Source organism: Meriones unguiculatus, chromosome 1 (assembly GCF_030254825.1).
Source record: "Meriones unguiculatus strain TT.TT164.6M chromosome 1, Bangor_MerUng_6.1, whole genome shotgun sequence".
Classification (NCBI taxonomy): Eukaryota; Metazoa; Chordata; class Mammalia; order Rodentia; family Muridae; genus Meriones; species Meriones unguiculatus.
The window spans coordinates 79,454,062-80,544,959 of NC_083349.1; the positions used below are offsets into that span (position 1 = coordinate 79,454,062).

General features: G+C 42.8%; 17 protein-coding genes across 85 annotated transcripts; 6 read left to right on the forward strand and 11 right to left on the reverse strand.

Annotated features, from left to right (window-relative positions):
- Positions 1-83,222: 83,222 nt before the first annotated feature.
- Nrcam (neuronal cell adhesion molecule) lies at positions 83,223-592,711 on the reverse strand. 39 transcript variants are annotated; one of them, XM_060392024.1, is made up of 34 exons: positions 499,934-500,083; positions 417,703-417,841; positions 310,465-310,517; positions 223,804-224,002; positions 221,776-221,805; positions 219,244-219,349; positions 216,817-217,013; positions 215,651-215,773; positions 208,006-208,176; positions 207,466-207,522; positions 205,618-205,729; positions 201,183-201,367; positions 198,894-199,025; positions 175,185-175,328; positions 172,738-172,849; positions 170,750-170,916; positions 170,507-170,654; positions 168,894-169,018; positions 167,798-167,827; positions 166,047-166,148; positions 163,627-163,824; positions 163,459-163,529; positions 161,677-161,902; positions 161,088-161,203; positions 159,385-159,589; positions 157,458-157,580; positions 156,699-156,884; positions 155,276-155,311; positions 148,682-148,807; positions 147,368-147,520; positions 142,154-142,285; positions 141,498-141,576; positions 134,064-134,218; positions 83,223-85,463 (listed from the first exon to the last, which is right to left on the reverse strand). In XM_060392024.1, the coding sequence occupies exons 4-34, from the start codon at positions 223,910-223,912 to the stop codon at positions 85,459-85,461; spliced, it is 3,861 nt and encodes a 1,286-aa protein (XP_060248007.1). In that variant the 5' UTR covers positions 223,913-224,002; positions 310,465-310,517; positions 417,703-417,841; positions 499,934-500,083; the 3' UTR covers positions 83,223-85,458. The 39 variants fall into 39 exon arrangements, 38 of the variants coding, with proteins under 38 accessions (XP_060248007.1, XP_060247945.1, XP_060247980.1 ...); XR_009594569.1 differs by lacking the exon at positions 83,223-85,463 and adding an exon at positions 138,365-138,425 and having other exon boundaries at positions 134,038-134,218; XM_060391962.1 differs by lacking the exons at positions 83,223-85,463; positions 499,934-500,083 and adding an exon at positions 592,580-592,711 and having other exon boundaries at positions 128,322-134,218.
- Pnpla8 (patatin like phospholipase domain containing 8) lies at positions 517,188-608,660 on the reverse strand. 4 transcript variants are annotated; one of them, XM_060392138.1, is made up of 10 exons: positions 608,515-608,660; positions 545,346-546,468; positions 545,106-545,255; positions 540,799-540,950; positions 535,072-535,166; positions 531,952-532,123; positions 529,006-529,063; positions 524,250-524,444; positions 521,183-521,378; positions 517,188-518,189 (listed from the first exon to the last, which is right to left on the reverse strand). In XM_060392138.1, the coding sequence occupies exons 2-10, from the start codon at positions 546,378-546,380 to the stop codon at positions 517,915-517,917; spliced, it is 2,328 nt and encodes a 775-aa protein (XP_060248121.1). In that variant the 5' UTR covers positions 546,381-546,468; positions 608,515-608,660; the 3' UTR covers positions 517,188-517,914. The 4 variants fall into 4 exon arrangements, with proteins under 4 accessions (XP_060248121.1, XP_060248126.1, XP_060248116.1 ...); XM_060392143.1 differs by lacking the exon at positions 608,515-608,660 and adding an exon at positions 592,580-592,716 and having other exon boundaries at positions 545,346-546,336; XM_060392133.1 differs by lacking the exon at positions 608,515-608,660 and adding an exon at positions 592,580-592,716.
- On the reverse strand, positions 603,239-605,693 carry Thap5 (THAP domain containing 5). Its single transcript, XM_060392155.1, is given in 6 exon segments — positions 603,239-604,099; positions 604,102-604,195; positions 604,197-604,369; positions 604,372-604,406; positions 604,408-604,445; positions 604,447-605,693. Coding segments are annotated over 6 exon segments (495 nt in total). The 5' UTR covers positions 604,492-605,693; the 3' UTR covers positions 603,239-603,989.
- A 170-nt stretch (positions 608,661-608,830) lies between the features above and the next one.
- On the forward strand, positions 608,831-612,860 carry Dnajb9 (DnaJ heat shock protein family (Hsp40) member B9). Its single transcript, XM_021627458.2, has 3 exons — positions 608,831-608,987; positions 610,639-610,864; positions 611,362-612,860. Exons 2-3 carry the CDS (start codon positions 610,648-610,650, stop codon positions 611,811-611,813), a joined length of 669 nt encoding a protein of 222 aa, XP_021483133.1. The 5' UTR covers positions 608,831-608,987; positions 610,639-610,647; the 3' UTR covers positions 611,814-612,860.
- A 16,026-nt stretch (positions 612,861-628,886) lies between these two features.
- On the reverse strand, positions 628,887-654,370 carry She (Src homology 2 domain containing E). 3 transcript variants are annotated; one of them, XM_021627457.2, is made up of 6 exons: positions 653,495-654,360; positions 651,472-651,598; positions 638,746-639,030; positions 635,874-636,015; positions 635,128-635,247; positions 628,887-633,031 (listed from the first exon to the last, which is right to left on the reverse strand). In XM_021627457.2, the coding sequence occupies exons 1-6, from the start codon at positions 654,104-654,106 to the stop codon at positions 632,848-632,850; spliced, it is 1,470 nt and encodes a 489-aa protein (XP_021483132.1). In that variant the 5' UTR covers positions 654,107-654,360; the 3' UTR covers positions 628,887-632,847. The 3 variants fall into 3 exon arrangements, with proteins under 3 accessions (XP_021483132.1, XP_060248144.1, XP_060248151.1); XM_060392161.1 differs by lacking the exon at positions 638,746-639,030 and having other exon boundaries at positions 653,495-654,364; XM_060392168.1 differs by lacking the exons at positions 628,887-633,031; positions 635,874-636,015 and having other exon boundaries at positions 635,129-635,247; positions 653,495-654,370.
- Positions 654,371-707,215: 52,845 nt separating this feature from the next.
- Ube2q1 (ubiquitin conjugating enzyme E2 Q1) lies at positions 707,216-716,318 on the reverse strand. 2 transcript variants are annotated; one of them, XM_060392174.1, is made up of 14 exons: positions 715,840-715,977; positions 714,535-714,645; positions 713,719-713,823; positions 713,273-713,377; positions 712,578-712,628; positions 710,274-710,414; positions 710,001-710,085; positions 709,414-709,474; positions 709,129-709,219; positions 708,953-709,011; positions 708,810-708,858; positions 708,461-708,556; positions 708,092-708,158; positions 707,216-707,705 (listed from the first exon to the last, which is right to left on the reverse strand). In XM_060392174.1, the coding sequence occupies exons 4-14, from the start codon at positions 713,300-713,302 to the stop codon at positions 707,674-707,676; spliced, it is 762 nt and encodes a 253-aa protein (XP_060248157.1). In that variant the 5' UTR covers positions 713,303-713,377; positions 713,719-713,823; positions 714,535-714,645; positions 715,840-715,977; the 3' UTR covers positions 707,216-707,673. The 2 variants fall into 2 exon arrangements, with proteins under 2 accessions (XP_060248157.1, XP_021514373.2); XM_021658698.2 differs by lacking the exon at positions 714,535-714,645 and having other exon boundaries at positions 715,840-716,318.
- A 7,740-nt stretch (positions 716,319-724,058) lies between these two features.
- On the forward strand, positions 724,059-733,478 carry Chrnb2 (cholinergic receptor nicotinic beta 2 subunit). Of its 2 annotated transcripts, XM_021658704.2 has the most exons (6): positions 724,062-724,510; positions 725,613-725,758; positions 725,930-725,974; positions 726,481-726,590; positions 727,324-728,296; positions 731,630-733,478. In XM_021658704.2, the coding sequence occupies exons 1-6, from the start codon at positions 724,447-724,449 to the stop codon at positions 731,798-731,800; spliced, it is 1,509 nt and encodes a 502-aa protein (XP_021514379.1). In that variant the 5' UTR covers positions 724,062-724,446; the 3' UTR covers positions 731,801-733,478. The 2 variants fall into 2 exon arrangements, with proteins under 2 accessions (XP_060248195.1, XP_021514379.1); XM_060392212.1 differs by lacking the exon at positions 725,930-725,974 and having other exon boundaries at positions 724,059-724,510.
- A 1,745-nt stretch (positions 733,479-735,223) lies between these two features.
- Adar (adenosine deaminase RNA specific) lies at positions 735,224-758,113 on the reverse strand. 6 transcript variants are annotated; one of them, XM_060392186.1, is made up of 16 exons: positions 757,963-758,038; positions 756,127-756,196; positions 753,322-754,744; positions 750,434-750,617; positions 749,285-749,433; positions 748,600-748,738; positions 748,294-748,478; positions 742,951-743,098; positions 742,518-742,689; positions 741,912-742,005; positions 741,272-741,394; positions 740,914-741,047; positions 738,896-739,078; positions 738,343-738,455; positions 737,930-738,057; positions 735,224-737,752 (listed from the first exon to the last, which is right to left on the reverse strand). In XM_060392186.1, the coding sequence occupies exons 2-16, from the start codon at positions 756,176-756,178 to the stop codon at positions 737,506-737,508; spliced, it is 3,474 nt and encodes a 1,157-aa protein (XP_060248169.1). In that variant the 5' UTR covers positions 756,179-756,196; positions 757,963-758,038; the 3' UTR covers positions 735,224-737,505. The 6 variants fall into 6 exon arrangements, with proteins under 6 accessions (XP_060248169.1, XP_060248173.1, XP_021514378.2 ...); XM_060392190.1 differs by lacking the exon at positions 756,127-756,196 and adding an exon at positions 755,406-755,499 and having other exon boundaries at positions 742,873-743,098; positions 757,963-758,010; XM_021658703.2 differs by lacking the exon at positions 756,127-756,196 and having other exon boundaries at positions 757,963-758,113.
- Positions 758,114-800,649: 42,536 nt separating this feature from the next.
- Positions 800,650-947,718, reverse strand: Kcnn3 (potassium calcium-activated channel subfamily N member 3). 4 transcript variants are annotated; one of them, XM_060392214.1, is made up of 9 exons: positions 946,436-947,718; positions 906,436-906,531; positions 883,916-883,975; positions 860,051-860,469; positions 830,433-830,574; positions 823,889-823,999; positions 814,516-814,643; positions 813,446-813,515; positions 800,650-810,207 (listed from the first exon to the last, which is right to left on the reverse strand). In XM_060392214.1, exons 1-9 carry the CDS (start codon positions 947,381-947,383, stop codon positions 809,911-809,913), a joined length of 2,271 nt encoding a protein of 756 aa, XP_060248197.1. In that variant the 5' UTR covers positions 947,384-947,718; the 3' UTR covers positions 800,650-809,910. The 4 variants fall into 4 exon arrangements, with proteins under 4 accessions (XP_060248197.1, XP_060248208.1, XP_021514380.2 ...); XM_060392225.1 differs by lacking the exon at positions 946,436-947,718 and adding an exon at positions 909,185-909,461; XM_021658705.2 differs by lacking the exon at positions 883,916-883,975 and having other exon boundaries at positions 946,436-947,717.
- Positions 947,719-993,239: 45,521 nt separating this feature from the next.
- On the reverse strand, positions 993,240-1,004,016 carry Pmvk (phosphomevalonate kinase). 3 transcript variants are annotated; one of them, XM_021648947.2, is made up of 5 exons: positions 1,003,727-1,004,016; positions 1,001,384-1,001,447; positions 997,523-997,675; positions 994,610-994,739; positions 993,240-993,718 (listed from the first exon to the last, which is right to left on the reverse strand). In XM_021648947.2, exons 1-5 carry the CDS (start codon positions 1,003,819-1,003,821, stop codon positions 993,582-993,584), a joined length of 579 nt encoding a protein of 192 aa, XP_021504622.1. In that variant the 5' UTR covers positions 1,003,822-1,004,016; the 3' UTR covers positions 993,240-993,581. The 3 variants fall into 3 exon arrangements, with proteins under 3 accessions (XP_021504622.1, XP_060248227.1, XP_021504623.1); XM_060392244.1 differs by lacking the exon at positions 1,003,727-1,004,016 and adding an exon at positions 1,003,497-1,003,661; XM_021648948.2 differs by lacking the exon at positions 1,001,384-1,001,447 and having other exon boundaries at positions 1,003,727-1,004,007.
- A 10,615-nt stretch (positions 1,004,017-1,014,631) lies between these two features.
- Positions 1,014,632-1,028,485, reverse strand: Pbxip1 (PBX homeobox interacting protein 1). 2 transcript variants are annotated; one of them, XM_021648949.2, is made up of 11 exons: positions 1,028,379-1,028,485; positions 1,024,712-1,024,796; positions 1,021,438-1,021,564; positions 1,021,153-1,021,220; positions 1,020,926-1,021,085; positions 1,018,567-1,018,794; positions 1,018,435-1,018,458; positions 1,018,118-1,018,200; positions 1,017,888-1,018,016; positions 1,015,909-1,017,122; positions 1,014,632-1,015,547 (listed from the first exon to the last, which is right to left on the reverse strand). In XM_021648949.2, the coding sequence occupies exons 2-11, from the start codon at positions 1,024,760-1,024,762 to the stop codon at positions 1,015,454-1,015,456; spliced, it is 2,178 nt and encodes a 725-aa protein (XP_021504624.2). In that variant the 5' UTR covers positions 1,024,763-1,024,796; positions 1,028,379-1,028,485; the 3' UTR covers positions 1,014,632-1,015,453. The 2 variants fall into 2 exon arrangements, with proteins under 2 accessions (XP_021504624.2, XP_021504627.2); XM_021648952.2 differs by lacking the exon at positions 1,017,888-1,018,016.
- Positions 1,028,486-1,030,049: 1,564 nt separating this feature from the next.
- Pygo2 (pygopus family PHD finger 2) lies at positions 1,030,050-1,035,190 on the reverse strand. Of its 3 annotated transcripts, none has more exons than XM_060392292.1 (3): positions 1,034,841-1,035,190; positions 1,034,124-1,034,173; positions 1,030,050-1,032,635 (listed from the first exon to the last, which is right to left on the reverse strand). In XM_060392292.1, the coding sequence occupies exons 1-3, from the start codon at positions 1,035,016-1,035,018 to the stop codon at positions 1,031,571-1,031,573; spliced, it is 1,293 nt and encodes a 430-aa protein (XP_060248275.1). In that variant the 5' UTR covers positions 1,035,019-1,035,190; the 3' UTR covers positions 1,030,050-1,031,570. The 3 variants fall into 3 exon arrangements, with proteins under 3 accessions (XP_060248275.1, XP_021481826.1, XP_060248286.1); XM_021626151.2 differs by having other exon boundaries at positions 1,034,565-1,034,983; XM_060392303.1 differs by lacking the exon at positions 1,034,841-1,035,190 and adding an exon at positions 1,034,565-1,034,676 and having other exon boundaries at positions 1,034,124-1,034,275.
- Positions 1,035,191-1,035,259: 69 nt separating this feature from the next.
- Positions 1,035,260-1,047,576, reverse strand: Shc1 (SHC adaptor protein 1). 3 transcript variants are annotated; one of them, XM_021653983.2, is made up of 13 exons: positions 1,047,421-1,047,576; positions 1,043,409-1,043,576; positions 1,042,789-1,042,859; positions 1,042,235-1,042,298; positions 1,041,978-1,042,097; positions 1,041,531-1,041,584; positions 1,040,906-1,040,957; positions 1,040,605-1,040,731; positions 1,038,781-1,038,967; positions 1,038,628-1,038,697; positions 1,038,415-1,038,546; positions 1,038,042-1,038,280; positions 1,035,260-1,036,901 (listed from the first exon to the last, which is right to left on the reverse strand). In XM_021653983.2, the coding sequence occupies exons 2-13, from the start codon at positions 1,043,571-1,043,573 to the stop codon at positions 1,036,773-1,036,775; spliced, it is 1,410 nt and encodes a 469-aa protein (XP_021509658.1). In that variant the 5' UTR covers positions 1,043,574-1,043,576; positions 1,047,421-1,047,576; the 3' UTR covers positions 1,035,260-1,036,772. The 3 variants fall into 3 exon arrangements, with proteins under 3 accessions (XP_021509658.1, XP_021501896.1, XP_060248260.1); XM_021646221.2 differs by lacking the exon at positions 1,047,421-1,047,576 and having other exon boundaries at positions 1,043,409-1,044,337; XM_060392277.1 differs by lacking the exons at positions 1,041,531-1,041,584; positions 1,047,421-1,047,576 and having other exon boundaries at positions 1,043,409-1,044,350.
- Positions 1,047,577-1,047,815: 239 nt separating this feature from the next.
- Positions 1,047,816-1,051,564, forward strand: Cks1b (CDC28 protein kinase regulatory subunit 1B). Its single transcript, XM_021631262.2, has 3 exons — positions 1,047,816-1,047,973; positions 1,050,504-1,050,631; positions 1,051,068-1,051,564. The coding sequence occupies exons 1-3, from the start codon at positions 1,047,915-1,047,917 to the stop codon at positions 1,051,118-1,051,120; spliced, it is 240 nt and encodes a 79-aa protein (XP_021486937.1). The 5' UTR covers positions 1,047,816-1,047,914; the 3' UTR covers positions 1,051,121-1,051,564.
- A 4,619-nt stretch (positions 1,051,565-1,056,183) lies between these two features.
- On the forward strand, positions 1,056,184-1,064,019 carry Flad1 (flavin adenine dinucleotide synthetase 1). 5 transcript variants are annotated; one of them, XM_021632492.2, is made up of 8 exons: positions 1,056,184-1,056,293; positions 1,056,729-1,056,951; positions 1,058,774-1,059,518; positions 1,060,423-1,060,570; positions 1,061,540-1,061,638; positions 1,061,721-1,061,910; positions 1,063,638-1,063,711; positions 1,063,798-1,064,019. In XM_021632492.2, exons 2-8 carry the CDS (start codon positions 1,056,871-1,056,873, stop codon positions 1,063,931-1,063,933), a joined length of 1,473 nt encoding a protein of 490 aa, XP_021488167.1. In that variant the 5' UTR covers positions 1,056,184-1,056,293; positions 1,056,729-1,056,870; the 3' UTR covers positions 1,063,934-1,064,019. The 5 variants fall into 5 exon arrangements, with proteins under 5 accessions (XP_021488167.1, XP_060248374.1, XP_060248388.1 ...); XM_021633296.2 differs by lacking the exon at positions 1,056,184-1,056,293 and adding an exon at positions 1,056,297-1,056,423; XM_060392391.1 differs by lacking the exon at positions 1,063,638-1,063,711.
- A 141-nt stretch (positions 1,064,020-1,064,160) lies between these two features.
- Positions 1,064,161-1,065,134, forward strand: Lenep (lens epithelial protein). The gene is made up of 2 exons (XM_060392546.1): positions 1,064,161-1,064,692; positions 1,064,783-1,065,134. Exon 1 carries the CDS (start codon positions 1,064,458-1,064,460, stop codon positions 1,064,641-1,064,643), a length of 186 nt encoding a protein of 61 aa, XP_060248529.1. The 5' UTR covers positions 1,064,161-1,064,457; the 3' UTR covers positions 1,064,644-1,064,692; positions 1,064,783-1,065,134.
- An 8,790-nt stretch (positions 1,065,135-1,073,924) lies between these two features.
- On the forward strand, positions 1,073,925-1,089,373 carry Zbtb7b (zinc finger and BTB domain containing 7B). 5 transcript variants are annotated; one of them, XM_060392376.1, is made up of 4 exons: positions 1,073,925-1,074,005; positions 1,074,159-1,074,254; positions 1,085,562-1,086,736; positions 1,087,092-1,089,373. In XM_060392376.1, the coding sequence occupies exons 3-4, from the start codon at positions 1,085,571-1,085,573 to the stop codon at positions 1,087,555-1,087,557; spliced, it is 1,632 nt and encodes a 543-aa protein (XP_060248359.1). In that variant the 5' UTR covers positions 1,073,925-1,074,005; positions 1,074,159-1,074,254; positions 1,085,562-1,085,570; the 3' UTR covers positions 1,087,558-1,089,373. The 5 variants fall into 5 exon arrangements, with proteins under 5 accessions (XP_060248359.1, XP_060248346.1, XP_060248349.1 ...); XM_060392363.1 differs by having other exon boundaries at positions 1,085,565-1,086,736; XM_060392366.1 differs by having other exon boundaries at positions 1,073,960-1,073,988; positions 1,085,565-1,086,736.
- Positions 1,089,374-1,090,898: the final 1,525 nt, after the last annotated feature.

Genomic DNA, 1,090,898 nt, shown 5'->3' on the forward strand with positions numbered 1-1,090,898 from the left:
AACCCTAACCCTAACCCTAACCCCTAACCCTAACCCTAACCTTAACCCTAACCCCTAACCCTAACACTAACCCTAACCCTAACCCTAAAACTAACTTGTTCCTAACAGGAACAAGTTTCCAAGGAAAGAACATAAATGAAAAGCACGACTTTGTAAACTGAATCACATGTGTGTCACTCGCTCAATTAGGAATACAGGAAAACCGAAAAGTGTTATCTCGCACTGTACGGCACAGAAACAAGTTTCCATCGAAAGAACAGAAAGGCAAAGCACAACTTTGTAAACTAAATCACATACGTGTCGCCCGTTCAATTATTACAACAGGAAAACTGAAAAGTGATATATCACACTGTACAGCACAGAAACATATTTCAACCGAAGAACAGAAATAAAAAGCACTACTTTGTAAACTAAATCACATGAATGTCGCTCGCTCAATTAGGAATACAGGGAAACCGAAAAGTGTTATTTCGAACTGTATGGCACAGAAACAAATTTCCAAAGAAAGAACAGAAACGCTAAGCACAACTTTGTAAATTAAATGACATACGTGTCGCCTGTTCAATTATTATAACAGGAAAACTTAAAAGTGATATAACGCACTGTACAGCACAGGAACAAGTTTCCATCGAAAGAACAGAAACGCAAAGCACAACTTTGTAAACTAATTCACATACGTGTCGCCTGTTCAATTATTATAACAGGAACACTGAAAAGTGATATAACGCACTGTACAGCACAGGAACAAGTTTCCATCGAAAGAACAGAAACGCAAAGCGCAACTTTGTAAACTAATTCACATAAGTGTCGTCTGTTCAATTATTATAACAGGAAAACTGAAAAGTGATATAACGCACTGTACAGCACAGAAACAAGTTTCCATCGAAAGAACAGAAAGGAAAAGCACAACTTTGTAAACTAAATCACATACGTGTCGCCCGTTCAATTATTACAACAGGAAAACTGAAAAGTGATATATCACACTGTACAGCACAGAAACAAGTTTCCAACCGAAGAACAGAAATCCAAAGCACTACTTTGTAAACTAAATCACATGTATGTCGCTCGCTCAATTAGGAATACAGGGAAACCGAAAAGTGTTATCTCGCACTGTATGGCACAGAAACAAATTTCCAAAGAAAGAACAGAAACGCAAAGGACAACTTTGTAAATTAAAAGAAATACGTGTCGCCTGTTTAATTATTATAACAGGAAAACTGAAAAGTGATATAACGCACTGTACAGCACATGCACAAGTTTCCATCGAAAGAACAGGAACGCAAAGTACAACTTTGTAAACTAATTCACATACGTGTCGCCTGTTCAATTATTATAACAGGAACACTGAAAAGTGATATAACGCACTGTACAGCACAGGAACAAGTTTCTTTCGAAAGAACAGAAACGCAAAGCACAACTTTTTAAACTAATTCACATACGTGTCGCCTGTTCAATTATTATAACAGGAAAACTGAAAAGTGATATACCGCACTGTACAGCACAGAAACAAGTTTCCATCGAAAGAACAGAAACGCAAAGCACAACTTTGTAAACTAATTCACATACGTGTCGCCTGTTCAATTATTATAACAGGAAAACTGAAAAGTGATATAACACACTGTACAGCACAGAAACAAGTTTCCATCGAAAGAACAGAAACGCAAAGCACAACTTTGTAAATTAAATGACATACGTTTCGCCTGTTCAATTATTATAACAGGAAAACTGAAAAGTGATATATGACATTGTACAGCACAGGAACAAGTTTCGAATGAAAGAACAAAAAAGAAAATCATTAATTTGTAAACTAAATCACATGTGCGTCGCTCGCTCCATTAGGAATACAGGAAAACTGAAAAGTGATATATCTCACTGTACAGCAAAAGAACAAGTTTCCAACGAAAGAACAGAAAAGCAAAGCACTACATTTAAACGGAATCACCTGTGTGTCGCTCGCTCAATTAGGAATACAGGAAAACTGAAAAGTGTTATCTCGCACTGTACGGCACAGAAACAAGATTCCATTGAAAGAATAGATACACAAAGCAAAACTTTGTAAACTAATTCACATATGTTTCGCCTGTTCAATTATTATAACAGGAAAACTGAAAAGTGATATAACCCTGACCCTAACCCTAACCCTAACCCTAACCGTAAGCCCCTAACCCTAACCCTAACCCTAACCCTAACCCCTAACCCTAACCCTAACCCTAACCCTAACCCCTAACCCTAACCCTAACGCTAACCGTAACCCTAACCATATCCCTTACCCAGCCCTAACCTAACCCTAACCCTAACCCTAACCCTAAAACTAACTTGTTCCTAACAGGAACAAGTTTCCAAGGAAAGAACGTAAATGAAAAGCACGACTTTGTAAACTGAATCACATGTGTGTCACTCGCTCAATTAGGAATACAGGAAAACCGAAAAGTGTTATCTCGCACTGTACGGCACAGAAACAAGTTTCCATCGAAAGAACAGAAAGGAAAAGCACAACTTTGTAAACTAAATCACATACGTGTCGCCCGTTCAATTATTACAACAGGAAAACTGAAAAGTGATATATCACACTGTACAGCACAGAAACAAGTTTCCAACCGAAGAACAGAAATCCAAAGCACTACTTTGTAAACTAAATCACATGTATGTCGCTCGCTCAATTAGGAATACAGGGAAAATGAAAAGTGTTATCTCGCACTGTATGGCACAGAAACAAATTTCCAAAGAAAGAACAGAAACGCAAAGGACAACTTTGTAAATTAAAAGAAATACGTGTCGCCTGTTTAATTATTATAACAGGAAAACTGAAAAGTGATATAACGCACTGTACAGCACAGGCACAAGTTTCCATCGAAAGAACAGAAACGCAAAGCACAACTTTATAAACTAATTCACATACGTGTCGCCTGTGCAATTATTATAACAGGAAAACTGAAAATTGATATATCACATTGTACAGCACAGGAACAAGTTTCAAATGAAAGAACAAATAATAAAATCGCTAATTTGTAAACTAAATCACATGTGCGTCGCTCGCTCCATTAGGAATACAGGAAAACTGAAAAGGGATATATCTCACTGTACAGCACAAGAACAAGTTTCCAACGAAAGAACAGAAAAGCAAAGCACAACTTTTTAAACTAATACACATACGTGTCGCATGTTAAATTATTATAACAGGAAAACTGAAAAGTGATATATGACATTGCACAGCACAGGAACAAGTTTCAAATTAAAGAACAAAAAAGAAAATCATTAATTTGTAAACTAAATCACATGTGCGTCGCTCGCTCCATTAGGAATACAGGAAAACTGAAAAGTGATATATCTCACTGTACAGCACAAGAACAAGTTTCCAATGAAAGAACAGAAAAGCAAAGCACTACATTTAAACGGAATCACCTGTGTGTCGCTCGCTCAATTAGGAATACAGGAAAACTGAAAAGTGTTATCTCGCACTGTACGGCACAGAAACAAGATTCCATTGAAAGAATAGATACACAAAGCAAAACTTTGTAAACTAATTCACATATGTGTCGCCTGTTCAATTATTAAAACAGGAAAACTGAAAAGTGATATAACACTAACCCTGACCCTAACCCTAACCCTAAGCCCCTAACCCTAACCCTAACCCTAACACCTAACCCTAACCCTAACACCTAACCCTAACCCTAACCCTAACCCTAACCCTAACCCTAACCCCTAACCCTAACCCTAACCCTAACCCCTAACCCTAACCCTAACCCTAACCCTAACCCGTAACCCTAACCCTAACGCTAACCGTAACCCTAACCATATCCCTTACCCAGCCCTAACCTAACCCTAACCCTAACCCTAACCCTAAAACTAACTTGTTCCTAACAGGAACAAGTTTCCAAGGAAAGAACGTAAATGAAAAGCACGACTTTGTAAACTGAATCACATGTGTGTCACTCGCTCAATTAGGAATACAGGAAAACCGAAAAGTGTTATCTCGCACTGTACGGCACAGAAACAAGTTTCCATCGAAAGAACAGAAAGGCAAAGCACAACTTTGTAAACTAAATCACATACGTGTCGCCCGTTCAATTATTACAACAGGAAAACTGAAAAGTGATATAACGCACTGTACAGCACAGGAACAAGTTTCAACCGAAGAACAGAAATCCAAAGCACTACTTTGTAAACTAAATCACATGTATGTCGCTCGCTCAATTAGGAATACAGGGAAACCGAAAAGTGTTATCTCGCACTGTATGGCACAGAAACAAATTTCCAAAGAAAGAACAGAAACGCAAAGGACAACTTTGTAAATTAAAAGAAATACGTGTCGCCTGTTTAATTATTATAACAGGAAAACTGAAAAGTGATATAACGCACTGTACAGCACATGCACAAGTTTCCATCGAAAGAACAGGAACGCAAAGTACAACTTTGTAAACTAATTCACATACGTGTCGCCTGTGCAATTATTATAACAGGAAAACTGAAAAGTGATATATCACATTGTACAGCACAGGAACAAGTTTCAAATGAAAGAACAAATAATAAAATCACTAATTTGTAAACTAAATCACATGTGCGTCGCTTGCTCCATTAGGAATACAGAAAAACTGAAAAGTGATATATCTCACTGTACAGCACAAGAACAAGTTTCCAACGAAAGAACAGAAAAGCAAAGCACGACTTTGTAAACTAATTCACATATGTGTGGCCTGTTCAATTATTATAACAGGAAAACTGAAAAGTGATATAACCCTAACCCTAACCCTAACCCCTAACCCTAACCCTAACCCTAACCCTAACCCCTTACCCTAACCCTAACCCTAACCGTAACCCTAACCATATCCCTTACCCAGCCCTAACCTAACCGTACCCCTAACCCTAACCCTAACCCTAACCCTAACCCTAACCTTAACCCTAACTTGTTCCTAACAGGAACAAGTTTCCAAGGAAAGAACATAAATGAAAAGCACTGCTTTGTAAACTGAATCACATGTGTGTCACTCGCTCAATTAGGAATACAGGAAAACCGAAAAGTGTTATCTCGCACTGTACGGCACAGAAACAAGTTTCCATCGAAAGAACAAAAACGCAAAGCACAACTTTGTAAACTAAATCACATACGTGTCGCCCGTTCAATTATTACAACAGGAAAACTGAAAAGTGATATATCACACTGTACAGCACAGAAACAAGTTTCCAACCGAAGAACAGAAATCCAAAGCACTACTTTGTAAACTAAATCACTTGTATGTCGCTCGCTCAATTAGGAATACAGGGAAACCGAAAAGTGTTATCTCACACTGTATGGCACAGAAACAATTTTCCAAAGAAAGAACAGAAACGGAAAGAACAACTTTGTAAATTAAATGACATACGTGTCGCCTGTTCAATTATTATAACAGGAAAACTTAAAAGTGATATAACACACTGTACAGCACAGGAACAAGTTTCCATCGAAAGAACAGAATCGCAAAGCACAACTTTGTAAACTAATTCACATACGTGTCGCCTGTTCAATTATTATAACAGGAAAACTGAAAAGTGATATAACGCACTGTACAGCACAGGAACAAGTTTCCATCGAAAGAACAGAAACACAAAGCACAACTTTGTAAACTAATTCACATACGTGTCGCCTGTTCAATTATTATAACAGGAAAACTGAAAATTGATATAACGCATTGTACAGCACAGGAACAAGTTTCTATCGAAAGAACAGAAACACAAAACAAAACTTTTTAAACTAATTCACATACGTGTCGCCTGTTCAATTATTATAACAGGAAAACTGAAAAGTGATATAACGCACTGTACAGCACAGAAACAAGTTTCCATCGAAAGAACAGAAACGCAAAGCACAACTTTGTAAATTAAATGACATACGTTTCGCCTGTTCAATTATTATAACAGGAAAACTGAAAAGTGATATATGACATTGTACAGCACAGGAACAAGTTTCAAATGAAAGAACAAAACAGAAAATCATTAATTTGTAAACTAAATCACATGTGCGTCGCTCGCTCCATTAGGAATACAGGAAAACTGAAAAGTGATATATCTCACTGTACAGCACAAGAACAAGTTTCCAACGAAAGAACAGAAAAGCAAAGCACTACATTTAAACGGAATCACCTGTGTGTCGCTCGCTCAATTAGGAATACAGGAAACCTGAAAAGTGTTATCTCGCACTGTACGGCACAGAAACAAGATTCCATTGAAAGAATAGATACACAAAGCAAAACTTTGTAAACTAATTCACATATGTGTCGCCTGTTCAATTATTATAACAGGAAAACTGAAAAGTGATATAACACTAACCCTGACCCTAACCCTAACCCTAAGCCCCTAACCCTAACCCTAACCCCTAACCCTAACCCTAACACCTAACCCTAACCCTAACCCTAACCCTAACCCTAACCCCTAACCCTAACACTAACCCTAACCCTAACCCCTAACCCTAACACTAACCCTAACCCTAACCCTAAAACTAACTTGTTCCTAACAGGAACAAGTTTCCAAGGAAAGAACGTAAATGAAAAGCACGACTTTGTAAACTGAATCACATGTGTGTCACTCGCTCAATTAGGAATACAGGAAAACCAAAAAGTGTTATCTCGCACTGTACGGCACAGAAACAAGTTTCCATCGAAAGAACAGAAAGGCAAAGCACAACTTTGTAAACTAAATCACATTCGTGTCGCCCGTTCAATTATTACAACAGGAAAACTGAAAAGTGATATATCACACTGTACAGCACAGAAACAAGTTTCAACCGAAGAACAGAAATAAAAAGCACTACTTTGTAAACTAAATCACATGTATGTCGCTCGCTCAATTAGGAATACAGGGAAACCGAAAAGTGTTATCTCGAACTGTATGGCACAGAAACAAATTTCCAAAGAAAGAACAGAAACGCAAAGCACAACTTTGTAAATTAAATGACATACGTGTCGCCTGTTCAATTATTATAACAGGAAAACTTAAAAGTGATATAACGCACTGTACAGCACAGGAACAAGTTTCCATCGAAAGAACAGAAACGCAAAACACAACTTTGTAAACTAATTCACATACGTGTCGCCTGTTCAATTATTATAACAGGAACACTGAAAAGTGATATAACGCACTGTACAGCACAGGAACAAGTTTCCATCGAAAGAACAGAAACGCAAAGCACAACTTTGTAAACTAATTCACATAAGTGTCGTCTGTTCAATTATTATAACAGGAAAACTGAAAAGTGATATAACGCACTGTACAGCACAGGAACAAGTTTCTTTCGAAAGAACAGAAACGCAAAGCACAACTTTTTAATCTAATTCACATACGTGTCGCCTGTTAAATTATTATAACAGGAAAACTGAAAAGTGATATAACGCACTGTACAGCACATGCACAAGTTTCCATCGAAAGAACAGAAACGCAAAGTACAACTTTGTAAACTAATTCACATACGTGTCGCCTGTGCAATTATTATAACAGGAAAACTGAAAAGTGATATATCACATTGTACAGCACAGGAACAAGTTTCAAATGAAAGAACAAATAATAAAATCACTAATTTGTAAACTAAATCACATGTGCGTCGCTTGCTCCATTAGGAATACAGAAAAACTGAAAAGTGATATATCTCACTGTACAGCACAAGAACAAGTTTCCAACGAAAGAACAGGAAAGCAAAGCACGACTTTGTAAACTAATTCACATATGTGTGGCCTGTTCAATTATTATAACAGGAAAACTGAAAAGTGATATAACACTAACCCTAACCCTAACCCCTAACCCTAACCCTAACCCTAACCCTAACCCCTTACCCTGACCCTAACCCTAACCGTAACCCTAACCATATCCCTTACCCAGTCCTAACCTAACCGTACCCCTAACCCTAACCCTAACCCTAACCCTAACCTTAACCCTAACTTGTTCCTAATAGGAACAATTTTCCAAGGAAAGAACATAAATGAAAAGCACTGCTTTGTAAACTGAATCACATGTGTGTCACTCGCTCAATTAGGAATACAGGAAAACCGAAAAGTGTTATCTCGCACTGTACGGCACAGAAACAAGTTTCCATCGAAAGAACAGAAACGCAAAGCACAACTTTGTAAACTAAATCACATACGTGTCGCCCGTTCAATTATTACAACAGGAAAACTGAAAAGTGATATATCACACTGTACAGCACAGAAACAAGTTTCCAACCCAAGAACAGAAATCCAAAGCACTACTTTGTAAACTAAATCACTTGTATGTCGCTCGCTCAATTAGGAATACAGGGAAACCGAAAAGTGTTATCTCGCACTGTATGGCACAGAAACAATTTTCCAAAGAAAGAACAGAAACGGAAAGCACAACTTTGTAAATTAAATGACATACGTGTCGCCTGTTCAATTATTATAACAGGAAAACTTAAAAGTGATATAACGCACTGTACAGCACAGGAACAAGTTTCCATCGAAAGAACAGAATCGCAAAGCACAACTTTGTAAACTAATTCAAATGCGTTTCGCCTGTTCAATTATTATAACAGGAAAACTGAAAAGTGATATATCGCACTGTACAGCACAGGAACAAGTTTCCATCGAAACAACAGAAACGCAAAGCACAACTTTGTAAACTAATTCACATACGTGTCGCCTGTTCAATTATTATAACAGGAAAACTGAAAAGTGATATATGACATTGTACAGCACAGGAACAAGTTTTAAATGAAAGAACAAAAAAGAAAATCACTAATTTGTAAACTAAATCACATGTGCGTCGCTCGCTCCATTAGGAATACAGGAAAACTGAAAAGTGATATATCACACTGTACAGCACAAGAACAACTTTCCAACGAAAGAACAGAAAAGCAAAGCACTACTTTTAAACAGAATCACCTGTATGTCGCTCGCTCAATTAGGAATACAGGAAAACTGAAACGTGTTATCTTGCACTGTACGGCACAGAAACAAGTTTCCATTGAAAGAACAGATACACAAAGCAAAACTTTGTAAACTAATTCACATATGTGTCGCCTGTTCAATTTTTATAACAGGAAAACTGAAAAGTGTTATCTCGCACTGTAAGGCACAGAAACAAGTTTCCATTGAAAGAACAGATACACAAAGCAAAACTTTGTAAACTAATTCACATATGTGTTGTCTTTTCAATTATTATAACAGGAAAACTGAAAAGTGAAATAACCCTAACCGTAACCCTAAGCCTGTAACCCTAACCCTAAACCTAACCCTAACCCTAACCCCTAAACCCAACCCTAACCCTAACCCTAACCCTAACCCTAAACCCTAACCCTTACCCTAACCCTAAACGTAACCCTAACCATATCCCTTACCCAGCCCTAACCTAACCCTAACCCTAACCCTAACTTGTTCCTAGCAGGAACAAGTTACCAAGGAAAGAACGTAAATGAAAAGCACTACTATGTAAACTGAATCACTTGTGTGTCACTCGCTCAATTAGGAATACAGGAAAACCGAAAAGTGTTATCTCGCACTGTACGGCACAGAAACAAGTTTCCATCGAAAGAACAGAAAGGCAAAGCACAACTTTGTAAACTAAATCACATACGTGTCGCCCGTTCAATTATTACAACAGGAAAACTGAAAAGTGATATAACGCACTGTACAGCACAGGAACAAGTTTCAACCGAAGAACAGAAATCCAAAGCACTACTTTGTAAACTAAATCACATGTATGTCGCTCGCTCAATTAGGAATACAGGGAAACCGAAAAGTGTTATCTCGCACTGTATGGCACAGAAACAAATTTCCAAAGAAAGAACAGAAACGCAAAGGACAACTTTGTAAATTAAAAGAAATACGTGTCGCCTGTTTAATTATTATAACAGGAAAACTGAAAAGTGATATAACGCACTGTACAGCACATGCACAAGTTTCCATCGAAAGAACAGGAACGCAAAGTACAACTTTGTAAACTAATTCACATACGTGTCGCCTGTGCAATTATTATAACAGGAAAACTGAAAAGTGATATATCACATTGTACAGCACAGGAACAAGTTTCAAATGAAAGAACAAATAATAAAATCACTAATTTGTAAACTAAATCACATGTGCGTCGCTTGCTCCATTAGGAATACAGAAAAACTGAAAAGTGATATATCTCACTGTACAGCACAAGAACAAGTTTCCAACGAAAGAACAGAAAAGCAAAGCACGACTTTGTAAACTAATTCACATATGTGTGGCCTGTTCAATTATTATAACAGGAAAACTGAAAAGTGATATAACCCTAACCCTAACCCTAACCCCTAACCCTAACCCTAACCCTAACCCTAACCCCTTACCCTAACCCTAACCCTAACCGTAACCCTAACCATATCCCTTACCCAGCCCTAACCTAACCGTACCCCTAACCCTAACCCTAACCCTAACCCTAACCTTAACCCTAACTTGTTCCTAACAGGAACAAGTTTCCAAGGAAAGAACATAAATGAAAAGCACTGCTTTGTAAACTGAATCACATGTGTGTCACTCGCTCAATTAGGAATACAGGAAAACCGAAAAGTGTTATCTCGCACTGTACGGCACAGAAACAAGTTTCCATCGAAAGAACAGAAACGCAAAGCACAACTTTGTAAACTAAATCACATACGTGTCGCCCGTTCAATTATTACAACAGGAAAACTGAAAAGTGATATATCACACTGTACAGCACAGAAACAAGTTTCCAACCGAAGAACAGAAATCCAAAGCACTACTTTGTAAACTAAATCACTTGTATGTCCCTCGCTCAATTAGGAATACAGGGAAACCGAAAAGTGTTATCTCGCACTGTATGGCACAGAAACAATTTTCCAAAGAAAGAACAGAAACGGAAAGCACAACTTTGTAAATTAAATGACATACGTGTCGCCTGTTCAATTATTATAACAGGAAAACTTAAAAGTGATATAACGCACTGTACAGCACAGGAACAAGTTTCCATCGAAAGAACAGAATCGCAAAGCACAACTTTGTAAACTAATTCACATACGTGTCGCCTGTTCAATTATTATAACAGGAAAACTGAAAAGTGATATAACGCACTGTACAGCACAGGAACAAGTTTCCATCGAAAGAACAGAAACACAAAACAAAACTTTTTAAACTAATTCACATACGTGTCGCCTGTTCAATTATTATAACAGGAAAACTGAAAAGTGATATAACGCACTGTACAGCACAGAAACAAGTTTCCATCGAAAGAACAGAAACGCAAAGCACAACTTTGTAAATTAAATGACATACGTTTCGCCTGTTCAATTATTATAACAGGAAAACTGAAAAGTGATATATGACATTGTACAGCACAGGAACAAGTTTCAAATGAAAGAACAAAACAGAAAATCATTAATTTGTAAACTAAATCACATGTGCGTCGCTTGCTCCATTAGGAATACAGGAAAACTGAAAAGTGATATATCTCACTGTACAGCACAAGAACAAGTTTCCAACGAAAGAACAGAAAAGCAAAGCACTACATTTAAACGGAATCACCTGTGTGTCGCTCGCTCAATTAGGAATACAGGAAAACTGAAAAGTGTTATATCGCACTGTACGGCACAGAAACAAGATTCCATTGAAAGAATAGATACACAAAGCAAAACTTTGTAAACTAATTCACATATGTGTCGCCTGTTCAATTATTATAACAGGAAAACTGAAAAGTGATATAACACTAACCCTGACCCTAACCCTAACCCTAAGCCCCTAACCCTAACCCTAACCCCTAACCCTAACCCTAACACCTAACCCTAACCCTAACCCTAACCCTAACCCCTAACCCTAACCCTAACCCTAACCCTAACCCCTAACCCTAACACTAACCCTAACCCTAACCCTAAAACTAACTTGTTCCTAACAGGAACAAGTTTCCAAGGAAAGAACGTAAATGAAAAGCACGACTTTGTAAACTGAATCACATGTGTGTCACTCGCTCAATTAGGAATACAGGAAAACCGAAAAGTGTTATCTCGCACTGTACGGCACAGAAACAAGTTTCCATCAAAAGAACAGAAAGGCAAAGCACAACTTTGTAAACTAAATCACATACGTGTCGCCCGTTCAATTATTACAACAGGAAAACTGAAAAGTGATATATCACACTGTACAGCACAGAAACAAGTTTCAACCGAAGAACAGAAATAAAAAGCACTACTTTGTAAACTAAATCACATGTATGTCGCTCGCTCAATTAGGAATACAGGGAAACCGAAAAGTGTTATCTCGAACTGTATGGCACAGAAACAAATTTCCAAAGAAAGAACAGAAACGCAAAGCACAACTTTGTAAATTAAATGACATACGTGTCGCCTGTTCAATTATTATAACAGGAAAACTTAAAAGTGATATAACGCACTGTACAGCACAGGAACAAGTTTCCATCGAAAGAACAGAAACGCAAAACACAACTTTGTAAACTAATTCACATACGTGTCGCCTGTTCAATTATTATAACAGGAACACTGAAAAGTGATATAACGCACTGTACAGCACAGGAACAAGTTTCCATCGAAAGAACAGAAACGCAAAGCACAACTTTGTAAACTAATTCACATAAGTGTCGTCTGTTCAATTATTATAACAGGAAAACTGAAAAGTGATATAACGCACTGTACAGCACAGGAACAAGTTTCTTTCGAAAGAACAGAAACGCAAAGCACAACTTTTTAATCTAATTCACATACGTGTCGCCTGTTAAATTATTATAACAGGAAAACTGAAAAGTGATATAACGCACTGTACAGCACATGCACAAGTTTCCATCGAAAGAACAGAAACGCAAAGTACAACTTTGTAAACTAATTCACATACGTGTCGCCTGTGCAATTATTATAACAGGAAAACTGAAAAGTGATATATCACATTGTACAGCACAGGAACAAGTTTCAAATGAAAGAACAAATAATAAAATCACTAATTTGTAAACTAAATCACATGTGCGTCGCTTGCTCCATTAGGAATACAGAAAAACTGAAAAGTGATATATCTCACTGTACAGCACAAGAACAAGTTTCCAACGAAAGAACAGGAAAGCAAAGCACGACTTTGTAAACTAATTCACATATGTGTGGCCTGTTCAATTATTATAACAGGAAAACTGAAAAGTGATATAACACTAACCCTAACCCTAACCCCTAACCCTAACCCTAACCCTAACCCTAACCCCTTACCCTGACCCTAACCCTAACCGTAACCCTAACCATATCCCTTACCCAGTCCTAACCTAACCGTACCCCTAACCCTAACCCTAACCCTAACCCTAACCTTAACCCTAACTTGTTCCTAATAGGAACAATTTTCCAAGGAAAGAACATAAATGAAAAGCACTGCTTTGTAAACTGAATCACATGTGTGTCACTCGCTCAATTAGGAATACAGGAAAACCGAAAAGTGTTATCTCGCACTGTACGGCACAGAAACAAGTTTCCATCGAAAGAACAGAAACGCAAAGCACAACTTTGTAAACTAAATCACATACGTGTCGCCCGTTCAATTATTACAACAGGAAAACTGAAAAGTGATATATCACACTGTACAGCACAGAAACAAGTTTCCAACCCAAGAACAGAAATCCAAAGCACTACTTTGTAAACTAAATCACTTGTATGTCGCTCGCTCAATTAGGAATACAGGGAAACCGAAAAGTGTTATCTCGCACTGTATGGCACAGAAACAATTTTCCAAAGAAAGAACAGAAACGGAAAGCACAACTTTGTAAATTAAATGACATACATGTCGCCTGTTCAATTATTATAACAGGAAAACTTAAAAGTGATATAACGCACTGTACAGCACAGGAACAAGTTTCCATCGAAAGAACAGAATCGCAAAGCACAACTTTGTAAACTAATTCAAATGCGTTTCGCCTGTTCAATTATTATAACAGGAAAACTGAAAAGTGATATATCGCACTGTACAGCACAGGAACAAGTTTCCATCGAAACAACAGAAACGCAAAGCACAACTTTGTAAACTAATTCACATACGTGTCGCCTGTTCAATTATTATAACAGGAAAACTGAAAAGTGATATATGACATTGTACAGCACAGGAACAAGTTTTAAATGAAAGAACAAAAAAGAAAATCACTAATTTGTAAACTAAATCACATGTGCGTCGCTCGCTCCATTAGGAATACAGGAAAACTGAAAAGTGATATATCACACTGTACAGCACAAGAACAACTTTCCAACGAAAGAACAGAAAAGCAAAGCACTACTTTTAAACAGAATCACCTGTATGTCGCTCGCTCAATTAGGAATACAGGAAAACTGAAACGTGTTATCTTGCACTGTACGGCACAGAAACAAGTTTCCATTGAAAGAACAGATACACAAAGCAAAACTTTGTAAACTAATTCACATATGTGTCGCCTGTTCAATTTTTATAACAGGAAAACTGAAAAGTGTTATCTCGCACTGTAAGGCACAGAAACAAGTTTCCATTGAAAGAACAGATACACAAAGCAAAACTTTGTAAACTAATTCACATATGTGTTGTCTTTTCAATTATTATAACAGGAAAACTGAAAAGTGAAATAACCCTAACCGTAACCCTAAGCCTGTAACCCTAACCCTAAACCTAACCCTAACCCTAACCCCTAAACCCAACCCTAACCCTAACCCTAACCCTAACCCTAAACCCTAACCCTTACCCTAACCCTAAACGTAACCCTAACCATATCCCTTACCCAGCCCTAACCTAACCCTAACCCTAACCCTAACTTGTTCCTAGCAGGAACAAGTTACCAAGGAAAGAACGTAAATGAAAAGCACTACTATGTAAACTGAATCACTTGTGTGTCACTCGCTCAATTAGGAATACAGGAAAACCGAAAAGTGTTATCTCGCACTGTACGGCACAGAAACAAGTTTCCATCAAAAGAACAGAAACGCAACGCCCAACTTTGTAAACTAAATCACATACGTGTCGCCCGTTCTATTATTACAACAGGAAAACTGAAAAGTGATATATCACACTGTAAAGCACATAAACAAGTTTCCAACCGAAGAACAGAAATCCAAAGAACTACTTTGTAAACTAAATCACATGTGTGTCGCTCGCTCAATTAGGAATACAGGGATACCGAAAAGGGTTATCTCGCACTGTTTGGCACAGAAACAAATTTCCATTGAAAGAACAGAAACGCAAAGCACAACTTTGTAAATTAAATGACATACGTGTCGCCTGTTCAATTATTATAACAGGAAAACTGAAAAGTGATATAACCCTAACCCTAACCCTAACCCTAAGCCCCTAACCCTAACACTAACCTTAATCCTAACCCTAACCCTAACCCTAACCCCTAACCCTAACCCTAACCCTAACCCCTAACCCTATCCCTAACCCTAACACTAACCCTAACCCCTAACCTAACCCTAACACTAACACTAACCCTAACCCCTAACCCTAACCCTAACCCTAACCATATCCTTTACCCAGCCCTAACCTAACCCTAACCCTAACCCTAACCCTAACCCTAACCCCTAACTTGTTCCTAACAGGAACAAGTTTCCAAGGAAAGAACGTAAATGAAAAGCACTACTTTTTAAACTGAATCACATGTGTGTCACTCGCTCAATTAGGAATACAGGAAAACCGAAAAGTGTTATCTCGCAGTGTATGGCAGAGAAACAAGTTTCCATCGAAAGAACAGAAACGCAAAGCACAACTTTGTAAACTAAATCACATACGTGTCGCACGTTCAATTATTACAACAGGAAAACTGAAAAGTGATATATCACACTGTACAGCACAGAAACAAGTTTCCAACCGAAGAACAGAAATCCAAAGCACTACTTTGTAAACTAAATCACATGTGTGTCGCTCGCTCAATTAGGAATACAGGGAAACCGAAAAGTGTTATCTCGCACTGTATGGCACAGAAACAAGTTTCCATCGAAAGAACAAAAACGCAAAGCACAACTTTGTAAACTAAATCACATACGTGTTGCACGTTCAATTATTACAACAGGAAAACTGAAAAGTGATATAACGCACTGTATGGCACAGAAACATGTTTCCATCGAAAGAACGGAAACGCAAAGCACAACTTTGTAAACTAATTCACATACGTGTCGCCTGTTCAATTATTATAACAGGAAAAATGAAAAGTGATATAACGCACTGTACAGCACAGGAACAAGTTTCCATCGAAAGAACAGAAAAGCAAAGCACAACTTTTTAAACGAATTCACATACGTGTCGCCTGTTCAATTATTATAACAGGAAAACTGAAAAGTGATATATGACATTGTACAGCACAGGAACAAGTTTCAAATGAAAGAACAAAAAAGAAAATCACTAATTTGTAAATTAAATCACATGTGCGTCGCTCGCTCCATTAGGAATACAGGAAAACTGAAAAGTGATATATATCACTGTACAGCACAAGAACAAGTTTCCAACGAAAGAACAGAAAAGCAAAGCACTACTTTTAAACAGAATCACCTGTGTGTCGCTCGCTCAATTAGGAATACAGGAAAACTGAAAAGTATTATCTCGCACTGTACGGCACAGAAACAAGTTTCCATTGAAAGAACAGAAACACAAAGCACAACTTTGTAAATTAAATGACATACGTGTCGCCTGTTCAATTATTATAATAGGAAAACTGAAAAGTGATATAACCCTAACCCTAACCCTAACCCTAAGCCCCTAACCCTAACACTAACCTTAATCCTAACCCTAACCCTAACCCTAACCCCTAACCCTAACCCTAACCCTAACCCCTAACCCTATCCCTAACCCTAACACTAACCCTAACCCCTAACCTAACCCTAACACTAACACTAACCCTAACCCCTAACCCTAACCCTAACCCTAACCATATCCTTTACCCAGCCCTAACCTAACCCTAACCCTAACCCTAACCCTAACCCTAACCCCTAACTTGTTCCTAACAGGAACAAGTTTCCAAGGAAAGAACGTAAATGAAAAGCACTACTTTTTAAACTGAATCACATGTGTGTCACTCGCTCAATTAGGAATACAGGAAAACCGAAAAGTGTTATCTCGCAGTGTATGGCAGAGAAACAAGTTTCCATCGAAAGAACAGAAACGCAAAGCACAACTTTGTAAACTAAATCACATACGTGTCGCACGTTCAATTATTACAACAGGAAAACTGAAAAGTGATATATCACACTGTACAGCACAGAAACAAGTTTCCAACCGAAGAACAGAAATCCAAAGCACTACTTTGTAAACTAAATCACATGTGTCGCTCGCTCAATTAGGAATACAGGGAAACCGAAAAGTGTTATCTCGCACTGTATGGCACAGAAACAAGTTTCCATCGAAAGAACAAAAACGCAAAGCACAACTTTGTAAACTAAATCACATATGTGTCGCCCGTTCAATTATTACAACAGGAAAACTGAAAAGTGATATATCATACTGTACAGCACAGAAACAAGTTTCCAACCGAAGAACAGAAATCCAAAGCACTACTTTGTAAATTAAATCACATGTGTGTCGCTCGCTCAATTAGGAATAGGGAAACCGAAAAGTGTTATCTTGCACTGTATGGCACAGAAACAAATTTCCAAAGAAAGAACAGAAATGCAAAGCACAACTTTGTAAATTAAATGACATACGTGTCGCCTGTTCAATTATTATAACAGGAAAACTGAAAAGTGATATAACGCACTGTACAGCACAGGAACAAATTTCCATCGAAAGAATAGAAACGCAAAGCACAACTTTGTAAACTAATTCACATACGTGTCGCCTGTTCAATTATTATAACAGGAAAACTGAAAAGTGATATAACGCACTGTACAGCACAGGAACAAGATTCCATCGAAAGAACAGAAAAGCAAAGCACTACTTTTAAACGGAATCACCTGTGTGTCGCTCGCTCAATTAGGAATACAGGAAAACTGAAAAGTGTTATCTCGCACTGTACGGCACAGAAACAAGTTTCCATTGAAAGAACAGATACACAAAGCAAAACTTTGTAAACTAAATCACATATGTGTCACCTGTACAATTATTATAACAGGAAAACTGAAAAGTGATATAACCCTAACCCTAACCCTAACCCAAAGCCCCTAACCCTAACCGTAACCCTAACCCCTAACCCTAACCCTAACCCTAACCCCTAACCCTAACCCTAACCCTAACCCTAACCATATCCCTTACCCAGCCCTAACCTAACCCTAACCCTAACCCTAACCCTAACCCTAACCCTAACTTGTTCCTAACAAGAACAAGTTTCCAAGGAAAGAACGTAAATGAAAAGCACTACTTTGTAAACTGAATCACATGTGTGTCACTCGCTCAATTAGGAATACAGGAAAACCGAAAAGTGTTATCTCGCACTGTATGGCAGAGAAACAAGTTTCCATCGAACGAACAGAAAGGCAAAGGACAACTTTGTAAACTAAATCACATACGTGTTGCACGTTCAATTATTACAACAGGAAAACTGAAAAGTGATATATCACACTGTACAACACAGAAACAAGTTTCCAACCGAAGAACAAAAATCCAAAGCACTACTTTGTAAACTAAATCACATGTGTGTCGCTCGCTCAATTAGGAATACAGGGAAACCGAGAAGTGTTATCTCGCACTGTATGGCACAGAAACAAATTTCCAAAGAAAGAACAGAAACGCAATGCACAACTTTGTAAACTAAATCACATACGTGTCGCCCGTTCAATTATTACAACAGGAAAACTGAAAAGTGATATATCACACTGTACAGCACAGAAACATATTTCAACCGAAGAACAGAAATAAAAAGCACTACTTTGTAAACTAAATCACATGAATGTCGCTCGCTCAATTAGGAATACAGGGAAACCGAAAAGTGTTATTTCGAACTGTATGGCACAGAAACAAATTTCCAAAGAAAGAACAGAAACGCTAAGCACAACTTTGTAAATTAAATGACATACGTGTCGCCTGTTCAATTATTATAACAGGAAAACTTAAAAGTGATATAACGCACTGTACAGCACAGGAACAAGTTTCCATCGAAAGAACAGAAACGCAAAGCACAACTTTGTAAACTAATTCACATACGTGTCGCCTGTTCAATTATTATAACAGGAACACTGAAAAGTGATATAACGCACTGTACAGCACAGGAACAAGTTTCCATCGAAAGAACAGAAACGCAAAGCGCAACTTTGTAAACTAATTCACATAAGTGTCGTCTGTTCAATTATTATAACAGGAAAACTGAAAAGTGATATAACGCACTGTACAGCACAGAAACAAGTTTCCATCGAAAGAACAGAAAGGAAAAGCACAACTTTGTAAACTAAATCACATACGTGTCGCCCGTTCAATTATTACAACAGGAAAACTGAAAAGTGATATATCACACTGTACAGCACAGAAACAAGTTTCCAACCGAAGAACAGAAATCCAAAGCACTACTTTGTAAACTAAATCACATGTATGTCGCTCGCTCAATTAGGAATACAGGGAAACCGAAAAGTGTTATCTCGCACTGTATGGCACAGAAACAAATTTCCAAAGAAAGAACAGAAACGCAAAGGACAACTTTGTAAATTAAAAGAAATACGTGTCGCCTGTTTAATTATTATAACAGGAAAACTGAAAAGTGATATAACGCACTGTACAGCACATGCACAAGTTTCCATCGAAAGAACAGGAACGCAAAGTACAACTTTGTAAACTAATTCACATACGTGTCGCCTGTTCAATTATTATAACAGGAACACTGAAAAGTGATATAACGCACTGTACAGCACAGGAACAAGTTTCTTTCGAAAGAACAGAAACGCAAAGCACAACTTTTTAAACTAATTCACATACGTGTCGCCTGTTCAATTATTATAACAGGAAAACTGAAAAGTGATATACCGCACTGTACAGCACAGAAACAAGTTTCCATCGAAAGAACAGAAACGCAAAGCACAACTTTGTAAACTAATTCACATACGTGTCGCCTGTTCAATTATTATAACAGGAAAACTGAAAAGTGATATAACACACTGTACAGCACAGAAACAAGTTTCCATCGAAAGAACAGAAACGCAAAGCACAACTTTGTAAATTAAATGACATACGTTTCGCCTGTTCAATTATTATAACAGGAAAACTGAAAAGTGATATATGACATTGTACAGCACAGGAACAAGTTTCGAATGAAAGAACAAAAAAGAAAATCATTAATTTGTAAACTAAATCACATGTGCGTCGCTCGCTCCATTAGGAATACAGGAAAACTGAAAAGTGATATATCTCACTGTACAGCAAAAGAACAAGTTTCCAACGAAAGAACAGAAAAGCAAAGCACTACATTTAAACGGAATCACCTGTGTGTCGCTCGCTCAATTAGGAATACAGGAAAACTGAAAAGTGTTATCTCGCACTGTACGGCACAGAAACAAGATTCCATTGAAAGAATAGATACACAAAGCAAAACTTTGTAAACTAATTCACATATGTTTCGCCTGTTCAATTATTATAACAGGAAAACTGAAAAGTGATATAACCCTGACCCTAACCCTAACCCTAACCCTAACCGTAAGCCCCTAACCCTAACCCTAACCCTAACCCTAACCCCTAACCCTAACCCTAACCCTAACCCTAACCCCTAACCCTAACGCTAACCGTAACCCTAACCATATCCCTTACCCAGCCCTAACCTAACCCTAACCCTAACCCTAACCCTAAAACTAACTTGTTCCTAACAGGAACAAGTTTCCAAGGAAAGAACGTAAATGAAAAGCACGACTTTGTAAACTGAATCACATGTGTGTCACTCGCTCAATTAGGAATACAGGAAAACCGAAAAGTGTTATCTCGCACTGTACGGCACAGAAACAAGTTTCCATCGAAAGAACAGAAAGGAAAAGCACAACTTTGTAAACTAAATCACATACGTGTCGCCCGTTCAATTATTACAACAGGAAAACTGAAAAGTGATATATCACACTGTACAGCACAGAAACAAGTTTCCAACCGAAGAACAGAAATCCAAAGCACTACTTTGTAAACTAAATCACATGTATGTCGCTCGCTCAATTAGGAATACAGGGAAAATGAAAAGTGTTATCTCGCACTGTATGGCACAGAAACAAATTTCCAAAGAAAGAACAGAAACGCAAAGGACAACTTTGTAAATTAAAAGAAATACGTGTCGCCTGTTTAATTATTATAACAGGAAAACTGAAAAGTGATATAACGCACTGTACAGCACAGGCACAAGTTTCCATCGAAAGAACAGAAACGCAAAGCACAACTTTATAAACTAATTCACATACGTGTCGCCTGTGCAATTATTATAACAGGAAAACTGAAAATTGATATATCACATTGTACAGCACAGGAACAAGTTTCAAATGAAAGAACAAATAATAAAATCGCTAATTTGTAAACTAAATCACATGTGCGTCGCTCGCTCCATTAGGAATACAGGAAAACTGAAAAGGGATATATCTCACTGTACAGCACAAGAACAAGTTTCCAACGAAAGAACAGAAAAGCAAAGCACAACTTTTTAAACTAATACACATACGTGTCGCATGTTAAATTATTATAACAGGAAAACTGAAAAGTGATATATGACATTGCACAGCACAGGAACAAGTTTCAAATTAAAGAACAAAAAAGAAAATCATTAATTTGTAAACTAAATCACATGTGCGTCGCTCGCTCCATTAGGAATACAGGAAAACTGAAAAGTGATATATCTCACTGTACAGCACAAGAACAAGTTTCCAATGAAAGAACAGAAAAGCAAAGCACTACATTTAAACGGAATCACCTGTGTGTCGCTCGCTCAATTAGGAATACAGGAAAACTGAAAAGTGTTATCTCGCACTGTACGGCACAGAAACAAGATTCCATTGAAAGAATAGATACACAAAGCAAAACTTTGTAAACTAATTCACATATGTGTCGCCTGTTCAATTATTATAACAGGAAAACTGAAAAGTGATATAACACTAACCCTGACCCTAACCCTAACCCTAAGCCCCTAACCCTAACCCTAACCCTAACACCTAACCCTAACCCTAACACCTAACCCTAACCCTAACCCTAACCCTAACCCTAACCCTAACCCCTAACCCTAACCCTAACCCTAACCCCTAACCCTAACCCTAACCCTAACCCTAACCCGTAACCCTAACCCTAACGCTAACCGTAACCCTAACCATATCCCTTACCCAGCCCTAACCTAACCCTAACCCTAACCCTAACCCTAAAACTAACTTGTTCCTAACAGGAACAAGTTTCCAAGGAAAGAACGTAAATGAAAAGCACGACTTTGTAAACTGAATCACATGTGTGTCACTCGCTCAATTAGGAATACAGGAAAACCGAAAAGTGTTATCTCGCACTGTACGGCACAGAAACAAGTTTCCATCGAAAGAACAGAAAGGCAAAGCACAACTTTGTAAACTAAATCACATACGTGTCGCCCGTTCAATTATTACAACAGGAAAACTGAAAAGTGATATAACGCACTGTACAGCACAGGAACAAGTTTCAACCGAAGAACAGAAATCCAAAGCACTACTTTGTAAACTAAATCACATGTATGTCGCTCGCTCAATTAGGAATACAGGGAAACCGAAAAGTGTTATCTCGCACTGTATGGCACAGAAACAAATTTCCAAAGAAAGAACAGAAACGCAAAGGACAACTTTGTAAATTAAAAGAAATACGTGTCGCCTGTTTAATTATTATAACAGGAAAACTGAAAAGTGATATAACGCACTGTACAGCACATGCACAAGTTTCCATCGAAAGAACAGGAACGCAAAGTACAACTTTGTAAACTAATTCACATACGTGTCGCCTGTGCAATTATTATAACAGGAAAACTGAAAAGTGATATATCACATTGTACAGCACAGGAACAAGTTTCAAATGAAAGAACAAATAATAAAATCACTAATTTGTAAACTAAATCACATGTGCGTCGCTTGCTCCATTAGGAATACAGAAAAACTGAAAAGTGATATATCTCACTGTACAGCACAAGAACAAGTTTCCAACGAAAGAACAGAAAAGCAAAGCACGACTTTGTAAACTAATTCACATATGTGTGGCCTGTTCAATTATTATAACAGGAAAACTGAAAAGTGATATAACCCTAACCCTAACCCTAACCCCTAACCCTAACCCTAACCCTAACCCTAACCCCTTACCCTAACCCTAACCCTAACCGTAACCCTAACCATATCCCTTACCCAGCCCTAACCTAACCGTACCCCTAACCCTAACCCTAACCCTAACCCTAACCCTAACCTTAACCCTAACTTGTTCCTAACAGGAACAAGTTTCCAAGGAAAGAACATAAATGAAAAGCACTGCTTTGTAAACTGAATCACATGTGTGTCACTCGCTCAATTAGGAATACAGGAAAACCGAAAAGTGTTATCTCGCACTGTACGGCACAGAAACAAGTTTCCATCGAAAGAACAAAAACGCAAAGCACAACTTTGTAAACTAAATCACATACGTGTCGCCCGTTCAATTATTACAACAGGAAAACTGAAAAGTGATATATCACACTGTACAGCACAGAAACAAGTTTCCAACCGAAGAACAGAAATCCAAAGCACTACTTTGTAAACTAAATCACTTGTATGTCGCTCGCTCAATTAGGAATACAGGGAAACCGAAAAGTGTTATCTCACACTGTATGGCACAGAAACAATTTTCCAAAGAAAGAACAGAAACGGAAAGCACAACTTTGTAAATTAAATGACATACGTGTCGCCTGTTCAATTATTATAACAGGAAAACTTAAAAGTGATATAACACACTGTACAGCACAGGAACAAGTTTCCATCGAAAGAACAGAATCGCAAAGCACAACTTTGTAAACTAATTCACATACGTGTCGCCTGTTCAATTATTATAACAGGAAAACTGAAAAGTGATATAACGCACTGTACAGCACAGGAACAAGTTTCCATCGAAAGAACAGAAACACAAAGCACAACTTTGTAAACTAATTCACATACGTGTCGCCTGTTCAATTATTATAACAGGAAAACTGAAAATTGATATAACGCATTGTACAGCACAGGAACAAGTTTCTATCGAAAGAACAGAAACACAAAACAAAACTTTTTAAACTAATTCACATACGTGTCGCCTGTTCAATTATTATAACAGGAAAACTGAAAAGTGATATAACGCACTGTACAGCACAGAAACAAGTTTCCATCGAAAGAACAGAAACGCAAAGCACAACTTTGTAAATTAAATGACATACGTTTCGCCTGTTCAATTATTATAACAGGAAAACTGAAAAGTGATATATGACATTGTACAGCACAGGAACAAGTTTCAAATGAAAGAACAAAACAGAAAATCATTAATTTGTAAACTAAATCACATGTGCGTCGCTCGCTCCATTAGGAATACAGGAAAACTGAAAAGTGATATATCTCACTGTACAGCACAAGAACAAGTTTCCAACGAAAGAACAGAAAAGCAAAGCACTACATTTAAACGGAATCACCTGTGTGTCGCTCGCTCAATTAGGAATACAGGAAAACTGAAAAGTGTTATATCGCACTGTACGGCACAGAAACAAGATTCCATTGAAAGAATAGATACACAAAGCAAAACTTTGTAAACTAATTCACATATGTGTCGCCTGTTCAATTATTATAACAGGAAAACTGAAAAGTGATATAACACTAACCCTGACCCTAACCCTAACCCTAAGCCCCTAACCCTAACCCTAACCCCTAACCCTAACCCTAACACCTAACCCTAACCCTAACCCTAACCCTAACCCTAACCCCTAACCCTAACCCTAACCCTAACACTAACCCCTAACCCTAACCCTAACACCTAACCCTAACCCTAACCCTAACCCTAACCCTAACCCCTAACCCTAACCCTAACCCTAACACTAACCCTAACCCTAACCCTAAAACTAACTTGTTCCTAACAGGAAAAAGTTTCCAAGGAAAGAACGTAAATGAAAAGCACGACTTTGTAAACTGAATCACATGTGTGTCACTCGCTCAATTAGGAATACAGGAAAACCGAAAAGTGTTATCTCGCACTGTACGGCACAGAAACAAGTTTCCATCGAAAGAACAGAAAGGCAAAGCACAACTTTGTAAACTAAATCACATTCGTGTCGCCCGTTCAATTATTACAACAGGAAAACTGAAAAGTGATATATCACACTGTACAGCACAGAAACAAGTTTCAACCGAAGAACAGAAATAAAAAGCACTACTTTGTAAACTAAATCACATGTATGTCGCTCGCTCAATTAGGAATACAGGGAAACCGAAAAGTGTTATCTCGAACTGTATGGCACAGAAACAAATTTCCAAAGAAAGAACAGAAACGCAAAGCACAACTTTGTAAATTAAATGACATACGTGTCGCCTGTTCAATTATTATAACAGGAAAACTTAAAAGTGATATAACGCACTGTACAGCACAGGAACAAGTTTCCATCGAAAGAACAGAAACGCAAAACACAACTTTGTAAACTAATTCACATACGTGTCGCCTGTTCAATTATTATAACAGGAACACTGAAAAGTGATATAACGCACTGTACAGCACAGGAACAAGTTTCCATCGAAAGAACAGAAACGCAAAGCACAACTTTGTAAACTAATTCACATAAGTGTCGTCTGTTCAATTATTATAACAGGAAAACTGAAAAGTGATATAACGCACTGTACAGCACAGGAACAAGTTTCTTTCGAAAGAACAGAAACGCAAAGCACAACTTTTTAATCTAATTCACATACGTGTCGCCTGTTAAATTATTATAACAGGAAAACTGAAAAGTGATATAACGCACTGTACAGCACATGCACAAGTTTCCATCGAAAGAACAGAAACGCAAAGTACAACTTTGTAAACTAATTCACATACGTGTCGCCTGTGCAATTATTATAACAGGAAAACTGAAAAGTGATATATCACATTGTACAGCACAGGAACAAGTTTCAAATGAAAGAACAAATAATAAAATCACTAATTTGTAAACTAAATCACATGTGCGTCGCTTGCTCCATTAGGAATACAGAAAAACTGAAAAGTGATATATCTCACTGTACAGCACAAGAACAAGTTTCCAACGAAAGAACAGGAAAGCAAAGCACGACTTTGTAAACTAATTCACATATGTGTGGCCTGTTCAATTATTATAACAGGAAAACTGAAAAGTGATATAACACTAACCCTAACCCTAACCCCTAACCCTAACCCTAACCCTAACCCTAACCCCTTACCCTGACCCTAACCCTAACCGTAACCCTAACCATATCCCTTACCCAGTCCTAACCTAACCGTACCCCTAACCCTAACCCTAACCCTAACCCTAACCTTAACCCTAACTTGTTCCTAATAGGAACAATTTTCCAAGGAAAGAACATAAATGAAAAGCACTGCTTTGTAAACTGAATCACATGTGTGTCACTCGCTCAATTAGGAATACAGGAAAACCGAAAAGTGTTATCTCGCACTGTACGGCACAGAAACAAGTTTCCATCGAAAGAACAGAAACGCAAAGCACAACTTTGTAAACTAAATCACATACGTGTCGCCCGTTCAATTATTACAACAGGAAAACTGAAAAGTGATATATCACACTGTACAGCACAGAAACAAGTTTCCAACCCAAGAACAGAAATCCAAAGCACTACTTTGTAAACTAAATCACTTGTATGTCGCTCGCTCAATTAGGAATACAGGGAAACCGAAAAATGTTATCTCGCACTGTATGGCACAGAAACAATTTTCCAAAGATAGAACAGAAACGGAAAGCACAACTTTGTAAATTAAATGACATACGTGTCGCCTGTTCAATTATTATAACAGGAAAACTTAAAAGTGATATAACGCACTGTACAGCACAGGAACAAGTTTCCATCGAAAGAACAGAATCGCAAAGCACAACTTTGTAAACTAATTCAAATGCGTTTCGCCTGTTCAATTATTATAACAGGAAAACTGAAAAGTGATATATCGCACTGTACAGCACAGGAACAAGTTTCCATCGAAACAACAGAAACGCAAAGCACAACTTTGTAAACTAATTCACATACGTGTCGCCTGTTCAATTATTATAACAGGAAAACTGAAAAGTGATATATGACATTGTACAGCACAGGAACAAGTTTTAAATGAAAGAACAAAAAAGAAAATCACTAATTTGTAAACTAAATCACATGTGCGTCGCTCGCTCCATTAGGAATACAGGAAAACTGAAAAGTGATATATCACACTGTACAGCACAAGAACAACTTTCCAACGAAAGAACAGAAAAGCAAAGCACTACTTTTAAACAGAATCACCTGTATGTCGCTCGCTCAATTAGGAATACAGGAAAACTGAAACGTGTTATCTTGCACTGTACGGCACAGAAACAAGTTTCCATTGAAAGAACAGATACACAAAGCAAAACTTTGTAAACTAATTCACATATGTGTCGCCTGTTCAATTTTTATAACAGGAAAACTGAAAAGTGTTATCTCGCACTGTAAGGCACAGAAACAAGTTTCCATTGAAAGAACAGATACACAAAGCAAAACTTTGTAAACTAATTCACATATGTGTTGTCTTTTCAATTATTATAACAGGAAAACTGAAAAGTGAAATAACCCTAACCGTAACCCTAAGCCTGTAACCCTAACCCTAAACCTAACCCTAACCCTAACCCCTAAACCCAACCCTAACCCTAACCCTAACCCTAACCCTAAACCCTAACCCTTACCCTAACCCTAAACGTAACCCTAACCATATCCCTTACCCAGCCCTAACCTAACCCTAACCCTAACCCTAACTTGTTCCTAGCAGGAACAAGTTACCAAGGAAAGAACGTAAATGAAAAGCACTACTATGTAAACTGAATCACTTGTGTGTCACTCGCTCAATTAGGAATACAGGAAAACCGAAAAGTGTTATCTCGCACTGTACGGCACAGAAACAAGTTTCCATCGAAAGAACAGAAAGGCAAAGCACAACTTTGTAAACTAAATCACATACGTGTCGCCCGTTCAATTATTACAACAGGAAAACTGAAAAGTGATATAACGCACTGTACAGCACAGGAACAAGTTTCAACCGAAGAACAGAAATCCAAAGCACTACTTTGTAAACTAAATCACATGTATGTCGCTCGCTCAATTAGGAATACAGGGAAACCGAAAAGTGTTATCTCGCACTGTATGGCACAGAAACAAATTTCCAAAGAAAGAACAGAAACGCAAAGGACAACTTTGTAAATTAAAAGAAATACGTGTCGCCTGTTTAATTATTATAACAGGAAAACTGAAAAGTGATATAACGCACTGTACAGCACATGCACAAGTTTCCATCGAAAGAACAGGAACGCAAAGTACAACTTTGTAAACTAATTCACATACGTGTCGCCTGTGCAATTATTATAACAGGAAAACTGAAAAGTGATATATCACATTGTACAGCACAGGAACAAGTTTCAAATGAAAGAACAAATAATAAAATCACTAATTTGTAAACTAAATCACATGTGCGTCGCTTGCTCCATTAGGAATACAGAAAAACTGAAAAGTGATATATCTCACTGTACAGCACAAGAACAAGTTTCCAACGAAAGAACAGAAAAGCAAAGCACGACTTTGTAAACTAATTCACATATGTGTGGCCTGTTCAATTATTATAACAGGAAAACTGAAAAGTGATATAACCCTAACCCTAACCCTAACCCCTAACCCTAACCCTAACCCTAACCCTAACCCCTTACCCTAACCCTAACCCTAACCGTAACCCTAACCATATCCCTTACCCAGCCCTAACCTAACCGTACCCCTAACCCTAACCCTAACCCTAACCCTAACCTTAACCCTAACTTGTTCCTAACAGGAACAAGTTTCCAAGGAAAGAACATAAATGAAAAGCACTGCTTTGTAAACTGAATCACATGTGTGTCACTCGCTCAATTAGGAATACAGGAAAACCGAAAAGTGTTATCTCGCACTGTACGGCACAGAAACAAGTTTCCATCGAAAGAACAGAAACGCAAAGCACAACTTTGTAAACTAAATCACATACGTGTCGCCCGTTCAATTATTACAACAGGAAAACTGAAAAGTGATATATCACACTGTACAGCACAGAAACAAGTTTCCAACCGAAGAACAGAAATCCAAAGCACTACTTTGTAAACTAAATCACTTGTATGTCCCTCGCTCAATTAGGAATACAGGGAAACCGAAAAGTGTTATCTCGCACTGTATGGCACAGAAACAATTTTCCAAAGAAAGAACAGAAACGGAAAGCACAACTTTGTAAATTAAATGACATACGTGTCGCCTGTTCAATTATTATAACAGGAAAACTTAAAAGTGATATAACGCACTGTACAGCACAGGAACAAGTTTCCATCGAAAGAACAGAATCGCAAAGCACAACTTTGTAAACTAATTCACATACGTGTCGCCTGTTCAATTATTATAACAGGAAAACTGAAAAGTGATATAACGCACTGTACAGCACAGGAACAAGTTTCCATCGAAAGAACAGAAACACAAAACAAAACTTTTTAAACTAATTCACATACGTGTCGCCTGTTCAATTATTATAACAGGAAAACTGAAAAGTGATATAACGCACTGTACAGCACAGAAACAAGTTTCCATCGAAAGAACAGAAACGCAAAGCACAACTTTGTAAATTAAATGACATACGTTTCGCCTGTTCAATTATTATAACAGGAAAACTGAAAAGTGATATATGACATTGTACAGCACAGGAACAAGTTTCAAATGAAAGAACAAAACAGAAAATCATTAATTTGTAAACTAAATCACATGTGCGTCGCTCGCTCCATTAGGAATACAGGAAAACTGAAAAGTGATATATCTCACTGTACAGCACAAGAACAAGTTTCCAACGAAAGAACAGAAAAGCAAAGCACTACATTTAAACGGAATCACCTGTGTGTCGCTCGCTCAATTAGGAATACAGGAAAACTGAAAAGTGTTATATCGCACTGTACGGCACAGAAACAAGATTCCATTGAAAGAATAGATACACAAAGCAAAACTTTGTAAACTAATTCACATATGTGTCGCCTGTTCAATTATTATAACAGGAAAACTGAAAAGTGATATAACACTAACCCTGACCCTAACCCTAACCCTAAGCCCCTAACCCTAACCCTAACCCCTAACCCTAACCCTAACACCTAACCCTAACCCTAACCCTAACCCTAACCCCTAACCCTAACCCTAACCCTAACCCTAACCCCTAACCCTAACACTAACCCTAACCCTAACCCTAAAACTAACTTGTTCCTAACAGGAACAAGTTTCCAAGGAAAGAACGTAAATGAAAAGCACGACTTTGTAAACTGAATCACATGTGTGTCACTCGCTCAATTAGGAATACAGGAAAACCGAAAAGTGTTATCTCGCACTGTACGGCACAGAAACAAGTTTCCATCGAAAGAACAGAAAGGCAAAGCACAACTTTGTAAACTAAATCACATACGTGTCGCCCGTTCAATTATTACAACAGGAAAACTGAAAAGTGATATATCACACTGTACAGCACAGAAACAAGTTTCAACCGAAGAACAGAAATAAAAAGCACTACTTTGTAAACTAAATCACATGTATGTCGCTCGCTCAATTAGGAATACAGGGAAACCGAAAAGTGTTATCTCGAACTGTATGGCACAGAAACAAATTTCCAAAGAAAGAACAGAAACGCAAAGCACAACTTTGTAAATTAAATGACATACGTGTCGCCTGTTCAATTATTATAACAGGAAAACTTAAAAGTGATATAACGCACTGTACAGCACAGGAACAAGTTTCCATCGAAAGAACAGAAACGCAAAACACAACTTTGTAAACTAATTCACATACGTGTCGCCTGTTCAATTATTATAACAGGAACACTGAAAAGTGATATAACGCACTGTACAGCACAGGAACAAGTTTCCATCGAAAGAACAGAAACGCAAAGCACAACTTTGTAAACTAATTCACATAAGTGTCGTCTGTTCAATTATTATAACAGGAAAACTGAAAAGTGATATAACGCACTGTACAGCACAGGAACAAGTTTCTTTCGAAAGAACAGAAACGCAATGCACAACTTTTTAATCTAATTCACATACGTGTCGCCTGTTAAATTATTATAACAGGAAAACTGAAAAGTGATATAACGCACTGTACAGCACATGCACAAGTTTCCATCGAAAGAACAGAAACGCAAAGTACAACTTTGTAAACTAATTCACATACGTGTCGCCTGTGCAATTATTATAACAGGAAAACTGAAAAGTGATATATCACATTGTACAGCACAGGAACAAGTTTCAAATGAAAGAACAAATAATAAAATCACTAATTTGTAAACTAAATCACATGTGCGTCGCTTGCTCCATTAGGAATACAGAAAAACTGAAAAGTGATATATCTCACTGTACAGCACAAGAACAAGTTTCCAACGAAAGAACAGGAAAGCAAAGCACGACTTTGTAAACTAATTCACATATGTGTGGCCTGTTCAATTATTATAACAGGAAAACTGAAAAGTGATATAACACTAACCCTAACCCTAACCCCTAACCCTAACCCTAACCCTAACCCTAACCCCTTACCCTGACCCTAACCCTAACCGTAACCCTAACCATATCCCTTACCCAGTCCTAACCTAACCGTACCCCTAACCCTAACCCTAACCCTAACCCTAACCTTAACCCTAACTTGTTCCTAATAGGAACAATTTTCCAAGGAAAGAACATAAATGAAAAGCACTGCTTTGTAAACTGAATCACATGTGTGTCACTCGCTCAATTAGGAATACAGGAAAACCGAAAAGTGTTATCTCGCACTGTACGGCACAGAAACAAGTTTCCATCAAAAGAACAGAAACGCAACGCCCAACTTTGTAAACTAAATCACATACGTGTCGCCCGTTCTATTATTACAACAGGAAAACTGAAAAGTGATATATCACACTGTACAGCACAGAAACAAGTTTCCAACCCAAGAACAGAAATCCAAAGCACTACTTTGTAAACTAAATCACTTGTATGTCGCTCGCTCAATTAGGAATACAGGGAAAACGAAAAGTGTTATCTCGCACTGTATGGCACAGAAACAATTTTCCAAAGAAAGAACAGAAACGGAAAGCACAACTTTGTAAATTAAATGACATACGTGTCGCCTGTTCAATTATTATAACAGGAAAACTTAAAAGTGATATAACGCACTGTACAGCACAGGAACAAGTTTCCATCGAAAGAACAGAATCGCAAAGCACAACTTTGTAAACTAATTCAAATGCGTTTCGCCTGTTCAATTATTATAACAGGAAAACTGAAAAGTGATATATCGCACTGTACAGCACAGGAACAAGTTTCCATCGAAACAACAGAAACGCAAAGCACAACTTTGTAAACTAATTCACATACGTGTCGCCTGTTCAATTATTATAACAGGAAAACTGAAAAGTGATATATGACATTGTACAGCACAGGAACAAGTTTTAAATGAAAGAACAAAAAAGAAAATCACTAATTTGTAAACTAAATCACATGTGCGTCGCTCGCTCCATTAGGAATACAGGAAAACTGAAAAGTGATATATCACACTGTACAGCACAAGAACAACTTTCCAACGAAAGAACAGAAAAGCAAAGCACTACTTTTAAACAGAATCACCTGTATGTCGCTCGCTCAATTAGGAATACAGGAAAACTGAAACGTGTTATCTTGCACTGTACGGCACAGAAACAAGTTTCCATTGAAAGAACAGATACACAAAGCAAAACTTTGTAAACTAATTCACATATGTGTCGCCTGTTCAATTTTTATAACAGGAAAACTGAAAAGTGTTATCTCGCACTGTAAGGCACAGAAACAAGTTTCCATTGAAAGAACAGATACACAAAGCAAAACTTTGTAAACTAATTCACATATGTGTTGTCTTTTCAATTATTATAACAGGAAAACTGAAAAGTGAAATAACCCTAACCGTAACCCTAAGCCTGTAACCCTAACCCTAAACCTAACCCTAACCCTAACCCCTAAACCCAACCCTAACCCTAACCCTAACCCTAACCCTAAACCCTAACCCTTACCCTAACCCTAAACGTAACCCTAACCATATCCCTTACCCAGCCCTAACCTAACCCTAACCCTAACCCTAACTTGTTCCTAGCAGGAACAAGTTACCAAGGAAAGAACGTAAATGAAAAGCACTACTATGTAAACTGAATCACTTGTGTGTCACTCGCTCAATTAGGAATACAGGAAAACCGAAAAGTGTTATCTCGCACTGTACGGCACAGAAACAAGTTTCCATCAAAAGAACAGAAACGCAACGCCCAACTTTGTAAACTAAATCACATACGTGTCGCCCGTTCTATTATTACAACAGGAAAACTGAAAAGTGATATATCACACTGTAAAGCACATAAACAAGTTTCCAACCGAAGAACAGAAATCCAAAGAACTACTTTGTAAACTAAATCACATGTGTGTCGCTCGCTCAATTAGGAATACAGGGATACCGAAAAGGGTTATCTCGCACTGTTTGGCACAGAAACAAATTTCCATTGAAAGAACAGAAACGCAAAGCACAACTTTGTAAATTAAATGACATACGTGTCGCCTGTTCAATTATTATAACAGGAAAACTGAAAAGTGATATAACCCTAACCCTAACCCTAACCCTAAGCCCCTAACCCTAACACTAACCTTAATCCTAACCCTAACCCTAACCCTAACCCCTAACCCTAACCCTAACCCTAACCCCTAACCCTATCCCTAACCCTAACACTAACCCTAACCCCTAACCTAACCCTAACACTAACACTAACCCTAACCCCTAACCCTAACCCTAACCCTAACCATATCCTTTACCCAGCCCTAACCTAACCCTAACCCTAACCCTAACCCTAACCCTAACCCCTAACTTGTTCCTAACAGGAACAAGTTTCCAAGGAAAGAACGTAAATGAAAAGCACTACTTTTTAAACTGAATCACATGTGTGTCACTCGCTCAATTAGGAATACAGGAAAACCGAAAAGTGTTATCTCGCAGTGTATGGCAGAGAAACAAGTTTCCATCGAAAGAACAGAAACGCAAAGCACAACTTTGTAAACTAAATCACATACGTGTCGCACGTTCAATTATTACAACAGGAAAACTGAAAAGTGATATATCACACTGTACAGCACAGAAACAAGTTTCCAACCGAAGAACAGAAATCCAAAGCACTACTTTGTAAACTAAATCACATGTGTGTCGCTCGCTCAATTAGGAATACAGGGAAACCGAAAAGTGTTATCTCGCACTGTATGGCACAGAAACAAGTTTCCATCGAAAGAACAAAAACGCAAAGCACAACTTTGTAAACTAAATCACATACGTGTTGCACGTTCAATTATTACAACAGGAAAACTGAAAAGTGATATAACGCACTGTATGGCACAGAAACATGTTTCCATCGAAAGAACGGAAACGCAAAGCACAACTTTGTAAACTAATTCACATACGTGTCGCCTGTTCAATTATTATAACAGGAAAAATGAAAAGTGATATAACGCACTGTACAGCACAGGAACAAGTTTCCATCGAAAGAACAGAAAAGCAAAGCACAACTTTTTAAACGAATTCACATACGTGTCGCCTGTTCAATTATTATAACAGGAAAACTGAAAAGTGATATATGACATTGTACAGCACAGGAACAAGTTTCAAATGAAAGAACAAAAAAGAAAATCACTAATTTGTAAATTAAATCACATGTGCGTCGCTCGCTCCATTAGGAATACAGGAAAACTGAAAAGTGATATATATCACTGTACAGCACAAGAACAAGTTTCCAACGAAAGAACAGAAAAGCAAAGCACTACTTTTAAACAGAATCACCTGTGTGTCGCTCGCTCAATTAGGAATACAGGAAAACTGAAAAGTATTATCTCGCACTGTACGGCACAGAAACAAGTTTCCATTGAAAGAACAGAAACGCAAAGCACAACTTTGTAAATTAAATGACATACGTGTCGCCTGTTCAATTATTATAATAGGAAAACTGAAAAGTGATATAACCCTAACCCTAACCCTAACCCTAAGCCCCTAACCCTAACACTAACCTTAATCCTAACCCTAACCCTAACCCTAACCCCTAACCCTAACCCTAACCCTAACCCCTAACCCTATCCCTAACCCTAACACTAACCCTAACCCCTAACCTAACCCTAACACTAACACTAACCCTAACCCCTAACCCTAACCCTAACCCTAACCATATCCTTTACCCAGCCCTAACCTAACCCTAACCCTAACCCTAACCCTAACCCTAACCCCTAACTTGTTCCTAACAGGAACAAGTTTCCAAGGAAAGAACGTAAATGAAAAGCACTACTTTTTAAACTGAATCACATGTGTGTCACTCGCTCAATTAGGAATACAGGAAAACCGAAAAGTGTTATCTCGCAGTGTATGGCAGAGAAACAAGTTTCCATCGAAAGAACAGAAACGCAAAGCACAACTTTGTAAACTAAATCACATACGTGTCGCACTTTCAATTATTACAACAGGAAAACTGAAAAGTGATATATCACACTGTACAGCACAGAAACAAGTTTCCAACCGAAGAACAGAAATCCAAAGCACTACTTTGTAAACTAAATCACATGTGTGTCGCTCGCTCAATTAGGAATACAGGGAAACCGAAAAGTGTTATCTCGCACTGTATGGCACAGAAACAAGTTTCCATCGAAAGAACAAAAACGCAAAGCACAACTTTGTAAACTAAATCACATATGTGTCGCCCGTTCAATTATTACAACAGGAAAACTGAAAAGTGATATATCATACTGTACAGCACAGAAACAAGTTTCCAACCGAAGAACAGAAATCCAAAGCACTACTTTGTAAATTAAATCACATGTGTGTCGCTCGCTCAATTAGGAATAGGGAAACCGAAAAGTGTTATCTTGCACTGTATGGCACAGAAACAAATTTCCAAAGAAAGAACAGAAATGCAAAGCACAACTTTGTAAATTAAATGACATACGTGTCGCCTGTTCAATTATTATAACAGGAAAACTGAAAAGTGATATAACGCACTGTACAGCACAGGAACAAATTTCCATCGAAAGAACAGAAACGCAAAGCACAACTTTGTAAACTAATTCACATACGTGTCGCCTGTTCAATTATTATAACAGGAAAACTGAAAAGTGATATAACGCACTGTACAGCACAGGAACAAGATTCCATCGAAAGAACAGAAAAGCAAAGCACTACTTTTAAACGGAATCACCTGTGTGTCACTCGCTCAATTAGGAATACAGGAAAACTGAAAAGTGTTATCTCGCACTGTACGGCACAGAAACAAGTTTCCATTGAAAGAACAGATACACAAAGCAAAACTTTGTAAACTAAATCACATATGTGTCACCTGTACAATTATTATAACAGGAAAACTGAAAAGTGATATAACCCTAACCCTAACCCTAACCCAAAGCCCCTAACCCTAACCGTAACCCTAACCCCTAACCCTAACCCTAACCCTAACCCCTAACCCTAACCCTAACCCTAACCCTAACCATATCCCTTACCCAGCCCTAACCTAACCCTAACCCTAACCCTAACCCTAACCCTAACCCTAACTTGTTCCTAACAAGAACAAGTTTCCAAGGAAAGAACGTAAATGAAAAGCACTACTTTGTAAACTGAATCACATGTGTGTCACTCGCTCAATTAGGAATACAGGAAAACCGAAAAGTGTTATCTCGCACTGTATGGCAGAGAAACAAGTTTCCATCGAACGAACAGAAAGGCAAAGGACAACTTTGTAAACTAAATCACATACGTGTTGCACGTTCAATTATTACAACAGGAAAACTGAAAAGTGATATATCACACTGTACAACACAGAAACAAGTTTCCAACCGAAGAACAAAAATCCAAAGCACTACTTTGTAAACTAAATCACATGTGTGTCGCTCGCTCAATTAGGAATACAGGGAAACCGAGAAGTGTTATCTCGCACTGTATGGCACAGAAACAAATTTCCAAAGAAAGAACAGAAACGCAATGCACAACTTTGTAAATTAAATGACATACGTGTCGCCTGTTCAATTATTATAACAGGAAAACTGAAAAGTGACATAACGCACTGTACAGCACAGGAACAAGTTTCCATCGAAAGAACAGAAAAGCAAAGCACAACTTTTTAAACGAATTCACAATCGTGTCGCCTGTTCAATTATTATAACAGGAAAACTGAAAAGTGATATATGACATTGTACAGCACAGGAACAAGTTTCAAATGAAAGAACAAAAAAGAAAATCACTAATTTGTAAACTAAATCACATGTGCGTCGCTCGTTCCATTAGGAATACAGGAAAACTGAAAAGTGATATATCTCACTGTACAGCACAAGAACAAGTTTCCAACGAAAGAACAGAAAAGCAAAGCACTACTTTTAAACAGAATCACCTGTGTGTCGCTCGCTCAATTAGGAATACAGGAAAACTGAAAAGTGTTATCTCGCACTGTACGGCACAGAAAAAAGATTCCATTGAAAGAATAGATACACAAAGCAAAACTTTGTAAACTAATTCACATATGTGTCGCCTGTTCAATTATTATAACAGGAAAACTGAAAAGTGATATAACACTAACCCTAACCCTAACACTAACCCTAAGCCCCTAACCCTAACCCTAACCCTAACCCTAACCCTAACCCTAACCCTAACCCCTAACCCTAACCCTAACCCTAACCCTAACACCTAACCCTAACCCTAACCCTAACCCTAACCCCTAACCCTAACCCTAACGCTAACCGTAACCCTAAACATATCCCTTACCCAGCCCTAACCTAACCCTAACCCTAACCCTAACCCTAACCCTAATCCTAACTTGTTCCTAACAGGAACAAGTTTCCAAGGAAAGAACGTAAATGAAAAGCACTACTTTGTAAACTGAATCACATGTGTGTCACTCGCACAATTAGGAATACAGGAAAACCGAAAAGTGATATATCACACTGTACAGCACAGAAACAAGTTTTCATCGAAAGAACAGAAACGCAAAGCACAACTTTGTAAACTAATTCACATACGTGTCGCCTGTTCAATTATTATAACAGGAAAACTGAAAAGTGATATAACGCACTGTACAGCACAGAAACAGGTTTCCATCGAAAGAACAGAAACGCAAAGCACAACTTTGTAAATTAAATGACATACGTTTCGCCTTTTCAATTATTATAACGGGAAAACTGAAAAGTGATATATGACATTTTAAAGCACAGGAAAAAGTTTCAAATGAAAGAACAAAAAAGAAAATCATTAATTTGTAAACTAAATCACATGTGCGTCGCTCGCTCCATTAGGAATACAGGAAAACTGAAAAGTGATATATCTCACTGTACAGCACTAGAACAAGTTTCCAACGGAAGAACAGAAAAGCAAAGCACTACTTTTAAACGGAATCACCTGTGTGTCGCTCGCTCTATTAGGAATACAGGAAAAGTGAAAAGTGTTATCTCGCACTTTTCGGCACAGAAACAAGTTTCCATTGAAAGAACAGATACACAAAGCAAAACTTTGTAAACTAATTCACATATGTGTCGCCTGTTCAATTATTATAACAGGAAAACTGAAAAGTGATATAACCCTAACCCTAACCCTAACCCTAAGCCCCTAACCCTAACCTTAACCCTAACACTAACCCTAACCCCTAACCCTAACCCTAACCCTAATCCTATCCCCTAACCCTAACCCTAACCCTAACCCTAAACCTAACCCCTAACCCTAACCCTAACCTTAACCCTAACCCTAACCCTAAACCCTAACCCTTACCCTAACACTAACCGTAACCCTAACCATATCCCTTACCCAGCCCTAAACTAACCCTAACCCTAACCCTAACTTGTTCCTAGCAGGAACAAGTTTCCAAGGAAAGAACGTAAATGAAAAGCACTACTATGTAAACTGAATCACTTGTGTGTCACTCGCTCAATTAGGAATACAGGAAAACCGAAAAGTGTTATCTCGCACTGTACGGCACAGAAACAAGTTTCCATCAAAAGAACAGAAACGCAAAGCCCAACTTTGTAAACTAAATCACATACGTGTCGCCCGTTCTATTATTACAACAGGAAAACTGAAAAGTGATATATCACACTGTAAAGCACATAAACAAGTTTCCAACCGAAGAACAGAAATCCAAAGCACTACTTTGTAAACTAAATCACATGTGTGTCGCTTGCTCAATTAGGAATACAGGGAAACCGAAAAGTGTTATCTCGCACTGTTTGGCACAGAAACAAATTTCCATTGAAAGAACAGAAACGCAAAGCACAACTTTGTAAATTAAATGACATACGTGTCGCCTGTTCAATTATTATAAGAGGAAAACTGAAAAGTGATATATGACATTGTACAGCACAGGAACAAGTTTCAAATGAAAGAACAAAAAAGAAAATCACTAACTTGTAAACTAAATCACATGTGCGTCGCTCGCTCCATTAGGAATACAGGAAAACTGAAAAGTGATATATCTCACTGTACAGCACAAGAACAAGTTTCCCACGAAAGAACAGAAAAGCAAAGCACTACTTTTAAACGGAATCACCTGTGTGTCGCTCGCTCATTTAGGAATACAGAAAAACTGAAAAGTGTTATCTCGCACTGTATGGCACAGAAACAAGTTTCCATTGAAAGAACAGATATACAAAGCAAAACTTTGTAAACTAATTCACATGCGTTTCGCCTGTTCAATTATTATAACAGGAAAACTGAAAAGTGATATATCGCACTGTACATCACAGAAACAAGTTTCCATCGAAACAACAGAAACGCAAAGCACAACTTTGTAAACTAATTCAAATGCGTTTCGCCTGTTCAATTATTATAACAGGAAAACTGAAAAGTGATATATCGCACTGTACAGCACAGGAACAAGTTTCCATCGAAACAACAGAAACGCAAAGCACAACTTTGTAAACTAATTCACATACGTGTCGCCTGTTCAATTATTATAACAGGAAAACTGAAAAGTGATATATGACATTGTACAGCACAGGAACAAGTTTTAAATGAAAGAACAAAAAAGAAAATCACTAATTTGTAAACTAAATCACATGTGCGTCGCTCGCTCCATTAGGAATACAGGAAAACTGAAAAGTGATATATCACACTGTACAGCACAAGAACAACTTTCCAACGAAAGAACAGAAAAGCAAAGCACTACTTTTAAACAGAATCACCTGTATGTCGCTCGCTCAATTAGGAATACAGGAAAACTGAAACGTGTTATCTTGCACTGTACGGCACAGAAACAAGTTTCCATTGAAAGAACAGATACACAAAGCAAAACTTTGTAAACTAATTCACATATGTGTCGCCTGTTCAATTTTTATAACAGGAAAACTGAAAAGTGTTATCTCGCACTGTACGGCACAGAAACAAGTTTCCATTGAAAGAACAGATACACAAAGCAAAACTTTGTAAACTAATTCACATATGTGTTGTCTTTTCAATTATTATAACAGGAAAACTGAAAAGTGAAATAACCCTAACCGTAACCCTAAGCCTTTAACCCTAACCCTAAACCTAACCCTAAGCCTAACCCCTAAACCCAACCCTAACCCTAACCCTAACCCTAACCCTAACCCTAAACCCTAACCCTTACCCTAACCCTAAACGTAACCCTAACCATATCCCTTACCCAGCCCTAACCTAACCCTAACCCTAACCCTAACTTGTTCCTAGCAGGAACAAGTTACCAAGGAAAGAACGTAAATGAAAAGCACTACTATGTAAACTGAATCACTTGTGTGTCACTCGCTCAATTAGGAATACAGGAAAACCGAAAAGTGTTATCTCGCACTGTACGGCACAGAAACAAGTTTCCATCAAAAGAACAGAAACGCAACGCCCAACTTTGTAAACTAAATCACATACGTGTCGCCCGTTCTATTATTACAACAGGAAAACTGAAAAGTGATATATCACACTGTAAAGCACATAAACAAGTTTCCAACCGAAGAACAGAAATCCAAAGAACTACTTTGTAAACTAAATCACATGTGTGTCGCTCGCTCAATTAGGAATACAGGGAAACCGAAAAGGGTTATCTCGCACTGTTTGGCACAGAAACAAATTTCCATTGAAAGAACAGAAACGCAAAGCACAACTTTGTAAATTAAATGACATACGTGTCGCCTGTTCAATTATTATAACAGGAAAACTGAAAAGTGATATAACCCTAACCCTAACCCTAACCCTAAGCCCCTAACCCTAACACTAACCTTAATCCTAACCCTAACCCTAACCCCTAACCCTAACCCTAACCCTAACCCCTAACCCTATCCCTAACCCTAACACTAACCCTAACCCCTAACCTAACCCTAACACTAACACTAACCCTAACCCCTAACCCTAACCCTAACCCTAACCATATCCTTTACCCAGCCCTAACCTAACCCTAACCCTAACCCTAACCCTAACCCTAACCCTAACCCTAACCCCTAACTTGTTCCTAACAGGAACAAGTTTCCAAGGAAAGAACGTAAATGAAAAGCACTACTTTTTAAACTGAATCACATGTGTGTCACTCGCTCAATTAGGAATACAGGAAAACCGAAAAGTGTTATCTCGCAGTGTATGGCAGAGAAACAAGTTTCCATCGAAAGAACAGAAACGCAAAGCACAACTTTGTAAACTAAATCACATACGTGTCGCACGTTCAATTATTACAACAGGAAAACTGAAAAGTGATATATCACACTGTACAGCACAGAAACAAGTTTCCAACCGAAGAACAGAAATCCAAAGCACTACTTTGTAAACTAAATCACATGTATGTCGCTCGCTCAATTAGGAATACAGGGAAACCGAAAAGTGTTATCTCGCACTGTATGGCACAGAAACAAATTTCCAAAGAAAGAAAGGAAACGCAAAGCACAACTTTGTAAATTAAATGACATACGTGTCGCCTGTTCAATTATTATAACAGGAAAACTGAAAAGTGATATAACACACTGTATGGCACAGGAACAAGTTTCCATCGAAAGAACAGAAACGCAAAGCACAACTTTGTAAACTAATTCACATATGTGTCGCCTGTTCAATTATTATAACAGGAAAACTGAAAAGTGATATATGACATTGTACAGCACAGGAACAAGTTTCAAATGAAAGAACAAAAAAGTAAATCACTAATTTGTAAACTAAATCACATGTGCGTCGATCGCTCCATTAGGAATACAGGAAAACTGAAAAGTGATATATCTCACTGTACAGCACAAGAACAAGTTTCCCACGAAAGAACAGAAAAGCAAAGCACTACTTTTAAAAGGAATCACCTGTGTGTCGCTCGCTCAATTAGGAATACAGGAAAACTGAAAAGTGTTATCTCGCACTGTACGGCACAGAAACAAGTTTCCATTGAAAGAACAGATACACAAAGCAAAACTTTGTAAACTAATTCACATATGTGTCGCCTGTTCAATTATTATAACAGGAAAACTGAAAAGTGATATAACCCTAACCATAACCCTAACCCTAAGCCCCTAACCCTAACCCTAACCCTAACCCTAACCCTAACCTCTAACCCTAACCCTAACCCCTAACCCTAACCCTAACCCTAACCCCTAACCCTATCGCTAACCCTAACCCTAACCCCTAACCCTAACCCTAAACCTAACCCTAACCGTAACCCTAACCATATCCCTTACCCTGCCCTAACCTAACCCTAACCCTAACCCTAACCCTAACCCTGACTTGTTCCTAACAGGAACAAGTTTCCAAGGAAAGAACGTAAATGAAAAGCACTACTTTTTAAACTGAATAACATGTGTGTCACTCGCTCAATTAGGAATACAGGAAAACCGAAAAGTGTAATCTCGCACTGTACAGTACAGAAACAAGTTTCCATCGAAAGTACAGAAACGCAAAGCACAACTTTGTAAACTAAATCACATATGTGTCACCCGTTCAATTATTACAACAGGAAAACTGAAAAATGATATATCACACTGTACAGCACAGAAACAAGTTTCCAACCGAAGAACAGAAATCAAAAGCACTACTTTGTAAACTAAATCACATGTGTGTCGCTCGCTCAATTAGGAATACAGGGAAACCGAAAAATGTTATCTCGTACTGTATGGCACAGAAACAAATTTCCAAAGGAAGAACAGAAACGCAAAGCACAACTTTGTAAATTAAATGACATACGTGTCGCCTGTTCAATTATTATAACAGGAAAACTGAAAAGTGATATAACGCAATGTACAGCACAGGAACAAGTTTCCATTGAAAGAACAGAAACGCAAAGCATAACTTTGTAAACTAATTCACATACGTGTCACCTGTTCAATTATTATAACAGGAAATCTGAAAAGTTATATAACGCACTTTACAGCACAGGAACAAGTTTCCATCGAAAGAACAGAAAAGCAAAGCACAACTTTTTAAACGAATTCACATACGTGTCGCCTGTCAATTATTACAACAGGAAAACTGAAAAGTGATATATGACATTGTACAGCACAGGAACAAGTTTCAAATGAAAGAACAAAAAAGAAAATCACTAATTTGTAAACTAAATCACATGTGCGACGCTCGCTCCATTAGGAATACAGAAAAACTGAAAAGTGATATATCTCACTGTACAGCACAAGAACAAGTTTCCAACGAAAGAACAGAAAAGCAAAGCACTACTTTTAAACGGAATCACCTGTGTGTCGCTCGTTCATTTAGGAATACAGGAAAAGTGAAAAGTGTTATCTCGCACTTTTCGGCACAGAAACAAGTTTCCATTGAAAGAACAGATACACAAAGCAAAACTTTGTAAACTAATTCACATATGTGTCGCCTGTTCAATTATTATAACAGGAAAACTGAAAAGTGATATAACCCTAACCCTAACCCTAACCCTAAGCCCCTAACCCTAACCTTAACCCTAACACTAACCCTAACCCCTAACCCTAACCCTAACCCTAATCCTATCCCCTAACCCTAACCCTAACCCTAACCCTAAACCTAACCCCTAACCCTAACCCTAACCCTAACCCTAACCCTAACCCTAACCCCTAACCCTTACCCTAACACTAACCGTAACCCTAACCATATCCCTTACCCAGCCCTAACCTAACCCTAACCCTAACCCTAACTTGTTCCTAGCAGGAACAAGTTTCCAAGGAAAGAACGTAAATGAAAAGCACTACTATGTAAACTGAATCACTTGTGTGTCACTCGCTCAATTAGGAATACAGGAAAACCGAAAAGTGTTATCTCGCACTGTACGGCACAGAAACAAGTTTCCATCAAAAGAACAGAAACGCAAAGCCCAACTTTGTAAACTAAATCACATACGTGTCGCCCGTTCTATTATTACAACAGGAAAACTGAAAAGTGATATATCACACTGTAAAGCACATAAACAAGTTTCCAACCGAAGAACAGAAATCCAAAGCACTACTTTGTAAACTAAATCACATGTGTGTCGCTCGCTCAATTAGGAATACAGGGAAACCGAAAAGTGTTATCTCGCACTGTTTGCCACAGAAACAAATTTCCATTGAAAGAACAGAAACGCAAAGCACAACTTGGTAAATTAAATGACATACGTGTCGCCTGTTCAATTATTATAAGAGGAAAACTGAAAAGTGATATATGACATTGTACAGCACAGGAACAAGTTTCAAATGAAAGAACAAAAAAGAAAATCACTAACTTGTAAACTAAATCACATGTGCGTCGCTCGCTCCATTAGGAATACAGGAAAACTGAAAAGTGATATATCTCACTGTACAGCACAAGAACAAGTTTCCAAAGAAAGAACAGAAAAGCAAAGCACTACTTTTAAACGGAATCACCTGTGTGTCGCTCGCTCATTTAGGAATACAGAAAAACTGAAAAGTGTTATCTCGCACTGTACGGCACAGAAACAAGTTTCCATTGAAAGAACAGATACACAAAGCAAAACTTTGTAAACTAATTCACATGCGTTTCGCCTGTTCAATTATTATAACAGGAAAACTGAAAAGTGATATATCGCACTGTACATCACAGAAACAAGTTTCCATCGAAACAACAGAAACGCAAAGCACAACTTTGTAAACTAATTCAAATGCGTTTCGCCTGTTCAATTATTATAACAGGAAAACTGAAAAGTGATATATCGCACTGTACAGCACAGGAACAAGTTTCCATCGAAACAACAGAAACGCAAAGCACAACTTTGTAAACTAATTCACATACGTGTCGCCTGTTCAATTATTATAACAGGAAAACTGAAAAGTGATATATCACATTGTACATCACAGGAACAAGTTTCAAATGAAAGAACAAATAATAAAATCACTAATTTGTAAACTAAATCACATGTGCATCGCTCTCTCCATTAGGAATACAGGAAAACTGAAAAGTGATATATCTCACTGTACAGCACAAGAACAAGTTTCCCACGAAAGAACAGAAAAGCAAAGCACTACTTTTAAAAGGAATCACCTGTGTGTCGCTCTCTCAATTAGGAATACGGGAAAACTGAAAAGTGTTATCTCGCACTGTACGGCCCAGAAAGAAGTTTCCATTGAAAGAACAGAAACTCAAAGCACAACTTTGTAAACTAATTCACATTTGTGTCGCCTGTTCAATTATTATAACAGGAAAACTGAAAAGTGATATAACCCTAACCCTAACCCTAACCCTAAGCCCCTAACCCTAACCATAACCCTAACCCTAACCCCTAACCCTAACCCTAACCCAAACCTCTAACCCTAACCCTAACCCTAACCGTAACCCTAACCATATCCCTTACGGAGCCCTAACCTAACCCTAACCCTAATCCTAACCCCTACCCTAACCCTAACCCTAACCCTAACTTGTTCCTAACAGGAACAAGTTTCCAAGGAAAGAACGTAAATGAAAAGCACTACTTTGTAAACTGAATCACATGTGTGTCACTCGCTCAATTAGGAATACAGGAAAACCGAAAAGTGTTATCTCGCACTGTACGGCAGAGAAAGAAGTTTCCATCGAAAGAACAGAAACGCAAAGCACAACTTTGTAAACTAAATCACATACGTGTCGCACGTTCAATTATAACAACAGGAAAAATGAAAAGTGATATAACGCACTGTACAGCACAGAAACATGTTTCCATCGAAAGAACAGAAGCGCAAAGCACAACTTTGTCAACTAATTCACATACGTGTCGCCTGTTCAATTATTATAACAGGAAAACTGAAAAGTGACATAACACACTGTACAGCACAGGAACAAGTTTCCATCGAAAGAACAGAAATCCAAAGCACTACTTTGTAAACTAAATCACATGTGTGTCGCTCGCTCAATTAGGAATACAGGGAAACCGAAAAGTGTTATCTCGCACTGTATGGCTCAGAAACAAATTTCCAAAGTAAGAACAGAAACGCAGAGCACAACTTTGTAAATTAAATGACATACGTTTCGCCTGTTCAATTATTATAACAGGAAAACTGAAAAGTGATATAACGCACTGTACAGCACAGAAACATGTTTCCATCGAAAGAACAGAAGCGCAAAGCACAACTTTGTCAACTAATTCACATACGTGTCGCCTGTTCAATTATTATAACAGGAAAACCGAAAAGTGTTATCTCGCACTGTACGGCAGAGAAAGAAGTTTCCATCGAAAGAACAGAAACGCAAAGCACAACTTTGTAAACTAAATCACATACGTGTCGCACGTTCAATTATAACAACAGGAAAACTGAAAAGTGATATAACGCACTGTACAGCACAGAAACATGTTTCCATCGAAAGAACAGAAGCGCAAAGCACAACTTTGTCAACTAATTCACATACGTGTCGCCTGTTCAATTATTATAACAGGAAAACTGAAAAGTGATATAACGCACTGTACAGCACAGGAACAAGTTTCCATCGAAAGAACAGAAAAGCAAAGCACAACTTTTAAATGAATTCACATACGTGTCGCCTGTTCAATTATTATAACAGGAAAACTGAAAAGTGATATATGACATTGTACAGCACAGGAACAAGTTTCAAATGAAAGAACAAAAAAGAAAATCACTAATTTGTAAACTAAATCACATGTGCGTCGCTCGCTCCATTAGGAATACAGGAAAACTGAAAAGTGATATATCTCACTGTACAGCACAAGAACAAGTTTCCAAAGAAAGAACAGAAAAGCAAAGCACTACTTTTAAACGGAATCACCTGTGTGTCGCTCGCTCATTTAGGAATACAGAAAAACTGAAAAGTGTTATCTCGCACTGTACGGCACAGAAACAAGTTTCCATTGAAAGAACAGATACACAAAGCAAAACTTTGTAAACTAATTCACATGTGTTTCGCCTGTTCAATTATTATAACAGGAAAACTGAAAAGTGATATATCGCACTGTACAGCACAGAAACAAGTTTCCAACAGAAGAACAGAAACGCAAAGCACTACTTTGTAAACTAAATCACAAGTGTGTCTCAAGCTCAATTCGGAATACAGGAAAACTGAAAACTGATATATCGAACTGTACGGCAAAGAAACAAGTTTTCATAGAAAGAACGAAACGCAAAGCACAACTTTGTAAAATAATTCACATATGTGACGCCTGTTCAATTATTATAACAGGAAAACTGAAAAGTGATAGAACCCTAACCCTAATCCTAACCCTAACCCTAACCCCCTAACCCTAAGCCTAACCCCTAACTCTAAACCTAACCCTAACCCTAACCCTACCCTAACCCTAACCCTATCCCTAACCCTAACCCTAAACCTAACTTGATCGTAAAAGGAACAAGTTTCCAACGAAAGAACATAAACCCAAAGCACTACTTTGTAAACTAAATCACATGTGTGTCACTCGCCCCATTAGGAATATAGGAAAACTGAAAACTGATATATCGCACTGTACGGCAAAGAAACAACTTTTCATCGAATGAACAGAAAAGCAAAGCACAACTTTGTAAAATAATTCACATACGTGTTGCCTGTTCAATTATTATAACAGGAAAACTGAAAAGTGATAGAACCATAACCCTAACCCTAACCCTTACTTGTTCGTAACAGGAACAACTTTCTAAACTAATTCACATACCTGTCGCCCATTCAATTATTATAACAGGAATACTCAAAAGTGATAGAAACCTAACCGTAACCCTATCGCTAACCCTAACCCTAACCCTAACCTAAACCTAACCCTAATCCTAACCCCTAACCCTTACCCTAACTTGTTCCTAACAGGAACTAGTTTCCAACGAAAGACCATAAACCCAAAACACTACTTTGTAAACTAAATCAAATGTGTGTCACTCGCTCAATTAGGAATACAGGAAAACTGAAAAGTGATATAATGCACTGTACCGCACAGGAGGAAGTTTTGAACAAAGGAAAAGAAAAGCAAAGCATTACTTTGTACACTAATTCACATATATGTCGCCTGTTCAATTATTATAACAGGAAAACTGAAAAGTGATATAACGCACTGTACAGTACATGAACAAGTTTCCAACAAAAGAACAGAAAAGCAAAGCACAACTTTGTAAACTAATTCACATACGTGTCGCCTGTTCAATTATTATAACAGAAAAACTGAAAGGTGATATAATGCACTGTAAATCACAGGAACAAGTTTCGAATAAAAGGACAGAAAAGCAAAGCACTACTTTGTTTGCAAAATCACAGGTGTGTCGCTCACTCAATTAGGAATACAGGAAAGCTGAAAAGTGATATATCGAACTATAAGGCAAAGAAAGAAGTTTTCATCGAAAGAACAGAAACGCAAAGAACAACTCTGTAAATTAATTCACATACTTGTCGCCTGTTCAATTATTATAACAGGAAACCTGAAAACTGATATATCACATTGTACAGCACAGAAACAAGTTTCCAACAGAAGAACAGAAACGCAAAGCACTACATTATAAACTAAATCACATGTGTGTCACTCGCTCAATTAGGAATACAGGAAAACTGAAAAGTGATAAAACCATAACCCAAACCCTACCCCTACCCCTAACCCCCTAACCGTAACCCTAACCTATCCCTAACACTAACCCTAACACCTAACCCTAACCCTAACCCTAACCCTACCCTAACCCTAACCCTAACACTAACCCTAACCCTAACGCTAAACCTAACCCTAACCCTAACCCTAACTTGTTACTAACAGGAACAAATTTCAAATGAAAAAACATAAACGCAAAACACTACTTTGTAAACTAAATCACGTGTGTCGCTGGCTCATTTAGGAATAAAGGAAATTGGAAATGTGGTATATCACACTGTACAGCACAGGAACAAGTTTCCAACGAAAGAACAGAAAAGCAAAGCACTACTTTGTAAACTAATTCACATATGTGTCACCTCTTCAATTATTATAACAGGAAAACTGAAAAGTGATATAACGCACTGTACAGCACAGGAACAAGTTTCCAATGAAAGAACAGAAAGGCAAAGCACTACTTTGTAAACTATTTCACATACGTGTTGCCTGTTCAATTATTATAACAGGAAAAGTGATATAACGCACTGTACAGCACAGGAACAAGTTTCGAACGAAAGAACAGAAAAGCAAAGCACTACTTTGCAAACTAGATCACATGTGTGTCGCTCGCTCAATTAGGAATACAGGAAAACTGAAAAGTGATATATCGAATTGTACTGCAAAGAAACGTGTTTTCATCAAAAGAACTGAAACACAACGTACAACTCTGTAAACTAATTCACATACGGGTCACCTGTTCAATTACTATAACAGGAAAATTGAAAAGTGATATAACCCTAACCCTAAATCTAACCCCCTAAACCTAACCCTAACTTGTTCCTAACAGGAACAAGTTTCCAACGAAAGAATATAAACGCAAAGCACTACTTTGTAAACTAAATCACATGTGTGTCACTCGCTCAATTAGGAATACAGGAAAACAGAAAAGTGATATATCACACTGTACAGCACAGGAACAAGTTTCCAACGAAAGAAAAGAAAAGCAATGCACTACTTTGTAAAGTAATTCACATGTGTGTTGCTCGCTCAATTAGGAATACAGGAAAACTGAAAAGTGATATATCGAACTGTACGGCAAAGAAACAACTTTTCATCGAAAGAACAGAAACTCAAAGCACAACTCTGTAAACTAGTTCATATTCGTGTCGCCGTTTCAATTATTATAACAGGAAAACTGAAAAGTGATATAACCCTCACCCTAACCTTAACCCTAACCCTAACCACCTAACCCTAATCCTAACCCTAACCTTACCCCTAACCCTAACCCCTAACCCCTAACCCTAACTCTAATCCTAACCCTTACCCTAACCCTACCCTAACCCTAACCCTAACTTGTTCCTAACAGGAACAACTTTCCAAGGAAAGAACATAAAAGCAAATCACTACTTTGTAAACTAAATCACATGTGTGTCCCTCGCTCAATTGGGAATACAGGAAAACTGAAAAGTGATATATCGCACTGTACAGCACAGGAACAAGTGTCAAAGGAAAGAATAGAAAAGCAAAGCACTACTTTGTAAACTAAATCCCATTTGTGTTGCTCGCTCAAGTAGGAATACAGGAAAACTGAAAAGTGTTATTTCACACTGTACGGCACAGAAAAAGTTTTCATCGAAACAAGAGAAACGCAAAACACAGCTTTGTAAAGTAATTCACATACGTGTTGCCCGTTCAATCATTATAACAGGAAAACTGAAAAGTAATATATCGCCCTGTACAGCACAGAAACAAGTTTCCAACAGAAGAACAGAAACACAAAGCACTACTTTGTAAACTAAATCACATGTGTGTCGCTCGCTCAATTAGAAATACAGGATAACTGAAAAGTGATATATCGCACTGTTCAGCACAGGAACAAGTTTCCAAAAAAGAACAGAAAAGGGAAGCACTACTTTGTAAACTTAATCACATGTGTGTCGCTTGCTCAATTAGGAATACAGGAAAACTGAAAAGTGTTATCATGCACTGTATGGCACAGGAATAAGTTTCCAAGGAAAGAACAGAAATGCAAAGCATTACTTTGTAAACTGAATCACATGTGTGTCGCTCGCTCAATTAGGAATACAGGAAAAATGAAAAGTGTTATCTCGCACTGTACGGCACAGAAATGAGTTTTCATCGAAACAAGAGAAACGCAAAGCACAACTTTGTAAAGTAATTCACATACGTGTCGCCCGTTCAATTATTATAACAGGAAAACTGAAAACTGATATATCGCACTGTACAGCACAGAAACAAGTTTCCAATCAAAGAACAGAAAAGCAAAGCACTACTCTGTAAACTATATCCCATGTGTGTCCCTCGCTCAATTAAGAATACAAGAAAACTGAAAAGTGATATATCGCACTGTACAGCACAGGAACAAGTTTCGAATGAAAGAACAGAAAAGCAAAGCACTACTTTGTAAACTAAATCACATGTGTGTCCCTCGCTCAATTAGGAATACAGGAAAACTGAGAAGTGTTATCTCCTACTGTAAGGCACAGAAAAAAGTTTCCATTGAAAGAAAAGTAACGCATAGCAAAACTTTGTAAACTAATTCACATACGTGTCGCCTGTTCAATTATTATAACAGGAAAACTGAAAAGTGATATAACCCTAACCCTAATCCTGACCCTGACCATGACCCTGACCCTGATCCTGACCCTGACCCTGACCCTAACCCTAACCCTAACCCTAACCCCCTAACCCTAACCCTAACCCTAAACCCCTAACCCTAACCCTAACCCTAAACCCCTAACCCTAACCCTAACTCTAACCCTAACCCTAACCCTAACCATACCCTAACCCTTACACTATCCCTAACCCTAACCCTAACCCTAACTTGTTCCCAGGAACAAGTTTCCAATGAAAGAACATAAACGCAAAGCACTACTTTGTAAACTAAATCACATGTGTGTTGCTCGCTCAATTAAGAATACAGCAAAACTGAAAAGTGATATATCACACTGTACAGCACAGGAACAAGTTTCCATCGAAAGAAAAGAAAAGCAAAGCACTAGTTTTAAACGGAATTACATGTGTGTCGCTCACTCAATTAGGAATACAGGAAAACTGAAAAGTGTTATCTCACAGTGTACAGCACAGAAACAAGTTTCCATCGAAAGAACAATCAGTTCCCATCATGTAGAAATATAAATTATCACCAATGCACAATTTTTATCTTTATTCTTTCAGAAAACACTCAAAGGTTCTTTTGTGTGGTCCGTAGCTTAATGTTGTAGACTAGCAACAAAATAGTTATAAATTTAAAACTCTCTGAGTCATAGAGACCAGTGGGAAGTTTTATGTCCAGCCAAGTTTAGGTGTGTTCTTGTAACCCATGGTATATAAAAGGCTCATATGTTTGTACACAAGATGTAAACTATCACTGATGTTCAAGTTTGCAGTAAAGATATGTGTGTATGTGTGTGTGTGTGTGTGTGTGTGTGTGTACTCGTGTGTGCATGCATGCATGTATGATCCAAAATCAGTCTTTCTGCTTTATATACTGTGCCCACTCTCTGGCCCCAGGACTAGAGCTTCAAATGATATTAAAAAAAAGAAAGCATGGAAGATAATAATAGTCTATAATATAAAATGTTTTTTCTTTTAATATTGTTATTGTCTGAAATCTGTAACTTTGTCCTATATAGTTCCTGCCCTAAAAAATGAGACCAAACACAAGATAAACATTAGGTTTAGTGCAAAGAGAATCCTAGAAAGGATGTCATTTTCAATCATACCAGGAAGGCTATTATAATAAGTTATGGAGAGTAGATAGCAATGACAATTGATTGCTACAGTTTAAGAACACTGGGGGGTGGGCAGAAGGGGCTGGTGTGATGGCTCAGCTGTTAAAAGCATGTCTGCTCTTCCAGAGGTCCTAAGTTCAATTCCCAGCAACCACATGGTGGCTCACAACCATCTATATACTGGAATCTGATGCCTTCTTCTGGCATGCCCATATACATGCAAATAGAGCACTCATATACAATAAATAAATAAAATCTTTAAAATTTAAACTTCAGAGAGTCACTCAGTGTTGGTCACATTATATATTCATAATTTTACCCATAAACAATTTGGAGTGTGTATTGAAAAGGTGCACACTTGAAAGATTTCATGTCACAAAAAGCCAAAGGGGTTTGGATTGGTGTGTAGACAGACCTTTGTAGGTGCTGGTCACAGCTTGGCTTTTTGTCACCTAGTAAGGTGGTAGTGTTTTGGGTTGTAGGCTCATGCTTTAGAAACCCAGCCTCTGACCTCTGTGCTATTGTGTTTGAGGTAGGGATAGTTAGATGAGGTCATGAGTGCTTCTCTGATGCTGTAAGACAATAAAGCCTCTGAGCTGCCTTCTTCCCTCTGTTACCATGTGTCATCCACCCTATGATGATGTAGTAAGGAGGCTCTTACAGGCTCTTCTTTTGGGCTTCTTAGCCTTGAAAGCCACAAGTTTTTAAGCAATGTACTAAAGCATGTGGTATTTAGTTACACTAACAGAAAACAGACTAAGACGCACACCAAGTGGTAGAATTGGAGAGGTATGTAATGTGCTTATGTGTTTCTTACTCTGAGAGGCACGGCTTACAGACAAAGGTTTAGGGGTTTCTGCAGTATTGTGTGTATTCAACCCTGGGCCTACCTCACACATGGCTTTTAAGGGACCATGAGCAAGTGATGAAATGATTCGGTGATTGTCAAGAGCCAGCTCAAGTGTCAACATACTCAAGGACACCCAAGTTACTCATGACTTGTTAGAGTGCTCTGAAGAAGATAATGAGCTTGTTGGAAAGTTCTTACATGAGTCACACAGGCTTTCAAATGCTGCTTTTTGATTTAGAAGAACAGGGAGAAAAATCTCAACACGTTTAGAAAGGTTTGTGTTTCTTCCATCTTTTTCAAATCAGAGTTGAGTGTTGCTCAGACAAGCCCCTCTCCTTTGTGAGTTGACCTGCCCAGGCTTGCAGATGTGGCACACAGAGGTTTCAGGACAGGTGGGTCAGTATGACTGTTGTCCACAATGGAGAAGCAGCTGTACATTCTTTAGATACTGTCTCTGATGTCAGAGGTAACTCACTGAGGGTCATGGAGAAGAGGTCATATGCCCAGCTAAAAGCTTCCTTCCTGTATCTATCACCCTGAGCATGGGCCTGTTGAATCATAGCTCCCAAACATATCAACCATGCCACATTCTCACAGCGTCTGATGAAGCTGATGTGGCTGTGCACAGAATTGGCACAGTTCCCAGATTCATCTCTAGCATTCCACCTTCATTATTTCACTAGTCCAGACAGAATCTACAGCTTCTAGAAGAGTGCCATCTTCTGTATTAATTATACCACACTGTTTAATCTTCAACAATATACATATAATAATTAAAAGCGGTAGTTATAATTCTCCAAGCACATGAGGCTTAATTAAGGTGCAGGAGCCTCAGCCTTCAAAAGTCTGAATTAAAACAAGACACCCAATTAACAGACCACTGATTATCTGCAAAAGATAAAAGCAAAAGATAGCAAAAGGATTCACTCACCATCACACCTCCTTCAAAATTAAAAATAGTTGCATCCCATAATTTCTATGTGAAATATAACTTGCAAGAAATGAGTAAAGAAAGCAAATATGTGGGCATACTCATCATTTTTCCACAGCACCAGTGCCTTTGGTTTTCTTAGATGGGCTAGCTTGACCTTCTCACTCAGCCTTCTCATGCTAGCAAGTTCTAAAAATATTTTCTTGTTGAAGAAAACATTTCAGCATTCCCTGCCAAAGTACCCTATTCCTGCCTTCCTTTGTAAGTAACTTCCCACAGTCCCCAAATGCCCAGTTTCCTTTCCTCCTTCACCATACATTCCCTCAGCACCTCATAAAGCAGTTGCCATTGAAGTATGTGCTTCAATATCTGCTGATGATTTATGGTTGAAATTGCAGTTAAAAATGCGGCTGTTGGTATCAGACAGAACTGAATTCAAATCATAGTTAATTAGTTACCAGATTTTTTGACTTCCATAAACAGTTTGGCTTCTCCCTATGAGAAAACATACTGATTGCTACCTCAGGAATTATTCCAAAAACAGACCTCATCATTGGCACAAGGCCTGTCCAGCATGAACATGTATGTTCTTAACTAGACCACAGTTATCATTCCAGGAGTCTTTGGGTCTGACTGCCAAGAGATGACAGTGGTTTTATCAGAAGGAAACAATATCTTTGAGTCCACTCTAGGTACAAGGATAGACCTCTTGGAGTGAGTCTAAGTGTTCCTGGTTAGATAAGTCCTCTGCCATTGTATAGCCTTGTGTCTGTTCATCAAGAAAAAAAGTTGTTTTTGTTTTTTGTTTTTTTTTTTTTGGTGGGGAAGAATAGACCATTACATGGACCTCATGAATAAAGACTAATGTATATATTTTTTTTCTTTTTACTTTTTCCCAAACAGGGTTTTTCTGTGTATCGTTGGCTGTCCTGGACTCTTTGTAGACCAGGCTGGGCTTGATCGCCTAGAGATCCACCTGCTTCTGTCTCCCTGAGTGCTGGGATTATAGGCGTGCACCACCAACTAATGTGCTTTCTAAGAGCATGGTGGTGAAAACCAGAAGTACCCAAAAGATCCATTCCATTTTACAACAGAGTCAAGACTTCTCAAGTGTAGGAACCCCACCAGCCCCACATGAGAGTTGGCAGAAATGTAGTCTTGGCCTCACTCCATGCTCATGACTGATAATATCTGGCAGTGGCCTATGTCTCACCAAAGCCCTATGCTGGCCTCCAACATTTGAAAATGTGCTTCTCAGATAGTCTTTAAACCCCGAGAATCCATGAATTACCATACTGCTCTGGGGCATCCTGACACACCCTGGATGATGTCTGTGGCTGTGTATTTCCATACTACTTGGCCTGACTTGGATGTTCAGGACATGATAACCTCAGACTGGAGATGTGGCTTTATGGCTGGCACCATGGCATCAATGGGATTAGTTTCATTAGAATTACTCCTCCCCGTGATTCCACTTATTTCGACATGACTTACTAGCTGAGCATTTAGTGATTGTCCTTTTGAGTGTAAATTATCATAATTAATAAGAACTGCCTTCATCCTATTTTTCTGTTTTTGTTGGGTAAGAAATAGAGAAAAGAACATTCAAGACTTCTTTGAAAAATCAGGCAGATTTAGAATAATTATCTTGTTTGTTTATGTTTATGTATTTAGTTGTGTTCTATTTTCTATATTGCAAGAGCTATAAGACTAGGGGCCTAGTGAGGACATTTCCTGGCACAGAATGAGCATTTTGGTTGCCATATTTATTGGTTGAGTGCCATAGTAGAAGACTCTGGTGTGTTTCTATATGACAAGTGGTATGAAATTTTTTTTCTTTTTTTCAGCCCTTTTTGGGGGAAATTAAAACTGGAAAAATGAAGCCTTGTGATGTAGGACTCCACAGTGTCAATCTAAGCACCTTTCTTGTCTTAACTTCTAGATGTGACATTTCTTCTTTACAGCTGATCTTACCTGCTCTTTTCTCAAACAACTATAAGATTATCTTGCAAGATTATCTTGAAGAAATCATGGAATTCAAATTTAAATTTGGCTTTCTTCTCTCTCTCATAGAGGAAGCCTGCAGAAAGCACAGGTGTGCATTCGTGATAGTCCCAAACATAAAGCCTTTTTAGAAACTGTAAGGGGTAATGTTCTTTTCTTTTGATTTTCCCCCTCATTTGCCTTTGAGTATTTATTTTAAAATCATGACTACCCTAAGAGAAAAGTGTATCAAGAATAAAATTAGAAAAGCCAAAATAAATGAATGAACTTACAAAAATAAAAATAATAAGAAGAAATGCAAATAGCCAGAGAACAAGAATGACTATTCAATGCCTTTAGCAATCAAGGAATTTCAGATTAAAATAATGTTTTGAATATTAGTTTGGAAAAAAGACAATCTGAGAAGAAAAGACATAATTGCCCTAAGTGTAAATTGTTCCTCCCTGGACCAGTGTGGCAAAATTAATCAGCCTTAAAATTATAGCTGGGTCTAGTGGCTCAGATCCCTAACCTCAGCACTTGAGAGGTAGCAGCAGGCAATCTCTGTGAGTTCCAGGCTAGCCAGGAATACACAGTGAGACCTTGTTTCAACAGAACAAAACAAAGTAAGAAACAAAAAAACTTATTTCCGGAAATATGCTTTTTTAAAATGTCTTTTGTTTTAATGCTAGCTGTTGAACCCAAGTTCTCCTAGCCCTTGCTCTACCAGCAAGCTATACTTCTGCCCCTGAGAATTTACTTTAATAAAATATAATTAAATTTAAATGAAATTTAGCTGTAAAAAGAAGTGAAACACTGGGGTAGGGCAGCAGACTGTCAGCTGTCAGCTGAGTGACCAATAAGAATAAAGCCATGACACATGGTCTGATACAATCGTATAATTTTACAGAAGGTTTTACATATGGAAGACACCAGAGATGAGCCAAGCAAAACAATATAGCAATGAAAAAGATGTTTATTAATCATTGTATAAAAATATCTACATGTTTGGAGAAAAGGAGCTAGATGAGAGATAAGAGCACATAGATAAAGTTTAAAGGCAGTTAATTGTGGGTTAGTAGACTGTGGTTGTCCTTAATTTTTTTTATTTATTCATGGTCTCTGACTTTCCTATGTTGAATATACATACTTTTATGCTAAAAGTTTATGTGCTTTGTTTAAAATATAAAGGTTTGGAGTTGGATATGACAGCTCAAACCTGTAATCTCAGCATTCAGGACAAGTTTAACCAGCTTGGGTTATACTTGTGGAACTGTGTCTCAAGGCACAGAGAAACAAAACAATGCCAAAAAAGAAAAGAAACATCTTGCTTTGAGGTTTCTCTAGGCAAGACCACTGGAGTGAGTGAAAAGGAAATAAGTTAGCACTCTCCACAAGAAGATTCTAGGCTGGCTAGGTGCATGTGGGCAGATATTTGCATGTAGGGTAGATGAAATGAAGACACAGCATTCAGCAAACTGCTTTGAACCCCTCAGGGATCATAGAAAGCAGAGGTGATCCGAGAAAGAGGGGGAAATAGAATTCAGACTGAGGCTAGACCAGCCAGCCTATCCCAGGGAGTCTGGAGAGCATGAGGTGGGTTTTCCTGCACCATTCCGCTCCCAGCAATAAGGAATCTTCCTGCAGTGCTGAGGTACCAGTTTCATCATTGGAGATAAGCAAATTGGGCTTTTCTGTGTAGCCCAACATGCCCATAACAGTACACAGCACCCATGCTGATCTCTATTGACTCCATGGGGAGTCTAATGGGATGACAGGGAATAGCTACATACCATAAGGGAATAGATACCTACTCTATAAGGGAATCACTACATACTGTATGAGGGAATAGACACATACTATAAGGGAATAGATAACATATTGTGTAAGGAGTGACCATAGGACAGAGCCCAAAGTGGTCAGGTGATGACAGCCAAGTGAGATTAACGCAACGCTCTGGAGTACTAAGATAAGTTTTAGAAATGTCCTTCTTTGGCATGGGGGTGCCTCAGTGTAGTGTGTGCTTAGTGTGTGTTTGTTCTCTATCACCATCACTGCTCATGGAAAGCCTTCACTCTACTGCAGTTCCTTTAGTGACATCACCTGACTGGCAGAATATTTTGCTTCTAAAAATTGTCCCTGTGTGTGTATGGGGGGAGCGGGGGATGGCTGTCAAAAAAGTGGGAAGTAGGAAGGTGAACAGAAAAAAAAGACCTAATAATCAAATCAGATAAAGACATGGTTCACATAGATTTACTCTTAATAAAAAGACGTGAGTAAATTTTTTTTCAGCCGTAGAATTCTGTAAGCAGAAATATGTAGCTTGTCACACTGCAAAATAGGCAAATCCAAAACTTTACCATTGACAAATAATGTGTCATCGAGGGACTCTTACTTTAGTGTACAAGCATGTGTGCGTGCATGGGTGCATATGTATGTGTGTGGCGTGTGAGTGTTTTGAGCCAGGGTCTCATGTACTGGCCAAGGCTGGTCTCTGTTACAAGGATGACCCGGAACTCTAGATCCTCTTGTCTTTACCTCCCGAGTGCAGGGATTAGAGGCCTGTGCCTCTCCTCCTGGCTACCACCCTGCTAAGCCCTTTTTCTCTTTCACTGTCATAGCTGACTACAAGGAGAGCTTCAACACCATTGGAAACACTGAAGAGATCGCGTACAATGCTGTTTCCTTCATCTGGGATGTGAATGAAGAGGCAAAGGTTAGTGAAACCTACCATGGCTCTTGTTCAAAACCCTGTGTAGTGTTTTCCTAGAAACTTGAGTCAAAAAGAAGAAAACGAGCATGGTCCCTTTCTTATTTTATTTATTTATTTAGTTATTTGTTTATCTATCATCTGTGTATCTATCTATGTATCTGTATGTATGTATGTATCTGTCTGTCTATTTTGGTTTTTAAAGACTGAGTTTCTCTGTGTAACAGTCTTGGTTCTCCTGGAACTCTCTTTGTAGACCAGGCCAGCCTTGAATTCACAAAGATTCAACTGCCTCTTCCTCCCAAGCACTGGGGCCCTGCTATATTCCCTTTTAGAGGATTCATGCCTTTGTCCTTTTGTTGTGGGGTGTGAGCTTCTGCTCTGAAAAAATGTGATGAGCTGCCATGTTGCCCCTCCTCAGTTCTTCAGGCCACATGTTCCAGTCTAGAACTTGCATCTAACACTTGGAGTCTCGTAAGCCCCCGGCTTCTCTATGCCACCATCAGGAAGCTTGTATCTTCACAGTAGCGACATACAGCTTCAGTAGGTGAAGGAGCAGAGCTCCAGAAGTAGGGCTTCCAATCACCTTCACCACGATGACTTTGAAACACTTCTTTGTTGACTGACCCTCTTCTGTTTCTTTGGGTGTAAGTGTAGCTGAGACATGCAGGGGTAAGTAATGTCTCTGACAAACAGGCATCAAGGACAGATGCCTGCCCTACCTTGGTTTGGATAAGGAAGTGTTTCCACAGATAGCCCTGTTTGCTCTCTAGCCACAGGTCTGTTTTGAAGGCCCCAAAGCTCATTCTGGGTCTCAGTGTCTTATTCTTCAGCCTCATTTTGCACTTAAAGGATGTTTCAGATAAAACCTAAGCTTGTTTTCTGCTTCAGTTGTGTACCTGTGTGCCGGCTGGAGAGTGTTAGAAGACTTTGTCTTTCATCTCAGGAGGAGGTCAATGTAAACAAGGCTGTCAATGCTTCATTGTCCTCAGCGGGAAGGCTGGGTGAGAGAGGAAACTGGCTGGGAGTTTGCAAGCAGGCTTTCCAGAAGAAAATGAATTGCTCAGTGTCTCATTCCGCTCATGTATAAAACAATGTAGGTGAAACTGGCTTTAGGCCCAAGAAAGCTGACCCAAATGGGCATTCAGTGACAAGTCAGCCGTGCAGCCTGGAGAATGTTCCAGAGAAGGGAACAGGCCCTACTACAAGATGCTTCACACAGAACTTCAGGCAAAATGTGTCTCTGGCATGCCTGCACACACCATGTGCTCTTGGCTGCCTGAGACCTCTCTAACTCTCTCCCTACTCCTGAGACTGTCACAGCTTACTGAGGTTGTCTGCGCCATTCCACGGCTCCTGCCACCTATCTTTCTTTAGCCTGTGCTGGCCCCTGCTCTTTATGTTTCTCTTTGAGGCTAGACTATTGCACAAAAGGGGTTTGTGTTAGGGCACAGTACTGGGATGTGCTGGAATCTCTGGCAGTCAAAACAAATGTCTCTACAGGCATCTTACTAGGCTTTGGGGGATATCGATCCAGCAAGGGATCCAGTAACCAATCAGCAGTGTGACCAGGGGGAGGCCATATCCACTTCATGGTTACTGAGAAGAAAAATGGGATTTTGCCACAGAAGATGTCCTAGAGTGTTAAAGCTAGCTCTAAACATGCACCACAGTCCTCTCCGTATTTTCAGTATTACAGTCTGCTGTAATGGATGGTAGAGACAAGTGAGTTAAGGGCTGTTTCAGTAGGGACCTTTGAAAGAGAAGTGGACATCCCAAGAGACAAGCTCCATGGAAGCTGATGGAATAGTTGATTTGGGGCTACACTAGCTGATCTTGCAGCCAGTTCATTCTACACCACTCACTTGCCATATACAAGTGCTCACTTTATGTATGCATGGATGGATACATGTATGTCTGTGTGCATGAGTGTGCACATGTGTGCCTGTCTGTATGTGAGTTTGCACATATGTGCACAGGTATACTTCTAGGCACACATACTGGTTTTCTGTAGACATTGGCAAATGGTCTTGGACAATATTTTATGATACTTCCTGCAGTAGTGTTTGTTTTATTTCCTTAATACCTATTTTTAGTGAATGTCTTTTGTTTTAAGTGATAAGTAAGCTTTTTAATGTTACAAATGGTTATTACTGATTTTATAGTAAGTAGACTGCAAAAGAAACACTAGGATAGCAGTTGTGGGAAAGACTGTCAGCTAAACAGGGAGGATTGGTGATATCATACAGAAAATGTTTTCTTTTCGGGGGTTGCTGTTACGTTTATACCCAACAGATATCTGCAGGCTTCAGGAGGGGGTCTCAGCAGCTCAGTCTATATCACAGGATGTTTGGGATTTTTTTTTTTTTTTGGTGGCCAGAAAACACAGACCTATGGTCCACAAAGCACATGTGTTAATATTGTGCATTTATGAATTATTCTAAATTTTAACATTTTCACTCATGTTTAAAAATAAAGAGTTTTTAGTTTGTAACATTTTTTTTGGAGATAGGGTCTCCCTGTGCTACCTTCTGGGGTGTGGGATTATAGGCCTAAACTATAATACCAGGCTTCATCATTATCATCATCATCACTATTGTTGTTGTTATCATTATTATTATTGTTATTATTATTATTATTATTATTATTAGATGCAGGTTTTTTAATTATTTTGATAATTAAGAATTCTAGAGGCACTGGGCCTAAGTTTGCAAGGTTGTAAGTGGCTTTCACGATGAGTGACATTATCCTAGTGCTATTCTGTTCTGGAACTTTCTCTGCCCAGCCCTGGGTATACGTTTGAATTTTTACGCACTATGGCATCCACCCGAGGTTCAGGTCTTTGCTAGCTACCACTGTTGGGAGGTAGCAACACAATGAGATTTAAAATGTTTCTCATGTGTATGTGCCAAGTACTTTACCCACTGGGCCTTCTCCTTAGCCCCTCTTCTAATGTTGTGTTTATTGTTTGTGTGTGCGCACACTCCTGTGTGGTCCTTAAAATTGACCCCAGGACTTCCCATGTGCTAGGCAAGTGCTCTGCTTCTGAGGACCTTACGCAGCCCTGCCTCTTAGCCCTGCATCTATCTTTCCTCTGGAGCAAGCAGGAGAAAGGAGAGGACACCAACACTGAGTTATTTAGCTTCCTTTAGTAATGAACAACATTTGGCCAGGAATGTGCTCAAGTTCTGTGGTGGTCCCAGGCTCTGGCCATGGTCCCAAGCTGGCTGCCTGCTTCAGGCCTAGTGGCTGCAAGGTTCCACCTCTCAGAGCCGGTTTTTCCAGTTGTGCCACAGTGGCTTTCTGTTAGGTGACTCAAGCAGGCTAAACAGTCTTGGACAGGACCTGTTCCCCTCGGGGTCTGTGCAGTCTGGAGGACCATGCACTGTGCATTGTCTCAGGTTCTTGGTGTGTAGATGGTGGAGTTCTGAGTGTCCCCACTGTCCCCACAGGTGGGCATGGGTGCAGGTGCAGGTGCAGCAGAAGGCACCTGCAGTGAGGTACAGCTGTGGCCTAGACCTGGCACCAGAGTTTCCAGCATTTGTGTTTATTTTTTCTGGGGACAGGGGTGGTTTTTAAGCCAAGCTGTGTGGCCCAGACTGGCTCAGAACTCACAGCAATCCTCCTGTCTCAGCCTTCCAAATGCTGGTATTACAGGCATTGCCGGCTTCCAGCATCTCATGTCCCCTTCCTCAGTTTTATTTGCTGAGCTGTGGAATGGTGGGGAGTCAGGGTAAACACTCCACAGATGCCTGAGGTCCCACCCAGAGGGTTATGATGGGACAGCTTCTGAGCCTTACTTTCTCACATGACTCTCACCTGCAGGGCATTCCGATTTTAAGTTTCTCTTTAAAGTCAAACACTGGTACTAGAAAGCAGGTTTGCCAAGCACAAATCTCCAAGATGGTGATTTTTCACACAAGACTGTTGAGTCATTCAAGAGTAGTGAGCTTGGAGTACTGGTTCAGAGCATCTCTGTGACGGTGACATCACCCACACGGTGCAGCCCTAACTGCAGTTCTTTCTCAGGTTTCCAGGGAGAGTTCAAATGCCCCATGCCTCTTCAGTGTTGCTCTCTCTTCCATAGTGATTCCAAGGTTAACCTAGTCCCTGAGTGCTAGGATGTCTGTCATGGAGACCATACAGGAGACCAGCGTGAGCATTAGAGTGCTGCAGAATTCCTTGCACTCTTTGCCTTGTTACCATATTAGGAGACCAGCACACTACACCCTTTGTTTTGTGTTTGCGCCTTCCTACTCTAGCAAATGCTAGGATGAGGGAGGTCACCCCCTCCCCCGTCTTTAAAAAAAATCCCTCTTCAGCCAATATTTTAATTCAGTAAAAAATATTTCTCAATAGGGATTGAGCATAGCAAAAGTCCTCCCTCTTGATTAGTTTCTTTAGGTGTACAGATTTTAGTAGGTTTATCCTATATTATATGTCTATATGAGTGCAATCCCTATCCAGAAAGGCAAAGAGGATGAACATCAGAAGAAGGAGAAAAGAGACCTCTGAAAGGCTCTGCCCTGTACACTATCAAAGCAGATACTGAGACTTATTGCCAACCTTTGGGCAGAGTGCAGGGAATCTTATGAAGGAAGTGGGAGACAGTAAGATCTGGAGAGGACAGGAGCTCCACAAGGAGAGCAACAGAACCAAAAAATCTGAGCACAGAGGTCTTTCCTGAGACATACTCCAACCAAGGACCATGCATGGAGATTACCTAAGACCCCTACACAGATAATAGCCCATGGCAGTTCAGTGTCCAAGTGGAGTTCCATAGTAATAGGAACAGGGACTGTCTCTGACATGAACTGATTGGCCTGCTCTTTGATCATCTCCTCCTGAGTGGGGAGCAGCCTTACCAGGCCACAGAAGAAGACAATGCAGTCACTCCTGATGAGACCTAATAGAATAGGATCAGAAGGAAGGAAAAGAAGACCTCCCCTAAGAGTGGACTTGGGGAGGGGCATGCATGCAGAGGGGGGAGGAAGGGAGGGATTGGGACAGAAGGAGGGAGGGAACCACAGGGGGGATACAAAATAAATAAAGTGTAATTAATAAAGAATTAAAAAATATTTCTCCTTCACCACCACTAAAGACGAGTCTATTACATCTTTCTTTAGAAAAATTTTTGTTTACTGTCTATTATTATTATTAATGTGTCTCTCTGTGTGAGCCTGGGTGCACAGGAGTGAGGACATGCATATAGAGCTCAGAGGACACTTTCCCAGAGTTGTATCTCTCTTTGTACCTTGCTCTGAGTCAGGGTCTCTTGTCTCTGTCACCCTCCACAGTCCAGGCAGGAGGACATAAACTTCCTGTCTCTGCGTCCCATCTCTCAGGAGGACTGTGGGATTACAGACACTCCAGCATCCCTAACTCCCTATCTAGGTTGTTGGAACAGGTCTCAGATTGCCAAGCTTGTGTGGCAAGTACTTTTGCCCACTAAGACATCTTGTTGGCCTTTCTTTTGACAAGTCTTAAAGAAAAACCTGCCAGGCTGTGGTGGTACATGCCTTTAATCCCAGTACTGGGGAGGTAGAGGCAGACCGATATATTTATGAGTTTGAGGACAGAGCTAGTTCCAGGAGAGCCAGGGCTAAATGGTGAAACCCCATCTTGAAACAAACAAACAAAAGCAACCTAAAATAATTCAGTAATATTAAGCTGGCATAGTAGGGTATTCTTTGCTGCCTTTGGATTTAGCGTCTCTGCCTGTCAGGGTAGAACAAGGCTTCCTGTTTGATGCTGTCTGTCCTGTTTGCCTGAATACCTTCCACTAGCTGCAATTAAGGACTTGATGTGTCCCATTCATCCCTTTATTATTAGATTACCAGTGAATGTTCTTCCAGTCTCAGGAAGAGAGTTTCAGAAACATGTCTGTATCAACAGATGTTTAGGATGCAACTGGATGTACAGGGCTAAGAGATGTCATGGAGGACATTTCTCTGCATCTCAACTTCCAATTTGCATCCCAGTCCTGCAAGATTAGGTAGATGGAAGGGCGGATGCTACCCTCAGGCTCCTGTCCTACCCATCCTCATGGAAGCAAATCATCCATTACAATGAGACCAAAAAAAAAGTGCTATAATTTTCCTTTTCCAATAATTGCAGAGTGCAACTTACATGGGCCCAGGAGGGAAGATGGGCATCAGCTTCGCCTCCTCAGCAAAGCGGAATGACTCTTCCTGCTTGGCCACAGGCCCCATGTTTAACATCCTCAGCTCCACAGCAGCTGGCCCCCAGAAAAGCTGGTGTGCTGTTTTAACACTTCAGAGCCCAGAGCTTTCCTTATCCTTATGCCCTGGAGCATTACTTGTTTGTATCAGAAAAACCATTGTTAATCCCATCACTCAGGAGGCAGAGGCCAGGTGGATCTCTGTGGTTTGAGTCCAGCCTGGTCCACATAGTGAGTTTCAGGATAGCCAGGACTACACAGAGAAACCCTGTCTTGAAAAACCAAAAAGAACTACCACCACCAACAATAACAAAACCCCAAACCATTGACCAGAATGGACGTAGCTACTACTTCAGATATTTTGCTCTCTTCAGCTGAGTGCTTGTATGTGTGTAGACTAACTTGACATCAACAATCTCTGCTGAATGTGTGTGTACGTGCCCACTCACACATGCGTGCTCTGAATAGCCTAACATTAGCGGGTCTTTCTACTCTGTACACACTAAAGAGCAGCATTTCCCAAGACTGCAGTTCTGAGGTATTTAACTGGGTTCTTTCTACCTTTACACATTTATTCTCTATCTACTCACCTCTCTAGCTCTTTCTCTGGTATCCTAAAATTTATTTTCACATTTATGGGCTTGTGTTTTTCTTTTATACTTTTTTCCTGTCATGAATAGTAGAGACTTTTTGTTCTTTTCCTTTTGTTCAAAACCATGCAAGAGGCCCAGCATGTAACACACAAACAAAACTAAGATGGAGATTATTTTCAGAGAAGATGAAGGTATGTGCAACTTAAGCAATCAAATAAGCAAACACACTGCAAGTTGTTCTGACCTTCACACACACCCCACAGAAGAGAGAGGAGGAGGAGGAATGGAGAGAGAGAGAGGATTTAGAATAAAAAGTTGTCTGTAAGCTTGTACCTGTAGAAACCCATCAGGTGATTATGGCCATGGCGTGCTGACATTTCCCCTGAGCCCTGCTTCCTTACTAGTCTACTTCTAATTAATGTTAAGTATCTGAGTTTGCTCTAATATTTAAAAGATGTCATCTAAAGCTGAGGCTGTTTTTTGAGGAGTGGTTGTTGAGATGGCTGGCTGATGACAACTGAAGATAAGAGGTCTTCATCCATCTGTAAATCTGTCTCTGAGGAAGACGAAAGCCAATGGGAAGCAGTGCCTAGCAGCACCTGTACTATAGGGCAAGTAGGCAGAGTCAGTGTGTAGAGATCTGAGGACCTGTGTCCTGTAGAGCAACTTCCCTTGTCTCTCCTCCTGTGTGTTGGTTTCTTCCTTCAGGTGCTCCTCTCTCAAGGTGCAGCTAGTGGTGAGCAAGCCCCGCCCAGTCCCTGCATGTGAGCCAGGAATGGACAGTACAGTCCCTCTGAGTTTAAGAGACAGCTTGTTAACAGAGCAGGTCTGTGATGGCAGTGACATTTCACTACAAGAAAGCAGTGAATTGGGGAGAATAGAATTTTTTAATCTTGTACAACTTTATAGTTACTTTAGGTGAGTGAGATTATGCTAATTAAAAGCTATCCTTAAACTCAGTACCTATCATGTCTCAGGTTTTCTATTTCTTTTCTTCCTCCTCCTCTTTCACTTTTTCATTTTAATTTTTATTTGGGTGTGTGTGTTTGTATGCATTTCCCATAGAGGCCAAAAGAGGCTGTCAGATTCCCCTTGAACTGGAGTTATAGGCAGTTGTAAACTTCCAAACATGGGTGCTAGGAACCAAGTTTGGATCCTCTGGAAGAGCACTGAATGCACTTACTTGCTGAATCATTTTTCCAGCCTCATCTAGCTGTCTCTTTTCCAGTATTTCTTTTTTCATCTGAGATGTCTAACAGGTGCTGTTGTTGAGTCAAGCTTTCATATAGCAGAGGCTGGCTGTGATCTCTTGATAATCCTGCCACCATTGCCCAGTGCTGGAATTACAGGCTTGTGCAATCACACCCTGCTTTATTGGTGCTCTGTGTCAAGTACAGCGCTCTTAGAAAGCTAAACTTCTGGGTCTGGAGATGACTTAGTGGTTAAGAGCACTAGTCTTGTAGAGGACCCAAGTTCTATTTCCAGCACTCACATGGTGGCTCACAACCATCTGTGACTCCAGCTTTGAAGGGTCTGATGCTTCTAAACTCATAGAGCCTGGGCCATGCAAATGGTATACATACATACATACATACATACACACACACACCACATACACACACCACGCACACACACGCAAAACACTTCTGTTCATAGAATAAAATGCATAAATCTGAAAAGTAATTTACAAAAATCTAAATTTGGTAGTCATGGTGTACCTTCCTAGGGCATGCTTCTAAATGGACTCTCCCTTGAACTCTTCCTTGAACTCCTGGACACCAGAGGAGGGGACAAGATGTGCAAACATTGGTTTTTAGAATGCACAGAGAGAGCGAATGGACTGCCTAAAGGATGCCATAGTTCCGGGTGAGCAAGGTTCATAACTTTGCTGGTTCCCTACCCCACAGCATCAACAGGAAGTTGATGCCTTTTCTTAGGGAGCTTCTATGGCAGTTAAAAGATAAAGCCGTTTGTGCAGAAGTTACCATTCACTTAGACTAAGTTAGTATTTTGCTTAACTTAGGCCGATTTTAAGCAGGTTATCTGATAGAGAATATTATAGGGCATCCCATGGTCTCAAAAGTAAAGAGAGCACTGGGAGAGGCTCCTGGGAGAGGTCTCAGAAGGATTGAGTTACACACAGCAGAGCAGGGCAAATGGCGTTTTTCTGTGTTTGCTGGGGCGTGGTGTGGGCAGAGGGAGCTTTAAAAGGGAAGGACAAACATTTGCTGGAGTCTGTGGTATTGAACTTAAACAAAGCCTTGCCTTTGTTCCTCTTTTATAAGGTAAGGGCTGACAGGAAAACTGGAGCTAATGCTTGTGAACAAGGAGTAATCTTTGGATGGCATCTCACCGAAGATATCAGTTGATCTTTTGTTAGTGTGGAGCAGCCATGGTCTCTGCCTTGCATTCTACTTACGGCTCTGAACTTCACAGCTATAAGCTATTGTGTTGTGCAGAGAATTGGATTACACACTTGGATTTCATGACATAATGGTGTGTGCCTGTGTGCACAATGACTAATATTTGTTCAGCAATTACTATATATCAGGCACCCTGCTAGGCCTTTATACGTATTATCCAATTATTCTTGTTTCTAAGCAGGTGACAGCTTTCATCTGAGGAGTGAGTTGAAGTTAGTAGTTTACCTCAGTAACACAGCAAATGCACAACAGAGCCAAGCAAGTCTAGGCTGAGCACAGTCCTTCCATAGTGCTGGTCTATGTTGGGAGGACTGTGAAGGGACATCTCCACTCTCACGGCCAGGGAGACAAGGGTGTATTTGAGGCAGCAGATGAGATACCAGTTTTGAGAGATGGGATTCCTGGCCAGGCACAGGTCCTGCTCTCAGAGAAGTTAAGACAGGCCTGGAACTAAGGTGAACTTTCAAGACTCTTGCCTCCACCTCCCAGCACTGGTATCACAGGCAGGAACCACTGAGGCATGGCTTTTTCTTCTCCACTTTCAGCTGGAGAAAACAACTTAAGCAGCAAATTTATGTTCCTGTGTACAGTTGTATACAAAAACCACACAGACATTCGCAGTGGCATTGGTTATAAACTAAAAGCTGGAAACAGCCTAATTGGGGGGGGGGGATTTCTCATTCTATATGTAAGCATTTTTAAAGAGACACAGCTATCAGATTTCATCATTATGTGGGAAAAGTGAGAATTGGGAATATGTGTTCTCTTCTGCCCTTTGCAGAATAGGACAGAACTCACATTTGCATAGTACACTGAGGTACTTGACTGGGGAGCAAGGGCGGGAGAGTGTTTGCAGTTTTGCTTTTGGTGCCTTTTGAGTTTTGTATTGGATTAGAGAATTACAAAGTTTTTAGATCTGGGGATGTGGCTAAATTGCTAGGCTGCTCACCTAGTATGTGCAAAGCCCAGGTTTTGATCACCAGCCACACACATACCAGGGATATATGAGGCCCTATCCAGAGAGGGTGTGATAGAGAGAAAGAGAGGACAAGAAAGCAAAACCACCAAAAAGTTGACTGAATTTACACTTAAATTCCCACAACAGGGAGCTTGTCAATGTGTGAAGCAGTCACTGTTAGGCAGAGTCCAAGGCCCTCCTCATCCTAGTATGCTGCTGTGTAAGATCCAATGGGGTGGCAGAGCTGAACAGTGAAAATTGGAGATGAATGGAGTCTCTGGCCTAGACATCCCTCCTGCTAAGTTCTGTGGAGAAGTAGACTTAATGATTTTTTTTTTTTTGGTGAGACAGGGTTTCTCTGTGTTGTTCTGGCTGTCTTGGAACTCACTATTTAGACTGGGATGTCCTTGAACTAAAAATCCCACCTTCCTGTTCGTCCCAGTGCTGGGATTAAAGGCATGCACCACCAGTCAGCCGATTTGATATTTTAAAAATAAATTTACCTTGATTTAATGTTTGTTTAATCATTGAGGCTTATAAACTGGAGTCATCTGAGGTTGGCTTTACAAACTCCCTGAGGAAAAATCTGGCCAGGATAGGGTAGTGTCCCCCTGAAAGAGCAGGGTTGGGGGCCCCTGTGGTGCAGTAGAGCTACCTGAGCAGTGCACAGGGGTGGCCTGCTTGACTCCTCTGGCTCTGAGGAAGAACAGTTACAAAGATGAGCATCATGGAGGTTGGCTGTGGGCTGTGTGGTGGGTGGCGAGGTTGGGGAAGCTCCTTATTTTTGCTTGCATGGCTCCTTTCCGGTTGAAAAGTATGGCCTCATTTAAATACCATAGCACCAAAGTGGGGATTATTAGAGCTTCTCAAAAGACAGGGTCTGCAAGAGTGAGGGCTGGCTGAAGGAGCTTCCTTCTGCTCCTTCCTTCCTTCCTTCCTTCCTTCCTTCCTTCCTTCCTTCCTTCCTACCCTCCCTCTCCCCTTCTCTTTCTTTCTTTTTTTCATTCTTTCATTCTCTCTCTCTGTTTTTGTTCAAGACTTTCACCCTGCTCTCAGCTGTAGAGAAAGCTGGCATCTTCTAACCCCCTCACTGCAAGTGACCCCACTTACCACTTGCTTTGGAGGCTGTAGCCGAAGCCTCCGGCTCCCTGGGGAGCCCTGTGCCCTTTCACTACCAGCCTGCCTGGCCCAGGTTCGTCTTACATTTTTAATGTTTCTCTCACCTACTCTGGAAGGGTGTGAACCCTGCCACTCCGGAGCCCCACTGCTTTTCTCAGGTCTCACTGGGCCTCTTACTGGGTACTGTGGCCCACACCTACTTGTCCCACTTGACCCATGACACAAGGGCTCCAGGTCAGCTTCGACGCTGATTCCAGGGATCTCCGCATCCCGCAGCCTTTGTTCTCACCCCTGATTCCTCCAGGGAGCCTTCCCAGTTAAGCTCTTTACTTCTTTGCAAGTTCTCATAGCAAGTATGGTTTGTATTGTTCAACTAATTATGCTTGTTCCACAACACTGACTAGAACTGGGCATGAGCAGTGCTCTTGTCCCGGGAGCAGGGCCTGCTGTTAGAGAGCCTCTGTGCTTCTCATCTGTAGCCCTTCCAAGGGTGTGAGCATGTGTGGATAGGGAGGTGGTTAGCTGGACGGACAGACAGACAATCATGCTGAGTATGTTGTTGGTCTTATCGTAGCTATACTGCTACCTCAGTCACTAGGTAGGTAAATGGGCAAGCAGACACGCTGTCAGGTAGCTTCAGAGGGTATATCCGGTCAGCAGTGACCCACTGTGTTGTCTTGACAACTTCAGCTACTCTGTCAGTCTCAGCTTCTAGGTACTATTATGAAAGCATGATTGTGCATAAAGGAAAAATGCATATTTGGAAAAAAATTATGTTTCTTAACTCATTGAGTAAATACTTGATGAGGAACCTGATGAGGAACTTGATGAGGAACTTGATGAGGAATACTTGATGAGGAGCCTGGCAGAATGAAGCTGACCTGAGACAGAGAAATGGCCTTTTGGGCTTTTGCCCTCATGGAACAGGTAACTAAACACATTAAATTCAAATACTATTCAGTGTATGAAGAAAACAGAAAAGAGAAATGCAGTCAAGTATGCCTCTGGATGGGAAGGAGAGAAAAGTAACTCTGGCTTGTGTGTCTGAAGAGTTAGTATTGAACTGAAGTCTCAAAGGGGGCGGGGTAGTCGTCCAGTCGTCCAGTGTGGATCTGCAGAGACAGCAGACCGAAGTGCCCTGAAATGGACCAGATTTGACGTGCTCTGAAAACAACAGAAAACACACTGGTGGTGGAAAAACAGAAAAACCATGGCAGGGTAGAATGTGAGAGCAACTCAAATGTTCATCTGTGTGTATTCAGACGCACTTGTAGCATGTGTAAAAAATAAATACATTGTAAGAATGAAAGATAAAACAAAAAAAAAGAAATACAGTAATCATATCTACAAGTGCTGTATAATCGGAGGCTTCAGGAAATCCTGAACAAAACAGCAAAGGGGCCTGAGAGCAGGTGTGGGGGCTGGTCTTGCCTTGCACACTGCCAGCACAGGAGGATGCTTGTCACTGCTGGGTGAGTCACAGCGTGAAGTGAGCGATAGCTCACATTTTATTATGTTCTTGCTTGGCTAGAGTTTACTCTTACTTTTTTGCCTGTTTCATTTGTCATCCCATCTGCACTCATGTGGAAGAAAAATGACAAAATGTAAGGAAGCTATTTAAAGGTCTTTAATAAGAACCAAGAACTAATCCCAGCACCTGGGAGGCAGAGGCAGAGGCAGGAGGAACTCTGAGTTCAGGACAGAGAACTATCTATCTAGTGTGTTCCAGGACAGCTAGAGCCACATAGTGAGATCCTGTCTAAGGAAGGAGAAGGGGAGAGAAGAAGGAGGAGGGGTGGGAGGAGGAGAGAGGGAGAAAGGGAAAGAAGGAGGGGGAAGAGAGAGAGGAAGAAGAAAAAAGAGGAGAGAAATTGGCACCAACACACTTACTTATTTATATAATATTTATGAAGGGAGAATGGGTTCTAGTGTTAAACTTATTTCTTGGTGCACACCCTACCTGTGGTTATTGCAATAAACCTGTGTGATTCTTTAGATGAGTTCTTTAGGATCCTGAGTATTAGGAAATACATTAATATATAAATAGCCTTTAGCCAGAAAGATAGTACAAGTACAAAATTCAATTTGTATGAAGTCAAATAAATTCATGACACTGAATCATGGTTGTGAGGATTTAGTTTTAAATCTTAAATTGCTTTCTAAATTAAATCAATTAAAGATAAGGTTGACTGTTTCTATTGGAAAGCCCAAGAAACAGTGGAAATTAACAATGAGATCATGGGTTGGCTCTGAAGCTCCCTGCTGTGTTTATTTTAATAAACTGTCTTATTTGCCTGGTGTGCAGCTGGGGTTGAGACCTCAGCAAAGTCACTTTTATGTTCGAAGCCACAAAAGGGGAATTGTCACTCACATGTAACAAGTGATTTTATTTTTAAAAAGTCACATGCTTTAGACTGCTTTTTCTGGGGAAGGTGTCTAAAAAATTATCTGCTTCACTCTGAACATGTGAGGAAATTGAAATGGTGTCTATTATTTGCCTGACTGCACAAGATTTAATTAGTCTTCCTGAAGAAGGAAAAGTGTGCTTCTAGAATTAGGGGAATCCACCTGAGGTTTGGGAAGGATGTAAGCAGAGGCCGCACAATTGTGTGTAACTCAGGGACAGGTCAGCTATGTACCGGGTCCATCTGCTCTTTGCATAGCCTGAGCTCCTGTTGAAGCTAGAAATAACTTTCTGTGCTTGACATTTAGATGAACATTCAGGGGGTGAAATCATGCTTTGTCCTCAGATCTGCAACACATTTACGTTGGGTTCTTTGTAGGTCAACTTAGGGGAAAGTTGCTCTTGTGTTTGCCTACTGCTGGTGGAGCTGTGGGACATGGTTGGGTTTGCAAAAAGAAGCAAATGCTTATCAGCTCCTCGGCCAAGGTTTCAGTTAACAGCCTTCTGTGCCGCCCCACCCCCACTTCCATTAAAGTTCAACCATTTGGATTTTGAGTGTGGCACAGCCAGGCTGTGATTGATGCCATCAGACCCTGAAACTGCTTTCCAGGAGGTGGCCAGGAGAAGGAAGCGCTGCTGAGCCCAGCACAGCACCCTGCATGTTGGGCTGACCTGAGAGATGCCAGCACAGAAGGCAGGCTCCTGAGGTTTACCTTTTATGGGATCAGGCTGCCTTGAGTCTGAGCCACTCTGGGCCTTCTGTGGAGACCTTTCTTTTTTAAGAGCATTAAATCTAAATATCTCCCTGTTGAACTCTATTGGCTTTTAAGGACCTTGTGTACAGGGTGATTGACTTTTATGGCTCCTCCAAGGATGACTGAGTCTATTTATTGCCAGTGAGCATCCGTTATCTCATTGGCTCTAGATGACTAGGCTACTTAAGTGGTCCTTGTAAATAGTCATGATCTGTTGCTCTAGCTCTCTTAGGTCAGACTTGGAGATGACAGACCATAATTAGCTTTTCTTCCTAGCTATCATTGACCCTCAGTGAATGATATGCAAATTAGTAAGCCAGTCATGTAGGAAATATCCACCAGAACATTGTCTTCTCTTCTACTAGGCAGACCTATAGATGGAGTCTGGAGTGATGGTGGATTACATCAGGGAGATCTTTGTGAAATGCAGGGCCAGAATTAGGGACAACCACTAGTTCAGCAGAGTGAGCATTTTGTTTGCTGATACAAAACTGCATTCTGGCCTAGATCATCCCATTGGCAGCAATAGAACAAGTCAAGTGTGCCTAGAAAAGGACGCCTCCTTCCTGACCATCACATCAGTGGTCACGTTGCTACTGTAATCTTTAAGACACCAGCACGTATCTCTCACCCCATCTCACCCCTGCCTTCTGTGGTTGCAGGGCACAGAGCTTGCATATTTGTGTTGCTGCAGCCTCAGGAAACTTAAGATGTTTGAAAATATTTGCTGCTTAAGTGAATGTTAAATAAAATTTCTTTGTCATTTAGGGACTCTCCAAGGTAGCATTTTCTGTTACTGTGACTGTTATGGACAGAATATTTCTACGCTGGAAGTTTGGAAGATGCATCCTGCCTGCCATAGTCTTCATTACTCAGGCATTTGCATCTTCAGTTGATCTCACCCCCCTGCCCCCAGGCTTCTTTGGATTCTGTGAGGCCCCTGCTCAAATCTAGAGTATCTGTGGCTTATGTTTCACTAGTTTCCTCCAGGCTGAGGACTTTGTTCTGCGGGACCTCTGCTCACACCTCTCTTGTACTCGACCACTGTATGATGGTCATTGCTGAACACTGGTTGCATTCTCCTTGAATTGTTAGCTTCTGTCTCTTTCTAAGATCCTACACCATTTAATGCATTGTGTGCTTCACTGTGTGCTTCCATGGATACTTATAGACTGAATAAATGAATGAAAAGAATGAATGAGTGAAATGAATGTATATATTTAAAAGTATCTTTTCTTTATTTTTATAATATATAACATGATATTACAGGGTATATAAAGAGCAAAGTAGGGAAATTAAACTATGTATTATACAGTTATTCTTTCCCTTCCTGTGCGCACGCACCTATGCCTGTGTCTGTGTACAAAGCCGCTAAAATTTATTGTACACCATGCCTGTAATTCCAGCTCTAGAGAGCCTTAATCAGGAGGATCACCACAAGTTTAATACTAGCCTGGGCTAAAGAGGGAGCTTCAAGTTTCAGGTGACCTTGAGCTGCCAAGGGGACCCTGTCTCAAAGACAAACAGATGGGAAAACATTTCTTTAACACAAATCCAATGTCTCTCAGAGTACCCACACATTAGATCTCTAGACGTACAGTGAGACAGACTACCTTTAGTATTTGTTTTCGGGTTTTGGCTAGAAAGGTGGGAGCTAGTGGCACAGCTGGCAAAGCTGTTGTAATTAGCACATCATTGAAACTTGTCAAATGTCCTTAGACACCCCTGATGGGCAGAAGGAGGAGCTCACAGGTAAAAGGATGTGTGAAGAGGTGAAGCACTGACAATTAGATGCCTGGTGGTGTAAATTACTAAAAGTCTACAGGGTATCAAACAGATCAGCCCGGTACCTAGGAAGAACTCTGTGGCCTTCATTTTCCTTCAGGGCAACTCTAGGCACTTTCACAGAGGCACAAAGGTTTTGACATCCATCAAAAGCCCACTTTTGATGGGATAACACTTTTGAAACTTTGTGTTACACATAATAATATATGTCCCAGTCCACCCCTGTCCCTGCTACCCTTCCTCCTAGTTCTTGTCAGTGTTCTTTGCTCATTCCAATAAAAATCACTATTACATAGTGTCTATATTAGTTTGTGTCACAATGACCAGAGCACCTGTTAGAAACAGCTTAGTGGAAGAAAGGTGTTTTGTTTTTCTTTCTTTTCCCAGAGTTTCAGAAGGTCCCAGTGCATTGTGGGTGGGAGGCATCATGGTAGGAGTGTGTGGCAGAGGCTGTTCAGATCAAGGTGGACCTGAAGGCAGAGAGCATGCCAAGAGCCAGGGGCTGGCTATATAACATAGGACCCAGAGACAGAGTTCCCAGCCAGGCCACTTCCTAAAGCTTTCATAGCCTCTAACAGCACTCATCTCTGGGGGAATTGTAGATGCAAACTATGAAAATGCCATCTTTTGGCTGTGACCCACCATTATGTAGAACAGGGTCATTTTTAGCTCATTTACACTCATCCTCTGTCTTTACCAATCCTTTACAGTGAAACTTGTTTTTTATTCTGTTAATCAAATAGAACTCTCAAAAACTGATTAGAGTTTCTGTCCTGTTGGCATCATGTCATTTCTACTGTATATTTTTTGTTTGTTTGTTTTTTAGCTTGAAGGTTTTAAAAGTTTTTCTATTGCATTTCCTGATGCCACATGTTATAAGATGAGGATTTAGTTTGTTCAGAATCTTGCTATAATTCCCAGGTTGCACTGGTCCTCATGATCCTCCTGACTCAGCTCCCTGACTGCTGGATTACAGGTGTGTGCCACCACTTCCTGTTAACAGGAGGAGGTTTATGCTGTTATTTAATCCCTCCTGTTTCGTTTCTTGCCTTTGCCAGCTCCTCTTCTTCACTAATGTGGAGTAGGTTAGCATTTAGATTTTCTTTTTCAGGGAGAGGGCTTGCAGGCACTTTAACGGGACCATTGAACATGGCAAGTATTGAGTGACATGTATGAGGACCCTTAGCTGGTTAATGCTACTAGAGGCTGAAGTCGGGGCTTTTGACTTGCAATCTAGTGGGATTCCTGTAAGTTCAGTTATCTAATGCTTAGTGAGTTCTTTGCTAGGCCTTGTATTAGGTGCCAGGTCATATTAAATAATAAGAAATTATTCCAGACAGACCTCACGCTCCACAGTCAAGGAAGGAAGTTTTACAAAACATAACTGGGTTTCAATGATATTCTATTAAAAAAGAATAGTTATCTCATTACTATTATTTTTTATCCTGCAGGTCAGAGGTTAGGGAAAGTTATAACTAGAAGTGTCAACTTCTTAGATTAATTGACTAATTTAGTATGTGGGTGTGCCTGAGTGTATGTATGTGTGCCACGTGCATCCAGGAGCATATAGAAGCCAGAAGACGGTGTCAGATCCCCTGGAACGGGAGTTACAACAGTTGTGCACCACCGTGTGGGTCCTGGAAATCAAACCCTAGTCCTCTGCAAGAGTAGCAAGTGCTCTTAACTGCTGACACATTTCTGTAGCCCCAGAAGTGGCGATTTTAATATACCAAGAAAATAACCTAGTTAACTCATTTATAGTGATGTGCTTTCTAGACAGTCATTTAAATTGTCTATTTCAAGTTCAAATATCAAAGCAAATTGTTTAGAAGTTTACAGCCATATAATGTTTTGTGCATCTGGCAGGATTCTATGGGAGAGTATTGAACAGTTATCAGTTGTCCTTATAGGTTTGTGTAGGATTTTCACTTCACATGCCTGCCTGCCTCCCTCTTTGAAGGTCCTCTGCATGGCAGTTTGTGAACTTTCTTCTTTTTCTGCCTCCTTCAGATTTTCATCACAGTGAATTGCTTGAGTACAGATTTCTCCTCCCAGAAGGGCGTGAAAGGACTTCCTTTGATGATTCAGATTGACACATACAGTTACAATAACCGCAGCAATAAACCCGTCCACAGAGCGTACTGCCAGATCAAGGTCTTCTGCGACAAGGTGAGTAAAGACAAATTTGTCAGAAAGGTTCTGTTATGGCTAGATGTTCTTTTTAATGACATTTCTCCCTTGTCACTGTTCTCGGCCAACCACAGAGACATGGCAGTCTTTTATTCTCAAGTCCTGTTAGATATTTAGGGAGTCACCAATCCACTGTCCTTTGTCTTGGCTCTTGCTGTTTTCAGTATTTTTACCATTAATTTAATGACTGGCATTGCCCTGGGGCTTAGTTCTCTCAGGCTGATAAAACGAAATACCTGAGGCTAGGTGGTGTGAGCAATAGAAATGTACTTTCTACGGAAACCTCAGCGCTATGAGTTCAGTCCCTGTGAGGGACTTCCTGGCTGCCGGTAGGCATGTTCTTTCCTTGTGCTCACATGGAAAAAAAAGAGAAGAGCTCTCCTGTGTCTTTTCACGGGACACTGTCACATCAGGGATCAGCCTCATCACCTCACCAGCGTTAAGGGCTTCGCTTCAGCACATGTCGGGTGAAGTGAGGGAACCTTCAGTTTGTAGCATACTGTGCTTTGGTCCGAGCGTGCAGCTGAGATGACAGATCTGGAATATCCACTGGGTGTAGACACTACTGTAGAACACACATTGCAATCTTGGCCATTTGTTGAGTTGCATGGGGCCTCACCTAGAACTTTCAGGACTAGAAACCTTGCCTACAAAATAAGTTCATCATTTCTTACACAGCACACAGTGCTTTCATCTCCATGATTGCTACTATAAACTTTAACAGAATAGTTAGAATAAGAAAGCTTCAACCCTGAAGGTCAGGTACAAGAGATAGTCACAGGTGTGAGCATGTGTACTGATCATTTGACAGCCTGTGTGAGGTCAGCCTCTGTGAGGGCAAGTAACGGAGCCTAAGGTACTCGTTGGAAAGCACCAAGGGGCCTTCTGAGGACAGGGTGTGAGGTGGGCTGGGGGAAAAAATTCTAAAGACCCTAGCTGGCTGGTGTGTGCAAAGGGACTGACATTGTTATGTTGTTTTGCATGAGAAGTTACAATGTAAAGCCCTGATCTAAAGGGAAAACCCTGTTCTGGGCAAAACTGGTAAGAGTAAAATCAGCTGCTGGAGTGGGCAAACAGGTGGCCGGGAAAGAAAAGCACAAAAGAAAATTAAGATAGGAAGGGACACTCTCTTGGTTAGTTTTTGCCACACAGCTGGAGAGTTTTCTCGTAAGAGAAGGGCCAACCGAGAAAATTCCTCTAGCAGATTAGCATGTGTGTAAGTCTAAGGAGCATTTTCTTGATTGATGGGTGATGTGGAAGGGCTTAGCTTACTAAGGGCTTAGCTTGCTAGCCCTGGGCAGGAGATCCTGGGTATATAAGAAAGCAAACTGAGCAAATCTTGAAGAGCAAGCCAGTACGAGACATTTCTTCATGGTCTCTGATTCTGTTCCTGCCTCCAGGTTCCTGCCTTGAGTTTTTCTCCCTCAGTGATGGCCTGCACCTGTAAGAGGAAGTAAGCCCTTTGCTCTCCAGGTTGCTTTTGCCGTGGTCTTTATTGTAACAATAGAAAGCACACAGAAATGTCTATCTATACTCTGTATTTATATACAGAGTAGGCCATCTTATAAAACAGAAGACTAGGGGCTGGCTCAGTCCTAAAGAACACTTGCTGCTCTTGAAAAGGACTCAGATTCAGTTTCCAGTAACTGATAGCTTTACAGCCATTGGCAACTCCAGTTTCAAGGGATCTGGTACCCTCTTCTGGCCTCTGTGGGCACCAGGTACTCATGTGGTGCATGTACACATGTGCAAACAAAACACTCCCCAAAATAAAATGAATAAACCTTAAAGCAACAATAACAGTGCGCTTCTTTGTATTACTGTGTGAACATTTAAGAAGAGGGATTGTAGGTTACAAGCCTGAGGGGAGAACTGTCCTGGCTTCTCATGTTGCCCAAAGTGACTCCGAAAATAGCCCCCCCCCAAAAAAAAAACGCATTTCATTAAAAACAAGATTAAGGTCAGACCAACTTCCTTATGAACAGTGAATGAACATCATGAAGCTACTACCACCCAGCAGATGAAAAACAGCCCAATATCTCAAAGTGAGCCAATGAATCTCGCTAACAGGAAGCTTGAAAACCATGTATATGAAGAATAGACCTATGCTTGAGCTCAGGCAAGAACTTGCAATAGAAGCAGAAGTATTCCATAATGTACGAGAAGCAGCTAGTGGCTAGGCCAGTGACAGGTCATAAGGAGGTGCAGGTGGGAAAACAGCGCAGAATAGAAGGAAATTATGAAAGAGAGGAGTGAACATACCACAGACAAGAGCTAGAGATGACTGAATATTTGTAGAACAGTGGTCATTGAGAAGAACAAACCAAGAAAAAAAAACAATAAACTCCCAAGCAACAGAATATAACAAATGTAAAAATGGTACATCAGAACCATGGGAGAGTGTTTATACCGTGCTGGGGGAACTGGCTCAGGAAAACAATATGAAACAACAGCTGATGGGCAGAGTGGCACACACCTTTTAACCCAGCACTAGGGAGGCAGAGGCAGGTGTGTGTCTGTAAGTTTGACCAGCCGTGTCTATGTAGTGTGTTCCAAGACAGCCAGTGAGACTCTGTCTCAGGGGGTTAAAAAAAGAAAGCATAGCTATCAGACTTTGAAAAGATGAAAACTATTCTTTGGGCATTTAATTAAAGGAAAATAAATAATTAGAAGTGAATAGGGATATTTTTATCATCAAAAATTTCAACAGTAATACTATATCAGGAGAAAATAGTTATCTGAATAGAATAAAGTAAACCAAGGACTTTTTTTCTACCCAATTAACTCCAATGTAAAGAATATAGAAAAACACAAACTTCAAATAAAACATAAACGACAATATAACATCCCAATTCTGGTGAATATTCCTTCTCCGTAAATCTAGTAGAGAATGAACTCTAGACATGGAATGTGAAAGCACAGGTGATATGCTGATGGAGGGCACACAGTTATCTGTAAATCGGAGAGTGCAGACATGTAGCCATCATGTAGCCATCAGTGTGGCCATAGGATGACTACTGAAAAGCTCAATAAACTGCAGGGAAATGGCTCAGTGGATAAGAGTACTTTTTATGTAAGCACAAGGCCCTAAATTTGAATCCTTACCACTAGTATAAAAATCTGGGCGTATTGCATGTGCCTGTAACATTGGGATTGTTTCTGAAGCATGTGGGTGTCCAGCCACTCACTGTAGCTTAAATGTCAAACTTTAGGTTCAATGAGAGACCTGTCTCAAGGCAATAAGTCAGGGCATAATAGAGGAGGACATTCCAAATGCTTCTCTGGCCTCAGAACACACTGAAGGACACTTGCACACAACACACATACATACAAGTGAGGTAACAAAGACAGTGTAATCTCACTGGCTGCTTATAGGTATGCACTGGTGACTATTTCAGATTAGATGATGGAGAAGAGAAATGAAAAGAGGCCCGTAGCTAATTCCATGCTACCCTTCATTCTTAAAGCTACACCAGTCTGTTTTAAATTGCCTGTTATAGCAATGAAATAGCACAGGGAGGAATGCGTCCCTGTGAGCCAAGAGAAGTGACAGCAGAGAGGAAATGGTTAAGAGAAGATAATAAAAGCCACTGGAATTGCACTGTAGGCACAGCTGTATAGCCCTTATAGAACTGAGGGACAGTTAGGTAGCCTCCAGAGCCCAGAGGCCATTTGACGCAACACTCAGTGAGTACATACACATGGGTCAAAGGCACTTGGCTGGACTCACGCAGCAGAGGAGCTGGGTCCAGACATAGATCTGTCTCAGTTCAGACTCCTTGAATCAATAGCTAACTTTATACACTGAATGTGAGAGTGACTACTGATCATTCAAAAAACCCAAAACTAAACAAACACACACACAAAACCCCAAACTTGTAGGGAGGAGAGTATTGCACTGTGGTTGTGAGCCTATGTCCTAGAGGAAAAGAGGCTTTAAGGGATAAAATGGGCTCATTATACCAGTTGTTTGCCAATTAAAAAAAAAAAAAAAAACTATTTTCATTCAGTTATTTTTCCTTTCAGTGAGAAAGGAAGAGAAGGGGAATGTGTACGTTCCCTACCTGCCCCAAAGCTTTGTTTTTGAAGTCACATGGCGGGGCCTTAGGCTAGGAAAAGGTGGTTGGAAAAACCATTTACTTGTATGGCTATGATTTTAAACATTGAAAACCCAGAATGGATCACTCTCGTGTACGCTTTGCCAATAAGAAAGGTCACATTCCTAATAGTTCCTGTTTTAAATGCCCTAATGAAGCATGATGGATTGGCATTTTTTTCAAGCAGTGAGTGATGACATAGGTTTCTGTATATTGCAGTGTTAAGGAGTGGGGAATGTCAAGAAACTCACATGAAGAAGAGTCTTAGGACCTTGTGGATGGGTTAACTGTAATTGCATCAGCTGCATCAAATTTGCCCTCTTAAATGAAATGGACTTCTTCCCCAAGTGTAGAAGTAATGTTTTCTGGAAGTTTCGGCGACAAGTACTCCTAGGAAATAAAGTGATGCAAGATCTTGGTGGAGACAGATCTGTCTGTACTGAATGTGTAGTGCTTTTTTGGGTCTTACTGAAATCACAGATTTATTTAGAAATGAGAATGACAGTTCCCCAAGAGTGTATAATGTGTTTCTAGTTCCTGAAAACTATACTGCACATATATAATTTTTTCCAAAAATACGCTTAATTCATTTTATGATCTTGTATAAAACCCCATATGTGGTAGCCACAGCTGGAGCCTAGGTCCTCTGAACTCTGGTGAGGGTTTTCTCAAGGTGGTCCATGAATTCCTGATGAGGTTATTTGATGAACACAGTCTTTCCCAGAGGTTCCAGGATCAAGAAGCTGTAGGACTTGGAGATGGCATGAAAGGTGGCCTTGATGGAGTTGCCCAGGGTGGCAGTGCAGCCCTATCTTATGTTGGCGGTCATTAATACTGGCCATACTTAGCAGCTTTCTGGACACAGGAGCAGAGATGATGCCAGTGCCTCTCGGTTGGGGGGGACTCAGCAGTGTGGAACCACAGCTTCCTGTCACTCTGCATGGAACAATGTGGGGCTTGCCAATCTTGTTCCCCAACTAGCCTTTCCATACAGAAAGAGTGGAAAGCTTGGCCAAGATGATAGCCCCTCGGGTTTTGATTGGCTATATCCTTGGACCACTTAATACCAGGGCCAACATAACTATTCTAGTCCCCAATAGCAACTAAAGCCTTGAACTGGGTCCTCATTGCAGCATCTACCCTGGCACGATCTTCAGAATCTCATCTTTTGGGGATGCTCTCAGGAAAAAGCTGATGGTCTAGGATTCCTTAATGGGTGGGGAGAAGAGGTAAATTGTCTCCAGGAATTCTATTTTCAAGTCCTTGACCAGGTGGCCCAGCTTGGTGACAGGGATCCACTCCTTGTCTTTGGCTTTACCTCCAGAAGCCTCACAGCTTCTATTATAACCTCAGTCCCCAAGGCTACTGCCAAGTCCTCTGCAGAAGCTGTTGTGGCCTTCCAAGCCTGGACCAGAGGTATTCTGCATCATCCACTGTTTGCTGTTTTCCTGAAGAGGAGGATGATATAGATAATTCTTAAACAATTCTTTCTTGGCTATTCTCAGAAATAGCACAAATAAAACCATTCTTTAAAAGTAAAATTTCTTGGGCTGTACCCATTTTTATTGGTTACTTTTCTCGTGCTAAGATAAAATGCCATATGGGTCCAGAGGGTTGAGTTTATCATGGCAGGTGAGGCATAGCAGTGTGAAAGTGAGCATGAAAGTAGGAGCAGGAAGATGAGATGCAGGCATAGTGCAGAGAGAGAAAGTGGAGTGAGGTTTTAAACTCTCTTAAGCCCACCCCCAGTGATGCACTTTCTCCAATGAGCCCGCCAGCTTCCCAGGCATCACCACCAACTGGGGACCAAGTGTTTGCATACCAGGCTCTGGAGAATGTTCTCATTCAGGTCATTGCACTATCTGTCTGAGTTAGCCGTCTAGCACTGGGATAAAGCCCATGACCAAAAGCAGCAGGTGGGAGAGTGGGCTTGTTTCGTCTTATTCTTCCAGGGCACATCACAGAGTGAAGGCAGGGAAGGAGCTCACAGCAGGAACCTGGAGGCAGGAACTGAGGCAGTGGTTATGGAGGAGAGCTGCTTACTGACTTGCCCTGCTCCTGCACACCCCCTCTCCCCGGCTTGCTCAGCTTGCTTTCTTAGATCCAGGAGCCTGTGCCATGGCCGACACCACTGCCAGCAGGCTGGGCCTTTTCTCATCCATCAAGAAAATGCTCCACAGGCATTTTCTCAGTTGAGATTCTCTCCGATGACTTTAGCTTGTGTCAAGTTGATCAACAAACAAATAAAACAAAACAAAAACACAACAAACTAACCAGGGCAATATTCAGCATGATGAGTGTTTTTCACATGACACTAATACTTAAAAATAACACAAAATTTGACAATGAAAAAATAATTTGTATAATTTTGGGATGTGTCTTGAGTGAACTATAATTTATAGGGGTAGATAATACATATTTGTATGGAATACTGAATTACACATAGCTTCCAACACATGGCAAAGTGCTCTGTATGTATCTAAGAAAAAATGTTGCCATTTCCCACTCCAAACTTGAAGTTGGTTTGAGCAAGGTGTTATTGGGGGCATTTAGAATTGATTTCTCTTTGTTTAAACACAAAGGCTCTACAAAAATCTGTGTTATTTTGATGAGTTTTTTTTGTAGCCGGTGTATCTATATTTCTCTATGTTGTCCCTCTTGCTGTGGATTTCCATGACCTGTAAGTATCAATGACACCTCAAAATTTAATGTAAAATAGCATAAGAACCACTAGTTCTTTGGTAGTTTTTGGTATGAAAGATGCATTGTGATTATCTGAGTCCCATCTATGGAAAACAGCAGTGGCCCATCCTTCAAGAACTCCCTCCAAAGCCATGGTGCTCTTGCTGAACCCAAGTCCCCACTGTATCCTAGTCTTGTCTGGCTTTCTGCTCTAAGTCAGTAAGACCAGTAAGAGTCAGTGTGACCAAAAGTGTATTTGGTTTGTCTGAAGGGTGCAGATTACTGGGTGCTTTATGTGGTGTGTGTCACTGTTTCCTAAACAGACTGCAAGGAAAGAGACTGTTAACATGGACCTAGGAAGCAGGTTTGGCTTGGTGTCCTGTGAATGTCACCTGTGTAGGGCATTGTGAATTCATGGTGTACTTGAATTCTGCTGAAGCCAGAATGGAGGAAGCTGTGCTGGATGCCTTTCTGGGATCAGGAGAGGAAAATAGGTTAAGAAATGGCCCAAAAGAAATATGAACAGCAAATGATGCTGACACCAGGGGCAGCTGATCAGGTAGTTGAGCAGGAGAAGGCCTTGAATTTGGCTAATAAGAAGTCAAATTACAAAGAACAGGAGCACAGAAGTGAGTGAATGCATGTTTCTCCTACATGGTAGAGTGAGCACCATCTCCAAGCATACAGGGAAATATGATAATTTCATGTGCAGAGTGATCCCGCATCTTTGTGTGGCTACAAAAATGCCCCCTTTATTTCTTCCTGTGATGATTTTTGAAAAAATTCATAACCATAGGCAGAGGAAAACTTGCCCTGGGAAGTGGCACTTGCCTGAAAGCTGTCTGTGCCTAGGAGCGGACGCCATGGGCCAGTGCCTAGGCTGTTCTATTAATAGCACTGAGCTACCCAGCAGGTGACACTGGGCCAGAGAACTCAGCCTGTTCTTTCCCCATGGATTCAAAAGCCAAGTTCATGGAGTAGGCATGAGACAGGAAGAGGCAGCAATCCGATGAGCTGGCCTTACAGGTCAGAATGTAGCATGAAGATCTGTGAGTGTTCTCATTTTGCTGAGGCAGGAGGCTTCCTGGCTTCCTCTTCCCATCTTCATGCTGTGTGTGAGAGAGAGAAAGAAAATGAGAATATTCTTTTATGCTCTGAAAACATACCTTGCTTGGTCTCTGTTTTCCCCATCAGGAAGCAGAAAGAAAAATCTGAGATGAAGAGAGAAAGCAGAATAGGAAGAAAGGGAAGGGCCAGGCCTCCCAAACCCAGTGCAACAACTGTAAGTCAACCCCTCCCCAATGCTGATTGTAGCCAGCAGGGTCCTTTGAAGAGACAGAAGAAGCTGGCTACAGGGGAAGGTACGAAGGCTCCAGGTGTGGCCTGCTTTGCCCCTACAGTGCAGACAGGGGCAGCGTTGATATGGAAAGCAAACAGAAGTCCTCCGCGGTACACACAGGACAGCTGGAAGTGGAGGAGCCTTTTACCCTCATTGTACTTCCCAGAATCCCATGCTCTTTTTGTTTATTTGGGCCTGGGGAAGGGCATTTGAAGCATAATCTAGGCTGCTGGGAAAGCTTTGGGGGAGGATCATGAACTTGGCTGACAGTGTTCATGTGTGCATAGCCCTGTTCTGTGGTTGTTGTGGTTTCGTGCAGCCTCTGACGGGAAGCTGGCCGCCATACCTTTACAGAAGAAAAGTGACATCACGTACTTCAAAACCATGCCTGACCTGCACTCGCAGCCCGTGCTCTTCATACCAGATGTTCACTTTGCCAACCTGCAGAGGACTGGACAGGTACTACTTTTGCTCACAGCCTCCTACTGCCCTCCTCAGGGTGTGCTGGTGTGTACGCAGAACAGGCCACAAAAATAAACTCAAGCAGCAGGGGAATGGCAACACAAAAAGTAGGTTTTTACAGAAAACATTGTCTTGGGAGGAAATACTGGCATGCTAAGGCAAAGAAAGGTGTGAGCTGTTATTAGAGCATTGTTGACAACAGGACAGGAGAAAGCTCCTCATCTGCCTGTTCAAGTTGTGGTGTCTGTGAAGCAGACTCGGTCAGTGCACATATCGCCACCTAGTGGTGAGAGGTAAAACTGTTTCATACACTTCATACATACATTTGCCCAGAGGAGAGAAATTAAGATCTTGTCAACAATTTTTTCCTTAGCAAATTAGTAGTTCTCATTGAGTGGATAAATCATTAGTCATCTGAGGGAAAAAGAGTGTTAGATCTTCCTTCAAAAACACAATAGCCAAGTCCTATGGTTATATCTACAAATGAAATGAAGGATTGGAAATCAAATAAATATTCAATAATTAAATCATTATGACAGCTTAGTTTTGTGGAAGATTATGCAGACACTGAAATTTAATGATGAAAACTATGCATCCACAGGAGAATTAATTATGATTTTGTTCAATAAAAACTAAAAGTAGGGTACTGGTGTGCAGGGTCTAGCACTCCAGTGCTGACGGAGCTGAACTGGAGCTTGCTCAGGGTTTTTCCTGTGCTAACTGAAGACTGGTCCTCTATAAGGGAAGGTTTACAGAATTCTCGGGTGATGCTGATGTTATTTCCTTTACTCTTTAAGGTTACTTCTCCCAAGGGAGAAAGGAAAACTGGAGAAGAAAGAAAAGATGTTTCTTAGCATCAGCCCGAGTTTGTTTTGGCCATACTAATTGGGACTTTAATTTTGCCTCGTTTTGTTTTCTTTTGAATCCAGAATCCGTAGCTGAAAGGATTGTTTTGAGAAATAGGAGCATTATGACAAACTCAAGTCCCCTCGCATTCTAAGTGCTGGGACTTGACATCAGCCTGATTTCTCAATCTTGCAGCTTCTCCTTTTTCTGGAGAATGTTTTATATAGTGACAAGGCAGCTGTACAAGCAGAGGATCATGGTGTTTGGGGGGGTTGCATGTGTGCATATGCATGAGTGTGTGTGTTTATTTGTTTCTCGGTTCATGATATAATATGATAATAAATATATTCATACTTTTTGCATGGAGTACATTTCTACTAAAATTCATTTTAACATTTCTATCTTGTCTTATTACATAGGAACCAATATATAAGAGGAAAGAATATGAATATTGTATCTTGTCCAGAAAAGACAGCCAGCAAGGCTGTGTGTGAGAGAGAGAGATGGTTGCCTGCATGTGCCACCACTGTCTGGCACTGTCTGCAGGATACTTCAGTTTCTCTAATTCTGATTGTGCTTGCCACTGCTCGTTCCTAATGACACTTGTCCTTGGAGATCTTCCTTTTGCCACATGACCTTTAGAGCATGAAGAGAGTTAATGAATGAAAAACTGAAATAAAAAGAGGAAGATGTGGCTCCCCTTAAAGTGTGGAGATTTTTATTGTATATGTAAAGGACAAAGCAGGCAGAGGGAGGATTCCAGGCTGAACATGGCCAGCTGACTAAACGGGCAAGGAGAGAGAAGTAAGAGAGAAGCCAAGAGCTGCCACCAGGTTCAAGAGGCAAAGAAAGCCAAAATGGCTGAGTTACATGCTGTTGGAACAGGAAGTCCAGCCAAGAGAGGAGTGTAGGGGAGGGGTTGGGGTGAGGTATGTTGAGAGGAGCCAAAGGTCCTGAGGGATGCTGGCCCAATTTGATATGTGAAATAGGCATCCCAGTTAAATATTTGTCCACCAGTTTCTTTGCTGACAGTTTACCCTTACATTTCTGTGGTGATGGGAAACAAGGGTAAGCCCCCTTTGACGAACAAACACGCGGGAGCCAGCACAGCCTTTCTAAAGAATGTGTTTAGATCTTACCAACAGATTTTCTTATTGTCAGGAGCAACATTTGGCAGAGAGCCAGAGTAACCTGATCAGATCAGACCAGCTTAAGCTAGAAATAGTCACATTTCTGAATTTACTTTATAAAATCTAACACACACACCATTGCTAATCAAATGTATCTTTTTTCCTCTTCACAGATAGTTTGTACAGTCAGACAACTCATTCAGATTTCTGTTTTATCCTGTCTGACATGAGCCTCTTGTTTTCCCCACAGGTGTATTACAACACAGATGACAAACTAGAAGGGTAAGAGCAGTCCTTCATTCTAAGCACATAATGTTTGTTTGTGGGGTGGCAATGCACCTTCCCAGCCTGGGCCGCCCTGGGCAGGAGATGGGACCTTCCCGTGTGCTGTGACCTAGAACGGAGAGAGGGGCAACAGGTGGTCACCTTTTCCTGCAAGCCCATCTTCTGTGCCTTCCCTTTCTCCCTGTGATCTGCCTTTGACTAAATGGTAATTTTGCAAATATGGCCCATCCCTTCTAGTGCACTGTTTGTTGAAATCTTTCTGATAGCTCTTGCTTCCCATCGTTTCATCTCAGCACAAGATCTGGTTGAGAGTGTAAAAGCCTTTCCTGCTTTCAAAACTGCCCGAGACACAAACAGCTCCTGAAGCCTTACTCAAGGTGTTGAATGGGGCCTGAGTAGGTTGAGAACCTGTTCACTGCCCTGTGGGTTTGGGGTAGGAAGTTGTCTTCTGTATCTTCCAGATGTGTCCCTCTGGCCCCATCTTTGCAGAGAATATATGCCCACCTATAAATGTTTAGGGGCAGCTAACTCTTCAGTGTAGTTTCTTTCCTTAACGCATTTTATATACTCAGAAGCTTGCAGGTATGAAAGGGCTGTTTTAAGGTCACGAGATGACTCTTCTAGGACACAGTAATGTTGGTAGCACATTCTCACGGGGTAGGTGTTGAGCTGCCTTCTATTTGAATATTGCCAGTGACGAATGCTCTCTGCATATGAGGAAGCTCATTATATTATTTCTAAGAGCTGGGTGGTTTCAGCTTTTAGAGTTTAAAGGAGGAAAACTGTACTTTGGCTTATTCTTTTGGAACAATATAGGGCAGAGGCAGGGGCAGATGCCAGAGCTGTTCCTCTGTGGCCTCTGCCAGTTAGAGAATGTCATTTAGGCTTCCAGTTTCTTGAATGACACTGCCTATGTTTAGTATGATCTTCTCTGGTTAATTAATTCTTTTTGGAAACATCCTGACAAACATACCCAAGAGTGTGTTTTACAAATCTTCTTAGGGTCTCTCATTTCATATTGGTTAACAGTTGAGATTATCATAGCACGTTCTCTCTGATAACAGTGTTCAACTTCTGTCCATTCACTCCTGCTCTGCTCTCTGGATAAGCCTTTTCCACCCTCAACATTCAAACTTCTATTCTTCCCTGAAACTGTTCTTAGTTAAAATATAATTTTATCTTTTAATATCTTAGTTTCTCTCATGGGAGACTACTAAATTTATACAACAACAGCAAAAAAAGGAGCATTTTGCCTCTGTGTAGGTTTGTGTACCAGTTGCATGCCTATTGCCCATGAAGGCCAGAAAATGGCATTGAATCCCTGGAACTGGAGTTACAGATGATTATGAACTGTGCTATGGATGCTGGGAATTAAACCCAGGTCCTCTGGAAGAGCAGCCAGTGCTTTTAACCTCATAGTTCTCCAGCCTGACCACTAAGTTGGTTTTGTTTTCTTTTTATTTGCTTTTGTTTTCTGAATACATGTGTTTAGAACCTCCTGAATTACAGATTATGTTGGGAACTCTCTTATAAGCCGAAGGCTATATTTTTCTCTTAAAGCAGGCTAAAACCACATTCATTCCTTAATACGTATTTTATGCTTATTGTTTGCATGAGTTGTGTATACCTAACATCCCAAGATAAATTTCCTACAAACCATAGTCAAACTTTCCCATTCCTATGTAAGACACTACATAATTGGTGAAGGAAGTATAGCTGATATTGCTGGCTTTATTCCTGAAGCAGAAGTTTTCAAGTGACAGACCAAGGGCCAGATCTTCTTTTGGTGGGGGTGGGGGTGGGCAGGGTCTCAGTCTGTAGCCCTAGCTGCCTGGAACACACCATGTAGGCCAGGCTGGCCTTGAGCTCACAGAGATCTTCCTCCTGAGTGCTGGGATTAAAGGTGTGTACACCACACAGCCTCAATCACCCATTTTGAATGGTCTACAGACTAAGATGGTTTCAATAGTTTAAAAACCTCCAGTGAAGACTGGCATTACATGATCAGTGATATGAAGTACACCCGAGCCTCTGCAAGGAATGTTTTTCTGGAACACAGCTGTATTAGTTCCTTCATGTGTTCTCTATGGTTTCTTTGGTGATACAGCAGCAGAATTGAGTGTTACAGTAAGAATCTGAAAAACCTTTGCTGCTGGGCCCTTTTCAGACAAAGTTTGCCACCTTCCGTCTCAGAGGAAGACACTCTCAAAGGAATTAAATTAAATAACCCCCAGGCTGCTTAAGACTGGAACTTGTCCAGCACCAAATCTCTAAAATCAGTTGTAAATCCTTTAAGTATTGATTAGAAAGACAAGCATAGTGGCTCATGCCTCTAGTCCCAGAAATCAGGGATCTGAGGCAGGAGGATCAAACATTTTGGCTAGCCCAGTCTGTCTAGAAAATAAAAACTCCCATTTCAAAAACAGAAATGGGTAGTTTGTTCTTTTTATCTTGGGACAGAAATAATCAAATTTCAGTTGGTTGGAACAAACAAGTGATTAGACCTATGAATTCTAATCTTTAAATCACATATTTTATAAAGAGACAGCATGGCGTCATGAAAAGAATGTTGGCTTGAGCTCAGGAAGCCAAGTCCATCCTCTGGACTGTTGTTTATCCACATGAAGCCTCATCCAGCCTTCCTGTCCCTAACCTCCATGTCCTCAAGTCTATACTGAGGGTGCTGTAGAAGGCTCTCTCTCTTACATCCCCAGCATTTGGCATTTTGCTTAGTGGTATTCCTGAGATAAAGTTCACAGGGAGTGTTATAAAGGGGAACTTTAGGAGAGTGTGAAGTGATTGTGCAGACCCATCAGCCTGTCTTTTGCAAGCTAAGTGGCCAGTGACCTACCTGTAACTCCACTGGTCTCTCCATAAGAATTGCCTGTGTTGTTGCGTAGTCATCCATTCCAAGGACAGCCATGTCCTGTACTTCCATACATCTCTGAGCAATGTGGGCAGGTTAGTGCCTCTGTGTTAATGCATGCTGGGTCCTTGGCTATTGCTATATGTTAAAGTAATAGCACTCCCTGGATGCATTGGCTAGGTTCTGAATGCTTTTGTGTGTATTCTTTTCATAATAGGAAATCTGGGAGATTTCCTATTATCTCCCAGATTTCCTATTGTCTGCCATTAACAGTGAGGAAAAAGGCCTTGAGAAATTTGGAAACTTCTTCAAAGTTGTCTAGCTGGTACATGATAGAAGCACAGGTTGAGCCAGTGCTTCTATCCATAATTCCCAGTACTCACCAATGTGCCTCCATTGCCCCATTTCCTCAATTCTAGACCCATGCATGCCTGAGGGGAAGGCACAGGGGTGGGGGCTGGGCATATCCTATTGTGTAAGCTTTCTGGTCTTTACCAAGGCCTAACCTTGTTTCATCTCATGAGCTCTCCTGGCAGGGCAGACAGATCTCAGAGCTCTGAGGACACTGTGTGTGCTCATCTAGCCCTGAGGAGGTACTGACTTCAGTGGCATTGTCACAGCAGCCATCAGGACGATGGATCAGGCCAAGCTTGTGATTTTGAGTTAGCTTCACTGTTTGCGGTAGTTAAAGAGGCTGGAGAATACCCCGCAGAGCATGTCTGTGCCTTGTGCTCTCCAGAAGTTTCACCATAAGTCCTGGTAGCTTTGTAGCCCTCTCCATCCTTGCTCTTGCATCAGACCTAACATTTCTCAGGATTTTTTGGATGAATCTTAATATTGTTTGTTGCTTCCAAGGGTCTTGTTTTCCTTGTGATTAACCCCACAAGCCTATGGCTGAGTGTGCTGCTGGCCCTGGGGTTTTCTAACTGATGGCCTCGTGATGGAGATGATGTCAGGGAAAGCTCTGCTCTGTTGCTCTCTGATCCTTTGAAAATGATTATATAGTGTCACTGAGCTGGGCACAAGAAGGCCTTCAGCCTGCATTCTTCTCATTAGAATGCGGGTAAGTCATAGCTGCCTTGTTTGGTTTTGCTTTGAAAAATAAATGAAACTACTGGATTCATAACATATAAAACTTACTGACTCCTACTGGGTTTATAGATTTGAAAGTGTTTGGCCTCCAAGAGAAATGTGGTTTATCTGAGATACTATTTTAATGACAAAGCCTGCTGTGGCTTGGATTAAGTTGTTCTCAAAAGTCAACTGAACTGGAAAAAATATAAATGAATCTTACTTTGTGAAGCAGCTTGACTCACACAGCATGAGAAGGTATCTGATAACATTTCAGGCAATTTACCAGTTATTAACCTAATAGTGCCTGGCTGCTATGTGTATGGATTTTTTTTTTTAATCTTCTAGTTCTAAGTTCACTAGTTCATGGTCACTACTATTACAGTTCTAAGTTCTTGGTCAGTTCCAAGAGGAGACAGTATCATGCCTGCTTTTATGACAAAGCAGCAAGGGCAAGGCAGAGGCAGCAGTGTTCTAAAAGTTCTTTACTGCCTTCAGGTGAGACCTGAGTCGTAGTTTTTTCCTTAGCTGTTTCTACTGTTTGACATAGAGGAAATAAAATAAGATGGCTCTTGATAGGCTATCTTCAAAAGCATCTCAGATTTCTTGGGTAGCTCTTTCATGAGATGGTTCCCTTGAAGGTGGCACATGCGAATAGCCTTTTTTCCTATTAGCTGAATCACAGTGTGGAAGGCTGATAACACATTTGAGCCTTCTGTCATTGTGGACACAAGGGCTAAGATTGTTCTTATTCAGCTGCCTCAGAGTGCTCGGGACGTAAGTGAGCAAGGCGGAGATGTGTGTTAAGAAACTCAGTTGGCTGATGCTCCCTTTGGAGGTAAATTAAGTACCGTTGGTTTTAGTGATATAAGCTTCCAACATGGATAGGAATGTTTTCAGACTGTCCCAGGTAGTGTGCATGTGCTTTTATAAGCTGGGTCCCGACCAAACCGACTTGGGAAGTGTTGAATGGCTCTCTGGTGGCAGGAAGCTCACTCAGGCAGAAGTCACAGTTTTGTGTTACCCGCAGGACTGGGGTTAATTACTGTGTCCATCTCCTATGTGAGACCAGGAGGTAGTGAGCTGTTTGCTCTGGGTGGAAAATCTAGTCTTCTCTGTTCTTGCCCTCAGCCTGTGATCATCAGCATCTTCATTGTCTTCATCTAGCACTTTGGTGGTGCTTCCCCTCAGTCCCCGACACTCATGGAATTCTCCCGGGAGCCTCCTGTAGAGAGCCTCCTGTAAATTTAGCATTTTTATTATTTTTTAAACCATGTGTGCATTGCATGTGGGTATGTACACGCATGTGCAGGTGTTAGTGGAGGTCAGATGCATTGGATCCCTCGGAGCTGGAGGACAGAAAGCTTAGCCCCCTGCCATGGTGCTAGGAACCTAACTCTGGTCCTCTACAAGAGCAGTGTACAGCCTTTATTGCTGAACCACCTCCCCAGCCTCCTTTTAAATTGTATTAAAGTAATTAATTTTTATTTGCACATAATATTTGTACTTATTTATCTGGTGAGGTACGATCACTTGACAGTGTAAATAGTGTATACTGATCAATTTGGTGTAATTAATACTTCTAGTTCCTCAAATATTATCATTTCTAAGTCAACAGCCTCCTTTTAGGAGACCGAGGAGCAGGGAAGTTGAGCAACATGCCAAATTTGTACAGTAATAAACTACAAAGCAGGGATTTTAAATCCATCGAGGTGAAGTCCTGTCCTAACCATTCTGCTAAGTGATTGCTAGACACTGCCTCATGGGCTAGTCTTCAGAGAAATGATCATTTTCTACAAGTCTGCATCTATGCCTGAGACTAAAGAATTGTAAATCTCCACTTTTCTGAGTTCTCTTCTAATTCCCTTAGTCTGTCTGGAAAGCATAAGAACTTTGAAAGCAAATGCAGAACTGACTCCAGAGAGAATGTTCTGGTCTCAGTGGAGTGGGTTGAACCTTCACTGTGGCAACCAGGAAAGGGAGAACTGTAGGAAGCCAGGACAGTCTTCAAGAGAGGTCTGTTGAAGTGGCCTGTGTTGTCTCCTGTCGGGAGCTCACCATGAATGTGAGAGGCTGCTGCAACTTGGGTGCCATCAGCTTTTCCGTGGTCCTGACCTTCTGAACAGAAAAGGAGAGGCAGGCTCAGCAACCTCCCTTTTGTGGCTCCATCTTTCTCCCTTAGTGGGGATGGTGGTGTAGAGCCTGCAGGGGAGGACAGGTCAGTACCCTGTGGTGTGACACTCTCTGATGTATTTAACCATTTCTGCCTGTCTTCTCCAGCAGCAGCGTCCTTGTTAAATGGATGTTCAGGCCCATGGAAGAGGAGTTTGGTCCGACACCGTCTAAGCAGATTAAAGAAGAAAACGTAAAGCGAGGTATCTCTCCTTCCTGTGTGCCACTGGTGTGAAGGTTAGGGAGTGTCTTGTCAAGAACTCACTCCCTGAGACTGAACCATTCCCAATCCTGGTGGGCTTTCCCTCATATGGGAGGTTACAGGCTTTTCCATTACAGGCCTTGGAGGAACGGTTATGTGGCTCCCAACTCCTCCAGCAGGGAAATACATAGTTCAGAGGACATTGGCTCTGTGAGTGCGTCTCATGAACCAGTGATTCAGAGATATTCAATAGATAAAACAATTAACAACAGGTTGGGCACGCCCATATGAGATGGTGGCTCCCAGTTCACCATCACTTGTTTTCACCTCCATTCCTTGGTGTCTTTTCCTCCCTGACTTTACTTAGGAATAGGGCAGAGTCATAGGGAAACCAGGAGTCACACTGGTGTGTGGAATTATATTTACAGCCTGGTAGCTGGTCCAATAACTATTTTTCAAAGCTTGTGAAACTGCCACCAAAATTGCCACTACAAATTGTATTGGCCTATAAGTAAAAGTTAAGGTATGGCTTCTGAAACTTTGAATTCAGACACAGAGGGCGCTGTAACCTACCAGCAGTAAGAACCACCTCCACGCTACCTCCAAGAGCTTCTCTTTGGAGAAGGATGGAGACATCACTGGGCCCCTTGCTCTGAGCAGGTGCTTGGCTTGGGTATTGAGGGTTAGTGGCAGCTCCTACTTGTCAGAAGTCGCTCAAGAAGAATGGTGACAGTTAACAGCAAAGCCATCGTTACAGGTTGTTTTTCCTTTGCAGCCACTTGTCAGGGTAACTGGGTCAGAGTCATTTTGGGGCTCCACAAGAGGCTGCCTGCCTTTGACTGTGTGATGTCTGGGATGTTCAGTGCTGGTTCCTGTTGTGGTTGGCAGGATTGTTGCCATTGGTACACCCCAGAATAAATCTAATGAAAACTGGCTCTGTGGGCAAGCCCTCTAACAGTCTGGAGCCCAGTATGGCCTCTAGGCTAGCTGTCAGCAAGCCTGACAGGGGAAGGCTGAGACTGCCCCACCTGCTCAACAAAACAGAACAAAATGAAGCACCTGAGCTCTTACCAGCCACCCCTGAGCAACAGGAAAAGCAATGGTTCAAGCTGAGGCTATTTATTAGTAGTGCTAATTTTAATAGAATGTAATCTCTCTAGGGTCATCCTGATGGAAGTTGCTCTTTCCCTCTCTTTCTGTTGTTGAGAGCTTCAAGAAGTTACAGAATTTCCATCAAGTAATAGCTGCCAGTATGTCTTCCTCTTGAGTTTACTCTTCCTTATCTGGATGTAGCCAGGGTCCGCATTCTAAGTATTTTTCTCACACTGTTCACATTGCCTCCTTTTTTGATAGCCTTTGGGTTCTAGGCAGCTTAACTGACATGGAAGTGATGCAGGATTGCTTCAAGGGACTAAAGTTGTAAACTTGTAGGAAATGCAGTCAGTCTGCATATTTACTCGGCACTTCTGTTTTGGTGTTTGATAAAAAAGGCACCAGTGCCCAAGTCTGCCTCTCTCCTTCCTCTGCCTCTCCTCCCGTTACCACAGTCACCGCAATCTACTTGAACATTCACAGGCCACAGAAGGGAGTTTGGGCAGAACCCCTGTCAATGTGGCCTTTATATGCACAGCTTTAAGAAAGCCTTTGGGACGGAGGGGGAGGGGAGACATGGAGTTTGGATTTGGCTGATTTCATTTCCCAGTCCTGCCTTTGTTTTTCTGCTGATGGTGATGGTAGCTAGCTAGATGATAGTTGAGATGTAGGCTCACCAGTGTTTTGCTGTTATTGTTTTTGCCTGGGGCAGTTTTCCCCAGTGTGGACAGATGAGGGGTTTCAGCTTTTTCTTCCCTTGGGTGGGAAGTTACACTGCTGCCAGAGGATAAAAAGAGTAGCCCTCTGGAATGCCAGACTGCACGTGAATGACAGTGGCCAGTTTTTTGTTTCTTTGTTTGTTTGTTTTGTTTTTGTTTTCTGGGAGCTGCCCTTTCAGCATGATTGCTGGAGTGGTGGGCACAGGAGGAGGACTCAGTGGTCAGGGGAAGCAGAAGCAAGGGTGACCATGTTTGTGGGACCCCACAGGTGCATCTTAGCCTCCCGAGGTCCATTTACATTGCTGAGATCGGCAGTGCCTGCCCATCTTAGCCTGCACACTCCCCAGTTCAGAGCTCTTACAGAGAAGTGAAAGGAAAGCTATGCCCTCGCTGGAGGGCACAGGGGCCACACCTACTTCCTGGTTGCTTCTGTAGGTTGAAGACTGAGCCTCTCTGTGTGCTGGGCCTAGATGAAGCCTACCACATGGACCTTATTTCCCAGAACTGGCAGCAGGCACCTATGTGCTGGATGCTAGTGTCCTACTTCACAGATTATCCAGACAGGGAAAGATTAAGTCATTAGGGTCACAGCAGGGGCTGAGCTGGACTTGCACCCAAATCTGTGATTCTCTGCATCCTAAGTTCTTCCTGGACTGTCCTAGGTGCTACCCTGGTACCCTTCCAAGCCTGTGCAGGAGAATGTCTGCCTGACCTTCTCTTCTCCTGGTGTCATTCCTTTCTAGATTTGGTGCTTCTATGCTCTTCACAACTCAGAGATACTTGAATATCTTAGCCTTCTCCCTTACCTCACCATGGTAGGAGCTGTCTGGAAAGCATCCTCTTTTTGGCTCTTTCTTTATGACTCTCACAATGGTGTCTAGGTCAACTGGTACCTGCCTGTCTCTCCTAATGGACCATAAACTCCCTAAAGGCAGAGAATGGGGTCTATTAGCTCTCTGCCTCAACCTCAGCTCTTGGTATATACAGCCTATGGCACCCAGGAGCCTTCAGTGGTATTCACTGAATGAGCACAGGGAACAGTAGTCATGAGGAGACTGTGTGCCTTTCTTGAGAAACTAAAGTGTGGATCTAGGTGGCAGAGCTGGTACATCCCAGTAGTCATTGGCCTGTTGGCAGAGCAGGTGGTGTCAGCTTGAGACTCCCATGTGACAGGAGTCACGCTGGCTCTCCCCTTCTCTTGCAGTGCTTTTGTACGTGTGGAAGGAGAGTGATGACGTGTTCGACGCCCTGATGCTGAGATCGCCCACAGTGAAGGGCCTGATGGAAGCGGTAAGCCACAGCCCCCTCAGCCTCCAGAGTCCATGCCCTGCCACCTGGGCAGAACTTAGGTGGCTCCAGAATCAGAAAGAAAGTGAAGAGTCGAGTTCTTTGTAAATATCCATGTCTGTGTCAGCCTATCAGTGTGTTAAGACAGACTTTTGGAATAACAGCCAAATTCCTATTGGTTCCAGACTAATCATCCCAGTCAGATGCTTTGGAGGAAGGATAACATGGGGCTTTCGTTTATCTGTTTTAATAAAACCAAATTAGGTGCATATAGTGTCCAAATAAACACAAACCAAAAAATGTATGGTGCCTTGTTGGCTTGGGTAGCGTATTCCAAAGTGGAGAGAGGACATGCTGGTTATGGGGAAAGATCTGCTGCAGAACTGCAGTGGTTTGAGATGATTCTCCCCTTCTCTCCACTGCCCTAGGCCAGGGTTAGCAGCACGACCTAGGGAAAGCTGTGTTTTATTCACACGCTGTTCACCTAGCTTTGACTGTGCCTCAGTATGAGCAGTTTCAGAGACAGCTGTGCAGTAGGGGATAGGCTGTGACAGTGATGGGGACCAGCGCTGCCTCTCACCTCTCCTGGGGGCTGCTGGTCTGAGAAATGCATTGTATGGGATATTTGGGCTTATGGCTGAACACTGCAGTACGTGAGGAAGTTCCTATGTGTAGACCACACAACACAGTGGCCTGAGATCACTTTCATTTGTACTTTTCCCTGGTGTGTGTCCATGCTAGAACATGCTACCAGCGCTTCCTTCTCTTTACTGGCAGAGTAATCATTCACTGTATGAACACAACATACTTCATTTTTTTTTCATCCATTCAGCTGACAGGTCCATGTGCTTTTCCTTCTTGGGGTGCTCCTGAGAATGCCCTGCTGTGAATGCTCATGGGCTACTTTCTGTTTGGACATCTGTTTCCAATTCTTTAGGAGTATATACAGAGTAAAACTGGCAGGAAGACACAAAATGCCCTCTATTACACGATTCAATTTATCAGTCCAGAATCAATGACTTCTGGGAGAGAGAAAGCAGGCAAGTTTGCCATGGGTTGGGGAGCAGAAGGAAGATCTACACTAGTGCATTTCCTGTGGAAGTGATGAGAATGTTTTGGAACTTGAGAGAACAGCTGTGTGATATTGTGAATGTATTGTGAGTGTCTATCTACAGTTCTGAGTAGTAATCAGAAAAAAATTAGAAGAATGTGGCCATGGTGGGTTTCATACTGCTCCCACTCTGGCATTTCATGACCCTGGTCATTCTGAGCAGAGCAGCACTATCACTCTCCAGAAAGCGCAGGAGGAGGCTTGGCAGCTTTTTATTTGTCATGACTTGTGGGGACTATTGATTTCTATTCTACTCAGAGCAGAAACAAATCCAGAAGCAAATGCAAGAAAGACTATGGAACTTCTAATGAACTATGATTTTTGTTGTTGTTTGTTTTGTTTTGAGACAGGGTCTTACTGTGTAGCCCCAGCACTGACTGTATAAGCAAGGCTGGCCTATATAATTCAGAGATCCACCTGCTTCTGTCCCGGTAGTGCCAGGACTAAAGGCTGTGTCACCACCATCATGGGCTCTGAATTTTAAACTGATTAGAAAGAACAGATACTACAAAAGGCCTAGAAGGGATGAACCAAGATTTTTTTTAATGACCTTGAAATTGCTGAAGGATGGATAAATGGTCTACAAAATAATGTAAAATAGTCAGATTTCTCTGAACATCATTGCCCACTTCCATACCTTAGTCTGGTTTTTAAGAGCAGATAAAATAATTGTTTATAGGAGTATCTAGAGGTTATTTCAATGCACATTCTTAGTCCTTCCTGCTGAAGAGGCAATGTTGCTGAAGATTCAGGCTGACCTGGATTCTTGCCTCACCTTTCTGAGCACAGGGATTATGGGACTGTAAGCATATACCACGAGGCCTTGTAGGAATCCATATTTAACCAACTCCTAGAACAGCCTGAGGGATGGATACCACAGATCTAGAACAGGTTTGAACTGCTGTGCTATGCTGGGATCCTGCTTTGGTCCTTGGTGTCTTTTTTTCCTTCTGTAACCTCTGTCTACTTTCATAAGTACCCTGAAGATGTGTTCACACTGGACCACTGTGGAACAAAAGGTCACTTCACCTACTCAACAGCAACTTTTCTAACTTTTCAGCCTCCCTTCAACTCCTGTGTTGTTTTGGTAGATGGTAAATGGGGGTGAGGCAGGGGAATAGGTAGAGAGAGCTGCAAGCCTTGGAAACTTCGGGTTCCCTCCATGGCTTTAGTCATAGTCTTCAGGCAATTCTGGCTTCATCTTCCTTTCAACTTGGAACAAAAAGTTTCTTTAACGTTTAACACAAACTACCTGCTTGCTTCTGGAGTGTTACAAGTGGGAAAGGTGGTCAAGAAGAGCCTTTTCAGGGTCCACAAGTGGGCTGGTAGTGATCTACAAACCAAGTTCATTGACCTTAGGGGTGTCAAGACCACAGGCTCTGTCGAAGGGGACCATCAGCGTGGGATGGAGGTGGTGTCTTTTGAAGAACACTAGAGCTTACTAATGTAGTTCTCTTCTTAAAAATGATTTATTTGTTTTATGTGCATTGGTGTTTTGCCTGCATATATGTCTGTGTAAGTGTGTCAAGTCACTTGGAGCTGGATTACAGTCAGTTGTAAACTGCCATGTGGGTATTGGGAATTGAACTCAGGTCCTCCGGAAGAACAGGCAGTGCTCTTAACCACTGAGCCATTTCTCCAGCTAATGTAATTATATCCTGAGTTGATTTGTGTCTCTGTGTGAGGTAGGAAAACTGACTGGAATGTGGATCCGCCGAGAACCAGGATATTTTATTATACTCACATTTACCAGTACATGTTTGTATGTTATAATAAATATGTACATGGGTATATAATATGCATGTGTAATGTATGTGTATTCCTATATATTGTAATATGTATGCATAAAATGAATACATAAATTTATACATCATCTCTCCATATCTAGAATTTGTTTCACAACTTTCCATAATACTAAACTTCATGAGTACTCAAGTCCATGTATTTTATATAAAATAGCATATTCCTACGCAACTTCGGCAATCCTCCATCTGCTTTAAACCATCCCTAGTTACACTACCTGATGAATGTAAAAGCTATGTAGATAGCATTGTTTAAGAAGTAATGGCGGGGGAGGGGCAAGATGGCGGCACTGGGAGGACTCTCATTCTGAGCAGCAGCACAGCAGGATCAGCACAGTGACCAGCAATCAGAACTCTCAGCCATAAAACACAGTCATTGTGTTTCCCAGGTGAGAGGATACCCCATGGTGGGGGATTCAATCAGCTTTTAACTCAACCTGCTAAACCGGGGAAGAGCTCCCGGTTCCGCCAGATGCTTGGCTGCCGGCCGCCAGCCCCAGCCCCAGCCCAGAGCCACAAGCCAGTGTCTCTGGTCACGGTCCCAGACTGAACCGTGTGCACCACACTATCAGAGACTGGAATTTTCAGTCGAGAGATAACCCCAGGGTACAGGAAACGATTGGGACCGGCCTTAGGTCACCCAGACATCCCCTGGAAAAGACTCGGGCGGGTTCCACGGGCACCCCAGGAGCCAGCCCGGAGCCAGAGCCGGGGACCCAGGTTCCGGCACAGAGCCCTGCCTGCCTGCGCGCCTGATTTGCCGCCGGACATAGAAACGGCGGGTCTGATCTCAGAGCACTCAGCTCACCCCCAACCTGAAAAGGTGCCCGGAAAATTACCCATCTGAGGGAGGCACTCAGGCTCCCAAAAGCCGCAAAGGCAGACACAGGCAGTTTCTGCGCACCAGACAGCTGGCAGAGACTGAGCCGCCATCACACAGCTGTGCTCCAGGCACAGGCAGTTACTGCGGCCAGCCAGCTGGCGGACACTGAGCAGTGTGCACCAGGGCAAAAAAAGACACTGGGAAGTCCTGTCTCCAGAGAATCCACGGGGAAGGAAGGAAACTACTGACCTAAATCACCCAATCCTTCCCTAGAAAAAGTCTAGCAGTCTAGTGGGGCCAAGGCGCCAGCACTCAGCTGTGCTCCAGACATAGGCACAAACATTTGCTGCGCGCCTGATGTCCAACTGGGTCACAGCAGCTGATCATTAAATTTACAACAAGAAACCCAGAGACAGGGCAGCTACCCTCAGGACTTCCCTGGGTGAGAGGAGAACCTTCTCGACTAACAAAGACCACAGTTACCACTCAGGTCTATATCCTTGAGGTGAGCAACTCCTGAAAAAACACCAGCCATCCAGGGACTATACCCAAAAAGCTGAGAAGACATCCTTCAGGAAAAACCAGCTTTCTGCAAAGGGGATTCTCTCCACCACAGGATCCCCAGGAACCACCAGAAAATAACCCCAAACACCTAAGATAACACAATGGGTAGAGGCCAGCGTAAAAGCTCAAGCAACAAAAGACAGAGCAATATGACATCTCCAGAACCCAGTTACCCAGGGGCAAGTAGCCCTGGACACCCCACCATAACTGAAATCCAAGAAGATGACCTAACAAGTATGCTCATGAAGATGATAACAGAGGAAACAAATAAGATTCATAAAGACATAGAGGAACATAAACTCAAACAGAATATTGCCATCTGTAAAGAAATAGAGGAAGCTGCAACCAGTTTATGGCCTTTAGAAAGGAAATGCTTAAAAGACTGAATGAAATGATAGAAACAGAGTTGAAGGAACTAAAAGAAAAACAGGAAAGTACAATCAGACAGGTGAAGGAAGTAAACAAAACAACTCAAGACCTGAAGATAGAATTGGAAAAATTAAAGAAAACACAAATGGAAGAAATAATGGAAAGGAAGAATCTAGGGAAGAAAACAGGAACTACAGAGATAAGCATAACCAACAGACTACAAGAGATGGAAGAAAGAATCTCAGGTGTAGAAGATACAATGGAAGAAATCGATGTATCTGTCAAAGAAAATGTTAAATCCGAAAAATTCCTGACACAGACCGTCCAAGAAATGCAAGACAATATGAAAAGACAAAACCTAAGAATAATAGGTATAGAGGAAAAAGAAGACTCCCTTCTCCAAGGCCCAGAAAATATTTTCAACAAAATCATTGAAGAAAATTTCCCCAACCTAAAGGAGAGGCCAATCAGAATACATGAGGCCTACAGAACACCCAACAAATTTGACCAGAAAAGAAAATCCTCCCGCCACATAATAATCAAAACAGTAAGTATACAGAACAAAGAAAAAATACTAAAAGCTGCAAGGGAAAAAGGCCAAGTAACATATAATGGCAAACCCATTAGAATCACACCTGACTTTTCAACAGAGACTATGAAAGCCAGAAGGGCCTGGACGGATATCATGCAGACCCTAAGAGAACACAGATGTCAGCCAAGGCTACTATACCCCACAAAACTCTCAGTCCTCATAGATGGAGAAAACAAGATATTCAATGACAAAAACAAATTTCAACAATACCTACAAACAAATCCAGCATTACAGAAGACACTGGAAGGGAAAATACAACCCAAGAAAGCTAGCTACATTCAAGAAAACACAGGAAATAAATAACCTCACTGCAGTAAAACAAAAAGCAACCAAGCACACAACAGTATGACCACAGCCAACATCAAAATCAAGAGATCTAACAGCCGCTGATCATTAATCTCTCTCAACATCAATGGACTCAACTCTCCAATAAAAAGACACAGATTAACAGAATGGATACGTAAACTAAACCCAGCAATCTGTTGCATACAAGAAACACACCTAAGACACAAAGATAGACATTACCTGAGGGTAAAGGGTTGGAAGACGACTTTCCAAGCAAACGGACCCAAGAAGCAAGCAGGAGTAGCCATTCTAATATCTGATAAAATAGACTTTCAACCAAAATTAATCAAAAGAGATGGGGAAGGACACTTCATACTCATCAAGGGAAAATTCCACCAGGAAGACATCACAATCCTGAACATCTATGCCCCAAATACAAGGGCACCCACATTTGTGAAAGAAACATTGATAAAATTTAAAGCACATATAGATCCCCACACATTAATAGTGGGAGACTTCAACACCCCACTCTCAACAAAGGACAGGTCAACAAAACAGAAATTAAACAAAGAAACAATGTCTCTGACAGAGGTCATGAATCAAATGGACCTAACAGACATTTACAGAACTTTACACCCAAACACAAAAGAATTTACCTTCTTCTCAGCACCTCATGGAACCTTCTCCAAAATAGACCATATAGTGGGTCACAAAGCAAGCCTCAACAGATACAAGAAGATTGAAATAATCCCATGTATCTTGTCTGATCACCATGGAATAAAGCTGGACCTCAACAATAACAGAAATAACAAAAAGCCTACACACACATGGAAACTGAACAACTTGTTACTAAATGACAGCTGGGTCAGGGAAGAAATAAAGAAAGAAATTAAAGTCTTTCTAGAAATCAATGAAAATGAAGACACAACATACCCGAACTTGTGGGACACAATGAAAGCAGTGCTAAGAGGAAAGTTCATAGCACTAAGTGCCTTCAAGAAGAAATTCGAGACAGCTCATTCAAGCACCCTAATGGCTCACTTAAAAACCCTAGAAAAAGAAGAAGCAGACACACCAAGAAGGAGTAGACGGCTGGAAATAATCAAACTCAGGGCTGAAATCAATCAATTGGAAACAAATAAAACAATTCAAAGAATCAATGAAACCAAGAGCTGGTTCTTTGAGAAAATCAACAAGATCGACAAACCCTTAGCCAGGCTAACTAAAAGGCAGAGAGACACCACCCAAATCAACAAAATCAGAAATGAAAAGGGGGATATAACTACAGACACTGAGGAAATCCAAACAATCATTAGGACTTACTTCAAAAGTCTATATGCCACAAAATTTGAAAATCTAAATGAAATGGACAATTTTCTTGATCGACTTGACTTAACAAAGCTGAATCAGGACCAGGTAAATCAACTAAATAGTCCTATATCCCCCAAAGAAATAGAAGCGGTCATCAAAAGTCTCCCATCCAAAAAAAGCCCAGGACCAGATGGCTTCAGCGCAGAATTCTACCAGACCTTCAAGGAAGAGCTAACACCAATTCTCTTCAAACTATTCCACAAAATAGAAACAGAAGGAATATTACCAAATTCATTCTATGAAGCCACAGTCACCTTGGTACCTAAACCTCACAAAGACTCAACAAAGAAAGAGAATTTCCGGCCAATCTCCCTTATGAACATTGATGCAAAAATACTTAATAAAATACTTGCAAACCGAATCCAAGAACACATCAAAGATATTATCCACTATGACCAAGTAGGCTTCATCCCAGGTATGCAGGGGTGGTTCAATATACGGAAATCCATCAATGTGATCCACCATATTAACAAACTGAAAGAAAAAAACCACATGATAATCTCCCTAGATGCTGAAAAAGCCTTTGAAAAAATCCAACATCCATTCATGTTCAAAATATTGGAGAGATCAGGGATACAAGGCACATATCTAAACATAGTAAAGGCGATATACAGCAACCCTATAGCCAACATCAAACTGAACGGAGAGAAACTTAAAGCAATCCCACTGAAATCAGGGACAAGACAGGGCTGCCCACTCTCTCCATATCTCTTCAACATAGTACTGGAAGTCCTTGCTAGAGCAATAAGACAGTTGAAGGAGATCAAGTGGATACAAATTGGAAAGGAAGAAGTCAAATTATCAGTATTTGCAGATGATATGATAGTATACGTGAGTGACCCCAAAAACTCTACCAGGGAACTCCTACAGCTGATAAACACCTTCAGCAAAGTGGCCGGATACAAAATTAACTCAAAAAAATCAGTAGCCCTCCTGTATACAAAAGACAAAAGGGCTGAGAAAGAAATTAGGGAAACAACACCCTTCACAATAGCCACAAATGACATAAGGTACCTCGGAGTAACCCTAACCAAGGAAGTCAAAGACTTGTATGAAAAAAATTTCAAATCTCTGAAGAAAGAATTAGAAGAAGATATGAGAAGATGGAAAGATCTCCCATGCTCATGGCTTGGCAAGATTAACATAGTAAAAATGGCCATCTTACCAAAAGCAATCTACAGATTCAATGCAATGCCCATCAAATTACCAACACAATTCTTTACAGACCTGGAAAGAAAAATTCTCAACTTCATCTGGAATAACAAGAAACCCAGAATTGCTAAAACAATCCTCTACAATAAAAGATCTTCCGGAGGTATCTCCATCCCTGATCTTAAGCTGTACTATAGAGCAACAGTTTTAAAAACTGCATGGTACTGGCATAGAAACAGAATGGTGGATCAATGGAACCGAACAGAGGACCCAGAAATAAACCCACACACTTATGGACACCTGATCTTTGACAAAGACGCCAAAACCATACAATGGAAAAAAGATAGCATCTTCAACAAATGGTGCTGGTCTAACTGGATGTCTACATGTAGAAAAATGCAAATAGATCCATACTTATCACCCTGCACAAAACTGAAGTCCAAGTGGATCAAAGACCTCAACATAAAACCAGACACATTAAATCGGCTTGCAAAAAAAGTGGGAAATACCCTAGAACTCATTGGTACAAGGGAAAACTTCCTGAACAGAACACCAACAGCACAGGCTCTAAGAGCAACAGTCAATAAATGGGACCTCATGAAACTGAAAAGCTTCTGCAAAGCAAAGGACACCATCATCAAAACAAAGCGACCACCTACAGATTGGGAAAGAATCTTCACCAACACTTTATCTGACAGAGGACTCATATCCAGTATATATAAAGAACTAAAGAAGCTGAAAAGCAGCAAACCAAGTAATCCACTTAAAAAATGGGGAACAGAGCTAAACAGAGAATTCTCTGTAGAGGAATACCGAATGGCAGAGAAGCACTTAAAGAAATGTTCAACCTCACTAGCCATTAGGGAAATGCAAATCAAAACAACCCTGAGATTTCACCTTACACCCATGAGAATGGCCAAGATCAAAAACTCAAGTGACAACACATGCTGGAGAGGTTGTGGAGAAAGGGGAACCATTCTCCACTGCTGGTGGGAATGTAAACTTGTACAACCACTCTGGAAATCAATCTGGCGCTTTCTCAGACAACTAGGAATAGCGCTTCCTCAAGATCCAGCCATACCACTACTGGGCATATATCCAAAAGAGGCTCAAGTACACAAAAAGGACATTTGCTCAACCATGTTTGTAGCAGCTTTATTTGTAATAGCCAGAAGCTGGAAACAACCCAGATGCCCCTCAACTGAAGAATGGATACAGAAATTGTGGTACATCTACACAATGGAATATTACTCAGCAATGAAAAATAAGGAAATCATGAAATTCTCAGGTAAATGGTGGGATCTGGAAAGGATCATCCTGAGTGAGTTGTCCCAGAAGCAAAAAGACACACATGGTATATACTCACTCATATAGACATACAACATAGGACAAACCCACTAAAACCTGTGCATCTAAAGAAACTAAGCAAGAGAGAGGACCCTAACTAAAATGTTCAATCCCCATCCGGAAAGGCAAAGAGGATGGACATCAGAAGAAGAAGAATACAGGAAACAACCTAGGAACCTACCGCAGAGGGCCTCTGAAAACCTCTGCCCTTCAGACTATCAAAGCAGATGCTGAGCCTGATGGCCAACTGTTGGGCAGAGTGAATGGAATTTTAGGTAAGAACTGGGAAATAGTAAGAGCTGGAGAGGACAGGGTCTCCACAAGGAGAGCAACAGAACAGGAAAATTTGAACACAGGGAACTTCCCAGAGACTCATACTCCAACCAAGGACTATTCATGGAGATAACCCAGAACCCCTGCACAGATATAGCCCATGGCAGTTCAGTGTCCAAGTGGGTTACATAGTAATGTGAAGAGGGACTGCCTCTGACATAATCTGATTGGCCTGCTCTTTGATCACCTCCCTCTGGGGGGGAGCAGCCTTACCAGGCCATAGTAGAGGACAATGCAGCCACTTTTGATGTGAACTGACAGACTAAGATCAGAAAGGAGAGGAGAACCTCCCCTATCAGTGGACTTGGGGAGTGGCATGCAAGCAGAGGGAGGAGGGAAGGTGGGATTGGGAGGGGAGGAGAGAGGGGCTTATGGGGGGATGCAGAATGAATAAAGTGTAATTGATGAAAAATTAAAAAAAATAAAAAATAAAAAATAAAATAAAATATAACCCAAATTAAAAAAAAAAGAAACTTCTTTCTTTGCTCTAAAGTGGGAGATATCACTTTTCAGTTTTCCGGTATTCCTAATTGAGCGGTCGACATAAATGTGATTTATTTTACAAAATTGTGCTTTGTCTTTTTGTTCTTTTGTTGGAAACTTGTTTCTGTGCACTACAGTGGGAGATATCACTTTTCGTTTTCCTGTATTCCTAATTGAACAGGCAACACACATGTTACTTAGTTTACAAAGTTGGGCTTTACATTTCTGTTCTTTTTTTGGAAACTTCTTCTGTGCACTACAGTGGGAGATATCACTTTTCAGCTTTCCTGTATTCCTAATTGATCGGGCGACACACATGTGATTTCGTTTCCAAAGTTGTGCTTTGTGTTTCTGTTCTTTCATTGGAAACTTCTTTCTGTGTTCTAAAGTGGAAGATATCACTTTTCAGTTTTCCAGTATTCCTAATTGAGCGGGTGACCCAAATGTGATTGATTTTTCAAAATTGTGCTTTGCCTTTTTGTTCTTTTGTTGGAAACTTGTTTCTGTGCACTACAGTGGGAGATATCGCTTTTCAGTTTTCCTGTATTCCTAATTGTGCAGGCGACACACGTGTTACTTATTTTACAAAGTTGTGCTTTACATTTCTGTTCTTTTTTGGAAACTTCTTTCTGTGCACTGCAGTGGGAGACATCACTTTTCAGTTTTCCTGTATTCCGAATTGAACGGGTGACACACATGTGATTTAGTTTCCAAAGTTGTGCTTTGTGTTTCTGTTCTTTCATTGGAAACTTCTTTCTGTGCTCTCAAGTGGAAGATATCACTTTTCAGTTTTCCTGTATTCCTAATTTTGAAGGCTACACACATGTTACTTAGTTTACAAAGTTGTGCTTTACATTTCTGTTCTTTCGTAGGAAACTTGTTTCTGTGAGGTACATTGCAAGATATCACTTTTCAGTTTTCCTGTATTCCTAATTGAACTGGCGACACACATGTAATTTGGTTTCCAAAGTTGTACTTTGTGTTTCTGTTCTTTCAGTGGAAACTTCTTTCTTTGCTCTAAAGTGGGAGATATCACTTTTCAGTTTTCCTGTATTCCTAACTGAACAGGCGACACACATGTTACTGAGTTTACAAAGTTGTGCTTTACATTTCTGTTCTTTTGTTGGAAACTTCTTTCTCTGCACTACAGTGGGAGATATCACTTTTCAGTTTTCCTGTATGCCTAATTGAACAGGCAACATACATGTTACTTAGTTTACAAAGTTGTGCTTTACATTTCTGTTCTTTCATAGGAACCTTGTTTCTGTGAGGTAAAGTGCGAGATATCACTTTTCAGTTTTCCTGTATTCCTAATTGAACAGGTGACATACATGTGATTTAGTTTCCAAAGTTGTGCTTTGTGTTTCTGTTCTTTAATTGGAAACTTCTTTCTGTGCTCTAAAGTGGGAGCTATCACTTCTCAGTTTTCCTGTATTCGTAACTGAACAGGCGACACACATGTTACTTAGTTTACAAAGTTGTGCTTTACATTTCTGCACTTTTGTTGGAAACTTCTTTCTGTGCACTACAGGGGGAGATATCACTTTTCAGTTTTCCTGTATTCTTACTTGAACGGGCGACACACATGTGATTTAGTTTCCAAAGTTGTGCTTTGCGTTTTTGTTCTTTCGTTGGAAACGTCTTTCTGTGCTCTAAAGTGGGAGATATCACTTTTCAGTTTTCCTGTATTCCAAATTTTGCAGGCGACACACATGTGACTTAGTTTACAAAGTTGTGCTTTAAAATTCTATTCTTTTGATGGAAACTTCTTTCTGCGGTACAGTGGGAGATATCACTTTTCAGTTTTCCTGTATTCCTAATTATGCAGGCTACACACGTTACTTAGTTTACAAAATTGTGCTTTAAATTTCTGTTCTTTCCTTGGAACCTTGTTTCTGTGAGGTACAGTGTGAGTTATCACTTTTAAGTTTTCCTGTATTCCTAACTGTACAGGTGACACACATGTTACTTCGTTTACAAAGTTGTGCTTGACATTTCTGTTCTTTTTAGGAATTTCTTTCTGTGCACTACAGTGGGAGATATCACTTTTCAGTTTTCCTGTATTCCTAACTGAACAGGCGACACACATGTTACTTAGTTTACAAAGTTGTGCTTGACATTTCTGTTCTTTTGTTGGAAACTTCTTTCTGTGCACTACAGTGGGAGATATCACTTTTCAGTTTTCCTGTATTCCTAATTGAACCGGTGACACACATGTATTTTATTTTCCAACGTTGTGCTTTACATTTCTGTTCTTTTGTTGGAAACTTCTTTCTTTGCTCTGAAGTGGGAGATATCACTTTTCAGTTTTCCAGTATTCCTAATTGAGCGGGTGACACAAATGTGATTGATTTTTCAAAATTGTGCTTTGCCTTTTTGTTCTCTTGTTGGAAACTTGTTTCTGTGCACTACAGTGGGAGATATCGCTTTTCAGTTTTCCTGTATTCCTAATTGTGCAGGCTACACACATGTTACTTAGTTTACAATGTTGTGATTTACATTTCTGTTCCTTCGTAGGAAACTTGTTTCTGTGAGGTACAGTGTAAGATGTCACTTTTCAGTTTTCCTGTATTCCTAATTGAACTGGCGACACACATGTAATTTAGTTTCCAAATTGTGCTTTGTGTTTCTGTTCTTTCATTGGAAACTTCTTTCTTTGCTCTAATGTGGGAGATATCACTTTCCAGTTTTCCTGTATTCCTAACTGAACAGGCGACACAAATGTTACTGAGTTTACAAAGTTGTGCTTTACATTTCTGTTCTTTTTTTGGAAACTTCTTTCTCTGCACTACAGTGGGAGATATCACTTTTCAGTTTTCCTGTATGCCTAATTGAACGGGCAACATACATGTTACTTAGTTTACAAAGTTGTGCTTTACATTTCTGTTCTTTCATAGGAAACTTGTTTCTGTGAGGTACAGTGCGAGATATCACTTTTCAGTTTTCCTCTATTCCTAATTGAACGGGCGACACACATGTGATTTAGTTTCCAAAGTTGTGCTTTGCGTTTCTGTTCTTTTGTTTGAAACTTCTTTCTGTGCACTACAGTGGGAGATATCACTTTTCCGTTTTCCTGTATTCCTAACTGAACAGGCGACATACATGTTACTTAGATTACAAAGTGGTGCTTTACTTTCCTGTTCTTTTGTTAGAAACTTATTTATGTGCACTACAGTGGGAGATATCACTTTTCAGTTTTCCTGTATTCCTAATTGAACCAGTGACACACATGTGATTTATTTTCCAAAGTTGTGCTTTACATTTCTGTTTTTTTATTTGAAACTTCTTGCTGTGCTCTAAAGTGGGATATATCACTTTTCAGTTTTCCTGTATTCCTAATTGAACAGGCAACACACATGTGACTTAGTTTACAAAGTTGTGCTTTACATTTCTGTTCTTTTGTTAGAAACTTCTTTCAATGCACTACAGTGGGAGATATCACTTTTCAGTTTTAATGTATTCCTAATTGAACGGGCAACACACATGTTACTTAGTTTACAAAGTTGTGCTTTGCGTTTCTGTTCTTTCATTGGAAACTTCTTTCTGTGCTCAAAAGTGGGAGATATCACTTTTCCGTTTTCCTGTATTCCTAATTGAACAGGTGACATACATGTTACTTAGTTTACAAAGTGGTGCTTTACATTCCTGTTCTTATGTTAGAAACTTCTTTCTGTGCACTACAGTGGGAGATATCACTTTTCAGTTTTCCAGTATTCCTAATTGAACGGGCAAAACACATATGATTTAGTTTCCAAAGTTGTGCTTTTAGTTTCTGTTCTTTCCTTGGAAACTTCTTTCTGTGCTCTAAACTGGAAGATATCACATTTCAGTTTTCCTGTATTCCTAATTGAGCAGGCTACACACATGTTTCTTAGTTTAAAAAGTTGTGCATTACATTTCTGTTCCTTCGTAGGTAACTTGTTTCTGTGAGGTACAGTGCGAGATATCACTTTTCAGTTTTCCTGTATTTCTAATTAAATGGGGGACACACATGTGATTTAGTTTCCAAAGTTTTGCTTTGCATTTCTGGTCTTTCATTGGAAACTTCTTTCTGTGCTCTAAAATGAGAGATATCACTTTTCAGTTTTCCTGTCTTCCTAATTGAACCGGTGACACACATGTGATTTATTTTCCAAAGTTGTGCTTTGCATTTCTGTTCTTTCATTGGAAACTTCTTTCTGTGCTTTAAAGTGTGATATATCACTTTTCAGTGTTCCTATATTCCTAATTGAACAGGCAACACACATGTTACTTAGTTTACAAAGATGTGCTTTACATTTCTGTTCTTTTGTTTGAAACTTCTTTCAGTGCACTACAGTGGGCGATATCACTTTTCAGTTATAATGTATTCGTAATTGAACGGGCAACATACATGTTACTTAGTTTACAAAGTTGTGCTTTACATTCCTGTTCTTTTGTTGGAAACTTCTTTCTGTGCACTACAGTGGGAGATATCACTTTTCAGTTTTCCTGTATTCCTAATTGAACAGGCGACACACATCTGATTTAGTTTCCAAAGTTGTGCTTTGCGTTTCTGTTCTTTCATTGGATACTTCTTTCTTTGCTCTAAAGTGGGAGATATCACTTTTCAGTTTTCCTGTAATCCTAATTGAACGGGCAAAACACATATGATTTAGTTTCCAAAGTTGTGCTTTTAGTTTCTGTTCTTTCCTTGGAAACTTCTTTCTGTGCTCTAAACTGGAAGATATCACTTTTCAGTTTTCCTGTATTCCTAATTGATCGGGCGACACACATGTTACTTAGTTTACAAAGTTGTGCTTTACATTTCTGTTCATTTGTTTGAAACTTCTTTCTGTGCACTACAGTGGGAGATATCACTTTTCAGTTTTCCTGTATTCCTAATTGAACAGGCGACACACATCTGATTTAGTTTCCAAAGTTGTACTTTGCGTCTCTGTTCTTTCATTGGAAACTTGTTTTTGTGAGGTAAGGTGCGAGATATCACTTTTCAGTTTTCTTGTATTCCTAATTGAGCAGGCAACACAAATTTGATTTAGTTTACAAACTTGTGCTTTGCGTTTCTGGTCTTTCATTGGAAACTTGTTTCTTTGAGGTACATTGCGACATAACACTTTTCAGTTTTCCTGTATTCCTAATTGAGTGGGCAATACAAATGTGATGTAGTTTAAAAAGTTGTGCTTTTCCTTTCTGTTCTTTCCTTGGAAGCTTCTTTCTGTGCTCTAAAGTTTGAGATATCACTTTTTATTTTTCCTTATTCATAATTGATCGGGCCACACAAATCTGATTTAGTTTACAAACTTGTGCTTTGCGTTTCTGTTCTTTCATTGGAAACTTGTTTCTGTGGGGTACATTGCAATATATCACTTTTAAGTTTTCCTGTATTCCTAATTGAGCGGGCTACACACATGTGATTTAGTTTACAAGTTTTGCTTTTTGTTTCTGTTCTTTTGTTGGAAAATTTTTTCTGTGCTCTAATGTGATGTAGTTTACAATGTTGTGCCATGCCTTAAAAATGGAGCTGGTTTCTGCCTTCCACCTTCCTGATGGTGAGTGCTCTGTGTCACAAACAACTCCATTCCTGTTCCTTTGTTGGAAAATTGTTTCTTTGCTCTACAGTGGGACATATCACTTTTCAGTTTTCATGTACTTCTAATTGTTCAGGTGACATGTATGTGTTTTTGTTTATAACGCTGTGCTTTGCTTTTCTCTTCTTTCGTTGAAATCTTGTTTCTGCGCTATACTGTGTGAGATATCACTTTTCAGTTTTCATGTATACCTAATTGAGAGGGCGACACGTATGTGACTGTGTATACTACAGTATGCGTTGGGTTTGTGTTCTTAGGTTGAAAACTTGTTTCTGCGCTCTACAGTGCAAGATATCACTTGTCAGTTTTCCTATAAATCTAATTGTTTGGGAGACACATATGTGATTCTGTTTACATCATAGTGCTTTGTGAATCTGTTTTTTTTTTTTTTTTTTTTTTGGAAACTTGTTTCTGTGCTGTACAGTGCGAGATAACACTTTTCAGTTTTCTTGTATTCCTAATTGAGCTGGCGACACACATGTGATTTAGTTTACAACCTTGTGCTTTGCGTTCTGTCCTTTTGTTGGAAACTTGTTTCTGTGCTCTACAGTGCGAGATATCACTTTTCAGTTTTCCTGTAAACATAATTGAGCAAGCGATTCATATGTGATTTAGTTTACAACGTAATGCTTTGCGATTCTGTTCTTTTCTTGGAAACTTGTTTCTGTGCTCTATAATGTGACATATCACTTTTCAGTTTTCCTGTTACCCTAATTGAGTGGGCAACACATATGTGAATTAGTTTACAATGCTTTGCTTTGCATTTCTGTTCTTTCTTTGGAAAATTGTTTCTGTGCTGTACAGTGTGAGATATCTCTTTTTAGTTTTCCTGTATTTCTAATTGAGCTGGCGACACACATGTGATTTATTTTACGAAGCTGTGCTTTGGCTTTCTATTCTTTCGTTGAAATGTTGTTTCTGTGCTGTACATTGCGAGATATCACTTTTCAGTTTTCCTGTAAACCTAATTATTTGGGTGACACATATGTGAATCTTTTTACAACATAGTGCTTTCTGTTTCTGTTCTTTTGATGGAAACTTACTTCTGTGCTGTAGAGTGTGAGGTATCACTTCTCAGTTTTCCTGTAAATCTAATTGTGCAGGCGACACTTATGTGTTTTAGTTTACAACACTTTCATTTTCCTTTAGGTTCTTTCGTTGAATTGTTCTTTCTGTGCTGTACAGTGCAAGATATCACTTTTCAGTTTTCCTGTATTCCTAATTTAGCGGGCGACACACATGTATTTTAGTTTACAACTCTGTGGTTTGCCTTTAGGTTCTTTCGTTGAAATGTTGTTTCTGTGCTGTACACTACAAGATATTACTTTTCAGTTTTCCTTTATATCTAATAGAGAGGGCAACACGTATGTGACTGGGTATACTACGCTATGCATTGGGTTTGTGTTCTTAGGTTGAAACCTTGTTTCTGTGTTCGACAGTGCGAGATATCACTTTTCAGTTTTCCTGTAAACCTAATTGCTTGGGCAACACATATGTGATTGTATTTACAACGTTTTGCTTTGCGTTTCTGTTCTCTTGTTGGATTCTTGTTTCTGTGCCGTATAGTGCGATTTATCAGTTTTCATTTTTTCTGTTATCCTAATTGAGCGGGCAACACTTATGTGTTTAGTTTACAATGGTATGCTTTGCATTTCTGTTCTTTCGTTGGAAACTTGTTTCTGTGCTGTACTGTGTGATATATCACTTTTCAGTTTTCTTGTAAACCTAGTTGAACAGGTGATAGGAATGTGATTTTGTTTACAATACTGTGCTTTTCGCTTCTGTTCTATCATTGGGAAAGTGTTTCTGTGCTCCACAGTGCAAGATATCACTTTTCAGTTTTCCTGTAAACCTAGTTAAACTAGCGACACAAATTTGATTTAGTTTACAACACTGTCCTTTCCTTTTCTGTTCTTTCGTTGCAAAAGGGTTTCTGTGCTCTACTGCATGAGATATAAGTTTTTTGTTTTCATTCAACTTGTTTAATCAGGCAACACAGATGTGTTTTTGTTTACATTACTGTGCTTAGCATTTCTGTTCTTTCATTGGAAAAGGGATTATATGCTCCACAGTAGGAGATATCACTTTTAGTTTTCCTGTAAACGTAGTTAAACAGGAGACACAAATGTGATTTAGTTTACCACATTGTGCTTTGAGGTTCTGTTCTTTCGTTGGAAACGTGTTTCTATTCTCTACTGCACAAGATTCAGTTTTCTGTTTTACACTCAACATATTTAAGCATGGGACACTTATTTGTTTTAGTTTACAATGTGCTGATTAGTGTTTCTGTTCTTTCCTTGGAAACGGGTTTCTGTCCTCTACAGTACAAGATATCACTTTCAGTTTTCTTGTAAACCTAGTTGAACAGGTGATATGAATGTGATTTAGTTTACAACACTGTGTGCTCTACAGTACAAGATATCACTTTTCAGTTTTTCTGTAAACCTAGTTGAAGAGGTGATAAGAATGTGATTCAGTTTACAACATTACATTATGTGTTGTGTTTCTCTTCTTGCATTGGAAACGGGTTTCTCTGCTCTATTGCATGTGATATAAGTTTTCAGTTTTCCATTCAACTTTTTAATTAGGTGTCACGTATGTGTTTTAATTTACAATACTGTGCTTAGCATTTCTGTTCTTTCATTGGAAACATGTTTCTTTGCTCTACAGTGTGAGATATCACTTTTCAGTTTTCTTATAAATGTAGTTAACCAGGCGACATGAATTTGATTTAGTTTACAACACTGTGCTTTGAGTTTCTGTTCTTTCATTGGAAACGGGTTTCTATGCTTTATTGCACAAGATTCAGTTTTCTGTTTTACACTCAACATATTTAAGCATGCAATAGGTATGTGTTTTAGTTTACAATGCTGTTCTTAGCGTTTCTGTTCTTTCCTTGGAAATGGGTTTCTGTCCTCTACAGTACAAGATATCACTTGTCAGTTTTCTTGTAAACCTAGTTGAACAGGTGATATGAATGTGATTTAGTTTACAACACTGTGCTTTGCATTTCTCTTCTTTCGTTGATAACAGGTTCCTATGCTCTATTGTACAAGATTCAGTTTTCTGTTTTGTACTCAACATATTTAAGCATGTGACATGTATGTGATTTAGTTTACAGCACTGTGCTTTGCGTTTCTCTTCTTTCATTGGAAAAGGGTTTCTGTGCTCTACTGCATGAGATATAAGTTTTCTGTTTTCCATTTAACTTGTTTAATCAGGCGAAACTTATGTGTTTTAGTTTACAACAGTGTGCTTAGCGTTTCTGTTCTTTCTTTGGAAACGGGTTTCTGTGCTCTACACTGATGAGATATCAGTTTTCAGTTTTCCTGCAAACAGTGTAACAGGCAACACAAATGTGATTAAGTTTACAACACTGTGCTTTGCGTTTCTGTTCTTTCATCGGAAACGGGTTTCTGTGCTCTACTGCATGAGCTATACGTTTTCTGTTTTCCATTCAACTTGTTTAATCAGGCAACACGTATTTGTTTTAGTTTACAATACTGTGCTTAGTATTTCTGTCCTTTCTTTGGAAATGCCGTGCTTAGCATTTCTGTTCTTTCCTTGGAAAGGGGTTTCTGTGCTCTACAGTACAAGATATCACTTTTTAGTTTTCCTGTAAACCTAGTTGAACAGGTGATACAAATGTGATTTAGTTTACAACACTGTGCTTTGTGTTTCTCTTCTTGCATTGGAAATGGGTTTCTGTGCTCTACTGCATGAGATATAAGTTTTCTGTTTTCCACTCAACTTCTTTAATTAGGCAACACGTATGTGTTATAGTTTTACAATTCTGTGCTTTGCTTTTCTGTTCTTTTGATGGAAACATGTTTCTGTGCTCTACTGCATGAGATATAAGTTTTCAGTTTTCCATTCAACTTGTTTAATCAGGCAACATGTATGTGTTATAGTTTACAATACTGTGCTTTGCATTTCTGTTCTTTCGTTGGAAACAGATTTCTGTGCTCTACAGTACAAGATATCACTTTTCAGTTTTCCTTTAAACCTAGTTGAACAGGTGATAGGAATGTACTTTAGTTTACTACACTGTGCTTTTCGTTTCTGTTCCTTTGTTGGTAACGGGTTTCTGTGATAAATAGTGTGAAATATCACTTTTCAGTTTTCCTGAAAACGGATTTAAACAGGCTACACGAATGTGATTTATTTACAACACTGTGCTTTTCCTTTCTGCTCTTTCCTTGGAAATGGGTTTCTATGCTCTACTCCATGAGATATACGTTTTCTGTTTTCCATTCAACTTGTTTAATCAGGAGACACGTATGTGTTTTAGTTTACAATACTGTGCTTAGCTTTTCTGTTTTTTCATTGGAAAAGGGTTTCTGTGCTCTACAGTGTGAGATATCACTTTTCAGTTTTCCTGTAAAGGTAGTTAAACAGGCGACACTAATGTGATTTAATTTACAACACTGTGCTTTACATTTCTGTTCTTTCATTGGAAATGGGTTTCTCTGATCTACTGCATGAGATATAATTTTTCAGTTTTCCATTTAACTTGTTTAATCAGGTGACACTTATGTGTTTTAGTTTACAATACTGTGCTTTGCATTTCTGTTCTTTCGTTGGAAACGGATTTCTGTGCTCTACAGTACAAGATATCACTTTTCAGTATTCCTGTAAACCTAGTTGAACAGGTGATACGAATGTACTTTAGTTTACAACACTGTTCTTTGCGTTTCTGTTCTTTTGATGGAAACTGGTTTCTGTGCTCTACTGCATGAGATATAACTTTTCAGTTTTCCATTCAACTTGTTTAACTAGGCGACACATATGTGCTTTAGTTTACAATACTGTGCTTAGCATTTCTGTTCTTTCCTTGGAAAGGGGTTTCTGTGCTCTACAGTACAAGATATCACTTTTCAGTTTTCCTTTAAACGTAGGTGAACAGGCGACATGAATGTGATTTAGTTTACAAAACTGTGCTTTGCGTTTCTGTTTTTTCATTGGAAAAGGGTTTCTGTGCTCTACAGTGCGAGATATCACTTTTCAGTTTTCCTGTAAACGTATTTAAACAGGCGACACGAATGTGATTTAGTTTACAACACTGTGTTTTGCTTTTCTGTTCTTTTGTTGGATAAGGGTTTCTGTGCTCTAGTGCATGAGATATAAGTTTTATGTTTTCCATTCAACTTGTTTAATCAGGGGACACGTATGTGTTTTAGTTTACAATCCTGTGCTTAGCATTTCTGTTCTTTCATTGGAAAAAGATTTCTGTGCTAAATAGTGCGAGATATCACTTTTCAGTTTTCCTGTAAACATAGTTAAACAGACTACACGAATGTGATTTAGTTTACAACACTGTGTTTGAGTTTCTCTTCTTTTGTTGGAAATGTGTTTCTATACTCTATTGCACAAGATTGAGTTTTCTGTTTTACACTCAACATTTAAGCAGGTGACACGTATGTGTTTTAGTTTACAACGTTTTAGTTAGCGTTTCTGTTCTCTGGTTGGAAACAGGTTTCTGTGCTAAATAGTATGAGATATCACTTTTCAGTTTTTCTGTTATCCTATTTGAGCGGGCGACACATATGTGAATTAGTTTACAATGCTGTGCTTTGCGTTTCTGTTCCTTCTTTGGAAACAGGTGTCTGTGCTCTACTGTGTCAGATATCAATTTTCAGTTTTCCTGTAAACGTAGTTAAACAGGCGACACAAATGTGATTTAGTTTACAACACTGTGCTTTGTGTTTCTATTCTTTCATTGGAAACGGGTTTCTATGCTCTATTGCACAAGATTCAGTTTTCTGTTTTACACTCAACATATTTAATCAGGCGACACATATGTTATTTATTTTACAATGCTGTGCTTAGCGTTTCTGTTCTTTCATTGGAAACAGGTTTCTGGACTCTACTGTACAAGATATCAGGTTTCTGTTTTCCACTCATCTTATTTAAGCAGGAGACACGTATTTGTATTAGTTTACAAGGCTTTGCTTTGCATTTCTGTTCTTTTGTTGGAAACGGGTTCCTGTGTTCCTCTCTAATTTGCTCGATAACAGTTTTCTGTTTTCCACTCAACATATTTAAGCAGGCAACATGTATGTTACTTAGTTTACAATGCTGTGCTTAGCGTTTCTGTTCTTTCGTTGCAAATGGGATTCTGTACTCTACAGTGCGGGATATCACTTTTCAGGTTTCCTGTAAATGTAGTTAAACAGGCAACACAAATGTGATTTAGTTTACAACACTGTGCTTTGAGTTTCTGTTCTTTCGTTGGAAACATGTTTCTATGCTCTATTGCACAAGATTCAGTTTTCTGTTTTACACTCAACATATTTAAGCAGGTGACAAATATGTGTTTTAGTTTAGAAAGCTTTGCTTAGTTTTTCTCTTCTTTCGTTGGAAACAGGTTTCTGTGCTCTATTGCATGAATATCAGTCTAAAGTTTTTCACTTGACATAGTTAATCAGGTGACACATATTATTTTTAGTTTAGAATGGTGTGCTTTACGTTTCTGTTCTTTTGTTGAAAACGGGTCTTGGCTCTACAGTATGAGATATCACTTTTCGATTTTCTTCTAAACCTAGTTATTCAGGCGACACATATGTGTTTCAGTTTAAAACTTTCTGTTCTTTCGTTGGAAATGGATTTCTGTGCTCTACTCCATCAGATAGTAGTTTACAGTTTTCCACTTAAAATAGTTAATCAGGTGACACGTATGTGTTTCAGTTTACAATGTTGTGCTTTGTGTTTCGGTTCTTTTTTTTGAAATGGGTTTCTGTACTCTACTCCATCAGATATTAGTTTACAGTTTTCCACTTGACGTAGTTAATCAGGTGACACACATGTGTTTCAGTTTACAACGCTGTGTATTGCCTTTCTGTTCTTTCGTTGGAAACGGGTTTCTGTGCTCTATTCCATCAGATATCATTTTATAATTTTCCCCTTGATGTAGTTAATCAGGTGACACGTATGTGTTTTAGTTTATAACGCTGTGCTTTGCTTTTCTGTTCTTTCATTGAATACGAGTTTCTGTGCTCTACAGTGTGAGATATCACTTTTCGTTTTCTTCTAAACTTAGTTAATCAGGTGACACGTATGCGTTTTAGTTTACAATGCTATACTTTGTTTGTCTGTTCTTTCGTTGAACACGGGTTTCTGTGCTCTACACAAGATGTCATTTTTTCTGCTTTCTTCTAAACCTAGGTGATGCGTATGTGTTTCAGTTTACAACATTGTACTTAGGTTTTTTGTTTTTACTTTGGAGACACATTTATGTTCTCTTCTCTACTTTGCGAGATATCAATTTTCTCTTTTCCACTCAGCCGTGTAAAGCAGGCGACACGTATGTGATTCAATTTACAACCCTGTTTTTTGCATTTCTTTTCTTTTGTTGGAAAAATGTTTGTGTGCTCTACTGCACTCGATATCATTTTTCTGTTTTCCGCTCAATCTAGTTAAGCAGGCGACACATATGTGATTTAGTATACAACACTGTGCTTTGCATTTCTATGCTTATGTTGGAAACCAATTTGTGTGCTCTACTGCATGAGATATCAGTTTTCTGTTTTCCACTCAATCTAGTTAAACAAGCGACACATATGTGATTTCGTTTATAACCGTGTGCTTTGTGTTTCTGTTCTTTTGTTGGAAACGGGTTTGTGTGCTCTACTGCACTAGATATCATTTTTCTGTTTTCCACTCAACCTAGGTAATCAGGTGACACATATGAGATTTAGTTTACAACACTGTGCTTTGAGTTTCTGTGCTTATCTTGGAAACGGGTTTGTGTGCTCTACTGCATGTGATATCAGTTTTCTTTTTTCTACTCAACCTAGTTTAGCAGGCGACAATTATGTGGTTTAGTTTAAAATGTTGTGCTTTGTGTTTCTGTTCTTTTGTTGGAAATGGGTTTGTGTGCTCTACTGCAGTAGATAGCATTTTTCTGTTTTCCACTCAACATAATTAAGCAAGCGACACGTATGTGTTTTATTTTACAACACCGTACTTAGTTTTTCTGTTGGAGACACATTTATGTGCTCATCTCTACTTTGTGAGATATCAGTTTTTTGTTTTCCACTCAACCTAGTTAAGGAGGTGACAAATATGTGATTTAGTTTACAACCCTGTGCTTTGTGTTTCTGATCTTTTGTTGGAAAAGTGTTTGTGTGCTCTACTGCATGAGATATCTGTTTTCTGTTTTCCACTCAACCTAGTTAAATAAGTGACAGCAATGTGATTTAGTTCACAACCCTGTTTTTTGCGTTTCTGTTCTTTTGTTGGAAAAACGTTTGGGTGCTCTACTGCACTCGATGTCATTTTTCTGCTTTTCACTCAACCTAGTTAAGCAGGAGACACATATGTGACTTAGTTTACAACCCTTTGCTTTGCATTTCTGTGCTTATGTTGGAAACGGGTTTGTGTGCTCTCCTGCATGAGATATTAGTTTTCTGTTTTCCACTCAACGTAGTTAAACAAGTGATAGGTATGTGATTTAGTTTACAACCCTGTTCTTTGCGTTTCTGTTCTTTTGTTGGAAACAGGTTGATATGCTCTACTACACTAGGTATCAGTTTTCTGTTTTCCACTCAATTAGTTAAGCAAGAGACACGTATTTGTTTTAGTTTACAGTACTATAATTAGCTTTTCTGTTTTTCTGTTGAAGTCGTGTTTATGTGCTCTTCTCTACTTTGTGAGATATCAGTTTTCTGTTTGACTCAACCTAGTTTAGCGGGCGACCCTTATGTGATTTAGTTTAAAATGTTGTGCTTTGGGTTTCTGTTTTTTCATTGGAAATGGGTTTGTGTGCTCTACTACACTAGATATCATTTTTCTGTTTTCCACTCAATCTAGTTTAGCAAGCGTCACTTATGTGTTTTAGTTTACAACACTGTACTTAGGTTTTCTGTTTTTCCATTGGAGACACATTTATGTGCTCTTCTCTACTTTGCAAGATATCAGTTTTCTGTTTTCCACTCAACCTAGTAAAGCAGGCGACATGTACGTGACTCAGTTTACAACCCTGTGGTTTGTGTTTCTTTTCTTTTGTTGGAAAAGAGTTTGTGTGCTCTACTGCACTAGATATCACTTCTCTGTTTTCCACCCAACATAGTTAAACAAGCGACAGGTATGTGATTTAGTTTACAACCCTGTTCTTCACATTTCTGTTCCTTTGTTGGAAAAGCGTTTGTGTGCTCTACTGCACTAGATATCATTTTACTGTTTTCCACTCAACCTAGTTAAGCAGGCGACACATATGTGATTTAGTTTACAAGACTGTGCTTTGCGTTTCTGTGCTTATGTTGGAAACCAATTTGTGTGCTCTACTGCATGAGATATCAGTTTTCTGTTTTCCACTCAATCTAGTTAAGCAAACAAAACGTATGTGATTTAGTTTATAACCCTGTGCTTTGTGTTTCTGTCCTTTTGTTGGAAACGGGTTGATATGCTTTACTACACTAGGTATCGGTTTTCTGTTTTCCACTCAATGTAGTTTAGCAGGCAACACTTTCGTGATTTAGTGTAAAATGTTGTGTTTTGTGTTTCTGTTCTTTCATTGGAAATGGGTTTGTGTGCTCTACTTCACTAGATATCATTTTTCTGTTTTGTCACTCAACCTAGTTGAGCAAGCAACACGTATTTGTTTTAGTTTACAGTACTGTAATTATCTTTTCTGTTCTTCCATTGGAGACACGTTTATGTGCTCTCTCTACTTTGTGAGATATCCGTTTTCTGTTTCCACTTAACCTAGTTTATCAGGCAACAAGTACGTGATTCAGTTTACAACCCTGTGCTTTGCGTTTCTGTCCTTTTGTTGGAAACGGGTTGATGTGCTCTACTACACTAGGTATCACTTTTCTGTTTTCCACTCAACCTAGTTAAGCAAGCGACATGTATGTGTTTTATTTTACAACACTGTACTTAGGTTTTCTGTTTTTCCGTTGGAGACGCGTTTATGTGCTCTTCTCTACTTTGCGAGTTATCAGTTTTCTGTTTCCCATTCAACCTAGTTTAGCAGGCATCACTTATGTGATTTAGTGTAAAGTTTTGTGCTTTTGTGCTTCTGTCCTTTCGTTGGAAACGGGTTTGTGTGCTCTACTGCACTTGATATCATTTTTCTGTTTTCCACTCAACCTAGTTAAGCAGGTGACAAATATGGGGTTTAGTTTACAACACTGTGCTTTTCATTTCTGTGCTTAATCAGGTTTGTGTGCTCTACTGCATGAGATATCAGTTTTCTATTTTCCACTCAATTTAGTTAAACAAGCGACGTGTATGTGATTTACTTTACAACCCTGTTCTTTGCGTTTCTGTTCTTTTGTTGGAAAAGTGTTTGTGTGCTCTACTGCACTAGATATCATTTTTCTGTTTTCCACTCAACCTAGTTAAGCAGGCGACACATATGTGATTTAGTTTACAACACTGTGCTTTGCATTTCTGTGCTTAGGTTGGAAACAGGTTTGTGTGCTCTATGGCATGAGATATCAGTTTTCTGTTTTCCACTCAATGTAGTTAAACAAGCGACAGGTATGTGATTTAGTTTACAACCCTGTTCTTTGTGTTTCTGTTCTTTTGTTGGAAAAGCATTTGTGTGCTCTACTGCACTAGATAACATTTTTCTGTTTGAGCCTCAGTGGAAAGACATGTTTTCACCTTGGCCTTCACCTGGAGTCAGTGATAAGCGCGATGTTTTGCCAAGTCTAGCTCCTTTTGTTTGAGACAGCAAGTGAGATGTCTTGCAAGTTCTCACCTTTTTGTGTGTGTGTGAGGATCACACAGACAGGTGGTAAAGAAGTTTGACTTCTCCATGAACCCATTCATTGTACTGAGGTGCTATTGCTCTGATTTAAAAAGGGATTATTGGAATAAACCCAGGTGACTAGTTTTCTATGGGAAACCCTTCCAGACAGATCCCATATATAGTGTGTTGGTTTATTAATTTTCTTTCAGTCCTCACTCCCAACTCAAGAACTGTTTGACTCTGCTAGTGAGCTCTAGCAGTCTTCCAAACCCATTTATGCATATATGGTCCTGTCTTGTCTTAGATAGAGTTAGGACTGAGAGACTATTGGCCTTTAGACACAGAGGACTTTCAGTTTGAAACAATATTATTTCACAATCAGACAGACATGTAGGCCTAACCTCTTCGTTTTTAACATCATACTTTTACTTTGTGTAGCTTAGATTTCATAATGAACAACTTAAAGCAAGAAAGAACTTGTACTGTGGGGTCAGAAACAACTGAATTCATGAGATAGACCTCTTCTACAGCTGTGTGATCTTTAGGAAGAAAAGTGGTATTGTCACAGGCTGGTAAAAGAATGAAATAGAAATAGAAATGGTGTACACGTTGGCTAGCATGGTGCTTTAGATTGAACAGGCACTGAAGGCAAGTTTGCTATTTTCTTCTTCCTCTCCATCCTACCAGAGCAATTTCATGTTAAATAAAAGGGACAGAATGCTGAAAATATGAAGCAGGCAAACACACTCCAAGGCTGTTTGCATTTGTGAACAAATGTGGAAGATTGTAATTTAGTAAAGATTGTGCTCTTTGTCTGCCATAATGAAACACCAGAAACAAGTCTTGATGTTTGTTAGAAATCATGTGGGATGAGAGTTACACGGCGGGTTCACAAATCACGCTACACATCTCCACCCCCTATCTCAAGCTGTACTACAGAGCAATAGTAATAAAAACTGCATGGTATTGGCATAGAAACAGACTGGTGGAACAATGGAACTGAATAGAAGACCCAAAAATAAACCCACCCACCTATGAATACTCGATTTTTGACAAAGAAGCCAAAACCATTCAATGAAAAAAGACAGCATCTTCAACAAATGGTGATGGTCCAATTGAATGTCTACATGCAGAAAAATGAAAATAGATCCATACTTATCACTCTGTACAAAACTAAAGTCCAACTGGATCAAAAATCTCAACATAAAACCAGATACTAAATCGCTTAGAAGAAAAAGTGGGTAAGACATTGGAATTCATTGGCACAGGAGACAACTTCCTGAACAGAACACCAACAGCACAGGCTCTAAGAGAAACAATCAATAAATGGGACCTCATGAAACTGAAAAGCTTCTGTAAAGCAAAGGACATAGTCATCAAAACAAAATGACAGCCTACAGACTGGGAAAGGATCTTCACCAACCCTATATCTGACAGAGGACTGATACCCAGAATATAAAAAGAACTAAAGAAGTTAAAAAAGCAGCAAATTGAGCAATCTAATTAAAAAATGGGGTACAGAGCTAAACAAAGAATTCTCAGTAGAGGAATACAAAATGGCAGAGAAACACTTAAAGAAATGTTCAACATCCTTAGCCATCAGAGAGATGCAAATCAAAAAGACCCTGAGATTTCACCTGACACCCACCAAAATGACTTAGATAAAAAAACTCAAGTGACAACACATCATGGAGAGGTTGTAGAGAAAGGGGAACCCTCCTCCATTGTTGGTGGGAATGCAAACTTGTACAACCACTTTGGAAATCAATCTGGAGCTTTCTCAGATAATTAGGAATAGTGCTTTCTCAAGATCCAGCTATATCCTCCTAGGCATATATCCAAAAGATACACAAGTACACAAAAAGGACATTTGCTCAACCATGTTTGTAGCACCTTTATTTGTAATAGCTAGAACCTGGAAACAACCCAGACATCCCTCAGTTGAGGAATGGATACAGAAATTGTGGTACTTTTATACAATGGAATACTACTCAGCAATTAAAAATGAGGAAATCATGAAATTTGCAGGCAAATGGTGGGACCTAGAAATTATCATCCTGAGTGAGGTATCTCAAAAACAGAAAGACACACATGGTATATACTCACTTATATAGACCTATAAGATAAGGTAAACATACTGAAAACTGTACACCTAAAGAAGATAAACAAGAAAGAGGACCCAGAGTATGATGATCAATCCTCACTTAAAAAGACAAATGGGATGGACATTGATTGTAGGAGCAAACAAGTAACAGGACAGGAGCTTACCACAGAGGGCCTTTGAAAGACTCTATCTAACACTTAAAACAGATATTAAGATTCATAACCAAACCTTCGGCAGAGTGCAGAGAATCAAAAACAAAGGGGGGGGTTAGTTAATATGACCTGGAGAGGACAAGAGTTCCACAAGGACCAAATATATCTGGGCACAGGGGTCTTTTATGAGACTGTTTCTCCAAACAAGGACCATGTATGGATGCAACCTAGAACCTCTGCTCAGATGTAGCCCTTGGTAGCTCAGTATCCAATGGGTACCCTAATAAGGGGAACAGGGACTGTTTCTGACATGAACTCAATGGTGGGCTCTTTGACCCCCCCCCCACTTCCCATGGAGGAGCAACCCACAGAGGAGGACTTTGCAGCCAGTCCTGAAGACACATGATAAACAAGTATCAGATGAAAGAGGAGGAGGACCTCCCCTATCAGTGGACTTGGAAAGGGGCAGGGAGGAGATGAGGGAAGGAGGGTGGGATTGGGAGGGAAAGAAGGAGCGGGATACAGCAGGGATACAAAGTTAACAAACTGTGACTAATATTTAAAACATAAAAAAAAAAATGGAGAAAAAAAAACAGGCCAAGCAACTGGTTCCACGTGGGAGGTTTTAAACCACAAACACCTGTTTTCTCAGGGTGCAATTCTTTTTTGAAGGCTGGAAGTGCCAGATTAAGGGGCTAGCCAGTTGTTCCCAGCAAGGGCTCTTTTCTTAGTTTGCAGATGATGTCATTCTCTCTATGCCTTTGCATGGCAAACAAACAAACCGGGACAGAGCGAGAAAGAGGGGAGGGAGGAGAGACAGATAAAGCAGAGAGACAGAGTGAGGCAGAGAGACAGACAGAGAGATGAGGAGGGAGGGAGATGGAGGATGGTAGGGTAGGGTAGGGGGGTAGAGGCTGGGGTAAGGATGGTGATAAAAAGTCCGACTTCAGAAAGGCTCCAAAGGTGTCTTGTTGCAGAGCCAGAACTGAGGAGGCTCTTCTATGTCAGGATAAGTTGCTCACACCCCAGTGTAAAGAGTGGACTGAGAGTGACTCTGGTCAGACAGGGATCTTGGAGAGTGAGTTGGAAGTTGACTTGGGAACACAAATGTAACAATTGCATGAATGGAAATCAAATATTACTTCATTTCTAAGATGGGCTTGTAGATCTTAGATTTAGTTGTTGTCCATATATGGGTTCTCAAATTCTACCTCATTTGAGTCCTTGAGACTTGGCCTGACCTACAATACCACACACAACTAAGTAGATATGGGGAAGAAGGCCACTACAGACTTCTCAAAAGGCAGGCAGGGTCCCTCACATGAAGCCAAGGCAAAATCAGGAACCTACCCCCACCCAGCCCCATTTTGGGGTAAGCAGACCAAAGAAAGAAAGAGAAGGGGAGTAGTCACTTGTGTCCAGTTTATTTTCATTTTAAAACCAAGTTTATTGGTATACAACATATATAACAAAGCACATTGACTTTAAGTTTTGTGTCCTGATGAATGAATACTCCTATAGCTATTCTCACAATCGCAATATGGACGTCTTCCATAATCTCTGTATGTTCTCTCTGCCTCTCAGAGCTAAATCCCTCTGCAAACTCTAGTCCTCAAAGTCACACATTTGCTTTCTTTCCTTGTAGGGTAGTTCTACCTGCTCCAGTTTTTCATATGAATAAAACCCCTGTGTTTGGCTCCTCTCAGTGGCATAAGACACTTGTACCAAGAGTTCGTACTTACTGTTGATTGATTCATGGTCTAAAAGTGGCACACATTTTTAAAATTTGTCTAGCCACTCATCTATTATAAGCATTTGAAGTATTTGAAATTTTTTTTTCCGTTATGAAGTTCCTTTAATGTCGAAGCTAATTCATTTCTATTCCTCCAAATGAGGCAGGCCAACAATGTGATTCTAACAAGTGATGGTGCTATTCTAGGGGACACCTGGAGTTGATGGCTTTGCAGCATCCTTGAGGAAACAGGAGATGATGTGTCCATGGTGTGGGGCTGTACTCATCCCAAACATCATTTGTACATAACTCTATTCACCCTTCAGACAAATATAAGCTTTACTAAGATGGCACCTGATACCATAATTCACTTCTTTTGACTATAAAACTTAAAAATTTATAGTACTTTAGGAAGCACTCTCACACTAATTTGAAGTCAATCCTTGCCTCCATATCCTTCAGCCCCAGACATCAATCTACCTCAGGTTTTCACTGGTGTGCCTTTTTTTTTTTTTTTTACATTTCAAGTAAATTAGAACAGTAGACTTTGTGCCTGATTTTTAAAATTTGATGTTTTGGGGGAGCCTTCACATTTTTGTATACATCAATCCTTTATATAACTTGCCAAGAAGTATTTCCTCTGACTGTGTAGCTAGCTATACCATGTATTCATATGATATACTCATTTTGTTAAGCTGTTCATCTGCTCATGGCCACTGGGGTCATTTTCTAGCTGTTGTGATTGATGTTTTCTGAACACATATGTGCAAGTCTGTGGCTAGCTGGAGGTTTTCATTTTTTTTTTGAGTTTAGACTTATGGGTCTCAGTAAATTTATGTTCAATATTTACAGAAATTTCTAAATTATTTTTCAATGTGGCTGTACCATTTTATATTTCTACCAGAAATATATGAGGGCCTGTTCTCTCTAGACTCATTTTATGTGGGGAATATAAGAGAATTTGAGATCCACCCTTGGGCTGTCTTGAAGAATCTATTTAAAATACGGTTCCTTGACTAGAGGATAAGCTTGTCAACATCAGTTACTGCTTTTGCTACACATTAATCATCTGGGACTGTTTCTAGTGATGGTCAAGCCACAGTTCAAATAATGAAAATAAGAGAGTTTGTGGGCCTGGGTGAGTAGGCATTGGACTTTTAATAGGTGATTTCAATGATCCAGCTGATAATGTCTGATGAAAAAAAAGCTCTCTTTGTTGCTAAGTCATTCACTGAGATAATAAGCCACACACTTAGAGCTGAGGAAAGACACTGTCTACAGGACCCACTTAGAGCCACAGAAGGAACAAAAGCGGTGGCTTTTAAATTATCCTCATATAATTTTGTTGCTATTATTTCAACCATTTGACTATGAAGTGGAGGACAGCTGATAACTGAAGGTGTATGGAGACTAATGCAAAACTCTGTTTGTTTCTGAGACACTTGAACTATTTGAATGTCAGTAGATAGCCAGAAAATCAGGGGCATGGATGACTGAGGGGTGGCATCTGTCAGGGAGGAGGCATCCAGACCCAGGTAAAAACACCCTGCTTTCATTCTTGCAATGATCTTTCACCTCAACACAGCTCTCCTGCTTTGCAGTGACAACCAGCTCCTGTTAACTGGTCTTCCAAAGAGGGCCTTGCTGTTGCCAGCTTTATCCCCTTGCTTTTCTATTGTTTTTCCTTTCACCTTTCAGCTCACATTTCTTTCCTTGGGGCCACTTTCCTGACCACCATGTCCAAGCAGGATAGAACTATCATTTGTTCATGATTTCCCTTTCAACCTCTCACATTAAATAAGGATTTGTGCCCATCCTGGCAGTCATCTGATTATACCTGTCTGCATACACTAGGCTCCAGGCCCCATGGGAGCAGGATTCACACCTGGTTTTGTTTATGTTTCTTCCTGGCTTTAAGCAAGTGCTCAGATTATTTTGTTCCATTGTTAGGACCCACAGGATTAAAGTAGAAAGGCATATTAGATGCTATCGGCCCCATCATTGTCTCACTGAGCAAACAGGTGTGGAATGGTGAGAGGAGGTATTCCTTCAGGGTCACACAGCTATATGATGGTGGAGCTGGAATATGATCCTTACTTCTCTCTGGGCCACTGATCTTTGCACCCCATTGAGTATTTGTTCAGTACAAATACTGCAATCATGGTCTCTGCTTTTCCTTCTCCTTCTCGTAAGTAAATCATATGAGCTGTGAGTGGTATTTAAACTACTTTTGTGTATGTTCTGTTCAATAACAAAATATCAAGCGATTGGTGGCAGACAAAAATAGTATCCTGAAAGAAAGGAGATGAAGCCATTTTAAGGACTCCCTTCCCTTATCATCATACAAACACATATCCCTGACAAATATGGCCAGTGGGCTGCAGGCAACTCTTTCTCTGACCCACCTAGACCCAATCAAGAAAGAAACTATGCAAAAGGCTCACATACCTCACGCTTACATTCCAGAAATTGTGAACTAACTAGGAAGCGATGCAATCCCATTTCCCTAGGGGGAGAAGGTGATCATTTTCTACATCACCAGGTTACCGTTTAATTATGCAAAGAGAGAAGGCATGTTTTTTTCTGTGCAGAATAAAACACATGTGCCCTCTGTTGGTCAACTGCAGAAATGTCTCAAGTGGGAGAGATTCATTCTGTGGGTGAGAATCTGAGTTCCTAGACTCCCCTCACCTCAAAAGCCATTAAACCCAACTAAACAAGACAGTTTATAGATAACAAATCTTTTTGAGGTCACGATTATGTTGTCACAGAGCCATGCCATGATGTAGAGTGAGGCTGAGGTTTGTTACTCTGGCCCATTGTGAGGAGGAAGAAAAGAGGGTCCCAGCGAGCAGCCAACACACCATCTATGGGAGGAATACTGAGCTCTGCTGGCATCTTCAGTTCACTTTTATAACATGTTAGTTAAATCTGAGAAGGCAAGGCAGGTAGGTCTCGTGGGTGTAGTGCTGGGACCAGGGGCAGCTGACAGGATGTGGATACTTGTGTGCCTTGGGCTGTTATACATAGTTATACAGCTTGGGGACAGAAGAAAGAAAGTGAAGAGAAGGAAGTGAATGATGTATTTGTAACATGTATAAGTATTCAAACTCCCTCATCAAGCAGCCATGTTAAGAAATACAAACTGACGGTGGCTGAGGAGGGAGAAGGTCTGTGATGGTGGAATGGACTAGTCATCACAGATGGGGCAATTGAGCTTTTTTTGTAGAAAAAAACCACAGAACTTGATTTCTTCTGTTTTCAAAAGACTGGTGTTATCCCTTCCTGCTTAGCTAGTCCCTAACCTTTCATTAAAATGTTCTTGATTGTGTTATCTTAGTAATATCTGTTTAGTTTTGTGATGTCCCAAGACTTTTAAAAATGAATCAAAAAGTCAAAATTTCTTCAAAATCTTTGGAAGTACAGGTTTGAAGAAGCTAAAACTCAATAGATCATGACTGTTTAATAGTAACTTTTGGATGGAAATCAAGTGGCATGTTCCTGCCCTGCCACACAGATCATTACACCTGGACATTCATGCTTCACTTAGAACATGATCAAGTACAAAAGAGGGAGGGACTTTAAGAGCATTTAATTTTTAATTTTTAGTGCAAAATGTGTAGTAATCTACAGAAATGACTTCTTCATGCACAGAGAAATTTAGCATCCGTGACTGTGGACAAGCAGAAACTGCACATTAATTTATTTTTCTCTGAAAACTTTGACAAATTGAAAAAAAATAAAACTTTTGTCTTTGTGCTTTCTGATGGCAAAGCAAGCCTGTCTTATTATTTCATATTTCCAATAGATAGACTGGTTTGTGGAGAGTAAATATGAAGGCATGAGAATATTTAGAGTCACCTCATTTGGTGATCACTTTAAAACAAGCTTTACCTGTATACATCAAAGATGCCAGGTGACAAATCCTGCAAAACACTAAGGATTCCAGCCAGAAACAGGTTGAAACAATGGGTAAAAAAGTTTACTATTTCAGTTTCACAGCAAAAAGAAGGGTGAAAAAAAATCACAGAAGGAATTTGGATGTTTTCTGCTCCCACACACTGCATTAGTTAATGAGCTTACTTCTCACAGCAGAACATAAACATTGCTTGCATATTTATTTGCACGTAACACCTATAAGCATATAGCTTCTACACTTTAAGTATATTTACAAATTCAACAGAATATCTACATATAAAAAGCTTTACTTAAAATTAAACTTGATGCAAGTTATGAGAAACCAATTTATTGGCAAATGAAATTGAGCATTCCTTCAACCATAGGTTGTCATAGATTTTTAAACAGAAGGTAAGCCATTTCATACACATTGTCTACGGCTATGATAGGACATATGTATTTATTCCTTAGACTGTAGGTGTAATCCCTTTAACTGCTGGCTTAAGTAAGCGCTTGTCAGACTTCTCAGATGAGTTGTAATTTGGATACACATAGTGAATAATTTAGTGCTATTGGCATGCTGTTGTATGCTTTTACTTCTGCAATCATTTCTTTTTCTATCCAGTTCCAACCATAGCATTTTTCTTTTTCAGTATGACTTGTTTGACTAGAAACCACAAAAGACCACAAAATTACCCAATGGCATTGACTCCAGCCAATGACAAAGGTTTGTGCTTGATGCTTAAAAGGGAAAGCCCCTTCAGATAAACATGCTTTTATTTTCACAATTTTCAGCATTTTGGTGATAATTATCTCTGTCTTTGAAGAGTTGTCTCCAACAACAACAGTGGCACACGATGGAGCTGCCCAAACCACCCAATACATAGTGCAGGAGTCAGGGAATACTTATTATCTGAAGGCACTGCGTGTGTCTTGCCCTGCATTTTCTGGACTAAAATTTGAAATTTCACTTGAGAGCTTTGTCTTCAACTTTTTCAGTATGGCACAAATGCCAGAAGGTGTCACAATACACAATGTTTATGCCCCCAAAGGACTGACCACAGAGACAGTGTAAGAAGCAGAAACCTGCTGCTGCAACACCGGAAGTCAAGAAGCCTAGGAAGTAACAGGAGCAAAGAACAGGTGCCAGAGTCTCAGTGAGCATTAGCAGAGGCAGCTGTCATGACTAACTCATGTAGCAAGTATATACTGTACATACTGTTCCTAAACAGTCTCCCCAAAAGACTAACAACAGCTAGACATAGTCACGAGTTCCACAACAACGTCCACAGAGACACTGAAGCTCTAGAGAACACTACAGTAACACTCTCCACAATGACAACGGAATTCATATTTAGGGTTCAGCTGAAGAGTGTCAACAAAGTACCCACCACGTCGCAATCATATACACAGGGGTGTCCTCTATGTAGCATGTTTCATGCATCTTATTGAACTGTATCCCGCACAGGGAATAATGTGATCTATTGATGATGTTGTATTTTTCTTTTAATCAGTTCTTTTAATCAGTTTCTTTTAATCAGTTTTTCTTTTAATTAGAAAATTGAGAAAACCGACTTTGAACAAAAAGTGTGCACTTTGCACCCCAGGTCATAATAATGTATCATTTGATTGAGTTATGTTCTTGATCTGTTCTCATAATACTCACATACAGCAGAAAACATTCTTTCTACCCATATGTGCATAGTATGAGAGGGATGACAAATACTGAGGAAACACATTCCAGAGAAATGGGACACTCTGTGCTTCAAGACTTAAACAAAGGAGTTCATGGCATTGACAGGAGAAGGAGCCTCTGAGCTTTCATTTCCTTCTGCTGGTTCTTTCTCTTTCTTACCACTGTATTGTCCAATAAAGGAGCCATCCTCATTGAATTGACCATTCACCCCTTCTCCATAGTCAACAAGGCTGTCATCACTATCTTCTTTTTTCACAGTCCTGTCTGAAGGTGTTCGACTTCCTTTTTTTAAAGGCTTGTGATCTTCTGCATCACTGGAAAAAAAAAGTGTGTGTTGGGGGGGACATTTTGGTAAGACTGGCATCTAGGTAAAGTGCCTTTTTACAGACCATGCATGCAAATTATGAAAAAGCATATGGAGTCCCCGAGCTGCTGCGGCCAAATCTAACCACCAGGTGGATTCCTGTGACTAGGTTGGTGTTGGAATGGAAATTGGAAATAGTTGGTTCATGATCTGCAGCAGAGTGGATGGCTTTCTGAGTGTGCATGCTAAGTTAAATGAGAGATTTTGACACCAATCCAAGAACAATTACAAGCACGGTGGGGGAGGCTGAAGATAGCTGAAAACTATCACTGATTCAATTCAAAGGAGCAAGGTGGAGCTCAGGGCAGCAGGGAGTTAGTATATTAACAGTGGAATATCTCTGATTCCTTGGATGTGAATGGAGCATGGTTTTGGTTACATATGAAATACGAATTGTTTTTCCTGAGCCAGAAGGAGGAGCAAAATCCTACAGTTCAAATAATTTTGTTATTGAGTGCAGGCCAGATTTGTAAACTTCTGCCTTACCTTTCAAAAGACCTAGAAATCCATTAAAAGGAGGCAGAGGAAACAAATGAGAATAGCCTAAGAGGAAAAGCACAGTCCTGATACTGATAGGTCAGAGGATTACTTTTCTCCTAAAAAATTTTTGGTCAATGAGTAAAGATTTATTAATTTGGAAAGAGAAACACTTTACCTTAAAAGCAATATATTTGAACTATAAATGGCATGCCCCCAAGCCGTAAAGGGGGTGCTTCCAAACTCACAAAAGCAAATATTTCCTGTCTTCTGCTTAACCTGTTTCTCACCTCTCCTCTGTGCTGTGCACACATGGAGGGGATCCAAGGCATGCACTTTCCCAGAGCATTATAGGAGTCTTATTATTACTTTGCTTATCTTTTTGTTGAACCCTTAAGCACACCTTCTGAAAGCAAAAGAATATTTATTGTGTTTAATAATGTCCTCTAACATGGTCACATAGGTCATTGAATTTAAGATCATTCACTAACATGGTCACATCCTTAGGTATACTGACTGACTCCTTAACAGGTAGTTGGGGAAAGAACAGCAAAAAATTATTTAGTAGTAACAACCTTCGGTAAAAATAAGAATGACATATAATACTTGAACAAAATGCCTTGATGTACTTGATGTGACAAAGGGGTCATCATAAGTGCAGTGTTTTAACAGTGATTGGTGCTAAGATCACTATGGACAATACTGTTGGTTTTTTTTTTTCTAGTCAAGCTACAAATACTTAAAGATAAATACATCTGTCTCTTTCAGTGATACTTTCTACTAGATATCTCTTATTTTTCTCTCCAAGAAGAACTTGTCAAAACTTCATGTGCTATCAAAAATGACCTGTTCAGATAATATACAAGTACACATTGCAATTTGAGCAATCTATAGAACTTGGTGAAATCATAGATTATTGGGGGGAACATACAAAGGTCATAACACCAAAAGAACCCAACCTATTATAAAAACATCTTATACAACATCTTTGAGATTTAGGTGTGAACTTCCACACTTTGCTTGAATACATATAATATTTATTTCCCTGAAAAGTCCAATAATAAGCAGAATTTTGCCACCTGAGTTCCACTTATTATTACATCATAGATCATGTTCATTATGGCATTTGTTTGATCCATTCATTAATCCAGTCTTCCCTTCATCTAATGTTTAGTGAGTGCCTACTCTAAAGCAGATGGCATTCTAGGCACTGGGGACATAGTAACATGCAACACAGACTAAAATGCCAATTTTATATCCAGTGAACTAAAATGCAGTTAACAACTAACATGGTACAGAAAATTATTTCCTTCAGGCATTCAGGGCTGCAGAGAATCTGAGTAAAGAGGATAGAAGGTGCTATAGAAGAAGGTTGTGTTGACATATGATGTCCAGGGAAGGACTTGTTTAAAAATATCATCTGATCAAAGATCTAAGGGTAAAGCAGTCATGAAGATGACTAGAGAAAGAGCAATCATAGCAAAAGCAACAAGCAGGACAAATGTTCCAAGGCAGGGGCAGTCCTGCCTTGGAATATTTTAGAAACAGCAAGGTGCTTTCTGTGGCTGGAATTGAAGGAGTGAGTAAGAAAGAGTAATAGGAAGTGGCAATTGTAGGTCATGGCTATATGGACACTGAAGAACCTCTGTTTAAGAGACAGAAGGCCTGGGGGTTATTTCCATGAGGGAGCACTGTGGCCTGACCTATATTACCCTAAAATCACAACTCTGCTATCAAATGTTGACAGTAGCCTGCCCCTGGGAGGAGGGGTTGGTAAACCTGGGAAAACTTGAGCCATACCTATTTGTGATTTATTTATTGCCTATGTCTCATTTTTTTCAGAATCACAGAGTTCCAGCTAAGAATATGAGGGCTGCAAAGTCTAAAATATTTACAAGGGGCTCTTGATAAGTGTGAGTCTGCAAAGCTCTGCACTAGAGTCAGAAGATCACTTCCATCATTGAGGAGAGAGATGGCTGTAGTTTGGACTGGAATAGAATTTTGAAGAGGTTTATACAAAATGCTCAGATTATAGTCATATTCTTGAAAGTAGAACAAAAAGGACTTTCTAATGGATTGGTTAGGGTGTAACAGGGAAGATTATAGCACCAGGATTCCTGAATTTTCCCTTTTCACCAAGCAGCAGAGCATGCTCAGGTGAAGATCTGAAGTTAGGTTTGGGCACATTAAAGTTTGTACCTGTCATAAGCACCACTTCTATAATAATGTTATGAGACTTTTATGACAATTACATGCAAAATCAACAAAAATGACACTAAAAGGTAAAGCTATAGGCTAGTACAACTCATAAACATAGACAAAGAAACCTGAACCCATAGCAAGCCTAATGTAGCCAATTACTGAAGAGATAATATATCCAAGTTGGATCAAGTTTAAGAATGCAACTATGATTTAGTATGAAAATACAATAAATAAAATTTACAATTTGTACTTTTGTAGAAAGAAAAAAACTATGATCATCACAGTAGAGTTAAAAAAATTGATAGAGTTCAACACTGGTTCATGAGAAAAACTAATATGCTAGAAAAAGGAAGTGTTTTCATTAATCTGGTTAAGGATCCCTACATGAAAACTATAGTGAAAAGAATCTTTGATGGGCAATGTTGAAGTGTTCTGCTTATAACAAGCAGTAATGGTAAGGACAGCTATTGTCTCTTCTTCCTTTCCCTCTTCCCTTTTCTCATCCTCTCTGTCCTCTTCCTCTTCTGTTCGTAAAGAGAGTTCTATGTAGCCCAAGCTTGCCTAACACTCCCAAATTTTCTATGTAGCTGAAGATGACCTTGAAGTTCTCATCTTTCTGCCAGATGCTAGGAGTACAGATATGAGCTACCACAGCTACTACTGAAAACTCCCAGGGAGTACCAAGAAAGATGATGAGAAAATGACACTTTTCACACACCCACCAAGTCATTGTCATGTCTCTGTATGCCACACTAGATTATAAACTCCCAATGAGGGACTAACGTCTATCGTGTTTAGTATTCCTAAGGTCTGATATAGAGTAGGCACTCAATAAACATCTGTTGGATAAATTCATATTAAAATTACAATAGAAGAGATATTAAAAATATGCATTCCTTCTTAATTTTATAATGGCAGGGAAAGCATCTTTTTTTGGTTTTGTTATTTTTTTTTCCCCCACACTGAGAGGGAGTTCATCTCTTTCCTGGCAGTGCTCAGTTCACACCCATGAAATAAAATAAAAATGAGCAACAGCAAGTAAATCTAGTAATTACATTTTATTTTCCTGCATCCTACCAGGACCTAACCACACAACAGTGTTATTAACAACCATGCACCCATACTTTATGCTGGCACAGTTCATCATTATTTATTTTGCTTATGACCAGTTCATATTTGTAAGCACAATAAGCCTGAAGTATGTAACAAATGCAACACTGCTTTGCATCAGCTAAGCTTTGAACAAAGGATAGCAAGCTGTCAACAGAGCTACGGCCACATGAATGACAAGATTCCCATGGCAAAATCCTCTATTTGAGCGGCAGATCACAGTTCACATAGCACAGGCATATGGTTCATAACCTAGGCTCACTCTTGTTTTCGAGAGAACACAGCTAAATAATAAGGAAATACTTACATAGTTGCTGCACTGTTTCTTTGATTTTTCTATATGCTAGTAAGGAGGCAGATCCTACTGTCTGTATAATTAAAGAGAAATAAAGAAAGCTGCAGGCTTCTGGGATAGCGTAGCTACTTAGGGGTGGGTGCTGGAGTAAGGGTATAGGGATATATAAGAAATCAAATTTGGCCATTATATAAGTTCTATCCCTCTTTGCACTATGACATTTTTGTCTGGCTTAGAGCCAACAAGGTAGAATTATTCCATCCTCAGGCTGGAGATTGTGCAAATCACAAATGCAATTAATTTAGAGTTCCACAATAGTCCTAATTGTGTGTCAGTATGAGACCAACATTATAGTTCATTTTCAGAATGCAGGAGACTATGAATCAGTAAGTTAGACAGAGCTAAAAGCTTCTACAAGGTGCAAAGTAGAGAAAGGACCCCGGTGATTTAGTGAAGAGACTAATACTCAAATGTGCCAATATAACAAAAAACTCCATAAATAAAGTTGGAACTGTTTTCATTAATTATGACTCTCAGATTAAAAAAAATCCTAAATGGAAAGAACCAAAGGGAATAATCCAGAAGTGTCTGAAAAATCTGAGGACAAGATCACATCAGCAAAATAAATGTCCAGGAATTTGGGAGATGTGATCGCCCATGAAGAACCTTCCTCAAAAACTTTAAACTTCACTCAAAATCACACCACTGAATTGTACTTTGAGTTGAAGACACCCATCAGAACTTTATTTCCTTTGGCCCAGGATCAATGCCATTACATGTGTGACAAGTTTTTTATCTTTGTGCCAATTGGGCCTATATTCAATAGGGCCAAATGGAAAATTTCTATCTTGAGAAACTTTGGCAAAAGCCAAAGACAGCCAACTGAAAACGCTCCACAGACACAGCACACACATGAATTAATTAATGCTAAGACAAAGAAATGTGAGCCGGTAGATCTAAACCAAATAGTGACTATGACGATAAGAGCCAGACATTTGCTATGTACTGCTCTGAAGAGAGAATCATTCTCGAAGTTGTTGAGTCACTCACACAGAGCACAGAACTAGAAAAGAAACCTCCAAAGATATTCTGATGCCTGAAACTCTGTCCTGATGATAAAAATTGAGACCTATAAATATGAAGCATCATAAAGGAATCAAAGGTAATGGCTGAGTTGAAAAAAAAAAACATTAATAGCCTTTTGATTCCAAGCTAGGTTATAAAACACAATCAAGGTTTAGTGGTAGTGTTAGCATAGCTACCCAAAGTTACATTGTTCTGGATTCTGGCTTCAAATAGATATAATAGCAAACTGATATTCTGAGGACCTTGAGGTGAGCAGTACATTGCCATATTCGTTTAAGCATGATAAGAATATGAATCCATCACAATATGGAGAATGTATGAAGTGCAATGGCTTATTTCTAATTCATGCAAATAAATATCTTTCCAGGCTATACTGAAGATGTAGCTTCATATCAAAAACAAGGGAATGGTGTGCATATTCTGTATGAGGTCACAGCCATGAGAGCTTTACAAGGGTGTCCTTTAGTTAGTATCAGCTCACCTGTGTATGGGAGAAACAGGTAGAAAAGTGAGTTATACCAGTGAAGACTGCTACTCCTCCATGCTGTAATGCAGCTGCTTGGGGAGGCTCTTGTGCACTATGTAAAACTGGCCATAGTGGGTGGGTGCTGCCTAGGGTTTCTAAACACTTATAGCCCCAGAACCAATGTCTGACATCAAGATAACCATTGCAAGATGTTGTTCTGATATCATGACCTGTAGAAGTTCCAAGAGCTTTTACAAAGTATGGCTTTTTCTGTTGAAGAGGGGAGGAGCTTAGGTGCTGAGATACTGGAGGCCAGGCATGCTCACACTGCATAGACACTGCTATGAAAATTTCTACTGAAATATACAGTTTTTCTAAACCCATTTTACATTTCCTACATTGGCATTACATACTAACATGGAAATACCAAAAAAAGAGCTATCGAGGAAGGCAGGACCTGATGTAAATACCTATCTATAAAGGGACCTGAAAATCACAATAGTGAATCTTTATCTCATCCAAAAGTATTTTTTTCTATCAAAAATAAAGCCACAGCTTGAGCTTCATGCATATTTAGAAGATTATATTTTATGTCATCAAGAAGCTAAATTATAAAAGGAAATTTTAAATAGAGTTTATCTTAGGGTATTAAATACATGATAAACTTACTCTGTTTTCAATGATGTTTAAAATATTCATTTCTCTCTGTGGAAGACGTGTGGTATTCAGGTAATAATAGTTTCATTTAAAGAGACTTTAAAAAGTATATAGATTATGCTAAATTATTAAGTTAAATGAATAATGTATTATTGACATTCTGTGAGTGGCTACATGAGTGGCTGTGATAGTTTTCAATAATGAACAGTTTCTAAAACAACCTACTCCTATTTTTGACTAAAAGTCAGAGGGACAGGTATTTAAGAAAAAGCATTTTATAAATCTTGGAGCTGAGTGTGCAGTTCAGTAGTACAGTGCTTGCTTAGTTTGTGTAAAGCTCTGGGTTTGGTCCCCAGTACATACATATACATCACCCCATGCCCCCCACAATGGCCATGGTGGCTCATAACTATGACTTCAGCATTTGCAACACTGAGATAGGATTATTATGATTTTGGAGTCAGCCTGGTCTATGTAGTGAATCCCAGGCCAGCCTGAAGTACATAATGAGATTCAATCTCAAAAATAAAACAAAAGAAAAACAGAGCATAGTCTTGCTAACACTGGTTTTATAAACACACATTTACCTCACACTGCAAACAGTGCAGAGTCCTTCTCATTCTCACTGCAACACAATGAAATTGCTGAACAACACAGCTTGCGTCTCCGGAAAAAGAATAGCTTCTATTCTGACTCTAAACCTATGACTACAATGGAGTTTTTTTTAATGACAATTTTTATTTTTGAATGGAATATTTTACCAAGAATGTTTTAATCAAGAAAGATGGATACATTTTGACATGGATGTGTTTTTAAAGTAATAACTGCCAGGCAGGGCCCACTGCTCATTGGTTTCTGTTGTCAGAACCCATGGAGTGTCTAAGGGTAGTGTTCAGTGGGGCAGGGAAGGCTGGGCTGGAAGGAACAAGGGCTCACCTGTATTCTCCAAATGTTCCATCATCTTCCTTCATGGGCTGGATTTCGGGGTCTGCATGAGCATCCTCTTTTTCTTTAACTGAAAAGTTTGAAGTGACATTATTATCCATGGATCCTGAACTTCCTTGTTCAAAGTTTGCATTGCTGAGCAGAGACAGCAGAGCAAAGATAATCTCTATATGAGTAGATGCTGTGTAACTACGTATTTAATGTGGCTATGAAAGTGCTTTGATATTTACTAAATTAATGCTTATTAACACATCAGGCTATATCAGTCTTTTCCTGTTGAAGAAATGATTTTTAAGTTTCTTGTTATTGTTTTCTATTATCCAATTAGTGTATTGACGATAACAAATCATTTTGTAAATATATTATTTTGCAGTGTTTTAAAATGATTTTTAATGTTTTTAATCACATGATAAATTGTCAGGTAAGTAAGATATAAATACATCAACTATATAGGGACCATAATGTAATGTCACACAGGTTATTGTATTCCCTCTGGAAAAGTGTACATGCTGGCTTCTTCTTTTCCTGTATACTGGCTTTCGGTGCTACTTCAATGCTCATAACCCTTTTGGAACCTAAGGAAGCAGGCTTTCTTTAGTTTAGCATATAATTCTGTAGCACTAGAAAGCATTTTTAATCCCTCTTACCTGGATATTTTCCACCCTTGTTTCTTCTGATGAAACAAACGATGAGCAAAATTAAGATGAGGAGGGCAACAGCACACATTAGACCTATGAACCAGCCCTGGGTTGCAATATCCACTTGCCGGCTTGCCATTGCTACAAAACAAATCAATGGCATCAGTGGGAATAGGTTAATATCAAAATGAGATCTGTTTTGGTCTTTTCATTAAAAACAAAACAAACAAACAAAAAAAAAAAACAAACAATGCCACAGTATATGAGCCTTTAGGTACCTTTCACAGGACTTTAAATTGGAATCTGCCAATCATCAATGAGAAATTACATACTCAACTTTGAAAAACTTTTATTATGTAAAAATTTTAAATAGAGAAATCTTGATGTTAGTAAGAATAAGTGCTACTGCATCCTGATAATCCCTGGGTTCACAGTTACTTCAAGTACATATTTCTCAATAGAAGTACAGTTCCAAACCAAGTAAAATCTATTATTTTGGAGATAAAATAAAGTATGCTAATATAAAACTGAATTTTAAGCAGACCAGAATATATACGTCTAATGGAGTATTTTCCCTTCAAAAGAAATGACTTTGGGAGGTGAAAATGTCACTGGAATGCTGAAGCTATTTTTTCAGTGTTTTAGAAATCTGTTAAGAAAAGAAAATGGACCATGCAAGAAACCTAGCCACAGAACGCCAGCATTATTATTTTACAAAACACCAAGATTCTGAATGAAAATCCTGAGAATGTCAAATCTGCTGTCAAAGGGCCAGTATTTGTTATTGTTTGGGCTCTATTATTCAAAGAACCTTAAAATATATTTTGATCAATAGAACCATTATTTGGAGTAAGTGAACAGTTTGAAGAGAAAATACTCATTTACAAGTATACAAAATGATGTGGAATTACTTATTCAGCTACTCATAGTACACAAAGCTCCTAAGTTTAGGTATTATGAAAAAGTGTCAATTGCATGGGACAAAGTGCAGCATCAGTGGCTATTCAGATATGCCCACAAGGACTTGTAAGTTTGCATGAATTCTTTATTAAATTCCTTTGTTTTTTCTTCTTTAACCATAAGCAACAAAAATGTTTTCTTCTTTTGCTTTTATACACATGCCTATATTGTGCTTTTAACCTGAGTTTCCTCTGAAAGTGCTTCACTATAGGGTTAGATATGTGTGACCTCTGCATGCAGAAATAAGCATGTGTATCCCAGATTTCCCATATGAAGTAACATTTCATTGTGTCCTTTCGCTACAGAAAATCTAGGGAAAAGATGAAATAGTCAAAATCAAGTGTGAAGTGGGATGTAAAAAAAAATGTCTGGAGAAATGTTTAAGAAATAAATTGGAGGTGAAAATATATTATTTGGAACATAAAACAGAGGCCAAAAGCCTTTTATAAACAGCCCCCTATGCCTCATTAATCAGAGGGGTTCTGAGTTGTATTGTAACCAGGAACATGTAGAACTTGTGTAAAAACAGCTCTGGCTTTCATACACATGCCACAGTGGTGATCATGGGGATGATAATGATGCCAGCTAACAATTTATTTCTCTATGCTAGGAACATACTGGAGGCAAGATCTCATTTAACCCTTACAACAGTCCTATGAGGTAGGAATTGTAATAATCCCAAGGCCAGAGAGGGTGAGAACAAGAGCTTTTCTAAGAGCGAGAAGGGAACTGTGTCTGTTTGTCTGTCTTTAGTTAGTGAACATGCCACTAGGCTATTTAACTGTCCTGATATAATGCATTCCTGAAAATATGGCCAGACACCAAATTCACAAATGTCTGAATATGATAAACTTCCTTGGGGATTTTCCATTCCAGGACAGGTAAAGTTTGTAAAATGTTTGAAAAATTCATTACATTCTCTTCAGCAATATAATCTTAATAATTTACACATGGTCTTTGCATGCCTTTCTTCAAACAGAGCCCAAAACTACATGGCAAAAGTTATTTTAATCATGAGAATCCTTGATAATATTGCATTGTTATAAGTAGTTTCAGCATTTGTGTCTTTCATTAAATCAAATGAGACTGATGAGATAAAATACAAGATGCTCAAGTGTTAGTGCTGACACAAATGGATACTTTCAGAACTGAATTCCTTCCCAGCAGTTACCCATGAGTAGCTGTGCAAAACTAATTGTTCCCTGGAATCTGACCAAAGATGTTCACGTTAGCTTTGAATTTTTGCTTCTATATCAAAGAAAAACAGTATTTGGCTTTTCTACAATCCAATATTTAAGAATAGCTACTCACAACAAGTGAGCAGGTATATGCATACATACATACAGACACACATACATACATAGACAGAGACAGACAGACAAAGATGAAATCTTTGGGCTTTTTTGTTCTTGGATCTGAGCTTCAAAGAGTTTGACTGTGAAGTGAATCCCGAAAAGCTCATGTCCTGGTCCCCAGTTAGGGTTCTCTTGAGAGGTTGTCATACTTGAGAGGTGAAGCCTTGCTGAAGGAATTTGTTCAATTTGTGTCTTATTTCCTGGTCCTCCCAATACTGTATGCCTGATTCTTGGTCTATCAAGACATGAACAACTAGCTTCAGGCTCCTGCTGCAATAGCCACTTGCTACTTCCACCATCATCCTTTCCCATCATGATGAATTAGACTCTCAAACCACTGGCTGAAATAAATCCTTCTTCACTAAGTTATGTCTCATCAGGTCACAGAAAAGAAAAAAGTAGCTCATATATGTGGATATTAGTTGAAAAATGAAAGTGGATTTCCTTCTCATCTAGAATTTCTATAGTTAAATCATATGCATGTATTGCTTGAATTATCTACTAGCTGATAAATTAAACTAACATAAAAGGAGCATGCAAATACAAAATAAGGCAAAGGAGTGAGGTCTGTCTTGATTCCTAGACATTTCGGAACAGTCTGTTGTTCTCATTTTGCTTGTTGTAACATGAAGAGTCTGTGCTGCATGGTGGGAGATCTCTGAGTACAGTGTTCTTTGGTACTCCGAATCTTAGAGTGAGACATATGATTGATATTTATGAAGAATTCACAAACATAAAAATGTCCTGTCTAGAACCTGGAAACAGCCCAGATGTCCATCAACGGAGGAGTGGATACAGAAATGGTGGTATGTTTACACAATGGAATACTACTCAGCAATCATAAAGGAGGAAATCATGAAATTTGCAGGCAAATACTGGGATCTAGAAAAGATCATTCTGGGTGAAATATCCCAGAAGGAGAAAGACAAACAGGGTATATACTCGCTTATATACACCTATAAGATATGATAAACATAATGAAATCTATACACCTAAAAATGATAATCAAGAGAGTAGACACGGGGTAAGATAATCAGTCCTCATTTAGAAAGACAGATGAGATGTGCATTGAACATATGACAGGAGTCTACCGCAGAAGGCATCTGAAAGACACTACTTAGCAGTGTTTCAAAGCAGACACTAAGACTCATAACCAAACCTTCAGCAGAGTACAGAAAATCATATGAAAGAAGGGGAGTTAGTATGATGGGGAAAGAATAGGAGCTCCACAAGGACCAAATATATCTGGGCACAGGGTCTTTTCTGAGACTGACATTCAACCAAGGCCATGTATAGATATAACCTAGAACCTCTGCTCGGATGTAGCCTGTGGTAGCCCAGTAACCCCTCAAAACCTAGTGTTGAGAGGAAGCCAGAACAGCAGATTAAAGGTTTGCATGGAGTGCTTCCTTTAGTCCTAAGAACAGAGCACTGCCCCCTGGGAGGAGGTGGGGACATTACTAGAACTATATCAACACTTGGTTGTTGTTGTTATGTAGATTATGTAGAAGGTGACAATAACTCGCATCACTGGCACACAACAATGTCCCACTCATTTACTCATCTTGAATAAGACTAACACTTGTCACTGGGGTAGCAAGCATCTACCCCTGAAGAAAAGATGTTTTTGTTTAAAGGAGACATCTTTGATGGACAAACATGCTAGCTATACCATACTATAGCCCTACCAGACTGCAGTTGTGACTGGGGCGAGTTCTTCAAATTGACACATGGTGGAAGTGGACAGCAGTGATGCCCACTTTAGAGAGATTTTGTGAGTATGGAATGAAAAAACTTCTTGCCTATTGTACAGTAGACTGATTAAATGCTGTATTATTGCTCATATTCTAGCTGTATGTCTACACAAACTTTTAGTATTTTGAAATTAACCGTTATCATTAACAAGCAAATGTCTTACAGAGCTGAGTTGTTTAGAATTCCCCTTTTATATTTAATACATTTCCTAGATTATATATGCAATGAATATGAAATAGAAGGAACAGAATGATGGGATTTTTTTAAAGCATATTTAGAAAGCCTTGTTTTGTAAGTTATTCATTATTAACTTTGGTTTCTCTTTTTAAAACTCTTCCTGGGTGAATATTTTTAAGTGATATAAAATGGTTTTAAAATCATGTTTTTTTAATAAAACTACAACACTCCATCTTTGCCTTTGGTTTCTACAAGGGTATGTAATAATTCCTTAAGAATAAATGACATGACTGAGCAGAAGATGAATGTATGAGTCCTAGAATTAACACAGATCGAAAGGCCCCTGTTTCAATCTGAGTAAGCAGAGATTACTTTCTTGGCACCAAATATCTATTATTACTAATTATTATTATTTTATATGAACATTTCTCTTCCCTTTAAAACTTTACTTTTTTACTAGTAAACTCTGAATAACAGTCACAAAATTAAAACAGGCAATTTTTTTGCAATACAGTGCAATACAGGACTAACAGAATTTCCTTTGTACAAACTTAGTAACACTATATCAATCATCTAACCAAATTACAGGCTACTTCTGGGTTGTATTCCATTTTAGTGTAAAGAACTCTGACTATCTTAGATGTGATTCTAACCTAAAAAGAATTTCAGACATTATCTTTAATTTAATTCAGAAGAATCCTAAATATGGGAATTATTATAAATTGAAATACAAATCTAAATAATGTAAGTTAAAGTTATATTTAGGTCTTTAGTTATATTTAGCAATAATGTAGTTGAAAGAGGATTTGTCCAACCTTGTAACTCTTATAATACGAGCAGACAAACGTAATTAAAATGCAAACTCCCAATCCATCAGATAGACATTCATAACCCTGTAAGCTCCAGCCTCTAACTGGAGTGTCTGGTGGCTTATACTTCTGAGCACGAACGAGAACTGGTGTGGTGTGTGCCTCACCTGGTCCTGTCTCAAACACATCCTCTGAACTCACAAAACCAGAGTCCCCCTCAGCACCAACTCGAACTTTGTATGCTGTTCCTGGCATTAGACCCTTTAACCCAAAGAAGCTTCGAGAACCATTTACAATTTCTTTCCTCCATTCTTCTTTGCCTATGGAAATTTTGCAAAACAACAAACAAACAAAAACAAATTTGAATATTTCAAGGGATCAGAAGTTACTTAATACTTCAAGAAAGTATAATTCTCTTTGAGGTAAAAATAGAAAAAATCTAGGCTGGCTGAACATAACATTTTAGATATTGCAGATCTAATTATTTCAAATAAGTCAGTTAAAATGAGGAGCTAAGTGAAAACATACTCAAAGAGGAACCTATTGGACACTCAGTGTGCACACAAGAACACATATCGCATTATGGTCATTATTCCTTTTAATACAAAGAATACAGCCTTATGTCCTCCTTGGCTGAGTTTCTCCCAAGATGTTTAAGAAATATTTTACATTAAGTGGCTTCAATGCACTATGAGAATTGTTTATAAAGAGTCATAAGATGAATCTTTTGATAAATTTAAATGCCTTTAATTGTATCTGACTTATAAAATTTAATATTTTTCAAGAATTGATGAAATCAAGTTATTTCTAAAGGGACTGCTATTTATAAAAATATGTATTTGATTGGTAAGAGCCTGAATAAAAAATTGGATGGTGTGCAACATTTTGTCAGACATTGTGCAAACACTCGCTGGTCATTTGGGCTGTGATATGTAGGGCACACTGAATTGAGCAAGTGATGGGTTTCCACGAGTCACTGAAAGCTCAAGCTGCCTGCACCTTCCACGACACATGGGTGTGATGTAAACTTGGAATATATAAAACTTGGTAATACAAAACACCAAGACAAAAAAGGATGTTCCCACAGCTTTAATTCTCTTCAATTGCTTGTAAAATTTTGCAGGGTTAATTTGATTTCTACTTCTAGGAATTCCAAATTGAAAAAAAAAAGTTGTCTTATTTGTACTTAAAGGTTAGTATTTTATTTACTTGTTGCATATACAGAACCAATTTAAAGTGCTCTGACATGAAAAATAACATGCAGTGAGCTTATGCACCCCTGGCTATTGATAACAGAATATCTCTATTTATATATTAAATATGTGGGCTTGTGGTTCATTGTGGTTTTATTAAAATGACTCTGATTATCTTGATGGAATCAAGTTATCTTTCAATTCAGCCATAGTAAATTGTAAACATTATTCTTGGTCTCTTAAAATGTGTCCCCCAAATCAAAAGCAGGGTAATAAATCATATCTTACTGCCTGCTACACCATATTCAACATAAAACTTCACATGCTCTGGTCCCTCATATTCCCAACTGATATTGGCATACGTCTCAGCAGCTGCAGCAGTGAGATTGCTGATCCTGGGATTTACTGCTCGGACTAAATGCACAACAGAAAAACAAAACAAAACAAAAAATCATATTACAGCGCCATACACACTGATTGAAAGATAAAATGATTGAAATTGTGCAAATAAAATGTTAGAATTTATTGTAAAAAAATTTAGTCTCTGCACTTTTACTCTTGTTATAGAAAGATGTACCCAGTTACTAAAATATTATAATAATCAGAGTAGTGATGTATTATTAAAGTTATGAGTTCTAGTCCATGAGTTCTGAGTAATGTAAGCTGCTTTCCATTAGATCCAGTCCCAGTAAATGTCACTGTCTTCATTTATTGATGGACAATGGTGACTGATGAACTGTCCTGAGAGCAGAAGCCGTTAGAGGATATCAGGCTTCCAGGTATCATGGGGTTACTTTTCTATTTTATTTAGCTTTTCAGTGTAGGTCTTCAGAGAATTTATGTTGGGAGGAAAAGAATATTCTCTAGAATAATGACTTCTAATCTATTGTGAGTCACAACCTGAGAATCTGAGGATCTGATAAATTCCTCTTTAGGAATTTAGAGGATTTCACATCTGTGCATTAGAGGATGTTGGCTAGGATCCTGCTGAAGGATATGATGAAGAAACAGGTATAAACATGGTGGTCAAAAATGCTCTACCAAAGGTCAAGAAGAAATAAAAGGAGCAGGAACTAGCTGACATGACACATCCCAGACAGTGCCTGGCTTTGGTTACACAGCATTTCCTGACGAGAGCCTAACCAGCATCTAAAGATCCAAATTATGGAGGCTCCTTGATGTTCTCCATACAACTGACTAAAAACACATCTAAAGTAATTAGAAGTGTTATTTGAACACCCTGGTGCTAATTCTATCAGCCCCACCCCAACAGCTTCAACTAAAAGAACTATGTGAGCTAAAATTATAAGATCCTTTTGCTACTCTCAGAGAAATTATATGGGATATGAAATCAGAAAGCACTGAGAAGTTTTCCCGGACTCTGAAATTAATTCTAAAATGTTATATAATTTAGAAGTTCTGTGTTGAATGCTGTCTGATGAAGTAGCATATCTTAGGATGAGGTGTATAGAGAGATCTGTGGGGAGGAGGGTTGGAAAGGGATGGTAGAGAGGTGTGAAGTGCACACATGTATGATATTGTCTACAGACAAATTTCATTAATAAGGATATACAAAATTTAAAACGCACATTATAGTTTAAAACGCACTTGACCTGTGAGATATAACTGGGTGACATGCATACTTTGTGCTGTATTGTGCTGATGCAAAAGGAATAGCAGAGGGCAGAGTGATTACTGAATTACCAAAAACAATTTTAATTTTCCCAGATTATCTTCTTAAGTGGATAATGGCAAGCGTAAAATAAACAAAAAAGAGCTATATGGTCATGTGTGTGAACTATCACCAGCTGAAACCTAGGGCACACCAATATCTATCTATCTATCTATCATCTATCTATCTATCTATCTGTCATCTATCTATCTATCTATCCATCTATCTGTCATCTATCTATCTATCTATCTATCCATCTATCTCCAAGACAGGGTTTCTGTGTAGCTTTGGCTGTCCTGAACTCACTTTGTAGACCAGGCTGGCCTCGAACTCACAGAGATCCACCTTCCTCTGCCTCTCTGAATGTTGGGATTACAGGTGTGTGCCACTGCATCTGGCATAATAAGGTTCTTTTAAAAATTCTGGACTATGAGCTTGGAATTTAGTTGGTAGAGTGTTCATCTAATGTCTATGAAGCCCTAGGAGTGACCCTAGCACTGCATAAATCCAGGTGTGGAGGCACACTCTTGCAGTCCCAGAACTTGGAGGTAGAAGCAGGAGTGTGAGAAGTCAGGGTTCTTCCTCAGTTACATATCAAGTTCTAGGCCACTCTAGGAGACAAGGCTAGCTTAGGATACATGTGATCATGTCTTAAAAAATTATTGTGACATCATAAAACTGATGAATTTAATCTTGGAATAACTGTAGTTTCTTGAAAGCAGAACCATAGCTAAATAATTTTAACCAGATAACATCCAGCTTTTTAAAAAAAGATTATTTATTTACTATGTACACAATGTTCTGTCTGTATGTACACCTACCTGTCAGAAGCAAAGACTAGATCTCATTATAAATGGTTGTGAGTCACTATGTGGTTGCTGGGAATTGAACTCACCTCTGGAAGAGCAGCCAGTGCTCTTAACCTCTGAGCCATCTCTCCAGCCCAACATCTGGCTTTTTTAAGCTTAAAGTTTTAAAAATTTATTTACATGTATTTGTGTGCGTGTGTGTCTATGTATGTGTGCACATGTGCATATGTGTGCTTATATGTGTACATACAACATGGCGCTTGGGTGGAGGTCAGAGAACAAGTTGTGAAAATCGGTTCTCTCTTTCCACCAGACCGGCTCTGGGAATTAAACTCAGGTCATCAGCTTGGTGGCAAGTATCTTTACCAGTTGAGTTATCTAGTCAGTCCTGAAACAGTAGTATCTATGAATATCCTTTTCTGCTTTCTTTCTACTGCTTCTTCTCTGGATTGTTCTGACACTTACATTTTTATTTCCATCTTTACTAAAATTAAATTGGTGTTCTGAAGATATGTCAGTCCCACTGTGTTCACTGAAGCACTCTTTTTTTTGTATTTTTTTTTTTATTTTTGAAACGGTTTGTCAAATTTTTTTTTCCAATGCAGTTTATTTAGGAACCTTGAACAATCATCTGACCCTGGGGAAAGCCAGCCCACAGCTTAAATAGCCTCTGAGTAGCCAATCCCAGCGTGCCACATGGGCAATGCAGATAGGTCCATATACATGGAAGCAAGCCAGATCCTCGGCCTTAGCCAAATGTGGAGTTGTTTGTGACAGAGAGCACTCACCATGGGGAAGGTGGAAGGTGGAAACCAGCTCCATCTTTAAGGCGCGGCATTACGCAGCTCTCTACAGTTCCCCCTTTTTGTTTTAGACTCATCAGGCAAGAGTAGAGGTCTGATCTCTGATATTAGAAATAAATTGGGACTTTGTACCGATGTTCATTTAGGTGTCATCCACCCAAAGAGCATCAGACCCGTCTGATACGTTTTTCTCAGAGGCGGGACCTGGGGCATCAACCCGCATGCAATCAGACATGCTCTTCTCTGGGTCCAAAGCGGCTGACCCTGAGTGCAGTGCTTAGCCTCGCATCCTGAGCGTAACATTTTAGCTTTTTATGGTAGCCAACCATGCTTGGGGAGACTGTCCTGCACTGAAGCACTCTTTGTGAATAAGGACAGGGAAACTAAGGAAAGGTTGTCGGACATCAGCAGATAACCATAACTGGTGTGCACATGAAGGAATACCACTCAGCCTTACAGAAGAAGAAAACACTATTTGTGAAATAAGCCATACTCAGAAAGAGGAGTCTAATTACATATGGAATCTAAGGCAGCCAAACAGAAAGGGCAGAAAGGTGACTGCCAGAAGCTAGAGTCAGGTGGGGAAACTTCCAATTTTAAGACAGACGTATTTTAGATCTCTAATGTGTTATTAGCTGTACCTAAAGTGTCTTTACTAAAACCTTGTATTTATTTTTCTCTTCAATGTCAGATTACAGTTTCTTCAGGTTGTATTGCTTGGCCACTTTTACAACAGGGAGTTCTAACCTTCTTACTGTTAGCTGTTCTTGCTCCACTTTCTTGCTCACTGAGTGCTTGGCATCCCAGGCAATGAACAAGGGGCTCCCAGTGCTATCTCTGAGCTTGGCTTCTCCAAGGGTTTCCTTGCCTACCTCTTACCACAGTGAACCTTTCTCCGCAGCCACATTCCTAAACTACAAAACTTCCCTGTTAAAACTCAAAGACTTACCTCTGTGGCTTCTGTGGCTGCTACAGCTATTCACCTTTGGCCTCCAATACAGTCACAACTCAAGGGCATCTCTTTTCCACTAGTACATTGCTAGCTATAACACACCATCTTGTGGGTTTTCTAATCCTGGCCTTTGTTTGTGTTTCTGACCAAGAATTCAACCTTGACTCACCTGCTAGAGAAAATTGGCCTTCAAGACCCAGCGCTAAGGTAAGTTCTTTGTGAAGCCTTTCCTGACCCTGCTGGGCCAAATAAATGCTCTCCTTCTTGGTGCTCATGTAGCATTTCATTCATACTACAGGTTTGGCATTTTGCTGCCACATTTCAAGCATGTGAAGGGAAAAGTCTTGTTTTACTTTCTTGATTCACAGTGTCAATTAAAAAGTAGTTGTGTTATTTGTGCCAAGGAGACACCATTACCTGCTACACTGAGTGTTCAAACACATTAGTGTGGGATTTTGTTGCTGTTGTTCAGGTCAAATAAAGACATGAACTTTAAACTTGAGTTTCTAACTTATTGGGTCTTTACTCTAGTAAAAATCATCTAGTGAGAGTCATATTCCAGGGAGGACTCAGCACTGGCTGTTGCCTAGTGGAGCTTTTCCATTCAGTCCTGGGGTGACCATGGTGGCTGCAAATTAAGCAGAGCACAGGCTTACTAATTTCTCCACATTCCTATATCAACTAATTACTCTACAAATCTGTTCTGGTGTCTGGTGTCAAGCGCATCAGTGTCAAAGTGATGGGACACAGAGATACAGATCTTCTAGCAGTGGGGTGGGGGCAAAGCCCACATCCACTTTGCTAAGGTCTTGTTTCATTTCATTGATAAACCTTCTCAGAGCTAGCTCCCAGAGCCCTGGCCCCTGAGATCATCTAAAGAACCATAGAAATTGAACAAGAACTGCCAAACAAGGTAATTTTTATGTAATTGATGCTTTGAATCAGACAAGGAATGGATCAAAATGGACTCCTAATGATTTATTCACAACTTAATTATTTTCCTTTTTTTTTTTTCTGAGACAGGGCTTCTATGTACAGTCCTGGGCTATCCTGGACTGCCTTTGTAGACTGTGCTGGCCTTAAACTGACAGTGATCTGCCTCTGCCTCCCTGAGTGCTGGGATTAAAGTACCATGCTCAGCTTTTTCTCAACGTAATTATACTGAGGAGAGTGTACTAAGCATGTACAGCTTTGTTTTTCTCTCATAAATTGTCCACAGTTGAATTTGGTAACATCTAATAAAAACCAAAAGTCTTTTAATATAGATTTATTTTCATTTGAGTTTAAAATAGAGTTTATTGTATTGAAATATGACCAGCAAGAGGGAAGCGCAGACTTGTGTCACTGGCAGCCCCAGGGAAGCACAAGTTCTTGGCTGCCACTGGCCATGGACACAGACATAAGGCAGCCAGGCTTTCAGTGGAATTTTTGAGTCAAAGTTACATAGCATAGCTTGTTGTACAACTACCCATCCTTTTAGCATATCCCAGAAAAGAGATACGCATATAGAACAGTTATTCTACATACAATAGAAGCTTAGAACTGTTACAATGTTGTCCTTTTAAGTCTAAAACCACAAATATAATTTAAAATGACTGAAATGAATATAATTTTGGTTCATTTGCTCTAAAATTAACCTTGCAATTCACCAAGGCTCTGGCTATGAGCAGAATTTCTAAGAAAATAGAAAATATATATCAAGTTGAAGCTTACAATAGTGGACACACTTAAGACAAGACTCCCAGCTCTCTTGTTCTTTTCCTTCCCTTCTATTTATACTCATCTGGTCTCTTACAGCCCAGGACAAGGCCTCACTGTGGGTACTTCACTACTTCACTGGGAGACAGTTCTCAGAGGCAAGCACATAGCTGCTTTCTATGTGCCTAGTGGACCAATAGCCAGAAGTCAAATGTGGGGTATTTGCTACAGGTGAAAGAATTATTACAAGTTATCAAACAACATTCTGCAGCAAGTGTTTAGGACACAGAGGGCAGTCAAAACTAAAGGAGAGTAGATACCATCCACTGAGGATCATTGACTATAGCCCAGGAAGGGGAGACTTGAGCAGTTAGTGGCAAAGACATGATAGAGTGAGATAGCTAAGCAGAGCATGGAGGCTGACTGGAACACTTATGTGCAGAGACTGTCACAGATCAGTTGTGGGGTATCACTAAGCCAAAGCTCAAAAAGATAGTATGTTGTAATGCTATCAAATGTAAATACCCTATGTCACTCAGGAGTGAGGCCAGGTCAGATGGCAATCAGAAGCTCAGTTGAGCTATTTGTGGAAGGCTGTTTTCATCTAGGATTCAAATTCCTGATATGTGACATGGCCATATGGAAGATCTGTGACAAATCTTCAGTCTTGGTTCCATCTGATCTAACTCAAATTATACTCTTATAATCTAAAATTAGGATTTTCACGAGGGATAAATCTTGAGAAAAAAAATTGTGAGTTTAAACATGCAATTTTCTACTCATAAAACTATGTAGAAACTAATTTCAAAGCCACTATTGGCCCAGATATTCTCCTTTTGGTGGTTCTGAAAATATTTTGTTTTCTCATTTTTACCCATGCTGCACTTCTCCATATTTAACATTACAAAGTTCATACAAGTATAAAGTCATGCAGATGAATTATTTTACCTTTGCCTGCACCTACATCAGGCGGAAGAATACCAGCTTGATGAAGGGAAACAGAAACAGGACACTAGATAGTTAGATGTAACACACCCGTGAGCATGTACAGCCATATTTTAAAAAACACTTATTGAAATGCTAAAGCATGCAAGAAGAATGAAGCCTATTACATCAGGCACAGGGACAAAAATGTATTATTCTTCCCAAACTTACTCCATAGTCAAATATAAACATTATTTAAGGTGCATTATTCTAAGAAGGCTTAGGATGTTTTGACCCATTTTTGGACAGAATTTTTATGCCATAGAAGCTACTGAAGATAACCAATAACCAGATGAATAGTCCTTAAGAAATTCTACAATTTAGAGACATTCAAAACAAAACAAAAAATCTTTCACAATAGTTAAAATACTTGTAGGTTTATCTGTTTTATACATGTGAAGTGTGAATGTTTTGCCTGCATTTGTGAATGTGCACTGCATGCATGCTTGGTTCCCACTGAGGTCAGAAAAGGGCATCAGATATCTGGGAACTGTATTTATTGATGGTTGTGAGCCATCCTGTGGATGCTGGGAACTGAACCTGGGTCCTCTGTAAGACAAAAGTGCTCAGAACCACTGATCTATCTCTTTAGCATCATTTCCCACTGTTCTTGATCCTTTAATCAAAAAAATTTCTGAATGATTTTTGAAAATACTCAATTTAATGGGACATTTTTTGCTTCCTCTAAAGATGACATACCAAAATACAATGTTTCTTTGTTATGCATGAAATAAGTGCATTATTTAATAATTATTTTTAGTTTTTTTTTTCTAAAAAGTCTAAATCAATATGTAGACAAGCAAGACTTAGGACCTAGAGCTAGAATTATATATAGTCATATATATGTACATGTGTATAGGCAAAAAGTTACATTGAACCTTGAACTCAAATGTGACCAATATTGTTCTTTCTTCTTCCTGATCCAATATTTTTAAAAGATTTATTTATTTGTATGTGTGTCTGTTTGTATGAGTTTATGTGCACCATATGCATATCAGGTGCCTGTGGAGGCCAGAAGAAAGCATCAGATCCAGTGGAACTGTTGTTATAAGCAGTTGTGAGCTACCAAATGGGTACTAGGAACTGAACCTAGGTCCTCTGCAAGAGTAGTAAGTGCTCTTAAGCACCAAGCCATCTTAGCCACCTATTCCAATATTTTAATGTAAGTTTAGAAGCTTCATATAGGCTTGAAAAATAAACACCCAAATAAATGAACAATTTTTCATTTTTACCATACATTGATTTTTACCATACATTGGGATGAGAAATTACAAATAAATATATTATTTGATAAGATGGATATCCCATAGCAAGAGAAAAAGAGGAGTACATTTTAATGCTTCTAAAAATTCCCTGATACTTGTAATTATACAGATTTTATACATACCCATCTTACCTTCATCCACAGTTGTAACTGCTTCCTCTGTAATCTGACTGCCTGATCCCACAGATGTTTGTGCATAGAAATAAAACTTATACCGAGTGCTGAAATTTAAATTTTTTAAAGTCCAGCGTGTCTTGTTGGCAGGAATTTTTAAATCTACCAGAGGGCCTAGTTCATGTGTGCTGTTAACTGTCAATGAGAAGTGACAAACAGTGGATTCCCCATTAGCTGTCACAGAAATACTATTGCAAATAGTATTATTAATAATATTCAAAAAACAATGTTCCCAGTATACAAGCCTTTCACAATCCTTCTTATTCATTGGCTAACATACTAACGACCAGTAAAATTGTAAAATGTAACATATAGTAAACAAATGGCTTACACACTAGGAAAATTTGACAGTTGGATTACAATAGCAGTTTTCATTCTTTGCTGATGAAGTTCAACATTGTTAATAACTCCAACACTCTCTTAGGATTCTGTGGCCAAGGAAATTCCTCTTCATTTTTTTTTTTTTTTTGTCACATAATAGTCTCCTAATCTAATGATAGGACCCTCCCTTCAGGCCCACACTTAATAACCTGTATTATTCAAAAAAATAACTTAATTTTTAATAGCACATACAATATTTTTTTATAACAAGTATGCTCTGAAGCTCTTTCTGGACTAATACTTGAAGGTATATATAGAAATAACCAGCTTGCATTTTATAACAGAAGTTCATTTAAAATCCAACTTCTCTTTATCACGGTGACTTACTTGGCTGATATTTTAAGACATACTCAGTCAGGATGCCATTTGGCTGGCTTGGTGGGTCCCATTCCAAAGTGAGAGAGTCCAGTGTAGGATTGACAATTTTCAAATTTGAGGGAGCACTAGGGACTTTTAATGAGAACAAACAGTCAACACAATTTGTAAAGAACATTCCAAAGCAAACACACTTATCAATTTACACAATTGATCCAGGTTTTGGTTTCCAGTTTGGTTTATGATTCAGCTGAAAATACATTAACACAAATCTGTGGCAGAAACTTATTTCTTTTCTTCTCTTATCTTTTTTAAAAATCACTTCCATTTAAATTCATTTAAATCATCTTTTCAAAATATATTGTGACTGTCTTTATAGGGACTCAAATAATCTATTTTAAAGTAGGCAGCTCTTAAACTCAATTTGTAAAAGCAAAGTGGTTGCTAAGGGAGACCATCCTCAGCAGGCCTTTCAGAGGAAGCAGCTGTGTTCTGGTCCATTAAATACTGTTTCCCCAACAAACCATGTGTCTCCTCATAGTCCCAGTGCCCTGCCTGATGGGCTTTGGGCATAGGCCAGTTTGCCCAAGTGCTGAGATGTGCTTATCCCAAGTGTTCACAGCATCCCATGATCTGAAAGTAAAAGCAAGGTTGTCTCACTCCCTACCCCAGGATGGAGAAGGCATAAGGGCTTCAGATTTCCTGCACAGAAGCTGGCAAATTATCAGATGGAATAGCCCCAGTCTTCAACTCCCACCTTTAAGAGGATCAGAGCTGACCTCCATCAGGATGCTGCCTTTTTTCCATATTTCCTAGAAACCAATTAATGACACTGCCATCCCTGTTTCACTCTAGTCAGAAACCAGAGAGCCAATTTGGTGTTCTTGTTTTTACCATCTCCTGGGATGCTAAATCTTGGCAATAAACTCTTTTCTCAACCATATCCTCTGCTTCTCTAGTCCTCCTGTCCTTTGCCGGGGCCTGCAATCATGCTTGCCACAGGCTTCTAAGATTCAATCTAATTGGTTCTTAATTTTTGGAGGTCATAGGTCTCTTCTCTATAGAAAAAAAAATGTGTTGACACGCTGCATTGTGTTGTTGCAGGAAGTTCATGGTAGTCCTTAAATGTCTCAGCAGATCCCACAAGGACTACACAGTCTGCAAGCTAAGGGCTTCTCGCCCCCAAATTAGTATTCATGACACCAAAGATCATGCATGATGTCCTTTCCTTTTCTCACACTTGCATTTTGTAGGAGCTGTGTTTTTTTAAAAAGGGTTGTGACAAACCATTTTTCCTACTTTCTTTCGTTCTTTAATCCTGTTTATCTTTTCTAAGACCCCTTGACACATCCAAAGGATCAGCATGTGGCCTCAGTGGTGAGAGATTACAGTGGAAAGAGCCCTTCTACCTTAGCACTGTGAGGGCTGCAGTTTCCAGCACCTTGAAGCTTGATGTAAGACTTTCTACTCTTCTAAGTCAGTACAACGTTATAAGATACAAGAAATCATGAAAGCGTGTGAGTCAGCTCCAACTTACAGAAACATCTTTCTTTTTGAGTATTGTCTTACATCTTCCTTCCAGCACTCACTTTCCAGAGGAGAGACACTTCTACTGAAGCTTAGGGAAGTTACAGAATGTGACTCAGCTCAGAAAGCTAATGACTCAAATGCTACATTAACATTGTTTCAGATAGCATGAGTGAGGAGAAAAAATTTAAGGGGAAGAAGGCATCTGCTAACAGCATTCTGGATTCTGAAGCATTGTGTGTTGCCACTGGTCATATGTGAGTGACATTTTGCCAGTTTTGTGTGTGCTGTGATTATTTATAATCATGCATTTAACTTCAAGAGTATCCTCTCAATGGAGGGTCTTCCGTAATACAAAACCTTTCAGGATATGCTGTGTGCTCTTTGATCCAGGGACACACTCATTCCTTACCTCCCTCTGGAGTATGGAAGCTTTTGTCAGTGCTGGCTGGGCCTTCCCCTTTCCCATTGATCACTCGGACATTGAGTGCATAGTGACTGTATGGTTGCAGCCCTGGAAGCATGCCGTGAGTCTTGCTGCCCTGGAAGGTGAGGATCTTCTTCTCAATGTGGCGTCTATTTCTTTTAGATGAGCTCTGTGCCTTCCAGTAGTAAATCTGAAGAAGCAAGAACCCCAGTTCAGAAGTCAATATAATTCATGGTTACGAAACCAAAGCACTGGGGCTGGCAAGGGGGCCCAGCAGGGGAAGGTCCTCACTGTGAAAGCCTGTCAATCTGAATTTGATCCCTGGATCCCACATTTGGATAAAGTTGTCCTCTGACCTCCATACACTCACTGTTAGATGTTATCGCCCTCATCTTACCTACTTTAGGAGTGAACAGCATGTGTATACACACATAATTTTTAAAGCTGAACTGCTGTTTTTCATAAAAATAGTTTGGGGAATTTTACATAATTAGTAAAACTAATGGATACTAGTTCTTAGACAAGAGGGACAGAAGCCTACAGATAACAAGGAAGCAAGTCTACATGATGAAGCTGTGATTTATTACTTTGTTAAAGTAATATAAATGAATGAATGAAAATAGAAATGAAATGAATAGGGCTCACTTAGTTCTTTCAGAAATGAAAAAAAATGGCCATAATGATTTAACTTATATAATTTTTACTGCCCATTGTTTATATACTCTTATAGATGTATAAATGAGGTTACACTTTAAGAGTATATATACTCTTATATATAGCACATCACTTAATTTAATCCTCACCCTAACAAGGCTTTTATCCTGTTTCTGTGGCACCTTGAGCTTATGGGTTACTGAGGATTTCTTCCAAGGCCATATGAACCTATACTGCAAGCCATCTAATTAAAGGTACTTTTAAAGTACAGGCACAGGTTTTGGAAAGATAAGTCAAGTGTTGCCTAACTTTTGGGTCAAAAGGTGAGAGAACTTTTGTATATTACATTTTCTTGAAGGCTTCCTAGGAATTTAAAGGCATTTTTTCAAGATAAATTAACATATGCAGAATCTAGTCAATATGGGGGGGCGGGGGGGGTGGTGAAGGAAGAATACAGTACAGTACAAAAAATATCCTCTAGGGGTCAGTGTCAAATCAAAGTAGTGATGTTAGTGTGGGGTTCTTTGTAAATGAATAAAACTTCTCTAGGAATCAGTGTTCCTGTGGTTTTTTTTTTGAAAAAAAAAAATACTCATAAGAATGACTCAGTTATGGGCTACAGATTCTTAAAGTGTAACCTCATTTATTAGTGCTTTCCATATTATTGTAAAGCTAAGTGCAATTTGTGACATTCTAATTCTTAAAAAACAGTGTACCTTATTTCACATGTACTGTTTAGTTAGCAGAATAATTCCAAAAAGATGAGAAACCCATGAAACATAGAGAAAACATCATTTTATCACCCTAGATAAGTGATATTTCAAGTCATCTCTATCTGGGCCTTTAGGTGTGGCTGGGGACAGTGAGCAAAGGAACTCATAAGTCCTTGAACAGATAATTCATAAGTCCGTGAACAGATAATTCAACTTAATGATTCAACCACATAATTTCAACTTAAAATGGTATGCGTAACAAGCAGCCTTCACCATAGCCTTAATACTAATCAAAGAACACAAAGTGTTCCCTTCACCTACCCGGTAGCCTTGTAAGTGTCCTCGGACGCTCTTCAGAGGTACTGGGTCCCAGTGTACTTCTGCCAAGGTACTGTTCACCACAATGACACGCACATTTCCAGGAGCCACCATTGGAACTAGAAACAAGACAAGAAAGCGTGGTGGTGGTGAAAATAGCTGCTATGTTGTATTTCATGCAAAAATGTCACAATATTCAATAACTTTGGCTTGAAGCACACTCCACACTATACTATAGAATCCTATTATAGGGACTGTTGACAGTTAAAGTAGACATTTTATTATTCATTCAACTATGAAACTATGAAAGCAACTTTAATACTGTGAACTTTCATTTGCCCCACCTGTAAGCTCTGCATTTGGAATCTAGAGTTTTACACAAGTCAGGAAGGCATTCTACCACCAAACAATTTCTTTGGCACTGAATCACTGCTTATCACATAGTAGGCTGTACAAATGAAGAGAAATATGCAAAATGATTGCTACCTCTTCCCTTGCTAACCTAGGTACCTTTGAAAAGAGCCTCAGTCTGCAGCTTGGTAGGTCTGCCCGTATGGGCAAGAGTAGAACGGAACGAACAAGGGACACTTACGGTCTTCTCCGGAATGCCCCAGGACTGCAGCCGGCTCTGGAGCAAACCCCACATCATTCAGGGCTTGAACTTTTATCAGGTATGGGACAAAGGTTGGTGTGCCAGAGACAATGTATTTGGAAACATTGGCCACAACCACAGACGTCCATTCATCATCACCATCTTTCTGGCGCCAGCTCACTTTGTACTGGAGGCCAGGCCCATTCGATTCAAAACCATTCAAGGGCTATGAAAAAAGCCAAACAGAGTAACTGGACAGCTTTTCCCAGGAATAGCAAATCCAATTCCTAGACTAAATAAAGCAAATGCTGAAACACTAAAATGCAAGCTATTGAAAACTCACTTCTACAGAGACTATTCTCTTTTTTCACTTGTGATGAGATCAAAAGTTTGTTTGGAACCAAACTTTAAAGGTTTTATATTGTAATTCTACAGTAGTAAATAACACATGATGAACCTTCCAAACATTGGCTCCATAATATGTGTCATTGAGTCTTAAAACATTCTAGTTATCTAGATTCACTTTATATATTTCTATTTGTGTCATAGCTCATCATTGTTCACCTGGAGATGGAAACTTATGAACTGTTTCTCTATTAAAAATTATATTTGTCTATTCTATGTACATATAAATATGCACATGAGTATATATGTGTGTGTGTGCATATATAGATCTAAAATTTTGACATTATAAAAATAAATGTTTATTTTAATATTGATTTTTCAAATTCAGAATACACAGATAAAGTAAGTAAGAATGATCATAATAATAATTTAACTACTGGGAATAGCTTGATGCATGTCTTCCAAATGGTCTTTCTGATGATGATAACAGCTAGCATTTTTTGAGTACATATTTGAGTGAGGTATTTTTATTATTCCCATCTTATAGATGACTGACAGATACTTGACAACTATCTACAAGTACCAAAGTTCAGATTCTCACCTGTCCATTTTGGCCCCCAGAGATAGGATATTATTTTTTTTCTCTGCTCTTCTGCTTCATTTGGATGCTGTGAATTGGGCCAGGGTTCTCTGGAAGAGCAGTCAGTACTCTTAACCTCTGAGCTATCTCTCCAGCTCAAAGGGTTTTTTTTTTTTTTCCTAGACAGGGTTTTTCTGTGTAAGAGCCCTGATTATCTTGGAACTCACTAAGTAGACCAGGCTGACTTTGAACTCAAGCACATGAACTATTTGGCATTTTCCCCCTATCATGCTAAGTTCAGCTTAGTTAAAACTGACCTAATCCATATGTGAAAAGGTGATCAATTATTGTCATAAAAAGGAGTAACAGTAAAAGAGCAGTTTTTTAGCAGGAAGATTGATAGCAATCAAATGTTTAATATATTTTGTTGAGTGTGGCACATTTTCAGACCTCCTACAAAATTGATGCATTTCTGTACAGGACAACTGCAAATATATAATAATTTTTTAACATACATAGTTTTTAAGGAATTGTACTTCTAGCAATTGAATTTGAGCAAATGTGCTTACCCATGTAGTGTAAAGACACATGCAAAAGAATCCACCTTGCTGCATGATTTTCAGTTGAAGCAACCTATTTACAAACAAGCTAAATGCTGGGATTAAAGGAGTGTGCCACCATGCCCAACTTTTAGATAGAAAATTTTAATTTACTATATAACATTGACTCCTAAATAAAGTATTTTTCCCACAATGAGTAAAAAGTAGTATTAACACAAATATTATTCTAAAATGAACTTTTTTTGTTCAGTCTAAAAATGCTGAGGCAAAAAAAAAAAAAAAAGGCTCTGTGCTCACCTTCCATGTAATCACCAAGTTGTCAGGCTCTGTTCCTAGTCCTTCCACAGCTGTGGGATTCTGATCTGGTTCTGGAAATGAAGTAGTCCCGCACGAGTAAGCTTCGGTTCTCTGAGAGGCATAGAAACCTCTTCTGTTTTAGGTCAGGCCCCTGTGTTCTAGCCTTACCTGCAGCTTTTGTAAGATACTGCTCAGATGCCTCGCTGGGCACACTCCTCCCAATGTTGTTCTCCGCCATGACTCGGAAGGAGTAGTTCACATATGGAGACAGCTTCAGTTGGGCTGTAGTCTGAGTTCCAGAAACTTCAGCCTGGTGGTGCCATAATCCTGCCTCATGCATTGCATCTTCATATTCAATGATGAATTCTAGTCACAACACCACACATACCATAAGCCAAAGATAGTTTAGTCAGTATAAGGACAGATTGCCAGAGATAACTCATGGCAAGCAAGAGTAGCAAGACACAAGTGATTTAAAAAAAAAAAAATCCTGTTAGGATATTCTGAGTTTGATATTTAAGCACATGAACTATTTGGCATTTTCCCCCTATCATGCTAAGTTCAGCTTAGTTAAAACTGACCTAATCCATATGTGAAAAGGTGATCAATTATTGTCATAAAAAGGAGTAACAGTAAAAGAGCAGTTTTTTAGCAGGAAGATTGATAGCAATCAAATGTTTAATATATTTTGTTGAGTGTGGCACATTTTCAGACCTCCTACAAAATTGATGCATTTCTGTACAGGACAACTGCAAATATATAATAATTTTTTAACATACATAGTTTTTAAGGAATTGTACTTCTAGCAATTGAATTTGAGCAAATGTGCTTACCCATGTAGTGTAAAGACACATGCAAAAGAATCCACCTTGCTGCATGATTTTCAGTTGAAGCAACCTATTTACAAACAAGCGAAATGCTTGCCAGTGGGGCATACGTAGCAAAATATGGTACACAAACACTGTGGAACATTCTGTATCTGTTATCACGGAGGATTTCTCTAAGTGTGTCATCACATGAAACTGAGCAGGATACAGCAGAGTACACTCTTGGTGCTGCATCTCTTTAACAATACAAAGACTGGCTAGATCATACACACTGGATTTCCTGTTAGAAGGTACACACTGGTTAATAGTGGTGTGGCCAGGGGAGCTTGCAGTCCTGAGAGGGAGGAAGACATACCTTTCAGGTACTTTCTGTATTGCTAGAATGTTGTGGTCTGCCATGTTTTACCTTTGCAAAAAATTAGGTATCACCCCTGAATGAAATTGGCTTGAGGTACTTTATATTTTCTACATTAGGTTACTATATATGTGATAATGCCATGCCTCTGCAAAGCATTTCTGTATATATCTTAGTGCAGTGGTTCCTTCTAAACGCCTGTGGGAGACACCCCCTGCCCTGCTAAAACATAAATAAGTCAATAAATCAACACAGCTGTGATTTTGGAATAATCTGGAAGGTACTTGGCCTTCCTGAAGCCCCCACTTAAAGGTAACAATATATTTCAGACTCATGACTGTGTCTACTCTTTTGGGTATCTCTTTAGCTTTAACATCAAGCCTTGAAGGCTATCATTCTGATTTAACAAATGTTTTTGTATCCAAATGCCTTGATTTCTCATCTGATTTTATTCCTTCCACTGATGCCTTAAAGTGAGGAGCTAACACTGTTGAATATGTCATTTTGTAGCAAAGGAAAACAGGAAGAAAAGTACTTATGCTGGAACTTAAGGACCTATTGTGTGTAAGCAGTTTTATTACAAACAATGGTCCTGTAATAGAGCACCAAAGTCATTTTCCCCAAGTTTAGACTGGCCTTTCAGCATCTCCCAAAAGCAGTGGCTTAAATGAATGACTTGCAAGATACACCTATCTACTGTGTTTGTCCTGGGTAGTTTTATGTCAACTTGACATAATCTAGGGTCATCAGAGAGGAGGGAGCCTCAACTGAGAAAAAGGCCCCCATGAGATTGGGCTATAGGCAAACCTGTAGTGCATTTTCTTAATTAGTGACTGATTGTGGATGGTAACAATCCCATTGTGGATAGGCTGGTGGTCCTGGTTTCTATAAGAGAGTGGGCTGAGAAAGCCATGAGGAGCAAGCTAGCAAGCAGCACCCCTCCATGCTCTCTGCATCAGCTCATGCCTCCAGGCCCCTGCCCTGCTTGAGTTCTGACCTGTCTTCCTCCACTGATAAACAGTGATGTGGAAGTGTAAGCCAAAAATCTCTTCCCTCCCCAAGTTGCTTTTAGTTACAGTGCTTTAATGCAGCAATCATAACCCTAGCTAGGACAGTGGCAGATATGTAAGGTGATTTTTATAGATCTTAAACATAAATGATAGTGTGTTTGCTTAAGAACATTTTCAGGAATTAATTAGACATACCAGAAGCTATAACCAGGAATGGCTCCATCTCTGAAGTTCATCATACTTTAGTTCTAACCAAAGTATCTTTGGTTAGTGATGATGAGAACAACAGTAAATGCATTTGTAAGGAATTACAGCAGTGCATCATAAAATTGTTAAAGGTATTGCTTCAGGAATGGCCATTAGGTTTACCAGCCATAAAACAAAAACACCACATACTTGTAATGGGGCTATTGTTGTCATCGCCTGGGGTCCATGTCAGCTGAATACTTTTGTCAAGTTGATTAGTCAATTCTAAATCAAAGGGAGGATTTGGGACATCTGTGGAGCAAACACACACAAATGGTTACCTGTCTTTTTGAAAGGCAGTTTTATTGTGTTTGTGATGCTATATACAGAGGGACACCTTAGAGACACATCACTCTTAGTGGTCAGTGAGCATGCAATGGAAATGAAACAGACACAACTGAGGTTGCTGAGAACACTGCACAGACCAATACATCAAGGAGCTCTGCTTATTTGCTTTTCAAGATCATGGTTTGCCAAATCCACTTAAGCAGAGTATAAGGGTCTTCAGCATGCTCAGTACATGTCCTCTCATGAGCAGAAATGAGCACAGGCAGAAATAACATTAAAGCTTCATTTCCAACAACACAAGGGAAACAGAATAGTCAAGGCTGAGAGACAAATGCAGGCAAGTGACATGTGCTGTTCAGAGGATTCTCAGGGTTCTGAGACAAGTGATCACTGCATCTGGAATCTCCTGAGGATTGTGTTGATGGGCAGGGAGCTCTCCGCATACATAGGCATGCTCTCTCTCAGACAGCGGTTAGAACAAAGGTCACAGAGAAGCAAGGCTGCCTCCTGAAAATGGTGCTTGTGAAGCTAACTCCCTTTAAAAAAAAATTAACTTCTTTATAGAAGTGGCTCTGACTTCTGGGGGACCACAATCCTCTGGTCCCTTTTTTCATCAGTAAGGCAGTATTAAGTGTCCACAGAGGGCAGGTTTTAAAAAGAATGATAAGTGATTCTATGTAAAATCTAGCTGAGATTATGCCACAAAATTATGTTTTATATTTGTGTGCTGAATAAAGATGAGTTTTCTAAACAAAAATGTTTCTGGAGATAATTTCTGATTATTTTACAGACTCAGAAAAATAACATTGTCAGATCCTTTCTTTTGTTAATTCACTGGTGACTTTTCTTTTAACACAAAATGGGAAGTTGCTCAGACATAAAAGTCAAATTTTCTGAACACCATGTTTTACCCTAGGTGTACAGTTGCTTGAAAATGAAATCTCAAAACAATATAATATTTCTTTGTGTTTATCACTATTAATAGTGTGCTATATTCATTTATGAGTGTACATGCATGTAGGAATGCACACATTCATGTGTGAGAACATAGAGGATAGAGGTTGACTTCTGCTAAGTGGCAGGCTAGTGAGCTTCTGCGATCTGCCCGTTTCTGTCCCCCAACACTGAAGTTACAGGCATGGACTGCCATGTTTAGCTTATGTATGGATACTGGAGATTTGAACACCTTTCATTTTGCTTTCACTCTTATCTACTGAGCCATCTCTCTAGTTCCTAAACAAATCTTAGTAGACAACTAAAATCGAACTTTCAGAATGATTCTAAGAAATACATTTTTTTCTTTAAAATACGGGTGAGAAATTGTTATATATGATTTATGCTATCATGCAAGAAGAGATTTTTATAAGATGGAATAATTTTATAATAGCAAATAAAATATTTAGAGACAACTGGAAATACAATGATCAAAATAGTCTAACCTTACAGTATACTATAAAGTTATAAGAAATATTTGACTATGGTAAATGAAGCCCATAATAACTGGAAGCCATTTTCTTTAAAGAAATGCAATGTTGTGACAGAGATAAGAAAGCAATGTCTGCAAATGTGAAATTATTTGACAGAAAATGGAAAGAGAAGACTCATTAGTTTACCGTAAATGGGGGCTGGAGTTGGAGTAGGAGCTAGAAAGAACATTAATATAAAGGATTTTAATCAGAATTAGTCATAGAAACATAGAAGAAGACAAAAGCAATGCAATATTATGGGTTTTTTTTTTTAATGGAGTTCTCTATTCAGCTGTAAGGTGTGGCATTGACAAATGGGACAGTGACAATTTAGGAATTCTAGATCAGAGGTTATTTTTCTCAATTTTTGTTTGTTTTAAATTTTTATTTTTTAAATATTAGTTACATTTTATTAACTTTGTATCCCAGCTATATCCTGCTCCCTCCTTCCCTCCCAAGCCACCCTCCCTCCCTCATCTCCTCCCTGCCCCTTTCCAAGTCCATTGATAGGAGAGGTTCTCCTCCCCTTTCATCTGACCCTAGCTTATCAGGTCTCCTCAGGCCTGGCTGCAAAGTCCTCCTCTGTGGCCTAGCAGGGCTGCTCCTCCCTCAGGTGTGTGTGGGGGGGATGGAGGTCAAAGAGCCATTGAGTTCATGTCAGAAACAGTGTTCCTTACTAGGGAACACACTTGGATATTGAGCTACCATGGGCTACATCTGAGCAGGGGTTCTAGGTTATATCCATACATAGCCCTTGGTTGGAGTTACAGTCTCATAAAAGACCCCTGTGCCCTGATATATTTGGTCTTGGTGGCACTCCTGTCCTATCCAGGTCATACTAACTCCCCCTTCTTTCATATGATTTGTCTTCGAAAGACAAATAGGATGGACACTGGAAGTAGGAGAAAACAAGTAACAGGACAGGAACCTAACACTGAGGGCCTCTGAAAGACTCTACCTAGCAGCATATCAAAGCAGATACTGAGACTCATAACCAAACCTTCGGCAGAATGCAGGGAATCATATGTTTGTTTGTTTTTATATATGCACATATACCATTTTGTCACAGTATATATTATCTATACAGAGCATAATTATATACAAATTGTCTTCTGGAAGGCATCTCTGGAAGAAAAGAAACAGCCTTGTAGTTAGGAAACTTGAACAAATATTCAATATCTATACTTTTCTTTCCCACCTAATACAGAGAACCTGACTGTGCTGTATTTGTTCTTGCTCTTACCAACAACCCTGAGCACAGCACTGGCAGAAACACTGTCCAGTGTGGTGTTGGCTGCACATGTGTAGATCCCACCATCACCATCGCTTACATCAGTTACCACCAGGTGATCCTTGTCAATAGAGAACCTGTAAACAGAGCACATGTAGAACAGCTGAATGACAACTACTAGAGACTGCTGAGGACTGGCTTCCCAGCAGGCAAGAGTCTCTGTAATTTACTAAAGGAGAAAGATAGTAAACACTTTATTTAGCAATTAGAGTGAACCCCTCTATATCAATTTAGTAATTAATAAACCTGGGTAGGAGGGATATTAACTCTAATAATTTTGGTAAGGCGTATGCAGAATCTCAGGAGATTCTGCAGCAACTCTTCTGAGATGGGGCCAAAAATCACCTGGTATCCCATAACTGTGTATTGTTACTGCATGCCAATTAAACATTTTTAATTGATAAAGTTACTGCTGTCATCCTGAGGTGAGAGAGGTGGCTCCATATACACCCCCACTAGAGTGCTTCACTCAAGCTTCTGTGCTTATTTTGTTCAGCTCAATTTCCATCAGAGTACAGATTTTTAAAAGAAGTTAATATTTGCTGTAAAATTTTTGTCCTCCCCCCCATGTATAAAGCCCCATAGCAGAAACTTTATTAAAAGTATTGGTATATTTCTCATCACTGTATCATCAGTCTCCAGTAAGACTTTTCTAGAAGTTTTTTGCATAAGGCATGCAGGATTCATGTATGATTCCAATGAGGCTGTACACATTGTAAATTGTCTTCCAAGTAATTTCAAGCCAAACCTCAGTTGATCTAACCCAATGGTCATTTCTTCATGTTCTCTGCTCTTTACCATCTCAGATATCACATATTAACCAGATGACCTTACCTGGAAGGCTCCCTTTGGGCTCATGGAGCGAAAGGCTAGAAAGTTATTGTGGGTCTTTAGCAAGCAATAGGGTACCATTTAGTCATCCCAGGCTTAGGTAAGCAGCAAAGTACAGAAACCATCTTTATCAGAATACAACACTCCCAGCAGTTGGTATCACTTGCTGTTGCTGTCATGGCTAAAATGACAAATGTAGCTGTCTTTACTAGGTCAACTTGAGGGCCTCAGGTAGAAAGTGCCACACTCTTTCTTCTATTCTAAGCTACAGGACTAAATGTGCCCCTTTAAATACTTTACTTAAATTTGATTTTCTTTTCCTTCTGTAGGTGTTAAGTTAACATTTTAAAAAGAAATTCAGTAAAATTCAAAGCTAGTACTCTCTAAAATACTGGCAGAGTTGGGTGAATTCCTGATTATGGAGATTGGATTTCTGCTGCTTATGTGTAAAGAAGAAAACATCTGTTGAGACTTCGCCATTCAAATTATACAACCATAGATGTTGCCCAAATCTGGAGGGCTTTTTACACCCCAAATTACATAAAAGCACAGCACACAAAGGCCAACATTCTCAAGCTTGTATTTCAAACCCTTTTAGTTCTAAATCTTTTTCAGTAAGAAAAAAAATGCTTATCTTGTAATTTTGCAGATAGCTGACTTTATACACTGAAAACACGGTGTCACAAGAACAGTGTAAAGAGAGAAGGAAGAGGGAAGAAAGCATCTTGAAATACCTTTCATCATTGGGCAGCTCTCCGTTGTCCTTTAGCCACAGGATGGTGGGGATTAAGGTCTGGTCGTGTTTCACTTTGCATTCGAAGGACACTTTGCTCCCCCTCTGCACGACCGCATATTCGGGCTGTTTAATGATTCTTGTTGGATCTAAATTTTAAAGTCATTGTTACCCATTTGGCAAAGCTGGAGAACTTTCTCTGTGTCATATAATACTTAAAAAAGGCTCATCAACTCTGTCTTACCTTTTATTTCCAAGTGAACTTCATTCTTTGCCATCCCTAATTTGTTCCTTGCGACACATGTATAGGTCCCTGTACTATCCTTTTGGGCCACAGGAATTTCTAGTGTTCCATTATCATGTAAAACATAAATGTCTTCGTGAAGAGCGCTTCCCCTCGTTCCTTTAAACCTTCATTACAAAAGTTACCAGAATAAGAATAAAACTCCATGACAGAATGTGGGCTGCAACAAAGGTCAAGGTCAAAGACAATTTGAACGACTACAGAGATTAGATTTCTGCTTATTTGTAAAGTGGGGAAACATTACATCAGTAAAATATTGCCTTCTTTTCAGATTGTAAACATACTGTCATCTAAGGATGGAAGAAAATAAAATTATTTGAAAAATAAATGCTATTTGCAAATAAAAAAATTAGTTGGTATTTTACTTTTCAAGTTATAAAAGCACAAACATTGTTGAAAACCTGAAGGGTTTTCCATAAGCACTTCTTCTGACACCTCAGAGGAAAATGCAAAGAAAGCACATAAGACAGGAGAGTGCAAAAATAAGTGGAGTCTATAGAATTAGAGTAACAAAATAGAATGGGTTGTAATTTTCTTGAGACACATAATTGAATATTTTATCCTTAAGTAGATGACAAAATCGGCAAAAACAAGATTATCTTTTTATTACGATTTTCTCCCATTTGTAGGATGAAAATTTAAAGACATTTTGATTTCAGGGTTGAGGATTATATTCCAAAGCACAACTAGCAAAAGTTCAGGCAATGGAAAGAAAACATGAATGTGAGGTGAGGTGAGGGAAGTGGAGGCAGATGAAAAAGGCCAGGACAAAGTCAATTTGAGTTAAGTGTTGATCTCAACCACTTTCACTAGAATGTATGTATGTGTTCATGTTTCTCTTCTTTGCGGTTAATGTTGGGCCTGGAGAGACAATCCTTTAATCCTAAACCTGCAATCTTTCTCATCTCAGTAGCTGGTTATCAATACATATCTGTTCTAACTGTTCCTAACACATTCTCAGCAGCTGCCCATCCCCCCTTGTTCTATCTCTTTTATTTATTTAATTTTAATTTTATTTTTTATTAATTACACTTTATTCACTTTGTATCCCCCCATAAGCCCCTCTCTCCTCCCCTCCCGATCCTCCTCCCCCCTTCCCCCCTTCTTCACGCATGCCCCTCTCCAAGTCCACTGATAGGGGAGGTCCTCTTCTCCTTCCTTCTGATCTTAGTCTATCAGAACTCATCAGGAGTGGCTGCATTGTCATAATCTCTTTTAAAGCAAGCAAACTAGCAGCAACTGATGGACTCCTACCAGGAATGGTATGTGAAACTGGATAGGCAGAAAGGAGGTAAGGGACACACAACCTCTCCTCCAACTCTATGCACTTTTATTTTAGATTTATTTTGTTATTTCATGTAAATGACCATTTTGCCTGGTTATGTGTATGTGTACTGCATGCATGCCTGATGCCCAAGGAAGTAAGAAATGGCATAGAAGCCCCTGGGACTGGAGTTACAGGAAGTGGGGAGACACTATGTGGATGCTGGATGTCAAACCTAGGTCCTCTGCAAGAGCAACAAGTGTTCTTAACCACTGAGCCAACTCTCGGTCCCTGACCCCGTGATTTTTTTTATTGTCAATAACATGTTTCCTAACCTGTCCTTTAGTCACTATTCATAAAGTTCTATGCAGTTGTCCATGGCATTGTAAAATACAGCAGTCCCAAATCTTAAAAATAATTCATAGTCAGTTTTGTAGTTAATAGAGCATTCAATTCTAGTAGTATACATATGTGAAAGTATTTATTATAATACTTTAATAAATGTTTGAGGAAGAGTAAATGAATTCAGTAACTAATAATACAATAGATTGGGTATTGCACTTTTCCTATTAAAAACAAACAGGAAAAGTGCAATACAAAAACAGGACTAAAACCAGACATAGATAGAATCAAGTATCAAAAACCAAAAAGAGCCATTACTTACCACTCAATCGTAGGCAGAGGAGACCCAAAGAAGGCACAGTCTAGCAAAGCAGGCCTGTTTGCAATGATCTGGTACAACGTGTTTGGAGATGTGAGAATCCGAGGCGGTTCAGCTAACATATTTTTAAAAGGTAAGTAAATAACTAGGCATATTTTAGGCTTACAGTGTATTTATCATATTTTGTTTTGAGGTCATTAGAATTTGTGATAAAGTACAACTAACATGATTTTCCCGCATATGTTCTGTATCTGTGTCATTAGTATGGTCACTCAACGTAGAATAAATACCTCCTACTTCATGCTCAACATGATACTAGGGCATTATTCAATTACTGATTTACTTCTCTGTACTTTTCTATGCTGTTTAATTATTGATTTGGTTTGTGTCTTATGACACTGAGTATCCTGTAGTGAAAGCAACTGTTGAATCGTTTTAGCAACAGCACAGTATCTGGCGGGAAAACATGCCATCGCTGCATGACTGACCCACCATCCCTCAAGTGAGTAGGAACATTGGACATAAAGAAGGAAGAAAAAAGCAGAGAGGATAGTGTGGTTTTGAGAAGTGGGAGGACACTAAAAATATCCTCTTATTGCCAAGGAAGCAACAGCATGAAGAAATAAACCATAGACTAGGAGAAGATATTTGCTCATTATATGCCTGATATAGTGTACTTATGATTCCAGTACACAGAATCATAAGAAACTCAATAGTCCCAGAACTTAATAGTCCCAGAAAACAAACTGATTTTTAAAATGGACAAACGACCCAAATACACATTTCTCACAAAAAGACACATCAATTTCCAACAGAGATGTGAAAAAATGATCACTATCAGTAATTACAAAGAGAAACACAAACTTCAACCACAGTGATGTATCACTTGATGCCTATTAGAATGCCTGTTTTCAAATAGACATATAAATGCTGTCTTTCAGCCTTATAAAGGAAGAGGAACTGGGACTTGAGAGATAACTCAGCAGTTAAGAGCACTTGCTCTTCCAGAGGACCCAAGTTCAGTTCCCAGCGCCCATGTCAGGGGTTCACAACTCCAGATCCAAGAGATTAGATGCCTTCTTATGGCCTCTGCAGATTAACCTGCACATACGGCAGATACTCACATAGACATACAGACAAAAACAAATAAAAATTTTAAAAAAGGGAAGAGGATTCTGTATTTGTGTTACTGATGAAATCCGAAAAACATTGTGTGAAATGAAATAAGCCAGACTCAGAGTAATATATATTGTATTGATCTTACAGAAATATAAAACCTGAAGATGTTGAATTAATAGAAGTAAACTATAAAAGGAAATCCAGAAGTCAAAACTGTTTCCTCAACATCTACCAACAACTCAGCTGCTGGGCTTCATGGGGATGAAGGGCAATGCCAAATCTTGGTTGGCTTTCTTAAGTCAGTTTTTTGGAAAAGAAACTTACTATTTAAAAGAATTCAAGTATAATTCTTGTTTACCACAAGAATAATTCTTACATAAAAATTTTAAATGTAGCTTTGGGTAATTTTACTCAAAATGAGAGATATAGTGTTCACAGAGCCAACCATTTCATAATATGCTTGAGTACTTCATAGTTTCCTACAGTTCTTTGCATATATCGTTACACATGAAACAATCTATATCTATGACTTGGATAAGAGCCAAGCATTATGATTAATCATTATCTTAGAATTGTAAATTTGTGTTTGAACTTGTCAGTGCTAAATGAAAAAGGCTCCAAAGGCTCATATATTTGAATGCTTGGTCTGCAAATGGTAAAACTGTTTGGGAAGGATTAGGAGGTGTGGTCTTGTTGGAGAAGGTGTGTCACTAGGAGGGATTTGAGTTTTCAAATGCCAATACAATGCCAGTTGACTCTCTGCTGCTCTCTCTGTGTCTCTCTACCTCTCTGCCTGCCCGGCAGTTCTTATCTCAGCATGCAAGCTCTCGGCTAGTACTTTAGCATCACACCTACCTGCCTGCTGCCATGCTGCCCATCATGATGGTCTTAGGTTTCACTAGTCTTTGGAACTGTGGGTCTCAAATTGAAAGCATTCTTTTATATGTTGACTAGGTTATGGTGATTTGTCACAGCAATAGAATAGTGACTAAAAAGTGTCTAAGGATGGAAGAGCGGGCATACATATTGCTAATGAGAACAAACACTATTTTCCTTTTGAAGTCTAACCTTTTAACAGTTCCTTTTAACAGTCTAACCACCAGGGAACAGTATAGCCCATTTGATTATTTCTGCAGCAAAGAATCTGCCATATAAAAACTATGAAGAAACTGAAAGAACAGACAAAAATCTCCCTTAAGGCAAGACTAATATCCTATCTACCTTTGTATATTCATTGTAGCTTGAAACATAACGCATTTTTGATGAATGAGTAGAAAACAACAGCAGTCATTAATTTAACTTTCCATGTTTTCAATAAAGGGCAAGCTTACCGAGCACATTTACAAATGCATTTGCTAGTAAATATCCATATTCATTAGAGGCATTGCACTGATAAACCGCACTTGATCTTTCTTGAACATTTGAAAAAATAATGGTATCGCCATCTATTTTTCTGCTGGGATCATCAGGAGCAACTGTTTGGATGTAAAAACAGAAAATATATGTTCTTGCTGCTTAAGAGATATAAAATAAATGTGCAAATCTTGAGCTCTATATTACAGAATGAGAAGAAAATCCAGGCGGATCTAGGTATAGTCATCAGTAAAAGAAAAAAAAAATCTAGGCAGAGTTTAGTTTGCATGCAAACATAAGCATGCAAACATGCACAATGTTCATTTAGCTTTGAATGAATGGGTTCTTCTTTAACAGTGAGAACTGCTTTGAGAGATGCAGAAAAGCAAGCCCAAGTTAGGCAAGAATAGTAAATTCAGGGAAACACAATCATGTTTATATTTTAAAAAACAAACAAAGAAACAAAAAAAAAAAAACCCTGTTATTTAAAAGTGGAAAGGTTGATTATCCCAAGGAAAGAGGAACAGCTCATCAGCAAAGGCAGAAATAGGCTGGCTTGCTTGAACCTGCCCCCTTGAGGATGTAGTCTTAAAATAAATAGATGAATAAGTAAAGCTATGCACAGGGAACAAGCTGCCAGGAACATGAAGATATCTGCTTTCTTGTTGTGCACACACACATCTGAAGCTGATGGAGAAGTCATTTGTATAAAATTTCTCTTAAGGACCTTAAAGACTCTTTTCAGTTAAATCCCTTAAATACTTTAAACATGTTAAAACTAGGACTGATCCATGCTGAACTTGGATGAAACTGGCTGGATATGACAGGATTTAGTCCAAAGCAAGGCAAATGCTGTGGAAGTGCTGTGCTGTGCTATGATGCACAAATTTCTTTTGCTGAATGCTGAACTCTAGACCATGACCCCACATCATTTTAAGAGTACATTGCCCCAGCATGCTGATCAGAGTCAAGGTAAATAACAGTACCTCTCCCTCTGAAACTGTACATGGCAACAATAAGAGGACTTAACTTCTATTCTAAACACATTTCTTTTTTATGGTGACTAGAAAAGGTTGTGTATCAAACACATATCCATCACTGTATTGAGAATCCATTATCACTTTGAAATAAAAGTATCAGGATCACCTCTGGCTTATTAATTCACTTTAATAATAATAATATTTTAAAAAAGTCCAGCTACAGTTAGTTACTTTTGTTTTACATACCTAAGTATCGTGCTCATTCATTTTGTAATAGTTTCTTACTGCTACAATTTAGCACAAATCTAGTATTGTCAAACATTAAATTCACTATCTTTTGTTTCTCCATGTTGGAAGCATGACTGAGCTAAAGTCAATGTCTCTAAAGTCAATGTCTCAGAAAAGGCAATTTCTTCATGTTACATAAGAATACACTTCTTTGTTCCTTCTGCTCTGTAGAGGATTCCTAATTTCTTAGCCCATATTTTCTTTTTTCCCATTGCCATCAAAGCTATCAGTGTCATTTTTTTTTCTATTCATTCTTCCATAGTCACATTTCTCCCTGACCACAGCTAGGAGAGGGTTCATGTGATGAAACTGGGCTCCAAGTACATACTTCAGAATCAGAAAGTTCCTAACCACATGTACAAAGCCCTGCTTTGCTAAGTAAGGTGACAGGTTCACAGGCTCCAGGGATTAGGATGCAGACATTTTTGCAAGCCATTATTTTGACAATTGCACATTCCAACCATTACACTTTTTATCCCAGCAGTGTTTTAGATGTTTCAGATGAAAATATTCTAAAAATGTATCATAAATTGAACTAAAGGACAAATTCTTACCCTCCAAGAATTATTAAAATTTCAACTTGTAAGCTAGCTCTCAGGGAATAATTGATGCCAATATTCCTGAGAAAGCATAATAGATAGTCTTAAAAATAAGTGTGTGTGGGGGGGACAAGATGGCGGCGCCAGGAGAACACTGCATCTGAGGAGCAAGACAACATATTCCATACAGCAACCAAGAGACTGAACTCTGGGCCCTAAAACAACAGCGATCGTGTTTCCGAGGTGAGAGGAAACTCCACGGTGTGGGAATCAGTCGGGTCCACTGTCAGGTCACCCAGCCAGCACCCGGAAGAGATCCCAGGTCGCACAGGCACTAGGTCGCCAGAACAAAGTAACATGCCTCTGTGTCCTGATCACCTTCCCAGGCTGAAAGGTGGTCACAAAAACACCAGAGACTGGGAATCCCAGTCGCTAGAAAAACCCACAGGGAATGAAGGAAACAGAACTGACCTCGGATCACCCAGTCTTTCCGTGGGTGGAAAAGGTCCCACAGAATGGTGGGTTCACACCACCAGCACTGAACTGGGATCCATCTGCGAGCACAGAGACTTGCTGCACACCCAGCTCTCTGGCACAGACAGAACTGTGCGCCCCAGGGCACCAGAGATTAGGAATCCCTGTCAGGAGAAAACCCCACAGGGAAGGAAGCAAACAGGGACGGACTTAGGTCATCCAGTATATCCCTGGAAAAGGTCCCACAGACCAGCGTACCTAGCAAACCAGGGACCTGCTGTGCACCAGCTAGCCTGCTGTGCCCATGAGAGCGGTACTCACTCACCTGCCACAGATTACTGCTTGGGTATTGGGGCACAGAGCTCCAACCTCAGACATACAGAAGCCTGGGATCCCTGAGATCAACCCCCAGATACTGCTCCAAGGGGGACCCAGTTATCCCTAAGAAACTGACCAAACCACGGGACACCCAGGTTACTGCAGCAGTTCACTAAATTTACAGCAAGAAACCCAGAAGCAGGGCAGCTGTCTCCAGGACTTCTCCAGGTGAGAGGAGAGCCCTCTCGACTAACAAGGACCACAGTTACTACTCAGGTCCTTGTAGTCCAGATGAGCTGTGGCAACTCCTGAAAAACACCAGCCATTATGTGACCATACCCAAAAAGCTGAGGAGGCTTCCATCAGGAAAAACCATCTTCCTGCCAAGGGAATTTTCTCCACCACAGGATTCCAGGAACCACCAGAAACTAACACCCAACACCTACGATAGCCCAATGGGTAGAGGCCAGCGTAAAAGCTCGACCAACAAAAGACAGAGCAATGTGGCATCTCCAGAACACAGTTATCCAGGGGCAAGCAGCCATGGACACGCCACCATAATTAAAATTCAAGAAGATGACCTAACATCTATGCTTATGAAAGAGGTTAATAGAGGAAAGAAATAAAATGCGTAAAGAACTAGAGGAAGATAAAGTTAAACAGATTATGGCCATCTGTAAAGAAATACAGGAAGTGGCAGCCAAACAGTTTGTGGCCTTTAGAGAGGAAATACTTAAATCACTGAGAGAATTGTTCAGCTGAAGGAATTGAAGGAAAATACAGTCAGACAGGTAAAGGAAATCAACAAAACGGCTCAAGATTTGAAGATAGAATTGGAAAAATTAAAGAAAACAAATGGAGGAAACTGTGGAGAGAAAGAACTTGGGAAGAAAACAGCAACTACAGAGGTAAGCATAACCAATAGATGAAAGAAAGAATCTCATGTATGGAAGATGTAAGGGAAGAAATCAATGTATCAATCAAAGAAAATGTTAAATCTAAAAAAAATCCCTGACACAGACCATCCAAGAAATTCAAGACAACATAAAAAAACAAAACCTAAGAATAATAGGAACAGACAAAAAAGAATTTTCCCTCCTCCAAGGCCCAGATAATATTTTCAACAAAATAATTGAAGACAATTTCCTTACCTTAAAGGAGAGGCCAATGAGAATACAAGAGGCCTACAGAACACCCAACAAATTTGACCAAAAAAGAAAATCCTCCCACAACATAATAATCAAAACAGTAAGTATATAGAACAAAGAAAAAATACTAAAAGCTGCAAGGGAAAAAGGCCAAGTAACATATAATGGCAAACCCATTAGAATCACACCTGACTTCTCAACAGAGACAATGATGCCAGAAGGGCCTGCATGATATCCATGAGAACACAGATCTAAGAGAACACGGATGTCAGCCTAGGCTACTATACCCAGCAAAACTCTCAGTCCGCATAGATGGAGAAAACAAGATATTCAATGACAAAAACAAATTTCAACAATACCTACAGACAAATCCAGGGTTACAGAAGACACTATAAAGGAAAAATACAACCCAAGAAAACTACCTACTTTCAAGAAAACACAGGAAATAAACTTATTACCCCAGCCAACATCAAAATCAAAGGATCTAACAGCCACTGGTCATTAATCTCTCTCAACATCAATGGACTCAACTCTCCAATAAAAAGAAACAGACTAACAAAATGGATGTGTAAACAAGACCCAGCAGTCTGCTGCACACAATAAACATACCTAAGTCATAAAGATAGACATTACCTGAGGGTAAAGGGTTAGAAGATGGCTTTTCAAGCAAATGGACCCAAGAAGCAAGCAGGATTACCCATTCTAATATCTCATAAAATAGACTTTCAACGAAAATTAATAAAAAGAGAAAGGGAACGACACTTCATACTCATCAAGGGAAAATTCCACTAGGAAGACATCACAATCCTGAACATCTATGCCCCAAATACAAGGGCACCCACATTTGTAAAAGAAACATTGATAAAACTTAAACCACACATAGATCCCCACACATTAATAGTAGGAGACTTCAACACCCCACTTTCAGCAAAACAAATTAAAAAATGAAAGAAATGTCTCTAACAGAGTTCATGAATCAAATGGACCTAACAGACATTTACAGAACTTTACACCCAAACACAAAAGAATTTACGTTCTTCTTAGGACCTCATGGAACCTTCTCCAAAATAGACCATATGGATGGTCACAAAGAGAGCCTCAACAGATACAAGAAGATTGAAATAATCCCTTGTATCCTATGTGATCACCATGGAATAAAGCTGGACCTCAACAACAACAGAAATAAAAAAAAAAAAGCCTACACACACATGGAAACTGAACAACTTGCTACTAAATGACAGCTGGGTCAGAGAAGAAATAAAGAAAGAAATTAAAGTCTTCCTAGAATTCAATGAAAATGAAGGAACAATTGTGGAACACAATGAAAGCAGTGCTGAGAGAAAAGTTCATAGCACAAAGTGCCTTCAAGAAGAAATTCCAGACAGCTCATTCAAACAACTTAATGGCTCACCTAAAAACCCTAGAAAAATTCCCATCAAAATACCAACTCAATTCTTTACAGACCTTGAAAAAAAGATTCTCAGCTTCATATGTAGAAACAAAAAACCCAGAATCTCCAAAACAATCCAGTACAACAACAGATCATGTGGAGGTATCTCCCTCCCCAATCTCAAGCTGTACTACAGAGCAATAGTAATAAAAACTGCATGGTATTGGCATAGAAACAGAAAGGAGGATCAATGGAACCAAATAGAAGACCCAAAAATAAACCCACCCACCTATGAATACTCGATTTTTGACAAAGCAGCCAAAACCATTCAATGGAAAAAAGACAGCATCTTCAACAAATGGTGCTGGTCCAACTGGATGTCTACATGTAGAAAAATGAAAATAGATCCATATTTATCACCCTGCAAAAAATTAAAGTCCAAATGGATCAAAGACCTCAACATAAAACCAGCTACTCTAAATCTGTTAGAAGAAAAAGTGGGGAAAAGCCTAGAACTCATTGGCACAGGAGACAACTTCCTGAACAGAACACCAACAGCACAGGCTCTAAGAGCAACAATCAATAAATGGGACCTCATGAAACTGAAAAGCTTCTGTAAAGCAAAGGACGCCATCATCAAAACAAAACGACTGCCTACAGATTGGGAAAGAATCTTCACTAACCCTTTATCTGACAGAGGACTAATATCCAGTATGTACAAAGAACTAAAGAAGCTGAAAAGCAGCAAACCAAGTAATCCAATTAAAAAATGGGGAACAGAGCTAAACAGAGAAGTCTCTGTAGAGGAATATCAAATGGCAGAGAAACACTTAAAGAAATGCTCAACCTCATTAGCCATCAGGGAAATGCAAATCAAAAAGGACCCTGAGATTTCATCTCACACCCATCAGAATGGCCAAGATGAAAAACTCAAGTGACAACACATGCTGGAGAGGTTGTGGAGAAAGGGGAACCCTCCTCCACTGCTGGTGGGAATGTAAACTGGTACAACCACTCTGGAAAGCAATCTGGCGCTTTCTCAGACAATTAGGACTAGTGCTTCTTCAAGACCCAGCTATACCACTGCTAGGTATATACCCAAAGTTTACTCAAGTACACAAAAGGGATACTTGCTCAACCATGTTTATAGCAGCTTTATTTGTAATAGCCAGAATCTGGAAACAACCCAGATATCCATCAACGGAGGAATGGATACAAAAATTGTAGCAATTTTACACAATGGAATACTACTCAGCAATCAAAAAGGAGGAAATCATGAAATTTGCAGGCAAATGCTGGGATCTAGAAAAGATCATTCTGAGTGAAATATCCCAGAAGGAGAAAGACAAACAAGTTATATACTCACTTATATAGACCTATAAAATATGATAAACATAATGGAATCTATACACCTAAAAATGATAATCAAAAGAGAGGACATGGGGTAAGATGATCAATCCTCATTTATAAAGACAGATGGGATGTGCATTGAACGTATGACAGGAGTCTACTGAGGGAATCTGAAAGATTCTAAGAAGCAGTGTTGTCAAAGCAGATACAAAGACTCATGACCAATCCTTCTGCAGAGTACAGAGAATCATATGAAAAAAGGGGAGTTAGAATGATGGGGAAAGGATAGGAGCTCCACAAAGACCAAATATATCTGAACACAGGGTCTTTTCTGAGACTGATATTCAACCAAGGACCATGTATGGATATCACCTAGAACCTCTGCTCGGATGTAGCCTGTGGTAGCTCAGTAACCAATTGGTTTCCCATAGTGAGGGGAACAAGGACTATTTCTAACAGGAACTAAGTGGCTGGCTCTTTGACCAACCCCCCACAAGGGAGGAGCAGTCCTATTAGGCCACAGAGGAGGGCTTTGCAGCCAGTCCTGAAGATACCTGATAAAACAGGATCAGATGAATGGGGAGGAGGTCCCCCCCATCAGTGGACTTGGAAAGAGGCATTGTGGAGATGAGGGAGGGAGTGTGGGATTGGGAGGGAATGAGGGAGCAGGATACAGCTGGGATACAGAGTTAATAAAATGTAACTGATAAAAAAAAATAAAACTTAAAAAAAAAAACCTAGAAAAAGAAGAAGAAGACACATCAAAAAGGAGTAGACAGCTGAAAATAATCAAACTCAGGGCTGAAATCAATCAATTAGAAACAAATAAAACAATTCAAAGAATCAATGAAAGCAAGAGCTGGTTCTTTAAGAAAATCAACAAGATCCACAAACCCTTAGCCAAGCTAACTAAAAGGCAGAGAGACACCGTCCAAATCAACAAAACCAGAAATGAAAAGGGAGACATAACTACAGACACTGAGGAAATCCAAACAATCATTAGGACTTACTTCAAAAATTTATGTGCCACAAAATTTGAAAATGTAAATGAAATGGACAATTTTCTTGATCAATTCCACTTACCAAAGCTGAATCAAGACCAGTTAAATCAACTAAATAGTCCTATATCCCCTAAGGAAATAGAAGTGATCATCGAAAGTCTCCCATCCAAAAAAAGCCCAGGACCAGATGGTTTCAGCACAGAATTCTACCAGACCTTCAAAAAAGAGCTAACTCCAATTCTCTTCAAACTATTCCACAAAATAGAAACAGAAGGAACACTACCAAACTCATTCTATGAAGCGACAGTCACCTTGGTACCTAAACCTCACAAAGACCCAAGAAAGAAAGAGAATTTCAGGCCAATCTCCCTTATGAACATTGATGCAAAAATACTCAACAAAATACTTGCAAACCGAATAAAAAAACACATCAAAGATATCATCCACTATGACCAAGTAGGCTTCATCCCAGGTATGCAGGGATGGTTCAATATATGGAAATCCATCAATGTGATCCACCATATTAACAAATTGAAAGAAAAAAAACACATGATAATCTCCTTAGATGCTGCTAAAGAATTTGACATCAAACTAAATGGAAAGAAACTTAAATCAATGCCACTGAAATAAGGGACAAGGCAAGGCTGCCCACTCTCTCCATGTCTCTTCAACATAGTTCTGTAAGTCCTTGCTAGAGCAAGAAGACAATTGAAGGAGATCAAGGGGATACAAATTGGAAAGGAAGAGGTCAAATTATCACTATTTGCAGATGATATGATAGTTTACCTGAGTGACCCCAAAAATTCTACCAGGGACCTCCTACAGCTGATCAACACCTTCAGCAATGTGGCTTGATACAAAATTAACTAAAAAAAAAATCAGTAGCCTTCCTGTATACAGAACACAAAAGGGCTGAGAAAGAAATTAGGGAACAACACCCTTCACAATAGCCACAAAGGACATAAAGTACCTTGGTGTAAAAACCAAGCAAGTCAAAGACTAGTATGAAAAAAAATTTCAAGTCTCTGAAGAAAGAATTAGAAGAAGATTTCAGAAGATGGAAAGATTCCCTTGCTCATGGCTTGGCAGGATTAACATAGTAAAAACGGCCATCTTACCAAAAGCAATCTACAGATTCAATGCAATTCCCATCAAGTTACCAACACAATTTTTTACAAACCTTGAAAGAAAAATTCTCAACTTTCTTGCTATATGGAATAGCAAGAAACCCAGAATTGCTAAAACAATCCTCTACAATAAAAGGTCTTCCAGGGGTATCTCCATCTCTGATCTTAAGCTGTACTATACAGCAACAGTAATAAAAACTGCATGGTACTGGCATAGAAACAGAATTGTGGATCAATGGAACCGAATAGAATACCCAGAAATAAACCCACACACTTATGGACACCTGATCTTTGACAAAGATGCCAAAACCATACTATGGAAAAAAGATAGCATCTTCAACAAATGGTGCTGGTCCAACTGGATATCTACATGTAGAAAAATGCAAATAGATCCATATTTATTACCCTACACAAAACTAAAGTCAAAGTGGATCAAAGACCTCAACATAAAACTAGACAGATTAAATCGGTTAAAAGAAAAAGTGGGGAACAGCCTAGAACTCATTGGTCAGGAGACAAGTTCCCGAACAGAACACCAACAGCACAGGCTCTAAGAGCAACAATCAATAAATGGGACCTCATGAAACTGAAAAGCTTCTGTAAAGTAAAGGACACCGTCATGAAAATAAAATGACTGCCTACAGATTGGGAAAGAATCTTCACCAACCCTCTATATCTGACAGAGGGCTAATATCCAGTATATATAAAGAACTAAAGAAGCTGAAAAGGAACAATCTAAGTAATCCAATTAAAAAATGGGGAAGAGAGCTAAACAGAGAATTCTCAATAGAGGAATATTGAATGTCAGAGACACACTTAAAGAAATGCTCACACTCAATTAGCCATCAGGGAAATGAAAATCAAAACAACCCTGAGATTTCACCTTATACCCATCAGAATGGCCAAGATGAAAAACTCAAGTGACAACACATGCTGGAGAGGTTGTGGAGAAAGGGGAACCCTCCTCCACTGCTGGTGGGAATGTAAACTTGTACAACCACCCTGGAAATCAATCTGGTGCTTTCTCAGACAACTAGAAATAGCACTTCCTCAAGATCCAGCTATACCACTCCTAGGCATTTATCAAAAGATGCTCAACTATGTTTTTAGCAGCTTTATTTGTAATAGCCAGAAGCTGGAAACAACCCAGATGACCCTCAACTGAAGAATGGATACAGAAATTGTGGTACATCTACACAATGAAATATTACTCAGCTATGAAAAATAAGGAAATCATGAAATTTGCAGGTAAATGGTGGGAACTGGAAAGGATCATCCTGAGTGAGCTATCCCAGAAGCAGAAAGCCACACACAGTGTATACTCACTCATAAAGACATACAATATAGGATAAACCTACTAAAATCTGTACATCTAAAGAAACTAATCAAGAGGGAGGACTATGGCTAAAATGCTCAATCCCTATCCTGAAAGGCAAAGAGGATGGACATCAGAAGAAGAAGAAAACAGGAAACAAGTTAGGAGCCTGCCAATGAGGGCCTCTCAAAGGCTCTCCCCTGCTGACTATCAAAGCAAATGCTGAGACTTATGGCCAACTGTTGGGCAGAGTGCATGGAATCTTATGAAAGAAGTGGGAATTAGTATGATCTGGTGAGAACAGGAGCTCTACAAGGAGTGCAACAGAACCAAAAAAATTTAACACAGTGATCTTTCCAGAGACTGATACTCCAACCAAGTACCATGTATGGAGATAACCTATAACCCTTGCACAGATGTAGTCCATGGCAGTTCAGTGTCCAAGTGTGTTCCATAGTAATGGGAGGAGGGATTGCCTCTGACATGCACTGATTGGCCTGCTCTTTGATCACCTCCCCCTGAGAGGGGAGCAGCCTTACCAGACCACAGAAGATGACAATGTAGCCACTCCTGATGAGATCATATAGACTAAGATCAGAATAAAGGAGAGGAAGACCTCCCCCTATCAGTGGACTTGGGGAGGGGCATGCGTGAAGAAGGGGGAGGAAAGGAGGGATTGGGACGGGAGGAGGGAGGGAACCACAGGGGGAATACAAAGTGAATAAAGTGTAATTAATAAAAATAAAAATAAAAATGATTAGTGTCCAAGGAAGGAGATGAGGGAGGGAAGGTAGGATTGGGAGGAATGAGGAAGAGGGAGGGGGCTACACCTGGGATACAAAGCAAATTAAATGTAATTAATGTAAAAAAATAAAAATAATTAAAAAAAAATAGTGTCCAAAAGTTTGGCCACAGTCAGTGGCTAAGGTGTAGAATCATCTTAGATATATTTTTGTTCTGCTAGTGATAGGGTATGTCAAGATACTTTGAGCTGAGTCCTTAGCTCATATCTGCAACTTTTAATTAAAATTTCTAAGTGCCTTAATGAAAACATTCTTTTAAACAGAAAGCAAGTAGAAGTCATAATTCCTTCAACATGGAGTAGATTGCATCAGTAAATAATAGCAGAGGATAGATGTTACATTGTCCCAGGAAGTGACCTACAGACATCATAAATCTGAGAGTATGGTACACATCGAGGAAGACCATGCTCCTTATCCTAGATACCAAGCCTTATATCATTGAGGCTTTCTGATGAATACACTTGCAGCGATATGTTTACTGCCTTGACATGGCATGCTGGAACATAGAGCAGGACCCCTGGCTTCTCTTACTCTGTGGATTATTCTCAGCACATGGGCCTAGTACTTGGGCATTCAATGTTAGGACTTCCCAGGAGGCTTTTGGTGTCCACTATGTACCTACCCTGACTACACCTCTGAGGGTATTCCAGGCACTGCAGAATAGTAATGAGAATGACACACTGGCAGAGTATGGCTAACAGACTGTAGCATAAGAGCTCCTCACATCACTGAACATAATGAACTCTTAAAATCATACAGACATGTTCTGGTTAATAGTATGTAGTTCAATTTTTATGAGATGAAAATCTTCTGGAGGATCTTTGCACAGCAATGTGAATGTACTCAATATCATCTTATTACTTTGTATTCAAAGATGATGTAAGCAATAGTGAGCCGAGGGCCTTTAATACACGAGGCCAGCACTCAGCCCCTGAACCGTATTCCTAACCCTACGACAGTAAATTTTATGCTGTGTATGTATTGTACATAATAATAACAATGAAATTTATACTGCCTTGAGCTCAGTTGGCCAAGCTAGAAGGATGATTTCACCACGTGGAGATGCATCAACCACAAATGTTAAACTACTATCTGGTTAAACTATTTCATGGAATTTTTGGGGGGTAAAATTGTATAACTGATATGAAAACATTTTAGAGATTAAAAGTACTAAGTATTTATAAGATAGCATTTGTATTTATTATGATTTGCAGCTGGAGGTTCTATTTTTGTTCAAAGGCTGCAGACTATATCTACCAGGGCTGGAGAGATGGTCAGCAGTTAAGAGCACTGGCTGCTCTTCCAGAGTTCCTGAGTTCAATTCCCAACAACCACATGGTGGCTCACAACCATCTACAGTGAGATCTGGTGCCATTTTCTGGCATGCAGGCACACATGGAGACAGAATACTAGATAGATAGATAGATAGATAGATAGATAGATAGATAGACAAACAGAAATCAGAGTATATCTACCTCATTTGTATTAAATGGACCAGTGTTCAGATGCTTTTTTTTGGCATAAATTTAGGAATAAAACACACTAGGACTAAAGGTAGAGGTAGAATAAGCAGCTCTCTTTCCGTGAAGAGCTGCCTTATGTTTTCCTCATGTAGTTATTCAAGAGAAGCAAATACACCTAGGAACTGTAGTGGCATATGGTGGTTTAGTTGGTGGCTGGGCACAGAATGGAGTCATTGCTGCAGAACCACTGGAAACCTTTGGTTGTTTTATGCTGGCTACTGGGTGAAAATAACTCACCAACTTGCAAACTCAAAGAATAAAATTTCATTAGCTGTAAATGAAGTTGGTTGGTCACTGAAAAAAAGATATATAAAGAGTATAGAATCCCCAAGAGTGAGGACCAAAAGCGGGTGACAGCCTTCAAAAAACTTGAAAATATGTATATAAAACTCTCCTAGACGACGAAGATGGCGGCCACGGGAGGACACTGTGTCTGAGGAACGGAACAGCAGTGTTGGCACAGTGACCAGGAGACTGAACCCGGGGACCTAAAACACCAGCATTCGTGATTGCCAGGTGAGAGGAAAGCCTATGGTGTGGAAATTAATTGGGACTGACCTCAGGTCACCCAGTCAATAACTGATAAAGGTCCTGGGGACCGTGGGCACATCCGCCGCCTGAGATCTGCTCACACAGCCTCCTGTGGAGTCCCCAGCCACCATCCAGGACTGGGACACACAGCCTCTGGCCTAGAGTGAGGCACCAAACTCCGACCCAGAGCAGAGCCCTTAGTTGCCAGCCCAAAGAGGCATGCTTAGCTTCTGGCCCAGAAGGGACACACACTGCCAGCCCAGACCAGAGTGTAGAGCCTCGGGCCACAGCAGTGCCCGCAGCCACCATTCCAGACCCAGGTGCACAGCGTCTGGCCCAGAGTGAGGTGCCCAGCCTCCAGACCAGAGAGGAGCCCTCAGTTGCCAGCCTAGAGAGGAGTGCACAGCCTCCAGACCAGAGCAGCGCCCCTAGGCGCCAACTCAACCTAGGCTCACATTCACCAGGCCCAGAGCAGAACACTCAGCCTCTGACCCAGAGATTTGCTGGGCGCTCCTCTCACCTTCCCGGACAGAACTGTGTGCCTCAGGATACCAGACTGAGTTTCCCTGTTGGGAGAAAACCCTACAGCTACAGAATCAGCAGATTCTTCAAGAGGGCTGTACCTGGAAAACTGTAACAACAGCAGCAGCTCACTAAATTCAGCAGGGCAGCTATCTTGAGAACTTCTGCGGGTGAGAGGAGACCCCCCTGACTAACAAAGACCACAGCTACTACTCAGGTCTATACACCTGAGGTGAGCAGTGGCAATTCCTGAGAAACACTGGCCATACAGTAGTGACCATACCCAAAAAGCAGAGGAGGCCTCCTTCAGGAAAAATCATCTTCCAGCCAAGGGGATTCTCCCTACTCCAGGACTCCAGGAAGCACAGAAACTAATAGCCAACATCTAAAACAGCCCAATGGGTAGAGGGCAGCATAAAAGCTCAACCAACAAAAGACAGAGCAATATGGCATCTCCAGAACCCAGCATAATAAAAAATCAAGAAGATGACCTTACATCTATGCTGATGAAGAGGATAATAGAGGAAACAAATAAAATATGTAAAGAATTAGAAGAAGATAAAATCAAACAGATCATGGCTATCCATAAAGAAATGGAGGAAATTAAAGACAAGCAGATTATGGCCATCCGTGAAGAAATACAGGAAGATGCAGCCAAACAGTTTGTGGCCTTCAAAGAAGAAATAGCAAATCACTGAAAGAAATAAAAGAAACAGAGTTGAAGGAACGAAAAGAAAAACAGGAAAATACAATCAAACAGATGAAGGAAGTAAACAAAACAACTCAAGACTTGAAGATAGAACTGGAAAAATTAAAGAAAACACAAATGGAAGAAATTGTGAGAGAAAGAACTTAGGGAAGAAAGCAGGAACTACAGAGGTTAGCATAACCAATAGGATACAAGAAATGGAAGAAAGAATCTCAGGTGTGGAAGATACAATGGAAGAAATAGATGTATCTGTCAAAGAAAATGTTAAATCTAAAAAATTCCTGACACAGACCATCCAAGAAATTCAAGACAACATAAAAAGACAAAACCTAAGAATAATAGGAATAGAGGAAAAAGATTCCCTGCACCAAGGCCCAGAAAATATTTTCAACAAAATCATTGAAGAAAATTTCCCAACTTAAAGGATAGACCAATAAGAATACAAGAGGCCTATAGAACACCCAATAAATTAGACCAGAAAAGAAAATACTCCCGCTACATAATAATCAAAACCGTAAGTATACAGAACAAAGAAAAAATACTAAAAGCTGCAAGAGAAAAAGGCCAAGTAACATATAATGGCAAACCCATTAGAATCACACCTGACTTTTCAACAAAGACTATGAAAGCCAGAAGGGCCTGGACTGATATAATGCAGACCCTAAGAGAACACAGATGTCAGCCCAGGCTACTATACCCTGCAAAACTCTCAGTCCTCATAGACGGAGAAAACAAGATATTCAATGACAAAAACAAATTTCAACAATACCTACAAACAAATCCAGCATTACAGAAGACACTGGAAGGGAAAATACAACCCAAGAAAGCTAGCTACATTCAAGAAAACACAGAAAATAAATAACCCCACTACAGTAAAACAAAAAGCAACCAAGCACACAACCGGATGACCACAGCCAAAATCAAACTCAAAAGATCTAACAGCCACTGGTCATTAATCTCTCTCAATATCAATAGACTTAATTCTCCAATAAAAAGACACAGACTAACAGAATGGATACGTAAACAAAACCCAGCAATCTGTTGTATACAAGAAACACACCTAAGTCACAAAGATAGACATTACCTGAGGGTAAAGGGATGGAAGACGGCTTTTCAAGCAAATGGACGCAAGAAGCAAGCAGGAGTAGCCATTCTAATATCTGATAAAATAGTCTTTCAACCAAAATTAATAAAAAGAGATGGGGAAGGACACTTCATACTCATCAAGGGAAAATTCCACCAAGAAGACATCACAATCCTGAACATCTATGCCCCAAATACAAGGGCACGCACATTTGTGAAAGAAACATTGATAAAACTTAAACCACACATAGATCCCCACACACTAATAGTGGGAGACTTCACCACCCCACTCTCAACAAAGGACAGGTCAACTAAACAGAAATTAAACAAAGAAACAATATCTCTAACAGAGGTCATGAATCAAATGGACCTAACAGACATTTACAGAACCTTACACCCAAACACGAAAGAATTTACCTTCTTCTCAGCACCTCATGGAACCTTCTCCAAAATAGACCATATAGTGGGTCACAAAGCAAGCCTCAACAGATACAAGAGGATTGAAATAATCCCTTGTATCCTGTCTGATCACCATGGAATAAAGCTGGACCATAATAACAACAGAAATAGCAAAATGCTTACACACATATGGAAACTGAATAACTTGTTACTAAATGACAGCTGGGTCAGGGAAGAAATAAAGAAAGAAGTCTTCCTAGAACTCACTGAAAATGAAGACACAACATACCCAAACTTGTAGGACACAATGAAAGCAGTGCTGAGAGAAAAGTTCATAGCACAAAGTGCCTTCAAGAAGAAATTTCAGACAGCTCATTCAAGCAACTTAATGGCTCACTTAAAAACCCTAGAAAAAGAAGAAGCAGACACACCAAAAAGGAGTAGACGGCTGGAAATAATCAAACTCAGGGCTGAAATCAATCAATTAGAAACAAATAAAACAATTCAAAGAATCAATGAAACCAAGAGCTGGTTCTTTAAGAAAATCAACAAGATCCACAAACCCTTAGCCAAGCTAACTAAAAGGCAGAGAGACACCACCCAAATCAACAAAATCAGAAAGGAAAAGGGGGACATAACTACAGACACTGAGGAAATCCAAACAATCATTAGGACTTACTTCAAAAGTCTATATGCCACAAAATTTGAAAATGTAAATGAAATGGACAATTTTCTTGATCGATTCCACTTACCAAAGCTGAATCAGTACCAGGTAAATCAATTAAATAGTCCTATATCTCCCAAGGAAATAGAAGCGGTCATTAAAAGTCTCCCATCCAAAAAAAGCCCAGGACCAGATGGTTTCAGCACAGAATTCTACCAGACCTTCAAAGAAGAGCTAACTCCAATTCTCTTCAAACTATTCCACAAAATAGAAACAGAAGGAACATTACCAAACTCATTCTATGGAGCCACAGTCACATTTGTACCTAAACCTCACAAAGACTCAACAAAGAAAGAAAATTTCAGGCCAATCTCCCTTATGAACATTGATGCAAAAATACTCAACAAAAAACTTGCAAACCAAATCCAAGAACACATCAAAGATATTATCCACTGTGACCAAGTAGGCTTCATCCCAGGTGTGCAGGGGTAGTTCAATATATGGAAATCCATCAATGTGATCCACCATATTAACAAACTGAAAGAAAAAAAACCACATGATAATCTCCCTAGATGCTGAAAAAGCATTTGACAAAATCCAACATCCATTCATGTTTAAAGTATTGGAGAGATCAGAGATACAAGGCACCTATCTTAACATAGTAAAGGCGATATACAACAAGCCTATAGCCAACATCAAACTAAATGGAGAGAAACTTAAAGCAATCCCACTGAAATCAGGGACAAGACAAGGCTGCCCACTCTCTCCATATCTCTTCAACATAGTGCTGGAAGTCCTTGCTAGAGCAATAAGACAGTTGAAGAAGATCAGGGGATACAAATTGGAAAGAAAGAAGTCAAATTATCACTATTTGCAGATGATATGATAATATACGTGAGTGACCCCAATAACTCTACTAGGGAACTCCTATAGCTGATAAATACCTTCAGCAAAATGGTCGGATACAAAATTAACTCAAAAAAATCAGTAGCACTGCTGTATACAAAATACAAAAGGTCTGAGGAAGAAATTAGGGAAACAACACCCTTCACAAAAGTACGTTGGTGTAACCCTAACCAAGCAAGTCAAAGACTTATATGAAAAAAATTTCAAGTCTCTGAAGAAAGAATTAGAAGAAGATATGAGAAGATGGAAAGATCTCCCATACACATGGCTTGGCAGGATTAACATAGTAAAAATGGCCATCTTACCAAAAGCAATCTACAGATTTAATGCAGTTCCCATCTAAATGCCAACACAATTCTTTATAGACCTGGAAAGAAAAATTCTCAACTTCGTATGGAACAACAAGAAACCCAGAATTGCTAAAACAATCCTGTATAATAAAAGATCTTCTGGAGGTATCTCCATCCCTGATCTTAAGCTGTACTATACAACAACAGTTATAAAAACTGCATGGTACTGGCATAGAAACAGAATTGTGGATCAATGGAACCGAACAGAAGTCCCAGAAATAAACCCACACACTTATGGACACCTGATTTTTGACAAAGATGCCAAAACCATACAGTGGAAAAAAAGATAGCATCTTCAACAAATGGTGCTGGTCCAACTGGATGTCTACATGTAGAAAAATGAAAATAGATCCATACCTATCACCCTGCACAAAACTAAAGTCCAAGTGGATCAAAGACCTCAACATAAAACTAGACAGATTAAATCGGCTAGAAAAAAAAGTGGGGAATATCCTGGAACTCATTTGCACAGGAGACAACTTCCTGAACAGAACACCAACAGCACAGGCTCTAAGAGCAACAGTCAATAAATGGGACCTCATGAAACTGAAAAGCTTCTGTAAAGCAAAGGACACTGTCATCAAAACAAAACGACTGTCTACAGATTGGGAAAGAATCTTCATTAATCCTTTATTTGACAGAGGGCTAATATCCAGCATATATAAAGAACTAAAGAGGCTGAAAAGCAACAAAACAAGTAATCCACTTAAAAAGTGGGGAACAGAGCTAAACAGAGAATTCTCTGTAGAGAAATATCGAATGGCAGAGAAACACTTAAAGAAATGCTCAACCTCATTAGCCATCAGGGAAATGCAAATCAAAACAACCCTGAGATTTCACCTTACACCCATGAGAATGGCCAAGATCAAAAACTCAAGTGACAACACATGCTGGAGAGGTTGTGGAGACAGGGGAACCCTCCTACACTGCTGGTGGAAATGTAAACTTGTACAACCACTCTGGAAATCAATCTGGCCCTTTCTCAGACAACTAGGAATAACACTTCCTCAAGATCCAGCCATACCACTCCTAGGCACATATCCAAAAGAGGCTCAAGTACACAATAAGGACATTTGCTCAACCATTTTTGTAGCAGCTTTATTTGTAACAGCCAGAACCTGGAAACAACCCAGATGCCCTCAACTGAAGAATGGGTACAGAAATTGTGGTACATCTACACAATGGAATATTACTCAGGTATGAAAAATAAGGAAATCATTAAATTTGCAGGTAAATGGTGGGACCTGGAAAGAATCATCCTGAGTGAGCTGTCCCAGAAGCAGAAAGACACACACAGTATATACTCACTCATATAGACTTATAGGATAAACCTACTAAAATCTGTGTATCTAAAGAAACTAATCAAGAGAGAGGACCCTGACTAAAATGCTCAATCCCCATCCTGAAAGGCAAAGAGGATGGACATCAGAAGAAGAAGAAAGCAGGAAACAACCTAGGAACCTGCCACAGAGGGCCTCTGAAAGACTCTGCCCTGCAGATTTCAGCATCAAAGCAGATTCTGAGACTTTATGGCCAACTGTTGGGCAGAGTGCATGGAATCTTATGTAAGAAGTGGGAAATAGTAGGTTATGGAGAGGACAGGAACCCCAGAAGGAGAGCAACATAATCAGAATATTTGAACACAGGGAACTTCCCAGAGACTCATACTCCAACCAAGGACTATTCATGGAGATAACCTAGAACCCCTGCGCAGATGTAATCCATGGCAGTTTAGTGTCTAAGTGGGTTACATAGTAATGGGAAGAGGGACTGCCTCGGACACAGTCTGATTGGCCTGCTCTTTGATCACCTCCCCCTGAAGGGAGAGCAGCCTTACTAGGCCACAGAAGATGACAATGCAGCCATTCCTGATGAGACATGATAGACTAGGATCAGAAGGGAGGAGAGGAGAACCTCCCCTATCAGTGGACTTGGGGAGGGGCATGGGTGAAGAAAGGGGTGGGAGGGTGGGATCGGGAGAGGAGGAGGGAAGGGCTTATGGGGGGAAAATCTTATTTGGGAATTAAGTGTAACTAATAAAAAAAATTAAAAAATTAAAGAAAAAAACCTCTCCTGACAGGGATGGATAAAACTGTAAATGTTTCCAATATTTTGAATAAAACTGCTCTCAAATTAGTACTTAGTACTGTCAATCTCTAAAATGTTTTTTTTATCAATTACACAATTTTCATGAAGCTCTTCATGAAACAGTTTAATCAGATAATAAATATATTTTTAGATATGAAAATTATAGACAGGAGCACTTAATATTTTGTTTAAATAAAATTAATGTTCCAGATTTCTGTTTTAATTTATAAAAACATTTCCTGTAATATAAGCAACAATTGAACATGACAGAAAACCAAGCTTTGGGGAATAGCTGACGTTCCCATCTCCTGTCTGTTCTGTGCTAACCAGGTAGAGCCATTTACTTCTGAGAGAAGAGAAAAGAAGGAGGCTTTGATTGGATATTGAAAAAAAAATTCTGAATTAAGTCTCCATTCCCTTGGCTGTATCCATGTGTTACTGGAACAAAATTTGTAATTGTGTCAGGAGATCTGTTCTTCCTTACCAAGTTGGTCCTTTTCCCTCCTGTGTTGTGAGGGTCTTTTAACAAAGGGTGAGATTTTTTTAATGTGTTCCACAGGAGAAGCAAGTAATTGACTCTCACTGTCTCCCTGGACAGAAACAGGTACTGCAGTGTTCAGGGCCTTGGCCTTGGAAACCACTAACCAGGGTGACACAGGCTCTAATGGAGAAGGCAAAGACATGAGAGGACACGAGGAGAGCAGAGAAATGCTCTTGTAGTTTCTCCCTCTTGTCCCAGGCTCAACATCACACCCTCTCAAGCACTCCAGATCACATCTGAGTTCTCTTTCAGGTCTCTTACAACTATATAATTTTTTAAAGCACTGTAAACTGTTTAAAATAACTCTGTTGTTTCAGGGACAAATTCTGTATTTAATATACTTGTTTGTGTCAAGGAAATTTTAAGTACCTGGCTGACCTAGATGAGAAATAGCTTCAGCAGCTATTTCTCAGCAGCAGTGAGATATGCACAGAGTGCTTTGGAGTTAATGCTAGGTTCCAGGTCTGAAGGCAAGCTCAAAATCAACACCACATTTTGCAAGCAGAACCTGGTCTTACCACCACCTCACCCTGATATTCTTAATATTGTAGTAAGAAGCTGAGGAAGCAGTCAGAGTCCTTGGATGATTGCCCACACAACAGGAGAGGAAGGCTGGATTGTATGGGTCCATGACTGCTGATTGGCACAGGAGACAGATCTGGGGCACCTGGCAGGGATGCTGCATGATTCCCTGAATGGTTCTACTGCAGAAGAACAGCTGTTCCCTAGCCCTTCAACCCAGCAGCTGGTTCATCTACAGTTTCTGCGGTCCAATGGGTGGAAGGTGGTGCTAACGAGCCAGCTTCAGGCCAGCGTCTGGAGCCTATGTTGGACTCAGTGTCACTACACTGCAGTTTTCTCTTTTTCTACCTTTGTTATCTGCCATGGCTTGGTACTCCTGGATGCACAACTCAACATAATACAGATGAGAGGCAAGCACCCAGCCTGTCTCTAGAACAGTTCTCAAGTCTAAAAGGCGGTAATGCTCAAGTTCATGGTCATATGAAAAAGAGAAAAGCACATACCTTTCCAAGCCTCTAATAATTTTTCTCTTTGTTTTGGTATCTATTTCCTTACCTATTTTGTATTAGTGGAAGCCAGTGTACATCGGGGCATATCTCTTTTCACTTAGCTGTTTTTGACTTAGTTTCCATTCAAAGAAGACACTAATCAGAAGCTTTCCAGAGACCAGCTACTGTGGAGCAGGGGTGGGGTACAGCTAAAGAGCCATGCAAGATTCCTCATAGCTCATCACCCTCAGTTAGGGGATATCCATATAACAAACCTTGCAATTCCAGCTTGGCCACTCTTAAGAAAGCATCACATCTCTCTGACAGAGACAGCAGTTGCTGCAAGCTCCCCAGAACAGCATGGTAGGCACTTGCTGTGCTGCCCAGCTGTACTGACTTTCCCTTACTGAATGTCCATGAGAGAGGCTGCTTTGAGCTGCACACACCTGAGGTGGGGCACCCTGGATCTAAAAGAGCTGTGGAATTCCTATCATATCTGCTTGGCTTCCTTGCTTCTTTTCCATCTTTTGGAGATGGAAAAAATGAACTAATTTGGAATCTTATTTGAGAGACTTTGCTCTTTCTGTTTGGGATCTAATTGGATTGTTCAGGATTATAGTGGAAGAGTTTAACCTGCCTCCCAGAAACAATTGCTGTCTCCCAACACCCCACCCTCTAAATTTCACCATAAAGAGGAATATGTGTAAAGGCTTATTCAAAGCTCACAATACAACTATCAATAGAGTTCAGGGTTCTCCCAGATGCTGCTATGCTGATGCTGTCCTCCAAAGGTCTGTAGCCCCTGACAAGTTCATATGTTGAATCCCAAGCCCCAAGGTGGTCATAGGCCAAAGGCTCAGGAGGCTCAGGCTTTTGACTAGGTCATAAGGGCTCTTTTACTATAAATAGGGCAAGTGCACTTTAAACCAGGAGACTGTCCCTGTCATCCCTTCACATACACAGAGGAAAAGCAAGACCCAGAGGCCAATTCTGTGAGTACCTTCAACTTGTATTTCCCAGCTTCCAGTACAGGGAACAATATTTTTTTGTTTTTATAAATCACCCAGCCCCACGTACTTTGTTATGGCAGCAGAAGCCAAGTAAGACAGCCAATTCACAAGGATAATAAACAGATCAGGAGGAACAATCAACCTCATCACTTAATCTATCACACAAGGCTCAATTTTCCTTGCTTAGTACTTAGCCCAAGAGTTTATCTCTTCCACGGCCCCTGGCTCTCCCAGTTTCCCTGCTAAGTGGCTAGATGGATGTTCCATCCCACTTGTCTGTTTTTGCTGAGTCTAAATCTCAGGAGCACAGTTGACCTTTCATAAATCACAAAGAACATCCTAAGCTGGAAAACAAAAACAAAAACAAACAAACAAAAGAACAAACAAACAAGCCCTTTGGTTCAAATTGCTGAGTATTCAATATGACTATTACTATTATATATGAATTCCTAATAAAATCATACTTGTGCTATAAAATGTCTTTTAGTTCTGGGTTTTCACCACTGTTTCTCTCAGTTGTTAGTCACAATGCTCTGAGAGTGACAGTAGCTCCTTGATATATGACCATGAGGAAAGATTTGTGGTGTTCCCTTCTTGGATCATAATTAAAATTGGAGTATAAATATCAGTACCAATTAGACTTTTCTTCCAAGAACATATTTCCTTTTGCAGTAAACACAAGCTGTTTCTGTCCAAGTATCTGATAACTACTGTGCTTTGTGACACAAACAAACTCCCAGTAAATAATCCAGAAAACACTCAGGGCACAGGGTGTATTTATTCAGACTAAGCTGCTCTGCCTGGTGCTTAGAAACAGCCTGGTGCTTTGTTTCAACAGTAAATCTCCTAGCCATAATCATCTCTGGGATGAATCTTCCACCCTAGAGGAAGACTCAGTTAAAGGACTTTTTGTTATGTAGAAATAGAAGTTATATTTGATTTTTAGCTAGAGACTATCAGGAGCCAGGTTTTTGTCTAAGTATGAAATTATCTTTATTAAGCAAAGAATATTTTTGTGTCTGATCAGAATAATGACTGGGAAGTGAGCCCAAATCAACTTTGTTAGTCTGTTAACACTGACCCCCACCTGCTTCTCTCCACCTAAGAGGAAGTCTGAATTCCAAGAAGTGGAAAGTGTTAAAGGCCTCCCACTGTGAGGAGGTGAAGAACTAGAGGGATACTTGGGCTTTCCCTGAGACTGAAAACTAAGGTCTTGTCATCTACTGACTTAGCCCTAGTCACCCTGTCAGGCTCTACAGATTCTGTGATGTTTCCAAAGAAAGTTAATCTGAATTGTTGGTGATGTTTATTTCTGAGCCTGTCCCCACAATCTGGGTTAAAAAGAAAGAGAGAGAGAGATTGTTAAGTTCCAATTAATACACAGAATTATCTTTTTATCATAAGTTCTTTTTAAAATTTATTTTAATAAACTCTCTAAAGTCTAAGTAAGTATCCAAAGACAATAAAAAAAAAACTTTAAAGGTGATTCAGTACCCATGTCAACTCTATATTCAGCTTTCATCCTATATAGGAATTATTTCATCATTTTGAGTTTATTGCTGAGATACAGCTGTATTTTGAAAATAGCCCTCAATCAGAGACAATGAAGGACACTTACTTTCTATTGGGACACCATTTGTTAACCAGCCAATTCTGGGTTTGGGGTTGCCATTTGCTCTGCAGACCAGGGTCCCATTCTCTCCTGGGGATAGCACGAGGTTTTGAGGTGCCACAATCCAGTATGGAGCCGCTTTAATTGAGAGAAGAAAAACAGATTTTAAAAAATCTGACTCAAAAAAGTATTATAGCAAAAGAATACATTGAACTGCCATAATAAATTATAAGGTTTTTGTAAAAAAAAAAAAAAAAAAAAAAAAAACCTGTTAGTATCACTTTTAGAATAAAAAATAAACAAAAATTATTTCAAATAATTCTTTAGACTTTATAAAAAGTAAAGAAGATCACCATGACTTTGAACTCTGAGCTAGGTAATTATAAAATAGAGAAACAATTTGAAAACTTCTTAGTTTTGAAAAGTTGCAAAGATATAATACAGTGTCCTATACCTCTCTTCTCAGATCTACCACCAAGATTTTATACAGCTAGATTGTGAATATACAAGATATACAAGAAATCTTGTAGTTATTCAACACAGCAAATGTTTGTTGCCCTGTTCTGGGCACCACACGATATTCATTGGTTGAGCTTGAAAGAGTTAGCCAAAGAGTTTCTTGGCCTCTCCTTTTCTTTCATGATTTTGACACATTTTAAAAGTATCAAGGACCATTCATGGAGATGACCTAGAACCCCTGCACAGATGTAGCCCATGGCAGTTCAGGGTCCAAGTGGGTTCCATAGTAATGGGAACAGGGACTGTCTCTGACATGAACTGATTGGCCTGCTCTTTGATTACCTTCCCCTGAGAGAGGAGCAGCCTTACCAGGACACAGAGGAAGACAATGCAGCCATTCCTGATGAGACCTGATAGACTAGGATCAGAAGGAGGGGAAGACCTTCCCCATCAGTAGACTTGGGGAGGAACATGGGTGGAGAAGAGGGAGGGAGGGTGGGATAAGGAGTGGAGAAGGGAGGGAGCTACAGGGGGGTACAAAGTAAATAAACTGTAATTAATAAAAATAAAAAACAAAACAAAAGTATTGGTCAGCTCTGACAGAATGCCTTCATTGAGTCTGATGTTTTCTCACGATTAACTCAAGATTTGGGGTTGCATATGACTATCTCAGTAGTGACAAGTCTTTTCTTATTACACACTCCAACAAAGACATGAGACCACAATGACTTATTATAGTTATGTTCAGCTTAAATGTTAAGGCGGTATCTTCCAGGTATTCCCACTGCAAAATTACTACTATATTGTGTCCTGTGCTCTGTTCATTGGCAGCCAGTTACTAGTACAGCCCACTCTTAATGAGAACATAACCTCTATCTCTTCCAGGAAGAATTATTATTAGTGGACATACATTAAAAGTGTCCCAGCCACTAGACTTTTATGGGGAGAAGAACATTGAGAAGCTATGTAAATATCCTGCTTCTCCCTAAGTTGTTTTTACCTATCAATTTTAGAATTCCTCCCTGGATCACTGTGGGACTATCATGATGATTTTCTATTTTTACCATTCCTTCTGTGTTGGTATAATATTCTTATGGAATGTACCCTTGTTCATTCAAATGCTGATTTCTCTACCCCACTATCTGGTTTCAATCCCGACAATGCATTGGATGCTTATTCTAAGCATCATCTGTCTCAAGTTTGTGTAAACATGCCACCATTTGTTCTCTGTATTGTCAATAAAAGAACCAGCCCCAATGGAGCTGAAGCAATAGAGAGAATAGGGTGGGACATTCTGGTCCAGAGGGAAGGAGAAGGAAATGAGTAGGAGGAAGAGGAAGAAGAAAGAGGTAGGAGAGGTCTTGGAACCAGGAGGAAAGATGAGCCAGATCTAAGATGTGACTAAAAGCAAGTATAATGGGTAAAATCCGAATGGTAGGAAACTATGCGGGCTTGGAGGTTTAGGATGGAGTAGCTATTGCCCAGCGCTGTGCTCTAGGTTAATTAAATAACTCCTAATCTCTGTGTGCTGATTTGGATATACAGCTGGATTAGAATTAACCGATGCTTAACTAAAAGATAAACCAATATTAAATATTAATAATGACAACACTTCTGCATTTACTAATTGCAATTCTGTGAGGAAGGTTTGAATGAGTGGCTTTTTAATCTGGCCTGAATGCAACTACAATAGAAAGGAGGAAAGATTCATGACACCATGAATATAGATAAAAATGAAAACTTCTCATTACTGAAGAGCATGATCAAAGGCACATTAAACTGAAGTTTCACAGCCTTCACAAAAGCAAGGGGAATGCATTTGAGATCGAGGTATACCTTTAACTGTGACAGAAATAGTATGATGGATGGCTCCTAGTGTATTTTTTGCTATGCACTGATAATTTCCGGAGTCTGCTTCAGAAACATGAGTGATCTGCAAGGTTTTCTTAAAGTTCCGGTAAAATGTCCGGTTGACAGGAAGCGTTCCGTCTTCTTTGATCCAATAAATGATTGGAGTAGGTCTGGGAGGATAAATAAGTAATGGTGTCACAAAGGAAGAGGAGTTCTCCTGTGACTGATTTGCAGAGTGAATTTTCATGGACATTTATAATCAATTCTTTACATAAGGATAATGATAAACATACAGACCTTTTAATTAACATTACATTTTTATAAGTAATGCTTAAAACCTGTGATGGGTCTGATGCTCTTTGGGTGGATGACACCTAAATGAACATAGGTACAAAGTCCCAATTTATTTCTAATATCAGAGATCAGACCTCTACTCTTGCCTGATGCGTCTAAAACAAAAAGGGGGAACTGTAGAGAGCTGCGGAATGCTATGCCTTAAAGATGGAGCTGGTTTCCGCCTTCCACCTTCCCGATGGTGAGTGCCCTCTGTCATGAACAATTCCACATTTGGCAAAGGCTGAGGATCTGGCTTGCTTCCATGTATGTGGACCTATCTGCATTGCCCCCGTGGCACGCCTGGGTTGGCTACCCAGAGGCTATTTAAGCTGTGGGCTGGCTTTCCCCGGGGTCCGAGGATTGTTCAATGTTCCTGAATAAACTGCATTGAAAAAAAAAAAAACCCTGTACTTGAGGAAATTCCAATTTTCAAATAATTAGAACTATACTAATTGTTGTCATACTTAAAGTTTGACTTCAGTGATGCTACACTGCAAACATGCATTCTTTACTAAAGGGACCTAATCTTTTCTTCAAAGTTCTGATCAGTGAGGATGCTCTAAAGACTTTTACTATGTCAACCAAGAGAATTGTTGTTAAATTAATCATATTGGATTGTAATTTCCCATCAGCTAGAGTTAAAGATATGTAGTGAATGAACTCACATGCTCATCAGTGCCTCTGGACTTTTATATACATTTACAAATTAAACTGATGAAACACTGTTTTATGACACACTTATTGTGTGAATTAAATGATTAATGATTAGAATTATTTCCTCCACTTCACTATTAGTGAAACTTTAAAATACCATTATGCTGATATATTCATTTTATTTCAGTTCTCACTCAATTTCATTCTTTTAAATCAGTAAAACCCAAACAAAGGGCTTAATGATGAAAAGCCAGAATATTGTTTGGAGTTAAATCTTTCTCAAAAGCTCAGACCTTCCCTTAAATTCTCCTCTGACCTTGGTTTCCTAACTTTCTTGTACCTTAGCATCTCCAGTTTTCTTTTAAAAAAAAATAGGTTAATAACAAAATATATTTTAAGCAAATGAACAAATTATAAAGAATTGAAGTTTAGTTTATCTTATTAAATCATGTTAAAGGTGAAAGGATATAGAAAACTTTAGGTTATGAAGATAAATTCAGTAGTATATTATTTATTTATAAACTTGAACAAGAGTTTAACATTAAAGTCACAAAATTAATGATAAATTTTATTCCATTCCTGCTCATTTGATAGTACACGTTTAAGTGACATTATTAAGAATCAGAATGATTTTTAAAATCAATATTGAAGCTGTGTGCTCAGTCGAAGAGGAAAGTCTTCCCGGAATAGAGGAGGGCCAGTCTTCAGTCAAAGGCATACGAGTAGCTGTGATCCCCTGCTAGAACCTCCAACAGGCTCAACGTCCAGTTTTCTTAATGAGAAGAATGATTGGCTTGTATAATGTCTTTAGGAGGTTTACACAGGGTAAAATTTAAAAACTGTTCAACACAAACATTATATATCCATACATTATATGTATACATATGTACACATATACATATATATTACATATGTACACACACACACAAACACACACACACATATATATACACTAAGCCACATAACACACACATATACTAAGCCATGTGTGAGTGGAAGATAGCAAAGAAGGGCTGAGCCAGACCCTCAGGGCATCATTATATTTGTTGTCAGAGATGCAAAAGAGATTTAATGACAGTTTATAACATTGGCTTTGGTTTGTTTGGATGGACAAAATGATAGCCTGTAAACTTGATGAAGTGATTTCTAAAATTATAACATGTATGAACATGCAAAGCTGCAAAAGATATGAGATCAGTTTTGAAATACTAGTCACATGTGGAATCTGACAACATGTGATTTTTTACAGTTAGACTGACTCCTTTTTCAGATGAGATGAGAGGAATGGGGACAGACAGTGTCATGGTTTATACTGAGCAAAGCCATCAGTTGTTATGGAAAACTCCTACTCTTAGAGATTTCTGAATGTTTTAATGCTGAGCCTAACAGTCCCTGCTTTGCAAAAAGTACAGTCCCAACCATTGTTTCTTGAGATTTCAACATTTTAAAAGTTTTTTTCTTTTTTTTTTTTAGGATTCATAATTGTCTTTATGATATTCATGTTTATTGTATGTCTCTAAGGGGTAAGAAGGAAATTGTGATAAATTATTGGAGGTCTCCTAAAGTTATATGCATACATATATTTTTGAGTAATGTTCAGAGACTTATATTTCCCAAAATAAATATGTATATATTAAAAAAAACACAAAAATTTTTTTTAATTTCTAACTTACAACCATATTCACACACACATACACATACAAACATTGAATGTTCCTAATCTGAAAACATGAAATATGCTAAAATATGAATTTGTTAAATGTCATATTGGTATTTGACTATAAACAAAATGATAAAAATTAGAAGTTGGAAAAATTCTGTTAGGAAAGATTAATTTTTTAATTATTTTTTTATTTTTTATATTAATTACAGTTTATTCATTTTGTATCCCAGCTGTAGCCCCCCTCCTTCATTTCCTCCCAATCCCCCTCTCCCTCCCTTATCTCCTCTCATGCCCCTCTCCAAGTCCACTGATAGGGGAGGTCCTCCTCTCCTTCCATCTGACCCTACCTTATCAGGTCTCATCAGGACTGGCTGCATTGTCATCCTCTGTGGCCTGGCAAGGCTGCTCCCCCATAAGGGGGAGGTAGTCAAAGAACTAGCCACTGATTTCATGTCAGAGATAGTCCCTGTTCCCCTTACTAGGGATTCCACTTGGATACTGAGCTGCCATGGGCAATTTTTTATTTTATTATTTTTTATTTTTTTGTCATATCTTTAAGAGTTTTGTTAGTTTTTAAGCTGAAGAACCATCATGTTGAGTGTGATTTCCTGAGTTGGCCAGCAGAGGCCATGTGCTTCCTGAAGTAGTTATTCCTGAAGTAGTTATTCCTAGATTAAAAAAAGATTATTATATATGATCATTGGATTATTTTATATGATCATTGGATCACAAATCACAAACCATGACGGAAATATGTTCCTGGTATCCCATTCATGGTTGCAGTATCTGTGCTCTTGTAAAGAAACTCATGCCAGGCACTACCAGAGGATGATTTAGAAACCTGCCTGTTGTGTGGGCTTAACTTCACAGTTGCCTTCCTGAAAAGTCTGCCAAAGGCACATGGGCTCTGAGATATACACAGATGAGCACCTTGGCTTTAGAGTTTGTCCACAGGAAAGAACAGAAGGGACAATGCCATAATTCTGAGGCCCTGAGATGTACTGTGCGCTTTTGATGACAGACAGTGAGAGAGGGCGACATGTCAGGTGCTCGTGTGGCAGATCTGGAGGGTAATGAATCCCCTGTTATTACACCTTCAGATGCCCCTCCCAGGAGCACTAGACACATGATCAAGGGTAAATAGCCATTTTTTTAAGCCACCAAATTCTGAGGTTGTTCCTTAAAAAGCAGCAAATTTCTACCCCCTTATTATATATATACTGCATTGATCAATGTTCATAAGGTGATTACAGATAATGTGCTGCAATATGAACATTGTTACATCAAAATAGTTTAGCAATAACATGGAATTCGAAGCTTACTCAGGCAGTGTTTTTTAATTTTGGTCAAATTTGAAGCATAAAACAATGGCTCTTCCTGGGATATTAATGCCAATCAATCTTTTATATATTGATAAGAAGTAATGGGAAAAGGGATTGTCTCTGACATGAACTCAGTGGCTGGCTCTTTGATCACCTTTCCCTGATGGGGAAGCAGCTTTATCAGGCAGGTCACAGAGGAAGACAAATGCAGCCAGTCCTGATAAGACCTGATAATTTAGGGTCAGAGGAAAGGAGAGGAGTGGACTTGGAGAGGGGCATGGGAGGAGATGGGGGAGGGAGGGTAGGATTAGGAGGGGATGAGGAAGGGGGCTACAGCTGGGATACAAAGTGAATCAACTGTAATTAATAAAAAATTAATTAAAAAATAAAGTACACTAAATGTTAAAAAAGACCGTAAACATCAGGACAGAACGTGTTAACTCACAGTCCTTCTGCAATGCACTCTAGTGAAAGTGTGTTTCCTCTTAATTCCTCTTTGACGCTTTCATTGCCCTCTGGAGTTAGAAATGTTGGTGACCTCTCTTTACTAGATTTAGCTGCAAACAAGAAAATCAATATACATTAAAATTATGAACATATGTTTCTAGGAACACAGTCACTATAAAAAACTGCCTAACATTCTACTCTCAAATCTATTAAATGTTTATTTTGAAATTTGTTAAATTATGCATACACACTCTCTTTTTACAATTATTCAGTGTGCCAGGAAAAGAAACAATTTTGATTGCATGAACAAACCAGTGACAAGGACTCCTTTTGTACATGTCTTTAATTGGGTTAGGTTTTTATCAATTTTCTGTGGAATGGTAAATTTCAAAATGTCAACACAGAAAGCCAGCTCATCAAACTGCTAAGACTGGTGCTCAGGTCAAAGAAAAAAGTGTGACTTTTGAAAGATGTTAGATTTCTTTTACAGCAGCAAATCATTATGGACAATGTATTTGATCTATTCTGAAGCTAATATTATAGCCAATTCCACTGACTTATATCTCAAGATTCCTACACTGCAAGATTTGTGAAAAATAAAATGAAACTAGAGAATTACTAACAGAGATCCATCAAATTATATTGCTATGAATGGAGATTAATAGTAGAGAGGCTGAATGTGACTTCACAGCACAGTGTTTGCTGCTAGCAAAGCTAAACACGTGGAAATCATTTTATTCAATGACAAAATAAAGAGGGTCTAAATCAGAGAGCTTAGAAATATTTACAAAAACACCTGTTTGATGGCCTTTTGAAAAACGTGATCTTATCTACTGAAGGCCTTGCGAAATTTTCAAGTGGAAATGTCATAAGATGCTGTAGCTTTTCATTGTTTCAACCACAAATGATCTACTTGATGCTTCTAAAACCATATAAAAAGATAATATGTAAATTTCCCATTTCTCAGGCAAAAAATCTGAGTACCAAAAAGGCATTGGTGGTGAAAAATTAGTTTTCTTATGGATTTTGGAGCTTGTTGGGGTACCTTACTCCTCTAAAATCACCCTGAGAAGGGCCTTGAGGCCCATATTTGGGGGAACTATGTTAACTAAATAAAGGTGAGAGTTCTATCCTGTCATATTCTGTAATGTTCATATGTCAAAAGTAAAATTTAATGTAGAAGATACCATTTATGTGGAATTAAGAAGCCCTCATATCCACAGCCCCCCCCCCTATTTTAGTGATAGATTATGCTTGGCACCCACATTTTTCTTAAGGAAATCAAATTCATTTTGATTGAAAACAAAAGCTGAATGATCTGTTTTTAAAAGTTTATTCCCACAGAAGACAGTGACTGGGTTTCTAACAAAGCTAAGAGCAATACAGTTGCCAGTTAGACTGAATAACGTCATGTAAAACTTAAGGAAGGTTAGACGATTACTATGGAATGTACTCTATGTTAGTTACTATGGGTTCTCAGTGAGTCAGTATTCTAGGGATTAATATGACCAGTCAGTTCATACATAGGTCATGCAAAAGTTTATAGACAGCACAACATATGGAAACTACAATTCTGAACAAATATGACAGATTTTTCTAAAGCACATGAAATGGTTTACATGAAATTTTATAACAAGTTTAATTATACATAAATCATAGAAAATGTTTTAGTGACATGCTTGGAAGTTTATAGCTGTTTCTTAAGAAACATACAATGATACAGTGATATTAAACAGGTAACTAGAAATTTCATAAAGAAACAAGGTTAAATAGCCATAGAGATGACATTACTGAACTAAAGTCTACAATGAAGGAGAGAATATCAGTTACAACCACTGGAACTCACCCCCATAAAACTCAGTGTCACTCAAATTAGCAGCTATAGTGTCATTCAATTCATCCACTGAAATAAACAGAATATCATGAAGAGGGCACAAAAGAGGGGAGAAGAGTCAAAAACAAGAGGGCAACAGAACAAATACATACAGTTATGGTAAGTGTCATTTCTTCCAGGTAAATATAGTGCTTGACATCACCCTGGCTAAGTCATTAATTCACTCAGCCACCCCCAACTACAACTTAAACTACAGGAAAAATGCCAATAAAAGGCATTGTGGGCATAATGCATATGCCAATGCTCAGAACACCATAGGGTCAGTAGGTTGCCAGGGAAACAGGAATGTCAACTAGTGAAAATATTAAATACAGTATTTAGGGTTTACATGCTTTTTCTAGCATATTAGCTAATGTTTTGGTGGTCCCTTGCAGGAATTTTCCTGATCACTGAATCGGTTTACCTCTGAGTCAGAACTGTATTTAATGGTTACTAATATGATTCACATAATGTAAAAACCAATAAAAGACACCACGGAGGCTGTACTCTTACCTGAAATCACCTTCAAAGAAATAGGTTGCTTTTGTTGTATGGTTTGAGTGTGATTAAATCTGGCATAGCAGATATAGTCTTCACGGGTGTCCTCTGGGAGGACATTGGAGAAATAAAGGTCCCCATTCAGGCCTTGGGAAACCCGCTCACTCTGTGGAAGTCTTTGAAAAGCTAGAGGAAGACAGAGAAATACTTAGATCATTCCATCATACAGTCATAATTTTCCACATCACCAGACCAACCTTCTATTACTACCTCTGTGAACTTCACCTGAAAAAAATATAGCCCTTTCAGTAAAAGAAAACATTTGGGTTTTGTTGTTTTATTTTGTTTTAAGAAAGTGAGACACACTGACACTCCACTGGACCTGTCTAATTCTAATTTCTTGGGAGCTTGGAGCAGAAATGGGACTAGAGCCATGAAGTGAAATGTTTCATTAAGAAAGTAGAAACAAACAAAAATGTTCTGTAACTGATTTGCATATTTCTTTGTATCTGAATTGATCTCTGAAATCTTAGAAAACACATGAGTTACATGTCATCAAAAATTAGGCACTAAACAAGGACACAAGTACAACAGACCCCCAGCCCTGTGTGAACCTATAATCTAATTAATGACTCCAACAGCAAATACCTGATTAATCATAACAAGCAATGGTGCCACTATTTGATGCCACTAGCTGCTACTGGGCAGCCAGGGCTAGCTTCCCTCACCTCATGTACAGCTCATCTTGTGACACAGCCCATCTTTTATTCATTATATGTATGCATAATGGCATAATGGCCATCTCATTGTGCTAAAATTTAAGCTGCAGGAGTGAGGACACACTTTTTGTTTAATACTCAAACTATGAATAAGTGCCCAACCTTTGGCCAGGGCTCCTTAAACACTCTTGGAAGGGCCAAATATCAGCCACCATAACACTGCCTTTTCAGTTTCCAACATAACTGTCCTCCTTCAGGACCAGGTAAGGAAGCATGGAGAGAGGATTTCCTACGTGGTTGAGGGATGGAGGGAGGTGAGAGCCACTGATCTGTGTATAAGGTTACACTTGACCATCAAAAAGCTCCCTGACAGTCCTGACTCGGTTCCCAGAGCCTAAACTGATTTCCTCAGCTCCCAAGTAAGAGGGACTTGGAAAAGTTGCACACCCCTGCAATGTCAGCCTGGTTTTTCTTCACCTGAGTCAAGAATATGTGTCCTTCCTAGAGCAGATACCTGACCTAATGTTTCACAAAATGCAAAATTATAGTTCAAACCCTATAGAGTTAAAAGCACACTACTGGTGAATTGTGATACTTGCGTTTCCATCAAAGAGGCTTAAAACTTTGTAGTCTTAGGACATTAATCCTCTTGGATAAGAATGGTTTTAAAATATTGAGGAAAAGAATGTACACTGAGAGCCAGGCAAGGTGTTACAGGCCTGAAATCCAAGTTATCCAGAAGGCTGAGGGGGGAAAGGACTAAAATCAAGGCAAGTCCATGCTGTCTGTCAAGTTCAACATCATCCTGGGTAACATAGGGAGACCCTGTCTCTAAAACATACATTTATTTAATAAATCCAAGGCACCAAAGAGATGTATTTATTGTCTTTTGTTTCTCCTCCTGAATTGTATGACTAATGGATGCGAGTATTTCAAATGTAAGACAACAGGATGTCAATAGTGAGGCATGAGTTTGCCCTTTGAATTTATTTTGTGTTACACTTGAAAAAAAAGATATGCAGGTAGGAATATTTTTGTGATACATTAAAGCAAAAGATTCAGGTATTTTTTCCTCATATTTCAGATGCAAGCCCACTTGAAAAGTGATGGTTTACTGCCATTTAAAAATGTATGAAATCTGCTTAGATCCCCTGTTGGGTGGAGCCTTTCAGAGGACCTTCTATAGTAGGCTCCCATCCTGTTCCCTCTCTTCCACTGCTTCTGGTGTCTATTCTGTTTGCCATTCTGAATGAGATTTAAACATCCTTCCCGGGGTCCTCCTTAGTGTTTAGCTTCTTTAGGTCTGTAGCTTTTAGTTTGCCTATCCTACATTATTTGGCTAAAGTATACCATGCATGTCTTTCTGTTTCTGGGTTGCCTCACTCAGGATGATCTTTTCTAGTTCCATCCATTTGCCCGTAGATTTCATGATAGTCTTGTTTTTAATAGCTGCGTAGTATTCATTGTGTAAATGTGCCATAATTTCTGTATCCATTCATCTGTCGAGGGACACCTAGGTTGTTTCCAGATTCTGGCTATTACAAATAAAGCTGCTATAAACATATGTCCTTTATTGAATGGTGGGACATCTTTTGGGTATGCCCAGGAGTGATATAGCTGGATCTTGAGGTAGTGCTATTCCCAATTTTCTGAGAAAGTGCCAGATTGATTTCCAAAGTGGTTGTACAGTTTACAGGAGGAGGGTTTCCCTTTCTCCACATCCTCTCCAGCATGTGTTGTCCTTGAGATTTTGATCTTAGCCATTCTGCTCAGTATAAGATGGCAGAGTGCAGGGAGTCTTATGGAAGAAGTAGGGGAGTGGGGCAGATAGAAGAACATGGAGGAGACAGGAACTCTATTTCCGAGCCTAGAAAGTCCTGCAGAGACTGATGCACCACCAAGGACTATGTATGGAGAGGATCTAGACCCCTGGCTCAGATGTAGCTGATTGGCAGCTTAGTTTCCATGTAGGTTCCTGAGTAAGGGGAGCAGGGGCTGCCTCTGTTATGAACTCCATTGCCTGTTTTTTGATCACTTGCCCCTGGCAATGTGGTCTTACCAGGACACAAAGGAAGAAGATCCAGGCAGTCCTGATGAGACTTGATAACCTATGGGCAGATGGCAGAGGAAGAGAACTCCCCTTTTTAGTGGACTAGCGGAAAGGGACTAGAGGGAGGGAGGATGGGACTGGGAGAAGTTGAGGGTGGAGGTTTCAACTGGGATATATAATGAATAAATTGTAAAATAAATAAATAAAAAATAAAAATAAAAATGTATGAAATCGTACATATTGCCAGCTGTGCTATGATGAAAGCATTAGTTATGTATTTAGATTATTTGGAGTATTTACCTGTGACATATTTTTTATTAAGAAGAAATAATTTCCTCTTGAGTTGCATGACTAATGGATGAGAATATCTCAAATACAACAGGATGTCAATAGTGTGGTATGAGTTTGCCCTTTAAATTTCTTTTTTTTTTTAATTCTTTATTAATTACACTTTATTTACTTTGTATCCCCCCTGTGGTTCCCTCCCTCCTCCCATCCCAATCCCTCCCTTCCTCCACCCTCTGCATGCAAGCCTCTCCCCAAGTCCACTGATAGGGGAGGTCTTCTTTTCCTTTCTGCCGATCCTAGTCAATTAGGTCTCATCAGGAGTGGCTGCCTTGTCTTCTTCTGTGGCCTGGTAATGCTGCTTCCCCCTCAGGGGAAGATAATGAAAAAGCAAGCCAATCAGTTCATGTCAGAGACAGTTCCTGTTCCTATTAAAATGGAACCCACTTGGATACTGAACTGCCATGGGCTACATCTGTGCAGGAGTCTTAGGTTATCTCCATGCATGGTCCTTGGTTGGAGTATCAGTCTCAGTAAAGACCCCTGTGGTCAGATTTTTTGGTTCTGTTGTTCTCCTTGTGGAGTTCATATTCTCTCCAGATCTTACTGTTTCCCACTTCTTTCCTAAGATTCCCTGCACTCTGCCCAAAGGTTGCCCATAAGTCTCAGCATCTGCATTAATAGTCTGCAGGGCAGAGCCTTTCAGAGGTCCTCTGTGTCAGGCTCCTGACTTGTTCCCTCTTTTCTCCTTCTGATGTCCATCCTCTTTCTGGATAGGGATTGAGCATTTTTGCAAGAGTCCTCCCTCTTGATTAGTTTCTTTAGGTGTACAGCTTTTAGTAGGTTTATCCTATATTATATGTCTATATGAGTGAGTATATACCGTGTGTCTTTCTGCTTCTGGGATAGCTCACTCAGGATGATCTTTTCCAGATCCCACCATTTACCTGCAAATTTCACAAAGTTTCTTTGTATTACACTTGAAGAAGAGATGTACAGAATGCTTTGGTGCATCTAATTTTGATGGTGATATATGCAGTGTTACTTCAAAGTTAAAAATCACTCCTTTATATTGTATTTGTTGCTTATCCCCTCAAAATTCATAGCAGGTACCACATAAATAAAGAAAACATATATTTGCACATTTATTTGTTTACAGATTTGTTTTTTACTTCTTGCAACACTTTCTGTGAGAGGTTTTATGAGTCAGCAATGAACATTAAGTGTTAGAGTCTAATTTTCTCTCCAGAGGGTTTTGCAGCCTGTGATTGCAGAGGAAGTCAGTTCTCTAAGAATAAGTTATTTTGTGCAAATCTTTTGCATGCATTCCATCTATAGACTTACCATCTATAGGTAAGTCTCTTTCAAGGTCACAGTAGAATTCTTGTTGCCAGATTCAACAGTCATTTCCCAGGCTTCATGTTATCTATTAGCTGTCCTCAACAATCATCACTATTTTCATAACCTGTGTTCTCCAACTGGTCTATGGAACATCATTTTCTCTCTTTATGGTCTCTTATCACAGTGACTCCTTTTCCTTCGCTTTCTTGTGTTTTTCCTAAATTCTTACAAGGCTCTTGGTCTCAGACCTTAGGCTCTGTCATTCAACTTCAGTGCCCAATCTATAAATTATCTCATCCATCTCATTCTTTTTCTTTTCTTTTTTAATGGCTTTATGCACTAAGCATTCATACCTGGTTGATAGCAGTCCTGACTAATCCTCCGTCTCACACCTCTGACTTTTGCTGGTGTCATCTGGTGTCTTGGACCTCTCACATCTTAAATTCTGGTTCCTTAGTTGCTAAGCCAAGCTGTGTGCCACCTCCAAGATAACATGCTAACATAATAGCTTTTTTTTTTGGAGGGGGGGCAGTTAGAACAATAAATGCTTCCATCAAATAAAAGGTCAAAAGTAGACAAAATTTGAAATTTCCAGTAAGTAGTTTCTTTTTTCCTTGTTCCAGTTTTGGTCCTAGGAAGATAAAGAGGATGACTGGACATGCCTCATATGCTTGTGAGAAACTAATGGGACAGTCGACATGATATTCTTAGTAAAGGGATTGATACTCAGTAAAGGCTCAATAAATATTAGCTGTTTTTGGAGATAAAAAAAAAAAGAACTGAAGCTGGGTGCAGTGGCCCATGCCTTTAATCCCAGCACTCAGGGAGTCAAAGGCAGGCAATCTCTGTGAGTTTGAGATGAGCCTGGTCCACACAGCGAGTCTAGGACAGCCAAGGCCACACAGAGAAACCCTGTCTCAAAAAAACGAAACAAAAACAAAAAAATAAACAAAACAAAACAAAAACAACAAAAACCAAATGAAACAAAATAAAACAAAAAACATGAAGATATGAAATAATCAAAGCAACTTGATTTCCTCCACTACTAACTTTGATGTTTCAGGAGAGGGTACTTCTATTTTTAAATCAATTTTTGTATTCGCCTTTGATTCCTCTTCTCGTGGTCCTCCCTTCTTCCCTCTCCACCCCCCACTCCATGGAGACTCTATCCTTAGAATATATCTAGAGTCTACTTGTTGTGGACGTTTTGGTTTATGATATGTAAACGTGTTTTTGTTATAATCCCAAGTGGGGATTTTAGTTTGTCCATACCTATTAATTGTATCATGCAGAGCCTGGTCTTTGCCAGCTGGAATTAGTTGAATTCTGAGGACTTTGAGGGGCATAAATATGACAGCCCAGAGGAAAAAGGGTGGTGGCTTGGAGGAGATGGAGGAAGTTTGCTTGCTGCTCTTGCTGGCTTACTGCTTTGCTGGTTCCCTGGACGTCTGGGTTTCCTGACAACAGATATTGGTATTGCCCTCAAAAGAATTCTACAATCCTACCAGCAAGAAGAAGTAAAGATGTCTATGTCCTCTTTCCCTTATAATCTTCTTTTTCCCTCACCTGGGGTTTGGGGCTTGGAAAGGAGGTATAAATTTTTTTTAATTAAATTTTTATTTTTTTACATTAATTACATTTTATTCACTTTGCATCCCAGCTGTAGCCCCCTCCCTCATTCCCTCACAATCCCATCTCCTCCCTCATCTCCTCCCATGCCCCTCTCCAAGTCTACTGATAGGGGAGGTCCTCTTCCCCTTTCATCCCACCCTAACTTATCAGGTCTCATCAAAACTGGCTGCATTGTCTTCCTCTGTGTCCTGGCAAGGCTGCTCCTCCCTCTGGGGAGAGGGGGGCGATCAAAGAGCCAGCCACTGAGTTCATGTCAGAGACAGTCCCTCTTCCTCTTACTAGGGAACCCACCTGGATACTGAGCTGTCATGGGCTACATCTGAGCAGGGGTTCTAGGTTATGTCCATGAATCTACCTTGGTTGGAGTATCCGTCTCAGAAAATACGCCTGAGCCCAGATATTTTGGTTCTGTTGTTCTCCTTGTGGAGCTCCTGTATGTACTCTCCAGGTCTTACTAACTACCTTCTTTCATATGATTCCCTGCACTCAAGATCATCCTGAGTGAGGTATCCCAGAAGCAGAAAGACACACATGGTATGTACTCACTTATAGGTGGGTACTAGACCTATAAGATAGGATAAACATACTAAAATCTGTACACTTAAAGAAGCTAAACAAGAAGGAGGACCCAGGGTAAGAGGAACAATCCTCACTTAGAAAGACAAAGGGGAAGAACACTTGGAAGAAGGAGAAAACAAGAAACAGGACAGGAGCCTAACACAGAGGGCCTCTGAAAGACTCTACCTAGCAGTGTATCAAAGCAGATGCAGAGGCATACATTTTAAGGAGCCCCCAAATAAAATAGCGTTTGAAAAAGTAGCACCAACAAACACTCTACTGCTGCCTCCCAAGTTCCAAGTCACCATTAACCATGTCCTGGATTATAATAAACACCTAATTGGACTGTGCTGCTCTTTCTTTTTCAAGTGCTGGGGATTGAATGTAGGACCTTACAGATTCTAGACAAGTGGTCTAGTACTAAACTACACACTGTGCCACATCCTGGCCTCCCCCGACTTTCCTTTTGTCCTTGCTTTCAAACATGAATGGAAATTTTACTAATTATTTTTACCTTTTACTAATTATTTTATTTCTGATAAATATATTCCTCTAACATTTTACTACTTCATTCAGAGGGGAAAACAAGCCTTTCCCTTGGCTCTTTCAATATGGCCACTTTTTCTATTGTTCTTAACATCTTATGGATGTTCTCCCCTGGGGCTTGCATCAGTGCCCCTTTTCACACAGATAAGCAGGCCACTGGTTTGCCTTCTCACTCCACCCCATTAGCACTACGCTCACGTTTCTGGTTTCTTTTCTTCCATAAAATTTATTGTTGACTGATATATATTTTCAAAATACATTTTCTTTTTCTTCCTTTTTCTTTTAAGCTTACCTCTGTTGTGCAGAAGGCAAGCCCTGTGACAGCAAGTATTTTCTGGTGTTGTTGATCTATAGCAGTGTATGGCATAGTTAATGAATTAAATAGCATGGTACTTATTTCAGTAAGCTGCTTTTTTTCTGAGCACATATAGATCATTTTATAAGCACTTTATGATTTGTAAGAGGAGATAAACTATTATGACAAGTAAGCATAAGTCAACTGAAGAAAATTCTTAGTGTTAAGACTTACAATTATCCATCCAAAATATTATGGCTGGTGGTAATCCAATTGGAGGTCTACAGGGAAGCACCAATGACTGACCATTTCGAAGTATTATTGGTTCAAGTCTTTCTTTGGTCCACAAGGGCGACCCTGTTAAGCAAAAACCAAAAATCTTCTTAGTTATTTCTTTATGCAAAAATAAAAGAAGACAACAAAACAAAAAAGTCACCCAAAGATTTTGGGAAATGTAACTTAGAATTTACATATATTAATTAATGAATTACTTTAAAATTTACTTTAAAGTAGGGTGTTAGAATAAAAAAACACATATACACACAATAGTAGAAGGGAAGAAAATCTCCTTTATTATCATTGGCAGTGTAACTCAAGCCACTACTCCATTGCTTAATAATTTACACTAATACATCAATAAGACATTGTCTTTTATACAAGCAAGCTCTCCAAAGAGAATGGGAAAAAAATTAAATGTCAACAAACTTGCTAAATAAGAATATATATACATTTGAATTTCATATGGTATTATATATGTATGCTTACTTATAATATTGGTAAGAGAATATATGATATATTAATGTCAAAGGTTTTAAAATAGCATTTCAGAATAAGATAGTTTTATGTACATAAGGAAAGAAAATACTGATTAGAAATTATTTCTATGAATGAAAAGACTCATGAACAATTTACATTTCTTTATGTACAATTTTAAATATGTAATTTTAAATGTTTTCAAAATAACCATAACTACAAATGGCCATTATTCTTTAAATATAATTAAGGCTGTTGAGAGGATTTTAACACTGACTACTGTAAAAAGGTCCATCAAATCCTAATGCAAATTTAAAACAATTGTTAAAAGAAATCACATAGTAATTTGTTAACCATATCATAAGAATTTATTTTCATCTTATAATAAGCTACACAAGAAATAAATATCTAGATCGATTTAGGGAATAAACACCTTTTTTAGCCTTGTTCTTTCATTCAGGACTTGGATAAAGGACACAATGGATTGGCAAACACTAGGCTGAGAAGCTTGCTAGATTGTTAGCAGAAAATAGGAGACATTAATTTTATGAAAGCCAAAGTGAGAATATTGGAAGCTATGTTCTTGCTTTCTTTGGCCATATTTGGATAACGTGATAGATGATGAGCTGGGCTGACAAACTACTTACTAGACGGGCGGACAACAATGCTGTTAGAGACAGCAGCTCCGCGCTCGTTCCTTGCTGTGCATTGGTACACTCCCTCATACGTCTCTGCTTTTCCTTCAGCCATGATGTTGATGATGAGTGTTCCTGAGCCATGCTTCATAGTGACCAGAGGGTCTTTGTCTATGTCAAAATGAGTTCCATTACGAGTCCAGGAAAAGCTGCCCAACACATCAAAGATTAAAGGTCATTAATAGTCTAGAAAAAAATAGGATTATATACCCCTTTAATAATGTTAGGTTTTATGGAGTTCCAGGAGTAATTGTTAGATTTCAATATTTAGTAAAAGGTCTCCATGCTTAAAAGATTATGCCAAATCACAATTCAGAAAAAAAGTGCTGTTTTTACATTTTGAGGCATATACTTCTTTAAAATCAGCTCAAATCTAACACAAATTGCCTGCCATTTTTTTCTAAGGAAAAAAAAAAAAAAACACTTTTCAAGGCAGTCTCTGAACTTCATTAACAGTTCACACAGTTAAACTGTTTAGAAAAATGTACTCTAAGCTGAAATGTGACAAGAAAAGCCTCCGTAAGTATTGATTATCTTTGAGTGAGAAGCTGTTTCAAGTTACCAAAGTATAAAATTAGAGCCTTGGAGAAGAGTTAAAACTCTGGGGTATTTTAAATGTTAGTTTTAAAAAATGGTAATTCTATCTAAGGTGCACTTTAGGATTGTTAATTCTAGAAATAATATATATGTATGTATGTATATTAGAATAATATATATGTATGTATATTAGAATAATATATATGTATGTATATTAGAATAATATATATGCATGTATATATATTAGAGGATATACCAAATTGTCAACCAAGATTCATTTTTTTCAGTTTAGTTACATAAAAGATGTCTTTCTATAAATGTTATGTGTTCATGTGACTAAATACTTCCAAATTAGTCACACCTTGGTGATGGTGAGATGATGGAGAGGAATACATGTCAAACTTTCCTGTGTTTTTCAACTTAGATTTCTTTTCTTACTATTTATGCTTACAGTGGTGCTTACAAAAGCTAGGGCGGGAAGTGGTAGTGATGCAGGCTACACTTACCTCATGGACAGAGGTCAAGAAGACTGAAAAACGTACTACACTACACAGGACAGGTTCATTCTCACAGCAAAAGTCATTACCACTAACTCCTGAGAAGTCTTGCCATACAAGTATGGTGGGCATTAACTAAGAATGAAGCTCAAAGGCACATTGAGGCCTGTTTGAAGCTGGTTTTCAGCAATATGATTGGGTTACAATATGTTTTGGAATAAAGCTTTGATGGAACTGTTGACATACATAGGTATCTAGAATTAGGTGTATAATATATAAATTTGCCATAAAATACCTAAAACATTCCTACTTTTATTAATTATAAATTATTATGCCTTGTTACTGTTAGGACCAAATAAATAATGATGATGTACACAGCTGATTTTATATGAAAGAGGTTTATTAGATGGAGATGATGACAGAGAGAGAAGGAAAAAGCAAGTCATGATAAGGGAACGGGGGGCACCCCAATAGAGAAAGGGGAGAGGGCAAGAGCTAAGAGAGAGACAAAGTGGTAGGTTGATCCTTTTAAGGAGCAATGTAACCACGCCTGCCAGGTGTGGCTACCTGGCCTGCTACACATAATGGCATCATAGGTTGCTAGGCAACCCAGAAGCAGGCTGCCTAAATACTAACATTCCTCCTTTTTTCTATAAATAAAAAATGAGGAGCTGGAGCTGCTTGTCCTAGTCCTGAAGCACACCAGTTACAATTTAACAGTCATGAATTTAATGGTTATAATAGTTACTATTTTTAACAATCAAACTCTATAGAATTCTCCACATTGCTGGACTAGATGTTGTGTCATTCTCTGTAGGGCCTCCATAGATAGTCCATCAGGATGTCCCTCAGTTTCCCATCTTTATAATGTTTTGTTTAGACTGGATTATGAAGTGCTTATGCTAAGATCCACATAGACAACCCCAATAAGTATAGAGAACACTGTACGTAGGACTATTCTATGGCCAGTATAGAGGTAGGAGAGTTTGTAGAATCCATCAATTCAAATTATTCTTGACTTCTCAACATATGAAGAAAACCAAGCTCAAATAAAAGGGGTTTGGCCTTATCAAAAACCATTAGTGTGAGAACCAAGATAAGAGGGTCTTTTCCCATCATTCCACAAATTATGAGCATTTTACAGAAAAGATGGATAGTAAAATGCAAAAATCTGGGTTTTATCAAATGAGCTGTAATTAATCTGAGAGATGAGACAATGAACCTATGACCGATACTTTAGAGATATGTGGAACCTAAAAAGATACATTAAACTTCTGAATGGCTGAAATGAGCCAGGGAGTTGGTTAGATAAACAAGTACTATCAAAAATAGGACACAGGCTTACCTTGGAGGAGGTTTCCCTTTGGCCTCACACTGGATTACAATATTCTCCCGAGGATCAATAATGTAGTTTTTTGGTGATTGTTGAGTGATGGTTGGAGGCTGCACCACTTAATTGTAAAACAGAGAATAACGTAAAGAAATAAATGACTTACTATCATGATAGCAACCACTTTTTCAATATTAAAATCATTTGCCTTAGATTAATATGTCACAATTATTCTTAGTTATTTGTTGTAGCAGTAAATCATTAGTTTTTCAACTAAAACTCAGCTAAAGTCAGGATATAGCTTCCCCTTGGTAACAATCATACACACTACAAAGTACATTTTCCCAGACCAAAAGTCTGGGAAAATAGTTACTAATACCAATCTAATATTCAAACATTGTTTTTCTGATGTAACAATGAGAAATTCATGGTTCTTTCATTTCAAGTGATGTCTGTCAATATAAGTATGAGGTAGATTTGAATCTTTAGTAGGATAGTCACTGACATAACATTCATTAGTATGCTAATGATTTAAATTAATATATCCTGGGGAAACTTTTGATAAACTCATATTTAAAAGATTGTTAAATTGGAGTCTTGACATGCTTTAGAGCCAGGAGGTAGATGGAATAAAGAGAAAACACTCCTATGTGGATTAGTAATAAGATTGGAACTCTTTTTCCTAGGGGGCTATGTTTCTATATGCTCTTCAAAATGTTACCTGGTCCTTTACTATGAAACTGTAAAGCTAACAGTTTTGACCCAGAGCAATTCAACCCGAGGAAAGCCAGTCTAGATAGTGACCTTGAGCATGCTTGCTCCAAGTTGCTCTAAAACTATGGTCTTTCCTCTTGTGAGATCAGGATTTTTCCTCTTTCCTCTAAGTGAGATTCTTATTAGAATGGGAAGGCACTTTAGAGGCCAGCAATTTCAACCTTGTTTGTTATTCAGAGAAGTCAAATGGCTTGACCAGGAAGGCGCCAAGCAGAGACTAATTCTCACCTATTTTCTGCTTGGCCAGTGCTAAGCAGAAGGGGCGATATTCACACAAAGTGGTGGTTGGCAACAAGGAGCAACTTGCCCTTGCCTTTGCCCTTCCAGGGATCTTTGCATTACCATAACCAGGGCTGGGATAGAATTGTTACCTGTAGTAGGTAGAGGGCAAGCATGTCTCTATACATCTCACAATGTGTAGAGCATTTTCCCATGACAAAGGCTTCCCTGGCCCCCAGTGCAAACATGTTGGGGCATCTTTGGGACTGTGCAATGAAGTAGTCCTGTTCCAGCTTGCTTTGCTGAACTTTGGACCTTCCTGCCTCTATCTTGCTGATTTTCAATGCTAGTTAGTTTTATCTGAAGGTTAATGGCTCCCTGTTTGTTGTTGTTGTTGTTTTAGTTGGGAGACTTGAACCTCAACCCCTGTAAGCCCTCAGAAGGAAAGGGAAGTTCAAAAGTTGACCTGGCCTCCAACTGTGACTAGAAGGATTATTAACACATTTTGTGTAAAAATTTTTAGTAGATGCCAACACTGGGATTGTTCAGTTGTGCTTCAAGCATTCTGATTTGGGCCAGGTTCATTTTGGAGTGATCAGTCTTCAGATTCTGGGAGTACAGTATTTGGGATAATAAAAGGAATTCTTGAGGTCCTACACTGTCAAAATAATGAAGAGAGATGTTGATAGAAGGGATTCCTAGGAGTGATTTAGTCCAGTCCTTCTTGGGGATGGTAGGAGGTAGATAAGATGGGGTAAGACAGTGCCAGACATGCAAATTTGGTGGTTTCAAATGCAGGGCTTCCCCTCCTGTGCCTGCAGCTGTACCAGGAGTTTGCCATCTGGAGGTTTCTTTTTGAATAGTGCTTAGATCATATTGCAATTAACAAATGCTTTGTAGGGTCTTACCAAGAGTTCTCTGTTTAACTCAACATCAAAGGAAAATGTATGAAACTGGACATCTTTTCAGTAGATGATAAATGCTACCCAGCTGTCAGAAGCAGCAGAAATTTTTGCTTATAGGAAGCCTCCCAGGAGCGATATGACTGAAGTGGTCTGTCTTCTGTGTATTTCAAAACAAGCTTCTAATTTGCCAGACTTTTTCACTTATAATTCTAGCAACACTGTTCTACCCAGTTCTGAAGGTTAAAGCCATAGAAGAGGGAGTTGAGTGAAGCTTCTGATATATACCCAATTTCCAAACCTCTGCAAAAGATGTGTCTGTTCCAGTTGATGGCATTTAAAACAAAATAATCATTCTCCCTACATTTTTTGTTAACTTTCTCATTGAGTTACATCAGATGTGAATACAGCTTGGATGTTAGTAGAACAGCAGGTTGGCAAAGTAGTATGAAAGTCTCCATAACTCATGCAGGTTATAAACATATTTGTACCTTAGCATTCAAATGAGGTACTTGGCTATAGTAAGCAACATGCTTAAAAAAACACTAATCACAAAACATAATCATGTTTATTTGATTCACACTATTAATTCAAGAAACAAGGACACGGTCACATTTTCACACTGCCTAGTAATTTGTAGAAAGACACTTACAGTCATCAAGAAGCTTTGCTTTTTCCCCATCAGTATCAGCAGGTGAGTGGGCAAAGAAGATTAAAGAAAATCAGATGTTAGTAGTCAGAATGTTAGCACTCTAAAGATAAAAAAGGAGCATTTTGTCTACTTGATTTGACCTAGGGAAAAAAACCCATATTGTGAAAGTTAAAATTGTGACATTACAATGTCACAATTACATTACAAGAAAAAGAAAGTGGGTACTCTTGGTTTGGTCTGCCCCTGCAGCAGCTTCTCACACCAGCATATGGGAGAATAAAGGCTACGCTGAAGGGGAAACAAAGAAACAAACAAAACAAACAAACAAATAAACAAACAAACAAACAAACAAACAAAAAACCAACTCTTCCAGGATAAGAGTGGCTAATTCTATCCTATACACATTGTGCTGTACTGATAACTGTGCTCAATTTGAAAAAGTAAATGAAATCTACAATTGAGTTGTCACATTATGTGTAGTATTCAATCTTATTATTCTGGACACTGATGCACATGATGATGATACCTCACGATTGAATCTCGCTACAATTTTCCATCTGAGTCAAATCCAACACTGATTTAAGATTCTCACATTTCTGTGGTTACTCTTCAAGATGGTTTTATGCTATTAGCATATTTCTGCTTTGGAATTCTCAACCACCCAGATTGCTGGGTCCTGTAGATAGTGTCATTTTGTGTGCTGAAAAAAAAGGATATGTGGAATGAGGATGTGTTTGCAATTTCAATCATTCTGCAGGGCTGCCTGTCATTACAGCTTGCAAAGGTTAATGCAGGAAAGCCTAGGCTACCTGTGACATTATTTTCATCATGCCTGTGTCTCTTCTCTTTTAGCTGCCGTAATTAAGTTAGCCCTAGGTGCCTGTTTCCCCTGATGGTTTGAGCAATCATATTAAGGAGGAATATTTTTAACACAAGAGAGAACAAAGCATTTCCCCTACTGCTTTTCCCTCTTTTCAGTGCATCTATTTACTTATTAAATAAGTAAGCATTTATTTACTCCTGCTTTAATAGGCTTAAGAAAATGCATATTTCAATTAATATATTTACATATTTCAAATTAAAGATGAATAACTTTAAAAATGAAAAGGCTTCTTTTTGTTGCCCCTTGGTGTAGAGAAGCATGGCCCAGGAAATGAGCTGAGTGTGCAAGAAATCTGTCTCTTCTTTCCAACGACAGCTGCAGCTTCTGCAGCAGAAAAGGACACACAAGCAATTGGATAACCCCAGGAAACAGCTATCTCCCTTGCACCTTAGAAAGCTTGCCAAACAGATGTTCTGTTCAGGAAGCTAATGGTTTTAAAGAGGTCATGTAGATTGGGGGGTAAATGAGTAAATTAATTGTGAAGTACAGTAATTGTTCAGATTTAAAATTCTGCTTTCTGCTGCAGAAACATACCCAGGAGGAAGTCAGTTTTGTCTTTATTATCTATGAACAAACCACTCAGGCTAGGGAGACTATAATGTACATTGTATATTTTGGGAAATGAGAGTGAGAAATGCAGTAGGATCAGGATAAACAAAGTATGAAGTATGGGTGATTTGGGGATATTGTTTGAGGATTAGCAAGACCATTTTCTGATTTTGTTTTTGTTTTTTTGTTTTTTTCAGAGATGCCTCAGCAATGAAGGGAGAAAGTGACACAATGAAAACAATAAGTGGGAAGGGTCTCTGCATCATCCTTGTAAAGTGGTTCACATGGTCCTTCTATAAAGCTTTGCCCACTGGGAAGATAGGGCAGTTGAACCAGTTTCTTCTCAGACCACTCCCACCACTGTACGCAAAAGACACCTGAAGCAAAGAAAGATAAAGACAGCATGTCCAGACATTTCCACTACCCTTTCTTCAGTGTCTTCATAAACACCAGGTGCTGAAGATAAAAGCCAAATTAATTTTGACTAGCTTTTCAGTGTCATGCAGACACTTTCCTCATAAACACAGCTCAGGGTGATGGTAAATGCTGGAAGGTTTGGTCTCCTGGTCTAAGAGCTTTAAACTGTTAATACTCACGATCAAGAGGTACATCCAGGGCGTTAACCATCTGGCACAGGAAGAGGATCAGGGGCGCCCTCCCTGCAGATGAATGCTTCTTTTTCAGCATTATTTTAGGCTGCACCATCTTTACTCCTGCTGAGACCCACACAGAGAATTTCCTTTTCTTCTTTCACAGATTTGTGTGCCACGTTTAAATAATTTCTCATGCAGCGAGCTGAAAAAGGATGGGATAAGAAGAATAATTATGACATATTAAAAGACAGAAATGAAAAGTGAAAATGTGCAGCTCAGAAAAATCAGACCTCTATTATACATGAATTAAAAAAAGGAGCTGAGTTTTAAATATTTAACCCAGAGACTGGAATAATGATTTATTCATAAATCTAAAATCAGTTCCGAAATATTTGTGGTATTGTCAAGCAAAATCTGCCCCCTTTCCCATTATTATGATTTTTCCATATTAAATATTTGTATTCAGCTCTCTGAAGGCAACCATATCTTTGTAATAGGTAAGGAAACCCTGGCTTTGAAGCCAGTTAAAAAGTGAGCACTGAGTCTTCAGAGGGAAGGGGCCTCTTCATTCTGAAGATGCTCTGTAGGAGAGTTCTGGGCATGGCCACATGTTTTCTTCAAACTCTAAACACTGATGGAGAAGATGAACTCTGACAATCAAGATCATCTTACTTACTCTACAGTTTCAGAGACAGCTGAGCTTTGGGTTCCAGGCTATCCTCTGTAGTCCTCAACAGCGCTGATTAATTATTCTTTCTTGTGAAATACTGGAAGTCACCATAGTAGTTCATTACATCCTTTAATATGTCTTTAACATCCTCCATGATCTGGCCTGGTTTATTCCACCAGCTTTCTTCCACTTCCTTGTAATATTTTCTAGATGATTTCTTTCCATTTTTCTTGTGTTTTTTCTAGTCCCTCAATATGCCTTGAACTCTCCCACCTTCTTGTCGTAGTTTATCCCATCCCTTTACCTGGAAAGCTTTATCCAACCTATTTGCTTACCAAAGTCCTATTTGTTTTTCATAAATCGCTTAAGACATCCTTTTCAAGAAACATCAGCTGATCACTCAAACTAGAAAGCATTCCATCATTGCCTCTGAATTTCTGAAATTTCTCATTTGCTAATACTGTTCATATATATATATATATATGTGTGTGTGTGTGTGTGTGTGTGTGCATGTGTGTGTGCATGTTTGTATGTAACATGATCTCAGCACCTAGGAGGCTGACACAAGAGGATTGTTGGGAGTTCAAGGGCATCTTAAGCTACATAATGAGTACAGTTCAATTTGGGCTACAAGCAAGGCATTGTCTCAAAACAAACAAAAATACCCATAGATAGATAGATAGATAGATAGATAGATAGATAGATAGATAGACTATGTGGGCTGTCTTTTTCTCATCTCCCCATCCTTCTGCCACCCTGCCTAAAAAAGCATCACACTGAAAGCCTTAGCTCTGTCATAGAGACAGATGTCTGCCCCACCTGAAAAGAAAAGTTTTTATTGTCTTCTCAGGAAGGAAAGACACTTGCGAGCAATGGTTCTCTTAAGAGGGTGAAAGGGGGGAAAAAAGAGGGTGAAAGGAAATGACACTATTATAACCTAAGGTAGTTTTTGTAGGTTTAATTATATATGTAATTTTTAAGAAGTCATGTATTTTCATAATAACCATCATTTCCACCAAAATGCACTTCTGCAGGCTAGAGACTGAATCTCTCTTATTCCTGACAGCACCACAGTAGCCTACTTGGAACATGAAAGGAAAGAAATAAATATAGTAACAAAATTAATGAATGTAAGAAAAAAGAACAAAAAAGAGCCTTAAGATCCTTGAAATGATTGTAGAACAGGCTAACCCGAGCTATATTTATACTATAACATTCAGTTTCCAGACCAGAATCTAGTCATCGTAAACAAATCAGTTGTAATAAAATAATAGATCAGCACATGGGATAAAGCACAAACGTGAAAAAATGAAACAATGTAGATAATGTGTGTTGCTAGCAACAGAATTCAGATTTAAGTTTGGTTTTGATGAACTTCTTACAAAACAGATACAAAGAAAAAACTAGCTAATGGTAGGCATTCTGCTTATACAAATATTATTTTGTGAATTAAGCATTCACACTATGTGGCTTAAGATCCAAAATTTTTGTCTTTTATTATGTTATTAGTCTCTAGGAAGCATTTAGGTAGAGAAGCTTGTTGAAGCATTTCTGACCCATATTTAAAGCACATGTGTGCTTTCTGTGTGCACATGGCATATCTCCGCCATAAAATCACATTTTCATAGGTCTCCTCAGATCTGTCAGATTTGCTGTTAATTCTAATTCAACAAAAGCTTCAGGGAAAATAAAATAAAGGGCACTAAAGCAAGTAGATCTTACATATAACATATGCTGAGCAAACACAGCAAAGTTAAACTCTAAGATACACACTAGATGACTGCGTGATTTATGAGCCATGTTAATTTAGTTTATTAGATTTAAGTACTCAGCCCTCTAAACAGGTACTAGACAACTCAAACACTTCCCCAAATCTGTACTATACAGTACAATGCCTATAGGATCTTAAATAGCTACACAGTTTCTAAGTTCTTCACTTGTTATATATTTTGCTGTTAGGCCCAGCAAGAGCCTAAATATAAGAAGGTATGAAGAGAACTCAGGAAACTAATCATCCATCAATGCAAAATCGCAAGAGATTCATTCTGACCATTGCGCAATGGGGTCACCCCTGCTGGTCAGCAAGGAGTGGCACAGGGAGACAAAGACCTTAGGCTTTTAAAAGGCAAGGCGCGGGGAATTCTAGGAGTTGCCTTCTTGGCAATTCATGATTGGATGAGGTATTTAACTTTTAAAATAATTTGTTGGTTCTGGTCAGCCCTGTCCAGATATCTGATCTTCAAGTCAGTTTGGAATTTCCTGCCATATGAGATATAGCCACAGTTAAAGTTGGGAGAATGATTAACTCATCCCATGTCTATTCTGAGGAGTGGGGGTTACAGGCTTTGGATCTAAGGTCAGGAGAAGGATTGGGGTCATTTGGCCCAGTTTCCAAACAAAATTCATCTCACAGGCGCCAGCCGGTGATTTTCTCTCCATTTCGTAGAGATCTCTGCTTGTTCTCTTCCTTATCTCTGCCCTCACAGATGGCTAATGTCAGGAACTTTTACATTCCTCGGCTCTCTGGAGAAGCACTTAGAGGCTTTAATTAACATGGGCCTAAAACTTGAAAATATAAAAAACATAGGTTACAAAGTTAGTCTGATTCTTTCATTGCCTCATGTTTTAAAGTATTCATTCTCCCAAAACAGAAAAAACAATGAGACAAGCTTCATATATAACTATCTTTATTCTTTTAAAGTATACATGGAATTAGTAAATTGCGTATAAAATCAGTGTGCACTATAAAGAAAAAAATCAAGTTTTAGAGAAACATAGAAAGTACTTACTTAAAGAGGCATGAGCAAATAAATCTTCACACTATTGGGAGATTAGGAACTATAACACTGGAAAACATGGTCTCTCCTCAAAGGTTGAAAGTTAATTGCACAATTATCTACAGATTATCTCCAGTGCATATTCTTTTAGGGCAGGACAAAGCAATGTCCTGCCTATCACTGACTCCTACTGGAGAAAAATCACCCACACTTACATGACCTCAAATGTGACATGCCAAGCACTCAAGGACAGTACTCAATCAAACTGCAAGTCAAAAACATTGCCAGAAAACTGAGCTTTCCCTCAGTGAAAGGAATGTGTTCTGAATTTGCACAAAGAAAACTCCTGCTTTGCATCCATAGTATTCAATGCCCTTCCCACCAGGAGCCACTTGCCTTGTATTTCACCTTGGGAGATGACAGTTATTCAACAGTAAGTTAGAATCACAGACCAAACTAAATTCTTTGTGTAACTAGAGTAAAAGGAATAAAATCCCAATGTGAAATACCACACCAGTTACACATGTCAGCTTGAAATTTTCAAAAGATATTTACTATTAGACATTGTAAAGCATGCTTGAAAAAGATCATTGTATGCCCTGATAAGTCACTTTGATATTTAAAATTACCCATGCTATTAAAATGATCAACTATATATTTTTATAGTTGATAAAAATATAGTTATCAACTATATATATAAAAATATAAATATATAGATATTTTTATAGTTGATAAAAATATATTACTATATATTTTTAAGAAAAAAAAAACCCTAAAGTTTTGACAAAAGATTCATGCAAAACCTCCCAAAAAGTAGCTGTAATATGGTTTCCTTAAGAAGTCTTTGTTTTTAGAAAGAAAATAAAACATCTCAAACGAGAATTGAAGTTATTTAAATCGTTAAAAGTTAGCTCTCCTGCAAGACAGGAAGGCCATCTTCTTCTTTGCTGTTTGAGCTTTTCTGTATCCAACATGGAGAAAGGTTAATGCTGAGTACAGACAGCTGATCTACATTCTTCAAGCCAGTGAACAAAATAGTGATATACCTGGACAACCATGATACACTAATTGCTGCCCGTTATGGCCCAGCAACAGCTGGCCTTTCTGGCTGCATACCCACTGGATGTGGCATTGTCCTGACTGTTTTCCAGTGTCTGTATCCAGCTAAGGGATGGTCACTTGTTAGGCTGTAAATATATTTAATGGAAGGAATAAGCACATGAATGCCACCCCTAGCTACTCCTGTGCTCTTCAGTCAAAGGTTTGTATCTGAGTTCATGGAGGGATTAGAGACAAAATCCTCCACGACGTCACAGTTATACTAGTACGACTGCAGGTCGCACCAAGCTCAATAAAGCCTATCTGAGGTATGGACCACAGAGACTTCAAGGATCTCTGCAAACAGCATAGCTGTGTGAGGCTTTAAAGGGGATGTTTCTAATTTCCTTCATGTCAAAGGAATCTCCCAGTAGATGTCTACAAAGAATCAATAACTATAATGAAACAATATCTAAGGAAAGATAAAAAGTAACAGGTGTCTTAGGACTTCAATTGCTGTGAAGAAACAACATAACCAAAAAGCAAGCTAGGGAGGAAAGGGTTTATTTAGCTTACACTTCGATATACACATCAAAGAAAGTCAGGACAGGAACTCAAACAGGACAAAAACTTGGAGACAGGAGGGCATGAAGGGGTGCTGCTTACTGGCTGGCTCTTGCTCACCCTGGTTTCTTTTCTTTTTTTTTTTTTCAATGCAGTTTATTCAGAAACCTTGAACAATCCTCGGACCCTGGGGAAAGCCAGCCCACAGCTTAAATAGCCTCTGGGTAGCCAACCCAGGCGTGCCACATGGGCAATGCAGATAGGTCCACATACATGGAAGCAAGCCAGATCCTCAGCCTTAGCCAAATGTGGAGTTGTTCATGACAGAGAGCACTCACCATCGGGAAGGTGGAAGGCAGAAACCAGCTCCAACTTTAAGGCATAGCATTCCGCAGCTCTCTACAGTTCCCCCTTTTTGTTTTAGATGCATCAGGCAAGAGTAGAGGTCTGATCTCTGATATTAGAAATAAATTGGGACTTTGTACCGATGTTCGTTTAGGTGTCATCCACCCAAAGAGCATCAGACCCGTCCGATACCTTTTTCTCAGAGGCGGGACCTGGGGCATCAACCTGCATGCAACCAGACATGCTCTTCTCTGGGTCCAAAGCAGCTGACCCTGAGTGCAGTGCTTAGCCTCGCATCCTGAGCATAACATTTTAGCTTTTTATGGTATCCAACCATGCTTGGGGAGAATGTCCTGCTTCAATGGCTGTAAAGGCCTGAATGATCAAGGCTGCATCACACTGTTGTGAGACTCTAATCTTGCATATATACCACAGGCAAACCAAGGAGACCAACACCAGAAGGCCTGCTAACGCTCCCCGCCCATTCCTTCAGATGATTCATGGCTGCAGCAATCCATGATGATAATCCTGTGGCTAGTCCTGCGTCCACTCTGGTAGAATTTACTGTGACAATGGCCACTCTCAGCTGCTCCATCGTAGTATCGAATTCTCCAGTCCAATTACCTATAATATAGCTCGACAATTGTTTAGACAGATTTGCAGCATAGGAAAAATTCTCATGTTATATGCTAGTGACTCAACGTCCAGCATATTTTCATTGACAGACAAGTTGAGCGATTTGCCATAGGGTATCAATTTGCTCCTGCACGACGTCAATCCTCTGATTGAACACCATCAAGCTTCCTTTTAGTTGAGCATTAATTCCTTTATGTACAACTAAGGCATGAGCTACATTGGCTAAATGATTGTTCAGGGTCTGAGCAGTCTGCCCAGTATGACTCATGGCTAATGCCCCGGTGGTAGCTCCAACAGCCGCCAATGAGATGGTAGTAACAATGGTGGCTGTAGTTCCAAGATCCCTTTTCTGTCTGAAGAGAGTCATAGCGTGAGGGGCATCAACGGGCACAGGCACGCAGTGAGGCATGTGAGTAACCAGGGCATACCTAAATTTACTAGCATTCCAGCATTGGGCAAAAAAGCAAGTATCATCACCACAATTACTTGGCTCTATCTGGCTAATAATGAATAAAAAATGGGGGATATAGACAAACAGGTGTGGGCTTATAGGAAATATTATGAGAAGCCTTAACCCCCTCGTTGGAACATCCTGCGTCAGTTCTAGAACTAGCAGTGGTGGTGTCCGAGGTCTGAGTATGTTCAGGAGACCATTGCCCCCAGGGGCGAGACGTGCTCCATGCCAATTGACTAACTCCATGTTTTCCTCCACTTTTGAAAGTCATTTAAGGTTCTTAAATTATTTTTTCCCTTTTTTTAAAATTTTTCATCAATTACACTTTATTCATTCTGCATCCCCCCATAAGCCCCTCCCTCCTCCCCTCCCAATCCCACCTTCCCTCCTCCCTCTGCTTGCATGCCACTCCCCAAGTCCGCTAATAGGGGAGGTTCTCCTCTCCTTTCTGATCTTAGTCCATCAGTTCACATCAAAAGTGGCTGCATTGTCCTCTACTATGGCCTGGTAAGGCTGCTCCCCCTCAGGAGGAGGTGACTAAAGAGCAGGCCAATCAGATTATGTCAGAGGCAGTCCCTCTTCACATTACTATGTAACCCAATTGGACTCTGAACTGCCCTGGGCTACATCTGTGCAGGGGTTCTGGGTTATCTCCATGAATAGTCCTTGGTTGGAGTATGAGTCTCTGGGAAGTTCCCTGTGTTCAAATTTTCCTGTTCTGTTGCTCTCCTTGTGGAGACCCTGTCCTCTCCAGCTCTTACTATTTCCCAGTTCGTACCTAAAATTCCATTCACTCTGCCCAGCAGTTGGCCATCAGGCTCAGCATCTGCTTTGATAGTCTGAAGGACAGAGGCTTTCAGAGGCCCTCTGTGGTAGGTTCCTAGGTTGTTTCCTGTTTTCTTCTTCTTCTGATGTCCATCCTCTTTGCCTTTCCGGATGGGGATTGAACATTTTAGTTAGGGTCCTCTCTCTTGCTTAGTTTCTTTAGATGCACAGGTTTTAGTGGGTTTGTCCTATGTTGTATGTCTATATGAGTGAGTATATACCATGTGTGTCTTTTTGCTTCTGGGACAACTCACTCAGGATGATCCTTTCCAGATCCCACCATTTACCTGGGAATTTCATGATTTCCTTATTTTTCATTGCTGAGTAATATTCCATTGTGTAGATGTACTACAATTTCTGCATCCATTCTTCAGTTGAGGGGCATCTGGGTTGTTTCCAGCTTCTGGCTATTACAAATAAAGCTGCTACAAACATGGTTGAGCAAATGTCCTTTTTGTGTACTTGAGCCTCTTTTGGATATATGCCCAGTAGTGGTATGGCTGGATCTTGAGGAAGCGCTATTCCTAGTTGTCTGAGAAAGCGCCAGATTGATTTCCAGAGTGGTTGTACAAGTTTACATTCCCACCAGCAGTGGAGAAGGGTTCCCCTTTCTCTACAACCTCTCCAGCACGTGTTGTCACTTGAGTTTTTGATCTTGGCCATTCTCATGGGTGTAAGGTGAAATCTCAGGGTTGTTTTGATTTGCATTTCCCTAATGGCTAGTGAGGTTGAGCATTTCTTTAAGTGCTTCTCTGCCATTCGGTATTCCTCTACAGAGAATTCTCTGTTTAGCTCTGTTCCCCATTTTTTAAGTGGATTACTTGGTTTGCTGCTTTTCAGCTTCTTTAGTTCTTTATATATACTGGATATGAGTCCTCTGTCAGATAAAGGGTTGGTGAAGATTCTTTCCCAATCTGTAGGTGGTCGCTTTGTTTTGATGACGGTGTCCTTTGCTTTGCAGAAGCTTTTCAGTTTCATGAGGTCCCATTATTGACTGTTGCTCTTAGAGCCTGTGCTGTTGGTGTTCTGTTCAGGAAGTTTTCCCCTGTACCAATGAGTTCTAGGGTATTCCCCACTTTTTTTTCAAGCCGATTTAATGTGTCTGGTTTTATGTTGAGGTTTTTGATCCACTTGGACTTCAGTTTTGTGCAGGGTGATAAGTATGGATCTATTTGCATTTTTCTACATGTAGACATCCAGTTAGACCAGCACCATTTGTTGAAGATGCTATCTTTTTTCCATTGTATGGTTTTGGCGTCTTTGTCAAAGATCAGGTGTCCATAAGTGTGTGGGTTTATTTCTGGGTCCTCTTTCGGTTCCATTGATCCACCATTCTGTTTCTATGCCAGTACCATGCAGTTTTTAAAACTGTTGCTCTATAGTACAACTTAAGATCAGGGATGGAGATACCTCCGGAAGATCTTTTATTGTAGAGGATTGTTTTAGCAATTCTGGGTTTCTTGTTATTCCAGATGAAGTTGAGAATTTTTCTTTCCAGGTCTGTAAAGAATTGTGTTGGTAATTTGATGGGCATTGCATTGAATCTGTAGATTGCTTTTGGTAAGATGGCCATTTTTACTATGTTAATCTTGCCAAGCCATGAGCATGGGAGATCTTTCCATCTTCTCATATCTTCTTCTAATTCTTTCTTCAGAGATTTGAAATTTTTTTCATACAAGTCTTTGACTTCCTTGGTTAGGGTTACTCCGAGGTACCTTATGTCATTTGTGGCTATTATGAAGGGTGTTGTTTCCCTAATTTCTTTCTCAGCCCTTTGTCTTTTGTATACAGGAGGGCTACTGATTTTTTGAGTTAATTTTGTATCCGGCCACTTTGCTGAAGGTGTTTATCAGCTGTAGGAGTTCCCTGGTAGAGTTTTTGGGGTCACTCACGTATACTATCATATCATCTGCAAATACTGATAATTTGACTTCTTCCTTTCCAATTTGTATCCACTTGATCTCCTTCAACTGTCTTATTGCTCTAGCAAGGACTTCCAGTACTATGTTGAAGAGATATGGAGAGAGTGGGCAGCCCTGTCTTGTCCCTGATTTCAGTGGGATTGCTTTAAGTTTCTCTCCGTTCAGTTTGATGTTGGCTATAGGGTTGCTGTATATCGCCTTTACTATGTTTAGATATGTGCCTTGTATCCCTGATCTCTCCAATACTTAGAACATGAATGGATGTTGGATTTTGTCAAATGCTTTTTCAGCATCTAGGGAGATTATCATGTGGTTTTTTTCTTTCAGTTTGTTAATATGGTGGATCACATTGATGGATTTCCGTATATTGAACCACCCCTGCATACCTGGGATGAAGCCTACTTGGTCATCGTGGATAATATCTTTGATGTGTTCTTGGATTCAGTTTGCAAGTATTTTATTAAGTATTTTTGCATCAATGTTCATAAGGGAGATTGGCCGGAAATTCTCTTTCTTTGTTGAGTCTTTGTGAGGTTTAGGTACCAAGGTGACTGTGGCTTCATAGAATGAATTTGGTAATATTCCTTCTGTTTCTATTTTGTGGAATAGTTTGAAGAGAATTGGTGTTAGCTCTTCCTTGAAGGTCTGGTAGAATTCTGCGCTGAAGCCATCTGGTCCTGGGCTTTTTTTGGATGGGAGACTTTTGATGACCGCTTCTATTTCTTTGGGGGATATAGGACTATTTAGTTGATTTACCTGGTCCTGATTCAGCTTTGGTAAGTCAAATCGATCAAGAAAATTGTCCATTTCATTTAGATTTTCAAATTTTGTGGCATATAGACTTTTGAAGTAAGTCCTAATGATTGTTTGGATTTCCTCAGTGTCTGTAGTTATATCCCCCTTTTCATTTCTGATTTTGTTGATTTGGGTGGTGTCTCTCTGCCTTTTAGTTAGCCTGGCTAAGGGTTTGTCGATCTTGTTGATTTTCTCAAAGAACCAGCTCTTGGTTTCATTGATTCTTTGAATTGTTTTATTTGTTTCCAATTGATTGATTTCAGCCCTGAGTTTGATTATTTCCAGCCGTCTACTCCTTCTTGGTGTGTCTGCTTCTTCTTTTTCTAGGGTTTTTAAGTGAGCCATTAGGGTGCTTGAATGAGCTGTCTCGAATTTCTTCTTGAAGGCACTTAGTGCTATGGACTTTCCTCTTAGCACTGCTTTCATTGTGTCCCACAAGTTCGGGTATGTTGTGTCTTCATTTTCATTGATTTCTAGAAAGACTTTAATTTCTTTCTTTATTTCTTCCCTGACCCAGCTGTCATTTAGTAACAAGTTGTTCAGTTTCCATGTGTGTGTAGGCTTTTTGTTATTTCTGTTATTGTTGAGGTCCAGCTTTATTCCATGGTGATCAGACAAGATACAAGGGATTATTTCAATCTTCTTGTATCTGTTGAGGCTTGCTTTGTGACCCACTGTATGGTCTATTTTGGAGAAGGTTCCATGAGGTGCTGAGAAGAAGGTAAATTCTTTTGTGTTTGGGTGTAAAGTTCTGTAAATGTCTGTTAGGTCCATTTGATTCATGACCTCTGTCAGAGACATTGTTTCTTTGTTTAATTTCTGTTTTGTTGACCTGTCCTTTGTTGAGAGTGGGGTGTTGAAGTCTCCCACTATTAATGTGTGGGGATCTATATGTGCTTTAAATTTTATCAATGTTTCTTTCACAAATGTAGGTGCCCTTGTATTTGGGGCATAGATGTTCAGGATTGTGATGTCTTCCTGGTGGAATTTTCCCTTGATGAGTATGAAGTGTCCTTCCCCATTTCTTTTGATTAATTTTGGTTGAAAGTCTATTTTATCAGATATTAGAATGGCTACTCCTGCTTGCTTCTTGGGTCCGTTTGCTTGGAAAGTCGTCTTCCAACCCTTTACCCTCTAGGTAATAGATAGATAGGTAATGTCTATCTTTGTGTCTTAGGTGTGTTTCTTGTATGCAACAGATTGCTGGGTTTAGTTTACGTATCCATTCTGTTAATCTGTGTCTTTTTATTGGAGAGTTGAGTCCATTGATGTTGAGAGAGATTAATGACCAGTGGCTGTTAGATCTCTTGATTTTGATGTTGGCTGTGGTCATACTGTTGTGTGCTTGGTTGCTTTTTGTTTTACTGAAGTGAGGTTATTTATTTCCTGTGTTTTCTTGAATGTAGGTAGCTTTCTTGGGTTGTATTTTCCCTTCCAGTGTCTTCTGTAATGCTGGATTTGTTTGTAGGTATTGTTGAAATTTGCTTTTGTCATTGAATATCTTGTTTTCTCCATCTATGAGGACTGAGAGTTTTGTGGGGTATAGTAGCCTTGGCTGACATCTGTGTTCTCTTAGGTTCTGCATGATATCCGTCCAGGCCCTTCTGGCTTTCATAGTCTCTGTTGAAAAGTCAGGTGTGATTCTAATGGGTTTGCCATTATATGTTACTTGGCCTTTTTCCCTTGCAGCTTTTAGTATTTTTTCTTTGTTCTGTATACTTACTGTTTTGATTATTATGTGGCGGGAGGATTTTCTTTTCTGGTCAAATTTGTTGGGTGTTCTGTAGGCCTCATGTATTCTGATTGGCCTCTCCTTTAGGTTGGGGAAATTTTCTTCAATGATTTTGTTGAAAATATTTTCTGGGCCTTGGAGAAGGGAGTCTTCTTTTTCCTCTATACCTATTATTCTTAGGTTTTGTCTTTTCATATTGTCTTGCATTTCTTGGACGGTCTGTGTCAGGAATTTTTCGGATTTAACATTTTCTTTGACAGATACATCGATTTCTTCCATTGTATCTTCTACACCTGAGATTCTTTCTTCCATCTCTTGTAGTCTGTTGGTTATGCTTATCTCTGTAGTTCCTGTTTTCTTCCCTAGATTTTTCCTTTCCATTATTTCTTCCATTTGTGTTTTCTTTAATTTTTCCAATTCTATCTTCAGGTCTTGAGTTGTTTTGTTTACTTCCTTCACCTGTCTGATTGTACTTTCCTGTTTTTCTTTTAGTTCCTTCAACTCTGTTTCTATCATTTCATTCAGTCTTTTAAGCATTTCCTTTCTAAAGGCCATAAACTATTTGGTTGCAGCTTCCTCTATTTCTTTACGGATGGCAATATTCTGTTTGAGTTTATGTTCCTCTATGTCTTTACGAATCTTATTTGTTTCCTCTGTTATCATCTTCATGAGCATACTTGTTAGGTCATCTTCTTGGATTTCAGTTATGCTGGGGTATCCAGGGCTACTTGCCCCTGGGTAACTGGGTTCTGGAGATGCCATATTGCTCTGTCTTTTGTTGCTTGAGCTTTTACGCTGGCCTCTACCCATTGTGTTATCTTAGGTGTTTGGGGTTATTTTCTGGTGGTTCCTGGGGATCCTGTGGTGAAGAGAATCCCCTTTGCAGAAAGCTGGTTTTTCCTGAAGGATGTCTTCTCAGCTTTTTGGGTATAGTCCCTGGATGGCTGGTGTTTTTTCAGGAGTTGCTCACCTCAGGGATATAGACCTGAGTGGAAACTGTGGTCTTTGTTAGTCGAGAGGGTTCTCCTCTCACCCAGGGAAGTCCTGAGGGCAGCTGCCCTGTTTCTGGGTTTCTTGTTGTAAATTTAATGATCAGCTGCTGTGACCCAGTTGGACATCAGGCGTGCCTCAACTGTTTGTTCCTGTGTCTGGAGCACAGCTGAGTGCTGGCGCCTTGGCCCCACTAGACTGCTAGACTTTTTCTAGGGAAGGATTGGGTGATTTAGGTCAGTAGTTTCCTTCCTTCCCCGTGGATTCTCTGGAGACACGGATTCCCAGTGTCTTTTTTTGCCCTGGTGCACACTGCTCAGTGTCCGCCAGCTGGCTGGCCGCAGTAACTGCCTGTGCCTGGAGCACAGCTGTGTGATGGCGGCTCAGTCTCTGCCAGCTGTCTGGTGCGCAGAAACTGCCTGTGTCTGCCTTTGCGGCTTTTGGGAGCCTGAGTGCCTCCCTCAGATGGGTAATTTTCCGGGCACCTTTTCAGGTTGGGGGTGAGCTGAGTGCTCTGAGATCAGACCCGCCGTTTCTATGTCCGGCGGCGAATCAGGCGCGCAGGCAGGCAGGGCTCTGTGCCGGAACCTGGGTCCCCGGCTCTGGCTCCGGGCTGGCTCCTGGGGTGCCCGTGGAACCCGCCCGAGTCTTTTCCAGGGGATGTCTGGGTGACCTAAGGCCGGTCCCAATCGTTTCCTGTACCCTGGGGTTATCTCTCCACTGAAAATTCCAGTCTCTGATAGTGTGGTGTACAGGGTTCAGTCTGGGACCGTGACCAGAGACACTGGCTTGTGGCTCTGGGCTGGGGCTGGGGCTGGCGGCCGGCAGCCAAGCGTCTGGTGGAACCGGGATCTCTTCCGCGGTTTAGCCGGGTGAGTTAAAAGCTGATTGAATCCCCCACCGTGGGGTATCCTCTCACCTGGGAAACACAATGACTGTGTTTTATGGCCGAGAGTTCTGATTGCTGGTCACTGTGCTGATCCTGCTGTGCTGCTGCTCAGAATGAGAGTCCTCCCGGCGCCGCCATCTTGCCCCTCCCACCCTGGTTTCTTATAGAACTCAGGACTACCAGCCCAGGGGTGACACCACCCACAAGGAGCCCTTTCCCATCAATAACCAAAAAAATGCCTTACAACTGGATTTCATGGAGGCATTTTCTCCATGAAAATTAAGGTTCTGTTCATTCAGATAACCTAGTTTGTGTGTCAAGTTCATAAGACTAGCCATCACAACCAGTCATAGTGTAAAAGCTCAAACCCTTCATTCCTCAAAGTACTGTAACTGACCATCCTATCTGAAGCTTTTTAAAACAACAGAAAATAGAAAATCATTTAACAAATGAGGGGAGAAAAATCCTAATCACAATAGCTACTGTTCTAGTTTGCTGTCTATTGTTATGATAAAACACTCTGGACAAATCACCTTGGGGGATGAAAGGATTTATTTAGCTAATACTTCCAAATAACAATCAGTCATCAAGGGAAGTCATGGCAGCAACTCCATGTAGAAATCAGCAACTCCACGGAGGCAGGAACCATGGATGAAAGCTGACTGTTGACTTGTTCTCTCCTTCACTCTCTGGCTCATGCTCAGTTAGCTTTCTTGTATAGTCCAGAGTCATCTGCCTAGGGATGGTACCACCTACAGTAGGTTAGGCCATCCTGTACTAATCAGCAATCAAGATAATCCCTTAAAAACATGGCAATAGGCCTATTAGATATAAACTATTTCAAAACTGAGACTGCCTGAGATGACTCTAGACTGTGTCAAATTGACAGCTGAAGCTGTCTAGAATAACTATATTAAGTGCTTCTGTATGTGTAGGAATCCCACTTAGGCTCCTCCCCATAGGAAGTTATCCTGTCTTCCCAACAATCCCCAAAAGTAAGTTTTAGGGCTGATGACAAGATGGCTCCATGGGTAAAAAGTACTTGTTGCCAGTCTGATGACCAGAGTTTAATTCCCAAGGTCCACATGATAGAAGGAAATAATGGGCTCCCACAAACTGCCCTCTTAACTTTTACACATGTGCCACCACATACACAATGTCTCTCCCCAACACAATAAATGCAATAAAAATTAAAAACAAATTCTAGCATGCTATTCACTGATAAGGACTGCATAGTGCAGGCTGGTAGTCACCTGCTGAGGACATACAAACACACAATATATGAAGCAGCAGGTCTAGATAGCTGGTTCTTATGAAAAGTTCTGCTGCTTCTATTCATTTTATTGTCATATCTTTTAAGAATCCAGCATCTTTCCTCCTTCCACATCCAATTACTCTGAAACTAGTCCAACCAAGCACAACTATCAAATCTCATCCTTGATAACTTTTTAAAGGGCTAATGGAGTCTGACTATGTACAAAGGATTTTTACATGGATGCTCATAGCACTCTGTCAGGGGTCTTTCCACACTGTGTTCCATGTGAATAGGAAATAGGATTCCTCACATTACAGCCCTGGCCTATTAAAAGAATAACAAGCTAAGATAATAGAAAGGAGACATTTTTTAAATGGCTGATTTTACACATGGGTAGGTAAAGGCAAGGGGATTGAGAGTTCAAAATCAGCATGGACTACAAAGCAAGAACCAGACAATAAAACAGCAACAATAACAGAGTTCATTCTGAACAGCAGTCATAAGGTAAAAAATCAACTAAGGTAAAATAAAGAGCCAGCAGCCTAGCTTTGCACTCAGGGAATAGTTACTATTAACAAGTTTCATTAATAGTTTAAAAGATATTTCATAGCTCAATAGAAAAAAATCTTATTACCTTACAATGTTTTAGGTTTAGAAAATTAGATAGTGCTTTTAAGACATGACATTAGGTCATCAAAAATACCAACATCTATGATAAAATCTACTTATTTCTAATACATGGTATCATATGGATATCAACTATTTTTCTGAGTATAGTAATGACAGGAAAAGAAATAACAAAATATGAGACCATGATATGAATGAGAGATTTAGGACAAAGCGTAAGACAGGATTAATAGAAAGCCCACATGTGTGAGGCAACAGGAACAAGGAGTGCGCCTGTCCCGCACTTGTCTAGCCAGGAATCCAACAAGCACTGTTCAAATTTCTTGTGGGTGATGGAGCTGACTATGAATGTAAAGGTGGTTGGAGTGGAAAAGAAGATTGTTCCTGGACAAAGGAAAGATACACCTTCTCATCCCATCTCTAATCTAGTCACAGCCAGCTAAGCAGAAGGGAGGAGACCACCCATCCTCAGTGTCTGCCATATGCCCAAGCCTGACAAAAGCTAAAAGGATCAGAGACAGTGTCTGCACAAAGGTAGGTGGGACGTATAAAGGCCGTGAGATGACTTGATGACTTGAAAGGAAATTAAGAGTGACTAAATGCTTACAAATGCCTTTCTGGGGGAAGGGTAAATATGAGAAAGGAAGAGAGAGTGAGGCAGCAGTTTGGAGCAAAATCAAAAGTCAAACATAGACAGCAATATGACCACCCATGAATAAGCAAAGGATATTAAGAGTGGGATGAAGGTGGAGTCAGCCAAGATCTGTAGGAGCAGAAACAGATTGTTGTGACTATGGCATTGATAGGACATTTGACAGATGATAAGCACCTGTCACCCTTGCCTGGCTGTGATAACCAGGCTAAATAGCCCAGTAGCACACCAATGCTCTAGTTCTCTACAAAGTTTGGCAGAAATCAACTGTGGGTAAGATGTCTTCTTCTCTCTTTTCCACCCTGAATTCTACCACAAACATGGAATGAAGGTAGAATATTATATGGTAGCCTATAGAGCAGCATCCCGCCTGCCAGCCCTATCCTTATGTAGTTCCAGCAGTAACTCTGGGTTTGACTGTGTGATCTGTTTTGGCATTGAAATTCTGGCAGATATGCTACAAGCAGAGGTGTGATAAACTTCTGGGAGGTATGAACTAAACTAATAATGATTGAAGGTCCATGGAAAGAGGCCTTGGAAGGAGAAAATCATCTGAGGCTTTCTGGCCCTAGCTGAAAGCAGGAGAGTCAGTCAGTGATCTGTTAAACTAAATACATCAGCCTGGCTGCCAATCCTTAGAATCATAGGGAGAAGTAAACAGTTGTTTTAAGCCCTAGGATTGATTGTGATGTGGTTTTGTTATCAGCAATGGATGGAGACAGGTTGAGGTTTGGTTTTTTTTTTTTTTTCAACCAGAAATGCACCAGCACAAACACAGTAGGAGGACTGACTAGCCAAATAAACTGGTTTAAGAGAAGAATGTGCCACAAAGGATAGCATCTCAACATGTGCATCTTTCCTAACAGTGCAGAGCAGGGCGGAGAATGGGCAGGAGACCAAAGTACTCTATCTGCCATGAGAAGTCAACCTAGCATCTTAGTGCTTAACACAATATAACATGCTTATCTTGTACTAATGACCAGTAAGTGTGTGAGGTCATTTTCTCCAGCCTCACTGAGGCTCCCACTTTGTGATGCTGCCATCTTTACAAATGGCCTCCAGAGCCTCTATGTCTTAACTTCCTCTAACTAGAAGCAACACATATGTTTTTGGTTGCCATTGATTGACTCCAATCTTAGAGATTCGGGAAAACATCAGGATACAAGAGGAGTATTTAGTGGGCACTAATATTCCTGTCACAAAAAGCAGAGTCTATTTCTTGTCATCCAGAATTGCTTTAAGAAAAAATCTTAGCAGGAATATTTGGCAGGATTGACATCTTGTTCTATTTCCATGATGAGTCAGGGAGAAGAAAGCTTGGGTGAGCCAGGATGACTAATTGTGTGGGTGCTAGTTGGCTCAAGACATCTCCTCTGTCTCCTTCCAAGTTACATTTCTAAATTCTTTTTCTTTATAATTTGGCCTTTTCTCAAACAAGGGGCTAGACATAGAGACAAAGGCCCAGATTTATCGAAACCCAACAAATATCATTCTTACCACACCACAAGCTTTTGAAATTCTTAGAGCAACCTCTAAAAATAAATTTTACTAAGGTATCCAAGCCATGTATAATCACAACAGAACCATGAATATGAGGAATAGAGAGTGCCAAGACATAAAGAATTGTATTTTCCACTTGTTATCAGTGTCAGGAAAGTTGTAGTAACATAAATCCCAGATGCTCTTTCATATTAAGCACAGATCTCAGTTTCTACCTGATATGAACTGAGTATCATAAGGATTTATCACTAGGACAGCGAAGCAATACATGATGTATTTTCCTCTTGGTACATTTCATTTTCTTTAAACAGACTATATGAAAATCAGAATATATTAAAAAAAAAAAAAACAATGATCAGCCATTAGCTCATAAGGAAATTTATCAAAGAGAATCTGTACCCAGAACATTTAAATGCAGTTCAGTTTCCAGGAAGTTCAAAATTAGGAGGCCATGTTCTCTGTAGAGCATAAGCACATGAAAGCATACATGGGAGGAGCTATCTTTTCTGTAATATGAGAGTTAATCAATCCCACATTTTGACTAAGCTTTGGAATAGTGTGCTGTCTGTGCAGAAAGGTTAATGTTTCAGAAATCCTCCTAAAACCATCTACACAGACTCCATAGAAAGTATATTCTACTGCAAAAGTGTGAGACAGCATTCAGAGAGAAGTGTTTGATCAGCATCAGGAAGAACATGTTCCTTGTCCCACTGTCCAGTGAAAGAATCAGAACAGAAGAGATTTTTGGGTTACACTGAGGTTGATTAAGCATAGAATTACTGTCTCCATGGGTGTCCCCAGTTTTAATTTTTATATAATATTTTTTGTGGGTAAAATGAGCACTTGTATCCTAAAAATAAATATATTTATGCTTCTGGAAGTGGAGAGAAGGTAGAATGAGAAGAAAGGAGCAGATAGGAAGACAAAACTATCATTTTAGATATAATGCATTTCAAGTTATATTATGATTTTTCTCTCTTTCACTTAGAAATTGTGGTGATGTATACACACAAAGTAAGTTGAAAATCCAAAATTACAAAATATTTTCTTTAAGAATATTCAAGGTGGTGCTGCAAAGATTTCAATGAAAAGATTTACTTAGAAAACCTTTTTGAACCACTTCAGTCTGGGGTAGTGCTAAGGCTTTCCCTTGTTCTCACGATCCTATAGTCAGTACAGGCAGATGTTAGCCATTTAATACAGCAAAATCATACTAAAATCTACAGACCTAAAGAAGCTAAATAACAAGGAGAACCCTAGGGAGGAGGCTTAATTCTCATTCAGAAGGGCAAATAGAATAGGCATTGGAAGCCGTTGAAGATAGGCAGCAGGGCGGGAACCTACCACAGATGTCCTCTGAAAGACTCCATCCAGCATGGGATGGAAGCAGATGCTGAGACTCACATCCAAACTTTGGTCAGAGTTCAGGAAGTCTTATGAAAGAACTGGGGTCAGAAGAACCCAGAAAGGACAGGCGCTCCACAAGGAGACCAACAAAGGCAACAAATCTGGGCCCAGCACAGGGGTCTTTTATGAGACTGTTTCTCCAAACAAGGACCATGTATGGATGCAACCTAGAACCTCTGCTCAGATGTAGCCCTTGGTAGCTCAGTAACCACATGGGTATCCTAGTAAGGGGAACAGGGACTGTTTCTGACATGAACTCAATGGCGGGCTCTTTGATCTTCCCTCCTCCCCCGAGGGAGGAGCAGCCCTGCTAGGCCACAGAGGAGGACTTTGCAGCCTGTCCTGAAGAAACCTGATAAACCAGTATCAGATGAAAGGGGAGGAGGTTCTCCCCTATCAGTGGACTTGGAAAGGGGCAGGAAGGAGATGAGGGAGGAAGGGTGGGGTTGGGAGGGAAAGAGGGAATGGGATACAGCAGAGATACAAAGTTAACAAACTGTACCTAATATTAAAAAAATAAAAATTAAAGAAAAAGACCTGATGGGAAATGAATAGGATGTCAAAGTGAAAGCAAAAAAGAACAAAACATATAAAGTCACCATGGTACAAAACAGCCTAACTCATGAGAAGTTGGAAGGGAGAAAGCATGAGATACAAGGAGACGTGGGAGGCTAAATGAAATGTGATTGAAGGCTTTTTTTTTTTGCCCCACCCTCCAAGATTTACTTCAAAGCAAACATTTTGACAGTATTTACATCCTTCAGTGTCGGAATTATTTTCAATAAGCTTACTTCTGTGTTTAATTGTATCATTAAACAAGGAATATTAAAAGTGGTAAAAAAAAAATCTGGGCCCAAGGAGGCCTGCTTAGATTGATGCAATAATCAAGGACCATGTATGGAGTCTCCATGTGGGCCCACTAACTAAGGGAAACAGGGGCTGCCTCTGACATGGACTCTGTTGCCTGTTCTTTGATCACTTCCCCCTGGTGAGGCAGTCTTGCCAGGCCACAGAGGAAGAGGATGCAGGTAGTCCTGATGAGACTTGATACGCTGGGGTCAGATGTAGGGGAGGAAGATGGGGAAAGAGGGATGGAGGGTGTATCCAGGAGGAGATGAAGGAGTGGCCTATAATCGGGATATTAAGTGAATTGTCGGGAGCCGTGACTCAGCGGCCTGCTTTGATATTTAAATCTCAGCAGAGAGATGGCTTTTTGGAGGCCTTTACTAATGGCAGAGGAGAACTTGCAAGTCCATCTCCTTTTGTTTGTGACTACAGGTGGGATAGCTTGTGAGGGTTACACCTCTTCCTCAGGCTCCTTGTGCAAATTGACCTATTGTTCTGAGATGTTTTACTGGCTAAAGTAACTCCTCAAAATAAATAAAGTGGTCAGAAGGCTGGAGGCAGAGGAGGAGGCAGACTTGAGACTTGCTGCTGGCACTGCTTGCTGCAGCAGTCTGCCTTTTGCTGTGGCTGTCGAGTCTGGACCTTTAAAAAGTTTCCTGTGTGCTGTGTGTTTATTTTATTAATTTTAATCCTCACACCCAACTCAAGAACCGTTCGACTCTGCCCGGCTGGCCCCGGCAGATTGGCGCCCAACGTGGGGCTTGAGATACAGGGAACCCGTGAAGGACACCGCTGTTTGGCTGGCGAGCTCGCATTAAATAGAAAGGTTGCGGTGAGTAAATCCCAGAATAAAAATGGGACAAGGCATTAGCCTAGTGTTTTCTTTATGGAACTTAATTAAAGGTAGTCTATATAAGCAGCAGGAAACTGAGAAAGCTAAACTTTCAGACTCAGAGAGAAGGAGGTTAGAAAGATGGCAGGCTTCAAGAGAAAATGTTATTATACCATCAGCTTCTCCAGAGGAGTTATATTTCCCTTCTGATGACAATAATTTCTTGCCAGAAGGAGATTTTGAGGAAGACTTGCAACCTAATGAGGTTGCAGAGTTGGAGGAAGAACCAGATCAGCACTATTCTGAGAGATACCCTCCAATTCAGGCTATGCATGTTAAAAAGCGTAAGTCTTGGCAAAAAGAAATTAAAAGACTGGAGTATGGTTTGGAGGAAATAAACAGAAAAATTGGAGCATTAACTACTAGGGAAAATGAGGCTCAATCTCCCACTCCAACTCCATCATTGGTGGAAGGCTTAGGCCCTCCTCCTGGGAATGCTACAGTTTCAATGGTCCAGAAGGCAAGGGGACCTTTACGAACATCTGTATCTGCTTTACAAGCTTCTTTACAAGAAGCCAGGCAGAATGGAGAAGACGTATCTGAGTTTTATAGTTTTCCAGTTCTAGAGCAACCCGATGGACATGGTAATATGGTGAGAGTCCATGCTCCTATACCTTTTAAACAGATAAGAGAATTAAAATCTGCATGCTCCCAATATGGACCTACAGCGCCTTTCACTCTGGCTCTGCTGGAATCCATGTCTACTGAGGCTCTCTGCCCAGGGGACTGGAAACAGTTAGCAAGAGCATGCTTATCAGGAGGAGATAATTTATTATGGAAGTCAGATTTTGCAAAGCATTGTCAAGCTACAGCTAAACTTAATCAAGCTCAGCAAATTCCTATAACTTATGACATGCTTGCTGGAGAAGGAATCTACAGGAAAATAGGACAGCAATTGGATTTTGATGTGGCCGTTTATGCTCAGGTCAATACTGCTGCCCGGAGGGCCTGAAATAAGCTTCCACAAGCAGGTAGACAGATGGAGGATTTGTCTAAAATCTGTCAGGGACCTGATAAGTTATTTCAAGATTTTGTGGCAAGATTAATGCAAGCAGCAAACAGACTTATAAGTGATGAAAAGTCTGGATTGTTATTAGTAAAACAATTGGCTTATGAGAATGCTAACAGTGCTTGCCAAGCAGCCTTGAGACCAAAGGCCAAGGATTGGGGTACTAAGTTACAGACAATAATACTCATCCAAATAATTAGGTTAATAACAGCTAAAATTCAAAGCTCTCTGGCTGCAAGGTATTTGTCAGCTCTTTCTGGTAAGGGTCCGCCAATTTATTGAAACATCAACTAAAATAATCAACTGGGCTTTGTTTGTTACGGCGTAAATTGGCTAAGACCCCATTTAAAATTAACAACAGGAGAACTAAAACCACTTTTTGACATTTTAAAAGGAGAGGCTAATCATTTGTCAAAAAGGGAACTTACCAAAGAAGCTTGTGATGCTTTGCAAAAGATAAAATTAGCTATTAAAAAACAGCATGTTCAATATATTGATTATTCAAAAGAATGGGGCGCATATATTTTGGCTACTGTTCATACTCCAACTGCTGTATTGTGGCAAGAAGGACCATTATTATGGTTGTACCTGCCTGTGTCTCCTATTCGAGTTCTGACACCATATTATGAAGCAGTGGCTGGTTTAGTTCAAATGGCTCGCACAGAATCTCATAAATATTTTGGTAGAGAGCCCTCCTTAATTGGAGTCCCTTTTACCAAACAGCAAGTAGATTGGTTATTTCAAAATGTAGATTGTTGGGCGATAGCTTTTGCTCATTATTTAGGACATATTGATAATCATTATCCAAAAGATAAATTACTTCAATTTGCCAATGAGCACACTTTTGTATTTCCTAAAATAATTAAACAAAAGCCATTACCTCAAGTTCCAACAGTATTCACTGATGGATCTTTAAATGGAAAAGCTGCTTATGTACTTAGAGGGACAAACTTTTGTTTTACAAACATTGCCAGCCTCAGCTCAAGTTGTAGAATTACGAGCTGTTGCTGCAGTCTTTAAAAATTTGGCTTCTACCTCTTTCAACTTGTATACTGATAGCCACTATATAGCTAAAGCTTTATAAGTCCTAAAGACTGTAACATTATTTTTAATTCATGTATTAACATATGTTAATACAGCTAATAAACAAATACAAGATCTATTTAGAGAGATTCAACAAAGTATTTGGAGCCGTGTGCAGCCTTGTTACATAGGGCATATTAGAGCTCATTCAGGGCTTCCTGGACCTTTAACTTTAGGAAATGATTTAGCAAATCTAGCCACACTTTTGGTTGGATTAACTCAACAAGAATTGGCTCAAAATTCTCATGCATTACATCATCAAAATAGCAAGAGCTTAAAAAAACAATTTAATATTACCAGAGAAGCCGTTAGACAAATTGTAAGATCATATTCCTCTTGCCCTGAACATTTTAATGTACCTCATTATGGAGAGGTTTGACTCCCAATCATTTGTGGCAAATGGATGTAACTCATGTCCCAAAATTTGGGAAACTAAAATATGTTCATGTAACAATTGACAGTTTTTCAGGATTTATCATGGCAACTCCCTTAACAGGGGAAGCCACCAAACAAGTTATAAGTCATTGCTTAAAGTGTCTTGCTGCAATTGGTATACCTTCCATTAATATAAGTCATAAAACGGGGATTCCATATAATCTCCAGGGCCAAAATATTATAAAACAAGCCCATGGATCTCTTAAGAACCAATTGTAAAAAATAAAAATGGGGGAGTCATGTCCCCAAATATTAATCATGCTCTCTTTATTTTAAATTTTTTGAATGTGGATATATAAGGCCGTTCTGCGGCTGATCGATTGTAGCATCCTAATACCAAAGATAATTTTGCCCAAATAAAATGGAAAGATCCAATTACTGGAATATGGCAGGGCCCCGACCCTGTATTAATATGGGGAAGAGGGCATGTTTGTGTTTTTCCACAGGACGCAGAGGGAGCCAGGTGGATCCCAGAGAGGCTGGGACGGTTTGCAGTTGTTCCCCAGAAAGAAGATGTTCCCGCTGCTGACAACCGTAAACTCTGCCCTGACCTAGACTGAAAAGCTGCGTTATACCTGAGCTCCCGACCCCACTCTTGCTTCATTCTGCTCCTGGGAGAAGACATCATGAAGAAGAACCTCTTATATAATAAACTGGACTTGACTGTTTTGCTACAAACTTCAACAAAATCAAAAGAGAACTAACTGTGAAACTTTAATCTGGCTCTGGTTTTCAGCAGAGCAAAACAGACTTGCTTCAGGAACTATTGGAAGGCCCTGTAACTGCCTACGTAAATGCTCCTTTTGTTTTGCTGTTTGGAAATGTTAAGCTTTCAAATGGTTTTGGTTTGCTCAACAGCCTTTTACTGTGGTTCCTCTAAATTTTTCTCAGACTTGGTAATTTGCACAGGGAGTCACCTGCGAGTCACTTTTGGACTGTTACTTTGGACTTGGCTTGTGATAGGAGACGTGCTCCTATCAGTGACAACTAAAATCTGCCTGAAGGCCTTTTGATGTGTCAAAGCTGAGCTGATCTGCACAAGATCATATCACAGTGTCCACCCTAGCAGAGGTTGGTAGAGTCAAAGACGAGTAAGTTTTCTCTGGGGTGTATGAAAATTCATGTACAAATATTGACCCCAAAATGGGGACATGAATAAAAAATATATACCTTTCGAGAGAAACAACCTAAGACAGGCACAATCTTCTGCTCCATAACTATTAAGTTATGGCCAATTAGCCGTGACTCAGTGGCCTGCTTTGATATTTAAATCTCAGCAGAGAGATGGCTTTTTGGAGACCTTTTACTAATGGCAGAGGAGAACTTACAAGTCCATCTCCTTTTGTTTGTGACAACAGGTGGGATAGCTTGTGAAGGTTACACCTCTTCCTCAGGCTCCTTGTGCAAATTAACCTATTGTTCTAAAATGTTTTACTGGCTAAAGTAACTCCTCAAAGAATATAGTGGTCAAAAGGCTGGAGGCAGAGGAGAAGGCAGAGTCTTGAGACTTGCTGCTGGCACTGCTTGCTGCAGCAGTCTGCCTTTTGCTGTGGCTGTCGAGTCTGGACCTTTAAAAAGTTTCCTGTGTGCTGTGTGTTTATTTTATTAATTTTAATCCTCACACCCAACTCAAGAACCGTTCGACTCTGCCCGGCTGGCCCCGGCAGTGAATAAATGGCAGAGGAAGTGAACTACAATTCTGTGCTCGCCTGTGAACAGGCTGAGGATGAAGAGTAAGTATCCCTGGCCACACCGTTCTAGGAGAAAGCAGATTTTTTAATTCATCTAATTAGTCTGGCTAAGGAAGGCTTTAAAAGTTAGGTTTCTGTCTCTACTGAGAACTTTAAAAAAGACCATTCTCAGCCAATGCCAGACCTAGGCATTAATTACTAGTCTCCAACTATCCTCATGATCCTTAAGAGAAGCTATTTATTTATTTATTGGCCTATTAGAAAGCCTACTACCTTCCAGGAAAAGTCCCAGAGTATCTATTAATACTATAAAGTATGTCAGTGCTAATTTCTGATTTTTATCAAAGTTGGTTGTAAGAACAGGCTAATTTCCAGACTATGTGCATATTAAACCAGTTCAAGACACCATAGTTCTTATATAGAGAATTTCCAAATTGGACTTAAGATATCAGACAGACAAGCAAGAAGTAAAGCAAATAATCATGTTTGAAAGATGAAATTTTGTATTGTTAAAAGCCTAGCTTTGGATAGAAACAAGCTACTTTCTACACATTTTTTTGTGACATGTGTTCAATAGGGCATCATAAATGGTATTAACGTCTATGTTGGCTGCTGAAAATTTTAACTAGAGGACGAGTTTCTAAAACTGGGGGAAAGTGCATGGTCCATACAGAGGCAGAGAAGCAGAGAAGATGTGGAGCTGGGACATTTCTAAGATGAATGTGCATGGAGTGGAGTTCTTAGAAGCTTTAGCACTGTACCATAAGAACCACACCCAAGTGTAGTCAGAGATCTTTGTGAGACATTCTGTTCAAAATATGCATTACATACCCACCAGGTTTCAGATGGCAGGATTCCCATGTTCATTTGCTTTAATCTGTGCCTCCAAAACATTCTGTTTTAGGCTTGGCAGGGAAGTCAAGCTGTTTGAGAAGGTGGCAGTGTGAAATGGTGTGCTGAGTGTCCACCACCATCCCACAGAAGGAGCTCAGCACTACAGGAACGTGAAGTAGGTATCTAGTTCTGTTCAAGAGAAAAGGACTTGGAGAGTGTGGAACAGGAACAAGAATATCCAGGCAGGGAAGTGAGTCACTATGAACAGACAAGGTTTGCACAGAAGCCAAAGGTCTGTCTCTGACAAATATCCAGACACAAATGACACAAGAAGATGAAGAAATTGGACAGAGATGTTGAATGGTGCCTGGCTATGGGGGAATTGAAATGCTGTGCTAATGAGTTTTGATTTAATTATGGTGTTAGATGAATTTCAAAATACAAAGGTGGGCATAGTGAGGTAAAGACTTTGCTTTCAAAAGGGACATGCTGGGTGGGATGGGCAGGGATTCTTAGGGGACCCAATGAAACTCAGCTCACTCATCTAGGAGTCAGTTCCACACAGATTAATGGCTGCCCTAGGCTAGGGGTGGATGAGTGGGGGACTTACAGCAAATAGGGAGGAGGGCATAACTTTTAGGTGCTCAGCAGCAGTGCTGATATAAAGCTGCTGGAGCTCAGTCACAATAATTTAAAATGACAGAACAACACCCAGGCTCACACCACCTATTGTTACCATAGCCATGTTTGCACAAGCTAACAGAGGTTGCCAGTTCCCTTGTTGTGGCATTATGTTAGAGAATGAAACACAGCTGATTATATTCAAGGTTGGTGAAAGTATTGAGAAAATGGAATTTTCACATATTCTTACAGGTATATAAAAAGATAGCTACTTTGGAAAAAGCCTAGAAATTTCTGAAAAGTTAAAGATTTATTTTCCACATAAACTAGTAATTCCACCCTCAGGAATATACCCAAAAGTTGTGAAAATAGGAGCTGAAGAGATGGCTCAGTAGTTAAAGAGCCCTGGCTGCTTTTGCAGACAACCTGAGTTCAGTTCCCTGCATCTTCATTGTGACTCACAATCCTTTGTAATTTTTGTTCCAGGGAATCTGACACCCTCTTCTGGCCTCCACTGGTACCTGGTGTGTATATGGTGCACATACATATATGTAGGCAAAACACTCACTCATACGTAAAATACAAATAAGTAAATTTTTTAAGTCATGAAAACATTTAAACATAAAAACTTCTAGGCACATGTACATTAAATTATTTTTAATGATCAAAGTTAGAAAAGAATTCAAATATCAAAGGGTAAACAAAATTTAGCATATTTCTATAATAGAATGCCACTAAACTTAAGGAAGAATGAGCTACTGATAAATCATGGCACGTGCCCATGGGCAAAAACTGCAAAGCCATCCTAAAAGAAGTCCAATAGTCCAGTGATGTTCTTACATGAGGCTTTGAGAATAATGAATACATAAAATTAAACAGTTTACTCCTGGCTGCCTGGACCAGGAGTAAAAAGACTGACCATGATCATGCAGGAGGGAACTTCTCAGCTAACAGCACGTCCTGTATCTAAATGGTGCTGATGTCTGTGTGACTCTATGAAACCCACCTAACTAGAGTTGACATGAACAAAATCTCTGGTATGTAAGCAATACCTCAATAAAACTGTAACAGTTCAAAAGGACAACTTCAACATCCTGGATGTTTCAATCAAGACATTCTTCAGAGGACACTTATCTATGCCTATGTCCCTCAGCAAATGTTTTCATGCCAAACACTCAGCTTTGTACCAGTGTAAGTAACGTATGTCTAGACAAAGAAAACCAGGTCCCACTGAAGGAAACTACAAGTAATCTGTGAGCTTACATCATTCACTGGCAGAGATTTCAGAAGAGAAATGTAGATAAGAACTTATTCTGAGGAAAATAAATAATTCCACCCAAAGAAGTTACATTTGTCTCTGTTGACATTTGTAAATACTCTTCTATTTATACCTCAAATAAGCTGATATATAGCTTACATACATGGACTTTTTATTTATAATTTTTATTTTTTATATTAATTACAAGTTATTTACTTTGTATCCCAGCTGTAACCCCCTCTCTCATTCTCTCCCAATCCTACTCTCCCTCCCTCATCGCCTCCCTGCCCCTCTCTAAGTCCACTGCTAAGGGGAGGTCCTCCTTCCCTTCCATCTGACTCTAGTTTATCAGGTCTCATCAGGACTGGCTTCAATGTTCTCTGTGGCCTAGCAAGGCTGCATCTCCCTCTGGAGTGGGGGAGGTCAAAGAGCCTGCCACTGAGTTCATGTCAGAGACAGTCCCTGTTCCCCTTATTAGGGTACCCACTTGGATGCTGAGCTGCCATGGGCTACGTCATGAGCAGGGGTTCTAGGTTATATCCATGCAAGGTCCTTGGTTGGAGAATCAGTCTCAGAAAACACCCCTGTGCCCTGACATATGTGGTCCTTGTGGCACTCCTGTCCTCTCCAGGTCTTGCTAACTCCCCCTTCTTTCATATGATTCCCTGCACTCTGCAGAAGGTTTGGCTATGAGTCTCAGCATCTGCTTTGGTACACTTCTAGGTAGAGTCTTTCAGAGGCCCTTTGTGGTAGGCTCCTGTCCTGTTTCTTGTTTTCTCCTACTTCCAATGTCCATCCCATTTGTCTTTCTAAGTAAGGATTGATCATTTTACCCCAGAACCTCTTCTTGTTTAGCTTCTTTAGGTGTACAGATTTTAGAATGTTTGTCCTATCTTATAGGTCCAGTATCCACTTATAAGTGAGTATATACCGTGTGTGTCTTTCTGCTTCTGGGATACCTCACTCAGGAAGATCTTTTCTAGATTCCACCATTTGCCTGCAAATTTCATCAAGGACATTTGTTCAACCATGTTTGTAGCACCTTTATTCATAATATCCAGAACTTGGAAACAATCCAGATGTCCCTCAACAGAGAAATGGATACAGAAACTGTGGTACATTTACTCAATGGAACACTACTCAGCAATTACATGAACTTCCTAATAAAAGTTCATGACCATTTTCAACTTTTCTAAAAGTGATTTTTATGTTATACTGGGCTTCATCTCTACATAATGTTATTTGGTTTGGTTTCCCATTCACTTGCAGTTCATCAGAGGCTCATATATATTAAATGGAAGTCAGGCAAAGAGGATTTTTCATTTCACTATTTCATCAGTGTCTCAGATAAGAGCATTTATTCCTTTCTTTTTCACATGTCATGTCTTTTCCTTATCTTCAGATCTTCTCATGGGCTGAGGGTTATAAATACTTTCAAAGGCAGACTCTACTTATTTTTGTCTTTTTAAAGAAAAAGAAAGACATTAGAAGTAGAGATTAGAAAAAATACAGTATAAAATTGGCATGCAGTTTCTGAGAAATCCATTTTCTACTGACAGTAGGGGGAAGATGGTAGGTAGATTATCTCTACTCTGAGTTGAGAAGTTTGCCAGGTTACTTCCTCAGTGAGCACCATTAACTCTAGACTGCAATTGTTTAGAGTAAAAATGAGATGGCAATAGTCAATACCCTTGTCTTCTGTATTTTCTTTCAATTAGCCCCTTTACTCCTGCTCCAGGTTCCATTCCCTCTCTACTCTGTGACTCTTCCCTGCTCTGCAACCTCCTGGTACTCTCTCATCTTCCCATCTTTTTCTTTCTAGCTTAGGTCCTGTTAAATACCCCCTTTTTTATTAGTCCTTTTAACTAATTCTTTTTGTTTTAACATTACATTATTCTTTAGAAAAATTCTCAGTAAAAGTAGTTTTGCCTATATTGGCATAAAGTCCGAATTTTACCCATGGCTCCTCCTGGTCACAGGTTCACTCCATTGCCACTCTGGGTTGCACACTTCAGAGCACCAATGGATTCTTCGGAAGTGTCAATACAGAGACTTTCTTGGGTAGGAAATGAAAGCTGTATAAAGTTTTATTGAGCTCACACAGCATTGACAAAGATGCAAGAAGGCCAAAATAGTGCAGTGGTACATAAAAGAAGCTTGGCTCAAGACTGTCAGAACACAGTTGAGGAACATGAGGAATTCTCATGTAATGAGCACTCTGAGAACCCTCCAAGAAAATAAGAAGGGAGTCTTACAACCTCAGTTTCTCGAAAAACATAGCATTGTTCTTAGAATGTGTTTTTATGCTCCTCCCAGGTTTAGGGGACATGATTGAGTTTACTTCAGATTACGCATTGCTTGCTGATGTTATTTAATTAAATGTTTAAACTATCCTTCATATGCCTCTGTGGAAAAAACATGATTTTGTCACTGTGGCTTATCCTTGTATAAAAGAAGAACTCTTAAGAACTTTCTCATGTGATTTCTCTTAATCCTTAGAGTATAAATTGTCTGATGTTCTGAATAAAGTTGCAATTACATGAGGCTTTAGTTTGCCTCCTTTATCACCTCCATTCTCCCAGGTTCCACTGCCTCTAGAGCACAAGATATATAACTTTGTAAGCTGTCTAGACAACATAGATAGGACTTGGATAACTGAGAACAGGATATTTGTAATGCTCTCATGATTAAATCCTGGCAAGATTCTAGGTACAGAATAAGTATTAACGAAAACAAACTGGTTGACCTTCCCAATAAAGTGCTAGGTTCCCAAAGGGTAGCTGTGATAAAGAAGTGAGTGTGAAGATGTTATGGAGAACTACCATGTAAAGAAGAGCTGAAAATAATTTGATCAACTATATAATTTTGTCTGGAGCCAATCCAAGTCTCAATGATTCCCCACATGTCTTTTTGTTTTTTTCTAATTTATCTTAGTCCATAGATACAGCTAGCACTGTCTTTTAACATAAAAACACAAAATTTGTAGTGAGAATTATTATCAAATTAAGATAGCTGAAAATACCCAGGGATAGAATGATGAGGAGAGGGAAGGTTAAGGCTGAGTAGAGTGAGGGAAGGTGCACCAATCTGTCTAAGTTATTTCAGCTCTTAGGGCCTTATATTTCCTGTTATTAGCACCTGAGAGAGTGAACTAACTCAGGGATGGAGAGCAATTAATACTCCATGTACCAGTTCTGATCCATTAGCAGTGGGAAGGGTGTGTTTGGGGGGAAAGGCATAGATAGCACCAAGGCAGATAATACCTTAAGCCATCATCTGCCATTCCTGCTTTAGTGGGAAATGGTTTGCCAAGAGTTTTCCATGGGCATATAAGAAATCTTTTCTCCTGGGGATGTATGAGGAAACTGGTCTAGCTCTCCTTCTCTCTAACCAACCCAAGTCACTCAGATTCAACTGGTGACATCCCTGGAGTAATGTTATTTGTTTATTATATATTCCTATCCTAGTTTTTCATTTCATATAGCTGTTTTGTGGCAATTATTTACTTGAGAATATACTAATGCCTACATGTTTCTACTCTGAAGATCACCCAAATGTCTTTTGAGTCTTAATAACTTTCATGCACCACTTCAAAATTCTTATTACTTCTCTTATTTTACCCTTAGCAGCACACTGCATCACCCCACAAGTTTGATTATCTTTGTATAAATGTACCTCACTTTGTGTCGCTCATAATAGACTCCTCGCATTTAGTGTTACAGTACTAGAATCCATTCTGGCTGGTATATTTTGGCTCTGATGCTGAGGATTGAATCTAAGGCCTTGCATGTGCTAGGTCTAGTGACTGAACTATGTCCTCAGCCCTTAGAATACAGTCAGTACCTAAACATGGATAACCCAGTAATGCATATGAGTTAGTGCTTTGAATGTCACCTGGAGCTAGTGGGCGACTAGCTCCCTATTTCCTACGATGGCAGACAGTTCTGAGAACATTGTGAACCTCTCATGGATCTCTATAGACTCAAAGATCCAAGGTCATAATGCATCCTTCTGTTGGCCCTCCTCTGTTTCACTTCTCTGCTCCCCATTTCTGTCCCTGAATTCATATATCCAAACTAAAGGTGAATGAAGCTTGGTCTCTGGCACTTCCCTTAGCGGACTCTATGCTTAAACAAATGGGTGGTAGTATTGTATTAAATTAGCAAAAGCTCATCCTGTAACTATGTTCTTAGGGAACAGCAGCCAGCACTGGACTTGTCACCCCTCCTCAAAGACTCCTCAACTACAGGATTCATCTCTTCTTTCCCAGACTAAAAGGGATGGGAAAGATCAAGAGACCCCCTGAGCACATCATATATCCCTAGGTTTACTTTAATTTTCTAAAACAAGACTATAAAGGGGGTGAGCAAGAGAAGTAGTTTCAGAGAGGCCAGAGAGATAGAGATACAGAGAGGTCAAAGACAAGGTGGCTAAGTTTGAGGATGTTAATTCAGTGGTCAGATAACTTATCCAAAATCACAAGGCAAGAATTAAACCGGATATCAACCCAGTACTGTGGGCCCAAAGCCCATTTGTGAAGCGTACAAGTTTACATATCCTTTCTCCCCAGCATGAGGATAAGAATAACACTAACTCCAAAGGTTAGAATGAAATAAATCCTCTGCCTACCAACAACACAAATTGGCCTCTTCATTAATAGATGCAAAGTGACAGAAGAGCCCATTATAGTGGACTACCCCACTCTGAGCTTCTTGATCAGGCAGTGCTGAAATGGGGCCCATCTACTTCCTGCCAACACCATCTAGCAGGTGCTGACTTTTCCCAGCCATGAACTAGGCTATGTAATTGCATTAAATCATGAGGTGCTTCTCTGCAGCTCTTACTCCTGTCATGAGCACAACTGTCACACAGAAACCACTTAGGAAACTAGAAGTTTCTGATCCACTACACAGAAATATCTGATCCACCCCACAGAGCTAGGCTCACAAGCTTACCTAAAGACTAAATCAGAAAAGCTCATTTTCATACTTGGTGGATGCAACTAGAAAGGGACAAACAGCTGAAGGTGACCTGGGACAAGCCCCATGCTATCCCAGCAGTCTGAAGAGCTCCTGAACTTTATTTACCATTTGGATAGGCCAGGGCTTCCCATATTTACATTTTGTACTGTTTACTATTTTTAAAGTATACCGTCATATTGCCACTACATTAGTTGTAGTGCATATGCAAATGCATTACTTATAACCTTATTTTCTATTTCTTAGATAGTTTACATTATTTTATGGCTAACTGTGGTCAGATTCTTTGTGTGTGTTTATTTTTTAAATTTATTTTTAATTTATATATTTACTTTACAACCCTATCAAGTCCCCTCCCCTCCTCTCCTCCTGGTCCCTCCCTCTCACCCTTTTTCCTCTATCTCTCTCCTTTGTCCTCAAAAAAGGGGACCCCATCACCAACCCACCCTAGCACATCAAGTCACATCAGGACTGAGCTCCTCCTTTACAAGCTAGTTATACGTTTTCTAGTTTTAGTAAAAAGTACAGTTGGGACTCATAGGAAACTCATGAAGACATTCATGGCAGTGCATCTAATCAACAATAAGGTTCATTCTACATTTACTTGAGATTATTGACCTAATAAAAGCACAGCCATTGTAACTACATGTATTTAAGTACATTAGTGATTGACCAATATGCATTGGTATCACATAAAGGAAAAAAATCAAAGCATTTACCTTGGAATGGTTTAACCGAAAGGAAGCCCAAGTTTGAATTATCTATTTCTCTCCACAATCTTCCATCTCTGTATCTTTTGGTTACTGGCCTGTTACCTGTGTATTGTATGAGTCTGAGTCTATGTCCCTATGTCTGTCTGGCTGTCTTGTTTTGTCTTTCCCTGTCTCTATGTTGCACCAAAAGCACCACATGGGGTAAAGAAACATTATAAAACCTTTAAAAGAGTTTTTATAGGGGATTGAGTCACTGACTCTAACAGATAACGAACACTATTGTGAACCTCACAGCAAATACACTTACAAACCTATGTTGACATTGCTTGTAACATTTATGGTGAAGATTTATTTATTTATTTATAAGGTCACATATGACCTTTTCACTATTTTCAGCAAACGATTATCACACCACACATACAAACATCCATGCATTGCCCTCTGGGTCAGAGGTATGGAAGAGTATATAATGTAAACTTATGTGTTAGCTTAAGTTGTAAAACTGATTATATGGGATATGCAAGGCAAATAAAGTTGGTTGTATATTGTTCTCTAAAGGGCAGGTTAAACAAACAGGCTGAAAACAAAGGATAGCAGTCCTAAGTCAACTCCGGGTGATTAGTAACTTTGGCTGTTAAGTCCAGCAGAAGTCTCCTAGAATGTGGGATATATTTTCATAATATTACATCTAACAAATTAGATTTCAGGAACATGGTCATTTTTATATCGACTGATATGGTTTTTAACTAAAGCTAGCATTGAGTATTTATGCTAGTGGCAAGTTATTGCTTCTCACAGTTTTCTTTGTGGTTAAAGTTAAAATCAAAGTCCATTTCTTAGTTCTTATAAGGAAAATGTTACAACTCTCTTTACTTTAGTTGTGATGTACCCAGAAATCATCCAACTGGCTTCTGTTATTACTAGTTGAGTCAACCTGTCACTGGATTTCTAGGTTTCTAATTCTGTGAGGGGTGAGGAAAATAAAAACCTTACCTTTTTCAGGACAACATATAATGAATACATAATAATCTTAACAGCACTTCTTCCTTCAATAGTAGGTGAATAATGAATGTCTCCTACCTGAAAGGTTATTGAACACTGACATATAGCCTCTGAAAATGAACTGAGATGTCTGGGTCAGAAGCTCTATTGTATGCTCCCCATGACAAAGGTGATATCCATTTACCTTCTAGTAGCTTGTGGTTAAATTTCAACCCACCTTGTGTTCAGAGCTGAGTGTATAGATCATACCAGAGTGAAGACAGAACCTTTAGGAAGTAAGTATGTGTGACCATACCAAAGCATGTTTCCAATGGTCTCTTTCTTTATCATTTGCAGGCTCTGGGTGTTTTGCACAATTATCCACATTCTTTAATAAAAGCTAGAGCTTTAGGGACAAGCTAATGCATTTATTGCCTCTAGCAGGAGTTCTTGCCCTTGATTTAATAGTGATTGGTAGACCCTGATGTTCTTCTATTAGACAGGTGATTAAGAGCACAGTTTTATAGAAGCCCATCTGAATCAGATCCCATTCATCAGGTATGTAGAGTTCTCTGATTCTTTCCCTATCATTTCCCAGTAAACAGTTTCATACCTAATCTTCATGTTATACTTCCAGGATCCCTCAAAGGAATTTGGCATCCTTCTGAAAATCACAGTGTCCAAAACACAAAGATTTTGAAAATTGTTCCATCTCTATAGTAGTCAGAACTTCTGACCACTTTCCTACTAAATCAGGCTTCATCTATGCTAAGAAACGTGTAAATATTATGTACTTTTTTCTTTTCAGTGTTTCTTTGAGTTAGGGGCCGTAAGTGATTGACTTATTAATGTAAAGTTTATCAGGCATTTAGCAGAGTCCTAAAACAAATTACTATGTAGAGCATACTCAAGGGTTAACTGTCATATTTATACTTCGATGAGTATTTTTTTTAACCATGTCATTCTTGTTTGCAGCATTTCTAGTGGTAAATTAGCCAGTGAAGGCAGTAAGAGGGAACCTAGGGGTGGAGGTTATGAAACAAAATAAAGTACCAGTGGTAATAAAAATGCTAAGGATATTCAGCATTTAGGCCAGCTGTCAATTATTTAAATCATTTGCAATACTCTGCCCGTATCTACCTAACCTGGATTTTATTGTTTTTCATAATAACCTACCAGTCTTGTTACATTGCAAACATACTTTCAGAATTCTCTGACACAGGAAAATGCCATCTCACAGTGCTCTTTGTAAAGTTTTCCACGTTATTTTCAGGGAAAATTTTATAATTTTTACTCTGATGAGACAGTAGGCTTCAGAAGTTCTGTGCTGGCTCTCCTTATCCAGGGTGGTTTAAGTCCTCCATTCAACAGTTTACACATGGAATTGTTTCCTAGGGATGCATGATCGTAGCAGGCAGCTGAAATGTATACAACCCTATATGATGTGAGCTCTGGAGCCCCGGCCTGGTGAGGTCTGGGCATGGTCAGCACATGGAATTCTTACGACTTGGAAAAGGCTGATGAGCATCTGTCATTTCCAATAGGAAGCAGTAATTTCCCATAAGTTTTCTACAGGTCATGTAGGTTCTAAATTTAGATGGTATTTTTAGAGGGATTGTTTAACAAAGGTAAAGTGACACCCAATGTCTTCTTTGCCTTGATGCACAAATTCTTCACAAAGAGATAAATTATTGCCTTTCATGAGAAATATTTATTCTTCTCTGTTACACTACTTAGGATATTAAGAATAAGGTTTCCTGCTATTAGAAACAACATCTTACCCATAGACTATACCTCAATTCATGTAATCTCTGAGCCCACCACTGTCCTTCTGGTATCAACTACAGAGAACAAGGAAGAGCCCCCATCCTTCTCCTACTTTTAAATAGCATTACTATCAATAGGTCTTGAGGTTTTTATATGGTTTTATCCCTCTTATAAGCTAGCAAGTTAGCCTGGTGCCAGAAAACATAGGAATCTTGGATCAAAGATTTTATTATATACGGCAACTGCAGTGTTCAAGTATCACCCTTTCTTCACTGGTTTCTATACTTCAGTCTCTGCATTTCCTGTTTAGTTTTGTTGTCAACACAACTAGGAAGAATAAATCTTTAATTAAATAATTGCCTGGATCAGATAGGCCTGTGAGCGTGCCTGTATAGGCATTTTCTTGATTAATGATCCATGACATGGAAAAGCCAAGTCCACTGTGAGTAGAACCACCCCTAGGCAGGTGGGACCAGCATGAGCAGAGGAGCAGTAATCAGCATTCCTCTATAGTCTCTGCTTCAGTTCTTGCCCTGCTTTCTCACGATGATGCACAATTACATGGAAGCTAAAATAAACCTTTCCTCCTCAAGTTTTTTGCTCATGGTGGGCTATAAGAGCTATAAGCCAATTCATGTTGATATAAAGAGGGCATAATGTCTCTTGCACATACATTACAGGAGAAAATTTGAAGCTTGGGAAACCAGAATCTTTAAAAAAAAATTTTTTTTATTCTTCGAGAATTTCAGACAAAGAATTTTAGTACTCTTCACCCTGCCCTCCTCTTAATTCCTCCAAAGTATACCCCTGCCTCCCTATTCTTGCAACTCCATGTCCTTCATTTATTTTTCTTTTTAAAATTAACCCACTGACTCCAGTTTGTGCTGTTAATATACTCCTGGGTGTGGAGTCATCCACTGTTGAATGGTTTGGTCAACCTACCAGGAGCCACAGTTATAGAAACTGACTTTCCCTTTTCCAAAAGCCACCAACTGTCAATTGTTTATCAATTAGGAGTGAGTGCTCATGAAACTTTATTTTCTATGTTTTGTGACCAATGTGTGTGGTGTCTTCAGCAATAGGAACCAGAATCTTTTAGAGTAGGTAGTAATTGTGCCTGCACTTTCCTACAGAAGCAAACACTTTTCTCTGCCTCTCAAGGCTATTAGATAATCATCAAAGAGACCAATAAATTCTCAAAAGCAAAAGTATCTAGAACAAAGGGTCATTAATGGCTCTGCTGGCAAGATGTACAAGAAACCCATGAGGAATCTTCTCCCACAGTTTCTTAGTTTTGCTGCTGTGGAAAGGCTGGCTGTGGAAAGGCTGGCTGCATTTCCAAAAAGAATGTCAATGTAAAAAAACTGATTGACTACATTTGTTCTCATATAAGAATTCTACTTTTTAAAGTAGATTATAGCTTCATAACACATGGTCTAATTTTAACCAAATTTTACCTAGATGACCAGAAAAATACATTTTAAAGGAAAAAATGTTTTCATTTCTTATGTTTTCCTTGAACTGGAATGCTACATTTAATCTGGTATATTTGATCTTTGTGCAAGAGACAGAAATATAGCTATATTTACATATGATCTCAGATGGAATATTTTTAAAATAGTTCATCAAAGGAAAATGCTAATTCCATTCAAGTGGCCTTCTTTCTACAGATTGTTAATTCAAAGCTTAAGGCTAAAGTAGAAAAAAATAGTTATTCATTCTGAGATAAAGCTCATTTCTTCCATGGTATAGCACTCTATTCCCTGGGGCAGTTATTATAGTCATACACAGAATGTATTTCATTGAAAATATTAGCTGATTATCCAGAAATCTATGCAGACAATTAAACTCTTGCTAGCTCACACAGCTGCTCCCAGTCTTATAGAATAAATTAGTGTACATAAGGGCATTTAAAACTTGAAACTTGCTTTTAGCTATTTTCAGATTAATATCTTGAATAAGTAAAATTTATTTACACTGTATTTTTCAGTGCAGTTTAGTGGGAGAGAGAGAAAGAGAGAGAGAAAGAGTGTGTAGCATACTCAAGGTCTTATGCTTAGTGCTCAGCATGTGCACATGTATGTATATATATACACACACACACACACACACACACAACTTCATCAGATTTTGTAAAACAACCATGAATAGACGTTAATGTCACACGAGAACTAATGGCTAACAAGAAATAGAGGTGTCTCCTTAGAAAATACAGGGCCAGTTGCTTTTAGAAGTAAAGAACCCCACTATGGATGGGACTTCCTAACTGTCCACTGAAAGCTGCTTAGGAACTCATGAGCAAGTGAAGGTAAGAACCTGAAGGTTGCATATGTCTCAGTACCATATAAACATGCAGAGATGACACAGGTGCCATCTAACAGGAACACAAAGTTTCTGAACATGTGCAAAAATGCAGTTGTCTGTGGGTGACTATGGCCCACAATATCTGCCACACAAAAGGTAGGGGGGGGATAAGGATAATGAAGCCAAACAATTCACAAATATTTCCTATATCACTGTATAACTAGACCACTTATAGAATTGTCCTTAAGTGTAATACAGTAAAAGTGTTATGATGGAAGACACATTGATGGCAATCCATTGAATTCATATGCATGGGGTCCAGAATTGGAATTGTCTGCAAAATCCTCCTTTACCATTTTTCTCAAATACAAATACAAATATGACACTTGGTGCTGGGAACTACCCCAATGCTTTACATTTGTAGGCTTATTTCATTTGAAACAACCTTACTTTTCCCATTATATAGGAGAGAAAACCCAAGCCCAGTTGGAAAGCTGCTCACTCAAGGATCACAGAGAGAAGCCAACCCAGAACTTGAACTACAGAAGTTGTGCTCTAGGCTAGGCCTAGGACAAGCACCAAGAAAATGATAAATTTACAGCAGGTACAAAAGTTAAGGAGGGGCACTTTCTCTCCTCTGCTCTCTTCTCTCTTTCTGTATCTCTCCTCTCTTCTCCTCTCTCTGTGTATGCCTCTCCCTCCCCTCAGTCCCTTCCTTTCTCTCCTTTCCCCTCTCCCTCCCTCCCTCTTTTCTTCTCTCCCTCCCACTCCCTGTATGGTGGCTGAGAGCTGCTTCTAATAAACCTGAATTTATATACTATAAGAAAAAGTTGAGAAGGGACACCTAAAAGTTAGAAAGCAAGATATCTAATATCTTAACAAAGAACTAAAAATTAATACAAATCATTCATTCAAACACAATAATCAAGTTTAAATAAAATACAATTAATTCTTTTTCTTTTCTTCATCCAGAATCAATATAACCTAAAATAGCAAGGATTTATAACCCATGTTTTTAACTCCCATGGCACATAATCTCCTTTTCAAAAATTTTCTTTTCCATATCTGGTGCTAGTTTGCAACTGAAACAACATAGTAAATTTCTGAGTGTTTCCTTTCTCTCTAAAATACTGTAATCTTTACAAGAGAAGGGGTCTGCCTATTTTGAGTTGTCTTTAACCTGAGATAGACAGTGAAGAATACAGTTGGGAAAAAAAGATGTGTAATGGGGAGGAGGGCCACATATCATAAAAGATAAAGGACAAAGCTCACTGAAAGTCACACTCAAATATGACAAGATATGTACTTCAAAAGAAAAATGTTAAAGATAACAAATACAAATATGAACAAAGTCATAGTGAGTTGTGTGTTTGAATGACATACCCCATTGCTCAGTTATACCTACATCCCAAACTTGGAAAAAATGGACTTAAAGAAAAGTTACAATTAATACTTATAATTGTGACCTAGATACTGCTCATTCCATAGCTATGAGAATGGGGTGGGGAGAGAGCTAAGAAAAAAAAGTTTTAAATAGAAAATATTTCCTAAAATAGTAGCAATACTCTCAGAAGGATCTGGTTTTGTTTCTCAGAGGGTCACAAATTCATTATGAGCAATCTCAGCATTCTTGAGTTCCCAAGTCTATTTGCTCAAATGGGAAGAGGCAAAAAGAAAGCAACATTTTGAGATTGAAAATGAACTGAATAGGAAAACTCATTATTTCTCTTTCAGGTCCATCTTAGATTCTGAGTTTGAACTGACCTTCAGGACCTGCTATAAGAAACTCTCTCGTGATGTCCCTGGTAGTCCTATAACCAGAAAAAGAGACCCAGAACCCTCACCCCCTTTCCAGGCTCCCTACAAGTGGAAGAGCTGGCCACCTAATTCAAAGATAAGTAACAGGTTAAGTGTCTAAGTTCATAGTTAGATTCTAAGTTGCTTTCTGTAATGGATTTCTACTAAAGATTATAAGCGTGACAGGTAATAATAATATAAGCTGTGGACCCAATGTTCATGACAGCATCGTTCACCACAGCCAAAAGGTAGAAATACCCCATGCACACTGAAAGATAAGTGCATCAGCAGTGTGGTCTCAGGGTGTACACACAGAGGAAAATTGCAGACCTTAAAAACAAGGAAATTCTTCCCTTACCAGGGAACCCGCATGAAGCTCAGGCTGCCCCTCAGCTACATCTGTGTAGGGGGCCTAGGTCCAGTCCATGAATGGTCCTTGGTTGGGTGCTTTGGTGTTGCTCTTCTTGTGAAGCTCCTGTCACCTTTCAGGTCCTTCTGTCTTTCCCTCCACTTTTCTATAAGACTCCCTACACTTTGCCCAATGTTTGGCTGTAAGTCTCAGCATCTGTTCAAGCCATAACTCTATTGCTTGCTTTTTGATCACTTCCCCGGGCCACAGGGGAAGAGGATGTGCTTAGTACTGATGCAACTTGATGAGCTGGGGTTGGTTGGTAGGAAGGGATATAGGGGAAGAGAGAGGGGAGGGTAGGAACTAGAGGGAAGGAAGGAGGGGGTATGATTGGGATGTAAAGTGAATAAATAAATTAATTAATTTTAAAAATATATGTGTTGACCCATAGAAATTAAGTTAATTTCAGAAACTTCTGTTGTCTATACAATGAGATTGGAATTTATATCTCTGACTTGTGTTCTTGTAAATGAGTAAGACGGTAAATTTGTGTTTTGTAATTTCACAGTTATAAGAAGTCAAGAGATTTTCCAGAATTGAATATTTAGAATCTCTGTTTCTAAATGTAATATAAAACATATTTCTTAAAGAAAAAGACTGAACTCTATATACATTAATTAAATATGAAAAACAATGCTGGAAAATAGGGTTTTAAAAGAAAAGATTTTCCTGCCAGGAAACAGTGAAGAAATTTATGTAAAGTATACTCCTGCACCATTGCTCCTTTCTCTTTTCACTTAAGAAAGTGGAAGGACTTTTTATTTTATTTTTCTTTATTAATTACACTTTACTCACTTTGTATCCCCCCCCCCGTGGTTCCCTCCTCCCATCCCAATCCCTCCCTTCCTCCACCCTCTGCATGCATGCCCCTCCCCAAGTTCACTGATAAGGAAGGACTTCTTTTCCTTCCTTCTGATCCTATTCAATTAGGTCTCATCATGAGTGGCTGCCTTGTCTTCTTCTGTGGCCTGGTAATGCTGCTTCCCCCTCAGGGGGAGGTAATTAAAGAGCAGGCCAATCAGTTCATGTCAGAGACAGTCCCTGTTCCTATCACAATGGAACCCACTTGGATACTGAACTGCCATGGGCTACATCTGTGCAGGGGTCTTAGGTTATCTCCATGCATAGTCCTTGGTTGGAATAGCACTCTCAGTAAAGACCCCTGTGCTCAGATTTTTCGGTTCTGTTGCTCTCCTTATGGAGTTCCTGTCCTCTCCAGATCTTACTGTTTCCCACTTCTTTCCTAAGATTCCCTGCACTCTGCCCAAAGGTTGTCCATAAGTCTCAGTATCTACATTGATAGTCTGCAGGGCAGAACTGTCACAAAAAAAAAGGGGGGGGGGATATAGAGCTAAACAGAGAATTCTCTTTTTTAAAAAAAAATATTTTATTAATTACACTTTATTCATTTTGTATCCCCCCATAAGCCCCTCCCTCCTCCCCTCCCAACCCCAAACTCCCTCCCCTTTCTGCATGCATGCCACTCCCCAAGTCCACTGATAGGGGAGGTTCTTCCCTCTTTTCTGATCTTAGTCTATCAGTTCTCACCAAAAGTGGCTGCATTGTCCTCTACTGTGGCCTGGTAAGGCTGCTCCCCCCTCAGGGGGAGGTGGTCAAAGAGCAGGCCAATCAGATTATGTCAGAGGCAGTCCCTCTTCCCATTACTATGTAACTCACTTGGACACTGAACTGCCATGGGCTACATCTGTGCAGGGGTTCTAGGTTATCTCCATGAATAGTCCTTGGTTGGAGTATGAGTCTCTGGGAAGTTCCCTGTGTTCAAATTTTCTTGTTCTGTTGCTCTCCTTGTGGAGACCCTGTCCTCTACATAAAATTCCATTCACTCTGCCTGAGAGTTGGCCATCAGGCTCAGCATCTGCTTTGATAGTCTGTAGGGCAGAGGCTTTCAGAGGACCTCTGTGTCAGGTTCCTAGTTTGTTTCCTGTTTTCTTCTTCTGGCTTTTAGAAGCCCTCTGTAGAAGGTTCCTAGATTGAGGAATACTGAATGGCAGAGAAACACTTAAAGAAATGCTCAACATCCTTAGCTATCAGGGAAATGCAAATCAAAATGACCCTGAAATTTCACTTTCCACCCAGGAGAATGGCTAAGATCAAAAACTTAAGTGACAACACATGCTGGAGAGGATGTGGAGAAAAAGGAACCCTCTTCATTGCTGGTGGGAATGTAAACTTGTACAACCACTTTGGAAATCAATCTGGCTCTTTCTCAAACAATTAGGAATAGTGCTACCTCAAGATCCAGCTATACCACTCTTAGGCATATATACAAAAGATGCTCAAGTATACAATCAGGACATTTGCACAGCCATGTTCATAACAGCTTTACTTGTAATAGCCAGAATCTGGAAACAACCCAGATGCCCCTCAGTTGAGGAATGGATACAGAAATTGTGGTACATCTACACAATGGAATACTGCTCAACAATTAAAAACAAGGAAATCATGAAATTTGCATGCAAATAGTGGTAACTAGAAAAGATCATCCTGAGTGAGCTGTCCCAGAAGCAGAAAGACATACATGGTATATACTCACTTATAAGTGGATATTAGACATATAATACAATACAATCATACTAAAATCAGTATACCTAAATAAGTTAATCAACAAGGACCCTTGGTAAGATGATCAATCCTCATTCAGAAAGGCAAATGATATGGACATCAGAAGAGGCAAAAAACAGGGAACAGGACAGGAGCTTACCACAGAGGACTCTGAAAGACTCTACCCTGCAGGGTATCATAGCAGATGCTGAGACTCATAGCCAAACTTTGGGCAGAGTGCAGGGAATCTTGTGAAAGGAGGAGGAGATAGATAGACCTGGAGGAAACAGGAGCTCCACATGGAGAGAAAAAAAAAATCTGAGCACAAGGATCTTTTGTGAAACTGATACTCTAACCAAAGACCATTCATGGAGATAACCTAGAACCACTGCACAGATGTAACCCATGACAGTTCAATGTCCCATAGTAATGGGAACAGGGACTGTCTCTCACATGAACTGATTGGCCTGCTCTTTGATCACCTCCCCCTGATGGAGGAGCAACCTTACCAGGACACAGAGGAAAACAATGCAGCCAGTCCTCATGAGACCTGATAGACTCGGATCAGAAGGAAGGGGAGGAATACCTCCCCTATCAGTGGCCTGGGGGATGGACATGGGTGGAGAAGGGGGAGGGAGGGTGGGATTCGGAGGGGAGGAGAGAGGGAGCTACAGGGGGATACAAAGTGAATAAACTGTAATTAATAAAAATAAAAATTTGGGGCTGGAGAGATGGCTCAGGGATTAAGAACAGTCACTGTTCTTCCAAGGGTCCTGAGTTCAATTCCCAGCAACCACATGGTGGCTCATAACCATCTCTAGCAAGATCTGGTATGCAGGCAGAATGTTGTATAAATAATAAATAAATGTTAAAAAAAAGAAAATTAGGTATTTAAAAAAATATAAATTTAAAAAAAACCTAAAAAAAAAAAAAGAAAGTGGAAGGAGAGGAAGACCTCCTCTATCAGTGGACTTGGGAAGGGGCATGTGTGGAGAAGGATGAGGGAGGGTGGGATTAGGAGGAGGGAGGGAGCTACAGGGGGGATACAAAGTGAATAAAGTGTAATTAATAAATATTAAAATAAAAAACAAGACAAAAAAGAAAGTAGATTACAACCCATCAAAATGAGAGACACTACATAGAGTAACTGAACTTTTTGTGCATTTATTTTTCAATTAATTATTTGGTACCTTGGAATCCTGATAGAACTAGGGCAAAGTGCACAGTCTTTGCAGCAAAATTTAGCCTGGACATAAATCTTTGAGGACCATTCTGACACTAGCTGAACTTGTGAAGTGATTGATTTTTGTCCCCTTAGGGAAGAATTATGGTGAAAAAGAGAAAAGCCTAAAAATATCTTGGTACTAAGTTTAACTGTATGTAATGGAAATTCATTTCTAGTTCTAAATCTATAATTCTGATCTTATCAATATTCTCTGAGGAGAGCAACATCTCCGGTCTAAAATTACACAAGAAGGCATTTATATCCTCCTAGGAACATTTCTTGAAAAGTGAACTTTACTGTCTCTTTTTTTTTTTCTTTCTCCAGAGGCATTTATAAGATTCAATGGGAATCAGAGGCATCTATTGGTAATTTCTTTTCTCACAATCCAAGTTGTATAGATAAAATCTACATTATCTTTCACTTATGTAAGTGAAAGCAATAACTACCATTGGTTGAATAATTATTTGCCAGACATATTTTCTCCAAATAGGGTTCAGTAGAGTTACATGAATACCTCTGAAAAATACAACTTTTGCCAACAAACCTGGATAGCCTTTAATGAACCCTGGCACTAAACAAAAGTGAATATATATTTTATTTGAAAACGCTAAATTTAATAATAAGATATTAATAAGATGATGACAGACCCTGCAAGAGCTGTTGTGTAACATTTGTATACATACCCTGTGATCTTTAAAAAAATAAAAATTCTAAAACAATCCAGAACTAGAAACCTTATCAAGATTCCAGCCAAGGAATCCTAACCCTTCACTGCCACCTTGAGAGGCTCAGAGAAGCAGGGTGTCTTGTCCAAGACATACAGCAAGTGAGACGCTGGACACTAAGGGCTGTCTGCTCAGAACACCTGCACTCTTCCCACTATACCAGGCTATGGAGAGACACATATCTGCACAAGAGGCTAGATACCTGGTGCTAATCTGAAAAGACTTCCTGGTAGAGTGACTAAAATCATTAGGAAGATAGTGCTTATTTACTGTAACGTTGGCAAGATTTTCCTTGCAATTATTCTATTTTATCAATTTTGTTTTGTTTTTATTTCTTAGCCTAAAATAGAAACGTTTGCATATAAATAAAGTTATAGGTTATGTTTCACAGCTTCTATAGATTGTTTCTTAGGTCTTTGAACGTTTTTATTTTTAAAATATAAAATGTGCACATATGTAAACACAGATATATAAAAAACATCATATATAGTTTTTTATGTTCAGAATTTAGAGGAGGAAACTTTCACTCATGGGGAGAACTACCCACCATTGTGCCTTCATTTTCTTTTTTTTTTTTTTTTTTTTTTTCTTTTTTTTTCTTTTTATTTTATTTTTTTTATCAGTTACATTTTATTAACTCTGTATCCCAGCCGTGTCCCGATCCCTCATTCCCTCCCAGTCCCTCCCTCCCTCCCTCCCTCATCTCCACCGTGCCCCTTTCCAAGTCCACTGATGGGGGGGACCTCCTCCCCATTCATCTGATCCTGTTTTATCAGGTATCTTCAGGACTGGCTGCAAAGCCCTCCTCTGTGGCCTAACAGGACTGCTCCTCCCTTCAGGGGTGGGGAGACCAAAGAGCCAGTCATCGAGTTCCTGTTAGAAATAGTCCCTGTTCCCCTCACTTTGGGAAACCAATTGGTTACTGAGCTACCACAGGCTACATCTGAGTGGCACAGGGTCTTTTCTGAGACCGACATTCAACCAAGGACCATGTATGGACATAACCTAGTGCCTTCATTTTCTAAAGGACACAAGTATTTATTTGCAACTGACCAGTGTGGTAATTGTTGCCAAAGAAGGTTTTCACAGTGTAGCAGTCAAAGCTTGGTGTCAGCATGGAACATTGGTTTCTTTCGTTTTCAGCTGCATATTTAGCTATAGCCACAACAGTGACAACATTTACTACCAGGGACAATAGTCTTATGTCTCTTAGGGTAATTTTTCTACCAAACAACTTAATGATGAGAGTAATAAAAGGAAGAATGGTGTAACTCTCTGGGCTAACACCCGGTTTACTCTCAAAGTAGCACAAACATAATTTCTTTCTCATCTAGCTAATGACCCTCAAGATTCCAAAAATTTTGACTTTTTTCACTGAGATGGAAGTCACTCTGGTGACTGGAGATATATCTCAGTGGTTAAGAGCATGATGTTCTCTTCCAGAAGACCCGTTTCCAATTCCTAGCATCCATAGTAGCTCACAACCATTGGTATTTCCAATTTTAGATGATTTGGTGAACTTTTCTGGCCTTCACCAGCAGCAGGTATGCACATGATAGTAATACATACATGTAAGCAAGACCCTCATACACATAAAGTTTAAAAATTTTAAAAAGACAAGCAATGCATAACAGCAGGGTTTGGTCATAGTTTCAGATGTGAGGAAGAAATACAGCATTTCTATGTGGCTCAAAAATATCCCCTTCCTGCTTTCCTGTCTTTCTTTGTCTCTTTGTTTTTACCAAGGAGAATTAATGGACTGTCTAAGAGCTGCCACTCTGAGCATAGCCAAGAAGCCATCAGTCTATCCTATTGCTTCTTCTACTTTTTACAGGAAAACCTGAATCCAAGTATGGTGAGGCAGCCCATGAACACAGCACTCAGGAGGCACAGGTGGAAGGACCACATAAGTTTGAGACCAGCAAGGGTAAGAAAAAAGCCAACCACCACCACCACCAACAACAACAACAACAACAAAAAACCCAAACAGTGGAGTTGTGTGTGTGTGAGAGGGAGAGAGAGAGAATAGTCTATAATGTGCTTGTTTTGAAAGCAAGAAGAACTTAGCCTCAGTTCAATTTCTAGAATTCAAAATAAAGAAAAGTTCTGGCCTACTCAGCAAGTTCCAAAGCAGTTAAAGATCCTATCTAAAAAAAAAATAAGACGTATGTTGCCTCAAGATCAATGCTGAGGTTGTATTCAGCCCTCAATAGGCACATGTGTACATGTGAACCTACACACACACACACACACACAGTGGTTTGTAAGAAACTGGCTACCATAGACTCATATATTTGCATGCTTGGAATGCAGTTGGTGGAACTGTTTGGGAAGGGTTACAAAGTGCAGCCTTCTGAAGGAGTGGCCTTGTAAGAGAATGTGCATCGCTCAGGGTGGACTTTGAGGTTTTAAAAGTCCATGTCATTCCCAGTTAGCTTTTTCTCTGCCTCATGTTTGTTGTCTTAACATGTAAGCTGTCAGCTACTGCTTCAGCACTATGCCTGGCTGCCTGCTGCCATGTTCGCCCACCCCCCAACCCCATGATGATCATAGATTCACCTCCAAAATGGAAAGCAAGCCCCCAATTATATACTTTTTAAAATTATGTTGCCTTTGTTGTGGTGTTTTGTCATGGCAATAGAAAAGTAACTAAGATATATGTGTACATTTGCACATATGCACGTATATACATTCATACAGACATACAAACATACAGACAGATACACAGAGAGAGAGAGTGAGAGAGATTGCAGGGTATGATGCTACAGCTGTGCTCCACTGTTATAGGGAGAATGGTCAAGAGTTTGAGGCTTTAGCTGCATAGCCAGTTTAAGACCAGCCTGGATTACATGAGACACCCCTCTTTCTCTCTCTCTCTTAAACACACACACACACACACACACACACATCAAAAAGAACTGCTGAAATCACAGAATGTTATAAATTGAAAGTGAAGTCTTCCAGGCATAATAGCAAATGAACACAACCTTAACTCTATCTCAACTTCATTAATTTTCACTTCATTGTGTTTCCAAAGTCATGCTGAAGCTAACATGGCACTCCTACATTCAGTTTCTTTGGAGTTGTTGGAAATTGCTTGAACCTCTTGTTAGAGAAGATAAACAGAAATACATCATTATGGTTTTTCCTGGATGCTAGCCAGAGAACTCTTATAACGCAGGACTAGCCACAGGATTATCATCATGGATTGCTGCAGCCATGAATCATCTGAAGGAATGGGCGGGCATGGGAGCGTTAGCAGGCCTTCTGGTGTTGGTCTCCTTGGTTTGCCTGTGGTGTATATGCAAGATTAGAGTCTCACAACAGCGTAATGCAGCCATGATCATTCAGGCCTTTACAGCCATTGAAGAAGGACAGTCTCCCCAAGCATGGTTGGATACCATAAAAAGCTAAAATGTTATGCTCAGGATGCGAGGCTAAGCACTGCACTCAGGGTCAGCCGCTTTGGACCCAGAGAAGAGCATGTCTGATTGCATGCGGGTTGATGCCCCAGTCCCGCCTCTGAGAAAAAGGTATCGGATGGGTCTGATGCTCTTTGGGTGGATGACACCTAAATGAACATAGGTACAAAGTCCCAATTTATTTCTAATATCAGAGATCAGACCTCTACTCTTGCCTGATGAGTCTAAAACAAAAAGGGGGAACTGTAGAGAGCTGCGTAATGCCGCGCCTTAAAGATGGAGCTGGTTTCTGCCTTCCACCTTCCCTATGGTGAGTGCTCTCTGTCACGAACAACTCCATATTTGGCTAAGGCTGAGGATCTGGCTTGCTTCTGTGTATGTGGACCTATCTGCATTGCCCACGAGGCATGCTGGGGTTGGCTACCCAGAGGCTATTTAAGCTGTGGGCTGGCTTTCCCCAGGGTCAGAAGATTGTTCAAGGTTCCTGAATAAACTGCATTGAGAAGAACAAAAATAAATAAATAAATAAATAAATAAATAAATAAATAAATAAACAAACCTGGGCTGAACTAAAGGCTCTCTCAATACTATTTCTCCCTTTTTATGTCTTCTTAAGGAAAGAAAGTTTTATACACTTTTGAAGACATGATTACTAGAAATGCATAACACTTGGGCAGAGAGATTCCTCCACCTCTGAAAGAAAGTTTCGCTCAGCTGGAACTTACAAAGAACAAAGTTCACATAGAGCCTTAGGACTCTGAACAATGTGAATGCTCCTCAAATTTTCAGCATATAATAAAATTCATTTTCTATCAAGTTAGACAGGGACATTTGTATATATTAAGGATTTTGTCATTTTCTGGGAGCTAGCCAAAGCAACATATTTATAAAGGAAATTGAAATATTCTTCCTGGCTGAGATGGGAACTCTGTCGTCATCTTTTGAGAACCTTTCTCTCAAAAGGTTTGAGAGAATTTGGAGCATAGAGGGGAGAAAAAGAGAATACATTCAGTTTAGAAGAGCCTTCTGCTTTATAGCTAGACCTACATTTCCATACAGAAACACTAAGTCATCACTAGATGAGATGCCATATTCAATTGCAAATGAATTTGGAAAACAGTTTCTCAATCTCTTCTCACATTAGAGCCACCTGAGAAGGGGGCCAACTCCTACAACGCAGGTCCTGTGCCGTCAGTGAAACCCAAAGCTCTGGGGCTGGGACGAGGGGACCAGCAACCCCACACTTCCCCAGAGTGATTCAATATACAGTCACCTTTGAACTCCTGTGCTTTTCATAAAGGAATTTTCCAATTTCCTTTATAAATGTGTTGCTTTGGCTAGCTTTCAGTGAATGACAAAACCTTTAATATATACACATTTTCATGTCTAACCTGATAGAAAATGAAGTTGATGTTATGTTGAAATGCTGAGGCACACTCCCACTGTTCAGTGTCCTGTGTGACTTTGTCCTATGAGCCTATGTTCAAAGGCTCTAAATGAACTTCTCAGTCTATCCTATGCATACTGGCTCTTTTAAAAATCCAAACTTAAAATTGTGCATAAAAGTACACACTATAAGAACATTGTGAGAACACTGACTTTATTCATTTACTGGTGGAGTTGGCTCTAGGATCTTCAGTCATCAGTGAAAGACAAATATGTTTTAAGTATGATTACAAATATTTTGCAAATGTACATGTGCTTTGCCATTGAACAGCTAAAGTACAACTGTGTAAGTTACCATTAGTACAAAACTACTAGAGATAAGAGATGTATAGAAAAAGTGGTATGATATCTGTTGAGAGAAAAGGTTAATGTCAGGTTAATCTAAATGAAAGGAGATGGCACCTGAAACAGCAGAAGAAAGAGGACAGGAGAGACATATTAGGAGACACACACACAAAGAGAATATTGTAATTCAGCAACAGCAAAGAGAGAGGGCATGAAGGTTAGGAAAGAAAGATAGGACCACTTTTAGAAATCTGCATCCATAAGTTTGGGTTTCAGAATGGGGTGGTTTTTTTAAAACCAGGTCTGCAATTGACCCTTATGCAGTATGCACTACCACTGATACTGACCAATGTTTCACATCCTCTTTCATCAGTTCTCACATCCTCTTCACTTTCAAGCTCTCTGCTAATCTTTTCTAGAATCCCTTCCCTCCATCCAATCCACATATTTCACCTTTGCAATATTTTTGCACATTTATTACAAGTCTAGCTTCAGAGTTCTACCATATTATGTTTGCATTCTTCAAATGCTAACATCTGTGTCTTGATCCACCCTCAGGCTGGGATCCTAAGCTGGAACTCAAGCCATCTATAAGCCTCTTTCCCTTTCTCCCTAACTCATGTCTAGCCAGCTACACCCTATTGGAGAGTGCCAACCCTGGAAACTATGAATGATACTCTGCTAAGCTTGTAGACAGTAGCCTGTCAGAGTTGTCCTCTGAGAGGCTCTACCCAGCAGTGCCTCAAAATTGTTGCTGAGACTCACAGCCAAACATTGGTCAAAGTATAGGGAGTCTTGGGGAATAGTGGGAGGAAAGAGAAAAGGACCCAGAAGTGACATTGCTGACTTTTAATTGTACTCCCTCCCACCTATCCCTCGCCTTCCCTAGCCAACCCCAGGTCTTCATGCCTTCATAAATATTACTTCTGTCTGGTTTATGTTCCTCATTTTTTCACTCATCAAGCCTCAATGGCTCTTCTAGAAGTCTCATGATAATGTGGTCCCATTCACATATTCTTTCTCTGTCCCAGCTCATGGCTTACACAGAATGGTGCTGTTAGTTTCTGTGCCTGTATCCAGGATGCAATTTTCATTCACAAAGACAGACATATTCCAGAAGCCTCCTGTCCCTCAGTGTACTTGTTTATAAGTCTGTCTCCACTGGGAGCCTGTATGTACCTCATTGGGGAGTGCAGGACAACTTCTTGTTCTGCTTTGTGCTTCACACACTTAGCATGATGCCTGACACATAATTAGTACTCCACAGAATGAATGAATGGCTAATTAGAGTTGTGTGGGAGAAAGGTTCATTCATCTACTAGCTGAATAATGGAAGTGGCAATGGCTACAGTGGACTGGGTGGAACTTTAAGAGAAAGGAAAGGAATTAGATACAGCATGAAAAGTCAGGAGTGCCAGTGGAACTGGCAGACCGCGTTCTTCAATACTAAATTCACCAGCTTGTCTAGCTGGGCCATTTTGAGCATTAAGTCCACATAATGGCTTCATTCCTCTGGCTTTCTCTCAGTATCAGTCACTGGATACCAATCTGCATCTGCATTGTATCTTACACATGACTGCAGAAAAATAAAAACAAAACCCTCGACCTTCTACCCTTATGTATCCAGTACCATTAATTCTCATAAGGATATCTGCGTCTATTTAACTGAAGAACAACATGCACTTACTCACATAAGCTGTTTGGCATTAGGAGGTACTATCAAAGAATACTGATGAGTTTCAATGCTTCTTTTAAAAGCTTTACAGTGGGTTTTTAAATGGATATTTGATCTGGTTAGTTCTTATGTTCAAAAGGAACAATACAATTCTCAGTTTGCTCAAAGAAGACAATGGATTTTCCCAGGATGAAAAACTAACAAGGAGGGGAAGAGGGCAACAGAGTTAGATGCCTTCTGTAATGTAGATGCAAACTTCTCATAGTGATAGTTTCACTGGAGTCTCACTCTGTCAATCTTCCCAGACCAGTGTCTTGATTGCTTCAGAGATAGAACTGTCCACAGCACTGGGATGCTACTTAACAAAGCTCCTTTGGATACAGTTATCACTCATTAAATCCTGTCCAGAGTTAATGGTATGATGGGAAAAGGAGATGGAGTTTTATCTCTCTGTGTGGAATAAATGTATCAGAATCTTCATAATTTTTCCTTGAAAGCTCCTTTCTACATACTTAGTTTTGGAAGCTCAGTGCTTATTCTCACATAGCTACCAAAACTCTCCTTTATTTAAAATCAGACTCTCCACTTAGAATCAAAATGGAATGTGCCTCTTGTTCGGTGTAGGCAGGGTCAGTGAATGATATCTGCAAAAGATTATTGAATGGCAAACACTTTAGGACTTGGCAGCCATATGGGCTCTATGGAAATTCTTTAGCTGTCTTAATTGTGTGAGATCAACAGCAGACAACACTAACATGGTTACGTTTCAGGAAAGCTTTACTTATCCATGAACTCTGAATTTCACATAATTTCCACATTATTAAATATTCTTTTGATCTTTCTAACCATTTAAAATATAAAAGCCATCTTAGAGCATAGCTTATTAAAGCAGAAAGGAGGGTAGCAGACTTGGCCAGCAGCAGTGGCTTGCAGTCCATTACATTAGAGCCATGATGATCAGCTTTATCCATTAATTTAGTGTTGGCTCTGAATGGCCATTTCAGGAATCAAATTCATCTATAGAGTTAAATATAATAGAGGTTTAATGTGATGAACTTTAAAAATTGTCTTTTTTTAGATTAATAGAAAAAAATGTCATATTTATTAAATAGGACATGATTGTATTTGTGGTGTGTGTGTGTGTGTGTGTGTGTGTATGTGTGCATGTATGCTTCAGTGCATGTATGTGTAAAGTCAGAAGATAACCTTGGGTGTTGGCCCTTGACTTCTGCTTCATTTGAAACATGGCCTCTTATTGTTCATCCCTTTACAAGCAAGGCTAGCTAGCCTGCAAGCTTCCTGTCTCCACTTCTCATCTCACCAGAGAAGGACTGGGATTCCAGGTGCATGATTACAGGTGCCATGCCAAGTTCTGAAATTTCTTAAGACTTGTTATAACCAGAAAATCCAAATATAAGCCTTTGTGAGGGAAAATATTTTACCTTCACTTACCTTCTACCACCATATCTAAAAAGCCACAAAAAACCATGAAGGATTTGGGAAGGCAAGTTGAAGAAATTCTTGGCAAAGAAAGCAGTAATCTTATGACAAATAGAAAGGAAGCAAATTTTGTGGAAGCACTGGCTCAAATTAACTCTGTATCAAGTTGAGAATCTGCATATATTGCAAAAACCACTGCTGCTGGGAGCTGCCTGTGCCCTCCCCTAAGTTACTTCATATTGTACAGAGCAGTGGGCTTTTCAAACTATGCCCTGCTCTGAGAATCTCCACTTTATAAGTAGTGTTCACTCTATTTACAGATTGAATTAATTATGCCTGTGATTAGAAAGTTTCTATAAATGAATCAAGGCAGACTGGAATTATAAGAGCTCATGGATGAATTAAAACCATATCAAGGAAATCAGACCTGAAAACTTACTGGACACATCAAACCAAGGAAAGAATGTAACTCCATCTCTTGGATCCAATAAAGAGGTGAACAGAACACCAACAGCACAGGCTCTAAGAGCAACAATCAATAAATGGGACCTCATGAAACTGAAAAGCTTCTGTAAAGCAAAGGACACCGTCATCAAAACAAAACAACTGCCTACAGATTGGGAAAGAATCTTCACCAACCTTTTATCTGATAGAGGACTCATATCCAGTATATATAAAGAACTAAAGAAGCTGAAAAGCAGCAAACCAAGTAATCCACTTAAAAATGGGGAACAGAGCTAAACAGAGAATTCTCTGGAGAAGAATATCGAATGGCAGAGAAGCATTTAAAGAAATGCTCAACCTCATTAGCCATTAGGGAAATGCAAATCAAAACAACCCTGAGATTTCACCTTACACCCATGAGAATGGCCAAGATCAAAAACTCAAGTGACAACACGTGCTGGAGAGGTTGTAGAGAAAGGGGAACCCTTCTCCACTGCTGGTGGGAATGTAAACTTGTACAACCACTCTGGAAATCAATCTGGCGCTTTCTCAGACAACTAGGAATAGCACTTCCCCAAGATCCAGCCATACCACTCCTAGGCATATATCCAAAAGAGGCTCAAGTACACAAAAAGGACATTTGCTCAACCATGTTTGTAGCAGCTTTATTTGTAAAAGCCAGAAGCTGGAAACAACCCAGATGCCCCTTAACTGAAGAATGGATGCAGAAACTGTGGTACATCTATACAATAAAATATTACTCAGCAATGAAAAATAAGGAAATCATGAAATTTGCAGGTAAGTGGTGGGACCTGGAAAGGATCATCCTGAGTGAGGTGTCCCAGAAGCAAAAAGACATACATGGTATATACTCACTCATATAGACATACAACATAGGACAAACCCACTAAAACCTGTGCATCTAAAGAAACTAAGCAAGAGAGAGGACCCTAACTAAAATGTACAATCCCCATCCTGAAAGGCAAAGAGGATGGACATCAGAAGAAGAAGAAAACAGGAAACAACCTAGGAACCTGCTGCAGAGGGCTTCTGAAAGCCAGAAGAAGAAAACAGGAAACAAACTAGGAACCTACCATAGAGGGCCTCTGAAAGCCTCTGCCCTACAGACTATCAAAGCAGATGCTGAGCCTGATGGCCAACTCTCAGGCAGAGTGAATGGAATTTTATGTAAGAAGTGGGAAATAGTAAGAGCTGGAGAGGACAGGGTCTCCACAAGGAGAGCAACAGAACAAGAAAATTTGAACACAGGGAACTTCCCAGAGACTCATACTCCAACCAAGGACTATTCATGGAGATAACCTAGAACCCCTGCACAGATGTAGCCCATGGCAGTTCAGTGTCCAAGTGAGTTACATAGTAATGGGAAGAGGGACTGCCTCTGACATAATCTGATTGGCCTGCTCTTTGACCACCTCCCCCTGAGGGGGGAGCAGCCTTACCAGGCCACAGTAGAGGACAATGCAGCCACTTTTGGTGAGAACTGATAGACTAAGATCAGAAAAGAGGGAAGAACCTCCCCTATCAGTGGACTTGGGGAGTGGCATGCATGCAGAAAGGGGAGGGAGGGTGGGGTTGGGAGGGGAGGAAGGAGGGGCTTATGGGGGGATACAAAATGAATAAAGTGTAATTAATAAAATAAAATAAAATAAAAAGTTAACGCTGTATCTATATTAGCTTTTTATTTTTGTGCAAAATGACTGAGACACTCCTAGAAGAAAAGAATAAACATAGAATTGAAGCCCTTCTTCTCAGATAGACCAATGTCCTTAAAGAGACAGAACCAAAAGAATGCTAGAATTGTGACTTATTACCTAGAAAAACAACAAAGAAATAATGGGCAGGAAGGAGATCAAGCAGAATTTCCTGTATGAAAAAACCCAGGAGGCTGAACAAAAGCTTGTGCTTACTCATTACTTTTCAGTTAATCAGCAAAAAACAATGAGAGTTCTATCATAAACTCAGGTAAAATGAGATAAAATAAATTTTCACAGTGTACTGGCTAGTTTTGTATATCAACTTGACACAAGCTAGAATTGTCAGAGAGAAGAGGAAACTCAGTTGAGGAAATGCCTCCTTGAGATCCAGCTGTGAGGCATTTTCTTAATTAATTCTTAATCACTAATTAGTGATTAATGTAGGAAGATCCAGCCCATGGTGTGTGGTGCCATCCCTGGCATCTCCAAAACAACACAGTAGATAGCCAGTGCTCTGTTGCTTACCATGATTATACATGAAGACCCTATTCCTTGGCTGCAGAACATGGAGAAATCAAGCTCTTACTGACTTGGAAATTTCCTCCTGGAAACCTTCCTGATGGGTAGCTTTTATAGTGTCAAAAGGTGCAGTTAAGGCTGCTGGAGGAAAAAAAAAAAAAACACTAATGGCTTCACTTAGCATTGGACCCTGCATGTTACAGTAATGACCTACCCACTGGTGTAGTAGTAACCTGAATGATATGGGATAATGGGAAATCTATATCAATCTCCCAGACACCTACCCCATCTTTTCCCACATTGAGAAAAAGAAGGTGGAAAGAATGTGAGAGCCAGAATACGGGGAGTTGTACTGTCTTCTTACATTCATGAATTCACAGCAGTTATGGTTACTTGTATAAGACCTGTACAAAATTAAGATGGCCAAAATTAGATGGAGGAGGAACTTAAGAGGCCCTACCCTAACCAAGGGGCTATTGACAGCTGATAGCTTCTGGGTAAACATGGCATGGAGATCTTGATAAAGGGAGAAAAAATGTGGGACATATATGATCATATTTTATTTTATACAATAAAAGTCTCAATGAATAAAAAATATAAAAAGAAACACTGGCGGATGGAGGGAAAGCTCAGTGGGGAAAGTACTTGCTGCACAAGCATGAAGGCCAGAGTTATGATATCCAGCACCCACATAGAGAATCAGGCATCAGAAGAAAGCATTTGTGATCTTGGAATTGGGGGGGGAGGGCCTGATGACCAGCCATTTAGTAAACCCTGAATGCCAAGTTCAGTGAACCACTCTTCCTTGAGAAATAAGATGGGAAATGGTAAAGACATGATGTTGACCTTTGTCTTCACAGGTGCATGTACAGGTACACATGCATACTTTCAATCTAGAATCAAATGCTGAATTAAGTAAGAAAATAAATGAAGATTTTTTTATTGTACAAGAAGTTAATACACGTAGTTGAGAAGTATAAGCCCTCTGGACTTATTTCATACAAATGGAGAAAAATTAGAAATTTTGGGTTTTACAAATTACACTGAAAACAATAGTATATATAATATTATTGATATCTAAGAAAATGAAAATTCAAATGATCTCTTGCTAATATTTTTCTCTTTTCTTACAAATTCTATATTTGCTAGCTTTTACTCTTCTTAATAACATACTTTTTAAAATAACGTACTTTTATAATAACATGTAAGGTATTTTTATAAATATGATTCTTAGAATTTTTGCCAAACTTTGCTTAGAAACAATATGCAAGTAGCAACAAAAGGTGATCTTTTCAAATTTTTATGGACCTTACTATCTGTATTAGAAAAATCATAGACTGAAATTATGACTCAACTAATAAAAAAATATAAAGCTTCATTTAGAGCAGCGGTTCTCAACCTTCCTAATGCTGTGACCCTTCAATACAGTTCTTCATGTTGTGCTGACTCTAAGCATAAAATTATTTTTGTTACTGCTTCACAACTCTAATTTTGTTATTGTTATGAATTGTAATGTAAATATCTATGTTTCCCAATGGTCTTATGAAACCCCTGTGAAAGGGTCATTTGAGCCCCAAAGGGGCCACGACCCACAGGTTGAGAATCAGTGATTTAGTGCCTTATCTAACAATCCCTAACAAACAAGATTCTTGACAGTTAACAGATAAAATTCTTCCAATGCCTTGAGCTCATACCACTGGCATCAACACTGGCCTAGAGTTTATTAGAAAGATAAACTATCACAATTTACTCAAATTTTGGCCATAAATACCAAGATCTGTACTACATCAAATCTTCCAGGTGATTTTGGTGAGAAACCAAACATTGTGGATCTCCTCACCTTTTTTTTTTTTTTAAAGAAAGCTCACAATAAAGAAGAGATTTTTTTTTCTCTCAACATTTGGAGTAAGCTTGTGGTATTGCAAAACATAACCTTGATAGACTAGACGACAGAAAGTCGTTTATTAATCTCATGAGATTTCAAAGGCCACATTTACTGTGAAAGCATCGAACATCAACATGTCAACTGAAGCCAGTATACTTGTTGGAAACCATATAGGTGGGGGAGGACGAAAACCAATATTGGTGTGGGAGGACGAAAACCAATATTGGTGTGGGAGGACGAAAACCAATATTGGTGTGGGAGGATGAAAACCAATATTGGTGTGGGAGGACGAAAACCAATATTGGTGTGGGAGGACACCATATTTATATCTTCCTATTTTACTGTATAAAGCAAGTGAAAAACCATGCCTTAAACTGAAGAATGGCTAGAGACACAACCTAAGGAAGGAAGGAATGGAAGGAAGGAAGATCTGTGCTCTGCATATGAGCTATGTTGCTGATTGCCAGACTTCTGTGCCCTAAGCAAAAGTTCACGTATAATGAATTCCTTTCTTCTTCATGTTTCTGTCCACTGAACTCTATCTCTAAATCTACAAATATTCAAAACCATTATCACCAAACACTTAAGCAAAAATTGTTAGGCTTTTTTTTCTCCCATTAGGACAGAGAAGGTTCAATAGTACAGAACAAGTCAGCGTTTCTACTCATTGTGAATACAACTGCCCAAATGTTTGTGACAGATTTCATGTGGTAATGCTTTTCTGAATGCCATCTCACAGAACTTAAACAATAAAGAACTAAAGTCAAAACTTGGAAAAGCAAATAAAAAAAATGAAGTGTAATCGCTTTATTGGAAGCTAAATTGCATCAACATTTGAATATCTGTTATTTCTTTTCCGAGTTTCAGCATTGTGTACCATCATTATCTATTCTTTGGGGGTTGTGAAAAGGCTTTATAACCTGTTGATTGTCATCAACTAGCCACAAAGCTCTGCAGTGCTGCTGGACCACTGCAAATGTAAAAAGGGTGGTTAACTACTGCAAATGGGCTTTCTGTTGTCAGATAAATGAATGGTACAACAAAGTTGGAGTTACAGTGCTCACATTTGGACTCTCAGACACAAGCTGTGTGTGAGCCATATGAAAGAAACTGCCTGGGACTGGACACATTTCCAATGATAACACAGTGAAACCTGGCATATCCAGAGTATAGTTGCTTTGCTGTTAGCAGATAAAATATAAGGTCAAAAGAAGTACTCTGTGTTTCTGCCAATCTTTTCTATCTTTCAGTAGTGTAGTACCTAATTATTTTGTCCAAAGGAAGTGTTTTCAACATGCCATGAAAATATTTTAATGTTGCCTAATATTTTTATGGTCTTAGGATAATGGTGGTTATTATTTTTTAATTTTTTTATTAATTACACTTTATTTACTTTGTATCCTCCCTGTAGTTCCCTCCCTCCTTCCCTCCCAATCCCTTCCTTCCTCCCCCTTCTCAATGCATGCCCCTCCCTAAATCCACTGGTAGGGGAGGGCTTCATTTCCTTCCTTCTGATCCTAGTCTGTTAGGTCTCATCAGGAGTGCTGCATTGTCTTTCTCTGTGGCCTGGTAAGGCTGCTCCCCTCAGGGGGAGGTATCAAAGAGCAGGCCAATCAGTTCGTGCCAGAAACAATGTTGTTCCCATTACTATGGAACCTACTTGGAGACTGAACTGTTGTGGGCTATATCTGTGCAGGGGTTCTAGGTTATCTCCATGCATGCTACTTGGTAGGCTCTGCCCTGCAGACTGTCAAAGCAGATGCTGAGACTTATGGCCAACCTTTGGGCAGTGTGCAGGGAATCTTATGAAAGAAGTGGAAAACAGTAAGATCTGAAGAGGACAGAAGCCCCACAAGGAGAGCAACAGAACAAAAAAATCTGAGCACAGGGGTCTTCCCTGAGACTGATACTCCAACCATGTTGCCTAATTTTACTTTGGGTAAATCCTCCTTAATTTTCCTCCCTTAGGAATAATTAAAATGTATTAGCTCAATATGGAACAGAATTAGTTTCATTATGTAATTAATTTTTTAAATTAAAAGTGCCCAGAAAGCAAACAGAATGTTCAGAAGTCATTATCTTGATAATACACAATTAAAACCAGAAGCTATAATTAGTTATAATAACATAACAAGTCATTCCAAATAGTAAATTTTCCTACATGTCTTGATAATGAAGCATGAGCCATGGTCAATGACAATATCATCATGTGGCTTTCAGATATACTTATTTCATGTAAGTAAAGAAAATGATTAATGTTCCTTTTGACCTTGCCTAAAACTGGTATCTTGATAAATTCTCTGGTGGTTGGGGTATTGAAGAAAAAGCACAAATTTATTACCCCATTACAAGCTGTTACAATCTGACTGGAATACTTTTTTAAATCTGCATCTAATGATGATAATATCTTAAGGAGCCATGTGGCATCACAAAGAGAAGATGTAATAGGAATCAAGGTGTCTGTCCTGAGCTGGTGGGCTCACATTTAAATTCTTTCAAAGCCTAGGCAGTCAGTACTAAAGACTGAATGTGCAGGTAGAAAAACAGAGGCTGAGGCCATGTGTAACGGGAGAAAGGAGCTGTTGTCATTCTTCGGCAAACTGTGGTCAGGGGCATGCTTATTACCTAGTACAGATGGACCATTTCTTTAAAACCAGAAGTTCAAATATTTCCATGAAATAAGTTATTTTTAGCATGACACCAACCAAGTTAGGAGTGCCACATTATCCCAGGACTCTGGGAATGGAAGACATGCATCAAGGCCAGATGCTGTCTAGACTTTGCACTGATGCTCTGTAGTCATGGATCCCTCTGGAAATGTTTCTATAAAGTACATGTCCAACTCTCTGTCAACACCAGATATCTTTCCTTGTCATCTGATGTGCTAATTCTATTTGTAAAGAAACTGCTTAGAGATTTTAATTCTCAGTAAGTTAAGGTATTATAATAACATTAATATCAGAAAAGACAATCTCAAAACCCTGATGTAGGCTATCTAAAGGACTGACCATGAACACAAGGGGTGACTTATTCATAGAGGTTTGTTGATAATATGTTTGCTAGATAGGGCAGAAATACAGCCCCATGGCAGGACAGTTTCTTCGTGTATGTAATGCCCCTTGGATAAATCTCAGTATGTGGAAAATAAGCAAATGAATAAATAAACTTTATTAAGGGATGGAGAGTTAATTAATATGTTAAGTACAGAGAGAAAAAAGTTTTGATTTGAGAAAGAGCACTTTCTAATGGTCTGGCATACTGGCTGGGGTCAGCCTAACCTTAACTCAAAGCCAAGCTCTCCACTTAGCAAACTCCTATGTAATGCAAATTAATTACTCCAACGTAATGCAAATTACTTAAGGTTAAGAACCTTAAGTTCCTTATCCTTACAAGTAGTGATCTCAGCATCTACTCACTGGATGACTATGAAGGTTAACTGAATTAACATAAAGTGCTTAGCACAGTGTCTGAGGCATAAAGTGTCTACAAAGAATTAGCCATTATTGCTGACTATAAAATAGCCCAAATGTTAAATCCACCAAGTGTCTTATGCCAGATAAACTAGCATTTTTTCTCTTAAATATACAGAAAAGATTAAATGCAATCTTCATTCAAAGAAAACCCAAATCAATGGTCTTCTAAAAACAGCTACACTGATAACCTACAAAGGAAGACTCAACATACCACAATTCCTAGAAGTCTAACAAAAGGTCATCCAGAAAATGCAGGTCAATGCAGTGGAACAGAGGCCATGCAAAACCAAACAGAGAAGGAATGCCTCATCCTCAGTTTACACCCCCTTGTGATTAATTAACAGCCTTACAGCATCCGCCCACCAGCTGTATCCTTGCTCCAAAGCCTGACCCTAACTGAGGACTACCACAGTCTAATGCAAACTGTGCTTCCAATTGTCCAGTGGGTGACTGTGGCCTGGCTAAGAAATGCTCTTTCACTCCCCTCTTCTCTGATTAACTGGATGGCTTTATAAATTCTCCTTAATAAGTTCATTTGTGTAACCCATGGCTAGCTGTCCTTCCTTCTTGCTGCTCAGAGAGCTCAGCTGCAAATCTTTGGATGTGACCCATCAAAAGAAAATTGTTTAAAAAAACACATAAATCTGCTAAATTGTAGATAGTGCTGAACTCGTGTCTCTAATTTATGGCTGTTGTCCTGTGTCATAGGAGACTAAGCAAGCAAGTAAGTGATGTAAATGGTTTATTAAAAAGTAAAATCTTCATGATTGTCACAAAAGTAGTGAATTGGATAATTTCCCATAAGTCAGTACAGAATAACTAATAATTCACATAATCTTTATCTCTGTGAAATGATTTATGTATGCTTTATTTGATTTACTCAATTGTGTGTGAGCCAGTACTATATAGTTTTTATATTTGTAAAATCATAGGCTCATGAGTCTCAGGTCTGGGAACTTGATCTTGGGTTTTCTGATTTTAAATCTAATGCTCTTTCTATGGCAACTAGTGTGCCCACTTTTCATGTTGTCCTTTGGCCCCACACCTGCCTCTCTGCACTTTGGACTAACACCAGGGCAGGAAATCTGCAACCAAATGTCTCATGTTTCTTTTCCAGCTAATCACCTCTTCATTGGGTTCTGCTCATCGAAGGTTGTTTTAATCATCCTTTCAAGGCTATGAAAAATATCCAGAATCAACTAGAGTTTTATTCTGGCTTATGGCTTCAGAGGTTTTAGTCCATGGTCACCTGGATTCATAGTTTGGGGCCTGAGATAAGGCAGAACATCTTGTCAGGGAGCACACAGGGATGAGGGGAGCTTCTCACCCATAACAGCCAGGAAGCAAAGAGAAAGACGACAAGGGGCTTGGACTCTAATATCTCCTTCAAAGGCATGCTTAAATGACTAGTTCATCAACTAGGCCTTACTTCTCAGTGGTTCCACCATCTCCTAATAACTCCACAGGCTGGAGACCAAACCCTTACTATACCTCTAGGGCACATTTAAAACCTAAGCAGAAGCACTGATGAGAAATGGTAAAGCATGATAATATGCTCGACTTTTTTGACTTGGCACTTAAAATGATTTGCTGGTATTTGCTATAGGTACTGTGACTCTGGATTTTAGCAGCCATGGAAGGGCCAGTGCTTTTTCTCTTGATGGATCTGAAATCAAATATGTAACCCATTTGTAATAGCTGCTGCAAGCCTGTGGGCTCCAGGTCACCTTGGTGATGATTGCTGCTTCCCATCCTGGGATCACCTCTTCTGTTTAGTCCTGCTAACTCCCCCTTTTACTCTCTTTTGTAGTACCAGCCTTGCTAATGTATACCCTTATTTTAAATGTATAACGTGGCCTCTGGTTTTCTGCTGCATTTTGCCTTACATACATATACATGTTGGCAATCCACTGGGAAAAGGGATGAAGAAATTTGCAATACATTTGGATGGTAGAGTCAATACAGCTGAACCAAGAACACATAGATATAACGAAGGGCTGAATTAAATGGCACCCAGGACGTTCTTGCAGTTTATCCCAAACCCTATTGGCCTGGTTTGAGGAGAGAGACTTGTACTTGAGGTTTTCTCAGTATGCTTGTAGTCAAATCTGTTCTCAGCTAGTCCAGAGGCAGCACTGGTCTCCTGAAGCACTTTCCTTTTCTTGGGCATGCTTAGCTCATTATTCCTGCCACACAGTCATCTTGGGTGCCAGCTTGTCTGCCTTATTTTTGTGCAGTTTCCTGTTCATTAACTTCTGGCTCATTATACTATATGCCTAATGTCCACATTTGCATACCCATGCATAAAAAGCACTTTGTCTATAGTAAAGGGGACACAATTACAACATATATAATTTGGAACAGAAGTTGCTAATTATAACAGGGGTTAACAGTGGGAGGAAAAGTGATTAAATAATTGCTATACTGTCAAATTTTTTCAGCTGTAATTAAATTTACAGATTTTACCTTTTTTCTTCATTAAAACTGAAGGGTTCTATATCATTTGGGATTAGTTTTCGTTAGTTACTTCTTTTTCCTTTCTATGTAACCCAAGCTAGGCGCAAACTCACAATTCCCCATCCCCACACCCCTCCAAACTGGGATTACAGGTTTGTGCCACTATTCCCAGCTATTTATTCAAACAACTACAGTTTCTTGAGAGTTTCATATGTAATCAGTAAATCACACTTTGCATATAATAGCTCTTATACAACTCTCCAATACCAAATGAGAAGTATGGCCCCCAGTAGCTCTTTCTCCACACTCCCTCCCTACAGTTTGCTTGCAATACTGTACAGTACTATGAAATAGTTTGCTCATAACCATCAGAAACTTCCTTCTTACAGTTCTGAATGCTGAGTTCCATGATCAAAGTACCTACAGTTTGGTCATTGGTAAGGATCAGGTTTTTGGTTCACAAAGTGCACACACCTTCTTAGCATGTCCTCACAAGATGGAGAGGCCAAAGCAGCTGCCTGAGATCTCTCTCTTTTTTTTTTTTTTACAATTTTCTTTATTGAACGGGAGGAAGCTTTGTAGGAATTTGCAAGATGCAAGGATTTTTTTTTAAAGTGGAATTGAATTCACTGTGTAGATGGCTCTTCAGCATATGGCCTATGGCCCGTGGGGTCTTTTTCAGTCCTCATGTAAGCTCAAGAAGGACAGGAACAGCAGTCAAATAACTGTGTGTTAACTGTGTGTCTCAGTCAAATAACTGACTTGAAAACATATTCCCATTCTTTAGCAGGACTATCCTACACACAGTGAAAGAGATAAAAATTACCTGGCTTTAACACAATGTTTGTTTTAATATGGAAGGTAGATATCTCTCTATATATTTTGTGACATATCTCTTGTAAATATGAAATTTTTATTTTTATTTTTCAGTTTTTTTGTGTCTGTATTTTTTTGTAATTTATTCATTTTTATTAGTTACAGTTTGTTCACTTTGTATCCCCCCATAAGGCCCTCCATCCTCTCCTCCCGGTCCCATCCTCCCTCCCCCTTCTTCACTAATGCCCCTCCCCAAGTCCACTGATAGGGGAGGTCCTCCTCTCCTTCCTTCTGATCTTAGTCTATCAGATCACATCAGGAATGGCTGCATTGTCATCTTCTGTGGCCTGGTAAGGCTGCTCTCCCCTCAGGGGGAGGTGATCAAAGAGCAGGCCAATCAGATTATGTCAGAGGCAGTCCCTCTTCCCATTACTATGTAACCCACTTGGACACTAAGCTGCCATGGACTACATCTGTGCAGTGGTTCTAGGTTATCTCCCTACCTGGTACTTGGTTGGAGTATGAATCTCTGGGAAGACCCCTGTGTTCAAATTTTCTGGTTCTGTTGCTCTCTTTGTGGGGTTCCTGTGCTCTCCAGATCTTACTATTTCCCACTTCTTACATAAGATTCCAATCAAAAACTCAAGTGACAACACATGCTGGAGAGGTTGTGGAGAAAGGGGAACCCTTCTCCACTGCTGGTGGGAATGTAAACTTGTACAACCACTCTGGAAATCAATCTGGCGCTTTCTCAGACAACTAGGAATAGCGCTTCCCCAAGATCCAGCCATACCACTCCTAGGCATATATCCAAAAGAGGCTCAAGTACACAATAAGGACATTTGCTCAACCATGTTTGTAGCAGCCTGATTTGTAATAGCCAGAAGCTGGAAACAACCCAGATGCCCCTCAACTGAAGAATGGATGCAGAAACTGTGGTACATCTATACAATAAAATATTACTCAGCAATGAAAAATAAGGAAATCATGAAATTTGCAGGTAAATGGTGGGACCTGGAAAGGATCATCCTGAGTGAGGTGTCCAAGAAGCAAAAAGACACACATGGTATATACTCACTCATATAGACATACAACATAGGACAAACCCACTAAAACCTGTGCATGTAAAGAAACTAAGCAAGAGAGAGGACCCTAACTAAAATGTACAATCCCCATCCTGAAAGGCAAAGAGGATGGATATCAGAAGAAGAAGAAAACAGGAAACAACCTAGGAACCTGCTGCAGAGGGCTTCTGAAAGCCAGAAGAAGAAAACAGGAAACAAACTAGGAACCTGCCACAGAGGGCCTTTGAAAGCCTCTGCCCTACAGACTATCAAAGCAGATGCTGAGCCTGATGGCCAACTCTCGGGCAGAGTGAATGGAATTTTATGTAAGAAGTGGGAAATAGTAAGAGCTGGAGAGGACAGGGTCTCCACAAGGAGAGCAACAGAACAAGAAAATTTGAACACAGGGAACTTCCCAGAGACTCATACTCCAACCAAGGACTATTCATGGAGATAACCTAGAACCCCTGCACAGATGTAGCCCATGGCAGTTCAGTGTCCAAGTGGGTTACATAGTAATGGGAAGAGGGACTGCCTCTGACATAATCTGATTGGCCTGCTCTTTGACCACTTCCCCCTGAGGTGGGAGCAGCCTTACCAGGCCACAGTAGAGGACAATTCAGCCACTTTTGATGAGAACTGATAGACTAAGATCAGAAAGGAAAGTCCTATCAGTGGACTTGGGGAGTGGCATTCATGCAGAAAGGGGAGGGAGGGTGGGATTGGGAGGGGAGGAGGGAGGGGCTTATGGGGGGATACAAAATGAATAAAGTGTAATTAATATATATAAAAAAAGTTTACACGGCTGGGATACAGCGTTAATAAAATGTAACTGATAAAAAATAATAATAAAATAAAATTTAAAAAAAAGTTTACAGGTTCTTTCAAGTGTCAAAATTTTGTATCCCTTGTTCCAGGTGCCTTGATCATTTTTTCTTAAGTATTTGAACAGCAGATTCTTTCTCATACACTTACAGTAAATAGTAATTGCCAATGCTATTGGTGACCTTCCAACAACCTTACAATGAGACCCTATTGATGAAGACACCATGTACTTATGTCATGAAACATGAGGCTTCCATTCAACTAGAAATATAGCATCCCACAAATCATCTCTCTGACATTCCATATTTATACCTTAACTACATTTTAAGTATTACATAATATTTAGATATTGTTCATAGATAAGTGTTTCCTCTTTGCAACAGATGGAGACCATTACAAAAACACAACCAATCAAAATGCAGAGTTGTGAACCCCAGTCCTATTGGAGATATCTTAAATACAAATCCTGCACCTAAGGCTCAGGGGTTATTATAAAAATGGGAGAGAAGGATTGTAAGAGCCAAAGGAACATGAAAGTTTTCTGTGAGAGTTTATCTCCTAGTAATGTCAGAAACTACATCCATAAAATCTCACCAACATGACTGCCTACACATGAGCTGAACAAGAACAATAGACACCTAAAAGTGCATAGGGAAAGCTCACAAGACCTATACCCTACACAAAGAACTATAGGCAACGAAGGAATGCTAAGAGTAGGAGAAATAGTCTTCCTCTGAGAAGAATATACTAACTGGTTATTAAATACCAAGTGGTCATTCTTGAAAGCAAACATAGGAATAACACTATACAAACTAAGCAGGTTGTATTTATGTATTTAGAAATACATATATGTAATGTAACAACATATATATATGCATGTAGCAACAACTAATGAAAAAGAGACCATGAATTTTAAACTGAGATCTCTTTTTTAAGGATAGTAGTTCCACCTAAGAGGTCCCTGTCCTTTTGCTGACTCCTATAATGTATAACCGCTATACATTAGTGGTTAAGTTTCAACAAAGCCATCAGAGGGACACAAATATCTGACTGCAATTTTTATGCCCCTTACTTGTTGAAATAGTCAGACTCTGTCATCTGATCAGACTCTCTACCTTAAATGTGTAAACTTAAACCATTTCAGACTTATCAACTTACCTCTCTGTCTCTCTTTCTTTCTTTCCCTCTCTCATGCACCATCAGTGACTCCTCCTGCAGTGCTTCTATAAGTTAGTGTCTATTGGAAAGGAGCAGGAAGGAGATGAGGGAGGGAGGGAGGCTTTAGGAGGGAATGAGGGAGCAGATACAGCTGGGATACGGAGTTAATAGAATGTAACTAAAAAAAAAAAATCAGTATCTAGCTTGCAGCAAGCACCATAGGGCAGATCCTTTTCTGGGTAAAGATGGAGGCAAAAGATGGGGCTCTGGAAGCAGCTGAATTTCTCTTACAGGATTCAAAGTGAATACTTTTCACCACCCCAAAGCACATAGGTAGTCTGGAGGGAGTAAGCTTACACTACCTCCCACTTGTGAACATCAGTACTTCTGTTCCAAGGTCATTCTCAACACTTTAGTATAGAAGGTATAGTTGCTTCTTCAGAGCCACACATGTAGCATCTTTTATCCTCACAGCAGGCAAAACTAGCCCTCTGGACCACTGTGCAGCTGGGGCCATTTCTATTTCTTTCCAGGTGATCTTTCCTTTTGGGCACTGGCCTTTCTTCCTCTCTTTACTCACAAAGCATCTTTGGTTGAAAATGACTGAAATTTGAGTCACTGTAGCAATGCATGGGGAAAAGTTCTCTGATATTTCATTTTGACACAGTTCTAAGCATATGGAGAAATAAAGACCAAAGGTGCCAGCACAGTATGACAAATATGTGACTGAAGCTCTACCAGATATGGAATCTGAACAGATATAAAATCGAATCGAATCTAGGAAATCAAGCTGCAGTGGCATTAAAGCATTAGCCAGTAGGTAGATTTAATTGATTGATTGACTGATTGATTTGGAGGAAGGAGCTACTAACAGCTCAGTATCTCATACATGAAGGCAACAGGGCAGAACTTGAGGGTCGAGAAAGATTTTTGCCATGGTCATAGGAAGCAAACAGTATTTAATAATGTTAATACACAAAACATAGAACTCACAATTTGTAGAACACTGTTCTGATTTATATTGATTCTTACTTTTTGTTGTTGTTCATATATATATATATATATATATATATATAATATATGTATATATTCATTCCAAGGCAGTCCTGAAAGTCAACATGTAGATCTTCAACTCCTTTTAAAAATAATTTATTTTTAATTGTGTGTGTGTGTGTGTGTGAGAGAGAGAGAGAGAGAGAGAGTTGGGATTGGGGTGCACATATCTGATCCCCTGGAGCTAGAACTACAGTGGTTGCAAGCCATCCATTGTGGGTGTATGGAATCCAAATGAGTCCTCTGGAAGAGCATCAAGTGCTCAATGAGTCATTTCTCTAGCCTTTGCTTCAACTCTATCTTTCTGTCTCTGCTTTTTGTATGCTAGAATTACATGCAAGTACCATCATGGACATGGTTGACTCTTGTACTTTAAAAATAGTATTTTAAATTTATGTATTATTACTGTGTGCATGTGTGATATGTATGTGTCATACATGCAGAGATGCATTCATGGGGGCCAGAGGACAACCTCATGGAGTCAATTTTCTCCTTTCACCTTTACATGGGTTTTCAAAATTGAAAACCCATGGTTTTCAGGCTTACACAGAAAACATCTTTACCTGCTGAGCCAGCCCAATAACTCCTGACTCTTGTGCTATTAAGAGTATTAAAGTTAAATAACTCACTGGGGAAACTCTTTTTTTGTTTGTTTGTTTGTTTTTTATTTTTAATATTTTATTTTAATCTTAATTACATTTTATTCACTTTGTATCCTCCCTGTAGCTCCCTCCCTCCTCCCCTCCCAACCCCACTCTTCTTCCTCCTTCTCCAAGCATGCCCCTTCCCAAGTCCACTAGTAGGGGAGGTCTTTCTCTCCTTTCTTCTGATCCTAGTCTATCAGGTCTCATCAGGTCTGGCTGCATTGTCTTCCTCTGTGGCCTGGTAAGGCTGCTCCCCCATCAGGGGGAAGTGATCAAAGAGCAGGCCATTCAGTTCATGTCAGAGACAGTCCCTGTTCCCATTACTATGGAACCCACTTAGACACTGAACTGCCATGGGCTATATCTGTGCAGGGGTTTTAGGTTATCTTCATGAATGGTCCTTGGTTGGAGTATCAGTCTCAGAAAAGACCCCTGTGCCCAGATTTTTTGGTTCTGTTGCTCTCCCTGTGAAGTTTCTGTCCTCTCCATGTCTTACTATTTCCTACTTCTTTCATAAGATTCCCTTCACTTTGCCCAAAGGTTAACCATAAGTTTCAGCATCTGCTCTGATACCCTGCAGGGTAGAGCCTTTCAGAGGCTCTCTGCGGCAGGCTCCTCTCCTGTTCCCTGTTTTCTCCTTCTTCCAATGTCCATCCTCTTTGCCTTTCTGAAAGGGAAACTCTTAAGGGAAAAAAATAAAAGCTGCTAATTTCCTTCTCCAAAAAAATATATTTCCCTTGTCCATCATAGAAACTATCATGACTTTGGCTAACCTCTTAATACTATTTACATACCAAGCAACATAGTATTTTATCCAGAACAGCACTAGGCAAAATATTACATTTCTTTGAGAACAACGCTTTTAACTTAAAAATATGTGGCTGCACCCATTAAGCTCCTCAATGGTATCATAGGCCAAATGCCCAAGCAGCCCTCATAAACTCATGATGACAAAGCCCATGTTTGTCACTAGGATACTTGCTTCCTCAGTTATTTGTTAAAGAATCAATGACATACTTCAAAGATTTGGGAACAGTTTCTGCTCTTTTCGAAGAACATTTGTTCTCTGAAAAACAAATGCTATATTTGTTCATTTACTTCAAAAATGAAAGGAACATTTCTTTTGATGGTTTTCCAACTCCACCTCTGCATTTCAACAACAGAAAGGCATAAAACCTTCCTCCTGCTGAAAGAGCTTGGGAGCAAGCTGAATTCCAAACTATGTTGTTTTCTGACCTGGGAAGTCAGGGTGTTAACGTAAAACTAAGACAAATTTTTTGGCTAGCAACATTATCTAACAAAGAGCTGAAACTTTCAAGTCTTCTAAGTAATCATTCATTCATTCATTCTTCATTGAGTAAACTAAGCTTGTACTATAGACCAGGAAGTATTCTTGGTGCCGAGACACATTAATGAAGAAAGAGACTGAAGTTCTTACCCTCACAAGCTTCATAGTCTAGTTAGGACAAATCAGGTATCAAAATAAACACTGGATTATATAATTTGCTAGATGGCACTATGAAGAGAAGATTAAAGCCAAGGAGGGATAGAATGCCTTAAGGTCTATGATATGTGAATAATTCACCTGATTGCCCAGGATCAGGAAATAGCCCACCAGGAAAAAGGGACTGTGTAAAGGCTGTGAGCTAATAGGACATATGCAGGAAGCATTCTAAAAAAAAAAAAAAAAAAACAAAAAACAAAAACAAAACAAAAAACCACAGCAAAGTAATCCCTATATGTTTGGCTGTGTGTATGGTGTATGGGAGGACATCAGGGCTGACAATGAATCTACAGCAAAGTCAGAGAAAGGGAGTTGAGGAGGGGAGTAAGAGCTACAGTCAAGGCAAAGGAAAGGAAAAGGAAAAATAAACAGTATCAAAAATGAAATACTGAAAGGATTACAATTTAAGAAGGTGGGAGATTTGTGAGTGAGTGTCTTTGCTGTGTAATGATGTAAAGTGCTCATGGAACAGAACTCCCTTCCCCACCCCCCAAATACAAAACATTTTCATGAAACTCTACTAATTGAATATGGCAGTAGGATTTTATTTCCTTCCCATCATATCTCAAGGCCAGACTCATATGTTAAAACACAAACATTGACTCAATGTAGGCAGAGGGTAGGAAGTCACAGTTACAGCACACAGCAGTTGATTTCATGAGTATTTAGGGAAACTATATTTAAAATTGTTGGAAGATGAGCCACGCCAATGGATTGACAACCACCCCAAATGCAACAAGGTAAGAGGTGGGCCAGTGGATGTGAAGGTGCTAAGAAGAGTCACTAGGGGCAGGGCAATGTTTGCTGAAGGCAGTCAGGACTAGATACTAAAAGGAGAAAGTAAGAAGCATTACCAGCTATGAAAGTGGTAGATATTAAAAGTTTGTTTGTTTGCTGTTGTTGATAAACAGAATTGAAAGAAGTACATTGTTACAAATAGGGCAGGCAGGGTTGAAGCCTAGTTGAGAGGTGGGTTCAGAGGAGTCTAACAGAAGTTTGGAAAGGTCAGAATCTTCGCCAAATATTTATAATATTTAGTTTAATTTGCTTTTTTTACATACTCATTTTTAATATGTGATGAATTTCTATATTTTGCAGCTTTCCTGAAATTTGTTGTATTAGGGTATTCTTTGTGACTGTAAGTTTCTAGAGTTCTTTCTTAAGTTACTGAATGTTTGTTTCACAGACCAACAGGTTTTTTTTTATTATTTTATATTTTAATAATTTGAGCAGTTTACTTCTCAAGAAACAGTGAATAGCTAGGGTCAAATAGAAGGGAAGGAAGACTTCACCTATCAGTGGACTAGGGGAGGGGCATAAGGGGAAAAGAGGGAGAGAGCGTGGTATAGGGAGGAGACGAGGGAGAGGAGCACAGCTGGGATAGAAATTGTGAGAAATTATAATAAAAAAATGTAAAAATCTGAAGGAGCTGAAAATATGGTTCAGCAGTTAAGAGCAATTGCTACTTAATCATGATGACTGGAGTTCAGATCCCAGCACACAAGAAAACAATTAGATATTGTACAGATGTGTGTTTGCTCAATCTCACACATACACAGAAGCAAATAATACATCCCCTAAATAAAACAAAATCCTGAGTAATAGAACATGACACAGGTTTTAGGAAAGATAGGGAGGCAGCATGATGAAGAAGCAAGGCCAAAGGCTTTCCCAGATGCAGAGTAGTCCCCATTAACTGGGGAGGCTGAGGTAAGAGGATGACCTGGCCTTGTCTCAACACAAGACAAGATTAGTAAGCTTTCTCTTACTGTAGTCAAACAAACAAACAAACAAACATAACATAACATATGAGTAAACCACACTAACGCTAAATTCCAATAATACTATTTTTTTTAAGAATTAGCTGCAAAAGATATAAGAATGCCTAGTACCACTGCCCATACCACATAAGCAGGTGAACATTCCTGCTTATTTGTTTGGCTTAGAATTTATTTCTTCTTTCTTTAGAACCCATTTATTCTCAATGATGCCTGTGAGTATGAGAGAGATATTTAGAACCACGGGTGTGGTGGAACCACTTTGACAGCCTTTGCATTTATTATTCAGCATGAATGGGCAGGAGGGTAGTAGCTTTGACTTTTATATGAGACATTATTTGTCTCCAAATGTCAAGTGCTGCTCTTATGAACAAATTAAGCATTTTGGTGGACTCATTTCTTGCCCACACATATATGTGGTGAGGCAGATGTACTCTTGAACATGGATTCTGGTGGTTGAATCTCTGTTTTCTGTTTACAAACTCCATGTACAAGACAATGTACATAAATTTTTTATTTATAAAATTAAGTTAATAAATATTAGGCCACTTTGAAGCTAATGTGAGATACAATACATAGTATACTTAGAATGTGTAGTACATGATAAGCCTTAATAAACAGTGACTATTATTATTGCAACATCAAAGTCAATTTAAAAAAGCCATCCCTGGTAATATCTAATTCCACTATAAACACATTATTGCCTAAACACAAATTTAAATCTGCCCCAAACTTCTGTTAATATAGTTTTGGGAATAGACTAAAAGTAAAAAGAAAGAAGAGGTATATTAAAAACTAGCATTTAGGGAATATTTTTATTATTCCAACTGCTATTGTAACACTATGTAAAATTTCCCCTGTTAAATATTAAAGAAGGGCAGTCACCACTGGGAAGAAATTAAAATACATTGTATGAAATTAAACTAATTTGTCTTTATGGAATGTAGCGCTAGAAGATCCCAGATGGTAGTTTTATAAAAGACATCTATTTTCTTTTCTTTTTTTTTTTTTTAAATGCTCTTTAAGGAAGCCTTTTTTTTTTTTAAGATTTATTTATTATTTATACAGCATTCTGCCTGCATGTACGTCTGCACACCAGAAGAGGGCACCAGAGCTCAATATAGATGACTGTGAGCCACCATGTGGTTGCTGGGAATTGAACTCAGGACCTCTGGAAGAACAGCCAGTGTTCTTAACCTCTGAGCCATCTCTCCAACCCCGACATCTATTTTCTTAAAAGGATCATTACATCATGCATATGTTAACAAAACAGGGAATAAGACAAATGCATTCTGGATGGATTGAGAACCTTAAAGAAAACACTCTCCTTCATGTAGTGTTAAAGACACTGAAAAGTCTAAGTCTACTGAAGACACCTGAAAAGAATGATAAATATTGACTCTTTTGGGGCACAGCAGTCAGGAAAAAAAGTAGGAATAACAAAGAAATTGAGGAAAGTTTGTATCACATCTAGCTTTATAATCTAAAATATCTCCATTTTCCCTAATTTTCTTGTATTTAAATTAGAGTGCTGAAATATTCAACTATAATGAAGTATATAAAAACACAACAAAAGAAAAAGCGTGATTTGGATAAAAAGTGAAATAAACTGCAGTGAGATCTCTATGTAATCTTAGGAACTGAAAAATGAATCACTGGTTCTGATGAGATGGCTTAGCAGGTAAAAGCTAAAAGCCTAGAAACTTGAATTGGATTCCTGGAACCCACTCCACAAAGTTGTCCTCTGACTTCCACACTTGTGCTTACTGGCACCTACCCTCCAAAATCATATCCCACACAGAGAGAAGAGCAATAAATAAAAAATTAAAAATAAACTACTATATATACTAACAAACAATTCCCATTCTTTTTATCAAGAAGCTGTCTGTTGACAAATTATAAAAGCAATTAATTTCAGAAGTCAAAGTGTTTTCTGTGTTGGCCACATGCAGAACAATGCTGAATAACATGTGGAAAACAAATGACAAGGTTGTTCCCTCCAACATATAGCATCCACAGAAATTACATAAAGTATTAAAGAAAGTCACCAGAAAATAGGTTCTATACCTAGCAGATCACTGCAGTCACTTTTAGGACAGAATAAACCAAAGAAAACTTGGCATGAAAAACAGACAGCGTGTCTCCATGGAATGGGCTGTGTACAGGATAAATAAAAGGCACATCAAGTCAGATTTGTGTGTTTATTTCCCTTTATTTCTTATTTTTTTTATTCAACGTATGTAAAAAATAGAAGGGGAATCAGAAACTTTTATGTTTGCAAGAAAATATGACTTTTCACTTCGGTGGTTAAATAGAAAATGAGTGGACAATAGCATACGTTTTATCAAGAAATACCCAGGAGCTCAAAAATTGATAAATATAATACATTATTTGGGCACTTAAATTTATGATAGAGTACATTAATTATGCCATAATTTTCTAGGAGTGCATACAAATCCCCTCTGCACTCAGTGCCTCGCTTTAGGGTAGTATTTTTGAGACTTGTGATTCATCTTCATGCATGCCCTGAGGTTAAATTGACTTTCATCTTAATAAATCTGAAAGAATTATTAAGATACAAATGTTTCACAGAAATACCACAACAATAATTTGACATGTGTCTGACTGATCACCCTGTCTAAAGAGTGATCAAAAAACAGAGCAAGTGCAGCTCCTTCCCTGTGTATTAAACTCCAACTTGTCTGGCTGAATTATAATGAGAAATTGTCACATTCTTGCTTCAAGAAATGCTCCCTGTAATAGTGGGATGCTATGCTCTATTACCCACTGTCCTTGTCCTTGTTAAATACAAGTTTTTTTATTCATATGACTCTTCATAAAAAAATCATCTTGGCCCAAGTTACTTCCATTCTAGGTCCTTTCATTAATATGTTTTTAAAGATTTATTTATTATTTATACAACATTCTGCCTGCACACCAGGTCTTACTATGAATGGTTGTGAGCCACCATGTGGTTGCTGGGAATTGAACTCAGGACCTTTGGAAGAACAGCCAGTGCTCTTAAACTCTGAGCCATCTCTCCAGCTCACAATAATTTTTTTTTTTAAATTGACCTTTTCTCATTTCTACAACCAGCTCTTCTCTTAGAGATGATTGATGACATCCATTTTCTTCACATGGGGTCCCTGAAAAACCATTTAATTTTCTTAAACGCATAGTTTTTTTTTTTTTAATTTGCTCTGTTTTTTGAGACAGAGTTTTTCTGTATAGCCTTGGTTGTCTGTCCTGGACTCACTTTGTAGACCAGGCTGGCCTTGAACTCATAGAGACCCATCTGCCTTTGCCTCCCGGAGTGCTGGGATTACAGGCATGCACCCCTTAGCTTAGCTAACACATAGTTTTTGAAAAAACACATTAAAAACAAAACATTGCAACACAATTCCATAAATCCCAGAAGGCAGAGATGTCTCAACTAGCATCCCCTTATTCCAACATTTACTCTTAGATTTATATAAATATTTATTTCTGAGTGGGGTTGGTGGTTGTATGTGCTTTCTAATCTATTTTTTTTTTCTGAGCTACATTTGAAACCATTTTTTCTTCCTAAGTTCAAATCCACAACCATAAAGCCTGAACAGTTTCCTGCAACCTAGACATTATCATTCTTTGAACTCTCAGAGTTTTAGCTTCTATCACACACTACTTCGGTGCAACTCTAGGATTTCATTTCATGTAATTGTCCAGTACACACTTGGGTGTGTAAGCAGTGGAACCGTGCACACGTAACTAAGCTATGCAAGCAGCTGAAAGGCAAGTGGCACGTATGGCTGTTTGCACTCTCAAAACCTCTCCTTGTACCTCTGCAGCACATAAGAAGCAAACGACAATGTCTATTAATGAAGATGGCCATGTGGTAGGCATTACACATAGGGTCCATGTGTAAGGATTTTATTTTTATTGGTGAAATGCATACACCTTTACAATAAATTTTGATTTTCTCTTAATAAAATTATTAGAGGGTTGATCTAACTATGTATAATGGTTGTTCCACATTCATTGGTTATTGAACAAGCTATTTGTGAGCAAAACCATTTGATTCCCAGCCGAAGGAAACCAACTTTGTAAAAAGTCTGGGTTTGGTTATTTAGTCTTCCTAGTGAGGGTTATCCTAAGTATTGAATTCCTTTATTGGTAAAAAGCAACGGCACTGTAGTAACTAAAACAGTTGAATAGAATTAACAAGTACATCATAATGTAGTGATTTGAAATATACTCACTCACTGAGCCTGGGGATTGATCCAAGGAAGGAAAATTCTTGCATCCCAAGGTTTGTGCTCAGGAAAATAAAAATGTTTATCAATTTGTCATGAAGTTGTCCTTTGTAGCCAACCATCCAGAGCAAATGAGAAAATTCAGAAAGGAAATTGGGGGAAAGTTTTGCATAGGAGGAACTTCTGGTTGAGGTAGATAGCAACTATGCATTTAAGTTTAACAGCTATTTACAAATCATGAACTAGGTGCTCAGAGTGGGTCAAAGGGCTGGGATATATTTACATTTCCCACAATATAGCAAAATTCTCACATCCTCCAGGATGTGTAACAACTGAATAGTTTATTATTTTGCCAAATGAACTGAAAGCTGCTTTGTATTAATTCATAGTACTAACTGTATTCTTTTGAAAAGAGGAAATGAAATATTACATAATGAAGAAATGTTTTACAGGATACTTGGACTTAGTTTTATTTTTCAGGTCATTGCAATCATTTAAATGTGGTAGTTTTGTCTGGTTATATTTGTCAATTTTATTCTCCATTTTTGCCCCAGTGAACAAAGCTGTTTAGGAAAATACATTTGCTTTTATCTTCTCTGTGCTTTTTGACTAAATAAATAAAAAAAATTAGAAATTTCTTGAAACTCTTTTTCTGTGCTTTTTAAGGCTGGACAGTCTGGTGCTTTTTGTTCTCTCCTTTCATAATATGACCCTGTGGCTGTCCCTTCCCTAAATCAACAGTTCTGTCAGCAGGCCTTTTGTTCTGTACAGTAGCAAAAGCTTGGCAGAAAAACGGATTAATGCTGTTCACTGCCTCTCTTTGTCTAAGCCCATCAGCTCCTGTGGAATTTGAACAAACCAAGAAGATGCATGTCTGATCACAGTGTGAGCACCCTGGGACTCCTATACTGATGTACTCTCTTTTAAACACTTCGCCTAGTGAAGGCTTTCTGAAACTCATGGTTACTTTTATCAGATGTCCTCCAGGTTAACTGTATTGCTATGACTGAAGCATATATTTTTTACACCTTGAGTTTCAGAGATAGGCTAATGTGTCATAGATAGGGCTTTTTTTGCTGTCTTGAAACAACACAGCCAAAGTAAGTTGGGGAAGAAAAAAATTATTTGGCTTATACTTCCATATCTTAATCCATCACTGAAGGAAGTTTGGACAGGAATGCAAACATGTCAGGGACCTGGAGCTACAAGCTAATGCAGAAGCCAGGGCAAGCACTAGTTACTGGTTTGTTCAGCCTGCTTTCTTATAGATGACAGGACCATCATCCCAGGGGTGGCACCACGCACAGTGGGCTGAGCCCTCTCACATTAATCACAAATTAAAAAAATAAAGACATTCCTCCAGGCTTGACCACAGCCCAAACTTATGAAGGCATTTTCTCAATTGGGGTTTCTCAGTTGACTCTAGCTTGTGTCAAGTGGACATAAAATTAAGCAGCACGGCAAGAAAATACCATAGGAACAAGTCAACACTTATTTTCCCTCCCATGTCCTTAAGTATTCTTGTGAGACAGCAAATGAACATGATGCAATATTTTAAAATAGTGAATTTTAAATGAATGTTATCAAATAACACAAGTTGTGTTCTCTATGAACTTCCAAAATAGACATTTATATGGGTTTGCACTGATGTTTCTAAATGGAATAATGTCTCCTCTTAACCTCCAAAGTACCAAATGCCATTCTTCACCATTAATGCCAAGACCTAATGAAGGACACACTGGTGCCTGTTGCTTCTTGATAACGGTTTCAGACAGTAATACTGCACACAAATTCACTCATATACAGGGTACATTTGTATTGCTTTACACAGTGCTACAACAGTCTTTCTGAGTAGCATGGGTGAGTTCCTCTGTTAAAATAACCAGAAAACTGAGCCATTTCTTTGATGCCCTTTTCCTCTTTCATCCATTTTCAGACATGGTGCTTTGATTCTTTTAGCACCTTTGTTAAATGATCGGTAAGTATTTAAAGCAGCAATAACATTCTTATCTCTTAAGGAATGAGACAGAAATGACCAAGTAAAACCATATCCACATTGCCTCACAATGTTTCCAAAATACTCATGTGGATATGGTTTTTCCCAACTAATAGCTTGTAAAAAGATAAATCAGAGTTTGTTTAGTTTACTTGGTCATTTCTTGATTTTTTGCCTATGACTATTTCCAACATTTTTCTCTGCATAAAAAGCTTGAAAAAAATTCAGGGCAGGAATATCCAAAAGGCAGGTAAATGCCACCAGGAGTTTGATGACTGGGAGAGCTCCCTATGATCTTAAAAGTTTACAGATTACATACCAGACCAGAATGAAGAACACACTCATAAGAGGAAAATATTGCAAAAGACAAACATACTAACAAAAATCCCTGCTGGATTTGAGGTTTATGAAAGCGCTGGTGAGATAAAAGCACACAGAAGCCTCATGTGCAAATGAGCCCACATGCGTGAGGCAGCAGCTGGTGAGGAGGCACATTGGATACACCTCAGCTGCAGTGGTGGCTTAAGAAGGCATCCTAGGAACACATTAATCAACACATTCAGGGCATGCATTAATCAACATGGCTATGAAGGCTGGCATGCCCCTTTGTTTAACTGTAGCATGCTAAATAACACAGAGCGCCAATCTGAATGTGAATTTCCACCCTGCTGCAGAAAACAAAACCCTTCTCAACATCGACTCTATGCACCATATCCTACTCTTCTCTCTCAATAGAACACATTCTCTCCTGTGTTTCCAGGAGTTTATGGACTTGCTTGCCACAACAGTCAACCAGAAACAAAGAATCTTTACAGAATGGCTAAGTTTGACAAAAACTGTAGGACCATCTTCTGCAGATATGAAAACTTAAATCCATCCAAGAAATATTTTTTCTTTGCCTTACAAAATTAATGCTGTCACAAAAGATGAAATAAAACAAAATCAAGCAAAGATAAACATAATGAATGGGAGGGGGAAAGCATCTATTTGTGTATGCAGTCAGTTGTGACAGCAGCATACTGTATTACCAGCAGGGACCTAGGCCTGGTCTCATGCTCCACACTGGGCTTCATTTTCCTCCTGGGTAGTTTCTGAGATAACCCTCCTGTCAGGATTCAAAATCCTCCAAAAGCAGCCAGGGATGAAATGTCCAAATGCTGAAAGGGAGGGGCATGATAACACCCTCACAGCATGTAGGCATAAGTGTTTCTGTGCTTCTAGTACACATGGATTTGAACACAGGAGGCTTGAAGCATCCCTGCCAGGTATCTCATATATCACAATTATTAAAGTTCACTGAAAGATGGTTTGTGGTGCAGGAATAAAGGGTACCATTTATTTTTACAACTTGGAACAAAATTTTTTGTATAGGCTAAATTATTTTAATAAATCTTTCATTTGCTGAGAATAAGAGCCACAGGAAGGTGGTTTCCATCAGTATGGTATACTTTTGTGGTCATTATAATCTCTTGCAGGTCACTAAAGTATCCTGCAAAGAATGACAGACTAAGGTAGCCTTAGTTTATCATCTGCTCCAATTTGGGTAACCCCAGAAAACACTTAAAAGCTGTAAGCCAGAAGCTTAGCAGGACAAACAAATCTGATCCATTTGTTGTCCACCATGCGTTCTTGGCAAAGGTCGCTCCATCAGCCGTGTGATGTTCAAAAGCTAAGCTGCTGGACATTTCTGCTACTGGAGACAGTCACGCAATTGTCTCTTCTCAATTTCAAAGCACATTATTTTCCCTACTAAACTACAGTGGGAAGAGAGGCAGGATGGCAGAAGAGAGGCAGAATCATGCAAGTTGCAGGATTCCTCACTGAATACTAACAGTAACTGCTACTGCTACAAAACCATGATTTCATCTTTTTCCTCCTTCTGTTACATTGCATGAGCACGCCCAGCTAGCTCCCAAGACAAATGTTAGTGTCTTGTTTTTTGTTTTGTTTTTGAGACAGGGCTTCTCTGTGTAGTCTTGGCTGTCCCGTACTCGCTTTGTAGACCATGTTGGCCTTGAACTCACAGAGATCACCTGCCTCTGCCTCCCTGAATGCTGGGATTATAGGCGTGTGCCACCATGACCAGCTGTTAATGTCTTTCTTGAGACACTTTCTTTCTTTAGATTTTTTTAATTTTTATTTTTTAATTAAATTTTTATTTTTATATTAATTACAGTTTGTTAACTTTGTATCCCTGCTGTATCCCACTCCCTCTTTCCCTGCCAATCCCAACCTCATCTCCTTCCTGCCCCTTTCCAAGTCCACTGATAGGGGAGGACGTCCTCTCCTTTCATTTGACCCTAGCTTATCAGGTATCTTCAGGCCTGGCTGCAAAGTCCTCCTCTGTGGCCTAGCAGGGCTGCTCCTCCCTCAGGTTGGGGGAGGGGGCAAAGAGCCAGCCATTGAGTTCATGTCAGAAATAGTCCCTGTTCCCCTTACTAGGGTACACACTTGGATACTGAGCTACCATGGGCTACATCAGAACAGGGGTTCTAGTTTATATCCATACATGGTCCTTGGTTGGAGATACAGTCTCATAAAAGACCCCTGTGCCTAGATATATTTGGTCCTTATGGAGCTCCTGTCCTCTCCAGGTCATATTAACTCCCCCTTCTTTCATATGATTCCCTGTACTCTGTCGAAGGTTTGATTATGTCTCAGTATTTGCTTTAATACTCTGCTAAGTAGAGACTTTCAGAGGCCCTCTGCGGTAGGCTCCTGTCCTGTTATTTGTTTTCTCCTACATCCAATGTCCATCCCATTTGTCTTTCTAAGTGAGGGTTGATCATCTTACCCAGGGTCCTCTTTCTTGTTTATTATCTTTAGGTGTACAGATTTCAGTATGTTTATCCTATCTTATAGGTCTAGTACCCTCTTATAAATGAGTATATATAAATGAGTGTCTTTCTCCTTCTAGGATACCTCACTCAGAATATTTTTCTAACCCACCATTTGCCTGCAAATTTCATGATTTCCTTGTTTTAGAGACACTTTCTAAATGTACTTTCTGAGCTTTCAGAAATGGTTACAGGACATATCAGGTAGAAGTAATGGAAGAGCAGTAGAGCAGGTTGTGTAGAGAAAAAAAATGGTTAGTCCCATAATAATCATGAAGACAGGAGGCAGGGGCAGAAGAGATGCAAATAATAAAGGCATCTTAATCACTGATGCCATTCCAGAGGTAAGTCTCAGAAAATATGTTAGAATTCAACCTCCCTATAAAAGTAATGTGCATGAAATTTAATAGAATTCTGTATAACTTCAAGACATGTGGCACTGCTTAGATTTCACAGAGAAATGAACAAAAGAAATATGGGGAGGCAGGTGTGAGGAGAGGAATGATAGAATAGGGCAAGGAGGGGTTTGGGAAATGAATAACTAATGATATTTTAAAAGGCCACATGGAAATTACTATTTATAAGATTCCTAAAAATATTCTTACAAAAAAACTTCGTTGGATGGGGTTAGGAAGATGGCTCAGTGGCCAAGTGCACTTGTCCTTGCAGAGGACTTGGGTCCACATCCCAGAATTCACAAGCAGAAGCAACTGCAATTCCAGTCCCAGGGGACCTGACAGACTCTTCTTACCTCCGGGTCACCAAGCATGCATGTGGCACAGACATGTGTGTGCAAGAAAAACATTAATACACATAAAATAAATGGTAAAACTTTTAAAAAGTTTAACTGGAATTCCCTACATAAGAGATAATCCTCCTCCTAGAAGCCTTAAGTTATCAACTAGAGAGCCCAATGCCAGGTGTGAGATACCTCCCCTCTACTTTTTGCTCAGGATTTTCCCAAGATACTCTAAAACAGCACAAACTGTTGGCATTGCTCTTGGCCACTACAACTTACTATTGACCCTATTGCTGAAGACAGCACACACTTTGGTCACAAGACATGAAAAATTAGTTGGACTGTTCAAGGACCTTCCTTCCCTATGGGTAGCTTTCATTATACTAAAATGTGCTATGTAGCTGCTAGGGAGAAAAATCAGTATTCTTCCCTAGTGTTTCTCTGTGATTTAAAGTAACAATCTGTGTGGCAACAAACACATGGTCACTGGTACAATAGTAGCATAATTGCCATGGGAGTAACCAATAGCCTTCTAATGGTATGTAAGGGCTACTTCACATGAGGAAATACATGCCTGGTACTGTAAATCTGGTGTCAAAATAATAAGAATAAAAATAATAGGAATAAGATTATTTTGCTAAATAAACACTCTCTAAATTCGTATCACTGTATCTATAGAGTAGTGCTCTTAGACCATATGCAGAGAACTGTCTCAGTGCAATGAACATGATTAACTCAGCAACTCACAATTTTTCAAAGGATAGACAGTAAGAGAATATATATATATATATCTTCCTCTTTTTCCCCTAAGACTTAGAGACCACAAGAGGAGAGAAATTATAAGAGCCAGAGGTCAGAGAAAACCAGAGCAAAACTGTGTCTTCTGGACATGAAATGACTGTTATATTCATGAACTCAATAGCAGTTATGGTTGCCTGCTACAGCATCAAGTCAGCCAACATTCCAGCATGGAAGGGAAAGGAGCTCATGAATACCACCCCTATCCAAGAAGGTATTGATAGGTAAAGTATTCTGGAGGCAGCAGACTCAGTTTTGTTTAAAGGTATGGCCTCTGCTAGGTCAACTATGCTCTAGTGGATGGCCTAATGCCCTGGAGCATATGGGAAGCACAAATAAGACTGTGGGTTATTCTTTTAAAAAAGGACACAGTCAGGAGGAGAGGAGGAAGTGAGAGTTGATCTGAGATAAGGGGAGGAGTGATTATGATCAAAATACATTATAAAAATTCTCAAAGAAATAATAAAAAATAATCTATGTATATATGTGTATATAATATGTATTCATTTATTGTAGAAAGTGTCAAGAAAAGATGGGCAATACACAGGATGAAAGAACAGATATTATTCATTGCAGTCATTGGGCTTCCAAGAAATGCTGAGTATGTGGTGAGGCGCTCATCTGAGAGAAGCTCACTGTGACCACCATAGAGGGAGAACGCATATGTCAATGCCTAAAAGATGTTGTCACTTCGCATCTGGATTTTGCCCTCTTTATACATCTGGGTAAAGAGAGAACTTAGCAACCACAAGGAAAGGGTATAATGGTTTTCTACATGACTAAATATCAAGTAAACTTAACTGGTAAAATATAATAAAGAGATTTAGACCCGTCTTGGTTTTTTGTAAATTCTAGGATTCTAAGAGTAACTTATTTACTTATGAGCTTTTCATCTCCAGTCTTTGGAAGCACATTTTCTTCCTGTTTATACTTTATGACTCCTGGCTTTTGACTGGTATCTAATAACATGAGATAAACTTCTCAGCTTTATAAAGATAGTATTAAACTTATGCTTCTGTTTAGGCTTTCCATTAAAATATTTGTTTCTATTTACAAGTCAGCTGAGTTATAAAATCAGATCATCTTGTCAGTTTTAATACCTATTGAGAATATGATCACCATTCTCCTATAATCAATAAATAACTGAGCCTCACAAGTCCAAGTGAAGAAACACTTTTTAAATCATCAACAAACAATTCTAATAGCATGTTTCTTTTTCTTTTTTCAAAGCCTTCTAAGTGTGAATATTCTCTAAGATTCATGGATTCTTCTTCTGATGCAGTAATATAGCGATGGTGGGAACCAATTTAAGAGTGGGATTGCGGGGATGTCCCTGCTCCTCACCCTGGAAGAGTAAAGAAATTCCACCATTTGAGCTTTGCTTTCAAATAAAAGAAAGTGTATCTTCGTGGAACACATTAGGGTAAATGATAAATGTGTTTTATATTCAACATGGGACATGAAGAGACACAAAGAGAAGGACCTGCGAGGTATGTCAGCTTCCCAAACAGTGCACAATTCTGGCATCTTACATCTTTCAGACACCACAACACATTAATAGTTCTGGGAATTTCAACTGAAAACTAAGCTGCTATAATGCCTGCCCTCACAACTTTCTTAGTGTAATGTCAGAGGCAAGGGCTGAATAGCCTGGGGACACTCTGAACACAAGCATGCTTTAGAATTTGGGGACATTTCAGCGTGTCTTTGTGAGGCAAGGGACAAAATTGGGAAGATTCTCAGTGTTCTGTTTTGGCCAGATGAGTCTATTCACAAAGACAAAAATGAGATATTTCATCAGCTCTAACACCCTGCCAAGTGAAAGTTCTCATTTTTCACTTAAAAGGATAGCCAAACAGATCAGCAAGTATGCATTGAAAAAGGTGCAATTCAGCCTTTCACTTCCTTCTCTAGATGACAAGAGATTTTAAAAAGCCAACTATCTTTTTGAATAGCAAGAAAGAGAAAGTACTATATCCTGACAGGAAAACTCCCTTAGAGCCATCTTACAACATCCTGCTAAATAGGAAAGCACTCGGGTTATACCCAATCACTGTGTTCTTCAAGTACAACCTTAAGTGACCCTCAATCTCTTGGCTCACCCTTCCTTCTGGTATATCCCCTGTCACTAGCAACTACAACCTAAAGGTAAGCACGTGTCTTTGCTGTCTTTCTGCCCTTCAGAGCAAACATGCCACAAACTATCTATAAAAGGCAATACTCATTTCTAGGCCACTGATTTGAGGGATTTCTGATGGTATTTTAGAATAGCATAAGAATCTATCATATGAAATCAGTTTCCAGACAACACAATGACAGCAAAATCAGCTGGACACATGAATCATTTCCTCTCAGTTACAAAATGACATCTCACTAGATCAACTCTTCTCAAGAACAATGGACAAAACATGCTGTAAGAATTTTAGTACCTCAAAATCTTGCATGCAATCTTCTTTTCTTAATTAAAATCTATGAGAATTCAGTTGTTTAATAAAACCTATGAAATACAAAACCGGTTATTTGAACAATGGGGCCTTATAATTCCTTAAGAGAGCTCTTGTTAAGATCTAGTTCTCTGAACTAAGTTCCAGATTTCCATTTAAGATATCTTTCTCCAGTGCAGTACTACAATAGATGGCCTGTCAGAAGGCAACACAGGCCCAGCAGGGTCTGTTCTGGTGTTGATAATCCTACATGACACAAATGGAGTAGGATAGGCAGTGGGAAGAGTGGGAAACAAAGAGAAAGGATTTGCCAGACAGAAAATACATTTTGAAGTAATATTTAAACATCCAGGGCTAATCTTTTCATTATTCGGAGATACAAGAAAAACAGGATGCAGTATTTTCAAGGTTTTGATATACGGTCACATCCAGTAGGAATAATTTTCTTATTAATAGCATATTATAATTTTAAACTTTTAGTCCCTTTATGGAATTTTTCTACCAACAGTGCTTTTTTTGTGCTTAATGAAAAATGATTGAGTAAAAGCACAAACACTACTTCCACACAATGAATAGATAGCAAGGCTGGCTTTCTTCTCTGTATATTTAATTTACCCTCTTTGACAAGTAAAATGATAAATGTCTCTGCATTTGTATTTTTCCTTCCTGCCTTTTATCACACCCTCCGATGAAGAGTATCAAACATGATGCTAATGCTGAACAATCACATATTTTATGGTATAATTCCCTTTATAAACTTAAATATTGTAAAACCCAGATCCTACCTTTGAAGTAGGTCTTCTTACCTGAAGAGGTACTTTTTTAAATTCTTCAAGAAGAAGGTTGTCTTAGCATTGCTCTGTGAATTGAACAGTGGGAGAAATGTTAACAAGACATCAGTAACCATCAATCAAAGTAGATGTCAATAGGTTAACAGAGTCTTTAATGGGACACACAATTGCAAAGAGAGCTCTGCAAGGAAGACAAATTATAAATGCATTGGCCAAAACATCTCTCTGTTGGTTTCTATCAAAAGTGACATCAGAGAGGTGACTAGGATGTCTGACTATACATCACATTAATGAATTTTAACTTGAAGAGTCAGCCTGAATCGTGGTTTTAGTTTGGAGACAGAGGATTGTTTGGATAGACAGACAGAAATACAGACAGCCAAGTAGACATATAAATATACATACATACAGACAGGCATACATACATGCAAGATAGACAAAAACATCTTTGGTCATGAGCTTATGACTGGTACTTATCTTTTCTATTTAGGAACATAGGAATTCTTTTGCCAATATTTGTAGGCTCTATTTCTCAGTGAAGATCATCAATAACTGATGAGAACAGCTAAAATTTGAGGAGAAAAAAATGACACCTGCACCAACGCAAAAGCTCAGTCAGAAACAGCCCCTGACTCTGATCTACAACTCTTTTCCTTTGCAAACCTCACCATCTCCTAAGCAAATATTCCATAGAAGAGTAAGCTAGGAAAAGACATCCTAAAAGAGAAGCAGAGAAATACTGAGCACATCACATCTTACCCTTTAGACAAGCAATTCAGTGCCACCCAGGGTTTCCTAAGAGACCATTTGTATCTTTTTGGACTTGGTAGTTTTGAAAACAGAGCGCATACTATCAACCACTGAAAACATCTTTCACAGAAGACAAACAAGTATCAATTCAGCAATGTTGGGACACCATGAAGCTCAAAATTACTCCAGAAATAAAGTAAAAAGGCATGTAGTGAGTTCAATCTCTTCAGTTTATGCATAGGTTTTGAAATTTCATGTCTTAAAAATTAAAGGTGCTTTACCTCCATTACATGTAATGCTATCTTGATTTTCCTAATGCACTATTATCTTATCAGGACAAAACCTTAGTGTTCTGAAAGTCAGTGATTCTTGGAATTTAAAATCAGTTTTAATGTAATAAAGGTTTTCTTTGCTTAACATGTAATTGCTACTTAAAAAAGAAAAACCTGCGCCAATGACTTCAACACTATTCCCCACTTTTTCTTCTAACAGGTTTAGTGGGTTTGGTTTTTTTTAGCATTTATTTTATTTTATTTTTCTTTATTAATTACACTTTACTCACTTTGTATCCCCCCGTGGTTCCCTCCCTCCTCCCGTCCCAATCCCTCCCTTCCTCCACCCTCTGCATGCATGCCCCTCCCCAAGTCCACTGATAGGGGAGGTCTTCTTTTTCTTCCTTCTGATCCTATTCAATTAGGTCTCATCATGAGTGGCTGCCTTGTCTTCTTCTGTGGCCTGGTAATGCTGCTTCCCCCTCAGGGGGAGGTAATTAAAGAGCAGGCCAATCAGTTCATGTCAGAGACAGTCCCTGCTCCTATCACAATGGAACCCACTTGGATACTGAACTGCCATGGGCTACATCTGTGCAGGGGTCTTAGGTTATCTCCATGCATAGTCCTTGGTTGGAATAGCACTCTCAGTAAAGACCCCTGTGCTCAGATTTTTCGGTTCTGTTGCTCTCCTTATGGAGTTCCTGTCCTCTCCAGATCTTACTGTTTCCCACTTCTTTCCTAAGATTCCCTGCACTCTGCCCAAAGGTTGCCCATAAGTCTCAGTATCTACATTGATAGTCTGCAGGGCAGAGCTTTTCAGAGGTCCTCTGTGTCAGGCTCCTGACTTGTAACCTCTTTTCTCCTTCTTCTGATCCCCAGCCTCTTTGCCTTTCTGGATAGGAATTGAGCATTTTAGCGAGAGTCCTCCTTCTTGATTAGTTTCTTTAGGTGTACATATTTTAGTAGGTTTGTCCTATATTATATGTTTCTATGAGTGAGTATATGCCATGTGCATCTTTCTGCTTCTGGGATAGCTCACTCAGGATGATATTTTCCAGATCCCACCATTTACCTGCAAATTTCATGATTTCCTTGTTTTTTTATTGCTTAGTAATATTCCATTGTGTAGATATACCACAATTTGTGCATCCATTCCTCCACTGAGGAGCATCTGGGCTGTTTCCAGCTTCTAGCTATTACAAATCAGGCTGCTACAAACATGGTTGAGCAAATGTCCTTATTGTGTACTTGAGCCTCTTTTGGATATATGCCTAGGAGTGCTATAGCTGGAACTTGATTAAGCGCTATTCCTAGTTGTCGGACAAAGCACCAGATTGCTTTCCAGAGTGGTTGTACAAGTTTACATTCCTCCCAGCAGGGGAGGAGGGTTCCCCTGTCTCCACAACCTCTCCAGCATGTGTTGTCTCTTGAGTTTTTGATCTTAGCCATTCTGATGGGTGTAAGGTGAAATCTTAGGGTCGTTTTGATTTGCATTTCCCTGATGGCTAATGAGGTCGAGCATTTCTTTAAGTGTTTCTCTGCCATTGATATTCCTCTGCAGAGAATTCTCTGTTTAGCTCTGTGCCCCATTTTTTAATTGGATTACTTGATTTTTTGCTGTTTAACTTCTTTAGTTCTTTATATGTACTGGATATTAGCCCTCTGTCAGATATAGGGTTGGTGAAGATTCTTTCCCAATCTATAGGCAGCTGTTTTGTTCTGAGGACAGTATCCTTTGCTTTACAGAAGCTTTTCAGTTTCATGAGGTCCCATTTATTGATTGTTACTCTTAGAGCCTGTGCTGTTGGTGTTCTGTTCAGGAAGTTGTCTCCTATGCCAATGAGTTCAAGGGTATTCCCCACTTTTTCTTCTAAGTGGTTTAGTGTGTCTAGTTTTATGTTGAGGTCTTTGATCCACTTGGACTTTAGTTTTGTGTAGGGTGATAAGTATGGATCTATTTTCATTTTTCTACATGTAGACTTCCAGTTAGACCAGCACCATTTGTTGAATATGCTGTCTTTTTTCCATTGAATGGCTTTTGCATCTTTGTCAAAAATCAGGTGTCCATAAGTGTATGGATTTATGTCAGGGTCTTCTATTCGATTCCACTGATCCACCAGTCTGTTTCTATGCCAGTACCATGCAGTTTTTAGTATTGCTGCTCTATAGTACACCTTGAGATCAGGGATGGAGATACCTGCTGAAGATCTTTTACTGTAGAGAATTGTTTTAGCAATTCTGGGTTTCTTGTTGTTCCATATGAAGGTGAGAATTTTTCTCTCAAGGTCTGTAAAGAATTGTGTTGGTAATTGGATGGGAATTGCATTGAATCTGTAGATTGCTTTTGGTAAGATGGCCATTTTTACTATGTTAATCCTGCCAAGCCATGAGCATGAGAGATCTTTCCATCTTCTCATATCTTCTTCTAATTCTTTCTTCAGAGACTGGAAATTTTTTTCATACAAGTCTTTGACTTGCTTGGTTAGGTTCACACCAAGATACTTTATGTCCTTTGTGGCTATTGTGAAGGGTGTTGTTTCCCTAATTTCTTTCTTGGCCCTTTTGTCCTTTGTATACAGGAAGGAAACTGATTTTTTTTAGTTAATTTTCTATCCAGCCACATTGCTGAAGGTGTTAATCAGCTGTAGGAGTTCCCTGGTAGAGTTTTTGGGGTCACTCAGGTAAACTATCATATCATCTGCAAATAGTGATAATTTAACTTCTTCCTTTCCAATTTGTATCCCCTTGATCTCCTTCAATTGTCTTCTTGCTCTAGCTAGGACTTCAAGAACAATGTTGAAAAGATATGGAGAGAGTGGACAGCCTTGCCTTGTCCCTGATTTCAGTGGGAATGATTTAACTTTCTCTCCATTGAGTTTGATGTTGGCAATAGGCTTGCTGTATATCGCCTTTACTATGTTCAGGTATGTGCCTTGTATCCCTGATCTCTCCAATACTTTAAACATGAATGGATGTTGGATTTTGTGAAATGCCTTTTCAGCATCTAAGGAGATGATCATGTGGTTTTTCTCTTTCAGTTTGTTTATGTGGTGGATCACATTGATGGATTTCCGTATGTTGAACCACCCCTGCATGCCTGGGATGAAGCCTACTTGGTCATAGTGGATGATGTCTTTGATGTGTTCTTGGATTCCATTTGCAAATATTTTGTTATTTTTGCATCAATGTTCATGAGGGAGATTGGTCTAAAATTCTCTTTCTTTGTTGGGTCTTTGTGAGGTTTAGGTACCAAGGTGATTGTGGCTTCATAGAATGAGTTTGTTAGTGTTCCTTCTGTTTCTATCTTGTGGAATAGTTTGAAGAGTATTGGTGTTAGTTCTTCTTTGAAGATCTGGTAGAATTCAGCACTGAAACCATCTGGCTTTTTTTGCATGGTAGACTTTTGATGACAGCTTCTATTTCCTTAGGGGATATAGGACTATTTAATTGGTTTACCTGGTCTTGATTCAGCTTTGGCATGTACAATCAGTCAAGAAAATTGTCCTTTTCATTTAGATTTTCAAATTTTGTGGCATATAGACTTTGAAAGTAAGACCTAATTATTGTTTGGATTTCTTCAGTGTCTGTGGTTATGTCCCCCTTTTTGTTTCTGATTTTGTTGATTTGGATAGTTTCTTTCTGCCTTTTAGTTAATTTGGCTAAGGGTTTGTCTATCTTGTTGATTTTCTCAAAGAACCAGCTCTTGGTTTCATTGATTCTTTGAATTGTTTTATTTGTTTCTAATTTATTGATTTCAGCCCTGAGTTTGATTATTTCCAGCCATCTACTCCTTTTTGGTGTGTCTGCTTCTTTTTTTCTAGGGCTTCTAAGTGAGCCATTATGTTGCTTGCATGAGAAGTTTCGAATTTCTTTTTGAAGGCACTTAGTGCTATGAACTTTCCTCTTAGCACTGCTTTCATTGTGTCCCATAAGTTTGGGTATGTTGTGCCTTCATTTTCATTGAATTCTAGGAAGGCTTTAATTTCTTTCTTTATTTCTTCTCTGACCCAGCTGTCATTTAGAAGCAAGTTGTTCAGTTTCCATGTGTGTGTAGGCCTTTTGCTATTTTTGTCATTAAGGTCCAGTTTTAGTCCATTTTGGAGAAGGTTCCATGAGGTGCTGAGAAGAAGGTAAATTCTTTTGAGTTTGGGTGAAAGGTTCTGTAGATGTTTGTGAGGTCCATTTGATTCATGACCTCTGTCAGAGTTATTGTTTCTTTGTTTAATTTCTGTTTTGTTGACCTGGTCTTTGTTGAGAATGGGGTGTTGAAGTCTCCCACTATTAATGTGGGGGGGGTCTATGTGTAGTTTAAGTTTTATTAAAGTTTCTTTTACCAATGTGGGTGCCCTTGCATTTGGGGCATAGATGTTCAGGATTGTGATATCTTCCTGGTGGAATTTTCCCTTGATGAGTATGAAGTGTCCTTCTCTCTCTTTTGATTGATTTTGTTGAAAATCTACTTTATTAGATATTAGGATGGCTACTCCTGCTTGCTTCTTGGGTCCATTTGCTTGGAAAACTGTCTTCCAGCCCTTTACTCTCAGGCAATGTCTATCTTTGTGATTTAAGTGTGTTTCTTGTGTGCAACAGATTGTTGGGTCTTGTTTATGCATCCATTCTGTTAGTCTGTGTCTTTTTATTGGAGAATTGAGTCCATTGATGTTGAGGGAAATTAATGACCAGTGGCTGTTAGATCGTTTGATATTGATGTTGGCCATGGTAGTGTGTTTGCATGTTTGGCTACTTTTGTTTTGCTGTAGTGAGGTTATTTATTTCCTATGATTTCTCAAAAGTAGTTAGTTTTCTTGGCTTGTATTTTTCCTTCTAGTATCTTCTGTAATGCTAGATTTGTGTGTAGGTATTGTTGAAATTTGTTTTTGTCATTGAATATCTTGTTTTCTCCTTCTATGAGGACTGAGAGTTTTGCTGGGTACCCTAGGCTGACATTTGTGTTCTCTTAGGGTCTGAATGGTATCTGTCCAGGCTCTTCTGGCTTTCATAGTTTCTGTTAAGAAGTCAGGTGTGATTCTGATGGGTTTGCCATTATACGTTACTTGGCCTTTTTCCCTTGCAGCTTTTAGTATTTTTTCTTTGTTCTGTATACTTACTGTTTTGATTATTATGTGATGGGAGGATTTTCTTTTCTGGTGTAATTTATTAGTTGTTCTGTAGGCCTCTTGTATTCTTATAGGCTTCTCCTTGAAGTTGGGGAAATTTTCTTCAATGATTTTGTTGAAAATATTTTCTGGGCCTTGGAGAAGGGAATCTTTTTCCTCTATTCCCATTATTCTTAGGTTTTGTGTTTTTATGTTGTCTTGGATTTCTTGGATGGTTTGTGTCATGAAATTTTTAGATTTATTATTTTCTTTGACGGATACATCAATTTCTTCCATTGTATCTTCCACACCTGAGATCCTTTCTTCCATCTCTTGTGGTCTGTTGGTTATGCTTACCTCTGTAGTTCCTGTTTTCTTTCCTAGGTTCTCCCTCTCCGTGATTTCCTCCGTTTGTGTTTTCTTTAATTCTTCCAATTCTATCTTCAAATCTTGAACCGTTTTCTTGACTTCCTTCACCTGTCTGACTGTATTTTTCTGTTTTTCCTTCAATTCCTTCAGCTGTTTGTTTGAACGTTCCTCTGTTTCTTTTATTTCTTTCAGTGACACAGACTGTTTGGCTGCATCTTCCTGTATTTCTTTACGGATGACCATAATCTGTTTTATTATATCTTCCCCTAATTCTTTATGCATTTTATTTACTTCCTCCATTAACCTCTTCATTAGCATAGATGTAAGGTCATCTTCTTGAATTTCACTTATGTTAGGGTGTCCAGGGCTACTTGCCCCTCAATAACTGGGTTTTGGGGATGCCATGTTGTTTTGCCTTTTGTTGGTTGTGCTTTTTCGCTGGCCTCTACCCATCTCTCTGTCTCAGGTGTTGTCTGTTAATTTCTGGTGCCTGCTGAGTCCTGGCGCGGGGAGAATCCACTTGGCGGGGTTCTAAAGTTCTCCTCTGCTTTTGGGGTATGGTCAATTGAATAGTGGTGCTTCTCAGGAATTGTCACAGTTCACTTCAAGTGTATGGACCTGTATGGTAACTGTGGTATTCAGGAAGGCTCTCCTCTCATCAGGAGAGGTCCTGGTGATGGCTGTCTTGCTGCTGGGTTTCTTGCTCTGAATTTAGTGAGCAGCAGCTGTTCCTCTTAAGATGTAATTTTTGGGTGCAGCCCTCTTGAAGGAGCAGGGATTCCCACAATTTTGTCAGTCTAGCTAGGGATAATTGGTTGATCCTTGGCACAGTATCTGAGGGCTGCTGTAATGGCTCTCTGGCTTTTGTAGGTCTGAGGATGCAGCTGTGTGTCCCAGTGCCCAATCGGTACTCAATAATGGTGGGTGAGCACAGCGCTCCTGCCTGCAGTAGAAGGCTAGAGCCTAGAGTCTGCGTGAATCCAGAAAGTCTTTTGGTGCTAGGTGTCCTGAGCGTTAGACCTGATGATCCCCCCACTGTGGGGTTTCCTCCTGCCAGGGACACCCAGTCTTTGCTTTGGAGACCACCGTTCTGTCTGGGATGGCAAGTAGAACCCGCAGGCACAGACGCGTATGCCTTTCTGGCCTTTGGGAGCCTGGGCATGCCTAAACAGGGTAATTTTTCCCAAGACCTTTTTGGGGTGGTGGTATCAGCTGAGTGCTCTGAGATCAGACCAGCCGTTTCCCTCCCTGTGGGTTTGCACCCGATAGTGAAACTCAGTCTCTGGTGCCCTGGGGCCCACAGTTCTATCTGAGGCAGCGACTCTGTGCCAGTGCCTGGGTCCCCAGCTCTGGCTCTGGGCTGGCTCCTGGGGTGCCCGTGGAACCCGAGTCTTTTCCAGGAGATGTCTGGCTGACCTAAGGTCGGTTCCAATCGTTTCCTGCACTGTGGTGTTATCTCTTGACTGGAAATTGCAGTCTCTGATGTTGTGGTGCGCACAGTTCAGTCTGGGACAGTGACCAGAGCACGCTGGCATGTGGCTCTGGGCTGGCGACCAAGCGCCTGGCAGAACCGGGATCTTTTCTGCGGGTTAGCCGGGTGAGTTAAAAGCTGATTGAATCCCCCACCGTGGGGTATCCTCTCACCTGGGAAACACAATCACTTGTGTTTTATGGCTGGGAGTTCTGATTGCTGGTCACTGTGTGGATCCTGCTGTGCTGCTGATCAGAATGAGAGTCCTCTCGGCGCTGCCATCTTGCCCCCTCCTGTGGGTTTGGTTTTATGTTGAGGTCTTTGATCCACTTGGACTTTAGTTTTGTGCAGGGTGGTAAATATGGATCTACTTGCATTTTTCTGCATGTAGACATGTAGAGGCCAGCACTATTTGCTGAACATGCTATCTTTTTTCCATTGTATGATTTTGGCTTCTTTGTCAAAAATCAAGTATCCATCGGGCTGTTTCTATGCCAATATCAGGTACTTTTAACTACTATTGCTCTGTAGTACAGGTTGAGATCAGCGATGGAGATACCTCCAGACGATCTTTTGTTGTACAGGATCATTTTGGCAATTCTGGGATTTCTGTTTTTCCATTTGAAGTTGAGAATTGTTCTTTCAAGGTGTATAAAGAATTGTGTTGGTATTTTGATGGGAATTGCATTGAATCTGTAGATTGCTTTTGGCAGGGTGGCCATTTTCACTATGTTAATTCTACTAATCCATGAGCACTGGAGATCTTTTCATCTTCTGATATGTTCTTCAATTTCTTTCTTCAAAGACTTGAAATTTTTTTCATACAAGTTTTAAAGTTGCTTGGTTAGAGTCACACCAAGATACTTTATATTATTTCTAGCTTTTGGGAAGGATGTAGTTTCCCATTAGTCTTTTGTATACAGGAGGGCTACTGATTTTTTTGAGTTAATTTTTTATCCAGCCAATTTGCTAAACGTGTTTATCAGCTGAAGGAGTTTTGTGGTAGAATTTTGAGGGTCACTAATGCTTTTATTATCCATCTTTAAGGTTCTAGTCAGTGGTTCCTCTGTGGCAAGCCATCTTACAGCTTTCTTGTAGAATATGCCTTTATCTGAAAGTTCATGATATCTTATAATACTATATGCAATGAAAGACATATCAATAAAATTAATGTTTTTTTGTTTTTCTTTTTGAGATGTCCTATTGAACATCTAATAAGATGTTACTGTGGCCTAGGCTCCATCTATATAATAAGTTATGCATCAACTCAGTGCAGGCCTATAATTCTAGTATTTGGGATGTTGAAGTAGGAGTTGTCAAAGAGTAGCAAAACAAAACAGAATTAGAGGCAGTCAATTGAAAAAGGTAAACTAAGTCAAAAGCTCTAGGAATGCTTCATATGAGTCTACTCTGTGGCTTCCAGGGGGAAGGACACAGCCCTGAGCGGGAGTGTGCCATGGCACTCGCACATCCATGAACTAGGATTCAAAGCCTCTGCCTTTCCCCATGCCTGGGTTGAGTCTCTATAGCTCCCATCACAGTCTTTCTTAGCTTTCCAGCAAGTGTTCTTTGCAAAAATCATTTCATAAAAGTATGAAAATGGTACAGTAGAGGGTAGGAAAAATGCCTTTGCATACAATTTTAGGTGAATTGAGAAAAGAATAAGATACTTTTGATAACATGGCATGTGTTATTTAAATATAATCCAGTCAAGGCAAGATGCTCTGACAAAAGCACATATTCAGTGTGGTTTCAAGGTAGTGTTTGAAAATTATTTCATCCTCCTGCTGTGTATTACTAACAAAGGACTATCACATCTTAAGCCTTCTTTGGCAATTTCAAGCCCCAAGCAGATGACCACCAAAGTAGTACATGTTAATTTTATGACATTGCCAATAATTATGCCAAACATTCCTAGGAAGTGAATTTTTTGTTACAGTCATTTTTCTTGCAGTTTCAAGTGCACACATGGCCTTCACCACTTGGAAACATATTTAGGTCAAAAGGACAGGGTAACTGATCATTGCTATGGACTGTTTTACCAATAAGCAAGTAATAATTTTATTTTTCAAAAATGTGATTGACTTACTGTATTAAAAAAAAAAAAACCTAATCTTAAATCAAGTGGTCAAGAAGAAATTTGGTGCATTTCAGAGAAGATGAATGACATCTAGGTAAAAATCAAATGCAAAGGCCACCATACACATAATAAACCAATTATACAGTAAAAGAGAGTCAATGATATTTAGAAAAAATTGCAATAATTCCGAAAAAGCAAATATCTAGAGTAGCCATTTTGCCTTAAAGAGGACTGTTTTTTATGAACACATTTTTTTTTATTTTTTACTTTATTTCTTTTTTAAAATGAGAATTCATGGTATTCAATGTAAGTAGCATTTATTATCGTATACACTCAGGTAAGAATGTATATATGCAAGTGTGGACACTCATGATCTCATCTGTCTCATAGTTTATGGTGTAATTATGAAGACATTTATAGATCATTTAGAGATGAGTTCTAAAAGCTGGTCTCCTACTGACAGGGCATCGAAAGATTGAACATTTGGCTCCTCACACCAATTATATTTTTCAGTTGAGACACTAAATTTATATTTATAACCTTCTAGAAAAATAAGTGCTTCTCAGAACATCAACTCTGAAATTTTTTACATGTAACATTTTATATGTGTGTGTATGTATGGACCCATATGATGTATATATGTGAAATAAACTTGCTCTTCTTAAAGATTTTTTTAGCTTTACTTATTTTATTTTATGTGTGAGTGTTTTACCTGAATGAATACATACCAAGTATGTGGCTGGTGGCTATGGAGGTCAGAAGAGGGAATTGCATCCCCAGGAACTGGAGTTATGGATGGTTGTGAACCACCATGTTGGTATTAGGAATCAAATCCATGTACTCTGCAAGGGCAACAAGTGTTCCTAACACTGAGACATCTCTCCAACCCCCATTTTGCTTTTTTATGCCTACAAAATGATAGTAACTTACAATTTTTAAAATGTCTTTGGCTTTGCCAAAGGTTTAGTACATAATATTAGAGTAATCCCTAAAGTTTCTTTTAAAATTTCCTGCTTTGACATTTCAGATTGAACTTGGGGCTGATTCACACATATTAACTGGGGAGAAAAAGATAAACATTTCCATTAAAATAGACATTTATTTGATGCTTCTCCAGCATATGTCCGCCATGCAATACCCAAGACAGAAAGTCAAACTGATTTTGAAGTCTAGTTCTCTCCTTTTTCACCACCAATGAAAACACATTTCAAGCAGCAGATAGTATGGACTAAATCACAAGTTTTCTCAAATAATACCACAACTATATGTCTCTAAGAGGTTCCTTCTTTAACAATAACCCAGCTTAACTGGGGCTCTGGAGTTACTGGGCCCTGACTTCTGCGTCAAGTTTACCATCAAGTTCATTTTACTCTTGCAAGATTAGTAAATAAATTTATTGGGATTTAGGGGTATGTACATGACTTTTGACACATAAGAATGGGCCAGAGGTGGTAGTGCACACTTATAACCCCAGCTACTCAGCAGCCTAACGAAATAGGACTATGATATCAAGCCAACCCTGGAAAAGTTAGTGAGACTTGATCTCAAAATAGAAATAGAGAGTCTAGGGAGGCTGGGGAGAGAGAACAGCAGTAGAACTGTGTACTATACAAGCAAGAGGAACTGGAATGAATATGCAGAACCAATGCAAAGGCTGGGGATCTACCATGCAAAAGATAAGACAGTTCCCCTTTAATTCTAGTCTCAGAAGGCAGAGAGGAAACCCCAGAACAAGCTAGAAGTGACATTATCCACATTAGAAAAGCTTTAAGTTTGATTCAAAGACCCAGCCTCAAAAAAGAATATGGTGCAGAGTCATTGAAGAAGAGTCTTAACTATATGGCATTTCCCCAATCAGGGATTTGTCATAATGTGCAGTTCTGCTTTACCTATAAAGCCAGCACATGATGAATTACAATAAAACTTTAAGTTAAATTCACTCCTCATTGATCCTGTGTCTAAGTCTATAATTCAAAGAATCTGACTTTTAAAAAAATTGGTGTATTCAGAACAGCAATACAACAAAGATTTAAGCACTCATAAAAGTGCTAATAGAAACAAAGTAACTTTATTTTGCCCAGGAAAGAAAAAGCCTAAAGGAAACTAGTTAAATATCCTTGAACATATGAAGGCTCTAAAGATTTTATATGGCATAATAGTGAGGAATGATTTTTAGAGTTCACTAAATACTCAGCAATAAAGAGAGAGAGGTTTATGTGTCCATGTCTGAGGAAATGGGGACGACTGAATGTAGCCTTGGAGAGACATAAAGGGACCTGGAATATCACTTGTCAATAAGCATCCACAGATGGGTCTAGTACCAGGGACCATGTGTACACTGGAAAAATGTCTTTAGGACTCAATAGTATACATGGTACTTCATGAGTTTTCAATTTTTCTTCCTAGAAGTAAGTGAAATTAGGGAAGCTTCTCATCCAAAGGAGAAAAAGCGCACTCTGACAAACAACTTGTGTCTGGAAACTAGAAGCAGGCTGTTGCTAAAATTCCTTCCTATGGAGAGATGTAAGCAACATCTATCCCTCCTCCTAAGGTTCCAAGACAAATTTAGGTACAATTCACCAAAGTTGACCCTGGAGAACCAACTCTACTGTAATAGGGCTTAATTAAAGAGCATAAGTGAGAGGTTACTTACTGGAGTGTGTGTGATACCCCTCTACACAAACAATCAAAGCCACACCAGAAAGGCATTGTCCAGCAGGATGATGTTTTTTCATGATGCCACAGATGAAAAAGGTCTCTATCCTACCTCGGTCTATACCACTCTAGTCCTTCCCTGAGGCCGTGTGTAATTAAGATGGTATACCACACCGGTGGAACACAACTGGTAGTAGAAAGTGGCTGGATATGCAAGTGAAAATCCTGTGACCCTTTGCATCCTTCATGAGTGGATGTAAAATTTCAACAAGCCCAGACACACCTGAATTGCCAGAGATAACAGCTCAGAGAACACTTCTGTATAACATAGGCCATTGGTATGGTGGGATGCATTTGATGGGAGGATAGAAGAATACATGTGAAATGAAAAATAGAGAGGGGAGGAGTACTTGAAGCAGATGGGTTCATGAAGATAGTGGAATGATGGACTAGAAAAATAAGAACCCAGGGGAAGGCCTCACCAAAGTGAAATAGGCCTAAGGAAGCTGTTTGGGAAATGATCTTGCAAACCAAGTAAAAAATGTAAAATACAAGGGGATAGTAGAACATAATGTGATATGAAATAACAGTGAGAGAATACTAAGAGCTAGAAGTTTAAGTGGAAATGGGAACAGGGAGGAAAGACAGAGACTTTGGAGGGGATTAACCAAAACTAATGAGGTTTAAAAACCATTTTGAAATTCCTCTTCTCCCCTTATGCCCCTCTGCTAGTCCACTGATAGGGGAGGTCCTCCTCCCCTTCTATTTGACCCTAGCCTATCAGATCTCATCAGGCCTGATTGCATTGTCTTCCTTGGTTTGTAAGTTAAATTAACAATGAATTTTTTTCTATTTTCTCTATTAAAAATAGATTCTTTTCTCCTACAATATATCCTGATTACAGTTTCTCCTTCCTCTATTCCTCTCAGTTCCTCCCTATCTCCCTTCTCATCAAATCCATTCCCTTTCTGTCTCTCAGTAGGAAATAACAGGCTTTTAAGAGACAACAACCAAACATAACATAATAAGAAATATTTTGAAAGAGTTTGAACAGAAGTACCCACATCAGTGAATAATGATGCTGCCAGAAGATATGTTATTAAAATTAAAGTCTCAGTTCTGGGAGCAGGTGAATGAAGCCCTGGAGGCACCCAAAACAATACAGGGTATTGCCATTGTTTTAGGATCCCCACCACAGCAAGATGGTAAGACTCTATTTCTGAAGGTAACCTACGCTTCATTTGCAGGACAGTAAAATCAATTTGAACTGACCAGGAAACTCTCTCTCCCTGCTGGCTAGCTTTCATAGTGCTTGAAGTCACTATGTAGACTGTTGGGGGAAAAAAACAAATCATTGGTCTTATCCAGCACTAGACCCTGTTTCAATACTGACATGTCAGGCAAGATGTACCTTCTGGGGTAAGAATGGTTAAGGGCATAACCAACTGTTCTCTTGATTGGGTTTGAGGTCGACTCTATAGAGGGGTAATAAATGCCTAATACTATGAAATTGAAACCCATGGCTAGGGAAGACATAAACCCTAGCCTCTTATTGCAGTGGGTAATGGTTAGTGGTGAGAATATGTGACTAAGTACTCAGGTGTAGTTAGAAGATGTGTAACAATCAAGGCTCAGGGAACATCATAGAAGAGTGGCAGAGGGAATGAAAGAGCCAAGACATTAGAAAGAGTGCTATGACTTGACATGGCTATTGCATACATGAATTTACAGCGGCTGTGGCTATATAACAAGGCCTTCACAAGATCAAGCCAGATAAAAATTCCAGTATGGGAGCTCATAGGCCCCATCTCTGATTGAAGAACTACTGGTTAATGGTTGCTGGTGGCAGGAAGTCAATTTTCTTCAAACGTGTGGCCACTAATATGTTGCTCCTGGCTCAGTCAATGACCCCATGTCCATGAATAGAAGGGCAATACAAATTGGACTCAGGTTAAAGGAAAGTATTCACTTTACCCCCCAAACTCCTCCATCAATATTTTATATGTCCTTTAAAAGTCAAGAAAACATGAGTTTATCCAAAATATCTCTTGAACAACTTCTGTGGCTTAGGCACTGGAGGCACTGTAAGAGCTGAGGATAGGTGAATGAAGAGAACAGAAAATTTTCCCTTCACAGATCATTTGCTAATTTACCCTTTCACACATCTTCCACTATTAGATATCTATCATTTGTTTAGCTCTATAGCAGGCTTCAGTACAGTGGTGAAAAATCAATAAAGACCTCTTTAACCCTTCCTGTATCACAAAGCTGCTGGCATAATGCAGGAGACAGTCTGCTCAAGCCATCACAGTACTGGCACTGAAGAATCAGTACCTAAAGGCAGACATGTCCTAGGTGCCCTAGGACTCCTTTAGTGTCCTAGGACAAGGACTGGCTTAGTGTGGAGCAGCTTTCTTGGGAAAAGAAAAGGCTAGCTGTGCTGAGACCCCTGGGACTAGAGAAAGGACAGTGTGGAAAGAGCTAGAGATCTGGGGGACTGGTCAAATAAGGGTTGGGGAGGCATGCAGAAGCCCAACCTTCCAGATCCCTGGAACTATTTTGGGCAATGAGAGCCATTGATATGTACTAAGGAAGCAGGAACTGGGAAGAGATGATCTGGTCAGAAAAAAAATACTTATTTTGAAGTGAGGAACTCTGAGTAGGCTCCTGTGCATTTATAAACACAGGTGAAGTACTGGAAGCTTCCAGATAGATGGCAGAACTCAGGATAGCAAAGAATTATGATCAAGTAAGAAATTTAAGCAGTCTTTTAACTGATAATTTTTTGTTATTCATCAAAATCTTTAAGATCCCATTATATAATATACTAAAAGCTGGATTTTATTAAAAGTTATCTGAATTGTGAGCCTAATAAATTAAGTTGCAGATATTTGGGGTGTAAAAAACACAGTGGAAATGTTTGGGCCAATAAAGTATATTAAACTTCACAAAACATGAATATTTAGTCATCTTTTGCTGACACAGAAGGTGTCAGAAATTTAATTAATGAACTAATTTGATTAGTATTTAAGAACTTGAGTCAACAAGTACTCATTAGTAAAATTTCCTGAAGATATGGTTATCAGCTAAATACTATTAAAAGGGAAAAATACTGACTCATAATATCACATGCTAAGAGAAGATAGATATGTTAAAAAATTAAAATTCTCCATTTTAAGTTTTTTCTTTTTTCTTTTTATTAATTACAGTTTATTCACTTTGTATCCCCCTGAACCTCCCTCCCTCCTCCCCTCCCAATCCCACCTTCCTCTTCCCCACCCCTGTCCCTCTCCCAGTCCACTGAAAAGGGAGATCCTCCTCCCCTTCCTCTGATCCTAGTCTATCAGGTCTCATCAGGAGTGGCTGCATTGTCTTCTTCTGTGGCCTGGTAAGGCTGCTCCCCCTTCGGGGAGAGGTGATCAAAGAGCAGGCCAATCAGTTCATGTCAGAGATAGTCCCTGTCCCTATTACTATGGAGGCCACTTGGCTACTGAACTGCCATAGGCTACCTCTATGCAGGGGTTCCAGGCCATCTCCATGAGTGATCTTTGGCTGGAGTATCAGTTTCAGAAAAGACCCCTGTGCCCAGACTTTTAGGATCTGTCGCTGTCCTTGTGGAGCTCCTGGAGAGGATCTGTCACTGTCCTTGTGGAGCTCCTGTCCTCTCCAGGTCTTACGATCTCCCACTTCTTTCATAAGTTCCCTGTACTCTGCCCAAAGCATTTTAAGTTTTTTAAAATAAATAAATCAATTCCGAGACTCCCCTAGTAGATGCCTATATCACAAGCTAGTAGTGACCCCACATATACAGTGGTTCCTTCACTATTTGAAGAAACCAGCTCTCTGCGCAAATGTCAAAATTCAAGGATACATATTATTTTATATTAAATGCCATAGCAAATGGACATAGCCCACCACATCCTCCTAAATGCTTTAAATAACTTCTAGATTACTTAGAATACCAAAAAAATGTAAGGTATGAAAACAATGGATGAAGTGGGAAATAGTAAGAACTGGAGAGGACAGGGTTCTCCACAAGGAGAGCAACTGAACAAGAAAATTTGAACACAGGGAACTTCCCAGAGACTCATACTCCAACCAAGGACTATTCATGGAGATAACCTAGAACCCCTGCACAGATGTAGCCCATGGCAGTTCAGTGTCCAAGTGGGTTACATAGTAATGGGAAGAGGGACTGCCTCTGACATAATCTGATTGGCCTGCTCTTTGATCACCTCCCCCTGAGGAGGGAGCAGCCTTACCAGGCCACAGTAGAGGACAATGCAGCCACTTTTGATGTGAACTAATAGACTAAGATCAGAAAGGAGAGGAGGACCTCCCCTATCAGTGGACTTGGGGAGTGGCATGCATGCAGAAAGGGGAGGGAAGGTGGGATCGGGAGGGGAGGAGAGAGGGGCTTATGGGGGGATACAAAATGAATAAAGTGTAATTAAGAAAAAAAAAGAAAACAGTGGATTACTGCACTGGCTAGGGAAGACTGACATGAAGGACATGCTCAATAACATGCTCAATAGAGATAACTTTTAAAAAATATTTCCTTCCATTGCTGGTTGAAAGGTGTTTAGCAGAAATGAAGAAAGATGAGTTTGAATTTGATTCTGATCCTGTCATGTTCCCATCATATTGATTGGAACCAAGGTCTTTTCATCAAGAATTTTGTTTCTATTTCTTCATCTATCTATGCAATTATCTATGTATGGATTTTTTCTTTTTTATTATTAATTGTTGATTACAATTTATTCACTTTGTATCCTGGCTGGGCTCCCCTCCCTCTTCTCCTCCTATTCCCCTCCTTATGTATGGATTTTTAAATTTAGTTGTATTGATTTTTTTAAGCAAATGGACTTTCTAAAAATTACACAAGTTCCAACAAGATTTAAATTATAGCTTGGGGTAGACAGTTATAACCAAGCACAAGTCAGCACTCATATAGGTGCTTCCAATAGTACTATCACAGCAGAGCATTCTATCCTAGTCAATATGAAAAATTGCCTTGGCAGTCATAAGTCAGTTCTCTTATTTAGTGTCCAAATCTAAGGTAATAAAATTGGTCTTAGGGAAATCTGGAATATAATTAGTTTTAGGCCACTGACTCTAGTTAAGTCCATATATGAAGCCATCCATTTAAAGGAGGTCATGTAATATAATACAGTCTCTATTAAATGCACCATCATTTACAAATAAAGCAATCAAATTATGAATTTATGAATTCATAAATTATGAAATTATGAAACAGACTGAGTGACATTAGGGAAATTGCTTCCTCTTTGTGTACAAAATGTGTAAAAATTTCTGACCTATCTCTTAAGTTGTCCTTTTAGACAATTCATGTAGGAGTTGTCTAAGTGCTATATAAATGTTATTAATGTTATGAGAGTTTGGTTTTATTGTCATTGGAAAAGGACACCATCATAATAAAGAATTCAGAGGTTTAGTCAAGAGATGAATTACAAAGCAATGTCTACACTAACACAAGTACCCTCTGACCTTGGACTACTGAGCTTGAAAAGTTGCACAGTTTGGGATGTGAATGAAATTTACATTTTTAGACACACAGAGTTTTAGTTCATGCATTTCCAATTCAATTCCTTTATTTTGAAAATTATTTCTTTGAAACACAATAGATTCCATCTCCACCTACATCTCCTCTTGGCATTCTCTCCTGGCTATCCCCTGAAACACTTACATTTAAACACTACATGGGAGGTACTTTTTGAAAACCTGTGGGTCACTACCGTTTTGGGAGGCAAATGATACTTTCACTGGGATCACCCAAGACTATCAGAAAACACAGATATTTGCATTATGATTCACAACAGTAGCAAAATTACAGTTATGAAGTAGCAACTAAAATAATTTTTGGTTGAGGTCAGCCCTACATCAGAAACTGTATTAGAGGTCTGCGGCATTAGCAAGGTTGAGAACCACTGCTTTACAGCTTACCTAGAAGAAAACCTTCTGGCATCATCAGAGGTGTCGGAGAAGGAAGAATGCGTAACTAGAGATTTGAGTAATGTGATACTCTTTCTTTTGTAGAATGATTATCTCCCTACTCTGAAAATAACCTTTATTAATGAATCATTCTTTCAATTAATTATCTGTATTTCATTTATCATAGATGACTCACTATCATATGAAATCCCATCCCTTCACATTTATTTATTTTTTTTTTCCTGGAGTTTGGGCTTCCTCAAAGTCTGCATTCCTTTAGCTCCCCCTTTTCCTCCTCCTCTCTCCACCCTATCTTTTTCAAGGGTGGTTCAGGTGTTTGACCCTAGAGGCTTGCCCTGACTTGCTCCTCTCTTAACACCTGTTAAATGGGCCATTTTCTTTAGGAATCTTTGGCTCTCTCTGAAAGGAGTCAAGATCTCATTCTCTCCTTTTTCTGCTTATTTTTTTCTTTAGCACTTGTCATGTTGCAAACTCTATTGACTTACCTTGTTTCTTGGCACATACTATAGGACATAACCTCTAAAAGAGCTGGGGTGTTGTCCATTTTATTCATGCTTTATTCCTAGTGTTCAGAACAACATTTAATGCAGAACAACAGCAAATATTTGTTGAACCAGTGAATTACCCCACAAAATGGTAACCTTATGTATGAGCATGAAGTCTAATAGGTAAGAGGTCAGGTTTACCTAGTACTTCTGGAATGAGACATAAAAAAATAATTATAGCATTTACCTTGGAGGAAATACTTGATGAGATATTTATACATAATTTTACAGGTATTTTTGGTTTTTTGAAAAAGAATCTCCCGGCATTGAGCTCCCTACTGGAAGGGCAGTAGAAGGGATATTAGCAGGGCAGACTGTCTAGCTGGGTGGAGGATGATGGTATCCCTGTATTTGTATTACTCGGGAAGGCAAAACCTTGTGTGATTCTGTAAAAAAAAAATATGTGAACATTGGGGGAAGCTGTGGATTAATACAAGCATGGTTCAAGTCAGAAGCCACAGAGTATAATCGACCAGATGCAATGATGCCCTTAACTAAAACAGTAGCTGCCCACAGAACACCCAAACACAAGGCAAGAACAGCCACCAGCATAGAGCCACATGCTTGATCAGTGATCAGAAAGGATAAAATAGCACAGAAGACAGCATCTCTCCCAATGCCTGGAACTCAGGGTTTCTGTAAGAAGATTACAAGCTTCCACAAAAGTGAGGAGGCATACCAGTAAGAGGTATTTCTATTTCATTTTCTGTTTCTTTATTTCTTATTTTCTCTCATTTTTTTTTCTTTCCCCTTCTCCCAAGTTTGTTTTGTCCCCATATCATTTTTGTTCCCTTTCATCTTGACAAAGCTTCTTCTATATCTCACTTTCTTCACTCTGAAGGTCCTTTCTTGGCTGCAGAAATGGTGAAAGGGCTGTAGAGAAGAAATTTGACTGACTGTGAATTGGATAACCATAGGGAATTGCTTAGTGACCTGGGACTCACTTGTCTTGGCCTATACATCAACCATCTTCTAACAATCTACTTAGCAATCTGGGAAGTCTCTCTTTCCCTTAATAACCATAAAACTTACACAGACCCTACTCAACTATATTGTAGTTATGTCTGACTTTGGAGTAGGAGAATGGGGCAATCTATTCCAAATGACTTTTGGGTGCATGTGCAATTGGGAAAAATTGTGTCTCTACGTAAAACTTTAAAGATAATACCTTATTTACATCTTATGCTTAAGTGATCATGCTTATAAATAAAATCAGATATGTTATGGGGAAAAAAAAAAAAAAGAAAAAAGAATCTCCCTACGTAAATTAGGCTGGCCTAGAACTCAGTATGTTATGTAATATAGATTGGCTTCCTCAAAGCCAATCTATATTTTTTTTGTTTTTTTTTGTTTGTTTGTTTGTTTGTTTGTTTGTTTGTTTTTTTGAGACAGGGTTTCTCTGTGTAGCCCTGGATGTCCTGAAACTCACTATGTAAACAAGGCTGCCTTCAAACTCACACTCACAAAGATATGTTTACTTCTGCCTTCCTGGGTGCTGGGATTACAGGTATGCACCACCACACCTGGCCTGTAGGTTGGTCTTAAACTCAAAGTAATTTTCCTGCCTCAAAAAAGTAAGGGGAACAAGGACTTTTTCTAACAGGATCTCAAGGGCAGGCTCTTTGACCTCCCCACCTCCTCAGGGGAGGAGCAGTCCTGTTAGGCCACAGAGGAGGACTTTGCAGCCAGTCCTGAAGATACCTGACAAAACAGGGTGAAATGAAAGGGGAGGAGGTCCTCCCCTATCAGTGGACTTGGAAAGGGGCAGGGGGAGACCAGGGAGGGAGTGTGGGGTTGGGGAGGGAATGAGGGAGAGGGATACAGCTGGGACACAGAGTTAACAAAATGTAACTAATAAGAAAAATAAAATTAAAAAAAAAGAAAAAAAGAAAAAAAATTGCCCAAGTGCAGGGATTATAGGCCTACATGCCTCAGTCTTCCATGTGTGGAGGTTACAGGCCTATATGCCTCAGTCTTCCATGTGTGGAGGTTACAGGCATATACTACTACTTATCCATCTAGAAATCAATAAAGTTTTAAAAATCATCACTCGAATGTCTGAGTTCCTTGGGTTATAGGCATTAAAACTGATTTTTAACAGAACTAAGAACTTGCTTGATTAGGTGATGCTGGTGCTAGAGACAGCAGTGACTGGTGACCTCTCACTAAGCAGGGCATGTTAAACAATAAATTACAGACCAAGCCAGAATATTCGTACCACCAAATCTTACAAAGCATTTCAGTATTTCAGTTTCATAGCAGTTTGGAGTTAAGTATAACACAATATGCTATCTATACAGAGATTTCCTAAGGACCATACATAATATTAAGGGAGAATATGAATATGTGATCATCAATTTTCTGGAAATGGAAAAAGAAATATAAAGTTAGTGATGAGTACTCTAGATTTTGACTGATAACTATTAGGCACAGAGATTGCATAGAAGACCTCAGAGATGAACGAGCTGCACTGAAGGTACAGGGACTTAGGAAAGAAGGGAAACAACAACCCATGCACTTACCTTTTTTAAAGACACTCTGCTATTTGGTTAACTTCCCCCTGATTCTTTTTCACTCATAAATTTCCACTTTCCAACTAAAGGGGCTTTGATTTTTATCTCTAATCTACCTAACACCAGCTGTTGCCAGAGCCTTCCTATTAAAAGCTTAGTCCAAACAGTCTGATCATTAAAGCAAACAGAGTACGTGAAACCAACACAGGACTGGGGACAGGCTCTGGCTAGAATGTCTGGGGAAATTCAGCTCTGCATGGTCCTAGCAGGATGACTTAGGGCATGCTGCTAAGGCTCTTTAAGTCTTAGAGCAAAGGAGTCCTCTCCTGCAGAGCTTAGTAAGAGGATCTAACTGAATCCCACAAACTTGAAAGCTCCACAGAAAGTAGAAGGAAAATGCATAGTGACTTTCCTGCAATTTTATTAGTGCCCATAGAAATTCCGACAATAGAAAAATTAGGCTTGGAAAATAGCAGTATGTAGTTTCATGTCCAGTTGAAATAAATGAATACCTTCATTGATATTTTTAGAATTTAAAACATTTTTAATAGCTTGACTGTATGTGTATAAGTATACCTAATTCATTTCATAATTTAAAAATTATTTGGGGCTCTATAGGGAATTAAACCCTGCATCTCAAATATTGTAGACAAGTGTTCTATCATTAAGCTATATTTTCCCAACTCCAATGTTCTTTTTCAAAATGTTCAAAATCTGAAACATTTAATAGAAACCAATACATAGTCTTCTAGGGTATTTCCACACTTAAGTGAATAAATCAGTGATGAAATTCTGTAAAACATGCACCTGATCCAGCCCTTTCAGCTTCTTGTTCAATGAATAACCTGGAACACTGCACAGCAGACAGAAACCTTCAGAGGAGCTCAGGTTAGTTCAGGGCTGGTGAAAGCAGAGTCCCTTCCTCATAGCCCAGAAGCATACAGTTATGTATATAGCATCTATACCTCATACACAGAAAGTACTATGTGAAAATATTATTTAAAATATCAGGAACACAGAAAAGAGAGGGTGGGAAACAAAACCTAATTAGCAAATGGCTATGTGGTGATATAAAAATAGTTTATGAGACTATTAAAAGCAAATATCTGAGCAATGATACTTTATATTGAAAAATACTGGTAGTGCACCCTGCCCATGGGCTCTGGTAGCCAGCATGAATCTACTCACTTTTTTTCCCAAATGTGTCCCTTTTTGCTGCCTCAAATACTCAAATCAAGTCCACCTGTCATTGCTCTATCAAAGACCCCCTTCCAAGTGTTGAACACACTAAGAGAACAAGCTTATTCTTTAAAACAAACTCCAATAACCAGATCAACACATTCAATAAAACCAAATCAATGAACAGACAACATAAGCCTAAATCAGGCAAGTCCTTTTGGTTCGAACACAATTCTAATTTTGGCTTCAGCTTTAAACAAATCATTTCAGTGACATCTGAGAGGAGAACCAAAAATCAATCAGTCCCACTCAACAAGGCTGTCAAATAATGTTTTCCTCTGCATATACACAAACATAGACAGTACCTTAAAATGAAGTTCTCCTATTGCTTTCCATTCCTCCTGGTGGCAAAAAAGAAAACTTTAAGCCAAGTGCCCATCCCAGCACATTTCTGCAGATAAAAGCCCTGGCAATTGAGCCCTGTGATGGACCAGCTCTGTGCGGCAAAATGTTAAAAGTCCTTCTCTGTCAGCCAATCCAAAGCTGCTCAGGCCTCCCAGGGTGATCAGTCTGGCTTTGTGGCAATACAATGGGGTTAACCATTTCCTCCTATCCATTTAGAAGCTAAAGAAATCTGCTTAGTTGCTAAAAATCATCCAGCAAAAGAAACAATGGATATTTTCAGTAGTATTGTTTCAAAAAACTATCATGTTTTCCCCCACAGAGGAGAAAACAGAGAATTTTTCCTTTTCTCAAACTTAAAATAAATTCAAAGTAACATTTTAGAAGCCCTGTTTAGCTATTTAGATGTTATTACTTTACAGGATCGAGCAGCACATTGCCTGTCTAGATGACTCATTTTTTACTGCATTCACTTGAAGCTAGAACCTCTCCTTAATTTAATGTGAATTAAAAATTAGAAATATCTGTTTGTTTCTTTCTCCTACGTATTTATTTCTCAACTTCACTTCTCTTCTGGGTTCCTTCTGTATCTACTCAATGTCATTTATTCACACCTATCCAAAATGTAGGAATTTTTTAATGGTATATATTATTTTTTTGCAAGTCAGACATTATTGGTATACAAATACACAACTAAAAGTAGTAAGTAATGAGCAGTTCATTAAAATGAACTGCTGTTTTACATTAGGATTATATTTCATGTTAAAATGAACTATTAATGGAAAAATTCTAAAATACATTGTGTGAGAGGGTAGGAAAGGCTATTGGTTGGAACTGCTACAAATCCCAAAATGGTCTCCTTCTGTTTTCATTTTCACTGTTACTTTTTAAGCTTTGTGGCTCTCTGGAAAAACGGTAGCTTTAGAAGTCACTCTGCAGTTCTGATTCCAGCTTAAAGGATCCATTTGCTGTACTTTCAACTAGTTATTCCCTTCCTAAGAACAAATCTAGAAACCTGTTCTACATTAGGAGACTGCCGTGAATATGTTCTACATTAGAAGATTGCCATGAATAATGGGTATTCAGCAAAATGCTGGCAAAAGCATTTAGCATTTAGCATTTAATGGGCTGGATGTAAATTAACAGGCTCTTCAAAATCCATCATCTAATATGCTATTTTATCACACAGAAGGGACCCTTTGAATAAATTCATCTTATTACTAGAAAAAAATTGAATCACAGTAGCTAATGTTTTATATATATATATATATATATATATATATATATATATATATACCCATTATTCACGGCAATCTCCTAATGTAGAACATATATGTATATATTGCAACTCTTTTCAGTGTTTCTTGTTCTGCTTAGAATAATGGCTTCGTTCACAAAAGCACAATCAACCTGTAACCCAACCTTCAAAGCATATCATCAGAGACAAACAAAGCTAGGGCCACAGGACCTTCAAAGCCAACAAGTAGAGACATTAGCCTCCAGACCATTCCCCCTCTGCACATCTGTTTTTTTTCTATCCTTTATATGTCCTAATTAGCTTGCAACTGTGCTAACATAAATTTGCAAATAGAAAATAACTTCTCATTTTTAATTCTTCTAAGAGATGAATTCTTCTAAGAAATGAATAGAAGAGAAAAGCTTTAACGTTAATTAAGCATCTTGATTAAGCATCTGTTTTTCTGTGCATGTGTTATTAGTGGCATCAACTGAGAAAACAAAAACATAATCAGCTGCCTGGCTGTTGGTGTAGCTCACACCACGGACAACAAAAACATGCTAGAGAGTATCGTTTATAGTCATTAAGCATGTTAATATTTTCCAATCATCTATAAAATCTATAAATTAACATTTCAATAAGGAAATAGAATTTGCTCATGTTTTCCTATGAACGTGTGAACGTAACCTTTTCCTTTGCTAGTTAGCTATTCAAACAGGTAAAAATAGGCTCACATGCCAACTTGAAAGGTTGTAAAGAATGTTGCTTTAAGCTGTGGCTGTCCTCTGAACAGTAAGGGCTGAATGAAGGAGAGAGGAGCTCCTTTATGCAGCTTGACTGACCAAGCCTAATCAGAATTATTTCAGCATACTGCTTCATTACAGCTTCTGGCCCATTAAATGCTAAATGCTTTTGCCGGCCCAGTTCCCGCTCTGGATCCCATTGTGCCCAAGCCTTTGCAACTGTGTTACACAGTAAGCTTTTCAAAACAATTTTATTTTTGTTGTTGTTGTTTTGAAAGGGGTGTAAATTAAAGGAGTGGATTTAACAGGCTCTTCAAAATCCATCATCTAATATGCTTATTTTATGACAATAAAGGCTAACACCCCACTAATACAGGCCTGTTATCCTATCATACAGAAGGGACCCTTTGAATAAATTCATCTTATTACTAGAAAAAATTGAATCACAGTAGCTATTATCACCCCAACCCCCCAATAAAAAGATGTCCTTTCTTTAAGATTGTGATTTGGAGTATCTCATTTTGAACCATTAGGTTATTAACTCAAATTTAGGAACAGGAGAGTGGCACCTTGGGACCCCAAATGAACTGTGCTTTTTGCTTCCCAGCTTCATCTCCCATGCCTTCATCTATCCAGGTTTAGTGTGTAACTGACTTTCTACATGAGATGACCACACCCATAAAGTATAACATTGGATATGTTTTCTTACACATACACACCCATTTAAATATAAAATACATAACAAAACATTTATCAAAAGAGAGGTGATCAGTAAATTTAAAGGTAGCTGCTACCCAAATGTTATAGCTCTGAGATGCATAAGCCTATATAGAACACTCATGCTCAGTGTTTCCAGGACCTCTTCTGTAAAATAAGGCTAATCCTCTATATTTTTCAGAAAGTTGTTCTAGAATAAATAAGTGAATATTTACAAACCAATTGAACCTGGATTTTTAAGAGTAGCTATGCTATGCTAGTGTTTATAGGGAAAAGTAAGCCTGACTCTCTGAGTGGAAGGGTGAGCAAATGTGCCTTCGGGCACTCCACCAGAACAGAAGTGATCCTCTGTGAGTTCATACACCTTCACAAGCTTTATTTTGTTATCATTGGTTTGGTTTGGTTTTGCTTTTGAGAGAGAGTGTCATTAGTCCAGGATATCCTCAGTCACTGTGTACCCAGGGATGATCTTGAGAGGCCTTTTTGACCCTCATGCCTCCACCTGGAGACCTAGCCTTGTGCTTCCACACTGGGTCTACACATTGGTGGACTGAGAGCCCTATGCATGACAGGCAGGCATTCTAGAACTTAGACGTATCCCAGTCCTTATTTACCAGGTTTTTAAATTTGTTCCAGGTTATATCTACTATCTTTCTCAGCAGTGCTTTGTAGCTTGTCCTACTGCAAAATGATGAATGCTTTTCTTCTAAACTTGAGAAAGATGGTAATAGTCAATTAGGAGAGACAAAATTTTGGCTTAAATATCCATAAGCTAGGTCATGAGAATGAGTGAGTCAAAGCTTATCTCCTGTACCTCTACATGCTCTGCTGCACTCAGATGCCTGTGAAATTAAAAGGTTTGCTTTTCAGAGCTGTAGATATACATTCAATGTTGCATCACTTGGTATAAATGCCACAGAAAACATCGGCTTCTGTAAATAGAGGGTAGAGACCTAGGAACCAACAGATAGTCTAATGGTACAGTGGTCTCTCATCCCTTTGCCTTTTCATGAGCTACCAATAGGCAAAATGCCAAAATTCTAGAGAAGTATTGTGAAGGCAAGCTAAGGAGAGACTGTGAAAGAAAAAAAATGTTTTTGAGGAGAATTGGTACATCTGTAGGTATTTTAAGGGAACAGAGGTTGGATCTGTCTGAACACCTGCACCATCAACTCATCAGACCTATGATCACCTGCCTGATGCGGAGAAGCAAATCCTCACATTTACTGACTTCACTTCCTTTTGCTTTGTCTCCACTCCCAGCTCCCTGTCACACCTGTCCCTGCCTTGTTTACAGTACTTATAAATCACCAATTTAGAAAAGGAATTCTGAAAGACTCTACCTAGCAGTGTATCAAAGCTGATACTGAGACTCATAACCAAATCTTCGGCAGAGTGCAGGGAATCATATGAAAGAAGGCGGAGTTAATATGACCTGGAGAGGACAGGAGCTCCACAAGGACCAAATATATCTGAGCACAGGGGTCTTATATGAGACTGTTTCTCCAACCAAGGATCATGTATGGATATAACCTAGAACCTCTGCTTGGACGTAGCTCATGGTAGCTCAGTATCCAAGTGTGTACCCTAGTAAGGGGAACAGGGACTATTTCTGACATTAACTCAATAGCAGGCTCTTTGACCTCCCCACCCCCCAAAGGAGGAGCAACCCTACTAGGCCACAGAGGAGGACTTTGCAGCCAGTCCTGAAGATTACCTGATAAAACAGGGTCAGATGAAAGGGGAGGAGGTCCTCCCCTATCAGTGGACTTGGAAAGGGGCAGGGAGGGATAAGGGAGGGAGGGTGGCTTGGGAGGGAATGAGGGAGCAGGATATAGCTGGGATACAAAGTTAATAAAATGTAACTAATAATAAAAAAAAAAAAGGAAAAGGAATTCTGAAGCCACACAGGTGGTGGTGGAGCAGGCCTTTAATCCCAGTACTCAGGAGGCAGAGACAGGTGGATCTTTGTGAGCTCAAGGCCAGCCTAGTCTACAGTGCTAGTTCCAGGGCGGCCAGAGTTAGACAGAGAAACCTTGTCTCAAACAAAGACAAGAGGCAGGCAGATCTCATTGAGTTTGAGGCCAGCCTGGTGGTCTATATCATTCCAGGACTGCCAGATGAGTGAGACCCTGGCTGAAAAACAAACAAACAAAAGGAGCTCTGGCATTCTTATAATAAAGATGATTTTGTAAGAAAAGAGCTCCTTAAAAAAAATCCAGACATACAATGCCTTTAACAGCACTGATTTACAGTATACCCTGACACTCTTCATATAGAATTCCTTTACAGTTATTCATACTTGTATCAAGGTATTATGTAACATACCAAACAAACAAACAAACCAAAACAACAACAACAAAAAACCCACATATAATGTGAGAGATGGCACAGCAGCCAAAAGCATTGGTTGCTCTTCTGGAGGACCTTAGTTTGAGCTAACTCATGGCAGCAAACAATCATCTGTAATTCCAGTTCAAAGGAATCTACTGTCCTCTTCTATTCTTTGTAAATCCTACACACATGGTGCACAGACATATACATAATAGAAATACCCATACACATAATATAAAATAAATTAGAATGTTTAAAAATCATATGTAATCTATATCTTGAGACAGGAAGACACATGTCTGGAAGTGGATCTACCCACTTAAATCTGTTTAATGCCAGTATTTCTTTAATCTTATTGAGATTATCATTATATATGTGAAAATTAAGGAGGTATTTCAAAGAATGGAATGGCTATAATGTAATTTCTAAGCAAAACTTGGAAGATTATGTATGATAAGAGAGAATAATGAGACGAAAAGAGCTCCCGAGCTCTTAGTGTAACTTAGTTGGTAGTGCTGTTGGCTTTATATGAAGAAGGTTCAGGGTTTGACCTGCAGCACCACAAAAAGCAAAAAGAAAATCAAAAGAGGGTGGGGATAGAAACAGAGACACAGATGGGGAGGTGAAGAATACACATAAAACATCAAGTCATATAGAATTTCTATTCTATTGATTAAAGGGAAGCTGAACTTTAGCAATTTTATATGGTTCAATCTGTTTCTCAGGACTTTCTAAGTCCAGTAACCATCAGATCATTTACCAGAATATACAGTTCCAGTTCCCAGATCAACATGAGCTGTGAAGACATGTTTTCTAGAATCACATCCCCTAAATACATCCCTCTACAATAAAATGATATGCTATATGTAGCTATTTTTTCTTTTCTTTTTTTTTTTTTTACTTTTGGAGAAAGGGTTATGCTGGGGCCAAGGCAGCCTCAAAGGCAGTGCACTTCTGCCTCTACCTGCCAAGTGCTAGGATTTTGCACATTTGTTGTGTTAGTTCATTTCTTCCGGTGACTTTACTTCTGGAATCTAAAACTTCACTCAAATGATATTAAAGCAATTTATTAATAAAAATAAAATGGGTTATTTGACAATTCTTCTGTAACAAACCCATCCAAATCTCCCTGATCAGAAGAAATCTTTTCAATCAGATATTTTCAAACATTTTCTAAACTATAAACCTCTTAGAAAACTTCTTATTTATCTTAAATTATCTTGTTGTGGTTGTTAAAATAATTGCAGGAGACATACAAAATCAGGCAATTTTAGGTTTCTCTGAATACCCAAGCTTTAGAAGTTCAAAACAATTTTAACAAACTGTGGAAAGGTACACAACTTTACCCCAGAGAAGATTTAGGAGCCTTTACATACCTATTGTCATATAACAGGAGGTTCCAGAAACCCTCTCTAAATTAGATTGATTTTATGTTGTTATCACACTCTTTGCCCATATTTCCTCCCTTTAGACAACACTATAGGATATCAAGTTAGCTTACAACTGTTGTCTGAATGTGGGTATGTGTGTACACAAAAGTGTATGTCCCAAGGCTAATATCCTTTTGTTGTCCATGGAGTCAGTTCCCTGATCTGCTATTTCTAACCCTCACACTAATAACCCTCACACTATATTTCAGTCTTAGTTGACCTGCCATGAATCTTAAGCTACTCCAGCTAAATAGGTCTATCATGTTGGCCCCAAACACAGCTTCCCTATTCCACCTGCACTTTCAGTTTCCAGACATGTGCCTATTCCTTCTCGTTTGCTTAAATCTCTGTCTTCTATCAAAAGCTAAATCAGTCCATTTGCCCACAAGAACACTTAACTGAAGGGTCCAGTTATCAAGAACTGTCCCTCTAACCTGAAAACTCATTTCTGCACTTACAACGTTTTACATATATTGCCTTGTTTTGTCATTTTATTTTTGTCTGTCTGTCTGTTTGTTGTGCCATTCTCAGCTAAGTTTGGTGACACACCTATAATAGAGATATTTGGGAAGACGAGGCAAGAATTGCAAGTTCCAGGTAGTCTTGCCTACAGAGTAAAGTAGAGGACAACAGGCAACTTAGCAAAGGCTTGTCTAAAAACGAAAAGTGCAAGTGGACTGGGATATGACTCAGTGATACGGTACTTGCCTAGCATGTATGTCGTCTTCGATTCAACCCCCAAAACTGAAGGGAGAAAAGTAACTCATCCTAACTTAGAAACAATCTTTAATTCTTATATCAGTTCTTGCACTTTACATGTAGAAAGTGTCTAATAACTGTACAGTGCACCAGCGAATATCTGGCGTGGCTCTGCTTTTCTGCATGATTCCATACATGAACTTACATAATTACAGAATACTTATTCATTAAATTCAAATACAACTGTCTTTACCTTTTTACCTACTTACAGGCATGACTATTGTGGAGCTAGAATCTGTTAGCTTATAATCTTACTATTAGTGGTAGTGGGCAAACTTTCAAACCACAGATATTACCATATCAGTAATACACTATATTCAACTTCATCTTGACCACATCATGCAAGCCATGATCATGAGTTTTGCAGAACAAGAGCCCCTCCTGCCACCCGTGTATTTTTCTTCACCGCACAAAGAGGAGATTTTCTATTTCTCCTCTTCATAACAATTGAAAATTGAGTTCATCTCCAATTCATCACCTGGCTCACTCATGTCCTATGCATCTGTTTTGCCAGCTTCTTTGCTTTGCAATTTCCCTGCAGAGGCAAGAGGCTGGCTGCCCAGGAGGAAGAGAATCTTTGAAAATGCTTAGGAGGTGCAGCTTTGGCTATTTTGCTCCCTCTTCCATTCTTTGGCTGAGGACAGTTTCTAACTGCTTTTCTCACAGGAAGTCTTCAAAGCTACAACAATTTTTTTTTTTTTTTTTTTTTTTTTTTTTTTTTTGTCTCTCATGAGCCGGGTCCAGAGGAGTGAAGCAGAAAATGCTTGTCAGTGTTTTCACAGGCCCTGACTGTTGCTATAAACTGACTGCACAGTATCTTTCATTTATCTCAAATTACATTCCTGGGGGAGACCACAACTCACACATAGGAAGATACATTACCTATATCTCTCCAATAAATGCCACAACTGCCCTTTGTTGTCTGAATTCTTTGTTTCTCCTTTTTATTTTGCACAAGGAGAATAAGGCCCCTATCTTTCATAAGGATTAATAAACAGAACAAGAGCACATTGTCAATGACCTATCTCAATTCCAGACACTATTTCTGAGAAGACTTCTCCATCCATCTCTTATTTGAAGTGACCTTACATAAAAATGCAACCTCAGGCTTGTTACATATGTGTATTGGTCTGTGTGAGTTGCTAGTGGGCTACAACCTCTGCTCCAGTCAAACCTCCTCTCTCTAGTTCAAGATTTTGCTGACCTTATTTTCTGTAGTTAATTACTCATATTTAAAAGGCTGTCTAATATCCATAAACTCATTTGCATAACTGAGGCAGGCAAATCCATGGCAGGACCTTAAGCTTCTTCCACCCGCCAAGTGCTCGCTCGGCTGTCTAATCCAATTTGATGCTTTTTGTGACAGACAGCGTCTATTATTCGGCATGTTTGCAGCCGTTTGTACATACTAGGAAGAATGGATGCATTGTTTACAAAAATATGACAATAGAAAATGCAGAAGCATTTTAAAAGTATGCAAGTAAGAAAGATTTAAAAGTAACTTTAGGAACTAACAGCTAAAACAATTAGCCTTTCAAACAGTTCTTATCTATGAGAGCTCTATAGAAGCTGGGTATTAATTGCAAGGTTACAAGATGCTAGAAGTCTCTTCTGGTTTGCCATCCTCACTCTTGGTACTGTACTCACCATCACACTTTTCTATCCTGCCAGATTTTACTGGAAAGTTAGCTGATTCTAAACAATATTCTATAAAGAAAACCAATCTAATTTCAGGCAGATCTATAGAACCCAGTGTGTCTCAGTTTCCTGATCCAGTTTTAAAATTTTCTAGACACAAAGTAAAACCCAGAGTGCAGGACTAGCTCTCTGACCGCCTCCCCAATGACGGAGGAGCAGCCTTGCCAGGCCACAACAGAGGACAATGCAGCCAGTTCTGATAAGCTAGGGTCAGATAGAAGAGGAGGAAGACCTCCTCTTTCCGTGGACTTGGAGAGGGGCATAGGAGGAGATGAGGGAGGGAGAGTGGGATTAGGAGTGGGTGAGGGAGAGGGCTACAGCTGGGATAGAAAGTGAATAAACTGTAATAATATAAAAAATAAAAATTTAATTTAAAAAACTTTCATATTTTCTTTTAAAATCCAAATAGGTTAGTTACAAATAAATAACTAACCTATTATTTTGAAATACATTTTGAGTTAAGCAATGATTTTAGGGGTGGAGAGGTGGCTCAGCCATCAATAGCCCTTGTTGCTTTTCCACAGGTCCCAAGTTCAGATCCCAGTACTCACACTGAGTGGCTCACAACCTCCTGTAACTCTGGCTCCAGGGAATTCAATGCCCTCTTCTGGCCTCCAGGGACATTCAAACATGATGATGATGATGATGATGATGATGATGATGTGTGTGTGTGTAGTATGGGCATGTGTATATGTAGGTGCATTTGCCTGCTTGCCTTGCTTACTCATGTGGGGCCTTTGATCACTCCTATCTTTATTTTTGAGATAAGTTCTCTCAGCAACTTGCAGTCTTCTGTTTCAGCTAAACTAGATAGCCATCAAGCCCAAGTATCCTCATTTCTGACTTGCCAGTATCAGGATTACAGGTACACACCCACACACCCTGCTTTTTACTTGGGCCCTGGGTTATCAATGCCCAAACAGACCAAGGTAATCTTAAAAGCCAAGCTATGCCTGGGAAGTATAACAGTCATAAAGCCAGAGAAAGGAGTGTAAGTGGTGGAGCCCAGGATTTGAAAATAAAAATAAACTATGCCAACTACTCTATGCTGTTAGAGCCCCTGTGGACATTTAACATGGATGATCTAAGTTCTATTTAGAAATGTTTCTTGGAAGCATATGAACAGGATACATTTGAGAAGTTGCTAAGGATACTAGCTGTGGTAGTCAAGGGAAGAACTTAAAAAGTCTAGAAGAAGGGGTTGGAAGATGGGTAAGAGATAATGGTTGTGAGATTTATTTAAGAGGTGGGGTCAACACAATTTAGAAAAAAAATTAGAACTCTCAGGTTCAATCCCTTCATTTTGCAGATAAGGAAACTAAAGGCTTGACAAATTATGTAAAAACCTAAGTTTATGCCCAGTACGGTGTCTTACACCTATACTCTCAGCATTCAGTAGACCAAAAAAGATCACTATGAGTTTGAAGCCAATCTGGGCTACATAGTAAGTTCTACAACAGCCTAGACTATAGGGCAAAACTCTGTCTCAAAGAAAGAATAAATGAGAGGGAGAGAGCTAGCAAACAAGCAAGCAAGAAAACTAAATTTAACAAATGGTAGGAATAAGACAAATTATTTGAATTCTTTAGCCTCCAGTGCTTGTGTATGCATGTGTGTGTGTGTGAGTAGGGGGGATGTTCACATGTGTTTGGTGTACACATGCATGTGGAAGTCAGAGGTCAATGTGCTGTTTCTGCTATCACTCTCCCCTTACTTTTTGAGACAGGGTCTCTAATCAATTCTGGAGCTTGTGGATTCAGATTAACAGCTCTGGAAGCTCTAAGAACCCTCCTTCCTCTGCTTCCCCAGTGCTGAGATTACAGACATGCACGGAGGCACCTGGCTTTTACAGGGGATGCTGGGAATTAAACTCAGATCCTTATGCTTATGTGGCAGTACTTTATAGACTGAGCCATGTCTCTTGTCCTCAATGTATTCTTTTACCACAGTACACTGTATGAATATGCATACAGGAAAATTCCAGAGGAGAAGAGCCAGGAAAGATAGGCATGCTCACAAACTTTATAATGTTTTTCCTGTAAAGGAGTAATATTATGTAATATAAGTTTTTCTCAATATTAAACAACACTGTATAGATGATTTTGTCATAACATTGTAGCCCACAAATGTACTCATAATGTGGTTAATTACCTGGTTAGTTCAACTAGGCTTTAAATTATTTTTAAATTTTTTTTAGAAAGTAATATACAAAGTTATTTTAAAACAAATATTCTTTCCTCACTCCTTCTGCCTTCTAGGTCATAAATAGAAGACCTAATGAAGTGGGCTTGTCATCTTCACGTACAGTGATGGTGTTGGTCCAGGCAATTCACTGCATTAGGTTTGTAAAAAAAGACAGGATGACTAAAGGGAGAGGCCAGACAGGCCTTTTAATGTCAAGAGCTGTCCAACCCAGCAGCTTCTAACTGTAGCAACCAAGCATGTAACAACATGGCCAGTCCACAGGACAATGTAATGTTTGAGCATATATTGGTTAGACTTTTAAAAAGTTAGTGAGAGAAAAGAAGTCCTGTATTTTATTATTTAAGATTCACCATTACATGGTAAAATAATAACATTTTAAGTTTACTAGGAAAAAATTATATCACTCTTTTCTTTAAAAAGTGACAATTAGAAAATTTATCAATGTTTCTTTTACAAATGTGGGTGCTCTTGTAACTTCGTATGGAATAACAAGAAACCCAGAATTGCTAAAACAATCCTCTACAATAAAAGATCTTCTGGAGGTATCTCCATCCCTGATCTCAAGCTGTACTATAGAGCAACAGTTATAAAAACTGCATGGTACTGGCATAGAAACAGACTGGTGGATCAATGGAGCCGAACAGAAGACCCAGAAATAAACCCACACACTTATGGACACCTGAGTTTTGACAAAGATGCCAAAACCACACAGTGGAAAAAAGATAGCATCTTCAACAAATGGTGCTGGTCCAACTGGATGTCTACATGTAGAAAAATGAAAATAGATCCATACTTATCACCCTGCACAAAACTGAAGTCCAAGTGGATCAAAGACCTCAACATAAAACCAGACACATTAAATTGGCTAGAAAAAAAAAGTGGGGAATACTCTAGAACTCATTAGTACAGGAGACAACTTCCTAAACAAAACACCAACAACACAGGCTTTAAGAGCAACAATCAATAAACGGGACCTCATGAAACTGAAAAGCTTCAGTAAAGCAAAGGACACCGTCATCAAAACAAAACGATTGCCTACAGATTGGGAAAGAATCTTCACTAACCCTTTATCTGACAGAGGGCTAATATCCAGTATATATAAAGAACTAAAGAAGCTGAAAAGCAGCAAAACAAGTAATCCACTTAAAAAATGGGGAACAGAGCTAAACAGGGAATTCTCTGTAGAGGAATACTGAATGGCAGAGAAACACTTGAAGAAATGCTCAACCTCATTAGCCATTAGGGAAATGTAAATCAAAACAACCCTCAGATTTCACCTTACACCCATCAGAATGGCTAAGATGAAAAACTCAAGTGGCAATACATGTTGGAGAGGTTGCAGAGAAAGGGGACCCCTCCTCCACTGCTGGTGGAAATGTAAACTTGTACAACCACTTTGGAAATCAATCTGGCGCTTTCTCAGACAACTAGGACTAGCACTTCCTCAGGATCCAGCCATACCACTCCTAGGCATATATCCAAAAGAGGCTCAAGTACACAATAAGGACATTTGCTCAACCGTGTTTGTAGCAGCCTTACTTATAATAGCCAGAAGCTGGAAACAGCCCAGATGCCCCTCAACTGAAGAATGGATACAGAAATTGTGGTACATCTACACAATGGAGTATTACTCTGCAATGAAAAATAAGGAAATCATGAAATTTGCAGGTAAATGGTGGGACCTGGAAAGGATCATCCTGAGTGAGCTGTCCCAGAAGCAGAAAGACACACACGGTATATACTCACTCATATAGACTTATAGGATAAACCTATTAAAATCTGTGCATCTAAAGAAACTAATCAAGAGAGAGGACCCTGACTAAAATGCTCAATCCCCATCCTGAAAGACAAAGAGGATGGACATCAGAAGAAGAAGAAAGCAGGAAACAACCTAGGAACTTGCCACAGAGGGCCTCTGAAAGACTCTGCCCTGCAGACTATCAAAGCAGATGCTGAGACTTTATGGCCAACTGTTGGGCAGAGTGCATGGAATCTTATGTAAAAAATGGGAAATAGTAGGTTATGGAGAGGACAGGAACCCCACAAGGAGAGCAACAGAACTAGAAGATCTGAACACAGGGGTCTTCCCAGACACCCATACTCCAACCAAGTACCAGGCATGGGGATAACCTAGAACCCTTGCGCAGATGTAATCCATGGCAGTTTAGTGTCTAAGTGGGTTACATAGTAATGGGAAGAGGGACTGCCTCCGACACAATCTGATAGGCCTGCTCTTTGATCACCTCCCCCTGAGGGGAGAGAAGTCTTACCAGGCCACAGAAGATTTGCAGCCACTCCGGATGTGATCTGATAGACCAAGATCAGATGGAAGGAGGGGAGGACCTCCCCTATCAGTGGACTTGGGGAGGGGCATGCATGAAGAAGGGGGAAGGAGGGTGGGATCGAGAGGGGAGGAGGGAGGGGCTTATGGGGGGATACAAAGTGAATAAAGTGTAAAAAAATAATAATAATAAAAAAGAAAAGAAAAAAAGTAAGAAAATTTAAAACTACATACATGGCTCAAATTATATTTCTATTGGATTGTGCCACTCTAGAAAATTTATGACACATAAATTTGAAGACAGGACAAGACACATCACAAACGCCTGGTGAGTAGTTCAAAACTCAGTCTCCAGTTCTTAAAGCCAGAGAAAGAAAATCCTGAGAAAATGAAACACTAGTTTCTATCTCAAAGTATAGAAAGAGAAACATCTCCCAGGAATTTGAGAGCCCAGAATAATATATCCATCCATTCCTATCTTCTTCCTTTCTCCAGCCACTCTATCTCCTTTCCATTCATACATATATGGAGAGAGAGGAGGAGGGCAGTTACTCTGTGTTACTTTGCCTGACCTGGTCTCAAACTCACAGAGATCCACCTTCCTATGCCTCCATGAGTGCTGGAATTAAAGGTGTGTGCCATCACACCTGGCTGATGATCCAAACATGTGCTCCATAAGGGCTTTCTTTAAGCCAGAATAATTTTTTTTTTTTTTAGTGTGGGACCTGGCAGAGAGTTACAATACTTTCAACAAGGTCTCAGCCAGCTCAAAGCTTTCCAAATTCTGTGATGAATACTTAGATTGATATTAGATAGTATGATAAACTGTAAGAAGTGACAGGAAGTCTAGAAATATTTGGTGTACAATGAATAAGAGAGTATAGTAGGTCAGAAAGACATTCCTAGAGTAAGAAACATTTTCCAAGAATAATTGTGATGAGATTGATGTTGTCAAAACTGAAGAAGAGTTTAAAAGAAGGGAAAATTTTGAATAGAAACAGTATGCAAACTACGTTTGAGAAGTTGGATGTTATAGGAATAAACAAAATCACTAATAAGTTTATTCACTAGACTTACCAGAGAAGTATCAATAAGGCATGAGAGAGTGCAAGATGAGGGATGGATGAAATCTAGGGACACTGGATGAGCAATAGCATACATGGAAGGGATAATTCTTGGTTGAATGTGATTTGGCCCAAATTGTGTTTAGAACCCAAACATTTTTCTCCTTTAATGAACAATATAATGACACTTATTTATTTTTCTTTTAATTTGGTGAGCCAGTTTGTTTGCAGTCATGATTGTAGATAATTCCTTTATTTCATAATATAGAGTGCCATAAAGTGATAGATATATATATGAATATGGAAACGTAAAGTTTTGAAAAATTAAAAAAAAAACTGAGCAAAGCATGGAGGACACTGTCCTTGATCCTGAGAGCTCTCAGTTTGGTTGCACTGATCCAGTCCTCTAGACCCCTAGTCTGGCACCCTGCTTTTTTACTCCCACCCCCAAACTATACGCTTACCAGAATCACATCTCACCAGGAGTGTGCACCATAAGATTTGGAGAAGCACTTTATATTCATTTTTGTAATTCTTGAGCACAAACCATTATGGAGTAGGCACCAGTGAAGGAATAAGAAATCTGAGATAATGCCTGCAAGCAGTGCTCCTGGTATGCATCCTTGCTGGGAGGGGCCAAAAATAAAAGATGTAAGAACAAGACAGACTTGAGATACAATGCTTCATAGGCAGAGAGAAAGTGTGTTCATGAGTGTGTGTGTGTGTGTGTGTGTGTGTGCGCGCGCACGCGCGCGCGTGAATACATGTGTAGGAAAATTCCAGAGGGGAAGAAATAGGAGTAAGACATAAAGATGAGTTCTCTTAGAGTAGGGTTAGAATCCCGGGGAAGCAAAAGGAAATTAGCCTTATCTGTCCATCAACGATACTGTGTAATGCTCACGCTGGGCACACAAACTTCATAAAGATTTAATTTAAGGGGCTAATAGGATAAGAGAAGTACCTTAGGGAGAGCATCCTCTGGCTTAAGAGAATCAAAAGCAAAAATAGCACTTTAAAGGGCTTTGGGAAGATGAAGGAGGGAGAAAGTCTCCTTGGCCTTGATTTTTAGGGCTTTTGCTGTGTAATAGGGTGTGTCCTCTCTCGCTCTATTCCTTTCTTCTTCCTTTCTCCAGCCACCCTATCTCCTTTTCCATTCCCTATCTTCCTCTATTTTTCCTTCTCTTCCTCTACAGTTGAACAACTTTGAAATCAGATCAGCCTCCACTAAACAGCTGTCATACTTTAGGTTGCAGCATTTCTCTTTTCAGTGTTACACAAAATGGGTTACTTACTGATTAAGGAATACCCCATCTCTGCCAAGTGGGACATGTGCTGAATTCAGGAGCCCATCCATCTTTCTCATTCTCCAATATTTCCCTAGCACTCTGAACAGACCCTGACACAGAGCAGATGCTTTAAATACTTGCTTTAAATAAAAACAGTTTATAATGTGTGGAATTATGGGGAATAAGTCAAATCCTCCATAATTTTAGGGCCCACAATCTATTCTCCAGGGACATGGGATAGTAAGGTCTCCATAGAAGAGAATAACTCCATCACCGAAGTGGAGGAATAAAAGGCAACACTAGTGAACCCAAAAAACAACAGCCATGTTGGATTGCCTGGACTGGGGCTTTCTCTACTGAGCTTAGTATTTTTTTGTTGACTACAGGATTAGAATAAATCACAACCTCTTATATGTTTCATTTCCATTTCTGACAACTCAGAAAAAAAGAGCTGAACCTAAGGAGGGTGTGTTAGTTATTGTTTGTTGTTGTTGAGACTTGAAGAGAACAACTTAGGGCAGGGAAGATTTATTTTGTCTCATGATTTCAGAGTGTTTCACCTATGAGTTTGGGGTCCAGGTGCTTTCACAGAACACATAATACCTGGAGTGTGTGGTGAAGGAAAGCAGTTTGATTCATGGCAGACCAGACAACAGAAAAAGGAAAATCTAGAACTCCATTGGCTTTCTTCTCTACACCCATGATTCTGTTGGCACTTAGCCCCAGGATGGTGCTGTCCACATGGTGCTGTCAGCCTGGCTGTTTCCCAACCCTGTTAAGGTCCTTTTTTAATACATCCTCACAGACATGCCCTGAGGTGTGCTTTGCCAATATCCTAGATAATTATAAACCCAGTCAAGGTGACAATGAAGACTAACCATCATAGTGGGACACATTGAACTTACTGACACTATGACAGGCTTAAGTAATTAACTAAAGATTTATTGAGGTAAAGCAATAATTATGGTTGTAGGTTATAGAGTAGGTCATAAGTCATATTGAATCCTTTTGGTTCTTAATAAGGCAGTGAAAGCTTTTTTTATTTAGACCAAAATGAAATATATATTTAATAAGAGAAAATATTTGTCTTTTTGTATTTTCAGTACAAATACTGTGATGTAATTATGTGGAGTGCACAGTCCCATTAATCATTCAGAGTGAGGTTCCCAAACCACACTTAGAGAAAGCACAAACAGCTGTGTCCTCATCCTGACATTGCCCGAGGGATCCCTCAAAGCAGAGATTAAAAGACCACTCACTCCTGGCTGTGGCGTCCTTAGTGCTTGAGTGGTGCTAATAGCCCCCCACACACCAGTATGGATTGGTGCCATTATTTTGAAGACTGTTCTGTTTTCTAGGAATTGTCTTGAAACTATTTCTGCACAAGTAATCAAAGGTCTACAAATCTAGTTTGCCAAAAAGTCAAAATTATAAATTTTGGTAACTTGCAAGCAAAGATGACATTCTATTGTTAAATCTCTAGAGACCACTTGCCTGTTAAGATAATGAGAACTGCAGTGTTTCTTCTGTCATATTAAGGGCATCTTAATTACCTTATCTCCAATGAGTGGCATACATATAAATTTTATGAACAATCCAACCAAACAGCTGCTGAGCGGGATTCTGTTTTAGAGGCAAGAAAATTTTCCTTCATATGTGGCTGTTGGTGGTCCAACACAGAACTATTAAGGTAAGTAAATATATGAAATACCAGGTTTTCAGACAGGTTGCTCTCTATCTATGATATAATTTTTTTTAATATTTACAGTGCTCTGAAGAAAATGATTTGGCATACGGTATTTCCAGAGGTTGCCATTAAAAACTACATATGGACACATTTTTATATTTTTATAAAATCTTATGCTTTACAATAGTGACATGACAATTAATTTTTCCTGAAAATTAACTTACTCCCCTGTTGAAGAAAAGCCTTTTGCTTCCCTAACATTCTAACTTTAGTAAAGAGCTTGACCCAATTGTTCAAATTATAAAATGGGGAATCACCCTGGATTGTTCTTGTTTTCCTCACATCCATTTCTTTATAATAGATGCAAACACCTATACTAGAAAATTTTTAAACACTTTACCATTCACTCTAATAGCAGCAAACCCATGGTCAGGCTTCTAGACTTTTCCCAATCCCACCTATTTTTCTCCTGGACTTCTACAGAAGCCACTACTGTCTCTTGCCTTGGACACTGAAACAACATCTTCTGCTTCCAGGATGATGTGCTTCCCTTCTAGCCTCCCACAGTGTGTTCCACATGGAGTACCAAAGGGATTCTCTTATTTTATTCTGGAAACCTGCCACTGGTTTTCCATTTTTTTTTCATCAATTACACTTTATTCATTCTGCATCCCCCCATAACCCACCCAATCCCACTCTCCCTCCTCCCTCTGCTTGCATGCCACTCCCCAAGTCCACTAATAGGGGAGGTTCTCCTCTCCTTTCTGATCTTAGTCTGTCAGTTCACATCAAAAGTGGCTGCATTGTCCTCTACTATGGCCTGGTAAGGCTGCTCCCCCCCCAGAGGGAGGTGATCAAAGAGCAGGCCAATCAGATTATGTCAGAGGCAGTCCCTCTTCACATTACTATGTAACCCAATTGGACTCTGAACTGCCATGGGCTACATCTGTGCAGGGGTTCTAGGTTATCTCCATGAATAGTCCTTGGTTGGAGTATGAGTCTCTGGGAAGTTTCCTGTGTTCAAATTTTCTTGTTCTGTTGCTCTCCTTGTGGAGACCCTGTCCTCTCCAGCTCTTACTATTTCCCACTTCTTACATAAAATTCCATTCACTCTGCCCAACAGTTGGCCATCAGGCTCAGCATCTGCCTTGATAGTCTGAAGGGCAGAGGCTTTCAGAGGCCCTCTGTGGTAGGTTCCTAGGTTGTTTCCTGTTTTCTTCTTCTTCTGATGTCCATCCTCTTTGCCCTTCCAGATGGGGATTGGACATTTTAGTTAGGGTCCTCTCTCTTGCTTAGTTTGTTTAGATGCACAGGTTTTAGTGGGTTTGTCCTATGTTGTATGTCTATATGAGTGAGTATATACCATGTGTGTTTTTTTGCTTCTGGGACAACTCACTCAGGATGATCCTTTTAAAAAATGGGGAACAGAGCTAAACCGAGAATTCTCTGTAGAGGAATACCGAATGGCAGAGAAGCACTTAAAGAAGTGCTCAACCTCACTAGCCATTAGGGAAATGCAAATCAAAACAACCCTGAGATTTCACCTTACACCCATGAGAATGGCCAAGATCAAAAACTCAAGTGACAACACATGCTGGAGAGGTTGTGGAGAAAGGGGAACCCTTCTCCACTGCTGGTGGGAATGTAAACTTGTACAACCACTCTGGAAATCAATCTGGCGCTTTCTCAGACAACTAGGAATAGCGCTTCCTCAAGATCCAGCCATACCACTACTGGGCATATATCCAAAAGAGGCTCAAGTACACAAAAAGGACATTTGCTCAACCATGTTTGTAGCAGCTTTATTTGTAATAGCCAGAAGCTGGAAACAACCCAGATGCCCCTCAACTGAAGAATGGATGCAGAAATTGTGGTACATCTACACAATGGAATATTACTCAGCAATGAAAAATAAGGAAATCATGAAATTTGCAGGTAAATGGTGGTTTTCCATTTTTTAATGCATGATTTACTATCTGATCCTTGATAGTAGTCTAGGAACTTTGGGTAAAAACAGGAGGCTCTACTCTCTTCTCCCCAGTCCTAGAACAAACACATAGCAGGTGTGCAACAATTATTTATTAAAAGAATGAAGGAACAAATGAATGAGCAAATGAATGAATGAATGAATGAATGAGACCCTCACTTTGTCTAGGTACGATTATACATAAAATATGTATGAGACCCTCACTTTGTCTAGGTACAATTATACATAAAATATATAAATATTAAACGAGGCTCCCAAGCAAAATATAAATGTTTCAATATTAGAAAATATATTTAAGCAATTTACCACACCAAATGATTAAGTGGGAGAAAACTATATGTTCATCTCATTAGGCACAGAAAATATTCAATACAATTCAATATTTAATCTTTAATTCAAAAGATTTTATCAAATATCTACAGAAAACGCTGAAGTTTATAATTACAATTTAGAATTGTTGCATTTTACAAATCAAGAGCATGTCAGGTGTTGTGGTCAATACCTGTAACAGCAGCACAATAGGGTGAGACAGGAGCATCCCATGTTCAAGGCCAACTTCAACAATGTGTCGAACTCAAGGTCAGGGCTATAAGGGGACCCTATCTCTTAGTAATTAAGAACAAAGGTGTCCTTAATTGCCATTCCTACTCAATAGAATACTAGAAATTCTTGTCAGGAAAATCAAGTTTAAGAAAAGGAGTTAAAAAGCAGAATTAATAAAATTAAGATCTCAAAGCAACAATATTGATACACAATAACATTTGCTACAAAGAAAGCAAAGCATCTATAGACAATGCCGAAAGTCATCGGGATGTCAGAAATTTTGTTGGCTCTAAGTACGTTTTTCAAAGTGATTTGATTTCTGCATGACAATAATTAATTTTAAAACTAACATTCAAATGAAATAGAAATATACAAAATACTTGGCAGATTCTAAAATGCATATTAAAGAAAGAGGTAATACACTTTTAATGTTGCAAATGTGATACAAAGATTAAAAGATTGTGAAGAAAAAATGCAAAACTAGAGCTTGCAGCCTTTAGGAAGAAAGAGGACCACAGACGCAATGAAGGCAATGCTACTTAAATTATGATAATTTTTGAGAATATACTTATTACTGTATAAAGAAAAAAGTAGTGAGAAATGCTTGTGTGGTTTATATATAATCAGTTAGAGGCCCAACTGTGAGAATAAAAATGATACATGTTCCCTTTGCTCAAATGGCCCCAAACAAAATATATTTGGCTATGGTAAAAAAAAAAAAAAAAAAAAAAGTTTAACTGGGAGCTGCAAAAAGATAGTTTAAAATAAGGCTATTTAGGCCAAAGAGAAATCCAATGGCCTAACTTAGATTATAATATGATTTGCCTGCACAACACTGAATTTCCAGTCAGGAAATGATCTAAATGCACCCTGAAACTTCTGCCACTTACATGATCTGAATTCTGTGGAATGGAAACCTTGCATCCTTCCAAATCCATATGTTGAAATCTAATCATCCATGGGCCTTAGAGATTGGCCTTCTGGGTAATAATCATTTCAGGAGGCATACATAATGGGATTAGGACCTATATAGAAATACAACAAAGCTGATTTCTGTTCTCCATCCACTCTCTCTGCCAAGTGAGGATACATCTAGACAGTATCTATCTGCAAACCAAGAAGAGCACTTTCCCAGACACTGAAGCTGATAGCACTTGAATCCTGGAAACAAAATACTTGGAGTATAAGCTACCCAGCATCTCATATTCTGTTGTAGAGAAAAAAGAAAAAAGGCTAAGGACTAAGGTGTTATGGCAGGAAAATGGGAAGCAAAGGGTAATCATTGAAAGTTTTACCTTGTGAATATTTTAAGCATAGTTTGGGTTTTTTTTTTCAAGGTTTTTCCTTGGACTCTCATGTTCTATAACTCACTTCACAGAAACAGTAGCATTGAAAGGCATTCTTTCTGCTAAGTAAACACTACAGGAAGCCATTGTTTTAGATTGAACTCACATACCCTGTTAACAAGACCCTGTTAACAGACTGAGTGGATACACAAAATGAAGACTTCTAGGCTAAAGTTCCAAACCAGAGACAATAGAAAAATTTCATGAATGGGCCAGTTTCAACTGACTTTACACTCAAGTTCCTTCTGCTTCAATCCTTGCAAAAAAATGACTTGATGTTGTGGTGGCTAACATTATGCTTTAAGTACTAGTGCAAGATATATAGAGTAATAGTACTAGTACTGCCTCTGTGTACATCAATGTCCTAGATGTCTGAGTAGGAAGTTCTTCCTGAGGACAAAGTCAGAGACATTGCTAGATGAGAACATCACACCACCCTCTTACAGCAGTTGGAGGGCTATGATGAAAAAAAAAAAGATTTAAAAGACAAAACAAACTCTCCAAAACAAACAAACAATCAATACTTTGAAATTATTTCAGTCTTTCATGTTTTTCAGATTTGCATAGGTATATTTATAAGCTTGGGATTCTAAAAGTCACAAAGTTATCCTCATCTGCTGCCGTACTTGATCTAACTCATTACACCTTTATTCTAGCATTCTAAGTTGGATACAGATTGCAAATTATATATATCAGAGGAACTGAAAAATGTTGCTTTGATAAAGAACTGAAGGAAGGATCCTGATGCCTAGAGACAGTAGATATCCGATGGGAAGACCTTGACTTTCCTAAGAGATGTATGGTGAGAGGTGGGAAGGGAAGTTCATTTTGCTGAAGCACAGGGCAAGAAGAAAGTAAGAGAACTTTGAAAAGCTGTCAGGTTGTCAAAGTCTGTGCTGACAACAATAAAAACAAAAAAAAATTGTTTTATCTTTCACTTTAAAAAATTATAATTCTGTGGGACTGGAGAGTTGGTTCAGTGGCTAAGAGAACTTGTTCTTGAAAAGGACTAGGTTTGATTTCTAGCATCCACATGGAGGTTCCCATCTCTTCGGGTACCAGGCATGTATGTGGTAAACAGACATACAAGCAAGCAAAACATTCATACATACAAAATAATAAAATCGTTTTAAAAATTATAATTCTTGACAAAGAAATAAAGAGGTAACCAATGTTTAGTGGGTGGGACTGGGTTGTGACAAATGCCTACACCCAGATAACCCTGATTGAGATAAGAAATATTTCCCTCCCTTTAGAATGTTCCCTGTGTTCATTCAACTCTCCATTTCCATCCTCCAGCAGGGACAAGTTCTGAATTTTACTCTCATAGATTGGTTTTCTACTCTTAAACTTTATAAAATGCAATAGTGCAATATGTCTTCTGTCTGGCTTCCTTCACAACATATTTTTGAGTGTCTTCCATGTTATAAAGTATTTTAAAAAGAGAAAAATGTATGATTAACCTATAATATATAGAACTTTCTGAAAATGTAAAAATAATGTCAGAAGCATATTTCACAGATTCAAGATATATAGAAATGTGTAAAAGGATTGGATTAAAATAATTTTTTAATAAGGGGGAATTGCAAATTGTAACAACTAAACAGAGAATGAAATGCATGAGAGAAACTAAAATCTCTGAAATTGTTTTAGTGCAATCAGACGATACGATGAATTTCCAGCTGGTCGGCACGAAGATTAGTTCTCAGGTAAATGCAAATATAGAGAGACTCTATTTGTGGTAAGACTATGTGGTAAGACTAAATGTAAATACTACTTGGGGGAAAAAAAACAAAGACAGAATGCAAAAGGTATATTTCAAAATTTAAAATATTTCTGAGGCTGAAATTCACACAAAATGCAAAGGTCTCAGAACAGTCAAACAATTTTGCAAAGAAGGAACAAAGTTCCTTTCTACAAACTTGTTATAAAGCTGTCAAAATCAAGACAGTTTAATATTCATGTGAATATAAATGAATACCTCAATGAAACAAACAAAAATTGAGAAATAATCATAATGTGGTTTCCAATTTTTAACAACAAACTCGATGAGTAAAGACTATAATAATCTCTTAATGGTGTCAAGATAAATGCTGATGCTCATTGAAAAAGAAAAAACAAATCACATACAAAAAATTAACTTAATGCAGATAATAGATGTACATGTAAAAACTATGCATGTATCAGGAAAATACGTGCACTAGAGAAATATAAGAAAATATACCATTGTCTTAAATCTATGTTCTTTTTTTTAATTTTATTTTTCTCATTAGTTACATTTTGTTAATTCTGTATCCCAGCTGTATCCCTCATCCCCTCCCCAATCCCACCCTCCCTCTTTCATATCCTCCCTGCCCCTTTCCAAGTCAACTGATAGCGGAGGACCTCCTCACCTTTCATATGACTCCCTGTTGTCAGGTATTTTCAGGACTGGCTGCAAAGTCCTCCTCTGTTGCCTAACAGTACTGCTCCTCCCTTGGGGGTGGGGAGGTCAAAGAGCCAGTCATTGAGTTCCTGTTAGAAATAGTCTTTGTTCCCCTTACTATGGGAAATCAATTGATTACTGAGCTATCACGGTCACATCCGAGCAGAGGTTCTAGGTTTTATCCTCTCATGGTCTTTGGTTGAGTGTCCATCTCAGAAAAGACCCTGTGCCCAGATATGTTTAGTCCTTGTGGAGCTCCTATTCTTTCCACATCAAACTCCCCTTCTTTCATATGATTCCCTGCACTCTGCCGAAGGTTTGGTTATGAGTCTTAGTATCTACTTTGGAGCACTGCTAGGTAGAGTCTTTCAGATGCTTTCTGCTGTAGACTCCTGTCATACGTTCAATGCATATCCCATTTGTCTTTCTAAATGAGGATTGATCATCATACCCCATGTCTGCTTTCTTGATTATCTTCTTTAGGTGTATAGATTTCATTATGTTTATCATATCTTTTAGGTCTATATAAGCGAGTATATTCCATGTTTGTCTTTCTCCTTCTGGGATACTTCACTCAGAATGATCTTTTCTAGATCCCAGCATTTGCCTGCAAATTTCATGATTTCCTCATTTTTGATTGCTGAGTAGTATTCCATTGTGTAAAAATACCACCATTTCTGTATCCATTCCTCTGTTGATGGACATCTGGGTTGTTTCTATTTTCTGGCTATTACAAATAAAGCTGCTACAAACATGGTTGAGCCAGAGGAGGGCTTTGCAGCCAGTCCTGAAGATACCTGATAAAACAGGATCAGATGAATAAGGAGGAGGTACCCCCTATCAGTGGACTTGGAAAGGGGCACGGTGGAGATGAGGGAGGGAGGGACTGGGAGGGAATGAGGGATTGGGACATGGCTGGGATACAGAGTTAATAAAATGTAACTGATAAAAAAAATTAAAAAAAAAAACATGGTTGAGCAAATGTCCTTGTTGTGTACTTGAGCAAATTTTGGTTATATACCTAGCAGTGGTATAGCTGGGTCTTGAGAAAGCGTTATTCCTAATTGTCTGAGTAAGCGCCAGATTGATTTCCAAAGTGGTTGTACCAGTTTACATTCCCAAAAGCAATAGAAGAGGGATCCCCTTTCTTCACAACCTCTCCAGCATGTGCTGTCACTTGAGTTTTTCATCTTGGCCATTCTGATGGGTGTAAGGTGAAATCTCAGGGTCGTTTTCATTTGCATTTCCCTAATGGCTAATGAGGTTGAGCATTTCTTTAAGTGTTTCTCTGCCATTCAATATTCCTCTACAGAGAATTCTCTGTTTAGCTCCGTTCCCCACTTTTTAATTGGATTACTTGGTTTGTTGCTTTTCAGCTTCTTTAGTTCTTTATATATACTGGATATTAGCCCTCTGTCAGATAAAGGGTTAGTGAAGATTCTTTCCCAATCTGTAGGCATTTGTTTTGTTTTGATGATGGTGTCCTTTGCTTTACAGAAGCTTTTCAGTTTCATGAGGTCCCATTTACTGATTGTTGCTCTTAGAGCCTGTGCTGTTGGTGTTTTGTTCAGGAAGTTGTCTCCTGTGCCAATGAGTTCTAGGCTCTTCCCCACTTTTTCTTCTAACAGATTTAGCGTATCTGGTTTTATGTTGAGGTCTTTGATCCACTTAGACTTTAATTTTGTGCAGGGTGATAAATATGGATCTATTTTCATTTTTCTGCATGTAGACATCCAATTAGACCATCACCATGTGTTGAAGATGCTATCTTTTTTCCATTGAATGGTTTTGGCTACTTTGTCAAAAATTGAGTATTCATAGGTACATGGGTTTATTTCTGGGTCTTCTATTCGGTTCCATTGATCCTCCTTTCTGTTTCTATGCCAATACCATGCAGTTTTTATTACTATTGCTCTGTAGTACAGCTTGAGATCGGGGATGGAGATACCTCCAGATGATCTGTTGTTGTACAGGGTTGTTTTGGAGATTCTAGGTTTTTTGTTTCTCCATATGAAGCTGAGAATCTTTTTTTCAAGGTCTGTAAAGAATTGAGTTGGTATTTTGATGGGAATTGCATTGAATCTGTAGATTGCTTTTGGCAGGATGGCCATTTTCACAATGTTAATCCTACCAATCCATGATCAAGGGAGATCTTTCCATCTTCTGATATCTTCTTCAATTTCTTTCTTCAGAGACTTGAAGTTTTTCTTAAACAGGTCTCTCACTTGTTTGGTTAGTGTCACCCCAAGGTACTTTATGTGATTAGTGGCTATTGTGAAGGGTGTTGTTTCCCTAATTTCTTTCTCGGCCCTTTTGTCTTTGGTATACAGGAGGGCTTCTGATTTTTTTGAGTTGATTTTGTATCCAGCCACTTTGCTGAAGGTGTTTATCAGCTGAAGGAGTTCTCTGGTTGAATTTTTGGGGTCACTCATGTATACTATCATATGATCCGCGAATAGTGACACTTTGACCTCTTCCTTTCCGATTTGTATCCCCTTGATCTCCTTTAGTTGTTTATTGCTCTGGCTAGGACTTCAAGTACTATGTTGAAGAGATATGGAGAGAGTGGCCAGCCTTGTCTTGTCCCTGATTTCAGTGGGATTAATAAAATCTAATCTCAAATGCTAGAATTGAACACAATAACTTTGGTAATTTATTTTTTTTAAACTTTGGTAATTTGTAAGCAATGAGATTTTCTAAGCTTGTGGTTCTGGAGAACAAAGAGTCCAATAAGTAGTGCAAAGCCAGTATTACTGCATCATAATTGGTGGACAGTGCTGGATTGGTAAGGCACAAGTGTGACAGAAGAACAGCCATTCCCAAATATGTTAATTATTTTCCTCATTAATTTCCTTGTGTGAAATTTTCAAGAGCACTTAAGGAGGGGTTATTCCAGACCACAGTACACCATGGAAGGGAAGGCATGAAGCAGCTGGCTCCATTACATCCACAGAACAGGAAGCAGAGAGTGATAAATGTTGATGCTTAGTTTTCTTTCTTCTTTTTCATCCAGTCTGAAACCCCAGCTGACATAATGGTAGTGCAGACATTCAGGGGGGTTCATCCTTCTTCATCCAACCCAACATAGACACCTCCTTACAGACATGGCTGAGATTTGTCTCCTAAGTGATTATTCTATATCCTGTCAAGTTGACAATCAATATTAAATATCACAACTTCATCTCCATCAAGAAATGTGAACATCAAGAAAGTGAAAACAAGCCAACAAGGTGTCTCAGTGGGTGAAGCCACTTGATACCAAGACACCTGAGTTAGATTCTGAGACCTCCAGGGTGAAAGGAGAACCAACTCTTGAAAGTTGTCCTCTGACCTCCTTACATGTGCTGCGGCATTTAAGCGTCACCTGTCTCAAGTCTGTGCAAACATGCCACCATTTGTTCTCTGTAATTTCAATAAAACTACCAGCCAATGCTGTGCATTGGAGAGAATAGGGTGGGACATCCTGGTATGGAGGGGTGGAGAAGGAAGTGAGTGAGAGGAGGAGAGTTTGGCAATAGAGGACTTGGAACCACGAGGAGAGATGAACCAGACCTAAGATATGACATAAAGCAAGTATAATGTTGGCAATCTGAATGGCAGGAAACCATGCGGGCGTGGAGGTTTAGGATGAAGTAACTACTGCCCAGCATTATGCTCTAGGTTAATTAAATAAATGTGATTTGGGTATACAGATGGTTTAGGAATAACCACTGCTTAACTAAAAGATAAATCAATAGTAAATATTAATAATCAACAACACCAAAACAAACAAATAAAAAAAGAATGACTAACTCCAAAAATTTGACAATACTAAATGCTAATGCTGGTGAAAATGTCATAGTCTGGCAGTCTCTTACAAACTTAAACATATTCTTGCTGCATGTGATAGTTGAATTCATGTGTTTACTTGAGTGAACTATGGGATATTCAGGTATTTTGTCAAATTTGATTTAAGATTAACTCCCTCTTTAGTATCCTCAGATAAGAGATCATTCTTCCTGACAGCCTTTCAATTTGGACATAGTTTTGTTTTGTTTTTGCATGTGCCTTTGGACAGTAGCTCTTTCTGAGTTTTTAAGACTGTTGGTTTTTAGAATGAAGTTACATCATCAGTTCTTCTGGTTCTCAGGCACCCACTTTAATACTGAAAACAAATCAGTTCTCCTGGGTTCAGTTCAAAAACTTGTTTTACAGGTCGTTGGAGTTGCTAGTCTTCACTAGCCAATTCCTTTCTTCTTCTTTTTCTTTTTTCCTGTGATGAAAACATCCTGAGATAACAGATTGTTTATTGACCATTTCCATAAGTATATTATCTTCCATCAAAAAAATTAAAAGTATTAATTTAGCTTATATAGTACAAACATTCAGTGAATCCAAAGAACTAGATCGTGTCGGCTATTTTATGTATCAGCAATGATCGATGTTCCACATTCCCACTGCAGACAAAAGTGAGTAAACATATCTATTTACAAATTATCTTTACACTGCCTTTACTAAAGTAGAGTGTTTAGGATTCCTATGATCTTTAGTCTAAGCAAACAGTAAGCACCTACTATACCCACATTTTTCTGCTTCACATTCTTCTTTCAATACCAAGCCTGTTCCCTCCATCTCTACATATCCCATGTTTCCATTTTTTTAATAATTATTCCTTTTTTAATTTTTTATTAATTACACTTTATTTACTTTATATATAAAGTAGCTCCCTCCCTCCTCCCCTCCCAATCCCTCCCTCTGTCCCCCTTTCCCACACATGCCTCTCCCCAAGTCCACTGATAGGGGAGGACTTCTGATCCTAGTCTATTAGGTCTCATCAGGACTGGCTGCATTGTCTTCCTCTGTGGCCTGGTAAGGCTTCTCCTCCCTCAGAGGAAGGTGATCAAAGAGCAGGCCAATCAGTTCATGTCAGAGACAGTCCCTGTTCCCATTACTATGGAATCCACTTGGAGACTGAACTGTCATGGGCTACATCTGTGCAGGGGTTCCAGGTTATCTCTATGCATGCATAAACAGGGAACAAGTTAGGAGCCTGCCACAGAAGGCCTCTGAAAGGCTCTGCCCTGCAGACTATCAAAGCAGATGCTGAGACTTATGGCAACCTTTGGGCAGAGTGCAGGGAATCTTATGAAAGAAGTGGGAAATAGTAAGATCTGGAGAGGACAGAAGCTCCATAAGGAGAGCAACAGAACCAAAAAATCTGAGCACAGGGGTCTTCCCTGTTACTGATACTCCATGTTTCAGTTTTTATAGGAATTCTGGGTGATTCCCCACATTGACTGCCCACTCTTCCTGGCTAGTACCTCATGGCTCAGAACTCCATTCTAAGCTATACCTCTATATGTTTTACCCAAGCCTATCAACTCTATTAAGTGGTAGCATTCCTGTGATCAGTTGCCTCTGCAAGGATTTCTATAGTGACACAATGACCAAATGAAAATTGAGAAATCCAGTTCTTCAGTCCTTCTGGCACTTACATTTGAAACAGAGTGGTCCCTTGGAACAGCCAACAAGTAATCAAAGTGGGTCCATGTAGAGACTTAGAACTTCAAACAAAATCACATAAGAAAATTTTATAGAAATTTGGGGGAAAGTGGACATTTGTCAGCAGCTATAAAATTTCACCCAAAATGGGGATGGCCTTTTTTCCCCTTCCTTAAAGGAGATCCACTGCAAATAAAAGGAGGGATGATAGTGTTATTGGTAGCATTAGGTTTCCCAGTTAATATCTTTTAGAGTTGTAGCCCATGGGACTACAGCTGGGATTCAAAGTTAATAAATTATAATAAATTAAAAAATTATATTAAAAAAAGAAAGATATCTTTTACAGTATGCCTAAACTGCACTTGTTTGCTATATACTCAGATCATGAGCCTGGTGAGTGCTAGAAGAGAGGAAACATGGGCATTTGTTAGGTAACCCCATTCAAGCACCACTGAGCATGCACAACCTACTGATTAGAACTCTCAGAGCCAGTCCTCTTGTTATAGAAAAACCAGATGTGGAATACTGTATGCCCAAGCCATTTCATATAGAAAAAGATCTTTATGGTTTTGTTAAAGTTTTAGAATATGGCAAATGAATAAAAAGAGCCACTATTCCTAATTGGTTATTTGAGATAACAACCATTAACAACAGCTGTCTTCTCTTTGTTCACCAGGTGTTGTTGTGTCACTTTTTCTAGGGAGCCACGGAAGAATGTCTATGAATCCCAGATAGGACATCTACCACAGAAGTCTAGTTTGGTAACCAATGAGTGTATATAACATATTTTCAGGAGTATTGAGGGAGTGCTACTTATAGACACATTAAAGGCTCAAAGGTAGCCCCACCACTAAAATGTCCACTCCTGCTTATGTTACAATTCACAAAAGCTGCATCTCTGAGGTTTCTGCAGGATTTTCAGGGAACTCACTTAGTCAGACTATCCTCTACTGAGCAATTATTAACCTTAAGATAACATTGGAAAGTAGCCAATTCCTTTCAATAAATTTCCTAATACATGTCCTGTTTTTTTTGTTTGTTTGTTTTGTTTTTTGTTTTTCTGAGAGCCTTAATATTCCATACAAATAAACAGTTAGACTCCCAGGTATCTATCCAATTGAGTTGAAAACATGTCATCATTAAAATCTTTACACAAATGTTTGTAGAAGCTTCACTCATTATTATCTCAAACTAGAAGGAACCCAGATATCATTAAATAAAAATGTCTGTCTTAGTCAGGTTCGCTAGTACTGTGATAAAACATCATGACCAAAGCAACTTGTAAAGAAAAATGTTTATTTGGCTTACATATCTCAAATCACAGTTCCATGGAAGGAAGCCAAGGTGGGAACCTTTAGGCTGGGATCTGACGCAGAGGCTGAGAAGTGCTGCGTACTGAAATGCCGCTTTGTACAGCCTGTTTTCCTAGAGCATTGGGTCTCACCCACCAACCATTAATTAAGCAAATGTCCTACGGGCTTATCTACAGCCTGATTTTATTAGAGAACTTTCTTAATCTAAGTTCCTTCTTCTCAGTTGACTTTGCTGTTCAAGATGATGTAAAACTATCCAGCACAATGTCTTAACACGTTATAGATGTTATAACAAAATAATGTAAACTGGGTGTTTGGCTAAAACATACAAAAATTTACTTCTCACAATCTTAGAGGCTCAGAAATCCCTTATCAAACTAATGTTATACATAGTATCTGATGAGAGGCAGCCTTCTTGTTCATATCCAGTAGCCTTTGTAGTAACTTAATTTGAACAAAGAGGTGAAGAGAATCTGGAGATCTCTTTTATATGAGTACTGATCTCATTTATGACATTTCTGTCTTTATGAGTTCTCAAAGGTACTAACTCCCAATATCACTACCCTGGGGGTTAGGATTTGAGCATATGAGATTTTTGGGGGACACAAACACTCAGAGACTAGCAATGGAAGAATTGAACAAATCATGGCACATTCATAATGGGATATTATTTGACTAATTAAAAAATAGACCTATCAAGCCATGAGAAAACATTAATATTTTTTCTTTTTGTTATTGTTGTTTTTTGTTTTTATTTTTCTAGATAGGGTCTCACTCAGTGTCCCAGGCTAGCCTTGAGGTTTCAATCCTAAAATGTAACTACATTTTGCATGCATATTGCTAAATTAGAGCAACCAGATGGAGGAGGATCTCTATATCTATCTAATGTGACACTCAAAATGCAACATTATAGAGAAAAAATAGACTACTTGTATTTAAGATTTTGAAGCAATCTCACTGAAGTGGGAAAAGAAACAGGTGCTGCCCTAATGCAACATCAGAAATGAATGTAATTAGTAAAAGCAAGTCAAAAGAAACAGTATGTAACAGTGCTATGCCACTTAATTGTAACTTTCAACCTGATACAACCTAGAATTGCCAGGGAAGAGGGTATTAATGATGAATTACCCAAGTTGTCCTGTGGATATCTCTATAGGGGATTCAGAAAATTGTCAAATAATGTAGAAGACCCAGGCTATTATAAGTGGTACCACTCCCTTTGCTAGGAGTCCTTAACAGGACAAGAGAGGAGAAAGCTAGTTGAGAACAATTGAGTATCAATGTGTACATACTTTGTTTCCTTTGAAGTGTAATGTGATGTGACTAGCTGCTTGAATTCCTGCCTTGCTTCTCCAAATGATGGACTCAGCCAAATAATTTAATACTGCGAAGCTAATAAACTCTATTGACTTCCAGATGTTTTTGTTGTTGTTTATCTTTTGTTTTGTTTTGTTGGTCAGGGTAATTTTTCACAGTATAAGAAGCAAAAGTAGGACAAGTACTGATTCTTCTTAATTGGCCAATTAAGAAAATGGATGATGGGCAGTGAGAGCTAAGTTTCTCACCAGTGATATAAATATTTACAGAAAAGGATTGGGAAGAAGCTAGAGTAACCCATATATTAATGGATTAGAATTGAAGATTTTAATGTAAATCTACATTAAACTAATACTGATACAGTTACGGTGTTACTCCAATGAAGATTTTTTAAAAAATCAACTTAAAGGAAGGTGGCTTACTTTGGCTCATGATCAGTCAAAGATCCCAAGGCCTGATTACCTTTAGCCCCATAGTGGGACAGTATATCACAGAGGAAGTACATACCAGAGGAATGATGCTCATCCCATGGTGGCCAGGAAGCAAAGGCAGAAACAGACTAGGACAGGGTCCCAATATGCTCTTCAGGGGCATGTCTCCAATGACCTACTTTCTCTACGTTGACTCCATTTTCTAAATTTTCCATCAACTTCCAATAGCACTTTCAGTTCAGGAGCAAGCTCTCAATATGTGAACTTTCAAGGAGGAAAATTAAGGTTCAAATCATAACTATTACAGATAGGAATACTTATAGGTTGTATCAATCTACCATTACTGTACACTAATCATATATATATATAGACATATATATATATATATATATATATATATATATAAAGTTCTGTTAGATGAAAAAAAAAAAAAAACCCTAAGAATTGTAACCTGATCTCCAACAAAATAAATCAATGTTCCCTGAAAACACAATTGATTTCAAGCTTAGGACAGGAAATGTACAAGATGGGCCTGGACCATCTCATAGTTCCAGAAAGTAAGAAAGTGCTGAGCAAACAACCCCAAAACATCATGATGAGAATATGTCAAAGGTATGGAAAGGCCAAGTGAAATAACTCCTAATGATTGAAATTGGAACAATTTATGAAATAAGAATGAGGTATAATTAAAGTTCCAAGTTTAATTCCATGCAGAATTTAAAATAATTTGTGTAGACACCATATCTTTTAGAAGGTGAAACACAATTCCCTCCTTCTCAAATGTAAGCCTGTGTCATGATTTCCTTCCAGAGGGTATATTAGGAAAGGGCAGGAGAGTCTTGTTACAATGGAGGAACCTGATAAAGATGTCTTAGCCAGGTGATTAAGATCTAGGACACCTTCTAACTAGACTAATATCCTAGTAGAGGGAGAAAAACACCAACACACCCACAAAAACTTTGACCCAAAATTTACCCTGCCTACAATATGTGCAGGGATAAAGAGAGCAGATAGAGCAGAGATTGGGAGAATGCCCAACCAATGCTTAGTGCCAGCCCCTGGACACTATGAACAATACTCTTCTAAGTTTGCAGACAATAGCGTGTCAGAGTTAGAATCTCTGAGAGATTCTAGCCAGCAGCGCCTCAAAACAGATGCTGAGACTCATAGCCAAACATTGGGAGATGCATAGGGAGTCTTGTGGAAAAGTGGAAGGAAAGAGAAAAGGATCTGGAGGTGACAGGAGCTCCACAAGACCAACAGGGCCAACTAACCAGGACCCAGAGGACTTGCTGAGACTGAAGCATCAACCAAGGACCTTGCACAAACTGGACCTAGGGCACCTACAAGGATGTAGCAGATAAGCAGCTTAGGCTTCATGTGGGTCCTCTAGTAAGGGAAGAGGGGACTACATCAGACAGGGACTCACTTGCCTGTTTTTTTATCACTTCCCCCTGGTGGGACTGCCTTGATAGGCCACAAGGGACGAGGACATGTTCAGTCCTGATGCAACTTGATGAGCTGGGGTGGATGAGAAAGGGAGCTCCCCTTTTCCTTAGAAAAGGGGAAGGGTGGGAAAGGGAGAGACTGAAAGGGAAGGAGGGATGGTGCTACAACAAGGATGTAAAAAAAATAAAGAGATCTATATTAACAGTACTGTATTGGTTAGTTTTCTTTGTTAATTTGGCAAAAGCTAGAGTTATCTGAAAAAAAGCATTTTAGTTATATGGAACAAGGAAATATTGTTGAAAAACTGTCTCCATCTGATTGCTGATAGTCAAATCAATAGGGAATTTTTCTTGTCTGATGATATTGTAGAAAGTCCAAGACCACTCAGCAGGTGGTCCCAGGGGTGCATAAGAAAGCAAACTAAGGAAGCCAGGAGGAGCAACCCAGTAAGCAGTATTTTTATATTAATTAATTAATTAATTAATTTGATTATTACAATTTATTCACTTTGTATTCCAGCTGTAGCCCCCTCCCTCCCTCTCTCTTCTCCTCCCATGCTCCTCCCCTAGTCCACTGATAGGGAAAGTCCTCTTCTCCTTCCATTTGACTCTACCTTATCAGGACTGGCTGCAAAGAGTGCAGGGAACCTTATAAAAGAAGGGGAAAAGAAAGACCTGAAAGGGATAGGACCTGAAAGGGAAAGGAGAGCAACAGAACCAAAATATCTGAGCCCAGGGGCCTTTGCAAAAGACCGACACTCCAGCCAAGTACTATGCATGGAGATAACCTAGACCCCTTGCTCAGATGTAGCCCATGGCAGCTCAGTCTCCAAGTGGGTTCCTGTAAGGGGAGCAGGGACAGTCTCTGGCATGAACTCAGTGGCTGGCTCTTTGATCACCTCCCCCTGGGGGAGGGGAAGTGCAGCTATACCAGGCCACAGAATAAGCAGTATTCTTACATTGCCTCTGCTTCAGTTTCTACTTCCAGGATCCTGTCTGGAGTTCAGCCCCCACCCCTGCCCCTTCCTTTAACTAAGGATGATGATGTGGAAGTGTAAGATCAAATAGACCAAAAGTTTGGCTGTGAGTCTCATCATCTGCTTTGATCCCCTGTTGGGTGGAGCCTTTCAGGAGGGGACAGGAGCCCCACAAGGAGACCAGCAAAGCTAAAAAACCTGAACCCACCGGGTCCTGCAGAGACTGATGCACCAGCCAAGGACCAGGAAGGGAGAGGACCTAGACCCCCTGCTTAGATGTAGCCCATAGGCAGCTCAGTCTCCATGTGGGTCTTCGAGTAAGGGGAGCAGGGGCTGCCTCTGTCATGAACTCGATTGCCTATTATTTGGTCACTTTTCACTGGCTGGGGTGGCCTTGCCAGACCACAGAGGAAGAGGATCCTGGCAGTTCTGATGAGACTTAATAAGCTATGGGCAGATGGATTGAGGAAGACTGGAATTGGGAGTAGTTGAGGGAAAGGACTTCAATTGGGATATATAATGAATAAATTGTTTAGAAAAAAAGAAATAAGATAAATAAAAAATAAAAAATTATCAAACAAACCCCTTCTTTCCCAAGTTGTTTGGCTCATGGTGCTTATCATATTAATAGAAGGCAAATTAAAAATGTGGCCATCATAGTCTGGTGGGCCTGCTCTTTGATCACCTCTCCCTGAGCCACGGAGGATGACAATGCAGCCACTCCTGATGTGATCTGGTGGACTGGGATCAGAGGGAAGGGGAGGAGGGCCTTCCCTATTGGTGGACTTGGGGAGGGGCATGCGTGAGGGGGGGAAGGAGGGAGGGCGGGACTGGGAGGGGAAGAGGGAGGGGCTTATGGGGGGATGCAGGGTGGATAAAGTGTAATTAATAAAAAGAAGAAAAAAAAAGAAAATGTGGCCATCATGCCATTTGTATATATTCTTTATATTTAAAATAATTTTAATGTGTTTGTGTGTGTGTGAGTGTGTGTGTGTTTAAGTGAAAGTATCCATTGAGGACAGAAGCAGGCATGATCCTCTGGAGCTGGAGTTCCAGCCTCCTGATCAAAGTGCTGGGAATCCTCAGCCATCTCTCTAGTTTCTGTATGCATTCTTGATACAGAACGAAAATAGCGTTGTATCTCCACGATCTTCCTCCTCCGAAACCCCATCCCTAAAGTAGCCAAGAGAAAAACAACTGGAAAAGTACAATTGAAAGATCCTCTACAGGATAATTCCTCAGAAATGTCAGGGTCATTATCACAAGCCAAAAAAAAAAAAAAAAAAAAAAAAAAAGAAAGAAAAAGAAAAAAAAATGGAGAAAAGATCAAAGAAAAGAGGAGCCTAAGGAAACATGACAAATATATGATAGAATCCTGGAATAGAGAGGCAGAGGGCAAAAGTACAATAAGATCTGAATAAGGATGAAGTTTAGCTAATAACTGTGTCTCTATTGGTTCAGTCTTTGTAATAAATATATCTGACAAATGTAGTATGTTAATAAAAGGATACTGGGAATAAGCAGTGATGGTTAGATATTTCACCTAAAGTAATCACTTCTACAACAACTTCCCAGGCTGTTTTTAATGAATTCATTGACTGCTAGTAAAAACATTATTGAGCTACTGCCTCATACAGGTACTCTATTTCACAAGCAGAGTGAAGTTGGATTTGGGGGATTTGTTGCAATTTTTCATGTTTAACATTCTTACTGAACAGTCTTATTTCTAAGTTCCAGGTTCTTTCTTCTTTAACTAAAGGAAATTTGTATCCATTACCCACCACAGAACCACTTGAAGGAGTGACTGTGTGTTGTAAGATGAACTTTGTAGAAGAATCAAAGCACTGATTATTCATATACAAAGTGTCACATACTCACTTGTCCAGAATGGATTGAAAAAAGAAATGTGGTGAAGCCACATATTTTCACTGCTGAATCTCAGTATGGACAGGAGAGGTAGGCATGAAGTCCCACCTCTAGCTGAAGAGCCATTGGCAATTTGTAGCTGCTGGGAGAGGAAGCATCAGTTTTCTTTAAGGGTGTGAACCCTGGTATGTTACCTAAGCTCCAGGGGATGACACCACACCCAAGAATATTTGGATGATACAAACTAGACTTGATAGGAGAGAAAGACAGAGAGACAGACAGGAACAAAGAGGCAGACAGACAGAGACAGCAAGAATTTGAGTGGGTAGGGAGAAGTTGGTTGGAGGAAGTAGTGAATATGATGAAAAATATAATGTAGGGAATTTTCAAAGAATTAATAATATATTACTTTAAAAAAGGAAATTACCGCATAAACCATATAGCTCCAATCTGTCAATGTCAAGCAGTTGTACAAAATGATGCAAATACTGCACATTTAGGTCAGCAGCTGAGGACCTGCTTATGGCTTGGTATCATGAGTGTTTTCAAATTCCTGATTAAGTTGAGTGTACCTCCTATGAAATGTAGAGGTAATTCAAATTATCTTGAACAATTGAATTCATTTCAAAATACAAAACTCTGTTGCTTCATGCACACCTGTTTTCATGACCTTTTCAGAGAAGCCATGAACACACTTTGAACACACATTTATGCATTTCAAATAGTGCACCACCAACAGGTCCAATGATTGCGCCCAAGTCTGGATTGGTGAATCAGTGATTTTACTGGCTAACTCCATAGAGAAGCATGGGTGAGGGGTTCCTTTCAGGCTCATGCAGACTCAAAGGCATCTGAATCACTGTGAAGCTCACCTCAACCTCAGTGACAGCTAATGAAAGATTCATTCCTTGGGGCTCCCTGAACAACTTTCTGACAGCTCTACTACAGAGCCTCTTCTTCCTGAAGAATTGCTCACCACACATCTTTGAACTTGGAGAGCAGGGAGCTCTTGTAAGTTTTGAGTTTTGAAGCTTTCTGAGCTTCTAAGCCTTGTAAGTTTCATCAGCTTCCTGGATTTTACAAGCCTCTCTCTAGGAGGGTGTGCTTCAGTTTGGAGGAAACAACTATGCAATGCCAATCTACATGTTTAACCTGAAGGTAAATTCTCAGATTTTTTCTTTTTAATAATTTTGTGCAAGAAATTAAGTTTGCATTATGGCATTTTCTACTTCTATCTATGCTCATAAAATTTTGGATTTTTGGATCATTTCTGATTTCCGATATTCAGATACAACTTGACAAAAATACACTCTTTTCCAGAGAGCTGATGGGGCTGAGGGGATGATTATTTTTATCTTGATCCTCATCAGGTTTTTGATGCTCTGCCTAGATCCCACAGAGGTATATTTAGCACTGGTGCTTCCTGCCAGATGGGGAAATTTAATTTTCAGAGAGCAAAGAATTCCATAGCAACATTGGAGTGAAATATATATATGGTCACATTAACTGGGCCCCTGCTGTTACAAACCAAACATACATCTACGTGGCTTCTCTGAAAAGGTCATGAAAACAGGTGTGCATGAAGCAACAGAGTTTTGTATTTTGAAATGAATTCAATTGCTCAAGATAATTTGAATTACCTCTACATTTCATAGGAGGTACACTCAACTTAATCAGGAATTTGAAAACACTCATGATACCAAGCCATAATCAGGTCCTCAGCTGCTGACCTAAATGTGCAGTATTTGCATCATTTTGTACAACTGCTTGACATTGACAGATTGGAGCTACACTATCACACAGTCCTCACAACCACTTAACATATAGTCTATGCCTGAAAATATAGTTTCTAATCATAGAAGTATAGGAAAACATTTTTTCTTTTTATTTATTTATTTTTTATATTAATCACAGGTTATTTGCTTTGTATCCCAGCTGTAGCCCCCTCCCTTATTCCCTCCCAATCCCACACTCCTTCCCTCATCGTCTCCCTGCCCCTTTCCAAGTCCACTAATAGGGGAGGACCCTTCCATCTGTCTCTTAAGGACTGGTGGCAAAGTCTTCTTCTGTGGCCTAGCAAGGCTGCTCCTCCCTCGGGGGCAGGGGGTTTGAAGAGCTTGCCATTGAGTTCATGTCAGAAATAGTTCCTGTTCCCCTTATTAGAGAAACCATTTGGATACTGAGCTACCATGGGCTATATCCAAGCAGGGATTCTAGGTTATATCCATACATGGTCCTTGGTTGGAGAAACAGTCTCATGAAAGACCCCTGTGCCCTGATATATTTGGTCCTTGTGGAGTTTCTGTCTTCTCCAGGTCTTACTAACTCCCCCTTCTTTCATATGATTCCCTGCACTCTGCCGATGGTTTGGTTATGAGTCTTAGTATCTGCTTTGATACAATGCTAGGTAGAGTCTTTCAGAGGCCCTCTGTGGTAGGTTCCTGTCCTGTTCTTGTTTTGTCCTACATCCAGTGTCCATCCCATTTGTCTCTCTAAGTGAGGATTGGTCATTTTACCCCGAGTCCTCTTTCTTGTTTATCTTCTTTAGGTGTATCGATTTCAGTATATTTATTCTCTTATAGGTCTATATATGTGTGTATATACCATGTGTGTCTTCCTGCTTTTAAGATACCTCACTCGGGATGATCATTTTTAGGTCCTACCATTTGCCTGCAAATTTCATGATTTCCTTGTTTTTCATTGCTGAGTAATATTCCATTGTGTAAAAGTACCACAATTTCTGTATTCATTCCTCAACTGAGGGACATCTGGGTTGTTTCCAGCTTCTGGCTATTACAAATAAAGCTGCTACAAACATGGTTGAGCAAATGTGGTATAGCTGGATCTTGAGGAAGCGCTGTTCCTAATTGTCTGAGAAAGCACCAGATTGATTTCCAAAGTGGTTGTACAAGTTTGCATTCCCACCAGCAATGGAGGAGGCTTCCCCTTTCTCCACATCCTCTCCAGCATGTGTTTAAAGTGAAGACTTTCTAACTTATAAAATGAAGACTTTTAAACCTTGTCAAAAACTATCTGACTTGCTAAGTACACACATGCATGCTTTCTCTCTTTTTCTCTGTCTGAAATAAAGTTAAAAATATTCTCCAATAAGAAAAAGAAAAGAATTTGAGGGAACAGATTAGCCCCAAGTACATTCAATTTTCTTCTCCAGATTACACGTATATGTATGTTTGGTTTGTAACAGCAGGGGCCCAGTTAATGTGACCATATATATATTTCACTCCAATGTTGCTATGGAATCCTTTGCTCTCTGAAAATTAAATTTCCCCCATCTGTTTTAGTGACTTTGTATTCATTGCAGTGCCAAGGGCCAGCTAATCTAACAGACATGCTACTGAACAGATTCAAATCAGAAAAAGACAAAAGCCAAACAAGTGAGAAACAGACAAAAAGCAAGAGAAACCACAGGTTTCATGTACTCTCAAAAAGGTACATAGTTGTGTCTAAAATGGAAGGAACTTGATTCCAGGTTCCTTTCACAGAGGCAACTTAACACATGAATGTTTCAACAGTACAGTGCCCATGAGCTGTTTAAGAATGCTGTAAAGGCAATATACAGCAAGCTTATGGCCAACATTAAACTAAACAGAGAGAAACTTAAATCAATTTCACTGAAATCAAGGACAAGGCAAAGCTGTCCACTCTCTCCATATCTTTTCAATATAGTATTTGAAGTCCTAGCTAGAACAGTAAGACAACTAAAGGAGATCGAGAGAATACAAATTGGAAAGGAAGAAGTCAAAGTACCACTATTTGTGGATGATGTAATAGTGTATATAAGTGACCCCAAAAATTCTACCAGGGAACTCCTACAGCTGATAAATACCTTCAGCAAAGTGGATGGATACAAAATGAACTAAAAAAAAATCAGTAGCCCTCCTGTATAAAAACAAAAAAACAAACAAAAAAACAAAAAAAACAGGGATGTGCATTGTATCCCTGATATCTCCAAGACTTTTAACATGAATGGGTGTTGGATTTTTTCAAATGCTTTTTCAGTATCTAAGCAGATGATCATATGTGTGTTTTGTTTGTTTGTTTATTTGTTTGGGTTTTTTTTGTTTTGCTTTCAGTTTTTTTATATGGTGGATTACCCTGATGGATTTCCATATATTGAACCACTCCTGCATGCCTGGAATGAAACCTACTTGGTCATGGTATATGATATTTTTGATGTTTTCCTCTATTCAGTTTGCCAGTGTTTTATTGAGTAATTTTGTATCAATGCTCACAACATAAATTGGTCTGAAATTCTCAAAAAAAAAAAAAAAAAAAAAAGAATGCTGTAAAACCAGATACTAATTTGCAATATCATCAACTAAACCCCTCAAGAGTAGACTAAGAAAATCAGGCAATAGAAAATGGTTTTATGTATGGTTTCAAGACTCCCACTATATAAAACCACTATTTCTAAAAATAATTAGCATGAATGTGAAGGACAAATTGTTTTCTTGAGAATGTCTAAATAAATATAAGAATACCAGCAAATTTTAGGAGAAAAAATTAGTAATACTGTACTATTTTTTTACAAGAAACAAGCATTTTTTCCAGTAGCCAAATATGTCACTCATTCATGCATGTTTTCTTCATAGTATAACAGATAAGCATTTTCATGTGCTCCAAAGTAACAGCAAAAGCAGAGTGGGTAAAAATCCAGCACTTGCTCTATTTCTGCAATACATCTTCCCACACTGAATATACAAGTTAGGGCTTTGAAAGTGTGGTTAATTTTAAGCTCAGCCAAGATGGCAGCACACCCACATTCCCAGGCTTAAAATATCACAACTTTCATAGCTACTCCTGCACACCTTACAAAATTCATATGTACATGTAATGATGCTAATGATATTTCTCCATCCAGGTTCTGCATATATCGTTCATCTGCCAGCAAAGATTTGTTTGATGTTACTGATGTTACTCCATGGAATTGAAATTCCTTAGAGACACTGGAGGAAGTGTCTGATGCACTGGGGGAGGTCTGATGCAGATGACAGACTTAAGTGAGAAAGAACAAAAAATGACTTTCTCTGTCCCTTACAAACTTTGTGTTTTCAAATGAAAACCAAAAGGAAAATCCAGAGTAATTCATATTTACTTCTTTTGGCAGTGAATCTCAGTTGAGCTGTATGCATAAGAACTATTCAACCTAGCAGATGCTGAAGTCTAAGCTTATCGGCCATAAAAGTGCTGAGTGTGATGGCAAGAAAACAATGCGGCAAGAAAAACTTAAACTAGAACTTCATTCTCTTGGATATTTCTTGGGAAAATCAATAGTTCGTGGGTTTCATCTGCAATCTGCTTCTTTGTTTGTTCAGCAGGGAAGAAGAATATGAAAAGATTTTGGCTTCCCCCTCACTTCTTTTTGATGGAGTATTAGTCAAAACTCTTAAAATTTCAGAATATAGATGGAACCATATTATTAGTGAATAAAGTAATTTGAAATCTTAAAAAATACCAAGACTCTGGTGTGTTGTTCTCCCTCCCTTCTTCCTTCCTTCCACTTCCCCCCTATCTATCTCCATATACATCTCTTATAACCTGCCCTTCTCTGGCAGAAGGGTAGTTAAACCACTGAGCTATATCCCTCAATCCAGAGCCAAATATATTTTAAAATGACTTTCTTATCAACGAAAAGTGTGAAAGAATAGTGAAAAGCAGAAACATAGATGCCTAACAGTTGAGAAGCAAAACATCCAAACCAGAAAAACAGAAAATTGCCACACAGCCATTTTCAGCTAAAGTGGGATTCTCATATTTTGCCAAGAATTGAAAGGGCCTGACTAATTCCTTTTGGAGGCTGGGCCCAAAGCTGGGCCAAAGTTCTTGCCATCCTTTCCCCTCTCTTGTTTGCTTAGTTCCTGGAGACCACAGGAGACAGGCAACCAATCAGCCACTGGCCAACATCTAGCCCAAAACTAAGTCAGTCAAACAAAGAGAAGTCCCTATAAGGAAAACCTCTCTCTCCCCAAAGTGAAGACCAGTCAAAACTTTACAAATACATCCCTCATGAGTACTGGCCAATCCCAGTAGAAGTCACATAGCTACAGCTGAAATTCCCCTAAAAACATTTAAGAGGCCTGTGAGTTCACTTCATGGTTATAGTTTTCTATGAATGGTCGATTCCTGTATGCTGGTTGTTTCTGCAGAATAAACGCTCTTTGCTTTTACATATTATTTCAGTTTGGGGTCTTCCTTCAGCAATTATTGGACCTATATAAAATCTCCCATCAACATAAAGTGATACTTACTGTTTAAAGCTATTCCTAAAAAACAAAAACAAAAGTTGAAAACTCCAGTGATTAGACAATGGGGGGATCAAAAAATGGAAAAAAAGCTTACTATAAAGGACAGTGGTCATTTCTTCAAAGGAGACATACAAGTGGTAAAGCAATGTACGAAAAAAAAAAAAGCCCAAATGTCACTTTTTTTTAGTCTCGCACTATTATATTTTAATAAAATATCATATATGATATTTAAATTTACAGAAACTGGGGAGCAGAACCAAGATGGCGACTAGCACACACAGCTTCTGAGCTGTGGAAGAGCTGAATGTCTGAGTTGGTGAGTGGAAGGACCTCTGAACCCAGGAAAACAACGATGAGGCTTTCTAAACAACAGGGAACATCGCATGAGACCTCCCTCCTCCGCACAGCGGACTCATCGAGATTCTCAACACAGACCTAACTGCCTGGGGTCTGCAGCCACTGAGGCAGAGTTCCTAGCCCTTTAGTGGCAACTGCCAGAGGTACCGATCTTGGAGTCCCAGACCCAGACGGCAGCACCATCCTTCCAGGGCCTGAGTCTGCTAGTCGCCATACTGGCTCAGCAGGATCATGATCACTGACTATATGGAATGCCCAATCGCACAGTGACAGAGAATATGATATATACTCACCAAAACCAGGCAGAAATGCCATATAAGCTAGGCACGCCAGGCGCTGGGCCTCCCAAGCTTGGAGAGCAACAGTGGAGAGCCCCCAGGACTTCCCAGAAAGCACCTGGACTGGCAACCCAGTCTCCAGATACAGAGGGACTTCCTAACCTGGCGACAGAGCAACACTGAGCTGGTGGGGCACATCAGTCCTCCAGCTAAGACTAACCAGGGCCAAACCAGAGAACAGAGAGCCTGGTTACCCCAATCCCTGCTGATGTGACCACCTTGAGAGTGAGTACACCGTTGCATGTATGCAGAGCCCCAGATCCATGCCCCTTCTAAAATAGAAGTCAGACATCGGTCCCCTCCAACCCACATACCCACTGTGGGAAACATTGGGACATTGAGGCCCCTGCACTGCGGGTCCAGACCCACGGCACCATCATCCCATGGTTCTGGTTCTGCTAGCCAACATACTAGCCACGAAGGGTCACTCAGACACTGACTGCATGGCCTGCCCAATCTCTCAGTGACAGATATTATGCTATATACCCACCAAAGCCAAGCAGACCCGCCATAGAAGCTAAGCACACCAGGCGCTGGGCCTCTCAGGCCTGGAGACTACAGTAGAGGGCCCCCAGGTCTTACTAGAAAACATCTGGACTGGCATAGTCTCCAGCTACAGCGGGAACTTCTAATCTGGCAGTGGCAGCAGCACTGAGCTGGTGGAGCACATCAAACAAGCAGGGCCAAACCAGAGAGCAGAGAGCCTGAATACCCCGATCCCTGTCAAGTGACCTGCCTAAGAGTGAGTGTACCCTTGAGAATCTGCAGAGCCCCAGATCCAGGGTCCTTCTAAAACAGAAGTCAGGCATCAAACCCCTCCCACCCACATACCCACTTTGGGAAACAGAGGGTCACTTGGGACATTGAAGCCCCTGCTCTGTGGATCCAATTGAGGAGTTAAGGCAGTTAATGCCAGAAATTGCTCCACGACCATCACTAGCACCTGCTACATATACAGTGCAGAGCCCCTCCCACACACTCAAGGGTTTAACATTATCTATCACTCTGTCCCCTGAGACACACTTCCACACACACTTACACACACACACACACACACACACACACACACGCGCGCGCGCCTGTATTTGCCCTATTTGTGCCTGCGTACTTTTCTCCCACAGGTACAGCTAGTCCTCAGCAGACGCTGAGGACACAGGACCTCTCTCAGTTTCCTGAAGAACTCTCCAGACGCCAGAGAGAGACAGTACCAGTCTGAACTGCAGAACCCAAAAACAAACAGGAAAGGATTCAGATAAGCCAATGGCCAGGGGTAGGTGAAAGAACACTTCCAACATAAATCAGGACATCATGACTTCACCAGCAACCGCCAAAATTGATGGATACTCCAATTCATCAGAAGCATAGGAAAATGACTTTAAAGCTATGCTTACCCAACTATTTGAGGCTCATAAAGAGGAAACAAACAACTCTCTCAGAACAATAACCATGCAAATTCAGTCAGTTAAAGAGGAAATGAACAAATCTTTCAAAGATTTGGCCAGTCAATTGGAGGTAAAGAAAGAAGAAATAGACAAAATTCTTAAAGAAACACAGGCAAACATAGCCAAACAAATAGAGGCACAAGCAGAGATAAAATTAGTGGCATATAGAAAGGAAATGAACAAAAAAATAGAGACCATCATAGAGAGACAGAAATCCACATTCAAACAAATGAAGGAAATGGTGCAAGGCATGAAAACAGAATTAGATTCAATAAAGAAAACACAAACTGAGAAAACCCTTGAGCTGGAGAACTTGGAGAAAAGATCAGGAACCACAAAGGTAAGCATCACCAAGAGAATATAAGAGATGGAAGAGAGAATCTCTGGACCTGAAGATACACTCGCGGAAATTGATACTTCTCTCAAAGAAAAAGTAAAATCAGAAAATCCCAAACACAAAATATCCAAGAAATCCCAAACACAAAATATCCATGAAAAGACGAAATCTAAGAATAATAGGAATTGATGAAAAAGAAGACTCCCTTCTCCAAGGTCTAGAAAATATTTTCAAGAAAATTATAGAAGAAAATTTTCCCAACTTAAAGAAAGAGATGTCCATAAATATACAAGAGGCCTACAGAACACCAAATAGACTAGACCAGAAAAGAAACACATCACGTCACATCATAGTCAAAACACTAAATCTACAGAACAAATAAAAAATATTAAAAGCAGCAAGGGAAAAAGGCCAAGTAACATATGAAGGTCGACCTATCAGAATCATACCGGAATTCTCATCAGAAACTATGAAAGCCAGAAGGGCCTGGGCAAGTGTCACAGAGACTCTAAGAGATCACAAATGTCAACCCAGACTACTATACCCTACAAAGGTTTCAATCAACATAGATGGAGAAAACAAAATATTCCATAACAAAACTGAATCTATGCAATATCTACACAGCAAACCAGCCCTACAGAAGATAATATAAGGAAAACTCCAATCCAATGAAAACAACTTCACCCAAGAAAACATGGCATACAGATAATATCCCAACAAAAATGAAAAGAAAACAAGCAATGAAACAAAATAAGACCGCCAACTCCAATACAAAAGAAACTAACATTTATTGGTCACTATTATCTATCAACATCAGTGGACTCAACTCACCAATAAAAAGACACAGACTAACAGAATGGGTGCAGAAACAGGATCCAACATTCTGCTGCATCCAAGAAACGCACCTCTGCAACAAAGATAAACGCTACCTCAGAGTAAAGGGCTGGAAAAATGTCTTTCAAGCAAACGGACCCAGAAAACAAGCTGGGGTAGCTATCCTAATATCTAATAAAATAGACTTTCAACCAAAATTAATCAAAAAATATGAGGAGGGACACTACATTCTCATCAAAGGAAAAATCCATCAAGAGGACATCACAATTCTGAACATCTATGCCCCAAATACAAGAGCGCCTACATTCATAAACGAAACATTACTAAAACTTAAATCACACATTGATCCCAACACCTTGACAGTAGGAGACTTCAACACCCCTCTTCACCAAGGGACAGATCATCTAGACAGAAACCTAATAAGGAAATAAAGGCACTTACAGAAGTCCTAAATCAAATGGGCCTAATAGATGTCAACAGAACTTTCCACCCAAATGCAAGAGTATACCTTCTTTTCAGCAACTCATGGAACCTTCTCCAAAATAGACCATATACTTGGTCACAAAGCAAGCCTCAACAGATACAAGAAGATTGAAATAATCCCCTGTATTCTATCTGACCACCATGGAATAAATTTGAACATCAACAACAATGGAAAAAGAAAAAAGCCTACAAGCACATGGAAACTGAACAACTTGCTGCTCAATGATAGCTGGGTTAAGGAAGAAAGAAAGAAATTAAAGACTTCCTAGAATTCAATGAAAATGAAGATACAACATACCCTAATTTATGGAACACAATGAAAGCAGTGCTCAGAGGAAAATTCATAGCACTAAGTGCCTTCAAGAAGAAATTTGTGACATCTCATACAAGCAACTTAATGGTCCAACTGAAAGCCCTAGAGAAAAAAGAAGCAAATGCACCCAAGAGGAGCAGACAGCTGGAAATAATCAAACTCAGGGCAGAAATCAATCAACTAGAAACAAATAAATTTATTCAAAGAATCAATGAAACCAAGAGCTGGTTCTTTGAAAAAAAATCAACAAGATAGACAAACCGTTAGCCAAACTAACTAAAAGGCAGTGAGAAACTATCCAAATCAGCAAAATCAGAAATGAAAAGGGGGACATAACTACAGACACTGAGGAAATCCAAATAATCGTACTACAAAAGCCTATATGCCACAAAATTCAAAAATCTAAAAGAAATGGACAATTTTCTTGGTAGATTCTATTTACCAAAATTAAGTCAAGATCAGGTAGAAAGACTTAATAGTCCTATTTCCCCCAAGAAAATGGAAGCAGTCATGAACAATCTCCTTTCCAAAAAAAGTCCTGGGCCAGATGGATTCAGTGCAGAATTCTACCAGACCTTCAAAGAAGTGCTAACTCCAATTCTCTCCAAACTGTTCCACAAAATAAAAAGAAAAGGAACATTACTGAAGCCACAGTCACCTTGATACCTAAACCACAAAAAGACCCAACAAAAAAACAGAACTTCAGACCTATCTCTCTAAAGCACATTGATGCAAAAATACTCAATAAAATACTTGCAAACTGAAGCCAAGAACACATCAAAGATATCATCCACCATGACCAAGTAGGCTTCATCCCAGACATGCAAGGGTGGTTCAACATATGGAAATCCATCAATGTAATCCACCACATAAACAAACTGAAGGAGAAAAACCACATGATCATCTCCTTAGATGCTGAAAAACCATTTGACAAAGTCCAACACCCATTCATGTTTAAAGTCTTGGAGAGATCAAGGATACAAGGCACATACCTAAACATAGTAAAGGTGATATATAGTAAGCCTATAGCCAACATAAAACTGAACAGAGAGAAACTTAAAACAATCCCACTGAAATCAGGGACAAGACAAGGCTGTCCACTCTCTCCATACCTCTTCAACATAGTACTTAAAGTCCTAGCCAGAGCAATAAGACAACTAAAGGAGATCAAGGGGATACAAATTGGAAAGAAAGAGGTCAAAGTGTCACTATTCACAGATGATACGATAGTAAACATGAGTGACCACAAAAATTCAACCAGAGAACTCCTCCAGCTGATAAACACCTTCAGCAAAGTGGCAGGATACAAAATCAACTAAAAAAAAAAATCAGAAGCCCTCCTATATACCAAAGACAAAAGGGCCAAGAAAGAAATAAGGGAAACAACACCTATCACAATAGCCACTAATCACATAAAGTACCTTGGGCTGACACTAACCAAGCAAGTGAAAGACCTGTTTGAGAAAAACTTCAAGTCTCTGAAGAAAGAAATTGAAGAAGATATCAGAAGATGGAAAGATCTCCCTTGATCATGGATTGGTAGGATTAACATTGTGAAAATGGCCATCCTGCCAAAAGCAATCTACAGATTCAATGCAATTCTCATCAAAATACCAACTCAATTCTTTACAGACCTTGAAAAAAAGATTCTCAGCTTCATATGGAGAAACAAAAAACCCAGAATCTCCAAAATGATCCTGTACAACAACAGATCATCTGGAGGTATCTCCATCCCCGATCTCAAGCTGTACTACAGAGCAATAGTAATAAAAACTGCATGGTATTGGCATAGAAATAGAAAGGAGGATCAATGGAACAGAATAGAAGACCCAGAAATAAATCCACACACCCTTGAATACTTGATTTTTGACAAAGCAGCCAAAACCATTCAATGGAAAAAAGACAGCATTTTCAACAAATGGTGCTGGTCTAACTGCATGTCTACGTGCAGAAAAATGAAAATAGATCCATATTTATCACCCTGCACAAAACTAAAGTCCAAGTGGATCAATGACCTCAACATAAAACCAGATACTCTAAAGCAGTTAGAAAAAAAAGTGGGGAACAGCCGAGAACTCATTGGCACAGGAGACAACTTCCTGAACAGAACTCCAACAGCACAGGCTCTAAGAGCAACAATCAGTAAATGGGACCTCATGAAACTGAAAAGCTTCTGTAAAGCAAAGGACACTGTCATCAAAACAAAACAACTGCCTATAGATTGGGAAAGAATCTTCACCAATCCTTTATCGGACAGAGGGCTAATATCCAGTATATATAAAGAACTAAAGAAGCTGAAAAGCAACAAACCAAGTAATCCAATTAAAAAGTGGGGAACAGTGCTAAACAGAGAATTCTCGATAGAGGAATATTGAATGGCAGAGAAACACTTAAAGAAATGCTCAACGTCATTAGCCATTAGGGAAATGCAAATGAAAATGACCCTGAGATTTCACCTGACACCCATCAGAATGGCCAAGATGAAAAACTCAAGTGACAACACATGATGGAGAGGTTGTGGAGAAAGGGGATCCCTCTTCTATTGCTGGTGGGAATGTAAACTGGTACAACCACTTTGGAAATCAATCTGGCACTTACTCAGACAATTAGGAATAACGCTTTCTCAAGACCCAGCTATACCACTGCTAGGTATATAACCAAAATTTGCTCAAGTACACAACAAGGACATTTGCTCAACCATGTTTGTAGCAGCTTTATTTGTAATAGCCAGAAAATAGAAACAACCCAGATGTCCATCAACAGAGGAATGGATACAGAAATTGTGGTATTTTTACACAATGAAATAAATACTACTCAGCAATCAAAAATGAGGAAATCATGAAATTTGCAGGCAAGTGCTGGGATCTAGAGAAGATCATTCTGAGTGAAGTATCCCAGAAGGAGAAAGACAAACATGGTATATACTTGCTTATATAGACCTACAAGATATGATAAACATAATGAAATCTACACACCTAAAGAAGATAATCAAGAAAGTGGACACGGGCGAAGATGATCAATCCTCATTTAGAAAGACAAATGGGATGTGCATTGAACTTATGACAGGAGTTTACTGTAAAAGCCATCTGAAAGACTCTACCTAGCAGTGTTTCAAAGCAGACACTAAGACTTATAACCAAACCCTTGGCAGAGTGCAGGGAATAATATGAAAGAAGGGGAGTTAGTATGATATGGAAAGGATAGGAGTTCTACAAGGACCAAATATATCTGGGCACAGGGTCTTTTCTGAGACTGACACTCAACCAAGGACCATCTATGGATATAACCTAGAACTTCTGCTCGGATGTGGCCCATGGTAGCTCAGTAACCAAGTAGTTTTCCAAAGTAAGGGGAACAAGGACTATTTCTAACAGGATGTCAAGGGCAGGCTCTTTGACCTCCCCATCCCTCCAGGGGATGAGCAGTCCCGTTAGGCCACAGAGGAGGACTTTGCAGCCAGCCCTGAAGATACCTGATAAAACAGGGTCAAATGAAAGGGGAGGAGGTCCTCCCCAATCTGTGGACTTGGAAAGGGGAAGGGAGAAGCTGAGGGAGGGAGTGTGGGATTGGGAGGGAATAAGGGAGTGGGATACAGCTGGGATACAGAGTTAATAAAATGTAACTAATACTAATAAACAATAATAAAAAAATAAATTTACAGAAACTTCATTTATTCATTCATACAGTCATGATTTCATCAATACACTTGACAGAGTATTTATTGCAAACCTATTATTTTTCTAAGATCACACTGGGCACTGCAGACAGAAAATGTCTCATCTTTAGTGTCTTCAGATGCTAATAAAAAAATCAACAAAAAACACAAGCAAAACCATGTAAATGAGCTTTGTAGCCTGCATACATATATATGAACATAATAATGTATTGTAAAGAAAACTAGTCCAGAAGTATGCAGAAGATTGGTGCAATGGCACAGCAGAAAGGAGCATTATAGGTTATAAGCCATTATTACAACACACATACTACAAGTAGTGCTCCTAAACCAAGAAGGGAATGAAGGGGCAACATGACTGCAAACAGTTCAGTTTGTTTATCTCCATTTTCTGGTGTAACAGTTTAAAGATATAAAACAATAGGATAACTATAGGCATGAACGAGAGCAATGAGAGTTTTCAAAACAACCCTTTAATATTATGATAAATCATGCAAAATGATTAGCATTTGGTTATGTTATCTCTAAATAATTACTAATTTACCCATGATACAAATGATATTTTTTATGTCCAGGTGTATACGTGTGTACCCCTTCAGTTTCTGATTCTGGAAGTCAACCTGGAGATATAATCAAATGACCAAGAAGATCCACTTATACTTATGTAATTAGAAAAATATTGTATTCAGGAAATATTGTCTGTTATGAGAAATTGTGTTGTTTGCAGTGGGGAGATGATCAGTGGTTTGAATACCTGCAATACAAGTTAGAGGGCCAGTTTTTCAATTTCTAGAAGCTGTACAGGTGCCAAGCAGGCCTGGTGGATTGACTATGGATCCAGACTCAGATGTAAACATAAGAGAAGCCATAATACAAGCTGTAGAGTCAAACTAGCCATAAAGAAAAGCTCTAGATTCAAATGAGAAACTCTGCCTCAAAGAACTAGATAGAAAAGCACTCAAGGGATATTCCTGACAACAACCTCAGACCTCCACAAGCATGCACACACACATTCTGGTGTACACACACAGTTCAAACATGCATAGATATATGTATTCATACTGCACAAAAATACATATGTGGGAAAACAACAAAAAAAGAGACTATATGATTAAAGTTCTGCTTTGATTGGAGTAAAGGCACAGACATTTTGAAGGAAAAGTAGTTAAATCCAGATGTCACTTTTTACAGGCAATTTATCTCAGTTACACCTTAATCACATTCACTAAAAGCTGTCATCAGACCTTTGTGGGAAGTAACTAAGAGTTAATCAAACCCCAGCAATGCATACTCTGTTGTAAATAGTTTGGTACAAGGTATCACTCCAATGACCCAATTATTGCGTACAAAGATCTAAAACAAGCTTAATTAAGTGCTTAATGCAGTGATACCTGTAGCAAGTGGCTGATATTACCTGCATTTGTGATCACTCTGCCAGAGAGAACAATGAGGCATATGAATTTATTATTGAGTTCTCTTTTGATAAAGCTTTGTGTTAAAGGCGGGAGAGATGGCTCAGTGGTTAAGAGTACTTGCTGTGCTGGCAGATGGCCCAGGTTTGGTTCTCAGCACCTACTTGTAACTCAAGTTCTAGAGTATCTAATGCCCTCTTCCTGCCTCCATGGGCTATGGGCATCAAACACACACACACACATACATATGCACACACACACCCATGTGCACACACACACCCGTGTGCACACACATATATACATATATATAGTACACATACATACATGCATGCAAGTAAAATACACACTTAAAAGCAAATAATACATATAAAAATAAAATTTGCTTCTAATTTGCTCAGATTAGAGGAGATATTAAAGATATGTAGGAAGACAATGAATATAAATGTCAAGCCATAAGAGAAAAAGCAAGTGAGTGAAGAGATACTTTTCCCCTCATATTTCCCAAGTCAACCTTGAATTGCTGGGCTCCAATAATCCTTATGTCTCAGACCTCCAAGTGTCTGGGACTATAAGCATGTACGAGCAAGTTCAAGTAAAAATTCAGTTCAATGAATATTTGTTAGAATTTATTCTGGGTTGCTTTGCCAAATGCAGAGGTTAAATGGATGAAACAAGTTCCTGCTCCAAATGCATATGGGTTTAAATGCAAAGTAATCCCATGTGCAAAAAGAGGACACATGCCATGACAGAAGCATAAGTCAGAGTGGCATAATCTCATAGTCATCAATTAGAGAGAAATTAAGAAGGTATCTGTGGACTTCAAAGACAGTGCAAACAGGTTTCTGCTCAGTTGTCCTCTTAGGCAGACAAAACTATCTTCTTTATTCCTAACCATCAAGAGTAAAAACTCTTTAGCTATGGATATAGAATATTTATTAAAAATCTGAGCTTAGAGTGTTATAGATGTTAGGAATTAATTACATTATTTTTATTTTATTTAAAAAATTTTTATTACAATTTATTTACTTTGTATCCCAGATGTAGCCCCCTCCCTCATGCCCTCCCAATCCCACCCTCCCTCTGTCTTTTCCTCCCATGTCCCTTTCCCAGTCCACTGATAGGGGAGGTCCTCCTCCTCTTCCATCTGACCCTAGCCTATCAGGTCTCATCAGGCCTGTGTGCATTGTCTTCCTCTGTGGCCTGGTAAGGCTGCTCCCCACCTCAGGGGGAGGTGATCAAAGAGCCATCCACTGAATTCATGCCAGAGACAGCCTCTGTTCCCATTACTAGGGAAGCCACTTGGACACTGAGCTACCATGGTCTATATCTGTGCAGGGGTTCTATTAGCACCATGAATGGTCCTTGGTTGGAGTATCAGTCTCAGAAAAGACCCCTGGGCCCAGTTTTCTTGGTTCTGTTGCTCTCCTTGTGGAGCTCCATTCCCCTCCAGTTCTATCTCTCCCTTCTTTCATAAGATTCCCTGCACTCTGCCCAAAGTTTGGCTATGAGTCTCAGCATCTGCTTTAATACCTTGCTGGGTAGAGTCTTTCAGAGGCCCTCTGTGGTAGGCTCCTGTCTTGTTCCTTGTTTTTTCCCTCTTCCAATATCTATCCCATTTGCCTTTCTGAGTGAGGATTGATCATCTTACCCAGGGTCCTCCTTCTTGCTTAGCTTCTTTAGGTGTACATATTTTAGTATGTTTATCCTATATTATATGTCTAATATCCACTTATAAGTGAGTATATACTATGTGTGTCTTTCTGCTTCTGGTATACCTTACTTACTCAGGAAGATCCTTTCTATATCCCACCATTTGCCTGCAAATTTCATGATTCTTTGTTTTTAATTGCTGAGTAGTATTCCATTGTGTAGATGTACCACAATTTCTATATCCATTCCTCAATTTAGGGACGTCTGGGTTGTTTCCAGATTCTGGCTATTACGAATAAAGCTGCTATGAACATGGTTGAACAAACGTCCTTGTTGAATACTTGAGCATATTTTGTATATATGCTTAGGAGTAGTATAGCTGGATCTTGAGGTAACACTATTCCTAACTGTCTGAGAAAGTGCCAGATTGATTTCCAACGTGGTTGTACAAGTTTACATTCCCACCAGCAATGGAGGAGAGTTCCCCTTTCTCCACATCCTCTCCATCATATGTTGTTACTTGCATTTTTGATATTAGACATTCTGATGGGTGTAAGGTGAAATCTCAGGGTCGTTTGGATTTGCATTTCCCTGATGACTAAGAATGTTGAGCATTTCTTTAAGTGTTTCTCTGCCATTCGACATTCCTCTATTGAGAATTCTCATTCTTTATAACACAAAAATATTAAAAAGCTAAAAAAGGCAGGGAGCCTGGGAAAATAGCCCAGACTTTATGTCTTGGTAAATGTAGCTCATTTTCAGGATGGATCAAACCAGCTCTTGGTGTTGTGACTAAGGAGCAACTTGTTGTCAATATCTTCATGGCCACCTCCTAAAGCACCATGGGCTAAGTGAGGGTGGTGACTACAGTCTCCAACACAGTGCATGGCACACTGAAGAGGCTCAGTATGTGAGGATTAAATGAAAGAATGAACAATTGTATGTGTGAAACACACTTCTTCCCCCAACTCAAATAATTAACATCTAATTTTAATGGTTTTTAAAGAAGGACTTTAAAAATGTCTTTTAAAGGACTTTACAATGTCTTTGAATAATCTAGGAAGGCATCTTTCTATGAGATGGATACAAGTAAAGATTTACTGCTAAATGTTAGAACATTTACTCATTGCATGGCTTTAAATCCTACTTTTGAATATACTCATTAAGTCACCACTTTTCTTTGTTACATCCTAAGCACCTCCTTTAATGGAAAAGATGAGAGAGATAAACAAAGGGGCTGCTGTCCCAGCTCTCTCTGCAGACATTTCATACCTGCTGATCAAACTATAACCTATCTTGAGGTCTTTGTGGATCTGATGTCTGTTATACAAAAAACACAAACCAGCTAACCACAGAAATCATGGTTAACAGGGTCTACATTCCACTGTCCTTTAGACAAGTTTTTCTATTGCTTCTGGTAGGCAAGCATATGTCACAAACTGATTATTGAAGGGAAAGAGATAAAAGGAGAAGCAAGCAAACAAACAAACAGAAAACACTTGAAATCATAAGGAAAGCCAGGGAATATTTAGATTGCTGATATTAAGCAAATGCATAGCAGATGGCTATTTCTATTTTAATGACAAACTCCCTCCCCCTGATCCTCCTGAAGTCACAGTCTAAAGGGGACATTTATCAGTGCTCAGTTGTCTCAGGTCCATGCCTCACTCCTAGGCACACAGCACCATTCCCCGAGAAAGTTATTTCAACCTTGAATATAATATGGAAGAACTTTTAATTTAGTTCTCTGCATGTGACAATGACTTGATCAAGTAAATATCTGACTGGAATTAAAAATCTGAGCAGCTTATCAACCATGTTTGTAGCAGCTTTATTTGTAATAGCCAGAAGCTGGAAACAACCCAGATGCCACTCAACTGAAGAATGGATGCAGAAATTGTGGTACATCTATACAATGGAATACTACTCAGCAATGAAAAACAAGGAAATCATGAAATTTGCAGGTAAATGGTGGGACCTGGAAAGGATCATCCTGAGTGAGTTGTCCCAGAAGCAAAAAGACACACACGGTATATGCTCACTCATATAGACATGCAATGTAGAATGGACCCACTGGAATCTGTGCATCTAGAGAGGCAGAGCAGGAGAGAGGACCCTGGCTAGAGTGTTCGATCCCCATCCTGAGAGGCGGGGAGGATGGACATCAGAAGAAGAAGAAAATAGGAAACAACCTAGAAACCTGCTACAGAGGGCCTCTGAAAGCCAGAAGAAGAAAACAGGAAACAAACTAGGAACATACCACAGAGGGCCTCTGAAAGCCTCTGCCCTGCAGACTATCAAAGCAGATGTTGAGCCTGATGGCCAACTCTCGGGCAGAGTGAATGGAATTTTGTGTAGGAAGTGGGAAATAATGGGAGCTGGAGAGAACGGGGTCTCCACAAAGAGAGCAACAGAACAAGAAAATTTGAACACAGGGAACTTCCCAGAGACTCATACTCCAACCAAGGACTATTCATGGAGATGACCTGGAACCCCTGCGCAGATGTAGCCCATGGCAGGTCGGTGTCCAGGTGGGTTACCTAGTAATGGGAAGAGGGACTGCCTCTGACATAATCTGATTGGCCTGCTCTTTGATCACCTCCCCCTGAGGGGGGAGCAGCCCTACCAGGCCACAGAAGAGGACAATGCAGCCACTTTTGACGAGAACTGATAGACTAAGATCAGAAAGGAGAGAAGAACCTCCCCTATCAGTGGACTTGGGAAGGGGCATGCATGCAGAAATGGGAGGGAGGGTGGGATCAGGAGGGGAGGAGGGAGAGGCTGATGGGGGGATACAAAATTAATAAAGTGTAATTAATAAAATAAATTAAAAAAATACAAAATAAAAATTTAAAAAAAAGAAAAAAATCTGAGCAGCTTACCTAAAACACTGAAAAGGTTGCACTCACGCCTTTGACCACTGTCACCCTAACCAGGTTTTTCCCAATGCATGACAACACTGTCTTCTCCTCCTTCTTTTTTCCTGGAGTGACATGTCTCACCTATGTTCAAGTCTGTCCCCCAATTATCCTGTGAGTGTTGTGATCTCTGAGTGCCTTTGTAGTGTGTTGTCTTTGTCTAAATCTGGTTGAGACTGATTTCACTATGTGCAGAATAAGTATGGACTGATATCCTAGCTAGGGGAGAGCAGCAGTTCCAGCTGGAGAGGGGAGATAAGTGTGCTATCACATTAAAACCTACCAAGAAGCACTTGTAAATTGGGTCAGGGATTACCTGCCCTAGTATTTTTACTTTTGTTTCAGGTAAACCCTAACTGAAGATAAATATTAGGAAAAGCCAGTACTGAGAAGCTATCAAAACTTCCTTCTGTCCTTCCTTTCTTTCTTCCTTCCTTCCTTTCTTTTTGGAGATAAGCTCACTCTGTGTAGCCCAGGCTAGCCAAGATCTCACAATCACCCTGGGGGGATTACAGGTATGCACCCCTTTGACCCACTTACGTTATGTCTTAAACGCTATAAAAGTCCATAGTTATACAGAAGGTACTTTCGAACAACTTCTAAAAATAACACAGCTGTGGAGTCCCACAAATAAATGCTTGTGTATTTTCTCTCCAGCACTCTCAGTGGTGCTGAAAACAGACCTTCAACACAATGGATGGAATATATCTGTGTATTGTATTCTCAAATCATAATTTAAGCTTCAGGATATTCACAGCCAGGAGATGGAAAGGGAAAGCCTCTTAGCAAACAGAAAGAGCCCTGTACAGCTGTAACACTTTCACACTTGGGAACCTGGTTTTCAGTCTTGTGAATAAAAAGACATATGAAAAGAATAATTAAAAGAGGTCAGCACAAGTGTCAGCAAACCTCACTATAAATATCTTCAATGAGAACATTGCATTTCCTTTGGGAAATTATTAAATGGAGGCTAACAGTGCCAGTTTAAAATGGGAAAGGTCAAATTAAGAAAATGGAGTCAACATTTCAGAGAGTAAAGCAATCCCAAGAGTCCTGCAGTATGATTATGGCCTTGCCACTATTCCTAGAGACTCAGTAAGTCAGAAAGGCCCTGGTAAATGAGAATGCTAAAATAGCCTTCAGTTCACACAGAGCAAGTATGCCTTGCTCTCTCATTACATGCTAAACATGATGCAATACGATCTCCGACACTGCTGAGAATCCATAGAATCTTACATGCTCACAACTTCCCTCCCTAGCAACAAAACAAATTCCATACTCTGAAGACCGACTAAACACCTAAACATTCTGGACACAAGCATAAGACACTTGCTGCTCAGAGCTGTAAGCAATTAAAAAAGAAATACCACAGAGTAAAAATAAAAGGAAAATAACAATTCAAAAGTCAAAATATAAGATTTTTTTAAAATTGCTAATAGAGTTTGGGGCTGTTTAATGGTCTCTGGGAAGGTAGAAGTGTGAAAAGAGGTATGGATCAATTGAGCTAGAAATGATGATGTCAAACCTAGATGCCCAAAGGCTGTGTCCTTGATGAAGTAGAAAAAGTTCACTCTATAAATCGAGAACAACAAAACTTCCTCCTGACTTTGATGTTGAGAGAAGAATGAACTGTCTCTCTTAAAATCTATAAACAGAAGTCATGCTCACACTTAGGTTTTAGGTTTAGATTTACACTCTCTCCAAGATCCCATAACACACACCAAAAGCAAAAACAAACAAACAAAAAATATCTGAAGATAATAAATTAAAGCAACTCTATCTGCTTAGAAATAAACATAAACCAGAAATGGTTCCTCAAACTAAACATTCTTCACAGAGAAAGTCCTAGAAATATTACTTCATAATTGAAAATTAAATTATATGAAAAAGTAAGACACCATAAATAAGAATCAACAGAGCCCACCACACAGATATATCAAGATTTCATATGCTGAAATTAGTGGGATTAAAATATAAGTTCCCAGCACCCATGTAAAAAGCTTGCAATCACAGCAAGGAGGAGGACATAGAAAGATTGGTTGAGCATTGCCAGTCAGTTAGCATAGTGAATCAGAGAGCTCTGGGTTCATGAGAGAAAACCTCTGGACAGTGCACACACACACACACACACACACACACACACACACACACACTACTGAGTGGGAAATATAGCTCAGTTGATAGAATGCTGGCCTAGCATGCACACAGACCTTGGACTGATTCCCAGGACCACCTAAAACTGGAAATGAGGGTACAGGGCTATAACCCCAGAATTTGGGAGGAGTGGGGCAAAAGGTTCAAGAATTCAAGTATATCCTTGGCTCCATAGCAAGTTTAAGTTCAACCTGGGTTACATGTCTTTTAAAAAAAATTTTGCAACAACAACAACAAAAAAAACCACTCAAACAAAATGTTGTCAAGGGAATAGAGTGTGCAGGTCAAGAACAGGATGTAATGAAGAATGAAACAGATGAGAAAAAGAACAAACTAATCTCATGGCTGCATGCAAAAATTTGCAGAGGTCAGTCAATAACAAGACGAGAAAAGAAGTGACCTGGGGAAAAGAATCCAAAGTTGTAGAAATTACCAAATTGCAACAGAGATAGAGAGAGAGAGAGAGAGAGAGAGAGAGAGAGAGAGAGATAAAAGTTATGAAGCATAAAAATAAAACACCGATGAAGATAACATAAATTATGTAAAAAGCAAATAGTGACATTTGTAAAACTTGAGGGAGAAATAATATGTGAAGAAATAATGCCTAGAAGTTTCTCAGACAAGGCATTGTTCTGAATCACTCTGCACAGGCTTGTGCTGTGAATGCTGTTTTCCAGCTACAATTAGCAGACTGTGGAACTGTCAGGGGCCTTGGTGGTAGAACGATGTCACTCTGAAAGCATGAGCCAAAACAAGTTTTTGTTGTTGTGGTTGTTTGTTTTTCCTTAAATACTGTCAGATATCATGATCACAGTAACATGAAAGTAACTAATACAGATGACACGCAAGTTTCAGACAATAAAAAAAAAAAACAGGTTTACGTACATACATACACACACACATGGAAGAAAGAGAGATAGAGACACAGAGAGATCACTAGACATATAATACACCACAATTTGAGAAATTGAAAAACAAAATAAAAATTTCTAGTAGCCAGGCAAAGCAGTGTGACGAATAAAAAGGAAAGAATGTGAGTGAGGAAGGATGAAAGAGGAGGAAGGGATTGGAAATGAGAGGAGTGTTAAAGAAGAGAGAAGAAGGAAGGGTCAGAGGAACAGCTGAGCCCAGCTAAGTTGATTTTGGTGAGGAATAATGCAGATAAGAATGCTTCTGAGATGTAGCAGACCCTCAAACTGACATCAAAGCTGAAAGGTCCAGGCCTGAAATGTCAGGCCTCTGATTTCTGACCAAGCAAATTAAAATCCTCCTTGATATAGGTTTCAGGACTCCCAAGTATAAATTCAATCTATTCAAACTTCATAAATAATATTTGCAAACATCTCAGGGAACAAACTAGCATGAAGAAAAACTCAGTAGAACCCACCAGATTTGAATGCCCAGGGACTTCAGATGTTAATTGATATCAGATACTTAAGTTAAAATTATCACTTTTAAACTGATTAAAATAGATATGGTAGTTAAAAATCACACTGGAACTTGCAATGGAATATTGTATGGCTTAACAAAAAGAAGAAAATTCTAAACATCAGGAGTAAGTCTTGATTATGCTAATTATAGCAAGTTGGGCTCAAAAAGGCCACATAATTCTACTTATGTAAAGGACCCAGAACAAGCAGATTCACAGAGATAGAGAGTAGAAGACGTGGTGTACAAGGAGGGGAGTGGACAATGTCCCCACATTAATTTTTGCCAAATAAAAGTTCTAGAAATTGGCTGCAAAATGATGGAAATGCAACTAACACAGCAGGGCTCAGAACTTGAAATGACTTTAAGATGGTCAGTATTAGCTTTTATTACAACATAGAAGTTTAAATCACTAATAAATGTGATTAAGCAGCTCCAAAGGATATTAAGGGAAGCTATGAAAACAAACAAACAAAAAATACTGCTTAACTTTACCAAAAATGTTGTCAATAAATGAGATAAGCTTTCTATCAGATATAGCCTATTTTTAAAATCAGAGCTGAAGAAATATCAGCTGTTATAATATCAAACGAATTATATATATATATATATATATATAGAGAGAGAGAGAGAGAGAGACATCAAAGAAAATAAAAGAAGGAATTTCAATACGTCTAGTTAGAGCTGTGAGAATTGAGTAAAGAACAGAATGAAATGATGTCCAAGGACTGTTGGCTGAGATTTTACTAGAACTGACAAAAGATACAAATACGTTAACACTAGAATCACAGTGCACATCAATAGGGGTGTAGAATAAGAAACACATAGATATATTTTAAAAAGAAAGGAAAAAAGAAAAACTCTACAGACTTCTAAAATGGTCTTATGGAAAAAGACCTCCAAAGGAAAATGCCTTAAGGCAGCCAGAAAGTAAACATGCAACTATAACAAAGTAACAGTTAAATTCCCAAAGACATCATCTCCCCTCAAGACATCATCTCTGACACACTCCTGGTTCCAGCACATGTGCACCAGTTTTTAAAATAGCCATTTAGTAGAGTGTGCTCATAACCAGCAATTAAGTTCCATTAAAAGTAAAACAACACAGATAATGATGTGTGCACAAGAGACACAAGACACTCCCCAAAGCACCTTCATAATCACAGTAGGATAAGTAGGAGAGGCAAAATGTCTAGTATATACTTCAAATAGAATACTGTTTTTATGGAAAAAATTACTTTAAATAAGTCTCTTAAACATAAGGTTAAGTAACTATCCATATAATATTAATCATGTTAGATTCAAACTTTTGTAAGGTTAAAGGAGGTTACAAAAATGGAAGTGGGTAAGGTCATGAAATAAAATGCAAGCAAAATAATAATGTTACCTTGCTGATGTTGCCTATGTTTTTAAAAGTCCTTTTTAGGAGGCAGGGCAAGATGGCGGCGCCGGGAGGACTCTCATTCTGATCAGCAGCACAGCAGGATCTACACAGTGACCAGCAATCAGAACTCACGGCCATAAAACACAAGTGATTGTGTTTCCCAGGTGAGAGGATACCCCACGGTGGGGGATTCAATCAGCTTTAACTCACCTGGCTAAACCGCAGAAGAGATCCCGGTTCCACCAGGCACTTGGTCGCCAGCCCAGAGCCACACGCCACCTTGATCTGGTCACTGTCCCAGACTGAACTGTGCGCACCACAACATCAGAGACTGGATTTTCCAGTCGAGAGATAACCCCATGGAGCAGGAAATGATTGGGACCGACCTTAGGTCACCCAGATATCCCCTGGAAAAGACTCAGGTTCCACGGGCACCCCAGGAGCCAGCCCAGATCCAGAGTCAGGGAACTCAGGCTCCAGCACAGAGCCCTGCCTGCGTGCCTGATTCACTGCCACAGATAGAACTGTGGGTCCCAGGGCACCAGAGACTGAGTTACACTGTCGGGTGCAAACACACAGGGAGGGAAATGGCTGGTCTGATCTCAGAGCACTCAGCTGATACCACCACCCCGAAAAGGTCTCGGGAAAATTACCCAGTTTAGGCAGATGCCCAGGCTCCCAAAGGCCAGAAAGGCGGAGCCATGGATGGGCGTCTGTGCCTGTGGGTTCTACTCACCACCTCAGATAGAACGGTGGTCCCCGAAGCAAAGACTGGGTGTTCCTGGCAGGAGGAAACCCCACAGCGGGGGAGGGATCATCAGGTCTAACACTCAGGACACCCAGCACCAAAAGACTTTCTGGATTCACGCAGACTCTAGGCTCTAGCCTTCTACTACAGGCAGAAGCGCTGTGCTCACCCACCATTATTGAGTACCGATTGGGCACTGGGGCACACAGCTGCATCCTCAGACCTACAAAAGCCAGAGAGCCATTACAGCAGCCCTCAGATACTGTGTCAAGGATCAACTACTTATCCCTAGCTAGACTGACAAAACTGTGGGAATCCCTGGTCCTTCAAGAGGGCTGCACCCACAGCGTCCAGACCAGAGCAGTGCCCGCAGCCGCCATCCCAGACAGGGACAAACAGCTTCCGGACCAGAGTGAGGCACCCGGCTTTCAGACCAGAGTGGAGCCCTCATTACCAGCCTCCAGACCAGAGCGGTGCCCCCAGGCGCCAATTCAACCTAGGTGCACATTCTCCAGGCCCTGAGCGGAGCACTCAGCCTCTGGCCCAGAGACTTGCTGGGCGCTCCTCTCACTTTCACGGACAGAACTGTGTGCCCCAGGATAACAGACTGAGTTTCCCTGTTGGGAGAAAACCCCACAGCTAGGGGATCAGCAGGTTCTTCAAGAGGACTGTACCTAGAAAACTGTAACAACAGCAGCAGCTCACTAAATTTATAACAAGAAACCCAGCAGTGGGGAAGCTGCCTTGAGAACTTCTATGGGTAAGAGGAAAGCCCCCCCTGCCTAACAAAGACCACAGCTACTACTCAGGGCTAAACACTTGAGGGGAGCAGTGGCAATTCCTGAGAAACACTGGCCATACAGTGACCATACCCAAAAAGCAGAGGAGGCCTCCTTCAGGAAAAATCATCTTCCAGCCAAGGGGATTCTCCCTACCTCAGAACTCTAGGACGCACAGAAACTAACAGCCAACACCTAAAACAGCCCAATGGGTAGAGGTCAGCGTAAAAGCCCAACCAACAAAAGACAGAGCAATATGGAATCTCCAGAACCCAGCCATCCAGGGGCGAACAGCCCTGGACAATGCAGCATAATAAAAAATCAAGAAGATGACCTTACATCTATGCTGATGAAGAGGATAATAGAGGAAACAAATAATATACGTGAAGAATTAGAGGAAGATAAAACCAAACAGATCATGGCTATCCATAAAGAAATGGAGGAAGTTAAAGACAAGCAGATTATGACCATCCGTGAAGAAATACAGGAAGATGCAGCCAAACAGTTTGTGGCCTTCAAAGAAGAAATAAAAAATCACTGAAAGAAATAAAAGAAACAGAGTTGAAGGAACTAAAAGAAAAACAGGAAAGTACAATCAGACAGGTGACGGAAGTAAACAAAACAACTCAAGACCTGAAGATAGAACTGGAAAAATTAAAGAAAACACAAATGGAGGAAATAATGGAGAGGAAGAATCTAGGGAAGAAAAAAGGAACTACAGAGGTAAGCATAACCAACAGACTACAAGAGATGGAATCTACAAGAAAGAATCTCAGGTGTAGAAGATACAATGGAAGAAATCAATGTATCTGTCAAAGAAAATGTTAAATGCAAAAAATTCCTGGCACAGAAATGGGGAAGGACACTTCATACTCATCAAAGGAAAATTCCACCAGGAAGACATCACAATCCTGAACATCTATGCCCCAAATACAAGAGCACCCATATTTGTTAAAGAAACATTGATAAAATTTAAACCACACATAGATCACCACACATTAATAGTGGGAGACTTCAACACCCCACTCTCAACAAAGGACAGGTCAACAAAACAGAAATTAAACAAAGAAACAATGTCTCTGACAGAGGTCATGAATAAAATGGACCTAAGAGACAGTTACAGAACCTTACACCCAAACACAAAAGAATTTACCTTCTTCTCAGCACCTCATGGAACCTTCTCCAAAATAGACCATATAGTGGGTCACAAAGCAAGCCTCAACAGATACAAGAAGACTGAAATAGTCCCTTGTATCTTGTCTGATCACCATGGAAAAAAGCTGGACCTCAACAATAACAGAAATAGCAAAAAACCTTCACACACATGGAAACAGAACAACTTGTTACTAAATGACAGCTGGGTCAGGGAAGAAATAAAGAAAGAAATTAAAGTCTTTCTATAAATCAACGAAACTGAAGACACAACATACCCAAACTTGTGGGACACAATGAAAGCAGTGCTAAGAGGAAAGTCCATAGCACTAAGTGCCTTCAAGAAGAATTTCGAGACAGCTCATTCAAGCAACTTAATGGCTCACTTAAAAACCCTAGAAAAGGAAGAAGCAGACACACCAAAAAGGAGTAGACAGCTGGAAATAATCAAACTCAGGGCTGAAATCAATCAATTGGAAACAAATAAAACAATTCAAAGAATCAATGAAAGCAAGAGCTGGTTCTTTGAGAAAATCAACAAGATCCACAAACCCTTAGCCAAGCTAACTAAAAGGCAGAGACACCACCCAAATCAACAAAATCAAAAAGGAAAAGGAGGACATAACTACAGACACTGAGGAAATCCAAACAATCATTAGGACTTACTTCAAAAGTCTATATGCCACAAAATTTGAAAATCTAAATGAAATGGACAATTTTCTTGATTGATATGACTTACCAAAGCTGAATCAGGACCAGGTAAATCAACTAAATAGTTCTATATCCCCCAAAGAAAGAGAAGCGGTCATCAAAAGTCTCCCATCCAAAAATAGGCTAGGACCAGATGGCTTCAGCACAGAATTCTACCAGACCTTCAAAGAAGAGCTAACACCTTCTCTCTTCAAACTATTCCACAAAATAGAAACAGAAGGAACATTACCAAACTCATTCTAAGAAGCCACAGTCACCTTGGTACCTAAACCTCACAAAGATTCAACAAAGAACGAGAATTTCAGGCCAATCTCTCTTATGAACATTGATGCAAAAATACTTAATAAAATACTTGCAAACCAAATCCAAGAACACATCAAAGATATCATCCACTATGACCAAGTAGGCTTCACCCCAGGTATGCAGGAGTGGTTCAATATACAGAAATGCATCAATGTGATCCACCATATTAACAAACTGAAAGAAAAAAAAACACATGATAATCTCCCTAGATGCTGAAAAAGCCTTTGACAAAATCCAACATCCATTCATTCTAAAGTATTGGAGAGAGCAGGGATACAAGGCACCTATCTCAACATAGTAAAGGCGATATACAACAAGCATATAGCCAACATCAAACTAAACGGAGAGAAACTTAAAGCAATCCCTCTAAAATCAGGAACAAGACAAGGCTGCCCACTCTCTCCATATCTCTTCAACACAGTGCTGGAAGTCCTTGCTAGAGCAATAAGACAGTTGAAGGAGATCAAGGGGATACAGATTGGAAAGGAAGAAGTCAAATTATCACTATTTGCAGATGATATGATAGTATACATGAGTGACCCCAAAAACTCTACCAGGGAACTCCTACAACTGATGAACACCTTCAGCAAAGTGGCAGGATACAAAATTAACTCAAAAAAATGAGTAGCCCTCCTGTATACAAAAGACAAAAGGGCTGAGAAAGAAATTATGGAAACAATACCCTTCACAATAGCGACAAATGACAGAAAGTACCTTAGTGTAACCCTAACCAAGCAAGTCAAAGACTTGTATGAAAAAAATTTCAAGTCTCTGAAGAAAGAATTAGAAGAAGATATGAGACAATGGAAAGATCTCCCATGCTCATGGCTTGGCAGGATTAACATAGTAAAAATGGCCATCTTACCAAAAGCAATCTACAGATTTAATGCAATTCCCATCAAATTGCCAACACAATTCTTTACAGACCTCAAAAAAAAATTCTCTACTTCGTATGGAATAACAAGAAACCCAGAATTGCTAAAACAATCCTCTACAATAAAAGATCTTCTGGAGGTATCTCCATACCTGATCTCAAGCTGTACTATAGAGCAACAGTTATAAAAACTGCATGGTACTGGCATAGAAACAGAATGGTGGATCAACGGAACTGAACAGAAGACCCAGAAATAAACCCACACACTTATGGACACCTGATTTTTGACAAAGATGCCAAAACCACACAATGGAAAAAGGATAGCATCTTCAACAAATGGTGCTGGTCTAACTGGATGTCTACATGTAGAAAAATGAAAATAGATCCATATTTATCACCCTGCACAAAACTGAAGTCCAAGTGGATCAAAAACCTCAACATAAAACCAGACACATTAAATCAGCTAGAAAAAACAGTGGGGAATACCCTAGAACTCATTGGTACAGGAGAGAACTTCCTGAACAGAACACCAACAGCACAGGCTCTAAGAGCAACAATCAATAAATGGGACCTCATAAAACTGAAAAGCTTCTGCAAAGCAAAGGACACCCTCATCAAAACAAAGCGACTGCCTACTGATTGGGAAAGAATCTTCACTAACCCTTTATCTGACAGAGGACTCGTATCCAGTATATATAAAGAACTAAAGAAGCTGAAAAGCAACAAACCAAGTAATCCACTTAAAAAAAGGGGAACAGAGCTAAACAGAGAACTCTCTGTAGAGGAATATCGAATGGCAGAGAAGCATTTAAAGAAATGCTCAACATCATTAGCCATTAGGGAAATGCAAATCAAAACAACCCTTAGATTTCACCTTACACCCATCAGAATGGCCAAGATGAAAAACTCAACTGACAACACATGCTGGAGAGGTTGTAGAGAAAGGGGAACCCTTCTCTACTGCTGGTGGGAATGTAAACTTGTACAACCACTCTGGGAATCAATATGGCACTTTCTCAGACAACTAGGAATAGCGCTTCCTCAAGATCCAGCCATACTGCTCCTAGGCATATATCCAAAAGAGGCTCAAGTACACAAAAAGGACATTTGTTCAACCATGTTTGTAGCACCTTTATTTGTAATAGCCAGAGGCTGGAAACAGCCCAGATGCCCCTCAACTGAAGAATGGATGCAGAAATTGTGGTACATCTATACAATGGAGTATTACTCAGCAATGAAAAATAAGGAAATCATGAAAATTGCAGGTAAATGGTGGGACCTGGAAAGGATCATCCTGAGTGAGTTGTCCCAGAAGCAAAAAGACACACATGGTATATACTCACTCATATAGACATATAACATAGGATAAACCCACTGAAATCTGTACATCTAAACAAACTAAACAAAAGAGAGGACCCTAATTAAAATGCTCAATCCCCATCCTGAAAGACAAAGAGGATGGACATCAGAAGAAGAAGAAAACAGTAAACAACCTAGGAACCTGCTACAGAGGGTCTCTGAAAGCCAGAAGAAGAAAACAGGAAACAACCTAGGAACCTGCCACAGAGGGCATCTGAAAGCCTCTGCCCTGCAGACTATCCAAGCAGATGCTGAGCCTGATGGGCAACTGTCAGGCAGAGTGAATGGAATTTTATGTAAGAAGTGGGAAATAGTAAGAGCTGGAGAGGACGGGAACTCCACAAGGAGAGCAACAGAACAAGAAAATTTGAACACAGGGAACTTTCCAGAAACTCATTCTCCAACCAAGGACTATTCATGGAGATAACCTAGAACCCTGACAATGCAGCCACTTCTGATGAGAACTGATAGACTAAGATCAGAAAGAAAGAGAGGAGGACCTCCCCTATCAGTGGACTTGGGGAGGGGCATGCATGCAGATGGGCGGGAGGGTGGGACCGGGAGGGGAGGAGGGAAGGGCTTATGGGGGGATACAAAATGAATAAAGTGTAATTAATAAAAGTTAAGTAAAAAATTTTAAAAAGTCCTTTTTACTTTATGTATGTATATTATGCTTCTTTTCAAAAATAGTAGTTAACCCTTTGCCATTTAATTCTAATAATACTCTACAAATAATTGACTGCCTTATGTTGTTTTGCTATGGAGAACTTCAGCAAATATATTAAATGACTCCCCCAAAGTTCCATGGTAGCAAATGGCAAATCCAAGGAAAGAGTCTAGGCTCCTGAATACAAACACACTCTCATTCTCTTTGCACATCTACAATATTTCATTGTAAAAACAAAGAAAGACTTAAAAAGAAAAGTACTCATAGTCATATCCCAAGGACCCATATCATCAAACTATCTGCAAAAAATAAATATACACCTATATATAATTCACTTTGGTATAATGAGAAATAGCCCAAATAAAGTTAATACTTCTCATTCATTTGTTTATTTTTGTCATATCTGTTTATTTTATACAACTAGTTTATAATGAACAGATACTACTTTAACACACAAGGAGGAAAATTAACACTATTTAAAAATACCCTGCTCTTGAACTTTTGTATAGCATATCCTACATCACTTGATAAATTGCAGAGGAAGTCTAATTACATCTTGCATGAAAGATAAAAGACAATTATAAGTGTTACCAAGTACAAAAGAGCACTTTGTACCCAGAGGCAAGCTGGGGGGAAGGACCCCTAGGCTCCTTTGTCACTACAACCAAGATGGGTCAGGAGTGTCACACAGGGAACTATGACCAGCAGTCAGAAAATCGTCTCAGAAAGAAGAGATCAGCTGCCTAACTAGCAAGTTTAGAAAGTGGGCCTTAGAAGGGAGTGAAATGCTCCTTTTAAAGGGCAGGACCCCAAAAGGAGAACAGAGAAACGGTAATTCTGTATCTCCATCTCTTGATTTCCAGAGCAAGTGGAAAGGAACACATGTCTAGAGGACAGAGGGAAAACACGCTGATGAAGCTGATACAGCAGACTTAGGTAGTACCATCCAGTTCAGGAACACCAGCTAAAGGGGGTATCCACAGAGACACTGGTCAGTGCTCAGGCTTACGCAAGTCAGGGTGGCAGGCTTAAGGCTTAGCGACATTTTTCTTAAGACCTTGCTATATCAAAAGAAAAAGCACATTGGTTCTTTAGAGGAAATTACTTACAAACCACCCACTATCAGTTTCTATGGAACAACTGGAGTAACAGTGTAAAACACAGACTCCAACATCCGGAATCACCTCAGTCTCCTCCACTCACCACTTTGTAAATTAGCACAAATCACTAATCACTACCTGGCTCCAAACTTCGGCTCACAGCCTATAAGGCAGACACAGTTATAATAGTTGCTTCTCCTCCTCGCCTCCCCAACTACTTGTGCCTTCTCAGAGTGATGCAACCTAGGAATATCACCTTTTCTGACTTGGGACCAGTAAAAATGAACAGGCCAAACACATAAAAGTAAAAGCTGGTGGTTATTTTTTACTTTAGATTTCACTTAAAAATAACTAATTACAAAACAAACAAACAAACAAACAAAAAAACAGAAAAGCCAGGTGGTGGTGGCACATGACTTTAGTCCTACCACTTGGGAGGCAGAGGCAGGTGAATCTCTGATTTTGAGGCCAGCCTGATCTATAGAGTGAGTTCCAGAATAGCCAGGGCTACACTGAGAAACTGTCTTAAAAAAAATTTTTAAAAAAAGACAAAGGTGGAAGGGAAGTGGTTAATGAATATCCATGAAAACTGCTAACCATAAATAAAGACAAAAGCTGTCTTCTCTTGCTTCATTGAAGTGAAAACAAACAAGATATAGATGAAGCAGCAGGAGAGATAGAATTAAACATTCAGGACAAAAATAAGAAGTCAGAGGTTGGATAAATTGTACAGGAGTGACCACTGGAGACAAGCCCTAGAATACTTAAGACATAGCTAGCTTCTATCTTTAATGTTCCAGTGCAATTGTTTGATTCCTAGGGCAGAGATATAATTCTTGGTTTCCTACCCAAAGACAGATGGGGAGTTTAAACAAAAATCCAGAACAAGAGCTTTATAATATATGTCTTTTTAATTTCAGAGCTGGAGAAGTAGCTCAGAGGAGAGCGACTGATCAGCATGTACAAGATTCCCCCACTGAATAGAAAAACAAATAAGAAAATAGCTACCACCACCACCACCACCACCACCACCACGAAAGGGATTTTCTGTGAAGACTCAGCTGTCCTGGAACTCACTGTGTAGACCAGGCTGTCCTGGAACTCAGAGATCCACCTGCCTCTGCCTCCTGAGTGCTGGGATTAAAGGTGTGTGCCACCACCACCTAGCAATGAAGTACAGTCTTGTGTTTCAACTTTGGTTTATGCCAAAGATGAGCATGCATCACCTGTGGGTCAATAATTTGGTGAGATGAGAGAAATGAACATGGGAGTTTTCCCTCACTGTTTAATGCACTTGGATTTTATTTTGGGTTTCACTGAAGATTTAATGTAGCAACTGAATGTCTTCTGAAAAATGAGTATCATCATGATGCATTTACTGAGTCAAGGATTGGAGGTGATAGGTTTAGCTTATGATAAAGTTGATAACAGGCAAGGTAAATGGACTGATGGCCTTGATTGTGTAAAAGCACTCATCATGCAAACCTGGCAGTCTGGATTTGAACACATGTTAAAAGCCGAAAGCAATAATACAGCACCTCTTCTATGGGAGGTAGAAACAAAAGAATTGTCTGGAAGCTCTTGGGCTAACTTATCGTATAGACTTGCAAAACAAGAGAGACCTTACCTCAAAAACAAGGAAGAAAAGTAGGACTGAATCCTGAAAGTTGTCATCTGACATCCATAGTTGTGTCGTGATATGCATGTACCCACAACACATACAAATACAAATATATATATATGTATATACTACACATACAAACATACACATATGCAAAGGAGGTACCGAGGTGGCTCAGTGGGTAAAGTTACCAAGCCCGATGACTTGAATTTGATCCCCAGAACACGCAAGGCAGAAGGACATAACCGACTCCAGCAAGTTGCCCTCTGACCTCTACACACATGCTGAGCATATGCTCACTACCCCCAATACAATGAATCCACACATATGTACATTTTAAAAACCTGGTTAATTGTTAATAAAAAGAGATACAGGGCACAAAAGCTGGATGAGTAAAGGAAATATATCCTTGTGAGTTGGAAGCTTTAAAAAATGACTTGGACCACACTTGAACTATTAAAAGTTTGAAAGTAACTATCTCATCTGTGTGAAACCTCTTCAAAGGTAAAGGGATTTGAAAGGTGAGATTTGAAGGCAGTGGCAGAAGCAAAAACTGTTCCTTCATCTTTGTACCTCAGAGGCTTCAGCTGTCCTAAGACTACAACACTTTCTCAACTTTAAAGTACACATGAATCCCAGGATTCTTGTTAACATGCATATTCTGATTCAGGAGTTCAAGGGTAGATCTGGAAACCTTAACTTTTTTACAAGCTCCAGGTGACATCTGTGCAGCTAGTATGTAGATCACACTTCTAGGAATATGATCGTTGAAACTAAAATGTGAGCTAGAAGCTATGAGTTTTGTGTCTGTTGTAGAGGAACATCTTCCAAGCTTAGCTTTCCAATTTAGCACATACCAGTAACCCTGGTTAGTGTTTGTTGAACTGACACAAGCTAGAATTATCTGGGAAGAGAAAACACAATTTAGAAAATGCCTCCATCAGATGGCTTGCTGGCAAATCTGAGGCATCTTCTTAATAAGTGATTGATATGGGAGGGCCCAGCCCACTGTGGGTAGTGTTATCCCTGGGCAGGTGGTCCTGGAATTATACAGAAATGAACTAAATGAGCCATCAGGAGAAAGCCAGCAAGCTCGGTTCTTCCTTGATCCATGCTTCAGTTCCTTCCTCCAGGTTCCTTCTTGAGTTAATTCTCTCAGTTAGACTGATACAGAAGTGTAAGCCAAATAAACCCTTTCCTCCCCAAGTTGCTCTTGGTCATGGAGCTTCATCACAACAATAGAAGCAAACTATGACATTACTTTGTCAGAGTTACTTCATAGGGCATCATGAGATTGAACAGAAACAATATGCCACTGAGTTTTGTACGGGGCAAAGAACCCTAGATACTACTTGGTGGAAAGAGGGAAGTAACCCTACAAAGTTGTCCTCTAATTTCCACATGTGTGTCTCCTACATCATACATGTGCATATATATGTATATATATATAGTGTGTGTATATACATACATGTATGTGTGTATATATATACATATATATATACACCTACATATTAGACATTAACAAATACAAAATTGAAAGAACATAGACATTATTTTTAAAAGATTATAAGGAACAGATGACTCTCTGATGAATGGCCCTGAGTGAGAGGTAAAACTAGGGTTAAAACTGAATCTTGTCATTTGGTAGTAAGCAGATGCTTTGACCAATATCAAAGGATAAAAAAGGGCAGGTCAATTTTATTTTCAGCCCCGTGGCTAAATTTTGTTTCCAAGTTACATTTACCTTCTTGTCTCGATGCATATATCACACTGAAAATGTACATCTGGGAAAGATTTAAGCACTTATATTACCTGAGGAGGCAAATGTCACTGTGAGTTCAATACTGCTTTCTGATGTTCCTTGGGAGGTAATCCTAACACTCCCTGGCTATAAAAGCAGAAGATAGATTAGTACAGATGTTCAACTTTATAGGGAAGATGCAGAGTTAGGCCACACAATGTGGTTAGGATAACCAAGGAAAGCTTTGCAGAGGTACAGCATGTGCTTCAGGACGTCCTCTGAAGAAAGAGGGTAGTTTAGAAAAGGGCAAAGACACTACTGAACAAAATCCCAGCAAGGACATATGGATGAAATTGTTACTTGTGAGGACATGTACATTTTCAGACATACACTACGTGCCCAGACCCAGGTAATGTTAACATTCTGAGGCCAACCCAGACCCAGGCAATGTTAACATTCTGAGGCCAACCCAGACCCAGGTAATGTTAACATTCTGAGGCCAACCCAGACCCAGGTAATGTTAACATACTGAGGCCAACCCAGACCCAGGTAATGTTAACATTCTGAGGCCAACCCAGACCCAGGTAATGTTAACATTCTGAGGCCAACCCAGACCCAGGTAATGTTAACATTCTGAGGCCAACCCAGACCCAGGTAATGTTAACATTCTGAGGCCAACCCAGACCCAGGTAATGTTAACATTCTGAGGCCAACCCAGACCCAGGTAATGTTAACATACTGAGGCCAACCCAGACCCAGGTAATGTTAACATACTGAGGCCAACCCAGACCCAGGTAATGTTAACATTCTGAGGCCAACCCAGACCCAGGTAATGTTAACATACTGAGGCCAACCCAGACCCAGGTAATGTTAACATTCTGAGGCCAACCCAGACCCAGGTAATGTTAACATTCTGAGGCCAACCCAGACCCAGGTAATGTTAACATACTGAGGCCAACCCAGACCCAGGTAATGTTAACATTCTGAGGCCAACCCAGACCCAGGTAATGTTAACATACTGAGGCCAACCCAGACCCAGGTAATGTTAACATTCTGAGGCCAACCCAGACCCAGGTAATGTTAACATACTGAGGCCAACCCAGACCCAGGTAATGTTAACATTCTGAGGCCAACCCAGACCCAGGTAATGTTAACATTCTGAGGCCAACCCAGACCCAGGTAATGTTAACATTCTGAGGCCAACCCAGACCCAGGTAATGTTAACATTCTGAGGCCAAGTCCATTAATGTATTCTTATTGCTTCATAATTAGGAGAGGATCCTGGAAGTCTAATTTTTGCACACCTTGTTCCTCTTGGAAAGTTGTTTAAGAATCTTAGCTTGTTAGCAATAGAAAGAAAAGCGGTATTGGTGTGGAATGTCCTGAGTAGAATAGAGTAAGGATATCTTTGAGACTCATTTTTCTAGCACTAGACCCATTTAACCAAATTAAATAATAAATAAAACAAGCCAGTATTTATATCTGTGTCAAAAAAGAAAGAAAGGAAAACAAGGCTGCATTGAGAAGAGGACTGATAAGGTCCTTGGGCTACTCTGTTGCAAATAAGCGCTTGGGTCTGGTATGTGTCTTTGAAAGAGGGTTACAGAATTGATTCACATGCAAGTTAGGATTCAGGAACCAGAAATGCAGAGGAAACCTGTGTAGAGGTGGTTTGGTTTTATGAAGAAGGAGAAATCATCTGTGGCTGTGGAACTAGAGCCAGGAACTGGCTTCCTGACTTGTGTCCTTTCATCCAGTACTGTCTTCTGAAACTTTCTGAGCAGGCATTACAAAGACAGCATGCAAAATCCAAAATCCAACAGACAGCTACTTGGAAACTTCCCAGTGGCTTCTACTACCTTCTGAAATTAAGGTTTTTGTATGTGAAAGAGATGCACATGTGCATCTGTTTGTCTATGTGTGCATGTACGCATGTGAATGTATGTGAACATGTGTGCGTGTGCCTATGGAAGTCAGGGAATGAATGATATTAGGTACCTTCCTCAATCATTTCCACCTGCTTTTATGAGACAGGATTTCTCAATGATCCTGGAGCTCACTGATTGGGCTATGAATGGCCAGCCTATGAGCTTCAGGGATCTTCCTGTCTCTGGCTTCTTTACATTGGAATTAGAGAGGGGCATTACCACACTTGGTTTTTTTTTTTAATTAATTTATTTTTTTATAATTTATTCACTTTAATCCCAATTCTAGCCATCTCCCTCACTTCCTCCCAGTTCCACCCTCCATCTATTCCCCGCCCCATCCTTCTCCCCTAGACCACAGAAAAGGGGAGACCTTCTCCCCTACCATCAGACCCCAGCCTATCAAGTCTCATCAGGATTGCCTGCATCCTCTTCCTCTGTGGCCTGGCAAAGCTGTACCACCAGGGAGAAGTGATCAAAGAGCGGGCAACAGAGTCTATGTCAGAAACAGCCCCTGCTCCCCTTACTATGAACCCACATGGAGACTAAGCTACCTATCGGCTACATCTGAACAGGGGTCTAGGTCCCCTCTATGGATGGTCCATGGTTGTTCATCAGTCTTTGCAGGACCCCCTGAGCTGAGATTTGTTGGTTTTGTTAGTCTCCGTGTAGAGCTCCTGTCCCCTTCCAGTACTTCTATCCCCCAATCTTCCATAAAACTCCCTCTTCTCTGCCCAAAGTTTGCCTGCAATTCTCAGTATCTGCTTTGATGCCATGCTGAATGGAGTTTTTCAGAGGACATCTATGGTAGGCTCCCATCTATTCTATTTGCCTTTCTGAATGTAAATTATATATCCTTCTTAGGATCCTCCTTGTTATTTAGCTTCTTTAGGTCCGTGAATTTTGGTATGGTTATCAAAGGGATACAAATTAGAAAGGAAAAAGTCAAAGTATCACTGTTCGCAGATGATATGATAGTATGACCTGAGTGACCCCAAAAATTCTACCAAGAAACTCCTACAGCTGATAAACACCTTCAGCAAAGTGGCTGGATAAAAAACTAACTTGAAAAAAAAATCAGTAGCCCTCCTGTATACAAAAGATAAATGGGCTGAGAAAGAAATTAGGGAAACAATACCCTTCACAATAGCTACAAATGACATAAAGAATCTTGGTGTAACTTTAACTAAGCAAGTGAAAGACTTATATGAAAAACACTTCAAATCTATGGAGAAAGAATCTGAAGAAGCTATCAGAAGATGGAAAGATCTCCCATGGATCGTAAGATTAAAATAGTAAAAATGGCCATCCTACCAAAAGCAATCTACAGATTCAATGCATTTTGCACCAAAATGCCAACACATTCTTTACAGACCTTAAAAGAATAATTCTCAACTTCATATGGAAAAACAAAAAACCGGAATAGCTAAAACAATCCTCTACAATAAAAGATCTTCTGGAGGTATCTCTAGCCCTGATCTCAAGCTGTACTATACAGCAACAGTTAAAAAAAAATGCATGGCACTGGCATAGAAATAGACTGGTGGATAAATTGAATCAAATTGAAGACCCAGAAATATGCCCACACACCTACAGACACTTGATTTTTGACAAAGAAGCCAAAACCACACAATGGAAAAAAGATAGCATCTTCAACAAATGGTGCTGGTCTAACTGTATGTCTACATGTAGAAAAATGCAAATAGATCCATATTTATCACCCTGTACAAAACACAAGTCCAAGTGGATCAAAGACCTCAATGTAAAACTGGACACACTAAATCTACTAGAAGAAAATGTGGGGAAGAGCCGTGAACTCATTGGCACAGGAGACAACTTCCTGAACAGAACACAACAGCTCAGGCTCTAAGAGCAACAATTAATAAATAAATGGAACCTCATGAAACTGAAAGGTTTCTGTAAAGCAAAGGACACTGTTAATAGAACAAAACAACAGCCTACAGACTGGGTGCTTAGTTTAATTTTTCCATATACTTTATTAAAAGGGACTGGTATTATGAAAGAATTGTTTAAAATTTCAGGTGATTCTTCTGTTAACCTCCACACTCACTGATCATGGTGTGTGACCTTAATCCCAGTACTCAAAAAGATGAGGCAGGAAGACTGACAGTCTGTATTAGACAATAAAGCTTGGGGACAGCCTGAGCTATATAGTGAGATCCAGTCTCAAAAACCAAAACCAAACAAACAACATGTTCCATGCTCCATTAATTTAAATTTAATAAGACGATCAAATTAAAATGTGCTTGTATGGTAACTGATTAATCAAAACTAGTGAATAATTTATGTATGGGATATCTATTTTGATAGCTACTAGAAAGCTATACTATCATGTAATGAATACTGTCTATATACCAGGCACTGGATACCCTGCTATAAACTCTACAAGTTAGGATTACTATTTCCATTTATTTTTTTTACATGAAGGGCCTGGGCTATTCTCACAGGTCTTAGGAGTCCAAAACTGGAAGGATAAATAATCATACTCTCATATAAGCTTACTGAATGGTCCAGTTATGGTGACTGCTGCATGCCAGCCTTCCCTGGAGCCAGATTTCAGATGATGTCTTGCATATGGGAATTTTAATAGTGAGTGTTATAGGGCTCAACCTTGTGGGAAAGTGTAGTGAAGAGGTTGGCTTAAGGAAGTCACAGCAAAGGCACCAACAAGCCTTTCAGGTCTCATACACTATATTGAACCCAGACAACGGCTTTTTCTCCAAGTTGCCCAGAGCTTGAATACATCCTAACGACAGACAGTCTCTAAAAAGAAAGAGCCAGATGTGAACCATCGGATGTTCAACACCCCCAAGAGCTGGAGAAAAATGCCTGAGTCTAGGGAAGGAGAGAGATGTGGGCAGTACCATGGCCCTGCTACAGTGACTCAGCTTGAGACATGGTTCTGGACACCTGTTCCTGGGCTTAAAAGTTACAGATAATATCACCGAATGTCAAAAGAATCAGGCATAACATTGAGGAAAGAAATTCAGATACTGCTTTGATTTATGGATAGGACAAGAATAGTCTAACTGTCCTTTTTTCAATTTCCCTCTCTTTGATTGCACCCTTTCTCTTATATTTTTACATAACATGTTCAAATCATCCTGTCTGTAATAATGTCCCTGTCCTCGAGACATCAGGTACTATTACTCAGTGAATAAAATCCAGTTTGTGGCTTTGCAGCTTCAACCATTGTTTAATCCTCAATCTTTCCATGTGGATTTCACTTTCCAAACCATAATAAAAGATATAATTGCTTCAAGATGACTCTTGACTCAAACAAGCAGTGATAGTAATGACAGTGTTGATTATAAAGGAGAGTTTTACTGTATTTTTTTATTTTAATAAGAACAATCAAAAAGTTTAAGATGAAAATGTATATTATTCATTGTTATCTGTTTATCCATTTGGGTAGCAGCTCTTAAAAAGGAAAATAACAGCTATCAGGAATGGTTTATTAGGGCATGAATCCAAAATAGATGCCTAGGGGATAATGAATCCAAATTATATGATGAAAAAATTGAAGTCATTAATTCATATTATGTTGCTTTGCTATTTTATCAAGTACTGAAAAAACAAATTCTCTAACCACCACTCTCATCTCAGTATGGCCATCAAGATACTAGCATGGTAGCTGGGGTTCAAAAGTTAATAATAATAAACCTGAATCAGGAATAATTTTGAAAGTACCCGAACAACAAAAGGCAGTGGAGAGTGAAAATTTAAATGCTGCAGGATGTTATCTGATTAGACATCCGTTGCCATTGTCTTCTATCAAAATGGTGTACAAATTGCTGATGTGAGGTCTATGACCTTTGTGGTATGATTGAGTTTGCACCAAAAGTCAATGGCTCAGCAGTTCCTTTCTTCTTTATAAAACTGCATACAACAGAGGGCTCAGGATAACAAATTTTCCTGCTAAAAAAATGACTTAAGCCTGTTGAAATACTGCCCACTCAGAAATGTCACCCTGGCAACTCACCCATGAGTTGTATTTTCCAACAGTTTCCCTCTCAAAATCCTCTTCTTTCAGAATCCTATTTTGAGAGGACAATCTTGAATTCTACTTCAAACTCTAAATAAATTTAAGTGCCAACTCCAAAATAAACTCTACACATTGCTTTTGTTGTTGCTGCTTTTGGTTATTTTTGTTTCTTTATTTCTTTTTAATACATTGGTACTTGCAGCACTCACCTGGAACCTAGTCATAGTCACCCCATTCTGTTGCACTCTATGCTTCCCCCACACTAAGACACTACAGTTATCAAGCCAGATAACAGATGGTAGATCTAGCTTCCCTGTTCATAGTGCCAGGCCATCTTGTGCTCAGTCTACAATAGTTTCTACATCTGTTCACCCCAGTTCATACTGCTCTGTACAGTGTAGACAATTCAACTTTCAGCTAAAGCCACTGCCTCCCCCTAGTTTGCTTTCACTTTCCTGTTTCAATTCAGTTCTATAGACAAAATCTCATGAAGAATCTGGTGTTTGAGAGGGATCCAGTTAGTGTGTCTATGACACAGAAAATATGAGTGAGAAAGAAAGAGAGGAGACAGAGCATAAAGAGAGACAGGAAAAGCAAAGAGGGTGAAGTTGGGAGGACTAGCCCCCTGCCTTGCACATATGAGTAGAAATTCCTTTTCCTACTGGCAACTTTGTGGATGAGTGAATTATGTGTTTCACACACGTGCTGATGGGTTGCAGCCCACTGCTTTCACAGTCAAGAATAGTCATCCATGAGCCACACAGAATCATTCATTGTCTTCATGACCACCTACTACTTGCATGCTTATGCTGTCATTCTGAGTCACAGCAACCCCACTTTTCCACAGATTCATTTTAAAATCATTTAAAATTCATTTAAAATCCACAGCAGACTTCATACTCTTCTTGTGATTGAACAAATCAGAAATATTTTCTGCTTATAAGTATTAGTTCTGAAAACACTAGTATCTTTTTCAAACTAGAAATTAAATGCAGGTAGTTTGATTGTGTTCCAGTGTTCTATTGTAGTGGTAGAAGCAGTATAGAAAAACAGAGAGAGAGAGAGAGAGAGAGAGAGAGAGAGAGAGAGAGAGAAGAAAACCAGAGGATAATAAAAGAAAAGTTCATGGTAAAATTAAAAATAACCATAAAATTAAAATTATAAAGCATTAACCACAGGCTCGAGTTTTAAAGTAAAATGTGTGTGGTGAATCTAGAGTAGCTAACTAAATAATTGCCATCAGTGAAAACCAGTTCTTGATTCAATTCCCTGTTTTAAGATATCTGGATAATTCACTCCATATAATTCAAAGAGATTGAGAGAGAGAGAAGATAGTATAGAAAGGCCAGAGTGTTTCAAGAGACCAAGGCTCTGGTTCTAGCTGCTAGCATTAAGGCAGTTACCAAATTCTGCTTCAATTTTCTGTGTTTTAAAATGACAATGATAGATGAGCCAATCCTGGAAAGATGATAATGAAATGGGCTATAAAGACTACAATGGTAAGGTTTTGTAATTTTCTAGTACATCTTAAGAAAATTAGTCATTAAGCTAATTAAGGCCCCAGTAATTCAATAAAATTCACTCAAAATAGCACAATTGTAAGTATTATTTGAATTTAAAATTTTTACCCATGACATTCCCTCAAAAAAGGCTCTGAGTAATGAATGACTAAAGTTTAACTAGGGTGGACTTACTCTCAAACACTGAGGCCTCTGTTATCACAGATCTTCTACCATGCTTAGAATGGATGCTAGGAATGCCAAGAGGTAGAATCAGTACCACCCTACTGATGAATTCAAGAAAGGCCCTCGGTCTCCTGTAAACAATGCTCAAGTACTACACCAGGCAATGGGAATGAGGAATTGAAAAGAGACCATTATGATTAATGCTGAAAAAGAGTTATACTTGGGCACTAATTGAAATGGAGAATGATCCTGAGCAAGAGCACCCCTAAAGTTTAGGGTTCATGTTTGTAAACAGTGTTTTAAGTTCTTTTTCTCAGACTAAAAAAGCTACCAAATTGTTCCCTAAGAAACATCCTAATCTATTGTGCAAAAACACAAGATCAACAGCTATATATATATAAATGAAACAACAAATGTTAAAATGGAAATTGATAAGATTTGGGGCTATGTCTTAAGTACATGAACAAATAATAAGGAACACTTAAGTACTAATGTAAATTACATTTTTAAAAAGATTTGTAGTTAGCCAAGCACGGCGGGACACATCTTCAATCCCAGCACCCAGGAGGCAGAGGCAGGCAGTTTCAGGCCAGCCTGGTCTACAGAGCAAGTCCAGAACAGCCAAGACTACAAACAGAAACCCAGTCTCAAAATAAAATTTTTTTTTTTAGTTACTGCCTTGGATCTTGCTTCTTCTAAGTTTTCATATTTTGTGGTATTGGATATTGAACCCAGATCCCACTGAGCTGCATCCCTGCACAGTGGTATGGATTGAAGTCTCTCAAGAGCTTATAGCTAAAGATGTGGTGGGCCTGTAGAGAGCTGGTGAAGTCTTCAGGAAGTGAGGTATAATAGGAGGAAGTCAGGCCATAAGGGGCATGTTCTTGAAGATAATATTGGGATCCTAGCCCCTCTCCCTTGCTTTCCAGTCTCCCTAAGACAAGCAGCTTTACTCCACTGTATACTTCCTATCATGTTCTTCTGCCTCACCACAGAGCTGAAAGCAACAGAACACGGTGACCATGGCCTGAAACCTCTGAAACTGAGCCGACCAACCCTTTCCTCTATGTAAGTTGGTTTCCTCGGGATTTTTAATCACATAAACAGAAAACTGACTAAGATGGCCTACAATTTCAATGTTTCTAGGCCAAATTTCCCATTTTATCTCCATCTTATACTTCCAACTACCTGGTAAACAACTCTACTTAGAAGTTTTGGCTTCACCAAAATTATCATACTTTCCCTTTGTATCCCCTGTATGTTTCCATCAGATTCTTAGTCATCCCAGTCAGAAACCCAAAAGTCTTAAGTCTTGATTTTTTCCTCTTTCCAAGCATAACCAATTTCCAAATCTAGCATAGTCTCACTTCTTCACATAATTCTCTTTTTCTGTTCCTTGCTGCTTCTATTTAAATTCTATTTCTCCAAAATATTCCCTAGATTATTCCAAAATTAGTCTTCCCTTCTTACAGTCTTGTTAAAGCCCCCCTCCTCCAGCCTTGGATTCCAGAGTCACAGACCTAAAATGTCTATGACTTCCAGCCTAAAGCCACTCAGAGTCTTGGTGCTTCCCTCTCATCATACACATATGCACTACACTTAAGGTTCCACATTGCTATACAGTTTGCTATTTTCCCTTTTGGGTTTCACAGCCCTACCTACTGCTCCTGCCAGTGGTACCCTTCCTACTTCCAGTATTTATAGGACTAATTCTGATCATCTTGCAAAGCTGTTTCATCACCAGGAGCCTGTTTTAACATACACTATTCTCCAGATTTGAATGTGTATTAGATACGTGTTGCAGTCTTTAATGTACCGTCAATGTGTTTGTATTCTACTGGAGTTGGTCATACTTTTCTTTTGTACCACTACCACTAACATTTGTATTGGGGGTTGGTTTGGTGCTATGCATTCAAATGTTAAATCTTGGCCCCTAAGATCTGGTTGTAGTTGAGACAAGTACATCCTCAGGAGTACATCCTCACATACACCATTCTTTGTTTGTAAACTTTGCTCTACCTAATTTAAAGTTAATTAGTTAACAAAGTTGCTAAAGCCTGTAACTGGGTAGAAGAGAAGTAGGCAGAGCTGAGGTTCTCTAGCTTGGAGTCATAGAGGGACCACAAATCAAAAAAAAAAAGAAAAAAAAAGAAGCAGGAAAAGATGAAAGACATGACATGGAGGGGACAGGAGTTCCACAAGGAGAGCAATAGAACAAAAAAAAAAAAAAAAACTGGGCACAGGAGTCTTTCTGAGACTGATACTCCAACCAAGGACCATGCATGGAGATAACCTAGAACTTCTGCACAGATGTAGCCATGGCAGCTCAGTCTCTAAGTGGGTTCCCCAGTAAGGGGAACAGGGCCTGTCTCTGACATGAACTCAGGGGCTAACTCTTTGATCACCTCCCCCTGAGGGGAGAGCAGCCTTACCAGGCCACAGAGGAAGACAATGCAGCCAGTCCTGATGAGACCTGATAGACTGGGATCAAAGAAGGAGGATCTCCCCTTACCAGTGGACTTGGGGAGAGGCATGGGAAGAGAAGATGAAGGGAAGGCAGAATTGGGAAGGGACAAAGGAAGGGGCTACAGCTGGAATTACAAAGTGAATAAATTGTAATATAAAATAATAATTAAATAAATAGAAGAAGAAAAAAAGAGAAGCAGGAGAAGAAAGTTGCCATTGGGGCAGTATGGACCATGAGCATGTGGCCATGAGGGTTGGCCTGTGGAACAGAAGCAGCCCAAGCAGGAACAAATATGGCAGTAACTTAGGGTGTGTAGCTGGAAAATAGTAAAATAGCTTAAAGGGTGATTACTGCCCAGTTATGATGCTTTAAAATTTTATAAACCCAAAAGGTCTCTGTCTCAATTATTTGGAAGCTGCCTGGGATAGAGAAGCTCTCAAGAGTGTAATTTCTATCTACAAAACATTTGAGAATATTTGTTGAGTGCTCATTATCATTGTATTATACATAGCAAGAGTTATTAGTAATCTCTGGGAGAAAACAAATCAAAAGGTTTGAGAGTATATTGGAAGTTATAAATATTTAAAAATAATACTGATTATTTTTCTTATTTTTTAAAAATATTTGAACTTACAGTATGCTATTATATAAGCCGTTTGAGCCTTGGAAGGCCACGTATGGTGTGTATAAATACTGACAGAACTAGTTACATAAGAAGTCTCAGAAATAAAGCAATACTACTGTGCTTTGATTGCTTGATTTTTTTTATTTTTTATTTATTTATTTTTTTTTTTTAGGGTGGGAATGGAGTTGTTTGATTTTTAGACAGAGTCTCACTGTGTAGCTCTAGCTGGCCTGAAACTATGTGGACAAGACTGACATTTAACTTACAGAACTGTGATTGCCTCTGCCTTGAGTGCTATGATTAAAGGTATACCACCACACCCCACTATATTGTGGTCTTTTGTTGTCTTGTGTTGTTGTTGCTTTAGGGATGTACATAAGAGTGTGTATACATGCTCAAATATGTCTTCATAGATCAAAATTTCACTTCAATTAACTTCCAATTTGGTTACAATAACCACTAAAAATTTACCACTAAAACTTCTCCCCCAAAGAAAATCTCATGATCTCATACAGAGAATTCTCAGAAACAGTTTCCTATTCACTCTTTGAAGAAGTGAATTGTGGTAGACAGACCATCTAATCTAACCACTAAGGACAAAAATAAGTCACCCACTCTTACCTCCAGAAGGTCCACTGGGTCCCAATGATTTCTGATGTCCTCCTTGTCGTGGGATGATGTCAACAGCTGAGAGCAGCCTTGATCAGAGCCTTCAGCAAACAAAGGTAATGGGTTTCACTGGAGAGTATCACAGAAATTCCTGAGAAGAGAAAAAAATAAACCACAAAGGAATTTAAACTATTGGGGGTCAGTTCATTCTATTAAGCTGAGATTTCCTTTTATTATCTACCTAAAATAAACAAGGGAACTTAATACATATGATATTTTATGATTAGTTTCAACCAAACATTATTACATTTACAGGCATTAGTAATTCTAGGAACATTAAGCAATTTAAAGGACAAGGATAATGAAAAAGGGTAACTTAATTCCAACTACATTTCAGTGTAGCAGATAAATCTGAAATACTTCTAAATAGAAGCAAACAACTGTGCCTGCTAATCAGAAAAGAAGAAGAAGAAGAAGAAGAAGAAGAAGAAGAAGAAGAAGAAGAAGAAGAAGAAGAAGAAGAAAGCACTAGTGCTTATTCTTTAATACTTCATGGGAATACATTATATTTTACAAATACATCAACAAACACTTCTGAGAACAATCTAATTCAAGCTTAAAAGAACAAACAATGAAAAATTCATCAAGGTTGACAACGTCAGAGAGCTCAGCCACGAAATTACATTACATTTTAAAGGGGGCTTTGGAGATGATGAGAAAAGATGGCAACCAGGAATAAAGGGGTTGCTGAGCACACTGTAGTAAGAAAAAAAAATGCATTAGGTAATAATGTAACTAAATAGAATACAGATTTAATTAGATGAAATCCACCAAGCAGGAGTGCTTGGAAAATGTGTTATTTAATACCCCTTTCCTATGAGAAAAAATAAAAATCACAGACATGGCTGTATAGAAAGCTGCTGTTACTGCAGCCCACAGGGAGAACAGCTGAAGCTGGGCTTTCTAGCCCCTCTACCACCAACAGTATGAACTTGGGCTTGCTACATATTCCTCTATCTGCACTCCTCAACCCTATCTGCATTCTAGGTGAACTTAAAGAAGTAGTGATGGGGTGGGCAGATGGCTCAGGAGGAAAGCATGCAAGGTGAGGAACTGAGTTTAAATGTCCAGAACCACATTAAACTGCACAAAGAAGTCTGTGTCTGTAATCCCAAAACTCATATAGTGAGATGGGAGATGGACACAGGAAAATACCCACAATCTCTTCTCCATACCTGGCATATGTAGCCACAGTCAGAAGCCCCTGTCTCAAATAGGGTGTAAGGCAAAGGTTCCTACTTTAGACTGTCCTCTGACCTTGTCATCGATTTGTCTTTTCTGTGTCAACTTATTCTTACATTAAAAAGTAGAAACAGAAGCATCCTAGCACTTTTGGATTTTGTTTATATGAAGAACCAATTTCTGTTGTTTGTCAGAGGGTTAATCTTTTATGGAATGATTAGTGAATATCGAACACCGAATACCAAATACTGAATACTGTTTCAGCTCAGACAATCTTCAGAAGAGACATCCCCAAAATCTGTCCTACATGGCTCAGTCCATCTGATGTCTGAACTTAAATGTGGCACTGGAGATCTCTGCAATGTCCTCTGCAATAGTTTCAGACAATAAACATTCCTACACTTATTGCCCATCATCTGAAAGAGGGGTCTCTGCTGCACTTTGCTATTATACCTCATTTATAATATGTAAATTATTCCTTGAGTGGCATTTCTACTGACTATAATAAAATCTAACTTATAAATATTTCACACATGAAATTGAATTTAGTTAAGAAGCTAATGCAAAAACATTATTATCTCTAACATCATGGGCATATTTTCATTCCATTGCATCACAATTATTTCCAGGGCTCTTCGTAATATTAACATAAAAGGATGATCTTCATTAGACGTGCTGAAAGAAACAAAAGAATGGTAAGGAAAAAAATAAGAACACTGGTGATGGGAGACTGAAAGGTCACCTAGCCTAACCATCTCTCTGCCTATGGTTCATTCCATGTTTAGGGAGCTCAACATAGACCTGAATCTCTCATCCTATACCTGTACTCAGTGGAGCCAGACTCAGACTCACGTTCTAAGGTGAGCGTCTCCAATCATAGACCACTGACCAGAAAAGGAGGAATGAGCTGTTCATTAGCAGAGACAACCAATGGTAAGGCTCACAAGTTTTGGGGGAGAGGTAACCTCTGAGTTAAGTTGATGGACCATTAAAGAGCCTCACACAAAGTCTCTGTCCTAGAAAGGTGACAGTAGGCCAAGTCATTCAAGCTGGATTATTCTGGAGTTTGGGTAGGATACTGAGGATATAGGGGACCTATTCAGAGGCAAGCAGAAAAGTCCAGAAGAGAAATAGAAAACAGACTGTGCCTGAGGTTATCTCAACCTGTCAACTTCCTTCCAACCTTCTGGATCTAAGCAGGAACTATGGAGTGAACCTTTCTTGCTTAGGGTGCCGTGGTGATTAATGTTTCTCTTATATCTTCAGAGGTCTTTCTGCTAGAATCAAATTCTTAGATTTTTTTTTAATCCATTATGAACAAAGCATTTGAAATCCTAATTCTGGTCTTACAAAATAGGTGTTTTGTCCTTCACCTTGACATCATCCACAGATGATGGGAGCATACTATATATGACGGCATTCACACTACAGCGGTATAAAATGAATAAACATTAACTGATAATAAACAAAGAAATTCACTCTCCTTTCTTGGTTGCTACTAACAGTGAGTAATTACCAATACTGCAAACCATTCTAACAATATAAAATGCTACATAAAGTGATAGAGGTTTTAACATTTAACTGTTTAAAGACTGGAAAATCCAGAAGAATTACATCCATGAAACAGGAGAGAATATAAGGCTATAGCTGAAAAAGTTATCAGGGTGAACTTCATGATTATAGTAATCACCTGTGCAGTGGACCAAGCAGTCATGTTTGAGAAACATATTGCAGAAACAGAACCGGGTTAGTTTCAGCCTTCCCTGAGGCAATCATAGAAATTAGAAGAATCTGTCATTTTAAGTCATCTGGTCTACCTCTGCCAAAGGACAATTATTTTCCTAAGATATCAACTGTGTTGTCTAATTTAGCTTTCAGTAAGTCTTGTGGAATCTCTCATTATAATAAAATGCCCTGTGGTCATTTTAAGATTCATGCCTGGTTTTCTCAGTCTTCTGTCTCCAGCATCATTGTTAAGATGTAGAGTTCCAGGGTTAGGGTTAGGGTTAGGGTTAGAAAAAAAGAAAAAGAAAAAGAAAAAAAAAAGATGTTGAGTTCCCAGAGAAACATAGCACATTTTTCTTGGTCTAATTGGAAACGTCTGGTCCTCCCCATCCTGGTTCTTTGAAGGATCTGTTAGGCCAACCTATAACAAAAGCACACTCAGTTGGTAAAGCGCTTACCTTAGAAGGACTAGGACATGTGTTCAACCCCAAAAGCTTACTTTAAAAGAAGCTGGATGTGATGACACATACACATAGTATCTGTACTGGGAAGACAGAGGCAGGCAGATCATTGAGTTTTTCTGACCAGTCAAACTGGCCTATTTGGAGAGTTCCTAGTCTCAATGAAAACAAATAGAACAAAAACAGAAGAAATGGATGGCAAGCATCTGAGGTTGTCCTCTGACCTCCACATGCACCTGCATACACAAGTATACCCCCACCCACATAAACATCCAAACACAGAAAAGCACATAAGTGTGTTCATGGATTTCACATCATCGGTGTTGATAAGGTAAAGGACTTCTTGGCATGCCTCCTTTGTCTCAGGATTGTTGAATTATTCAACCATTTATATTACACCTCTTCATATAGATTCAAGGATGAGGTCCTGCTACAAGCCAGTTATGCTTCAGATTCTAAAAGACCACAAATGCCAGCTCAGACTACTATTTCCATCAAAACTTTCAGTTACCTTGATCACCTTTCCCTGAGGTAGGTTAGGGAACAGCCTTTCCAGGATACAGAGGAAGACAATGCAGCCAGTCCTGGTAACTGATAGGCTAGGGTCAGATGGAAGGGGAGGAGGACCACCTCTATCAGTGGACTGGGGGAGGAGCAAGGAAGGAGAAGAGGAAGGGAGAGTGAAATTGGGTGGGGCTGAGGGAGGGGGTTACAGCTGGGATACAAAGTGAATAAATTGTAATTACTTAAAAAATTTTAAAGAATAAAATTTTAAAAAATCTTTCAGTTACCATATATGGAGAAATTATGATATCCTATTATGAAGCCAAATTTAAACAATATCTACACATGTAGTCCTACAGAAGGTGTTAGGAAAAAAAAAAAAAACTCCAGCCTAAGAAGGTTAGCTATACCCATGAAAACAGAAGGAATAAAATCAAAACAAGAGAAGCACACACATTCTACCACTAAAAGAATAGGAATCAACAAACACTGCTCATTGATATCTCCCAATATCAAAGATTTCAATTCTCCAATAAAAAAAAAAACAGACTAACAGAATGGATGTGAAAGTAGGATCCATCCTTCTGCATCCAAAAAACATACCTCAACATCACAAATAGATATTACCTTAGGATAAAAGGTTAGAAAAAGGTATTTCAAGCAAATGAACCTAAGAAGCAAGCTGGCTGCAGCCATTTTAATATCCAGCAAAGCAGAATTTAAACTAAAAAGAGACTTAATGGGACATGATTATCAAAGAAAAAAAATCAACCAGGATGACAATTCAAACCTCAACATCTATGCCCCAAACACAAGAGCAGCCAAATTTGTAAAAGAAGCAGTACTATAGCTTAAATCACATATTTACTTTCGCACACAGATAACAGGAGACTTCAGTACCCCACTCTCAGCAATGGACAGGACATCCAGACAAAAACTATATGGATAAATACTGGAATTGACAGATGGAATAAACCAAATAGACCTAACAGATATTTACAAAACATTTCACCCAAACACAAATATACATTCTTCCCAGCACTTCATAGAACTTTCTCCAAAATTGACCACTTACTCAGTCACAGAGGAAGTCTCAACAGAATCAAGAAAATTGAAATAGCCCACTGCAACCTATCAGACCACCACAGATTAAAGCGGAATTTCAACAAAGCGGAAACAACAAAAAGCTTACAAACCCATGGAAACTGAATGACTCTTCACGAAATGAAAAGTGGGTCAAGCTAGAAATAAAATAGAAATTAAAGACTTTCTGGAATTCAATGAAAATAGTTCTAAAAGACAAGTTCATAGCACTAAATGCCTACATTAAAACAAACAAAACTAAAAAAAAAAAGATTGCATACTAGCAACTTCTGAAAGCTCTAGAACAAAAAGAAGTAATGATACTCAAGAGTAGACATAAAAAATAAAACAAAAAACTGAAGACAGAAATCAATGACAGAAACAAAAAGAAGAAAACAAAGAATCAATGAAACAAAGGGTTGGTTCTTTGAGAAAAAAATCAGTAAGATGGACAAACTCTTATCCAAAGTAAAAAGTGGAGAGAGAATAGCCAAATTAACAAAAAGCAGAAATGAAAAGGGGGACATAACAATAAACACTGAGGATATCTAGAGAATCATGAGGGAATACTTTAAAAAGCTTACTCCACCAAGCTGGAAAATAAAAAATCTAAAAGAAATAGTTTTTGTTTGTTTTGTTTTGTTTTGTTTTGTTTTGTTTAAGACATTGTGTCTCTGTGTAGCACTGGCTGTCCCGGAACTCACTCTGTAGACCAGGCTGGCCTCAAACTCAGAGATCCACTTTCCTCTGCCTCCTGAGTGTGAGGATTAAAGGCATGAGCCACCAGAACTGGCAAAAAGGATAATTTTTTGACAGGTACCACTTACAAAAGTTAAATCAATATCAGATAAGCTATTTAAACCTATAACCTCTAGTGAAATAGATGCAGTCATTAAAAGTCCCCCAACAAAGCTCAGGGCCAGATGAGTTTAGCTCAGGTTTCAATCAGACTTTCAAAGAAAAAGTTAACAGCAATACTCCTTAAATTATTCCACAAAATAAAAACAGAAGAAACCTTGCCCAATTAATTTTATGAGGCCCTAATTACCCTGATACCCAAACCACATAAAGACCCAACAAAGAAAGAGAATTACAGACCAATTTCCCTATGGACACAAATGCAAAAATACTCAACAAAACACTTGCAAACCAAATCCAAAACACATAGAAAGAACATCCATCATGATCAAATAGGCTTCATCACAGAGAGGCAGGGCTGGATCAATATACCAAATTCAATAAACTTAATCCACCATATATACCAAATGAAAGAAAAAAATTGAAATGATATCATCCCATTAGAGGCAGAAGAGGCCTTTTACAAAATCCAACATTTCTTCATGATAAAAGTCCTAGAGAGTTAAAGATAACAACAGACATACTTAAACATAATAAAGGCAGTATACAGCAAGCCTATAGCCAACATCAAACTAAATGGAGAGAAACTCAAAGCAATTTCACTAAAATCAGGAACAGGACATAGTTGTCTTCTTCTCTCTATGTATCTGTTCAAAAATAGTACTTGAAGTCTGACCTAGAGCAATAAGACAACTGAGGGAGATCAAAGAGATACAAATTAGAAAGGAAGAAGTCAAAGTATTGCTATTTGCAGATAATAAGGAAATGACCTCATAATTTTATCAGGCAACTCCTATAGCTGGTAAATACTTTCCTCAAAGTAGCTGGATAGAAAATTAACTTTTAAAATAGTAGCCTTTCTATATACAAGTGACAAACAGACTGAGAAGGAAATCAGGGAAACAACACCTTTCACATTAGCCTGTAATAATATAAAATAGTTAACCAAGAAGGGAAAAACCTGTACGATTAAAAAGAAATTCACTCTTTTGGATATATGCCTAGGAGTGGTATGGCTGGATCTTGAGGAAGCGCTATTCCTAGTTGTCAGAGAAAGCACCAGATAGATTTCCAGAGTGGTTGTACAAGTTTACATTCCCACCAGCAGTGGAGAAGGGTTCCCCTTTCTCCACAACCTCTCCAGCATGTGTTGTCACTTGAGTTTTTGATCTTGGCCATTCTGATGGGTGTAAGGTGAAATCTCAGGGTTGTTTTGATTTGCATTTCCCTAATGGCTAATGAGGTTGAGCATTTCTTTAAGAGTTTCTCTGCCATTCCATATTCCTCTATTGAGAATTCTCTGTTTAGCTCTGTTCCCCTTTTTTTAAGTGGATTACTTGGTTTGCTGCTTTTCAGCTTCTTTCGTTCTTTAAATATACTAGATATGAGTCCTCTGTCAGATAAAGGGTTAGTGAAGATTATTTCCCAATCTGTAGGCAGTTTCTTTTTTTGATGACGGTGTCCTTTGCTTTACAGAAGCTTTTCAGTTTAATGAGGTCCCATTTATTGATTGTTGCTCTTAGAGCCTGTGCTGTTGGTGTTCTGTTCAGGAAGTTGTCTCCTGTGCCAATGAGTTCTAGGGTATTCCCCACTTTTTTTTCTAGCTGATTTAATGTGTCTGGTTCCATACCACTCCTAGGCATATATCCAAAAGAGGCTCAAGTACACAAAAAGGACATTTGCTCAACCATGTTTGTAGCAGCTTTATTTGTAATAGCCAGAAACTGGAAACAACCCAGATGCCCCTCAACTGAAGAATGGATGCAGAAATTGTGGTACATCTATACAATGGAATATTACTCAGCAATGAAAATAAAGAAATCATGAAATTTGCAGGTAAATGGTGGGACCTGGAAAGGATCATCCTGAGTGAGTTGTCCCAGAAGCAAAAAGACACACATGGTATATACTCACTCATATAGACATACAACATAGAACAAACCCACTAAAACCTGTGCATCTAAAGAGACTAAGCAAGAGAGAGGACCCTAACTAAAACACTCAATCCCCATCCTGAAAGGCAAAGAGGATGGACATCAGAAGAAGAAGAAAACAGGAAACAAACTAGGAACCTGCCACAGAGGGCATCTGAAAGCCTCTGCCCTGCAGACTATCAAAACAGATGCTGAGCCTGATGGCCAACTGTTGGGCAGAGTGAATGGAATTTTATGTAAGAAGTGGGAAATAGCAAGAGCTGGAGAGGACAGGAACTCCACAAGGAGAGCAACAGAACAAGAAAATTTGAACACAGGGAACTTCCCAGAGACTCATATTCCAACCAAGGACTATTCATGGAGGTAACCTAGAACCCCTGCACAGATGTAGCCCATGGCAGTTCAGTGTCCAAGTGGCCTACATAGTGCTGGGAAGAGGGACTGCCTCTGACATAATCTGATTGCCCTGCTCTTTGATCACCTCCCTCTGGGGGGGAGCAGCCTTACCAGGCCACAGAAGAGGACAATGCAGCCACTTTTGATGAGAACTGATAGACTAAGATCAGAAAGAAAGAGAGGAGGACCTCCCCTATCAGTGGACTTGGGGAGGGGCATGCATGCAGAAAGGGGAGGGAGGGTGGGGTCGGGAGGGGAGGAGGGAGGGGTTTATGGGGGGGATACAAAATGAATAAAGTGTAATTAATAAAAAAAGAAAAAAAATAAATATAATCTAAAAAAATTCACATTTTTTTTCTTTTTTAAATATTTCTATTGTTTTCTTCACAATTTATTCATTATATATTCTGATTGAAGCCCCCTCCCTCAACCTCCCCAGTCCCACCCTCCCTTCCTCCTCCTCCTCTCATCCCCTTACCCTAGTCCACTGAAAGGAGGAATTCTCCACTATTGCCATCTGTCCATAGCTTGTTATGTCTAATCAGGACCACCTGGATCCTCTTCCTCTGGGGCCTGGCAAGGCTGCATCATCAGGGGCGAGTGATCAGAGAGCAGGCAGCTGAGTTCATGATAGAGGCAGCCCCTGCTCCTCTCACTCAGACATCCACATGGAGACTGAGCTGCCAATTGGCCACATCTAAGCAGGGGGTCGAGGAGTGACCCCAAAAATTCTACCAGGGAACTCCTACGGCTGATAAACATCTTCAGCAAAGTGGCAGAATACAAAATTAACTTAAAAAAAAAAACAGTAGCCCTCCTGTATACAAAAGAAAACTTCTCATCTTTGAAGAAAGAAATTTAAGATAATATCAGGAGATGTAAAGATCTCCCATGCTCATGGATCAGTAGGATTAACACAGGAAAAATGGCCATCCTACCAAAAAAAATTCACAGATTCAATACAGTCCCCATCAAAATCCTAACACAATTTTTCACAGACCTTGAAAGGCCAATATTCAACGTCATATGGAAAAAAAAAAAAAAAACAGAATATCTAAAACAATCTGGAACTATAAAAGAACTGTTGGAGGTCTCACTATTCCCAATTTCAAGATGTACCACAGAGCTATAGTAATAAAAAAATAAAAAACCCTACATGGTATTGACATAAAAACAAAGATGGTGATCAGTGAAATCAAACTGAAGACTCAGACATAAATCTACATACGTATAGACAATCTGATTGTTTTTTTTAAGAAGCCAGAAATACACACTGGGAAAGAGACAACATCTTTAACAAATGGTGCTGGTCAAACTGGATGTCTGCGGAGAGGGGCCAAGATGGCGGCGCCGGGAGAACACTGTGTCTGAGAAGCAGGACAACACACTCCGTGCAGCGACCAGGAGACTGAACTCTGGGCCCTAAAACAACAGCTATCGTGTTTCCCAGGTGAGGGGAGGCTCCCACGGCGTGGGGATCGGTCGAGTCCACTCTCAGGCCGCACAGCCAGAACCTGGAAGAGAACCCGGGTAACACGGGCTTTGGGTCTCTGGGTTGGTGCCGCAAGTCTGCATGTCCCGATCACTTTCCCAGGCTGATCCGTGGGCACAAGGGTGTCAGAGACTGGGAGTCCCAGTCCCAAGAAAACCCCACGGGGAAAGAAAGTTGCAAAACTGATCACAGATCACCCAGTCTTGCCCTGGAAGGTCTCGCTGACCACGGGTACCCGCAGCCATCACAACTGAGCTCCCGCCGTGTGGAGAGCAGCTGCGCGCCCAGCTCAAAATCCCTACTCCCTCTTGGGAGGAGGCAGGAGGCGTCCAGCAGAATCTGCCACAAACCACATTGTCTGTACCCCAACCCGAGATCGGGGCTGAGGAAACCCAATCCTTTCGGGCACTCCCCCAAACGCTACCATAACCCTGCCACGGTGGAGCGGAAGGATAAAGAGGCACACAGCGGCTTCACAATGCCGGAACTCCAGTGCTGCTGGATGCTCCTAGCAAACAAACTACAGCTCCGGATCTGGGACTGTGGACATTCTACACGTCCTGAGATTCTCCTGGGTCCAGCACAATAAGGTATAGCAGCAAGTTCTATCACCGGCGCCCCACCCCCCACCCCTGGCCTAGAAACCCTGGCTTAGGATCGGACTGAGAAGCCCCAACCCCTTCTGCCACTCCCCTGAGAGCACCGCCATAAGCTTGCCCTAGGGGAGGGGAAGGTCAGAGGGGAAGGACAGAGAGGCAGCCTGCCAAGGACACAGCACCCTCTCTCCAGCTCATCCAGAGGCCCCTAGCAGAGAAACCCAAGCTCTGGATCTGAGGACACTCAATCCTACCTGGTACTCTCTCAGGATCAGCAAACATAGGCTCTACCGCCAGGCTGCTTCTGGCAGAGAGATCTGGGCCCGGGATCTGGGATTGAGAACACTCAACCTAACTCTTTCCCGCGCCACCCCAGGGCCAGTCAACATAACCCCTCCTGGCAGAGGGAAAGGACACAGGAAAGGTGGACACCGAGTCCTGTGGCCACAGTGTCACAGAGCTGACTGTTAGCCTACCTGCGCACTCTCTGCAGCAGGACCAAATCAGAGAGTAGAGAGCAAGGGGAACCCCTGTGCATTCCAACTGGTCCTGCAAGAGAATAAGTGTGCCTTCTAGGGAGAGTTTGCCCCAGACCCAGGGCCTCTCCACAGAAGCAACCAGACAAGCTCCCTGCCACCCGCACCCCTAGTGTGGGGATCATAGGGATTCTTGGGATAGTGACCCCAACGCTGAAGCCTCTGCCTTGCGGGTCCACCAGTGTAATCCAGACAAACAATCCCTGGATCTCAGATAGAACTACGTAATAGTGGCCTGCAGGACACTGCAATAGTCAGAGAATCCGAGCATGAACACTGTGCCCGCTAAAAGTGCACGCGAATAGCACCAGCATCACATTCCTTACTTAGGCAAAACTGAAACCACAGTGCACATTCCCAAACCAGTGAACCTCTCTCATCTTCCTGAAAAAACAGTCCAGAAAACAGAAAGAGACGATCATAGCCCGAACTACAATTTCGAGGAACAGTGAGGATTATAAATAACCAGATGGCTAGAGGCAGACATAAAAACACTCCCAACAAAAATCAGACATAATGACCTCACCAGCAACCCCACAAAACAATGGACACTTCAATTCACTAGATATACAAGAAAACTACCTCAAAACTATGTTTCTCCAGCTATTAGAGGCCCATAAAGATGAAATGAACAAAGCCCTCAGAGAAATAGCCAAAGCAATCGAGACTAACCAAGAAGAAACAAATCGTGCTCTCAGAGAAATGACCACGAAAATTGAGGCAAACAAAGAAGAAATGCACAAAGCTCTTAAAGAAATGTCCACACAAATGAAGGCAAATAAAGAAGAAACAAACAAAGCTCTCATAGAAATACAGGCAATTATACCCAAATAAGTAGAGACACAATTAGTGATACATAGAGAGGAAATGGACAAAAAAATAGAAGCCGTGATTGAAAAGCAGGACTCCACATTCAAACAGATGAAGGAAATGGTGCAAGACATGAAAACAGAATTATAATCAATAAAGAAAACACAAATAGAGAAAAACCAGGAGCTGGAGAACATAGAGAAAAGATCATTAACTACAAATGTAAGCATCACCAACAGAATACAAGAGATGGAAGAACGAATCTCAGGAGCCGAAGATACTCTTGCGGAAATTGACACGTCTCTCAAAGAAAAAATAAAATCAGAAAAGTTCCAAACACAAAACATCCAAGAAATCAAGGACACCATGAAAAGACAAAACCTAAGAATAATAGGAGTAGAAGAAAAAGAAGACATCAGGTTCAAAGGTCTGGAAAATATTTTCAAGAAAATTATAGAAGAAAACTTTCCCAACTTAAAGAAGGAGATGGCCATAAACATACAAGAAGCCTACAGAACTCCAAGTAGACTAGACCAGAAAAGAAATTCTTCACATCATAGTCAAAACACTAAACCTACAGAACAAAGAAAAAATTCTAAAAGCAGCAAGGGAAAAAGGCCAAGTAACATATGAAGGTAGACCTATCAGAATCACACCAGATTTCTCAACAGAAACTATGAAAGCCAGAAGAGCCTGGACAGAAATCATACAGTCCTTAAGGGACCACAGATTCCAACCCAGACTACTATACCCAGCAAAACTTTCAATCAACATAGACGGAGAATTCAAAATATTCCAAGACAAAACCAAATTTAAACAATATCTACATAGTAACCCAGCTCTACAGAAGTTACTAGAAGGGAAACTCCAAACCAAAGAAAACAACTACATCTAAGGAAACAGAGGAAATAGATAACTACACAACAAAAAAAAAAAACAAAAGAATACAAGCAATGAAACTCAGTGACACCACCAACCCCACATCTAAAGTAAGTAACAATTGTTGGTCACTAGTTTCTATCAACATCAACAAACTCAACTCCCCAATAATAATACAGACTAACAGAATGGTTGCGGAAACAGGATCCAACATTCTGTTGCATCCAAGAAACACACCTATGCAACAAAGATAAACACTACCTCAGAGTAAAGGGCTGGAAAAATGTTTTTCAAGCAAATGGTTCCAGAAAACAAGCTGGAGTAGCCATCCTAATATCTAATAAAATAGACTTTCAACCCAAGTTAATCAAAAAAGATAAGGACCGCCACTATATTCTCATCAAAAGAAAAATCCACCAAGAGGACATCACAATTTTGAATATCTATGCCCCAAATACAAGAGCACCTACATTCGTAAATGAAACAATATTAAAGCTTAAATCACACATTGATCCTAATACCCTAATAGTGGGAGACTTCAACACTCCACTCTCACCATGGGACAGATCAACTAGACAGAAAACAAATAGGGAAATAAAAGCACTTACAGAGACCCTAAATGAAATGGACCTAATAGACGTCTACAGATCTTTTCATCCAAACTCAAAAGAGTATACCTTCTTTTCAGCACCGCATGGAACCTTCTCCAAAATAGACCATATAGTTGGTCATAAAGCAAGCCCCAAAAGATACAAAAATATTGAAATAATCCCTTGTATTCTATCTGACCACCATGGACTAAAGCTGGACCTCAACAACAACAGAAATAACAAAAAGCCGACACGTACATGAAAACTGAACAACTTGTTACTCAATGACAGCTGGGTTAAGGAAGAAATAAAAGAAAGAAATTAAAGACTTCCTAGAATTCAATGAAAATGAAGGCACAACATACCCAAATTTATGGGACACATTGAAAGCAGTGCTCAGGGGAAATTTTATAGCACTAAGTGCATGCAAGAAGAAATTCGTAACATCACATACAAACAACTTAATGGCCCAACTGAAAACCCTAGAAAAAAAAGAAGCAGATACACCCAAGAGGAGCAGATGGCTGGAAATAATCAAACTCAGGGCTGAAATCAATCAATTACAAACAAATAAAACTATTCAAAGAATCAATGAAACAAAAAGCTGGTTCTTTGAGAAAATCAACAAGATAGACAAACCCTTAGCCAAACTAACTAAAAATCAGAGAGAATCTATCCAAATCAACAAAATCAGAGATGAAAAGGGAGACATAACTACAGACACTGAGGAAATTCAAACAATCATTAGGTCATACTACAAAAGCCTATATGCCACAAAATTTGAAAACCTAAATGAAATGGACAATTTTCTTGATAGATTCCATCTTCCAACATTAAGTCAAGATCAGGTAGAAAGACTGAATATTCCTATATCCCCCAAGGAAATTGAAGCAGTCATTCACAGTCACCCCTCCAAAAAAAGCCCTGGGCCAGATGGTTTCAGCGCGGAATTCTACCAGACCTTCAAAGAAGTGCTAACACCAATTCTCCTCAAACAATTCCACAAAATAGAAACAGAAGGTACATTACCAAACTCATTCTATGAAGCGACAGTCATCCTGATACCTAAACCACACAAAGACCCAACAAAAAAGAGAACTTCAGACCTATCTCTCTTATGAACATTGATGCAAAAATACTCAATAAAAAACTTGCAAACTGAATATAAGAACACATCAAAGATATCATCCACCATGACCAAGTAGGCTTCATCCCAGGCATGCAAGTGTGGTTCAACATAGGGAAATCCATCAGTGTAATCCACCACATAAACAAACTGAAGGAGAAAAAACCACATGATCATCTCCTTAGATGCTGAAAAAGCATTTGACAAAGTCCAACACCCATTCATATTTAAAGTCTTGAAGAGATCAGGGATACAAGGCACATAAAGCAATCCCACTGAAATCAGGGACAAGACAAGGCTGCCCACTCTCTCCATACCTCTTCAACATAGTACTTAAAGTCCTAGCCAGAGCAATAAGACAACTAAAGGAGATCAAGGGGATACAAATCGGAAAAGAAGAGGTCAAAGTGTCACTATTCGCAGATGATATGATAGTATATATGAGCGACCCCAAAAATTCAACCAGAGAACTTGTCCAGCTGATAAACACCTTCAGCAAAGTGGCAGGATACAAAATCAACTAAAAAAAAATCAGAAGCCCTCCTGTATACCAAAGACAAAAGGGCCAAGAAAGAAATAAGGGAAACAACACCTATCACAATAGCCACTAATCACATAAAGTACCTTGGGCTGACACTAACCAAGCAAGTGAAAGACCTGTTTGAGAAAAACTTCAAGTCTCTGAAGAAAGAAATTGAAGAAGATATCAGAAGATGGAAAGATCTCCCTTGATCATGGATTGGTAGGATTAACATTGTGAAAATGGCCATCCTGCCAAAAGCAATCTACAGATTCAATGCAATTCCCATCAAAATACCAACTCAATTCTTTACAGACCTTGAAAAAAAGATTCTCAGCTTCATATGGAGAAACAAAACCCCAGAATCTCCAAAACAATCCTGTACAACAACAGATCATCTGAAGGTATCTCCATCCCCAATCTCAAGTTGTACTACAAAGCAATAGTAATAAAAACTGCATGGTATTGGCATAAAAACAGAAAGGAGGATTAATAGAACCGAACAGAAGACACAGAAATAAACACACACACCTATGAATACTCGATTTTTGACAAAGCAGCCAAAACCATTCAATGGAAAAAAGACAGCATTTTCAACAAATGGTGCTGGTCCAACTGGATGTCCACATGCAGAAAAATGAAAATAGATCTATATCTATCACCCTGCACAAAACTAAAGTCCAAGTAGATCAAAGACCTCAGCATAAAACCAGATACTCTAAATCTGTTAGAAGAAAAAGTGGGGAAGAGCCTAGAACTCATTGGCACAGGAGACAACTTCCTGAACAGAACACCAACAGCACAGGCTCTAAGAGCAACAATCAATAAATGGGACCTCATGAAACTGAAAAGCTTCTATAAAGCAAAGGACACTGTCATCAAAACAAAACGACTGCCTACGATTGGGAAAGAATCTTCACTAACCCTTTATCTGACAGAGGACTAATATCCAGTATATACAAAGAACTAAAGAAGCTGAAAAGCAGCAAACCAAGTAATCCAAATAAAAAATGGGGAACAGAGCTAAACAGAGAATTCTCTGTAGAGGAATATCGAATGGCAGAGAAACACTTAAAGAAATGCTCAACCTCATTAGCCATTAGGGAAATGCAAATCAAAACGAACCTGAGATATCATCTTACACCCATCAGAATGGCCAAAATGAAAAACTCAAATGACAACACATGCTGGAGAGGTTGTGGAGAAAGGGGAACCCTTCTCCACTGCTGGTGGGAATGTAAACTTGTACAACCACTCTGGAAATCTATCTGGTGCTTTCTAAGACAATTAGGAATAGTGCTTCCTCAAGTCCCAGCTATACCACTGCTAGATATATACCCAAAGTTTGCTCAAGTACACAAAAGGGATACTTGCTCAACCATGTTTATAGCAGCTTTATTTGTAATAGCCAGAACCTGGAAACAACCCAGATGTCCATCAACGAAGGAATGGGTACAAAAATTGTGGTATTTTTACACAATGGAATACTACTCAGCAATCAAAAAGGAGAAAATCATGAAATTTGCAGGCAAGTGGTGGGATCTAGAAAAGATCATTCTGAGTGAAATATCCCAGGAGGAGAAAGACAAACACGGTATATACTCACTTATATAGACCTATAAGATATGATAAACATAATGAAATCTATACACCTAAAAAAGATAATCAAGAGGGAGGACATGGTGTAAGATGATCAATCCTCGTTTAGAAAGACAGATGGGATGTGCATTGAACATATGACAGGAGTCTACTGAGCACATCTGAAAGACTCTAACTAGCAATGTTTTCAAAGCAAAGACTCATGACCAAAGCTTTGGCAGAGTACAGGGAATCATAAGATAGAAGGGGAGTTAGTATGATGGGGAAAGGATAGGAGCTCCACAAGGACCAAATATATCTAGGCACAGGGTGTTTTCTGAGACTGACATTCAACCAAGGACCATGTACGGATATAACCTAGAACCTCTGCTCAGATGTAGCCTGTGGTAGCTCAGTAACTAATTGGTTTCCCAAAGTGAGAGGAACAAGGACTATTGCTAACAGGAACTCAATGACTGGCTCTTTGGCCTCCCCACCCCTGAAGGAAGGAGCAGTCCTGTTAGGCCACAGAGGAGGGCTTTGCAGCTAGTCCTGAAGATACCTGATAAAACAGGATCAGATGAATGGGGAGAAGGTTCCCCCCCATCAGTGGACTTGGAAAGAGGCACGGTGGAGATGAGGGAGGGAGGGAGGGACTGGGAGGGAACGAGGGAGCGGGACATGGCTGGGATACAGAGTTAATAAAATGTAACTGATAAGAAAAAAATAAAATTAATAAAAAAAAACTGGATGTCTGCATGTAGAAGAATGCAAATGTGGTCCATATTAATGACCATGCCCAAAACTCAAATCCACATGAATCAAAGACCTGAAAATGAAACCAGATACAATGAACCTGATGGAAGAGAAAGCGGAATAGCCTTGAACTCACTATCATAGGAAAAGACTTCCTAAACCAAACACTGATAGTCCATGCATTAAGATCAATAATTAATAAATGGACCTCATGAAACAGAAAAGCTTTTGTTTGGCAAAAGAGACTGTCATTTGGAAAAATCAGCAGCCTACAGAATAGATTTTTTTGCCAACTCCACAGCCAATAAAGGACTAATATCCAAAATATATAAAGAACTTAAAAAAACAGATATCAAGAAACCAAATAATCCAATTAAAAATGGGGTACAAATCTAAATAGAGAATTCACAGTAGAGGAAACTCAAATTGCTGAGAAACACAGAAGTCTTCAACATCTTTAGCCATTAGGAAAATGCAAATCAAAACTTTTGGAGATTTCATATTACGCCTTTCAGAATGGTTAATATCATAACATAAGCTCGTGTTGGCAGGGATGTAGAATAAGGGGAACACTCATTCATTGCTGGTGGAAATGCAAACTTATTCAGCCACTATGAAATCAATAAGGCAGTTCCAAAGAGAGTTGGAAACTGATCTACCTCAAGATCCAGCTACACCATTCTTTGAGATAGCCCAAAAGACACTGCTTCCAACCAGAATGACACTTGCTCAACCATGTTCATTGCTACTCTATTTATAATAGCCAGAAATTGAAAACAACCTAGATAACCCTCAACAGAGGAATGTATAAACAAAATGTGGTACATTTACACAATGGAGTAAGGAGTATTACTTAGCTATTTAAAAAAAAATGGCATTTGTAGATAAATGGATGGAACTAAAAGAAATCATCCTGAGATAGACCCTAAAAGATAAACGTGGTATATGTTCATTTGCATGTCGATATTAGCCATTAAATAAATTGATAACCAATCTATAATCCATAGATCCAGAGAGGTTAGGTATAGAGGAAGGGACTAAGGGACTAGGGACTAAGGGGGACACATGTTTCTCCCTGGGAAGGAGAAATAGAATAGATTTTACAGGTTGGCTTGAGGCAGGAGCAGACAGTAACAGAAGGATCAAGTAATGAGGAAAAGGAGAAATAGGGTTGAGAAAGAGAATGCAGGGAAAGACAGACAGAATTAAGGGACATTTGAAGGATGACATGGAAACCTAGTACAGTGGAAACTTTGTGAAATATATGAAGGTGATCCTAATGAAGTCTCCTTATAATGGAGGACAGTTTCCACTGGCCATCTCTTGACACCAAATGAAGCTTCCAGTACAAGGAATGGATTGCATTTAATTGATTTGTTGGCAAAGGCAGTCCTATGAAAATCCCCAAACAACCCAGGCTGTTACTAACACAAACAGTTTGTGGGTTGCTCTCCACAAACTGACAGTGGGTACCCCATTACAGAGGACAATACCCATATAACTCGAACATGGAACAGCCAAGCTGGTGCCTAAATAGAGCCTTCACCCCTACATTCTACCATCTTTGGTGCAGTCTCTGAAAGGAGAAATGTAAACACCAACCCAGCCACAAAATCTTTGACCTACAATTTGTCCTCCTTGCAAGACGTGTTAGAACAATGGTGGCACAGAACTTATAGCAGTAGCCAACCAATCTCTAATTTGACTTAAGACCCACTCTACAAGACAGATCCATATCTTTTTTATTTTTTTATTTTTATTGTTTATTACAATTTATTCAATTTGTATCCTGGCTGTGGCCCCCTCCTTCATCTCCTTCCAATCCCACGTTCTTTCCCTCTTCTCCCTCTATCGCCTTCCCCTAGTCCACTGATGGTGAGGTCCTCCTCCCCTTCCATTTGACTAGCCTATCAGGTCTCATCAGGACTGGTTACATTATCTTCCTCTATGGCCTGGCAAGGCTACAACCCCTTCCCAGGGAAGGTGATCAAAGAGCCTGCCACTGAGTTCATGGCAGAAAAAGTCCCTGCTCCCCCACTTGGAGCCCACTTGGAGACTGAGTCTATGGGCTATATCTGAGCCAGGGTTTTAGGAACTTTCTGTGCATTGTCCTTGCTTGGGGTACCATTCTCTTCAGGGCCCCCAAAGCTCAGTTTATATGGCTCTGTTGGTCTCCTTTTGGAGCTCCTGTCCCCTCCAGGTCTTTCTATCTCCACCTTCTCTTAACAGTGCTAAAATAATCAAGTGCCAGAGATTAGATAGCCTAAAGACCTAAAGTAAAACTAAACACTAATATTATAAAAAACAAAAAATAGTATCAATAAAATGACTGCTAATATATTCTTTTATATAGCTATCTTCATAGATTCATTCATAATCAGAGAAGCTTTCCCCTGCAGCTGGCAGAAACAGACACAGAGACTCACAGACAAACATTACAGGAAGAGAGTCCTTGGAAAACACAGCTCTAAATGGTATGTCTCCATCAAATCTCTCCCTTCAGAGCTCAGGGAACCCTGAAGAAGAATAGGAGGCAGAAAGAGTGTAAGAGAAAAGAGGATGGAGAACGCCAGCAGAACAAGGCCTCTAAAACAACTGAGAAAAGCTCATATAAACTCACAGAGATGAAGCCACAAGCACAGGGTCTACACAGGTCTGGCCCAGGTCTTCTGCATATATATCAGAATTTTCAGTTTAGTATTTTTATGGAATTCCTGAGTGCATAAAGGAATGGGTCTCTGATTCTTGTGCCTGCTTTTGGGGCCCTCTTACTTTTGTTGGGTTGCCTTGTCCAGACTCAATGTGATGGTTTTTACTTTATCTTTTATTTTGTTATGTCTGGTTGTTACCTTTTAGGAGCCTGCTCTTTTCTAATGAGATACAAAAAGAAAGTGGATCCAAAGGGGAGGGGAGAGAGGAGTAACTGGGAGGAGAAGAAGGAGGGGAAACTGTAATCAGGATATATCATATGAGAAAATAATCTATTTTTAAAAAAGGAATAAAAAATGATAACTAAAAACAAAGAAGCAACAATATAAAAACCTGCTTCAGAACTGGAGAGAAGACCCATTGTTTAAAAGTGCTTACAGCACTTCTGGAGGACTTGTATTGAGCAGCTCACAATCTCTCATGACTCCAGTTTCACGGTATCCAATGACCTCTTCTGGCTTCCATATGTGTCTGCATGCACATGGTGTACATAAACTCATACTGGCGGGCACACACATATATACAAAGAGATAAATCATAGTTTTTAATATTTCAATAGCTTCTCGGTGATACAGTGACAGAGTTAAGAACCCAAGGCACCTTGTTCTTACTCTTAGTCCACATCCCTTCCCCTGAACCAAACTTTCTTCCATTGTTTGTGCAAATAAAATAAGCACACAGAAGCCTATGGGTGCTTACTCCACTCCAGGTGCTGCTGGATTCAGAGGCATGTATTTGATCCTCCTAATGACATTATCATATGGGCATCTTCATCATCACATCTGTCAGACGAGAACACTAAGACAGAGAACCTGAAGACAGGTTCTCTGTTGCATAGCTACTAAAGTAGCAGAGAGTGGGAGACCTATAGAGCTCTGCCACCCAAAATAATGTAGAGAAAGCTGTTGGATCTGTTGCTAGGGAAAAGTCTAAGCAAGTTTTGGAATGTTCTCTGGCATTTCCAGAACAGTGAAGCTGTTCTTCTCTTGTAAATCCTGAGAGTAGACATTGGCATTGGAGATGAGAAATGATGGCAATTCCAAGAAAAGAAGGAAGTGTAGTTCTTCCCTTCCCCTCTTTGCTGTGGTGAGGGACATGTGGGTGACTTGGCAGCACAAAATGCTTGCAGCATGAGTACCATCTGCTGCTTTAAAGATGGCTATGTATAGTTTTGGTTATTAAAAAAAATAATTGGACAGATCACATGGTTGGGTAAAGCAGAAAGTATAGGCCCTTGGCCGGCATGGGGTTAGATTCATGGTTTGTGATTTGGGAGGAGATTGCCTGAGAGGCTCATGGAGACCAGTCTGCATTGCACACATCCACTAGCTGCATTTGCACTTACTCTTCAGTGAAGTATTCCATGTTCTGAGTATGTCTGCAGTTTAAAAAAAAAAAAAAAGGAGGGAGTCAGGGGGAAGTGGCCCCAGTGTTCAGTGAATAACCTCCTAACAGTTTCCAAACATTACCCTTTTTAGTTCTCATTATAACCCCAAAGCTTTATTATTATAAGAACGATACATATACATATATTAGGCATGGACTCATATATTTCTGCTAAAGCAGTTCAACCAGCAAATGCACAAAGACTATGTAAGAAGCAAAAGACTAAACAAAAAAGAAAACTCTAGGTTTGAAAAGTTGTTAGCTTTATATATATTCTTATGTGCACATGTATGAGTGATCAGATGAAAGTGTGTGTGTAGGCTGGAGGAGAATATCAACTGTTGCTCTTCAGGTGCTATTCACCTTGTTTTTAAGGTAGGTTCCTTCACTGAGCAAGAACTTGACAAGTTGGCTAGGTTAGCTGACTGGACAGCAAGCTGAAGGGCCTTTCTGCCTGTGTTTCCCTCATATAGAAATGACAAGCACACCTTATCATTCTGGGCTATTTTACCTCTTCAATATTTAAAGTTTGTAGTTTTTAAGAATTTCATACATGGATTACATATTTACATCATTTCTGTCTTCCCTTCTCCTCATCCAACTCCTTCCATGTCCTCTCTTACTCTTTTCTAAAATTGTTACACACATATAAATACACCACACACACTTATTTCCCTTCCCACATGTGTGTAGGAGGGTGTGGCCTAAAGTTCATTTAGTGTTGCTGTCATGTGCATGTGTTTAGGACTGGCCACTTTGGATTGGATAACCTAAAAAAAAGTCTTCAGAGGAGGAATTCTCTCTTTCAGGAGCTATCCACTTTCTGTAGCTCTTTATCTATGAGTTGACCCTTGTAAAATTTCCCCTATCCTAGTTAGAAAATCAACTAGTGTTATTATTTTGTTTAGGGTGCTACATGACAGGAATACCTGTTTTTATAAATGTGGTTCCTGGGTTCAAATTTAGGTCCTCATGTTTGCAAAGAAAGCACTTTACCAATTGAGCTATCTTCCCATCCACAAAATATTAACTTTAGATGTGAGTTATATAACTCAAACACAGGATATTAGATAGAAATGTGTTCCAGGAAAAAGCCAAGAGCCTCTATAAATCTCTCTGTGTCTGTCTCTGTCTCTCTGTCTCTCTGTTGCACTCTCTCCGTGTGTGTCATGTCTGTGTTTGTGTGTGTGCACGTGCACTGAACTTAGGGCTTCATAGATGTCGACAAACATTCTACCCTGAGTTATACCTGCAACCCTCTCTTTACTTTTTGTTGTTGAAACAGGTCTTATGAACTCGCCAAAGCTTGCCTTGAAACTCACTTTCTAGTCCTGGTGGGTCTTAAATTTTTAATCTTACTGTTTCACACTCCCTCCCCCCACAGAACCTGGGATTGCAGGCCCTCACCACCGGGCAGGAGTTAAACCATTCTACATTCTTGAATTAAGGGATGTCCTTGGATATCACAAATCAGTCCTCATAAGGCTACATGTGTTCCTAGGAATTCAAAGATAAAGGGAAGGATATGTCATTGACAGGAAAGTCCTGCCTCAAAACAGGAAAGTGAGGCAAGAGTTTGACTGCCAGAAAGACCATTAAAAACAGAAACAGTGCTTGGGTAGTGGAGTATGGGGAAAGAGTACTCCAAGCCAGAATCAGGCAGCAAACACTGACAACTTCATGGAGATGTTGGCAGTGGAAAAAAAGAGGTGAAATAGAATAGAAACTCCAGGGAGCAACAGGGATGAAAAGTGATTTTCGGCCACAGGAGATGTGAGCACATTTGTAGGCTAAGGAGATAGAGGCAGCAAAGAAAAGCAAAGAGAACTGAAAATATGAGTTGGCAAACAGGATTTAAGGCCCAGTGTTGAGGGCTAGGAAAACAGAACACACACGGAATGAGGGACTCCCTGCTATACTCCCAACACATACCATAAATACATGAACCATTTCAACATACTGTGAGTTATGTGGGCTCTTGGAGTGTCTTCTACCATGTCGGAAGGAATGCTTTTCTGAGTAACACTTCTAGAATGGGCCTCTGTATAGACAACAGCTGATTTGCATACTGCCCAGTCTTCTTTCTGAGAAACAGTTGGAGTCTGTCAAAGTGAGATGAAATGCCAACACATTTCAACAGGAATAGTAAACGCCTTGCAACCTTGAACTTGAGTCTATTAGAGTAAACAAAACAATTTTGCTTTGATGACTCTTAAAAAAAAAAAAAAAGCAAGTGAACTAGCTCCAACTTAAGCAGGATTTGTTTGTTTTGCTGAGCTCCAGGCATTTATGCAAATGCCCAAGGAGCAGTGGGTACTGGAAAGTGCACAGTGGTTCTGAACTGGAATGCTAATGATTTGCAGGCACCTCTGTGTTTTGACTTCATTGAGTTAGGGTTTTTTATTTTTACTTGGGGAGACATTTGCAACTGAAAAACTTTTATCTCCAATTTAAAAAACATCATGTCATGAAATATGAAAAGTCCAGGTATCTTAAAATAAAACATTTCTTCTGCCACTGCAAATAATAATTGTTAATGTTTCAGTGTGTTTACAATGTCTTTTATTTTTGCTTGTGTGAATATGCATTTACATATACTTGAATTTTTTAATTTTTTAAACTAGATTTTGAATGTTCTTTAGGTATCTCTTTTGCTACCACAATTGAATGAGTATTCTCCTAGATGTAGCAGTATACACCAGTAATCCCTGCACTTTGGATTCAAAGGTATGAGAATATTGAGTTTCATGCTTAGCCTAAGCTACACAGTAAAACCCTGTCTCAACAACCAAAAATTAAAAAAAAAAGAAATCCTTTAACACACTGATTAAGCAACCTTTTCACTTAACAATACTCAATTAACTCCCTATAAAATCAATTTCAGTGTCTTTTTAACAGTGTGGAATAAAGAAATCATATTCACTTAATCAATACCCTAATACTGAACATTACTATGATTTCAGTTGGCTGATTTTTAAAAGCATTTTCTAAAGACACACTATTTTATCAGTTCTGACTAAAAAGCAGCCAGTAAAATTATTATACAATTGATACTATAGAGGATTATTCAACTATAACATTCATTTCCTTCATCTTGATTGGTGGCCAATTGGACCAAAGGATTTCAGATGTTTTCTGCACACAACATAGTGAGTGCAGCTTCCAGGAGAGCCCTGCCCTCACCATTTGTTCTGTATTGGTCATTGAACAAATCAGCTGCCCACATGGGTGGGCAAACAACTACAAGTGGCATATATCAGCAGCTCGTTATTTTGAGAGTCCTTGGTGAAATTTCTCAGTGGACTTCTGAGCAGGCTTTAAAGCCATGGGTAGGCTGCTCCTGCGACTGTGGTCACAGTACATGGGTGACTACATAGGTTGAAGACTGTTAAATTATCCATTTTAAATCTATAAAGTTTGTTGTAAAATAATTATACTTCAATAAAGATGTTGAAAAAGAACATAAATTCTGATTAATTCTGATTTCACATGTCTTGGATGGGCTCCCGGATGGTTTTAGTGGGAAGCTGAGACCCACTGATCTACAATATAGGGATTCCAAATAAGAACTAATGGATTGATGGTACTGATAGAAAATTAACAAAGAAATATTTTAAATGGGTTGTTTTTTATTGTTTTCAAGGATATCAATTACCCTTTTAAAAATGCTTTTAAACAAAGCAACTTAGAGGCTTGATTTTAATAATTTCTAAAATTTCATTTTTCCAAGCTGTAGGAGTTTATTGTATGCTAGATGCAGTGAGGCAGTATATAGATCATGCAGATGAATGTGATTGGCACTTATGATCCTGGAGCTCTTCTAAGGGGATTAAACTAGGCCAAATATACCTTAGTTTACATATTGATTTATGTAGAAAAAACTGAACACAGAAATTGTAAAACTGAACCTGCTTTGGCCACACTGGATCATCTCTGATTCTCACAGAGTACTATTTAAAACCAAAAGCTGTTGCCCTGTTTGCCAAGCTCTGAACTGTGCCCAGGCTTTTAAGCAAGAATGTGGGAAACACTGTCCCAGAAAATTGGAAGCATCCTGCCAGGGGCACCATCTCAGCCTTCTGACAAGTGAGGCTCTGTGCCAGTGTCTTCATCTGCAGATAGAAAACAGCGTCCTATCCACAATAAAACACCCAGGCTTTCTTATTAGAGAAAATTAATATTCAATATCAGCTCACATGTCTTCACTCTGTTATTAATAAGAAACCACAGTATAATTGGTATTGGCACAGAGTGCAGTTTTGGAGCTTCACCCAGCTGGAAAGAGATCATGGAGCACAGGACTTCCTTCCACACAGTCTGTGAAAAGGATTAGAAGGAAAAGAAAAGTCTACCAGCCTCAAGGAGAATAGCTTTTCCCAAATTCTAAAATGGGTGTGTGGGGGGCAGGAGCAGAATTGTGGCTGCCATTACATGGTTCTTCTTAATTTCTGGTCCCCTCACCTCCATAAGGAACTGCAAAATACGATCTCATGATGTAGCACTTTAGGGGCAGTGAACAAGAGGCATGACCTGATCAGAACGATGCTGGCATCGAGACAAGAAATCAAATATACCAAGGAGGAAGACGCTGTCATGGAGCCACAGACCACCCACAAAACAAGGCCTTCTCATTGAAGCTGGGGACCAGGAAAGCTATGGTTGGAGTGTGCAAAGAATTAAGAGAAATACCAACTGCAAAAAGAATGTCTTCCTGACTGACCACCACCACCACTGCATCAGCTAAAATGAGATAGAGCTGTCTGTGTGCCTGAGATGATGAACAGAACTGAAATTGAGATGAACTACTTCATATCCCTTTGCTTCTTTGCAAAGCCACCTGCTTATGAGTACTGCTCTGTACAGTTGTCTGTGACCAAAGCTTGTGATAGCCACTATAACCAGGGCTCTTTTTAACACGTCTTTCCCAACCCACACTACCTTCTCTGTAGTCTCTTTAGAGTCATGCCCAAGTCACTGTTGATGCCATTTCTTAGGTTATCCCTATCACCAAGCACCAGGTCTATCGGTGCACTGGTCCCATCCTTATCCCAGTGCCCAGATTAGGAGTCTAGGAGCCCTATGGTATGTGTATGGTGGGGAGGTATTGTTTAGAGAGAGGGGGAAACACACAGCTTACATGTCCTCATTCATGCACTTTGCTTTAGTAGTGTGAAAAATACTTTGCAAGTGACCTGTGATAGACTCGCATTTTGATAGTGAGAAAATCAACTTTAACAAAATTTCTCAGGCAAAATAAAACCCTCAACCTTAGAGGACTTGTGAACACCAGGTTATGTTTGCCTTACATTGTCAGTTAAAATAATATGCATAAATCTTAAAAGAAATACTATTCATGTCATAAATTCTACTTCTCTCTACTAAACGTTAAGCAAAAATTATATTCATCATTTTATAACATTTTTGAAAGGCTGTATTTGATTTCCCTTTAGGTCGAGCCAGGCACGTGTTTCATCTTTGATGTATTCCTATCCATTGTCTTTAGTTTAAGATCATTACAAAAATCATAAAAAACAAACAGCCTCTGACATAATCTGATTGGCCTGCTCTTTGATCACCTCCCCCTCAGGGGGGGAGCAGCCCTACCAGGCCACAGAAGAGGACAATGCAGCCACTTTTGACGAGAACTGATAGACTAAGATCAGAAAGGAGAGGAGAACTTCCCCTATCAGTGGACTTGGGAAGGGGCATGCATGCAGAAATGGGAGGGAGGGTAGGATCGGGAGGGGAGGAGGGAGAGGCTTATGGGGGGATACAAAATTAATAAAGTGTAATTAATAAAAAAAAACAACGAACCAACACAATGGACCCCAAAGAGCCTCTGAGCTTCACGTCCTAATGTAGGGTATGCTCTCAAATCTATATGCTCATACTCTATTTGCATAAATCTGAAACTCCTAATTAATAAGCTTCATTCAAATAGAGACAGAATGTTACAGCAAAATAAATAACCTTTGAAGATGTTTTGTTCCTTGTAATACAATTCTAGTCACCCTGACTGTATTTGAGTAAATTTCTTAGTAGCTACATCATGTTATAGTAATGTCAGTGCAAACTGATACTCATCTCTCAGAACTGTCATTCATTTGAGCCTCTTCCAATGAAGACCAGGGGATAATTTTCTTGAGGAAGAAAATGTGAAACATGAGTGTGCTCTTTTAAGATTTAATAGGCTTCTGGGAGAACGTGGAGGGTTTGGCAGTCCTAGTTATCCATGAAACCCCCTGGGACTTGGGCCTGATTCCCAGTGACTTAATTGGTTTAGGTGAGGACTAGGCCTTAATGAGTTTTAAAAGTTTATTCTACTGTATTCTAGCTAACCTCTCCCTTAGGGAAACTTTCCTTCAACATTGTTCTGAGAACTTGCAACAAGCAGAACAATCCAAGAACAAAACAGAGTATGTCTGAGGAGTGGAGTCCTCTTACAGCAAGTGGGCAGGGACGGTAACCTACCTGAACTCCCTTCCAGGATGCTGGAAAGTGAAGTCCCGCAGCAGCTGGTGTAGATCTTTGAAACTAATTTTTTTTATACCAGTTAGTTGTACTGGGAATCAGCATTTGACATAAAGGAAAATGCCTTGTTCATCTGTACATAAAATTATTTTTTCCATTTTTAGCATTATTTTATTTTAATAACAGCTTTTCTTCTACAATAAAGTGAATTAATATATCTAATTATTTCTGTTCACAATTATCCACTACTTCATCTAAAAAAGGCTGTTTGAACTTAGTTGGTGCTTTCTTCAACTCATAACAAAACAAAACAAAACACTGTGAAAGCCACCAGCACACCACTATCTGTGACTTCCTTGACAATTATTAGTTTTTCTTTCTTTCTTTTTTTTTATTTAAGCCCTAACGTGAAAATAGCCTATAACTTTCTGGAAGATGAATTTTGATCTATCCAAAGCATATCCTTTAGGGTAGTGTATAGAAGATCTTGAAAAGGGCAGGGTCTCACTAATACCCCGCTTGTCTCCAACTTGAGATCACCTGCCCCAGCTTCCTGACTGTTAGGGTTATATGCGTGCACTACCATACCTAGATCGCCCAACCCCTTAAATTTAGACAAGTGAATAAATGAAGAATGTACTACAGAATAAAAAGGGGAAATTCCGATTAGATTCTTGTATCTACAAGATTCTTGTATCTTGTTTCAAGATACTTGAAACATTCTTGTTTCTAAACTTATACTGAAAGCTTTTTACAACTTGTTCTTTTAGTGTGACTAGATGTCCTGAGATTCTTTTACGCTTTTTGTCCCATAGTATGAATGAGCCTTAGTTGTGACCAATTCCACTGTGAACTTTCACTCTTAACTGACATTTAAGTTGACCCTGCTTTCATTACGAAAAACAAAACTGCAATGGATTTAAAATTTTTATATATACCTTGATTCACCCAAATTCCTGAATGCTTTTTTTTTTTCTTTGAGACAAAGTCTTTTTACAGTGTTCTGACTGTCCTGGAACTTATTTTGTAGACCAAACTGGCCTTGAACTCAGAGATCTGCTTGCCTCTGCTTCCTGTGTGCTGGGATTAAAGGTGTACACTACCACACCTGGCTTTTACTTGCATTTTAAATTCCAATTGGAAATCAGGCTGCCATGTAAGGGACTGTGACCTTAGACAATCATATGAATGTCTAAGAAAATTGTTTATCTACCTCCTGACAGCACTACAAATCATCAGGTTTCAATTTCCAGTGTCAAAGACAAAAGATACTATTGGATTTTTACCAAATATAATAATTTTCAATATTGTTCTATTTTATGAAAGATGACCAGGCTGAATTGTCATAGAAAATGCAGAAATCCTGCCTAACACTCAATATCTGGCTCAGACACAAAATTCTGTGATAGCATTATAGACAACTGCTTGGTCCTTGCAAATCCTTAACATTACAGGCTTCAAACCACAGCTTAAACCTCTGCTCCTTCAGAATGCCTTCCTTGACTAGTTACCTTGAACTCGATCACTTTTATTCTTTTTTTTACTCTCATCCCTCAATGCTATGGATTCAGCCTGAACTAAATTTTAAAACACCTTTTTGTACCTCTCATTAATACAAGTAAGATAGAAACACAAAGGATAAGTAACCAACCAGAAGTCAATAAGGACTTATTAAACACTAAGGCTACCTTTTGTTTCTTACCTTTTTTTTTTTTTTTTTTTTTTTTTTTTTTGTCGTGCTGAAAATTGAACCTATGGCCAGGCACTAAGCTAGGTCACTGAGCCTCAAGCCTCAGCCCAAACATTTATGACACGCAGTTATCCAGCTAATATAAATTTCCCCTGGTGTTGTATTGGCCTGTCTTTTGCATTCTTCAGCTTGTCTGTGCTTCCAGACACTGTTTCCATAGTTCTTTACATAATGTAAATCACACAGTGGCTCCCAAAAGTACCAGCTGCTTCTACCACATAACTCCAGCTGCCATGCCCACCACAGTAAGAGCTATTGAAGTTCTGCACATAGTCCAACATGGCTGTTACCATGGAGACTGGCTCCTTGAGATATTTCCACATCCTAGAGAAATACACTCTGTTGAAGGTAGGATCTGTGACTATAGGCTTGGGAACAACAACTTAGAAACACAACTTAGGACACCAATAAAAGGCACTGGAAGATGTCGCTGGGTAAAGTGCTTATCACTCAAGCTTAAGAATTTGAAGTCTCCATTGACCTCATTTTTCTATGCTATTTCTTACTGTTGCAAATTGGAGAGGTAGATATTATTAAACAACTCTACAAAACATCAAACACAGAACCATCAGGTCTGTGCCTGCTGTGCTGGACAATGGGCAAGGCAGGAAAGAAGCATGATAAAAAGAAATAATAAATGCCTCTCTGTTAAAGCGGTTGCTGTACATCCTAATTTATTCCCATTAAAAGGAGATTATAGGGCTCTGTGGCTTGGCTGCAGTTCCTTCTGTGTGTGTGTGTGCGTGTGTGTGTGCATGTGTGTGTGTGTGTGTGTGTTTTATTTACCTATTTTTTTACAGTGACTCTTTCCACCTATGTCTCTGCACCAAGTTTTATTTTCTTCTGAGAGCTGCCACAAATATTTCAGAAACATTCTTGCTTTCTCCATTCCAGAAAAATGACTCTTCTGCAACACAAGGGAGCCAGCTAGCCATTCATCTGCCCATATTCAGCAAGAATATCACTACAGGAGATTTGAACATCACCCTTGCTTCATAAGATTATAAATGTGATTCCATTCCAGAACAGGGTGGAGGCAGCAGAAAGCCAACACATTTCTTTCATGGTGCCAGTGCCTGTTTTAATCAGTATGTCACAGATGTTTTGGGACCTTCTCATAATGTTGGCCCAGTTGGCAATGCTCCATGGAATTGCCTTATGGGAAGCAAAGACTAAATCCTAGGCTTGTGGCAAAGAACCTGCTTTCCTGGAACTCTGCTTTATCATCATTTTTGAGATGAGAGAGGTGTTTCTATGGCTGTAGGTCACATGTGTTGGCAGAAGGCAGTCATTGAGGGGCTTTCTTCTTTCATTTTATGTCTTAATTGCTTAGCACTTTAAGGAAAAAAATAAGAATAACAAAATTCTTCCTTAAGTAGGCACATTAACATCGACACAAACATGTTGAGGTTTTATACTGTTTTCAAGATGTGAATATGTCTTTGAAGGTGTAGGATTCCCTCCAACAAAGCAGACTAAAGCCAATAAACAGGAAAGAAAATGAATGAAATCTCCCCTGCCCTTCAGAAAAGGGGAGACACCACCACCCCACAACCTTGCACGTCCAGTCTCATCAGGACTGTGTATTTCCTCTTTCACAATGCCCTGGCAAGGCAGCCACACCAGAATGAAGTGGAGATCCCCTAACATCTTAAGAGTTGTGACTGCCATTCTATATTCCTCTACAGACAATTCCCTATTTAGCTCCGTACCACATTTTTTCTTTTTATTTTAATTTTTATTACACTCTATTCACTTTGTATCCCCCCTGTAGCTCCCTCCCACCTCCCCTCCCAATCCCACCCTCCCTCTCTCTTCTCCACAAGTGCACCACCCCAAGTACACTGATAGGGGAGATCCTCCTCTCCTTCCTTTTGATCTTAGCCTATCAAGTCTCATCAGGAGTGGCTGCATTGTCTTCCTCTGTGGCCTGGTAAGGTCGCTCCCCACTCAGGGGGAGGTGCTCCAAGAGCAGGCCAATCAGTTCATGTCAGAGACAATCCCTCTTCCCATTACTATGGAACCCACTTGGACACTGGGCTGCCATGGGCTACATCTGTGCAGGGGTTCTAGGTAATCTCCATGAATGGTCCTTGACTGGAATGTCAGCCTTGGACAGAGTGAAGGGAATCTTATGAAAGAAGTGAGAAATAGTAAGACCTGGAGAGGACAGGAGCTCCACAAGGAGAACAACAGAACCAAAAAAATGGGCACAGGAGTCTTTTCTGAGACTGATACCATACCCATTTTTTTAATTGGATTGCTTGATTTGCTGCTTTTTAACTTCTTTAGTTCTTTATATATTTTGGATATCAGCCCTCTGTCAGATATAGGGGTGGTGAAGATTCTTTCCCAATCTATAGGCAGTTGTTTTGTTTTGATGACAGTGTCTTTTGCTTTATAGAAGCTTTTCAGTTTCATGAGGTCCCATTTATTGATTGTTGCTCTTAGAGCCTGTGCTGTTGGTATTCTGTTCAGGAAGTTGTCTCCTGTGCCAATGAGTTCTAGGCTCTTCCCCACTTTTTCATCTAACCGATTTAGTGTGTCTGGTTTTATGTTGAGGTCTTTGACCCACTTGGAATTTAATTTTGTGCAGGGTGATAAATATGTATCTATTTTCATTTTTCTACATGTAGACATCCAGCTGGACCAGCACCGTTAGTTGAAGATGCTGTCTTTTTTCCATTGCATGGTATTGGCTTCTTGTTCAAAAATACAAATGTTCAACGTCCTTAGCCATCAGGGAGATGCAAATCAAAACAACCCTGAGACTTAACGTTACGCCCATCAGAATGGCTAAGATCAAAAACTCAAGTGACAAAACATGCTGGAGAGGTTGTGGAGAAAGGGGAAGCCTCCTCCTTTGCTGGTGGGAATGTAAACTTATACAACCACTTTGGAAATCAATCTGGTACTTTCTCAGAAAATTAGGAATAGTGCTTCCTCAAGATCCAGCTATACCACTCCTAGGCATATATCCAAAAGATGCTCAAGTACACAAGTACATTTGCTCAACCATGTTTGTAGAAGCTTTATTCGTAATAGCCAGAACCTGGAAACAACCCTGATGTCCCTCAACAGAGGAATAGATACAGAAATTGTAGTACATTTACACAATGGAATACTACTCAGCAATTAAAAACAAGGAAATCATGAAATTTGCAGGCAAATGGTGGGATCTAGAAACAATCATCCTGAGTGAGGTATCCTAGAAGCAGAAAGACACACACGGTATGGTATATACTCACTTATAAGTGGGTACTAGACCTATAAGATAGGATAAATGTCCCCCTGTGGTTTCTGCCCTCCTCTCGTCCCAACCCCTCCCTTCCTCCCCCCTCTGCATGCATGCCCCTCCCCAAGTCTACTGATAGGGGAGGTCTTCTTTTCCTTCCTTCTGATCCTAGTCAATTAGGTCTCATCAAGAGTGGCTGCATTGTCTTCTTCTGTGGCCTGGTAATGCTGCTCCCCCCTCAGGGAGAGGTGATTAAAGAGCAGGCCAATCAGTTCATGTCAGAGACAGTCCCTGTTCCCCTTACTAGTGAACCCAAGAAGTTTTCTTGATAAAGAATGAAGACTGCACTTATCTGTGGGTATAAGGGCAGACATTGATATTTTTGTCAGGGATTGTGTTGGTTTAGTAAAGTTGTGGTTACAGGTTCTTCTCCAAGAACTATGACTTCACTAGCCCTGGGTAGTTGGATAGTTTACAGTTCCTCTTGTTGAACATATCTTAAGTCCAACTAGAGAGTTGTTAGTTATTGCCAAGGTTTGTGTACCACCACCACACCCTTAAAATTATCATGCCATGCTGATCATTGTTGTGGTGTATAGAAGTTTATAGATAGTTGATTGCTTCCCTTATTTGGAAGCTTGCATGATACGTTCTGGTACCGTGAAAGCTAGTCCACAGGGAGAAGGTGCTCAGGTCAGGTCCAGCTCAGGGACCACTGGGCCCTGTATCCTAAGTACATGCTGTGAGACAGGGTTCAGTTATATAGCCTAGGCTGACCACAGATTTGAGATTCCCATGTTTCAGCTTCCCTGGTGCTGAAAATGCAGGCATAGGCATATGCCACAATACACAGTTTTAATCCTTTTGGTGTGAGTGTGACAGAATATTTTGAGATATAAATTAAGTAGGATACTGACTTAATAATTCACTCATTAAGATGCAGAAGAGAGGAAAGCCCTCTACAGGTACTCTCATACCAAGTGTACCCCTTATTTTCCTCAAGATGTACCAACACATAATATTGCCCTGGCTAAGGTTTTAAAAAACAAAATGTGCCCTGACTAAAACGCTCAATCCCCATCCTGAAAGGCAAAGAGGATAGACATCAGAAGAAGAAAACAGGAAACAACGTAGGAACCTGCCACAGAGGGCCTCTGAAAGGCTCTGCCCTTCAAACTATCAAAGCAGACACTGAGACTTAAGGCCAACTGATGGGCAAAGTGCATGGAATCTTAAGTAAGAAGTGGAAAATAGTAAGATCTGGAGAGGACAGGAACCCCACAAGGAGAGCAACAGAACCAGAAAATTTGAACACAGGGTTCTCCCCAGGGACTAATATTCCAACCAAGGAACATGCATGGAGATAACCTAGAACCCCTGCACAGATGTAGTCCATGACAGCGTAGTATCCAAGTGGGTTCCCTAGTAATGGGAAGAGGGACTGCTTCTGACATAATCTGATAGGCCTGTTCTTTGATCACCTCCCCCTGAGGGGAGAGCAGCCCTACCAGGCCACAGAAGATGACAATGCAGCCATTCCTGATGGATCTGATAGACTAAGATCAGAAGGAAGGAATGGAGGACCTCCCCTATCAGTGGACTTGGGAGGGGCAAGCGAGAAGAAGGGGGAGGGAGGGGAGGGCTGAGAGGGGAGGAGGGAGGAGCTTATGGGGGGATACAAAGTGAATAAACTGTAATTAATAAAAAATAAAAAAATATTAAAAAAATGTGTTCATGTCAAAACTACAGCTACAGCTCAAAACAGGGCATGTAACTCATGACAAAAGTTTGAGATCATGGATTAAAAGTGAGTCTTTCTTGAGAATGGGTTTTTTTTTCAATGCAGTTTATTCAGGAACCTTGAACAATCATCTGACCCTGGGGAAAAGCCAGCCCACAGCTTAAATAGCCTCTGGGTAGCCAACCCCAGCATGCCACGTGGGCAATGCAGATAGGTCCACATACATGGAAGCAAGCCAGATCCTCAGCCTTAGCCAAATGTGGAATTGTTCGTGACAGAGAGCACTCACCATCGGGAAGGTGGAAGGCAGAAACCAGCTCCATCTTTAGGGCGTGGCATTACGCAGCTCTCTACAGTTCCCCCTTTTTGTTTTAGACACATCAGGCAAGAGTAGAGGTCTGATCTCTGATATTAGAAATAAATAGGGACTTTGTACCGATGTTCATTTAGGTGTCATCCACCCAAAGAGCATCAGACCCGTCCGATACCTTTTTCTCAGAAGCGGGACCTGGGGCATCAACCCGCATGCAATCAGACATGCTCTTCTCTGGGTCCAAAGCGGCTGACCCTGAGTGCAGTGCTTAGCCTCGCATCCTGAGCGTAACATTTGATGTAAGAACTGGGAAATAATAAGAGCTGGAGAGGATAGGGTCTCCACAAGGAGAGCAACAGAACAAGAAAATTTGAACACAGGGAACTTCCCAGAGAATGGGTTTTGTAGAATATATGGGAGAAGTGTCTAGTAGCACCTCAGAAAACAGGAGGGGGTATGTTACAAATGGGAACACACACCACTGAACACATGGTACTATTTTCTGTTTTTAAGTCAAAGTGAGAACACCATGAAAGAGAGCCAAGTCCTGACACTATTATGACCCTCTGCTATGCTTGAGTGTCCAACCTAGTTGTGCACTGAGAGGCTCACCCAATGGATCAAAACAGATGCTGAGACAGCCAAACAGTGGGAGGAACATAGGGAACCTTGTAGAAGAGCAGGGAGAAGGACAGAGGGGACAGGAGCTCCACAAGAAGACCAACGGGGTCAAATAACCTGGGCCGAGGGAGTCTTGCAGATACTGAAGCACTGACCAAGGATCATGTGTGGACTGGACCTAGGACTCCTACTTATATGTAACTGATGGGTACTTGGTCTTCATGTGGGTTTCCTTCATGTGGGAACTGAGGCTGTCTCTGACAAGGACTTTGTTGCATAGTTTTCAACCATTTCCTCCTGGCGGGGCCGCTTTGCCAGGCCACTGAGGAAAAGGATGCTCTCAGTCCTAATGAGACTTGATGTGCTGGGATGGGTTGGTGGGGGGTTCCTCTTTTCTGAGTGATAGGTGAGGGGGGAGAAGAAGGAAGGACGGGACTGGGAGGAGAGGAGGAAAAGAGGTACAATTGGGATGTAAGTGAATAGATATATTAATTAAAAGAAGACAAAGCAAGATTTTAGCTGACCATTCACAAACCAGGAGACTCCTACTTACGGACTCATGTACTGCTCGGTCTCTTGGATGCATTATTCGTGTGCCCAACTTACAAGCAAGGAAGTCTACAGAAACACATCGTTTTAATACTCATGTACTGCTCAGTCTCTTGGATGCATTATTCGTGTGCCCAACTTACAAGCAGGGAAGTCTACAGAAACACATCGTTTTAAAATACGCGTGCCACATAGAAGGATCTGGGAAAAAGTGGCTTAAATCAACCATCCTTAGCTTTGTTTGTCCTTTGTTGATATTTACTTTCTCCTTTGATGGGGAAATATATCCCCCTTGGGAATCAAAAAAAACAGATGGGTGGTTCCTAAGGAGGAAAAACACCTGGAGTTGAGCTCTGATCAACACACATATGTGCACCTGTGTGCCCATAAGAATTTCCTTTATACCAATATTTATTTCATATATATTTCCAAGTGCTTTGCCAATGATTTTTCACCATAAACATAGAGTTAAATTCTAATGTAATTCTAAACTTCCAAATTTTCTTCTCCATCACTCAGAGAGAGAGAGAGAGAGAGAGAGAGATATTATGAATTAATTTGAGCCTAGGAGAAGTGACCATGTGCAGTATGTTAAGAAGTTGGTGGACTTTATATGTGGGCTTGAGAAAGCCTTGCAGCTCCCACTTAACAGTATGCCTTTCCCTGCACTCTAGAATGTTAAGGTTAGACAAGGTTCAGACTCGTACCTCTTCAAGGTGGTTGTCTAAGTAACTGCCTTTGATTTTAGGATTTTGAAACGTAATTAAGATATCAACTTTCCATCTAATGAACAAATACTCAAGGTTATAAGATAACATACAAACTTGGAACCATTCAGATAACAGCTTTGTCCTATAGGTGTGTGGCTTAACTAACTATAATGACAAGCCATGTGTGATTCTCATTACACAGGGGTTTAAAGAAACTGTTAACTAGGTACACTGGTGTACAGAAAATGTAAGTGAGTGGGGAGCAGTCTAGGGAGCCCTGGTTCAAGACAGCACAGGCATTTTCTCCACAGTGCTGGGAAAGCAGAGTTCTGGCTTCTATCACTGCCATTTGCTTTAGGCTCCACAGCAGCTGATATTTTGAAATTATGAACCACAGAAGAATGACATTAATGAATCAGTTACTTTAAAGGCTGAATTGGAATGCTTAAGGGGATATAGCATCTCTGAAGCAGGGCTGATTATGCCCATGTGGCTAAGAAGGTTTGTCTCTGTGATCGAGACTCCATGTTAATCATAATGTGACTACACTTCTAATTATTCACTCACTTAAGAGCAGCAGCTACAACACTGCCTTCCATCTGATAGGCTTTCATAACTGCACAATTTTGTTTCCAAACTCTGGTGTTATCATGGACACAGGGGGGTACCTGTTAACATTTGATATGCCTTAGGAACAAGGCTTTTGATGCTTTCATCTATTCTCTGGTATAGAGTAGTTATTTAGCCATATGACCTTATAGTTCAGAGAATGCATGTTGTCTGTCAGGAAAATCAACTTTATTCTATACAGATGAAGTCTGTAACAGCTTTTCTTGTTCTGAGCAGAAGCTGTATTCAGGGTGGAGCTGAAGCTCACCATCTCAATTAGAGGGCCTAAGATGGGGAAGGTATCTAGCCAGCTATGTTGAACAGAGAAAGTCCTGACATCTTTTACCCTTTAGCAGATTTATACCACCTGCCATATGATCTGAATGAAGAGCACAATAGTTTATTTTGTTGAACAAGCAAGGCATTTAATAATTGCCATGCCCCCAAATAAGTGCTTTTGTATTATTTATTGTATTCTAAATATCTCAGACCTTACTGCAAAGCCCATAAATATTTGGGAAGGGTCAACAAATATTAAAACATGTCAGATGTTCAAATCACACACAGATCCTACCTACACATGGAAGTTCCACACCCTCGCCACAGGGCTTTCATTTTCCACTGTATAATCAAAACCTTCTACCACTACCATTGCTTGATTCTGCATCATTCTCTGACTAAGTGAGTTCATATTCATTTGTTTTGTTTTTCACTCTTTTTTTCCTCTGTGTTCCTAGCACAAAAGCCCTGCTACACTCACACCAGTAGCCTCTAGTGTTTCACAAATATGTCATTATTCTGAAATTCCCACTCATATTACTTCAAATCTCAAGGTACCTCAAAACCATCTCCATTTTCTATTCTTTCAGAAAGCCCCTCCCCAGCTATTGTCAGCTCCAGAGGACACTCACTTTCCTGAAGACCCAACTGTGTAGCCTCTCTCTTCTCCATGACCCTGCATCTAATGAGTGAATTAGACACGCAGATATTACTATTTCTGGTCCACTAGTCCTCTGCCCGCTACTAAAAAAGCTCCTAGGAGGCAAACAGTCCCTGTGACTCCCACAGCAACTCTAGTTAACTCACTGAGAAATAAATTGTCTTCCTTAAGTTTTTACTAACAAAGAAACACTTTAAGTTCTTCAGTTCTCAAACTTGAGTTTCCATCTGAATCAACTGTAAGACTTATATCAAATAGACAGACAGCTGAGCACTTCCCCCAATGTCTCCTAGGTAAGTCTGTGGTGGGGGTGAGAATTAGCAGACTAGCACAGCTAATAAATCCCCAGGTGATATTGATGGTCACAGCTTGAGGGAACTCTTTGTGAGAACTGCAGTCATGGTGCACTCGAGCAGAAAACTGACTATCAGAATGACTGCAGCAAAAATTCTGGGGAAGACAGAGGATGGGAAGGAGAAAAACCAACCTTTTGGCAGTGTCTCTTAGCAGCCATGACCCAGCTTTGGCAAGACATGATTCTAGTTTAGTCACTCCTCTGTCAAGCTGGGACAAGATTGTCTACCCCATTTATAAATATTATTGCAAGAATTAAATGTAATCAAAGGAGAATCAGGAGTTAATACATACATAGGCAATTCACAAATGAAGTAACCAGTTCTATAACAGACTGTTGGATAAATATTTAATAAGTATAATTATGTATTATTAAGCCTGAGACTTCTAAGATTCTAAGACAATTTTTTAAACATGGGCTCTTTCTTTTCAGTTAAACATTACAGTTTAACTGTTGGAAAAAATACTTTCAAGATAATTGCTAATCACAAATACTACTTTTGGGAAAAAGAAATTTATTATTACTATGCTTACTTCATTCAAAATATTTGAACTCACGTGTGTGTATGTGTGTGTGTGTGTATCTATCTTTTATACACACACATTAACAGAAAAAGGGAAGAAATCAAGACGTCAAGATCTTTTTATTTAAAAAAAAAAAACACCAATTTAAAAAAAGAAAAATTTCAGTTCTGTGTGTAGAAAGAAAATGCTACCTGGAAGTTAAAAGGACTATGATCATTTTTAAAATAAACCTCTGAAAAATGCCACCAAAGTTAATTAAGTCTTGCTTCTAATTTATTGTTAACTATTTTCCTGCCATATGCTTCTTTATTTGAGTGATTAATCATCAATCAAAATTTTTAAATTCCCCTGTGGTCTCACAACCTACAAATTGGAGAAATTAAATGTCTCCTTTATCATGGATTCAAGATCCATGACCTTCTTGAGTACGTAAAATAAAAAAGGGTCATGGGTCATTGATGACAAATGGGCTTTGTGATGAATGACTAAAACCAGAGGAAAAAAATCATGGTGCACAAAGAGAAACATTTAACCCTTCATAGAAACAAAAGGGTCTAAACCTCTAGGTGTCTTCACTGACTTAGAGCATGACAAGAAAAGTCACCAACAGTTTTGCTAGGTATATTTGAGAATAGAGAAAACAGCTTCAAAATAGATCTTTGGCTAATACAGCCAAATAATAAACTTGATAAAATACACTCCTCATTTGTGCCTAACATGTTTACATTTTATAAATAAAATTATATATATGCTTGCCCTTTTGTGCTTTGTTCTCTATAAGGCATGTTTTAAGGAAATGTGTGAAACAACCCAAAAGGGCAGGGACCAGGCCTTTGCATATGTGACCCTTCAGTTTGTAAAAAGGCTATATATGCTCTTGTGAATAAATTCACAAAGGCTGCAAAGCAAAAGATCCTGAGGTCCTTGCACAAAAGAAAAGGAGAGAAGGAACAGGAGAAAGGGCAAATGAAGTTGAAAATCAACTAGAACTGAACAGCATGGTTGCTAAGCACCAGGGCATTCTGACAGAGAAGCTTCCCCTCTGGTGTGGGTCTACAATACATAGGAACAACAGCTACCACAAACATTCTTCTTGACACCAGTAATTTCATGTAGCTCAGTAAACGTGTTTCAGATAGGATGGGGCTCCTTTTCTTTCCCCTCTGGGTATTGCTCATACCCTTTTACCCAGTTTCATTATATTCTGTCTTCACTTTCTGTGTGGATGCTGGGAGAAAGTACAGAAGCAAAAGAAAAGAAGAAGAAAATTTTTAATTTGACATGTGTTTTTTACTTTTTTTTTCTTTCTTCCTTATTGAAAAAGTTTCCAAGGATTGCCCAGCAATGAATCTCTGAAGTATATAAAGAAGAAACTCTGTGGCCTCATGAAAGCTATTTATTTTTTACATCAGAGGAGTTAGTAAAATATACATTAAACACAATGTGTTCAATTAATGACATTTAATATTTTTAATTGGATTGCAAAATAAAGCTACAAGTGACAGCACATGCTGGCAACGATGTGGAGAAAGGAGAATACTCTTCCATTGCTGGTGGGAGAACAAACTTATACAACCATATTGGAGATCAATCTGCCACTTTCTCAGAAAATTAGAAATAGCTCTACCTCAAGACTATTCCTAAAAGATGCTCCACCAAACAGCAAGGACATTTGCTCAACTATGTTCATAGCAGCTTTATTCATAATAACCAGAAACTGGAAACAACCAAGATGTCCTTCAACTAAAGAATGGATAAAGAAAATGTGGTACATTTACACAATGGAATACTACTCAGCAATTAAAACAAGGACATCATGAAATTTGCAGGCAAATGGATGGAACTAGAAAATATCCTGAGTGAGATAACCGAGACCCAGAAAGACATATATGGTATGTACTCACTTGTAAGTGGATTTTAGTCATATAATACCAGATAACCATACTATAGTTCACAGATTCAAAGAAGGTAAGTAACAAGGGGACCCAAGGGAGGATGCTTAAATCTCACTCAGAAGGGGAAACAGAATAGACAGCAGAAGCAGTTGGGATAGGAGAGAGATCAAGGAGAGAAATGAGGGTGGAGACAAGACCTGGGGAGAGTGGAGGTGGGAAGACAGAAGGCTTGCAGAAAGAAGAGAAACTGTGGGAGGAGACATTTATGATACACGCCTACAACAGAGTGGGCTCCTGGAGGGATATGAGGGTGAGTCTAGCTAAGACTCCTAGTAGCAGGGGTCATAGGAACTGAAGAGGCCACCCTCTAACTAGACAGGACTGCTAGTTGGAAAAAGGGGAACACCAAACCACCTACAAAAACTTCAACCCAAAATTTACCCTGCCTACAAGATGAGCAGGGAGAATATTAGAGCAGAGATTGAGGGAATGTTCATCCAATGCCTGGCCCAACCTGAGACCTACCTCATGGGAGAGAGCCAATCCCTGACAGTATTAATGATGCTCTACTGTGTTTGTTGATGGGAGCCTAGCATGGCTGTACTCTGAGAGGCTCCACCCAGCACTGAATAGAAACAGATGCTGAGACTCACAGACAAACATTAGACTGATTGCAGGGAGTCTTGTGGAAGAGTGGGGAGTAGGGAAGATAGAAGGACACAGAGAGGGAAGGAGTTACACAAAAAGACCAACAGAGCCAACTAACCAGGGCATGGGGGAGGGGTGAGGGCTTGTGGATACTGAAGCACCAACCTAGGACCATGCATGGACTCAACATGTCCCCTACACAGATGTAACCAATGAGCAGCTTGGTCTTCATGTGGGTTCCTTAGTAAGGAGAATGGGAATGACTCTGACATGGACTTTGCTGCTTGCTTTTCGATCACTTCCCCCTGGTGGGGCTACATCAACAGGCCACAGGGGAAGAGGATGTGCTCAGTCCTGATGCTGCTTGTTCTGCTGGGGTAGGATGTGGGGACTCGATTTTTCTGAGGAGTAGAGGACAGGGAAGAGGGAAGAAGGGTAGGACCAGGAGGAGAGGAGAGGGGGTTATAATCAGGATGTTAAATAAATAAATAAATAAATAAATAAATAGTTGATGTAAATGACACTCCTCTTTAACACAATTGATTATTTTTAAATGTATTATCTCCACATCAAAGAAAAATTGGGTCTCTTCCCTTTATTGGACTCTTCTTCCCTTTCATTATTCTTCCAGCTTAATTATTTCTTTTTTTTTAGAGTAAAATAATTTTATTGTTTAAATACAAATGTATTCACAAACATGCAAATGTGGATATAATTTGAGGTTACTATATAGTTTTTTTGTTGTTGTCTTTTGGTTTGTTTTTATTTTTTTTTCAATTATTTCAGAGATGCACGTTTCCTCAAATAAGTAACTTCATTAATGTCATGCCAGCATCAGTTTCATTTACTCATTAATGTGTAATGAGCCCTGCTTTACATACTATGAACATAAACATCTCTGTCTGATGAAGCTTACATTTCTACCAGGGAGGGGCCAGAGTAAATAAAAAAATTATACAGCATTCAAAAAGTAGTAAGCAGAGCAGGGTATGCTGACACACACATTTAATCCCAGGACTCAGAGAGACAAAGGGAGGCAGATCATTGTGAGTTCAAGGCCAGCCTGATCTACAAAGAAGTAGGGAAAGAAGAAGGAGGTAGAGGAGGAGGAGGAGAAGGAGGAGAAGGAGAAAAGGAGAAAAGAAGGAGAAGGAGGAGAAAAAGGAGAAGGAGAAGGAGGAGGAGGAGAAAAAGAAGAAGGAGGAGGAGGAGGAGGAGGAGAAGAAGAAGAAAAAGAAGAAGAAAAAGAAGAAGAAGAAGAAGAAGAAGAAGAAACCAAGAAAAAGGAAAGAGATTTAAATAAAGTAACTGGGTTAAGCCACACTGAAAAAATTGTCACCTGAAGAAAGGGAAAAAAAAAAAAAGACATTGAAATTTTTTATCTAAAGAAAGGAAGGGGGAAATGACAGACAGGTAAGAACTGAAAAGAGGGTTCCAGTCCGCACATAGACAACACAAAGAGCAAGGCCTGGTGTGGTCAAGGCTGAGCAACATGGAAAAGACAAGGCCAGACAGAAAAACAAGGTAACATACTTGGGATTTTGCTCTTCCTTGTTAGCAAAACTTTTACAATATTTTGAAAGGAACTGGCTGCTGTGCTATGTAATTAAGAGTTACAAGATGAGAGTTTTACATTTGAAGGATCCAGTTTGCATGGTTGAGAATAACTCCTGATATGATAATGGCTTCATTCAGGACAGAATGAGTTGATGGCATTGAGAAGCAGTTGGATTCCATATATTTTTGAAGCGGACAAATTAGATGTGAATTATGGAAGAAAGAAAAGAGCTGAGCATTCCTTAAAGGATTCTGACCTAAGGTTAGATGGGTTATCATGGGCTGAACTGAAGCAAACTTGGGCTGTGGAGAGGAATAGGTCAGTTATGCACATTTGAGATACAAAACAGTGAGATTTTAACCTGTGCAATGCCTGTAGGAAATGGGACACAGGCAATTGTTCTACAGGAAAATGCCAAACACATCCACACATCTATGCCTTTGAGTATACTTCAGTCTGGTCAACTACTCTTTTCAAAGCACTGGGTCAAAGATTATGTTGTGATGGTTTTAATGACTTCCCTTGACATAGGCAGCCATGGTCATTTCTGATTTCAAAGTATTTTCTGGCTATTAAAATATGAATTCAGGGGCGGGGCAAGAGGGCGGGGCCAGGAGGACTCTCATTCTGAGCAGCAGCACAGCAGGATCGGCACAGTGACCAGCAATCAGAACTCACAGCGATAAAACACAGGAGATTCTGTTTCCCAGGTGAGAGGATACCCCACATACCCCACGGTGGGGGATTCAATCAGCTTTTAACTCAAACAGCTAAACCTCGGAAGAGATCCTGGTTCCACAAGACACTTGGCCGCCAGCCCCAGCCCCAGCCCCAGCCCCAGCCCCAGCCCCAGCCCCAGCCCCAGCCCCAGCCCCAGCCCCAGCCAAGAGCCACAAGCCAGCATCTCTGGTCATGGTCCCAGACTGAACCATGCGCACCACACTATCAGAGACTGGAATTTTCAGTCAAGAGATAACCCAATGGTGCAGGAAACGATTGGGACCGACCTTAGGTCACCCAGACATCCCCTGGAAAAGACTCGGGTTCTGAAGGCGCCCCAGGAGCCAGCCAGAAGCCAGGGCTGGGGATCCAGGCTCCAGCACAGAGCCCTGCCTGCGTGCCTGATAAGCTGCCCCAGATAGAACTGTGAGCTCCACAGCACCAGAGATTGCATTTCACTGTCTGGTGCAAACACACAGGGAGGGCAACGGCTGGTCTGCTCTCAGAGCACTCAGTCAACACCCCATCCCGAAAAGGTCTTGGGAAAATTACCCAATTTAGGCAGACACAGGCAGTTTCTGCATGCCAGCTAGCTGGCAGAGTAGGAGCAATGCGCCCCAGGGCAAAAAAGAGACGAGGAGTCCTGGACTCCAGAGAATCCACAGAGAAGGAAGGAAAACTGTACTGACTTAAATCACCCAATCCTTCCCTGGAAAAAGTCTCCAAGACCTGCGGGGCGAGCCGCCATCACTCAGCTGTGCTCCAGACACAGGAACAAACAGTTGCTGCGCTACAGATGTCCAACTGGGTCACAGCAGCTGATCATTAAATTTACAGCAAGAAACCCAGAAACAGGGCAGCTGTCTTCAGGACTTCCCTGGGTGAGAGGAGAACCCTCTCGACTAACAAGGACCACAGTTACCACTCAGGTCTCTATCCCTGAGGTGAGCAGCAGCAACTTCTGAAAAAATGCCAGCCATCCAGGGACTATACCCAAAAAGCTGAGAAGACTTCCTTCAGGAAAAACCAGCTTTCTGCCAGGGGATTCTCTCCACCACAGGATCCCCAGGAACCACCAGAAAATAAACCCAAACACCTAAGATAGCACAATGGGTAGAGGCCAGCGTAAAAGCTCAAGCAACAAAAGACAGAGCAATATGGCATCTCCAGAACCCATTAACCAGGGGCAAGTAGCCCTGGACATCAAGCATAACTGAAATCCAAGAAGAGGACCTAACAACTATGCTCATGAAGATGATAACAGAGGAAACAAATAAGATATGTAAAGACATGGAGGAAGATAAACTCAAACAGAATATTGCCATCCGTAAAGAAATAGAGGAAGTTGCAGCCAAACAGTTTGTGGCCTTTAGAAAGGAAATGCTTAAAACACTGAATGAAATAAAAGAAACAGAGTTGAAGGAACTAAAAGAAAAACAGGAAAGTACAATCAGACAGGTGAAGGAAGTAAACAGAACAACTCGAGACCTGAAGATAGAACTGGAAAAATTAAAGAAAACACAAATGGAGGAAATAATGGAGAGGAAGAATCTAGGGAAGAAAACAGGAACTACAGAGGTAAGCATAACAAACAGACTACAAGAGATGGAAGAAAGAATCTCAGGTGTGGAAGATACAATGGAAGAAATCGATGTATCTGTCAAAGAAAAATGTCAAATCCAAAAAATTCCTGACACAGACCATCCAAGAAATCCAAGACAATATGAAAAGACAAAACCTAAGAATACAAGGTATAGAGGAAAAAGAAGACTCCCTTCTCCAAGGCCCAGAAAATATTTTCAACAAAATCATTGAAGAAAATTTCGCCAAGTTAAAGGAGAGGCCAATAAGAATACATGAAGCCTACAGAACACCCAACAAATTTGACCAGAAAAGAAAATCCTCCCACCATAATAATCAAAACAGTAAGTATACAGAACAAAGAAAAATTACTAAAAGCTGCAAGGGAAAAAGGCCAAGTAACATATAATGGCAAACCCATTAGACTCACAGCTGACTTTTCAACAGAGACTATGAAAGCTAGAAGGGCCTGGACGGATATCATGCAGACCCTAAGAGAACAGATGTCAGCCCATGCAAAGCTCTCAGTTCTCATAGAAGGAAAAAACAAGATATTCAATGACAAAAACAAATTTCAACAACACCTACACACAAATCCAGCATTACAGAAGACACTGGAAGGGAAAATACAACCCCAAAAAATTAGCTTCTTTCAAGAAAACACAGGAAAAAATTAACCTTACTACATTAAAACAAAAAGCAACCAAGCACCCAACCTGATGACCACAGCCAACATCAAAATCAAGGGATCTAACAGCCACTGGTCATTAATCTCTCTCAACATCAGTGGACTCAACTTTCCAATAAAAAGACACAGATTAACAGAATGGATATGTAAATAAAACCCAGCAATCTGTTGCATACAAGAAACACACCTAAGGCACAAAGATAGACATTACCTGAGGGTAAAGGGTTGGAAGACGACTTTCCAAACAAACAGACCCAAGAAGCAAGCAGGAGTAGCCATTCTAATATCTGATAAAATAAACTTTCAACCAAAATTAATAAAAAGAGAAAGGGAAGGACACTTCATACTCATCAAAGGAAAATTCCACCAGGAAGATATCACAATCCTGAACATCTATGCCCCAAATACAAGAGCACCCACATTTGTAAAAGAAACATTGATAAAATTTAAACCACATATAGATCACCACACATTACTAGTAGGAGACTTCAACACCTCACTCTCAACAAAGGACAGGTCAACAAAACAGAAATTAAACGAAGAAACAATGTCTCTAACAGATTCTAATGTCTTCATCGATTTGACTTACCAAAGCTGAATCAGGACCAGGTAAATCAACTAAATAGTCCTATATCCCTCAAAGAAATAGAAGCGGTCATCAAAAGTCTCCCAACCAAAAAAAGCCCAGGACCAGATGGCTTTAGCACAGAATTCTACCAGACCTTCAAAGCTAACACCTTCTCTCTTCAAACTATTCCACAAAATAGAAACAGAAGGAACACTACCAAACTCATTCTATGAGCCACAGTCACCTTGGTACCTAAACCTCACAAAGACTCAACAAAGAAAGAGAATTTCCGGCCAATCTCCCTTATGAACATTGATGCAAAAATACTTAACAAAATACTTGCAAACCAAATCCAAGAACACATTAAAGATATTATCCACTGTGACCAAGTAGGCTTCATCCCAGGTATGCAGGGGTGGTTCAATATACAGAAATCCATCAATGTGATCCACCATATTAACAAACTGAAAGAAAAAAAAACACATGATGATCTCCCTACATGCTGAAAAAGCATTTGACAAAATCCAACATCCATTCATGTTTAAAGTATTGGAGAGATCAGGGATACAAGGCACATATCTAAACATAGTAAAGGCGATATACAACAAGCCTATAGCCAACATCGAACTGAACGGAGAGAAACTTAGAGCAATCCCACCGAAATCAGAGATAAGACAAGGCTGCCCACTCTCTCCATATCTCTTCAACATAGTGCTGGAAGTCCTTGCTAGAGCAATAAGACAGTTGAAGGAGATCAAGGGGATACAGATTGGAAAGGAAGAAGTCAAATTATCACTATTTGCAGATGATATGATAGTATACATGAGTGACCCCAAAAACTCTACCAGGGAACTCCTACAGCTGATAAACACCTTCAGCAAAGTGGCCGGATACAAAATTAACTCAAAAAAATCAGTAGCCCTCCAGTATACAGAAGACAAAATGGCTGAGAAAGAAATTAGGGAAACGACACCCATCACAATAGCCACAAATGACATAAAGTACCTTGGTGTAACCCTAACCAAGCAAGTCAAAGACTTGTATGAAAAAAATTTCAAGTCTCTGAAGAAAGAATTAAAAGAAGATATGAGAGGATGGAAAGATCTCCCATGCTCATGGCTTGGCAGGATTAACATAGTAAAAATATCCATCTTACCAAAAGCAATCTACAGATTTAATACAATTCCCATCAAATTGCCAACACAATTCTTTACAGACCTCAAAAGAAAAATTCTCTACTTCACATGGAATAACAAGAAACCAAGAATTGATAAAACAATCCTCTACAATAAAAAATCTTCTGGAGGTATCTCCATATCTGATCTCAAGCTGTACTATAGAGCAACAGTTATAAAAACTGCATGGTACTGGCATAGAAACAGAACAGTGGATCAATGGAACTGAACAGACCCAGAAATAAACCCACACACTTATGGACACCTAATTTTTGACAAAGATGCCAAAACCATACAATGGAAAAAAGACAGTATCTTCAACAAATGGTGCTGGTCCAACTGGATGCCTACATGTAGAAAAATGAAAATAGATCCATACTTATCACCCTGCACAAAATTGAAGTCCAAGTGGATCAAAGAACTCAACATAAAACCAGACACATTAAATTGGCTAGGACAAAAAGTGGGAAATACCCTAGAACTCATTGGCACAGGAGACAACTTCCTGAACAGAACACCAACAGCACAGGCTCTAAGAGCAACAATCAATAAATGGGACCTCATGAAACTGAAAAGCTTCTGTAAAGCAAAGGACACCGTCATCAAAACAAAGCGACTGACTACAGGGAAAGAATCTTCACCAACCCTTTATGTGACAGAGGTCTCATATCCAGTATATATAAAGAACTAAAGAAGCTGAAAAGCAGCAAACCAAGTAATCCACTTAAAAAGTGGGGAACAGAGCTAAACCGAGAACTCTCTGTAGAGGAATATCGAATGGCAGAGAAGCATCTAAAGAAATGCTCAACCTCATTTCCATTAGGGAAATGCAAATCAAAACAACTCTGAGATTTCACTTTACACCCATGAGAATGGCCAAGATCAAAAACTCAAGTGACAACACATGCTGGAGAGCTTGTGGAGAAAGGGGAACCCTTCTCCACTGCTGGTGGTAGTGTAAACTTGTACAACCACTCTGGAAAGCAATCTGGCTCTTTCTCAGACAACTAGGAATAGCGCTTCCTAAGACCCAGCCATACCACTCCTAGGCATATATCCAAAAGAGGCTGAAGTACACAAAAAGGACATTTGCTCAACCATGTTTGTAGCAGCTTTATTTGTAATAGCCAGAAGCTGGAAACAGCCCACATGCCCCTCAACTGAAGAATGGATGCAGAAACTGTGGTACATCTATACAATGGAGTATTACTCAGCAATGAAAAATAAGGAAATCATGAAATTTGCAGGTAAATGGTGGGACCTGGAAAGGATCATCCTGAGTGAGTTGTCCCAGAAGCAAAAAGACACACATGGTATATACTCACTCATATAGACATACAACATAGGACAAACCCACTAAAACCTGTGCATCTAAAGAAACTAAGCAAGAGAGAGGACCCTAACTAAAATGTTCAATCCCCATCCAGAAAGGCAAAGAGGATGGACATCAGAAGAAGAAGAAAACAGGAAACAACCTAGGAACCTGCCACAGAGGGCCTCTGAAACCCTCTGCCCTACAGACTATCAAAGCAGTTGCTGAGCCTGATGGGCAACTGTTGAGCAGAGTGAACGGAATTTTAGGTAAGAAGTGGGAAATAGTAAGAGCTGGAGAGGACAGGGTCTCCACAAGGAGAGCAACAGAACCAGAAAAATTGAACACAGGGAACTTCCCAGAGACTCATACTCCAACCAAGGACTATTCATGGAGATAACCCAGAACCCCTGCACAGATGTAGCCCATGGCAGTTCAGTGTCCAAGTGGGTCCCATAGTAATGGGAAGAGGGACTGCCTCTGACATAATCTGATTGGCCTGCTCTTTGATCACCTCCCCCTGAGGGGAGAGCAGCCTTACCAGGCCACAGAAGAGGACAATGCAGCCACTTTTGATGAGAACTGATAGACTCAGATCAGAAAGAAGGAGAGGAGGACCTCCCCTATCAGTGGTCTTGGGGAGGGGCATGCGTGAAGAAAGGGGAGGTAGGGTGGGATCGGGAGGGGAGGAGGGAGGAGCTTATGGGGGGATACAAAATGAATAAAGTGTAATTAATAATAATAATAAAAACAAAAAACAAAAAATATGAATTCACTGTCACTGCACTGTAAAGATTAACTAATAGGCTCAACTCTCCTCTGTAGTATAAGAACCCATGAGTTTAGGCTCGTGGGTCACCTCAGTGTCTCCTAGTGTGCTAAAAATCACTCATGTCTGGAATGTGCACATTTGAGAGTGAATAAAGAAACTATTAATATTTTCTCCACTCTTTTATATTTCAAGGGGCCCTGGCTTATTATCTCATTTTCTCTCAAACAATCTTATTAAGGTGGCTCAGCATGGTTTATGTTAGGAAGAACAAAGCTCAACAAGCTTGACTTGCTGAGGTCCTGTTGTTTCATGGCAGACTCAGTTCCAGGCAATGCCTGCTGACTCTTCACCCATTGTTCTCTCCACACACTTATGCTACACTGGGCCCGAGGAGGGTGTCAACATCAGCACCCTTTTGCTGCATACATGTTCTGTTTGGGCAATTCAGGCCCTATGTGACACTGTGGTCAAAGGCTGCAGCAACTTTTCAACAACTGACAATTGTCTTTAGTTTTGATCATGACTCACGATTCCTGTCAAAAGTGCAGAAAACAAGACCAGCATTCAACTCTCAGAATTAAAGAAAGAAACAGCAGAAGACAAAGCTGAGCAAGGCGAAGTTGCCAAAAGTTAGTTTAAAAGATTCATTCAAGTTCACATTAGCCAAACCAGAAGGTGGAGGCCAAGGTAAATTGGCTTTTATGAGTTGTACTGAGTTAAGTGCCTGGCATTTCTTTATCTAAAATAACAAGGCTGAAGATAAGCTGGAAGGTTAGTTTTACAGGGTAGTTTTGCAACTAGGAAGGGAAGGAAAATGGCAAGAGAAAGTGATTAAAGAAAGATTTTCAGAATTGTAGTAGACAGCCACTTGGATTGTTTGATAAGTTTCTCTGGCCACTGTTTTGCATGGGTTGCCTGATGGAACAACTACCATCTCAACTACAGGTCTTTTTCTTCTATATACTCTGTCCACCTTATTACGAGAACTTAAAAACAATATAGAAAAAAGTTAATGGTGTTGATTTTTCAATTTTAATGACAGAAATACAATTAATGGCAAGCACTGGCTACTTCCACTGGATCTTCAGAGAGATTAGAATCCACATGACAAATGATACATATGAAGTTGTTTGTTTGTTTGTTTGTTTGTTTGGTGAGACAGGATTTCCCTGTGTAGTTTGTGTTGGCCTGAAACTTGTAAACTCCTCCTTCAGTCTCCCAAATGCTGGAAATACAGATGTAAACTACTATGCCTGGCCTCTTCTTGTTAAGACACATCTTTACACAGGCAGTTAGAAAAAGGATTCTCATAGTTATCAAAGCCAGCAGAACAAGTCTGTTGAAAATTTGTCCACACACTTTGCAAATATTCAGTATTCACATTTTAAAAATGAAGTAGAAGTATTGTGAAATAGAGTAAAATAAATCAATAAATAAAAGCAAAAAAATGAAGTAGAAGTATTCTCTTAGACAGCAAACATAGCATAGATAAAAAGAGCAGAAAATGGAAACTCAGCATATGATTTGTAGGTCCCAATATAAAACAACCCTCCCCAAATTTTCTCTGACATGCTCACAAGCTAAAGTAAGATTTCCAGCAGAGGCTGCCTTGTCTTCCCACTCTAGCTTGGTTCTGTATACCCAGGGCTATTATGCTTCTGAGTATAGAATTCCAGCTAAAAGTGGAAGATTTTCACTTTTCAGTCTGTATTTCTCACAGCCCCCAATCTCTGTGACACACACTGAACCCTGTCCCCTAGCTACCTTTCAGCTCTAGCATAAAGGTCTACACAACAGCAGCTATAATTCTTCAGACATCCACAGAGATCCTACATATAGGTACTGGGTCTTAGAGAAACCCAAATGTTATATATAGTTCATGCAACCAGGTCTAAAATCTTATACTCCAAGTGTGATCTGAGAACTAGCAACATTGTCATCATTTAGGAGTTTATTTACCGGAAATGTAGAATATCAGGTCACACCAAAGACATATGTACTAAAGCCAAATCTTCAGAACTTTAATAAGATGACCAAATGATTCAGGTACACAGTCAAATTTGAGAATCAGACTTCAAATTTACTTGATTTTCACTCCTTGTCCTTTACTCAAGAGCCAGACCTAAGGAGAAACACAGCAGAATCCTCTAACCACAACCCCAAGACAGCCTAGCCCAGGATCTGTAACAATCAAGAAAGACTCATCTGAAATATCCTTGCTCAAAAACAATGTTTCAGCCAGTAGATGGTAGATATAATGATGGCCCTATGGGATTACAATGGTACTGAAAAAAATCCCTATGTGGTGAGAAGGTGACCATCATAACACTTTCAGCACAATGCTTTACTCATGAGGTTGCCGGAATCCACTGCCCTAACAGGATGACACATACAGTTCTGGACAATATGTAATACCTGTTGATAAATAATTATGATACTGGCCTATGAATGTACTTCCTAAAAGTAAAGTTTGTTGTAAAACAGCACACTGCTACTCGGGCAATGGCCTCATGCATCTTATGTTCACTAGGTCTACTAACAGCATCAAGAGGCTACATGGAGTAATAGATTACACCATCAAGGCTTGTATCCATTCAACCTGTGATATTTGTACAGAACTAGCAGAAGGATACAGGATAATAGAACTGACCTCACATGAGCCCCATTCCTCATTCCTGGGGCTCATGTGAGAATTAGCAGAGGGAAGAATTATTTTGACAGCCTGAACTTGGGAATCCATTCTGGTCTCTGATGGCTCACAGCAAAAGTCACCTTCCATAGCTAATGCCAGGGCAACTGTCATTAACAAAAACAGCAAGGGCTGTTCTGAGGTGGCAAAGAGATAATAGACAGCCCCTGTCACCACCATCCCTCCATTCTAGGTGGGACTAAGAATCCACTGATTTGTTATTGGCCTCTCGTCAAAAATTTTTCCTTTCCAATCTAATGTCCACTCATGAGGATGTCTATAGCTCTCTTTGCCTTCACTTCTTCTGGTGAGTTAGTCCTGATTTATTTAACATTTCTCCTAGCAGTTTTTTTTTAATTGTTAGAACAAATACATCCTAGAGTCACTGCCTCATCATTTTAAGAAAAAAAAATAAGATCCACAGAAGTCAGTGCTGATCACTTGATATGCCTACATCTGCAGAACAGACCTTTACTGGGGACTTGACTTATACACCAGTTTTGCCCTATGTGTCTCTTATTATCTCATTTAATCCTTATAATCCCCATTTTACTACCAGAGGAACTTCTAGAAGTTAAACAACTCATCTGAGGAAATGCAAGTCATTTCAAGCAGTAGCAATTGGGTTGAATACTGCTCTAGCTATTTTCAAAATCCCCATCTCTCTACATTCTGCATCTGTCACACCTTCAAAAGTAGGTTTGAGAAACAAATATATCTTTTGAAAAAAATGTATTTCATATATATTTGGGGGATCACTCATTCTGATAAATGAGTCTTTATGAATACACATACACACACGCAGGAAGTGGGGAGGAGAGAGACTTTGAAAAGGACTTATAGGGAAAATAGTGAGAAGGTTTTAGTTTAATTCATCAAAGTCAACTATAAACAAGGACAAAACTGTAAACAAAACTATTTCAGTTATGCAAATTAACAAAATGCATTCAACAACCTGAGAAACACATATTTATAACCACCAGATTCAGGGTCAGAAATAGTCTGTGAGATGTTCTTGATTATACCTGCTTCTATTCCCTGTCCATTCCTATTCTATCACAATGCTATGCACTCAACTGAGTCAAAACACACTCTAAAACCAGTTGTTTTACTGGACTAAGGCATAATTTGGTTAGAGCACTCACAGATAACATTGATGATTTCACTAGAAAGCAAACAGGAATGACAGAGTTTTGCATAATCTGTTACTGGAGTTCAGTTCAGGAAAAAACAAAATACAGTGGATGAGTCAACAATTTAACAGATTTCTAGTGGGTAAACTAGAACTCAGGGAGCCAGAAAAAGTTCATGTTTACTGAGTTACTACACAAACATATAGCAGAGACTGAAAGATCCAAGGCATCAAACACTCAGAAATAATGAGGTAAGATAAACTGTCAAAAGAATTATTTCAATCAAAAATATATCCACATTTATCATTCAAAAACAAGGTGAAAAGATTTTAAAGATGTTTCCAGATTTTTGTGAAGAAAATCTTAGGGCAGTAAAGGTTGTATTTATATCATATAAAATATAATATTAGTGACCATAATAGTGCATATGTAAACTATGTAGTTTATATTTAATATTAGTTTATAAATATATGACATACTAATAATATAAAACATAAATTAATGACATAATATATAAACAATATTTTTATAGAATTGAGTTAACACATAAAACCAGATACGCTAAATCTGTTAGAAGAAAAAGTGGGGAACAGCCTAGAACTCATTGGCACAGGAGACAACTTCCTGAACAGAACTCCAACAGCACAGGCTTTAAGAGCAACAATCAATAAATGGGACCTCATGAAACTGAAAAGCTTCTGTAAAGCAAAGGACACCATCATCAAAACAAAACGACTGCCTACAGATGGGGAAAGAATCTTCACCAACCCTTTATCTAACAGAGGGCTAATATCCAGTATATATAAAGAACTAAAGAAGCTGAAAAGCAGCAAACCAAGTAATCCAATTAAAAAATGGGGAACGGAGCTAAACAGAGAATTCTCTGTAGAGGAATATAGAATGGCAGAGAAACACTTAAAGAAATGCTCAACGTCATTAGCCATTAGGGAAATGCAAATCAAAACAACCCTAAGATTTCACCTTACACCCATCAGAATGGCCAAGATGAAAAACACAAATGACAACACATGTTGGAGAGGTTGTGGAGAAAGGGGAACCCTCCTCCATTGCTGGTGGGAATGTAAACTGGTACAACAACTTTGGAAGTCAATCTGGCGCTTTCTCAGACAATTAGGAATAGCGCTTCCTCAAGACCCAGCTATACCACTGCTAGGCATATACCCAAAATTTGCTCAAGTACACAATAAGGACATTTGCTCAACCATGTTTGTAGCAGCTTTATTTGTAATAGCCAGAACCTGGAAACAACCCAGATGTCCATCAACGGAGGAATGGATACAGAAATTGTGGTATTTTTACACAATGGAATACTACTCAGCAATCAAAAAGGAGGAAATCATGAAATTTGCAGGCAAATGGTGGGATCTAGAAAAGATCATTCTGAGTGAAGTATCCCAGAAGGAGAAAGACAAACATGGAATATACTCACTTATATAGACCTAAAAGATAGGATAAACATAATGAAATCCATACACCTAAAGAAGATAATCAAGAAAGCAGACACGAGGTATGATGATCTATCCTCATTTAGAAAGACAAATGGGATATGCATTGAACGTATGACAGGAGTCTACAGCAGAAGGCATCTGAAAGACTCTACCTAGCAGTGCTCCAAAGAAGATACTAAGACTCATAACCAAACCTTCGGCAGAGTGCAGGGAATCATATGAAAGAAGGTGAGTTTGATGTGGAAAAGATAGGAGCTCCACAAGGACCAAACTTATCTGGGCACAGGGTCTTTTCTGAGATGGACACTCAACCAAAGTCCATGAGAGGATAAAACCTAGAACCTCTGCTCAGACGTGACCCGTGATAGCTCAGTAATCAATTGGTTTCCCATAGTAAGGGAAACAAGGACTATTTCTAACAGGAACTCAATGACTGGCTCTTTGACCTCCCCAACCCCAAGGGAGGAGCAGTACTGTTAGGCCACAGAGGAGGACTTTGCAGCCAGTCCTGAAAATACCTGACAAATGAAGTCATATGAAAGGGGAGGAGGTCCTCCCCTATCAGTGGACTTGGAAAGGGGCAGGGAGGAGATGAGGGAGGAAGGGTGGGACTGGGGAGGGAATGAGGGAGACAGCTGGGATACAGAATTAACAAAATGTAACTAATGAGAAAAATAAAATTATAGGGAAAAAAAAGAATTGAGTTAACAATATGCTGAAGTAGGGCTTTACATAATTAAGTAACAATTTAAGATATTCCCCCCCAATAATAAACAAGAACAACCCAACACCCAAGCCCAGATGGCTTTACTGCAAATACATACAGAATTAACAGCACAAATTCTTCACAAATTATTTTTGAGAGAATAGAGGCCAGAATACTTCTGAACCAAATCAACAAAGATAGTATCACTTGAGCCCTCAAACCAGATCAAGTTATAAGAACCTAAAACTACATATCAACATCAAACAGAAACATAGAAGCAAATATCCTTAAGAAAATATTAGTGATCTGAATTAATAACATAAAATTATTGTTCAAGATGACTACATTGCATGTATTGCAGAAATGCAAGTTTGCTTTAATATTTAAAAATCTCAATAGACGGGGGAGAGACAATATGGCAGTGCCAGGAGAACACTGCGTCTGAAGAACAAGACAACATTTTCCATTCAGTGACCAAGAGACTGAACTCTGGGCCCTAAAACAACAGCGATCATGTTTCCCAGGTGAGAGGAAACCCCCACGGTGTGGGAATCAGTCCAGTCCACTCAAAGGCCACACAGCCAGAACCCGGGAGAGATCCTGGGTCTCACAGGCACTAGGTCACCAGACCAGAGCCACACGCCTGCATGTCCTGATCACCTTCCCAGGCTGATCTGTGGGCACAAAAAAACCAGAGTCCCTGTCGTGAGAGAATCCACAGGGAAGGAAGGAAACTGTACTGACTTAAATCACCCAGTCCCTCCCTGGAAAGAGTCTCACAGACTGCCGGGGCGGGGCCGCCATCACTGAGCTGTGCTTCAGACACAGGCAGTTTCTGCACACCAACTAGCTGGCAGAGACTGAACAGTGCGCCCAAGGGCAAAAAAGAGACGAGGAGTCCTGGACTCCAGAGAATCCACAGAGAAGGAAGGAAAACTGTACTGACTTAAATCACCCAATCCTTCCCTGGAAAAAATCTCTCAGACCAGCGGGGCCGAGCCGCCATCACTGAGCTGTGCTCCAGACACAGGAACAAACAGTTGCTGCGCTACAGATGTCCAACTGGGTCACAGCAGCTGAATATTAAATTTACAGCAAGAAACCCAGAAACAGGGCAGCTGTCTTCAGGACTTCCCTGGGTGAGAGGAGAACCCTCTCGACTAACAAGGACCACAGTTACCACTCAGGTCTCTATCCCTGAGGTGAGCAGCAGCAACTTCTGAAAAAATGCCAGCCATCCAGGGACTATACCCAAAAAGCTGAGAAGACTTCCTTCAGGAAAAACCAGCTTTCTGCCAGGGGATTCTCTCCACCACAGGATCCCCAGGAACCACCAGAAAATAAACCCAAACACCTAAGATAGCACAATGGGTAGAGGCCAGCGTAAAAGCTCAAGCAACAAAAGACAGAGCAATATGGCATCTCCAGAACCCATTACCCAGGGGCAAGTAGCCCTGGACATCAAGCATAACTGAAATCCAAGAAGAGGACCTAACAACTATGCTCATGAAGATGATAACAGAGGAAACAAATAAGATATGTAAAGACATAGAAGAAGATAAACTCAAACAGAATATTGCCATCCGTAAAGAAATAGAGGAAGTTGCAGCCAAACAGTTTGTGGCCATTAGAAAGGAAATGCTTAAAACACTGAATGAAATAAAAGAAACAGAGGTTGGTTCAACAAACAGCTGAAAGAAGTCATGGAAAAACAGGAAAATACAATCAGACAGGTGAAGGAAATCAACAAAATGACTCAAGATCTGAAGATAGAATTGGAAAAATTAAAGAAAACACAAATGGAGGAAATTGCAGAGAGAATGAACTTAGGGAAGAAAACAGGAACTACAGAGGTTAGCATAACCAATAGACTAAAAGAAATGGAAGAATCTCAGGTGTGGAATATACAATGGAAGAAATCGATGTATCTGTCAAAGAAAATGTTAAATCCAAAAAATTCTTGATACAGACTGTCCAAGAAATCCAAGACAATATGAAAAGACAAAACCTAAGAATACAAGGTATAGAGGAAAAAGAAGACTCCCTTCTCCAAGGCCCAGAAAATATTTTTAACAAAATCATTGAAGAAAATTTCCCCAAGTTAAACACAAAAGAATTTACCTTCTCCTCAGCACCTCATGGAACCTTCTCCAAAATAGACCATAGAGTTGGTCACAAAGCAAGCCTCAACAGATACAAGAAGACTGAAATAATCCCTTGTATCTTGTCTGATCACCATGGAATAAAGCTGGACCTCAACAATAACAGAAATAGCAAAAAGCCTACACACACATGGAAAATGAACAACTTGTTACTAAATGACAGCTGGGTCAGGGAAGAAATAAAGAAAGAAATTAAAGTCTTCCTAAAACTCAATGAAAATGAAGACACAACATACCCAAACTTGTGGGACACAATGAAAGCAGTGCTAAGAGGAAAGTTCATAGCACTAAGTGCCTTCAAGAAGAAATTCGAGACAGCTCATTCAAGCAACTTAATGGCTCACTTAAAAACCCTAGAAAAAGAAGAAGCAGACACACCAAAAAGGAGTAGACGGCTGGAAATAATCAAACTCAGGGCTGAAATCAATCAATTAGAAACAAATAAAACAATTCAAAGAATCAATGAAAGCAAGAGCTGGTTCTTTGAGAAAATCAACAAAATCCACAAACCCTTAGCCAAGCTAACTAAAAGGCAGAGAGACACCACCCAAATCAACAAAATCAGAAAGGAAAAGGGGGACATGACTACACACACTGAGGAAATCCAAACAACCATCAGGACTTACTTCAAAAGTCTATATGCCACAAAATTTGAAAATCTAAATGAAATGGACAATTTTCTTGATCAATTTGACTTATCAAAGCTGAATCAGGACCAGGTAAATCAACTAAATAGTCCTATATCCCCCAAAGAAATAGAAGCAGTCATCAAAAGTCTCCCATCCAAAAAAAGCCCAGGACCAGATGGCGTCAGCGCAAATTTCTACCAGACCTTCAAAAAAGAGCTAACTCCAATTCTCTTCAAACTATTCCACAAAATAGAAACAGAAGGAACATTACCAAACTCATTCTATGAGCCACAGTCACCTTGGTACCTAAACCTCACAAAGACTCAACAAAGAAAGAAAATTTCAGGCCAATCTCTCTTATGAACATTGATGCAAAAATACTTAACAAAATACTTGCAAACCGAATCCAAGAACACATCAAAGATATCATCCACTGTGACCAAGTAGGCTTCACCCCAGGTATGCAGGAGTGGTTCAATATACAGAAATCCATCAATGTGATCCACCATATTAACAAACTGAAAGAAAAAAAAACACATGTTAATCTCCCTAGATGCTGAAAAAGCATTTGACAAAATCCAACATCCATTCATGTTTAAAGTATTGGAGAGATCAGGGATACAAGGCACATATCTAAACATAGTAAAGGCGATATATAGTTGGTCCCTATAGCCAACATCAAACTGAACGGAGAGAAACTTAGAGCAATCCCACTGAAATCAGGGACAAGACAAGGCTGCCCACTCTCTCCATATCTCTTCAATATAGTGCTGGAAGTCCTTGCTAGAGCAATAAGACAGTTGAAGGAAATCAAGAGGATATAGATTGGAAAGGAAGAAGTCAAAGTATCACTATTTGCAGATGATATGATAGTATACATGAGTGACCCCAAAAACTCTACCAGGGAACTCCTACAGCTGATAAACACCTTCAGCAAAGTGGCAGGATACAAAATTAACTCAAAAAAATGAGTAGCCCTCCTGTATACAAAAAGCAAAAGAGCTGAGAAAGAAATCAGGGAAACAACACCCTCACAATAGCCACAAATGACATAAAGTACCTTGGTGTAACCCTAACCAAGCAAGTCAAAGACTTGTATGAAAAAATTTTCAAGTCTCTGAAGAAAGAATTAGAAGAAGATCTGAGAGGATGGAAAGATCTCCCATGCTCATGGCTTGGCAGGATTAACATAGTAAAAATGGCCATCTTACCAAAAGCAATCTACAGATTTAATACAATTCCCATCAAATTGCCAACACAATTCTTTACAGAACTGGAAAGAAAAATTCTCAACTTTGTATGGAATAACAAGAAAGCCAGAATTGCTAAAACAATCCTCTACAATAAAAGATCTTCTGGAGGTATCTCCATACCTGATCTCAAGCTGTACTATAGAGCAACAGTTATAAAAACTGCATGGTACTGGCATAGAAACAGAATGGTGTATCTGTGGAACTGAATAGAAGACCCAGAAATAAACCCACACTCTTATGGACACCTGATCTTTGACAAAGATGCCAAAACCATGCAATGGAAAAAAGACAGCATCTTCAACAAATGGTGCTGGTCCAACTGGATGTCTACATGTAGAAAAATGAAAATAGATCCATACTTATCACCCTACACAAAACTAAAGTTTAAGTGGATCAAAGACCTCAACATAAAACCAGACACACTAAATTGATTAGAAGAAAAAGTGAAGAAGAGCCTAGAACTCATTGGCACAGGAGACAACTTCCTGAACAGAACACCAACAGCACAGGCTCTAAGAGCAACAATCAACAAATGGGACCTCATGAAACTGAAAAGCTTCTGTAAAGCAAAGGACACCGTCATCAAAACAAAACGAATGCCTACAGATTGGGAAAGAATCTTCACCAACCCTATATCTGACAGAGGACTAATATCCAGTATATACAAAGAACTAAAGATGCTGAAAAGCAACAAACCAAGTAATCCAATTAAAAAATGGGGAACAGAGCTAAACAGAGAATTCTCGATAGAGGAATATTGAATGGCAGAGAAACACTTAAAGAAATGCTCACCTTCAATTAGCCATCAGGGAAATGCAAATCAAAACAACCCTGAGATTTCACCTTACACCCATCAGAATGGCCAACATCAAAAACTCAAGTAACAACACATGCTGGAGAGTTTGTGGAGAAAGGGGAACCCTCCTCTACTGCTGATGGGAATGCATACTTGTACAACCACTCTGGAAATCAATCTGGCGCTTTCTCAGACAACTAGGAGATCCAGCCATATCACTCCTAGGCATATATCCAAAAGAGGCTCAAGTACACAATAAGGACATTTGCTCAACCATGTTTGTAGCAGCTTTATTTGTAATAGCCAGAAGCTTTAAACAACCCAGATGCCCCTCAACTGAAGAATGGGTACAGAAATTGTGGTACGTCTACACAATTGAATATTACTCAGCAATGAAAAATAAGGAAATCATGAAATTTGCAGGTAAATGGTGGGAACTGGAAAGGATCATCCTGAGTAAGCTGTTCCAGAAGCAAAAAGACATACATGATATATACTCACTCATATAAAGATATAATATAGAATAAACCTATAAAATCTGTACATCTAAAGAAACTAATCAAGAGGGAGGACTCCAACTAAAATGCTCAATCCCCATCCTGAAAGGCAAAGAGAATGGACATCAGAAGAAGAAGAAAACAGGAAACAAGTTAGGAGCTTGCCACAGAGGGCCTCTGAAAGGCTCTGCCCTGCAACTATCAAAGCAGATGCTGAGACTTATGGCCAACTGTTGGGCAGAGTGCATGGAATCTTATGAAAGAAATGGGAAATAGTAAGATCTGGAGAGAATAGGAACTCCACAAGGAGAGCAATAGTACCAGAAAATTTGAACACAGGGGTCTTTCCAGAGACTCATACTCCAACCAAGTACCAGGCATGGAGGTAACCTCGAATCCCTGCACAGATGTAGCCCATGCAGTTCAGTGTCCAAGTGGGTTCCATAGTAATGGGAAGAGGGACTACCTCTGACATAAACTTATTGGCATGCTCTTTGATCACCTCCCCCTGCTGGGGGAGCAGCGTTACCAGGCCACAGAAGATGACAATGCAGCCACTCCTGATGAGATCTGATAGACTAAGATCAGAAGGAAGGAGAGGGGGATCTCCCCTATCAGTGGACTTGGAGAGGGTCATGTGTGAAGAAGAGGGAGGGAAGGTGGGATTAGGAGGGGAAAAGGGAGGAGTTTATGGGGGGGATACAAAGTGAATAAAGTGTAATTAATAAAAGTTAAAAATGTCAATAGAATAATAGACTATATTAATAGAATAAATGACAAAAACATTAATAGTGTAATGCTGTAGAAAATATATTCAACAGAACACTATACATTTCATGACAAACATCCTCAATAAACTACAAATAAAAGTAATTTCATCAATTAGATAAAGGGCTTATAAAAAATCTACAGCTCATATATTACTACAAAACATGAATGCTTTCCTTTGAAGACTGATTTCAGAGTAAGACTTTCTACTCTCCACACTTCTGTTAAGCGTTGTGTTGGGGCCTCTAGCTAAAAATTAACAATAAGAATCAAAGCTACCTTCATGCATGTGATATCATAGTGTAGAAAATTCTAAGAGATCCACATAAAAAAGCACAAATTGCTGGGCAATAGTGGCACACACCTTTAATCCCAACATTCAGGAGGCAGAGGCAGGCAGATCTCTGAGTTCAAAGCCAACCTGGTCTACAGAGTGAGTTCCAGGACAGCCAAGGCTACAGAGAAAAACAATGTCTCAAGAAAAACAAAAACAAAAATAAAAAAAAACAAGTCTTAGTAACAAAGTTAAGCAAAGTTATAGATTATGAGATTAATATTTAAATATCCATTTTATTGTGGTAATAACTGACAATAAAGAACAATGTGAAAGAAAAAAATTTGACTCACAATAGCATTATAAAAAAATCAATCATATTTCAAAATATTAGGGTATAAAATCTATGTACTGTAAACTTAAAATATTTCTGAGAGACACTGAACAAAAGTTAAATATAAAAAGCATTCAATATTAACATTTGGTAGATTTGGTATCATTAAGATAAAATTTTTTCCACCCAATTGTGGTGGTATCTGCTTGTGCCCACAGCACTAAGGAAACTGAGACAGAGGGAGGCTCAAGAGTTCAAGCTAGCCTAGGCTACATACTGAGTTAAAGCCAGCCTGGTAAGCACAGCAAGACTTTTTAAACAACAACAAAAACATGTATGTTTGTTTGTTTGTTTGTTTGTTTGTTTCCTAAAAACAAATAATTTAATTAATTTATTAATTTAATGCAAAAATCTACCATTTTCTTTTCCATAAAGTTAATAAGATGTTAACATTTCATGGGAAAATTCTTAGAAATGAATACATTTCATGGGAAAATTCTTAGAAATGAATTTTGATGAGGAAATGGATCATTAGATATAAGACAGAAATAACAAAACAAAAAATAATACATTGAACTTCACCAAAATTAGTAACTTACATGCTTCAAAGAATGCTACCAAGAAAATAAGATGCAGCTACAAGCCTTTACTCCAACCTATAAAAGGCTAATGTAGGAGACCTCAAGTTCAAGGTTGGACTAGACAGCTCCGTGAGAACCTGTCTCTAAACAAAAAGTTAAAGACGCTGGAGATGCAGCTCAATGGCAAAGCACTAGCCTAGTATGTACAAGGCCCTAGTTTCAATGCCTGGTGAGAGAGGTAGGGGAGAGAGAGGTAGGAAGAGAGGGAGAGAAAAAGAAGAAAATAAAAAAAATTTTAAATGAAAAACAAACTTAAAAGATAACCTACAAAGTAGAAAATATTTGCATATATTTATAAAATTTATATCTTTAGTAAAGAACTTGTGTTTAGAATATATTTTAAACCACTCAACAATAAAAAGTAAATTGTTTAAATTGAAAAATTTAAGACATTTCAAAAATAAAATATATCAATAGCTAATAAAATATAAGACAATGCTTTACAACATTATTAGCCAATAGTGAAATGAAAGTAAAACTACAATGAAATATCTCTATGTACTCTCTGAAATGGTAACAATAAGAAGTCAGGCAATAATAAATACTGACAAGAATGTTAAGAAACTGGATCCTCACTCATTGAGAAAATCAAATGCTATAGCCAATTTAGAAAACAATTTAGCAACATCTTGAGAAGTTAATCATGCCATTACCCTATCGACTCAGCTATCAAATATCTACTCAAGAGAATTTAAACATAAGTACACACAAAAATCGGAATGCTACATTTATAACAGCCTTATTCATCAGAATCCTGAATTTCAAACCATCCAAACCTTGATTCAATGATGAACATATACGCACAGTATGGTATCTCTATACAGTGGACTACTGATTCGAGAGCCTCAAAGACATGCTAACTTGGGCCAGAAAGATGATTCAGCAAATAAAAGCACTTGTCTGCAAGCCTACGTGACCTAAGTTTGATCCTCAGAACCACATAAAGATAGAAGGAAAGAACTAACTCCAAAATTGTCCTGACCTCCACTTATACCTACAATATGTCCCCATCACACATACATTTACACACACACACAATAATAATAATAATAATAATAATAATAAATCTTAAGTCTAACTAAAGGAAAGCAAACACAAAAGATATGTTGCATTTATTATTCCACTCATATTAAATATTCAGAAAAAAGGTAAAGATGTAGAGAAAGAAAGCAGTTGCCTTGAGTAAGTGTAATTGCAAATCGCCCCAGGGAAATTTTGAGCCGGTGAAAATTCTCAGAGCTGGATTGTGATGATAGCAGCTTCCTTAATTCACACTGTACCATTTTTAAAGGTTTAAAATAAATGCATCCACTACTTCATAGTTTCTCAGGCCAGAAGCTCAGCTGCTGTCAAGATGTTGGCCAGGCAGCTTTCTCACCTACAGTTCAGGGTCTTCTTCCAGCTCTCTAGGCTGCTAGCAGCAACTAGATCCTCGCAGCTTAAGGACAAAGACTTTGCTTCTTCCAAAGGAATTCCCAATAAAAATGCTGTATTCCTCAAAGACTCCTGTAGTAGTATTTTAACTAGGCTTACACCTGATTAAGCCAGGCTTACACAGAATAATCTCCCTTTCCATTAGTTCATAATTGTCTTGGAATCTTTATTACTTCTCCTGACTCGCTACAAGTCTGCCAAATAATGCAACCTTATTATGGCTTAATTAACATCCCATCCTATTCACAGGTCCCACACTATGCAGGAAAACATGGGGTCAAAACCTTCAGGGTATCTTAAAACCCTAATTCACATACCTGGAAAAATATTAACTTATTTTTAAAACAACATTGTGCAGGGAACCTTATGAAAGAAGGGAAGATAGAAAGACCTGGAGGAGACTGGAGCTCCACAAGGAGAGCAACAGAAACAAAAAATCTGGACACAGGGGTGTTTTCTGAGACTGATGCTCCAACCATGGACCATTCATGGAGATTACCTAGAACCCCTGCACAGATGTAACCCATAGCAGCTCAGTGTCCAAGTGGGTTGCCTAGTAATGGGAACAGAGACTGTCTCTAACATAAACTGATTGGCCTGCTCTTTGATCACTTCCCCCTCAGGGTGGGGGTGCAGCCTTACCAGGCCACAGAAGACAATGTAACCACTCCTGATGAGACCTGATAGACTAGGATCAGATGGAAGGGGAGGAGGACCTCCCCTCTCAGTGGCTGGGGAAGGGGCATGGGAGGAGAAGAAGGAGGGAGGGGAGGATTGGAAGGGGAGGAAGGAGGAAGCTACTAGTGGGATACAAAAAGAATAAACTGTAATTAATAAAAATAAAATATAATAATAATAATACAAAATGAATATCTAAAAAAACACTGATTTTATATTTGTCATGGTTGAGTTTTATATCATATAACTCTATAAAATATACAATGAAAGAAATATCATGGTTATGTTATAATTCCCTTTCAGGGTACATTCAATGTACTATACCAGAACTATATTTTCTAGAAAATTGCTCAACAGGGGGAAAACAAGGTAAGCTCATCACTTATATCCTTAATAATTTTTAATATAATTTTTATTTATTAAAATTTATTCACTTTGTATCTCAGCTGTAGCCCCCACCCTCATCCCTTCCCAATCCCACCCTCCCCCCCCCTCTCCTCCCATGCCCCTTTCCCAGTCCACTGATAGAGGACGACCTCCTCCCCTTCCATCTGACCCTAGCCTATCAGGCCTCTATCCTTAATAATTAGCAATTAATTTACAGAAATCACTTCCTGTGAGCACAGCAGCTAATTTTCCCACTGGTTGGCTTTTATTCCTCTGTGAGTTTCATTGGTAATGAATAGAGGCTCAATTGCATTCAAAGACTTCAGCTCTCCGAAGAGAATAGAGTTACCTATGAACAAGGGTTTTCTCTTTCTGAGCTCTGTATCAAGGCGTGGCTCCATTTTCAGCTCCTCTCACTGTATAAAGGGCTTTGTAGCAACATGAAGTTCCCACTTTGCCAACTGTACATTTCCTCTGGCTTCCTTCACCTCACAGTGGGGAACACTGAGTTCTGCAGCTCTTTGAGGTGTTCCAGGAACATCGCTGAAGTTTATTTGCTCATGGTATTTTGTTTTCTGAACAGTTGTCTAAAACTAAGTTCTTCATAATTGTGGCACCTTCTGAGAACTTTCAATCTTTAAAGAACTTACTATATAAGAATAATTTAATTTAAAGTTAAAATGACAAGAACACCTCAGGTCACTGTAATTCTGTTCCAGGTGCTGTTTTGACACTATGAGGCACTATTCATTCCCTCCGGGAACGATCAACAAGGTCAGCTGGATGGTTATCATGTAAAGTCTGTTATTCTGAAGTTGAAATTTACCTGTTACCAGGGAAATAAACATAAAAGGACATGTCCATCCTGGGGAGAAGGGAGCACTTTGGAATTCTTTCAAGGATTTTATGTTAAATGGGATAGAAACTCTTCTGTATGATGTTTTTCAGAGAAAAAGAAAACATTTTTTTTCAGTATGTAAGATATCAACCTGTGGAGAACATAGACATATAAGCAAACTGTCAAAGGTAAAAATTCACAAGTTATTTTTAACTTTATGTCATTTGCTTCCAGCAAGCCTATTGATTATAAGAGTAACTATATCAGAATACAGAATCCTAAAATTAATAGTAAAAAATGCAGACACTCCTCTAGAATGTGCTAAAATGAGACTACCTACATTTACTTACATAGCAGCTGCAGATACTGGCTGACACTGTTTCTTACATATTTCCCTTGGAGTTTGACTCATTCTCCATAACCCACTACCTACAGAGGATCCTTTTCATAGACCTGAGTAGCTTATAAAAACTAAAGCTAAAGGCAGGGCATAAAATTTCTTGAGTTAAGTGCACAGCTTAGGCTATGCTAGCATAGCCAGTTTAAGACTGTCTAAGCCTGCTTCCTCAGCTATAAAATGGGAATAAAAGTAAGAGCAGGAGAACCATGACCCATAGGCCAAACCTGACCCCATAACAATTTTGTAAAGAAAATTTTATGGGAACATGCCCATGCTCGTTCATTTACATGCCATCTATGACTATTTCTGGAGAGATTCATGGCTTATAAAGCCTACTACATTAAGTATCTGTCCATTTACAGGAAAAAACTTTTGCCAGCTTCTGACATGTTTGTTCGGTGAAGATTAAATGAGACTTCACAGAAGATGCTCCTATGGCAAAGTAACAAATGTCTGTGATTATTACTCTGTATTCATAGTAACAAGCTGTCAAAACCACAGGAATCCCATTTTTAATATTCAGAGACATCTTATACATAATATTTCTGAATCAGATTGCCCATGAACTAATAATACCTTGGAACTGATAGGCTTGCCTATGCTTCCCACCCCGTTGATGTCTGGCCACGGAAGCGACTGAAGTACTGTGACCACAGGATATGATGTGCAGCTGTCGTGCAGGGCAGGGAGTCCTGTGGGCCACAGACAGCAGCTGCTATGAGTCATGTGTTTCAAAAGTAATTGATACTCTGCCATTCCTTGATGGGAGGTCTGTTGGTCACAGGTGTGTGATGCATGCATATTCATGACTGACCCTGCTCCTAACTGTATAGTGGAGACAAGAAAGTGGGAATGATCCAAACTAGTCTTAAAAGATGGCCAAAGTAGGCAGATGTGGCCATAGCAGAGCTTATTTCCACTCTCCTTAGCAGTAACTGTTTGCCCAAGGTGAATTATACATGTTTGAAATTGAAAATAAAAAGTGTTCTAGTTTATAGAACTTTAAAATATGAGTTTAATATAACAAATAATTCCAATAGAATTATTATAACAAATAATTCCAAAGAATATGATAGATTAAAAAGCTAGTAAGTAGTGCAGAAGTAGACCCATATTTGCAAATAAGTTGGATCAATCCCCAAATCTATAAAGCCTGGAAGCAATCCTCACAAAGTTCTTTCAATCCAAATATTTAAAGGCTGCAGAATACACCAAGACCATGGTTTTCAGACACAAACTACCACTCATGCTCTGTGCCTGTCTAGGGCCATAAGTACTCACTCAGTTTGTACCTTGCTGTTTTGTATATTAAAGGTATATACAAAACAGGTGAGAAATTAAGACAGACATGATTTGAAACTAGTTCCTTGTTCAGCTCATGTTTACGCAGTCATGTTGCTGAGACTTTATGACTGTAGCTTCTGACATTACTAAGAGACCCAACAGCAGTATCAACAGTGGGCATGCTAATGTGGCCTGTAAAAGACCAGGCGGCCTCGGCCCTACACAAGAACTACAGGCAACTAAGGAGTGCTGAGAGTGAAAACATTAGTCTTACTAAAGAAGAGCACACCAATTAGTTATCTAATGGTCAGGCCTGAAAACATACACATAAATGACATCATACAGACTGAGCAGGTAATAACTGGAAATATATGTGTGTGTGTGTATCTATGTATATATGTAACAACAATTAGTAAAAAAAGAGGACATGAATTTGAAGGAGCATAAGAAAGATTATATTGGGAGCATTTTAAGTGAGAAAAGGGAAGGGAGAAATTATATATTGAAATTTCACCAGAATCCATATGGAAATATTTTTTTCTTTTTAAAATAGTTTTAAATTATTTTTTCTTTTAAAAATTGTTTTTTAATTATTTTTTATTCTAAAAAATATTTCCTGATGGATTCCAATGAATTCTCATTAGCATCTCCCAACAGTATCATAAATAAGCTCAATCTATAGCAAGTAAAAATAGTCTTACCAGAAGAAAATCTCAGATTAATGAACAGTTGTGGTTGTGTTAAAATGAAGTCATCAACTCTCACAAACAAAGCCATACATTCCTTGGGCATTCTTTCCAGGAATCTCCCTTCCAAATATTTCATTTGTATTCTTTAAAGCCGTTTTGCTGACGGAGCTGCTTACAAAGAACCACAGCCAGGGTTATTGCACTAGAGGAGCCTAGTATCTAAGGTAAGGAAAGCTGCTTCTAGAAGAAATGACGAGTCCCTATTCACCCCATCTGAGCAGACATCACAAAAGACCAACTGAGTTGGTTTACTTTATATTCAAACTAATATTCAAGTTGATTCAAAGCACTCAGAAATCTGGCTTCTTTGAACAGTCAGCAGTGCCACTTGACTACTGTGAACTGCAAAACTCAAAGCAGCATTCAGACTAAAGCTGAGAGCTCATCCAAGGCTTGAGCTCCTCAGTGAGTAAATATCAGCAGTTTATCATTTCACATGTTAAAAGGAGCTTCTGACTAGCAAGGAGCAGTAAGACACCCACAGAGATGTCAACAAAAACATACCCAGATGATCACAATTTATACTTGAGACAGATAGCAAAATTGGATCCAACTTGATCATTACCAAGAAGAGTCCTCAGTCAGTTAAACTACCAACTGCATTCATGTGCCTGGTTAGTGAAAATAACGCTCTCCACATGAGCACTATTGTATCTGTACCTGAACTCAAAACATACTGACTTCTCTAAACAACAGGTTCATTCACACCTACATATCTAAATATCAGATCTATAGCTACATATCCATACTCTCCAAATAAAGATGTAGATTTAGACAAAGGAACATAGAGGGAAGCGACATCATCCCTCCTTTTTGTTTAGAAACAGGACTTATTATTGCTTTTTATTTGTTCAATGGGATTGCTGTATAAGCCTATTGTTTCATAGCACTACAAGGTACAAGTTCAGGATTAGGTGGATTCATTCCTCATGAGGACTTAAAGGTGTCTGCGCCATATGTGTAATGTAGCTCTGGGTGGTTTGCTTGAGATCTCTAGTCTTCCTCAACTCTTGGACCTCTTCATTTTGACATGACTTTCTCTCATTTACCTTTCTCTAAATTCCCCTTTTAAGTGGGGCCATATTGGACTACAGCCCAGCTCAATTATCCTATTTAAAATATAAAAATCATATATTCAGAAAGGTCATATTCTAAGGTACTGGGGGATAGGACTTCAAAATACAAATTAGGGGGCTGAAGATTTAACTATTTAACAAATGAAGTACAACATTTGCCTAGAGTGAATGAGGCCCCTGGATTCAATCCCCAGCTCCACACACACAAAAGAATAAACTATAAACCATCATTTTAAATGGATATATTTCAACCTAGCCTACATTTCCATTTCTAATGCTCAGTGTCTATGTCAGGTCAACAACTGCTTTTTTTATAGCACTGATCACATCTTTGAGGAACAAGCAAACAGGATAGACTCAAGGTGATCACAGTGATTTGACCTTACCTCTCCACAAGCCTCATTGAATGCTGGTATCAAATTTTTAAGCATATGCAATTTGCAAGGTAAATTAATTTAATGTGTTTTATACTTTAATGGTTTGTGAAATTACTAGATACCCATGCCTGACACACAAAAACAATTACTGACTGTCCCCTTTAAAAATATGAATGTGATTATGGTTTGAAATAAACTCAAGTAAAATTCAAAAGCTTATCACTGACATTGAATGCAACTGATGAAAGATATTTGTTGAATTTACATCTTATTGTATCAAATTCAGTCTTACACATACATACATACCATCTCCATTTGTTGGAAATTAAGAGTATAATGTGTTTTCAACAGTTCTAATTGCACAGTATCATTAAGGGTACCAGTGTCTCAGAGTGCATCATGGGACCACTTTATTTATTCAAAATCAAGTAGATACAAATATTACTAAGAATGTAGGATATGTGCATATACATGAGGCAAATTTGCCAGAATGCCATAGTGAATCAAAATACTGTCTGCCTTGTTCTACCTAAAAACACACATCTACATTATTGTTTTCACTACACGTTTCTTTTCATTGACATTTGTAATAGTTACATACCTCATGAAGTAGGAGTGGGTAGTGAGGAATTTCTAGTATTTCAATAACATTCTTTAAGGAAGAGAAACACATAGGTAAATTTTCCAAAGCCATGTAGCAAAATGAGGTTTCTTGATCATTTTAGACTGAACTAACACTTCTCAAACTTTCATTAACCAAGGATACCATATAACTATCAACTCTAGATTAAGCCTTGCCTGGAACCCAATCCCTGTAATCCACTAACTAAATGGGAAAGGACCTGCAAAAACTCAACTCACATATCAGAATATGAAGCAAACAACATGTAGGAGGGTGAAAGAGCCAAGCAAAGTGGGAACAAAGTCCTAATTTTAAAGCTTCACCAGGGTTTCTTAGTTTTCTTTTTGTCCTGTGTGCCTTGACTCCAAATTCTGCAAATTCACATGGTAGAAAGTAATCTCAGAAAGTGCTTAACTCAATGAGTGTGCACCCATAAATCCCTAGAGGGAAAGGACATGTAGTAGTTTCAGAAAGTAAGGGAAAGGAAAACCTTATGTAAATCTAGAATTATCTTGGGTGAGCAAAGATAGAAAATTAGAGTGGAGGTCCTTTGATATCACCAAGAACATTTAAGATCAACTTACAGTGGTTGAAAAAAATAGCACCATACTTCATTGAATCATCTCATCTGCCAGCTCAAGTGCCTGATTTAGAAGCACAAAGCAAATCAGAATCAGCAGAATTTTACAGACATAGAATCACAAATGTTGGATTTCCCATGGTCTAGACGTCATGCTTAAACCAGGGCTGAGCACAAAATCTCACCCCACTCTCCCTAACAAAAGCTCCTTCAACAGTCTGACAGTTTGTATATTCATGAATTCAGCTGTTCACCACCAAATATGGAATTCTCACATACACACCTCTATGTGCAAAATAAAGCAGCTCAGGCTCCTAATGGAATAGAGGGAAGACCAGGGTTTCCTCAGTCAGATACCCAGGGAATGCCAACAGGATTTTATTATGAGCAAAGCCCAATGGACCTGTATGACTACTTAGTTATCTTTTTCTCCCTGACACGTGGAATCTGGCCTCTCAATATTATTTAGAGCAAATAACTGTGATTTTCATTCAATTGAGGTATTTTTCTTCATTTCCACCTGTCTCCCTCTTTGTTGACTTAACCTTATTTGATAAGGTTTCCCTGGTATCTGTATGCTAAACCCCTTCAGCACACCGATTGAATGAATACATTCTCTCCTAACACACACCAAAAGAAAAAGAAAGAAGAAAGAAAGAAAGAAAGAAAGAAAGAAAGAAAGAAAGAAAGAAAGAAAGAAAGAAAGAAAGGAAGGAAGGAAGGAAGGAAGGAAGGAAGGAAGGAGAAAAGGAAGGAAGGAAGGAAGGAAGGAAGGAAGGAAGGAAGGAAGGAAGGAAGGAAGGAGAAAAGGAAGGAAGGAAGGAGAAAAGGAAGGAAGGAAGGAAGGAAGGAAGGAAGAAAAGGGGGGGAAAGCCCTGAATTAAACTTTAATGTATTTTAGGAACTGAATCATATAATTCTGGGCAAAGGAAAGAACCCTACTGGAAATGAATAATAATCTTGAGTGCTGGCTAACTTCACAGATCCTTTTTTCTAACTTTCTCAAGGTGAGACTATTAGTACAAAAAAAAAAAAAAAGCTGGAAAGAAGAGCAGACCTGGCCAAGACTTTAACTGTTTTATACTGGGATAACCTCAGGTGTCACTTCTTAGGAAACTCTCAATTTGTTTCTTTTCACTGAAAATATGTTGTCATATTTTGTTTTACAGATTTTTTTTGTGATTTATTTTTGTCTTATGATGTCGTTTCTCCAATGATCTGAAGTCTCACAATAAAATAAAATATATCTAATATTGGATGATGTGAAATAAAGGTTATTCTCTATTAGCTGCACAATCAACATATATTTTCTTTTTTAAATTTTATTCATTCATTCATTCATTCATTCATTCATTCATTTTACAGCCCAGTTGTAGCCCTCTCCCTCCTCTCCTCCTGGTCCCACCCTTCCTCCTTGTTTCCCTTCTCCTCCCTCACCTGTTCCTCAGAGAAAGGAAGCTTCCCATACCCACCCACCCCTGTTTATCAAGTTGCATCAGGACTGAGTGCATCCTCTTCCCCTGTGGCTGGGTGAGGTAACCCTGCAGGGGAAAGTGATCAAAAAGCAGACCCTAGCTTCTGAGTTAGGAATCTAGGCATATGTCGACTTCTCAGTTGTAGGAGCAGATCTGGTCCAGACCCAGGCAGGCCCTGTGCATGCCTGTAGTCTCTATGCATTCATATATGCATTGGTTCTGCTGTGTTTAGAAGGCCTGTTTACCTGGTGTCCTTCACCCCCTTTGGCTCTTAGACTCGCCTCTGAGCCCTTATGGGAAGGATTTGCTGGAGATATCTCATTTAAGGTGGAGTGGTCCAAGGACTCTCACTCTGTATATTAACTGAACGTGGGTCTCTGCATTTGCTGCACGAAGAAGTCTCTGATGACGGCTCAACAAGACACTGATCTGTGAGTATAGCATGAGTATAGAATGAGCCATTATATTGCTATGTTCATTTAGCAGGATTGTAGTATTTGGATTTCCCTTATGCACCTAGCCTATTTAGTATGAGGTTCTTGGCCACCCAAGCAATGTTGGGTGCAGGTTCCTTCTTATGGACCTTAAATCCAATCAGATATTAATTGGTCACTTCCATAACTTTTGTGCCACTACTGTATCAGCAAATCTTTTAGGCAGGTCATCATTGCATAGTGAAGGGTGTATGGCTGAGTTAGTGTTTACTTTTCTCTTCTCAATGTACATTTTAATTTTTTTTATTTTATTCCTTGAGATTTTGTATTATCAGACTTGCATTGCTCTGCATTCTCACTCTACTCATTACTTAACCTAAGTCTTATTCCTTTTGCCACAGGACACTTCTCTGGGACATCCTAATTCTCAATGTGCGACTGAGTTTTCCCTCTAGCCAAACCCTCTACAGTTCCTCATTTCTAATCTATCAAATTCTCATATCCAGAAAATGAATCAGACCATGAACTCTCTCACTATCTGATGTTTAATAAATCCTCTCATGGCTCCAGGAAGGCAGTCAACCTTTGATGTATCCTGCCCTCCACAATAATTTCACATCATGGTAACTGCTACTAGAAACATACTTTTAGCCATGGAGTTTAAAAACTCTATTCCAGCAATTAAAGTGTGATAGCTTAAAATGTAACATGCATTTTATCATGAGTTAAAAGAAATAAGCTGAAGCAAATTAGCTTTTGTCTATATTATATTCCCTAAATTGTTGCTTTACTGGTTATTCAAATTATTTTCATGTTATTCCTTGGAAAGCAGAAATATGTCTGTATTGGTATATATGTATAAGTACATATGCATACACATGTGAGTGTACGTTCAGACAAGGTCATAAATTCCTTTAAAGAATCAAAGTAGACAAAACAATATTTGCTAAGTTTTCAACTCTCAGTTTTTCTGTTTTCAAGAACTGTGATTTTTTTCAGTTTTCATATTTTTATGGAAAACAAAGAAAACTTAAAATTAACCCAAATTGTTTTATTATTTCATTTACACTCTAGTAACCTCCACCTCCTAGTAATTTTTTTTTGTAGCTCACTTCTATTAAAACATTTTAAAAGTGGGTGCTATTCCTCCCCCTTTCCAAGTCCACGGGGAGGATCTCCTCCCCTTTCATCTGACCCTGTTTTATCAGGTATCTTCAGGACTGGCTGCAAAGTCCTCCTCTGTGGCCTAGCAGGACTGCTCCTTCCTTGGGAGGTGGGGAGGTCAAAAAGCCTGCCATTGAGTTCCTGTCAGAAATAGGAAAGGGGCAGGGAGGAGATGAGGGAGGGAGGGTGGGGTTGGGAGGGAATAAGGGAGCGGGATACAGCTGGGATACAGAATTAATAAAATGTAACTAATAATAACAATAATAAAAGAAAAGAAAAAATCCCATTATACTTTGCTCTTCTTCTAATTTTAAGACTGAACACTAAATGCTTTTAGATAGGGTGCATTCAGATGGCTAGGATTTCTCGGTCCTTTTTCCTATCTTGAGCTTGCTTCTGACAACAAAATAAATGAAAAGATGTATGAAAAAATAAAAAAATAAAAATAAAAAGTGGGTGCTATTTATCAAACTGAATGCAGAACCATATGCCATATTCATAACTACAATAGCAAATAAAAATCATCAGCCCCCACCAGAACCAGAAACCCAAATTATTCCTCAAAAAAATATAGGGGGAAACGCACTCACTAACTAGCTAGTCAATATTTGTGACAAATTCCCTTTAACATACATAAAAATATTCTGCAAACAATACCAAAATACCATACTGTATTTTTTACCTCAGAGCTGGTTAGGCATTTCTGTTTTTAGTTAAGCAGTTAAGAGAAGGGAAAGCCACAGAATAGTCAAAAGACTATTTTCAATGCAGTTAGAGGGAGTGAGTGCATCTGAGTGTCAGCCGGACACAAGGGGCCTCCCCTTAATTCACACAGTCCAATGTCTCAATGCACTGTACAGCATCAAACTGCACTTCCTACAGTGCTCAGACTTTTGTCAGCTAACTAGATGTTTATCAAGTGCCTGGCTTGGCACTCAACATTATGGGTATGCCATGCAGGGCTACATACAGAGTTACAACACCATCTGTCACTTAAGTTTCTAGAGATTCAAAATTTCAATTCAAACTAATTTACACTGCGCTCAAACTGAAGCTATAATTCAAATTTCGACATGAAGCTTGAATTCCTTTTCAGTGTTCTTCAACTTTGACCCAGCTCCCCCCTCCTTCACTGAAAAGGGCCAAGACAACAGCCCAGCAAGTGGGGCAGGCAAAACAGGCCTTCTTTGTTCACTTTTGTCCTTTCAGCTCTCTATTGAGGTGAGGGACTGAAAAGGCGCACCAGGCTTTGGAAGGCTGCTTGCTTTCGAGCCATCCTCCCTCAAAGAACCAAAAAAAAAACCACCTCTTTCACAGTCTATTCTTACCTTGAGGCATAATCATAATTAGTGGGAAATTAGCACTCTTCCTCCCTTTTTTTCTCTTCCCTTGAGGAAATATGGGAAATATGTTCATAGTGTTTAAGCTATGTCTGTAATGTCTGTCAAAAATGCATGGTCAAATCAAACCATTCAAATGCCAAGGACATCTAAAAGTGGCATGGAATTATCTTTAAAGTTTAATTTACCATTACATGGTGAATACACATACTGAATTTTTTGAATGCTCTCAACCCACTTGAGAAAGCTAAATCAAATTCATTGCATAGTGCCCCGTGGAAGACCTCCTATAGGATTCCCTGCGATTCCCCAGGAAATAGACTTCTCTAGCGAGAGTGGGCTTTGGCACCATGCAAATCATAAAACATGAAACACATTATAAATAAACATACATATGTAAAATACTATATCTAGTATCTCCTGTTATTTAATAAGGAGAATTTTAGGATCATTTTGGTATAATAGTAACTGTCACCTTAATTCTCCTGTGAATTAAATAGTGAAAGGTAATATAGAAGATAACAAGGGAACTCAAGATATGAGACAGGACTTGCTAGCAGTGTTTTGAAACTGAGTGTGAGCAGCGCAGGAGGCTGTGTTGATCACTACTGGAAAATTCCTGTGCTCACTGGCTTTTTAGTTATTTGAGGGAAACTCTCCACCAGGATTTTTTTTTTCTAATTTGGAAGTTCAATCTTGTAGGCCAATAAAATAGGTCCATTAAGTTGACACCACATCTTTTTTATTAGCTCAGCTAAGCAATTATAATTGGGTGGTGAGGGTTTTTCTGTCATCTTTGAAGAGTCATTGGTAGGGAGAAATGCTCAATGCAAAGAAGTAATTTACAATTCCAGCATATCTCTCCAGTTCTTGTTCTGCAGCTTTAAAAGTAGGAGTGACAGCACTTTGTACCCATTATGATAGCTCTTATCAAGGAAACAGAAAGTATGGTTGGTTGAGATGTGGAAAAATTGGAATCACTGCATAATTGAAGGAAATATAAAATGATGCAACTGTTACAGTAAAAAGTGTGGTAAACCTAATATAAATTTTAAGAGTTGTCATGTGATCCAGCAACCTAATTTCAATCAAAAACAATGATTCAGATACTTATGCATCCAGTGGCATCATACAAGTAGCCAAATGATAAAGTAACCCAGGTTTCCACAGCTGAATGACAAGAATGAAATTATGTGCACAATGGAAGAAAAGTCTGAAAAATCATGCAAAGATAGGCCAGTGACAAAAGGCTGTGTGACTCTATTCACTTGAGATACTTAGTCAAACAGAGAGAGATGAAGGACAAGGGTGGTTGCCAGAGATTAGGGGAAGAGAAAATGTTATTGTTTAATAGGTATCAAGTTTCAGTTTGAGACTATGAAGAAGACGCTGGACTTGCACAACGGTGATAGTTCTCACAGTGTGAGTTTACTTAATGTCACTAATCTATTTTAAGATGCTTGCAATGACAGACTTTATACTTTATTACAGTAAAAAGTAACTTACATTTTATGTAACTGTATTTAATTGCCTCTGCTTTGAAAGATAACTATGATGAACAAACTCAACCTGCTAAAAAATGGAAGTAAAGCCAATCTAGTGCACTCCTCCTTCATGCAGCCTTCTTCTTGTTGATTTGAGGAGGAGAACCAAGAGTTATCTATTGATATAATGCATTATTTTTCATTCTTAGAAACTTCAGCAGCCTGGCGTGGTGGCCTACACTAGTAATCACACCACTTGAAAACTAGAGGTAGAATTCAAAGCCAGCCAAGGCTGTACTGCAACACCTTGTATGAAAACAGAAGGGCTCTAGAGCGATGGCTCAACAGTTAAAAGCACTAGCTGCTCTTCCAGGGGCCTGGGTTCAAGTCACAGTACCTACATGGCAGCTCACAACCAGCTTACTCTAGTTCCAATGGATCCAGCACCTTGTTCTAGCCTCTTGAGCAACTGCGTGCATGTGATGCAAACATACATGCAAACAAAATACCCATATAATATATATATTTATTATATATATTATATATATAAAATAAATCATTAAAAAGAGGGAGAGGAAGGGAGCTGGGAAGGAGGAGACAGAAAAAGAAAAGGGGGAAACATTAAGAAAAAAAAAGTCAGCCAAACTCAAAAGCATACAGTTGAATAGTGGTTCCCTGGACTGGATATGGGGATAAGAATGGAGACATACTAGCAAAGGGCACAAAGTTTGTTAGATTGGAACAATAAATTCTGGATATCTAACGAACAGGATAGTAACTATGGTTAATAATATTGCAGTATTATTAAGTTTGCTATGACAGTAGATGCTCTCACCACAAAATGAGAAAGAAAATTATAATATAGGTGGTGAATATTTGATGCTCATCTCATAATATACACCTACATCAAAACATCAAGTTGCATGCCTTTAAATATATGTAACTTTTATTTGTCAATTATACAGTAATAGATCTGGGGACAGAAGGACTTTTGATGCCAACAAAGGCTTTTTTTGATAAGGGGAGCCAAGTGATCTTTTCATTTGTGTAGACAATGACTTAAATATAATAAGCCACTGAATTCTTGCCCTTAGCACCCAGGTCTCTTCTTTGTTCTCATCTGCCAGAAGGTTTGCTTACCTGCCAAGAAAGTTAAGCACTCCTTCAGATAGAAAAAATAAAAACATAAAGTTTAAAATAGAAAAAACATCTAAGTGCATTTTAAAAGATTTCTATAATTTTTAATTACGTGTATGTATGTATCTCTGTGTGGGTATGTGCAGCATATGAACAACAGTGCCTGTAGAGGCCAAAGGCTTTGTACTTTCTAGAGTTGAGGTTCTAGAGTTGTGGGTTCCCTAATGTTAGTGCTGTGAACCATCCTCAGGTTGTAAAAGTGTAGTGTGTGCTTTTCAGGCCACATTTGACAAAAATCAGTCATTTGCAAATCATTTTCTATTCATGGGCCATCTCAACAGCTGAAGGCTGACTTAAACATTCCTTAGGTCCCAGTGCAGCCACACACAGCAGAACTGGCTTGTTCCAGTCCTGTTTGCTCTGGGTTGTTACTCTTCTCAGAAAGAAAGTGTTCTTCAGGGTGATTCTCCACTGACATCTGATGTTGGCTTTATGTTGAGACTTAATGCTGTCATGGCAAGACTGTCAGCCATGGTGATATTTAGTGGTTACCTTTCAGGAGAATGATGACAGGAAGAGGTCACAATGATCATGTAGGGCTTTTTACACATGGTGTTACAATGTGTTGCAGGATTTGAGTGCTGGTAACACCAGTGTGTTAGCTTGTGCAACTTTGCAGGCTGGACATTTGTGATATGTAAAAATAACCTGTGGTCATTGATGATAGAAATGTTAGGCTCATCATTATCACTCCTGGGCCCGGAACAAGAGGCCACTCACTCAGTAAATACTTGTGAATGATAAATAAATGAATGATAAACTAATCTCTTTAGAGAAAACCTTCTGTGGAATTTCATTAAATAGTACCTTTGTAGGAATATGACATAGCACAGATTCCATCCTATCACATGAGGAGAATATTTACATAAAAGTGTTAATTGAAGAGATCCCTAAGAAAGCTGTCTACAGCCCCAGGCTACATGTTCTTAGCACCTTCTGACACATACTTCTGAAGACCTCACACCTGGCCGTTATCACCACATGGGCCTCACAAGAAGCAGTATTTCTAAAGACAACTTGCTTTTCCTTTATTGTCACTGCTGTAACACCACTATGGCAAAAGAGTGCATTCAGTGAGTTGATCCCTAGAACTCATGTAAAAAACTTTATGCAGTGCCCAAATCCTAGTACTTTTGCAGTGAAATGAGAGACTGAGAATTGCTCAGTACAAAACAAAGTGGTAGAAATGAGAGACCTTGCCTCAAGACATTGTGAAAAGAGAGGGCCTTTGAACTGTGCATGTTGGTCACAGTGTAAACACAAACACACATACACACAAACTCACACTATTTTCCTTTTTAAAAAAGAAATATTTGTTTAAAATTATAATGAAAGCTCTGAGTGGTGATGCACACCTAGCTATTGGGAAGCAGATTCAGACAGATCTCTGGGTTCAAAACCAGCCCAGTATAAATAGAAAGTTCCAGACCAGCAAGTGTATGTGGTGAAACTCAAAACAAACAAACAGACAAAAACAACAAATGAAGTGCCAGGAATATTCCTTTGTAATGGAAGAGGCCTCTGGTCATCAAGTTAGTGATAGTAATAGACTGGATAGTGAGTTAACACACACACACTTTTAAAACTCAGGAATTAAAAAAAGAACATAAAGGAATTATAGGAGTAAAAAGTTACTCCATAATGCTGTCTTCTGAACTACAGTATTGCCTGTTACCAAAAAGTCTAACAAGTCCAAATTAAATGGCTTTGTATTTGTATTAAATGACACAGTATTTTTGGCGTTGAGTACTTGGGGTTTAAGCTTCCTCTAATTCATAAGTCTCAAGAAGACCACACTTTAAAAATCTTGGATGAGAAAACACCAAGACAAAAGCCAATCCTGCTCCACCACTCCCTTGCTATCTGATCTTTAGAAAGTTGCTTGACCTATCTAAACCACTGTCTCCTAATTTTAAAATGGAGTTTTTATAGGAATTGACATGAGTTGTGGCATGCGCATAGTTCCAGCACACCTGAACTTCCCTCAAAATATTGGATACAGTAATCTTTAACGTAGAAAGAATTCACCATTACACTCTGCTCCACAGCTTCCTGCTAGAGCTTCAGCAAGGAAGAGCCCTATTCTTCAGAACCACATTTCTGAGGATTAACCATCCAAAATCAGCGAAGGCAAAAGACAGGTCCGGCTCGAGACATATTTCCTCCCACAGTGCTGGGGCTATGGGTGAGGAAAAAAGAGGCAAGGGGTGAGGTAGGACAGGGACTCTTGTTAATTGCATCCTCTGTGCTGGCCAAAGCTCAAGGGCCGCCAGCCAGCTTCAGAGTACTGCGCAAAGGAAAAGAAATGACCTGCCCACCAGCCCTGTGAACCCTGGGAATTCTCGTGTTGCACCTGCTACAGAAAGACCACTTCTCAGAGATTGACTCCCTAGCTCTCTCTACTGCAAAACCGAACCCCGCTCTGTGCTGTGGCAGACGCCGGCCGAGAGTGTCCGGATCAGCAACGGCAGGAACCAGCGTGCAGCGACCCCCACCCACGCTGCCTGGAGGGCTCTGGGCGGTGCCGGGCACACACGGCGCTCACAGCGAGATGATGCTCCAGCGCCCGCAATCACTCCAGGCTCAGCCCCGGACCCTGGGGCGACGATGTTGTCAGATCCCATCCTTGAGAACCTAGGCAGGGAGGTGGCTCTTTCCAGCCTGTCCGAAACCCTCTAAGGCAGCTCAGACAAGCCCCTATCCAAAGGGGCTGTGTGTGTTGGAGGGACTGCCAAGGCCCTCACCTGGCGGTCAACAAAGCCTCCTGCAACTGTCCCCAGAGCGCCGTCCCGGCGTCTATCCTGTTTCCCTCTGATTTCCTCTGAGTCCTCGCCAGAGCTGAGAAAGCCGAGGAGGGCAGTCAGTATCGTCCCCTGATACTGATTCGCGCAGGTGTGAGCACATCTGAACAAAGCCCACGCCCAGATGTGTCCGCGGGGACACAAACGCGCGCACGCTTCTGCGCGCCCCGCGGGACTCAGGCGCTCCTCGCCGGTCGAACCTGTCTTGTGACACTTCGCGTCCTCTGTTTCCCAGCCCGGGAAGCTGTGTGCTGCCCATCTGTCCACTGGCAGAGCTCAAGGCAGGGCTTCCGGGAGGGCGTGGGACGTCCGTGTTCGGGCAGAAGTTGACCTAGGACCCAGGGAGCTGTTCGGCGCCCGCCCGCCCACCCGCCCGCGAAACCGGAGCTGTGGGGGTCGCGCCGCGTCCTCCGAGGGCGTGCGTCTCCAGCCAGCGCCCGCCACTGTGCCAAGGGCTTGTGAGGGAAAACCAAGTCGCCGATCTGCTTCGCAGCACGCAGACCCAGCCGGACTCCTACAAGAGCCGGGGCTAATCCGGGGTGCCCGCGTCCGAGTGACAGCGCGGCAGCCTCCCGCTCCTAGCTCCGCTCCAGCCGCGTCCACCCACAGGAACCGTGTGTCACCCATGCCACCGCCAGACACCCAAGGCTACTCACGTTTTCGCTTCGCGCCCACCGCCCCGCCGGGGCGCTACTGCCCAAGACCCCGAAGCTCAGCTGTCGCCGGTCCCGCTGCCCTAGTCCGCTGTCCCTGCACGGTCCCTCCCTCCCGCCCGCGCGTCTGAGGCTCGCACTGCGGCGCGCGTCCGCGGACGACCCAGGCGAAGCGCGCGTCCCCGCCGCTCCCGCCCTCCGCTCCCCGTTCCCAGCGTCGCGCTCAGGCCCCTCCCAACTCCGCGTCCCCGCGTCCCCCTCCCCCGCACTCTTCGGGCGTCGCCCGCCCCCTCCTCTCTGGGCCAACCTCCCTCCCACCCGCAGCTGTGGCCGCAGCGCGTGAGTTGGTGGCTTTGAGGGTACCAGGAACTTGAGTGTTTAGGAGGGCCAGTGACTACAGAAGATATTCCAGAAAATGAGTGTTTTAAACGCCCCTCTCCTTCATTTCCTTGTGTGGTGGATGGATCTGAATCACACATCCCTTCCCCCCTCCGTCTCTTACCTCCAACCCTCCCCTCCCACCTCTTCTTTTTACTTAAAGCATTCTGTGCCTTTGAAACACTAATTGGGATGGGGTGAGTACTGTTTTATAGTTTTATGACTGTAGTTTCCAAATACACTCGAGGAAGGGTCCCTTCAGCATTTAAGCAGACGCCATTTTCAGTAGGAATTGGGTTTCTGGAGTGGTAAAAAATAGATTCTCAGAGTGCAGAACATTACACAGGCTTTCCCCCAGTGTAACATAGGAACTTTTTCAGATGTGCAGAAGTTGAGTAAGCACACCGCAGGCTATGCAATTCAGGTTCCGGAGCCCCTCACCTCCGCCAGTGCGATGATGTCCAAGACACATAGCCAACGGGGCCTTCTCCCTTCTGAAGGCCCAGCTACAGTCAACCTGGTGTTACCCAGTTTGAATTTTTGGAGCCTCTCATCAGCCCCCAGAACAGGTGTTAGAATGGGATTCATGAGTAACACTGGATCCAGGTCATGCTCCAGCTCCTGACAGCTCCTCTGCCCTGATGTAACTTTAATTTGAACTTCAGCGTCAATCTACATGCACTCAAGTGCACAGTGTTCTCTATTTTCTCCTACTGGCTAAATCACAGGACCCCTTCATATCGCCAAACAGTAGTATGACCTATGGCTATGCTGTCTTTGCCCACACAATTTTCTCAGTTTTGTCATTCTTCTAAACTTTGGGTCTTAGTCCACCACAATTTGTCTGGGCACTTCACATCTCTTTATTCATTCCCTAAATTTTCTTCTAAAATATTTCCAAGAAAAGACAAAGACAGAGAAGCAAACGATGACACGGTACCAAGAAAAGATACAGGCTCACTTCTTTGTTGTTGTTTCCTAAACCACAGATCTTTTGGTTTGCCTAACAATCTACCCACAACTCTCCTTTTCATCCACTACGGTAAGAATTTTTCTAAGCCTTTATATGTGAGAATCGTTCTATCTAGAATTTTCCTTCCATATTTTTTTTTCAACCTGGCAAACTCTTGTTTAACCTTCAGAGCCCTGACTCATTTGTTATCTTTTTTTGGGGGGGTGACTTCTTTCTGGGGTTCCCCTGTGTCATACTGTAATAGCTCTTGATCATATGTTAATGGCTATTTGCATATCTGACCCCCTCAAAAGAGAATTCCAGTTCTTCAAGAACAATTTGTCTTTATTTTTATTTGACTTAGTTTTCCATCAACAGATATTAAGCTGCCAATTAATAAAAATGACTGACATCATTCCACCTCATTCCACCTATGTGATACTTCCTGCATTTCTTAGTTCCCTACGCTATAAATGGCTGCTGATCTTCATGGAGCATTCCTGTCCATCGTTCTCACGTCCAGCTCTGTACTCTGCTGCTGTCCCTTCACTTCAGCTACTGAGACTGGATGTCAGTAATTTCCTAACCACATTTGTTGAATCCTAAGGAAACCTGTGAGGTTAAAACTTGTGGCCACCTCCCTTCAGTTCATGATCTGTCTCTAGACAGCAGTTTGTCCACTGGGCATTGAAGCCAATGCACCTTGTGTCTCCCTTCTACAAAAATCTCATTAAGATGCCCCTTAAACAACTCCTTCAACCTCTGCTTAGAATTGCTCTCCTTTTAGACCTGGGTCCTGGTCTATGAAGTCAATATGTGACTGACAGAATGAGGTTCTAGTGAGGTCCAAGCCAGTCCTGATTCCTCTGAGACCAGTTAAAATAAGAGTTACTCAATCATCACAACTGAATATCAGGCAAGTGACAGACAGGTTCTTTGGGCACATTTCTCTTCATTTACTGTAGAACATTAACACACAGGGTTACTATGTGGTTCAATTTAAACACTGGAGTGTATACAAGACTGTTGTAAAAATATATTCCTCAGAGAAAATATAGCAGCTATCTTCATTATATCAGCCATGTCTGCTTGCAAGAGACCATCAGGCTTGCTTATGTTCACTGTTAACACTCCCACACAAAAGGAGGGAGCATGTTTGTGCTTCTCTGTGTGTGTGTGTGTGTGTGTGTGTGTGTTTGTGAGTGTGTATGGAGGGGTAGGGCATTAGACCCTTCCCTGAGATTCTAGTTATTTGTCCTGCCCTGCTTGCTTGTGGCCTTAGGAGGTACTGAGGGATATTGCAGGGGAAGCAGGGAGGTTAGCTGAATGGAACTGCATTGTGTGACTATGGGGAAGTCACTACCCATGCTGGGTAAAGACTTCAGGGTGTACTCTGGGGTCACTCATGCTTCTGTAAGCTACCCCTTATCTATGGTATGTAAATAAGAACAGTAAAACAATGCACAACTTTCCCAGGTGACCTTTAGGGGGATTGACCTTTTGGGTGGTCACTGGAACCTTCTGAGGAAAGGGGAGACATCTTTTATGTCACAATAAGGACTTACTAAGTGCTCAGCAAATTCTAGTTTAAACAGCAGTATTTGATATTTGTCAAATAAACGTGTTTCAATTGAAAAGTCAGCAAAGAAAACTTATTTGGAAGTAACGGTAAAACATTAAAACAGTAACAGTATCATAAAAGTAAATGATTTTTATATTATATAATAGTTACATTCACATAAAATTATGTAGTTTTAATTTCCAGTTTGTTGTTTCAATTACATGGCAACACTACATTGCTAGAAATTATTTTCCTGGAAGACAAATAAACCAGAAGGAGATCTGGAAAGACTCACCCCAAGAAGCCTGAATGAAGGGAGCAAGGGAAAAAGAGATAGAATAATGATTTGAAAAGGTATTAGGAAGACCTAATGAGGGAGCATAAGGATTCTCTGAAGCAGTCAGCATGACTCCCTGGCTGGCACACCACACACAGTGAAGTGACTGCATATTGCTAGGGATATCACTCAGTTATTCTTCCTCTCCCAAAGCCTATGCTCTGTCCATCCTGTATCACAAGGCTCCCTTCAAACAGATGAGGACTGGGAACAGGGAAAGTCGCTTGACCTCATTCCTCAGTAACAATAGAACTTCAGAGGAGCTCACTGCTGTTATGAGTACTTCCCATTTATTAAAGCACTTCATCTGATGGAGAGTCCATAAGTGTATATTATTATCATCTTCCATTCAGAAAATGAAACAAGTGAGGTTAAGTGTATTTTGAAAGGAAAGGAGGTTACACAGCTGACAGTAGAGATGGGCTTCAAATTTTATCTCCAAACCCATAGTCTTAACCACTGTGCCATGCTGCCTGTCAATGATAGCAAGCAAAAACTGTTTCCTTCCATGGGAGTAGCACCTCCCACGGGAGACGCATGGAGCCCTGGAGTGCTACCTGGAGTGAACAAACTTTAGACTTTTTCCTTCCCTTTTTTTTTTCAGTTGTTTTCCTAGAATACTTCCCCTTCCCTTACTCTTTTTGCTTCCTTTGCCTTATTTTCTCCTCCAAGTTTTCTAATCCATATCCATATTTCAGGCCACCTGAGAGACTGCCCTACAACTGGAGCTCAAGTTTTCTAAACCCAATTATGTGTCCAACAAGAGCAGTAATGACCAGTGTGCCCACCAGCAAATGAATTCCCCTCTCCACCTCCCCAAACCTCTGAAATGAGCATTTTAGACTAGATGAGCACAGAAATTTGTTTTTAGATGGTTATTCTGTTTGTTTGTTTTTGTAAAGCAGAACATTTCTTTTGCCAGCATCTACCCTCTAGAAAAATTCAAATGAAAGGTTGGTGAACTCCAGGTCAAAAAGATAAGAACACTTTTTTTTTTCAGTTCTTATATCACTAAGTAGTCTGCTACAAGAGCGGCATTTACCTGTGTCACCATTATCTTCAGATTGTGACAGAGATATGTGGATATACTAATTTTAAAATGCTATCTATTTGAAAGGACGTTAAAACCCAATAATGTCAAAATTAGTTGTTATGATGGGTAACTCAGCTTATAATGTGATTTTTATTCATTGTCAGTGTGCAGTCCCTCCCCACACTGACTGTTATGTCAATCACTGTAACAAATATTAAGAACCATACAAAACTACAACGGTGACTGCAGCAAATGCCTAAGATAATGAACTCACAGAATGTTTATATTGCTCAATTTCTAAGGCAATAGCCCATGGCCAGTTGGTCCCATTGTTTTTGGTATGGCAGCATATCATTGCATGATACTATGTTGTGGCAAACCTGTTCACCATAAGCCAGGAAGAAAAACATAGGAGAAGATGGGTACACAATTTCCTTCAAGGACACACACCTAATGAGCTCAAGCCCTCCTGCTAGGCTCCATTCTCCCAAGTCTTCCCACCTCCCAACAGCACCAAGCTGAGCACTGAAGCTTTGACACAGGGGTTTGGGAAAAGTTCAGGGCAAAGAGGCAAGTGCAGTCTAGTATCAGTGGTGTGCTTTTAATGAACAAAAATTGTCAGAGCAGTGGACTGACACTCCTGACTTTAGGTTTCAAAAGTGTCCTGATTTCTTATTTCTTTGCTCTCTTGAGCTGAGAGACACCAGTTGCCTCATAAGAAGACAGATGCCCTATGAAGACAGATGCCCTTCTTAAGGGAAGCCTCCGGCTAACTGAAGAACTGAGGTCATTGCTCTAAAAGCCAGACTGCCGTTTAATTCTGTTTTAGTCAGAACAGTGAATCCAGTTGTTTCAGTCAAACCCTGAGATGACTCTGGTCCAGGCCTACTCCCTGGTTGCAACCTCACAGGAAGTCTGGAGCCAGAGAACTCAGCAATGCTTGGTTCTGGATTCACAGACACTGGCTAAGAAAAAAAAATGTTGCTACTGTCAAGCTGCTAAAGCATCACAGAGATGTTTCAGAGCATTTCACTGTTGCTATTTTTGGGAAATGATCAACTGTGATTGTCAAAATGTACAAAATGCTGCCAGATGAATAAACAATTGTGGGACAGATTAAGTACCCATGTGACAACAGTACCTACCTCCACACCTAGTCACACTTAGCTCTCACAGACAAGACAAGCAATCTTCAGTGCCCCACCCAAATATACCTTTCTCCTTTGGGCTGCCAGCCATGGTCTCAGCTGGCCCACCTCTTAAGAGATTCATCATGGGTGTTGATTACTCACTGTGGATGATGGGATGTACAGCTGAATGTTCATATGTAACTAATAATCGGAGGCAATGTATATCACATGACCAGTGAGTGGTAGAAAGTTTCCATGAATGTACAACACCAGTTGTTCCCTCATACATCTCCTTGCCATCTGCTACCCAACCACAGACTTCTGTGGGCTAGCCTGACGCCATGTGGGTACATGTCAGATGATGCCAGAAATTTGAAACCCATTTTTTGCCTGCTGCTTAGAAACACAGTGTCCTGTCATCTATCCGAAGGAGGTGATATGCAAGCAAGTGGAAGAAAGTGTGACCCCTATGTGAATTCTTAAGGAGCTGTGCATTACCATCAGCTTCATTTTGGTTGAATACCCTCCTCCACCAGGCCCAGGGAACAGAGTTGGAAGAAGGACATTTTCAAAAGTAATAACCGTACTCCTAACAGCCAATGCTTCCATCTGTTCCCAAGGTTTCTGTCTACAGAAATGTACAGCAGTTCAACTGACTAGATTTAAGGCTAGCCAAGGTCAGTGAGCATCCAGCCATTTTCACATAGGGTCTACTAGAACAAGAAATTGCTTCTCAGGGCTAACAGACATGCTGAAAGCCACTCTTGATGTGCACCCCTCATTGCTGGCTTAAGGGGAACGGATAGCAGGTAAAGTGAAGATGAATTCACCCTGGAGGAAAGAAAATATTCCTATATACAACACTGAAGTCTAAATGAATGAGTAATTCAGTAGATTTCTAATTTCTGTTTTGCCGCATTTTAAGAAGGGGTCTTAGGTTAATATGCATTGATATGTTTCTGTTTATACTTTCTTTTAAGCCTTGATTTAAACTTTAACTCAAGCTGTTTTAATACACAACATAAAACTTTTAGCATCTTACCCATTTTCAGTGCACAGTTCAACAGTGTCATGTTGAGTGACCATTACTGCCATCTGTCTCCAGAACTCTTTCATCTTAGAAAACTACAGCTTTATAGCTATTAAACATCTCCCCATTGTCCTCTCCCTCCAGGCTCCAGTAACCACTACTGCCCTTGATGTGTCTATGAATCTGACTGCTGTAAATGTTTCAAACAATATTTTTTGTGACTAGCCTTATGTACTAAAGGTTTATCCAGTGTGTAGCATGCATCAAATTTTCCTTCTTTATGGCTGAATAATACTCTACTATATACAAAAATCACATTTTGTTTACTTGTTCATCTGTTGATGGACACTTGGTTTCATCTACCTCTTGACATTCATAACATTATGTCAAGCATTAAATATGTAAATATCTCTGAAAGCTCGTTTTAAATTCTTTTAGTTGCATACACAGAAGTGACATTTGCCAGTCATACAATATTCAAAATTTTCAGAGTATGTGTATTATTTTCCACAGCGGATGCAATGCTTTACATTTATCCTAGCTGTGCTCAAGGATTATACATTTCCATATCCTTAACAATGTCTTTATATTTTTTAAACATTTTTGTACATGTATACAACATGGAGCTTGTGGTTGTCAGTTTAACACAAATATAGGGCATATTTTGGTCAGATTCACAACCCATTACTTTCTCGTCTCTCCCATCTCTTGCTTAACCTTTTCTTTCCTACTAGCCTCCCTCTGCTTCCATGTCCTTTTGTGACCTACTGGGTTTAATTAGGGTGGCTTGTATAAGCACAGGTGGGAAACTTGTTTATTGGAGTTTGAGCAACCACTGAGGAAAATGACTCCCTTTAAAGAAGGGTGGGGTCAAGTGAGTCACTTCCCCATCTCTGATGGAATGTTGATGGGCCAAATCTTGTGCCAGTCTAGTACACTGTACAGCTCTGTGTTGACTGCAATGGCCACATCCTGCCTAGAGGTCAGCATTTTTAAGCACTCCTTCCCATTCTCCAGCTCTTCGATTGTTTTATGCCCTCTCTTCCAAGATGTTTCCTGACCTTTGAAAGTGGTGATGTAGATGTTCTTGTTAGGACTGAGCACTCAACAGTCACTTATTCTTGGTCTTTGACTAGTTATGAGTCTCTATTAACCACTGCCCACTACAAAATACAACAGTGTTCTATGGATATAAACCTAAGTATTTAGAAGGCATTTGATAGCATGTCCATTTATCAAAATAGCTGAAGAAAATTACTCACTATGGCCTGTGACTCCTTAGTCATCCATGAGGGTTTGACCAGATTTATAGTACCAAGCATGAATCCCTTCTAAGAAGCAAGACTCAACTCCATCAGAACGCAGTTTGTTGTCCCCATAACAATCATGCTATTTTTGAAAAAGTGGGTATTTATTGCCTGGTAAGTCCACTGCTGGGTATGACCACTGGTGACTTTTCTCCTACAGTGGTTTGCATAGCATCTCCTGATTCTGTGAATATTATCCAGCAAGAAAACTTCCAATTCACTTCCAGTTTAATTTGTGTACTGCTCTCAATGAGGTCCTATTACCTAGTTCTGGGGGACAACCAAGAAAAATGGAAATGTCCTAAATTGTTTTGAGGATCTCTGGGACCATATGACCATACTTCATTATGGAATTATCTTCTACATGCTGCTGGGGATTTTTTTTTTTTATTATTAACCATCGCTTTTGGGAGCAGCATTATCCAATTCTGTAGAGTGCCCCCATTCAAACACTATTATTTATTCATTTATTTATAAATTATATTTTTAGAGAATAGGCATCTTAATGAGTGTACTGTGTTCCAGTATTTTACTGTGTAGAATATCCAGGGGATCAAGCAAGCGTAGTAGTGCTTTTGAAGACCCTGTTCTGGCTCCCACCTCTTGGGCATATTCCACATCTCTTTTAGACCATACCTGAGTTCCTAGGATTGAAGAATTACACCAGGGTCCTCAAAATTTTTTTCACGTGTCCAGCAATGGCAGTTCTGCTAGTGTGCACAACTGGAACCTGGTGCAGGAGAATGGCAATGTCTGCAAAGGTGGGGACTGACATTGGGCACCTCTCTGGAAACAAGCATTCTATCACAGAATTCCAAAGTATTGAAGAATTCTAAACACAAACCTTGACCTTGACTCCAAGTCTTTAATTTTGAATGTCTAGACATATGGGTCTCCAGTTGTCATCAAGCTCCCATTTATTAGGGAAGTGAACCTTTTTTTTTTTTGTAAATATTACAGGTACACTCAGATGCACTATCAAGATTACTTTTGAATATAAGTAATTTTAGATTAGTAATGATTTGTACATAAATGTATCAAGCCCTAATTGTTTTTTTTCCATGTATAGGCAACAAGATGGGAGGCAAGATTAATTGGAACAAAAATTTTTCTTGAAAATGACGAATGCTATCTTAATTTTTAGCTAAGAATGTTGAAATTTTTAAGCCCAGTAGCTACATGTCTCAACATTTACCACTTTTGATATAGTTTAAATAGCAATATCTTAAATAGCATCACAGCATATAAAAACATTGAGTACTTGAACTAATAAAAATTAATTTTTAGTGAATATCAACTTATTGTAGACTAGGCTGGCCTCAAACTCACAGAGAACCACCTGCCTCAGCCTCCTGAGTGCTGGACTTAAAGGCATGTGCCACCATGCCTGGCTGAGAATGTATTTTTATATTATACAAAGTATAAAATACTTAACTAAAATTTTTTCTATCATCAAAATTTAAATATTGATGGATAGTTGTCTGTTATGCTAATTAAAATACTGTGTATAGAACTTATTACAGTTAGTGTCCATAATTGGAATATTACTACAGAAAAATGTTCAACAGGTGGGTATGTAGAATGTGGGTGCTGAGGAAGCTCAGAGAGGTTAATAAAATTGCTTAGGGTCATACAGAAAGAAGTTTCAGTTGAGATTTAAATCAGACATATTTGTCCCATCACTCCATTAATAGCCAATGAGTTTATTGAGTCACAATGAGTTATTGTGTCAGATTAATTTAGGAGAATAGCAGTAAAAGGTAAGAGAGGAAGAAATCCCACTCTCAAGGATCTTTTAGCTTTGTTACAGATGAGGGACAGGATTTTGTGATTCACATGAATGATATGAATACTTTCTTTCTAGTTCTGTGATTAACATCTTTGGGATCTGAATCTGCAGGTTGCTTGTGGTAGCACGGCCAGTGCCACACTGTTAATTTTGCCAAACCATGAGTAGGAGTCTCTTTTCTAGTACCTGTGATCTCATTCTTCAGTGACTTATATTGTAGCACCCATTTGGTTTATTATAGAAATGTAATTTAAAAAATCTATTGTGATTTTTTTTCCTGATTCCTTTCTTGGCAACTTCAGTAGTGGAATATTGGAAAGCGCTTGGGTTTGCTGTATAGATTTAAAAAAAAAAAAATCTTGTTCTTTTCTGAAAACGTTTATCAGACCTAAGTCTTCTGATTAAGCCTACGGGGTCTTTTAAATATGCAAGCACATCATCTGAAAATGGGAATAATTTGAATTCTCTCTCCTGTTTTTATTCATTTTCCTACTTTTGTTTTATTACTCTAAAAATTAACCAAGAGTAGAAAGAGTATGCATGTGTATTGTTCCAGATGTTGGAGAAATTGCTTTCTATTTTTCCCATTTAACGAGTTCTATAGGTTTGCTCTATATCCTTTATTGTGTTAAGTATGTCTTTCCTATGTCTTGTTTCTTCAGGGATTTTATTGTGAAGGGATGTTGAACTTTATCAAAGGCCATTTTTTCATCTATAAACATTCAAATGATGTCTGTTGCTAATTTACGCACCGTATTCCATTTATTGATCTGACAGAGCCCTTCATGTGAATATAAAAATTCATCACTTCCCAGGTGCTATGACCAGACACTTTAGATACAAAACTGGAAAATTATACATTTATAAGGCCTTATTCTATCCCTTTGTTTTGTTTTGTTTTTCAAGATGTGGCTTCTTAGTGTAGCCCTGGCTATCCTAGAACTGTGAAGACCAGGCTAGCTTCAAACTCAAGAGATCACACCTGCCTCTGCCTCCCCAGTGCTGAGATTAAAGGCTTGCACCATCACACCTGTCTCTGTGTATTTTTACAATGTAAAATAGATCGCACACTGCATTATTTTTTATCCTAGAACTTCAACAGACAAGTTAATAACAGATGACAAGAACTATCATTTAGATAATAAAAAAAATCCATTTTACAAAAAATAAAAGCAAGTTCCACAGAAATATATTTTTTCCACTGGTGAGATGACTTAGTGGATAAAGATGCCTGTTGCCAAACTGATAAATATTGAGTTCTCTGAAACCCATATGATGGAAAGAACAAACTTCAGCAAGTTGCACCCACACACACAACACAAATGTATAAATGTAAAAAATAAAACAAAAATGTGCAAGTACCACTACAATCAATACTTATTAATTGTATCCATTCCTCATCCAGCTTCTTTCTAGGCCTGAGCTGGGAGACCCATTTGGCCTTATTTAGTGCTGTATTTTGCAAAAGTTTTTGTGGAATAACTGCTGGCCTTGTGCCAAACAGTAATTAGAATGACATGAGAAAGCATGCCTGAAGATGTTTTAAAAGGGTTTTTTCTTTTTTTAAAGGAGTAGATACTGCTCACAAAGGGAACAAACCTCAGCCTTCAAACAAAGAAACCTTTTGTTCTGTGCCCAAGGGGCTCTGAGTTTCTGTTGCAATATAAGACACGCAAAGGTGTAAAGGATGTTTTCCTCAGGCACCAGGTGAAAGGACATGACAGGACTGTAATCTTTGCACTTTCTAGAAAGGGAAAGGATTCCAGGCATGTTCCAGTACAGGGAACAAGTTTCACTTTTAGAAATGCTACTTTAAAAAAATGTTTTCATTGGTCTAGCTTTCCATATGGTGCAAGGCAGATGATAGGGTTTAGTCCAACTTAAGGAAATGATGAAAGGCCAGAACACATGTAGCAGTGTTGAAAAACTGTGACATACCTGCAAACAGCCTGTGGCAAGCTGAACTGGAAACGTGTATAAAAATCACTGTTTTAAATACTGCTTACTAAGAATTTCACTTTTGGTGACCCAGGCTCAGAAAAATGTATACAACATTCTCTCTCATTAGCAGATCTTCACTTCCAACTTTTAGCTATGTGTATTTATGTCCTTGAGCCTAGGATACTAGAAGGGAGTCTATGAGAAGGGAAATATTTTTTTTATGCCTAGCACTGTGGTTTTATTAATTATACTTTATTCACTTTGTAACCCCCCCCCTCGTAGCTCCCTCCCTCCTCCCCTTCCAATCCCAACTTCTCTGCCCCTTCTCCACACATGCCCCTCCCCAAGTACACTGATAGGGGAGGTCTTTTCCTTCCTTCTGGTCCTAGTCTATCAGGTCTCATCAGGAGTGGCTGCATTGTCTACCTCTGTGGCATGATAAGGCTGCTCCCCCCTCAGGGGGAGGTGATCCAAGAGCAGGCCAATCAGTTCATGTCAAAGACAATCCCTGTTCCCATTACTATGGAACCCACTTGGACACTGAACTGCCATGGGCTACATCTGTGCAGGGGTTCCAGATGAGAAATAAGATTCTTGAGCAGTACTGTGTGTAGTAGAAAGTGACCTATTGAGCAATAAAGAAGCAAATACAAGTTTAGGTCCATGTTTTAAAATAAAAATAATCAATTTTCTATATTCTTTCATAACATTTCTAAGTTTGTCTTTTTTGAATGTCCAGATTTCTTCCCAAGCAATCTTCTGATTGTGAAAATTAGTCAAAAGTTTAGAGATGATTATTTTCATATGCAGTCAGATACAGCAATTTTCCACATGCTATCATGGAATGCTGTTCTAAAAACCAGGATATTACATTTTCTGTGCAAAAAAAAAAAAATTTAAAGGGAATGCTGTTGTCAATCTATCCTACCTAAACTTCACTAGAACACTTGAAATATGTGATCTGTCATTATAGTCTATCCATAGATAAAACCAGACTAACACAAGTCTAACATTCCACTGCTTCTGCAGTTTTGAGTGTTAAGCAGTAGGTATTTTCCACATAAGCATGGCAATGGACATGTAGGGTATGTTTAGATATGTGTGGATTAAGTGTATTCTGATATCAAATATGGTCATTCAAAACCAGCAAAATAACTGCATCTGTGATGTAGAAGAATGTGGCTTCAATGACTGAGAAGAGAACAAGCAAGTTAGTCCTAAATGACTCAATTCTACCAGCATTAGAGAAGAAGAAAAAAAGCATGTTAAGACTAATCTGAAAAATAGAGAGGAGTGTCAACTGCATTGGTTTTTAACTTGAGAGATTATTAAGAATTCCTTAGAGTAGTCATATGTTACCATCAACACAAAAACAAAATAATTGTTACCCTAGAATACTTCCCCCCCCCCCCAGGAATGACTCAATTATACAACAGAGAAAGATAAAGCCCTTGCTTAGCAAGGTATTACAGATGAAAACCAAAGCAATATATCGTGACATAGAATATTTCTTAATATTCTAGTTTGTCAAGATATGGCTTTCTTTCCCTCCCTCATTTCCCTCCTTATGTAGCTAGGACTATGTCTGAACAAATAAAGCAGTTAATGTGATATAATTGGTATGAGATGATATACCCGTGTTTTCTCAGATAACTGGATGAACTTTTGGATTGTTGTCACTTTGTCTTTCACAAAGCAGTAGTATAGGCTATTAAAAAAAAAAAAGAGTATTGTTCTATTATGTGGCCCTGGCTATCCTGAAACTATGCAGACCAGAATGGCCTAGGACTCAAAAGATCTGCCTTCCTTTGCCTCCTGAGTGCCAGGATTAGAAGCATTTGCTGTATCTGGCAAAGATTTTATTTGTGTGCGTATATGTATGCACACTTATGAATGAAGGTTCCTGAAGAGGCCAGAGGTGTGGGATCTCCCTGGAGGAGTAGTCACCAGTGGTTGTAAGCCTCCTAATGTAGGTGCTAAGAAGTGAACTTAGATTTTCTGGAAGAACAGTATGTGCTCCTAACTGTTGAAACCATCTCTCCAGCCTTTGTTAATATTTTTTCATCTATGAAAGAGATCTATTTTTACTTTGATCATTGAAAATTGCATCAATGAATCAGGAATTTAAATGCACAAATATTAATAGTAGTATCTGAAAAAATATGACAACATTTTTAATTCTAGGTACAGTATTTCATTTTGGAAAGATTATTATAGACAAGCTCATATTAGGGATTTAATGTCCCAATGACCTTGAGAAAACAGTCAAAAACTACTTTCTATTATTTTCATTTCAGTGATACTACACAGATCAAGAATAGTGATGATACTTATAAGGTTCTTGTGAAGACTTTTAAATGTCAGACCATCAACCATTTTGACCATCTAACCTGTTCATATTATAGCAGACTGTACTCTTTAAAATGTATTCTGCAATCTGCATTACTGACTTGCCTTGCTGCTACAAAATCTCTGAAAAAGATAAATTAAGGAAGAGTTTATTTTGGCTTATAATCTGAATGCATTTCCTATCACTGTCCAGAAGGGCACTGGGACAGGTGCATGAAGCAGCTCATCACTGCATCTGCAGCTAGAGAGCAGTAGTGAGCACTAGTGTTCAGTTTCTTTTCTTTCACCATCCAAGTAATGGTGCTACCACACTTGCAGGTTTTCCCATCTCAAGTAACCCAGTCTAGCTATTCTGTCACAGATATGCTCAAAGAATTACCTCCCAAGTTATTCTAGACTCTGTCAAGTTAATATCAACTGTCAGACCTCATAGCATGTAGTGTCTAAAAGCAAAGAACGAGGTAAAATGCAGCTTTTTAGGAAAGTCAACATCACAGTAAATAGTTTCTTCCCCTTCCGCCCCCACCATGGCAGAGCCTTGCATAGCCCAGATTGGCTTTAAACTATGCAGCCCAAGCTAGCCTTGAAAAGTCCCAATAATCCTGGCTCTGCTTTTCAACTGTTGTAATTACAGGTTTACACCATCACACCTGGATTATTTTATTGTTGCCTTTATCCACTGGGCCATCTCATTGGGCCAATATATTTTTAACAAACTGATTAACCAAACTCTTAACATATATGTGGGGTATGATAAATTTGAAACTACTCACACCAGTTAGATAAAGGATATAGTGAACAAAGCAATCAGTGTGACTTCTGGAAAACATTTATCAAACTGGTGAACCAACACATTCAAGCACTCTAGCCCAGGGGCATCTGTAGTTTAGGAATCCTTTTTGAATAGTGGGTAGCTCCTGCCAGGAACAGAACAAACTGTTTTTTGATGTGCTTCCTATTTCCTTGTCATGAAAGAATACCTGCCATAGATTTGCTTCAAAAAAGTCAAATTAAGTGAATAGTTCTGTTGTATTTTAACTTGGCAAGAAATAATAACAAGAAAGAACACAGAGTAATAAATGTGAGAAGAATTTGTTGGGATGGAACCAAAATGGAAATTTCCACATGGTTTATGTATCCTATACTCCATCAAGGACAGCTTCAATTTCCTATAGAAGAAATTCATTACAGCATCTGTAGATAGGCAGCTCCTTCAGAAAGGTCGCAGTGTTGGCGTAATAGGTAAGAAAGCTCAGGCATTCTCTCCTCTGGCCCCTCTCCATGGACTTGCAAGTCCTTTTAGAGGTGCAAACCATCACTAGTAGAACACCACTACATGGAACCATGGAGCCCAGGATGCTAAAGGAAGACAAAAGATACATTCACAAAACTGAACACTGACACAACTTACTTTAGCAAAAAGCTCTGAGGTCATATAGACTGAGGTGACAGGATCTGAAGTAAGTACATTTCCTCACAGACTAAACCCAACATCATAAAGATCAGTTCCATAAGCTGGATCTGATGTTATTATACCACATTCCAGGAAAGTACATTCTAGTTAAGAAGACACTGCTTTGCTGAAAGTGTGCAGTGGTCCTAGTTCTACCTTTCTGAGCCCTGGTACCCTGAACAGCTTTTTCTAAGAATACTAATCTCAGACTTCTTCACATGTAAGCCTACTTAGCCCCTTTCCTGGTACTCTCTAAGCATGCACATATTTGGTATGCTCTTAGTCAAACTACTGCCAACTGATGCTTGCAGGGTATTTCCTATAGAATACTCTCCTTCCTTCCTCATGCCTTCTCTCCCCTTTCTTTTCCTCTCCTAAATTAAAAAAACAAAACAACAACAACAAAAAAAAAAAACCCTTTTCACTTGGACTTGTGTGTGGCTTGTCTTAACACAAATGTGGAGGCCAGGAGACAACTGATGGGAGTTGGTACTCTCCTTTCAGCATGTGGGTCCCAGGGACCAAAAGGCTTGGCACCAAGCTGAATCATACTACAGGCCACCACATTTCCTTTTTGAGGTATTTTTAGTCTATATAGTCCAGGCTGATCTAGAATTCACTATGTAAACCAGCTTAACTCAGAGTAGTTGTGGATCCCAGGCTAGCATTGAGCTCTTGATCATACTGTTGCAGCTTTTCTAGTGCTTTGATTATAGGGGTGCACCACCAGGCCCTGCAAATTAGAACTATTTCTAGTGCACAGGGACTTAGCCCAAATTTGGGGCCTCAAAGTTTAGGAGTCCTAGCTACTTTAACAATTACAAGCTGTTACAAAAGGTGGATGAGTCCCGTATCCTCTCAGAATGCATTCATGCTTTTTGTGACTTCTTTTTCCACTCAAAAAATTCTTATGGATCAAAGGGTATGGGAGGAGTCAAGTACATAGTGTTAATTATAACCTAGGTGCCCCACCCCTTCAGCCTCTAGTGACAACTCTGAGTTGCAATGCTTAAGAATGCTTATTCTTATAACTAATAATAACTTATTCTTAATACAAAGAATTTACTGCTTCTTTGAAATTTTTTTAATCAATGTAGAACTCTCTCTCTTTTACAGACTGCATTAGAATTGCTTTTGGGCACAGAGAGCACTGCCTTCATTTCAAAATGAAGGTTATCCCAGGGAATTACTTTGGGTAATCAGTATCAAATACCAATGGAGACAAAGATCAAGCAAAGACTTTCATACCAACAAATGGCTATACTTTGAGAGGATGAAAGATCGTATGTGGCACCCAAGATATGTGGTTGAAGAAACTGTGGCCAAATGAACTTAGGCTGCAAACATGAGCTACTCCAGACAAGAGAATCTCATAAGGTACACACAGCTGCACTCCAGAATATACAGATCTCCATAAGCTTCTATTTTTCTTTCAATATTAAGTAAGTCTAGTTGCAAAAGAGTTTATTTGTACTTATGGTCTAAAAAGGACCTAGTTAAATTATCTTTTAAAATAACTGGAAGCTTATTTATCTTGCTCTTAAAAAATAAATGAGAAGTCACAAAATTTGACAATTAGCTTTCCTCCTTTTACAAGTCAAAGAGATGACTCTCACAAACTGTCCAGCATCCTTAGTCCTGGACAGAGGCTGACTATGCAGCAGACGCAGGCTAGCATCACTCAGTCACTGCACAGCTCGCCCCCATTTCACTTGCGTGAACCAGCACTGCCAACACCGACAACACAGGTATAAGTCAAGAGCACACCTTAGTTTCATTTTTCACAGGAAATCTCAACACAATGTAAAGATATACAAGGAAAATATACAGCAAAGATTAATATATTTGATCTACAGCACCATATTTTTGACTTCTATAAAAGGAATTACTGAAATATGTCTAATTAGACTGACATTTCTTTGTAAATGTTACTAGAAACTGGGCAATCATTATGAGCAATAAAAAACTTTAAAATGGTATTAGCCTTGCACAACTGATTACTTCAATAGTTTATTTTTGTTGATAATATTTTCTCAGTAAAATCGAACAACTGATTTTGTAACAGTAAATGATAAGATAGCACTTGATCTACAAAAATGAACATTATCTTGAAATTTCAAGAGGAAAGTTAGCTCACTGGAAATTCATCAATCATTTTGAATAGAAAACTGTGTCCAGTTCTTCTATATTTCAAACATAAATGTACTTTAATAAAGAAAATCCCATTTTCTACATCTCTTTAAATGATACTATAGCAAAAGGTTAACACATGAATTGTAGTTGCACCTAGTGAAATGCTAAATACTATAAATGTAAAGAGAAATCACCTTTTTGACATGAAAGAAAATCAACAGTCACACAAATTCCACATGATTGAAATGACTAAAAGCAAAGCATAAAGTATAACACTTTCCATTTTTTTGTTTGGCACATATATTAGTAAATTTTCAAACTTCAAACAATTTAAGCCCAATAGATACTAAAACCAACTAGCACAGTAATAAAATGCCTAAAGGTTACGAACACCTTACATGCCTAATTCTCATATAACTTCTATAACATATCTTCTGTGGGGTGCAAGCTGATCAAGGCATTACATGTTTCAGGGTATCCCCAAATTCACTAAGCATCTCACAGAAGGCTCATGTTGAATCACATAGTTCCTCATTAAATTTGGTGGACTTTTTGATGGTCTTCATTTACTAATACACATGTGTACCCTATTCACAATTTTGAAAAGAATGGAAGGCCTTCATACATGTCGCTTTTTAATTTTATCCAATCATTGATCTTCTGAAGAGTTGTTTTCTCTTGACTTAATATTTTTGCAACTTTTTTCATCTTTTGTTCATTTCTTTCTATATACTTCATCCCTTCTAGCTGCAGCTGGTCCAGCTTTTCATTTCGACTTTCATCTAGGGGTATGTTTTCACACATGACAGGATTGAATCTAAAATATGTGTCAGGAGGCAACAGACCATCAAGCATTATATGGACTTCTGTTAAAACAAAAATGAAAAAAGGGTGGATAAGAAAAGAAGTCATAAGTTATTTTAGGAATATCCATTAATTTTTTTTCTCCATTTAAAATTATCTTCATTTTAGGCACATTATGAACACATGCTTATTTTACCAGCCCCAACTCACAGGTAAGTTCAAGGAATCTACAATAAGAACAAGTTTATAAACTACAATTTACTTTCCAAATACATCATATATTTTGCTCAATTAGGAATCTTGCTTGACTATGCTATTTTCTTGTTGAAATGCCTTACTTTTCTTTTGCTTTTCATTTTTTGGGGAATCATCATTATTAAATTTACCAGTTTTAATCCTGTAATTTGACAAAGTTTGGTAATGAATAAACATCTGTTTTACAAATCATGAACATTCCCATGACCTCCAAAGGTTTCTGAGACTTCCACAGTGAGTATCCCATAACCCCTCCTTTTTAAAGAATGTCAGACAAACAGAATCATGTTAGTTGTCTTGTCCTCCTCATAATCAGCCACATACATATTCACCATTTAATCAGTAATTGTCTAGAGTGGGCCAAAAAAAAATTGCTACATATTTGTATTTCAATAACAATTTATCATAAATTATTATATATGTTTCAATGTAATTCTTTTGTCTGTTTTCAAAGTTAACTATCACAATTAAACCTCTATATTGTGTCATTAACTACAGTATAAGTACAGGAATAACATTTTACACCTTCCAAAAATTCCAAAAGAGCTCAGCACTGACTGAAGTATAGACTTAGGCAGTGTGGTTTATTAAAGACTATGAGCAGATAGCCTATCATAAGAAAATAGTATTGCATTATCACAAATGCAAATTAAAAATACACACTCACACTATAATGTTGGCTCTTATTAAAATAAGAGATAAAGAAGCGTGGCTGAGGATATAGAAAAAAGGAACAGAGCAAACTGGTAAAACCACTATGAGGCAAAAGAAGAAAAGAGGTGCTTCACAGACTTACATAACTACCATATGAGCCAGAATTCCCACTCTGGGTACATATCAGAGGAAAATGACATCAGAATCTTGAAGAGATATTTGTCATACTATGTTTACTATTCACAACAGTCAAGATACGCATCCCAATATGTATTTTATGTGTGATAGGATATTAGCCTTAAGGCGGGAAAAATTCCTGTCATTTGCAACATAATGAATGAGTTTGTAAAATAATGTACTTATTGAAACAAGCTAGATATATGAAGACAAATAATGTATGATATTTGTATGTAGAATCTAAACCAGTCAAGTTTACAGAAAAGAAGGTATAGAATGCTAGCTGTCCTGGAATCTGGGGATGGGGAAGATATTGGCCAAAGGTATAAACGTTCAGTTACTACAGCTGAATAAATACTAGTGTTTAAATACACAGTATGGTAACCATAGTTAATCACATCTGGAAATGGAATTTCTGTTTGTGTGTGTCAATCATTACACAGAATTTACTTAAATTTAAAGAACAAGTTGCACAGCTTACATATACAGTTTTTGTCAGTTTTAACTTAACAAAGTGAAAAGGATATCATTAATTTAGCAAAACTAATTTGGCAAAAACTTTTCAGATTAAAAAGTCCAGTGGGGAGGGGCATGCATGCAGTAGGGGGGGGGTGGGACCGGGAGGGGAGGAGGGAGGGGCTCATGGGGGGATACAAAATGAATAAAGTGTAATTAATAAAAGTTAAAAAAAGTCCAGTTTATCATGTTTTTGAGGGTTACCTTTTAAAATATAAAAGTCCTTAGCTGAGAGCTGAAGAAATGCACAAAATTATTAACTAAAAACATGCTGACAGAGAGAGAACGGCTTAAACATGCAGCTTTAATGCTATTTTAAGAAATCAATAACCCATTTTAGGATCTAAAAGGAAAGCAGTAAGATAAAGAGACCTAAATAAAATGAAGGTTCAAATCTCAAAATTCAACAAACACTCGCCAAAGGCTCAATATGTGTTATGATCTGGAATCAACAATAAAATGGAAACAGCACATAAACAATTTTGAATTTTAAGGCAGAAGGATGAATCTAAGGGCCACAACACATGCCAGGCAGTGACTCTAACCCTGAGCTATACCTCCACCTTTGTCTTATATTTTAATGGCACAGAGAGAGGTGCAATATATACATATATATATATACACACACACACACACATACATAGTCGAAGACAAGGGCATTGAGACGGAGAGAAGAAGAAAAGCAGTTGGGTAAGTGGCTGCAGTAAGATGGTGAGGAACTTGGGGAGGTGGTCTGGAAAGGTCTCCAGAAAACACAGTCTGGACGAAGCAAAGGCCATACATGTATCTGAGCAGAAGGACTTATCGGGAGAGTACAGCAATCGCAGAGGCCATGAGGCCCATGAATTCTTAGAAAATATGTACAACAGGCTGTATATATACACTTGGGGGAAGAGGCACATTCAGAAGTTCAATTTTATAAGGTCTATTAAGTTTTAGTGGAAGAAGGCTTTGGATTTTATTCCATAGATAGAAGGCCTAGAGGGCTTTAAGAGGAAAGACACTGATATTTTAAATAGACTTTAAATGGACCACATTGTCTTTTTAAGAAGACTGTACTAGAAAGGCACCAAAAGTAGAAACAAGAATGTATTCTAATGCCAGGAGACTTCAACATTTGTCAGAATCTAATTCTCGAAGTTCTCTAACTGTCTCATGGTTATTCTATGAACATTTAAACTCTTGCTGCTTTTCCTTTTCTTAACTGGCAAATCTCCACCTGAGCTTTTATTACAGGTCAGCTTTACAAACTTCTCTAACTCTAAACAAGCAAAAATAGCAGTAACTTTCAGGAAAGTGGTCTCTTTTAAGATCACTGAAGGGTGAGGTGCTCCCATGTGCTTCCTAAGCCCACAATACAGACCTAAACCACTCTTTCCTAGCAGGGATCACAGTTTACCAAAATGAGAGAATACTGTAAATTGTGTGCTGAAGGTAGCATACAAAGACTAACCCTCTGTATCTGTAGCACTGTTGATAACATTAGAGAGCTTGGTCTTCAGGCTTGTGTATGTTGTGTTATTCCTCACATCACTCTCATACCGTCCTGTGCCCAGGGATACTATGCACTCTAATGGGGCATCTGGCCAGATACATTTACACTCATGCATGGCCAGGGCTGAAGGGTTATTCAGAAGCAAACCACCGTCCTGTAAAACACAAGCCATAAGAGCAGTCAGTTCAGTACTTATGACAGGGAAAAATTATCAGTGTAGTGAGTAATGTATAACAAGAGACCCCATATGCTACAACTGCAAACCCACCATCTCAAAGAGTAAGTTTCTTAACTTTTTGGATTGCTTTTTGTATGCTGCTCAAAAAAACTAACATGAGCTGAAAAAACTAAAACATTTTCATATTTATTTATTTATTAATTCTGTGTACACCGACATGAAGGTCAGAAGAAAACTGTCACATGGGTCCTGGAGATTGAACCAAGGTCATTAGACTTAGTAGCAAATACATCTAACCACTGAGTCATCTTGCTGGTCCCTGAACCAAACAGTTTTCAAAGACACCAGGATAGTTAAAAAGAAAACAATTTCTCACAAATTCAATATAATCAAATTAATTGAAATCTAAAAAAGTAACTGTAAGGTATCATCTACAGTACATCTATTAAAAAAAGTAGGAGAAAGTTTGAATTTCTAAGTCAGTGGTTCTCAACTTCTGGGTCACGACCCCTCTGGGAGTGAAGTGACATTTTCACAAGGGTCACCTAAGACCACTGGAAAACGGGTATTTACATTATGATTCATAACAGTAACAAAATTACAGTTATAGAGTAACAAAATATAATTTTAAGGTTGGGGGTCACCACAACATGAGGAAATGTATTAAAGGGTCACAGCATTAGGAAGGTTGAGAATAACTGTAAGTATTTGGCAGTATCAACATAATTTTGAAGAATTCAAAAGTGGTGTAAGATGACAGAGTACTATAAAAAGCTAAAATTATGGCCAAACTATAATAGAATGAATCACACAATATTTAAATGTATCTTATACCTTATTGTATATTGAGCTTAAAATCTATGGACACACATCAGACTGAAGATATTTTAGGTAACTACTTAGGCTTTTTCTCATATGGCTTCCACATAGATTCTGCATATATCACTTTGTAGATGTATCATATTTCAATGATCTCTACTTTCTTCCTATGTGTCTTTTGAGTTTCTGAGACTACCTCTGCAAAGCAAAAGATTCTAATTTTGATGAAGCCCAGTATACCTGTGTTTTGTGTAAGGACAGTAACTCTTTTTATCTAACTGTTAGAAGTCTACGTAGATCACAACATTCTTCTCCTTCTTTTAAACCTTTTACATTTAAAACTACAATCCACTGAATAATGTTGGTATAACCTGCGAGGTTTATGTCAAAATTACAATCTACTAAATATTCTTGAAATAAGTTGTGAGGCTTATGTCAAGGTTTTGATGTGTGTCTGTGGGAGAGAAAGAGAGAGGTGGGGGCAACAACAGTCATCTATTTCAAAGCAATCTGTTGAGAAGAGTATCCTTGGGGCTGTGGAGACAATTTAGTGGGTAAAGCGCCTGCTATTCAAGTAAGAGGACCTGAGTTCAGATACCAAGCACCTAGTAAAGCAGATCCCTGGAGCCTACTGACCAGCCAGTTCAGTCAATTGGTAAGCTTTGGGTTCAGTGAGAGACTTTGTCTCAACAAACAAGGTAGAGAGCAAAGACACTTGATGTCAACCTCCGGTATGCATACAGATTGCTCATACGTACTATATATACATGCATAGCCTGTCCATAAAGAACTATCCTTTAGCTGCATGTGTAGGCATGCATGTGCACACACAACTGACCTAACTTCCTCAGATAATACTATAACATGTACTCACACTAAAAGGCAGGTATACAAAAAAAAAAGTTTGAACTATTTTGTAACTGTGACATATGTAAACTAAAATTCTCTATGAAGAAGTTTTCAAGTTTAAATAGACAACAAATAAATTATACAGAAGATCTGTGCATGGGCTTTGAATACTCTCTGTGGTTCTTGCCAGTAATATGACACCTTTTTTTCCCTCATAACTGATTATCATAAAGGGTACAGATATACATCAATGATTAGAGAAGAATTCATGATTATTTCAACGAAGACTAATTTTAAATGGGAAGTCACATAAAATTCTAGCCTTATAAAAATATGTATTTTAGATCCCCTGCTCAGATGCAGCCCATAGGCAGCTCAGTCTCAATGTAAAGGGGAGCAGGGACTGTCTCTGACATGAACTCAGTGGCTGGCTCTTTGATTACTTCCCCCCTGGGGTGCAGCCTTGCCAGACCAGAGGAAGACAACACAGCCAGCCCTGATGAGACCTGACAGGCTAGGGTCAGATAGTAGGGGAGGAGGACCTCCCCAATCAGCAGACTAGGGGAGTGGAAGAAGGAGGGAGGGTGAGACTGGGAGGAAATGAGGGAGGGGGTTGTAGCCGGGAATCAAAGTGAATAAATTATAATAAATAATAAATAAAAAGAAAGAGGGAGGGAGGGTGGGATTGGGAGGGAATGAGGTATCAGGATACAGCTGGGATACAGAGTTAATAAAATGTAACTAATAATAAAAAAAAAGAAAGAAAGAAAGAAAGAAAGAAAGACAAAAAAAAAAAAAAAAGAACTGCCAGGGGCTACATCTGTTCAGGGGTTCTAGGTTATCTCCATGAATGATCCTTGGCTGGAGTAATAAACTCCGCAAAGACCCCTGGACCCAGATTTTTTGGTTCTGTTGCTCCCCTCATAGAGCTCCTGTCCCCTCCAGGTCTTAAGTTTTCCTAAGCCATACTCTCATTAGAAAATATATAAATTAAAAAAAAAAAAAAAACAAAAAAAACTAAGTTTCTTGAATTACAGAGCTTTTGACTTAGGTGAAAACACGAAGAAATTCCCTTTGTTGATCTTTGTGAAGTTCATTTCCTCCTTCCCTTTCCTCCCTCCAAACCCTTCCACATAACCTTCCTTGCTTGAGTGTTGACAGCCACACAAGTCTACTTACTTGATGAAGATCATTTCCCAGTGCATATTCCGCAAAATAGCCTGGAGCAGCTGATGAGGCTCTAATGGCCTGCCACATTTTATACTGACAGCCTCCTAAATAGTGAGAATTGATGCCAGGAAAATGACCGTAGTTTCTGAACACAAAAGCTTTAGGTGTTAGTCCTCTGTTTACTATGGTACTTACAGCAGCTACCTACAGAGTTAAAAAGTAAACAATGTGACTATTAGCCACAAAATCCAGAATTTTTAGAAACAAAATGCTATTTATTATCATTTATTATTATTATTTTCTAAGGCAAGGACCCTCATTCTGTAGCCCTGTTTGGCTTAAAACTCACCATATAACCTACGTTGGCCTCAAACTTGTGCAATTCTCCTGCCTAAACCTCCTGAGTGCTACAGTTACAGATGTGAACTAGCTAAATACTATTTATATGTACATATATATGTGTATATATATATATGACCAACAACATCAATGTGTAACACAAAATACTAAGAGAAAACTACATGTTTGTTATGAGAGAAAAGAGGTTAAAAAGGTATAAGTTGTGAGACAACTGAGATATATTAGATGAAAACAATAATAAAAGATACTATGAATACACAATTTTTAAAAAAGACTCAGAAAGGCACATGTTTCTAAAGTAATAATTTATACAATAGTGTCAATAATTAATAAATACTTAAGAGATCAACAAATGTAGTATTTCAATGTCATTTACAGAAAATTTTTATGTGTTCTGAAAATGATTTTACAAAACTACTTTGAGATTCCATCTTATACTTGTCAGAATGATTAAGATAAATAACACAAGTGACAATTTACGCTTGCAAGGATATAGATTAAGAGGAACACTACTCCATTGCTGGTAGGAGTGCAAACTAGCATAGCCACTATAAAAAATCACTATGGCAGTTTGTGATTTGATCTGTCTCAAGATCCAGCTACACCACTGTTGGGCATATACCAAAGGATGCTTCATCCTACCACAAGGACACTTGCTCAACCATGTTCACTGATGCTCTATTCCTAACAGCCAGAAATTAGAAACAACCTAATATCCCTCCACAGAAGAATGAATAAACGAGATGTGGTACATTTACACAAAGGAATATTATTACTCAGTTGTTAAAAAAATGACATCATAAAATTTGCAGACAAATGGATGGAAAGGTAACCCAGACTCAAAAAGATAAATATAGTATGTATTCACTTATATGTGAATGTCATTAATAAATGATAACCAACCCACAATCCGTAGTCCCAAAAAGATTAGGTATAAGGGAAGGGACAAAGGGGGATGAATGGGTCTTTCTAGTAGGGGAAATAGAACCAATTTTACCGGTGCAGGTGGGAGTTGGAATGGGAGGATTAAATGGAATGGGGAGGGGAGACAGAGCTGATGGAGGAAATGGAAGGAAAAACAGATGGAATTGAGGCATAGTTAAGGAATGATATGGAAACCCAGTACAGTAGAAACTTTCCAAAATCTATGAAGGCAATCCTAAGAAGTCTCCTCATAATAAGGGAGTCCCAAATGGCTTACAGTACAAAGAATGGGTTGAATTCAATTGAGTTGCTGGCCAAGGGGGTCCCATGGAAATCACCAAACAAACCAAGGCTGTTTCTTAGACAGTGGGCTGGGCTGCTCTCCACAAACTGACAGTGGACACAGCAGAGGACAACACCTGCACAACTCACTGAACATGGAGCAGTCAAGCTGGTGCCTACATGCAGCTTTCACCCCACGTTTATCTTTGGTGCAGGAAAGTACTCTACAGGCTCCCAAAAGAAACATCCTCCCTGCAAGATACGCAAGGGCAGTGGTGGCACAGAACTTGTGGGAACAACCAAACAATATCTGATTTGACTTAAGGCCTACTCTACAAGACAATCCATATCCAACACTGCTTGCGTGACCAGGAACCAGAGACTAAATAGCCCAAAGACTTAGGGTAAAACCAAACAAGCCTTTCTGGTCTAAAAGAAAAAAATGAGTCCTAATGATATTCTGTTATACTCATAGATTATTACCTTATTCAGTCATAATCAGAGAAGTCTCCTCCTGGAATAGACATGAACAGATGCAGAGACCCATAGGCAGAAATTATATGAAGAATCCTTGGAACACACAGCTCTAAATGTAATATCTCCATCAAATCCCTCACCTTAGAGCTCAGGGAACCTCTCAGAAGAGGAAGAATGTTGGAGGAAGATCACCTGAATGAAGCTGAATGTGGGTTCTGAGACCTTGTGAGAAAACATCAAGTAAACAAAAGTCTTGTAACCTCTATTCCTCCATAACATGGATTGTTCTTGGAATGTAGCCCCTCACAGGTATCATGGCCTCCCAGGTGTCATGTCTGTGGTAGTTTACTTCAGTTTATTCATTATAACTGGCTATTACTTGTTTAATGTGTGTACAGAAAAACATGTTTTTGCCACCTTGTGATTATATACAGCTTGAGCCCATGAGAACTTTACTCAGATGATCTTTCTTTAACCCTCAGGGTATAAACTGTCTGATGCTCTGAACAAAGCTGGCTATGAAACTTAGTCTGCACCATTTATTGGCTTCATTCTCCCAGATCTCATCACCAACTAGAGCAATAAACAGAGGTGGGAAAAAAAAAATGTAAGGGCCAGAAGGGATAGAGAACAATAGAAGAACGAGACTCTTTGAGTCAACTAAGCAAGGCTCATGTAAACTCACAGCAAGCACAGGGCCTGCAAAGACCTGCACCAGGTCCTCTATATACATTATAACTTTCAGTTTAGCATTTCTATGAGACTCCTCAATGTGTGAGTGAGTGGTCCTTTGATTCTTGTGTCTTTGATTCTCTTGGGGTACTTTCTGTTGGGGTGCCTTGTGATGGAGTTTATCTTCTTATATTTTATTTTGTCATGTCTGGTTGTTATCTCTTAGAAGCCTGTTTTGTTTTTTGTTTGTTTGTTTTTGTTTTTTGTTGTTTTTTTTTTCTAATGAGAGACAGAAAGGAAGTGGTTCCGAAGGGGAGGGGAGGTAGGGAGTAAATGGGAATAGAGGGAGGAAAAATTGTAATCGGGATATATTGTATGAGAAAAGCCTCTATTTTCAATAAACGAAAAATGAAGAAAACACTATGAATTTAGTGAAGCCACAGCATAGCCCTGCACAAATTCCCAAAGCTTTCAAATCACAGGCCTAAGTTTTTCTGTCCTGTGCTAAACCCTGCCAAGGTTCTGTTTGCTTTGTCATTTAATAAACAAAAGTCCTATCCTAAATTTTTGTAAGTAATTCATGACTTGAGGAGTCTACGGATAGCACCTGGACATCCACTAAAATCCAGAGGGTCTTTCTATAACTGGGATACAAAGGAAAGAGGATAAGAATCTTATCAGCAGCTGCCTGCTCTGCAAAGAACCTTTGTGCCTGGCTCATTTTCCCATATATTCACATCTACTCCTTTACCCAAAGTGGACCATCTCCATATTTTGGAAGCAAGCAGTCACACAAAAACAGAGGCCTGGTGATCCAGAAGAGCAAACAAGAGGGGTACTTAGAGCACATCCGAGGGTCCTCTCCCAAGGAATGAAGTCATATCTTTGTCATGGCCTTCAAGGACAGTGTGTGATCTAATCTGCCTACTGTTCCACTCATCCCACATGCTGCCCTCAGATCCTTGGGCCCTAGTCTTCAGGAAAGCTTGCAGTTCCTGGAATTCTCTCAGAGCACTGCATAGACCACTCTCTTTGTCCTTTTGCCAGGAATGCTCCTACTTACTAGCCTTTACAATGAGTCCTCACAAAGTGGCCTTCCTTGCAGTCTTTGAAATGTACGCTTTCAGAGAACTGCTAGTGTGATCCACATCATCCATTTCAGGAAACTATTTTATTTGTGAGATTATTTACTTATTGTGATTACTGAAATATGTGAAATAATTCATAACCCTGTAATTCCATGAGTCTAGCTTACTTTACTACTCTAATGTACTAACTAATATGATGTAATCATTAATAAAAACCAGTAAAGATTAACAAATACAGTACGTTTACAACATGTACAACAGTACAGCCCATATGCTGTTCCCATACGCTTTGAAAGCTGTGATTTTAGTAGAGCCACAGCATTATTCTGCAAAAAATTCAGTGGTACCACAAAGGCACAAGCATTCACAAAAATGAAGGTATGACAGTGATGAAGTTAAAGAGCAGAAGACAGAGTGGCATCTTGATTTTTGCAACCTTACAGTACCATTCAAGAATAAAAACAGGCCATGTGGGATTCCCAGGCACATCAATTATAATCCTCAAACAACTAGTGTTAAAACCAAGCTAAAGCAATTTCAGATAGTGGGGTTTCAAACAAATGAATGCAGAACTACATAGAGACATACTTAAATAACTCAAGGTTTAAAAACTGGGATTCTATTTGTGCATTAATATAATCCTGTTAATTTTAGGTATTACATAAAACTGTTTAAGAATCTAAGGTAGAAAATAATTTTCCTTAAAACACTAGATTTTGTTAAAATAATTATGCTAAAATATTCCATATTTTCAGTCCCAATTCATTTTTTTAATCTTTTATTGTACTTTTACTACATTCAGAAACAATCTAATGATTACATCCTGTATTTTAATAGAATAACCTAATAGATAAGGAATCACTAACATCTATTACAAGAAATTCCCAAGAATGCTTTTTATTATAACACAATCTATGTTTTCTTCAGACTCTGCGATGCTCTACCTAAGACCTCAGACTCACCTTGGGACATGCTGGATCTCGTGCTGTTTCAATCATTAGTGTTGATCCCATTCTATCCCTTTATTAAACAAGAATACATGAGTTATATTAAAACTACTTTATCTCTTAACAATCAAGGACTATACACTTGCCTGTAGCTTTGTGATTGGGATGTGTCGGCCAAATCAACCCTTTCCTTCCTAAGATGCTTTTGTTCACTGTGCTTTATCACAGCAATAGAAAGCAAACTAGGACATATTCCCTCTTTTAAAAATTACATTAAAGAGAAAATAGGAATAAATAAAGCATGTTCTTTAAAAAAAAGTATTCTGGCCTCATTAGACAGATGGCTCAGCAGATAAGCATGCTTGCTGACAAGCCTCATGATCTGAGGAACCCAACTCAATTGCAGGAACCCAACGAGGTAGAGAGAACAGAATGGCACAAATATCCAAACAAAGATATATATACACAATAAATAAATGCAAAAAACAATTGAACACATTTTTCAATATTCGTTTAATATAGTCAAAATATAATGAGCACTGCCCTGACAGGTAAATGAGCAAAAGATCATATCCATAAAATTCACAAAAAGAATGTAATAAAAATATAAAGAAGGTTCATGATCACTTAAAAAAAAAAAAACTCTTAAATAAAAAATTTATTTGGTATTTTAAAATACTTTGTAAAGTAGAAAGAAAAAATTGATGCTGGCAGATGAGCAAACCAGAATCCTATTTTTTAAAATCAATTCAGCTGTACACATACATATATCTCAAGACTTATTTTTTTAGAATTTCATACATGCGTTAATGTGTTTGGATCAAATCTATCCCGATTCCCTGCCCTCCAATTCCTCCCCTCTCCCCAACACCATGATCCCTTTCCAAATTCACGTGCTCTTTTTTTCTCAAGACTTTTAAAGCATGTATAACATTGCTAACATAAGAGTTTTATGTCTAGGATGTTCTTTTAAAGATATCAGCAGACTTAAGTTAATATATGAGATGTCCATGACCATTTGTAAACTACAAAAAAAGACATCTTACATGTCCTTTTCTAGTAGAAAATATGTTAAAAATAATATAAAATGGGATAATGAGCAACCATTAAAAATGCTTTCAAAATATATTAATGACCTGTGACAGATGCTGAGAGGAAGTGCAGGATATGCGCATTATCATCCCAATTGTTGGGAAGAGGAATACACACATGCACACAAGCAAACACTTGTTTGGCTATATGTTCTAAAAGGGAATATTAAATGTTACTTTTCTTAGTGAGATTATAGGTTACTTTAATTGTTTTTTTAATGTTTCATTATTAAAAAAATAAAACAGCAAATGAGTATTTCCTATAAATTAACAAGACTGACACATCCTGAAACACTGGCAATAGTTTACCATAGCTGATCCTAATCACAAAAGAAAGAAAATATAAATTTTGAATGTGTTCATAAATATTCTAAGTAGAAATGATTAAGAAAATATGATACCACCACATTGGAATACAGTATAGTCTTTCAAAGGTGCTACTAGTTTTAATAAAACTGAAAACAAGCAAAAGGTTACAAATTTGCAAGTATAAAATAACTTCAGCTACACAAAATATATGGGGAAAACAATGTGCTCCTGAGAGGTCTCATTGTATGAAGTCTGAGACTTGAGTTTGGATCCTCAGAACTCACACAGAAAGCTGGACATTTGCTTGTAATTCCAGAAATGGTAATATAAAAGAGGAAGAGACAGGTAGATCCCTGGAGCTTCAGGGCCAACCAACCTAGACTACTTGGCCAAGCTCTAACCTAAGGAGAAGATTCTGTCTCAAGCAAAGGGTGGAAGGTGCCAGAGGAATGACACTGGAGACTGACCTCCGACTTCTACCTGCACTTGCACATGTGGATATAGGAACCCACATATGCACACCCCATATACAAACATTCACCAACACTCCACACACAAATCTAATCAAGAAAAAAACTAAATATATTACAAGTTCCACAGCTTTCAGTAGCAAGTTTGGGGTGATTTAAATTTCTACTTTTCACTTCTAGTTTTGATTTTATTGCATCTGGGAAGAAATTTTAATATTACTGGCTGTTTTGGAATGATAACTGTAAGACATCAAAGAGACATCAAAATCTTACATACACATCAAAGAGAAACAATACTACACAAATATAACCTATGGACAATGGCCTTATCTTTTTTAAAAAGGTAATCACCAAGGGCTAAGGAGAGGACTCCATCTGTAAAATGCCTGCCCAACAAGCATGAGTCTAAGTTCCCAGACTGTAAAAGCCAGGTATGGTTGTGTGGCCCTGTAATTCTATCATTGGGGAGATGGCGGCAGGTGCACTCCTGGGGCTTGCTAACCTGTCAGTCTAGCCAAATTGGTGACCTCCAGGTTTAGTGAAAGACCTTGTCTCCAAAGCAAATAGGGCTGGAAAGATGGCTCAGTGAGTAAAGGCACTTGCTTCACAAGTCTGGCAGCCTCAACTTCAATCCCTAGATTCCATAGAAAGGTGGAACAAGAGAACTGACTCCACCAAGTTGTCCTCTAGTCTTCACCCATTTACCATAGTATATGCATGCCTATGCATAACATACACAATAGATAAATAATAAAGTGGTGCGTGATCGAGGACAATAGCTAACATCTACCTCTGGCTTCCACTTACATGTGCACAGATGTGCATGGAGGCCACACATTTTGAACACACATAGAGATGAACATATGAACACATACACTCTTAAACATACCAAAAAAGGGCAATCATAATTTCTACATGCAAATCTTACATACACAAACTCAAGAATCTGTGACTAGAACATGACTCATCAAAACAGTAATAGTGGTTATTTCCAATTAGTGGTAATATCATTATTTGTATTTCCTGTAGTTCTCAAACTTTAATATGCATAAACAAATATATAACCAAAATATTTTAAAAATGAAACTCACTTAAGAATCTTTTCCCACGTTTGACTATCATAAAACGCATGGCTCCAACTCATTTTGACAGTCCCGACAATGACGTTCTGTGAGAATATGTCTGAGCCCAACTTTCGATAGAGTTCCTCACATTCATCCAGTGGCATGTGAAACAATCCCAGCATAAAAGCTAATATGGCCCCTGGAAAGAACATTCTTAGTGTTTATCATCAGTGATGGACTGCTTTTATAACTACACATGGCTCTGAGCCAACCTCTGATGCTTTCTAATTATACTTGGGAGAAATCTCTTCTCAGAGTCCTAAGTTTTCCATCTGTGAAATGGGTATAAATAATAACTATAGCTTATAAGTCCCTTATACTTGAATAATACATGTAAAAAGCTTTTCTATGTCCCAAAAGGTGACAATGACAGATGTCAGTGGCTTCAAGATGACAATGAAAGTAATTTTAAAATATATCAAAGTGTTAAAATGTTGTTCTATACTAAATTAGATTACATAAGATGTCATGGCAAGTAAAATCATATTTTACTAAAAGAATACAGTGTATCTGACAATTCATCAACTCATTAAGCACTTCTTCAGTTTGGTCCTAGAATCAATATGATGAAAGAAATTAAATATTCTAGGATGTCCTTTTAAACAGCTGATTTCACGTACCAGTTGTAATTGGTGGGACACACTGCCACCTAGTGGTTCTACTTTGCCTAACTCCGAACTAAAGAGGAAAATGGAGTTTTGGGGTATGAGGAGTCAGCAAGACAGGCAAAGACCTGCTTAACCACTTAACCTGTAAAGAAATAAACAACAATGTAGTTTAAATGTTTTTTTCTTTTTTTTAGTTTTTAAACTTTTTAATTTATATGTATGAGTATTCTTAATGCAGTTATGTCTGCACACATGTGTACCTGATGCCCATGAAGTTCAGAAAAGGGCACTGGATCTAGAGAGGGCTGTGAACCAAACCCTGGTCCTGTAGAAATTCAGACAGCAATTTCTTAAACCCTAAGCCATTTCTTCAGCCCCAAAATGTTTTTACTCTAACTGTTATCATTCTAGTAAAAGATCAGGTAACAGATAAAGTAAAAATGCAATGTTATGGCTCAAACTAATAAAAATGTTTGTAATTTGGAGAATATTCCTAATAAACATAACAAATAGCTTGTTTATAAAGTTAAATGCCTTTTTCTTTTTAGAGAGAGGCATCTCTCTATGTAGCCCTGTCAGTCCTGGAGTTTGCTATGTATTCTAGGCTAGCCTCCTCAGACTCACAGAGATCCTCCTGTCTCTGCCTCCCATGTGCTAGAAAAGTAACTTTTTTTTTTTTAAAGAACTCCTATAAAGATAAACAGATATAGCCAGATGTAGTGGCACACACCTTTAATCCCAGCACTCAGGAAACAGAGGCAGGCAGACCACTGTGAGTGTGAGGCCAGCCTGGTCTACAAAGCGAATCCAGTACAGCCAAGGTTACACAAAGAAACCCTGTCTCAAAAAACAAAACAAAACAAAAAAGATAAACAGATATCTTAAAATGAATTAATTTTATTAAACTAGTAAGGACATTACCCTTAAACTAAGTATGTATTTGTTAACTTCATAAAAATCATAAGTTAAACCACTACAAGAATAAACAAAATGGAAAAGTGAAAACAAAGTATAAAGCACTTACAAGTTAAAAAGTGAAGTGAGAAGAAATATTGCAGACACAGAAGCCTGCATGTTCCACAGTATTATGACTGGTTTGAGGGGCTCTACTGTAGTAGTCACCCAACAATGAGCCAAAGCAAGATGTGAGGTTGGGACCAGGCCTTTAATCCCAGCAAATATCTCTTTGAGAAAAGTTCAGAGTCAAATCACCTTTGGCTATATACTTTATTTTCCTAGTTTAAGTGTCACAATACATTCTCAAATATTAAATGAAATCTATGGAGCCTAGGCTGGCCCAGAACTCATGATCTTCCTGCCTAAGCCTCCAGAGTACTGAGGTTACAGACATGTGCCACCATGCTTGGCTGCTGCAAGTTTTTTTATAGGAACTTCACAGCTCTTCATCTATCTGGATGTAGGTCCCATTTTCCTATTTTGTGAATCTGAACTGAACTTGGAACTGCTTTTCCTCCTCATCCCCAAGACAGGGTTTCTCTGTATAGCCCTGGCTGTCCTAGACTTGCTCTGTAGAGCAGGCTGGCCTTGAACTCACAGAAATCTGACTGCCTCTGCCTTCTTAGTGCTGGAATTACAGGCATGCACCACTACACAGCTAAGAAATCTACAAGAAAAAACATTTTTAACATACTGAGAGACCTCTGCAAAGAAATGTTCTTATCTTCCTTCTAGCCATCTTTCTCCATGTTCACTAACACCTAAAACCCCGTGGTTCCTTACTCCAGTATTCACAATCACCCTTGCAGAGTTTCTCGTCATTTACTCTTTGCAACTGGATAGCAACTGGCATCCACCCTGGGAATATGCCATACTTAACACTAATCATGTAGAGAAATCTCTGGCCATGTTTGTAGTGATCTTTAGAGTTACTGTAATTGAGAGAAATAAGGCATAGATAGAGCACGAAACTGAGAAACTAAGTCAAAAAGTACAATAATTAATTTGATAAATCTTTTATATAAACATAAAATTTCAATTTCATCATATACCAACTATCAATATTTAAAAGTAGCTTTTAAAACCAAAAACATATTTGTCACTTTAAGTTCTAGTTCCAAACTACCATTAAAACATTACAGAAAACAAATTACTCAATATTCCTTACAAACAAATATAGTTTGTATAACTTTATTTCCTATAAGCTCAAGTGCCATCTGACTATCTACCACTTCTTCCTTCTACCATCAGCTCCTTACAAGTGACTACGCAAAAAAACAGTAATTAGTAATTATTCCTTGTCAATGCAACCTGTTGAAAATATAAAAAAATAAGTCATTTTTAAATGCCCAAACTTAGAGAGTTACATATTTAAACAATAGTTTTAAAAGTTCATTTCATAAAGGACTATTCATGATTAAAGTTGTGAAATACTGCCCATTATTTCAGAGATCCAGGATCAAGCCTATGCTTCATGCTCTCGATGTGACCATTGCTGAAACACACCCATGATGGTAATTACCTGTGCTTACACCGCAGATGTAATCAAAAAGCTGATGAATTGGTTTCTGAGTAAGTTCAACCAACTTCCGCAGAGTCTGAAGAGCAACCACACCTCTGTGAAAGAGAAAACAAACTGACAATTTCTGTTCCAAGAGCATTTCAAGTTATAGAATAAAACAATTCTATCAAACTGCTTTTACAGCTTATATGCTAACATGAAAAATTAACTCAAACCAGCATCAATAAAAATCATATAGCCAAATTTAAGTTTCCTTGACCAGCTTCTAGTGGTAAACTATCATTCCTATCTCAGGCATTTTGTTATGAACACAGGCGAATAAAGCACTCAGTTCTCCAGGTATATGAATTTGGCAAATAATGTACTCTAAACTAATCCTGCTCCTGCACATTGTACTGGGCCTGTTTTCAATGTACGGAAAAAGCAAAGCAGGTGGTTCTCAAGGTTACCAGAGATGTCAGGAGAGCATTAACATGGTGTGTGCAAAATCCATATTGGGGTCTGGGGATGTAAGTTGGTGGCAGACCACTTGTCTACCATGTATATGGTCCTGTCTTTGATACCCAGCACCACAATAACAATCAAATAAAGCCATTAACATTAAAAGTAAAAAAAAAAAAATTTAGATCACTTCAAAATACAAAGCCTGTGTAATGACAGCATACCTACACATCTGTTGCATTGATTTTAAGTAATAGAAAGATACACTAATATTGGGTATATTTTAAAAACCTCAATTCTGGGGGCTGGAGAGACGGCTCAGAGGTTAAGAGCACTTTGCTCTCCCAAAGGTCCTGAGTTCAATTCCCAGCAACCATATGGTGGCTCACAACCATCTATAATTTTGCCCTCTTCTAGCATGAAGGCACACATGCAAGCAGAGTACTGTATAAATAATAAATAAAGCTTTTAGTAATTAAAAAAAAAACTCAATCCTATACAACACCTTTAAAACTATCTTCAGTGGTTCTATACACTGTTTCTTCTTTTATTAATACAGTTGTTCACCTATAATTCTATGTATTTGTATTTATGTTTTACTAGTCAAGATTTTCAAAGAACCTTTCATTTATTTATTTTTTGAAACAATAAACTTAGAACCATCTTTTACATTAAGAGTCTATTAGTAAAAAAAAAGAGTCTATTAGTTAATACTACTGAAACTGTTCATTTTTGGATCTTTACTAAAGGTAGTAAACAGCTTCATGAAAGAATGAGGACTGTAAAAGCAGTCTAGGGTGTTTCAGCTTACTTAGAATGTACAATTCTAACAAAAAAAAATGACAAGTTTAATTCCTAATACATGATGAGGGGTAGATCAGTATTACAAAACAATGGAAGAGTTTCAAATTGTACCTTGATGGGGCTAACAGAGGTTATTATCTAAAGATTATAGAAGACTTCTGGTTGACTTCTGGTTTATTTGGGTTTTTGTCTCCTTCCTTTCTTTCAATCTCACTATACAGTCTTTAGTGACCTTGAACTCACAGAGATTCCCATGACTCTTCTCTAGCCTGACTTTTTTTTTTTAAGCTGAGATAAGAAATGTGGATTTCAGGAACTGTCAGACAATGGCTTATATAAGAACTGTTATAATTCCAGGTAAGACATGAAGAATTAAAGCTGATGTTATATAAAACAGATTTAACAATGTGACACCCATTGTTTTTTGCAAAGGAATTAAGCATGAATGTATATATCCACAAGAAAAACACTTGAAGAAAATAAAATATTAAAATAATATTGAAGTTTTGATTTATGGATTGTCTTTTCTCTTTCCTTACCAAATTTTTCTAAGTATGTACATATGTGGGGAAAGGAGTGACTTTATTCAAATAAAGAAATCAACAATAAAACAGTACTTATAAATGAATTCAGAATTAATAATATATAGAGAATTGTTAAGTTGCTAGTGTATGCCTAACACTATACAACTGGGGATTTTTACAGATACATAATAAAAGACATAATTCTCAGGCCAGGTGTGAGGTCACATGCTTGTAATCTCAGCCCCTGGGAGGCTGAGATGGGAGGATTGTGAGATACAGAACAGTTACACTGATAGTAGCAAGTCTACCTGGGTTGTACAGTGAGACCCTGTTTCAAGAAACAAAATAAATCAGACAGGTGGTATGTGGGCACTTTTACAATCACTTGCACCACAAGTGCTTCAAGATAAACCTCCCTTTCTGGCTAGTTTCTCCTAGTTTCCTAAACCCAAGTTCCTCAGTTGCAGAATGAGGGACTCTGGGTCAGATAGCCGTGTTGTGAGGAACTTTCCTCTGCATGTAGGATAACAGTCCTAATTATCTCCAGACACCTCCAGTGGAGGATTGCTTATATGACCCTATCTTCATCCAAGCACACTCCTAGATTTTTCAGAATGTCCTACTCTAATTTCCTCTCTGACTCAAAAAAATGCTCGTAAGTTAAAAACTTACACAAATGGCTTTTTTTTTTTACCAATTTTTATAATTCCATACAAGTATACACTGAATTTTGATCATCCTCCCTTCTCCTTCCTCCAACCTCTTCTGGAACCCCCCCCCCACATACACACCTTCCTATTACACACACACACACACACACACACACACACACACACACATCACTGTCTATCTAATTAGTGCTGTCTTTACATGCATGGATGTCATGAGCTGAAAGCTGTAATCTATGAACCATAAATATTTAGAACACAGTTTGGAGCTATATCCATTTAGGACAATAATAGTAGCAGATCTCCCCTGGGGCCTATGACTTCCTTAGTCACTGGGTTCTTAGCTAGGTTTACAGTACCAAGTATGAGTTACCTCCTGTGTAAAAAACCTTAAACCCAGTAAGAAAGCTGCTGGCTACTGACATAATATTCACGTTACCAGCGCACCAGTGTGTATATCTTGCCAGGCGGGTTCCTATTGTAGCTAACAGGGTTCATTTCTGAGTAAGAACATGGCTATTCTCCCCAGCAGCCTGTACAGCACCTTCTGGCTCTAAAAAAATCTAGCCAGCAGGGAAGAAACTTCAAGTTAGTATAGACTTGATTTGTCCATGTCTGTGACCAAAATGTGTAGTGTCTTCAACACAGGTCTAATATCAAGTTCTAGAGGGTAACTTAAGAAGATGGCACTAGCCTGTATTGTTTGAAGGCATTGTCTGGAAACCCCTGACCAACAACTTGAAAGGATTTATTCCTCATCTAGCACTGAACTTAGGTGGGAGCTGGTGCCTAGGAGTAGTCAAAGGTTTCCATTTTTGAGGACTGGACTTTTCCCGGTGGGTTGTGGTAATCAGTCCTTAGGCAACAGTGTTAGGGGTATCCTGTGTTCTCTTTGCCAATATTGTCTGATTTAGCTCTCTGCTAACCTTGTCGTTTCCCCTGCTAATAGTGTACTGGATGCTGTACTTCTTAATAAACTTGCTTGGCCTAAGCCATCAGCTTATGCAAGACCTCCTGGTCCCAGCTATTGCTTTTGTCTTTTTTATTTCTCCCATCTTCCCATTTGACCCTTCGTTTCATTGTTCAAGACCCTTATTCCATTGGGTCTGCTATTACCTCACTTCACCTGCCACCTGTGTTTTACTATCTTCCCTTAAGGTCTTCCTTCCCCTGCCCAAGCTGTACTTTTCCAGTTTCCTGATTTCTATAAGCAACACGTTAACACAAGTCTAAAATCCACAGATGAGAGAGCGTAAGACACTTGTCTTTCTGAGTCTGTATTTTTTCCAGTTTCATACATTTACAAGCAAATTTCATAAGTTCAGTTTTCTTTGCAGCTGAATAAAATTCTATTTGTATATGTCTGATATTTTCACTATCTATTCATCAGTTAGTATAGATCTAGGTTGTTCCATTTCTTAGCTATTGTGAAAACAGTAGCAATGAACATGGATGAACAAGTATCTCTTGTAGGATCCAGAGGCTTTGGGGTGACCAAAAGTGCTATAGCTAGGTCATGTGGCAGATTGGTCTCTAGCTTTTTTTTGTCATCCTCAAACTGATTTCTACAGTGACTCTACCAGTCTGTACTCCCACTATACTAATAACTAATGTCTTTTCCAAAATACTACAGTTCTCACTTTAAACAGAAATGTTGAAGACTAGTACAATTCTTTCAGACATAAAAATATTAATTCTTTTAAATGAAGCTAATCATTATAAAGTTTATGAGAGCATCATCATTTTCTACACCTGACTTCACTTTGCTTTGTTTTCCTTCACAGCACTCATAAGGACCTAGCAGCACATTTTTGGTTTTCCTACTTGTCTCTTTTCTCCTGTAGAATGCAATTATTATCGAGACAAAGGTTTTCTGTTTTGTTACTCAATGTTTGCAATATCTAAATGAGTTTCTATCACATGGAAGGCATTCAATCAGCTGACTCAATGAATGAACTACCCGCCCTACTCGCCTGAACTTAATAAGAAAGGGGACTCTTCCTGCCTTTTCACTTCTTAGCCTTGGGACTGATTCATTGAAGTTTAACAGTTCTCTCTAATTCATTACTATTGTATATTAACACATGAAGAAAGAGCACCTTAGTCGATTATCTAACTTTTCCATTAACAGCCACCATGCCAGCTGAGTGTGGTGATACACATGTAATTTTAGGTCCTGGGAGGCTGAGTGAAAAGAATCACCAGCTGGAGGCCAGCCTGAACAGCCCTAAAAACAAAATATCTACCACAACCTCTTATGACTTGTCTCTCTTTAGTTGGGTCTTTAACAATTGAGCATCTCTTTACAAATATATGTAACCTTATATTCAACATGCTCAAAACAGACCTCTTTTCCAATATCAATTTATCTCTGTCTTTGTTCCATTCAGCATTCACAGGTTTATACATAATCTGATCTTAGCCAATTTTTACTATATCTAGTCTCATTTTCTTCAAAATTATCTTATACATCTTTTCTTCCTATTTCAGAAGTGCCATGCCCATCTTCTAAGATAAGTAATTAGCTATGTTAAGCCTGGATTCTAAAAGAGCTTCCTTCTCTCACCTACTGCTTCACTTTATATTCAAGTCAAAATATGAAGACTTGGCTGACAGGTCGAATTAAGAAACATAACAAAAGGGGTACTGCTTGAACACAGAGCAGTGTATAAGTACACAGGAGAGTAAAATCAGAGGTAAGGGAAAAAGTCAAAGGAAACAAGAACCTAGAGTAGAAAATTCTAGGGAAACGATTTAAAAGACAAGGCCAGAAAATAGCTTAACTATGACAGAGTAAACTATAAAAGAATAAGCACAGGTGACTATAGGTAGCAAGATTTAAGACTGACAGTGAAATTGTCTCTTGAGCAAAGAATGTATTTATTTTTATTTTTTGTATTGTACCAAAACTGGCATCAAGGGAAAACAGGGAAAAGCAACAAGTTGATAGTCTAGACTCTTCTAATTATCACCTTACTATGTGACTAGCTGACTAACTGCCTATATGAAAAAGCTAACCACAACAAAATGAAGTTAAAAAAAAATCTATGTTAATTTTTTCAGAGAATGGTTGGTAAGCTCCTAAAGACCAAATCTGTAATATAAAAAAACGATTAAGTCAAAATAACTAGTGATCCAAATATACATCACAATATAGCTTTTATATTCATAAAGTGACTTTATGCTTTACTTTTAAAAGTTAATTTTATAACTATTTTAAACCACTTTCTTGAAAATCTCTAAAGCTGAATTACATCTGTAGTCTTAAAAACCAATTTTTCCAGCCTTACCTTGTTCCTCCCCCATCAATTGTGAGGATTCGGATTCCTCTGCCTTTCACTGGATCCACATAACCAATTAAGGCCAAAATTTCTCTTACTGCAGCCTGAAGAGTTTCATCCTTAATTTGCCTCAGTCGTAATAAATATGGAATAACTTTTTCCTACATTGAGAAAAGTTATTTTGTTACTTATGTCAAACCAAGAAGGAACATGTAGGTGGCATGGCAGCACACTTGTGGAATCCCAACACTAGAAAGATAGAGGCAGGGAAATCTAGAATTTCAGACCAGCCTGGGCTAAACAGTGATGCCCTGTAACCGAAAAAAAAAAAAAATACAAAATATGTTTAGCTGATATGAGTGGATAATAAAATCAAAGTATGTTTATTACTTTTTCTGTAATTAAAAATGATTATATTATGAAATGCTAATAACAATTTAGCATATATTTGTCTTAATTTGAAGACAACACCAGCCTCTACCCAAACATTTTTTTTTGAAATGTGCAGTGTTTGCCCAGTGGTAGAACATATCCCTGTAATCTCAGCACTCAGAAGGCTCTGGCAGAGGGACTGTGAGTGAGGCCAGTCTGGGATAAACTCCAGGACAACTCTAGATTACATAAAAAGACAGCCTTTAAAAAAAGAAAACATCCACTATTCAATACAGAAAACATAACTCTCTTAATGCAATTAGCAGTATACAATTCACAAAAGATTACATAAATTTAAAGAGAAAGATGAGCTGTGTAATATTTATTACATTGAATAATTGTATAGTGTATTACTCTGCTTCTCTTTCTGATCAACCAAATCTGAAGTACTATTGTTATTCTGCTTTTTGCCCTAGAAAGAACTGAGCATCAAAGGACCCATATAGGCATCTGAACAATGGTAGTGGTTACAAATGCACATTTCCATTTCTAGTTAGGATGAAACAATTTGTTAGAAATAAGTGCCCATGCCCGGAGCAACTAGAAAAACCTGTGTGAACTAAAAAAGACCACCTTTTAAACACAGTACAGAGCTGCTAAAGTAACATAAGAAATAGCTTTCTACCATGAGAGGGGTAACTGTTGCCTAGAAAGCTGATAAACTTGCTCTCTTCCCTGCAGGCATTTGCTGATTCCTGCAAAACACAAAGGATAGAAAACTCCAGCTTGTTTTAGAGAGCCACAAAGGAACAGAGAACCTAGCTAAACATGTGGTCTCATGGGGAGGGGTGGGGGAGGGGTACTGTGCATCGCATGGCTACTTTCAACTTAACACACCAACAGAATTCTCAAAGTAGGTTGGATGGGAGGGAAAAATGTTATGCTCAAGCCTTCTTTCAAAATGTGTGTGTGTGTGTGTGTGTGTGTGTGTGTGTGTGTGTGTTTTGCAGTCCTGAGTTTGTAGGACCCAAACAGGGGGAAGTAGCAGTCTTTCCCAAAATCTAACTAGCTTTAACTCAATTCTGTCCTAACTTACTGAAGGCTATTAGTGTTCCACTTTGTATGTCAGCAGAGGAGCAAAGTAATTCTGAAAACAAAAATAAATCTAGAACTTATGCAATTTTTAGTGCTCACAATGCTCAGCATACAGAAAAGCTACGATGTATGTCAAATCAGTATCATATAGTAAAAGACCATGGGTAATTCTCCTACTAGAATTACCAATAAAAGATGTTTAAATCACAGTAACATTAATAAAATTATACCTCAAAGCATCACATACTTATAAATTAACAAAATAAACCTTATGAAAGATGCATGGGAAACTCACATTGAAGAATTTTTGAATACTGATGAAAAACAAAGATCAAATTGATACTTCATTTGTCCTAACCTGTCTTACTTACTCAATGCAATTCTAGCATAATTTTATTTTCCTTTTTGATTAACTTTAAAATTCATAAGGTGATATGGCATGTTAAGATAGTTAAAGTGGGGGCTATAGATGGGTAAGTGATTAAGAGCACTGTCTGTTCTTCCCAAGGGCCTGGTTTTGGTACAGACTCAGACAGACACATAGGCAAAATACCCATACATACAAAAATAAGTTTTTTAAAAAAGAAGGAAAAATAATAGCAAAGCAAGGAGGGACAACTTAGTGGTTGAAAACATGTACTGCTCTTGCAGAGATCCTAGCACCCACATCTGGTAGTTCCCAATCACTTGTAACTCTAGGTCTAAGTGATACAAAGAAGAAAAAGAAATCTGCTTAAAACAGTGGGAGGAACTGGCAAAAAGAAAACTTTAGTAGGTAAACTTCACAGTCAAGCAACACATCACACAAACAATTTCTTCAGTTTGTTGTTTTTAGATTATTAGTTAGGGGAAAGGTGACAACTTTTTTCCAAATACCTAGATTTTTATTGCTGACTGATCTAAATACAATTCCTACACCACATTTCTCTTTGGTGCTTGAAGGTTTCTTAGATTTGGGATCAGCTCTCAAATAAAACCACCATGAAAACTATCCCAAAATCTATTAACAGTACAAACAATAAATTATGACCCACTATATTAAATAAATGGAGAACAAAACATTCACAACACCCCACTGCACTGTAAATAAATCCTATCAATATGCTGAGGGAAAGAAAGAAACCACACATGGATCCCAAACTAACCTTTTCTGCAGACTACGACAGAAAGGGAGAACAACTTCCAGGGTACTGCAATGTTCTGTTTGCGTCTGTGCTGAATCTGTGAACTTCACTTGACAAAAGGTTCTTATGTTATTTTTGCATAAGATGCTGTTAAATCCTTCTGTAAAGCACATACTATGTCTGAATGCTAGGCCTCTTGTAAAATTAATGTTGGAACTTATTTCCTAGTGCACTGATATTTAAAAAGTAGGGTCTTTCAGGAAGTGCTGAGGTCCTAAGAACTCTGTCTCGCATATGAGTTTAGAGACCTTGGAAGGAAGGCTGAAATGAGCCGCTCCATTGTGAATTCTGCCATGTGGATGAATCACAAGCTGCAGCAAGCAGATAGCCAACAAACCTTCATCAGATCCCAGACCTGCCAGCACTCTTCCCTGGGCCTCTCAGTGTGCACATTACGAGAAACATTTCTGTTAGGTGCATGTGTAACATACTACCCAGTTGAAGATGTTCTGTTACAGCAAACCAGTGGACTAAAACAGAAATTGTATTTTAGAGCCCTCCTTTCTGGAAATGAACACTATCTTTAAAAGCACACATATATTTCAAAAACTTATCTCTAAAAGATATATGAAAGATAAATCTCAAATTTTAGGAATATGAAATATTGAAGCGCTGAATACATGTCATACAATGTAAAACTATTGAAGGGTATATTTCAAAGAAATACTTTTAAAAAAGACAGTTATCAAAAGGTAGAAAAAGTATAAATTAACATTTTTCTGAATGGTAGGCTAAAAAAAGGACTTCAAGGTTGGGGTGTGGTGGTGCATGCCTTTAATCCCAGTACTCAGAGGCAGGCGGATCTCTGTGATTTGGTGGCCAGCCTGGTCTACAAATCAAGTCCAGGACAGCCAAAGCTACACAGAGAAACCCTGTCTCAAAAAAAAGAAAAAAGAAAGAAAGAAAGAAAAATATCACTAACAGAGTTTTAATGAAACTGTAACAATATCATTATAGTATTTCCAATTATTAAGTATACACATAAACTTAGTATACACAGAGACTCACATTCTGTAGTCACTTAGCTTCTCTTTAAATGGTCTATTTAATTAAGTCTAAACTTTGTCCACTATATATAAAATATTGAGGAAAGGAAGGCTAATTGCTTTAATAAATCAATTATTAGTTAGAATTTTTGTACTTTAAATGTAGAAAGACCATGGGATGGTGAAATAAACATCAACAATGGCTTTCCACATTATGTTTCCTGTCTTGTTTTTAGACAGAATCTTGCTACATATCCTAGGCTGGTCTCACACTTATGATCCTCTTGCCTCAGTTTCCCAAATACTGAGGTTAAAGATGTTTGACCACTCCTGGCTATTTCCTATCTTCAAAAAGTGAATACACAGTAAAAATACCTCACTGCAATTAAGAATCCGCAATTATTAGGCAATACAACTAAATATTTAAACTTATACTCTATTTTTATGTATGTCCAGCTCAAAGTATAGGTATTCACAATCATACCAGAATTTATGTCAGAGAATAAAAGGAATTCACTAGCCTAATGTGTATCATAAAATAATAAGGAACAATTGATGAATATATATTATATGATTTTTATAAAACAAAGATTTGAAAAAAAAAGCTTTGAATTCCATACTTTAAAAGGTTTATTATAATTTTTATTTCAAGATAAATATTAAATAAGTTGGACATTACCTTGACAGCCACTCCTTTTCCTTCAGGAAATTCTAGAAGATGAAAAGTCAGTTCTTCAACCCTAGTAATACAGAGCTTTGGATCAGTTGTTCTTCTTAAGGCCTGAACTAACGCTCGAGTTCTGTTATCAATACTCACTCTTGCAATAATCTACAAAGTCATATGAAACATGTAATTAGAAGATATAGTTACTCTACAAATGGTTAACATTTCTTAGGCCCACATTGAAAACCAACTTGCCTTTTCTCGCTGAAGTGACATACGCTTTTTCTCCTCTGCCTTCTTGTCTTTGCTGACAGCTTGCTCAGTTTTAGCAGTCTCTTCTTGTCCTTCTGGCTGACTCTTTGAGTCAGACTTTAATTTGGGTACAAGTCCACCAATGTAACCACCGACTAAGGCTTGTACGCCTTCCGTGGGACGAGAAAGGAAATTAGCAATACTTTGTTTTGTGGACACTGGGAGAACCTCAGGCATCTGGTCAGGGTTGGAAGGTTTGTCTTCAGCATCTAGAGGAGATCCTGAGTCTGGCGTATCTGTCAGGATGTCAGAGCCAGGTGAACTGGATTTCCCTTCTTCAAGGTCTGGTTTGTCCTGAAGATGTTTATCTTCCTTTGTTTGAGACATTTTTTCCTTGCTCTTAAAGTATGAATTAATATGATTTGCTAAAAAGTAAAATGACTCTCCAAATCTGGTGGTTATACCATATGTATAATGGAAAAGACTTTTTCTACTTAAGTCTTCTTTATCTGCAAGGTAACTTTTCTCTTCCACAAAAGAATTCTTTTCTGCTGATTTATCACTATAGTTTTTCAAAGACTCAATGGCTTGTTTAACATTTTTTTGTTTTAACCAGCCTCTATCTGATACTTTTCTTAATATTCGAGAACTTGGCTTAAATTGAGCTAACCGTAAAACCATTTCATTTTGACTGCCAAAAATAGCCTTTGAAACTAAATTCAAAGTACTTTTAATACGGGACATATGAATGCTCACTTTTGTAAGTCCCTTGGGAGCAGAAGTGCTACGTTTTAAAATTCCAATATGTAAGCCATAGTTGCTTGGAGAGTGCCAGTGTTTACTGCAATGTGCTTCACTTTTGTTCCATTTACAGCTTTTCTTACTTGTGTGAAAATCTCTGTGGACACTGATATGGTTCATGCACCAATAATGTTGAGAACATACAAAATGCAGCGGTTTGCTTCTCTGCTTCCCACAAAGACTTCTTGCATTACTAAAGAGGTAAATATATATATCTAGAGTCAAATTAACAGACATAACTTAAAATCATTTATTTTCTGTGTGACATTCTTTAATTTCATTCCTGAATGCTTCATTTAAGAAATTCCATAACTCATGGTCTTACCTGAAATGGTTTAAAAAAAATCAATTAGTAATCGAATTTTAAAAAATCAAAGTTGAGTTAATACATATGACTTAGCACCACAGCAACAAACCATCTTAAAGAAAGGTAGACTAAAGCTGGAGAGGTGGCTCAGCAGTAAAGAGAGTTCTTGCTCTTAGAGAAGACCTGGGGTTCAATACCCAGTTCATAATCCGGCTGTCTGTAACCCCCAGTTCCAGGTGAACAAATCCCTCTTCTGGACTCCAAAGGGCACTACACAAATGCGGTGCACAGACATATATTCAGGCAGGACACCCAAACACATAAAAAATAACATGAAAATTTTCAAAAATGGAATACTAAATTTCCAAGATGTCTGATAAGATCTAATTTTTAAGAAAGAGAAAATAAATGTTCATAGCAAATGTCAGTGAGAAGTTGGGGAAATTTTTTTGACAAGGGCAGAAAACAACCAATGTTTGTTTGTTTGTTTGTTTGTTTTTCAGAATACCTCAAGAATGTTCTCTAGGCCAGTTGCTAATTGATTCCTTTGAAACTTCTTGAGCAGAGCTTTCATAACCCACAAGGCTCTTGGCACTACTGTCTTGCAAACTAGGATGGCCTGTTAAGCACTGTTTTCCTAATCCAAACTCCCAAAGTATCACCCATTCATCCCCCAAAACACAGTATGCTCAAGCCTATCAGCAATATCCCACTCCCTGATACCAACTTAAGCCTTAGTTACTTTATTATTGCTGTGGTAAGATACTATGTCTAAGGCAACTAACAGATTACTTGGGGATTATAGCTTCAGACAGTTAGAGTCCATGAGCATCAAGGTTGAGACTACGGCAACAGGTGTGCAGGCATGGTGCTGGATTAGTAGCTGAGAGTTTACATCTTGATCTACAAACACAAAACAGAGCTATCAAGGAATGATATGGGTTTTTGAAACTTCAAAGTCAGCTCCCAGCTCCAACAAGGCCACACCTCCTAATCCTTTCAACTAGGTTCCATCAACTGGATTCTAAGTACAGAAATATATGACTCAATGGAGACCCTTTTTATTACACTAGTGATCTATTAAACATTTTTAATGTTTTGGCATTAAAACATATTAGGTCAGACATGAGGCTGAGCAATGAATGGCTTTCAAAGAAACTAATCCTTGTGACACAGTTTTATGTCAAGTTGACACAAGCTAAAGTCATTTGAGAGGAGGGAACCTCAATTTTGAGAGGAGGTTTCTTAACCTCAATTGAGAGGCAGTTTCTTAATCACGGCAGATCTCTGAGTTTGAGGGCAGCCTAGTCTATAAAGTAAGTTCCAGGACAATCAGGGCTACAAAGAGAAACCCTCTCTTGAAGGTAGGAATGTAGAAAGTAGGAAGGAAGGAAAGGGAAAGAGGGAGGGAGAAAGGGAGGGAGGGAGGAAAAAAGATATACAGACGGACGTACAGACAGATGTACAGGCAAGCCATGATTAATGGAAGAGGGCCCAGCCTTTTGTGGGTGGTGCTATTCCTGGGCTACTGGTTCTGGCTTCTGTAAGAAAGCAGCCTGAACAAGACATAATAAGCAAGCTAGTAAGCTGCACCCCTCCATAGCCTCTGTATCAGCTCCTGCCTCCAGGCTCCTGCCCTGTTTGAGTTCCTGTTGGGATTTCTTTTGATGATGAACAGTGATATCGTGTAAGCCAAATAAATACTTTCCTCCCCAAGTTTCTCTGGCCATGGTGTTTCATCCCAGCAAAAGAAACTCTTAAGACAGTCCTGGATCTGCATATTCTAACCATTTACTTTCCTGAAGTTCTAATCAGTCATTCAACCTTTTATAATTTTTAAGGAAGTAGTTTCCTTTTGGGAGCATCAGTTCAGAGTTATTCCTACAGACCAACTTTTAGGATGGCTCATTTCTCTAGTAGCATCTGAGTAAAGAGAAGAGCAGTCTTCATGAAACTGCTGGCAAACCCATTAAGGAATAAATCCTAAGATCCCATCAAATTCATCAGACATCATAATTTGGGTATGAGCTTTTTTTTTATTTTCTGTATACAAACTAAGTAAACAAAGTGATGTATATATTATTTATTTAGAGTTCTTTTTTATGTATATGGGTGTTTGCCATGTATTTCTGTGAATCATATGCATAGCCAGCACCCATGAAGGCCAGAAGAGGATGTCTGAGTTGCAGACACCTGTGAGCCACCATATGGATGCTAGGAACTGAATCTAGGTTCTCTGCAATAACAAGTGCTCCTAACCATTGAGGCAACTCCCCAGACCCTAGATAGACATCAGACTATGTCTGTATCTATGACTATAACTACTAGAGGCTATCCAGAGCCTTTTAATTTGTAAAGAACATTTCTGTTAATAGCATTAGCAAGATCCAATCAGTTGGCCTTGGTGGGAAGAAGTTTTATTGTTTAAGGATTTAAGAGTTTGGATTTAAAACAGAGGTGGTTCCCAAATAGAGCTTATTTTTTATTTGTATATTTATTTTATTTTATTTAAATTTTATTTTTATTTATTTGATTTATTTTTGAATGTTTTCCCTGCATGTATGCATATGCAACACTTGAGTCGTCAAGGAGTCTAGAAGAGGGCATCAGATCCCTCTAGATGCCGTAGAACTGGAGTTAATGATGGTCATGGGCCACCACTTGGGTACTAGGAACTGGTCCTAGGTCCTCTGCAAAAGCAACAAGTGCCCTTACCTGCTGAGCCATCTCTCCTGCCCTGGAGTTTCTTTCGGGGTATCTAAAATAGGACTCTGTTGATTTAAACATATACTAAAACATGACAGAAGAGATTATACTGTTGCAGGATACTTGATCACACTGTGAACCCCATGTTTACTGGAAAAGCCTGTGTCTACTTGCAGCCTTAGCACATACCTTAAATCCATGACAGATTTAAATAAAGTCAATCATAGGTCAAAAGGCAGAACAAGCAACCAGTTGACTGGGAGTAAACAGAAAAGAAAAAAAAAAAAACACAGAGAGTAGGAGGAAGTCAGGAAGACAAATAGAAAGCAGCACAGGAAGTAGAAAGGAAGAACATTGAGTTTGAGTGTTTTGTTTTTGTTTTTTGTTTTGTTTTGTTTTGTTTTGTTTGTTTTTTGTATAGGAAAGGAGACTTCCTTTTCCTCTTCTGAAAGTGAGCTAGGTGCTTTCTCTGCATCTCCGAGCTAACAGGCTTTCACCCAGCATCTGGCTCCTGAGTCTTTATTGGTAAAATCAAACATTTGCAATTTTGTTAAAAATAACAAGATTCTTTGATGAAAGTAGTGAAGAATGTAAAACTTTTAAACATGACTTGGCTTAAGGAAGTAAAAAAAATCTGGGCAAGGAAACAGTTATCAGACCACTTAATGATCACCATGATCATTAAGAACATAACAGCACCGGGGGGCAAGATGGCGGCGCTGTGAGGACTCTCATTCTGAGCAGCAGCAGCAGGATCAGCACAGTGACCAGCAATCAGAAATCGCAGCCATAAAACACAGTCATTGTGTTTCCCAGGTGAGAGGATACCCCACGGTGGGGGATTCAATCAGCTTTTAACTCACCCGGCTAAACTGTGGAAGAGATCCCGGTTCCGCCAGACACCTGGCTGCCGGCCGCCAGCCCCAGCCCCAGCCCAGAGCCACAAGCCAGTGTCTCTGGTCACGGTCCCAGACTGAACCATGCGCACCACACTATCAGAGACTGGAATTTTCAGTCGAGAGATAACCCCACGGTACAGGAAATGATTGGGACCTTAGGTCACCCAGACATCCCCTGGAAAAGACTCAGGTTCCGCGGGCACCCCAGGAGCCAGCCCGGAGCCGGAGCCAGAGCCAGGGACCCAGGCTCCAGCACAGAACCCTGCCTGCGCGCCTGATTCGCCACCTGAGATAGAACTGTGGGCACCAGGACACCAGATAATGAGTTTCACTGTCCGGTGCAAACACACAGGGAGGGAAATGGCTGGTCTGATCTCAGAGCACTCAGCCGACACCCCCACCCCGAAAAGGTCTTGGGAAAATTATCCAGTTTAGGCAAACACCCAGGTTCCCAAAGGACGGAAAGGCGAAGACTGAGCAGCCAGAGAATCCACAGGGAAGGAAGGAAACTGTACTGACTTAAATCACCCAATCCTTCCCTGGAAAAAAGTCTAGAAAAGACCGGCAGGGCAGAGCCGCCATCACTCAGCTGTGCTCCAGACACAGGAACAGTTGCTGCGCTACAGATGTCCAACTGGGTCACACAAGCTGATCATTAAATTTACAGCAAGAAACCCAGAAACAGGGCAGCTGTCGTCAGGACTTCCCTGGGTGAGAGGAGAACCCTCTCGACTAACAAGGACCACAGTTACCACTCAGGTCTCTATCCCTGAGGTGAGCAGCAGCAACTCCTGAAAAAATGCCAGCCATCCAGGGACTATACCCAAAAAGCTGAGAAGACTTCCTTCAGGAAAAACCAGCTTTCTGCAAAGGGGATTCTCTCCACCACAGGATCCCCAGGAACCACCAGAAAATAAACCCAAACACCTAAGATAGCACAATGGGTAGAGGCCAGCGTAAAAGCTCAAGCAACAAAAGACAAAGCAATATGGCATCTCCAGAACCCAGTTACCCAGGGGCAAGTAGCCCTGGATACCCCAGCATAACTGAAATCCAAGAAGAGGACCTAACAACTATGCTCATGAAGATGATAACAGAGGAAACAAATAAGATATGTAAAGACATGGAGGAAGATAAACTCAAACAGAATATTACTATCCGTAAAGAAATAGAGCAAATTGCAGCCAAACAGTTTGTGGCCTTTAGAAAGGAAATGCTTAAAGCACTGAATGAAATAAAAGAAACAGAGTTGAAGGAACAAAAAGAAAAACAGGAAAGTACAATCAGACAGGTGAAGGAAGTAAACAGAACAACTCGAGACCTGAAGATAGAACTGGAAAAAATTAAAGAAAACACAAATGGAGGAAATAATGGAGAGGAAGAATCTAGGGAAGAAAACAGGAACTACAGAGGTAAGCATAACAAACAGACTACAAGAGATGGAAGAAAGAATCTCAGGTGTGGAAGATACAATGGAAGAAATCGATGTATCTGTCAAAGAAAATGTTAAATCCAAAAAAATTCCTGACACAGACAATCCAAGAAATCCAAGAAAATATGAAAAGACAAAACCTAAGAATACAAGGTATAGAGGAAAAAGAAGACTCCCTTCTCCAAGGCCCAGAAAATATTTTCAACAAAATCATTGAAGAAAATTTCGCCAAGTTAAAGGAAAGGCCAATAAGAATACATGAAGCCTACAGAACACCCAACAAATTTGACCAGAAAAGAAAATCCTCCCACAACATAATAATCAAAACAGTAAGTATACAGAACAAAGAAAAATTACTAAAAGCTGCAAGGGAAAACGGCCAAGTAACATATAATGGCAAACCCATTAGACCCACAGCTGACTTTTCAACAGAGACTATGAAAACTAGAAGGGCCTGGACGGATATCATGCAGACCCTAAGAGAACAGATGTCAGCTCAGGCTACTATAACCTGCAAATCTCTCAGTTCTCATAGAAGGATAAAACAAGATATTCAATGACAAAAACAAATTTCAACAACACCTACACACAAATCCAGCATTACAGAAGACACTGGAAGGGAAAATACAACCCCAAAAAATTAGCTTCTTTCAAGAAAACACAGGAAAAAATTAACCTTACTACATTAAAACAAAAAGCAACCAAGCACGCAACCTGATGACCACAGCCAACATCAAAATCAAGGCATCTAACAGCCACTGGTCATTAATCTCTCTCAACATCAATGGACTCAACTTTCCAATAAAAAGACACAGATTAACAGAATGGATATGTAAACAAAACCCAGCAATCTGTTGCATACAAGAAACACACCTAAGGCACAAAGATAGACATTACCTGAGAGTAAAGGGTTGGAAGACAACTTTCCAAACAGACCCAAGAAGCAAGCAGGAGTAGCCATTCTAATATCTGATAAAATAAACTTTCAAACAAAATTAATAAAAAGAGAAAGGGAAGGACACTTCATACTCATCAAAGGAAAATTCCACCAGGAAGACATCACAATCCTGAACATCTATGCCCCAAATACGAGGGCACCCACATTTGTGAAAGAAACATTGATAAAACTTAAAACACATATAGATCCCCACACATTAATAGTGGGAGACTTCAACACCCCACTCTCAATAAAGGACAGGTCAACAAAACAGAAATTAAACAAAGAAACAATGTCTCTGACAGAGGTCATGAATCAAATGGACCTAACAGACATTTACAGAACCTTACACCCAAACACAAAAGAATTTACCTTCTTCTCAGCACCTCATAGAACCTTCTCCACAATAGACCATATAGTTGGTCACAAAGCAAGCCTCAAAAGATACAAGAAGATTGAAATAATCCCTTGTATCTTGTCTGATCACCATGGAATAAAGCTGGACCTCAACAATAACAGAAATAGCAAAAAGCCTACACACACATGAAAACTGAACAACTTGTTACTAAATGACAGCTGGGTCAGGGAAGAAATAAAGAAAGAAATTAAAGTCTTTCTGGAACTCAATGAAAATGAAGACACAACATACCCAAACTTGTGGGACACAATGAAAGCAGTGCTAAGAGGAAAGTTCATAGCACTAAGTGCCTTCACGAAGAAATTCGAGACAGCTCATTCAAGCAACTTAATGGCTCACTTAAAAACCCTAGAAAAAGAAGCAGACACACCAAAAAGGAGTAGACGGCTGGAAATAATCAAACTCAGGGCTGAAATCAATCAATTGGAAACAAATAAAACAATTCAAAGAATCAATGAAAGCAAGAGCTGGTTCTTTGAGAAAATCAATAAGATAGACAAACCCTAAGCAAGTTAACTAAAAGGCAGAGAGACACCACCCAAATCAACAAAATCAGAAATGAAAAGGGGGACATAACTACAGACACTGAGGAAATCCAAACAATCATTAGGACTTACTTCAAAAGTCTATATGCCCCAAAATTTGAAAATCTAAACGAAATGGACAATTTTCTTGATCGATTTGACTTACTGAAGCTGAACCAGGGCCAGGTAAATCAACTAAATAGTCCTATATCCCCCAAAGAAATAGAAGCGGTCATCAAAAGTCTCCCATCCAAAAAAAGTCCAGGACCAGATGGCTTCAGCACAGAATTCTACCAGACCTTCAAAGAAGAGCTAACACCAATTCCCTTCAAACTATTCCACAAAATAGAAACAGAAGGAACATTACCAAACTCATTCTATGAAGCCACAGTCACCTTGGTACCTAAACCTCACAAAGACTCAACAAAGAAAGAGAATTTCAGGCCAATCTCCCTTATGAACATTGATGCAAAAATACTTAACAAAACACTTGTAAACCGAACCCAAGAACACATTAAAGATATTATCCATTATGACCAAATAGGATTCATCCCAGGTATGCAGGGGTGGTTCAATATACGGAAATCCACCAATGTAATCCACCATATTAACAAACTGAAAGAAAAAAACCACATTATAATCTCCCTAGACGCTAAAAAAGCATTTGACAAAATCCAACATCCATTCATGTTTAAAGTATTGGAGAGAGCAGGGATACAAGGCACATATCTAAACATAGTAAAGGCAATATAAAGCAAGCCTATAGCCAACAACAAACTAAATGGAGAGAAACTTGAAACAATCCCACTAAAATCAGGGACAAGGCAAGGCTGCCCACTCTCCCCATATCTCTTCAACATAGTGCTGGAAGTCCTTCCTAGAGCAATAAGACAGTTGAAGGAGATCAAGAGGATACAAATTGGAAAGGAAGAAGTCAAATTATCACTATTTGCAGATAATATGATAGTATACCTGAGTGACCCCAAAAACTCTACCAGGGAACTCCTACAGCTGATAAATACCTTCAGCAAAGTGGATGGATACAAAATGAACTAAAAAAAAAATCAGTAGCCCTCCTGTATAAAAACAAAAAAACAAACAAACAAAAAACAAAAAAAACAGGGATGTGCATTGTATCCCTGATATCTCCAAGACTTTTAACATGAATGGGTGTTGGATTTTTTCAAATGCTTTTTCAGTATCTAAGCAGATGATCATATGTGTGTTTTGTTTGTTTGTTTATTTGTTTGGGTTTTTTTGTTTTGCTTTCAGTTTTTTTATATGGTGGATTACCCTGATGGATTTCCATATATTGAACCACTCCTGCATGCCTGGAATGAAACCTACTTGGTCATGGTATATGATATTTTTGATGTTTTCCTCTATTCAGTTTGCCAGTGTTTTATTGAGTAATTTTGTATCAATGCTCACAACATAAATTGGTCTGAAATTCTCAAAAAAAAAAAAAAAAGAATGCTGTAAAACCAGATACTAATTTGCAATATCATCAACTAAACCCCTCAAGAGTAGACTAAGAAAATCAGGCAATAGAAAATGGTTTTATGTATGGTTTCAAGACTCCCACTATATAAAACCACTATTTCTAAAAATAATTAGCATGAATGTGAAGGACAAATTGTTTTCTTGAGAATGTCTAAATAAATATAAGAATACCAGCAAATTTTTAGGAGAAAAAATTAGTAATACTGTACTATTTTTTTACAAGAAACAAGCATTTTTTCCAGTAACCAAATATGTCACTCATTCATGCATGTTTTCTTCATAGTATAACAGATAAGCATTTTCATGTGCTCCAAAGTAACAGCAAAAGCAGAGTGGGTAAAAATCCAGCACTTGCTCTATTTCTGCAATACACCTTCCCACACTGAATATACAAGTTAGGGCTTTGAAAGTGTGGTTAATTTTAAGCTCAGCCAAGATGGCAGCACACCCACATTCCCAGGCTTAAAATATCACAACTTTCATAGCTACTCCTGCACACCTTACAAAATTCATATGTACATGTAATGATGCTAATGATATTTCTCCATCCAGGTTCTGCATATATCGTTCATCTGCCAGCAAAGATTTGTTTGATGTTACTGATGTTACTCCATGGAATTGAAATTCCTTAGAGACACTGGAGGAAGTGTCTGATGCACTGGGGGAGGTCTGATGCAGATGACAGACTTAAGTGAGAAAGAACAAAAAATGACTTTCTCTGTCCCTTACAAACTTTGTGTTTTCAAATGAAAACCAAAAGGAAAATCCAGAGTAATTCATATTTACTTCTTTTGGCAGTGAATCTCAGTTGAGCTGTATGCATAAGAACTATTCAACCTAGCAGATGCTGAAGTCTAAGCTTATCGGCCATAAAAGTGCTGAGTGTGATGGCAAGAAAACAATGCGGCAAGAAAAACTTAAACTAGAACTTCATTCTCTTGGATATTTCTTGGGAAAATCAATAGTTCGTGGGTTTCATCTGCAATCTGCTTCTTTGTTTGTTCAGCAGGGAAGAAGAATATGAAAAGATTTTGGCTTCCCCCTCACTTCTTTTTGATGGAGTATTAGTCAAAACTCTTAAAATTTCAGAATATAGATGGAACCATATTATTAGTGAATAAAGTAATTTGAAATCTTAAAAAATACCAAGACTCTGGTGTGTTGTTCTCCCTCCCTTCTTCCTTCCTTCCACTTCCCCCCTATCTATCTCCATATACATCTCTTATAACCTGCCCTTCTCTGGCAGAAGGGTAGTTAAACCACTGAGCTATATCCCTCAATCCAGAGCCAAATATATTTTAAAATGACTTTCTTATCAACGAAAAGTGTGAAAGAATAGTGAAAAGCAGAAACATAGATGCCTAACAGTTGAGAAGCAAAACATCCAAACCAGAAAAACAGAAAATTGCCACACAGCCATTTTCAGCTAAAGTGGGATTCTCATATTTTGCCAAGAATTGAAAGGGCCTGACTAATTCCTTTTGGAGGCTGGGCCCAAAGCTGGGCCAAAGTTCTTGCCATCCTTTCCCCTCTCTTGTTTGCTTAGTTCCTGGAGACCACAGGAGACAGGCAACCAATCAGCCACTGGCCAACATCTAGCCCAAAACTAAGTCAGTCAAACAAAGAGAAGTCCCTATAAGGAAAACCTCTCTCTCCCCAAAGTGAAGACCAGTCAAAACTTTACAAATACATCCCTCATGAGTACTGGCCAATCCCAGTAGAAGTCACATAGCTACAGCTGAAATTCCCCTAAAAACATTTAAGAGGCCTGTGAGTTCACTTCATGGTTATAGTTTTCTATGAATGGTCGATTCCTGTATGCTGGTTGTTTCTGCAGAATAAACGCTCTTTGCTTTTACATATTATTTCAGTTTGGGGTCTTCCTTCAGCAATTATTGGACCTATATAAAATCTCCCATCAACATAAAGTGATACTTACTGTTTAAAGCTATTCCTAAAAAACAAAAACAAAAGTTGAAAACTCCAGTGATTAGACAATGGGGGGATCAAAAAATGGAAAAAAAGCTTACTATAAAGGACAGTGGTCATTTCTTCAAAGGAGACATACAAGTGGTAAAGCAATGTACGAAAAAAAAAAGCCCAAATATCACTTTTTTTTAGTCACGCACTATTATATTTTAATAAAATATCATATATGATATTTAAATTTACAGAAATTGGGGAGCAGAACCAAGATGGCGACTAGCACACACAGCTTCTGAGCTGTGGAAGAGCTGAATGTCTGAGTTGGTGAGTGGAAGGACCTCTGAACCCAGGAAAACAACGATGAGGCTTTCTAAACAACAGGGAACATCGCATGAGACCTCCCTCCTCCGCACAGCGGACTCATCGAGATTCTCAACGCAGACCTAACTGCCTGGGGTCTGCAGCCACTGAGGCAGAGTTCCTAGCCCTTTAGTGGCAACTGCCAGAGGTACCGATCTTGGAGTCCCAGACCCAGACGGCAGCACCATCCTTCCAGGGCCTGAGTCTGCTAGTCGCCATACTGGCTCAGCAGGATCATGATCACTGACTATATGGAATGCCCAATCGCACAGTGACAGAGAATATGATATATACTCACCAAAACCAGGCAGAAATGCCATATAAGCTAGGCACACCAGGCGCTGGGCCTCCCAAGCTTGGAGAGCAACAGTGGAGAGCCCCCAGGACTTCCCAGAAAGCACCTGGACTGGCAACCCAGTCTCCAGATACAGAGGGACTTCCTAACCTGGCGACAGAGCAACACTGAGCTGGTGGGGCACATCAGTCCTCCAGCTAAGACTAACCAGGGCCAAACCAGAGAACAGAGAGCCTGGTTACCCCAATCCCTGCTGATGTGACCACCTTGAGAGTGAGTACACCGTTGCATGTATGCAGAGCCCCAGATCCATGCCCCTTCTAAAATAGAAGTCAGACATCGGTCCCCTCCAACCCACATACCCACTGTGGGAAACATTGGGACATTGAGGCCCCTGCACTGCGGGTCCAGACCCACGGCACCATCATCCCATGGTTCTGGTTCTGCTAGCCAACATACTAGCCACGAAGGGTCACTCAGACACTGACTGCATGGCCTGCCCAATCTCTCAGTGACAGATATTATGCTATATACCCACCAAAGCCAAGCAGACCCGCCATAGAAGCTAAGCACACCAGGCGCTGGGCCTCTCAGGCTTGGAGACTACAGTAGAGGGCCCCCAGGTCTTACTAGAAAACATCTGGACTGGCATAGTCTCCAGCTACAGCGGGAACTTCTAATCTGGCAGTGGCAGCAGCACTGAGCTGGTGGAGCACATCAAACAAGCAGGGCCAAACCAGAGAGCAGAGAGCCTGAATACCCCGATCCCTGTCAAGTGACCTGCCTAAGAGTGAGTGTACCCTTGAGAATCTGCAGAGCCCCAGATCCAGGGTCCTTCTAAAACAGAAGTCAGGCATCAAACCCCTCCCACCCACATACCCACTTTGGGAAACAGAGGGTCACTTGGGACATTGAAGCCCCTGCTCTGTGGATCCAATTGAGGAGTTAAGGCAGTTAATGCCAGAAATTGCTCCACGACCATCACTAGCACCTGCTACATATACAGTGCAGAGCCCCTCCCACACACTCAAGGGTTTAACATTATCTATCACTCTGTCCCCTGAGACACACTTCCACACACACTTCCACACACACACACACACACACACACACGCGCGCGCGCGCCTGCATTTGCCCTATTTGTGCCTGCGTACTTTTCTCCCACAGGTACAGCTAGTCCTCAGCAGACGCTGAGGACACAGGACCTCTCTCAGTTTCCTGAAGAACTCTCCAGACGCCAGAGAGAGACAGTACCAGTCTGAACTGCAGAACCCAAAAACAAACAGGAAAGGATTCAGATAAGCCAATGGCCAGGGGTAGGCGAAAGAACACTCCCAACATAAATCAGGACATCATGACTTCACCAGCAACCGCCAAAATTGATGGATACTCCAATTCATCAGAAGCATAGGAAAATGACTTTAAAGCTATGCTTACCCAACTATTTGAGGCTCATAAAGAGGAAACAAACAACTCTCTCAGAACAATAACCATGCAAATTCAGTCAGTTAAAGAGGAAATGAACAAATCTTTCAAAGATTTGGCCAGTCAATTGGAGGTAAAGAAAGAAGAAATAGACAAAATTCTTAAAGAAACACAGGCAAACATAGCCAAACAAATAGGGGCACAAGCAGAGATAAAATTAGTGGCATATAGAAAGGAAATGAACAAAAAAATAGAGACCATCATAGAGAGACAGAAATCCACATTCAAACAAATGAAGGAAATGGTGCAAGGCATGAAAACAGAATTAGATTCAATAAAGAAAACACAAACTGAGAAAACCCTTGAGCTGGAGAACTTGGAGAAAAGATCAGGAACCACAAAGGTAAGCATCACCAAGAGAATACAAGAGATGGAAGAGAGAATCTCTGGACCTGAAGATACACTCGCGGCAATTGATACTTCTCTCAAAGAAAAAGTAAAATCAGAAAATCCCAAACACAAAATATCCAAGAAATCCCAAACACAAAATATCCATGAAAAGACGAAATCTAAGAATAATAGGAATTGATGAAAAAGAAGACTCCCTTCTCCAAGGTCTAGAAAATATTTTCAAGAAAATTATAGAAGAAAATTTTCCCAACTTAAAGAAAGAGATGTCCATAAATATACAAGAGGCCTACAGAACACCAAATAGACTAGACCAGAAAAGAAACACATCACGTCACATCATAGTCAAAACACTAAATCTACAGAACAAATAAAAAATATTAAAAGCAGCAAGGGAAAAAGGCCAAGTAACATATGAAGGTCGACCTATCAGAATCATACCGGAATTCTCATCAGAAACTATGAAAGCCAGAAGGGCCTGGGCAAGTGTCACAGAGACTCTAAGAGATCACAAATGTCAACCCAGACTACTATACCCTACAAAGGTTTCAATCAACATAGATGGAGAAAACAAAATATTCCATAACAAAACTGAATCTATGCAATATCTACACAGCAAACCAGCCCTACAGAAGATAATATAAGGAAAACTCCAATCCAATGAAAACAACTTCACCCAAGAAAACATGGCATACAGATAATATCCCAACAAAAATGAAAAGAAAACAAGCAATGAAACAAAATAAGACCGCCAACTCCAATACAAAAGAAACTAACATTTATTGGTCACTATTATCTATCAACATCAGTGGACTCAACTCACCAATAAAAAGACACAGACTAACAGAATGGGTGCAGAAACAGGATCCAACATTCTGCTGCATCCAAGAAACGCACCTCTGCAACAAAGATAAACGCTACCTCAGAGTAAAGGGCTGGAAAAATGTCTTTCAAGCAAACGGACCCAGAAAACAAGCTGGGGTAGCTATCCTAATATCTAATAAAATAGACTTTCAACCAAAATTAATCAAAAAATATGAGGAGGGACACTACATTCTCATCAAAGGAAAAATCCATCAAGAGGACATCACAATTCTGAACATCTATGCCCCAAATACAAGAGCGCCTACATTCATAAACGAAACATTACTAAAACTTAAATCACACATTGATCCCAACACCTTGACAGTAGGAGACTTCAACACCCCTCTTCACCAAGGGATAGATCATCTAGACAGAAACCTAATAAGGAAATAAAGGCACTTACAGAAGTCCTAAATCAAATGGGCCTAATAGATGTCAACAGAACTTTCCACCCAAATGCAAGAGTATACCTTCTTTTCAGCAACTCATGGAACCTTCTCCAAAATAGACCATATACTTGGTCACAAAGCAAGCCTCAACAGATACAAGAAGATTGAAATAATCCCCTGTATTCTATCTGACCACCATGGAATAAATTTGAACATCAACAACAATGGAAAAAGAAAAAAGCCTACAAGCACATGGAAACTGAACAACTTGCTGCTCAATGATAGCTGGGTTAAGGAAGAAAGAAAGAAATTAAAGACTTCCTAGAATTCAATGAAAATGAAGATACAACATACCCTAATTTATGGAACACAATGAAAGCAGTGCTCAGAGGAAAATTCATAGCACTAAGTGCCTTCAAGAAGAAATTTGTGACATCTCATACAAGCAACTTAATGGTCCAACTGAAAGCCCTAGAGAAAAAAGAAGCAAATGCACCCAAGAGGAGCAGACAGCTGGAAATAATCAAACTCAGGGCAGAAATCAATCAACTAGAAACAAATAAATTTATTCAAAGAATCAATGAAACCAAGAGCTGGTTCTTTGAAAAAAATCAACAAGATAGACAAACCGTTAGCCAAACTAACTAAAAGGCAGTGAGAAACTATCCAAATCAGCAAAATCAGAAATGAAAAGGGGGACATAACTACAGACACTGAGGAAATCCAAATAATCGTACTACAAAAGCCTATATGCCACAAAATTCAAAAATCTAAAAGAAATGGACAATTTTCTTGGTAGATTCTATTTACCAAAATTAAGTCAAGATCAGGTAGAAAGACTTAATAGTCCTATTTCCCCCAAGAAAATGGAAGCAGTCATGAACAATCTCCTTTCCAAAAAAAGTCCTGGGCCAGATGGATTCAGTGCAGAATTCTACCAGACCTTCAAAGAAGTGCTAACTCCAATTCTCTCCAAACTGTTCCACAAAATAAAAAGAAAAGGAACATTACTGAAGCCACAGTCACCTTGATACCTAAACCACAAAAAGACCCAACAAAAAAACAGAACTTCAGACCTATCTCTCTAAAGCACATTGATGCAAAAATACTCAATAAAATACTTGCAAACTGAAGCCAAGAACACATCAAAGATATCATCCACCATGACCAAGTAGGCTTCATCCCAGACATGCAAGGGTGGTTCAACATATGGAAATCCATCAATGTAATCCACCACATAAACAAACTGAAGGAGAAAAACCACATGATCATCTCCTTAGATGCTGAAAAACCATTTGACAAAGTCCAACACCCATTCATGTTTAAAGTCTTGGAGAGATCAAGGATACAAGGCACATACCTAAACATAGTAAAGGTGATATATAGTAAGCCTATAGCCAACATAAAACTGAACAGAGAGAAACTTAAAACAATCCCACTGAAATCAGGGACAAGACAAGGCTGTCCACTCTCTCCATACCTCTTCAACATAGTACTTAAAGTCCTAGCCAGAGCAATAAGACAACTAAAGGAGATCAAGGGGATACAAATTGGAAAGAAAGAGGTCAAAGTGTCACTATTCGCAGATGATACGATAGTAAACATGAGTGACCACAAAAATTCAACCAGAGAACTCCTCCAGCTGATAAACACCTTCAGCAAAGTGGCAGGATACAAAATCAACTAAAAAAAAAAATCAGAAGCCCTCCTATATACCAAAGACAAAAGGGCCAAGAAAGAAATAAGGGAAACAACACCTATCACAATAGCCACTAATCACATAAAGTACCTTGGGCTGACACTAACCAAGCAAGTGAAAGACCTGTTTGAGAAAAACTTCAAGTCTCTGAAGAAAGAAATTGAAGAAGATATCAGAAGATGGAAAGATCTCCCTTGATCATGGATTGGTAGGATTAACATTGTGAAAATGGCCATCCTGCCAAAAGCAATCTACAGATTCAATGCAATTCTCATCAAAATACCAACTCAATTCTTTACAGACCTTGAAAAAAAGATTCTCAGCTTCATATGGAGAAACAAAAAACCCAGAATCTCCAAAATGATCCTGTACAACAACAGATCATCTGGAGGTATCTCCATCCCCGATCTCAAGCTGTACTACAGAGCAATAGTAATAAAAACTGCATGGTATTGGCATAGAAATAGAAAGGAGGATCAATGGAACAGAATAGAAGACCCAGAAATAAATCCACACACCCTTGAATACTTGATTTTTGACAAAGCAGCCAAAACCATTCAATGGAAAAAAGACAGCATTTTCAACAAATGGTGCTGGTCTAACTGCATGTCTACGTGCAGAAAAATGAAAATAGATCCATATTTATCACCCTGCACAAAACTAAAGTCCAAGTGGATCAATGACCTCAACATAAAACCAGATACTCTAAAGCAGTTAAAAAAAAAAGTGGGGAACAGCCGAGAACTCATTGGCACAGGAGACAACTTCCTGAACAGAACTCCAACAGCACAGGCTCTAAGAGCAACAATCAGTAAATGGGACCTCATGAAACTGAAAAGCTTCTGTAAAGCAAAGGACACTGTCATCAAAACAAAACAACTGCCTATAGATTGGGAAAGAATCTTCACCAATCCTTTATCGGACAGAGGGCTAATATCCAGTATATATAAAGAACTAAAGAAGCTGAAAAGCAACAAACCAAGTAATCCAATTAAAAAGTGGGGAACAGTGCTAAACAGAGAATTCTCGATAAAGGAATATTGAATGGCAGAGAAACACTTAAAGAAATGCTCAACGTCATTAGCCATTAGGGAAATGCAAATGAAAATGACCCTGAGATTTCACCTGACACCCATCAGAATGGCCAAGATGAAAAACTCAAGTGACAACACATGATGGAGAGGTTGTGGAGAAAGGGGATCCCTCTTCTATTGCTGGTGGGAATGTAAACTGGTACAACCACTTTGGAAATCAATCTGGCACTTACTCAGACAATTAGGAATAACGCTTTCTCAAGACCCAGCTATACCACTGCTAGGTATATAACCAAAATTTGCTCAAGTACACAACAAGGACATTTGCTCAACCATGTTTGTAGCAGCTTTATTTGTAATAGCCAGAAAATAGAAACAACCCAGATGTCCATCAACAGAGGAATGGATACAGAAATTGTGGTATTTTTACACAATGAAATAAATACTACTCAGCAATCAAAAATGAGGAAATCATGAAATTTGCAGGCAAGTGCTGGGATCTAGAGAAGATCATTCTGAGTGAAGTATCCCAGAAGGAGAAAGACAAACATGGTATATACTTGCTTATATAGACCTACAAGATATGATAAACATAATGAAATCTACACACCTAAAGAAGATAATCAAGAAAGTGGACACGGGCGAAGATGATCAATCCTCATTTAGAAAGACAAATGGGATGTGCATTGAACTTATGACAGGAGTTTACTGTAAAAGCCATCTGAAAGACTCTACCTAGCAGTGTTTCAAAGCAGACACTAAGACTTATAACCAAACCCTTGGCAGAGTGCAGGGAATAATATGAAAGAAGGGGAGTTAGTATGATATGGAAAGGATAGGAGTTCTACAAGGACCAAATATATCTGGGCACAGGGTCTTTTCTGAGACTGACACTCAACCAAGGACCATCTATGGATATAACCTAGAACTTCTGCTCGGATGTGGCCCATGGTAGCTCAGTAACCAAGTAGTTTTCCAAAGTAAGGGGAACAAGGACTATTTCTAACAGGATGTCAAGGGCAGGCTCTTTGACCTCCCCATCCCTCCAGGGGATGAGCAGTCCCGTTAGGCCACAGAGGAGGACTTTGCAGCCAGCCCTGAAGATACCTGATAAAACAGGGTCAAATGAAAGGGGAGGAGGTCCTCCCCAATCTGTGGACTTGGAAAGGGGAAGGGAGAAGCTGAGGGAGGGAGTGTGGGATTGGGAGGGAATAAGGGAGTGGGATACAGCTGGGATACAGAGTTAATAAAATGTAACTAATACTAATAAACAATAATAAAAAAATAAATTTACAGAAACTTCATTTATTCATTCATACAGTCATGATTTCATCAATACACTTGACAGAGTATTTATTGCAAACCTATTATTTTTCTAAGATCACACTGGGCACTGCAGACAGAAAATGTCTCATCTTTAGTGTCTTCAGATGCTAATAAAAAAATCAACAAAAAACACAAGCAAAACCATGTAAATGAGCTTTGTAGCCTGCATACATATATATGAACATAATAATGTATTGTAAAGAAAACTAGTCCAGAAGTATGCAGAAGATTGGTGCAATGGCACAGCAGAAAGGAGCATTATAGGTTATAAGCCATTATTACAACACACATACTACAAGTAGTGCTCCTAAACCAAGAAGGGAATGAAGGGGCAACATGACTGCAAACAGTTCAGTTTGTTTATCTCCATTTTCTGGTGTAACAGTTTAAAGATATAAAACAATAGGATAACTATAGGCATGAACGAGAGCAATGAGAGTTTTCAAAACAACCCTTTAATATTATGATAAATCATGCAAAATGATTAGCATTTGGTTATGTTATCTCTAAATAATTACTAATTTACCCATGATACAAATGATATTTTTTATGTCCAGGTGTATACGTGTGTACCCCTTCAGTTTCTGATTCTGGAAGTCAACCTGGAGATATAATCAAATGACCAAGAAGATCCACTTATACTTATGTAATTAGAAAAATATTGTATTCAGGAAATATTGTCTGTTATGAGAAATTGTGTTGTTTGCAGTGGGGAGATGATCAGTGGTTTGAATACCTGCAATACAAGTTAGAGGGCCAGTTTTTCAATTTCTAGAAGCTGTACAGGTGCCAAGCAGGCCTGGTGGATTGACTATGGATCCAGACTCAGATGTAAACATAAGAGAAGCCATAATACAAGCTGTAGAGTCAAACTAGCCATAAAGAAAAGCTCTAGATTCAAATGAGAAACTCTGCCTCAAAGAACTAGATAGAAAAGCACTCAAGGGATATTCCTGACAACAACCTCAGACCTCCACAAGCATGCACACACACATTCTGGTGTACACACACAGTTCAAACATGCATAGATATATGTATTCATACTGCACAAAAATACATATGTGGGAAAACAACAAAAAAAGAGACTATATGATTAAAGTTCTGCTTTGATTGGAGTAAAGGCACAGACATTTTGAAGGAAAAGTAGTTAAATCCAGATGTCACTTTTTACAGGCAATTTATCTCAGTTACACCTTAATCACATTCACTAAAAGCTGTCATCAGACCTTTGTGGGAAGTAACTAAGAGTTAATCAAACCCCAGCAATGCATACTCTGTTGTAAATAGTTTGGTACAAGGTATCACTCCAATGACCCAATTATTGCGTACAAAGATCTAAAACAAGCTTAATTAAGTGCTTAATGCAGTGATACCTGTAGCAAGTGGCTGATATTACCTGCATTTGTGATCACTCTGCCAGAGAGAACAATGAGGCATATGAATTTATTATTGAGTTCTCTTTTGATAAAGCTTTGTGTTAAAGGCGGGAGAGATGGCTCAGTGGTTAAGAGTACTTGCTGTGCTGGCAGATGGCCCAGGTTTGGTTCTCAGCACCTACTTGTAACTCAAGTTCTAGAGTATCTAATGCCCTCTTCCTGCCTCCATGGGCTATGGGCATCAAACACACACACACACATACATATGCACACACACACCCATGTGCACACACACACCCGTGTGCACACACATATATACATATATATAGTACACATACATACATGCATGCAAGTAAAATACACACTTAAAAGCAAATAATACATATAAAAATAAAATTTGCTTCTAATTTGCTCAGATTAGAGGAGATATTAAAGATATGTAGGAAGACAATGAATATAAATGTCAAGCCATAAGAGAAAAAGCAAGTGAGTGAAGAGATACTTTTCCCCTCATATTTCCCAAGTCAACCTTGAATTGCTGGGCTCCAATAATCCTTATGTCTCAGACCTCCAAGTGTCTGGGACTATAAGCATGTACGAGCAAGTTCAAGTAAAAATTCAGTTCAATGAATATTTGTTAGAATTTATTCTGGGTTGCTTTGCCAAATGCAGAGGTTAAATGGATGAAACAAGTTCCTGCTCCAAATGCATATGGGTTTAAATGCAAAGTAATCCCATGTGCAAAAAGAGGACACATGCCATGACAGAAGCATAAGTCAGAGTGGCATAATCTCATAGTCATCAATTAGAGAGAAATTAAGAAGGTATCTGTGGACTTCAAAGACAGTGCAAACAGGTTTCTGCTCAGTTGTCCTCTTAGGCAGACAAAACTATCTTCTTTATTCCTAACCATCAAGAGTAAAAACTCTTTAGCTATGGATATAGAATATTTATTAAAAATCTGAGCTTAGAGTGTTATAGATGTTAGGAATTAATTACATTATTTTTATTTTATTTAAAAAATTTTTATTACAATTTATTTACTTTGTATCCCAGATGTAGCCCCCTCCCTCATGCCCTCCCAATCCCACCCTCCCTCTGTCTTTTCCTCCCATGTCCCTTTCCCAGTCCACTGATAGGGGAGGTCCTCCTCCTCTTCCATCTGACCCTAGCCTATCAGGTCTCATCAGGCCTGTGTGCATTGTCTTCCTCTGTGGCCTGGTAAGGCTGCTCCCCACCTCAGGGGGAGGTGATCAAAGAGCCATCCACTGAATTCATGCCAGAGACAGCCTCTGTTCCCATTACTAGGGAAGCCACTTGGACACTGAGCTACCATGGTCTATATCTGTGCAGGGGTTCTATTAGCACCATGAATGGTCCTTGGTTGGAGTATCAGTCTCAGAAAAGACCCCTGGGCCCAGTTTTCTTGGTTCTGTTGCTCTCCTTGTGGAGCTCCATTCCCCTCCAGTTCTATCTCTCCCTTCTTTCATAAGATTCCCTGCACTCTGCCCAAAGTTTGGCTATGAGTCTCAGCATCTGCTTTAATACCTTGCTGGGTAGAGTCTTTCAGAGGCCCTCTGTGGTAGGCTCCTGTCTTGTTCCTTGTTTTTTCCCTCTTCCAATATCTATCCCATTTGCCTTTCTGAGTGAGGATTGATCATCTTACCCAGGGTCCTCCTTCTTGCTTAGCTTCTTTAGGTGTACATATTTTAGTATGTTTATCCTATATTATATGTCTAATATCCACTTATAAGTGAGTATATACTATGTGTGTCTTTCTGCTTCTGGTATACCTTACTTACTCAGGAAGATCCTTTCTATATCCCACCATTTGCCTGCAAATTTCATGATTCTTTGTTTTTAATTGCTGAGTAGTATTCCATTGTGTAGATGTACCACAATTTCTATATCCATTCCTCAATTTAGGGACGTCTGGGTTGTTTCCAGATTCTGGCTATTACGAATAAAGCTGCTATGAACATGGTTGAACAAACGTCCTTGTTGAATACTTGAGCATATTTTGTATATATGCTTAGGAGTAGTATAGCTGGATCTTGAGGTAACACTATTCCTAACTGTCTGAGAAAGTGCCAGATTGATTTCCAACGTGGTTGTACAAGTTTACATTCCCACCAGCAATGGAGGAGAGTTCCCCTTTCTCCACATCCTCTCCATCATATGTTGTTACTTGCATTTTTGATATTAGACATTCTGATGGGTGTAAGGTGAAATCTCAGGGTCGTTTGGATTTGCATTTCCCTGATGACTAAGAATGTTGAGCATTTCTTTAAGTGTTTCTCTGCCATTCGACATTCCTCTATTGAGAATTCTCATTCTTTATAACACAAAAATATTAAAAAGCTAAAAAAGGCAGGGAGCCTGGGAAAATAGCCCAGACTTTATGTCTTGGTAAATGTAGCTCATTTTCAGGATGGATCAAACCAGCTCTTGGTGTTGTGACTAAGGAGCAACTTGTTGTCAATATCTTCATGGCCACCTCCTAAAGCACCATGGGCTAAGTGAGGGTGGTGACTACAGTCTCCAACACAGTGCATGGCACACTGAAGAGGCTCAGTATGTGAGGATTAAATGAAAGAATGAACAATTGTATGTGTGAAACACACTTCTTCCCCCAACTCAAATAATTAACATCTAATTTTAATGGTTTTTAAAGAAGGACTTTAAAAATGTCTTTTAAAGGACTTTACAATGTCTTTGAATAATCTAGGAAGGCATCTTTCTATGAGATGGATACAAGTAAAGATTTACTGCTAAATGTTAGAACATTTACTCATTGCATGGCTTTAAATCCTACTTTTGAATATACTCATTAAGTCACCACTTTTCTTTGTTACATCCTAAGCACCTCCTTTAATGGAAAAGATGAGAGAGATAAACAAAGGGGCTGCTGTCCCAGCTCTCTCTGCAGACATTTCATACCTGCTGATCAAACTATAACCTATCTTGAGGTCTTTGTGGATCTGATGTCTGTTATACAAAAAACACAAACCAGCTAACCACAGAAATCATGGTTAACAGGGTCTACATTCCACTGTCCTTTAGACAAGTTTTTCTATTGCTTCTGGTAGGCAAGCATATGTCACAAACTGATTATTGAAGGGAAAGAGATAAAAGGAGAAGCAAGCAAACAAACAAACAGAAAACACTTGAAATCATAAGGAAAGCCAGGGAATATTTAGATTGCTGATATTAAGCAAATGCATAGCAGATGGCTATTTCTATTTTAATGACAAACTCCCTCCCCCTGATCCTCCTGAAGTCACAGTCTAAAGGGGACATTTATCAGTGCTCAGTTGTCTCAGGTCCATGCCTCACTCCTAGGCACACAGCACCATTCCCCGAGAAAGTTATTTCAACCTTGAATATAATATGGAAGAACTTTTAATTTAGTTCTCTGCATGTGACAATGACTTGATCAAGTAAATATCTGACTGGAATTAAAAATCTGAGCAGCTTATCAACCATGTTTGTAGCAGCTTTATTTGTAATAGCCAGAAGCTGGAAACAACCCAGATGCCACTCAACTGAAGAATGGATGCAGAAATTGTGGTACATCTATACAATGGAATACTACTCAGCAATGAAAAACAAGGAAATCATGAAATTTGCAGGTAAATGGTGGGACCTGGAAAGGATCATCCTGAGTGAGTTGTCCCAGAAGCAAAAAGACACACACGGTATATGCTCACTCATATAGACATGCAATGTAGAATGGACCCACTGGAATCTGTGCATCTAGAGAGGCAGAGCAGGAGAGAGGACCCTGGCTAGAGTGTTCGATCCCCATCCTGAGAGGCGGGGAGGATGGACATCAGAAGAAGAAGAAAATAGGAAACAACCTAGAAACCTGCTACAGAGGGCCTCTGAAAGCCAGAAGAAGAAAACAGGAAACAAACTAGGAACATACCACAGAGGGCCTCTGAAAGCCTCTGCCCTGCAGACTATCAAAGCAGATGTTGAGCCTGATGGCCAACTCTCGGGCAGAGTGAATGGAATTTTGTGTAGGAAGTGGGAAATAATGGGAGCTGGAGAGAACGGGGTCTCCACAAAGAGAGCAACAGAACAAGAAAATTTGAACACAGGGAACTTCCCAGAGACTCATACTCCAACCAAGGACTATTCATGGAGATGACCTGGAACCCCTGCGCAGATGTAGCCCATGGCAGGTCGGTGTCCAGGTGGGTTACCTAGTAATGGGAAGAGGGACTGCCTCTGACATAATCTGATTGGCCTGCTCTTTGATCACCTCCCCCTGAGGTGGGAGCAGCCCTACCAGGCTACAGAAGAGGACAATGCAGCCACTTTTGACGAGAACTGATAGACTAAGATCAGAAAGGAGAGAAGAACCTCCCCTATCAGTAGACTTGGGGAGGGGCATGCATGCAGAAATGGGAGGGTGGGTGGGATCGGGAGGGGAGGAGGGAGAGGTTTATGGGGGGGATACAAAATTAATTAAGTGTAATTAATAATAATAAAAAGGGGAGCCAAGATGGCGGCACTGGGAGAACAGCGCGTCTGAGAAGCAGGACAGCACTCTCCGTGCAGAGACCAGGAGACTGAACTTGGGGCCCTGAAACTACATTGATCGTGTTTCCCAGATGAGGGGAGGCTCCCACGATGTGGGAATCGGTCGGGTCCACTCAAGGCTACCCAGCCAGAACCTGGAAGAAATCCCGCGTAACGCAGGCTTTGGGTCTCCAGGGTGGAGCCGCAAGTGGGCGTGACCCAGTCACTTTCACAGGCTGATCTGTGGGCACAAGGGTACCTGAGACTGGGAGTCCCAGTCGCGGGGGTCCCCATGGGGAAGCAGGGTTGCGGGTCTGATCGCAGGTCACCCAGTCTTTCCCCGGAAGGTCTCTGCTGCCATCACAGCTGAGCTCCTGCCGCGTGCAGAGAGCTTTGCGCTCAGCTCAGCGGTACAGACAAGCTGCACGCCCCAGTACAACAGGGACTGGGAACCCCTGTCCGGAGAGGACCCCACAGAGAAGAAAGAAACCGTGCTGCTGGGGTCACCTAGGGAAAGTCTAGCAGACTGCAGATCGCAAACAGGTGAGTAAGGCCAGCCATCACAGATCTGGGCCCAAACAGAAAGCACAGAGTGATTGGAAACTCAGCTCCCGCAGACTAGCAGCTGGGCGCACGCTCTGCCAGCTCAGAGGCCTGCTTCATACCAACTACTCCTTACAGACAGAACTGAGTGCCCCAAGACACCAGAGCAGTACTCACCCGCCACATATTACCTCTTGGGTTCTGGGGCACAGAGCCCCAACCTCAGACCTACAAAAGACCGGGAACCCTGAGATCAACGCCCAGATACTGCTCCAAGGGGCAACCAGTTATCCCTAACAAAACCGACCAAACCACGGGACACACAGGTTACAGCAGCTGATCAAAAAATTTACAGCAAGAAACCCAGAAGGAGGGCAGTTGTCTCCAGGACTTCTCCCGGTGAGAGGAGAGCTCTCTTGACTAATCAGGACCACAGTTACCACCCAGGTCTCTATGCCTGAGGTGAGCTGTAGCAACTCCTGAAAAACACCAGACATCCAGGGTCTATACCCAAAAAGCTGGGAAGGCTTCCTTGAGGAAAAACCATCTTCCTGCCAAAGGGATTCTCTCCACTACAACAGTCCAGGAACAACCAGAAACTAAATTCAAACAACTAAGATAGCCCATTGGGTAGACGACAGCGTAAAAGTTCAACCAACAAAAGCCAGAGCATTATGGCATCTCCAGAACCCAGTTATCCAGGGGCAAATAGCCCTAGACACCCCAGCATAAATGAAATTCAAGGAGACAACCTAACATCTATGCTCAAAAAGATGATAACAGAGGAAACACATCAAATATGAAAAGAAATAGAAGAAGCTGCAGCCAAACGATATGTGGCCCTTAAAGAGGAAATGCTTAAATCACTGAATGAAATAAAAGAAACAGTGGATTGTTCAAACAAACAGCTGAAGGAATTGACAGAAAAACATGAAAATACAGTCAGACAGGGAAGGAAACCAACAAAATAGCTCAAGACCTGAAGATAGAATTGGAAAAATTAAAAAAAAACACAAATGGAAGAAGTTGTGAAGACAAAGAACTTAGGGAAGAAAGCAGGAACTACAGAGGTTAGCATAAACAATAGGCTACAAGAAATGGAAGAAAGAATCTCAGGTGTGGAAGATACAATGGAAGAAATAGATGTATCTGTCAAAGAAAATGTTAAATCTAAAAAATTCCTGACACAGACCGTCCAAGAAATTCAAGACAACATAAAAACCTAAGAATAACAGGAATAGAGGAAAAAGAAGATTCCCTGCACCAAGGCCCAGAAAATATTTTCAACAAAATCATTGAAGAAAATTTCCCCAACTTAAAAGAGAGGCCAATAAGAATAAAAGAGGCCTATAGAACACCCAATAAATTAGACCAGAAAAGAAAATCCTCCCGCCACATAATAATCAAAACAGTAAGTATACAGAACAAAGAAAAAATACTAAAAGCTGAAAGAGAAAAAGGCCAAGTAACATATAATGGCAAACTCATTAGAATCACACCTGACTTTTCAACAGAGACTATGAAAGCCAGAAGGGCCTGGACAGATATCATGCAGACCCTAAGAGAACACAGATGTCAGCCCAGGCTACTATACCCTGCAAAACTCTCAGTCCTCATAGACGGAGAAAACAAGATATTCAACGACAAGAACAAATTTCAACAATACCTACAAACAAATCCAGCATTACAGAAGACACTGGAATGGAAAATACAACCCAAGAAAGCTAGCTACACTCAAGAAAACACAGGAAATAAATAACCCCACTACAGCAAAACAAAAAGCAACCAAGCACACAACCGTATGACCACAGCCAACATCAAATTCAAAGGATCTAACAGCCACTGGTCATTACTCTCTCTCAATATCAATGGACTTAATTCTCCAATAAAAAGACACAGACTAACAGAATGGATGCGTAAACAAAACCCAGCAATCTGTTGTATACAAAAAACACACCTAAGTCACAAAGATAGACATTACCTGAGAGTAAAGGGATGGAAGATGACTTTTCAAGCAAATGGACGCAAGAAGCAAGCAGGAGTAGCCATTCTAATATCTGATAAAATAGACTTTCAACCAAAATTAATAAAAAGAGATGGGGAAGGACACTTCATACTCATCAAGGGAAAATTCCACCAAGAAGACATCACAATCCTGAACATCTATGCCCCAAATACAAGGGCACCCACATTTGTGAAAGAAACATTGATAAAACTTAAAACACATATAGATCCCCACACACTAATAGTGGGAGACTTCAACACCCCACTCTCAATAAAGGACAGGTCAACAAAACAGAAATTAAACAAAGAAACAATATCTCTAACAGAAGTCATGAATCAAATGGACCTAACAGACATTTACAGAACCTTACACCCAAACACAAAAGAATCTACCTTCTTCTCAGCACCTCATGGAACCTTCTCCAAAATAGACCACATAGTTGGTCACAAAGCAAGCCTCAACAAATACAGGAAGATTGAAATAATCCCTTGTATCCTGTCTGATCACCATGGAATAAAGCTGGACCTCAGTAACAAAAGAAATAGCAAAAAGCCTACACATACATAAAAACTGAACAACTTGCTACTAAAAGACAGTTGGGTCAGGGAAGAAAGAAAGAAAGAAATTAAAATCTTCCTAGAACTCAATGAAAATGAAGACACAACATACCCAAACTTGTGGGACACAATGAAAGCAGTGCTAAGAGGAAAGTTCATAGCACTAAGTGCCTTCAAGAAGAAATTTGAGACAGCGCATTCAAGCAACTTAATGGCTCACTTAAAAACCCTAGAAAAAGAAGAAGCAGACACACCAAAAAGGAGTAGATGGCTGGAAATAATCAAACTCAGGGCTCAAATCAATCAATTAGAAACAAATAAAACAATTCAAAGAATCAATGAAAGCAAGAGCTGGTTTTTGAGAAAATCAACAAGATAGACAAACCCTTAGCCAAGCTAAATAAAAGGCAGAGAGACACCACCCAAATCAACAAAATCAGAAATGAAAAGGGGGACATAACTACAGACACTGAGGAAATCCAAACAATCATTAGGACTTACTTCAAAAGTCTATACGGAACAAAATTTGAAAATTTAAATGAAATAGACAATTTTCTTGATTGATTCCACTTACCAAAGCTAAATCAGGACCAGGTAAATCAATTAAATAGTCCTATATCCCCCAAGGAAATAGAAGCAGTCATCGAAAGTCTCCCATCCAAAAAAAGCCCAGGACCAGATAGTTTCAGCGCAGAATTCTACCAGACATTCAAAAAAGAGCTAACTCCAATTCTCTTCAAACTATTCCACAAAATCGAAACAGAAGCAACATTACAAAACTCATTCTACGAAGCCACAGTCACCTTGGTACCTAAACCTCACAAAGACCCAACCAAAAAAGAGAACTTCAGGCCAATCTCCCTTATGAACATTGATGCAAAAATACTCAACAAAATACTTGCAAACCGAATACAAGAACACATCAAAGATATCATCCACCATGACCAAGTAGGCTTCATCCCAGGTATGCAGGGGTGGTTCAATATACGGAAATCAATCAATGTGATCCACCATATTAACAAATTGAAAGAAAAAAAACACATGGTAATCTCCCTAGATGCTGAAAAAGCCTTTGACAAAATCCAACATCCATTCATGTTTAAAGTATTGGAGAGATCAGAGATACAAGGCACATATCTAAACATAGTAAAGGCAATATACAGCAAGCCTATAGCCAACATCAAACTGAACGGAGAGAAACTTAAAGCAATCCCACTGAAATCAGGGACAAGACAAGGCTGCCCACTCTCTCCATATCTCTTCAACACAGTGCTGGAAGTCCTTCCTAGAGCAATAAGACAGTTGAAGGAGATCAAGAGGATACAAATTGGAAAGGAAGAAGTCAAATTATCACTATTTACAGATGATATGATAGTATACCTGAGTGACCCCAAAAACTCTACCAGGGAACTCCTACAGCTGATAAACACCTTCAGCAAAGTGGCCGGATACAAAATTAACTCAAAAAAATCAGTAGCCCTCCTGTATACAAAAGACAAAAGGGCTGAGAAAGAAATTAGGGAAACAACACCCTTCACAATAGCCACAAATGACATAAGGTACCTCGGAGTAACCCTAACCAAGGAAGTCAAAGACTTGTATGAAAAAAATTTCAAATCTCTGAAGAAGGAACTAGAAGAAGATATGAGAAGATGGAAAGATCTCCCATGCTCATGGCTTGGCAGGATTAACATAGTAAAAATGGCCATCTTACCAAAAGCAATCTACAGATTCAATGCAATGCCCATCAAATTACCAACACAATTCTTTACAGACCTGGAAAGAAAAATTCTCAACTTCATATGGAATAACAAGAAACCCAGAATTGCTAAAACAATCCTCTACAATAAAAGATCTTCTGGAGGTATCTCCATCCCTGATCTTAAGTTGTACTATAGAGCAACAGTTTTAAAAACTGCATGGTACTGGCATAGAAACAGAATGGTGGATCAATGGAACCAAACAGAGGATCCAGAAATAAACCCACACACTTATGGACAACTGATATTTGACAAAGATGCCAAAACCATACAATGGAAAAAAGACAGCATCTTCAACAAATGGTGCTGGTCCAACTGGATGTCTACATGTAGAAAAATGAAAATAGATCCATACTTATCACCCTGCACAAAATTGAAGTCCAAGTGGATCAAAGACCTCAACATAAAACCAGACACATTAAATCGGCTTGAAAAAAAAGTGGGGAAAACCCTAGAACTCATTGGCACAGGAGAAAACTTCCTGAACAGAACACCAACAGCACAGGCTCTAAGAGCAACAATCAATAAATGGGACCTCATGAAACTGAAAAGCTTCTGCAAAGCAAAGGACACCGTCATCAAAACAAAGGGACCACCTACAGATTGGGAAAGAATCTTCACCAACACTTTATCTGACAGAGGACTCATATCCAGTATATATAAAGAACTAAAGAAGCTGAAAAGCAGCAAACCAAGTAATCCACTTAAAAAATGGGGAACAGAGCTAAACAGAGAATTCTCTGTAGAGGAATACTGAATGGCAGAGAAGCACTTAAAGAAATGCTCAACCTCACTAGCCATTAGGGAAATGCAAATCAAAACAACCCTGAGATTTCACCTTACACCCATAAGAATGGCCAAGATCAAAAACTCAAGTGACAACACATGCTGGAGAGGTTGTGGAGAAAGAGGAACCCTTCTCCACTGCTGGTGGGAATGTAAACTTGTACAACCACTCTGGAAATCAATCTGGCGTTTTCTCAGAAAACTAGGAATAGTGCTTCCCCAAGATCCAGCCATACCACTCCTAGGCATATATCCAAAAGAGGCTCAAGCACACAAAAAGGAAATTTGCTCAACCATGTTTGTAGCAGCTTTATTTGTAATAGCCAGAAGCTGGAAACAACCCAGATGCCCCTCAACTGAAGAATGGATGCAGAAAATGTGGTACATCTACACAATGGAATATTACTCAGCAATGAAAAATAAGGAAATCATGAAATTTGCAGGTAAATTATGGGATCTGGAAAGGATCATCCTGAGTGAGTTGTCCCAGAAGCAAAAAGACACACATGGTATATACTCACTCATATAAACATACAACATAGGACAAACCCACTAAAACCTGTGCATCTAAAGAAACTAAGCAAGAGAGAGGACCCTAACCAAAATGTCCAATTCCCATCCAGAAAGGCAAAGAGGATGGACATCAGAAGAAGAAGAAAACAGGAAACAACCTAGGAACCTACCACAGAGGGCCTCTGAAAGCCTCTGCCCTACAGACTATCAAAGCAGTTGCTGAGCCTGACGGGCAACTGTTGGGCAGAGTGAATGGAATTTTAGGTAAGAACTGGGAAATAGTAAGAGCTGGAGAGGACAGGGTCTCCACAAGAAGAACTACAGAACAAGAAAATTTGAACACAGGGAACTTCCCAGAGACTCATACTCCAACCAAGGACTATTCATAGAGATAACCCAGAACCCCTGCACAGATGTAGCCCATGGCAGTTCAGTGTCCAATTGGGTTACATAGTAATGTGAAGAGGGACTGCCTCTGACATGAACTGACTGGCCTGCTCTTTAGTCACCTCCTCCTGAGGGGGAGCAGCCTTACCAGGCCATAGTAGAGGACAATGCAGCCACTTTTGATGTGAACTGATGGATTAAGATCAGAAAGGAGAGGAGAACCTCCCCTATCCGTGGACTTGGGGAGTGGCATGCATGCAGAAGGAGGGGGGAGGGTGGGATTGGGAGGGGAGGAGGGAGGGGCTTATGGGGCGATGCAGAATGAATAAAGTGTAATTGATGAAAAAATTTTTTAAAAAAAGGGAAAAAATAATTTAAGAACCTTAAATGACTTTCAAAAGTGGAGGAAAACATGGAGTTAGTCAATTTACATGGAGCACGTCTCGCCCCTGGGGGCAATGGTCTCCTGAACCTACTTAGACCTCGGACACCACCACTGCTAGTTCTAGAACTGATGCAGGATGTTCCAACAAGGGGGTTAAGGCTTCTCATAATATTTCCTATAAGCCCACACCTGTTTGTTTATATCCCCCATTTTTATTCATTATTAGCCAGATAGAGCCAAGTAATTGTGGGAATGATACTTGCTTTTTTACCCAATGCTGGAATGCTAGTAAATTTACTAGCTGGTTACTCGCATGCCTCGCTGGGTGCCTGTGCCCGTTGATGCCTCTCATGCTATGACTCTCTTCAGACAGAAAAGGGATCTTGGAATTACAGCTGCCATTGTTACTGCCATCTCATTGGCGGCTGTTGGAGCTACCACCCTGGCATTAACCAGGAGTCATACTGTGCAGACTGCTCAGACCCTGAATAACCTTTTAGCAAATGTAGCTCATGCCTTAGATGTACAAAAAGGAATTAATGCTCAACTAAAAGGAGGCTTGATGGTGTTCAATCAGAGGATTGACCTCGTGCAGGAGCAAATTGATACCCTATAACAAATCGCTCAACTTGGCTGTCAATGAAAATATGCTGGACTTTGTGTCACTAGCATACAACATGAGAATTTTCCCTGTGCTGCAAATCTGTCTAAACAATTGTCTAGCTATATTTTAGGTAATTGGACTGGAGAATTCGATACTACAATGGAGCAGCTGAGAGTGGCCATTGTCATGGTAAATTCTACCAGAGTGGACGCAGGACTAGCCACAGGATTATCATCATGGATTGCTGCAGCCATGAATCATCTGAAGGAATGGGCGGGCATGGGAGCGTTAGCAGGCCTTCTGGTGTTGGTCTCCTTGGTTTGCCTGTGGTATATATGCAAGATTAGAGTCTCACAACAGTGTAATGCAGCCATGACCATTCAGGCCTTTACAGCCATTGAAGCAGGACAGTCTCCCCAAGCATGGTTGGCTACCATAAAAAGCTAAAATGTTACGCTCAGGATGCGAGGCTAAGCACTGCACTCAGGGTCAGCCGCTTTGGACCCAGAGAAGAGCATGTCTGATTGCATGCGGGTTGATGCCCCAGGTCCCGCCTCTGAGAAAAAGGTATCGGACGGGTCTGATGCTCTTTGGGTGGATGACACCTAAATGAACATCAGTACAAAGTCCCAATTCATTTCTAATATCAGAGATCAGACCTCTACTCTTGCCTGATGCGTCTAAAACAAAAAGGGGGAACTGTAGAGAGCTGCGGAATGCTATGCCTTAAATATGGAGCTGGTTTCCGCCTTCCACCTTCCCGATGGTGAGTGCTCTCTGTCACGAACAATTCCACATTTGGCTAAGGCTGAGGATCTGGCTTGCTTCCATGTATGTGGACCTATCTGCATTGCCCACGTGGCACGCCTGGGTTGGCTACCCAGAGGCTATTTAAGCTGTGGGCTGGCTTTCCCCAGGGTCCGAGGATTGTTCAAGGTTCCTGAATAAACTGCATTGAAAAAAAATAAAAAAAATAAAAAAACATAACAGCATCATACTCATTTGTAATTTTGCTATGTCTGAATAGCACTGTTTTGTTTTGGGGGTTTGTTGTTGCTTTTATTGTTGTTTCCATTCAGAAAAATATACCAAGAAAATTTTAGGTATCTGATAATTTTTAAAGCAGTAAATACGAAAAGCTCTTAACCATTGAGCCATCTCTACAGCCCCCAGTCGTCTCCAGCCCCCACTCTTCTGTATCCAGACCAATGGGAATCTTTCATATTGTATCTTTTTTTGACTACACACCCTACTTTCATTTAGTTCTTTGTACTTTGGCAGCTCACCATGAAAAGACTATTAACTTTTGAAATTTTAGATTTATACTAAAAAGTTCCTTGTAATGATGTATACTTCCCTTTAGCAAAGATGTCTCATAAGTCTTTTATTTTCCTAAGATGCCCAGTAATTATTTTATAAGAAGAAAAGTGATATTTTCCAAACAGTACAGATCTTAAATTGAAAACAATATCTTTCACTAAGGAAGTCAACAGTTTTAGTCAATTCTGACAATTAAAATTTTTATAGACCCATTTGTTGGTGCAACTAATCCAGAAGACTGAATAACAGACACATTAAAATGTGGTATAGTAGGCCAAATTTTGAAAACACATTTAAGTATTTGCTTACTAAAGTAAGCCTCACAGCCATTAATGTATTTTTAACAGGTATGCCTCAAGTAGGAATAATTCTTCCTAACAGAATTTTTCCTACTGCCAAGGATGTGATTTTTCAGCAAGGAAAAAAATTTTAGCCCTGGGAAAACATAGAGATTAACAGACTAACACCAACACATCATTATAACCTTGTGCCAGAGTCATTTGGATAAAATATAATTGTTCGATTTAAAATATCCTATTTAGTAGAGAGATAAAACATGAACTCATTATTTTCTATGCCAGTTTTTGTAAACTAAAGCTGTTTTTGAAACAGAAAGTTCAAAGTTTACAATTTTTAAATCAGTGTGCATGTGTTTGTAAATCAAAGGACAACTTGTAGTAGTTGGTTCTCTCCTTCCATCACACGTTCCCTGGAGCTGAAACTCAGGTTACCAAGACGGGGGTCAAGTGTTTTGACCCACTAACACATTTGCTAGTCTGAAAGTAAATTTTAATTTTATATTAGCGTATTTAACATTTACCTGAAGATCTTTAAATAATATATAAATAAATATAATGAACATAATATATCCTTTAAGTTTTAGCTATACAAATACTAGTGCCATACTTTGTTCTTTTAGATTTGTATTTAGAATAAGTATCTTATTTCACAATAGAAAACCCTCCCTTACTATTACAAATAAAAAGTGAATACTTTAGGATGAAAATCTGACTTTACAATACAAAAAATTGTCTTTTAATGTTGTAAGTCAAAGCAACATACTAAATGAATTTACGAATTTGTTAAAGGAGAGTTGATTCTAAATCACACTTATGACATAACCTAATGATACATTTCATTGAGGTATGCCTCAAGTAGAAATAAAAATTAAATCACTGTGAAGCTCTAAGTTTTCACGTAGATTACTGCTTCTTTTTAAGTTTCTTTATACATTTTCTTTCCTTATTCTTTCCTAGAACAGTCTGAGAGTTACAGAATGTTATATTCCAACAAGAGGATAACAAGAACACATAAGGGAGACAAACATATAAAGAGCCAAAAATTTTAAAATGTTAAATCATGTAATTTCAGTTCTGCATGCAAATGTATTTGTTCCTTTGAACAACTGAGGAACCTAGCAAATGGCTACTCTTTCCTGGGAGGGAAAGAATGAATAAATGAAGTGGTATAGGCTGGACAGAGACTTGCTATTGTGACCAGTGAGGGCAGGTTAGAACCAGAACATTGGTATATTCATTAGAAATCTGGAAACATTTGTTTTTATATTCATAGCTTCCCAGCCTTAATTAGAGAAACTTCTCTTCGCAATGATAACAATGCAGAGAACAATGCAATGAACAAAGGTGCTGAGAATAAGTGACAGCTGAATGCTTAGCCCTAAACAGGACACTTGTCCTATCTATTTTTAGGCTCATCACAGAAGAGCCCAAAGAGTCAAGAGCCAAAAGATAGGAAGAAAAACTGGGAAATGCTGTCTTCTGATCAGAGTGCAGCCAACAGTCATGACCTCAGCTATGGATACCTGCAATTGGTCTATACAAGATTAAATTTATCAAGTCAATCACAGATAAGGGAGAGACTCATGAGGCTCTACCCATCCCTTCTGATCTACTTGCTACTGATGGATTGGAGTTGAACAGTCTTTGTCTTCAGTTGTGTACACTGAGGAGTTCATCAGGTTCCAATGGACAGTTCTAAATCCCATGAACTCAGTGGGTTTCTCTAAATGGGGGATAGTGGTGAGAAAGTGTGTCTGAATGGTTTAATAAGAATGGGAGGAAGCCTCGAGAGTGAGTACTTAGAATAATCAGAATATAAGTATACACAAATGAAGTTGTCAAAATAAATACAATAGAAGTTACTTTTAAAACCCTGAATGCAATATAGATTGTCTTAACTCTCAATTAAAAAGAAAAAAAAAAGCACTAAGAAGCTGAAATTGATATTCAGGTAATGCTTTCTTCATATGGATAAAGTCCTGGGTTCAATACCTAGCACTACAAAAACTGGGCATGACAGTACATGCAGTCCTCAGGAGATGGAAGCGTGAGGATCAGAAGTTTTAAGTCATCCTTAGCTACACACAGAGTTCAGAAACACCAGGGCTACATGAGACCAAGTCTCTAAAGCAGAGGTTCTCAACCTGTGGGTAAGATATTGGAAAACAGATATTTACATTACAATTTCTAACAGTTGCAAAATTACAGTTACGAAGTAGCAACAAAAATAATTTTATGGTTGGGGTCACCACAACGTAAGGAACTGTATTAAAGTGTCACAGCATCATGAAGGTTGAGATCCACTGCTTGAAAACAAAGTAAAAAGGAAAAGCAAAACAAGATTTGTTAATTTAATAAAAGAACTGTTCTCTACAAGAAATTTCCTTCGTTGTCAAAGACAAAGATAGATGGAAAAAAAGATGATGAAAATGATATTTAAGCAAATGGTATTTGAGAGCAAGCAGGGATCTTCCTAAATTCATAAATGAGAAAGAAGGCTTCATGTCAAAAATTAGCCAAAAATATAATGAAGGTCACTCTATAAAAGGGGTTAATCCATTAACAGCATGTAAGGAATGTAGTATGTGCACCAATCTTGGTGCACTCAACTTCATGAAAATGAAAAGAACACAAATGATAATAAGCTGACAGATAGGTTCTGATAGAATAATGCAGATGACTTTAATATCCTACTCAGAATACTTCAAAACTGACCCCCTGTCTTAGTCAGGGTTCTGTAACTTTGACAAAATGCCATAACCAAAAGTCAAGTTGGGAAGGAAAGGGTTTATTTTGATTACATTTCCATATCACAATCTGTCACTGAAGGAAGAGGTCTGGAATCTGAAAGCAGAAGCTGATGCAAAGGCCATGGAGGGGTGCTGCTTACTGGCTTGCTTAGCCTGCCCTTTTTTTTTTTTTTTTTTTTTTTTCATGTGCATCGGTGTTTTGCCTGCATGTATGTCTGAGGGTACTAGACCCCCCCCTCCTAGAACTGGAGTTACAGACAGTTGTGAACTGCCATGTGGGTACTGGGAATTGAACACTGGTCCTCTGGAAGAGCAGCCAGTGCTCCTAACTGCTGAACCATCTCTCCAGCCCCTAGCCTACCTTCTTACAGAACCCAGGACTACCAAGCCAAAAATGGCACCACCCACCATTGGCTGGGCCCTCCCCGACTGATCACTAAATGAGAAAATGTCTTAGAGCTGGCTCTCATGAAGACATTTCCTCAACTGAGGCTATGTGATAACTCTAGCTTGTGTCAAGTTAACACACAAAACCAGCCAATACAACTGCTCTCTTGTCAACTTGACACACGAACACATCACTATTAAGCTACAACCTTTACTTTCTTATTAATTCACAAGATCTAAATAACTTTAAAAAGTCCCAAAGTCTCTACAAATTCAGACACATTAAAATTTCAGTCCCTTTAAAATATTCACTCTCTTTTAAAATCCAAAGTCTCTTAACTGTAGGTTCCAGTTCCCCTTTTTTCAAGAGGGAAAAAATTAGGACACAATCACAATCAAATCAAAGAAAAATCAAACTCCAACTGTCCAATTCTTGACCACAGATCAAATAGGTTTAACATAGCTCTGAAGAATATTTCACCCACAGCTGTGGAAAATGCATTCTTCTCAGCAACTCTAGAAACCTCCTTTAAAACAGGCTGTATTTTAGGCCACACAGCAAATCCTAAGCATTTTTTAAAAATTCTTGTATCTTATTAGATCATTATGGAAGAAACATAGATATAAACAGCAAGAAAAACTACAGAAAAAATAAAATATGGGTATTAGAAAATACACTTCTCAACTATTAGTGGGTCCTCATTGAAGTGGGGGACAGGGAGTCAATGAAAATGAAAACTCAACTTACCATAACATATAGAATAGACATAGATAGTTTACAGTGTAAAGTGTATAGCTATGAATGCCCACATTTAAAAATCAGAGCAATAACAAATTAGCAATATACATCAAGATCTTAGGGGGGAAAAAGCCAAACTCAAAATTACTAGGAAAAATAATAAAGACCAGAGTTGACATCAATGAAACAGCAACAAAAAGAACACAAAGGATCAATAAAATAAGAATTGGTTCATTGAAAAGAATACAAGGCCAGGGGCAGTGATGCACACCTGTAATCCCAGCACTCAAGGAGGCAGGGACAGCCAGGTCTACAAAGCAAGTGAGTTCAAGGACAGCCAGGTCTACAAAGCAAGTCCAGGGCAGCCAAGGCTACCCAGAAAAACTATCTCAGAAAACTAAAAACAAACAAACAAACAAAAACAAAAAAAGCTGATAAGGACTTAGTCAAAGTAACCAAAATACAAAGAATATTACAAGCTAATTAAGCCAAAGGCAAAAAAAATACTTAACATGTAATAAACCTATTACAACAGACCCCACTAAAATCCAGAAGATCATTGAGAAATATTTGAATATAATATTTGAAATATTATATTCCAACCAAGATAAAATCTAAAAGAAATGGATAAATTTCTAGACACTTATGATTTATAAAAACTGAATCAAGAAAATACGGGGAGGGGAGAAGAAAAACCTAAATAGGTTAATAAGAAGCAATGATTCTCTGACTCTGTTGCCTGTCTTTGGATCTCTTTCTCCTAGCTGGGCTCTCTTGTCTGGCCTCAGTGGGAGAGGATATGCTTAGTCCTGCTGCCAGGGTGGGCTGATACCCTTGGCAGGGAGGAGAGGCACTCATCTTCCCTGGCACTCTAGAAGCTGAGGGGAAAATGGGGGAAGGAGGTAAGGGTGGGCCTGGGAGGAGAGGAGGGAGGAGACTGTGATCGGGGTGTAAAGTTGTTAAATTGATGAAAAAAATTTTCCCTAACAAGAAAAAGACAGGACTGGACAGGTTCATGGTCAAATCTACCATTCCAACACAAGCTCCCTCAAATATAAGATAAAAAAGAAAAAAAAATTCCAAAATTATTCCACAAAACCAGTAGCACCTTGACACCACAACCAAATGTGAACAGAAGTAAAACTATAGACTAATATTCTTGGCATACATAGATACAAAAAAATCTTCGGTAAAATATCTGTGAACCAACTTCAGCAATATATTAAACAGATTATGTATCAAATCATGCTGGTTTCACTTCAGGTATGCAAGGATGGTTCAATATAGACAAATCAGTAAATGCAATACGTCATGTAAGTAAATTCAGGAACAATTTACACAGTGATCATAATATATTCACAAAACAGCTATGACAAAAATGCATATCCCTTCATGAGAAAAGTCTGGAAGAAACTAAATATGAAAGGGTCAATCCTCAATATAATAAAGTCTCAATAAAGTCTCATTCCACAATATAATAAACAACACAAATGCATAGCCAACATCACACTAAATAAAAGAAAACTAAAGCATTTCCAGTATGTTATTTGAAATCTTAGCCCAATGAGGTAAATATATGAAATAAAAGCGATACAAACGCAAAGTCAAATTACCGTTCTTTGTAAAGGATATGATCTTATATTCAGATGACCTTAAACTCATCACCAGAAACTCTTAAATCGAGTAAGATAAATTCAGCAAAGTACTGGGACACCAAATAAACTTACAAGATCAGGAGCTTGCCTGCCTCTACTCTCCTTCACTTTCCCCTCCTCTCTTCTTTACTCCTCCTACCCCAACCTTTCTCCTAGAACTGGATATTGAACCTAGCTTGCTAAGCAAGCTCTTTATCACTGAACTATATGTCCAAACCTCTTTTTATTTTATTTTGATAAGATCTCATTTAACAGTATGAAGTGACCTTGAACTACTCTGTAGCCTAGGTAGGCTTAAGTTTGTAATCTTAATTCTCTCAGCTTCCCTGGCAGATAGTTTTATAAACTTGTACCACTAGTCCTACCTAAAAAGGAGCTTTTCTATGCACCAATAATGGACTGGCTAAGAAAAAAAAAATTAATACCATTCACAATAGCTACCAATTACAAAGAAAACGCCTGGAAGTAAACCAAAGCATATAATAGACTGCTACAGTCAAAAATATAAAATGCTGAAGAAAAAAGAAGTTAAAACACTGGGAAGATTCAAAGCATCCCCACCAAAATATCAATGATATTCTTTATGGAAGTATAAAAATAATCCTGGGCCAAAGTAATCCTGGGCAAATGGAGCAATATTGGAGGTATCACAGTATTTGAATATAAGGTGTACTCTAGAGCTATAGCAAAACCATAGTTATTAGCACTAAATAGGCATGCCAATAGATGTAACAAAATAGAGGGTCAAGAAATAAACCCACGCACTGATTCTTGAGTTAAGCAGACAAGAAAATACATGTTAAAGTAAACCTCTGTAGCAAACCATGTTAGGAAAACTAAATATATGGGCCAATGAGATGGCTCAGTGGACAAAGGCAGTTGTCACCAACCATAATCACACAAATTCAATCCCCTCAACTTACATAGTGGAAGGGAAGAATTCCAGCAAATTGTCTGTTGATCAGTACATGTGCATCAGCCCTCCCACATAAATAAATAAATGTATTCTAAAAGCTGGATATTCATATATAAACTGGAAACTAGATCCCAAAATTAAACTCACATCAAAATGAAATCAAAGACCTTAACATACTGAAAATGTTGAAATCACTCAGAAAACATACATAATCTCTTCAAATCCACAGTAAGAAGCTCCCTTTCCTTCCATGTCTTTCTATCCTACCTTTTTAGTCACAGTGGCCAAGTTATGCAAATCAGCTCAGGCACAATGTAGTAAACGGACACACAATGGAATACTATTCATCCATAAAGCAACAGAGAAAGGTCATTTGATGGAAAACACACGGAACTGGTGGTTTCATGTTAAGCAAATTAATACAGTCTTAGAAAAGTATCACAAGTGTTGTTATCTCATGGCAGAATCTCGAGGGTGAGAGTGACGTGGCATAAAAGTAAAATGGAAACTATTATGGAAAAGAAAATCAGGACAAGGTAGGAGGGAAGGTAAGAGGAGTTCATGAGACAAGAGCCATGAGGGTAGATGATAAAAGGTTATACGCATTACACAATTAATACAAACTAAAAAAGAGAAGTTTGATTTTAATTGTAATAGTTCGATGCTCATGTACTTGTGAAATGAGTGATGATGATACAAGGGAAAGGAGGAATTAGGGTTACTATATTAAGATACTTTTGTTACCTATGAAGTAAACAGTGTTATTTCAAATTTCATGTAGCTACAACTGTATATTGCAAACTCTAAGAGCTACCATTATTTTTTTTTTTTCTTAAAATATGGCTGAGGGTTGGTGAGATGACTAAATAGAAAAAGGCACTCACTGCCAAGTCTGATGACCCAAGTTTGATTCCCCAGAACCTGTATTTGGAAGGAAAGAATTGACTCACAAAATTGTCCTCTTCCCTCCATGTGCAATTGCATACAGACATATAATATATAAATGTGCTCTTTTAAAGCTATGACTAACATGCTAGAAAAGAAAATGGTATACCCCATGCAAAAGGAGCTGCAGTAGGCAGCTGAGCTTCCTGGAGAAAGTCTACCATTTTGCATGGCTGCAATGGGTTGGGTGACAACTGCCTTTGTCCACTGAGCCATCTCATTGGCCCATATATCCAGTTTTCCTAACACCATTTGCTACAGAGGTTGACTTTAACATGTATTTTCTTGACTGCTTAACTCAAGAATCAGGTAGCTTAGAGAGGCATGGCCCCAAAAGCTCTGGACTGCTTACTACTGCTGATGTGCTTTCTCATGTTTGTCATTGCTACATTTCTCATATATTTGGCATGATATGACTGGGCATGGAGAGACCCTCACTGCCTGTAGTCTAGTGTGATTGTTTCCTGGGTATCAACCATTTGGTCAATTTTCCAGCAAATCAATATGAAGATGAACTTTCATAAAATAATACTGTTTAGATGAATAAATGATTTTACAGAATTCCTGATTTGATTTAAATAGTTTTAGAAAGTTAGATTAAGATCTTTTTTCAGTGGCTCTGAATACCTTGAGGAACAATTTAAAGTTCAGAAAAGTATACTCTTAATACTTAACTGGGGACTTTGAGGTTGGTGAGCAAGAACAATACCTCAAGTAGCACTAGCTGATGTGACTCACTGAAGCTGGGCTTCAAGGTGTTTAATTTCTTGTACCCATTTTTCTCTCAGCTTCCTGATATGATTTAATAAAAATTGCTAATGAGTAATGTACACCTTGAGGATTTAAAGCAGAAATAGCTGAATGTTTTTATATACAAGTTTAGATTTGTGATTCTTTTAAGATTTTTTTAATATTACTTTTAAGATAATTGATTCTTTCTTTCTAACTGCAAACTGCAGCCTGCAAGTAAAGAAAGGCTAGCTGAAAAAAATTACCTTGCTTTCTTATACTTTGTTAATCTAAACAAGTTGCTCAGTTACAAATGTGTGTGGGTTCTTGGAAATAATTTTTCGTATTTGTTTCTTACCTGTAATACGTTAAACATGTTTTTCTTACCTATACTCATTATAATCATTCACTTAAAGAAAAATACAATATAACCACATTGTGATTGTTCTGCTTGAGAGATTTTGCTGGGCTACATAAGCTGTGGGAGAAAAAAATAAAATTGTTGGAGACTGCTTATTGGAATTTGCTCTATCCATCAGATGTGTATATGTATATATGTACATACATGTATATATATATATATGTATGTATGGTTGGTGGTTGCTCATTTAAGCTTTGCTCCATCCACCCAGTGTGTAAATGTGTGTGTATGTGTGTATGTATGTCTATGTGTGAGCTGTTGAAGCTTACTGGAACTTGCTCACTGGAGTTTGTCTTGCTTCATCTATCTAGCCTGTGTGTGAGAGTATGATCCCCAACCCTCCCCCCCCCCTTTTTTTCTTCCCTTCTCACCAGCTAGCCCAGAAGAGTTCAAAGAGCTCAGTCTTCCACCAGTTACAAGTAGTACTGGCCCCCAGTTGCCAAGAGCCATCAGCTCTGGCCCTCAGTCACTGAATCTGTATACACCTCCCTCAGTCTGCTCTGACATGTCACAGCTGGTCTTTGGCAGAAAACAATGAATCATCTTAAATGCTTGATTAAAACAATAAATGTGCTGAGCATAATGGCATTTGCCTATAATCCCAACATTCAAGAGGCTGAGGCAAGATCACAATCTTGAAGCCAGCCTAGGCTACAGAGCAAGACTCTGTGTGTGTGTGATACACAACCAGATATAATTAAAACTGCAAAATAAAAGAAACTCACATGCAAAACTGAGGAGAGAATTCTAAATAATATTAAACATACAAACAATCAAAAACCATGCAGCAAAGGACAAAGAGTACCTTCCAAGAGTACAAGCAATGCAGTTTTACTGAGGATGTAGCTGATCTAAGGGAGCAGTAAAAAAATTACACTGAGAAAGGACTGAGTGCAGTCATTCATGCAGAGGAGAGAAAAGTCTGAACTAAAATCCTTTATACATTGTAGGTTCACATGTTGTTATAATACATTAACCTGTACAGAGGAAGGACAAAAAGGACAAAAGCCTGTCTGCCTTCCTGGCTCTTCTGAGCTTCTCAGGACTTACAGTGAATTTGATAAAAGTCTAGTTAGCATTAAAAAAATGGGCAACTTCACTACACAGACATACTTGATAAAGTACATGTAGATAAGAAGTCATGCTGTGGGGCTGGAGATGTAGTTCAATTGGCAGAATATTTACTTACCTAGAATGCAGAAAGCCCTGGGTTCCATCTATATAAACTATCATGAACAAAAGCCATTCTTAGGACCAGTACAACCTGGCTGGATTTGTCTTACTACCATCACAGTGCTGAGGTCCTATGCAAACAAAAACCAGTCAGAGCTGGTTAATTACATGAAATTCCAGGAAAGACAACTAAAACTCCAAGGCAAAGTCACTGCCCAATGTTGGGCAATGGACAACCACCACCGAACATTAACTTAGAAAGATTACAAAACTTGCCATGGAATGAACTATCACCTAGAGAGAGGATCAGCACATACAGCCAAGAGGAAAATGTGTGACCAAGCTTTAAAAATAGGACAAAATTAAATAAGGCCAAATGTCCAAAGATAAAAGGATGAATAAAAATACTAGAGGCAAAAAAGAAAGAAAGAAAAAGAGAATAAAGAGTAAAGAAGAATATGAAAATATTAAAAGTGAATACTCCTGGCTACATACTACCTCTGAAATATACCTATAACCTACTGATAAAGATTGAGAGTGGCTGGGAATGATGATATCCTAAATAGTAAAAAGTAAAAATAAAAGCTTCCATAGCAAATTTAAGGAAAACACCTTACATGGGATAAAAAGGGGAGCACAGAACAGTAAGAGGATGACCTTACTCAACTTTAGGCAGTCTTGCAGACCAAAACAAATTATTAACAAATAGATACATATTAATTAGTTTGTCCTCACAATAAAGTGTCATGAATTAAAGCAGAAAGGGAAGGGCACAGAGAATACTAATTAAATGCGATAGAAGAAAAACTGATACTTTGGCATTTTAGTGGCTGTCTGAATGAAGTGAGGAAATGAATTCTTGTGATAATCTTGATAAAAATTCTAAGAAGACAAAACAAGCAACATTTGGGTAACAGAATGAGCTTTTTATATTGAAGGTGGTTGAAGGCATAGAAAATTCACTATAATCAGTCCAAGAGTGAGGCAGAAGAGAAAGCAATGCAGATCTACACTATGATCATTCAGTCGGCAATGTTTCTTTCCAAAAACACACAGTCATGTGGGGCCAGCAATCTTGCTCTGTAGGTAAAAGCACTTGCCATGCAAACTGGACAATCTGGGCTCAATCCCAGCAACTCACAGTGGAAGGAAAGAACCAATCCCTGAGACAGCGTCACACATACTCACACACACACACACACACACACACACACACACACAAAGTTGCTTTTAAAAGTTTTAAAGATACAATTGTGAATATATACCTATGAATTTTGGCATCAATATACAAAATATAAGGCCAACAGAAAGCATTACAGAAAGACAATTTTGTAAACAAAATGAGAAATACTAATCATACCTATAAGAAACCACAGCTATCAAGCAACAATTAACAGAAATGAGCACTTGTGAATATGAAAGCACAGAAAAGGGAACAGTTTAATATAAAGAAAACTAGATTTTATTTTGGAATAAAGTAATGGTAGGGCACTGAAATAGAAATGCAAAGACTGAGCTGGGCTCGGCGGCACATACCTGTGATCCCAGCACTGGGGGGGTGGGGGGGAGGGGCAGTGGAGGCAGGCAGATCTCTGTGAGTTCAAGGCCAGCCTGGTCTACAAATCAAGTCCAGGACAGCCAAGGCCATACAGAGAAACCCTGTCTCATAAAAAGAAAGAAAAACAAACAAACACAGAGACTGCAGTTACATACGAAATAGCCAGCACAATGACAACTCAATCCCTAAGGCCAAATGGGTTAATCCAAGGATGGCCTGCACTATTTGGATGCACAAGACCTAACAAAACCAAGCTCTTTACTTTTGAAAAATGCTTAGCTAGAAGTACACCCTATATTTTCCTTGATATTTCAGGATATCTATGAGCCTGTTAGTATGTCTTTGGTTTCAAAAGTTAAACTCTTGGTTTGAGGAGAACAATGTGGATAGAGCTTTGAGCGGCACCCAACGTTAGGAAGAGGAAAAAAAAAACACTCATGCAAACCATAAAGCATTGAAGGAAAGATGTCTATAAAATTCAGCAATAACTTTTTAAAGCAATGGATAGTATATTAAATAAAATACAAGAGATGGGGAGTAGGTTGGAACTGAGATGAAACAAGAGTCTAGCTCTGACCTTTTAGCAGATGTACGTTCCCCAAATGAAGCAACAAATCCTGGCTGAGAAAAACAATTCCAAGTACAGGCTGTTCTTATATCGATTCTGCATGTGAATAGTTTGATGTATTAATATAAACTAGTGAAACTGTCCCTTTCATTAATCCAACGTCATTAACGAGGGGGAATCACGGCTACCAAGATTTTTAAATTAGATGTAGAAATAAAAAAACAAGATAGAAAATAGAAAGATTAGCATAAACTATGAAGTGAAGGTACAGCTAATAAGCATAACCAGTTTCACAAAATAGTTGTATGGAGTTTGATACAACGAACTGCTTCATTAAAACATACGCTTTCCAAGTCAGTCCAAAGTACTTTTATAAAAATCCTCACATTTTAACAATTTGTTTTTATATTTTGTTGAGGAAATGTACCGTCTTGATAGCCTGAAATATATTTTTGACAATCAGGAATTCAGCTCCAGAATACAACTATTCTTGAAAATAAAAGTGGTAATTTCATATGTAAGCTAGGATAGTCGCTTACACCACATCTATATCTAAGATATTCCTTGAGTGTCTCTTTTCCTTAAAGATGTTTCAGTACTGGGCGTGGAAAGTGGTTTCCCCACCATCACGACAGAAATGACAGGCACAGGAGGCACTGCAACCTGCTGACTCATAGTTTATAGTTTCTTCGTCTTTTAAAAGGCACGCACATCTGATTCTGGTTAAGCAACAGCAGTCTGAGATTGGATCATTCGGGAAGAAAAAAAAAAAAAAACGCCTAGAATACCTAGCCATCAAAACACAAGGTGCACGCTGCCCAGTCACAGACACTGCAAAGTAAAACAGAGAAACCGTCGGGTCTCCAGGGAACTGCCAGAGGCCTCTCCCAGGGACCCGGCGCGCCACCGCACCGAGGGGCAGGGAACACAACCAACACTAACACGGCTGCGGCCACGTCAGCTGCACCGGGACAGCGGGCCTAGGACCCGCGGCCTACGCGCCGGGCCTCCAAAAAGCCCGTGGCGGAACGCCCGCGCCGCGGAGGCAGGCTGCCACCCCCGCTGGCCCTCCGCCACTTACCCGGACTCAGGGAGCACTCACGGGCACCGCGGCCGCCACTCGCGTGCTGCCGGCGCCGAACTCGGCATCAAGGGACGCGGCCTTCCCGCAACTGCGCGCCGGGACCCCGAACAAATACTGTCAAGATTAGCACCACCCTCCGCCACGCCACGCCACGCCCCCAGCGGAAGTGACGTGAGCTCCCTAAGTTTGGTTTTGGGCCGCTGCCCTTCCTGGCATTCGCAATAGGGCGTGGCTGTGGGAGGAGGAAGGGTTGGAGCTTGTGCGTGGGGGAGGCTCGCTTCCCAAGGGGTAAGCTATGCTTTTATGGTGTGTTGTGGTGGGTGGACGGAGACTGCCTTTAATCTCAGTGTTGGGTCTCAGAGTCGAGTAGCTGATTGCTTGCTGGCTGGTCACCATCCCTATTCAGCAGAGCTGAGCTTGCCAGAAGGGTAGTGTGTGTGTGTGCTCTATGTTGCCCAGGTTCCCGGGAATTGCTTTTAACAGCAGCCTTAGTGGAAGCAGCCAGGCTGGACCCTGTCATCCCGCCGTGGCAACACCTCTTTGTTTCTAGCATAGCTACCAGGTCGATCAACCTACAAAGATTTTTTTGCATATATCATTCTGTAAAAGTTGGCGTATACTGCTGATGGTTACCGATGGTCCTGAAACCAACACGTTGAAATTCTGATGTTTTTGTGCACCAGGTTGGCAAACTACAGCTAGTGTTTAGTTAACTAGACCATCAGATCAGGTACTCAGTGTTCGCCTTCGAGGGTGATAAGAGTGCTGTAGCCCTATAAAATGATGACTGCAATGTCCTTCGCCCTTTAAGAAGGGCGTTACATGTGCTGCCAGATTCACTGACAGTTTCTAATTAAGAGGTTATGGATTACAGAGGTTAAGGATGTAGTGGGATTATAAACTTGAGACCAGCATGCGCTACATAAGGAGACCTTGACGCTTCCCCTGAAAACAGAAAGGCAGAGAGAAAGAATGCTAGACTTTGGGGAACACAAATGTTCAGTTGTGTCAACCATGATGTCCAGTACACCCTGCTGTCTGCTAGTTATTAATTAGCTATACCGCAGTTAAAATATGTACTTCACAAATTAAAATTTAGGAGGGCTTGGAAATAACTTTAGTTCTTGATTTTTTATAACTATTAAAATATCCTGGCACTATTGAAATGGTGGAAAGATTGTTCAGAACTATTACCATAGTGAGCTGTCAGGTCCAAGTTCTGACACAACAAAGGGTGGAATACAGAGCCAACAGGGGTAGTCATTAGATAGAAAAATATGCAAGTGACATCACATCAAAAGTAACAGACATTCTTGCTGAGGGCAGGTGAGATGATGAGATGACCAACATTACCAAGGGTGGGGATTCATTTTATACCAACTTAAAGGGTTCTTGCTAACACTGGGCTTAGATAGGCCTGAGGTAGAGCTCAAAGGATAACAACTACCTGTGAAAAGATATGAAAAGAATCTAACTAAATGTTGGTCAAGGAATAAGTTTGGCACCATAACTTCTCCCTTTCTTTGCCTTAATTTTTTAAGCTATAGTCAGATAATATAGCCAGGTTTTCTTCCTGTGTCAGAAATTTCTCTATAACTTTCAATTCTTTCTATACCTCTCTTTCCTTCCCTTGTCAGGAAATATACTTTTAATCAGTAATGAAGCTTTATGGATCTTACATTACCATCTCTTGCAATTTCTACACCTCTGTTTTATCATTTTCTTTTAGTTTAGAACTTGCTGTTTGTCAGTCTCACATAAACTGGTTCTACAAGTTTGTAACTAACTTCTAACCCAGTCTCTTCTTCAGGTAAAGTCGTCTTTCAAAACTGCAAATCCAATTATGTGTTTTCCCAGAGCAGAAAGAGTGGACCAGCAATTTATCTCCAGTAAACCAGAGATACATGATAAGCTTTGTCTGTGTGGCTTCTCACCCCTTGCCCAGCATTTTTTTAACCCTCCAGAAACACCTGTATTTCACCACAAACTGTAAGCCTTTTCATAGTTAATGTCTTTGTTCATGCTCTTGGCTCTGATTTCCTCCTGTCCCATTCTCTTTCATATTTGTACTTCAACCAAAAAAATCTTGCCTTGCTGCTCCCATAGACCAAACTGTTTATTCTATTAGTACTTGCTTCACCTATCTCCCTCACTGGCACAAATGCAATTATATTTGCATTTTCTGGTCTGGCAACAAATAATCAACTCTACAATTCTGTATTGCGGAATTGACTTTAATTTTATTCAGACCACTGCTTTACTATGTTAAGATGGAAATAAAATCAATTTGTGATACTTTGGACACTGGGGAAAGTTTGGGAAAGAAAATAATTTTTCATTTAAGTTCAACCAAAATAGGTTCAGTAGTATATAAAATAGATTATCTTGCATATTAACAGCAGAGTAATGCCTTCAGGAAACTGTTAATGCTTGGAATAAAGCTAAATGCTACATTCTTCACCTATGTAAAACAGGTATCCGCATGGCTGTCATACCATGTACTTGATACTTTCATTCTAAGTGAAAGGTTTATTGGTTATTTTATCTTGTTTTGGGTATTCCCCTCCTCTATATACAGTCTGACATTCTTTTTACTAACAGTTAAAGTCTAGTTCATAATAACTTCTTCAAAGAACTTTTCATCTCTTCTTTGTTCAAATAAAACTTAATGTGACCAAAATTAATGTAGTCACATATTTGCACAAATTATGTGAAAGATATGGCAGAAAATAATTCTAGGATAGTCACTGTGGTAGGCAGAAAAATGGTGTCCTAGAAAACGTAGATAAGCTGTTGTAAGGTAAGCCCACCAGAGACTGCCACATGGACACTCTTAAAGCGCCCCCCCCAAAAAATGTCTTTATTGCACTCTAGCAGCTGTATGGGTAACTTGTCCAAATTGTGCAGTCCTGTGTTATAGGTGCTGTTTTTTGTTGTTGTTTTTTTTAACTCTAATTTATGTGTGGTTCCTTAAGCTTCTACCTCCTTTCCAATTTCCCTGACCCCAGGTGGGAGAGAAAGAAGGTTAGAAAGGACAGGGAACATAGACCTCCTTCCTTAGACTTAGTTCCTGCTGATTAGGGTCTTTGGTTTCTTAAGGACAATACAAATCTCTCGTAATCAGGATATCAGGAGTCCAGCTAACCAGCAAACCAGCAAACTAGCAAACCTTTCTCCATCCATCTCCTCAAAGCACCTTTCTGCCTCTGGGCTCTGGTATTTATACTCTCCCAGAGTCCTCAGAATTCCACTAACTCCAGATGACAAAGACTATGCCTCTTTCGGAGCTTCACAAGGCTGTTACCAGCTATGCATAAACTAAGGCAGTCCCATATCCCACACTTGGGATTAAAACAAAAATATATTTACATAACATTACTGCTGAGTTTTTAAAGAAACCAGAACTTCCACTACACTGTGTCTTACATGTTTAGCTTTTTATGCACAAGAAAATATATGTTGGTTGTCACATTTCAGTTACATAAGGAAAAGAAGCATGGGTAGTTGTTGATTATCAATATTTAATATTGATTTATCTTTTAGTTAAATAGCACTTATTCCTAAATCAGCTGTATGCCCAAATCACCATATAGAGACTAGGATTTATTTAATTAACCAAGAGCACAATACTGGGCAATAATTACTCCATCCTAAACCTTCAAGCCTGCATAATTTCCTACCATTCAGATTTCCCACATTATACTTGCTTTATAGTCATATCTTAGGTCCAGTTCATTTCTCCTGGTGTTTCCTGGTCTTCTTCTCTCTGATCTCTCCTCCCACTCCTTCTTTCTCCTCCCCTCCAGACCAGGATGTCCCACCCTATTCTCACCATTGCTCAGCATTGGCTGATTGGTTTTTTTGTCAAAGAGAGAACAAATGGTAGCATGTTTACACAAACTTGAGACATGTGATGCTTAGAATAAGCAACACAATGCAATGTCCAGATTGAAACCAGATAGTGAGATAGAGAAATAAGCATTTGAATGAACAAGGGTAAATTGTATACATTCCACAAGAACATTATACCAACAGTTAGTACATTTAAGAACTTTTTACTCTGGGACTTTCCCATCCACATCCCAGAATGCTGACTTAACCTTCATTCCCATTTTAGTAGATGGGTTAAGTCTTTGTTGCTTTTTTGGAAGGTGTTGGGTTGCAGGGCTTCAAGGACTGAATGGTGTTTCTATCATGGCATCAGTTTTGGAGCCCATTAAGGTCTGAGGTCCTGTTACAAGCAGTCCTTTGAGCCTGTGAATATATTATCCTGCATGGCAAGGGAGTCTTGTATATGTGGTTATAAGTGACAGATTTTGAGAAAAGGAGTTACCTTGAATTATCATAGGGGACCCCGTAAGCACTCAGATGTGGGTTCAAGAGGAATACTGAGACAGATGTTGGGGGTAAAGCCATAGACAGACAACAATATGATTGAGGCTCTGAAAAGGAAATCAGGGCTCATGAGGCAGATGTTGGGGACCTCATATCTTTCTAAGGCGAGGGTTTTACAGAAGAAAGTCTGAAGCCAAGTTTTCTGATTATCAGGCAGGAGGCAGGCAAGAGAGTAGGGAGTAGGATGCATGGCCATTTATACCCCATTTGATGTAAATTTATTCCCAGGTGAGAGATCTTGGCACCTATGAGCCTCTCAACTAGAGATTCACAGAGACTGCTCTCAATAGGGTTCTTGTAGGTATCTCAAAGGAGGAAGAGCTGCTCCAAGGCACTGTGGCCTGAGCAACAGCTAGGCAATTAACATCACATTCTTACACCCCCAGTGTGTCTATAAAGGAGTAAAGAAGTGGCAGAAAAGAAGTCAAGGCAACAGAAGGATAAAGTCTTATAAGGAACTGTGTTTTATATGAAACAGTTTCAGCTCAAAAGAAATAAAAGATAATTTATCCTGGAGGCAAAACACATGGACTCATTTGCCTCAGTTACCATGTTCCAATGTAGTGATCCTTTATGAAGTTTTTGTAGTTACAGAACAAAAGAAAGACAAATCAATGCACCTTTAAAATGTATCATTAGGAACATCAGGCAGGCAGGTTCCAGCAAATCATGGAAATCGCCATCCTAAGTTTCAAATGTTATCTGGCATTATTTTTAACATTTGGGTTGGTAGAAAGTAGTGGTCTGTTTTGGCTGATAGTCAAAGATATTTGGTCAAATACAAAAGTGAGCTACAAATGGCTCTTAAAGCATTTAGAGATAGCTTAGGATAATTTGGCTCCAGACTTGTATCATTCCACCTCTTCACAGTCTACATAGTTAGCCCTATATAGTCTCATAATTTTAGTTTTCTTGTCCTTTCCACCAGGTCTGAAGTTCCTTCCTTCACTGAAGTCTTGCATCAAAGTCATCCAATGAACATTAGAGTCAAGGTCTAAATTCTTTGTATTTTTGAGACAGTGTTTCTCTGTGTAACCTTGGCTGTCCTGGACTCTCTTTGTAGAGGAGGCTGGCCTCAGACTCAGAGATCTGCCTGCCTCTGCCTCCCAGGTGCTGGATTAAAGGTGTGTGACAGGACTGCCTGCTTATAAATTCATTTTAATGTTGATAATATGAACTTCTCCCATGGGTCATGAATGTTCCTAAGGGCATTTAGAATGGAAAATCTTCCCAAAAGATTTTCAGTTTACTTTGTTAGGATTTAGCAGATAAATCACTATGGCAATTATAATGTTACAAAATATAATTATTATTTAATAAGACATGGAAGTTGACATTTCTTTTTGATTTGTGACAGTGAAATGAATGCTGTGTTGGCATGAGCACTAAATCTCTGTCTGGAAACTTCATTGACTAGCTATACTGCCAAGGAATAGTATTTGGAAAGGAATTACAGAGAGAAACTTTGAGGCTAGACTAACCATAATAAGGACATAATAAATAAATAAATAAATAAATAAATAGGAATTATACAAGCTGAGCTGTCTCATTGGTCCCCTTTTAACTAAGTTTTGAACCTCTAATAACACTAGGTTAAACAAGAAGACAAATTAGCAAAACAATTACATCAGATTAAGAATAGAGAAATCAAGCAAGAGAGCCAAATTTTAACATGGGGTAACTGTGATGAACTTTGAGTTCGTTTAATGTTTTATAATGCAAGGAATCACATGATCTCTACAGATCTCCAGGCAATTTGTAATTTGTAATTCAAAACATGGTGCTCTGGAATCATATTTTCATGTTTCCATATGGTCAGATTTAAATGACTAAGGTAATGCCACTCTGTCCCAATGTCACAAAAGTGCCTGCCTTTTGTGATGTTTCTTACTTCTCAGCCTTTCATCATCAACAGCCACATTCACATTGACATTTTGGGGACTGTCAATGACCTTGGCTGTGGTTTAACCATATCATGTATTGTCTGGAAGCTACCACTGAGCCTTGCAAAGAATGCAGATGTTAGTAAATCACTCTACATCCCTCACTAATGTTAAGCCACACACACACACACAGTTTGGGCACCAAGAGACTTTCCAGAGACACAAGCCCACTCCGGGCCTGGATACTGATAAAGGACTAAAAATTTTAATCTGCTCAGTTGTCAACTTTCTCTTGTGGATCATTTCATTTGGGTGTCTCTAGTGAGATCCTCCAAGCTTTAAAGGACTCAGCCTCAACCCTGGCCTTTCTAGCCAGGGAGAGGTTGCAGAAGAGGCACTCTCTGACATGACAGACATTTCAAGGTCCCATTCATCTCACTGAGTTGGAAGAGGTTTAGATTGACTGTCATATTCCTGACACCAGAATAGTCCTTCTAATAATCACTGTAGGTATCAAGAGCCTTTCTGCAAAAGGAATTCAGTAGGCATGTGGGCCTTGTGGAAGGGAATCCAGTATTTTGCAAGGTCTATACCATGATGCACCCACAGAATCGATTCCACTTCTGATACCATGTCAAGTCATTGATTTGAGTAAGTTCAGTAGGCATGAAGGCTCTCTAGAGATCCAGTATTTTGCAAGGTCTGTACCGTGATACACCCCAGAATTGCTTCCAACCTATGACAACCCTATCATTTATGCACTGCTGCATCTCTCTAAATTCTGGCATGGTGTGAACTGTCACTTTCTGGGTATTAACCCACTCTGTTTGAATAAACTTCCTATATAGGGTCTTTATGAAGATGTACTGCTGTTCAGATGAATTAATTCCTGATTATGGAATTCCTGATTTGATTCCAACACTTTTAAAAAGTTATTGTTTCAGAACTTTTAAAACAATTTTAGAATGTTTATGGCTGCAGTAAATACCTTTGTGCATCTCTAGATACCTTACTAGGAGACAGGCTTGAGACAGATTTGTGGCTTCAGATAAGCCTTCACTCATGAATCCTGGTATACACCATAAATATAGGTGAGTTGGTTTAAACTTCCCATGAACCCAAAATACAATGGAGCTACCTAGAAAAGTCTAAATTAAGTACAAACCTTAATGTCCAAATATACAAACTATTCCTTATACCTTGTCAGCTATGGCACAATATACTGTCACTTTAAATTTACTTTGTTTCTTACAATGAAAGACAGATAAAATCATTGTCCTGAACTCAGTATAAACTAAGAGGTAGCTGGAGAATGTGTAGCCAGGTCAGTCCTAATTGAAAAGACATAAAATCTTTTAACTTTTGGACCCTGTTAACCTTCAGGCTTTATCAACCTTTGGTACTCTGAACTCAGTATGAACTTAGGTAATGGATACATAGATAATTGTTTAGTTCTAAAACATGTAACCTGTTTTTGTGATTAATTACCTTTTTGACTCTGAGGTAATTCTTACTCTGAGAGTTTTGTCTCAGAAGGATAAAAGTTGTGGCCAGACAATAAACATTGGTTGAAGCCTGCTGGAGTTGAAGCCCACTGGAATTCACTTCATCCATGAATTGTAAATATATAAATAGATATATGTTCGCATGTAAATATGTCCATTTGTCTGTTTTTGTTGTACATGTTGCACCACTGTATATCAACTGTCTGTCTGTAAGGAGCTCCTTTTGTATCATCCATTGAATATGTGTATAAATATGTACAGATCTGTATATCTGATTGTCTATGTGAATGTATAGGCTGATACTATGGAACCAGCAGCCTGAACCTGCAGTTTCTGCAGAGGAGATGCTAGCTGAAACCAACATCATCATTGTATGTAAGCTTGTGGGAATTTGTTGAAGTCGAAGGTAGTGTTTTTAACTTTATCCATCTTTTCTTCTTGAATCCTTGTGTGTGAGGGTGGTCTATTTTTTATTTCTCTGTTATTCCTTGTTTTCATGTAGATTCACTACACGAAAAGAGTCTGTTAACTTTAACAGACTCAGGACCCTGCTATTAGTAGGCACACTTTAGCCTAATTGAGATCTCAGCAAAGAGGTCTATCTACAGATCAAAGAGCCTCCTTTGATAACCCCAAAGCCACTTTTACAGCCCTGGCTGCAGGGAAAAATAGTGGTCAGTTTAAGTTTTCCTGCTTAGCAGTAGCCAGGCCCTAGTCCTAGAGAAGGAATCCTGGGCTCCCTCCTATATTTCTTCTTCTTTTAATCATCCTTCATGATCAGTTGCCTGAGCTATCAGCTCTGTGACACAAGAGATAAAGCGAATCCTAAAAGATAAAGTGAAGGACCAAAACAAAACCTAAGAGATAAAGTGAACAGGGGATTCTGCATCCTCTCCCAGATTTTACCCTGGATCTTGACAAAAGCAAGGAGACATTGGCAAGTAGGTATATCTCTATGATGCATTCAGTTCTGGTTCTGCTTAAAGAGAGATAGACTCAAGGAACTCTTCTTGAGATTAAAGAAATCCTCCTTTTTTGTTGTTTTTCTTTGTTGTTTTGTTTTGTTTGAGACAGGGTTTCTCTGTATTGAACTCACTTTGTAGACCAGGATGGCCTTGAACTCACAGAGATCTGCCTGCCTCTGCCTCCCTGAGTGTTGGGATTACAGGCATGTACCAAACACCACAAACAGTTTTAAAAAAAGCATTTTGAAGAACTAACCCTCAAAGAATTTTTGAAACAGGACAAAGAAGAAGCCAAAGAAGAAAATTGCAAAATTGACCAACAGCAAGCAGAAATAATTTGAAGACAGGTCCAGCACACCACTGAGCAGCTGACTGTCTTGCTCTTGCTAGGGCAAACTGGTCCTGAAACTCAGCACAGGGGAGGTGAGGGTCAGTAGGGGAATGGAATAAAATCACTTACAAAGTGAAAATAAATAAATAAATAAATAAATAAACAGTATTTTTCCTTTATCACCATTAATTCTCTTTAGATAGTCTTAACTAAATAGTGTAATTTCTTCCTTATTAGATAATAAGATATACTTAAGAGGGAATGTATAATAATAAATTACACTATTATTTTGAATGTAAAAATTATAGAAATGTACTTCAAAAATATAGCTATTAAGAAATAGATACAAGCTGGTTGGTGGTGGTCTTTCATCCCAGCACTTGGGAAGCAGAGGCAGGTAGATCTCCTTGAGTTCAAGGCCAGCCTGGTCCATAGAGTTCCAGGACAGCCAGAATTACACACAGAGCAAACCTGTCTCGAAAAAACAAAAACAAAACAACAAAAACAAAACAAGAAATAGATACAAACTGATTTCTAAAATATAGTACTTAAGATTAGTATCAATGAACTTTCCGGTTTATAAACTCAGGGTGTTAAGACCTGTAAATGACTATATTATAATGGTGAGCTACATATATGTGTATGTGTATATATGTGTGTGTGTGTGTGTGTGTGTGTGTATAAAGTATTTAATATATATTCTCTTTCTACTTTAAAGTGTCTCTCTTGACAGCTGAGTTCAACTGAAGTAAAATTCTAATAGTGGTATTTTCCTTTATATTATAGGTACAAAACTATAGCCAAATGGTTACACAACACAGAAGAGATATTGAGGATAATCTTATAGTTAATAATAAATTCTAGCAATCTTTGAATATTACACAAATATATATCATTGTGTAGAAAATATGTTTTAAACAAAGTATCTCCAAAGAAACTGTATTAATTGAAAAAGTGACTTTCATTCCCCTAATTAACTTAGGCCTAAGTCCTGGTAGCTTCTAGCCTCCATACAATCTAATCTAGTCCTAAAATGGTTTCAGCCTCTGAGACTTACTGTTAAATAAACTCACCATTTCTTGTTCTTTCTGAATTCTGGCTGGCTAGTTCAACTCAGCTGTTCTGGCTCAGGCTCCAAGCTGAGTGATTCAAACTGGCTTCTCTCAGCTTCTGCCTGAATTGCTCTGGTTGGCTTCACACTAACTCTTGCAATATGTTCTAATCTTCTGGCTCCTTCTCATTTTCTGGCTTATTCTGTCTTCAACTGTATGTAGCTTGTTCTCTCTTTAACCTCTCTCTATAAAACTTGCCTGGTAAAAATGCCTCCTCTCCTCCCGATCCTCTGTGCTGCTTAAGTAGCTTTCCTATCCTGTCTCTTTTTGCAAGAGTTGGGTATATCCTATCCTGTCAAATCGTTCTTTAATTCATCATTTTTTTTCTGCCACTTAATTGGACATCACTTTCAAACATGGGTGTTTCCTTCCAGAAACTAATTTTACCTACATTTGTTGGAGATTAAATGTGTGTACTACCATGCCTGGATCTGAGGCATGGTAGTACACACATCTGAGGTTTTTAATGTTTTTTTCCTGAAACTTGCTCTCTATACCAGGCTGGCCTTGATTTTACAGATCTGCCTGCCACTGTGTCCTGGGATTAAAAGTGTGTGCCACCACCACCCAACATGTCTGCATTCCAGTGGGATCACACAGACCTAGGTCTTTGGATGTGATCTCTTGCCAGATTAGCCATGTTCTTAATTAAAATTATTCTACAATTAATGACATAGTAAATGCCCTTGTTTTACAGATTAGAGACTGAGGTCCCCTTTTCCTTCCAAGACTGGGGATTGTTCTCCCCACCCACCCTCTGCCTCAAGACCTTGTACAACCCAGGCAAGAGCTTTATTTCAGAGCTCTAGCCCCAGCCCTCTGAAGGTCAAGATACTAGCTTGGTCAAGTCTTATGCCAGTAGTATAACCAGGACTGATGTATATTATTTTATAAATAAGTCTTATAGTTTTAACTATAGTAAGAAAATTATAAAGTAATAAAACTTTATTCAGCCAAACAATTCTTGTGGTTTCCCTTTTTATGATGAACATTTTAAGAACAGGATGCTTTTTGTTACAATAGAGCATTTTCATAGTGTTCTGCCCAGTGGACTTCTCCACCCACCTAGTTCAGGCCTTAAATAATAGCTGCTAATTTTTAATCTTTTGGTCTCTCAATAGCTTCAAAGAACTTTATCTATAGGACAAAGTTCACTGTACACGATTTGATTTAGATGGAAAAAGGTTAAGCAAAAATCCTAGCTTTAAAAACTTCTTTATACCATACTGACTTCATACATTGTAAAATAGTTCTCTACTACCGTGACATTTCCTTCATATAGCCAGTTCTGTGGTAACTGGTTTATAAGAGCTTCCAAAGACTTGTCTTCCTAGAGTTTAATATTCCACTTTGAGTGTGTAGGTTAGATTTTTTTTGCCAAAGATGTTCCTTACTTGTGTCTAGCTTGCAGTATGAATATTTTAATTTTTAAAACATCAGCACTGTGGTCTACATCCTTATATAAGTCTTCAATGTCTCTGTCTTCTATCTCTATGATTTCCTTGGGAGCTGGTCTAAAAGAATTAACTACAGGTTTAGAATTTTCTGTGGGTATAAAAATGGCAATAGAAGATTTGTTATTTATGCTAATTCTTTAACTGTGCTGAAGAGGAATGAATTTTCCTTACCTGACAGTTTCCATGGAATTATTTATAAAGTTTGGGTTAACAAGAATGATTGGTAATGATGTCTTCTGAATTTGAAGTTGTCAAAGCCATAGTTGTAGAATTTAGATTCTCATAAGATGCACAAAACTGAACCACACCTAAATCTTGATTTATCTGATGTTTTTAAGGTATCTTCATTAAGAGTTAAAATGTTACTTTGTATGCTTTCTACTCTTTCTATGCTTGGGCCTTTACCAGGGCAGATTAATCAAGAAATTCTGCATGTTCAGGGAATATATCTATGATGCTTGTATTTTCCTTTGCTTCATTTGATACAAATATTTTTGTTTGATTGATTGATTTGTTTTTCAAGACAGGGTTTCTCTGTGTAGCATTGGCTGTTTTGGACGTGCTATGTAGACCAGGCTGGCCTCAAACTCACAGCGATCCACCTGCCTCTGCTTCCCAGAGTGCTGGGATTATAAGCATACTTTTTTCTCATCTCCCAATTTTCTCTTGAGATGTTTTTTAAAGTATCTTTTCCCTAGAAAATATTTTTCAATTCTGAAAAAAGATATGCTTATAGACGTTCATCAATTACAACTATGTAACTATAACTTTGATTGAGAGACCAAAAAGATTAAAAATTAGCAGCTATTATTAATTAAGGCCTGAACTATGTGGGTGGAGAAGTCTAGTAATGCCCTGAGGGGAAGGACCACCTTACTGCATTCTTTCCCCACCCACTAGAGATAACAGTTGCTAGGAAACTGGCCCGTCCCCCTAGGGAGGGACACCGGTCATTATTGTCTGGGGACCTTCCTATAGTCAATCAATTCAAAATGTAGCATTTTGACCAATAGATGCTTGCCAGGCAGGAATTGCCCCTGCCTTGAGCATGCTGGGACCAGAATCTATATATCTCCCAACTAACCTGGGCGCAGCATGATCAGCTCCCACCAATTCGGTGGTGGGGGTGTGTGGGCCCAAGCTGCAGCTTGTAATTTACAATAAAAAGAACCTCATGTATTTACAGCGGAGTCTGTTTATTCCTGGTCTTTTGGGGTTTGTGAACTGGGCAGAACATGATCAGTATACTGGCCAAACAAACTTATTCAAGGAAGAAAGTTCTACTTAAATATATCTTTAGGTTTTTTAAGCAGTATGCTCTTCAAATATGACAAATATTTTAAGTCTTTCAAATGATCAGTGAGTAAAGCATAACCCACTAGTTAATTTTAATACAATGTATGTATGCATGAACTATTTTTTTGTTTACTAAATGGCTTCAGACAGTTTAAATTTTAAAGAAATTGTCATACCTGCAGTCCTGGTACAAGCTAGTGTTGCTTTTTCCTGATGGTACTGATTTTGAAGACTTGAAGGGGTCATGGATAGCAGGTAAGGCTTGGCACTGTGAGAGGCCAGAAGACACCATTGGTGAAGGTGGAGCCTTAAGTGGCAGTTGAAGGCCCAAGACTAAAGGAATCATGCAAAGAAGTTAAGGCTTGGCACCAGAAAGAGAGCCTATGAGAGATCATTGGTGAAAATGTATCCCAGTTTCAGCAGAAGATCCCAGCATTTTGTTGAAGATGCCAGTAGCGTGGGATGACCAAAAGAACAGCAGCATCAGTGAGGTGGAACCAGCTGGAGCCTATAAGAGAAGCTGTGTGGTACAGAGGGCAGAGCTGGAGAGGTGACCCAAGCCCTTTGGAGGAATTCAGATCATGAGTGAATCCCAGATACTGCATGGCTGTAGTTTGATTTTGCTTTGATTGTGACTGTGCCCTGAATTGTCCCTCTTGAAGTAAGAAAGTATTTGATTGGAGCCCACAGTTAAAGAGACTAAATTTTAAAAGATTTTGGATTTTTGAAAGAGATTAGCTATTTTAAAGGGACTGAAATTTTAATGTGCTTGAATTTGTAAAGACTATAGGAATTTTAAAGTTATGTTTTTAATGTGAGATTTGGGGGTTGTGGCTTAAGTTATGTTTGTGTATCAAGTTGACAAGGGGTGAGCTGTACTGGCTGGTTTTGTGTGTCAACTTTACATAAGCTAGGGTCAATCAGAGAGGAAGGAACCTCAGTTGAGGAAATGCCTACATGAGATTGAACTGTAACTTATTTTCTTAATTAGTGATTAATGGTGGAAAGCCCAGCCCATTGTGGGTTGTACTATCCCTAGACTAATGATCTATAAGAAAGCAGGCTGAGCAAGCCAGGAAAAACAAGCCAGTAAACAGCAACCTCCATCAGTTCCTGCCCTGCTTGACTTCCTCCAACGATGAACAGGGATGTGGAAGTGTAAGCAAAGTAAACCCTTTTCTCCCTACTTGCTTTTTAGTCACAGTGTTTTGTTGCAGTCATAGAAACCCTAACTAAGACACCATACTCTTTAAGAAATCATCTAGATTGTTTCCTGAATAATTTCTTACATTGGCTATTTTTTTTTGTTTTCTTGTTTTTGCTATTTTTGTTTCATTATCGACTTAATTTCTCTGAGATTTTAAGATAGCCACACTATTATTTTTTTTTCTTTTTGCTGACATGGTCTCTTCTGTGTCACCCAGTATGGCCTTGAGCTCCCAATTGTCTTGCTTCAGCATCCAGAATGTTGAGTTTATAAATGTGCACCATAGGTGCAAGCCTTTAATCCCAGCACTCAGAGAGGCAGAGGCAGGTGAATTGCTTGAGTTCAAGGCTGGTCTACAAAGCTAGTCCAGACAGACAAGAGTACACAGAGAAACCCTGTCTCAGAAACATAAATAATAAATAAATGTGTGCTATGCCCTGCCCAAAGCTGAACACAAGTGCAAACAACTCAGTGCATACAAGCGAAGTACTAAATTCTTATCAGTTTAAAGTACAAAAAAATTTAATTATACCCTCTATACTGACAAAGAAATCTGGAAGATCTTTTACTCCAAATCTCAAATACAGCCATAAGGCACTGGCCTTTCAACTAACCATGAATTAAGTTTTTCTTTCTCCGGATATCACTCTGCATTTTGTGGAAGGAATTCAAGAAAACCAATCATGGAAATAATGCCATACAGTGGGAATTATTTGGGTTTATAATTTTTTCCATTTATTTGACTGAGCCATTACTGAATAACAGCACCAGGACTAAATTAGAAAGTTTGAAGTAACTGAAAAATCAGGTTAGCTCCATCTAGAATTATTTTTAAATAAAAGAGGAAAACAATGCAGCCAGTCCTGATGAAACCTGATAGGCTAGGGTCAGGACCATCCCCTATCAGTGACTTGGGGAGGGCCATGGGAGCAGATCAAGGAGGGAGGAGGGATTGGGAGGGGATGAAGGAGGGTAGGTGGGATTGGGAGGAGATGAGGGAGAGGGATACATGGGGATACAAAGTGAATAAACTGTAATTTATAAAAACATAAATTTTAAGTGAAAAAGGAAAGAAAAGGAACTGGAATGTTTTAAGCATATTGATTTTCACAGAAGTATTGCATTATCTGTTCACCCTTACAGAAAAGAGCCACTAACAGCTTAAATACTTTGCAAAAGGTCTTTCAGTTACAATGCAAGGAAGCAGGGTTTGAACTCAGCAAATCTGGCTTTGGAATCTGACACACTTGCTTTGGGCTTCTGAATAAAACTAAGTATATACTGTTTCTGAAATATTTTGTGCTGTTATTCAGGATAAACATCTATAGTGCCCTCTGCATTAACTGGAGTATAAACGTCCTTAATTAGAACTCGTTATACTTCCAGCCGGGCAATTTTCAAGTTGCTTTTATTTTTTACCTCAGTTTTCGCAGAAGAAACACAGTGTTGCATTTTTACATGTGTGACCAACCTCACAGGAACCTCACCTTTCCACTTAAAGGCTCAGATGTACTTAAAACGGAGCTAATGGCTGAAATGAGGGAAGCTGAGGCAGGCAAAGTGCTGGAACCAACCTCCCCACGCCTCTAGTACCGCGCAAACTGTTTTAAACCAACACCGGCCCGCTCTCGCCCGCAAAGCACGTCAAATACAGTGAGTTCAAGCCTTGGGGGAACTGAGGACAAAGAAACTGACAAATTACTTAGCCAGGCCTGTCTCAGAAGGCCACTCACTGACAATGCCTAAGGGTGTGGCTGAGTCCAGGTCACGTGGCTACTTACGACTAAAAGCTCAGTTTCCTGTCTTTACCGCGCAGTAGCAAGGATTTAAGCCGGGTCAACCGCCCCGTGAGGGGCACAGGTGAGCGCTCTTCTTCACGGGGGACTACATGCCCCAAGCGCGCCGGCGATTGGCTCCCCGGAAGAACAAGGGAATCGTCGATTCACTTCCGCTTCCTCAGCCCGTCTCATCGGCCCCTGAAGGTTGGTGCCGGAAATGACGCACAGGTCAACCGGCAACAACAGTTTTCCACGTGCGCGTAGGGCGCCAAAGTCAGGTGCTCCGGCGGGAGCCAATGGGGAAACGTTTCGTGTAGGTCGTCTCTTGAGGCGGTCGCGCCAGCAAAGACTCCCGCCAGTAGGGAGGAGCGAGCAGGACGGAGCAGGTTGGCTGCCGGAGGCGAGGTCGGAGCGTGAGCGGCCGGGGTGAGGGAGCCGGGCGCCGAGGTGTGGCGAAGCTGCCGCGGGGCGCACAGGTGAGCGCCGGGCCGGGCGGCGGGAAATCGCGTCGGGCATGGTGTGCGGGCTTGGCCTGCGGTCGCCCAGCCGCTTAGGGCGGCGAAGCGAATGCACCCCGAGATGGCTGCGTCACAGCTTGTGCTTGCGGCGGGGTTGGGGTCAGCTCCTCCGAGGCCGGGCCGGCGGAGCGGCGCACGGAGCCGGCGCCCCACTGCGCGGTCGGGGAAGGCGCTCCATTGTTAGAACTGAGTTGGTTTGACGGGGAAGCTAGGCCACTAAACCGACTCCAGGGTCAGCTCGGAGCGGTGGAATCTCGCTTATTCCTTACCGAGGCGCCTTGCCGTCAGTGGTAGACTTGCCCTTTGACTAGCAATCTCCGGCGTCCACCGGACAAACTCCGTTTGCGTTTATTTTTATTTATTTTTTAGTCAGGGTAGTCCTGACTGCCCCGGAGCTCACTAGACCAGACTAGCCTTGAACTCAGATTGATTCCCTTGCCCGGTCTTCCAGAGTGCTGGGAATAAAGGCGTCGGCCCCTACACCCGGCTTCTGGCTTGAGTTCTTTAGACCAGGAGGTGGTACTTTATCATTGGTACCCGTGACTATGACTAATTCTCAGGAAAAAAGTAATCTACCTGTTAATTACGCTCAGAATAGGCCACAGGAGAGTACGGTTGGCAGTTTCCACAAGCATAGTGCCTTTTTCGTCAGCCTTGTTATGTCATCAGAGGTTATTAAGGACTTACGTGGTACAGCATTCAAAAAAGCACACCAGAGAGGTAAACTTCATTTCCAGTCATTGTGTATTAGCAATAATCCTTAAGGAAAACTTGTTTTAAAGAGAAACAGTTTACTTGCTGAGAAATTTGGAAAACCCAATAACCTAACTTATCCAAAATAAGAACTCTTACCTTTCTGTAATAGCCCAGCCTTCACAGAAGTCTTCCCGCCCCTCAGTTTTTTGAGACAGGGTTTCTTTGTGTAACCTGTCCTGGACTCTCCTTGTAGACCAGGCTGGCCTCGAACTCACAGAGATTCTCCAGCCTCTGTCTCCCAGAGTGTTGGAATTACAAGCATGTGCCACCAGGCCCGGCAAGAAGTCTTAAATTTTATTAATTGTAAGCTGTAAGCAAACATTATTTACTGATATTTCTGAAGTATTTGGGAAACTACAGATATAAAAACATTATTTTAACCTCTTTAAGAGCAAATAGATTTAACCAATTTGAGAAAAAAATCTTCCCATCTCCACCTTTGCCTTTCTGCTAATGTTCTAGCCAAACACAGAAGAAAAGAGAATTTTTTTCAATTGAAAAAGAAAATGAATAATTTTCTTCCCTAGTTCATGTTCTGAAGCTAGATGGGTGATGAAGACAACACAATATTTTTAGTATCACAGTTCATTACTAACATAAATAGAAATGTTGCATTACTAAGAAACTGTCAATTTAGCTTTCTTTTCAGCACATAAGCAAAAAAGACTTGCTAATAGACTCATAATATCAGAGATTCTGACAGCACCATAGCACAAGTATATGATACTGCGTGCATAACATTTTGATGCTGCTGTTTCTTTCAGCAAAGATTTGTTAAGTTTGATTTTTTTTTTTTTAGTCTTAAGATTTGTTCCTTGGATATTAAAAAAAATGTTTTTCTTTCTTTTTTAAGATATTAGAAATGGCTACTCCTCAGTCAGTTTTCGTCTTTGCAATCTGCATTTTAATGATAACAGAATTAATCTTGGCCTCAAAAAGCTACTATGATATATTAGGTGTGCCAAAATCTGCCTCAGAACGACAAATCAAAAAGGCCTTTCACAAATTAGCCATGAAGTACCACCCTGACAAAAATAAGAGCCCTGATGCTGAAGCAAAATTCAGAGAGATTGCAGAAGGTAAGGAAATGATTCTTCCTGTGGTCTCATGGGTATTTATAGTAAGGGGAATCTTAAAGATGTTATGGGATGGGAGAGGTTGATGTCAGTTTCTTGTTGTTGTTGTTAGGATACCTGGTTCCTGAGTAAGTAAATGAATTGTAGGGCATTTTATTGGTTTACAGTTCTAAAAATGTTGGCAGTATACCATTTTGCACAAATAATATGAACACACTAGTTTGCCCACATCTGTGGTAGTGGTAGCATTTATTTTAAAAAATTCAGTATATTAATTGAAGAAATAATTACTAGAAAGATCATTTTTTTAGCTGCTGATATATGACAGTTGATAAAGTAAAGTTCCTGTTTTGTTTTTACAACATATATTATAGATTTAGTATTTTTAATATTATTGTGATATGAAATACATAAGTGATACCATGTATTTGAAGTTTGCAAATACATGATTTGGAATATTTTATATTCAGTTGCTATAAGGTTTTTTTAATCTCTTTCAGCATATGAAACGCTCTCAGATGCTAATAAGCGGAAAGAATATGATACAATTGGACACAGTGCTTTTACTGATGGCAAAGGACAAAGAGGCAGTGGAAGTCCTTTTGAACAGTCATTTAACTTCAATTTTGATGACTTATTTAAAGAGTTTAATATTTTTGGTCAGAACCAAAACACTCGGTCTAAGAGGCATTTTGAAAATCACTTCCAGACACGCCAGGATGGTTCCAGTAGACAAAGACATCATTTCCAGGAGTTTTCTTTTGGAGGTGGATTGTTTGATGATGTGTTTGAAGACATGGAAAAAATGTTTTCTTTTAGTGGCTTTGAAACCACCAATCGCCATACCGTTCAGACTGAAAATAGATTCCATGGATCTAGCAAGCACTGTAGGACTGTCACTCAACGAAGAGGAAATATGGTTACTACATACACTGATTGTTCAGGACAATAGCTAGTTCTTTTCTGTTTCCACTAAGCCCACGTAGTTTATTTCTTCCTCACTATGTCTGATGAAAAAATAGTTTCTGTGAACTGTTTTGACAAATGCATGATTTCACTTATGTTAAGCAATTTGTTAGAAGTATTCCATATATTGAATTTTTTTGTTTGTTTTGACAACAGACTGATTACTAATTTTTCTGATTAGGAAAAGTTCTTTTAAAAGAAGATCATTTGCAAGATCTTTTTAAAATTTCCTTTACCAATCATTTGGCTCATTTATTTGGCCAAAAGACAAAACAACAACAACAAAAAAATCCCCAAAACAACTCAGTTTGCCAAATATATACTTAAAAATTAAACTTTAAAAGTTACTATAGATTTAAATTGTGTGAATTTGAATAATATTTGCAGTGAAAACTCTGCCAATTTAGAACCACATGCCCGGTAGCACCTGTGACTTGGGTTACTAAATGTCTATGAAACTAATTGAGTCACTCATTGAGGGAAACTGTTCATAGTTATTTGTCTCTGCAAGCTTTAGAAAGTGATGGTTTGATATTTATCACACAAAGATGCCTCTTCTACAGTAGAATTGGTATAACAGGAACAGTTGTATTGCATGTAGTTAAGTTGAAAAAAGTTTAAAACTTAAAAGTATTGTCAAGAAATTATGTTTAGTACTGGGCTAATGATTTTGTATGGTCAAAATCATAGCTACTTAAAACATGTCTTAACAATTTGTTGACTTTCTAGGTCTTATTATGAATTTTTTTTCCTTCTGTGTGTGTGTAGCTATTCTTTTGCACTTATCTAGAAATTGACTAATACCTCATTCTTTTTGTAAAAGCAGCCAGTAATTTCTGTGCAACCTTACTATGTGCAATATTTTTAAATCTTAAAAATTGTGTGCTTTTTTTGTTAGAGTTATTGCTTTAGTTCTGCACTTTTCCATGTTGTACTCCATATGAGTATTAATCCTATGGATGCATATGAAAACTAGTAATGTTTCATGCAATATTGTGTGTGAATGGGAGAAATAGAAATATTTACAACCTGATCTTCACTGTTGTCATTTTATGTAATTCTGGGGCACAGTATGTATAAAATGAAGCATATATTGATCCATAGGCCAAACTTTTCATGAAGTTTTATGAAGTTTTCATGAAGTCTAACCCGAAATCCCCAAAACGATCTTATTTTATTGCCATTTGGTAGCTTCCATTGTGTTACCATCTCATGTTTCAGTATAATTTTTGTGTTTTTGCTTTTTGAGAGCAAGTGACAGAAATAAGGCCTATCCTAATTAGGCCTGGTTGAGAAAAAGCAGACACTGCATAAAACTGTATTGTCTTTGAGAATTACATGTCTTCCCCCCCCCCCCCCAAAAAAAAAGCATGCTTCCAATTTTCTCCAGTCTCTATACCCATCTCTCCTGTGCTGAGGTTACAGGTACAGGCCACCATTCCTGGCTTTTTATGTGAGTACTGGGTATCTGAATCTGAATTTTGGTCACCATGCTTGCGTTTTACCTGCTCTGCCATTTCCCCAGCCTTGCTTCAAAATTTTTTAAGAAAATGGATTTATTATATTCGTGGATATTATTTCCTAGAAGTTATATCTAGTACTTGGTAATAAGAAAATAGCCATATCTTGAAATTGGGCCAATGATCATACGTGGCCGTTATTAAACAATGTCTCTTTTTCAAATAAGTATCTATAGTGGAAGTTTTGGTTTCTTTAAAAACTCAGTTATGTAAGGAGGTTTTTGTTTTAATCCCAAGTTTGGGGTGTGGAGTTGCTTTTAGTTTGTCTACAGCTGTTAATTGTCTCATGTGACTTGGAGAGGTGCATGATTTGCCAACTGGAGTTAGTGGAATTCTGAGGGTTCTGGGAGAATATAATATAAATACAAGAGCCCAGAGAGAGAAGGGTTTTGAGAGGATGGAAGGGGAAGAAAGAAGGCTGCTTGTTCTTAACACTGTTGCCTTTTGCAGTTTGCCATTTGCTGCTAGACATCCTGATGACTGAGATGGGTATTTTCACAAAGAACCCGATGACACTAACCAGCCAGAACCAAGTCTAAAGAGGTCTATCTCCCCTTTCCCTTCTAACCTACTTTTTCTCCTACCTAGGGGGGCTGGAAGGGAGGTAGAGGCTTTAGGAACCCCAAATAAAGTATAGTTTAAAAATAACACCTACAAATATCAATAAAGGATTAATTATTTTCATATTGTTAGAATGTATCTTTTCCTCCAAGGCCTGATTATCCTTCATCTCCGTTGTGAATTCTGAATATTTTGATCCTCTTTAGAATTTGTAATTTCTTCTTAGGTATAAGTTGTACATGCCTGTAGTCACAACCCTCCAGAAGCTGAGGTAGTAACATCCCAAATTTAAAGCCAGCCTGTGCTATACATCAAGAACTCGTCTTAAACACTAAAATGATTTGTGCATTCCTAAGATAATTTTAGCATTTTGAAATGTTTTTGTTGAGCAGTTAAAAGGACTCAGAAGACTATAAGATTATTATAAGGCGGAATAAAGAGACTGATAACAGTCACTATTCAGTTAGTCTCTAACATTTTTAAAATATATACAGGGTTATGTAGAAGTTTTAAATTACACCTATTTGTGTATAAATGTGTCTATGCCATGGATTGTGTGTAGAGGTCAGAGAACAACTTCCTTTGCTGTGTGAATACTAAAACTACTAGGAATCAAACTTGGGTCATCAGGCTTGACAGCAAACACTCTAATGGAGCTGTCCTTATTTCAGATAAAATTCAACCAAAACTAATTAGATATAATAAAGGAGAGCACGTATTATTAGAAACAACTTACTTAAGATAGAACAATTAGAAATATGCACCAAATATTGGAAACAAAATTGAAATAATTTCCTGTGCCCTACCAGATCACAATGTAATTGATTTTAATTTCATAAACACAAAAGTCATAAGGCCATATAAGTCTGGATACAATAGGATACCTAAATACCCTATCCTCAGGTCTTATAAACTAAAAGAAACAGCTAAAATATGGCACAGATCAGTGGTTCTAAACCTTCCTAATGCTGTGACCTTTTAGTGCAGTTCATGTTGTGACTCCCAACCATAAAATTATTTTGTTACTAATGTAATTTTGCTAGTTATGAATTGTAAGTATCTGATATGCAGGATATTGTACCCTGTGAAAGGCTCAGGTGACCTTTCACACATGGAAACCACTAGTACAGATCAACTGGACGTAACAGATACATTCCATTGAATAGATCAGAAATACTTATTTTTTTCAGCTGCAATGATACTTTCTCCAAATTTATGCCATAGGATATGAGTCTCAGCAAACAAACAAAAAAAAAATGGAGAAAATTTGCTGTGTTGCATCAGATCACAATGTAATTAAAGTAGAAATTTAAAATGTTAACTTTTAGAAGGGAATTAACTGTGTTGGTAACTCCTGTTCAGTAGCTTTTTCTTCAGGTTGTGAGATAAGTGAAATAAGACACTAGAAAGGAATATTATCCCTACTGACAGTTATGCAGTAAATTTAGAGTAGTGAAGATGAGAAATGTCAGCAAGTGTGTAGAATAGCTTTGGCATGCCAAGCATACCTATGGATTACTGCTGGCTTATCCTACTCAACTCACTCAAAACTGGTTTCTGTCCACAAAGGATATCTAAACAACCAAAAGTTACTACTGAGGAAACTGCTACTTTTTCAGCTATCTGCAGCTTAATGTACATGAAAGGAGTAACAGATACCAGCAAGAATTAATAGTCGTAACAGCTAACTCTAAGAATTAGCTTGGAGTTATTTAGGATGATTTTTTTTTTAAATAGCAATTTCAGACTTCTGATAGAATTCTGCATTAGTAAACCAGATTAAATTTTTTTTAAACATTAAAAAATTACAATTACACTTTTCCTCTTTCCAACCATTTCCATCTCTCAGATTCACAGCTTCTATTATTTATATATTTGCATATGTATTTGTATATATATCATATATGATACACATACATGGGCATGCACACATACACTTAATCATATAAAAAAATCTGCTCAATCCATAATGTTACTTGTATGTATATGATTTCAAGATGCTCACTTGGTATTGGATAGTGAATTTGGAGGATCTTTTCTGAGGAAGACTATTTGTCTCTCTCAGCATTCCTTAATTCCCAGTATTTCTTTTTTAAGGGTTGAAGATTTCCCCCTTCCATGTTACTTGTCTCTTGGTGGTGTCCTTGTTCAGATCTTGCTTAGATGCCATGCTTATAAAACTTCATGGGTTTAGCTTTTCTGACATTTCTTGGAAACAAAATCTCAAAGTAAGCTTCCTGTTCTGCCTTGTACAGTGCCTCCCCCCCCTTATTTTTTTTTTTTTTTTTTTTGGCTGTGATTTCTTAACCTTTTGGTGCAGGAGTTGTGTTGTAGCTATATTAGTCAAGGCTGGGTATTACATGATCATTTTTTCTGTGTGTTTTGATCAGATGTGATTTTCTGTAATGGTCTGTTACCTGTTTCAAGGAGACATTTCTTTGATGAGGGGTGAGACCTATACTTATCTGTGGATATAAGGATAAATATTTACAATGTAGTTAGGAATTATGTTGGTTCAGTAAAGTGGCTATAGGTTTTCCAAGATCCATGACCTCGTTATCCGTGATCCACAATCTTACTGGTAGTTGCCTAGGTTTCCAGTACCAGATATAATTTCCCTCTTATTTAAATTAAGTAATTTATTTTTTATATTCATTACAGTTTATTCACTCTGTATCCCAGCTGTAGTCCCCTTCCTTCACCCTTCCAAATCCCATCCTTCCTCCCTCATCTCCTATGCCCCTCTCCAAGTCCACGGATAGGAGAAGTCCTCCTCCTCTTCCATCTGACCCTAGCTTATCAGGTCTCATCAGGACTGGCTGCATTGTCCTCCTCTGTGTCCTGGCAAGGCTGCACCCCCACCTGGGTGAGGCAGTCAAAGAGCTAGCCACTGAGTTCATGTCACAGACAGTCCCTGTTCCCCTTAATAGGGAACCCACTAATTTCCCTCTTGTTGAGAAAAAGATCTTAAGTCCATTTGGAGAGTGGCTCTTCATTACTGCCAAGATTTGTATGCCACTCTTGTATCATTAGGGATGTCATGCTACGGTGGTCATTGTTTTAGTTCATAGGCATCAGAGCTAGGTGAGAGTGTTGGCTACTTGGCAGCTTGCATGGTGCCTTCTGGTACTATGAAAGCTAGTTTTCAGTGAGGATGCTGTCAGATCAGAGCCATTTCAGATCCTCTGGGTTTTGTCATAAAACAATTTTTTTTTTTTGAGACAGCATTTCTCTGTGTAGCCTTCGCTGTCCTAGATTCACATTGTAGACCACACTGGCCTCAAATTTACTGTGATACACCTGCCTCTGCCTCCCTGAGTGCTGCAATTAAAGGCGGTGCACCGCCATGCTTGGCTTATTTGCCAGTTCTTAACCTTGTTAGTAAGGGATTCCTTCTATGTGATGATATCAGACAATGGTGAAGCAGTTCAAATCCACGTGAAGAAATAGCAGACAGGCAAGCACATGTTTTTTGCTATGCGAGTCTACTCTGTTACAAAGTTCATATTTTCCTTTAAGTTTAGTTTGAAATCAAAGATTATTACTCTTAAGATAGGGAAAACTTAATGAAGAAGGCATTTAAAAGAGAAAAGTTCAGTTTGGACATAACTGAATTTCAGATAAGATTGTGAGTAGAGATGTTTTTAGCATTTGGCAGAAAGTTGACCTGGTGATAATACATCATAGAGTTGTAAAAATACAGTAGATTAGGCTTGTAAAATACTACTAATGATCTGCTAAATGCCGACACCTACCCTCCGTCTCCCCACCCCCATTTTTATATATTCTCTCTAGTTTGGGTGTGATTGATTGGAGCAGCTTTAATACAGAAGGGCCTTAATGGAACTGATCCACAACTTTTCCTGGACATAATTTTTTAACTTTTTAGATTGTAATTCTCCTCTGGATTCTCCCATATACCCTTTCCTGCTCTTTTTTTTTTTTTTACTAATTTTTTATTTATTGCAATTTATTCAATTTGTATCCCAGCTGTAGCCCCCATCCTCGTCCCCTCCCACTCCTGCCCTCCCTCCCTCATCTCCTTTCCTGCCCCTCCCCCTGTCCACTGATAGAAGAGGTCATCCTCCCCTTCCATCTGACCCTAGCCTATCAGGTCTCATCAGGATTGTCTTTCATAGTCTTCCTCTGGCCTGGCAAGGCTGCTCCCCCCCTTCAGGGGGAGGTGATCAAAGAGCCAGCTACTGAGTTCATCTCAGAGACAGCCCCTGTTCCTCTCCCCCCCCGTTTCCTACTCTTATTTAAATTAATGATATCTTTTTTCATTAATTGTTATTGCATGCATTACACATATTCATAAACAACTTGTTCAGGACACAAATTTTAACATGGTTATTTTGTGATATTTAGATGATTCCATCAGGGTAGTGCCTCTTGCTCTTGTGAATATCACCAATGTTAATAAGCATTCTGTGGAAAATAGTAATGCTTAAAAATATCCAAATAAGTTTTCAGTATTTAAACCTTATTACATTTACGTCATGTTTCTCTATGAGTACTGTGGTTCAGAGGTTTCTGTCACTCCCAAATTTCTCTCAAGATGATTGCATTTGGAAGTATGAACTTTGATTAGGCCATACATAGGGGAGTCGTCTTTGTGCCTTTATTAAAAAAAAAAATGCCAGAGTTGGGTAGAGGGAAAGGAAGGGTGAAGAAGGGAAGGAGAGAAGGAGAGATGGAAAGTGTGGGGGTGAGGAGAATCATTGAATCATTCTCATGTGAGATTATAGGAATAAGCTTTGTATATGAAGTATCTCTAAAAAAGGCTTTAAGGTTTATGAAGCTTGGTCCTCAGTTGGCGGTGCTTCTGAGAAGTGCTTAGCTTGTGAAGGCTAATCACTTTTGAATTAATAGATTATTTGCTTGATAGATTTAAATTCTTGATGGGTACATACTGTGGCATTATTTAAAGTGTGCTGGAGTAAGGACATGCCCTGGAAGGATGTCATTTTGTGTCCAGTCCCTTCTTGTGCTTTGTCTTCTATGTGTTGAGTAGCTCGGCTCTACCACACACTGTTTGCCATGATGTTTTACCTCACAAAAATCCCCCAAAACAATGGAGCCAAAACACCATAGACCAAAACCTTGGAAATGAGTAAAAAATTCAATTATTATCTAAAATAAAAGTTTCTTAGGTGTGTGCTACAGTGACAAGTCTAACACAGAAGAACCTGTTTCTGAACCAGAAAGCGTTCTCATGGGGCACTAAGTCTTCCCATGCCTTCTTAGAATTCTCAGTTGCTAAGACTGTGTGAAATACATCTACTTTTTATAGGCCTCCCAGGCAGTGGAATTCTGTTACATCTGTCTGAACAGACTAAAACAGTGGGCTTCTTAGAGCTTCCGGGATGCTCATCTATACTGGGATTCTCCTGGAAATAGATACACAATAGATGGCTCTTTTATTATTGGTTGTCTTGACATCATCTAAAATTAACTCATTAAAAAACTCATGCAACTGGACACACCTGTGAGGGATTTTTAGTTAACTATTATTTGAGGTAGGAAGACTCACCTAAATCCAGATCACCTGAGGTCAGAAGAGCCACTTTAAGTCTGGATCATTTAAGGTCAAATGACCCATACTAAAGCTGGGCCTTCTCATGGCAGCCTCTATAAAGGACCTGGAAGAAAGAAGCTCTTGTCTTTGTCCTGTTTGCCTTCATTCTCTCTGGTAAGTTCATACATCCTGCTGCTGAGACATTTCTTCACGAATTTTAGAACCAGGGATTTAGGCATTTAATTTAGTATTTTGAAGTATACTGAAGATCAGCTGAGATCTCTAATCACATAGACTCAACTGCTATTGGATGTTTAGACTTTCCATTGTGACACAGCCATTGTTGGGCTAGCTGGATCACACAGCCTGTACGCTGCTCAAATCTCATCTATATATGTATATTCGTATTTTATTAATTTGAATATATTCCCATAGTATCAGTTTTATTTCTCTAGAGCAGTGGTTCTCATGACCTCTTTGGGAATTGAATGATCCTTTCACAGAGGTCACATCAGATATCCTGCATATTAGTTCATTTATGTTACAATTCATAACAGTAGCAAAATTATTGTTATGAATTAGCAATGAAAATAATTTTATAGGTGTGGGTTTTCATAGCATGAGGAAGTGTATTAAAGGATCACAGAATTAGGAAGGTTGAGAACCATTGCTCTGGAGGACCCTGACTAACACACAGTGATATTTGCGAAACTTCCTGAGCCATGGAACCAAATTTTCCAGGTACCATTATGTGTGGAATGTGTGTGTCTAAATATATGCAAACTAATACTTAGAATACCATCCTTGTGCTGCTAGGGGTAAGTAATGACTGAAAAAGATTGTCCCATCAGAATCCATTGTTGTTTCCTTTAAGGCTGTAGCTTATCAACAGGCTTCTCTTGATAACTGCTCAGCTATTTGCATTGTCTACATAGATATAACATTGTTTATTGAGAGCTACTTTTACACACTTCTGAAAGGGGGCTCGTGTCTGTCACATTTACATCACTCAGCATTACCAAATGGTGGGCATGTTGGAAGGGAGAAGGAAAGGCCACTACTCAGGCATCCACTGAACTGTGGAGGTGGTAATGGCATCCAGAGAGCTGTCCTGAACCCTTGGTCATCAGATAGCTGAGTCTGTCCCCCACTGAAAAGGATCTTGGGCAAGAAAAACTTGGGACCCAGCTGTGTCTATGGTCCAAACAATGGTTTGGTTTGCTATCATATGGTTGCTTTGTAGGTAAGAGCAGGCTGGGGGAGAGGTCACTTCGGGCAAAGGCCTCAACCCAGACAAAGCTGGAGTTGGGTAGCACCCTGGATGGCTCCCTCAGCACAGCTGCTCTTCCCTTGAGGCTGCTCCTTGCCGTGTAGAAAGTAACACAGACACCAGGTATCTCTAGGGGTGGCCAGACCGTGTGGGTCGTGTGGAGATGGGGCCTTGGAGCCAGGAGTGGAGACAGCCACTTCCTTGTCATGCTGTCAGTTACCAGAGCTACACTCTCCAGAAGACAAAGCAGGAGCAGATGGTGATTCTTGTCAGGGATGGAAGGTGCACTCCAGTGCCGGAAGTCTCTGCAAAGAAGCGTCCTCTTTAGTTCTGGAGGCACGAGGGAAATGAGGCTTCCACAGGTCTCCGGGGAGTGTGGCTGCTCTGGGGGTGAAAACACAGAACTGAAGAAAGTGGTTCTGGGCATGTGACCCAGTTGGTAGAATACAGTTCCAGCATGCAGCTACACACACTGGTAGTGGTGCACAGCCACAGACAAACTTCATGGAGGAGGGTGTCGAAAGGTCACGAATGCTCACAGCACAGGTCTAGGAAATATGTGATTAAGAGTGCTACAAAGTGCTCGGTAAAGCTACCCAGTGTCCTTGGGGAAGCAGCTATGCCCCAAGGGTAGCTACAGTTTGGTATTTCATTATAAATTTTTTAAGGAGTAAAGTTTAGGCCTGGAGGGGGCTTAGCAGTTGAATGCTTATCATTTTTAAAGAGGAGCCAAGTTCAGAAGAGGACCCAAGGACAGTGGCCAAAAGAGATGACTCACAACTGCCTGTAACTCCAGTTCCAGTGAGCTGATGATCTCCCTTTTCCAGCCCCCACAGACACTGCACGTGTGTGCACGAACACACACACACACACACACACACACACACAAGCGTTTTCAAAGTGTTGAAGAATAAGGTTTAGAGCCAGTCTTAGTGGCACGTGCCTTTATTTCTAGCATTCAGATCTCTGTGAATTAAAGGCCAGCCTGGTCTAGATTGTGTGTTCCAGGTCAGTCAGGGTTATGCTTTGAGATCCTGTCTTGACTGTAAGAAGAAGAAAAAAAAAAAAAAAACACTAAATTTTATTTGGTCTGGCTCAACATTCCCACTCCAACAGAGGCTGAGAGTCAGACCCATGGCTCTCATCTGAATATCTGGCTGCTCCCAGCCACCTGGCAAACTGCTGTGGCCAGGAGGAAAGCTACAGTGTGGGGGGGAAGTCCATATGTGCCAATTGGGTGGAAACCCTTATGAGTGATGGGTAAGCCTTTCCAGGTTTAGCTGGTTGGTGGAGAGGTGTCCACACCCCTCCCCTCGGCTCTGCAGGGAAGCCCAGTGAATGAATGTGTCCTCAGAGTGGACTTCAGCAGACTCCTGCACACTTGGTTTGGGTTCATGACTGGGACTTGGAGAGGAGAGGCAGACATTGCTTTAGAGTCTCCCAAGAAAGTAATTTTAGCAACAGTTGTCAGGAAACATCAGTGGACATTGAAAAGGTACAGCAGCAGCCCTTTTGGCTACCAAGAAGTCTGTGGACCTTTGGTATAGCCAACCTAGCAGAATCCACTCAGAAAGGCTGGCGGTGTAGTGCAGTGGTAGACAGCATTCCTAGCCCTGGGTTCCAGCTCTGCCTTATAAAATAATACAACACAGAAATTTGTCTAATGATAATGGCTGCCCTATACCAATTCTGCTCTGTTGTTTATAAACAAGCTCCTCTGCCTCAGCCTGAAATTACTACACACACTTGAAGGTGGGCTGCTGAAGCTCATTCAGGTAAATCCAGGATACCCAGGCTAGTTAAGGAACAGAGCTGGACTCCAAGGTTGGGTCTTCTCCACCCGAGGCAGGTGCTGTTTCCTTGCCATGAGCTCGGGTCCCATAACTGTTGGTGACCATGATGGCCTTTTCTGCAGGCTGTAGGCTCTCCTACCCTGCTGGGGTGGGACACTCCACCTGCACACTCACTTCAGCGAGGGTCCCTGTTTCCTCATTTGGTTAGAAAGCTTCTGTATGTAAGCTGAGACTGGCAGCCAGCCAAGTGGGAATCTGATCCCATGGGTGAAAGCATGGCCCAGGGACTTTCAGGGGTGACCTTGAAGAAGACATAGCACAAGAAAGAGAAGGAAGAGAGTACAAGAGAGGAAGAGCAGAAATCAGTGCTTTAACCTTTTTTTCTTTTTATTTTTCCTGAGACAGGGTTTCTCTGTGTAGCCCTGGCTGTCCTGGAACTCACTTTGTAGACCAGATTACCCTTGAACTCAGAGATTCACCTGCCTCTGCCTCCCAAGTGCTGGGACTAAAGGCTTGTGCTACCACTTCCCCACCAGTTCCTTAAACTAGCTGGTTGCCATGGGCCAGAGCCAGGGGCTTCCCTTCCACTCCTGGACTTGCCCAGAGACTTGCTCCTACTAGCTGCTTATTTTGCAGAACCTTTCAGAGTTTCTCCAGTTCTGCCTTGGATTGCAGGGTCTGTCACACAGTGGCACAAAAGGGCAAACAGCCTGGGAGGCCGCCCTGAGAGTCTGAGGCAGGACCTGACACAAGCCACAGAAGACAGAAGTTTTGATTCTGAAAATTTCCAACAATTTCTCTAAGTTCTGTTCCCAGCTTGCTGTGGCCCTCTTTAGGGACCTACACATATGTGGCACACACACAAACAATAAAATAAAATGAAACAAAGCAAAATAAAATACGATAAATGCATTAACATCTGGGACTAGAAAGATGGCTCAGTGGTTAAGAGCACTGGCTGATCTTGGAGAAGGTTAAAGTCAGCGGAAAACCCAGAAATCTTGGAAGTGTTCACGTGGAACACTCAATAAAATCACGGCCATTTCTGGGAAATGTCTCAGTTAACTTGAAACATCTTACAGAGAAGGTCTTACTTAAGGGGAAGAGTTTCGCCACTGGCTCCCTGTGGGTGTGTCTCACAGGGAACTTATAAACTTGGTTCTTTTAGATCTCACAAGATGAAAGCAGCCTGAGCGCCCTTAGGAGGCTTTCCTTTTTGTGTTTGTGTGTGTGTGTTTCTTTCTCTCTTTTCTTCTCGACAGTCTTGCTATGTAGCCCAGGCTGGCCTTTCAGATCACAGTTCTTCCATTTCAGCCTGCCCCTGTCAGGAGTTACACCCAGCTGTTTTTAAGAAAAACAAGTTCTTAACTTTAGGGGCTTGTCCCCTCACTCACTAGCCCACCTACATTCTCAGGAGTCCCCCATTCCCCTGTAAAGAAACCAGGTATTTCTGACCAAGTGTCCCTGGTGCATTCTTTTGGCCTAGGTCACAGAGCCTGGACTCAGATACCCTCTGAACTCTGATTTGAAGCCTGGAACTAAGCATGTTTTTCCTTTATTATCTTTATTTTTTATTTTTAAATTCTGGCTAAAGCCTAAACACAGCTCTCCCTGACACTCTGAGCTTCCTCATTGGCTCTCTCATGGCCAAGCCTAACTCAAAGGGCAGGACTTCCTCCTCCTCCTGACAACTGCTGGGATCTCCAGCTCCCCTGTATTTTTGTTTGTTTTGAGGCAGGACCTTTCTACAGAGTGCTGGCTGTCCTGGAACTCACTATATAGAGCAGGCTGTTTTTGAACTCACAGAGATCCATCTGTCTTTGCGCTCCAAGTACTGGGATTAAAGGTGCATGTTACCACACCCGACCTTGCTCCTTTTCTCTGTCTCTGTCTCTCTCCCTCCCTCTCTCCTTCATTTTTGTTAATACTTCTTTATGTATGTATGTTATATACGTGTGTGCTTTGTCTGCAGAAATGTCTGCACACCAGAAGCAGGCAACATATTGCATTGTATATGGTTGTGAGCTGCCAAGTAGGTGCTGGGAGAACCCAGGTCCTCTGGAAGAGTAGCTAGTTCTCTTAACTGCTGAGCCATTTCTCTAGTGCCTGCTCCACTGTGTCTCACTCAAACTATAATACAAGGCTTCTGGAAGCTTTTGATTCAACAACAAAAACCAAAGCAAGTTCCCTAAACTAAATGCTTTTCTTTTTCTTTTTTCCTTCCTTCCTTCCTTCCTTCCTTCCTTCCTTCCTTCCTTCCTTCCTTCCTTCCTTCCTCCCTCCCTCCCTCCCTCTTTCTCTCTCTTTTTTGAGATAGAGTCTTAGGTATCCCAGGCTACCCTCTAATTTTCTCTGAAGCACAGAATGGCTTTGAACCCCTGGTTTCCTGCTCTGACCGCCTCTCTTACAGGGACAACAATGTCCTGGGAGTCTGGGCTGGGGCGGGCCTCACCCCATCCTGGCTGTTTCTAGCAGCAGTGCATGGACTGCAGGCTTCTGTGTAGTTCCCCTAGAGACAGCTGCTTTGGACGTGAACTACATCCAGGAAATAGTCTAAAAATGTCTGGGATGTCAGAGAGGTTGTGCTTTCTTTCTTCCTTTATGCACATTACATACCAGCACTTTACATGCCATTTTGTTTTTACAGTGAAAGAAAACTTTTCATTAAGCAGCTATAATCTCATCTCTCTCTTTTTCCTTTGTTTTGTTTTTTGTTTTCTTGAGAAGGAGCTCCTTTTATGCAGTCCCAATTATGTAGAACAGGCTGGCCTTGAACTCATAGAGATCCACCTGCTTCTACCTTCCAACTACAAGGATTAAAGGTAAGTGTCACTGTGCCCTGCCTCTCTCTATGTTTTTTGTTCTTCTGTTCTGTTTTGTTTTAACAGGTTGCACTGTCTCAGAACAGTTGTCTATGAAAGTCAGGTTCAGTAGTACGTTCATATTCGTGATTTCAGCTCCTTGGGAGGCCGATGCAAAAAGATTACTTGAACCCAGGAGTTTAGTGCTAATTCGGGCCTCACAGCCAGACTCAGCTTTAACAGTAAAGTGCCTGTGTGGCACTGAAGCAGCACAAAAAGAACTGGCATAGCCCTGCCTGAGGATGACAAGCCATTGTAAAGCTATCTTTATTTTAAAAACTGACCAAAGAAACCCAGCAAGGAAACAAAGCTGTTACAGTCAAAGTCCCCCAAACACAGTAAGTGGTCCTGAAGGGGGATAGCAGGCATGGCGGCTCATGCTGCCTGCAGTGAAACTTGACATTCTGCTTTTAAAAGGGTGAGGATTGTAGAAGGAATGCTTTAATTGGAAGCCCAGTTTAAAATAATCCAAAGCGAACACATCTTTGTTAACTCTGTCTTTCTTTACCTTCTCTTTCTTTATACATTTTTGAGACAGTGTCTCAGCATGTAGCCCAGGCTGCCCTGGAACTTACTATGTAGAGCAGGCTGTTAATTAGCCTGGTGTGCTTTTCCTTGCTACTAGCATACCAGTTCATTCTTTGGTAAGTCAGCAGGATTTATTTGCAAATGAAGTAATGTATCTTTTAATATAATTATTTCAAGCTAGTAGTCCTGCTTACTTGTGTGCATAGAACAGAAGGCAAACCGAATCATTGAAAAGCCAGGTAAGAAGCATTTTGAGTCAATAATGATTCCACCATGACTCATGAAATGGGTATTGCTTGTGGAATTTGGAGATGTCCCTCCAGTCTCTGAGCAGAGCTCATCAGGGTTCTGTTCTGACTGTTGGAGCTTCAGCAGTCTTCAAGATCTCACAGCTGTCTGGGTCCACCGGCCCTGGGGTGGCGGCGGGGCTCCACATCGAGGGGAAAGGCTGCCTCCCTGCCTCAGCCCAGCTTTGTCCTGGAGCGGGGTCATCCCTGGCTTTGCCCGCTGCACTGCAGTCCAGAGTATGGCTGTGCTTGGACAGAGGACAGCACCTAGATTTGACCTTAGTGGAGAAAATCAAGTCAGGCATAGGGGCCGCCTCTCCTCCTCCTGAGCCATTTTCTCTGTATTGTGGCCACCTCCCGGGCATGCAGAGAGCCCACGACCCGACCCGTGTTTACTGGGGGCTCAAACTTCGAGGGCTCTGGGAGAGAATTCTGCAGCCATCACTGCAGCCTTCAAGTGCCTTTTGGCCTGTCACAGGATGGAGTGGTGCGGGCTGAAAGGAGGGCTCAGCTGTTAAAGGCGAGGCTTACAACCAAACCCACAGGGGAAGAGAGTAGTGTGTTTTGAAAAGTATGTGTTTATTCTCATTTTATGTGTATGAGTGTTTGCTAGAATGTGTGAACACAGTGTCTGTGGAGGTGTAGGCTCCCCTGAAACTGCAGTTCCAGATAGCTTTGAGCTACACATGTGTGCTGGGGAGGGGATTCAGGTCCTCTCCAAGAGCGGCCCGTGTTCCTAAGCCTGGGGGTCTCTCCAGACCCCGACTTCACTAATCCTGTCCTTCAGCTGTGAAGGTTCTGTAGGCTGGGTACATGCCCTGGGAGAGGTGTGGCAATGAAAAGCCACACATGGCTGGGCAGGGTGGCACACACCTGCAGTCCCAGGACTGGGGAGGTAGAGGCAGGGGGACCTCAAGTTTGAAGCAGTGTGGATTACATTAAAAAAAAAAAATCCTGTTTCAACCACAACAATAACAAGCAACCAAAAAACTGGATTTGAGGCAGACCTGGGCACCTGTTACTGAGTGCTGCAGGATGTGTCATGGAAATGAAGCTTCCTCCTCCTTCCAGACTGTGGGGGTAAAATAAGATCATGTAGTGTGAAAACCATTTGCTTAGCAGGACACCTGCTTTGTACCTAGACTGTCTCAGTCCTTCCACATTGCCCCTCACTGTGTCAGAGCCCAACAGTTGGGACCTAAGCCTGGGTCTTACAAACATGTTCAGTCTGAATTCTGAAAAAGCAATCCTCTAGATGGGGCAGGAGTTCTGCTGCGTGTAGACATCCTTTTCTCTTACACAAGGATGTAGAGAAGCTAACATACCACCTGGTGGCAAATCGCAGAAACAAAAATAGCTGGGAGGGATGGGCACACCTTTAATCCTAGTACTGGAGAGGCATCGGCAGGTATAACTCTGAGTTCAAGGTCAGCCTGGTCTATGAAGCAAGTTCTAGGGCAGCCAGGGCTGTTGCACAGAGAAGCCTTGTCTCAAAAACCAAAAATAGTGAATGAATGAATGAATGAATGAATGAATGAATCTTGTGAAAAATACCTGTTTCAAATGACCGTTTCCCATTTCTCTCTGTGTGTTATTTAAGACAGATTATCTGTGTAGCCCTGGCAGTCCTGGAATTCACTCTGTACACCAGGCTGGCCATGAACTCACAGAGATCCACCTGCCTCTGCCTCCCTGAGTACTGAGATAAAACTGGCTCCAGCCAGTTTCCTATTTCTAAGTGTGCAGTAGTGGTTTCCAGCCATAACTATGCATCTAAATTACCTGGTAGATTCTTGTGCGTGAGCAAAAGTAGTGACAGAACATTATCTGGAGTAAAGGGCCGAAGATAGTATAGATTATAGAGGTACAGGATCAAGGCTGACATCGAGCCATGGGAGCTAGGGTCCCCCCTCTTTTTTGAGACAAGGAAGTCCAGGCTGGTTTTGAACTCTGTGTAACAGAGGATGGATGACCTGGAACTCCTGACCCTCTTCCCTCCACTTCCCAAGTGCTGGGGATTCTAGCTATGTTCCACACACACATATATATTCTACCTTCGAAACAGCATTATAAGGATGAAATCCTACAACCGGGAGGCAGCAGCTATATCAGTAAAACACACACTCATATACACATTCACACACATACATACATGCAAACACACATGCATTCATACATTCACATACATTCTCCCATACACACACTCACACATACATATATACACACACATACATATATACACACATACTTACACACATCTACACAAACACACATACACTCCCACACACACTCCCCCCCACAAACACACACACACACACACACACACGCACGCACACACACACAGTCTAGTTCTGATGCTCAGAGGAAGAAGAGAACAAAGAGATTTGCTGGAGGGTTAAGCCACTGAGGAAAACTACTCTGCTCTTCAGGGAAAGCGGAGGGCTAGGGCTCTAAAGGCAAAGCAGGGGTAGGCTCCGGCTGTTGACTGTCCGCTGCATCAGTGCACTCCGGCATTAGCTTCACAGAATGCTCCAGCAGGTGTCTGCACAGGAAGTACTTTTCATAAAGAGAGGCAACTGACAGAATGAATGGAGCTAACTTGGGTGTAGCTCAGAGGCAGAGCCCTGGCTCACGCAATCCCCCACACCACCACAAAACCAGCCGACTGACCAACAACCAACCAACCAAAACACCAACTAACTGAACAGAGTGAAACGACTGTTTTCCTGGCAAAGCATTTATTGAAAGTAACATTTCAGAGTTAACCATCTTCCGGAAAGCACACAGCTACACTGGCCAGTGAAAGAGGACCAAAAATGTATGCTACAATAGGATTTGCCAAGGCACCTGCATTACACTCTCTGAAATATTTCAAAAAAGTTAAAACAACATATTAATTGATATTTAAAATGTCAAATCCTCCTGAGAACACATGGAACAGCTATTAACTTGACAATGATGCGTTGACAGCACAGTCTTCAAAAACAGAATTAATATTGTGAACTATATGACCCAGCCTGGGTCCAGGGCCTCATGGTGATTGTCATACTAGGAGTCAAACCACCATTTATGTGGGAAATGGCACACTTAAAAAAAGCAACTGCTGTGGCATTGTTTATTTTCATTTATGGACTATGTCAGAAATCCTTTAGACAAACTACCTGAAATGTGCACCTTACTTCTCAACTGCAGTTTTTTCTTGTCTCAGTAGATGGCAGTAGCACACCATCTTTCATTACATAGGCTCGGCCAAGAAGGGAGGCTAAATTAAGGAAAGGCTCACAGCTGGTCAAATTTCTCCAAGGCTAAGTTAGTGGGACCTGAGAAGTGGCAATGAGAAGAGCGATTTTATGGGAGTTTAAGGCTGAACTGGAGCTGGCTACAGAAGACAGAAAGACAACCAACGGTCGTGAGGTCCAAGAAGGGATCAGTGAAATCCCAGTATCAAGCATGTAGAGGAGGCATGAAGTCTAGAATGCACTGGCTTCTTGACAGAGGCAAGGAAAAATAAGACATTAACTGCTAACTTAAAAGGGCATTAGCAGAAGGGACAGACTCATTTAATAAGCGATTAGGGTCTAACATTTGTTCTTGAATTAAACATTGAGATCTGCCCAATAGCAAAGGCGAGGCACTGAGGGGGAACACTGGTAACAACCCAAACAACAAACAAGAACTGTTAAAGTAGGACCTGCTCTAGGAGAAGCCGCCTCTGCCGCCAGGCTCTCTGCCCAGCTTGCCTTCCTGTGGCAGAGGCCAGGCACTCAACTCCAGCACAGCAGAGGCAGACTCTAACTGGCCAAGGATAAAGGCCGTTCTTATAGGTGCATAGTAAACTCTCTCAGTAACCGAAAGGACACTTGGGTATTTACCACCTTTGAGCATACGCCCTAAAATCTCAGTATTCTATTCCTGTATTCAAGTTTAAGAAAAGAGTTTATGCGCATGAATGTTTGTATACAGATGTTTAAGAAAAGAGTTTATGTGCATGAATGTTTGTATACAGATGTTTAAGAAAAGAGTTTATGTGCATGAATGTTTGTATACAGATGTGTGAACCATGTACATGTCCGGGCCCTTATATGCCAGAAGAGGGCGGCAGAGGCCCTGGAACTGGGCGGCATGTGGGCGCTGGGAACTGAAGAGCAGCAAGTGTTTTCAACCTCTGAGCCATGTCTCTCTACTCCTAAGGTGGAACCTAGGAGGAAGCTCAAAGTCAGGATCCTCCCATCCCCACCCGCTCAGCATATCCTGCTGGCCTGTGCCACCAGAAGTTGTTAAAACATATCCTGATAGAAACTGCTATGCTACCACAGAAAATAGAGAAATCATTTGCCTTTCTGTTTTCTTTTTGGAGACACTCTCACTCTGTTGCCCAAGCTAGTTTTGAACTCTTGCCTCTGCCACTTACAGGTGCCCTCCGTTCTCAGGGATCCCTGTCAAAGTCAGTGACCTGGAACAGAGCAGTCTTTAAAAAGAAGTGTTTCTAAAGAACAAAAGGACAGCTCTATAAATGCTACAGATGTTCAAGGCATCTGGAGGGTTCACCAAAAGACAATTTTTCTAGAAAAAAAATTTTTTTTTCTGGGAGACAGAATCAATTCAAAGGAATGAAGATAACAGAAATATATGTTTACCAGGAGTAAATAACAAGGACCCCAAGCATCTGGAGCTAGGAGGACAAGCCTCAGAGCTCGCGCTCAGCTGGCCCAGGCTGACCAGTGATGGTTAGGACTTTCTGCTGGGACCTGCTGTTTTAGAACATAGGGCACCATATGCCACCTCCCAGCTGTGAGCTCCCTGGCTTCTGTCTCCTGTGTCACAACCTAGGAAGAAAACAGCAGCTTTAACATGCTCCTTCCACTAATGTATGACACTTTTCCTTTTATAACCCCCACCCCCCTACTGTGAAGACTAGACTGTATATAAACTGTTTCCTCCATTTTCAGTCATGTAAAGCAAATATAGAGGGAACACACTGGGCACACGGAGAAGCCTGGGTGACAATGACATGCCAGGCCTGCGTTCATCAGAGTCGCTGGGTGTGGGCCCAAATCCTGCCACACAGAAGCGTTTATAATTCTCTTAGCATTAATTCTCAAAGCATTCCTTTGAAGAGTAAGGAAGGCTAAGCCAAAAATAAGGCTCCATGGCTAGAATGATGACCTAGAAACAGGTTTAACACAGCGAACAATGCACATATAGAAGGTAATAAATGATAATAAACATTTGCTGGATGGGATTGGAACTGTGGCTACTGAAAGTTTTAACACGAAATGCCCTGTACTACACACACGGGGGCCAAAACAACCATCAGTACTGTGAGAGCAGCCTCTGTGAAGAACACTGTTCCACTGAGAAAAAGTCCTTTTCAACGTTTAAAAGCAAAATATCACACAACCCTTTGGCTAAGATCTTCACTGAAGCAGGAGAAAAGTCTACCCATGTGTCCATCAGACAGTGAGGAAGCTGAGTATGAAGCTGTGTTCTCCTAAGAAGTCTGGCCAGGTCAGTATTTCTTGTGCATCTGAAAGAAGTGACAAGTACTCACTTTCCACCCGAGCTTGGTCAGTGAATTGTCTCGGGAACAGTCTTGAGACCCAGTTTACAAACCTGAGCAAGAAATGTTCATCCAGTTCTGGTTCAGCCCGCCACCCATCATGTCTACCCATGGCACACCACTCCCATGAGACTGCCCACAACAGACAGATCACAAGCATAAACAGACAATGACATATCACGTTAGAGCAGTACAGAGCACCTCAGTGTCTTTCAAAGTGCTTCTGTAAGATACAACATTGGTTTGTTCTGTACATAAGGGGGGATATTTCCAGTTCATACAACTGGATCCCAATTTTGTTGTAAATATTAATTTGCTAAAATTACAAAGCAAATCTAATTTTAGTAAAAAAACCTAAAGATGATTCCCTGCAACTAAAATGCACAAAGAGAAAAAAAAAAGATGTCTGAAGTGCTGTGTAATTATCCAATAACAAAACAGTCGTTGAACTCTGTAAAGTTTTTTTAAAAATCGGAAACCAAATCTTTGGAGTACACTTGGTAATAATCAGAATCATGTAAGAGATGCCATTGCTTGATTATGGCAGTAACACTTTAATCTGGGATCCTCCAGTTTTTGCTCATAGTACTGACTCTGAAAAAATGAGAGAAAGCAAGAAAGCAAATACCAGTCTCAGGAAGGCCGACAACCACACAGCCCTGTAGTGTAGTTCTCAGGCTGTAGATCTGTGTGAAGGCCACAGCTGTGGCAGGACACAGAGAAAGGCAGCTTTCCTGTCCATTGTTCCCATTTCCCACTGTCCATCCACTTCCCCATGAGCAGCTCATGCTGCAGGATCTTCCAGCCCATGTGGTCCAGAGGCCAGGCACCCCGGCACAAGTTCAGAGTTCCTGAGCTCTGGACCTGCCTTTCCTAAGGGTCTCACCCCAAACAGAACTCCTACTCCAAGAGAGAAGGCAACGGGCAAGTGATGTTTCATACAGCAGAGCTGCCTGGCAGGGAGAGGGAGAACAGATCAGAACCACGTGCCCTGGAGCTAAGGCCACAGACTGTTTGACTTCTAAGTGCCTGACTCCTGGTCTACAGTAGAAGAGTCCTTTCCACGTGACGATGGTGGGTGCTGATGCCCTTTCAGGTGCCGGGGCTCTTGCTGGCTGGACCTTAATGAGGCTTGTGCACGGGGTGGAGTAGGGTCATGTGTTCTGCCCCTTTGAAAGGCAACTTCGCGCTGGAATAATAGTGTACCACTTCAGGGATGCTATCAAACACAGCACTGGTCTGATTCAGAGTGTATCTGTTGTCTTTTGTCTGAGCCACTATGATGTGGACACACCCTTGACTAGTCCTGAAAGAATAAAACAAGAAGACACGAATGAGCGAGCTAGCATCCAGCCAGCCAGATTCCCATTGGGTAAACGGGTCCTCTTCCTTCCTGCATTATGCATACATAGGCGAGAACTCAGCACACTGCTGGGTGTTCGGAAGTCTCTAAGCCTAAATGCACAGCACCCAACTTGTCTACCCTTATGACACATCAGCAGTCAGGACTGGAGGGGAAATGCCAAATAAACCTTTTCTACTGCCCAAATAGTAGGCCTGGTGCGTAAGCCTACGCCTGCTGCCACCTCTGTGCAGGTCACAGTCAGTCCCCAGCCGCTGCTGAAAAGACAGTCGAGGTTTTTTCTCCTTTACTTTTTCCAAAAGGAATGTTAATAATAATGACAACAGTAAGTGTGCACCTCACCACGAGGAAAGACCAGGCCTGGCTGCAGACAAAGACAGCTGGCACCAAGAGTCCCAAGATTTGATCCCAAGTGCTGCTTTCAGGAGCATAGTGGCTGTTCCTGGCATTGTCTGTGCGGCCTATCCCATTTTTCTGAGCCACACTGTTCTTATGCCCCTCCCCCACTTCTGTCCCTTCCAGTCTGATTGTTTCAGCTGCAGGGGCTCAGCTTCCTGAGGAAGGAAGTACTGTTAGGGCTCCTGACAATGATCCTCCAACATAGCACCGCTGAATTCACAGAGCGAAGAGAATTTCCATGAGACACACTGCCAAACCCACTGGGCAAAAATGAGTTTTCTGTGCACAATAAGGCAGAGTGAGCAACAGGTGACTCAGCATTTCCTTCTCTTCAGAAGATACTAGTATCAAACGTAGCTGGTGTTCTGACAGTCAAAGACTTGATATTCATTAAGGTCCCTCATACTTACTAGGGCATAAAGGAAAAATGACTGAGGCTGGGTGTGTTCACATGCCTGCAGTCCTCTCACTAGGGAAAAGAGGCAGGGAGCTTCACAAATTCTGTATCAACCAGGGCTACACTGTCTCAAGAAGAAAAGGAATGTGGCATACACTTTTAATCCCAGTGCTCAGGAGGCAGAGGCAGGAGGATCTCAATGTGTTCAGGCCAGCCTGGTTTACAATGTGAGTTCCAGGACAGCCAGGGCTACACAGAGAAACTCTGTCTCAAAAAAGGAAAAAAAGAAAAAAAGGGCGGTGCAGTTCTGGAGATATGGCTTAGTGGTTAAGAGTACTCACTGATCTTGCAGCACCCACATGAAGGCTCACAACTATCTCTAACTCCAGTTCCAGGGGATCTGATGCCCTCTTCTGGCCTCCATGGGCACTAATCATGCACGTGGTACATATATGTACATGAAAGCAAATACTCATAAATTTAACATAAATAAAAAAATCTTTTAAAAACGCAGAGGAGAATACATTGCACTCTTTTACACTTTTATTAGCTTTATTGACTTTTATTTCTGCACTTCTGGGGACAAGCCTTTGGCTTGTATGTGCCGGACAAGCTCTCTACCACTGAGCTGTAGCCCCAACCCTAGACACTGTTCTTTTTAAAAGAAAAAAAAAATTATTCACACCATTTCGGGTGTTTTACCTGCATAAATACTTGAGCACCATGTGTATGCTTGGTGCCCACAGAGGCCAGAAGAGGGCACTGAATCTCCTGGTGCTGGGGTGACAATTGTGAGCTGCCATATAGGTGCTTGGAATTGAACCCAGGTCCTCTGGAAGTACTCTCAACTGCAAAGTCATCTTTCCAGCCCTGATGCTTTTCTTTTTCTTTCTTTTTTTTTTTTTTTTTTTTTTTTATCAAGAATTATTTCTCTCCCAAGAGGCCTTAGATCTGGTAATGTAAGATTGAAACTGACTAGTGTACAATGATAATGAGAACAGGATCACCACGACTGAGGCAGATACAGTCTTTATCTAGTGTCAGTTTCTACATTCTGATCACAGGCTTTCGCCACTTGTGGCCAAGCAAGTGCCTTTTGTTTTCTGTCAATTCACACATCCCAGCCTACCCCAACCACCTTCATATTATACCTGTTCTGACTGCCCATCTGCCCCCACGGAGGAAAGACTGTCATAGCAGCCCTTGCCTTCAGACAAGGAAGCCATGGGATGCAGACACTTACTTCAGTGCAATGGAGTACCTACTGTTCCCTGATTCACTGTTTCGGACCAGGTAACCAGCTTCTTTGCAGGGCTGGAGTCGGCTCTCAGCCTCAGCTCGGGAAATGGTGCCATGATACCAACTGAACAGGGGTAGAGGAGAAAAAAAAAAAAAGTGCCATGAGTGTCAGAGTGCAAATCCAGATTGAGCACCACACCGCTAAGGCATAGTTTGTAAGGACTTGCTGGAAGATGCTCCAGCCTCAACAGATCCTGCTTCACATTCGGAACAGACATAGTGCAGACTCCAGCAGCCCTGGCTCACGAATCCTTTCAAGCAGATAGGGCCAAATCAAGGGGGTGATATTGTTCCTGGAGGGACGGCTCAGTGGTTAAGAGAAGGTGCCGGTCCTGCAGAGGACCTGGGTCCAATTCCTAGCACTGGTGTGGTGGCTCACACAACGCCAGCTCCAGGGATCCAACACTGTTTCCTGGCCTCTTTGGGTATCAGAGGCATGCACATGGCTCACATACATACATGCAGGCAAACACTCATTAAATAATAATAAGCCAATCGTTCACAAACAAAGCAAGCTTCCCTTCTGCATGGAAGGAAACTTTAAGAAGCTCCTGAGACACAGGCTCCTCCACCCTGAACAAACACACTGTGTCTAGAAGCTCGGCTCAGACAAGAATTCAGAAATGGGAGGGAGCGTACGGAATGCAGGGGACTCCACGCAGGCTAACACAATCAGTGAGGGAGACTCACGGCTGCTTTTCCAGGGCCAGGCCTGGGTCCACCTTCTCCCCATCACCGTGATCTGAAAGGGTTGGTTTCAAGGTCTTCTGCCAGTGGTACTGTCTCCCTGCCTCTTCTTTGCCTTGAGGTCGATCAGATCCTTCAAACTGGACTGGAAGGAAGACATCACTTAACACCAGAGACCACTGATGTCCGCCACATAGCCCTCAAAGAGAAAATCTCATACTGCCTTAAAGGAAAGTGCAGTGTGGAGCAGTGTCCCTACACAGCTGTGCTCTGCTATCACAGACATCTGACTATGTGGCCAGCATCCCTTTACCCCCACTTTCCTTGAAATAACTCATCAGAATAAACCGTCTGGGAACAGAAAAGGAGACCTGTGTTTCAGCATGGACTTTAGTCTAAAAACACTTAGAGTAAGTTTCTTAAAAGACTAAAAATAAATTTAGAATGTGGCTCTGGAGCACTCAGCCCTGAAGGAGGTGTCTGAATCACACGCTTCCCTCAAGGCTCAGGGATCTGGGCAGGAAGGCTGTAAGAGCCACGTGAAGTACATGATTTCGATGAGTCAGCATTTGCAGACACAGCAGACCAGACACTCATGAACTCACGGCGAACACAAGCTCAAACCACTCCCGGCACGGAGGAGGGACGTGAGCACAGGGAGATCAGTTTTCCTCACCCACACTTCAGCCATGTCAGCGCAGGAGCAGCTGGCCAACAAGAATAGGACTCTGCATTTCTTGGATTTTGTTTGTTTTATCAAGAAAGGGCTTCTCTGTGTAGTCCTAGTTGTCCTGGAACTCGCTCTGGAGACCAGGCTAGTCTTGAACTCACAGAGATCCATCTGCTGCTGCCTCTGGTGTGCTGGGATTAAAGTCTGGATTCTGTTTTTAAAGGCTCTTTTCTTTCCTTTCCTTTTGTCAGAAGGAAGTTGTGTGGGCAGGGAGGAGGTAAGATCTGAGAGCAGTTGGAGGACAGTAAAGAATATGATAAAAACATCCAGCATGAAATTCTCAGAGAACATTCTTTCAAAAGACTAAACATACATACATACATTTAATGAAATTTGGGAGTCTCTCTCTATAACATCAGTGGTAACAATGAAACAAATAAAGCAGAAAGAAAAAGCACCCAGAAAAAGAACAGAACCTTAAAACTGCTGAGGCCCCAGGACGGGCAGAGGAGAAACCACATAGAGGCATTTTGTATTGGCTTTTTTTTTTCTTTTTAGACTCTTTTAGCTCTTATATATCCTACAGTGGCCTGGAGCTTCCCATCCTCCTCTGCTGTGTAGGAAGTGCTGGAATTATAAGCATGCACCACCAACCAGCACACTCGCCCTACTTTCAATTAGATTTACTGTTAAGGGGAAAAGATACCTTTGAAAAGACAAAACAAATTCTGTGAGAAGGCCAAATGGAAAAACTATATCTTGGGAGCAGCTGTTACAAACGGTTGAGCCTCCACATGGTGCTGGGAACTGAACCAGGTCTCCTGCAAGACTAGTAAGCGCCCTTAACCACAGAGCCATCTCTCTGGCACACCTCACCCCATTCAATTTTTCTTTTAAAAGCCTGTTGGTCTACGTTCTCTTAAATAACTTAAAAACCCTCACACAAGCAGGATGTGGTGGTTTGTGCCTGTATCCCAGCTGCCTGTGAGGCTGAGCCCAGGAGCTGAGGCTAGCCTGCACTAATTAAATGAGAAATACCTTCCCTGGCCCCTCAAAAAAAGGTCCACATTTAAAGATGTGACTCTATCTTTAATCTAGGTTTTACTTTGGAATATCTTTCTAAAGGAATCAATTTGTAGCTGGGAATTGTAGCTTATGCTTCTAATACCCTTACTAAGGAAACTGAGGCAAGAAATTGCAAGTTTGAGGCTAGCCTGGGCTACATGATGAGATCCTGTATCAAAGCAAACAAAAACAACAAAAGAAAACCAAGCTGGGTAGTGGTTTAATCCCAGTACTTGGGAGGCAGAGGCAGGTGGATCTCTGAGTTCCAGGCCAGCCTGGTCTACAGAGTGAGTTCCAGGACAGATAGGACTACACGGAGAAACAACAAAACAAAAACAAAACCCAACAACAAAAGGAAACCAATGACAACAAAACCAATCTGGTTTCACTCTATTTGCACGCACAGTGACCCTAGGCCTATTTCACAATGAGCATCTAACAAGCTTGAAGAGTAAGTGAGGCCAAGAATGAGAAGAGCTGTTTTTAGTTCAAAAGCTTCAGTGATGGGGAATAAGCATGAAAATGGAAACAAGGGCACAATATCTGCCTGGTTGTCTTTTTGGTCACACAGAGGATTGAGTGGCTGAGAGTAGCCTTGAAGTCCTGATCTTCCTGTCTTCCAAATCCTGGGATTACAGACACAATCCATGCCTTGTCCATAGCTAGATTCTCATTTCTCTACCTCAAATGCCCTGTTAAAAAAGAGACTTGGGGATGTCAAGATCGCTCAGGGGGGAAAGATGCCTGTCACCAAGCCAGACAACCTAAAAATAAAAGACTTGTAGAATGAGGAACATAAAGAAAATGGACTTGACACAGCATCTGAAGTCATCTGTTGACTATGAAAGATGTAGCCTCTGCCATGGCTGTCAGAGGCGCTGCTCCTCCGGGCCAGACATGGAACCAGCCTCTCCTTTCCTCCTCACCTTCCTTAGCTCCCAGGAACCAGGACTCTGCTCTGGCTTTCTCATCACTTCAACAGAATGAACTCAAACTGGGTGACGGACACGTTTGCTGTGCCCACTTGACCATCATTCGCCACACACTTACACTGAAAGCCACACTGTGCCCAGTGAGCCTGTAGCACCGCTGGGTACCAGCTCTGAAAAGTAAGAAGTATTAGCATGTCAAGGCCCTCACCCGACAGGGCTCGTGCGATCTGCTCCCTCTTCCATTCCCAGGGCTGCTCATACTCGGCAGCAGGCCGGTCATCCTCCTCTGGCAGCCTGCTGTCTGCCACCCGCTGGCTGGCCTCTGAGGGCTCGTATGGGGTGTCATAGAGCTGTGGCGGCTTCCCCAGAAGGTCCTTGGAGCTGCGTCTCTTGGCTGTGGCCTCTGCCTTCATGGTGTCCCCTGGCTCACATGGGCCATCCAGTAGCTGCAGGGCTTTCACCAGGGGGTCTTTGGAGCCACGGCGTCTGATTTCTGAAAGTCAGGCATACAGGTCACACAGAGCACCTCAAATGGACATGGACAGGTGTCATGAGGCCATGGGTAAATCCAGTTACCCTTCGCTGAGGCAGCAAATGTTCCAAAACTGTTCTGGCCTGGGTTGACTACTCTCTGACCATGATGCGGAAGCAAAAAGGAAGGCTCAGAACTTTCATGGCTACTGCACAACCAGCACAGGAACTGAAGCATCACACCATTTCCAGGTAGTCTTTGCAGTTGCTGCATGTCAATTCCAAAAGACAGGTTTAAGAGAAAACACCTCTTGAACAACCAAATGAGCCAAGCCTGAGGATGACACTCAGGGCAGGAGGCCTCCGGGGTCTCTTCTAGGGTAGTGGAGAAGTGGCCTCTAGGTAGCACTCTAGTGCCTTCCCTGAGTGAAGTTTACCTTCAGTTCTTGTAATACTTCTTGTAATACCAGATTAAAGTATTTTGAGGAAAATCAGCCATGTATTGTATTGAAAACAGCGCTCAGACACACTAGGAAAGCTATTTGCGTTAGTCAGGTTTGTGTTTTTGTTTTTTTGTTTGTTTGTTTTTCTTTTTTCAGACAGGGTTTCTCTTTGTAGCCCTGGCTGTCCTAGATTCTCTTTGTAGACCAGGCTGGCCTCGAACTCACAGAGACCTGCCTGCCTCTGCCTCCTGAATGTTGGGATTACAGGCATGTACCACCACGCCTGGCGGGTTTGTGTTTAACAGGGTCTCACTATGTTAAAACAATTTCAGTCCCCAGCCCAAAATTCACCATGTAGACCAGGCCAGCCCTTTAACTCACAGATCTGCCTGTCTGAGTTTAGAGATTAAAGGCATGCGCCACCATCACAGTTCTTCAGATACAGACACATTTCAGAGCAGTGGGAGGTAGACACATTCACAAAGCATACTTGGGCTAATTACTGAAGGATGAATCCAAATAAAAGGCGTATGGGAGAAAACAAAATAATCTTTGATCTCCACCCTGGCAGCAAGCGCTATTCTAGGTGCTGTAGTGCTCACAGCCACTGTGTGAGATAAATACTTCTGTGTCCCCCATGTTAAAGAGAACTGAAGCACAAAGCACTTAAGGAAATGACCCAGACCAGTACGTGGTGAGGCCTGCAGTGGCAGGCAGGAAGCTGGAAGCCTTACTCTTTGACACCGTGCTTGGATGGACTCCAAGTGGAAGAAAAATGGAAGGTGAGCTGCCTCTGATGGACAAGGTCATTTCCAGTGGAGAAAGATGCTTGAGTGAAGATAGGGAGGCAGGAATCACAAGAGTGCCTGCCTGTTTTCTGCAAAGTTTCAGAGGCAGAAGTCCAGAGCAAAGGAAGGCGGTAGGAGATCTCAGTCGAGGAGGGAAAAGCCCAGAGAAGCAAGTGTGAGATGTTTGTTAGTGTTGTTGTTGTGCTGGTTTTAAAACAGATTTGTCTGTCTGTATGTATGTATGTAAATGCTTTTTCTGAATGCATGCCTGCACAGCAAAGAGGGCATTGAATCATGAGCTACCATGTGGATGCTGGGAATTGAAATCAGAACCTTGGAAAGAACAGCAAGGTACTCTTAGCTGCTGAGCCATCTCTCCAGCCCTGTCATATATATTTTTTTAAATAAAAGATTTCAAGATTTATTTATTTTTAATTATGTGTATGTATTTCTGCAGAAACCAGAAGAGGGCACCCAATCCCCCAGAGACAGTTCTGAGCCAACAGACCTGGTTGTGGGAACCAAACTTTGGTCCTCTGCCAAAACAGTAAGTTTCTTATCACTGAGCCAGTTCTCCAGCCCCATCTTTGTTGTTCTTTTAAAGACAGAGTGTCATGTAGCCCATGCTGGCCTGGAGATTGTTATGTAGAGAAAAATGGCCTTGAACTCCTGGACTCCTGCCTCAGCTTCCCAAGTGCTAGGATGTATGTAGGTGTATGTAACTCATCTGGAAGTGAGGTTTCTTTTAAAAGAGACATGAAGTTTGGATTGTGCTGTGTACAGTGCAAAACCATTTAAAGATCTTTGGTTTCTCTTTATAACAGCCCTGTCTGTCCTGAAACTTGCTTTGTAGACCAGGCTGGCTTCGAACTCATAGAGATCCACCTGCCTCTGTCTTCTGAGTGCTGGGATTAAGTGTGTGTGCCAGCACTGATGGCCATTTAAAAATAGTAAAGACAAGCAATAACAATTATATCTGTGAGTCACTTGATGGTAACTCTAGTATCAGTGTAGGATGGTGGAAGTGAGAACGATCTGGCCTAAGTCGATACATTGGGTGTACAGATAAACCTCCCTCTAAGCCAGCCAATTATCAGTTAAACAGCTAACCAGCGGAGGAGGAAGTCAGCAGTGTGTGCTGACTGACAAGCCTGGGCCTAGGGGCCTTACCAGGTTGTCCTAACCAAATGAAGATCCTGTCTATTAACTTTTCTGTCTATTAGCATCTGTGGAATGTCTACTCCATTGTAACCTAACTCCTCTGGAGAGAAGCTTCTCCTCCCACCTGATCCTCTGCTGGCCCCCAGAACTCACCACCTGCCTTGCACTTTTACCATAGTGGACCTTGTTTTTGACATACATGTTTCCAATGCGGCAGAGATGGCTGGGGCAGGGAGCACTATGCCTTGCTTATGTTGGCAGTACACGCGGCTGTGTAATGATGGGATGGGACGGGCGGGATGGCTGTCCAGGCAGAAGACAATGCAGCTCTGTAAGTATATGTCAAGGAGATTCTTGCCCTGGATGGCTATTAATACTGTGAGAATAAAAGCAACTTCTAGAGAAGGGGACAGCAGATTGAAAGGACAGAGAGCCCAAGGCAGAATTCTAGGCAAGGGTGGCCAGCAGAAGCAAGGAAGGCTGGGAAGGAATGGTGGAACAAGCAGAGGGTCAGAAGACTGCAATGCTATGGGAATGAGCCTGGAAGGACTTTCTACAAATTAAAACAAACAGAGAAAGTAATGTTCCCCAGAGAGCTACTGACTCAGTAAGAGTTCTGTAACCAAAAAAAGATAACAAATGGAGAAAGTTATTCAAAGACCACCACTACATTGAAGAGGGTGAACCTCAGCCAGGCATGGTGATGTATGCCTGAAGTCTCAGCACTTAGGAGGCAGAGACAGGCTGATATCTGTGTGTTCTGGGCCAACGTGGTTGACATAGTGAGTTCTAGACCAGTAAATGCTATATGGTAAGAACCTTGTCTCAAAGTGTTTGTGTGGGGGTGGGGGTGGGAGGTGACTTATTTCTATGGTGAGGTTTTCAATCTGTCAGCAACCACCTCTGCCTCCAGTTCCATACAAGTCTATGCTCACTGGAATCATGTGGGCAAACTGTAGCACGCATTCACCTAGGTGCGCCTCACCTCCACAGGACCTGACCTCGCAGAGGGATATAGTCTGTACAAACTACTGGGGTATTCTAATGAGCAGCTAAACTTGAGGATATCTCTTAGTCACTTCCTCTCACTCCCTAGAGCTAGTCTCCCATCCCCAAACAGAAGGACACATCATAGCATGATGCTGTGAATGTAGCTGGCAGAACTACCCCTGCTCCCCTTACCCCAGGTCAGGTGCCCAGGTAGTTTGAAGCCAGAGCTCTGTCTTTTGTCCTAGCCTCTTGACTTCCAACCCCACAGTTTTTTCTTCATGGCCTACTCTAGATGTACCTATGAAAAACAAGAAAGAAAAACATGCTCTGTTCATGGTTCAGCTGAGATAAGGCTGGCATTTAAAGAAATAAACGGTCCTTTTGCAAAAGTTAAGAAAAAGGAAGCAGGGCACACAAAAGAACCCAGAGGGTAAGTTCAGGGTTTTCAGGTTTCTAGTCAGCACGTATTATGCTCCGTATAGAAAGTCCTTCCTGAGATGCAGGCTTCGGACTGGAAAGACCTCGCAGGGGCTAAGAGCACTTGCTATTCAGAAGACCCAGTCTGCTTCCCGGCACCCATACGGAGGCTCACAAGCCTTTGCAACTCCAGTTCTAACACCTTCCTCTGGACGCCTCAGGCACACATGGTGCCCACACAGACACAGGCAATGCTAGCATACATACAATAACAACGAGAAAAAAGTCCTGGTTTCAATTCTGCTCCAAGTGAGCTGTATGACCCAAATGAGGAAGACACCTGAGTCTATCCTTAGGGTGGAGTCCCTGAGCCCATCTTTAGGGTAGAGGTCCTTCTCACAAGGAAATTTCAATAGACTTGCATTCGAACAAGGGCAGTGATTGGTTTCTGGAGTTATTACGTCTGTGTTCAGTATTTCTTTGCAATGTACCCTCCATTTGAAAGGGACCAGGAGCCACCTGGAAAGCTTGCAGCTGAAAATGCCCCTTCCTTGCATGGCCCAGGATTGGAGATATTGGTAAAACATCTTTTGAAACAATGTTTAGTTGGGCGGAAAAGAGGCTAGACACCTCCCCCTTCCAGGGCATTAACCTTCCAGTCATTCCAACACCTGGCTGTCCCCAACCTGAGGCGCCATAGAAACAGAAACAATCACAGGGCTGCAAGCCGACCCTTCCTGGAGGGAGAATAGCCCCTGACGTGCAGAGCTAGCTCCAAGAGGAAATGAGCCTGAGAAGGAGGAAATGGCAAGAGGAAGCTACACCCTGGCTGCCGATAGAGGCCATTTACTGTGGCAGACAACACGGGTGCTGTGGTTGGGCAGCAGATAAACACTCATGTGCATGCTCTCCAGACCCAGGGTGCCCCAAACCAGGGAAAATTGCAAGTGACTGGGACAAGCCTAACAAGGGCTGGAAATTTTCCCTTTCCACCCCTTAGTTCTCATCACACCTAATTAAGCCATTTACATCCAACACATGACAGAAGGCCAACACCTTTCTTAATGAACTATTAACAAATTTGTTTTTACAAAGTCTTGCTCTGTGGTCCAGGCTGACATCTAAGCTGTACCAATCCTCCTGCCTCAGCTTCCCAGAGACTGGGATTACAGGAGTGTACTACCATACCTGGCAACAAATTTAACTGCAATTAACTCTATATTATCCAGAGTTCTCTTTAAGAATAAGATTCTCTCTCAACAGTCAAGGTGGCGATGTTTGCTGAGCATGTACTTCAGTGCCATGCCCAGAACCTCCCAGAAGCCCTGGTGTACACAGAATCTGGTATACACTGACGGTTATTAGGCCTTTGCCCTGCAAGACACTGAGCTATGGTAGTAATCTCCTACCATATCTTACTTTGTATGTAACTTTATAAAAAAGATTTCCTGCAACTTTCTCTTTAAAAAATTAGATTTATTTATTTGTATTTTATGTGTATGAGTGTTTTGTCTGCACATACATGTCTGCTCACCACAAGTGTGCAGTGCCTGTGGTGGCCAGAAGAGAGTGGCAGCTCCTCTGGATGAATAAGTTACAGATGCCTTGAGTTCCTTCCACGTGGGTGGTAGGGACCAAACCCGAGTCCTCATGAACAGCAGCAAGTGCTCTAAATCACTGAGACATCTCCCCAATACACATGTAAGTCTTTTATTCCGAGACAGGGTTTCTCTTTGTAGCCTTGGCTGTCCTGGACTCACAGTGTCCCTGCCTCTGCCTCCCTGAGTGCTGGGATTACAGGTGTGCACCACTGTGCCCAGATGTGATATTTTAATTACGATTCTAAATAGTGTATCTTGCCCCAATCCCTTTCATGTTTCCAAAATCACTAAACATGCGGCCTCCCAAAGCTCTGTTTTCCTCCTGGATCAGGGACAGGGCCACTGCACAGCCGGCTTACCTAGGTCTCCCACCTAGTGTTCAAACTTCTAATCCGGTTAGCGCTTTCCTGTCTGCTAGCTCAAGATACTCAACAGAGGCAGATGCGGTTCAAACACCCCTACATTTACCAAGGAGAGACAGATTCAAGATTGTGCTGGGGTGCAGTTCAGTGGAAGGGCCTCTGGGCAGGTGGGAGGCCCTGGCTTCAATCTCCAGCAACAAGAAAAAGCCAAGAGTTCATGGGTTTTTTTCTACAATAGTTTTTAACATGCAGACGCACACATTTAACCAGATCTGACTAGTTAAGCAAACCAATAAAACCACTTGGAGGCAAAACAAAAATTTAAAAACAATCTTTGATGAGAGTTCAACAGTCAAAGCCACAGGCTGCCGGATGCCCTGCTACCTCTCCTTTCAGCAGAGAGATTTGGACAACTTATTTCATTCTTCTTGACCTAGGTTTCCTTGACTGTTTAACAGTCCCTGCCTTTCCACTGGTGTTGGAGCATTTGGTAGGGTTAGTTGGCAAGTTTGGCACCTCAAAGCCCTTGAAGAGTGACAGTGTAATGCCTCCTTTGGGAAGAATCCTCGTGCTAACTGGTGGCTGTCTGAGAAACTCCTGAAGACCTGCCTGGTGTGGACGTTTCAATGATGTGGCTAAAAGGCACACTGCTAAATTACAGACAATACATGTAACAGATGCTCAGAGGAGATACTCTTGTAATTTAGCAGAAAAGAGACAGGTTTATGCTAGCCATACATCCTGGGCTTGGCTGTGTATTTTTATTAACAATTCTTTAGATAAATCCCAAGGAGAATTTGTTTGTAAATTTTTAAGTTCTGAAAGTTAAAAGTTTTCAGAAGGGCTTACCACATTTCTCTCGCACCTTTTCTTCCTTTCTTTTAAAACATTTATATTTATTTTACTTTTTAAAAGATTTTTAAATTTTTTTATTTTATATGCATTAGTATAAAGTTGTCAGATCCCTTGGAATTGGAGTTACAGGCAGTTGTGAGCTGCCATGCGGAGTGCTGGGAATTGAACCTGGGTCCTCTGGAGAAGCAGCCAGTGCTCTTAACCACTGAGCTATCTCTCCAACCCCACATTTATATTTATTTATGTGTATGTTTGTGTGTGGCAGCAGAGGCCAGAAGGTGTTGGTCCCCTGTGGCTGGACTCATAAATGGCTGTGCACTGGTCGATGTAGTTGTGGGGAACTGCAAAAGCTATGAGTGCTCTTAACCACTGAGCTCTAGCTCCACATATACACTCCCCAGCACCTCTGTTTTGACAAGATCTTGCTATGTAGTTAGGTCAGGCTGACATGGAACTCACATTGTGCCCAGTGATCCTCCTGTCTCAGCCTCCCAAGAACTGAGATTATAAATGCAAGCTACCACACCTAGCTAGTTATTACATTTTTCATTGATGTATTTTTTTTTCCACTGGTGCTGCGTATGTTTTCTCCTGTTCTAACAGTGCAGGGAACTCCTAGATCCTGTTTCCTGCACTTGCACAGTCAGCACTGAGCCTAGCTCATAGTAAATGCTGAGAACTACTTGTTGGATATTACGAAAGTAACAACACGGACAACATCCTATGTGCCCAAAATACTGATTTTTTTTTTCCGAAGTTGAGGCTTGAACTCATGCATGCTTCTGCATGCTAGGGCAGTGTTCTCTCATTGAGCCAAATATGAAGCTCCAAGATACTGTTAAAGCACATGTTATTCCCACTTCACAGGTTGAAAGCTGAAGCGCAGAGGCTGGTACACAGGTACTAGCACTCCACAGTTAACTCATCTCACCAGCACCATTTCCACATTCTCTCAAAAAAAAAAAACAAACAAATAAACCCAAACCCCCAGTATTTCTTAGGATTTATGGCATATTTATGGCATATTTATGAGATTAGGGATACAGCACAGAGGTAAAGAGCATTTATCTATTGTGGTCTGAAACCCTGGCTAGATTCCTATCACCACATAAATACACAAACCAGAAAGATGGGAAATTTCTGACCCTTGGACTTGACAAGCTAGCACACACAGAGTAAGCCAAATCTTAAAAAGTGGAAAGTTAAACTGGGCCTTTCATTCCAGCACTCAGGAGGCAGAGACAAAAGGATTTCTGAGCGGGGAGGGCCAGACTGGTCTACATAATGAGTTCAGGTTAGCCAGAGTGAGACCCGGTCTCTGTGATTCGTGCACACACTTACATGCATACAGTGTGTGGTATGTATTTTAAAAGAAGAAATGTTAAGCTAAACTAACACAAAGTTTGTTTTGCTAAGAGAAAAGTACGGTATTCTTAGATTACTAATTTTAAAAATTAGTAATTTAAATTTAAAATGAGTAATTTTAAATTTGCTTATCTTTCTTTTGAGACAGGGTTTCAGTGTCTGGACCAGAACTCTAAACATAATACAGGGTGGCCTTTAACTTAACCCTAATCATCATGCTTTGCCTTCTGAGTGCTGGAATTATAGGTTTGCACCACTACACTTTGTTGAAAGTTAGTAATTTAGATTATTAAAAATTTGTTGAAACTTAGTAATTTACATTATTAAAATTTTAACTAACTTGGCATTGAATAAATTAATCTTTTATTTTTAGTTTGATTTATCCTATTTAAAACAAGGCAAAGAACTCAATAAACACTCAAATATTAAACATTATTTATTTATTTATCTATCTATCTTTTTGAGACAGCGTCTCATAATGGCTCTGGCTAACCCAGAACTTGCTTTGTAGACCAGGCTGGCCTTGAACTCACAGAGATCAGCCTGGCTCTGTGTCTTTTTTTTAAATAAATTTTATTTTTTATATTAATCACAGGTTATTTACTTTGTATCCCAGCCGTAGCCCCCTCCTTTATTCCCTCCCAATCCCATCCTCCCTCCCTCATCTCCTCCCTGGCCCTTTCCAAGTCCACTGATAGGGGAGGACTTCCTCCCCTTCCATCTGACCCTAGCTTATCAGATATCTTCACGACTGGCTCCAATATCCTCCTCTGTGGCCTAGCAGAGCTGCTCCTCCCTGGGGGGCGGGGTGTGTGTGTCAAAGAGCCACCACTGAGTTCATGTTAGAAATAGCCCCTGTTCCCCTTACTAGGGAACCAACTTGGATACTGAGCTACCATGGGCTAATCCGAGTAGGGTTCTAGGTTATATCCATACATGGTCCTTGGCTGGAGAAACAGTCTCATAAAAGACCCCTGTGCCCTGATATATTTGTTCCTTGTGGAGCTCCTGTCCTCTCCAGGTCACACTAACTCTGCTTTCTTTCATAAGATTCCCTGCACTCTTGGCTCTGTGTCTTAAGTGCTGGAATTAAAAGTATGTACCATTACACACAGCTTATTCTATTTACCTCCTATTGGACACTTTGGTAGGTGGGTGGAGGGATAAGGACTTGTGTAGCCAAGGCTGGCCCTGAATTCAATTCTCCTGTCTCAGACTCTCCAGTCTCAGAGTTACAGCTACATGCTGCTACTTCAAGCTGAGCTTTTACTTTGGCAGATGACAGGAATCTGAACAGCATAGCTTTGGGTCAAGTTTACAATGCCTTTGCAGACATCATTTTAAGTAGGTCATTCAGGGCTTTGTGGCACAGCACTTCATTTGGAGTGGCAGATATCAATTCAACTTCTTCATCTGTCTCTGAAAAACTCTTGTGAAGTCAGGTGAGACACTAATCTCACAGGCTGCAATCTCAGCACTTGGGAGGCTGAGAAAGGCAGACAACACTGAGTTCAAGGGCAGCATCGCTATATAGCAAGACCCTCTCAAAACAAATGAACAAAAACAAAGAACTCAGACAGCAGGCACAGAGGCTCATGCCTGTGACCCCAGAACTTTTTAAATTCAAGGCCACGTAGTGAACCAACCTTGCTAAGTAGAGTGGTGCACATCTTTAATGCCAGCACTCAGGAGGCAGAGGCTGGTGGAGCTCTGAATTCAAGACCAGCCTGGTCTATAGAGTGAGTTCCAGGACAGTCAGGGTTACACAAAGAAACCAAGTCTGGAAAAACAAACAAAAAAACAAACAAACAAACACACATAAATGTTTAAAAACTATAGTGAGCAGATCTCGTCTCTTAAAAAAAAAAAGTGTGTTTGTGTGTCAAGGTGGCATGGCAGGAGCATGCTTCCAATTGACCTGGTGTTCAGTTAACAGAACCCATGTGGTAGAAGGAGAGAGCTAAACCTACAGGTTGCCCTCTGATTTCCACACATGGGCTATGCCAGGCACCGGACCCACCCACCAAATAAATAAAGTATTGCAAATGGGACAACCCTGAGGTCCTACAAGCTTGTATTTCACCTAGTAACAACAGGAAAATGGTTACAATCCCTTTCCAGAGCTTTGTGGTGATTAAACAAAGAAAGTGGAGCTAGGGATGCAGTTCAGTTGCAAAATGCTGGTTCATTACTCTCAACATCCTGGGTTCAACCCTGAGCACAGAGCAAGGGGAGGTGAGGCAGCATTGGAAAGGCAGCTACACTCTTGGCCACTTCTCAGCCCCTTCAAAGAAGCTACTTTTTTTTTTCTTTTTTTGGGGGGGTACTGGATTTCAATACAGGGTTTCTCTGTGTGGTCTTGGCTGTTCTGGAACTCACTCTGTACACCAGGCTCTCCTCGAACTCAGAGATCCACCTCCTTCTGCCTTCCAAGTGCTGGGATTAAAGGCCTGAGCCACCATGCCCCATTACAGAAGGGACTCTTTGCACTGGACATAGGGTGCTACAGAGAACCACCACTGGTTAACACAAAGAACAGGTGACTGTGGAGTACTCATCCCCCAGAGAGGCATCTACACACAGCAGTCACACCCGAGCTCAGGGAGCACTGTGGAAGAAAGGGAGGAAAGACTGTAAGGGTCGCAGGACCAGGAGGACAGCCTGGCAGTGATGCTGCCTTCATGAACCCTCACCCGCACGGATGGGGAGGAGCCAGCCCCATCCCCACAAAATCCACAGCTGCTGAAAGAGGGAGTCAGTTCCACATCCCAGGGTCAGCCCTGCACCCATATGCACACAGGCAACACTAAGTGGACTGTATGTATACCCTACTTATATAGTTATACATATATGTCACTTACTATATATATAATAGAAGAAGAGGCCACATATTTGAGAGGGGTGAGGTGGAGACACAGGAGGAGTTATGGGAAGGGCTGGGTGTGACCATAATGCACTGTACTTACGTATAAAATTCTAAAAATAAATTAAAAGTAAAAGAATAAAAAGAAAGAAAACACTTTTCCTTGGCTATATGTAAAAGTCAATCCTTTTAAACCGCTGATATTCTGTAAAAGTGACTAATTTCGTTTTCACTTCCTTTCATTCACAGATTTCATAGGGGCCACAGTCCAGTGACCCGCAGGGTCACAGCCTGGCCAGGGCACACCCTCCCCGGAGTGGTACCTTATCTCTGTGAGCAGGGAAACAGGAAACAGAGCAGAGCTTTCCTGTCGCTCTGCTTAGATGATTCTGAGCCTGTCTTGGCCTTCCAGGGTATGACAGCCGGCCTCTGGAGGGTTGGACTTGCACCAGTGTGCTTCCATCATATTAAAGTCTTAACGCATGCAGAGGGTGCCCCAACAGCCAGCATTCAGCAGCCACACTTTTCATTATGGGTGTTTAAAATTATCAAATAAATCTGATAGGTTTGATGTTTTGCTTACACCAAGAGCTGAGTGAAATGAGAAGGCCTGCCGCCAAACCTGACAAGAAGGTTTGCTTAGCCTACAGATGAAAATGGCTCAGACTTGAAAAGTGACAGGATTAGTTTAGTGTTGTGTGATTTGCCTGAAATTGTTGACAGTGATTGTTAATTAATTAGTCCCTAGTAATTAATTGTTTTGTTTCAATGTTGGAGAACTTGAGATAAATCTACCACAATACAAAGAATTATATTACATCTGCAAATGTTTACTAATTGGATCCCTTAAGTATATGCTTGTACTGACTTATGACTCCCATTATGGGTGCGAATGCTTTTGAATGTGGCTAAGAAATGTCTACCATTAATCTTAAAAACTGAAGACCAGGAGGCCAGTGAGACAGCTCAGTGGGTATAAAGGCAGCTGCCACGGAGCCTGACGTGACAACTGGATTTTGCTCTCTGGGGCCTACAAGGTAGAAGGAGAGAACTGCCTCCCCATGTTGTGTCTTGACCTCCACCCTCACCCAGTTCACGTGTACACCCAAGTAAAGTAAACTGTAAGAAAATATTTTAGAAAATGTTTTAGAAGGCAGATTCTCAAATGCTATTTTGTACAAAGTTAGAAAAACAAAACCCTTCAAATTCTTAAAATTCTCAAAGACACTAAAAGACATTTAGGAAATTTCCCTTTATGATTTGGATCTAATCTCTGTTTCTTCCAGTCAGCAAGACTTGCTTAAATTGCTCTCTTCTCCAAATCAATCTCAATCTCTGTCTCTCTCTCTCCCCTCTCTCTGTTTTTCTACCTCTCTAGTTTGTTCTTTCTCTCTCTCTCTTTCTTTCTTTTTTCCTGAGGCTGGGTCTCTCTACATAGCCCTGGCTGTCTTGAAACTCACTATGTAGACCAGGCTGGCCTTGAACTCACAGAGATCCTCCTGCCTCTGCCTCCTAGTATGAAGGGAATGTGCCACCATGCCCAACCCTGGTTACAATTCTCCAACACTCAAAATGAGACTGTTATTTCTCCCTCATTAAGCAGAGCCCAGTAACAAACCTGTTATCATTTGCTGTGCATCGTAGGGCTCCATGTAGCCATCATTTTCACCCATTCTCTCTGCATCCCTTTGACCTTTTGTACGTTTGGCATCATATGGGTCAGCATAATCTTCTAAAATGATGACCTGTCCAATAAGAAAGGACAGTTGCTAAGGATTCTCAGACATGAAAACGGCAACAGCACTGAAATGGCTACTGAAATCTCATTAGTCCAGACAGTTTTTATACTTGATCATGTATCTCTGTCAGATATCTTTTTCTTTTTTTTTACTTGATTTGTGACAATTTACCTAAACTCTTGCTTGTGAGTTAGAGGATGGCAGGGTGGGCAATGGGAAGTGGCAAGTGTCTGTGGCTTCAATGCATAAGAAGAACTGATCTACGATGTACTGACAGCCCTGAATCCAGCTCCTCTCAGCTAAGCAATACAGTCTAGAGATCCAGCTACCCACAGCACTGAGCTAAGTCAAAATGAACTCATTCCTGGCTTCAAGGAATTTTTACACGCTCCAAAGAGACAGGCTTCATAGTTTAGCACTGAATAATATGAGAGAATTCTGGGTCCCATAAGCCACAGGGATAGTGAGCCAGTGGCTACAGACAGATAGAAATTTGATGTTATTTGTGTGTACGAGCATCTATCATTCCAAAACCACAGGGTGCCTGGAAAAGCACGGTGTGCTGTCTTGCTGTGTAGTGGCTGGGTGACAGTATCAGCAGGGAGCAACCCTCCTCAGACAGGAAGCCAGAGCCCTGCTCCACAGTCTGGCAGAATGTTCCCTAGAAAGCTCCCACTACGGGAGCCAGAGGAAAGAATCCAGACAGTGAAGGGGAAGTGAAGAGAGAGGAACAGACTAGATGACTCCTCCCCATGGAGAAGATAGCTGAAGAAACTTCAGCCACCCAAAGGTGATACCCACAATTGAGGGTGTGATTACCACGCACACCATCCCACTCTCCTTGATGCTGTATGTGCTATAGCTTAGATACCGCAAGGAAGTCAGGCTTAGAGTCCAGGGCTCTAAGGTGCTGTGAGGCTCTTGTCCAACAGTGGGGCATGCCACCCAGTTATATTTCCATGGCTCTGCGCAGTGCCTGGCACAGGATAGGCACACTGGACATCTCTGTAAATGCCTGAATGGAGGAATGAGCAGAGGTGCCCAATATATGCCATCACACATGTGCCACAAGTTCATGACTGTCTAGGTAGGCAGCTTGTTTAAAGAGATTGTTTAAAGCAGTCCCTCACCAGGAAGGGATTGCTCGGGCTGAAGTCTAAAATCTGGGTGGGAGCTCTTCTCTCCCCCCAGTTTCTCACAGGAGAGAAAAATACAGCTTTGCCCTGCAAGGATGGAGAGTAGGTTCACAGATCCACCCCACCCCTCCCCTTTCCCACACTGGACAGTACCCAGAAGCCAGATGCAGGAAACACCTTCTTTTCTCCTGATCTGTAACTTCCTTAAGGGCATTTCCTTGTTAGGTACTGTGCCCCTTTAGTGTCCATGGCCCTTACTCTATATGGCTACAACACAGCAAATATCCACAGAATGAATGGAAGGCTTGTCACTTGGCAGTGCTGAAATTCTGAGAGGCTGGAAGACGGGAAATCCACACTTCACAATTTATAGGCTACTGCTGCTCTGCATGCTCAAGAGGTGTAAGCCAGACAGAAGTCTAGCTTGGTAGACCCCTTGACATTAAACTTGAAAACAAGAACCAAACTACATCACACCCATAAAAGGGCCAATTTCTTTCCCTTCCCTGCCAAGGCTCTTCTGAACCACTAACCCAAACCAACCACAGCAAACCTTGCTGTCAAGATTTCCAAGTCTGGGTGAGAATTTTTCCAAGAGAAAATAAGCCTAATGATTTCCGAAGGTGAGAGGCAGAACTTACGCAGGGGAGGACCTTAGAAAACATCTCCAACTTCTCTTACGCATAAAGACTACTGGGGTTCAGCGGGTTCCTGTGAACCACCACAGCCCCGCGCTGAGAACTGGGTAAAGACGCTGTATTCTTACCATGTCATGCTGTTTCATTATCTTGCCTTTGTCCAGCTCGGGGCCCAGGGAGGATGGGGAAGAGGACGCGGAAGAAGAAGAGCTGCCGGAGCCACTGGTGCTGCCGCCGCCCGGGTAGCCACTCTTACCATTCTTCTCCTGCGTGTCCACCTTGATGAGCCTACTGATATAGGTGCTGCAGCCCGTGCTCTTGGCCACCGCAGCCCGATGGGGCTCCTCCTCGGCGGTGGTGGCCGTAGCGGCGGCGGTGACCCGGGAGTTCTTACGGCCTTTGCCTGCCGCGGCCTGGATCAGACCCTGCAGGCTGTCCCGGGACAACCGGCTGTCCTTGGGGGGGCCGCTGGCCGCCCTGCTGCCTCCCATCTCGGCCGCCGAGTTCTTGCGGCCCTTTCCCGGGGTGGGCGCCGCGCCGCCGGTCTCCGAGTTCTTGCGCGGCTTGCCACCGGCGCCCCCGGGCCTGGCGCGCTCCGACGCGGTCTTCAGAGTCAGCGGGAACTCCTTGAACCACTTCGCCGCCATCGGGGGGCCCGGGAGCGTCGAGGCCACGGAGCAGACGAGCGAGGAAGCCCAGCCAAGACACCGAGGGGCGCCAGAGGCCGGGGGCCGCCGCATTCCCCGGGGCTGGGCGCTGGAGGCCGCCGCGAGGCTCCCGCTCGACGGTCGCGTGCGCCCGGCAGGGAGGGCGCCGCCGCCCGAAGCTGGCCGGCGCGGCGACCGGACGGCGCGGCGTGCTCTGCGCTCCACCGCCTGGGCCGGCGGGCGCCGGGGCCTCCCCTGCTTTTCCTCCCGAGGTGGGCGAGGCCGAGCTCGCGGAAGCCCCTGCAGCCCTGCCCACACTCCCAGGGACCGCGGCGGACGCGGTGTCCCGGCGCCCGCCCCACGGGGCGCGCACAGGCAGGCCGGCCGGCCGCGCCCCTCCCTCGCCGGCGCCGCGCGGGGGCGCCTGCGCACCGCTCGGCCTGGCCCCGCCGACGGGACGGGTGCGAGGATGGGTGGCCAGGAGAGCGCTCGCGGACGATTGCCGCTTCCCTCGCTCCCCCATGCCGCACGCGCGTCAGAGGCCGCCGCCTTCCCTGGGCGCGGGGGGAGGGCGGCAAGGCTCGAAGCTCGGCCAGGCGGGAGCGCGAAACCCGCGCAGGGCGCGACGGGCGAGGCGGGTACCCCCGACCTGCTCTGAACGGAGACGCCTGAGCGCGCTCCCGGTGGCTGGCTCTCTCATTCTAGCTCTCTCAAAGCGATTTCAAAGCTTTTTGGTTAAAAAGGTTAAATACGAACGGGAAACTAAATCTTTTCGTTTAAAAACGGAGCGTGGCAGTTGCTTACAAGTCTTCACTGGTAGACCTGCGGACTTTTGAGGCAGAACATGTGTCGTTTGTCTTTCCGGATACAGGCCAAAGAAAAATACCAAGGCCGGATGACCTGGTACTCTTAAGGTGCTGCTGTTCTTCCTTTCCCTCCCCCCCTCCACCTCCCTCTTTCTCTTTCTCTCCTTTTCTCTGAGCTTCTCTTCTCCCTTCTACTCCTCTAATGTGCAATCCAAACTTGCCTCCAGTTCTGTGTTTTGAAGGACAACCCTGAACTTCGCAGGATCGAAGGGCGTGCCACCGCTGTGAATTTCTTGAGGTGCTGAGGATGAAACCCAGGGCTTCGTGCATGTTAGACAAGCGTTCAGTCAACCGCACTACATCTTCAGCCCCGTGCAGCTTTTGATAGATTTCAGTTACTGATCTCAACAGTGTAACTTTTCTCTATTCCTCCTACCCATCCTTTTAGCCACCAAGGGTTTACAGCTTGCCTCCTTTGCCATTTTTCTCTCAAACGCCAATAAAATCGTCCTCTAACCTCAAAGTAAGAAAGAAACACCACCACCATTGTACAGCAATGACCACCATAAGTCTGCTACAGAGCCTTGGGCAGCAGGCTTGAAAGCCCAGGTTGTAAGCTGTGGGGACTGGATGCCACCAGCTACCAACCCTCAACAGATTGTGGATGGTGGTTGGTCAGGTGGAAGAAAGGCAGGCTCACCCTGACCATTCAGTTGCTGAAAATGCATCTTAACTTAATTGAGGTATAATTTAGAATTCACAAAATTCAGCTATTTAAAGTGTATACTTATGGGATTTTCTTTTTAATGCATTGAAATCTCACTTATAGTCTGATTTTAAGTCATCCAACCAATAGGTAGGAAGATAGCTCCAGCTGATAAGTGTGAACGCTGGCACCCATACAGAAAACCTCTGGGAGCTGGGAGCTGTCATCCCAGGCCCAGGGAGGCAGAGAAAAGCAGGGCCCAGCACTGTTGTAGCTTTAGCCTAATGGGCAAACCCCGAGTTCAATTAAGAAATCTCTCAAAAAACAAAGTGGGCATTGTTGAGGAAGGACATTCAAGGTTGACTTCTGGCCTGCAGACATGTGCAGACATGTCCACACTGCACTTGGTAGCCATACACACTAAAACAAAATAAAACACCTTCCCAGAGATATATTTGTGTTTCTTAGCAGCCACTCTTCATGCCCCCACAATGGACAGTGTATGGTTCTCTAGAAGAATAGAACACACACACACACACACACACACACACACGCATGTACTCACACACATGCTGATTTGTTGGCCTACATAATAGAGTCTGGGTAGTCCAATAGTGGCTGTCTCACATCAGAGGGGCCAGTCCCAGCCTGGCACAGAAGGCCTGGTGGATTCCTGGAGAGCTTACGGTCTGTGTTGGAAGCCTAGAAAAGCTGGTTCTAATACAGCAAAGAAAAGTGGTAGCAGAGGCTAGATGAACGTGCCCACAGAGCGAAGGCAAGCAGGCAAAAGGCAAGCTTCCTTCTTCCACACCATTTGTATCTGGATGCTTCAGCCTCCTGAGTGATGGGACTAAAGGCATGTGTCACTGTGTAGGCCCAGCACGAGCCTAATTTCCAGAAGGGATGAAGAGAACTCAGGAGACCGGGTCTCATCGATGCAAAATCGCAAGGTTTATTTTAACCATTGCGCAGTGGGGTCACCCCTGCTGGTCAGCAAAGAGTGGCACTAGGAGACAAAGGCCTTGGGTTTTTAAAGGATAATGTGCAGGAATTTTTAGGAGTTGCAGTCTTGGCAATTCAGGAATGAGGATGAGGAAGCTATAAAGATAATTGGTTAGTCTTAGGTGCTCAAGCTTCGCCAGTCCTGCCAAGTGTGGATGTGACTGCAATTAAAGGTGGGGATGGGGGTGATTAGCTCATCCTTGAAGATTGAGGGTGCGAGCTTTTGGCCGGAGGTCAGGGGCTACTCAGAAGAAGGGCTAAGGCCATCTGGGTTGGTTGCTAAGAAACACTATCTCGAAGACAAGGGTCTGGTCATTCTTTTTGCTGTGTGAAGGTCATTGCTTAATTGCTTTTTTATATCTGTCCTCACAGATGGCCAGGGTCACATTCCTTTGTTCTCTGGAAAGGTACTAAGAGGCTTTAGCTTAACCTGGGCCTAAAACTCAAAAATACGGGCTTTAGAAGACATATAGGTTACAAAGTTAGTCTGATCCTTTCACTACCACCACTTGGTTTTTCTAAATATGACATATTTCCAGGACTTTCTGATATCTCCCTAAATTACACCTGCCATTTGGGTATGTGTTTATGTGAAGTGTCATTCTCAGCACTGACTATTATAAAATCAAAATATTAATCAACTTTGAAAAGCATTGGAGATGCTGTATTTATTTGGAATCAAATATTCATCCAAGATTTAATTCTTTACACAAAACTAAGCACATCCATTTTATTACTATCCAAATTTGCTTTCATCAGTTTGGGTTTTTAACAATATTCATTATTTGGGCTGGAGAGATGGCTCAGAGTTTAAAAGCACTGGCTGCTCTTCCAGAGGTCTTGAGTTCAATTCCCAGCACCCACATGGTGGCTCAAAACCGTCTTTACTGGAATCTGATGTCCTCTTCTGGCATGCAGGTGTACATGCAGATAGAGCACTCATACTTTAAATAAATAAAGTCTTAGGGGAAAAAAAGTTTAAAATCTTCATCATTTATTTTATTCGTGAGTGTAGGAGCACATGTACCATGACATGTGTACAGAGGATAGGGCCAAGCGTGGGACTGAGTTTTCTTCCACACTGTGAGATCTGGGCTTTGAACTCAGGTGGTGCTGAGACATCTCCATGGCCTGGCTTTCATTTTTCATAAATGGTAAGACTGAGCTGGTTTTATGGCTCAGTGGGTGAAAGTGTCTGACACACAAATCCAACAATGTGAGTTTGCTCCCCAGAACCCATGGGGAAAAGAGAGAACTGACTTCTAAAACCTGCCCTCTGACTTTCACGTGCATGCAGTAGAGTGCATCTGTGCTTATATATACTGTTGGTATAATGTTCTTTTAAAATGTATGCCTTACCCTTGTTAATTCAAATGCTGATTTCCCCACCCCCAACTCTCTGGTTTCAATCTGGATATTGCATTGTGATACTCACTATAAGCATCCTGTCTCAACTCTTGTGTAAACAGGACACAAATAAAGCAACTAGATACAATGTTGTGCAATGGGAGGAGCCAGAGGACAGGAAAGAGGGGAGGAGCTAGAGAACAGGAAAGGGGGAGAAGGAGGAGGGGCTTGAGGAGAAGAGAGCAGGAGGAGAGCAGAGCTGGAGGAGAGAGCTTGGAGGACTTGGAGCATGAACCAGACCTAAGATTTCACAAAAAGCAAGTATAATGTGGGAAATCTAAATGTTAGGAAACTGAGGGCTTGGAGGTTTATGAGGGAGTAAATATTGCCCAGCATTGTGTTCTAGGTTAACTAAAAACCCAGTCTCTGTGTGGTGATTTGGTTATACAGCCGCTGAGGATTAACAGCAGCGTTACTAGAAGATAAACCGGTAGTAAATATTAATAACCACCTACAACAATATACTATACATATGTAATAATAAAATAAAAGTTTAGAAAATATAAATAGTAAGACTATATGAGTACCAAGTAATTGTCTTAAAATAAATTTCTTTATGATTTCCTATTAGTAAGTCCTTGATTTAGTTTTTCTATTCATCTATCTATCTATCTATCTATCTTAGTTTTTCAAGATATGTTTCTCTGTGTGGCCATAACCGTCCTTGAACTCACTCTGTAGACCAGGCTACACTTGAATTTACAGAGATCCACTTGCCTCCTAAGTGCTGGGATCAAATGCCTGCATCACCACTGCCTGGGTAAGTATTTATATGTGTGTAAATATACACACATATATGTGTAAGTACTGGTTAGCTTTATGTCAACTTGACACAAGTTAGGAATCATTTGGGAAGAGGAAAGCTTAATTTAAAAAATGCCCTCACATGGGGAAGAAGGAGGGTGGGATTGGGAGGGGAGGAGGGAGGAAGGTACAGGGGGATACAAATGAATAAACTGTAATTAACAAAAAAAAAAAATGCCCTCACTAAATAGGTCTGTGTGCAAGCCTGTGGAGCAGTTTCTTAAGAGATAATTGCTGTGGGAGTGTCCCTCTCATTGTGTGTGGTGCCATCAAGTCTGATGGTCCTGGGTGCTATAAGAAAGCAGGCTAGCTGATTGAGAGATGGCTCAGCAGTTAAGAGCCCTGTCTGCTCTTCCAGAAGTCCTGAGTTCAATTCCCAGCAACCACATGGTGGATCACAACTGTATACTCTGTAGTACCCTCTTCTGGAGTGCACTTAGAGCATTACTGGCATACGATAAATAAAATCTTTTTTTTTAATATAAAATCTTTAAAAAAGAAAAAAAGCAGGCTGAGCAAGCCATGAGAAGCAGGTAAACAGCACTTCTCATGGCCTCACTCCTCCATGGCCTCTGCATCAGCTCCTGCCTTCAGGTTCCTGCTAGCTTGAATTCTTGTCTTGTCTTCCCTCAGTGATAGACTGTTAACCTGGAAGTATAAGTGAAATAAACCCTTTCTTCTCCAAGTTGATTACGGCCATGGTGTTTTATCATAGCAGTAGAAACCCAACAAAGACACCTATATATCTGGAAAAGGATTTTCAAATGGAAAGTTTCAGAAGCCCTATCTATGACGTGGATGCTTCAATTAGCATCTTGTAGAAAAATCATCCTCAAGGTCTCTGCTTAGAGCTGCAGGTCTAGCAGAGGTCTTCTCAGACCTCATTCTCACAGGCTAACCATTCTGTAGAAGTAGGCCTTAAAAGTCGTTCCTGGTTTCAGGGGCTGGAGAGATGCTCACTGGTTAAGAGCACTGGTTGCTCTTGCAGAGGACCCAGGTTTGATTCTCAGCACCCACACGGCAGATCACAACTTTTTGTTGTTCTTGTTTCTCGAGACAGGGTTTCTCTGTGTAGCTTTGGCTGTCTTGGACTCGCTTTGTAGACCAGGCTGGCCTCAAACTTGTGAGATCCACCTGCCTCTGCCTCCCAAGTGCTGGGACTAAAGGCGTGTACCACCACAACTTGGGTCAGTTCCATGAGATTTAATGCGGTCTTGTAACCTTTGCAGGCGCTGCATGCATGGGGTACACATGAACACCTGCAAAGCAAAACACCCATACACATAAAATGAAAATAATTTTTTTTAAACTTAAAGTTGTTCACAGAGTCTGTGTTTCTTTGTGCTTGTAACAAATCACTATACACTTCGTGGTGTAAACAGCACATGCTGTCTTGCAGTTCTGCAGGTTGGACTTCTGATGTGTGTCCCATGGGGCTAAAGCCTGGCTGTCAAAAGGGCTGACATAAAGGGGTCAGGGCTGGACAATCCCATTCCTTGCCTTTTCCAGCTTCTTCAGGCTGCCCCCACTCCTTTGCTGGTGGAACCTTTTCTCTGACCGACAACTATGGTTGTGTCCTCATTTCACAATAATTTTACTAGCCTTCTGTGTGTGTGTGTGTGTCTTAAATCTCTTCTGCCTCTCTCTTCTATTTTCAAGGACCATATGATTATGCTTAGCCTCTCTAGAGAATTTATCTTCAGGTAAATTGCTTAGCACTCCTCCTCTAGGTTTCTTTATTTCTAGGTCTTACGAATCAGGATGTAGAGGGCTAAGGGACATCACCCTGCCTACTGTCTTGCCTTCCCCTGGTCTGTCTTCAGACAGTGTTGGTATAATGTTCTTTTGGAAGGTATACATACCTTACCCTTGTTCATTTAAATGCTGATTTCTCTCCCTCACTATCTGGTTTCAATCCGGACATTGCATTGTGATATTTATTCTAAGCACCACATGTTTCAAGTTTGTGTAAACATGCCACAATTTGTTCTCCAGTTTGACAATTAAAACAACCAGCCACAATGTTGAGCAATGGAGAGGATAGGGTGGGCATCCTGGTTCAGAGTGAGAGGAGACGAAGGAAGAGGAGGACAAGAAGGAGTGGGAGGCAGAGGAGAAGAAGAAGAGGAGCAGAGCTGGGAGAGAGAGGCTGGAGGAAAAGTCTTGGAACGAGGGGGAGAGATGAACCGGACCTAAGATATCACTAAAAGCAAGTATAAATGGTAAAATCTGAATGGTAGGAAACTATGTGGGCTTGGAGGTTTAGGATGGAGTAACTATTGCCCAGCATTGTGTTCTAGGTTAATTAAATAAATCCCAGTCTGTGTGTGGTGATTTGGTTATACAGCTGTTTAGGATAAACCGCAGCTTTACTAAAAGATATATCAATAGTAGATATTAATGTCTAATACAATAAGACAGGCTGCCTTGCTTTGCAGAAGCTTGTTGCAAAACAACTATAGCATGTAGGTCTCTTACCTTTGCTAGCCCCATCTCCATCCTTCTCACAAAGCCTGGTACTTAAGAATCACTTTTAGGGGCCTAGAGAGATGGCGCCCCAGTCAAGACAACTTGCTACTCTTGCAGAGGACCAGAATTTGGTTTCTAGCACTCACATTAGGTGGCTCACAACTGCTTGTAAATCCAGCTCTAATGGATCCAATGCCCTTTTCTGGCCTCCATGAGCACCTGCTAACATCTGGCACGCACACAGAAACACACAACATATATATAACATATAACTTTTATTCTCTTGATGTAATTGTCCTCTCAGAGGCTCACTGCCTCTGTCTGCTAACCTCGGCCTAGTGCTGAAAGCTTCTAGCCTCTGTACAATCTAATCTAGGCCTAGAATGTTTTTTGAGACTTACTGCTGAATAAGCTCACCTTTTCTAGCTCTTTTTGAACTCCGACTGGCTAGTTCAACTCAGCTGTTCTGGCTCAGACTTCTGTCCTGACTGATTCAATCTGGCTTCTCTCTTGGCTTCTGACTGAATTGCTCTGCTTGGCCTCAAAGTAACTCTGGCAACCTGTTCTAATCTTCTGGATCTTTCTCATTCTCTAGCTCATTCTGCTTTCACCTGTGTCTAAGCTTGTTCTCTCTTCAGCTGGTCTCTGTAAAACTGTCCTGTCTTTGTGCTACTTTTTCTTAAGTCTCCTCTCTTTCCTCTGTGTTCTCATGAGAGTTGGGTGTATCCTAGTCTGTCAAATCTTTCTGTGATTCATCACTGTGAGTCTGGGATTGAACTCATGTCATTAGACTTTTATGGCAAGCATTTCACCCACTGAGCCCAGCTAAATACAGGACTTTGGAGTCAGAGTTGAAGGATGGTTTATGATGTCCAACTGTAATATAATTGCCCCCAGCTCTCTTTATTTCTCTGTTTAGAATGTTTTTCTTATACTAACATTCTTTTGTTTGGTTGGTTAGTTTGGTTTCCAGATAATCTCTTTACATAGCCCTGTCCTGGAACTCACTCTGTACACCAGGCTGGCCTTGAATTCATGGAGGTCCGCCTGCATCTGCTTCTCAAATGCTGGGATCAAAGGTGGTTGCCACCATACCCAGCTCCATCTACTAACTTTTTAAAGTTATGGTGTAATTTGTATTCCATAAAATGCAAATTTAGATATGTACAGTTTGAAGGCAGGGGGATGGCTCAGTGGTTAAGCACATATACTGCTTTTGTGGAGGACTCTAGTTGAATTCTCAGCACCCAGGTCAGGCAATTTCTAAGTGCCGCTAACTCCAGCTCCAAGGGACCTGATGCCCTCTTCTGACTGCTGAGAATACTGTACCCACTTCTCTAAGTAACTGTAGTTACTTCTCTATTGCTGGATAAAACACCATGACCATAACAACTTAATAAACTCAGGTTTATTTGGGACTTACAGTTCCAGAGAGAGAGACAGAGTAGTTGCCACCACTTGGGGAGCATGTGACAGCAGGAAGCATGGGGATGAAATGAAGCAGCAGCTGAGAGCTCACACCAGGATCCACAAGCTGGAGGCTTTTGAAACCTTAAAGCCCATTCCTAGTGACACACCTCCAACAAGGTCACATTTCCTCATCCTTCCCAACCAGCTCCAGCTGGGGAACCAAGTATTTAAATTCCTGAGACTTATGGGGGCCATCTCATTTAAACCACCATATGCACACATACACTCACAGATACACACATACACATAATTAGAAATAAAGTAAAATATTTTGAAATGTTCAGTTAAGTGGTTCTTAAAATGTGTTCACAAGAAGTTTATATTCATAAACATCACCAAAATATTTTATTAATTGAAAAGTCAATCCTGAACCATCAACAGCTCCTCTTCTTCCCTCTTCTTTTTCCCCCAGCAAAGCCACTGGTCCATTTAACATGCACACCCAGGAACTGACTTTTATGTGTGTTTAGGAGTTTTGGTTATTTTGTAATCTCTGTGGAAATAGACTCAGACAATGTGCAAAACAACGAGTGTATTTTCTTTCACTTTTTATGGTGGTTTGAGGGCCATCTGTGGAGTAGCGTATCTCACACATTCCTTCTCACGGCTAAGCAGTAGTTCATTGTACGGTTGTGTGATACTTTGTTAGCCTGTGGACATGCAAGCCATTTCTTCTCCGTTTTCTGAATAATTTGTGTGTGAACATTAGTGAATAAATTTAAACATTGAAAAAGATTGTGTGTGTGTGTGTGTGTGTGTGTGTGTGTATGTGTGTGTGTGTTGCATGTATTTGTAGTACATGTGTGCCTGGTGCCCTCAGAGGCCACAGGAGGAATAAGATCTGAAACTGGAGTTATATGTTGTTGTAAGCTGCCATCTGGTTTCTGGGAATTGAACCTGTGTCCTCTGTGAGAGCGGCCTGTGTTGGAGCCACCTCTCAGCCCTACCATATAATTTTTTGTTGTGTAAATTCATGTTCTCTTGGGTATATAATTAAGGACAAACTTTCTGGGTCACATGGTGATTCTATGCTTGACTATGTGAACACTCTCACTTTTCCAAAGTAGAGGCACCATTTACATACACAGCCACACTGTTGGCATTTCTTCCTCCAACCTTCACTTGCCTGTGTTATTAATATTAATAATGATACTATTGGTGTGAAATGTTTTTCCTTCTTGCCTCAGGTTTATAAAAAGTCACTTCTCAGGGAAGCTGGTAGGAATCTTTCCAAGGTACAATACTGTTAAGATCCTTTATTGTATGTTCAAAAGAAGGATGATTGATTTCATTTCTTTTCCTTACCCCTGCTCTGTTATTCTCCCTTCCCCTCCCTCATTAGACCCTTCCTGTTCCCCACTAGATCATCTCTTTTCTTCAAGAGGCCTTGCTGGGAGATCAAGTGAATTCATGTTTAGTCTTAGCAAAAGTTCTCAGATCTGGAAAGAAAATACAATATTAAATATTAATAATGTGGAGCTGGGTGCACACCTTTAATCTCAGCACTTAGGGATGCAGAGGCAGCCGGATTGCTGTGAGTTTGAGTTTAGCCTGGTTTGCAAAGAAAGTCTAGGACAGCCAGGGTTACACAGAGAAACTCTGTCTTGGAAAAAACAAGCCTAACAGTGTGTTGTCAGCAGGCACGTCCACAGAGCAAGCTTTCCTTTCCGAGCTGATTGTGCGCACTGTGCTCAGCCTTCCTCCCAGCCTGCCCTGTGGCATGTCGCTGCTGTGTTCTCACGTGTGACTGTGTGAGGACAAACCAGTGACCTGTCAGTAATCGTGCTTTATATTCTTGTTTTTCTTTCTTTCCTTTTCCTTTTTTGCCTCATGCTGGGACTAAAGGTGTGCGCCAATACTACCTGGCTTTCATTCATTTTAAGTCATGGATACAATTCCCTGGGTTGCATCTCATTTCTAACGTAACTTACCTCATTCAAAATTTTACTCCAATGATAAAGTTTAATTCTAAGTTAACAAACTTGTTTAAAATGATAGTTCAAAGTCCCTGTGGTTGAGCTCATTTGACAGATTTCTTTCAGTTCTGGCCACTAAATTCCATCTTCAAGATGAAAAGAATGAATAGTTCAGGTTTTAAATGAATCCATGTTTTTTGGTGTGTGTGTAGTGTGTGTTCATGTGCATGTGTTTCACATGTGCGTGGGTGTGTTAGTGTATATAAGTGCATGTCTGCATGTGTGTGGTCAAGTTTACAGCAGGGTTCTTTCTTGATTGCTTTCCACCTTATCTTTGATACAGCGTCTCTTGGGACGCAGAACTCTTTGAAATGAAAGCTAGTCTAGTTGCCCATATTGCTCCCAGGATCTCATGTTCACCTTCTGGGGAGCTCTGGAGTTACAAGCCCCCCCACCCCCAAGGACTCTGACCGAATCCTCTTCTGAGCCTAACATGACTACACTTAAACTGCCAAAGAGTCAATTCTAAGCAAAGCAAAAACTGCCATCCCTTACAGGAGACTACATTTGTCACTCAAGGGAAGAGCCATGTAAAGATGGCCACAGGGATTCATGCAGAATATTTCAACTATTTCCACTGAGGGAATTGAAATTACTGTTTTACCTCTGATTTGGACAAAACACATTTTTGAGACAATTATTGAAATGTGCCTGTTGGTAAGAAATTGTTGCTCATCCTCTTAGTTTGACAATGGCATGTGTCAACATAGGAAATGACCTTTCCAAGGTACACACACAAGTGTGTGAGGATTGACACAGTATCTGAGGTTCACTTTAAGATTCTCCTGTGAGTGTAGATGGAGAGAGATGAAGCAGTGAAGCAAGATGCTAACAGGTGTGGAGCTTGGGGGGGTGGAGATTGTAGAGCTGCAGGTTCGCTGTCCTCGAGTATAGAATGTTTCCTCACATGCCACTAGCCATATCTGCCCACTTCCATCACATGCTTACTGGCTCAGGCTGTGGCTCCTCTCCCCTGAGTAGACAACGGCCCTTCAGTTCCTTCTCCTTCTCCCTTCTCTCCTCCCATTGCGTTTCACTGTGGCAGCTGACAGGGTCCTGTACTGTGTAGACCTGGCACCACTCTGCTTGGAGCCTCTAGCAGCTTCCATTCTTAAAGATTGGGAGACATGAGCTGCTCCCCTCACCCACACTCTTCTGTCTTCTCTGCCTCTCTGCACCGCACTGGATAGCCACCTACCACAGGGGTTTATGTGCTCTGTGTACTCTGCCGTGTTCCTAGACTTCACTAGGAACAGGAGGCCCTGCTCTGTTCTCCCTGGCCTCTCCTACTTTGGCTCGTCACTGCACACTTCCCATGTGCTTTTCTTACTCATCCTCCCCACCCACTTTTATTTATTTTGTGTGTGTACGCATGTGTGTGTACCCTGGCATAGGAAGTGAAGAGTTCAGAGGGACAGCAGTGAAAACCTGTTCTCCTTCTATTGCATGGTCCCACAGGGCACACTGTGGTGGGCAAGCCTTATCCCTTATCCACACGGCTGTTTTGTTAGCCCTGCTTATTCTCTGATTGTTTCTCCAGCTTCTCCAAGGAAGGTGAGCTCAGGGAGGAAAGCATTGTGCTTGATGGTGGTCCCCTTTCCTTTTTGGGGGGTTTATATTAAATTTTGTTTGGCTTTATTTGTTGTTCTAGTACTGGGCTACAGTTTGGACTACACGTGGCTCTGAACACTCTGTTATCTACTCTTTTGGGCTCCACCAAAAACATTATTTTTAGCACAGAGTTGGCACAGAATATTTGTTGCACAAGGGGACTAGAGAGGTGGCTCAGCTGTTAAGAGAACTGGCTGCTCTACAGGAGACGTGGTATAAATTCCCAGCACCACAGGGCAGTGTAACTGCATGACTTTTCTATGCCTACCCTTGCTCGCAATAATAACATGGAAACTTTTATATTTATTAAAAATTTCAGGCACTAAAGCTAGGCAGATTCAGCTATACTAATCTGACATTACTGCCCTGACCTACATCCCACCATGTGGCCTGTTACCTGCTAATTTAGTTTCATCCTGACACCTGCTTCTTCATCCCTGAAGGCAACTCTTCCCTCTTTCTGATCCAATACCTGATACCCTCTCACTGAGGCTGCAAGTCCTGCCTTCCTTTCCTGCCCAGCTAGTGGCCATTAAGCTTTTTATTTAACCAATCAGAAGGTGATAGAGAACAATGTTTACAAAACACTAAGACAGGAAATGCTTCATAATAATGACAACACCAAAGTCCTGCCTGTAATCAGATTTCTGCTGGAACAGAAATCAACATTTGAATACACAGTGCAGAAAGACAGCACTGCTGTCGGCAACTCCAGTTCCAGGGAATCTGACACCTTCACACAGACATGCATAGAGGCAAAACATCAATGTACATTAAATAAATAAATAATTAAAAACTGTTGCACCAGATACAGAGAAACAGTGAGCACACATATAGCCTCACCTAAGGGCCACGGTGGCGGTGTAGGAGAGTAAGGAAGGGGATTACAGGAGGAGGGTTGAGGCTGTACTGGGAGTGAGAGTATAAAGAGCTCCTTTATTGAACTTATCCAGAGAAGCGAGTTGGTGAAGGGCAGAGGATACCTCCTAGGAACAGAGGGCTTGAGAAGGGACAGAAAGAGGGAGATGGATGTGGTTTTGTCTGGGAAAAGTGTAAGCCTAATGGTGAGTGCTGGGTCATAGGGATGCTGAGAACTGGTGTGAAAAAGGGGATGGAGTGATAGCTGGGCAGAGAACAGCAAGGACATCAGGGGGGCATAGTAGGGAGCGGAGGTGGGGGCTACAGGGGTGGGGGGTTGCAGTGGTGCATTGGTGGGGTCTGCAGAGTCCTAGCCCCAGAAGTGGGGATTGGAGAGCTAGAGGTATGAGCTGGTAGGTTACAGGGCTCAAAGAGGGCAGGGCTCCACCTAGGCATGAAGGGGTGACAGAGCAGCATGTGTTTTAGAAGCAGGGTCCTGAGAAGATGGGCAGCTTCCATTCTCTGACTTCTAGTCTGGCTCATTTTTAAAATAGTTTCACAAAAGTGGTGTTGCAGTTCAGTTAGTACTTTCTCTCTTTGCATTTTTCACAGTGTGTTTGCCCACCATATACATTCCTGGGTTTACAAATGTTGGACCCTCTTTTGGCCTGCAAAAGTATTAATTTCACTTGCTTAGAACTAATATTTCCCCAGACTTTCCTGCCTCAAAGAGTTTTGGTGAACTTATATGCGTGTATCTAGGACTTGTACCTGGGTGGGAGACCTTGGAGCTACACAGTGCATAGAGTGCACCCAGCTTAAACAGGAGAAGGTGTGGTTTGCAATCAGCTCAAGTGTTATGAGTCTTCCCCATGCTCACTGCTTGTCCAGAATGTGCATGCAGCAGCCACTATGACCTCCTACCTACCTGGTGGGATGCCAGTGCTGATGCTCCAGGCAAAGTAGCAGCTTTAGACCCCTTGATAAGTGTAGCTGGTGAGAATGGCTGAAGGGGCACATTGCTAGGTGAACAGCCGTGATGCTGAGGCACAGGAGTTCACCAGTAGATCATCACCAGTAGTTCATCAGTAGATATGCTGTGCTCAGATTTTTGAGGGAGGATGGAGGAGGTTACTTCTAATTTATCTGTATCTTTTCATATTTCTTCAATAAACATTTAATATCTGTAATAAAAAAAAAACTCGGATAGGTTGGACATGGTGGCATAGGCCTTTAATCCCAGCACATGTGAGGAAGAGGCAGGTAGATCTCTGTGAATTCGAGGCCAGCCTGGGCTACGAAATAAAAGAAAACAACAACAACAAAACCCAACTCTCTAATAGATTACTTTCATTTTCTAAAATGAGATATAACTGAGTTCCTGTGGGTACAAGGCAATTTTAGATTAATATGCCAAGCCTTCTCTCAAATCTCTAAGTCAATGAAATAAATTTAAGTACACAATTAGAAGGCTATTAAGGAGTGTTACAATCTAAGTGGTGGATGCCATAAAGTCACGCCATGCGACAGATCTCACATGGGAGGTGTATTGGGCAGGGGTGTGCAGAGACTGCTTCTGGGCGAGGGTGGAGGGAAAGCGTGTGTGTGGAGGGGTAGGCCGTTTACAGGATGCACAGGGGAGGACGTGTGACCCATGGCAACAGTGGGAATGTGTTGCATCTCCGGAGCTAGTGCTGGCGCTCCTGCTCTCACTGAGTCCCTCAGTCTGGCCATGGAGATGCCTGATTGCTAACATTCCTTCCTTCTGTTTATTAGAAAAAAGGAGGGACTAGAAGGGGGTGATGATGGGGTGGGGATAAGGATGTCATGCTCTTTAGACTTCCCGCTGTCTGGGGGGGGGGTGTCCTCATATGGGAAGCACTGTTAATCATCTCCATCAGGGCACACTCAGTAGTCATGAGCCTCAGGCTCTGTGGCCATTGTTTGGTAATCGTGTAAAAGTAATTAATTAATTGATTACAAATTTTTTTAATGTTGATAAAAAATTATAAAGCAAGGTGTGATTTATAAAAGCAGAAAAATGAGAAAAAGAGGGGTCAGGAAGGGCAGAATCCACTTCATATGGGGTGTTCAAAGGCCCAGGGGCTGGAGGCATTCAGTTGTCCCTTATGTTTTGGAGATCTGTTTGGAGCTGTTGGATTTTGTGTTTTACTAAACCCAACTGGTTGACATAGGAGCAGCATTCCTCTTGGAGGGAGTACAAAGACCACTTTTTTCAGCTGTAAGAAGATCTAGTCCCCATTGGTTTTAAAGCACTACTGCAGCCAGGAAGTAAATTTGTCCTTGAAGAGTGAGTATGGTTTGGGCCACCTGCTGGAGGTCCTGGACAAACTGGGAGAAAACTGATGATAGGAAGTTATGAAAGTGGCACCGCAGATATTCCTGCCACAACTAGGAGGTAGCAAGATTTGAACTGCCCTTTTATTACGTTGGGCACTATTGAGTCCACATCCAGAATTGGTAAGGGGTTCTTCTCCATGTATCACCCCCAACTTGAGGAAGAGAAATACTAGCGTGTAAACTCCAGACCAACTAACAGTTAAGTAATGGTAGACTTGAGTACCACAAAGAATCGAGGTGTTGTGGACTGCAGGGCACTGGGGCTGAGATGAGGTATTGAGGGTTTTGGTTTTGTTGCAATCTAGGGGATTCAATGTCTCTACAGAATGTGTCCCAGATGACTTAAAACAGTTTGTCATGCCAAAGAGGGTGATATGAAAAAGGTAGTAAGTCGTGGCAACACAAGGATGGGGCAATTGGTGAATGGTGAGGTAAGGTTATTTGACAGGGTCATGGGAGAAGCTGTTGTGAGCTAGGAGGATCAAACAGCAAGCAATCTCCAAAGTGGCCAGATTGGGTGACATAATGAAGCTGGTAGGCCAAGGTCAGAGAGGAAATGACAGGTTTGTATCATTTAGGAGAAAGGATGTTAAAGAGGCAGTGACCTCAGAGGAGTGTTTACCTTTTCTACTTCCCTATCTCCAGGGGTTGGATAATCAGGACATATTTTCTCTGAATATTTATTGATCGTGCTAACAGGTGTCTGGGGTTGAATCAACAGTAGAGTTTACCCACAGTGCCTGTTTTCCTGGGATTCCTGGGGTCCCAGATATAGAAGCAGAGATCTTATCTGGTAGGTAGAGGAAAGAATCAGGGTGAAGTTTCATGAATGGTGAATGTTATTGGCAAGACCAGTGTGGGCAGCCTCCATATCTGTCTGGCTACATTTTACAATAACCTTCTGTCTGATCAAAGGAAAAAAAAAGTCATTAAATGAAGGATGCAACGCACACGCGCGCACACACACACACACACACACACAGATGTAGATATAGATATAGGGATGATGTGAATTCTAATCAGCTCCTGACAACCTGCTATGCAGCAATTTCCTGACCCTATTTGGAGAGACTGCTTGATGTAAGTGAGGGTTTCGTATGTAAGAGTTACCTTGGACAGAAGCAAACAAGAGGAAAAGGAGAAAAACACCTATATCTGGTCTGATAAAATTCTCTGTGTCTTCTGAAACTTCAGGTAGCAAGGTCTTGTTGGGGTTGATATATAGGAAGGAAAACTATCTTGAGATGGGGGTAAAGGGCTTGAGGTGGGATAGGTGAATCCAATGAGGGATGTCCTCAAGCTTAGCAGCTGTGGGGGTCACAAGAAGTACCTTGAAGGGGCCCTGCACTTTAGGGGAAATTGGTGAGGGATGTTGGTCTGGAGGAGAGAAAAAGACTTGATCTCCAATGTTGATAGGGGATGGACAGAAGTTAGTGTGTGACAGTAAAGTTCCATAGGAGGAAGTAGAGAAGACAGAGTAGGGAAGTAAGTAGGTGGTCAGGGAGAAGCCAGGGTTTGGGTGAAAGATCAGGAGTCAGAACTGGTCATCCACACATGAGCTCAAAGGGCGAGGTGGAAAGAGGCTGCCTGTAGCCTGAAAAGGACCAATGGCAGTAGAAATGAAGTTCCTGTGACAGTTTGACAAGGCTAATTTTTAAGGAAAGGTTAGTTTGTTCTATCTATTGACTGGGGATGGTATGGGAAAAGAAAATACCAAGGAATGTTAAGGGCTTTAGATAGGGTCATTGTCTAACTGAAGGGAGTTGAGGATTCCAAATGGAAGAATGATCTCTCAGAGGAGTAGATCAGAGACTGTCTGGGCCCTTTTGTTAGTTGTGGCGAAAGCCTCCACCCATCCTGAGAAGGTGTCCACCAAGACCTGGTGGTACCTAATGTGTTTGGCTGTGGATATGTGGGTAGAGTCAAGTTGCCAGTCGGTCCTGGGAAGAGAGCCTCTGGCCTGGTGGGTAGGAAAAGGGGGACTATGTTATCTGGAGTTGGGGTCTGACTTCTGACAGATTTTACAAGAGGCAGTAACAGCCCTTAGGAAAAGCAAATCCTCAGAGGCAAGGCTTGGTGCAGATAGGATAGAGTTTGATGAGTGTCAGGAGGTCACAGTGGGGATATCCTGTGGTGAGTGAGACGGATCTGGTCCTCCAAGGGCCGCAGCTCTGGCTGCCTCATCAGCTTGGTTATTTTCCTTAGACGTGATATTGGTCTGGTGGAACTGGCAGTGGACAATTCCAATAGCCGTGAGGTGATGGGAGGGCTTTTAGCATAGCCATAATTTAGCATAGCAGTTTATCCATCCTGCTTTTGTTGTAAGTAACCCACGCTCTCTCCAGATGGCAGCACTGGACAGGAGGCTATGAAAGGCATATTTAAAGTCTATGGAGGTGTTTAGGGATTGTCCTGTGCCAATTGGAGCCCAAGTAAGAGCCATTAATTTAGCCTGCTCCTTAGTGGTGTGGGCAGGGAGAGCCTGTGCCTCAACCACGCCAATATCTGACACTGTGGCTCCCTTGTGTACAAAGGAGCTGCCATCTGTGTACGAGGTATAGATGACCCCACGCAATGTGCTCTCCTGTATGTGTGATGCAAGAATGAGATGGGAATGGTCTGTGTTTGGTCAGGGAAGAAGATTTGAGATATTGAGACATGAGCATGATCGAAATGTAAGTGTGGAGTCTTCTATTAGTGCCACCTGGAGAGAAAGAACCCTGGAGGGAGGTAGAGTTTGTAAGCCTTTATACATTAAGAGGTGGGACTGGTTGTGGAAGAGAAAATAGTAGTAGGTGACCCAAGAGTTCGTTTTTTGAATTCAAGAATGAGGATCTCAGTAGCTGCTAAAGCACATATGCAGGGTGCCCATATATGAGTGCTCAGGTCTACCTTCTTTGACAGGTATGCTACAGATGCAAATGAGGGTCCCAGTTGGTGACTTAGGACCCCAAGGGCATATCCTTATTTCTGTTACATAAAAGGAGAAGGGACAGGTTAGGTCTCAGAGGTATAAGGTTGGGGCCTGAAGGAGGGCCAGTTGGAGCCTTTGAAAGGGCTTGGTAATAGGTCTGAGAAGGGGTTCACTGGAGGGGGCCATGGGCCACCTCATATAGGAGGCAGCAAGAAGGGAAAAGGAGGAGATCCAGGAGTGTAAGAAGCCAGCTATTCCTAGGAATGATAAGATCTCTTTAGTTGAGGAGGAGATTGCTAGAGACTGGATTAGGTGTTTTCTAAGTAATGGCTTTGTAGATTGGAGTAATTGTTAGTCCCAACTGGGTGACCTGAGGGGTGGACAGTGGGCCTTAGATGGTGAGACTCTGTAGCACCTGCCAGGAAATTTGGAAGAGCAGAGGTGTTAGTTTGGTTAACTTATAGGGATGAGCTGCAGTGGAGAATGTCATCTAAATACTGCTAAGTTCAGATTTAGGGACAGATAAAGAATAGATCAGAGGCTAGGGTCTGGCCAAACAGGTGTGGGCTGTTCTGGAACCCCTGGGGTAGGACAATCCAGATGAGGTGGGTAGAGAAGTGGGTGTCAGGCTCAGTCCAGGTGAAAGAAAAAATGTTTTGTGACTGGGTGCCGAGGGGTCTCGAGAAAAAGGTGTCCTTGAGGTCCAGTACTGAGAACTGGGAGGTCCCTGAAGGGATAGTGCTACGACAGGGCAGAGGGGGACCACTGCAGAATTGGGTGACCTGAGATCTTGAACCAGGTCATAGGTCCCACTGGGCTTCTTAACTGAAAGTATAGGGATGTTAAAGGGAGAAAGAGTGCGGTAGAAGTTTTTTCTTAGGAGGTCAGAGATAATAGGCTTAAGTCCCCTGAGGCTCTGGAGAAAGAGTGGGTACACAGCTTGGGTGATGTTCCAGGTAGGGTCCTGTCATTGGATGACAATACAGGAATGGTGTTTAGCAACAGAAGTGTTTAACAAGGTTGGTAAGGCTATCCCCTACCCTCACAATAGAGAAACAAAAGGGAGAGGTGGGTCCCCAAAATTTCTCACTCAGAACTGAGTGTTTCCTGAGTCCAAGAGGAAAAAGATGGGTCACCCTTATACTGTAATGACTACCTGAAGCTCCCTGTTAGAGATGACAGTGGCCAGGCCAAGGGAGCCTGAGGCCCTTCAGCTGTCCATGGTCAGGCCTAGGAGATCAGCTGGAGGGTGATCTAGAAGTGATGTCCCTGTCCAGTAGGGACACAGGGGCAATTAACAGCCCAATGTCCCTCTTTAATGTCACTTTGGGCATGGCCCCAGTAGCCTGTGGGGACTAGGGCAGGCCGGGGCCTAGTGACCCTCCTGACCACATTTGAAGCATTGATCTGGTGGTCTTCCAGCCTTAGGAGGTAAGGGAGCCCAAGCAATTGCTGAAGCAGGTTGAAGGACCTTGGCCAGCATTTGACATTTTTTGCTTGAGGGCTTTTTCATCTCTCCCATGGTACACCTTAAAGACTAGCTCTAAGCCCATGGAGTTAGAAGTCCTGTCTCCAAGCCCTTAAGCTTGACCCTAATATCAGGGAAACTTTGGCCGGGGTGGGGGGAGGAGGTCATCAAAAAAATAGCTCTCTGGATTTCAGGGTCTATTAGTATTCTATTAGTATACTGTAAGAGGGCGCTCTAGAAATTGCAGTAGGTTTTTATGTTTGTCCTTGGTGACTTCTTGGAGTTTCTCATAGTTTACTGGTTTAAGAGCAGTTTTATGGAGACCGGCCAAGAGGCAAGTTATAAACTGATCCCTAGCTAAATGCCTTCTGGGGTACTGTAGTCCTACTGGAGATCCGTGTCAGGGACCACCTCAATGCCAAAGTTAGAGCAGCCTGCTGCTGGAGAGAGAGAAGGGGAGGCTGAGGAAGCCAGAGAAGGAGAGGTAGCTGTGGGTTGGGGATCTTGAGGACGGCCTTGTTAGCAGGATCAAGGGTAGTGGAGGTCTCTTCTGGTTGAGACCTCATAGCTAGAAGGAGCTGGGTGGAGGACAGAAAGAACAGAGGAAAGGTTTGCAGCCAAAGCTTGTACGTAGGGGACCTCCTTCCATTTGCCCAATTACTGTTAGTAGTTGTAAAGGTCCGGTATAATACTGGGATCTAAAGTGCCATCTAGGTGGGATCTAGGTGGCCACTTGGATTCATTATATAAGGGGTATTGGGACCAAGTTTGGCTGCAAAGGCGTCTAAGTTCAGAAGCCCTTAAGTAGGGAGCTAGGTGTAGAGTCTGAGGTTCTCCAAAAGACATCCCAGGGAGGAGCTTGGAAGTATGGTGGAAAACACAGTTCCCATGGGTGAGCAGAGGGGTTATAGGCCTAAGCCCAAGGCATCCCAGGGACACAGGGAGGACTGAGATGGGAAGGTACAAGCTGACCAGCAAGTCATCACAAAACTGGGCAGGGACTAGAGCTAGAAGCCTGAACAGACACGGTGCACCTATTACTAGGATTTATGAGAGGAAAGGGGGAAACCGTGCTGGTAGAAAAACGAAGCCTAACCCAAGGGGAAAGGTCAGAGGGGAGGGTCTGCGAATAGGCTCAACTGTAGCCTTAAAGACCATGGCTCAGGGTACCCCCACCTCCAAGAATACCAGAGGGTACCGGACACTCAGCAGTCACTCCCTCAGAGCCGACTAGGAGGTGGAGGAGCTTACCATCTTGTCAGCCCATTGATTGGTTAGCCAGACAGAAAATGAGCCTGCTGCAGGTGAACCAGAAATAGGGTCCCAGGGCGTGGCCTTGGTCCATGAAGGAGAGCACAAGCACCAGGAAAGCCTACCCAGTTGTGGCACCAATGTTATGATCTAAACCATGGATGCCATAAAGTCCCACCATTCGACAGATCCCATGTGGGAGGTTTATTGGGGAGGGACATTCAGAGGCTGCCTCTGGGAGAGGATGGAGGGAAGAAGAGAGCAAAAAGAGGCCTTTCCTAAGGGGATGTAGCGCAGGGTGAAGTTGTTGGCGAAGTGTTGTAGGTCTCACCTTGGCAGCTAGTGCTATCCTGCTGCTGCTCAGTCCCTGAGGCAGGCCCTGGAGATGCCTGATCAGGGTTCATCCTGAGGAGTCTTGTGTCAGCTTGACACAAGCAAGAGTTACCTGGAAAGAGGAACCTCAGTTGAAGAAATGTCTCCCTCAGAGGGGCCTTAAGCAAGCCTATGGGGTGTTGTCTTGATTAAGATTGATACGGGAGGGCCCAGCTTGTTGTGGGTGGTCCTGGGGTGCAGAGAAAACTGAGGCAGCAGCACCCTCCTTGAATTCTGCTTCAGTTTCTGCCTCCAGGTTCCTGCCCTGCCTTCCCTCGTGATGTGGAAGCCAAATGAACTTCCTCCTGAGTTGCTCTTGGTCACAGTATTTACCACACCAATAGAAAACAAAGGATGACAGGGCCATATGCTACAAAATATTTGATTATTATTCATAGAAAAACCTAAGTGTTAGCAAAATATAAAAGATGCAGTTAGGTGTGTCCTGAAGAGAGGCGGTTTGGGTGTGTCTCTGAAAGCCTCCATAGATAAGGATGCAGAAGAATGGAAAGTTCCTGCTTATTTTAAGGCTTGGTGCTTGGGAGAGGTCTTGTGGTCTTTGCTCTATGACCAAGTCAGCTGGATGGCTTGGAGCTACCCCACTGTAAAGGTGAAATGGTTCCACCCCACTGACTTGGCTTGGAGGAGCCCCACCCCCCTCCCCTTGGCTCAGCCTGCTAATTGTGTAGGGGAGCAGCTAGAGACTTATTTGATAAGCAGTTGGACCTTTGATAGAGCTCTCTGTCTTCTTTGGCTTGGAAGAGCCTCTTTGGAGGTGCTCCAGTTAAGAGACAGAGGTCCTCTCCCTGGGCTTTCAGGAACAACAGAGAAGCAGCTGGCAGGACACAGGAAGACAGAATTCTAGGAAAGGGAGCTAAGGAGCCCTCTTGGGTTTGGAGGAGCTCAAGAGAAAGGTAGACTGGCTTGGTAGAATGACACAGACAGAGATTTCTAAAGAGCTAGTAGGTTAGTTTTAGAATAGGGCTTGTAAATATGTATTTTGTATATAGTCCAAAAAATGAAGTCACCTCCCTGAGCTATCAGGTTTTCACTTCAGTTTATATCTCCCATGGTGTCTTTATTGGTATAAATATTAGATCATTTAAGTACGTCTTCCAATCTGGGGGACGCCTACTCAGAAACACCAAAAGTAGCAGCAGCATTTTGCCGATGACAAATGGGCAGCAGCATTTTGCTTTATTTTGCATTTTTTGTGTGTTTGGAGGAAAGGAGGGTTTGAATATTTTTCTTTCATTCTCAAGCGCATTTTCCAAACCCAGTGCTCCCTGGGCCTGCTGTATACCATTGTTAAAGTAATGTGTGGACTTTTCTATTACTCACACTAGCTCCCAAAAAATGACACTAAGACCAATTACATTTACCAATAAGCTTCAAAGCACTATAGCTAGGCAGAGGTTCTAACCTGTCCACGCTGGCCTGGACTGTTTCCCAGACACATGCCACTGTTCCTTGTCATCTAGCCTCACCCTGGCTGCTCCTGCTCCATTTTTGTCCTGATGGCGACTCTTGCATGGCCACCTTCTCATCTTCTTTCTCTCCACCTGAGACTACCTAACAAGAATCAGCAGTCCTACCTCAATTCTCCTGCCCAGCTACTGGCTATTCAGCTCTTTATTAACCAATCAGAGATGGTGGAGAAAAATTTTCACACAACATTGAGATAGAAGATTCTTCAATATTGATGACAATGCCCACGTCTGGACTGCACCCAGATCTCTGCACAGAGATCAGTATCTGAACACACAGTGCACAAACCATCCCCCAACACGAAGTTGCTTCTGACCTCAATTGAATATTAAAGTTGTCTAGGGAGGGTTGGGTTTGGTTTTAGGTAGGGCCTCCCTATGTAACTTAGGGTGGCCTTGAACCTCTGCCTCCTGCATGCTAAGATTACAGGTGTACTTACCATATTATGCAGAGGGAGAAGTTTTAAAAGAATTTCTGCTTTGGTTCTACTTCCAGTTCTGATGTTGTTTATCGGGGGTGGGCTAGGCATTTCTTTGACTGTTAAAAATGAGAAAATAGTGATTTTTCCATCATAGTTTTCTCAGTTGTCAGAATTAAGAACCATTGCTAGGGGCTGGAGATGGCTCGGCACTTAAAGGCACTGGTTGCCCTTGCAGAGCAGCACAGTACCACAGTTGGGCAGCTTGCAAGGTAATTCCAGTCACAGGGATCTGATGCCCTCCTCTGGTCTCCTTGGCACTACATATGTTTGGTGTGTAGACAACATGCAGATAAACACATCCATATACATTAAAAAATGAATTTTGTCTGAAAAGTTACAAGGAATCACTTATGTGCACTGGAGAGACAGGATCCCAGCTGGACCTGACCTGAAAGCCTTCTCCCTGAAGACTAGCTTTCATGATACCAGAAGGCACTACACAAGCTTCAAAGAGAGGGAAGCAACCAATAGTCCTAACCAGCTATGGCATCCATGAGCTACAACAACATGGCACAATATCTTTACATGTGAAATAGTGTCACACATGCCTTAGCAGTAACCAACTGCTCTCTAATTCAACTTAAAGCCCATTCAACAAGAGGGAAACCATGCCTGCTATGTTACAGTTATTTTTATATGATTGTGTTTGTTTCTCAGTTTCTCCTCTAACCTGGCTATCACCAAAATAATTGAGATTTTATTATATTTTTGTAGGCACTGTTTTTAAACTCTGCTTTATTTGGGGTTCTTAAAGCCTCTACCTCTCTTCCAACTCCTCAGCCCTAGGTAGGAGAGAAAGAAGGTTAGAAGGGAAAGGGGACATAGGACTCTTTAGACTTAGTTCCCGGTGGTTGGGGTCATTAGGTCCTTTGGGAAAATACCAGTCTTAGTCATCAGGATATCTGGCAGTCCAGCAACAGCAAATAACAAATGGCAGCAGCAGAACATACAAGCAGCCTTCTCTTCATCTGTCCATCTCCCTGAAGCCTTCTCTCTGTCCATCCATTTCCCCAAAGCCCTCACTCTCTCTGGGTTCTCGTATTTATACTCTCCCAGAGTCCTCAGAATTACACTAACTCCAGCTGGCAAAGATCATGTGCCTCTCCAAGCCTGCATGAGGCTGTTACCATCTGTCAAAGACCATTCCCCTCCTAAGGCAATTATCACATGTGGACAAACTAAAATCCCACACTTGGGATTAAAACAAAAACACATTTACATAACAAAACTGAGTTTTTAAGGAAACCAAAACTTCCACTACATGTCCCCGTTTTTGTTTTTAAAATGGCTTTTCTCTAACATTAAGCTATAAACAATAAGAATAATTATGAGATTTATCAGGTAAGAATTACGTTTATAATGTCCAGTCAATTTGCATTGGGCAATCTCATTGATAGTATTCCATTATCTATCCTATCCTGGTGAAATCAATTTCACTTTCTTTTCATATCTTGTATTTATCAACCTAAAACCATTTACCTAGATTTTAAAACATCTTTTTGACCTAAAACATTGTCTTAGTTCCTAAACAACTAACTTTATTATAGAAAGACTATGACTATCTAGTCTTCAACCCCATCAGAGACTTTAGAAGGAAATAATATTACCTAAGTGTGTAGGAAGCATAGAGCAAACAGCTTCCAGAACAATAAAAATGACAGAGACAGTTGACCGCCTAGACAGTCATCAGAGATTTCTCTGTGTCATTGGGGCATCCAGTCTTCAGCCCACTGGTCCAGGATATTTGACAGACTTTCTGTAAAGCAGGAATTTTGAAGGACTGGCCTATTTATTTAGTCTCTGCAAAGTTGGACAGTCAACAGTCCAGCTCATCAACAGTTTGGACAGCCTGCTATCAGTGGTGTTTTTTCCCCAGTGGCTATCTTGCCACATTTATTTCTTTAATTCCCATCATCTTATTTGAAGTAGATTAGAGGTGCTGCCAGGAGAGGATATGTGTGTGTGTGTGTCTCTCTCTCTTAGAAAAAACTTTTATTATTAAAACATCTTTAAATGCCATATTCTGTAGGTCTCTGAAGTGTTTAAAGACCACGTGTCTATTTGCCATTATAATTCTCTATGTATCTATCTATGTATCTATCTATGTATCTATCTATCTATCTATCTATCTTAGTTATCCAAATAAACAAACATTGCTTGTCTCTAGCTATGTACTATCTGCTTAAACTTAAAAACAAGAGACTAAATAAAGCTTATTTCTGTAATTAACTAAACTAGTATCTAACAAGACTACAAGTAAAGGTATTTATAAAGGTAGGGCTGTTGGTATTTTGGCAGTGACTCTTTTCATAAATTTGGCAACTCAATCCCTGTAGTGTCCTGTGCTTGGACAATGGGCACAGCTTATGATTGTCCTTGATTTACATGTATTACCTTCCCCAGGAGCATCTACCATTTCACCCCTAATTTCATCATTGGCTATCTCTGGAATTGCAGGAATATTAATTTGAGTGTCCCATTGTTGTAAAAGATCCCTTTCCCATGAATTTATGGGTATGTCAGCCACACAGGGTTCCTGTTTGTCCTTCTGGTCCACACACTTAAGTCCATTGGACACTTTGTCTTATTTGAGATAATTTACCAGTTCCCATAAACTGTGTATACACCTTCTGAAGTGCCCATTCTAGATTTTAAGACTTTTGGGAAAGTATATGGATGTCAGCTCTTATATCTACCAAACCTTCTATTACAACACCATTTATTTGCAATATTAATTTTGATTTCTGATCATTAACCACTGTTTGCCAGAACACACATTTTCCAGTACTTCCAAATGACCCTATTCTTTCTGTTGGAGTGGCTTTGCCCTTGATGCTGGGAAACAGTAACAGCTGAATAATTCTATCCCCTGCATTAATTCACAATCTCCCTTTTCACATGTGCCATTATTTTAATTTCTTCCTTGCAATCCCCATCTATAATACCGTGATGCACAATAAATCCTTGAGAAGTGAATCCATTTCTTTCCAAGATCATCCCTACTGTCCCTGAAGGTAAAAGACCATAAATACCAGTGGTTATTTTGTAACATTCAACTCTTGGGGATAGGGGAAGAGGCTTATCTGTAGCCAGATCCAAAGCTGTGCTACCTTCAGTAGCATGCATTAGATCATCATATACTTAGTTTTGGTTTCCCTGCCTGCTTTTTACCTCCTGGCTGTCCAAAGGAAAATGGCTTGTATATTTTTGCTGCGGGGCCTTGAGCTGACAGGCCCCTCAGTTTGTTTTTGGATGGCAAGAAGTTACCTTGTATGTCCCTCTTAGATTTACACGTGTTACTTCAATGCCTTCCCTTTTTAAAGTACCTATAAACTCTGGGGAGCCTGGGCATTCCATTCCAGCCAGAAGCTGCTTGTTTGTGGCTATGAGTAAATGTAGCATATTCCTCGAAGTTAACACACTCTCTATTTTGAGCTCTGAAGATTTTAACCTTAGAGTTTCTTTGTAAATGGCCAAATTCACCACAATTAAAGCACCAAGAGTTTTGATAACTGAGACCACTAGCTATGGCTTGCCCTATGATACTGGTATAATGCTCCTGAGAGTCAATATAAGTTCTCTCTCTTATCCATTCATCTTTTGGGGCTGCTGGGCCTTTAATGGTCTAATTACTCCCTTACATTCAGTATTTGCATTCTCAAATGCCAAGGTCTCTATTAACATCTGTCTGGTACCAGGGTTTGATACAGCTTTCATTATAGCTGAAGCCAATCTCTGTAAGAAGTCTGTGAAGTCTTCTTCAGAGCCTTGTATTATTTAAATGAAGTGGATCTTTTTTTTCAGGTTCATCAACTATATCTCAAGCTCTTAAAGCTGCGAAGTGACACTGTTCTAAAATGACATCATCAGATCGGATTTGTTCTTGTAGGTCAGCATAGCACCCTTCACCAAGCTATTGATCTTGAACATCATTTATCCCTTTTGCTAAATTTTGTTGTTCTACTTTTGTGGCTTTATCCATCCACCATGATAACCATTGTAACTGCTGACCAGCTTCTAGCACAGCTGACACCAGTCTTTGCCATTCTTGGTGAATAAGTCTCTTTTTGTGTAGCCCAGTTATTTAATATAATATTTGTTTAATGAATGGGGAATACATTCCATACACTACAGTTGACTTTTTAAAGTGCTTTAGATCTAGCATTTCTATTGGATGCCATCCCATCTCATCATAAGCCTCACCATCATTAGCAAGCATATGCTGCATGTTGCACATATACTGGGAAAGTTGATGGTGCCTGTGCAGCCTCAGACAATGCTTCTGGTGGTGCACTTGACTCAGCATTGACCCTTTTGCCTTGCACGGTCTCCTGCTCTTTTGGCCCCTGGTCTCATGCAGGGGCTCTGTGCACTTGGCAGTGAAAGTGCATTGAGCAGGACAGGAAGGCAATTTGCCTTCCAGCCTAGTCAGCTTCCCTCTTTCATCTTGTGGGAAATTCTTGCTCTTAGTTACTAGGTCTAAACCCTTTTGTTCTCCTTTTACCAGTGGCACTATTTGCTTCCCAAGCGTTCCAACCTTTATCTGAAAACTCTCTTGTTGTACATCCAACTCTGCAATCCTTCCCAAAATGATATAATTGAGTGACAGTTCCAATTTTCCTATTTTATCCACTTTTTGTTTCTCAAACCCCTTCATATCAACTTGTAACTTTCTAAATTGTTCAGCCATTTTTCCAATCTTAAAAAACAAACAAACAAAAAAAACAAACAAACAAAAAACAGAATACAGGAAGAAGACAATGAAGTAAAACCAGAAAACCCCCTGTGGGAGCAAAGTGGGAGAGAATGCAGTGGCAGCGGCTGCCATTTTGTTGTCTTCTTGAAACAGTATTTTCATCCCTTCACAAATTGCCACCTCCTCTTCAGCATTAGAAACCAAGGTTCCCATTATTCTTAATCATGTCTGGGGACTACTTTTTTTTAAAATCAATTTTAATAGAGTCTCTTACCAACCACATTGAGCACCATCTATTAATGCTGTTTTAAAACTCAACTTTATTATTAGAGGAGTTCCTAAAGCCTCTACCTCCCTTCTAATCCCCCAACTCTAAGTAGGAGAGAAAGAAGGTTAGAAGGGAAAGGGGACAGTGACCTCTTTAGACTTAGTTCCAGCTGGTTAGGGTTGTCAGGTTCTTTGGGAAAACACCCATCTCAGTCATCAGGATATCTAGCAGTCCAGCAACAGCAAATAGCAGCAGCAGAACAAACAAGCAGATTTCTTCTTCTTCTGTCTCTCAGAAGCCTTCTCTTCATCTGTCCGTCTCCCTGAAGCCTTCTTTCTGTCCATCTGTCTCCCTGAAGCCCCCACTCTCTCTGGGCTTTTGTTTTTATATTCTCCCAGAGTCCTCAGAATTCCACTAACTCCAGCTGGCAAAGATCGTGTGCCTCTCCGAGCCCTCATGAGGCTGTTACCATCAGCAAAGACCATTCCCTGCCCAGGGCAATTATCTGCTATGGACAAACTAAAGGACAAACTAAAATCCCACACTTGGGATTAAAACAAAACATACTTACATAACAAAACTGAGTTTTTAAAGAAAACTTCTACTACATATTATTTTAACAAGCTTCACAGCAAAAGAACTGAGCAGTTATTACTCAGTTCTTAACCCTCTAAACTAATTTGGCTTCCTCCTAGTGTACATCCCAGATATACTTTATAGCTTTCCTGATCAAGCTCCTTTCTTCTGATACCTGCCTGTGGCTGAATCCACAACTTCCTCTTTTAACTCCTTCTCCCTTGGCTGGCAGGAAGTCCAGCCCTATTCTCTCCCCTGCTCAAGACTGGCTGTAAACTGGTATTTGTTTGTTTGTTTGTTTTGTTTTGTTTTGTTTTTTGTTTATTTTTCAAGACAGGGTTTCTCTGTGTAGCTTTGGCTATCCTGGGCTTGCTTGTAGACCAGGCTGGTCTTGAACTCACATAGATCTGCCTGCCTCTGCCTCCTTGAGCGTTGGGATTGCAGGTGTGTGCCAGCACACTTGTCTCTACATGTTTATTCCTATAGCCACAGGTAAATATAGTTCTCATGCCTCATCAAAGAAATGTCTCTTTGCAACAGTCAGAGGTCATTATTAAAAAATCTCCAACTGATAAATGCAGAGAACAAGTGACTTTGTGGTGTCCAGCTTCAACTGATAAGCCTACAACACAGTTCCTGCACCTAAGGCTCAGGGTTCAGAGAAGAGGGGGCTGAAAGACTTTAAGAGCAGAAGGACAGAAAATTTTCTGTGATATTTCCTCTCCTAAATATGTTAGAAAAGCTACACCCACATCATAGCATCAAGATAGCTGCCCAGATAACACCAATAGCCATGCTGATGTGGATCCTCAGCCCTAGGTTATTAAGGAATGCTGAGAGCAGGAGAAATATTCCCCCCCCCCAAAAAAAAAACCCACACCAATTTGTTACCCTATACCAATGATCAGCCCTGAACACACACACATGCTCAGATAGATTAGATAGATAGATAGATAGATAGATAGATAGATAGATAGATAGATACAGACCATGAACTTGAGAGAGAGAGAGAGAGAGAGAGAGAGAGAGAGAGAAGGAGAGATATGGGGAGTGGATGAAGTCCTGAGTGAGAACCCTAATACCTCAGAGCCATGGGAATGGCAAATACTTCTTCAGGCTTCAGTGTTGCAGGATATTTGATCACACTGTGAACCCCAGGATTGTGAACTGGAAAAACCTGTTTCTAGTTGTGGTGTGACTCAGTCCAAACACACCTTTTATCCAAGAGCTTTCTGTAAATAGGATTAAATAAAGTTAACCCTAGATCAAGAGGCGGAGCAAGCAACTAGCAGACAGGAAGTGAACATAGGAAAAAAAAGTAAAGAGAAAGTTTGGAGGACTCACAGAAAGTAGAAAGGAGGGATATTCAGTTTGAGAGGTTTTTAAGGCAGTGTTGCAAAGGAGAAAGGGTTTTTTTCCTTCTGGGACATGGCTGGGTAGGAAGGTCAGCTGGATGCTTTCTCTGCCTCTCTGAGCTAGAAGGCTTTCATCCCAGCATCTGGCTCCTGAGTCTTTATTGATAAAATCAAATGTTTGGTATTTTATTTAAAAACAACAGATCAGGCACAGGGAAATGGCAGTGCCTTCCTCTGGTCTGTGTTTGAGAACTTGACAGTGTACATTGTACGTAGGCGTTAGCAGTTGAAGTTCCATCTTCAGGAACTGTAACCTGAGGCTGCTCACTACAGAGACTAGCTGACATCTCCTTCCTGTGCTGTTCAGCTGTATGTAACAATCGTGCTGAATTTCCAGGTTATGTAGTACCCTTCGTCAGAGTGAGCACAGCACACCCAACGCCAGCTTTTATCTAACTGTGTCTGTCATTCTTTCATTCCTGTGTTGCTCCAGTCAGGTTTCCAGGACCAGGTTGGACAGGATACAGCTGGGTTTGAAAGGGTTTGAGGGAGTAAAAGAAAGGGCTAAATTATATAGTTACGTTTTAATTTTTAAAAAATAAATAAGAAAATAGGGAAAAAAGAGAACCATTACAATAGAACAAGTGTTGCCAGCCTTTCTGTGAAGGTCAGGTAGTAAATGTTTTAATTTTATGCTTTCAATGCCATCTGCCTCTGTTGAAGGCAGTATAGAAGGCAGGTTGGAGTGAAAGAATCATGGACTACAAATAATGAATGTGCATGGTGATGCTTCAGTAAACTTGATTTGCAAAATAAAAAGGTAGTAAGCTAAATTTGACTCAAGACTGTGGTTTTCTGAGACCTGATATAGAAGATACAAAAATATTAAATCCTCTTTCATTTTATTTATTTTGAAATATGAGGCTAAGGTTTCTGTTGCCCAGGCTGGCTTAAGGTCTGTAGGTCTGCCACAGGCTCATGGGATGGCAGACACGTACATCATCTGTCATATTTCGGTTTTGGTGATAAAATGGAAAGAATGCATTCAGAAGCCCTGATGGACAAATCCTAGCTGTGGCTTGGCTGTGTAGGCTGAGGGAAGTACTTCCCTCTAAGCCTTATTTTTATCCATCACTGTGATGAACATCACAACAATGTGCCCATCACAGGGTGGTTCTGATGGAATAAAAAATATGCAAGCTCTTAAGTGGAAAATACAGACTTGTTATTGCAGATTGCCTGTTGTTCTACATCTTGTAGATTCAAGTGCAATAAACATTAAATATTTAAAAGTAAAGCAAATTGAATTTAAATGTAATATAGCAGTGTGCCAACAATGTGGTGGCATAAAGAACAGTTTTCTAGACTAGGACTTCCCAGGGAAGAATGAGTCTTCTTCATGGTTGGCTGAAACTGTTTTACAGCATAATGCGCTAGCTACACTGGCGAGGGAAGGAAGCAGGAAGCATGGCCGGTGTGTAGGTATGAGATGAGGAAGCTTGAAGCTTGAGGCAAGCCATCCATCACAGTGGCAGTTGTACCTGTAACCTTCATGATGTTGCTCACAGCCCCCACACCATCCCCACTCAGCTGCTCTCGCTCACTGAAGGCAGCTTTCATCCCTCTTGCCTGCCTGTGTTCTCAGCAACACTGCACATAGCAGGTTCTCATTAGATGTGTTCAGTTGAGTTTGGGCTAGCTGGCTGGGGTCTGAGGCCGCTGTGAGCCATGCTGCTTGCTCTTTTCCTCCTGCTGTGGTGAGAGGGAACTCTGTCCCCTCTGAAGGACAATACAGTCCTCTCTGTCTGCAGAACCCAGAGCAGCTGATGTGGCAGCAAGTGCTCCCTTGCCTGCCTTGGAAAGCTGCTCCTCCCCTGTCCACTCCATTAATGTTGGAGGCTGCAGATGAGACGCTTTGGCAAAGTGACATCTGAGAATGCCCCATCTCATCTTTAAGCCTCTGGCTCAGCAGCCAGTGTTGTCTGCTCCATCGGGACTTGTTGCTGGCTCCCTGCAGCGGTGTCACATCAGCTTCTGTCTTGTGTTATTAAACACAAAGTCGCAAATATGCTATTTATGATGAAAAAATATTCACTTCTTGTTTTGGATGCACAGTCCACTTCTGAGTCTGACTGACTGGAGGCCCTGCTCTCTCTCTTGTGGAGGGACAGGAGCCTGCTCTGTAGCTCTGCTGCTACCCAGTAGCTCTGGTCTGTTTTTTTTCTCAGCAGTAGGGATGAAGCTCAGGTCTCTGCACATTTTAGGCAAGCACCGCACTGCTGAGTCACACCCTTCCCTCTTTATACCTATTTGTTTGTTTGTTTTCATTTTTCAAAACAGGCTTTCTCTGTGTATTGCTGGCTGTCCTGGACTCACTCTGTACATCAGGCTTTGAACTGTGATCCAGGCCTCACAGTAGCAAAAATCACAGGCCTGAGCCACCAGACCTGACTCAGGTGTGTGCTGTCACTGGTGCCCTCTTGCCTTCCTTTTCAGCTTTGTGATGGCAGATCAGGGCTGCCTGAAGAAGGTGGCCCTTGTGGTCCAGCTGAATGACAAGTTCTTCCAGGAGAACTGTGAGTGCACAAGAAGGCTCTGGAGCACACCCAGGTGGGTGGGCCACCCCAGCAGCTGTGGTCAATCTGTGGCTTCTGCTCTGGTTACTCCCTGAGGTGAGAGGCTTTGCTTTAAGATTGCTCACCCAATGAATCTGGGCTAGGTGAACTCAGGAAACCTTCCTTTGACAGTCTGCAGCCTGTCCAGGCACAGAAAACATAGTGGGTTTGTGTTGTTATTGTTTGGTTGTTTTTTGTTTTGGTTTTTCAAGACAGGGTTTCTCTGTGTAGCTCTGGCTGTCCTGGAACTCAATCTGTAGGAGATCCACCTGCCTCTGCCTTCCTACTGCTGGGATTAAAGGTGTGCACCACCACTACCCTGACTAAACATTGTGGGTTTTTTTATAATAATTTTTATTTGTTTATGTTAATCACAGGTTATTTACTTTGTATCCCAGCTGTAGCCCGCTCTGTCATTCCCTCCCAATCCCACCATCCCTCCCTCATCTCCTCCCTGCCCCTTTGCAAGTCCACTGATAGGGGAGGACCTCCTCCCCTTCCATCTGACCCTAGCTTATCAGGTATCTTCAGGACTAAGCTCCAATGTCCTCTTCTGTGGCCTAGCAAGGCTCCTCCCTCGGGGGGGCGGTGTCAAAGAGCCAGCCACTGAGTTCATAAACATTGTGTTTTAACATAAAGGTAGGCCTGTCTTCTTGGAGGGGACAGAAGAGTCTGTGACAGTTCAGCCAGCTCTTTCCCACTTGGAATATTAAACTCTTTATTTATTTACTGTGGCAAACATTAATTGCTTATTATTTGTACAGTCTGGCTCTGGCTGCTGGTGTTGGATGAACAAAATCTGGTCTCTCTTGGCAGGATGGCAAACATTGCAAAACTGAGGTATGGGTAGAGGCTGAGTGGTGCCTATGTGGGCAGAGAAGGAGCCCCTAGCAGCTTCCCTTTGTTGCAGGGACATGCTTAGTGTGGAAGGGTGAATCAGGAACAAGGGCTCCTATTTCCAAGCCTGAATGTCAGGATTGGCTGCAGCAATGGCTTAAACTTGTCAGCTCCTTGTCTGACTTCCAGGGGAAGAAGCAAGAGGTAGGCTGTCCAAGGCTGCTCTTGAAGCCCCCCGCCATGTTATCTCAGAGAGCAGGAAGCGAGGGCAGAAGCCCGTGGCCTCTTCAGAGATGCATTCTGGAAACTCCAAGCACATCATGCCGGCACATCACTGAGCAGCACTGTGGCTCCTGGCATCTTTGGGCAGAGACGCTGGAGACGTAGCTTTTGGAGACCAGCACGTTGCTGCTGCAGGTCCGATTCTGTCACCAAAGGAGAAGCAGAGAATGCAGACCTGCAGGCAACTCTCCAAGTCTCCACAGGTTGGAGAGACAAGAGGTGGGAGGTGGAAATGTGCCAGGTCTGAACTGCAAAAAGTGCTCTGGCCTTCTCATCCTTTCTCCTTTGGCTCTGCTGCTGTGGCTTGCTTTCTTGCTTGCAGCCCTCTGCTGCTCCTTCTTTGGTATGCTTGTTCGTTCCTTTAGCCCCTCACTCATTATGAATTGCCTCATCTGGTTCACTCAGTGCTCAGACTGAGTCTCTGGCGATGACCCGTCCACTTCTGAGCCCACTGTCCTCCATGGTCTTTCAACTCATGGCAACTTCTCATTTCTTAGCTGTGTTTTATGTGCTCTTAAGCAGATGCGAGAATATTTGCCCTGTAACATAACATACTTTCCAAATTCTATTAGCTCTCCTCTCCCTGTTTCTAAGATTGTCCATCCTTTACCCCTTCATAAAGTATTCATTCTATTATTTTTAGTTCTATGGTATGTTTGTGTGTGTCCGAGGTATGTGTGTTGCACTTGTTTGTTTTTGTTTTTGTTTTTTGGGACAGGGTTTCTCTGTGTAGCCTTGGCTGTCCTGGACCCACTTTGTAGACCAGGCTGACCTCGAGCTCACAGAGATCTGCCTGCCTTTGCCTCCCTGAGTGCTAGAATTACAGGTGTGTGCCACTGTGCCCAGCCTTTTTTCTTTGGCTGGACAGACAGCCGTGGGTGCTGGTAACTGAACTCATATTTATGGTAGTGAGCTTAGCCTTCACTGCACTTGTTTTTAAACTCTGTTTTAAAGCCTCTCCGTCCACCTTCCCAGGTAGGAGAGAGAAGGTTAGTGGGAGGAGGGGCACAGACCCCCTTGCTTCTTCTGGCTGAGGTTGATGGGTTGTTTGGGGGCTCTACCAATCTCCATCAACAGCATACACAGCCAGCAGGCTCCTTTTTCTAGCCTCCTCAAGCCACTGCACCAGGAAGCATCTTTTCTGTGTCTCTCCAAGCTGCCACATGCTCCTCTCTCTCTGGGCTCTCCTATTTATAAGGAGTCCTAGACATGCCCCTCTCTGTGGCAGGCCATTAGCAGCTGGCAAAGACCCCGCCCCATAGGAGACAATTATCAACTCTGGACAAACTAAAATCCCACACTTGGGATGAAAACAAAAACATATTTACATAACATAAACGAGTTTACAAAAAAAACAAAACTTCTGTTACATACATGAGTGTGTGTACAGATGCCCCTGGAAGCCAGGAGAAGCTGCCTGTTTTCCTGGTACAGGTGGTTTGAGCTGCCTAACATGGGTGACAGGAACAGAATTAGGGTACTCTTAACTGCTGAGCCATATCTCTATGCACACCTTGTTTTATAATTTATTCTTATATGTACGTTGGTGTTTTGTCTGCATGTATATCCATGTGAGGGTGTCAGCAGCCCTGGAACTGGAGTTACAGATAGTTGTGAATTGCCGTGTGGATTATGGGAATTGAACCTGGGACCTCTAGAAGAGAAGCACAAGTTCTTAACCGCTGAGCCATCTCTCCAGGCCTGCACACCCCTTTTTAAATGTTACAACATGATTTGCACTCAGAATCTAGTACATGCTAGGCAGCCCAGAACACAGCTCCTCAGCGCTGCGTGCTGTCTTCCGTCCATCCTTGCACCCAGCCTCTGTTCTCGTCAAGGCTTCCTAGAATATGCCCCGTACTTGGACTGTTTAGAATTCGGCCCAGGCAGAGGGACTCTCGAGACAGTGGGACTCTCGGTGGCTCCTTCCTCGCTGAGACACTTTCCCACAAATTGTTCTTCCTGAACTTGTGTTTGCCTCGGGTGTCTCTGTTGTCTGTCATCACAGACTCTGCCAGCCTATGCTACGGGTGGGCGGGTCCCAGGGTGAGAGTGGCGCTCCAGAACCTTTTTTCTCGTGGAAGTCGCCTTGGCATCTGCGCAACAACCTTCAACGTTGTATGGGGAGGAGTTAAGCTCTGTCACGTGGGTCCAGAAGCTTGGGAGCACGGGCTGGTCTCCCCCTGATTTCTCTTGGCCAGATGTGGGTTCTTTTAAGTTAATAAGTAAGTCTTCAGAACAGGAGTGCAGAGTGCCACCCATCTGAGAATCTGATACTTCCAGAGCAACAACCCATTGGCTAAAGAGGAAATTGTAACAAAAACGGTAAAATACTTAGAACTGAACAATAAGGATGCTCTAGCTTATGAGAAGTTGAGACATAATGAGAGATGCTGAGGGGAAAGGTTCAGTTTTCACAAAGTAAGCTTGAAAAATAACGAACTGATAAAGTATATTAATAAATAAAAATAAATTCAAATAGAGAAGTGATTCTATTGAGAACATTTTTTGTTTGAAAATTTAAAAATTAATGTTGTAAACTGTGTTTGGGCTCGGGGCTGTAATCCTAGCTACTTGAAAGGCTGTGACAAGAGGATCACAAGTGCAAGGCTGGCTTTAGCTGCAGAGCGAGTTCAAGGCCAGCCTGGACCACTTAGTAAGACCTTACCTCAAAAAGTAAAAAGGCTGAGGGTGAATTATTCTTTCCAAATTAGTTAATGCAGGAAATTCTTACAACTGCAGTTTTCTTTAACCAGCTAGTTCCTCAATGACTGACACAGAGAGTCTGTTTTATGATTGAGCTGTAAACACTATGCTGGGCAGATTCTGAGCTATTCTAATCCTAGTACCAAAAAGCCGAAAAAGCCAATCACTTGCCAATCTGATAACTCCAGGACGGCTTCTGCTTCATCAGTCTGTCCTTACAGCCATGTGCTCACCACTCACCATCCATCTTGCCTCATGGATGGATGAGCCTCCCTTTTCTCCATCTTCCTCCTCTCCTGCTCCCTCTTCTGCTGCTCTCCCTCTCCTGCTGCCTCTTCTGCACCCCTTCCTTTCTCTCAACCCCAAGCCCTCTCTGCTTCCCTCTCTTCAATGCAGTCATAGGCTTCAGCATCTTTATTTAGGCAATCCGGGATAATTGGGTAACATTCCTTATCATCACATGGTTCAAGAGATAGTTCAACATTAATAACGACGCTCATGGCAGGACAGTAACCAGATCTCAAGAAACTGAAATTAAGGTCCAACATAATTGAACCTTCCTCCAACAGATTCTCTCAGTGGTTGAGTTTTGCCTGAGCATGTTCCTGGGTTCCACCCTAGTAACACACACACACACACACACACACACACACACACACACACCACACACACACACTAATGCTATAATCAAAGAGAGTGTTAGAGCCAAAGTTTTTTTTTTTTTATGTGTATGTGTGTGTGCCTGCCTGGCTATATGTGTGCACCACATGAGAGCAGGTGCTTGCTGGGGGTAGGAGGGCATCAGATCCCCTGGAGCTGGAGTCACAGGAAGTTGTGAGCCACTGATGTTAGTACTAGAGCCAAACCCACGTTCTCCGGAAGAGTAGCAAGTGTTCTTCACCACTGAGCAATTTCTCCAAAATTTTATTCTTAAAAAAATGTAATGAAACTCTAGATCTTGGTGGGGTGAATCGTAATGCCATGCTCAGCATTAAGAAGGCTGAGGCAGGGGAGTCACAATTTGGCAGCCAGCCTGGGCCACAAAGCAAGACCTTGCCTCAAAACAAAATAGCAAACTGATAAATCAAGGGAAAGGGGACAATGGTACAGATTATTATCAATGAAAAAGAGACCACACCTAGAAATCTAGCAGAGATTAAGGCATAAAATAATAAGGTGACGATTTTGGAAACTTAGGTGACATGGACATACTTCTAGAATTCTCTTCCTAGATTTCTAAAACTATGTTTTGTTTTGATAGTGCTGGTGATGGGACCCAGGGTGTGAGCACACCAGGCAAACACTCTGCCACTGAGCTACATTCCAAACTCCCAGAAGTATTCTTTGTTTGTTCAGGACAGGAACAATGTCCACTGTCACTGTTGCTGTCAATGCACATGAGGTTTTGGCTTGTCCAGTAAGGTGTGAGAAATGAAGACAAACATTATTGGAAGGGATTTGTTTGTGGGCAATGCTTCTTCTTTTTACGTTATTTATCTTGTGTACAGAGTGTGTCTTAGGGTTTCTCTTGCTGTATTGAAACACCTTTGGGGAGGAAAAGGTTTATTTGGCTTATACTCCCATATCACTGTTTATCGTCAAAAGCAGTCAGGGCAGGAATCAAGCAGGGCAAGAACCTGGAAGCGGGAGCTGATGCAGAGGCCATGAGGGGGTCAGCCTGCTTTCTTATATCACCGAGGACCACTACCCCCGGGATGGAACCACCCAAATGGGCTGGGCCCTTCCCCATCAATCATTCATTAAGAAATTCCTTATTGGCTGGGGTGGTAGTGGCCCAAGGTTTTAATTCTAGCACTCAGGAGGCAGAGGCAGGCTGATCTCTGAGTTTGAGTCCAGCCTGATAGATAGCATGAGTTCCAGGACAGCCAAGGATACATAGAGGAGTCCTGTCTCAAAAAAAACAAAAAAACAAACAAATAAAACAAACAAACAAACAAAAAAACAAATTAAAAAAATACCTTGGGGGCTGAAGAGATGGCTCAGCAGTTAAGAGCACTGGCTGCTCTTCCAAAGGTTCTGAGTTCAAATCCCAGAAATCACATGGTGGCCCACAACCATCTAAGATGGGATCTGGTGCCCTCTTCTGGTGAGTTTTCTACATGCATGCAGAAAACTATACATAATAAACAAACAAATAAAAAAAATCTTTAGGCATTAAAAAAAAAAAAAAGCCTTACAAGCTTGCTCCTATGAAGGCATTTTCTTAGTTGAGGCTCTGTCTACTTCAATGACATTAGCTTGTGTCTGGTTTACATAAAACTAGCCAGCATAGAGTTTGAGGGTGCATGTGCAGTGACTGATGCATTGTCAGAGGACAACATTCATGAGTCAATTCTATCCTTTTACTGTTTGGGTTCTGGGACTGAATCAGGCCAGGCATACAGTGTGTTCACCCACAAGACATCTCACCAGCTAATGTTTCTTTATGTAGAAAAATGATCTGTAAATTAATAGAGCTACCTGTGACAAGGAGATAGCTCACTGGATAAAGCATTCACTCGTGGCAGGGGCTGAATCCCGGGGCTTCGGAGACAAACAGGAGAGCCCTGGAGCACTGTAGTTAGACACCAGGACTTCCCAGGCTCCAGCTTCAGCCAGAAACTGTGCACCAATAAATAAAAAGTGGGGTGTGAGCAAGAAAGGCACCCAGATTTGGACTTCTACACATGCACACGTGTGCACATACCTGCACACATACATACAGGTGAACATGCACCGTGCGTTGCCTCTCTTCTGATTTCATCTCTTGTCTGTGTGTGTGTGTGTGTGTGTTAATTTGTTTTCTATTGCTGTGATAAAGATCATACCCAAAGCAACTTGTTAGAAGTCCCAAGCCACACTCTATCACTGAGGAAAGGCAGGGCAAGGGCCTGGAGCAAGCATGGAGGGATACTTATTGGCTTGTGCTCTTAGTTACTTTTCTAGTGCCCTGAAGGCAACTTATAGAAGAAAGGGTTTATTTGGAGCTTACAGTTTTAGAGGGTTGAGGCCATGACCATCACGGCAAGGAGTCTGGCAGCAGGCAGGAAGGCCTGGTGCTGGGAGAGTTCATAAGCATGAAGCAGAGAGAGGCAGGGTGGGGAGCGCTATCTAGGATTGATGTGGGCTTTTTAAGCCTCCAGTCCCACTTCCAGCACCACACTGCCTACACCTCCTAATCCTTCCCAAACGGTTCCACCAGCTGGGGACCAAGTGTATGACCCTATGGCGGTCACTCTCATTCAAACCACCACACTCTGCATGGCTTGTTCAGCTTGCTTTTTACACAACCCAGGACACCTGCCCAGGAGTGGCACTGACCACTGTGAGCTGGGCCCTCCCATAGCAATCATTAAGAAAATGCCCCAGTGGCTAGTCTGATGGAGGTATTTTCTCACTTAAGGTTCCCTTTTCTCAAATGACTCTAGTTTGAATAAAGTTGATAAAACTAACCATTGCAATGTGTGCGTAGTTAAATTTAGATTCTACTAGATTTCTCTAGAGAGAAAATGTGGTGTTTGTATTTTTCTCCTCATTACTATTTTCTGTTCCACATCCTGCCTTCTTTTAAGGCTCCCCCTTCCCCACATAATTCTCCAACTTACATACACACACACACACACACACACACACACACACACACATTATGCAGTCCTGGCTGACCTCAAACTCACAGAGATACACCTGCCTCTGCCTGCCTCCTGAATGCTGTCCCTATATTTTTAAATGTTTCCTTAATTTATTTTATGCATTTGGGTGTTTTGTCTGTATATATATGTGTGCACCATATGCATTCCTAATGCCTGTGGAGGCCAGAAAATGGAATTGGGTTCCCTGGAACTGGAGTTACAGGGGATTATGAGCCACAAAGTGGGTGCTGGGAACCAAACCCAGGTCTTCTGTGAGAGCAGCCAGTGCTCTGAACCATTGAGCCATCTCTCCAGCCCTTTTTGAACTGAAGTTTCTCGGTAAGCCTGCTCTCTCTCTCTCTCTCTCTCTCTCTCTCTCTCTCTCTCTTTCTCTCTCTCCCTGGTTGTAACTCTTATCATTCTACTTTCTACTTACCAATTCTTTTATGTCTTCTCTTCATCCTGTGGGGTTGAATTTATCTACTGAGATTTTGGTTATATCTCTCTTTTTTCTATTTTAAAATGTCTGTTTAAAGATATTCTAAATCTTTGTAAGATTTCCTTACAGTTTTGTATGCCTCTAATGAGAGTTCCTATTTCTCATTCACTTTAAGGATGTTTGCAGTTTGCACTGACATATTCTTTCATGCCTGCTGTAAAATGTTTGTCAGGTAGTGTGACATCTGTGGCATCTTGCTGTTGGCAGGGCATAACTGTCTTTTTTATTCTTTTGGGGATTTTCTGGGTTCTGAGTCTGATGCATTTCATTGGAAACCTGGGTATTTTCTTTTTTCTTATAGTTATGTGGCTGGATTTGACATTTTATTTGTTTGCTTGTTTCTATATTTTATGTATATGGATGTTTTATTTGCATGTATGTCTGTGAATTGCTTGCATGCCTAGCAGCTGCAGAGGCCAGAAGAAGGTGTCAGATCCCCTGGAAAGGAGTTACAAATAGTTGTGAGCTGCCATGTGAGGGCTGGGAACTGAACTCAGATCTTCTACAAGAGCAGCCAGTGCTCTGAACCTCTGAGCCATCTCTCTAGCACTGTGACTGGGTTTGTGGTTCCTCGATTCTTTGACACTGCTCTGGCAGGGTAGGTCCATTTTTATTTTTTGAGACAGGGTTTTTCTGTGTAGCTTTGGCTGTCCTGGACTCAATTTGTAGACCAGGCTGGCCTCCTCGAGTGCTGATCTTATAGGCATGTACTACCGTACCTAACTATAAATCCAGTTTCTTTTTTTAATTTTACTTTAACTTTATGGGCATTGTTTTGCCTGCATGTATGTTTGTGTGATGGTGTTGAATCCCCTGGAACTGGAGTTAAGGACAGTTATGAATTGCCACCTGGGTGCTGGGAATCGAACACAGGTCTTCTGGAAGAGCAGCCAGTGCTCATAACAGTTGAGCCATCTCTCTAGCCCACAAGGCCAGTTTCTTAAGGCGACAGTGGCTCCTTTTATGGCTCGTGCTTCCCACTATATGGTCCTGTGGGTGGCCATTTCCTCTGCCCCACCCTGAAAGTGCTGACTTGTCTGTTTGCTTCTTCTGCCCTACTCCAGCAGGTAGAGAGGGGGAGTCATATTCCTGCTGGCAAGCATGATATCTAAACTTCTCATGTTATCTCCACTGGTACCCAGGCTGGGATGGGGAGAGCAGCTTCTTCCTGAAGAATGAACACCTGCCTATCTGCTCAGTCTTCTGTGATTCCATCAGGGGAGGGTATTGAAGTGACGTACTTGGAAGTCTGAGCTAGCTTCTCTGCTTTGATGTGTGTGTGCAGAGTCAGAACAGAGGAGTTTTCCTGTGGAGCTTTTCTCTCTTGCCAGGCTGTATTCTGGTCCTTTGCCTGGAGGAAGTAGGCTTGGGGCGGGTTTTACTGGGTCTTCTGCTGGAATTACTGGGCTGCCAGCCTCTTTAGCTCTGAGTCTGGAATACACACAGCATAAAGACACCCCAGAGGAGCCATCACCATGTACACTGGATGCCAAGGTCTCTAGTCAGGCTGTCATCCTCTCCTCACTTCTGAATCATCTTAGATACCATTTATATGCACCAGCCTTGTTTCACTTCACTTACTTAGATCATACAATAAGAAGAACAGCACCAATCCCATTTCAGGGTGGAGTGTACCTTTTAAAATGGTTATGAAAAATCAAAAGAAGATTTCCTGGTACATTGTCAGGGCAGACATGGTGGTGCACTTTCTGCAATCTAGCACCTGGGAGATGGAAATAGGAGGATCATAAGTTCTAAGATGCCATGTGGATATGCAATAATGCTTCAGAAGAAGCCTAGTGGTGGTGGTGCACACCTTTAATCCTAGCACTCAGGAGAGAGAGGCAAGCAGAGCTCTGTGAGTTAGAGGCCAGCCTGGTCTATTCCAGTATAGCCATAGCTACACAGAGAAACCCTGTCTCAAAAAATAAAAACAAAACAAACAAACAAACAAACAAAAAGCTTCAGAAAGAGGCTCTGCATTTGAAGACATGGAATTGAGTGCTCTCAGAGAAGGTAGAATAAAGCCTTTTTCATATGTGTACATATAAAAGAAATGCATGTGTCCTGGTCCTGTTCTTGTTCATAGAAGGTAGGAATGACTGTGTTTCAGAAAAGCAAGGAAGAGCCAGCTCAGACTCATCAGGGAAGTCCTGGTGCCTTGCTGTGTGGCCAGCAGTCCAGGACGGCATGGGATATCTGAGGCTCTAGGGCAGGAGGAGAAGTGGAAAACTGAGCAAAAGAAATGGATAAACAATATGAAGAACACTGTGGTGGTCACACCTGCAATCCAGTGGATTCGGGGGTTCAGTATCGTCCTTGGCTACATGCTGAGCTGGAGGCTAGCCTGGGCCACGAGTTTCAAAAACAAAACAAACAAGCAAACAACCCAAAAAAAGCCAAGCCATTGATGTAGGAAGTTTTAGAGATTTAAGGAAATCTAAGTGAAAGGAAGCATGTGGGAAACAGGCATTATACAAGCAAAAGCAACACATAACTTGACTGCACAGTAGTGATTATTATAGCCACTTGAGAACAGTGAAGGAGTTGAGGAAGGAGAAATGTAACCAGTTTTCATTTTTGACAGAGAAAGCTTTGTCTGCTCTGGAGAGATGGCTCAGTGAAACGGCTAAGGCTGCTGGCTGCTCTTCAACAGGAGCTTGCTTTCCAGCACCAAGCTCAGGCAGTTCACAACCTCCCAGCACTCCGGGGTATTACACCTCCTCTGGCCTCTGTGTACATACCCACACACAGACACACAGACACACACAAATAAATAAATAAATAAATAAATCTAAAAAGAAGAACGTACTTAGGAATATGTTTAAATATGTTTATTGAAATATTAAATAGGCTCTAAAAATATAGTTTGCTTCAAGTCAGCACATTTAAAGTGTACAGTTAGATAATTTCTGACAAATGTATGTAGCCACGCAGCCACCTGAGAGGTTCAGGCTCTCCCCTGTCCCTTCCTAGTCAACCAATCAACTCCTTTGCCCAGGCAAGCACTAAGCTGCTTCCTATCACTGAGAAAGAGCTCAGCCTTCTCAGAGTTCTTTGCAAATACAATAGGCTACACAGGCTTCAGGGCTGGCTCCTTTAACACAGCAGGTCACATCAACACGTTTGTTTGTTGTTTGCATGTTTTTTGAGACAGGAGCCTCTATGAAGCCTCGGCTGTCCTGGAACTCACAGAGATCCACCTGCCTCTGCCTCCTCCAGTGCTGGGATTAAAGGCCCGTGCCACCACGCCCAGTTTAACATTTCTTTTTTGTTGTTTTTGTTCAGTGGTATTCTGTTGTAGATATGCCACCATTTAAGAATCTACTGCCCTAGATGGAAGTTTTGAAGAAATCCTCTAAAGCCAGAGTGAAAACAAGAAGCTATTGTGGGTAGAGCAGGTGAGAGACAACAGTGTCTTGTCCTCTCAGCCCTGGTGCTGTCCCCAACATGCCTAGAATACCCCTCTGGAAGGCCTCTGTACCTGCTGTGGTCATGTCTCTCAGATAAGAAGTTTGTTTTCTAACTTCCTTCATGTCTTTATTCAGTTATCATTTCCTCAGGACTGTGCATGACAGTGCTCACCTGGGCAGTCGTCATCCCTTTCTGTGTCTTCATTCTCCCCTAGGCTCCTATCCAGTGTCTGCTGTCCTTACCAGAGTGTGAGTCTCCAGACGACAGACAGGCATATTCACAAATTCTAATGGAGTGACAAAGGTAGGCTTCCTGGAATAGAGTTTGTTGGATGATCAGAGCAAAAAAGAAAAATGTTGGAGTTCAGGCTGTAGATGTTGAATTCCTGACACTCCCTTCAGAGCTTCTCAGGGTGGCTCAGGCTCCAGGCTGAGAACCTTCTGGATCACAGTGGGACTGAGAAGTGTGTGGGAACTTTTCTCTGATGGTACAAGAGGACCGGCTGAATCCTCCCAATACCTCTGTGTCTTCATTTTCAGGTCCTCCAGGTGACTATAAGGCAGGCTTAGCTCTTGGCACACTTGACTAGCTGGAAGAAACATCCCAGGCCAAGAAAAGGAATAACTGACAGCTGCTGACTGAGAATTTCTGTGCTTGTAGTGACAGTAGATCTGGCAGCTACTGATAGGTTTGTTGATCTCTGATCTGTGTCTTTGTGAGTTCAAGACCAGCCTGGGTAACATAGAGTTCCAGGCCACCCAGGGCTATATAGTGAGACTCTGCCTCAAAAAACAAAAACAAACAAACAAAAAAAAAACCAAAAAGCAAAAACAAACAAACAAACAAAAAAAACTCATTCTGAAATACAAACCTTACTTTTGGGCAACATGCTTGCTCCAGGGTTCAATAGTTATTAAGTTGCCTCTGAAATTTAATTTTACAAACTGTCAAAACATCTATATTTATTTCTTAAACCACTGGGGTGTAATTATTAGATCCAAGATGGTTTAAAATGTTTTCTGCATTAACACTGTGCCTGAGGAGCTGATAGGACAGCTCAGCAGGAAGAGACACTTTCTGCCGGAGTCTGCTTCTGAGAAAGCACACGGTGGAAGCAGAGAACTGACTCCTGCAAGTTGTCCTATGGCATGCATGTTGTGACTACACACGCAGCAAGCAGATAGAAGAAATTTCAAAATGAGCCTGGCAGTGGTGGCAAATGCCAGTAAGCCTAGTACTCAGGAGGCAGAGACAGCCAGATCTCTGTGGGTTCAAGGGCAGCCTGGACTACAAAGTGAGTTCCAGGACACCTGGGGCTATATAGAGAAACTCTGTCTCAAAACAAACAAACAAAAATAATAATAAAATAAAAATTACAATCTGTCTGAATACTGGTCCTGAGGGTCAGTATTCAGAACCACCTAAGGGACTTCCAAATCGAAAGGACTGCATGTTTGGCTAGAGGAGGCAATCTTTAGCCCATGGCTGCTCTGGCATGGGGCAGCAGGAGGTAGGCCACAGGAGGTCCTCTCACTGATGTTATTGCTCATGACTTCACTGTGGGATACATCTGATGCGGGACAGAACACCATGTTGTTTCTATTTTTAAAGACCCTACTAAATGCCACAGTTTAAAGATGGTAGCTCTACTAAACCCTCATATCAAGGCAGGTCCCATTCATGGCACAGAATAAAAGTACAGCTTGCTGGGTGCCACAGCATATGCCCCAAATCCTCCTCAGGAGGCAGATGCCAGGATCACCTTGAGTTCAAGGCTAGTCTCAGACACCTTGTGAGATCCTAAAACAATTTAGAGATGTCTAAAAACAATTGGGAAAAAAAAAAAAAAGAAGAAGAAAACTAAGGCTTAGAGAGTTAAGCCTATGAGATGACTCCATTGGTATACATGCCTGCCACCCAGCCTGACAACCTGAGTTTGACCCCTGGGACCCACATAGTGGAAGGAGAGAACTGAGTCCTCCAAGTTGTCTCTCCTCCGATTTCCATATATATATGCTGTGGCATGTACCTACCTCACCCCCCACGAGACATGAGTAAATGAGTGTAATGTCTGAGAAGGAGTTCAGACTGTGGCTTTTTTGTGTCTTGTCTCAACAATTCACTCAGTGCATATTTACTGATGACATACTATGCACCAGGATTTTCTAGGACACATTTGAGTAGAATTCTAGAGCAGTGGTTCTCAACCTTCCTAATGCTAGAACAGTTTAATATAGTTCCTGATGTTGTGGTGACTCTCAATCATAAAATTATTTCATGGCTATGTCATGCCTATAATTTTGCTGCTGTTATGAATTTTACTGTAAGATTCTGATATTCAGGATATCTGATATGTATCCCCCAAAGGAGTTGCTACCTCACGTTGAGAACAGCTTTGAGAGTCAGAGTTGATGCCCAGACATGGGGAGGCATTGTTAATCCCCCAAACCTTGGAACTGGAGACAGCCTTGGAAAGCAGGTGATTAGGAATGTACCAGGAGGTCTGTGTAAAAGGGGGTGGAGAGGTGTGCTGGCACATGCCTTTAGTCGCAGCACCCAGGAAGCAGGAGTAGGAGGGTCTCCATGGGTGTGAGGTCTGAAGCTAGCTGGATGGGAATTGGGGAGTTAACTTCTATCAGAGACTGGCTGTGGGACTATGAAGGTTACTGCTGCCCCAGCGCAGGGGACCAGAGAACCTCTCACTCTGGAACAGAAAAGGGCTGTAGTAGAGGCTGATGTGGGGTCAAATCAGGTCTTTCCAAACACAGCCACAGTTTGTTTCTTGGTGGGGAAAAGTGAGACCAGAGAGACAGCAATGAGCAAGAGGGCGTGGCTTTGAACTCACTTTGTAGCACAGGCTGGCTCTGAATGGATTTCGACTTTCCTGCCTTAGCCTCCCATGGAGCTGGGACTGCAGGCACGTGCTACCGTGGGTAGCTAATAACAAGTTCTTTCAGGAGCATGGATTACACTGACATCCAAGCACAACCCGAGCTGTGTGGGGCCGGAATACCATGGAAAGGGGAGGAGCTGGTCCAGAGCAGGCGTGGGATCAAATCATGTCCAACCCTGGGAATCTCATCTCAAGTGTGGTAGTAGTGATGATCACTCCCTCCCCTGCCCTGGGCCTGTGTGTCCTGTGACAGGACAGGTAACCCTGCCCCCCTCCCCCGTTCCCCTTTGCCAACACCAGAGGAAGTCATGTTGTTGAAGCCAGGTTAAACTTCCTTTCTCCTTATAACGTCATGCCCAGCAAACACGTACAATTCTTTTTCAAGAAAATGAGGTGTTCCCAGCACCCTAACACCGGCCATATACACTCACCCAAAAAACTTCTACCTGCTCCGCAACGGTTTATATCCCCGGCAATTAAATGAGCAATCTGTTTCTGATTTCAGGCCACCAATCTGACACGCTGCTAAGGGAGGGGGAGCGGAGTGGGAGCTGGAGATACGGGGACACTCTGTGTGCAAGTGTGCAGATCTCTGGGTTTAACTAGGCCTGCGGTTTCCCTGGTGAGAACAGTGGGGCGAGGGAACGTGGCTCGAGTGCAGGGACACAGGCTGTTCTCCCAGACTTATTCTCACCTCTCTACCTCGCTCTGACTAGCGCTAGCGGGGAGCCTCCGGGCCAGACAGGCCTGGCTAACATTTGCTTTGTCTGTGGAAGGTCTCACACCTGAAGCGGCCTCTCCGGCCCGCCTTCCTTTCTCTTTCTCGTCCCTTTGGGATGAACGTGAGATCGCGCGGTGAGCCCGCTGCGCCTAGATGGCGCTGTTACCTAGACTGCGGCTGAGCGCCAAGCGCGCCCACACAGCTCCGCTGCTTCTCTCGGCCCACCCTCCCCCCCCCCCCCCCAGCAGCCTCTCTTTAAGCTTTATTTCCCATTGAAGTATAGACATATATCCCTTTCCCGTTTCCTTCCGTTGGGGCACTTTCCTAATCGCATGGGGCTGTGGGGGTCAGGAAGTGGGAGGCTGTGTCTTCTCAGCCCATCCAGGGTACCTGGACGGCAGGCTGAGGCCAACCCGGGGAGGGCTGCACTCCATAGCACAGTTCTGATCTCTTTCTAGAGCGCACAGCAGTCACCTCTAAGCGTCCACTGTCCCCGACTCCCCTCAGATGAGGAAACAGGGGAGCCTTTGACGTTCCCGTGGATTGAGAGAGCACAGGTAGAAGGGCTGCCAAGTTAAATGGTGACGGTGACAAGCTTCATTGTACCCGGAGGGCAGGGCGGGGATAGCGTTGGGCAAGATCCTGCAGCCGACCTGTTTCCCATCTGTGTACTGGGAGAGGCTGTGACTGACAGATCCATTTCTGGATTCTTGATCACCAGGCCCAGTACATCTGCTTTTAACCTTTTTAATTTAATTTAATTTTTATGGTTTATTTATTTATTTATTTACCTTTGACACCTAGCTTCAGGAAAGCCAGAATAGTGTCTGGCAGACATGTTAGGACCAGTGATTTGGTTTTGTCTTTGAAGAAGCAGCTTTGCCTTACTTAACCACGTGTGACCTAGGCAGGCCCCAGGAACATGAGTGGCAGTAGACTGGCGAGCACTGGACCAGGAGCTGAGGTAGGAGTTGTACCACCTTAAGCTAAGCATCCTGTGTTGGCAGTGATTCACAGCTGAGTCATTCAGAAACTCAATTTACCTAGTGAGAACGCCTTCCTTAAAGAGGCATCATGATATGATGTACCTGTTTGCCGTGTTCTTCCCCTTCAGAGTTTCTCCCTGGCCTGGGGCCTCCTTTCTCTGGTCATGCATTATGTTTCTTGGGTCTTTGTCTTGGCCCAAGCCCTGGAGAGGTTAGTACAACCCCACTGCCTGGGGCAGCTGTCCCCACAGCCACTCACTTCCTGGACTCTACTGGCTCCCTGCGGCTCCTTCGAAGGGGCCTGAGCCAGTTAGCTCGAATCTGGGGTCTCTGTGGGGTCCAAAGAAGCAAGGAAGAAAAAGGGATGACTCATATCAGCCTTCCCGGCACCCACATTGCCCTCCTGTTTTGGGACACACCTGTTCCAGGTGACACTGTAGCTGCCCAGGTGGAGTTCTGCCAGGCAGAAGCCCAAGGTGTAGGGCTGAGCCAGCCAGAAAGGGTTGTAAGTCCCTGGCCTCAGCTGACCCATCTGTACCTCAGTGATGTGTATGGCTGAGGAATGATATGGTGGACAACGGTATCATGTTTTTAGGGTTCTGTCCCCTTGCTGAGGGCTGTTGTGCATAGGATCTAGCGGCATAACCTGCTTCTCCTGCCTTCCTGTTGGCCAAGTGCTGGCTGCTGGATAAAGCAGACTGACTGCTGGGCTGTGGTCATGTCCCTTGGGCAGCTGGCCACCATCCTTGCACAACCTAGTCAATGATGACTGACTTTTGGACCCTCCCACCTCTTGTCTCAGCCATTCATGTTGGAGGAAGGTCAGCCCTTCCACCCACTCCTGAGGAGCAGGGACAGGAGGTGCCTACATCTAGGACCTCTCCGGGACTGGCCTGGCCAGTTCCCCCCAGCCTCTGGTTCTGCCTTCTCCTCACTTTAGCAGCAGCCATGTCAGAAGAGTGCTCTCTTAAATAATGGCTTTGTACACTGGTCTCTGGAGCATCAGTGTCCCTGAAGAATATCAGCTGTTGCTGAGTTCTTGGAAGCTTGATGAAGACCCTCCCATCTCTGCTTCCACCTCTAAGACGGACAGCTATTTCAGCTTTGTTTACAGTTTCTTTGGGTGTGGATTCTGCTATAGAAGAAAATAAAAGTTTGGAAACCAAAGTCAAGGGCAGAGTAGTGTCTGGGGTTGGAGTGGGGTGTCTTCCGTCACGCTGTTTCTTTAGAGGCAGGTGCTGAGACACTTCCACAGTCTGGAAACACAGAGGCCCCTCCTTGCCCTGTCACTTCTCACGGTAGAGAGAGAGGCACAAGGTGAAACGTTTTGGAACTGGCAAGAGTCAAGGTAGACAGAGCCCTAGCTTCCCCAAGTGCTGGTCTCAGGCTACCTAGGAGGCTGGTGGCCTTGTGCCCAGTGGTCAGAGAGCTCCACCCAGAGGGCATCATGGGTCATTGCATGAAAAGAGCCCCGCTGCCATGCCTGGGGAGAAACAGCTCCGGTCTCCAGCTCCGGTCTCTTGACCTTCTGGTTCTGGATAATGGAAGGTGGCCCCGAAGGCAGCCTCTTGATCCAAAGAACAGCTAGCTGGCAGGACAGCCAATGTGCTGGCCCAGTGTGTACATACTTCTTCAGCAGGCTATGAGAAAGCTACCCTGGGGGATGACTGCTTCTTTTGTGGATGAAAGTGAAAGGGACCTTCCTGGTATTTCATAGCATGAAAATGGCATCCTTGGGAAGGGACGCCTCGTGCCCTAATCAGAACTGGTCTCTCTCTTACTAACAGCCCCAGGGTTTGGAGGTCCTGCTGGGAGGGAAGAGCTGGGTTCTGGAGAAATCTTTTGAAGAAAGATGAATTTTTGTCTGTTTCCCCCTTGTCTTTCAGCATGTAAGTGCTCGCTTACCATGGTAAAAACATCCTTTTATCCCCAGCATAATTTATTCTTAGGGAACATAGCCATGCAGTTGTTTGAACAGCAACGACAGGGCTGCCTCTTTTCACAAAGGCTCCCACCTTGCCCCCTGCTTTCCACTGCTCCAGCTTTTACCGTCTCTATCCTGGAGAGAGCAGAAGCTAGCAGAGACTTGTTGGGGAGCTGGTTTGCCGCCAGAGCTGGCTCCTGTGGCCTCCGCCTTCTGCTTCCCTCCTCTGCCACCACCTGCCCTAAGTATTGTGGTGTTTTGTTCTGCAGACATTTTGAATTCACACCAGGTGAATTTCCCCAGGGGAAATCACTGGTGTTCCTGAGGGCTGTCTGAGTCTTCCCAGCCCCTGCCAGGTCTGTGGGTCTCCCTGCAATCCTGAAACTAGCTGAACAGAGCCAGGTAATTGGCAGACTGGCTGGGGGTCTGGGGAGGGGGCACCCTTGCCATCTCACTGACTTTTCTCTTCTTCCAGCCATATATCCAGTCTGTCTGCCTGCACTGCCCTGGGTGTCATTCATTCCTGGGGCCTCTGCATTGAGTTGCTTTCCATTTTGCCTTTACTTCAGCTCATCTTTCCAAATGGTGAAGTCTTGTCAGGTGTCTTTAGTCTCCTAAACTGGCATAAACATTTGAACCCAAAATAGTAAGCTTCCATTAGGTGAGAAGCCTGAGGTATGGCAGGGCAGACTCAGGCAGAGGTTGGAAGAGCCCTTGCCTAGGTTTCTTGGTGTTACATATAGAACTGGGTAGAAGACTGAGTCATTACCCTAGCAAATAAACGTGGTCATGTTTCACATTTGGGGTGACTGACACTTCTTCCTGGCCGCTGCTTGCTGCCCTATCTTGCCCTCTAAACTGTGGCATGGAAACTGCGAAGCAGCTGTGACCTTCCACTCCCACTCAGCTCCTAGGCTGTGGGCTCTACATCAGTCAACCCAACCTGGGTCATGGATAATGCAGTCCTAGCTTTTTCCTATTGCAAAGAAATCTGCCCTTTGTGACGTGGTTTTGCTTTTTAAATTTTTTTTAAGTGCCACGTAACTTTATGAGAAGCCTAAACTTAAAATACTGTCATAAAAGGTTTGAGAAGAAAAATGGAAGGTTGATAAAAGCTGCTGTTACAGGTCACAGAACCTGGATTTTCCTTCATGTCGTTTCTTTAAATAAGTTTATTAGAGCCAAACTATTTAAATAACTTTATTTGATTCATCCTTTGGTAGATGAGAAAAATACATTACAAAATACATTATACAGAGGACTGCTCACAGTACACATTACTAAAAACACAATCTACATGCCAGCCAGCACTGGCGTTAAGTTCAGAAGGAAGCCACACAGGCTACGAGATAGATTTCAGTTCTATGGAATGACTTTTCCCCTTGTGTCCTGTGTCTCAACCTCTCCATGTATTAGCACCCCTAATCTGGTGGGTGTAGGCAGAATTAGAGCAGCATCAAGGACTGGTGAACTCTCCATCCACCTAAAGCAGCAAGACATTCAAATCCCTAAGAGAAGTGGGGAGCAGGGAGGACAGCCAAATTAAAATGCCCATCAAAAGCATTACAAAGCATCCCAGTAGCTGTCCCATAGCTGAGTTTTCTAAGCCCGGAACCTTCTTGGCTGTCCCTTGCCTCCATGTCAGTCTTCCTCCAGTCTGCAGGCAGGTGGTCCCACAGCGGGCTCAGACAGGGAGATGCCATCTTTGTGTGCTGTATGCAAAGTCTCCTAATAGCAGGTCCAACACCGGCTTTGGCTGTGCAGACTTCTCCCCTGCCGTGCAGTTCCTGGGACTGAGCTGAGGACCTACTACACACACCGAGCTACTGGGAATGGCTAGAAGGAATCCAAAGTTCAAGTCTTTCCTTAGATAGCTTAATGAAGCAGATGAGAGGTGAGCAGAGGACAGGAAGGCAGGGAACCAATGAGTTTCAGCTACTCGGCATGTTGCTGGGATTAGAGAGAACCTCATGCATCCAGGAGCCAGGGCCCACCCCACTCAATTTAAAAGGAGTTTATGAAGCAGCTATTCGAGTCTCATCTTTTTCTTGGGAATTTCAAAATGGAGGCTAGTACAAAGCAGTACTAATAATCAGGATGGTTTTGGGCCTCTGCACTGTAGCTCAGCAGGCCAGACTGTCCAGGGAGCAGGTGCAGGCCGCTCCAGAGGCCTTCAGATCGACCTAGGGTCAGATCAGGCAAGTGCTTCAGTTTGGCATTTTTCTTGTACTAGCAGCAAAGCGCAGTCTGCCTGCAGCTTCTTGCTACGAAAGCACGGTGGGCCTGGCACCCCTCCCCCACCACCCAGCAGTCAGGGGATGTGGGAATAAAAATAAAGATGAGTCAAGACCAGCATCTTCAAATTAACAAACTGTAATTGTTTTCCCAAAGATACATTTTTTTTTCATACACATCCATCATACACTGTAACCAAAAAAAGCAGTGTACATGAAATAAGAGAAAATAAATTAAAAACCCATAGCATAGGTAAGGAGGCTCTAGTCTGGAGCACAGCTGAGTTTCCAGCAATATAAGGAGGCTTGAGTTTCTTTATAAGAATGCCTGCTAGCAAGGGTTCCAGCAAGGTGGTTGGTCTGTAGTCAGTCTTGAGTACTTGAGACAGTTCAGTGTGTGTTGTTTGTTGTTGTTTTTCCTTAGCGTTTAGAATAGCCATCATTGTCCTGCAATAGGCAGAGCTATCACGTCCAGGAAAAATGAGGGAGGGAACCAAAGGCAGCGTGAGATCCAAATACAGCATTCAAAGGTAATTGGTCCAGTGGTGCCTAGGGAGGAGAGAGGGGACGACTCTCCAGGGTTAGCCATCTTCCTTCGGAGGTGTGTACCAGCCTGCACAAAAACAAAAATAAAAACACAAACTAGCACAGTGAGGGGCTGGCCCAGGCCAACTCTGCTCACACCAATCCCTGAGGACATCTCCATTATTCCAGGAAGGCAATCCTAGGAAGGATGCTGAGGCTTTAACCTCCGGAGGTTATTATAAGGGAGGGAGAATGGTGAGCCCACCCAGAAGTAACATGAGTTAGAGTGATACCCAGTCTACCTTCAACCCCACCACTGGTTACTTCTTGGAAAGAAGGGTGACATTAGCCAACTCCAGACTTCTGGAGAACTGGGCAAATGCTGGATCAGGGAACAGTAAGGCTCAAAACCAAAAAGGTCCCTGAACTTGGCTGGAGTGGGGCCTGGGCCCTGGAGCTGTGCTCCAGCCTCACCGTTTTTTTCATGGATCTGCACCAAGGACTTGTAGGACTGCTGTGCTCTTGTCAGACTGTACTGGGACTAGGGAGAGAAAGCCACCAGATCAGGTCATGGCCAGATACAGCCTACTGTCCCGCACTTGCAGGCTATCACCCAAGCGTCCCAGCTTCTAGCACCAAGCACCTCTGCCTGGAAAGGCCTTGAGGACATACCACACAAGGCTTCCCTTTCCAGACCTGTGCCACCCCAACATCAACTGATGCCCCTGACGCCAATGCCCTCCCTCCATTGCAGGGGCCTTATCTTTTCTGTCCCTAAAAGGCAGCTTTACCCAGCTGGTGGTCCAAACTATACTTGGCTCCCCACAGTCCCAGGGCCCTTACTTTGTTGGCTCCAAACTGCACCCGTGCCTTTCCCTTCACCAGCGTGGCGCTGATCTGCATGATCACGGACTCTATGGAGTAGGCACTGCTCCAGCCCTGGGGCACAGCAGGGACAAAGCAGGAAGTCAGGATACAGCTGCCTGAGACACCTTTGGCACCTTTCCAGAAGGGTCCCTTTACTCCCAATACAGTCACCACCTGTCCACTTAGGTTGCTGGGTACAGGTTATGCCTAGTGCAATGAAAGGGCCATATTATGGCTATGGTTTGTTCACCCACCCTATTAACCAATAGGGTTAAAGCTCAGCCAGCCCTACCCAGGCCAATGGCCAAGAGTGAAACAGACTCACTTGCTTGGTGAGAAGTTCCATGCAGATGGCACCTCCACCCAGAACATACCTGCAGAGGAAGGGTTAGTCAGCTGTGCCTGACCAGAGGTCCAGGCCCTTCCTCACCTGCTGCATCAGAGATGGCCCTTTGCCCAGCCACTCACCCTCCAGAGAGGACTGGAGACACAACCCTGACGAACGGTGGGTCAAAGGGGAAGTTATCCTGAGAGAGAGAAGCAGAGAACAGTCAGGGAAGGGAGGCCTGAATTCTCACAGGACTGAAGGCAGAGAGGGAAGACTCAGGCGGGAGGAAGCACTGACAACAGGTATACCATCTTACTTTAAAGGAGAAGTTAAGTAGGATGAAGTCTGCCCCTTCCTTCTCCTTTAGGATCTGAAGATCATTGTGCAAAGCGCTGTCCTGGTCAACTCTACAGAGCAATGAATCTGGGCTCAGCCTGCTGGGTCCTGACCAAGCAGCCTCCTAAGGGGCCCCTCTGCCCACACCTGCTCCTGGGACCCTGTAACCGACACACTGAATGGGACAGGACTGCCCTTACAGTTCCACTGGTCACTCCACTCATTTGGCTCCCTCAACCTTTCTCACCCCAGAGTTGCCACTCACTTGAGGAGTTTGACATTCCAGTCATAGAGACTGTCATTCACGAGTTCGACTGCATAGTTTCCTGAAAGGAGAGGAGGCATCAGCACCAGGAAGACTTGTTTGGACCAAGGGGTGGGCCCCTCCCTCTCCCTAAGAAAAAGGTTCAAGCCCGGTGGTGGCGACACACGCCTTTAAAACCAGCCCTCAGGAAGATTCTGAGTTTGAAGCCAGCCTAGTCAGCCAGGGATTCACAGAGAAACCCTGTCTTGAAAAACTTTTAAAACAAAACAAAAAACAAGCAAACAAAAAACCCAAAGGGTTGAGGTTTGTCTCTGGATATACCTTAAGGAGTTCTAAGCAAGGTCTGAAAAGTTTATAAGCATTTGTGTGATCTAGAAATTCTTGGGGCTCCTTGCCAGCAGCATACTGTAGCCTTTAAGAATATAATTACATTAATTTGCTTATTGCATGTGCCACCCATGCAAGTAGAGGCTCTGCCATTTAGGTATTTGGAGACTGAAACCAGGTCCTGAAACTTGGTGGCAAGTGCTTTTACCCACTGAGCACCTTCTGGCCTATATCACTGAGGAACTCTTGTGCAAACTCACCGCCTTTGAAACTCTGTGATCGGTATATATCCCTGAGCTCCTTCATCAGCCGGTCAGTGGCCTGCACCGAGCCAGACACTGCACCCTAGAAAGGAAGGAAAACACAATCCATCACCCCTGGGTCTGGTGGATGGACCTTAAGACAGTCTGGACGAGGGGAAGGATCAGACAGATCCAAAAAAGGTGACAGCACTGCACATTGATGGGCAGTGGTCTGCCACTCCCCAGCCAGCACCCACCAACCCTTGCCTTGCTTCTCTACAAGGCACGTACATTTAAGTAATCTTGCCTCTGGTTCTTTTTAATTTTCTCTAGGATGGCCAGGTTTTCTTTTCCGATGCCATCATCTTCAGATTTCTTGCCCTCTGGTGGCTCCTCCTCTTTCATTTCATAATGATCTAGGTCTTCTGTATCCTGAGGCAGGTGTGGGAGTGCAAAGGATGACAACACAAAGGTATGTAGACAATCCCTTTCTCAGTCCCACTTGTCCCGGAGCCCCAAGCCCCGGTGGCATTCTTACAATGTAGTTCCAGTTCCAGAAGACAGCTCAGCCCATTCCCTCCACAGTCTAAGGGCCAAGGTATGTTTGGCCTTTTTAGTTTTAGTTTTTTTTTGTTTTGTTTTGTTTGGGTTTTTTTTTTTTTTTTTTTTGAGAAGTCTTATAGTTTTAGTTTTTTTGAGAAGTCTTATACGGCCTAGACTGTCCTTAAAATCATTATATAGTGAGGACAACCCTGGATCCTCCTGCTTCCACCTGTCAAATGTTAGAAAGACAGGTATGCATCTGGCTTTTATTTTGAGACAGGGTTCTGCTATGTAGCCTTTGCTGTCCTGGAATTCATGACCAGGCTAGCTTCACAGGGATCATTTGCTTCAGTCTCCTGACTACTGGTTTACAGGCATCGTGTCAGCATATCTGGCCTCCCAAAGTAATTTTTTTCTCTTTCTCAATTCTCAAACCACAGCACCAGAGCTACATAGCAGTATAACAAAGGCTAGGAAAACCCTGCTCCAACTGTCCCTACAATTCCTCTGGCAGCAAAAACCTTCCTAATCCTAGATGAATGGCTTCGGCTTCAGTGGTGATTAAGACCTTGGTTTACTGGGCTAGCCTCTTACACCCAGGAGTCCTCAGGACCCTAGACCTAAAGATAAAAACCAGGAGGCAGCTAGATGGCTCAGTGGGTAAAGGGGATCGCTGCAAAGTCTGATAACTTGTGTTCAATCCCTGGAATACGTTAGGTAGAATTGCCTCCTCCAAGTTATCCTGACTTACAACACATTTAAACAACGTGAAAAGAGAAATCTAGACCGTAAATCTCTTTATTCTCTCCGCAGAAGAGCAGGACCTGAATTAGGTCCCCAAAAGTACTAATTGCCAAGATGGAAATGAGGTGGCCCAAAGCAGGAGATGGCAGAACTCGACAGCATAATTAGCTCCTTATTCACCCTGCTCTGAGGGAGCAAGCAGCTAGACGAGCAGAGGCCACACTGAGGCAGCTTCAGCTCCACAGTCAGGCGCTGTGGGTATGGCAGAGGTTGAACACTGCCAGGAAGGTTTCGTGTATCATACACCCTCTGTGGGTCTGAAGATCAGTACACAGTTACAGAATCTGGGTCCAAAGCTAGAAACAACATGATCAGAGACACCTTACAATAAGATATCCTGCCAAGTTCTATGTTAGGGGAACAGACACCAGCTTGCTTAATTCCTTTCTAACATAGTCTGTCGTTATCTTCACTTATCATAGTTAACTAATTTTCATGCCCAGTCAAAGGAGATTTCAGAGAAGTAAGATAAATTCTACCTGGCCGCAAAGCTCAATTTAAATACTATTTACATTCTACCTATAGCTAGACAAAGTGGCATATGTCTGTGGTTCTAACACTTGGGAGGTAGAGGATCAATTTAAGCCACCCTAAACTACACAAGTACGAGGTCAGCCTGGCTTACACAAGACCGTCTCAAAAAATAAATATATTGGAGCTAGAGATGGCTCAGAGGTTAAGAACACTGGCTACTCTTGCAGAAAACTGGTTCCCAGTACCCACGTGATAGTTTACAACCATCTTAATTCCAGCCCCAGGGGATTTGATGCCTTTGTCTCCACAGGTACCACACACATGTAGCGAATAGATAGTCATTCAGGGAAAACATCCATACACATAAAAATGAAAAATATAGCATCTATATTTTAAAAGATCCTGTCAGATGCATTATACACTTACTATTTATTATCTGAAACAACCAGGTAGTATGTATCACAATACCATCTTACAGATGAGAAAACTGTAGAAGTAAAACTCCCCAACTAAGGCAGTCAGGATGCAAACTAGGGTCTGTTAAGATTCCTGAAGCTATCTGAGATTCAGTTTGTCCAGTGTCTATTTTTTAACAGATTTGCACCTGATTGCTTTCAAAGAGTAGATAGTGATGATAGTCTTCTCCTTCAAACCAGTCAGTCTTTCCTATACTGATGTTTCTTTCTCCAGCTTGAAGCTGGATCTCTCTATATCAAATGACCCATGCTGACGGCAAACACTTCCTGCTAATGCCATCTCATGCAGTAAGCCTACCTCAGGCATCTCCTCATCTTCATCTTCTGAAGACACTTCTTCTTGCGTGCACTGCAATGGAGAAGGGAGGCAAAGATGAAGATCAGCGCCCACAGGGTTGCTAAAAGCAGCATCTAACCTAACCCTCCTGGGTCTAAAGGTCTGGAAGCTGCCAGTGCCCATAAAAATGGCAGTTTCTCTACCAGCCATATCCCTGTGGAAGCAAGAGCCCAAGGGAAGGATGATTTTGCTACCAGCCAATTATTCTTTTCCTACCACATGCCAAAGGAATAAAAAGAAAACAAACCAAAGAGCTGTTCTTGTCATCTATCCTGCAGATCCCAGCTTAACTTTCCTTAGAACCCCTCTTTCATTTGATCTTCTCTAGAGTAACAGTGCATTTCTGGTTTTAAACAAAGAAGCCTGGGTTTCCAATAGCCATCAACTGCTATTGCTATGATAACGGTAAGAATTCCCTCATCTCAACCCGAGGGATGTTGCCCCTGAGAATGAGCTCTGATAGGACAGAAACAGGGAGTAGTGCCCCATTTAGCTAGATTCCCATCTGGAGAAGAAGAGGCTGAGAATCACACATGTTTGGGAGCAGTGGGGGTGGAAAGGAGCTACTGCAGTTCCATCTCAATTATCACAGATTTACCAAGCACTCTTTGGGATGACTATACAATAGGACCCAAAGCCTACCCTCAATTGCATACCTGCTCTGCTGGCAAGGGCTGATCCAGCATTTCCACATCTGGATGCTGCGGGAGGTTGTAGAGTTTACACAGGTCAGAGATGATCCTCTTCAGATGCTGCAAGAGCTGGGGTGGGGACCACAGACACATCAAACACGCCTCCCCTACTGCTATCTGTATAGCTGCACGGATGAGCTTTTAGCTTACATTTCAAAACAGTGGCCGGTTCTCTACAGTGGCCGGACCTCGTGGTTTTAGGAATGGCTCTCCCTAGCGGACCTACCCTAGAGCTGTTACAGGCGTCTACCTCCTCTGGCTTGAGTAAGGGACTCTCCTAACAAGTCTGCCCCAAGACGTTCTACCTGGCGCACCACTGGCTTTTCAGATCTAGCCGCCTCTCACAGGGTGCTCTGCGGCAGAAGCTTCACCAGGGAACATGAGCCCCACCCCCCCCACAGTGCCCTCACCAAAGTATTCCCTTTCTTTATGTCCACCAGCCTCTCCAACACAGCAGCCAAGTTAGGGTCATCAGACTCCACCGACCAGATGGGGGGCACAGCAGGGTATGATTCCTGAGGGGGAAAGCAAGGAGAATGGTCACAAGAGAAACTTTGAGAGAAACCAGTTTTTGCTTAGCCTTCCTTCTTCCCTGAAGACTTTTGGTTCCTTTTCTTCCCACCACCATGCCCTACACTCAAAAACACCAACTTAGCTTCCTGAGAAAAAGAGCCTAGGAGGACCATGCCTAAGAAGAACCTGAAAACTTTCTTTCTCCCAGAGTAAAAACCAGGAAGCTAATGACAGCAAAGGAAGCTCTGGCTCTGACTGTCACACTCTGAGTTCTCTCCACACCCAGGCCAAACTCCACATTCAGGGGAAGGAAGATCACCTCATAAGTCACAACGATGAGAAAAATGCAGGCTTGCACCCACCTGAACTAAAATAAAGCTCTGTCTCCAAAGCTAATGGTAAAAATTTACAAGACCTCCCTCCCCCAAACAAGAGCCCCTCTAAGACCCATTCTCCCTACCACTCCCTCAAGAACCTGCTCTCATCCTCAGTCCAGGCATGGGCTGGGAGAAAAGAGCCTACTCTACTGACATTCCCAGCATTCCTGAGCCACCATGCCCAAGGAGCCTGAACAGACTCCCTCTTTGCCAAAGGCAAGGGGGCCAGTGTAGGCCAAGTTTCCTTTAGAGGGGCCATGGGCAATGCAGCTGAAAACCCCCAAAGAAAAAGATAGTAGATGGCCTCTGGCAACCGAAAGGAAGCAGCAAACCTACCCGTAAGTGAATCCACTTAGCAAAATCCAATCTTTGATGTTTCAACACATGCCAAGGAAGCCTTACCCACTTCTACTGGGGATCTTAGCGATGCCACAGTTCTAACCAGTGCTGCAGGAAAAACAGTACCAAAGATGCTAAAATCTTTACTTGACTGAGCCACTCCTGGTGGTCACTGCTTGGTGAGGTAAGTCGCAGCTTGGATAGAAGAGTCCCCATCAAAACTCAAGTGTCTCATTACTACTACACTCCCAAAGTTACCTCACCAAACCATGACCTGGTTTGGTGGCAGAAGGGGATAGAAAACACCATAAGAAATGACTTGAAGCCTCTAAGAACCACAGAATTCACAAGTTTGTCTTTCCCCAGGCTACTCCCGTTCCCAGTGTGGATATAGGTACTGCCCACTAGTTCTCCGGCTAGCTCCAGGAGGGGCAAGCTCCAGTGGGTGTCATCAACCAATGTGAGTGCTACATCTCACAGCTCCAGCTGTTACAAAATTATACCCAACAATACCCTCAAGGGACACTAGGGGGTAAAATAAGGCAGGGCACGTGTAAGGTGTCTCCTGGTCTAGTCTAGTTAGGATGGAATGGTACCCACTGGGGGGCAAAGGCACCGTTACTGCTCAACACATACACACATTGCTATCACCACCAGAAAAGGCAAGTAGACATAACCCCTAGAATGGAGAGGGGAGAGGCAAAGTTGCTACCCTACCCGCTCAGGCAGAAAGACGAGTTAAAGGTTAGTGACACCAGAATAAGAGGAAATGCAAAGTGGAGTCAAGGAACGGCAATCACTGGTGAAATTCAGGGAGCGAAGAGGGGTTGCACGAAGGATGACCGGGCAGGGAAACCCACAGGTGGTAACACCTCAGAGCTGCTGAGAAGGGTCGCTACCAAACTGGGCTGAGTTCCAGGCTAGGTCCTTCCAGCAGAGGCCTGGAATCTCATTAGAGCTGGGGGTGGGGAGAAGAAATGGGCATTTCTAGGTGACATGGTAAAGTTGTGGAGGAGTAAGCAAAAGGAACCAAAATTACAAAACCTGAGGTGTGGGTGGGTTCAAAGAGGGGGTGCTCGAGGGCCACATGTCCCGGTGTCCCTCGCTCTCAGGGGTCAACAGTAGAGACTTGTGACTGCACCACAGAACCTCAAGCTGAAGAAACAAGGGTAGCCTAGAGAGAACGAGCCGAGCACCCTGAGGGGCTCTGGCCTCCAGGTCCGAGGGCAGGAGGTTGTATGATTCCGAGCACCAAACAAGAGACCCCCCCCCCCAGCGTGGCGCAAACGAGTAGGTCCTCACCGTGATGTTGCAGTGGATGCGGACGGGGTCCCCCGGCACCGACCCCCGTGAGGGGAGATGGGGTCCAGGCGCAGTCCCGGCCCCGGCCCCTCCGGATCCGGCCAGCAGGAACTCGCAGCTCAGCTCGTCCAGGCAGGCGCTGGCAATGCGGAAGCGCTCGTGGCCGCGGTGGAAGATGGACTCGAGCAGCTTCAGCTCCCGCCTCAGGCAGGGCCCCGGCCCCGGGCCCCCTCCCGGGCCGCCCCCGGCTCCCGGCGCCGCCCCCTGGATCCCCAGCTGCTGCCCCGGCCCCGGCTGCTGCTGCCCCTGCGGCTGCGGCTGCTGCATCCTCCGCTCCGCTCCGCTCCGGGGCCGGCGAGCCGGGAGCCTCCGGCCTCCGCTCCGGGCTCCGCCGCCGTCGCGGTCCGCACTTCCTGATCCCCCCTTCGCCAAGATGGCGCCGCCGCCACCTCCGGGACAGGCCCCCTCCGCTCGCCGGCCCACCCCCCCCCCCACGGCCGCCGGAAGCCGCGCGCCCCTCCCCCTCCGCGGCGGCCCCGCCTCCGACCTCACGTGACCTCTGAGCTCCGGCCCCCGGCACGTGATTCGCGCGTCTTTCCCGCCCCCTGGCCCGCGCCTGTCACCCTCCACATGTGACCCGCGGCCCCCGGCACGCCGTTCGAAGCGCTTCCGTGCGTGTTCGTGCGTCGTGCGTGACTGGCCCTTTGCCGGCGCCTCCCCGTCACGTGGCCAGCGTTTGCTGTCACGTGGTCGGCGCCGAGTTCCTAGGGGCTCTGGGGCTGCCCTCCTGCTCCCCGTTTGCGTACCGCGCCCCTTCCCGAGCGCCGGTTTGTGCGGCCCTCGGTGTGCGGCGACCGGCCGCGTCTGTCCCGCACCTCACACGAGTCGTCGGGCTGCGTCGCCTGCCTCTGCGGCGGGCCCGGGGTGCAGTCGGAAAGGCGCCCTTTCACCGTGGTCGCAGAAGCTGTTTTGGGTCTCCCTGCGATTCCTCTACGGTTGTGTGACTTTGGGTTATCTACGCTCCTGCTGAGCCTCGGTTCCTCCGTCCATGCAGTGGCTCTGTACAAGACGGCAGTGCCTCTCTGGCCTGTTCCCAAGGACTCTATGCAAGGATGCCAAAGTGTGGTCGCTGGTCAGTTACGACTGAGGGGAACGATGGTTTCCTCTAGAGCCACAGGAGTTCGTTACTTGTGAGTCCAAAGTATCAGCCTAGTAGAAGACGCTCACGCCCACCTCTCTCACTGATCCTGAGCGTGTCTGCAAGTTCGCGGCAGTACCTAGACGTTCCCACTAGGTGGCACTATCACAAAGGACAACGCTATTTGAGCGTCCTGAAACCCAGAGCTACGAAGGGCAGGTGCCAGCCTCTCAAAAGGCCTGATGCTTGGGGCCCAGTTCAGCCTGTAAGCCATTGGCCTTTCCGCCGTCACAGCCTTTACAGTTGTCGGAACTTGATATACTGACTGTAACTTGATATACTCGTTCACTCAGTGATGTCATCAGAAGGCGTTTGTTGGCCAAGTTCAACTCTGGATGTTTTTAGAAAATTCATGTTCCTTGACCCTCAGGGACAGGGAGGGCGACAAGGGGCTGGTTTTCTTGTGATGTGAGCAGCCTGAACACTTAGCTGCAAACCGTCTTTGTGTCTGTCTCCACAAGCTGAAAGCATAAAATGCTAGGGTAAGCCAGACTTACCAGTACAGGCTTGATCTAGGACGGTCGAAAGTCCAAAGCGTACCTGTCTCCGTGAGATAAGTAATAAGAAAGGGTTGAGGATGTGGTAGATGCTTGCCCAGCATGTGGAAGCCCTGGATTTGGCACACCCCTATCATCACAAAAAGAAGAGTAATGGTAAAAAGTCTGTCAAGCATTTCCTGAGCCAATATTTTTGCAAATACTTCTAGCCCTCCCAACAACATTGGAAGCTGAGTGTTTTAACCCTTATTTTACAGATGCAGGTTAGGATCTGTAGCTACTGAGCAGGGGTCTGTCCCTAGGCTCTGTATCTACTTGCCTGCTTTCTTACTTTCTTTTGTTACTGTCAGGGTTTTCCAGCCAAGGTGACCTCTTGCCTCAACTGCCCAGTGCTGAGCTCACAGGCAGGCATGCACCACCTTGCTCAGCTCCCCTAGTCTGCCTCCCCACGTGCTGTAGAACTTTTCACAGGTCACATGACTTTAGCCCTTACCCAAGAAATTGGAACTTGAGACCTTCTTTTCTCAGCCTTCAAGTACTTGGATTACATGTGCATGAACCAGGCCTGACTTGAACTTTATATAAAAGCTTTATGTATATGCATATTTTGCGTGCACATATATACATGTAACACATGTGTGCTTGGTGCCCACAGACCAGAAGAGGGCATTGGGTCCCCAGGAACTGGAGTTAAAGATGATTTCGAGCTGCTATGTGAGTGCTTGAAACTGAAACCTGGTCCTCTGCAAGAGCAAGAAGTGTTCTTATCCACTGACCCAACTCCCCAACCCCATATACAGGTTTTAAATTATACATTTATTTATTGTGCTGAAGATTGAGGCCAGGGTCTCACCCATGCTAGGCTTTGCCATTTAACTACATCCCATATGGGGTTTATTTGGAAGAAAACATGAAGAGATAGTCCCACAATATTGCAGACTGGTAAACCACACCCCCAAACTCCCAGAGGAACCCTGAAGTCATGGTCAGTGGGGCATAATGCCTTCTATTGCTACTTTGCTCAGCATCTCATTCTCTGGTTTGGAGTGCCTTCTGTTCCTGATAAACCTCATATGAAGTCACACCTGAAATAATTGGTCATGAGTGTGGTATCCATCTGAACTGGAAATGAAGTGGATATATTTGTTTAGTAAATACTCAGGCAAGAATACAGAGTGGTTAAAAACTCCCTTCTCTTGTGGAACTCATATTAAGGAAAATAGAAATTATAAAGCTAGAATCCACAAAGTCAACTGACTCATTAAATATGAGAAATGAACAAATATTTACTGAGCACCCACTTTCTGTGTGTAAGGCACTGAAGAAACAGTATTGAATGAAACAGATTCAGTCCTTACGTTCTCACATTTATGTTCAGCCTGGCAGATCAGACATTTGGGCGATCCAGATGCCATACAAGCATAGTACCTTGAGTTTAATCATGGGTATGCACAAAGGTAAAAGAGTCTAGGATTTACAAAGCTATCCTTTAATTTTCACACACCATGGCATGGCCTTTGCCCTGCCTGCAACAATAAATATAAACTTAGAAAACCAGACAGACATTAAATGTGTAGACAGACATTCAAGCACTGAATTGCAGTTGTAGTAGTCTTCAAAGGAGAAGACTGGAGATCTGGAAAGGTTCTGAAGAGTGAGACCAACTTCTGGAAAGTGAGTAGAATGGGCGGAACAAGAGCTGAGAAGTCCCAAGCAGAACAGATAATGCTATGGAGTTTGAGACCACCAGGACAAGACCACAAACTCAATTCAAATTGTAATTAGCCAGATGTATTTAAGTCAAATCAAAGGCATGCTACCAAGAAGGGGCTAAGAGAAGGATTTTTGAAGGTGGAGATGCCAATTACCTTGTTTTTGTGGAGTTTGCAGCTGTGAGAAACCGCTTCCCTCCCCTCAGCTTTGTGAGGAGCTGTCTGTTTCCCCCTGTTCACAGCTGTAAAGGAGGGACCTCATTCCCCTGTATTCAGTAATAAGAGGGTTTACAGAAGCCAGGGCAAGCTGGTAATCATCTCACAGCAGTCACCCTTCTGGGGAAGTTGCAGGTTGCTAGAGGCTCATCTTTCAGAAATTCAGGGCAGAGGCCACTGGCTACTAAGAAGATACCTGGTACAGAATGGAATTTCCTTAGCCATCATAATGGCACACAAAGATTTTAAGGAAGGATGTGGTGAATTGAAAGAACAAAAGAATAATAGGTCTAGAATAGAGGAGAATGATGGAGGTAGGGCAGGCAAAGACTGGATCTTGGGGCTGCTTAGGGATTTGAGATTATTGTAAGAGCTGGGGAGATCAAAAGGTCAACGGAGCCTTAAAAAGCTGTGGAAATAAATATCAGTAGCAGCACTAATAGAGCTGAGTCTTGTGGGAAGAGCTGAGCTTTGGTTCTGAAGTGGAAGGAGGTTGCAAAGGAAGTAAGTTCTAAAAGGATCCCACACTCAGGATGCTGAGACAGGAGGATCATGAATTTGATGCCAGGCTAGGCTACAACAGACCTTGTCTTAAAAAAAAGAAAGAAAGAAAGAGAAAGAAAGAAAGAAAGAAAAAAGAAAGAAATAGGGATTGGAGGGGTATCTCAGTGGCAAAGGCTTGCTTAGTACGTATGATTGATCCCTAGGGTTTACCACCAGTAAACAATAGAATTAAAGAATATTTACCCATGCGGAGAGAGGCTTGTGAAATAGTGAATAAAAATGACTACAAAGGTGTAGCACACTCTGGGAAATCACCAAAATATATGTTTTACATATATGCTTATGTGCCCCAAATATGACATGAGCTGAGCAGTGCTGGTGCACACCTTTAGTCCCAGCACCCAGGAGGCAGAGGCAGGCAGAGCTCTTAGTTTGAGGCCAGCCTGGTCTACAGAGTGAATTCCAGGACAGACAAGGCTACACAGAGAAACCTTGTCAAACAACAAAAACATGAATGTTATTTTAAATAAAATGTCTTTATTATTAAAATGATAAATATTTATTTTAAAAAGCAGTGTTATTTTATTAGTACTAAATAGGATCACAAGTGGAATGGATAAGTGAAAGTATAGTTACACAGTGGGATACTCCGGCTATGAAGAATAAAAAACAATGTCCATGATTCTCAATAACATAATGCCAATAAAACACAAAAGATTATGATTCTATTTATATGACATTAAGTAGGAAAAGTTGACCTGTGCTTTTAGAAGTCAGAATGATGTCTCTGTCTCTGTCCCTCCCTTTTATTTATTTATTTATTTATTTAGTCATCTAAAAAGATTGTGGCAGGGTATGGTGGTGCTTGTCTGGAATCCCAACATTTGGGTAGAGTTGGCAGGATCAAGAGTTCAAGCCTTAGCTATATTGTGAGTCTGAGATCAGCCTAGGCTTCATAAAAGCCTGTCTCAGAAAGGTAAAAACAAATTATAAAATATACTTACTATAAAATTTACCATTTGCATTCATACTGTTGTGTAACCATTCCTAATGACTAGTTTCAGAATTTTATTTAAGAATTATTATTATATATTTATGTATTTATTATGTATACAGTGTTCTGCCTACATGTATGCCTGCACCAGAAGAGAGCACCAGACCTCATTATAGATGGTTAGGAGCCACCATGTGGTTGCTGGGACTTGAACTCTGAACCTTTAGAAGAGCAGCCAGTGTTCTTAACCTCTGAGATATCTTTCTAGTCCCCCAGGATTTAATTTTTTATTATTTTTGTTTTACTTGTATGATGCTTGCTTGCATGTACATGTATAAGTATGTGTGTGTGTGTGTGTGTGTGTGTGTGTGTGTGTGTATAAACCAATGTGTGCAGTGTCTGTAGAGGCCAGAATCCCGTGAAACTGGAGTTACAGGCAGTTGTGAACTGTCATGTGGGTGCTTGGAATCAAACTTCAGACCTCTGGAAGAGCAGCCAGTGTTCTTAACTGAGACATTGTTCCAGCCCCAGTTCCAGAACTTGAAATAGTGTTGGCTGGGGTCTCTTGTCCTCGGAGGGATAGTGACTGGGAGAAGTGCTTGGTTGTTGGTAATTGTTCCTTTAATCAAAATCTGGGTGTTGTGATCATGTATCCAGGAACACTAACATCCTCTATGTGAATGGTATATGTAGATACGTATAATCTGTGTCTCTCCCTTTAGAGGTATGATTTTTGAATCCTCTCTGCTTTGCTAAATTTTTAAGTTGGTCTTCATGAACACAAGTATTACAGTAGCAACAAAAATTTTAAATGTAAAACACTTTAAAGGAAATACATTGGTTTTGATATTTTCAAGAGAAAACACTCCTTGTAATCGGGGCACTAGGGCTCTGCTTACTTGTCCTTTTGTGTCAGGGATGACATTGTTGTGTGCCCCAACCCTGTATGGTTCTGCATCTCTCCTGCTGCCTCTTCCTGCGGAGTATAGAAGGCAGAGTGAGGGTGTCCCACTCTGCTTGGTCACTGGTTGGTTATCTCAGTGGACTCCTTCCTTGCCAAGCTAGAAGTAAACTTGATGTAAAAATTGAAGATTGGAGAAGATAGCATAAAGGCAGAGGTGTAGAGGCTACCTGGACAGGCAAAAACAGGCTCAGGCTTTAGACAACTGAGTCTAAGCCCCTCTCCAAACCTGTCATTTAGATGATCAGTACCTCACCCCCAGTTGGTCATCCATAAGGCAAGTGAATGCTCCACCCCCCCAAGCCTGTCATATAGAAAGTAGGTGATGTAGAAGTCTGTCATCCAGAAGGCAATGAATGGGTCCCTGAGTCTGTCATTTAAAAAGTGAGCGGCCTTCAGTCTGTCGTCAGGAAAAGAATAAGTACTCCAGGAGGTTTATCAACAGAAGACACTGCCAGCCTTCCTCAACTATGTTGCATCTACTGGAGATGCTATCTTGGGAGTGTGGAATACCTGTAATCTAGCCTTGTCCTGTGATTCATCTCCACTTTCATTTCTGTCCTTTCCAGGCCCTGTTGTCTTTCCTGCTCCCAGCTTCCAGTTTCCATCTGTGTCTTTCCTAGAGCAGTCATCACAGTGTCTAGTAATCTGCTATCAGTGTGGTCTCTTTAATAACTGAAACTAAGTCTTTTTGATCATTGCCTTCTCTGCTCCAAACAATCCAGAGCTCAAAGGATATACTCAACATGTGTTGATCTAAATTGTTGAAGACAGATCTAACCCTTCAGCCTTTCCCCAAGTGGTGTGACTGCTCACACTCCTTGGCTTCTTTCTAGGCTTCACTTCCTGGTGTTCAGATCTTTCTGAAGAAATCACTACACATGCCCAGACCCTGCAATGCCCTGCCCTGCATCTGTGGTTTAGATTTACATCCACTCCCACATGCACTATGGTTGCTTCCCTCCCTGTCATCTTGGCACCTTTCCTGTGCTTTGCTGCCTTTTCCCCTTCAAGCTCTTCCCCATGCCCTTTTCCTCGAATGCTGGCGATTGAATTCAGTTCTTTGCTAGGCAAGCACTCTGTGACCAAGCTGCATCGCTATCCCTGGATTCCTCAAATCTGGGCATTTGTTAAATAAGCTGCTTATGCCCAAGATATGTCTGTCATATATTACCATTTACCATTAAGCTCTCATTTTAAGCCAGGCCCTCTGCTAGTTCATATTCTAGTTAGAAAGGCACTGGCTACTATACAAGGATTTCATTCCAGAAGAGTTGAACAAGGTACCTAACTCAATCTTTAGTCAGTCATGGCTTCCCTGAGGATCTGAAATTCCTGAATACACTCAAGTTTAAGCAGAAGATGGTTAGGTGCAATGGGGTGATAAAGGAGCTAACAAGAACTACATGTTTAAAAGGCCAAGGGCTGGGAGGGGTTAAATATTCAAGGATCTTAAAGACATTACCAATAGCTGGAGCGTGGACCCGAGAAGCAGGCATTGATGAAATGAAACGAAGCCTTACTATCTGCTAAGTCTGCTTCAGACAGGAATCTTTGTGGTTGAAAGTGACCACTGATCCACTAAGAAAAAAGAGGTCCTTTATGGGCTCAGTAGCTAAAAGTTCAGGGCTTTCAAGATCAAAGATGTCATTGAATTTTGACACCTCTCTCATCTTTGCTCTCTTTTGTGTTAGCTTCATTCTTTGTGAAATGGTCCCCTGATCTCCCCAGAACACAGACGACGACCACAGTGGAAGGGACCACTGATATCCGTTGTTTATGCATATCTCAGAACCTTCAAGGCTACCTTCTCTTCAGGAGTCTACACCTTCCTAGCTTAGATTCCCCTAGAGATCCTGGCCCTGTTGGAGCTTAAGAGGCCAGTGAAGGAACTGGATTCCAAAACTCCGAAGCAATTTACTTTTTAAAACTAGCTAGCTCCCTGCTTCCTGCTTCTTTGTCCAAGGTCTTAACATTTATACTCTCTGCCGCATCCTTAGCTTTCCAGAAGAGCAGAATCATTAGTTTGCTTGGGCAAGAACGTAAAAGAGGACAGAAACGCCCTCAACTCACCTCACACTCAAAGACAGCCCTGACCTACTTGTCTTCCTCCACTCCTGCTCCCTCCCAGCCGTGCTCAAACCTCTCTAGGTCATGCCCCAATTTGGAGGCATTTAGAACTCCGAGCAGTGGGTCGCTTTCGCCTCATTCACACCCCACCTAGGCAGGTCCATCAAAGAGCACCCTATCCAGGGACCACCTTTTTTTCCCTGGGATTCCGCGCTTCCGCCTCCGGGGCGGAGACTTCCTCCCCTTGCAGTCCCAGTTGTGTTCCCTGGAAGAGCAGGCAGGACGGGCGAGAAGCCAGGTCCTCCTCGGGTTCCAGGAACTGCCGCGCAGTGAGCGCTTCAGCCCTGGGGGCCGCAAGCCCCACCTGGGTGCAGGCGGCTGCGCGGCTTCAGCACCACGGACAGCGCTCCTTCCGCAGCCCTGGTGTCAGCGAGGCCACGCGCTATGCTGACGGCATGGCCTGGCGCTCCAGCTCTACGGTGTTGCTGCTCGGCTTCGCCCTCCTTTGGCTGTGCTCAGGTAAGAACTGGCCTGCCTGGCTCCACTGCCTCAGCTAGTGGATCAAGACGCCAAGCTCTGTCACCCCTGCCGGGACAAAGGCGAACCGAGGAATTCTCTAGCGGCGGAGGAGCCTGCGGGGGTGGGGGTGGGGGGTGGGGGAGAGACTCCAGGATGGGCACCCAGCATCTGGAAAACTGATCTGAAAGGAAGCCCCAGGCGCAGGCGCAGACCACAGGCTAGGGAGAGGTGGAAACCTGACTATTTATTGTAGGGAGGAAGCAAATGAGCACAAAGAGGACGGAAGGAGAGGATCCTGAGATGACAAGAGGGTTGAGATAGTGTCGGACTTCTTATGACCTGGGTTAACACCGTCCTCTAAGCTCCTGTCATTTCCCACCCTCCTCATTGGGGCCCTGATTTGGTTCACTCTACAGAGAGGGACAAGGCTGGAAGAGGAGAGCACTGACTTCCCACTTCTTGTAGGATGGGACAGAAAACTTGGAAGAGGAGGGCATGCCAGACTGAGGGTGAAGGAGGCACTCTGCGGGGAGCTCAAAGCCGGCGCTTGTGCAGAGTCACAGAAGGAGAGGGATGAGGAAAGGAGCCAGTACAGGCACCCTACAGTAGAATGAACTTTCCCCTCCTTAATGACAGCACAAGAGGCTGGGTCCCTGCACCCACAGGCCAGGCAGCCCCAAAATTCTGTTCCAACCCACGGGGGCAGAGATCTCAAGCCTTGTCCTTTTGAGACCTTTTGGGGAAAACAGGTCCCCATTAATCCTTGCAGAGTGGCTGGTTAGTCTAGAGGTGTCTCTCTAGAGCTGCTTGGAGTTGTGGTGTGGTCTCAGAGAGGGTCTTACCTGTGAAAGTCAGCCTGTGGTTGACTTTCTGCCCCGGAGGCAGAAGCTCGGGATCCCAGGGGGGGAAAATGTGGTCCCTGGGTAGGGAGCTCTTTGATGGACCACAGGGTTCATAACCAAATAGTGTAATACCCTTAAGCACAGGGCTGTAAGAGGTTAGGACTTCCAGGCTAAGCTGGTTGGTCGGGGACTCCACTCCCTGAGTAGGTGGACCTTTCTGAGCCCTTCTGCGTACTCATTTCCTGCCTTTCCTCGCCCAGGGGTTTTGGCTACCGACACAGAGGAGCGATTAGTGGAGCATCTCCTGGATCCCTCTCGCTACAACAAACTCATTCGCCCAGCTACTAATGGCTCTGAGCTGGTGACTGTGCAGCTCATGGTATCACTGGCTCAGCTCATCAGTGTGGTGAGTGTGGGTCTCTGTCTAGCTACAGAAGTCAGCCCAGCCAGAAAGGTTTAATACTTGAGTTTACTCCTTAGGTGCTTCCAGGGTGGGAGGGACCTTAATAGGGTGGTGACAGATCTGAGGACTTGGTGGGGAAGGCACCTTTTCAGCAGCTGCCCTGTTTCCCTGCAGCATGAGCGGGAGCAGATCATGACCACCAACGTCTGGCTGACCCAGGTCAGTGCTCTTGCCTTCCCAAGTCCCTCCCCTCTTATCATCTCCTTCAGAGAGGAGTTCTGAATGGTTGAAATGAATCCCTGCTTGGGCCATTCACCAGCACTGTGATTAATTAATTTAGAGTGTACTCTCACTGTGCAGTCCTGACCCGGTACTCACTGTGTGGAACAGGCTGATCTTGAACTCACAGAGATCTGCCTGTCTCTGCCTTAGTAGGACTGGGACTAAAGGGATTTACTTTCATACCTGTTCAATTCTGTGATTTTAAATGTATTAAACACTCCCAAGATTCATTTTCACATCTGTAAAATGTAAAGTCTAATAACCTGGCTTAGCTGTGCAAACTAAATGAAGATGCATTGTCATGTGACCTATGTCTAGGCAGAGAAGTCACTGTGTAGAGAAGGCTGACTAGCCAGAGGAGTTTTCTTTTGTCCCTTTCTTTGGCTTTGGGCCCTTTTGAGGGCTAGAGGTTAGTACTGCCTTGTTCTCTCTCTCTTCCCCAGGAGTGGGAAGATTACCGCCTCACATGGAAACCTGAGGACTTCGACAATATGAAGAAAGTCCGGCTCCCTTCTAAACACATCTGGCTCCCAGATGTGGTTCTATACAACAAGTAGGTGACCCTGGAGCAATAGGAAAGTCAGAGAGGACCACAGGTGTGCTTGGGAGGGGATGACATCATGGTGGGAATACAGCAGGAACATGCTGTTGTGAGAGGGAGGGCCCTTTCCCCCAGCAGGATGTAGGCAGACAGACCCAACTAGCGGAGTGCAGTGTGGACAGCATGGTGACCTGGTCCTTGACTAGCCCCTCCCAGCTACTTAGATTGACAGCATTTGGAGCTGGGGTAGGGACGTTAAAGACTGGCAGTTCTCAGTGCCCAGCTTGATTCAAGGATGGGCACTTCTGGAAGGCTGGGTGGTGACTGAGTTTCACCGAGATTCTGTTCTGTCTCCTTCAGTGAGTCTTCTTACCTAAGGTACAAAACTCTTAACCGATAGGATTGCGCCTGCACCCCTTCATTGCTTGAGGCTCCTTGCTCTGGCCTCTCTGGCTCCCTCACCTCTATGTGGGACAGGTCCCCATGCCAGCACCTCCTCCCACCCCGACCCTGCATCATTCTCTTCTACCTCTGTTGGGACACACACGTCTCCTGAGCAGGACACCCATTCTTATCCCATTCTTACACCCATTCTTATCCCCAAACTATGCATATCTCCATCCTCAGCCCCGTTCTGGGCAAGCTCGATGTAGTAGAAGTTCACGCTCAGCCTGGGCTCTTCTTCTGGGTTGCTGAATGGGCTGGAGACGCTTAAGCCAAGACTAACTGCTCCATTCCTTGGCAGTGCGGACGGCATGTACGAGGTATCCTTCTACTCCAACGCTGTGGTCTCCTATGACGGCAGCATCTTTTGGTTACCACCTGCCATCTATAAGAGCGCATGCAAGATTGAGGTGAAGCACTTCCCATTTGACCAGCAGAACTGCACCATGAAGTTTCGATCCTGGACCTACGACCGCACCGAGATCGACCTGGTACTCAAAAGTGACGTGGCCAGCCTGGACGACTTCACACCCAGTGGGGAGTGGGACATCATTGCACTGCCAGGCCGGCGCAACGAGAACCCAGATGACTCCACCTACGTGGACATCACCTATGACTTCATCATTCGTCGCAAACCGCTTTTCTACACCATCAACCTCATCATCCCCTGCGTACTCATCACCTCGCTGGCCATCCTGGTCTTCTACCTGCCGTCAGACTGTGGGGAGAAGATGACACTCTGCATCTCTGTGCTGCTGGCGCTCACAGTCTTCCTGCTGCTCATCTCCAAGATCGTGCCTCCCACCTCCCTTGACGTACCACTGGTGGGAAAGTACCTCATGTTTACCATGGTGCTAGTCACCTTCTCCATCGTCACTAGCGTGTGTGTGCTCAATGTGCACCACCGCTCGCCCACCACGCACACCATGGCACCCTGGGTCAAGGTGGTCTTCCTGGAGAAGCTGCCCACCCTGCTCTTCCTGCAGCAGCCACGCCACCGCTGTGCACGGCAGCGCCTGCGCTTGAGGAGGCGCCAGCGCGAGCGTGAGGGCGCAGGGACACTTTTCTTCCGTGAGGGCCCTGCGGCTGACCCATGCACCTGCTTTGTCAACCCCGCATCAGTGCAAGGCTTGGCTGGGGCGTTCCGGGCTGAGCCCACACCTGGAGCCGGCCCCGGGCGCTCGGTGGGGCCATGCAGCTGCGGCCTCCGGGAGGCAGTGGATGGCGTACGCTTCATTGCAGACCATATGCGAAGCGAGGATGACGACCAGAGTGTGAGTACCAGGTGTGAGAAAGGCATGCTGGGAGCAGGGGCCCCTGTGTGCTGGGGGTAGGTGTCACTGAGGGTCACAAAGCAAGGACACAGGGGAGAGGCAGCGTGAGTGAGATGAACTCTGTAGGGTAGACTTGCTTGACTTCCTTGAGCCTGTACCAGATGACCTTGTGGTTCCCTGAGGAAGAGTCAGCTGGAGCATCATCAGGAAAAGGAGGGAAAGGTTCTTTTGGGTTTGAAGGTGTCACCGAGTTTCCCCCTGTAGTTCACATGAGCACATCCAAGTTGTTAATGCACTGCTCTTGGTGCAAATGAAGATGAGTCCTTGTGGGCCACAGAGCAGGCAAAATTGAGGACAGTGATGAGAAAGGAAAGTTTAGAGGTTCCATGGGGCTGATCCCAGTGGAGAGAGCAGAATTTAAAATCAATATCCCATTCCTACTGTCCTGGGCCTTGAAAAAAGTCTAATGAAATATTTATAAAGATGGGGTGGGTAGAGGGCGAGGCTCCCTAGATTCCTCTCCCCCTCTTCCTGCACATGGAGCGTCTGGCCTTTTCTGCAGTCTTCCCAGAAGGATATTCCTTGAGATTGAGCCAGGACTTGGGGGAAGGTGCACTGGGTTAGCATCCTGCCCCCTATTTTAAGGACCATCTGGCCTGCTATGAGATCAATGTTCTAAGCCAAGGCTCAGCTGTTGCCATAGTGACCAGCAAGGTTTCCTCTGGGACTCTGACATTCCTGCTGGGAAAGGATGGAGGCAGGCACTGTGGTTTGTGTTGGGAGCTGAGCTCAGACATCCTTTCCCTGGATAGCAGAGAAGCCTAAGACGGAGTGCACCTTCCAGCTCAGGGGAAAGGAGAGAGGCTGAGATTGAAGGCGAGGCAGCTGGAGCTCATTGGAGGACTCAGCAGCTGCTGCAGTACAGCGTCTAAGCCTACATGTCAAGGCAGGTGCTGAAAGTGCAGTGACCTACTTGGATGCCTCAGAGGCATCTAGAACGCAACACATCCCCAAACCAGATCTACACCCCCAACCTGGCCCAACTTGCCCCTACTTTCTCTGCCCAGTAGTAAAGGGCATCACTATGGGCTGGGCAGTTCAGACTGAAGCCTGAGGTGATCCTTTCCCACTCTTTCTTACTCCCCATCATTGAAGTCATCAAAAGCCTGGCTTTGTGAGCAACACCTCTGCAGAGATTCCCTGCTTTGTCCTTTTCCTATCCCCTTCACACTAACACCCTGGTCCTTGGGCCCCTATCGGCTCCTGTGTAGACCAGGGCATTCTCTCCCAACTGGCCCTCCGTTCAGCTTCTATGCTACAGTTAAATAGCCTGTGTCCCCAGGCTGGTGACACTGTCCCCTTGCTTGGGTCACTGACTCATCACTCAGTTGTCTCAAGCAAGCCAGCTCTCTCCTGCCCTCCAGGCTTCACATCTGGGTTCCTCCACCTGGAGCAACTTTTGTATTAGTTACTTTTCTCATTGTGACAGCATTGTTGTTACAAAAATCCTGACAAAAGAAGACTGGGGGAAGCAGGGTTTGTTCTGTGCATAATTTGAGTTTATAGTGGGGAAGGTAGTAGCAGGAGCTGGTGGGTCCTCTCTCCTACAGTCAGGAAGCAGGGAATGGTGACTGCTGATGTTCAGTTAACTTTTTTCTTTTCTCTTCTCTTCTGGGACCCTAATACCTGGAATAGCGCTGCCTATCTCAATTAATCTAATCTAGAAAAATTCCTCCATAGACTTGCTCAGGTCTGTTTCCATGGTGATTTTAAATCTCATTAAGCTAACAATATTAAGCTTTCTCTTTTCTCTTTTTTTTTTCCTAAGAACAAAACCAAAAAATCTGTTATTGTTATTAACTTTTCTCTGTTATTTAACAGTTAAACATGTAACCTTTTATTGCAAACACTTCAGTGTGTCTCTCCTGAAGAATAGGGATGGTGTCTAGTGACTCAGCTTCAGAGCTGGGAATGTGGCTCAGTGGTAGAGTCATAGTTAGCATGTAAAAGATCCCGAGCCCCCACTGCAACCAACAACCAACCGAGATAACAACAACGAAGTGCCTGGGTCCAAAGAGCAAATTCTGGAAACAGCATCGACACTTACCACCATACAGTCCACACTCAATCTTTTCCAGTTGTCCTGGTAACAACATTCTTAGGATCACCATCCTTAGACCTAAGATCCCAGGTTGCATTTAGTTTCAAGCCTCATTGGTGCCCTTCCTCAGTGTTGCCTTTCATAGGATAAACAGTTTGAAGGGGACAGGCCAGGTGAGGGCTTTTCTGCTGGCTTTGCCTGACCATGTCTTGAGCATGGACCTGAAACAGGGCTTCCTTCCTTCCCATCTTGCTCTAACTGTCATCTTCTGGGTAAGCTTTTCCGGGCCACTCTGCCCCTCCTGTCCTCCTTCTGTCTCTCCTGTCCTCCACTCCCTCTCAAGGTGTACTCTTTGGTTTATTGTCTGTCTTCCAAAGAGTGCTCTACACTTGGCTGTGCCCCATGCGTTGCAGGGTGCTGGGCATGTTGCAAGCCCAACTGTGACTTCAGTGAGTGAGTTTGGTTGTCAGCTACATAAGTTGCACAGTCGCCTTCTCCCTATCCTGTGAACTGGCTGGGCCCCAGAGAAACGTACAAAGACCAGACTCAGTCTTGAAGAGAAACTGTAGATGGTTCTCAAAGCCCATGGGCCGTTATTAGATTTCTGACTGATGTTTTAACATGTGGGCTCCACCCTCTGGGCCTCTGAGCAGGAGTGATGCTTTTGGAGGGGTGCCTCAAGCTATCATGAAAGCAGAGCCTCAGAGGCAGCAGCTCTCGATTACTGAGCACTGTCTCAGATGCTAGGGTTCCTCTCATGCAGGAGTTTGCAGTTTGGTGGAGGGTTAAACATCCAGATGAAACTATATGGCCTAGTGTAAGTACTGTGAGATGGCAAGTGCTGAGAAAACAAAAGGAGTGGGAATGCCTTCAATTGTTTAGTGAATAAACAATTAGGCAATTAGGGCTTTGAAATATACATAGGAGTTTATCAGGTTTTTGGTTTTTTTTATTTTTAAAGGAAGCGAGAGAACTAAAAACACGTGTTGGAATTTTTATTAAATCTGAATTTTGGTGTGTGGGAGGCAATAGGAAGTAGGCTTCTCTTTGTTATGGGTAGGTTTGAGTAGGCTGTGAGGGCAGGAGAGGCTTTTAAAGCAGGCAGGGTCAGAGCTGGGAAAGGTTGTTCTGGGTTTGCTGAGGGAGAGGAGTGGAGTATGTGGCAGGGAATCTCCTGCCCCTTTCCGCATCATGAGACTGATATCTAGGCCAACTTCATTTCCTCCATCCAGGTGAGGGAGGACTGGAAATATGTTGCTATGGTGATCGACCGCCTGTTCCTCTGGATCTTTGTCTTCGTCTGTGTCTTTGGCACCATCGGCATGTTCCTGCAGCCTCTCTTCCAGAACTACACTGCCTCCACCTTCCTCCACCCTGACCGCTCAGCTCCCAGCTCCAAGTGAGGCTCACTCATCTGTAGCTCCTCGCCCCGTGCCCCCTGGGGTTCAGTAGTGTTGGGTGGAGGATGGATCTGTCCCCACTCCGCTGACACCCTGCTTCGCCCCTTCATTCCCACACAGCCCTCCAGCCTGGAGGCTGGGCTAGCTGCCTCAGTGTTCAAGCACCCTCCTTCCCCTCTGAGCTAATTCAGGCAGTAGTGTTAATGGTGAGGGCCAAGGCTGGCAAGTAGAGCCATCCGTCCTGAGGAGGGGGTTGGAGAAGGGACCAAGAAAGGGACAGAGTTGCCTTCAAGTCATGGAAGAAGAGAAGAAGATTCTCCAGTCAGGCTGACCAGTCCTGGTCTGGTCAGTGATTGTGTCCACTTAAGTGGACAGCAGCTGGTCTGCAAGGACTTGCACTTTTCGGGATCCTCCTGAGAGCTCCTAGTCTCCTGGGGAGTTTGAGTTCAGTCTTATAGCCTGTGCCTGGGCAGGGTTTGGGGGCTCCAGAGCCCAGGTCCAAGTTCCCTTCTGCCAGTGCAGAACTTTGTGCCCCTAGGTTTTCCTCTCCTTCCTTTCTCACTTGGGAAAGGTGAGGTGTTAAAGAAGCCTTTGAAGGTCATGAGCTGGGTGAGAAGTCTAGGCTCACAGCATCAGAAGAACTTTGACACTGCTGGTTTCCAGTGGAAGCCATGTTACGGAGTTGGAACAGGCCTGGAAGGTGAGCCCCTTCCTCCTTGCCCCAAGGTCACAGACTGCTTGAAGGACACAAGCGACAGACATCTCAACTGTGCCTCAGTGTGTTTCCTAGCTATCAGGTAGCTCATGGGCATCTCTGCTTGGTGGCAGGAGAGACCTCCTTCTACTAGAACAGGAAATTCCAGGTTGCCTGCATGAGGCCTTCCCTCTCCCTCCATAAACTTCCAGGCCCAGAGAAAGCAACCGGAGTTATAAGCAGCACCTGGACAGGTGTTGCCCCTGTAGAGGGTAGCACCAGTGCAGGCTGCTCAGCCTCTGGGGACCCACCAGCTGCTGATGTGACTACCCTTGACTTTACTACCTCCTGTAACTGGCTGTTGTCTGAATTAGTCACTGGCCAGGCCCAGAAAGGTCAGTGAGCAGTTTGTCCAACTCCTTTCCACATCCTGTTGAACTTATCGGGCAAACAGTGCCTACCTTAGAACATGCTGTCAGCATTTGCACAGTGGAAACAGAGGTAGGCAGGGCTGTAATGGGTGGAAAGGACCCATGTGTGTGATGGGTCACAGGGCAGTGCTGCTCCCACCATTTATGGTGCAGCCTTTGGAGGAAGACTGCAATGGGGGAGGGGTGGAAGGAAGCCATGGTGTATCAGGACATCATGAACCCTGGAGGATACTGGGAGGCTTTGGGGAAACTCAGTCCCTGCCATTTCAGGGACTTCTGTCTCTACCTTCAGTGATGTTGGGAAGCTCCTTGCTATGTGGAGCTAGCTGTCTCTGGAGAGAATCAGGTACCTGATTTGGTGAGCCTAGATGGGAACTTGGGACAGGGTTGCATGGGCGTGGCAGTGAAGAAAGGAGCTGGGGATTTCCAGCCAAGCTAAGTTGCAGTAACCGCCTGCCTTTGCCTAGAAAGCTGGCCCACAGGCTCCCTGCCTCTGTGGAGACCTACAAGTCTGGAGCAGCTGGTGCCAAGAGTGCAGAAAGCAGACAGGACACAGGACCCTCCAGATGGTTCTTTTGGGGAAGACTGAAGGACACAGGACCCTCCAGATGGTTCTTTTGGGGAAGACTGAAGGGGAAGGGAAGGACTTCCTTGTAAGGAACAAAGATACCAAGGGACTGGCCACTGTGCCCACGCTATGGGACTGTGCCTCTCACAGTCCTGCAAGGATGCTCCTGAGACCAGGAGCAGCAGACCATGACTTCCAGAGTGCCCAGTGCCTGCTCCCTGCCTGCCACCATGGCCTTTGGACAGGTGGGAGATGTCCCAGGCAGGAAAGCAAGGGCCTTTAGAGCCTTCTCTGAATTGTTCCTCCAAGAAGAGTGAAATAGTTGCTGTTGCCCTCTGCTCCCAGGCAGAAGTGGCTGTTGAGCCCCACTTATATCGGCAGCTTCCCACTCACCAACCCCAATTGGTCAGAACAAGTGGCACTTTGTAGTAATTATCCCATCATGTCTGAAGCCTGTCAGTGTGCTGGTCACATGCTTCCCATAGGACTAAAACTTTGGGAACTGGTAGGACAACTCACCCCCTACCTTTAATGCACTCATCTCTAAACTGTCCTAGACACGTCTTTGTCTTCCCTCCTGGAGTATTTGCAATGGTCCACATGCCCCTCCCTAAACCTACTCCCCCATAGCTGGACTCATTTCTCTTAAAATTGTTTCTGAGTATGTCTTGTGACTTTGTTGTTTGCGGGGAAGGGACTAACCCTTCCAGACCAGAATGGCAGACACAGAAGGGGAGAACGCTGAAGAATCCCTGCTCCTGGGAGAGAGGCACTGCAAAAGGCAGCTGTGTTGCCAGTCAAGTGTTATCTGCTTCACTTATCGATGGAAAAGAAATGGCAGGTGGCTGGGCCAGCAGGGGCAGGGTGGGCTGGGGCTTTTCCTCCAGCCCATGCCCTAAAATATCTAGACTTCATTCAGCTGGCAGACTCCCAGAGCACAGACTTGATCTGTGCTCAAATCCTGGGATCAGGGTGAAATTGTGGGTGACCCTTTCCGGGCCTTCACCGAGGCGTTAAGGAAACTGGCTATCTTTAAATTTGGGGGCCTGGCATCGATTGAATCCACTTGCTCATGCTACTCTGTCCTGAGCAAAACTCCTAGCCCACAAAGCCAGCTACATTCTCAGACTGGAACACTCCATTTCCTCACATGTGGACCTAGTGGCTGCATGAGGACAGAGGCACTTGAGACCCCAGGACAGCAGGAGCTGTCACCTTGACCTGCCTTTAAAATTGCTCAGTTCCCTGAGCACTGCATTTAAATACTACAGGACCTAGTTTAAGAATTGTGTCCCCAAATATGTCACTGGGTCCTCTGACTTCAGTCCTCCCATCTGTCTAAAAGACACCGAAGGAACTTAGAGGGAGATTGGGATGCCATTCACGAAGTTAAAAGGTGCGCCTGCATGGTCCCAACTGCAGCTTCCTTCCAAAGGCACCCACAGGCACAGGAAAGGCGGAAGCTTGTGGGGAGACAGACACAGTGAGGTATCTCCAGTGCTTGTCTCATTTGGGGCTTTAAAATCCTATAAACCCCCCACCCCACAAACAAATGAGTGGGCTCAGAAGGGAAAAGGTGTTTGGAAGCAGGGAAAGCACTGAGCATGTGGCTGGAGTGCCCTGCCCACTACCCACCCAGTCAGGCTGTCACAGTGATGTGGCTGTGGCCAGAGAAGTGTCTCAGGTCCCTCTGCTCCCAATATCACCTCCCCGAAGCAACTAAGACATGAAACTTTCTAATAGTCCTGACATGTCATTGTTTTTATTTCTGGGGAATGTATACTGTCACTTGTTAAGGGACACAGAAGGGCCTGCACCCATCTCAGCACCAAGGCTCTGCCTGGGCTCTTTCCCACTCTGATCTTGGAGTCGCTGCTAAAACCACAAGGTCAACCAACTCCCTTCAACTTGAGTACAGGAAAGTTTTAAGCACTGACAATTCTTACACGTTGATTATTCAAAGAATGCAAAACAGCCACAGTTCAGACAATTAACTACAGAAATTAAGAAATGGTATGGAAGGAGGCCAGCTTCTTAAAATAAAGATCACACAAACAAGTGAAGAAAACACCGTGGAAGCTCTGCCCTCTGCCCAATGGGGCCTGGGGCAGGGGTGGGTATCCTGGTGGCTTACTTCAGCAAGCCCACAGAACAGAGGGATGCCTTGCTCCCCTCCATCTGCAGAAGCCCAGAACCAAGTTTGCTAGGCAGGATCTTCCAGGATGGGGTGTGTGTGCTCTGATCTGGAGAACCCAGTGTGCCTGGCTGAGGAAATGGCTGCTGAGTCAGCACTGCCAAGTGAATACCCAGGCGCCACAGGAATCAACGGAGAAGAGACTCTGGCCTTCAGTGCCCAGGGTAAGTGCTTCCTGCCCAGGCCTGGAAGCCACAGTGGCTCTGCTTCAGCTGCAGGTGCCAGGTTAGAACATGTCTCCAGCCGGCAGAAACATGGTGCCACTTTCAAAATCTGGAGGCAGACCCTCACTTCCGCAGACATTGGCAGTTCCACTGGATGATTTGGTGTTGTGCAAAGATATCCCCAGTGTATTGTTAAGACATAGGTTCTTGCGTTGGCCAGGTCTGCTCAGAGGTTGAGGAGACAGTAGCCTTTAGAAATCAAAGTGCAAATGTGATGTCTGCTGTTGACAGTGGGCCAGGGGGTGGCGAGTGCAGGAAACCACTGAACACACTGTCACAGCTATTCCCCGATGGAGCTGCACCATTCAGAGGGGCAGAATGGAGCAGGGTCTAGCTGTCTGGTTGACTTCCTGCTGGAGCCAGACTCCACAGAGGCTAAGTTTCCCGCATATCCATAAGCCAATGTTGGGAGGAGAGTTGTCAGAGGCTAGCCTGCACGATCACCGACAACACTGTTGTACATACAGTAAGATTTCCAAAGAGGCAGGGCAGGAGATCCCAGTGCCTTGTGCCCTGCCCACGAACCAGCTCCTGAAACTATCTGCTAAAATCAAAGTACATTCATTCATGAAAAAATAGATTTGCATTTCAAGTCTGTGATGCAGTTCTGGCTTCTTAGAAACATTAATTTTATACAAAGCTTTGTCAACTTCTGCTGGCATCAGTGCCAGCAGAATCCCAAGTGATCAAAGTGTCACCAACACACTTGCCTTCACTCTTGCTCAGTCTGGACTACGATGATCTGCCCTCCAGGACTTGTCCTTGCCTTTTCACGAACAGCTGGGGCCTGTGCCGTGTTGACAGAGCAGCCTCTGGGAATGCTTTACAGAGGGGCAGATGTGGAGTGTGGCTACATGCCAAGGAGTGTTGGTGATCCCTGTTTGTGCTCTATAGTCCCCACTGGGGGACCAGCTCGGCTTGGACACCCTCCCCAGTCCCACTGGCTGGTTCTCAACTTCCCAGGAAGGAAAGTTTCTTGGCTGGCCAGCGCTGCCTGTTACTGTTACCCACCCGCAATTTACCACATTCCCGTTGCCCTATAATCCCTGACCAGTTTCAACTCCTGTCCTTGTAAACATTTCATCAATCCTTTATGTTCACCTCTACCCTCTGGGGTGGGTAAAGATAAGTCTCCTCACGGGAAGGCAGGGGGCAGAGCAGGGGCCCGAACATCTACAGGTGACATCATTAGTCCCTGACATGATTTACAGAGAACTGATGGGAATGTAATGAAATCCACAAGAAGCCTGGATAGCAAAGGAAAAGGAGATGAAAAGAATCCTCCAAAAAACTTAAACCGGAGGGGCCTGGGCTCCACGTGACCACGTCTATGCTACATGTGGAATGGTAGTGTTTCCTCTTCCTTTAACCTCTGACTCTTCCCTTGGGAAAAGAGGAGGGGGCTTGGCCAGACCCCACCTCCAAATTCCAAAGCAAGCAGGATAAATGGGAACCAAAGTTCTTGGTACCATCTATTAAGGTTCCTCCGTTAAAAAAAGGGGGTTGGGTGGGTTAAAAAAAAAGCCCCTAAACTCCGGCCCAACATGATGAGGAATGCATGCCCTCTCTCTGAGCCCATGGGAAACACACTCCACTGTCAGTCATTGGGTACTGGACAAAGATAGAAGTTCTTCTCCTCCTGGGGCTTGCTGATCCAGTTCCCATAGCCCATGTCCCTCAGGCTCTTCTTGAAGTAGTTCTTGGCTAACTCATAGTCTCGAGCAGCTTTCTTGGCCTCACCGTAGGAGAGCTGAAGTAAATCTTTTCGGGCACGGAAGGAGCAGAGCTTCTTAAACTGAAGGAAAATGTTCTTCTTGGACACCCGAGACAACTCCTTCCCCGGCCTGCACAAACAAAGGCACCCATTACTCATCTGGGAGCAGGTGAGGTGGGAACTAAGGTGTGAATTTTACACAAGGTGGATGGCCCTTAGACTCTGGAGACCAGCTGGCAGGGGCCTGCCCTTCTGAGTCTGGCAGCAAGCCCAGCTGGACCTCTCATGTGCCCTTCCCGCTCCTTACCCATCCACAGTGCCTCTGGTGCCATCCAGGATCTCGAGGTTGTAGCCATCAGCCAAGCACCAGTTGACACTTGTCTCCTTGGTCTTTCCGGATTGCCTTTTGGAATCATACACACTGACTCGGCCAACCTAGGAGTCCACAGAGGGATGAAAAAAGGGAAGCCTTTCAGAGCAAAGGTTTGGGAGAGGAGATGTAGGTCTCCTGGGTAAGGGGTATGAGGCCCTCATCTTCCCCCCTGAGTTACACTGACTTAACCATGATTCAGATTTGATTCTGACTCAGAATTTAAGCCCAGATACCTGAAGGGAGGGAAAGCTTGCTCTGAGCCCAGGAAATGTTTCCCTTTCTACAGTACGTAGCTTTGCCTAAGAAGGAGGTATAGGTCAAGGGCAAATAGAACAGGGTAATAGCACCTTGGGGTGATTGACAATAAAGGGATAGCGTAGTCCATCCTCGAATGCCTTCCCATCTCTGGTCACTCGGCAGCAAATAGCACGAGTCAGATGCCCTTGGCTGAAAAGGTAACCTGGGTGAAAACAGAAGCAAGTTTACACCTGGGTCTGCAGCAAGTGCTACCAAGAGGCAGAGGCACACTAGGAGCTGGAAGATTTTCTGTCATCAGAACAGAAAAACAGTTCTTCTGCTAGGAAGCACCTGACTGTGGCCACACAGGCCATCAAATCCCTATGCACAGAACACATGGTTCTCGGTAAGGCAGCGGCTGCTGAGAAGGCGACATCAACAATGGGGCTTCAAGTGGTTTTGTGGCAGCCTGAGAGCTGTCTGCCAGTCTTTCCTTACCTGCACCCACCTGCCCTGGCAGAGCACACTAGGTGCTTAGACTGTGATCCTAAGGTGCTTGCTTGGGAAGGGAGAGTCACAGTAATAGGGGACAGCGTGGACTACAGCTTGCCAGGATCGGAGCGGAGGACAGGTGGGTTCCAGCTCCCAAATGAGGTCCCTTACCTAACGTTACAGATTTCAGGTACACCGGCTGTAGGAAGTGAGTCAACAGTGCCCCTTGCAGGCCCAGCACATTCCAGCGTAGAATTTTGTCACTACAGGACATGGTACGGAGTCTTTCCCCAAGCCGGATGCCATCCCACGTGGGTACAATGTCACTCGACTCCACAGGAATTGTGCCTTCCCCTGCATGAGAAAGTTGGACCAATGAAGGCCACTGGACCAAAACACATCCTGGGCATACTATGTGTACTCCTGAGGTATGGGCTGTTGGATGCTTATTTTATAGCACCTACTACATGCCCAGTACAGCTCTTGGTAGTGAGAATGATGGGCAGAACCCTAGACTTTGCTTCTTGCCATGTTTATGGGATGAAAGGAGAGAAAGGGAGAAAAACACTAAACCAGCAAACCAACTCTACTCAAGCCCTGGATGTTTGCAGTGCTCAGGCGATTTTAAAGGAGCAGACATTGGAAGGGCAGAAGAGTCAGGCGAGCTCAGACAAGGGGAAAAAAGCAGCTCTAATGAGTGCTGCAGATACAGGAGAGCAAAAGCAAAGGACCTAAGGCAGCAAGGGGTCTGGTGTTTCAGGGAACACAGAGCAGGTGCAACTGTGGCAGCTGGCTGAGGGGACAGTGTGGGTGAGGCTGGGGGCCTTCACCTTTGTAGAGTGCAGTGGGGAGACACATCCACGCAGCTACACTTCCAGCCCTAGTCTGGTTATAGTCACTCAGGGTGTGCAGCACGCATGTGCAGCAGAGGTGTGGGTGTACTTGTGAGTGTGCTCTATTGTTCGTGTACATGCAAGTACATGTGCAAATGTGTGGGTGCATGTGCAGGCAAAGGCTGATGTTGGCTGTCTTCTCTTTCTCTGATCTCCACCTTAGTTTTGAGGCATGGTCTCTGAACCTGAAGTGCATTCACTTGACTAGGCCTACTACTCCTGCCTTCAAGCCCCCAGAACTGCGACTATAGGCTGCCACAGTCGGGTTCTGGGGATCAGAATTCAGGTCCTTGTGCTACTGCATGGCAAACACTTCACTACCTGGGACATCTCCCAGTTCTTGTCTTGTTGTTTTGGTTTTTTTTTTTTGGAGACACTTTTGCTATATAACCCAAGTACAAATGTTTGATCCTCCAGCCTTGGCCTTCCAAGTCTGGGAGTGTGCCACATGCCTGGCTGGTTTTGTTTTGCTTTAGAACAGCTGTATGGGGGCTACATTCATAAATTACAGCACCCAATCCATCCACTTCAAACACACAACACATCATTCAAGCTGGCTTTGTAGCACCGTATTACCTCACAAAGAAGCCGTTTACACTAGGAAGCCCCTTGCCTGATGACTTCTGTGTAGGTGGATCTGTCTCTGCTCTGCCCCTTTCAGACATGGAATCACACGACACATGTTCTTTTGTGACTTATTTTTCAGCTAGCATGTTTTCATGCCATGGCAGGTCCCAGGACTTTACTCCTTTCTATGGCAGATAATAACCCATTGTCTGGACATAGCATGTTTTATTTATCTGTTTACCTGTGTTCTTTCACCCTGGCCACTGTAACTCATACCACCGAAAGTACTGATGTCCATGTGTTTCTGCGAACACACACCATCACTGCTTAGGCGACCATCTAAGAGTGGATTTGTGTGGTGACTGTGTTCACACTTAAGACTGTTTAGCAGGAGAAAGGACTGGAGTAATGTCTGAGGACCATCTGGATGGCACTGAAGTGTGACGGATAGGAGTGGTGTGAGGAGACAATGGACAATAGAAGAAAGAGAACGCTGGAGGGCAGGGCACAGCCACAGCAGGACAATTTGCAGCCCAGTCGACCCCATCAGTTCTGTTTATTTCTGCACACCTTATCCCATGACCATAGCACAGACTGTGGCTCTCATTTTATTTTGAGCTAGTCTCTCCCTTGAGCTCCATGGGATGCTCAGCTTTCCCAGGCTCCAGGCCTCAGAGAACCTGATCCCATCACAGCCTTTAAGCAGCAGGAGGTCCACCTATCACTCACCGTTCTCCACCTTGGTGCGAAGCTTGCCTTGCTTGGGATTCTCAAAGACAGGGTAGTGGCGCCAATCTGTGCTCTCCACAGCGCGGTCACTGCAGGATTTGTCAAAGAGGGCTCCATCTCCACACGGGGCCGTGCTACCAAATAATAGCATCGGTCAGGGCTTTCCCTATGGATCTCCCTCCAACCTCACGGGTCTTGAAACCATTTGTCACCAAAGCCAGGGACATTTTCTTAAACCTATATGGAGACTGGGTAGCAGGAATGCCTCTGCCCCTTGGACACACAGCAGACAGGGTTAAGTACAAGGTCAGGGTTAGGAGCCAGAAGAACACATGGACAGCCAAGACAGGGTACAGACCTGATATAGAGGTGAAAAGAAATCGTCTTTTTGATCTGGAGCTTTTCTCCTCCCCTGGCAAGCTCAAATATGCTGTTCTTGGCAGTGTGCTGGTTGTACTTCATCAGCTCACTGTAGAGAAACCTGCCAGAGGAGAGCTGGCTAGGAACAGCAGCAGCTGACCACACCTCTACACTCTGCCCTCAGTTTGGGCAGAGGTAAGGAAAGGCCCCATGGTACACAGCTTTCAGCTTCTCAGGAGGAAGAGGGGCTGGGAAGTTCTCCATGAGGGACCTCTGCATCTCATAAACAGTAGCTAGCCACACAGGATTCCAGGCATAAGAAACTGACTCAAGGCCTCGCAGGGTTGGCTGCTGCTTCTCCCTGACTCTTGCCCTTCGTCAACTGAAGGTAACCCAGAGAAGCAAACTGGCAGGGACAGAGGCTGTGTATAGGTTCTCACATTGAGGGAAAGTGGCTTCATTCCCAAGGCCTAAGAACTCACAGGTCACTTTGTTTTGAAAAGATGCAGCCAGGTCACTTACTGCAAATGACAGGCCCAACAGACTGCTGCTGATTTGCTGGGTTTTCAGGGAGGTGAATGGACTGGGGGTTGGAAGGGTCCCAAGATGGGCCAAATGGGTGTGCCTATCTTGCTTACCTGATGAAGCCTCTCCGGGAGATGATTTCTGCATGGCAGTCATTGACTGTCTCTCCCTTCAGGCTGAGAGAGTCCCCTTTCACACAGCGATTCCCTGGGAAGGTATCAAAACAAAACTGGGGTAATCAAAGTGCTGATAAAGCAGAAATGGTCCTGAGTGGACAGATCCTGGGCCCTGTTTTGTTTAGATCAGGGAGAGAGGCCTCATCCCTGTCAGTATAACATAATCTCAGCACCAGAAAGGCTGAAGCAGGAGGACAGGCCATTTGAGGCTAGCCTGGGCCACGGTGAGATGCTGCCTCAAAAGAAAACAAAATCCCCAAGCCAAACATTCAATCTGAGCTGACTGCAGCTAAAATGAACAGAAATCAGTCCTCCTTAACTGAAATGCTGAGGGACAGAATCTCAGACATCAAAGGCTCTGGAATATTTATGTGGTATTTACCTGGTAAGCAGTTGACTAAAAAACCTTAACAGCTCCAACTCCAAAATGTTCTGAGCATCATGTAAGGAACTTTGCAGACACTCAGCCTGCACTGCCCTGGCCTTATAGACTTGCTCAGAATGACTCCAGAGAGGGCAATGTCTCAGGGAACACTAACTCACCTGTCCCCAAACTGACGACCACACCCATGTCCTCAGCATCTCTCTTCATAATAATGGCAGCCAGGATCTTGCGGCCGAGCAGTGAGGGTTGGAAACTGTTAGTAAGGGCATTAAAGCACCTATGGCTCAGCATAGCCATCTGGTCATGGAAGGTGCTGCCGGTGAGAGGAAGCTGTGGGGACAGGAGCAGTGTCGGGACCACAGAGCCCTGCCTGCATCCACATCCCACAAGTAGCATCCCAGACATGCACTCTACTGAGACCAAGATTGAAGCCTAGGGATAATTACGTAAAAGTAAATAGCAAGCAGAACCCCATCACGCCCAAAAAGAAGCACCAAAAGCAGATGTCTTAACTGTCTTTGGATGCGCATCTGGGGACCTGGAAAGGAGGAGCATAGTTCTTCTGAGACTGGCCCCTGTTACTGGGGTTACCTCTGCAAAACCCAACTGCTCTGCCTTCTCACTCTCCCCGATCAAGACACGGAGGGCTGCGTCCGCTGCATCTTGCTTGCCTTGTTTCTTGCTGTGTGCACACACGGCTGGAAACCAGCGGCCTCCAACTTTTGCTTGGTAAACAAACCTTTGGGATGAGAATGAGAGTGAAGATGAGTGGGCCCTGATGGCCCTCAATGGTGGCTTCCGGGAGGGTGAATTTTGCTTAGTGTGAGGCTGCTCTTATAAACACAAGGACCTGCTGGTCTCACTGGAGGCACTTCCTAGACTTTGGTCATTCACGAATTAATGTTTTTTTTTCCCCATCCAGATGTCAGTTCCACTATTTCATATTATTTTCCTCTAAACATCAGAACTATAAACATATTTTAAAAGTAAATTTCACTTCATTATCATAGATGGGAAAATACTTCCCATAAATTGTGACTATACAACTCATACAATCATATTAAACTCTGTCTAGACACTGTTACCTGCAAAGCCTCTGAGCTACTGCTTATTAAAAGGCAAGATGAGAACATACTGAAAAGGTTTCCCTCTGGGCTGAGAAGCTCAGCTGGTGAAGTGCTTGCCTTGCAAGCACAAGGACCTGAGTTCTATTCCCAGAACCCCATCACCACCACCACTACCCACCACCCACCACCCACCACCACCACCATCACCCACCATCCACCACACACAAAAAAAGTCTGGCTTGGTGCTACAACTCCATCTTGGATCCCTGGGGCTTGCTGACTAGATAACACAGTTTATCAGTAAGCTCCAAGCCAAATGAGAGATCCTGTCTCCAAATTTAAAAACAAACAAAAAGTAAAAACAAAACAAACAAACAAACAGATGGTGACTGAGGAATGACATTTGCACCCCACTCCCACACAAATAAAAAAGGTTTCTTCTCAAGTAAAAATGGAGGAATAACTGTCTTTGCCACATACCAGGTATTTGGCACTCTCAGATCCCCTAACTTCAAGACTGGGACCTCCTGGAGGCCAAGCAAGTGTCTTACTACTGTGCTGTATTCCTGTCTGATATTTTTGTTTTGTTTTTTAAAAAATATTATTAATTTCCATGTACATGTGTGTAAGTCTGTATATGTGCATGTGCCGAAGTTAGGGCATCCTAACCTCATGGAGCTAGTTACAAGCAGTTGCAAGCTGCTTGATGTAGGTGCTGGGAATTGAACTCAAGTGCTCTGCAGGGACAATACATGTTCTTAACCACTGAGCCATCTCTCCAGCATCCCCCCTTTTTGTTTGTTTGTTTGTTTGTTTTTTGAGACAGGGTTTCTCTGTACAGCCTTGCTGCCCTCCATTTGCTTTGTAGACCAGGCTGGACTCACAGATATCCCCTACTCTGTCTCCCCAAGTGCTGAGATGACAGGGGTGCGCTACCTCACCCAGCTCACTATCTGATCTTTAGAGCATCCAATTTTGTTTCCTTGTATTCGTCCTGACAACCTTGGGAAGGTAATTGCAACAAGGTCTGCCTGAGGCCAGGAAGCCAAGCTTTCCCAAGCTTTCCAGCAGGCTTGAGATGGCCATGGGAGAGTGGGGGAAAGGGGAAGAAATGGACCATGGGCTCTGAAGTAGGGAAGGGCCCCCACTGTTCCTAGGGCAGGTTCCCACCAATCCTGATGGAAGCCAGAGCACAACAGCTTGGAAACCTACCAGCTTTCTGGAATCCTAGCCAGATCCTGCAGCAGACTTAGTTCAGGGTAATTCACTGGTGCTTAGGACCCAGCCCAGACTCTGCCACCCACACAGAATGCTACTGCCCTTCCGTTACTAAGTAACTGAATGCCTCCTTTCCTCTCTTTGTCCATGCTGGCAGGTCCCTCTTGTCAGTGGGCAAAATTCAGACTCACAGTGAGGGCTTCAGGAAAAGGCCTGGGTGAGTAGGGTAACTGGTTGTGGAGCCTCGCCTCCGGAGACCAGGACTTTGTGATCATTCTGTCTTTGGAAAGGATGACTGACCCCTTGTACAGATAACGTTCATGTATGTATGTGATTAAGCTTGTTAATTATGAGAGTAAAATCCTTTAGAGCTGTACTTTCTAATAAGGAAGCTACAAGCCACACAAGGCTACTAAATGTTAAGAGTTAAAAGCTCATGTCTGACTAATTCAGACCTAGTCACTCTAGCTACATTTCCAGTCCTCAATGACTACACTCTGCCAATGCACAGCCTTTTCAGCAGAGGACTTTATTTTATTTTTATTGTGTATGTGCAGTGCCTTGGAAGGCCAGAGCGGATGCTGGATACCTGGGAGGTGGAGTAACAGGTGGTTCTGAGCTGCCTTGAGGGAGCAGGGAACTAAACTGGGCACTAGAGTACTCAGTGGAAGCAGACTCTCAACTGCTCAGCCATCGACCCAGCCCTCAGAGGGAGTCCTTTTGAGATGCCTGGTGTCTAAAGGAGCAGAGAGATGGGGTAGAGCCTAGAGGGGAAACAAGGTCAAGATAAGGTCTCTTGAAGATGGGTTAAGGGTTTGTGTACAGGCGGAGACAATAAGCCAAGGCAGGTTGCAAGGGAGAGGCAAAGAGGAAAAAGAAGGAAGGAAACAATCAACCCTCAAATACATAAGGGAGGGGACCAGGCCCTGGGCTAGGAGGAAAGAGGCTCCCTTCATCCTTCCCAATAGATGCAAGGCATGCAGGTGGCTCGGTCTGGGGAAGATCAAGTTTTTCCTGTTTTCTGAAGTGGGAAGTAAAATTATCAGTTGAGAGTTAACAGTGATTTTTGTGGAAATCTGAGGTAAATGTCTGGAAGAGTTCTCTCAAAGTGAAAAACAAAGTTCAGCAGAAAAGTGCTGATAGATGTCAAGATTGTGGTGCTGCACCTGAGCCTTTAGTGACTTCCCACTGCTTTTACGGTAAAGCACTAACAACACGGCAGGCCCTGTGGGCAGCCCAAGCGCCTCGGACAAACAGCTGCTATCAGGCTTGCCCTACCCCTGCTCACCCACCAAACCATCTCAGCCCCTTTACCAGCTCTGTCCCCCACAGGAGATACACAGTTGTCCCTTGGTGTCCATGGGAGTGGTTATAGGATTCCCCAAGGACAGAGGAATCACAGAACACTCAAGTTCTTGATATAAAATGGCATGGTGTTTGCAGATAAGCCATGAATGTTCTGCTGTATGCCTACATCATCTCTAGCTACTTACGATGCACAACACGGTGGAAGCAGTGTGTAAGGAGCTGTTGCCTTAGCTGGTTCAGGGAGTAAAAAGTCCCTGCTTGTGTTCAGTGCAGCACAACTATGTGCGTGAGGTGATGCTGAGGAGTATATCCAGATGCAATCAAAAGGAAATTTAGTCCCCACTTGGTTAAGTCAATGGTTGCAGTTCTAGTAGATGCAGGCCGCCTTGTCCTCTGTCCTGAAGCCTTTTGCTGTTTCTCAGGCATCACTTCCTGGGAGAAGCCTGCCCCCAACGGAGTTGAGCTGTGTCACAACAGAGCTTTACTTACGGAGGTTAGCCCTTCCACAAGACTTAGTGAATGTGACCTCACACTTCCTTAGTGACTACAGGCTCTGACCCTGATAAAGAGCTCTGCACACAGTGTTAAGAGTGCTATCTAGTACCTTTTCATCTACTGATAATGTTTCTATCTGTGAACATACAGATGCCACGCTTTGCCTGTTTATTGTTCTCTAGAACCTGTACATGTTAAATAACTTAGTCCTGAGGTGGCTGTGTGTATTTTTTCTTAGGTGGTCCTTTTTACTATGCACCAATTTTCTTACTGTCAAATTCCCAAGACTTTTCCTTTATGACTTTGTTTTGTGGATGATTCCAGAAACATCCCTGCCCTCTAGCTAGTGATTACTGGATTTCATTGATTTCCCATATAAATCTGGATTGTTTGGAATTGCGGTGCAGGAAAAGGGGCAGGCAGAAGCCCACACGAAGCTCTTCTAGGTACTCCCACGTATGCCACTGCTGTGCCTGCACAGCCACCCCCTAGTTCCCACTGTGCTAACTTCTGCTGGATCCCTATGTTCATGACTTCTTTTTCCTAGCTACTTTTTTTTTTTTTTTTGAGGCAGGATCTCTCTACACAGCTCTGGCTGTCCTAGTACTCACTACATAGAAGAGGAGCTCACAGACCCATGCCTCAGTCTCCCGAGTGCTGGGCTTAAAGGCATGCACCACCACACCTGCTCCTTCTTGGCTTATCCTTAAATACTTATTTTTGATAATACTCAGAATCAAGTTTTCTAGTTCCAAAATAAATTTTATTGGTGATTTTTTTTTTTTTTTTTACTAGTGTTTGAAGTTTGAAGTAAGAAGCTTAATTTGGACAGCTATTTTTTAAAAAAGATCTTCATGAAATGGAATGCTTAGTTGAATAATTGTTTAGTTGGTGCAATGCCCTGGGTTTGCTTACTACTCACACATAAATAAAGAACTTTGGCCAACCAGTAGTCCGTCCGCTTTTCCTACCTTCAACTGGTACTAACATCATTTACTCACAAACTTCTACCTAGCAGATCTGTGCTTCCTCATTGGTCTGGCTGTATTGTAGGAGGGTGATTTTTGTCCACTATACTTCCCAGTGGCTTATTGCTAAATGCGGAGAAGTCTGATGAAACTGGATGTGATAGTGCTCATGTATAAACCTAGCACTTGGAAGGAAGGAAGAGAATTCAAGACTAGCCTCTGTTGTATAGTGAGAGTGGATCTAAGAAAAATGAAAGTAAAAACAGAATATAGAGTGATATAGAAGGCTCTCTAAGGGGAGCTGGAGAGATAGCTTAGTGGTTAAGAACACTGGATGCTCTTCTAAAGGATCTGGGTTCAATTCCCAGTATGTATCCACATGGTAATTCACAACCATCTTGTCTGTAACTTGGGTTCTAAGGGACACCCTCTTCTGGCCTCCTCAGGCACTGCATGTACATGGTGACATTCAAGCAAACACATACACGAAATAAAAATAAATAAGTAAGAAGAAAGCAAACTCTCCAAGATAATACTTCTGGGTGAATACCAGGCTGCAGATCAGTGCTTCCAGGGTGAACAAAGCAGGTGCACTTGGCCTATGTTTACAGAAAGTACTTGAAAAGGGACAAAAATTAAACTTTTCTTTCTATACTTTTCAACCACCTGTATGAAACTAAAATTAGCTCATAAAACTAAAAGCTCACACTCACTGAATAGTGACTGGATTCCTAAGATGGCTGATCTTAATGTCGTCATTAGGCTATTCAGACTTCTTGCCTTCCTGTTATCCACAGTTAATATGTACAGCATTTCTTTCTCTGAGGTTACACCCTCCCCCAGTGACACATGGTTGTAGCAAGGACTGAGATACTCACTTGGGTTCGTGAGGAGGTCCAGACTGGTCAATCAGCTTGAATTCTGCAGCAAAGCCATGGGAGCGGGCGTACTCTAATAAGCCGCCTACAGGGTTGGTGTTCAGGTACCTGACGAGCTCACCAATCCTCCTGATCTTGCTGGGAACCACAGAGTCATCGGCTGAGACGGTGTTTGCACCTCCAGACTAAGGGAGGGATTAGCCAGAGAGGAACCAGTGACATGTCAGAAAACTCACAGGGACTCAGACACCCCTACCTGCCCAGGTTGTAAACGATGACCTGTCACTTGAGCAGGACGATGCCCACCTGGTCATCTGCTGAGCTGGCTGCCTCCTCCTGCAGAGCCTTCATGGCTTCCTCTGCAGCCATCTGCTTGGCCACTTTCTTGCTGGGGGCACTCACTGTGGGGAAAGTCTGCGCTCCTACTGCCACACAGTACTGGAACCTTAGGGGAAATGATGGGCAAAGCATAACAACGGCTGGGCTGCGGGATCCACCTCACCTTTGCCAGGCTGCCACTCTCCACTGCTTATAGCTCTTAACACACATCACCTCTAAGTGGTTATTTCGGCCTTGGACAGCCAGTGTCCCCACCCATCTCCTGCCCCCAGTGTCTCCTGACCTGGCTAAGCACTTAACATGCAAGGGCCATTTGAGTCTCACCCCCTTCAGGAAGCCTTCTTTTGAAGAATATGTGCACAGAACCCCCAAGGAGGGAACTGCTAAAGCACACCCAGGTCCTCATCCTCTTTGCCCCAATAGTCACCGTCACACTCTCCACGCTGTGACCCTACCTAGTCCTTGGTCCCTTTGAACTTCTAATCCCAGATTCTCTGCTTCATAGCAGCAGCCAGGCCCTGAAGGCCCCTTTCCAAACTGCAACAGGAGAGACCATACAGAGAAACAACTTCTCATCTCTGAGGCTGCGGGGGGGACTGTGTTTCCTATTCTGGGGAAGACCTCCACAGGAGACACCACACATAAAACATACTTGGGGTCATGGGCAGGGCCTTCTTTGGACAGGAGACGAAATTCACAGGAGTTCCCCAGTTTGTGCATACACTCAAGCAGTGTGGTAACTGGGCTCTTCCCAGAGAATAAGGACGTTGCTGAGGAGCTGGGGGGCTGGGACTCTGCTGACTGAAGAAAAGAGAAGGAGACATCAGAAGACACAACACCGACACAAAGCATACCCTCCTCAGTTCCTCCTAGCAGAGGGAGGTGTGGACCCTGAGGCTTTATCTCCCACTCCTGGCTTGTTGAAACAGTGTCTCCTCAGTGACCCAAGGCCATCCTGCCTCAGCCTACCAAATGCTGTAATCACAGAGTCACCAGATACAGCCAAGAATTTCTTTTAGACAATTAAATGTGAGGAGTGGCCTTCCAAAGGAGAGGCTGTGGGGACAGAAAGGTTTGAGTTACTTGTTAAGAGAGTAGATTAAGGTTTGTGGTGGTTAGTTTAACTGTCAACCTGACACACAAAATCCTAGGAAAGGAGCCCCAGTGAGGAGCTGTCTGTATCAGACTGGCCTGTGGGCACGCATAAGAGATTGTCCCGATTGCTTAGACCTATCCTAAGTGCTGGCAGCCCAGATTAAGGGGCAGTGGAAGCTTTGCTTTTCTGTTTGGCTGGCCTTCACTCTCACTGCGGAGTTCATCTGCACTGCTTCTGCCTCCCTCCCTCATTTTAGAAGCAGCTTCTTTGGGCATAGAGTAGCTCTCTGAGAAGAACAGCTCAGACAGTCAGTGCCAGGTTGGGACAGCCAAGGCACCCAGCCTCAAAGACTCAGCAACTGCTCAGCCTCTCAGCTATGAAATAGGCCTCTTTAGACCACTTGACCATGCTGCGTGCCAATCTAAGAAATCCTCTTTTAATTATCTGTTCTGTAAGTTCTGTTCCTCCAGAGAACCCTGACTAAGATATGGTCCCATCAGCTCTGACATTCTGCAAATACAGTTAGACCAGGGCAAGTTGGGTAGGAGGCTGGCTATGAGGGAAGGGGAAGGAAGAAAGGACATAGGGATAGGTAGGGGTACTCCCTCAGAGGAGTGCTGACTGTCTGAACCAGGACAGCTCCCAGTGTCTGTTAAATCCTGATATACAACAGCCAAGGGTACCTTCCTCAGGGAGATCACCCACCTTCTCTGAGTCTTCTTCCACGGGATACTCCGACAATTCTTCTGGTTGTCCACTGTCTTTGGCCTTGGCTTCCCGAAGCAGAATTGCCATGGCTTTCATTGCTGCATCCTGCTTGGCCACTTTCTTGCTGCCAGCTTCAGCTGCGGGAAACTCTCGACCATTGATGACAACCTGGAATTTAAATCTTGGTGGACAATGATTAGATGTGTGAACAGTAGGTTCACGCAGGGTCATACTTCTGTGCCTTCTAAACCCCACAATGTTCTGCTAGACCAAGTACCTTTCAAGTACCTCTCTACACTGCCTTGGCTGTCCTGAAGCTCAATATATCGACCAGGCTGGCCTTAAACTCAGAGATATTCCTGTCTCTGGCTCCTGAATGCTGGTAATAAAGGTGTGCACCACCACACACAGTGGTATCTTTTTAAAAATCTATTGTGATCGTGCAAACATGTAGAGTCAGAGACGGCCTGGGGGAGCCAGCTCTCTCCTTTTACTACATCGGTTCAGAGGACAGAGCTCAAGTTGTCAAGCTTGGTGGCAAGTGCTTTTACTTCCTGAGCCATTTTGCTGGCCCACAGGGTTTTGTACTGTAGCCCAGGCTGGCCTTGAACTAGACATCCTCGTGCCTCTGCCTCTCAGTGCCAGGGTGGCAGGCGTGTTGGCTATCATTTCTTAATGAAAATAATCAAGTGCATAAACCAGATAGCTGGACAGGCCTTTATGCTAGCACAACTGTGTGGACTGGCCTCCTTCACAGAGGTCCTCAAAGACAAGGAAGAAATCGTAGCACTCTTTTTCACATTTCCCAGACACCCACAGCAGATGCCTGCTTGTGGCAGGGAGCTGGTAGGTGGTAAGAGGGAAGGAACAGGAGGCTGGAGGGGTGAGGAAGGGGTAGATAAAGACCCACCTCTGCTTGCCTGCAGTTTAGGTGGGTAGTGTGTCCCAGGTCACTGTACCAATCTGTCCTCCTCGGAGCGCTTATGCTACAGCTATGTCCCAGGTCTGGGATGAAAGCCACAACATTCTGTCCTAGACCTCTGGCTTTCACCTCAGTATCCTTTGCTCAAGCCTTAAGTTCTTAAATAACTCAGGCTGGATTTTATTTCATTCAGAGAAAGAGGTCAAATCTCTTACTTCCTAGGTATTCAAAAACAAGTGAATATAACATCAGTGTTTATTTTTTTGCTTTGTTTTTCACTTTTCCCCCCTTTTGAGGCAGTCTTACTATATAATGGCCCAAGCTAACCTGACTCTCAGCACTGCCTCAGTCCCCTAAGAACTGGGATTATGGGCATATGACACCACACCCAGCAGCATCTGTGTTTCACAGAACACAGATAAAGTACAAAGAATGATTAATGGCAAAACCCACAGCTTTCTCTCAACTCTCTGGAGGGATGGTGGTGGTAAAAGAAAGAATGCTAGCTAGTCCAAATAGAAACATGTCCTGGCTCTGCCAGTTTGGGGATAGACATAGCCCCTTTAGCAGTTCTCCTGCAGAGTCAAGTTGGTATCATTAAGGAAATTAAAGAAGAAGCAAGGTACTGCTTGGAAAACTCTGCCCCAGGACCCAGCCTGACTGATACCAGTTCTGTACCACTTACCCATGTTTTGGGTCAGTGACATCTGAGCCAACAATGAGCTATGCAGACACCAGCTCTCCCATAAGATTGCATTGCCTTGGGCTTCGATATGGCTCAGTGGGTAAAAGCACCTTGTTGCTCAGGCCTGACAACCTGAACTCAAGCTCTAAAACCCATGACAGAAGGAGAGAGACAGACTAAGGAAAACTGTTCCCTGACCTCACATGAGCACCATGGCACATGCACGTACTTGACAAGGCCTTGTCTTAGCTGCTAAGTACACTCAATGTCCAACAGTGCTGAAATCATCCAACAGTGTCATTACTCAGTGTCATTACTCATTAGATGACGTAGGTTGTATACAAGTTGGAAGTAGCTATCCTCTTCTGTCTCTCTAGCTATAACTTGCTCCTACTCAGCCCCCGTGGCTTCAGCCATCTGACAGACACTTCAGTATCTCCTTCCTCTGTCCACCTAGCTTCTGCAGTCTGTTTCCTGGTGTATGCAATCCCATAGTGCACTGGTTCTCAACCTGGAGGTCACAACCCTTCACAGGCGTGGCAGATAAAATATCCCACATAGCAGATATTTACATTATGATTTATTCATTACAGTAGCAACATTACAGTTATGAAGTAGCAATGAAATACTGTGCTGGTTTGGGGTCCCCGCACATGAGGAACTGTATTAAAGGGTTGCAGTCTTAGGAAGGTTGTGGCCAGCTGTCTGAGAGAAGGTACAACCTCTGACTTCTTGGCTCAGCAGCAACAGCAAGTGCAACTCACCTACCTGTGCAGAAGAGGGTCTAAAACCAGAGGTGCCACCTTGTAAGACTAGCAGGCAGCTCTGTGCACTTGACTCACCCTCTTTTCCCTCCCAGCTGAGGCTGGGGTGGGAATGCACTTGCTGCTGTCTGCCAGCTTAGCCCACCCCAGCCTGCCTGCTCCTACGCTGCTCTTGGAACTTCAGTTTGGTGGTGATGGGGACAGAAGCAATGTGTCACCTCTGGCCTTAGAAGGCAGGTGTGGCTGCACAAGAGCTGGTCATCTCTAAGGAAGTTCATTTCAGCCAAGAGAATCAGCCTCCCTGTGCTCAGCCAGGATTCTGGCTATCCTGAGGTCTAGCATCCCTGATTAGCATTTAGAGAAAGGACCAATCAAGGATGATTTAGTCAAAAGATGGAAAAGAAAGAAGGCAAAGATAGGAGCCACCACAAATACCACGCACAAGTGAGCTGAGACAGGGCAGGAGCCAGGGTCCTGGCTCAACGCTACGCACAATTCTGGGGTGGTAGCTTACCGAGGTTCATGGGACGGTCCACTCTGCTCTATCAGGTTGAAATCACAGGTCTGACTAGTGAACTGAGCATACTCTAACAGCCCGCTGACAGGGTTCTTCAGCTGGCACTCAGTTAGCTTCTTGTAGGGTGAACACCGTGGCAAGGCAGGGCTGTAGAAAGAGGGCATCTCCATGATGGCTCGAAGCTCACCTGGTGCTGTACGGATACTATTCAAGTTATCTGGGATGTCATCTGTAGCCCACTGGCCATTCTCAGAGTCAACATACCCTGTTCTACAGGGGCCATTGTGATAAGCGTGTGGCCTCAGGCTCACTGGTCCTGGTCTAGCCTCATGCCTACTTTCATACTTTACTACAGGCTCCTGCCCATTCTCCACTCTTCTGAGGGTTGCCATGCCACTTGAGGCACCTGACGGGGGTGAGTGGCACATGGGGAATGAGGTGCTTCTAGTGGCCTCTGGGACAGCAGCTGGGACACTCTGTGTGTTCCTCTTGATCTGTAGCCTCTCACGCTTCTTGTCTGTTAAGTACCAGATGGGAGGCGTGGCCCCTTGCCTGTAGACATCACCTTGCCTTTCCAAGTCAATCAGGACTGCATGCACATCTCGGGCCTTGGCGAGGCCAATGTTCTTAGCCAGGTTCAGGGCAGAGGAGTTTGACACATTGAACAGGTAGTCGCAGATTTTCTCCTTGATCTCAGCCATGTCAAAAGGCTCAGAAGGCCCTTCTAAGTCAGAGGCAGGGTCTCTGTACTCACTGTCCAGACCAGGTTCTTCTCCTCGAGGAACTTCTTGGCTACAAGTGTCTGAATTCTCAGCTCTAGAGGGCTGAGTCCAAGTCTGATGCAAGGGCACAAGGCTCCACAAAGGAGGTTTCCCCACTCCTCTATGCAGCTTCCCCTTTCTTTCCAGAGAATACAATATTCGATTGATGTCCTTCTTTGGGACCCTGAGCTCTCTGGCTAATACCTGGGCAGTGGTGGCCTTCCCCTCACCAAGCTCCTCCAGGCGGCTTAGTACTTTCTGCTCTGGATTCTGACTAATGCTCAGCTCCAGGAAGTGTGAACAAAGCCTGTCAGCACTTCTCCATGGCAGACGCCCACTGTGTGGGGAAGGAACTGGGGATCCTATATGGAACCCCTGGCTTCTGAGGGTCACACTCCTGGGGAAACCCCAGATTTCCAGTTGCTTGCCTTGGGCAGGTGGTCCTGGCAACCTTGGCCAATGTCCTGGGAGATATGGCGGCAGTGACTGGCTCTGCTGACCAATCAGGGATGCTTCTGGGAGCCGCCCTTTGAGAAAGTCTATCTGCTGGAGCTGGAAGCTCCTAGGGTGAAATTCGGGCCTGTGTGGCTGTGGACATCTCCACTTGCTATGCTCATAGCTGGGGTCCAAGCAGGGCTGTGTCTGGTGAGGAAACACTCCTGCAGAAGATAACACGGAGGATAATAGAGCTTGAGTTACAGCTAAACATGAACCCTCCCATTTCTGCTGGGGAAGCTGTTCCTGATTTCTAACAGGCAAGGTAGCTGACAAACTGTGGCCTGTGATCTCACTAGGGTGACTTAGCCCACTACTGGCTACTTCTTGGCAGCTCATCAGGGGACACACAGAGGGAGCAAGGCACACAAATTCAGATACCTCAGCAAGACCTCTAGCAACTTAACTCCCTTTCAACAGGGAGTTGAGGGAAGAACAAATATATAAATAAATATTTTCCACTCACCTCCAAATTGCCTTCCTAAAACTAGAAAAACATAGCCAAAAAGTGGCTCAGTGGGTAAGGGGTACTTGCCTGACCTTGAACCTGAATACCCAAGTGATGGAAGAGAACTGACTTTCCTCTGATCACCACTATACAGGATGGCATATGCACCCCATAAACAAGCAAACAATAAATGTGTGTAAAATTAGAAAAATAAGCAAATGGTAATTTAGAAACAAACAAACCCCTGAAAGGGGGGAGAAGAACAGGACTTTGGAGTGTGAGATCAACCTCTCCAATACAGAAAACAGTCTCTAGAACCTTGTCATGTGGATGATCTTAACGAATCTTAAGACAAAATGAAACTAAAATAAGTGTACCTCCTTCTCCCAGCTGAAGGAGGAATGTAACAGCAGGAGTCATCTTCATGCAGTAAAGGACCCTCAAAGATTTATCTGCCAGCCATTACTGACCCTGGAGAACCAGAATTTGGTTATAGGAGAGTTAAGAGTTGTGGTCTAAAAATGGCAGGTGGTCCTCTCTTCAGTTGGCTTACCCTGCCCTGGAAACAGGCACCAGGTGTACTCAACACCTCCAATGGACTTCTTACCTTCCCCAGCTACCTCCAGAGGCAGCATCCATGGACTGCTTCCCACAAACACCCTGCTGGAGCAGTGGTGATGCTGGTAATGGGTGCAGCATTTTGCTTTCCTTCCACGTTTGCAAACTCAGGAGCAAAACAATGTAGTAACATTTCTGATGCATTCACAGCCTTTCTCTGAGTCTCCTGACGGCTATAGGGGAGCCAGGCCCCAGCCTTCTGCTCCCACCCTACAGTGACTGGGGATCTCACCATCCTAATCACTAGTGTGGTATCTGACCATGGGTCCCTTGGTTCCATCTTCACCTTCCAGCCACATGAGGTCTGTCTAGTGATCCTGCCAATGTCACTATGATGTAACTTGGGTCAATGCTAAACCATCAAACCCTGGAACTCTTTTCTGGTACCCAGTAAATATTTTCTACAAGAGGCTACATAGCGCTGAGCAGCACTTACTGAACTAAAGTCTGTATAAACAAGGCCATCTTTACACGCCTTACCCCACAGGACTTGGGACGAGGTGTCACAGTGCAGAATAAGTGGTCCAATCATGCAGCTCACTAATGGGGACTGTGGCAGAGATTTTTGATTAGCTCTTTGAGTGAAATTGGAAAAAAGACACTTTTGTTTCAAAGAGATTAAAACTAGTTTCTAGATATCTTTCTAAAGATTACTTGTTTTATTTTATGTGTGTAAGTGTTTTGCACATGTGTGCCTATTGCCCACAAAGGTCAAAGAACTCCCAGAACTGGACAATGTGACCCAACAGCAGCCACTGTTCTGAACTGCTGAGCATTCTCCAGCCCAAAATAAATTCTTGATTTACATGGCTATTTTCAGTCAAAATCTGGCAAATATGAGTGCCTAGCTACATAATTGTTGAATAAATTGTCATAGACTCACGTTATGGAACATTTGCATTTTGACTACAAAAAACGGGTAGATGTTAAAAGTGAAAGTGGCAGAAGAGTGTAATGTTATACTCTCTTCTGTTAAGAAAAAAAGGAAAGTCCATGAGAGAGAGAGAGCATGTATGCATACACAGTAGAATGAGCACAGAAGAAACAAGACTGTAATGAATTTACTGAGTTATTTTGAGAAGGTGGGACTAGAGGACGAGTTGTCTATTCAGACTTCTTACCCCTAAAAGCCTCCATGAGAACATGAGAACAGCTGCAGACATGAGAACAGCTGCAGACAGTCACTTCATGAGCATTCCTAAACCCCTCAGTCACTGCTTCTCACCTTCAGGCACATCACAGAACAAGTCACCTAACCTTTTGGGGTAGTATATTTGGAGACAGGGTCTCACTATAGCTTTGGCCAGCCTTGAACTCACGGAGATCCACACCTGCCTTTACCTTCTGAGTTCTGGGATTAAAGGTATGTGGCACCATGCCCTGAAAAATTAATAGCTTTAAAAGTGAGTGTGCACATGAGCTCTCTCACACACTCACCTTTAGAACTATAGCACAATAGTAGAGCACTTACTTGCCTATCAAGTGTGAGGCCATGGGTTCATCCCAAATAGCTTAAAATGTGGGGTATAAACCTGGACGGGACATGCCTCCAATCCCACCATTAGCAGGGAAAGACAGGTGGCTCCAGCCAAGACAACATATAAAAACTGTCTTAAAAAAAAAAAAGAAAAAAAAAACAAACCAGCACCATCCAATCAAGATAAAGAACATTCCTACTTAACCAAAGTTTTCTCTTTCCCCTCTGTCTTCAACCTTTCCCCCATTTCCAGTCCTCAGCACCCAAGTATCCGTTTTCTACCCCACTGCTGTCCAGAATGTCACAGTGCTCTACCCAGCACGAACCCTCTGAATCTGAGAATTCTTCTGTACAGAACACTGCAGTTGGGACTCATGTATGGCAGCACAAGATCGTCTCACTTCAGTGCTAAGTAGAACTCTACTGTAGCTTACTTAATAAGCTGTGGGCCGACATCCTTCTTAGTTATAATAAATACAACCGACTCTTCACCCCTACCTCTTGCCAGTTATTTGACAGTAATTTAAATTTCCCAGAAAGTTGAAAGACAACAAAGAGGAAGGGCCCTAAGGTTGCTCATGTGGGCCACGGTGGCTCAACGAGGCATCAGGGCAGAAGGGGAAGGGGTGTCTGCCTCGACCTGGGTCCTCAGACCCAGGTCCATCTTCTCCCCTGTCCATCTTCCATTCCTGAGAATGCTCAAGGAACTAACTGAATACAAAAACTAACTGAATACAAATCCCCAGAAGGGCAGGCAGTTCGGTTTGGGAGGGAGCACACAACCCACGCAATTTAGGCTCCGCGAGCCGGATGCGAAGGTGCAGAGCCCGCGGACTTACCTGCGGGTCCCCTGAACCCCTGAGACATAGTGCCGGCAAGGCCCGCACCTGGGGCGTTAAGATGGCTCCCCAGAGTTCACTTTCGTTTCCTGGAAAGGCTTCCCCGCCCAACAGTTGGACTGGGAGGAGGGGTTTGCTCCCAGTAGCAGCGTAGCATCCCGCCCACTCCATGGGCTGGGCCGACGTAGTCCACGCCCACTTCTCACCACTCCTCCTTCGCTAGCACGGAACTATTCACGGCATTGTCTGAGAGCTGGGGTGTAATTTATTTCCAGGACAAGTTTATTTCTGTTTGCGGTACTTTGGAAAGCTTCACTTGGGCACTCAACAGCACCCTCTCCGTCCTGTGAGGAAGTTCCTTTTCCGGGATTTACAGGTCTGTCCCTAGGGTGACCAATGCTTGGTTCCCACTAGCTTGTCCATCCATCCTGTTGGCCGCTCCAAACTTCATATTTGTGAATAAATTTCCTTCCCAACCTTTGCATAGTCTGTTCTTTGGCCTAGAATGTTCCTCCTTTTCCTTGTTTTTGTTTTTGAGACTTCTAAGGAATTCCACTTCCAGATCCTTAGCACCTAATGTGTTTGTGCGACAGTGTCAGCACCTAGCACATGGTGCTAATAGAAGGCCAGCACGCACAATCTGGGTAAGATGTCCTTCCTATTGGTATAGCTGCCTTCAGTGTGTACCACCATGCCCAGCCTCTTCCATATTTATCCTTGGGCTTTTGTTTCCACCAGAACATCTCCTGTTCCTGAAACATTCATTTTCTAATTCACAGGCCCTTCCCTGGCAATCTGACTTGCTCAGCTAATCTCTGTTTCTGGAGACAGAAGAACCAAGTGTCAGCCAGCTATTTTTACCCTGAGATAGTCTATGGGTGTCAGTACCAGAATCAGATTTGGTTTTGGTTATGTTGTTTGTTTTGAGACATGGTCTCGTGTAGCCCAGGGTCACCTTGAACTACACATACAGTTGAAGCTGACTCTGAGCCCCTATCATCCTGCCTCTCCCTTCCAAGGGCTGCTGCCACCAAGCCAAACTTCCAATTTTTGAAAAAACAGAGATCCTCCAAAAATAGAGGTCTCCAGATACTTTTATTACTGAGTCAGTTTTCCACTAAATGAAAAGATGTCTGTGCCAGGCAATGGTAGCAGCCACACAATAAAGTTATAGTGTCAATGATAATGCCAAAACAATCGTAGAAACAATGGCTAACAGTCCTGTGTAGAGCGTGCTGCACACACACCACTGTACATCTAGTTTCATGAGCAGCCCACACAGTGGCTATCCACCCAGCGGCTCTACATAGTAAGTCCTGTCTGGCACTCCACTACTGTCCTATGCAAGCTAAATCTGGGGGACAGCACTTGATCAACTGCTGGGGTGCCTCTGGCCAGTAGACTCAGTTACTGCCCCACATCTGGTTTCCACTGAGTTAGGACTCAAGCTAAGGGATCCTCATGTAGGCACTGTTTTCAAACTACTTTATTTGGGGTTCCTAAAGCTTCTACCTCCTTCCAATACCCCAACCCTAGGTAGGAGAGAAGGAAGGGAAAGGGGACATAGACCTCTTTAGATTTATTTCCAGCTGGTTAGAATTGTCAGATTCTTTGGGAAAACACCAATCTCAGTTGTCAGGGTATCTAGCAGTCCAGCAAATGGCAAATGACAGCAGTGGACTGAACAAGCCGCCTTCTTCCTCCTCCACCTGTCTCCTCAAAGCCTTCCTTTTCTCTCTCTGGGCTCTCATATTTATACTCTCCCAGAGTCCTCAGAATTCCACTAACTCCAGCTGGCAAAAACCATGCCCCTCTCTGTGCCACACGAGGCAATTATCAGCTGTGGACAAACCAAGGCAGTCCCAAATCCCGCACTTGGGATTAAAACAAAAACATGTTTACACAACATAAGTGCATTTTTAAAGAAACCAACACTTCTGCTGGTTTAAAGAAACCAACATCCACTGCTTTTTTCTTCCTCTTCTCCCTCAGTGCCAACCTGTGAGCTCTGCTCTGTCTTAGCTCCTGCAGGACAATGACCACATCTTCAGTGCGTGGAAAGCAGAGGAGGATTAGTGCTCTATGGGGCCGCAATAGGCCGGGCCTGAGTGCTGCAGTGCTTTTAGGGAAGCAGATGGATTTCACTAACAGCCAGTTCATAGGAAGCCAATTTGCCAGACAGACAATTCATTGAATAGCCAATTTATGAAACAACCAATACTGGAATTTACTTTTTTCTCCCGGCCCCCCCTCCACCGGGCTTCTCTGTGTAGCCCTGGGTGTCTTGAAACTCACTCTGTAGATCTACCTGCCTCTGCCTCCTGTTTTTCCCTGTTCATAAAGGAGCAGTTTTTATTCCATCTTCTTAACAGAATTTAAAGGAAATATACAATGTCTCCTGCTGCCCTAGAGTGGAGACTGAGGGAGAAACCTGAAGGGTGGCAGCCAGCTCCTCACTAATGGGAACTTTCAGAGACACTGCTGGCTGTCCATGGTCTTCTATAGCCTGCCCTGTAGAGGGAGTTGATAGGGCCCTGCCATTCCTAACTGAAAGAGGATTTCACCATGTAGCTCAATATCCTCCTGTCTCAGCATCCTAAGTGCTGGGATTATAGGTATGTGCCACCATACCAGGCCTTCCAATTCATCTTTCACTACTGATAAGTTCACATAAATCTGCAGCTATGTGCAGAGGTGAAGTTCTGGGATGTTACAGGGGTAACACATTAAAGACCACAGGTAATCGAGATGCCACATTAAAGACCACAGTGACACAGTCCCAAGCTGAGTGATGCCAGGGGCCACCAGGAGCAGGCAAGGCCAAGCCCTTCCTCCTACAGAAGCAGCACAACCCAGCCCACACTTCCACTTCAGTGTACAGCTACCAGAGCTGAGAGAAGAATCTGTAGTGCTGAGTCACCTGTCTGCAGTTCCTGTTATGGCAATATGGGGCACCACAGGCCTTCCTGGGCAAGCACACATGCTCAGTTTTTCAATAAATACTTGGAACCATTGCCATGCCCTGTGTAAAGTGTCATTAAGACCTGTAAGCCAGTGCTCAGGAGGTAGACATAGGAGGTTCTCTAAACTGATAGTGCCAACTGTTTAAAGCCCACCTAGAATACACAGTAAGCTCTGTCAAAACAAAACAAAACAAAACACTAAACACAGATAACTAAGACTTTTTAATGCTGGTTGGGAAATTCCATGGATACCTTTACAATCTAATTTTTATTCTAGGAATCTACCCTGGCCTCCTCCAAAGTGTTCTCAAGTCTTGATTCAGTTACTGCTGCCTTTTGGAGCATTAATCTCAGGACAAAGGTTTGGGTCCAAAATAATGTCTGTCACATTATCTGCTATTGGCTTGGCCCACCTCTTTCTTGTTTTGTCAACCAGTCAAATAAGACTCTTGCAGGCTTGAAAACGTCCAGCTCCAGTTTCTGTTAGTTTTCTTCTAACAGCAGAGGATATAATGCCCATAGCTTCAGGGCCTTCCTTTATACTTACAAGTGTCTTTGCATATTTACACAGTCATTTCATTAATGAAGTCTGCTTGCTTGTGCAGTAGCAGCTTTCACTCTCATGACACAGCAGAGTCCTGCAGATAGAAAGTACTCAGCAAATACTCACCCAGCGAATGTTCTCCAGTGATCGAGTCAAGAGAAGCAGCCAGTATAGTGGCACACGCTCCTAATCCCAACAACCTGGAGGCTTTGGAAGGCTAAATAGTAAAACCCTGTTTCAAAAACTAAATCAGAATAGCCTGGTATGATGACTCTGACCTTTACACCCAGCACTTGTTTTTAAAACTCTACCTTATTTGGGGTGTTTAGGCCTCAACCTCCCTTGCAATCTCCCAACCCTATGTATGAGAGAAAAGTAGGTAGAGAGGGCCCCTTTACTTCTCCCTGCTGTTTAAGGTAGAAGAGTTCTTTTAGGGCTCTACACTGATCTCCATCAACAGCAAGCACAGCCAGCAGTCTCCTCCTTCATGACATTGTACCTCAAAACGTTTCTGTCTGTCTGTTCCAAACTGCCACAGTCTGTCTCTCAGGTCTCTCCAAACTGCTACACACCACAGGCCAACACCAAATGCCACACCTTCCCATTCTCAGCTACCAATTTATATTCTCAGAGTCCTAGCCCATGTCCCTCTCTGTGCCACACTTGGAAGGCCGTGTTATCAGCTGGCAAAAGAGACAATTAACAGGTATGGACAAACTATAGCCTAACTAAAATCCCACACTTGAGATTAAAACAAAAACACATTTACACAACATAACTGAGTTTACAAAGAAACCAAAATTTCCATTACAACTCAGGAGGAAGAGGAAGGTAGAGATCTCTGAATTTGAGGCCAGCTTGGTCTACTCGGTGAGTTTCTGTCCAGCCTGGGCCACACAATGAGACCCTGTACAGAGAGACAAAAGGAAGAGGAAGAGGAGGAGCTGGAGAGATGGCTCAGCAGCTAAAAGAGCACTTGTTGCTCTTGCAGATGACCTGAGATTGGATCCTAGCCCTCTTCTAGCCTCCATGGGTGTACACAGATAGACACTCCATGTGGTACACAGATACACATGCAGACAAAGCACCCATACACATAGAATAAAACTTAAAAAAAAAATAACAATCAAGGATCTATCTTCTAAAGTGAAACTGACAAACCCAAATGTTTTGAGAAGGAACTAGCCGTAAGTGTTAACGATGATTATAAGGTGACTGTATCACTGAATTGTTTTACTAACAATCTAATTAATGACACAACTGATAATCATCCTGGAAAGCTGGTCGTACATGCCTATATATTCTTGAATTATGTCCTTAAAAATCGCTTTCACCACAATAGAAAATGGGGGGGGGGGGGTTACAGACTTCTATCCATGTTTAGAGTGCACATGTGTGTTCTTGTGGGGGGGGATTCCCATATGTGTGTGAAGGTCAGAGAACAACCTTAGAAACACAGTGCAGCTTCTTTGAGAGAGGGCCTCTCACTGGCCTGAAGCTTACCATTGAGTGGGCCTGTCTGGCCATAGGGATCCACTGTCTCCATCTCCTCAGCACTGGGATTACATATATACAGTATTGTACAGGCATGTTTTCTGCTTGTTTGTTTGTTTTGTTTTGTTTTAAACTTGGGATGTGACAATCAAATCAAGGTCCTTTGCAAGCATTTCATCTACTGAACACAACCCCCTCGTGCTCACCTCCCACCCCAACCGGCTCTAAAATTTTCATTTTATTTTAAGACAGGATCTCACTATGTAAACCAGGCTGGCTTTGAACTCAAGAGATTCCCCTGCCTCTGCCTCCCAAGTGCTGGGATTAAAGCAACATGATGCCTAGTCTTAGAACTTTTACTCCCACCTGGAGCCACATGAATGCACTTCAACTGCTGAACAAACACCTCAGTGCTATCAGCAGCAACACTGTCAATGCTGTTATTCTGTTAAAATACTTGATGAGTCACATAAAATCTGCACACACGAGCACACACATCATTCCAGGTCAAGCCTGTCACAGGTGTAATGAGCTCAATCTGAATCCCAAACACCGATGGAGCAGCGTGTACCTGTAATCCTTCACTAGGGATGGAGAGACAGGGGTCACTGGGGTCAGGGTCAGAGAGACAGGGGTCATGAGGGTCAGAGGGACAGTGGTCACTGGGGCTTACTGGTCAGCTGAATTGGTAAGCTCCAGGTTAAACGAGGAACCTTGTTTCAGAAAATAAGAGGAGAGATATGGAAGAAGACACGTCCAACTCTGGTCCGCACATGGACTCACATGCATATCTGGATACATACACAGCACACACATACCAAGAAAACAACGTAAGCTGGGTGTGGTGGGAAAATGCCTATAATATCACCACTTCGGAGGTAGAGACAGGAGAGTCAGGTGTTCAAGGTGCTAGCTACATAACAAATTCAAGGTCAGCCTGGGACATGTCAGCCTGGCTCAAAAAAACAAAACAAGCAAACAAAACAAAGACCTGAAACACAAAAAGTACAAACTATATAATCCCATTTACATGAAATTTTAGAACAAATCTGCTGTGAAGGACTTGAAAACAGCAGTTGTAGTGACTAGAAGCAGGCACCAACGATTTTCTAGTAGAAATGTTTTCTTTCTTGATTTAGCTAATTTAACTGGTATATTTTCTGTTAAATACTTGATGGGTCACATAAAATCTGCACAGACGAGCACACACATCATCCAGATGTTTTAAGAACGTGCAGACAAAGAATGGACAGAGGCTGAGCCCATTATCTTGCCTACACATGGAAAGGCTAAACGAGTGCCTAGGTAAGTGCATAAACAGAATTCCCTGCAGCAAGTTCTGAAATGCTAAGAACACTAAAGTAATGGCCTGTATGGATGACCCTTGACTTTCAATAGGGTTACATGCCAGTACATCTACCACTGACTAAAAAGAATGCAAGGAGGGTTAGGGGAGGGAGGGAAAGGAGAGAGCACTCTAGAAAGAGGACACCGGATCCTACGAAGCTGGAGTGCTGCAAGGTTGTGACCTACCCAACATGTGTGCTGCCAGCTCTCTGGGTTCTCTCAAGGGCTGAGTCTTCTCTCGAGCCCCACCTTCCTTAGGTTTTTACACTCAGCCACCATAAAGACCATCTTTGAAGAAGTTTGCTTTTCACTTAAGCTGTACAGGTGGATTTTGTCTACCCTTTTTTAATACATCCACCCTCAATGGCACTTAGCTACACCACTGCTCTCCCCAGGGCACAGCGACCCTTCTGGGGTAGAGTCCAGTGCTAGATAAGCTGAGCTTCTCTGGGGGCCTGCTCAAGCATCTAACTTCCACACCTTTGGGCCTCTGTAGATCACATTCATCTTCCTAGTTTTGTGCTCTTGACCACAAACCACCTCCAATAACAGCAAAATGGGGGAAAAAATGCCCTTTTCTTTTAATAGACTTACTTAATAAAAGTAAATCTGAGCATGGCGTGGTGGTGCAGGGCTGTAATCCTAGCTACTCAGGCTGATGAAGCAAGATTGTGTTCAGGGCCTGCCTGGGTTGCCTGGCAAGACCCTAATCTTTAAATAAGACAAAAAAAAGAAATGAAAGGTGGGGGTGAGGTGGGCTTAGGGATGTAGCTCGGTGGTACAGGCACTAGCTGAGCACGTAGGAGGCCATAGGCTCATTCTGAGCTCTGAAAAAGAAAAAGAAGCGGTGGAGGTGCTTCTCACATAAATAAACTCTAAGAAAAGAGGATTACTGTTTAACCCTGCCCTGGCCCCAAAAGTCTAAACTCTAGTTCCTGCCAACCTTGGTTCTCTGCTGGAACGCTACGTCCTGACGTACTGAGGAGGGAGTGGCCCTTACACAAGATTCTTGGGGCCATTGTTTTGAATATTGGATTTTTTTATTGTTTTGTGTGTATGTGTGTATGAGAGAGAGAGAGAGAGAGAGAGAGAGAGAGAGAGAGAGATTTAAAGGACATTTGCATAAGCACAATGAAATGTCTTAGAAAATGAGCCAGAGACTAAACACAAAATGTCATGTATGTTTTCACACATGCCTTACAAGCAGTAGCACACAATAGCTTTTAGTAGTTTTGTGTGTAAAGCAGTTTCATGGTTAGAATTTTGTGCCTGTGGACCACTTAAAAGGCTTCATCTGGAGCATTGCTCTCAGGTGTTTGGGATACTCAGGTCATAGCAGCACCACCTTCCTGAGATATGCCAGCTGAGTCTATTCTGAATTCCAGGTTAGCCTGGAATTTTAAGACCCTGCCTGAAGAAAACAAAAACAAGCATACAAACAAACCCAGAAACACAACCTACTGTGTTCTAGTTTCCCTTCGGCTGTGATAAAAATACTTGACATAAAGCCACTTAGAGGAGGCTTACTGTAGCTTAAAATTCTAGACACAGTCTATCATCCCTGGGAAGGCAAGGCAGGAACTTTACAGCTAGTCAGATCACATCGCTAGTCAGGAGCACAGAGGAATGAGTGCACACACGGGCTTGCTTGTGTTCAGTCGATTTCTCCACTTGTAGTAGAACCCCTGCCTCAGGAACAGTGCTGCCCACAGTAGGCAGGGTCTTCTCATAGCAACAGTCCCCTCAGACAAGTCTATAGGCCAATGCATACAGCCCGTCACTGACACTCTTCGAGGCTGATTCCAGGCTGTGCAGATCATTAGAGCTAACCATCACTGGGAAGAGATGCCTAATCTTTAACGTCAGGAAGGTGTCCACAGCAGAACACCTTCTCAGAAGCACAACCTAAGTACAAAGGACCAGCCAGCAGCAGTCAGGAAGGCCAAGCCAAACAGCAAGTGTGGAAGCACATAAGAGCTGCTGCCACTGAGAAACACTGATGGTGGACAAACAAAACCAGGCACATAGGGGACTGCAGAGACAGCTCAGCAGCTGAGAGCACTATCTGCTCTTCCAGAGGATCTGGGTTCAGTTCCCAGCACCCACATGGCAGCTCAAAACTATCTGTAACTCCTGTTCTAGGGATCTGACATCTTCACACATGCATCAATGCATCCATCCATCCAGGTAAATTCCTTTCAGGTCAAAGACCCTTGTAGAAGGTCTCAGTGTAAGAGGAGAGTACACTTGTAAACAGGTGACACCTGCTGCTCTGCCTCCTCTGTGGTTATGGGGAAGCAGTGTGCGTTGCTACCCTGGGAGAGGGCCTGTGATGCAGACCTGTCGGGCCACAGAAACCCTCCCTCCCCTTCTGTCCAGTGATTCACTCGCCATGCTAGAAGACAGTGAGCCACACAACCATCATGTAGGGCAGCTGGTAGTCTCAGCTTTTTCAGTATGTGGGGGAAAAACAAACAAACAAACAAAAAACCAAAAAACTAAAAATGTATGGAGAAAGCCAGGGCCCAGAGATTATGATATCATTTCAGCCTCAAGAGCTAGCCATGCCTGAAGCAACTTAAACATGCCTGAAGTCAAAGAGGAAAATTATTTTACTTAATTTCTTTTACTTAATTATTTTACTAAAATAATTATTACTAAATAATAATTTTTACTAAATTCCTGAAATTTGCAACCACAATAATATGTCCTCTTTCAGTGAGAGAACTTCATTTCCTGTGCAAGGAAGGGGACAGACAGCAAGCAAGGACAGGTGTGAGAGGTCTCTCCCAGTGAGTGTCAAATCTAGTGAAATAGGTGGGCTTTCGGCATTTGGGGAAATACAGAAAAATCATCTGAGCTCTTTGGGTTCAGGAACAAAGGGGTATGTGCCTAAACCACAGTCTAATACAGATGAGTCATATAAATCTAATAGCCTACTATACAGACCTATAGAGATAAAAGTGGTACACAATAACTACTTTAAAACATCAAGAAAGCTGGGCCTATTAGCAAAGGCCTGTGCCGCCAGCTCCTCAGGAGGGCTAAGGCAACAAGATTTAAGTTCAAAGCCAGTGGAAGCAAATTAGAGACCCTTTCTCAGAACTAAAAAAACAAAAACAAAAAAAAAAATAATAAATAAATAAAGGATACCGGTCAGTGAGTGCTTGCCTTGCATGTCTGAGGGTCCACACTCAATCCCCAGTATCACAAATAATAAATTAACATAAAACACAGAGAATAATTTAAAGTTAGTTCCATTCCTGCATTAATGAGCATCTGTCTTAGTTAGGGTTACTACTGCTGTGATGAAAAACCATAACCAAAAGCTCCTTTGGGAGGGAAGGGTTTATTTTTCTAAATTTCCACATCACAGTTCATCATCAAAGGAAGTCAGTAAGTCAGGCAGGAACCTGGAGGCAGGAGCTGATGTAGAGGCCATGAAGGGTGCTGCGTACTGTCTAGCTCCTCAGGGCTTCCTCAGCCTGCTTTCTTAGAGAACCCAGGTGTCCACCACCCACAATGGGCTGGGTCCTTCTGGGACTAAGAAAATGCCCCACAGGCTTGCCTACAGATGGTCTTATGGAGTCATTCTCAATCGAGGGCCCCTCCTCTCAGATGACTCTAGCTTGTATGAAGCAGACATGGCATGTGCTGAGGATCTTTCCTGGCGTCACAAGCCTTTGCTAACAGGCCCAGACTTTTTGATGTTTTAAAGTAATTATTGTGTACCACTTCTGTTTCTCTATAGGTCTGTATAGTAGGCTTAAGTTTTAGAGAAACTTGGAATTTCAAACTCTTTATCCCTGATGCCAAACAATGATCTGGTGCTTTTGAGAAAACGTAAAACCTTTCAAGCAGCTGTGCCCATTAAGGTCAAGCCTGCCAGATGTCACAGCAAAACAAATTGCTGTAACTCAAGAGATCACTACAAAAGCCCCAAAACTCAGATTCTGCTGTTTGCATACTTCAAAACTCTAATCAGTTTGATACAGATAATAATGCCGATCTTGTTCTGAGAGAGAGAGAGCTTCAGATCTGTAAGTCTATGAATCAGTAAGATGCTGTGTGTGTGTGTGAGGTATAAAAATAGCAGCTTAAGGATAAGCACTATGTCTTCTGCTGGCAAGAGAAACTGTTTTTTCTTCTTCTTCTTCTTCTTCTTCTTCTTCTTCTTCTTCTTCTTTTTCTTCTTCTTTTTCTTCTTCTTCTTCTTCTTCTTCTTCTTCTTCTTCTTCTTCTTCTTCTTCTTCCTCTTCTTCTTCTGCTTCTTCTTTTTCTTCTTCTGCTTCTTCTTTCTACAAGCAATCATCAAATACCTAATGTCTGCCCAGGATTCCAGTACCATCTGGATGCTCAAGCCCAGGAAACTTCCCCCTCACGCCTAACAACAACAACAAAAAACACCCCGAATCTGGGCAATATTAGGTCCAAACTAAAATAAAAGACAATGTATCATTTTAACAGTTAGATGTTATTGTCACCAGAGATAATGCCCTGTCCCAACACACTGTCCATATCTCTCTTCCCTGACCTTGTCACCTTCACATTGCCAGGATTCTAGTCGCTAAGAAAGATTAAGACCCAAACCACATAGCCTGATAGCTGGGCTTTAAGCTCTAGCTCTGTGACAGTAAGGGGCCAAGACTTAGCTTTTGCCATCTGTAAAATGGGAACAGTTCTTATAGCACTGTTGGTGTGGTTAAATAAGTTAGTGGGTATGAAGTCCCTGACATTGTATCAGGAGCAAATGCTCAAAAAAGAGAAGGTATAATTAGTTAATAAATTGAATGTTAATCTTGTTTCAGCTCTAGAATTTTATGCAGTCTCTGCAGTCTACAGCAGGAAAACAGTGGCAGGATAGCAAATATCCAAAATAGCACAAATAGCTTCAGCCTCTGAAGCTACAACACCTATGAGACTCAGCACCAGGTACAAATGCTTGCATGCCAGCCCCTAATCATAGCTAGCCACTTTAAACTCTGACAGCTGCTCAAGGGAGGCATAATTATCTTCGTTTTGTACATAAACCCAAGGAGGAAACCGGAGAGGTTAAACAACTCAATATCACAGTGCTGAGAAACAGCGGACCAGATTCTACCGTTCAAACCCCTTCACTGTCCTTCCCTGCTTCCCATACAGCAAGCACTCAACTGTAAATAACATTGATGGGTTTCAAGGTTTCTTTAAAACGATGGGAATAAAACCTCTTTCCTAGAGAAATAAGTTGCCATTGTCAATCAAGTGACCACGATCTGACGCTCCTGCATTCTCCGTCCCTGATGACCTGCTCTGGCAACCTGTCCTCCCCCTCCTGCAGCCAGTCCCAGAGGCCTCAGTGTGCCAGCGTCCTCCTGCAGCCGCTTAGACACAGCCCCCTCGGCTGCTTGCACTCTTAACCCTACGCGTTCAGAAGCCCACTGCAAGCTTCCTGGATTCTGACACCGACTCGGAACTCCTCGGGCCAGCGTACCCTCTGGCCGGGCCCAAGAACCAAGTCAAGCAGACGAGGGGATGGCAGGTGACGCAACGAGGCCTCCTGCTTCAGGGCCAGCCCGAGGCTGAGCCCCGCGCCCGCGAAACTACGGTGGACACCTCCGCGGCCCCGTGCCAGCCACGCCAGAGCGCCGGGTTGGCTCCCGGGATCAGGCGCCGGTGCCGCGCATCTGCGGAGAAGGGCACTCTCGGCGGGCGGGCCTCGGGTACCCAGCGGCTCCCGCCCGCACGAGCGCCCGAGCATCCACGCGCCGCGCTGCGCTTGCCGCCGCTCCCCGCGTCTCCTTCCCAGGCGCCACAGGCTGCGGAGGCGACGAGCCTCTTACCCGCGCGTGACTCCTCGGACGCTGCCCACGCGTGAGCCCGAGGCTACTCCAGGACCTTCCCGGCTCGTCCCAACGGCTAGCGTCCACCTTCAGTCAGGAATCAATGGCTGGGGCGCAGATTGGTGACATCACTGGCGCGCCGGCGTGGGAGGGAGACCCATGTGATACATCCCTCTTTTGTTTGAGCCCTTGGAAAATGAGGATTTTGTGGCTCCGTTTCTCTCAAATTCTTTTGCCATCTCAGGAGGGCATTTTTGTGGACATGGTGGGAACCAAGTATTTGGTGTAAGAATACTGCGGTTTTTCTCAGGGCTTTGATTCTACTCCCCAGTCCTCCTTAATGTGATTTGGTTGGAAGACCTAAGACTATGTTTAGATACTGTCTTCTTTTTCAAGTGGACCTAAAAGCCACAGACCTGCTTGTCAGTCTACTATAACCAGAAGACTTTGGATGATCTGTTTAAATTAAATTAGTGCAGGAAAAAAAGCAACATAATGGGGTCTCGGGAACTGGCTCAGGAACTAAGAGCAGTGGCTGTGTGTTCACTGTCAATTCTCAGCACCTATGGTGGCTAGCAACTATCTGAACTCCGGTTCCAGGGAATCCGATGCGCCCTCTTCTGGCCCCCACTGGCACTGCACAGTGCGATACACAGACGTACTGCATGCAAGACACCCATATGCCTCAAATAAACCAACATAATCAACACATCTTCAACTTTACACCCACCAAAAGAACTAAAATACTTCCAATGAACTTTTCATCACTTTATAAGTGGTCACAATCTTCTACTGTTGCCTTCACTTCATTAGTAATTCCCATCCCAAATTCGCATTACACAACTACTACATTGCTTTAATTTCTCTCCACATGTCATTACTAAGCAACACATATTTAGTGTGTTTATATTTCCTAAGACTTTTATTTTTACAAACTTTTTAAGTATCACCTCTTATGACTAAGTTACATATGCACAATTTCACTGCTAGAGAACAATTTAATCTATGTATCCCTTCTGCAATTGTTTAAGCACAATTCTCTCCATTTTGTAGCAAAGTATCAAATTTTTATATTTATCCTATGTTGTGTAGCAATTTTCTCTTTTTGTTAAGACTTGGGATTAAGCCCTGTGTGGTGAGGTGCACCTTTAAACCCAGCACTTGGGAGGCAGAAGCAGGCAAATCTCTGAGTTCAAGGCTATATTGATCTGTAGATAAATTTCAGGATAGCCAGGGCTACACAGAGAAACACCGTCTTGAAGAAGGAACAAACAAAACAAAAAAAGAGCACTCAGGGAATTAGCAAAATTTGTAAGGCTCAGGAAGCTCCTGAAACTTACAAGATTCACAAAGCTCTCCATAAGCAGTAAGAGGTTGCTTGGGAGGGAGAGGAGACACTAGCTGGTCTGTCTTGTCACCTATGCTGGATGAACTTTGGAGTGATTTGTGCTCCTATAAGAGGCGAGGAGCCTCATTGGTTTATCAGGTTGGACTTTGGTGGGATCGTTACTTTGGCCTGTCATTCATCCCTGTCTGGAGTGAGTAGATGTTTGTTTGAGTCTCCATAGGAAAAGTCACAGAACATATACCAGATATTATTTATGTCTTTTCTAATATCTCAGATTTTAGCTTTTGTTAGTGAAATAGTAAGGTGGTTGGTGGTGAACCTCTGTTTCCAGCCAGGTTTTTGTTACACCCTCCTCCAAAAATAGAGTAGGCAGAGGGCAGGGAGTCTACAAATAGGTGGTACTTTATTGTTGATATAGAACCAACAACCTTAAGTGGAATAAAACAACTTTAAACAAATTGCCACATGGGACTTGACACGCCAAATGAAACAAGTATCGACTCTCAAACAAGCCAGTGGGATGCCAACAGAGAACCATTACAGCCCTGAGAAGGCTTTCTGAGGGATTTGGGGTCCCACCCAAGAGCAGTGCCCTTCAGAACAAGTGCTAAGATCAACAGGAGTGATTGGAACAGCAGGCACATCTCCTGTGTCTTGCTGGTCTTAGGGGCTTGAAGCAGGGGCAGAGGCAAAATCCCATTTGCAGCTCAAGTGTGGAGCGTTGGGGTTTGAGGCAGGAATGAGTTGAGGCTGGCTTGAGTGAGCACCCTGCTCAGAGCCAAAGACCTAGGTGGCAGAAGCTTTAGGCACATGGAGCCTCTAGCAAGTCATCTTAAGTGAGTCTTAAACAGTCTTTCTCCTCTGATGAGTGAGCCAGCTGAGAGCAAGGCCCTGAAGTCTTTGGACTCTGCAAAGCACAGAAGAACCTGGGGACTGGCCCCCTCCACAGTGTCTGACCTGAGCCAGAAGCTGGAGCCTGAACCCTCTCTTGCCTTCTTTCTCCAACAAATCTGTGGTGGGCCTGCCTATGGGTGTAAATTTATAGGGTGCCAGCTGGGTCCTGACTGGCTGTACTGGGTGTGCAAATAAAATGGAATAAAAAGAGAACCAGTCAAGGAAGAACTGTCAGCTGCGCTGGGGAAGGTTGGAGAATCACAAACCTGCTAAAAGTTTCCAGAAGTTAGCGGGAATGTAGGCAGGCCTCCATCCCTACAGCTGTGTGAACTTACTCTTTTGTAAGATAAATTTCCTTTTCCTGGTTGCGATGGTGATCCTGCAGGTTAACACCTGCTTCCCTTTTGCACTCACTCCAACAGCATAGTGCCTGCTGTCAGACATTTCCATGTTGGGACCGAGGGAGAGCACCTGCTATTAATAGCTGTTGAACGGAATCCCATCCTAGCCTTAAACATCTCTTCCATGGAGGGTAGGTTGTCTGAAGTTCTCTGCTGGGAAATCGATTCCAGGAAGGGAAAAGATGTGAGGTGGAGATGGCTGTAGCACGGACAGGCTTTATTTGGTCCAGTTTTGCATATAAGGGAGAGCTCTTCCTCCCAATTTAAGATCCAGAGATTCTGAGAGAGAGGAGAACCATCCAAAAGTTAAGGGAAGCAGAAGAGAGAATGTTTATCATAGTATTCCGCAGTCTATGGGTGAAAGGTCTTGGGTTAGTTCTTTTGAGTAAGAGACTTATTGGAAGAATTATTACTATTGTGGACAGAGAGAGAGCAATGTGGCCAGGGCTCTGACAAGAGTTCAGGATCCCACAGCAGTGTGGGGAATCACTTCTTATAGGTCTCAAAGGAAGTATGTTTCATAAAGTCACACTGTCTGATTCCTGGGCATCAAGGAGAGGGAGGAATTTCCTGGGCAGTGTAGTACTCTGAGAGTGTGGGGAGGGTCACATTTAGTTAAGGTATACCCACTATAAAGGTGGAAGATGTGTTGCTACCAGCAGCCCTCTGATGTCCCAGCCAGGGCCACCCAGGGAGACCCTGTCTCAAAACAAACAAACAAACAAACAAAGAATAAAATGGAGGAAAGACCAAAAAAGATTCTTGTTGTCACTTTCAGGTCTCTACATAGTATATCACACACACACACTTTCATGAATCCTTACTAGAATGCATACACTCATACCCCTGCACACATCCAAACCCCTAAAACAAGTAGAGTGCAGTGATACATGTCTGTAATCCCAGCACCTGGGAGAGGAAGAAGGCAGGTCAGGAGTTAAAGGTCATCCTGAACTACAGAGTTCAGGGCTAGCCTGGGACACTAGGCCTTGTCTTTAAGCAAACAAGGGTGTTGGAGAGATTGCTCAGCCCTTAAGAACAATGGCTACTCTTCCAGAGGACCAGGGTTTGATTCCCAGTACCCATATGGTGGCTCATAACCATCCGTAACTCCAGTTCCAGGGAATCCGGCTTTCTCTTCTGGCCCCTGTGGGCACCACATGCATGTGGTACAAAGATATACTCATATACATATATAAAAAATAAACAAATCCTTAAAAATAAATACATAAGTGGATCACTCTCTGGATAAATAAGTAAGACAGACAGACAGACAGCTAAGTGTGCTTTCCTCCTCCTCTAAAATAGAGCTGAGGAATTCTCTGCAGTGGGAGCCATAAGGTGCTCCAGTGTAGAGATGGGCCCAGATCTTCACTGCTTTAAACCAACTATATTTGATCTTCCCATTTCTGACTTGGACTTTATCTTCATTTTGGAGTCATAAGGCATCATAGCTATTGAACTTGGAACTTCCTCAGTGAGCATCAATTTGCTTCTCCTGTGTGAATGTCCCCACTTCTTCTGTGATGTCATTCATTGTTCAGTTTCTAATTAAAATGAGTTCAAGTCTTCAATCTTTCTCTTTTGGGATGTCCCAATCACAGCTTATTGGATGTATCATCTTTTTCTTATTGATTAGAACTGTCACATTAACTGCTATAACAAATACCTACTATACACTAAACTATATGCCCATTTACACGTGGTGATCTTCCTGGAGTTCATTAGGTATCATTGCTCATTTACTTAGGGCTCAGCATTCAATACTCTGTTCTCAGAATCTGTATATCTTCTTTGGTGAGATATGTTAAAGACCTTGGTCTTTTTTTTTCCCTCCAATTTGCCAGCTGTCTTCTTTAAAAGTTTAATTTTATTATTTTATTTTGTGTGTATTAGTGTTTTGCTTGCATGTAAGTCTATGTACCACATGCATGCCTGGTGGGGGTGGAGACTAGAATAGGGCACAGGTTCTCTGGAACTAGAGTTACAAGTGGTTTTGAGCTGCCATGTGGGTACTGGGAATTGAACCCAGATCCTCTGACAGAGTAGGCAGTGCTCTTAAACACTGAGCCATCTCTTCAGCCCTAGTTAGCTTTCTTATTGCTATTTAAAATTCCTTTGTATGCTTTTTTGTTTGTATCAGCTGTATCTTTGTAAATGTTTTCTCTCCTACTACATTTTATATTATTTTCATGACAATGGCTTTCACAGAGCAAAAATTTTAATAATAATAAGGTTCATCTTACCAATTGTTTCTTTCGTTGGTATCACATCTGAAAAGTCATCACCAGACCCTCTTATATCTGAATTTTATCCTTTATTACCTTCTATGGGTGTTATGGTTTTTCATTTAACAGTTTTCCAAACAAGCTCTAGCCCAGGCTAGGCTTAAAATAGTCAGTGTCTTAGTTAGGGTTATTATTGCTGGGATGATGCACCATGACCAAAAGCAATTTGGAGAGGAAAGGGTTCATTTGGTTTACACTTCCACATCACTGTTCGTCAGAGGAATTCAGGACAGGAACTCAAACAGGGCAGGAACCTGGAGGTAGGAGCTGATACAGAGACTATGGAGGGGTGCTGCTCCCTGGCTTGCTCCCCGTGGCTTGCTCGGGCCTGCTTTCTTTTAGAACCCAGGATCAACAGCCCAAGGGTTGCACTGCACTGCCCACAATGAGGTGGGCCCTCCCCCATCAGTCACTAATTGAAGAAATGCATTCAGGGTGGTCTATTGTGGATGTTAAGGAGTCAGTTTCTTGATTGAGGCTTCCTCCCCTCAGGTGACTCCAGCTATGTCAAGCTGACATTAAAAACAAGCCAGCACAGCCAGGTAGCATAATGAGTTGGGTTTTGTGGTGCAGGATTATAATTATAGCTCCTGGGGAGCCTGAGGGAGAAAGACGAAAATTTTAAAGCCAACCTGAGTTACCGAGGCAACAGAAGGAGTACCATGAAGGAAAATAAAGAAGAGAAAAACCTGTATGTCAACTTTGTTTTTTTGAAAAACAGCTTTCTGTGGGCATGATAGCACATGCCTGTCATCCCAGCTTCTGGGTGCTGGAGGGAGGAGCATCACAAGTTCAAGGTCATCTTCCAAGACATAGCAGCTCTGAGGATAGCTTAGGCTATATGAGATAGATCCTGTTTCAAAAAAAAAAAAAAAAAATCCAACCCAAATAACAAGATAAAATATATAACTCAAACAAAACTTTATTTCCATATGATAAAAACCCACTAGTTTAGTGTCTACAGTTCAGTGATTGTACACAGGTATGTACACAGGTGTGCAGCCGGCACTTACAATCTGACTCCAGATCATATATACATACATGATATTGTTTTGACACCAGATGTGGCAGCCCGTAACTATAACCCTGACACTAAAGATGCTGAGTCAGGAGGATTGCTAGTTTCAGGCTAACCTTGGCAACTTAGCAAGGCTGATTCAAAAATCAAAACACATATGATTCCATTAGTGTAAAAGATCTAGAAGAGGCGAATCTATAGAAGTAGAAGCCATGCTAATGGTGGCAGAAGACTGGGGAAGGGGCTAGGGATATGGCTCAGTGGTTAAGAGCACTAGCTGCTCTTCCTAGAGGATCAAGGTTCAACTCCTGGTCTCCTTGGGCACCAGGCAAACACAATATATATACATACATATACGTATGTACATATATGCATCACACATATGATATATATATATATATATAATTTTCCATTTCTATTTTTTTGCCATAACAGGGCGTCTTTGAGGGTCAGCAACACTGCAGTACATACACCAGTAGACACTTTTCTTAAGATTGCTCCGCAGTGTGCTATGTGCTAAAGCAATCCCCCCCTTTTTTTTTATCTGCTGCTAAAATGTTTCATCCTCTTTACTCTTTGGAATTCCAGCTAACAGCACTATGAATGTTTGTGGTTTTCTTCACGGAAATGTTTTCAGATCTTCGTGTAGATATTTTTACTTTTCTCGGAGAGGAAAGTAGGAGGAGAATTTCTGAGTTAGATGATAATCCTGTGTCTAACATCTTGAGGGACTGCCAAGGTACTTCCCAAGCGTTGGGAACCCGCTCATCCCCATCTGCAGTTATGCGGGTAGCAGCTTCTCCACACTCCTTCCAACACTTGTTAACGCCTTTTTCAGGATAGCCGCCTGGTTCAGGCGTCTCACTGCAGGTGAGTGAGAGCTGACCGTAAGGGAAAGAGGTAGACTGATCCTGAATCCCATCCCAGGACCCACATGGTGGAAGGGGAGCCCTGACAACCCCCATGTGTGTGCCCTCATGAGCAGATGGATGGAATAAAAAAAATTATTTTTTTTAGGGATTTATTTTATTTTTATTTTACAAATATGAGTGTTTCACCTACTTGTGTATCTGTGCACTCCATGCCTAGAGTGTTCACAAAGGCCAAAGGCCAGAGGAATGCTGGATCCCCTAGAGCTGGAGTTATAGACTCCAGTTATAGGTGTGAGCTGCCTTCCGAGTGCTGGGAGCCAAGCCTGGACCCTAGGGCAGCCAATGCTCTTAACTGCTGAGCCATCTCTCCACCCGGAAAAAATTTTCAAAGTCTGTTTTATGTGATGTGAGTGTAGCCATTTTCCTTTCTTTTATTACTACTTGTAGAAAATACTGCTTCTTGAAATACTTGTTTCACATACAGTCATGTGCTACAGAATGACATCTGGCTGCATATTTGGTAGTGAGCTCATAAAGTTACTCTGGAGCCAAGGAATTCCCATTGCTCAGTGACAGAGGCCCTTGTTACATTGCTGTGCAATCCAGTTATGTTGGTGGCGATGTTAATATAAACAAGCTACGCACTTGTAAAAGTATCACATCCATAGCCATGTTTAGTATCTAATGCTCAGCTGTGTCAGTAAACAATTGTGCTGCTGGCTTGTGTCTTCACTATACTATACTTTCATTGTTGTTTTAGCCACACTCCTTCTATTGTGTATGAAAAATGTCTCCTGTAACTCGTGTGCCACCTCTGCAGGCAGCAGCCTCAGGCAGCTGATGCTTTCACTGTCTCTCAGTTGCATTGAGGCCATGTTAAGGGATTCATCATCCGTATATTCTGTGGAGTTCAGGTGCCATGAAAGTGCCTAGTGATGTGCTTCTCAGAACACATCGCCTCTGTTAGGTGAGGGGTGCCTGTGTTTGACCCCCATGTTTTTAACTGCTTTCAAATCTCTGTCTTTCACACAAACGGTTTAATTCACTTTTATCTAAAGTAATTACCAACATAGAGGGACTTATTACTTCCATCCTAGCTATTTGTTTTCTATATGCCTTATAGCTTCTTTGTGTAGATGAAAATGAGGGGTATCAGGTTAATTATGTTTTTATTGGCCCTATGTTTGTTACAGCAGTATTATCTAACCTACTATCAAAAACTGATAACAGACACAAACACCTCTTGTATTATAGAACAACCTTATTTCACCTGGGACTGGGCAGATATTAACCCTCTAAACTATTCTTATCACTTCGAAGCCCCCACCCCAAGGCCATCTGCTTTAATCATTGCTCTCTGGACAACCTCCCATCCATAATCCCAAAGTACTTGCTAATGTTCTTTGTCTGGACCAGTTCCTTCATCCACACCAGCCATGTACTTCTTCCATACTAACCCATGGCTGGATGCTTCCTCCTTCTTCCTCCACCTTTACTGTCTCCTTCCCATGATCCTCTCCTGTCCCCAACGCCTTAGCCACACCTACCCATGTGTGTCAGCTTTTTATTGGTCAAACAGGAATAAGTTTTTGGGCAAGGTTACAAACATTATTTTGGAGTATATGACTGTCTGCTTGTAAAAGACAGCAAGCAGACTGTGGGGAACAAATTAATTAACAATCAAACACAAAGCACCATGCCATACGTCTTTGTTCCTCATTTCCTGTGTTGCTGTCTTTAAAAAGATTATTTTGTTAATTTTTGTAGTGAGATGTTTGAATTTCTTCCTTACTTTCCCTTGGTATTTCACCTTCTCATTTGTTTCTTTATGTGTGTGGTTGCTCTGCCAGCATCTGTGTCTGTTCATCTTGTGTGTGCCTAGTGTTGGAAGAAGTCATTGGCTCCCCAGACATTCTGAGACGCCATGTGGGTGCTGGGACACAAATCTGGGTCCTCTGGAAGAGCAGCCAAGGCTCTTGACCATTGACTCATCCCTCCATGCCTGCTCAGTGTTTTTTAACATCAAGGTAATTTTTATACTATTTTTTCCTTCTCATGTTATCTTTTAGAAATACATATCGGATGCTCCAGTGGAGCAATTGGGTGGTGTGTGGTACTAATAGAAATATGTATCTGTCACACACACACACACACACACACACACACACTTAACACGCACACACGCACAGAAGCACAGGCGCATGCGTGTATTAAGACAGAGTTTCATGTATCCCTGGTGAGGCAAGGAATCCTAAGCCTTGTCTCAAATGCTAAAACCAACCATAAATTAAACCAAACACAAAGATCAAGGCTCCTTTATGTTCTTGACCTTTTAGTTTTTTGGACCACACAGCAGGTGGGAAATTTAGCACCAGTGCTTTGAGAGGCCAGCTTGACACTTAGGGGTTATTTCAAGAAGTTTTATTTCATTCTTCTTCTTTTATAAAACAGGTTTTTCTTTCAAGTTCATTCTTTCACCAACCCCTGTATGGGGTAGGTCAAGGCTAATGGAAGGTTTAATAGCTACTTCTGCAGCTGATAAGGGCACTAGCCTGATGGTGAAACTAAGAAAGCCACTGGATTCACCCTCTAAGTATGTACTTTTTTCCCTTTAAACTTTGTGTGCTGTGTGTGTATGTGTGTTTGTGTGTGTGTGTTTGCAGATGTTTATATGTGTGCATGCATTTATATGTGTTTGTACGTGTGTGTTTGTGGATATTTTATGGATGGGTTATTTGTGTGGCTGTGGGTGTTTTACATGTTTGTGGGTATTTTCTGTGTGTATTGGTGTTTGTGTGTGTTTCTGGGTATTTGTATTTGTGTTGGGTTGGATGTGTGTGTTTGGGTGTACGGTTGTGGGTGGGTAGGTTTGTTTGTGTACATTTGTATATGTGTGTGTGTTTGGCTGTATATGTGCCACTCTGCATGTGTAAAAGTTTGAGGTCAGCCTCTAGTCTTGTCCTCACCTGCTACCTTGTTTGAGTCAGCATCTCATTGTTAAACATTGTGTACGTGCAGGCTAGCTGACCTGAAATGTTCTGGATTCACCTCCCATCTCACCACAGGAGCTCTGGGATTACACAACACTGTACAGGGAATCTCAGAGTTGACTCAAGACACCCCAAGACCAACTTCTCAGCACAGAAAAGATTTGCCACACAGGGATGATGGGACAAAGACAGAATATAGATGATGATGATGAGGGAGAAGAGGAAGGAAGGAGAGGGCAAAGTGGTGTGTGTGTGGGTAAGCTTCGGCAAGTTAATTAGGTGAGCCAAAGGAGGCTTTTGATTGCTGAACTTTAATACTTTGATGGCTAGATCTTGGTATCAGCATCAGGAAGAGAAAGTGGACAAATAAGGGAATAGACCTTGGTGGCTAGCTTTAAAAATGTAATTGTTGTTGGTGATTAATATTTAATATTGGTGTATCTTTTAGTTAAATAGTGGTTATTCCTAAGCCACCTGCATACCCAAATCACCACACAGAGACTAAGATTTATTTAAATAACCTAGAGCAAAATGCTGGGCAATAGTTACTCCATCCTAAAACTCCAAGCCTGCATAGTTTCTTCCCATTCAGATTTCCCACATTATACTTGCTTTTAGTCATATCTTAGGTCCGGTTCATCTCTCCTTGTGGTTCCAAGTCCTCTCCTGCTCTCCCACTCCTCTGCCTCACTTCTCTCTCCTCTCTGGACCAGGATGTCCCACCCTATTCTCTCCATTGCTCAGGACTGGCTGGTTATTTTAGTGAAAATACAGAGAATAAATGGTGGCATGTTTACACAAACTTGAGACAGGTGATGCTTAGAATAAACATCACAATGCAATGTCTGGATTGAAACCAGATAGTACGGTGGAGAAATCAGCATTTGAATGAACAAGGGTAAATTGCATACATTCCATAAGAACATTATACCAACATGTAATCAGTGGTTTTTAGCAAGGCAGAAGGAGTAGGGAAGAAGGGCAAGGCCTGCCAGAGCCATGTTTTCGCGCTGGCTAGAGTCCTTAAAGACTGCAACACCCAACTTTTACATGTGTTCTGGGGACTTGAATTAAGATCCTCATACCTGCACAGCAAATGCCTAATCCACGGAGTCATCTCCCCACACTCTGAATTTGTGGTTTTGATTTATTTTGGCCTTGGAGAGATAGCCTTTCTTTCTTGACAGATCAGCTATGCATATTAAGATATTTTAAATTTTTATTCAGTATTTAAAGAATTTTTTTAGCTTGAGGGTTTTTATTTATGTTCTGTTATTTTTCTTGATGTGGTATGCTACAAGAAGAAGCCTCATTCATTTTTTAATCCAGGTGGTTTTTCCCTCCATGGCAGCTGTTGCCAGAGCCAAGTTCACTGGCTCTCACTGAGCTGGGTTACTCAGCCTGCCTGCAGCACTCAGAACATCTTATCCAGGCTCTTACTTGAAACAGTCAAATAGGAGACTCATGCCAAGCAGGTGGCCTGTCATTCTCTGGTGGGGGACTGGATTTCAGCTGGGGTCCTTGAACTTGGCTTCCAGAAGGAGAATGGGAGGTCCATTTCTCTCAGGGGCAGCTAGAGCGCTTTAGGGGGAGACCTGAGTGCACTAATGTAGGCTGTGGAAAGATCTTCCATGGAGTGTTACAATTTGGCTCTTTTAGCATGAGATCACTGGTGGCAATGGAAGCTCAGGTGGTCCAAAGCTTATGACAATACCAAAGTGTTACAGCTCTTGGTAAAGCTGCTGCACTAAACACAGCAGAGATGTGGGCCAAAGCCATGCCTGCAGCCAAGACACAGGCCCAGTGAGGCCCAGACGCAATGGGGCCCAGGCTCAGTGGCAGCAGGGCAGGCCTGATGGAGGATAATGGACAAACCCAGTGGAGGATAAATGACAAATCTAAGATGGTCTTCTTGTACCTTTATTTGTGTGAAATTAAGGGCAATATAAACCTTTGGCAGAGGGTGGGATTTTGAGGGTGAATGTGTTTGATTCTATGTGGTCAGGGGTCAGGGATTCTTAATGGTCCTATCACAAGAAGGAAAATAGAGTATTTAATTATCCTATGGTGGTGGAGGCAGGATCTCCAAGTGCAATTGAAGATCACTGCTGGACTAAGATCCTTAGCAGGATAGGGCATTTCTAGAAATTCCTAGATGCTTGCTAGAACAGTTTCCTTAAGAGGAAAGGGTCAGGCCTGTAATATGGCCTGATGGCTATGTGATGCTCCTTACAAGACCCGGGGTCACTCAGATCAGGAGAGACTTCAGAACCCTGCTCTCATAGACTGAGTGCAAATAACTGGCTATCCAGAGACACCGACTTCAGCAGAGCCCCTCGGTGGCCCGTTTCCTGTAACCTCTGCTTTGGAAGCCAGTGCAGAAAGGTCATGAGCTTAAGGCTCTCGTTCAAAAAACAAAAACAAAGAAGCTGGGCATGGTGGTACACATCTGTAGTTCCATACTCTGGGATGCTGAGGCTGGCAGATCTCTGTGTGTTCCAGGACAGTTGAACTACAAAGAAAGTCCAGGACAGCCAAGACTACACAGAGAAACCCTGCCTCAAATAAAACAAAAACCGGCAAATGGATTCAAAAGGCATTACAATCCTCTTTCTGGCCTCTAAACTTATCACTTGTTTCATTACAGGGAAAGGAGTCCTGTCTCCTTCAAGAAAAGGCCCAACAACTTGAGACCAAAACATGTTTGATTTTGTACTTGTAAAATTTTTTGGCAAAAGAAACAACATTTAAAAAATAATCTCTGCATATGTGGAAATTTTCACTAAAACATGTATTGTTTTTGTACAGAAGAAATGACCATTAATGTGATTTTTCTCTTTGTAGTAGTGGTTTGACATAGTTCAGTTCTGTGAATTTAGAAAAGGTCAGTCCCAACTCGAATGGCTGTTCTTGGCTTTGAGAGGCAAGATGAGTCCTTGTGCAGTGAATACAATGTCAATCAGAGATGCTGGGCTAGGAAACCTTCCCTTGTGCCCACATGACTGGGGAGATTGGCCATTTAGAGAACCTCTTTTTTCATGTTTCAAAACTTTATAATAAATGAACAAAACACTTGGTGGTAGTAACATAAACATGATTATTATATGTCAGTCTGTCTTATGGCTTATTTCATGTCCTCCCCTAGTCTGTCCTACCCTGCCAAATACATTTAGAGTCTCATGTAGACCAGGCTGGCCTTAACCTTGATGTATATGAGAAGTTGGCCGTGAGCTGCAGATCCTCCTGTCTCCATATGGGCAGTGCTGGGGTTACTGAAGATCCTCCTTCACCAAGTTTCTAAGTACCCAAGCATCAGCCTCTACATTTATGGAACAGGCCAAGAGTGCTCTTCTTGCTTACTTCATAGAACTATGAAGTAAGGCAGGATAGAAAGACAGGAAAATTATTTGGACATGCTGTTATCTCTAATTGTTGTCTGGGCCAAGTATTTCCAGGACTTTAGCATCTTCCTCAAGAATGAAATAAAGGCCCATGTAGATGCAAAGTAGCCAAGCAACTTCATTCAAAGCAAAGCAATAGAACTGATCAGAAAGAACTGTGACGCCAGCAGAAACAGTGGCCCTGTGAGTGAAACCTGGAGCTTCTCTGTGGTCTAAAGGAAGGAGGGCTGGTACTAAGGACCATAGTGTGGGCGACTTCCTATTTTGATTGACAGGTTTAAGTTACATAGGCTTCTCCCTACAGCACATGCTTCTTCCCACAATGCATCTGATTTTAATAATATGCACTTCCAAATCACACAGTTGTAAGATGGCACATCGGGGTTTCTTTCTCACACATACAAAACCCTGCCTTATTGCACAGGTACCATAAACTGTCTGAGGCCAGATCAACCGCTTACCCTTGTGCGTGGATAAAACAAGTGTGACCAAGTAAAAGCTACCTGACCTTGAGAGTTGTTAGGAGAGAAAAACATTACCCCATTGTTTGGAGTGTGGGAGTAATGCACTTCAGTGCAGGTGGAGTCCTAGTTTGCTCACAGGTTGCTAAGTATATTATTTGGAAAGGAGTGTGTTCATAATACTCTAATGTGAAGCTCTCAGGCTGAAGAGGCATTTTTAGAAGAGCCCAGACTGAGTGGAGTCCCAGATTGCTAAACTATCCCCTATGCTTGCCTGCTTCAGTAACAAAGGAAAGGGGGCTGGACTCTGCCTAGGAATCAAACAGCTCTCACCTCTGGACGTACCTTAGTGGTAGTCCCTAAAGAGCACTAGCAGCAGTGCGGGGCTCTATTGCCCCTCCAACAGTGACAAAGCGATAAAGAAGCTAGAGACTTTAGGGAGAAAGTCTGGGTTCTGGCAGCCCTAACAAGTGAGGCTCAGCCATTCAGCTCCAATGTGCTAATTAGAGTCAGGAAAAAGTGAACAGTGGAGAAAGGAGTCTTCTTCAATGTAGCCATGATGGGGAGGGGGAAAATAGAGTGGTCCAGTGACCCCCAAGTCCATTTTGGGGCACCAGCATGAGATTTAGGCCTAAGTAGAGCAGAGTTTCTCAACCTGTGAATTTTGATGCCTTTGGGAGGGGGGTGTCAAATGACACCTTGATGGGCATCAACTAAGAACACCTGCATGTCAGATATTTACATTATGTTTGATAAAAGGAGCAAAATTACATTTATGAATTACCAATAAAAATAATTTTGTGGTTGGGGTCACCACAACATGAGGAACTGAATTAAGGGCTTGCAGCATTAGGAAAGTTGAGAATCATTAATACGTATAATTAAGTAGTCCTGGTCAGAGTGTGGTCTCAGATGTTGTCTACCTATCGTTATTTACACTCAGGTTTGTACAGTAAAGTGATTTTCAAAGCTAGTATCCTTCCTGCCTCTGAAGGATGCAAAGGGAGAGCCTGCTGCTGACTGGAAGCTTCATTTTAGCAAGCAATGCTGAGCACCCAGCAGAGACTCCCAGGCTTATTTTCCTCAGTCAGCCTTGGAAAGTGTGACCAGGGCGCCCCCTGCAGTCAGTCACAGCTTCCACAACTTTGGGGCTCTAGTGACCCTCTCTTTGAAGAAAGGTACCTAGACTGGGTTAGTTTACTGTTCACACTTGACACAGACAACTGCTGCCCTGGATGATAAACTTGGAAGGAGGTAAAAGTGGGGCATGGTGCTTTGATGCTTCAAAATCCCATGCCATTTTCAGTTAGCTCTCTCTCTCTACCCTGTTGTTGCGTTTTAAGATATTAGCTCTCCAGGGCCATGACTACCTGTCTGCTGCCATGCTCTCCACCATAGTGGTCATGGATTCACCCTCTGGAACTGTAAGCCCCAATAAACTCCTTTTTTTCCTGTAAATTGTCTTCACAGCAATAGAGAAGTAACTAAGATGGCCCATGTTTCTTATCTGAGCCCCATTCAGTCCTATTCGTTTTGCTTCTATCTCTTCCCACTTAACAAATGGACTTTAACTTCCTAAGGAAGGGTTCAAAATCCTTACCTCCCTGTATCCACAATCCTAAACTACATAGCATGTAGTGTTTTTTGTTGTTGTTGTTTGTTTGTTTTTAAGACAGTGTTTTGCTGCGTAGCCCTGGCTGGCCTCAAATTCATGTCAATTCCTCTGACAATCTCCCAAATGTTAGAATTACAAGTTTGTCTGGCCTATAGCAGATATTGTCACAATCAAACCCCCAGATCCTGAATTGAAAACCCAACCTAAGTCAGACTTTCAAGACCTCATTTATATCCCACCTCTACACAGGACTACAACTGCAAAACTAAGGTTTTCAAAGTGGCAACCTTCCCTAGGGTAATCCTGATTCCAAAAAGAACCATGGAATTAATTTCTGCCTCTGGAATACTCCATTCCTTTAATAATCATCTTGATCCACTTGAGTTGTTGCTGTTCTCCACCTGACCTTTTATGTAGAAAGGGGAGTTCTGGGACTGCAGAGGTGGCTCAGTGCTTATGAGCACTGCTGTTCTTGCAGAGGACCCAGATTTGTTTCCTGGTGGGCACATGGTGGCTCACAACCACTCGTAATTCCAGTTCCATGGTATCCCCTGGCCTCTGTGGCTCATGCACATAGTGCTCAAGAGCTCTTACATACAAACACATGAATAAAAGAGAAATCTTGCCAGGCAGTGGTGGTACACACCTTTAATTCCAGCACTCTGCAGACGGATCTCTGTGAGCTTGAGGCCAGCCTGGTCTACAGAGTGAGTTCTAGAACAGCTAGGATTACACAGGAAACGACAGCATCTCAAAAAAAAAAAAAAAAAAAAAGAAAAGAAAGAAAGAAAGCAAAACAAAAACCTTTTAAAAAGCCAAAAATGAATAAATGCAATCCAATCATTTTTTAAGGGGGAATACCATTCTGGATGATATTGGGCTAGTGGGTGATTACACTCTTGTGATTTTTCTCCCTTTTAAATACTTTAGGAAGTGTTTTAATTTAATTTACTTAATTTGTTAATGGTCGGTTGATTTCAGCCAACATTCAGTGGATGGATGGGACATTCCCTTTGTCCCTATGCTACCATATGTACAGACAGGTATAAACAGAAGTCAAACAAATAGCCCAAGACTGTACATCTCTCAGGAAGCTCCTTCAGAGAAGAAACTGGATTCTACTTTAAAGACAATACTTTTAAAAATATTTTATTGTTATTTTGTGTGTGTGTGTGTGTGTGTGTGTGTGTGTGTGTGTTACCAGGGAGCAGGCCTTTTCACATCTGAAACAGGCAAGTTACCACACCAAGGCGCTATATTCTTCAGCCTTCCTGAGTCTGGTGATGCAGAAACAAGAGTTAGGAGAGCTGGCCTTGTTAGAGGAGGTGAACACTGAACAATGTTGTGTAAACATTACTTCCCAATTATCTCTAATTGGTTAATTTTAAAAGGCTGGATAAGCCTGGAACTAGGCAAAAATGAGGTAGGTGGGACTTAGATTCCAGTGCTTGGGGTCCCAGGCAGGGACCATGAGGCTGGAGGAAGAGGAAAGGAAAAAGATGGACAGAAAGGACATAGCCTGATGGAGCAGATGCAGCCTAGACTGCATCTTGGGGCATGTGGCTGGAAAGGAGCCAACCAAGCTTAAGAGTTAGTATAAATCCTGCCTGCCCAGTTATTATGCTCAAAGCTTGTTGAATAAATCAAACAGATCTCCATCTCAATTATTTGAGAGCTAGAATGGATGAATAAAAAAGCAATACATTTTCTACAATATTGGTGTGTCACTCACTGGGAACTAGCTGACTTTAAAGTTCCCATCAAGAGGTGAGCTCTCTGCTCCTCTTTGTATTGACAATTTTAGAATTTTGGTTTCTTTAAAAAACGCAGAAATAATTCAGGTGCGGTGGGGTGGTGCATGGCTGTAATCCCAGCACTCTGGGAGGTAGAGGCAGGTGGATCTCTGTGAGTTCAAGGCCAGCCTGGTCTACTAAGCGAGTCCAGGACAGCCAAGTCTACACAGAGAAACCCTGTCTCAAATAAATAAATAAATAAATATTTATATTATAAAAATGTGCTTTCATTTTAATCCCAGGTGCGTGGATGTGTGGCTGCTTCAGAATTGTCCACTATAGGTGACTATGATTTGCCTCATGCTCTGGCGTCGGTGTGATTTTGCCAGCCGCAGACAATTTCTGTGATTTCATGACATTTGAAGAGCCCCAATAGGCGGGTTGTTGGTGGGTTGTTGGTTGCTGTTGGTTGCAGTTTGTTAAGAAGTCATGTACAAAGAGGAAACAACAAGAAGAAATTAGCTGTCCTGATGGTGAAGATTTGATGTTCCTGATCAGCAGGAGCAGTCTAACCACAGAGGTTGAAAGGGTGGAGGAAAGAACTCACAAACTAGCAAGTGCCAGCTACAGGCTTGTCCTGCCGCCATGGGCCTTAACCTTCTGAAGCTGCAAGACAAACTAAATGCTTTCTTTTACAAGTTGCTTTGGTCATGGTGTTTTATCACAGCAATAGAAAAGGAGCTAAGACACACACATGCAAAATAAATAAATTGAAAACAGCAATGGCCATATGCCACCATACCCAGCTATTTATTTATCATTTGTGTGTGCACCTGTGCATGTGTGTGCGTGTGTGTGTGTGTGTGTGTGTGTGTGTGTGGTGTGTTGAATACATAAGTGTCACATGTGTAGACAGGTATGATCACATGTAATAGCCAGAGGTTAACATCTGGATATTTTCTCTAATCACTATGGGTCTTTTATTTATTTATTTTGGGACAGTCTCTCACTGAGCTTTGCCGTTTATGGATAGAATGTCTGGCCATCACCCTCCCAGGATCTGCCTGTCTCCAACTCCCAGCCCTACATTACAGGCAGCATGACCATGCCTAGCTTTTATTTGAATGCTGGAGATTTGAAGTCGAGCATGTGCAACATGCAGTTTACCCATTGAGCCATCTCCCAGCCCCAGGCTTAAAAATATCATATTCTTCGCTGAGATTTCTATTTGATCTGCATCCATTTAGGCTTATGTTCCTTATTTTATTCAGTGAGTTTTATTATTTTACTGTATTATTTATTTTAGTCTTTTAATTGAAGATTTGGCCTGGAGAAAACCTCCACACACACCCCCACACACACACACATCTTCAGTTCTTCAAAGGGACGTTTTATTCTACAACTTAGAAGTATCCCTGTATACTTTTGACATGCTCCATTATTAACCAATTTCTTGTTTGTGTAGACGACCACTTTAAAAAACCTTTATAAAAGGCTGAATTAGCTGTTTATAGAATCTGGCTAATGGCATTTGCTCACAGTGGTATTTTCTGCTAAATGAAGTATCCTGTTAGAATGTTACATCACAGGATTTATCAACGGGACTCTCTTGGAGTGCCTGGTCTATCAGGAGAAATGAAGCCATTTCATGGTTTCTCCTCTGGGAGATTAGAACTAGAAACGGAGCCTTTGCACAGCATTTTGAAGTTACTGTTAATTTTCAGCTTCTCAGTAAAGATGTATGCTTGTTGTCTGGGAAGATTTATTAATAGTTCTGCAAATTCTCCGCTGCTCATAGGGAACAGATTGTATATGTATATACAATCAGGCACTTGGGAGCAGGCACCACCCTCCTTGGGGCTTATTGGAGACTATTAACCAGGCGGCATCTGGCAGCATAGGCTCCTCCCATTCTTCGCCAGCACCTAGGGCAGCATCTCTGGATTTGCCTGGCTGCTCCCGGCTGCGCAGGAAGTGCTGGCTTGGGTGGAGCCAGTAGTCCAGTGAGCACCTCCCTTCTGTCCACAGGATGGCAGCGTTGAGTCAAGGCTCCAGCTCTGGGAACTGGAAAGACCAGGTTTCTTCCCCAGAAGAGATGGTTTCCAGTCTTCTCCTAGGCAACCCTCCTCAAACCATGCATAGTGGAGCCGGCCCACCCCACCTTCACTGCACCCGGTGGGCAATGACAACATTCAGTGTATTTGGTGACATTTTGTTTTGAGAATATGAGCATACATCTTGGTTAGGCTTACAAGGTGCAGACTGAACAAGCAGGCTAAGTTCCCCAGGTCAGTTCATACACAGGCCATAAAGATGTAAAGGGTTAATGGTGTTGTTTAAAGAGGAGTTAGGGGGACTTCTCAGGAAGAGAGTACTTGCCCAGCATTGCAAAATCAAGACAAACCTCTCAAATGTAAAGAGAATAGAAGAAGAAACTGTTGAGTCACACTAAGCCTCAAACGTGAGCCAGTGTCAGAGTCTCATGGAGGGACTGGTTAAGGCATAGATTATTGGCTCCTTCTCCAAAGCTCTTGATTCAGCAAACTTAGGCTAGGGTCAGCTTATTAGCAATTTAACAAGTTTTCTGGTGATGTTAATGCAGTTGGCCAGGGGATTAGGGCTTTAAGCACATTTAATCCTCAGAAGCCCTTTGATATAAGCATTGTCTTCATTTTGCGGGTAGGAAAGCCTGGGTTTAGAAACATAAATACAGGCCAGGCCTGTAGTCTAATAGAGGAGCACTCACTTACACAGACTGCCTGATAGCACCCTGGTAGGTGGCAGGCTGTGACGTCTCCTTGTTGGTCTGACTCCCAGAACCTCCCTCTATCACTGCAGCTGTGCTTTGGTGGTCCCTCTGAAGGCCATGGCTTCCGAACACAGGACCGGAACCGGTGTGACACTTGGAAACTTGGAGAGTTGGTAAACTTTAAGAGTTTAGCAACACCGCCTCAACTTTGCAGTTACTCAGGGTGGAAACAAAGATGCTGCCACGCTGGCATGGCCGACACACTTCTGTGTGCAGGATGCGGCTGCTTGCACTGTCTATTGAAATGTCTCTGGGAAAGAAATGTTGATGCTATTGGGTGTTTCATCTGCCAGACTCCAACCTTGGATCTGGAAGATGCTGTGAAAATAGGGCAGAAGTAAGTAACTAGTCTGTGAGCTTGCCCATGGAGCGGACCCTGAGACCTGGGACACACTGGTTAAGCCAGGCTGCCTGGGCGCTGAGCTAGGGACCCTCCTGTCTCCACTTCCACAGTGCTAGGATTGCAGACAGCATGGCCATAGCAGCTTTACATGATTACTAAGGCTTGAACTCTGGTCCTAAGGCTTGCATGGCAAGGTCTTTACCAACTAAGCCAACTCTCCAAACCTGTTCTGGAATTTTTGATTCTCCTGCCTCAATATCCCAAACACCTGGGATTACAGGCCTATACCACCAGACCCTGTTTGAAAACAATGCTATTGACACCCAGTAATAGTGCTTATGGGTCAACATTCTTCCCCTCTCCTCCTATTTATTGCTTTAGAGGCTGGGCATCCAAAGGTCAGACTAGCAGACTGTGGGCAGCAGAGGTGGGTTTCAGACCCAGGGTGTCTGGACCCAAAGCTTGTGGTCTCAGTGGCCAAGCCCAGAACAGCCTCTCAGCTGCAGCTGAGCCTAAAAATCACCTAGGAGTCTTTGGGATTAGTTGATTGCTTCAGCTTATAGGGAGGTTCTGAGGAATGGGAAGGACTTTCTAGAAGTGGGTTTTAAAAGAGAAGGTAGAACTTTTTAGGTAAATGTGGATAAAAGTGACCCAGATGGAGAGACAAACACACTCAAGTAGGAGCCTAGGCTGGTAGGTTGGAATCACCCTGTGTCACGCTTAAACACCTGATAGAGTCTCTGAAGAATTCATGGTTGAATAACTGGAGCTCTGGACAGTTGTTTTCTTTATTCCAAGAATGTAGACATATTGAAGAAAAATTACCATAAGCAGGAAAATGACAATTTATAATTAATCTAGCCAGAAGCATTGTAGAGACAAGGGTTGACGGCTAAAAATTGGCTATACTGTGAAGTGGTGCTTGTTCCTCCCACGCACCTTTCTTGGGGCTGAGAAGAAAGGCCCAAATCCAAGCCCTGGGTGGAGAGGCCCTTTGGGAGGGTAAGTCTCTGCGGCCTAGCAGCCTGGTCACCAGTGCGTGGAGGAATCCAGTTGCAGGAGCTGAGCAGCTGCCTAGGGCGAGAATGCCTGCAGTTCCAGGGAGATGCCACCCCTTAGGCCGCCTTCTCTGCTGGTGGCAGCTGCCTTTCCTGCCAAGGTTTCCCCAGTGCCCCGCCTTCCCTTTCAAATGCTCTTTGAGAAATGCAGATGGGGGTGGTTGTCAGGACGAAGCTCTGGAGGCAGAGGAGCCGCTTTAATCAGCTCGTGATATGCTAGTCTCCTGGGATGCAGTGTGAGCCTGTGGCCAGCTTGCTGAGCAGCCCTTGGAATGCTGTGGGGACTTCCTGCTTTCCTTATCTTTGCTGCCAATTAGTAGCAGCGGGTGTGGCTGGACACAGTAAAAGCACAGGGGTTGAGGAAGCAAGCTCAGTTTGGCTAAAATATGAGCACTAACATGCACGAGCCAGGGGACCTGGGGATGTGACCTCAGCTGCTGCGCTTAATCTTTGTGGCCACCCTCTGGCAAAACAGCTAAAATTCTTTTTTGCTTTGCAGGTGGGGAGCTTGAATTTGGAGATGGTTACATGGTTCTTGATTCAGTACAGACTCGGTGGGGCACTCTCCCTTCAGGGCTGCTTTCTCCTTTTTCCCAGTTTCCAGGACCTTGTTTAGCTCAAGGTCAAAGTTCTCCGGAATAAATCCCTACACTTACCTCAAAATGTTTGGCTGTCATTTGGGGAGATGGCTTTTTGTTTCTAGGATCCAAATGGCATCAAGGGACTCCAGCATCAACCTTTCATCTTTACTCTGCTACCCTGCTTGTCTAGACCATCTTTCCTATATCCTTCAGATGGCCTTTTGTCCTCTGGTGCCTGCTGCACTGGACCAGAGGCTGTTTAAACACTAAATATAGCAGACAGAAAAGAGGGCCAAAGAACAGTCTCTGGTTTGATGTGAAATGCTCCCTAGAGGCTCATGTGTTGAAGACTTCATTTCCAGTGCTGTAGCATTCAGAGGCCCATGGGCTATGGGAGGCCTGAGCTGGTCAAAGACTTCCCCTGTTGCTGGACATAGGACACACTGGGAGGCATGGGGACTGAAGGAAGCCAGGTGCAGGCAGGCATGTACTTGCAGTGTAGTTTTTGCTTTGATTTTATTTTGTTTGTATTAGCTTTTTAAAACCAGGGTTTCTTTTATGTCAGACTGGTCTCAACTTTACTGTGTAGCTGAGGCTGCCATTGAACTCCTGATCCTCCTTTCTCAGCCTCCCAAGTGCTGAGATTGTGTGAGCCAACATACCTGGCCTTGAAGGTGTTCGTTTCCAGAACCCACCCCCATTCTATCTCTTACTCATTTTTTCTCTTGTTTAATTCTACTAAAGGTTTATCATCTTTATTAGTCTTTCCAAAGGATCAACATCAGGGTTTTCAAAATGTTACAGAATATTCAATATTAGATATTCTATAATATACAATATTTTTAAAATTAAATATCTTTGCTCTTGTCTCTATTTGTTCATTTTTGCCCATGTTGGCCTTAAACTTGCTTTGTGGCCCAGGCTGTTTCCAAAAATCACTGTAATCCTCTTGCCTCATCCACCGACGGTAGATGTGAGCTGTGTGCTTGGCTCCATTCTGCTTTATTTTGGATTACCATGTTATTAATTTTACTTTCTTAAGTGTATTAAACTCATTTTGAAATGCAATTTCATGTATATTTGGTTTTCCATATTTAAAATCTTTATTATTTATCCTTTGATCCAGAATCATTTATATTTCTTAATTCCAGAATGAATTCTTTCATTTACAATTTTTGTTTTACCCAGATTTAGTATCCTTCACATTGTGGTCAGAAAGTTTTGTTTGCATGGTCCCATTCCTTTAAAATGGACTGAGTTGACATTAGTATTTATTCATTGGTTAGTCTCCATTGATAGCCCATGTACTACAGATTTCATGATTATTGAATTATTTGAATGTCCTACATCCTTTTGTAGTTTTTGTGTGCTTGCATTACTACATACTTAGAGATGTTAAAAATGTAATGCTGTGGTTGTAGGTTTGTCTATGCATTGTAATAACTGTACACTTTTGTTCTGCATGCTTTGCATTCATCATTAAATGTTTTACAGATAGCTTGAGATTTATCTAGATCAGTAAAAATGCTTGTCTTGCAAGCATGTAGACCTGAGTTTGATAGCCTAGAATCCACAGGAGCATGAGTTGTGGTGGCCACTTGTAATATCAGCATTTGTAGAGGCAGAGACAAATGATTCTCGGATCCTGCTGGCTGGTCAGCCTAGTCTATTTGGTGAGTACCAGGCCTAGGAGAGATCCTGTCTGAAAACCAAGATGGACAGCACATGAAGAATCATAGCCAAGTTTGTCCTTTAACCTTTACCAGGTTGTACACATGTGTGTGTGCTAGGGTTGTAAAGCAGGTCCCAAAATGGCTGTGCTGCTGATAATGTCCTATGTGTTGGCCCTGGCCCAACCCAGGCCAGACTATTTGGTAAACAGAAACCTAAATTCCTCTCCAGGTCTTACTATTTCCCACTTCTTTCCGAAAATTCCTTGTACTCTGCCCAAAGGTTGGCCATAAGTCTCAGCATCTGCTTTGATGCCCTGCAGGATAGAGCCTTTCAGAGGCCCTCTGTGGTAGACTCCTTTCCTGTTCCCTGTTTTCTCCCTCTTCTGATGTCTTTGCCTTCTGAATGGGGATTGAGCATCTTAGCCAGAGTCCTCCTTCTTGATTAGTTTCTTTAGGTGTACAGATTTTAGTATGTTTATCCTATATTATATGTCTAGTATCCACTTATGACTGAGTATATACTCTGTGTGTCTTTCTGCTTCTGGGATACAAGGATCGCAACAGAACTAAAAATATCTGGGCACAGAGGTCTTTTCTGAGACTGATACTCCAACCAAGGACCATTCATGGAAATAACCTAGAACCCCTGCACAGATGTAGCCCATGGCAATTCAGTGTCCAAGTGGGTTCCATAGTAATGGGAAGAGGGACTGTCTCTGACATGAACTGATTGGCCTGCTCTTTGATCACCTCCCCCTGAGGGGGGAAGCAGCCTTACCAGGACACAGAGGAAGACAATGCAGCCACTCCTGATGAGACCTGATAATCTAGGATCAGAAGGAAGGGGAGGAAGACTTCCCCTATCAGTGGACTTGGGGAGGAGCATGGGTGGAGAAGGAGAGGGAGGATGGGATTGGGAGGGGAGAAGGGAGGGAGCTACAGGGGGCATACAAAGTGAATAAATTGTAATTAATAAAAATAAAAATTAAAAAAGACCAAAATAAATAAATGATCATCCACTAAAATAAAAAGAAAAAAGAAAAGAAAGGTAGGTTTCCAGATGTCAGAAACTACTTTCCTTCTTCAGCCCTAATAGTCAACTACCACGGGCAAAGTGTGTCTAGCACAGGATTAATCCAAACAGCTTGCTCAAGGACCCCATCCTGATGACTGTTAAATAAAACCCACTTGCTTTCTCTTGGAGCTGCTGCTCTCTTTTGTGAAGACAGGCTGGCAGCTTGTCCCTCCAATAAACTTTTACTACCCAAGGGGTGGTCTAGTTTGATGCCTTTGCTCTGCTTGCTTACAGTGCACACACAGCTGCACAGACACAAACCACACACATATATGTACATACACAATGCATTTAGAACTGTTACAATTTTGTTGTGAACCCAGTGCTTTTACATTAAAGTATTTCCCCACCTGCTATTTATGTAATTGTGCTCATTTTCTTTAGATTAACATCTATTTGCATCTTTTAAAAGTCTTTACAGGCCTGAAGAGATGGCTCAGCAATTAAGAGCATTGGCTTTTCTTCCTGAGGACCTGGATCTGGCTCCCCAAACCCAAATGGCAGCTGTAACTTCAGTTACATATGATCAGATGCTCTCTTCTGGCCTCTGATGACGCTAAATATACAAGTCATATATAGAGATGCATGCAGGCAGAACACTCATAAAATAAAAACAAAAACCACAGTGCTTCTTTGTTCTGTTTTAGACACATTCCCTCCTTTTCTCCCTTCCTTCCTTCCTTCCTTCCTTCCTTCCTTCCTTCCTTCCTTCCTTCCTCCCTCCCTCCCTCCCTTCCTTCCTTACTTCCTCCCTCCCTTCCTTCGTTCCTTCCTTCCTTCCCTTGAGGCAGGTGTCAGCAGTATAGCTAAGGCTGCCCTAGAATGTGGGGAGCTCCTAACTCAGACTCTCCAGTTTCTACAATCTTGTAATCGTAGGCATGTGCCATTACACCCACCTTTTCTTTATTTTAATTCCTTCTCTTTTTTCTTCCTTTTTTTCTCCCTCCACACTCTCTTTCTCTCTCCTTTCTCTTCTTTCCTTCTTTCTTCTTTTCCTTGCTCCCTACTTTCTCATCTCATTTTATAGTATAGGCTGGTTTTGAAGTTTTTCTGTAGCCCAGGCTAACCCCAATCTCGTGATCTTCTTCCTGCTCTGCCTCCTGAGATTAAAAACAGGAAAGCTCTGTGAAGTCTAGTTGTGCTGCCCAGGCTCATCTTAAAATCTGTGCTCAAACACCTGATCTCAGCCTGTTGACTATCTGGGACTACAAACATTCAGCATTGTTTCTGGCTTTTGGTGCATTTTCAAAATAGCTTAAGTTTTTTGTGAGGGATGTGATAGAGGATACAGGTGAACATACAAGTGCATACAGTTAAGTCCTGGGGTGTTCTGACTATGAGGCTGGAGTAGAACACCCTGCCAGCATTTGGAAGTTTTCATCAGCCAGGAAGCTTGTCAAGAAAACCGTCCCATAGAGTTTTCATCACATAGGCATGCTGAATTACTAATGCAGTCTCCAGCCCCTTTCATTTCTCAAAGAGGGGAATAGGCATGGCCTTTCTGGTGAGCAGCCCCACCTGAAGCTATCAAGGTGCTCAGCAAGACATAGCTTGTTAGAGTAAAAGACACTCTTACTATCCAGGAAGCTCTCTAAAACTATGGGGGCCTTGAGTCAGGAACTAGTCGAAGACGAGATAGTGGAAAAGAAGGCTACTACAGAGGAACGTGCAGCATGTAGGACCTCAGCTGGGAACCAGGGACAACAACCCAACATGCTCCATAGAATCCTCATGTCTCTTGTGTACACCTTTGGTCTTTGATGGTTTGGGCTTCATCCTCATGTTCCACACAGTAGCTCTTCCTTATGCCAGGTCTTTTCTAAGGCTCCAACTTAAGCTTTGGGTCTGGGGCTGGTTCAGTTCGCTAACTGCTGAGGCCCCCTGATGGCCTTCAGTTGGCCATGACCACCACAGATCATGGAGCACTGTTTAGTGGGGGAAGGAGGAAGGTGAATTCACCAAAGAAAACTGTGTGTATTGCTGACCAGAAGGTTTGGCGTGGCTGCTGTGGAGACAAGCAAGGGTCCCATAACTGTCTCAAGCATATGCTCAAAACACAGAACCGAAGATGCCTCTGTTTTGATCATGGGTGATGAGTGTTTTTCTTATTTGGACTGAAACCAAACAGGGTCCTCTGATGTCAAATTTGTGAGCCAAGTAAACATTGCATTGTTATTCTTAGGAGAAAAATTCTCTAAGAAATCAATCGAGAGTCAATTTGCTGGGACTTCTCAATGCTCAAGTTCAGACTCTGCTGCATATCTACCTTTTCATTCCAAAAGGTGGGAATTGAGAGGGTGTTTCTGGAAGGGCCGATAGAGTCACTGCTTGCAGGCACCTATCACAGACCCGATACTTCCCTGGATGAGTGACTGCAGGGTGGGTGTTCCGGTGTTCTTTAATATATGCTTGCCTGCGATTCCTAGGGCCTGGAAGCAGAAGGCAAAACTGGTTTGGAAGGTGGCTTCAACTCAGTAAAGAGGAAATTGCCTGTAAGCAGTGATAGCATATTGTTTTTTGGGTTGTTTTTTTTTTTTTTTTGTCTTTTTCAACTTTGCGCTTCCAGGAGACAGAACTTCATTTTAAGAGATGCAATTATGTGTAACTTGTTTCTAGGAAAAGAAAAAAGGTGTAAATTTCAAATTCAAGCTGCAAAAAAATGAAGTTAATTTGGGCTAATCTTCTCATGCTATTTGCAATGGTGGTGGCTGGTGAGGGCTAACAACCTTGACTATCATCAGCCTAATCCACCTCCAGGCTGGATATACATTTGCAGCATTTGTTTTTGTTTCTTTTGTGAGACAGGGTTTTTCTGTGTCACCTTGGCTGTCCTGGACTCACTTTGTAGACCAGCTGGCCTTGGCTCATTTGCATCATTTTCAATAATCTAATTTGCTGTCTCCTAATCAGTAGGGATTCTTGTAGCTTGGTGAGTATTAACTCCAAACTCCTTTAGCTAACTGCTGAAAATGATCATCACTTCTGGAATATAAAATACATGGCAAATGAATTGAAGTAGTCACAATATATACAGCATAGCTCTCTGAGGGAGACTGATGGTCGATGTGTGTGTTGGAGAGCAGGGCCTCTTCTTTTAACAGTATCAGTAGCCAGCTGCTGAATAGTGGAGAGCTTAGTGAAGTTCTGCGTGCATATGGCTTTACTGCACCAGCTCAGAAGGCATCCTCAAGGCCAGGCGTGCTAGCACACACCCCATAATCCAGAACTTGCAAGGTAGAGGGATTATGAATTAAGGCCAGTACCTGCTCCATGGTCAACTGTCACTCCCCTCAGCCTGAAGATGATAGGACATGGCTTTTGTCTGTTTCTTTTATTTCACAGTGATTTTAGGGATGTTGTTGTCCTTTCCTATGTGATGAGATGGTGAATTTTTATTGTCAACTTATTTATTCAATAGTCTGCTTTCACATATGCTTATATGCCAGAAAAAGGCACCAGATTTCATTAGATTGTTGTAAGCTACCATGTGGTTGCTGGGAATTGAACTCAGGACCTTTGGAAGAACGGCCAGTTCTCTTAACCTCTGAGCCATCTCTCTAACCCCTGTTAAGGGGTTTCTAAAGAGGTTTTACTGAGTAGGGGGTCAGGGCAGAGCCATCCTAAATGTCTGTCATTCCATGGGCCGGACTTTCTGGACTGGTAGAGGGAAAGTGACCTGAACATTGGCATACATCTGCTCCCCAGCTCTGAGGACAATGTGACCAGCCACCTCAAGGTCCTACCTCTCCTACCTTGATGGGCTGTGCTCATGAGCCAAAATAAGCCCTTTTGTCACAGTGTAAAAGTTTTTTGTCACAGCAGCAAAACAAGAAATGAATACAGGCAGCGAAGTCTACAAGCTAGATGGATGGACAGCCAGCTCTGCTCATCAGCACCCGGATTTCAGGGCCAGCATGTTCTTGCTTATTTTATTTTGTTTATGGTTTTGCATGTTTCTCCTGTGTCTGTGTATGTGCACTATGTGTGTACCTGATGCCCATGGACCAGAGGAGGTGTCAAATCCCCTGGAACTGGAGTTACAGATTGGTGTGAGTTGTCATGTGGGTGCTGAGAACTGAAGTGAAGTCCTCTTTGAGAACAACCCGTGTTCTTGGCTGCTGAGTCCCTTCTCCAGCCCTCTCTCCCCTTGTTGCTCTCAACAAACTTATACATGAGCCTTTTCCTGGGTGTTGAGGCCATGTTTCTCCTCTCCTAAACTGTTTTATTCCTGTTGGCCTGCAGGAATCACTCTTACCCATGATCCCCAGATTCTACACTTGGTCTAATTGTTCATTTTTTTAAAATCTGGGGGCCCCTTTGTACTCTAATGCTCTGTTTTTCTAACAGTCAACAACATTTGTAATATAATAATGGCTCAATTATTTTTTTAAAAGAGAAGAGACAGAATTTTATTTTTGGTTGGATGTAGTTTTGAAAAGATAACTGGGTATAACAGCAGCTACACTTTTTCTGTTAAATTCAACACATACCTGCTAGCAAAGACTGTCTTATTTTTAATTTTGACCCCCTTCCCCCCCAGTAAAAGATACCAGTATGGTCCTCCCCCAGTCCTCACTGGGAGGTAAGGCCAAAGAAAGATATGATGCCCAGACTGGCTGTGCCAGCAGAAGCCAAGCATCTAGACAGAGCCACTGAACCAGGATAACCCAGTGGCATTGTTTGCCTATGCAAACAGCACTTGAATGGGCCCATGATTGAAAACAAAGGGATCAAGCTGTGACCACTCTGTGACCTTTATAGCAACCATGTCCCTCTCTGAGACCCTCTCCTCCCAGCCTGTGAGCTGAATGAAAGCAAAGTTTTCAGAAACCTGGGGCCAGGCTGGGCACAGGTAGGTGCATGTGCCAGCACCTGTCCCCACACAGTCATCCCAGCTGACTCTTAGAAGCACCTGATGGACCCAAGCACCACCCTAGATGTCCTGTTAAATCTGCAGGGCTAAGGGGACCAGCGAGGGTGTTTTCTAAAGCTCCTGGTGGGGGGTGGGGGGAAGGATACTGTGCAGCCAAGCCACCTATCTGATCTGATGGATGGACCCACTGCTAGGGTGGATCTGAGCATAGCTGTGGGTTCACCTCTGGTGGGCAGCTGTGTTAGACTGATGTCCTTTCACGTATCATTGTGTTGGAGTGATCTGAGTCAACACTGTCATTAGCCAAGGCAGCCTCAGTTTTATTGTAAAAAGCAATCTTTTCCAGGGGCCACTTTTGTTTCTTTCCTTCCTTCTTTCTTTCCTCTTCTTCCTCATCTTTTCTCTCTCAATGAAATTAAAAATTCCTCCCTTTTGGGGGGGGGGCAGTTCAAGACAGGGTTTCTCTGTGTAGCCCTAGCTGTCCTAGAACTCACTGGTCTTGAACTCACAGAGATTTGCCTGCCTCTGCCTCCTGAGTGCTGGGATTAAAGGTGTGTGTCACCACCACCTGGCTAAAAATTCTTCCTCTAAAAAATTCCTGTTTAAGAGGCTGGGAGATGGGAGGGTTTTCTCACTTTAACTGCCACCAGAGCTCAGATACCCAGAACACACATAAATGCTGGGGGAGCTTGGCACCCACCTTTAATTCCAGTGCTCTTGGAAGGTGCAGACAGGGGATCCCTTGAGGAAGCTGGCTAGCCAAACTAACTGACAGGGCAAGCTCAGGGTTCAGCTGAGTCCCTGACTCAGTGAATGGACAGTTGGGAGAGACTGAGGAAGTCTCTAGACATCAAGCTCATACCTCCGCATTCACATGCACACATGTATCACACACTTATGTGCACACATTTATGAACATGCATATGTATGTGCACACATATCACATGTACATATAAATGATCTGTTTAATGCTGAACATGAAACTCCCAGCAATCTGGAGCCTGGGTTTTAAGTTTGGATAATCTATCTCAAAAAAAAAAAAAAAGTAGGAACAGAAAGAGATGAAAGGAGAACAGCTGCTTAATTTTTAGGGGTTTGTATGTGTTGTTTCTTTCTTGTTTATTTAATGCAGTCATATCATACCAGCACATGCCACATGTGTACATATGTGTTCTTCAGTTTTCATTCAGGAGTGAAGAAGACCACAGAGTGGTCCCCTTTGGCATCACACTCCCATCCTTCGCACAGAGAAGAAAATGCAGTCTCCCTAGAACCTTCAACCTACTAACACCCCCACCACACATTAACTGATGCCCCAGGATGTTAACAGGCATCTGGCTCTCAGCTGTCACTAGCTGCAGGGAAACTCAGTTTGTGCTCAGGTTATGTGGTCAGGTTAGCTCCGAGAGTCACTGCTGCTCAGTTTTCTGTGGCCTTGTCTTCTCATGGGCACAAAAGGGTATAATATTTGACATCCTCTCTCCCAGGGTGACAGTTTCTGAGGTCCTTAAATGAAAATGTTACTGATTATAAACATATGTAATGACTGTCTAATAATCACAGAGTCAGAAAATACATTTGTTTATAGGAATTTTTAGAAGAGACCTTTTAGTAATGAGCAATAGAAATAGATTGCGTTTTTGAAGAAAAAAAAAACGTTTTGGTATAAAGCCTAAAAAAAAAAAATTCCAAATATTAAGTCCTCTGTATGAAAGCACCTAAGTCACGTGATAATGGTAAGTTTCTATCTCAAAAAGTTGTAGGAAGGAAAATGAGGGTTCAGGTTTCAGCTCAGGAACTCTGTTTCCTGTGCATCTCCAGATGCCCTGACCTGTCTGTCTAGTGACAATTCTTTGTCTGTGCCAGTACCCTGGAGCTGCTGGACATGGTTGTCTTTCCAGCTCTAAGGTGCACAACAGGGTTTTCTTGTTAAGACAGTGCGCACACGGCCACGGTCGCTTGTAACCACAGATGGAATTTCCAAGAGGCGCTTTGCCCTTGCGACTGCAGGATCTGGACTCCCTTGCCTGGTCCTGGCTGCTGCCTGAGTGTCTCCACAGGCTGCCGGACAGATCTACATGGTTTGAAGAAGTAGATAACGCACCTTTTAGCCTGTGAGCAGGGCCCCGGGAACCAGAAATTCTCCGGAAGCTTTTGACCCCACCTTTCAAAGAGAAGGGGCTGTGGCTCAGGCAGAGCGGCTGGGCGCATCACTGCGGAAAGGTGGCGCCAGAGAGCGCCAGGAGGCCTTCTGCTAGCTGCTCAAAACAGAGGTGTCCGCCTGGACCAGGAGGAGGGAGTCCTTGCCAGCCTTCAGCAGTGTGTGTCCGGAGCTACATCTGCCATGACTCTGAGCCCCAGCTCCTTTTTCCAGGACGCAAAGAACAACACCCCCCAAACCATGCTGCCATGTGAGGATGAGGCCCTTCTGACTCAAAAAATCTCAGGAGTTGCCTTGCAGAGACCACAGACACATATTCTAACGGACGTCACAAAGTCAGTTCACCCTTTCTTATTTGGGCACTTCCCTCAAGGAATACAAAGTTATTGAAACAGAAAAATATTTCTCAAATGGAAATTAGTTTCTTCTTTGGTGGCTTGTGAAAGTTTACCACATTCCATTCAAAACTTTCAGGCACTTTGCTTTTTTTTTTTTTTTTAATCTTTTAATATCCTTTACCTTTTTAATAAAAAGTAAAAAACAAACAAACAAAAAAAATACATCCATGTCCCGAAAAGAACCTTTCTATGTAAAGATCTCACTAAACAAATAAACATAGGACCAAACAAAATAAGAATCTGTGAATAGCAATATGATATATTATGAAGCATTTATATATGTATGTATATATTATATATGAATGTGCAGGTATATGTGTGTGCACCTATGTATGTATAAATATGTAAATATTTGCCTACATACACATCACACACACATACATATTTATACTGACCTCTTTAGATTGAAGTCCAAGGCACTTTTTGCAATGAACAGGTTAAAGCCATTAATTTAGAACATAACTGTTTCTGCGTACATATCAACTTAGGGTGCCAATATCAGAATTCACATCTTTCCTTGCCCACCTTGCCTGATACAACAAACAGGAGAATAGTCTCAGGAGATTAGGCATGTGTCTGAATGGCTGAACTGAGTTCTTCTAGTCTCCAAGAGGAGAGTCCTCACTCACCGGGAGATGCTGGCTTCCTCAGGGAGGGACAGGGGACCAGGAATACCCATTCCTGCAGTATGCTGAGGAGAGACTCAGGAGCCTTTTGCCCAGGGGCTTGCCCATGGCACCACTTTTTGCTCTGATGGCCCACTACTGTAGGCTAAAAGGGACTTTGAAGTGGCTCAAAGCTGTGGTGCGAGTGTTTTTCACATTGGAGTGGAGAAAGTCCACCTCCTATTAACATAGTTCATGTATATCACTTAAACGGTGCAGTATCAAATGCACCCATCTTTAGCCTTACAATCATATAAGCCATCTTTATTTTTATAGTCTTATAAGACCTGTCTATCATCAAACAATTCAGTAACTAAGGTTTGAGGAAGAACTAGCTAGTTACCATTGCAGTGGGGGGGGGGTAGCATTTCCCAGTGCTGGTTGCATACAGATCATCAGGAGCTCTTTAAAATGCCAATAGTGATTGAGTGGGCTTGGCATGGGGCCTGGGGATCTGCTTCTAATAGGTTTAAGGGGGTGTGAATGCTGCCCATCTGCAGTGCTCACCTGGAGTAGCAAAGGTTAGCCTATGGCTACACATACAAATTATTGCCCAGAGCCTGTCTCCTCCAAATCTGGAATTTGAGTTAGTTTCCTTGATTGTGGATAAGTTACAGCTTTGATGGGAAAGGCCAGAATATATGTGTTCTCTATACATGTAAACATCTTAGCCAGTCTACAAAGCATTAGAAGAAAAAACCGAAATAGACAGCTCCATTTTGAGCAGGGGACATAGAAAGAAACAAATCAATGTCTCTCAGTCAATTACAAAATTGAGAGTTAACTCATTTCTGTTACCCAGTGAGTAAGTAATATGCTAAAAAGAGTTGCCCTAGTGTTCTGATGGCTTTAACGGGGCTCAGCCTGGCTTATAACTGAGGAGTAATGTAGATGCAGAGAGACATGAATGCGACTCGCCCACACAGACAGCTCTGGCTACTCTCAAGGACTGAAACCGGACATTTAGATACTTGTTTGTCATGGAGCATGACTGACAGGTGCCACATCGACAGAGCCTTGGCTGAAGTTCAGGGAAACTTAGAGGCTTCCAGTCTCTTTTCCTGAGCAGCACCTGTGATTTCACGTGGTCTGTGGATCTGTGTGCATGTCCAGGGGTTGGGAAGGGGAGAGATAGGCAGGTGATTCTCCCCTCACTACACAGTCTGCACTTATCCAGTGATATGCAGAAGTGAGGCTAGGAAGCAAGTCCTCACAGGGAGATGTGTAGACTCAGGGGAGTTGTCCTTCTGCTTTGACATAGACTAGGACACTAGCAATTCAAAGGAAGAAAGCCTATAGCACTACATGCGTGTCTTGGGTTCTGGAGCATGAAGGAGAGAGTGGGTTTCATGCCAGCTACAGTGAAGAGGAGATGAGGAAGCTGGCTCTCTGCTGGGTCTTGCAGTGCATATCCTGCCTCCTCTTCTCGCACCGATGACAAACTGTAGAAACCTCAATCCCCTCCCCACCAGCCAGAGATTGCCAGCTCAGAGTAGTGCACCTGTGCCCCAGTTCTCACTGGTTTCTGCCTGGGGAGAATTCTAATCTTGGTTGTCCTCTTAGACAAAGAAACCCAATGCTTAGAATTTTGAGTATTTTGAGGCAAAGTAAAAAAGACTCTTTCTTAAGCCCAATTCTGATTTGCCAGAGAAAAGCTAGTTAGCTGTGCCTGAGGCAAATAGACCAGACCCTTTGCATTTGGATAGAAAGAGTGTATGATTTTACTAAAGTCACTAAAGTCGCTGATAGCTACTAAAGGACTGATGGCTTTAACAATTGCTTCTGAAATGGCTTGATAGAATTTAGGGTAGAATTATTCTTCTGTGCTCACCTCAGGGCTATTTTTGTCTCTACCACTCAGTCTTAGAGAAGAAGAATATGTCTATCCAGCATGCTGTGGAACCAGGACCCTGGGTCTGGGGTGAGGCAACCTCTAACAGCGATGTGTACTCAGAAACAGTCATCAGGAAAGCAGGCTGTCACTCAGCCTGCTAAAGACTAGCTTGATACAAAATGTTAATCGAAAGTTACAATATAGTTTATAATATAGCAATATATTTCATATTTAAAATAAAATGTATGCTTTCTCCTATCATTAAAAAATAGCAAGCAGTACAGAGGCAAGATGCAAATTCACACTGAAACCCATCGTTCGGAATAGAAACATTTCCATTTCTTAGTTTGCTATGAAAATGGTTCTTCCATCAACATCCTATCACTCGAGTTTGTTGTTCTTGTGGCCAGCACAGAATGGAGAGTCTGGGACTAAACTGACCGCATGGTTGTGCCATTCCACACCATGTATGATGAAGGTGGATCAGCTCTGGCTGGGATCCAAATTCTGACACAGCAGGAGAATGTCATTTAGCCCCATCCTCCCTCTGGGAAGCTGGATGCTGGCTGTTCCAACCAGATTCTTTTTTATTTGCCACTGTTCCTATTTATTTTTTAATTAATTAATTAATTAATTTGCCAGAAATGTCAGCATCTCTTTGGGATCTTAACTAGAGGTTGGTATTGAATTTTGTGCTTTTCCTCCACCAGCTTGATTGGTCACGAGGTCTCCTGTCAGTCCAGGCCCGAGGTCACAGCTTCCAGAAAACATTTCTAGGTGTGTAAACAGCTGCTTCAGGGCACATGGCACCTGGGTTGGAGGTCATCTGTTGAAGATTGGACAGTGTTGTTCCGAGGGAACTCCAGTTCTTGTTTAGGTGTTTCCAGTAATGGCATAAAACAGAAAAGATCACAGTTATACCCTCCTGTGGCTGTCTATGGACCGTTGCACAGAGTGCTGGTCCTAAGCTGTGGCCTATTTCAACACAAATCTGCACACTCCTTATCTGGCAGGAGTGTGCTGTCAGTGACCATTCAGGCGGCCGGGTGCAGACTCCCTACTCCCACAGGCAGACACTACTGCTACCTCTCCATTCCCCCGGCTTAGGGCTAGCTATAACCCTGTTCCCCAAATATTCCCTTTGGCAGTAGTGAAGAAAGAGATACCGTCCAAGGTGTGACCAAGCCAATAGGCTACAGGGAGAGGAGGAATTCTTCATGCCTGCCAGGAAGCCTCCAGATGGCTGTCTAAGGGACTGAAACCAAAGACCATGAAGTCAACAGGGACGGAAAAATGACGACTTAATGGATCCTTAATTTGCTTCTAGCAGTTTTGGGGGAAGTAGAGTGAGTGTCTGAAGCAGGGACCTATTTGAGCATTTGAAAGCAGTAGCTTAGGAAGTCGCAACCTGCTGCCAGCGCAATGCTGTTATAGTGGCTCAGCTGGCCTTCTCTAGTGGCAGCCACACTGACTGTTTTGAGATAAAACACTGTCATATTCTGGGCTTCCAGAACTATTTACACACCCTATATTTCTCCCTGAAAATCACTCTCTATGTGATGTGCAGTAACTGCTTTTTGGTAACTATCACTACATTCAAATGTTACATCTAAGTGTTGGTTAGCTAGTCAGGCAAGGCTGCCACATTAACAATAGTGCTTTCATTTTATCCTTTACAGAATACTTTGAACTTAATATTGAGTTACCTTCACTTTTAAATACACACAAGCTGAGATATATTGGCCAGATATGTAACTCCAATCTCAGATTTTTTTTTTTATTTTTTTAATCTATTCTGATTTTGTATCACTAGTTTTCTTCTTTCCATGACTTCTTTGCAAGGAAATTACTGCAAAGTGAAAGAGAAAAATCTCCAAATATATTAAAATCATTATCTTTCAATGCTATTGAAAGATAGCATTCTTGACTAAGCCCTCAAGGACTCACTTTTATATACAATTGCTACATCTTTTAATTTACAAGGTTGCTGTTTCAGCACAGAACCCTGCTGGGGTCACAGTCACTGGTGACTCTTTGCTATGCCCCTCTCATCCTTTTGAATCATATCTAAAGACATGATGTCATAGAGTTATACATTATGAAGGTGGTAATGATGGCTTGCAGAGACTTATGACAATTTATTGATGATGACCACATACGAGGTCTTTGAGCCAATGGTGCAGATTTTAATTTGGACTTCAATCTAAGGAGGAATGGGCTTCTAGTCTGGTATAAATTACCAACTGATGCTATGTCCTGAAATCCCACTGAGCTCAGTGGTCTTTAAGTATCACAGTACATTCCTGACTTCACAGTACATGAAGCTATAATATGGCTTAAACAATGAGAGGGTGGCTCTATATTTTTAATTCAAGTGTCCAGATATTTGGGGAAATATTAGAGTGCTTCTGTCTACTACTGTATTCCTAGAAAGATGCTAGGAGGCCCTCTGCCATTGGTCAGCCTTCTAGGAGTGGCTGGAATTTAACCAGTTCAGGGCTAGAGCAAAATTACAGTAATCCATAGTTTTAAATTGTAGCCCAGTCTTGAGACTCAGACCTCTTCCACTATCACATAGCCTTAGAATCTTCTACCCATCCAGGTGAGATGCTCAGATGAAGTGGGATCAGCCAAAAGATGCAGGAATATACCTGGGTGAGCTATAACCAGGGTCCTCAAGACATAGGTCATCAAGAATTGATTGTATTTGCAAGAGAATTATTACTTTACTCATGAAGCTAAAATACTAGGATCATTTACCATTACAGAGCCAACTTTCAGATCCTGTCACTTTTTTTTTTGAGGTATATTCTTTTGCTGAAGATAAAACCACACACAGCTATTGAACTACCAATGGGCCAGGCCACCCTACAAATGTCCAAATATCTCTCCAGTGTTAGTGATACCCTCCTGGAAACTAGCCATTCTCTTGACTAGCATTGCTAGCTTGGTCTTCAGGGTTTACTTAGCAAGAAATATCAACGACAACAACAACAACAACAACAAAAACAGATTTTAGACTATGTCCAGACCAGGATGGATCCATGGCAGGAGAAGCAGTGGGATCTTACACATCATCTGTGTGAAATGGAGACTACGGCCCTAGATGTGCCATGCTTATGGCCATACAGCAACAGATCACAGCAGGATGCAATGGAAAAGCAGAGGAAAACAGTTGAGGGCTATAGATCAGATGTACAGGAAATAGGCATATCAGTAGCCTTCATTTTGTGAAATGCAACTAATGCTGCAAAGAAGCTGTACATCTACCCATAGGTGTGGTTAAACTGAAAACGGGAATACCATTCTTGGCATAAAAATCAGATAATTAATAATTAAAAGAACAAGTAAAAAGAATTAAATGCTGATGACAAATGTGGCCTCTCTGGTGTGCAAAACAGCTTATGAAAATGCTCAAGGGAGTGATCACGATAGACCATTAAGAAGATAGGCCATTAAGACAATAGCAGCAGGCTGGGGTGGACGGTTGAGTAGAATAGCACTTGTTTGGCATGCATGAAGCCACAGGTCTGGTCTCCAGCACGGCAAAACCAAACATGAAACAGCAACAGTAAGACAGACAAAACAAAACACAGAGTGGACTCCACACACCGTCGTCTCCCTTGCTGTCCAGCAATCCCTGCCCTGAGGGGAGCAGGTCCAGAGTTACACAAGAGAAACCCACACAGTGAGACGCGGCCTCCGTGGCAGTCGTGATAGCCTGCCACAGTATATGCTCCAGATAGCAACTCCAAACAGATAGCATCCTTTTGTCTTACAAATATACCATAGGTAATACCTTACAAGCAGATATCAAAGGCCTCTGAACGAGAGAAGTGATAAATGAGTTGATAGCTTTCACACCACAGCCATGTGAATGGTCAGATCATGGAGCAATGAAAAAGAAAAGAAAAAGAAAAAGAAAATATGTGAGTGCCTGTCCTAATCCTGGATCTGATGTTTCTGGAGTCTCTTGGAGTTTGAGATTCAGTGGAGTAGTTTTTGCCCCAAGATGAACATGGAGCAATAGGAACAGGCTTCTAGCAAATGTGTCCTCTCGTTTTACACACAAGTTTCCCTGGGGCAACTTGTGTTCTCACAGTGTTTCATTCTGAGGTGACTTCAGGTAGAAGGGACCACAGGAGCCACCTCTGCCCTTCTCCTCCCACCTCAACAGGGTGAGGCACTGACCCTTCTACACTCCCATCTCAGCTGGAGCCTTCTTCTGGGTGACGAGGCCTCTGCAAAGGCCCAGACAATAGTTTTCTTCACTATGGTGGCACTGAGCACACTTGCCTGCTCATCTTCCACCCACAGACACCTGCAGATGTGGGGTCCACTGTCACACAGCTTACTTGGTTAGAAGAAAACTCTCTCAAAGCTGTTGTTGTTTTTTTAAAAATCTGCTTATCAATCCCTCCCACCCCTGGGAATGCCAACAGTTTGGGGTTGGCATACATTTGAACCAGGCAGGATACATGGCCAGGGCACTGTTCCTTCAGGAGGGATCTGCATTTTTAACAAAGCCCAAAATGTGGCCAATACCTGCTAGTTGGCTTCCTCAACTAAGCACACAGCAAATGTCATTTCAATGCAGTTTTAGAGCTTGCTTACTGTATATAGAACAAGGTAACAGGTCCCTTTCATTTGGGCTCAACTCAAACAGAAAAAGGCCCTGGATTGAGCAGAGCATCTATGTGGAAATATGTTGGATGTTATTATTGGATGGAAATTCTGGCTTTTTATTTGTCTATGTCACCCCCACCCTGATCTAATTTGTGTATGTCCATTTTGGAAAGTTCCGGGTGGCTTTCTTTCACTTTTACCACCCAGAGCCTTCCTTAGATGAAATAGAGAAAGGTGTGCTGAGGTCCCAAGGCAGCCAGGAGCCCATTCCCTAAACCTGATACCACCCTTACCCATTGCACCCCACTATGGCTGGCTTCACTCTCACCTGCTTCAGAATGGCTGCCCCTCCCCACCTCCCTGTGAAAACCTGAGATTGAGCAGGGATTTCTGTCTCCACCAACTGTGCAGCAAGGACCCTGACAGAGGCGTTGCTTCCTGTCACCTCCTCTTCCAGCTCCCAAGTAGAGGCACCTAAACAGAGATTAGATTTCTGGTTTCAAGGCATATCGAACACAGCACGCTGAAAGAACGCGAGTTAGCTTCATCTCTCTTCTTTCTGTTCCCTGGTCTGAAACTTCCTTGATAGCAAAGCGACCAGGAGAGAGTTGATTTGCATCTTAAGACCTATGGGTAATGCTTCTGGAGTGGGGAGTTTTATTTAGCAACTGCTTGAACTTGTGTACGGGGTTGGGAAGGAGGTGGAGCTGATCCCGATCGGGCTGTCAGAGGGAGGTGCATGGCTAGTTCCCACTGCCACACTGATGCCCCGGGCCTCCATGAAGGCGGTGAGCAGCTGCTGCTGCTGCTGGCGCAGGGTGTCTGCGATGAGCAGGGGCAGCGAGTTGAAGCTGGCTGTGAGGTGCTCCAGCTTGGACTCCAGGCTGCCAATTTGCTTTTCTAGGTCTTCACTCCGATCATTGAGCTCTGTGATTAAGTCATACATGACATTCTGCATCTGGGAGAGACATGGTGAAGACAGAAAGGAGACCATTACCACAGAGAAATCTGTCATGGGGTGATGAAAAGGCCTCTACCTTGCAGCAGGAGCCACCTCTGCCCAGTGGCATCACCAAAGAATTCCAGGACTTTTCAGGTGATAGACTGATGTGGGCACTTTTTTTTCCCTTATTCTGAAAGGAGTGGGTATCAATGATCAATTTTATAATTTGCTTTGTTTTGGTCTTTTGAGACAGGGTCTCACTATATAACCCTCAATGGCCTGGAACTCAGTATGTAGACCCAGCTGGCCTTGAGCACATAGCAATCTTGCCTGTTTCTGTTTCCTGAATGCTGGGATTAAAGGTATGCATCACCATGCCCAACTTAATTATCAATTTTAAATGGCAAATATGCATGGAAGAAAAGAAAATCTCCTTTTCCTTAAATGGAACACAGCTCTAAGTGGTTCTCAGATTCACACAGGGTGCTGGCATCTAAGGACTGAAGAGAAGACAATGAGGGGGATGGTCAATGCTGTGGACTCATAACGAAGAAGTTAAGGCTCAAGTGCAAGTCTTCAGCTCACTAGCAGGTCACTTAAACTCTCCCATCCCAGCATCCAGTTAAAGCTGGAGTTAATAATTACACATAGTTATGAGATTGCATCCACATCCCCCAACCACATCAGCCAGAATACAAAGTGTAATTAATGCCTCAGGCATGACCCTCGACCAGAACAGGCTGCCCTGCTGAGGAGGCGCCCATCTGCTCCTCGGTTGAAGAGGATGCACAAAGGCCGGAACAGGCCGCTTCTTTTAAGGGCCATCCTACCTGGCTGAGGCCTTGGCTGATTAGATAACTAACACTGGTCACTTCAGAACAGTATGCCTTCTACCCTGCTTGGCAAATGCTGCCTTGAGGGTACTCCTGATGGCCTCCTGACCTCAACACTTCACACAGTGTTCTTGGGTCTATACCAGAGCTCCCTGTCCAGATCCCCTGTGGCCCCTCTGCTGATTACAGAACCTGAGACTATATTCAACGGCTGGTCAACAAGCACCAGGAAGGCTGGCTCTCATTTGAAAGTAAGATTTACAAGTCTCACAGTCCCAAAGGGAAAGGGGTTCTGATGACAGTTTCACTGCGGGGTGGGTGGGTAGGGGTGTGAAACTGTATCTGTGTGGGATAAGATAAACCAGTGGCATTTTAATCTCATTTCACCTAGAGTCATTACTCTAGGACAGTGGTTCTCAACCTGTGGGGTGTGACCCCTATGGGGATGTCATAGCAGATATCCTGCATATCAGATATTTGCATTACGATTCATAACTGTAGCAAAATTACAGTTATGAAGTAGCAGCGGATGGCTATCAGGATCTGCCTCCTCCTCATGCATGTCCCTTTCTGATTGCTCACACTCTTTACTTCCCAGTGACATATGGCTTTATTTCCCAACCCAATGCAGGAGAGTGTCTTTCTAACTCACTGTGTGTATGTCTGTGTGCGTTGCATGCTTGTAAATCTGTGGGTGCCAGTACATGGGTGCAAGCATGTGGAAGCCAGACGAGGATCTTTCTCTAGTGTTCTCTGCCTTATTCCCTTGAAAGAGGGCCTCCTGCTAAACCAGAAACTGCTGACTTGGCTAAGTTGGCTGGCCATCCAAGTTCACTTTTTCTGCCCACCAATGCTGAAGTTACAGGTACATGCAGCTCTGCCTGGCTATCAGTGTGGGTGGTAGGCATTCAAACTCAGCTCCTCTTGCTTGCACAGCAAGTGTGCTCATCTGCTAGGCCATGTCTTTGACCCCATCTCTGAGAGACTGTGGGCAGCTCTGCACGAAGATGAGCTGGGAACTTGGGTTGGCCTGATATTCCTGGGGGTATCAGCCACTGTGTCCTGCAGATGAGAGGTGAGGTGGGAAACATTGCTTGGGGCATCTCACTGAGGTCCCAGCTGTTTCCTTCTTCCCAGTCCCAGCTGTTGTCTAAAGGCAGGCATGTGACTCAAACTGGCCAATCAAATCATCTCTTGAGAGTTTAGAATTAAGAACAAAAGAAAGTTAACTAAACCTGGGTTAGGGTGGGGTGGGGAGGCAGCTCGTTGGACAAGCACCTGAGCAGGAGAGAGGAGGTGGTATGAGAATGACCCCCAAGACTCCCTTATTGCCTTGGCATAAATGGCTACAACGTACTTGGAGTACTTCCCTAGGTTTTCATACTGGAGTGTTAACCAACATGGCCAAGACTGCAGGAGTCTATTCCGCCCTCCCACACTGCTCCGGGAAACCCCACACTCCACCTGAATATCCCTTCCAATGGCATATTGGTCTGTGGGAGACTGAAGTCCTCACAGGCATAGGAGATCCTTTCTTTATCTCGATTCCTCTATTGAACCAAGAGCCTGCACATGGCCCAGCAACCAGTAATTTCTGCCTGCTCTTTTCAAAGGCCTAATTGGCCTGAGGGAGTTTCTTCTGCTTTCCCGGGGAACGAGGTTCCATTACGATTGACATCTGCCGGAATGTTCTGCCAATCCAGCCCTGGGCTTTGCACTTGCTGTATAATTTCATTCAGAAGGCAGTGGGGGCGGGGAGCCCTCCTGGTCAGGCTGCCCACACTCAGCTCTGCCCACAGTGCTAGTTTTCAAGAAGAGTGTCTGCTTTTGGTGTTTATGGCAGTAAATGTAAGAAACATGGAATGACAATGTCATATTGGGCCTTCAGACCTTAGGCTCTCAGGATCTCCATGGTCACTGTCAGCTGCCTGCCTGTTATAAACACACACACACACACACACACACACACACACACACACCACTATCACCATTAATTTGAGGTCAGGAAAACCTGGGCTATATGGATTAGAAGACACAGGAAAATAAATTTCCTAGTATAACAACAAATTGAAAGAACCATGTCAAACATAATAGAAGCCATCTACATGGCCCTTGTCCCATTTGGTCCTCACTAAGGTACTTACTTGTGCAACTTCCACTCATCTTTAGATTCCCCTCAATGCTCAGCTAATAAGCAACATACCAGCAAGAACTGAATTGGCTAATTAGTTATGAACAAAGACAAATCTGAGCTACTTAACTTAAGAAAAAAAATGCCAAGTGTTAAAAGGCAGACACACTTACAAATGCAAAAAACTCAAACCTAGACATTTGTTAACCAAAAGACAGCTGTTTTTGCCTTCCTGGTTCCATACTGTGGCCTGAACATGTGAGCCAGGTCTGTCCTGGATGGCACTCACCTTGGAAAGGTCCACCAGGGTGTTGGCTTGGTCACTCAGCTTCCTTTGCTCCATCTTGACACCCCTCAGTCTGTGGGGGAAGAGTTGAAACAGGCAATTCAAGTCTGTACCTGAGCTTGGAACTTAGCACTAGAACCATGAATACAAGCAGTAGTAGGACACAGGGTCCTACAAAAGCAGACTGTTGTCTCCACACATGCTTGCCTGCATCATCTTCACTTCCTTGCTGATCTCAGGTCATTCTACTGTTCCCTCTGCCTGTGTTTGGGTTGTCCTACCCCCTCCAATGTCTGCTTCCTGACTATCCAGGCTCCTCAAACCTCTGGGTCAGAACAAAGTTTTTACTTTGCTTTTCTGCACTATTTATTTATTTACTTACATATTTGAGGGTGGGCAGGATCTCAAACTGTAGCTCAGATTGGCCTCAAACTGAATGGCTTTCTGCTTATGGTGATCCTCTTGTCTCAGCCTCTTGAGTTTGAAGATTACAATAATGGGTCACCATACCCACCATACACTTAAAAAAACAACAACTTAATCTATCATGAATGGAACTAATGAGTTGCAGTGTGTTTGTGTGCACATGTACATATGTGAAGTCATGTGGGTCTGCATGCATGATGTGTTTGTTTCTGTGCATATGTGAATGTCTATGCATGTGTATATTTGTCTGTATATGTATGTCTGTTTCTGTAAATATGTATGTGTGTATATGTTTGTCTGTGCGTGTGTGTGTGTGTGTGTATGTGCATGTGTGTGTCTCTCTGTACTTCTGTGCCCATGTGTATGTGCATACATATGTGTCTGTGTGTCCATGTGTGCCTCTTCCTCTGTGTGTATGTCCATATATGTCTGAATAGCATGAGAGCCTTTAGGCCCTTGATCCGATCCTTCCACAGCAGCCTGCCCACTGTCTCATGGTCAGCGTGCCTCACAGGACAGCCTGGACTGGGTGCTTTGTGAGTGGAGCAGAGTGGATCTCTCCTGTGCCTCCCTGGTTTGAGAAGTCACAGCAGAGCTGTGGTAGCCAGAATCAGTTTGGTTGCATGATGAGCTGCTCCGGTACTCACTGGTGGATAGCTTGGAGGAACTTCCTCTGGTGTTTTCTGACTTTGGCATGGTCAATCTTCTTTAGCAGCTTTGTGTGTTTATAGATTAGCCATGTTTCCCGGAGGACGTTTGCGGCAGCATTCTTGATCTAAGAAAAAGGAAACAAGCTGCTGTCAGGTCAATTTCTAGGTCCATACAATATGTTTATCTTGCATGTGTGGCTACACTCTGCCTCCTGAGAAAATGGTTCTTTGGAGATCTATTTTCTTAATCAAGATCATAAAACTCTGAGAAAAGATGACTAAAACACATGTTTTATTAATCTTGTGTCTGAAGCGGTAGACCGGAGCTTGGCGCTGAAAGGCCTTTCTCCTCCTTCTTCATGGTTTCATTGTTGCCCCTCAGCCACTGCTGCTGATGCTATATTTAGAAAGGCTGCTTAGCAAGCCCTTGAAGTCTGGGGTACAGTTTGGATCAATAAATATGTGCCCTCACAATCAGAGTGCTACACTTCACTTCACTTGGCTCCTTACCAAGTGGAGATTTAAAAAGGTGTCTTTTCTACGAACTGCAGTGATGGGTACAGTTTGATGGCCACTGTTCCTTTCCTAAATGGCCAGAGACTATGTGCTGCAATTTCACATGTAAATGTAATTGGCACAAAACTGAAATAATCTCAGTGATATCTGAGAATCAGGGAAGATACTTGGGTTTGAAAGCACAGCTGCCCTCTTCCCAGCACGGGCTTCCCAGGGCACAGTAGTCACATGGTTCCACATACAACTCTGTCATCTGTTGACATGGAAACCACTGATATCATCCAGCTCACGACTGAGCTGAGACATATCAATGGCATCCAGATGGCAGGGGACAAAGTTTTAATCCAAACACAGACATCTTCAGCAATTAGTAACAAGAACAAGAGAAAACACTTCTTATTAAGCACAAGCTAAACATATTTTTATTAACCATCTCCATCTCTGTCAACTATATACACTGGCACAGGACCACAGGCCCAGGGCCTGGAAGTGAGGAGAGCATTCTAGAAGAAATAAGGTGACTTGCCAGATAGGAGTTTAATAAAATCAAAGAGTACAGACCAGCTTCTTGAGACTGACAACAGATGGGATGCTGCATGCCGAGATGTGTGGGAAGGCCCAGGAAGCATTGCGTCGTAGGCTGATAATGTGTGCGTTTAAAAAAAAATCTATTACTAAGCCTTGGTTATATTCTTCATTGGCACTGATGTGATGTTTCTAAAAGAACATCTAAGTCTTCTCAGAAATGTCTAAGTGACATAAATATTACTTTTTTGTTGTTATTCAGTAAAAACCTACTGTGAAAGATGGTTTTTAAATGGTTCCATTGGCCACCTCTGCCACTTTCTTGTTTGACAGTGAGCAGGTAGTGAGTTGAGGCTGGAGATGGCCAGTGTCTGGCTAGCAAGGAGGAGCAAGAAGATGATGGGCGCTGGGCCTTGGCTCTGGTTGGCTAAAGAGGTGGTGGGGAAGGGCAGGTTTTCTTGAAAATCCTGCTGTTGTCCCTTAAAGGGATGGGAAATTTGATACATGAGCTCTTTGGTTTCCATGGGTGCTTGTCCTCTAAGAAAAGCCTTAAAGATAAGTAGGAGAGGAAAAACTCAGCCCAAGCCTTTACAAGGATGGGCAGGGCCCTAGTTACATAGTCCTTTTTTTAGGAATGCTGACAGAGCCACTGACAAACCTTTATAGCAAAACTGACAAACCTTTGATAATGGTCTCTGTGTCCTGCCAACAAACATTTGAAATGAGAAAGCCTATAGGCCCTATGCATCATCAAGCAGTTTAGGAACAAATGCTTCATTATCTCTAACATAAAAGGAAGACATCTTGGGCTAACACACACATACGCATGAATACATGCACACACACACACTCAGGCACACACACATGCACTCATATGCATTCACATACATATATGCATAGATACACACATGCACACATAAACATACATGCACACACACATATATGCACAGACATGCACATGAGCACGCGCACACACAGAGACACACTAGAGAATTTGTGAGGCAATGTGTGGAGGGAACAGCTGGCTTCAGCAAAGCTCTCCTGTCCAGGTTTGGCTGCACGGCGCCACACAGGGCTAACACCACCTTGATTTTTCATAGCCTTGGCCCATCAGCTTACCGATGGCAGCCAGTATGGATTTGAGCACTCTATAAATTTGAAGGTGTCAGACAGATATTAGCTATTATTATCCCCACTTAAAATAGAAGGAAACAGTTTCAGAGATGGGATGAAAGGCCAGACTCACACAGAGAGCTAGTGGCCAAGTCCAAGCAAGAGTCAGGTCCAAGAGGTGCATATGATTCTCACATGGTCTGAAGAAAGAAAGGTCTGGATCGCATCTGAACTTAAACTCAACCATTTTCTCTTTTCCAGGATCAAGTAAGGACGTTGGTTTGGTTTTTGTCTTTCTTTTTAAAAAACATTCTGGCCCTCATTCAGCAATATGACAGAACACAGACTTCAGGTCTTGCCTTTAACTCCAGCCTAAATGAAAGATCCTGAAGTCATGGTTTGGCCAGGAAGCAGAGAAGCATCACATCATCTTTACGGGTTTGAGAGGGAGGCCCTGAGCACTCGGGAATGTAATGGTAAATGCAAGCCCTTGTACTGACTGAAATTAATTGCTAGCTAACAGCCTGGCACAAAGCTAAGTAGATCAATATCTGCAAGAGAAAAAGCAATAGGCTTTTAACGCACTTGGCTCTCCTGCGTCTCCTCCATTTCACCTGGCGCCTAGCTATGAGCATGGTTGAGAAGACAGAACCATTTCAGCCCCTCCTGAGGCCTGTTAAGCCTCCTCAGGGTGAGAACCTTTCCCTGATGAAGACTTAGGTACCCTCTGAGCTCTCTTGATGAATAAAGGCACCACACCTAAAAGATGTCCCCAGGATGCAGGGTCGGGAGCATCAGGGCTGGAAAGGGAAGCAAGGACTGTTGAAGGACTCTGATAGGCCTGGTTGAGGTGCCACTGAAGATGGCTAGATGAACAGCCAGCTCTCTGGCTTCCAGACCTGAAAGCACACAGGATGACTGTGCTCACTGACAATCAACTCTCTGCCTTCCACATGGCTGTTTTTACTCTGATTAAGTTCTGTATAGAACTATAGAAAAGACTTTTTGTTCTTTTGTTTTGAAACAGTCTCACTACACAGTCCTGGAAGTCCTAGAACTTTTTTTATGGACCAGGCTGACCTCAAACTCATAGAGATCCACCTGCCTCTGCCTTCTAAGTGCTGAGATCAAAGGAGTACACCACCATACCTGTTGCCAGGAAGGACTTTTCATATAAGTGGGCCTGGGAAAGAAAGAGGTCCAGTGAAGAGCTCCCACATACCTGTGAGCTGATGTTCCTGAGCCCTGTGCTGGGCTTTGAAGAGCACTAATGTCTGCATTAGTTCATGCACTAACGTCCAGATAAGTGTGCTAAGTGGGTGGGTTGTTAGCTCCACTGTGTATCTATTGCTAAACCCTCTGAGACTAATTTTCTCCATCTATTTGAAGGACTGTTAACAAATATTAATGTGTACCTATGATGAGCCATACACTGTTCTAGAAAGTGAGAGTATGAAGATCAACAAATCAATAACCTTCTTAAAAAAAAAAATTGGGTCTCACTATATAGCCTAGACCAAACCTTGAACTCATTATGAGCCCAGACTGACTTCAGACTCAGAATCCTTCTGCCTCAGCCTTTTGGAATTACAATATAATGCTACCATTCCTGGTGAACCAATAGCATTCTTGCTGGCATGGGTGAGGAAGTATGCAGTTAAGAAAAATACAGTATCAAATACTAAGTGCTTCAAAAAAATTAAAACATGGTTGAGGGCTAGAGTCTTGCAAGTGCTATTCATCTGTGAGATGGGGCCCTGTGTTGATTAAATGAGAACATAATAGAACATTCAGCATAAAGCCTCGCATGGCATGCTTCAGTGCACCGTCACTTTGGTTTTTAAAAATAGATTTCATTACATTTATGTTTATTATGGAGGTGATGTATGCAACATGGTGTATGTGTAGAGGTCAGAGGACAGCTTTCAGGAATCAGGTTCCTACCATGTGGGTCCCAGGGATCAAACTTAGGTTGACAAGCGTGATAGCAAGTGTCTTTTCCCACTGAGCCCTCTCATAGGCCTACTGACACTTGATATTACTTTTCTAATACATGCCAGGTTCTTCTCATGGCCCTAGCCGCCCAAAAAGAAAATATGCAAGAGGACACATGTCCATTCTCCACATTCTTGGTCCATGTGACACGCTGCTCTGGCCATCTTTCTGCCAAAGAAAGTGCCACAAGATACCTCGGAAGGGCTATGGGCTACAGGAGAGTGGCCAGGGGTGCAAGGAAAGAGCTCCTTTCTTGGGTACCCATGTCCCCAGGGGCCACAGAAAGCCAATGGAGTAATTCACCCACTGGTGGACCCCCAACTATGCTGCCAGGAGCGTTACTCAGGGAACAGTAGCTTTCTTGGTTAGAGAGGGAAAGGGGGAACCCAGACCAGCCTGGCAGCTATGAGTGTACTACCTCTCAGTGGGCCCCAACTGACAGATATGAAAAATGTCACACTGAGAAACTGAGCCACACTCTCCAGAGCTTGATTGGAGGTGTCCATTATAATCAGTGCTAGAAGAGGAGGCTCTTCCCTTCCCACCTGACATCCCACTCTGTCCTCATCTTCCTCTACTCACCACTCCCTGTGACTACCCTTTCTCTCTCACCACACTGCTTTGCCTCCTCTCTCCTCTCCTCTCCTCTCCTCTCCTCTCCTCTCCTCTCCTCTCCTCTCCTCTCCTCTCCTCTCCTCTCCTCTCCTCTCCTCTCCTCTCCTCTCCTCTCCTCTCCCTCTCCTCTCCCTCTCCTCTCCCTCTCCCTCTCCTCTCCCTCTCCTCTCCCTCTCCTCTCCCTCTCCTCTCCCTCTCCTCTCCCTCTCCTCTCCCTCTCCTCTCCCTCTCCTCTCCCTCTCCTCTCCCTCTCCTCTCCCTCTCCTCTCCCTCTCCTCTCCCTCTCCTCTCCCTCTCCTCTCCCTCTCCTCTCCCTCTCCTCTCCCTCTCCTCTCCCTCTCCTCTCCCTCTCCTCTCCCTCTCCTCTCCCTCTCCTCTCCCTCTCCTCTCCCTCTCCTCTCCCTCTCCTCTCCCTCTCCTCTCCCTCTCCCTCTCCTCTCCCTCTCCTCTCCTTTCCTCTCTCTTCTCTTCTCCTCCCTTCTCTCTTCCCTCCCTTCTTTTCTTCCTTCCTGCCTGCCTCATATTCTTCCATATTCTTCCATATTCCCTAGAAGGAGCTCCACCCTCATTTTTGGCAGGAGTTTAGAATGGGGAGAGAAGCAGAGAGATGGATTCTGTGGTTCAGTGTTGGAGTTGAGCTCTAGCCTAGCAACTTGTTGATGAATGGCAGGTCACTCACAGTGCTATTAATGTGACACTCTTTTGGCTAATGTAGACTCAAACCTGCTCCTCCCCTCAGCAGGCCAGATCCTTAACTGCCATGCAAAGCTCAAAGAACTGACCACATGAGATAGTGGCTGGAGTGATACAGTTTCCTGTGGACAAACAGGATCCTGGACAGGCACTAGCTAGCTGTACATGTTGGGTATCTGGCCCCTTACCCCTCTCTGGACCTGAGAATTCACATCTGGTTCTGACCTGCTTATCCTCAGAATCTTTCCTGTTCTGGCACCCTGCATTTCTGCTACTGTCAAGAAAGAAACACTATCTTTCTTGATCACAGCCTTTTTAGGAATGTCATATGTAATCCTCTTCTGGGAAAATTAACATTCCTAGTAATGGCATGATTGATTCATGAACTCTACAGAGAAAGAGCTCTTCCGGGGACCTCCTCATGAACTACGGAGCTGTGGGCCATCTGCCTAGAGTTCCTCAGCCTTCCATGTCTGCAGAACAGCCACTGCATTATGCTCTCCTGGAAAACACCCTGGCTAAGAGTAAGTCCTTGAGTAAGCCTGCTGGAAACACCCCCCGCCCCCCGCCCAGCCTTTGACATTTTCTCAGAGTTCAAGCTTTATTCAGGACTGTTCAGTAGGTTCTGGGGATTGCCTGAGGTTTTTGAATGTGGTAGTGAAATGTTCAGGGTGAAATGTGGCCTAAGGGGACCCAAGGGGAAGCAAAGTGCAGGATGACTGGGAGGCCCCAAGTGGGTGTAGGACGCACAGACCTTGGGGCAGGGAAACTAGGAAGAGGGTGCTTTGTAGATGGGGTAAGAGGAGCCTGGGAGGAGCTAAGTGAGGGGCCTATGGGCTGCAAGGTACAGATCAGTCAGAACTGGCAGGTGCTAGAGAGACATCGACATTTGTAAGCAGCCTGGGAAGTCAGAGGAAGCAGTTCAGGGCTGCTGGGTTTGGCTCTACTCACCGATTTCATGGGAAATGTAGTTCGATGAGATTATGGGGTGTAGCAAGGAACTGTTCTGCAAGGAGAGGGAGGCCACCCCAAGCCAGCAGCACATGCTTATTAAATTGATTGGAGAGCCAGCCACAGGTGGGGGAGTTGGTGAGGTACATGGGTCATCTCTTGTCCATGCAGTGTTGCTATGTGTCACTTCCTTAGACATTATCAAGTAGCCCAGGAGCTGGCAGTAAGTTATAATTATAGATTAACAGCAGCAGCAACTGTAAAGTCAGTGTGGGAAGTGATCTCACTAAATACAGAAGCGACGTTGCCACTGAGGTTGGCAAGCTATTCAGGTGAAAAGAGACATCCGCTGGGTTTGGGAAAGTCAGAAGTGAGTCCATCTTCCATGCCACCAAGCTGCCTCCATTCTCTATGAGGAACCAAGTGCCAACACCCTAGTGCTACCTGAAAATTCTGGGTGAAGCCTGACAGGCTAGATAAATTAACACAAGAATGACTCACATATTTATGACTCACAGGCTACATTCATGTTTTCTTTCTGCTTAGATGTTTGAGGGATTAATATAGCATATATTTGCTTTGATCAGGGAAGCCTACTAATCATCCATTACCAAATGGCAATGGGCTTTGGCAGCTCCTTCCACACTGGACCTTTCTCTGAGACTTCACTGGAGTCTTGGGAAGAAACCTGAGCTTTACCTCTCTTTGACCCATGAGTCACACTCCAGCTGGACACACAGGCTGTTTGGAAAGGGTGAAGGACAGGTGAGGACCCTCTAGGCTTCCCTAATGGCCAGAGGTCAGGGCCAGCGTTAGGTCAGTCAAGGCTGCACAGGAGGGCCTTTCTAAAGTATCCTTCACACAAGCTTTCAACCTCCCTTTGTGAGAGTTGTCCTCTTGTGTTTATTGCTCTGGGAAAAGATATAAGATATTAAAGGGCCGTTTCAGCAGATGTAAGTGTTCTGAGAACAGTGAGATGTCGTTGAATTAAGACGGCACCCTGCACTCATAGAGGGGCAATAAATATCTGTGGATTTGATTTCCAGCCCTATTCCTCCAAAAGTAAGTGGACTCGGACAGGATTTTAGTGAATTATTTTTGAAAGATTGAAATTAGCAACCACAACCTCATCTCCTTCCACAATTATAGTGCAGAAAAAAAATGTGCTTATTTTCCTGGCACACGAAAGAGCCGGCTTTTCTTGGTTTTATTTTCCTCTGGTGTCTGATTTACTGGGTGAAAAATGGAAAGAACAAAGGAATACCATGAAAATACAAAGTATACTCTTGCCTTTAAAAAGCCACCAGAGTAAACAGAGACTGTTAATGTCTCTGCTCTTGGCAAACAACGTCTGGGAAGAGCTGGAGACAAAACCTTTCTCCCTCACTTTTAGGGTTTCAAAGCAGTGAGCTGAGTTGACTTGGGATGACACTTGCATTGGTACAGTTCATAACCCTGGCCTTCCCCATGGTGCAGGGCCTGGCCATGGCTTGGGAAGGTGCTGGGCATAAGGGTCCACACAGCATTTGATGTGAGTGCTGCAGGGTGACAGTGTCATATGCTGTCATGTTGGAGCTCTGTGTTTTCTTTTGTCTGGTGGTGGCTTGGGGCCTTGATGATCTTATGGTCTGAATGCCAATGGTATGGCAAGATTTGCTTGAATAGGTTCCTATCTATGGCAGCTCTTTAAAGAACTCCCAATCAAAGACTCAACAATCAAACACCATGAGTAATTCTGCTGAGAAGAATTCAGAGGCTGTGGAAACCGCTGGCTTTCCCAAGGGCCCACCTGCTCCTTTTGGGGTCTCTTACTCTTCTCTCCTCCTGTCTGTCTCTATTTCTAACACATTTTTATAGCTTTGAAATGTTGATCACAACAGAGTTTCTCTAGCATTCAAAATTCCCAACTAATACTGTGGGTTTGCTGGTAGATTCCTGTCCTCTTGAAGAGTCTCCCTGGGGACCAAAGCCTGTATAGGGCACAGGGTCCTGGCTCGTAAGAAGAGCAATCTTTCAGGAGGTCATACACTTGACCTTCCTTCAGGCTGCCATTTGTTGTAAGAATCTTGCTAAAAAGCTAAAGCTTTCCTTAAAGAAATAGCGCCTTAAAGCTACCCTTAAAGAAATAGTTCATTTGGCCTGTTGTCCTAGAAGCCTTATTCTTTTCTGTTCTAAAAGAACCTTATTACTTTTTGCTTGTTTGTTTTTTTTTTTTTTTAATTTTGTATTAAAGCAGGGTTTGCTAGGCAGCCCAGGTTGGCTTCAAACTTGTGGGAGTCCTCCTGCCTCAGCCTTTTGCATTCTGGGATCACTGTGCCTACCTTAAATGTCCTTCCTTTTCTCTGACAATTCAGTGGGAATATCTGATGGCCCTATTCCTGCATTTTCAATTTATCTTCTTCCTAAGCTGCATTATAAGGGTGCAAGTGAGAGCCATTCTCCAGACAGCCCAAAGGGAGAAAACTGGATGAAGACATTTTGATGAAAAACAATATTTCAGAATGTGGGCTCTACTGGAATAACCTCTTTAAATGACTTTTAAAAGGGTTAGGACTTAGATACATCTTCAGTATAATTTTAAGATTCTCCACTGCACTTAATAAGAATCATGAAAACATTTGAGCATAAACAAAACCACAGCATCTCACTGGATGACTGATTTGACCAGGGAGGTCAAATCAGGGAGGTCCCTGATTTGGCAGGATGTGGCTTCCTTCACTGTGTGCTATTGATCTAATTATCAGGAAAATTCCGTGGTTCCTTGAAGCTTGCAGTGGCTTAGCGGTGGGCTCGCCTAGTTTGTTGGGATTCAGGCATCAAGGAGGGGCTGTGCCTGAGCTGGGGCTCTCCCAACTTTGCTCTCAGAGAATTGCTAAGCCCCACTGGGTGTCTGAGTCTCTTTCTGACTAGCTCCCACTTCAGCTGTGAACCTACATGAAGGCACGAGCACAAGGTGTCTTACCCGTTTGGTGAGCTGAGTGTCCATCATGAAGTTGTGAACATGCTTCTCTGCTTTTGTGAGCTCGAGTTTTCGGGCAACCACAGCTACCACCAGGGCAGTGCAGCCTGCACCCTGCGGGAGGACGTCAGAAGCCCCCAGGAGAGAGAACACACAGTTAGGAGGCAAAGCACAGCACTCAGTGTGCCCCAGGCTCAGTGTGAGCATTTCAAGGGAAGGGTATAAACTCCGAGTCTCTAACTAGTCAAGATGTGGCATAAAGCTTGTTGAAACCTGCTTGCTCCCTGATACCCCACTAAAGAAGGGCTCGGCAATGCTTTTTGCCTGTGGCTCTGGCTGACCTGTGGGAACTGATTCTTTATAAAGCTGGCCAGTTCTCAGTGCTGTATGGCTAGAATGAGTCTTTATGTGTATATATGTGTGGTGGGTGGGGGTGGGGGTGGGGAGATTCAACCCTTGGGTAGTCAGGCTCCTATGCAGTGTGGCAGGTGACAGAGAGTCCAGCACATGGAGGCCCTGTCTGTCTGCCTCATGTGTCCAAGCTCACACCAGCTTGCCCAGGGGGAAAGAAACCCTTGTGTGGACTGCAGTGTGCAGGCCACACCTGGCAGTTGAGAGTCCTGAGAATAGCCAAATGAAGAGGCAATACATTCTCCCCAAAGATGAATATGGCCTCCCAGAGAGAGCACTATGATGGTCACTGACTAGGGTACCTGTCTCACGTATGTATCTTCCTCCCTGAAGCTCCAGGCTATGACTCAGCACAAGGCATCAGCTTTCAGAAGGAGCATCATGCATTCACCAACATACAGGGATTTTAAAGGCAAGAACACTTCTGCCTACAGCCAAGATTTAAGTGACCCAGAACACCCTCAGCCTTTCCAGAATAATGTTCGTAGTCTGCTCAGGTAGCCCCATTTCCCAACCCTGGCAGGAAAACACAGCAAGAAAAAGCAAAACCGCAGGCCTGAGCTGAGCCACACAGTAGCAGGGCCCTCACATTTTAGCTATGCACTTGACAATCTGAGCAACGAGCAGGGACAGGAAAGTGGTGTGTCCCTGGGTTTAGAATCACTCTACTCTGTGCTGCTTGGTGGCCTGTGAGTCCTGAGAGAGGGAGATAGACTCCCTTCTCTACTGGCTCATGGATGCCATCCCTGGACTCTGCTTACAGATCACTGCTCTCTCCCTAAACATGAGTACCACACTGAGAAGACTCTATGGAGAGAAGTGGAAGACTTAGGGATGTCAACAGGGATTCACCCATGCCATAAAGTGAAGCACAGAGCCCAGCTTAGCAGTTTGAGATTCTGGGATAAAGGAATCCACCAATAACACTTTGGCTTAATAGGTTTTATACTATGTGTGAGAAATGAGGAGACTGTTTCTCAGAAATGCTGCAATCTAGAGCTGACTTGGGACAAATGTATTTTATAATACCTGCCCTTCTTCCCCTGATGAAGGCCACCCTGTGTGAGATGCCGCAAGGATGCTCTGTCCATGGCCACCCAATCCAAGTACAACTCCCAGTTTGTGAACTTTTTTTTTTCTGGCCTCATTTTCCCAGTCCATTTGAAGATAGCTGTGTTTTCTTGGCATCTGTGACTTGCTGAAGACTTTATGCCCAATTTTCAGAGGATATGGGCAATTGGACAGCTTCGTCTATAGCTGTAATCAATTTGGCCAGGCTGTCAAAAGCAAAAATAGCTTAAAAGAAACTGTCCTGGAGGGAGGATACATGCCCCTACCCCAAGCGAAGCAGGCATTATCCATCTCCTTTATGTGGAACATCCAAAAAGAAGGATGTGTCCTAGCATTAAAAATGGAACATCAGAGGGAGAGGACTCTCCCCAGGTTCCCCTAGGTTTAGAAAGAATTCCACTTAAATCACCCTAGAAAGCTGAGGTATGACATCTGAAGAGTGAGTTCCCCTTTTGCTACATGGGTCTTGGGAACATCATTAAAACAACTGTAAAACAACTGTCATGCTCCAGCTGCTGGGGTCTAGACAGAAGCCCTGCAGCTCCAGCCCTGGACCACAGCCTACCTGCTTGACTGCAGAGGACTGCTAACACAAAGTACAGTGCTTTAACTAAGGAACTACCCATCTTACATGAGAAAGATACTTTTGTGTGAGGGTTGGGTATGGAGGCAGCAAAGTAGACTAAATCTCAGTGCCCAATTTCATTCAACTTAAAAATGTAAATACTTGCTCATAGACATTTCTCTGGAGGATGCTATCATCTTAACATCGTTCCAACTTCAGTGGCTACGCACAATTTTAATGAAAACCATATTAGATTAATTATTTGTGTGTGTGTGTATGTGTGAGTACCAAGGTGCACACATGGAAGTCAGAGAACAACAGCAAACAAACCAGTTCTTTCCTTCTACCTACAGTTCCTGGGGATTAAACTCAGGTTATCAGGCATGGCAGGATTCCTTTAGCAGATGTACCATCTTGCCAACCAGCACTCTTTGCTTTCTTTTAGATGTAATTATGGAGATCACAAATGACGATGCCAGAGTTATTAATGTCTGCTAAGAGGCAAACATCAACAACCCTCAGGAGATGGTGTAAGGAGCACTAAGCCCCAGGCTGCTGGTCCAGGGAAAGTGAGGAAGAGAAAAGTGAGAGCGGAGGGATGGAGAGTGAGATAGAAAACAACCAGAAAACAGAAAAGGAGAAAGCCAGGGATAGAAAAACACAAAACAAACAACCATGACAACAACAAAAGCATAGTTACTGAGCGTGAGAAGGAAGAATGAAGAACCTAAGCCAGAGGTCTTTAGAGGACACCCGGGAAGTGCCATGAATCCCCTCCACCCCACACCGGTGGCCAGCCTGCTTATCCCTACGGGTCCGAGGTTCGCTACTCTATGTTCCCTTGGATCTTGCTTCCCATGAGTGACCCCAGGGTTGTTTTAACCACCTGGGCTAAGAGTTGACTGGCCATTGTGCAGCTTCGTGTGGCAAGTGGACTATCAGGGGCCTGCTTAACGGTAGTGTGGGGAGTTCATGAGGTGCTGGTGCGGAATCTCAGTGTTGGCCTGTGGACAGAGGGGGACAGAGGGGCATGTAAGGAGAGGGGAGGATGGGATAAGAAAGGTGGAGACTGCTGTAGTGACCCCTGTGGGATCACAACGAGGAGCAAATCTACGACTTGGCCTCTTGCCATCAGATGTTAAGACTTGAATCCACTCTCATCAATGGAAATCTTCAGTCCATTCTACCCAAGTTCTGTTCCCACACAAGGGACCCACCTCTAACAAGGTCAGACTGCTCAAGATACACAGGTGAGCAGAGGACACAGACTGGCCAGGGAAGGGTGTCTGGAGGGGTGAGCATGTCTAACTCATCGGCAGATCTGGATACAAATCTGGACCCAACTGCTCCACACCAGGCCTCCCACTTCTGATTTCCAAGAAAGCTATCCAGACGGAAAATCTTAGACGTTGGAAAAACAAGTATCCCAAGGGGGAAAGTATGCAGCGTTCTTAACTTAAGAGGCATAAAAGGAAATAAAACATAAATGAAAATGACAAATGGAAGAGAGCTGCCTGGAGCATTTATGGCCTACTTGGTGCTGCAACAGATTCTATGGAGCAGCCAAAATACCATCAGCAGCTTCGAAACCCAGGTGCTGAGGAGAGCCGCACTGGACAGGACACAGATGAGCCCTCCCTATACTGTCCCAATGTCACTTGGTTTGTGTCACCTCTTCTTCATCTCACAGGACCCTGCTGGGGAAAGCTCACTGTCCCACCAGACAGGCGCCAGGCCTGTTTGCCCACAACCCACATCAGGATGGCAGATTGCATCCAGATCTGGGACATGGAGTCACTGACATACTTACCACTGCAAAGTCTCTGGGGACACTGAGGCTCCCCTGGATGCCCAGAAGCAAAAAACCTTGTTTACCTTCTGGGTGCTGAATATTAACTACATTGTCAAGTACCCTGAAAATTTCCTCGTGGGAAGATGCTGGAACCCAAGGTAAATTTGTGTTAATGAGTGAACTCTCAAGTGCTCCAGGCCCATGCCAACAGTGTCAAGTTGTCCAGATAGCTATATGCCCTGCCTAATGGTGGATAATTATGCAGTTGCTGGATTGCCAAAGGAAAACAATGATTAAGGCCATTTGCAGCAGGCACACTAAATCCTTCACTTTCCCTTCCTGTGCAGCCCTTGCCTTGGCCTTGGTGGTGTCCATGGTAACCAAACAGGAAGCCTTACCTTTAGTCAAGGCCCTTGGAATAATAATCAGGAGATATACATCATGTCGGGGAAGGGTGGCCTTAGCAATGTGAGCCCCTAGAAAGGAATGACTCAGCTGGAGAGTCATGTTGAATAGGAAAAAAAAAAAAAAAAAAAGCTACCAGGTTTCCAGAGTGAGTGGCATTTAATATGGATAAAGACACAGTGGACAAAGGGACCATCCCAAGCTGGAGCCTTTGTGAAAAAAGGCTTATATTCCTGGAGCTGGGCCTTATGCATGGCACTCCCAGGAAAAGCCTGTGCTAGAATTTTAACACCTGAGGGCAGTGTGAGGTCCCTTGCTTGCATCATCCCACTGCAAACCACAAGAAACATTGTGGCCCAGGCAGCCACCGAGGGTGCTGGAAGGATATGTGTGAGGGTATGGGGGGGGGGGGTCTTGGGCCAGTCCTTCCTGTCCTTTAGCGCAGAAGCCAGGAGACAGGATACCAGCGAGCCAGGGAAAGAGTGGGCCTGGGCAGCCTCTTGGATGGGGCACAGCTTCATGCTGAGAGGGAGAATGGCTGGTATTTAAAATTAATGAAGGCTGGTCTGCCTCTTGACAGCAAGGCTCTGGGCGCCCTGCCTGAGAGCTGGGGTGGGGCTGAAGCCCACTCCAGAAGTCTCAAAGGAATGCTGCAGCCTTCAGGTGGCATTTCACTCCTTTCTGGTAGGAAGACTTTCTGCCTGGTTTCCTGGTGACAGTTGGAGTCGTGCCAGACGGACCTCCTACTGAATGATGGGAGGTGTTTGTTCTAAAGCCTTACACTTGCCATGATTTATCCCAGCCTGGCACTATGCCTCTGCCACTACCTGCTGTTTCAAGGCTGCCTGCTCACATTGGCTTGCCCTGCTTGGGAGTTGGAAAGGAGGCTGTGCCCAGCCATCCCACTGCCCTGGGGTCGCCTCTGCTCCTAATGACCGGCTGGTTCCTGCCCACTCACATCAGCTCAGATGGCCACCAGCCTGAGTAGAGAGGTACAGTCTGCCCTCCCTTGATGGAGGTTAGCTGGAACTTTTTCTTCAGCAGACACAGGTCACTGCCTCACAGGAAGAGCTGTCCTGCTTCCTGGGAACAGTGAGGAAGAGACTGAAATCAGAGGAGCCCTGAAAGGAGGGTGTCACAGGTGTCACAGCAGCAGGGTGGGCTGCAGAGAAGGACAGGGCTGGGAGGCCTGAGGGGCCAGCCCGTGGGGACCTAGAACCAGGTTTCCCACACTCAGGCATCCTATCTGTGCCTCAATGCCCCTAGGCGGAGCAGTGTGCCCTTCTTTAGGGTCTTTCCTCTTCTGGGAATGTGGTTTCAGCAGGGGTGAATGAATGAAGCAAGTCTGGTATTGATTCTACTGGTATTGACTCCATGTAGGACATCAAAGGGGGACACTGCCAGTCCTACTCCTAAAGTATTTCCCAGCCCCAGCTGCTTCAACAGTCTCGATGCACCTCTTACTGGTTACCCAGAACTTTCATATCAGTTATTTCTTGGGGTCTACACGCCAGTGAGGAGGGAAGTCATGTGTCCAGCTTCACTTTACCCAGGGGAGTACAGGTTCCACAGGTGGTAGCTGAGTGACTTCCCAGAGGCCACTGTGAGGGCACAGTGAAAATCCCAGTCCGGTGTCTAACTCCCGCACCACATTCCTCCTGCATGCTGCACAGGACCCAGTGAACGGCAGAAACACATGTGTCTAAGAGGCCTCTAGATCCTGAGGCATTTGGCTGAGGGTGGGAAAAAGTAGACCTTGGTGTTGGGTGCCTAGAGACCTTGGCCCTATCGCATGCCCGTTCTGGCATCTGGCACTCAAAGCCAGTGCTCCAATGAGCAAGTGTGGAAGGCAAAGCCTGGGAAGGGCAAGAGTTGGTCCAGAGCTGCATGGGCAAACCAGGACTGGAGCCAGCAGCCAGTCCCATTCAGGGACGTCCTACTGAATGATGGGAGGTGTTTGTTCTAAAGCCTTACAGGTCCCTTCAGGCTGGCTCAGTGTTCTATTCTGAGCTCTAGCTAAACTTGATCAGAACTGGTACACAGGAAGGACACAGAACTGTGTGTTGGGACACAGGAAGGAGCATGGTGAATTAAAAGCTTGGTGTTCCCTGGCAGTGAGCAGAGGGTCAGAGTAGCACCCAACTCCAACTCACTTTGGGGGTGGGCTTTGAAAACTAGGATTGCACACTGCACACTTGCCTTTTGATATGCAGGGGATAGGCATGAGTGCCTAGAGACTAGCACCTTACTCCTCCCCAGGAAAGCTCCTCTGTGCTGTTGAAACACCTTGAGGCGGTACTCACCATGATGCCAGTGAGAAGACAGACACCTTTCCCACAGTATGTGTGGGGCACCATGTCCCCATAGCCAATGGAAAGGAACGTGATGGAGATGAGCCACATGGCACCCAGAAAGTTACTAGTGACGTCCTGCTGGTCATGGTACCTGCATAGGGAAGACAGGTGTTAGTCTACGAAGCCACTGTTTCTGCAAGCAGAGGCTGTGGAAGACAATCTAGAGGGGCAGACATGGGATATTTGCTGAGGAAGATACAATGTGACACCTCTCTTTAGACACCGAAAACATTGCTTCCAAGCCCACCCAGGTTCTCCTGCAGCAGCAGCTCCATCCCAGACGCAAAATGTTTTGTTATGATTTGCAACGCATTGTAGTTTTTACTGTCCGTAGGACAGCTTCGGGTGAAACCATGCAGGAATAAAATGTAAATTTTCTTCTAAATTGACTTTCTAAATGTTTGTGGATATGATTAATCTAAAACCACAGGCTCCTAGACAGAAGATACATACACACACACACCAATGATGACTTTCTTTAAGACAGTGATGGGTCCCAAGACTGGCATCTTCTGTGTGTATAGACGAGGCCATTGTGCCTTGGGTCTGTCTTAAAGCTGACTCCACAGTCAGTGGGCTCCAGCATGTTCACAGGGACTCACCCTCCTTCTGACCTGGACAAACAGATAGCTGGGAGGCAATTCTGGGTTCCCTGGGAGAGGGAATACAACATGGCAAGGCTCTCCGGGAAGGTCTGTGCGGAGCAGGATGCTTAGAAAGATGGATAATGGAGCAAGGAAGCCATCCTAGAGGTAGGTGTGCAGAGCAAGGAGCAAGATGGTGGCAGCTACCTACCACCCTCAAGTCCAGTCCCAAATCATCAGTGGATGACAGGCCCTTTGTTCTGTTGCCTGTACAAGGGCCTGGACACCTGGAACTTGTGGGGAGAGTTGAAGATAGCTTTAATTGTCCTGTCATCCCTTGTTTTTATTGTTGTTGTTACTTTGTTTTGATTATTTTTGATTATTTATTTATTTTTATTTCATGTGCATTGGTGTTTTGCCTTAATGTATGTCTGAGTGAAGGTGTCAGATCCCATGTAACTAGAGTTACAGACAATTTTGAGCTACCATGTGGGTACTGAGGATTGAACCTATGTCCTCTGGAAGAGTAGACAGTGCTCTTATCTGCTGAGCTATCTTTCCAGCATCATCATCCCTGTTTTAAAATAGGCTCCCTCCAATTCCCAGCCATGTTCTGCTACTCTCCTAGCCTGGCTGCTTGCTTCCTCCAGGCTCATGTCCACAGGTTGGCCTATTCTGTTTTCTTGGCCATTCTGGAGAGGCTCAGGCTTAGCATCTCACTCTTCATTTCAGGACCAAGCCTGTCCCGAACCCACTGTGCCACCCTCAGCCCATCAGCCCAGTTCTACATACCTTGGACAGGTACCTGTCCACTGCCCCCCTTGCCTGTTCCACCAGGCTCTTGGCATGTTCGGAAGAGATGACAGGCTCTGACTCTCAGGCTCTAGACTGTAAAACTAGACTCTGGGATTGGTGACCTACCAAGACTCCATGGTGATGGGAAGGACACGGAAGACAACTAATAGAGCCTGCACAGTGAGCCAGCTGCACAGGAGTAGACATTGCAGGAGCACAGGCAGTGTGGCTAGCCAGGAAGAGGACTGGCTGAGAGCAAGCTCAGGCCAGGTCTGAGAACACTGAAGTTTAGTCAGGAAGGTTGAGCAGCATCAGAGCACGGCCCAGTATCAGCTGCCCTGTACTCTGTGGCTGTGGAAAAGTAACTTAAATCACCCCCTGACTCAGTTTTCCTATCTGCTAATGGGAAGATTGAAATAACCCACAGGCAACAGTGGCACAGTGCAAGGGTGTAGCCCAGAGTAAGGGCTCACCACATATAAGCAGTGACTGCTTATATGGGGAATGGCAGAGACAGAAAAGGTAGGAGTTATGACACCAGAGAACAGCCCCAACAGGGCGGTACTGAGGCATTCACAGGACTGTCCTGAAGTTTAGACTGAAGCCCTTGACAACGGGACAGAAGAACTGCTCTAAGGCCACCGACAAAGAGGCACAAGGCCATTGATATCTGAGCACAATGCCATGATGCAGCTGTCTGCCCACAAGCCCACAGTGGTCATACCCCAGGCAGGAAGTATTTGCAGGTGCAACTGAAGAAACAGCGGGAGCCTTGAATGCCCATTAGCTGAGCAAGATTAGTGTGCGGCCACAGTAACGTGTATGGTGTTGCTTCACTGGGACTGGGCCTGCAGCGACCCACGGCCCTTTTCTGGCAAATCTTGCCACGTATGTTAGTGTTCTTGAACTCCTGCTTGCCCTCAGCACCACACCATCCAACTTACATGTGTGTTAATTTTGGGGTGCAGAGGTTAGGGATCAAAGGGCAAGCTAGGTGTGGTGGTTCATGCCTTTAATCTCAGCTCTTGGAATGCAGAGGCAGACAGATCTCTGCTAGTTGGAGGCTAGCCAGGTCTACCTAGTGACTTACGGGACAGCCAGGGCTAGATACAGAGACTTTGTCTCAAAAACAAAACAAAGCAAGCAAGCAAACAAAGAAACATGTAAAAGATATGTAACTGCTTTTTTTTTCTATGATTTTTAAAAATATTCTTGTTGGTTTCTTTTTTATTCAGCATATATTAAAACAAACAACAGCCTTTGCTGTGTGATGAGTTGAGGAGAAACAGATCCTGAGAAAGCTACTCATGAACTAATTGCCCAAGGGCTGCCCCTCCTCTTGTGGGGCTACAGAGGGGCCAGCATTGACCTGGCCTTGGTGCTGGGAGTGGCTGCTCTGCTGTGATAGGAGGAGATGAGACCCAGTGCAGCTCACCAACAGGAAGTGATGAGCGAGCAATCAGCTGGTGACTCAGGGCTGTGGGAGGGAGAGCAGCTCCAAGCCCGTTCACAGTTTAAGTGGTTTCCACATGCCACACAGCCACATACTAATCCCATGCTATTTTTTGCAATAGAGAATTTGGGGGAGAAAGCAGTTTCATGTTTTCTTTTGAGGGTTGAGGAAGAAAAGATGATTTTTTTCTTTCAATTCAAGAGTAATTATTATAATTGTTACTTTTTCCCTCCAGGGTCCACCATGGTTCCTTTCTTCCTTTTTTTCTTTCCTTTCTTTCTTTCCTTTCCTTCCTTCCTTCCTTCCTTCCTTCCTTCCTTCCTTCCTTCCTTCCTTCCTTCTTTCGTTCTTTCTTTCTTTCTTTCTTGCTATTTAATATTGCGAGATAATTAAGAGGTAGGGAAGACTATAGCTGGAGAGCTGTCTCACACAGCTACCTGTGCTCCGCAAATCTCTTAAAATATGCAAGCAACCAGGAACCTTTAGACATCTGCAGAAAACCTGAAGTACAAAGACTAGCCACTTAAAGGAAAAGAAATCAGACTCAAACAGATCATTCCCACAGCAGAGCCCTTGAGCAGGGCTAGTCAGGGGTGGGGGGTAGGGGGGAAGGGACCTGAAATTAACATTGCAAGGGAGAAAAAAATAAGACCTAGGAGGCAAGAATGGAGGGAGGGGAAACTATGGCCAGGATGTACTGTATGAGAGAAAAATCTATTTTCAATAAAGGAAAAAAAAATGGGTGCTCTACCAGGGAAAGTCAATTGAATAGAGCTGGAAGAGAAATTGAGCAGGTCTCCCAAATGGCAACAAAACTGAAAGAATAAAAATGAACATAAAGTATGAGAACATTGATAAATCTGCCAGCTGGTCCAGATAACAGCTCCAGAAAGAAAGAACTGGCGGGGAAGGAAGGTCATCATTGTAGAAATCATCCAAAAACTTCCTCCAAGCCACACTTCTACCAAAGTCCCAGGCACAAAGATCAACCCACACAGAGCAAAGCGCATTTCTGCAGAAGGTCCCAATGCCATCGAGAAGGAAGAAGATCCTACCAGGAAGTAGAAAGAGAGGAGGAAGTAAAAGTCAAATAGAGAAATCACAAATTACAATGATTTTTGACTTTCCCCCAGAAACACTGGAAGTTAGAGGCCATGGGGTACACCTGTCAAGAATCTAAAGAGTCATGAGGCTGGAGAGATGGCTCAGTGGGGAGTGGGGAAGAGCACCTGTTTCTCTTGCAGAGAAACAGCGACTCAGCGACTCACAGCTATTTGTAACTTCAGTTCTTCTGGCCTCCACACACATGCAGGCAAAATATTCATACATATAAAATAAAGTTTGAAAAAAGTCTAAAAGAAAATCTAAAGGAAAATAATTTCCAAACCGGAATTCTAGTTAAGAGAGACCAGAATTCCAAACCCACCTGTGATGCTTTGAGTGAGAATGTTCCCCCACAGGCTCAAATATTTGAATATTTTCCCTACTTGGTAGAATTGTTTGGGAAGGCTTAGGAAGTGTCCTGGATGGTTTTATGTTAATTTGAGATCATCATCGGCAGACCTGTGAAATCAGGCGCCTCCAGAAATGGAGAGGCAGGGAGAGCTCAGGATTGCACAGACCTTAAAATCTTTGCAGGAAGCCAGGTCTGAGGCATATGCCTCAATCTCAGCATACAAGAGACTGAGGCAGAGGGAGTGCAGTGAGTTCAGAGGCCAGCCTGAGCTACATAGCAAGATATTTTTAAAAACAAAAAGAAACAAACAGATAAATAAGTAAATATTAAAGTTTTTGCAGCCATGCATAGCATACATAAAAACCAGGAACAAAGCTTCGTTGTAGAGTGCTTGCCAGTGTGGTGTTCTGAATGAGAATGGCCCCCATAGGCTCATATATTTGAATGCTTGATTCTCAGTGGGTGGAACTGTTTTGGGAAGGATTAGGAGGTGTGGCTTCATTAGAGGAAATATATTACTGGATTAGGCCTTAAGGTTTCAAAAGCCCACATTAGATACAGTTATTCTCTCCCTGCCCCCATCTTTCAAATAAGATGTAAGTTCTCTGCTACTGCTCCAGTGCCATAGCTATCTGCCTGCTGCCATGTTCCCTGCCATGATGGGTCTAAACTAGCCTTCTGAAACTGTAAGCAAGCTCCCAAGTAAATGGTTTCTTTTATAAGTTGCCTTGGTCATGGCATCTCTTCACAGCAATAGAACAGTAACTAAGACACCTAATATGCATGAAGCCCTGACCTTGATACCCAGCACTGACAATGCTGGACTGTGGGAAATACCTGTAGATTCCAGCCCTTGGGGGTTGGAGCAGGAAGATCAAGAGTTGAGCTCCTTAGCAAGTTGAAGGTGAGTCTGAGATAGAGACCTTGTCTCTAAAGCAAGCAAACAATAACAAAAATCTCAGGGGAGAAAATATATATGTAACAATTGTTATGAAGTTAGATGTTGATCTCCATGGTCAACTCAACGGGGTTTAGAGTCAGCAAGGAGTCACCCCTCTGTGTGGCTGAGTACATGTTCGGAGAGGTTTAACTAACAAGGAAGGCCTCCCTGAACATAAGAGCTCAAGGTTTGACAAGTACCAGTACTTGCTGAGCCACCTTGTCAGCTCCCAAGTGTCTTTAAAGGACACTTTGGACTTCACCGAAGCTGTGTTTCTCCATTTTGATTACACTTAGTGCTTTGTGTTTAGGAAGCCCCACTCCCTGAGCTTGGGAGATTCTCTGTATGTAGTTCATCTGAAACTGGCTTTCCTCCCCCTGACTTTCAGTGCTTTCTCCATGTGGAAGTGGTGCTATTTCTGAGTTCTTCATACTGTTCCATTGGCCTATTAATCCTACAGTTACATAATAGCTCTCTTTGTAGCCTTTTCTGGGTTATCATGTAGTAGGTGCTCACTAAACGTCTGTGGCATGACTATGCCTCTCTCTTCTGCCCCTCTGCCATCAGCTCGAGTCACCCAGCAGAGCATGCTAGAATGACTCCAGCCATTGTCTTCAGCTGACTGACTTTTGTCAAAATGGCTGCCAAATACCTTGAGCTTGGAATTGGTTTTCACTATTCATAAGAACTCAGCTTTTTGACACTGGCTGTGACCTGTTTCAGAATAGGGTGATGGGAAGGAAGCCCAAGTGAAGAGAATACAGTTCTTCCCTTGTCTCCAAAAGAGTTTGGACACTTGTGTAAAGCACACTCTTTTCAGGAGTCTTTCCAGATGGGTCTAAGTGATGTAGCTCCAGCCATTTGTCCTGGAGCTGGTCTGTTTGTCGGAATGTCACTGACTCAAGCCAGACTTTCTGCAGAACTCCCTCCAAATGGATGATTGCCCTCAACTTGTAGTCCATGCTCAGATTCTCATGGTCAGACAATACACTGAGTTCAGGGGCCCCTGCTCAGTCTCTGAGGAAGAACCCAACAGCATGCATCTGCCTTGGACCCCACTGCACTGCTCTCCTCAGATCACCCTGGGCTCAAGCTACTCAAGCTCAGCTTCAGTAGCTGGCTCCCATCCTTTCCATCTTTGACCATGCTTTCTAAGCTTCTCCCTTGGCTTTCTTGGTGTCTCAAGATTGCCTTATGCCTCTCAATCTTCACAGATTAACTGATCCTACAATCAGTTAATCCTACAATCTTCACACTCTTAACTGATCCTACAAGACCCAGCTGAAACTCTTCTAGTGGCCGGAGCTCTTCCCTTGACGCCCACACCACACAGCACCCTCACTCTCTAGCTATTGCTCTGGCCCACACCATGCAGCACCCTCACTATCCAGCTGTTGCTCTGGCTCTGTGTAGCTGGAAGGCCCTAGCCTGTTGTTTGCCGTCAATATGAAACACAGGCTCTGGGACCAGACCGCACATCCTTGGTCCTTCCTTATAGTGCACACTAGTTCCCAGTTTTCCAGTAAAAACAAGACACTGGTTCACAGAGTTCCAACTGAGTGAAGGAGAGCGGTGCCTGGCACAGGGCTAACAGAGCACTGGTAGCTGACGTGCCAAGACAGTCTTCTGAGTGAGATTTGCTTTGGTAGAACTGGAGGAACACAGGAAGATTGTCCTTCATACCTTAACGACTTTGTGACCTTGGACAAATCCTGTCCCTGTTCTGTCTTCAGGGAATCAGGTCTAATCACTCTTGCCTATCTTACCAGAGTGTGGAAGAGCTATCAGGCTTCTGTGCGTGACACAGATGGAGGCATGTGATCAGTCCTCTGGAAGAGCCTCCCACCTGGGGCTCTGCCCTAGGGGCAAGGACAACAGTACAGACATGGAGGAAAAGCCAGCACCAGAGAGGGAGATTCAGGAGAGCCCAGCTTCATTGTAGTGCTTTTTCTTCATCTGCCAGGTGTCACTGAGGGGCCATTGCCCCTTCTCAGGCTCCATCAATTCTTGTCAGCTTTGCTTTAAAGATAGTTCCAGAAGATAAGCACTACGGCCCATCTTGTCTTCTCACATGGACCATGGAGGTGCTGGTGAATTGGCACACCCACACCTTGGGCCACCATAGTGTCATTGCAGCAGGGGAATGGCCTATCAGAGAGTATGGCAGACATTCGTGGGTCCTTTAGAGCAAAAGCCAGTCTTCAAAGTGCCTAAAGCCATCTCTCCAGACCCATGGGGCCTCTCTAAGCCCCTCTGCCATAAGCTTCCTCTTTCTTCCTCTGACATCCGCTCAGAAATTTAACAGCCTTACTTTATTTCCATCTCCTAGCCTTCCTACTTGCTACTGCCCCTTCCCCCAAACTACGGCAGACTTGGCTAACATGCCAGCGTCTTCCACCCTGCCCCACCTGCATTTCTGCTGCTCCTATCATGCCCCTGCTTCCTGTCCTGGGATGCCCCCTCCCCATAACCCCTCTATTGCAAAACCCACCCAAAATGACATATACTTGGCTTTGCTGTTATTCCTACTTTTCAAGCCCCTTTACTGGGTGAATGTTTGCTAAGCAAATGGATGGAAGGAGACAGGGGCAGGCCATTTAGTCACAGAACCCTGGCACAAGCTGGCAGGACAAAGTTAGCAGAGTGAGAGCTGTTGCCCCAGTTTTACATGTAAGCAACAAAAAGCCCCAAAGAATAACTGACCAAAACAGCTTCTCCCAGCAAGTGAGAAGACAGATAAAGTCTGGAACCTGATTTCTGTTTCCAGCCAGACATAGCAGCTGCAGTAGGCAGGGCAGGGCAGGGTATGGGAGCAGCCTCGGAGCCTGGCTTGGTCATCACTGGCTTGACAGGACCTCTCCCTCTGGCTAATGGCAAGGTAATGTGTGTGACTGGCTACTTACTGCCAGCTCCTCAGAGGGAGCCCAATAAGCCAGTGCTGCAGGAGAGATATGTCACAGAGTCCTTTCTTCTGCCTTTGTCCAGGTCCCTACTTGGCTCTAAGAATCAAATATTCGCAGCATGCCAGGGCCTGCCATTGCAACTAATTCCCAAGGGCTTGTGTGCCTTGGCTGAGGCACTGGAAAAAATGTGGGAAGTGAGTAAAGAGGTCACTGAAAGTCAAAGTTAGCTGAAAAGTAAATGCCTTAGGGGACATTAGGGGTATTCCTGCTTATTCCCACCCAAAAGACAATTTCTTCTATAAACATCTTCAAATGTGAAATAAAAAGCTGGGCACAAGTCCTATGGCACAGACAAAAGCCACTCCCTGATCCCTTCACACTCAAAGAGAGTACACTGTTTTTCAAGGGCTAACTTTGAGTCAGAGATAGACGAGTATTCCCTTTGATAGCCCGATCTTTCTAGGCCCTTCATTTGCAGGCCTAGGCACTAACAGCACTTGGGAGGTGAGAGAGCAGCTGCACCAGAGTCCAGAGGCATCTGGGTGACACTTCCCTGCATCCCTGGTTGTTTCTACTCTCCCCACCCCAGCCCCAACCTTGCCAGGGGAATCAGCGTTTGAGGGAAGCCAGCTGTCATTCCCTCCACAGTCCATCTTCTACTCAGAGGGATGCTGTCCACCTTTTTGGATGGTTATTAAATCAAAACCCAGATGGCTCATCTGGCAAAGCTCTCTCAATTTGCAGTGTTTCTTTCTTCTTATGAAAAAATATTTCCATGTTTTCTGATTGGGAAATGTTTAACACGATGTGTGGAAATGGAGAAAAGCAATGCCTGGAAGGAGCACTGTTCCCGCAGCGGTGCCTTCCGGGGCAGCAGGATATGTGTGATGAAGAGGGCATGGGTAGAGACCAACAGGGAGGTTTCCCATACCAGCCCTGCAACATCTAGCTGTGGTGAATGCTTGTCTCTTCACATTTCAGGCTTTCCCTCTGACAGAAGGCATGCCATAGCTCTCCCAGGTTTGTGAGACCATCCCATGAGAGGTCAAACATAACTCCCTCTTCACGCAGCTCTTCACTGCATCGCAGCCTCATTTAAGTCTCAGTCAAGACTCAGACAACAAGGAAGACAGAGCTGAGCTTGACGTCTACTTCAGGAAGCTGGACTCCAAACAACAGCAACACGACAAAAGCCATGTTCAACTGAGACATTGAGATGGGCCTAGGCACAAGGGACAAGGGACATTCTTTGGAAAACAGTGTGTTTATGAGGAGCTACAGAATGCGTGGGATGGCAGAGCCCAGGTGAGGAGAAGGACAAGGTGGGTTGAGGGCCAAGGAAGCTTTGCAGGTCAAGACAAATCTCCCCAAATCACAGCATGGGGGTTTAGTGTGTAAGAAGGCAGAGGACGTGTGCTGGAACCTGCCTTTCCTAACCCTGCATCTTCCGTCCCCATCCTTCTCCTTTTTCTTGTTTTTCTCTTTTGTCATTCTTCCCTCTTCCTTCCTCTCCCTCTCCTCTATTTCCCTTTCACTTACCCAGCTTCCAGGAAGGACACAGAATGGGAGACCCACTCTCAGGAGAAAGTCACCCATGTCTCCCCAAGTGACCATTCAGCCAGTCTTTCCTCATACCTGCTAGGTCATGAGATATGGGTGGCAGAAAATGCGTCAGGACAAGCTCCCTGCTCCAGGAATCCCCTCAAGAGTCAGGGCAGTTGACAGTGAGTGCCAAGAGGTGATCCATGCTCTGCTGGTATGAAGTATAGGGCTGAAGGTGGGGCCAGCAGGTAAATCACCTTGCCTCACAGTGAGCCTGAGCCTTCCCTCTAAACTGCAGTTAAGGCCACAACATGGGCCTCTCCTGTGCTCCAGTCCCCCAGCCGCTCCCCTGGCCCAGAAAATGAGGAGGAGGAAGAGAGGTCCTCCAGAGATATGTGCCACACATACCAGCACCATGGCTGAGGCACCTGTTCCTGGGCTGGGTTGGTTTCCAGGTCTGTGAACACCCTCCTTGCTCTCCTGAACTTGACTTGCTTTCTTTCGTGGGAAGGAGGATGGTACTCAGCTCCCGTAATGAAGATTGTGTAGACCAAGGCACATGAGAACAGAAGCCAGGGATCTGAATGGCAGCTCTCCTTTGTCACCGGGGTGGGGGGTGTCAGGCTGGGAACTGTTGAATTCAGCAATTTGCTGAATTGCTAAGGACTGTGTCCTTAGACTGAAACTCCACTTCTGTCTCTGGCACTGAAGAGGCCATATCCTCTTCCTGATCCTCAACAGCAGTTGCTTCTTCCCCCTGACTTGTGTGCTCACACTCCTGGCTGCTGCTCACACTGGTCCTGCTTTCTGGAGACTCCTTTGGGTTGAGGACATCTTTCCTTTCAACTGCTTTCCTGACCTAGTGCCGTCTGAGCTTGCCTGTCACTGCTCCACACAGACTTTGCCCTCTGGTACTTTGCTGGTTCCTCAGCCAGGTCAGCAGCACCAGGCAAACTGTGGGAGAGGCAGGAATGAACTGGGGCTTTGGAAGAAATGGCATTTTTAAGTCTGTCTCATTTCATTCCTCTACGGGCCTCTGCTGTCTTTGGTTGTCATTCACCTCCACCAGCCCAGGGCCCCTACACCTGTCTGGGAGCCTTCTCTCTCATGGTTGAGCCTTTTTTGACACCCGCTATCCATTACAGAACATTACTTATACGCAAAGAGGCTTCTGAGGGCTGAGTTCTCAAGCACAAAGACAAAATTTTTTTTTAAAGTAGTTGGAATTCTTGCAAAATATTTTCTCTGTGATCTTAAAATGTTCTATTTCTCAACTCATTTTATTTCTGGCACTGTATGAGGTAGGTAGGGCCGGATGGTAGTTTTATTCTAAGAAGAACCACCTTTGTCCTTTATCGAGTGCCAACTCTGAGCCACTAGATCAGGAGATATTTACAAAAGAAAACATCTGCTTGGAGGTGGAGGTGTGTACCTATAATCCCAACCCCCAGGAAGCTGAGACAGGAAAAACAAGAGTTTGAGGATAGTCTGAGCTATATAAGTTCAGGGCAAGCTTGAGCTACACAGAAAGACTTGGTCTAAAATACAAAACAACAACAAAAACCTAGGGCTGGAGATAAAAATAAACTTCAGAATATGCAAGGCCCTGAGTTCAATCTTTGCCACCTCCAAAAAAGTAAATAATGAAAGCATCAAGTGAGTGGTTGACTGAGTGTATGCTTGTTTGCCTGAGTTTTCAGTCCTGTGCTTGGCCAGATTATGCCTCCAAGAAAGCAAAGGCCCAGGGAGTTGGGTGGAGAAGTTGCTGGGGATTTCTGCCTTTCTGACTTCAAAGCCTGAATCTCTATGAAGAGGAGCTAAGAGCCAGGGTTGCCCCCTTAAGCAGAGCCCCAGGAAATTACATTCACAAAGGTTTCAATGGCACCCCTGGAGGAAGTACCTCAGAGACCCTGGTCCTGGATAGAGCCCCTAAGGAAAGAAGGAGAATAAAAAGCAGGCAGGCGGCCAAGCAAGCAAACGTCTCACCTAGACAGGGGTGGTGTGGGAGGGAGGTGGGAGTTACGCTGTGGCCAAGAACAAATAAAAACAGAAGGAGGGATGAGAAGAGTTTTCTTGCTCATTTACCCAAGGGCAAGGTGTTGAGACCTTGGCTGGGAAGCCTCCCTAGTCACAGAGAAGTGGGGTGCTAAAGAGGAACAATGGAGGCCAGGGGGAAAGGGGAGAATTCTAGTTGGCTAAGTTTGCAGCCATTAGAAAGCTGAGACATCTTGCTCAGCTGAGAAAGAGGCCATTGCAGAGACATCTGGAGCAGCCTGAGGACAGAGCTGGCCTTGGCCTTTATCTAAGGACCAGGCACAGGGCTCCTTGCCCATGCTGTCTCCTAAAATGTTTCCATGGACCTGGCCATTACATGCTTTTAAGCAAAGGATGACCAAGTGTTAGGGGTAATAGGTTCTTTCCACTGGCATGTTTAGCTGGAAGGTTCTAGAACTCTACTCGGATGTTGAAGCTTAGTACTTGTGAAGAAAAGGATGGAAACAGCCAGTTACAACTTCTCCCCATAAGAGGCATTTTTTTGTTTTGTTTTTGTTGTTGTTGTTGTTTCTGGATGGACTTTTAAGTCTTCAAAGATGGCACGCTCCATGACCCATGAGAGTAGCCTCTGGAAACAGTATTTCTGGCTGAGGCTCAGGCCACAACCCCAGGCCTCTACCACCACATAGGGTAAAGGCTGCCACCACCAGAATTTCTGTTCCCTGTCTCTTGAACTGAGAGGGGTTTGGAGACAAAGATGAGATGAGCCACAGACATTTCTGTCAGCTTCAGGGCCTGCAGAGAAGATATAAAGTGCCCTGCACCCACCACACAGGGTTTGTTGTCCTCTATAGATGAAGGACAGGGCCTGGCAATATCGGCCCCTCCTGCTTAGAGTGGCCGTGATCTTTGGAGCACTGTCTTGCTTCTTCTACTCAGCAGCCCACACCAACAGGGTGGATCAGGCAGTAGTGAGAATCTCCAGTAGCACTGGCCCTTAAAGGCCATCTTTGAGAAGACAGACTCATGGGAGGCTTCTCTTGAATCAGCTATGGTCACACTCAGGCTTAGTGGCAGGTGTCTTTCTCCCTGGTCCATTTCATCTTAAATCACATTCTGTCTCCTTTATCTTCCCCTCCTACTCTCAGGGGCTGGCTACACAAGAGAAGCCAGGAGGCCTACAACTTCTCAGCAAACAAGACAATGTGAGAGCCAACTCAGATGGGAACCTTCAAGCTGGTCTTGCCTCTCAAGCCAGAAAGTGACCTCCAAGAGCCTCTGATGGCTCCCAAGCCAGGGCTTTGACCACTGACCATCATCGAAGATCCATGACAGGAGAGTAGAGAGGTATCTGGCAGCAAAGCCACTGAAGAGCAGAAATGGCTTCCCTCAGAATTCCACAAACAAGTCAGTCTATCTGTCTGTTCCCCTACTCCTCCTCTTCATGACCTTCCTTCATCCCAGTGATCCTGGCCCCAGCTGTTTTAGAGGAAGCAGTCACACAGAAGAAGGTGCTTGTAACATGTTGCTAGGCAACAAAAATGTTGCCTGAAAACTGCAGCCCACCTCTGACACTTTGTAGGACTGGAAACCCTCTTAAGGTATCAGCAGGGAACAAAGGAGATGCAAATGGAGGGAGGAGCTGGAGCTGGGGAACCCCAGGGAGGAGGGAGTGAGCCCCACAGGTGTGCAGAGTCAAGCAGCATGCAGATGAGGAAGGAAACAGGGAGCCTGGGAGCCGGCTCGGCTCGTGGTCAGCCAGCAAGGCTGCCTGTTTTGTCCCTGTCCTGTCTAACTGCAGATGAGATTTCAGTAAGGAAGATGATGGTGGTGGCTGGCAAGCTGTTTTTATTAGACACCCCTTCAGCAATGGCCTGATTCCTCACTGACTTTTAAAGAATCAGAATTCCAAAGCAAGGATGGCCCCAGCTGTCATCCATACCGGGCATCTATTGGCTTGTTAGCTTAGGCACCCTGGGCTCTGGGATTCTGGGACAGAGCAAGACACAAGATAGTACCCCCCGCTGCCTAAGACACTCAGGCCAGGCTAGATCCTGCCTTATGCACCTCCCCAAGCCTCCACATTTCTAAAGTAGAAGATGACTGCTGTCCTACTCACTTCACTGGGAAATGACTAAGACAGGAGGGCCAGGGAATACAGGACAGCACCTCCCAGCTCCTGTGAGGGCGGTGCTGTGGCAGATCTTATGGGATGGACTTTCCAGTGGCTATCAGAGGCAACCCTACAGCAACTTCAATCACAATAGGAGGGGCCGCAACTCAGGCCTCTGGGCTTCCACCATTGAAGTGGAAGTGACCTGCAGGGATCATTGAGATCATTGATGGTTGTGAGAAGTCAGGATCCTGAGATCCAGCAAGCACCAGGAAGCAAGGGCTTTTCTTCTGCTCAGACTTCCAAGTCTGGCTAGGTCCCAGCATCCTCTCTGTGGTGTACTTTGACAAGTTGGTCCCATAGTGACAGGCTGATAATCACAGGAGACTACAATCTAACTTTTGGAATACTAGATAGCTTCAGTATGTCTATTCCCTACATAAAATCCATAATTTAAATTATAAACAAGAGCAAAACTCATTAAGAATGCTGCTAAGGAGAACAATGGCATGTTAAATTTGACAAAATAATTTATTAAAAGCTGCTACCCAGTCAACTATAGCATTTATTTACCTGTAAGTTTGAAAATATAGCTGTTAAAAAAAAGAAAATATAGCTGTTGACTGTACTGGTTTGGGTGTACAGTATTCTCTCAAGAAAAGTCTATCCAATCTCACACCCCCTAAAGAACTGTGGGCCATTTCCATCTGTGCTCCCTTATAGAAAGTGGGTCTCCTCTGAGAATCACTATTGTTTTTTTTTAAATCACACCGATCATACTTTTTTTTTTTGAGACACCAGACAGCATGTCCTCAAGAAGTTGTAAAATAAGCAGTTGGCTCAAAGTGCAAGACAAAGCTAATTCATTCCTCACATTGTGCTCTTCCACCACCACAACCTAGGTCAGCACCCACAAGACAGCAGGTGGCCTGCGGTCCCAGGCTCAGGCCTCCACTCCCAGAGTCCCTACACCCTTACCCACAGATGGGAATCCCCTGCTCCCATCTTGCCCTTTCACTCTATGGAGAAGCAGGAAAGCATGTGGGCTCTGCTTTGGGGTCTCCAGCTTCTGGTGACTCTTCTGTTTCTTGAACCCACCTAGGGAGTAGGTTTAACCCCAATCTGTAGATCAGGAACATGGGTCCCGCAAAGCAAAGTTTCAGGGCTGGTCAAGAGCCAGCCATAGTCAGCACTGAACTGAGGGTAAGTGACTTGCCCAAGGTCATGGTGGGTCCATGCTCCAAGAGGCCATGGGCCCAGATTTGCTTTCTTCTCTTTAACCTTCCCCTCTTCTCCTTTTCTCATTGCCCTTCTCTTCCCTATCCCAACTTTCTCTGCTCCTGTACCTTATCTTCTCTTTTTCCTTTCTATCCCCCAACCCTTTGTATGGGGTACATGTGTATGTGATAAATGCTTGGACATGTGTGTGCATTTGCACATGTGCATGTGTATGTGTACATGTGTTGGTATGTGTGCATGTACATATGTGTGCATGGATGTATAGGATGTGTGTGTGTGTGCATGCATGTACACACACAGCACATTTGTTGCATGGTGAGAGGACAGCTTATTGCACCTGGTTCTCAGTTCTTTACCTTCTACTCTACATGTTGTCTGGCTTGAATGCAAGCCCCTTTTCCCACTGAGCCATCTCAGAACCACTTTTCCTGTTTGTTTTGCTTTTAAAGACAGGATTTTATTATGTAAACTAGACTGGCTGAAAATCTGCAATCTCTGCCCCCAGACCTCATGCATGTCGTATTACAGGCAGACACTATTACGGCAGCTTGGGTCCAGGCCATCTTACTCGGGTGCAGTGCTTTTCACTGTAAGCAGTAGCGCTTCCATGAAGAGGTGTGTTACAGCTGTCCCTGCTAGAACTCAGCTAGCTTATCATGGGTTACTGGCCTTGGGCAGTGGAAGCTGGCTGGCTCCAAAGAGTACAAATTAGCTTTCTGTCAGAAACACTGGAGACTTGTGAAGGGTAGTAGAGGGTATCAGAGTCAGAAGCTTCTAGAGACAGGGAAGAAGCAGGGATCAGTGCCAGCATGTATGGAGAAAGATGAATTCAAGGGGAATTACAGACAAGAACCACAGAGCTTGAAACCCCTCATGGAGGGTTGGCTGGAGTGGGCATGGACACAGGAACACTAATGATGTTGACCTTGGACAGCTGTGGCCCAGAAGCCCATCTTTGCAAACCTAGGAGTGAACTTGAACACATGCAATAAAGACTCCATTTCCCCAGCCCCAGAAATGACCATAGGAGTGGCGTGCATGATAAAGAGCAGAAATGCATGCTTTTTCTCTCTGGCTAGAAGCTAGATGCAATGACTGGAGCTCCAGCAGCCTTCTGGAACCATGTGAAGAAACCATGCCTCCAGAACAGTAGGGTAATAAAGGAGGAGCCTGTGCCCCAGTGTTGTCAGGTGCTATTCTTGCTTGGAATGACCCTTTTCCCATCTTCTTTTGCCATGTAACCCCCATTACTATTTTGTTTAAGCTTTTGTAATTTCTTTGTTAGAGTCAAACGTCTAATATGATAGACAAAAACTGATAAAGCTCCCAAGAAAAATGAGAGTTAAAAATAGAAAATGCAGAGAGAGAGTTTAGGGCAATGCCTGGGACACCTGTGCATGGGGGCACACAGGCATAGCTCCTTACCAGACACAAGGTTGTATTAAGAAGGAGAGACGCTATGTCACATGTGTCCCTTGCTTGGCCTGTTGCGATGGCCCCCGTTGTTCTCTGAGGTTTTCTTGCTCATGAAGCACTGGTGAAGGTGGCAATCACCTCCGTGACTCAGATGGCTCACTCCTAGTGAAACTCTTGAAAGGTTTCCATAGCACTTAATGTCAACTCTCAGCATAGTGTGCAGTCCCTGTGGGGCTGAGGTGGCCATCCACTGCCACTGGGGTCCCTGCCATGATGATGAAAGTCATGGTGGGGTCTCATCCAATAGAGCAACCAAGGACTGAACATGGGAAGGTAGACAGAAGGCTTGGAAACAGATGTGGTTCTATGACTTTTTGGTCATAAAACCTTCTTCCTTCCTTCCTTCCTTCCTTCCTTCCTTCCTTCTTTCCTTCTTTCCTTCTTTCCTTCTTTCCTTCTTTCCTTCCTCATCTAAAGATCCGTCCCCAGCTCGGCAAACCTTTGAGTACTGCATCCCACTGCAAGCCCAGCCCTTCTCAACAGGTACCAAGAGCCCTTAGCATCCAATGTAAGAAAAAAAGCAACTTCTTGTCTGTGGCTGGATACAGTCTTGGCAGAGGGAATCATTCCGGGGGCAGGGGGAAGCTGTACAACCCCACTCCTTCGGGTGTTCCCAAAGCAAACACCCTGGAGAAAAACATTTGTTGAAGAGAGAGGAGGAAAAGCCACAGCGCCATAGGCTGGAGACCTTGGGTGGCATGTTGAGAAAGGCATGGCTTCCCAATACACTGCCTCCTACAAGGCTCACTCCTCAGGGTCTGTCCTTGTTAGGAAACCTTCCTGATTCCCATTTCTAGACTCTTCTGAGAGATATCATCCCTTAATTTTAATGCAATTTATAATTAGTATACATTTAACATAAATAAAAGCATGAAGAAAATAGCAAAAAATAAGTAGTTTTGCCAAGTGCCAAAGAACAGAAACATACTGCAAAGGAAAAAGAAAAACAGATAAACAGAAATAACAAAGAGAAACTCAACTGTGAAAAAAGTGAGGGTGGAAGAATTACAAAGCAGGCACTTGAGATTGGAACTCTAGCGCCAGTAGCGACGGGAAGGGGAAGTGGCCCCGGGGACTGGTGGCCCGGCGCTGAAGTCACCATGGCTGCAGCAGAATGAACCTGGGTGTGGCAGCATCCAGGAAGGGCCACTCTGCTCCGGGCTCAGGAGGAGAGAGGACGCTGCCGCCCCGGTGGCCAGGCAGGTGCGGGAGCAAGCTGCTTCTCACTGAAGCCCCACAGTTCAGCTGCAGAGGTGGAGGAGTCTGAAGGGTGGGGGAATGACCTGCCTTACATTTCTCCACCTTCCTTACCAGAAAAGACCACTGCCTCTTTCTCCGGTACTTTCTGAATGCCTCCTGACTTGCAGTATTCCGGTGCCTTCCCACCAAGCAAGAGGGCATCTACGAGCTCCACTCACCCTCCCACACCGTGATGTCACAAGCCCAGAGCCACTCCCAGGGAGGCTCCAGGGAGACCCACAAGTTCTTGTCATCCTGCCTGCCTCTAAGGCCCTGGGCTGCTAGACAGGAACGGGAGCCCTCAGGAAGGAACTTCAGCGGCACTCTTTAAGGGAAATTAAACGTGAAGACTGCACCAGCAGACCTTACGTTCCAGGCCCTGTTGATATGCCACGAGGATTCATGCAGAGGATAAAACAAGGGATTTGTCAAAATGGTCTCCATTGAAAATGCATACGTAAGGCGGGCAGCAGTGGCGCACGCCTGTGATCCCAGCACTCCGGAGGCAGGTGGGTCTCTGTGAGTTTGAGGCCGGCCTGGTTTACAAAGTGAGTCCAGAATAGCCAGGGCTACACAGTGAAACCCTGTCTTGAAACAAACAAACAAACAAACAAAAACCTTAAAAATTAATCAATCAATCAATTAATTAAAGTGTATATATACTATGGAAATTGTAAACCAATTGCACTATGTTCTGTCAAAGGGTTAAATAAGACAAAACCCTATTAATTTTTTTAAACCAGTCACTTGGCAGAAATTGAAATTTCCTTCAGGGTCAGCACTTCCTAAAGTAAAAATATGTGCTGAGCGTTGCACCTGGTACAAGAGATCACATTCTACTAATAAACTATGCTCTTTCGGCCAGCCAGTCAGGAGAAAATGTGAGACATAGGACCACTTCACGTTAGGAATACGAATGCAGAGACAGCTCTGCTGCCAAGTAGTCTACACCCCTGACCCTTCTCAAAGAAGTAAAACTTGTTGCCTTGTTGAAAGACAAAATCATTGTGGTCATTTTCTTTTGACTCCCAAACCCATTTGGGACATATATATGGTCTCCTGAAAATACAATAAATCTAATGAAAAAGTAACATAATATCCCATGGGGAAAAGGACTTGGTACCCACATGTGTTCCTGCATCTCTGTGCAGGTGTCTCACCCATAATAGGTGGTTGGCAATGTCCTGTGCAGCACTATTCTGTGTGCTCCTTTTTCAGATCAAATGTAAGACTGGTTTCCCACATTACTGCAATCATCAAAAGACTGACTTTTAAACGTCGTTGCCTAAGAACTCACTGTAAGCATACACTATTTAAATATTCTTTAAAAGACTCTGTTTTTATTTTATGTGTTTGGGTGGGTGTTTCTCCAGGCTGTATGTAAGCATGCATGTGCATGCAGTGCCCAGAGAAGCCAGAAGAGGGCATCATCACATCCCCTGAGATGGAGTTACAGGTTTGTCAACTATGTGGGTGCTGAGGACCAAACCCAGGCCCTCTGGAGAGCAGCCACTGCTCTCAACTGCTGAGCCATCTCTCCATCCCTTTTATTTAAGCATTTAAATCCTAAAAGTTCACTTCATCTCTGATTCTTTGGTATTATTGACAGCATTACATTGAAGACTCTGGATGTCAGTTGAACCTTCCATTAAAGGAACTTTCTAGAAAGAGGCCTCATCGGTTAAAGCCATAAACCTGCAACGGCTTCCCACCAAACTTGTTTCCAGAAAGATGGTGCTAAACTCCCTGCTTGCTCTCAGCGTTGGGCACAACCCAGCCCCCACCAGGAAGACCTTAGACAGCACCAAGCTAAAGCTTCACACTGTTCTCAGGGCACTCGTGGCATGGAGGTGACTTTCCTGTGTTTCTCTATTGTGGCTGCCTTCAGAGGGGAGGTGAACTCTCACTGACTTCCAGGACTGCTTTGGACAGTGAGATAACTGTCCCTTGTCATATTTGTTGTAAATATATATAGCATTCTGGCTGCATGTGTGCCTGTGCACTAGAAAAGGGCACCAGATCTCACTATAGATGGTTGTGACCCACCATGTGGTTCCTGGGAAGTGAACTCAGGATGAAGAACAGCCAGTGCTCTTAACCTCTGAGCCATCTCTCCAGCCTGCAAATATTTTTTTTAAAGTAGCGTTTGCTTTTAAATAGATTTTTTTTGAGACAGGATCTCATGTATTTCAAGCTCCTGCTAACCTGCCTCCTCTTCCCTACCTCTGGACAAGGACCACCATATCTAGCTTATTGTATATAATAATATATAACTGATAAATATTAACATGTGTGTTGTATATTACAGATTAGCTGATATATATGTATACACATATACAGTGTACAGGTATTTTGCCTGCATGTATGTCTGTATACTACTTGTATACCTAGTGCCGGTAGAGGTCGGAAGAGGGTGACGGATCCCTTGGAACTGGAGATAGAAATGGCTGTGAGCCACAGTGTGGGTGCTAGGAATTGAACTCATGTCCTCTGCCAGAGCAGCCAGTGCTCTTAACTGCTAAGCCATCTTTCCAGTTCTGGTTTATATGTTTTCTAAGGACAGAAATCTAAAATTAGATTTATGATATAATCAAATACACCTCTTTCCCTTCACATTTCTTCTCTTCTGAGATGTTCTGCCTAACGTTCCTTTTCACCCCAGGATTGATTAAATATTCACTTTGATTTCTGGCTCTGATTTCTTCTTTTATATCTGACTCTTTAATCTACCTGGAATTTATTTTGCTGGCTGGTGAGAGGCAGCAGGCCAATTTGATATTTCATCCAAGCTTCCAACTTCCCATGAACGTTTATTGAGTAATCTATTGCTTCCTAATTGGTTTTCTTTCTCCATGATTGGGTTTCCACATTAAGATACATTCCAGGGTTTTCCATTACGTTTCATTGATCTGTCATTACTTGTTTCTCTAGTATTGAGTAATGCCTGAGGGACTTAATTACTTTTTGTTTTATAATACATTTTAATATCCTGGGAAAGTCCCCTCTCTGGATTTCTCTTGACAGATTCAAGCTGTTTTCAGTTATTGATTAAAATGTCCTGTGAATCACTTGTTATTTTCCCTTAAAATTTCTAATTTTATTTTATATATAATTATAAACAGCAAAAGTTGTTTACATTTATTAAACTTGTAGACTTTTGGATTTGTAAATCTTGTTTTTAAAATTTATCAGTTCCTATTTCTTTATTATAAATTTAGTCTGCTCTCTATCTAAGGTTTGTTTCATCCTCCTGATATATATACTTTATTTTCTTTCTTCACCTCTTTTTCTTAGATTTTTGAGACAGGATTTTGGTATATAGCTCTAATACTCAATCTGCAACCCATGTTAAAACTAAAAACAATCCTCCTTCCCCAGCCTAAGGCACGAACATAGACATGTTCCACAGTATCTGGCATCCTTCTTCCTTAAAAAAAAAAAATCTGTATGTATTTTTATTTTATGTGTAGGGGTGTTATGCCTGCATGTATGTCAGTGCACCACATGTGTGCAGGGCCCACAGAGCTCAGAAGAGGGAGTCAGATCCCCTGGAGTTAAAGATGGTTGTGAGCTGCCATGTGGGTGCTAGGAGCTGAATGTGGGTCCTCTGGAAGAGCAGTCAGTGCTCTTAACTATCTCTCTATCATCCTTCACTTTTTAATGAAAACTGTGAAGAGTACTTTTCATCTGAGTACATTGTTGGTCATATCATTAGTTTTGAGATAGTTCTCCATCAAAACTTTTAGTATTTCAGGTTTTCTTCCTTATTTTATTTTTGTATATGTGTGTGGTATGTGTGTGTTTATGGGTGTTCATGTGTGTATATAAGTGCACGTGTGTATATGAAGGCTCAAAGACAATGTCTTCCTCAATCCATCTCTACCTTATTTATTAAGGCAGCATCACGCAGTAACCTGGAACTTGCCATTTTTGGCTAGTTTGGCTAGCAAGCTTGCTGGGGAGATCCCCTATCTCTGCTCATCCCCTATCTCATCCAAGGGATGATATTACACACCCACCTGATTTTTATATGAGTTCTGGGGATCCTAACCTGATCCTCAGCTTACGTGACAAGCATTTTATCACAAAGCCATCTCTGCAGTCCCCAGATTTTCAATCTCATCTTTTCTGGACAAAAAGAATGAAAGAAAAAGAAAAAAAAAAACATAGCCCTATGTCGTGATAATTTTATTGGTATCATTCTGTTTTATTTCATAGGTACAGGTGTTTATCTGGAACATGTCTGTGTGCCACCTGTGGGTCTAGTGCCTACAAAGGACAGAACACAGGCGTGGACATCCTGGAACTGCAGGGCTGGGAACTGAACCCTGGTCCTCTGGAAGACCTGCCAATGTTCTTAATTGATGAGCCATCTCCCCAGCCGCCTTTATCTAAAATGTTAAATAGTTTCTTTGAACCACATAACAGTTTGTGCTATGAAAGCAGCTTTTCTCTGTCTCCCTCTGCTTTGCATTTACATAACTCTTCACTCTTACTTTGCTCTGGGTCCCTTCTGCTTTAGGCTCCTCTTTTTGAAATAGCATGAAAATGGCTTTTGCTTTGAAATCTCATCAAAGTAAGGGATATTGCCTTCTAATTGAGGAGGTAAACTAAACAGATGTTAATCATTATAAATTTCAGATTTGGGTACTCTATCATCTAGTTTGTGTCTTTACCTTTTCCTCTCTGGAGCCCTTGTTTCTTGTGTCTTAACTTGGTGGGATATGATGTTTGGAAAGTGCATGTTGCTTCACCTCCTCGTCTCTCAGCTTCATGTTCTGTGGAATGGGGTGCCATATTCCCCGGGCCTCATACAGAGCTGAAGCTACTATCATCCTTATTATATACTTTTAAAGTCCTACTTGTGGGAGCCAGAGAGGTTAAAAGCAATGGCTGCTCTTCCAGAGGACCAAGTTTGATTCCCAGCACCTACAAGCAGCTCGTAATTGTCTATGACGCCAGCTCCAGAGGATCTGATGTTCTCTTCTGGCCTCCATGGGTACTGCATATATGTGGTACACAGACACACATGTAAGCAAAACACCCACACATAAAATAAAAAGAAATAAATAAACCTTGTTTTTAAATCCTACTTGAGGTAGCATTAAGGTTTAAACTATGGTTTCAACTATATTTTTCTAATTAATGAGTTTGAATGTTAAGGATTAAAATCCCCTACCAAACCCTCCATGGCCTCTCTTTTTACACTTCTAATATAAAGACTTGTAATACCCTAATTATTGTTGAATTATTGTCTTTATTTCATGCACCTACTCTGTATAATCTGCTTTTCCTTTGTCATTAGAATTTGGCTTGGCAACCTCGCAGAGCTCTGCCTACCCCTCTACTTTCACATCTGCCTATTGTTAAGATCTTATTTGGGAGTCTTTTGTGGTCTCATTCAAATGACAGAGTGGGTCACAGACCACAAATCCTGTTATGCCCTACTGTCTCTTAAATTTTCAGATTTGGGAGAAACACAGCTGTATTGTTCATAGGACTATAGGGTGGTTCCTACTGCCCTTCCGGTTGGAAAGAAGGTAACGTTTTCACTTGCCCCTTGAGTCTACCAACCCCATGCATGTTTGTCACCCACGTCAATTCTGAAAAAGTTATCTTCACATACATGATTATATTTTTGTAATATACAACCCTGGATTTGATAGCATCCATCTTTGTGTTAATCATCCTTTCACTCATCTCTTCTAGATTCTGAAGCAACTTTTAAATTTATTTGTTTGTTTGTTTCTACTTTCTGAAGGAAGGACAGGTGCCTATCGAGGTCAGAGGACTACTACGTGGGCTGGTTCTCACCCCAACACCCTGAGATCGTCGGGCTTGGCAGTAAGTAGCCTACCCACGGGCCCTCTCACTGGGGGAAAGTTTTTGGTTGGCCCTCTGCTTTCTACATTTAAAAAAACATCAGCATCGCTAACATGGATTTTCTTTTTTACAAAACCAATTTTGATTTTCAGGAACTCTGCGCATGGGCAGATGTGTTCTCATTCCTTATCGCCCATCTTCTTCATAACAGATGGCTATTTTTTTTTTTTTGTATTGCAAGGTATATCTAATCTTACAAGGTTCCTGTGGGTGTTCCATAATTAATATTCTTCGGCGTCTTCAGGATAAATTTTCTCTTTCTTGATGCTACAGCCACCTGTAGGCGGTGGCGGGGTGGTGGGGCCACCGTGACTGATTCCCAGTTATAGAAGAGCACCTTCTCACTTCTTCAGCTTGAGGTAGGACTAAAGGTGAGCTTCACCCAATGCATGGCATACTTTCTAATTCAGTAGTTGAATCCCACTACAAGTCATTTACAAACATTTAAAACCACAGGCTTCTAACAGTAAAATATTTTTAGCATATACCATCCTCCTTTATGTATGCATGTACATATATATATATATATATATATACATATATATATGCTGAATGCTTGTATATTAAATAGAGGCTTAATTTGATTATCTTAGATAGAGTACTTATCATTTTCACATATTCCCCATGGATCTTTGCACAAGGTCCACACTGGAGTCTGTGCTTCACCAAAGGGCCTCTCACAACCATAGTCCCAAACCCTGTTTTTTCAAGCTCTTTTCTGCTCAGCTCTGCCAAGCTCAGCATGGGGGTTCCTCAATCCCCATGATATGTGCCTCATTCTGTACATAAGCTCCATACTGCTTTCTTCAAGTCAAGGCCACTGCCTTAGGCCTTCTGTCCCTTCTGCTCCTGCCTCAGGGCTTCAACAATCACCAACAGAGAACAAGAATATAAGCTGGACATTGGTGGTACTCGCCTTTAATCCCAGCACTTGGGAGTCAGAGGCAGATAGATCTCTGAGTTGGAGGCCAGCCTGGTCTACAGAGCTAGTTCCAGGACAGCCAGGACTACACAGAGAAACCCTGTCTCAAAACAAACAAACAACAAAAGAATATAAATTGGTTCCTCGTTCTTCTCCTCCTTCTCCTCTCCTTCCTACAGGACCACCACTTTCTGTTCTCCTTTTCCTCCACAGTTCTCAGGATCAACCCAGGGTCTCCTACATGCTAGGAAGTATTTTCTCCTGAGCTGTAACTCTGACCCCCAAATGATCTGGTTCTCTCTGGTTTTACAGACCAGAACTTTAGAATCAGATTATTCATTAAAATACCTGTATGAACAGATTAAAATTCACACAGCCAAGACCACACACCTGCTGAAAAGGCCCGAGACCCTGAAACAGCCTGTGAATAGACCAGGGAGCCCCAGAAGAGTCCAAAGATACCCAGCCAGTCAAGAGATAAAGAGGGTTACTCACCAAGTAAGACTCAGCCCACATTTGTCAGTGCAATGGAGGCCTTTCTGCTCCTTCCAAGGAGGGTGCACACACGTGTAAGCAGCCAGAGCATTATTCAGGGTATGCAGGGAAAGCTGACTACCCCGGCCTAGTGCATTGGGACCTGGGGCCTCCACTGTTCCCCATCTCCTGCTGCTTGGCATTTGACAGTGTTTAATGAGGAGGTTCCTGGGGTGGCCCCGGGAGGCCTGTAGGAGGTGGGCACGCAGCCAAGAGAATCCTGGAGAATGCTGAGTGCTGCAACTGTCAGGCCTCAGAGGCAGTGATGTAATGCATCTCTGGGGTCCGCCAATGTTGCTACTGCCCTCCTGGCAACCAGGCGCTGCTCTCCCAGCACAGGACTCCTCTGCAACATTATTAACTCCCGTCTGTCCTTGGCAGGAGAAGATGTAAAAATATTTATCGTCCCATAAAAGCCAACCCCGGATAGGAGAAATAACTTCTAAAGCACATCTTGCTGAAGAGGGATCTCCATAGCAACTTGAGAAGTATGTGCATGCAGCTAGACACAAGTCCAGCTGACAGAGGCCACCTGGGCCATATGCAGACCCTGGCAGCATCAGGTTCTAGAATCTGTGATGGTGCGTAATGCCCTTGACAAGTCACTTACCCTCCCTAACACCAAAGGTGCCAGAGCCATCATCAAGCAAAGGGAGATCAAAGTCTTCTTTTCCATATCCCTCTCCCACCATGGTCCAACTCTTCAGCCCCCAGTGCAACCTCTGTCTCAGCCAGTCATGCTTATGATTTGACCTTAAAAAGCACAAGGTTACCTACAGCTCTAAAAGAAACTGGCTATCTGGGCATGGTGGCACATATCTTTAATTCCAGCACTTGGGAGACAGAGGCAGGCAGATCTCTGAGTTCAAGGCCAGCCTGGTCTACAGAGTGAGTTTCAGGACAGCCAGGGCTACCCAGAATAACCCTGCCTCAAAAAAAAAAAAAAAAAAGTAAAATAAACAAACAGAACAGAACAGAAAGAAAAGAAAATAAACTGGCCATTGTAAGAAAAGAGCCTTTCCTAGTTACCTGAGTTCAATATGTGCTTTCATAGTCCTATAGGTCAGAGACCATGAGCTCTGGGGACAGAAATTTGGATGTGGGCATGCTCTCAGTATCAACACAAGAAGCAGGGCACAGGCTAGGTGTGGTGTGATGGCCACAAAAGCCTCCGGTGTTCCCTTAGGTACACCTAAAGTCCGATATCCTAGAGAGTTAGCCTCTAGAACAATGGTTGTCAGCCTTCCTGATGGCTGCCACCCTTTAAAACAGTTCCTCATGTTTGTAGTGACCCCAACCATAAAATCATTTCATTGCTACTCCAGAACTGTAATTTTGCTACTGTTATGAATCATAATGTAAATAAAATCTGTGTTTCCCAATGGTCTTAGACAACTCCTGTGAAAGGGTCATTGTGACCCACAGGTTGAGAACCATTGCCCTAAGAGGTACCATGGCCTTTAAATTCCACCCTGAGAATCAGTGGGTTTGTCCCACTCTGGATAAGAGGTGTGACCCTGAGTCGGGCAGCTCCATTGAGAGCTGGCATTCTCACAGCCAGCACAGTTCCAGGGGAAGACAGAGTGCTCTAGCCAACATCCTGCAGAGCAGGTGCACTCAAATATCCTACACACACATGCACATACAAGTGTACATGCATGCCCACACATGTATACAGGGGCACACCCCACATACACACTTGCACAGACATGCGTGCATGTATACACATCTGTGCACACACAAAGACATCACTAAACATGAGGTCAGCCCTGGAAACAGCAAAGTGATGGAGGAGACAGATACCAGAGAAGACCAAACAACAAGCCTGGGGCTTCTGTGTCACCACAGTGGCCTTCAGACCTCAGATGGAGGACATGGCTAGGACAGTTTAGAGCACAATTTCCTGTCCCTGCAGGATCCAGCTTGGGTTGACAAGGTAAATTTGAAGTTTAGATTTGAAGTCATGCTTCCATTTTGGCTGCACACTTAGGAGCCCTGTGACCTCAGGCCAGTTCCTTCCCAGCAGCTCTCCTGTGAAGACAGTATGGGTTCCTCCAGTCTGCTGAAGCTGAGATAGCATGAAGCATGAGATGCAGAACCAAGACAGAGTGAGAAATAGGATCCAGGGCACTGTCCCCATGCTTGGCCCCACATGCCTGATCCACACCTGAGCCTGTAGTCACAAAGTCTGTTCTGTAGAGGGCAGACCATGGGAGGGTCTGGCTTTGCTTCCTGTCTTTCCTTGATCTTCAGCTGGAGCTCATGAGCCGTGTAGTCAAAGATCCTGTTCATCTCAGGCTAACCTAGCTTAACAAGGGATAATCTTGTCTAACCTGGGCTAACGGAGACTAACATAGCCTAATGCAGCTGATCTTGTCTAATCTCGATGTTAAATATCAACCAAGATCCAAGACTTCTGAAAACAAGGCTCTTCAAAATGTAGTTATTCTCCAGAAATGAGTAAATAACTCACCATACTTGACTGTCTCAATTAACAATGAAACTCACTTGTAGGTAGCTGGTTATATGTTCAGCCTACCGGCTCCTCTGAAATACATGCTAGACATGCATGGCAAACACAGAAAACCTCAAGTGCCCAAAAGGCTATTCAAATTCAATTGCTTCCTTTGGAAATCTTGGCTTCTGATGGTTAGAGAGGAAAACAGGATGAGTTTTAGTGGGCATTTAGTAGGAGCCTGTCTATTCTGGTCATAAGAAAAGACAACCACAAAGTTCCTGACATATATCATTACACAATGCACATCGCTGGGTCACTACCATTGCCCAGCAAGCTACAGTTCGCAAGGTTTGCTTGGCTTGGCTCTAACAATGAATCCTGTAAAGTAGCATTATTCTTCATTTGCTATCAAAGCCCAGGGAGGCAGGTGACCAGTATTCCTCAGCAGAGAGTCCCTCAAGGCAGCCAGCATGGTGGCACCATGGTGGCACACACAGCGTGGTGAGGCAGGGAGAGGGAAAGTGGAAACAGGACAGAGGGACCACAAGTTCAAGGCCAGCCTGGACTATCTTGTCTCAAATAAACAACAAAACAGTCCCATGAGAAGTCTGGGGCTGCAGGCAGAGCACCCACGTTCTCTGTCACAGGAAAGTATCTGGCAGAGAAGGTTTGTGAAGACCTGTTTGGCACGGATCCCTGCTTGGAAATGAAGCCTAGCTGCTGAGCTGTGGTGGGGCTTTCAAAAGCTGGGTGGTGTGGCTTTGGGTGCTCTGCCACAGCCAGTCCCAGCTTGGTTCTCAGAGGCTCTCCTCTCATACAGGGATCATGTTCTGGGCAGCACACTACCTCTGTCTGAACTCAGGAAGCCATACCTACTGGCTGAACATCCCAAAGGCAACAGGAAATTTGGTTCATGGTTCCTGTGGGTGTTCTGTTAAGCCAACTGTCCAGCTGGAATTCTCTGTCATTTTATCTCTGCTCAGAGATAGGCACATGGAAGGCCTGACAGTCAGACTGTAAGTACTGATGCAGTGAGGACCTCTCCCATCATCTGTGTAAGTGGCACAAATTTTTCCATACATCAGAGTTCTCCCATTTGAAGTGACTCTTACTTTAAAAGGAGGAAAACATAGCTTCCTGGGCAGACTCCAGAGCCCTTGCTTAGCTTTGGATTGTACATGTGAAATCTGACTAAAAGGAGTCACAGAGACAGCTTGAAAATGACAGCTGTCACCAACAGGGCCTGAGGGGTGGCATGGGGAGGTAGGGCCATCCTAAAGCAGGGCCCAGGGTTGGTTGTTCTGAGAACTGGCTGCTCACTGCAGAGCCCTCTGTCCCGGCATGACCACAGTTCCCTTGCTCCCATCAGCAAGCTCTCTGAATCACCACCTAAAATCTTTTCTGAATTTGTTTCACTAGCATGGTGATTCTCCAACTTTAAAGTGTGTATGAATCATGGCAAAAAGCTGCTAACATGCCAGTTCTGCTCCTGCCATTCCGGGGTTAAGGCCTTGTACTCTAACAAGTCCCCAACGACAATGATACTGTCAATCAGTGGACCAAATATGAACAGAGACATACTAGTGATGTATGACTTCAAAAAGAAAAAGATTTGTGGGCAAATAATTATATGAGGAAATTTGAACTAAGCAAAAATAAATAGGCTTCATTACTGCAGGACTTATCAGAGCCCTTTAAACATTCGCAAGCATCATTAATCTCCAAGAGGAGAGCATACAAAAACTTGTAAATCAATAAATACCAAGTAGGGGTTAAGAGTGTACCCAGAAGGCTTTGACACATTGGTCTAAAAGAAAAAGGAAAGTTAGTTACATGTTTTGGGGTTTGTTTTGTTTTGTTTTGTTTTCCCCACAGCTTACCTGTGCTCCAGTGTTCCAATATTCCACCCCAACTCTGCCCTCCTCTTGTTCTCATTTTCTCTCTTGAGGCATCTGAGAACGTTCCTGTCTCCTCCATCGGACCTTAGACCTGGCCATCCCTGCTCCTCCTCCCTACCCCATCCCACATGGAATACCTTTCACAGACTCGCACTGTCCAGGCAGCGATGATCCACAGAGAGATGCTGAACACCAGCAGCACCGTGCCTGGGCAGATGGTCATGAGCGTCTTCATGACAAATCGAGTGTTGAAGTTGATCTTGTTGAGGGCGCCAATGCTTCGGGAGGAGGCGTCGGTGAAGAGCTTGCTGTGCAGCAGCATGACCCGGGCGATCAGGTAGAGGCGCAGGAACATGGGGATGGACAGGATGATGTCCACATCAGCCTCTGCCCGGGATGGGGTGTAGGAGAAGGCCAGGCGTGCAGTCCAGAAGAACTTGTACTCTCCAGGAATGGGATGGATGGCACACACCAGCATCTCCAGGCTGATGTAGAGGATGCGCTCATAGGTCATGGCTATCCGCCAGTCATCTGCACCATTGTCGATCACAAAGAGCTGGAGGAGCAGAGAGCGCGTTAGTGTGGCCAGGACAGGTGCGCTGGAGTGTCACGGAACCGGCAGGGGTGGGTGTGCCGCTGCTCCATGAACCTGATACCTCAGGGGCAGGATTCTACCTGTGGAGAGAGCCCCAGAGGAGAGCGGGGAGCCCTGCATGAGGCTAGCTGGACGCCTGCCTAGGCACTGCCTCCTCTGGAAGTTGCTTCCTAGGATATTGTCATGTTTGTTTGTGACAAGGTCTCACTCTATAGCAAGCTAGCCTCAAACTCATGGAAATACTCCTGCCTCAACCTTTCCAAGGTTGGGATTACAAGAATAAGCCAGCACAACAATCTGGATATTAATATTTATAACAAGAAAGAATACATTTGGTCTTCAACTTGGCAGAGGCATGTAACTACTAAAAGCCCAAAAGAGAGCTGGGGTCTAGAAGAGCGTGCACAAGACACTGAGTCTGATCCCTAACAAAACACACACGTCACACACCCATACATACATGCACACACACACACACAAACCACATATAGACATACCTACACATATATACACATATACACACATATGTGTACACATATGTGTATACATATACATACACATATACATACATAGATATACACAACAAACACATACACAGTAAGCTTCGAAAATGATAAGTCCTTGGGGGGAGTTTTGATTTGAGACAGGGTTTCGCTCTGTAGCCTTGGCAGGGCTGTGTTTTGTTATGTAGACAAGGCTGGCCTTGAACTCACAGAGAGCTACTTGCTTCTGCCTCCTAAGTGCTGGAGTTAAAGGTGTGCATACCCAGCTTTTATTATTTAGTGCTGGAGTTTAAGCTCAGGGCCTCACACAAGCTAGGCAGGTGTTTTTGCCACCCAGCCACATCTCCATCGCAGAGTCTTTTGAATGTCCATGTCGTGACTAGCCAGCTTCAGGATGGGAATGAGGTGGAGAAGACTACCAGTCCCACCCTCCCCCGTCACTGACCATCAGTGGCCAATGACATCATCAAGTGTGCTGCAGCCTCTGCCAAGCCCAAGGACAAGGTTTGGAGACTTCTACATAGCTGAGCACGTGGAGGCACCAGGGAGGAGGCACACCCACGGATGCCCCAGAAGCCCCATGTCCTTCCCGCACTCCTGTTCTGGGAGTCCTTTCCAGCCTGCCGATCAACAGGATCCTTTGAAGCATCCTGAAGAACAACCGTGCAAATGTTTCCCTGAGCTGTGCACCCAGCTCCAGCAGGCAAATCAAATCCAAGGCCCAGATCACAGTCACTGACTCACAGCCCGAGTAGGCTTTTGGAGTGGGACCAGAGCTGAAGGGCCAGGCCAGCAGCCAGTGGCATCTAATGCTAATCTCAAGTACAGTGTTAGAGCTAGTTAAACTGCAAGTTTGGTGCCCATGTTCTGTGTGTGGACAAAACTCCTACAAGTCCAATGAGCAGAGCACTCTATGGAGGGAAGACAGCAGGAGGGAAAGCACCAGGTCAACTTCTTTCTTCCAGCATGGGCAGTCCAGCCTCCGTGTGCTATTTTGCGCTAAGGAGAATCAAGAGTGCTTTTGTATTTAAAGGGAAGACAGAACCAAAAATCCCATAGCTCTGCACCTCTGCAGGTGTGGCACTGAGGGAGAGGGATGTTTCATGTAAGAGTGAGCTCATAGGGCGGCCAGATTCCGACCCCCACTCAGAAGGGCAGCAACAAGTGTCTGCTGGCCACACTGCACTCTGGGGCAACACAGCAGTCCTTGTGTGGCTCCTGAGCCTACTATAACCAGCTCTGGAAAGCTGGGTGGAATACTGAACCTCTCTCTCCACCATCCTCTTGTTTAGGAATGCAACATCTGCTGCAAGCAAGTCAGAGAAGCATATATCATACACAATAGTATAGCCAATGTGCAAGGAGCCTTGGCATGCACCTGTCACACTATTAGCTACTATGAGCAAAGTGGTCATTGCTTATTTTAATATTAGCATGACTTCTTGTTAGCCTTGCTAAGGCTAGCTTCTTGGTCTTTGCATACAATGAGGACTGAAATTAGCTATGTCTCTGTTCCTTCCTCGGAGCTCCAAATCTTGGGGCCATGTCATGAGAATCCACTCCAGCAGGCAATTCCCTGGGTATCTACTATCTACCTTCACATACTCAGCTGAGATTCACACCTGGGGAAGTCCCAGCCTTTGTCCCAAAGGAAGCCCCACTATAGGGCCCTAATGTGCTTAATGACTGGTGAGAAACTCTACTTGCCTTTCAGCAAGCTTAGTCTTCTCTGAGAACGGAGGAGCTTTGAAGGTCCCAAGCAACTGGGGCCTGCCTAAGGCTGAGACTAGAGCCAGGACAATGGAGGTGCCTATCATTCCCTCCATGCCTCCCTGGATGCCACCTGCTGCCATGCATCTACACGTGTTCCGTCCAGATCCCCAGGGAACTGCTACCCTCCAGTATGGCTTCTGCTGGCCTTTAATGAAGAGTGAGAGTGGAGGTCCTTTGGCCTAACTTGGCTGGTCCTCTGGGGCCTCAGAGGACAGGCAGCCCCACTTGCACATCCTGAAAGAAGAGTGACCCCTGAATGTTGCCTGGGGTGGCCAGTTTTGAAAGACCAGGGAACAAGCAGGTGGGAGAGAAAGGCACTAATGATATGGCAAGATCTGGGGAAAGGTGAGTTTAACCTAAAATCCAGCATCCACAAAGGAGAAAAGCCAGCTGCAGGATGAATTGGTCAAAGGGTAGACGGACTAAGCCTCCTTCCCACCCACTTCTGCCTGCAGCAGACTCATCTACCGCCTCCAAGGTCTAGGCAGCATTCTTCTGCTGTGAAGGTAGTCCCTAAGCACCCCTCTTTACCCTTTCCCACTACCTTCCTATGAGTCTCTTCACCCCCAGTGGAGGAGCAGACTCACGCTGCCTGAGCTGGAGGCCTCCAAGAATAAAACCTGAGAGGTTAAAGAGTTTCTGGCATACCAGATACAAGTAGAATGCAAACAGATGAGTCACATGCAGGAGACAGTGTATGTTGGGGCGGGGAGGGGGTCTGGAGGGACGCTTCTTGCTTTTAGTGTCTGCCTGTGACACTCAAATGCTGCAGGAGCAAGTTCCAGGCAGCCTAGCAGGCCAAGGAGGTGGCTGTGGAAGAGGCCAGGCTGCAGCCTCACTGAGCCTCAGTTTCCCCCTCTTCCTGTCCTGTGACCATGCAGGGGCCATAACAAATGTGAAATTCAGTAAGGTTATAAACCCATGCTCAACAAACACGCTGAAAGCTGGCTGTCTGTTGGAAGGGGGTAGAAAGAAAAACAGAACCCAACAGCAGCAGGGGAAGCAGAGGCCGCCCTGGCTGAGGGGCCTTTCATCAGGAGTCATCTGGGAACAGGGGAAGGTACCAGCACCAGGGAAGACCCCCCCTTCTCTCTCTCAGTGCAGTACAGTCTGGGTTTTTCCATCAGTTAGAAAGACGGATCTATGGCTATTCCAAGGCGTCTGTCTGCTCCTAACTACTGTCCAACAGCCCGAGTCACGGCAACATGACTATCTGGCCAAACTCTTTAAATACAAAATTAAAGCCTTCCATCCAGTAATAAAGAAGCACATTTGGTTGCTATAGTAACTGGGTTCACGCAGTAGGAACTGAAGCAATGAGTAACAGATTCCTTTGATTGCTTTGTGGAGAATAAGCTGGTACATTATCTAAACTGAAGGATGGGGGTCCCCACTGAGCTACACACTAGGGCAGTGTCCCCACCAGCCTTTCAGGTGCTCTTAGTACTTCCGTTTCCTAATGCAAGGAAGATGGGTACAGAACCGGGTAGTCGAGGTCAGAGGCTGGCGAGCTAGCTGGATGCCTCCCACAGTGAGGTATTAGGCCTCTGGGAGTCCGCCTGCCTGTCTCCATTACAGGGTAACGCACCTGTTCTTCTGCACCCTCCTGCCTGTTCCATGGGAGGTGGGTCACAGAGCCGGCTGTTGGGGCATTTACAAGCAGTGTGCGATTGGGGGTGGCTGTCTGGAGTAGAGGAACAAGGAGAACTATTTCAGGCTATCGACTAAAAGCACGTGCTAGACAGGCACTGTGGCAAAGTTTGATGGTTCTGCAGAGGTGGGCATCTCCCAGAATGTCCAGGGCTCTCCCACATGGGACAGCCTATGCCTTGTGCTTTCTGCCTCTGGAATCACAGCTCTGCAGTGTGACCTCACTTCCTTCAGATCCTGGGCCTCCTGCTTGGCCCCTGCCAATCACAAGTTTTAGTTATTTACTGGTCTTTACTGCATTTCTTGTCTGTCTTGTCACTTGGACCAGTGGCCTATCACATCAGAGCCACTTGGAGGCCTGTTAAAATTCCCTTTGTCTTTCACAGCAGGAGCATAGTAGAAGAAAGGGGGAGGGAGGGAAAAGATGGAGGGAGAAAAAGGGAATGAAAAGCATCTCTATGCCAAGGTCCATTCTCGGACCTGTGGGAGGGGAGGGCTCACATCGGAATCTGTGTGGGGTGGGTGGTGGATGGGGCTGTTCTTGCTTGTTTTCTGATATTGGGTCTGTTATGTAGCCTAGGCTGCCCTTGAACTTGGAATCTTCCTGCCTCAGCCTCCCGAATCCTGGGATTGTTTTTAAAGCTCAACAGGTGATTGCAAAGTGCAACCAGGCAGGGACCCCGTTGATTTCAGCAAGAACTTTCTTCATCTCTACTATTGCCAACGCCCAACCACATTCTTAGCATGGAGTAGTTGTTTTTAAAAGCTGTAACTTATGTGACTTTAGGCAGTAATTGTCTCTCTCTTGGGGTGTTTCCTCCTGTGAGGATTAAGATTTCATGATGGTCCCCAATGTACATTGTCTTAAGTTTCTGTCACTGTGGTGAGACACCAGCACCGGAAGCACCTCAGAAGAAAAGGGCTTATTTGACTTATGGGTTGCATAGTCTACCACCAGGGGAAGCCAAGGCAGGAACTGAAGTAGCAGCCATGGAGGAACGCTGCTTACTGGCTTGCTCCCCATGGCTCACTCAACCTGCTTTCTTATACAAGTCAGGACCATCCACTCAGGGGTGGCACTACCCATTGTGCCATGTCAATCATGAATCAATAAATGCCCTACAGACCTGTCTACAGACCATGTAATGGAGGCATTTTTTTCAACTGAGGTTCCATTTTCCCTGATAAACTCATGTCAAGTTGTGATCAGGGTAGGGAAGTCAACCATGTGCATACTGCTCTAAGGATCCAGAATTCTGTGGCACTTTCCTGCCAGCACCTCCTACCTGGCATGTGTTCTTGGTGCTGTGATCACCTTAGATCAAGCCCATGCTGACTCACTTACTTCCAGTGCCTGAGACTGGTGCCTGGCCCCCTGTGACACTAAGTCAGCTTTTGGTGAATGAGGGGTAGACACAGATGACTGCTTTCTGAAGAATCCAGAATGGAAGCTCCTGCAGGAACTTCATTCTCAAGCCTGACAACACATTTCATGCCATGAAGAATGCTGCCCGATTCCCAGAGGATGGTCTAATCAGCAAAAAACTGGCCCAGGTGATCTCCAACAGCAGAAAGTTCTAGAGCTAACCTGGAACCAGCATCTATTTTTAAATGATGTTTATTATTATGTTTGTTATTTATGGAGATGCTCACGTGTGTGTGGAGAGAGAGCAGAGGACAATGTGCTGGAACTAGTTCTTCCCAGCCCACCATGAGAGCTCTGGGAATGCAGGCCATCTGACTTGGTGGTGAACACCTTCGCCTGCAGAGCCCTAGAATCAGGATCTTGAGTGGTGCTGGATCAGCATGATCTGGAGGAGGGGCAAGTGTCCCCACAGAGGACCCGTCTCCCCCAAGGCTTGATCTCAGTGACCCAGAGAAGCATCACAGACAAGGAGGTTTTCTCCTGACCCAGCTTGGGCTTGCCACTGCCCACCGGCTCCCCGGGAAGAAGAAACCCTGCCTCTAAATTAGTGGATCTTGCTGCCTTTCATTGGAAGAAATTCTCTTCATGCAAGGAAGGGCCAGCCTGTAGAGGAAACATGTGGGCTGCACACATCCCAAAGCCCCGTGCCTCCCACCCCGCCACTCCTGCTGGTGTGGTTTCTCACTGTGGTTTGTATAGGAGAGGTCGCTCCGGGCTGGATCCTCTATGCCTCTCTTACTCTGAAAGCAGAGTTGCTACAAACCCCAGGGCTTCTGGAGGCAGATGGACACAACAGAGTGGTTTCTAACGTGTAGTGACTAGAGAAAAGGCACAAGTAATTCAGTTCAACTCGACTCACTGAAACAAGCAGAGAGAACCAAGTAGGTAAGGAGATAACCACAACTCAAACACATATCCTGGGAGCCAGTTTGCAGTCTCAAGTGGCTCTAGTATTAGGGAGGCAGATGAGAACCCTCACAGGAGAGCTTCTTGGGCAAGACAGAATGTTAGTACCACTTGTAGACAAATACAGAAAAGGACCACAGAGGCACTTCTGTATCACATGTCCTCTCCATCTCGCAAGAGGCACGGTGTACATCTCAACTTCTTGTTTCAAGTTTGACCTTGCCCACGTACCTTTCTTTGGGAAATGGGACATTATAGAATGCAATGCATCTCAAGTTTCAAAGAACAGTTCTATGGGGCTTGCTGCAGACATATGGCCTCGTTTTTGGTTTGTTTGTTTTTTTTTTTTTTGTTTTTTGTTTTTTTGTTTTTTCTGTCACTTGGCTTTACAAGGTATACTAAGCAACCAGAAGTAAGGCCTGCCTAGACCAGCTGCCTGACCAAAGCTCTGCAGACAACCACCACGGTGAACCTAGTTATAGCTATGGTCTTAAGCTATCATCCTTCGGGGCACTACTGTGTAATGCTATCACTATACCATGAGACTGCTATACCCTTGGATAGATGCTAGGACAGGGGCAGCCAGGTGATCGGCCTCCTGTGCCTGACGCTTCCCTTTTCAGTTCTTCCAAGGCAAGTCCTAGAACCCACAGCAGCTGTTCACACTCTCTCTCCCCTATCGTTATAGGAGGGATGCACCATGGTCAGCAACCATTTCACCTTCCACCACCCTGTGGAAACCTCATTTCAGATACCAAGAAATAAGTCCAAGTGTTAAAGAGTTATTTTCCAAACTGTCTAGTTATTTTATTTTACAAACTAAATCAAGGAACAGAGACAAAGCAGAATTTATGGAGTGTTGGAAAAAGGAGTCTCCTTAGTGGATCTAGGGTGTTGTGTGATTAGCTGGTAGGAACAAAGAGGGCAATGTGGCTGTCCTAACTCTGAGCGGCCACTGACAGTACCAAAGAAAACGATCTTAGAGAGTTGTGCCAAAGACCCTTGAGCTTGCCCGTGATGCCTGGTCTCCACAGGCTCAAGCTCAGGGGACCTCCAGGTCACTGAGGTAGGGCTTGCTTTCTCTTCCAAGTATCTCAGAGACACTGTGTTGTTACTAGCTCATGACAGTTAGCTCTGAAGGGCCATCAGGTCACCTCAGAAACAGGTCAGATCAACCAGATACTCTGGAGCCACACATGGGACAGCTACAGGATTGAGAGCGGCCTTCCTGGCTGGGAAGCAGGAGAGGCCTTAACTGCCATGTTTGCTTCACAGTGAGTTTGAAAGGTCTCATTTGATCACTAGTTCTGCTCCACTCTAGTTTGAAAGGCTTGAGGCCTTTGGCTCATAAAATGTTCTCAGCCAACATGGGAGATTCTCTGTTCATTCTTACTCAATTATAAAGTTTTCTAAATTAAAGAGAGAAAATAAGGTGGCGGGGGGTGCTTTTGTGTTCTTTGCTGTTCCCTTTGTGGTAGAAAAACCTCAGGGAAATTTTCCATTATTAAACGAATGCAGAAGAAGGGGCTGGAAAGAGAACACCGTCTGCTCTTTCAAAGGACCCCGGCTCAATTTCCAAGTGGAAGTTCACAACTGTCTGTAACCCCAATTCCATGGGATCCAGCATCCTCACACAGACATACAGGCAAAACACCAATGAACATAAAACTTAAAATGAGTTATTTTTTAAATGCAGAAGAAAATAGTTCAGATTTTTTTTTAAAAATCTGAATTTTCTTAATATATGTTATTATCTAGCTTGTAGAAAAATAAACTTAAATTCCTTAGAATGTACATTCTGTGTATACCCCATTACTATGAGGTCACCATGGAAACAGTATCAAAAGTCCTGTGGTCCCTAATTGGGTTTCCCTGAGGGCAAGAGCTGATTGTCAGTGATGAAATGAACTTCAGGTCAACAGCAAGAGTAAAAATAAAGTTTCCAGTAAGCAGAAACTACATGGAACTAGATGAAGAAAAGAAAGAAGAAAAATTGTAACTTAAAAAGCAAAAATTACAAAAAAAAGAAAGAAAGAAAAAGGGGGGAAAAGTGAGTTGGGAGCCATGTCCTGGAAGGCTGGTATTTAACACTGGCAAGGCTGGGACAGTAGGAAAGGCGCTCTCCTGCCCTGCATCCTTCCAAGAAGAAATCCTCCCCACCTGAAACTAACTTCCTGAGGCTGCTGGCACCAGGCCAAGTGTAATGTGGCCAGACCAAGATTCTCCTAAGTGTCCCTGGCAGCCATCACCACTAGTCTATTGCCACAGACATAAGAGCTTTCTGGGACTTTGGAGTCTGAAGTTCATGCGGGGCTAACAAAACCCAAAATGAATCATTTTGCCCATCCCCAGTTCTTGGAGAATGAAAGCCAAGCAACGGCACTTGGGAAAGTGCTTGTTTCTCTCTTACTCAGCAAGAACCAAGAGCAGGACCACTAAGGACAGAGCACTCTGTCACTGGCAAGCCTTTCTCTGTCCCTGGCCCTCAGAGTCCTCATCTGGAACATGAGGGTTGGATCCAACTTGCAGCTTTCCATTTCCTATAAATGAATTTTTCTTTTAAATGTAAGTTCACTATGAGAAACTCAGCTTTCTAGGTTATAGGGTGGATAACACTGTTCAGTGCCAACTCTCTCTCTACCTGCACAGATCTCTGTGACCTCTGTATCCCAACAGCTTAGCAAGAAAACCACTGATTTCTTCCTGTTGTGGTGAAAGACAAGGTGTGATGCTATAAATGAGGGCTTTGGGACCAAGTTCAAAAGCTCCTGGACTCAAGACTAGAGAGAGAGAGATGCTCAGAGATTATGAGCACTGGCTGTGCTTTCAGGAGACTTGGATTTGATTCCCAGAACACCCATGGTGGCCCACAACACTCTGTAGCTCAATTCCAGGGTATTCAATGCCCTCTTCTGGCTTTCATGGGCATTACATCCGCTTTGAGCACAGCTACACATGTTGGCAAAACATCCAAATACATTTATAAATATTTGTTGTTACAATGTTCTTTTGGAATGTATACAATTTATCCTTGTTCATTTAAATGCTCTTTTCTCTATCCCACTATCTGCTGTCAATCCGGACATTGCACTGTGATGCTTATTCTAAGTACCACCTGTCTGAAGTTTGTGTAAACATGCCACCATTCGTTCTCTGTATTGTCAATAAAAATAACCAGCCAATGCTGAGCAATGGAGAGAATAGGGTGGGACATCCTGGTCTGGAGGAGAGGAGAAGGAAGCTAGTGGGAGGAGTAGAGAGCAGAGAGCCGCAGGAAAGGACTTCCGAACTACAAGGAGAGATGAACTGGACCTAAGATTAAAGGCAAGTATAATGGGTGAAAGCTGAATGGTAGGAAACTGTGCAGGTTTGGAGGTTTAGGATGGAGTAACTATTGCCCAGCATTGTGCTCTAGGTTACTTAAATAAATCCTAGTCTCTGTGTGGTGATTTGGGTGATCTGGTTTAGGAATAACTGCCCATTAATTAAAAGATATGCCAATAATAAATGTTAATAACCCACAACAATATTAAAAAAATATTTCTTTTAAGTTGCTGGAGGCACAGTCATGGAGCTTTACCCTGAAGGGCTCATCCATCCATCCATCCATCCACCATGCTGGGTTTTGACTATGGACTCTTATGCCAAACTGCAAGAACACAGAAAACACAGTGATAAGACGCCTGGGCCATGGGGCATGCATCGTAGGGAAACAAACAGTAAACAGATGACCCATGTAAGCTCAGAAGTGATGCCTGCTGGCATGAAAATGAAACAGAAGAAATTAGAGTCGTCTGGGAGGGGACAGTGGGGTCTTACCAGGCATCCAGGACAACACTGCCTAAGGAGAGGAGTGAAGGGAATGGAGGCGACCTGGTGCCTGATAGAGTGAACTCCAAAGAAACAGGACTTTGACACTGGAAGCTTCCAAGAACCCCACCTTCTCCAAGATGTCTGGAGGTACTGGGACTCTTCCTCATGTAGATCTGGAGTTTGTCCAGTTCTATTCAATGTAGTAAGGCCATAGTGACCCAGCCAGCCCTTGGTTACAAGGGCTTAGCAAGTACCCCATCCCATTCACCTTCCAGCTGCCAAAGTGAATGTCCCCAAACAGGACCAAGCCATGTAACTGCCCTTGCTGGATCTGCCAGTTGTTCCCCAAGGTGTTCTGGAAAAAGTTCAACCTCTTAGTTCACTGCGCTCTTCCCCATCTGATCTCAGCTAACCCACCCTACTCACCACTTCCCTCACTCCGCATCATCTCCCTCCCTCCTCATCACCTACTTCCCTCCTCACTGCCTCCCTCTCTCATCATTACCTCCCTCCTTTCTCTTCGCCTTCCTCCCTCCTCACTGCCTCCTTCCCTCCTCATTGCCTCCCTCCCTCCTCACCACCTTCCTCCTTCCTCAGCAACTGCCACAGCACACTGGGTACTTCATGCCCACCAAGGCACTCAGATGGCAAGCTGTGTCCTGTGCAGTGCTAGGACCTACTGTGCTAGCCCCCTGCTTCTTCCCTGGAGAGTGCCCTGATGACACTCCCTTCTTTCTAGTTTCACTCATCTCTACATAGATGACTTTTCTCAGACTCCCCAGTCTGAGATCCCCAGGCTCACAGAGCTGACCCATAGCTCATAGAAGCTAGGGAAGGATAGCCAGAAGTTAGCAGTGCCAGCCCAAATTCCAGAGGAGGTGGGGAAAGAGTGGCTACCTCCCTTCAAGGGCAGCAGTGCTCTCTAGGTGCCAGACCCTAAGCTATGTGATTTATAGGACCAGTTCATTCCATAAGAAACAGGGTTCCAAAAGTATTATTAGTCCCATTATACAGACAGGGAAATTGAGGCTCAGAAAAATGTGGGAATTCAAAAACAATCATACAGTTAAGGAAAGGCAGACTTAGACTATTTTAAAGTCCACTCCCATGTACATCCCTATTCTCCACCACTGCATCCCAGCCCAAGCTATCCAGGGGTTTGGTGACCTCCTGGTATATGCCCATCTTGGACCAAGCTGGTATGTTTCCAGCTCTTTCTGCTTTGAGAGTGGCAGCTTCTGGCACCTGTGATGTCTGGGGAAAGCAGAGATTCCAAACAGGAATTTTCTAAGTTTCTATCTTGGCTTGACACAAGAAAGGATCTTTGGGAAAGTTGAACACCAGCTGCCAGGCTAGTAATCCAACCTATTTACTATTTGGAGAGTCTTCAGCCATGGCTTAAAGGATGTTTTCAGCAACTAAAATCAAGAGAGTTGGAATCCTTGAGCACCTTTGGGAGCTGAAAGCAGGACCTAGTGGGAGTCGTGAGCCGTCTAAAGTGTCCTTCAGCTCACTGTCAAGGACCAGCTGCAGTGGCCTCAGCAGTAATGCCAGCACTGGTGAGCTAGTTCAAGGCCAGCCTGAACTATAGAGAATATGCTGTCTCCAAAAAAAAAAAAAAAAAAAAAAAAGAAGAAGAAGAAACCTATGTGGAAAACCTATGGTTTCAGCCTTTGGGAAGCAGACATAAGAGGATCAGGACTACAGGGTCATCCTCAGCAAATGCAGAGTACAAGCCCAGCTTGAACTACATGAGGCCCTACCAAAAATAAATAAACCAAAGGCATGAAGAAGGATTGGGCAGCTTAGGCCACAGGAGACCCTGAAATAGATAGATGATAGATAGATAGATAGATAGATAGATAGATAGATAGATACATAGATAGATAGATAGATAGATAGATAGATAGATAGATATAGATTAGATCGATAGATAGATGATAGGTTATTGATATGCAGGTAAGTAGATAGATGATTGATAGGTACATAGATAGACAGGTGATAGATAGATAGATAGATAGATAGATAGATAGATAGATAGATTATTGATAGGTAATAGACATATAAATAGGTAGATAGATAAATGATAGATAGATAGATAGATAGATAGATAGATAGATAGATAGATAGATAGATGATTGATAGATACAAAGATACCTGTCTGATGGATGACCTAAATACAGTCCCCAGAACCCACACGGTGGAAGGAGAGAGCACTCCTGGAAGTGGATCTGTGATTTCCACATATCTACTGAGGTATGTACATGCCTATATGTACATACAAATGAGTGGCTAAACATGTACATAAATTTATATGTAATTTTTAAAAATTAAAAATAATCAAACAGAGAGGACTCTCAGCATGTGCCCCAGGGGGCGCTTACTGGTCTCCCAGGGAGCAGCTGACCACTTGCTCATTCCATTCACACAATTCTAAGAACTTTCCGTTGTCTCTTTCTAATTAACATGTAGTAACTGTATCTTTATGAGGCCACAGTGCAATACTTTAATTCACATGTTCTGACTATTAGAGGGACTTAGCTTTTCATCTCTACCACTTTTTCTGTAAGATTGATTTATGTTTGTATATGGATGTTTTGTCTGCATGTCTGCACACCAGGGGGAGGACATCAGACCCCATGGGACTACACAGTTATAGACAATTGTGAGCTTCCAGGTGGGTACTGAGATCCAAACTCAGGGCCTCTTGGAAAGTAAACAGTGCTCTTGACTGCTGAGCCATCTTCCCAGTGCCCCTACCATTTGTTTATGCCTGGCACCCTATGTCCAGAGCTTCACAGAATACACAACAGGTTGCTGTGAGCTATGGTCATTCTGCTGTGTTGTAGATCACTCGAGTCTACTCTTGCTTTCCTACAGTATTAGGTGTGTGTTCACTCATTCATTCCTCACAATGGTCCCTCAAGAAGACGACTGTTGCTTCTCTAACCCAAAGCTGAGCTTGGGTCTCCCAAGACCTCAGAACAAGAAGGTTGGGAAAACAGAGTCCACACCGTCATCTAATAAACACCTGTTTTCAGCTACAACCTCCCTCTTGAGCTTGTTCCTGAGTGGCTCCTGTCAGAACCAAGGATACTTGGCCTCCTGTCTGTCAGTCCCTCACTGACCCTGGGCCCTGAGGACTGACTTCCACATGGCCACAGAGCCACAAGCTCCAGAAACACAGCCTTCCCATATGGATCCAGAAGCAGTAAAGTTCCTAACTATATCAATGAGAGTGGAAAGAAAAACAATGCCTCACTGGCTCACAGTTTCTCTAATTCTCCCAAGGCAAGAAAATAAAGAAGTGCACAAAATAAAGAAATCAAATAACATTCATTAAAGAACTGCTTGTTTACCATTTTTTAAAATCCAGAACATAACCTGACTATACCTCCATGGGGAACCGGCTAACTCAGGGTGCTCACACTGTGGAACATTATGCAGCTGTTTAAAGTGAAGCTGGTCTGTATATATTGACTTAGGGAAGGTTCTCGGTGTGTTGCTGAGCAAACAGAGAAAATGATTATGCAGTGGGCTTAATGTGAGTCCCCCCTCTAAAAGTCAGCAGTACATAATACAAGCAGCTCTCAATGTGCACACATGGGGGCCTGCTTTTGTATTAAGTGTGAACGGATATGCACACATGTGCACAGACCCCCTCTGGCTAATATCACATAGTTGACGTTGTACATCCCTGGGGAGGTAAGAACAGGAGTTAAGGGAACTATTGATTTTTTCCCTTTAATAATTAGAACACACCTCTGCACTAAAACAAGCCAATATTGTTTCTGTAATTTTAAAAAGTTAATAAAACGTTTTTTAGCAGAAGTCTCTGGGGGAAGGCCACTGTTGGAACCTACTGGAGATATTTTAAGCTTGGCCATTCTTGCAGGGAAATTGATCCTTCCAGTGGTCCCTGCCCTGTTATTTTCTGCAGAGCTTCCAGCTTCCCCCCACCCCGCTGGATAGTGCCACTCCCAGGGCACGCCAAGGCAAGCTCTGCAACTCCTCCAGACTAACTACCCTGGGAAAAAGATTTCCTACGCACAAGAAATAAGCAATGGCAATATATTCCCAGGCCCACCCCATTAAAGGTCCTGAGAGCTACAGGGGGCTCAGCGTGCCCAGCCTGCCCAGTACCATGGAAGCTGGCTCCCTATTCCAAAGAGGGGCCTCTCCTTGCCACTGGGGTCACCAACCACTCTCCACTGCCCCTGCTTCTTCCCTCTGGGGGAAGGTCTAGAAAAAGCCACAGAGCCATAGTCACCAAGGAGACAGTGCCCTGGGCCTCTCTGAGCCAGCTCTAATGCCAGGCTCTATGGAGTACTGCCAGGCTAGAGAGAAACGCTGAGCCAGGAGTTTAGGGCTATCTCCCAGGAAGTGAGGCTCAGGCTGAGAAGGTGGCCCATATGGTGATGGCACATGGGATAGAGTAGTGCTACTTGCTATCCGGGGCCCTGGCCACAGTGCAGATAACTGCTACTGCCCTGGACCACACACCAGGACTCCTTCTCTACAGCCCACATGAGGTTTCTGCCCAGTCCCACCTCACAGAGCCAGAAACCCAAGGGCCACTTCACCCCATAGCTTATCTTCAGTTGTCCGGTTACCCCAGAATTCCTTATCCAGAGACAGGCCTGCTTCCAGGGCCACATGGTACCTTCTCTGTCTGTGCATTCCTCAGATGGAAGCTCCCCATACCTGTTGGTGGTTAGGGGGCGAAGGGAGCTGGATGGAGCTTGGACACGGTGATTAAAGTGCCCCACAGACCTGTTAGGTAACGACATGTGAGGTTGACCTAAGTAAGGATTCACTAGACTCATTAGTGTATCAAAGGAAAGCAGACTGGTCAGCATGAAAATGCAGTTTCACAAATGTACTTGGCCCTGATGTGGTATGACAGGGGAAAGAGGGGTCATCCCTTCAAGCACCTACACTCTGTTTTAATGAAGCCACCCTCCCCATCCTACTCCAGCTCACTTTGGCCAGACTCAAGTTACCAACCCAGGCATTTGAGATCATCCCACTGAGACCTATAAAGCCAGGCCTGGCTGGATGCTTTGGGCTTTGTTTATCTGACAACTGTACACTTGTCAGTTCCAGGCATTCATTTGGTGACTTACAAATACTAACTCTGTACCCTTAACAAACCTCTGTGGGTGCCCTATTATTTAAAGATGAGGAAGCTGAGGCATGAAGAGACTAAATCACGCAGCTGCTCAGTGACTTAGGCTGGATTGGCCCTTCTCTGGCTCCCCAGCATGTCTATGTCAGCTTCCTATTGCTGCTGCAACAAATCATCACAGTATCAGTGCCCTAAACAGCACACATGTGTCATCTCACAATTTGGGAGACTAAGTCAAGGTTGTGTGCAGCTTGGCTGAGAGCTGTGCTTCCCGGCCTTCTCAGGCTCTGGAAGGTGTCCACTCTCCTTTCTTCCCAGTCTTTTGAATAACTTGGAACTCTGGCTTCACTCATGACATCTTCTTCTGTAGTCAAGCCTCTGCCTCTCTGTTTACCTTTGTGGTCACCGGAGCTCTCAAGTAACTCAGGGCTGGCTCCCATCTCTGGGTTCTTGATTTAATGACACTTCACCTAGGGATTAAGGGTTGTGGGGGAAGAGATCACTAAACTCCCCAATGGTACTCTTTTATAACTATGTCACTTCCCAGCTTTCTGTTCCTTCCTCCAAACCATTCAAAATTCCCCCTCACTCCCTCAAAAATTGGCGGCCTCTAACTCTGTACTTTGAAATGGTGAAGGGCTGTGTGAAATACAGTTTTGGTAGAATGCTTGTCTATCACTCACAGGTCCCATAAACCTGGCATGGTGGTATATGCCTGTAATCCTAGCACGCAGAAGGTGGAGGCAGGAGGGTAAGGAATTTAGGCTCATCTCAGGCTACATATGGAATTTGAGACCAGCCTGGGACCAGTTTTTATAGGGTGGGAGCCACAGTCAGTCCATTCTCATTCTCCAGCTGGCACACAGTAGGGCTCAACAAGTATCTGCCCTCCAGAGCATGGCTCAGGTAGCACCTCATGGCTGTGAACACGTGGGTAAAAAAGCCCCACAGACTGACAACTAGGCAAGTCTGAAGACAGGGAGAGCAGGGAGGAGGAGAGCAGGAGGAAGAGAGCGGGAGGAAGAGAGCAGGAAGAGGACAACCAGGCTGCTGCCATGGTAAAGAACAGTGAGAGGAAGGGGCTATCACCCAGTTTTTTAAAAATTCTCAAGTGGAGCAATAGCGCTAGTATGTATTCTACAGGTAACCTAGAGCTCTCTCTCCAAATTGAAAGACTTCATTCTTAAAGTACATGGCACTAACTACTGTGCTCGTCTGTTACCACATGAATGGGGTTATGGTTTCTGGGAAATTCTTGAAACCTCTCAGTTGTTTTTCTGGATTTGGAAGGGGAAGACATGCCTACCTGAAGAGCTAACTCTCATTCTTTGGATGGTTCCAACCCTAAGCAATCTCATTTTTTTGCTATCATTCCATATGAAAAAGCATCCTTCTAGCTAGCCAAGGAAACCTTGGAAGTGGAAAAATAATAAATCCAAGCCAGCATGACAGGTGACACATGCCTCATGACCAGTGGATGGCAAGCCATTGAGGTTCAGAACTGAGAGTATGGAGAAGGATAGATGCCATTGCTGTTGTGGTGAAATGCTTGGGTGGTACTTACTGTGGAATCATGAGGGCAGGGGTGAAAGGCCTGGATGTGGCTCATAGGCACCTGTCTGTGAGATCAGGTGACTCGAGCAGTATCCCAGTAGTTTGTTCCCTCTGTTCCTTTCTCTGCCAGGCTCTAACCATCATGCCAAGTTCTCTCCCTTTTCACTGGGGCCACTAAATAGCCTTTCAGCAGCACAGAAGGAGGTGGGCTAGGAGAGAAACCCAGTCAGAGAAATGCAAGATAATAAAAAGAACAAGAATGTTCAGGCAGGAAGCTGGTAGGGCTCCCCCACCCCCACCCCCACCCCCACGGGAGGATAGAGGATTTCGAAGGATTTCTGCAGCAGTCCACACCAGGGTAATCCCAGAATGGTGATCACAATCTGATGAGTTAATTCAGGTAACATCTAGGGGACATGTATCTCTGAAATAGGAAAGGGAATTTGCATGTTTTGTTGTACCCATCCTGTATTCTAGCTTAACTATCCCTGAGAGGCTCTAACTACGGCAAAAAGGATTTGGCTAGAAAGACTGCCAAACCCCAAAGAAGGAGGGGAAAGAAAGCAAAAACAAGGCAAGTTCCTCCCGGGGAAGAGTTTTCATAACAAAGTGTGGACCTGGTGGTAAAGCCTACCACAAAGGCAGGGGAATGGATAGTATGGATTCTGAAGCCCACTCCAGGCTGTTTGTAAGACAGAAGCCCCTTGCCTGGGATGTTCTGTCTCTGAAATGAAAAAAAAAAAAAAACAAAAACAAACAAACAAACAAACTAAAACAAAATAAAACAAAAGACTCTCTGCATCCATGCGATCCTTCATCCAGGTGGCAGGCAAATGTCATCTTCTGTGTCCTAAGTTCCAGCCAGACTTAGGGAGCTCTCCAGTCTGCGAGCTTCGGCTACACTCAGAACCTCAAACAACTGTACTCAGACATCTGCAAGCAGATCTTTCCAAATGGACATGGACAGTTCATTCCAGAAAGAAAGGGCTGTAATAAATCATGTGCCAAGTGAGGTGTCACACATGCAAACTGGGAATGCTAACTCAGAGCCTTCACAGAGGTGCCGTGAGCAGCTAGTTAGGCAGTAGCCTCCTTCCTTCCACCCAGTGGGGAAACCAGGCAGGGAGCACCCACCTTGCCGTCTGGCCAGGCAGGTGCCCAAATGCCTATAAGAGGCAGACACCGTGTCCTGTACCCCAGCTGTTCTTGCTGTAGCTTAGCAAACAAGCAAACAAATGGGGCGGTATACAGGGGGCACAGGAAGAGAGCAACCAGGAGTGGCAGAAAACTCCAATACAGTCCAAAGTCATCAGTCTGCAGAATAGACAGACCTCAGATGAAAGTAATACACCACAGTAAGTGATTACCTTGAGTGAGCATGATTAATGAACACTTCAAATTATCAATAAATCATTAACAATGGAAAAAATATTAAATCTTGTAACTTACTTTAGATGCTGAGGGCTACTGCCCAACTGTGTGGGTAAGGTAGAAACACAATACAAAATGGCTGCAATAAAATAGCTCTAAGAATGGCCAAAGCAGCCAGTTAGCTGGTTGAGGAAATGCCAAAGACCTGCAGACCTGGACAGAGCCGCAAGGGGTGGGAACCCATGGTTTGCAGACACCCCAGAGGGCAGAGCAGCCGCCATCCATCACACCTGAGGCTCCCAGTTACTCCTCTACAAGCCCTTCAGTCCTCAGCCACACCAGCCCTCCCAGGAGCTGGAGGCACAGGACCAATGGCTGCCCCGGGTGTTCCCTTTGCTGGCATGAAGGGGAATCATTTTTCCAGTTCAGCGCCCACCTGGGCTTCTCAGGAGCTCCACTGGCAGCCAATCAGGCTGTCACATTCATCTCCTCCCTAACACTCACATTTGAGAATACTGTTTCCTCTACTTAGAATGCTCTTCCCTTCCCTCTGTGCCAGGCTAGCATCTATTCACACTCCAATGGACACTCGGTTCTAGGCTTCTTATGCTACTTGCCACAGTAATTTGTGGCAGTACCTGCTACAAAGCCTGGCCTATTGTGAGCCTGTTAGCTGCTTAGGTTAGTGGCCCTCTGAGATGAGAGTAATTGGAATGTGGACAGAGCAGACAACTTATCTTCTCCTTTTTGTCTTTAACATCACTTTTCTGCCCTTCTTTTGAGTTAGATTATTCAGCTACTGAGGCCCCTGGGAGCATGTGTCTTGGCCAGTGATTGAGCAGAGTCACAAGAGCACAGTATGCTCCTGGCTGAGCATCTTGCACTGAGGTACTCCAGGAACTCACCTAGGAAGGATGGTGGGATAGATTAGTTATATCTTCTGTGAGCACAGTGTAAGAACCCTATGACAAGTCGCTGTAAAGATGTAGGGGAACTCACTGTCCACCAGCCTGTGGTACGCAGTTTCTCACTTGGTCTGAGAATAGGGCTCTGTGTAATAAAGGAGGCCATTTCTTCAGTTACTGTGTATGACAGGACTTTGAACAACTGGGTGGTTCCTAAGGGGTCTGTACCTGAAGCATACAGGTATCATGTTAGATCTTTCACATTTTCACAGAACATTCTCTGAAATGCCACTAATGGCATCTCACCTGGAAGAGGTGAGATCCTCCCAGTACTCAGGAGGCAAAGCCAAGTGGATCTTTGTGAGTTTTAGGTCATTTTGGTCTACATAGTAAACTCCATACCAGGGCTACATACCTTGTCTCTACATCAACAACAACAACAAAAAAAAAAAACAAAACTGCTGTCTTACCTAGGGGAATAGATGGACCGAGGAAGAGAGAGAGAGAGAGAGAGAGAGAGAGAGAGAGAGAGAGAGAGAGAGAGAATCCTGGAACTATACTGCTGGATACTGTGGGAAATCTAATCATCCACTTAGACAAGTGCTCTGTGGACATATGCAGGAACATGAGGTCATACCTCAAAGCTGCACAGATGGTTCAAGTTCCTGCAAATAGAAGGAAGCTTCTTTAAGGGTGTTGGCTCCACTCCGAGATCTAGTGAACTGCTGTCTAACAGTAGGTGGAAGTTGTAGGGAATCCATTCATTTACCAAGGACTCCCTGAGCCCCTACTCTGTCCAGTGCTATATGAGACCAGGAGTCAAGAGGCATGGACCAAGGCCGCCCTTGAAGGACTCAATAAAGAAAAGGATACATTGTTGCATTGCAGGCGAGGGCACAGGAGATGTCCATGTGCACAAAGTTGAGGAGATCAGGGACAGCCCTGAGAACAAGGAATACACGGCATGTGCAAAGGTCCAGAGATGTGGGACTGAGGCCGGAAAGAGCCTCACCAGTGACTGGTGAGTATTTAAAGAGAAGGTGGCATAGATGTGGCTTCTGAGTAGGGCTTGCTGTCCCATGGAGTCCAGACTCTATTGTAAGTATGAGTGAGTATCTGCAGGAAACTTGCGGGCAAGGCCAGATGTGTGAGTCTGTTTGGTGCCTGGCCAGCTGTGAAGACAGGAGGAAATGACACAGAAAGAGAATGAAGCAGGAACACCAGGAAGAGGCCCCTGTTGTCACAGTACCCTGATACCCAGTGGAGGATGATGAGTAGGACGGAGAATGTGACAAAAAAAAAAAAATGCTTAGTCGCTGGAGACATACCCAGCAGAGTGCTTGCCTTGGCTACACGAGGTCCCAGGTTTAATCTTGAGCACTGCCAAAAGAGAAGAAGGAAAGAAGGAAGGAAGGAAGGAAGGAAGGAAGGAAGGAAGGAAGGAAGGAAGGAAGGAAGGAAGGAAGGAAGGAAGGAAGGAAGGAAGGGAGGAAGGAAGGGAGGAAGAAAAGAAGGAAAACCTAATAAAGGTACCCCAATGTGCAATGAGCACAGCAACCAAGAAGCTCAAAGAGCCTTACCACTAAGTCCACAGTTCTCACAGAGCCCAGCCTGGGCCCCTTTTCCTGCCCTCATCTCCAGGTTTGAGCTGCTTCCCTCCCCTGTTTTCCACAGCCCTTCAGCATGGAGTTAGAGCACATCTTCCATCCCCAGGAGAAACAGGCTGAGGGTTGAGCAGGCACTCCACATGTCCCAGTGTTCCCATCAGCCATGGATGCCATGAGCACAGGCACGTGAACACAGAGATGCACTTGCACTGGTCCAGGGATGTTTAGAGGAATTCTCGACTGGTTGAAAAATTGAAGTGCACAGGCTGCAAAGGCTCACAATGATCAGGTTACAAATTTGTGGCTGGTGAGAAAAGTCATGTCTATAGAACTGACTCTATCCATAAAGCAGCCAGAATTTTGTGTGCAGTCTGGAGCCTTAGGGAAGACCAAGCCCCCGAAACTGTCTGTATGACAGCCTCACAGGCCACATGAACAGCAGCCCTCTCTAAGGTGTACAAAACGCCTCAGTAGCACTTGTCAATCTCAGGCAGGAAATGAGGCCGCACAGGAAGACAGGATGTGTCTTTTCTATTGCACGCCTTGCTTTGGTGATGAATGAAATGAAGCTGGTAGATTCAAAACAACTGAAACCGGAAATGAGAAAAACATTTGGGAGGGGGCTTACCAGTATACCAACCTGGTGGGTCTGCAGAAATGGGGGTGCTCTACCCAGCTTCATAAGAAGCCTGGGGTAGATGGACTGTGGCCTAAATAAGTGGCCCCGGGACACTGCCACCCCATTCCTACCTGGGCCAGTTCCAGAAGGCAGGGAGCTGTTCCCCTGGGTTATCCAGCTCACACTTTCCTGCAACAGGGGCATCACAGCAGTGGAGGTGAACTCACAGAACTGGCCTCCACCACCCTACTACATTGGTAGTCATCTTGTTTCCATGAAAACTCAGAACTCAGCCAACGGAATTGGAAACAGCCAAGGAAGGGGGAAAAAGCCTGGGTTTAGTAATCTGGCAAAGTAGAATTCATATCCTGGTTTCCCTTTCAGCCAGCAGGTTGATTAGTCTTTCTAAGCCTCACTTTCCTGGGGAGATAATACTTCAGTACAAAGGAAAAAGAAATAATATTAACAGAAATAAATCTTGAGATAGCTAAACTACCATCTCAAAGAGATCTGCCTCCCTTGAAACTCCAGCCCTTCCATCATTCTCCTTTTTTCTTCACTGTCCTTAACAGAATTTACATAAAAATCTCCTTTTGAGTCAGGGTCTCAGCTAGCCCAGGATGGCCTTGAACTCACTGTGTAGTTGATAACTTTGAACTCCTGACCCTGCCTCCACCTCCTAAGTACTAAGGACTACAGGTGTGCACCACCATGCCTGGGTACCCCGGCTGCTTTGATTCTTCCCTCATTACAGCCTATCCCGTGCCCTCCCATTAGAATGGGAGTTCTGTGAGGACAGGATCAGATCTATCCTGCTTGTTATTGCTTCCCCAATGCCTGGAATTGTGAAAGTGACTGATTTTGACTTGTGGAGCACAGAGCCTCTCAAATGGCAAGTGCTTATGGCTTAGCTGAAGTGCTGGAGGCTGAACAGGGCAAGTCTTCATGTAAGGTTGTCTGGACTGGAGTGGGTCTCCCACTGCTCTGGGCCTCAGCTTCCTCATCAGTTCAATCAGAAGATAATCTAGAGATGGCTGCTGAGACCTCTGGTATTCTTGGGCTCTGTCTCTGACTCTCAAATGGAGCTGACTGAACAGGACCACAGCCAAGTCCAAAGCGCAGGTCCATCAATGTGCGTATCTTTCAACTCTGTAGTGCCACCCAAATCATCTGGAGGAGCTGGGTACAGGTCCTAAGAGGAGGTGGTCTGCTATGTACCCATCCTGCCTTTTGCTGTAGCCCAGGCTCATCCCTGAGCTGCAGGAACCTCCTACTAGTCTATCCACATGCTTGACAAATAGCTTGCAGGATGGCAGGGTCCTGGACAAACATAAGACTCTGGTTTTACCACCTGGCACTCTGCTCTGCTGGAAAATGTTCCCCAAAGGTTTGTGTGTTGGAAAAGTAATTCCACTGGGGCTGGAGAGATGGCTCAGTGGTTAAGAGCACTGGCTGCTCTTCCAGGGGTCCTGAGTTAAGATTCCAGCACCCACATAGCTGCTCACAACTGTCTGTAACTCCAAGATCTGACATCCTCACACAAATATACATACAGGCAAAACACCAATGCACATAAAATGAAAATAAATAAATCATTTAAAAAAAATAAGGAAGTCACCCCTGGGCTGAGGTTGCAGTTCTGCTGATAAAATGTATGTCCAGTGTGCACAAAGCACAGGATTTGTCTGATTCCCAGCAACACATGAAACCAGGGTATGGCAATGCAGCTTTATATTGCCTATAATCCCAGCACTGGGGAAATGAAAGCAGAAGGACCAAGGTCATCCTCAACCACATGGTAAGGTCAAGGCTAGCCTGGACTACAGGAGACCCTCTGACCAAAAAAGAAAAGAAACAAAAACAATAACAACAAAAACCCCTTAATTCCTTAATTTGTGTTAATGATATTTAGAAGTAGGAACTTCTGGAGATGAAGTCATGAGAGTGAGACCCCAGGTGGCATTATTGGCTTTATAAAAGAGGAAAAGAGACCAAACTATCAGACTTTAAGCAAGAAGCCAGCACCATGCTCTTATTGCAGCCTACAGAAATGTGAGCTAAATAAACTTCTTTGTCACTTACTTCATCTACAGTATTTAGTTACAGCAACAAAGATGAACTAAGACAGTCCAGAGCCATTGCTGTCACGTACCATTTCTGACGGCTTTGGTGGTCTTACACGTAGAAAATAGAGCACAAGAAACCTCTCGACCTGAAACGAGAGAGGATGTCACTGTTCTCTGATCCCCTGCCTGGCAGATAACAGCCCCGGGCTGAAATCATGGGACTACCTACCTACACACCTGGAGAGACCAGAAGCTTTGCTCAGGCTCTCTGCGCTGATGACCCTGGGCTCAGTCAGTACTGATGCCAAGTGGTATCGGTCACTCTGGGCTTAAAAGCACTGTCACATGCTGGGCTAATGAGCAGCCATGCAGGGCAGCCACCTAGCCTTGCTCTGACCTTCTCTAGCACAGGACTCAAAATAATTCAAGGGATTTTTCTGACCCAAACTCTCACCAAAGAAATGAGTATTTGGGGTGTTTGCCCATCCCAGTAGGAAGCTCCAGCACTGGTCTGGTAGCAGCCTGGTAGGGTAAAGGATCCACACGTGAAAAGCATCACTGTACCCAAGCAGACCAATGCAGCAGCCTCCTACATGGGCACCAGCCCCCAGATCAGCCCAAGACAGAGCTCAAGGCCACTGTGCAACCTCCATCCCCTTTCCCAGTAACACTGGGAAACATTTGTTCCAAACAACTAATTAGGATGCCATTCTGAGCTGTACTGGGCTCCAGCTGGCTCAGGCACCAGCCTTGTTTCTCTGAGGGAGAAAAAGGAAAGAAAAAAACATCACCCTACCCAAGAGAGGCCCCTCTATGCTGCATGCTATTAAGTACAAAGCTCTGCCTCTTTCCTGGTTGTCCCTAACAAGATGACCATTTATCCTACAAAACAGAAGTCGGCCCTTTACATCCCGAAATGAAGTGTCAGAGCACAATGACAGCTAAAGTCCCAAGATACCCCTAAAGTCAGTTTTTATTCTTTTCTATCCTGATCATTAGGGGAAAAAAATCTCTTTCTATCTCTCTCTATTTCTATTCACTAGAGAGAAATAGATCAATGAGAAAGCCGCAGACCAAGAGCCTGTGTGGAACCTCTGAAGAGCACATCCATTCTTCCCCCAGCCCACACCAGGATGGCATGCTCCTCCCATGCCCTGGAAGAAAAGCTAACCCAAAAAGTTCTTTAACTAGCTAGCTCTTTCTTATCTATTACACAGCACAAATGCTTTCCAAGAGTGACATGCTGTACACTTCAAACAGGTGCAGCTTTTGCCACTTCCTTTTAAGTGCACTTGCCTGTTAGCATGACAGCAAAGACCCAGGGGGAGACAAAGGGGAGATGGCAGAGGTACCGCTGTTCTCACAGCTGGCAGCACTAGCCAACAGCAGCAGGAAAGGGAAAGGCTCCTGAGAAGACCCTGAAGCTCTGACACTCCGAAAGGACATAGCCGTCCAAGAAGCAGGTCCTGACTAGAGAAATGAGATGAAACAGGAGCCATGATATATATGGCTTCCATATCCACAGCTCTCAGTATGTTACTTTATTTACTGGTTGTAGCAACCTGTTAAAGAAGATACTAGCACCACTCTGCTTTGCTGATGAGGGAGCTGAAGTAGAAAGGTTTAAAACCACTAGCCTGGGGTTATGTTGCCAATGAAAGGCAAAGCTGAAATTTATATCCAGATCCATTTGGACTCTGGGCCAGAGGAAGACAAATGTCATATGAACTTATTTAGCTTGTCAGCAGGGACAAAGATTGTACCTCGGGAAAACTGCACAGAGAGGCAAAAGACACCTCCCACCACTCAGAAGCTCTCTCCAGAGCAAAGAGGTAGGAAATCTCAGAGTGTGTAGGAAAGGGCCTGGGGAAGCGCTAGAATCCCCTGTCTGGGAAGTATAAGGCAGGTAGAGGAAGGAAGAGGCTCAGTCACACCTTAATGTCTAAGTTTAAGGCTGGTTGCATGGTGCACGGACCATGATTTCAGCCCGGGGCTGTTATCTGCCAGGAGCTGAGGCAGGGGATCAGACGATGTGGTGGCCCGTGCACTGTGCCTCAGTTTAGAGAGGCTACCTCATAACCCACAAATGCAATGCAAAAACAGTGCCTAGAACATTACAGAGAAAGCTAGATCTAGCCGCTATAATCCTCTAGTCCTGTACGTCAGACTCTACCCCAGGAAACCAGAGCGTCTCTGTGGAGCCCTGCCTGCTACCACTAGCGTGCATGGAGATCCCAGCAGCAGGCAGAACCCCACAATCCCAGGGCTTCCGCCAGTTTTCCTCTGGTTACGTTGTGCTAAGACCAATTTCTTCCCTGGCCTTATTCCTAGATGCTTGACGTTTTGACTTATTCTGATTATTTGGAAGGGAGAGGCTGTCTTTGGAAGGGGCTTTTCACTTGTACAGGTCAAGGCTAGGGTGGCCTTTCACTGAGGGTGGAGCCAACATTTCCACTCCAGCTGTGTGCTCTGGGCTTTGGTCTTGACAAGGCCTTGTGAACAACTCAGAAAAGCCCCAGGCTTTTCTTCCCTCTGCAGAATCCTATAGGCTCCAGCAGGCCAGAAAGGGCCACTTCTTATCCCCAGTGAGCCACACCAGTGGATCTGTGGACACTTGGGCAAGTGCCAGGAGACTGCAAACAGTTTCTAGAAACCCTGTTGGGGCTTCAGCTGAAGGTCAGCAGCAGCATGCAGGCTGTACCAACAGAGGTAGGGTTTGAACAATATCTGACAAGAAAACCTGTGAGACAGCAGTCAGAATTGACAATTGCCATTCAGTAATGATCTTGTGTAATTATTAGCCCTTATTGCACCATGTACACACAAACACACTCATCAACAGCCACCTGCTTCAGACAGAGATTTTCTTCAAAACAAGAGAAGCCTACAAGTCTATCTAGTGTTCATCTCACCGTTCTCCCCAGGCACACACATTCTTCCTCTGAGCAACATAATTTACAGCTAGAACCACGAAGTGCAGGATCCTGTTTTTAAGTGTGTTCAACCAAGCAGGGATGGGAAATGAACCAGGGCATAGAACAGCCCAGAGTTGGTGCATAGCTGTTCATAGAGCTAGCAGACACACCCACAGCCGCCAGCAGCATCAGCCAGCACTGAGCAGCGATGTGTGAGTACAGCCACGGCCATTTGGCCAGGGGGGACAGGAAGGCCACATTCTGCCTTGCAAGCACCTCTTCCCCCTAAAGCTGACCCCACCACACCTGACTTCCCTCTGGCTGTCATAGTCGTGTTAAGACCTGCCTCTTCCCAGTCTCATAAAAGGCTGGGTAACCTTTTAGCTGATTCTGGCCATTTGCAACCTGAACCCTGTCCATCCATAAGGCCCTCTTAACCCTGTGCATCTATGTATTTTTCTTTCATACCCCTCATCATTGCTGCCCTTGCCTGCACAATGTGTCTACCTGCATCAGTTCCTGCTGCTCTTCAAGGGATTCTTTCTATGGAGGAGCCTGGAACTGTCCTCTTGCAGAAAGCACCTACATCCACAGTGGGTCTTTGGGGCCATTCACACCTTTGCATTTGCAAGTACATGTTATTACAACTTGCCCAAATTCACAATCCTGGTCCAAGAGGTTTAATGAGGCACAATAATCTACAAGTTCAAATGTGCAGACACAGATAAAACTCGCTAAGATTTTATTAGGCCTGAGAATTAATGATGCATCTTCACATCCATGGTTCTTATGACCCCTGCACCATACTTTCCCTACCTTTATTTCTCACCACCATCTGGTTCTGACCATGAATGCTGTACTGTAATTAGCTGTCTGATCTGACTGATTCACCTTTTCCTCCACTGTGCGCTATCTCAGGGCAGGGAAGATACTTTACCCTTTCCTAACCTCACACTAAGTAAAGAATTGATATTTGTTGAAACCAATTGGGCCCACAGGGCTAGATGAAGCCACTGTTAATACTAGCAAACACTTAGCTGTAATCTCCTTCATCTGCAAAACCATTAATCTTCACACTGATACATTATTTTTATCCTGAGTTTATAGGTGAAGAAACTGAAGTACAGAGAGGGATAATAACTTGTTCCAAGCGCAATCAGCACCTGAAAGGGCTGAGGTTTGAACCAGGGCAGTGTGTTTCCAATCTGTCCCATCCAAGTGAACGGATTTAAACTCAAGGAGAGATGCTAGCACGAACAGAGGAGAAGTTGATACAGGTGTGCAGACAGCCCTGCAAGAAGGACTGGAAACCAGACAAAGAACAGGGTCATGGCTCCTCTGGGTGCATGTGCTGCCCTGCAGCCTGCAACCAGGACTACAAAGGAAACAAAGCCAGGCACAAGGCCTGCTGCTCAGGGTCCTGAGTGGAATGGGGTGGCTCCAGCCTACTCCAAGGATGCTGAATACAGTTACTAGGGTGAGAGGCATAGCTGAGGCTGTGGATTACTTGAAAGCAATGTTTCTGCTATACTCCAGAATTAGCTTGAAAGCCTGGGGAAACCCCTAAACTCAGGGTCTCCCAAGGGCAATTAAGCCCAACTCTCCAAGGGTGAAACTCTGGCAGTGCTTGAAAACTCCCAGGTGGTTCTGGTATACAGCCAAATTGAAGAGCCACTGTCTTCCACCAGCAGTATTTCAGCAGGGCAGGGATGAGTCGGAACGCAAACTAAGGCTCCTTCCGTCTCCTCTCCCCTGAATGCCACTAGCTATTCTGCACAAGCATTTTCTCCAGACTTTCCTGGATCTACCACCTCTATCTAGCTCGAGCTCCAGTCTGCCAGTTAGCAGCTACATAGCCTTGGGCATGGGATCCCAAGCCTTGGTTCCCTCAGCTGCAAGAAGGGGGCTGTGGTAAACAGAACAACAGCTCTCAAATGCTCATGTCCTGTTTCCAACCCACAGCAAAGAAGAGTGGAGGATGCAGACCGAGGGAGATGGTTAGTATATAAGGTGGACTATCAGATAGGCACCATGCTATCACAACGTTCCGTTAAATACAGTACAGTAAAGTAGGAGAGACAGTGGCAGTGTAGCACAGCATGAGAAAACTCGACCAGCCACTAATGGCCTAAAAGATGGAAAGCAAACCACTTCCAGAAGCTGGAAAAGCCAAGCAAATGGATTATCCTGAGCAGCCCTGCCAACATTTAGGTTTTAGCTGGTGCCATTTTGAACTTCTGACTCCCAACCCCTAAATGTAAGATAATAAATGTGTGTTGATTCAAGGTACAGCAGCAAATACAAAATGAATGGGAATAAATTGAGGATAATATGAAGATTAAACAGGGTCCTGGTTTGCAGCATGTGGCCCTGTGCTTAATGCAATATTACTTTCACTCACCATCATATCTAGCTAGGCAGCTTTAATGAGATCCAGTTCCCAGTACTTAGGGGACTGAAAAGCTGCATGGCCCACATGGTGACAATAACCTTGTATCTGGGACCTGAATTGGGCAGTAGGTATGGCCCAATCTTTGGCAGGAAGTACAAGAAGCTCCCTACAGCCCTAGGATGACCCTCAACACTGGGAGTGGAAAAAGGATGAAGAAGGGGTCTCCCAGGGAGTGTGCTGACCACAGTCAAGAAAAGACCCTGAGTATGGCCAGCAAGAGCTCCAGAGACCTCATCAAAGGACTGAATCCATCGAATGTTTCAGCAGGAGCCAACAGCAAGCAACAGCAGGACTCTGTGTCATGAGCAAAGGGTGGTCTTATCAAGGAAGAGGCAAATAGAATATACTCACCAAAGCCCCTGGTGCCAGGCTTGGTGGAATTCTAAGCTCATACTCATAATACAGGTGTATGCCCAACTTCATATACACAGAAAGAAACAGATTCAGAGAAAGCTAGCAAATCAGCGAAGGGCAAACCTCAACATCAGGGTTGACAGTCAAACTCATTATTCTAAATCTAGAATATTCCACTCCATACTGTATTTCATTTTTTTCTTCATAAAAGCCCAATTAATATTTTAGGTCTTCCTGATTTAGTCCCAGGAACATTAGCACAAGGCAGTACACACCATAAATCTGCACTTCCTCTTTGAGATATGCCAGCCATAAAAACCAAAACATTTGGTTTTTATGAAAGGGGCCTGGAAGAAATCCAGTGCTGTGCATCTTGTGGCAGCTCAGGGCTGCTGTCATTGCAACTCTACATGACAGTCAGAAGCGATGGGTTTCCCGTGATCCCTGAAGTTGAGCCAGCAGGTGAGGGATGACATGGTCACTCCCCACTGTGGGTGCCCAAGGACTCCTGCTCAATTAGAACACAGCAGCAACCTTGAGAACTAAATTTATCCCCAGAGCACACCTAGATCAGAACGTTCTCTGCTTCAGAGATTCTGTCCCTCACTGTCTTCTTCTCTCTTTTTCCAGAGCCAAAAAATATGGGCTGTAAAATCCATCCCTGTTATCCAGCTTTTAAAAACAAGCATACACACACACAAGCACACACAGACACAGTCAAGCCACAGCAACAAACTTTGAATGTTTTAATAAAGAAAAAAAAAGGAAAAGATGGAAGCAAAAGAGAGACAGAGAAATACAGACAGACAGACAGACAGACAGAGAATATATAAAGAAGTTAAGAAGAGGCTCAGCCATACTGACAAAATGCAGGAGACAAGCTGAGAAGTAGAGTCAAGCTGTTGGAGCTAGGTCCTGGCTCTGTGGTCCAGCTACAGCTATGACCTGAGTTCCTGCTCAGACATGGCAGCACACCTTCTCTTTTGTGACCCCAACATGGGCACTTTCTCTACCCACTACACACAAGACATTTTGAGCTGACTTTGGGATGATGTCACAGTTGCACAAAAGCCCACGCTGCTGATATTCTCAGATAGCAGAGGCAAGAACCAATTCAAAGCCTTGCCTTTGAGAGAAGCTAGATCCCCAAAGCTGCTGGGGATGGGTGTGATTTTAGGTGGAGGTAATTGAAACAATAAGAGAAAACTGTGAAATCCTAAGGTCCCTGTAAGGCCTAATGGATGCATCTCCTGCCAAGCATCTGAAAAGTTCTGATAGAGCAAGACAAACCAGGTCTCCTGCAGGACCCACGGGGGAGTGTGTTCTATTGATGAGATGTGGACTTTCGGGATTCTAGGGCTGAGATGGTAATTGTCACTCCTGACTCTCAGTCAAGTACATATGATGGCTGCCATCTTTAGTCTTAGAGATCTCCAATGAAGAGAAGTCCAGGTCGACGCCTGTAACCAGGGAACCAAATCTCCTACATGTGTATCTCTCTCCCCACCCCATTCCCACTATTGATGAACTCTCATTCTTTCCCCTTGTCTCTGTCAGATTACCATCCCTTACCCTTCTCCTAAGTAGTGTGTGACTGTTACCATTTTAGACTCACCAGTATGGCCCAGCCCCACCCATCCTCACCTTACACCTATCTGTGTCTTTTCCATCCCTAGAAGTACTATGTGGCTTCTGTCCCACCATCAGGATGGAGGAAGCCACATGTGACTTTACTCTCATCTTGAGTAAAAGTGACCACATGGCATAAGTCAACCAAGAAAACAGCTCCTCTTAGCTCCCTCTCCCAGCTGCTTGGCAAGCTCCTGTCCCTAGGGGAGCCTCCCTGCCCCTGCTAGAGCTCACCCATCTCCTCAGCACCAGATTGACATCCTTACTCCCACCTTGGTGGGAAGGCTCGCTAGGTTCCTACAGTCAGGATGTTTATCTCAGGTTAGATCTCAAGCCTGTTTCTGCTGGAGCCTTGTTGTTCCTGTGGTGCTTAGCTCTGAACAGACCTTCAATAGCTCTGTATTGAGGGAAGTAATCACCTTTTGTCCAGTCCTCAGGCAAGGTGGAGAACAGTTGCTATTTCTAACAACAGCAGGAAGACAAACATTGCCTGGCCTGCCCTTCCCAACCTCCATCCTACACACACCCAGTCCAGGCAATTCCTCTTTGCTCTCAAATGGCCACAGCTTCTAGTACACTCTAACAAGGAGTATCATGGAAAACTGAGAGGGATCTTCGAGAGAGTTTAGCTCCCACCCTGGTGGCACCAAGAAAGGAACTGAGAGAAGTAAGCGGTGGGGTCTGTGGGCAGAAAGGGGTCAGGGACATTGGATGCCATGCCTGTGTGCTCGTGCCATATTGCCTCAGGGTCTGAGTTTGGAGGCTGAGCACCAGGCAGATGGCTCCACCATGGCTGGCTACTGATCCCTGCTTTGTGGCTGTAGCAAGCTTAGTCACAGGTCAGCAGAAAGGGCTAAGCACAGCTACTACACTGGAGCAATTGGGGATATTGGCACCACAAGGCATGTGGCTATGTGTCAGCGCTTGCAGGTGGCATGGGCTGCTGGGGCAACATTGTTACAACACAGTCTTACAAAACAGTGTCATGTGTCACCCAGTCCAGAGCCCAGGCCCAGAGCACTTTCCCAGCACCAAGCACTGTAGCTCAGTAAACACTGGTTACATGAGATGAGTTTTTTTCACAGATGTGCGTGGTATATGGGGAAAGGTAGAGTGGGCAGGGGCATGATACTAAGGGGAAACCACTGATTTTTAGGATAAAAGACTTGCAGATAGTTGGGTTTTTTATTGCAGCTCCCTCTGATTAGTCCAACAACAACAAAGAAATGACTGTCCCAGATTCAATTTCTAGTTCCATATCTGTCTCAGTGATTTGGACAAGGCTCTTATAACAGGCTCATCACGAGTGTGAGAAATGGAACCTGGGACTGCCCCAAATATCTTACTGCTGAATGAAATGCAGAACGAGATGAGAGGAATGCAGGGAAATCTAACAGGGCAAGCAAAGGGGCAGCTTTCCCATCCCCAGCCCCCAAAGCTGCCTCTACAGCAAAGATGAGAGAATGAGGGACTGGCTGAACAGCTGAAGAATCAACAGCTCAATGAAGACAGCAGATTTCAATGAACCAATAAGCCGCTGTGAAAGCCATATTTAGCCATGGTTAAGAGAATAAGAAAGCAAGGAGGTGGCTCCCTGCTGCCTAGCTCACAGCGGTGCATGGTGCCCGTGCGCCACCTCCCCTCTACCTGCATCTATTCAGAGCAACAGAAGTGGGCAGGACCCCTATCCCTATCTGGAAAAGTAGCTACTAGGAAGTTCTGGGCCCCCTCAGCAGGTTTGGGTGTGTGGTTACAGATCCCTGGCATAAGGACAGTCACTGTGAGAAGAGACCCTGAGGAGGGTGCAGAGCCCTGATCATAGCAAGCCAGGATATAGCATCTAAAGTAGACCTGGTCTTCAGTGCCTTGGGCTGAAGCAGATAGCCCAGGGACTAGTAGGACACAAGAAATGGATGCCAGCCCCTAAGAGGGGCAAGGAGGCAAACAAGATCAAGACTGCATGAGGCTCAGCCAGGCATCGAATCTGCAGGAAAGACTAGGACCCAGAGCAAAGGGAAGGGCATGGCAGGAAAACAAGGGCATATCACCAACATTGCAACCTTCTCCTCCCCCAGGGAACTGGACCCCATCCTTAGACAAGCATAGGACCTAAGGGGAAGATATCAGAGAAACCAGAAAGAGAGAGAAGTTCTAACAGGTAGAGGGGGACAAGCCCTAAGCAGAGCAGAGCTTGAGGTCTGGCTCACAATACCCTCAGGTGCTTAAAAGGTAGGACCTATGGTGTCTGTGTTGCTTTTCAGCCCTGGACCTCATCACATTCATGCTTCATGATTATCAGGTAAGTCCCATGACTCACCCATGTTCCATGGTGCTTATAGACACCACAGGAATTAAGGGTAGGAGTGGACTGGAGGTGCACATGCCAATAAGCAGGGAGGTTTATGGAGTTTGGAAATGATCATCTATTTGAGCCTAGCTCTGCCTCTCATCTACCAATTTAAATGGTAATTTACCTCTCTCAGCCTCACTTGACTTAGCTATAAAACTAAGACTGGGGGGCTGGAGAGATCGCTCAGAGGTTAAGAGCATTGTCTGCTTTTTCAAAGGTTCTGAGTTCAATTCCCAGCAACCACATGGTGGATCATGGCCATCTATAGTGAGTGAGATCAGATGTCTTCTTCTGTTCTACAGGCATACATGCAGACAGAACACTGTATACATAATAAATACATACATACATACATACATACATACATACATCTTTAAAAGAAAAGAAAAGAAAACTTGAGACTGCTGTCAAGGATAACTGGAACCCTTGCCCACAAGGGATGAATGGACACAGAGTGCCGCCACTGTTGCCACGTATGTGGTTGTAAGCCACTTGCCAGAGCAAGGCTTGAAAGAGAACCCCAGCCTGCGTTATGGGGGTGTTACACAGAGTGGAAGCAGGGGCAGAGGCTGGCATGAAGGAGGATGCGTGTTGAAGTAAGGGTGTGAGGCAAATCTACTTTGTACCAAAGCACACAGTTTACATACAAGGTGATGAGCTCAGTTCTGGAGATGGCAGCTGCTGGTGATCCTTGAGTTACTTGTGGATGTCCCTTCATGCCATCGAACTGTATTGTAAGTGGTGAATTTCCTGTCAAAATCACACCCTGAACCTGGGTCCACTATCCACGAGCGTCCTTCCCCTCTGACAGCAAGGTGTCAGGGTGACATCATTTCTTCTGACTTATACTAAATCCTCTAAACCAGAGAGAAATGAAGGACACATCCCATCTCCCCCTAATCCAATTGCTATGTTAGAGGATTTGAACAGTGCTGATTTCACCATCCTTCTTAGGAATGGGAAAATGTCATTTTACTAGATTCTTGCCCAACAGGAAACTAGAATTACCAGAATTTTCTTGGCAGCGTAATGTAAGAAAAATTGTATAGAAATCTCGAGAGTAAAAATTCTACAGTATCTTCCAATTTCACAAACCCTCAGAGTCAGTTCCTTCTAGTCCAGTTTAGAAAACTTGCGCTCCTGCTGTACAGAAACTTTATTAAGGCTCTGAAGGAGCAACCTCGGGGAGGGTGTGCCTAGAGCCCCAGTGCTACCACAAACACACCTTAAGGAAGTGAGGGTTGATCACCCGTGGCAGGCCAGACACAACTGTGGGGTGAATTACAGCACTGACGGAAGATTGCCACCGGTACGGAGAAAGCTCACCACTTAAAAATGGTAGCTATGCCTTACATAGTCAGACTTGTCAGCCATGGATTGTTAAACAAAAATCTCAGCATCAAGTGCAGAACACCTCCCTCTGGGGTCAGGGAGGCCCCAATGTCCCTTAAAACAACATAAGCTATTGCCACCAGAATGAAGTGGTAAGACTCAATTGCTGGCGAACATAGAGAAATCAGGCAAACTTGAAAAGTTTCTTTCTGCTGACCAGCTTTTGTCATACCAGAAGATGACACCCAGGCCACTGGGGAAGAAAACGGATCACTGGCAACCCTGCATGCTGCAGTACTGGTCTGTCAGACAACAGGCGCCCGTTAGTGTGATAGCGGCACAGTGGTTATGGAGGCTTGGGCTTGGATTTGAGACTTGGTCCACAGTAAAGAATCTGGGTGTGGTACTGTAAAATGGTCCAATGTCCACAGCTCTTGAGGTCACAGGCCCTAGAGAGAAAACTATTTCTGTTGTTTTACGTGTTTTACATGCTGTCACTCTCCTCCAAACATTTATGCTTATATCCTTAGAGCAATGCTACACGTTAGCCAGAGGATCTTCTCTCAGCAATGGTCAGCATTGATGCAGAGATTAATAGCAAGTCACACCACTGAAAGCCAATGCACATTGAGTGCTCAGCCCTAGATAGGACACCTATATTAATATCTTCAAACTAATAGGACAAGGGGGAAGATAGCTGGCTATGGTGGCACACATCTGGAAATCAGATCAGCTCTTAGGAAACCCACAAGCTGCAAGCCCTTAACCCAAGTGAAGAAACAAACACACACAAAGTAACAACACAAAAATAGGATGAATTAACTGCGGAAAAAGACATAGACAAGCAAATCACCAGAGTCAGAGATAGAGTTTTCATGATGTGAGCCTGCAGAAAGGAGGCTGGAACTGAGAATGAAGAAAAAATATGGTCACCTACTGTAATTATCCTAAAGACTTAGTTTGTGTTTGTAAAAGACTTTTGAGAAGTGTCCTTTAAACTTTAAGATAGTAAAGCCAAAAAGCTGTCTTTTTGATGGCTTTCTATTTCAACTCTGAGGCCATTAGCCAGGTGTCCCATTCTGTTTCTGAGAAAGAGACAAAGCTGTTAAGAGAAGGACAAAGTTGTTCAAACAGGCCCTACCAGGAGCCTCCTGAGCAAGCACACACTGTGTCTGTCCTCCAAATGGCTCTCATCCACTTTCCTTCTGTTTTTCTCTTCCAGTCACCAAGTGTCCCTCAGCTATGGCACCTTCATTGACTCAGAAGCCCCAAAGATCATTTGCCCTGATCTATCTTTATAACCACAAAAAAATAAAGTTGAGCTGATGGTAGCTTGTCTAGCTACAGAGACCTATACTCCAGACAGCCTGGACAGCCCCATTCCTACACAGCAGGCAGAGTTCACTGGAGCCAGAGCCCCGGGATTGGGGAGATACTGGGCCCCTTTCATACTCCCTCAGTCTCCTTGAGAGTATGGTGATGCTTTGCACTGCCGAAGCCAATGCTCACTCACTTCACATAGCCCAGGGTAAAGACAAGTGTATGGTTTCCAAGGCAACCTATATTCAGGTAGATCCTGACTGCTGGGGCCTGTCTGAAGCCAGTGAAGGGAGAAGTAAAAAGGAGGAGGCTTCCATTTACAAGCATAACTCCCCCCAAACTAATTTTCCTTGGAGCTCTGTCAGGATCTAGGACAGAGACCTATCAGCCCAGACTCCTGGGGCCCAGGAAGCTTTTGGAAGACTTGACAAGAGGAATGTGCAGGGCTGGGGAGACGGCTCTCTATGTGCAAGCATCAAGCATAAAGACATGAGTTCAGATCCTCGGCCCTCACATAAAAGGTGGGTGTGGCAGCCATATGCACTGTAACTCAACAAAACAGATGGATCCTGGAGATTTGCTGGCCAGCCAGTGTAGATGAAACTATGAAAGACTCTGACTCAAAAGAACAAAGGAGAGAATGAGAGAGAAAGACATCCGATGTCAACTTCTGGCCTCCGTATGCACACATATAAGTGAGAGAGCAAACACACACACACACCTTCCCATTCACCCCCTCCCACACTTAAAGAAGCATTCACCCTAGAGTCAACGGTATACAACAAGTGGACATGGGAAGTCTGGAGCTGTCCATCCTGGCTGGGACAAGTCTCAACATGCCCAGGATATGGGTTCTCATACCTTTAATGAACATGACACATACTCTGTCAGGAAACAGTGTGATTCAGAATGCCATTTCCCAGTGACAAAACTGAAGCACAGACAAGCCAAGATGGAGCCTGGCTACCCCCCTCACCCCAGAAGTCATTGTAGAATAGGTACTCTTATACCTGCTGACTGGAACAGAGTCAGGAAGCCAAAAGGATTAAACTCACGTGTTTAATTTTTTAGCGAATAAAGACACAGTGTCATATAGAAATTGACCATCAGTACTGATGTGGTCACCATGGCAGGTCCTGGGGCTGAAGTAGGCTGACTGGAGTACAGCAGGGAGGGCCAGAGAGCAGCAGTGGGCAAGGTCAACTCACAAGAGTAGTGGATTGAGACCCTTGCCCTCTGGGATGCAGAATTCATGGAGCAGAAGCCCGTGGTATGGACATAGACGTATCCAGCCTTTTGGAGATGAGTTTTCTCCACAAAGGGAAGAGAGGCTGGGTCTATCTAACTGAGTTTAGTTTATTTACTCACTGTTCAGCCTGTGGACTCTTTTTGTTTGTTTTGTTTTGAGAAAGGATTTCTCCGTATAACCTTGGCTGTCCTGGACTTGCTTTGTAAACCAAGTTGGCCTTGAACTCACAGAAATCTACCTGCCTCTGCCTCTCTGAGTGCTGGGATTACAGGCATGAGCCCAGCTTCTGAGTCTCACTGTGCTCTAGACAGATGTCTCTTAGCTCACATACAGTCTCCATCATCATGGTGGCCACATTCAGGGAAGAGGGGCTGACAAGAGCTAGCAATCTATCAGCAGCAAGCAAAGAGCTAATGCTAAGGCATAGACTAGACAGACACCTTGCTCAGAGGCTGAGGTGGCCAGAAAGAGTTTCTAGAGAAGGAATTATCAGGCTAAAAGTAAAAAGATGGTAAAGCCAGCAGGGCTGTGAAAACACCAGAGCAGTGAAACCAGCATTTCCTAGGCAGCTGCCAAGCTCCAGCTGGTGAATCTCCCATCTTCAAAGAACATGCATAGGTCTCCTGCTGAGGCCCAAGCATTTGCATTCCTGTTCACTCTCTGGCTTATCTGAGTTCTCTCAGGTGCTCTCTCCCTTGCTTGCTTCCTCTTGCCCTCTCACTCTCACTCTCTCCTTTCTTCTTCTATTGAGACATGGTCTCACACTGCAGACCAAGCCTCCAGTTCTTGGTCTTCTTGCCTCCTCCTGAATGCTGGGCCCACAGACATGTGTGTGCCTCTGTGGCAGGCTCTCCTCTCTCTTGCTTCCTTCTCTCCAGCCCTACAAGCACACACTGATCCAGGACCAGCAGCACTGCAATGAGTCTCCTGGAACACACTTGCCATTTCCCATTCCCCACATGTGCTGTGATCTATCAGTGGAGGGGCAACAAAAGCAGAGCAGGAGTTGGGCATAAGCTTGGCAGAGGAAGCTGCAGTGTAGCATGTCCCTGTCAGGCTGGATACCCCTTCAGTGCTAGAATCACCTGAGGCCTGGTCTCCTCTGAGCTGACCACAGTGGGACTGAGCTGATGTCCTCAGACCAAGCCAAGTTGGTCCTCAGACCAACCCATGTTCTACAGAACTGGGAACTCAAAACTCGCAATTAATTTCATGGTGTGTGTGTGTGTGTGTGTGTGTGTGTGTGTGTGTGTATTCATGCATGTCCTTATATGCATCTAGAGGACAGGGGTCAATATTGGATTTTGTGCTTTTTATGTCAACTTGGCATGGGCAAGAGTCATTCTGGAAGAGGAAACCTCAATTGAAAAAAAAAAATGTTCCCCCAAGATTGGCCTGTGGGCACACTTGTGGTGCATTTTTCTTGACTGATGGTGGATGTGGGTAGGCCCATCCCACAGAAGGCAGTGCCCTCTGTGAATGGGTAGTCCTGAGCAAACTTAGTAAGCAGTATTCTTCCATAGCCTCTGAATTAGTTCTTGCACCCAGGGGTCTGTTTTGAGTTCCTGCCCTGACTTCCTTAGATGATGAACTATAAGCCATCAGACAAAATAAATGCTTTCCTTTCTAAGATGCTTTTGATCATGTTGTCTTATCACCACAGTAGAAGCTGTAACTAAGACAGATGTCCTCAGTCACTTTCTTCCTTATTCTTTGAGACAGAATCTCCCTCTGAAACTGGAGCTCAGAAATTTGCCTAACTTGGCTTGCCAGTGAGATTGAGTGTATATGTGAGTGTGTGTGTGTGTGTGTGTGTGTGTGTGTGTGTTTGTGTGTGTCTCCATGTATCTGTGTTTTTGTGTGTGTGTGTGCCCTGATCCCAGGAGATAGGTTACAAACACACCAAGCCCAGGTTGTATGTGGGTGCTGGGGATCCAAGCTCAGGAGTTGTGTCCTCAGCCCCAGAACCAACACTTCAAATGCAACAGTCAAGCAGCCAGGAACACCCTCAGGACTGTAGAAAGGGTGGGCAGCTGCTAGCGCCCATGGAAAAAAGGCATAACTTCTTCCTCCTCTCCTGATAGCCCCTGAATTACTCCAGGCCAGCTCTGTCTCTGACATACAAGGTCTCTGCTCCAGATGATTACAGTGCACAACATCACCTCTCCTGAAAATCCACCCAGACCCTCTAGGAGACATGCCCCACTCTGCCTTCCTTCATGCCACATGGAGGCACACCTCCTTCTGTGGTGCTTAAGACCCCGGGCCAGCTGGCTCAAGGTGTGGGTCAAACACATCCCAGAGGCAGGACTTTAGAATGCATTACGATTGTTGAGTAAACACGCAGGCTCAGTGCTACAAATTATATGAGGGTAGACTCACTAATATAGAGAAGCCAGTACAGAGCTCAGCTGTCACACTCTTCCTCTTAAGGCCAGGCACCTCCTAAGTTCAGAATGTGACTTGTGTCCACTTTTCTATAGAAACAGGAAGGCAGAAAGCAAGACTGAACTGTCTGCCTTTCCCAGTGGAAGATGCCACTGACCTGTTTTGCAAAGGGACCCCAAAGAGTCTGCACCAGTGATACATCCTGCTCTGGTAACAGCACATTGTGACCACCCAGAAGGCTGCTTGGATCTCCTGGACAACCGCGCACAGTAAGTGAGCCTTTTCCAATGTGAGCTGCCTCTTGTCTATAATTTATGCCCTATAATTTTAAGTAAGTTCCCTATCTTCTGAAAACTCTATTGGCATTTAATAAAAATAATCTACTTTTATATATCCAATAAATTAAAATCTCTAGTTTGGGTCCTTTGTGATCCAAATTCAAGTTAAAGTCTCATCTCTTACCACCATCCTTATGTTTCTGTCATGTTAGAGAAAACTAAAGAAGTGTGCGAAGGCTAAGGTTAGATCCTGAGGGGATCAGCACTTCCAAACAGGAGCAGACCAACCCTGTTCCACCGAGTCAGCTAATGAAATAACACAAGTTGTAACTGATGGCTCTTGCAGCTTCTCTCCAGGGGCTTCATAATGTGAACTCACACTGCTGTCTGTATCCCCAGGCTAAGCCAGGCACCCCTCCTGGGGAAACTGCACCCTTCCCCTCTTGCAGGCTCCTGGATCAGACAGTAACCCCTGGCTGGCTGGCTGGCAGGCTGCTTGCTGTTAGCCCTTAAACATGCTTCTCCAGATCACAGAGGCAGACCACCCACGCTCACTGTCCCTGCTTGTTCTCTCTGCCCCCCTCACCTATACTGCCATTCGCAGTGACTGTTGTGACAAGGAATAACTTAAGGCAGATTTCAAGTGTGTTCTTCAGCCCTGCCCTCCGTGTGACAGATGCGATGCTCCTTTTCCCCCTCCCTCCTTGTCATCTTTAAATGACCCTTCTCAGTGTCCTAGCAGCTCCTCCTCCTCCATCTACTTATCTATCACCTGTCAAGATTCCTCTGGGATCTTGCCCTGTGCCTTTCTTTTATCTCACTGCCCTGGCACATCTATTCCTAAGGACTCTACATCACTGGCTCACATTCCTGTGCTGGAGGCAGCTAGAAACCCCCTCCTATACCCAGAGTAGAACCCAGCACCATTCCTACCTTGACCTGCTTCTGTGTTTTCAGTTTTAATGACTAGTACTCTCCAGCACTGAGTTATCCAAGCAATTGAGAGACTCCCCTGTCCCTGCAGAGAGTATAACCATCCTAATTGGACCAAGTCTTATCGTTCCATTTGCTCAGCATCTCCAATATATGTTCCCTACTCCTGTCCCCTTTCTTGCACTCCTCCTGGTCAGGCATCACTATCCTTTACCTGGATGTTGTAATCAGCTTCTAACTATCTCCCTGCCTCTGAAATTGACAATTCTAACACCTGCAAGCAACTGCAGAGAGAGCATGTCTAAAATATAAATATCCCTCTAGCTTGACACCCTTTCATGATTCCTGCTGCTGCCTTTCAAAACCCTTTAGCAAGACAAACAGGTGCCAGGGGGCCTGTCCACTTTTCCACAGTGGAGCTGCCCCACTGCCCAAGACCTTAGCCTTGAGGCATTCTGAAAGGACATTGCAGTTTCCACCCCAGGGCTTTTGTTTATTGTATGACCTCTGTTAGGGACACTGTGGCAGTTTGAATAAAAATGTTTCCCATAGGCTCATATTTTGAATGCTTAGTCACCAGGGAGTGACTATTTGAGAAGGATTAAGAGGTGTGGCCTCGTTGGAGGAGGTGTGGCATTGAGCAGGAGCTTTGAGGTTTCAAGCCCCGCCCCCATCTCTGCTTGCTGCTTGCAGATCAGGATAGACCTACTGCTCCAGGGACTAATGTGCTGCCGCAATCCCCACCCCATAATGGAGCAACCCTCTGAAACTGTAAGCAAGTCCCCAGTTAAATGCTTTCTTTTGTAAGAGCTGCCTTGGTCATGGTGTCTCTTCACAACAATAGAACAATGACTAAGACAGACACCCTTTCCTCCCTGTGGGCAGGCACACAGGGCCTTAGCTAAGCTGATGCACAAATCTGACCTGGACAGCAGTCTTTGTGACAGGGACAATCACTATTTCTGATTTTACAGAAAGGAAATTGAGCAAAGGATAGTAAGAAGTGTTCTTATTTATGGGTGTAAGGTAACCCATACAACCATACAGCAAAAGGTGACAGCCTCGCTTGAACCCAAACTAAGCTGCTTTCAAGGACAACACCAGCCACAGCTGAGGCTAGCAATCTCTGAGAGAAGCAAGGATGATGTCAGGGTTTCTAGCCTTGGGAGAAGAGCTCCCCACCAGCTGTACACAGAGCAGCCTCAATAAACCTCTTGCTGAATAACTATCAGAGCTGGATGGGCAATGGAGAGCAGGGAGGGCATACTGGCAGGAGAGCAGCCTCATGTATAAATCAGGGATACCCCAAAGGCATCTAAAGTAGAATGATACAGGAGTGAATTGTCTATGAAAGCTCCAAATGCATAGCTTTTGTGTTCTCCTTCTTGGATACGCAGGCCTAGGGATAAAAGGTACCAGAGTCTTTCAAAGCCCCACTCCAAAGTACCATAAAAGATGAAGGCCAAGGAAAGGCGGATGACCATCTTCAACAACAAAAGTGAGCATGTGAAAATCATGATGTTTTTCCTTGCTGCTCCAGAGACAAGACTGGAGCTGGGAGCAAGTTCCAGAAAAGCTGGCTCCTTTCCTCAAAGCAAAAGGGGGACATTCTAAATGTACATTGTCACTCCACTAGTGTAGTACTCATAGAACCATACAGGTCTTGTGCTAGGTGAGTGGCCATAGATAGGATGTGGTCCTCTAAGACTAGGAGATGGGACAGCCATCCTCCCACCCTCACAGCAGTAGCTGGCCCACCCAGAGGGAAAGTATTTCCATTGTTTTCCCTGGAAACTCTCTATCAGTCACAATAGGACACAGCTCCTCGATATAAACTCTGTAAACAGGGCCTGGAAAGGTGAACAGCCATACCTAGACTGAGCAATTTAAATCTAGGGGTCTAGGACCCTAATGACTAGACAAGGAAACTGAGGCCCAAGACCACAAAGCAAAATAATGATATAGTTCTAGAAACTAGAGCTCTTCAGTCCAGTACCTTCTATTCTAAAACGTGCTGCAAACACCAGCTCTCTGTCAGGCACTGTATGTTTCTGGAAATGCAAACATTAATAACATCTTTGTTTCTGAAGTGATAGAGAAAGCCATCATGCAGAAAACTATAGTTTGGTCTCATGAAGTACAGATGGGAACACCTCTCTTGCTGGCTCTCTGGGCTCAAACCATTTACATTCCCTTCTGGAAGGAGATAAAAGACAGCACAGCCAGCTATAGGAAGAATGTGACTGTTGAAGTGAAGACATTGATAATATCCCTTGGAAGCCAGTGGGTACAGCATGATGAGGGGCTGGGTAGTGGGCACTGAGCCCAGGCACCACAGAGGGAAAGCCAGGAGTGGGCAGCAATGCTAGTGACCATGCAGATGGCTCACCTGGCAGATTCCAAGATGCAGTTAGAAGTTAAAGGACACTGTCTAACTAGACTAGTCTCTTAGCAGAGAGAGGGGAACACCAACCCACCTACAAAAACTTCGACCCAAAATTTACCTTGCCTACGAGATGTGCAGGGATAAAAACAGAGCAGACAAAACAGAGATTGAAGGAATGCCCAAACAATGCCTGACCCATCTTACTGCAGAGTGCCAACCCCTGACACTATGACTGATACTCAGCTAAACGTGCAGACAGGAGCCTGACAGAGTTGTCCTCTGAGAGGCTCTACCCAGCAGCACCTCAAAACAGATGCCAAGATTCGTAGCCAAACATTGGGTGCGTAGGGAGTCTTATGGGAAAGTGGGAGGAAAGAGAAAATGACCTGGAAGTGACAAGATCTCTACAAGAAGACCAACAGAGCCAACTAACCAGGGCCCAGAGAGGCTTGCTGAGACTGAAGCATCAACCAAGAACCATGCACAAACTGGACCTAGGGCACCTACAAAGATATAGCAGATGGGCAGCTTAGGCTTCAAGTGGGCCCACTAGTAAAAGGAGTAGGGACTGCATCTAACAAGGACTCATTTGTGAGCTTTTTGATCACTTCGCCAGGCCAGACTGACTTGCCAGGCCACAGGGGAAGAGGACATCCTCAGTCCTGATGCAACTTGATGAACTGGGGTGGATGGGAAAGGGAGCTCAGAAAAGGGGAAGGAAAACAGGGAGGGAAGAAGGTGGGACTGGAAGGGACAGACAGATGGGGCTACAACAAGGATGTAAGGTGAATGAAAAATATATACAATAATTTTTTTTAAAAGGCAGTTAGAGGGCACCTGTGTATGTAACAGGAAAGGGAGTAAAGTTTCCATTTCTTGAGACACTCTACTCTATGCCATCTCAACACCCTTAAGAATTCAGCAAAGAGCCAGGCATGGTGACACACACCTATAATCCCAGCATTCTGGGAGGCAGAGGTAGGCAGATCTCTGTGAGTTTGAGGCCAGCCTGGTCTACAGAGCAAATATAGGACAGCCAGGGCTACACAGAGAAATCTGTCTCAAAAATGAAAGAAAAGAAAGAAAGAAAGAAAGAAAGAAAGGAAGGAAGGAAGGAAGGAAGGAAGGAAGGAAGGAAGGAAGGAAGGAAGGAAGGAAAAAAATCAGCAAAGTAGGTGGTAAGACTTCCATTCTTTGTGTGGGAAATGGAGAATCTGTTATTATCCCAAGATCATCCAAGCTCAAGTATTTGAGCTAGCAGTCAAAGCCACTACCTGGGGCTGAGTGTAGCTCAGAGGCAGAGCACTGGCCTGTCACACACAGAGCCTGAGTTCCATCCCAGAACAGCAAATTAATTAATAATAATAATAATTTTTTTTTAAAAATCAAAGTCACCTATTTCACTTTTTTTCTCTAAAACTGTTGGGCCAACATAAGAAACCCAGAAAGCATGGTTAGGACTGGAACAGAGAGTGGTCCTAAGCAGGGGGTGGGCTACATGGTCTGCTGGCAGCATGGCTGGCCCCCACACCAGGATCAACTTTGCAGTTGAACTATGTCAGATCTGCAGACCCAAAGCAGGAAAGGGGACTGACCCTAAGAGAATCAGCAATTTTGTTCTTCCCTCACAGAGCCTGATACAGAAATAGAAAAGAAAGGTGCCTGGGAGGACCACCATGTGCTAGGAGCCCCCAAGCTGGCTTCAGGTAGGATGGACCTGGGCTGAGGCTGACTCCAGAGACCCTGTCCTGACATGGCCTTTGGTCATCATCTTCACTTATGCTACTAGCTGCTTTCTGAGATCTGCTGAACAATGGGCTATGTTTGAGTCCAGAAGTTTTGTCTAGCTTGAACTCTGTGAAGAAAGTTGCCTAGTGACTTCTGTACTCAGCCCTCAAAGCATAGCCCAATCTAAGTACACAAGACTGTAAAAGGTAGAGAGTCCAGCCTCTGGCACCCTGAGGACTGGCATACTGGCCAGAGGCCTAGAGTTAAAACCACTATATCCCTTACAGCCACAGCAACTCCAGCACTTGGCCAGAGGCTGGTCCTCATTCAGGGACCAGAAGGCTTCCCACAATACATCTGTATCAGGACAATGACACAGTTTACTAGCATTATTGGCTAGCATGTACACATAGACCCCACTTTCCTGTTCCACCCTCATGGTAGTTCAGCAAAGTTGGAATAAAGCCTCCTTGTTCCAGGTGAGGAGGCTGAGACTCAGAAAGGTCATGGGACCAACCAAAAACATGCAGCAAGAAGAGGTCATGGCCAAGACTTGGCCCTAGTCTTTCTGAGGCTTGAGTTCTGGTCTTTGTCAATCTCTTCCTGCTGCCCAGATGTGATTCTGTTTGTGTTCCCCTGACCAGAGAACCGGAGAGTGTCCAGATTCACACGCTCATGATCAGAAACATCTGGATATCTTGGATGACCTGGGTCAGCAGTGAGCAGATCAGCCTGTAGGCCGGGGTGCAGGAGGAGGGGGATCAATGACTCACTGCCAGGAGAGGATATCAGGGTGTGCTCCTGCATTTCTCTCATGGTGCAAGTTTATCATTCTCTCTATATCAGCCAACCTGGAAGAATACCCAGATGTTCAGGAAACATTTCCCAGAGTACTGAGTCACCCCTTTACAGCCAGAAACAGAGGCCCCTTCAACCACACCACACATCCACTCTTTCTAGAAAATGGCACTTCCCAGCCTGGCATCTTCAGAGGTAGAGTCCCTACATTCAGAAATGCAGGTTCCCTGATGGTGTTTGAGGCAGTGTGTGTGTGTATATGTACGGAAGAGCACATGAAACCATATGACCCCCACTCATGAGGCCACCTGAGAGAAAATAATGTCTCAATTGTTCTAAGGTCAAAGACACCCTCCGTGAGGATCCAAAGAGAAAGGGAAGACTTCAGACACCATCTTGTGAAATCACTCAAGTTGGGTTGAGGGCAGGTGGATTCAACCCAGACAGAAGGATAGGCTACCACTTGAGTGTGTGTGTGTGGAGGGGAGACATACCTGGACTTCCCTTGTGTGATAAGCGATGATCAAACCAAGCAGGATGATGGTGGATAAGCTGATAAGGCATTTCAGGGCCAACGAAAACATGGAATCCTGGAGGAGAGAGGGAAAGAGAGTTAGGGGATCCAGGCAAGATGCACCTCATGGAAAGGTGTAACAGGAAACAGTAGGGCAGAGGATGGACCATCCTTAGGAGCAGGGTGTAGCATAACGTTAGCCTGGGATGCGCCTTCTGAACCTTTGCTTTCTAGGAGAAAACATCCTTACTTTCCCAGAATGACGCCACCAGTACACAATGTTTTATGTCTGTGATACCTGGTGAGATTCTAGTTACCAATGTATTGACTATTTGCCTCCATGCTCATAAGTCATGTGAACGCAATTCGTGTGTGTGTGTGTGTGTGTCTGTGTGTGTCTGTGTGTGTTGTGTGTGTGCACATGTGCCACTGTAATATGGTTTGGGTGTCCATAGAAACTTGTGTTTCTATCTTCTTTTAAACAAACCAGAAGATTCTGAGATCCCTCTAAACCCTGTCTATGAAGAGCTCCATCAGGAATGAATCAGAATGTCCTGGTAGCTGCTTGTCCTGGATCAAGCCAAGGAAGAGAAGACAAGGATAGCAGAAGAGCCACTGGGTGGCTGAGGGACCAGCAAGGAGTAGAAGGGGTCCTAGGCACGGGAAGGTGGTCTCTGGCCAAAGCAGGGGATGCCCCCGCAGCTTCAGCCCCGCTAGGTTAGAGAGCCTACAGTTTGTGTATAAGTTCTTTGGCTAGCTGCTGGGTCCACAACCTGCCCCAGCTACTTAGAGCTGCATGTCCATCAAGGTACCTGGCCCAGCAAGTGTTGGATGCCAGTACTTTTTGCTCCTTTCAGTCAGAGCATCTAGTTGGGACTTGCCATACTCCTGAGTGGTATGAGTCTGAAGGAGAGCTACCTCCAGTCCTAAGGGAACACAGGACCAGCCTTGAGCAAAGGTGGCTGACAGGGCTGGCATCACCACTGTGCGGGCTCTCTACATGGTCTGAGAGCTGAAGGAGACCAAAAGAAACAGTGCTATTCTCAAGGGTAATCAAAAACGCACCATTTCTGTATGCCCCAACTGTATAGCATTCCCAGAAGGGTGAGTGTCTTATGCCAGAATTTAGTCAGAGCCTCAGACATCCCGGGCCAGCACACTGCTCATTACTTGGGATCAACTCTCTTCCAGGAAATGGGAACACTTGTGAAAAATTCCCTTACACAGACCTAAATGGCAGCTCAAAACAAGAGAACAAAAAACAATTAGGTAAGAAAGACTAACTCTAGCTTTTTATAGAGAGTAACTATGGTTATAACCACCGATGGTGCACTGCAAAATAACTAGAAAAGGACAAGAGTGCTTCTTCCTACAAAAGAGATGGGAGTGTTATCAGCCTGCTCTGATCATTACACACTAAAACATGTTTCAGAGCCTCTAACAAAATTCCCATAAGGGTGTACAAATATTATGTCTCAGCTAAAAGTTTTAAGATAACAATGGAAGACATTTCAACACAAGATATAGTTAATTGCCAGATGATACTACAGCAGAGCTGAAGCAGGGAGACACCACTGGCAAGGTGAAAGGCGTTTGGGACCGATGGAGCAAGGCTCTATGGTCCAATATGGCTACTGTAGATTAGAGGAAAGCTTGATTTTCGAGTCCAGGACTGGCAGATGCCCATGCTCTCACTCAGCCCTTGTGGTCTGAGCTAGGACGGGAGCTTCTCTCTGCTGTGTCTGTCAGTTCCATCACTCTCTTCTCTGATATGATTACTGAAGCCAATTTTATCACAGGCACAAACTAGCTCTGAGGGAGAACTGGAGAAATAACTCCTTTGTTCATTCCTTCATACTTTTGTCTTTTGTTTGTTTCTGCTTCTGTATTATCTGTTGAGGTGCACATGTGATAAGCAGCCATGAGCATGTACTATAACACTTGTGTGGAAGCCAGAAGACAACTTTTGGAAATCCATTCTCCCCTTCCACCTTCATGTGAGGCCCAGGAATCAAACACAGGTCATCAGGCTTGCATAGCCACTGCTTTTACCTGTGACGACATCTTCCTGAGACCCTGTTTTGTTGTTTTCTGAGATAAGGTCTGGTTACATAAACTCACTATCTTCCTGCCTCAGCATCCCAAGTTCTCATTCATTTACTTTTTCACAACAATTTCAACCATTTCTTGTTTGCTGAGGACCTGCTAGACACTCCACTGTGTGGTCCATGCTAGGAGATACACAGAGAGGGCCCCACCCACTGGAAGTCTTCAGCTTGTCTTCTTGCACAAACTCTCATTTAATTATGCTATATGGCTTAGCTGTGGTGAAATGTCTCCATTCTGTACTATCCCAAAGTGGTGAAAGGTTAGGGGTGTGGCTTAATGGTGGAGGTCACACAGGCCCTGGATTCCATCCCCAGAGCTGGGCCTGTTTAGCATCATCCACACTCTTCAGAATGAAGAGTACTTGGAGTACTTCCTTAAGCTTGTACGTATAGGGTTGTCTTAGGGAGTCCTGATGCTTTGCTGATGCAATGTAAGCACCAAGAAAAACAGAGCACAGTTCTGACCCTTCAGAAGGTTCCAACCTTTGAAAGTTTACTTGATACGGACCCCAGACCTAGCTGCTTCTGTATCTATTTTTCCAGCTGGGGCTGGAAAAAAAAAAAAAAAAAAGGAAGCTTAGGGACACTCGGGTTGTTATGGGACAAGATGAATTTCCCTACCGGAATGAGCCAGGACAGTTCATAGTGCTTTCTAGCCAGAATTGACCATAAGGTCCTCATCACAGTGTCCAGAAGCATGTGGAGAGCGTCACGCCTGCCCCAGGAAGACTTGCGGTCAGTGGCACACTTCCACCTCTAACTCACTTTCTTGGCAAAAATTAGCTAAAGTTAGAATCTAAGTCTGTTTCCGTCACTTTTAGAGGAAGAGGTAAAAGGACAGGGACCAGATGCTGTCTCCTCTACTTTAAGCCTCTTCGATTTCGTTTCTTTCCAAAGTTCATTAAATGGCAGCTTCCACCTGTTCAGTGGATTTGACTGGTGCAGCCCCTGGTCCAGTAGCAGCCTACAGGGAGACAGAGCTGTGCCCTGGACTAACTGGAAAGTTTATGGGTATCCTTGAGATCTCATCACATATCAATAAAAAAGTAAACCATTAACTCATTTTTTAACACCTGGGAAATGTGTCAACAAGTCAATCAGATCTGGAACATTTTCTATTTGCTAAAATGTTGAATTATCTCCTTTTCCACCTGATGTGACTCTTCAGGTGGCAACAATGACACAGGGCAGACTGATTAGTCACCAAATACTACATGGTGCGGCACCTGCCATGTCCACTAGGCCCCAACACACTCCATCTGGGGCCTTAAAATTGACTCACTGGCTGTGAGGAATCCTATGACCAACTAGCTAACCCTTCTCCCCTAAGTCTGAGAACTTTCTAAAAACAAAGAAATACCCCAGCATGCAGAATACCTGGGGCACATCCCATTGAAGAAGAGGCGTTTTTATATATAAAGATTTTACTTTTAGTTTCAAATGTGAATGTAAGAAGGTACATATGAATGCAGCACCCACAGAATCCAGAAGGGGGAGTCAGATCCTCAGTTGGGTACTGGCAGCTGTGAACCTCCCAAAATGTGGCTGCTGGGAGCCAAGCTCTGATCCTCTACAAAAGCAGTATGTACTCTTAGCGGCTAGGTCACTCTCCAGCACTCTATGGGGGTGGGATAGGGGTCATCTTAAAATTAATCTAGTCCTACAGGTTCAAGCATAACACATGGCTCAGATTATCTGAGATTAGTAGAGCCATGAAATAGTGTCTGAAAACATGGAGGAAGCTTGTGACAGAATGTTAACTGGAAGGCTTTGAGCCTCAAACTATATATGAAGCACATTTTTGATGATTTAAAAAAATTTTTTTCCATGTAGAAAAAGATTGTGAAAATGTCAGTCTTTTGTATTATAGGGTGCTTTCTTATCATTTTTCTTCTCTCCCAAACTATGAATAATGAGAATATAGCACTTTGTAACCGAAAAGTTTATTTTTCAAAATCTGAACTTGGACTGCCAGGAAGAGGCTTTTGTGCAGTAGGAAAGAGGCATCTTTATCGTAATGTGCATTCTGCCACAGATGGCCAAAGGAGCATGGTAAGCCTCCGGTCCACCCCTGCGATGCTCATGAATGACCTAAGCTTTCTCTCAGTTTTGAAACCCCATTTCACTTCATGCCTGTTTCCTGGTATCATGCTGGAAAAGCTACTATTCTCAGCTTGAGCAGAAAATTATACACGTAGGCCAGGAGGCCTCTAAGTCACCTGGGCTGGGCTTAGGGACTCACACCCTCTTCAGACAGCCTCATTGTTTTACTGATCCCCAATCTATTTAAACCCACATGAAAACACTTATTCTATATGATCCCTTCACCTATTTGGCGCTCTGAATGTAAGAGGTGTTTCATAAATACTTTATTTATGGCTAATCTTCATTGACCACTGATCACATGCTTACCTCAAGAACAGGCCCACCACACATCTCACCTCTGATAAAACCTAATGTCTCTGCTTTACTGATAAACACTAGGAATTGGAGAGTTGCTGAAGTGACTTTCCCAAGGTCATGTGACTAACTCAGAGGTTTAGCTATCTGCCATATTTTTCTGTGTCCCATACTTATCCTGCCCTTCAGTGTCCTAGGTACTGTGTGAGACAGTGTGTCTTGTTACCTCAGTGGAGCCTTGGGCTGCACAAGAGACTTCTGGCTGGGCAGGAGATCAAGACACATTCCTGGAGATCTTCCTGCCATGTGGTCCCTGTTCTGCTCCCGGACACAAGCCAGCCCTTCACAGGTCTGTGATTTCCCATTGATAATAGCCTAGAATAAAGCGCTATTGCTACTCCAGGGACCTACCATGCAAGAGAGGCATCACCGACTGTCACAAACAAGGAAACTGAGGCTCCAAGAAGCCTAGCTTGTCAAAGGGCAAAGCCAACAAATGGCAAAGTCAGGTTTGAGGGAGTCATGTTGCTCTGAGCCAGTAGCCCTGAGAATGGGCCCCATTGGACTCTAGATTGAAAGAGAAGCTTCTCAGAGCTGCTGTGTCCCGGTCCTTCCTGGGGCTGAGGCACGGGGTGATGGAGTGGTTCCCAGGCCTCTGAGCCAGCAGTAGAAATTGCTCTCCTGGCTTGCCTTGTAGCTTCCAGAGTCATAATGATTACAGTAGATTTTCCCAGAGACTTTGAAGTTTTTAACATGTTTTATTGTTTGGAACATGGGGAAGGGGGCAAAAAATAATGCAGAGTCATGTGGGGGTGCTGAACCACAGTGTTCAGCGACAGGATGCACAGGCTCCTTCCCAGCTAAGGTAAGAAGCTCCAAGGGTGTGAATGTAAGCACGAAGCACTCACATTCATGACTTCTGTCACTGGTTAGAAGGCCCCATGGGAAAGAGGTGATAACATCCAGAACCTGTACTTCCCGAATTAAGGTCTGATGTGCCTTCCTGACATCACCTTGTTTTGTGCATTCGACTTGGGAAATAATTGAGTTAGAATCTTTCTTGTTTAATAAGGTCAACCCTTTGCTTCAATTTCATGGAGAGGCTCCAAGACTGATTGATATTCAGCACTGGCTTCGTACTGTAGCTCTGTAATGGCTGTCCTAATTAGACACTCTTGCTAATTAATGCTATGCAGATTAAGCCAGGCCTTCCTTCCCTGTTTCCCCACCCCCAGCCCTGGCAGGGAAGTCAGCATGCCTGGCTGCTAATCTCCAGGGAGGCCTGGCTTCTCTTCTCTACCTGGGCTGTTCATTCTGTGCCTAGCCTTGGCTTCCATCCTGACCCTTTGCCCTGGCTTCCATCCTGAACCTTTCCCCTGACTTTGACTTCTGAACTTTCACCATGTTGCCTGATCAGACCTTAGCTGATCTTCCTCCCAGGTATAGCCTGAGCTCATCAAGGTTATGAGGTCACCTGAGGTCATGCTGGCCCTACCAGCATCCTTAGCATGATGTCGCGCCCCATTGTAAGTATTAAAGGCCCACTCTAGCCTGTGTCCTGAGAGCAGGAGATTCTGGTGCTGCCATCACAGTGGGTAGGGATGGGCAATGTGCATTTCACAGATCTGAGAGAGAGTATCAAGACCCCAGGGACTTCATCAGGAGGAGGGCTCGGAAAGTCAGGCTTCCCTACAGTGTGGCCAGTGGTCACTGCTACCTCTAATTAAATGCCTAGCCTTGTGCAAGCTGCTTTACTCTTTAGACTTTAGACCTCCAGGAAAAGAAGATTCTGGAATTCAAACAAACCCTGATGTTTAGCTATGAGTACTTGATGGCCTATAGTATCAGGCATGCATTGGCCATGACACATATGGCTCATAGGAACATTCCAAACATTTCATTTGTAAGGAATAAAAGTGCAGGTACGAAATTGCCAGCTGTAGAGCCCAGCCACTCTGTCTTCTCAATGGAGCAAGGATGGTTTCAACTGTTAGTGTGGAGACTAATAAAAAGGATTCCACTGTTTCTCTCTATAACATAGAACTGGACAACAAAAGGCTAGAGTTCAAGTCATGTCTTGGAGATATATCCATTATAACCCTGGGTTTCCAGCTCCTCTTTGGGCCTTAACCTCTCAAGGTCTCCAGTTTCTGCTTTGCTCTCACTTTACACACATGAGATATAAATGAAAAAAAAAAAAGAAAAAAGAAAAAAGTTATTTTTTCCACATTTTTTGAAGTCAAACACCCTTTCTTTTGCCACCCAGAGCAGAGAAGCTGAGCTGGTCTCCGTTACACACTCCACCTCAGTGCCTTGTGTCCTCAGCACTTCAGAGACACTTGGACAGTCACTAGGCTACATGCTCCTTCACTCAACCAGACAGACTACTGAGCATTTGCTCTGCCTGTGCTCCAGGCTAAGCCCTTGCAAAACACTGGAGAGTCCCTTAGTGTACTGCGTCTGAATCCTGCTCACAAGCCGAGCATTTACAGCCATACTACATCCTCTGTACAGCTTCCCTCAGCCCTAGTCCCGCCCACAGCCAAATGTCAAAACGGACAGAAAGACAGTGGCCAGGGGGCCTGGAGGGCAAATAGGGCAGAGACAGTCAAAATGGACAGGAAGCTCCAACAGAGAGAAGACCTAGTTCCTCTGGGCTTTAGTATCAGAGATTGACCATGATCTGAGGAGGTGGCACTGAGAGGCATCTGAACTGCCCCTGCATCATGAGTGTGAGCTGCGGCCTGCAGTTTCATCCACAGGCAGAGACTTTAGAGAGCATCTCTCCCCCCTGGGTTTCTGGCTACAACTTCTGAGGATTTGCAGGCTAGCCTGAACTAGGGTCTAACACTTAACAATGTCCGACCCTTACCGTGGCTCGTCCTAGCCAGAAAGTCAGCCACAATGGGTGGCATCTTTTAATTAATAAGTTTGTTCTATGTCATCATATCAGAAATACTGTCCAGTACTTAGTGGGTCAATAAATATAGCTGAATGCTGACTGTTTGAAGGAGCAAAATTTAGAGATGTTTCCAACAGGTAGATCCTTCCATCCTGGACTCTCAAATTCATGAAGCAAAGTAGGGAGGGATGATCAAAGGAACATTAATATGTGTTCACTGGCCCACCCTGGGTCCCACGCTTGCTGACTGTGTGGCCCCACACTACAGAGAGAGTTCTGAGGCTGAAAAAGCACTTGTCACTTACCCACAGTCCCAAGGCAACGAAGAAGTAGAAGCAAGATTTAAACCTGGACAAGGCTGACTCCAAGATTTGTGCTCTCATAGCATATGGTCTGCAGAAAACCTCCCGGTCAGGCTCCAGCTGTGCCATTAAATCTCGGTGACATAGTGGCATGGCAACAATGACAGCCTGAGGTCAGGGCTGGGAGTCTGGGTTGTCCTGGCAAGTCTAGCCCAGGCCCAGGCAGGCATGGGGAGGGAAGACAGGAAATGCCAGGGAGTGGAGGAAGCCAGCATCTTGAACTAAAACACATAAAGTCAGTTTGGCCTAGGGCATTTCTCTGTGACCTTCTACTTTGTCACTTCCAGAAAAACATGGGACCTGATGTCTGAGGGACATCATGCAGTGAAAATAGCAAGGACATTTAGGTCTGAACAGAGGGTGGCCTGGAATTGTCTGGTGAAGCCAGCATGATGACCAGAACACCAATTAAGAGGCAGCGATCCTCCCTGCACCTGACTCTCCCACTGTGTAGTGCCCCAAGGACAGCAAGAAAAGGTCACTTTGGAGACCAAGCTCTCCAAATATGAAGTTCCACAAGTTGCCCCTTTCACCACAAACACAGTTCTGATCAAGGAGATGATTTCCTTTACAAGGTCTGGGCAGAGAGGAGCTGGCACACCAGGAAGTCTCTGCTGTGTGGTGTTTGCTGTACATTTCCTGCTACACTGACAACACTGACAATTAGTCCAAATGTGACTTGCACGCTTGCTGTGTGCCAGGCCCTGTGCTATGTGGAAGGTAGACACAAGAGGACGGGACCTTCCAGAAGCTCGGTAGCAAGGCCGAAGAGAGCCGCCAAGGCCTTTTCCAGACATAAAACAAGCACAACAAATGTGCTCCAGAATGCTAAAGAAGGGTATAACCACAAACCTATCTGTGCCCTACAGAAGTGGACTGAAGGCAGGGGAGCGTGTCTCTTCATCTCCACAGTAAGTATGGACATGGAATGACACTCTACCGGGTGCAATCACTCAGGTCCTAGGATGGAGTTACCTTGGCCCCAACGAGAACAATTGACTCAGAATCTCTGCCAACTTTTTTAAAAGTTCTCCGATTATGATATACTGGATAGAGGCGAGAGCTTCTATTCTGAGGTACAAGAAAGAACCCCGGGAGGCAGAAATCAGCACAGTCACTGAGATACCACCAGACACATGATCATACCCATAGATAATAGAGTCCCTAAATCTTGGCATCAGTGGCAACTTAAAAACCACATAGCCATTTACCTCCTGTTCCCTGTGTGAGATTTGGTCGTCCAGGCTGTGACCATTTCTGAGGCTGAGAACTCACTTCCCCTCCAGGCAGCCTTTGAGAGACACCTTGAAAAGGCCCTGACTTTCTCAGAAATCTAGTTTCAGTTTTTTTAGGTGTTGAACTAAACCAATGTTCTGTGAGTGCCCCTTCAATCATAACCTCATAAGTGTCTATGACAGTTTCCCTTCTAAGGACACATTCATGCCAGATCTGGAGGTATCCTTGGAAATTCTACATAAGGGTACCAAGGATAGGAAAACTGGTTTATCCCTAGCAGAAATCAGCTTGTGTCAGAGCAACCTTAGAATCCAGGCTTGAGCTCCCAGGCTCATCTGGTGGTCTGTCCAGCTGTCCTTAAATTCATCTATCTCCAGAAGCCTGGATCCCTGTCTGAAAAAAAAAAAAAAAAAAACACCTCCAGGCCTATCACCTTGTTCTTCTCTTTCTCCGACAGACAGTCTGCTCCTGCTTCCATTTCTCCTTCCTCTGCTGTGGCACATGAGTGTCCCCAGCCAGCCAGCAATCTCATGAGCCCTGTGTGTCTAAAGCAGTGCAGTGCACACCCCTGCCACCAGCCGCTGGCCTCAGACCATCTCATTCAACTTTCCTATTTTACAGATAAGGAAACTAAGGACCAGAGAAGGGCTCCCTCCCATGCAAGCTCACATTCAAAACAAAAAGGGACAAGAATTTCAGTCTCTCAAGGGTTGGGGGTGGCATTTCTCCCTGCTCCTATCCTTCCTGTAACTAGCCTGAATGCTCCCCAAAAGGGGCAAGGTCCTGTCCAACCGCTCCCCAGCATCTGGGTGTCCTCATTTCAAGTCTGGGAAAGGACTATCTCTCCAATGGCTCATTCAAGGGCAAATCAAGAGAAATAACAATTACCTACTCCAGGTTCTCTGTCCTTCTTTCACTTAAAAACACAACCACTTAAACATAAATAAAGGGAAATGGTCTGGAAAAATAACCAGTTGGCATGGAACAACTGGCATTTCAGTCTGCATAAGAAGTGGAAATTCTGTTTTCAGAAGCTCAGCACAGCCATGAGTTGTTAACTCCTAACCACTTGGCAAAGGCTTTTCAATTGTTTGGGTGTGATAGATGATGTTGACAAGAGTGGTGGAGTCCAAACGTGGGCTATTAATAGGCTGAACATGGTACCTTTATAAATGCACTCCCTTTCTCAACTCCTCTGGCACCAAACTGTTACCAGTCTGCTTACCTTTTGTTTTGAGTGCCATCCATGCCAGAAAAGGGGCACTGCATGAGCCATATCACCTACTCAGATCTAGCAAGCTTATCTGAGGGCCCAGAAGGCTAGCTTCAGGTCACATGACTGCTGGCCTCTACAGAGAGCAAGGAGTTGCAGGCAGAGGCTTTTCTTCCTGCAATCCCTGGTGTGCTTCTTTTCCAGCTGGGACCTGACAAAATGGCTCTCCCAAAGAATGGTGACACAAGAATCTTCAGTCACCAAGGTGATGAGTCAAGAAGGCACCTCCAACATTCATGAGTGTCTACATGATCGATTTCAGGAAACCTCAGGCACCCAAGGGACAAGATCAGGGATACTCAAGAATCTACCATGTTGGAAACTGGAATCCCCACAGTGAAACACAGTGAAACAAGTACACAGTGAAACAAGGCTTAGCAAAACTATCCAGGCTGAAGAACTCCATGGTCCAAAAACACAGTGAGAGTGAAGAGTCACAGAGCAAGCTCTAGGCTTTGGTAGCCCGTGTCCCTGTTGCCACCTCCACAAATCTACACATTAGTGTGAATGAAAGCTAACCACAGAGCGTCAGACAGTCATTAACCTACCCCCTAAAAAGAACCACAAGGGCTGAAGAGATGGCTCACCAGTTAAGAGCACTGGCTGCTCTTCCAGAGGATCTAGGTTCAATTCCCAGCACCCACATGGCAGTTCACATCTGTCTATAAGTCCAGGTCCAAGGAGCTCCAGTTTCAGCACCCTCACACAGACATACATGCAGATAAAACACCATTGCACATGAAATTTAAAATATATAAACTACTTTAAAAAAAAATAACAAAGAACTACAGGCCTGAATATAACCCTGTCTAGCAATGATAGACAGTCTACAGCTTTGGGGTCCATGAAGAGGCCCCCATGCTTCTGGGAACCCTCCGATCTCAAACACACAAGGAGCTCCTGAGGAACTGCTTCCCAGCAGGTCCTGGGGCTAGCTAGTTGTTTTTGGTTTTGTTTGGAGGTTGTTTTGTTGTTGTTTGGTTTGGTTTTTTGAGACAGGGTTTCTCTATGTAGCCTTGGCTGTCCTAGAACTCGATCTGTAGACCAGGCTGGCCTAGAGCTCACAGAGATCTACCTGCCTTTTCTGGGATTAAAGGTGCGCACCACCACCACCCAGAAAGGATAGCTGTCTTAAAATAAATAAATAAACAAATAAAAGGAATTGGTGTTGCCACTTGACAATTGGAGAAACCAAGGTGTAAAGTACTTGCTCAGAAGTTTTCCCAAGGTTACTTGGGAGGTGGAGGGCTAGACTCTAACCTCAAGTTCTCTGTCTCTCTTTCTCATATATATATATATATATATATATATATATATATATATATATATATATTGCTCTATATATATTATACCATATACATATACATACATATATATGTATAATCTATATATATATATGTATATATCCATCCCTGGCTAGACTGTAACTCACTATGTAGACTGGCCTTAAACTCACAGGGCCTGCCTGCTCTGAGTGTTGGATCAAAGGCCTCTACCACCACGCCCAGCTAACCCCAAGCCCATGCTTTCTAAATCCATGTGCAAGATTGTAGGAACCCAGATAGAGGCCATGCTAAGGCCACTCTGCTCTTGCTGACACCTGCTCCCCTTCTGCAGAAGCCAGGTTGACTGAGCCCTCCCTCTGCTCCATCGTCTGTTTCCATGGCCACAGAGCTCTCTGATCCCAGCCAGCTGCCTCTACCTTCAGGAGGCTAGCCACCTAAGAAGCCAGTCCAAAAACTACAGGTGGACCATTAGGCCCTATTAATGTCTTTAATATATACTAGTAATAGCAAAATCTCTTTTTTTTTTCTTCCAGGATTGTTGTGAGGAAGACCAGAGATGAATGTGAACACGTTCTAACAATCAAAAGTTTCCATGAGCTCACAGCTCAGCCCAGACACAGGATGTCCATACTCGCTGTTAATCCAAATAGCCTAGTTTGTGCCTGGCACAGTTATTAATATGAATAGTAACATTATACGATCCCTGACAGTGAATCAGATACCTGCTCATCTGCACTGCATTTGCTGCCAGAGGCCTGAGACATGGGCTTCCTTTCCCTCCTCCTCTACCTTGTAGAAGAGAGGAGTTTTCTACTGCATTAGCAGACCCTCTGCCTGTCTTGCCCCAGCCAGGCTCACAGACAGGCATCATTTGCTAGATCAAAGTAATTATTAGTAGACACTATTTTTAGCAAGGCAGTGTCACTTTGCCTGGATTAATTGCACTTATATGTCACTCCTTTAAAGTTTATCACATCAATTTTGGACAGTTATAGTGTGAGCCTAGCTTGCTTTAACCCTTGCTGGCTTGCATTTCTCAGCACAGGACTGGTGACCTGTCAAAGGCTAACAATCAGAAAATATTTGATATTGAACACTGTGTTCTAGACATTGGCTTACAATTTTCCTATTTATGTGTTTTGTTTGGTTTTGTTTTTTCTCAATTTTCTATTCCCTCCTTCGGAGATACAGCAAGTTGCTCCCATCTCATGGATAGAAAACCAGAGGCCCAGAACATTTAAGCAATTAGCTAAAGCCACAGGATGAAAGGTCCAATTCTTCCAATGTTGCCAAAACATTGTCAAGTCTTCTCTGTAGGTCAGTGAGTGTGAATGCATTGAGGTGTGCTTTGAAGTAGCCCCACAGTTGGGTACTTGGGATGACCAACAGGCACCTGGAGTCAGGCTTAACAGGAAGCCAGGCAAGTGTATCAGAGGGTATGTGTGCCAGACTCAGGAGCCCTTTGCCCTGAAAGCTTCACTGACAGAAAGAAAAACAATTGAGAAACTCTAAGAACAGTATGTCCAGATCAGAAAAATATGCAAACCTGGAGACCCAGAACTTTCCACCATCTAGCAGTGCATCTGGAAGGCACCTATCTCAAGTGAAGAGGTGACAGGGCTCCTACCGGACCCACCAGTTAGCTCCTGGTGTTGAAACAAGAGAAGCCAAGAAAAACCAGTATACACCTGAGTGCCTTCTATTTGACTCACTGCCCTGAGTCCATCGACCTCACACCACTCTCAGAAGTGCAGACCTAAGCAAATATCTGTATCACCCATCCAAAACCTGTCTTTACAGATGATGAAACTAGCCAGGAGGGTGGTGTACGGCTTTAACCTCAGCACCAGGGAGACAGAGGCAGGTAGATCACCTTGAGTTTGAGGCCAGCCTGGTCTATACAGTGAGCTCCAGGATAGCCACGGTTACACATAGAAAGACCCTGTCTCAAAAAACAACAACAACAAACAAACAAACTACCAAACCAACATGATAAAATTGAGGCACCCGCCGGGCAGAGCTGAGAAAAAAGGCAGACCCGTACTTCCTTCTTCGTCCTGCTGCCCAAGGCTGTGGCCTTGGGGAACTGTGGCATTGTTGGAGACATACTCTCTAATGGGAATTCTCCCATCTCTCTCCTCCACCTTCATCTCAGGCTCCTCCCCCACACTGCTTCCCTTTTGCACTATTTCTGTTTTCCAGGAACATGCTTTAAGATTGCCAGCTAAAGAATGAAGTCTAGATAAAACTGCTAGAGTCCCATAGGCCCTGGCCTGCTACTCTGGTCAGCAGAGGTAGGAGGTAAGGAGAAAGAAGGAAGGGAAGGAGGAAGAAGGGAGGTAGGGAGAAAGGGAGGGAAGCTCATCTGTCCTTCTGTCCCCTTGCCCTGCACAAGACCTAATGCTAGATGACAAAAGCTGATTCCCAAGGAGAGAGGAGCTGTGCGTTACTCCATATAAATGGTCTTCCAGGTAGTAACACTTAGGAATTTAGAACTGAGTCACCTTAATTTCCCCATCCCACTGACTAAACAGATACTTATTTGTTTACCATCCATTATTTAAGCTTTTAGCTCTAACAGCTGTGATCAGAGACCAAGGAAAACAGAAAGCCTTGCCAATCCTTCCAGGGCTCCTTGCCCTGGAGGAGCGCTTGATTGGGATAGGGAGCACTGAGCCAGTGAGGCCTTCAGAGGTAATTCCCTGGGCAGGAGTTTACAGACAACAGCTGAGCTTTTAAAACCCAAGTCAGCAAATGAAAAAAGACAGTATGGGCCAAGTGCACTGTCATTTCTCCACAAAGACGTCACTGGCTACCAACCAGCTGCCTCTTGTCACTCGCAGGCCAGGTGGAGCATTGTAGGCACAGGAAGTGGTTACTTTGATGAAGAAACCCAGCTGGGCCCAGGGTGTGAATGGTGGGAGCCCAGGATGCTGGGGCGGGTCAGAGGGAGAAAGCCAGCAGGCTGCAGAGTAAGGGGGCTACATTCCTCCCAACAGAGTCATCCCTCTGGCTCCAGCTGCCACCAGCTGCTGGTTATGGTAAAGCCAGGAGATAGAGTCATATGGCAAGAGGTAGAGGGACAAATACTAAATAAAGAGATGGCCACCAAAGAGGGAGATGCTGAGTATGGCATCTCAGGGCAGGGACAGGCGCCTCACATCTTACAGGCCAGGACACTGAGGCCCAGGTCACAGTCATCTAGCTGCAGAACCCAGGCCTAGAAGTGAGACCTAGTGCCTGGATCCTGGACCTGTGTGCATACACACACTACACACACACACAAGCCAGGTGTCTGTTATCTTCCTGGCTCTCCACCTCCTCCAGAAACCCAGCATTCTGCCTGAGATATGAGCAAAAAAAAAAAAATGTCACTAATATTGGTAGACTCAGTTGTCAAGTTAAGAAAGGAGTGAACTCTGACCACTTGGGCCTCAGGCAACTGCTTCACCTGTGGAAAGGCCAGACTGCTCTGGACATGCTGTAACCTCTAATTCTCTCTCCACTTGGGAGGGGAGTTGGGTTTCAGGTAAAACTGAGCCAGGTGATATAGTAATTCACAGGGAAACAGTGATGGGAATCCAAGCGACCTGAAGACCAGCTCCCTGATGCTTACCTGGGTCATCAAATGGAGATAGCCAAGCAGCCAGGCTGGCAAACAAGCTCACTTACCCATGAAATGAACTCATAAATACATGACCATGACCACAGAGTCAGCTGCAATTAGCAGCCCTTAGGAAGCAAAGCAAAAGGCCCCCTGCCCTGCCCAAGAGACACAGTAACCCACAAGAACACTGAATAACCAAGAAGACCCTCTGAGGGTTCCACTGATGTGATGTTTTCACAGACTATTGCCTTTCAAATGGCTTTCCCTACACGAAACATAAACAAGATGTTACCCTGCTCCCACCCCCTGTGGACCAGCAGCTAGCAAGCAAGAAGATACAGCCATACTGCAGAGTTATAGCAGAGACTAGCGGGGTACACACGACAACTTAAGCAGAGTGCACCATCACACTCAGGTGACGGAGGACTAGCCTGGGCACGGAGTGTCACCGGGCTCAGGCCACAGCTCAGCTCACACTTGGCAAGGCCGGGGGCTTCCTGCCATTGTCCAGGGAAGCAGTTCTCAGCCACCCCCCAGGGCCCCAGGATGAGGGCTCTGAGCACGGGTGGAAGTGTTTTTGAATGATAGAGCACAGAGACAGCCAGGACAAGGTGCCACAGGCCACCGACCAGAACTGTTTCTCAGAGCTGCACCATGCCATCAACTCTTTGCCAGGAGCAAAGCAGCAGGTAGGCCTGCAAGGCCCAGGGCAACTCCCTGGGCTTGGATAGGATGAGAGTTGAGGGGTCAGGGTCAAGGATTTCAAAGACCCAGGCTAAAAGCCCACCAGGAATAACACTCACTAGAAACGGTGCTTAGTCCATTTAGCTTGTCTATTTATCACTTGCAATTTATCTAGTATTTTCTGAAAGGTCACTGGGTGGTAATTTCAATATTGTAAAATTTGTAGAGCTGCTCCAGAAGAAATGTACAAATTTCACAGGTTTATGCTGGCTTAAAGGTGATATATTTTATTAAAAACATCTATTCTGGGTGTACTTTGGATAGGCTTTGGCAACTGATTGGTTAGAGATCCAAAAGGCCTATGCTATTAAAAGATTCACTGTGGGGTTGAGGAAGGCTTAAAAAGAAACAGAAATCAAAGGCATCTGCACAGGTAAGGTTGGTAGACAGAGCGAAAAGTATTGGAGATCACAAAATGCTTAGTCACCTAGCAGTCAGTCCCCCAGGCAGGGGGCTGGGAGGATTGACACTGACTAAGGCTGAGGGCAGCTTGCCACCAGCACCTGCACGGAGCCCCCCTCCCTTCCCTCTCTTACCTCCTTATTAGCCAGATCTAATCTTTGTCACTGAAAGGAAAATAAAACAGGGGAATTGCCTGAGGAAAGAGAGTCCTCATTGTGGACCAAAGGATTCTACCGTTTCCCTCAGCCCCCATCAAACTCTCCCAGCAGTGGAGCCATTTTCTTCCTGTCAGCCCATTGATGCACAACTTCCTGTCAGGACAACAGAAGAGTCTGGGGAAATGTGCCTTCCTTCACAGCCTCAGCTGGTGCCAGGCAACAGCAAAGAACATTTCAAAGATACAGCAAACATCTGCTTATGATTCTATCAGCCATCCTGAAGGCTCAGGAGGAGACTCAGGACAGGCCTCTCTGACCACCTTGCCATGGAGTAGAGCGCATCCCAGCTCCCCTCTGTGCATCCAATCTAATCATAACCAGGATGGCTATCAGGGAGGCTAAACCTGTCCCTAAAGTGACAGAGACAGTAGCAGGAACGAGGGACACACTCTTCTGGGGAAAGGCTGGCCACTGAGGACAAACCCATAGTAGGAAAAGTGAAAACCCTCCTGTCCTTCCTCCCTCTCTTTGTTTTGTTTTGTTTTTGTTTGTTTGTTTGTTTGTTTGTTTCCTCCCTCTCTTAACAGAGCCCACATTAAATGCAGTGAGAGGAATGCTAATCACCACCAGGAGACTACATTATCCCCTTTAATCACCAACAGATATGTGATAGGGGTTCCCAAACTTTGCTGCACATTAGAAAAACCCAATGAGCTTGGGAAATTCCCAGCTCCCTGGCTGCACTCCCAACCAATGAGAACAGAAGGTAGGTTCTGGGACAGGCATCAAGGGTTTTTGCTGTTGTTTGTTTGTTGTTTCTGTCTTCCCTTTACATCAGGTTTGGTTTGTTGTTGTTGTTGTTATTTTTAATCCTAAAGGTAATTCCAAAATGTAGCAAGGGCTGGGCAAGCTAGCAAACAGTATTAATCCCAGCTCTTGAACTGGCAGAGGTGGGACGATCTCTGTGAATTCAAGGCCAGCCTGGTCTACACAGAGAGTTCAAAGCCAGCAAAGACTGCAAAGACCCTGTCTCAAAAAAACAAACACAACAAACAAACAAACAGATATGTATGTATGTATGTATGTATGCATCAGGGCTTGTGCACTCCTATAAAAGGTGTTATTATCACATGCCTTATTCATAAGAAAATTAACAGGGTAAATCACCTGCCCAAAGCTGCACAGTCTTTAAACACTCATCTCTTTCAGTCTCTCAGATCTGCATGCCTGGTGCTGCTCTATACAGTCCACCACCAACCCTAACCCAAGCCCCTGCAGGGTGAGGACCTTGAACACCTAGGGTGAACACAGGGTCTGTGCAGGCTGAGAGAGCAGAGTGTGTGCACAGCCTGGCCAGGCTGTTGTAGAATCAGTAGATTCTGCTCCATCTGCTGACGATGCCATGAGAGATCTCTCCAGAACAAAGTGCCACCTAACCCAAGAGGATGGCCAGGTGCAAAGAAAAACATGCAAGAGCATTGATATTCCCAGGAGGCAATGTCACAAGCCCAAAGTGGAGCATATGAGGAAAGATACCTGTGGTCTCGAAACCAGGACCCCTCTGATTATTATGTCACTGGCTACGGGACATGAAAACAGTCACTTCCCCTTTCTGGGCCTCAGATTCCCCTTCTGCCTGGCCATAGAGTCTTTGAGGATCCGTCCAGTGCTGTCTTTCACAGTGCTTGTGGGGCCCACTCTTGGCTGTGAGAGGGTGTGAGAAGAGCTGTAGCCTCACTCCAGAGAGAAAGAATTCACAAACTGGTCAGATGGCCCCAAACCCCAGGCGGGAGATGCCATTGCACCAGCCTAACAAACAGGCCAACAGGAGAGGGAGCACTCCTTACCTGCCCTAGCCATGGCCCTCTGAGCAGGACAGGAGCCAATATTCCAGGTCTGTCTCACCTAAGAGCACCCCAACATCTGGGCAGAAAGGGTCTGTCAAGCTCTGGAATTTCCCTGCTCAAAGTTCTTGCTCACCTCCCCTCACCCCTGGTGCTACCCCATGTCATCCCCACCCAGGAACTGCTTCCATTTACCAACGTCCAGGCCAACTCAGACACCCTGACATGGCTCATTCATAGGTCTCCCACTGTCCTTAATGTTCCTATCACTGTGTTTTCTGTTCTAGCCCCTCTCCTTGCTTCTGTCCCTCTGCTTATACTTTGGTCACCAAAGGGCTGGGCTGACTCTCAATCTCAAGAGAATGAGCCTTGGAATCTTAAAATCTCCCTTAGAACACTGCTGGGCACTCACTGGCCACAAGACCAAGTCTCCCCGTACCCTGCTATAAAATGGGAGCAATAAGTTCAGAGATTTCGTGGAGTTCCAGAGCCAGGTAGTCACAGCTGGAACTCAGTCAAGGAAAGCTGGAAATGTTTATTTACCTTCACAGTCATACAACCTAGGAACAGGCCCAGCACTGGGAGCTATAGGCAGCTTTGACCACACCAAGCCCCAGACTGTTTACAGACTTAGCCCCTTGTCCACCCTCTGCCAGAGGTGGCTCTTGTATCCATCTACTACACAGAATACACCCTCTGCACCACACAGGGAGGCCAGCTCCCCAGCTCCCACATCTGCCTGACCTTCACAGATGGTTCCCAGTACTCCTTAAACCTGAACCCTCCAAATCCACAGGTTTCCAGGGAGTAGCCACTGGGTCCAAACCTCAAATACCCTTGGTCTCAATTTTAGCCCTTGTCAAATCCAAAGTCCTGAGATTAGCAGGGGAGGTGGGATGGTAATGCTAGGTACCAGCCCCTGGGGGTGCAGGACAGAGGATCACTTAGAAAGGGCTCAGGAAGTGGGGAGAAAAACAGAAGGTTGAAGTGAAACCCCTCATAGCCAGAGCATAAAACCTTTCAAAGAAATTGTCAAATATGTCCAGAGAGAATGTAGACTAATCAGGAGGAATGTTCCCCTAAGATACCTTACCACCTCTGCTCCACAGAATCCCAGAAATAGTCACTAAGTGGCAAGAATTATAATTCAAGATGTCACTAACCCAAGTCCCATGCTTCAACAGGACAGATATGAGCCTTAGGGAAGTCTCCCTGCTCCAGAAGCAAGCACAAGGCCTGTTGTATCTGCCTGGGTGACTGTCTGGCAGGTGAGGGTGACTACAGAGGGACAGGTAGCTGGCCATCAGGGAAAAACAGAACCAGTAATCTAAAGGCCAAGTAGGAACAGGGAAAGGGGAAACTCCTTGGGGTGGATGGGCCCCTAATATACACAGATCTGGGCAAGCACCCTCACTCCTTCCCTTTCCCCTTCCCAGCCCTCCTTCAGCCCATCTATTATGCAAAGTAAGTGACTATGCCCAGATTTGCATAATGTATACATTGTTAGTACATGATCTTGTCAGGCTTTCAGACTTTATAAAGCAATTTTGCTACCTTTAATGGAGAGTCAGACAAAAAAATTCTAGAGAGAGATTTCTGTCCTTTTCTCATTACACACAGAAACAGTGTCCAAATCTTAATTTGGGAAATCATTGGCATAAATGAAGTGACTACTAGTGAGAACTATAACCAAACACTTCTTTGACACTTTAGCCAAGAATGTATCATGGTCCCATATGCCTGGCACAGGCCTGGTCACAGGTCATGCCAATCAAGTGTCTGACACAATGTCTGTTCTGTGGTTCCCACAGCAAGCAGAGAAGTAGAGACTATGTTATGGCTATGAAGTCACTTTGGGCTCCTGAGTGAGTCCAAAGCAGTGAAATCCACACTCCATGTTTTCATTTTTTATAAAATGCTTAATTCTATCATCTTACTACATACAAGATAAGTCTGTTGCTCCCATTTTTAGGGATAAGGAAACTGGGATACAAAGAAGTATGAGTTGTTCACTAATGGCCAGTCTAGAATCTCTGGATTCCTTCTGCAACACCAGCAAAAGCAAATCCCCTCTTCCCTCCATCTCTCTTTGCCCTGACAGACATCACAAATCAATCACGACACTTTTCTCACTGAGCTCAGATAGCATCTCAGAATCCTTCTCAGCACAGCTCTTCTGGCAGCTGGTACCAACTGTTCAGAATTAACACCCAGATCAAACCTCTGCTATGTCTACTCTATATCCTGCCAACACTTCCGTATCCAGCCAACATGGTGCCAGTGCCATGCATCTCTGAAGAGTGCTTATAGGCTATGCCTAACCTGGTTGCTCAGCCTCAGGAGCCCCTTAGGACACCCCTTAGCCTACTGACCAGTTCCAAATGGGTTCTGAGATAACAGGAGAACACCTGCCTTTGGAAGCGATCATGTGAACCAAAAGAAGTCTCTGCTGTCACTGCTGGGGCTCTAACACACAGGGCCATGAGCCCCCTTAACCAATTACCACATTCAGTTGCAGTAGGACACATTTCCAAAATGGACTCTGGTCTGAATGTCCTGGAACAAGGCCTTCCAAGGAGTTCAGCCAGAAAAGGAGCCAAACACTGCTCCCAATACACACGCGTGCACGCACGCGCACACACACACACACACACAGCCATGTCCTGCAAGGGACCTTGCTTGAATAACTGCAGGACAACCCTAAAGTGTTCCTGGTGGTCCTCAGAGATGCTGATGTTCTTCAAGGCAGAAAAACTTAAACCTGGCCCTTCCCCAGTGCTCTGTGATACCTCAAACCCAGAGGAAACACTTGATTCCTTTGCTTCCCAGTTGGAAAACAGAAAGCTGCCTACTAGCCCCAGAGCACCCTGGGTAGGAGGTCTTCCAGAACTCATCTGTGCTGGCTTTAGTCAGGCCCCAGCTAGAGAAGACATGCTCTCCTCTCCCTAGAACCAAGAACCCAGACAATGCCTCCCCTGGCCTGAGCCTCTGGCTGCCATCTGTGCTTCCTTCATGTACTCACCAATTCCTCTACCTTGATCTCACAGGGAGACCTTGTTCGTTCTCTCTCTCTCTCTCTCTCTCTCTCTCTCTCTCTCTCTCTCGTCCCTTGGCTCCCAAATCTAAGCATTCCCAAGTGGGTTCATCTTTCAAATCACCCAGGGCCTCCTGGATCAGGACTCAAGAACAGTCTTGATGCTTTCTGTTGACCTGGGGGTGTAGGGCCATTAGCTAGTCACATTCTTGCCTGACGGGTGGGGGGCATCTACACCCCACCTCTACCAGAGAAGAGTAAATGATCACTGACCTTGTTCACAAGAGCATAGTAAAAAGCAGACCAGCTTTCAGTTAGTTTTTTTCATTTTTTCATTTCTCTGAAGACAGCATGGCCTCTAGAATAGACAAATCCACCCCAGTCCCCAGTCCACCATAGCCCTTAGGTGGCTGCAACCACTTTCCACAGGGTTAGATCAAATTCCAGAAGAAAACAGCCATCAGGCATTTGGGAAAGGCATTTGGCCCAGCAGAAGAGAGAGTTTGCTCCAGAACCACTCCACTTCCCCTGCCACTGTTGGGGGTAATCAAGGCATTTTGGGACTGCCCTTTGGGACTATTGTACTCGAAGGAAGGGTGGATGCTGGTTAGTCTGCAAGTCACTGGGGCTGTTGACACAACCTCACCTCACCACTGGCTGTGAGGAGGGCATTGGAGTGTCACCCCTGCCTGCACATTCAGGTAGGGAGTGTAGTCTTTCTGCTCTTATGTGGGCCTCCCCTTTGGCCTGTCTCCTGCTCACCCAGCTCCGCTGTCCCATACCTCACCACACATCTGCACGGCTTCTCTGTGTTGCTTCCAGCATACTGCTCATCTCCTGGGATCCCCCTGAGGACTGCCAAAAGCGGCATCACCATCCTGCTCCATGCAGGACACTGCCCCTCAGGTAGCCTCCATATCTGTCCAGGTCACACACAGAGAGGGCAGAGGACAGAGAACATCTGTGCAAGCAGGCCAGCCCAGGCAGGACTCCTTCTTCTCTGAACTGGCCATGAACTGGACAAGACTCCAACTGGAGCCCTGGAAAGAGGTCCAGCCAGCCTCTGAGGAACAGCCTATGGAGGGAGCACTAGGGACCCAGGAAAGTCTACAGTAACACAGACGAGACCAGAGGCTAAGCTGACCTGCTGACCCCACTTGCCCTCCTCTCTCATCACTGCACTGAGACAGCTGGTAGGGATGCTGGCATTTTGAAAGCTGGTCCCAAGTTAGATAACAAAAATCATCCATGAACCCCAAGGTGGGATGACCCCAGGCTTGCACTGGATGACCTCTGGCACTCCTTCAGCCCTCCAGAGCCACAGCCTGAGAGAGCTGCCATCTCCACTGTATCCCTCTCTTCTTTTTCAATGGCAGCCATAGCTCACGTTCCCCCAGCCATTCTCTTCAGTACGTTACCACTTCTTGAAAATTAAAAGCAGTGACTGTTGCTGAGCTAAGAACCTTCCATCCATGTTCTTGAAGCCTCATTTGCAAGCACTGCATGGGTTGAGCATTGAGCACCTAAAACCCACACAATCTGAGGCCCAGGGACCCCTGACCATTGCCCACTTGCCCTATGCATAGTCAGACACTACCCAGGCTACTACAAGAAGCTTACAGGGACTGGTTCCATATGCTGTGGCTACTCCACCCCTGTCTCTGAAAACATGCAGGAAGAGGGTGTCTCCCTCTCCGTAAGGTCTGGCTGGAAGCTAGCGCTGATAGGTTCCAGAAGGAGGGCCCCCAGCCAGAGTGCTGGTGTGAGTTGGTGCCGGCTAGTATGGGCACTCTGCCACCCCTCTCTCTGGGACAGCAGGCTGCCTGGCTGCTTTCTCACTGCTGCCTGTCCTCCAAGGAAGGGCTGGAATTTGAACAAAATAGTGAGTTATTCAAGCCATGGTACTTGTATCAACCTTCACTCAGAGCCTCAGTAATCCCAGGCCAGAAGGAGGATGCCCTACAGGTGCTCTCCTATCACCTCCCACCCTTTTCTTTCCCACTGCTTCTAGCCTTGTTCAAGCCTTCACTTCATGCTGCCAGCTTCTTCCTACTACTATTCTCTGTGCCAAAGTGTAATTATAGCCGTGTTCCCCATGCCTTTCTACAAGTGTGCAAAGCCCCTATGCTCCTGTCCCATTCTAGTCTGTTCCTTATTGCTCTCAGGGAGACCTGCCTCCTTTGTTCTTCTCTATGAACATCTGGCAATCTGATTTGGACCCTCAGCTCTCTTCCCTCTCACCCCCACCTCTGCAATCAGGCCACACACACACACACACACACACACACACACACACACAATTGTCTCTTCAAGCTCAGAATTCTCTTTCCCTTCTGCCTCATGAAGCCCTGAAAGCCAGACTCGGGCCCCAGTCTGAGAAGTCTCCAGACATTCAGATTCACAGCACACCCTTAGGAAGGAGTAGCTGGTGCGGAGCTCATGGCAGTCTGCATGCTTCCAAGCTGCTGCAGCCTGACACCCCTCAGCCACACATTGTTCATTTCAGTGTTCCCAGGGTCACCAGGGTCAACACCAAGCAAACAAGCATCACTGAGGGTCCTCCCAGTAGGGAGCCCACAGACCTCTCCTGGACCTGTCATCCCCAGGGGCTGGTCTGCAACTCAGCCTAAGTACACTTGCTTCCCAAGGTGGTCCCAAAGAGCAGTGATCCATACAACCTCAGACAGCTTCTAGTGTGACCTAGGCTGGCCCCCAGCCACTTCTCCCCAGGCCAGGAAATCTGCCACTCAACCAGCTGAGACTCTTATTGATATACACAGAAGAGCCCTGAAAATTCCATCTTTCTTAAATAGAGACTTCAACTCCACCCCTTCTCAGAAACAACAAAAGACCAAGATGTGGGACTGGACAGATGGCTTAATAGTGCTGGTTAATAGCGCTGGCTGTTCTTCCAGAGGACCCAGGTTCAATTCCCAGTAACCACATGGCAGCTCACAACTCTCTGTAACTCAAGTTTCAGGGCATTCAACACCCTCCCAGAGACATGGGTCCTGAGAAAGTCTTTCTCATAGGCTCCCAGGTGGGTTCACACCCCAGCCCCATCTACAGATGAAACCTCCAAGGATGTAAAGACAAAGAGATTAAGAACAAAGAAAGAACTGCAGAGGAGCATGAACTTGATTCAAAACTTAAATTCAAGCCTGAGGGTCTGGGGTGGTAGCACATACCTTGAATCCCAGCACTCAGGTGGCAGAGGCAGGTAAATCTCTGTGGATTTGAGGCCAGCCTGGCTTACACAACAAGTTCTGGACCAGCAAGGGTCTACATAGTGAGACCCTCAACAAAACAAAGTCTGAATCCTCATCCAGCATCCAAGAGAAGACAGACTAGTGTCATACTGTAGTTAGGATGGCAATTTCATACCTTGTAATAAGCCAGCTTCCTTGACTTCTGCTGTTTGGAACCAGGTAATGCCTTGCTTCCCTGACCCCTGCCTGTTATATGTCTGTCAAATCCTTTCCCTGGTAGTGAGGCCCAAATATGTCCCCAGGCTCTGCTACACATGTGCTGAAAGCAGATGGTCCTCAGGTGGAAACCCTGGCCTCACAGGCCAGGCAGACCCCAGATCTCCCTATTGTCACCTTCTCCCTGCCTCTTATTCCTCATCAGCACCTCATCCCCATACAGGCCATCTCTCTCCATCCAAATGCCAAAGGAGCTTGTGTGTGGTACTGCTGAGGTGCCTTGTGTAAGGAGAAAGGAATCAGTATTGATTGAGCCATAGGTTAACATACTCCATTAATCTCACTCTTACCTGCACCACTAATAGGCAAATAGAGCTGAAGATTAAGTTACTAAAGTCACGTGGTCAACTAGTGGCAGGGTCCAACTCTGAATGGGACAGAAGGAAGGCCTACACCCAACACTCCTGACTGACCAATGAGGGGAGCTGGCCCACAGGCCAAGGCCCTCAGATCCTCATCAGATACCAAGAGATCCAGAGAAGACCTCTAAAGCCATTCCTGCTCCCCTTCCCTACCTCTCTCACAAATAAAACAGTTCTAGTCATCCCCTCATGCTCCCTTAGGTCCCCAGGAGAGTCATAGGCTTTGGACACAGCCATTTGGCTAGTGAGCACGAGACTGGCACCTCCAACATGTAGGCCTCACCTCCAACCTATCTTTTCAAGCTCACTAATCTGTCCCCCACTGCCCATGAAGTTGAATTAGGAATATTTGGAATCCATGGTGTCTACTGTATTTCAGTCATCTCCTGAACATACCAACCAAGTCTCTGGTCACTTCTGATCCCATCCATCAAATTTTTGGGTCGGCCCAGAAAAAGGAAACTTGATCTTCAAATGTGGACTGACCCAGAAATAGACTATTAACTTCCTGTGACCTCTGAGAAGTTTATACTAGTGCTGCTGTAAGCACAGATAACTTATTTGATTTGGGTTCTTAGTTTGTGTGTGCCATTTTGTTTCTTGCATGGGGTGGGGGTGCCTTGGCATGGGTGTGGTCCTGGAGCTCAGTGTTGGTCCTCACCTTCCACCTTGTTTGAGACAGAATCTCTTTGCTCACAACTGCATACCCATCTCTGCCTCCCATCTCGCCTTAGAGGTTCTGGTATTACAGGCACACACTGCTGTATCCATTTTGATATGGGTTCAAAGTTGAGTCCTCACACAGGTGGTGTAAGAGCTTTACTCACTAAACATCTCCTTAGCCCCTTAACTCGGCTTGTTTGGGGTGTTTTTTAAACACTTATTTATTTATTGTGTGGGGCTGGGGGTTTATGGATGCCATGGCACACATGTGGAGGCCACAAGAAAACTTTCAGGGGTCTGTTCTCCCCTTCTGCCATGTGGGTTCCAGGGGCTGGGCTCCGGTAATAAGCTCAGCCATGAGTATTCATACCCCATTCAGCCATCATGCCCATGCTTTGGTTTTGTTTTCAAGGATGTCAACCTTGTCACAAACTGTCCTCTGGATTGCAAAGGGAACTCACCATCATAGAAGATTCGCAGGAATCTTCTATAACCTAAGTGCGGCTCTCACATGCTTGTATGAGAACAAGTACAAGTCTCTCTGGGGCACCACACACACCGTTTCTAGGGTCCCTCTCCCACTACCCACCTCCCCCCTTCATCAGACTCACCAGAAACCTACCCTTCCAAACACTGCAAGGACCAAACACTTTTATCATCTCGCTGCTACTTCTGGGTCTAGACCACTACTAGCCTCACCTGGAGTGTCCCCATACTCTTACAGTGCTTCCCTGTCTGTGCCTAACTCTAAAACCAAAGCCACCTTGTTGGTCTCTGCTCAGAGTCCTCACCTGGTACCCTCTCACCAGGTAACATGCCCAAAGTCCTGCCTCCTTGCCAGCCTCAACCCCCTCTCATTACCCCATGTTCTCCATGGCTTAACCAGGCAGACCCGAGGGGCTCCTCACTCCTGAGAAGTGTCTGTTGGATGTCACAAGTTCCATTAATCCCCACTGACATGGCTGGTACAAGGGATATAGCTCAGTAGTATAACATGTGCCTAGCACATGTAAAACCCAGGGTTCAACCCCTAGTACCAAAGTAAATAACTGTAAACTTAAAACTGATTCACCATTAATTTATTATAAAACTCTAAAGTATGCTTGCAACAACATGTTTATTTAACTATAAATTTTATGGACTCTAAAACAGGGTAAGTGTTTCCAATGAAGATTTAGTGTCTGGCTGAGATGGCTATCACATATACACCAGACACAGCATAGAACACAGGATGTAAAACATCTCATTGAAAATTTTTATAGTGCTTATGCACTGAAACTATAATATCTTGCTATAATATCATGAAATGAAAATATTAATGTAAATTTTATGCATTCTACTTTTTAAAATATATGGCTAGTGGGAAGCATGAAAGGACAAGATAGTTCCTGCTCTGCTTCTACTGGACAAGATTATCTAGACTGTGCAGTCAAAAAGCTGACCTGAGCCAGGCCTTCACGGTGCTGGTCCCCTACCTCCATCCCCAAGGATGCCTGGCTTGCTCATCAACCTCAGATTGTCACCAAATGTCACCTGCTCAGCAAAGCCTCCTCCGAGCACTTATTTAAGATGACTAGCTTCCCCTTGGAACTCTGTGCCCTCCTATCCCAGCTTTCTTTTCCTTCATAGCACTTCAAACATAATATATAATTAGCTGATGTCCTTTACTGTTCAGCTATGGAAATGTGAGACCCCAGGAGAAGACTTTTGTCTTCTGTGGGTTTTCCTACTGTGTGTGCCTAGAATAATTGGCTGGCCACTCACAGGTGGTCACTAGCAATCTGTTGGTTAGGTAAAAGTACCTATTCCCTGCCTGGTTAGAAAGTTTTTCAGGGGCTCTGTATCTAGCTCATAGTGGGTGCTTGACAGATGGCTTTTCCCCATATTGCTGGGGAAACGGAGGCAGCTTGGCTAAATTATTCATAGAAGGCAAGACTGAGCAGCAAAGGCCCTGAAATTGAACAGTATATTCCCCCCACCACACACTTCTGCCTGATCCTCTCTCCTTATCCCCCCAAAAAAATCTCTCCAGCAGTTTAACAGCCTTGGAACCTTCAGGGAAAGGGTCATTACTCTTCCTTCCATCAGTTTTTATTCTCCCAGTGAGAAGACAAATCTGCTTCCCCTCTGCCAGAAGGCCTTGAGCCACAGCTCCTTACACTATAGTAATTAAATCACTGCTGCTTGGAGGGTTCAGGAGACAAACAGACCTCATGCCAAGCACTGGCCTGCAGGGAGGAGGCAGCAAGGAGGGCGGCTGGCCAAAGGGCCTGCCTGTTCCCCAGCAGTCTCCTGAGAGTAAGGAAATCCACTTAGCTGCACTGCCTTCACAGGTTTTCACACATGGGACATGGTTCCAGTCCAACCTGTAAGCCCCTCCCCCCCCCAGCAGACACTGAGCACACTGACAGGCAGTACCCTGCCACCAAAGCACCAACATCTTCTTCTGGTTCCCCTGTTCCATCTGTTCCCCACAAGTATCTCAATATGGCCTGAGGGAGACTGCTCCAGCTCACTGCTCCATTCTCCAGATGACAAAGTAAATGGCCAGACACCAAGCCTGCCCATACCTAGCCAGAGACAGTCTCATTAGCCACCCACAATCTCAGCTGACCCTTACTAAGTGCTCGGTGTAGGCCAAAAGCTTACTTATAGCCACCTGCCATTTCCCACCAAAGCCTGACAGCCAGATTATTATTAATGACCAAGGACATTGAGAATCAATACATTGGAGCAACTTCCTAAAGCTGACAAGTGACAGAGTAGAACTGAGACCTGGAGAGTCTACAGGAAACCAGGGGCAAGGTAGGTCCATAGGGCCCAGATGGCTCTGCCTCGAAGAGCAAGGACTGGAACTCATTCTAGTCCTCAGGCTGGGGAACAAGGGCAGCGTTGGGATTGATTTGGTGAGACATTATCAGCGTAATACGTGACACTCACCAAGCCCTTCCCAAAGCCCCTACTGCATCTTGTCTCCATCACAACACACATCCTCCCAGGGAAGAAATCCATTGTCCCCACTTGCAAACCTAGAGACTGAGACTCGCACAGCCAGAGTCAGGACTGAAACCTGCAGAACATGCAAGCCCAGCCTTCCTGTTGCTAGCTCCAGGAGCCCCCATAACCCTCTACATTTTACTGACAGCACTCTGCCACCCTTCCTCACACCCAAGGGGCATAAGGCCAGGTGGTGGGTCAATGAGGAGTAAAATAAGAGGACAGGGAGTAAGGTGGTGCTCTGGAAGACTGAACAGGTTTTTGGCTTGAAAGAGCACACTCTTTAGTGGTGGTGATGTCTTTAATCCAGGACAGCCAGGCAACACAGAGAAATTCTGTCTAAAAAAAGGAGGAATGAAAGAAAGAAGGAAGGGAGGGAAAAGAGATAGAGAGAGACAGCACCAGGAGCCAGCCCGCCACAGCCTGCCACAGCCCCTCTGCCCTGTGCTCATGTCCCAGCTCTGCCACTCTAGCTGCAACATCCTGGGCGAGACACATACCGCTCTGAAGCATTTCTAGAAGGAGGCTGCTGATGTCCGCCTCACAAGGTGCCACAAGGCATTAATGCAGTATGTGAGGGCCTGGAGCAGACCCTTCAGAAACATTCTGTCTCCTTTTTTCACAGTACTACCCACTTGCCTGTTGTCTTTAATTATATGTATTGACTTATATAGGGGAGCACATGTAGAGGTCAGAGGACAACTTAGAGAAGCTAGGTCTCTTCCTCCACCTGTCGGTCTTGGGCTTTGAACTTAGACTTGGCAGTGAGCGCCTTTATCCACTGAGCCATCCTGATGGCTTTGCTGTTGTTCTCATGGAGGAGCAAAGAAGCATCGGCTTTAAGACCACAGCATACTCTCCCAAGCTGCTGGGATGGAAGCACTGTCTATGATGTCACCTGCCTGTGAGGAAAGCTCCAGACTCAGCCCACATCAAAGTCTGGCTCCTGATCACATATATTGCATTTCACTCTTGAAGGCTTTCAGGATTCCTGACAACATTGTGGACCAAGAAGGAGTGGGAAGCAAAGGAGCTCCTAATGTCACAAGGCCATGGGTTTTCAGAAGAGACATCAAAGACAAAGGTCATCATTGCCAAGAATAAGAATCCCTAAGAGGCCATGTCTGTCCAGCTTGCTTGCTCACTCCTTGCTTGCTCATTCGCTCAGTTGCTGTCTTCTTGCCATCCTGGGCGTGGAACCCAGCATCCTGAGTGTGTTAGGTAAACAGCAGACCAGTGATTTACATTCCCAGCCTAACCCACCTTCATTTCCCCTCCTCCTCCCCCAGCAAGAATGAAGACCCCACCTTCCACCTCGCAAAGCCACCCAGTGCAGCACTCCCTGCTCCCCGTCTGCAGTGAAACCTTGGGCGCTTTAAGAAAAGCCAGCTGAGAGCAGTATGCTGGGGATGAGGAGAGACCCTGGCTGACTCCTAGTCCTCAGGGACACAGATCCTTTCCACTCTTGGAACCTAGAATGATTGGAGAAGAATGGTGGGAGAAAGATTAAAAAGGGGAGGGGGATGACAGAAACCCAAAATCCAAAAGCCTGCTGCACCTCTGCTACTTACAATGCTAAGTGCTCTTGGATAACTCCCATAACCTCTCTGGAACTTGGAGTCCTGAAAGATAATCTTTCTCACCAAAGCAGGGCCTGTGCAGGGGCCATGCCCACCCAGGTTGGTGGGGTTTGGCCATTCCAGGCAGCTAGAATGCTACCTAAGGCAGAAATGTCCCCAGCTTTCCCCAGAGTAGACTTGCTGGGGTCCCCTTAACAATGGCCTCCAGCTCTGAGCCCTGCAAACACAGTGGCCTGAACCACAGGCCTGAACCACAACAACAGTCTTACACTCTCAGCATGAGCATGTCAGATGCGTCTCCAGATGCGTCTGTGTGTAGGAGCTGTGTGGAAATTAATATCTCACCTACTGGAAGTCAGGAGAGAAAAAAAAATGGCTAAGTTCTGATCTGCTGAAATCAGAAACCTCACAAAGGAGGGAAGGCCCAGCAAAAGGCCCTGCTAGTAGAACCTCCTGGGAATGTGGGCAGGTGGCCGCTCAGGTGCAGGCCTGAGGAGAGGTTTCAGCCACTGTGCTGGCCATTTACTCAACTGCTGCCAAGTGTGATTCTCACAGGGCTTGTGAATGCCAGTATTCCCTTTTATAAGTGGGGAAATTGAGGCTCAGAGAGTTTGAGTCACAGTCCCTAGGGTGACTCAGCAGTAAGGGTGGGCCATAGCCAGGGCCCAGGACAGTTGAGCTGACTGCCTTCTCCAGTTCCAACCTACCCACAGGGAAGGGGCTTCAGAGATCAATTGATCTTGGCTCCTCCCTGTTTTTGGGTGACCCAGGCAAGGTGCTCATTGATACAGACTTCTCCAAGCTGAACACCAAACAACTGGCCTTGAACATGGCAGCTGGGAGATGCAGAACCTACAACTCCGAGGTACAGGCACCATCCCACAAAGCAACAAGCTTCATCTAAGCCAACGTTCACACTCACTTGATACTGAGTAACTTTTTTTTCCTTTAAGAAAAATGTCCAACAAGCTGACTCCACAATAGCAGGTGCCCATGTGCATATATGTCACATGTCACCTGAATGTTGTTCATTCGGCATCACTAAGACTCTGTTCAGAATGTAACTCTAGTATGTTGTGACCAGGCCTTGGGATGGGAGGAACGGCTTCCTCATGGGCAAGTCCAAGTTCCCAGGCACAATCTTCCTTCACCCTACTGTTGGTGCCCCCTGGTGCCTGGCTGCAAACACCACCTTATTGTTCCAAGTCCAGTGAAACAGGCTGGTAAATCTTTTAAGTTCTACAGAGTATCCCTATTTCTGGTCTTGAAGGGAAACTGTGTTTACATTGAGCAAGATGAGGCCTACTTGTCACTTGTCTGGATCTGTCCCAGGCCAGCCTCCTGGCTGGTTCCTTCCCTAGAGCCTCACGCTCGCAACCTTTCTGCCTGGTCAACATGTGTCCTGACCTTCCTTTCAGCCTCTGGCCTGGCCCCATGGGTCTATTTTTGTGCTCTTTCCACCTGTCCAATTTGAATGTCCACACCCAATTAGCTATGCCCAGACTACCAACCCTGAATCTAGAGATTCATGGTATGGAGTCTCCAGAAGGCCAGGGCAGGCCACCATGAGAATCCCACCTTCCCAAGAATGGCCCCTCCCTCTCACTTCCTCACTGAGACTCATCCAGCCTTAATGACTGGGTGGCTTGGCTATTTTTTATTTTATTTTATTTTTCTGTGAGAATGAGGGCAAGGTCTCCATGCGCTCAACTCTTCCAGAGACCTATCTCCTAACCAGGAGCCCATCTTCTCCACATGCATAGGTGACATGAGTACTTATGTGCCTCCAAGCTTGGTCCTCCAAGTGGCATCCTCCAATGAAAGCGGCAGCTGGCAGCTGTGAGGTTCAGTGCATGTCCAGCTCTGTGCTGTATGCACTACAGGATAAGGGTACTGGGTCTGCCTCTGCCTTTAAGGAGCCCCAAGGAGGTGCTGGTACTTGATGCTTCTTGGTTGTTGTGCTAGAAGGAGGGTGCTAGGTACTGCAATACAGACCAAAGTCTTGGGCCCTAGGGTGCCATGCTTCAAAGAGATATGCTGTGTACTATGGCACACGGAAGGGTACTCTGTGTTATCCTGCAGGGAAAGGTACTGGGAACTATGATATAGGGAGGGTTGGGAGTTCCCTCTTACCATCTGAAGAAACAGACTCAGGATCCAGCAAACTCTCCACCACTACAACACCACAGAGTTAAGATATGAATTTAGATCCATCCCCTTAGCTGCCATACCAGGCAGTGATGGGTAATGCCATCTCACTATTCAGTCTATTGTTGTGCCCACACCCCTGGCAGGAGGGTTTTGATCCCAGCTCAGAACCTCTCAGGATGTGGCACAGCCCCTAACAACTTTAACAACTCATATAATCTTCTCTATCCTCCCATCTGCCCCTTCTGTACACATCCTGGGGGCATCATCCTGCATTGATTTTATTTCCCGTACACTCCATCCCCTAGACCCTGATCCTACAGCTCTCACACTCAAAAATGAGTCCCTCTTTTCATTACTACTCATCTGATCCTTCAATAATTACCTTCCGCAGGGAGCTTCCAACATGTCCAGCCCAAGTTCCTCTCTCCCTCATAGTGTTCCCAAGAACCAATAGCATAAACCACACAACCTGGATCAATGTTGTCTGGCTGTCTGACTACTGGCCGGATACCCCTGAAGAACATGGCTTTGAGGACAATGGCTCAGCCAGTCCTTGTGGGGAACATGATCTGGAGACAGAAAAGGAGTTCAGCTCTTAGGTTGAGGTGAGTTAAGGATGATCACAAAACAAGAAGCACCAAGGACCATCACCTCCTTGGGGCCCCTCAAAGGCAGAAGCAGGCTCTCTTCAGCACTGGCTGTGCTGATAGCACAAAAAAAAGGGTACAGACATGGTGTAGGGAAAATAGACTCAAGAAGGAAGAAAATTCTAGAATAGCAATGAGATATCCTCACTCAGTTCCCAGCTTTCTGCTTTACAAAAAACAAACAAACAAAAAAATTAGTAGTGTACCAGAGCCCTGCTTCATTCTGGAACCATCTTAGTCTGGTGCCTCACTTTTCTCAGCTGGAAAATATAGTTGGTTGTAATGACTGAGCCACTGTGGGGACCACGCAGGGCAGCAGATGGACTATGTCTGGTGGATATATAGGACTAAGCCCCCACTCCCCATTACCACCTCAGCAGCCAGCACTGGAAAAGGAAGAAAAGACTAAAAAAATCCAGGCAGGAGGGAACAAGGTAAGACAGCGAGTGTGGGGGCCCCACTGGCTCTTGGGAAGCAATGGTGCATCTATGCAAACTACATACCTCTAACAAAGCAAGCTCTCATGTTCCCTGGAATCCCCACAACTACCCCCTCACAATTTATCCAGGGTCAGCCTGACAGTGTATAGCCATATCCCCATAGATGAAACATTTCATGGATCCACCAACCTCACTAAAACCAGGATGCCTGCCCCTGGGGTCCTGGTTGCCCTACAGAACCTTTTGTCTGGATTCCTGCACCAGCAGCTCTCATTCCAATCAACTCCTTCTGTCTATCTATCTTTTGGCCAAGCTTCTGTCTCAACATTTTGTATCTCTAGTCTCTGGTCCATAGACATTGATCTGTTTCTTCTAAGACTGTATCGGGGCAGGGAGAGTGGTACCAGTCAGTAAAATGCATCCATGCATGAACAAGGATCTGCGTTCCATCCCTTGTATCCATATAAAACCATGGTGCAGGGTTAGCTGGGATAGGAGTGAAAGCAGAGACAGGAGTCCTTGAGCTCATGGGCCAGTGACACTTGCTGAATCAGTGAGCTCCAAGTTGTGAGAGACCCTGTCACAAAAATAAAAAGACACTGGATGCTAACCTCTAACATCCACAACTACACGTGTTATATGCACATGTGCACATAATAAAACACAGAGAGAATATAAGTAATATAAAGATAAAACAAAACAGAATATAAATGACCTGCACTACAGAGACAGCTCAGCAGACAGTGCTTACCTACTATGTACAAGTGCTTACCTACTATGCATTAAGACTCCTGGATGGAGACACACACAAGAAAGATAAGCAACGTTTCCAGCAGCAGGCACAGAAACTTGAAGAGTCAAAAGGGCAGGATTCTTCTCTTTGTACCACGCCCACTGGCAGCATCGGCTTAGTGACTGATTTCACCTGCATAGGGTGCCTCCAGCACCACCTACTTCTGGGACTCTTGGGTATAAAGTCATCCAGTACTTAAGAAAAGGTCCTCGCCTCCCCCCAGCTGTCACTCAGCACCAATTCCTGCAGAGCAGTGTAGGGCAGGGAGATGAAAGTGTGGTCCCTGCTCCCAGCCTCTCCCCTGCCTCCCAAGCACCTGGGGGTGGAATGACAAGGGGAGGGGGCCCTGAAAACCCATTAGCCTCCTCCGGACTTTCCTCACCAGAAAAGGTACTCGAGTTTCCCTCCCCACGGCTCCGGAGAGCAGCACAGTCTTAGAATTACCCACCCTCATTTAAAGAGGAACTGATGGCTTTCTTCTTTCTCTCTCTCCCTTTGGGGTTTTGAGAGAAAAACAGCTATCAATGAATGTTCATAGGTGGTCCTATCACTTAGCAAAGAAAAGGGATATTGCAGCAGTACAGCCACCCCACATAACACACACACGTGCACATGCATTCGCTTTCACACGCACACACACACACACACACACACACACAAAATGTGCTTCATAAATAACTGGCACGGAATCAAAGCTCTCTGATTTTACATCAGAGCCTGAGTCACAATACAGGTTACTCCAATTTTGTTCTGCTTTCCTCTACCCAATTTTTTCAAAGAGGATCTTTTGAGGATGGCCTCATACATCCTCCTTCCTGGAAGCTAAATAAGGGAATAAAAGGCCACAGAGTAGCTTTCTAATTAGCTTATTCGGGAGACAAATGCCCAGCCATTGTCCCAGTGCCCAGCGCCCAGGAGCACCGCCTGTGGGGAAGGGAAGTCTGGAAGCATTATGGAGTCTGTCCCCAGGACAGTTATAAATAGTGGGGTGACATGCAAGGGAAAGTATATGACTAGTTAGTGGTAACCCTATAGGTTACAAAGATTTGACTCATTTGCTTACTGTCCACAAAGAATATAAATAAATGGTCACCATGGGGGCAGGGTTGCGGCTGTTTCACACTGTCAGATCTGCTTGTCCTCCTCTGGGCTGGCTCAGTCAGTGTACCGTGTGACAATAGAATGTAGACCTGGGGCCCTTGGCTACTGGCTTTTGAGGTCCTGCAGCCAAAGTGCTTTGCTTATTGAATCTCCTGCCTTCACATCCTGGGAGGGCATCCTACAGGGGTCCACAAAAGGGTCTGCCCTTCCAATTTCTGCCTCTCCAGCATTCCCAAAATCACAGTTACTGGTGCCCCCCAAATCTTCCAGAAACACCTGCTCCAGCAACCAATCACCTGACTTCAAGCAGCACTTGGGGACAGGCAGGGCCCTTCATCCTATTTAGCCCATCTAGCACTCTGTCCCTGTACAGCCAGGACCTCCCTCCTCAGGAAGGCAGAGGGTGAGAACTGGGATATGTTGAGGTGCTAGAGTTGTGCTTACCACCCTACACAGACGGAAAGTAAAACCTAGAATACTATCAGTTGTTCCAGATGAAGACTAGGGACTTCCCTGATATCTGAGGCCAGCAAGGAGTCAGGCAACAAACTAGTCCTGGCCTGGAAACCATTCTCTGAAGAGCATGCAGCAGCAACTCCTCTAGATGCTCAGTAAAACTAGCTCCCTTGGGTGCAGCCCACTGGGTGGTCTAAAGAAGAAAAAGTAACAAGAAGTGAGGAGAAGCCATCCAAGGAAGGAGATAGGGACTCTTGTATCTGTGACTGCATCACCCTAGCAATAGGTCATGCGGGGGTATGAGAAAGGAGCAGGACAAGAAGTCTGGTTGGACAGATAGGATGAACAATCAGGCAGAGGCAAAGCTTGGAGGGATCTCTAGGCCAGGGGTGGGGAAGCTGTTGGAGACATACAAAATCCATGGAAACAGACAGATACCCTGCTGCCCAGCACATCCAGGCTTCCTGAAGAAGCAACCACAGACTGAGGCCTGAGATTCTGTCAGGGTGTAGAGGTGGGAGAGAAGGCCAGGCTATCCCTAACTCCTCTAGACCTAGTAGAGAATTCCTGATAGCTTAAGGCAAAGGGACTATGTGGGCCATACCAGCTCCAGAAGAAAGTAGAGAACACAGTATGAAAAACAACCCTGATCCTGCTAGACTCTAACAGTTAGAGAAAGTCTGATAGGTAGAGAGGATCACCAAAACTTCCAAACAGGACCTCTAGACTCAGCCCTGTCCTGTTGTCTAAGTTTCCAGAGAGGAAATCCACCTACAAAAGAAGATGCAGGTGGGGGAAGAAGAGGAGGAGAGGGAAGAAGAACAGGAAGAACAGGAGAAAGGAGGGAGGGAGCAAAGGAGGAAGGAAGGCAGGAAAAAGAGAGGGAAGGAGGTAGGGGGGAAGAAGGAGGGAGAAACAAGTGAGAGCCTCCATTCAGTTCAGGGACAGCCTAGTACCTTTGGGGCCCACGAGGCAGCCCCTCCCTCCCGCCCAGGCTCCCACCTCCCCTTCTCAGGAGAACTTCCTTCCACTGTCATCGCCTACAGCCTGTGAGGGTGGGAACTGGGAAGCACTTTGTCCCCGTTTCCCAACCTCCTCACACCGGTTCCCTTTTGCAACGACTGTGAGCATGCTCAAGGTGCCTGCTGCATTGCTTTTCTCCCAGACACCTGGGCCTGCATGGTGAATTCCTCTCCCAGCAGCAGGTATCAACCAAGAATAGGTGGACAGAAAGTATTTAACCTTGTGAGATAAAGCAGAGAACTTCGGAGTTAGCTAAGACACAGGTTAACAGGCCAGCAGTCACTCAGAGGTAAAGAAATGTGTCCCTCACAGGGGCCTTTGAGTAGAAACTGCCATGGTAGGTGCAGAATTGCCCAAAATGACACCACCTGGTTTACCCTCTGGCTTCTAGAATCATCAGCAAATCAGAGAGGCACACAAGATCTCCTGTGTATCTCTGGGCGCTTCTCCCACAGACCCATCCCCTGTTCCCCAAGGCTGAGGAGCTGACTCCTCCCCCAGCAGCTGCCTCGTTTAAAGATGGTCTACAACCAGATTCTCAGCAAAACTTTTCTCCTCCGTCCCCGAGTTTCCCTCTGACTCCAGAGCCAATGTTAGCTTACAGAGGAAAGGTGCACCTCAGTCACTACAAACAGCCACAGCAAAGCCCTCTGAATGAGCAGGTGCTATGGAGAGCCCTTAGTTCATCCGACTCATTCTCCCCACCTGGAAGCTGGAAACAGCTTATCTAAAATCACACAAGTTAGTTGCGGCATTGCTGGGACTCCAGCTCTGGTGCTCCTCTTTAATAGGATCCTGTTTGCCTCCATGGCAGATAGGGACATTGCCCCACTGAACATTTTGCTGTGCCAATCCCATCATCAAGGTACACTGGAAGTGGCCACCTCCCCAACTGAGGCAAGCAAGAGTGTCTTAGCCTCTGTCCCTTAGTGCCATCACCATCAGAGGAGTCGCGGAAGCATGAACCTCAGGTGATCTCACACTGCTGACACCTCCCTTTCTGGGAAAGCCTCTTCCCATGAGTACGCCCCATCAGAAAAGATAGTCATCCCTGCCCAGTGCACTCCCCGCACCCCTACTCAACACATTCAGACAAATGATTATGGAACCACACTCAGAGTTGGACACAGCCACTGCCTCCTAGAAAAGCCGCTTCACTCAGAGCCACCACGAGGAACAGTAAAGAGAGCACGCTTTGCCACCTGGGATATGGGCTTCCATGGGTTTCCCCTAGCAAAGGCTCTTGACTCTGGGGGTGGGGGATCAGTTTGCCAGCCTGTCTCCCAAGCAGAGCACACAGCAAGAGAGGCAGCTCTAAAAAGGCAAGAGCAGAGGGACCTGCAGCCTCCCAGGCTCTCATTTCAGGGAATGACTAAGTGAGCTGAACTTCCAGGGGAAACCCCATTCTGCTCATGGAAAGGTCTGACCATCCACAAGCCACTGAGACTGAGGCGGCTTCCAAGCATTCTGGCTTGGGCAGTTCCTGCAAAGCAGCAGGTCCCTGGAGGACTCTCTGCTGGGAAGTCTGGGCTCTGTCCATGCAGGTTGCCTGAGGAGGAGCATTGGCCAGGCTGGGTTAGAGCAAGACTGGGATGGAGGAAATCTGATCAGCACCTCCCAGGTTTTTGTGACTAGATCTCAACAAGGAATGTGACCGTCTCCAGCAGCTGTGCCCTGCCTGAAACAGGCTCCATTTGAAACCTCCAACAGCTGAGCCCCTCCCAACTACCCGACAGCCAGCCCAGCCACCCTTGTCCAAAATGACAAATAAACACAGAAATCCACACGACAAGCAGGCACTCACACAAGAACATAGAGAAACACTTACAGATTGGTGCAAACAGCAACAAACTGGGGCCAAGGGGCACAGTGGGGAAAGCACTTGTCCAACAATTCCCCATGTCTCAAGCCTTCCAACCAGCAGCTTCATGGCAAGTACAGCATTGACAAAACCCACCTTCCTCAGTCTCCTTCCCCCTCTCCTCTGACTGAAAGGCTAGGGCAATGGAGCCCCCCCCCACACACACACACACACACAAGACAGTGCCTTGTGCCTGCCGTTCTCCATCCACCATGCACTCACATGTACACTCATCATTATTTATGCCAAGGAGAAGAAGGAGTTGGGGTGGGAAGAAAGAACCAGGGCTGAACTGGGGTGTCGACTGTGGCCCACTGGGGAAGCCCTGTCATCCCATCCTAAGGAAAGGCACTCCCCGTGTGATGCCAAGGCGGTGCCCATCTGCTCTGCCTGGGAAACACCTGTAGCCATTTTTATCAGGACATGTTTACAAGGCAGCAGCAGGTTTATTCTGGGTCCTCCTTCCTGAGGGAAGGGACTGCTGATTTCCTCCACCTATATTTTTAACCCAGTGCCCTTGGGAGAGACCTGGGAACATCTCTGTTTCACTGTGGAGTCTCTCTGGGAAGAGAAAGGAAATAGAAACTTGGGAAGGGAGAGAAGGGGAGTGGGGAGGGGGCTTGTATAATGGTACAGGATCCCCATCCCCAACCAGATATTTATTTCTTTTTTATCCTGGGGAAAATGGAGTGGAGCAGGGAGGGGAGGAGAGGAGGGAAGTAGCAGGAACTGGCAAACACATCAAGGCAGAGTGTAATTAATTGGTGCGTTAAGCTGCTGGGTTATGCTTTGGTACGAGTGAGCCTGGAGGAAAAAAAAATAGCTATTTCTCAAAAGAGATTCTTTAATCCTCCCTAACAGAGTCTGCAAATTAGACACAGTGTATGGGGTTCTCCCCACAAAAGAAAGCAAAGAAGGAATTTTTCACAGGACCAAGGAAGAAAACCATGGGAAGTTACTAAGCAAAAAAACATATCTCTCTCTCTCTCTCTCTCTCTCTCTCTCTCTCTCTCTCCTCTACATACTCCTTTTGTTGAAGGTATAAAGAGAAACCACAGCCCCTACCTTTGAGTACAAACCCCAAGACAGTTCGGTCTCTATCACCATAACAACAATTCCAAACATCCCAAAAATCAGAGCATAGTCACTCAGTCGCTTTCTCTTTTCAAACAGGGCCCTCCTGTGTCCCAGCTTATAGCCAATGTTTTGGTTTTTCCGCTTGTTGGCTTTGGGGAAGGTGGTGCTGCTGGCAGTGGTGCCGGCATGCTGGTGGTTGTGGGTAGCGTTGGGGTGATGGAGCAGAGTCTGGTGGGCATGGTTATCCTCTCTGGAGGAGATGATAATCTCTGGGGGGTTGCTGGGACTGAAGAGCTGGAGGGGTTGGCCCTCAGGCTCGGCCTCGATAAGGTTTCTCCGGGAGGCGCTGAGGCGGCTGAGGGGTTTCATGACCCCACCGCTGTATTTGCAGGAGCTCATAGCTATCTCAGTGAAGGGATTGCTGTCCCGCCGGTGCACCAGGGGGCTGGCCTGCCGGTGCCGGCTACCTCCACCAGGCCCACTTGTGGCTGTAGAACTTGGAGAGTGGCCAAGCAAGTGGTCATTGAGATTTAGCTGGCTGCCTTGCCTGGAGGAAGGGTGGAGGATGGCGGTGGAGTTGGCCGAAGTGGGAGCCCTGAAAGCCGTGGGAGAGGAGTGCAACAGACCAGGATGGACAAGCTGGCTCTGGAGTTGGGCAAGCTGAGGCAGGGGATGCAGTGGAGCCTGCTGCTGCTGCTGCTGCTGCTGCTGCTGCTGCTGCTGCTGCTGCTGCGGCTGCTGCTGAGGCTGCTGAAGCTGCGGAGGCTGAGGCTGCAGGAAGGGTCCCGGAGGCTGTTGGGGGACTCCCGGTGGCGCTGGCGGTGGTGGCGGTTGCTGTTGCTGCTGTTGCTCGTCCCCAGAGGATGGACAGGGACACTTGGGGTCTTCATCCAGGTCCCCCACCCCTGAGTCATGGAAGTGCCCAGAAGTGTCCATCTTGGGACCTGGCTGGGTTCCCTGCAGCAAGACCCTCCACCCCAAAGCCACCCTGGTTCCAGAGATGACCTCAAAGAAAGCCAGGCATCCAAGCTTCCCCTCCAGAAGTGTCTCGGCTCCAGTCCTTTCTCTTTGGTTTGCTTCAGTTCTCTGGAGCTGCCATTCGAGTATGCATTGTATTGGGCGGGTAGAAAGGCCAGGAGAGGAGCTGGGAGAAGGAGGAAGGGGCGAAAAGAACTCTATTCTGGAGGCGGTCCTCTAGGAGTGTATGAGGCAGACTCCGCTTCACTCCTCGCAGGCTCAATAGCTTCGCTCTCCTCCTCCTAACACTGTTCTATAGCAAGCCAAGCCCACTTATTAGCCAGCGGTTTCATTGGCTTGGCTTAACTCTCCAACCCCTCCTAACTCCGCCTCCTTCCCAGTCTCCGCCTCCAAGAAGGGGCCTGCCATCCTTCGCTCCCAGCCGGTGGCAGCGCAGCGAGGGCTGGGAACTGTAGTTTTTGCTCCAAGACCACCACCACCCCAACCTCTCCACACCCCACCCCCAAGCCAAGCAGCTGCCCTCTTTCCTCTGGGAGGTATGGCCAGGATCTTGATGCCCACAGAGATCCGGGCTGGATGCTGGCGCAGGGGAGGTGGGAGGAAAGGACAGAGAGCATCCTAAAGGGGAAGCTGTCACCATGCTGAGGGGAGCGGGAACGGAGGACAAACGTTGATTAACTGCCCGTGTCTGTACAGGTTGTTTCACACATAGGATTCCACGTACACCTTCCCAAAACCCAGGGGCATGGGAACTGTTTTGACAAGAAAAAAATTAACACTTGGAGACATTGAGAAAGAACCGCCAGAAGCGGAAGGGACCACTCCTCCTGACAGGGAGAAGCTCACGTACTACTGCCAGAGCACCTGCGCTGAGTGCAGGAGCCTCTGTTATTTCCAATCCTCATATCAACCTTATGAAATGACGTCATCATTCTAAAAAAGAAGGAAAAGAAAAGAATCCCACTCACACAGAGATAAGAAATATGGTTCTTGTCACCCAGCTTGCAATTAAAGGCACTAGGATTTGAACAGAGATCAGTCTGAGCCCACTGTTTTCACACCGCTGCCCAGAATGGGCTCCCCCCGATGCCCAGCACACTGTGGTTGTTCAACAGTGTTCACATGTGCAATAGGAAAGAGCCAAAGGGCATCTGTCAAGGAAGAGCCAACTTCCCCAAAGCAGGATGTGTGAAGCAACCTGCATCTAGCCTCTTCCGGAACAGCTGGGCCTGGAGTCACCTCAGGGTGGAAGGAAGATTGGAGATCCCAGTGGCACCATGTCTGATCTGCCCCATCGGTCTCTGAGAGTCAGAGCTGGGAACAGCTGCTGGCTTCCCTGGTGCAGACTCCTCCTAATAAAGTATTTATTAGGCTCCCACTGTGTGCAGAAGAGGCTTGGGACAAGGCCAGAGATGAATTTATTTTCATTTTTAACTACGACAGCCTTAGCAATCAGTGGGGGAGAGCGTGCTATGGCATTCCTCTAGGTACACCCTGGGGTCTTAGTGAGGAGACATCTTCCTGTCAACTTCCCAGTTCCCACCATCTCCAGACCTCTGTCCAGTCTCTTCCCTGGAGTGTGGAAATGGTAGGAGATCCAGAAACACATACACACATGTGTGAGCTCATGCATACCCAGTGTGCTTCCAAAGCATTTCTCCTGAATAGTGGGCAGCAGATACCCATGTCAGACAGCAGTGGAGTTCCCACCAAATGAACGCAGAGACCTCTGCATATCAGTTCTCACCTCTGCAGGCTATTGTCAGCCCTGAAGACTGAGAGTGGAACCACAGCTACCTGATAATGACAATCCCTCTTGTTATCAATATCAAGGTTGCTATCAGTATAATGGAGCAACACACACACACACCACAGCATCAGGGCACAGGTGCAAGCCTAGGGTCTCGTGCATTTCTCTGTGATCAGACAGGCCTCCAGCACGCCTGCCCAGTCCCTGTTCTCACTTGCCTCCTTGATTTCCCACCCTCTCCAATCCCCGAACAGACTCAACTGTCTGACTCAAAGCTCTGGATCACATGATTAGGTTTAATAATTATTAACAAATTATTACTAATGCATTGTTAGGAACTAAACTGTGCTGCTAGTATGGGGGGTTTCTGACAGATACAGATTCTGTGCTGTGAAAAATTAATTTCTAGGTCTGGAAATGTCTTTGCTCACTGCATCCCACAGGTTGCCTTCTGCCTCCATTAACTTTCTGGGCCAGTTATTCTAACTGTGACAAGAGGATCCAAGTAGGGCCAGGTACCATCATGGACAGAACTGCTATGCAGCCAAAGCCCAGAGGCTCATCTGGAAGTGGACTAAACAAGAAGCTGGTGCCACAGGGGTAGCCTCCACCCCCGGGGCCAGCAATCCTGTCCTGAGAACAGATAGATGAAAGGTGCTAAAAGCCGGAGCACACTCCCCATGCTGGAGTCCTGACTGCATTTAACAAACAAGATGGCCTTCTGGTCCTCAGCTTCTTACTCTATAAAATAGAAGAAATTAGGATTCCTGGCTCCTGTGAGCTGCTATAGGGGTCCTATTCCACTTCCACCCTCAAACTGCCCTTCAATCGCCATATATAGTAAGCTTGCCCCTCCACCGTGTGCTGGAGGTAGGCAGTACTGGTTGGTTGGCTGGCTGGCTGGCTGGCTGGGTGGGTGGGTGGGTAGTTGGCTGGCTGGCTGGTTGGCTGGCTGGCTGGCTGGCTGGCTGGTTGGTTGGCTGGCTGGCTGGCTGGCTGGCTGGCTGGCTGGCTGGCTGGCTGGCTGGCTGGCTGGCTGGTTGGCTGGCTGGCTGGCTGGCTGGCTGGCTGGCTGGCTGGCTGGCTGGTTGGTATGAGACCCAGGCTTTCTATGTAGTCCTGGCTGTGCTGAGTGTTGATATGTAGACCACTCTGGCTTCAAACTGGCTTCAGACTCAGAGATCCACCTGCCTCTGCCTCCCAACTGCGAGGCTCAACCACGTGCGCCGCCGTGCTGGGCAGTGCTGGTTTTTAAAACTCATTGTGACAGGTCTTCCAGATTGCAGCCCACCAGTGTCACCCTGGCAGCTTGAAATCATCCCTGTTGGAGTGCTCGTACCACAAAATGAACAAACATGTCATTTAGGGCTTGTTTCTCCCCACCAAGTGGCTATTAAGGTTTTACTGGCAAACATCCTCCAGCACACAGCTGCCTCCTGGTCTAGCCTCAGCTCCAGCCCAGGCAGTGCTCCCTTCCAGAGACTCTGTTCCTAGCACAAAGCACATGGCTGGCTTTCTGAGAAGCCCTGGGTCAGTTCATAACGGCTCTCACACTGTTGTTTTTTAGCCTCAAGGTAGTGCAGGCCACAGCTTTATAACGTTAAAGCATGTGAAGACCAGTGAATAAGCCAGCATCTGTGCATCTACGGAGCCTGAGCGCAACAGCCTTTCCATCAGCCCAAGCTGCATTGTGCCCAGTGTCTTCCCCCCATTGTTACATATCCAAGTGAAAGAAGCTCTCAGTGCCTTCTCTGAGCCCCCAATCTGTGTCTACACCCAGAAAACCATGAGTTGGGAGCATCATGAGACAATTGGGGCATTAGACATATTTTTAAGACTTGCCTCTAGAGACTAGTCAGCAATTAGTGGCATCAAGCACAGGTCCGTCCAAGTCCAAAACTCATTCTTACAAGGATATTTATTACTGTGACCAGGTGACTCACATAGGCAACCCTTGGGAGCTTATGTTCTCTCTGTACAGAGAAGTCATGGGGTGACAGACAACAACAATGCACATTCCAATGAGTAGCCAAGAAACTAGAGTTCATTTAGAGCAGGAAGCAGTCAAAAGAGGCTTCGTGGGGCTGCAGAGATGGCTCAGAGGTTGAGAGCACTTGTTGCTTTTGTAGAGGGCTTGGGTTTGATTCCCAGCACTCACACAGTGGTTCACAAATATCCACAACTCCAATCCCAAGCAATCTGGTACCCTCTTCTGATATCTATGAGCACTAAACACACACAGTGCACACACAAACACACAGATGAAACACACAAAAAGTAAAGTGAATAAATCCAATAAATAAAATATTTTTAAGAGAGAAGCTTCATGGCAGCTAGAGAGTTGGCTCAATGGTTATGAGCACTGGCTGCTCTTCCAGAGGACCCAGGTTTGATTCCTAGCACCCACATGGTAGCTCACAACCAGCCATAACACCAGGTCCTTTGTATCTGATGCCCTCTTCTGGCCTCCATAGGAACTCCATGCAATTAGCACACAGACATAAATGTACCTGTATACATAAAGTAAAACATAAAAACACCGTTATACATAAAGTAAAATTAATAAAGAGGTTTCATAGAGGTGGTAGAACTGGATCCATAAAGTCTTTACACTACCCTAAAGCAAAAGGATGGCGCATTGGGCCTCTTCTGGCTGTAAAGATGAGGGTCTGGAGTGTAGTGAAGTTTCTTATCCCAAGGAGTAATGGAGAGTGGGTGAGGACAGAGTCCCCAGACTCAGGAAGGTTATCCTCGGCCAAGCCATCTCCACTACAGGCATGCTGTCAGCCTATTCTGCCCTCTCTCCAGACTCACTCCTCACTACTTCCATCTTGAGCTTCAATCTCATCTGACTCACCTCCATGTCTTAACTCTCTCAGTCTCCTCTGTTTGCCATGCCTTTTTCCCACCTTCATCCACCACATTTCTCCTTAACCTTCAAAGCATTGCTTATATGTCTTTTTTCAGAAAATCCTTCCTCCTGCCCCAACTCCCCAAATTCAAATCAAGGCCCTTTTCCTCTATCTTTGGGGCCTCTGTGTCAACATCTTCATCATCAAGCAGGGCAGCTCTTGTGATTTAGTGTGTCCTTATCCTGCACTGTAACCTTCTTGAGAACAGAATTGATGTAATCTTCATCTCTGTATCACACAGAGCTTGGCACATGGCAGTGGCCTGCTAGAGGGTAGCTGAAATCAGGGAGCGATCATCTGAAGGGGAAGAGGAAGTCATAGAACTTTCCCCAGCAAGCAAGCAGTTTGCCATGTGGGAAAATGGGTGTTTCCGGTCAGGCAGCGGTGGTGTACACCTTTGCTCCTAGCACTTAGGAGGCAGAAGGAGGTATCTCTGTGAGTTCAAGGCCAGCCTGATCTACAGAGTGAGTTCCAGGACAGAGATACACAGAGAAACTCTGTCTCAAAAAAAATGTGTTTCTGGGGTGTTCCAGCTCTAAAAACCCATACGTCTACTCTAGCGAACTCATTGCTTATAAACAGAACTGACTGAAAAGAAGCAATGACCCATAGCTCATGTGCATCTCTTTCCCTTGAGAGCAAAAGGCTCTGACTTGGTGATCTGTTGGCAGCATCAAGCAGGAAATCTGATGGAGATGTATTTCTTAAAAGTTAAGTGGGCAGATGGGTACATAGATGACAAATGCAATGACAGATGATAATGGGATATCTAGAGAAGACAGGAACTTGGGATGGTCTCCTTGGGCATTTAGGGAGAATGTCAGAGGATCAACCATACATTTCTCAGATGGATGGATTAGAGACAGCTCAGATCTGAAAAACTAGATCATTTGGTTTACTCAGATTTGATCAGCATTGTGCTCAAATCTAGGAGTTTTGTTATTAGATTAATTGGTGCCATAATCATCAAGCAACTATGTTTGCACAAGCCTTTATAGTGTTCACTTAAATTACTTCATTTGACCTCCTGGAAGCACAGGCTGGGCCCTCGTGCTCCCACCCCCCTAATCTAAGGCTAGAAAGACCTTAGTAACTGTGACTGTTTCTCAAGTTCACCCATTAGCTATGAACCTCACTGCTTCCGCTCCTGATGCCTCCTGCCTTAGCTTGCCTGTGCCCAACTGCCCTGGGACGTAAGAGCAGGGGCCTTCCCAGACTCTACTTGGACATGTTCTCTCACTTCCTTTGCTCTCTCTGGAGACACTTTTCACCTCTTTCTTGTCCTGGCTTTGTCAATGCTCATGTATTTTCTCTCTTTTGATTTGTACCATAAATGCCTTGATGTCAGGAGCGTAGGGTGCAAACCATACAATATACACACACAAACACATACACACATGAACACACACACACACCACACCACACCACAACACCACCAATTCACCCTGAATGCAAAGGTGTGCTGAATGAATAAGTGAGTGGCTGAGTTTATTCATGAGTGAGAGTTTGGGGCACTTTGATTCTGGGATCTTTCTCCCTGGCCTAAACTCCTGGCCCCAGGGATGTCAGTTGATAAGTATAGGTCTCCTATACTGTTTCCTTTCTCTGAGTTCTTCCATGTTCTAACTCTGGGGTGAAGTGTGTTAAAACTGAACTATACCCTATCTAATACCTAAAAAGTAAAGTATGACTACAGTGTCTTCCTCTGGCCACCAGCCACACACTCACACCCCCCCAGCCACCTATGCATGCCAAGGAGCCGCACAGCACCCTGCTTTGTTAAGGAAAAATGAAATTGCTGGTTTAGGTTTCACTGTGGTGGGGGCAAAGATCTGTGGCCTGGCCACACCTGGAGCACTTACTGGGATTTGTTCTGTGCATATGTGGGGTCAACAGCCAGGGATCAGTATACCCATTCTGCAGTTGGAAAAATAAAGTCAAGTTTTAGTGACAGGGAGCAGCTAGCTCTCAATCACAGCAGAGACAAGAAGCCAAGCCATGAACCAAAACAGTCACATCCTGCCTATGTTGCCCTACCACTGGGCTCTTTCCCCTTCCAGGGCAGGTCACCCTGTGTTTGCCACTCCTATTCCAGGTCCTCTAAGGAGCCCTCTCTAGGGGAAACAGTGAGTGTGCTCTTGGCTGTGAAAGGCCAGCTGTTCCCTCTTTAGAGAAAAGGCAGGATGGGACATCTGGGCAGCACACAGGGAGCAGCCATGGGCTTGGATCCCAGTCATCCAGCCACCATCCTTCTGCCAGTGATCATGGTGAGCACATCTCACCACTCAGCTACAAAGCCAGACCCTTCATGTTTCCTTCCGCAGCTGGCTGTGAAAACCAAGATACATTATTTAAACACTTCCCAAGAGCCCTTCTTTGGGGCTTTGGTGTGAGAACTTACTGTTCTGGACAGATGAGTCATTCCGGATGGGAACACTTGTCTGAGGGGTCATGGTCAAATGAAAGTTATTCACACTGTGATGGGAAAGACATGTGTCTAGGAAGGAGACAGGGAAAATGGACACCGAGTGCCAAGATCTGTCACCACGATGCCCTGTTGGGTTCCCAGTGGTAGCACCTGCACTCTGTAAACAGGGCCACCCATGTAGAGTTGGAAAACACAAGAACCAGTGTTTAACAGAGGCCCACATAGGTTCCTCACTAGGCAGGGCTTCATCCCAGAGCCTGAAACTATCCAAAAATGGTGTCTTCTTGAGGCCAGATCATACAGAGAGCCCTTCACCTGCCAGACTGGCTGTGTTATAGACAGTGAGGACCTCCTCCAAGAGAAGGGCTTCTTTGCCTGGGCAGCATTCATATCCACTGTATTCCCAGAGCCTACAACAGTGCCTGCCACAGAGCATGCTCTTAGGAAAATACACCGAGGAAATCGGCTTCTTGGCCCCTGCCCAAGAATGATTCAAGAAGAGAGCCTCCTACAGTCTCCCAGACACAAAGCAGGCCCCAGAACCACCCAGGGTAATAGACAGAGCCAGGTAGGCATGGCTCTGACAAGAAAAGGGGGCAGGGCATATGCGTTCTGTGCCCTGGGAGCAACTCTCCTGCAGGAAGAGTAAGAAGCACCTGTGGGACCTGCCTGGTTTGAGCCCACTGAGCCCACCACATCAGACCTGCCAGCTAAAGAGCAAAGGGCCTGGAGCACTACACACCGGATACAACTCTGAGATTAGACCCTACTGGCTAGGATTTGCTCTGCTCACCAACCTAGGGCAGAGCAACCTGTGGAGCGTTTGTGGGGAGTGCGGTGCCCTCTGCTGGTGGCACATACACATAGTCTTTCACTCAAGGTAGCTCTGGACAGACACACGGACACGGACACGGACACACGCAGACACACGTGTACACGCACGTGCGCAGGCACCCCTTGAATAGAACCCGAACTTGCCAACTCAACATTCAGCCTTCCACAAAGACCCAGGCACTAGAGTCGATGCTGTGAACCTTGTGATATTTTAGAAAGATAGCTTTCTTTTAAGCTGGCCATCGTGGCCAGCCTGGTCTACAAAGTGAGTCCATGACAGCCAGGGCTACCCAGAGAAACCCTGACTCAAAAAAAAAATAAAAAGACTTCTTTTGAGGGGAGAGAGGTTTCACTAGGTAGCCCTAGCTGGCTAGAAACTTGCTATTTAGACCACTTTGGCCTCAAATAGCACAAAGGTAGTTCCTGTCCGCCAAGATTCCCTGGGGTTTCCTGATACCTGGTAAAGAGGCATAAGCCCTGATACCTGGGAGGCATAGTGTCTTTGAGTGGCAAGGCTGGACAGGCACAGAGCTGCCTCTTACTTGCAAGGAAAGTAAGCTGGAAGGCAATTTCATAAACTCACACATCTTAAGGACAAGCTTGGTGCCCCAGGTCTCTTTGACATGGCCTCTTCCCCTGGCCAATCCTTTCTCAGTTTCAATTGGACATATAGCAGCAGCCCTCCTTGGCATCTCCTGTCATCCCTACAATCTCAGCCACAGCCTCAGCTCTGTAGATTACCACTGTCAAGCGAGGAGAGAAGCCCCTCACTACACCCAAGAACACATCCAGGACCAAAGCCCCAGATTCAGTGCTTTGCTGAGATGCAGGCCAGACAGCATTTGCCTATCCCTTTCCTTGCCTCCCTCCACTCCTGGTAAAGGTAAAAGCCAGGGGGTTACTATGGACACGCAGCTGCGCTCTCCCTCCTCAGCAATAATCCAAATCTGTCCTCCCTGCTGGAGACCAGTCTCTAATTGCCTAGCCTAGCAGCATCTGGGCTGCTTTGCAGGAGGGACTGGCCAGCTGAGAGCCTGAGGACTAGAAAGGCTGTGGAAGGAATGGGAGTGACAAGATGGAAATCACCTGAAATTGGAAGCAACAAGCTTGACCTATGTCAGGGGACTGATAAGACCAATGTCAATTTAGCCAGAATTAGAAAAGCAGTAAGTGTCTAAACAGGCTCCCCATCAAATCGGACACTTCCCAGACACAGGAAGAGGAGAGGATTGAGTAGCTGAGAGCCAGGGACAGAGCAGGGTCTGTGGGAGTCCTTTCATGGACCTTTACTTATACAGAACAGCCATGGATCCAAGTGTGTTTTGGGGCCAGATTCTTGGAGACTGTGCCACCCTGTGGGCAGAGGCACTTTAAATCCCCACATGCCCCCTCATTTGTACAACCAAAAAGCAGGTCACAGTCACTACTGCTAGCCACTCTCTCCTAGCCATTGAATCAGAAAATATTCCCTGAAGTGGGCTTCCACTATACAACATTGAACTATCACCTTTAATCTTGCCACTGCCATGAGACCAGAGCACATTACTGTTCTGAAAACCTTCTATAGGACACTGTCCCTGCCACAGGAATAGAGGTTATTCTGCACAGTGAGATCACCACAGCTGCCACCTACTCTTCAGACCAGAACACCAATACCTTGACGCAGAGTCAAGTCCCCTGTTAAGCATCCCATCCAGAGACTCCCTGCTGGGCAGGGCTGAGTAGCTTCATGTTTCAGAACCCCCACACAGAACATTCAAGAAGAGGGCATGGAGGAAGATATGCTGGCCCAAAAAGTCACTGTACATGAATTTCAGGGTGGCCTTCTGGAAGCCATGCTGTCTCATCCAGAGTCTGTGATAAATGACTCAGCATAGACATAAAGAGAACAAAGCCAGCTTTGCATGTTTAACACCCCTCCCCCATTGCTCCTGGAGGAACAAGAATGTGAACAGACAAGGAATCCTTGAGAGGGACAGATAAAGACAAGAGTAGGAACAAGATATCTATGTGTGTACATGTATACATGGGTGTATATATGTGTAGATGAATAAAAATGTGTGTAAAGAGATTGGAGGCAACATAGAGGAAGGGACCTAAGACTTTTCTAACTAAATCATTTGCCAGTATCTCTCTGTGTGAAGCCATTCTGGTTATAGTGACATTGGTACCCAGGCCTGGGAACCTGCCCCAGATTCAATACTGAGTCCAGACTCAGAATCCTTCCCATTTGGTATTCAAAAGCCACACATCAGAATAAGGATAGGTAAGGCTGAGCATCTCAGAGAGAATGTGTGCCAAGTAAAAGCAATTATTTGAGCTGGGGAGTTTTTTCCTATCATTAGGAAACCTTGCCTAGTCTGATTGTTTCTGAAACTGTGTTCCCAGGGCCATTTTTATGACAAATTACTGCTCCCACAATCCTGTGGCCCCATTCTAGAAACTGCTGGGCAGCCTGCTGAGTGCTAATCCCCTTTTCTTGATGCAATGCTTTCTTCTTCCTACAAACTTAGTGGTTAAGCCTGGTGGCCCCCAAGAACTGGCAAGTATGAGCCCCATAGGGCAAGAAAGGCTGGTTTTTTGCATCTTTCCTCTTTCATTCAAGCCAAGGGGGCTAAAGAAAGGCAAAAGAAACCAGGGCAAACACCACAGGTAGCTCCCAACATCCAGTATCAGTTGTCTTGTGCAGCCATTTCCAGCAACATGAGCCTTGACTCTGCTGTGAGTGGTGGGTACTTCAAGGCCCAACAAGGGCCAGGCTGGTCATCAACTTCCCCACATCTATGGAGAGGTTCAGGGTGCCCAGCACTCCAACCCAGCAAGCTCAGCTGATCAAATCTCTACTGTAGGAAGAGGCCAGCAAGAGACCCTGAGTTTGGACTTTGGAAGTTGATTTGGGTAGTGCTGGCAGCAGAAGCCAGAGAGGAGAAAATATCTCTTGGTATAGTCAGTCAGTTACAATGGGAGAGACTGGCTCCCAAGAAGTAATGAATGTAATGTGGCTAGGGACCTAGTAAGGTTTTGTTTTCATAGTGATTTATTTATTTGTATATGAGTTCTCTGTCTTCCTGTACATCTGCACAAGAGGAGGGCATCAGATCCCATTACAGATGGTTCTAATCTACCATGTGATTGTGGGGAATTGAACTCAGGACCTCTGGAAAAACAACTAGTGTTCTTAACCACTGAGCCATCTCTCCAGCCCCTTAGGGGTTTGGGGTTTCTTATCTTTTCACTTTTTCCCCCATGCCCCTGAGGATGGAACCCCGAGCCTTGCACATGCTAGGAAAATGTTCTTCCATGGAGCTGTACTTCCAGCCCATTTCCATTTTCCTTCCTGACTTGCCCAGATGAGTCTCAAACTCATGACCCTTCTGCCTCTGTAGCTCCTGAGTAACTGTGATTATAAATACATGTCACCAGACTTGGTTTTTTATTCCTCTTGTCTGAAGGTATTTATTTCAGTAACTCAAAGGGAAACTTGGGTCAAGACTTCAAAAGCTCCCCTAATGAGCACACTCATCTTTGGCCATGCTTCTGGGTAGGAAAAGGAGTAATGTCCCTTCCCAAATAATGTGAGCTCTATGGAAGGATCTCAGAACATCATGTAGTTGGCTGTGCCCACTTGAGGAAAAAGGCATCTCTGAGCTCTTATCCATGTGAGGCTCCTCACTTAGCCTTCCCAACTGACTGCCTAGAACAATGGTTCTCAACCTGTGAGTCACAACCACTTTGAGGTCGAGTGACCCTTTCACAGGGGTCACATATCCTATACATCATGTATTTATGTTACGACTCATAACAACAAAATTACAATTGTGGAGTGGCAATGAAAACAATTTTCAGGTTGGGGTCACTACAACATGTACCAAAAGGTCGCAGAATTAGGAAGGTTGAGAGGCCCTGCCCTAGCAAGAGCACGAAGGAACCTCAACTGTGCTAGCCCGACTCAACGCACAGCCACGAAGCTCCAGGCCTCCTTGCTTCTCTTCTGTCACCTTACCCCAGGCCATTTTAAAGCAAGTCAGTATCTGTGCCAAGAAACACACAGGGAAGTGGGAGAGGAGAAACGTGCATCCGTGTGGCAGTTTGTCAGCTGCACCACAAAAAAAAAAAAAAAAAAAGACTGGGGGAGGCAATGAAAGCCAATGCCTCAAAGCAGGTTTGGGATTATCTGCTGTTTTCAGTTTTCTACATCTCTCATCACCATAGAGAATCAAGGATCGAGTGTATCTTCCTCCCCCTCAACTCTGCTGCTGGCATTGGAGATGTGATTTGTACTTTGAACAACTGTGGGTAAAGGACTCTGAATGGTCTCTGAGCAAAATTTCCCCAGCACTGAAATGTCATTAAATAGCTCCCTGCACCTGGCACCTCTTGGTCCCTTTAAAAATAGCTTGAAGATAAACACATCTAAGGAGAAAAGAGCTGACAATTGCTGAGCATTTGTGTGTACTCAGTTCTCTGAGCCAAATAAGCTCAGGGAAGGGTGCTGCTCTCCCATGATGTGTCATTGTGTGGGCCCACAAGCCTGGCGATTTAGCACGGTGGCCATCTGACTCCAAGATCACTTCCTCACCTCACCTCAGTGAACTTGAGCCTCTTATAAATCATGAAGATTGGGGCACATCCTGGGCCTATCTACTAAGATTTTGATTGACAGGAAAACAATAACAACAACTCAAGTCCGTCTCTTATCTCCTATCCTGAGAACTTGTGACCTTCAGAACATGGTTCTTGAGTTTGTGCTCCTCCATCCCCAATATGCTGATCACAGCATATGCAGGCATCCCATCAGGATTTGGAGATAGCCAGGGAAAGCCAACCCTGTGTGGATCTCTACTCAATAACAGGAGAACATGCCCCAGAAGTCCCTAGACTTTCTTTCCCCTCTCACACACTGTGCCTATGGGTCATTGGCAAAGGGTTGGGGTGTGGCAGTGTTGAGGGGCTGACTTCAAGAGCTAATCTTGTTCCAGGAGTTAGGAACTAGAACATGGCAGTTATTACTGGCTCCTGGACAGGCAGGCACTGGCTCACCATAGCTACCAGGCTGTGAGTTCTTCCCCCAGGGAAGCTCCCCAGTCTGGACCCAGAAGACATGTGCCAAGTCAGTGCCCTTGAGCTTAGATAGGAAGGAACAAGACAGCAGCTTACACCCAGATGAGAACCTGCTGGCCCTGTGAAATATATGGAGGACACACACGACTGACTTTATTAGAGAGATTTGGGAAAGAAATCTCCTTAAAGATTTGTTCTATCACATACCAGAGAAACAAAGCCTTTTATGAAACTTATGAGCAAGTGATGTGAGCATCTATATCGTGCTGTAGTCTTTAATATCCTGGAGGAAGCCTGATGATTATCTGCCTGGATATGTTTCAGCCCGGTAGAGATATGTGAGAGCAGGGGGAAGGAAACCTGTAAACAAATCCAGAGTCTTTAAAAGACCACATAGAAAGAGAGCAGCCAGGCTCAACATACCTCTACTCCCCACCCGACTGCCCTCTCCAAATGCTCTTAAGGACAAGCTGAAAGGACCTTGAGAATGACCACAAGGTGAGCAAGAGATATGAGAAGGAAAGCAGGGTGAGGAGAGTCAAGACTGTCAAGACTGTCAGAATGAAACTAAGGAAATAGGCAAAGAAGGAAAGGATGAGGAAGGTGGGAGGTGACTAGCAGCTGTGGGAGCATAACAGAAGGAAGGAATTAGAATGAAAGGACAGCAGGGCTTAGAAGATGCCCAATGAGCCCTCTGGTCAAGCTGTGCTTTGACATTCCCAGCCCTGGGTCCCCTCTGGGAACAGCCTCACTTCTGCATGTGGACAGAAATCCAGGACTCACACGGGTTCTCCTAGCCCAGCAGGATCCCAAAACTTCCAGTTCCTCCATCTAGTGGCCCTGCTGGGCAGAGGGGTCATGATTTAGATGCCTTGCTTATCACAAGTTTTCATTTAAAGGAAGAGTAAGACAAAAGCCAGGTCTCAAAGGAGTTTTATTGTTGCAAGCTCAGGTTTTTGAACCCCATTCTTCACTCTGATCTCCTGGCTGGGAAGAAGACAGCAGCCTATAAATAATCTCCATACTGCTTATAGCACATGTGTCTCCAAAACCAATGCCCAAAGGCTCTGTTTTTCTGTTTCCTGGCTAGAGAACTCTTATTCATCCCTCAAGACCCTGCTGAAATGATGCTCCCATGTGAGGGCTTTCCTGGCCTCCACATCCCCAAACTGAGTTGATTACTCCCTTTACTGTATATCCCACATCAACATAGTCAATAGAATGTTTATGTTCCCCAGCGTCCGGGACAGTGCCAGGAGCATACTAGGAACTTCATAAATGCTTGATAAATGAACAAACCAGTAAATAAATAAGTCTGCCTTTCCGACTGGATTGAGAAACTGCTCAACTTGCATGAAACTAAACTGACTTACCAAGTTTCCGAGTGAAGGAGGCTAAGTGTCCACCTCGTACGGAAAAAGAGCCGACAGTCATTAAACCCTCTTTATACCCTCGATGCTCTTCTGACCTATGCCAATCTATAAATATAAAGGGGAAGTGGTTTTGTTTTGCTGTGGATGTACATATATGCATGCCTCTGTGTATGCTGAGGACAGAAGAGAGGAGTGTTGAAACAGTACTGCTCTATATCCCAGGCTATCTTGGAATTTACAATAGAGCCCAGAATAGCTTAAACTCAAAATCCTCCTACCTCTGCCTCCTAGGTGCTAGCAGCTCTTATGCACAGCATATAGGGTTTTAATAAACTTGCCTCTGTTTTTCATGGTAAATAATTTCTCATTATAAAAATTTTGAAAAGAAAACTGGGCATGATGTTTTGTGCCCATAGGCCAAGCTCAGGAGAGAGAAGATTTTGACAAGTTCAAGGGCAGCCTGGGCTACTCAACTAAATTCCAGGCTGGCAAGACCATGTCTCAAGAGAAATAGGGAGAGAGGTAAAGGGAAGAAAGGAAGACTATGAGGACCAGCAGATGGTTCCAAGGTGAAGTGTTTGCTGCGAAAGCCCCAGAGCCCATTCTGCAACATTGTCCTCCAACATCCATATTAATAATATATTTTAATCAGCAAAAAAATGGAAAGTAAGAGAAAGAGAAATACAAAGAAACTCTCAGGAAGCATCAAGATCAAGTGCAGTACAACCCTGCATCCTAAACAGCATCATCAGTAGTCTGTGCAGCTCAGCCGCTTGCCTTGCATGGTGCCTCTGGACCTGCAAGCCCGAGGGGCCTGGGCACCTGTCCTGTTGTCTTCCACCACACCGAGCACGGGGCCTGGCCTAGAATGGGTGCTCAGACACCTCAACATATGATTCCTTCTTGTGTGTGTTACACCCCATGGCTGCAGACCTCAAGGGAAATCTGAGAAGTCCATACTAGTGTTGCACAAATATCCCAAGTCCTTGGAACAAAAGTGCCACTTGTCGTCACTTTATGCTCCAAACCAAGAGCTAGACATCCACGAGTGGTGGTGAGCTGATAAGTGCACAGCCTCCTTCCCCTGGAGCTGGGGCTTGCATTCACGCGCGCGCGCACACACACCACACACACACACCACACACACACACACCACACACACACACACACCACACACAGCACACACACCACACACACACACCACACACCACACACACCACACACCACACACACCACACACACCACACACACACACACACACACACCACACACCACACACACACACACACCACACACACACACACACCACACACACACACACACCACACACACACCACACACCACACACCACACACACACCACACACACACCACACACACCACACACCACACACCACACACCACACACCACACACCACACACACACACACACACCACACACCACACACCACACACCACACACACACCACACACACACACACACACCACACACACACACACACCACACACACACACACACCACACACACACCACACACACACCACACACACACCACACACCACACACCACACACCACACACCACACACCACACACACACACACACACCACACACCACACACACACCACACACCACACACACCACACACAGCACACACACACACACACCACACACACCACACACAGCACACACACACACCACACACACACACCACACACACACACACCACACACACACCACACACACACACCACACACACACATACACCACACACACACACACCACACACACACACACACCACACACCACACACACACACACACACCACACACACACACACCACACACACACACACACCACACACCACACACACACACCACACACACCACACACACACACCACACACACACACACCACACACACACCACACACACACACACCACACACAGCACACACACCACACACACACACCACACACCACACACACACCACACACCACACACACCACACACACACACACCACACACACACACACACACCACACACCACACACACACACACACCACACACACACACACACCACACACACACCACACACACACACCACACACACACCACACACACACCACACACACACCACACACCACACACCACACACCACACACACACACCACACACCACACACACACCACACACCACACACACCACACACAGCACACACACACACACACCACACACACCACACACACACACCACACACACACACCACACACACCACACACACACCACACACACACACACACACCACACACACACACACACACCACACACACACACCACACACACACACCACACACACACACACCACACAACACACACACACACACCACACACACACACCACACACACACACACCACACACCACACACACCACACACCATACACACACACACCACACACACCACACACACCACACACACCACACACACCACACACACCACACACGTGTTCCTATCCTGCTGGAACAGAGCCATCCAGTGGAGCCGACTATAAACTCCTCAACAGCAGCCTCCTTTGCCACAGAGGCACAACCCATGTGCTGGCTGCCCTAATGCAGAACACCTCAGAAACCTGAATGCCTTCTCCCTCGCTCTCTTTGCAGACATTTCTAGGCACCCCCTGTATTTGCAGAGAAATTACAGATGAAGAGTGTGGATGTCCCCCTAGAGGACTCACACTGATGTCTCCACTATACTTGGTCTGTCTCCCCAAACCATCCAGGGTCCCCCAGGCAGACCATCAATCCTGTGTGATGGCGTCCCTCCCAGGCACCTGCCACCCATCCTGCTGACCCAGCCTCCAAACTACTCTGCTGGCACTTTCCTTTCTCTCTTCATCTGTCACTAGTCCACATCACTAACAGCCTCCTCAACCCTCAAATTTATACTCCTATGTCAGCAAAAAATCTTCTGGAAATGAAAATTTGTACCTGTTACTCCTCTGGAAAAAAAAATAACCCACAGTGACTTTCCAAAGCTGTCGGGATAAAACACAGCCCTCCATCGCGAGACTCCACAGTCCTGTAGGTGTCTTTCCCTACTTCCCATCTACTTCTGCACACTGCTTCCCCTCCCCCACCCTCTTCCAGAGTCTCAGAGTCAAATCTGCTCAGCTCAGAGCACCACAGAAGCCTGGGATACCACCAAGCCCTCTCAACCTCTTGCTCACCTACTATTCTTCAACCCAGTGTAAACCTAGCCTTCTTGGGAAAAGCATCCTGACTCCTCAGCTAAGACAGGCCCCATGTCATTTTTCCCACTCATACACTGAACTTGCCTGTCCAACACTGTCCTGAACCTAATCAAGCAGTGTGCTCTGCCTCAGACTCACTCCTCCCTGGGATATCCCACTAGCAGGAACACTAAGGAACATTCCCAACCACTGGATGACCATAACAAGTTATGGCTAGGTGCTATCATGATACAGGGAACTGGGCACATCAGCAGCCAGGGATGGGAAGCTGCAGAGAGGCTGAACAGTGGGCCCAGCCATAAAGGAAAGGAGTCCAGAACTAACTGTGGTTTGCTCTAGGCAGAGCAAAGGCTTTGGGGTTTATGCTAGAGAAATTGGAAACAATCCCATATGGCTTGGGTTCACAAAAGTATGAGACCATGATAAGAGATGGCTAGTAGTTCCAGACATGGTGCCTTGAGAAACCAGGGCAGAGTCAGTGAGCTCAAAGCCAGCCTTGCTCACAGAATGAGTTTCAGGCCAACCTGTCTGCAGAGTAAAACCTTATCTCAAAACTTAAAAATAAAAATAAATGGCCAGGAAATTCGATAGAAATCTGGCCAGAAGAGACTGAGGCCCAGAGAAGTTGGCCAAGCAAAAAAAGGGTAGCAGCAAGACAGCAACCGCCTCAGAAACCACAGTGAGTACCCACTAAGAAAGGACACAAAGGCTACAGTGTGGAGCAGAGGGCACTGATTGGAGTCATCCACACACTCTGGGTGACTAGGGCCCAAATAAGGCAGCATGGAGAAGGACTGGGACGCCACTGGAAAATGAGATTATCACACTGGGAGATAAAATGAACACCAGGTTAGGAGAGGCAAGAGGTCTTGTGTCAAGCAGCCCATGAAGGTACATCTCCACACTAAGGAACCAGGAAGAAGCAAAACCCAGACAGGAGAGCACCCTCCCTTGTGACACAAGATTCTATGTAGGGGTCTGTGCATCACAGTACCAGCTCCCAACAAGCAGTCCTGCAGGACAGGTCAGCAGAGTTAGTGAGCACTCAGCCTTCAGAAACACCAGCCCCACAGAGGACTAAGAAGCGGGAGAATGCACAGGGGGCTACTGTGGGGATGCAGAGAGAGGAGCTTGGGTCATGGAAAAGATTCCTGAAGAGAATGATGTTTTTCCTGGAATGAAAGATAACGGAAATATACAGCCAGGGTAAAAAGAGGGCATTTGGGGCTGATGGGACTAAAAAGTCAAAGTAGCATGGAGCTGGAGAAAAGGCTGCACAGCATCTAAAGCCAGGTCCTGGAAGCCTGGAATACATTCAAGCAGCTCAAAATTTAGCCACAAGTTAGCATGTCACCACTGGAGGGTTTAATCAAAGCTGTGACGTGGTCAGACATCTGACCATGTGTGGAGATGTGGTCAGATGGTGAGAAACGAGCACAAACTCCTCACTGGCAGCCACTGTGCCTATCCTTCCTTGTAACAAACCCAAGATTTGTTCAGGTACTCCATCTTCATGGGGTCACATGTCTTGAAAAAGAAGGGAAAAAAACGTGTGTGTGTGTGTGTGTGTGTGTGTTTGTGTGTGTGTATCATCATAGTTAGTCTAAGGCTACATCTGTAGTCTTCAAAAGTTCCCCCACAATGACCTGCTTTCTCCAGCTAGGTCCCACCTCCAAACAGACCATTCAGCTATGAATTCAGCAATGGACTGATTGCAATTGAGGAGGTTAATACCCTCATGATAAAATCACCTCTCAGCATTTCTTCTCCCGAGACCAAGCCTTCGGTGCATGAATCTTTGAGCTAGGAGAGCACTTCAGACCAAACCACTGCAATAGTTCTTCCTACTAAAACTGAGAACAAGCCACGGCTCCTCTTTCTGTCTATCTCCTGAACTGACGGTTATAGCCACATGACAGGAGAAGAAAAGGCATCTGGGTACAGACACAGAGACTTATCACCAGAGCGAGACTAAGCGAGAGCAAGAGACTGAAAACGACAGGAAGATAGGAGAGGGAAAGGAAGAGAGAGAGAGCAAGAGTGAGATCAAGAGAGAGGATATAAAAGTAGGGAAGAAAGAAGAGATGGAGAAAGAAAGGAAAGAAAAATTCATGGATGACATGATTATCTAGTAAAATACTGATGGAATTGTACAAGAGATACAAAAATTGATATGTTCAATTCAGCTGGAGGATACCAGATGAATATACAAAAATTGAAATAAGGCCAGGCATTGTGACACCACATCTTTTTCTTATTTATTCTATGTACATTGGTATTCTGCCTACATGTGTGTCTGTCTGAGTGTTAGATCCCCTGAGACTAGAACTGCAGACAGTTGTGAGCTGCCATGTGGTTGCTGGAAATTTAACCCCAGTCCTTTGGAAGAGCAGCCGTTGGTCTTAACTGCTAAGCCACCTCTCCAGCCCATCACTTTGTTTTCTAATAGCACACAAGATCACTGGCCTAGGGTTGGCACCACCCACACTGAACAGGGCCCTCCTATATCCACCATCAATCAAGAAAATACACCACAGGCCAATCTGGTGAGGGTGTTTCATCAGCTGAGGTTCCCTTTTCCCAAATGACTCCAGCTTCTGTCACAGTGACCTGAAAGTGGGCAGCATAGGTGCTCCTGTGGTCTGTGTCCTTCTGGAACTGTGAACCAAAAAGCTGAAGTTACTTTTGTAGTATTTTATCACAGCAGAAACTAAACTATGACACAGCCTAAGTTTGTCTGTAGATAGAGTAAAATTCTAGTTGAAATCACAGCAGCCTTTTTTGTATAAATGTACAAGGTAACTCTAAAGACTATATAGAAATGCAAAGAATCTAACAATATATTATGTCTTAGTTACGGTTTCATTGCTGTGAAGAGACACCATGACCACAGCAACTCTTATAAAGGAAAACATTTAATTGGAACTGTCTTACAGTTTCAGAGGTTCAGTCCATTATCATCATAGCAGGAAGCATGGCAGCATACAGGCAGACGTGGTGCTGAAAAAGGAGATGAGAGTGCTACATCCTGACCTGAAGGCAGTAGAAGCAGACTGTGTACCACATTGGGCAAAGCTTAAACATATATGACCTCAAAGCCTGCCCCCATAGTGACACATTCCTCCAAGGTCACACCTACTCCAACAAGGTCACCCTCCTAATAGTGCCACTCCCTATAGTCAAACATTCAGACACACAAGTCTATGGGGGTCAAGCCTATCAAACAGCTACAATTATTAAGCTGGGCACAGTGGCACATGCCTATAAGCCCTGCACTCTGGGAGGCAGAGGCAGGAGTATTATCATGAGTTCAAGGCCAGAATGGGCTACATAACAAGACCTTATCTCAAAAAAGAAGACACTGGGGCTGGAGAGATGGATCACTGGTTAGAGCACTGGCTGCTCTTCCAGAGGACCTGGGTTCAATTACCAGCAACCACATGGCAGTGCACAATGGTCTGTAACTCCTGTTCTAGGGGATCAGACACCCTCACATAGACCAATGAACATCTAAAAAAAAAAAAAAAAAAAAAAAAGAAGGTATGTGGTAGGGCTGAGTCATACCACAACAAGATACTAACTTTGCTCCATACCTCATACTATATCTAGAAATTAGCTAATTATGTGTCAGAGACTTAATCTATGAAATGTCTAAAAGAGAACAAAGGGAAAAAAATTTTAGTGACCTTATGTCAGGCAGACACCTTAGAGGCTTCAGCCCAACCCACAAAAGAAACCATGAAAATCAAAATTTAAAAACTGCACAAACATGACTTCTATGACACCAGCACACCAAGTGCCAGGGAAGAACAGCAGGCAATCGATCATATACAAGATTTTACTCTCTTTTTCTGCATAAAAAAATTCCCTGGGGCTGGAGGGCTGGCTCAGTGCTTAAAAGTAGGGACTACTCTTGTAGAGGGCTCAAGTTTGGTTCCCAGCACCCACATGTGGTAGCAGTGGTAATCCACTTGATGTGAGTGCTCCAGATCCAGATCCACTGCCTTCTCCCGGTCTCAGAGAACACCTGCACACACGTCCCCACACACACCGCACACATAAGTAGGAATAAAAGAAATATTTTGGGTGGTGAGAGACTTCTCTATAGAGCCAGAGATGGCAGTCCAGATACAAGAGGCTGGAGTGGGGTGGGTGATGACACCACCATGAAGGGCATGTCACAGTAAGTTCCAGGTTAGCCTGGTCTACATGCTGTGCTCCAGGCCAGCCAAGTTACACACCTGTCTCCAAATAACTAACTAACTAACTAATTAAATACCCTTTGGGCTTCACCCCATTTGCACATAGAGCAGGCATTCATTTGAATGAGATGGATCCCACCTCAGTTCTGAGGTGAAATTATTCTCCATTTAATTCCATCCCACCTGATTCACAAAGCAAAGGTAATACAAATCTAAGGCAGTCAGCACATGGATTCCTTCAGGCAGGGTAGGCAGTTCCAAACTTCTGGCATCTGCTCTTTCTCTGTCCATGAACTGCAAGGAGTGTAATGCCTGTTGCTGGTGGTACTCATCCTACTGTCTGCACAAAAGCCAGCCCGAAGATAGAGTCAACACAGAAGAAAATGGATGAGTTCAGAGAAGCAACAAGAGAACAGCCAGAAGCCTGGCCAAACCATGCCTGAAACTGTCAGTTATCTAGGGCATAAATTCTCTTTATTGTTTAAATCCACTGAAATTGATTTTTCTCTATTCTTTACAACCAAAACTAACCCATTAATGTAGAAACACAGTGCACCAGACAAGATGACTCAGCAGGTAAAGGTGCTGTCAATCGGAATTCGATTCTCAGTAACTACCTGGACATGGGAAGTAAACATGCAGGCATACACACAGCAAATAAATAATGAGAAGTGCCCTTGACGCAGGAGCACAAAAGAGAACTAGTTCATTTTGACCTTGTAAGGGTCTTCAGCAGGGAAAATCACTTGAGCTTTGACTGATAGGATAAGAAGATGAGAAAAGTAGGAGTAACCAAGGGGAAACCTCTCAGGCATCTGGGCAGGTCCTCAGAAAACCAAGATGATCTGAAGGCAGCAGAAAGGGGTCTGGTGGAAAGGAGAAGGGCAGGATTCCCAGGGGTCCATGGCTCCTTTCTCTGGGCCCTCCCCTCCCCCACACATCTGCACTTTCTCATCTCCATTACCTGGTGCAGTGGGAAGAGATTAAGAACAACTCGTTCTGCCCAGGAACTGGAAAGAGCCCATGGGGAATTCGCTAGAGCGAACCTATTAGACAACAAAGCATACTCAGCTGTCCAGTCAGTGAAGGCATTTAAACCACACAGAGCCTCCTGAGCAGTCTTCCAGCCTCTGAAGGGGCTCCACTCCACTGGAGCCCCTGATACCAGTACTCTTGGAATTTTACCAGCTGGGCAACACCTCATTCCTCTCCCGGAGAACCACAGACTTTCATAATGAAATCCTCATCTTCTTCTGAAAGCAATCCTTGGCTGTTGGGCTCAGTAGGATCAGGCCTTTGGTGTGACCTGGTCAGCTGCCTTCTTCCACAGTTCTTTCCTTCCATGTGCTGCTCCAGCAGCTTACATGGCTTCCTCTAAGCCATGAGGCTAATACTCAGAAGGGGCAGGACTCACGAACAGACCTTTGAGGTCCATTTCTGGACCCCTACACTACCTTGTACTCTCATACAAAACAAAACAAAACAAACAAACAAACAAAAAACACCTCACCCAGCCTTCCCAGCTGCCAAGTGAACAATAGCGGTCCCCAGAGAAAGTGTATTCCATCCATCTGGAGACTTGACCACACCACCAAAGTCATTCACGTGGCCCCATGAAATGGCCATCAGCTGCTACACCAGCAGCAGAATCGAGCTGGTACAGGTTGGTCTTTGGCCTCCCACCAAGTGGGAGCCATGTGTAGAGGAACAGCCTACTGCACACACAGACAGCGGCAGTTCTCAGCCTGTGGGTCATGACCCCTCAGGGTCACCTAAGACCATTGGAAAACATAGATATTTTACATTACAATTCATAACAGTAGAAAAATTACCGTTATAAAGTAGCAACAAAGTAATTTTTTATGGTTGGTGTCACCATAATACTAGGTACAGTATTAAAGGGTCGCAACATTAGGAAGGTTGAAAGCCACTACTCACACACACACACACACACACACACACACACACACACACTGGAACAGAGTGGAGTAGGTGTGGGAGCTAAGGGTCTAGCCATCCTCACACTCAGCTGGGACTATGAAAAAAAAGCCAGTCATGGAAGAAAAGGGTCAGGGAAAGTGCAGCTTCCTACCTGCTCCCTGGGAAACACAGCGTAACCTCCCAAGGTCGAAACCTGTGCACCACACTCAGAGTTTCCATCTATCTCACAGGCTCACAGCAACCACACTTCCTTTCCCACGCCAGTATCATGACCCAACACCTCTACAAAACAATAGAACCAAGCGGCCTCCTAAAATTAGCCAGCCTGCCTCTGGTCCTGCCAGGGCAGATCCAGCTAGGCCCTCCTGCCACTGCCACTGGGGCTCCCAGAGGACTTCCTGAGCTGGGGATGGAACTCCCTCTGTGGGTCAGCTTCCACAGAGGGCATAAACATCAATGAGCAGGAGAATGAGGGTGGGAGAGTAGAATGTAAGGTATTCCTCTGGGACAAAAGCTAGAGACAGCCAAATCTGTCCCCAGTGATGCCACTGCAACTTCTGAGGAGCAGGCATTTCTCCAGTCTCCAAAGTCACAAATATGTTTCTTCTTCAGTGTTCTTTTGTTTCCCATCACACCTGACAGTCACTAACTGCCATGCTTCATAATTACTAGCAGGAAAGTGCTCCCAATCAGGAACCCCTGCCTGTGCCACCAAAGCTACAGTAAACCCACATCAAGGCCACCTCTTTTGATGGCGGGTGGTTCCCAGACTTTCCAGGCAGCCTGGGACACAGACTGAGACCCTGTCTCCAGACCAGCAAAACCACTATGACGGTTTGAATGACCATGATTCCCATAGGCTCATGTGTCTGAATACTTGGCCCCAGATGGTGGCACTGTTTGGGGAGGTTTAGGTAGTCTAGCCTTGATAGAGGAATTATGTCCTTGAGATTTAAAGAGCCTCACCTACCCCCAGTTCGCTCTCTGCTTCCTGCTTGCAGTTCATGCTGTGAGCGCTCATATTCCTGTTCCTGCCACACCATGCCTGCTGCTGAGTCATCTTTGGAATTTAAATCATGCCTTCTGGAACCGCAAGCCAAAATAAACTCTTCCTACTACAAGTTGCTTTTAAATCACACCAACAGAAAGCGCCTGATATGGCCACTTTCTCTGTCTCCTCCTAGGAAAAACTGAGCCACTGGGGGACCCCATCCCTCCTTCTTTTAAGGACATGGCTCCTACCCACTTTCCTTCTCTATCAACTGCTCCTACCTCACAAATCTGATATGCAAATGCCCCCCATCTTTCTTTATTCAAAAGCACTCCCTCAGTTTCATACCTCCTTCCATCACCCTGCACCCCCTTGGCTCTCCTCCTTCTGCCATAGTAAAAGCAGGAAGGCTGCAGATGCTGAGCTTCAGCAGCTCAGGCCCTCTCTGCAACACTCTCCATCTGGGACTGTCCAGTCAGAGACTTAGGACTCTGCTACAAACCAGAGATGACCCCTCCTCAACATGTGGTCCTTCCATCACACCTTTCACCTGGGTCTCTCTGAGTCCCTGATTTTTTGTTGTTGTTGTTTTGTTTTCCCTAAGCCCTTTTCTGTACACAGCCCTGAACACACTCAGTCTCAGCCAGGTCCTTCTGCTCACTTGGCCTTCCATGTTGGAGGACCTTCTCACTCTTACCAGGACTCTTCTCACCTGTCACTGTGTTCCCACTAGCAGATCATCTGTCCTGAGGATTTTTTGTTTGTTGGTTTTGAGACAGGGTTTCTCTGTGTAGCATTGGCTGTCCTGGACTCACTCTACAGACCAGGCTGGCCTCAAACTCACAGAGATCCTCCGCCTACCCAATGCTGAGATTACAGGGGTGTGCTGCCAGACCCAGCTTGCCCATCACCCTTATCCAGTACTATCACTCCAGTGCTGATGACCACACAGGCAAAGAGCTGATGTCACCAACTCTTTGCAGATTGAATAAATAAGAATCTGAGACTGTCAGTCTTATGTCACTTTGTCAAGAGTTTGTTTGGTTTTCGTAGTTCTGAGAACCAAGCCCAAGATCTAGAACATACTGGGCAAATGCTTCACAGTGAACCGCATCCTTCAGGTCAGAAAAAAAAATGTTTTTTTAATCGGCAAGGTCAAAATTAAAACTTCCTATGGAAATGATAAGCATATAAGATGAGGTAAAGGGGGCATGGAGAGGACGTCTAGGAGGCTGACCCAGCTGAAGAGCCTCCTGAAACTAATAAGGATGGTAAAAACCCACCAGCAGTCTACACTGCCAAGGAAAGCCCAGCACCCTCAAATGCCATGGAGGACCCTCTGACCTTGTCATCTGAAAATGGGCCACCTTCATGGCTGTCCTGGAAACCAAGCAGCCAGGGGACTGCAGGTCAACCACACCTGGCTGGATAATCCACTTGGAAGAAAATCTAGTACAAGTCAGAAGCTCTTGAGGCCAGAAAGGTTTCCTACGCACTTTCCCACAGAACATGAAGGTGAGTCTGTCCAGCAGCCTCCCTGGCTGCTGCTGTTCCTGTGTGAGGCAGGACACCACAGTCCTGGAGCTCACTCTGTAGACCAGGCTGGCCTTGAACTCACAAAACTCTGACTTCCTCTGCCTCCCCAGCACTGGGATAAATGGCATGAGGTCCATTTGGAATTTTCCACTTGTGACAGTGTGCTGACCCTCAATACGTTTTTATTTTTAAGTTTTTATTTTGAGACTGGGGGTGTTCAATCTGTACTGTCTACTGAAAGTAACCAGTGTTTTCCAGGCACAGTGTTACAAGCCTGTGATCCAAGCACTTGAAAAGCTGAGGCAGGATTACGAGTTCAAGGCCAGCCTACACTATGATCACCAGGTCAGCCTTGGCTTTCCAGAAAGGTTCTTTCTCACAGAATCCAAACTACACTAAACTAAACTAAGATACTCAACATTTCCACATCTGGAAGTTTATTCTGGAAACCTCTCACAGAAGCATGAAGAAATAAGTATACAGAGACACTCTTGCAGTGTTCTTTATGAGGGCAGACACTGGAAAGGACCCAAATGTCCATAAATAGGGGACTAGTTACATAAACAATTACACAGCCACCCAACAGGCTGTATATTGCCATTGAAGAGAATGGCACAGATGCACACACATTTCCAAGAAAGAAGCCTACAGCATTTCCTGCGGGGGGGGGGGGAAGGATGCAGAGTAAAAAGTATACATATTTTTGTTTTTAAGCACTACACATCGCACTGATGATGACAGTTGCCTCTGGGGATATGACATGGGGAGACCCACTCGCAACGTTTTACATTTCTGCAGTGTTGGGGTTTGTGGGTTTTGTGCATCACTCCTGGAGCACAGAAGGTAAATGGACACTAACAGGTCAAGCAAGAACAGTGATGAGAGAGGAAGGGGAGAGAGGAGGCCAGTGTGGAAGCTGTGGCAATTCTCAGATGTGATTAAGAGGCACCCAGCGCTGGAGCTTAGGAGCATGGTGGGTCCTGAGCTCCTTGCCATACAGTAAAGCCCTGCTTCAGTTCAGTGTCCTGGTTCTGCCTCTCTCCAGCGGCTCAGGTGACGCTGAGCTCCAGAGCTGGGAGTAGTTCCAGCCTTGTATGTAAGAAGACTGTAAGTCTCGTGGAATGAAATTTCAGAATATTGGCTCTATGCACAAACTTTGCCCCACCTTTTTATGATTCATCATTGTAATCACTGTTTTGCCTTTTAAAAAAAAAGTGATGTCTTTGAGAATGTAGACTGGTAATAAAATACCCAAGACTGGGTAACTTTACAAACTAGAGAAACTGATGGCTCATGATTCTAGAGGCTGAGGTATCCACAAACAAAGGCTTATTCCTTTTCCTGTAGCATCATAGGGTGGAGGGGAACCAGAGCCTTTACACACGTGTTCCAGGAGCTGTGAGTGTGCCAAAGTACCACCAAGATGGACATATCCTGCCTATGCTACCTTCACTTGATTCCATTTCTTCACTTGGAGTTTGTGTGTTTTATTTTGTTGCAGCCTGGTCTCCCTGTGTAGCCCAGGCTGGCCTCAAACTCAGAGATACAGTTGCTTCTGCCTCCCAAGTTCTGGGATTAAAGACATTACAACACCACACCTGGCTCTCGTTTCTTTTTAAATTACATTTATTTGTTCATCTGTGTGAGGCATCAGAGCACAGCTTGCTGGAGCTGGTTTTCTCTTTCCACATCTTGACTCAAGTTTAAGCTTTGGTCCTGTCCTGGTGTCTCTTAGATAACTAACACCAACACAACACAAATTCAGTAAACTTTTTCTTTACCAGATAATCTGTTTTGCTAAAATAAAGGCAAAAATTAATTTTATTGAAAACTACATTTTAAAGATTTATTTATTTATTGTTTATACAGTATTCTGCCTGCATGTGTGCCTGCAGGCCAGAAGAGGACACCAGATCTTGTTATAGATGGTTGTGAGCCACCATGTGGTTGCTGGGAATTGAATTCAGGACCTTTAGAAGAGCAACCAGTGCTCTTAACCTCCTAGCCATCTCTCCAGATCCCCCTCCCAAAAAAAGTATATTTTTGGTGACATTTGTTTTATTGCTTATTCAGACATTCCTGGAACATTAAGAAACATCCAGCATGTGTAATAATAATTCATCAGTTTTGCTATAATGGCAATTTTATGCGGCTAACTTACTAATTTCATCTTTTGGTTGTTGTTGGTTTGGTTTGGTGTTTGTTTTTTTGTTTGTTTTTTTTAGTTTGCTTGCTTGCTTGCTTGCTTGCCTGCTTGAGACAGAGTTGCTCTGTGTAGCTCTGGCTGTTCTGGAACATGTTTTGTAGATTAGGCTGACCTCAAACTCAGAGCTCCACCAGCCTCTGCCCACCAAATGCTGGGATTAAAGGCATGCAGCACCATTGCCCCGTGCTAATTCCATCATTATAAAAGCGCATTTACCAACGTCAAAACTTGTTCTGCTTAACTGTTTGTAGCTTATTTATAGCTTTAAGATGTGCAGAAGTCTAGCATGCAAACCCTCAAATGTGTGAGGCAGGTGCCTTCCAACTTCCCTGACAGAAAGAAAATAAAACACCTCAGAGGTGGTGAGCCTCCACCAGCCACTAGAGATGAGCACTCCCGCCCCCTAAACCATCTCCCTCAAGGTGCCAGGCCCACTCTTTTCCCACAATGATGGCCTCTGCCAGAGAAACCCAGCCCTGCCAATAGAGGGCAGGCTTGCTCCATGGCCCCAAGCACAGCGGTTCACTCTGTCCATCAGGTTGACCCTCGCCGGGAACTATGTGAACCAGACGCTGGACAAGCACCGCTCCCACCCCCCACCCCCCACCTCACGCTGCCCAGCAGTCCAGAGAAACACAGGGGGAATGCTGCTAAATCCAGGTGGCTCTGGCATGAGCAGCTCTCCCAGAGTGAGGTGTAGGCTAGCCCCTTGGGAGCGGCCAAAAATCAGTTTTGGCTTCTATGCTCCACAAAAACACTAAACCCTACAAGTACGAACAGCCGTCTGCAGCTTGGAGTCCTCGAAATTTGAAAGTTCCAGAAATAGCTCTCCTTCACACAACTCCCTAAAGTGACACAGTCTCAGAAACAGAACTGTCTCACAAGAGTGATGTCACCAACACGTGCATCCGGATCAAAACCAGGGCACTCGAAGAACCAGGACTACACTTTCCCAAGCAGAAAGGGCACCCCAAAGACCTCAGCTATGCCTCTGCTCCGTGTTCCTGAAGCAAAGAGAATGCCTGAACAACATCTGTTTATTATCCATCAGTCTATTTGGATGGGCAGGTAGGTGTTCACTTCTTTTATGTTTGCTTGAGAAAAGCTCCCATGTAGCCCACACTTACCTTGAATACCCGATGAGGCCACCATTCCTAAAGGAACTTGTTTAAACTATGTACAGGTATGTGCTTGCTTGCATGCAGGTGTGTGCATCAATGCAGGTGCCACAGAAGCTAGAGTCATCAGATCCCCTGGAGCTGGATGGGCAAATGGTTGTGAGCCCCCTGACATGGGCACTGGAACCCAGATGCTGGCCCCTGGAAGATCAGTATGTGCTCTTAACCGGGGGGAGGGGGGGTCTCTTTAGCCCCATCGACCACCATTTCTGTATTTAAAAAGTTCTTTCTACTTTTTTTTTTTCCACTGTGTGGGAGGGATTCAGGGAGAGAAAGGGAGGGAGAGAGTGATGGAGGGAGAGAGAGAAAGAGTATGTGTAGTGTGTAGACAGGCATGAGTTAAGGTCAGGGGCCAACTTTTCAGAGTCAGTTCTCTTTGTCTTGGTTGCTGAGGCAGAGTCCATCTTCTGATTTGGGCTATACCAAGTACTCCAGGCTAGAAGGCCCAGGTAATTCTCCTGTCTCCACCACAGATAGCTCTTTTACTTTATTTTTTTAATCTATTTTCATTATTATCATTGTGTTTGTGTGTGTGTAAGAGAGAGTCTATCTGCCTGTCTGTCTGTGTAAACGTATGCACACATTTGTGTGCCAGGGCCTGTGGAGGCCAGCGGAGGGTGTCAGATCCCTTGGAGCTGGAGTCACAGGCATTTGGGAGCCTCCCAACTTGAATGCTGGGATCCAAACTCCAGTTTTAGGATAGAGCAGCAAGTGCTCGTTACCACACCTTCAGCAGCCAGCTGTTTAACAGTGGGTTTTGAGCTGGCCCACACCTTTAATCCCAGCACTCAGGAGGCAGAGGCAGTCAGATCTCTTGAGTTCAAGGCCCAACCAATTCAAGGTGTATAGAGTGAGTTCCAGGGCAGCCAGGGCTACATAGTGAGACCATCTCAACAAGTAAGTCCCAGGGATCAAACTCAGACTTGCATGGCAAGGGCTTTTACCCACTGAGCCATTTTTCCAGTGGAAGTTTTTCCTTTTCATTTCGCCGTGGTTTTATAAACGTGAGGGTTCAGCTCAGGCAGGAGGCACATAAGAAGAGGGACAGGCTGTCTTGGGATGAAAAGAGTCTCACATACTGCCTTAATTTCAGAACTTGGGAGATGGAAACAGGATGATAAGGAGTTCAAAGCCAACCTCAGCTATATAGTGAGTTTGAGGCCAGCATGGAAAATGTATACTTTAATATGGCAAAGGAAATATCCACATAAGTATAGGAAAATCCCAAGTCAAGGTGAACTTACCAAGGGAGGAAGAATTCAGGAAACAGAAGGCAAAGATCACCTAGGACAATAGGGAAGAGTCAGAAAAGGCAGGAGAAAAGTAAAAACCAAAAACCAAACCTGAAAGTGTTAGTTTGATCCCTGGAATCTACAAGGTAGAAAGGACCAGCACCCACAAGCTGACCTTTGACAGTGGCTCAGGTGTGTGTGCAGGCTCGAACACAGTAAGCAGAAATATATACATACATACATACATACATACATAAAAATAATAAAAAATAAAATAAGCAATGGACCCTGAGCTGGCTGTGATGACTCAGACTTATAATCCCTGCACTTAGGAGGCTGAGGCTGGGAGATTTCTTCAAGTTTGAGGCCAGTTTGTGTTATTCAGTAAGTCTCAAGTCACCAAAGCCTGGAGATACATAGCAATACCTTTTCTAAAATAACAGTCCTGGTGTAGGGTCTGTGTTCTGGTTCAAGGTAGACAAACTGTGACAGGAGGCTGAGACAGTTGGGGCCAGGGTACCATGAGTCTGTCTGGGAAAGCCAGGAGCAGATTCCCCACCACAGAGGCAGGAGGAGCCAAAGAGAATGGAGTTAACAGAAGAGACCGGTGCATGGGCTGGGGTTTAGTTGCTCTGCCTTCTGTCATTTGCCTGGATGCCAGAAAAGAAATGACAACACAGTCACACCAGGTGCCTGGAGAATGTAACAGAGCTCATTTGCCTCAAACAAGTGGTAACTTCCTGATTGTGAGCTCCTGAGCACTCTCTAGCTCACCCAGTGTCTCCAAGCCAAGACAGTCATGGGAGGAGAGGTAAGTAGAGGTTCAGAGGGGCAGTAAGGCTAGATAGCCAGCACCGTGGACTTCCACAGCAAGGACACTTCACTATTGGGAAGGACAGAGGAGGAATAAAATCAAAGGAAGTGACTCAAAAGCAGAGAACCAAAGCAAGAGGAAGAGTGGTACAAAGAGTAGCCAGGAAGGGGTGTGTGGAAAGAGTGGCCCAGACACAGAGTGCAGAACATGCAAAAAAAAAAAAAAGAGGGGAAATAGGAGCCTGGCAAGTTCCAGGAAACAGAAGGCACACTCTCAGGATGTCAAGGCACAGTGGGGAATGTCCACAGTAGTCCTGGCACTGACGAGGAACTAGGCAGAAAGAGTGAAAGAATTGTAAGTTCAAGCACATCTGGGCTACAGAGTCATTCTAGGCCAGCCTGGAATGCATGGTAAGATTTTTCATCTCAAAAGAACAAACCAGGGCCAGTGAAATGTCTTAGCAGATAAAGACACTTGCCAGCAGGCATGATGACCTGAGTTCCATCCCTAGGACCACATAGCAGAGAGAAGTGACTCCCAGACACTGTTCTCTGACATGGTCTGTGACAGGTACACCCACACACTCAAGTGCCTAAATTAAATGTAATTTTAAATCATTTTTTAAAAGAACAAAACTGTGGGGGCTAGAGAGATGGCTCAGATGGCTGTTCTTCCAAAGGTCCTGAGTTCAATTTCCAGCACCCATGGCAGCTCACAACTGTTTATAACTGTAGTCCAATGGGATCCAATGCCCTCTTCTGGTGTGCATACCTTCAGACAAAATACTCATATACAATACATAAATAAATCAATCTAGAAGAAGGAGGAGAAGAAATCAGAAAGGAGTTCAGAGTGGCCAGAATGCCAAAATGGCCATCAGAGAGGTAAAAAGACCCATAGGGAAGGACATATTTCACATCCAAAACAGCCCCCTCCCTCAAACATAGCAATACCTAATTACAGCATCAGGCCTTCTGAGCCAAAACAATTGACTAGTGGTTATAACTCTTGAAGCAGCCAACAGTGATCTGCAGAACAGGATCCTAGGGAATCACAGAAACAATGTGTGAAAATGACCATCTGTCTGGGCAGCACTAGGTGAGGTCAAGTCCTTCCCTAGAGTTAAAGCAGATGGACCCCAGTACCCTAAGGAAGAAGATAAAAGAATCAGGCATTCGCACAGGGATGCTGCTTGGCATGCCAAGGTCCCTCCGTGTCCCCTCATGTCCTCCTACATGGTATGCAGAAGGCAGCACATCCTTATCCATTGGCTGGAGGTTATCTTCCCACCGCCCACCTCCGGCTCCTGAAGGCCATGCCATGGGTGAAATCATTCACATTAGCAGCAGTATACCCCGGTGGTAGGATTCTCTTGTTGCCACCCTAGCTTATCTGTGAACTCGCCAAAGGGAAGAGCTGGGTTTTGTTCAGATGTATAGAGCTTGATTCGAGCTCAATGGACAATGGATTATGGGTTTTAACCATCCATCAATAAGCCTAACATGTAGGGCTCACTCCAAGAGCAGCAGCAGAAGGGCCTGGCCCTAGAGGGCTTGCTTGTGGGGCAGGTCTGGGCTAGTAATGCTGAGAGGCAAGGGGACATTGGCAGAGGCAGATAGCCAAGCGGTGTCACTCAGGTTTCTCATTACATTGTCTGCCTTTTCCAGAAAGTACCACTGTGTCCACATATATCAAAGGATAAGACACAAAACACAAAAAGTCTGAGTGTAATAGTGCACAGCTGTAATCCCAAGATGGGGTACTAAGGCAGGAGGATTATCTCATATTCCAAACTGAGCTTCATAGTAGCAAGACCCTATATCAACAAGAAAAGGGAGGGGGGCCTGGAGGGATGACTCAGCTGTTAAGAGCACAGGCTGTTTTTTTCAGAGGACTCAGGTTCAATTCCCAGCACCCACATAGCAGCTCACAACCATCTGCAATTCCAATTCCATGGGACCTAATCCCCTCTTCTGGCTTCCCCAAGCACTGCATACATGTGTGCACAGGCAGACATGCAGCCAAACACCCATACATATAAGATAAAAATGAAAAAAAATCACAAACAAAACAGTAAAAAAAAGGGGGGAGGGGCGGGAAGAAAGCTGGCAAGTTGGATCGGTGGGTAAAGGCACTTATTGTCAGCCTGACAACCTAAGTTCAATTCCCATGACCCACATAGTGGAAGGAGAGAATGGACTCCCACAAACTGTCCTCTGGCCTCTACAGTGTATGGTAGTATGTACACACACACACACACACACACACACACCATGGCATACATAAATACACACACAAAATAAACATTTCCAAAGCTTAAAGTGGAATAAAAATTCAACTTCTTCACTGTATGGTTCCAGAGGACAAAAAATAGCTTCATGGAGCTGATGCTTAGGACAGGCCCGCAGAACATGCCCCAGTTCACAAATGGAGCTCAAGGCTAGTAAAGCAACTGAATTTGCTCAAGAGCCAACAAGTACTAACAAGCCAAATTACACATGAGCAAAGTCTCTTCACCTGTCTGTGTCCCTATTTCTTTAGCTTTAAATGGAAACAGGATTGTAGTTTTTACTCCATATGGGGCAAAACCATACAGTAAAGCATAAAGTATGTTGTCCATGTTACTATCTTCTGTCCCCACTGTGCCCCCATCAGCCCTGCCTGCAAAGTTCTGTGCTCCTTTCTTCTCTCAGTTCTCTCCAAGAGTAGACAGGTGCTGACAATGACTTTGCCAAAAAGACTCAAGACTTTGGCTCATTGCCCTGCCTGGCTTGCTTGGCCAGTACCCAACAGGATTTATAGTGCATTTCCTGGAACATCCAGGATCTGCTAGGACAATGCCAATCGGAGGCAGCTGTCCAGAGGTCTTCCAACCCTCCTGCAAGATCAGCCAGCCCTTGTAGAGACTTGCAGTGCCATTGGCTCCAATCTGGAAGTGCCTGGAAGCTTACCAGAGGCAGACAGACATTGCTGGGAATGTCCTCAGCAGACACCATCCACATCCAGATGGCCAGCAGCCATGGTGAAGGGCTGGGCAAGCCTCAGGCATCCCAGCCTCTGCCCTGGAAGAACAGCAGGTCCAAGGCTGTGCCCATCTTTCATGACAGTCACCTCTACACAGAGGCTCATTCCCTTTGGGAAATGACTCTGGATTCTTCATCTTGGTGCCCCTTGATTCATTTAATCAGGACAAAAGCATAGACAAATGGCTTAGTCTCCCATGGGAAAACTGAAAAATTCTAGCAAACAAGGATGGTTTCAGCTCCCAGAAGCTCAGGCTGGGCCTTCTCTGCCATCCTCAGACAGAGGGCATAGGTTTGTACCCCCTCAGTGACTCCATCATGGTGGAAGGACTCTATGAAGAGTCAAGAGTCCTGGGGCCAAGTCCTGAGTCATCACCCCTAAAGAACGCAGAGTCCTTCCCCACCTGCACCCCTGCTGGTAGCTACCAATTGTAGAGAGCTACACTTGAACATTTTGTAAGAGTTCTCTTGATGACTTCCTTTTTAGGCTGTTACTTTCTAGGTGGCATGTGATGGGTGGTAGGGATTGTCACACCGCCTTCTATGCTCCTCTTTATCAACTGTATGTCTGACGTCATCAATGCCACTGCAAGAACAGCTTCCCTGACCTTCACAGTTAGCAGGAGCATGGATCCTGTGGTTTCAGCCAACAACACAGACTAATTACTGTGTGTCCTTGAACAAACCATTTCCCATCCTGGGCTTCAGTTTCCTCACCTGTGAGCAAGGAGTTTGGACCTAGGTCTGCTGCTGCTCACTGAGTGACCCAGGTGGGACCAGAAACCAGTCACTGTTACAATAACAGAGCAGGAAGCAGGCAACAGAGCCACCTCACAGCTGTCACAGAGCACCCAAGGAACGTGCCTTGGGCTGGGTGCTCCCAGGACTTACCTGGAAGAAAAGGGTTAAATCCCAGACTGCAAAGGGAGGACTTACCAAGGCAATTGGCTGTCACACAAAAGGGACTATTCGGATACAAAATTAAGCCAGGAAAGTGACAGCAACTGATCTCATAAAAGTTGCTAAACTCTAAGTCTCAAGTGAACAAGACAAATGCCAACATTCACCACAGTGTCATCGCCTGTGGGGAGTGTTGTGGGCACCTAAGTGAGTGGGTGACAAGCTCAGGACCTTTGGGTCCTGCATTGTGATACTTATTCTAAGCATCTTGTCTCAACTTGTGTAAACATGCCAAAATAAAGCAACTAGCCACAATGTTGAGCAAGGAAAAAGAAGCAGGAAGAGAGGGAGGAGCCAGAGGACAGGAAGGTGGGAGGTAGAGGAGGAGTAAAAGAGCAGGAGAGAGCTGGGAGAACAGAGGCAAGAGAGAGATCTTGGAACGACGTGGAAAGATGGACTGGACCTAAGATTTCACTAAAAGTGAGTATAATGTGGGAAATCTAAATGTTAGGAAACTATGAGGGCTTGGAGGTTTAGGATGGAGCAACTATTGCCCAGCATTGTGTTCTAGGTTAACTAAATAAATCATAGTCTCTGTGTGGTGATTTGGTTATACAGTTGTTTAGAATTAACAGCAGTGTTAATAAAAGATAAACCAATAGTAAATATTAATCATCACTTACAACAAGGGTCGCAGCATTAGGAAGCTTGAGAGCCACTGATCTAGATAGTGCTGGAAGACAAGGAAATCAACAGCATCTAGAGGTGGTAGGATGGCTCAGGGGGATGCTTGCTACCAAGGCTGAGGTCCTGAGTTTGGTCCCTAGAACCCATGTGTTGAAAAGAGAGAACTGGATTTCTATACGCTGTCCTCTGACCTCTGACCTCCACTCTTGTGCCATGAGATGCGTATGCTATCCCAAATACATACATAAATAAATGTGATAAAAATTTAAAAAAAAGAATCAATAACATCTAGAAATTTTTATTTGAATTTATTTTTTATTTTTTTATTATTATTTTTTAACAGGGCTTTTCTGGATATCCTCTCTGTCCTGGACTCTCTTTGTAGATCACACTGACCTCGAACTCAAAGCGATTCATCTTCCTGTGCTTCTTAGAGTGCTGGGATTACAGGCATGTGCCAGTGCACCCACCATGAAAAATCATTTATGTAGAAAAATCCATGGATTCTTAGGAGTTGGGGAGATGTGTCAGTTGCTAAAGTGCTTGCTGTATGAGCCTGAGGCCTTGTGTCAGGATCCGGCACGAGGTAAAGACTGGGCAATTTGCATCTGTAGTCCACATAAAAGATGGAAGGAGAGAACCAACTTCATGAAGTTATTCATGGTGGCATATGTGTGCCCACACACATTCAAAAATTATTTATTCATTTAATTTATCTGTGTACATGTGTTTGTGTACCTAGTACATGGAATGCCAAAGGAGGATGAAGGGGGTGTCAGAGCCCTGGAGTTACTGACAGTTGTGAGCCACCATGTAGGTTTTCAACTGAACCCGGTGCTCTGCAGGGACAGCCAGAGCTCTTAACCACTGAGCCATCTTTCCAGCCCCCACTCTCTTTTCTTTCTCTCTTTTTTCCTTCCTTTACTTTTTACTTTTTTCTTTTTTCCTTCCCTTCCTTTTCCAACTTTATTATTTTATTTTGTTTCTGGAGACAGGGTTTCCCCATGTATCTCTGGCCCCTGGCTGTCCTGGAACTTACTTTGTAGACCAGGCTGGCCTCGAACTCCAAGATCTGCATACCTCTGCCTCTGAGTGTGCTATCAAGCCTGGCTCTAACATAGTACTTTTCTTGATTATTTGGGATTTTCCCATTATGCATGCTGATCATGCCCACTTCCCAGTCCATGTCCCCTCCCACCACAAAAAAAAAAAAAAGAAAAAGAAAACAAGTCTATTTTCTGTGTCCATATACTCACTGGAGGCTGGTCAAATTCCCAGTGTCCAGACCCCTAAAGAAAGCAGAGTCCTTCCCCACCTGCACCCCTGCTGGTAGCTACCAATTGTGGAGAGCTACACTTGAACATTTTGTAAGAGTTCTCTTGATGACTTCCTTTTTAGGCTGTTACTTTCTAGGTGGCATGTGATGGGTGGTAGGGATTGTCACACCGCCTTCTATGCTCCTCTTTATCAACTGTATGTCTGACGTCATCAATGCCACTGCAAGAACAGCTTCCCTGACCTTCACAGTTAGCAGGAGCATGGATCCTGTGGTTTCAACCAACAACACAGACCATGAACATCCACATGATCCCCAGCATCGTTCCCTTCCCTCCACCTGGTCTCCAGGGGCAGTGCAGACCATGATCATCAACATAGTCCTCTGCCAAAGCACGGACCTTGGCCCAGGCCAGCCTCCAGGAGAAGTACAGACCATAGCAGTCTTTTTTTTTTTTTTTTAAAGACAGGGTCTCTCTGTGTCACTCTGGTTAGCCTGGAACTTATTATGTAGACAAGCCTGGTTTCCAGCTCACAGAAACCCTGCTGCCTGCCTCTGTCTCTGGAGTTCTAGGGTTAAACGCGTGCACCACCACACCCACCAGCTACACACATTATACCTACAATGGCAAAAGAAAAAGAATAAGATGAAGAGCAAATGAGAAAGATAACTTAAACTGACCGCTGGCCTACACATACATACTGAAAATAAGAAAATTTGATAGAATATCCAAAAGAAGTCACTAGATACATTAATTCTTAGGATTAATCCTTAGGATTGCCACGTGTTTGAGGCCAACCTGAGCCACACAACAAAATCCTCTCTTAAAACAAAATCAGGTAAAGAGCTGGGCAAGGCCGCAAATGCCTGTAGTCCTAGCACTTGTGAGCCTGAGGCAAGAAGACCTCTAGTTTGAGACCCTGTTTCAAAAAACATGTATATTTGTTATTAGTGAACAATAAAAAATTAAAATAGGGCACTGTGATGGTTCCTAGGATAGAGGCTCATGTCAGGCCTGATGAACTAAGTCCAATCCATTGTATTCATACAGTGGAAGGAGAGAATGGCTGTCCTCTGACTTCTATGCTCTCATGGGCACACACACACATAAAACATGGATGTAAACAATATGGGGTGACAAGAGTTTCTAACCCGTGCACATGAATGATATTCATTCTCGGTTGTATCTGCACATGCACAGTGGCTGGCAAGGGATTCATGACCTGGTTCCATTGTCTGCTAAAGCTGTGTCTTCTCAGTCTAAGGACACCTTGACTTCTGTTCCTTTGAAGGTAACCCCATTTCCCTGCAAGGATGCTTTTGGATTATTTTGGATTCCTTTCATTTTTGGAGATTCAATTCCTGGCATTCTCTAAGTAAAAAGAACGTGGGCATGTATTAAGGGGAATTGTCCCCAGTAATGAGATGGAAGTTTAAATGGGCCTGGAAGCTGGCATCTTGACTTTTGGGTTGTTCTTCAAATGCCTTTGAGCACTCTATTTTGATGTGAAGACTTGGCTTCAGTGATGTTACAAGTTCCCTTTTCCCTAGTATAGGTTTGGGTATTGGAAGCAAAAGGAAATTTGCTGCTAAATTCTGGTGAAGGGGGAGGGCTGATGGGTGTACATTTTGGCTGTCTGTAAAGTCAACTTTCCCAAAGTTAATTCATTCCTAGGATATTTTTCCTTCCTTTTCTCTCTCCCCCCCCCAACCCCAACCCTTTGTTTCTTTTTCTTTCTTTGCTAGAGATCAAACCCAGGTTCTGTACAAGCCTAGGAGAATGCTTTATCACCGATCTATACCCCACCCTTGGGTTTTCGAAATAGGGGTCTTTTCTTTTTCAACAGAGTCTCACTATGTAGACAAGGCTGGCTTCACACTCACCACTCTGGATTTTCTATCATCTATCTTCAAAGTGCTGGATTTATAACTATATTGACCATCATGTTTGACTTAGACAAGGATATTTATTTATTTATTTACTTACTTATTTATTTTTGGAGACAGGGTCTAATGTAGCCCATGCTAGCATCAAACTTACTATGTAGAGGAGACTGGCCTTGAACTCTCTCTCTCAACCCTCCTGCCCACACTGACCAAGTATTGCAATTACAGGCATGTGTGTCATGCCTGGCATAAAGAGGCAATTTAAAAAATTGCCTTTATTTCGGTGTGGTGGTACAGACCTATAGTCCTTGCATTCTGTTAAATGAGGCAGAAGAATCACCATGCAGGAGTTTGAAACCAGCCTGGACAAGTCAGGTGGATCTCTGCGAGTTCCAGGCCAGGCTGGTCTACAAATTGACTTCAAGACAATCAAGGCTGCACAGAGAAACTCAGAAACTCAGAAAAAAATCAAAACCAAAACCAAAACCAAACCAAACCAAAAACAACAGCCTAGACTACCTATTCATTATCTCAGCACAGCACAGCACAGCACAGCACCAACTCCTTAACTCCACACCCACATGCCTTCAGGTTGTTCTGACTGCAGAGTCCTTCCCAGATGCTTTTGTTTGAAACCCCAAGAAAGCAGAGATATTCCTTTCCATTTTCTAGTGCTCCACCACCCTGGGAGGAATTAAGGGATGTTTTGGTTTATTTTCTTTTGAGTCTTTGGTCCTAGTACATAATAGGTCTCTACAAATGTTTGTGGAAATGGAATAAAATAAAGCCCCGGGTATTGGTGGCGCACTCCTTTAATCCCAGTGCTCAAGAGGCAGAGGCAGAAAGATCACTGAATTCAAGGCTAGCCTGGTTTACAGAAGCCCTATCTCAAAAAAACAAACACGAAAACAAAAAACAGAAAACAAAAAGAAAACAGGGTCAGAATGAGCAGGAAACAGCAGGATGGAAGCTGCTCTGACTGGGCATTGAGAGTTCTGGTGTTTGAAGCCACATCAGGCTGACCTGTTAATGCTTACAGTCAGCTCCCCGCAAGAACGAAAGCCCCAGAACCCGCACTTGTAGCATTTGGCCATGTCTATAAGTAGAAATATTCTCTCTCTCTCTCTCTCTCTCTCTCTCTCTCTCTCTCTGTGTGTGTGTGTGTGTGTTTTGCGACTGTTTCTCTGTGTAGCCTTGTTCTATAGACCAGGCTGGCCTTGAACTCACAGAGATCTGCCTGCCTCTGCCTCCTGAGTGCTGGGATTAAAGGTGTGTGCTACCATCGCCCAATCTCTCTTTTTAAAACAATTGTTATTACACTTATTTCCTTATTCTTCGGGTGTGTGGGGGATGTGTGTGGAGGCCAAATGACAACTTGTGGGAATTGGTTCTTTTCTTCTATTGTGTAAATTTCAGGAATCAAACCAGGCCTTCAGGCTTGGTGGCCAGTGCCTTCCCCACTAAGCTATCTCCTTGGATCCTAATTTCTTTTTTGTTTTATTTTTGTGTTACTGGTGATTGAGTCTAGGATTATGCTCATGTTAGACAGTACTCAACCATTGATTCCCCACCTCATTTTTTTCTTGTTAAGAGGAAAGGAGGAAAGAAGGGAGGGAAGGAGGGAAAGAGAAAGTCTTCAGATTTACTCAGGCTGACCTTGAAGTCACTCTAGTCAAGAGAAGCCTTGAATTGGAGATCCACCTGCCTCAGTCAACCAAGTAACTGGAATATAGGTCTATGGCACTTGGCCCAGTTTACTGAGTGAAAATTCAAGCTCTCAACCTGATACTAACTGGCTAGAAAATTTCCTGAACACTTGGACTCTGCTCTAACAAACAGCAGATGCCAGCTCAGGCTCACTCTGCTCACTGCTATGAAAATCCATTATCTACTTCACAGGGTGACCCTTTTACTGTCTTTACTGCAGGGGTCTATGTACTGTGCATTTAACGGTTGTGACTGTCTAATGATTACTTTAATCCTATTTTTACAAGGTCCAAGGTGGCAAAGCTCTCCTTTCTGTGCCTGGCTCTGGTGTCTGGCTGCCGGTCCCTGCCTGAAGTATTACAGCACAAGGGACAGGAGAAATGCCTGCTTCCATCAGGCTTCTGTTCTCTGGTGTTGAGGTCCAGATTGAAACCAGAGAGTGGGGGGAGAAATCAGCATTTGAATGAACAAGCGCAAGGTGTATACATTTCAAAAGAACATTATACCAACAGACCCTTTAATACAGTTCCTCATATTGTGGTGACCCCAACCATAGTAACACCATTTTAATTACTACTTCATAGCTTTAATTTTGTTACTGTTGTAAATCATAATGTAAATATCTGGTATGTAGGATTTCTGATACACGATTGTGTGGAAGTATCCTTTGACCTGCTATCTGCACATTTGGAGATTTTGTTTTTATCTTCTAGAAGTTCTGAGTATTTTGTTATTTGTTTTTTGAGACTAGGCTTTCAAAATGCCTGGACTAGCTTAGAACACACCATGTAGTATAGCCCAGTGTAGCTTAATCCCAGCATGCTTTTAATCCCAACATTCAGGAAGCAGAAAGAAGCAGAGACAGGTTGATCTGTGAGTTCTATTTACTGAGTTTCAAGATAGCCACAGCTGTCACAGAGAGACCCTGTTTCCAGACTGAGGGCATTCCGTTCTATTTCTAGTTACCCAGAGATTTCTCAACTATGAACATACAAATACAATGCCAATGAGGTCCTCTTTTCTGGTTGGAACCATGCAGGGCTTCACAGAAAAGAAAAAGAATGTTCCTGCTGTGCCAGGGACCTTTAGACTGCAAAGGAATTTTGCAGAGTTGAAGGTCAAGCGCCAATAAAAGAAATTTTCCCAAAGGTTGCTTCGAAAGACAAGCGGGAAGCTTATTTTCAGAGAAAAGTCTAAGCACAGGGCTGGAGAGGTGGCTCAGTAGTTAAGCACACTGGCTGCTGTTCCAGGACCAGTGTTCAATTCCAAGCAAAAACACACTGACTCACAACCCTGGTCCCAAGAAATCTGATGCCCTCTTCTGGCTTCCACAGGCACCACGCATACACATGGTGCAGACTCAAATGCAGGCAAAGTACCCATGCATATAAACTGAATTAAAAGAAAATAGAAAAGGCACTATCACAGGGAGCAAGGGCAAGTGTATAGGACTGAGATTTGAAGGGCCTGAATAACAAGAAACGCTGGCAGCTTCTCACAGCTTCTACATACCTGTAGAACCCCAAACTGGTCTTTGTTATTGGAACAAAGGGACTGGGGTTGTGAGCCCAGAGGTCTGATAGGTGTCGCAGCTTCATCTGTGCCTGACCTGTGTTCAGCCCAACAACCAAACCACATATTGCATAGCATACCCCAACCTGAAGTCTGTAAATGAACTAATCTGCAAGTGTGGTTGTGGTAAACTCTATAAGCAATTGCCTTGGCACACACCTTGGAGCTCGGTCTCTGGGTGAACATGGCATCATCTTCATGGAGGATCTTATTCATGAGATTTAGACTGTTTGAAATGCTTCTGGAACCAAGGAACTTCCTGTAGCCCTGCAAGTTATCTTCTCCAGGGAGTGAACAGAGAAAAAGGAACCATGGCAGAAGATGGAGATGCTGGTAGCAAGGAAGAGCAGAGCAGGAGGCTCATGGGAAGGAGGAACCATGCCTCCTCTGCAGTGCAGTATTTTTGTAACCTGGCCAGCTGATGAACAGCGGCTGCTTACTGAACTGTGGGGAGCATGTCAGTAAACTAGATACAAGGATGGCTACAGGCATGCTGATTTATGTGTAATCCCAGCACCTGGGTGGCAGAGGGAGAGGGTAAGTTAGCCTCAGCTACACAGTAAGGAGTGCCAGCACATGCCTTCTCACTGACGAATATCCCCTGAAGACAGCAATAAGCACAGGCCTGAAGCCCCCGCCCTCGTCCCCAGGTCTCTCAGTGCCCAGGCCCTATTGGATCTACCCTATCCACTTTGTCTTCCTGGACTTCTTCAGTGGAGAACAAACTCTCTGATGGCAGAACCCAGGCCTCTCCAACACTTGCATCCTGAGCTCCCGGATCCACACTGGCCTGTGTGGACAGATGCTGGACACGTGCACATAGTGAGATACATGAGGCTACACTAAGCAAGCCAGGCTGAGTCGAGGAATTCGTCAGATCATTCTAGGTGCTCCTCACCCCGAGCCTGGAAGTCTGACTTGGAGCCACCCAATAGCTCTGCTCCTCTTTAGGAGTGTGGGAAGTTTCACTGATGCCTTGCCTCTGGAGGGCTGACTTAGCCACTTCCATCTACCATGCACCTTGACTCTCCCCTGCTTTTATTTCTTGCTCTGAACCTTACGAAAGCCCCTTAGCTAGTCCATTTGCATGTGTCCCCCAACCCATCAAATCCATCAATGTTGTCCTTGCCATCCCCCTAGTCAGAGACTCAGTCTTCTTTGTCAGGTCTACTGCCCCACCCCCTCTTCGCATCTTGTCCCACTGTCATCCTCCCATCACAATTACTGGCTAGTCCCCTCCATGGGATTCAGTCATCACCTGTGTTGGAAGGTCAAGAACCATGTCCTCCCAGAACAACTGGCCACTCTCAATTCCAAAGCCCTTTCTGCCTCTCTTATCCTGTGTCCCATGGGGGAGGGGTGTCTGTGCTAAGAGAACAGGCATCTTTTCTCAATGAAAAGCACCAGTGCTTAGGTCCAATTAAAGGTCTTTGAAGTGGCTGCCCAGACATGAGGTAGGGTATGGACCCCCAAAGAAGGTATTAGGGCATATGGCAATTGTGGGCATTACAACAGGACACTGCAGCTGGCTGCAAAGTAAGTGGTGGTCCCCATGGGCTAAGTATTACAGCAAACTCTCTGAATCTGCTTGCTCATCAATAAAGTAAGGTAAGGGATATAAAATACCAGTTGGTGCCCTTAAGGTAATGGTTCTCAACCTTCCTACTGCTGTACAGTTCCTCATGTTGTGGTGACCCCAACCATAAAATTATTTTGTTGCAACTCATAACTGCAATTTTGCTACTATTATGAATGTAATATGATGTAAATATCTGATATGTGACCTCCCCCAAAAGGATTGCGACCCACAAGTTGAGAACCACTGCCTTAAGGGACCCCTGTTTCAGGCCATGGTTGTGATAAGTGTCCCCCACCCCACCTCATCAACTCAAGGCTTTTGCTCAAGGGTTCCTCCCAAATGGGTGATGCAAAACTTTACCTACACTGGAGAACTAGATCTTGTGACTTGGGGTCATTTCTGTAGCTGGGACTGTTTATAAGGCTCCAGAGCCAAAGAAAGAGTCCCACTCGGTGGGGACCATGCTGGCCTGTCCACATTAGGCTTCAGACACTAGGGAATCCTGGCTGCCTTCCCTATGAACCTTCTCTCTGCCCCTGGCACCTGGGGCATACTTCTATCTCTCCTCTAAACAGAGCTCCATGAGAAGACAGATGTGTCCTGCTCACCTTCATGCCATCTCTGCCTGGTACCCAGCAAAGGTGGTAATTAAGGTAGGTAAGATGTAAGCAAGAGTAGGCCAAGTTTATTTGGGTTGGGTCATACTGAAATATCAGCTTCTTCTCTCATCTCCCTTATCTTTGAGAACTGAATCTGTTGGGAAACAAAGGCAGGAGGAGCACAAAAGGCTTGGCCTGGGAGAGCTTGGAGTCACAGGACTTCACATCACTCACAGGGATGTGGTAGAAGATGCTGGGCAAGCACCAGCCGGTCCACTCTACTCTGAGCCCCAATACTTATTAAGCTGCTAGCCCTGGGCAGGCACTTCACTTGAGTTCCTGGCATCTGCTAACTGCACATGGAAGCTCCCTTCCTCCCCACCTCATACAGTGCCCTTGAAGAGACCAGACACTGGTGCAGTGGTGACAATTTCTGTGGAACAGTGAGCCTTTCTTAGGGCCATCCCAAAGACAGGAACCACAGACCCCAACCCCACCTGTGATGCAAAGAGACCTGTCCCAGGCTTTAGGCAACCTTTAGTCCACCTCTGCAGGATTCATGTCAGCCAGGTGCATGGCAGAATGTGACCCACAGCTACCCAACACTTCCAGCTTTTCCTTCTTTTCTTTCTTTCTTTCTTTTTTTTTTTTTTTTTTTTTTTTTTCCTTTTTGTTTTGTTTTGTTTGCATTTTGAGACAGGGTTTCTCTGTGTTGCCTTGGCTGTCCTGGAATTCACACTGTAGACCAGGCTGACTTCAAACTCACAGATCCACCTGCCTCTGTTTTCCAAGTGCTGGGATTACAGGCATGGGCCACCACAGCCAGTTCCACCCTCAGTTTCTCTAAGATATCAGGGAAATAAGCAGTCTCAGCTCTGAACTGTTCCAATGACATTTATTAAGGTTCTGAGGCTGAGAGCATGTTCACAGGAAAGGAAAACTGTCACAGCTCAGCAGGCCTGGCCACCCATGGGCATGGTGATGCACCTGCCTTTGTCCTGTAAGTCTTAGAGAGGCACTCACATTCTCTCTGGGGAAGATAAGCACACTAGAGGTTTCCTAATTTGCCCACTAACCACGAGCATCCTGCCCACACTTCTGGAAATCTAGAGGTAGATGGTCTGCTCTCTGACCTCAGCCAGGACTGGGGACCCACAGCTGACAAAAACAGTGTTCACCCCAGGCCAGCAGTCTCTGCTTACCCCTAAAGCCTGATAACTAAAGTTTGGCATGAATAAATTCCAGCAGGTTCTCCAACTGCTCCTCCAAGCACTGCTCATCTCCATGGTTTTCAATGATCCAGTCAAAGTTCCCAAAGTTGTCCAGGCCGCATTCTGACTCAGCATCGTCCACACCTGGGAGAGAGCATAGAGGAGTCAGGTCCAGACCTCCAGATACCCTGTGCCTCTCCTCTGAGAGCCTCTGTGAGGCAGGTATGGCCTTCCATCATGGGCTGAGCTCCAGGCAGCCCCTGAAGAAGCCCCAGACTGTGGCCTACAGAGAGAAGACTGGGTCATCAAAAACTACAGACAACCCAAAAGAACATCACACTGTTAGGCCAGACTGGCATGTGCTGGAGCCTGCTGGGAGGCTGTGTCAGGGCTGGAAGCTGGATGAGAGTGTGGCTCCTCCTACTCCTCATGGCCTTGAGAAAGACACTTGACCTTTCTGGGTCAACGCCCTCATCAGCAATGAGTACAGGAATAGCAGCACCCACACAGCAGTTGTAAAGCAATGAGCAAGTAAAGAGGAAGTAATGTATAAAGCACCAAACAGAGGCTGGCCTATCAGAGCACCCAGGAGATGTGCTGTCAGTAGCAGTTACACTCATTAGGTCTGAGTGTATCCATGGGACAGTGACCTGGGGCAGGACCAAGGCCTGAGCTGCACTTCAGAATTGTCTGCCAAGCGGGTCCTGCTGGCACCATAGAAGCCCCTGGAAAACTTCCTGTTCAGCCCCCTGATTTGTCAATCAAACAGAATCAGTGTTTGTTTGGCTTGCTTGCCAACCACTTTCAGCCCCAAAAGTCTAAGGGCCACAAGAAGGGGGCCTAGCCAGAGAAGTCCACTGGCCTTTACAAGATAGTCAAAGAGGATACCCTACAAACTTGACCTTCTACCAAGCCATTCCTCAGCCTTAGATTCCCCTCTACAACCTCTCACTCTCTCTCTAGGCCTGCTGGGGAACAGGAGACTAGAGTACAGGGGTAGCCAAGCCACAGGGATAAATACTATTTGCAGCCTACCTGGTGTGAACACCCAGCCCCGCTGCCGTCGGCTCTGCTCTGAGGCTACTACTCGGACTGTCTGTGTCACAGCCCCATAGGCCTCCTGAAACCACTGGATGTCAGAGCCCCTCCGTGTGTCACTCACCAGCTGCAGAGAAGAGACATGTGACCATTAGGACAAAGTGCTATGGGAGAAGGAAAGCTGGGGAGGGGAAGGGACAGCCACTATGGAAGCCAGAGCCGTAGTGAGGCTCACTAGACAAACACCTGTTCGGCAGGCCAATCACTTCACTGTGGCCCTAAGTAAGGGCGCTGCGAACACTGACTGTTCACTGCCACTGTGACAGGCGCGGAGGACAGAAGCATAAGCAAGACACACAGACACACAGCAGCTTCCCCAATAACCAGGGGCCACGGGGCAGGCAACTGCAACCCAGAATGGCTGAGACATCATTCCTCTGCTCCTGATCAATCCCGACCTTTCCTGTCTCTGCTCACAACAAAATCCTTGTCCTTCTACCCCATAACCAACTCATCACCCACTCAACCCCTACTGGCCCTATTCTTAAAATACTTCTCAAGTCTCTCATGGCTCTGAGCTCCAACCAGTTACTGCGTCATCAAATACAACCCTCTACCAGGCCTCTGCTTCAGCTCTTACCTGCCTCCAGCATCCAGAGCAAGCCTCTTATATCCTTTGTTGGTTTTGAGACAAGGTCTCACTACGTAGCTCTGGCTGGCCTCAAACCTACCATGTCACTAAGGCTGACCTTCAACTCTGTGCCCCTGCCTTTGCCTCCTGAGTGCTGGGATTATAGGCATGCACACATGCACACCACTATAATCCCAGGTGTGGGAAAGAGAGAATGTGTATGGTGTACATTAATGAATGTATATCACATGTGTGGGTACTTGTGCGTGGGCGTGGATGTTCCCATGTGTATATGTGTAGTTGTAGAGGCCAAGGTTGACTTGGGGGGGGCCTTCCTTGATCATCCTCCACTTTATTCACTTGAGGAAGGGTCTCTCACTGTAGAGCTCACTGATGTGGCTACTTTAGCTGGCCAACTTGCTGACTGTCCCTGTCTCTGCCTCACAAGGGCTGTGTTTACATGTGTGAAGATAATTCAAAGAATTTCGTTTTCTCCTTCCACCACGTGGATCCTGGATCAAATTCAGGCCTTCAAGCTTGGCAGCAAATGCTTTTGCCCACCGAGACATCTTACCAGCCTCCACTGGCGTTTTATGAGGGCTCTGAACTCCAAAGCTTTATCCATTAAGCCAGCTTCAGATCTTTAACCCCACTGTTGGCCTAGACCCCATTAACTAATTCAATTGTCTTTTAATTCCTAAACCATGTCTTTCCTCTTCTCAGAACTCCTCAGTGACTTCTCAACCCTTCCAAAGCCATACAAGCTCTGCCCTTAACATCCCACAGGTCACCACAATGGCTGCTTCTCAAACATACCAGCCTTTGAGTTCTGGTCCCTCTTTCTTTCTTTCTTTCTTTCTTTCTTTCTTTCTATAATTTATTTAATTTTTATTTTATGTGCATTAGGGTAAAGGTGTCAGATCTGTTACAGACAGTTGTGAGCTGCCCTGTGTGTGCTGGGAATTGAACCTGGGTCCTTTGGAAGAGTAGTCAGGGCTCTTAACCACTGAGCCATCTCTCCAGCACCACCACCCCATCCCTCTTTCCAGAAAGATACTTCCCCAACTGCCCATTCAGCTAACCCCTTCACTTCCTTTGGGTCCTGCTCCCCCTCACCTTAAGGCCTTCTCTGACACCCTGCCCCCGCCTCCACCTCTCTTGCTTTGCTCTACCTTGCATCATCTACACTTGCTCAGTACCTATCTCCCCAACTCCCAGCTACAACATGAAGTTCCTTAAGGGTAGGCTTCATTGCATTTTGCACCAACCACATTCTTAGAACCTGGAGATGTACCTACAAAAGGAGACACTCAGCAGTTAGCTCAAGAATGAATAAAGAAGGCCCAGTGTGTGGTGCTGTGGGCTAGTTAAGTCCTGGGGTTATGGAAGTGGGAGAATTGGGAGCTCAAGGCCTTTATCTAGCTAGCTAGCTAGCTATCTCTTTATTTTGGTTTTTCGAGACAGGGTTTCAAAAAACCTTGTAGCCCCGGCTGTCTTGGACTCGCTTTGTAGACCAGTCTGGCCTCCAATTCACAGAGATCCACCTGCTTCTGCCTCCCAGAGTGCTGGGATTACAGGCACGCACTACCTCACTAGCTTGCTCAGAGTCATCTTTGCTAGATGATTCAAGATCAGCCTGGGCTACAGAAGACCCTGTCTTAGGAGAAGAAAAAAGAAAAACAATGAATATCAAGGAAGGCTTCCCCATGAAGGCGACATGAAAATTGTTGGAGTAACCCAGTTTTTAAAAGCAGGGAAGAAGACATGCATGATCTGCCAAGCATGGTGGATCTACCAGACACTGTGGCACACACATCTAATCCCAGCACTTGAAAGGCAGAAACGGGTGGATCTCTGTGAGTCTGATACCATCCTAGTCTACAAAGTAAGCTCCAGGCCAGCCAGGAACACATAGTGAGACCTTGTCAAAAAGGGGTGTGGGGGGAGAAAGGAGAAGCAAAATCGAGATAGCATGGTTGACGTAAGAGAAGCTGGTGTCTACAAGTCTGTTAGGATGGAAATGATGCAGGAGCTGCATCAAGGCCCCAAAGTTTATGTCACAGCTTGGACTTTGCTCATGTGAGTGATGGGGAGCAACCAGCACATTGTGTCAGTCATATATGGCTAACTTTGTAAAAAGTCATTCTGGCTCCTGTACACACAGATGGCTCACTGAGGCAAAAGACCCTAGAAGAGCACCTTGGACAGAGGTGGCAGTGAAGGGGAGAGAGATGGCCACAGGAGGGGGCTGGGAAGACAGGTTTTGCTGAGCCCCTTACCCAGATAGGCTGGGACACGCCTTCCACAATCTTCCGGCAGAAGAAACCTGGGTCGGTCTGTCGCTTCTCCTCCCCCCAGCAGATCATGTCCCTCCGATAAGCCTCCTTGTATGTGCTAGCATCCAGGAGTCTCTGGAAGTCCAAGCCATGCTCCTGCACAAAACACAGTCCATCCATAACACAGTCCTTCCTAACATGGGAGAGCCAGCCCTGCCTAGTGACTCGCTACACAGGCACTAGCCAGCCTGCACCATGTCAAAGGCCACAGGCAGGAGCGCTCTACAAAGGGAGAGACCAGAGACACTCAAAGCTAGGAGGTCTTAGGATAATTCCTGAAATTGACTAAAGTGTAAGATGTACACTTTTTCTTTTCTGAGGGTTTCATCTTCCCTCAGAAGATTGTTGGCTTAAACTAATCTTGAAATTACTTTGCATTCTCTAGGAACAGCCTTAACCTTTAACCAAAGTGGGAAATTTGAAAAACTAAAGCAAAACTGCACTCCAATCAGAAGCCTTGTATTTTCTTGGCATCATTTGCCTCCATCAGAAACCCCACAGAGATATGTCTACCCTTTCCCCTTATCCTTCTCTGTCCCCACTGGGCTGAAACAGAGCCGCTACATTTGGCTCTGGGCATTCCTAGGGCCTGCTATACCACAGGACCCCATATACAGGGGGGACCACCCTGAACCCCAGGGAGCTGCGTCTAGACATGCCATCCCCTTCTCCCTTCTCCAGAGATAATGAAAAGCAACAGGTCCACCTAGAAGGTTCCAAAACAAGAAGGGATTCTCAAAATTATCAGTCTTGGCCAAGCAGTGGTAGCACAAGCCTTTAACCCCATTCAGGAGGCAGAGGCTACAGAGTGAGTTCCAGGGCTACAAAGAGAGAAAAACCCTGTCTTAAAATACCAAAAAAAAAAAAAAAAGTCACTCAGTTCATATGCTCTGTTTCCCCTAACTCTCCTCTCTTGGGCTTTCAGGTTCTTCAGCCACAGCCTCTGTTCCGAGAGGTCAGCAGCCCTTCTTTTGAACTGTTTATCCTCCAGGAGTCTTGATGCCTCCGCCAGTAACTGAAGAAACCAATGTGTCAATCAAGATTCTCTTTACAGTGGTGGAATGCTGCCAAATCTTCAAATATCAAGAACCAGCAGGTCATCTGGGTCCCCTATAAAGGTATTTTAAAATGCCAGCTCCTGAGTCTGAAGATGCAGGTCAGTGATCCAGTCAAGCACTTGCCTGGTGCTTCAGAGGTCAGGGCTCTAGTCCCACAGTAAAGAGAAATAATATAAAGTAAAATCCCCCTCTTCCAGCCCCCACTGTCAACAGGCCTAGGACAGTGCCTAGCTTAGGAACTTCAGCAGACAGTGGTTTTGAAACTGTGCCTTGGGGCTGGAGAGATGGCTCAGGGTTAAGAGCACTGGCTGTTCTTCCAAAGGTCCTAAGTTCAATTCCCAGCAACCAAATGGTGGCTCACAACCATCTATAATGAGATCTGGTGCCTTCTTCTGGCATGTAGGTATAAATTCGGAAAGGGAAGGGGGAAGGGGGAAGGGGGAAGGGGGAAGGGGGAAGGGGGAAGGGGGAAGGGGGAACGGGGAAGGGGGAAGGGGGAAGGGGGAAGGGGGAAGGGGGAAGGGGGAAGGGGGAAGGGGGAAGGGGGAAGGGGGAAGGGGGAAGGGGGAAGGGGGAAGGGAAAAGGGAAGGAGAGAGAGAGAGAGAGAGAGAGAGAGAGAGAAAGAAAGAAAGAAAGAAAGAAAGAAAGAAAGAAAGAAAGAAAGCTGCACCTCACTGAGGAGGGCTGCCCCCCACACCCCCATCTTTGCCTTCTTTTCTCTTCCTGGCTTGAGAAATTCCTGCATCCAAGTTTCCTAACAAAATGTGGAACCCTCTGAGTTTCCTTACTCCTTGATCCCTCAGGAGTATGACCATATGACTAGGTCAACCACGCTGGCAGAGACCCAAGGAGACAAGACTATCCTACAGAGTGAGAACAGACATTTCTCAGTGTATTCAGAGACTGTAGTGAGGTCACATGAGTGGGAGGAAGTGAGCACAGGTCCCTGGAAGGGCACACTAGGATCAGGTCATGTTGGTGACCAAAGGCTTGTTCATTGTGTGAAAACCTGACCTCATCTCTATGTTCTTTCCCTGAAGTCTAAGATGCTAGGAGCTCCTATTTATTTCTTAATCCTGTTTTAATAATCAGTAATTTTATTTTGTTCTATCCACATGGTTTAAAAGAGGTAGTGCACACCTTTAACCCACACACCTGGTGGTGCACACCTTTAAACTCAGGAGGCAGAGGCAAGTGGATCTCTGTGAGTTCCAGGCCAGCAAGGAATACATACTGAGATCCTGTTTCAAAATAACAGTAACAACAACAATAATAATAATATAACAATCAAAATTCAAAGGAGATATATTCATTTACAATAAAAATCTCTTTGCCTTCCGTCCTCCCCTCCCTGAGACAAGCAACACTGCAGTTCCGGCAGTGCAGGTCTGCAATCCTCATAGCTGGAACAGTGCTCAAAAGGGCAAGCACTTCATAGATGCACTTAGAGAAGAGCTGGATATGTGAGCAAACATAACTCCAGTACTGAGATTAAATGCATGCAGCACCATGAATAATTTTAATTCTCAGTCATTAATATGGTTTGTCCCCACCAAATCTCCTGTTTAGCCTTGTGCCCAATATGGTGGTATTGGGATATGTTGTCTCCAAGGTATTATGGATTTCAGGGAGGATTTTTGAGGTCCCACTCTCATGGAATTGGATTGGTCACCCTGAAAGTAGGTCATTATAAAAGGATCCAGGCCTCTCCCTGCAGTCCCTCTTACCACATTATCTTTGTTTTGTCCACTGTCCTTCCACCACAAGGTCCTTACCAAAAACTAGGTGGATGCTAACACCATGTTTTTGAACCTTCAGAACTGTGAGTGAGAAATCTCTTTTCTGTACAAAGTCCTCAGCCTCAAGATACTGTGTTATATCCAAATAAAACTGACTTGGACACACTGCTTGGCATCTCGCTGTCTGCCTACCTAAGGATGTATCTTAACAACTCATGTGACTAACTTTCTTTGGGGGAAAAGGGTGCCTGTGTGTATGCATGCATTTGGAGGTCAGGCGTCAACTTCAGGTGTTGTTCCATCCACCTTAAGGTTTATGTTGTTTTTGAGATAGTCTCTCACTGGAACCTGGAGCTCACCCATAGGCTAAGCTGCTGGCCAGCAAGCCACAGAGGCCCGTCTGTGCCTCCACAGTGCTGGGATTACAAGTGTGCACCACCATGCCTGGCTCTTTATGTAGGTACTAGGGCTAGAACTCAGGTCACGGCAGGCACTTTACCACTGCACAATCCCCCCAGGCCCTGAGGCCTCCAGGGCCGCATCAGGCCAGCTGGTGGGAGAGTACAGTGGTGTGTCATAGTTTTGACACTATGACATTTGACATTAGGCTGACAATACAGATCCTTATTAGTTACAAGGCATTGGAACTGCCAAATCAAGTATTTATAGGCTTTTCTGGACCCCTTCTTGTTTTGTTTCTTTGTTCTTAACATAGGGTCTCATAGCCAGGCTCAGTGGTGCACACCTGTAAGGCAGAAGCAGGCAGATCTCTGCAAGTTCGAGGCCAGCCTGGTCTACAAAGTGAGTCCAGGACAGCCAAGGCTACACAGAGAAACCCTGTCTTGAAAAAGAAAAGAAAAACAAAACAAAACAACATAGGTTCTCCTATCTACATACTCTTCCTGGGTCACTGGGACCATGCCAGTGAACTCAAGTGGTAGCCACAGCACCACAGCCCAAAAGTAGGCTCCTCCCAGTGCCCCAGATACCACAAGCCACCACCTACCCGAGCATACTGCTCCTTGAGTGGACCAGAGAGCCGCAGAACAGCACAGGTGTGACCTCCAAGTCTATGGGACAGGCAATCAGAACCCAGTTAACCCTGAGCTGCCAAGAAGAGGAGTCCAGTGCTCATTTCTACTACAGGAATCGACACAACTCAGGCAGGCCTCCCCTTCCCTGCTGCTCTTTGCTCACCTATAAAATAAAGATGGCATCATCTGCCCTATCAGTTACACAGGAGAAATAAAAAGAAATAAAAAGGAGCTCTGAACTAATCTAACAAGTAGAACCCATAAGAGAAGTGCCAGGGAGCCACTCAGCCTGATGATATTCTGGTTGGATTAGGTTCCTGCTGGGACCCTAAACTTATTCTCTCAGACCTACAGAGACCTTGGGATAAATTTCCCTGGTCACCACAGCATTAATAATTTGCCTATTCAGTTTTTCAGTGTAGTTTTCAACCCTTTATTGCAGTCTATCCCTGGACCTAAGTAATACCAATGTAATAAGAGTAATAATTTCTACCTGGCACTGAGAGGCTCACAGGTGCACGTAAAGCCCCTACATGATGAAACAGGTGTTCTCCCACTTGTGTGTGTGTGTATATGTGTGTGTAGGTCAGAGGACAACTGTCAAAAGTCAGTTCCCTCCTTCCACCACATGAGTTCCAAATCAGGCTTGAAAGCAAGGGCCTTTATCTGCCAAGCCACCTCACCGGCCCATGTTTCATGTTACAGATGAAGAAAATGAGGTTGAATGAAAAAAGTTAACTAAAAGTAACATTGCTGGTAATGAAGACAGTAAATAAAAATAGCCAACCCTTTATTCCTGGCCAAGAATCATTCTAATTCATGTATCAACTCACTTAATCCTTCTGACCATCCTATATAATGCCCATTTAACAACAGGCAAAACTGAAGTAGAGCAGGTAAGAAGCCTGTAGCGGATACACAAAATGCTTAAACCAGAACATGGCTTCCCAGCTGTCTAACTCCAGCATCCAGGCTTCTGGCTGCTCTCTGCCTATGCTTGGAGCTAAGGGCAGATACAATTTAGACATAGATGATGATTATTTAGTAATAACGGCTTTGGGCAATAACCTCTGCCCAGGGCTCCCTTGAACCTCTTAGAACAACTGTGGTACCTGAAACTTGGTGGCCCCACCACACTGGCCTTGTAGAGGACCCCACTGTTCTTTCTCCCACTTTCCTGCCTTCCAACCCAAGCCCCAGGGGGAAAAAAAATGCTCCCTAGAATATCTTACTACTTAAGAAAAATACAGGGGTGGGGAAACAGTGAGCCTCATGAGCCTGATAATCTTAGTTCAGCTCCCAGAACCCATGTTTTTAGAAGCTGGATGCTGACCAAGCATGGTGGCACAGTTAATCCCAGCACTTGCTGCTCTTGCAGCCCACGATTCCATCCCCAGCACCCACATGAAGTCTCACAACTGTGTGTAACTGCAGTTCTGGGGGATCAGGTGTCCTCCTTTGGCCTCCAAGAGCACCTGCTCACACCACACATACCCATAAAATAAATAGATCTCTAAAAATAGATAACTAGAAAGAAAGGATAAGGTATTATTTGGAGGCAGACAAAGCTGAATTTGAATCCTAAATTTACTATTTTATGACCCTAGCAAATTTTAACATTTTTTTTGAAACAGGGTCTCTCACACACACACACAATGAACTGCCTGCCTCTGCCTTCCTGGGATATTTTGACATTTTAATAGTCAAAATCTCACCATGTTGCCCACTATGGTCTTGAACTCCCAGGAGCATCGGCCTTCCCTGCAGCTGGACTACAAACACACACACACACACACACACACACACACACACACACACACACCTAGCTCTTAAAGGCCGCTGTTTCTGGCATGGAATTGCTAATAACATTATTTGACATAGAAGCTATGTGGGTAACAGTGCTTGGCACAGAATATTCACTATATCCCTGCTATTACAGGGTGTTTTGGGCAGATTCTCTCAGGAACTGACCCACTTAGCACCTGAGTCTTGAGAAAACCCTTGCTATCACTTTAGTCTGTTTACTTATACCAGTTCCCTCACCACACGATCGTGAAGCAGAAATGACACACTGAAGGTGCCTACTCTAGTAATCGTTAATTCGTGTTCCTTGAAGAGAGACTACAGCTTCAGCGTTCTGCAGAGGCAGTCCCCTGAAGGACGTGTGCAGGCTGCTGCTCTGTTTTACCGACGGTGAGGATCTAGCTTCTCCTGCCCAACGTCTTCCCGTCCCTCCTGCCCTGAGCGGGCTCCCTCCATCACGCCCATCGCTTGCGGTAGCGCCCTTCCTCCGGCATCCCTGCACCCGCCGACACCTGCTCTGCAGCCTCTCGGTCACGAAGTCCTTCCCGGATTTCCTCTTCCCGCTAAACAGCAGCACCAGACGCGGGTCGCCTCCGAGAGGGGCCATGGGGCCACGCCGCTCCACCGGGACACTTAGGACCCCAGAAACTCAGCCAAGCACGAAGTAGACTCGCCCAGTGGGACCCGGGATCCCAGCCCTCTCCACACACCACAGCCCAAGTCGAAACCAGCGCGCAGAGGGTGAGCGAAACCGGAAAGGAAAGAGCCTTGCAGCGTCGTATCTAGTGAGTCTCCCCCACGGCACGCACTTAGAACAGTCCGGCCCCGCCCAGATGTGACGTCACGAACCCGCCTTCTCGGCTGACACTTCAGCGATGGACACTGTTTTGGAAAACCGTCCTAACATTCTTTTACACACAACCCCTCAAACATAAAGGGGAAAAAATAGTAATGTTTCAGGCATTTTCAAATTTTCCATTTTATTTGTGCGTTATACTGCATGCTCTAAAGCAAGTATGTGTTTGCCCTACGCTGAACAGCTCTTTCCGAAGTAACCAGACAATGACATGACAGGGTGTGTTTCCTGGCGTCATAGCGAGGGAGGGGCTTAGTAGAACGCATGCTATTTCACTGTCAATAGGTTTTATAACTGCTGAGTCCGCCAGCAAGAACTAAGTAATGTCTTTTTCAGCCACATCCTCCTATCCAAAGGTTTCAGAATCTAGAGAACATCAGTGAACAAAAATACCCAATCTCCTCTGGAGACCAATATCCAGCCAGGAGAGGCAGATGTTCTGACATCTACTTGCTGTTGTCTGTAGATATTATTTGCTGCCCTGCATTTTTCTGAGCTTGTCAAAACAGAGTCTGCAGCCCATGACTGCTTCCATTTTATGTACTCTAAAGCCATATGAAGACCAAAGTGAAGTATGAAGAAACCTCTTAGGAAAAAACATTTCCCTGCCTATTGGAAAGAGGCAAGGCGCTGGAGAGATGACTCAGTAGTTAAGAGCACTGGCTTCTCTTGCAGAACACCCACCTGGCAGCTCATAACCAGCCGAAACTCCAGTTCTCTGTGAGAATTGCATGCGCCTGATACACAGGCATACAAGCAAAACGTAAAACAATAATAATAATTTTAAAATAAAGAGGAACAGGAGCAGTCAAGTGCAGAAAGAACAGACTCGGGAGGGTGTATCAAAACCTCAGTCAGGGGGTGGGGATGCCCTCAGTTGTGCTTGCCGGTGCTTTCCTAGCCTGTAGGAAGCCCTAAATTTGATTACCAGCACTAAACAAACTGGGTTCAGTGCCTGTAAGCTTCGCCAGCACTGGAGGTGGGAGCTGACAAGTTCCAGGACAGCCTGGGCCACAAAATGATAAATTATAAAAGAGAAGGAAGCGAGGCTGGTCGTGGTGGCTCATAACTTTAATTCCAGCACTTGGGAGGCAGAGGCAGGTGGCTCTATGTGAGTTCAAGGTCATCCTGGTCTACACAGCTAGTTCCAGGACAGCCAGAGCTACAAACAGAGAAACTCTGCCTCAAAAAAACTAAACCAAACCAAACAAAAGAGAGAGAGAAAGGAAAGAGAAAAGGAAGCCGAGGAAAACGTAACAATACAACAAAATATTTTGTAAATTTTAAAGTATCCAATCACAGTGTGTTGTTTTCTTATTTTAAGCACCTTGTGGTTTCAGTTTGTAATTCTGCACATTTTTCATCCCATCTTCAGTAAACATTTCTCTGGATCCCATTGAAAGCCAGCTCTCACCACGCCAACAAAGCTTGTATAGGGTAAAGTCACTTATAGCCTCCTGCTAAGTCATCACTCAAAAGAAATCAGAACTTCTACCCAAGTTCTGCACTTGCCTGGCACCACTCACCTCTCCCTCCAGCCCCACCCTGGAAGCCAGCCTCCCTTGAATTTTCCATCCCAACCACAAACCTTTCTACATCACATCCTTGGGTTTTTTTTTTTGGGGGGGTGGGATGTTCAAAACAGAGTTTCTCTGTGTAGCCCTGGCCAGCCTGGAACTCAGAGATTTGGCTCCCCCTGCCTCTGACACTACTGTGTCAGTGGGACTTGGGTCCCGAGTTTGATGGCTCTTGTAATAAAGCTCTCTTGCTATTGTATCGAGTCATCTCCTGGTGGTCTCTGAGGGGTCTGTGAAGCTGGCAGTATACCTGGTCCATCACATACCTACCCACACGGCATCTTATTTTATAACTATTATTTTGCTCATACATCAGTACTCCAGCTAATACATCATATTTATTGAACACTTACTGTATGCAAGATAATTTTTCACCTAATCAAAAGAGAGGCTAAGGGAGGGAGAGCTAGCTCAGCAGTTAAGAGCGCTGGCTATTCTTACAAAGGACCTTGGCTCAGTTCCCAGCCCCCACATCGTGCTTCACAACCATCTGTAACTCCAATTCTAGGGATCTGACAGCCTCTTCTGGCCTCCACAGGCACTTCATGATACATTGCAAAGTCATGCATTCAGGCAAAACACCCATACACATAAAATAAGAGACTGAGAAGCTTGTCTCAAGGTCTAGACTTCTAAATGATGGGACCAGCTCTGTCTGGCTCCAAAACCAGATGTTGTCCAGCGCAGGGCATGGACATTTACAGTCCTGGACAAACCTGTTCAGTCTTCACAGGCAGGGTTAGCCACTTCCCTCTGCTTCTTCCCCCCAAAACTGCGTTCAGTGCTTTCCTCAGATGCTTGAAGGTATAGCAAGTGCTACCAAAGGCAGGGCTGGGCACAGGCGGCTGCAGTCACGCAGTGTCCCAAATGAAGGAATGAATGGGTGCTGGGAGACTAGGAGGCCAGGACTTTCCCTGAGGTAAGAAGGGACCTCTGTGGGTATACCCAAGACTATGCATAATCCCATACTCAATTGCTCAAGATGCTAGCGCAGCTCCTCGAGGCCCCTCCGCTCCTCCCCTCCCAATCCTGAGCAGGCCCCACCTCCAGTGCATCCTGCTGCTGCCCCTCTGTGGTCAAAACCACGCTTCTCTGAAAAGAACTACCTGTAAGGGACAAAGACCAGGAGGAGCCTGACCTGTAGTGCACAGCTCCTCCAGAACTCAGCTCAGAGCTTAATTCAAAGCTGCGTGTGTGTGCGCGCGCGCAAGTATACTGCAGGAAAGTCAGGAAGGAAGAAAAGGAACCCACACACACATTCAGCCTGAGCTCAGCAGCCCTGGGCTCCTGGCCTTGCTCTGACCTACCAAACTTTGGGAGTCTGCCCAAGTCATTCCTCACTCCACCTCTGAAATGGTGCTCAGTAAAGGCCTTTCCAGAGCTGACCTCCCACCCACAAGCTGCAGCCAGTGAGATAACAGCTGCTGGGGGAAATGCCTCTAGAACCAGGAGCCCAGGGAGCAGAGGGGAGAAGCTCCTTTGTTTCTTATCTGAGTGGCAAGTAGAGTGCATAGATCTAAGTAGAGGAGCCAGAGACAGACAGTAGGGCTGAATGAAGCTCCTGGGGAGTAGGCAAAGGCCCTAGGTTCCTACCCAGGCCCCTGAAAAATAACAGTAATAACTACACCTCCTAAGTTCAGCTCTGACTGCATATTTGACTGTGTGGGATGAGGAGGACCACAGTCCCCTGTGGTCCACATGCTGCTCTCCCTCTGCCACCCTCCTATTATCATATAAGACCACAGGCAACTCTTTTATTTGTGTGTGTTTCTTTCCCTACTAAAATAGTCTTACTCCCTTCAATGTCTATTTCTCAGTGAGATAGAAAGGCACAGAAAAAAAAGAGGCTGTAGAAATGGTTCAGTGGTTAAGAGCACTCACTGCTCTTCTGAATGGACCTGAGTTCAATTCCCAGTACCCAGATGGCAACTTGCAACTGTCTTCTGATATGTAGGCATATATGCAGACGAAGTACCCATATACATAAAATACATACATAAATAAATCTTTTAAAATACAAAAAAGAGGAGATGGTGGCACACATCCTGGCGGAGGCAGGCAGATCTCTGAGTTCCAGGTTGGCCTGCTCTACAGAGTGAGTTCCAGGACAGGACAGTGGAAAAAAAGCAGAGAAAAGACCTATAAAGTTAATGGCCCCTGATGGTCACACCCTGCAAAGATGCCTGGGTAAGGACCAACAGTCACACTCCTGAGCTGGTAGCCCTGTTCAGCCCCAGCCCTCCAGCCATGGAGGTGGTTAGGTTTCTGCTTGTCCTCTTGACTCAGAATAGGGTCTCACTGATGACTCAGCCTGCCCTATTCCTAGGCCCATATATTCTAAAATCAAGCTCAGCACCTCCCCAACCAACCTAGTAAACCAGCTTTTGTTCCCCCTCCCACTTCTTTCCCAAAACTGCCTGACAGCACAGTCATCCATTTGTCCCAAGGTTAGGAAGCCAAATGTCCTTGGTTCCTCCTTGTCCCCACCCCATCCAGGCTGGCCCAAGATAATGCAGGGCCTAAAATAAGCATAGGTCAACTGCCATTTCCATCCTTTGTGATCCCAACTTCCCTGGATGCTCACCACCTTCCCTGGCCCTCCAGTGCCTTTGATGGCGTCCTTGCCCTTCCTATATTGAAGCGTCCCCCTGGAACCACAGACAGGCTGATTTCTCTGCCACAGGTTGCTCCTCCCTCCCCTCCTAAAATCCCCTCCCCCAAGCTGGCTCAGTGGCCACACTCTTCAACCCTCTCCAGGCATCAGCAGAGGTGAAAGAATCAGACTAGCCTTATAACCTATATTTTTAAATTTATAGGCCCATGTCAAACTAAAGTCTCCCAGTACTTTTCCAGAGAACAGGAGAATGTAACAGTCCCTCCTCACCCTAGCCATCTACATGGACGGAGATAAGGAAATGAACAAGCAAAGACCTCCACTCAGTTGCAGAAGAAAATAACAGTGTCTAGCAGCAGATCCAAATGGTCCTAATTCCCCTCCCAAATAGTCCCTGACCTTTTGACTAAAGGCACGTAGCCCTGCTTCTCAGAGAGACCACAGGATGAGCAAATTGCTTTCCCACCTTTAACAATGGCCTAGTCTGACCACAAAATGTACTAATCCTTTTTCCACCTTTAACAGTACCTGAAATATGCACATATCGGGAAAGATCAGATATCCCCCAGATGTCTAAGACAAAGCTAACCAGACCTGGTGCCCACAATAGACCCTATACCTGCTCCCATGATGTCAGACCTGTAACCCCCTCGTCTACCCCTTAAAAACCGGAGGCTACTGAGAGTCACTGCTGACTCTAGCCTAAATGTGGAGTTAGCCCCAGCTCGTTGGTGTGAATAAACCTCTTGGTAATTGCATGTTTCCTGGCCTCCGAGTTTCCTTCGGAGCAAGCCTCTTTGATAGTTAGGCTCCCTGCTGGACCTAACAGAGGCTTCCTGGCAGCATTAAGCAAGTACTGTTAGCATTTTGCTTGTGTTAAACTAATTTAGTTAGTATGAGGGGCAAAAAGCAGGGCTGTGGCCAGGCTAGCGAACCAGCGCCCTCTCCTCCATGTCTGCAGCTCTTTAGCATTTCCAGTTTCCTCTAGAGATCAGAATTAAAACAACCACTGGCTTTTTTTTTTTTTAAATATATTTATTTATTATCTTTTCAGCATTATGCCTACATGTGTGCCTGTTCACCAGAAGAGGGCACCACATCTCTGTAGATGATTATGAGCCACACATGTGGCTGCTGGGAATTGAACTAAGGACCTTTGGAAGAAAAGCCATTGATCTTAACTTCTGAGCCATCTCTCCAGCCCCCAACACTAATATAGTTGGCCTCTGGATTAGATAGTGAGCTCCAGTCTATGGAGCCAGCCCACCCAACAGCAAAATATTCCAATAGTAGGAATTGTGGTATGTGTTAGTTCTAGAACCCAGAACAAACAGCTGAGGTGCCTGATAAATCTTATTGAAGCATCGATATGAACTAATGCAAAACAACTTAGACAAATTAAAGTATATAAAATGCAGGTTTATTGGGAGCAGCTCTCAGCCACCATGCAGGGAGAGGGAGGCAGGGAGAGACCGTCAGAGAGAGAGAAGTGGAAGAGAAATGCACAAAGAGAGGGGGCAATCGAAAGAAGACTAACTGGAAGAACCAAATTGCCTGGATTATATAGTGAAAGGGGAGGGGAAGTACCTGCCCCTGGGCTAGAAAGTTCAGGGTAGAGGGTAGAATATGTCAAAATGTCAGCCACACCCTGTGGCAGGTAGGGACCAAACAAAGAAGCTGGGAGAAGCCCAGAAGTGCCCACTACCAGGATGCACCTACAGCGCCATAAGTAGGACACTGAGGGAAGAGGAGCTTGAGTTCCAAGTCAGCCAGCTTGGGCTACATAGTGAGAATTTGCCTCAAAACTGAAAAAGAAGGTCAATGAAATGAGATGGCTCAGCAGGGAAAGGCTCTTGCCACCAAGCCTGACAACCTGTTCACTCCTCCAACTCCGCAGGGTAGGAGAGCCAATTCTTGGGCAAATTGTCCTCTGAACCGCACACACAATATAGTGCCACATGCCTCTCCACACACATAAATAATAAGGGAGGCAAGGAGGGAAAGAAGAAAAGAAGGTAATTTATGTGTGTGTGGTTTGTTGAGACAGGGTTTCTCTATGTAGCCCTTTGTAGTGACCATAGTTTAAAAAAAAATGCCTTTTAAATGTGTAGAAATAGCTTAGTCAGGAAGCCCACTACACCCAAGGCTGCACCTGATAGCCAGAACCCAGTGACATCAGTCACTCAGGATAACCAGACACAGTCTCAGAACCCAATGACTCCCACTGCACAGTGTATAAGCAGAGACAAGTGTAATGCTCTGCTCTGCACACCTGATGAGATGTCACATGATCTGCCCTGTGGCTGGAGAGTCTTCCCCAGGATCCTAACCCTTAATCACAAATTTTGAGTAGAGACTGGACCTGACCTTCAGCAGTGAGGGCAGTGGTGAGATAGATAGGCTTAGAACTGTAGTTAGGAATTTAGAGTGTGAACCTTCTGTGATGACCTTCAGCATAATAAAATATAACATTTGTTATACTAACTGTGTGTTAGTATACTAACTACCTCCCTGATCTCAACACCCTTGATGTCTGGAACTCACTCTGTAGACCAGGCTGGTCTCAAACTCAGAGATCTGCCTGCTTCTGCCTCCCAAGTTCTGGGATTAAAGATGGTAACCAGGCTAGACAGTAATTTTAAAATTAAAAGACAAATGGGGCAGATTATGGTGGTGCATACCTTTGATTTCAGCACTCAGGAGGCAGATTTCTGTGAGTCTGAGGCCAGCCTGAGTTCTAGGACAGTCAGGGGCTATGTAGAAATCAATCAATCAAACAATCAAACAATCTAATTAAAAGAAAAATGGAAGGCCAGGAGGTGATGGCACACATCTTTGATACCAGTGCTTGGGAGGCAGAGGCAGGCAGATCTCTGAGTTCAAAGCCAGCCTGATCTACAGAGTGAGTTTCAGAACAGTAAGGACTACACAGAGAAACCCTATCTCAAACAACAACAACAAATAATAGAACATCAGCCCATCCACTACCACCACCCCAAAAAAAGAAAAAAAGCAGTGGCCACCCCTGTGTTCATGCCTATAAACCAGAAGCTAGCGACAAGGGAGGAGAAGAGCCACAAATCTGAAGCCAACCTGAGCCTGTCATAAAATAACCAAAAAAGAAATGAAAGAAAGAAAGCTGAGGGAGAAAAAAAAGAAGAGAAACAGGATTAGGAGGAAAGAAGGAGGGAGAAAGAGAGAGGAAAGGAATAAGGAGAGGAGAAAGGAAGAAAGGAGCCTCGCATGATACACATCCTCGGAATCCCAGCTCTGGAGGCTGAGGCAACAGGATCAGGCAAGCTTCAGCTACATAGTGAGTTCAAAGTTAGCCCGATAACCATGAAACCCTGACTCAAAAACAGCAGGACATGGTGGCACATCCCTTTAATCCTAAGCAGATCTTTGTGAATTCAAGGCCAGCCTGGTCTACATAGTGAGTTCCGGGACAGCCAGGACTACATCAAGAGACCTAGTCTCACCACCACCACCACCATCACCACCACCACCACCCCAAAGGAAAAGAAAGAAGAGAAAGGAAGGAAAGAAGGAGGAACTGAAGCAAAAGGAAAATGTTCTGAGCATTTGCATGTTTTTTCCCTTTTATTCCCTAAACAATGCAGTGTAACAAATTCTAATCACACTGAGTATCATCATCAGTAATAGAGAGGTGTTTTAACTAAGCAGGAGGCTCTGTCTGGGAAATACTTGAACACTATGCCCTTTTCTGTAAGGGACTAGAGCATCCACCATGGTCCTCCAGGCCCTCCGTGCATACATGCACAAATGACTGTTCCACAGCGAGGCCTGTCATGAATCTCACAGTGGCTCACTGAAGTGGGGTACTGCAACTCCCACTTTCAGGGAGTCTGGCTGAATCCTAAATAAGCATGGCTATCTCAACCAAAGCCTGTGGGTGATCAAATCAGAAACCTGACACATTAGGTTTTCTGACTCCATACTCTCTCAGGCCAAAGTTCTAGTTAAGTCATCTGGCTGTGTCCAGTCCAGGATAAGCAGGACAGTCATAGAAAAGGAAGTCATCCTGGGGGCTGGGTGGAGACCCTAGGTGTGTGGGAGGGTGGAGCCAGCTGACTCAGATCCCACAAATCTAAGTGGGATTCTGTGGCTCCGGCAGATCAGATATGAAACAGCAAGGCTGAGACAGACCAGTCTAGATTTAGGACATTGCTGCACTCCAGTGGGGGCCACCTAGGCCCTTATTGTAAGCCTGTGAAGGTGCCTGACACATCTGTGGCCTAGAACAAGGCTGACTATAAAGAACTCCTGCACCTGAGTGCCTTTGAGAGGTTCCCATGGCAACAGCTAGCTAGTCTGTGGTCTGTCCTTGGACCAGCAGAGCAGACTAGGAGCTGCTCTCAAACGTATTTAGTACTCACCCTGACTGTCAGGAGCTAATAGTGACAGACAGGACCAGAGGTGACTCACTCCACTCAAATTGCCATTCCATCACAGGTGGAAGATGGAGGGAACATAGAGGCAGGCATAGGTGGTAAAGGCTGGGTTGAGAGCATGTGGGGAGCCTGGAGAGGCAATGAGAACAGAAGAGAATGCAGGAACAGAGGGAAAAATGACAGGTTATGGCCCCTGGGAAAGCAGTTTGGGGGACTGGCTAAAGGAAAAATGTTTTCCAGTTAAAAGTAGAAGGCCCAGAAAGGCAGTGCATAACTGTAGTCCCAGCACCTCCGGCAGCAGAGGCAGGAAGACTGAAAGTCTACGGCTAGCCAGGGATTTTACAGCAATACCCTGTCCCCAAATAAAAATGGCAAAAGAGGTACTTCTCTGTGAAATGCCATTGCCCACCACACAGGGAGCTCTGGGTCCTACTTCAAAGGGAAGAGAAGGAGGGGGAAGGGGAGGAGAAGACAACACAGAAGAGAGGAGAGAAGAGTGGGTGAGAGGAGGAACAGATGGCACTGCCTTTAGCCCTTCTTAACACTTCATCCCATACACTAACCACAGTCAGAGGCACTCTGTGGGTTGGGGGTGACAAGAGAGAGGGGCCTCAGAGCCATGGTGGGTGTGAGGATCTGCAACCAACCTGGCTCCCTGGCCTTCCCCAGCATGCTCCTTGGGTTAATGGCTCTCCTTTCTTCCTAACTTGGCTGATCCAGATCCTGAGTTCTGTTTACCAAGTCCTGAGTGTGTAGGAAAAGGGAGGACCGGGAGGGGTTCCCAGATGCCAAAATTTGTTATTTAACAGAAATGAGCCCTTGGCATGGAAACCAGAAGCCAGAGAGCTAATACCAATGCCTTCTGGGCAACCAAGGCAGGCCTGTGTATCCCCAGCTCCAGGCCCAGCACCCTGATTAGACATGGCATCCTGCCTGCCTCTGACCATGAGCTCTCTCCCAGCCACCAGGGTCCCCTCAGCTGGTTAGGCAGGACTGTCTTTGAATGCCCACAGCAGGTGAGCAGCATAAGCAGGGTGAACCTGGCTTCCTTCTGAGGGACAGTGGTCCAGAGAGACATGGAATGCCATTCTAGAAACAGATGACTCCTTTCTGAAGGCCCAGCCTACATCACTGATCTGTGTAAAGTCATGATCCCTAAGTCTAACCAGAGCTCCCGCTGAAGCAGATTCTATGCATATTAAAAAGTCTATATGCCTAGGATCTCATTGGTTCTGAAACTGGTTCTCACTGGTTCTTTTCAAAAAGAAATGTGGCTGGCTGTTTTGTTTGTATGTATGTTGTACCTGTGCCCAGGAAGCCAGAAGACAGCTTTGAATCCGTGAGGACTGGAAGTACAGGTATTTTTGGGTCATCATGTGGGTGCTAAAAATCAAAACTGGATCCTCTGGAAGAGAAGCTTGGGATCTCAACTGCTGAGCCATTCCTCCAGCCCCACACAATAGATCTTATGTTTGTGAAATGAGCCACCCTTATACCATTTCCACCTGTCTTGTCTAGCACCAGAATCAAAGAAGCCAGTGCACTTTAAACAGTAGCATAAAAGGACTGCTAAATAACACAGAAATAATCACTGTGCCTCTCTAGAGCCTACAGTCGCTTTATAACTGACCTGGCCTGAGTCGTTACTGCCCTCTGCACACACTGGGAGATTTCCAGGGATAGTCTATAAACCCAGTGTGCTGCCAACGCCACAGAGATTAGAACTCAGGAGGGCTACCTAAAGAATAGCCAGGGGGATTCGGGGACTTCTTGAGAGCTGGTCAGTGGGTAAGGGGTCTGAGGTGTGGGGTGGTGACCAGGGGCAGGAGGGGGGCAGTCTGGAAGACACGTGGAACCAGAGTGCCACCTAGTGGCTTCCTCACCTCTGCAGACCCAGGCAGGAGGCTAGGGTGCTCCCCGCCCCCACAGTGGTGCCCCAAAGAAGGGAACCACACCTGTGTGGCAAAAGCAGGATGTTGTTCCCTTGCTTTATTTACTCTGTTCCCCAACCCTGCAGCCCCTTTCTAAGGATAGAAACACCAAGTGTGAAGGATGACCTGGACTGAGGCCACCCAGCCTGGACTGGGGCAATCATGAGGCAATTGGTGGCTGGGCTCAAGGCTAGGCCCCCTGGGAAAGGTGGGTGAGTGGAGGGAAAGAGCCTGCAGGATGGGAGGGCTGAGCGCAGTGTCTTCCTATCCACTGCAGTGGGAACTGCCAGGTGTCCCCTGCACTTAGAGACAGAGCCCTACAGTGATCCACAGTTCAGGTGGGGAGGCGAAAGCCACAACAGAAGCTTCATGAAAAGAGGAAAGCTTCATGTTTGGGGATGGCTGCCACCAAAGCCAACAAAACCCCAGGGCAAGGCTGGAGCCAAGTCCAACCAGCAGTTCCAGGGTGGCAGGCTCTGCTGTGGTCCTGTGACCCACACAAAGGAAGTACAGCTCTTAGGCTTCAGAATAAGAATACTTTCTAGCAGCCACCCCACCCCCGACCCCGCCACACACACACACACACCAAGCCCCTACACACTGCTTAGTTCCCAGGAGCTTTAGCATTTGCATAGATTTGAATAGACAGTTCAATAGAGCCATTTATGGCCTTTTTCTAGCAAAAGTACAGGGCCAAGAACTTTGCTTTCTTCTGGGAAGGACATTCAAGGGTACTAAAAAGCCAAGAGGGACACGTGGAGAGTGAGAGCATAGGATCTAGGGTCACATAATCCCAGGGATCTTCAGCTGGCTGCATGCCAAGGCCCACTGTTGCCAAAGGGCCAGGGCTCAGCCACGGTGGTAGTGGTGGGGATGGCGGTTGTGCTCTTCCCTAGGGCCCACAACTCTGGGATTCCCAGAGTGCTTCTCCTTCTTCCTTGACCTGTGGAGAGTAGGAGTGAAGCAGGAAAGGGCCTTTAGGAAACAATACCATGTACTGAGATGAGGAACCTTAGGAGAAGGAGCCCTGTTCCTCTGGTGGAAGCCAACTCAGGCAGCACCAAGCATGGGGGACCTGAACTCTAGGATGAATCCATTGGGAGAGGTGAAAAGGGGTCCTGCAGGTACAGGTGAGGTGGGGAAATGGGGCTCCTCAAAATGGGACCCCTCGTGTAAAGACAAGAAATATACCCAGAAGCCTTCTCTAAGGTCTGGGTACCAGAAATTAAGAGGAGGACTCAAGCTCTTCTATTCAGGACTCAATGCCTTCAACCCCCTCCCAGCTTTATCCCCAAGATTCCCACCTTTTTTTCAGTGCCTTGTCTCCAAAGAAGTGGCTGAAGACAAAGTCCTCAAAGTCATCCACTTCATCGTCATCACCAGTCTGTTTTAGTGCCACCTCCTCCAGGCTGTCCTCTAGGGCATCCACAAAATCCCGGAAGCGAAGGCGGTCATGCCTGAAGATGCCATCTTCTCCGAAATAAGCAGGTGACAAGGGCAGTTCTTTGGTCAGCTGCCCTGCCCAGGATAGCTGCGCCAAGTATGTTCTCAGCACAGAGGCCAGCTCCTGCTGTCTTACAGGGGCCAGCTCCACGCCAAAGAGGGCCAGGCCCTCCTGCCGGGCACAGTCAGCCACACCTGAGCAGCCCTGAGGGGGCCTGTACTTGCGTCTCAGAAGCTCCTCCCAGGAGGACAGGGCCTCAGGGCTATTGCCTTCCCCCCAAGAATGCTTCTGCCTTTCTCCAGAGCGGGGGCTCCCACTCTTCCTAGGGTGTGCCTTGGGGTCTTGTCGCTTTCCATCCTTTCTGTTCTCATATTCTCCCCTTGGCTTGTCTTCCTTCCACCCACCTGCTGATTCCCTGCCCTCATCCCTCCAGTTCTTCTTCCTCTCCCGGCCTGCCTCCTCCTTCCTATACTTCCAGTACTCGGCCTTCTGGTCCCTGTGCCCACTGTGCCTCTTCTCCTTTCCATTCCACTCCCTGGAATTCTGGAAGTGGGACTTCTGGTGCCAGGCCTCTGAGTTATTGGAGGCTATGCCAGTGTTATGACCCCAATTCTCCAGGCCCTGCAATGTCTGGGCCAACACGTGACCAAGTTCAGCCAGGTCAGCATGAGCTGGGGCTCCTTGGCCAGGATCTTGCAAGGCCCTCTGCAGGTCACGGTGCATAGATCCCAGCACCTGCCCGTGCCTCTGTAGCTCCTGCCTTAGGGCCTGGGCCTCCGCCTCTAGCTGCCTTTGCTGCTCTAATAAGCTGGAGTCAGGCTCCTGACCACGGTGGCCTTGATTGTTGTTGGCCTTGTCAATCTGTGGGCCTCCACCCCAGCTGAGACACACACCATCTACGCCCCTGACACAGTTAGCCTCTAGCCCCTGGAGCTGGGCCCTGAGCTGCTGCAGTTCTGACTCTAAGGCCTGGTGGGAGGTCTTGCCCTGCTGAAGGGCCTTACGGAGCCGAGCATTCTCCTCCTCCAGCCCTTTGGGCTGATGCAACAGACTCTGAAGCTCTTCTTTCTGAGCCTAGAATGTAGTTAGGAACAGAAGAAAGCAAAAATCCTTGTCAGGGTGGGCATAATGCTGTTTACCCCAATTCTATTCTATTAGAGTGGGCAGGGGCTGGTTAGGTAGTTCTGTTGGTAGAGATCCTGCTTATTATATGCAAGACCCAGGGTGTGAGCCCCTGTGCTACTTGGACAGCTAGAAGCATTCCTTCTTCTCTCTACTCCTAATCTGAGGCAGTTCCTGCGAGGGTCAAATTCAGTCCAGAATCTATGCCCTTACATTAGCACATACTTTTTTTTTTTTTTTTTGAGACATTATTTCTATGTGTAGCCTTTGCTGTCCTGGACTCACTTTGTAGACCAGGCTGGCCCCAATCTCACAGAGATCTGCCTGTCTCTGCCTCTGCTAGGATTACAGGCGTGGGCCACTGTGCCCACACATAGTTTTTAGATCCACCATAGCCATTATCAAGCTCTCCTAGTTCCACTTTCACCTCCTTCACCCAGAACAGACACCGTGCATTGATCCTAGCACTTGGCCTAAGTCTTGGCATGTTCTTCAAATTAACCAAAGGTGACCAGCCACATAAAACAGGTACACCATCCCTGGAATAGTCCTTAGCATGAGGAACAGAAACAGATGAATAAGATAACCTGACTACAGTGGCAAAGGGCCAAGGCTCCAGGGGCAGGTGAATAGGGAAAATTCTTTCTGGAGGAGCCCACTAGGAAATGCAGCTGGGTAAAGGTGGCCAGATGAACTACTCCCTCTTGCTCAGCCCACCTGCAGCTGGGCCTGCAGCAGCCGGATATCCTGGTTCTCCTTGGCCAGCTTGTCCAGAAGAAGCCCCATGCTCTGCAGGCTGGGGATACTGCCTGGTAGAACTGAGGCCTGCACCTGCTCTATCTCATCCTGAGGGCAAAAGAGCGGCTGCTTCATGTTCCCTTCCAGGCAAGGCACCTTTGCTCCTCCCCCCAAAACCTCCCCCTCACCTTTGGAAAACCCATACATACCTGCCTGTTCCCCATAGTATCAGCCAACTCAGCCCCTGGCCCAGTATCTGAAAGGACCTGCAGCTCTGCTTCTTCCAAGGGCCCTGTGGGTAACTGAGCCTCTGAATCCAAGCCCATCACCCCTCTCCCAGTCACCCCTCCTTCCCTGAACACACCCATGGCTCACAGGCCTGTTGAGCTAAAGGGACAAACATCACCCTGAACAGCTGACAAATCAACACCGGAGAACTCATGCAACTCTGAACACTTTACCTGAGACTCATTCCTCACACAAACCCACCCAACACAGAAAGCAAGCCGGGACCTCTCCAACTCACCAGTCTCAGGCTCCAACAGTGCACCTGAAGATGAAGACAGTTTGATGAGGCCTCAGGGAAGCAAAGAGCCGTTAAGAGCAACAAGGCAGGGCTAAAGAACAGGCTGGAGGCCCAGCTGGGAGTACTACTCACCAGAGAACAGGAGGATCCCCAGGCCCAGAAGAACCAGGGCCCCCAGGAGACACATGTTGAGGGGGATGCCCAGCTCTCCACCTCTCCCCTCGCCCTTGGCCTGGTCCTCCACATCCACAGGTATCACAGGTTGGGATGGGATGGGCTCCCGGCCCCTCCGTCTCCGCAGACCTTCCACATCCACATCAGTGTCATCACCACTGCTGGAGCAGTGGAACTCTTTCCAAACTGGAAGAAGGGAGCAGGATAGGGCACTGAGGCAAGTATGGGCAAGTACAGGGAGATGGGGGAAAGAAGGAGGGCACAGGGAGCCCCCAGCCCTGACCTTGCAGAAGGTAAATGAAGACTGTTCACTTATGCCTAGGTACTAATGAACTGTCCCTGTCCAGTCAGCTATAAACATCTACAAACACAGGACCCCCTTCCATCCGACAATCCTCCTCCTTCCAGGGTTCCACCCTCCTGGGTCCCCTCCAAACTCCTTGGCCACTATGTTATTTTTGCTTTTCCCTGTCCTAAGGCTAATGATTTCCCTAAGACCTTCTCTCCCTTTCCACAAGGTCATAATTCTCACCTACTCCACTGACCTCCCCTGTGTAGTCTTCCCAGTGCCCCAGGCTAGCCTATCTGAATATATGTCCTCTAGACACATTCTTCTGGGTCCTCACCCCCCACCCCCAGCAAGGGGACATTCAACACACTACCTCCAAATTCATCTTTCTTAGTGTGTCCCCTGCCTCTGGTTCTGGTTCCAGCAGCACACTGCTGCCTCTGGTCAACCTCAGTCTTCCCTTTCCATCCCACATCAGACAGTTGGACAGTTCTCCACTTGATGGCCTCATAGTCCCTGCTTAGGTCCCACCTCAGCCTGACTCCTGCAGATGCCCCCTTGATGGGCCCCTGGCCATCTTTGACAGAGATGGAGGGTGTGGGGAAGGGTGTCTCCTGTCACCTCTGCCTTGGACAGACATTGGGATTAGCCCCAATCTTCTGTTGATGCCAAAGCTTCAGAATGTTTCTCCTGACCTATTTATGCAGAAGACTTCTCAAATGACACCTCCAACTATCCCTATCTCTCTCTCCCCTCCCTGTCTCCCTCCCACTCCTTCAGGAATTGTGAGTTGCACCTCCTTTCTGCATCATCTTTGGCTCAGTCCGGTCAGCTTCTTACAAAATCCCTCAGCCTCCCACCAATCCTCAGCATGGGTCCAGAGCCAGAACAAGGAAAGGACTCTGGAAATGAAGGTTATGTTCCAGAACAGTGGCTCTACACCTGTGGGTCACAACCCCTTTGGGGCTCGGTGACCCTTTCACAGGGATTACCTAAGCCCATCAGAAAACAGATAATTACATTAAAATTCATAACAGTAGCAAGATTACAGTTATGAAGTAGCAACAAAAATAAATTTTTAAGAGACTTATTTCTTTATTATGTATACCTTCTGTCTGCATGTTCACCTGCAGGCCAGACGAGGACACCAGATCTCATTATAGATGGCTGTGAGCTACCATGTGGTTGCTGGGAATTGAACTCAGAATCTTTGGAAAAGCAGCCAGTACTCTTAACCTCTGAGCCATCTCTCCAGGCCCCAACAAAAATAACTTCATGGTTGGGACCACCACAATGTGAGGATGTACTGAAGAACCGCAGCACTAGAAAGGTGGAGAGCCTCCCCTCTAGAAGCACACAAAGCGGAGGAGAGAGGATCAGCCAAGCAGGGGCTCTCACTAGAGCTACCTATCTCTGAGCCTCACTGAACCCTCGGGAGCAATAATGAGAAGAGGGCAAGAAGTGCCAAGTCCAGGGCCTGGGTCTCCTCAGGTACTCAGTAGTGAAGCCTGCACCTTCTCCTACACTTCTATTTATTTTTAAGTTTTCGTGTGTTTATTTTATCAAATGTATGAATGTTTTGCCAGTGTGTATGTCTGTGCACCTTGTGTGTGCTCATGGACATCAGAAGAGGGCACCAGATCCCCTGGAACTGGAGTTGCAGATGGTTGTGAACTGCCATGTGGGTGCAATGAATTGAACCCAGGTCCTCTGTAAGGGCAGCCAGTGCTCTTAACTAATGAGCCATCCTTCCATCCACCTCCATACTTTCTAAAAGGAGGAAAACAAAAGGTAAGAAGAGCCCTGGGGGGGGGGGTGCTTTTGGACTAAAGAGATGGCTCAGCAGTTAAGAGCACTGGCTGCTCTTCCAGAGGTCCTTCAAGTCCCAGCACCACATGGTGGCTCACAACCATCTATAATGAGTTCTAGTGCCTTCTGCTGGCATGCAGGTGTACATACAGATAGAACATTCATATACATAAAAATAAGTAAATAAATGTTTAAAAAAAAAAAAAGAAGGGCCCTGACCTGCTTTGGGACTTGAGGACAGGTTCTGTGGCTGGCTCTCATTCTCCAGGTCCTGTGTGTCTGGTCCCAGGCTTGTCACCACAGGCGTCTCCTGCAAATCTTCCTGGACCACTGTGTCTCCAGGGGGGTCCATCCCGTGACCATTACCTCCCAGAGTGCCCTGATGTAGACACTGCTATGAGAAGTGCCCTCCCTACATTCTTCCCAGCCCCAGGGAAGTACCTCACCTTGGCCTTAGTCATCTCTGGCAGAGCAGCACTTTCATTCTGGGAACTTTCTGTCTGGAAAAGCATCTCTGTGGTGGAAGAGAAAGCATAAGAAAACCTACTGCCCTGAACTGAACTTCAGTGCAAGCCCTCTAGCACCCACAGGCCCCAACTATTTCAGAGTGTGGCAACTTACAAAGCAAGACTACCAAACAAATACCTAGGTGATCACCCTTTCCCCAATTAAAAGGAAACCTCTAGAGATAGGGGATAGTTTATGCCCCACCCTCCACGAGCTCCCATTACCTTCTCCATCCAAGGTTCCAGTTAATTCTTTGTCACCTGCCTTGGAGGGGTCCCAAGGGATCTGGGAGGCTCCCTCAGATTCTGGGTCCATCCTGGGTTCTGGGCCCAGAGTCTCCACAGGCAGGTTCTAGCGGGAGGGAGATGAGTACTAAGACAGTTTGTCAGGACATCAGGACAAACCCAGGAGCAGAAATGTCCTGATGGGATCTGAAGGACTGGCTACACTCAGATACCGAAACCTACATCTCAAAAACTAGGGCCCATTCCACTCCGGGGCTATACAAAGTGTTTATTCCACTGAGCAACTTCCTAACTTTCCTATCTACCCCAGAGGCCAGTTTTCTATGAAATCACAGCCTTAGCAAGGCTCTGGTAGCAAGGCATTTGCCCAGCAGTCCCTGAGGGACGCCAAAGGTACCGGACGTCCCTGCCCCTATCATCAGTGCTTCCCTCCCCATGAGCCAACAACCAGGCCCAGGCCCAGGCCCAGGTAACAGTTATGTTCTCAGGGCCAGCCCTGAGGCTGTTCTCTCTGCCCACCCACACACCCCTCTTCGGAGTTCTCTGGCCTTTCCCATTGGCCTACACTTCTGCTGACAGCCATCTCCCAGCAGTTGATGACAGAAGCCCAACTACCCCCAGCCATAGTCTGTCCCCATGGTGCTGGCTCAAAGCCTGGCCCTTTAGCTCTGACTACTCAGCTTGGCCAGCTTTTCTCTGAATATAAACCCTTGGCAGACTGCCACCAGCTCACCCCACCTAGGGCTCTGCTCTTCCTCCAGGACTAATTCTTTGTTTCTCTCTGTCTCTCTGTCTCTCTGTCTCTCTCTGTGTGTGTGTGTGTGTGTGTGTGTGTGTGTGTGTGCAGGATAAGTGTGAAACTAAGAAGTCAACCTCAGCTAGGCTTTGCAGCACACTCTTTAATCTTGCAGAGGCAGAAGCAGATGGGTTTCTGTAAATTTCAGGTCAGCCTGATCTACATAGCAAGTTCCAAGGCAGGCAGGGCTACACAACAGGAAAGGGGGGTGGGGGAAGCAGGGCCGGTGAGGATAACTACAGTACCAGCCCTTACCTTCCGCCTCTTTTGAGACATCTCTTTTTACTCTCCACTGTATTTACAGACTGGCTGTCACTCGGACTTGTGAAGGGCCTCCTGTTTCCTACTCCCAGCTCATCACAGGAGCACCACAACTTCAACCAAGCACTACCGTATTCAGCGTTGGTAGGTTTGGGGATCTGAACTCAGGGTCTCCTGCTTATGTGGCACTCTGCCATCTCCCCCAGCCCTTACGGAGAGAGAAAGAGAGAAAGTTTCTTCGTGTAGCCCTGGCTGTCCTGAAACTCACTATGTAGACCAAGCTGGCCTCAAACTCACAGAGATCCCTTTCTTCTGCTCCTGACAGCTGTGATTAAAGGCATGTATCACCATACCTGATTCAAGAATAATTTTTTACTTCAGTATATTTCTTTGTAATTTACAAATCACATTTTTCGCAAGGCAAGAATCACAATCTTGATTTATAGTGGAGGATGGATAGGCAAAATACTTGGCCCAGGTCCTTAGCTGTCAGCAAAGATACCATGACAGGAGACCAGGACCATCTGAGCACAGAGCCTATCTCAATGCCTGTCAGTGAGCACTGGTCCTTGTGTTCTGCTCCAGGGTCACTGCTGAGATCAACTCATCACCCCCAGCTGGGCTCCTGAAGGGCAGCTCAAACTGGACATGTCTCAATGGAGTTCTGTGGCTTCTCTAGCTACTGTTTATTTAATTTGTTAAATTACTGATACAAGGTCTCCTGTATCCTAAAACTTGCTATGTAGCCAAGGATGACCCTGAACTCCTGATCCTCCAGCTTCCATCTCCCAATTAGTGGGGGTCACAGCTTGCTTGAGCATGTCCAGTTGCTCCTAATGGTTCTAAGAAAGGCTCTGCAGTCACTTTGACACATCCCCATCACCCCTTTCTACTAGTCCCCAACCCACCAGGCTTTCTCTCCTCTGGTGGTATCAGGAGCCTTCTGGTTGCCTGCCCTACCACATGGAAGGCTGCAGGGGCTTCAGAAGCACTATCCCCACCTGCCACACAGAGACCCAGTCCCCTGCCAATGACACTGAGTGTTAGGCTACTCTCCAACTCTGCGGCCAGGCACTGTCTGCTCATCAGATGACATATGTGCTAGCTAATTTTATGTCAACTTGACACAGGCTAGAATCATCTGAGAGGTGAAAACCCCAACTGGGAAAATGCCTTCACAAGATCAGGCTGTAGGCAGGCCTATAGAGCATTTTTTTAAATTAGTGACTAATGTGGGAGAGCCCAGCCCATCATGGGTGGGGCCATCCCTAGACTGGTGGTCCTGGGTTCTGGAAGAAAGCAGGCTGAGAAGCCATGGAGAGCAAGCCATCAAGCAGCACCCCTCCATGGCCTCTGCATTAGCTCCTGCCTCCAGGTTCCTGCCCTGCTTGAATTTCTGTCCTGACTTCCCTCAGTGGCGGACTGTTACCTGAAGTGTAGGCTGAACTAAACCATTCGTCCCCAAGTTGCTTTAGTCACGGTGTTTCATCACAGCAGCAGTAACCCTAAGACAACACCCAATGGTACCTCATCAGACCCTTCAAACCTCTTCTGGGGCTGCTAGGCTCTAGCTTGCTGCATTTCAACATGGGATAGCAGGTCTCCTTAAGATAGCCTTATCCTAAGACTCTTCAGTCTCCTCAACATGGCTCTCCCTTGTCACCTCATGACCTCACTCTTGCTGCTCCTCCCTGCCATGGAAGCCCCATAAGAGCCAACAGGGGCTCTGCAATGACCATCAAGACCAAAAAAGCAGGACAGATCCAGAGAGCAGTGTGGGGAGCCAGACCAGCCTGAGACTTTCTCAGAGGTCCTGGAAAGGGCAAAGGGAAGTTCTATTCTTGTCCATGAGCAGACTTGGTAAGGCTGGTCTAGAGCTGGGGCCAGACTCTTCCCCCTAGACTGTGGTTATCAGTTCTAAGGCAGCTGTGTCTCAAGTAGCCTGTGTTCTTTGCCAACACTGTCTGATTTACCTCTCTACTGACCTTGGCCATTTCCCCCTGTAAATAGTATATAAGATGCTGTACGTCATCAAGACTTCCTGGTCCCAGGTATTGCATTTGTCTTCTTTATTCCCCAACCCCTGGGACTCTCACTTAACACCTTGCTATTCTGGACCCTTATTCATGAAGGTTTAGATTCACCCCTGTAGGAATCCCCCCTCCCATGTAGTTCCCCCGGCCCGTTTTTTCCTACCTCAGAGCCAGCAAGTACCCAGCTATTATCTGAGTCTGCACAGGAGGCCATAGTTGTGGAGGTCCAGGGCTGCTAAAGTGGCCACCTGTAGAGGAAAGCTCTCTTAAGAATGGGAGTTCCCAGGGCTGGAGAGATGGCTCAGAGTTTAAGAGCACTGGCTGCTCTGTCTAAAGTTCCTGAGTTCAATTCCTAACAGCCACATGGTGGCTCACAACCATCTATAATGAGATCTGGTGCCCTCTTCTGGTGTGCAGCTGTACATATAGGCAGGACACTGTATACATTATATATATATATATATATACATATATATACATATATATATATATATATATATATATATATATATATACATATATTTTTTAAAGTGGAGTTCCCAGATGGGCCTGGTGGCCTACATTTTCAATCCCAGTAAATCTTTTGAGTTTGAGGCCAAATCAAGTTCCAGGACAGCCAGAGCAACACAGACAAACTTTGTCTGGAAAAACCAGCCAAAAAAAAAGAAGGAAGAAGGAAGAAAAGAAGAGGAGGAGGGGGGTTCCTTCAGGGGAGGTAGACAGCAGCAGCAGGGTTTTATGTATCAAAAGCTGAGCAGCGGCCTCAAAACCCTAGCAGGTCCCAGTCCTTCTCCTCTGGATCCCACAACTTTTACAGGCAGTATTTACCTTGCGAACAGCCACAGGGAAGCTGCCTCATCCAAGGATCCACCCACAGGGCCTGGGGAAATTGCACTGACCTTGAAAGGTAGGTCAAAGAGGCCAAAGGCTGAAAAGTCCAACCATCAGGTGTTCTGGCCAGGGAAGAGAAACCTCAAAAGCTGACTGACCGAAGAGAGAAGGAAATGACCTGGGTCCCTTTCGCAATACCTGGGTCCTCCCACAGAGCCCAAAGAAGAAAACCCACCCGCCTCGTTAAGGCCCAAGTGTCTCAGGACCCAACCACAAATTTGGTTTAGGGCAGTGGTTTTCTTTTCCTTTTGTTTTTGTTTTTTTTGAGACAGGTTTCTCTGTGTAGCCTTGGCTATCCTGGAACTCATTCTGTAGACCAAGCTGGCCTCGAACTCACAGAGATCTGCCTGCCTCTGCCTCCTAGAGTGCTGGGATTACAGGCATGAGCCACCAAGCCTGGATTTAGGGTAGTGGTTTTAAACCTGTGGAGTCAAGATATCCTGCATGTCAGGTATTTACATTAGGATTCCTAGTAGCAGCAAAATTACAGTCACAAAGTAGCAAAAATATAATTTTATGGTTGGGGTCACTACATGAGAAACTGCATTAAAGGGTCACAGCATTAGGAAGGTTGAGAGCCACTGATTTAGGGCTCTCAGCACTGGCTGTGGGAGGCTCAGCCAAGACTGCCATGGAAGTGAATGGGACCAGACAAGGCAGGAGGCTTTCTAATACTGCAGGGCTCAGCAGTTCACCTGCATGTACATGTCTCATTTTCACTCTCTCTGAACCTTTAAATTCTACAGAGTTTGATCTCAGGGATCTTGAAAATGACTGGAGAGAAGGGGGTTTGTGGCAATTACCATCCATAGATCACATTAAAATTTGCAAAAAGAAAAAGAGGGTGGGGTGGGGCAAAAACTGGAGCTCTGGTCCTGTCCCTTGCTGTTACAGGATATTTGATTAGTGTATGTAGAAAACCTAACTGTTAGCAAAAGAAAGCCTAAATGGAAACTGCGTTTGTCAGATGCAGTTAGGTGTGTCTCTGAAAGCCTCCATAGATAAGGATGCAGAAGAATGGAAAGTTCCTGCTTATTTTAAGGCTTGGTGCTTGGGAGAGGTCTGTGGTCTTTTCTCCACAACCCCAGGCAAAGTCAGCTGGGTGGTTTGGAGCTACCCCACCATAAAGGTGAAATGGTTCCACTCCACTGACTTGGCTTGGAGGAACCCCGCCCCCCTCCCCTCTGCTCAGCCTGCTAATTGTGTAGGGGAGCAGCTAGAGACTTATTTGATAAGCAATTGGACCTTTGATAGAGCTCTCTGTCTTCTTTGGCTTGGAAGAGCCTCTTTGGAGGCGCTCCGGTTAAGAGACAGTGGTCCTCTCCCTGGGCTTTCAGGAACAACAGAGAAGCAGCTGGCAGGACACAGGAAAACAGAATTCTAGGAAAGGGAGCTAAGGAGCCCTCTTGGGTTTGGAGGCGCTCAAGAGAAAGGTAGACTGGCTTGGTAGAATGACACAGACAGAGATTTCTAAAGAGCTAGTAGGTTAGTTTTAGAATAAGTAAATAAGTATTTTGTATATAGTTCAGAAAATAGTTACCTCACTGAGCTAGTAGGTTTTGACCTCAGTTTACACCTTCACTGTCTTTATTGCTATAAATATTAAACAGTTACACCTTGCTAATCAGCTTGGAGGGCACTTAGGGTTAAGGTATCACCCCACTTAAAATAAAAATTAAAAAAAAAAAAGCAAGGCTGCGCCCTCAGACTAGGGAGTTAAAATTGGAACCAGGTAAGAGGATGGACTGATAGGCAGCTGACCCACAGAGTCCTAGACTGTGGTCATTCAAAGGCAGGTAAGCAACTGCTTCCGCAGTGGTAGAAAAGATAGAATGTGGAATTTGACTGCACCAGCCAAATCCCTATCTACTCCACCTGGGTTTAAGTCCTACATGGTTACTTTAAAAACTTCTGTGGCTCTTAAAGGGTCAAGATTCAAGCCCATGACAGGTAAAGAACATTTAATGGCATCTTCCTCAATGCCATAGTGCTTATGTCTTCTAGACACTGGCACCCACACCACACAGTGTCAGAACGATTGCAAAGTCTTCCCTATACCAAATCCCAAAGGACAACCTTCCCAGCCTCCTTCTAATGATACACACACTGCCATCTTCAGCTTTTTGCTCTCGGCCCCTCCTCTCTTCTGACAGCTACCCATTCTTAGTTGCTGTGAGTGACTGCTAACAGGTGGCGGCAGGAAGGAAGTAGCAGCAGCTTGAGCAAAAGTCCCTGTTTATCCCTGGCTGTTTACAGCCTGCTCAGGTCCTCCGGAACTAAGCACCGTGGCAACCAGGGTGATGTCAGGGCCACGGTCTTCATGGAAACCAGCAATGGTATGGTATTTGGGTCAACAAGACAAACCTTCTAAAACCTAAGCAGGAAACTTGTTGGAACCCCTGCACTCAGGATCCCAAACCGTGATACCAAAAAAGCATCTCCGCCCTCCAAGGCCAGAACATCAATGCCTTATTAGGAAACCCGGGTAAGAAATCATGCCGCTGTTTAGCTGCCACCTTCCCAGCTGTGTTTTCAGGGTTGTAACCTCTAAGAAGAAAACCCACTTCCCTAATCCCCCCTTCTAACTCAGACGGGATTCAATAAAAACATCTTGACATCGTTGTCACTGACTTCTGCTGTTTCAAACAAACAAACAAACAAACAAACAAAACAGCTAAAGAGGGAGTACTCTGCACAAAACTGGGAAGTCTGGTTGGGTATCTACTTCATCTTCTCTAACGGCCTTCTCTGACCTTTAAAGGTACCACAAATTTCTGCTTCGGGATCTTCTGTCTCCCTCCTTCCCCGACCTTCTATTCTGTGTAGGCAGTGTGTGGACGCCGGGATGCCCATTCCTTTTATACAGCTCTGCCCTCCTTTTTTATCTGGGGATAAAGTGGTGGGGGTCTGCAGGCCCATTCCCAGCCAGGGCTTTTTACCTGACCCAGCTCCGGCTTCAGTCTTCAGCTTAACTTGTTGAACCTCCCCTGGTTTCCAGCCCAGGAAGAAAGAACGGTAATCACGTGGCTAGTGTTTGACCAGTGAAAAGTCGACTTCCCCGCCGCGGGGTGTGAGGAGGAACTTTTGACCAATAAAAGCTGGAATTGAGCGCCCCGAGAGGGAAGAGAAGATTGATAGGGTAACTACCACTTGGTTTCTCTTTTGGTGGGCGGTTGTGATCCCCAGCAAACTAAATTTGGGGGAAGAGAACCTCCCCTCTTTTTACAATGTCTAGTGTCTGGTAGGAAGACCTAAAACTGAAAGGTGCAGTCTGATGAGCTTAGCAAGGACCATGTGCCAAGCTGACCGCAGGATAGACAGAGACAGCTGTCGGCTGGGGGATGGGGTCCAGTGCAGGTTATGAGTTTAGAAATAGCCTTCCTGCTACTCCTAGCCGCTCCAACGCAGACTGGGGATGCTACTACTTGGTAAATGAAGGGCAGCCAAGCATGGTGGTGCTTTGTCTTTAACCCAGCTCTGAGGAGGCAGAGGCCGGTGGAAAGGTGGATCTATGAGTTCCAGATTAGCCAGCAGATCTACAAAGCAAGGGGTACATAGTGAGATCCTGACACACACAGCCAGTGGGATGTCTCAGCTGAGTAAAACATGCTTGCCCTTCAACACATCATAAACAGAAACAAGATTTAAAAAAAAAAAAAATTAACGGAGGAGGGGCTATAATCCCAGGACATGTCCCTTCCCTGGTCCAGTCCCTGGCTTTCCTGGCCCTGGTGGTGAGGACAGCGGAAAGCCCTTGAATCCACCTGCCCCACTTCCTTACCCCTGCGGCTGTTTATGGGAATCAGCCCGTTTCCTCCCAGCAGCAGCCATCGAGGTGGGAGCACTCCAGATGCCAACAATCTAGCACCTTCTGGGAAGACCTGCCTGTGCCACAAATGGACATTGAACTAAACAAACAAAAAAACAAAAAGAGGCAGTAAAGCATCCACAAATTAAATTTAGGGCTGGATGTTACTCTATAGTGGAGCACTGTAATATGCATGGAAAATTAAGCATTTGAAATGTTTTTAAAATTCTATGTGTATGAGTGTTTTCCAGTGTGTCTATAGATAGTGAATCCCCTGGAACTAGTTACATGGTTGTGAACTGCCATGTGTGGCTGGGAATTGAACCTAGGTCCTAAGAACAGCAAATACTCTTACCTGCTGAGCCATCCCCCCAGCATGAAGCTCACTTAAAAAAACAAACAGATTACATTTACTTGTGTGTGGGACACACATGCCATAGCACACATTGCTGTCAGGGACAAGCTGCCAAGTCAGTTCTCTCCTACGACATGGGTTCAGGGGATTGAACTCAAGATTTAGCCAAAAGTATCTTCACCTATCTCCTTGGGCGCCCCAAAATAAATTTTTGAAATAAATCCGCTAAGGGCAGTTGCTGAAAGGCAGGGACACAGGCTTAAGTCTGAGCTCAAGCACTGATGTCAGAGGCCCTGACTCCAGCTCTATCTGGCTAACAGCCCAAGAAGTGCAATGGTTCCCACACTAAGGACACAAGGTGGAGCAGGGACAGCCTTGCCCTCTAGGCATCCTCCTAGCTGTGACCTGGGCTTATCCCAGCATCCTTGCAGATTAACAAAGGAGTCCTTGTTTGGATTTTCAAGTCATTTTATTAATCCAACCATACAAAAAGATCCTGTAACCATGTCTCTGCCAACCCAGTTTCTTCCAAAAAGTCACAGAGAGGAACAAGGGGAGGAACCCTCCCCAGGAGCATTTTACAAACCATGGAGACAACACAAAAGTGGCAACTGGTAATAGGGGCAAACAGAACCACAGCACAACACAAAATTAAGCAGAGGCTGCTCATATGTAGTTTAGGGGTCGCGGGAGGAACAGAGGAAGAGGCAGGCTCATTCTTCTCCTCCTCAGCTTCAAAGGCTGTCACCTCAGAGTGTCTTCTCTTTTCCATGTGCAGGGATCATGAGTGGTAGGACATTACAGAGGGCAGCCTTCAGCAACATGCCTAGTACTGGGTACCTCAAGCTCTCTCAAGAGGGCTACACCCAAGCTTTTCTTCCCCACCCAGTTGAAGAAGGGGAATATGGGCTAGCTGGAAAGAGGTAAGAGCAGCTGGAGGCCTCCTGGTCAGCCCCACCATCACTGGCAGAGTGCTACAAAAATAAAAATAAACCAAACCTAGTTGCGGGATCACCAGGCCCAACACAACATCATAGGGTAAAAAATAGCAAGCAGAAAACTTCAGGTTCTCTTAGCTTTAGTCCTATGGCTTTGAGGACCTGCTGCCCACTCCCACCTCCTCCAAAGCCATGACAGGGCTTCACTTGGATGGGGGAAGGAATGAGGTAAAAGGGCTTCATGCTTCCAAACTTTCCCAAGAGGAAATGAGAGCACAGAGAGTTGAAGAACGTATGCAAGATGGGTGGGGAGAAAGGGGGCTATTCCTCCTGTCCAGACTTCAAGGGGACCCCAAACTTTGTTAAACACGGTCACTGAGTGAAAAGCACAAGAGAAGCTGAGGTGGACCCGTGACTTTGGTATAGACGTCTTCTCAGCATCTCTTTACAGTCTAGAAGCCCCAGGTACACAGCTGCCCCAGTCAGGACCTCTCCTGCTTCTTCACGGTACTTGGTGCTCTGAGGGAAAAGGAGTACAATAGGTCCAGGAGAAGCAAAAGGAAAAACAGAAAAAGAGAAATCCCCATTTGTTTCCAGAACCCATAAAAGGGGCTGTATCTAAGGGAGTGAAGAAACCTCGTGACTCCAAGAGCTAGAGCTGAAGCTGTGGGGCTGCACAGGTATGGTAGGCACAGGTGTTAGGGTCATCTGTCATCTGCCCACAGGACATCCTTGGCCTGGAAACTTCCTCCAGCCCCTTTTCTCTTGCAGCCTCGTTAAGACTCCAGAGCTGGCTCTGCTCAGGGGGCTTTAGTTTCCTGGATTTCTGAAGGTCTCAGTGTACAAGTTCCCAGAAATAAAGCAAGCAATCCAGGCTCTTCTGCCTGCCCGCCTCAGTTCCTTCTCTGCTTCCAGGAACCATGTTTCTGCTCCATGGGGATGGGATGCCAGTGGAAAACAAGGAGCGAGAGCTACATGATCACTCTGCAAGAGCATGGTGGGAAATGCGCACTTCCCCAGGCCACTGGAGTCACCCATCGTTAGCAGCCACCAACTGCCCCATGCCCTCTCGGATGTAGACAGATTGGATCTCCTTGGTCTTGAGGCAGAGATCACAGGCCCAGACGGCGGAGGCCTCAGTGGTTAGCAGGCCATAGGCACTCTCTGTCATGCCAGTGCACTCACGGTGAAACCACTTCTGGCATGAGGCCTCACACAAAATGGCATCCTGGTCATCGTTCACCTCACTCCGACAGGCACCACAAGGGTATACCAGGCCCGGAGGAGGCTGGGGCCCTGCGCCGCCTCCGGCCTTGCCAGGGGGTGCTAAACTGTTAGCATCTGGAGTGCCCCCACCTCGCCCACTGCTGTTGGGGGGAAAACTAGGCTGATTCCCATTAACAGCAGCAGCTGGGGAGCCTGAGTGGGGCTCCTGGGGAAAGGCAGTGGGGGCAGGTGGATTTAAGGGCTTTCCGCCATCCTCACCACCAGGGCCAGGAAAGCCAGGGTCTGGACCAGGAAAGGGACTCGTGTTGGGAGGCAGGCTGGGGAGTCCCTGGCCAGGTCTCTGAAGAGGAGGTCCAAAAGGTGTTCCTGGTTGGGCAAAGCGTTGGGGGAGCGGAGGAGGACCCAGCTCCCCTCTAGGAGGTTGTCCCATGGTGGGTGAGATCATGGGACCAAATCCCCCCACTGGGCCTGGCATCATCTGCCCACCAGGTGGGCTAAAGTTTTGGCCCAGAGACTGGTTGAAGGGTTGACTGGGAAAGTTCATGTTGCCTGGGGGTGGATAACCAGGACCCTGAGGAGGCATACTGAAAGCTGGACCCATAGGGTTGGGAGGAAAAGGAGGGGGCTGTCGTCGAAGTGGCTGGGGACCCCCTCCTCCTCCAGTGCCATAGCCTGGGGGTACCTGGCCTGCCATGCCCCCCTGTACACGAAAGCCTCCAAAGGGCACAGGACTGCCAAGGAATGGAGGGCCTGTACCCCCCACCTTAGGGGCTCCGAAGTCATCCTCAAAAGGGTTGGAAGCAACCAGATGATCCACCATAGGAGTTGGGGGTGGTGCAAACTCCGTCAGATGAGAGTATGCAGGACCCTGGTAAAAACAGAAGGGAGACAATAAAAGACATAGAGCCAAACCAGGAGAGCACCACAAACATAATGTACTCTTTGGAGGCTGGTGCAACTCGGACCCAAAATTGTGACTGACCTTAGAGGGTAGAAGGCAGAGCCTACAGTGCAACAACACTGTTTTTAAAAAAACAACACAACAAAAGCCAAGTAGGTAAGGCTGGAGGTGGTTTAGCCAGTGAGAGAGCTCAGTGGGCAAGAGGATGAGTTTTATTCCCAGAAACCATGTTGGAGGGCTCAACGCCTATTACCTCCAGCTCCAGAGGGATCACACTTCTGGCTTTTTTCAGCACTTGTACTCTTACATACATGTAATTAAACATAGTAAAAGGGAATACAGACAAAAAATCACACCAAAATCCAGGTTTGGCCTCAAAGCAGATATTTTTTTAAGACGGTGTCTTATATAACTCAGGCTCACTCAAGCTCAGTTGTAACTGGAGATAACCTTGAAAACTTCTCCCTTTCCTTGTCATCCTGTCTCAGCCTCTGGAATACTAGGGCAGATATGAACCACAGCACCTACCTGGTTTATGCAGTGCTAGTGAGAACACAGGTCTTTGTGCATGCTAGCTAGGCTAGCACCCAGTACTGTATTTATTATTTCTGGCTTTTTGAGACAGGGTTTCTCTGTGTGGCCCTGGCTGTCCTAGAACTCCTTCTGTAGACCAGGCTGGCCTTGAAAACTTGGAGATCTGCTTGCCCCTTTTGCCTCATGTGCTGGGATTAACGGCATCATCCCCAATATTTAACTTTTTAAAAGCCTCTTATTTTCTCAATTTTTATATCAGAAACAACTGTTAAAGCTTTGTAGCATTACTATGACCCTTAGAAAAGACTCAGTAAGCTGGGCCTGGTGATACATTCCAGTAATGCCTGTATACTTGGGAGGTTGAGACGGGCAATCCAAGACATCACAGCCAGGCTGGGCACCTTTTCTCAGAAAAAGTAGAAATACAGGTTGGAGAAATGGCTCACAGCTTTGTGAGCACTTGCTGCTCTCGCAGAAGCCCTGGGTTCTGTTCCCAGCACCCACGAGGCGGCTCACAGATGTTTGCACCTCCAGTTCTAGGGAACTTGACCCTTTCTTTTGGTCTTCACGGACAGCCAGCACTCATCCTGAGGGCACCCAGCACTACAGAAAGCCAGTATGGCAGTGCACATCTGTAACCCCACAACTTTGGAAGGTGAAAGCAAGAGGATCATAGATTCACAGTCATCCTTAGCTACACAGCAAATCTGAAGCTAGTCCTGATGCATGAGACCTTGTCTCAAAAAGGAAAAAAGGGGGAAAAAAAACGAGCTAAATGCTGTCATCAAGACAGAACTAGGATAGGAAAGAGAAGGGTATTTCCACTTAGTCTTTTCCCTGCACAGAAGGGGCAGCCGGGAAGATAGCTAGGTAAGGTAGGAGGGCTTTCCGGGAATACTCCCACCACATATCCCTGCTTACCTGAGTGTTGGACTTTCTGCGCTTCTTTTCAGGGCTCTTCATTTGCAGACCTGGAAGAGCAGTAATGAGCAGACGGAGGCAAGTTTTCCTGAGGTTTCTATAGTCTCCTTCCTCCCAGCCACTCTCCAGATTCTACCACGTACACTTGCTTACTTATTTAAGAAACAGGGGTGAAATACGAAAAATGACTAGTATGACTACACTCTCAGCTGCAGCTTCCTTGAATTAAAGATAACCCATCTCTCGACCAGACTCCATGTTTTCTGAAATCTGTGTCACTCCAATGCCTGAAGTGACCTGTGACACCTGTCCCCAACCACAAAACCTTCTCTCCTGAGGCTACCTGCAGGCTCCTTGGCAACCTCTCCCATCCCCCAACCCTTCCACCCAAGGTTCCAGGTCCTGGGCCTCCACAGCCCCCGCCCCTCTCTGCGCTCTCACCGGCCTTGCCCTGTTTCCTCCCGGTGCTGGGCGGCGCGGGGGGCGGTGCGGGGCCGCTGCCTCCCTCCAGCTTGTCCGGTGGGGGCGGCGCCGAGGCGGCCATGGATTGGGGGACCAGAGTCAGCGTCGGCGGGGGATGGAGGCGTCCTCAGGCCGCACCATCGCCCGGAGGGGAGCCTGGGCCAGCGCTGGCCCCCAGCCCCGAGCTGCAGCCAGCCCTAGTCACGCTGAAGGGGACAGCACAGAGCACCAACTGCACGCCTGCTCCAGACTCACCGCCCGCCCGCGGCCACAGCAACCGGAACCGGAACTCCAATGGGTCGCCACCACCTAGCGCGGTGGGGAGGGAAAGTTGGGAAGGGCTCAGATGCCGCACCCAGGAAGGCTGGGCCTGGCCAGGCCACTCCTCCGTTGCCCCAGCTGGCCCTGTAGCTGTGTGGGACTCTCCGCTCATGGGTCGCAAGCCCTCCAGTGGGCCTGGGGGCGGTCCAGACACGCCCCTTCCCACTGATAGCCAGTAGCTTTGAAGATACGTCACTACCGCGCAGCCTCGCTGCTTCCCAAATCCCCACAGACCCCCGTAGATAGGCAGTGCTGGCTTTGAGGCCACTCCAGCTTCCCGGTGAGTTTCCCCGCCACTTCCCACTGATGGGCCCCCATCAATCAGACTTTCCAGAGGTGTTGAGAAGCCGAGGTAGAAGAAATAGGAACTTTAATGAAGGCTATTTCCCTTTGGTATAAGATATCCAAACCAAAAATTGGCGAGGCGAGATTGAAAACCAGTCGACCCTTGTCCACAAGGTCCACAGAATGAGCTTGCAGGGTTTCTGTCACAGCAGGTCTCATGGGCCTGCAAGCGGAGGGCAGGATCTAAAGTAAGCTTTCACATCATGACTCCACAACACTGTTCAAACTTCTGCTCAGGGCTCTTGTGGAAGAAGGAAAAAAGAATCTTGTCCTAGTTACTTTTAGGCCAGGGAGTAAAATCCCAACAGTTGTAAAAAAAAAAAAAAAAAAAAAAAAAAGAAAACTCAATGAGGTGATGTATAAATGTAATCGATTATTCAATTATCAGAATTTTGTGCTCAAAAGTAAGCAATGAAAACAAAACCAAGAAAAGAAATCTACAGCCCTAAAATATATGCAAGTTTAGAAAAGAGAGAGTGCAGTTCCAGATCTACACATGGTACTGGGGATTGTATACTGCTTCAGTCTCAGAGCATCCACAAAACCCACCTGAAGGCTGACTGTACACACACCCATCCCAAAGGAGGGAGGCCGGATGGGGTTGTAGTCAGAAGGGCTGTACTTTGGCTGTAGACTATAACACACATGCAGATATGAGAGGGGCAGGCTTAAATGTATACAGACGCCTTGGGGGAAAGGGATTGAGGCTAGGAGGCACTGAGCAAGGCAGGGGTCCAATCCTGCCATTCCACTCTCCACCACCAGGAGGGAGGCTCTGGGGCAAGCTCTCTTTTTGGTTTTTGGAGAAAGGCCTCTCTATATAGCCCTGATTGTCCTGGAACTCACTCTGTTGTAGACCAGGCTGGCCTCAAAAATCCTCCTGCCTCTGCTTCCTGAGTGCTGTGATTAAAGGCAAGGGCTGCACATCCAAAAGGCAGAGGAGATAGCTGCCACTCCTGCCCCTGTTGTCCCTAAACACAGGAGAGGGTGCAGGACAGGGCTTAAGAAGCCACGGTATCAGCAACCCATCCCAACTGAAGGGCCTGAGAGCTCTTTGCATAAAGTATCTGCAGACCTACAATAGTCAAAGGCACAAAGTTTTAAGGGGTGCATAGGGAGTAGGATGTATTAAGAGGGATCTGGGGTACCCTGAAGACCAGGGGTAAACCAGAGGTATGATTATTCCCTTCCCCCAAAGGGAAATTGCTCCAATGGGCCCATCACCACAGGGCATTTTCCATTATAAAAGCCCACCCTTTGGGGGAAGGGCATCAGGTTGGCACAGGCAAGGCCCAGGCAAGGGACCACTCTGTACATTAATACTTTGGTGAGGTTTGGGCAGAATCAGGATGCTACCCCAGGCTCCTAACTAAAACCCTCTCTCTCAGGTGGACACTAAACCCTGTATCCACACTGCTCCCAGCTCCCACCCAAGGCCAGACCCACAGAACAGAGGTTCCATGAGTTGGAGAACACAGTTGGGGGTAGTGGGGAGCACCCTCTAGGAAGGGCTGAGGAGGATCACACTTTCCGATCCACAGGTTGCTGTAGACACAGTTCGCTGCCCGCAGAGATGATGGGCAGGTGATTGTCCATGTGGTAGCTGATGAGGTGACTGACACTCTCAAATCGGTGATCCTTTGTCCGAACCTGGGAAGGTGGGAAATAAGAGGGTCACAGTTCAAGTTAAGGCTTCAGTAAGACCTTAGCCCCAAGACTGAGGAAGATGGGGGCAGGTCAGCCATGATTATCTCAGCATCTTCACAGAGAAGACAGTCATACAGGTGGGAAAGGGTATGTCAGTGAACTGGGAGAAGATGAAGGAGACATGAACCTAGAAACCATGGAAGCTGACACCAGTCTGACTTGGGAGAGTGGGACTGGGAGGAGACAAGGAAGGCTAATTGTAATAATAAATAAATTAAAAAAAAACAAACTTCTGACTTGAAAGCTGGTATGTCTCAAAGGAGAATATACAATATAAAAACATGAAAAAAAGGTTAAGAAGAAAACAAAAACAGCCAGGGGGTGGTGGCACATGCCTTTAATCCCAGCACTTAGGGAGGCAGAGGCCAGCCTGGTCTACAAATCTTGAGTCTAGGTCAGCCAAGGCTACACAGATAAACCCTGTCTCAAAAAACAAAAAAGAAGAAGAGGAAAAGAAAGGAAACCAAGCAGGGTGGTAGTGGTGCACGCCTTTACTCCCAGCACTTGGGAGTGAGAGGCAGGTGGATCTCTGAATTCAAGGGCAGCCTGGTGTACACACAAGGAGTTCTAAGACAGCCAGGGCTATACAGAGAAACCTTGTCTTGAAAAATACAAAAGGAAGAAAAAAAGAAAAGAAACCAAGGTTGTACAGAATAGCAAGGCAGGTTAGATTTTAAAAAAGAAAAAAGGACACCGAGTTTATACTTAAGAAGCTAGGGAGACTCCTGATTCCTCTTGGAAGAGGAAATTTGGGGTCTCTAGCCCCCAACCACCTAACATTGCACATCACTACCTTTCCGGGGTCATTTCCTCACTTAGCAACAGGGGCATAGATCAGATAAGCACTCTTTAGTGCTGGTAGACTTAAGGTCTGGGATTTGAGGACTGGTCAGAACTGAAAAGAACACAGCTTAGACTCAGAGATAGCAGGAAGGAACCTTAAGCCAAATGCTGGCCTAGATACAAGTATCTAAAGAACAAAGGAGGCCTCTAGAAAGCCTCTAGTGAACAAAGTCTAGAAAGCAGTAAGGAGTGGAATGGTACTTTTCCTGCCACCCCTTCCTATACCTCTGCCATACTCACCACACCTTCGGGGTCCACCAGAAGCAGGTGCTTGGGCTGCCCGCTCTGCAGGCCAGTGAGCACATACTGGCCAGGTGTGGTTGTGCTCTCCCGCACCAAGAAGTCCCCATTGAGCTGCAGCAGCGCTTCAGCCTCCCTCCGGCTCAGCTTTCCATGGAACCAGGACTCCCCTTTGAGCTGCTCAGCCATGGACATGGACTGGGGAGGTGCAGGTGCCCGAAGCGCATCTTCAAAGGGCTCTAGGGATGTAGAGGCATGACTAGGAGAACTGGCCCAACATACACCCAAGACCTAGACTTAGTGTGGGAAACCAGGTAAGAGTGAATAGGCAGAAAAGAAGGAACAAGGGAAGGTGGAGCTACAAGAAACTCACTCATGTCAAAGAGGTCTCGGGGTGCACTGCCATTAACAGAAGGATTTGGTGGCCCTGTCCCAACCCCAGCTTGCCGGGCCTTGTCTAGATTCTGAATGTTGACATAAGAGGGGTCATCGAAGAGTTCTCTGCCTATTAAAGAAAGACAGACTACATCAATCCTGGCCCTGCCTTCTGTACTCATGCCTGTCCCTTTTGGCAAACTGTTCACACCTGGGCAGGGTGGTGGAGGCAGCATCTGCTTACGGACTTCATGGTCTCCTGTAGCATGTTGTCCTATAGGCTGCAAGAAGGAAGAAATCTCCTGAGACCCAGGCCAACCACACCCACCCTAGACTTAAAAGTATAGCCATCCTGGCAGCTTACCAGTGTAGCTCCCAAGTGGCTGGGCATCTGGGCACCAGGGAGAGTGGGTCGAGCAGCCTCTTCCCGAAGCCTCATGTCTACCACCCCACCAAGAGGGGGTTCCTTTCCCGGAAAGTCGTTGTAGTACTGATGGTCAGGTGGCTCTTCTTCCTCCTCATCCCAAGCTGAGCCATCAAAGCCAGCCATTCTGAGAAGGAAGGATTAGGAGGAGGTGGATGTAATGATGTGGCCAACAGACCCACAAAATGACAAGAACAGGCATATAGTATGGGTCAACCCTGAGGCTTGGTGCTATAACCCTGTAAGGCTGGTATTCCTTCCACAATTTTAAAAATAGAAATAAAAATCAGAGGTTGTAGAGAGATTTATACAAGGTCTCTCAAATAAAAGGAGGCAGAGTCGAGATTTAATTTTGTTTTGAGCCAAAAACCTCTGACTTTTGACAGCTATGCCAACTCCTAAGAGGGATGGAAGCACTACTGAACAATGGGGATATCCAGAACAGTCTAACATACAGAGTCCTCAATGGCCACACTATCTCTCTCTTGAAACTTTAAGGAAGAAAGCATAGCGATAGTAAGAGATGCTGGGACTTGGGAAATAGCTCAGTGGATAAAATGTAATGATCAAAGCCCAGGTCACCAGATCCCATGTACAAGCCAGGCCACCTGTACAACCATGGCCACCAGTAATCCCAGCACTCTTTCGGCAGAGACAGGATCCAGAGCAAGCTGGTTGCTGCTAGCTGTATCTGGCAAGCTCCAGGTTAGCAAGAGATCTTGCCTCAATAAACAAAGTGTGAAGCAATAGAGGAAAACAACTGACATCGACTTCTACATACACACAACACACACCAACATATGTCTCCACGCACACAAACGTATACACATGCACAAAAAAGGAAAAATATATTCTCTTAAGCTAGAGGTTTTTTTTTTGAAACACAGTTTCTCTGTGTAACCCTGGCTGTCCTGGAACTCAGAGACCACTCTGTACATCTGGCTGGCTTAGAACTCAAAGATCCACCTGCCTCTGCCTCCCAAGAGCTGGGATTAAAGATGTGATTAAAATCCAGATTCTTGGGCTGGAGAGAAGGCCCAGTGGTTAAGAGCACTGCCTGCTCTTCCAAAGGACCTGGGTTCAATTCCTAGCACCCACAGGGCAGCTCACAACTGTCTATAACACCAATTCCAAGGGATCTGACACCGTTACACTAATTAAATAAATTATTTAAAAAAACCCAGATTCTTAATGACCTTTAGAGGCAGGAATTCACAGAACAATAATGAGGGAGTAAGGTGTTCAGTCGTTAAGAACATTGCTGATCTTGAAGAGAACCCAGGTTTGGTTCCTAGAGCTCACATGGCAGCTCAGAAACACCTATAATTCTAGTTCCTGGGTATCTAATGCCCTCTTTGACTTCCACAGGCAGTGTATACACTTATATACGTGCAGTAAAACACATATATGCATAAAATAAAAATAAATCTTTAAGAAAAATAAAAGTGTACAAGAATACAGAGACAGGCCAAAAGTGAGGTACCTGAGAATTTAAAAGTTCATCCAGTCAGAAAAAGCAACCTACCGGGAGGTGCTGGAATATAACCCCACCCAAGGCAAACAAAAGGAAGAAACTGTCCCTGCGGCATGCATGGCCCTCAGAGACTTTCTTGATGAGCCTGGACAGGTTAACATAGCAGAAAAGGGAACAGGGGCACACAGGTCACTATCTTTGCTGAGCCCCTAGGAGCTCAAGCACAGAAAGAAAAAAACCTACTTCCCAACAGTAGTCTGAGGTGCTTAACAGTCTTTCCACCAGCTTACCTGTCATGTGGGGTGACCAGCTTGGGTGGATTCCTGAGATACTGTTTGAAGCGCAGCTCAAAGGCCTGACCGATGGTGCTGATGACATCCTGAGCAAGCCCTTCAGGACACTCGAGGATATGGCAGGCTGGGGCACAACAGAAACCACTGGTAAGCTCTGGGAGGACATATGTACAGGAGCCCTACCCGTAATCCTTCTCAGTAGAATAGCCCTATCAAGTATAACTGCTAAGAATAAGGAAAAGTGATCCCACACTTTCTCAGACAGTTGGTTACAGCCAGTGCTGCACAAAAGCCTCACCTCTCTGGTTCACAGGATCTTTGGCAACATAGGCAACATATTCAGCTGTGTCCTAGAGAGAGTAGGTTCAAAGACTGATTAGCTAGACTTCACAACTCCACCTCACTCCTGACCCACCAAGACTATTCTTTTCAGATACTTCCACAATCCTAGCACCCCCACTTCTTTAGTCAGTACTTTCTCTCTCTCCCTCCTCCCTCTTTTGGTTCTTCTTCTTTTTTAATATTTATTTATCTACCTATTTACTTATTTGTTTATTTAGCCACCTATTTATTTATTTATTTATACATACATACATACATACACACGGTGTTCTGACTGTATGCCAGCAGAGGACACCAGATCCCTTTATGGATGGTTACGGACTACCTGGGAATTGAACTCAGGACCTTTGGAAGAACAGCCAGTGCTCTTAACCTCTGAGCCATCTCTCCAGACCCCCTCTTTTGGTTCCTTGAGACAGGATTTCTCTGAATGGACCTGGCCATCCTGGAACTCAAGACAGTCACCTGCCTCTTGAGTCTGGGATTTAAGGTGTGTGCCACCATGGCCAGCCTCCAGTCAGTATCTTTTTAGCCTCTAGTCTCTTATTCCCCACCCCCATCTTTCCTGTTCCCCAACTCACCGGATCCCCACCAGACGCGAATGAGATAGATTGCATGTGATGGTTGGCAATGATCTGATGAGGGCAGGGGACGGGGAAGAAGGGAATGGTAAATGTCAGGCAGTCTCAGGAGTCAGTGTGTACTGTCACCCCAACTCAGAACCTTGGAGCCCCAGTCTCATTCTCTTGGCTTTTTACCCTAGATTCGATTCTTTTCTTCTCCTTCCTTTCTTCCTTTCTTTCTCTTTCTTTCTTTTGTGGAGTGAGGTACAAGCCCTGGATGGCCTGGAACTCAAAGAAATCCCCCTGCCTCTGCCTCCTGCGTGCTGAGATTGAACGAACCCAACCCTTCTAATTTCTCCCTTCTCTACTTTCCAGTTACTCCTGAGGACTCCAAGTTTTTGGCCTTCAGGTCCCCCCTTGACCCTCCCATAACTCTCTCTGGTCTCTTTCCTGAGCCCTACCCACCTGTTTGCAGTCTGCTGCCATGAGGTTAAGGCTGCTGGTGGACACAGTGAGAGTGATTGGCATTCCAGCAAACTTCAGGTTACTCCTCCCAAGGATAGAGCTGAGAGGGCGGCTACAGGGCTAGGAAAGGGCCCAGAGTCTTAGAGTCTGAGTTTTCCCAGAACCAGGAAACACTCCTGTCTGCTTCCCACATGCACTTGCTTTCCCCCTGCCCTCCCAACTCCCAGCTCTAACATAAACCTCCCAACCACATATACCTTTCTCCTCCTTATCGCCCCTTTGGCACCAGGCACAGCTTCACACACCAAACTGATGGCCTCCCTGGAGAAACAGGGGTACTCAGACCCACCACTGGCCTCCCACTGGCTGGGGCTGCCACAGTGCTGGGGGAAGGGAAGACCAGGCCAGACTCCCAGAGCACTCCAGGCTCTTTGTTGTGGTGGATTGAATTAAGGGCTTTAATATTTGATGACACTGAGGGCTGCTTCCTGGCTGGTTGGGTTAGGGCCTCAGTGGCTATAGCCCCACCTCTTCCCAGCTACCAAATGTTCCATTCCCTTCCCCAAAGCAGCAGCAACCTCCTACCCCTTTTTTTCTAGTCCATCTTCCCACAGTCTGCAAAGCTAGACTGGTAAGGGGGTGCTCCAGGGTAAAGCTGGCTCTTTTCAGTCACTTACTGCTGTAACTTTCTCTCAATTCTCTTGACCACCTATGAGAAGTCACCACCAGCACCACCACCAAATGCCCAGCTTCCCTCCTCTCCCTTACTGAGACCTCTGTAACTTCAATGATCCCAAGACTCCCCACTAACCTGGTGACCTGAGTCCGGGTATTGAAGTCAAGGGCTCGCATTGACTGCAGGACCTCCACACAACCCATGTACTGTGGAGGAAGAAGGGAAGAAGGGATCAGCTGTTCCCCTCCCACACCCCCATTGCCCGGCCCTTTGCTGAAGGTTCTAGGGCTTTACCCTATGTAGTCCCTAAGGGAAGTTAAGGTGAAGTACCCTTCCCAATGCTGGGGGCCACCATCCCATAGGTATATGGCAAAAGGGAAAGCAGAAAAAAAAGGCCACCAAAGAGGCCCTTCATGCACTGTGGAGAGACTGTGAGAGAAATAGCAGCCATTGGGTGGGATGGAGTGACATTTGGCAAAGGGAGTTGTCTAGAGGGAAGAATCAAGAAGTCATTTTCATTCAACTCTTACTGAAAGCAGCTAATGTGTTTGGGCATTGTGTAAGCTGGGGGGTAGGGGAGGACCAAAAAAGGAAAGGGGACCTTAGGCAGAAGATTCCCAGGCTGGATAGAGCATAAGGGCAGAGAATTGGAGAAGGGATGCAGCAGGTTTAAAACTGGGAGAATAGCAAATCTGGAGTGAGCAGAGGAACTGGAAGGGGTATGGGAGGGAGTGGAAAGGAGGGTGTTCACTCACCCGAACCAAGTAGGAAACCCCAGGTCCCATGACTTTGTCGTTGGGATGCAGCCAGCCTCGAGTGGGCTTATTGACAAAGCTCCCGTGTCTGGTCCACTCCTCGCCCCCCAGCTGGCCCCCTTCTACTCGAGTCCTGCGACCACCGCCTCCACTCAGCTTGTTCATGTCCTGGAGGAGGGGCAAGAGGCCCGAGTCCTGAAGGGCTGCCCCTGTATTCCCTTCCCCATCTTCAGCAGCCTTTCCTGGCTGCCCCTTGGGCCCTAGGCGACCCCCGGCAGGATTAGCCAGCTTCAGGTTGCTCATCCGGGGAAAGAAGGAACACAGGGTAGTCGGACTATCGTCCCCCGGCACAGGCAGAATGGGTCCCAGGGATGAGGCTGATGGGGAAGGCAGCTCCTCCGGCGGGGTAGACCCTGAAGTCCCCTCCTCCAGCGACGACAGAGACTCATTTCGAAGTGGGTTGTATTTCGGCTTGGGGGGCAGAAGATCCATGGCTAGGTGAGAAGGGGGGTTGCTGCCCGGCCCGGCCCCCCTGCCAATTCAGGCAAGGGGGCCAGGCAGGGGGCATCCCCAGGCCCTTAGCCTGGTCTGACCTCAGCAGCCGGGTGATAACAGAAGACCTGGGGAGGCGAAGGACAAGTGGCCTCTGCTCTCCCACGTCAGACCTAGACAGTTTCAGACCACATCCTTGCCGAGCCCCGCGAGGAAAACCTCTTATGGCTGAGGAGTACAGGCTGGACCCAGAGCTGACTGGCTCCTCCCCAGGGGCGGGGAACTAAGGAAAGAGACCAATCCCCAGGACAGTGCTGACTCACAGGCTCAAAGGGGCTGAGACAACTCCCTACACGATTTGTGCTAGCCAGGCCAATCTACCCTGCCCAATACAAACAACTGTTCATCTGTCTGGGGAGGAGGAAGGTGCCAGGCAGAAAAGAAAGATGGAAAAAGAAAGCAAGGAGTTAAAAGAAACTCTGGATCAATCCAAACCGACAAGGGCAAGCCAAGGAGAGCAGGAAGCCAGGGACAGCTAGGAGGGATAAGGAAGGAAACAGAAGCTGCTGAGGGTGGAAAAGGTGTGTGTGTGGAAGGGGGGCCAGACGGGGGGGGGGGGGGAGACCTCAAATTTAGCGTTTCCTTTCCAGTCCTGGCTAAATACCTGAATTCCCTCAGCGGCTAGCGCAGACCACCCCCACCATACAATGAATGAGGGGGAAGCTCAGGGCACCTGGGCCATTAGCATGCCCACACCACTGCAGCTGTGGACAAGAACAGAGAAGGAGGAAGGGAAAGCGGTCCCAGCGGAAGCGGAGCAGGCCAAGAGGAAAGGAAATGCTGAAACTGGAGGGATAAAAGCTAATTTGGTGGCTACCAGGCAAGAGCTAGAGCAAGTCTGTTTATATATGTCACCTACAAAGGACGAACAGACTTCTTAAGCCCCCTTTCCCACTGGCCTGCTGAAGAAAGCCAGAGTATATATAGAGTTCAGGCCACCCCTACAAGGCATACTTTTACTCCTTATAGGCTGTAAATCCCACCCAACAGGATGGGGCTGGCTTTGGAGGTAGGAGAAAAAGAAAGAAAAAACAAACAAACAACAAACAACTGGTGCCTACAGGCCTCAAAGGGATAACAGAGCCATAAACAAATCTGTGTTAATAAGACAGGAAGGAGAAAGGGATACCAGAAGTTGGGATCTGGCCAAGTGCATAACAACACCAAACCCGTATTTCTTTGCCCACAGTTTCCTGCCACAACTCGGCTAAAGCCAATACAGGAAGTTAGAGAAAGTAACCAATCAAAATAGCTCCAGAATAAACTATCACTTATTTCCTTAAAAAAATAAATAACCAAATAAAAAAATTACTTTTTTTTTTCCAAGACAAGTTTTCTCTGTGTGCACTGACTGTTCTGACTGTACTTGTTTTGTAGACCAGGCTGGCATGGAATTCACAGAGATCCACCTGCCTCTGTCTCCCAAGTGCTGGGATTAAGGGTGTGTGCCACCATGCCAGCTAAAAGATAGTTTTTTCCAGGCTCACCTCCAAATTATCCTTAGGTAGACCAGGTGAAGTGCACGCCTTTAATCCTAGCACTCAGGAGGCAGAGGCAGGTGGGTCGCTGTGAGTTCCGGGCTAGCCTGGTCTATAAAGTGAGTCCAAGACAGCCAGGGTTGGTACAGAGAAAACCTGTGGGGGGGGGGGGCGCTAGGATTTTGGAACAAAACCTGCTTCTGGGTTGCCTTATGATGTCATCATGTGTTGATGGCCAGGTGGCCATACCTGGAAGGCATGGTTACCTTGCCCCTTAAAAAGACAAAACCCGATACATGGTCTCTCTCTTGCTCTCTTGGTCCTTCCTCTATCGGCGTGCATCCTCCTCTCTTTCTTTCCCCCATCATGTCCTGTTCTCCCTTCTCTCTCTCCATATCCACCTAATAAACCTCTTTTATATGATCTGTTGTACACCTAATGTCTTTATTTAATTAGTTTGTCCCATAACCTTACAGGAAGAGCCTCTGGCATTCATTCATTACCCCTAGGTTTATTTTGAAAAATAAGAACTGTTTGGCTATTACTAACTAGCACTTAGAACTGATTAAATACCATGCTTCACTCTCTCATCTGCCCTTAGTCCCCATCCCAGGAAAGCTGTTACTGAACACACCTCTTCCTGAAAAGAAATTCTGTCATTCTGTTTGCTCTTGCGCTGAGGAGGGGGAAATAATCTGCCACAGCCTTATATTCCCAATCACACAAACACACTATGATTTCTTCATCTTGAGAGATGAATGCTTTGGTAGCTTCATATCCAGAGGCAAGGAACGACCAACAGGTGTGCACAATTGGGAAAAGTGGAAAGCAAGAGCTTTTAAATTTGCTTAAAGAGATGGGAGATTGCCTACCGGACCAAAGTTAGGAAACGGGGGTTGGGGGAGAGCCGCGTTAAACACCTCAGCCCAGCAGGGAGGAAGCTGGAATGGCAGGAAATAGCAGGAAATGGCGAAGGCTTCAGGAATGTTTCCAGCCGGGAAGTTTGGGCAAGTGGGGCCAGGATGACTGCCAAACAAGCTATCTGGTTAGGGGGAGGGGTCTTTAAAAACAACGGAAATGACATTAAACCCTACTCCTGACTCCAGAACAGTTTTTTGTTTTTTCTGACAGCAGAAAAACTTTCGCTCCTGTTAGGTTTACACAAACCAATGCTTAGTCCAATCCAGGCATGGTAAGATACATCTATGGCTGTCTCTGGGATGGGGGCTGCCCATGAAAGGAGCGGCAGGGTCAAGAGTGTCTGAAGAAGCCACTCCGTCGTCCACTCCCTTGCCAGCCCCTTCAACTTAATTCATTCTCGGAGGTCACGGGAGAAACGAAGCTGCCAATAAGCTCCTGCCTTACAACCACAAATTTCAACCTCCCAGCTGATGGAGCACCAGCGATCAGGAAAACTAAGCCCAAGGCTTAAAGAATGGAGAGGGATATAGAAGCAGGTGAAGCGTCCAGGACTTAAGACCAGGATTTTCAGGCATGGACCCAACTCCAGCAGGGAGAAGAAGCCAAGTCCCTAACGAGGAATGCGCCACATTCCCTGGACCAGACGTGGACAGTGGAAGGGGCGGGGCCAGAGGGGCGGGGTAACAGAGAGGCGTCACCTCTACAAAGTCGAATCGTTCTTTCACAACCAAGGTTTTGCCCATTTTGGAAACCAAGCTTTTGATAGACTAGGTTTAGCAGAGAATCCCGAAGAGGCAATTTCAGAGAACTAGAAAAGACTGTTGCGGAGACATGGGCAACATATCTGCGGGTGGGATTTCCAGGGAAGTAGGACGACAGGGCGTGGTCGCGACGGTAAGAAAGATGGGGTTCAGGGAACCCCTTGAAATTGAAAGGTGGGACTTCCGGGGAGGGGGTCTCGAGGGCGGGACTTACACAGTAAGACCGGAAGTAGGGTCCTGGGAGAGGGGTTCCGGGGTGGAAGAGGAGTGGGTTGCCACTGAGAGAAAGCCTAGACTTACCAGGGTCGCATGGAGTCTCCGCACCGCACCGCGGGCCGATCTGGTTCCGGATCACGCAACTGTCTGCTTAAGCCACCACCCCAACTTTTACCCCGGCCAGGGCCTCCCCAGACAAACTTTATTACACTCACTTCCGGCCTCAGTAACCCCTGACCCCTACCTCACCGCCCCTCCCTTACCAGCGGCTTTCCAGCGCCAGCCAATGACTGCGCGAGCAGGCGCACGGGGCTCAGTGGAAGCCAATGAGAACCCTAGTTTGACCCAGCTCACGCCTCAGAAACCTGAGCCCCGCACTCCATTTACGACACGGGGAGACGCCTATGCCAGCCAATCGGGTACTTCCAAATGGAGCTGTCCCGCCTTCGGCCGAGGAGACCAATAGGAAGTGCAGGCGGTGTGTTTGAAAGCGAGGCCAAAGAGGGTGGGAGCGCGTGCTGCTGGGAGTTGTCTGGAGGCCAGCGGCGCGGGGCTGAGCGCCCTCGGGCAGAGCCGTTATGTCGCACAAACAAATTTACTATTCGGACAAATACGACGACGAGGAGTTCGAGTACCGGTTAGTGCCGGCGCGGGGACTACAGCCACGTTGTGCGCCTTCACAAAGGAGCACACGAGGAGTTAGTTACCTAGGCCGGGGGCTGCCCGGGGGAGGGGGAGTGAACAGTGTAGAACCGGCGCGTGCGCAAGAGATTAGCGGGCGGTGGGGTGGGGGTTGGATCGGTGCAGTAGCAAAGCGCATGCGCAAACTGTAAACGCGGTTGTAAAACAATGAAAGGGATTTTGGGGCGGCCGTCTGTCAAATTAGAAGCGTGTTGGAGTTTCCGATCAGATTCACCTTTGGGAATTTTCCATCACCCGCATAACTTTGTTGCGGCAGTTTAATTTGCCAAATAGGACCTGTTCGCATTGCTAAAGTCTACTGGGAGAAAGAAAGTGGTCAATTCAAAGCTGGAAGTTTCATGCTCTTAATGAAAAGACAGTTCGGAGAGAGCCTCAGGGTTGGTGGTTATTAGTTTATGAAGAAGAAAAGGAGCGTGTATGTCAGCCTTGTTTTGGATAGAGAGTTTGCAGGACTTGCATGAAGACTGTGGACGTAGGGGGATACCCTTCAAATAGTTGATCAGTTATGAATTTGTGCACAGGTTTCAAGTGTTCTGCTAAAATGCAAGATAAGCCGGTAAGCTAGCTCACACCTTTAATCTCCAGCACTCTGGAAGCTGCAGGATTGTCAGTTTCCAGTCAGCCTACACTACAGAATAGAACCCTGTCTCAAGACAACAAAGGAATGTATGATCAGTGCTTAAGACAGACTTTAAAAGAACGTGGAGTAAACTGACTCTAGAAAGAACGTTAATGTGTACTAGCTGAGCACAGGTGTGAGAAAGAGGGAAGGTTAGGGAAGTTTTGTTAGAGGAGACTCCTGAGGTGAGACCCTGAGAACACAGCAAAGAGAACAGCTTGTGTGATATTTATAGAGTCCACGTGCTGGCTATCTGCCAAGCACTGTAAAAATTTCTTGCACTAAGCATGCAGGCATTTGCGTGTGATAGTACCAAGTCCTCGATTATAAATTGAAAATGAGGGAAGACAAGGTCCCATAGAGGTTGATATTTCGCTGACCTGTATTCCTTAAGACAACTTCCTGATTTGTATTATCTCTCCTTAGAGAGCATAAAATGAAAACTAGCTTTTCTGTGTCTCTTCACTTGTCCTGTTTCAGACATCCTGGAGAACTGGATGTGTATTGACAAAAATATATAACCATCAGCCACCTGGGTCTCAGAATCTAAGCAGGGTCAGGCTGCACTGTTACTTGGGTGGGATAAGCAACCACAGCCTTGTTCGATCCAGCTGCATTTTGTGTCTGTAACTAAAACGGTTTGCTTACTGCATTGCATGGCAGGGAAGAAATGAGTGCCTTCATTCCCCCAGCAGATGTAACTTTTAGCTCAGTGGTGGCATTTTTGTTTAAAGGATGGTCATTTTGAGTCTGTGCATCTAAGTCATAGTTTTGGTGCCGGGCCTTATTAGAGTGGAAATTCTTTTCTGGCATTTGACCTGGAATGAGGGGTGGGGAATGGCACCCCTCTCTTGTTACTACTACAAAGGAAGCATTTAGTTTATCTTCGTTGAACATGATAAAGTCAGTCTACCTGAGGTAGTCTGAGTCAAGTCAGGTAACTTTTTTTGCCATTGACCTTTGGTTAGGAAAGCATGGGATTTCCCTTAAGAGTTGAAAATGAAGTTCAATATGAACATTTACATATTCTCCTTTATAGAGAAATGGAGGGAATACAGGTACCATCAGTGTCTGATAGCCAGTTATTCTTCCACTCAGATGGCTCATTAATTTGTTTTTAATATTTTTTTAATGAAAATTTATGGGCTGGAGAGATGGCTCAGTGGTTAAGAACACTGTCTGCTTTTCCAGAGGTCCCGAGTTCAATTCCCAGCAACCACGTGGTGGTTCACAACCATCTATACCCTCTACTGCCCTCTTCACATGCAAATAGAGCATTCATATACGTATTTATTTAAAGTAAAAAAATTTTTTTAAAGAAAATTTATGAAATCTGTGTTTCTAGCTCCCTCTGCCGAACAGTCCATAGTAAGATTATACAAATTCCCTAATAATCAGGAACTAGTTACTGCTTTAGTGTTTTTTGTTTGGTTTGGTTTTTTGTTTTTGCTGTTTCTGTCTGTGGTTTGGTTTGGTTGTTTGGTTTTTTAAATTTGTTTTGTTTTTTTGAGACAAGGTTTCTCTTGGCTATCCTGGAACTTGTTCTGTAAATCAGCCTCAGACTGAGATTCTGAGGCACCCTGAGTGCTGGGATTAAAGGGGAGTGTCCCCACACTAGGCTACACGCTTGTTTTCACAGATTCTCTGTAGCCCGGGATGGCCCCAAACGCCTGGTAATTCTGCCATTTCCCTGTAAGTGCCAGCCAGCATCACCATGGGTGTGAGCTACCACACTCTTGACCTTTCTTCTTCCTCTGTTTGTGTGTGTGCATGTGGGTCAGTGCCAGCAGACTGTACTCACTACTGGCACAAACTCTTCACTCACATCCACATGTTTCTGTTACAGGCATGTCATGTTGCCCAAGGACATAGCCAAGCTGGTCCCTAAAACCCATTTGATGTCTGAATCCGAGTGGAGGAACCTTGGTGTGCAGCAGAGTCAGGGATGGGTCCATTACATGATCCATGAACCAGGTCAGTGCAATGTAAAGCAACTTTACTCTGGCTGGAGGAAGATTACAAACCAGCACAGTAGAGGGAGAACATCATTTACAGGGTTTTTTGTTTGTTTTCTCATTAGCTATGCAGAGAAGCCAGAATTATAAAAATAAGTAAACTACCTAGGAGGATAGGGACAACCTTAAGGGGGGGGGGGCACAAACTGTTTAGCCAGAGGGTAAATGCCCCATATGCCCTGATTATGACCCCTGCAAATGACTGCAAGTGTTCCAAATAAGCATAGGCAGTTCTGTTTCTTGGTAAGACACCAGACACCCAGGGCTGTACAAACAACAGAAAAAAACTAATAACTCCGTACATGGCAGAGAGCTGGGGCGCACTGGTAGCATACACTATTGGTTGTGCTTAGAATGGTGTGAGTTTCTTTCTGAGATTTCACTGATTCTTTCAGAGCCTCACATCTTACTGTTCCGGCGGCCACTACCCAAGAAGCCAAAGAAATGAAGCTGGCGAACCAACTTTCAGTCTCAAGCTTTACACAGCTGTCCTTACTTCCTACCATCTTTCTGATAGCCTGATTGTGTTGCTTTCTTATTTTCCACTTAGATATTTAAAGGATGTTCATTCGATACACTGTTTGAATGTGCTGTACCTGCATTGCTTCTTGAGTTGAGCCACCAATGCCACAGCCTTGTCAGATGAGTGTGACCTCAAGCCCTAGTGTGCTCTGTATCAGCACGCCATAATCGCCATCTCTCAGAAGCATGTGAAATCAGATCATGGGTCTTACAGAGATGGTGTGAATTTGCTGTTGTGGTTTTCACTATTGGGTATTGTATTTATGGTGACTTAGGGATTTATGTCTCAATGTATTGGAAACTTTCCATTTTATCTGACAGATCTCTTCCATGTTATAAGCCTTGATTAAAGGAAGTTTTTATAATCTAATACTGTGGTTATAAGATCGTCTTATCCATGTGTCATTGTGGTCAGTGTTCCTTTTCGTCGTTTCCTGCCCCTCCCCCATCCTTCATTCTGCACTATCCCCCTTTCTGCAACCAAGGTGATGCTATTGACTCCTTCTTGACGGGCTTCTGGCGGGGCTGGGATCTGGATCTTAGCTGGGGTCAGGGAGTTCAGCTTTCGGTAGAAAAACAAGTTCAATTTCTCTTATCAGCTAGAGTGCTTTAGGGTGAAGCCCCAGTACACTAAGCCGGAGTGTGGAAAGGGTTTTCCACAGTGTTAGCATGAGAGCACTGGTGGCGCTAGAATCTCAGGTGCCCTAGGGCCTGTTGTGATACCAGAGTGTTACAGCTCTTGACTGAGCTGCTGTCCTGAGCATAGCAGAAGCCAGAGAGCCACCAGAAGGTAGATCAGGTGAGACACAGCAGTGCTGTGGACAGTGAATGGTGGAAGCCCACCAAAACCAGCAGCACAAGGCTAGCTGATCAGCAATAAAGCCTCAGGAGGTTAAGGAACTTACAGTGGCGGGCAGGTAGTTGCCTGGATAGGCAAACCAAATTTGAGTGTTCAGCAGGTATCCTCACCTCCCAATCTTAGACAATATTGAACTGAGAAAGCAGGAACCTTTATTCATGTGAAATCAAGGGCAATATAAACCCTGGGCGGGGGGGTTCAAGGGATTTATGTCTCAATGTATTGGAAACTTTCCATTTTATCTGACAGATCTCTTCCATGTTATCAGCCTTGATTAAAGGAAGTTTTTATAATCTAATACTGTGGTTATAAGATTTTTTTGATTCTGTGGGGTCGGGGGTCAGAGATACTTATTGGTCCTGTCACGAGAAGGAAAATTCAGTACTTAATTATCCTGTGGTGCCGGGGCCAGGATCTCCCAAGTACAATTGAAGGCCACTGGTGGATCCTTAGCAGGGTTAGGTGTTTCTAGGAATTCTAGCTGCTTGCTAGCAGTTTCCTTAACAGGGAAGGGTCAGACTTGTAATCTGCCCTGAGGGCTATGTGACCTCTATAAAACCTAGAATTGCCCAGATTAGGAGAGCAAAAGCCCAGTGCAAATGTTGGCTAGGTGGAGATGACTGACTTCAACCTTATCCCCACACATTCAGATGATGCACCTTCGGGTGGATGGTGGAAACAGCTCTTAGCAATAATGAGGCTTAGGTGAATATTCCAATAACTAATTTATGTTTATTGGACAGTGTAAAAAACATTCACTGAAAGGTGTTTCACTCTGATTACTGGCCTAAGGTAATGTTTTTATTGGGACTCATCAAAGCAAATGAACTGTTTTCTACAGTCCCAACATTTGAAGAGCATCCAAAGACGGGAGGAGGACCTGGAGCTGTTCTGGGGCTGAAGTGCCTGCACAGGACCCCAGCTCCTGTGACGTCACTGTCACTGATGGCTGGATTTCAAGTGGGTTTGAGTAGTAGAACTGCCTGGACACTTTCAATACTGATCCCACCAGAGTCATACCTAGAGTAATTCCTTGGAGTGGGCCAAACAAAAGCTCAGCTTTTAAGAGCACCTGCTACTCTTTCAGCGCACCTGCATTTAATTCCGCAGGGTGCTCACAACCATGGTAACTCCAGTTCCAGGAGATTGAACACATTCTTTTGGCCTCTACAGAGCCCAAACTCACCTTTTTTTAACCCATAAGTTAATTTTTTTTTTTTTTACAAAAAATTCTGGAGTGTAGACTGAATGTAAACAATGGTAGGTATCAACTAGCTGTTTAAGAACGGTGGTTCAGGGTAGGAGAGGTGGCAAAGTGATTAAGAGCACTGGTCACTCTTGCAGAAGACCTACCTTCAGCTCCCTTCAAACATGATGCAAATACATACGTGTAGGCAAAGCATTTACATACATAAATATCTAAGAACTTATCTTTAAAAAGTGGCTCAGCAAATGGGCATACCACCAAACCTAAGCACTTTAAGGTACTGGGGCAAGGAGAGAGCTGTCCTTTGAGCTGTTCTCTGACCTCCACAACTGTGACACATGAATGTACACAGGCCTGCTTGATGTTTGAAAAAAGATGTTCACCTAGTAATAGCGTACACTTAAGAGACACTGCCACCCATTATTCTTTTATTCCTAGTCCAATTGTCACTGTATACAAGTTTTGTTTTGTTTTAGATTTATTTGGTTTTCTTGAGACAGGATCTCATTATGTGGACCAGGCTGGCCTTGCCTCTGTCTCCAAAGTGCTGAGACTGAGGGTGTTCACTATGCCCAGCTTTAGATTTATGTTGTATGTATTTTGCTAACACATGCACGCTCATCAGAGGCTCTGGAACTGAAGTGATGGTTAGAAGCTACCACATGGATGCTGTGAATCCAACCCAGGTCTACAAAAGCAACTGCTGCTGCATTTCTCCTCGGCCATCACAGACCTAAAGGAAGCCTCTTCACCTGGAAATGTTCAAAGTGCAGATTCTTGGGCATACTGTTTCGTGGAATCCTGAGAACTGGGCTCAGCACTATGTTAACAGTTCTAATAATGTGCACTTAAAAATTTACAACAGGGCTGGAGAGATGGTTCAGAGGTTAAAAGCACTGGCTGCTCTTCCAGAGGTCCTTCATTCAATTCCCAGCAACCACCTAGTGGCTCACAATCATCTCTAAAGAGATGTGGTGCTCTCTTCTGGCATGCAGGCACACATGCAGATAGAGCATTCAGAGATTAAAATATGTATTAATATATTTCTTTCTAAATTATTATTTGCTCATTTTGAGAAAGGGTCTTACTATGTGGCCTTGGCTGGCCTGGAACTCACTCTGTAGACCAGGCTGGCTTTAAACTCAGAGATCCACCTGCCTCTACCTATTGAGTGCTGAGATTATAGGTGTCTGCCACCACTCTCAGCTTAACAATTTCAAACAAATATATACTACACTCTGGTCACATTCATTCCCCTCACCACCACCACCACCTTTTTTTTTCCAAACTGAGGAAACCCCACAGGACTTACTACTTAAGGCTGGTCTTACATTCCCTATAGCATCAGGCCTGGGATATGAAACCAGTTCCTCACAATGCTAGATCAGTACTCTAACATTAAACTATATTGCCAGCACATTCTCCACAAGTAAAGTGAGTGTATTTGTTTGAAAAGTTTTCATTGAGTGAAATATGGCCAGTTGTGATTTAGCATGTTTCCAAGTCACAGCACAAAATCCCAAGGGAAATGTAGATCTCTGGATCATAATTTACATATTGTAAGTATCCTAGGGCTGGTGAGATGGTTCAACAAGTAAAAACGAAAAGCCTTTGCCACCCACGTTGGACTACCTGAGTTAGATCTCAGGACCACCCCACATAAGAATGGAAGAAGCAACTCCAAAAAGCTGTACTCTGACCTCTAGAGGCATGCATGCTGTGGCACTGCCCTCCTACCCAGTCATACAATAATAGGGCTTTGTTTTTTGGGAGACAGGTTGCTCTGTGTAGCCTTGGCTATCTTGGACTTGCTTTGTAGATCAGGCTGGCCTTGAACTCACAGAGATCTGCTTGCCACTGCCTCGGAGAGTGCTGGGATTACAGGCTTGCACCACCAGGACCAGTTTGCAATAGAACTTTTAAAAAAGATCCCAGATGATTAAACTATTTTCTCCGGCACCGCAGAGGATGGAGGGGCACTGACACAGGAGTAAGATAGGATGATGAATTCCCAATGTGAGTACGAGGTACTCCTACTGACATAGGAGTAAGATAGAATGAGGAGTACAACGTGAGTACAAGGGAAAAGTGTTGTTCTCCTGGAGGCAGGTGGGGCAGGAAAGAATTTTTAATTTTTAATGTCAAAGAGGCTTAAGTAGTTTTTCCGTTTATACTAGAAACAAGCGAAGGTTCCACACTGTAGAGCTCGCTCCCAATTGTTAATGCTAATAAATATTTTTTTTTTTTTTAGCTTCTTCCTGCTACAAAATAAAACCCCAGCTTGGTGCAGTATCTTGGGCCTCCCGTCCCAGAGACATCCATGGGAAAGGGAGTATCGCAGGAAAATCTCTTGAACCTTTAGTATAAGAGGCAAAACCGTCTGTGGTCGCACACACCTTTAATCCCAGTACTTGGAAGGCAGAGGCAGGAGGATCTTTGTGTTCCAGGACAGGGCTACAGAGAAACCTGTCTCAAAAAACAAAAACAAACAAACAAACAGAAAAAAAACCCTACCAGCCTCTGATCCCTTAGCCTAGAATTAGTCTTAGCTAATGGAAACAGTAATGAGCACACATTCGAATACAGAGCTTGGCATGGTGGCTCACGCCTTTTAATTCCAGTTCTCAGATGGTTGTGAGTCACCATGTGATTGCTGGAAATTGAGCTCAGGACCTTTGGAAGAGCTGCCAGTGCCCTTAACCTCAGAGCCATCTCTCCAGCTCGCATCCCTAACTCTTAAGTCCTGCCGCCATGGCCTAAAGCCAGCCACCTATTTTTATTTCCGGGCAGTGATGACCACGTGGTGTTGCCAATAACAACTTAGTATTTCCTTCAGCGCCTAGCTGAGCCGCGTGAGCGACTGCCGACTAGACCAATAGGACCATGATGAGAGTAAGCGACAGCCACAGTAACCAATCGACTTGAAGTACTGAAAGGCGGGACTTTGAGTACGGAAGCTGTTCTAGGGCACGCGGAAAGGAAGGGGCCAAGTGCCCTGTGAAGGGGTAAAAAAGGAAGGTGGGATGATACGAGGTTAGTGATCTGAAGCCTGGTGAGAAAAACAGATTTCGGGGTAGAAAGGGTGCAGAAGTAGGTTGAGTACTTGTCAGTGGCGGAGGGTGGAAAGGAATGCATTTAAAGGGATCCGGAGGCCCAGAATAAGGTAAATATATTTAAAGGGACAGGTAACCCGAAGAGAAGAGACATTTAAAGGTGCAGATACCTGAGAGCAAATTTTAGACCTGCTCGGCAGACGGAAATATCTAAAGTGGTAGGTCTTGGGAGAACATGGCACTTTAAAGGAATAGCAATAGAGGCGCTTTTAGGAGCCTGAGGCTTGAGAACACGTTAAAGAGGCCAGAGTAAAGGAGAGTTTTTAAATGTTGTGACTAAAGAAGATTGAGCCTTCCTCTAAGAAGGAAGAAGGTACAGTCCTGCCCTCCCCACTGTCCTTTCTGGCTCTTCCAGGTTCCCTCGACCCCAGACTGTGTACCCAGGGTATGGCCTCCAGTATCCTGTAGACCTGGCGACCTCTCAGTTCTTACGACCCCTATCTGGGGTCCTGAGTGGCTACTGGAGAGCCTTGCAAAAGGGCAGAGAGGGCAGGACCATGGCATCTGTGGCCTCTGAACTTCCCCCAGGACGCAACGTGACGGCAGGCATCATCATTGTTGGAGATGAGATCCTTAAGGTGTGTCTGGAACTTACAGCGGGGAAGGGCGTGGCTTCTCTTACTATGGGCTCTGTTTCCGATGAAAGGAGGGGAATCAGGGTGGGAAGCCCCTTGCTTACCAAAGCAGGGCCTTGGAGTGAGCCCCAACAGATTGGAGGAAAAATGACCCTCCTGTTACTGAGTTTTTTCTGTTGAAAGATGGGTAGCAACTTCCCCACCACGTGCCAAGCAATGTAACAATATGATAGGGGATGGAGTAGCCACATAACAATTACAGAGGGCACAGCAAGTAGAGAAGCTGTATGTCATGTGTAACCAGCGTATTTGATAGTTTTTCAAGCACTTCAGCAGACTGGATAGGTGGGACAGATGGAAAGTTCTAGAAGAGAAGACTCGATCCTGAATGATCGGCAGTGCTGCTGGAAGGTGTGGCAGGCATAGGTTTGTCACGGTAATATTTACCCTGGCCTTTTTCAGTGTTTGCCAGAGGCTGGCATGTACTTAACATATCACGTGTGGCCTTACAAACTCCCAGCAATTCCATGAAGAGGCTGAGAAACTTGCTGAAAGTTACAAGTGTGCAGAGTGCTAAGAGCATAGTGGCACATGCTTTTAGCTCCAGCATTTGGGAGGTAGAAGCATGGATCTCTGAGTTCAGAGGCCAGCCTTGTCTACATAGCCAATTCCAGGACAGCCAGGGCTACGCAGAGATTCTGTCTCAAAATGAATAAAAGGAAGAAAGTGCTAGAGATGGAATTCTAGCTGCAGGTCACAAACTTTTTTCTGGGACAGAGTGTGACTGGGTAAACCTGCTGGCTTAGAACTCTTTATGTTAAACAGACTGGCTTTGAACTCACAAAGATCCAAGTGTCACTGCCCTTGCCTCTGGAGTGCTGGAATTAAAGATGTGTGCCACCATGCCAGGCTTAAAGATTCTTATTTTATTTTTATGTATCTGGGGTAGGGGGAGGTGCCCACAGAGGCCAGAAGGTGTAAGATACCACTCCAGAAGGTGTAAGATACCCTGGAGTGGTATCTTACGCCTTAAGGACTTAAGGCCACTCCAGTTCTAGGAAACAAACTTCTGGAAAAGCAGCAAGCCATCGCTTCAACCCAGAACACAAACTTTCAAATACTCATCCTTCTATAGAGAAATAGAAGTTAAGACTAGGGAAGAAGATAGGGCCAACAACATAGCCAGCCAGCTTTAATGATTGCAAAAGAATGTGAACTTTATTCTGTGTGTAATTGGAAAACACCACATGTTTAAAAGACAGGGAGCAGAGCACAATGGCTGGAGGCTGGCAGCACTGTTCAGGAGAAAGGTGCTACGAACCTCCTCAAGAAAGTGAAAACAGCAAAGAGAGAAGTTGGTGAGAATTTTTATAAGTGGAATTGACAAAATGAAAGGCCTAGCTGACCGTGGCCAGTATCTGGGTTGCCACTGAGCAAAATAACCAGGCATGTGGTGAGGCTGCCCAATACTTGAAGCCAGGGGCTGAAACTGAAACTGCTGGGGTTGGTGTCTATAAATACTGAGTTGAGTTGAATTTATAATATATATATATAAATGGTTGAGTCTATAAATATAGGTGAGGTCAAGATCAAGCTGCAGAACTGTCTACCAAATCTATAAATGCAAGTGAGGTCAGGATGATGGATAGGAAAATACCCCTTAGGAGAATCCTGTATTCTTCTCTTCAAATGGGGTTTTTCATTCTTGTTCCTTAGCAGCCTAAGAAGGTCCCCTCTTCCCCTGAGAAAAGCACCATCACTAGACAGATATAGCTACTTCCCCATCCCCCACCACTGACAGTCTCATCCTTCCTCCAATCCCTAGGGACACACTCAAGACACCAACACTTACTTTCTTTGCCGGACACTGCGATCCCTGGGGGTCCAGGTTTGCCAAGTTTCTGTTGTACCTGATGAGGTAGCCACCATTGCAGCTGAGGTCACTTCATTCTCCAGCCGCTTCACTCACGTCCTCACTGCAGGGGGCGTCGGCCCCACTCATGACGATGTGACCTTTGAGGCAGTGGCACAGGCCTTTGGGGAGGAACTCAAACCACACCCTGAGCTCCAAGCAGTCATCAAAACCCTAGGAGGGGAGGGTTGGGAGAAGATGTCGCTGGTGCCCTCCTCTGCCCGCCTGCATTATGGCACAGACCCTCGGACTGGCCACCCCTTCAGATTCCCGCTGGTCTCTGTCCGAAATGTCTACCTCTTCCCAGGAATTCCGGAGCTGCTGCGGCGAGCGTTGGAAGGACTGAAAGGACTATTCCAAAACACAGCTGTGCAATTCCACCTGAAGGAGTTGTATGTGGCTGCGACGGAGGGCTCTATCGCCCCCATCCTAACTGAAGCTCAGGCCCACTTTGGGCGTAAGCTTAGCCTGGGTTCCTACCCTGACTGGGGCAGCAACTACTATCAGGTGAAGCTCATTCTAGACTCCGACGAAAAAGAGCCCTTGGAGGAATGTCTGGCCTATCTGACTGCACGTCTGCCCCAGGGATCATTGGTCCCCTACCTGCCCGATGCTGTTGAGAAGGCTAGTGAGGCTGTATATGAACTTGCTCAGTCAGGTAGGAGTCTCCTTGGGGAAGGCAGTATGGACCAGAGTCCGGGTTCTCCTCTAAGTCTAGTAATGTTTGCAGAGGGCTTCCCACAGATCCAGGAAAAAGTAGAAGAGAGTTGCTGCTGATCCATTCATTCTTCCAGTAACTATTGATTACCTCTTTTCACCAGCACTGTGGTGGGTGTTGGGGTTGGTATAGCTTGTCAGAACAGGTACGTTCTGCCTTTAGAAGTAATGCATTGTTCAGCAGAATAATGCCTTGTTCAGCAGGTAAACAGGTGATTCTGAAGTGGATTCCACATCAGAGATAGCAGCTTTGATCTGGGGAGAGAAGCGTTTTCTTTTTCTTTTTCTTTTTCTTTTTTAAGATTTATTTATTTTATTATGTATACAATGTTTTGCCTACATGTACACCTGAACGCCAGAAGGGAGCACCAGATCTCATTACGGATGGTTGTGAGCCACCATGTGGTTGCTGGGAATTGAATTCAGGACCTCTAGAAGAGCAAGCAGTGCTCTTAACCTCTGAGCTATCTCTCCAGCCCCCAGAAGTGTTTTCTAGACAAGTGACAAACACTGAGAGATGGGGATTTGGTTGGACCTGGAGGTGGGCAAGAACAAACAATACAAAAGGAGACTAGAAGGAAGCAGATGGAGCTAGAGGACAAAAGGGAACCAGAGTGTCCCCATACTCCCTCCCCTCAGTCCTTGCCCCAGAAGAAAGACTAGAACCATGTGTAGAACCATGTGAGGTGGGGCTGAAGAGCAGGCAGGGAGACAGAGGCAATGCATAAAAGCATTTGGATCCCAGAACACTGGAAAGAGAGTGAAAGTTTTTAAGTAAGGGTAACATGACTTCTTTGATAGCCATGTATATCTAGTTGACGCTCTTTTCCCTGCCTGAATGGCAGGGTCTTGTCTGGGGAAAAAGGTAGCAAGTGCCCTACAAACCATTGAGACTGCCCTGACTCAGTACCACCTCTCCCAGCTCTGTGTGGGCTTCAATGGGGGCAAGGACTGCACCGCCCTCCTGCATCTCGTCCACGCAGCTGTGCAGAGGTAAGCCTACCCTGGGAGCTGAGGCCCCAGAAATGCCTGCTAAAACCTCCAACTCGAAATCCCAGCTCCTGATCCCAGAAAGCAGGGAGGAAGGTAGATCTGTGCTGTTCACCCTTATTTATCTGATGTCTGTCTGACCTTAGTTTTAGCTGTGTAGCCAACCAGAGGGAAGTCACAGTCCAGTTGGGAGGTGATATTTATTGGCAATCATAACCTGGCGTGGTGGCAGCGCCAGCAGTGAGCTCAGGACCTGAAGGCTAGTCTAGGGAATGGTTAGTGTATGCATTCACCTATGACCACCTTGCTCAGAAGAGAGTCCTCGGGGCCAGCATTTACAGATGGTTTTGCGCCACAATGTGAGTTCCAGGAGTCTCCACAAGAGCAACAAGTGCTTTTAACTGCTGAACTAACTCTTCATGGCTTTTTTTTTTTTTTTTTTTTTTTTTTTTCTTAAAGCCCTATCTTTTAAAAAATCTCAGCTGGCTGTGGTGGTGCATGCCTTCAACCCCAGCAGAGGCAGTAGATGTAGACTGCTGTGGTTTGAAGCTAGCCTGGTTTACATAGTGGGTTCCAGGCCAACCAGTGAGAGCCAATTTTTTTTTTTTCTGGGGTGGGAGGTGTTGCTATTTTTCATTTTATAGCAACAGAAATGATGTTTAGGTTTGCAATCAGAATGAACCAAGCAAACTGGCACACTCCTGTAATCCCAGCCTGTGGAGTGCTGAGGCAGGGCTGCGAGCTTGAGGCAGCTGCTACATAGGGGACTATAGGACAGCCTGAGTTACACAGCAAGACCCTGGCTCAAAGTGGGCTTCTCAGAGGAAATAGGTCTGGGTTTGCTAGATGGAAAGGATAAGGAAAAGGAGAAAGTTTGGGTGTTGATCCTAGGACCCAAAGAGAATACTGAACTCTCTGGAGGACACTTCTCTTGTCCATACTGCCAAGCCTATGGGTCCTTACTCTCCCCAGGAAATTTCCTGATGTTCCAGAACCTCTCCAGATCCTGTACATTCGTAGTGTCTCGCCCTTCCCTGAGCTGGAGCAGTTTCTACAGGACACCATCAAGAGGTATTGAGACCTGGAGGTCTGGGCTCTAAGAGAGCCTGGGTCTATCAGCTCCGCTCCTCATCTCTGTCCTTTCTTCCCCAAGGTATCATCTGCACGTGTTAGAGGCTGAGGGTGACATGAGGCAGGCCCTGGGTGAGCTTCAGGAAAAGCACCCCCAGCTGGAGGCTGTCCTGATGGGCACCCGACGGACTGACCCCTACTCTTGTAGCCTCAGCCATTTCAGTCCCACTGACCCCGGCTGGCCTTCGTTCATGCGTATCAACCCACTGCTGGTAATAAATGAGTCCCTGTACCTTCCCAGGCATGAGCCAACGGCCATGTCTCCTCTCCCAAGGCAGGCAGTACTATGTGTTCATTCATCCTTTGGACCAATATTGAGCACTAATTCAGTGGCAGGCATTGTGCTTTTCACTGGACAAAACAGTGACCTGGGCCTGTGCTGTCCAATATGATAGTAGCCATTTGTTCATACTTAAATTATAATTGAAATGAAATACAGATTATGGGGCTGAGGATGCCGCTTATTTGGTATAGTGCCTGCCTACCACACCTAGAAATCATGTATGGTAGCTCATGCCTAGAATTCCAGCTTTCAGGAGAATTAGAAGTTTAAGGTCAGGGCTGGCAAGATGGCTCAGCCAGAAAAGGCACTTGCCAAGACTGAGGACCTCACTTTGATCTCCAGGACCCTATGGCAGAAGAAGAGAACTGATTCCCACAACTTGCCCTTTGACTTCGTTGACTTCACACATTCCTCCCCCCCCCCCCCCCGCCCAATAAATAAATACAACTTTTTAAGCTTCAAGGCAAGCCTTGGCTACATAGTAAGTTTGAGGCCAGTCTGGGTATATGAGACTATTTCAAAAATAGAAAAAATAAAAATGATTAAAACCACTGAGAAGCAAAGGGAAGAGGATTGTATGAGTTCAAGCCCAGCCTGGACTACATAGTGACTTCTGGGCAGCCTGGAGCTAGAGGACAAAAGGGAACCAGAGTGTCTCAGGAAAACAAAAGCCCTGAATTATTTATTTTCAAAAGGTGAAATTTATGGCATGTGATTCATATGTCGTTTTTCACTTAGATAAAATTTAAAAATCAGCTCTTGGGGCTGGGATCAGTTGGTAGAGTCCTTGCCTAGCTTGTACAAAGCTGTAGGCTCAGTACCCAGTACCGCATAACACCACGATGTAGCTCAGTTGGTGGAGTTCTCTAGGTGCACAGAGGCTGGGCTCAGTCTCTACCACCATGCCTACCCAAGCATGCCCGTCATCCACTGGCCACCTATTTCACCACTTCAGATACAAATCACTGGGGACTTGAGAGTGGCGAGAGGGACAGAAGTCATTCCAGCTATATAGTGAGTACCAGGCCAGCCCAAGGGGTGTAAGAAATGTCTAGCACATACCTCAGCTCCCAGCAAGTGGGAAGATAAGGCAGGAGGATGGCCATGTTGAAAACTGCATGAGCTACATATAAGGAAGGGGGAGAAAAAGAAGTTCATACCTGCATGTATGTGTGGCTAGTATGTGTACCAGATGCTTGAGGCCCAAAGAGGGAGTCAGGACCCTGGAAATGAAATTACAGATGGTTGTCAGTCACCGTGTGGGTGGCAGGAATTGAACCTGGGTGCTCTGGAAGAACACAATCAGTGCTCTTAACCCCTGAACCATTTCTCCAGTCCAACAACTCACTCCCTTAAGTTACACTAGCCACATTGCAAATGTCTGTGATATCAGATAGCAAGGGGCTAGATGCTTCCACCATGGCAGAAAGCTCTATACTTACACACATCCTCCTGGAGCTTATCGCACAGGGCAGGTGGCTGGGGAACGGAGATTGGCAGAGGGTAGCCCACACAGAGCAAGATACACAGAGATCCAGGTAGCAAGCCTTCCTCAAGGCCAGGGAAACAGAAAAGTACCCAAGATGGGCCCATCCCTGGGATGGCAGTGGCAGTTGTTGGTGAGGGCAGTTCTAGTGACTCATTGTCACTTCCCAGGACTGGACCTACAGAAACATCTGGGATTTTCTGCGTCAGCTGTTTGTCCCATACTGCATCCTGTATGACCGAGGGTAAGGTTGTTTGGGGGAACGGGGTGAGAGAATGCTAGGATAAGGAAGCCCAGTTGTCACTCATGTGTTCCTCTTCTGACACTCAGGTATACATCACTGGGAAGTCGGGAGAACACAGTGCAGAATCCAGCCCTGAAGTGCCTGAGCCCAGGAGGGTACCCCATCTACCGTCCAGCATACCTACTGGAAAATGAAGATGAGGAAAGGAATTCCCGAACGTGATCTCACACAAGCTGGGACAAGACAGAGGGAAGGGGGCTAGTTGGGGGTATAACCTGTCATGTCAGTAAACCGTACCTCACATACCATTGTTGGTGCCTGTTGCTCTGGCTGGGCCTTTCTACTCTGAGGTCAGGGGAGGCAGAAGTGGATCAAGGCTGCCAGCTCTGAACTCACTCATGGGCCCAGGAATTAGGTAAAACATACTAGAAAGGAGCTGCTAGGGTTGATTCTCAATGTCAGCCTCACAGGAGCCCACCAAAGCGGGGAGGAAGCAGGTATGCCTGCTTGGAAGGGAAGTTGAGGTCTCCTGGCTGTGGAGAATGAAAGATGGAGTGGCCAAGCCCGCCCTTCTAACCACCACCATCCCTGATTATAGGGCTGACTCAGCCTGTTCCAAGGCCCAGAACCTTCTTTTGCTGGACCCTAGAACCTTTGTCTTTAGTCATGAGGCCTGACGGGGTGGGGACAGTGGATAAAAGGCCCCAAAGGCAGCATCCACACCCTTCCACTGAGCTGCCGTCTACATGAAGCCACCTATGCAGCACCTAACCCAGGCCCTGCCCTTCTCTCTAAGAGATGCCCTTCGAGGTAGTGGTCTCCAGGTGCCTGTCATTAAGATGGGCACAGGGTGGGAGGGCATACATCGGACCCTGAAGGAAGTTGCCTACATCCTTCTCTGTTGCTGGTGTATCAAGGAACTGCTGGACTAATCAGGGAACACCTCCTGTCACCCCTGACACCAAGATCTGCATCACCCAGGTGGGGAGAATGGGAGGGTGGACAGTCAGGAGGTGTGGCTGCAGCTGCTGTGGTGGAACCTGCAGCCTAGCTCTCCCATTTTTCCTATAGCCTTCAGACTACTGGAGTCTGCTGGTCTTCACCAAGCATGGGCCCCAAACAAGCGAAGACCGAAACATGAACCCTGCTCTGAGCTGTCCATCTGCCTGACCTGCCTCATCCTGGGGCCATCTATCCCTGCCACCTGTCTCTGGTATACTTCTGGGAGGCATGAGCTTGGCTTGCTGGCTAAGACTCCAATGAGACTGCAGCAGGATCTGGTACTCCTCCAAAATTGGCACAACAAGCCCACCCAACCCAGATGATTAATCTTCCCATGTACTTGGAGACCCAGGAATGGACTGCCCCTAAGATACCCGGTAACCACTCAACTACACACAAAATAAATATGCTTAGGCCTTGAGGCCAAAATTTCTGAATGTCTAAAGGGAAATGACAACATGTACACATGCAAAGAGCTTAGAGCCAGAGAGCAGGAAGAAGGATGATTGGAAGAAGTAAGGCTGAAAACCAGGTTTGCTGACTCTGGTGCTGGGAGCAAAACAGAAAGGCCAGGTCTCTCCCAACCTTTGTGTAGAGAGGACAAAATGAGTAGAGCCCAATTCTGTGATGCCTGGGATATGAGGATGGGGACCCAAAGACTTGGCCTTTTTTGGTTGGTTGGTTGGTTGGTTGGTTTTGGTTTTTTTGAGAAAGGGTTCCTCTGTAGTTTTAGCTGTCCTGGAACTCACTCTGTAGACCTGACTGGCCTTGAACTCACAGAGCTCTGCCTGCCTCTGCCTCCGGGAGTGTTGGGATTACAGGCATGCACTACCATGCCCATCTACTCTGCCTTTTTCAAAAGAGATGTCACCTAGGCAGCTCCCTGTCCCTAAGGAACATGGGAGTATAATCAGCTAGACCCCAGATATGGAAGGAGTCCCAGCTCAGACACAGCCATCAGAAAACAATCCTATCACAGCACACCTGTGTCAGGACTCTGTAGTGAGTGGTTGGTTTCCTCACTTCCTCTTGGCAGCCACCAACACATGTTTTCCTTGAGCCACTAGAGGTCCCTGCACACGTATGTCAACTTGTTCATGCCTGCTACAGCCTCCCCCAAGCCCCTCTTTCTCTCAGGAGAGCACTCTGGCCTAGCCATTGCCCACCTCTTTCTCTCTGCTCCTCTGCCTCCCTCCCTGGAGCCAGCTCTGCTTTGGCCTTCTACTTAGTTAACTCCATTTTCTCTGGGCCTGTTTGTTTGTTGTTGTTGTTTAAGATGTATTTATTTATTACATATACAGTGTTCTGGCTGCATGTGTGCCAGCATGCCAGAAGAGGGCACCAGATCTCATTACAGATGGTTGTGAGCCACCATGTGATTGCTGGGAATTACTCAGAACCTCTGGAAGAGCAGACAGTGCTCTCTCTCCAGCCCCTCTGGTTTTATTTACTGTTGGTTGTCTGGTTTGTTGGTTGAGTTTTGGTGTTGGAGATAACCTAGGGCTTTGCACCTACTAAACTCCCTGTGCCACAGCCTGATTCTTGTTATACAGACACTCTATGTACTAGTTGTGGTAGCCCACACCTTTAATTCCAGTACTTGGGAGGCAGAGGCAGAAAGATTTTGAGGCCAACCAGGGCTACACAGTGAGACCCTACCTAAAAAGAAACAAACAAACTTTTTAAAGAAATACTGTGTGCCTGGGCACTCAGGAAACTGAGACAGGAGTGTCACCAGTACAACACCAGCCTGGGCTGTATACTTCAAAGCTATCCATGGCTACACAGGAAATGTCTCAAAAAAGAAAACAAAAAAATAGGATTTGGGATATAGTTCAGCAGTGGAATGCTATGCTATGCAAGGCTCTGCAACCGAAGCCAGGTGTGTGTGAGTGTGTGTCTGGGAGAGTCATATAATATATGCCTAAAGTAAAGAATTCTAAAAATGCTAGGGTAGAGGCTTATTCCTATAATCCAAGCATTTGGAAGGCTGAGGCAAGATAGAGGATTGCCTCAAGTTCAAGGACAGCCTGAGCTAAAGTGAGACCCTGACCCAACAAACAAAAAAGAACAATAACAACAACAAAATTCTAATAGTAGCAGTTTCCTACATCTGTTCTCCAAGCCCCCAGGTCCTTGGAGGTAACCATGAAATCATGTACACAAAGACTACATCTTCATTCAACAAATAGGTGCTTCAGCTAAGCATTGCAGTAGGCTGGAAACCTTATCGAATGTAAAGTGAAGAGATAGGTGATGGGGAAACAAGAAAAAGCTGGAGGTGGATATGAGCCAAGTCGGGAATGATAAGTTGGAACTTCGGCCTTTGTTTTTATTTTCAATTATGTGTGGGTATATGGCACAGAGGCTGGAAGCATTGGATCCTCTTGGAATCAGACCTTGCAAGCAAAACTGCCTGAATCAAACTCAGATCGAGTTTGAGACAAATTGAGATTGAGACAGGGTCTCTCTGTGTAGCCTTGGCTGTCCTTTGTAGACCAGGCTGGCCTTGAACTCAGAAATTGCCTGCCTCTGCCTCCCTGAGTGCTGAGATTAACAGGCATGCACCACCGCACTGGGCTTCACATCTTCAAGAGCTATATGCGTTCTTGACCTCAGCCATCTCTCTAAACCCTATAACTTGAACTTTTATACTGGATAAAATGAGGAAGGAGAGCAAGGTGTTGAACATGAGCTGATTTGAGAATAGACTTTAGGGAGTAGGGGCAAAATATAACACCCACTAGGAAGTCATGAATGTAGGCCATACCTATTAGTGGCTCAGCCCAGACCTCAGAAGTGGGCTGGATTCTCTGTATGGTTTGGTTCTTTTGAGATAGGGTCTTACCATATAGCCCAAGCTAACCTTGAATGTAACAGCTATCCTCCTGCCTCAGCTTCAGGAAAACCGGAATTTCTGGCATGACCCACCATGACTGGCTTGTGGTTGGCTGACATGCGCTCTGCACCCTCTATTTTCTGTGAGCTTTGTATAGGACATTTAACATTACATTTAGCACTTTCTTTATTTTTTCTTTTTGAGACTCCAGAGTGCAGAGAATACAGGTGCATGCCTTTTTCCTTTCTCTTTTTCAAAAAGGAAACAGGATTTTTTCCTAGTGTGCTGTGGGGTCATCAGTGAGTGCAGCCGCGACAGAACTGCCCACTGCCCGTTGTCTGCCACACTCCTGGAGCTGTGTTCCTAGACATCAAGCTTGTTTCTTATGTACTTTTCTCTCTTTCTTTGGTTTGATTTATTTTTATTTTCATTTATTTATTTACTTATTTATTCTGAGACAGGATTTCTCTGGATAGCCCTGGCTGTCCTGGAACTTGCTTTGTAAAGCAGGCTGGCCTCACACTCAAAGAGATCCACCTGCCTCTGCCTCCCAGAGTGCTGGGATTAAAGGGGTGTACCATTTCACTCAGCTCCTTGGCTTGATTTTTGAGTCAGGGTCTCACTCTGTAATTCTAACTGCCTTTGAAATTGTGGCAATCCTTCTGCCTCACACTCCCCAGTGCTAGGATTATAAGAACGAGCCACCATATCTTCTCAGTGCTCCTCTTACACACAACATGCAGATTAGAACTGCTGCCTGGTTCCTTCTGAGCCCTCAGTCATGCCCCAGGGCAGAGCACAAAGGAGAAAGGTCTGATACAGGTAGGGAGAGGTTGGTGTGCAGATAGAGATCCGACCTTCCCCGTTGAACATGGGGCTCTTGTCTTTTTCCTCAGAGTCTGCACTCTGCCTGGCCAGTTGTTATCAGACCCTAATTCAGCCCTGACCGGCTGCCGTCTTTTCCTTTAAGTCCTACTCCATTAGACTGAAGCCGTGCCTACGAGGTGGATCCCAGAGTGTGAGGTCTGAGCACAAGGCTTCTCCACAGGAGAAGTTGTTAGGCTAGGGGAAGTGGTTGATAGAGGAAGCAGAATCTGGGCTGTCTTCTACGGTGGGGTAAGTAGTGGGGAGCTGGTGGAAGGAAAGAGGAATAAAGACTGATAGAGGCTCAAGGAGAGCAGCTGCTGGAAAAAGCTTTCACAGTGGAAAGACATTTCACACAGCCTGGAAGCACTACAGAATATACGATACTTTGACTCTTCTCACAAAAATCTACTTCAAGCTGGGTGTGGTAACTCATGTTTATAATCCAGTACCTGGGAGGTGACAAAAAGAGGGTTATCTCCAGTTTTGGGCTAGTTTGGGCTACACAGTGAATTCAAAACCAGCCTAGGTTAAAGAGTGACCCTGTGTCAAACAAAACAAAACAAAACAAGTGTTCTTAAAAACAAAGTGTCAATATGTAGCTTTGTCCAACTCTTTATGTAGATGACTCAGCGATCTGCCTGACTCTGCCTCTCCAGTTCCTGGTTTAAGTATTTTGTTTTAAGTACACTGCAGGGCTGGCAAGATGGCTCAGTGGATAAAGGTGTTTGCTGTCAAGCCTGATAATTTGAATCCAAAAGATGCACATGCTGAAAGGCAAGAACAGAACTCCTGCAAGCTGTCCTATGACCTCCACACTTGTGTGTCTGTGTGCTCAGGAGCAAAAGTAAATGTCCAAAGTAGGTAATCTTGGGTATGATGGTGAAACCCTATCTCAGAACCAAACAACAAACAAATCATGCTCACATACACAACAGAACAAAGTAGGCAAGATAACAATAAAGGTAATTATATCACATTAATTTGAATAAAGAGGTCCAAAGAGGTGAAATGATTCATCCCAAGGTCAGGACAACACTCTTTAGTAGAACAGACATTCAGTGAACCCACAGTTTTAGATCTCAACTTTTAGGGCTTGCCAGGCTGGTAGCACACACACATCTATTTTCCCTGCAATTCTGGAAGCTGACTTGGGAGGTTTATCCCAGGAGTCGGTAAACAGCATAAGCAATATACTAAGACTCCTGTTGAAAAAAGAAAAGAGAATCAAAACCAGGGTTCCTCATTAATCTGCTTTCCTCTTCTGATAGAAATGGCTTAATTGAGCCGGGTGGTGGTGGCACATGCCTTTAATCCCAGCACTTGGGGGCAGAGGCAGGCAGATCTCTGTGAGTTTGTGGCCAGCCTGGTCTACAAAGTGAGTCCAGGACAGCTAGGGCTACACAGAAAAAAATCCTGTCTCAAAAAGAGAGAGAGAGAGAAAGAAGAAAAACGAAAAGAAATGGTTTAATTGTCCTAGGAGGCAAAGGCATTCCTCCTCAACTGTACCTGTTTCCCATCGAAGCTCCAAGGTCACTGTGTCCTTTTGTCCTTTGCTCCTTGGATCAACTTAAGGTCCTATCAAAATACCTTTTGTTTAATCCACCCAGACTAGAATAGTTTCCCGGACCAACAATTTAACCATTCTTCTGGAAGGAAAAAGGAAAGGCAGCAGCTTCTCCCAATGGTCTCTCCCAAAAGAGCTACTGGGGTCTTGAACACGCAATCTGTTGTTCTAAGAGCTCATGCCAGGGATAGGGTGGCTAGAGAAGCAAGATACCAAGACAGAGGGGGAGTTATTGCCTACCCTTGGGTTCCTTGGGGTCCCCTAGCAGCCACAAGGGGTAGGCAGACCAGACTAAGGAGCTAGAAGTGACCTTCAAGTATCACAGCAAGAGAAAAGCCTTCTATCCAAAATTTCTGTAGATTACATCCCAAGTAGAACCTTGGGTGGAGTGTGAGACAGAGGTAGGGGCGGGACACAAAGAGGTAAGAAAGAAATCATTAAACAATGAGTTTGTGGGCCGAGGGGGCAGTCTCACATTTTCACAGCAGAGCAAGTCGAGGCTGGTGATCACGGGAAGCACCAGAGCACAGACACCCCAGGCATGAAGAACGACGCTCTCATTTGCATTTCATTTACATAGGAGTTATTTGCCCATCCATACATAGAAGCCTCTGGCCCCGGCCCCTTTTCGCGGTGGCTTTCCAACTCCAGAGTCTTTTCCCAGCCTCCTAAAATTTACCCATTCGAATCAGCAGCCACCCGCAGCTCCTTAGCTATCAGGTTTAGGCCTTCTGAACCGCTGTCCTCAACCCCTAGCTGGCTGGGGTTTAGGAGCCTTGCGCCACCTAGTGGCAAGTAGGAAGTAGGCTGCACGCAGAGGGGTTCTGTTTTGCCTGTCTGGGTCGTGGAGTTTTGGAAAATGTTCCCCGGAGCTTCCTGAAGCTAAATTTACCTACCTCGGCCCTGGGGGGGAGGGGGGGTGCAGAGATCCCAGCGGCGATTAGCACTGCGCTGCTGCGTGCTCCAGCCCAGAGGCCCAGAATAGGCGCGCGCAGTTATAAATAGTGCTACCCGCAGGTGTGGGGGGAGTCGGTGGGAAGGAGTGCCCCTGGCAGCCACCGCCCCTTCAGGTGGGTTGGGCGGTCGCGGTCGGGGTTCTGGGGGGCCGCGGGAAGGAGGGGGCTGCGGTCTGAGCGCCCCCAGCGGTTTCCTGGGCGGCGGGTTTTTCGAGGGAAGCGGGGGCAGCCGCGGGAAAGGGGCGGGGGAGCAGAGAATAGGTGGGCGCCTGGTGCGGGCCGAGGCGCTGCTTTCAGCTCAGCGCCCCTCACCAGAAATATGCCCCCAGACTCACTTTAGGTCCCTGCCAAGGAGAGCCTCGCCTCAGGCGCCAGATGCACTCTTCCTCCAGGGCTCTACAAGCCTAACTGCTCAGCAGTCACTTCAGTGAACTTGGGACAAGCCAGTCTCGAAAGCAGGCCGCCACTCAGAGTCACTGTCCTCAGGCTTAGGTATAAAGTCCTTCTTGCTAGGGCTTTTATCCTTCTCAGGGAAAACACCTCACTCTCGGGATATCTACTCACCTACTTTCCTCAAACATTACGGTCTAGAATGGAGAAAGTTGCCTTAAGATTTAAATCTAAATGTGAGGATGGGGTACGCTCACCAGGAGGCCCCTGTAGGCTCCACACTTGCCTTCCAGTTCCCATCCCAGTACCAGCTCGTGTGTAGGGTATTGAGGTGGCATTGGGGACTCCAGACTCCCTATAAGGGGGTACCACCAGCGCTTCTTGGCCACTGTCTCTGGTTTAGCAGTTAGGACCCAGGTGTGTGCGGAGAAGGGAGTCGGTATCCCCCCACATGAAAGGGAATTATTTGTGTACAAGAGAAGGAAAAACATGGAAACGAGCCACTGAAGAGCTAACAGTAGATTTCCAGGACTGCTGGAGAGTGACAACCCAGCCGCAGAATATCCGGGTTGTGTCCAGCCAGACGCAACCAGCAGCAGGGAAGGAGGACGGCAGTCTGGTTCCCCAAGAGGTAGTGACAAGACTCTTGCCCTTCCGGACCACTTTCCTACCCTCTTCCATAAATCCTTTTCCTAGATCTGTACCCTTATCGTGAAAGCAGTCTCTCCTCCATTTTACTTAGGTACTTAACACTGCCGCCTTGCCCCTGGCATGGCTTATTCCCTGGTCAGCGAGACCCTGATAGCAGCAGAAAGAAGGGAAAAACCCCGGGAGAGACATCTCTTGCTCAGAAGCCTTCCGACTAGAAACAGTCCGGCGGGGCCGCTAAGAAAACCTGGAGCAAAGATCAGACTTGACCCAGGGCGGGGGCGGGGTTGGGGGGAACGATAGGAAAACCCGAAACGGATTGCTTGAGCCAAAATTCTTCATGCCTACGGCTGTCCACTGGTCGCTATTGCCCCCTAATTCTCCAGTGAGATAATGTCTAGGGTGGGGGGCTGTTTGGTTTGGCTTGGGCCCTCAGGGGCGCCTCACACTTTCCGCCCCTGGCTCAGGAGCACAGCAGCGGCCTCGAGGCTGAGTCACGTCAGTGGGAGACGGAGAAAGAGGGAGTGAAGGATCGACTCCTCCCCTCCCCCTGCTCGGGGAACCCGGGTCAGCCCGGGTGAGGGCCAGGGGCCCCCTGGCGCCGCCCATTGTGGTCCAACAGGTTGAGCTGGTGTCCTGCGGAGCCACCTGCTGGAGAGAGAGGGAGGCCCCCTGCAGAGGGGGCTGGGAAGGAGAACAAGTCCGACCCGGTTCGGCCTGGCCGGCTGTGCGAAGCCGAACCTGGCCCTAGAAAGCAGGATTTGATTCCGCTTGAAGCCAGTGGGAGGGGCCCTTTGGGGGTACGTAGCTCCGCCAGCCCAGCTGGAAGCGTCCCTCAGAGGCTACCTTTCTCTGTTCTCCCTAAATCCACACAAGCAGACCTCCTAAGACATCCAGGTCTCCATCGTCACCTCGGTATCTGTATGAGTGAATCTGCGTCAAGACCCCTCCGCTGTGGGCTCTCGGTTTCTCCGCTAAAGAACGGGGGGGGGGGGGACGGGGGGGGAGGGAAGGCAAAGAGCCTGAGACTGGGAGGGAGCGCACCTCCCCCTTCCCAGACTCCGTTCCTCCTCTCTGAAAATGCCAAGGCAGCAACGGGCACTGGTTAGAGCGCAGAGGCTCCTTGCCCCGGGCACTGTTCCCTCCCCGCGGGGCGCCGTCACGCGTGGGGAGGGACATAGACTGTCCGCAACCTCAACTCCCCCGCTCCCTCTGAGGGGGGATGGGCAAAGGGGCTGCAATTGAATGTCCAGTGGCCTTCGTTCCCTCCTGGGACTCTGACCTGATTAAAGCCCCTAATAGGAACTCATTCTTTCTAAATTCTAGGTCTTCATCCTCTCGCACCTACCCGTAACTTCTTATACCCTTCCCTCCCCAGGTGATGACCCCACAGAAGGCCCTCTCGAAGGAGAGGAGGTCCCTTGGGGGGCTACTCCATTCTCTGGCCACTGCGGACTCGGTCTTCGGCTTCCCTCCCTTTCTGGTTTCAGGCCAGGCCCAGGCTCCACCCCCTCCCTGGATGAACCCTAGGCACGTCCCACATGGGATGGGCGGGTGTTCAAGCCAATGGTTGGGCAGGGCGGTGGCGTGCAGGGGGTGGAGCTGAGCAGCAGCAGAGGGCTGGACGGAGGTCGGAGGCGGAGCTCCAGTTAAGGTGGACTGTAGTAGATAGTGGTAGAAAGCCGAGAGGGACAGGGATCGCGGCAGGTGAAGGGAGATACTAGGAAAGAAGGGAAAGAAAAAGGGTGGAAAGGCTCCGGGAGCGAAGCAAAAGCTCGGGAGAAGGGGGCGAAAAAAAGGGAGGGACCCATATGCTCCCTGCTAGAACTAGCTGTTGGAAGAGGTGGAAGTTTATATCCTTATTGGGCGGAGGGAGGGGGTGCCTGGGGGGGGCGGATGAAAAACCAGGAAGTGACAGAGGGTGTTGCTAAGGGTGGGGGGGGGAGTTTGGGGGTGGCAGGGGCGGGGGGGAGGGAGGGGAGGGATGGGGGGAAAGCAAGCAAGAGGACAGGTGAGACAGCAGGACAGGTGAGGCGGGCCCTGGGGGGGCGGGTGGGAGCCAGGTGAATGTACGGCTCTCCGTGGCCAAGGGGGGGCAGGCAGCAGGAGGAGGCAAAGGGTGGCGGAGGAGGAGCCCCCCAGCAACGAGCGGCGAGCTACTGACCGCGGCCTTCTGACCAGGACCGGAGCAGGGCCCCAAGTCCCCGGGCCTGGCGGGGGACGCGCTTCTTCCCAAGCCCGGCAGCAGCTCCAGCGAGCGGACCCGACGGCTGAGGGGTAAGTGAACCCCACTTTTTGTCCCTTGGCTCGGGGTCCACTAGACTAGAGCCTACTGCAGTGTCCTTCGTGCGTCATGTGAGACCCCTGTACACACACGCACACCGCAGATTTCAGCCAGTCGCATTCCCTGTAGCTTTTCTGGGTCTTTGGAATTGGTTTTAACTTGAAGGAAAGGTAGACAACTATGGCCTCACCCCAGCTCTGGGTGGAGGGTCTCCAGAAACTTTCTTTGCACTTCTAGTATTAGACAGACTGTGAGCTATGGGATGAAGAGGGGGTGAACTGCGCTGAACTTCGCCCCAGTTGTCTTCGTGACTTTAGCGGGGGAGACCCCAGGTCTGACCAAATAGAGGGAATGGAAACGCTGACAGACTCTAACTAGGACAACGCGTGTCCCCCCACACACACCCTGCTCCGCGGCCCCCTGGCGCGGTGGACTGGACCCCGGCCAGGGCATGGGGGTTGGAGGGCGGCGGGAGGAACCACGGCTTGGGGGAAAGTTACCGGCTGGACTATTCGGTTTCTTGCGCTTCCACAGCCGCGTCGTCTTTCCAGCAGTAGCGCGGCTTAGCAGAACGACCCCTCTGGCCCTCCCGCTCCGCAATCACGTTCCCTTCTCACAAGCTGCAGCCCCACCGCCACCTTTTCAAAGTCAGCTTTTGCTCTCACAACTCCAGTGCAAGGGTGGGCGATAAGAACTCTATCTACCGGCGGTCTTGCCGCCGGCGCCGGCGCACCTGCCTTAACCGGAGTGGGGGTCGCCGTGCGGTAGAAACCTGGCGCGCGCCGCTAGCCACTGGAAGGGGCGGGGGGCGCTGCTTTCCGACCCAGCTTTCTCTCCCCTCCTCCCACCCCACCCAAGTAAGAGAGCGACGTGTCCTGGCCAGAGCGAGGGGGGGCGGGAGTGGGGGGGTAGCGTGGGCAGCGGGTTGTGCCCGGACACGTGCCGGCCCAGGCGCCCCAGCCCTTGCTAGTGTTTGGAGAGAGGGCGGGTCCCCTGCCCCCCGCCCCGCACAACCCCCATGTATCAAAGGGCGGCTGAGACGTGGTGAGACCTCGGGGCGCCCTGGGGGGCGGGGGGTAAGGCGGGCAGCCTGGGTCCGGAGCAGGGGAGGGGCAGAGGCGCCGGTGCTAGCTGACCCACAGGAAACGAGCACTGCTGACCTAGTTTGGGACACCGGAAGTGGGTGCTGGGGAGAGGGGGAGACCGGCAAGCTGTCCTGGCTTCCGGGCCAGGTGGAGGGCGTTCTTGAATTGACCCCCGCCTGCATGCCTTAGAGACCCCTTGCTGCAGCTGAGAACAGGAATGAGTCAGCGCAGCTATTTCTCCTTTCCCCAACTTATTCCTTGAGGAGGGGACCGTTTATCAAGGGTTAGGGGAGCCAGATTGGGAAGTGAGGAGTTAAACCAAGATAGGAACTCTCTGTTCCCTAAGGGAGTGTGTGTTGGGAGGGGGGGCGCCAAGGCCTGGAGGATTATGGGGTTGCGTTTTGCTACCCCCCCCCACACCAACTGGTTTGGTCACCCCTATACCCTCCTGGCACTGTTTATGGAGCTGGCATGAAGTGGACATTAGATTGGAAGGAGATACTGGGCATAGGTATTGTGCTGGGCTGAAGAAGGGCATATTTGTGACTAGGTCTGGATGGTAGTGTTCCTCCTTAGTGGTAACTGGGGAGAAGGACAGGGGGCTCCCCCTGGAGCAGCTGATGAAACAAGGAGAAATCTCTGCCAGTGCCTCCTGTCCCTGGCCCCCGGGACCCCAGCTCCCCCAGCGTGCCTCCGTTACACGGTTGCTGTAAGCACGCTGCTGCCTGCTGACACCCCCAGACACTGTACCCCTCCCTTGGGGCATCACACCCAGCCTGGGGTCAGGAAGGGGTTAATACCACCAGAAAGGGGCTCTTGGGAAGAAAGCAGTGCCCACTAGGCTCAGGTGTCAAGGAGATAGGCCCGCTCTAATGGGCCCTCTCACCACTACTCAGTCCAGGTGATACAGCCCTGGTGTCTGGGAGACAGGTGCTGTGCTCTCCTCGGTGCCCCCTGGCACCCACCGCCCCCAGCTCCTCCTTGGCCTAGTGCCTGCCCCAGGAGGGCGCGGCGGGCAGCGGGGGCTGGGCTAACAATGCACCATCGGGCCCTTTGTGTGCTTGCACTTGGCACCCTGGGGAAGAGTGGGGGAGGGGACCCAGCAGGCATGGGGGGTGGAGCACCTCTGGGGTGGGGACAGTGAAGGCTTGGGGAAAGAAGCAGAGAGTGAAAGCAGGTGGGGAGGAAAGGGAAGTAGGTCAGATAGGGTGCTGGCCCCCCATTCCAGGCCCTTAAGGCCAAGATGAATAGAATCCTGAATGGCATCATGCTTGTACCTGAGGCCCAGCCCAGAAGTGGACATGTGGGGTCTGAAGTTACTGGCCCAGGTGGAAGAGGCAAGGCCCTCTTTGATGGCTGAGAGACCCAGTTCTTTTGGCCCAGGGCCAAAGACCTAAGATGGGGAGTAAATGGGTTCCAGGCATGGTACTGCCCTCTGACAGAAGCCTCTGGGCCTGCTTTAAGGCTTCCTGCCTCCAGCTTGCTTGGCTTTCTGACCTTCCTGAGAGTTAAGACAGCCCTGCCACCAGGCCTTGGGGCTTGTGCCTGTTTTGGCCTGGGGCTGAAAAGGAGGGTGGGGGAGGAAGCCGGGCAGATGGATAGGACCCTGGCATGGGGTGTGCCTTCTCTGGCCTCTTCCCCCTCCTTCTGCTGAGTAAACTCGTGAGTAAACTTGACGTTTTGCCCGGACAGTTTGAAGTTGCCTCTCTGCCTCCCCCCCCACACACTCCTGCCAGGAGTGCCAGTGCCGGCCTGGGGGACTGGGAAGAAGGGGTAGAAGAATGACTGACTGGTCCAGCATCAAGGACTGGGAGGCTCAAGGAAGACCCCACTACCACCACGACCTTGCTAAGCTAAGGTCTTGGCAGTTAATCTTGTGGCCTCTTGTCAGCATTTGTCATAGAACTTCAGGAACCCCAGATGTTCTCAAAGCACTTCTGTTGTCCAATACTGACCTCCATCTCCACCAGGGAAAGACATCCAGCGGTCATCTGGCTCCTTGAGATGCCATAGCCTTTATGTTCACAGGCCACTAACACAGGAGGAATCTACTTTTAGTGAATGCCTCAGTGAGGCCAAAGAAGGCTTCCCACTTTCTGAACCTTAGCCTGGGATGGATGGGAAGCAGGTGGCACAGGGACCCTTTAGCCCTCTCTTCCTTGAGACTTCCTAGCTTCTGAGGTCTCTGCTCTGCCCTTACCTTGACTTCACACCTGGACCTAACCTCACACGTCTCCATTCTGCTTAACATTAGACCCAGCCCTTCCTTGCCCCAACTTAGCTTTCCTAGAACCCTCAGAGGTACCTAACAAGCAAATAACTATACCATATCCAAAGTTTGAGGGTGCCCTTGGCAAAAGAGGGCTGATGACAGACAAGTGAAGCCAGTGACTCCCCCCCCACACATAAATAATTTAATATCACTTAACATCAGTAATTCTTCCTATGGCTTCCCAGGTCACCAGAATGGCAGGAGAAATGCCTTCACAGTCTCTGCCACGCCTCAGAGTGGGGCTCCCCCAAGACCTAGCTTTCAACTTCATGTCTCTGGCTTCAGTTTCCTTCCTGTTTCCACCACCCCCCAACTCCTCCCCACCCATATACCCCTTTCAACAGACATCCTCTCCTCCTTCCTTCCTTCTTTCCCCTTTGCCTGGAGTAAGGGGGGGTCTTCTCTCCCCACCATGGACCTCCTAGCCTGTCTTCTTAAATAGTGTTCCACTCAGAGAGTTCTGTGACCATTCTTCCCCCAACCTACCAGCTAACTCTTGGGAAGAGTAGAAGGGTCTCTTAAGGGAACTACAACTCCCAAGGTACATGTAAAAGCAGTTGTGGTGCACACTGGGAGTTGTAGTCCTCGTTGAGTTCTCAATTTGGTTGAGTCTAAAAAGTGTTTCTGAGTAAAGGTAAAAGTTAGTACTGGGGTGGGTTGTAACATAGAGACCTTCTGTAGTCTCCTTACTTTATTTATTCTTGCTATTACATTCCTGTATGACACTATGTATTGACATCCATCTCTCATACTGAGAAATATAACCCATCCTCATCTTAGGATGAGCCCCACCCAAGAGATGCCCACACCCTGCCCTGATGCCCCTGGCAGGGGAAATGAGGGGCCCCATGAACTCTTTCCCTGCCCCCTGCCCTCCAAGCTAGTTCCCTCCCTTTATGGGGATCAAAGGGCAGAGAGCAGCCCCACCCTACTGCCTCACAGGCTATAGGCAGACTGGGGCTCTTAGGAATTGCAGGGACTTTGGTGCCCAAGCATCTGCAGGGGGAATGCTGGGAGATTGGTGCCTGGTGACAGGCGATCCACCTTGGGGCGTGGATCCTTCAGTAACTGCTCATAGGTCTATCAGTGCTCTGTATGGGCCCTGAACAATATACTTCCTCTTAAGGAGGTAGCTTAAGGACAGGGTCTTGGGGCTTATCTATAGGACCTCAGGGGCCTGGGCTCGCCTGCCTGGCACCAAGGCACAGAAGTGACCTTCCCCCACCCCAGGCCCACAGTTGGCATAGGGCACTGAGAGCAGGGGGTGGGAGGGAGAGGCGGGCAGGACTGCCAGCATCCTGGTGGGTAGCTGCCAGCCAGGCCGGGAGCCGGTGAGGAGCAGCAGGCCAGCGGCACTGAGCCAGCAGCTGTTGGGGGTAGCAGGGAGGGGTATACTAAGAGACATTTCTGTGATTTTCTGTGAGCCTAGCAGAACCTGGAATGGCCTACGTCGTTTGGAGGACACTGGGGTTCCTTTCATTCTAATAAGAAATCCCAGGAGTCTCATGACATGTTGTGGCCCACCCATCTCATCTCAGAGCTTTCCCGAGTTGCCCCTCAGGCCCAGGCGGGTCCCACCCAACCAGCCAGGGTAGCAGTAGCTTGCGCAAGGGGTGGAGTGAGGAGCTTCCCAGCAGATGCCCCCCTCCCAGCTCCTTCCTCTTTTGGTGCTTATGGCTTCCCCCAATATGTCTACCCCTCCTCAGCCAGCTCTGTCCCCCTGGTCACTGGGGTCTGGCATGAGTGCTGCCCCCTGGCCTGGTTGGCAGGACTGGTGCCCTGGCGAGGAGCTGTGGTATGTGAGTGGGTTTGGGGTGAGGCTATGAAGAGGGCGGGTGCCGCCTTGCCCAGCCCCTGAGGGCCCCAGCCTGGTACAAGGTGAAGAGAATCCGGACAGCTCCCAGAAGGGGGCAAGGGCTTACTAGGGTCTGGAGGGTCTCCTTGTGTTCCCCTAACCCACATACCCTCAGGGGCTGGACCGAGGCACCTGTCACCTCTGGCACTGACTGTCCAGCGTTCCCCTCCCCCCGATTTGGCCACTGCTGTCTTCTGTCCCCTCCCCTCTCTTCTTCCTTCTCCTGGTCCCACCTCCAGCAACCTCCCCCATTGCTCCTCCTCACCTCTGCCCTCCTGGACTGGCCCACCTCCTACCTTTCCTACCCCTCACCTTTTTCCCCTTTTAGGACTGAGTAAGGACAGGCGGGGGTGGGGACGCTGGGGCTTTGGGCACTGCAGGCAGAGACTCTGGGCCCTCTCCCACGCTGCCAGCCCTTCTGTAACCCCTCCCTACAAGCTGGGGGGAGGGGGACAGCACCCAGAGGGTTAAGGCTGTAGGGGGAGGGGCTGGGCCAGGTCGTGGGCGGCCTCTTTGAAGGAGGGAGCTGGAGTGGGGAACAGCCATCCTATCCCCCCCCCCCAGTTATCCCTTCCCCACCCCTCCCAGCAAGCTGCCCCCAGGGCCCAGGAGGAGTTGCCGGCAAGGCCCCTCAGCGTTCAGGTGAGTAGGCCCAGCTTTGGCTCAGAAGGTCAGGCCTCAGGGGAGGCTCGGAGGCCTAGAATTGGCCAAGGGTCAGAGGAGGACTGAAAAACAGGCTAGGAAGAGGGTGCCCAGATTTCATTGGAGGCTTTAGGGAACAGAGGAGCTGAGGTGCCAGTGTGTGAGGAGGCTTCAGTGTCTAAGGGATCCAGGAGGACCAAGAAAGACAGAAAGAAGGGTCCTACAGAAGCTGTGCTTGCCGGGCCGGGCCAGGAGGTTGGACAGGCTGGCAGGGAGCTGGGCTCCGGGGACCCAGCTGGGGTGTCTTCTGGGGCTTGGGGGGGCTCAGGTTTCTGCCTGCGGCTAAGCGGGTGTGGGGTTACCAGCCAGCTTGGTTACCCAACCAAAGACATGGCTGGGGGAGGGGGATACAAGGCAGACCCTGGCACTTTGTGCAGTCTCTTTAGCCCTAAGGAGAGCTAGTCCTGCCCAGCCGGGTTCTGCTGGGCACCCTAATGACCGCATGAATAGTGCCTGGCTCGGGGTGGGCACTGGGGAAGCCCAGTAGCTTTGGGGCTGGAAACTCTGACGGGCAGAGAGGCACTCACTGTCCCCCTTACATCCGCTCTCACAGCACACCCTACCTCTGCCTCCTCATTTCTCCAATAGCTCCCAAATTTTGTTCCTCCAAAAGGCAGGTATGGATACCTAAAATTTGGCCGTCTCTTCATAAGACCAGCCCTTGCAGAACAAGGCCAGGTCTTGACTCAGTTCTTCTGGCCTCTACCCTACACAGGCATGGAGGCTCCACATGCCTGGAGTGTGATAAATGTTAGTCTCAGGAGATGCTTCAGTGAGAGAAGTGAGGGGAAGAGTGGAAAGAAAATCTAAGTGAGGATGGTTCTGAGCAGGAGTCCTTGGGACAGGTATGGTAGAGAGAAAGGCCGTGAGTGCTAAGGTAGGGAACCAAGATTCAATCTTGTGCTGGCAAGACAAGGGCCACAGAAGGTAGGAAAGGGTCAGAGAGAGAAAAAGAGAAGTCCTAGTGAAAGGCTAAGAGTAAGGGAAGGCTGGTGAGCTGGGGTTACCAGAGGTGGAGAGGTGAGGCTGGAGAAGCCTTGCTCTTTCCTTCCTCCGCCATCTTTATCTTGTTCCATTCTCCTTGATGGGCTAAAGGACTGTGTGCTTATATGGGCTAAAGGACTGATGTTATAGAAAGAAAACACGAAGGACTTCGCTGCAATGTCTTTGTCTCTCAATCTGGAGCCCCCATTGCATCAGGATCTCAGGACTTGGTGGGAGCTTAACCCCCACAGCGCTGGGAAGCAGCCAGCTCCCCTTGCCTCCTTCCCCCTTCGTGGCTTGCGGTCTCTCTTCCCCGCCTCGGCCCCCAGGAAGTGTGAGTGCTGGGGGTGGTGAGGTTAGGAGGGGGGAAGCGTCACATGGGGGATGGGGAAGGCATGTAGAAGTTTTGAGGGGCTGGAGGGGAGGGCTCCGTAAGTGTCTTCGGAGTACCTGGGCCCGGGACCTGGCTTTTGGCTTTCTCTGTGGAGGCTTCCAATCCTCCAGTGACATGTGGTTCAGCCACCTCACCTGCCTGAAACTGGACAGTCCAGATGTCAGTCATCCTTTGGCCCCAGAAGATGGAGGGAACCATGGAATAAGGATTCCTGGGTCCCTGAGGTCTTTGGATTGGCTGTCCAGTTTCCCTACCCTTCTAGTCCAGCCACAGGCCAAAGCCCTAGCTTCGTGCAAACTGGGTTCCAAAAAAACAGGAAGAGAACCTGAGGCTGGAACTGGGGTGGGGGGTGGGGGCAGAAAGGAGAAAGAAGGGGGAGGGGTGACACAGCACAGATACGAGGAGCACTGGGTAGAGCCTTAGTCTCAGTCATGCCTTAGGACTGTTTCAACCTGGTCCTCACCCTCTCAGCGTGTAAGCCTCAGTTCCAGGAACAGCCAGGCCAGGCCCCTCTCTGGCTCCCTGGCAGAGCTGGGAGAAGGGGCCTTAGAATGGGTGGGGGGAGCGAAGCTCCATGGGCCTCTGTGTTGGCCCACATCTATTTTCTACGCCACTAATCCTGGTTCTGCTGGCTGCCCCCCCCCCCCACTAAGCCTCAGTCTCCTAATCCCCAAGGTGGGGAGAAGGGGGGCCAGCTTTACTCAGCTGCCCCAGTCAGGGCCTCCTATGCCTGCCCTTCGGCTGGCTCAGGCCAGCAGGGTTGGCTCTGGAGCCCCTCAACCGTAGAATGAAAGCTGCCTAAGGTCAGCGCCTGGAAGATTCTAGTTGCCTTTGTCTTTCTAAGTCAGCCAGTGCCCTCTGCCTTCGGTTGTTTGGTGGTGGACATACTCTGGCAGATGCCTCTAGGTACTGATAGGTAGGTGACAGGGACTCCCACCTTTGTCACCCCTCACCATTGTGTCACCCTTGAGTTCTCCCTCACCAAAGATGGTGCAGGCTTGACACAGGGCCCGGTTTCAAGAAAGCTGCCCACTGGCTTGGCCGGTCTAGCAGGCCTGACAATGAGGGGAGCCTGGGGGGGATGGCAAGAAAGAGGGGAGTGATGGGGTGGGGCCCCCAGTTCTTTCCCCTACCAGGCAAACAGACCAAACAGACTTCGCCTAGTTCCCTGGCATAGCTGCCCCCCCAAACACCATACACACCCATGCCCACAAGGTCTTAGCAAGAGGGGGCATGCCAGGCTGGGTGGGGATGGGCTGCCTACATGGGCGTCAGGGGACTGGGCCCTCTGGGGTACAGACGTGGGAAGGGTGCCCAAGGTGGGGTGGGCACTGGCACCAGTGCCCCACCCTGGCAGAAAGAAGGGGAGGCCTCCACCCCACCAACTCCTCCCATATGATAGGGCTAGGAGTGCCCCCTTGGCCTGGTTGGCACCAGCATAGTTCCAGGTGGCACCTCAGTTGGTATGGGTGCCAGAGCTAGGGGATTTCCCAGAACACCATCTTCTCCCCTGTATGCCATCTGCCTCCCTAGTCCTTCCTTGATACTTTGTGGCCACAGGTGTTGGATTTGGGCCTAAGGAGTTAAACACCCACCCTTGCCCAAGCCCTGTGTGAGTTGGTGTAAACTACTCTGAGCCTGTGAGCTGACAGCAAGATCAGCCAATTGGTACAGTACATCTGCCATACCAAGTTGCCACAGAGATCAGCCCTGGGGTGGGAGAGAGGCAGGTTTACCAACGGGAATGGGTGGGGTGGGTGGGGAAGGAGGGTGAAGGATAGAGTGAGCCATGTGCCTCTGGGTGCCCAGCTCCCAGCCAAAGGGCAGCAAGGATCGCTCCACTTGTGCCCCTTAGGAGGAACGTGATGCACTTGGGCCTGGGAGGGTGCCCACTGCTCTTTCAGTGGCAGCCACTGCTGCCCACCTGATTTTTGTTTGCTCTTAAGTCCTGAGGCCATTTGCCTCTTGTACCACATGTAAAGTACTGGGAGAGGAGAGAACTCTCAGACCACTTGGTCCCCCAGGAGGAGAAGTGGTTTGGGAACCTAAGGTGGAAACAGGTGAGCTATCTAAAGAGTCCCAGGTGTAGCTTCTGAACAGACAAGTAGATACCATTCATGCAGGCGCTTGGGCTTTGTCATGAAGGTGGCCAGCAGGTAGGCCACTATGGTAGTGCAATTGTTGTATCCTAAAGAGGAATGTGTAGCCCCTGACTTACACCCCATCCCCCAAAACTCTTTCTCATAGATGGCCTGGATTGATCTGTTGTTGCAGTATCAGAGACACTGACAAAATGTCAGTAGGACTTGCCCTAAGGATGGTTGGGACCCGCCTTTCATATTCCAGATGAGGAGGAATAGGCCTCCGAAAGGAAATGACTGGGCCAAGGTCAAGTAGCTCCACAGTAGCCTCACTCCTTCAGGGTACTTTCTGGGAGGGAAGAGACAGACCTATCTCCTAGTAGTTTCCTCAGCCTTGTGTGCAGTGGAATCTGCCCTGAGGCCAGGCTACTTACTGACTGAGCCCCTACTGTGTGTTAGGTGTTATGCCACACCTGGCCTCACTTACCCCTCACCACAGCCCCTGGAGTCAGCTGGAATTATCCAGCAACACAGATGAGGAAAGAGGCTCCAAGATAAAATCACTTGCTTAAGATCGCAGAGCGGAGCTAAGAGTTCAAACTGAAGCCTGGCTGACTCTGGAGCCCAGCACGGTTCAGGCTCCAGTAGCTGTAGCTCTAGACTGCTGGAGTGAGGGCTGAAGGCCAGGCCTTGCAGCTGTCCTCTCAATCATGGTTTGTTTTTGTGGAGTTTTTGGTTTTCATGTTTGTTTGTTTGAGACAGAATCTCCTGATACAGCCCTGACTGTCCTGGAATTTAACTATGTAGACCAACCTGACCTCAAAGAACTCAACAGAGATCTGCCTGCCTCTTCCTCCCAAGTGCTGGGATTTAAGGCATGTGCCACTAACCCGGTGTCCCCAACCCCTTCTTATATAACAAGAAAGTATAGGCCAGACCACTGACTGAGCCCCTACCTTGTTCAGCACCATGCCATACATGGCTTCATTTACCCCTCAACACAAGGGCTTGTTCAAGGTCATTCAACTAGGCCACTCCACAACCCTTACCCCACCCTGAGGGTGGAGGGTGGGCTGGGCCCTGCAGGGACAAACACTAAGGTGGGTCTGTGGCTTCAGGAGAAGTTCCCTGGAATGGAGAAAGATGGCATTACTTAAGGGGGAGGAAAGGGGTGGGACTTGGCCTTTCGACAGTTGGGAGGGTGATGCTTATCTGTGTTGGGAGGGGGAAGAAAGTACCTGTGCCAGTGACACCCCAGCATAGAGTAACTGTTCCTGGCACATAAGGAAGAAGGGTGGATATGGGACTTGGGGACCTTGAAGGACGGATGAACTTTTGGTGGCTTCGGGAGGGGCATGAGGTGGAAGAGGCTCCTTTTGTTTGTAGGGTGTACTGTATACTTGGGACAGAATGCAGCCAGGCTTGGCCTCTACCAGAGCTATGAGGGGGCTCTGTCACAGACCATTATTCATTTACAGATGACCGAAGCATGTCAGTGTCACCAGGGTCCTTTAGTCAGTAGTTCTGAAGCCTAAACCAGGACTCCAGGAGCTTGCCTCCCAGTCCATTGCTTCTTCTAAAGGGATCAGGGGAAATGGAAGTACCTCTAGAAAGTAGTAGAAAGGTGGGACTCCAGAGCAGACTAGAGCAGCACAAGAATTAGGAGGGTGGGTCTGCCGGCTTGATGTGAACCCTGCTCACTTGGCACTTCATCTTGAAGAGCAAGTTGCTTCATCTGTCTGAACCGCAGTTTCCTTTTGCATGGCACAGTCAGTTGCATATGGAAGGGGATGGGATACTAACACACATAAAGCACTCACAGGAACGTGTGGCCCACCTTCAGTAAGCTTCAGCCAACACCTGGAAGGGGTCCTCAGCCCCCTGTACGAGAGTAAGTGCTTTTAATCTCACCCTCTGCTTGACCCAGCAGGACAAGATGGGGAGCTCTGAAGATGACCTGATTGGAATTCCATTCCCAGACCACAGCAGCGAGCTCCTGAGCTGCCTCAATGAGCAGCGACAGCTGGGCCACCTATGCGATCTCACCATCAGGACGCAGGGGCTTGAGTACCGCACCCACAGAGCTGTGCTGGCTGCCTGTAGCCACTACTTCAAGAAGCTCTTCACGGAGGGTGGAGGGGGGGCTGTCATGGGAACAGGGGGTGGTGGGACAGCTGCTGGAGGAGTAGGGGCCGGTGTGTGTGAGCTGGATTTTGTAGGGCCAGAGGCCCTGGGTGCCCTGCTCGAATTTGCCTACACAGCCACACTGACCACTAGCAGCGCCAACATGCCGGCTGTCCTCCAAGCTGCCAGGCTCCTGGAAATTCCCTGTGTCATTGCTGCCTGCATGGAGATTCTCCAAGGCAGTGGGCTAGAAGCCCCCAGCCCAGATGAGGATGACTGTGAACGAGCCCGACAGTACCTGGAGGCTTTTGCCACTGCCACCACCACAGCCTCAACCTCAGGAATGCCCAATGGTGAAGACAGCCCTCCACAGGGGCCCCTCCTACCACCACCACCACCACCACCTCGACCTGTTGCCCGCCGCAGCCGCAAGCCCCGAAAAGCTTTTCTTCAAACCAAGGGGGCCCGAGCCAACCACCTGGTCTCTGAGGTACCCACAGCGCTCACCCATTCCTTGACCTATGAGGAAGAAGAGGTGGTTGGTAAAGTGGGCAACAGTGGGAGCAGTGGGCTTGGGGACAGCTACAGTCCTCCTACAGGTGCTGCCTCATCTCCTGGGGGGCCCCTGAACTATGAAGGCTTTGAGGGTGAGGAAGAAGAGGAGGAGCTGGTATATCCCCCAACCTATGGGCTAGCACAAAGCAGTGAGCCCCCATTGTCACCAGAGGAACTGGGCTCAGATGAAGATACCATCGATCCTGACCTGATGGCCTACCTAAGTTCCCTGCACCAGGACGCCCTGGCACCAGGCCTGGACGGCCAAGACAAGCTGGTGCGTAAACGCCGTTCACAGATGCCCCAAGAGTGCCCAGTCTGTCACAAGATAATCCATGGGGCAGGCAAACTGCCCCGCCACATGAGGACCCATACTGGTGAGAAGCCTTTTGCCTGTGAGGTCTGCGGTGTCCGCTTCACCAGGTGAGCAGCAAATGGGGACGGCACACAATAGGATGAGGGTGGGTGTGAGAGCTGAGTGACAGCACATGCTTCTAGTGGGGGCCAACTCCTTGGTGGGTTCTGGAATGAGGCGGGAGGCCAAAGGAAGCAGCCAAGGGCATGATGGTGAATGGTCTCGTGCTCAAGAAGGTTGCACTGAAGGCAGAGGACATGGTGGCAGGGCCCTTTAGTGTAAAGGCCAATCAAAAGGGGTATCCAGGGCATCGGTGGGGAAACAGCAGTGAGGAATGAGAGTGGGACAGGCCTGGGTGCGTGGCCAGGATGGGCTGGGGATCCTATCCCGAGTCCTGAATGTTTACCATCTTTCGTGTATTAGGAATGACAAGCTGAAGATCCACATGCGGAAGCACACAGGAGAACGCCCCTACTCGTGCCCACACTGCCCAGCCCGCTTCCTGCATAGCTACGACCTCAAGAACCACATGCACCTGCACACTGGGGACCGGCCCTATGAGTGCCACCTGTGCCACAAGGCGTTCGCTAAGGAGGACCACCTGCAGCGCCATCTCAAGGGCCAGAACTGCCTGGAGGTGCGCACCCGAAGGCGCCGCAAGGATGACGCGCCGCCGCACTACCCACCACCCCCGACCACCACCCCCTCCTCTGCGGGCCTTGACCTCTCCAACGGCCACTTGGACACCTTCCGCCTCTCTCTGGCTCGATTCTGGGAGCAGTCGGCCCCCACAGGACCCCTAGTCACTACACAAGGGCCCCCTGAGGAGGAAGAGGAGGAGGGAACACCTACCACACCACAGGCCGAAGGGGCCATGGAGTCCTCTTAAAAGAGGAATAAAAGGCCGGCTGGAACAGCGCAAGGCCTGGGACACCATGCCAAGCAATGAGGCGCACATAAAACAAGTGGTGCTGGGGGTCAGGGATGCTGAGCCTTGTTGGCATCAAAATCAACCTCTTTCCCCCAGAGCCTTCATTCCTATTCCAAGCTGAGATTTTGGGGCACAAGCTTTCTATACTGGGGAGACTAGCAAAGGAAGTATACATGAAATATGTGTGTGTGTGTATGTATGTGTATGTGTCACACACACACACACACACAGTAAAGGTGGGGTCCCTGTCCCCAGCTGCCACTGGGGAATTGAAGCAATAATCTATTTCTGACTTTTGGGGTCCCACTTCGGCTATGCGGGTTTCTAGGAGGCTGGGGCTTGGGACCAAAGCCTTGCCCCACTCCCATGCCCCCTGGGTTTTGGCTGTGTGTGAGGGGGTGGACCGCCCCTCCCTTCCGAGACCCCTCCTTCCTGGTTTCTGTTCCCTTTTCCTGGCCTTAAATTATGCAAAGGGAGGGGGTAGCAGAGGAAGGTTAAGTCGGAGAAACCAGGTGGAAGCTTGAAAGACTAGGGTTGGGGAGACTGGGCCTGTAAGGACGGAGCCATCCCAGTCCCCCTCCACCCAGTTCCAACGCTGAGTCACGGGGTCCTGGAGAAGAAGGGGGCAGGGTGGCCTGATTGGCTCACCCGCCCCTGGGGGTAGCAGGAGGGCTCCGCCCAGCTAAGGGAGCTCTCTACCTCTCCCCTCCCGCATCCTGGGGCAGGGAATGTCTTGTTCCTGGCGCTCCCTCCCTGGGGCCAGAGGGCAAGGCGGGCCGGGCGTTTTACCCTCTTTTCCTCCCTACCTTCCCCGCCCAGGTGCAAGCCGGAGCCGCCTCTGCTGCTTGATGCCCCTGACTCACGCCGCCCCCGGGCTGGCGGGCGCTGGGTGTGGGATGGGGTGAGGGGTTGAAGTAGCCTTGCGGGGAGCGGGCTGGCCAGCGCCATCTGGTGGCTATGCCCTGTAAGGCAAGCGCCTCCCAGCAATCACTTTCAGTGAGCTAGCGTCACACCCAGCCAGCCATCTTCGCCTGAGAGCGGGTATCCCCTTGCCAACAAGGTGGCTAGGCAACTCACTTGCCCCTGGGAAAAGTGAGCTGCGGGGCAGACCTCGGGGAAAGGGAACCTTTCCTCTGATCTTGCCTGTCACTCTTAGGACTGAGTCCACCCCATTCTGTACATAGCCTCTTACGATGGTCTTGTTGAAATCCAATTTCACATTTTTAACTACCAATTCTCCTGGGGTAGGGAAAGAATATTCACCCCTACCCTTTCCTCACTGGGTGCTGGACCCCCGTGGCGGCCTGGGCTCTGCCTTGCACTATTTACCCCCTTTGGCCTAGTGGCCCTTCCCCCTCCTTTAAAGGGGCAGGTTCAAGGGCCCGGTGCTCTCCTCTCCCCATGCACCTCCATGCCCATTTGCACAACTGCCCAGGTACCCCCAATAGTGGGGAGGGGTCACACAGGGAGGGGTGGCGGGACCAGTCCCTGTATCTATTTAAAAATTGATAATGTAATATATTAGGAGGGAGGTCAGGTGCCCTGGGCCTCATCTTAGCATTTCAGGTGATAGGGGAGCCCAGGGCTGGAGAAACCTGGGGCTTAGTCCCAGAGAGTGGGGACAATGTGGCTTCCACTCTCTCTACTTGTGGCTTTCCCACTCAGTGCCTTAGTGGGGGGAAAGCATTTCCCCCTTCTCCCATTCCCTTCATCTACCCCTGCCCCCTGCCTCGGGTGTAAGTGACAGGAAGAAATAATAATAATTTAAGATTCATACTCGTGTCCAATTTTGGTTCCTTTATTGTGGGGTTGATTGGAGGGGTCAGGTTCTAAGGCTGGGGAGGGGCTTCTTTGGGGGCAGTGGATTTCTGAAGTGGTTCCTGGGGTTCGGGGCTCAAGAAAAGGCCCACCAACTAATGAGCTTCTGGAAGATGCTTCCTTTGAGGCTCTTTCTCTTTGTCCTAGTCACTGGGAGGAGAGGAAGGCCAAGTAAGCTTGGAACCGATGGGGCTAAACTTAACCATCGCCCCTGTTCAAGCCTTAGCTGCAGCCCTCCTCTTCCTCTCCCCCTTTTGGGGGTATGTTGGTTAAGATAGGGTTTCTTTGGGTAGCCCTGCCTGTCTTGGAACTCGCTCTGTAGACCAGGCTGGCCTTGATCTCAACAATTGCCTGCCTCTACCTCCAGCTTGCTGGGATTACAGGTGTACACCACCAAGCTTGCTTTGCCAGTGCCCTTCAGCCTTGATGAGGATATAGCAACTGAAACACCCTTCCCCAAACAAGCCAGGGTGTAAGCAACTTTTCATGACTGTTCAAATGCAATCATTTCAGTTACTGAAGATGCCTCCAGTTCTCTTCTCATCCTATCCTCTCTTCCCGACAACCAGAAGTCTTCAAACCCTCAGGCTCAATGGCTGCCATATTCACAGGAGAAAACCATGTAATAAGCTTTCAGGAAGCCAGGATAGGGCAATTCCTACACATCTCAGACCAATCTGGCCTACAATGTTAGGACCTTATCACCAAAGAATCCCCTCCCCCTGCCAAAAACACACACACACACACAAAACCCTCTGGCCTTAACTCTGCCTGCAATTCCCTCAGCCTCCTAGGACCAGCTTCTTTTTGCCCTCCCCCCTCCCACACACACAACAGACATTTCAGCCTCTATCAAGCAGTCTTTGAAAACTACCTTAGTTCGGGGCTGGGGATTAAATCCAAGACCTTGTTTTGGGTGATAAACAAGTGTTCTACCACTAGATTCGTTCCTAGGCTTCAATGTTCTTTTTTCCATTTCCTAAATATGCTCGGATATAGAAACATCTTTTGGTGCTGTGCCCCTTTTGTATAAATTCTTCATGATCAAGCTTCCATTTTTAGAGCCAAGCATGGTAGCACATACCTTTCATTCTATGGAAGAAGGGTACAAGTTCAAGGTCAGCCTGGACCACATACTGAGACCTTTATAAAAGTAAACGAATAAAGCCAGATGGACACACCTTTAATCCCAGCACTCGGGAGGCAGAGGCAGGCAGATCTGTATGAATTCAAGGCCAGCCTGGTCTACATACCAAATGCCAGACCAGCCAGAGGCATATAGTGAGACTCAGTCTCAAAGCAATTTTTAAAGGCCCTCCATTTTTTATCACAAAAGGATCCTAAACCATGTCCCTCATACAGAAGCCACACACTCCATTTCTGAGTCTTTGTCAGTTACTTTGTGATCTGGTTTTAGCCATCCTGGTACCATGAAGAATGTTCCCATAAACCACACCAGTGGTCTGACCCTTCAGCTATGG

Coding starts and splice junctions, on each gene's coding strand:
- Nrcam (XM_060391962.1), bottom strand. CDS start 223,912: ATGGTGCAGCCTAAAATAATGCTGAAAAAGAAGCATTCATCTGCAGGG. Junction 169,019..170,506: donor GAGCTGCCCAATGATGAAAG/GTATTTCAAGAT, acceptor CTCTGTTTACAG/GTTCTCTATTGACAAGGATC. Junction 156,885..157,457: donor TGTCTTAAAATATCAGCCAA/GTAAGTCACCGT, acceptor TCTCATTGACAG/TTAACAGCACACATGAACTA.
- Pnpla8 (XM_060392138.1), bottom strand. CDS start 546,380: ATGTCTGTTAATTTGACTCTAGATATATATATTTACCTCTTTAGTAAT. Junction 545,256..545,345: donor TGTCACTTCAGCGAGAAAAG/GCAAGTTGGTTT, acceptor ATGACTTTGTAG/ATTATTGCAAGAGTGAGTAT. Junction 521,379..524,249: donor TGGGAAATGATCTTCATCAA/GTAAGTAGACTT, acceptor TGTGTTTTACAG/GACGGTGGTTTGCTTCTGAA.
- Dnajb9 (XM_021627458.2), top strand. CDS start 610,648: ATGGCTACTCCTCAGTCAGTTTTCGTCTTTGCAATCTGCATTTTAATG. Junction 610,865..611,361: donor ATTCAGAGAGATTGCAGAAG/GTAAGGAAATGA, acceptor AATCTCTTTCAG/CATATGAAACGCTCTCAGAT.
- She (XM_021627457.2), bottom strand. CDS start 654,106: ATGCGGCGGCCCCCGGCCTCTGGCGCCCCTCGGTGTCTTGGCTGGGCT. Junction 651,599..653,494: donor TAATGAAACAGCATGACATG/GTAAGAATACAG, acceptor CTTATTGGACAG/GTCATCATTTTAGAAGATTA. Junction 635,248..635,873: donor CTGGCCCTGGAAAAGCAGCC/GTGAGTCTCCCT, acceptor ACCCCTGTTCAG/TTGGTATCATGGCACCATTT.
- Ube2q1 (XM_021658698.2), bottom strand. CDS start 716,166: ATGCAGCAGCCGCAGCCGCAGGGGCAGCAGCAGCCGGGGCCGGGGCAG. Junction 709,220..709,413: donor TGGAATGTCAAACTCCTCAA/GTGAGTGGCAAC, acceptor ATTGCTCTGTAG/AGTTGACCAGGACAGCGCTT. Junction 708,859..708,952: donor TCTCCAGTCCTCTCTGGAGG/GTGAGTGGCTGG, acceptor CTTCCTCTGCAG/GTATGTTCTGGGTGGAGGTG.
- Chrnb2 (XM_021658704.2), top strand. CDS start 724,447: ATGGCCTGGCGCTCCAGCTCTACGGTGTTGCTGCTCGGCTTCGCCCTC. Junction 724,511..725,612: donor CCTCCTTTGGCTGTGCTCAG/GTAAGAACTGGC, acceptor TTCCTCGCCCAG/GGGTTTTGGCTACCGACACA. Junction 725,759..725,929: donor TGGCTCAGCTCATCAGTGTG/GTGAGTGTGGGT, acceptor GTTTCCCTGCAG/CATGAGCGGGAGCAGATCAT.
- Adar (XM_060392180.1), bottom strand. CDS start 756,178: ATGATTGGACCACTTATTCTGCACTGTGACACCTCGTCCCAAGTCCTG. Junction 749,434..750,433: donor TGGAAGAAGACTCAGAGAAG/GTGGGTGATCTC, acceptor TCTTTTCTTCAG/TCAGCAGAGTCCCAGCCCCC. Junction 737,753..737,929: donor ACCAGAGGCACTGTGGATGG/GTAAGGAGCGGG, acceptor TTGTTTGTGCAG/GCCGGGGAAGGAGTTGTCTC.
- Kcnn3 (XM_060392214.1), bottom strand. CDS start 947,383: ATGGACACTTCTGGGCACTTCCATGACTCAGGGGTGGGGGACCTGGAT. Junction 814,644..823,888: donor ACACTCAGCTCACCAAACGG/GTAAGACACCTT, acceptor CCTTTTTCTTAG/ATCAAGAATGCTGCCGCAAA. Junction 813,516..814,515: donor TTCCTCCAAGCTATCCACCA/GTGAGTACCGGA, acceptor CTTCCCCCACAG/ACTGAGGGGTGTCAAGATGG.
- Pmvk (XM_021648947.2), bottom strand. CDS start 1,003,821: ATGGCCCCTCTCGGAGGCGACCCGCGTCTGGTGCTGCTGTTTAGCGGG. Junction 1,001,448..1,003,726: donor ACCGAGAGGCTGCAGAGCAG/GTGTCGGCGGGT, acceptor CCTGTCCCATAG/ACTTGGAGGTCACACCTGTG. Junction 994,740..997,522: donor GCGTGTCCCAGCCTATCTGG/GTAAGGGGCTCA, acceptor TCTTCTCTGCAG/CTGGTGAGTGACACACGGAG.
- Pbxip1 (XM_021648949.2), bottom strand. CDS start 1,024,762: ATGGCCTCCTGTGCAGACTCAGATAATAGCTGGGTACTTGCTGGCTCT. Junction 1,021,221..1,021,437: donor TGGAACCTTGGATGGAGAAG/GTAATGGGAGCT, acceptor CTTCCACCACAG/AGATGCTTTTCCAGACAGAA. Junction 1,015,548..1,015,908: donor GACAAGGCACTGAAAAAAAG/GTGGGAATCTTG, acceptor TACTCTCCACAG/GTCAAGGAAGAAGGAGAAGC.
- Pygo2 (XM_060392292.1), bottom strand. CDS start 1,035,018: ATGAGCGGAGAGTCCCACACAGCTACAGGGCCAGCTGGGGCAACGGAG. Junction 1,034,174..1,034,840: donor GCTGTGGCCGCGGGCGGGCG/GTGAGTCTGGAG, acceptor CTGCTCTTCCAG/GTCTGCAAATGAAGAGCCCT. Junction 1,032,636..1,034,123: donor GCAGAAAGTCCAACACTCAG/GTAAGCAGGGAT, acceptor TGTTTTTACCAG/GGTCCTGCATACTCTCATCT.
- Shc1 (XM_021646221.2), bottom strand. CDS start 1,043,900: ATGGATCTTCTGCCCCCCAAGCCGAAATACAACCCACTTCGAAATGAG. Junction 1,042,860..1,043,408: donor GGGTTTCCTACTTGGTTCGG/GTGAGTGAACAC, acceptor CTTCCTCCACAG/TACATGGGTTGTGTGGAGGT. Junction 1,040,732..1,040,905: donor AGATCCTGTGAACCAGAGAG/GTGAGGCTTTTG, acceptor GTTGTGCCCCAG/CCTGCCATATCCTCGAGTGT.
- Cks1b (XM_021631262.2), top strand. CDS start 1,047,915: ATGTCGCACAAACAAATTTACTATTCGGACAAATACGACGACGAGGAG. Junction 1,047,974..1,050,503: donor GACGAGGAGTTCGAGTACCG/GTTAGTGCCGGC, acceptor TTTCTGTTACAG/GCATGTCATGTTGCCCAAGG. Junction 1,050,632..1,051,067: donor TTACATGATCCATGAACCAG/GTCAGTGCAATG, acceptor TGATTCTTTCAG/AGCCTCACATCTTACTGTTC.
- Flad1 (XM_021632492.2), top strand. CDS start 1,056,871: ATGGCATCTGTGGCCTCTGAACTTCCCCCAGGACGCAACGTGACGGCA. Junction 1,061,639..1,061,720: donor CTACAGGACACCATCAAGAG/GTATTGAGACCT, acceptor TTCTTCCCCAAG/GTATCATCTGCACGTGTTAG. Junction 1,063,712..1,063,797: donor TGCATCCTGTATGACCGAGG/GTAAGGTTGTTT, acceptor TCTGACACTCAG/GTATACATCACTGGGAAGTC.
- Lenep (XM_060392546.1), top strand. CDS start 1,064,458: ATGAAGCCACCTATGCAGCACCTAACCCAGGCCCTGCCCTTCTCTCTA.
- Zbtb7b (XM_060392376.1), top strand. CDS start 1,085,571: ATGGGGAGCTCTGAAGATGACCTGATTGGAATTCCATTCCCAGACCAC. Junction 1,086,737..1,087,091: donor TGCGGTGTCCGCTTCACCAG/GTGAGCAGCAAA, acceptor TTCGTGTATTAG/GAATGACAAGCTGAAGATCC.